This window comes from Spermophilus citellus (genome assembly GCF_964194105.1).
Source record: "Spermophilus citellus genome assembly, chromosome: 10".
Lineage (NCBI taxonomy): Eukaryota > Metazoa > Chordata > Mammalia > Rodentia > Sciuridae > Spermophilus > Spermophilus citellus.
Window position 1 is genome coordinate 123,363,449 of NC_138197.1, and position 1,153,433 is coordinate 124,516,881.

General features: G+C 46.1%; 6 protein-coding genes and 2 long non-coding RNA genes across 14 annotated transcripts; 5 read left to right on the plus strand and 3 right to left on the minus strand.

The window, feature by feature from the left end:
* Nucleotides 1-5,120: 5,120 nt before the first annotated feature.
* TIMP3 (TIMP metallopeptidase inhibitor 3) lies at nt 5,121-55,315 on the plus strand. Its single transcript, XM_081311821.1, has 5 exons — nt 5,121-5,532; nt 44,380-44,462; nt 50,518-50,629; nt 51,223-51,344; nt 51,564-55,315. Exons 1-5 carry the CDS (start codon nt 5,412-5,414, stop codon nt 51,759-51,761), a joined length of 636 nt encoding a protein of 211 aa, XP_081167947.1. The 5' UTR covers nt 5,121-5,411; the 3' UTR covers nt 51,762-55,315.
* SYN3 (synapsin III) lies at nt 52,210-223,252 on the minus strand (the record flags this gene model as incomplete). Its single annotated transcript, XM_081310861.1, has 8 exons — nt 223,144-223,252; nt 222,588-222,670; nt 180,496-180,954; nt 152,494-152,551; nt 116,452-116,543; nt 60,325-60,481; nt 56,903-57,043; nt 52,210-52,302 (listed from the first exon to the last, which is right to left on the minus strand). Exons 3-8 carry the CDS (start codon nt 180,804-180,806, stop codon nt 52,210-52,212), a joined length of 852 nt encoding a protein of 283 aa, XP_081166987.1. The 5' UTR covers nt 180,807-180,954; nt 222,588-222,670; nt 223,144-223,252.
* A 66,492-nt stretch (nt 223,253-289,744) lies between these two features.
* Nucleotides 289,745-294,591, minus strand: LOC308658560 (hibernation-associated plasma protein HP-25-like; the record flags this gene model as incomplete). The annotated part of the gene is made up of 3 exons (XM_081311321.1): nt 289,745-290,202; nt 293,059-293,205; nt 294,549-294,591. 3 exons carry the CDS (start codon nt 294,589-294,591, stop codon nt 289,745-289,747), a joined length of 648 nt encoding a protein of 215 aa, XP_081167447.1.
* A 3,644-nt stretch (nt 294,592-298,235) lies between these two features.
* Nucleotides 298,236-301,628, plus strand: LOC308658301 (hibernation-associated plasma protein HP-20-like; the record flags this gene model as incomplete). Its single annotated transcript, XM_081310862.1, has 3 exons — nt 298,236-298,242; nt 299,123-299,260; nt 301,183-301,628. 3 exons carry the CDS (start codon nt 298,236-298,238, stop codon nt 301,626-301,628), a joined length of 591 nt encoding a protein of 196 aa, XP_081166988.1.
* A 27,437-nt stretch (nt 301,629-329,065) lies between these two features.
* LOC308658302 (hibernation-associated plasma protein HP-27-like) lies at nt 329,066-339,945 on the plus strand (the record flags this gene model as incomplete). Its single annotated transcript, XM_081310863.1, has 3 exons — nt 329,066-329,195; nt 336,624-336,752; nt 339,470-339,945. 3 exons carry the CDS (start codon nt 329,066-329,068, stop codon nt 339,943-339,945), a joined length of 735 nt encoding a protein of 244 aa, XP_081166989.1.
* Nucleotides 339,946-413,564: 73,619 nt separating this feature from the next.
* Nucleotides 413,565-903,818, minus strand: LARGE1 (LARGE xylosyl- and glucuronyltransferase 1). Of its 6 annotated transcripts, none has more exons than XM_081309722.1 (18): nt 902,791-903,818; nt 882,781-882,910; nt 770,852-771,039; nt 697,834-697,905; nt 677,201-677,502; nt 662,249-662,331; nt 650,504-650,627; nt 618,363-618,534; nt 519,818-519,922; nt 484,934-485,046; nt 482,621-482,746; nt 461,070-461,225; nt 446,943-447,106; nt 438,575-438,853; nt 422,282-422,428; nt 416,962-417,157; nt 414,729-415,055; nt 413,565-414,682 (listed from the first exon to the last, which is right to left on the minus strand). In XM_081309722.1, the coding sequence occupies exons 3-17, from the start codon at nt 770,955-770,957 to the stop codon at nt 414,858-414,860; spliced, it is 2,343 nt and encodes a 780-aa protein (XP_081165848.1). In that variant the 5' UTR covers nt 770,958-771,039; nt 882,781-882,910; nt 902,791-903,818; the 3' UTR covers nt 413,565-414,682; nt 414,729-414,857. The 6 variants fall into 6 exon arrangements, with proteins under 6 accessions (XP_081165848.1, XP_081165846.1, XP_081165847.1 ...); XM_081309720.1 differs by lacking the exons at nt 882,781-882,910; nt 902,791-903,818 and adding exons at nt 862,685-862,919; nt 865,174-865,197; XM_081309721.1 differs by lacking the exon at nt 882,781-882,910.
* LOC308658779 lies at nt 867,624-871,859 on the plus strand. 2 transcript variants are annotated; one of them, XR_014024240.1, is made up of 3 exons: nt 867,644-867,896; nt 869,551-870,567; nt 871,427-871,859. It is a non-coding gene; the product is annotated as an uncharacterized lncRNA (long non-coding RNA). The 2 variants fall into 2 exon arrangements; XR_014024239.1 differs by lacking the exon at nt 871,427-871,859 and having other exon boundaries at nt 867,624-867,896; nt 869,551-869,820.
* LOC308658970 lies at nt 873,420-876,266 on the plus strand. The gene is made up of 3 exons (XR_014024262.1): nt 873,420-873,791; nt 874,217-874,339; nt 875,513-876,266. It is a non-coding gene; the product is annotated as an uncharacterized lncRNA (long non-coding RNA).
* Nucleotides 903,819-1,153,433: the final 249,615 nt, after the last annotated feature.

Consider the following 1,153,433-nt stretch of genomic DNA (forward strand, 5'->3'; position numbering starts at 1 on the left):
CAGAGGAGCTACTCATTTTTAAAGGAAAAACACATGCACTCCACAGGCATACGGAACGCATTAGAAAGGGGTTGGGCTGGAGAAGTTCTCGTCCTTCCACTTCGTATTTTTAAAAAAATATATTATTTTTTTCTTCCACTTCATATTATCCTTCACAGAAACTGTCCACTGCCTGAGCCCGTGGTCACTAAAAAGAAAAGAAAAACAACAAAAAAGGAAGAGCTGCAATATTTAACGCCGCTTCCCATCTCCCACCGTCCCAGACAACATGAGACACAGAATGTCTCTATTGCACACATGTGTTTTCTGGCTTAAAATTCCTGGGAGTAGCTCCCTGTGGAAAGAAACATGAAAACCCCAGATTCACGTGAAGGCAGCCAGAGACTCTTGCAGAGGGGTCTTTGCTTCCCCGGCAGAGCTGAGGGAGAGCTGGGGCGAGAGGCACCCTGCAATCGACTGCCACGAAATTGGCACCACATAGAAGCAAGGAAAGGTGTTTATCCGCTGCTGGTGCCCGACACAGAGGTACCTGCCATCCTAGGTTCATGATTGCCCAGAGCTGGGCAGCAGCCCTGCTGAGGGTCTGGCCAGGGCTCATGGGGATGGGTGGACCAGGCTGTCTGTTGCTTGGAAAAGGCTATTTTGAATATAATGATTTTCACATGGGCTGTGGGTTGGGGGAAGGCACTGCGGCTGGGGTCTGAGGGGGAGGGGGAGGGAGCCCAGGGTGCTTCCCTGGGAGGCACCAGAAATGGACCACGTCCTGTCAGCACCTTCCCTGGGTCGCATTTCCAGAACCCAGGTCTGTTCTGGAAGAGTGGGACCGTGGCATCCTCTGTGGTGTTCCCAGACCACCCCCACGGGGGCCCCAAACTAGTGATTCACAAGTGGGTCGCTTCCCGAGAAAGCTTCCAGCCCTTGGGTGGACATGTGGCCGGCACAGGGGTGGAGGAGCTCGGGCAGCTGCAGACCCTGACGGGATGTTGACTGAGCGCTCTGTGACCACTGCAGACGGGAGGGGTCAGTTTCGCCCACTCAGAGGCACCCGCACCCACACACCACGTGGAATGGTGCCTGTCTTCCTGGTGAGACTGCAGGCAGCCGTGGGGTGTTCTCTGGCTTACAGCGCCCCCTAGCACTGGCCAGAGGGATAAGGCTCAGGGAGCCTCCAAGGACTCCCACCTGCCTAGGGATGGGCCACAGTACTGGGTCTCTTCCACCCACACTTAATAAACTCTGTGTTACCAACACTGATCCCTCTCCCCAAGGGGCTTCCAGTCCAGGAAGGGAAACAGGTGAGCAAACCTATCAGAGGCAGCTAAATGCTGTAAAAGAAGGAAACAAAGGCTATGAAGGAGGTACAACAGTCCCATGAACTCTGGAGTCAGCAGGACCTGTTTCCTGACATTTTAATACTTAGAGTCCAAGAGGCAGAGAGATGGGCTTTTCTATCTAGGAGAGAGAGCGAGACGGGAACTCAACAGCGTCGACTGTGAGACAGATGGATGTCCTTCCGTCTCGGGTACATTGGCTTTGTGTCCAACTTGCTTCAATGCAAGATCTTTCCTTCAGAAACATTCACTGTGTCCCTGAGAATTCCCTATGGGTCTGTAGCCTTTCTGAGCCAAGGACCACCTTGGAGACCATTCACTTACATCTTTTGCCAGATAAACCTGGAAGTTGAAGACCGGACAGGTATGGTGCCTTATCCAAGGGGCAAGTGCCTGGTTGTTCCACGGCTGCGCTTACAACAGATTTCAGATCTGGATTTATTTTCTACCCTGGTCTCCTTTTATCCCCCAGAAAAGTGCTCATGCATCTCTTCTCAAAGGTATACTCCGAATGTTTTCATAAGGCATCTGATAGTAATTGAGAAAGGGAAAAGGCGAAGGCCCCAGAAATAAACCTCTTAATAATAATAATAATAATGAAGCACTATTCTTGTAATGATTGGCTCCGAGGGTTCTCACAAGGAGAGTCTATTATCATAACAGAGGGCTGTTTAGTAAGCGTGGGTAGAAGTTCTCCAGGAGCTGGGCACTCTTCTTTGAAGAGACTCTGAAACAGATTTGCCTACAGGTCAGAAACGCAAATCCAGGATCTGCGAATGGCTGGAGTTTTCCAGGTCAGAGTGCAAGCATTAGGTCACATGCTCTAGGTAGGAGGGCTGAGCCCATGAGTGTGATGGAGGGAGCCAGACAAGGAATTGGTGGTGGCTGCAATACACTCTTGGCTATGCTGATAGCTGACTGTGAGTCTCTGGGCAAGTCCCTTCACCTGTCGGAACCTTTCTTTTCTTACCTCTAAAGTGAGGATGGGCAGTCTCTGAGGTTCTTTTCATGACCTTTCCATGTCTAAGAAAACACTTCCTATAGATTCCAATATCCTGTAATTTGATACATCGGGGGTGTTCAGCCTCAGAAATTTGAGGACAGGCCAGGTGGATATTAAAACGTCTTCGTTTCATTCCAGATTTATAAATCTGTCATTGTTCTTCGCTGTCAAAAGAAAGCAGGAGACCTGGTGTCTCCATTTCTACCATTAGCTCTGGGTTCACTGTATCTAGGTTATGCAGTGAACTTGAAAAAGCAATTCTTACGTATTATTAGACCCAGGGACACCATGGCATCCTGCTTGATGGCTGTGACGCCTGCCCGATGGAGGGACCTACCAGGATCCATAGGGTTTGCTCTTTCTCAGGGTGAGGACCCAGCTGGCTTCCCAGGGGTGGGGAGAAAGGCACCACCTCGGCTTGGGTATATGGCAGAGTTTCCCACCTGAAAAGTCCTTACAGTCTCTGAACTCCAAAAAAAAAAAAAAAAAAAATGCCATTTGGACTAGATTAGGAAAGACAGTGACAGGTAAAAACCCCAAAGGCAATCTCATTACCTTTCAGCTACAGAAATAATCAGATCATGTTTGCACTTTCATGATTATGTAGCTGCTGGCATCCAACGTTTTGGATGGTTTCTGTGAGGAATCTATCTCATGGTGTTCAGCCGAAGTTATCTCCCTGATACTTGTGTTCCGGGCAAGGCATTCCCTTGGAGAAAATATTGGCACTTTGAACATAACTGAATGTGAGAAGAAAGAGAAGAGAGGGCCTCTATCACGTAAGATGCTTATCCAAAGTGGATTTGGTCCGGAAAGTCTTCTAAAACCTTCCACATGACTGGCACCATGAGAGTTTAAGTGAATCTCTTAAATCCCCCTAACTATGTCCTCATTCAGAGTGGCCCCAGGGTGCCCATTGCTCAGGACTCAGAGGGCTGCTGGTCACATACTCAAGTCTCCTGAGAACTTATTTTGTTCTCAGAGGGCTAAAAAGTAGTGTGGGGGAAATACCCCTGTCCTCCAAGTATTTCTAGGGTGGAGGGGGAAATAATTCAACAGTATCCCATGAGAAGGTCCTAAGAGCTGGGTGGGGAACAAGACAGAAAGATGTGGAAACTCTTTTCCCTGCCCTATGCCAAAATGTTTAAGGGTAGAAAAAAAAAAGAGTTTTAAAATGTTCTTGGAAATACCATCTCCCACAACACTTTCCTCTGCTGACATCCTATATCCCTTCTTTGAGGGGAAAACCAAGGCAGTCTCATAAAGAGTAACTTGCAATTCTCCCAATCCTTTAAACATTCAGCATTTCTGGGGCCCCAATGGACAAGTTTCATTCTAAACAAGAAGAAGAGGGAGAGTGACAAAAGTATAGGAGGATGGAAGGCCCTAGTTGTAAAAGGGCATTTGCACAGCTGGATCTAACTTCCGCCCAAGTGTAGGGCATAAACGTCTTAAACGTCAGCAAAAACGGGGGAGCTTAGCTCCTGGCTGGTTGCCAAGTCATCCCACCTTTCTGGGCTCCTATCTGCATCCACAAAGCAAAAATGATGCTTGTGCTTATTTTCCTGTGTGCCAGGATTATTGTGAGATATACCGGGGTGACTATGGAACCCCACTTTTAAAAAAACATAGCAGAGTCAAGAAGTTAGTTAATGGTAGGATGGTAATTATATTTGTTATTTCCAATTATCCAGTATAGTCAGTCATCTGAAATCCTGGGTAATTCTCCAGGATCTGGTTTTACTCCAGTTTTGGATCAGTTTCACTTCAAAATTCCTTGCTGAAAGATGGAGACCAGTCTGCCATGCATGGAGCTACTACTTCCTCAGGCCCTTTCTCCTTTCTGCTCTTGAAAGCAGCTCAGGGCTTTTGCACCTGCTCTCCCTGCCTGGCGCCCTCTCCTGCTGGCTGCCACAGGACTGATGCTTCTTGCTCACTTCTCAGAGTCCTTCTCTTCTTCCTCTCCTATGGAATGCAGCACCTTTCCGGTCATTCTAGCCCACGACACTGCTTTGGTTTCTATATAGCATTAGAGCCATAGAAAATGACCCTATGTGCACTCCTAGATTTCCACGGCTGCCGGGGCTTCTGCCTTTCTTACACCAGCATCCAGCACAGGGTTTGTTGAATGAATTCACTACTCCATTTGCTGGGAGGGAGCTCAGATAAGCAACCACCTTTCATAGCTAGCTTCTCAATGGCAGAGGACTTCCCCATATCCAGGAAAGTAAAAGAGGTGGGAAAAGGGTTTGGGAAAGGAACAGAGAGCGAAAGAGAAAGACAGATACACATAGAGAAAAGATGTCATCTGTCTGGGCCTGTCTCCTCTCTCCCTGCTCTTTCCAGAGAAAGTGGAGAGGTAGCATTTCTCCCTAGACTTTCCACCAGGTCCGGTCAAGGTCTCCAGGGCGGGGGCCACCTCTGCTCCTCGGATGGGGTTGTACTGGGGTGGGTGGGTGGTAGTTGGCTCTAGTTTGGGTGCGAGGCGCTCAGAGGGAGGAGTGGGCGTGGCAAGAGGGTGTAGGTTACTGGGGACACGGGGGCGCCGTTCGGGGGCCAGGCAGCCAGCGCGGGTCCCGGGCGCGCCCCAGCCCACCCACTCGCGTGCCCAAGGCCGCATTATTCCCTATAAGGATCTGAACAGTCCGGGGCGGCCCCGCCCCGCCGCCCCGCGCCCCCGGCCCCGCCCCCTTTTTAGGGCCGATGAGGTAATGCGGCGCTGCCATTGGTCGGAGGGGGCGGGCCCGAGCGCCCGCGGCGAGGGGGGGCGTCCCGGCGGCCGCGCTATATCCCTGGGCAGCCCCGGCCGCAGCGGCGCGAGCAGCGGGCCAACAGCGGGTGTGCAAGGTCCTCCTCCGGCTCCGGCTCCCGCTCCTTCGCCCCAGACCTCCCGCGGGCCAGCAGAGTCCAGCGCCTCGCCACACCCCAGCCTGTCCCGCTGGGCACTCCAAGGGCAGCGCAAAGTTGCCCCGCACGGCCGGTCGGGCGAGCTCGGGCCGCAGCAGCCCCGCCGGCGGCGCGCAAGGCAACTTTGGAGAGGCGCGCAGCAGTCCCCGCAGCGGACGGCAGCAGCGGCGATGACTCCCTGGCTTGGGCTCGTGGTGCTCCTGGGCAGCTGGAGCCTGGGGGAGTGGGGTGCCGAGGCGTGCACATGCTCGCCCAGCCACCCCCAGGACGCCTTCTGCAACTCCGACATCGGTAAGAGCTCGTGGGGTTCCACACGAGCCCCACGCTGCAGCCAGAGATCTGGTTTCTTCGGGCGGGGGGCTCGCTGGCACAGCAGAAGGGGGAGATGCCCAGCCGAGGAAGCTCCCCGCGGCCGAGCGTCCCCCTAGCAGCCTTTTGCTCGTTTAGGGCCAGAGATTCTCTGCTGACTCTTTTTGACATCTGGAAAATTTCCCCACTCACCCCTGGTGGAGGAAGAGCTGGGGGCGGAGGGTGGGAGAGGGTTCCCAAAACTTGGAATGCTGAGTGAAGTGCTGCGGTGTGATGTTGAGTACTTTTTAAAAGAAGTTGCTAGCCATGTGCATGGAGAGTTGCAGGAGAAACTTGGGAGTTTTCGGAGTTTGCATCATCTGCACCCTTGAAGTTCATTCTTTTCCCCGGGACCCAACCCAGACTAAGGCTTTCCAAGCAAGTGCTAAGGGAGCTTCTTGCACTGCCAAGTTTGGGTGGATTTAAGGAGAAAAATAAGGAGAAAACTGTGGGATTGACCCTCCCCCTGGACTGTATTTGTGGAGTACTGATAGCAAGCAGGAGATGGTGTGCAAGGGATCACTTATCACATAACTGTGAAAATTCACAGGAAGCTCCCCCCCCCCCTTGAATGCTGTGGGGAGGGCTATGAGGACCAGTGGAAAATAAATTTGTCACCCAAAGAAAATAATGCCAAAGGTCCCATTGTAGTTGTGACAGTTCTAAACTGGACTTTGTGTCTTGATGAGAGAGATAGAGACTGGGTCAGAAGCAGAACCAGTTTTTATGGAAGGCCTCCAGAGTCCTGGAAGAACTTGTTTGGGGCTGTTGGTCACACTGGTTTGGAGGGCCAGAGGTGGAGTGGCAGCTGGAAAACATCCCTTCCGTCCATCCTCCAGCTCATAAAGCATGCCGGCCAGCGTTCCGCGTGTGTGTGTGTGTGTGTGTGTGTGTGTGTACACGCTGGGATCGTGGGTGGGACATGGTCTAGCCGCTCTCTGCTTGTGTCGATTCAGAGGTGGAGAATGGAGTGTGTGTGTTTTAAGTACAGTCATAAAGGGGAAGGAAATTTTCCACTGGGTCTTGGGTGAGGGACTCCACAAGTGTGTCGCGGTGGGGCGGGGAGGAGGCAGGAGCCTGGCAGGAGAACCAGCTGAGGCTGGGAGGGGCGCTGCTTGGTGGGCCAGGCCAGGTCTAGGAGAAGGCAGGGGTGGCTATGGTGACCAGAAAGTTGGACCAGTTGGCAGCTGAGGGTGTTTGGGTAGAAGTTTCCCGGGACCCACAGGCAGGCAGGTCCTCTCCCTGGGGGACCTTGGCTGGCCCCTGGCTTTGCGAATTGCTTGGAAAGATTCTTTGGGCTGCCTAAGCCCTGGGAAGGATTTCTCCCTCCTCCCTGAGTGCCCCTATCCCAATCCTACTTGGCCTGGTGACATTCTGCCTGAGCTGCTCAGTAGGGAGCACACTGGGGCCGGAGTCCAGCAGGTGGGATGGGGTGTGCAGACATTGGGCGAAGTCCCTTTCTGCTTCAGGACCTGTGGGGTGTGCTCAGCGGGTTGTTTTGGTGTGTGTGGGGAGGCGGGGACTTTGTCTCTTCCACTTGCCCTTTGCTTTGAGGTTTCTACCCTGGAAGTTGACCAGGGAGAAGTGGGAACAGGAGCCAGCAGATCCTGCTTCCAGGGAGGGGGGAAGCCCCCTGGACCTCGTTGACGGCTTCATTTTCCACTTGGGGTTCCTGCTGGAGGTCTGGACCGAGGCTGACAGTGTTTCTTGTCATTTCTCTGGATTTACTCAAGAAATAGCTCCTTCCTCCTCCTTTATTAAACTTCCCAGAGAAAAACCAAGTTACCAAGAAGTGCCCTCGAACCAGAACATTGAAGTAGCAAAAATAAAAAAAGAAATGAAAAAATCTTCGATGCTCTGGCGCCGATCCAAACTCGCGCTGCCTGGGTTTGGCGCACTGCACTGGAGGAGCGATGAGATAATGCTTTTAAAAATGGGAGGTGTGGGTGTGGGCTGCTTGCTTGTTGACCTCCTGCCGCCTCCAGCACACCCTGCCCCTCCACTGTCCAGTAGGTGGCTCCCAACTGCCCTGATCAGTGCTGTTCTGGGTGGAAGTTCTGGGTTCTCTCCCTGAAGGGAAGCAGGAGGGATCTGGCCATTGCCTTGACCCCTGCAGCCCCACTAATGGATGCCCTAGCCCACCGAGGGCATCAGGTCAACCTTCCACCGCCCTCTTCCAGAACCTTCCCGGTTGTTTTCTGCTCCTGGCTGGATGCGGCGTTGCCAGGGAAGGGCACCGAGGCTTGGCCCTCTCTACTGCCCGCACCTTCATGGCCTTCCCTGTCTCTGCAACCACAGGTGTCTCTCTTTTTTCCTTTCTTCTGCCAAAGCCCAGGAGATGGCTGCAGCCTTCTGGGTGAGCAGGAGTTAAAAGGTGTTTCTATGGCAACTCCGGGCCCTGTACCCTATCGAAGTGTTTAGGAGAAGAATAAACTACATGCTGGCTTATAAAACACACTGCGGGGCGAAGAAAGGACTTGGCACCAGCCAGGATGTCTGCGGCCCCCTCCCCACCAGTCAGTGCCCCTGAAACTCTTGACAAAACCTTGACTCTCAAGGGGCCGGGAGGGGGCTGGGAATGGAGGCGGCAGCCTTGGCTGGGCAGATCCTGCTCTGGCAGCACCATCCAGCTCAGGAAGGGTGGGCAGTGCCAAGAGCTTTCTGAAAGTCGGACAGTGTGTGTGTGTGTGTGTGTTTTCTGCAGAGGTGGGGGGGCAGTAGAAAGAGAATTTTGCTTCAGAAGCACAAGCCCTGCTCTCCGCCCCCTTTGCAAGGAGCGGCCATGCTGTGAGGTGGACCATCAGGGGCCTGCTCTGAGCTCGTGGGAAATCGAGAGTGGGGCTCGGCTTGGGGTCGGCTACCAGCTCTGGAGGGTGGCCCTATGTATCTATGAACTATTTTGACAGGGGCGTTACCAGCGGATTCCTTCAGTATCAGATCTGAGGTGTGGTTTTAGCCAAGAAGCCATGTTAAAGGAACCAGGTCCCTTGCCTCTCCCTCTGATGCGCGATTCTGCCTCCGTGCTGGGCTTTGTGACTGAAGGATTGGACTTTGGAGAGGAGCCAGGCACTTGGTGGGAGTGGGGCAGCCCAGACTCTCAACATCTTGGGAATTGTGGGAACAGGGCTGCTATTGGTCTGGAGAAAGGAAGGGCCCCTGCAGATGCTCTCATCCATCCACCCAGCCATCTGAAGAATACAGAATGTGCCCATTTTTCAGATGGAAAATACTGAGGCTAAGAGGGGTTGTGCTTGTCCAGAGCCACCCAGCTATTCAATGGGAAGGCTGAGGTTCATTCTTAGTATGCCAATCTTCAAAAACTTCCACCTTCCTTGACCCTTGGTACTATAAGGCAGGTGATGCCCCCGAGGATGGAGATGTAATAGACAGAGGTGGCGGGGGGGCAGTAGAAAGAGAATTTTGCTTCAGAAGCACAAGTCCTGCTCTCCGCCCCCTTTGCAAGGATTCTGGATTTGGGGAGTTTTCCTAAAAAAGATTTGAAGGCAACCCCAAAGGGCATCGATTTTAATTAAACATCATCCTTAGGGAAGGAAAACTTAGAATTTTATAATAGAAAAACAACAGGGAAATGTGTAATGTTCTGTGGCTGTTGGAACTGGAAAAGACCTTTAAATCTCTCAAGCCAGAGTCAAAGAGACTTGCGTGGTCTCTGAGATCTGGGGGGGTAAGACTAGCAGAGACAGCACATCCAGGGCTTCAGAGACGCTTCCCCCGGCAGGTCTGGCCAGGGCTCCACTGCCCGGTCCATGGGATGGGGCAGCAAAGCCAGTGAGGGGTCAGGAGACCCGGCCCGGCTGGTGAAGGTGCCTCTCTGACCGTTCTGTGTCCCTTTCCCACTCCCTGGACAGATAAGGCTAGAGCGTGGCCACGGAAGTGGCTTGGGGGAAAGAGTTGTGTTTGATTTGCAGAACAGCAGGAACCATTCAGCCCCACTGCTGAATGGCACATTCCAACAGGTTCATTAATTAAAAACAAAAACAACAACACAATTCTCCATTGCGTTTGGCTTTTACCATTGCAGCCAGTGTGGACAAGGAGGCCCCTTCTTCTTTGTCATAGTCAACTCCTGGGTGGCCTTGGGAGGCGGTGTGGGGTGGTGCAAAGGCCACAGGGGAGGGCAGCGCTCGGCTCAGATCCTTCCCCTGGGCCCGTTGGCTATGTGTGCTCAGGCATGTTGGACACCTTTAAGCTCCTCATTGATAAAAGGCCACTCGTGCTTTGTACTGCCTCAGACAATTTTTTTTTAAAATCTATACTTTTAAAGTTTCAAATATTATCTGAATACGTCCAGGTGTGTATGTATCCATCCACCCCTCTGTATGCACCTGCCTGACTGCCTGCCTGCCTACAATCAGAGAAAGCTAAAGTCCTGTCAGATCCCTGCTTCTAATTCTAGTCTCTTTTCCAAATCTTTTCCTCCCTATGTCTGTCTGTGTCCATGTATTTCCATCAAAAAATCGATAGTTTATTTGCCTTAGAAACATAAATAGTTAGAACCCTATATATATGGAATGCCACGCATAGTATTCTGTTTATTTTCAAAATTCAACAATGTATATTCAATCTCTGCTCAATTAATATATGTGATTATATAATTATAATTAATATATATATAATTTTTTATGTGTAGTATGCTATAGGTTTATAATTAAAAGAAAAAAGCTCACGGGCATAAGAGCCAGGCACCATTCTAAGTAATTAATATGCATCAATTCATTGAATTCTCCCAACAGTCCTGTGAGGCAGGTGTGATGTTGTCATTTCCACTTTGTGGTTGAAGATACTGTGGCTTAGAAAAATGTGGTGACTTGTTCAAGGTCATACAGCTGTGCAGTAACAGAGCCAGCGTTTAAACCTGTGTAGCCTGGCTTGAGGATGTCTCTAACTGCTCTATTATGTTATGTTGCATTACACTGTATCGTGTATCACGTTGTATATGTGTGCTACTGTGTCATTAGAATAGGGCAACATCCCTTTAGGTATATCTTAATTTATTGGTGGATATCAAAGTTTCTAGTAAGTTTTCATCTTTATAAGGGTGCTGGACCCAGTGGTCGAGGTACAGCCCTCTCGTTCATGTGTACAAACATTCTCTATGGAAAATATGCAGTCAGAACTTTTGGACCCAAGACAGGTGCATCTTCCATGTTCGTAGTGCCTGCTGGTTTGCCCTCCAGAGTGACTTAGTTCTTTTCTGATGTCCGACATCAAGGGATGGAGGGACCATCACAGGCCTGTGCCTGAGAGACTTCCAGTGTCCTCTCAAATGGGAAAACAATTTAGAATTTGTATTGACTTTCTGAGGTTTTGTCTCTTTTTGCCTAACCCCTTTGTCTCTTTGAAAGGGATCAGAATTAGGGCCACTTAGATCAAGTTCATGGGACCGTTTTTATGGGGAGAGAAGAGCTTAAGTGCCAGGAAAGCCCTGCCCTTGACTGGTGGCTGTCTTGGAGCAGTTCCTCCGGAGATGGTTTTAGCTTTTGCTTACATAGTAAGCACTGGGCCTTTTATTTCATGAAGTCGCCTGACCTTGGGGTGCTTCAGGAGCATGTGGGGAAACACACAAGCACAGGGCTTTGCTTTCTGACTCCAAGATGCCCCTTGGATCAGGATGGTGGTGGCAGCAAGAGGACTCATCCCTCTGTCCCTCTGTCCCCCTGCCCCTCTTCCTGTGGTGCATGGACAGCTGGGATGGTGCTGAGACCAAGGCAGGATGGGCCCCAGTCAGGAAAGACTCTGGGAGCAGGAAGGGCTGGTCCGACAGAACACTCCACTGTCCTGATTAAGGCTCTTCCAGGGACTCTCGGGATGAGTGTCAGAAGGTGGCTTTGACGGGGCCAGTGTGGACCCCACCTCTATCTTCATTGCCTCATCGGGGACCCCTCCAGCTCCAGCGGTTCATGCTGCCCCTCTGGCTCTTGGTCCGTGCCGTGGCCTTGGCTTTGTCCACCCACATTCACTTCTCATCCTCAGGTCTCATTTGGTTCCACTTTCCTGCCCATTCCCTTTTTTTGGTGCACAACAGTCTAACCCTTGCTCCAATTTTAAATCTATCTCAAAGCACCGTCTCTAGTGGAAGCCCAGTTCTCGGAGGCAGGCGGCATTGGAAATTCCCAAGGACGTCATTCCCGGGTGAGGAGCATGGCTGGGCTGTGTACCCTGCAGAGGGACACATCTGACTCCCTTGAGAGGTGACACTGGATAAGTCCATTCCCACCCCATGCTGGACCAAACGATCCAGCACCCTCCCAGAGAAAAGAGAGAAGGTTTCTGAATGCCACCCCCGCAGACAACACCCACTGCGGTCATTGCTTTTCACTGAGGCTCGCCGAGTCCGCTGCAGGCGCTGCACTGATGAGCTCTGTACTTCCCTGTCCGCCATCCCATGGGGAGGGGCTTGCCCAGCCGCCTGAGGATCCGTCTGGAGCTAGAGAGGTGACACCGCTTGCCCAAGATCTCACCACTAAGAAATGGTCAAGCCAGAACCTACAGGTAGTCTCTATCCAGAGTTAGTCTATCTCCACAGCCTGGGTTTTAGTCACTCTTTCCTTGCTGTGACCAAAAGACCGGACATGAACAACTCAAAGGAGTCAAAGTTTATCTTGGATCATGCTTTCAGAGGTTAAGTCCACGGTGGGCCAACCACACAGCCCTGGGCCTGAGGTGAGGAAGAACATCTTGGTGGGAAGGTGAGGTGGAAGGAAGCAGCTCAGGACATGACATCCAGGGAGCAGAGAGAGCTCGTCTCACCCGGAACAAAACAGAGCCCCCAGAGGCATGTCCCCAGGGACCTGCTTCTTCCAGCCACACCCGACCTGCCTCCAGTTACCCCAGAGTTTATCCACATCAGTGAGTTAATCCACTGACTAGGTTAAAGCCTGCACTATCTGATTTCACTTCTGAACATCCTTGAGTGTCTGTGGGGGACACCGTCATGTCTAGACCCTAATGGCCACATTCTGATGCAGTCCTTCCTGTGGACCAAGGGCTAGACCCCCATAGACCTGGGAAGGTCCTGCTCTCTGGGCGACCTCCCCGCTTGGTCTCTGACTCCCCACTGCTTATCTGTGTGTCCCCTCGCCAGCTTCTTTAGTGTCCCCTCCCCTGCTGTCCCCACTTCTACCAACATATCGTCAGTTCTGGGATCTTTAGAAAACCAGGCCTCGCACCCTGTTTCTGATTTCTCACCCGGTGCCCTCTCCCCACATTGGTGGTTCCCAGTCTTCTCCACCCCAAAGAGCATTTTCTAAAATTAACTTTCCCTCCAGTGGATTCCATGTTTGGAAGAATTGTCCATCACAGCTTCGTGCGTGGAGCGTTGATTATTTATTTCCATTAAAAACCAAGTTAAGGTGGAAAACCGCTGATGCTGGACAAGCCATCTTTCAGGCATCACCTGTTAACAGTCATCAATTACAGCCCAGAGCAAAGCAGCCTGGTGTCCTCTGAAGCCCGGGAAGTTTTCTCATGGGTTGCCGGTGGCTGGATTATAATTTGGGTTGGATGACCACAATGCTGGACCCCTTAGTAAATCATTGTCCTTTGTCCCTCTCCAGGATGATTATTTACTTTCACGACAGTTTACTGTCGTCCTGTGGGTGGGTCCCATGCGTGTACCACCCTCGCTGCCTCTGCCTGTCACCCTGCTGCACTCCTGCCTGGCCGAGGAAGCAGGTGGCTGGTGTCCTGGGTGATGGGGAGGCCCTCCCAGAGGAAGTGTCTTGAGTTTAGGTGCATCTTTCCTGTGTTCATCTCTGTCAGAAAAAGTATTGACTCTAGCCAGAGGGACTCAGTAAACAGCACTTGACAGGAGGCCACAGGTGTCCCCCAGCTGCAGTGGCGACTAAGAGGTCTTTTTGCCCAATTGCTAAAGTAAAGATGTGTCGGAGATACCGAGGAGGCTGGGAGAACCTTTCCTGGTCCCTTTCGAAGCCATCTGTGGTCCAGAATGGCGACAGTCATGCTGCCCAGTGCTGTCCAGCCCCAAGTCTGATCCACCTTCAGGATGGCCTTATCTCTGGCAGTGCACTCACGGCTCAGAGACCAGAGACTCCCGTGCTCCCAGGCCTGTGCCACTTGGCTTTCTGTGGAGGTGGACAAGGGAAGGGAGACTATGCCACTTGGCTTCAGAGAGGCCAAGGTAAAGTTCAGCCAGCTGGAAAAACAGTCTCGGGAGTGGGTGCTGGGGTGAGGGGTGGAGAGAGCGAGCCATTGGAACCAGAGACTTAATACTGCAGGACAGTTGTCCACGGCTCCTACCCTGGCCCAGGACAGCCCAGCAGCCTACAAGGAAGGGTGGTTTCATTCTGCAGTCTCAGGGCCCCTGAGGCCCCCATTGGGGAGGGGAAGGCAGGCCTCTGAGCCAGCTGGGATCAGACTTCGTGAAGACGTAGCTGCAGGACTTGAGGTGTTTGGCTAAAGTGCTGTGTTTCATCTGTTAGGAAGGGTTCCCTTTTGACCCGGAATCTATCATCACGAGTAGACACACGGCCTTCTAGATTTGGGAACACACCAGCTCTTGTGACCTCAGCTCCAGCAAGATCTTTAGCCTCTGGTAGCTCATCTGTAAGAGGGAGCATTCATTGGCGGTATGTGCCACGTTGGGTTAGTGATTATGTGAAAAAATTCACAGTATTTAGTCCAGACCCTGCCCTGAGGTAAAGGCCCAGTGAGCATTAGATCCTAGTAGTGTTGTTTTGCTATTTGTGACAGCTGTATGTCTCATTTTTTCTCCGCACTGAGGAGAATGGGATTCTGAGGGCTGATAGATGTTTTCCAGGGTCACATTTAGAGAGCTGAGTTTCAAAACCATGGTTGTTTTATGCCCCCCCCCCAACCCCAATCCAATGCATTCTGCTTTATAACCTGCCCCCTACAGGACATAGAGACAATGAACTTCCTACCCGAGTTTCATAATTCTCCACATCGAGCCTCAAGTCCTCTGGATCTCATTCAATGGTCACAACATCCCAGTGAGCAAAGCAGTATGGTGGGTCCCATTTAAAGGTAGTCTGCTCTGAGAAGCGGTGAGGTACGGTAGCTTAGCCACAGAGCTGATGCATGGAATTGGGATTGGAACCCGTGTCTCATGAGGCCAAGTTCAACACTCTTCAAGGGCCTGTTGCTGCCCCTCTCTCTGTAGACTGCTGCCACATGTTTGCCTCTGATAGGCAGGTAGGAGATGCTGGGGGACCACAGGGAAGGCCCTGCGAATGGATCCGTGATACCAACCTTGGATGACAAGTCGGTACCCCCGTCCCTGCCCAATGCCGGGTGCAGCGTGGTGTGTGTGTGTGTGTGGGGGGGGGCTGTAGAGGAAATGGCCTCCAGTCTGGAGACCTGAGTCCCCTGCAAATTCATCCCCTGACTCTGGAATTAACTGGGTGGTGTCAGCCGCCCTGGTTTCACATGTATTTTGCTGAAGGCTCATTTTATATCAAGTGTCTCTGGCCCCAAGTTCCCTTGGAGAGGACTGGCTAGTCCAGCTGAGCACTTGAGGGCTGGAATCTGTCCGCGACGCCCTTAAAGAGGTAACTTCATTAGAAATGCGTTCCACAGACCAGAGCCAGGATCTCTGCAGTTGTAAAAGACGGATCTCTGACTGAACAAAACCTCTCACGAGCCGAGACCCGTCATCAGATGATATATGTGACCACCACACTTCCTGTTGGAGCAGAGATGATTTACCAGACGGAAAGCAAGCTCACAGGCTCAGCATCAAGGTCACTTCAGGGTCTGTCATTGGCTGCTGGAGGGCCTGGCAAAAATGGAAACCCATTAGCCCCATGACGAAGCCGATGGACAAGAGATAGGTGGAGACGCAACACTCACCCAAACAAGGCGGCTCTGACAGAGCAGTTCCTGGCTCCAGGGCATTTGGTTATTGGCTCTATTTAAACATCTGCTGTAACTGAGGAAACTGCTCTTAGGAAGCCCAGCTCAGATGCAGACCTTGGATGAGGATGTGCTTGGTCTTCCAGAACCCTCGCTCCCCGAAGGAGGAGGGGCGTGGAAGAGCTGGGTCAAACCCATGTCCACTGAACAATCACAGGGCACCTCCTGTCCAGTAGCAGAAAGGAACCCCAGCCCCAAGATTCTCATGACCAAGCCACCAGCAGGACTGATGTTTGTGAGAATCCCGGTGTTCCAGAAGGTTCTGTGGGACACAGTGCTGAGCAAACGGGTATGATGGAAAAGGCCTGAACCTGCAGTGGGCAGGCAGATGTGGGCTCCAGGTCCTTCTCCGATGGACTCTTTTGACCTGGGTTTTCTCACTGTCACCGAGGCCAGGTCAGAAACCCAGATGTCCGTGGGGGCTGGCCACAGAAGGTGAGTATTTGCATATTGAACATATTGGAATATCATTCACGTGTAGCAGATATATGTGTATATGTATATGGTTAAATAAATAGATATATTTATGCAAATGTCTATTTACATAGTTTCCCAATATCTTGTTTTCCCACTTTGGGGGGATAAATGGGTATGAAAATTATTTCTTTATTATAAGATTAATGGCAAAAACAGCGGGCATGTGTGATGGTGTGGAGCACCTCGCCTTTGGCTGTGGAGTTAGGGAGGCAACAGAGAGTGGTGGGGATTGTGGTGAGCTGGAGAATTCACCTTCCATGTGAAGGGGCAGCTGCTGACCAGCCCTAGTGTATTGGGATGTGGGTCCCCTATTGCTAGATTTCGTAGGATAAGCTAGAAATCTGAATATTTTAATGTGAAATCTTATAGTTTATGTGTGTGTGTGTGCATGCACACACACGCACATGCAGAACAGGTCCTTGGGCCAGATTCAGCTGTAGGGTCACTGGTTTTGTGACCTTGAGTCCAGATGATCTTGTGAACTTCCTTTGGCTCTTGGCTCTCTGAGTGAATATGAACAACAGCTTTTTTGAGCAAATTGATCATCCCAGAAATGTTGCTTAGGGGCCTGTTCTTGCACTTTCTGTGCTTTCTGAGATGGTTCTGGAGTTGGCCGCCCTGGAACAAACCTCAGCTCCCTTAGCTGCTAGCTGCGTGGTCCTTCTTGCTCTGTTTGTTCCTGTCTGTAACATGGAGTGTGCAGCCATTCTTTTAACCTCTTGGGGTTGTGGGAAAATTCATGGAGATGATGGAAAGAGAAGGCTTGGCCCGTTGCCTGGCTGCGGTGGGGCCGTGGTGTTATCACGGCTGGGTATCACTGATCCCCGAGCGGGGCCCAGGCTTGCTCTGTGACCGAGGTTACAGGCGTGTAATGAAAGTCCTGGGGATGAGTGAGGATGACTGAAGAAGGTGGCATGGCAGCCCGAGTCCTCAGCTGTGTGTGTGTCAGAGAAGAAAATCAGATTTTGACATCTTGGGCCCTGACCGGCTGGATAAGAAAACAGCTGCTTGGAAGGGCTAAACTAGCATATTAAACTGTGGAGATGACCTTGGGAAGATCCCCAAGAACCACGGCTCACCCTTTCCTAACTGAGAGGACAAGCCACGTCTCTGCAAACCAGAGCAAGATGGAGAGCCCCGGGTGCTGGCAAGTGCGCCGCGCCGGGGTGTTTTGGCAGCTTGATGGATCTTATTTATTCAGGTTCCTTATTGAGCCAGAGGAGATTCTTGGAGGCTCCTAAAACTTAATGCCCCACCTGGATCGTAAACATCTGGGTTTTATTTGGTTAAAAAAAGGTTAACCCCAAATAGCTCGAATTCCTTCTGGCCTCCCTTCGAGGGGCGTCTTAGCCACAGAGGGACAGAAAGGGAAAGAAAGCCCCACCAGCACCTTCCAGGAGAGCGCGCATAGTGCCACAAATACCGTTTTAAGTTTTCCCTTCATCGTATTATAAAAGAGAAAAAAAAAGTGAAATTGATTTAGATAAAATACTTTAACCTCATATATCCAAAACTTAATTTCACTATGTAATCAGAAGTAATCGGCAAGATTTTACATTTTTTAGATGAAGTTTTTGGCAGACCATATATCCACATATGTGACCCCGTAGAAGACACCTGGCCCAGTTCTCTCACTTGACAAAAGGCGAAACTGAGGTCCAGAGAGGTTCAGCCTAAGAGGTGCAGTAGAATTGGAATCCAACTAATCGTCATATTTGATGATATTTAATAGTTATTTGCAGGGTTTTTTTTAATATGTCAAGGCCTTTTTACCCTGAATCTCCTAAAATTCTCATTACTACCCAGTGAGGTGAACACCCTTTCTTCCCTTTCACAGAGGAAGAAGCTAAGGCCGAGGAATGGATATGAAAACATGTTCATTGCCGCTGTTGTAAGAACTGTGCATTCACGCAGGTGTACACAGATTCTGTTATGACTGTAAGCCTGCACAACCTGCACAGTGATCATTGTCATTATTCCGCCACCTCACAGAGGGGACCGCTGAGGCTGGAGAGGGTAGGGAACTTGTCCCATGTACAACTGGTACCCAGGGTGCCAGGCTTTGCACCTGGGCCTCCCGACTCTGCCCCCGAGATCTGTGCTGCGCACGGATGGAACTGGTATGGGAGCTGGGAGTCCGGCTCTGCTTGCTCTACTCCTCGGCCAAACTGTGCTTGGTGCCTAGCACCTTCTGCCTCACTCCAGGGAGGAAAAGAACAGGGAGACTCCAGGCTCCATGACCCATGGAAGGGTCCAGGCAAGGCAGACTTCCTCGCGGTTGGCTGATTCCCAGGCTGGCCTAGCCCAGGGAGGCCACAATCCTGGCCAAGTTAAGCAGGCTGGGAAGAACACTTGTCCATTCTGCCTTCCCAGTTGGGCGAGGTCAGCGCATGAGGTTGGAAAGTGGTATGTGTCTAATTGCAGGGGGGGGGGGAGGTGGAGAAGATTAACACTCTTTAAATAGACATCAGAAAACTAAGAATAGCCGCACTGCCTGGAAATTGATGGGTCTTCCTGACCACAGGCCATCACACTTAGTAGCTGCTCAATAAATGAGGGTGAGAGGAGGAATAAACAAATACTGGAGGTGGGCCCCCGGAGGCAGGGAATCTCGATGCTCTGTATGAAGAGCACTTTGGAGGCAGGTCATTTGAGTTTTCCTGCAGGTGGCCGAACTTTGCTACCTTTAGTTCATGACTTCGGTCGTCTTCACTTTTTTAATTTTCTGGGAGAACCGCGCATGGTTGGGATGCGAGGGAAAGACAAGTTCGGTTTGCTTCCCCCTGTCTCTGCTGGTGGCCTGCTGTCCTGCCAGGTTAGAAAGATGAGCACGGCCTCCTTTTGCCTCATCGTCAATTCTTGGTGCTCCCTAGAGCCTTTGCAGATTCCAATTCCTTGGAGCCCCCCAAGTTAGGACAGACCTGCATCGGCCTCTGATTCAAAGCTCCAGGACGCTTCCTGAAGTCTGCCTCACAGTCTCTCTCGGCACCTCTTGCAGGTCAGCAGGTGAGCGGTGAGCGCAGAAGCAGGCAAGATTTCCTGGTGCTGTGGGAGGGCCTGGATCAGAGTTTCCCAATATGAGTCTGAAGAACTGAACTTTAGGAAATCTGCTGATCGTATCCACCCTTTGGAGTGGCAAAGGACCATTAGCATATAAAGGCTCTGAGAAGTCCTGCTGCACAGTGACCTGTTCAGCTTTGTCTAGTCCACTGTTTCCTAAGCATATCTGGCCAAGGAACTGGTTTTTCCCAAGAAGCACCCATGAGCCCAACTGACGAGACGCTGCCCAGATGAGGATTCTGAAGGCCCTCTTTGCCCATTTGCCTACCACAAGGTTGCTGAGTACAAAAGGAAGAAGTATCTGCTTTACACAGGGAAGGTGCTCATTGGAGGTTGCCAAACAGAAATGGCTGCAAATGGGTACTTTGTTGGGGAAAGGGACAGGAGCTTTATGTGCTAGGTTTAAGAACTTGCTTTATAATATTACTTGATATTGATATTACTTTATGACATTATTTGACTCAATTTGGGGCACACATCACATTTTCAAATCCTACTCTGGGAGTCAGTTTTCTGCCACTGTGACAAAATGCTTGAAGTGATCAACTTGATAAAGGGAAAAGGTTTATTTGGTTCAGAGTTTCAGAGGTATCTGTCCATGGAGACTTGGCCCTGTTGCTTTGGGCCTGTGTTGGCACCATGCATTGTAGTGGGAATGTGTGAAGGGGCAGGCCTGTTCACCTGCTGGAAGAGAGAGGTGGGGGGAGGAGAGAGAGAAGGGGGCGGGGGCGGGGAGAAACAGATAGACCAGTGTCCCATAATCCCTTGAAGGGCACAATCACAGGGACCTAAGACCTCCCTCTAGACTCTGCTTCAAGCTTCCACCACCTTCCAATAGCGTTCATTTAAGGACCATACTTTTAACATATGGGGTGAGGAATATTCTAGATCCAAACTATGGTACCTGTCACCTTGCTTCTACCATTGTGGGCTCAACGGGAGGGGGAGGTACTCATGATTTGCAAGTCCAAAGCACAAGTGCAGTGGGGAGACGGTGCTGAACTGTCACAGACGTGTTGGTCCCTGGGTCACCGGGCTGCATCCTGCCCTCCCTGATCCCTTCCATCCGCGACTGGATCTTTCTTGTGGACAGGAGCACATTGGGGAATCAGATTAGAGCTCTTCCACCTACGAGGTTCAAGAGGCTCAGACATTCCCCCAGAGGCCACTTGTCATTGTCAGAGAATCACTGAGTCAACACTTGTGCCAAAACCAGCCCGTGACAAGCACAACAGGAAGAATCATCAGCACGTCATCTGAAATCGCCTGGAAGCCCACGCCCTCACATCTCAGCGGGTGCTGGGGGGTATTTTGGTGAAGCGATTATTCCATGGATGTTTACCTCCGTCCACCCAGGACTTGAGGTGGCCCATTGGGATTCCAGAGCCGTGGACATGGCCCAGGGCACAGCAGGGCTGCACACGCCACCCGGCCTCTGCAGTACAGGAGTGGGTGCTGGGGTCAGCATGGGGTAGACCAAGGGGCCAGCACCCGGGCAGGATAGGGTCCCGGGTCTGGCTGTGCTGTGCTGTTCTGGGTGGTCCCTTGGCCGGGTGGTGCCATTCCTGGGACGTCTCAGGTCTCTTGGAGGTGACCATGCAGGGTGTTTAGATAGGCAGGGGACGGGAGCAGCGGGCGGGGCTGGCCGAGGCGGAAGGCTGGGTGTCCCCCCCGCCCACACCCTCCGGGACAGTTTGTCCAACTCTTCTCAACAGGGCCGGGCCCCCTGCCTGCCCCCTGCCTGCCCCTGCCTGGTCCCCAGCTCTGCTCTATTAACTAGTCGGAAAAGCTGATGTCACTGCGGTCAGGCGAGGAAGCCGTCTTGGGATGGAACTGCTTCCACCTGGGCCTGGACTAGGGGACGCTGGCAGCAGGTTGGGCCCCGCAGCCAGGAGCGTCTGGGCTGGGTCAGCGCTCCCGGTCCAGGGCTGACGCCACGGGCCAGGCAGGCGGCGGGTGCCAAGCCTGCAGGGCCACTCAGCCCCTGCTCTCCTCCTGTCCCCTCCTTCATAATTTCCCATTTCCTGCCTCCTCCTCCTCTGACAGTTATAAATAACCTGCGAGGCCGCCCCTGGGCCAGGATAGGTGAGGGGGGGGGATGAAGGTGCAGCTGAAGCTGGCCGCTGGGCCAGGGGGTCACGGGTGTCCGGTTGCTCAGGGGAAGTTTGTTTTCTTATTTTTTCCACTAGGCAGAGAGGGAGCGAAAGAGGAAATAATCTGTGTTGGCACGAGGAGGCTTGGCCTCCCTCCGCCGGTGCTGGGTTACACCTGCCAGGAGCTGCCCCTCAGCTCTCTGCAGATCCCCAAGGCCAAAGGGCTGGAGGGAGGCTTAGAGAGAAGGCATCTCAGGACACACAGAGGACAGGGTGCCATGTTGGCAGGACCCGAGGTCTCCTTCCCAGACCCCAGCCTGGCCCCAGGAGGAGGCCAGCAGATGCAATGGGGCTGTGTGTCTGCCTTCCTCGGAGCCCCCAGCGTGCCCTTCCTGGAAACGAGGGCCTTGAGAGCCATCTCCCATCTTGCTGCCTCCCACCCAACTGGGTACTTGCATCCAGGTCCTCATTCATATGAGGGTCACGGACACATCTGTCCCTCCAATGTTTATTGAGCATCTACTGTGTTTCAGGCACAGGGCGAAGCCCTGGAGGCCACAACAATGACTTAGCTCCAACTCCTACCCTGGGGGCTCGGCCTGTGCTCCTCTTCCTGTGGATCTGCACTCTCTTCTCCACAGTTCCAGCTCTGACAGCTGAGCAGGCACCTCGGTGGCCCCCATTGGCCACCACATCTTTTGTTTTCAAAAGTTCAGAACAGAGCAGATGCACGTGGCCTTCCTTGTGGTCCTGTCATGCCTGACTTCCTGTGCTTCCCACGGGCCCAAGGAAAGTCCTTACAGCTAGGATGGTTTTCTGTGGGATCCATCTTACCACAGGATTTTCTAGGAAAGTAGGAAACCCATTGGCTTTTTTTTTTTTTTTTTTTCCTAGAGCCCAAGAGCGTCAGGGCCTGGAAGGTTCCTTTGGTGTGCTGCAGAATGCAGCTGCCGGCCCCCTCTGGGTGGCTTTTTCTGATTCATATAAAGGTGCAGGAGAGGCATCATTCCTGGTTCAGCAAATGCTGTGAGTCAGCCCTGTACCCTGCTCTGGCCATCTCTGGCTGGCTCCTGGGCCCCCGGCCCTCTTCACTGTCCCTGGGCCTGGTGACAGGCCAGCTCCCCAGCATTTCCTCCTGTCTCCTGTGCATGTGCCTTGTCTGGTCACCCACTTTTTCTATCACCTCCCTGGCACCACCTGGGGGCCTGGCACCTCTGAGTCTGCAGTGAAGGACAAGTGGGCATCAGCTCTTTGGCACTTTTTCCTTTTTAACCCCATTAACTTTTAGGGTGTGGACCGTCTTTGGGGTCAGCCTGAGAGTTTCCCCAGCCTGCACTGAGCTGGAACATCTTGCTCCTACAGTGTGCCTGGTTCGGGGTGGGCAGGAGTCCACCTAGGACATCCCCAGGGCCTGGTTACCTCCAGGAGCCAGGGAGCACTGGAGACCCAAGGGCCGTGCTGGGTTGGGATGAGTTCTGGGGCGGGGGTCACAGTAGCTCAGTGACACCGGCAAAAGCCAAGTCTGTGGGTGTTGCTTCTTGGAAGGAGGAAAGGAGACCACCGGCTCCCTTGTTAGGTTAGAAGTTCAGGAATAATGATGGAGAGGGAGGCTGATTTCGCCAGATATTGCTAAGTCATTCTCTCACTGCTTATTTTATAGACGGGAAATGTTGGGGAGAGGTGTGTTAATTGGCTTCAAGGTCCCTGAGCCAACTGTGACCAATTTGAGAGATCCAGGAGGCTCCATGCTCTTTCGGCCCTCACGTCTGCCTTAGAAAATTCCCTGCTTCTGAGACCAGGAGTCTTCCTGGTGCGGGCTCCCAGCTCGTCTGTAGGGCTGGATTGGAGCAACAGGGGAGGATGGAGAAAGGGAGGAGCTTTTTGCATCAAGCAGACCTGAGATCGAATCCCAGAGCGGGAGTTTGACTGACTGTAAATCCTGGCCTTAGTGTCCCCAGCTGCAGAGCTGGGAAGGATCCCAATTCCACCACGGGGCTGATGGGAAGGTGGGTGGGAGATGACCACCACAGGGTCCTCAGTGTGTGCTAGTATCAACAGTGGCCCTCGTGAGGGGTACGGGTCATAAAAATGGATTCATAATGAACAGATCAAGGACGGGGGAGTGACTGGGGACATGGAGGGCAGAGAGTGGGGCCTTGTCTGCTCTGAGCTCTTTAAGGCTGGTTCTAAGATCACAGAGGGAAGAAGGTCTCAGGGGAAGGACAGGACAGACAGACAGAAATCAGGCTGAGGGAGGTGAAGCCCTGCCCCAGGGCCACACATCTGGTTGGAGAGGGAAGGAAGGCAGCTTCCAGTGGTTGGGACAAGTATTTATCACAGCCCCAAATAGGCCCTGACGCTCCCTGCCCACGCTGCCTGCTTCTGAGCTTCATGGGGGGAGGAGCCGGACCCCCCCCCCCCCCCGTCTGTCAGTCCTCTCCCCCATGGGCTCTTCTCATGTGCCAAAGCCTTTGGGGATTTCCAGACGGTATTCTGGGCCTGGCAGGACCCTGGGGGAAATCCTGGTACTTGCATTTCCCATCTTGGCAACACTGGGTCTCACCTTCCAGGGCTGCCGAGAGGAAAAGCACGTGTTGTCTGTCACCCTTCAGGATAAGAGTCTAACCCTCAGCATCCAGAGCCCCCCAAATGTGCAATTAACTAGCAATCAGACTTTTAGAAATTTAGTGCCCCCCCTCCACAATTCATAGGCAATGCCAAAGTGTCTGTTGCAAATAGATTGCTTCAATGACAGTGCACTCATTCAGTGGACAGCCAGGGACCCATGAAATAAGCTTCATATATGTATATACACACACACACATATGTATACACACACACACACACACACACACATATATATATATACACACACACACACACACACACATACATATATATATTAGTGCATCATGTGGTAATAACCCAGGATGCACTTTTAAGCAACAGAAACTGGTTTATTAAAAAAAACAACAACAACAACAAGAAAACATATGTCCGTATAGATGCTTAGGTCTAAATGTCTATATACCAAAATATCCACCCTAGTTACCTCTGGAGTGTAGGAATCTGGATGGATTTTAATTTTGGCTGGCATTTTCTGGAAAATAAAGTTTCACAACAGTGACATGTTACTTTTGTCATCAGATAAAAGAACAATGGTGAGAAAACAAGGCTCAGCGGATCCCCTGCTTTAGGATCCAGAAGCTTCCGTGGTGGGAAGCCAACACGACCCATCCCTTCCTGGGGTGCTCCCCCTTGGCTGCTGGGGGCTCTGCATCCTGTGCTCTGTTCCCTGCAAGCCCTGGTTCCTCCTGTGGACTCTTCCTCTGGCTCTGAGGCACCCGTGGTGGGAGAGAGACCCGCTGGGACCTGCCACGGGTGAACGTAGCGGGTGTTCCTGGGCAGGGTTGTGGGTGGGGTGGGTTTCCTCTGCTCCTCTGCTAAATAGGGGAGCCAGATCTGTACCTGGGGGCTTGCCAAAGAGAGCCGTAGAAATCAGGATGCAGTCGGCCCTTCCTGTCCCTACAAGTAGCCAGGGTCCTGTGGGTTGGCCAGAGCTGGCCAGGCCTGGAAGGGGTGGACTGCCGTGGGTGAGCTCCCACCAGCAGGAAGAGCAACTGGGGGGGCAGCATTACAAAGGGAGACGTGGGGGCCGTGAGCGCTGGGCTCTGGGCCTGCAGCATGGTGACTGACGGGCAGGAAGAAACTTGGTGGCCGTGGCAGTGAGAAAGAGGCCACATGGGGGCTGGGAGGGAGGCGGTGTGAAGAGACCTGGGTTGCAGTCAGAGTGGAATCCCTGTTGGGAAGTGCTGAGGGCAAGTCACCCTGCCACAGACCCCCCACCACCTGTACAAGGGGTGCAGGGTGCGGCAGGTGAAGGTATTTTGACACCTACAGATGTCAAGGTCATGCAGTGACCTTGTATGCCTTCTCACGGAGGAAGGTGAGAGGTGGTGCTCAGGAGGGTCAGACACCTCTCAGGTGGCTTTTGAACACGGTGCCTCCTCCCTATCCCTCCATGGGGGCCACCTCTTGCTTCGGCTTTGAGTTGTTTTGCAGGGCGAGGGAAAGGGACAACATAAGACAGTCTCCTACTGTATCTTTAAACCCCATTACCATACAGGGACTGCTACCACCTGAAATGACAGCAGACCCCTGCCCCACAGCTCCCAGGAATCACTGGGGAAGAAGTGCTCTTTTAAAATTGAGTGTGTCTGCACACGTGTGTGTGCATATTTTGCACAGTTAAAAACCATATTTATATGTAAATGCATTTGCCCATGCCAAACAGAATTGCGGAATCCAGATTGACTGGAGGTGCGTGTGCACGGTGCAGACTCCTCATGCCCTGATCAAAGGCAGGTTACTTCTATTAGTTGAAGGGTCATTAGCAAGGCTGCCTTCAGAAGGCACATTGGGACCCATTTCCTCTGGACTGTCCTTTTGCTCCAGGACCAGTGCGGGAGGCAGATGCCTTTGGTGCCTGAGCAAAGAGAGGAGGCAGTTTTCATTCACTGTTTGAACAGGGGGATGCTCCCTACGCCTGTGGCATACTAAAGCCGCCAGCCAGGCTCGGGGCCTCAGCGCCAAGGAGCGTGTGGAAGGCTGTGAGGGACCTCGTTTGTGGTCTTGACCAGTGACTTTGGGCTTGTGATTGAGCTCCTATCCTAGGACCATCTGTCCTGGGATGTCATCTTAGACCTTGTAACTCTGAAGTAGCAGGCTGGGTCCATCGAGACTGGACAAGGAGTCAGACTTAGGCGGATAGGATTTGTTTCAGGCTTGGCCACCTGCTGGACTCTGTGGAGTAGGGACAGTGACCGTGGCTGGGAGGATGTGGGGAGGTATGGTTTCTCAGTTATGCTATCTGCAGAGGGGCTCGCTCATGGGGGCAGAGGGTCTGCTGATTGGAATTCAACGACTACTAAAATGACGGGTTTAAAAAGAGGAGAGGACTTCTAGACCCAGAGGAAATCTTCAGGATGTCAGGATGCCTCTGTGTATGCACATTGTGTATGTGCTTGTGTATATATACAGGCATGTAAATATTTATCTGTACGTATGTGTACGTATCAAATATAAACAGGCAAGGATGTTTATCAGAGTGGTTTAGGAAAATGTCCAACAAATGGTTCTGCATCTATGCAGTCGTACACAACACGGCAATTGCAAGGAAAGAGGCAGAGCTATATGAACTGACACATTTGCATGGAAAGAACCCAGTTTGCCCACGAGGATGTTCTCTGTGATTCTCTACAGGCTTATAGCAGCAGTGGGAAAAGTCCTGGATGTAAAATATAAATGCAAAGGGTACCTACCACTGCATGATGGGAGTTTCAGGTTATTTTTAAAAAATGATAATTTTCTTTCCACTTACTTTTTCCTGCCTGCCCCCCTCCAAGCAAGTGAAGTTACAAAACTTATATGTCAAAAGAAATAAGAAAATAAAAACCACAGAGAAGGCTCTGGAAACTACAGGGAACGTGAGGACCAGGAACTGCAGTAGGAAAGCACTTTGTCAAGTTTGGGGAAATTTCGGCATTTCTGTTGTACAGGTGGCAGGCAGTGGAACTCTTGAGAAGTTAACATGGAATTCTTTTTTTTTTTTTTAACTGGATACACTGTACATATCATCTTGTTAATTATTTTCTTCTCTGCACTTCCTGACATTTTAGATGGTATTACATTTAGCAGGTTCAGCCCCAGCCTCTCACTCCAAAGGTGCCCAGGAGCGAGCCATTCAGCTTTCCCTCTTGATCCACATGGCACCCTCCAATATGTTCTGGTCCCTGCCGTTCCACTGTAGGGAACCCAGAGGCAGACATTGGGATTGGTCTCCAGCCTCCGAGTTGGAGGCCCTGGGGAAGGAAGCGGGCTGCGGTCAGCATACTTTAAACCCCTGGGCCCTGGGATGCGCTCTGTTTGGGTGCCCAGTCATTATCCTCTCGGGAGCCACTCTCAAATGAAAGTTCCCTAAATTAGACAGCTCTCCAGCTCTCCTGGTCTTTCCTTCCCAGTCCTGAAAGGGAGGTCAGGAGAGAAGAGCGTGCACCAGTCCAGGAGCTGAGGAGTGGAGAGTCAGCCTCTCTGCATTGCTGGGTGTTAGTTTACCCCTGTCCGGCACCAGCGGCAAAAGCAGAGCCGGGCGTGGCCCAGAGCAATGCTCCCAGTTTAAATCTGTGGATTCATCTGGGCCTGGACAGCTGCAGAGCTGGGGCAGGGCAGAGTCTGCCACCCTGCCCTGGTTCCTTGAAATCTATACAGGAGCCTGGTTCCAAGTAGCCTGGTGCCAGGCCCTGCAAGCTCCTACTTGTGCAGGGGGATTTCAAAGCATGTGACAATGTGTACCTCCACCCGTGCCTCTGGGCTTTTCTGGGTGTCAGCATGAATCTCATGTGAGGTTTACAAGGCCCTGGGGAGGTGGACAGGGAAGGTAGCTAGGACTGAATTTATTAACTCCTGCATTTTCTCAGCAGGCCTCTTCGATCCTTTCTCCAAAAAAAGCAGCCAGAGTGCACTTTTTGAAATGTCACTCACATCTTAGCAATTCCCTGTTCAAAGCTCTCCCATGGCTTCTCCACTCCTTAACAAGTTCTAGAAGGTTCCGTGAGGTCTGGCCTCTGTGTCTCCTGGCTTTACTCTGACCATGCACTTCTAGCTGTTCTTCAAATGCTCCTGGCTCCAAGTTTGTTCCTGGCCTCGTGGCCTTAAAGGAACTTGTCCCCTCTGCCTGGATATCTCTGACTTCTTCTCATCATGGAGAGCTCAACTCAAGGTCACTTCCCAGAGAGACCTTCCTTTAAAAATCCCTCCCGCGCCTCCCAACGCTGTCTCTATCCCACTTTCACCTAGTACTTGATTTTGTGTTGGGGCTTTGTTTACTGCCTGGTCCGTCTCCTCTACCATCCTGTAGGCAAACCATCCCCTCCCCAGAGTAGAGGTCAAGTTCAACTTGCTCACTGCTTGGAAGTTACTTTGAAACTCTAATGTTTATTAAATGCATGAGGAAGTGCCTTTGAGGCATGGGGAAATGGGGGTTCAGACAGGTGACGTGTCCTGCCATACTTCCCCAGCTGGAGACTGGCAGAGCTCTGCTCCAGGCTTGGAGTGGGTGAAACTCACACAGAAGTGTTCTTAGAGCCACTTAGGGGCACACTGCCTCTCGGGGCCACATTCTTCCGTGTTGATGGGAAGCAGCAGATCATGCCGAGATACCGGCCCTGGGGCACTCTGCCATCTGTTGGTGGTTGCTGCCTGAGCGGGAGTCTCCGAAGGAGGTCAGGGATCCAGCCACCTGCTGCAGGCGGGCTCCCAGGCAGGAGGGGCCGGAATCTCAAGAAGTCTCTTCTGCTCCTCTAGGTGAGCTTTCTAGACACAGGCAGGGCCACCCGGACTCACAGACTTGAGGGTCCTTGTTCAGTCTCTCCACTCCCCAATGGGGGAAGCAGGCCCAGGGACAGGAGGAGACGTGCCCCAGGAGTTAGAGGTCCAGGCATTTAGAACTAAGGCTCCCTGCCCCTGCTCACGGGGCGGCTGACCTGGGGGACACAGCACCCCACCCTTGTAGCTTGCGTTCCTTCCACGTGCTGGGCTCCTCCTCGGCACCCCTGCACTGGGCCTTCCCAGACAGGCAGAGGGGAGTGGCTACAGAGACAGTCACATGGAGGAAACTCACGCACTTTCTCCCTCATCAGGGGTCTTCCTCTTGGGGGAGGGAAGACAGAAATGGGGCTCTCTGGGGGAAGATTGGTCCTTCCCTCCCCACGGCCCCAGGGTCAGCCTCGAGGCCTGGAGGGGGCCACCAGCTGCTCCCTGCAGTGGATGTGAATTTGGCACAAGCTCCCAGCTGACCCTGGCACCAATTCTACCCCTCTGAGTGTACTGTTGAAGAAGAGGGGACAGGGACAAAACATGACCTGTTCGATTCAGCTTGGGACTTCTCAGCGTCCGCCCTGTACCACGTCCGACTTCAGTCCCAGGCCAGAGGCATGAGCGGCGTGAACCCGAGGCCGATGCCTCTTTGATTGGAGCCTCCTTTCATGACCACGCCTGGTGGTTCCAAGAAGTGCTCCCCGGCTTCCTGTTCTTCTTGGTGCCGAAAGAAGCCTGCAATTGTTCCCAAACAGCGGGCCCAGCAAGGAACACGTCCCCTCTGCCCCGCTGGGCCCCCAATTGGCACCTCATTGCAGCAGAGACAGGGTGGGGGTGGGGGTGCCCCCCGGGCCCCGGGCCCTGGCGTCACATTAGCGCCCACATGTAGGCCTGCTTCTTGGCCTGGGAGCTGATGGGAGCCAGATGCTCCTGCCTACCCCGCGGCCCGGCCGCCTGCCTCCTGTTTCTGAACAGTGGTCCTGGTTTCCATCAGACCCTCATGGGACTGGGCCTGGCCTTCGTTCTGCTGCGGCCTCCCACAGAATGCTGGCCACTGGCTGTTCCCTTCTCCAGCAGAACAATGCCGGGCTCTGGCCGCTGACCCTGGCCCGGGCAGCCCTGCCAGCCCATGGCCCTCCGTCCTCACTTGGCTCCTCGGGGCTGGCTTCCCACACTCACGGCTCCTCCGGAAGGCAGGCTCGGGGGCTGGTGCACTCTGACATGCCTCCGGGGACCCGTCCAAACTCTCCCACTCGCGGGTACAGGGAGGCCAGGGCGCAGCTGGGCCGTCGTGAGAGGTCAGCGTTTCTCATGCTGCCTTTTCTGCCCGCCTCTCGCCGGCCTCTCCGCACTCCGGGGGTTCATTCCACTTGGACTGATACCATTCAGCGTTTCTTGCGCTACAACCTGACCTGAAACCCAAATGCCCTGAACAAGAGTAAGTGGGGCAGCCGGCGTTCCAGGCTGGGCAGGGTTGGCACGAGGCTGTGGGCCTGCAGGGCCCATGTGGGGCCTGCTGGTGCCGTGCGTGTTCTTTTGTCTCTTCTCGGAGGCCCTTGGTCCTCTCTCCTCCTGTCCGCTGGCCTCTTCTCTCCCTTGGGAAAGGGGACCACCCCCCATCATCACAGCTCACAGTTTCCTGAGTAGCTGCTGCGCCCCAAGCACCGGGCGGAGTCCTTTGCTCATATCTCCATCCTCATGACCTTGTGGGGCATGCACAGTGACCCTCCAAGTTCAAGGTGAAGAAAGTGAGGTGTTTGCTCAAGAGTAGTGGAGGTTGGACCTGGGAGTTGACTCCAGGTTCCTGGCTGTCCGAGTCCTTGTGCACTTGGCCAACTGCACTGTGCGCCCCTGTCACAGAGGTGGCACTTCTGCTAACGTCAGGGTCAAAAGACCTGTGGGAAGTCACCTCTCCCCTTCCTTCTAGAGTCTCCCTAGCACAGAACATGCATGGGCAGTGGGCAGTTGGGAAAAGATATGCAATTAAAGGAACCCCCGCTGGGAAACACCCGAGGATGGACAAGGCCCCACCCCCTCTGTGAGTCTGCCCTCTGGTCCCTGGAGTCCCAGCGCCGTTTCCTGTGCCTGGCCTCGGCAGCGTATCCGCTTCACACTCCTCTGGCTTCTCCCCGTGGGTTCTGCAAGGTGTTTCCTGCAGATCCTGCTGACGGTCACTGCTGGCACGTAGCAGAGTCCGCCCGGAACATGGTGAGCGGCTGGACAAGGTTTTGTTTTTGTTTGGCCTTAAAAAAAGAAATCCAACTGCCCCCCCCCACCGCCGCCCACCAGGGGCATGGGGGTGGGGAGGAGGAGGGAAATGAAGGTCAAAATACTGACAAAGCACAGAGTGAGGAATATTCCTTCAGTTTCAAAAATAGAAACTCCTACGGCTGGGATGCAGGTTGGCTGGGTTCGGGGTGACAGCGGTTGAAGTTGAAGTCAAGGTGGTTGCTTGGCCCCTGTGCCTCCCATATGGGCCCTTCCGGACGACACGGAGCCCCCGCTGGGGGGAAGAGAGCGCCCTCCTGTTTGGAGAGCAGCTTTTCCTGAGGAGCTTGGGGAGCATTTGAAATAAACCCTCCAGGGTGCTCTGCTTCTCTTAGGAGAGATGGTGGGGTGGGGAGTGTCCCCTGTCCATGCCACAGGGGAATTGGAAGGACCAGGGGAGAGCGGAGTCACTTCTCATTACTGGAGTGGGCTCGTGTCCTCTGAGGGGGCTCCCTTCTGTTCTCTCTGAGCCACTTGGAACCCAGCTGCTCTGGGCAGGAGCAGCCCGAGGTCATCTTCCTGGCGGTCCTCTGTACATGGCACTGTCACCTGCTCCGTGGTACTTGTTTTTGTCAGTTTGTTTTCCTGCTGTGACTGAAAGACGAGAACATTTAGAGGAGGAGGAGGAGTTCATTTGAGGGCTCGTGGTTTCAGAGGTGTCCGTCCATAGATGGCCAACTCCAGTCCTCAGGGCTGAGTGGGACATCATGGAGGAAGAGGGTGGGGAAGCAAGCAGCTCAGGACATGATCAAGGAAGCAGAGAAATAGGGTGCTCCTCACCAGGACAAAGACAAACCCCAAAGGCACGCCCGTGGCCCCACCTCCTGCAGCCACGCCCTACCAACCTAGGGTTACCGAGTTAATCCCCATCAGGGGACCGATGCGCTGGTGAGGCGAAGCCCCTCATAACCCAATCTGCTCATCTCTAAACCTTCCTGCGTTGCCTCACACGGGAGCCTTTGGGAAAACCTAATATCCAAACCATAACAGTACTGCACTTGATGGTCTTTGTACTTGGTCGGTAGGGACAACAGATGGCACCCCGGGAGATGCCATCCCGACAGCACTCTCAGTTCTTCGGGTGAACACAGGTTTGGGAGATGAGAGACAGAGCCTCTCACCTTCTCAGCCTTCTTTGGACTTCTGTAGGTGGGATGGGGACATGTGGATCGGCAGTCCTGTCCAGCGCCCCTGTAAGCACGCTGACAACAGAAACCACCCAGGTTTGTTTCCATTTTGACTGATCAGCTCTCTGTTGGACTGTTCGTTGGAAAACACAGTGTTACTGGCAAGAGGGAGAAGGAGGGGGAGGAGGAGATGATGCTGGTGGCTCATGAAGAAAACAGGTGATGTCACTAAAATTGAGGGAAGGAACCCAATGGAGAACCCTGACATTGCCACACTTGGTGGCAAGATCATGGGTCTGCAGAGCGCTCAAGGTAGCAAACGGGCCCCTGCCAGTTTGAATGGTGCGATTGACTGGCCAGGTGGGCTAATGAGAAGCCAGATCTCTGTACCTTCTTCTAACCTCGGTCTAAAACAGAAAACAGGCTGAGAAAGACCTTGAAGACAAGGTCAGAGGGGACATCAGAAGCATCCTCATTACTGACGTTGGATCACTCTTTCAGAAATGCAGTTCCAGGCAGCAGGTAGAACAGGGCGCCTTGGACTCTCACTGGTGAAAAGAGGCATGAATTGGAAATAGAAGGTGATAGTCCAATAGCCTTAAGCCTTCAGGTTGCCAGGTGCATTCAGACACACCAGGTCCGAGTTCTTCATTTCATAGAATAAACAGCTCTGAGAGGAACTGATTTGTCAGACTCACACAGCAAAGGAGTGGAAGGACCAGGAAGAGAGTCTGCCTCCCAGCTCCAGGTCAGGTGCTCCCTGCTCTCTGCTTTCCCCACCCTTTCTGTGTAATAAGACACCCCCCCCCCCCCCCCGCATCCTGTATTTCCACACTCAAATAAGCACAGTTAATGAGTAAAGTAGGCAGAGATATTTATTAAGTCACATCAAAAGTTGGGAAACAGCATCTGCTTTAAGTGTAAAATACTAGGGTTTTCTCAATTTTATTTGATTGTGATAACATTGAACATGAGATCCACCCTCTCAACCAATTGTTAACTAACACTCAGGGTTTTTAATGGTGATGGTGAAGCCTTACGTGGAATGACCCCCAGCGAGAGGATCTCGACTCTGTACACTGATCCCTGAACCCTGGGGATTGGTATTCATCACTCAGAAGCATGTCATAGGAGGGGAAGGACCATCAAGGTGGAGAGTGACTAGGGAACATGAGCACACTTTTCAAATATCTTGTTTTGTGTAACCACAGGGCGTTAAAGAGTTGGGAGAAGGCTACAGAGAGAGGCAGTATGAGGAGAATTTTCTTATAGTCCAAAAACAGTGCTAGCCACGGTGTTGCATGCATGCATATGATCCTAGTGACTCAGGAGGCTGAGGCAGGAGGATTGTGAGTTTGAGGCCAGCCTCAGCAACTTAAAAAGTTCCTAAGCAACTGGGTGAGACTGTGTCTCAAAAATAGAGAATAAAAAGGTCTGGGGAATGTAGCTCAATACTAACGCATCCCTATACCAAAATAAATAAATAAATAAATAAATAATAAATTAATAAGGCTGAACATGGGCACAGGCCGACCTAGGTTGGACACACCTGTATACTGGGCAGATTAACCCTGGGATGGGACCAATGAAGAAATTCAAAGGAGGTTACATTGACCTTGAAATTCCCACTCACCCTAGAGTCTGCCCATGGAATATGCCCACCCCATGGTACTATGGTCAAACATGTGCTTCTGGAAGGAAGGTGTGGTCCACTGATGGCAAACAGAGCTGCGGGGTCAGGCCACCTGAACCAGCATGGTGGGGCCCCTGTTTCCTTGCAAAAATAATCTTGAGAAAACCACTTTTTCTCTGTACACCTCAATTCTGCAAGTCGGGGCTGAGGACCACCTGAACCTCAAGGTTCAAATAGAACAATCCACATAAAACATTTATTGCTGGTCCTGCATAGTATGAATAACCGTAGTATAATCAGCAGCGTAAACCACGCCAGCAGGATTCCTATCACGAACTTGTGACCAATGATCATCCTCCTGCTTTCTCGGTCAGTATTTAACCAAATGAGTTCATCTCTGGTGCTGTCCTCTGATCATTCAGCCTTTCCCTTCAATCCAATGCATTGGGCTTGTTGACTGAGGGTTTCAGATTTGTTAAATATTGAGTAGCAAAAAGAGGGTGAGCTTGGTGCCTGGGTATGTTTGGATTTCATTCCTCGCCGGGTGGCCTCTGTCAGGTTTCTTAACTAGCCTGAGCCTCGTTTTCATTCTGTAGCTGATGGAGACGCTGCTGCCCGTCTCGCAGGTGTGTTTTAAGGATTGGCTCTACTCTCTGAGGTGTGCATGACTTGCTGGCGGTCATCTTCTGCCACCCGGTTCCGTGCCTGCCACGTAGAAGACAGTCGAGACGCATTTGCCGAATGGTCAGAGGTTCAGGGTCAGTGGGTTGCATATGTCAGGTGGTCACGGGGCCCGTGGTCTTTTTCTTGTGTGTCACTGATGCTGCTGCCTCTGTCTCACAGCCAGGCCAGGCGGCTTCTTCAGAAATCAAACCTTTGCCTTTATAGTCACGTCTTTACCCACATTAACCAGAGGGGCAGCCATCAGCATCTTTACCATTTATTTTATTTAAAACAGAGGTTGGCCCCCTCCAAAGGCACCTGGATCTCATTTCCAAACAATTCCTCCTCATCCTCCATGTGAGCTCTTTCTGAGAAACCGTGCTGGGGCTTGAAGACCTATCTTCTGGGCTCGTTTTTCTCGCCCCTCTTTACTGAGTGTCTCTCAGTGACACTTGTAAGTGGGAGGGAAGTTTCCCGGCTGGGAACCCCTGCTTGCAATGGGCCCCTTGTATCTATGGCCACTGGTGCCCCCAGTCTTCCTCCCTGAATCTTGTGGAGGTTAAAGGTGGGGGAGCCTAGTTTATTTTAAAAGCTACCCAAAGGGTATGTCAAAGACAGTGGTCCTTGGCATCTGTGCTGTATGGGCCCCAGAAAGAGCAGACGTGGCTGTTTGCTCAAATCACTGCAGCCGCCCTCCCCATCCCAGGGCATTCTGGGAATGGAGTCGCTGTCTGCAGATGTGTCTGCAGGTCTGGGTGCAGGGGAGGAAGGTTCCTTGGCTTCAAGGTGGTCCTGCTGCTAGGCCTGTCCTGGGGCCCCTGGGCTCTCCTAGCAAACAAAATCTCCAGTAAGAGGAAAATAAAGTGCTCTGGACAGCTCCTGAGATGTTGCCAGCTGTTCTGGTCTTACAAACGACCTGACCCCCCAGCTGGAAGTCCTGAGAGCCGTTGGAGGGCACGCTATTTTTCTGGGCACTGCTTCAAAGGGGCTGTGGTTGAAGACCGGGCTGCTATTCTGGTGGCCACTGTGAGGGATAAAGTTTCCCATGGGCCCCTGGGGAGGGGCTGGAGCACTCACAGGAGGTGCGGGGTGGTCTGAACCCCCTGGCCAAGTGGGCTCACATGGCCATGAGCAAGTGGGCACCTCTGACCCCTGAATGTCCTTGAGCTTCAGAGCTTCAGGAAGGTCACCATGCACTGGGACCCTGTGTGGCACCAATGGCTAGCCAGATGCCCTCCAAGAAGGTCAGGGGTCCTAGTGGAGGGAGGGGGCAGAGGGTCACAGAGATTCATTAGATCTTAATCGTGAAGATTAGAAATGGCGAGTGAACTGGGAGGGGACCCTCGTGGGTTGATGTTGAGGGCCGTGCAGAACCCGAGCTTGTTCCTAGGGGTCCTCTATGGCCCTCCAGCCTCCAGCCTGGGCCTCTGCTCCATACTGTAACTGCCTGCCTTCTTGCCTCACAAGATAGAAAGACAGTTCTTGAAGGTGGGGACCTTGTCTACCTGGATGCTGCTGGATCCCCAGGATGTGGCATGGGGTTGCAGACACATTATCCCTTAAATACTTGTGGATAAACATTGAACGAGTGAATAAGTTAATTCCAAGCACACTTGGCAGGAGAGGGGGGAGGACCGGGAGGGAGAGAGGACAGCATCAAAGTAAAATAAGCCAACAACCCCACACCATGACAGAGGGACATAGGACAGGAGGTGGGGCCAAGGGGCCACCTGGCCTGCTTTCCCCCCATCCTTGGCCATTGCAGGGGACCAGGGCAGGGGCAGGGCTAGAAGAGCCTTTGGTGGGGACTCCCAGCAGGCAGTCGTGATGGGGTTGTGGCCGTCAGGCTGGGAGCCTCAGGTCCCTCCTCTGTAGGTGGCTTGGGCGTTTCCTTTCACAGAGCCGTCAGTCAGCTCGCTGGGGACTCCTGTAGCAGTGTCCTGTGTGGCTCACCTCCGTCTTGGTGTGAATCTTTAGTATTTTGGGAAGGGTCCCTCTTTGGTCTCCCAGATCACACTGTTAGGCACCTTTTCCTTCAGGACTTCCGACCCCACAGGATCAACACAAAACCTTCCCATCTTCCCTTCCCCGTTCCTTTGGTTCCCCCCCCCCCCAGCCTGGTTCATTCATTCAGTCAACTTTTGGGAACCTCTGCCACATTCTAGACGCTATGCCAGGTGCAGGTGTCCCAGGTTGTCCTTAGGAATGCGAGTGACCCTCAAGGAACCGGTCACTAAAGATCACAGCTGGAAGAAGCCAAAGCAGGACCCCACTCCACCTGGGGTGGGCAGAAGCTTCCCGAGGTGGCGGCCTTTCAGCCTGTGGGCCTTGCAGGAAGACAGAGGTATGGTAGAAGCCCAGGGAGGGAGGCATTTTTGCTAAGACCGGGGACATCCCAGGACAGGCCAGCGTAGAGGGGGCATGCTGGGCGGGCCTGGAAGACTTGCAGTGGTACATCTTGAAGTGGAGCCAGCTCTGGAGAGTTGGTCAAGTGAATATTGTAGACGCTGTGAACCCCGGGGGAGGGGCTTGGGTGGGGATGTGGGTGGGGATGTGGGTCCCTCTGGCTCTAGGAGAACGAGAGGGGCTTTGTGGCCCAGGGCCCCTTTTCCCTCTTGCGTCCTTATGGCTTCCGCGGACCATTCCTGACCTCCCTTTGCAGAGTGAGTCTCAGTGATTCCCGTCAGGCATGGTGAACCCTTGGTGGCATTTCTGGCTCCTTGCAAACCCAGACCTCAGAAGTGCCGTGTCCCTTCCCAGGTGGGAAGTTCTCCCTCCCTGGGAAAGTCAGCCCTGCATCCAGAATCCAGTCAGCCCTTGGGCTTTTCCCCTGGTTTGGACCCAATGATCCGTATCTTTCTCCCAAATTGCCAGTGGCCCAGGAAGCAATTAAGGGGGACTGGCTTTAAAAGCAGTTAGATTAGAAATTAAGTGCATTAATCCCAAACTAAGCATGCGCCTGGGTGGTGATGCTTACATTTGGCCTCTTAATAGTTGACCATTGAGGTCGGCTCTTCATCCAGGAAAACAGGAGCGGGGCTCCGGGCTTGTTCTGTGTTCCTCTGGGTCATCTCCAAGTTCCAGGCAGCCTGACCTTCTGGGTCCGCATTTCCTTCCCTCAAACCCTCTCTGGCCCCTTTATTTCATACCCAACAGACACCAGCTGGGGCCTGGTGCTTCCCGGGCTGCCCAAGCAGAAATGCTCGGTGCTTAGAAGGTGAGGGGAGCCCCACGCTCCCCCTCCCTCCCGGGAGGCCCAGTTCAGGGCATCCCCGGGACAGCCTTGCCCGGAGGACCCCAGAGCACAAGGCGGGCACGGAGCCCCGGGAGGGAGCACTGGGCAGGGAGATTTTCATATCCTTTCGGCTTTAATAGCCTTCGCTGAGATGGAAACTTGGGCTGAAATGATTTGCATCTCTCCAGATTCCCTGAGTGTGTGTGTGTATTTGGGTTCATTTTTAGCCACAGGCGTTCATTTCTTGCCAAAAAAACCTGCTTAAATAAAACCAAGATTAATATTTTTACTCAACGGAAAGAGTTAGTCAGGGTGGGCTTTGAACTGGAGACGGTTATCTTGATGGGGAGGGCATCTGAACGTCTGGCCTTGGCTTGGACATCAACGAGCAGGGCCTTTGAAACTGACAAGAGAGAAGGGCCCTGGGGACCTGGGTAGGATGCAGGAGGAGCCTACTTGTGGGGGGCAAGGGGGGGCGTCTTCCTGGAAGGGCGGGAAGTGGGGCCTGGATTTGCCCTGGGCCCAGATGCTCTTCTGCCGGTCTCCTCACCCCTCCTCCCAGGGCTTCTCCAGACTTCTGCTGCTTCTAGGTTCACGTGCAACAAACCCAGTCTCTCCTGCAGGACGGGCCAGATCCCTATCCCCTGTCACCCCCAGGGAGCGCCCCACGCCCCTCCCCCAGCGGACTCCACCCCCTCTGTGACTGGGGGACTCCTGATAGCCCTGTGCCTGCCACACTTCTCTGGGATCGCCTGTCACCTGTACAGGGCCCCTGAGTTCCTAGGGCCCTCATTTCTCCTGGTGTCCCTGAGGCCGGCCAGTCCCTAAGGTTCGGTAACGTGGCCCCCGGCTCCTGTGACCCAGCAAGGCTCAGGACTTGGTTGTTTCCCACAGTGGACACCAGAGAGTTATTGAATCTATTTTTAAGTCGCCCTCCTCCACGTGGGGCGCTTTAGACACCAAATAATATTTAATTTCATGTATTCAGCAAAAACATACTAGATGCCTACTATGTGAGGCTTCTGCATTGTATCCGATGGTGCCAAGTGTCCGGTGGGGCTCGGTGAGGCTTGGGGGTGGTGTGGGGGCTGCTGGGGAGGGTTGTGCTGGCATCAGGGATCAGAGACGGTCCCCTGACCTGGTGACTTGAACAGGGGAGGGAGGGAGTCACCTGTGAGGGAGGGGGAGCCGCAGGGGCAGGGCCTGGGGTGTGTTTGGGGTGCTGGAATGGAACAAGTCACCATTTCCTGTGGTGGAGAGGGCCCTGGGAGACCCAGGTGTGGGTGAGGCTCCATGTTGGAGGGCTTGGACTTCAGAGGTCTTACTGGTCCTCAGGTGTAAAAGCAGACGAAAGGTGGGCCTTGGAGAGATGCGTGCAAAGGTCCTGGGGTCCTGGCTTGGAGGCCGCACAGAAGTGGGAGGAGTCATTGTGCGGGTTGCATTGAAAGCCACAGCGGAGTGTGAATATGAGGAAGACTCAGAGCCCACTGCTGAATGGATTGGAGCCTCATGAAGGTCATGGGTGACCTGTCATGGGCAGGTCGGGGTGGGGGGGGCTTAGGTCACTGAAAGAGCCCACCGAGTTTGGCCATTGTCACCCAGGATTTATATGCCAGGATGGGCAGTGACTGGCTCAAGGTCATCCAGAGCACCAAAGATGCTTCTCTAGGGTTCTCTCCATCTGCCCAGCCAGCTCTGGGTCTTTTAGAAGATTTTCAGGGGGGACGTGGGACTGCGGTGACCCACAGGCTGGACCAGCTGGCCCCAGTCAGGGCAGGGCCAGGCCCCTGCTGTCCGCCTTCCTCTCTGTGGCCCCCTCTCTACTCTACATCATCAAAGTCTCACCAAAGAGGTGGCAGAAATTTGCGGCGGACCTTGAAGCGGCCACTGGGGAGGATGCTGCAGTCCCTCGGGGGCTGGGGAGGTGCCAAGTCCCCGGCGCGTCCAGGCCCTCGTGCTGTTTTCCTGGGATGAGTGAATTAAAGGGGCCACCAGGGCTCACCAGCAGCCCTGTCCCCGGGTGTCACCTGTCTAGCTTCGAGGTGATGAAGTGCCTTTGAACAGGGATGTTGTCTCATTTAATCAATCAGCCTGGTTAATCGAAACTCCCGGGTGGCGGGAAACACCATCAGGGGTCCTGTGCTGGGGAGCAGGGAGCATGAGCCGCTGCATTGCTGATGGTGTTAGCGGTAGATTGCCTTCAGTACCGCGCGCGCACGTGTCTGGGAAGGGTGCAGTGGGGTGGCTAGGGGCTGTGGAGCTGTTGGGGACTTAGGAGGGGTCCTTCCTCCTTGCAGTCAGTCTCCTCTGATCTGCAGCAGAGTGGACACGGGGGTGGGTGAGAGTACAGTTATCAGCTATTCTGCGATCGGCACAGATCCTCTGTAAAGTCTTGAAGGTCGTCTCCTAACCCGGGAGACTCTCCGATTTCTTTCCCCCACTGGGATGCAAAACTGCTCCCAGGGTAGCGGATCCACCTTTCCATGATTGGGAAACTAGGACACCACAGGCACCCTAACTGCCACCTTCCGGGGTCCCTCTGAGGACACAGGTGACAGGCACACAGTGGTGGTGTTGGGTGAGCGGTGGTTGCTGTCATCCGGCTGCCATTCTTCTCTAGACTTGGGGATGCAAAGAAATGGCCGCCCTGGGTGGGAAGTGGCGTGGGCAGTGAGGAGCCTGGCTCTGCCCTCCCTGCGCGGCCTGGGATGCAGAGTCCTGGTCCCCCGGGGGCTGCTGCAGTTGGGCATGTGCTTGGACGGTGGAGCCAGGGTCCTGTAGGGTCCCTCCTTGTGATGGGGACAGGAGGGAAAGATGAGCTGAGCAGGGAGACTGGATTCAGTGGAGGGTCCTTGTTCCCCAACCTGCCAAGCCGCAGCCTGGTTGCAGCCCCCGCGCCGGCCGTGGAAAGCCCGGCCTTCAGTGGGGCAGAACGGTCTGGAGGTGGATGAGGATGCTGGGTGGGGAGTGGAGGGAGGAGGAGAGCTGGGGCCGGCTCCAGGGTGTCCTCAGGATAGCTGATGAGCAGCAGATGTGCCGTTCCCAGGGACCCCCAGTAAGCTGCCCTGGGAGCCGAATCCTGTTTGCTGCGGAAATTGTTTTTGTTTAAACCTTGTGCTGTGAGGACCACGTGGCCAAGGAATGGAGGCCCGGGATGGGCCGGGGAAGGGATGCTTCTGAAAGATGTGGGCTCTGTTCGCCTTGTTTTTGCAAATTCTCCTAGCCTTCCCGCCAAGAAAATTACTTCAAAGAAGAGAAGATGACTCAGTAGACTTTTGAGCCTGCGTTCCCGGGCCTTAAGAGGTGTCCAAACGTATCTGTAGGTCAGTGTGGCAACTTTGAACACACGTGCGTACGCGCGCTTGCACACACACACACACACACACACACGCACCCCAGTTTCTTTTTTCAGGACCACTCACATTCTGGGCCAGTGCTTGGCCACGGGTCAGTTTCTTAGAAACTTTTTAGTTCGAATATTACTTACTCCTTAATCTCTATAGCCCCAGCAGGCCAGATTCCCTTCCCAGGGGCAGACCCAAAGGGACAGGAGAGGCGAGAGGCTGAGATTCAGACTGAGCCGCATTCCTCCCTGGCCTGCCTGGCACTTCTGTCCCTTTGAGATTTGTCCCCTAACACCATCTGTTCACCCTGTATCCCTGCTACATGGCGTCTTCGGAAGCCAGAATCTGGGCTTCCATTTCTTGCTCTTGCCTCACGGCTCACCCAGTGTTCCAGATGCCAACCTGGTTCACACCGGGTTTGGCTTTGCTGTTAGAGGACAGTGTGGGGGCTGCTCCCCAACAGGAGCAGGAATCAGGAGAACCTGTGTCCAGCCTGTCCACACAGGAATCAGGAGAACCCCAGCCTGTCCACACAGCGGGCTTTAGCGGCCACTCCCAGGTGGAAGGAACAGCCGAAAGCAGCCAGCGGCCAGTTTGGGAGCTGTGTTGCCTTTGGGGGACCGTGATCCCCCCTTCTGTGACCCCTGGGGGAAGGCCCGGGGAGCCCTTGCTGCTGGACACAGAAGCCCAAAGTCGCAACAGCGCACATCTGAGTTGCAGAGGAGAAACCAAAGCAAATGAAGATGTTTTCATTCATAGGCCAAAGAGGCGGATCTGGAGTTGGCCACGATTTGATGGGAGGACTTTGTGACTCTGTCTGGAAGAGAACTGAATGTCACTTGACTCTTAGCTCAGTTTAGTGGAGTTTTATTTTGGTGAGGAACACACTGGCGTGGCCTCTGTCCTGGGCCCTCTCGCCTTCGTCTTTCTGGACCATAAACACATCTCGTCGTCCTGGGTCTGCTGGGCTGCTCGCGGGCTGTGTGTGGGTGCTGAGGAGGACAGGTATTTGGAACCCAGCAGGTGCCAGGCCTAAAACACCTTGCACACCTGTTCTGACTGCTGTGTTTAGGTCCCCACCCCTCCCTGCAGTCCCACCAGGAATGCCCGGACAGGTTCGCCTTTCCTCAGGTCCTCAGGAGAACTCCTGGCCTTAGCTGACAGTGCTCCAGGATGCTAGCAGAAGCTTGGGGCTTGGGATGCGCCACGCTCTGCTCTTAGTGCTCATACTCAACCCTCACAGCAACTTTAGGAGGTTTTGTTTTTATCACTCCCGTTTTATAGATTCGGATGCGAAGGCTCAGAGAGGTTTAGTAACTTCCTGAGGATCACATAGCACGGATGCTGAACCTGTCAGGTTCAGGAGAAGTGTGTCACTTCTAAGCTGCTTGAAAGGCACTGGGCCAATAAAGTCAGAGAGATTTTGGAGAGAAAAAGACCCTGGAAGGCCACCTAGTAATGGAGGAACTCTCTGTGGTAACTTTTTTCTTTTCTGTTTTAACTTTCTGACAACAAAATCCTATTCTCATTTTCACAAGGCCATCCCGAGATGCAAGAGTTGGCGGCTTAAATATGACTTGAGGTAGCAAGGAGTGACAGGGCCTTAGACTTCAATGGCTCAGGCCACTTTGGGGTAAGAGCAGCGTTGCGGAAGCCCCGGGCGGTACCCAGGTTTGCGGGGCAGGGCTGCTTAAGCATTTTATGTCTGAATCCTGTGGAGCCATTTCTGAGCCAGGAAAGGGTAGAGGTCGCTCCTCAGAGGCTCCCTGTTGCCCCCCCCCCCTTCCCTGTTGAAGCAGCAGATGAGGAAGGATCACGGAGGAAGGATCACTGGAAGGTCTGGCAGGCCCTGTTCTCTGCCTGGCGTTTAGCTGTTCCAACCTGCTCGTGGGCGACGGAGGGGAAACTGTCCCTGGGCCCCGGGAGGCTGGCTGGCTGCCCAGGCTCTGCTCACGGTGAGACCTGGAGGTAGGCGCAGTCTGGGAGGCTGGCCTGGGACCCCGCCAGCCTCTGGTTTTTAAACAGATGCGGGAAGACCCCGTGCCTCCTCCTGACTGGAGCTGCCCGGGCTAAGTCGCAGCCTCTGCCAGTGGACGCCGTGTTTAGCCATCCCTGGCGAGGCAGGGCTGGAGGGGCCCTGGAGGCCTCTGAATCCTGACTTCATGCCTGACCGGAAGGGGAGGGTCCAGCCTCATCCTGGGAGGAATCCAGAAGGGGTGGGGGTTGTGTAAAAAAATCTCTTTTAACAACCATTTTTAAAATATCTACTCAAAAAGTGGCTTGGAACCCAGGGTGTGCACCTATGTGTCTGAGTTCAGTGGAAGCTGGGATAGGCCGAGGTGACAGGGTCTCAGAGCAGAACCCCTTCTGTCCCCTGCAGGTCCTGGGGGGAGAGCACCAGCCCATCTGTGGAGGCCCCCGCAGCGGGCCCCTTGCCCTCCGTGGCTCCTTCCTGCCATTGGAGGATGTCTCTTTTGAGTGTCACTCTCTGCAATATCTGCTCCCCTTTCAAGACCTGTCCACTTGCTCCTTCCTGTCTGGTTTGCAGGAATACTTGAGGATGCTCTTGGTGGCCTAGCTTCTCATCATCTCAGAGTCAGCCCCTCTGTGTGGATCAGAAAGTCTCAGAAAGAGGACGCACCTTCTCTCCGCCCTCAGTGCCCTCATCCCCGTGGTGTGGACGCTTACACTGCTCTTGTCCAGGAGTGGAGGAGGGAACGGGTACACATAGTAGGTGCACAGTAAACAGGAGCCGATTCTCTTGTCACAGCCCTTGCATGGTCCGCCCATCCCATGAGGATAGTAATAACATCAAAGTCAACTGCATCAAAGACAAAGTCAGGTTCACCTGTACCGTCCTGCCTAACCCTTCCAGGCAGGAGTTTGGAAACACTGTGATTCCTGTTTATAGAAGAGGGAAGGCAGTCCAGAAACAGAGGGCACTCACCAAAAACGATGGCCATCGACGTCTGGGCTCGCATTGCAACCGCTCAGCCTGGCCCAGGAGCCCCGGTCCCAGCCCTTCCTGCATTCCCATAGAGCGGTTCTCCTGTCCCCCTTGGTATCGAGGCACTGGGTCCTGAGAGCCCGATCAGAGTGCGGCCCAGGGACACTGAGGGAGCTTGGGTGCATCGATCCTGTGGACATGTTGGACCTGGACCATTCACCTGTGCACCAGAAGCGCCCCAGTGAGGTGGTGGTCAGGCATGGGTGCTGGTGGACAGGGAACAGGCCTGGGGACCGTGGTGTTGTCAGTGGGCATTGGAGGGAGGACAGGAAGTGCTGACAGAAGTCGATTTGGGACTATGGTGTAGCCACAGGAAAGAACCCCCAGGCTGTGCTGGGGTGAGGGTGGCCTAGGGACTTGCAGGCAGACAGTGGGGAGCCCGGGGTCCTTAGCATGGATGATGGCTGTGTCTCCTTCCTCTACCCTCGCTCGCCCCGGGTCTCAGCCTCCTCCTGATACACACTAGCGTCTGTTCCTATTGGCTTGAGGGCAGAGAGCCATTCCCGGCCCCGCCCGGGCTCACTGGCCCACTGAGATGCCCCCCTGTGTGGTCAGCTGTGTAACCTCGGCCCTGTCTCTGTCCTGTCTCTGCAGTGATCCGGGCCAAGGTGGTGGGGAAGAAGCTGGTGAAGGAGGGGCCCTTCGGCACCCTGGTCTACACCATTAAGCAGATGAAGGTGAGTGGCTTTATCTCCCCGGCTCCAGGAGGGGTCCTGGGGGTGGCCCGTGGGGTCCTGGCCAAGGGAGGCTGAGTCGGGGGGATGTCTGAGCCCCAGGCCTTCTGCCTGCAGGAGAGGCCGCAGCTCAGGCAGCAGGAGGTGACAGGCAGGAGGAGGGGTGCAGGTGAAGCCACCCAGAGGTGCTCATTAGGAGGCCCAGCTCCGGAGCCAGAGGGTGGAGGGAGGACCTTGTTCCTGGGCAGCCGTGAGACCTTGGCCAAGCCATTGGTCCTCCCTGGGCCTCTGTCTTCCACTGAGGCCCACAGGTGGCCTGAGATCCTCACACTGACACCTCACCCATCATCCCCGGGGGGGCGCTGCCCCCTCCCAGCTCTGGCTGACTCCTTCATCCCAGTGAGTTGGCAGCGTCCACTAAACATGTCATGTCGTGAGATCTGTCGCTGAGCATGGGGACGTCTTGAAGCACTGGGGAAGAGACCTCGACGCGACATGCGGAGAGGCTGCCCCCTGGGCTCAGCCATTCTTCTGACTCGCTCACTGGCCTGGGCCTCTCCCTCTTTCCTGGGCCTCAGTCTTGCCATCTGTTCCCCTTCATGGCTTGGGCTTGACCCTCTAAGGGGCCTTCCGGCTCGGGCATTCTAATTCCAGGGGCTTGGCAGTGCCACTCCAGCAGGAGCTGGTGGTGCACGCGGGGAAGGTACCTCGTGTTTCCTGGGCACAGAGGCCTGGGGCTTCACCCTGAGCCGAGGCCACTCCTGCAGCCCCTGCCTCAGTGAGGGTCTCCCTGTGCGCAGAAGCTGGAACCAGGGCGCCCACGGGGGACGACTGTGGTCAGGTTGGGAGAAGGGAGTCCTGCCTGTGACCGAGCGGTAGTTCGAGATCTGATGTGCTCAGGTCCAAGGAAGCTGCTGGCCCTCTGACTCATGGCTCATATTATGTCCCCAGTCATTAGGGTAGGACCTGGCATGCAGTGGGGACTTGGTGGATGTATCTCCACCTGATCGTGGGATGAAGCTGGGACCGTAGAGATCTGAAAACTGCCAAGAGGAGATGAGCTTCAGCCCTCATGGGATCTCGAGCTGGGGGAGGGACAGCGTCCACAGTGGTAGCCGGCCACCCCAGAGGCCAGCCTCAAGGCCTCGTTATTCCTTTCCTGGGGCCTGAGGCTAGCTGCTCTGATTTTGCGGAACCTGTTGCTTTGGATTCAATTTTGGAAACATCTGCAGCCTTCTGGTTATGTAATTCCAGAGTCAGGCCTGGCCAGTTGCCCTCGCCTGCCTGAGCTCAGTCATGAGACCGCTTGTGTCTTCAGAGGGCCTGGGGAATGGAGCGTGGGCGGAGGTGGGGAACCGGCAAGGGCAAAGCCCACTTGTCAGCCCCTGGCGTCCGGCACAGGAACCCAGCGCATATTAGACCAAGTAGAGTTTGGCAGCACAGTGCCAGCCTGCCTGGCCCTGCCCTGCCGTGGTCCTCATCACTGGACCCTGAGGCTGGCAAGGAGCCAGGAGGGAGCTAGCTAGAGGCGGCAGTTCCTAGGCTGGCTGGCCTTCCCTCCACCCTCCAGGCCTGGAGGCCAGGGTGACCAGAGCCCTGTCTGTGTGCAGAATGTCCCATCCCCCGACTGGCGTCACATCAGCCAGTGGCACTTGTTAAGAGCCAGATGCCATGTGCTCACCCGCCAGCCTCTGAGCACAGCCTCCACTCCAGGCTGGGGGCTCAGGCTCCTGTTCATCCTCCTCCCCTAGTTCTGGGTACCCAGGGTGAGGAACGCCACTCGAAACTCTTTCCTTGACTTCCGACTGAGGCTCAAGGGGGAAATGAAGTTCCCAGAACCGTGCACTGAATTCAAGACAGATCTGGTTCCTGAGCTGAGGCATCGGGTCCCCTCCTGGTCCTGTGTGTCCTCATAGGAATTCCCAGATCTCCCTGCTCCCTAACTTCACTCACCAGTCACACTGACTCTCCTACTGGCCCAGCATTATGACCCTCAGCTCAGGTCAGTGCCTTTCAGGCCACCTGCCTGCAAGTCAGGGAGGACGCCGTCCACCCACCGTATCCTTCCTTCCATCTCCTCTGTGCTTAGCCCCGGGACGTGAGCTGGGGTCGCAGTGATAATACTTGTTACAATTCACACAGGACAGCATGCAGGCGACATGTAGTGGGCATTTGGACTGTACCAGCCATTCTGTTAACCTTTGCAGAGGTCAGTCCTCGTGTCTGGGTGCAAAACAGCCACACTTCACCCTCTATTTTACAGGTGAGGCCCCTGAGAGTTGGAAGGTTATGAGACAGTCAGGATCGTGCATCTAGAAAGTAGTAAAGCAGACCTAGGCCGCAGGGTCTTTGCCAGCAAGGAGGTAACAGAGCATCGGGGCTGCAGGCTGACTGGTTATTCCCACCCGCTTTGGGTCTCCCCCACACCCTCACCCCCCTTGTGCTAGGTCCCCCAGGGAACCAAAAGAGGTCGGCCTGGATTCCTCCGTGCATGATCCCGCCCGTAGCTCTTGACATGCAGCTGCAGAGGGTGGATCCGAAAAATCTGGGGAGGAGGGAGGCAGGAGAGCCAGGAGGCGGGTCCACATGGGTTTTGGCAGGGTTCCTTGGAGGCTTTGTTCTGGCAGATTAGAGAGTCAGATGGGGAGACGAGGGCTCCCCTCCAGCAGGACTGAAAGAGCTTAGAGAACATGAGACCCCAGCCCTGCCTGGCCTCTGATGCCAGGTGGGCAGACCCCCTGCCCCCAGCTGCTAACTCCACAGCCTCTGACCCTTCCCTTGGGCAAACCTCGAGTGTGCGGAGACCCATGGGTGTGTGGTGAGGGGTGCAGGTGCCAGAACATGGAGGCAGCTCATTGCAAACCCAGACTTGGGGGTTAGCTGGGGCTCAGGCATTGGGCCTAGTGCAAAGGTGGAAGTTTCCAGAACTGGCCGCTGTCATCGGTGGGGACCTTATCTCCCATCAGGACCATGAGAAAGCTGTCCAGTTTGCCAAGAGCTGTTGTTTGTGCAGGCTCTCGGGCAGGCTGCAGGGGACAACACGTGGGGGACATTATGTCCCAGCTGGTCCCAAGAGAATCCTGGAGGACACGTGCTGGTCATGAGCTTTGCACGTCCTGACTATGAGCAGGACAGATCTGCTGGGCGGTCGGAATGCTCGGCCCCTTCCCTCAGCGGTTTGTCTAATCAAATAAGCAAAAGCAGGGTCTGGCTTTTGAAGCTGCAGCTGGAAGGCTCTCTGGCCCCCAGCCCACAGGGAACCGCCCTCCCGCCCCCCACTCTCCTGGGCCGAGACTCTATGGGGTAGGCGGAGTCCAGCTGGATGAGAATGGCCTGCTTCTGAGCAGGGCTTTGGGCCAGCCTGAACCACCACCACTGCTCCTGAGAGACGACACTGGGCAGAGCAGGGACCAAACCCTCCACTCCTCTCCTCCCCGATTTTGGAATAACTGGTTTGAAGCTAACTTTTACTCAGTGCTGTCTGCCAAGTGCTATTCGAAGTCATCTAATTCTCAAAGCCACAGATGAACAAACTGAGGCCCAAGGAGAATAAGGAACTTTCCAAGTGGCTAGAATATGTCAGGGACAGGATTCAAACTGTCAGTCCACGGAACCTGTGTTCATCACTAATCCCCTGAGACACTGGTTGGATTAGGTGACCTTTGGTGTCCTCTCTTATCCTGATTTTCTATGGTTCTCTGGTTTCAGGATATTAGAAACCTAGTCTAAGCCTCTCAAATTTGCCAAACCAATTCTCAGTCTTCTGTGATTGCAGACACAATATGCCTATCCATAATCAGGCGATTACTATAAAGGGAAGACAAGTCAATGGGTAGAATCTACCTTTGCCATATTGTTGTTTTCAGAATTAACCCCCAGCACGCAGTCCCGTGTTTGTCAGGCCCGGTTTTCTGTTCTGCACCCACAGCTGTCCTGTGTGTGAGCTCGAGGAGCCATGTTAACATACGGGCTCCTTCAGACGGGAGTAGTGGGGAGGCCCAGCTGATTGCCATGAGCATTTCAGATCTCTGGACCCTCCACAGGGTCTTGACTCTGCCCATAAAGCAGAGAGAGAAAGGAGAGACAGACACAGAACGAGCCGAGGTTCTCATAGTCTGGGCCCCAAGGACCTAAGCAAGTGCTCAGCGGAAACCTTTACCCAAACCCCGAGGAACACTTGCACCAACGTGAGAACTTGCTGGGCACAGAAGTAAGGGTGGGGTGTTCTTTGTGGGCCACACTGGATGGCTGCAGCAGCAGGTCCTCTTTAAGCCAGCCAGGGGCCATCCTGACCTGATGCCCTGCTGACCCCCATGGCCTAATGAAACACCAAGTGTGGCCAGCACTTTGGCTGTGTTTCCTTGTGTACCTGTGAGGCCTTCAGGGAGAAGATGGGTTCAGAAAGGAGACATCTGAATCCATTATGGTTCTACTTAAAAATTTATTAAATGCTTAGTTAGAAATCTTTGCATTTTGTGTTTATGAGGCTCCTCTGGAGTAAAGATCCTAACGCCTTCTCCAGATGCTCAGAAGAATTAACAACATGGGGAACTCTAGGCCTGAGTTCAGCTCTCACCAGCCACACAGAATTTCTGTCTCCCAAACCCCTGAGGTCCAGTGGGAGACTTTAGGATGTAAAGGTCCTTGTGACCTTCTACCCTTGCCCGCCAGCCACTGGTTAAGAGAAGACAAGGCGGCAATCAGCCCATCAGACCGAGTGCAGGCATGAAGGAGGCACCAACGGGGGGGTGTCTGGCTGTGTATTAATTATCATAAGTAGATTAATAACGCATGCCAGGGACTAAAGTAGGGACATTGTCCTATTGTAAAGCCCTGGGACAGGCCCAGAGACCACAAGTGGCCCAGGGCCTGAGCACTCTGAGACCCAGCCTCCGCGGCTCACATGGAGGATACGGTTGCCTGGGCACATGGGGGCCTGCTGACTCTTGTGGACCAACCTGGAATCGCAGAGTGGATTAAGCCTCTGTGACAATCCCCGGGTCTCTGAGCGCACACTGACAAAGGAGCCTCGAGAGCCATAATAAATGGAAATGGCATTTTCTGTAGCAGAAGCCCCGGGTCCTGAGCTTCCCAGGCTGCGGAAAAGAGGCGCAGGATGAGGGTGAAGAGCGCGGACTCCCGCGGTCCACTGCGTAGACTCTGTGGCCTTGGAAAGGCTCCTGCTCCTCCTTGGTACCAGGGCAGGATGAGCCACCTCGCGGGGCCTTATGGGCATTAGATGAGTTGGGACCACAGCAGACTCTCCTAACCTCGGGGCTGTGGCCGGACGGCTCTCCTGTCTCTCCCTTCTCATGACAACCAAACGCATCTCCAGTCATTGCCAGGTTCCCTCCCGTTTCCAAGGAGGGAGCAGTGCCTCCATTCAAGAGCCACTGTATTAGATCATGTCATAGATGAAAATGGTGGGGTGTCAGCGCTCGCATGCGGTTCCGGTTAATAATCATTAAATGCTTAGATAGAAACCTTTGCATTCTGTATACATGTTTATGAGGCTCCTCTGGAGTCACCATCCTAACGCCTCCTCCAGACGCTCAGAAGAATACAAACATGGGCCCCCCAGGCCTGGGTTCAGGTCTCCCCAGCCACAGAGGATCTCTGAGTGTCGTCTGCAATGTGGGATTCATGTTCTCAGGATACCCTTGCACCTTGGTACCTGAAAAGTGTCAGGGATGTCATTCGAATTCTGGTTGGCTGCCTGTCCCCTCAGAGCTCAGGGCTGTGGCAGGAAAGGCAAGGGGACCCGTTTCAGAGCATTTTCTTTGGATTTATGAAAAGGTGTTGGGAATGGAGAAATATGTGGCTGGAGGGATGTTGTGGGGCAGCTGGAATGGGGAATGGGACTGTCAGGACCGGGTCCCCGGGGAAGGCACAAACTAACTCAGAAAAAAGGGCAGGTGGCCTCCTCTGGGTGAAGGGGGTCCTGGGTGGGTAGGTCTATGACTTAATGTCTGCAGAGGGGGACCCTGTCCTTTATCTCAGATGACAGCGTGCTGTCTGGGCCCTGGGTCTCTTCTCACGACGTCCTCTCTGCCCACAGATGTACCGAGGCTTCACCAAGATGCCCCATGTTCAGTACATCCACACGGAAGCCTCCGAGAGTCTCTGTGGCCTGAAGCTGGAGGTCAACAAGTACCAGTACCTGCTGACAGGTAATGGCCACAGGAGCACCGAGGCCAGGGGGTCTTGGAGCTGACGGGTCTGGGGAGCTGACTTGGGGTCCTGGGGATATTAGCCTGGGTCCTGTGATCCTGAGGAGTCCCACTGTTGAGTCCAGGACTGTTCCTCAGCTGGACAGGGCCTTTGGTGGCTCCTACACCGAGGCCGGGTTTCAGGTCATCCTGGGCCCTCTCGATCGATCTCTAGTTTCTCAGCTTTACCGTGAGTGCAGATTCTGTCCCACAGCACCTTGCAGACAGCCTGTCAGGCCTTTGTCTGAAGGTCGTGACCTTGGGGCAGTCGGTGCAGTAACAGGAAAAAAGCAAACCCACAGAAGGGGAGCGAGGAGTCGGGCTCTAGGCCTTGTTCCGAGGCCCAATGGTTCTGGTACCTTGGACCACGGGCTGATGCCTCTTGGGTCTCATCTCCTGTGGAACAGGGGGCCATGGCCGACTCTAAAGGGGTTGGGGGAGGTGAAATAGAATCGTGGGTCTGATGACTGCCCAGCACGGTGCCTGGCCATAGGGCCCTCCCTCTGGCGGGCTCTGGACCCAGCAGCTCTCCTCTGGCCCCGCCTCCTCCCCAGGCCGCGTCTACGACGGCAAGATGTACACCGGGCTGTGCAACTTCGTGGAGCGGTGGGACCAGCTCACCCTGTCCCAGCGCAAGGGGCTGAACTATCGCTACCACCTGGGGTGCAACTGCAAGGTAAGCCTGGGGCAACTGTACCAGGAATTAAGGGGATTAACATAGCAGCTCAATATCTGGTATACAGTAGGCATCAATAAACATGAGTTAGCGTTACTTATGTTACCACTAAAGGACTGGTGTGTTCGGCCATCCCCTGCAGTGGTCCTAGGGTCTAAATGTAGACTTGGAGTGGCACCAGGCCCGGATCCCCTCACTGTTGGTTGTTTCTTATTGCAGATCAAGTCCTGCTACTACCTGCCTTGCTTTGTGACCTCCAAGAACGAGTGTCTCTGGACCGACATGCTCTCCAATTTCGGCTACCCTGGCTACCAGTCCAAACACTATGCCTGCATCCGGCAGAAAGGTGGCTACTGCAGCTGGTACCGAGGGTGGGCCCCCCCGGACAAAAGCATCATCAATGCCACAGACCCCTGAGCCCAGACCCAACCCCGCCTCACCTCCCTCCCTTCCCGCTGAGCTTCCCTCGGACACTAACTCTTCCCAGATGATGACAATGAAATTAGTGCCTGTTTTCTCGCAAATTTAGCACTTCGAACACTTAAAGAAACGCCTGTGCTGTCTATGGAGTTGATTTGGACTATCCTCCCGGCCCCCTGCACCCTTCTCCTTGGTTTTGACATCACCCACTTCCACCTGAGAGTTTCTGGCCCATGCCTGTCTTCGTGATAGATAGATAACGTCTATTTTTTTAGGAAAACAGAAATCGAAAAACCTACCACATCCGGGCATTGTAATCCCTACTCCGCTCTCTTCTCTCCCACTTGACCATCTCCACACCCTCCTCCCCGTGTCCTCCTCCACCCACTACAGAAAGGACACAGACAAAAGAAGCTGCCGGAAGGCCAGCTCTTTCTAGATCAGTCTAGGGCAGCACCAGGCAGACTCGGGGTGGGTGGAAGATCTTACACCCAGAGGACATGCTACTGCAGGTCCCAGCCAGACTGCCAGTCTGAGTCTGTGAGCCAGATTGCGGAAGGGAGGAGCCGACTTCAGGGGAGGGTCTGAGACACGCGGCACACGCTGTTCTCCCATCCCGGTGATGCTTGGGTTGACCAGATGTTTCTGAGCCTGGAGCGAGCAGCCAGGCCAGAAGACAGAGCTTTCTCGGTTGGTGACGACTTAAACATCTGCCTGCAGTCAGGAGGCACCTCTCTTCCTTGTGCACGAGCTCAGGTGAAAGACTGAGATGAATGTCCTTCTTCTCCCCCACCTCCCTTAAGATGTCCCGGGAAACTCTTTGGGAGGTCTGGCCCGGAGCTTGCCTTGATGTAAATCAGAGAAAGACACACACTTTATACTATCCACAGATATAGCCATGTAGATTTGGGTAGAGATTACTGTTTCCAAAGTAGAGTTTAGCTCACCTGGGGGGGATGTGTTTGTATCCACATTTGCATATGCCCACATGGGGACATAAGCTAATTTTTTTACAGGACACAGAATTCTATTCAATGCTGTTAAATACGCCAATAGTTTAATCTCTATTTTGTTGTTGTTGCTTGTTTGAAGAAAATCATGACATTCCAAGTTGACTTTTTTTTTCATTTTAATTAAAATTTGAAATCCTGAACATCTTCAGCACCCTCTCTTCCCTATAACTGGGGTCCTCTGACTTCTGTCCTGCTCCTTTTCTTCTGCTCTGTGTTTGGGGACTGTCACATAAACTGCCTCGCTAGTTTGGCAGGTGGCAGTGGAGTTTCTGTGGGTCAGGGGCCATGGGACAGCTGCAGAGCGTCCAGCCTCCGCCAGGTGCCCACCTCTCTTGGGCTTCTTCCCGGCTCCCTGGTGGGTGGATGCCACCTGCTCAGGTCCTCACCTCATGGAGATAATGTGGGTGGTCCCCAGAGAAGCCCCACTCTGGAATCAGCTGTAGGGTTTTTGTTGTGTTTTTTTTTTTTTTTGAAATAAAACTATAATATAAATTCTCCTATTAAATAAAATTATTTTAAGTTTTGAGTGTCAAAGGCGAGATGCTGAGAGTAGGTGATGATGTATATTGTTCAGAGCTGGGTATGGTAGGATGGTGACCTTTAACATGATCGCTCTCTGTCCCTTTCTTCAGATTATGGGTATTTATCATCTATTAGTATTTGTATCTTCAGTTTATTCCACTCTAGGAAGCAGAGCTGCCCGTTGTAACAAGAGGAAAAACAAAGAACAGAAGTAGACAAGGAGCTGTAGTGTTTCTCCCACACACAAATACCCAGGCAGGATGGGAAAGGCGGAACTCGGGGTGGGTTTCCGTGAGATCATTTCCCCTTGTGGTCATGCCATTTGGCCAGGGGGATGCGGGAGGTTTGGCCTTCTCTGTGGGGCAGTGGGAGCAGGAGGAGCTGAGGCCAGCACATGAGTGAGTGGTCTCCAAGGGGTGAGCCACAGACTTGGTTTGGGATCATCTCTTTCAAGCTCAGAATCTCTCGAGGTGGAGCTCCTGACCCAGCACACACGAGTGTCCCCCCACAAGTGGACATCAGCCTCTCCTTCTGGGAGGTGTCTGGCCATTCCCAGTCCCTGTGGTGGTCACCCCTACTGACATAAGAAGGGACTTGGGGTGAGGCCTGATCATGAAGCACCTGAAGTGTCCCTGCAGAGTGAATCAGTTGGCCAAACTGTGGCCCCGTCTGCTGGGCCCTGGTGGGGAGGTCCTGGGCAAGGAAGGGTGTTTTGCAAAGTGATGTTGTCAGAGGGCGGTTTTTGAGCTTTCTATAAGCTATAGCTTTGTTTATTTCACCTGTTCACTCACTGTATAATTTAAAGTCATTTATGCAGCCGAGACACTTCTGTATTTCCATCATGTCGTGACTGTTTGATTTTGCTAAATCTTGTGTCATGTCTGTAATATGTGTACCTTGTGTCTAAGAGAAACAAAAATATGTAACCCACATGCCGCCATTTTCCTGAATCAAATTCTACAGTGGAATCGAGGATAAAATACTTCTACTTGGGCAGGCAGCGAGATTGGCAAATTCGGGAAACTAGAAGGAGCTAGGATTGGAGACACTCCTCCCGTCTCCTCCCCACCCGAGTCCCAGGGATTCCCTGAAGACGAAGGAGAAGGAAACAGACCAAGTGCATTTCCTGTCCTTGTTTTTTATCAGCTGGCCCTGGTCATCCCCTGCCAACTCCCATTCCTGTTCCCCTCAAGCCCTTTCTCCCACCCCGTTGGGAAGCCATGATTTCTCCTAAAATTCCAGAGCCACGGGGAACAGTGATTCCACCCTTCTGCCTCCTCATCCAGGAAGCCCAGGCTGTTGCTTCCAGGCCAGAGCTCGGCTATGACGGGGGTAGATAAGAGTAGACCTCACTTCTTTACCATCCCCCACCCCAACCTGCCTCAGGGCAGCTGAGCGACAGCCCTAGAGCTCTGTGACCTGGGAATGGCTCCATCCAGGAGAACTGTGGCCCCAGGAGTGTGTTTCCTTCCCTGCCTCAGCCCTTCCCCTTCATCTTTTGCATGATGTTGGACAATGTGGATGGCCCCAAGATGGCACCCAAGGATTTGGCTCTTACCCACCTGAAGTAAAATGATCTGAGTATTTCCATCAGAGAGAAACATGAAAAAAAAAAGATCTAATGTCACAAGCACAACAAAGTAGGTCAGGGAGGCGGATACCAACAACTTCCAAATCGGGCTCTTGGGGGGCAAGAAGTGAGGAGAACTGCGTCATGCTGCGGGGGCTTCTGAGAGTCTCCTGATCCTCCACCTTCCCCTTTAGCCGGTCTGCTGTGCTGAACCCCAGAAGTGATGGAGAGAAACCACCCAGAGGGAAAAAAAAAAAAGAGAGAAAACCCTGTCCGGAAGGAATGTATTTGTTGCTAAATTTTGTAGCATTGTTTACAGTTTTCCTCCATGTTATTTATGAATTTTATATTCCGTGAATGTATATTGTCTTGTAATGTTGCCTAGGGTTCACTTTTTACTGTGTGTCCTTTATTCTAAACAGTAAAGTGGTTTTATTTCTATCACACACCCCCAGTCTCTTGCCTTTTTGTTTACTGTCCGCCTTGGGGGCGGGGGTTGTACCGACATCGAGGGGCCCTGGAAATCTGTCCTGCCTGCCCCCGTCCAGGCCCACGCACCCTCCCACCCTCCACACCTGGGCACCCCTGCCCCAGGCCTTTCCCTTGGTGGGAGGAATCTCGGGGAGGCGTCCCAGGTTCCCTTGTGGTGGCTGACCCGGCTTGGTCTTTGTCCCTTCCTGCTATTGTAAGTTGTTCCTACTTCTGAAGTGTCTGGGTCTCATCTCATCACCTAGGAGTGCTGCAGGTAGCAAGCCCGGGCCTGGCTCAGCCTTCCGTGTTTTCTTCCTAAGCATTACCTCCCATGGAGAAACAGGAGCGGGGAGGCCCCATGATAAGTGGAGATCCCCTCCAGAGCTTATAGGGGGACAGTCACCCTCAGGAGCTCACTGGCCCAGCCGTCACCCCTCCCTTGACAGAGTTCCAGGTTATAGCTTCTTCTCCTAAATAAGAAGGTACTCGACCCACTCTGTACATGCCTGGCCCAGCATTTATACACACGATCATCTGGGATCTCAACAACCCATGAGATTTCCCCACTACCCAGGTTTCTTAGTGGAGGGAAACCAAGGCTCACAGAGATCCAAATGCAGTCCAAGGTCCAGCACAAAGACCAAGCTGGAATTCAAACTCAGGCTGGCTCGAGAAGAAGCCCTGAATTTTCTCCCTTGTGTTCACACTTTATTGGAACCCATGGGCTTCCATGTGTGTCTTTATGCACACGCCCGATTCTGGATCAGGCTCAGGGAAAGAAAATCACTGGGAAACTTCCACTTGGTGACCAGCTCCCACTGTCGGTGTCTCCAACAGGGATGCCCAACTTGGTCCTCTACAACCAGGCCACAGTCCCCAGGGTACAAGGTACACTGTTCATTATCTTGTTCTTCAGAACTCGTGATTCTCAAAAGGCCAAGTCCAGGGCTATGGCCTGCGTTCCCTTGACTAGTTTAAGAAGACCACCGACCGGGCAAGAGGTACATCTCGGGCTGCTTCCAGATGCCCAGAACTCTTCACCTACCTCCAAGCTACCCAGCTCAAAAAGACATTAACCTTCCCTGCCAGGTACCTTCCGCGTGGGAGGCAAGACAAGGCACTCTGACCTGAGTCCCCAACTGCTTCCCAGAGACAACCTCAGGCATATTCAAAAGTTGGAAAACACAGAACACACAAGAAATCACCTTTCAGTAATCAGTGCAGACGAAATATCACCGCTTTTATTAAAATAAGAGTTGACACCAGGTCCTGGCAAGTGCCCTAGTGTAAGCTGCAAGCTGCACAGACACACCTCTTCCCCTCTCCTCAGCCTCTGGCTCCAACATTCCAGCTCCCCGACTTGTTGACCATTTCCAAAGCCACAAGGACTGCTGTTCACCCGGCCACGTGCCCACAGCCTGCATTTCCCTGGGATAAGTGACTCTTTCGCGAGGAAAGCAGGACGTTCCCCCAGGACCCTGCAGTTCTTCCTCGGTCCAGGCAATCAGAGAGCCATCCCCAAGCCCAACTTCCCTGTCCAAAGAGACCGAGGACATAGACACCCGTATCTGCTCCATATCACCAAAAGAAACAGCGTAGAGACGGTGACTCACCATTGGCTTATGGTTGGGGAAGAACGTTTGCTCCACAAGAGGGAACTTCTCAGGGCCCAGGGAGTGGAAGATCTTAATGAGCTGCGAGAACTATGGATGGAAAGGGAGAGAACGTTAGTCGCTGTTTTCACCTGCTAAGGGAAACCACCCACTTGGTCCTGGGTAGCTTTCCCCACCCCTAGACAAAAGCCAGCTTCCTTGGCTGTCGTCCTCTCCAGCACCTGGCTGCATCCACCCCTCCATTCCTGCCCAAGGACCAGGAAGCAGGTGGATCTCTGGGTTCAGCACAACCACATTTAATGAGCACTTACGACATTCTCAGCATTCCACCCAGGGTCCTCGTCCACAGCACAACCTGCTGGCTGGCGTTCACGCCACCCCCGCTCGCAATGCCTTTCTTTCTAGAGAGGCAACACCCACCATGGGGTAGTTTTTGGTGTAGACACTGGGTTTAGCATTCCCGTGTGCAAAACCTTGGTCTGTCACTCACAAGCTGTGTGAGTTGGGAGGTCCCTGAAGGTTCCTGAGGTTTGATTTTCTCAGTGGTAAGGAGGGATCCTACCTCATTGCAGTGTTAAGGATTCATGTCAGAGCAGCACCTGGCCCCTGGGAGCCTGGAACGTTAGGCGCTATTATTGACACACATTTTTCTCTGCTTTTACAACCTACTTGTTTCCAACGGCTCAGGCCACGTCCCCTCCCACTGTGCTCCTCCTGCCTGTGCATTTCCCCACTGGAGGGAAGATTAGCACCTCTCAGGCTTCATGCCAGAACTGGGCCCCACTACGGGGACCACCAACTGCACCTGGGGGACAGACTGCAGGTGCACATTTGAGACGCTGATGTCTTGCTGGAGTAAAGCATGAGGGTTCTGAGATCTGGAAACCGGTTGGAGTGGGGAGGGAGGGTGCCTGGAGCAGATGACTCATGGCATCTAAGATTCAGGTGCCACTATTCGGCTACCAGTTACTACTAGGTACGCAGGCTTGGGTTTCCTCATCTGTAAATGGAGATATTAACAGCAGGGAGGGGAGTCAGAGTGGGGGCCGGGGAGGGCCCTGGAGCAGTAAGAGGGTTCAGGTTCTCTGGGTGTGCAGTGAGGGCAGTGTGTGCTAAGAACCTGGGAGGTTGCCAGGGCAGTGGCCTCAGGTGCAGGGGACAGCAATTGAAGAGTCTTGAGGGTGGCCACCATAAGCTACCAGGACCCCCAGGCCAGACCAAGGAGCTTAGAATCCACCCAAAAGGTGAAGAAGAGCTTCAGGGAAGAACAATTTAGACTCTCAAAAGAAAGCAAGCTGGGTGCAGTGGCGCACGCCTATAATCCCAGCGGCTCTGGAGGCTGAGGCAGGAGGATCGTGAGTTCAAAGCCAGCCTCAGCAAAAGCGAGGCACTCAGCAACTCAGTGAGACCCTGTCTCTAAATAAAATACAAAATAGGGCTGGGGGTGGGGCTCGAGTGCCCCTGAGTTCAATCCCTGGTATCCTCCCCCAAAGAAAAGGAGCTGTGATTTGCTGAGAGGCGCAGGTGCTCAGGGGCTGGGGGCAAGCCTTATGCAGACTGGCTGGGGGCACCCCAGTACCAAGCCTAGACAGAGAGAACAGGGCAGCACAGGAACTTCCTGCTTCAGCCCAGGATTGCCGTGCAGACTTTAGGTGGAGCCTGCAGGTGCAGTTCAAACTAGAGCCAACTGAGAGGGCTCCGGAGGCCTCAGCAATGATGTAGGGGGGATGATGTTGGGTAGGGGGTCCCTCGCTTCCCAGGTCAGGGAACTGGAGTCCAGGGAGGGAGAGAAATTCTATGCAGGTTTTGGAGAGGCTACCAGTTACTACTCGCTCCGCAGGCTTGGGTTTCCTCGTCTGTACAATGGAGATGTTAACAGCAGCTACTCGTCAAGGTAGCTCTGAAGATAAAACAGGATCTTCACGCCAGGGGCTCAGAACCGAGCACAGTGAGTGCCAGAGAATCCAAGTTGTGACCATCATGACCACTAGGTGCAAAAACAAAGCAGATGAGCTAGTATTGAGGAACCTTTCCTAATAGTGGCACTTGCATCTTAGATGCCAAGAGGCTCAGTTAGGGCAGAATGGGAAGGAGCCCAGGGATGGTTTTGGTGGTAAAGACTGTATACGATTAGTGCATGTCGTCCTTCCATAAATATTGAGTGACAGTCAGCATAGACTTGTCCCCGGTACAATAGACAATGATAACTGTCACCATTTACTGAGAGTGTGTTGCGTCAGCCACCATTGTAAGCACTTTACGCTCTACGTGTATGAACTCAAAACCAGACCAGAAAGCCTTTCATATTATCACCATTTTCCAAAGAAGGAAGAAGCTGAGTTCAGACAAGTAAAGCAGCCCTACTTGAGGGCCCGCAGCTCCAAAGTGGAGAGACCTGAGCTGGGCGGCCGGACTGCAGAGCTCACGCCTCGGCCGATGCCCACCCCACATGTGGCCACAGAGAGACAGGGAGACGGGGCCAACCCGACGGCCCCAAGCTGCACAGAGCACCTTCTGTATACACAGCCTCCGCTTCCCTGTCCTCTGTCCTCCTCTATGTCCCCCTTGGTATTTATCGCAGGGCATAGCGCCTAGTTGACATGTTTACGAAGGCACTTCAAGTGCTGGAGCCCTTTGGAATGTGAGATCCGCAGGGTGGGCAGGGGCTGGGGTCTGATTCCTTCCCCAATGTGTTTCTGGGACTTTGGACAGTCCCCGGAACACAGTACACACTCAAAAATCATTTGTCGCGCCTCTGAATTCTTTCTAGTAAGGGAGACAGATAGTTCTTGAATGAACAGATATGGTTCCAGGTGCAGATCAGAACTGGGGGGGGGGGGGACAAAAAGCAGAGTAAGGGAGGGGGGAGTGGGGGGCTGGCTGTTCTAGGAGAAGCCGTCTTGGTGGTATTTGGATGGAGGCTCAAACAAATCAAGTGAATGAATGAAACTAATGAGTCACGGGGAGAAATCAAGTCTCCAGGGCGGAAAGCAATGGCTTTAAGTCCTGTCTCCGCTACTCCTTGGCTGAGAAACCCTGGGTGGGTTCCTTACCAGGCAGCATGGTTTTCTGTTCTATAGCAAGTGCTCACTAAATGACGCCTGCTGTTAGCAATAGTGATCCCGCCATGATGGAATGCTGAGAACAGTAAATTGCCGCTCTGTGATTGATGCTAGGACCTCGCACTGTACCGTAATTTGCCATCCCATAATATTTGTTAGGCAGCAATCTCAAGAGGACTCTCCAGAATGCTTTAAAGGAGATACTTTTCCTGACGGAGGCCCCCATGGGGGTGAGTGGGCCCATTTCAAGACGGGGAGGCCACCCGCTGCCCCTCTGTTCCCTCTACGTGGGCCTGGCCCGTCACCTACCACCCAGGGCTTGCTGCAGAAGTTGTAGACGGAGTAGAGGGAGTTGACGGCTGGCAGCCCTCCGTACTGGAGGCCGATGACCAGGCTCCGGTAGTCCTCGCCCAGGGCCATACTGTAGGCGTGCTGGCGGACCAGGATGAAGTCGGGCTTGAAGGATCTGCAGAGAGAGAGTCACCAACAGCATCAGTACAAGATTCAGGGGAGACTCGCTGGGGCACCAGGGTATGGGCTGTGGCTTGCCAGGCATAGGGCTGACCTGGTGTGGTCACTGCCTTGGGAGCTCTTAGCTCAGAGGGTGTGCGGGGCTGGGAGGGTGAGGATGAAGGTCAGAAGCAGATGCAGCCACTCATCTTTCAAGTTCAACACTGAAAAAGCCATGTACTCTCTCTCCTGTGATTTTTTTACTGTGATTTTTGAAACCAGGAGAAAATGTATTAAATAATTCAGTAAATAGACCAGATTCTGCTGGCTGTGGGTGCTACACTGAATGTATCACTTGTGGGGAGACCAACTGCCCCCACAGTGGGTATTGTGGCCATCAGTTTTGCAGATGGGCACCCAAGGGTCAATGAGATTAAACTCCTCGCTCAAAAAGACAAGTTGAAGGTGAGCTGGGGCGCAGTGGAGCATGCTTATAATCCCAGCAGCTTGGGAGGCTGAAGCAGGAGGATTGTGAATTCAAAGCCAACTCAGCCACAGTGAGGCCCTAAGCAACTCAGTGAGACCCTGTCTCTAAATAAAATACAAAATAGGGCTGGAGTGTGGCTCAGTGGTTGTGTGCCCCTGAATTTAATCCCTGGTCCCCCCCCTGTAGGTGAGTGACAGGGGCTGGTCTGGCTCTCAATCATTTCAAATCAAAGGTGTAGCAGTAACAACCCCCAGAAGGTAGCAGGATTATTCACGTAATGGTCAGATGTGTGCCAGGCTCTCTGCCAGGCCCCTCTGAGATGTGATTCTGGCAAAGGCTCAGAGCTGGGGCAGGTCTGGACCATTTGTCCAATTTATAGTTGGGCGTGCTGCAGCTCGGAGAAGTTAGCTGACCTTGAACTTGGGTCATCTGGCTCCAAGTCCATACCCTTTTTACCTCATTGCAGGGCTCCTGGTGGATTTACACATTGTTTTATTCACACGGTCAAGGGCCAAACTATTTCTGGATTCCTCGCTTCTAAGTCACATGAAAAAAAACTCAGCCTCTTTGTAGATATGAGGCCTATGCTCCTCCTGGTGTGCATGATCAATCCACTTAGCTCTTCCGGAGCCAGGCCCTTAACTTCAAATAAATTGTGTCTCTTTAAAATAATTCAAATGTACGTTAAAAATAGCTCTCGAAGGGAAAGGACTGGTCCCCACTGAAGACAGAAGGAAAGAATGAGCAGGTGCAGATGATTCTCAAATCACAGTGAGCGTGGCCCCCGCCGTATGCCCAGGGCCTGACACGGTGGCAGCAGGTGCGTAATGAATATGTGTTGAAGGGCTGGACAGTGAGCAGGAGCTTCACGCACCTCAGTGCCAAGGGTGGGTGACACCAAGGTCCCCTGGGCCAACTGGTAACTCGGGTGAAGGCAGCCACTTGGACAGTGGCATCCTCTTCCTGCAGGGGATGCCTAATGTGTTCAAGGGATGGCAGTGGGAAGAAATGGAGTGTGTGTGTGTGTGTGTGTGTGTGTCTCCAACATGGATCTGATGACAAAAAGGAGCACTTGTTTGTAAATGTAACCATTTTCTGCCTTTATATCTGATTTTTTTTTGCGGGGGAGAGAACTAGGGATTGAACCCAGGGCTTTGCAAATATGAGGCAAACACTTTGCCACTGAGCTAAATCCCAGCTCCCTTTATCTGATTCTAAAAACAGTATCAAAAAAATCTATGGGAATGCTTTGACAACTAAGAGAAAATTTCTAATAATCCACTACACCATATTTAATAGGCATCCATACTCTTAAATGATTTTATACTTTCTGTTAATTATGATTTTTGAATTTTTTCACATAGTATTATTATATCAGCATTTCTCCTGCTAGCAAAATACCAGAAAATATATAGTTTCTGAGAGCTGCACAACAATCCACTGAATGACACGCCACAATGAAGTACCCAGTCACCTACACTGCCTAGAAGGGGGTTTTCAATATTTCACTAGTCCATAATTGCAGACAAATCAATGCCAACATTTTAAACTATGCTTGTAAGACAGATTCTAAGTGGGATTAATGGATTAAAGGATATGAGTTGTTTTCAAAAAAATGTTTCTTTTTTTATCTTTTAAGGTACTTTCCACCCATTTCCTATGAGAATGTCCGTCTCACAACAGTCTCATCAACACTGCGGTTTTGGAATACTGTGTTTTTTTTGATCACGGACTTCCCCCAAGCTCCTCTGCATCTCATTGTTGTTTCGGTTTGCATTGTTTGGACACTAGTTACAGTGAATTTTTTTTTCTTAACTATTTGCATTTTCTTTCCTGTTTCCATCTTTTCCTGTTTTAAAATAAAAGGGGGCCTTTTTTTGCTCATTGATGAGGGCTTTGTGTGTCCTTGATCCAGTACACACGCCAATGTCCTCAGTAGATGCCGGCTTATCCCTTCTTTCCAAAGGGCTGTCCATCTTTTTCCAAAGCACACAAACACATCTTCCCTTGCCCCCAGTCCAGTCTATTAGTGGTTCTTTTTGTTCAGAGAGTCCCCAGGGTTACGGTCTGACCTTGCCCCTCCCTGACGGTGTGGGTTCCAGAAGGGACCCCAGTGGCAGCAAACATGGCGTCTCCCCGGGGATAACACCCCCTTCATCTGTGGGGAAGAAGCTGGAGGGCTGATGTTGACGGGCCCCTAGGTTTTCCTTATTTGCAGAGGATTCATAATGGGGCGCAACCAAGATCAAACGAAAACAAAACCTGGCGGCCGAGAGAGAGGGCTACACTGAAGTCAGAATTATTCTGAGGCTTTTGACACAAAAGACAAAAGTCAGTTCCAATTTGTCTTTAGGATTTGGACATCTATCTCCAAATTCCACAAAATGCTCTATCAAAATGATCCCCCTTCCTAAAGCCCCCTAAAGTCTCCTCCTCATGAGGCCACAGGCCCCGGGGTGGGGCTGACCTCCCCCTGAGCCTCGCTGGCCACTCTCCTTCCTCCAGTTCCTCTCCCCGGATGGTCTTGTCCCACGGGGTCAAAGGTGCCTGGTCCTTTAAGACCCCTGTCCCACTGTTGTATCAAAACTCGGCCCAGCCCTCACAGTGCCTGCTTTCTCTTCTTCTTGGCTCTTGTGGAAATTTCAGTTGTCCTGTTCCGTTTAGTTGCTTTCTGTCCCTCTTTCTCCTGGAAAGATGTCAGCTCAGTGAGAAAAGGCACCTGCTTGTCTTGGGCAGGGGAACCCTGGCTATGTGTTCGGGTGAAGGATCGCATCAGTGGACGTGGGTACCCAGGGGTAGCTCGCGAGCCACCAGGCAGTGGAATGAGGGGCCTCTTCCCTCGTGGTCCTAGAGAGGAGACCAGGTCTGGTAGCCAAAGTATCCCATGGGTAACCTGCGTCCCCTAGTCTCTACAGGGCCACTCTACAGGGACACAATTCAGTATTTACAGAGAAAGGTTAGTGTTACCCAGAAGTTCTTAGCCCCTGGAAGTTCAAGTTGGTCCCCATGACCTCTGAGGATTCTCACATCCAGTGTGTAAAAGACATTTCCCGAGGGTGACATCTCAGGGTGGACCAGGCGTGGTAGAGTTTAAGTTCTGTCTTTCATCACTACGGAGAATGCTGAGTCCTTGCTGCATGTCCAGGTCGGAGGGATTGGCGAGGATGATGGGGAAATTAGTAGCTCAGGCCAGGTGCCCAGTCTCATCCCTTGAACCCAGCACCCCAGCTTCTCCATCCAGCCAGGGGACGGCTAAGTCCTGCATGTCACCCCCACCTCCGTAAATGTGTCCCCCAGCCGTTACCAAGCCCGGACAGTGGACCAAAGGTGCCTACAGAGGTCAGGGATCCCGAGGTGGCTGGGACATGATCCCTGCTCTCATGACTCTGGCGACCCAGGTGGCTTTGCTAAGTGAGGGAAGGAGCAGGAGCGCGGGGAGATATTAGGGCGCCAGGTGTGGGCTCAGCTTTTTCTGGGGGTAGGTATGGGTCAGTGTGTGGAGGAGGCTTGGGTCTTGAAAGAAAAGCAGCAACTTGAGAGTGGGCAGGGGTTTGAGGGTGCTTCAGGTAGTGGTGGCACCTGTGACCAAGGGATGGGCTCTGTCACAGGGCTTAGTGGCCTGCGCTGGCTTTTGCTGGGTCTGCTGGTCTCCTCTCTCTGCCAGCAGAGCTCCCAGCAGAGGACCTCATTTCCTTCCCTGGTCGGGAACTGATTGAGGATTGAACTGCGGAGGCCCAATGTGCCTTCTAGGGGGTGAGCTGAGGAGCCGGCTGAGGCCAAGCAGCAAGCTGGGCTCTCGGGGACCACTTTCCTGCTCCACGGAGGCGTCCCTTCAGTCAAAAGTGCTGGTTGGGAACAGAGACCAAGGCCCCGTCAACACCAGCAGAGCCTGAACCCTACTGAGCCGGAACCAGAGTTAGCTTTCTCTTCTGAGCTGGGTGAGCTATGAAGTGACCCCTGCACCCCGTTTCCTGTTCCTCAGTAGGTTAAACTGCGTCAGTTGCTTTCTACCAATATTGCTCTGATATTGAGAAGAAGGGGCCAGGTTTCCAGATAGTTCCATGGTTGGAGTATAGGTCGGATTTGGCAGCAAGAGATGAGGTGGGGTAAACAATTCCAGACACCCAGTTAGGCCCCTTGGTACTCCGCACTGTCTGCCATGCCACTGGCCCAACCCTGTGTCTTTCATGCCTGGGCAAAGGAGGTCCCCTTCAGTCCCACACAAGAGGGCACTTCCTGGTTGGAGACTTTCACTGTTTTTTTTTTTTTTTCTCTCTCTCTCTCTGTTGTTATTTTAGCTTTAGATTTAATAGGACTCTGTTAGTTGGGTTCTTGATCCCAGGTATTTCTCAGAAGTGGCTGCTGGCGCGGCAGAGGAAGCCAAGCAGGATGGGTAATTAAACGGCAAGGACGGGACAGGTGATTCATGGTAGGGATTATGGCAGGCTCCAGGCAGAGTCGAGAGGCAGGGGGCCAGAGGCTGAGTGACTTCTAGCCGTTGGAGAAGTGTCATAATTCCCTCAACTATGCAGAGGCCGCAGTAGCAAGAAGGGATCTTGGCGGGGCTTTGCCTGGGACCTGAGTTAATGAGCAGAAGCCTCATTATTCTCAGCCGCTTGACTGCTATTTTGTCACTGTCCCCTGTCCTTCACGATCCCAGTGGCCAAGAGGGATGATCACGCTGATTGGGGTCACCTGCTGGCTCCTCGTACCCAGATCAGACCCCAGCCAGGCCCTGGGGAGGTTCCAGACTCTGACCTTCCTGTGTTCCAGCAGAGAGACGTCACGCTTTCTTTAACGGTCTTCCTGCTTCCCTGAACTTCTGTCCTTTAATGCAACCTGTGGTACCACATCTAGTGGAAGTCACCCAGGAGGCCGAGCAAAACAGCAGCAGAAGGAGGGCAACCCATCTGCAGGGTCTCCAGGGTCCCCAAGGCTTCCCATCACACCACCCCGCTGCAAGAAGACACCAGAGGAAAACGGGCGCCGTGCAGATGGAGGGCTGGGCCTGACCATATGGAAGGACTTTGGGAATGAGCGATGCTTCCCCCCAGCCTGGGGGCTGTAAGAAATTAGTCCAGGCCGAAAAGAAATGAGGTGGCAGCCAACCAAGAATCTGAGGAAGAGCAGACGAGGGGAGGCCACCTCCAGGCTGTGCGGACGGGCGGCATGGCAGCTTCCAGCTGCAGGCTGGAGGGGAAGGGGCCCCATGGGGACGACAGGCAGCCGGGCTCTGTGATGAATCCCGGGGCCCTCTCTGCAGAGTACTGGGAGGTTAATAAAACCCAGATGCGAGTTGCTAGAGGAAGTGAATTCCTCATCTCCCGTCTCAGCCCCAGGATCTCGGTGTCTTTATCCTGATCAGCTCCTTCCCTTTCATGTCAGAGAAGGAGCCCCCCAGACTGCAGCCTCTTCCTCTTTCCCCCTGGAAAGATCCTGCCTGTTACGGTTTGAATTGTGTCCCACCCGAAAGACAGGTGGAAGTCCTGAGCCCTGTTGCCCACGAAGGTGACCTGATTTAGAAATAAGGCCTTTGCAGATGTGGTCAAGCTAAGATGGGGACACGCTGGAGTCGAGTGTGCCTAATTTAATGACCGTGCCTTTATAAGAGGGGAATTGGGACATGGATAATACCCAGAGAGGAAGAGGAGAATGTCATGAGATGAAGGAATGAGTCAGAGATCACAGTCATGTGTCTGGGATCCAGGGAACGCTTTGGCAACTCTCAGAAGCCAGCAAGAAGCAAGAAAGATTCTGCCCTAGAGCTTCCTGCTGACACCTCAATTTCCACCTTCTAGCTTCCAGGATTCTGGGAGAGTAAATTTCTGTTGTTAAAGCCACCCAGCCCTGGCACTGTGTTCTGGCAGTCTCTGGAACCAAATCTACTGTGCGACCCCAATATTCCCTCTGCTTAGCAGCTTCATGGCTTTCTGGCTTTCCCATCCACAGTCCTGTTCTCCAGTGGCCAAAATAGCAGTTGTCTTCGTCTGTTGAAGCTACTATAGCAAAATGCCCCAGGCTAGGTGGCTTATGAACAACAGAAGCTGATTTCTCATGGTTCCAGAGGCTGCAAAGTCCAAGGTCAAGGGGCAGATTTAGTGTCTGCTGAAGGTCTACTTCCTGGTTCATGGTTGATGTCTTCTAGCCATGTCCCCGCAAAGCAGAAGAGACAAGGGAGCTCTCCTAGACCTCTTGATAAAGCCACGAATCCCACTCATGAGGACTCCACCCTCAGGACCTTGTCACGTTCCACAGGTCTCACCCAATATCGTCACAATGCGCGTCCCTCAAGCATAGCAAGCCCCAACCTTGGCAATAAGAAAACCTTTATTTCCAGGTTAAAAATGAACTGAAAGTTTGGGGATGTTCATTTTTACATGAAACAATGAGCAAATTGGCAAACCCATAAGCTCACAGAGGTTGTTTTGTTTTGTTTTGTTTTTTGGAATAGAGAATCACTCAAAGGCCGACCTCATTATTTGAAGGGGAAGGTGGGAAATAGGAAAAAGCAGTGAGGTTGTCTTCACTGCGGAAACAATGAAAGATGTAGAGTGAGGTCATGTCGTGGAAAATGCCATGGCACAAGTTCACGTGACCTAGAACAATAGAAGAGAGAAACGTTTTGATGATTTCAGCAGTGAAACATGTTGGAAGGAGAGATGGAAAACGGCTTGTTAGGTAAGGTGGTGAGATGACTGTGTGACTTCTTTTGAAAATTTTGTTGTAACCTGGTTTGAGCACTAACTGAGATTTCAATTGGCACAAATTGGATAAATGGATGGACGGACGGATGTGTGGATGGATAGATAGATAGGGAAACAAGTCTCCTCCTAGACCTTACAGCCCCATGAGCTGTCTCCCTTCTTCCTTCTCTCTCTAGACCTGTTGGACAAGGCTGTCCGTGCCTGCCAGTCCTCGGCCATGCACCCATTTCTATGGTCCTCTCTGGTGGCCTCTTTTTCACTCCAGTGAAATTGCACTGAGGTCCCTTATAAATGCCAAAGCCTCAGATCAAATGGCTTCTGTGTCCTTGCTTTCTCTGATTTCTAATCATAGCTAACATACAGTGACACTCTCGTCCGAGCCCTCTTTGGAGCCTGAAGAGGAAAACTGATAAGGAAACTGAGGCCAGGAACTATTAAGGAACTTGCCAAAGTCACACAGCTATCCGGGGAAGAGACAGGCGTCAGCCCCGCAGCCTGCTGACTCTGGAGCAGGGTTTCTAACATCAGCACTCTGCGTATTTTGGAGCTGGATGATTCTTTGCTGTGGAGGTGTGTGTCCTGTGCATTCTAGAATGTTAGGCACATCCCTGGCCTCAAGCCATTAGACACGGTAGCAATTCCATGCCCGGCGGTGGCAACTAGAAATGTCTGCCGACATCGCCAAGTGCTCTGTGGAATCATCTCTCTTCAAGGGCTTTTCCCATCTTGTCCTCACAGGCAAATAATGAGAATGACTCAGATTTATAGATCACTGCGGCTGTGCCAGGAATCATTTCTAGGCCTTTAATTATGTTATCTTTAATTCTCACAATGACCTGACAAGATAACCTCATTTCTCAAGAAACTCAGCCACAGAGAGATTAAGCAAAGGGGGAGGGAGATCCACCTAAGATTCGGATGCGCGTCTTTAGGCTCCAAAACTCACTTGCACAACCCTCCTCTAGGGCAGAGTAGGTGTTAGGCACATAGCAGGTGCTCAGGAGGTCCACGGGGAAATGAATCCAGAATGGACATGGCTTCACTTCTCAGTGTCCTGGTGCATCTAACGTCAACAACATTTCACCAAATAACAAGAAAACAGTATCAGAACGTGCCAGAACGTTATGAAGGGTGGCAGGGAAATTAAGGCGTCATGTAGTCGCGGCTCTGCCCTGGCCTTGCAGAGTCTTGGCAGAATCTGGGCCTCAGTCCCCTTGCTGGTAGCAGGGGAGTTGGGCTCAGGGACCTCTGAGGGTGCTCTTGGGCTCTTCACTTCCGAACATGGCTTTCAACTCCTTCCCTCTCCTGTGCATTCCCTTGCTGTATTCTGTCACCTAGGAAAAGTTTCTAAGAATCAGTACTGACCGTCAGGTACTCGTTGAGTGCCAGGAACTTGTGGAGGGCCTTTTAAGCAATGTGTCCTAGAATCCTCACACAAAACCTCTGTGAAGTCGGTACGTAGCTTGACCTGGGTTCCCCGGAGGCAGAAACTGAAACAGAGATTCCTGGAGAGAGCGCTCTGCGCCGGGAAGTCTCTGGGTAAAAGCTGGGCTTGGCCAGATCCACGGGGATCCCTGGATCTTGAGAAAAGAGAGCTGGGCCGTGTCCTCAGTAGCAGTCACAGATTCCCCTGGCAGGTGGCGGTGGGGGGAGTTTGGCCTCTCTGCTAGCTCAGAGATGCAGTTGCCGTCAGCTGAAGGTGATGCAGAGGGCCATGGGCATAGCCACTGCTGGGTGCACCGGCTGTCACAGAGGGGCTGAGCAAAGAACAGGCTCAGTTATGCAGAACTAGTACTGGCCCCTGTGGCGGAGCAGGCGAACTGAGACCCTAGGGCTTAGACCCATTCCCAGGAATCATCAAGCCCACAGGTTGGAGTGTCAGATGGTTCAGGTCACACACTAACCGCATCGCCGATAAACAGGCCCCACCCCGAGGGGCAGGACGCAGGTCTGAAGGGCCTGTTTCCTGGGCACAGTGAAGACACCCGTGGGTGCTGAGATGTGCTTGGAAAGACTGTGTGGGAGCTGCCACACTCCAGGCTGGGGGCCTCTGGGTCAGGGCTCTGGAGGGTGCTGCCCTCGCCCAGGAGGGTCCTGGGGCAACTGCCCTCCAACAGCTGCCTGAACTCCGAGAGCTGTCAGAGGCCTGCTCCCTGCGCAGGGCCGGCCTCCTGCCAGCCGGCTGACAGGGGACGGGAACATTATTCACGGGGAGATAAGGCAGCTGGTGAGAGATGGGCCTCCAGCAGCTGTTGCTCAGCTGCGGCTGGAACGGATGCTGGAGCAGCAGAGGGAGCAGGGAGGGGGAGGCCCATTTAAGATAAAAAATGATGGCGTTGTTGAGGGCTGACGGGGGACGCATTTCAACCCAGGCCGGGAGCGAGGACGCACTTAGACCCGGGCCTTCCCCCACGGTGTCCGCCTGATGGGCTTCCCTCGGGCCAGCTGTGGGACCAGCCAGGGCTGCTCAGCTGTCCCCTGGGCAGGAGATTCCCACCTGGTGAGTGGCCCCTCTGTGCCAGCCAAGGACTGGGTCCAGGAAGAGCTCCACGCTCCTATCTGGGTCACAGCCTGAAGTCAGTAGGTGGTCCCCACAGTGACCTGATGGCACCCGTCTCAGGGGACCCGGCCCTTTCGGGCTGCTGCCCTAGACCTGCCCTCTTCCCTCGCAGCTAGCCCACGCAGATGGAAGTTTCCAGATCGGGGAGCTAGAGGGTATGGGGTCTTTTTCATCCTCTGTTTGTTTTAAGAAGGAGCCATTAAAAGGGATGTGACGTCTGTCTGTGGAGGGACCTGAGTTCCAGACATGAAGCTTCTGGTCGTCTTCCAGGGCAACATGTGCTGTCCCCACGGCCCCTGGGTCACCTCCCGGCCTGACCCCCATGGAGAGCTTCCTCAAAAGTCAGGGCCTGGGCCCCGGCCCCACCAACCCGCCTGTCCAACTCTTTGTTAGAGGCCATCGCAGGGGAGGGTGTGCCCAGGCTCCTTCAGGGTATCTGTGACGTTGGATCTCTCTCACTCGAAAGCCAGAACGTCGAGATCTGACAAGCTCAGTCATGAACATGGAGGACGGGTCATGTTTATGAAGTGTTAGGCACTTGTCTTTTTAAGAGCTTTAACTTAATCCTGACAGCTGCCCTTTGAGGTAAGTGTGTGTGTGTGTGTGTGTGTGTGTGTGTGTGTGTGTGTGAATCAGTCAGAGGCTCAGAGAGGTTAAGGAACCCTCCAACCTCCAAGGTGAAGAGCTCGGCTTCACAGTGGAATCTCTCAACTTCCTCAGTGTATTGGTATCTGACCTGCTATTCTCTGTACTTTTTCTCTGTTCTGAAATAGTTCAGAATTCTCTGAAAGGTTCGGAAAGAAATAAACCAAACGTTATTATTTCTCAAATCAGCATATTCCACCCTCTAGGCGTAGAATCGTTCCAAACTTTAAAGTACATGTGAATATTTTAAAAGAAAAAGAAAAACGCCGGTGTGGTCCCTGCTCCCCCGGGGCCTCTGAGGCTCCTGCCCTGGTGCTCACTCCTGTAAGCTCCGGCTCCTCCCCCCCAGTCTCTGCCAGCCCCACCACACCACAGCCCAGCTGTCCCTTGGGTCCTGTTTCCCTCCAGGGCTGTGAGCCCCAGCAGGGAGGGTGGACGCTGGGTGACATCTATACTTCCAGGACCTGGCCAGGTGCCAAGACTCAATGCTCAATAAAATGATTCAACTAAAGGGAGCCCCTCAGGGGGACCCCAGTGTGGGGACTGAGCAGCCCTGGAGAGAGAGGCCCTCCCTCCCTGCTGGAGACACAGGGCAGTGATTCTCAGGACCGTCACCAGGCGGGTTTCCAACTTAAACGCTTCCAGCGGCACCTCCGCGGTGGGCAGGAACCTTAGAAGACAGGAGCTTGGCTGCTCCTGCTCAGCCCAGGGCAGAGGACGGGAGCAGGTGTAGAGCGAGCTTCCTGTTCTGACCTGTCATGTCTGGGCTGGTTGGCACTTGCCAGCCCACCCTCTTCACTCCGGCTCAGGGATTCTCCATCTGGGCTGCATTCAGGAATCCCCAGGGGAGTCCTTAAAACTATTCACACCAAGTCCTTCCTCCTCTTCCTCAGTCCCCAGATATTCTGATATACAGCCAGGGGCCACATCAGGGTGCTTTGGTCAATGACCAACCATATTTACGAAGGGGGGTCCTGAGATGATAATGGGGCTGAAAAATTCCTACCACTCAGTGATATCATTAGCATCACGACACCATAGGACAACACAGTGTTAGTGGTGATGTGGGCAGACACACCTACCAAGCTGCCCACCCTGTAAAAATAGAGTACAGATGATAACGTGCAGCAGATAATACTTGATAAGTACAAATAACTATGTTGTGAATACAAATAACTATGTTGCTGGTTTTGTAAATACTATACCACACTTTAAAATCATTCTAGACTGTATTACTTCCATTTATTTAAAAAAAAAAATTAGGACCAGGCACGGTAGCATCCACCTGTAATCCTAGCGGCTCAGGAGGCTGAGGCAGGAGGATCACAAGTTCAAAGCCAGCCTCAGCAAAAGTGAGGCACTAAGCAACTCAGTGAGACCCTGTCTCTAAATTAAAAATAATAATAATACAAAATGGACTAGGGACGTGGCCCAGTGGTTAAGTGCCCCTGGGTTCAATTCCTGGTACCAAAAACCAAAACAAAACAAAAGTCAGTTTACTATAAAACTGTTGTGTTATTCCAGCAGCAGCCTCAGACACATCATGGTTGCCTACAAAGGTCATGTCCAGCGACTGACCCATGTCACCTAGGTGTGGGTGAGTACACTCCATCATGTTCGCTAGGGATGAAATCGGAGAACCTCCCCTTTGTCAAATTCAGCATGACTCTAACCAGCCTGATGTGGTCAATTGAGATGGGGGTAGTTTTAATGTGAAGTCAAGGTTGAGAACTCCTTAGGTGCTCCTTGCAAAAAAAAAAAAAAAAAGATAGCTGTCCCAAGGTGGGTGGTGACGACCTCTTCATTCCATGAATATTTATTGAGCATCAATTATTTAAAAGGCATTGAGGAAGGAACGAGTTTGAGATCCCCGGCCTCTGGAGTAGGTAAGTGGAGAAGTGGTGTCCCTTGGCTGGTTCTGGTGTTCCTGGGTCAAACAACAGCCTGGGAATGGGAGAGTCCTGGTACCACCGAAGTCCTCTTCAGATACCACTGATCTTCACTAAGCGACTGCTGGATAACAGAGCCAGGTGGTCATGACACACGAGTTACCTGGGGTGTTTCTCCAGGTTCAGCCGGGTGTGGATTTCTTCTTTCCCCTGCTAGGTGGGACTTCCCTCACTCCTGCCAGCCAAGGAGCACATTAGCATGATGACCACGTTACACCGGGTCTGGCTGAACTAAGGAAACATTTCTAGGTATTTAAATACGCTCCTCACTGATGCTGTTTGTTGATGGACTCCCTTCAAGGAGTGCTTCTAGTTAGGCCAGCACCAGATAAGCACACGTGGGCTCATTAATCCTTCCACCAACTCCAGGGCCAATTAACGAAGTATAAACGTTCGTGGAGTATAGACTTGGGGTTCAAACCCTGGCTCTACCACTGCACAGTGGTGTGATCTCAGGAATACTAGGTAATACTATGAATACTAGGAATACTATGTCTCAGTTTACCCATCTGTTTTGGTTTCGGTAAATGGTGTTCCCCAAAAGGCTCATGTGTGAGACAATGCAAGAATGTTCCGAGGTAAAGTGAACAGATTAGGAGAGTTGTAACTCAATCAGTGGATTAATCCACTGATGTGGATGAAGTGGGTTGCAACTGTAGGCAGGTAGGCTGTCACAGGAGAGTTAGGTCACAGGGGGCAAGGCATTGGGGTATATATTTTTTCTCTGGTGAACAGAGCGTTCTCTCTCTCTCTCTCTCTCTCTCTCTCTCTCTCTCTCTCTCTCTCTTCATTGCCATTTCCTGAGCTACTTTCCTCTGCAGGGGGTGGGGATCACATTGCTCTTTCTCCCCTCAGGCCCAGAGCTATGGAGCTGGCTGGCTGTAGACTGAGACCTCTGAAACTCTAAGTACAGAATAAACTTGTCCTTCTCTACATTATTCTTGTTGGGTCTTTTTGTCACAGTGATGGAAAGCCCAAAACATCATCTATAAAAAACAAAACAAAACAAAACAAAACAAAACAAAACAAAAAAACATAGGATGCATCAATCTTATGCACCCAGGCTGTTGTGATAAGGATGAAATCAGCCAATCCAGACAGAGTTAGGGAGCATCAGGCAGCCGGGAGTCCTTAATTAGCGATGAACCGTCAGTTAAATATTGATGCTCTCTCAAGGCAATATCACAACAGATGCTACAGAAATACAGAAGACAATTAGAAATTATTTTGAAAACCTATATTCCAATAAAATAGAAGATAGTGAAGACATTGATAAATTTCTTAAGTCATATGATTTGCCCAGATTGAGTCAGGAAGACACACACAATTTAAACAGACCAATAACAAAGGAAGAAATAGAAGAAGCCATCAAAAGACTACCAACCAAGAAAAGCCCTGGACCGGATAGGTATACAGCGGAGTTTTACAAAACCTTCAAAGAAGGATTAACACCAATACTTTTCAAGTTATTTCAGGAAATAGAAAAAGAGGGAGCTCTTCCAAATTCATTCTATGAGGCCAACATCACCCCGATTCCGAAACCAGACAAAGACACCTCAAAGAAAGAAAACTACAGACCAATATCTCTAATGAACCTAGATGCAAAAATCCTCAATAAAATTCTGGCGAATCAAATACAAAAACACATCAAAAAAATTGTGCACCATGATCAAGTAGGATTCATCCCTGGGATGCAAGAATGGTTCAATATACGGAAATCAATAAATGTTATTCACCACATCAATAGACTTAAAGATAAGAACCATATGATCATCTCGATAGACGCAGAGAAAGCATTCGACAAAGTACAGCATCCCTTTATTTTCAAAACATTAGAAAAACTAGGGATAATAGGAACTTACCTTGACATTGTAAAAGCTATCTATGCTAAGCCTCAGGCTAGCATCATTCTGAATGGACAAAAGTTAAAGGCATTCCCTCTAAAATCTGGAACAAGACAGGGATGCCCTCTCTCACCACTTCTATTCAATATAGTTCTTGAAACACTGGCCAGAGCAATTAGACAGACGAAAGAAATTAAAGGCATAAAAATAGGAAAAGAAGAACTTAAATTATCACTATTTGCAGATGACATGATTCTATACCTAGAAGACCCAAAAGGGTCTACAAAGAAACTACTAGAACTAATAAATGAATTCAGCAAAGTGGCAGGATATAAAATCAACACGCATAAATCAAAGGCATTTCTGTATATCAGCGACAAAACTTCTGAAACGGAAATGAGGAAAAACACTCCATTCACAATATCCTCAAAAAAAAAATAAAATACTTGGGAATCAACCTAACAAAAGAGGTGAAAGATTTATGCAATGAAAACTACAGAACCCTAAAGAGAGAAGTAGAAGAAGATCTTAGAAGATGGAAAAATGTACCCTGTTCATGGATAGGCAGAACTAACATCATCAAAATGGCGATATTACCAAAAGTTCTCTATAGGTTTAATGCAATGCCAATCAAAATCCCAACGGCATTTCTTGTAGAAATAGATAAAGCAATCATGAAATTCATATGGAAAAATAAAAGACCCAGAATAGCAAAAACAATGCTAAGCAGGAAGTGTGAATCAGGTGGTATAGCGATACCAGATTTCAAACTATATTACAGAGCAATAGTGACAAAAACAGCATGGTACTGGTACCAAAACAGGCAGGTGGACCAATGGTATAGAATAGAGGACACAGAGACTAATCCACAAAGTTACAACTATCTTATATTTGATAAAGGGGCTAAAAGCATGCAATGGAGGAAGGATAGCATCTTCAACAAATGGTGTTGGGAAAACTGGAAATCCATATGCAACAAAATGAAACTGAATCCCTTTCTCTCGCCATGCACAAAAGTTAACTCAAAATGGATCAAGGAGCTTGATATCAAATCAGAGACTCTGCGTCTGATAGAAGAAAAAGTTGGCTCCGATCTACATATTGTGGGGTCGGGCTCCAAATTCCTTAATAGGACACCCATAGCACAAGAGTTAATAACAAGAATCAACAAATGGGACTTACTCAAACTAAAAAGTTTTTTCTCAGCAAGAGAAACAATAAGAGAGGTAAATAGGGAGCCTACATCCTGGGAACAAATTTTTACTCCTCACACTTCAGATAGAGCCCTAATATCCAGAGTATACAAAGAACTCAAAAAATTAGACAATAAGATAACAAATAACCCAATCAACAAATGGGCCAAGGACCTGAACAGACACTTCTCAGAGGAGGATATACAATCAATCAACAAGTACATGAAAAAATGCTCACCATCTCTAGCAGTCAGAGAAATGCAAATCAAAACCACCCTAAGATACCATCTCACTCCAGTAAGATTGGCAGCCACTATGAAGTCAAACAACAACAAGTGCTGGCGAGGATGTGGAGAAAAGGGTACACTTGTACATTGCTGGTGGGACTGCAAATTGGTGCGGCCAATTTGGAAAGCAGTTTGGAGATTCCTGGGAAAGCTGGGAATGGAACCACCATTTGACCCTGCTATTTCCCTTCTCGGACTATTCCCTGAAGACCTTAAAAGAGCATGCTACAGGGATACTGCCACATCGATGTTCATAGCAGCACAATTCACAATAGCTAGACTGTGGAACCAACCCAGATGCCCTTCAATAGATGAATGGATAAAAAAAATGTGGCATCTATACACAATGGAGTACTATGCAGCAATAAAAAATGACAAAATCATAGAATTTGCAGGGAAATGGATGGCACTAGAGCAGATTATGCTTAGTGAAGCTAGCCAATCCCTAAAAAACAAATACCAAATGTCTTCTTTGTTATAATGAGAGCAACTATGAACAGAGCAGGGAGGAAGAGCAGGAAGAAAAGATTAACATTAAACAGAGACATGAGATGGGAGGGAAAGGGAGAGAAAAGGGAAATTGCATGGAAATGAAGGGAGACCCTCATTGCTATACAAAATTACATATAAGAGGTTGTGAGGGGAATGGGAAAATAAACAAGGAGAGAAATGAATTACAGTAGATGGGGTAGAGAGAGAAGATGGGAGGGGAGGGGAGGGGGGATAGTAGGGGATAGGAAAGGTAGCAGAATACAACAGTTACTAATAGGGCATTATGTAAAATTGTGGATGTGTAACCGACGTGATTCTGCAATCTGCATTTGGGGTAAAATTGGGAGTTCATAACCCACTTCAATCTAATGTATGAAATATGATATGTCAAGAGCTTTGTAATGTTGTGAACAACCAATAAAAAAAAATAAAAAAACAAAACAAAACAAAAATAAATAAATAAATAAATAAATATTGATGCTCTCAGCTGAGTGTCATTTATTTTTGACACATGCCAGAGTTTCCATGCATGTGAGTTTTTTAAAGACAGTTCTCTCACATCTTCAAAGTAGGTGGTCCGAGGTGGTGGGCTCACATACGGCGGCCCCGCTGCAGGGCACTGATCTCCGAGGCTCTTCCTTTAAGAAGCGGGTCTGGAGAGCCATTTCCGTGTCGTGGGCCCGTGGGCAGCCCTCCCAGCTTTCCTGCTACGGCAGATGGTATGGTTTGGGGATGTTTTCAGTATCCTCCTGAGGATCTATTGTTAAAGGCTGAGTCCCCTGTGTGCTGGTGTTGGGAGAGGGTGGAACCTCTAAGAGATGGGCCTAGAGGGAGTCATTTGGTCACTGAGGGCATGGCATGGGAGAGATGTAGGTAGTTCTTGTCCTCCCTTGGGTATTTCTCATAAGAAGCTTGTTACAACCTTCTGAGCCCAGCCCTTGGTGGACTCTGGCATCTTGGTTCCAGATGGGATGCTCCTCCTGCATGCACTCTGCCCTTTGCCATGGGTGCCTCACTAGAGCCTACACCATGGAGTTTGGACTTTAAGCCTCCAAAAGTGTGAGCTAACTAAACCTCTTCTCTTCATAAAGTGAGCCGCCTCGGGGATTTTGTTGTAGTAACGTAAAGCTGACTAATAGAGCTGGCAACACGACTTCCTAGAGTCCTGACACCACACAGTGTCCTTGGTAAGGCAATCCATGGTGAAAATTCTATCTAGGGTTTGGCATTCGCCTTCCACATTCCTTTTCTGTACCACAACAGTCTTGGTAATGAACTTCAGATGTTTTTCCAAGGCCATGGATTAAAAGTCTTCTGTGTAGCATATTCTGGAAATTGCTTCGTATCAGTACAAGAGAGATGCATCTTTATTTTCAATTTCATCTCAGCAGATGATTCTAGTTTATTTAATAAGTCCCCAGTGCATGGACAATTGGGTTGTTTCTGATCTCTGGCTATTAACAAACACTTCAGAGAATAAAATGAATCTTAGCATTTACGTGAGGTAGACCTTCAGTTGCTTGCCACCAATTTGGAATGCCATGCATATAAGTGATTATAAGAATATTGCATACCGTGGAGCTGGGTATAAAAATAAATAAATGAGGGATGTTTGTCCGCAGCTGCTCTATCATCTGCACGTAAGATGGCTTGGGCAGTGAGTGACGGTGACGAGTGAGTCAATAAAGGAAATGCGCTCGCTCATACCACTGAGATGGGGCAATCACAGGGCTGAGAAAGTCAGAGGCTCAGTGTGACACCCAGGGACCTAAGTGCTGTCTGTTATGATTTCTGTTCTCACTTTTGTCCTCACACTGTTCCTCTAGGTGTTCAGTGAGCCCCCTCGGCTCCCTGGGTCACACTCCTGTGAGGAAGAGCCCCTTTTCTTGGGTTACTATTAAGAAGCTGGTGAACTTTCCAGAATTCTCAAGCAGGCCCCTCTCCCAGGCCTTACTGGCTGGAACTGCATCACATTCCCCTCTCTACGCACCTCCCTCAGTGGGAACAGAATGACCACAACTGGCTGAAACTAAGAGGGACATTTGTTCCTTGAAGCATACGGCCCCAGATCTGCTGAATAAACTCGGGGTCTGGCAAGCCAGAAAGGAGGTGGGCAAACCGAAAACAGCGGATCTCCTGAAACCTTTCTTTTCGTGGAAAGCCCTGTGCTATTCTTTCAAAGAATCGGCTCTTGGAGTGTGTGTTGAAGGGATCTTCCATGACACACATCAATAGATTTAAAATGCCACCGTCACTCTTAAATCCTGCTAGATGGCTTTAGTGAGGGGAATCAGAAACTGCAAACCTGAGGCTCCCCGTCACTTCGGCAGGGCCTGGAGAACTTTCTTTGCTCTCTGGACCTCCTTTTGTCTCCCTTGTAGAAATGACATCATGGAGGCAGGTTTGATGTCAGAAAAGGAGGTGGGCTTTGCACTCGGACCTGGTTTAGGACCCCAGCTCCACCATTCCCGTAACCGTGGCGTGCTTTGGAACTGCCTCCTCATCAGTAAATGGGGGACAAAATCTGCAATTCTCAGGTCCATTGAAAATATATAAACTATAGAGGTATTGTCTGCATAAACTAAAATGTACCGTTTAAGTTGCACAGTCTGATGACCTTGACAAATGTATACACCCCCGGAACCATCATGCCAATCAAGAGACACACTTTCATCACCCCAATTTGCTTTATGCCCCTCTATGGTTAATCCTACACCTAATCTGCCCTTATTCCCTTGGCCCCGAGTGGCCTCTAGGGTTTCAGAGACGGTGGAATAGTTTTGCATATTCTAGAATCTCATATCAGTGCTTTCTGCATCTAGCTTGTTTTTCTTACCATAATATCATCATAATGTACCACAATGTGAGCGTGGGTGGGACCTGAGACTGGCTTTCATAATATGGCAGAGGTGATGGAATGTCACTCCTGCGATGGTACCTTCCTGAGTCTCCACCCTACTAGCAGACTGGTTCTCCCCTGTGTACTTTGAAGAAGCAGACCGCCATGTTGTGGGAAGACTCATGGGAAGGGCCAAATGAGGACCTCTAGGAGCTCAGGGTGACCTCTAGGAGCTGACAGAAACCTCCACTTACAACCAGCAGGGAGCAGGGGCCCTCAGTTTTGTAGCCACAAGGAACTAAATCCTGCCAACAGCTGAATGAGTTTGGAAGTAGTCCCACTGCCGATCTAGCCTCCATATAAGACCTGAGCCCCAGATGAGGGCTTTCTTTTTTCTTTTTTGCAGGACAGGGAAACGGAACCCAGGGATATTCTACCACTGAGCTACATCTCCAACCTTTTTTTTTTTTTTTTTTTAATTTTGAGACAGAGTTTGGCTAGGTCGCCCAGGCTGACCTCAGACTTGCAATCCTCCCGCCTCAGCCTCCGTCGTCGCTGGGTTTACAGGCATGGCCCAAGGTACCCAGCTTCAGGTGACCTCTCACCTTGGAGAAGATCCAGCTAAGTTATTCCCAGACAAACACCCACGCAAACTATGAGATGATATGTGAGGTTTTAAGGCAATAAGTGTAGAAAGACAATACACACCTCTTGGTGGTTTGCTCCTCTTGCCACTGAGAAGCCTTTCTCGTGTGGCTGTAGCACATTTTGTTTATCTATTTTGTTTATCTATTCACCAGGTGATGCACTCTGGATTGAGGGCTGTTATGAATAAAGTTGCTCCGAGGATTCTTTTAAAAGTCATTGAGTGGACATGTTTCATTTCCCTTGGGAAAAAGTCTAGTAAGAGAACGGTCGGACTCTGCGATGCATATATATTTAACTTAATGTCCACCATCTCACACGCCCACCAGCTATGGACAAGAGTCACAGCTACTCCATATCCCCCTGCCCCCTGACAGTCTGTCCTCTCGGTTCTTAAGATTCCATATCTCATTATAGTCTTTATTTTCATTTTCCTGATGGAGAATGGTGCTTGATTTTGAGGGCTTGTTGGTGATGTCTTCTGCCTCCTCCTTTGCCAGGTACCTGTCTAAATCTCAAGAGTCTGCCATCCACAGGGACGTCTTTGGACCGTATTATGAATGCAGTGAGATCGGTATTGAATAAGCATGAAGTCAAGGAAGACTGTAATGTTTTGGGTGTTATTATTTTTAAGGTCACTTAGAAAGAAATCTGTATGATTCTATAAAATACGCTTTTAAAAGATCTGTTCTAAATCATGGTCCTGTGGGAGAGGAGGGGAGAAAGAGAGAAAGAGATGGAGGTGAAGTAACAGGGAGGGGGCAGGGGGGCAAGGGGTCCCCAGGACTCAACCTGGAAAGCTTCACGGGAGGGAGGCTGTGCCTAGGCGAGGGGCCATGGGAGTTCTGCCTTGGAGACATCAAAGTGAAGCCTCTGTACGTGGCTCTGTCCCGGCCTCCAGCTCCGCCAGACCTGGCATCCAGAGGGTGGCAAGCCCCTCTGTTTACAGCAGCAGAGACTCGGGCTGGGCTTTGTGTGGCAACCTGCAGTGCATTAGCGCCTGGGCCTGCCTAGCGCTCAGCAGGGTGGGGGCTGGAGGACCAGGCCCAGCACATGGAGGGGCTGCTGCAAGCCGCTCTCCTCAGGGAGGCTAGAATTAGCAGGTCCTCCTCCTCGCGCTCCTCTCCCCAGCTCCTTGACCACTATCTTGCAGCTCACGGCTGGGTCTGAACAGCCCTGCTCCCAGGGGCTCCAGAGGCCTGGCTTCCAAAGGGGTCACGCGGGGACTGTGCCCAAAGCTTCCCATGACTCAAAATATCCTCAGGGGAAATAAAACATTTTACAGGGATTTTTTTATTTTTATTTTTTTTTTTTTTTGCTAATAAATGTGACATGTGCTTATTTAAAAGGTGGAGGGACCACAACAAGATATAAAGAAGAGGATAAGAAACAAACATTTCAAAATTCACAGATGATGATTCCATTTCAACGTATTTCCTCCCAGATTTCCAACATGTAAAGATATATGCAAACACATGCATTTCTAAATAACATCAGATTATACACACATGCCCTCCTGGGACTTATTAGTTTCAGGGATCTTTATGTTCCAAAATATGAACATCTGGACTTTTTTTTTTTAACAACCTAGTATTTCATAATTTTATAAATTACCACAAAGGCTTCTGGAGAGAATGTTATCTGTAAGCTCATCTTTTTTGTCTTTCCTAATTTTTTCTTGCCAAAAGTAGTAGAAAACTTACTGGATCAAAGGCCATGAGCATATACGTTTAGGCTGTCAGGTAGACAACTCATTAATTTCCACTTTTATCAATAGTTTATTAAAATATCAGTTTGGTTTACTATCGGCAACATTCAAATTCATTTTTTTAATCTTTTTGATTCAGGAAAAAAATGTTTTCTGGTGTTCTTCATCTATTCTTTGATAATTATTGAGATTGAGCATCTTTTTATGTATTTGTTCACAGATCATTCCTTCTTTTTGGTGGATTACTTATTTACAGCTACTGCTTATTTTTATGTTGGAATGTTAATCTTTATTGATTTCTAAGAACTATTTACATATTGAGGCAGTCATCTGTTGCCAAAGCTTGCAAATATGTTCTCTGAATCTATCATTTCTATGAGCCATGGCTCACAATGCAGCAGAAGGTGGTCTAAATGTTCTAGGTCCTTCCATCCCACTGCTGGGCAATACGTGAAAGCTCCTTTTTGTGCTCTCCTTCTGGAATGGTTACTCCCTAAGGAAATATCCCATCCTCCTATTTAATGTATCTTCTTGTACTGCAGAGTGTGGAGAAGCGCTGTGGCTGGGATTTTGAATACAAGCAGAATGAGCAATTAGAAGCACTTGGGGCACAGAACCCCGGTGGCAATCCTCTCCCCCTTTGGCTGTTTCCTGCTGGCAGAGAAGTTTCTGGAGAGGCGACTCGGTGTGTCTGTGGTTTCTCTAGGGCCCTGCTCCAATGTGCAGTGGAGTTGGCCATAGTTTCCGGGTTTTGCTCTGAGTCCTGGCTGTGGCAGAAGGCATTTGAACTGAAACGTGGGCCTCCGGGGGTGGGTCAGGTCTGCAGGGTTCACAAACTTCCTGGACGCCCAGCCTAGAGCTTGCCTTTCCAGTCCTTTCAACAGCATTCTAGATGGCTCAAGATGTCTCAGCCTCCTTTCTGCTAAAAATCCCTGCAATCCTTTCTGTGGCCTGCACCAAGTCTTGGTGAATTTTTCTAGTACTTTCTGTGGCTTCTAAGTCCTGCCACTCTTCCGGTCTCTCCAGGTCATCTTGCAATCCTTTCCAGTCATGGGGCAATTCACTCCTCTCTGCAGGGAATGCAGAGTGCTCGCTGCAGTATCTTCAGCATCCTCTAACGGTTTTTTTTTTTTTTTTTATTGGTTGTTCACAACATTGCAAAGCTCTTGACATATCATATTTCATACATTAGATTGAAGTGGGTTATGAACTCCCAATTTTACCCCAAATGCAGATTGCAGAATCACGTCGGTTACACATCCACAATTTTACATAATGCCCTATTAGTAATTGTTGTATTCTGCTACCTTTCCTATCCCCTACTATCCCCCTCCCCTCCCCTCCCATCTTCTCTCTCTACCCCATCTACTGTAATTCATTTCTCTAACGGTTTTTATAAATTCTTTGCATCTTTATTTCTTTGCAAATGATACAGCACAATGAAAGAGTGGGTTCTGCCTGGAGTTCATATCCTGATCAGTCAATCCTACTTGAGCCTCAGTTTGCTTGTCTGTAAAGATCATACCACAGGATGTTAGTGTCCACATAGGACTCTTCTCAGAGCCACACAGGACTATTCTCAGGCAGGCAGCAGGTGCTCGGTACCTACCACCATATAATCCATCCAGTCCCCTTTCCGTGTCTCAGTGTGGCTCTGGGAAAAGTACTAATCTAATCCTCTGTTCCTCAACTTCCTTCCTTGCAAATGAAGAAGCCTAGTATCTACCTTGCAGAATCTTGAAGTTCAGAGGAAATAATAAAACTGGAGGCATATTCTGGGTCTACATAGAAGGTGTTATTTGGGGTCCAGGTTTTGTGTCCAGCCCACATTTTAGTTATTAACAAAAGCCATACTACGCAGAGTCATTTCCTTTATTCGGAAGATGTTTATTGTGCACTTACTGTACGCCAGGCACTCTGCTGGAATGAGAGATGGAGGTGAATGGGGTAGATGTGATCTCTGGTCTTAGGGGCAGCCGTGGGGGGACAGACAAAACCCCAAACGCATTTAAACACGTGCGGACCTTTATGGTTTGTGATGAGCGTGGTCGAGGACACAGTTAGGGAACTGTACCAATCGAAGGCTGGACCCTGGTGCAGGGATGAGAGGCACCTGTGTTGAAGGGGAGGGAGGGGGGTGAAGAACTCTCTGCTCTTGGCTTATCTGGAAAGTTTCATGAATGAAAGAGATCAGGGGGAGAACGGCCCATTTCTAGGGTGGGGCAGGTAAAGGAGTGAAGAGCGAGGACTTGGGTGAGACTAAGGGGGAAAGAGAGCAGCCCAGAGAGTCTGAGAAGTGGGACCTCAAGAGACACGTGGGCGAGAGGCCAAGGGAGAGGGGCAGGGAATCTGATTATCTGGGATCTGTTCCTGGCCCCCGTAAGGTGACAATGATGAGCCCTGCTTCCCGCTGGAGGCAGAATAGATTAGAAAGGAATGGAACCCGGTCCGTTGACTTGGGTCCTAGTCCTGCTCTCTCACATACCCGCTGCGTGACCATGGACTTGACACCCCTAACGGCCTTCCCTGGAGTCTGTTCATGGACTCGTGCCCGCTGGGGGCTCATCCATGCCCACCATTCCTCAGCCACGTCTCGGGTCGTGACTGGGTACCAGGCACAGTGCCAGACGCCGGCTGGCCTCGCCCCCACTGAGCCCACAGAGAACTGAAGGGACTGTGTGCGCGCAGACGCGCCCAACTCAGTCGGGGACCTGATAGAGACATCCCAGGGGCACAGAGGAGGGAGTGGCTTCCGGGAGAAGCCGGCTCTTCAGGACAGTTTGAAGATAGGTAGCCTTGGGCAGGAGGCGGAGGGGGGCGTGAATCAGGAGACTGCCCTGACACGCAGGTGCGCGTGAGCTACACGACGGCTCGTGTGGACAAGGGGCGTCTGCGCTCCAGAGTCAGATGAGACCCCTGAGAAGCCACAGGTCTACACCCCTGCACGAGACCCAGGGGAACACCACTCATTCACACCCTCACATGAGCTCCAGGAGAGCCCCAGGGGTCCACACGCCCACATTTGCATCTCCTGGTCTGCAATCCCCTTTACGTCCAGTCTCCCTCCTCATCCCCCGTGTTTGTTCAAACATCTTCTGTGTAGAGGAAGTCTTCCCTGAGCATGGCAGGTGAGCTGGCTGCCCCTCTGCTGTCCCTCTCTCTGTCACACACACTTCTCCCTGTGGCCCTCTGCACCCAACCACACACATCTGCTTGACCATTAGGTTCCCCCAGGCTACGGGTCCACGTAGAGGGCAGACAGTGCCTTCTTTCTTCCACGCATCACAGCCTGTGACTGTAGCCTAGAGCCAGCAGGCGCTCAGTCACCACTGGATCAATAGCGTTGGGTCTTGGTCTACAGTGGACCAGATCCTGCCCGCCTGTAGCTGGCCTTTGGTTAGAGTTCACCCTCTGAACACTTCCGCCCTGTAATAAACGCTTCTGTCTTCTAGACACCAGGCTAAGAGCAAGGGGCGGGTGAAGCCCCGCTGAGAAATACCAAGGTGCCACTCTTTTACGTCGTGTAGGGAGAGGACAACCATCCAGGGCTCTGATTCTGCCTTTCCTGAGACCATGCACAGGTTGCTGTGATAAACACTCTTGGCGGCTACCTCAGTGACCCCACCTCCTTCTGTTTTGTCTCTTTCCACTGTGGAGGGTGGAAATCCAGATGTTTGATTTTCCCAACCTCCCTTGTAGCTAGTTCTGGCTAAGTGACCCAATTCTGGCCAATGACACAACATCACAAATCTGAAAGGGTCTCTTGGGAAAGTTTGGCTTCCCTCCAAAGGAAGAGGCAAGAGAGAAGAACTATCTGGAACCATTCTTGTTCCTTATGGGAACATTGGTGCAATGGCTTCAACGGAGGCCACCCTGTGGGGACAGTGTGATGGCTAATTTTCTGTATCAACTTGACTGGGTCATGGGGTGCCCAGATATCTGGTTAAACATCATTCTGGGTGTGTCTGTGAGGATGTTCCTGGATGAGATTATGAATCATCCCTAAAAAGGGGGAACAGTAAAACCCCATGTCCCTGAATGTCCCCTTTCTGTTCCCAAAAATCGAGCCAAGTTAAAAAGAAACGATGAGAACAAGCGAGCCTGAGCCAGAAAGTCACATACGTATTATCCTGAAGAACACTGCTTCCTCTATGCGTTCTGGAAATGAGGGCAGTGGGTGTCATCTGTAGAATACTTCCTTGCATGTGGCAGGACAGCTGCTCCTTGGGATGCTGGTCACACGAGCAGGCTGACGCTGAAGATGTCACAGCTTCTGCAGCCCGACATAGAAGACCCCTCTCTGAGTGGGGACTGGGGTGGGCCGGAGGGCGCTGTGGAAAGGATACATGCTTCTTGTCCAGCCGGCGGCCACTGGACAAAGCATGTGAGGGACGGAGGCCGTGCCTGGGAAGCACCTTGGGGACGGAGGTGCCCTCTGCTCAGCCTGTCACCACTGAATTCTTCTGGGAGCAGTCACTGATCCCTGGTGAGCTTTCCCCAGTAAGTCACGTCTGTCACGCTCCCTCCAGGCACATTCTTTGGCCTTTCCATCCCGTCCACTGGCTGGAACAACTGGGCTGTGTATGTGGGAGCTGAGCCTTTGAATCTGTAGACGGAGAGAAGCAGATTTCCCTTCCCAGGATGGGGGCCTCATCCAGTTAGTTGGAGGCCTGAATAGAATAAAAACAGAGTAAGGAAGCATTTAACTCTCTGCCTGACTCTCTCCAAGGTGCAGAGCCAGTGTCCTCCTCTGCCTCTGGATTTGGGCTCAGGCTGGACTTACCCCGTGGGCTGTTCTGACAGGCCGTTGGACTCAGATTACTATATCAGGATCTCCTGGGCCTCCAGCCTTCTTCTCAGCCACCATTATCCTGTGAGCCAATTCCTTATTCTTAATTTATATGGAGATTTACATATCTGTCTGTCTGTCTGTCTCTCTATCAGGTATCCCTATGGGTTTTTCTTCTCTGGAGAACCCAGGCGGACACAGACAGCACATGTCAATCAGTGATATGCTAAGGGTGGAAAGGAAGCCAGAAGCCCCCAGGATACCTGGCAGCAAATTCCCTCACGGCGCCCAACCTGGAAACACCAGACTCTTGTGACGTCACAAAAAGAAATGTCTTTATTCCCTGTCCCGTACCTGTCAGATTTTCTGTTTCTTGTGGTGGAAAGCGTTCCTGGCCCACGCACTCATCTTACATCTCTGTGACACAATGAGGGGACAATGAGGGCAAGAGAACAGCCTTCCTTGACACCAGCGAGCACTCGCAAGTGCCTCGTAGGCGCGGGGCCTGAGGGAGGGGCTCAGGGGGAGGCAGGGGAGTTGGGGCTGGAGGGCAGGGCCAGGTGCCTGGCTGGGGCCCAGGTCTCTGTGCACACAGTACATAACCTACCCAGGGACAGCAGGCCTCAGAACAGCACAGGACTCAGTGAGTCCTTCTTCATGAGGCCTTAGAATGGTACTTAGCTCTTCAAAAAATGCTCCATAAATGCTGATTGTAACTAAGAATTCGATGTGGATCAGGACCCCTGGGAGTACAGAGACTAGCTCAGAACACACACACACACACACACACACACACACACACACACCCCAAGATGACACTGAGACTTTAAAGATGCCCATTTATGATGAACAAAAAGAAGGATTCTTGTGTTTCTTTAATTCTAGGCGAAAGCAAAGGTAGAGATGAGCAGCTGTTGATTGGATCGCCTTCAGGGAAGGTTCAGCTCAACACACAGGTGACAAGACCACACTAGTACGATGGTCAAAGAAGCTAGGCATTTTAGGGATGACCTTGGAATTTTGAAAATCTTAATATAAAATAGCAGAAGATAATACTTTGTAGCATGTTGTTATGGTTTTTAAAGCATTTTTTAAAAAAATATGTTTCGGTAGCTGAAGATGGACAGCATGCCTTTATTTTGTTTGTTCATTTTTAGGCGGTGCTGAGGTTCAGACCCAGTGCCTCAGACGTGCAAGGCAAGCACTCTGCCACTGAGCTACAGCCCCAGCCCCTTCAAAAGCATTTTTGAGTTTGAACAACTTCTCCAGGACAGGGCCAGTTTGTGAGATCTCTCCAGGTCTGACCTCGAGCCTCACGACACTCGAGATGAGCACAGTTCTCACTCCCAGAGAGTCCTCGGGCCTGCTGGGCTGCTTCCCTGAGGAGGTGGTGAACAAGGAACTTTTCTACCGTGGTTTCCATGCACGACATCATCACCAAGCGGTGGCTCAGAAACCCCATCTCCCCGGGGGGCAGCCAGTGACCTGTGCCCTACTCCCGCCCAGTCTCCTAGTTTAGGTTGTTTTCAAAGAATTTCTCCCTCTGGGCCTTGGGCTGCAGGAATTGTCGGGCAGAGAACTCTTTCCGGCTCTCTGGCTCTCCAGGCTCTCTTGGGTCGGGTAGGTTGTGAAGGACCTGCTTCTGTCCTCTCTTGGCCCAGACCACCTGCCTCATTGCTGAGCCCTGAGAATGTGAGAGCCTGACCCTGGTGGCCACAAGGGTGAAAGAGGCATGCCAGACACCACGCAGCATTTTTTTGGAAGTATCGATTCCCAAAGCACAAACCCTCTTCTCCTGGGATTCGGGGGCGCATCCTCAGGAAGCCCCCCTTCTGCACACAGGAGCTGTAGGAGCCAGGATGCTCTCCAGATGCTGCTGGGGGGCCGTCGCTGCCTGGGGACCGGATCTGGCCTTCCTGATGCTGCACACGCTCAGTCAGGACGGTCACGCAATTCCGCACTGAGGAGACTCCCAGGATGCCCTGAGCGGCAGGGGTTAGAGACCTGCATCCTCCCCGGCCTCCCCACCTTCAGAATCCCCACCTACAGAAACAGCAGCAGCCCAGCGTCAGACCTGAGTTCAGAGAGCGAAGGACACACTGGAGCCGGGCTCCTAGGCGGAGGTCCTGACTCAGCCCTGCCAGCCGGGCTCCTATCTCAGGCAGGTCACATTCAGGTTCCGTGACTCAGGTTCCTTTTGGAAAATGAAGATAATGATAGCACTTATTTCACTGAGTGTTAAGAGGATTTTACTGAATTCAGGAAAAATGCCTGATATTCGCCTCGCATGCGAGGAATTTCAGCTATGCCTACGATCTGTCCTATGATTTCGAGCATGTCTATAACCTGCCTGCCCCTCAGTTTCCCCATCAATGTAATGAGGATAATTATACATGTCCAGAGGCCACTCCTTTTTCTTTGGAAACCCCATCACGCTGGTAATTACTCACATAATGTCTGTCCACATATTGATGCTGCATGTGCCTGCAGAGGAAGTCAAGTCCCTGTTTGCTGAAGTCTCCCGAGGCTTAGGAGAGTACCTGACATACAGTAGTTGCTCAATAAACATTCATTAAATGAAGGAAGATAGGCAGTCCACAATTTAATAAATTCTGTGTGTGTCTGTCTCTCCATCTCAGAGAGGGAGGAATTTAGGTTGTCATGAAAGTGGATTATTGTCCTGGTTTAGTCCTCACTTTCTCTGTGACCAAAGGCAAGCAGCTGACCTCTCTGAGTTTGTGTCTTCACCTGTTAAATGGCGAGAGTGGACTGACCTGCATTTCCTGGCAAGCTATGGACTGTGTTTAGTGCTGTGCCTGGCGCCTCCCAGAGCCAATGCACTATGAAACCAATAACTCTTAACATTTATTGAGCACTTACTGTGTGCCAGGCACTATGCTAAAAGCTTTACTCACTGTTATGGTTTAACTATCAGGTATCCCCCAAAAGCTCATGCACGAGACGATGCAAGAAGGTTTAGAGGTGAAATCACTGGGTTATGATCACCTTGACCCAATCACTGTGGTCTTCCCTGTGGTCGCTGGGTGGTGACCATAGGCAGGTAGGTAGGGTGTGGCTGGAGGAGGCGGGTCCTTGGGGGAATGTCTTTGTGGTTTCTATGCTGTGGGTTGAGCTCTCTGCTTCCTGGTGCCAAGACCCCAGTTGCTCTCCTCTGCCAAACACGTCTGCCATGATGCTCTGCCTTATCTCAGGCCCCAAGGAATGGCGTTGGCCACCTAGGGATGGAGACCCCTGAAACCGCAAGCCCCAAAGAAACCTCTCCTCCTCCCATGGTCTTGTTGGGCCTTTTGGTCACAGCAGAGAAAAAGCTGTGAGACGCTTCATCTGTAGCCGTGGTCTTGAAGTGGGGCTTAGGAGGAGTCTTGGCAAGCAGAGGCAGAATTGGAGAAGCGAGACCGTACTCACAGCACACTTCCATAAGACGGAGCAGACGTTACGCCTGTCGAGGAAGGAGTGTGTCCTGGGAGCTTGTCCTGATGGAGAATATGGGCCGCCTCTGGCCCTCCATATGCTTTACCCAGCATAGCTGAGTCTATCCAGTTTAAGTGGAAATAAGAGTCCTACAGCTTAATATAAAATCAGATAAATACGTTTCTAAACAAAAACTTGGAAAGCCCTAAAACAACAGAATAACACAGGCCTGGCATGAAAATCCGTTGCCTATCTTGGCCCGGACACTAAGTAGCCAGAGCCCTTAGACAAGTCAGTTTCCCCTCACTGCTAGAACAAGGAGGATGGACTGGACGACTCTTGAGGCCGTTCAGCTAAGCGATTCTGAGAGAGAGTGACCAACCAACCCCTGCTCCCATGGGACATTCCCTACAGGTGGATGTGAGGCAAGAGAGGGTTGGCACGGAGCAGGGCCTGAGTGGCCAATCACGATCAGTTCAGATCCTCGTTCTGAGCAGATGCTCCTCCGTTTGTCAGTCCTGGCGGGATCCCTGACATCCTGATCCCTGTCAAGTTCTAGACAAACTTACTGGAAAAACTTCTGTTCATGCTTCAAAACCCATTGCAAATTGTTCATTTGTTCATTCAGTAAAGATTGAGTATCTACAACAAGCTGGGATTCTTCTAAAGGATGTAGCAGTAAACAACCACCAAACAATTCAGGCCTTATGTATTGGGATGAGAACAGCTTTTTCTAACCAACCCATCCTTTGCACAGAAGTCTACGGTGGCCCTACTGTTTCAACTTACATTAGCGTCCCTACTGGACTATAAGCTCTACGGTGGCGAGAGCTGTTTGTACCCCCCACTTCCTCCCTAGGTCCCTGGCGTGACACCCGGTAGACAACCGGCACTCAATGCGTTTTTCTTTCCCTGAGAACACAAAGACCTGGGTGTGTATTGTTCCCCATCACAGACAGCTGACTGAAATTCACTCAGTCTTGTCTCTGGGCAGGACTCCGGCCAGCACTTTCCTCCTTAGATTCTGAGATGGCGCATTTGATTATTTGCTGACTATCTGCCCCTTGCGCGTTAGGCCAAGCTACAGGAGGGCAGCGAACCAGGCCTGTCTGGTTTCCTGAGTTAGCAACAGCCTGGGACACGTGTGTTGAGCACAGAGAGAGACCTCAGAAATGCCAGCTGAAAGAACAGCATCGGAGTCTGGAGGGCAAAGCAGGTCACACACAGAGACGTACACTGTGGTCCTTGGTGCCGAACCATCTGGTTGAGGACAGGAAGCCTGGTGGATGTCCATGCTTAGAAGGCACTTACGAATGTGAGGTTGGCCTTCAAATATGGCAACGAGTACTTGAACTTGGACTAACATTTTGCTGAGAGTGACCATGGGCTGCAGTCTTGGTTTCGATAAGGGTTGGAAAGCAGGCTGTGGAGCCAGTGAGATCGGGGTTAAAATCTCAGTTGTGCGACTTACTGGTGGAGTCTGTGGGGGATTTGCAACACACCTGAACATCACTTTCCTCACTGGGAACATAAGCATTGGCCAGTGCACGGCCAGGGCATAGAGCCTGGCTTTTAGCTCATGCTTCATCAATGTTAGCGCTTATTCTTTTCTGTCACTGAAGGAATTCGTTTCCATCCTCACAGGCTCAGGCAGCATTCCTTAGCCTTGGTGGGCACTTCCCTTCTCACAGAGCTCACACCCATTCCCTCTCCGAGGGCCTGTCTTAATGACCAGCCACACAGGCTGGCTTTAGCCATGAATCATTTTTGTCCAGTGCTTTTATTAGGCTTGATGCACACCACATCCTATGCAGAGTGCTTTGCAGATTTTAGTTCCTTGGTCTCCAGAACAACCCTCTGAAGTCAGCTATCATTGTACAGATGGGGAAACGGAGGCCATCGAGATTACAGGCTTAAGGGGCATAAAACTTGAAAGTAGTGCTGCCAGGATTCGGACCCAGTACAGTCTAGCTCCAGACACGGTATTTGGAGACCCAAGGGCCACGTTGCCTTCAAATGCTAATCGACCACGGGCTGAGCTAGAGCAAGCCCTGCATGCCAAGCTAATGCCCCCCCCCGCCCCCCCCCCCCCCCAGGCTCCTGCCTGCCAGCATTCCATGCTGTTCCCTGGTCTCCATTGCTCCCAGCATGCCACGGTTTTGTATGAGCTTAGGGCTTGGTTCTGGGGACAAACTCGAAGCAAGACACAGGCTGCCCTCAAGTCCAGTAGGCTGAGAGACTAGGAAGGACACGGGACAGAATCCAAGCAGCCACACATCCCAGGCTGGGCCTCCCCAAGGCGGGCACAGACACTGAGGTCTCCTGAGCACACGGGCCAGAGAAGGGGTGGGACTCACTGGGCTCGTTTCTGGAGCTGGAGTTGCAACGGGGGATTCCAAGTCTGACTGGACAACAGCTCCAAGGCCTGGAGACTAGTGCGAAATACCCTCTCCCCTTCAATCCCCACAACCTTGTGGGACATGGATTGTGTTTTTATTAGCTGATGTCTCAGGAGAGAAATCGAGGCTCGGGAAGTCCCTTGTTTAAGGTCACCTTACTAGTTAGGGATAGGCACTCTACCAGGTCTATTCCAGACTCTGGGAACAGAGGCTTTTGAAAACATGCAGTTAAAACAAGACTGGGGCCGTGGGTGGGCTTGTGGGCCCAGTTCTCACTGAAGATCCGGTACCCTCCCTGGCCATGGGAAAGCTACTGGAATCTTTTCCACCCCGGTTTCCCACCCCCGTTGGCCTCTCTGCAGGGCCATGATCACTTCTGTTGATAAAGAGAGCAGATTTGAAGATGCTCCAGATCAGAGATGGCAAAGTACAGCTGATGGTTTGAGATGTGCTTTGTGGAGGAGGAAGCTAAGGTTGAGATCAGTTAAGAACATTTCCCGTTTCCAAAGCTAAAACACAGCAGTACCAGGCTCTAAACGCCGGTGGTCTGGATTCAGTACCCACAGTCTTATGCAACACACCCTGTACTGCTTTTGCCCCTAGGTCTGGGAGACATTTGGGAGTGGTGGGGACTTTGGTGAATTGCAGAGTCCATGATAAAGGAACACACCTGTGACCCTGGGTAAGGCCAATGAATGTTTGATACCTCAATATTCTCCTCTCTAAAACTGGTATATTAACTATGTCTTCCTCACAGTGTTATCTTTTAGAATAAACTAGTTGATATGCTTGCACATGGTAAACACCATATAAATGTGAGCTGTTACTATTTGAGAGGTGACTTCTGCCTACATGGTCAAAGCACCCACTTATACCCAGGATGGGGTGCTGGACACACCACTGACCACCAAGTTCTGACAGCATCTCTGGGCCCTTTTCCTCCTCTCCCACTGGAGCTTGGGGTGGGTGTGGGTTAGACTGAAGGACTGGGGTCCCCAGGCCACAGGCCACGAACTTCACCCCCCCTCCATAGCTGGCCATCGCAGTCCCAGTAAGCACAGGTTACTGAAAAGAATGTGAGGTGCAGACAGCAGCCTTCCAAAGGCCCAAGAAGGAAGGCTTCGCCTCTCTGGATTCTCAGGCTTCAGATAAAACCTTTCCTGTATTCAGGGAAGGAGGCTGGTAGGGGCGATGGCCAGGGACTGACAGCCAGGGACTGATGGCAATGGGGATGTCCTGGGAAAGACAGACCAGCTCCCTGGGGAGCACACACTCAGGAGGCTGGGGGTGGGGCGGAAGTCCTGCAACTGCACCGTCCTTTGCTTTGCACCTACTATGTTCTTGGTCCCGGGCCAGACTGAGGCCGGGCGAGATTAATGACAGTGACTCTCGGCTTGGATGTCCTGCTGTGGCAGACATCATCTCTCTTGATCCTCCGCACAAGTCTCAGACACAAACAGGCCTCATTTCCTTCGTTCAAAGATGGGTCATGGAAGAGACTTGCTCCAAGTTACAAAGTGTGGCCGTGGTGACCAGGTACTCCTTGGCTTTCAGCCCGAGGGCCCAGCCGGACTACATTTCCCAGCGGTCCCTGCGGCTGGGTGTGGCCATGTACCTGACTCCTGGCCAATCGGATGAGTGGAATGTTAGGGGTAGAGGTGGAGGACTCTGCCTGGGCTGGCCTGTGTGCATCCTCCCAAGTGTCCTCTGCCTCTCTGCCTGTGCTGGCCGGCAGATACAGGCAGGCTGCTCTGAGGACTGAGGGGTGAGGGGGTGTGAGGTGGAAGGGGCCTGGCTGGACCCCAGAGCAACTAATTCCGCATTAAGCCAACTGCTGAAGGCCACGCTCAACTCTTAAGTGGTACATAGGTTTCTTTTAAGTCACCCTCACTCCCTCCTCCTCCTCCTCCTCCTCCTCCTCCTTCTTCTCTCTCTCTTTCTCCCCCTCTCCTTCCCTCTCCCTCTCTCTCTCTGCTCCCCTCTCTCTCTCTCTCTCTCTCTCTCTCTCCTCCCCTCCCTCCATCCCTTCCTTCCTTCTCACAACAGCCATCCTTTCCTGACATACAGAATAAAGGCAGGACCTGGGTTTTAGAGCCATTTTGCTTGCACCTGGGATATTGTTCTTTTTTCTTTTTGGTGGTGGGAGGACCTTCTTCCAAACAAGCAGAATAAGCCACTTATGCATGTAGGATCTTTGAATTTTGCAAAGCCCTTGGCTCAGGAATGAAACAATTTCTTCCTTCCATTCCACGAAACCCTGGGCTGTGTCTCTTGCCCGCTGTGAAATGTTTTCAGGGAGGGTAAGGTATCTGGGCTAGCCATGGTTCTGGTACCGTTAGTCCACCCTTCTCAACTAGTTCAGGGAGAACACAAAGTCCCAGTGTCCCAAGGTGTCCTGTGTATCTCTCCTGTCCATCTACAGTGGTCAAAATTTAAGGGTTGGCAAGTTATGTACCACTCCTGGGAGAAGCAGGAGTTTGTGTGTTCCGAGGTTCCATTGGGGGCCCCATTTGCAAGCCACTTTCCCTCCAGATCTTCTGGTTTGTCGTGTTAGATCACAGGGTGGAATTAGGTGAACTTGGAGTTTCTACTCTCACAAATGAAATCAGTGTTTTGAATGTTGGGGGCATTTCCACATTAATCCATTTAGTCAGGAAATGAAGGGGGATGCAGATGAGTTATTTTTTTTTCAAAAGTAGAAGAAAAATTGGAATTCCCCACCAGGTGGTTTTTCTATAGTTACTGTTCAATAGTACAGTGCTACGCTACTGCAACCTGAGCTGACAACCTAAGAACCACGTATACCCAACTAAGACAGATCCCAGAGTTGGGGGAGAACGTGGATGGTCAGGAAGAGGAAGGCTGAGCAGAGGGCGGGAGGGGAGCCTCATCTTCAGGCCCACCTCCAACCCCTGACTTTCCAGATCCCACCACCTCTGGACCCGTGCTGTACACAGACACCACTGTGGGCTTTGCCTCCGGCAGGCCACACTGCTCTCTCATGCTCTGCCAGGGGGCTGGAGTCTCCTGGTGAAAGAAGAGTCAAGAGGCCGCGGAGGCGAAGTCACCTCGTCAAGGCTCACACGGCTGCCAAGTTCCAGAGCCATGGGTGGAAGCAGGCCGTGTGGCTGGGGAGCCCCTGCCCCCCTGCTCTGCCTCTGCCCCCCTGTGTCCAGCTGCATGCACTTCCCAGGTCTTGCAGGAGACACTGTGGCTGGTCCTCTAGGGCTTCCTGCCCTTGGACAGTTGGAATCCCTGCCAGAGTTCGACACTCACTGAGGGTGCAAGGGGCTTGGTGCCCTGAGCAGAGCCCTGTGTTCTTCTCACAGGGAAGCCTGAGACGGGAGGACCAGAGGTTTGCACAGCTGCAGGCCCTGGGGAAAGGCCCTCAGCAGCCGGGACCAACAGACCCCCACCCGGAGGCAGAGCAGAGCCTCCTCCAAGGACACACATGGGAAGGAGCTGGTCTGGTTTTTCTCAGGACGCTCAGGCCTCGAGAACCAAGGACCAGGGACTTCTCAACGTATGTGCGCACCTGGGGGTTCTGCATCATGTGGACTTGGCATGTTGAAAAGGGGGATCCTCAGGCCGCTAGCAGAAGGACTCCAGATCCAGGGAGTGGGAACAGTCACCTGTATTTAAACAAGCTCTTCCGGTCTAAGAACTGGATCCCTCTTCTCAGGAACTGTTCTCAACAGTTCTTCCCCAGATGCCCTACTCATTTTTCACCATTTTGCCTATCAGTGACCCTTAACCCCCCGGGGGGATAATATAGGTGTTAATATTAATCATTATGTAGCCCAGATTCTTCCAAGCTCTTTAGATACATCAAGTCATTTAAAATCCTCACATCCCCTTATAAGGTGGATACTGCCATTAGCCTAGTATTACATATAAAGAAGTGAGGCACAGAGAAGCTAAGAAACTTTACAAAGTCACACAGTAAGTAATTGGGCCAGAATATAGAAGCAGCTGCCTTTGTGAAGGATGGTGGTGCCCCGAGAACCTATGACTCCTGAGCTTGGGCTCACAAACCCTGTAGGGGGCTCCATTCATTGAAGACCCACGTGTCAGCACAGGTGTGGCACTTCCATGCATCCAGCATCATTAATTGAATGTCTACTAGTTGCCAGGAATTGCTGTAAGTGTTGGCCAGACTGTGAGACGAATGAAGCTCTCACTTTGGGCACAACATTTAAGGGTTGGCAGTGTGTGCCAAAAAGTTTAGTCATCTACATAAATGATGTTTTACTGCAATATCTTCAAAAATCAGCAAGCTACACCTGTGGACTGGCACATATATAAAGTTTACCAGCGGGGGATGAAAAACAAAATCATCAAAAACCTACGCACGGCCTAATGGAGCTCACATGAGTGACCTCATCCTCTTCCCCAGGGCGACACTGATGTCGTCACGGTGTCAGGCTCACTTTTGCTCCAAATGTAACCAATGACGACAGAGGCTGGCCGTCGGGGGGCATCCCGCACTGTTTCTTTCGGGGCCTCTTAAGCCTAACTTCCCCCCTCTTGGCCTCCCTCTAAGGAAGCCTCACGAAAGGAGAGCACAGCTGTGCCCAGCGCCAGCAGCGCCGGAAGGGTAGAGCTGGAGCTGAACCGGCAGCCACTCCACCGGCCGCGCTGCAAATCAGGTTCCATGGGGACCAGCTGCGCTTCCTCACCGAGGGACTGAGCATCTGTTTCAAGGGCAGAGTTGGAGGTGATGGCAGCGACCACGAGGGCCCCAGGCTGCGATCCATGGCCCTTGGGACCTTTAGAGAAGGGCCTGCCCTTGGCCACTGCACGGGGCTCAGAGGGTGAGGCTGTGCCCACAGTGGAACCCGGCGCGTGGGAACCCAGGCGCCTCCCTTTGCACTTTGACAGCGGACTCTACTTGGCCCCGCCCTCTCCCCGCCCACCGGGACCACGCCCCGTGCCTCAGCGCCCTCGCTCCTCCCCTCGGGACCACGCCCCTCCTCTCAGGCCCCGCCCCGCCCCTCGGGGATCAGCCTCAGTTGAGGCCAGGAGAGGCGCTCCTCCCACCTGGGGCTCCCTGCGAAGTCCCATCCAACCCAGAGAGACAGTTAGAGCCCATGTGGGGAGGTCCCTCCTTACAAACCACACCTGCTTAATTTGCCACGGCCACCGCCCCAAAGGCCTAGATGACTTGGTATTTAGAGGTTTTTTAGGATGTCTTAATTATCTCCGTGTCTAGAATTCTGCCCACCCCAACCTCGGGTCCCTCACTGGTTTCCATCACAGTGTGACACTCAGCTTAAACTGCTTTGCTCTTGGCCCTGAAGGGCAGCACCCCAGTCTTGGGACCTAGTCTTAATCCCAAGAGTGAGGGTTGGGGTGTGGGAGAAGCCTGGTTGAACCCCCTCTCCTCCATCAGCTGTGTGACTTGGAGCAAGTGACTTCCCCACTCTGAACCCCGCTTCCTTATCTGTGCAGGGAGGGCCGGGGCAAGGGCTGCCTGGCAGGCTGTGAGTTCAGTGGTGGTTGTGGCTCCTTTATGATGACCATGGAGACCCTTTAAGAGAGCTGTCTGCTGCGAGACCCCCAATCCATTATGCATGTTTTATCTTCTCGCTCCCAGAGTCTTGGATAAACAACGTCTTCATCCAGTTTTAAAAGACGCTCTAATTCCGCCCCACAATCTGCTGGCTGCCCCCAGCTGAAATCTGGCCGGCCCTCGCCTGGCTGCTGGCCCCGGTTTCCAAACACTGTGGGTTCAGCATTTCTCAGCTGCATCCCATTAACACCCCCCCACCGACCTCGCAGCCTCCCCTCCTCCTGGGCTCAGGGCTGAGGCTCACAGGGAGAGATGGAGCTGCCTTGGTGAAGGACGGTGGTGCCCGGGCTGTCTGCGGGGCCGGGGGCACCTGTCAGCGTTGGCACGAGGGGGTGCCCCCAGGGCCCAGCAGACACTGGCCGTGTGCTCGGAGACTGGGAGAAGGCGCGTTGGAATGAGGGGCTCTGGGAAATGCGGGCAGGACGCATTCTCTGGGTTGCCACTGAGGGGAAAAAACAGGATCCCAGAGGAGACTCACAAAAACCACTGTCCTGGGAATCAGGAAGCAGCCCTGCGCTGGCTCAGTCCCCAGCCCAGGGGCTGTGTGTCTGTGACTGAGCTGCTGCCCTCTCTGTGGTGCATTTAACTTCACAGGTTAGGTGAGGCGCCCCCCCCCCCAAACTCTTGCTTGGCTGCAGACTCATTTTTAAGAAAGATTTCTTCTTGGGATTTGGAAGTATAAACAGATGAACATGAACAGTCTCTCTGAATGCAGTAGGTGAGGGCGACTGGGATCCTGCCCACTTGACAGTAAGTTGAAAGACACCAGGAGGAACCCCGGTGGAACAGGGCTCGAGAACCGTATCTGTGACACGATGGCTGCTCTGTGGAACTCCCTCCTGCCCGGGCAGACTCCAGCCCTCCGGCCTCTGCTGCTGACAGTCATGGCGAGGATTTATTGAGCACCTGGTTTTGTGCCAGGGCTGGACTTTACTCATATGTTCTGAACTTTAATAGACAGTCCCGGTTCAATGACCAGCGTCACCAATTTAGGAGCTCTGTGACCTTGCACAAGCCAGCTAACTAACCTCTCTGTGCTTCAGATTCTTTACCTGAAAAATAGATTGTTCAGAGGATTAAAGGAACGAATCCACACAAAAGCATTTAGAACAATGACAGGAATATAGGAAATAATTGATACAAGGCATTTTTAAAAATCATGACTGCCTGAATGCAGTCACGCATTCTGTTCTTATCATCCAGTCATACCATCCTGTCCTTAGATGAGAGAGCTGAGACTCAGAGAGGTGAAGTGAGGGCCCCTGGGTCACACAGCTAACAAGCCATGGATCTGAATCCAGGTCTGCTCAACTGTACAGACTGTGGTCTGAACACCAAGCCTCAACAACTTTGCTGTTGATCAGAGTCCTTGTCATAGTACTTTGCCTGAGGTGCTCCAAGTCTGGATACCAGGGTAATTAGTGCTGGTCTGGTCTGGACTCTGAGCATCTTAGGGAATGAAGATCCCCAACAGAGAGGAAGCATTTGGCTGTCAGAGACCACAGCTTCCAGGTATCTTTTCTCCAAGCCACATCCTTCCACCTTTCCTGCTGATCTGTAAGATGTCTTTGTGCAAATTAAAAAAAAGGGCAGAGGTGGCTCCAAGCTACTCCACAGGTGAGCAGAGACTAGCTGATTTCAGCTCCTATTTGGAGGGCACCATATGCCTTTGCACAGTGCCCAAACTGCACAACCTTCCATGACGACCCTGACTCCTCTACCTCAATACTTGGCGGGGAGAAATGCAGGAGGAGAATAATTTAGGCTTGATGGGAGACAGAATGGTCACAGCTTTGACCTCATGCATGCAGAGCTCTGAGTGAGGGGAAGGGGCAGCAGGCGGTGCAGTCAGGAAGCACATGGGAACCATGTAGTCACTTTATCTCTTTATGTTCCTTTTTCTCGGCGCAGAGGGTGGTAATAAAAGATGGCTGCATGGCTCTCCCCAGGGAGCTGAACAGGAGCCAAACCCTCATGTGGTGAACAAATGCCACAGTCGCTCAATTGCCGAGTCACGGCCGCGCCGCGTTAAAGTGGTGACAGTGTCTCCCTGAGTCCAGACCCCGAGGTGGACATTTGCCAGCCCACCCACCGGGAGAGCCCCAGTGTCTCGTCACCCACGGCTGAGGTGACCATGCACCTGTTCTGGCACCAAGAAAGGCAGAGGTGTGGGGTTGTGGGAAGACCGGCCTCCGACTCCAACAGGACTGGGCCCACAGACCAACCTCACTCCTCCTAGTCTGTGGGACGCTGGGCAGGAGGCTGAGCCTCTCGGAGCCTCAGCTCCAGGTCTAGGAGATGACCTCAGCACCCTGATCTCCCGGGGGGACGGTGAGCATTAGAGGTAGACACGCCCAGCGCCACCGCGGGAGACACAGGAGTGTGTGACTCAGGGCGGTGCCCATCTGGGTTGCTTGACTTGTCCCACAGAGATGGGTGCAGACCCCGAGCCCCCGGGACACTCAGGGCCCACAGGAGGGCAGAATGGCTTCTCCGACGGACACTGGAGCTGAGACCTGAAGGTGAGCGGGAGGGCTTTTTAGGTGACCAGAACTCTCCAGGCAAAGGGTGTGGGGTGGGAAGGAACAGGGAGTCGGGGCGGCTGAGAGAGAAGGGCCAGGGGGAGGGGGAGGGGCAGGTCCTGACCATGGGGCCCGTGTGGACTGGGGCCCGGGCCTGCAGGGAAGCGTTGGAGGCTTTAGCAGAAGGCATAACAGGACCAAGGCAGAGTTTTAGGAATCCCCATCAAGGCCGCACCTGGGGTGTGAGCCCCCCAGAGGCCATTGTGTAAGAGACAAGAGACAGGAAGAGGTCAGAGGTTGCCAGGCCTGGGGAGGAGGGGGCCTCCACCGAGCTGTCACGACTCACAGGAGACAGGACACGGAGAGTGACCCCTGGCATGAACTAGGGCGGTCACCATGGGCCAGCACAGGTGACAAGGGGGCACCCGTCCTCGGGTGAGAGGGTGGGGCAGGCCGGGCAGGGGTGGGGCCGGGGCTTTCTGGAAACTCCAAACTTCCTGCTTGACTTTGCCTTGAACCTAACAATGCTCCAGAATAGAAAGTCCATTCGTTAAAAAGAAATGAAACAAACAAACAAAAAAAACCAGAAAACTTCTCTCTGGCTGCGGGGGCAGAACCGCTGCAGGTGGCAGAGGAGTGGAGGACCCGCCAGCCTGGCCTGTCCTCTTGTGGGCTCCTCCGGCGGCAGCTCACAGCAGCCCCCAGAGCACTGGTCTCTTCAGCTGGGCCGCGGGGTCAGGGGGACAGAGCCGCAGCGTGTGAGCAGGGCCTGGCGGGGAGCCCGGCCCAGGGCGGACGTTCAGCCCACACGGGCTGATGGGAAAGAGCAGCCACAATGCAGCGGAGAAGGTGTCAGGGACACAGGGCTCTTTGTGAGGGATGTGAGCATCCCCCGGGGTGCACTGTCGCAGGCCTCCGTGTTTGGCCAGAGGCAGATAAAAATGCCAAACGTCTCACTGTTTCCTGGCAGGGGACAAGTGAGTGTCCCAGGTCCTCAGCTGCTGTTTCCTGCTTTGGAGACAATCAGCCAGGAGATTGACCGAGTGTGGAGACCCAGCCCTCAGCCTGAGTGCTCCCTGGGGATCAGGGCGTCTCAGGGGTGGGTCGCTGTTAGTGGTATTTCAGCTTTGCATCTGGGGAAACTGAGAGACTCATCGGCCTGCCGAGAGTAAGTGACAGAATAGACTTAAGACAGGACCAGGAGATGGAGACAGAGCTACCCGGGAGAGAGGAGGAGTGAGCACGGTCGGTCAGAAGGACGGAGCCCGCGGCAGGTGGGTCGTGGCGAGGGACAGGGTCAGCAGTGGAGAGCGGGGCCTGGGACGCGCCGGCCTGGGTGAAATCCTGCCTCCTCTGCTTTTTGGGTGACTTGGGCAAGTTATTTAGCTACTCTGTGACCCCGTTTCCTCATCTGTATCGCAGGGATTGTGACAGGCCCGGTGACATGGAGTTGTTTTGGGGACTGAGTGAGAAAATGCATGAACTCGCTGGCGTATCGCATAATGTGGTGATTTGTCTGGGCTCAGTATGTTTCCAGACAGGGAAGGTTGCGGCCCGGGAGTTTCTAAACGTGCACGGAGCCTCCAGCGAGGCGTGGGACTTACGTGCACCACTGACCGCCACTTACTGAGCACCATGCCGGGTGCTTAACTGGTGGCTGCAAAGACGAAAGGAACTGGACCTCTACCCTCAGGGCTCTCCCTGTCATGTGGGAAAGGTGGGCTCAAATGGAAAGGGTGGGAAGAGAAGGAAGGAGAGCGAGAAAGAAAGAAAGAAAGTCTATAGGAATCAGTTATTCATTTAGCCAAAATGGTACCAGCCACACTCCAGGCACTGGGGCAGGAAATAGCTATGGCAACACCAGCAGAATGGTCTCCCAGGTTAAAGGAAGAGCACATGCAAAGGCCCTGTGGGGGAAATATACTTGACTTTGTAAAGAATGGCAGAACCCAGCACCCAGGGGCCACGGGAGGAGGCGAGGAGGAAGCAGAAGCCTGTACCCGCAGGGCCCTGCAGAACACTGCGGCAAGGGGCACTCCACTCTGAGGGGGTGGCAGCCCCCAGAGGGCTTAAACATGCCCCTGGCATGTGAGTTAGTTCTAGAGCATTCTGTGGGCCCTGTAGGAAGGGCGGATTGAAGGGGTGGTGGATAAACATGTCTTTAAATTCTTTGCCACTCCTTCCATTAAGAGGTAGGGGTCTCCTTAAATTTGCCCTGTTCCCATCTTTGCCCACTAGACTGTGCCGGAAGTGACACTGTGTAACTTCTGATATTGGCCCTTAAGATACCTGCAGCCTCTGCCTCTCCTGTAACTCATCGTCTCAAAAACCAGCAGCCATCACAGAAGCCTGATGGCCTTGTGACCACATGGCTGTGAAGAAGCCCCACAGCAACACAGAGAAAAACAGGGCTATGGAGGAGCCCAGGGCACCAGACCGAGTGCTCGGACCTCCTGGCCCCGTCTCACCACAAGCCACTCATGAATCACTCTGGGCTAAAACTATGGAGACGGAAGAACGGCCTGCCAAGCCTCGCCCCAATTCCAGACCCACAGACTGAGAGCAAACAAACAAACAAAAAATGGTTGCAGGTTTAGACCACTGAGATGTGGGGTCGTTTGTTACACAGCAATTACTAACTGAGACAAAGGGCAAGGGCAGAGGCGAACCAGTGGGGTGGTGCTGCAGAAATCCAGGTGGGAGAGAGGTAGAGAACGCCTCCTTCAAGGAAGGGCAGATCATCCCAGGGCTGAGGGCACTGCAGATACGACAAGCCCTGCAGAAGGTAAGTGGCTACATTCCAAAGAGCCAAGAAAGGCCAAAGGCTACAGAAATACTACTTATTAGCAAAATAAAGACACGTCCCAGGAAAAATGTCCATCTTAATAGAACATCTCTTCTCTATCCGATTCTGTTCTGTTCTATAGAACACTTGTTATTTGTTATTTATCAAGCACATTCCAACATGTCACCTCGTGGCTCTGTCCACCGGTCTGTGGAGTGAACCCTGCCATCCCTACTTTACAAATGAGGAAACTGGCTCAGAAGGGACCCAGTGAGTGGTCTAAAGCCCCAGGGCACATGGTTGAGGTAGACTTTGAACCTTAACTCTTCTAGGTGAGTAGATTCCTTGTTGGGACACTTCCATTGCTAGATTGCCACATTTATTTTAATTTTTGATACCAGGGATGGAACCCAGGGGTGCTTTACCACTGAGCCACATCCTGGCTCTTTTTATTCTTCATTTTGAGACAGGGTCTCGTGAGGTCACTTAGTGCCTCTCTAGGTTGCCGAGCCTGGTTTTGAACTTGTGATCCTCCTGCCTCAGCCTCCCGAGCAGCTGTATTCAAGCGTGCACCACCATGCCTGGCTGCACATTTATTCTAAACTAATACAACAAAGAAAGCAGCATCTCATTCTGTCTTTCGTGGTCTGCCTGTTGTTCCTCTCCATGGGCTGGCGGGCCATGGCTTTTAAAGTGGGGGTCCTTGGATGCCCAGGATTGGAATCCCAGAGCCCGACAGCATGTGGACTTCTGGGTCTCACCCAGGAGCCGTGTCTTTCCGGGAATGAGGCCTAAGCATCTGCATTTTTAAAAAGTAGGACCAGGGCTTCCTGATTTAGTCGTGGTACAGATAGGTTTAAAAGTCACTGAAGTTGTGGCTCAGCAGGAGCCCGGGAAACAGTGGGTCATGATCAAATGAAGACAAAGGCGGCGGAACATTACTCAACATTAATAGAGAATAAAATCATGGCATTTGCAGGTAAATGGATGGAGTTGGAGAACATCATGCTAAGTGAAGTAAGCCAGTCCCCCAAAACCAAAGGCCGCACAGGGGAGGGAGGGTGCATGGGGGCAGGAAAGATGGTGGAATGAGGTGGACAGCATTACCCTAGGTATATGCGTGACTGCACCGAGGTGGGACACTACATCGTGTACAACCAGAGAAATGTAAAGTTGTGCTGCAGTTGTGTACGATGAATCAAGACACATCCTGCTGACATATACACCTAATCAGAATAAATAAATTAATCAGAAAATATTTAGAGAGAAGAATTTAAAAATATTTCAAAAATATTGAAAGATCAAAATTTCTGTTATCTTACGCAATAATACCTAAAATAAGGTGCATAATGGGTGATCTATTTTTTTCCTAATACATAGTGAAATAAATAAATTTAATAATAAAAAAAAAAAAACAATGAAGAAGGTCTCTGAGCAGCTCAGCCAAGGGCACGTGGGTCACCCAGCCCTGATCTGGGTTCCTCGGCTCCATCCCACCTGCCGAGGGACCCCAGGGGTCTTTCCCTCTGTCTCCCCTGCCCATGAGGGTTACCCCAGTTCCTGCAAGACAGAGGGGTGGGGACCCGTAGGAACGTCTGCTCAAAGAAACGCTGTTGTGTGTTGGAGGACCTGGGAGTCGGGAGGTGAGTTGTCACAAGGCCACACAGCCAGCCAGCCGGAGTCGGCAGTGGGACCCAGGGCCACCTGCCACCGAGGCTCCTGTGTAGTCCAGCGGGAGGCTGTGCCAACGGGGTCGGAGGTCAGTGTGCTGGAAGTCGTGGCCGGATCTGGGCCCCTCCTCCACTGCCTTATGACCTCAGGAGATGGTCCCTTCCTGCCGTCACGGGGCACAAAACCACCTGCTCTGGGAAGCGCCCGGTAGCCAGGAGCCTTTTAGTACAAAGTGGCCACTTCTGAGCGAGAAGAGGCCCAGAAGCCAAGGCCGGAAGGGTGACGGGACCTACTGTCAAGGCAGCAGCGGGTCCCAGGGCTGGGGACATTCTGGCTATGGCCACGGCATTGGGAGGGTCGGTAGTGTGGGCAGGGTCCGGGCTCACTCAGGTCTGTCCATCCCTGATTTCTGGGCATCAGGAGCCAGTTCCCCCCACCGACCCGCGGCTGCTCCCTCCCCAGGGCAGTTGGCAGACCAGCCGCTGACTGCTGGGCAGCGGAGCCTGGCACTTCTCTTGGGGCGTACACTGTCCCTCTCTTGTACTGCTCTCTTCCCGTTCCCACGCCCCACCTCGGCCAGTCCCCAGGGATCCTGCTGCGGGCAGGGCACAGAGTGGATCAGGACGTGTCCCTCCAAGAGTGCTGGGCCCTGCACTGCCCCGGCGTGCCTGGCCTGGGGACCCAGACCCTGCCCCCTCCTGGGGACGGAGGGCGGGGGCCGGCATGCTGTTGGGAAGTCTGTGCCCGGTTCAAGCCACGGCCTGAGGTCTCTCGGCTGTGAGTTCTCACTGTGCAGAGCGGGGGGGACTTTTATTCGTGGGGACAGTCGGCCAGCCGTGAATGCCTTCCGCGAGGATCCAGGCATCGTGCCAGGTGCTGGGGCTGCCATTCAGAAAAGCCGTCCTGAACTTGATCCTCAGGTGGGATCAACCCAGGGGAGACAGCGGAAGGGCTGGGGCATCCCTCCTTCACTGAAGGGCGAGGTATCCAGGCCTTGGTAGGGGACAGACACCAGAGAATACCATGGGGACGCAGCAGACTCCTGTCTACAGATGCTCATCCCAGAAAACAGCTCAGTGGACGAGATCACCCGGCGGCTCTGCGGACGAACATCTCCATCTCCGTTACATCTCCACCCTCCGGCATGGCCCAACCCTGTGGACCTAGCCACGTTCATTTCAGGCAGCAATAAAAGCTTGAGGGAGAAACATCCTTGCAGCGGGAGAGCGAGTGGCATGGTCTGGCAAGGTCCCTCTGAGGGGGGACATTTGAGAGGAGGCCAGAGGTGAGGTGTCCCACCTGCAGGAGCATTTCAGGGAGAACCAGAGGCAGGAGCAGAGACCCTGCGCCCGACACGGTTCCATGCACTTTAGACACGCCACGTCCGCAGGAGGACCAGGAGCCCCATCACAGACGGGAAGCCAAGAGCAGAAACAGGGAGGGAAGGATCTAAGGTGGCACAGCTTGGGCCCCACCCAGGGGGCTGCTCCACTTCTGCAGGTGGGCTCTTGGCCACGAAGCCGTGCCACCTACCTGGACAGGTCCTAGATGCTTTGTGAGCACGGAAGAGGGGCACTGGACTCCCCCTGAGGGCAGAGAGGCAGAGAAGGAGCGGTGGAAGGACAACCTCGAGGTACCCAAGGACTGTGGGAGGCCAGGGAGCTGGTCTTTCCTCTTTTCCCTCCTCCAGCCCCCAAGCTGCCCCTCACCTGAGTGCAGGGACGCTCACAGGCAAGAGGGATGCTGCTTCTGCTCTGCTCTCTCTGCCTCGGAAGCCTCCTCTTCCAGGAAGCCTTCCCTGCTTGTCCCACCTCAAATACCAGCCGCGCCCTATCTCCTCTCTGCCTCACCCATTTCTCACGACCTGCCAACCCGCCTTTGGAACCCATGTCTGTTTTCTGCCACTTCAGTGTCAGTTCCACAGGGCCCACGGTCTGTTTCCTTCTCAGCTGGGTCCTCTGGGCCTGGGGCATAGTTAAGGAATGAAGGGAAGGGAGAAGGAGAGGCTCGGTGGGCGTGGGCCCCTTCAGGAGGCAGGGGAGGAGCTGTGCTCTCGGGGACATTTGCCAGGCCCTGCCTGGCACCGGGAATGTGCTCAATAAGTACTTGTTGAATGAATGGCTATCTGGAATTCGAAATTCAAAGTTGAGGATGCCCAGGGCAATGATGTGTGCAATCGAGAGTGAGGAATGTTATCTATGAAAAGAATATTTTTTAATGGGGTGTTTGAGAGTTCCCAGGACAAAGGCTGGGGAAGGTCGAGGGCGGATCCTGGCTCAGGAGCTCAGAGTTGGGGATTTGGACAAGTCCCCCTCCCCCGGACCCTGGGCCACCATCTGTCCATCTGTTCAGTGGCAACTCCCAGGAAACGCTTCAGGGGCTTTTCCGACTCTGGGTCTCTAGGATTTGGTAGAACATGCCCTCCTCTGGGACAAGCCCACGCATCCACCTCTTGGCTGGAACATGGCCCCTGTAAACCCTTGGCCAGGGCGGTTGGCTCCTGGGGGCAGGAGGGGCAGACCTGGGAGTGTCCAATGCCGTCATTTCTGCGGTGTCCTCCAGCTCCGCCTCCCCCTCCTCCAGGCTCTCTGCTCTCTGGGGTCTGACCTTCTAATGAGCGGATTCCCATGATCAGTCTCGGTGGTTTGAACGGGTGCCTGCAATTTAGTGTTGCCCAATGCTGGAAACCGAGCGCCTGGCTTGTGTAATTAGATGGGGGCCTCATTAACGTCTGCCTCCTCGAGGGATTTCTTCCTGAGCTCCTCCTGTCCTGTGTTCTCAGCTCATCTGTGTGGACATGGCTCCCCCCACCACCTCCCCTGTTTTTTAAATCACTCTGTTTGGAGCCAGGCTTGAGCTTGGGCCCAGAAAGGCCGCAGCTGCCCACAGAGCACGGATTTCAACACCCCCTGGGATGGCCTCTGTTCTTTCCCAAGAACCTGGCTGTCTGGCTGGCCCTTGGGCACCTCGAGTTGGCTAGCTGTGGCTCACATGTTGCACAGAGAGTGGAGCCGGGAGGGCCGTCCATGCCATGGCTGCCAGTTCTGCTGATTTCGCCGACTTGTGTGTACCGCTTTGTCATTGCAAAGCCCTCCCAGAATCCTCCCTGGAGAGAGCGGCTTGCAGACCTGTTCACTGAGATCCCCTAAGTCATTCTCCTTTGGCGCCCCCCTGACCCCACTCCATTCTCTCCCTCTCTGCCCTGTTCTGGGTCCCAGGAGGCTGTCCCTGTGGGCGGCATAACCCAGCTCTCCTGCCCACCCGCTCGGCCTGGCTTTGGCCTCCACAGGAGACTGCAGGTCAGAGGGAGGGAAGAGTCACACGTTTCTTCATAGGTCCCACCTGCCTCGGTGCCCTGACCTTGGAGGTATCAGAGCTTCCCTAGCTCCAGCTCCCACAGAGCAGCTCTCCTGCTCAGGTCGAGGTCAAACCTTCCAGATCAGCCTGTTACACGTCGGGGAATCCCTTATCGCACGTGCCGGAAGCGTCTTGCCTTTTGCGTATTTTTGGATTTTGAAACATTTGCATAGACGTATTGAGAGATCTTGGGGACAGGACCCAAGTCTAAATACAAAAGTCATTGATGCTTCATAGACACATCAGACACACAGCCCGAAAGTCATTTCAAACACTAATTTTTTTTTTTTTTTTGTAATTTTGTGCAAGAAACAGTTTCATGCTGGGGGATTCTCCACTTGCAGGGTCACATGGGCGCTCTAGAAATTCTGAATTTGGAAGCGGTTGGTTCAGGTTTTTGGAGTCTGGATGCTAGACTGTGATTCTCTCTCCCTCTTGTGCCTTCAGCCCCAGGGGTGATAACGGTCTCCTGCTGTCGGCAGGTTCTGAGCGCCTCCTTTTCCCTTGGCCCCCCACATCCTTCAGTAAGTACCTCCTTAAAGTCTCCTTTCTTAAGCCATTTGGGGGTGACCTCTGCCTCCCACCTGGCTCCTGTCTGACACAATTCCTTGTTACTAGAAATGGTGTTAGGGACGTGGTCGGTCCTTAACTTGTGGACTGAACAGGCTTTTCACATTTAGCATCTCGCGCAGCCCTTGCAAAAATGGTGGACGATGAGATTTTTTTCTGGATAAACGAGTGAGAGTGATAGGTTTCTAAGTGAAGCACAACTCCCCTGCCGTGTCCTGGGTGACCTCCAGCCATGCTCCACCCTCTGCAGAGATGATGCCCAGGTTGGATCTGGAATGTTCCTCAAAGGCCCACGTGTCAAACACTTGGTCCCCAGTCCCTGGCACTGCCGGAGGTGGTGGGACCTTCCTGGATGGGGTCCAGTAGAAGGAAGTTAGGTCACTGGGGCGTGTCCCTGAAGGAGACATTGGGACCACCGTCCCTCTTTCTCCTTTTGCTTTCTTGCCACCATGAGATGAACGGGTCTCCTCCACCACACCCTCCTGCCACGCCACACTGTGCCCAGAGCAAAAGGGGCAAGAGATCCTGGACTCGGGAACCAAAACTAACCTTTCCTTCTTCTAAGGTGGTTGAGCCTGGGCATTGTGTCACAATGACGGAAAGCTGACTAACAGCGTCTCCCCCCCCCCCCCCAACTACATTTTGTACAGAGACGCAGGGTCCATCATGCCAGCCTGGTGTGGGAGCCACAGGACCAGATGACATGGGGCAGACAGAGGGAGAGGCAAGGAGTTAAAGACACCTGAAAATTCACTTGGGATACCATCAGGTTCAGACCTGATGCTGCCACTTTGTAAAAGTGTGCCTTGGCGCAAGCGATTTAATGACCCCCCAGTGTAACTCGGTAGTTGGGACTCAGTTTCTGCCTCTGCATAACGGGACTCTAGTAATAATTATTAGCCCTTAATTTAGTGATGACCCTGGTCCAGACGCTGCGACGAACCCCTCACGTACACCATCTCGTCTCACCCTCACTCCGGCCCTCCGAGGAGGAGTTATCAGCATTCACATTAGTAGCAAGTATCCCAGATGGGGCACCGTCACCGCTGCACGGCTGCTCTCTTAGTGGCGGATCTGGGAGGACCACCCAGACTCAGCTCTCACCACTGGGCCGTGCTGCTTACTCTGCTGTTAGACTATCTCGTGAGGATGCGATAAGATCATGATTCACATAAACACTGAGCTCAGACCTGGTGTACAGAGGCCAACAACGAGTGGCAATTAGCTCTTCCGTCTTCCCCGCTCAGAGTCAGAGATCTGGGTTCTCCCAGTGTTTTCCTCCCAATGGTTGCCGCATTGCACCCTGCCTTCGGCTCCTATGGGGAACTTATGCCCTTTACGGAGCCCTGGCTGTGACACTCTGCCCAGATACAGAGGCAGTGCTGCCCCAGGCTGCCACCCACAGGCTCTGGCCAGACTTGGACCCCGCTCTCCCACCGGCTGGACACCTGGGCTCCGTGACCCTGCCGCGGTGTGTGGATCTCCTTATCTCTAAACTGGGGGTGTTGAAAGGAGAAATGACTTAATATATGTTAAGTGCTTGGAATGGAGCCTAGCACGGAGGGAACGCTGTAACAATGTTTGCTAAATAAATAAAAGTCATGAATTTTGTGTGTTCTATCCAAGCTGGCTTCAACTAAAAGGGATTTTATTTTTTTGGCTCAAGTTTTGGGGATGAGTGAGATCCCAAGATCCAGAGTCTCGAGCAACCCCATCAGGTCCTAGGGTCTCTCTCACGGCTCTTCCCTTTGGCTTGGCTTTACCCTGGGCAGGTCATTCCCTCAAGGGGAGACAGAGCCACCAGCAGCTCCGGGGGCCACCTCCCCGGCTCAGCTGTCCCAGCGGAACTCACGGGCCCCTCATCCCACCGTTGCACCTGAAGTCTTCTGAGGGATCCTGTTGGCCTGGATTGAGTCCCAAGGTGAGAGTCTATCAGACTGAGGCTGTCACCCGTCACCAGCTGCACACACCACACAGACGATGGCAGGGAGAGGGTGGCCCCCAGGGGACATCTCAGAGCCGCTTCCCAAAGCAGAAGGGCTGGACCCTGAAGAGAACCAGGAGCGCTCTGCTCTACCCCCATCCTGGACTCCTGTATTAGGGTTCTCCAGAGAAACGGGGGTCCCCGGATATATGTGAGAGGAGATTTGTGGTGGAGCCTGGTGCCCGGGTGATGGAGATGGAGCAGTCCCACCACCTGCCGCCTGCAAGCTGGGGGCTCAGGGCAGCTGGAGACCGAGAACCAGGGGCCGACTGTGCAATTCCCAGCTGAGGCCAGCACTGAGGGGCCGTGGGTGTGAGTGCTGGGGTGTCAAGACCAAGCAGCGGGAGCTCTGTGGTCCAAGGGCAGGAGAAAAGGATGCCTCAGGCCGGGAAGAGAGACATTTCCCTGTTTGGCTGGTGCCTGCCCACGTGGGTGAGAACAGACCATCTTTAGGCAGCCTACTGATTCAAATGCGAACCGCTTCCAGAAACACCCTCCACGCCACGCTCCGAGACAGTGTTTTAGCAGCTCCCTGGGTCTTCCCCAGCTTAGTCAAGTCGATCGTGCTGTTTTCCTGGAAGGTTTTTCTCTTGAGCAAAACTGCAGAAGATCCAGGCCTGGCACATTTGGGAATGCTTTGGGGGCATTGTTGATAAAACACCAAAGTGTCTTAGGAAGAATATTGTGCAAGTGAAGACCAGGATCAATATTCCTACGTGGGAGACCACAGCGAAGGCTTGCTAGGGCCCTGTGGGGCCCAGGAAGAGTCTACTGATTCCTCACCTGCAGGACACAGTGTGATCAGACTGGGGGCCCCCTGGCGTGCATGCATGGTTTTAGAAGTCTGGTTTTCTGAACCTAGGGCTGCCAGCCTTCACAGCCCTAGCTACTCAAAGCGTGGCCTTCCACCCATTGCATCAGAGAGCTCGTCCATGTCCGCATTCCTTAACTGGAGTCTGCAGGACCAGAAGCCTTAACTTCCCTGGGGGGCTCATGGGAAGTTCAGATCTCAGGCTCTACCTGAAGATCTGATGGACAGGAACCTGTATCATCGTCATCATCATCATCATCACTGTTATTATTATTTGCCCTTTAATAAGATCTCTAGGAGATTTGTATGCACGTTAAAATTTGAGAAGCGCTGCCATATTTACAGTTCTCTAGGGCACTTTAACAAAATGCTACAAACTTGACCACTTAAAACAATTTATTCCCTCACAGGTCTGGGGGCCAGAAGTCCAGAATCAAAGCTTCCACAGATGTGGTTCCTTCCGAGGACTCTGAGGGAGAATGTGTTGCAGGACTGTCTCCTGCCCTCAGTGGCTGCAGGTGATCCTTGACACCCCTTGGCTTCTAGATGGATCACTCCAGTCTCTGTCCCCATCATGACTGGGCCCCAATTTTTCTCTCCTTGTAAGGACACCGTCATACTGAATCAAGGACCCACTGTGTTCCAGTATGACCTCATCCTAACTCATCACATCTGAAACTACCCTATTTCCAGATAAGGGTGCATTCTCAGGTACCAGGGGTTAGGACTTGAACCCATTATTTTGGGGGGACAGACACAATTCAGCATGAAACAAACTACCTTCAAAGTCTGCCATTCTTAAATACTGGGAGACTAGCTGATTAAGAAATATCTGGAATATCTCAGTAAATTCATTTCTGTAAACAATATGGAAGTTCAGAAAGGAGTCGGTAGGCCTGGAATAAGACTGTTTTTGTAAAGTGATTCTTGTGTCCAGACAGCATATCCCAGAAGCATCCTCACCTGGCCTCAGAGCAAGGTCACCACAGGAACAATCTGGGAATGTTTCCCATCTTGGCTGCCCAATTGGGGGAACTAATCTCACTCTCAGGGGTTCCACTGTGATTGGCCTGAAGTATTGCCTAGGCATCAAAATTCTGAACCAAGTCCCAGTGCTTCTAATCTGCAACCAAATCTGAAATCTAATGGGATAGATAGTCTCATTTCCTCTATATTCCAAAGAAGGAGACTCCCAAATATATATTAGACTCCCAATTATATTACTGGGACATAAGTACAAAATATCGAATATGAGCACATACAGATCACTAAATAGTTTTTTTTTTTACAGTTCTTGAGTGTGAGAAGAACAAGAATGTCTATATCTAGCATCATTCTCAAAAATATCCTGTGATGGTGGACTTTGCTTAATTCTCCTGAAGTCTCATCAATTTTTAAGTCCTATTTAGCATACTTTTTTATTTGGTGCTGATGAACTCAATTATTATTTCTTCTCAGTAAATAAACCCCTTATCATGACATATTACTTTCTTTCCCCTAGTAATTCATTTCACCTGGAAGTCTATTTCCCCCAATATTCATGTAGCTGCATTAGCTAGCTTTCTTTTTGCCTAGTAGTTATGTGATGTATTTTCTCTGTTCTTTAACTTTCAAATTTTCTGTAATCTTACATTTTAAATTAATCTCTTGTATAGATTGGAGTCATATTTTTAAAAATTTTCCATGGAAACCTTATTCTTTAATTTGATCATTTAGTTCATTTATATTTAACGTAATTATTAATGTACACTGTTGACCAAAATATTTTAAATACTCCTCTGCAGGGGTTGCAGTTCTCACAAGTGACCATGAGAGGGCGACTCCAGGAGATGCAGAGATACTCACAAGCCTAGAAGAAACTTGGGGAATCAGGTATTTGCTTTCTGGGGTTCTCTACTGCCTTTGAGGACACGGCTCCCCTACGAGTTCTGGACAAGAAAGGAGCAAGGGTATGGAATTTGGAAACAGGACTATGGTAGATTAGGGGACACAGCTGTTCCATGGCTATGCCTGTTGGTGGGGTGAGGGCAGTGGAAGATACCCAAAGGAGAGATCATTTACCAGCTTATATAAAAAACTGACATTTTAATAACTAGTCCTGCTGGATGAGAAGTTCAGAACATCATCCCTGCTGATAAGTTTGTGCTTAAGCCAACTCTCTTTTATTGCATTACATATTTGTAACATTTTTCTGTGTTGGTTTTGAAGCACTACATCCTATTTCTATTTCTAAATAATTACGCTAAAATGATCTCATGAGTCTTTAAATTTGCATCAAAGCCTATTATTAATCAACACACTGACGTTCTTCCCTAGAAGGGTCTCGGTAAACCTGAATTCCTTCCACCCTCCCGGTCTCCTTTAACTCAGTGTTGTGTATTTTAACCTTTCATGTTTCTCAGATTCATAAGATCTTCCTGTTATTGTCCTTTGGAAGCATGGTTTTTAAACATTTTCCACCTCTTCACATCCTCTTATAGTTCTATGCTACCCGAGGGTCATTTTCCTTTGGCCTGTAGGACATACTTTAGAGTGACCCTAGCGTGGGTCTCCTTTTGGTCTGTGAATGTTTGTATTTTGTCATTATTCATAAAAGATGTTTTCCTGAGGACAGAGTTAATTTCTTTAAACACACTGAAAGTAAGTTTACTGTGACCCTCAGAAGCTCTCTGTCACAATACAAGAAATATTTTTTCCTCTGACTACCATTAAGGTATTTTTCTCTATCTTTCCAAAGTTAGTTACATTGTTGTTCTAAAAGTACACACCATGAAATAGAATTCTTTTAAAAAATGTTAATGGTGCATTCTAATCATACGTAACCATGGGATTCATTTTGCCGATTTCATACGTGCACATAACAGAACCTGACCAATCTCATCTCCCACTGTCTGTGAGCTTCTGCTTGGGAAGTTTGGAATCTTTCTGAAAGAATCATTTCCTAGAAAGCTGCCTCTGTTCTATTCTTTTTCTGAGACTGTGATTAAACGGTGGTTCTATCTTCTCCTGGGATTTCGCCATCTCTTCTGCATTTCCAATCTTTTTCTCTTTGTGCCTGTTTCAGGATAATTTTTTTCAGCTGTGTTTAACACAACACACCAGTAATTTGGGTTATTATAGTTTTTTTTCATTTCTGGAAGTTCTGTTTGTTTCTTGTTAAACCGGTGGTCACTTTAATGCTCGCTCTTTCCAGCAGATATTTTCAAGCCTGATCAGATATTTTCTACCTATCATCTATTTTTTTTTCTTTTATTAATCTGTGTCTGACAATCCAGTATCTGGTGTCTCTGAGGTGGCGTTTCTATGGTCCCTTGTTTCATTTTTCCTAATTCGTGGCACCCGTGCCTAGTTATCTTTGACTGTGTGCTAACTATTGTATAAAGTCAAGGATAAAGGTGTCCTCCCCCCACCTAGGACTTGCTTTGACTTCTCGGTGTCTGTGATCACCATAAACCAACTTTAACTTCTGGAAGGTCCAGGCGATTCAAACTGCAGTTCAACTCACAATTACTTTGAGGGCTTATCTACTTATGATCCCTGCGCTCACCTTCGGGGTCTCAGCTTCTTGTGGGGAGGGTCTGTCATTACAGTCCATGCTACGGGTGGTCCTGGTGTTGGTTTCTGTCTCCCTTTTCCTCCCTAGGTTGTCACATCTTGCTGAAAAATTGACTGACTTAAAAACGACACTCAGAAGACAGCTGATTTTATAAACTCATTTATCTCCATGGGTTTCCATCGTTTTATCATTTCTTTTTGGTAATTCCTATTGTTGGGCCAGCCCCTTGAAGTGCTCTAAACTATAATTACTGAAAACTAGTTTTAAGTTGTTTTCAGTGGAAAAGTTGGTTCAAATAATCTAGCCCACCATTATTGGAAGTCTTTCTTGGCACCACAGTAGGTGCTCAATAAATGATGTAGAATTATCGTAATTTCCCAAGCAAGCACCACTCTTTGGGTTATTTGTAGAGGCTCTTTCCTACTCTTGGAACGCATTCCTCATTTCCCAATCCCCAGCCTGAGACACTCACGTCCTAACATTTGACGAGACTTGGAACAAATGCCACCTTTCCCCCAGAGTGTTTCCGGTCTCCCTGCTTCCCCAGATCTGAGGCTGTGTCTCACCAGAGAGCACCGTATTTGTACACGTACTCATCTCTCCGGTGGATTTCTACTTCCTTGTCATTTCTGGCTTCTGAAGAATTCCCTCATTTCCTCTCCGTCTTGGCATACAGAACAAATAGACTTCTGGAAACTATTATGGCCAGTCCTGTTCAGACCTGGAGGGGATCCTCTGAGCATTCAGCCTGTGGTACTGCTGGAAGCAGGATCAAATGCACCCTCACAACCCTTAAAGTGAAGGGTCGTCCTCCCACCCCCGAGACGGAGCACACTGCAGCGGCCTCTGACTCGAGTGTGGCTATCGCTGTGCTACAGATGGGACCTGAGATTCAGAGACACTAAAGATCGGACAGAACAGAGTCACAAAGCTGGAAACGGAACCCACGTCGTTCCACTCCCAGCCTGCGACTCGATCCTGGACCTCACAGGCGCTCCCCAGGTGCTCTGTGCCATTAGTCATATATATTTTTTTTTGTCCCAAAAGCACCTCTTTGGACACAGACCCTCTGCATGGAAGAGGACAGCTGGTGGGGAGTCAGGTGGTGGCAGGAGGTACAGCAGGCGATGGGAGGTGTCCCGTGTGTACCTGTCGGAAGGCTTTCCGTACCTCAGTCTTGCTTACCTCACGACTTTGGTCCCGTTTCTCATGACTTGCATGTCCACCATGCAGCCCCCGGTGACGTAGGCAGCCAGGTTCAACTCCGAGAACTCTGCCTGAGGGAGAGAGCAAACAGAAGAGAACCACTGAGTCCTGATGCTGCACAGCTGCTCACACGCGCCCGGGGGTCATTGGTGGGAAATGTGCATTAAGCTCCAGCTCAATCTTAGCAAAGCTGCCTCCAGCTTCATTTCTGAAAGATGAGGAAGCTGAGCTACACAGTGTCCTGGTTACACACTCACGATCACACAGTGAACCAAAGGCAGAATGGGACCCAAACCTGTGAACCTCTGATTCAAAGACCCATAATTTTAACCACTATTCATTTCTGCCTTCTCGAAGGGAGAAGAGGCCACTGTAGCTCTGGGACCAGGAAATGACCAAATGCTGTTAATGGGCCAGTTTTGGCTGGACTTCTTCTGGCTCATGCTGCACAGGGGTGCTGTGTCACAGATCCATGATAACTTATCTCTGGTCACAGAACCTTCCTCAAGTTATTTGCCTGCTGTCCCTTTCTTGGTAATGACCCTCTCACTTCCACCCACATGGCTCTGTGCCTGTGCATTGACATGCTGCCATTTTGGCCACAGTGGGTGGGTGGGCATCAGACCAGGGTGGAGGAATAAGATGGTCCTCCCGGAGAACTTGAAAGTGCTGAGTGCTCCACACAGGTTCTTTCTAGGTGGTTGTCTCTTTACTGTACAAACCTGGGTGCTATTTAAGACCATGTTTCCTGCTGGCTGCAAACAGAGAACAATAGGAAACCACAGTGGAGTGTGGAAGAGAGAGAGAAGAGAGAGAGAGAGAGAGAGAGAGAGAGAGAGAGAGAGAGAGAGAGAGATATCACTGTCACCAAGATAGGGAGAAAGACACAGGGGCAAGAGATGGGGAATCCTGTTGACATTCATGGACCAGCCATGGTCCTGCCTCTGGATTTGCAGTTCCATCCTTTTGCGTACTTATTGGTTTGAGCAAACATTACTGAGCATCTGTTGCTCTCAATCAGAATCCATGGAATTTATTCCTCTGACCACAACACATGCCCCTGAGATGGAGATTCATTGTGACAATCAGCTGTATGTTTTGTAAGGTTGCTGTAACAAAGTACCACCACTGGTTCGCTTAAACAGCAAAAATTTATTGTGTACAGGTCTGGAAGCTAGAAGTTCAAAGTCAAGGTGCTGGTAGGGTTGGTTTCTTCTGAGGGCTTGTGAAGGAAGGATCTATGCCAGACCTCTTTCCTTGGCTCTTTCCCCTTTGTCTCTTCATGTCATCTTCCTACGCATGTCCTTGTCTCCAAAGCCACCTTTAAGGATGTCAGTCACACAGGTACACACTCCCACCTTAATGATCTCACCTGGACTTGATTGCCTCTTTAAAAGGCCCATCTCCAAATAAGGTCACACTCAGAGGTACTGTACCTGAAGACTGCATGTGAGGTGACAAGTCAGCCAATAATGACGTCATCTAAAGGGCATCTCCCCAAACTTATGCACAGTGGTGCCAAAAGCAGGTTTTGGACTTAGTAACTACACAAAACCACTCCCATATATGAATCCTGTGCCGGCCTCAGCGTTCACATGCATGAATCCATTGAATCCTCAGTTTTCAAGATGAGAAAACCAAGGCAGAGAGACATCAGTAACTTCTACAATGTCACTAGGGAGCAGGAGCGGCTATTCAACCCCAGGCAGTCTGGCTTCAGAGCCTGTGAGCTTTTTTGGGGGGTGGGGTGGGTCGGGGGTACCAGGCACTGAACCCTGCAGCACTTAACCACGGAGCCACATCCCGAGCCCTTTTGTATTTTTTATTTTGATTCAGGGTCTCGCTACACTGCAGAGCCTGTTGATACTGTGCTTTACACTGCATACCCAAGCTGATCCGCTGAATGGGGCACTAGGTAGATCATAACTGGAAATTTTAGAGACCTAGAAATAATCCATTTAAAGAGGAAAGATAAGTTTGCATTGAAGGTAAATATGATTTTCATAGTGATTTAAATGGAATCATTTAACAGGAATTATGACCAAAGACCTAACCCTCTCCACCAGGGCACTGAAGGAAATTTGGAGCACTTATGTCCCTCGCTCTAATTAATGATCTCATTATGCTGTGGCAAGGTGAAAAGAAAAGAGTTCAGGGTGGTAACCAGTGACCTGGTTATTACGCCTGACGCTTTGCAAATTCAGCCCCATGTTGCTGGAGCGACTCCCCTGGCAAGATCACCAAGAAGGGTGAAGAAAAGTTGTTGCTTGTGGGTGGCAGAGAAGAGAAGTTAGAAGAAGCCTGCAAAACAGGGGAGCTGGTCACCATGAGGAAAGGGAATTCATCAGAATCGTGGGGAGTAGAATCTCCTGCCAATCACGGTGCAGACCCAGGGGCTGTCTTGCTGCCCGAATGCAGGGTCGTCTCTGGGTGGAATATGCAAAGCTGGAGGCCTGTCTTGTTCAGATCTAGTTGTGCGGGGTTCTTTTCCATCCGTGGTTTATGGATAATTAGAGTAGTAGATGCTGGGGGCACAGAGTAGCAGGCCTTGGCTGGATCAAGCATAGACAGTTGACGTGGTAAAGAAGTACGCCCTTCCTCTGAATTTAACTTCTAAAAACTTCAATAGCTATGGAAATGAAACAGAGGATCCAAGCCGCTTCTTCAAAATAACTTGGTTTTCCTGGTAGAATCTCAAAGAGCAGCCACTTTGGAAGGGTCTCAGAGCCCCCATAGAAACTGTAGCGGACCCAATTGTATTTCCTGGGAAGATGTGTTCAGGCCCTAACCGCTGATGCCTTGGGGTGGGAGGGCTTTTTGTTTTTTTTTGTTTTTTGTTTTTTTTTTGGAAATGGGGTTTTTGGAGAAGTAATTAAGATGTAATTAAATGGGGTTTTTGAAGTTGAATCACCCAAATTCAATGACAAGTCCTTATAAGACAGGAGGGAGGGTGACAGAGAGACATAGGGAGAAAGGCCATGTGAAAACTGGGAAGAAATTGGATCAATGCCAATGAAGGCCAGGACCCACTGAGGCTGGCCAGGGGGGGGGGGTCAAGGAAGGATTCTCTCTGAGAGCCTTCCGATGGGGTGCAGCCCCGCAGAAACCTTAATTTAGGGTGTGTAATCTCTAGAACCAGAGAGAATACCTGTCTATTGCTTAAGCCACCTGGTTTGTGCTAACGTGTCATGGCAGCCCTTGGAAACTAATTCAGTAACTTTGGAAAATGAATGTGACTTCGGTGTTATGTGCAAAGTCACCAGAACTCATGGAAGATCAATGCGACAGGGTGAGGCTCCCTCAGTCACTGCACCAAACACAGGCACTTAGGCACATCATTATGCACATGTATTCTTTCTCTGTCCACCTGTGTCTGTCTTTCTCTCTCTCACACACACCATAATAAATCAGCTGTTTACTTAAACCATAAAGCAGTATGGTCAGAATCACTTAAATTTCCTGCATGAGTTAACCTCTTGACCTCAATATTGTTTTAGCTCCAGCTGGGTTAGGTGTGGTGTATTTTTAGATACTACATTTTAGGGACTGTGGTATGAATAAATGCGTACTCAGGGAGAGCACATTAAGATGTAAGTTTAGGCAAGTTACTAACTTGCATAAGGACTTCTACTTATGAAAAAAATGAAATCCTACAGATTGAATCTTAGTTTGGACGTCTCTGGAATAGAGGCAATGGTATTAATAAATTCATCTTCAAAATTTTTGTGAAGATTTATGATTATGAGACAACCAGCCCAGGACTGAGACATAGGAAGGCCTCTGTAAATAGCTATTATAATTATTTTCAAATATTTCATTGTCTTTGTGAGAATAAACCAAAACCATCAAAAATTGTGTAAGCAGAAAAACAGCAACTACTTCAAGTATTTAAAACACATAAATTTAAAAAAATATATTAAGGCATAGAATATGCACAAGGACTTCTGTTTACAGATTGACTCTATTTGAACCCCCATATTAAGCAAGGAGGAAACCAGACAAAGTCCGTTAAGCATCGGTTTTCAGCCATTATACAACAGGCATTTCAGGACGTCAATTTCTACAAAAAGGAAGCAAATTAAACGATCCCCGTGATTCCCCTAGATGACTGCCTAGAGGCAGCTTCCAGGAAGAAGAGGGACTTGGGAGAATGCAAACAGAACTCTTCAGTCTCACTGAGTTGAGCATACAGAGACCGAAGTTCAGAGGAGCCATGACAGCTAGGATTTGCAGGAAAAAGTACAGGGAAAGATGGAACAGTACAGAAACTGAATTTTGCATGGAGAGAGGTGCAGGTCTTTGGCTGAGTACTGATTTGAGCATGCCTGAAAGGAAACTTTTGTTTCACATACTTAGGAAATTGTTGTTTCTGTGTATGGAGATGGAAGTAGTAACATTAGGAGGAGAGAAAAGAAAATTCATAAGATCAATGAGAAAACCATCATTAGCAGGCTCAACAATCTCTAGAATCTAGACAAGTCTAGAAGTAGTTCAAGTTCTCACTGGTTAGAGGATAGAGACCTTGTAATATGAGTAGGGTACTCAAAGTTTAGTACTAGGACTAAATTATTCCTGGATTAAAGCATGCTCTGGGTCTAGGAAGGCATATTTGTCCTGTTTTGCTTTGGGCCTTCCCAGCATTAGAATTACCAGTACTAATTCTCAGATGCCCATCAGTTCCAATTGTAAACTCTGGGTCTCATGTCTCGGGAACTTCCTTAGACCCAGGCAAAGTGGAAAGTTTGATCATTTTATCTATCTCTGTCCCAAAAGAAGTTTAAAAGTGAATCTTGAATGAATCAAGCTTATTTCAAAGAGCTTTACTGTGTATTGAAGTATACTTCTCTGCAGAATAAATTATACCACTATTTAAAGGAATATAACAAAATCCAGCATCCAACACTCATAATGAAAAAATTATGGCAATTAATCATAACTTACTAGGCGTGCAAAGAAGCAGAAAAACATTATCTTTAATAGAGGAACAGATCCAAAAATGGGAGAGCTAATGGGAAGAGCAGAAATGGAAGTTAAAGGAGGCTTAAAAATGAGGAATGAGACAAGGATGGCTACAATCTCTATTTTTGTTCAACATTATATTGAGAGTTCTAGGCTGGACAATCAGGCAGAAAAATATACTCAAAGGTATCCAGATCTGAAAAGAGTGGTAAGACTACTGTCAGATGACTGATCTCATACTCAAAAATTCTAATAATCCTCTAAAAAACTGTAAGAACTAACAAGTTCTGCAAGGTATAAGATACAAGATCAATAAGCAAAAATCAAATATTTTTGTATATTTGCAATGAACAAATATAAAAGACATTAACAATTTCATTTGTCATAGCATCAAAAATAATATAATTGATGAACAATTCAAACAAAATAAATACAAAACTCTAAAAACTATAAAAGTAAAAGAAGTGGAAGTTAAAACAACCATTGTTAATATGTTTTATATTCACAAGAATGTGGAGGGAAGCATAATATAATGAAGAGAGAAAGGAAAAACATAAAAGAAGAAAAATGAAATTTCCAGAGATAAAAACTATAACATCTGAAATAGAAAAAAAAAAAAAACAGCAGTAAGGGGATTAACAATCGTTTAGACACTACAGAAGAAAATGTTGTGAGCTTGGAGAGAAAGCAATAAAAATTATCCAAAATGAAGCACAGAAACAAAAAAAAAATTTAAAAAGTGAACGGAACCTCTGTTGAGGTATATAATATCAAACAGTCTAATGTATGAGTAATTCAAATTCCAATAGACGAGGGAGATAAAAAGTTTTTGAAATGGCCTACTTTTTCCAAATTTGATGAAAGCTGAAAGAATCCACACCCCCAAGATGTTCAATAAATCTTTCTTTTAATATTTTTATTTGTACTTATTAGTTATACATGATAGTAGAATGTATTTTGACATATCACACATATATGGAGTATAACTTCTCATTCTACTGTTTGCACATGATGTAGAATGACATTGGTCATGTGATCATATATGCGCATAGGATAGTGATGTCTGATTCATTCTCCTGTCTTTCCTATTCCCATTCCCCCATCCCTTCCCCTCATCCCTCTTTGTCCAATCCAAAGTACTTCTATTGTTCCCTACTCCCTCCTCCTCTTGTTGTGAGTTAGCATCAGAATATCAGAGAAAACATTTGGCCTTTATTTTTTTGAGGATTGGCTTATTTCACTTAGCACGAACATCAGTGAAATAAGCCAATCCTCAAAGAAAAAATCCTATCGATACACATAATGAACATACTAAAAAGCAGTGGTGAGAAGAAAAATCTTCAAAACAGTTCAGGGGCGAGGATACACTTTTTATAAAAAAAGAACAAAGATAAGAATGACAGCTAACATTTTTCCAGAAAATACCAGACTAGGAGAAAGTGAAATAACTTCTTTAAAATATAGAAAGAAAAAAAAAAACAGCTATCAACCTAAAAACTCTCTGTTGATAATGAAGTCACAATAAAAACATTTTAAGGCAAACAAAAGTTGAGAGAATTTATTGAAAGTCTCAGAAATGTTAAAGGAAGTTGGTTCTTCAGGCAGAATGATAATAATATATGGAGATCTGTACTGATGAACAAAAGAAGAGTTTGGGGTGTGATAAATATGTGGGTAAATAAATATCATTTTAGCTTTAAAATCTCTGTAAAAGATAATTAACTGTTTAAAGCAAAACATAGTACTGCATGTACTATGTAAATGGAAATTTACAACATATATAAAAGAAAATCACAGCGAGGACACTAAGGATGGCAATGGGAATGGAAATGTACTATGGAAGGTTCTTACACTGTGTGTGAAGTGGAGGTAGATGTGGATAAATTCCATATGTATACTGCAGATCCTAGAACAATGCCTTAAAAAGAGATAGAGTATAGATTTAAAAATATGATCAAGTGCACACATTACTATACATTACAGCCGTATGAATTTTATTTGCATTGCGTCATCAATACCCAGATCAAGGTATGGAATATTTACAGAAGCTGTGAAGGTTCCCTCATCCTTATCTTAGCTAATTTCAAGCCCCACACCATGATGCTGCCACATAATGTCTTCATCTCCATAGATCAGTGTTTTCTCATGTAAACTGCATCTCACAGTATGTATTATATGGTATTGGTTTTCTGTCACTCACATTATATCTGTGAGATTCATCCTTGCTGTTGCAGGGAGCAGGAGTCATTCATTGTTTTCGCCATGTACTGCATCACTGTCTGAATGTACAATAACACATTTATCCATTCTGCTGCCGATGGACACTTGGAAGATTTGTAGCCACTCGCTATTAGTAAAAAGCTGCAATGCACACTCATTACATATCTTTTGGTGGAAATATACACTTAATTTCCTTGGAGATATATATCTGTATATATTTCCTTGGAATATATATTTACATAGGAGTAGAATTTCTAGGTCTTAGGGTAGGCATATATTCAGCCTTAGAAAATACTTATGAATGAATTTCCAATGAGGCTTAGTAATTTTAGATACCCACCAGCAATATGAGAGTTAGAATTGTTCCATGTTCTTCTATTCAACACTTGGTGCCTGTTTTTAATCTTAACTATATTTGTCGATGTGTAGTGTAGTACATTGTGGTTTTAGTTTGCTTCCATTTTTCTAATTATCATTAACATTGAACACTTTTTCATGTGCTAATTAGAAATGCAGATAACCTCTTTGGAGAAGTACCTGTTCATGTTTGTGTTTTGGTTTGTGTTTATCTTATTACTTTGAAAGAAGTATGTTAAAACATATTCTAGACATATGTTTTTGTTGAATGTATTTACTTGCAAATATTTTCTTCTATGGATTATCTTTTTACTTTCTTAATTTTCTAATGTAGAATGTACGTATACACACACACACACAACAGAAATACTTCATATGAATGTACAAAGTAAGATTATTCAATATTATTTATAGTTAGCTTTTAGATTTCATTCATCCTAAATTTTTGCCTATTCCAAGACCATGTAGACACTTTTCACTGTTTCTTGCTAGATACTTTATTGTTTTATACTTTACATTTAAGCCTATTTAGAATTAAATTTTTATATATTATATGAGGTTGGACTCAAGGCTCAATTTGTCTTTATGGTTATTCAAATATTTTGGCACCATTTATTAAAATGACCATTCTTTCTCAATAGACTTGCATAAGTGACTTTGCCAAACACCAAGTCACTTCATTTTGTCAGTCTGTTTCTAAATTCTCTGTTGTGTTCTCCTGCTCCATCTCTATTCTTGATCCGTTTCACATTGACTTGATGCTGTAGCAGTCAGTGAGTCTTGATAGTATAATGTAGTATAATGTTCTAAAAGGAAAAGCAGCCCACACAGGCCCAGGGACAACAAGACCAAAGTCACAGTAGGACGATGTTCTTTGTCCCCTCAGCCTGTGGATTGGATTTTTGCAAGTCTTCCTGTCCACACCTCCAGAACACACACAGACCCTGGGCAACCAGAAGACCTGGAAGGCTTTGTCCTGAATGAACTGACCGATGTCCTCTTAGCGATGTGATTGATGGACAGATGTGCTCACTGTCCTCTGCTTTGCACCAAACCCACCACAGAAGACCAGGCCTCTCAAAGATCTCCCCAAGGAAATTTCCATCTCTCTTAAAAGTTGAAGAATATATATCAAGAGCTCATCCTCCTCAGCTCTGCCGGCAGTGGAGACCCTTCTCAGCAGGTGGCCCGTGTGACCTGCCCGTTGGGAGGTCATCACAGGGAGGAGCCAGCACCTCTATTGCTGTGGGTCTTCACCTGTACCCGTCAAGGTGCCAGTGGTGGCCCTCCATTGCTGTGCTCATGGGCCCTGAAAAGCTCCCTTTGCTTTATAAATGAACTTCCAAGTTTCTGGACAGTTCTAAACTTTATTATGTTACTTTATTTTCCACTTTGTGAACACTGAGCCCACTATCTAATTTGCATTATTTGGGGCCATTTGTTGCTATTGAGCAGATTTAGAAGAATTTGTTTTCTTTATTTTTAACAGAAAAAAAAACCACACCATAATATATGGCTTTGCAAAATAAAGATAATGGATGATTTTGATTGTCAAGATTCTGTTTTAGGAGGGAGAATTGCCATGCGATCCATCTGTGGGTACTACCTGAAAACACTATTGAAGACAGGGAGGTGTAAATTCTTGAGTCCATCTATGGGCTGCGTCTTGGCGTGTTTACTTATCTTGTTAAAACCAGCTGGGGAAGGATTTCAACACTGACCCCAAAAGTAACTGTCAGTACTGGACTACCTGAGTCTCCCTGTTTGTTTTGAACCATGATTAGACATGTGCATAAAGGAAGGAAGGAACAGTGGAAAGAGATTGGCCTTGAACTCTGGGCACCAGGGATCTAAATCTTGAATCTGACATTGACTTTAAGCAAACTTCTCACTCTGTCTTTCCACTTTAATATTTTTCACCTTTAAAATGAAGGAGCTAAAATCGCTGGAGTCAATGACCTCTCTGGTTCCTTTTGTTTTTACATAGTTTCTTTCTCAACCAGAGTCTTCCAGTTGTCACCAACGTACAAAATCATCACCGCCACCTCGTGGGAAAGGAATGCTACGCAAGAAGGTATATCTATATGGAAAGTGTTCACTGTTTGTACCCAGATCCTGGCATGAAGTGGGTGTTCAAAGAACACTTATTGAGTAGAATACCACTTTTATATTTTGAGTTGAATGGTGTTATGGTTTAGATAGGAAGTGTCCCCTGAAAGCTCGTGTGTGTGAGAGACCATGCAGGAATGATCAGAGGTGAAATGGCTGAATTGTGAGATCTGTGACCTCATCAGTGGATCGATCCATTAGAGGGGTAACTTGAAAGAATGACTGTACTTGGCAATAACTCCAGGCAGTTAGGTGTGGCTGGAGAAAGTAGGTCACTTGGAGTGTGCCATCGGGATTTATATTTTGTCCCTGGTGCCTAGATTTTTCTCTTGTCCTATAGCACATTAGTCTCCCGTGGCACTTGTAACAAACTACCACAAACTGAACAATTGCAAACAACACATATTCATTCTGCACTGCCCTGTATGTCAGAAGCCTAGGTTAGCGTGTCTGGTTTCCCTGGTCTGTTTCACAAGGTCAAAATCACAGTGTTGGCTACTGAGGCTCTTATTGGGAGCTCCAGAAAGAATCTGCTTCCAAGTTCATTCAGGCCCTTGGCAGAATTCAGTTCTTTGCAATCCTGGGACTGAGCTCCCTGCTCCCTCGGTCCATGTGCTGCTTGTGACCCTGTCACGTCACACTCTCCATCTTGTGCCACCCAGAAATGGCCCAGGGGGTCCTTCTCAAGTTTAGAATCTTCCTGACTTCCCATTCGGCCCCATCTCCATCTCCCGCTAGGGAAACTCCTCTGTTATAAGGGCTTGTGCCTGGACTGGGCCTAATTGGAGGCTCCAGGACACTTTCTTATTTCAAAATCCATAACTGTAATCACATCAGCAAAGTCCCTGTTGGGTAACATTTCCACAGGTTCCAGAGATTAGAGTAGATGTCTTTCAGGTGGAGAGGGAAACAGTAAAGGCTGCAGAGGGTGGTGATTTGGATTTTAAGAGTAAACATATATGCAGCTCTTTCTAAGTTCCAAGCTCTGTGGTAGGCAACAGATATGGGTAGAATCATATCCACTAAGAAAGCCTCTTCTATAGCCCCCTAGATCAGAAGGAAACAGAAGTTCTGGCCTATAACTGAGCACAGTTCCGATCCCAAGAACACACACGTGTGGCCCTGCGTGCACATGCACAGAGGGAATGCAGTCTATTTCCTGTAGAGTCTGGCTACGTTCCTGTGAGCACTGGCACCTGGCAAGTACGTAATGCCAAGCAGATACTATTACTGAAAGTATGGGGTATGCATGTCTCGTTACCGATGATTGCATCTGTGATGATAATAATGTTGACGACAGCCTGGAAATTGGTGACTGCAATCATCCTTATGATAACAACTTAAAGGATCCTATTAGGCCAGCGGATCAATGGGAAAGAATCTGAAATCGGGACTTGGAATGGGATGACTGGCTGGAATGTACACCAGAAACCAAGAGTGTGTGGGAACGTGAAGGTAACAACCATCAGCCTTGACCGCGAAGGCTGGCCGAGGGAGGATTTTGACACAAAGGGATGTTGTCCAGAGGTTCTGAGAAAGGCAAGATGCTGGCAGACAGATTGTTCTGCAATCCAAGGGTGACTGATAAGATCCTGGGAATTCCTGTCAGTCAGCAAAGACATATCTGGTGCAGACCGCGCCCTTAAACCCTCAGAATATGTCCTTGCACCTGGCCTTATGCATTCATAGATTTTGCAGGACAGACAGAAAAAAACAGAGACAGACAGACAGACAGGGAGAGGCAGATAATAAGTTTGTTGGAGAAAGTCCCAGCCTCTCTGGGGACCTCTCCTGAGGCCACAGTGTCTCCTGATCCCTTGTCCTCCTGGACAACCTTTCTTATGACCTCTTCTAAAGAGCAAGTGCGGGCTGGGGGTGTGGCTCAAGCGGTAGTGCGCTCGCCTGGCATGCGTGCGGCCCAGGTTCGGTCCTTGGCACCACATACAGACAGGGATGTTGTGTCCGCCGAAAACTAAAAAAAAATATTAAAATTCTCTCTCTCTCTCTTTAAAAAAAAAACTTTAAAAATAAATAAATAAATAAAGAGCAAGTGCTCATCTACTGTCCAGGGCACTGTGAGGCTACTCTTGCTAGTGGCTGGGGTCACTGCGGGTTCTACATCCTGCAGTCAAGTGTCTGGGGGTCCTTGGGCTAACGTTCCCTCTTCTGCTTTATAGCTCCTGAAAGATGCTAACCCCAGAACCCTTCCTTCTGCATCTCTCTCTTCTGATCTGTGAGTAGGCAGCAAACTCGGATTCCCATGAGTTTCTAATTCCTAGGAGGCCTGAATGTTGTACTTCTCCTCGCATCATATTGCTGACTGGGTCCTGGGATTATAACCTCGGCCTCCTGTCTAGTCAGTAACATCCCCAAGGAGATGTGCCTTCAGGGGGGCTCAGGGGCCCAACTGTTTAGCAGAAAGCCTAACCAGGGGAGTCAGCCAGCTGTACCGTACCCAGCACCTCACACTGGGGGTGGTGACCCCCCCCCCCAGCTGACACTGGCTCGGATTTGACTCTTATTTGCTGCTCCTCTGTTTCCAACGACCTTAACAACCTGGAGTGGTGGGGTAGTGGTGGTGATGTTAGAGGGGGATTCGGGCATTCCTGGATCCTCTAGGAAGTTATCATCAAGATTCCTCCCTAATCCCTAACAGATTGATGTATTTACTCTTGGGAATGAAACTGGGTAGGAAATTCCTTTTAAGAAAAGCAGCATTCTGCATGAACTCTGATCTTTCCTGCTGCCTAAGTTCTGTCATAGCCAAGGAGACTCATCAAAAAGATAAATAATAGCAGCAATAATATTTTTTAAAGTGCTAAATATAGAAAACCCCAAGCCCTATGTGGCTCAGGAGATCCCACATGATTTAGTTTCTGATGACATCGCCTGCCACCCTCCTGGTACTCCCCGTTCTGACGGCTGGCCCCCTTCCCACACACTGAGCAAGCTCCAGCCTCCTGTCTCTGGGAGCCACCAGCCCACTGGTTTCCTAGAGCCAATCACGCCCTGCTCAACAGCGCCCCCAGAGGTGCCTTCCCTGCAAAGCACCACAGAACTCCACACCCCATTATCTTGTTTGAGCATTCTCCAGCAACACAGATCTCCATCTGATGTAAACACTTTCATGGGTCTCAATCGAACCTTTAGCTGACCATCTCTCAGCAGGATGGAAGCTCTGCGGGGCAGAGATCTCAGCTGTTTGGTTCACTGCCCTTCCTTGCTCCTAACCCAGAGCCTCGTGTGCAGCAGACGCTGGGCAAATACCATCGAATGCACCAGTGACAGTTTTGCGGATGTCAGAGATGAGACTCAGAAAGGCACAGGACGGACCTCGCCCCAAGTTCCACCTGGGTAACCACGTCAACTGGGACCCAGACCCAGGTCAATGCCCTTCCCACTGTGCCCAGGGGCTGCCGTTTTTTTGTTTTTCTTTTTTTGGTGACATTCATTTTAATGCGTCAGCTAAAGGACTGCTTGATGGCCCGAGACTGTCCCTGTGGCCCGCGGTGGCTCCATTTTTTCACCTTCTCATGTCTTGTGCACAGGAGTTTGTGGCATCCATCAGCGAGGCCCAGGTCCTGCCCCTCCTTCCGCACTCTGCCTCTTCCGCCTGCCTGCATCATTGCTGGCAAACCCTTGGTAAGCGGCCTGAGGCCTGCAGTTGGCAAGTATCTTCTCCTGTCCCTCCCCTGGCATAGGCCATGTTTCCAGCTCCCAGAGCCTGGGGCACCAGACTGCCTTGGCTAACATCTTCAGGCAAAGCTCTTTTCCTTCCGTTCAGACTCACCTTGCAGACAAAAGAGGATTTGAACGTCTGCACACTCAAATCAGTGGCCCTTTTCAAGAGAGGAAAGCCACACCCAGCATCTCAGTGAGGGCCTGGGGTCACTGGCTCACAGTGTGCTGCCCAGCCTAATGCCTGCCCATCATGCCCAGCACGGAGCTGTTGAGAGCTGGTGCAAAGCTCCTCCTGCCCCCCACCCGGGAAAATCATGCTATTGCTGTGTTGTATGCACAAGTACTGAGGGAGGGACGGTGTGTGTGTGCACGTGCCTGTGTGCATGCATCTGAGTACTGCCAGGGGAGCAGGCAAGGTGGGGAGAGAGAAATACATAAAAACATGTCGAAATAAACATAAAAGCACAGGAAAAATAAAATGACAAAACCTACATTCCTAAATGTTCAAGTAATGGAATATTCAAAATCAGGTGGGGTTTATGCACACAGACGTGCACACACACACAATCAACCATTTACAAACCAAGTTTGTAAAAGTCGCAGTTGACAGGTTTGGGCGCAACATAATGGTGTTTAGAATCAGTCCATGTGAGTTTCAGTCTGAGCCGTGCTCCTTCTTTGCTGTATCGCTTTGGGCAAGTCTATTAGCCTTTCTGTGTCTTTCTCTCCCGTCTGTGACATGAGGTTGTGATGGTGCTGTCCTTGGGCATTTGTGGGCATTAAATGAATTTATCCATTCGAAGCCACTAGGGCGGTGCTGGGGTGAATGTAAGTGAGTCATGAATGTTGGTTATCCCGGTTTTGCTCTTTAATTTGATTGCCACATCATTTCTCCACAGGAGAGCAGGTCATAGACTCCTCATTAGCTGATAAGAGAGTACAAATGACTTGGCCAAGATCACAGAGCCTGGCAATAGCTAGAACTTGAATTTAGGACCATTCGACTCTGTGTTCCTTATCCAAATCGTTACTGAACAGCTCCTCTGTGAGGACAGGGACTGGGGACACAGCAGTGAGTAACAGATGGAGTCCCCGTCCTTGTATTCTAGACAGATCACTGACATCAGATATGTCCAGAGAGGAAAAGGAACCCCTGTCAGAAGACAGAAGACTGGGAAGTGTCAGTCATATCAAATGAGGACACAGCAGGGAGATGACATTTGATGAGCAAAGTGAGGGATTAAATCTTGTTGCGGGGGTGGGTTCCAGGCAGAAGGACCAGCAAATAAAAAGACCCTGAGGCTGGAGAACATGTGCAGTACTCAGGGAATTGCAAGGAAGCCAGCATGGCTTGATCGGGCTAGTGAGTGGATAAGTGGAGGGACTGGCTGGATGGTGCTAAGGATGAAGGAATTTATTCCACAGCGGATGGTGAAGTGTTAGGACCGCCCCTGTCCTTGTCACCAACATCATCATCTTTACCACTGTCTATGAAGTGATAATTCTCCACTCCTCTTCCTCTTTCTTCCTCTTCATCACCCCCCCCCCCCCACCATCATCCTTGGCAATGCACAAAGTCAGGAAGATGAGTGTGAAAACATTGCCAGTTGAGAGATATCATTTTGATTTTTAAGAAATTTCTCCAGGACAAAGTTTCGCTCTCAAAAGCCTAGATGGACATTTGTTAGAGGTAAAGGTGGGCCTCTGTGGCCGGCAGCAGAGGACACAGGTGTGCCCTGATTCTGCCTTCCTGCTCAGAGTTCTTGAGATGGCAAGGGACATCCACAAGACACAAGGGACCTGAGAATCAAAGAATCCCTTGTCCTTCCCTTCCCCAGGGGAATCTTCAAGAGGCGAGAGACTTTGATAAAGTTCTGAGGATGGGGAGGACGTCCATCAAAGGAGAGGGGAGGAGGCGGAGTCTTTGAGAGGAAATGGAATGAGGAGACCACCATGGCCTGATCTTTCTCCGCCTCCAGAGCTCTTATAAGGTTGTGAGATTTAGGGATAAATCTTGCCACTTGCAATGAATTTTTGCTGCCCGCAATCGATAGGGCAAATGCTCAGTGACTTTAAGACCACGGCTCAGCAACGGGGAGTGACAGTTCAGGTTCCCTTGACATCTGATCATGGCTGAGCTGGGTGCTATGAGTCTAAGCACCTGTCTGCTGAGTGTTTGGGAGAGTGTGTGGGAAGTCTCCTGCTCTCTCCTGATGGATGGGTTTGGATGCTTAGGGACTGGATGGAAAAGCAGAGTCCCGTGTTTGGCAGGAAGGCTCAGTAGCTTCGCAGGTGGGGCAGAGACTGCAAGAACCAAGTGTGGCTGGAGTCCGGGGAGGAGGGCCTGCTTGGGGCGGGATGTGGCTGGACACTCATCTGGTGCTGGGCCCTGTGGACTAGGCCCCGTGGACCAGTTGTGGGGGGGGGGTGATGGAAGGAGCTCCAGTGGGCTGAGGTGATGAGATTTCTGTAGACTTTTTTTCCAAATTGAGAATTGCAAATTATAATGTGATGACAGGAACATTTCATCCTTCAAAGCTCTGAGAAATCCAAAGGCTCTCTCCTTTGATTTTTAAATTTTTATTTATTTCTTTCATTTTAAAGACCTAAAACCATTTTCAGCATTGCAGGAAATAAAAAGGTATGCTCCTCCTTTTTCTCCAAAGGGTGGACCTCGTCTTCTGGTTCCAGATCGACTGTCACCTTATGTCCCATCTACCCTCCATTTGACCCAATCTTTATAATTAGGGGTCAGTTCTAGGAAAGGACCTGCCACTTCCTACCACCAGGGCCTCTGGAAATGTGACCAGGTTTGAACCCAGACCCGGAGACCCTCTTGCAGCTGTGGCCGGGCACTGGACACTTTTGAAAGGCCAGCAAGGTTAGCATTCAGGGTGCAAAGTGCTGTGAAGACAGCGAAACTGATTGGTGACCAGAAGTGACCGAGAAGTGTGTGGAAGAGGTGGCCACACATTTCTAAGGAGGTGACATTTAAGCAAAGAACCTGGAAACAGTGAAGGCGTGAGCTGTGTAACACTGGAGAAAGAAGCTTCCAGGCATAGGAGCAAGATCAAAGACTCTGAGGTGGGGTGTGTTTGCTTGAGTTTTCTTTCATTGTAGAACATAACATGAAATTTATGATCTTAAATGTAAAAAGGTAGTGACATTAAATACATTCATGTTGTTGTGCAACCATCACCATGATCCATTTCTAGAACTTTCTCTTCCCCAACACAAATTTTGTACCCCTTAAACAATAATTTGTACTCTTTCCTCCCTCCCTCCAGCCCTGTAACTTCTATTCTATTTTGTGTCCTGGTGGATTTGACTACTAAGGTACAACTAAGTACCTTGACTATTAAGGTAAAACTCAGTACCTTGACTTCTAAGGTACTAATAGGTACCTTGACTACTGGGTACTACTAAGTACCTTGTCCATCTTGAATCAAATAATATTTGTTCTTTCGTATCTGGCTTATTGGTAGAATATTTTCAAGGTTCATTTATATTGTGTCAGACTTTCCTTCTTTTTAAGAACTGAGTAATATTTCTTGGTGTAGACATCCCACACTTGGCTCATTTGTTCATCTGTTGATGGATATTTGGGTTGTTTCCAGCTTCAGGCTATTGTGAATCATGCTGTTATGAACATGGGTGTGCAAATATCTGTTTCAGTCCTAGTTTTCTGTACACACCCAGAAGTTAACATTGCTGGATCAGATGGTAATCCCACAGTTAGCTTTTTGAGGACCCGCCTTGCTATTTTCCACATGGATGCCCCATTTGCCATTCCCGCCAGCAATGCCCAAGTGCCCCAGTGGCTCTACATGATCACCAACATGTCTTTTTCTAAAGGTCGGAGTAGCTGGGTCAGAGTGAGCCAGGAAGGCAGGCCAGTAATGGTTCCGAGACGTCTCAGCACGCGTGCCTCTCCACCATGGAAAGGACGGTGGCTGTTACTCAGAAGGAGACTGGCAGCCTTTGAAGAAAACTGAGCCTTTCAGGGTCATTCTGCCTTACAGAAAGGAAGTTAAGAACTCAGTGTTTCCAGCTCCAGCAGCGTCAGGGCTCCAGATCCAGGCCCAGCCTCCTTCTCCCGAGCTGCCGAAGGGTCAAGTAAATGCAAACACCGGTAAATGCCGTGAAAGGAGATATTTCCTTCCCCTGGCGCCCACACCTGACACAGGAAGCAGACTCTGCTCTCTGGGAATGAGAGGCCTGGCTGCACTTGGACTTCGGCAAGCAACGAACATCGCCTGGACCCAGGGCGGCTTAGCACTTCCCCTGTTAGTTCTGAGAGCTACCGAAGGGCCTCAGGCCCCATCTGTTTTCAATCTTGTTAAAAGGGCCTCATGCGCTGGCGCCTATTTAAAATAATGCACACATGGAGTTTCTAAAATGAAGAAAAAGCCCCATGTTTTCCCTGCCAGCATAGCTTACATGTTTATTTTGGAGCAAGTACTGGGAGTTCTGAGACAAGACGCAGCTCGTTTCTCTTTTCCAGGTTGATTTGCAAGTCCCTGTAGGCTTTTGCTCAGAGCACTTAAGGCAGCTCAGTTGGAACCGGTCACCCCTCCCAAGTCCACTGTGACACAGCCCCAGATTAAGTGAGGCTCAGGAAAGGGGGAGCCCGGGGCCCAGCTTCCTCCGTGCGAATGGGTTATTTCCTCGAATCCTTTTCCCTCGGGAGGGAATCTGCTTCCAAAGGCTCAGTTTCTTTTTTTTCCAGATGCTCATTTGACCCCAAGAGGCCACAGTAGTTCCAGGAGAGTATGACCCAGATAAGGCCTAGGGCCACCCTGAACCTAATCCCCTAAAGGCGTGGTTCACAGTGGCACCCTCATGTCCAGGGACCACAAACGGCTGCCATGGAGCATTTCCCACCTAGCAGGCTCAGAGGAAGGACCTCGAAATGTGGAATCTCTCCCATGACCTTATCCACGGCAGTCCCCCACGTCTGAGAACTTCATAAATCACTTCCCCTAAACCCAGAGAAATGCAAACAGGACGTAAAGGCACAGGAAGAGTGTCACTGGCCCAACGGTGACTGTTCATGTCACTTTCTGTTTCACATTCACTTTGACTCCCCGTCCTCCCTTGGTGACAATGCCTGGTGATGGTGGTGACCATGGTTCTCCTGGTAGGAACAGCAGGAGGAGAATCGGCAACAATGGAAGTGGAAGTGGTTGTGTCTTTGGGGAACAGAAAGAGAAGCAGCGATACTATGGAGAGCACTGTTGACCGCAATGGCACCAGAAGTGGCCGCTGCCTGGCCACCATTAGCAGGCCTGGTGGTCATATCATCCTACCCCATTAATAATTTAGTATCGTACATTATATTTATATTAGGAATTAAAATATATATGTATTTTTTTTAGCATTTACTATGTGCCAGATGCTGTTGTGAGTCACTCAGTCCTGAAGCGATTCCATGAAGCAAGTCCTACTATCCCCGTTCTAGATGTGGGCACTAAGGCATGATGAGATTGAATCTATTTTGTAGGGCCCCGTAACTCAGAGAGGACAGGCCCAGCTGCTGGAGACTCAGCGGGTTCAGGGCCTTCAGCTAGGCCTCCAGCAGAGCAGTGGATTTGATGTTTTAACCTTCTTAAACATAGGGATTTACAGAAGATTTCATTGAAAGCTAAGAAGTTCTCTCTTGAGAGACTGCGAAGAAGCAGCGTGGTGGGGCCCTGGTGTTGGATGAGCATCTTAACCACACCTTCTATTTTCCGAGTTCAGATGCTTAGACACCTGGGGCCTTGCTGGTCCTGGAGGGATCCTTCCTAGAGGACAAAACCTGGACATACCAAGCAGCTGGCCTGGAGGGCGCCTTCCAAGTGCCCACCAGTCCATCCAGACACCACCTGCCTCCCCTGGCTCTCACACTCCAGGCCCCTAGCCACCTGCCCTGATCACCCAGGGACAGCTACCCAACAAGAGCTACTGGTGCTCACTCTCCTGCAAGGCTGAAACCAGTCAGCCACACTCATCAATCCTGAGCCTCTTCACTGGCCTCCTTGATCCTTCCACAACACCATGTTAAAGGCTCCTCCCCTCTGCCCCCCTCCTGCCCCCTGGCTCCCTCTGTTCCTGACAAGCCTTGCACAGTCCCCCGACTCCTTCCCTGGGTGGCACGTTTTACCTCTTGCTTCTAGGGGACCATGAATATAAGAGCGTCTCCTCCATGATGGTCGTTTATGTATCCGAGTGTTTTATGCACAAACCCTGGCACCTTTAAACAATAGGCTGTGGCCCACTCCCATGTCCCGCAGGATTTTGATGGGCCCTGGGTTTCTGCTGGGCTCCTGGCTGCACTCACAGGACGCACAGAGGTGTCCCAGAGTGCAGAGCATGTGGCTATAAACCCAGGATTCAACTCACCTCTGGGACTTCCTAGCCATGGCATCTTGAGAGAAATCCCAGAAACTTCTGTCTCAGTGCCTCTTGCTGTAAAGATGGGTAGCATTTCCCTTCCCTGTTCCGTCCTGAGGCTCCTGCAGAGTTTGCAAGAGGCAGTGAAGGTGGTATGTTTTGAGAATGGAGTCCGCACCACCATAAACTGGATTCCCATCTCTTGTCCTTAGGGTCCCACAGGAGTCCTTCACAGAAGGTGTGGCTTTGAGCAGTTCAGTGGGGGACAGGATTTCTCAGTCCCGGCACTACTGACATTTTGAGCTGGAGAATTCTGTCCTGGGGCTGTCCTGTGCATGGAAGGATGTTTAGCAGCTCCCCTAGCTCTACCTTCAGAGGCCAGGAACCTCCCAGGCTGTGACAACCAAAAATGTGTCCAGGCATTGCAGAATGTCCCCTGGGAGGCAAAAATCACCCCTGGTTAGAAACTATGGACACAGAAAGACATGAGTTAGGCCAAGTTTATCTTCCTCTTTCTTTCCAGTCTCTCTCTGTCCCTCTTCATCCTCCCAAAGACGTCCAACAGGCACCCAGGTCCCTCTGAACATCAGGGACATGAGGTGCACACCTAGAAGCCAGGTGTTTTGGCAGACAACCCAGGCTAGAAGAGAACTGGCATGTCGCTGGTGGGCTTGGTTCCATCCCCACCCCTCATCTGCCAACTAAGGATGCCACCACCTTGACCGTGACCTGCCACCCTCTTCCAGTAGATCTGGGTCAGGGCCAGAGCATGGAGGATCTGAACGCTCCCGTGGGGTCAGCCAGCGGGTTTCATCTTGCTGCCAGCTCTAGGGGAAGATATCGAGCTGCTCCTGCTCAGCTGGGAGCCGTGCCTTCCCTGTCTGGCCGAGACGTGGGGTGGCGCTGCCCCATGTATACACCGTGCCTCCTTTTACAGACCAGACCTGGATCTTGAGCCCCCTGGGATTTCCCTGGGATGGACTCAGCTCTGACCATGTACTGAACACGCTGCAATTACTGTCTCCATTTTGTGAATGAAGAAACTGACGCCAAGATCCTTCAGCCACTTGCTCTGAGCCCCAGGGGTAAGAAAGGAAGGAGAGGATCTTAGCGCTTGTCTGTCTCATCCAAGGGCCCCGCCCCGCCCAGCACACAAAACTGCCTTAACAGATGTCTTCTCTTTACTGGACAGAAAATGCTCCCTCCACACCAATAAAATGTTAAAATACTATAGAGTAGAAATAAGAACTAATGAGAGTGAGCTGCTCACTTTCAGAATCTCAATGTAATCTCCCATTCAATATATGGAGAGGGCAGATCAGGTAAGGATTCAAAGAGACCTTTTAATAGCCAATGAGTACCCCAGGGATGAGGGGTGAGTTAGGAAAATGGGATTGCCGAGAGGAGCAGACAGAAGTTCACATTCTGCCTCTGTCACTTATAGGTCACACTGGGGACCTCACCCCAGTGACAATAGTCAGCTCACAAGGCTACTGGGAGGGTAAAATTAGGTTATGTATATAGTAAAATCTTGGCAGAGTGTCTCATTCTTTTTTTTTTTTTTAAGAGAGAGTGAGAGAGGAGAGAGAGAGAGAGAGAGAATTTTTTAATATTTATTTTTTAGTTATTGGCGGACACAACATCTTTGTTTGTATGTGGTGCTGAGGATCGAACCGGGGCCCGCACGCATGCCAGGCGAGCGCACTACCGCTTGAGCCACATCCCCAGCCCAAGTGTCTCATTCTTTCTCTCTTCTTTGCTATATATGTGTGGGGGCTGTATATATAATATGTGTGTGTGTATATATATATATGATAAATATGTAGTGTACATATAAATATACTGCTTAATACACAGGAATTATTATTGTTATCTTGACTATGTGTATTGTGCAATACTAAATTTCATAAAGGCTTTTAGAGGGGAGCAAACCTAATTCTGAACTGATCAGAGACCACAAAACAGAGTGGGGTGGGGAGTTAAGCCTGGAGGACGGATAATGAGATAAATGCACGGTCGACTGGCCGGATAGGTGCATGAAGGGAGGGATGGTCAGACGTTCCGATACGCATTGCATACAAACAACATTTTTGGACACAGAGATGTAGAACTGGCAGGAAATCCATGTTAAATGTGGAACCTCGTAAATTAATTATTTGGCCCCTCCAAAGTCACCCATGGGGACCACGAAGCAGAAAGAGGAACAGAGAGAGTGGGAAAGCTCAGCTGTGCCAGGTTAGGAAGGGGCTTGGTGCTGCCTAAAGACTTTGGCCTTCAGCCCATAGACACCGAGGAGCCTGGACCATGGAGAGCGGAGGGAGCCAGAGAGAGACCAAAGCGATTGTAAAGGAAGAATAAGCAAATGAGGACAAGTAATCAAAATCTGCTTCTGTCCAATGAGGGCCGAGTTTGGGGTTCCTGGCACTTGGCTGGCCCAGCCGGGGGGAGGTTCAACCTCTCGGCTACCCCTTGCTTTTCCTGGCAGCCCCAGGGGGGCAAGACCGACTGTCTCCTCCCTGTCTGGACAGAAGGCGGACCCCGAGGTGCCGTGGGTGGGAGGTCACTGGTGCAGTTCCACTTTAAACAGGCCAACATCCCACCCGCAAGGGCAGGAAAGGAAACTCAGGTCGTTGCTCAGGGAGGAAAGGAAGGTTCCAGCAACCAGACCCAGGGAACTCGGAGAGGCTGACTTTTGTACCGGAGAAAATCGATCTGAAAAAGTGCTTTAGTTCAGAAGAAGCAAGTTCTGATTCTCAAGTTCAGCTGGGTACCAGGTGAACGGGTGGGAGTGGGGTTTCAGCTTTTGAACCAGGAGGATGTAGATTGTGGTCACAGTTCTGCCCCTAAGAAGTGACCCATTTCAACTCTCTGCATCTCGACTGCTTCCTGTGCCTATAGACTAAGGAGCCTTCCTCCCCAGGGGTGTCTGAAGGGACAGCACCCAGCCATACATGGGAGGCACGAAGTAGATCTCGGATCTGACCCACGAGAGTCCGTTTTCCTTCCCTCGAGGGGTTTTCAGGACTCTCGAGCCCAAACCCCGGTGCCCCACGACGGACGGACGGGCTTCATTTCTGGCTGGAGCTTGATCACTGCCAAGTTCTTCCCTTTAGAGTTCCCGAGGCCAGGCTTGGCAGGAGGGCAGGGCTGGCTCTGCCGTAACCACGGCCTTGGCAAGGAGCTGCACCCGGAGGAGACCCCGTGTGGGCAGGGGATGCGGGGTCAGTGGTGCCCACGTCTCACCTCTGCACCTACCAGCTGTGTGGCTTCCAGCAGGACTCTCTACCTCTCCAGTCTCGGTTGCATCAGTTTTCACTTTGTAGGACAGAAGTGGAGATTAAATGAAGGTATTCCAGATCAACAGCCCAGATCATGCACACCCTGCTGCACCTGCAGGGCGGCTCCTCTTGGACTAGGGCTTCACCTATCCTCTGTCACCACGCAACAGGGCATTTGGGCAGTCTCGGTTCTTATAGGACACCACATCTCTTCTCCGTGGCTTCTCTTTTTGCTACTTTGGATAAGTTTGAGAGATATCTATTGAGCACAGATTATGTTCTTGGAGCATGGATCATGTACCTGAATGAATGTCCCCCGCCAGCCTGCCCATCACATGCTAACATCACAGAGTGTGTGGTGTGGTGTGTGTGTGTGTGTAAGAGAGAGAATGGGATTGATACCTGTTGGCCCCGTTAGGCTTTAAGCTGCCTCAGGTAGAAATTACATTTGTCTTTAACTACCATCATAGCCCTATCACCTAGGACATAGTAGGTGCTCAATGCCATTTCTCTAGGATAAATAAAGACACACCTCTGTTCCCAGTGAGCTCAGCATCTACGGGGAGTGAAGGGCAGGCTAACTAGTGATTTCAAAGTGAGCAGATAAGCGTCACAGTGGCCCACGTGAGGTTCTGTGAGAGCAGGCAGGAGACACCTCTTCTTACCAGAAAAAGGAAGACAGCACAGAAACAGTGCCTGAGCTAAATGTTGACACATTTAGGGCAAAAGTGGGGGAAAGGATTTTCCAGGAAGAGAGACTTTCCTAAGCCAGGCAGGGGCTGCGACTCTAGGATGGCTTGGGGAGGGGGGGTGGGAGGACTAGAGTCTAAGGCAGACCCTGGGAGGAGAGGAAACAGGAAGGGGCTAGCCCACAGAGGGTCTTGCCTTTCCACTGGAGACCCACTGACCAAGTCCGCTGCACCAGCCAGCACTTTATGTGTGAATATGTGTCACCAGGTCTTCCAGGTGAGACAGCACCATTGGGAATGGCACACACAGACTCTGGAGTTGGGCTGACTGAGAATTCCAGCTCTGCCACTTATTCATGGTGTGAACTTGGACAAGCCTCAGTCTCCCCATCTGGAGAATGGGAGAACTTACAAATAAACGAGTCCATCTGAAGGGCTCAGCGCATGCCTGGCACTCAGTGAGCATGGATCAGATGCTGACTATTGTCATAAATCTCTCCGGGCCCCAGGCTGTGCCGCTGTCATCTGCACATCACCATCTGCGGACATTCTCTTATGCCACCTTCCAAGCTCCCTGAGAAAAGGGGTTTGTGTAACTCTATTCCAAAGAAAGAAGCTCCTCTGGGTTGCTAAGGGTAGACCTGGAGGACTTACAAAGTCATCCTGGGATAGCAGCCCCCTCTCTCCTTCTCAGGGCACTAGAATATGTGGCCAGACTGGGTCTGGGCCAAAGGAAGCCATCGCAGCGCCTAAGTCCTGATGTGTGCCAGCCCCACCCACTCCTCAGGAGACTGCCCAGGGTGGGCTGGGAGGCTCCTTCGACAACCTAATAGATTGGTTTTCAGTTTAGCATAGCAGCCAGACAGAGTTTTGCAGTGAAGTCATCCAAGTCAATTACAAGGCATTTCCCCTGCTGTGATTTGAGGAGTCTCTCGGTTCTTTCCAGTTTCTGGGGTGTTTCATAATAGGTTCCACCCGGGTTAATTAATAACCCTGGGTTCCTACTGCAAGGCAAAGCCCAAGCCCAGTGTGCAAGCACATCCGGGCTGGGGCTGCTGGCAGGGCTGGGGGAGCCCGGCAGGGGCTCCTCTCATCAGGGAGTGGGCCAGACCCAAGTGGTGGAGACAAGCGCAGGGCTGGGGGGAAATGCAGAATGGCCAGGCCAATGTCGAAGGGCAAAGTGACCATGACAGTGCAGGAGGGTAGGAGAGGGGTGGGGAGACAAGGAGGCGTCTCAAGGCCAGAGATGGCACAGATGGGGAGAAGCACGAGGTGGAGCGTGGAATGGGTCAGGGCAACTGGCAGTACCGAGTGGTGGATACGCGAGGCTGGCTGTGGCTTGCTTTACGGGATACCAGCTTGAGCAGGCCACGTGGGTCTGAGGTCCCAGGTCAGCTCTTCTCCTATATTCTCAAATGCCAAGTCGAGGTATGAGAAGGGAGCTGGGATGGCTGGAGGACACCAGGTCAAGGCCCTGCACCCACATGCATTCAGGGGACAGTTGTGGAGTCTTTTCCATGAACTTCCTTCCCAAGCACAATAATCAAGGATCAGGCATCTTCTCCTCCCACCCACACCAAATCCAGAGCTGAGTTTCTCTGCCTCGTCTCGGGCCACCATGCCTATGCGGTGCACTTACCAAGCCCCCCATTGGCACGTGCATTCTACAGTGAATACCCAGTTCCATTGCCCCAGACTTGAATGGTCCAGGGCACGCCCCCACCCCATTGCCTCTAGGACACAATTTCTAGTTGCACTCCTTGCACACAAAGCTCACCCTGGACAGACTGTTCTCTATCTTGTTTTCCTGCTTCTTCCCCCCACCCTCCCTTCTCCTGCACTGTATAGGCTGACCTTCTCCCCATCTGTGACAAACTGAGATTTAGACCATGCTGTTCAGCTGGAAGGCCTGATGTGCACATCTGCCCGTCCCTCGGTTCTCTTCCTCAAACCCCAGCTGGGCTTCTGCTGCTCTGTGAGGCCTTCCCTAAAACAGTCCAAGGCTGGACAGATCCCTGACATGCTCACCATGACATTTTACAGTCCCCAGCTGAAGGATTCTTCAAGGGTGAAGGGCTCTGTCAGAAAGACCAAGGACAGAGCAGGTGCTCAGTAAGTGTCTCTTGATCCAGGAGCAGGTTTAGATAAGACAGTTTCTGTTTATCTTTTCATGACTCATCCCTCGGGAGCTAATGGGCTTGCTGTGTTCTCCTCTAGAGTGTCTGTCGAATTTCCATTGGATTCTCATTTATCTATCGTCCAGCAGTTCAGGGCCAGGGCCGGGCAGGTGCTGACGAAGAGGGAGCCAGTAAGGAAAGGGGAACGGCCCATCGGTCTCCAGAGGCAGAACCATGGAGCTGGGCTTCCTGATGTGAGTGAATCCCATCCCTCCGCCTTGCTCAGAAAATAACGCCTGGGCTAGACCTCGTCCTCCTGGGACAGCCTTGCCCACATCCCCAGACGAAGTCTCTAAGATCCCGCTCAGGTGCTCACAGGTGGCACAGCTGGACCAGGACACCAGAGGCTCCCCTAGCAGAGAAGACAAAGGGGCTCGAAGGACCAGCCACCTGACAGAGTGGCCAAGGCCCAACCACATTTGGGATCACTGGGGCTTGGTCAGCCCGGGTCCCAGAGTTCCCCTGGCCCACCTGGCTGGATCTCTCCAAGATTCATTATGACTCCTGGTTTCAATCCAGGGTCAGTTGGCTCCATGGCTTTGGGCCTATATGGGGCAGACTGCTGTGATGGAGGGTGTGGCAGAGCATGTGAGCCAGGAGGGAGGGAGAGGGGACCAGAGAGAGAGACGAGGGCAAGGGAGGGGTGGGACAGGATCCCAGCGACCACTTCCTCCAGTTTCCACCACCTCCACATGTTGTCATCAGGTCATGAGTCTATTGATGGATTAACGCACTGGTGAGACCAGAGCCCTCCTGGTCTAATCACTCCTCACATGACCCACCGGGGGACATTGTGACACTGTGGACCAAGTCTTCAACTCATGAACCCTTGGGGGACATTCAAGACCAAACCATAACAGTAACTTAATCTCACAACTCTATAGTGATTTTTGTTTATTGTTATTGCTTAAATGTACAAAGAAACTGAGGCACAGAGAAGTTAAATTACTTCCCCAAGGTCACTCAGGAACTCAAACCCTGCCTATCTGGCTCAGAGTTTGATATAGTACTCATACAGGTTGGAGACATGTAGCTATGCTTAAAGACCACAGAACACAGCCTTGGGGAAAACAGAGAACACACAGCCCTGTGAACAGAGGAGCTGAGCACTAAGCCAGAAACATCAAGGGATGAATAAGAGCCATCAGACTCAGTCAGGGAAAGAGGAGTTCTTTCCTAGAACACCACATATGAATTTGTAATTTATCCAGTTGATCAAAACAGCAGGGTGAGATAGGAGGGGGTTGTGGCCCAGGAACCTGAGCCAAGAGGGGAAAAGCAAAAGAGCTTTCTAAAGACAAATTCAAGAACAACAGCTCTTCTCATAGATCTACTTTATTTAACCTCTACTTTGGTTAAGCCAGACCTGGGTTCAAATCCTAGCTTCGCTACATTCTTACCAGCTGTGTGGCCATGCCTGAGAAATTCATTTAAGCTCTCCAAGCCTCAGTCTCCTCAGCCACAGGTATGCCATGGAGATGAAATGAGTTATTGCTCAGGAAGAAATGAACAGGGCACAGAGCATGCAGTAAATGCTCAATAAAAGCTTGCGAACACCACCATTATTATCGCTTCTCTGTTCTCTATAGACTTCTCCCATTGGTGGACATAAGGTAGGCCCAGGCAGCTGATAAACCCACATTAATCAAGTCCATGGCTAAGGAGAGAAGTGCTTGCTCTTCTGATGAGTTATGGTTCAGCGAGTGTGTCCTAGGATCCCACCTGCCTTTTTTTTTTTTTTTTTTTAATTCTCCCAGCTGGTTCTTAGATTTGAAAAGAAAGAGGCCTCCATGGAGACCTGCACGCTTTTAAAAATAACACAAAACAGAACGTCTGAGGTCAGGGTAAGCCAAGCCAAACAAATAAATCTTGCAGGATTGTGTTAACAAAACAAGGCTTATTGGATCAGAGCAGCAGAATCCTGTCGGACTCGGCCCCGCACAGAAACGCCAAGCTCTGGTGAATTTCAAACACAAGGAGGTCAAACAGGAAGACCCAATTATGGAGCACTTCAGAGTTCAGCATCAATGTCTGGCCTGGAACCAAGAGAGCATTCTACCCAGGATGGACCCCAGAATCTGTGGGTCCTGCAGAGTCCTAGAAACCCAGATCTGAAGAGTGTTGCAGATCATCCACGCAATCCCCATGGAGGGTGTTTGGCCAGAAGTTATCAAAACTATCAGAATTATAAATGTGCTTTTGAAGGTCGTGTTCTCTGAGAGGCAGACTCTGGGGTGGATATTGGCTTGAGAAGTTCATTAGGAGGTCTCTGGGAATGGATGTCGCTGGTCGGTGGAGGAAAGGCAGGAGTGAGTACCGCAGGCGGAGAAGTCCAGCCACACCAGGGGCCCAGCAAGATCTCTGTCAACTCCACCGAGACCTCGCGAGATGCCACGGCCTTTCAGTTTGTCTCAAATTGGGGTGAAGTGTCCCGGGGCCTTTATATCATTGGAGAAAACTGTCCCCAAGAAAGAGACGTGGCCTTGGGCAAAGCAGTGCTCTTCACCCGAGGCACTTCCACGAGACAGCTGAGGTCTATCTTCTGGGAGCACTTCAGCAGCTGCAGAGGGGCGGGGAGTTCTTTATGCCTAGAGTACACTGTGGCATCTACTACGTGCACTGCTGGTGCAGTGAGTTGTTCTGCTTCAAGGAATGAATCCTACAGATATGCTAATAGATATGCTAACAACAGGTTTAGCATTTCCTGCAACAGTAAAATTATGGAAAACAAACTATGACGGGACAGAAACCTAGGCGATCCTTAACAAGAGTGAGATCTCTGCATGTGCCCCCCTTGGAATAAACTCCAGGATGCATTAAGTGAAAAGTCGGGGTTTCAATGAGTATGGAGAAGCAGAAGGGCACGTGTGGATGTTGAGAGGCCAAAGGGGTGGATGGTGCCGTCACCGTTGTCTTTAACAGGCCTATGTCCATCCCCCTTGGTTTTCTCCTACACAACAGAATTGACACCCCCAAATTTACACTCCCCAGATTCTTTTGCCACATGGCTCCTGTTCCTTCCTACCAAGGGGAGGTGTTCATACAGGAACTGAGTTAGGGAGGAGGCAGCCACAGAAAGTCCACCAACAGCAGCAGCAGATGGAGGAGTTGGTGGAGGCCTGTGGCATCATGGGAGGGCAGGCTCAGGTTTCTTTGGTGACCACAGTGGCAGTTTCAACAATAGCAGTGGTGGTGACGACAGTGGCCAGAGGACCTCTGTGGCTCTGGGTACTATGACTTCCCCTTTGGGTCCATTTGTAATCAATCCTTATTAAACCCTCCTCCAAAATACCTAGAATGGCTTATGTTTTTTTCTGACCAACTACCCTTTATGAAACGTACACATGTGGACTTGAACATGGCATTGGAAACCTCTTTAGGAAATTGCCTGAGAAACCAGCACCAGTGGTCAGCTGCACTAAAGAGAAGCGGATGGTGAGGGCAGGTTTGCGGGGAGACTTTTCTCCAGATACTACGTTGCACCTTTTTTTTTTATTTTTAACTCTTGGAATTTGTTACTTTTACTCCTCAAAATAAATAAAAGAAAAATGAATACAGTCTTTTTTTTTTTTTTAAGTCTTATTAGGTAATGAATTTCCTGGGAACTCCTCCCTGAATTAGCTGCCTGATATCTGCCAGAGCATTTCCAGCACAGGAGACTCCCTACCTACCAAGGTCACAGGAATGTCCCATTCAGCATTAGTTGGCTCTGCTCAGTAGCTTGTGTTTATACCAAGTTGAAATCCATCTTTGTATTGTCCCTAAAGAAAAGGGGGACGGCAAAACACTATGTCCCCAAATGCCCCTTTTTCTGTTTTCAAAGAAACCTAGCCGAGCTAAAGGAACAATAGGCGCTAACCCAGGCCAGGAAGTCCAGACACATATGATCCTGAAGGATGTGGCTTTCCCGGTGCACACAGGGAAGGAGGGCAAGAGAGCATTCCTGCATGTACACAGGACAGTTGCTCCTGGGGCTGCTGCTGACCAGGAAAACAAATTGAGACAGCTGATGCTGAAGATGTCACTGTTTCTGCAGCCTGACATCTAAGATCCTTCTCCGAGCGGGGACTGGGGTGGAACTGAGGGCTCAGCCTGTCACCACTGAACTCTTCTTGGAACAGTCGCTGATCTCTTGTAAACTTTCCCCAATAAATACTACGTCTCACACACTGTCTCGGGCACACTCTTTGGCCTTTCCAACCTACCCCCTGCTCTGGCACAACTGGGGGTGGACAGATCCTCTAGGATTGCACCCTTAGCCTGAACTAATATGGGAAACAAGTTAGGGTTCAAATTTCTGCTCTATCGCTCATTTCTTCTGATGGTTTAACCTTTTTGAGCCCCAATTTCTTCATCTGCCAAATGGATTTGGTTGGATCCATTTATCTTAATATGCCCTTGTGAGGCTGAAACAAGTTTATGTGTGGAAAGCGCTTTAACCAATACATACTGGTTATTGGTTATTGATCTTGATATCAGCAAAACTGGCAGAAAAATGCAGTGAAGTTCAGCTAACTGGGTTCAACCAGACCCCTGCCATTTATTAGTTGGGTAACTGTGGCAAGCCCTTCGCGCTCTGAGCTCAGTTTCTGTAAGATGAGGTGATAATAATGCCAACCTCAACAGTGAAAAGCACTTGGCTTTACCTTGTAAGGACTCGACATTCGGTAGCTATTACTTATCAACCACTGGTTCAAGTGGTGGGATTCGTAGAGTAGACTGGGGCCGGCCAGAAGCCTCTCTTCCTCTGTGCCAAACACCTCCAGTTCCTTGACGGGATCCTCTCGTCTCACAGGCCTTGGTTCCTATCATTCCCATTTCCTCAGGAGGCCTTCTGAGTTGTTATTTTCTCTTTACGGTCTCACACTACAACTGGATCTCTTGCTAGACTCTGGATAGAACATTGCATATATTTGGTGTCGGGGAGGGGAGCTTAGGGGCCATCACGTTTCTGCATTCTGATGCTGCATGTAGGTGACACAGCCTGAAATAGCATCATTTTGGGGGTAACAACCATAACTATAGTTTATTGGGCATCTACCATATGTGTCAGAAACTACACTAAGGGCTGGGGATGTGGCTCAAGCGGTAACGCGCTCGCCTGGCATGCGTGTGGCCCGGGCACCACATACAAACAAAGATGTTGTGTCCGCCAATAACTAAAAAATAAATATTAAAAAAATGTTCTCTCTCTCTCTCTCTCTCTCTCTCTCTCTCTCTCTCTCTCTCTCTCTTTAAGAAAAAAAAAAAAACTACACTAAGCATATTACATTAACTCATTTAATTCACCTAGTATCTCCAGGGGATAGAAATGGTTATTTCCATTTTTCCAACCAAGAAATTGATACTTGGAGATATTATAAGTAGATCAAAGACAATCAAAAGATACTGGAGCTGAGATTCCATCTGCAGTTTGTCTTACTCTGAAGTCACACTCTTAACCTTCATGCCATATCTCCTCCCACAAATATTAGGCTGTGTTCAACTTAAATCTTAGATCTTTTTTTTCTTCTTCTTCTCATGTGATTTTAATATGTTGAGTCTCTTCAAGACTGGTCTTTTGCAGCTGAGTTTTAGAATGGAACCTGGTATTGTATTCCTATGCAATTTGATCATACCAGATGTAATCTGGCACATTCTCTCTCCTATTCTGCTTCAACACATTCGCAAATGTAATTGGTAAATTATGATTAAGAAGGAGTGCAAACTGGGCATGGTGGTGCACGCCTATCATCCCAGCAGCTCAGGAGGCTGAGGCAGAGGGATCTTGAGTTCAAAGCCAGCCTCAGCAACAGTGAGGCACTAAGCAATTCAGTGAGACCCTGTCTCTAAATAAAATACAAAATAGGGCTGGGGTGTGGCTCAGTAGTGAGTGCCCTTGAGTTCAATCCCCAGTACTCCCTCCACCCCAAAAAAGAAGGAGTACAGAAAGAGAGCCATTAGATTATTCAAGGTGCTTTTGTATCAAGTAATCATTCCCCACTAAGGGGAATGTTCAACCTGTTACCAACTCATAAAATTGAATTGACAGCCAACCACCATTACTTCATCTTGCTGATAACCATTTCTTGAAATATCACATGGTCATCATAGTCAATGTCAACAGTTAAGATCTAGTCTAAGAAAGGTTGTCCCAGAAAGAATTATGCATTGAAGGCTGAAATTGAAGAAATAGGAAAATAGGTTGAGCACCCCCAATCTGAAAATCCAAAACCCAAAATGCTCTGGAATCGGACATTTTATGAGCATGAATGTGTTACCACCAGCGGAAAATTCCGCCTTTGACCTCATGTGATAGGATGCAGTCAAGACAGAATTGTGTCATTTCCTTCAGTCTATGTGCATGGGGGTGTACATGAAACAAATGAATTTCACGTTTCGATTTGGGTCCCATCTCAAGAAGTATTCTAAAATCTGAAAAAAAAAATCTGAAACACTTCTGGTCTCAAGTATTTTGGAGAAGAGATTCTCTATCTGTTCAGAGTCCAAAGTATTTACATTTTTTTAAGGGAAAAAAAATCTCATCTTTACTTTCAGAAGATATTTATGTTGAGGAAATATGGGGAGAGCAGAAGAAAGAGGTGTCCAACAGCTTTCGCTGGAATCAACACTGATCTATACCTATCTTCACCCCAACTCCAACACCACACAAGAACAAAGACTCCAAGGGAGACCCTGGTATTCCCATGTAACTCTGTGGCTGGCCAGCCGCCTCCTCTTGCCTTTCTTACCTGCTGGAGCAAGGTGTGACTGTTCCTTCTGCTTTGGTACCTCTGTGAACACTGAGGAAAGGCCGAACACGGGAATTTCAAATGCTTTTGTTTTATTGGAGACTCTGACCTCCCAGACTGCAAGTCTACTTAATGTTAATCCATTCATCAGTCTCATTTCCAAGTCCCACAGAGGGGTGACTTGCGCCTGTGGGAAGAAAAACCTCTGCTTCAAATATAAAAAGAGGAGAGCTTGACATGCCAACCACCCTGGCCTGATGTTCTCAGGTTCTCCTCGGATCCTGCTGTGAAGACCCCACAGAGCCAGCAGGGCATTCTGGGTGATGGAATGCAAATGGATGCACTGACCCCTGCGGCTTCCCCAGGGCATCTTGACTCCTGGCTCTGTGAGAGCCAGGCCCCACAATTTTTAAATTGAGGGAAAGAAGGTGGAGAGAAGGGTGGAGGCTTCCTTCTAGGCCAACCACAACTAACTCTTTCGTCCTGTCCAGCAAATCCCAGACAGTGCAATTATCTGGTTAATTTGGCCCTTGGTTGAGAGACAAGCTCCCCAAATTCAAGGCCAGCTTAGACTAAATAGTGGCTTCCGTCCTAAACCTTTCCCCAAATGCTAGAGGATGCCTGTGAGATTCCTGAGAGGTCACTTGTGTGACCCACCCATTGATCCAGATGGGCAAAGAGAAGAGACTCAGGCTCCAAGACGGGCTTGGGAAAATATATCTTCCAGAGGAAAAATGACCAAATGACCTGCTAATTGGTTTCCTGGCTAATTTACCTTCTGGCTTCCATGGAGAGGCATGGCCGGAAATGAGGATGACTCAATTAGCCAAGGTTTCCCAGCATGATTTTAGCCCTCATAGACCAGCTGTGCATCTGTCCCCAGGGTCCCTGGGTGAGCTATTCTCATGACAATCCCCTCTGATGCCCCTGCTTAAAGATTTTCTACCTACAAGTTGGGCCAAAGGCAGCGCTGAGACGAAAGGGAGATATTAAGACACCCACCTGGGGTGGCCACAAGGGGATGAGACAGGGCCAGCTCAGCTGGCGACTGAGCATGTACCAGATGGTTTACGGAAACCTCAGATTTTTGAGGGAAGATTAAGGCGCCATGATTTATCGCTTTTGGAAACCGACGAGCAGCCTGGAATCTGTGGAATCTATCAGTGATTCATTCTGCAAGTATTTCCCTTAGCTCTCATCTGTGCCAGGCCCTGTGCCACTCACAGAGTGGGATCCAGACAGCCAAGCTCCCTGGCCTCATGCAAACGATCCACCCTGGACACTTAGTACAAAACTCAGGTAAGAGCCAGGAAGGAAAAGCTGAGGTGTTTTGCAAAGGAGTCACCAGGCTACCTGACTTAGATAGGGATGGGAAAAGGAGTCTTTGGGCAAAGGACTTTAACACTTTTAGAGAACAATTTTTTTTTTTTTTTTTTTTTAGAAAGGTCACTCTAGCCTTTGTATGAAAAATAATTCAGAGATGGGTAGAAAGTGGATTAAGAAGCTCATATGAGGGTGTGGGGATGAAGCTCAGGGGCAGAGTGCTTGCCTAGCATGGGCAAGGCCCTGGGTGGAGGGGGGGAAGTGCAGAGTCAGCAGGCTCTGGCGAGTGAAAAGGTGTAGAGGTGGAGGAAGAGGGGGGCACCCAGGAGACTGTGCAGGTTTCTGGCTAAGGTGCACTCATTGAGGTCTACCCATTCTTCAGGGCATCTCCATAGCTCTCCCTGCTGGAGGCCCGGCTCCCTCCGTTGGTAGTGGCCTCTGCTGCCCAGGGCACCAAGTCTGGGCTCCCTGCCCTGACCTTCTGTGCTGAAGCTCTATGAAGACTCACCGCACCTCCCTTCCTAGACCACAAGCTTTTTTGGGACGGGGTCCCTGATTTGATCCTCATACCCTGCATGAGCAGCTAGCGCAGTAGACACTTGACAAATATTTGCAAAATGAACAAAAATAAACTGGTTTTCTTTTTTTGTGAAGGAAAACCAGTAGACATTGGATCCACTTGAAAGCCACAGGATCACATTGAAATTCAAACTGTAGGTGCTTTGCGACGAAGCCAATTCAATTTGATGCTCAGAGGGCCCTTTCTCTCTCTTTGCCATACAAGGCTCCAAAAGTGCAGGGAGAGAAAAAGCCATGACCCCCTGCCCCAGTTTTTAAAAACTGTGCTTCTCCCAAATAATTTTATACCAGGTCCTTATCTCTCTTACTTACCGTTTGCCTTTGATGATGATGAAGAGGGGGAGGAAGGAGAACTAGGAGGAGGGGGAGGGGGAAGAGGAGCTTTTATGAAGTGCCAGTGTATACCGGGCACTCTCCTAGGCTCTCTTTATGCACTAACTCACTCCCAGCACCCCATGAACATAGGTATATGCTGCTATCACCCCAAGAGTCCAGGTGAAGAGCTGGGGAGAGCTTTTTTGCTGCAGCATCAATGCCACCAGCTGGTTAAGGGTGGCATTGGGATTCAGAGCCAGAGGCTGCCTCCAGAGTCCGGGCTCCAATGTGCTCTCTAAAGCCTGCAGAGTGCTCGCAGCAAGGAGCTGCTCACTTGATGAGTGGGAGGAACCCCTCATCTGGACTAAAGGGACCAGAAACTTCTAGTCCTGATTCTGCCACTGATTTCCTATGCACCCTTGAGCACATCTGTGGTTTTTTCCACATAAAACAAGGGACCTGGTGGGGCACAGTGGCGCACACCTGTAATACTAGCCTCTGAGGCAGGAGGATCACGAGTTCAAAGCCAGCCTCAGCAAAAGTGAGGTGCTCAGCAACTCAATGAGACCCTGTTTCTAAATAAAATACAAAATAGGACTGGGGATGTGGCTCAGTGGTCGAGTGCCCCTGAGTTCAATCCCCAGTACCCATCCCCAGAAAAAAAGGGGGGTGGCTGGATATTGATAACTGGCCATAATAAGAGCTAGTATTCTTAATTCTGTTCTTTCTCAAGGTTTTAAGTAATTAAGTTCCAACAACAATTTAAAAAATTGAGGCACAGAGAGATGAAGTCATCGATTCAAACCTGGAAAGCCAGAGCACCAGGATTCCAACACGTCACCCTCCGAAACTATACTCCCTATCGACGTGGTTCTAAGGAGATGTCTCCAGGACCATAGGAAACAGGTTGGGGTAGAGATGAGATAGAAATACTTTGGGGGTCTCTCTGCCCATGAACATCAGAACAGCTCAACTTGCCTCTATTTGTAGAATGAGCTCCTACTTTGTATTTCCTGCGAAGAAAAGTTGTGCTGCTAAAACAAAAAAGGTGGAAGTTGCTGGACCAAATAATTCTGGGATTTAATGAGACTCCCAGGTATAAGCAGGATTTTTTCTGGCCATCATAGTTCATTTTGGCTGCAAAAGGTGGGATCAAGGTTCCTCCTGGGAAGGACCCCAGCTTAGAAAAGAGCAGGGTGGTAGAGCTCAGGACTCCACTCCCACCTACCTGTTCCACTCGGATCTCAATCTCTCCATTCACCCTCTTGCCATGGAAATACTTGGACCTGCAAGGAGAGGAAGAAATCGACTGAGTAAGGATGCAGACTGCTCTGCTGCTTCCTCCCAAAGGCCTTACCCAAGAAGTGCCTGCCGCCTTCCCTCTCACCGCCCCTCTTGACTGATGACTGCCCCATTATTTAGAGGCAACGTGTGGTGGATGGAAAGAGAACAGGCGGAAGATGGAAGACTCAGAATTTTGGTGCTGTCAAACCACTTGACCTCCCTATGTCTCAGTTTTATCCTTTGCAGAAGAAAGCTGTTAATTGATTGGGTTATTCATTTTTTTTTTAATAATAGCTACACTATGGAACCAATCTAGGTGCCCTTCAACGACGAATGGATGAAGACATTGTGGTATAAACACACAATGGAATATTACTCGGCCTTAAAGAAGAATAACTTTTGACTTTTGCTGGCAAATGGATGGATCTGGAAAACCAAAGGCTGAATGTTCTCTCTGACATGCAGATGCTAACACACAGTGAGGGGGTGGAGGGAAGAATAGAAGTTCACTGGATTAGACAAAGGGGAATGAAGGAAATGGGAGATGGGAGTAGGTACGACAGTAGAATGAATCAGACATAACTTTCCTATGTTAAATATGAATACACCACTGGTGAATGAAACATGTACAATCACAAGAATAGGATCCTGATTAGAATGAGTTATACTCCATGTTTAATATGTCAAAATACACTCTATTGCCAGTATATCTAAAAACAACATATAAAGACCTCCCCACAAAAAAAGATATTAATAGGCGTGCAACATATTTCTAAGGTTTATCTTAAAAATTAAATGAGATAATATTTACAGACACAGGGTTCAAGCTTGTAGATTAGAAGAAGGCTGCATTTCTAGCTGCTCCATGGCTCGGGATTGAAGTAGTGGAAGTTGTGCTTCTCAGTGAGGTAAGTGAAAGCGAGGATTCACTGAAATTGAACTCTGGGCAGTCAGAGTGTCTTAGAGACTCAGAAATTTGAGTGCTTTGAATAAAGAACAAGAAAGAGCACCTCGGAGCCCATCCAGCCGTGGCAGAGGTGGCAGCAGTGGGAGGGAACACACGAGGCAGGTGTCACACGGACAAACCCACAGACTAAAAAGGCCCACAGACTAGCAGCCTGCACTTAGCTGATCCAAGGGCTGGAGAGTGAACCTGTGTTTGGAAAGTACAGTGTGTTTCTCAACTGACAAGTGCAGAGCTGAGCTGGGGGCCAATCTGAGGAGGCCACGCTGCAGCTGCTGCAGGAGGTCGCAGCAAGCCCTGCCATACTGTCCCGGCTGGTGCCTACCCTGTGGCCCGGGGTGTGCGGAGCAGAAAGTGAGTGAATCAGGCACAGAAGAGATCACATCCAGGGGTCAATCAGAAAAACAAAAGGGAGCACAGCTTTGCCTTTGAGTCCGGTGGCTCATGGGACCAGATGAAGGGGCCAGGGAACGGATGAGGCAGGTGTGAACATACTCAGGGACTCATCCTGGGAAGGTTGTCTTCATGGGCAGCAGAATGTGGAGAATGGGCTCCCTTACCCTGGGAACAGAATTCTTAGGAGGCTCCTGAGATCCAGACTCCCAGCCGAGGCTGGCCCCACGGGTGTGTGGATCTAATCGCTCTGGAGCAGGTACCACCCAGTGAAGTTCTAAGTCCCACCCCTTGGAATTCCCCTCAGAGAACCGTGCCACAGCCCCACCCGGAGCGCATCCCTCCCGTCTGTGTGAACAGACTCCAATCCTTGGCTCTTCCCACTTCGTCCTACCTTACACTGATAAGAAGGAAAGATAAGAGCTATTTCAATGGGCCTCTTTTAGGCCACTTGAGCTGGCAGCTCAGTGAGCAACAACCACACAAAAGAAAAAAAATAAAGGAAGAGGTCGACAATCTCCAGTCCTCCCACCCCACCCCCTCAACAGTCCAAGGAGAAATGGAAAGGAGGACGGCTGGGCCTAGGAAGTGACCACTTATTCTTAGTGACTGTTTAGACCAGCTCAGTGAAGATGACTCTTCTATTTTTCATTAAGAATCTTTCCTTTCTTCTTATTTATTTTTTTGTTGGTGTTTTTGATGTGTGGATAACTTCATGGACATATGCATATGTATACTCTCATGCTTCTTTGTTTCCTCATTTTTTACCATATTTTATGATGCATTTCCTTGCAATGTCTTTTGAGAGTTAGGATTTGGGTTGTCTTATTTTTGTGTTGGTTTGTGTCTGAATGATCCTCTTCTCTCCTTTTTTCTCCGACCAACAGCCACATTCCTCTCATTCTCTCTTGCTTTACTTCGTTTTCTTATTTTTCTCCTCCATCATGTGCAGCAACTCCTCTGCATTCTCTCTGTTCACATTTTGAGCATCCTGAGCTTTCTTCTACCTCCTTAGCACATTATTGTCATTTTCTACTAATGACCTATATTTCTACCATCTTTTAGAACTATTTGGTTTCACTGTCTTTTAGAACAGTAGCTCCTGCCCCCACCATTAATGTTGTTGCGATTATCAGTGCTGTGAGTAACACAGCTGACACCTGCTGTTTAATGTCACATCCAGTTTATGGTTATTTATTGTTTTTGCTGTCAGCAATTGCTGACCCAGCCATTCCTGTTTTTGTGGTGATTCGGGTTATGCATGTCTTACTAGGCACCAGGTATTTATTTCAATGCTGTCTACTGTTGGCTTCGATTGTTGCTATTATTGGTTTTCTACTTTTCTGTGAGGTGCTAGGAATCTACAGGCACAATACAAGCTCACAGGGTAGACTCCTTGACTGAACTGATCCCAGCCAAAAGACAGCACACCTCCCTCCATACAAAAATTAACCACCTGAAACTTCAGCTATACTTTAATACAAAGAATAGAAGAGATAAAAATCCAAACTAATAACCTGGCCCCAAGTAGGAACAGTTAGAGATGGACCCTCTGGTGAATATGGACATTCACTCCTACAGCAAAAAGAGAGACAATGAAGACAAAGGCCGTGGATACCATACCTACAAGGGGTCTTACTCTAGATCATTCTAGGTTACTTTGGCAAATGAAGGTCGTGCCCTAGAAAGTCCTACATGTAAGAGTAGAAGAGAAATCTCTTCCAACAGACGCATGAAATCCAACATAGGAATCCAAGGAATACGAAAAAAACAAGGGAACACAATGCCTCCTGAAGTTCATGATTCACTAGCAACTAACTCCAAAGATACTGAAGTGGATGAAATATAAAAAATTCAAAAGAATGATTATAAAAATGATCAATGAAATTCAAGAGGAAACAGAAAAACAACTGAATGAAGGAAGGAAGTCAGTACTGGAAACAAATGAAAAATTCAATAAGGAGACAGATATATTGAAAAAGAAGCAAACTTCTTGGAAATGAAAGACCCAATAAAATGTTCAGTTAAAAGTCACTCTAACAGAGCAGACTCTGCTGAAGACAGTTTCTCAGAGATGGAAGACAAAGTGGCCAACATTGAATATTTGGACAGTATTAAGGAAAATAAGTAACCTTGAAGAGAACATATAAGAACTCTTGGACAACTTTAAGGGACCAAATTTAAGAATCATTGAAATTGAAGATGGTTGTGTGATACAGACTCATGGAATGGATAACCTCTTTAGGAAAATAATAATAGAATGATTTCAAAATCTTGAGAATGAGCTGAATATCCAGACGCAGAACACATTCAAAATCCCAAATAGACAAGATTGAACAAGAATCTCTTCATGACACATTATAATTAAAATGCCTAACATAGGGAACAAGGATAGAATTTTAAAAGACTTAAGAGAAAAATATCAGGCCACATTTAGTGGCAAGCCAATTAGAATTGCTTTTGATTTCTCAGCATAAACTGTAAAAGCCAGGAGAGCTTGAAATGATGTGTTCTAAGCTCTGAAAGAAAATAACTGTCAACTAAGATTGCTACATTCAGCAAATCTTTCCTTCAGAGTTAAAGAAGAAATAACCCCCCCCCCCAGATAAGTAAAAACTAAGAAAAAAAAATCATGACTACTAAGCTATAATAGTCACTATAGACAAGATTTAAAGAAATATTCCACCCAGAGGAAATTAAAAACAAATCCCAGAGCTCACAGATGAACAATCTCATTTGAAGAGTAGCTAAGCAAATGAGAAACAGGACCAAATCAAACATTAAAAATAAAGCAAAATGGTGGGAATGAATAAACCTCCCTATAAAATAACATTAAATGTAAGTGCTCTCAACTCTCCAATTAAAAGACATAGACTGGTAAAATGAAATGTAAAAAAGATGCAACTATATGTTGTTTGCAAGATACTCATCTTACCAGCCACAGGCTATAAGTGAAAGGATGGAAATTAATATACAAGATAAATGGAGACCCCATAGCTACTCATGCTTGTATCAGACAAAGCAGAGCTCAAAGCAAAATTAATCAGAAGAGACATAAAAGGGTATTTCATACTAGTAAAGGGAATAATCCAACAATAAAATATAATTACAGTAAATATTTATGCCCCAGATGTTAGTGTATCTAATTACATGAAACAGACACTACTTGAATTAAAAACTCAGACTGCAGTACAATAATACTGGCTGATTTCAACATACCTCTCTCACTAATATAGGTCTACAGACATAAACTCATTAAAAACTCTTTGAACCTGATAATATTGTAAATCCAATGTACTTAGCAGACATCTCTTAAATATTTTATCCAACAACAGCTTAAATATACATTACATTCTTCTTAAGCAGCTTATGGAAACTTCTCCAAAACAGACCACATTATAAGCCACAAAGCAATTCTTAGCAAATACAAAAAAAAGTTGATATAATTCCTTGAATTTTATCAGATCATAATGGAAAAAATATTAGAAATCAGAACAAAACCAAAAATAAAACACCAAATTCTACAGAAATTAGCACATTAAGATTGAACAATGTACTTTTGAATGATGAATGGGTATAGAAGAAACCAGGAGAGAAATTTTAAAATTATTAGAATCAAATGAAAATAGTGATACAAGGTACCAGAACTTCTGGAACACCATGAAGGTCACTCTAGGAGGAAAGTTTATAGCTATGAATGCCTACATGAAAAAATCAGAAAGACCCCAAATACACAAACTGATAATATATCTTAAGATCCTTAAAAAGAAGGAAAAAATACACTTCCCAAAACCAGTAGAAGCGATTAATTAAAATATTAATTGATATTAGTGCTGAAATCAATGAAATTGAGAAAAAAATACAAAGCATCAATGAAATGAAAGAGTCGGTTCTTTGAAAAGGTAAACAAGATTGATAAATTATTATCCAAACTAACCTAAAGAAAAAGAGAGAAGACTCAAGTTAGTAAAAATAGAGATGAAAAAGGAGAAATCACCATAGATATATCAGAAATCTGGAGGATAATTAGAGACTATTTTGAAAATGTATACTCAAAAAAATTGGAAAATCTAGAAGAAATGGATACATTTCTGGATACATATGGCCTTCCAAAAGTGAATCAAGAGGACATAGAAAACCTAAACAGACCAATAACAAGCAATGAAATAGAAAAAGTAATAAAAAGTATAAAAAGCCTTCCAACAAAGAAAAGCCAAGGATCAAATGAATTCTCAGCTGAATTACACCAGTCCTTTAAAGAAAAACTAATGCCAATGCTCCTCAAATTATTCCATAAAATAGAAAGGGACGGAACACTTCCAAATTTATTCTATGAAGCCAGTAACACCCTCATACCAAAACCAGATAAGGACACATCAAGGAAAGAAAACTACAGACCAATATCCCTGACAAACTTAGATGTTGAATTCTTAATAAAATATTAGCAAATCATATTAAAAACATATTAAGAAGATTGTCCATCATGACCAAGTTGTATTCATCCTAGGGATGTGAAGATGGCTTAACATATACAAGTCAATAAATTTAATTCATCATACAAACATAATTAAGAACAAAAATCACTTAGTCATTTCAACAGAATCACAGAAAGCCTTTGGCAAAATTCAGCACCCATGCATGATTTAAAAAAAAAAAATCACCGAAGAAACTAGGCTTAGAAGGAACCTACCTCAACATTATAAAGTTCATGTATGACAATCCAAAGTCAACATCATAGGGAATGTGGAAAAACTTAAAAGTCTGGAAAGAGACAAGGAGATCCACTCTTACCATTCCTATTCAATAAGTACTAGAAATTCTTACCAGAGCAATTAGGCAAGAAAAGGAAATAAAAGGGATAAAAATCAGAAAGGAAGAAGTCAAATTATCCCTGTTTTCAGATGATATGGTCCAGTACATAAAAGATACAAAAAACTCCACCAATAGATTGCTAGAGAGAATAAACAAATTCAGCAAAGTAGCAGATTGCAAAATCAACATACAAAAACCTGTAGCTTTCTTATATACCAATAAAAAAAGAAAGAAATTGGGAAAACAATCCCAATCAAAATGGCTCCTTTAAAAATTTCTAGGAATAAACCTAACCCAGGAGTTGAAAGACCTCTGCATGGAAGAAAGAAACATGGAAGAAAGAAATTGAAGAAGACCCAGAAGATGGAAAGATCTCCCATGTTCATGGATAGGCAGAATTCATATTGTTAAAGCAATATATGGATTCAAAGCAAGCCCTCTCAAAATATCAATGACATCCTTCACAGAAGTAGAAAAAAAACAGTCCTAAATTTCATTTGGAAGAATAAAAGGCCCAGAATAGCCAAAAAATTCTAAGCCAAAAGAGCAATTCTAAGCAAATTATACTACAGAGTTCAAATAATGCTATGGAGATACAGTAACAAAAACTGTATGGTATTGGTATAAAAACAAACACATAGATTAGTGGTACATGAAAGAATATGGAGAAAAACTCACCCGATATAGTCAACTGGACAAATGTGCCAAAAACACACATTGGAGAAAAGAAAAACAAAAGAGTGCTGGGGAAACCAGTTATCTACATGTCAAAGGAGAATAGACCCTTATCTCTCACCCTGCACAAAAATCAACTCAAAGTGAATCAGACCTAGGAACTAATTATACCAGAAACTATGTAACTCCTAGAAGAAACTGTAGGGTCAACACTCCAACATATAGACACAGGCAACCACTTTCTCAATGAGACCCTGAAGTTCAGGAAATTATGCCAAGAGTTAATAAATGGGATGGCAACAAATTAAAAAGCTTTTGCACAGTAAACAGTATAATTAAGAGCATGAAGAGAGAACCTCAAGCATGTGAAAAAAATCTTTGTCAGCTACTTTTCCACCATAAGATTAATATTTAGAATGTATAAAGCAGTCAAAAAACTTACCATCAAAAAACCCCCCAAATAACCCAATTAACAAATGGACAAATAAACTAGACAGAAGAAATACAAATGACCAACCCATGCATGAAAAAAATGTTCAACATCATTAATAATTGGGTAAATGCAAATCAAAACTACACTGAGATTTCATCTCACTCCAGTCAGAATGGCAGCCATCAAGAATACAAACAATAATAAATGCTAGAGAGGATGCAGGAAAAAAGAAACACTTTTACACCGTTGGTGGAATTGCAAATCAGCACAACCACTATGGAAATCAGTATGGAGGCTCTTCAAAAGACTAGGCATGGAACCACCATATGACCCTGCTGTACCACTTCTCAGTAGTTACCATGAAGAATGGAAGTCATTATATTATAGTGCCATGCATGCCCATTTTCATAGCAGTGTAATTCACAATAGCTAAACTATGGAATCAGGCTAGGTATTCATCAATGAATGAATGGAAAAAGAAAATGTGGTGTGTACACACACACACACACACACACACACACAAACATACAATGGAGTTTCGTTCAGTCATAATGAAGAATGAATAATGTCATTTGCAGGAAAATGAATAGGACTTAGACATTATGCAACAGAGGAATGTAGAAGAAAGTCAAAGAAAGTGATGCTTACTTTAACTTTCTTCTACATTCCTCTGTTGCCCCTATTATCTGTAAATGGCATTACTACCTACCCACTGCTCAAAGTAGAAACACAGAAATCATTCTTGTGACCTCTTTCTCCCTGCCTGTCCTCATTGATTTTATATTCTATTTATTTCTTAAATCTATCCACTTGCCCATTTATTCCCACAAGCACCCTGGCCCTGACCCATAATTTATATTTATTCTGATAAGAATTATTTTTCATACTCTATTTCTATTTCTCTTTCATATGGCTTATTATAACTATACCTAAAAAGAATTAATAACTGTGTTAAATGCCCACGTCCCATTACATGACGATATGGCTCCTCAAGGTCAGGAAATACCTGTCTGATTCATCATCCTATTTCCAGAACCCACCAGAGTGCTTAACACACAGTAGGAGTTCAATGAATATCTGTTGGATAAATAAATGAGTTCAAAGAGGTTTAACCTTTTCCACTGAAAGCTCACCACCACCTCCAAAAGTAGGCATTTTTATTTCTACTCTATAGATGAGAAAACTAAAACTCAGAGAGACTTAATACTTTATTGAAGGCACTGGAATCCAGGTCTTCTAATTCTGTATTTGTAATCTTGCTCAACCCTGAAAAACTAGCAGCTAAAGTTTGGATGTGTTATGGTTTGTATGTGAGGTGTCTCCCAAGCACTCCTGCTAATGCAGGAATCATTCAGGGGTACAGCAATGGGATTGTGAGAGCTGTGACCTACTCAGTCCATCCTAGTCTGAATGACCTGATGGTAACTATAGGTCATCCATCTCCACTGTAGCCAGGGGAGATGGATCACTGGGGGCATGCCCTGGAAGGGTGCATCTTTTCTGTGGCCCCTTCTCCCTTCACAGTCTCTGCTTCTTGATCCCACTGTGAGCTCAGCAGTTTTCCTTCTTGGAGCCAGAGCAATGGAGTCAGCCTTCTACACATTGAAACACCTGAGCCTGCGAGCCCTAAATAAACTTCACTTCCTGTAAGTTGTTCTTACTGGGTATTTTGGTCACAGTGATGAAAAAGCTCACAAAACGCTTTGGTACCAAGAAGTGGGGGTCACTGCTGTGGCCAGCTTGACCATGTGTTTCAGAAGCATGTGGGGCTGGCTTGGAGAAGAAAATTTAAGAAGTCTACAGATGCAGGCTGGAAAACCTTTAGTATGTTGTAAATGGAATTTAATGGAATTCTGGTGGGAGCTAGGAAGACCAGAAAAGGCATAGGAATGAAGACTGGGCCCATGAAAATTCAGAAAAATATGAAGACTCTGTGAATTGGTCTAGAGGCCGCTCACATTATATTCTGGCAAAGAACTTGTCCATATTTTGCCGGTGTCTTAAGACTTTATTGAGGCTGAATTTTAAAGTGATAAACCAATGAATCTGGCAGAGGAAATTCAAGGCAGCACAGTATTCAGTCAGTAACATGGATATTGCTGGCAGCTTTTAACTGGATTCACTGTGAGAATCAGGAGCAGAATGCAGAGTTAAAGAATTTTAACAACTTGCAGTTTGACTAGAAACTGCATGGAAGCTGTGATTTTTGAAGAGGTTACAGTCCCTAAAGAGATGCTAAGTGCTTTCCACAGTGATACTAGGACAGATGGCTTGAGGACGTCTCGGGAAATGGCAAGACCACACCAAATGTAGGATGAAGGATGTAGACTGGAAAATGTCTTTGAGAAGAGATCATGGGGCACCCTGCTAGCACAGGGCGGCTTGGGAAGTTGTTTCACCATGCCGGCACATGTTATTTCAGTCATGTACACACTCAGAGGCCACTACACCTATGATTCCAGGAGGCCGGGGTACTGCATGAGTGGACAGACCATGATGTCATCTACCTGGTGCTAATTCTGTATGAATGTAGGCTGTTCCAATTAATGGGTCATGGAGGACTCCACTAAGATTTCAAAGGAAGGCCTTGGAGGCCAGCCAAAGTATAGCAGGGTCTTGATCCCTGTGGGCTGCCCCTGAGAGGGCAATGCATGAAACTATGAAGGTAAAGCCAAAGCTGGAATGGAAAGTCCAGGAACTAAGACATACCTATATTATGGACCATCTGCCAAGAAAAGCTGCTGGCTGCAGAGAGCCAGGCTAAGAGAGAGGGCACATGGGCTGTAAGCCCCAAGGCCACGGGGCAGGGTTGCACAGCACTTTGGAGATCACATCTCACCGCCATGTGTTCTGGATGCTGAACGTGGAACTATAGAAACTCATGGTCACCCAATTGGTCTTTGGTCTTGCTTTGACCCCATCCCTTCTTCCTATGCCCATGCAGACATACAGAACAGAATGGGAATGTGTAACCCGTGCCACTGTATTTGATGTACGTAACTTGCTTTTTATTTTTACATGGGCTCCCGGCCAAAAGTGAGAGTCTCAGAGAAGACTGTGGACTTGAACTTTTGAATAATGCTGATGTTGTTAAGACTATGGGACTCTTGGAGATGGACAAAATACATTTTGCATTGTGAGGTGGACACGTGCTTTTGAAGCCAGAGTGGAATGTTATAGTTTGATAGGAGGTGTCCCCCCAAAGCTCCTGTTAATGCAGGAAGTAGTCAGAGGTACAGCGATTGGGTTGTGAGAGCCGTGCCCTTCTCAGTCCATCCTGGTTTGAATGACTGGTGGGCACTTGGAGGTAAGTGGGACATGGCAGAAGGAGAGTCACTGGGGTTTTGCCCTGGAAGGGTGCAGCTCCCCTGGGGCCCCTTCTCCCTACAATCACTGCTTCCTGACCTTCCCATAAGCTGAGAAGCTTCCTTCTTCCAGGCCCTTCCATTATATTGGGATACCTCACCTTGGACCCAGAGCAATGGAGTTGGCCATTTATGGGCTGAGACCTCTGAGACCATGAACCCCCAATAAACTTTCCCTTCTCTAAGTTGTTCTAGTTGGATATTTTGGTCACAGTGACACAAAAACTAACTAAAACAGAGGGCTTACAGGGTTAGCTATCCTGCCACATTACAAAGCAAAAGTAACAAAGCTTCCATTTGCTCTTTTTTGATTGTTGGTAGAATGAAACTCTCAGTTCTCAGTCACTCATGGGACACCGGGCATGGTGTTAGGCCCTTCCCTAGACCTCAGGCGGGGAGAGAGTCAACTCTCTCCTCTCCAATACACATTCTCCCCTTCTCCACAGCAACAGAGTTTACAGATTAGCACATAAAACTGTGTACCCCAACTTTCCCACCAGCTAGGTGTGACCACGTGACTGGGTTCTAATCAATAGTCTGTAAGCATCACATTCAAGAGGCTTCTCCTTGGTTTCGTCTTCTATTCTTTCCCCTGGAACATGGATGTTGCCAACTATCTTTTCAACCTTCCCTTTGTGAAAGAATCCTTTCTACAGATCCTCAGCCCCTCTTTCCACACTGTCAATGCCAGCACCGTCCATCTCTTCCCAGCTGCAGAACTCACTGATTGACAGCTCTGAGATTAGTGCCTCTTTTTCCTTACAATGCTGACGGGTTGAGATGTCACTGAGGCTGGGCCTTCCTGGGACAGGAACTATGAGTGTGACTTGAAAGCGAGATTTTGCTTTTTATCTCTCAGCGATGCTCTTCAATAAAACGTGTGTGCAGCCGGCCCCGGACAAAGGGGGACTTTTCATACGGTTTGTGAGTTTCATCACAAATCCTCTGTGGTGGTGTCGGCCCATTCCAGACGCCAAGACAGGCCCAGCTCCAGGATTTGTGGGACCTGAGGAACCAACAGCAAATGGGGATCTAGGTGTCATATGCCTGATATTTTAAATTGAAAAATAGAGCCAGCCAACATTGAAATAAAACATGTATGCCCTTCTTCCTTCACAGTACAACTTCACAATGACTTCAAAGACTCAGAGTTTAGACTCAGGATCCCTGGTGTTCCACCCACGATATGGCGGCCTGGGGATCCCCAACTCCAGTTCTCAGTCATTACCCATGATCCTCCATCATCTTTCTCCTCCCTGCTTTCCATCCTGTACCACTGAGGGTTCCCGTGCAGGTCTGTGAATGGCCCCGACCACAGAGCCAAGTTTCATCCCCCCACCCCCCACCAACAGTTGTCCCTTGACCACCTCTTAGGGGATGGGCCAAGGAATTGGCCATGTGCCTCAGCTTCTACATCTGAGAAATTGGGATAATTAGAGTAGCTACCTTCCAGGGTAACTGTGAGGATTTAATGGAATAAGACACTTATTAGAATAGTCCCTGGCACACGCGAGGCTCCGAAGTGTGTAACCCAGGCCCTGAAGCAGAATCCTCACCCATAAAGAACTACTGAAAGCTCAGTCAGTGCAGATGGGTCCAAGTCCATGCAGACAGGAGCCACAAATAAACAAAACACAATCTTTTTTTTTTTTTTTGGTACCAAGGATTAAATCCAGGTATGCTTTGCCACTAAGACATATCCCCAGCCTTCTTTGCCCTTTCTTAATTTTTTATTTTGAGACAGGGTCTCATTAAGTTGCTTAGGGCCTTGCTGAGTTTCTGAGGCTGGCTTTGAACTTGCAATCCTCCCGCCTCAGCCTCCTGAGCCACTGGGATTACAGGTATGCGCCCTCCATGCCAGGCTATAAAACACCATCTTTTTGTGGCTTGAGGTCAAACAGCCAGTCAATTGCACAGGCGGCAACCCCAGCCCCCATATGACCCCAGCTATCAGACAGATTTGTGATTCTTTTCACTTTGAAGTGACCCATAAGTGCAAAGAGTGATGGATGATGACACATGAATAGGTGGCATTGTATGTAAGGATTTAAGCCCCTTAAGATCCTCCTCCTATTTAAGCCTCATGTCTGCTCTGGGAGGAGATGGGCAGGGAATCACTCTCCAGGTTCCAGATGGAGAAGCCCCAGTTCAACGCCTCATAACCTCCGAGTGGTTTTGTACGTTGGGATTTTCAGGACTGGTCCAGGGTCCTTCCTGATCTGGATCCTACCTACGAGAGGGCCTACTCTCACCCATCAGCTCATCTGTGCCTACTTCATAGACATACCCAACTTCCCGGGATCCCCTAAATGCCTCTGCCACTCTTATGCCTCTGAGCCTTTGCATGAGCTTAGGATACTATGTCTTCTTTCTTGTAGCCTCTTTCTTCTGGCCCAAATCCCCCTGGGTGCCATGCACAGTGGTGTTTTCCTTGGAAGAATCCCTCTCCTGCTCCAGCTGGCTGGGCTGAGTGTCCTGCTCAGCTTCTCCAGCATGTTGCACCCACAGCCATTATAACCCTTATCATTCAGCCTTGTAATTATACATCCCTTGCCATCTCCTGTCTCCAAACACCTGTGAGCTTCTGGAAAACAGAAACTGATTCAGTGCTTACGGTGTGCCCAGTATCAGGCACAACATGCGGGGTACAGGCACATGCTCCAAATGTCTGTTGACTGGGTAAATGCATAATATAAACCTTCACGTCCACACAGCGTCCCTTCCTTGAGATACTCTACTGCCACCTACTGGTATATCATTGTAATATGTTTACAAATCAACACTGATTATGATGGGGGGGGGGTCATTGTACAGTGTCCAACCTGCCCAACCAGCAGCCCTGAACTTGATTCTCACCTGGAACTCAGAGCACTTCGCATTACACCAATACCACCCAGGAAGCTCTGGCCCTGATGAGCCTCAACTTCCTGGGAGAAATGCTTGTTTTGCGCATCCCTGGAATGTTTACTGCAGAGCCTGGCAGGCGGACTCAGGCTGAGGTGAGGGTCAGGCGGTCCATTGCCCTGCTTGGCTGGGAGTCAGAAGTCTGTCTCCTGATGGGCCACACAGACTGCTGCCTCCTTGCCGGAGGCTCATTCAGGCTTGAGCTGCCTCCGAACACTTCTGTCTGGCAGAGGGGAAGGCAGGGATGGTCTGGAATTCTAGATGCCTTTGGGGGCTGGGTAATTGACTGGCTGTTTGACCTCAGGCAAATAGATGGACCCGCTGTGCTCAAGGGCTTTGTCTCCTCCTAGCTGCCCCCTCCTCATGCCCTAAGAGGTTCATTCTCAAAACAAGCTCCCTGAACACCTCGGCCAATCAATCATGGCTGTGGCCTTGTGGAGGGGCTGGGGAGCTCTGAATTCCACAAGGCTTCCATCTCTGTGGGTGGTCTCATACTTTACTGCCACATCAGAAGCCCCAGGAAGGAGAATATTATAAAACCAGTGTTGCTCAGGGTGGGAAATCCCTCATTGGGGGCGGCGGACTGTGGTGTGTGGGAGAGATTTATGAGGAGCAGCAGAGGGGACAGAAGGAAGAGAATTAGCACAAACAGGATCCACCTGGGTCCAAGCAGGGGTCTCCCAGCCAATGTGTCCTGTGTGCGGAGACAATGGGGCTGGGCCCTGGCGATGCCCTTCGAAGGAAGGAGAGGTCAGCGATGTCCTGTCTCGGACTCAGCTGTCTTCCCATAGGTCATCCCCATTGGAAAAGGGTGGGGATACAGTGATCTCGCTCCACAAAGAGATTCTGCTCTTTCACATGCCATTTGTCAGTTGCTCACTGTGGCCTGGACAGAGGCAGGGGAGAAGATGGGCAGCAGACCATGCGGGACACTGCCGTGGCACACTCTCTCAGGACTTCCTGGGTTAGCAAGACAAGGAGGGTCATCTGGTAGACCAGATGTGTGGGGGTGTGGCCAACATGGGCCTCCCAGCACAGAGGGACCCCAGATCTGATCCTAGCTCCCTCTTTCCTCCTAAGAATGGCTCTTGTTCCTGGCTCCTTCCCACTGCCAGATGGAGAGAACCCTTCAAGGATGGGCAGCCCCTCCATTGTCCATGCAGTTAGGGGGTGCCCGTGAGCCAGGAAGGGAGAGCACCCCTGGGGGTGGTGAGGCTCCTGGGGCCAGCCCAGGGATCTGTGGGGGACCGGAAATTAGATTCACTAGGACACTAGGGCCCTGAGCCACAGGAAGTGACCCAGGAAGGCCCCACCCTCTTGTCCTTGGGCAGCAATAGGAAGGGAGATTTTTGTAGGTTGCATCTGGTCAAAATTCACATAACTTAATACCCATCATTTAATCCCATTATGGACCCGCATATGGACCCGGTTCACTGCCAGACACTGTGAGAGGGAAGGCAGACGTGGTCCCTGCCCTTGTGGAGTGTGCATATTTGTGGACTAAAAGTTAACAGGTAAAAGGAAACTAGTAATGAATAGGACGCACAAGCCAAGGGGACTGAGGCTAAGATGTGGGCAGCAGGGGAGTCAGGCTTCTGCTGGTCAGAGAAGCCTTCTTAGGATGGCTCATAACTCACATGAGGCTTCAGACTCTAAGAAACCAAGACTTCTGGGGCTTCCTCCCTCACGGGGGAGACACAAAAGGACCATCACCACACACTGCATTTATGCACAGATCCTGCTCATCGCACAGAAGGGGCACCCAGGCCAGCCTGAGGGTTGGAGACGGCTTTCCTGATGAGGTGGCCCAGCTTATCCATCAATCCCTCCACGATGTGGAATCTGTTCTTTGCCAGGAACAAAGTTGGGGACAGAGAGACTGGCTGTGTCTGTGCACGTGCATGATGGACTCAGGAGGAGGTAAGTGAGCAGGGCAGGTGCTGGGCCCTCAGGGGAGAGATGTGCTTCCTTCATAGTTTTGCATTTCCCCAAATGTGCAAGAAAAATGATCATCAGCACAGAGCATGGGCGCCCTCTGACTTTGGACTATCCTCTGCTTCCTCGTCTCTAGAATGGGAACAAAAAGATCTAAAGTTGTCAAGAGATTCAGTGAGGACATGCAGGTGGGGGAGCTGCCCAGAATATCCCAGCAAGTGAGCTGCCCACCAGAGGGTTGCTGGGGCGCAACTTTGCCCTCCCAGGTGAAGAAATGAGTGGGCACTGCTGGCCTTAGGGACAGCCAGCTCCTGTCCAGCTCTGCCATTTATTTCCTTGTGCTTCCTCAAGCACACTTCAACCTTCTGAGTCCCGGTTTCCTCATCTATTAAAATAAGGACATTAGCACATCTGCCACAAGGCTCCGTGAGTGATAACCCTGGCACACGGCAGGGGTTGGACTAACACTATCTTTCCTCCTGTCCTTCACCATGGTGGGAGGAGGACCAAGTTCAGTTGGATGTGTCCCCGGGGAAATAACAGGTCATTTTCTCTAAGAGGAGAGAAGTGGCAGGATCTATGTATGTCTAGCATGATGGCAGCCTGTCCAGCCCAGTGCAGACCTTTAGGGTAAACAAAGTCATAGCCACCCCCTCCTTGTGTCTTCAGCGGAAAGGCTACAATATTGTCTCCAGGCTCTACTCCCTCCCCTCTAAAGACACATTCTGCCAGGCCCTTCATTTCATTCACCAAATCACTCCTTCAGCAAACTTTTATTGAGCATCGACTAAGGGCCTCCCCACCTGAAAAAATATCCACAGACAGGGGACAGCACACTGGAAGGGAATTCAGACCAAGATGCAGGTCACTCTTATCTGATTATTTCGGTCAGTTTTTGCATCACGGGGACCCACATAACCGACAAGAAGGACTTAGAGGAGGAAAAGTTTATTTGGAGTGCACAGTTTCAGATGTCTTACTCCATAGCTCTGGGTCCAAGGTGAGACAGCCTGCCATGGGGGAAGGGCCCAGAGGAGGAAAACTGAGAGAGAGAGAGAGAGAGAGAGAGAGAGAGAGAGAGAGAGAGAGAGAGAGAACGCGCACTGAGGAAGGGGTGAAAGGGAAGACGCACCCTTCCAGGGCACGCCCCCAGTGACCCGTCTCCTCTAGCCACACCCCACCTGCCTGTAGTCACCACCCAGTCCATTCCAACTAGGGTGGACTGATTAGGTCACAGCTGTCACCATCCAGTTCACCTCTGAATATTCGTACATCAAGACAGGAGCTTTGATGGGACACATCACACCCAAACCATTTTTTGACCATTCAGAAAATAGGTATCAGTGACATAAGGAAGTTGAATAAAAGGACTATGGAAATGTTGGGTGTCTGATCTAGTTAAGGTGAAAAGAGCAGAAAAAGAAGGCCAAGAACATTTATTATCCATTCATTTATCTACCCACCCATTTATCTGTTCATCCTTCCGTGGTTCCATCCATCTAAACCTTCCTCCCTCCCTCCCTCCCCCCCTCCCTCCTTCCCTCCCCCTCTTCTATTACCTGCTTAGTACTGTGCTAGGCCCTTGGGATCTCACTGAACAAAACGGCTCCCCAAAACAGAAAGGTGTTTACATTCTCGCTGGGATACCGCCCCAGAAGAGGAAACGGCTAAATATTTACAATAACTCCTGCCTTCTTTATCACAGGTTGCCAACTGTTAGATCTTAGGGAGGCCACAGTCTTGTCTCGTTGGGCTGAAATTGTGTACCTTTACTTTGAAAACAGAAAATTTGTAGAAAAATTCTTGCTTTCCTTAAATATCAGCAACCCAGCCACACAGGGCCCTTATCCCCTCCAGGTAAAAGCCGGCCTGCAGCCGCTGCCTTCAAAAGAGTCGCTTCTCACACCCTGCATGGTCCCCGCCTCTCCTTGTTGTCTCTGCAGTGAAACCAAGTGGCAGATGCCATTTGTCACAGAGCCTATGTGGCTGTTTCCCCTCCAGCAGGGAAACATCTCTCGATGCCTGGGTTTTCCCTCCCTTATGCCCCTTCACCCACTGGCTGGTGGTCTCTTATAAGCAGCTGCTCTGGCCACCCCTTCTTTAGCCTGTAAAGATAGCAGATAGCTCACGCCTCTCCTCAGGAAACCTGCATCCCTGCCACTTCCACAAACCCAGGGTGGGGGGTCAGGAGAACGGACACCCAGCACCATCCCTAATCCTGCCATCAGAGGATCACTGCCAAGGCCGCTCATCAGAGGCAGGCTTCCACAGGCTTCCACAGGTCCCGGGAGGAGACATTCTGTAAGGACTGGCACCTGCCCAGAGCCCTGCCTCCCCAGGGCAAGGCTGAGACCCAGGCCGGGTGAACTCCAGCGCCCCAGACTCCAGCTCAGCAACAGCCACTGCTCCAGAGGACCCCTGCTGTGGGGGAACGCCTTCCAAAGAAAGCCACTCGGTGGGCCTGGGCCAGAGCGACAGGACACGCTGTGGGGGACGAGGCCAGACTCACAAGCAAGACAGCCGAACGTCTCAGAGCAGAGCAAAGCAGGGGCAGGAGAGGTGACGAAGCACAAGATCAAAGAGGAGAAAATGAACAGCTCCAGGTCCCAGCCTCCTCTAAGGGACTGCAGCCGGGCCTCTTCATGGCCGGAGCCCTTTCTGCGTTATTGCTTCCAAATGGGTAGCCCGGCTGTGCTTGCAATCTGCAAGTGACAGGGGGCTCACTCCCACGCCAGCACCCCCACTGGTCGCTGTCAGTTCCTTTTCCTTATTTTGAACAGTCTGTTGAGCTGAAATACGTCTCCCTCTTTCTTTCCCCCCGCTGGGTTTGTCCAGTTCCACCAGCTGGGGCCACGTGAAGAAAGTCTTGTACCTGGTGGGTTCTGAGCTTGGCTCTCCGTCATCTCAAAAGGCAGCTTCCTGAGCCCCACTCTGGGTCTTCTGAGCCCCTCATTTAGGGGGATGCCTCAGCTGGGCTTCTCCTGGACCCTCTCCTCCTGTGTCTGGTAGTAGAGCCTCCATTTGTCCTGATGGAACCAAGCTTCACTCTGTACACAGTCTTGGTGGGACTGCTCCCAAGTGTCCAAAGAACAGAGACTAGAACAAGCCAGGCTTGTTCGTCTCCAAACATTTGATTTTGAGCAAAGAGGAACACAAATGGGTGCAGACAGGCGCTGATTCTGCAGAGACTCTCCAGGACTTCCTGTCACCTAGATCGCCCCAGGGACCCAGGGGGAGCTTTACCTGAGACTCCTCCTATTTTCCCTTGCCTCTAAGAACTCCCTCCCCCCACTGCCATATTTCCCATAAATCCCTGTTGGCTTAAGTTGGCCAAAGTCTATTTCTTTTTCCTACAAAGAACTCTATCCAACACAGCAGGTGTTGGGGTGGCACCTGGGAAAATCATTCTGACGGAAACAGTTTGGGGGGGACCATGAGGAAACAGAGACCCAGAGAGAAAGCACCTCCCATCCCCAGGATCCCGTAGAATCGGCCCACTCGGGAAGGCATGAGGAGAGAGCATCCCCCACAGTCCCTCCCGTTCAAAGACTGTCCCCCTGGATTTTCTAGCCCCGATTTCTGAGGAGGAAGCTCTCCCCAGAGATACTAGAGCGAGGGTAACGCCCCTCACAGCCAGTCCCCCTCCCTCTCTCTCCCCACAGGAGCTGGGTAGGAAGCGGCAGGGGCGCCGGACCCTTGGATTGGATGGCACGAAGACCTCACGGAGAGAGGTCAGCACTTGCAAAATTCCTCAAGTCAGAGGGCTCAGGGCTCGGTGCTGCACAAGGCCCTCACTGTGCGCACATTGTCTCCCTGATAAAAGGGGCTGGGCCTGGGAAAGCGGAGCTGTCTCTAGGCGACTGGGCAGGCCGCTGGGGAATGCCCAGGGCCCCTCCCTCCCCCAGGCACCAGGGCCCGGGAAGGCCAGGGGAAAGCAGGGCCAGGGCCTGGAGCGAGAAGGATGAGTCCAGGAGGCTGGAGCCACTCCAGAGGGGGTCAGATGGCCTGTTGGGGGGGTGCGGTTGGGCCAATGGACAGAGCAAGAAACGATGCACACCTGTCATTGGGCCTACCCCCGTGGCTCCCAGAAACCCCTGCATTTGCCACTCAAGCAGGCAGGACCCATCCGTCGGCTCAAGGAGAGGCTTAGGGTAGGGGCAACGGTGGGGAGAGGCTGGGGATTTTGTTCTCCAGAGCCAAGCGTCTTCAACAGAGGGCTGTGTGTCTCTGTTTGCATCCTCTGACCAGCTCCAGGGGGAGGGACTGACTTGGAGCCCTTGTCGAATCTCTGAGCGAGGGACGGCCAGCCTGCCAGGATCTGGATGCCCTTCCTCCAGGGCTTCTGGAAGACGGCCCTCGAGCCCATCCAGCTGAACTCAGAAGCTGCCAAGTGGCTTCCTTCCCCTGGCTTCCAGGACTATTATGTTCACAAGCAATTAGTAACTGTAATTAATTGTTAATAACAGTTACCATTTCAGGGCCTACTCTGTCAGCTAAGCCTTGCACCCACCCCCACTCCTGCCGTCATCGTTCGTCCTCACCATTGCCCTTCGAGAAAGGAAAGCGAGTCCACCATCTTGCCCCGCGGCCGGGGAATGTGAGGTTCAGAGGCTGGACTTGCCCAAGGTCACATCTCCGAAAGGAAGAGCAGGGACCAGAGCCCACAGTACCCAGGCAGTCTGGCTTGAGACTGTCCACTCAGTGTTGCTCCCTCCCTGCTGGTGACGAATGGTCCTTGTCACCGGCAGGGAAAGCTGGTCTCTGAGAATGGGGTCAATCTGTGGACTTGGTTTGACTCCCCAACCAGAAAGCCAGGCAGCTCAGGGGCCAGACTCTTGCTGGTCTCATGTTTATAGGACCAGGCAGTGTCCCTTGTTACCTCTTTGCATAAGATGAAATACAGGACACTCAATTAAATTCAAATTGAACAATAAGTAATTACGTAGTGTAAGTCTATCCCCAACACTGCATGGGATAGACTTATGCTAATTCATTGCTTAAGCATTAACTCGGCATCCTGAATAATCGCTTGCTAAAACTGATAACCCTCCCCATAAGCCATGTCTGATGATGTCGGCTCTCACCTTATCTCCCTCACCAGGTGACAGATGAAATCAGTCACCATGGGGCCAATGAGGACCAGTGCATGTCCTTAGGGCCACATTCCAGATGTCCTGAAGGCCTCATCCCTTCAGCCAAAGCAGCCTCTCTGATGAGTTGGGCCTAAAGAGGTGGAGGCCAGATCCTTGAGGGAAGCATCAGGGATAACCTGGAAGTTATCTGGTACTCTTCCTGAATTCCAAGCCAGCCTAGTGTTTTCTGACAAAGATTCCTCCACAAGGCATCCTCCAGCCTGAACTTTCCCTTCAAAGTCATAACGACCTCTGGCAAGAACATCTATTTACTTACTAATAAAATATCCACCTACCCTGACTTCCCACGTGCCAGGCTCTGTGCTAGACTCTGCGTTTGAACAGGGAAGGTGTAAACCCTGGCCACATGGAGTTCATACTGGAGGCACAGGACTAAGTCCCAGGTGAACAAACCACACACTCCGAAAAGGGCCCATAAAAGAAGAGGACCAGGCGCTCTCCTGGAGCCGCATAACAGCCCTGGGGGCTGAGTGGGAGAGGGAAGGAGGTGACAATATGAACCGCTGTACAGATGAGGAGCCTGAGGCTCACATGGGAAAGGAACTTGGCCAGCGGCATGGAGACGGGGTGTGGCAGAGCTGGGACTTGAACTCCACAGCGCCACCTGGGAGCCCGGCATGTTCTGTAGCTTTTCTTCTTTCTGTTTTAATTCCCCAGGGAGCATGCCTGCCATGTGCTGGGAAATCACCTCTTTAATGTCAAAACGCTGGGAAGAGAACAGGAAAGACCTTGCCTGCCACCCCTTGGGGCTTTCAAGAGAGGAAACTGTTCTGTGGCCTCCAAAGACACTTTCTATAAAAGGTTCCATTTGCCAACCTGAGACCATGAATGGTGGATGGCTGCAAGAACCCCCCTTTCTCCTGGTACCCTCTACTGGGCTGCCAGAGGTCGCCTGCAGGGTGGGGCCGCCTGGCTCCCAGGGAGACACTTTCCTCCCAGGCTGAGGTCACCAGAATCCTGTGTTGGCCACCGTGGTGTGACAAGGATTCCTGCCACCAGTTTCCTCACTCTGCTCTCAAACACCGGGTGTGTGTGGGTGGGTGTGTGCCCACGTGGGAGGCACCAGAGCCTTGCTCACACGCAGCACAGGGGGCCTGGGCTTCAGGCGGGTAGGGAAGGTGGCAGGACAACTGTGATGTCCACACTCATCCCGATGGCCTCAGCCGATCCCAAGTGCCAGTGGCATCTGTTTTGATTTGGGGCCCAAAGCCTCCGTTTTTCTTATTTATAAAATGTGATGAGTACTAGTACGCATGCAGTCACCAGGGGGACTAAATGACAGAATTGATGAAAACCACTTAGCATGAAATATGCTCTTGCAAAGTGCACCAACATGTGCCATATGACAGTGACGAAGGGGCTGGGGGAGGGTCCTCAGAGGCCTCAGGCTGTTCCTCCCTTGCTCAGCCATCTGCCCACTGACACTTCACAGCATTTATCTCCCGCCACTCCCTGGAGCCCTGGGCAGCGTCCAGCAGGAAGGTGGCCCTGTTGGAAAGGCTTTTGCAAAAATGAGCCCAGTTCATGCCCCAACCCTGCCATGCCTCTCCTTGTGTCCTCAAGTGGACCAGGTTCATGGATCCTCTGCCTCCTCACCTGGCAATGGGGGCTCTGATTTAAGTCAGGAAGTGCCCATGAGCAGTTGTCACGTTGGCAACCGCTCACCGAGTTGGACAGGGTGACAGCATCCCTGATTGACAGTGCTGCCGATTGCTGTGGTGTAAAGCTCCCACCGGGTCCACTGTGACTTTCTGTTAGGTTGGATATGAGGCCGGAGCTAAAAGGAGGACCTAAGTATGCCAGCAAGGCCACTCCTTGGTCACTGTCACGCTTCCAACCATGTTATTATCAGAAACGTGCCACCAACCAAACCATTTGTTTGGTCAGCAGACACCTCCTGTGTACCTGTTACCTGCGCTGTCCCAGGCACAGGGACCCAAGGACACCGTTTAGCAGTGGGTGGGCGGCTGGCCATCATCACACAGAGTAACGGTGCTTGGACGATGTAGGAAGGCACGGGTGCTCACCCAGGGCCTCCCTGGCCACTGCTGCCCAGGAAGATGCAGTCTGGTATCCTCCAGACTGGAAGGGTGGTGGCTGGGGAGTGCTCCAAACCCAGGACACCCTTTCCATGTCACCTCTAACTAATTAAAGAAAAAGGAAACCCCAGGAAACTAAAAAGAAGGTAACAATAGCTCATTGTTGAGATGGAATAGCACGCATTCCTGGAACAGGGCTGAGGTCAAGGAGAGGAGAGGGGAGTCGGGGCTCGAGGCCCTGGGGAACGGTGGGGCAAAGCTCTGCGGCTTCCACCTGGCCCTGCCCCTCCTTCCCACCCTCTCAACTCCAGAGGCCCCGTAGGGGGACTGGAAGCAGCTAACACTATGTGGTCATGGCTTTTTTTTTGGGGGGGGGTAGGTTAAATGTTTTGATTCTGAAAATCAAAATATGAGATTCTGGTCATTCTGTAGATGATAACCCCCTCCCTCTTAAACAATCTCAAATATCAGCCTCATAGTGACTCTGGCATCCTGACAAATAAATAGCCAGGACTTTCTACACAGGCTCACGAAGACAGAAACTCCTCAACTCTGCGCTCTATGTTGCTGACCCCTAAAGTAAGGCACGTTCAGGCCTGTGTGTCTACTGAAGTTATCCTGATTGGGTGGGGGCAGGGACAGGGGCATGTGGCAATTGAACACTTGCAATGTGCTCAGTACTGGGTTATAGAGAAGAATATGAGCCAGGTGTGGTGGCACACTCCTGTAATCCAAGCATCTCGGAGAGAGGAGGCTGAGGCAGGAGGATAACAAGTTTGAAGCCAGCTTCTGCCATTCAGAGAGGCTGTAAGCAACTTAGCATGACCCTGTCTCTCAATAAAACATAAAAATGTCTGGGGATGTAGCTCAGTGGTTAAGCATCCCTGGTTTCAATCTCTGGTGCAAAAAAAAAAAAAAAAGAATAAGAGATGGGTCTCATTCTCATGGGAGGCAATTTTAATACAGTGTGGCATGTGCCAGTGTGGCACCGTGGAGTGTTTTAAGTTTATACAGGGGCAGTGGTTTTTAGCACTGTTAGCAGGGCATATTGGTGACAGCTGAGCAGTCCTCTAACTGGCCAGGTGAACGTGACAGAGAAGAGTGTTCCTGGAAGCAGGGAACAGAAAAGGCCAAGGAACAGAAAAGGCCAAGGTACAGAGGTGCTCCTGAGAACCAGAGCTGTTTTGTATTCCTGCAGAATAAACCCCAAAGCAGGAAGTGGAGCTGGAGACACAACCAGAGGCAGGCCAGACATGCTAATGACTTTGAACTTGCACATTTTAGGTCAAGGATGTAGCAGCAAAGGATTGTAAAAGGGGATACATGGGGGCAGGGTAGGGGGAGAAGCCAACTGCAGCTGATCTGTGCTTCGGGAGGAGAACACGGAGGTGGTGACGTGGAGGGTAGTTGGGAGGCAGGGTCCATCCTGGAGGCCTGTGGAGCTACTGGGGAATCCCAGGCAAGAGCACCAGTGCAGAGGCGGGGAAGAACACTGACCTTGAGATCCACTCATCTCATCCTCCTTCCCCCGGGGGTGGAGGGGGGTTCTCAAGACTGACCTGCCCCAGGCCTGGAAGACAGCATCCTTAGTTCAGACCTGCCATGGAGCTAATGCCTTCAGAGGGTGGCCCGGGCTCCTCCCACCCCCTTGCCTAGCCAGGGTCACCTCCTCAGGCAGCTCCAACAGGTGGCTGCATCTTTGAATGCTGGGTCAAGAGTTCTGCCAGCAAAGGTGACTTTGGGACCCTCTACTTCTCTTCAGAGAATGAAAGTCCCCCACTAAGGTCCCTGGCCAGGTGTCTGATGGTCCTGGGGAGGCCCCCAGCGGTTCTGAGAATCTGAAAGCTGGACGCCCCAGGAGAGGAAGGAGGCTTCCTACAATCCCCTCATCTCTGCAAGGAAACCTGGTGCTGTAGGAGGCCCTGGACCAGGGAGGAAGACAGAGCCCCAGCATCTGGGGCTGAGGCGGGTAGAAAAGGGGACCACATTTGCATTGTCCCCGGGCGAGGGGGGGCTCCTCAGTCCAGACAGTGGATGGGCTCCCCCCTCATTATCATCTCAAAGCGGGAAGAAAGGGGCTGTGTGAGCTGCCGTCTTCCCTTTAACAACTTCCTCCTCTCTGCAGACAGTTTGCACAATGAGGGAGCCGTGGGGAGGGGGCTGAACCCCGGCTGCCAGGCTCTGCCAGAGCTGCTGGGACCGCGGGGCCGGCTCGCCCCCTGCTGGCTGCTACTGGTAACCAGGGACAGGCGTGTGGGGAATTCTACAGGCAGGATTGAAACTTGAAGGCAGCCAGCATCAGTGTGGGTAAGCTGGGATGTACTGAGATTCAGAGAAGTCAGAAAGTTCATGGAGACTCTAGGACGGAGCTGCGTTTGAAAGGCTGATGGTCTGGGGCAGGAGGTCTCTGTCACAGACATCCAGTGGACAACAGAGCCAACTTCCGGGTGAGTTCGTGGATCTGTTTCTTCTCCTCTGTTTTAACCCACCAAGTGCCACAAAATATGCCATGAACCAAAGATAGTTGTTCTCAAGACCTAATTAAAGCACATGTGATATGTGATTAAAATATAATCAGGCCAGCAGTCCCCACCAGTGTGCAAGGCCCAAAATGTACACACTGGCCATTCCTGTGGAGATTGAGACCAGAGCCAAAATTTAAATGTCACGTGAATGAGGCTATTCATTGCATCCCAATATTATTCATTGTGCCCCAACACTGAGTCACATACCACACAGAGACAGAGATCGATAAGATCCAATTTTGTCAGCCAAGAGCCAGCAGGGAAGACCTAGGAAAAACCTAGTCCAATGAGACAAACCTTGTCCAGGTTGCCCAGAATTGGGCACAAAGAGATTAAACTAGCTTGCCCATGGGGCTGCTGTCAGGTTGGTTGATGGGACACAGAAAGGTCATAACAGTCCGCAAAAACACTAACATGCATTTAAACAGCACCTTCTCTTGGCCAGACACCTACTACACATGTTCATATTAACTTAGGTGTCAACCCTACTTACATATACTAACTCTATGGGGTAGGTTCTGCATTTAGGTGCAGTGACTTACAGAGGTCACATGGTCACTGTGTGATAAAGATGGGATTTGAACTCAGACAGCCTCGCTGTGATGTCTTATCCTGAACCATGACACCACACTGCTATGAATTCAATTCCACCTCCATTGAAGAAGCAACTTCTCAGACAAAGTTGAACACGAGATAACACAACCAGCAAAGAACATTCAAAATCAAGGTCAAATGTTGGGTTAAAGGTCAACAGAAGACTTTTATAGTCTCTTGATTACGGAGCAGACGTCAGCAGCCTTGCTTGGAAACAGCAACTCTGCACACATCCAGCCCTAAGCTCAGACCCGTGGGCCACGCTTTGTGGGAGGGAATGAGCAGAGAGGAGCCAAGCTTTGCGATGAGCGCCTCCCAGAAGCAGCGGCTTGGATAGCATTCAGACTGGATCAGATCACAGGTGGTTCACGGCCGCCCTGGCTCAGATGGGGCAATTACTTAGCAGAAATGCAAGGACTGATGTGTGAGTCTGCTGGACCTAATGAATACTGAGAATGCATTAAGAGCTCTAAACAGCTCCCACTCCAAAGAGTAGGTTCCATCAGCCCAACCTGAGTTGACTTCTCAAGAAGGGAATGTGAGTGTCCACACTCATGTTAGACTAATGGAACAGCGGGGTGCACCCGTGTATTCATGCAACACACATGTGCTGGGTGAGGACAACGAGACGGCCTTTGGAGACACACATGCAACCTTGTCCTCCCACCACAGGGGCTGCCTGAGGATTCATTTTCAGAATTTCTCTGCTTCACATCTGTTATGGTTTCCATCTGGAAATGTCTCCCCCAAAACTCATGTGTTAGGCAATGCAGCAATGATCAGAGGTGGAAAGATTGGATTATAAGAGCTGTAACCTTATTGGTGGATTAATCCATTTGAAGAATTAATAATTTGAATGGACTACTGGGTGGTAACTTTAAGCAGATGGGATGTGGCTGAAGGAAGTGTGATAAGGGGGTGAGCCTTAGGACTATATCTTGTCCCTGGCTCCTTTGGCTCCCTCTCTGCTTTCTGGATGTCACATGCTGAGCAGCTTCCCTCTGCCACCTGCCCCACCCCCCACAATGCTTCTGCTTGGTGCCAGCCAGCTGTGGACTACACCTCTGAAACCATGAGCCAAAAATCAATCTTTCCTTCTCTAAGTTGTTCTTCCCAGGCATTTTGGTCAAGACAAGGAAAAACTGACTAGTACACTATCCATGAATTCCTCTGCCCTGAATATGTTGCTTCCACGTCTCTCAATTTGGGCTGTCTTGAAGAAGGACACCAAAGAAGGGTTTTTCGTAACAGAATTTTTAGCAAATTCTGTCTCTGGCTAGATGAATAGTACTTATCACTCCTCAGTACTACAAAGGGGGTGGAGAGACCTATTCCCCAAGTGCAGCTCCGTGTGACCACCCTACCTGAGCACATCAGCTGTGCTCAGTAGCTCAGTCGCTGACCTGGTGGCCGCTGCAGTGAGCTTGGGGAGCGCTGTCTGAGAAGCAGCTCAAAAGCACATAATTTCTGGGCATTGGTGGTAGGAGGACAGGCTCTGGAGCCAGCCTGCCAGCAGCTGAAGTAACTGGGATACATACTGAGGCCTTCTGGTCCCCAGGGTTTGGGCTATGAGCCAAGGGCCTGTACTGATTTATGTCACCCTTACAACAACCTCATTTTAGGGCATGGAGAGTGACTGAGGCTGAAGAGGAATAATCTGGTAAATATCGCCAGCTGCATTTCAGCCTTCAGAAGTCTTCCAATTTTAGAAAGGTCATGTGATTTCCATCCATATAGTATATAACATTTCCTGTGGGTTCCGGGCAGCACCCCGCCTCAAACACATTACGATGTTTGCATTGTCATATGAACGAGCACACGGAGTGACATAATCCAGACTGCCACAGCCTCACTGTCCTTCAGATTGGGCTTTGCTGTCAAAAGGATGACAATACATCTTCTAGTGGCCAGAGCCACTGAGTTTTAAATCGGCAGGTGGGGACTGTGGGCCTGTAAATGTAAAGGTCTTAGAAGAAAACTGGGCACGATGCAGATGTTGTAGGGCCTGTGGATCAGTGTGAATTTCCTTCCTCTGGTCATTCTTTGAAACCACCTGAGCCCCTTAGGGCCCTCCTCTGTTCCCCCCAAGAGGCAAGACAGACCCCATGTCAGCTGTCACCCCAGCTGGGGTGGTACCTGAAGACCCCGGCTTACCAGTCTGTGTGGGCATCATCGATCACCAGCAGGATCCTGGGTCTCTGAACCACAGGCGTGGAGGGACCCGGAGGCTCCATGAGTCCTGGGGGAGCCTGCGGGGTCTGTTTCATGGCACTGGAGAAGGAGCTAAAAAGGCTGGATCCTGGAGAGGAGAAGGAGGCTGCCAGGGGCTGGGGGTGCCTTCTCTCCATGGCGGGGGACGCGGGGGAGCTGGTGGAGCTGTCTGGGCGCTGCAGGTCCGTCATGTAGCCGTTGGGCAGGTTGGCCACAAAGCTGCTGTCGGAGAGACGCCGCCGGAGGAAATTCATGGCTGTGGGTGGGGGCAGATGGCTCCCGTCTACTCCTAGGTGAGGCCCAGGACACGGGCTCCAGCCAGAGGCAGGGGCAGGACTCTGGGCCAGAAGAGCCAGGACAACTCGGCACAACCAGAAGTCGGCTTCAGAAGGATTCGCTTACCTGTTGGAAACAGCAATGAGCACATTAGTGTAAGTGACCTCCTTCTCTTTAAGAGCAAGCTGCTAAGCACTTTCCTGCTCCACTGTTGGTGGCAATGTAAATGGGACCGTCCTTTTGGAAGGGAATTTGGCTGTATGTATTAAGAGCGAACCCTTTTAACCTAAAAGCTCCATTTTCTGGAATTCTATCCAAGCAGAAAAAAATCTAAGTTATAGGAAAAAAAATCACATGCACAAATGTTTATCACAGCATTATCTACACTAGCAAAATACTGATGAGTAGCTCAACATTCCACCACAGGACATTGAATAAATAAATAGACATACAGCATAGTCACTCAATGAGCCTTTTGTGGCTGTCTTAAAAAGGACATCAAAGAAGGGTTTTTTTAGTAACAGAAAAAAAAAATTCATCTTGTAACATTAAATTAAAAACATCCTGATAGAAAATCCTAGATGTAGGATGCCTATAACCATGTAAAAGTTGAAATAACAAAATTTGGGAAACAAAATAAATCATGTGAGCAGTGGCTACATTTTTGTAAAAATTATATGACTTTTCTTCTTATTTCTATTTAGTTATACTTTCCAAATTTTCCAGAATGCATGTTGCTACCGACTGAAATATGGGCCCTCGAATTCATGTGCTGAAGACCTAATCCTTATGTGTTGGTATCTGGAGACAAGGCCTTCAGGAGGTGACTAGGGTTAGATCTGTCATAGGTGTGGGCCCTTGCTATGGGAGTAGAATTCTTGCAAAAAGTGACATTGGAGAGCACTCTCCACGGGCCTTTCACAGGGCCCATGTAAAGACACAGGTGACAGGCAGCCATCTGCAAACCAGGCAGACAGCCCTTACCAGAACCCCACCATGCCAGCACCCTGAGCTAGGACTTCCAGCCTCCAGAACTCTGAGAAAGTAAATTTCTGTTGTTTTGAAGCCACCCAGTTCAGGGTATTTTGTTATGGCAACTAGAGCAGACTAATACACACATTATTTCTTCTTTGAATAGAAAACAAAATTTAAAAGAAACAATTTGTTGACTTAAGATCAAAATATCCTATTGAGAACAATAACTTTTTAATGGAATTAAGTTATATTTTTTATTGTAATACAATTTACTTAGACTGCACAGTGTTAACTGTACAATTCTTTGAGTTTTGGTAAATGCAGATGCTGCTACAAGATTCTATCACTTGTGAAAGTTCTTTTGCGCCCCCTTCTGGTTTATCCACACCCAGCCCATAGGAAAACAGGATGTGTGACATCACTTATTAATTTCCCTGTTCTTGAACTTCATATAAATGCAATCATTTTATGTATCCTTGAAGGTCTCCTACCATTTCCATATGCTTTCCCTTCTCTCTCCGTTTCTCTCCCCCCATTCGTCTTTGTTATCTGTAGTCTTTTCCACATGCTCTTCCTTCCTGTTCTGTTCTTAGTTGTTCTCTTTATATCAAAGCAGACATTTGGCATTTGTTTTTTAGGGCTTGGCTAGCTTCACTTAGCATAATCTGCTCTAATGCCATCCATTTCCCTGCAAATTCTATGATTTTGTCATTTGAGGGGCAAGGGGGAGGGAAAAAAAAGGGAGAGAATTGAACAACAGCAGGGGAGATAGAGAGGGAAGATGGGAGGGGAGGGGAGGGGAGGGGTGATAGTAGGGGTTAGGAAAGGTAGCAGAATACAACAGACACGAATATGGCATTATGTAAAAATGTGAATATGTAACAGATGTGATTCTGCAATCTATATTTGGGGTGAAAATGGGAGTTCAAAACACAATTTGAGTCTAATGTATGAAAGATGATATATCATGAGCTATGTAATGCTTTAAATAATCAATAAAAAATTTAAAAAAAAAATAAAAATAAATGCAATCATATATATTACTCTTTGGTTAATGACTTCTTTCACACAGCATAATCATTCTGAGCTTCATCTACGCTGCATGATTCAACAGTCATTCTATTTTAATCCCCGAGTGGCTTTCCACTGGGTAAACAAACCTCAAGTTTTCATTCCATTCTCTTTTTGATGGCCATTTGAAATGCTTCCAGTTTGGGAGCATCATGACTTCTAATCTATGAAGGTTTATATTGACAATATATTAACATGCTAATTAAATTTAAGTATTGCTTCCTTAGTCCTTTACAGATTCCTTAGGGTTGTGTATTTAAACAACCACGTCATCTGTAAACAGCTCTTCCCTTCTCTCTTTCCAATCTTAATGCTTTCTCTACTTTCACTTCTCATTATTCTAGCTAGAATCTCCAGTACCGAATAGAAATGGCAGGGAAAGACATTTAACTTGTTCCCAGTCTTGGGGAAAAGCCATTTTACATCTCTACTAGTATGACCCTGACTATAGGTTTTTATAAATGCACTCTATCATATCAAGGCAGCTCCCTGGTACAGTCAGTTGCCTATGAGAATTTATCATGAATAGGTATTGAATTTTCCAAGATATTTACTAAATCTGTTGAGAGTATTATATGATTTCTGAAATCATTTATTTGCTTAATGTGGTGAATTACATTTGATTGATTTGTAATTGTTAAACCAAATTCCCCTTGGTCATAGTGAATGAATGTTTTATATACATATATTTTAGGTTCGATTTGACACTCTTTTGCTGAGGACTTTTGTGCCCATATTTATGACACAGGAGACTGGTCTGTAGTTTTTTCTTGGTCATATCTTTGGCACCAAGCACTGTTGGTTTCACCGAGTACTGTTAAGAGGTGTTCTTTCCTTTTCTATTTGTGTAGTATTGGTATTTTTTTCAAATTATTAGCAAAATTCAATAGTCAAGCCATATGGGCTTGGTTCTTCTTCATGGGACAGTTTTTAATAATGAATTCAATCTCTTTTATAAATTCATTCATATTTCCTATTTCATTTTATATCAGTTTTGGCAAATATGTGACTTCAAGAAACTTATTCATCTCATCTTAGTTGTGAAATTCATTGGCATAAAGTTGTTTGTAATATTTCTTTTATTGATGTAGGATCTTCATGATTCCTCTTAATTTTCCTGATGTTGGTATATTTCTCTTTTAGATGGATAAGTGTTGCTAAGAATTTACACATTTTATTGATCTCTTAGAGAACCAACTCACAGTCTCTTTAACTTTCTCATTTTTTTACATCACTTTTTCTTGCATTTATTACCTCCTTCCTTCTCCTTATTTTTAAGTTTAACTGCTCCTCTGTATTCTAGAATTTTAAGATGGAAGCACAGATCACCAATTCTAGACTTTTCTTGTTCACCAACATAAGCATTTAAAGCAATGCACCATCCTCTAAGTACTGATTTAGCCGCATCCCAAGTAATTTGCTATGTCATCTTTTTCTTATAATTTAATTTCAAATTATTGTCAATTTTCCCTATAACAACTTTGACCCATGTGCTGTTTAATCATGTGTTTATCTTCCGGGTTTCTGTGCTCTTTTATATATTTTTCTTGCTCTTGTTTTAATACTATTCATTTGTGATTCGTGAACATAGTCTATGAGGTTTGAATCCTTTGACATTCCTTGAGACTAATGCCCTGGTTCAATAGGGTCCATCCTTGATGACCGTTCCATATGGACTTGAAAAGACCAGGCATGTTGCAGTTGTTGGATGCAATGTCCTAAAGAGATCAATCCAATGGTTGTAAGTTAGGTTCCCCTGGGAGGTGGCACTCCTATAGTGACAAAAGCAAGACTTTTATTGAAGACATGATAACAACTCGAGGCTTGAATAAAAAGCAGAACAGGGCTGTGGCAGGGTTGGTCTGCAGAACACGGTCAACAGAGGCCTCCGTCCACCTTACTGAGAGCCTACAGCTGGGGTACCTCTTTAGATTTTCCTATTCTCCCCCTACTCTGTTAGTGTGTACCCTGCCCACTCACTTGAAAAACCCACACAATTGAGCTCTCTGACTTAGTTCTGGCTGTACCACGCAAGCAGCCCTCCTCCTCCTCCAGTCTAACTTAGTGTGTGTGACTCTCTTCTTTCAAGGGCCAAGTTCCCTCCACATTCTATCGACTCTTTGTTTCTCTCCAGCAACATCCAGTAGTTTCTTTAAAATATTTTGTGCCAAGCATATAATTATCATCTCTGAGAGGGCTAGATCCACACCAGCTACTGATCATGACTGGAACTAATCTCTTCCACTTAAAAAGTACTGGATGGAAAGTTGATAAAACATCAGAGGAGAAGGGATCTCAGAGTTTATCTATCAGCTTGATCTTTGGGAGCTCTGTCCACCTCACCCTGGTGGGCATTCCCCGCTCTCAGAAGATTCATCTCTTAGAATCTTTGACCCACTCCAGTGATGGTCAAGAGTCCTCCTGACAGTCTCCTCACTGTGTGGCCCAGGAAAAAGGAACAGCTATGGTTCAGGGCAAGCGTCAGTAAGGAATACGTGGGGTGCTGCCGTGGGGATCGACACGGGGCAGGGACTATTCAGATAGGAGGTCAGGGAAGGCCTCTCTGAAGAGACAAATTTTTCAAGAGAATTAATGGATAAATGATACTAACATATATTTATGGGGTACAATATGATATCGTGACATGTGTTTATATTGTGGAATAATTACATCAAGCAAATTTTTAAAATCAGCCACTTCACATACTTCCCTTTTGGTGACAAAATAACTTGGAATCTCTTCTTTAAGCAATATTGAAATATACAGTGCCTTGTGCATTTAATATCCACCATAGTCAACGCAATGGATAACTGAAGCTCACTCTTCCTGTCTAGTTAAACTTTGAACCTTTCATCAGAGGTCCCCTTTCCCCACCCACTCCCTCTCACTGTCTGGGTAAATGTCATTCTGCTTTTCCATGAGTTTGACTTTTTTGATTCCACACACAAGTATTTTTATTTCTGTGCCTGGCTCACTTCCCTTAACATGTTCAACTGTGTTGTTGCAAATGGCAAAATTTCCTTATTTTGATGGTTGACTAGTATTCTCTTGCACATTTATATCACATTTTCTTTATCCATTCATGCAATGATAGATGCTGATGTTGATTTTACATCTTGGCCACTGTGAATAATGCTGAAATAAGCAGGAGTGAAGATATCTTTTCAATTTCAATTCCTTTGGATGTATACCCAGAAGTGAGAATGCTGCATCATGTGATAATTCAATGTGCGTTAGTCAGCTTTCCATTGCTATGACAAAATACTTGAGAAGACTTATAGGAAAAAAGGTTTATTCTGGTTCACAGTTTCAGAGTTTTAGAGCATAGCTTCTTGGACGGGAAGCTTTTAGGCCTTGGTAAGGCCATACCTCATGTCACGTGTGACAGAGGGAAGCTGCTCACTTTATGGCAGCCAGGAAACAAGGAAAGCAAGAAGAGAGAGGGAGGCTATGGGGATAAGGTGTCCCCTTCAAGGGCACACCCCAGTGGCCTAATTCCTCCAACTAGGCCCCACATCCTAAATCTTCCTTCACCAATAATTTAAAAATCCATCAATGCTACGACTAGAGACTTGAAAAATTGTGCTCCATTTGAGTAATATGAATTGAATTGCATTCTGCTGTCATATATAACAAATTTGAATTAAAAAGGAATAAAAAGGTGCAGTGACCCACCCCTGTAAGCCCAGCAGCTCGGGAGGCTGAGGCAGGAGGATCATGAGTTCAAAGTCAGCTTCCGCAAAAGCGAGGCACTAAGCAACTCAGTGACATCCTGTCCCTAAATAAAATGCAAACTAGGGCTGGGGACCTGGCTCAGTGGTCAAGTGCCCCTGAGTTCAATCCCCAGTAATCCCCCCCCCCACACCAAAAAAATCCTTCAATGGATCAATGCCTACACGAGGACTGAGCCCTCATGATCCAATCACCTCCCCAAAGCCCCACCTTTAACCAAAGCTGCACCAGGGACCAAGCCTTCAACTCACGGGCCTGTGGAGAACACATATTATGCAAGCCAGAGTGCTATTTTTAGTTTTCTGCACCTCCACACTGTGGTCCACGATGGCTGTATTAATTTATATTCCCACCTACCCTCTCCCAAAGTTCCCCATTCTCCACACCCTTGCCAACACCTATCTTAAATTTTTAAAAATAATTAGACATCGTTAGCAGGTAGGATGTGATAGCTCACGTTTTCACTTATATTTCTCTGATGATGACTGATGATCATTTTTTTCCATGTACCTTTTGACCATTTATGTCTTCTTTGGAGAACTATCTGTTCAGGTGCTTTGCCTATATTTCGGTTGAGATTCTTGTTTTCTTGCTGTTGAATTGTTTGAACTCCTCATATATATATGGATATTAGCTTCTTACAAGATGTTTAATTTGCAAATATTTTCTCTCAATCCATAGATTGTCATTTCACCCTATTAATTCCTTCCTTAGATGTGCAGAAGATTTTTAGTCAGATGCAATCCCCTTTGTTTATTTTTTGCTTTTGTTGCCTGTGCTTAGGGGAACATATCCAAGAAGTCATTGCTTAAACCAAAGTCATGGTTTTCTTCTGGTAGTTTTACAGTTTCAGGTATTACACCTGCATTAGTTCATTTCCATTTGATTTTTATATATGGTATGATATTTGGATCCAATTTCATCCTTCTGTTTATGGATATCTGATTTCCCTAATATATTTTAATGAAAAGACTACTTGTTTTTCTCCATTGCATATGTTCTTGGCAAGTTTGTTTAAAAAAAAATAACCATAAGTGCATGCGTTTATTTCTGGGCTCTGAACTGAGCTCTGATCGTTGGTCAACATACCTTTTTTTCTGTCAGCAACATGCTATTTTGATTACTATTGTTTTGTAATCTATTTTGAATTCAGATAATATGATGCATTCAGGTTTTTGTTGTTGTTGTTCAAGATTTCGCTGCTTATTCACAGTCTCTTATGGTATGATACAAATTTTCGGGGTTTTTTTTCTATATTGATGAAAAATGACTTTGGAATGTATTGAATTTGTAGACCTCTTTGAGGGTTTGGACACTTCAACAAAGTTAATTCTTATAATCCATGAACATAGGATAGTTTTTCATTTACTTGAGTCATCTACAATTTTTTTCATTAATGTTTTATAGTCTTCAGTACGCAGATATTCTCACCTCACTGATTAAATTTATTTAAAAGTATTTTAGAGGGCAGGAGTCATGGCTCAGTGGTAGAGCGCTTGCCTGACATGTGTGAGGCCCTGGGTTCAATCCTCAGCACTGCATATAAATAAATAAAAGATCCATTAACAACTAAAGAATATTTTTTTTAAAAAGCATTTTATTTTTCTATGCTCTTCTGAAATGGAGTTAGTTTCTTACTTTCATTTTCAGATAATCCACTATTAGTGTGAAAAAATTCTGCAGATTTTTGCTTTTTTTTTTTTTTTTAGTGAATTACAACTTTACTAAATTTGATAATCAGTACTAACATTTTTAGGGAGTCTTTAGTGTTTTCACTATATAACATCATGTTAAAAGTAACAAGAAACAATTCATTTCTTCCAGGAAGTAAACTTTAAGCTGAGATATAAAGAATGGAAAAATTGAAGTCCATATGCAAAGATTCCAGGTAGGAAAGGGTTAGGCACATTTGAATAAGAGAAGGAAGATGAGCCTTACTGGGGAGTAAAAATAAGACTTCTTAGAAGAAAATGTTTACAGAAGTAGAGAGGGATCAGATCACAAAAGACCATAGTGGAAAGGGTTACAAATAAGAACAATCCATAATCTAGTCTACCTGGCCACAGTGTGGGAAAGAAACTGAGGGTAATATGTTCATCATGCCCCCACCATATGCAGGTTCATTTTTTTGTGGTTTCAATCAATCCCTTTCAGTTGCAGTCCAAAGTTATTACTAAATGAAACATTTCAGAAATAAACAATTCTTAAAATTCAGAAATAAACCCTCATGGGTTTCATCCACTGAGACACCAGGTCTCATGAATTCAATCTCCCCAAACATCTCTGCCACAGTCTGGGTTCACTGCATGCCATTCTGAGTAATGTGACGACGTCTTACATTTTGCTGCTCCATCCCATTCAGCGTATCCACATTGTATATGCTACCTTCCTGTTAGTCACTTAGTAGTCCTTTTGGTTATCAGATTGACTATCACAATATCTCAGTGCTTGTATTCAAGGGACTAGTATTTTACTTAACAGTAGCTGCAAAGGGGAAGAACAGTGAAGCTGGCAAATCAGATGTGCCCGTGACAAGCTGTAAAGTGCGTCCTTTAACTGAAAAGATGAAAATACATACAAATTTGGAGAGATCATATTAACATGACTTATTGTAGTATATTGTTATAATTGTCCTATTTTAACATTAGTTAACAGTTGTTAATCTCTTACTGTGCCTAATTTATAAATTAAAGTTCATCATAGGCTTGCATTGGGAAAACATAGTATAGGATTCAGTATTATCTGTGGTTTCAGGCATCCACGGGGGGTCTTGGGATGTATCCACAAAAGACAAGGAAAGACTGTAATTGGAGGAGGCCAGGCAAGTTATGGGGTTGCAGTAGTCATTTGGTTTTCAAGAGTAAGAGAAAGAAGCTGAATTACGTAATCTCCAAAGTCTTTTCCTCTTCTGTAAGTCACTCACTTCTTGTGAGTGACAATTAGGACACTAGTTATCTTTTTCGTACCAAGCGTAATCTGATTCTGGGACAAGGTGTGAATGAGAGGGATTCTGGTGAGGAAGACCATGGGAAAAGCAGGACAGAAACCTCGGGGATAGACCCAGGGAGGTCCGTGGATACCCAGCTCATGCTGTCCCTCCTTTGGCCACTAGAGGGCAGGAGTGGCCATATCAGATAAGAAAAATAAATCCCAACAATTTTATCAGACACGTTTGCAAACTAGCTTCTTGGAGGTGTGAAGAGAGACTACACAGGGTAGTGTATATACACAGGGTAAAAGAAGGTTGAAAGACACCTCAGACTTGGTGGTGAATCCAGGAGACAGAAATAAAACCACTGGGTTACAGGTTTGGGGTCAAGGTGACAAGGGCTCAGTAAGAAGACGAGTCATCCTGGGGTGCCTTAGCTACTTTGGTAAGAGATGAGCAACTGATCTCCCAGACAGGAAAGTGGACATCTCCACTCCTGGGTCTCACCGACCCCCCAGGTTCATTTGCTTGCTCACTCTCAGGTGCATTCATGTGCCTGGTCTTCCCATTTGCGGGAACAATAGCAGCACCCATCAACTCAGGCCAGAAACCCGAGTCTCCTATGTGGCTCCTCCTTAGCCCTCATGGGTTTCAGCCACTGAGACACCAGGTCCCATGAATTCAATCTCCCCAGACATCTCTGCCACTGGCCCCTCCTCTCCATCATTTCTGCCATAGTCTGGGTTCACGTGCTGCTAAAGACTCTCCCCCATGGCCTGTTGCCCCAGCCTCCCTCCCTCCTTCCAGCCTCCACCGTTCAATCCCCTTTCCACAGAAGAGCTGAAGAGAGCTCTCTAAACTGCAGCCCTGACATGGAAGCCCCGAACACAGAAGGACCTTCATGGTTTGGTTACTGCCATTTTCTTTAGTGCTTCCCTTTCATCTCCACATCGACCTCTTCCAATGAGTCCTGCCCTTCCCAAATCCGTATCTTTCATATATGGGGCTTTTCCCTCTGCCTCAGCCCTGATCCCACCAGATCCCCTCTTCCCTCACAGCCTGGCTAATGATGCCCGGGGAGGCCAGGAGAGAGTTAATGAGAGGGCAGGCTCCAGGGACGGGCAGGCCCGGGTTCCCGTCCTGGCTCTGCCGCTCTCTAATGCAAAGCTAGGAGACTTATTGACCTCGGTGCCTCAGTTTCCAATGGGTTAAAAAGAATGGTTTCTTTGCCAAGTAAGTGAACATGGAGTGAGGTGACAGACGTCACAGTGCAGAACCTGGAAAGATATGCACTCTGCCTACTAATTGCTCTTATTATCCATTACCAGGGTTTATTATTATTGAACTCTATGAGGCTGCTGGGAAGATCAAATGAAAGAAGCCCCCAAGTGCTTCTGAGCCATGAGCAGTTATGCAAATGCTGATGACACACTATCATCGTCCCTGGTGGCATTTTTCAGTCCGACCAGGGTACAGGCTTTCGCCCTGGCCTCTCTTGCTAGATCGTCGTTAATGCCCACATATTCTGTGAGCACAAAGAAGGCTTCTAGGCCCGGGTGCCCTCAACCCCAGTGGCTCAGGCGTTAGCTGCATCGCACACAGAACATGAGGATGCTTCCACTGAACAGCTCCCCTGGGATCCGTTCTCATAGACACGCTCCTTGGTTATTTGAGAATGTTGTGAGGTTTGTTTCTGAATCCTGTACGTCTTGCCAAATGTATCTTCCTCCCTCCTGGCCTCTCTCAGCACCTCACCCCCAAAGATCAGACCTCTGGGCAGGATCTCACCATTGGAAGTGCTAACTCAGAGGAGGCTTGGACACAGATGGGAACTCAGGGGCAAGAGAGGGCGAAGAGGAGTGAGGCCGGATGCTCTGCCCACCTCAGTGCCATCACACCAGTTAGCAGGACTCTTTCAAAGGTGTGAGTATGAGGCATAAGAATGTCAAGCAACCCTCCCACTTGGTCTTCGAGGCCCAGTGAACTGACTCCAGTGGTGGAATATTAGGCACCATGAAAAAAAGAAGGGAGGGTACTTATTGGTAAGACTTGGTCGTAAAAATCCCATTCTACACTTACCATAAACTGAAGTCCTACCTAAAAGGGAGCCTTCAAAGCTCTTGCCTGAGCCCTGGGTGAGGGCCACCACAGCCTCAGCGCTTGGCAACAGAAGCAGCACCCCTGGAGGCTGAGCTTATGGCCCTAGGAACAGCTCCTGTGGGTTTCAGATCTGCCACTGACTACACACAAGGCCTCAAAAAAGCTCCTCGGCCTCCCTGTGCCTCAGGGTCCTCATGTGTACATGGAGGTAACGGAACAGTCCGTGTCTCATAGGCTCTTGTGAGAATTAAGGGACTTGGTATTGGCAAGGTACCCAGAGCCTGGTGCATGGTGAGCAACTGGTGTCAGTGTGGTCATTATCCTGCTGGTTTTCAGACAGTGCCAGAGGCAGTGTGGTTACTTTAGTTTGGAAGGCTTTGTGGTAGGGACTCAGTATTGATACGAGAACAAGCTTATGGAATGGATCTGACTTTGAGACCTCGCTCTGCCACTAGCAGCTGAGCAACATCTCCACCACAGGCTCTTTATCTGAAAACCGTGAATATCAATACGTTGCCATGCCTATTTCACCACAGGTCTTTGAAAGAACCAAAGTAAAATGTACTAAAGTGCTTTTCAAAATACTTATGTTTTAAGCTAACATGGAATAAAATAGACTTCGGGGGTCCATGTAGCTTTATGAATTGTCATACATTCAGGTACCCACCACCAAGATAAGGACCGTCTCCCCACTCCCCATGAAATTGTTTTTTTTTTTTATTTTTAAAATGCTCTGCAAAGGTCAAAGTCCTAGTGTTCTGCAGGTAGACACCTGGAGGGCCTACCATGGTGCACTAGATAGGGAAGATTCAAAGCCTGGCACATTTCTCCCAAAACAAGCAGAGAAGGTGAATTCTAGCCATGGAGCTTCCTGTCATCGGCTGCCTGCACACTGGCTGTTCCTCAGCAGGAACTTGGCCCCTCCAGATACCTGCCTGCTCACGCTTCACCTCCTTCAGGTCTTTGCCTGAATGCTACCCTCTCCCGAGGCCTCCCCTCTGGGAGCCACCATCTGGTACTTTGGACCCCCACCCCTCTGCTCCACATGTTCATTTTTTTCCATAGCCTCCACCCTCATCAATAAACCATAGAAATTATTTATTCTGCTTATTGTTCATTTCCTGCTCCTTCTGATAGAGGGCTACCTCCCCAAGAGCCAGGGCCACAGTCCGATGTGTTCACTGATGTGTCCCAAGCACCAAGAACGGTGCCCAGGATATAGTTGGGCATCAATAACTATTCATTAAATGAGCATGCTTTAAAATAATAGGAACAAAATTCAACTATCCTCACCTGTATTTGCAAAAAGCAAAAGTGCAATTGTACTGAAGGAAGCACCTCTCAGTGCCTGACAGATAAACCTCAGGTGAACCAAAACTGATACAATGAAGGAGACTCTGGCTCCTTTTATTTTAGTGGGCCCTGCCTCCACTCAAACACCCTACAAACGCCTCACTCTACCGTCCACCCAATGTGTGCTACAGTAATTTTTTTTGTCTCCCCCGTCAGGAACCAGTGTTTGGGTAAAAAGCTGGAAAATTCATGGGGACCGCATGGCCTGAGTTTCCTGGGTATATTGATGAGCATGGGAAGTGAGGGAGTGTCAGGTGAGGCCGAGAACCTGTGAGCTGCCACTCAAAGTGCATGGCTGTCACGTTTAAGGAAAGGTCAACCACTCTGCTGCCAAGTGAGCTGCTCTGTTCACACCTACAGACCTGCTGGGCCTTCTCTGCGCAGAACTCTTGTCCAGCCGCATCGACAGGCAGGCATGGGCTCCTCAAATCCACCCACGCAGGCCTTGACCTCCTGTAAGTGGTATCTGCTCGTGGGATACCGCGGATGCCAGACAAGAAGGATTCAGACTTTGGAGCTAGAATTCATACGTGCAGGAGCTTTCTGCACCAGCGCTCTTGGGACATTTGTGGGAGGGTCTGCTTGTAGTCAGGAGAGGTGACATTCTTCCATATTCTTCCATTTATCTGCAGTCACCTCCCCCACCCAAAATATATTCAAATGGAGAAATGCCAAAACAGTTCAAAAAACAAAGTCATGAATGTAAGCATTGACATTTGACAAATTAAGTCTTTAAATCCTAAGTTTATAAGGCAATTATAACTGAATTATCCCCAAGATAATCCCAGGATTTATTTAGGCACAGGATGCACAAGGCTCACCAGGCAGCACCCACTAGGACTGGGGCCCGAGCTTGGGGTTGTCTTGTCACCATGCCACCTGCCTCCGACTTATCCAGACTTTGCATCATGGTCGTGTCCCAAATCTGACCCTCGACACTGAGGTCTGCAGCTCAGTCATTGTCCTAGGCCCCTCGGTGACCGCTGCTCATGACAGGCCCTTCAAAATTGATTATGGTGATCTCTAGCAAGGCCAGCTTACCCTAAGATAAGTTATGTTTGTTCTGGTGTATTTCCCCACCCTACTTCTGAATGTTATCATTCCAAACTGGGGCCAGAGAGGTGGGCACCTCTAGGATGGTCACCTAGGACACTGGCAAGGTCCTCTCCTGAGGGTGAACGCCCTCACATGCTCCCTGATGGCAGCTTCTGTCTGCAGAGCAGCCTTCACACCTGGAGCAAGCCCTGCCTGGTGCAGTCTTCTTCTCTGAGGCACGGTGAAGTCTTGTTGTTTTTCAGGACTCCATTGCTGCATTGTTCGTTCAGTGTGGCCTTAGGGCCACCCCTGCAACCTGCAGGTGGATACAGGGGAGCATTTTCCTGAGAGACAGCTCCTGGGTTTCCTTCCCTCCTAGACTTATTGCTTTGTCAATTTTCAAGTATCAAACCCTAACATGCACGCATTTCACCTGGGAACTTTCTAAGCAACGTGGATGGCCAGCCTTCATCTCAGGCTCTGATCCTGTAGCCTGGACTCCACATGTTCGCATGCTCTCCAAACGATCCCAGTGATTCACTGCCATTCCCTAAGCACCAGATTTGGTGAACCATTTCCCCAGACCAGATTCTCCAGTTCTCCAAAATGGGAAGCTCATCCCTTCAGGATTTTCAAAATGATACGCTAGGGTACAGGAAAAGATGGTTAGAACTTTTCCAATTTTTATCACACCCCAAATTTCTTCTGGGAATGTCCATTTTTACCAGCATTTAGTGATCTCTGCTATGGTTTTGATATTAGGTGTCCCCCCAAAACTCATGTGTGAGACAATCCAAGAAGGTGTGGGGATGAATGGTTGGGTTCCGACAGCCTTAACCTAATGGGTGCATTAATCCCCTGATAGAGATTAACTGGGTGGTGACTGAGGGCAGGTCGGCTGAGTCTGGAGGAGGTGGGTCATTGGGGGGATGCCTTTGGGGTGTACATTTTGTGGTGAGTGCAGTAGACACTCTCTGCTTACTGGTGCCATATTTCCCGTTGCTTTCCTCTGCCATGCCCTTCCTCCATGACGGTCTGCCTCCCCTCTGGCCCAGAGCAGTGGGTTGGCCATCTCTGGCCTGAGACCCCTGAAAGGATGAGCTCCCAGATAAACTTTTACTTCCCTAAAATTTTTTTGGTCAGGTCTTTTAGTCACAATAGCAAAAATGCTGACTAAAACAAGATCTCATCACACAAATATGCTTATATCGAGGTGGGTGATTTATGTTTGAATTATTAGCCACAGTTCTTCGCCCCTCTCAGCAGCTGCTGGGTTATCCAAGTGACTTCTCAGTTCCTCCCAGCAGAGATCTTTGCCCTCCGACTTCAGGCCCCGTCACATGACTGGTTTTGATGAATCAGGGAACACATGTGAGTTAACGTCTTGAACCATCAGCTAAAGAGACATCGTGTAATTCTTTCTCCTTGCCCTCCTGCACCTCTGCCATTGCCTTGAGAACACGTCTGGGCTGGCCCTCAGATCCAAGAAGGAAGAGAGACACGCAGAGGAGACCCAGACTCAGGCTGCACGGTGGATCCACCCAGATGAGCCCAGCCGAGATCAGCCAACTCCCAGGCAACCTTAAGTCACCTGAGCAGAACAGACACTTGTCGTTCATGCCATCATGAGCCTGTGCTGTTTGTCAGAGTACTGGCTCCTGACAGTGGTCACTGGCTTGAATATCATGCTCAGGGAGGGTGACATCAGTATTTCAACTTTGCATCCATAGAACACGGTGGGCTGTTGGAAAATAATAGAAGAAGTAAATAAAGGCAGGGTTTCCTCTCTTTTCTGAGAGCATTCTACTCCATATTCTCTGTGGCTCTGTCTGATATGGATAGAGGGTCAACTCATCACCCTTCCTGCTTGTCAGACTCAGAGTTTGGTGTCCAAGGGCGTCCCAGATTCTTGTGCTCTCCTTGTTACCCCCAGAATAAAAATTTGAGGGCTGACCTGGGCTCAGTTTCCTCTCTCTTCTTTAACCAGTTGGGCTCTCCATTTCAACGGCTCCCCGTAACCCAGCAAAGCCCTCATGTCCAGTCTCTGCCTTGAATCTTAGTCTTTGTCTGGGGTACTGTTGCCTCCGGGAAGATCAGCTGCCCAACTCCTGGGAGAGTGGTGAGAATCCAGAGCCATGGCTGCCCATCTACCTGGCTGGAGAGCCATTTGTACCCACTTCCAGAACCAGGGCTGAGAGCACCCTGCTCCCCAAATCCTCACTGGAGGAACCCCAGAGATCATGCGTCCTGATGTTGAATAAACCCGGCCAGGGCATGTCTTTGGGAAAACGGGCATCTGAGCAACATCTGAGTGTCTGGACACACAGAAGAGGTGATGTGGTGTGCCCCTGAAGCATGAGGGAGTGACGCACCCTGCAGCAGCGTCGGCCTCAGGGCTGCCGGTCCCACTCTTGAGCAACCGGCTGGGAAACAGGGCATCTGGACCCCTGAATGAAGAGGACGTCCTAGGTCTGGGTTTGCCTCCGGGTACAGAGTGTGGCGGGACAGGGGGCCACAGCAGGACTCTTTCTGGTGGGCAACAAGGGCCTGGGGAAGAGTTTCCGTTCCCTCTTCCTGTATGTGCTCAGCGAATCCAAGACGGGCAGCACCGACTCCATCTTTTTTTTTTTTTTTTTTTAATTATTATTCCCAACTGCAAAGGGACCTTCAAAGGAGGTTTTCTCTTGAGAAATGAATCCTCCCTTTGTTCCTTTCCTCCCTTCCTCTCTCCTTTCTTTCTTCCCTCTCTTCTTTCTTTCTTCTTTCTTGTTTCTGCATCTTTCATTTCCCCATCAAATCAGAGCTGCTTTCTCAGGAATTAATCTTAAAGCTGAAATGGACCTAGGAGTTGACTCTACTCCTTCTGCAGATAAGACTCCCTTTTATAGTCTAGTTTCAAATTAATTTATATCATTTATTGAGGACCAATGAAATGCTAAACATTCTGATTTTTATATATATTTGTGTGTATATATATCTTTTTATTCTAATTTGTTATATATGGCAGCAGAATGCATTTCTATTCTTAATACACATATAGAGCACAATTTTTCATGTCTCTGGTTGTAGAGTCACACCATTCATGTCTTCATACATGTACTTAGGGTAACGATGTCCATCTCGTTCAACCATCTTTCCTACCCCATGCCCCTTCCTGAGCCCTCCCTCCCCCTTGCTCTATCTAGAGTTCATCTAATCCTCCCATGCTGGCCAACCCCATTATGAATCAGCCTCCTTATATCAGAGAAAACATTTGGCATTTGGTTTTTTGGAGGACTGACTAACTTCACTTAGTATTATATTCTCCAGCTCCATTTATTTACCTGCAAATGTCATGACTTTATTCTCTTTCAGTGCTGAATAGTATTCCATTGAGTGTATATGCCACATTTTCTTTGTCCATTCTTCTACTGAAGGACAAACAAAAACTATACAACACTAAAGAAAGAAATTAAAGAAGACCTTAGAAGATGGAAAGATCTCCCTTGTTCTTGGATAGGCAGAATTAATGGCAAAATGACCATACTACCAAAAGCACTATATAGACTTAGTGTAATTTCAATCGAAATCCCAACAACATTCCTCATAGAAATAGAAAAAGAAGTCATGAAATTTATCAGGGAAAATAAGAAACCCAAAATAGCCAAAGCAATCCTTAGCAGGAAGAGTAAAGTAGGTTGCATCACTATACTATACTACAGAGCAATAACTATACTACAGAGCAATAGTAACAAACAGCATGGTATATCTATATCTATCTATCTATCTTGATAGATCTTTTTTAATTTAGATGTTAATTAGAATCCATCAAGTAGGCATTATCATTTCTTTTAAACAAACAAAATAAAAATCTCAGAGGGGTTAAGTCACTTATCTAAGATCACATAGCAGGTTGGTGGCAAAAGCAGAACTCCTATGCACACACCACAGTGCTTACAATTCTAAAGAAGCATCTTCAGGGGATCTAGTTAACCAACCTCATCCTGTGAACAAAAAGAGAAGAGCCCACCAAAGAGAAGTGAGTTTTACTCAACACTGGTTCACGGAATCCTTCTAGTAACCTCAGGAGATATAAACCATTGTCAATGCCATTTCTGGGGAGCCAATGTGGGAACAGAGGCGCAGGGAGACCAAGTGCTTTGCCCAGGGCAGTGCATCTGGTACGACTCCAACCCAGGAGGCCTGTACCCTCTGTGCAATGCTGCCTTCCCAGCTCAGATCAGACAAGGCCGCAGCACGAGGGAACCCAGCCCAGGATCCAGTCCTCTCCTGTCCAGGCTCCAGGGTGGTGGTCAGCAGGGCAGGCAGTGGACATTATCAGCTGGGGAAGCCGAGTGGGGGATGGCCTCACAGCTTCCTTGGCTTAGCACAGATCCTTCCTCTCAGTGCCAGCCAGAGGCTGTCTGTGGGGTGCTGCTATGTACCAGACTCAGAGGGGACTGCTGCTGGCCTTCCAAGTGACAGAGGGACAGGCCCAAGGGTGCAGCTGTGCATGGAGCCTGAAGAGCACCCGAGTCCCTGCTGCCCAGCAGAAGGCAGGCTGTCTTTAGGGCAACGGTGGCCCCAGGTTGTAGCACACGACTTCATCTCTCCAGGTTGCACCACCCATCGGACTGCTGAGCAGAGTGGGAGCAAAAAGCCGCTGGGGGCCAGACGCCCGCCTGGAGGTACTGGTGCTCCTGAGTCAGGATGGGGTGGGTCCCATCGAGAGCTGAAAACCCGCTCAACCCACTTGACCCCCGGAGCATCGCTGTGGACAGACGGTGCCTGGGACTACCAGTCACCTCCACTGCCCACATGGAGCGGAAGGACGGCACAGTACATCACTAGCCCCAGAAAAGACGGAAATTCGCAATGGGTAGCACAGTGTCTGCTGAATGGGTGTCACTTTGTGTCACTGTCAAGCCCAAAACCATGGAATCACAGCATCATGAGTGAGAGACCATCTGTGCCATAAGTTCCCTGGGGCCGTGGTGACATGCAGATGAAGGTGAGGGTGAGGAGGCTGTGGGGGTGGTGGGCCGGCTCCTGGCCACGGACCTTTGTCAAGAACGAGATAGCGCTTGGGCTGTCCACAGAGGATCCCGACTCTCCCAAGAGCCCAGGCCAAGAAACGCCGTCCCCCTACTCCACTGATGTGGAGGCCGAGGTCCAGTGATGGTAGGTGCCTGGCCTGTGGTCACTCAATGCACACACAGCACTCATGACTCCGCCAGGCTCTGCCGGGACACAGGAACTCATCCCTCCCCTTGTCCAGGTAGGGGTTCGATTATTACTCACAGGTGTAGACATCAAAACCCAAAGTCACACCACTAGTAAGTGACAGAGCTGCAATTTAAGCTCAGGTGACCCGGATCTGGTGGCCAGAACCCTGACAACTGAGTGGCCCTGCCCCCCACCCCTGGTGTTAGGGTTCGAGCCTGGGTCTGTCTGAGGCGGGGTCTGTGGGTTTTCTAGGCAATGTTTCTCCCTTGGGAGCCTCAGCTGAGCTTGTTCATTGCACAAAGATACCAACAGCCCTGTCCCCTAGGCCCTGGCCTCACGCAGAGGCTTCACCTCCCTGTCCCCTCCCCTGTCCTTCCCTCTGCTTCCCCGCTTTCTCCAGCTGGTTGTGTTGGACTCCTGGTTGATCCCTTGTCACCTCCTCTAGGAGCCTCCTGGGCCCATCGTCACTCATCTAGGACTAAGTGAGTGGCCTGGCGTTCCCCAAGTGCCCCGTGCACCCTCTCTCTGTGGTCCTGGGGTACAGGTAGCAGACCGATTTTGAGTACCAAGGGACCAGGTCCGTCTTGGAGTCTGACCTTGGAGTCACCTGCCTTGCCAGGACCTGGGAAGCAGACACCAGCTGCTCTTCTCTGCGGGGTCAGAAAACTTGTGGCCTCCATCCTAGAGACAAAGGGGGCTTCCGGAGGGCTTACCTGGGCCTGAGAATGCAAAGGAAGAACCTGAGATGGGGGCCCAGGGACAACAGTCACCTGGAACACATGGTCAGAGCTAATGACAGGAGGGGGAGAGAAGCAGGAAGAGCGAGAGAGAGAAAGAGAGAAAGAGAGAGAGAGAGAGAGAGAGAGAGAGAGAGAGAGAGAGAGAGAGAGAGGAGCAATATCTATGGAGCCGGAGATGGACAGATGCAGAGGACACGCTGCTGAGCCCTGGCTGTGCAGCTCAGCTCTCGCTCCTCTTCCTTCAGGGACTGGCGGCCCCCTGAGACAGGGCAGGTGGCCGCCTGGCAGTGCTTCTGGTGGCCAGGTGCTGCCCTAATGAGGAATTTAGCACATTCATTCTGGAAAGCAGAGAAGGCACAGCCAAAAGGTGTCAAGTTTATCACGTGCCAATCAGAACCCCGGAGTCCGGCCACGCCCACTGCAGGCCGCTCCTTTTCCGACCTCCCTCCCTGGTCATAACCCTGCTGCGTCACGTAGGCTGGACGCGTGGGAGTCCTCTATGGTTCCTCCCTCCCCTCTCTTCCCCATGCAGCCACCATCAACTCTGAGCTCTGGATGCATCTATTTCTCTCAACTCCGTGGTTGCCACCAGATTCCCGGCCACCATCTCTCACCTGGACAGATGCAGCTGTCCTCTGGCTCCTTGACCCTGCACCTGGCCCCTCTGTTAACTCTTCCCAGGGCAGCTGCCCTGCTCTGACACTTCAGTGGTCCCCAAGCTGCTTTGGGTCAAATTCAGCTTCCGTCATGGCCTTGGACCCAATATGACGTGGGCCTCCCCCGCCTCATCTTCCACACCCAGCCCTTTGTACTTGCTGTTCCAGGCCCACAATGTTCTTCCTTTCTGCCCCCTTATCCCTCAGGCCCCACCCCCAGTATCACCTCCTCAGTGTTCTTCCTTGACCACTCCATTTATTGTCCCCAATGTCCCCTACAACCATGCTCCCCTTCCACTGTCCTGCAACATTTCCCTGCAATGGTTTTGTTTCCCAGGAAACAGCCAGGACCTCTATTCCCAGTGCCTTTTTGGGGACACATAGGGTGTACACATGGTGATCATGAAGTAGAGTCTTTTGGAGCACTCTGGGTCTTCACTCTGGCTCTGTCCTGGCAGAAACAGCTTTCAGCAGGGAGGGACATGGGAGGGAGATGCCTATGCAATTCAGAAACCCTCCACTATGGTGCTTTAACTCCATGACTGTGTGTCTGCCGGGAGTGCTGTCCCCACCAACTCACACTGAGGATTAACTTCTCCATGCAGCAGTGTCGGGAGGCGGGGCCTATTGGGAGGTGTTTAGATCATGGGGGTGGAGCCTCGTGAATGGGTTAGTGCTGTCTCTCAGGAGCAAGTGAGTTCTAGCTCTCATGGGACTGGGTTAGTTCCTGCAAGAGCAATCACTATAAAGCAAGCTGCCCTTGTGCTTTGTCTCTTCTGCAGGAGCTTGCTTGCCACTCTTCCATGCACTCCTGCCGTGAGATGCCGGCCACCATGTTATGCCAACTGCATGAGGCCCTCACCAGATGCAGCTGCAGGATCTTGGCTTCCTCTGGCCCCAGAACCAAAAGCTAAATAAATCTCTTTTCTTTACAAATCACTCGGTCTAAGGCATTCTGTTGTAGCAAGAGAAAATGGACTAAAGTTAGAGACTGGGTGGGCACAGACAAGGGAATTGACCTGTCCATAGTCACCCAATCAATCAGAGGTAATGTCAGAACACAGGTCCTGAGGCCATAGCAGTGCTTCTTTTCTGTCTCCAAAATTATCATTATTAAAATATAACATTCTTAGGGTATCAGGGCCTACTTACTGGTCATTCACATCCCCCTCTTCCAACAGGAAGATTTTTCTTCCAAATAACTACAGAATAATACCCACCCTGTAGCTGACTGCACACTCAGGTACTGAACTGATGGCGAGCACCTCCCTTTAATCCTCACCCAGCCTGGGAAGCAAGTATTAACATTAACCCCATTTTAAAGGTAAAGAAACTGAGGCTCAGGGGACTTCAGCAGTTTGCAGAACGTTGTGTACCAGGTAAGCGGTAAAGCCAAGTTCAGCCTCTGGATCATTCTCATCTATCTCAGAATTCAGCCTTTCAACCACTGTGATATCCTGGGCTGCTGCCTCAGTCTCCCCTGGAGTCATGCATTGATGGAGTACCCCTGGGTATCGGGCACCTACAGTGCAGCACCATGGCAGCCTCTGCAGTGCCCTTCACCTTGGAGAGCCTGAGGCTGTGCACTGGCTCAGAAAATCCCAGGCCCAGCAGGCCCAGCTGCAATGATGGGGACACCTTCCCCCTTGCAGGCTGGGAAGCTGGCAGCCTTTCCACGGCTGCCAAGGAGCAGGGCAGGTGAGGCTTGTGTGTGTGTTCTCACGAAGGGAAGCTGGTAGCCACGGCCCCGGGCTCACCGTGTGACCCTCGCAATGACACCAGCTAATATTATACAGTGCTTCCGAGGGAGCAAGAAAGTGTTGTAAGCCTGGTTCAAATATTTAACCCAGGACTCCTAACAGTCAAAGTGACCAGAATATGCCACTTTGGCACAGGGACCATTTTGAACTGAAGGCCACTGAGAAGAAACAAAGAAACCCCTCCACCTCCCTCGATTTCCCTAAAAGGCAGGACATAAATTGAGGAGGTGTCCACCCTCTGCACCAGGACAGGCAGAAGTTAATCACTAGAGACGACCTGAAACCCTTTATCAGTCCCCAGAGGCACAGGGGGATGTCACTAACTTGGTCCACAAGTTCTTCCCATCTGCTTGTCTCTCCTTCCCACCCCAACCAGGCCCCTCTGCAGCCCAGGGAAGGTGTTGTCACCTGCACGTCCCACTCCAGCAGCGGCTGAGAAAACGCCCCGCAGATGAGGCTGAATTAAGACAGGAACAGGAGGAGGGAGGAGGGAGAGAAAGGAAGGGAAGGTCAGTGACGGGACAAAATAATAAAACCGAAAAAAGAAAAAAAAAGAACTCAGGGTAACTCTCTGCCCTGACGGCTCTGCCCTCTCCCCATCAGGGAAGGGCCCCCTCCAGGCTTCCCGCCCAAAGCCACGTCCTGTGCCAGGGGAGCAGCTGTGCTCCAGCCAGACAGCAGCAGTGGCCCTTAGCCCAGGCCCAGGATCCCTAAAGGGTGATGACGTGTGACAGACGGAGGGAGGCTGAGCTTCCAACCCGGCACCAGATCTCCTCAGAAGGTCCCCAGCCACTGTCCCTGGCAAGGCAGGGCTTTGTCACAACCGGTGGAGCTCCGCTGTGACAGCTCCCTCTGCAGCCCCTGCAGGACACAGCCCGGTGCAGCTCGCTGGCCACACGGCTGGAGGAGGCCCACTCAGCCTCTGCCCACGCGCTCCCTCTCACCTCCGCTCACTTTGTCTTCTTTACAAAAAGTCCTTCCCACGCCCATGTCCCCACCTGCTCAGGGACAGAATCCTTCTCAGGACAGGAGGAAACCAAGCAAGCCACCTTTGAGACTTTCCGGGGATGCAGAACATCATATCAATTCAGCCAGGCACCAGGCACCACACGGGCCCCAGGACATCCCCCGGCCCACGGCTCCAAGTGGAGGGAGGAGTCGAAGGGTCCTGTAGCACCTGTGGCCTGGCCCTCGCCCCAGGTGCTCGCTTGACAGAAAGGTCCACCTAGGAACCTGGACAGGAGTCAGCCTGGAACTCAGCAGCTGTCCCCTCCCTAAACTGAGCCACCCTTTGCTGAGGTTGTGTTCCAGGAGACCGTGGGCTGCAAATGGAACCCAGGCTGGTTTGGGGCTGGTTCTGACTCTCTGTCCCATGTCCCTGGGACACCGATTCTGCAGTCTGCTGTGGTGGAACAGGGAACAAGGGTCAGGAGAGCAGCTCCAGAGCCTCCAAGGTTCACCCCCCAGGCTCCTTCGCTGAAAGCCTGTGAGCCTCCACAGACCCACCCTCAAGAACATGGATGTGCAACCAGTTCTGCAAGAGGGACAGTGCCAGCTGCATTTTGTGGATGGAGACACTGGAACTCAAGGAGGTGATCATGTCTAGGCCTCCCAGGCAGAGTGGCAGGGGCCAGGATTCCCAATTAAGCCTGCCCAACCTATCAGACCCCCGTGCCAAGCCTGCCGAATCAATAGATGTTTTAGGTTCTAGGGGATCATCTCTCAATTTCCAAGGGGCACTTGGTCCAGGACTTCCCTAGAATAACAAAATCTGCAGATGCTCAAGTCCCTTATGTAAAATAGTGTAGTATTTGCATACAGCCTACACACACCAGCTTGCAAACTTCAAGTCACCTCCAGATTACATGCACACCTAAAATAATATAAATGCTATAAAAGAGTTGTGATACTCTACTCTTCAGGGAATAATGATGAGAAAAGGTTTGTAGGTGCTCAATGTAGATGCGATTTTTTCCCCAAATACTTTGGCTCTGTGCTTGGGTGGACCCATGGAACCCACAGAGAAGAAGGGCTGGCTGAATTGATATGTTTATGATAACATCTCCCCCAGGCAGAGTGGCAGGGGGCCAGGATTTCACAATTAGGTCTGCCCAACCCAAAAGCCCGTTCAAATCTATCAGACCTCCATGCCAAGTCTGCCGAATCAATAGATGTTTTAGGTTCTAGGGGATCATCTCTCAGTAGCCCTGCACTCACCATCCCTGATCTCCTTCCCTCCATTAACTTTCTCTGGAATATCCAGTATCACCTACCATACTGCAGACTTTACTTTTGTTGTGTGTTATTTCTACATCCCTGTTTTGGTTTGGGACTGGAATGTCCCCCTAAAGTTCCTGTGTCCCCAAACAGCAATGTCCAGGGGTTGGGCTTTGGGGGAGAGGTTGGATCCCAAGGGCTCTGACCTCATCGGTGGATTAATTCATTTATGGCTGAATGGAAGCTGGGAGTTAGGACCTAGACGGAGGAAGTAGATCTCTGAGGACATGCCCCAGAAGGGTTGATCTCCTCCCAGTTCCTCCTGTCCTCTTCCTCCTCCTCCTCCTCCTTCCCTTGGCTCTGTCCTCTTCTGCCTCCTGGCTGCCATGATTTGAGAATCTTTCCCCTGCTCTGTCCATCCGCCATGATTTTTCTGCCTTGGAACTGACCACCCATGAGGCGGATTCTCTGAAATGGTGATCCCAAACAAATATCTCCTCTTCTCAGTTGTTTTTGTCAGGTATTTTGGCCACAGCAATGTAGAGCTGTCTATCACAACCCCCTTCATTTGAATGGGACCCTTTGGGAAGACAAAGCTTTGTGTTTATTTTCTTGCTGTCACAACTCTGGGACTGACTCCAAAGGACTGGGACACAGTAGGTGTCCAAAAGATACTTGTGGATCCAAGAACTGAGTGAATCCACCTTTTGTGTTGTCGATGGGTCTTCAGATGTCCCTAGGCTACAATTTTTTTGAGAACAGGGATTATATCCAATTCATCTCCCTACAGTCCATAAGAGAGAAAAGGAATTTATTTGGGAGTGCGGATGAATGAAGGGATGCTTTGACCCGCCCTTAATGTCCCTCAACCCCTGGCTCAGACATGTGACATCTCTTCCATGGACTGAGACACCTCCTCACCAGTCTCCTTGCACCCAGATGGCTCTCTTTCAAATCACAGGCTCTTAGAGACGTTTTTAAGAAACACAAATCTGACTGTGTCGTTTTCCTGCTGAAACACCACTGTCACTTCTTAATGTAGGCCAAGTGGGTCCACAGAGCCCTGCAGACCCTTTCTGACCTGTGTCTGCTTCGTCTCTGGCTTCCTCTGGCACCACAGTGCCCTTGCCCGTTAGTTTGCCGACACTAATCCACTTACTGCCACACACGCCGTCCTTGGCACGTGCTGTTCCTGCCTCCTGGAAGGCCGTCCTTTTCCGTTGTCTTCTAAGTCCCATCCTAGGCCATGGCATTAGTAAACCCCACGCATCCTGCAGAACTCAGCTCAGGTATTAGCTCACTCAGGAAGGGCTGGGATTTAGAGCTGGAAGGCGCCGTCTTCCCCAGCTCCTGTGTGTTGAAGGCTTTGTTCTGAGCGCAGCGATGTTCAGAGGAGGGTGGGGATTTTAGGAAATGATGGGATCATGGTGGCCGTGGCCTCATCAGTGGACTAATCCACATGAGGGATCAATGACTTGAATGGACTATTGGGAGGTGGTAAAAACTGGAGGAAGTTTGGGCATGGTTGGAAGAAGTACGTCACTGGGGCGTGACCTCGGGGGCCAGATCTTGCACTGTCCCTGCCTCTCTCTGCTTTCTGGCGGCCATGAGCAGAGCAGCTTTCCTCCACCACATGGCCCCTCTCTCACGATGTTTCTGCCTTGGACCGAGACCTCGGAAATCATCAGCCAAAATGAATCTCTCCTCCTCCAAGTTGTTTTTCTCAGGTATTTGTCACAGTGACAAAAAGCTGATGAACACAGTAAAAGCCTCCTGAAAACCAGACCCTTCCCTCTGCCAAAGGAAAGTTCAAACTCCTCCCAGATCCCACTGCTCCCCTTCTGCAGCACTGGCAGCCCCTGTGCACAGCCGACCCAACTACCCAGGTTCTATGGTCTGTCTCCACAATCGCCTGAGTGGAGGCTCTAATCCCCAGTGCTGTGGTATTTAGAGATGGGGCTTTGCTGGGGGTGATCAGGTCATGAGGGCGGAGCCTTATGATGAGCGTAGTGGCCTTATAAGAAGAGACGCAACAGCTCGCGCTCTCTCCACCCCCCCCTCTACCATGCAAGGACACAGCAAAAAAGCAGCCATCTGCAAACCAGGAGGAGGATCCCCACCAAAACCCAAGCATGCTGGCACCCTGATATCACTCCTGCAAGCCTCCAGAACCATCAGAAATAAACATCTGTTCTTCAAGTCGTGCACTCAGTAGGAACTTGTGAGAGTAGCCTGAACTAAGATACCAACAGGCAGAAAAGGCTTTAGGTCCACACATCTACAGGGACTCTTTGTAAACCTACAAAAAGAAGCAAAGTCTTAGGTAGAGGGAAGTGATGGGAGGGGAGGGGTGGGGATGTGGGCATAGGAAAGACAGTAGCACGAAGCAGACATTGTTACTGTATGTATATGTGATGGCATGGCCAATGTGATTCTGCAACATGTATACTCAGAAAAATGAGAAATTATATCCCATCTATGCATGATATATCAAAGTGCAGAAATGCATTCTACTGGCATGTATAACTAATTAAAACAAATTTACTAAAATTTTTTTGAAAAGAAAGTCTTGAGTCAGTTAATTCTAAGGAGACAATGCACAGGTATTTGATTGTTTCTGGCTTTGGCCAAAAAGTTATGGTAAATCAGAAGGATTTTGCTGGAGGAAAGTACACTGTATACTGGCTTATAAAAGTGGGAACAGGTGGTGGTGGTGAAGGGAGACTACTTAGAAGAATTCTAAAAACAATAATCCAGGGCTATTGAAATAAGGGCAAAGAGGTGCACAGATAACAACCTTCAGGGGCATTATGACCACACCTGACGTTGTTCTTTTACATCTCACAGAAGAGACAATGCTATTATTAATCAGACAAGAAAGAATAAAAATAGAAACTTTCAACCTAAAGTCTAAAATCAAAAAAAGAAAAATCTTTATGACTTAAAACCTTATTGTGCCCACATGGAATTACCAAGAGTGACAATAGAATGAATTGGACATTACTTTCCTTTGTTCATATATAACACACGACCAGTATAACTCCACATCTGTACAACCACAAGAATGGGAAGTTATACTTCATGTATGTGTATGTCAAAACACACTCTACTGTCATGTATAACTCAAAAGAACAATTTTTTTAAAAAAAGTCTCAAAACAAAAAGATTCAAGTGGGAAACAAACAAACAAAAAAAGAATGATAAACTGGCGACGGGTTTGAAGAACTGTCCATGTATGCGGCTGCTCCTACCCCTGAAAGGACACTCTCAGGCCAGGACATCATTCAATTCAAAGCTGGGGCTCTGCACTCTTAGCTCCCTGGTTCACACCCACTGCCATTTCTTTGCTTGGTGACCTTGGGCCAGTGGTCCATCTTTCCACGCCTCAGTTTGCGCCCGTCATGACTGGGCACTAATCCTAGCTCATCCTCAGGCTTGTGGTGACGACCAAGCGAGTGCATCCCTGCTAACCCCCCTCAGCACACAGCGAATGGACAATAAACTAGAAGTCACGCCACACCAAGATGTGACTCTGGAACCCTCGGGTAACAGGCAGGGGCTGCAGAGTCTGTGACGTGATTCAAGGAAGGCCTGTAGGGGACCAGGCAGGTGCAGGGGATCCTTGGCACACACACCCCCTGGGCTGGCTCCATTGTAATGCATCTTGCCTTCCAAGGCCCTCACCATAGGAGGCTTGAGGTGGCCTGGACAGCCTGCATGTGCTGCTGGTGGACTGCTGGGACACTCCACCACACAGTGGGTCTATTGTCAGTAGCTAAAGGGCAGATGAACGTCTTCCATCATGGGAGACCCACTGATGGGAAGCCATGTGACTCCCCCAGGGTCCCTAAGTGACATGTGGTTTTGGTCAACAGTCAGCACCCCCAGCCAATGCTTCTTCTAGTTCTGCCATTTCCCTTTCTCCGGTCTTTGCCTGGGCATCTCCCTCTGCCTGGCTGCCCTTCCCCAACCCTCTCCACGGCAGCATTCCTGTTGGATCCCGTCTCAAACATCTCCTCTTCTGTGAAGTCCCCTCAGCTCCCCACCCATGGGGTGTTTCACCAGTCACCACCTAGAACGGGGTGCTCGTACCCACAGACCTTCTGCCTCTGGCATTTAACGAGCTTCCCAGATGATCCTTAGACACACTAAAGGTCGAGAGCAGCTGCCCAGAGAGCTGGCCTTGCAGACCCCATACTGGGGATCTCTCCCTTGCCCATGTGCCCCGTGCGCCCCACAGGACCTCTGAGAGCACAGCTTCTCATACTCCAGGTGAGAGCACACCTTCTCACACTCCAGGTGAGAGCACACCTTCTCATACTCCAGGTGAGAGCACACCTTCTCACACTCCAGGTGAGAACACCTCACACTCCAGGTGAGATCACACCTTCTCACACTCCAGGTGAGAGCACACCGTCTCTCACTCCAGGTGAGAGCACACCTCACACTCCAGGTGAGAGCACACATTCTCTCACTCCAGGTGAGAGCACACCTTCTCACACTCCAGGTGAGAGCACACCTTCTCACACTCCAGGTGAGAACACACCTCACACTCCAGGAGAGAGCACACCTTCTCATACTCCAGGTGAGAGCACACCTTCTCACACTCCAGGTGAGAACACCTCACACTCCAGGTGAGAGCACACCTTCTCACACTCCAGGTGAGAGCACACCGTCTCTCACTCCAGGTGAGAGCACACCTCACACTCCAGGTGAGAGCACACATTCTCTCACTCCAGGTGAGAGCACACCTTCTCACACTCCAGGTGAGAGCACACCTTCTCACACTCCAGGTGAGAGCACACCTTCTCACACTCCAGGTGAGAACACCTCACACTCCAGGTGAGAGCACACCTTCTCACACTCCAGGTGAGAGCACACCGTCTCTCACTCCAGGTGAGAGCACACCGTCTCTCACTCCAGGTGAGAGCACACCTCACACTCCAGGTGAGAGCACACCTTCTCACACTCCAGGAGAGAGCACACCTTCTCACACTCCAGGTGAGAGCACACCGTCTCTCACTCCAGGTGAGAGCACACCTCACACTCCAGGTGAGAGCACACATTCTCTCACTCCAGGTGAGAGCACACCTTCTCACACTCCAGGTGAGAGCACACCTTCTCACACTCCAGGTGAGAGCACACCTTCTCACACTCCAGGTGAGAGCACACCTTCTCACACTCCAGGAGAGAGCACACCTTCTCACACTCCAGGTGAGAGCACACCTTCTCACACTCCAGGTGAGAGCACACCTTCTCACACTCCAGGTGAAAGCACACCTTCTCACACTCCAGGAGAGAGCACACCTTCTCACACTCCAGGAGAGAGCACACCTTCTCACACTCCAGGTGAGAGCACACCTTCTCACACTCCAGGTGAGAGCACACCTTCTCACACTCCAGGTGAGAGCACACCTTCTCACACTCCAGGTGAGAGCACACCTTCTCACCCTCCAGGTGAGAGCACACCTTCTCACCCTCCAGGTGAGAGCACACCTTCTCACCCTCCAGGAGAGAGCACACCTTCTCACACTCCAGGAGAGAGCACACCTTCTCACACTCCAGGTGAGAGCACACCTTCTCACACTCCAGGTGAGAGCACACCTTCTCACACTCCAGGTGAGAGCACACCTTCTCACACTCCAGGAGAGAGCACACCTTCTCACACTCCAGGTGAGAGCACACCTCACACTCCAGGTGAGAGCACACCTTCTCACACTCCAGGTGAGAGCACACCTTCTCACACTCCAGGAGAGAGCACACCTTCTCACACTCCAGGAGAGAGCACACCTTCTCACACTCCAGGTGAGAGCACACCTTCTCACACTCCAGGTGAGAGCACACCTTCTCACACTCCAGGTGAGAGCACACCTCACACTCCAGGTGAGAGCACACCTTCTCACACTCCAGGTGAGAGCACACCTTCTCACCCTCCAGGTGAGAGCACACCTTCTCACCCTCCAGGTGAGAGCACACCTCACACTCCAGGAGAGAGCACACCTTCTCACACTCCAGGTGAGAGCACACCTTCTCACACTCCAGGTGAGAGCACACCTTCTCACACTCCAGGTGAGAGCACACCTTCTCACACTCCAGGTGAGAGCACACCTTCTCACACTCCAGGTGAGAGCACACCTCACACTCCAGGTGAGAGCACACCTCACACTCCAGGTGAGAGCACACCTTCTCACACTCCAGGTGAGAGCACACCTTCTCACACTCCAGGTGAGAGCACACCTCACACTCCAGGAGAGAGCACACCTCACACTCCAGGTGAGAGCACACCTCACACTCCAGGTGAGAGCACACCTTCTCACACTCCAGGTGAGAGCACACCTCACACTCCAGGAGAGAGCACACCTCACACTCCAGGTGAGAGCACACCTCACACTCCAGGAGAGAGCACACCTCACACTCCAGGTGAGAGCACACCTCACACTCCAGGTGAGAGCACACCTCACACTCCAGGTGAGAGCACACCTTCTCACACTCCAGGTGAGAGCACACCTTCTCACACTCCAGGTGAGAGCACACCTTCTCACACTCCAGGTGAGAGTACACCTTCTCACACTCCAGGTGAGAGCACACCTCACACTCCAGGAGAGAGCACACCTTCTCACACTCCAGGTGAGAGCACACCTCACACTCCAGGTGAGAGCACACCTTCTCACACTCCAGGAGAGAGCACACCTTCTCACACTCCAGGTGAGAGCACACCTCACACTCCAGGAGAGAGCACACCTTCTCACACTCCAGGTGAGAGCACACCTCACACTCCAGGTGAGAGCACACCTTCTCACACTCCAGGAGAGAGCACACCTCACACTCCAGGTGAGAGCACACCTTCTCACACTCCAGGTGAGAGCCCACCTCACACACCAGGTGAGCTGTTTATAGTAAACCTCCCCCGCCCCTTGCTGGATGTTAAACCCCTTAAGAGCATAACTCTGCCAGAATTATAAAGTCTCATTACCACTAGCCTTACTGCCTTTCTTGCTTCCTCTTTTCCATCACATTTCACATCTCATCCATCACAAGTTCAAGTGCCTCTATTTTCAAGTTTTTTTTGACCACTTCTCGCCTCTCTATGATCCTCATCCAAGTTACTGTCGTCTCTCCCCCATGAACTACTGCAATAGTCCACTCACTGATCCTTCCATGTCCACCCTTGCCCTGACAGTTTCCCTCCCACACTCGTTCAGAATGACCCTTTAAAAATATGGTAAACATTTGAAAATCCCCTATTCAAGAAAGTGTTTGTATTCAGAATCTCCTGGATAAAGAATATTAAAAACTTAACAATATCAAAAACTAAAGCATTGTGGGGGCCGGGGGAGTACAGATCTGGATAGACACTTTGCCAGAGAGGTTATAAGGATGGCAAGTATACACCTGAAAAGATAGTCAACATCGTTAGCAAATTAGGGAAATTGAAATTAAAACCCCAGTGACATTCCACTAAGGTCACAGGATGTTTAAATTAAAGTCATACTGACAATACCAAATGCTGACAAGGACACAGAGCCACTGGAACTTTCACACTTTGCTGATGGAAACATAAAATAGCACATCCAGTGTGGAAGATAATTTTGCAGTTTCTTATAAAGTTAAATGTCAACTTAATCTGTGACCCGTGGCGTATGTCCCAGGAAGCCAACTCCTTCCTGGTATTCACCCTAGAAAACTAAAAACTTATGTTCACACAAAAACCTGAACACAAACTTAAAGCACCTTTATTCCTAATCCCACAAAGCTGCAAGCAACCCCAATGTCCTTCAAGGAGTGGACAGATAGTCATGATTTATCTCCAGCGTGAAACACCAGCCGGCAATAAACAGGAACAACTCCTGAGTCACACAGCACGGACGGACCTCCAAAGACACTGTGCCAAGGGGAAGAAGCCAGCCTTGGAGGGTTACATACCAGGGGATTCCATGTATGTGACATCTTTAAAAGTGACATGTGTCGAGCGGGGTGGCACACGCTTGTAATCCCAGCGGCTCAAAAGGCTGAGGCAGGAGGATTGAGTTCAAAGCCAGCCTCAGCAAACGTGAAGCACTAAGCAAGTCAGTGAGACCCTGTCTCTAAATAAAATACAAAATAGAGCCGGGGATGTGGCTCAGTGGTCGAGTGCCCCTGAGTTCAATCCCTAGTACCAAAAAAAAAAAAAAATGACATTTGTGACATTCTTGGAAAGACACAACTATAAGGATGGAGAGCAGCTCCATGGTTACCAAATGCTAAAGGCGGGGCATTGGTAACCTTCGAAGGACGGCAGGAGGGACCTTGCTATGTGGAAGGGTGCATTGATGTGCGGGTTCCTCACCATGGTGCTGGTAGCTGCGTGAATCCGTACATGAGCTAAACGTCATTGAACAACACACCCAAACAAACACAATTTTACCATGTGATAATTTAAAAACAAAAATCAATTAAAATAGCAAGTGAATGCTGGTAACTACCTTGCTCAAAACCTCCAACTTAGGATAGACTCCAAAGTCTCCTGCATGGGCCATGTGTCTCCAGCAGACCTGGCTTTGGGTACCCCTCTGATCACATCTTCCCTAATTTTTGCTTCCCCCTCCTCTCCACCTGCCCCGGGACTTGCTTCCTGTTCCCTCCTCTTGAAACTCTTTTCCACAGATATTTCCAAAGCCTACTCCCAAACTTCCTGGCTCTGCAGAACATTTATCCCACTTTATTTTTCTTCATGGCACTAATTACTAAGTGACATCATACAGCGTATTTGTTTTATGGTTATTTTCTACCTTCTCCACCAGAATATGAGATCCAGGTGAGCTGGAACCTTGTCTGTACTGTCCCCAACAGATCCCCAGCCCTTAGAAGGCTTCCTCCCAAAGGGTAAGAACTCCATAAATATTTGTTGAGCTCCCCAGAAATGGGGCATTCAATAATGCAATTCCCAGGGATTTGAATTTGAAGCTATACATTGGCTCGAAAACTTCTTTGTCTCATCCCTCAAATCACCAGCTCACTTGGCCCCTGAATAAAGCAGCCCCAGCCCAGAATATTCACATCAGTCATTCCTGCTTCAAAACCGTATTCAATTCAACATCTCCCTTCCAGTGCAACCTTCTGGTGCTTACTTAGGTAACGGGCATGAGGATGAGCCAGGAGGGGCTCGGCTGTAAGCACATGCATTCCTAGAGAAACGCCACGTGAGGGATCCCAAGAGCTTGTAGAAAGCTTCCTCGAGATGCTGCTAATGTGAGCAAAGTAGTGTGAGATGAGATTGAAGAAAGAAAGGAAGAAAGAAAGAAAAGAAAGAAAGAAAGAAAGAAAGAAAGAAAGAAAGAAAGAAAGAAAGAAAGAAACCCAAACAACAACATCTCCCTGTAACACTTTCCAAGGAGAATGAATAAATTCACATTTATTGATCCTACTCTGTAGGTTCCAGGCTCTCTCTCCACATCCTCCATTATTCCTGCTGTGCACCCTCTAGGGTAGGTCCCAGGAGTCCCATTTTCACAAGTGAGACAAGTGAGAACACTGAACAGAGAAAGGTTAAGTGACAAACCAAATGTCACACGACGAAAGGTAACATCTGGCATTTGAACTCAGGTCTGTGCCCCCTCCGAGCCCATTCTTTTAGAAACTTTGGATTTTAGAAGCAAAAGTGAACAGGAACTGGAGAATCCAGAAAGGCCAACCCGGATGTGAGGAGCCACATTCTTCTTTAAAACTTTTCAAAGACTGGCCCAGACAAGTCTGGTAGGCCAGGATGCCGGCCACCCTCCACCCACCTATCTATTCTGCCACAGTTCCTGGGCTGGGTGTTTCCACATGAATCATTATATTTTCATTATCATTAAAAACACTGAGCATGTATGGAAGTATTAGAGCTGTTTATGCAAACAGAAGATGCAAACAGATTATGCAAACTGGCAAGCAAGCAAAGCACCTGAGAATCCTCTGTGTCACCTGTACCAGCTTATGGCTTGACAGTTACCTTAAAGACAGAACAGGAGGAAGACACAGACCGATTTTCTTTTTCTACCCTTTAGTCTAGGCCAGTGTTTTGCACACTGGTTACAGGAATTGCTGTTCAGGGTTGCATACACAAACACTATGTATAATGCATATTTTTGATGGTTAAAATGTTTTCAAGGGTATTTTTGGCTATGCATAATTTCCTGCCTGTAGTATGGCTTTGGAACCCAAAGAATGAGTAAGACACAGCCCTTATGTACTCTGACTTCCTCTCAGTTACTCTTGGCTTGAGAAATGATCAAGAAATCTTAGATTTATAAGGCTGTGAAGTCTGACTCCTTGCCAGGGCAGAAAGCTCTGGGGTTTTCTGCCTGCTTCCAATAAATAGGGTAAGTATGGTGGACTGTACCCCACGGACCAACTCCTGGTCAGCGTACTCTTCCTAACTCCCACCAGCTGCTGTAGCTTTTTCTTCCAGACCTGTACATAATGATAAGCCCTCCTCTTTCCTAGGATAATCGTTTGAATATTTGAAGCCTGGTGTTAGAATAATACTTTTTAAAAATGTGATAGTGATCATGAAGTGAATCAAGTACCCACCCAGCACTTTTTAATAATTACTGGATGGTTTTTGTTTCTGGGTGTATATCACAATTCATCTATGATATTAGCACCCCCCCACCCCGCCCCGACACACACACACAGAAGACAGATCCACTAATTAGTTAAGATTAACATTCTGGGAGCCACACCTTAGAAACATGCAGCAGAGTGGGAAAGACAAAGAACAGAAACCATGTGGCAAGAGCTCTTACAGGCCAGCCTCACATGAGGGACAGGGTCAGGGGCTCAGCCCCTCCACTGGGAAACATGACTGACTTGGGAGTGAGACCACTCATAAATGCTGCTCACATACTAAACCTGTTCCAGGAAAACGACCAGGTCTCACGCCAGCTTGCTTACTGCCCTTCATGTCCCAGACGCCCGCCACAATGCCAAGTGCCGGGCCTGTGTTCCATGGGTCTAGTCTGCTGGCCCTTCAAAGGGGCCTGGAGGTGAGAATAACTCAGTTCACCTCATCTCAAAGTTCCCAAATGAAAGCTTTAAAAACCTCACTAATGACAAATACAGCTTCAGACACCGAGGACAAGGGGGCTGGGTCTTCATCTCTTGCCATCACAGAGTGACATGGAACAGATCACCTAACTTTGCTGGACCTGCACTGTCTCAGCTATGAATTGACAGACCTGTTCCAAACAATGTGGTAAGGTTCCTTTGAGACATAGTTGCTCTGCTTTTCTGTAGTCAGACAGTAAATTGGACCATCCCCAATAATCTGGGCGAGCAAGTCTCTCTCAAAATCAGTGCACAATTGCTAGTGAAAAGAAGAGCATGCAAGGAAGCAGTGGTAAGTCAAGAATTCCAGATCCAGACCCACCCTCACCCTGCCATGTGCTGCCTCCTGGTGTATTCACCTGCCCAGGTTTAAATACCAGCCTTAACGTTGCCTCGGTGGATGATCTTGGGCAAGTCCTTCAACCTCCACACGCCTTGATTTTCACATCTGTAGGATGGAGTCAATTCCACCTACTCCCGGAGATGGTGAGAGAGGGCAATGACTAAAGTACACGTAAAGCACCTAGCACCCAGAGGACACAAGCTGCCTGGGTCCCTTTACTCCAACATTCTTTACCCATCAACCCCACTTAATCAACAGGCTCCGATTCCAAAGGCTTAGTGTAATCCAAAGCACAGATGACCAGGTGAAACCAGCTGGTCTGACTCCTTCCTACCTCTGTGGTTTACAAATGAGGGAGGTGAGGCTCAGAGGGGCTGGTGACATGCTCCACGACCCACGTGTTCTTCAGCAGCAAAGCCTCCACACTGAGTGGCAGGCGTCAAGGGTCACACAAGACACAAAGAAAACCCTCTGCAGCCTCCATTCTCCCTAAAGAAATTGGGAACTCCCACGTATAACCGAATTCTAAAAAAGAAAAAAATAGCAGAACTTTCTATTTCTGTATCTTTTTGGAAGGCTGCAAGAGACAGGTAGCATTGTAGTATGCCTAAGGAAGGCAAGGGTACCTTGAATCGCCTGTGACAGGAAGCCAGTTTCCTGCAGGCAGCCCTTCCCAGGTCCTCTGCTCCCCACTCCTATCCCCACTCTACTCTTTCTGATCTGCCCCTTGGGCAGGCATGCACACACTGGGATCCTTCCTGGACAAGGTGAGAAGTTGCAAGCTGGGGTAATAATCTATAGTCCATTAAACACAAATAAGAAAACCATCGTAACCATGCCATCTACGACACAAGCAGGATTCCCCTCCCCACCCTGAGACCCCAACCTGGAACACTTACGAAAGTGTCCCAATTCATTAAGGCACACTGATATCTCAAGGGTCAGGAACCCAAAGGTTTCCACACCCACCCACCCCCAGCCCCGCACCCTCAAACAATATGATCAAGCCTTCAGGAATGTCTGGAGAAATCCCAGCCCAGAGTCTGCCCGTTCCACTCGGCTGAGGTAGAGCACTAGAGAAGGAGCCCAGACAATGTAAGGAGGGGCCTGGTTTAGAGCTGGCTTTAGAGATAGAGGCTGAGCGGGTCCCTTCCAGCCTCTGTTCCCAAAGGAAAGCCTTTATCTTCGGGAGCATTTACAGAAAGCTGCACCCAGGACAGGTTCGTTTCTAGGTCCAAGAGAGCATATTTCCAGAGGTGCCTGTCAGTCTCTGAGGGTCCTAATCCAAGCCCCACAGCGTGCACTTTAGCAAACAGATCCAGAGAGGGAGACTGTCCTGCCCAAGCTCACACCGCAGGCCACCGGCAGCCTGTACCTGACCTTCAGCTTAGGGCTGCTTCCTCCCACTGCCCCAGGGCTTCTCCCCACCAGACCCACTCCCTCTTCCAAAACCTTGGGCTCACCTCCTGGTTCTGAGGATTCCACCAGGTTGAACAAACGCTCAGAAGCAGGTGGCAGTTTAGCAATTCAACAGGGGGACAGGGGGCTGTGCCCATCCCAGGTGGCTAGGAGAGACTGCAGCAGGGAACTTTGAAAGGGCTCCCTTTTCGCTCAAGCATCCTCCTCCGTCTCCTCCTCCTGCCCCTCCTCAGTCCTCCTCCCCTGTAGTACTACGGGGGACATGTGCTCTGCTTGGGAGGAGGTGAGGAGGAGAGGCTGGCTGTTATTGGAAAGAGAAGGGTAACAGTCTGCTGGGCCCTGCCACATACTCACACCTAGCAGAAGCAGGGGGGCGGTGGGGGGATGGATTCTGCTGCCACAAAATTATTAACCCTTGGGCTCCAGCTCTGCTCCTCACACAGCAAAGCAGGAGAAACAATACACTTAACCAATGGAGTGCCAGCCCAAGACATTACATCACCAGACAGCACAGTCATTGGCTAATAATTCCTAGAAGGCAAAATTCTGCTTCTAGGTGCTTAACCCTTTCACTGTCACCAGAGCAAAGAGTATTTGGTCTAAACCCATGGTTCCTAAACTTGCTTCTAGCAGAACCATCTGGGGTGCTTCCTAAATGTACAGATTGTTACAGTCCATCTCGGAACATCTAAATCAGAACCTTCCAAGGGAGCATGGATATATATTTATATTTTAAACAATGAACAGAACATGAGGGACTCTGGATCTTCAAATGAGATAACATTATTCTGAGCATTGACAATGTGTCCAACACCTTGCGACATCATCTCATTTATTTCCTACATGGAGCAGTGAACATTATTGGTTCTGTTTCACAAATACACAAAGGAAGGTCCAGAGGAGATAAGTCACTTGCTCAAGGGATAAAGTCAGCCTGTTTGATACCCCTTCGAAGCTCCCACCTAAAGTGAAGCCAAGACATCGGTTTGCATGCTGCCTCCAGGATCACAGGACACAGAGATGCTCTTGATGAGATGGAAAGTACCAGCGACCTGGGAATCCTGGGGAATGAAGGGAAGGGGAATTCTCAGAGCAGGTGTTCCGAGGTCACCGACCTCCAGGGAGTCTGCTCTTTCTCAAGTTCATTCCTTCTGCTCCTACTGCAAACGTAAGCCTCCTCCCACCTCCAAACCTGAGATAGGTGTCCCTGCTCTTGCTTGTAAGGTCCCCATATCTGTGGTCAGTTGCTTGTGTGATGGGTAATACCAGGCGATAAGAGCCATATCTACTTTCTCCACCCATGTGGGCCAGCATAGAACTGCTCTATGTGAATACCCAGTCATGGCTCTAGGAGAGAAGGGAGGAAGGGAGGGAGGTATTTGCTTAGTTTCTAAATGACATCATGCTAGTCTGGAAAGGCAAGGGACAAGCAGTCTGGAGAGCCACATGAATATATTATCTGACCCTGAGCAAGTTCATTTTGAGGGGAATCTTTAATTTTGACATATGAAAATGAGAATAATAGCACCTTCTTCTTAAAGTATTAATGAGAATCAGAGTAAAAAAATGATTGAGGACTTCAATTTTCTCCTCTATACTCTGTCCCTAGAACTCTTCTGTCTTATCGACTGGCAGATCTAAGTGCTACCAACGGCCATATTTATATCTGCAGTCCAGACTCACCTTCTAGACCCTACACTTATGTCCCATGCCTGTCTCCACACTGATAGTTTATGGGCATCTCCAAAAGGGTACTTGAATTTTGTCCCACAATACAACCTGCTCCTGACCCGTTTCTTCCATTATGTGAATAGTGTTTGCATCTACCCAATCTTTTTTTTTTAATTGAGGTGAAATTTACACAACACAAAATTAACCATTTTAAAGGCATTTAGTACCTTCACAATGTATGTAGATACCACCTCTAACTAGTTCCAAACCATTTTCATCATCCCAAAAGGAAACCATTCAACAATTACATAGCCATGTCCCAGACACCCTTCTTTCTCAGCCTCAATCTGAGACATCCATCTGCTGTCTCTATGAATTCACATATTCTGATTATTTCATAAAAAGCTATCCATGCAATCTATAAATTTTGTGCCTAGCTTCTTTGATGTATAGTTTTACATTTGCAAGCTCATTCATGTGGTAGCATGTAGCAGTACTTCATTTATTTTTATGGCTGAGTAATATTTTATTGCCTGTATAGACCACCTTTAGTTTACCCATTCACCCATTGATGGACATCTGGCATTTACACAGTCTTAAACCACATGCCTGGCAGTCATCCTTCATCCCCTTTTTTTTTTTTGTCTTTCCCCATTCTAACATATCAGCAAGTCCTATCCATTTTACATCCCAAATAGAGTTCAGCTCTTTCTGCCTTCCTGCAACACCCTGGCCATCCTCTGGGCCAGACACTCGGATCTCTCCCACTAGCTTCTGGTTGGTTACAAGGTCCCATTTTTCTTCTCTTTTCACTTTGTGGCTTTGGGGATCCTTTTAAAACATGATTAGGTCACCCATTCATTTAAGCAACATTTACTGAGCACCTTTTGTCATGGTCTGCCTCCTAGACACATGACAAAAGAAAAAAAAAAAAGAACAGGTATATGCTGCTAGATAAGGTCATTACTAGGCTTTACTTCTTTCAATGACTTCATTGTGCACTGAATAAAATCCAAGCTCCCCAGGATCTTCAAGGCCCGTCAACTTCACACTCCCCTCCAATGGCTCCATGAAACTTATCCATCATGCTCCAATCATAGTGGGCTCCGTTCATTCATCTTGTGGTCCCTGGACAAGCTGCTCTATCTGCCTCTTGATTTTGGCATTGCTGAGTCTTTCTTATCCCCCATACCTCGGTGTGAATATCCCTTCTCTGAGTGACCTTCCCTGACTGCCCTGTGAAGCAGATCCACCCTTCATTCATTTCATTCATTCAAGAAATATGTGCTAAGCACTGCTGGGCTCTTGGGATAAAGTGATATATGATCCCCTGGAACCTGCAGTCTAGTGGGGAGAACCAGCAGCCAGGAAGTGGATAGATAAACGAGTCCTCTGAAGGGGGATCTGCTTTACACCGGAGGGACCAAAGGCCTTTCCAGGAGGTTATGTTGAAATTGAATCATGAGTGTCCACTGGCAAGAGCCCATCATTCCCTGTCACATCCTGGCTTTGCAGTGTGATGCTCCATCCTTCAATGTTTGCCTTTCAAGAGTCAAAGTACTTAATGTCCTTCTCTGTCTCCTTTAGTAGACTAAACTGTATCCCCAGCACCTAGGACAGCTCCTACTGCTTGGGAGGTACTCCTTACCCATTGCTTGAATTAACATGTGGCTAAATGAATGAACAATGAATCAACCAATCCACCAACGAAAGCACTTTGTAGAATGTAACAAATCATATATTTGGGCCTGGTAATATAACTATTGTTTTGTGGCCAAAGGACATAGACCCTATTGGGTTTTGGATAAGGCTGAGTTGCCCGCAAGGTGAGAATAAAAGTCCCTAACTTTGAGTAATCCTGGGCAAGTATAAGAGAATCTGTAAACATAATGGGCACTCAATAATGGGATCCAGTGGCCACTGTGGCATCATTATTAGAGTCTCCTTATGAAAACTGATTTATTCAATTAAAACTCCAAAATTCATTTTCAGATACAGTCAAGAAACTTGAAGGAGAGAGAAATGAACACGCTCTAAGTGTCTGCCAAGTACCAGACACAGCACAAAGAACTATCTCATTTACTTCCCAAAGCCATCCTGGAGTGTTGTAGTCCGTGCTGTGGGACGGCTCTCCAGGCTCTCCACAACCGAGACACTCATTACCTCCCCGGGTCCAGCTGCCCCGAGGGAGTCCCTCTGCAGGAACTGTTCTGCTGAAGGGTCACCTAAAGTCATGCCCCCTTCCTGGGAGCAGCCTGCACCCACTGGCTGGTCAGTATGGGGCTTCAAAGGCCTGGTCCCTTGCCTTGTGGGTGGATCGAGGCCCCTCTCACACTGCATCACTGTCCAACTTCTCCCTCTGCCCTGTCCTGCTTCCCTCACTGTTTATCCTCTTGAGGTGTAAGGCCACTTTTCAAGAATCTGCTTGCCTACAAATCTCAGAATTTCTGAGTCTTTTTCCATGGAATGCAACCTATGAAAGGTGGTTATAGTGATTTCCCTTTATGAAAACAAACAAACAAACAAACAACCAGAAGTTTGGGAGATTGGAAATGTCTGCAAGGCACTTAGCTAAAGTGACTTTATGGTCTGATTTCCAAGTGAACCCATGTTCTTTCTTCCGTACCAATCTACACACAGCCCTGTCTCTGACAGTAGAGACTGGGCGGTACAAAACAGAAAGAGGAGCCTGACGAAAGGAAAAAGGCACCCAGGGTTCCAGAAGGTGAGAAAAGGAGAGCAAAACACCCTTCAAAATCCTCCAGAGGTCATCCTGGATGACAAGATCGAGGCACAGGCTCCAGAAACAACACAAGAATGATGTGCAGGTTGCAGAAGCAAGTGTCACGTGGGACACGGCTCCTACCTGAATCCATGCCCAGAAGCTGGGGAGCAGAGCTCCACGCCAGACAGCAGCCTTAAGGGGCCAGGGTTTTTGCAGCCAAGTCCCCCAAACACCAGCTGCTACTACTTACCAGCTTGCCGATGCCAGCCTCCGTGGATTGTCCACAGAGCTGCCAGAGTGACCTGAGCACTGGTTAGAATTCTTCCACAGCCCTTCTGCACCCAGGCCAAAGTTCTAAATATTCTTAAGGCTGCATTTTCAGGTCTGCACATGGATTAGCCCCCTGGCACATCGACATTTTCTATGTCTGATGTAGGATGATCTAATCAGGAGGCTTGACTTCTTAGTTCCTTTATCTCCGCAGGAGAAAAATCAACCTGGAATTCCTGCTATGCCAGCAGAGCCCACCCCATCCTTCACTCGCGTAGTTTTCAGTCTGGCAACCCCTCCCAGTCTTCCAAGTCCCCACTCATTGGCCACCTCCACTCTGATACCTCCCTTGCTGTCTACTGCACTGTAACCATTCTTGTGACTATCCCTCAGCCCCAGGAGCTCCCCCAAGGCATTTCTTCGTGCAGCTCGGGCTTAGCACGGTGTCTGGCGCTCAGCCTGCAGGAGCCAAACAAGTAGAGAATACATACAGCAGGCGATACACCGGGGCCGGTCTCTGCTCTTAACTTGGCCACGCAACCGCTCTGAGATTTCTTCCTGCGCCTCGGGGTAACTGGAAATAGGAAAAGGCAGGACAAATCGGACCCTAGCCCCAGGGCAACAGGTCTCGAGGACTCTAAAGACTTAGGGCAGCTGCTGGGTGCAGAGCCCTGATCCTGCTACTGCGGCTCCCGGCTCCCAGCAAGCTCTGCCCCGGGCCCCGCGCAGACTCTAGAAGTCACGATCTGGCGCCCCGGCTCTGTGCCCCGCAGGCAGTTCCCGCACGCAGACTAGTCGGTCCGAGGGTCCAGCGCCGGGCCGGTCAGCAGCAGCTGGGGAAGGAGCTCGGCTCGCGGCTCCTCGCGTCACTCCCAGGCCCTCGGCTCGCCCGCACCCGCGGGCACGGAGCCGGAGCTCCCGGGGAGCAGCCCGCCGCCAGGAGGCACCGGCATTTCGGGCTCCGGGCTCGGGGTCTGGTGCCAGAGATCCCACCGGATCGACTTTTCCGAGGTGCGCGGCTTACCGTGCGAGCCGCGGGGACAGGACCCGGGAGCCCTCGGCGGCCACACCAGGTGGGGGTCTGCGATCCGCTGCGGGTCCCAGGAACTCCGAGGCGGTCCCTGTTCGCGCTCGAGCGCCTCCGCCCGGCCGCCCGGCCTCCCCGCGCCGCGTCGCCCATTGGCTCCGACAGCGAGGCCCCGCCCCCGCCGCCCTCCGGCAACGAGAGCGGCTTCCAGACCCTGGACGCGCCGAGCGAGGCAGTATTTCTGCATCCCAGGAGCTGCCTGATGCCCCTCTGGGAGTGCGAAAAGTGCAGCGTGCTTGGAAGCCGGCTTGGAGACAGTCACCTGACCTCCCTGGGCCTCAGGAGGCACTCGAGAGAGACCCAGCAGCCACTTGTCAGCAAATGTCCCAGGCTGCATGCTAGGCACCTGCGCCAGGTGCAGCAGGGAACAAGACAGCCTGCCGCCCTCACGGAGTTAGCACGGGGTGTGGTGGGGTAGGTTACATGTAAGTAAACAAAATAATAATAATAATAATAATAATAATAATAATAATACATAATGTCAGCTGTTGTAAACACCGGAGCAGAGGAAGAGGTAGGTGACTACAAATACCAAAGGGCCATCACTGCTCTACACAGGATGGTCTACCAAGGCCATCAGGGATGTTTGAATTAAGACTAGAAAGGTAAAAGTGATTCCAGACCTTCATAAATAGCATTGCTGAGAGGCGGAGAGAGTACATCCGATTCTGAGACCAGGGTGGCTGGGGATGGTGAGCCAGCAGAAAGTGAGCCCGTCCAGAGAGCAGGACCAGAGAGAAATGACCCAGAACCTAGGACAGAAGGAGAGCTTCCATATAGGAATTTGGGAGGATCGAGACCCAGTACATAGCCAGAGGCTCGTGCAGAAGCCCAGACAAGAAATGGTTATTTAGACCATGGTGGTGACAGCAAGTCACAGAAAGAAGGACCAATCACAATACGCTTTGGGTTGGATTTGGAGGATGAGGAAAGAGATGGTCCTAGTTTTGAGCCGTACTTTGAATAATGCTCTAGCCAAGATGAAGAAGGTTCTGGCTCAGCATCCTCTCCCTACTGCGTGATCCTGAGTAAGTGACTCTGATCTCAGTAACTGAAAGGGCATACACTGGCTCAGGGGTCACAAACTCTAATACTGATAGGGTGGGTGGTAGTTATGTGAAGCTGGAAGGGTACAGGGGAATGGAAGGTGTGTGGGAAGGTGTGTGCTAACCTGCCTAAGGAGACAACATTACTCTGCTCCAGACGATTTTGCCATATGGGAACATAGACCCAGAGTCACCAGATGTTCTGATTTTAATTAAAGAGCCAGAAGTTCAGTTTATGTTAAATTTCTAAGTTTTTTTTAATTTTTTTTAATGCTGGCAATTGCTTTAAAAAAAAAAAAAAAGACTGGATGGTCCAAGGCTGTTGGACAAAATCAAACCCATGTATGGGCTGGATTTACTCCTTTGGCTATTTTCTGAGAAATTTTCTCCACAGTTTCTATCCAGATTGGATGAGGATGATAGTGGGAAATAAGAGGACCAAGGAAATCTCAGCTCAGAAATTCAAAGGCAGAGTCTTCGGTGGTATTTGGCCAGATCCTCTCTCCACCTTATCTGGCACAATCTTTCTAAGCCTCTATTTCCTTAAGAAATTCAGAGCAGAAATCCTCCAAACCTTCTCCAAACTCCAACATTTGGAGTTATAATGATAGCGTCTTTTTTAAACTAGTGGTTTTCAGATATTCTCAGGAAAGTTGTTTGGGAGATATGGAAAGGGCATTCTAACCTGGGTCTTAAATTTGAAAACCTCACAATTCTCAGTTTTAAGGAAAGAAGAGGAAACAGAGAGTGGGATAGAGGTTTAAATGAGAAACAAGTCAAATTATAGCATGGAAAATTATTTTTATTGCACTATAAATAAGAAAAAATGGCAATTAGATACAGGAGAGCTTAATGTCTTCTATTGAAAATTTGGTGTCTTGCAGGTATTAATATATATATAGCACCAAGGGATTTTCAGTAATGAAATTCTTCTGTCATGCATTGGAGATCAGCTGCATTCTAGCATTATTTATTTTTATGTACTGAGCTCGAGTAATGAAAAGGGCCTGAAACATAATCATGCTCAGTGGGGGGTCAGCCTCTCTTGCCCATACCTACCTCACCAGGGATACTGTTTAAATCTAGAGAAATAGCTTTTATAAATCACTGGGTTTTTTTCTAGGATGGTGAACACAGGATGGGGAGTCAGAAAACCTATTTAATGACCCTGCAACATTAGATCACATCTTTGAACCATCTCATTTTACTAAATGAGTTGGATAAAGGTGGCTTTCTAGAAAATATGTGTATTTCTTCTTCTACCACTATATTTCCTTGGGGAGATTTTTTTTTTCATTGTGTGGAGACCTGGCAATCCCTAGGTCAGATGCTCCCATCTTTTGCCACCCCACTCCACCTCCCAATTGCCCTCCAAATCCTTGAGGCAGGATGTCACCCACGTGGAGCCTATCAGACACTCATTCCTGGGACTTTGCCTCCCCAGAAGGTGACAAAATAAAGAACGAGATTGGACAGGAGACTGCTTACAATGAGAGTGGCAGAAGCAGCAGTGTCCTTTAGAGACTAGGCCACGTGGTCGTGAATCTTGTTGGCCAGACTTCAGAATTCCCTGTATTTCTGCCAGTTTGTCAAGTCTGATCTCTCCAGTCGTCCCTGCCTCCCCATCCTACTATTTTTGTGGTCATTTATTTTGTGACTTGCCTTTCTGCTTAACTCCCTTCTTGTGTTAGTCACACAGACTACTTCTCTTGCTTTTATCGAAAATCCTGATGGATTCAGGAAGGAAAGAAATAGATCATGTGACCTTTCCCCCAATTGAACACAGGGATTTGCACACAAATGTACACATTGTCTCACTACTCAGAAATCCAACCCCACAGGGTGGTGGTAGTAATATTTTTAAAGAATGTTTATTTTTGGGAAAAAAACACTCAGCTATTCTTAACAGATCTAAAAAAAAAGAGCAAGCTCTTATATTACCTTTACCAAAACCACCACCTTGGTATAAATAAGCCCTCTTGTATGTAAACTTGATAGTTTGCAAAGTACTTTCATATGAATTTTCTCATTTCATATGCACAGCTAGTGAGTGGCAGAGCTATAACTGGAGGCTTAGAGCCTAATTCAAGACAGTTTCTACTTCAGTCCCGCTATGGCTTCTCTACACTTACCAACAAGAGCAGAGTTTTTTGTTGTCTATTCATACCAAGGTTTTTAAGGTGATAGAAAAGGCTTTTAAATATTGTCCACTACCTACTTATCATGGTTCCTAAAAGCCATTTGATGAAAGATGAATTGCTAAGTTTAAAAATTGATGGGGGTTGCCAGCCGCAGTGGTGCACGCCTGCAATCCCAGCAGCTCAGGAGGCTGAGGCAGAAGGATTGCAAGTTCAAAGCCAGCATCAGCAAAAGCGAGGCACTAAGCAACTAAGTGAGACACTGCCTCTAAATAAAATACAAAATAGGGATGGGGATGTGGCTCAGTGTTGAGTGCCTCTGAGTTTAATCCCTGGTAACCACCCGCCCCCATTGATGGGGATGAAGTACAAATACGAACTTGCCTCTAGGGATAACATGCTAAATTTTATCAGATGAAAACAGATAAAAGTAGGAGAACTTTTCAATTAACTGCTTCCTATTTGGATTAAGAAATAAAAGCATCTTTGGGGAAGATATTGAAGATAGAATAAAAGCAACTTTGAAAATATTAATTTACTCTTCACCATGAGGCACTTCATTTTATCTCTAAGTCCCAGTATAATGAGGGGAGTGTCGAGAATTTCATATTACGATTCTTTCCTAGCTTTCCCAAGTAAAGGCTTAGGCATGATCTGGCTCAGCCTCGGGCTGAGGTGGATTCTGAGCTGAGGACTTTGGGAGCTTTTGTGCTTCCTTGTTTGTAGCAGAGTAATTTTTTTGCTGACAATGCAAAGGATTGTCATGGCAACCAGCAAAATAAGTTTCCAAGTCCTTTCAGCCCCCCCCCCCCCGCCCCTTAGAGGGAGGCAGATGTCAGTGGGTGTTCCTTTGTAATTCAGGGTCCCTGAAGGTTTCCACTGATCATGTCACTCTCAAGGAGTTTTAAAACATCTGCTTCCACGACTCTCTAGGACACAGCTGCAGGGAGGTAGAAAGAGGACCAAATCCCAGAATGGGCGATGAAAACACCTCAGCTACAGTTCTCAATGCTCGCTGCCCATTTGAACCATCTCTGAAGCTCAAATCGTGGATGCCCTGCCTCCTAATGTCCCAGCCAATCGGTGGACAGGGGACGGGGCAGGAGGCCTGGGCATGGCTTGTCTTTCCTTGTGTAGCGCCAAGGTTCAGGGTCCTAAGCTTTCTGTCTCACTGTGTGGTATTGAGCCATCCTCGTCCCTTCTCCAAGCTTTGAGGTTCTTCATCTGTGAAATAAATCAATATAATTAGCTTTTCAGAACTGCATGAAGTTCAAGCATGGAAGTGCCTGGCAATGACGATGTCCTCAACTGCATTTGAGTTAGAAGCAGCATGGAATTGGAAATCCGAGGAACTGTCCTTTGAATTAAAATATTTCTTGCTTCCACTTTTATTGTGAGCATCCCAGGTCTTTTTGCCTCACATATGTGACTCTGCATAGGTTGATCTCTGAATAGATCTCTGTCATTCCAACCAAGCTCGTGACCAGAGGCAGAGGGAAATGGGCGGGAGAAATGGACATTTTCCCCCTTATCTACACCAGCGGCAAAAGCTATCATGGTCAAGAGCATGAAATCTGGGGCCATGCTGTCTGTGCTTAATCCTTCCTCTGCTACTTGCCATCAGGTGACTTTGGGTAGGCTCTTCGCCTCAAGCTCCACGTCTGTAATATGGGGATGGTAATAATACCTACTTCTAGGCTTGCTACCAGATGAGATCTGTTAAACATAAGAAGTTGGTAAATTTGAGCCTTCCTCTTTAAGTGTTATCTATTTAACATGCATCTGAATGATCCACTCCTTGATTTACTGGAAAAACAACGCATATATCTCATCATTCAAAGCTCACACACTGGGGGGTCCTCTTCATCTGGATTTGGGATTTGGGTCCAATTTATAAGGCCCAGTGTGATGTTCGCATTTTTTCCTTATTTGTCCCACGCCACAACATTTACTAGAGTAGGGGGCATGGGTATTCAATAGCTCCCGAAGAGTGTGACATTTGCTGTCTCCACCCCTGCCTCCTGGGGCCAGCTAGGAGTGCAGCAGCTTATGCGCTCCTTCCTCCTTCCCCCTCACCTTCCTTCTCTTTCCTTGGGCCTATGGAGGTTGTGAACCAACTATGGCATTACACCCCAGCGGATATTTCCTGGCAGCTGCACATACTTCAGGAGAGTCCCTGGAGAATAAGAATGATAGTGACCATCACTGTCATCATGGTGGCAACTGCCACGAGGTGTTCCCATATGCCAGGCACCATGCTGCAGTCTATAGTCATTTACTCATTGAATTCATCCAGATACTTTATTCCCATTTCACGGATTGTGAAAATTGATGTCCAAAGAGAAATTGGCTTACTAAGATCACACAGCTGTTCACGTGACTTAGGACTTAAGCATGTGACTCCCATGCCTCTGAGCACCTTGCCCTCTGTCGGGTAAACTCCAGATCACTTCCCTGTGCTTGGAAACTCTTGTCTTCCTTCCTGGGCTTCAGCACCTCCTCTTTCATGGTACACCCGTTGTTTCCTTGATTCCTTCCTGTCTGGTTATGATTGGGGGGAAGGGCTTAGTCTCTCCATCTTTTCTGTCTTAATATCTCTGAAAATGACCTCTTGCTTTCTGTTTCACTCTTTTAAGATAGCATACCTATGTTTTCATAAGAGCCTTCTGGGGACAATGGTTTTCCCCAAGAAAGGACACTTGTGAAGAAATTCATAGCTACTGTTGCACATTGAAAGGGCTTGTGCTTTGGGATGGAACCTTAGGCATCTCTCAAATCCTTCCCTTTACACATAAGCGTATCCCTCTGTGCATGATCGATTTTCCAAATCCATCTGTTCCTGTGCCCGTGGCATTATTTAATCAAGAAAATATTTTATCTCATTCTCCCTTTGGTGTGGAAGAAATCCTTCCCTCAAGAGACCAGTGTGCATCAAAAGAAAGGATTTGGGTGCATATGAAAATTGAAAATGCTTCTGTGTCATGATCCATCCATCTTAACTCCAGGATCCCTTTCTAATGATAGGTTCACTCGTGTGCTGATGTAGGTGTACCCAGGATAAAGGTGTGCACTGTAGCCTTGATTGAAACCATCCCATCATTTGGGAATGGTTGAAGGTACTATGACATACCCATATATGTGGAATATTATAAAGCAATAAAAAGAATGTGGTAAATTCCTAGGTATTAATCATAGACTACACTGCTGAATGTACACTGCAAATCGAAAAATATATATAATTTGTGTATATATGCACACACACAGAAGCACTACAAAAACTCAAAAAGGGCTACCAATGATTAAGGACAGCAAATAGGAAACTTATTGCATGTATGTTTATGTGGGTGGGTTTAGTTTCATCCATCATATTTAAATCATTATGAGACTATGTTAACATTACCACTGAAACAGTTAAAATTTGATTAATGTAATTAAAATCCAAACTCTGACATTTTTTCTTATTTGAATAATACAGTGAGATATTTGAAAATAGAAACTTGAGAAAGGAACTATATTCAGTGCTAGGCAGAAGGAAGAACACTAGACTGGGAGTTAGGGTGTTTGTGTGACCTTGGGAAAGTCATTCCCCCTCTCTGGATCACTGTTGCTACTCTAGAGAAGGGGCTGGACTTGGTCAGTGATTTTCTAGCTGTACTTTCCAGTGCCCTGGGATTTCCCACAGATGTGTGTGTGTGTGTGTGTGTGTGTGTGTGTGTGTGAGAGAGAGAGAGAGAGAGAGAGAGAGAGAGAGATTTGCAGAGACAGAGAGAGATAGAGAAATAGAGATAGAGAAGGGATAAAGAGGGAGAAGGAGAAGTGGAGAAGTGGCAGTGCGGGGGACTTCTTTTTTTAAACCTCTTTATTGAAGTATGACTGACACACCAAAGAGAGTATTTCTGGGATCCCATTCAGCTCAGCTATTCTAAGAAGCTAAATGATTGGATAGAAATCATAGTGTGTGCTGGGGGGGAAGTGGTGGAGAGGCACCTGGCTGGGATAGCCCTAACTAGCCACCAGCAGGGACAGTCAGCCTGAGCTCCGTTCATAGGCCACACACCAGGACCTCCTTGCTGAACTCCAGACACAGGTGTTTCCTTATGTGGGGCAGACAGATGGGACTGGAGGGCCAGCTGATAAACTCTTCTTAAGACTCTGTGAGCCCCGAGGCTGAGTCGGAAGCTGCCCTGGTCACCTTTGCCTTGAGTTGGTTTCATTGCAAGGAGGGAGGGGCTCCTCTCCTGAGGTTCAGGCCCCTGGAGAAAAGCAGGCAATTGCTTCCCTTCAAACCATCTGCACCAGGCAGCAGAGGAGTGGACATGGTATCCAGCCAGAGGGTGCACGGTGAAGGGCAGCTTCGTCTATAAAATGCAATATAAATTTAGGTACAGCTTCCCCCATTCTTACTGCTTTTACTTTCAAAGGAGGGATGAATCAAGGGCAAAAGTCTGCCTGGGCATTACTAGAGATCGAAGTTCCTATCCTAATCACTGGGGTGCTATGTGTTACCCTAAGCAATAATCACAATAATCATAACAACAACAACAGCTTACATAGTAGCCTCTATGCAAAGTGTTTGGCTTTCGTTATCTTCATTTTCTCAGTGACACTTTGAGATGAGTGTTGATGTTCCCATTTTATAGATGGAGAAATCGAGGCTCAGAGAAGCTAAGAAACTTAGTGTCACTCTGTAAGTGGCAGAGCCAGGAACTGAATTTGATCTCCATGACTTCAAAAGCGCTGCTCTCGAAGATTCTAAAGTTTTCCTTCTCTGCTGAACTTCAGTTCTGCTTGCTTTGTGTGTGTGTGTGTGTGTGTGTGTGTGTGTGTGTGTGATCATGAGGCTCATTTGGGCCAAATTATATGACATGTATTATAATCTAGAACTGGAATATGTATTTAATGTCAGATGGAACAGAAGAAACAGCATTTTGTTTTGTTTTGTTAATGTGAAGGAGATCTTGTATCAGCAATACCAAAACACACCTGTGTTGTGATTTTTGTGACAGGATCACCTCATTATGGGCAGGTGAGATTGTTCGTAATTCTCCAACATGGTGCATAAGAATTTTTGCTGCTTTCAAAGTAGAAACATTTTTTTCCCTTTTCTTCAATTATCCCCTTAGGCTACTCTTTCAGCAGGATGGGAAAAACACATTCAGGGCAGGAGAAGTGAAGGTTTCTGCAGTGTGCCTCTCTGGCTGGGGTCCCTGCTCCCAGGGGAAATATCTACATTCATTTATGGCTCCTCTGGGAATCAGCAGTCTCCATCATCATGTTGCCAGGCAACCAAAGCAACACCTGCATCAGGAGGTTAATAAACCAATCAAGACACTCAGAGAAGAAGCTTTACCTGGTTGTCCTATGAGATACAAAGAAGGCACTCTGTGTTTATCCTATGGCCATACCACGCTTAGCGTACCTGATCTCTGATATTGAAAGAGGGCTCTGTGGGTCTAATCAGTATCAGAGATGGAGGGAACTCAAGAAACTAGGAACCTCTCATTTGGATGATTGAATGGAATCCTGGTTGGGTGGATGTGAAATATTCAGGAACCTTCTTTATTTGGCCATCTAAACACTATCTTTGAAGACACGCCATACAAGAACAAGAGTCCACAAATAAAAACAAGAAAAGTGTCAAGTGCCACCCTTTGCCTCATAGAGATTGGCAACATACATTGGTATGATAGAGTCTCGGACAAATTTTGCATTAAATAAACTTGATTTATTTCATGTAGTTTATCCTAGAGACTTCTAAAGTCATTTTACCATGAAAGGTTCTTTCCCAGACATCTGTCTATGTAGATCCTACCGACCCATCTTTGGAAAGAGGAGCTACAGGGTATGGAGGACTATTAATTGACTGTCTTTTAGAAGTAGAATGGTTAGATTGGTGTTTTGGGACAGTGGGTCTGCTTCTGGGTGGGGGAATTTGGTATGTAAAACGTGTTTGTAAATGTCAGAGCATTTGCTATGATGTTGTGGTTTGGGACATCTTGTCTGTCTACCTGCTAGACGCTGAACCCTGAATTGCAGGGAGCACATTTCTTAATCCTTGTCTTCAGAGTGTCCACCTCAAAGGTCAAGGCATAGATACTGTTTCTAGGTCTTATACTAGACACTGAGGCCATGCAAGGCAGATGCAGTCCCTGTTTTCATGCAGTTAATAAACCAGCAGGCATTTAGGGGGGCCTTTGTAACGTGTTTATGTACTGACTGATTGACCAGCATAAATAAGGCAGAAGATGGCAAGGACTGGAGAAGGGGCAGGGCCTGGGAATCTGTTCTTTGAGCTAGTTCCTTAGTTCCTTCTGATGTCCAGGGGCCTGCATTTAGGGTTCACTGAGCTGCTGATCAGAGATGACATCTCTTTGATTGGCCAATGAAGGTCAAAGCCCCAATCTTTCTATACTGGTTGTTCCTGGCTCTTATCACTCGGGGCTTTTAAATCACTGGACTCACTGTCTTTGAGTTATCACTCTGCCTTTTCTGGTCTTGCTTTGGTTTTCTAGATTGACCTTGAAGAATCTTTATAGCCCAAACTTGGAAGGGGACCATCTCTTTACGCTGATGGGGTTGCTTGCTTCTGGTTTCTGCCTCTCCCCATTACCCGTTCAACACCTGTCACCTGCTCAGGGCATGACACCATATTTCTGGGGCTACAAGAGTGCCTCTCAAGATCTGCTTGAAGACCCCTATGAGAGAAAACACATTGCTCTTTTAATGTAGGCTGTATATACAATAAAGCTCTTCTTTGTTTTTTATATGCAAATTAAAATAAAGAAGACCTCAGCACCACATAAAAATAAAATAAAGATGTTGAGTGCACCGAAAACTAAAATAAAGAAGACTGCAGAATATTTAAAAAGAGACCTGGAGATTTTTCTTCATTTTGTCCCAGACAGATTTTTCTGTGGAAACGAAAAAAAAAATTCCTTGATTGACTACTCTGTGGCAAGTGGAATCAATTTCTCAGTCAGCTGGCGATAGAGAGAATAGATAGTTGTGATGGACAGAACTGGTGGTTGTCAGTGATACTTGAGGTATCACTCTGAAGTTCGGCTAGTGGACAGAATGGTAATTATCAAGAATCCAAGCAACAATAAATGTTGGTGAAGATATGGGGGAAAAAGGTACACTCATACACTCATACTTCTCAGGAAAAGCTTATGAAAAAACGTCACATTCGGGTCACACTTGAGATCTTTTGAAATAAGGTCTTGGAAAGTGAAATGTAAGAATGTGTATTTTGAAAACATTCCCTGGAGATGCTGATATGAAGTTTGGCTCTATGGGGGCTGGGCTATTGTGGGTGAGTGGGTGGCTGGTAGATCACTTCTAAGCTTGACCTGATCTCCTGTCTCTACTCCAAATCCAAGCTCAGGCTGGGATTGTATGCCAGGCTGCCGTCTATATGTCAAGACACTCTCATCAATTCTTTGGTCTAGCAGGCAGCAGTGATGTGTGTTCACAGAGTGGCTGTCCAGTACTGGCCTCAGAAGCCCCGGGGCTGGCCTCCGTTGCATCTGCACCCCCGGAGAACGCTTGGCACGGATATTTCTGGGCAAAGGAGAAAACCAATTTTTTTTTCCTGCAGCTGTCTCAAGGGATATACATTTCCTATCATTACATTTTGTAATTTCCCTGATGATGGGAACATCGTGTCAACTCTCATCCAATTTAAACAGGTCATCTATTGACTGACCTGTCTCCCCACAGGGGACAAGGGGTGTGATTAAAGGACTCCTTTTTCTGTGCAGGAAGAGATTGAAGGTTTTGTTTTAATCTCTTGAAGCTTGGTACTCAAAATTTGAATAAGCTTCACTGACATTATCTCATTTGCTATCTGTAGCAACCTTTAAGTAGAGTCCAGGGGTTTACCTTTAATAGAGGAGCTTACAAGTCTCAATCCTGCATTGCATGGGGCTGGGGTTCTAATGGTCAATGTGCAAGTGCATGACCTGAGTGCTGGACTTGGGGCCAGTCTCTGTATATTTCATAGTCATATTTTTTAAAATCCCATCTAGCAATCAAAAAGAATTTTAAGGGAATTTCAAACAATGCCTGGCTTTCCTGAAGACCAACAACAGGGATTCACTTTATAACCTCCAAGAGCTTTCTAGAATTCCTGTTCAGCTTCCCCACCATTCTCTCACCTCATGAATGGTCTGTAGCCCACTCCTCATGAAATCCTCCACACCATTATTAACTTAAAACCCTTGAAAAAAATTGTTTTCAGGGTTGAGGACCAAACTCAGGGCCTTGCACTTGCTAGGCAAGTGCTCTGCTACTGAGCTAAATCCCCAACACCACGCTTGCAATTTTTAGATTAATTTCTTCTTGTCACATTCTTGGCAGTATTTTGGATTTGTATCCTAAAACCTGAAGAACTGAAAGAGACAAAGTTTCACTTATTACTGAAAAATGAAGAAAAAAAATCCTGGTATGGGGATGGGTAAAGGATATGGAAGCCAAGACCATAAACATGCTAGTAAATCCATTCTCCTTTATGAGAATTACCATTGGCACTACAGATCACAGTCCTGCAGGCAGAGATTTTAATAGTGTTCCTGTAACCCTCTCACGGTGGCACAAGCTGTCTAGAATGGCTGCCTCTCCTGATTAGAAGCTTCCTTCCTGGGTCTCTCTCCCCTTCCATTTTTAAGCTTTTCCAGACCCATTATCTCCTCATTCTGGTGACTCACATTGTGTTTCCAGGCCCTGGACTGATGTCAACTGGCAAGCGGGCAAGCCGTGTGACTCGCTGCATCAGGGGATGTCTGGCTTAGCTGTGTGAGTGGGGAGAACCCACCTGGGTCTCAGGGCTCCTCCTCCTTCACCTGGACTCCGCCCACATTTTTCTCCTCCATGAAATTCTACCTCCATACATTGGTGTAGCATAGAGCAAAATACTTTTGATGTGAATTCTCTCTCCTACAATTATGACCAAAGTATGAGTCATCACCCAAGCAAGAAATGGCTATGAGTTTTAAAAAAAGAGAGAAAGAGAGAAAGAGACCTGATTCCATGATAAACAGGCCCACAAAGGAGAAAGCATTCTCTCTGGGGCTTGTACCTGAGAATTAAGAAAAAGGTCCACTTGTCCCAAGAGCCTGGACTAATTTGTGTGTGGTTCAGCATGTGATTGATCTATCTGACATTTATTGAGCTCTCAGATACTGTTCACAGTGCTTTACTCCAATTAATACTTTTAATTATCATAATATACTCACAAAATAGTTATTTGTAGTCTTCTAGTTTCACTTAGTGGAATTTAAGGCTCAGAGCACTGAAGGGACTTGCCCGTCTCTCAGATGGTGAATGGTGGAACCAGGATTTAGACCAGGGCATCATTAGCCCCTGCAGTCGGAACCACCATGAAGCACCTGCTTCTCCATCTTCTAATCCAAGTAGCTAATTCGATTCCTCACCCAGACAGAGTGGTCACCATTGTCCATCTCACTGCAACCTAAAAATTTAAACCTTGAGAAGGGAGGGAGACATGGTAGGTCAGTCGTGACAGAGATGGGACTGAGATCAGACATTCTATTCCAAATACTATGGTCTTCTAACATTAGAATAGTTGAAGTATTTCTTTTTCAGAAACAAGGAAAGCCCTTCTGTCTATCTGTAGGGAGATTTCACTAATTCTCCCTTATAAAACATAAATCTCAGCTCCCGTAGGTGACTCAGCCCCCTTTGCCTCATTTCCTGCCTGCCTCTATTCCACACTGTGGGGAGACAAACTTCATTACCCTCCGCAATGTCTCAGTGAGCATCCTCATCATACAGATGAGGTGGCTGAGGCTCAGAAACTACCGATTTCCCATGATCACATAGCTAGTCAGTGGTAGAAACTGAGTAATTGTTGGAAGGATCTTAGAGGAGAGAGACTTATGATGAGCCTTATTGACATCGATAGAGACTTCCTTGAAAAACTTTGTATCATATAATAAATATGGACATTGGTGGTCAAGCCTGTAAGTCTGTAGCCCCTCACAATGTCACATTCTTTCACTTTCAAAGATACCCCTCCTAGCTGCTTCAGTTGGGGAGGACTTGAGGAGCCTGGCAAGTGGAAAGTTTTCCTTCCTCAAGCCCTGGGGACCCTCCACCTAGCAAACATCTCCCAGACAAGATGATATCATCCAGATTAGACATGTCCTTAGAGGATGATGACACATTACTGAGCATGAGTCACCTTCTTCTGGATATCAGAACGAGGCAGTATCAAATCTAATAAACACTGATAGGCCGGAAAGAATTCTAATGTATTCAATGAGGTCAAAGAAATTCAGTGTCTGAGGCAGAGAACTGGTGAGTTAGACCTGTGTCTCTCCTAACTAACCTTGGAGCTTATCTCTAACCTATAGAAGGCAGGCAGGGAGTGAGAAACAATAAATAAAAACACTAGGAAATATATCTCCCTGACTAGATGAGGGATTTCTCTGGAACTTAAATCAAACTACTTAAGATATTCCTTCCTTCCAATCTAAGGAATTGCCAGAATAGACTACATTTGTGTCCCTGAAGGTCCATGCAATGCAAGGTGACCACATACTTGAAATGGGATTCATTATAAATAGACCAAATTGTAGGAATTTAGTTGTTGACTTCATCTATGTGGCTTTGTGGATATTTTGGACTCGTATTTGGTAGTTTCTAGGTTTCTTCTTATGATTTTTTTTTTTTGCACACTGAGTTGGTGTGTGTATGTGTGTGTGTGTTCTGAAGCACCAGATCTTCATGAATTCTGAAAGGAAAACTTCAAATATGGTCTAGGGCCCTTGGAATTCGTCAGCTGTCCATGGTGCTGAATCATAGGGGTTAAATGTAGCTGCTTCCAGCTGGGGAAGAGGTAAAACAAAATATAGCAAAGATCCCGGGACCTAAAAAATATTGTTGAACTATGTGGATCAGAGTAAAATGAACATAGACATGCCTAGAAAATGGTTTTCCTATGGAAATCATAAACTTTATGAGAGAGAGACCCTGCTTTTCTTCTTTGTCATTGTGTCTCAAGAGCTGGAATGTGACTTGGCCCAGAGTATATTCTATTTTGAGTGGAGAGGAATTCAGACATCATTCTCAAAGAAGGCAACATAGGTTTAATACTCAAGAGGCAGTCTGTGGAGTCAGATCACCAGAGTTCCTAGTCTGGTTGTACCACTCACTACCTGTGTGACCCTGGAAGTCATTTCACTTCTACCCAGGAATCTCTCAGAGAATTGCTTCAAGGATCCAGGCAGGAGGTAATATAAAAAATTCTTAAAATCAAACCTGCAATGTTGAAAGTATTATGTGTTATTGTTATTAGTATTATTCCTCCCTTCCATCTGTTTTGTTAAGATTTTTGAAAAATACACACAAATTATATAATAATCATTAAAATTTGTTGCATACTTATTATGTACCAGATATATTAATTTACTAATTCCCTACAGAAGTAATGATCTACATACTATTATGTTCATTATAAAGTGATGAAATTCATAGACACAAGGCACAAAGGAACTCCCCAGGGTTACATAGTAATTTGAGAATTCAGATTTAAACCTACTTTGTCTAGACTTCTGGGCCTTCATTTTGATTTATTAAGGTCTAAAAAAGACTGATAAAAAAATTAGACAATACTTTGCTGCTCTTTGGTATTTTATATTCCCCAGTGTTGGTAACATAGGGAGCAGCCTGGATATGGAGGGACCCTTTTCAGTAGGTAATAAGGTGGTGGTTTAAAGAGAATTTACAAACCCAAAGAATAGTTATGTTAAAAATCTTTCTTCAATATTAAATCATAAAATCCTCACATAAAACAAGATGAATTTCCAACATTTTTATCTTTTTCTCTTGAGGGATAGAAAGATAAGAAATAAATATTCCTTTCCCCAGTTAGTACAGTTAGCATGCAGATCCTAAATGTACATTGTTTATATTTTACCTGTTTATCTTGACCCAGAGATTAAAGCATTTTGTGTTTTTTGATTTCCTGTCCTCACCCATAATCTGATTATTAAAATAATTTTGCTAATCCATTTGAGTTCATTGAGTCACTGAGTTTGAATATCAAACATTCTTCACTTGGTATTCCACTCATGCACTGAATATAATAATCCATAGTTCATGTCCCACGAAGATGAATAAATTTACTCACCATTGTTGGGTTTCCCTTTCCTTTCAAAACTAGATTTCTTTTCAAAGAAATCAGAATTGCATGTGCTATTTGCAATTTTCAGTAGAAGACTAGAATAAAGAAGAAACAATAAAGGCTATTATTATTGTCCCAGAAAATAGCCAATAATGGTGTTTTCTCAGGGTTATTTCTTTCCCCCTAGTTTTGATTGCTTTACCTCCATCCACTTGAATAGGAGAAATGTTAATCACATGCTGAGAGCTGTTGGGCATGGACTAAATTATCTGGATTATTGCAGCTATACAGACAAATTAGTCTACTCCTCTCTGTCTGCCAAGTTGTCATCATTTAGCCATATTCATATGAGGCTCTTTTCACATTATTCAGTGATATTATGTCAGTGGTAGGCATAGCTATAATACATTTTCTCTGAAAACATATGCCATGATACTCAGACAATAGGAGCTAATATTTATTGATGTGTCAAGACTCAGGCTAGGTTCTTTGTTACATTGTTTCATTTTATCACATTTCATTACATTGTTATATTGTTTAATGTGATGTCCCATTACATTGTATTCTATTGTCCCCATTTTTAGATGAATTAACTGAGGCATGAAAAAATGAATTCACATGACTATAGCCATAACTGTTAGTATGAAAATTACTGGGATTTGAAACAAGGAAATCGGACTCCAGAGCCAATGTTCTCTATCACTACATTTGTGTACTCACATCTCTTGAATCCTTACTAATCAATCTGCTAAAATAAACACTTAATCAATTTAATAACACCAGATACTTTCTAAACATGTTATTTTCATAAACCCATTGAATTCTCATGAGAGAATTCAACTCAGTGAATTAGTCAGGCTCAGCTAAGTTATGCTGTGATAACAATAACAACAACAACAACAACAACAACAAAAAACTACTAAATTTCGAAAAAAAAAAAGTGATCACATTAGATAAGATGATAGCACCTTCTGGTCACATGTAGTACCATAATCTAACTCTACTGCACTCTGGCTATGACACCTATCCAGGCTTGTTTCTCACTCATTTTCTATATTTTTTATTGGTCCATAGGAATTCTGATGCATGTTTTCTTTACCCCAGGATCCAGGGCAATAGAATGAACACCATTTGCAATATTTCAGATTGCATCTCAGGAAAGAGAAAAATATTGCACTTTGACTCTTAAAAGCTTCCACATGGAAATGACCCCACCACTTGAGCTCACATTTCATAGCCATACGTGACTTCAGGAGGGGCATGGAAGAAGAACCAGAATATTGATGAACAGCTCTAATGACTGTCAATTACATATCACATGTTACACTTATGATTAGCATTTCACAGATGAGGGAAAAAATGAAAAAGAGGCTAAGTAAGTTGACCAAAATTAATGGTTTTTAAATGGCAAAGCTGGAATTTGAACTTAGATGTTCAGCTCTGCAGATTGCTCCTAAACCTGTTCAGAAACATTTTTCAAGGCACTGAATTTTTCCAGGTTTCAGTTTCCCCAACTATAAACTGAGAAAATCACCCTTTCTTCTACAGCCCACAGAGATGCATTTATAAGTCATCCATCCATCCATCCATCCATCCATCCATCCACCCACCCACCTATCCATCCATCCATCATTGCAGTAATTGGTACACCTCCTATATACCAATTATTATTCTAATTGTGAATCAGTGGTGAATAAGACTAAAATTTCTACACTCATTGAGGGTGCAGTCTTCCATGGCCCATAAATAAGGGAATGAACCCAGGAAGACAATTAGCATAAATACTCTAAGTGCAATAAAACCGAGATTTTGCTACATACTGACTTTTGTTCACCATCCCTAGAATTCATACATTAAAGTCCTAACCCCCAAGATGTGGTATGAGGAGGTGGGGCTTTGGGGAGATAATTTGGGTTGGATCAGGCCATAAGGGTAGGGCACTTATGATGGGGTCAGTGACTTCACAAGAAAAGGAAGAGAGAGGTCAACCTGTATCTGGCATGTGAAGGCACAGTGAGAAGCGTCTGTCTCCAAGCCAGAGGAGAGCTTTGTGAAGATGGGGGGAGGGCAGAGGAGATTCTTGGCATGTTTGATGAGCAGAGAGGACTGAGGTGACTAGAATACAGTGAATGGGAGAAGAGGGTAGGCAATGGGGGTGCAGGGAAGGCTGGGACCAGATCATAAGAGAACAATACATCCCAGGGATTTTAAAGAGCCTTTTAAGAATCTGCTGGAAACCTTGCATGCGCTCACTAATAAAAGCCACGTCTGGCAATATTTTGCATGTCTGGCTACATGAGTAATATCAAAAGCTTTGTAGCTACCAACTCTCCAGACCCTGGCTCAGGAACTATAAAGACACTGAACACTACACAGAGAAAGGGAAGGAGAAAGAAACTGCCGTGGCTTGTAAGCTTTCTCTGTGCTGGAAACCCCCAGTGATTATTTATTTCATGTACTTAATAATCCTGTTTTACAAATGATGAAACCCAGATCCAGGGAGGCTGATCAACACACTTTAGGCTACATGGGTAAGAAGTAACAGAGAATTTGAATCTAGATGGGCTTCACTCCATGGATATCATTATTTTTAGGTAAGGAGCTAGTTTCACCCTGTGAGTGCCTTGTTATTATTACTGGAAGGGTCTGTGTTTTCAATCTGCCCAGGAAGCATCCATTTCCTTTTCACTAGTTCTAGTTGAACAGCAAACAGCTCAGACTCCAAGTTTCCCTTTCTCCACTGCCGCACTGATCCCAGCGTCAGGCTTCATTTCTCCCCGCAGAGTGGTGAAACGCAATCTGGATACCACTACCTATTAAGGCAGCATCAGTCCTGCCCACATGTGCTTCCTCTGTGTGGCTGCCAGTGGATCTGCTCCAAGGCTTGCACAGCGGTTTCCTATTCTGCTCAAAGGAGTCATTTGCTAATAATCATATTTCTTAATTAGGGATCTAATGTATTGCAGCTGATCCTCTGAATGAGCGGAAGATGGAGACCTGGAAAGAAGATGTGGTCATTCATTTCAAGGTAATCAGCTTTGAAGCTGCTTGACAACTGAGATTGATTTCCTTGTGCCTGGAAAACCTCTTGAGGGAGGCTTCTGATCTCCGCCGCCTGAGCAATCTATGCATTTACTTATTCGCTCAAAGCTCAAGGCCAGGAAATGGCCCATAATGCGATGAGCAAAGAACCACCTTCTCTAAAATCAGCATGCATGAGAATGACTCCAGGGATCTTCCTACACCAAAATGAAGGAGAAATAGATGGCAAAAATTAAAAAACCACTTGCTCTCCATTTCTCTGCCCTGATAGCCTTATGCAGAAGCTAATACTGATTACTTCCTTTTATGAATGAAGGAATTAAGCACAGCAAGTAAATATATGAGCTGAGAATTAAAACCCACGTTGACCTGGATCTAAAGTTTCTTATTCTTCTATTATACTAGGTTGACTCATATTTTTTTAGATATACATTTATCTATCTCCTTTGACTTTCTACTTGCTATAATTTTTAAGCCAGTTAAATCGGCATCATTCAGAGACAAAGATTGCATACAGGTGGAATTTGCTGTCCTCAGGTGTCATATCCAGGTAGTTACACAATGCAGCAGAGCCAGACTACAATACTATATGATGCCAGTAGGTGTCGCCATCTTATCTAGGGTGATTACTCCCCACCCCCAAAGTCTTAACTGAGCACCTGCTACATGAAAGATTCTATCATGGGTAGTAGGAATGCAGTTAGGAGAAAGACAAGAGTCTTTATTTCATGTAGCTTACATTTCACTGGGAAGGTCTGAACCCTTAATCACATAAATATATAACATGTATCAGATTGCGACTAGAGAAATAAGTTCTGAAATTGAAGACTGCAGACCCTGTGAAATTCATCTATAGTGTGAATTTCAAGCATTGTATATGAGGAAGGCCTGAATGCAGTTGTATGAAACCCACTGTCAAGGAATTTAAGAACTCATCTCTCAAAAAAGTCCCTACCACTGACTCTGTTCAACCAACCACTGAAAATGAGCAGGCCGCCCCTCCCCTAATGAATTAGACTGGGAAAGAGACACCTCGAAGCACCAGTGTCTGTGGGTCCCCTAGGTGTCCTTCTATACCACCACCAGAGAATAACAGCCAATCTCAACAGGATCTGGGTCCTTCCTGGTCCAACTAAGTTCCCAAACTTTATACCCTACCACACCAGAACTGATTTTTATTCCACATGGTACAGTATACTATTTCACCCGACAGACTCAGTAATAGTGACCACTCCATAAGAGAGTCATTTTTATTTATATTCTCATTTATTTAACCCCTGCTTCCCTTTTAAGGCCAAAACCAATCACCACCATCTCCAAGAACTGGTCCTTATTATCCCCAATCTGAGTCAGATGCTCTCTCTCTGACATTGCTTCCACATTTTTTGGAGTCTATCTCTTGACTCCCACATCATTTTACAACGTGCTGTTCCAGGGTTTAGTTTTCTGCTGGAGGGAATGATCGAGGTGTCATTCATCTTTATACCCTCGTTGCCTAACATGGTGCTGACTAATAAAGGCATGGTGTGAGCCACATGCAGAATTTTAAGTTTTCTAGTAGCCAAACTAAAAAGCAAAACGAAATAATTTTCATAATGTATTTTATGTAACCCAATATATCTAAATGTTAACATTTCAGCAGTAACTAATATAGATAATTATGAATGAGATCTTACTTGCTTTACTATACAAACTCCTCAAAATCTGGTGGATATTTTACACTTTTAGCACATTGTTAATTTGGAAGCTAAATTTTTATTGGAAATATTTCACCCATATTTACATTTCATAAAATGTGTTCTCAAGAAGAGTAGAATTACATGCCCAAACTCCTTCTAAAACTGAGTTAAACACTGACATCACTTTTATTTAATATTCAACTCCATATTGACAAAACTGGCTCATCAATTTTAGAGCAATTAATTTTATTTTAAAGCTAAAGCCTATGCATTTGGAAACTATATCTGTCCACAGAAAATTCACTGACTCTAGGGTCAACTCAGGAGTAACACTGGCTTCAAAATGGCGGTGCATCCATTGAAAAAGCTTTAATTTACCAATATCAATAAGATAATATTCAAATTCTTCTGTTTTTGTTGCTTTTTTGCTACTGCAACTGAAAGACCCAACCAAAACAACTGTAGAGGAGGAAAGGTTTATTTAGGGCTCATGGTTTCAGAGGTCTCAGTCCATAAGAGACTCCATTCTTTGGGGCTCCGTTCTTTGGGGCTTGAGATGAAGCAGGACATCATGGTGGAAGAGTGTGGCAGAGGGAATCAGCTCACATGTGGATCAGAAAGAGAGAGACTCCACTCTCCAGATACAAAATATAGACACCAAAAGCATGCCTTAATGACCCACTTCCTCCAGCCACACCCCACCTGCCTCCAGTTACCACTCAGTTAATCCCACCAGGGATTAATTCACTGATCAGATGAAGACTGTAACCCAATCATTTCTCCTCTAAAGCTTCTTGCATTTTCTCACATATGAGCTTTGGGAGGACACCACATCTAAACCGTAACATCTTCTCATGGTTTTTGTAGTCAAACATCCATAATGATTTCAATTACAATCTTCTGCATGTTGATTTACATTGAATGAATATGTAGCATCATTATTATTGATTTGTAAAATGGAATTTTTAATTTCAGAAAATTCTCATAGTGGTCTTGCTGGGTCATAAACTTTTCCTTTCCACAAAACTTCAAATTTAGCTTGTTTATATGTAGTGTGATATTGGCTAGGAAATATAAATCAACTAACTTTTTTTTTTGGCCTTCTTTAATTTAGTGAATTTTCTTTCAAGAATATCTTGAATTGGAGTTAACATTACAATAATTTTTTAATCAAACTGTCAACTGATGAAAACTGGGTAAAACCCATAAGATAATTCACTGAATTGTCTTTTACTATGTTCCATGGATCAATAAATAGGCAATAATTCATGGCATTTACACCTATGTACTAAAGAGTGTTGACAAATGTTCAAATGACACCTTTCATAAAATAAGAATAAGAAAACAAATAATGCCAATAGATATCACACAGTAATAATCATAGTATTGGTCTGTTGTTTAAAATTCCAACAAATCTGGATTTTTAAAACATCTAAACTTCTAGGGTAGTCAGAGATATACCCTAATAGAGACTTTTAAACTTAACATCTAAGTAAAACTCTTCTTTGATATATGTAGAATATGTTTATATTTTAGACCAGGAACTGACAACGTGCTTATAAATTTGTAAAGCATTTTGAAACAACATATATCCTTAAGTATTAACTGTGCAACATCTCTGTTATTTTTAAACCTATTTAAAATTGAAATAAAGTGCTTTCAATTTTTCATATTTCATGACAATAACAAAGGTTATTGTTAAAAAGGTCTCATATTATGTTGGCAGTTTTTTGGTGTCTTAATTTCTAGTTTTTTTAAATATTATTTTTAGTTTTCAATTCCTAATGAGATTTCCATAGTACAAACAATAATTAATTTTACTATCACTATATCAAAAAATATTCTCTGTCTCTCTGTGTGTATCTATGAGAATCTAATATCTTTAGTAGCTACCCCAAATTGCAAGCTCAGATTCTGTGAAGTTATTTAAAAGTTTTGGTTGATGTTCAATGCCAATGTCAGGTAGCTAATTTAGTCAATTATTTTTAACTGTTAATAAAGAACTTATCAAATTCACTAAATATTGGCTTTAAATATCTGTTATCATTTTTTTTACAATTTTCTTTTGTGGAAGAAAATTGCAATTGCTACTCGTTGTAAAGTTTACAATATGCTTCCCCCTCCCCAGTCTGTTCATCATTCTGATCATAATATTAGTTTCTGCATCTCCACTCAGTTATGCATGTGTAGACTGTCTTCATTTGAAGTGGAAAACAAAATTTGTCCATAAATATTTTTTACACTAAAAATAGTTTAATTGTATTGTAATCAAAAGAAGTCTACGAACTTCAATTTAATTACCAATTACAATTTACATGGTTATCACAGTAATTGGGATTGTCAGCATAAACTATTCAAAGATACACATTACAGTGTTATATTGTTATGTAGAAAAGAAATTCTTTAACTGAATCTATCCATGGACACTGACTAGATCAGTGATGTGTTAAGACGGGATGATGGAATCGTACGTGTACTGAGCAGTCACATTACTATACAACTGCATTATCTCACACAATTCAAAGGCCAAAGTGAAACTGAGTTCTACCAAAATAAAAATTAAATTCATTTAAATTTAAATTAATAAATTCACTGAAGAGTGACAATAGTCACGTGTCAGTTGCTCCAGTGCCACACGTGGCCAGTGGTTGCCATTCTGGACAGCACTGGCCTAACACGTTGTATACAGTCAACAAATGAAGCCTGATGTGTACTTTTTCCTAACTTTGCATCTGCACCCTGGAAGTGAAAACCTAGATAGAGTTTCGTGAGGCTCAACTCCTCTCTGATCTCATATCAGTGACCCAGAGACAATAGTCAATTTCTGATGGACAGGGGGCTACCAGAGGTTGGAATGCAGCAGACGCTCTTCAGTAGTCGAAGCGGCATGGTGTCCTGAGGAAAAGCCTTGGACCTTGGGCCAAGGGACTGGGTTTGGAGTCTCCAGTCAGAGCTCATTAGCTGTGTGTGCTAGAATTCCCTTGTTTAAAAGAGACTACTTATGAGACTTCACACATTTGCTATGAGGATCAAATAAAAATATTTCTATTTGTAAGTTTTAAAACACAGTCCAAATGCTCTTGTTTTTATCTAGTCTGTGCCAGTAGCAAAGTTGTCTCGGGCTGAATGCCACACTATTCAGAAAGTACCCATGTCACAGGAAGCAGATGCCTTTGTATGGAGTCAGGGTACACCACGTCACTGGAAGAACAGGTGTGGGCACAGTCATACCAGAAAGATGTCTGACTAGGGGTTGATCACAGTTACACATGCAATTCAGAGTCTAGCACTTAAATGTTTTTTGTTTGTTTGTTTGTTTTCAGGCAGCAGAATTTAATAGGTAAGACTTTGGACTTGAGATTCACATTACCTGCTTTGAACCCCCAGCTATTAGGAGCTCTATATTTTGGATTTAGCAGTCATATAAATGTGGACATCACTGAACTTGACACACCTTATTTTTTCTCGTCTGTAAAATGGGGCTAACCATGGGTCCTATCTCTTAGGGTTGATTAGACAGTGAGATATAATTCTGTTAAAGTTTTTAAAGAGTGCCTGGTGTCTGGTAAGTTCTCAATAGAAGGTTAGTGATTTTTATCATCCAGGCTTCCGGGAACTTCCTTCTTTTCATCATTCCTCTGTTTCTACCTCCTCACTAATCCCTCTGTCCTTTGTCACCTAGGAAATCACAGCTGCTGAGCTCCAGCTTGTCCCTGGAGGAGCCAATTCGTCTTCCAGCCTCCTCGGGTGGAAACCTTGGTTGGCTCTGGCCATCAGATTCCTCTCCCAGATGGCTTTGGATGTGCTATCCTGAGACCAGCTCCAGCCTGTTTACTTAGACTTACCAGAAAGGCTCCTCCCAGGGGGAGTGAGAATGAAAGGAAATCGCATTCCTTTACTCACAAATCTTTCTTGCATACTCATTTCATGACTGTCTATGTGCTCGGGAGTCGACTGGGACCAAAATGGCAAAAAAAAAAAAAAAAAAAAAAAATATTCCCCGTCCTTCCTCTTAGTGAAGGAAGGTAAACAGAAAATCTCAGCATAATCAACACATTTTTTTTAGTATGTTATGAAGTTACAAGCCCCAGGGTAAAAATTGAGCAGACTAAGGGGGATTGGAAGTGGGAGATGTAGGGGTGTCTAATAACTTTAAGAGAATTCTCAGGGTGTTCTCACTGGGATTAGGATGGAGGGCCCACGGCAAGAGCTCAGGGAGACAACTGGGGGGCTGTCTGGGTGAGAAGGCAGCCAGCAGAGGGAAAGCCACTGGGAAAGGCCTGAGGTAGGAAGGTGTCTGTCCCACTCAAATCACCGCAAGGAGACCAAGGTGCCTGGAGAGGCCAGAGAGAGACAGGGCCACAGCAGGTAGGGCTTCGTAGGGCATAGCAATGACTATGACTCTTGTTATGGTTTAGATATTAGGTGTCCCCCAAAGCCCTTGTGACACAATGCAAGAAGGTTTAAAGGAGAGATCATTGGGGTATGAGAGCCTTAACCCAATCAGTGAATTAATCCCCTGATGGGATTAACTGAGTGGTGACTGGAGGCAGGTGGGTGTGGCTGGAGGAGGGGGTCCTGGAGGCAGCCTTTGGTGTATATATTTTATATCTGATGTGCGGAGTCTCTTTCCACTTCCTGATCATCATGTGAGCCGTTTCCCCTGCCACATTCCACTGCACTCTTCTGCCATGATGTTCTGCCTCACCTTGGACCCCAAGGAACGGAGCCAGCTGCCAATGGACTGAGACCTCTGAAACCGTGAGCCCCCAAATAACCTTTTTGTTCTCTACAATTGTTCTGATCGGGTCTTTTAATCACAGCTGCACACGAGCTGACTAAAACAACTCTTCCAGTGAAACTACATGGAGACACAGATGTCACTGGCGGGGCGGGTAGAGGTCCTGATTGATCATTGTTTCAAGTCAGATTTGGGCATTAAGAATACAGGCAGACCACCAAGTTAGAGTTTCTGAGCTGTCAGGCTGTAAGGGAATTGAGTTGTCTTGCCATCCATCCTTGAGCTCCATTGGCAGCATTGCTACTCTACGGTCACTGCCATGTTCTCGGTCACCCTGGTGAGGATGAGGAACTCTCATCTTCCGGAAGAAGTCCCTCTCTATGGCTCTTCTTGGTACAAGAGGCTCCGTTTATTGAGCTGACGTCTGTCTGCTTGTCATTACCATCCGTCACCTTTACTTCTACCCTGGAGGCTTTCAGAAGCGTCATCTCTCTTCCTGATGACAACCTTTCAAATGTTTGAAGATAGCAGCCACATCCCTGGAGCTTCCTCTTACCCAGTGTATCAGTTCCGGTTCCTTCTATCATTTCTCCTATGGCAATTATACCCAGCCTCAGATCTCTCTCCTCTGTCTGTGCTCCAGGTCTGTTTATTTGGATACCAGAAGGGAGCCCAGATGAGCCTGGCTAGGAAAGACCAGGCCAGAGCCATCCCAGCCCTGCTCTGGGCCAGATTCCAGCAGGAGTGTGGTAGAGGAGAAAGGCTTTGGAATCAGATAGTCAAGGGCTCAGATTCCAGCTCTGCCCCTTTAACATTGTAGGAAGGATGATTTAGACTCTCTGAACTTTTCTTTCATTGTCTGAAATGACAATGATAATATCAGCCTTGGAGAGTTGAGTGGTCTGATGTGTTTGCCATTGCTTGGCACCCTATACAAGTTCAAAATCAATTTCTTTATTTCCCCATGATGTGCCTCTGCAGTCCTCAGCTCACCCTGAGTCCTGGGCTTTAAATAGAAAGTCCAGTGTATCTGATAAGAGTGCTCATGACTAATTCAAGACCTTCCTGGCAGAGAGTTTAGGACCATGGGGGTCCAGCTGGGACACCGTCCCCTATGGTAGCTGGGTCCTGCTACCACTCAACACTGTGAGGGTTTACTCTCGTATTTAGAGAGAATAAATCTATAGTTTCCTAATGGTTTAAAACTCATACTTTGGCTCACCGTCACAACAGTCCTGTGAGCCAGGTCCTAGATTCTATCCTCTCACTTATAAAGATAGGAGGCTGGAGAGGTAATATGACTTGATTAAGGTCACGTGGCTGGTGCAGCAACTGTCCCAACACTTGGTAGCTTAAAATAATGAACATTTATTAGTTCATGCTTCTGTGGATTGGCAATTTAACATGAGATCCTCGGGGCAGTTCTTAAAAGGGTCACAAGTGGCACCTCATACAGCTGCAATCAGCTGATGGATCGGGGAGGGCTGGTCATTCCAGGAGCCTCCCTCACCTGTCTGTTAGTGCTGGCTGTCAGCTGGGGGAACGGAGGTCTCTGGGCCCTATGTCTCCAGGAGATGAACCTGGGCTTATTCACACAGGCAAGGGTTGCAGAGTTTCCAAGAACCTCCAGAGTAAGAAATCATGTTCAAGGGTTACTCCATCTTGGATCCATTCAAAGCACTGGTCAAGGTTATAGTCAAAGAGCCAAGAAGTAACCTTCACCTCTGCAAGATCACTTTCCAAAGGAACAAGAATACAGTGTAACAAAATTTGTGTCTCATTTTACAATCGGGGACACTACTGAGTAGAACTATGGGAGAGGAGCTGGAGATTATTCAGTCTCCTGTTGTTTAGTGAGAGATCTAAGAATGATTCAAATAATGGTCAATGTCTTTTTAAAAATCACTCAATGTATTATAATCACAATTCTGCATTATGTGTGTGACACATTACATGTTTACAAACACGTTTGTGTCCTAATTTGCTGACAGAAATGTCAATAAGGGCTGATCAGGAATAGGGAACAGGAGAAATACAAGCTGAGAGGCGGCTTCAGGGGCTCATCTATCTCAATTTAAGCTAGTAAGCTTTTACTGAGCATCTCCTCAGTGCTAGGTTCAAGGTGTTCATAAAGCACATGAATACCAAGGTGACTAGGTCCTGGTCTAATTTCTCAAGGAGTCTCAGAAGTCTAGTGAAAGAGATAAACAGGCCACAAAACCTAATTATAATGCAGTGGGAAAAGTTCTAGAGAGGTTTCCTGTAAAGTGTTTTGGGAAGCACACAGAAATAATTAACTCTATCTTCTAAGGCACATTGAGAAAAGCTACAGAGAGAAGGTGCTGGTGACAGATGATATTTTACCTACACAAAGGTGTCAAGGCATCAATCTGCATGGGATATTCTGGGGACAACAGGATCATAGGAGAATGAAGGGTGGGGATGAGGACCAGTGTCAGAGATGGAGACTGTAAAGTTATAAGTGATTCTGAATATCATGATAAAGAATTTAAAATCCAACCTGAAATTTTTCATGCCCTTGGGATGTGTATTTTGTTCTTGGTGAGTGGAGTTATCTCTTTCTCTGATTCTTGGTTTTGTGTCCAAAGCTGCTTTCCTCTGTCACCCTTTTCTGCCTTACCTCCAGCCCCAAGGAAGGCAGTCCGTCATCCAAAGACTGAGACCTCTAAAACTGTAAGCTCCCCAAATAAACTTTTGCTCCTATAATTGTTCTTGTCACATCTTTTAGTAGCAGTGAAAAGGCTAGTTAAAACTGAAATTTTATGGGATGACATGGAAGATTTTAACGTGGCAGAGAGGGGGACAGAGAGATGGGATTTTGTATCTATAAAGCAGAAGTATTGCAGACCAGGATTAGAGAGGGAAAAACAGAGATGGGTGAAAAATTAGGTGGCTATTGCCAAGGAAGAGATGATGATTCAAGGAATTACAGTCAGGACTGGAAAAGAGGGGATAAATTCTAAAACCATTTTAAGGGATGTTTTAGTCAGCTTTTCCATCACCATGACCAAAATACCCAACAAGAACAGCTCAGAGGAGGGAAAGTTTATTTGTGGTTCACAGTTTCAGAGCTCTCAGTCGATAGACAGCCAACTCCATAGACAGCCAAGGGTGAGGCCACAGATCATGGGGGAAATTCACAGAGAAGGAGAGATGCTCAGCTCATGATGGGATCAGGACACAGAGAAAGGGGATGGGTAAAGGGTCAGTGAGCAGATGCATACTTCCAGGGAACACCCCCAGGGACCCATTTCCTCCAGCTATATCCCACCTGCCTGCAGTCATCACCCATCCAGGTCTTTCAGACAAGGATGGCCCAATTAAGTTATCGCTCTCATATTCTAATCATTTTCTTAGCATATTCTTGTATTAACACAGGAGCTTTGGGGAGATACCTCATATCCAAACCATAGCATCATACCCCTGTACCCTAAAATAGCATGTCCATCTCACAATGAAAAATACATTTAGTCCATCTCCAAGAGTCCTATTGTCTAATCAGTTTCAGCATTGCCCGAAAATATGAGTTCAAAGTCTCCTCTGAAACTCAAGGCAAGCTCTCAGTATGAGCCCCTATAAAAAGCCAAAAGCAATTTAATATATGTAATATACCATGTCACAGAGTAAACATTCCCTTTTCAAAAGAGAGGAATAGGGTCACAGAAAGAAGGGATGGCATCAAGTAAGACCAAAACACAAACAGAGTCCAGGAACCCTGCCTCTAACTCCTCAAACAACATCTAGGTGCATGAATTTGAGATGCTACTTCTGAAAGGAAAGTGACCACAACACTCGGAGCAGCCAAGAGAGCTTTATTGCGGCAGTGCAAAAGAGGAGAGAGAGAGAGAGGGGGAGAGAGAGAGAGAGAAGAAAGAGCAAGGGAGAGTGAAAGCAAGAGAGGGAGACAGAAAGAGCAAGAGAGACAGAGAGAGCAAAAAAGAGGGGCCCGGCAGGAGGGAGTTTTTATAGCCCAAATCTAATGGGGTCTCTGGATCTGCAAGCTGCCTTGTTGGAGTACAGCGATTGGATCATGCTGTAGTTGCTAAGGGTGTCTTCTTCTGCTTTCAAGCAGATGGGGCAGGGGCTAGATGTGGGTTTCTGTTGCACAAGACAGGTGGGAGTCGAGTGTTCAGCCTTGAGTGGGGTTGAATGTTCAGACTTGACACAAACAGGTGATAAAGGACCAAATAGAGGGTTTGAGTGGCCAAGTCACCCTGCAGCTAACTTTGTTTGGCATGCCCTGCAGAAAACTTAATTCAGCCTGTCCTGCACCTTTCAACTTCCAAAGGGTTTGGGTAGCCCTATCCCTTTGACCTTGTCTGTTGTGGCCACACATGGGCTCCCTTTTAGTTTGGCTATCTTCACAGCCAGCAGTTTTCCTGAAAAACTGCCCTGAATACTGGCATCTCTTAATTCCTGGGGTCCCCATTCCAACATCTGCATCACCTTCACAGTTTCATGAACCACCCTCTCAGGGGGAGCTTGCAGTGACTCCAACTCTGCTACATTTTGGCTGGCCTCCCAGGCCTCTGAAATCTTAATGGCAGTGTCTTTGTCCCCTTACCTCAAGCATCCTACATTTCTGCAGATCCATCACCACGTGGATAATGCCAGGTTCTGCTTCAGATCACACAATATCTCAACCCTTTAGAATCACAAATTTTGTGGCCTCTGAGTACCTTTATGGCTCATCCTAATGAAACAACTTCCTAGTCCCCCCTTTGGAAGCAGGGCACTCCCATACACTCTTTTCCAACTCCTAAGATGCCCTCAAGACAACATTCCTACTGTCTCCATGCAATATACTGAGCATCTCTTTAGGAGCTTTAATCTCTTCAACAAGGGCACCTTCCTTGGCCCCAGTTTTATGTGCACTTTTGGGGCCTAACTGCAAGTTTTAAAGTCTAATTCTCAGAGTAAACCTGGCTAAAAGATTCCAACTGGTTGAATGCTGAGCTGCCTTAAAATTTCCTCTGCCAGATTAATCTGTCCATCACTTTTAAATTCAGTCTAACACAGAGTCTCAGGTAATGGGCAAAATGTAGACAAGTTCTTTGCCAGGATATGGCATGTACAGCCTCTAGTCCAATTCCTATTAGAGTCCTGATTTCCCTCTAAAACCTCATGAACATGGTCTCATTCTGGTCTTCTGAGCTCCCTGAAGAAATGTAGGATGCTCTAGTTAATTTCCCATTAAGCTCTGCTTACAATATTCTAAAGCTTTTCTAAATTGCATCTCTAAACTTTTCAAGCTTCCTTCCACAAACCAACTCCAAAGGCTTCTGAACCCTGTGATCAGGTTAGTCACAACAATGACCCTACTTCTCAGTACCTATTTCTGTTTCAGTCAGACTTTTCCATCACTGTGAAAATATACAAGAACAACTTGGAGGAGGTGAAGTCTATTTGGGAATCACAGTGTTAGAGGGCTCAGTCCTTAGATAGTAGATCCATTGCTCGGGGACCAAGGTGAGGCAGCAGTTAGTTCAGGAAAGCTGCTGAGCTCGTGGCAGGATAAACAGAGAGAGAAAGAGATGGGGGTGGGGGAGACAATCCCACTGACCTTCCTCCTCCAGCCATGCTTTACCTGCCTACAGTTACCACCCAGTCCATTCAAACTAGGATGGAACAATTAAGTTACAGTTTATCATAATCTAATTATTTCATCTCTGAATATTCCTGCATTAACAGAAGTTTGGGGGGGGGGGACATTTCAAGTCCAAACCATAACACAAGAGGACTTAAGGAATGATTGGATATGGGGATGAGAAAGAACAAAGAGTCCATGTTTCCTAGTTTGGACAATCAATTCAGCTGGGACTGGACCAGTAAAGTCTGGAAAGAAGCAGGTCCTTGGAAGCAAGGGACAGAATAGGAGAAAGGGTTGGGAATAATGGAGGACAGTCTCAGATTGTGCCATGTTAAATTGAGGGGCCACTGAGGAACTCCAGAAAGGAATCATATTAGCTGGTGTTTGGATATCCACATCTGAAGGCCCAGAAAGAGATATGGATTACACACATCAAGCTGGAAGTAATCCATGCACAGGTGGAAAATTTGTAAGAATCTGATGGTAATTGATAGAAAGTCCAACTCAAGTTAGCTCAGAACAAAACGATAAAAAAGAAGGAGATTTGAATTACTTTTAACAATGTTGCTGGAAAGTCCTAGACTAGACTTGTCACAAGCACAGATGGATTTTTCAATCACTGAAGATATAATCAAGATTTTGTCTCCCTTTCCTACTCTTTGCTCTGACCCCTCCAGGCTGGTTTTATTCCTGGTCTGTTTTCCTTTCTCCTTCTGTCAGATGGTGGAAGCATGCCCTCACTTGTGTTATTTCGTCAGTCTGTCTAAACATAGACAGAGGACATAGCTACAGAACTTGAGCTGAGAAAGACCAAGGCCTCCCCAGGAACTCTCCTGAGGCTTCCAGACTCATTTGTCTTGGAGTCTTCTGGAAGATCTGGAGAGGTTTCAAAATACCTGGGCCCATTCAATGGATAACTGGCCATATTCTTTGGCCAATTGGCTGTTATTCCCGGCAAAGCTGGGGTGCCCCCAAAGAAGCTCCCAGAGATTTCTGGTGCTGGAATTCTAGGAATTTCCATGAAAGAGGAGGAAGAGGAGGAGAGGAGAATGAGGAGAAAAGAGAAGAGAAGGGAGGAGAGGAAAGGAAGGAGAGGAGAAGACAGAAGAGGAGAGGAAGGGAGTGGGGTGTGTTTAGAATCCACCCTTGAGCATCTTGGGTCTTTGTGTCCCTCAGCTGTGTCCTCTTACCTCCCTCCTGAGATACCAGAGGCTTGAGAGAGCCCATGGAGGTAAAATAGCCCCAGAGGCAGGAATGGCCAAGGATAAACCTTTAGAAGAGCTACCTTCAAGGGGTCAGCACAAAAAGCAATAGCACTAAAAGAAAACGAGAGCCCAAGAAGTTAGGAGGAGAACCAAGAGAAAACTACTCCATTTGTCCTTCCAGAAGAGCACCAGAATCATCGGGCATCCTGTGTTCATCTTGTCTCCAGTCCTCTGGAGTGCTCTTCACCAGACAGTTAATTTCTTTAGAAAGTTAAGTACTTCACCAAGTGCAGTCAACAGCCCCACGGCTCACATCCAACACCTATCATGCACATTCAACTATTAATATGGAAGAAGGAAGCACCAAAGAGACAATCAAGTTTAATTTGATTTTTTCCCCCAAGAAAAGCATAAGTCAGTGCAAAGTGCTGTATCTTAGCCTCTGAAGACACCTCTTTCCAAGAGCACTATCTCATTTTCTTCTGGATCTTAGCATTAGCAGTTCCTTTATTATCCCAATTATTTTTAATATGTTTATAGCTAAGAGTTACAAACAAGCAAGAATAAAGAGTTTTGGTCAAGAGGACATAAAGTGGATGTACATCACTGCCTTGGTATCTGTGGGTTCTGCATCCACCATCAATCATCCACAATTGAAAATATTTAAAAAAGAAAATGGCACCTGTACCTGACTATGCAAACTCTTTTCCCTAATAATAGAGTATAAAAATACAACAATTATATCTCACTCACATTACTAGGTACTGTAAGTAGTCTAGAGATGATTTAAAGCATACAGGGAGATTGTATAGGTGCTATACAAATATTATTCCTTTTTATATAAGGGACTTGGGCATCTGTGGATTTTGGTCCTGGAATAATATCCCATGTCTACTGAGGGACAGCTGTACTTTTGCTTATTTTTGGTCTTTTCAGCTAAAGTAATGAGTGCAATATCATGACTTTGTTGGGATTGTTGAGAAAATTAAAACTTAAACGACATGATGTTTGTCAAATGTTTGAATAGTCCTGGAATATATCAGTTATATGGCAGCTATTACTGTATAATTAAATATGTGAACCCCTTGGAGTGTATTTTTTGTTTTCCTATCTCAGGCGCTTAGTATTTGCCTTCCTAAAGCTTTTGCTGAGGTGAGAGCTTATACAAATAACGTAATGAGATATATGGCATGTGGCGGGGATCAAAATACACCACCCCCAAGTGTGGCCACTTTGGTACAAGGCCTATTTTGAGCTGAAGGCATTTGAGATTCAACAGATGCAGGAAGAAGCCTTCTGAGGACCTGCAAGCAGACTCTGAAATCTGCCTTCTCTAGGAACTGCAAGCAGACTTCTGGAAAATCAGGATTGCCATGAATCCCCTCTCCAGGCAAGTTTTAAGGCCTTGAAGAAGACAGAAAGTTGGCTCTAAGGTGGACTCGCACACACAAGCCTTCCTCCGTTAGTCTCTTCTCTACATTTACCTTCCTGTGGACACCACTTTTAGGAGCCTAAAGCTTTTCCCTTTGTCTTATCACTTCTCCACAAATGTATTGTTCTTTGTTAGGATGCTACTGAAGCCCAAGATCTAACCATGCCTTTGATTTACTCATCCCCAGGTGTCCCCCACACACTCAGAAACTATTTTTCTATTGTCACTCATCAATCTTCTGTCAGTCCAACTTGCAGGGCCCAAGTCATGGAGCATCAGAAGGTAGGGGAAGAAAGTTTATTTTCCTTCCCAACATGTGTCAAATGGGACACAAATGAGGCATGGAGGCTAGACGAGACATGCGGAGGAGGAGGATGCTGAGTTAAAATAGGAAGATTGGCCAGGTAATTTCTATTGAACACTTTTCCCATTACTTATAACTGAGAGCATCCAAAGGTCATATGGAACTTCCTAATACAGCTTTGTTGTGGTCTTGGAGAGTGTGCAGTTTTCGGTAATTTGATTGAGTCATCAGATGATGATACTCTGTGAGCCTGGGAAACCCTCAGACTTCTGTGTAAGCAAATGGGTGTATCAAGCGAGCAAAGAGATAGGCCAGATCAGGGGGTGCTGATTCCCTTCTCCCCAGGGCTCTGGTCCAAGTCAGGAGGAGACACACAGTCCTTCACTGTGTTCCCACAACACCAACGTTACAAAGGGGTTCTTGGGTCATAGGGAAATAAACACAAGGACCAATCAGTCTAGAGTCTGCTGGACAAAAGGCTAGCCACTAGCCCTCTGAGGAACTGAAATCGAACTTGATCAAAATAGCATCCAATGAAAAATTTACTTCCTCATTTATACTAACCACCTGTGCTTGATTACCACACCATGTGACTAAAATGCTTACAGGCCACCTGTGGCTACTGGTTACTGAATTGGGCAATGCAGATACAGAGCCTTTCCGTCACTGTGGAAAGTTGTATTGGCTGCACGGGGCTAAATGCTATGGCTTTCAGTGGTTCCGCTCAAGCTTTCATGTGCATATGAGTTACCTGGTGATTAAGCTATTAATCGATTTATTGGACTGGGGATGGTATCTGAGGTTCTACATTTCTAAGGAGCTCCTTGTTGATTGGATTCTGCCGCTTCCTCAGCCACCAGATAGAAGGGTTAGAGGTTGTGCCAAGTGTTTCAGTGGCTGTAAAAAAAATAGATGGTGTCTGGGGAGCTTCTACATTAATCCCTTCCACGCCTTTCCAGGGTCTTATTTCTCCTGTCACGGTGGAAGATCAACTCCACTGTCCCTTATTAGCAGTAGCTACGAACAAGAGCATGGACTAACGATCCAGGATGCTTGTATGAAATATTTGGCTTTCGAATTTTCTAGGTGACATTGAGCAGTCGCATATCCTCTCTGTGCCTTAGTTTCCATCATCAAAAAAGGAAAAATAACATTTTAAAATGTTTTCTAAATTTCCGTAAATGTTAGCTGTTATTTTTACTAATCAGTCCATTTCATTAAGAGCCTCATTTTCATTCATGTACGTGCTCTGCGCTGGGGACTAGGAAATATAGAGATCATCAAGACCCAGTTCCTGACCTTGAAGGGCTCCCAAGGAGAATTCCAGATTCCTGGCATTGGCACAGGTCTTTGGAATTGAGATGCAGTATTTTGCTTAATAACTAGGAAGGATGCCTCATGGTGTTAGATGGCACATGTCTGTGAAAATCTGTTTTTCTCTTTTAACTTGCTACTTGGTTTTTCTGTTGACGTTACAGAGCAATCCTGCTTGTAGTGTAAATTATAGTTAAGATTAGGTATCTACGTATGTACCTGGAAGATGTGTCACTTGTCCTGCCTTTGCCCAGTGTCACATTCAAGGAGAGAGAGTCCAGGAACTGACATTATTAAAAGCAAATCTGTCTCTACTGACTTCTTTCAAAAAGTATCCCAGAGGGTGCCATTTATAATTCAAAGCAGTACTTCTTAAACTCTTCCTCCTCCCATTCTCGATTATTTTTTGCCGTTCTTCTTTTTTCCTACCAAATATTTTCCAGAAATAAAGCCTGTGTTATTCTTTCCTTCTTCTTTCTCCAGTTTCACACACACACACACATGCAAGAGCCCCAAAGTTTGCCTCTCCCATCCCCCAGGGGCCAGTGGTTTCCTATTCCTTCCTCTTCTCCACTCCCTCCCAATGTTCCCAGACTCCCCTCTCTTTCCACAGCTTTCCATCTCCTAGGAGAAGCATGGCTCCCCAACTCATGGCTCCTAGGGAGAAATCTGCTCCTCTCCAAGATAACAAAGAAGACTCAGAAACTGACCCTGAAAGCAAAAATTCTTCCTCCATGAAAAGGAGCTTTTGGAGGATGAAGTAGGCAGAATTCTAAGCTGTTCCCTAGTATCCCTGTGGCTCAGGCGTGTAGCTTGCCTAATCCCCGGGACTGAATGGGATGGATGACTCCCGTGATTAGGTTATTTTCTATGACACATTCACTGGAAGAAAGGGGAGATCATCCAAGGTGAACTTGACCTAATCAGACAAGCTCTTTAAAAGCAGATTTTCTCCAGTTCACCAGAGACGTGCTGTTGCTGCCCTGGGGGAAGAAGGAACAGTCACATTGTGAACTGCCTATAGGTGCCATGTGGCAGAACATGGGAACCCTTTAGGAGGTAAGGGAAGCCCTACAAGCTCAAGGAGCTGATTTTGGCCAACAACTTCAATAGGTTAGAAGTGGATTATTTCCTAGAGCATCCGTAAAAGAACACAGTCTGACACTGTGATCTCAGCCTTGTGGGACCCTGAGAAGGGAGTTGAGCCACGTCGTGGCTAGACATCTGGCCTGAGAGCTGTGAGATAGCACCTGAGTGCTGTTTAAACCTCTTCAGTTTTGCATTTGTTACTCCAGCAGGAGAAAATGAACACAGGGAGAAGGCGAGAGCAGATGGACAGGGAAAACTCACACGTGAAGAGTTTCTGTTCTTGATAAAAATATGACTAGCCATACAGAGAGAGCAAAGCCTCAGGGCTGAAAAGGAGGCGCTGAAGGGAAGGACTGTCGGGGTCCTGGAGGCAACCCTGTGGCCGAGGGCAGAAGGAAAGGCTCATGGGAGAGATGCTCAGGTGCTGAGAACTGATGGTGGAACCCGAGGCTGGAGAGCCCGGGGACAGTCTTCAGGCAAAGGGAGCGATTTAAGCAAGAGTGTGAGCAGAACTTTGCCATGTGTGTTCCCGGAAGAGCGAGGAGGGGGCTGTGGACCCCGCATGTCTCCCTTCTCTGTGCTGCAGCCATTCCAGAAAGTTCCCTGAAGATGTCACACCTCTAGGAGTTTACATGCACTCTTTCTTTGCCCCTAACTCCCTGTTCTCCTTCCCCACTTGCCCCTCACGACCCAGCCCAAGGCCCACCCCTACAAGCCCTCCACTTCCCAGTCTCAGAAAGGCTGGTGAGTCCCAAAGCCAGGGTTTCCCAGCTGGGACTCCCATAGCTCTGCTCTTTCGACGCGTCCACATTCAGTACGGATAGGAAAGAAACTGCGCCACCTCGATTTAACTTTTTGCCCTAATCATCATTTCCACATGGGGCTTTCTTAGCCCACCATAATGGGGCCCAACAGGCAGCCCCAGTTCTGTAGGAGCCTTTGGCTCTGGATTTCTAAAGCCTCTGGGGCTGTGGGGAGCTTCCTGAGCGCCCCCCTCCCCAGAGAGCTGGAGGGTTCAGGCTCCTCCCACGGGATCCTTGCCGTGTTCTTGTTTCCTCCTTCAGAAATGTGGGCTAAAATAAGCCCAGAAGCTGGGGAAGGGGTGAGTCAGAGCCCTTGGGGTGGAACAATCGCTGCAGGGCTGCTCCTTGTAGAAGCTTCCCCAGGAGCCTGAGTTATTTATGCCAAGAGCTGAAAATGCAAAATGGGCTCTTCTAAGACTGGCTGGGCAGGATCCCCTTCCCGGATGCCGCTCAGTAGAAACTTTCTATGCCCGTAGGAAAGAAGTGACATGCATCCCTCTGAGCAGGAGAAGCCTGGTGACAAAGAAGGAGGAGCTGGCTGCAAGCAGCTTCCTTCAGCTCTGCTGCTGACCAGGCATGTCCAATGAGGTGGCCCCTCAAGCCCCCAAAGTCTCCCTTTCCTCAGTTGCAAAATGAAGATGGAATCCTAGATGGTTTCCTGGTTTCTCTCAGGAGCTGGCGTTCTTTTGATGTATCTGAGCAGCTCACAGAGCGCCCGGTCTCCAAACTCACTCCCAGGGCCCGGAGAAGGTGGGATGTGAAGTGGAGAAAGGAATTCCAGTGGAGTTTGTGGGGCCTTTGCTCTGTTGAGCCAGGTTCAGTCAGTGCCCACTGGTTGGGCACCTCCTGTGTGCCAGGCATCCAGAGGACAGAGAGCAGTGCAGAGAGGCTCTTCGGGGACTCACTGTCAAGCAGGTGAAGCTGTGGACAGCAGCAAGATGACCAATGACACAGCCTCCTTTGCTAAGCTCTAAATGAATGATCTGGGCCAGTAACTCAGAAGGAGGACAGTAGCCCAGTGGAGGTGACTTTAGCTGGGAATTCACTTCTTTTTCAAGACTTTCCCCTCCTTGGTCAGATGTTTTACTGAGAAAGAGGTTAGAACAAAATAGCCAGAGAGGTCACAACTTATTTTCTTTAGATGGACTAACATGTTAATATCCAGATAGCCTCCCAGACAACAAAAGTAGGTCAGGGTTGGTTATCACTCAGTCTCTCTGCAGTTCAGAGAAGAATCACTCGCACACAGCGATGGGGACCGCTCAGTTGAAGCCAATACCAAGAGCAGGAGAGAGAATAATTCCTAAAGCGTCCAGGTTGCACAATACGGGAGGGGGGGTAGGGAAGAACAGAAGTAGGAAAGGAGAATGAAGAGAAGGGAGAGGGAACGGGGATAGGAAAGACAGTAGAATGAATTGGACATTACTATCCTGTGCATATATGAATATACGACCAATGTAATTCCACATCATGTGCAACTGAAAGAGTGAGAAGTTATAGTGTGTCAAAATACATTCTACTATCATGTATACTACTTAGAGCTAATAAAAAAATTAAAGAAGGAAAAAGAGTCCATGTTGTATTCCAGTTATATTCTTCCACTCATAGGTTGATCCCAGCCAGTGCTTTCAAAATGTCTTTTGAATACTAAAAATTATTAGTTGATGACATTTGCATTTTAAGCTACATTTAAAACAAAAATTGAGATTTAAGTATATGTTTTAATTATTTCAAATAATTAAATATTTAAAAAGCTTCTTTTAATTTTAAAATTTCTCATTGAGAATTTTTTTTTTGCCTCTAATCTTTTTTTTTACACTTCAAAATCAAGTAAACATGCAAATTTGGGGATTCACAGAAGATGTATAAAAAATGTTTTACATATATATGTGTGTGTATACACACATACACACACACACACACACACACACACACACATACATCAAACGCTATATTAACTCCAACCATGTTGTATGGTCCTATAGACTCCCTCCTCTTTTATCTAAGCTCATCTGTCATTTGTAATCACAACTATAATACAGTCCATGGAACCCTAGAGTGGTACCTGTATACAGTTGGAGCTCAACCTGTACTCATTCTACTTATGCATCTCTGAGTCATTGAACCAATCTCCACTGAGTTCATACTATGTCCCAGCTCTGCATTACACACTGGAAAAAGGAAGATGGACCAGGTGTGTGGCCATCCCAGAGCCAGGAGAGAGATGGACACAGAAACACATTCGTCTGAAATTGGTTGTCATTCGTGTTAGTGGAGAGCTCAGGGAGTGGCTATGGAGCAGAAAGGAGGGACTGATGTGTCTTATGGAGTCTGCCAAGGAGCAGGATGGGAAGAGACCTGGTTGCACCCGTGCTGGGATGGGAACTGAGGCCAGGGGGCCTCAGGGGCCAGGTTTGTCCAAGTGCTCAGTGGGGAGGGCATCTGGGGGTCAGGAACCAGGACAGAGTTGGACGTTTTTCTGTGGGAACAGAGGAACCAGTTTGACATTCCCAGGCTTCTGTGTCCTTGTCTTTATAGTGGGGTCAAAAGTTCCATAATGATGAGGTTGTGGAGAGGATTGAGATCTTCCTGTGCAGTATTTAAAATAACATCTGCCCAAAACGTGGTTTTTAATGTTTAATGGTGTTTCCTCTTATTGACCCATTTCACTGAGGACTAGCCTGATGCTTGGGGACAGGAGGTCACATTTCCAAGGTCACACAGCAAATAAACTGAGACTCCTGGATTCAAACCCAGGAAATCTAACATACAGCTAGGCATCTTCACCATGAATGGAGTCAGGTTTGGCTACTTCAGCGTGGCTTTTTTTTTGGGGGGGGGGTGGTAAACTTTTGATGTGCTTAACTCTGTCTCAACAACTTTTTAAAATCATCTTCCCCCAAACGTCCAGCCAGAAGGGAATGCAGCCAGTCCACCCTGGTTACCTTCAGGATTCTGTTTAATTAATTAATGGATTCATCAAACATTAATTTATTTCTGAGCTCCCACTAAATGTCAAGCATGGTATTTTGTTGTTTCACATAAATTATTTCAGGTACGCTCCACCACAAAATGTGTGTAGCTATTCCCATTTTATATGTGGGGACACTTATGGTCAGAGGAATTGAATAACTGGCCCAAGACCACACAATTGCTGCTGACTTCCCAAATTGCACATGACCTTCAGAGACGGGGCCTGATTTTTCTGAACTAATCCCAGAATTCATAGCTCTCTTCCCATGGGAGGGCCCAAGCCTAAGCAAATTAACGCAGAGCATTAATTAGTCCTTCTGGCCACAGGGGTACATTCAGAAGGCATGCATTTCAATCAAAAAGGTCAAGTGAGAGTTTCCTCAGACTTCAGGAAATACTGTCCTTTCTCTTCAGAAAAAGCCCTAGCAGGAGGCAGTCTCATCCTTTGACATTGGTGCATGGAGTTGAGGATTGGGAATGCTACAGACCCTGGCCTGGGATGACACTGGTGCAGGGAGAATCACAGAGACCACCCGCCAGTGCTGAAGCTTCTAGTTACATGAGCCAACAGGTGTCCCGACTGCTCCAACCAGCCCGAGTAAGGATTTCTGCAAAACCAGAAATCTAAGGAACTCAGGTCCAAGCCCAAGTCCAAACTGGCACTACCCTCCTCCCTGACTTCCCACCACGCCCAGCTGCAGATGTGGGACCTCTGCTCAAGTAGTTTACCATCTGGCGGGAGGTTTTTGGCACGCTGCGCTGGTGGCAGATTTGGTCATCGCTCACAATGCCAACCTCACGGTGGTTTGAGTCATTGTTTTTCTGTTGGTCTAATTCTCCCATAATAAATATGTATTGCTTAGATAATAAAAGCAACAAAGGGAAAATTCCATGTGAGGCAGAAGTAAACAAAAAGGCACTGCTGAAAAGGAAGGATTATATAAAGATCAAACCGGATGGAGGGTGTTTAACACGCTTTCAAGGATGCAAAGCTGGGTTCAAAGACAGAGTAAGGCTCCGAGGCTTTAATCTCCTGCAAAAGTGCCGGTGGCTTTTGAGACCTAATAATTAATTAGGAAGAGCTGGTCGTGGTTGGTATCAAAGCTCCCTAGTTTCTGCAAGTGAGTGGGTGCAGGCCGGTTCAGGAAGAATGGGGAGAGGGAGGAGACGCTTCTGAATCCATTTCAGGCACACTGGATCTCCGTGGCCTTGGTGAGTTTCCTCCCTACGGTCCTGCAAGGGTCCCTTCTGAGTCTCTGACTCCCTAGAGCTGACCCCAGTGACCGCTCCAGTGCTAAGGAGAGATCATCTTGCAGGGCTTTGCCAGGGACATTAATAAAACAGTTCCTGCGATTATAGCCACACAAAGGTAGGCAAGGAGAAGAGCCACTCACCACACTCCAGCTGGTGCCCCATTCCTGTCCCTCCCACCCCCAGAGGCAAGGGCTGAGATTCCTTCCTCTCTCAAGCCCACCCCCACCCCAGATTAATTTCAGTCTCCTAGACAATGCCTCCCTCCAGTGCCTTCACCAGCTGTTGTTTTTAACCTGGCAAAACCATCATGGCCACGAAGCTCAGAGAAAGCTTAGCGCTTGGAGTCCGCAGGTGTCTGTCTGCACTTGCACCCCCTGCGTTGCGCTTCCTCCAGTTCTGGTTTCCAGCAGGTCACTTGAGGTCAGCTTCCTCATCCATCGTGGGCTGAGATGCACTAAAGGATGCAGAAACATTGCAAATGCATGAAATTACCTGGGATTCCTGTGCTTTTGGAGGAAGCACGAGGCAGAGAAGCAAGAGAGTGGCCTTTATTTGCTCTCCAGGGATGCCCCGAAGAGGGATCCAGCCAAGGAGGTAGAGTGCAAAGCCCAGCCACAGAGGACTGTCCAAGTGAGCTGGAACCTGGAACGTGGGAGGGGTCTGGGAGTCAGGATAATCCAGCGAGTTCAAAGCCACAGGACTCAGCGCATCATCCTACAGAGCCATGGAAGCAAGGGAATAACGGACTTATTCGTGTTTTTAAGACTTCACTTTGTCACATAGAGAACGTATTGCAGAGAGTTCAGGAGGGAGGCTGGGGATCTAGATCAGGTGATGGCGTGGCACCCTGGACCAGGGAGGTGGGAGTGGGCATACAGGAAAGTGGACTCCTGTGCCACCGGCCAGTCCCTTGGTTTCAGAGAAGTTACTGAACCTCAGTGAAGCCATGTACACTAACTGGGTTCAATCTCCTTTTTATGATTTAAGGAGGACCATATTAGTGGCTGCATCCTAAAGTGTTGGGGTTAAATGAGAAGATGAATGTGGGGTGCGTGGCACCTGTCACATACTATCCACTGGATGGAAGCATTGTTACAGTTTGCGGTGGAAGTTGGAGTCTTGGAAACATCACAGGGTTCATTCAGGGGATGCTGCAAATGAGCAGTGAGGGCAAGGAGCAGCCCCTGGTTTAAAGGGACCAATAAACCAGGGGAAGAAGAAAGAAAAGGCAGAGGGTGTGTCCTGGCAGCCCCACGTATCTCCTTGGTGCGCTGTCCTGAGAGTGAGGACATGGCAATGTGTCCAGAAGGTGGACAGGGGCAGCAGGCAGGTTGGAACCCTTTAGAGAGGGTTAGGAAACAAAAGCCCGCAAACTGCCCAGGTCTGTGAAAGGCTATTTTTAGTTTATTACAAGGAGTCTACAGAAGAAGCAGCACGCCCCCCACCCACCCGCATTCTTTGCTCTGTCTTCCCTGCCAGGAAAATTAATCATCATGTCAGGAGGACGGATGTTGAAATTGGTTGGAGGAAATAAGATTACAGGAGGGAAGGAGAGAAGGTGAGAGAAGGTCTTTCTCTGCTAAATGCACTTAAGACTCATTCCTCAGACAGGTGGTATCAAAGATTCCTCTCAAGATGGGAATGTTTTCATTGTTTTTTGCTGGTTTTAAAGGAATGCATTCTCATTATAAAATGCTCAAACTACCAACAGGGACAATTTTGAGCACCCCGTGGTAGGAGCTTGGCATAGTATTTATGTATCATCCAAGCTTTTTGCATAGGTGATATTATTAACCCATTCTATAGCTGGCAAAACTGAGGCCAAGGGAGAATAAGTGGCTCCCCCAGAGTTGTCTAGCTAGCTCTGTGACTTTCTAGTTTGGGCAAGTCCTTTAATCTCCCTAAGACTCGGTGGTTTTTTTTTTTTTTTCAGTTGTTTAAGGAGAACATTAGCCTGCTGTTCTGGTGCCCCTGGCTCTGAAGTCTCCTCACAAACTGAGGAGTATCAGACCCTGGAGCCACACTCTGCTTAGGAAGCTCATTCTTGAACTCACAAAGGTGTGTGCCTCAGTTTCTGTGGGGATCTGAGCAGTACCTATAGTTTCTGGGAGAATTAAATTATCTAATAGAGGCTCAGGGCTGACAACACTGCCGGCTGATATTGGGGTTGGCATTATTTGTAGCCTGTTTTGCTAGGACAGCACACTATCTTGACCAAGTTCATTAGAGTGGGGAAAACGGGTCTTCCAGGGCAAGCAGATCCATTCTGAGGATGAAAGGAGCTAAGGTTCACAAGAACACTCAGAACTGGACCTGGAGAATAGCCACTGGGTCCCCTGCCGCAGGGTGACTGTGATCTACTCCACAGCAAGAGCACTCCACTGCTTTGCTGCTTCTTCACACTATATTATTGTGCTTGAAATAAACCTCTTTGTCCAGAGGTAGCGCTTGTCGGTGGTTCTGTGCATATGCTTCTGTACTTTGGAAACAACGATACAAACTTGTTTCTATGCAATATTCACCTTTACCTGTGGGTTAAACACAGTGGGTGTGAATTCTGCCTTTGGGACCTCGGTTTCCTCATCTGCAGAATGGGGGTCATTGTATCCATCTCGTAGCACAATGATGAGGATTTTAAGGCACTTGTAACAGAACCTTGTCACATAGATTTAAAGTGGACCTGGTGGTTTAAAATAGATACTCCACACAACAGCAGTGACCCTCCTCAATCTGATTGCCCTGCTCCCTGAAACCCTCCCACAGCTTTTGGAATTAAATCAATGTGCCTTTCCTTGGTTTATGTGAAGGTTTTTGGTAACCTGAAAATTCTCATTTCCTTTCTCCACCTGAGGTCGGATCTGGAAGAGGTATAAACGTTTGATAAACGTTTATATCTGACATTTATATCTGCTTCCTGACCATCATGAGAGCTGCTTCTGTCCCCACACTCTTCCACCATGATGATCTGCCCCACCTTGAGCCCTGAGGAATGGAGCCAGCCTTCTGTGGACTAAGACCTCTGAAACTGAGCCTCCATATAAACTTTCCTTCCTGTACAATCGTGCTGGTCGGGTCCTTTAGTCACAGCAGGGAAAAAGCTGACTACAACAACCTACCTCTCTACTTTTGGTCTTCCAAACTTGTGTAAATTCATCACATTATCAGATTGTAACTGTCAGAGAGTCTAGAATATTTATTTAACTTCCACTCATAGGTTCTGGGCCCATGCTAAAGGGTAAAACATAGAAGAGAGGCGTGGCATTGAGTTGCAAACATAATCTGGTTCAGATCGTCAGGCAAGAGGTGTTGGAGAAACACACATACACTGCCTCTGGTTGTAGAGATTGTCAATACTTTTCTCAGATTATTACTATTTTTAAAATTTTTATTATTTTTTAGTTGTAGGTAGACACAATATCTTTATTTATTTTTATATGGTGCTGAGGATCGAACCCAGTGCCTCACACATGGAAGGCAAGCGCTCTACCACTGAGCTACAGCCCCAGATTATTACTATTTTTTAAAATGGGAGGGATTGAAGAAAGATTAATTTCTTCAGACAGTTTTAGGGGTCTTGGAGGCATGGAGGAGATGGGAGATGGTCAGGGTACATGACAACATTTCCATTTTCAAATAGAGGAGGAAAATGGAAGTTAAAAGGTTGTTGAAGTTGGTGAGCTTGATGGAAACTTGGCAGAGTTTCTAGAAGAATCAGGAAGATGGAACATAAGAACGTGGGAGAAAATAGGCAACAGAGACTTACTAAGAGCAAATCAAACCCAAATCACCTTATGTGTTTGTTTATAAATGAAGGAGGGGGTTGCTGGAGGCAAGGACATTGGATTATAATGTGGCATTTGCAAAAATCTTTATATGTCTTTGTGAACAAATGGAAAAATATTTATGTCATTGTTGCTAGGGACATCAGAGCAGAGTGACTGTGTCCTGAGAAAGCTGACTAATGGACCTGTATCAACTTGGAAGCACAGTCTCTGTAAAGGAGTTCTGGCTTTGTTCTTGTCTGGTTCAACATTTTTATCAATTTTTTACTTAAGAGCATCAGTAGCTCTCTAATCAAATCTGAGGATGCACCAAGGCTGAGAGGAAAAGAAATGGATTGTATAATTGAATCAGGATTTACCACACCACCAAGAGCTGGGCATAAAGGACAGAAAGGAACAAGTAGAACGGTACCAGACAGAAACCTAGGGTATCACCTCTAGACCTCCAAAGGGTAAAGTGAGGGGAATTGAGAGATGGCTTAGTAGCAGAGTCTCTGAGAAAAGGCTAAGGTCTTTTCTTTATTGCCAACAACCTTCGACTGTTGAATGACACTGAATTCTCAAAATAATCAAACAACACTTTGGGTTGCATACATAGAATTGTTTTGAATAGAACTGTGTCAGGCACATAGTATATGCTTAACAGGAAGTATTTAAAGTGGTGTATGAATTTGTGTTTTTCCTGGAATGCTGTGCTGAGTTGCTTGCTCATGCATTCATTCAACAAATATTTTTTTGAGAACTAGAGTCGGGCTTTGGTTAGGTGCACATAAACAAACAAAATAGACAAAATCTCTGCCACGGGGAACAGAAACATTTATGAAGCATTCAATATGTATCAGGTTGTGATGATGAATACAGCTCCTGCCTTCGAATTCTTGTTAAAGAAGAAGATATAAATACATCACCTCCATGCAGAAATGCTACATGCCATTAATGCTCCAGAAAGCACAATGATTCTGAGAGGAGTAAAATTAGCTCCAAATAGAGGAAATCGTTGCAAATCCAACCAAAATCACCTTGCTGGTTGGTTGATAAATGGAACAAAGTTAGGTGGTTTTCTGTTTTTTGTGCATGCAATGGTCAGATATTTGCTCTTCATTGTTCAGAGTAAGGCAACTAGAATTGTGAGCAAACTTAAAACCTGTATCATACAAGGTAATGTAAGGAATGTGGATTTTGCTTTTTAACCTGAAGACGAGAAATCCCCAAACTTACTGGGTACGCAATATGTGACAAGTTGTTATGAAGAATGAAGAATGGACAGGATGGTGTTAGGGAACAGCTGGAATTGTCAGGGCATCAACCAGGGTTTACACGGGAACATCTTCAAGCGTCCAAGTGGTCTATGAGATGCATTTGTGAAGCAGGAGACGCCCCTGCCATTGGGGGCATTCAAGCAGAAGCTAGAGGGGCACCTTTCAACTTGTGAGAAAGGGTCACCCAGACCTTTGTGTTTTGGACTGAATGCACTGAGGTCATAGCTAGTTCTGGATTTCTCCTATTTTATGAACTTTCAAATGTTGTGTTTTAAAACCGTCATTATGCATTGATATTTTGCATTATTTGCATCACTTACCGAATTCAGTGTGGACTGGTATGGTGTCACCCCAAAGCTCCTGCGTCAATGCAGGAATGTTCAGAGGTGAAATGACTGGATGGGGAGGACCATAACCTAATCAGCCCATCCTAGTTTAAGTGGACTGAGTGGTAACCGAAGGCAGGTGGGACCTGACTGGAGAAGGTGAGTCTCAGGGAAGTGCCCTGGAAGGGTTCACCTGCCTGGGGCCCCTTCCCCTTCCCTGTCTGATTCCAGGTCACCATGTCCTGAGCTGCTTCCCTCTGCCATGCCCTTCCCCCATGATGCTCCACCTCACCTGGGGTCCACAGTAATGGACTCATCCCACCGTTGATTGAGACCTCTAAACTGAGCCAAAATGACTCACAATAGATGGGGCAGTGGAGGTGGTGGAGGTTCACCGGTGGAGGTTCACAGGGGGGAAGGAAGTGGGGGATGGGAAAGGGAAAGACAGTAGAATGAATTGGACACAACTGTCCTATGTTCATGAATTCACAACCAGTGTCATTCCACATTATGTACAACCACAGGAAAGGGAAGTTATACTCCATGTACGTATCACATGTCAAAATAACTTCTACTGCCAGGTGCGGTGGCACGCACCTATAATCCCAGTGGCTCAGGAGGTTGAGGCAGGAGGATCGGGAGTTCAAAGACAGCCTCAGCAACTTAGTGAGTCCCTAAGCAGCTCAGTGAGACTCTGTCTCTAAATAAAATCTATTTTTTAAAAAAGGGCTGATGATGTAGCTCAGTGGTTAAGTGTCCCTCAGTTCGATCCCTACATACATTCTACTGTCATGCAAAACTAAAAAGAACAAATTTAAAAATTAAAAAAACCCTTTCTACCTTCTAAGTTGTTCTTGTTGGGCATTTTGGTCACAGTGATAAAACAAAAACAGCAACAACAAAAACCTGACACATTGGTTTTCTGAGAGCCCAAGGAAGGAGCTAGGTCACAGCCTGGAAAAATCATGATTTTGAAATTTGTTCTAAAACCAAAGAGCAGGGTTCCTTTGGGGACAGGCTACTCCCCTTCTCTGCAGCTGACTTTCCACATCTATAAAATGAAAGTAATAGAATTTAACTTATCCTGTTGCCTCACTGTGGGAATAGGATGTGATGTGTGGGATACATCATCTTGAACAGGATAACTCATAAAAAAATGAAAGTACATTTAAGACTAATTATTTGTTCTGTTCTTATATCCTGCCCCCCTTTGGCACCTGGCCTTGTGGAATGCACAGATCAGTTCTGTCCCCAGCATTTGGGTTAAGGCCAAACGCTGACTGCGAATACTGTGGCCCAACCAGAGACAGCATCAGAGTCAGCAGCTCCTTTGCCCGAGGGGAAAGGATTTTGCTCTGATTTCTGTCTCTTGCAGCTTGTTCTTTGCAGTATTCCTTCCCTAGCTTTTGGGTCCCAGTGCTGCTTGTCCTTGGATCTGTGGATTCTGAGCACCCTCTAGAGACAACACAGGGATGTGTCCCTCTTGAGAGGACAGACTTTTCATCAAACAGTTGCTGACACCAGTGAAGTGCCCCAGAAGCAAATGGGATGTGGAGGGAGGGGACTGGCAGCGGAGAGAAATCCAGCTCCCCTGAACTCGGCAGTCCTTACCTCTGCTCCTGCTGCCTTCTTGTAAATCTAGTCCCCAGACGCAGACAGTGAGTGGCCCAGGGTTCAGAGAAAGGACTCCCTTCTATGCCTGAGCACAGGTGGTCGGCTGAGAGCTGCAGTGAGGGATCGTAATTGCATCACTGCTGAATGGTGAACAGGCCAATGGCTCGGGTCCAGGGTTCGATTGAGTCCTCTGGCCATCCAGGGATGTGTCCCACTCGATTATCGGAAGCAGGGAAGAACTTACTCAAGCACAGTGAATCACAGAAAAAAATATCATTTTTCTTTAAACATTTCATCTCCAGTTCTTTCTCCTACCTGACTCTTTGAAAATTCTACATCCTTCCTGCCTCTAAACAAACCTAAGGAAAGATAGTTCTTCTGTTACCATTATAAAGGAGAAGACCGTGAAGGACAAGGACAGATCATCATGAGAACAGTGATAAAACCCACTTCCACAGGATTGTTATGCCTGGATAATTAGCAAAAGTTATTGACTAAGGAAGTCAGAATTCTCACCTTTCTCTGGAAGAAAAAGATGAAATAAATTTCCTAAAGAAACGAGATACTAGGAGGTAGAATTCATAGAGCATCTGAACTTAGGACCACCTCGTTTCTGTAGTCAGGACCATTAGCCTGAATTCAGGCAGCCCTATAATTTACTCTGACTTACTGAGCATTTAGAACTTCCTGGGGTCTATGATAAATGTGCCTTTCACAATTTTCATAAGAGTTGCCAAATAATTTTGAGATGTCTGTTTAATCATCTTCACCTTACAGAAGAGAAAACAGATGCCCCCAAGAGTCACAGTTGGGAAAGAGATGTGTCCAGGAGGTGAACTCAGATTTCTAATTCACAACACCTCACTTTAGTTACCCTCATGCACGGACCACGACGGGTATCAGGCACACCAGGCGGTAAGGAGAAGTGGAGGGTAATCTATGCTCTCAAGGGGCATGAGACCCACACAGATAAACCCATCATCTGGAGGGGAACTCGGTTTGAACAATCTGTGTAGACAGTTTCTGTAGATAAATAACTACTGGAAAGAGCAAGAGATGATACCAAAGAAAACATAACTGTGAGCATGGGAGGTGGGCTTGATATCTTCAAACTGGCCTTCTCAATGCAGCTAGAAAATCTGAAATTTTTCTATATATGTTTACATGTTTTATAAATATGATTTCCACCTCATCCCCTCTTCCCCGTCCCACCCCACAATTGGCTTCAAGACATCAGAGAGATTCCAAGGTAGTGAGACCTTAAAAAGTCAATATCGTAGGAACAATGGGCCCATTATTATATATAACTACAATGCACTAATAAAAAAAAAACATAAAAAAGAACGGCATTCCAGAGAGTTGAGATAAATATTGGGTAAAATTTTGTTTTCAGGCCCTTAAACATTTTCCTTGACACATAACAGTGCCACGTAGTTATGGGGTACAATGTGACTGATCCCAAAGTGAAATAAGCAAAACACGGAAAGGGAGATACTGCATGGTCTCACTCATGGGGGAATCTCTTAGGATCTGCAAGTACAATAGTACCTTCCAGAGTCTGGTGAGAACGGGGACAGGGCAGGCAGAGGACAGTCAGGGTATTCGTTGAGTGTGACTGGTGGAGGGTTGAGTAGCAGAGTGGATCTTTCCAGCATCTAGGAATAGAGGGACAAACATTGGAATTTGGTGCCCACAAAGGTGGATATTCCTGGTAAATTTGGCAGACTTTTAATTTAAACCTCTAAATGTTTATACTTCAGGGCTAAACCTCAACAAAAGAAGATACCAACTCTCTCACTTTGAAAACAATTGGTAAATTATTAAGATGATCTTCTTCAAATTAAATTCTTTGCCCAAGAAAAACCAAATCCATTCTGGAGGGAGAAAATATCATCTAGAGCAGGATTTCTAAGTCTTGGCACTAAAGGTGCTGATATTTTGGAATAGATGATTCTTTGTCACAGGGTCTGCCCTGGATCTGATAGGTTATTTGGTGCAATTGCTGGGCTCCATGCATAAGATGCCACTGGCCACTCTCAGATGTGACAACCTAACTGTCCTCAGACACCACCAAATGGGTAAGGGAGAAAGTCACCTGTGAGTGAGAACTATTGGCTTAGATCCTCCAACTGTTTATTATTTTAAGTTTTACAACATTTAACATTCAAGTAAAAATAGGTATACATAAAAAATGATAAGAATTAATTTAAAACTGTGAGAAAAACATGATAAATTCACCTATACAAGGAATTTAGTTATTGGAATTATTAGACATATATGTTAAATCACTCTTTTTTATTTTATTTGTGCTTTAGTTATACATGACAGTAGAATTCACTTTACATAATATACAAGCATGGAAAATCACTCAACAATGTCGTTAAGAAATTAAAAGACACAATGGAAAATGTCAGATGAGAATTAAAAACAAATAAACCAAGCTATGAAACCAACTTAGGTGTCCTTCAATGGATGAATGGATAAAGAAAATGTGGTATATATACACAATGGAATATTATTTGGCTACAAAGAAGAATGAAATTATGGCATTTGCTGGTAAGTGGATGGAACTGGAGAATATCATGCTAAGTGAAATAAGCCAGTACCCCAAAACCAAAGGCCAAATGTTCTGTCTGATATGTGGATGGTAACCCACAACAACAAGGAAGGGTGGGGAGGGGAAGAATAGAAGTCCATTGGATTAGACAAAGGGAAATGAAATGAAGGGAGGGGGTGGCGAATAGGAAGGACAGTAGAATTAATTGGGCGTAACTTTCCTTGCCTTGTATCTGAACACAGGACCATAGCAAGTCCACATCATGTACAACCACAAGAGTAGGATCCTAATTAGAATAAGTTATAAGGTATGTATAGCATGCTGAAATACATTCTACTGTCACGTCTAACTAAGAAGAACAAATTGAAAAAATAGAATGTAAACTTGAGATTTTGAGAGGCAATAAGTGAAATTAATACCTCAACAGAAGAGTATAATAGCAGTGAAAAAGAGATTGTTGAACCAAAGATATATCAGAGGAAAATATATACAGTGAAGCACAGAGAGATAGAAAGAGCGACACACAAAAAGGCCACAAGACATCTAGGATGTAAACCTTAACACATAAATGTTTGGTCATGAAACACGATATAGAAATGTGAAATAGATGCCATTCCATTGTTCGAGATATGCATAGTTTGGTGAGTCAGTTAGGAGTTTGTAATACTGTTGGAAGGTTGGGAACAAATAATAGGGAAGCTGTTACCAAATGTCAGTGAACACTTTATTGATGATCTGACTGTGAATGCAGAAGGTATGCCTGAACCCACACTCATATCCCCTCGGCAAAGAGCAGACCTATTGGCTCCAAATGTTAAAATGCAATCTGTGACCCACCATCCACTGACTGTGGATTAGTTTTGTAGAGTTGCCATAATAAAGTACCACGAAGTAAGTGGTTTAAAGCTGTGCTTCCTCCAAAGTCTCGGAGGGGGAGGAACTTTGCCTCTTACAGCTACTGGTACCTTCAGACATTCCTTGGCTTGTGGCCTCATAACTCCAATCTCTGCCTGTCTTCACATGCCATTTTCCTTCTATGTCTGTATTTGGATTCAAATTTCCCTTTTCTTGAAAGGATACCAGCCATATAAAATCTTCAAGGGCTCTATTTCCAAATAATATCACATTTTGAGGTACTAAGAGGCTAGGGCTCTAATATATACTTGAGGGTGACATAACTCAATCTATAATAGACTACTAAAATATGCAAAGCAAGAGACAATCTCTAGGAATCTGAGTTTAAAAATAAAACAAAAAATTTTAAAAAATTCTCAGAATTAGCTGGTGCATGGTTCTTGGAAGACAGACTCCATAGAATATGTCTAGAAAAGTCACTGAATGAATTAACAAGCAAATCAAAAACATATAATAATCCTGAGGGAGAATCAGAACCCAGAGTTGCTTCAATGAATTTCCAGAATGCCCACTTTTCAAAATAAAAATTGCAAAACTCAGAAAGGTATAGCTTGTTTACAGGGAACAAACAGTCAATAGATGCTATCTCTGGGGGCCTAGATGTTGGACTTCGTAGGCAGTGACTTGAAAGCATCTATTGTAAGTGTTTAAATCAGCTCTGTGTCACTGTGACCAAACTATCTGACCAGAACAACTTAGAAAAGGAAAAGTTTATCTGAGATGCACAGTTTCAGAGGTCCCAGTCCATAGATAGTGGAATCCACCGCTCTGGGCCCAAGGGCAGTGTTATGGTTTGGATATGCAGTGTCCCCCAAAAGTTCATGTGTGAGATGACACAAGAAGGTTCAGAGGTAAAATGATTTGATTATGAGAGCCATAACTTAGTGGATTAATCCATTTGAATAGATTAACTGAGCGGTAACTGTAGGCAGATAGGGTATGGCTAGAGGAAATAGATCTCTAGGGGTGTGACTTATATTTTGTCACTGATATTCTCTCTCTCTCTCTCTCTCTCTCTCTCTCTCTCTCTCTCTCTCTCTCTCTCTCTCTCTCCCCTCTCCCTCTCTCTCTCTCTCTAGTTCCTGGCTGTCATGAACTAAGCAGTTTTCCTCCACCAAGTCCTTCCACCATGATGTGCTACTTCTCCTTGTGTCCAGAGCTATGGGTTCAACCACCATGGACTGAACCTCTGGAACCAGGAGCCAAAAGTTGTTCTTGTCAGGTCTTTTGGTCATGGCAACAAAATCTCACTAAATCGGTGGGGCAGAGAGAGCATCAAGGCCAAAGGGCCTGAGAAGAAAGCTGCTCACCTCCTGGAAGCCAGGAAGCAGAAGAAAGGGAGAGGGCAGGGGTCACAGGAAAGATGAACCCTTCAGTGCCCTCAGGGACCCACCTCCAACATGCCCCACCTGCCTGCAGTTACCAGCCTGTGGATCCATTCCACCTAGGATGGAACACCTCACATCCAAAGGAAATACGTTCAAAGACCTAACGGAAGTCATGTTCAAATGATTCAAGGAAAGTATAAAAATGATTCACCAAATAGAAAAATATAAATTAAAAGCTACTAGTTATTTAAAATGAAACTCAATAAAGAAAAAAAACGAAAAGGAAATTAACAGAGCCTCAGAGATCTAGGAGACACTATCGAGCATATTATAGAACATGTGTGAAGGGGATCCTAGAAAGAGAGGAGAGAGAAAAACATACATTTGAGGAAATAATGGCCAAAATATTCCATATTTGCTGAAAAACACTAATTTACAAATCCAAAAATTCAATGAATTCCAAGTAGAATATGTTCAAAGAGATCCTTGTCCAGACCCATCAGAGTCAAAATGTTCAATACCAAAGACAGACAAAAATCTTGAAAGCAACAAAGGATTGACTACTCCTAATGTTTAAAGGAACCTTAGTAAGATTAAGGACTAGCCTCTCTTCAGAAACCACGAAGTCAGAGCTCCGGGCTTATGTATTCAAAATATTATAAGAATAAAAGCTGTAAACCAGGAATTTTATATTTAGCCAATAAAATTATCCTTCAAAAATTAAGTTGAAAATACATTCTCAAGTAAACAATATCTGATTAATTCACTGGTCATAAAAAGGACATAGGAAATACCAAAGAAAATTTTTACGCAAAAAGGAAATGACACTAGATGTTAACTCGATTTGCATGAAGAAATCAGGAGCACTGATACAGGTAATTACACTCGCAGTGGACATCCCTAGTGCCAGAGTGTGCTCTTGAAACATCGTTTTCCTAAAAGAAACCAAGCCTTGGTAAATAAGTGACTGATTCCAGTTTTTGAGCAGGAAATCCATAGATGTATGGAATATCTTGTCATATCTAATAGAGTCATGTCAAAAATTTTCAGAACATAAATGTAAGAAAATGACTTACAGTGGTAAAAGATGAGTTGAAGGGATGGGATTGAGGCTCAGTGGTAGAGTGCTTGCCTAGCGTGTGTGAGGCACTGGGTTCAATTCTCAGCACTGTATGTATATAAATAAAATAAAGGTACATTGACAACTAAAATATTAAAAAAAGATGAGTTGACAGGGATTTCAGCAAGATGACTACTTCAGTGAATTGGAAATCATCAGATGCATTTTTAAAAATATTTATTTTTAAGTTTTAGATGGACAGAATAATCTTTATTTTACATTTATATGGTGCTGAGGATTGAACCCAGTGCCTCCTGCGTGCTAGGTGGGCACTCTACCACTGAGCCACAACCCCAGCTCCCAGATGCATTTTTTAAAAGATTTCTTTTTAAAGATGGACACAACATCTTTCTTTCTTTCTTTCTTTCTTTCTTTCTTTCTTTCTTTCTTTCTTTCTTTCTTTATTTTATGTGGTGCTGAGGATTGAACCCAGTACTTCACAAGTGCAAGACAAGCACTCTACTGCTGAGCTATAACCCCAGCCCCTCATCAGATGCATTTAAACCCATAATTAATAATGATAACCAAACCAACATAATCAATCACATTCTGAGGATGATAGGAAATGAATTAACAACTTTGGAAATTGTTGAGTAAGGGAAAGTAATTAAGCATTTATTCTAATTTTTACATGAACTTTATCATGACTTATCCAAATAGGAGATGAGAAGAGGAATGTATTTATAGAACTATTCCCAATAATAAATAAATTAATTGATATAAAATTGAGCTATCATTTTATATTATACGGGGAGAAAATGATATATTACGTGCCCCTAGTGAATAAACCCCCCAGCACCTATAATCTTGACAAAGGGATTGAAATGCCATGGGATAGTTTGTGGATCTAGCTGTTGGTGTCTAGGAAATTCTTTACTCAACAAAAACCAGACTGTGGGAAACGCTACAGATCAAGTAGCCTGAGTTCTTCAGCTGAGTTGGTATAAGTGAAAGAAAGGATGGACCGAACACCTGCTGAGTACAGGAGATGCAAATGACTTAGCCAAACTAAATAGCAGCAAAATAAAACTACAGTATCCACGAATGCACACTCGGTTGATTAGACTACAAATAACATAAGACAGTGATTACTAAAAAGTCACCTTCCTGGAGGAGGTGATGGGTGGCACTGACAGGAACAAGGGGAGGGACTGTTGATGTAGCCAGAAATTTTCTAATTCTTGTCTTGGTGAGAATCCAAACAGTGACTGCCCTTTAATAATAATTTGAGGGTGCCTGTGTGTTTTTGTATCTGTGTTTTATTTCATGATAAGAAGATTTAAAAAGTAATGCCTTCTCCTAATAAATATCCCAGAAGTCCAATATATATATTTTTTTAGTGTGGTGAAAATAATTCCATTCTTTTTTTTAACTCTACAGTACACCTTTGTCTCTTTGAAGATGTTTCCAAAGTCCGCCCAGCACATCTACAGCACAGAATTTGATAGGAGTATTACTGCTCAAGTTTCATGTTCCAATGTCCAAACTTGTCTTCAAAGAAGGTACTTTGGTTGGATTGGTTTTTTTCTGGGTATAAAATAATTGTTGTGAGTCTATAACTATAATCTCTAAATGTAAATAATCATGATGTGAAATAAAGAATTTTCCTCAGGTCAAGAAAACAAAAGCATCCCTTTATATCTTAAACAAAACACACTACATTATTTTGGATTCTTGAGTAATTTATGTTCCTATTGGCTTCAGTCTAAAGATCTATTCTCAAACAACATATGGGAAAGCCTTTTTCCCGGCTTATATTTCTCCATTTAGCAGGCATTTATTTATAAACATTTAAAATAAATCCAGATTATAGTGGAAAATGCACGGGTTGAAGAGCTCTGCCTCCAAATAGCTGAATTATGCTTTTTAATTCACCCTTTGAGACTTATTTCCCATCTGAAAATAGTGACAGTAAAACTTTCTCATAGTATTTTTATGGGCCTTAAAAAAGAAGATGTATATTTAAAAAATTGCTAACCACAATGGGAAAATAATCTGTTCTAGTTACTTTTGAAAATTTCATTTGTAAGTATTAACACATTGAATAAAGAATACCGCATACAGATATTAAATTCATAGTAGCTTCCAAATGACAATGTGTCATCATAAGAAGAAGTCCCCAGTTCAAGACTATTTGATCTATGCTGAAATCACGGTCTGGAAAACATTTTGTATGATCTTGGGTTACATTTACAGAGCAGTGGAAGCTGCTTTTGGTTTTCTCTGTTGTATAAACTGCAGCCATAACAGATTTCCTGATGGCCAACCCTAGAGGGCTGCCATCTTCTTTCTCCTACAGTTAGAACCAGCCAGAGTGAATGAATTAACTTGAGCAGATATTGAATATTAATCTCTTTTATGTTTCCATTTGACATAAAAGTAAATATTTGATTTTGTGCTATTTGATTCTTTCTTGCCGAGATGAACCAGTAATAAGCTCCAGGACGGGCTCTTTCAGCGGACAAACAATTACCTCAATTGAAGCTCTGGTGCAGGCTAGGGAATCCAGCCTACCCTAGGGCTGGTTGTTGTCCAGGGGACGCTCAGCCATAGGTACATTATGGCAACAAAAGATGCTAATTAGAGTCAGGTGCAGAGTGTCACTCTCATGGATCTGATGTTAGTACTCATAACTTCCACTCAATTCCATGGGTTAGAACTCAGCTATATGCCATAATTCAGAGGAGGAAGAGGGGCCCTAGCCTTAACAGAACTTAGATCCTTGTGAGGAAAAACTACATTGGATTAAAAGTACTGAACCAAGATCATGTATCATGGGAAAGGTAGCTCTTGGTTAGCACCTGGGGTGCCCGCTAAGTCCCTCCCAAAGCATTCTGAGTCATTGCTAAAGGTGTGCCGCCTGTCTTTGCCAGGCAAGCGTAGAGATGCGGGAGCCTATTTGGGTAGGCTCCATGCCTCGCTGTTCACAGGTGTCTGACACCAGGCCAAGAGCAGCTTTGCAGAAGGGCTTCTCTGCAAAATGTCTCCTGAGGCCATAATCATGGCCCAAGAGCTATTTGGTCCCCTATCCTTAGATCAAGTGTCCCTGTGTTTAGTGATTTCAAAGCTCACTAGTCCACATGGTTAAAAAAATCACTTATTGACTTAATTATACTCATAGAAGTCCAGTCTTACTGCCTAAAGTTTAGGCCCACTCAAGTTGGGAGAAAATGAATATTGTTCAGCAAAATGGTAGCTTGAAGTTCTGTTGTAGTATTTTTGAAGAAATTCCCAGGGATCATAGTGGGTCTAGTCATGAACTCAGAGACCACGTGCCCATCATTCATCTAACATTTATGCATTGTTCACAATACATCAGGCCTGTGCTACGGGATCTCCCTTTATCTTCATGGAATCCTCCCCCCGCTCTTTTTTTCTTATTTTGCTGTAGCTTCTGCATATAGCCATGTTATGGGACTAATCCAAGTGTCCATGGATGGATGTATGGATAAAGAAATTATGGTACGGGTTGGGAATGTGGCTCAAGCAGTAGCGCGCTCGCCTGGCATGCGTGAGGCCCGGGTTCGAGCCTCAGCACCACATACAAACAAAGATGTTGAGTCCGCCGAAAAACTAAAAATTAATAAATAGTTTTTTTTTTTAAATAAATTATGGTACATATACAAAATGGAGTTTTGCTCAGCCATGAAGAAGATTGAAATTATGGCATTTGCTGGCAAATGGATGAAACCAGAGAACATCCTGCTAAGTGAAGTAATCCAGACTCATGAAAGATCAAATATCAACTGTTTTCTCTCATAATCTATTTCTCACAGTTCCTGACAGAAATCTTGTAACTCCAAGAGTGGTGCCGCAGAGTAAGTTTCCAGTTGATAGTCTTGCCTTGTTCCAGGCCATCTTGGGTTTTATTTTCCCTCCACATTCTGAGGACATCAAAGTTATATGATCCAAGGCTACTGGCATCACTAAAACCTGGCGCTGAAAAATGACCTTTGAATTCAAGAAATGGAGTTACTTAAAGACCCTTGTCTTGATGGCCTTGGAGGACACTAGTCTGGAGCTACATGTATCAGTGTGAAACATTCTCAATTTCCATGTCTCCACTGGTTCGATTTCTAACTCATTTCTCTTAATAGCATTGTGTTCCAGATAATTATCTTCTGTCTCTTGTACTTGAGATTTTATCAAGCTTGTCTGAGTAAAGCATGCCACCATGTCTCTATTTTAGTACTAGTAAGCTAGCTTATTTGAACCAACCATCCCTTAGGAACAACAAATAAAGTCAGAAAAACACACTGTTTACTGTATTTATATCCAATGAAATAGATAAACCCCCAAGTCTCAAGAGCTACATACAATACAATTTCTTAACCCATGTGAATTCCAAATGGATGTTCCTGATTGGAAGGTGACTCTCTTCTGAGGGATGACCCCCAGTTCCAGGCTCCTTAACCTTTTGACTCTGTTATCTTCAATATGTGGCTCCTAATATTCCCATATTTATGTTTTAATTTTTTAGTGTCTGATTAACATGTATTAATTGTACCAATTAATGGGGTTCAGTGTCAAACCAGAAGAGTATACAAGAGACCCGTACAAAATACAGGGAGATTTTTTCCAGGGCAAGTCCTGGAATTAGTACTCATAACTTCCACTCGAGTCCATGGGTTGAACTCAGCTATATGGCCATATTATATGGTAGGGGAAGATGAAAAAGATGCTTTACATATGTGATTAGAAAGAAGATAATGAGTTAATAGGGATAATAATCATTAATAAGGAGATCCCTTATGACAAGATAGTATATTATCACAGATTTGCCATAACAATGGGAAGAGATTAGATATTACAATGGGAAACTGAGGTCAAATTCTGTAGAAAATCTGCATAAAAATACCAAGCAAGAACTTGGAGTATAGAAACTGTACTTTCTGCTATCAAAAAAAAATTATTACCTCGCGGATCCACTTTATGATCTGGAACACAGTCGGACTTGGTGACTCCATGTGCACTAGGAGAGGACGGGCACGGGACTGCTGCTGGATGGAGTGTTCTGCTGACGTCACTTAGATCCTATGGACTGATGATGATACTCAATTCTTCCATCTTCTTGCTGTTTTATGTTTAGGAATTCTGTCGATAACCATAAGAGGGCTACTGAAGTCTTGATTATAATTATGATTTGGATTTTTAAAATTCATTTCTGTTACTTGTTGTTCATGTATTTTGAACCTTTGTCATATGGTGCACACACATTTATGGCTGCTGTGCCTTTTAGTGGAGTCCCTATTTTATCAGATCGTAGTGTCCCTGCCTGCCTCTGCAAAATCTTCTTTGCTCTGAATTTCATTTCTGATGTTAGTTCAGCTCTCTTTTGGTTAGTGTTTGCATGGTAAATCTTTTTCTGGTCACTTTTTTCTTTCTTTCTGTTTTTTTCTTTTCTTTTCTTTTCTTTTTTGCACCAGGGATTGAACCCAGAGGTACTTAACCACTGAGCCACATCCCAGCCCTTTTATATATTTTATTCAGAGGTAGGGTCTCGATAAGTTGCTTAGGGCCTTACTAAATTGCTGAAGCTGGCTTTGAACTCACGATCCTCCTACCTCAGCCTCCTGAGCTGCTGGGATTACAGGTGGGCACCACCGCACCCGCTTAGTCACTTATTTTTAACCTATCTCCAGTACTATGTTTAAATATAATGTTATTAATGCTTCTATTGCTTATAGACAGCAGGTAGCTAGGTTATTTTTAAATCGACTCTGCATTTTAGTTGTAGTATTTAGATTACTTGCATGTAATGTAATTATTGATTTGTTGGGATTTAATTACTCATTTTATTGTTTGTTCTCTGTTTCCATTTTATGCCTTCCTGTGAGTGACTCAAACATTTTCAATATTCCATCTAGCTTTATTTGTAGTATTTTTGATAAATTTTTTTTGGGATATTTTAATGGTTGCTCCAGCAATTACAGTATCATTTATCACAGTCTAATGGCACCAACATTTTGTAACTTCAAGTGAACTGAAGGAAAATTACCACCATTTGGGTTCCTTTATTATTCTCAATTTATAATTTGGTTGTCTGAAATATTTTCTTTTCATGCAATGAGAACTATGTATTATAGTATTATAATTTTGCTTTCAACTATGTAACATAATTTAAGGAAACTTAAGAGGAGGATAGTCTATTATATTAAATGTGTATCTATTCTGTTTTTCCTTCTTTTTAATGTTTCAAGCTTCCTTCTCAATCATTTTTATTATTTTTGAAGAACTTCCTCAATTTTTTAAATGTAACTCAGTTGGTGACAAATACACTTATATTTCTTTCATTTGAGAATATCTTGACATCACCTGCATTCCTGAACATTTTTGTTGAGTAAAGAATTCTGCGTTGAGAGTTCTTATTGTTCAACACTTGTACAAACCCTGTGCTGCTGGCCTAGACTTTGGCTTCTGAAGACCCGTCTTCCGTTGGTCAAGTTGACACTCCCTACAGCACTGTTCCATTCCAGCTGCTTTCATAATTCTCCTCTTGTTTCCAATTTTCATAAATTTGATTATGAGAGGTCCCGGTGTAGATTTTCTTATGCTTGTATTTATGTCTGGGATTTGCTAAGTTTCCTGAATCAGGAGGTTTACATCATCTGCCAAATTTGGGGAAATTTCAGGAATCATTTCTCTGAGTGTTTTCTCAGTTCCATGCCCTTTGACTTCACTGAAGGTGGGAACTGGACAAGAACCAGCTGGACTTGGGCTGAGTGAAGGGAGATGGGAGCACTCCTGGATGTGAAATGAGCTGGGAACCCAGCAACCGGCTGATTCAAGGAAGTCTTTCAATCAGGCTGTGTCTGTCCCTGTAACCCCAGGAACTATTGTATCAGATAAGTCATATGGCCCAAGTGACAGAGAAGCTTGCAGGGCACCCTGAACCTGTTGTAAAGCGGTTATGGTTTAGATGTGAGATGTCCCCCAAAAGCTCACAAGTGAGACAATGCAAGAAGGTTCAGAGGAGAAATTATTGGGTTGTGAGAGTCTTAACCCAATCAGTGAATTCATCCCCTGATAGGGATTAACTGAGTGGCACTGAAGTGGTAGGGTGAGGCTGGAGGAGGTGGGAATTGGGGCATGGCTTTGGGGTATATATTTTTATCTGGTGAGTGGAGCCTCTCTCTGCCTACTTCCTGATCAACATGTGAGCTGGTTCAACTCTTCCGCCATGATGTTCTGTCTCACCTTGAGCCCTGAGGAATAGAGCCAGCCTTCTATGGATGAGACCTCTGAAACCAGAGGCCCTCAATAAACTTTTTCTCCTCTGCAGTTGTGCTGGTCACATCATTTAGTCACAGCAGCATGAAGCTGAGTAAAATGGGAGCCTTCTCTTGTTGAGGGCTCAGCTCATAACCACTTATCCAGTCACACAATAAATGGTCCAAATAAGGAATGTGTTGCCTCCAAAACCTAGAGAGGCCTCCTAGATGTTGTACTTTCTTGTTGGTTATAGGAGGGACACATGTGTGAATATCTCATGAGGTCCCATACCAATGGACTCCTGGAAATCCCACTGAGGTAGAAGGCCCAGGATTTCTGTTGTATTTATTTCCCACCCTTTGGAACACAAATATCTTGTCAATAAATAGGGCTATTCCCACTTCTTGCTCACTAGACCCAATTGGCATAATGTTCTTGTTTGGAATGAAGGTTATGTTCCTCTCTCCTACCTATAATTCCTATGTTAAAGCCCTAAGTCCCAGTGTGACTTTATTTGGAGATAAGGATTTTATAGAAGTAATTCAGATTAAATGATGTCATATTATGGGGCTCTATCTCATAGAATTAATGTATTTATAAGAAAAAAAACAAGCTATTACTCCCTGTCTTTGTATGAACACACTGAAGAAAAGTCATGTGAGGACAGAGAAGGCAGCCATCTGGAAACAGGAAGAGAACCCTCATCAGAAACAAATTTACTTGCACCTTGATCATGGACTTTTAGCCTCCAGGACAGTGAGAAAACAAATTTCTGTGGCATTAACAAGTTAACAAGTCTGTGCTGTTTTGTTATGGCAGCCAAAGTGAATAAGTACAGCCATCAGTATAATGGGCCAGGGCCATAGCTTATGGGAAGAGATGATTAAAATATCTGTGAACTGAACTATGACATAGGGCCTGAGAGTTCACGTACCCCCAAGGTAGGAGAGGGAGTGAGCTGTCCTCTCCAGCTGAAGGCAAACTGCTTCTAGTAGGCCCCGCAGGGATGAAGAACAAGTCATCGTCCAGATCAATACCAGAAGATGGGTTCATGTGCCCAAGAATGAAGCCACATCTAATATAATAGCTGCGATGGGAGTCCCCACCTGGATAACTTACAATAACCCATTGTCACTCTCTAAGATCCATCTTTCTTCTGCACAGGTCAAATAGACATTTAAATGGGATGTGGTGGGAAGCAGCCCTTCTGCATCTTTCAAGTCCTTGAAGGCGGCACTATGCCCAGGAGTGTCGCATTGCCTTTGGTTTACTATTTTCCTAGGTACAAGCAGTTGTAATGGCTTCCTTTTGACCTTTCCTACAATAGAGGCCTGTGATTCATAGGTCAGGGAACCAATATAGGGATCCTACAATTTTCTCATATGTTTATTCCAATTGTGCTTTCCAGAACTGAGGAAATAATTGCATGATTGGATTGGGACTCCATTGGACCCAGTGTAAATAGGACCTGGGCTTAAACTTGATTATCTGGTCTCCATAAGTTCTGACTTTGACTGGGGGGACCACAGTGATATTTTGGGCATCCTGGAATTAGTGCCGGTTTAGAGAGAGTGTTAAGTAATCCACTAACAGTCTGATTACTTCCCTTTTGGAGAGCATAATCATATTGTTAAAAGGCCACAGGTTCCTTTGAAATGCTGGGAGAGATATTAACTGTATAAACTTTTGGCAGTGTTGCAAGTTATTTCTCAGGGAGACTGCTATAGTTTGGATTTTCAATGTCCCCCAAAAGTCCATGTGTGGGAGGCTTAGTCCCAATTCAAGGTGCTGAGGTAGGTGGTGAAACACTTAGGGGGTGTGCCCTAGTGGAATAGTTATGCAATTTCAAGTGTGCCCTTGAAGAAGGTATTGGGACCCTGGCTTCTCCTCTGTCTCCCTCCTTGCTTCTCAGCTGCCGTGAGGTAAGCAGCTCTGCTCCACCATGTACTCCTACCATGATGCACTGCCTCAACATAGTCCCAAAACAATAGGTCAACTAACTAACTATGGACTAAAGCCTCCCAAACTGTAAGCCCCCCAAAACTTTTCTCTTTTAAGTTGATTATCTCAGGTATTTTGTTACAGTAATGGAAAGCTGACTAACACAGAAAATTGGCACCAAGAATTGGGTTGTTGGTGTGATGATGCCTGAAGTATGTGGAGGAGCCTTTGGAACTAGTTATATGGGAGGAGTTTTGAAAAATCTGGAAGCGCAGACTAGAGAAAACCTAGAATGTTATAAATAGGACTTAATGGGAAATTCTGGTGAGAGATCAGAAGACCAGATCCTGATAGAAATGCAGACAGTAAAAATTCTGTTCATGAGGTTTCAGATGGTAATAAGGACGCCACTGGGAATCGGACACCATGCTGTCATTTTTATACTGTTTAAAATAATTTGGCTGCATTACACTCATGCCCTGTTACTATGTGGGAGGACTGTCTGTCTGGCAGAGGAAATTTCAAGGCAGCAGAGCATTTAGCAGCAGCATGGGTATGACTGGATGATTTCAGCCAAATTTATTATGAAAATCAGGAGCAAAAAGAAACAGAGTGAAAAAAATATGGAAAATCTGCAGTTGGCTGAAAAAGGAGCACAATTAAAGGTGCTGCCAAGGAGGGTGCAGTTGCTAAAGGGATTGGCACCATTAGAAGAAGCCAAGTACTTTACACCAGGACGGTAAGAAAGACGCCTCGAAGGCATCTCAGGAACCAGCAGGACCTCACCCATCCCAGCCTCATAGTAGAAAGGTGTCAACTTGTTTCACAGAGTTTCTTTGGGGAAGAGAGCCCCAAAGAACTGTGCTGCCCCAGGGCCACCTGGAGAGTTGTTTCCCTGAGATTCATGTCCCAGCTACAGGCAGAAAGGCACTCACAGCCTGCTATAGCCATGGTCTATGCAGGCTGTGGCTCAGCTCTCACGGGTGGGGCCTGGGGTCATACGTGTGGTGCTGGAGTTGCAGACATGCTGAACGTAAGAGTTGTGAGGTTGGGGCTGGGGCCATGGCTCAGTGGTAGAGCACTCATCTAGCACGTATGAGGCGAGGGGTTTGATCCTCAGCACTGCATAAAAACAATAAATAAGTAAAATATGGGAAGAGTTAAATCAAAACCATAGGGAGCTGTTCATTCCCTGGGCCCACATCCTGCCATCAGGTACCCACCCTCCACCCCATGCTGGATAGGGGACTACAGAATTTAATGTATGACCTGCTGGCTTTCAATCTTGCTTTGATCCAGTTCCTCGTTATTTTCCTATTATTCCCACTTGAAGTGGGAATGTACCATTGTATCTGGAAGTATATAACCTGCTGTTTGAATATTAGATAAACGTGATTTTCACAGAGGCTGACAGCTAAGAGTTTGCTTTGAGACTCAGAGAAGATTTTAGATATGGACCTGGGAGCATTGCTGGAATGGTTAAGGTTTGGGGGTCTCTTGGAGATGGATTAAATACATTTTTCATTATGAGATAGACATGAGCCTTGGAGAGCAGGGGAGAACAAGCCAATGTACTAAATGTTTGGTTGCCAGCCTGCAGTGCTATTGGGAGGTATGAAACCTTCAGAATATGGGGCCTAGTGGAAAGGGTGAGGCCATGGGGCTGTGCCTTAGAAGGGGATATGGAACTCTGGTCCCTCCCTGTCTCTTTGTTTCCTGGCCACCAAAAAGGAATCGGCTTTGGTCCACCTTGTGTTCCCCACCATTATGTTCTGCCTCAGGCCCAGAGCCACCCAACTGTGGACTGAACCTCTGAAACCATGAGCCAAAAAAAAAAAAAAAATCCTTTTGTTCCTTTTAAGGCAATTAGCTCCAGCATTTTTCCATAATAGTGGAAAACTAACCAAAATCATGTCTGAAGGTGGAAATCCGGGGCTGGAACAGCTGTTCAAAGAGGTCATTAAAAAGCCAGGTTGTCTCTATGTGCTCATGCCCAATCATCTTTCAGGTGGGGGACATAGATACTTTGGGTATATAATGAAATTTCAGCCAACTGATCTGAATGTTAGATAAACAGATGTTAATTTTATTCTTTATATTGTACTGATATTTATGTGCGGCTTTCATGACTCATGGTTTAAAAATAAAGCTCTTTAGCATTGGGCTTTAGTTCTCATAATCAAGACATGATTGGTGCCACTCCTGTTGTTATCATCTGCAGACCAGGGAAGGACAAAGGACGAAGCTGAGAGTCAAAGAATCAGCCCAACTGAGTCCCCCGTTGGATGAGACTTCCCCATAGCCTTTGTTGTCAGCAGGGTGCCACATGGCTGCCCCTGTCCCCAGGAGAGAATGGGGCTGAGGTGGGGGGCTGGGTATTTTAATTGGGTTCAATGCTACCCCAAACTAAGTTGAAGTGGTCTCAGTAAAAAAGCAAGGAATAGTGGTAAAATGGAAACCAGCTACGTCATTGGCAAGGTTTGAAGGCTGTCTTGGTTGGCTATGGCCATCACAAAATATCATATCAACTGGGTGGTTGACACAACAGAAATTTATTATAATTTTGGAGGCTGGGAAGCCCAAGATTCAGGTGCTGATCAATTTGGTTCTTGGGGAAGTCTTTCCTCCTGGCTTGATGATGGCTTCCTTCTTGTTGTGTCCGCCCAAGTCTTCTTTTTATAAGGCCACTTTGAATCTGGCCTGTCCCCATAAGCTCATGCATTGGAAGCCTGGCCTTGAACACAGCAAGGTCCAGAGCTGGGGCCTTTAGACAATGACAGGGTTGTGAGAACTGATGTCAGGGGCCAACACGGACAGCTGAATGGACTACGGGGAGGTGGGGTCTAGTTGAGGAAGCAGATCACTGGGGTGGTGGGGGTAGGGGTTTATCTTCTTCCCAGTCCCTTTCTTTGTCTCTCTGTTTCCCAGCTGCGGTGAGCTGACAGCTTTCTCTGCTCTATGTTCTTCCATGATGTGTCTGCCTCAGAGTCAGTAACCACCGACTAAATCCTCTGAAACCACGAGCCTAGATAAATCATCCCTCCTCTGAGTTGTTCTTGTTGGGTGTTTAGATCTCGATAATGAAAAGCTGACTAACACAGGGCTTCGTTCTTATGACCTCATTTAACCTTAATCTTCCCGAGACCTTACATCCAGATAGAGTTAGCCTTAGGGGCCGGGGCTTCTGCATAGGGATTTGGAGGGGGGTGCACAATCCAGTCCTTGATAGTAAGCAATGGTACACACCCTCCTCTAACCATACTCACAGTCCTCTTCCCATCCATCCATCAAAATATCCTCCCAGGGAAGGAACTGATGTTAAGCGTTCACATTTTCGTTAGAGTTCAAAGGACTTTCCCAGGTCTGCAGGGAAACTCATTTCACTGGCTAATCCTTAGTAAACCTGGGGCGAGCAAGGAGCTGGGACAGAGCAAGGCTCTTGCTTCTGGAAGATTCAGTGGGAACTTCTTCCCCATAATCACATTCACTGGGCTCCTACATCCTTTTCTCTGACTTCTTGAAAGACCCCCCCACCCCATCAGGGTCTGCTACAGTGGTGGGGATCATGCTATTTGCAAACTATATTTATCATTTCCATATTTCTTGGATGCGTGTTAAATTTAATTTTTTCAACTGAGAACTCTTCTGGGTTTTTATAGACTTTCCCTCATTCCATGATGAGCAACGTGTGAAATGGGACTGACAAGAGGGATGGAGGAGCTCAAGCCAACTTAATTTCCATAAAGCAAATACCCAAAGAACACCATCTGAGTGATTCCTTTTTCAGATTCTGTTCCACTCAGCTTGGATTCCAGCCAGACTTTGTCCCCCTTCTCCAGGGCCACAATGACAGTCCCCGTTGCATATCTGTAGCCGTCATTGGCTTGGGCTTGTTTCTCTCTGATCTGGATACCATTCCTCATGAGACTTATCTTCACAGAACTCTGAAACAGTCCGATGTCAAAGCCAAAATTGTACACACCAGGGTTGATGCAGCTGAACTGTCCTGTGGTCATGTTATAGTGGCCTTCCTGATTGTACAGAGACTCTTTGAATATAATGGGCTGGAAGGGCTCTGGGGGATGCTCACTCAGCTTCACAGCAAAGGCAGATTTTGGTGGCGATGGACACTTCTCAACGTCTCCAGGAAGACCTTGTAATCCATGCATTCCTGGTAAACCTGGAAGTCCTGTAGTCCAAGACGTGCAGATAGAGGGAAGAGGCAGTTTTGAACTTGTGCCCTTGATGATCAATATATTTCTCTGTCTCTCATCCACCAATTTTCGTTCCATCCTACTTATCCTTAAGATTGAACTTAAACCCTTAACTGGAAGTTTTCCTTCCTACCACAGATTTAGAAACATCCTGTCCTCCACGCTCTAGAGCAGTGACACCCTGTGTTTATGTTGATCATGGCTTTTAGCACACTGAATTGCAATCCCTCCTCAATGCCTGTGCCTGAACTAGGGCTATACCTTATTAAAGTATCCAGCTTGTAGGTAACACTCAAGATATGTTTTCTGAAGGAATAAATCTTTGAATTATATCTAACATATCTTTCAGGCAGAAACACATATTTTCTTTACTACAAACCTTATAACTAAAAATCACTTTCTTTGGGAATTGATGCAGAGAAGAAATTATATTGTGCCATGGTTAAAAGCCACAGGTCAATGGCACAGAAACTCAGGAATGCCATAGTCCTGGGTGACTCCCAAACCTCACTGATGTATATACAGTTTCTTGTACATCTCTATCTGTGGATACCTGCACGGTTAGTGATGTAAATGAGCCAGTCTGACACAAACTGCTGCCCCCAGGGTCAACTTGTCCCTCAAGTTGTTCAGTTTTCAGAGATAGTGCTCAGAGTCAAATGGAAATCTCCTGAATCCCAAACAATTGGTCTTTCCATGCCCCATCCTGCCTCTGATGTTTTAGGAATCATTATGACTCTAATGTAAAATATGTGCAGCTACAATGAGCATTACAATAACAATATTTGTAAGAGTTTGTCCATAAGAGTGTTATTCAAAGGGTTTTTTAAAGCTAATTTTTCCAAGTTATCTTGGTTTATCAAGTTAATTATGTGATTGCAATCAATTAGGCAATCAATAGTATTTTGTAAGAGTATATAGTTATGACTGGGTGCTGTGGCACATGCCTGCAATTCTAGTAACTCAGGAAGCTGAGGCAGGAGGATCACAAGTTCAAGGACATCCTTGGCAACTTAGCAAGACCCTCAGCAATTTAGTGAGACCTGTCTCAAAATAAAAAATAAAAAGGACTGGGGATGTAGCTCAGTGGTGAAGTGCCCCTTTCAGTCCCGGTATAAAAAAAGAACGTAAAGTTATTTCCCTCAATACATGATTGAACTTAAAATTGATAAACAAAGCAAGTATACATGCATGTTTTCTATGATACACTCTGTAAATTTATTGGGCCCAACCTGATACCATTCCTTCTAAGTTAGCAATGTAGATTTTGCCTTTAAACGCTTACAGTGAGTTATTTTTCATGTCATGATTGCATGTAGGTGATGTGGCTGCATGCACCTGTGTGTGTGTGTGTGTGTGTGTGTGTGTGTGTGCACATGTGTGCAATTGTAAGATTTTTTTTTCTACCATGGGAATCAATTTGATCTCAATTTGGAATTTATTTCATTTTGCCAATTCCAGTTTAAACATTAACTAGTGATACACACTGGTTCTCTAGCTCAGCGATACAATGTGGGTTTGTGAATTCTCACTAAGCTCCAGCTTCACCATCACAGTTCTCTAGCTGGCAAGCACCTCTTGTTACAGAGTTGACTGTGTAGCTGATTGAAATATTCACAATGTCTATATTTGCGTGATTTTTCCTTTACAAAGCAGAAATTTTAACCTACTATAAATGTCAATCTGCAAGTAGAGTCCCTATCTTGGACTTTTTAAAGTGCAAGCAACCTCTTCCTGCCCGACTTGCTTTTCAGCAGAATGGGGAGGTTTAGGGTGAATGCAGGCTCCTTGCACTTCTTCCAAGTTTTTATATACCGAGCGAACTTAATGCATTTTGGTGGGTTACCAGGAATGAACTCAGGGCATTTAAACACTGAGCAATACCCCCAGCCCTTTTTATATTTTATTTTGAGATAGGGTCTTGCTAAATTGCTGAGGCTGGCTTTGAACTTGTGATCCTCCTGCCTCATCCTCCCAGGCTGCTGGGATTACAGGTGTGCACCACTGCATCCAGCTAATGCATGCTTTTGTTCTTTCTCCTTTTTTATGCTTAAGATATGAGGTGGCCTCCCCAGAGCTCATGTGTGAGACAATGCAAGAAGTTTAGAGATTAAATGATTGGGTTATGAGAGGCTTAACCCAATCAGTGCATTAATCCAGTGACATGGATTACGGGGCTGTAACAGTAGGCAGGTAGGTGGCTGGAGGTGGTAGTCACACTGCGGGTGTGACTTTGGAATTTATATTTTGTCCCTGGAGAGCAGAGCTCGCTCTCTCTCTCTCTCTCTCTCTCTCTCTCTCTCTCTCTCTCTCTCCCCTTCCTGTTGCCATGTCCTATGCTGCTATCCTCTGCCGCATCCTTCATCATGATATTCTGCCTTCCTTCAGGTTCAGAGCTATGGAGTTGGACATCTATGGACTGAGACCTTTGAAACTATGAGCTGAAATAAAATTTTCTTCATATAAATTGTTCTTGTTGGGGTCTTTGGTCATGGCAAAGAAAAATCAAACCAAAATACCCTACCATGTCATGTGTGGAGACCAACCGGAGCTATAGTCGGGGTCTCTGACCCAGTGGTACATCAAATATCCTGGGAGGAACCTCTGAAGCTTTTAGACTATTTGCATCTATTCCCGAACTTCTGATTCCGTAGCTACAGGCTGAGGTTTTGACATTCTGATGGACAATCAAGAGTTGAGGAACAGCCCAGAGTCATTGAAAAGAAACAACCTGCTTCAACAATATTGATTGCCAGCCTCACTGGGAAACTCATATGGGTCAACAAACATTACAACCAAAGGGGAAGGGAGTCACAGGGAAATAAGCTCACCTCTTGGACCAGGTGGTCCTGGAGGGCCTGGAAAGCCTGGACTGCCTGGAGGGCCTGGGGGACCTTGAGGTTCACAGGGTTCAGAGTTTCCTTTATTGTTGAAATCAGCCAGGGCAGCTGTGAGGGCCATGACCAAAATCCAGAAGCCTAGAGCAGAGGATTACAGGAAAAAGTTCACACAGATTGGTGGAAAATGCCATTGTTCTTGAGAGACTGTGTTCCTGATACTGTCAAAGACACAAGCTCTCCCAATCCCATGTGCTCCTTCCTATGACATCAACGCTGGGCATCATCCTAGGCTGCCGCACCCGCTCCAGATGCCCTCTAGATGGCGCACAGACAAGCCTGATCTTTCCTATAGGAATCCAATGTTGATTGTTCCAATTCCTGCTTCTGTTAGTCAGGAAATCATTTCTGGCCGCCACGTTTTAATAATTGGTGTTGGCCATAATGATAAGATATATAGGGCTTTAGGGTTTCTGGAAACACTACAGAAGAGAATTATCTGTATACCTCCCCTACACCTTGACTTCACAGCTCCCTGATCCAAAAAAAAAAAAAAAAGTTTTTATTTTGTCGAATCCTGTTTCAATGTCACTCATTCTAAGAAAACTTCCCCGACATCTTTGAAAGAATATGCATTTATTTACTTCTGTATTGTTTCTACTGATTAATTAAACAGTAGAGGGCATTTTCATTTGGGTGCTGTCCTGCCAGAGCCTGCTAATTCTCTGTGGCAGAGGGAATTCTTGACTGCAGTTCTCCACCCTTCCTTCCATCCACACTCATTCCATAGCCTCATCTTGATAAGAGTCCTTCTCTGTCCCTCAACTTGGAGGTTACTTATGTGACTTGCTTTGGTCCGAATCATGGTGTGGAAGGGATCATTGTGACGGTAAATAAATGTAATGAATAATGAACTGTAATATCTTATCACAGTCAGTAAAATAATGAGGGTAGTAAAAGAGAGAACAGGTGCAAGGTGGTGATAAGATGTGTGTGAGGGAGACGTGGCAATTATTTAATGGAGAAATAAACGAACAGACCATCCCACGCAGGATGAGGCACAGGAACACTCAGCTGGACAGAGATGAAAAATCTGGACAGAATTGATGAACATAGAGAAGGTAAACAGTTTTCCAAGTGCTACCTGAGCATTATGCTCCTGGTTTTGAGTATGAGCATCAAGTATGAACGTTGAACATATATTCCAAAACCATGCATATAGGATGGTTTCATCATGGGCCTGACATAATTCCTCCATATTAATTTGAGAGTTAATTAAATAATGAGTTTCATTTTTACCCATTTTCACCAAGGCTAAGGCAGAAAGAAAACCTGCACCTTTGACAGAGTTATGGGCATCTGATCTCCCAGATTTAATTCAGTGAAAAAATATTTTTGCATGGAAAGCAAGAGATTGGGCAATGCAAAGCAGTAATGAATTGTAATATCTCATTATCATAATTAGGAGTGGTGAGCGCACTTACCGGCAGCTCTCCTGGAGAGAGCTCCTCCTCTTTGCTGAGGCATCCAGACAGCGTGGGAAGAAGCCTGCTGAAAGTGGGATGCTCACCTCTTTAGTCCCTTTCTCTCACTTGGTTTGATTTTGAAGCTTGATTTGCTGAAGGATGATTTGCTGAAATGAATTCTCTGAATACGTGGTCTTGGTCTTTCCTGAGGTGTCCTAGTTGAATTTTAACTAGAGGAAAGTTGCAGCAGTTGGCATTCACAAGCGACCACCCTTTATGTGAGTGGTCAAGGCTCTGCCTCCTAATACATGAACCGTGACCCTTTCGTGGTCACTGTTCCAGCTCATCCAGTGGACCTTGCTCCCAACGTTCTGGGTCAACAAAGCATCTGAGCAAAACCAGGAATAGTAGGGAGCTGATCCAATTTGATAATAAAAACTACGCAGGTAAAAGCTACAGCTAATATTTAGATTCACTGGTGAAAACCTGAGTATGCTCTTTTCCTTGGGTTGGCAATCAGGAAAGAAGGTTGCTTTTCACCAGTCCTATTCAACATTGTGCAGAAGGGCCTACCTGGTTCAATAAGAAAAGGAATAGAGATTGGGAAGGAAGAAAGAAAATTGCCTTTGTTCACAGACGCGCTGATAGTGATGTAGGAGTTTCCCCCCAAATAAATAAAAATACCCCCACAAAATTTCTGGAACCAGTGAGTACAAAAGGATTGCATGACACAGAGTAACATGCAAAGTCAATGGCTCTCCTTTGTACCAGCAAAGAACAATTGGAAGTGGATTTTTTTTTTTAATTTAACGATGGCACCAAAAATGAGATATTCAAGTACAAAGCTAACAAAATTTGTATGTGGTGTATACAAGGAAAACTATAAAATGAAATTCCAATAAAAGAATCTAAAAAGATATATTTTAAGCTTGTAGGTTGGTAGACTCAATGTGGTGAAGATAATTTTTTCTAACTGGATACATAAATTCAATGCAATACCAACTTAAAATATAACTAATGAATCAGCAACTATTTTATGGATATTAACAAATGGAACTAAAATGTACATGGGAACTTGAATGAGCTAGAGTGATCAACACAACACTAAGAAGAAGAGCAAAGTAGGAGGACACAGGTTCCCAGATTTTAGGACTTAATATAAAGCTACAGTAAAGAGCATAGAAAAGTACCTACAGAAGGAAACACATACCGCAAAACAGAATAGAGAGTGCAGAAATGGATACCGCAAAACAGAATAGAGAGTGCAGAAATGGATCCACATAAAACAGCCAACTTACCTTGACAAAGCTACGGCAATTCAACAAACTGCTAGAATAATTGGGTGTTTTATGTAGAACACAAACCTAACACGGACCCTACACTTTTCACAAAAAAAATTACTTCAATGCATTACAAGAAACACACAATTAGAAAATTCTAGAAGAAAATATAGGAGACAATCTAAGTGACTTTGGTTTGGTAGCAAAATTTAAAATATAATACCAAGGGGCTGGGGATGTGGCTCAAGCGGTAGCGTGCTCGCCTGGCATGCGTGCGGCCCGGGTTCGATCCTCAGCACCACATACCAACAAAGATGTTGTGTCCGCCGAGAACTAAAAAAATAAATATTAAAAATTCTTTCTCTCTCTCTCTCTCTCTCTCTCTCTCTCTCTCTCTCTCTCTCTCCTCTCTCACTCTCTCTTTAAAAAAATAAATAAATAAAATATAATACCAAAATCATAAATGATGCTTTTTAAAGAATCAAAAGTCCACTGAACCTTGACCCTTGAAAGATGGAAAGAAAATATTGCAAAACCACGTCTGACAAAATATACAAGGAAATAATAATGCCACAAGAAAATAAACAACCCCCTGAAAACATGAGCAACATACCTGAATACACATCCCACCAAAGAAGTTGTGGAGATGGTACCTAATCATATATTGAGATGTCCAACAGCATTGGCCAGAAGGGATTGTAAATTAAATTACCAGTGACTATATACTTATCAGAAGAGCTAAAATCAGGGCTGGAGTTGTAGCTCAGGGGTAGAGCACTTGCCTACCACATGTGAGGCACTGGGTTCAAACCTCAGCATCACATAATAATAAATAAAGATATATTTTTTTAAAAAAAGAATAGATAAAATAAAACAATAGTTCAATTTCTGCCAAGGATGCAGAGCAAAATAATTGTCATTCATTGCTGGTGAAATGCAATGACACCTAATTTGGGAGCAGCTTGGCATTTATAAAACAAAACATAATCTCAACTACGCAATCCAACAATTATGCTTCTAGGAATTTATTGAATTAATCTGAGCTTTGGAGGATGAAAGGAAATCAATGAAACTGGCAAATAAGAGAGGGAAAAAACAACCATTTGTTCTAAGTTTCTTGTATGAATTTTACCCCTGGGTAGAAATAATAGTAGATGAGACATAAAGTCTCTTTATCAAAATGTTACAACTAACTCATGGAAAAGAATTTATAGAATTAGAATATCACTATTTTAAAACAGTAATTTAATGATGGTAGGCATCTAGCATCAGCACCTGCTAATGTCACAGAGAGGGACATAATAATACCATGGGTCGTGTTGGCAACGAGGTTGAACCTGAGACTGATCTAAGCCTCTGGATTTGTCTGCTAATGAGTGGATGATGACCTTGAGAACAGGGTCATGTTTTGTACTGCACAATGGATTTGCAACCAAGGACAGCCAGCTTTAGGTCACCAAGTCATAGTAGTGTTTTTCTTATAATAATGTAATAAGGACTTAAAGAGATGACATATGAGGAATAATAACAGCTGAGAAGACATTCTTCTTGTGTGATGTTCTTATTTTAACAACACAATTTATATGTATCACACATTGGCCTTCAAATAATGGTGGTGGCTTGTCCAACAATGATTTACCAATGAGCCTAGAGAAGTTCTTCTGTCTATAAAGATTTCTTATCCAGGGAAATGGTTTCACAGCCCTGGGACTGAGCTTAGATGTAGTGAATAAGTACTCAAAAAATAGTAGGAAATCAAGGAAAGGCACATTCTATAATTTTAATTTTAAAAAATTTGACAGTCCACATTGTGTGTATTTATTGTGTATAATGTGTTTTGAAGTAAACATACACTGAGTGAGGGTTAAATATAACTAGTGAACAAATGCAATGAGGCTGAGAACATGGCTCAGTGGCAGAGGTAGCATTGTATGAGACTCTGGGTTCCATCTCGAGCACCAAAATAACATCAAATAAACAGAACAAAAAAAACTATGTCACCACTCGTGGTTATTTTTGTGGTGAGAACTATAAAGTCCACTCTCCACAGCTGTCAAGAATACCATATATTGTCAGTGGGTCTCTTGAACGGATTCTAACTGCTATCATCTATCCATGGAGGCTGGGTTTTACCTATCACAGCTATTTTTCATTACAGACATTCCAGATGGAAAGTCTGGGGTTGATCAAGATGTTACCTTCTGGAAAGGTCCTGCTTTGGGTTAATCATTAACCTTGCTGTGGACCCAGGTTGGACCTTCAAAATTATTTCAATATTGAAGAAATGATTGCAGAACATTTTAAGAGTCCTTGCTACAGGGAAGCCCTCACAGGGACCCAAGCCTCAGGCTCCTGAGCTAAGCAACACAGGAACCTTTTGTACTGGAAGAAGCCCACCAAGAGAACTCGGCCTTTCTACCTGAGAATGACCGGTAGGGACAGTAGGGTTGTGATGTAAGTGGTGGGAGGGTGTGATCCAATCTTCCAGTCCTTGGAAGGAGGTGGATTGGAAATGGCCAGTCTTAATAGGGACCGAAAACTCCAATGTGGATAATGTTGATAACCCTATTATTCTCTACACATTATTTTGGGGGCTGCTGATCTGGGGAACAGGAAAACATGGGAGTAAATAATAGTCCACTCTGCTTTATATTCCCTGTTTAAACACAAGGTTTGTTTGAAAAAAGTAAAGGACAAAATAAAGACAAGCAAATTTTAAAAACCTCTAACTCAGCATCTTGAGATGTCAAGAAGCAGGATCACGTATACACATTAATTCACTTAAAATTCACTGGAATAATGGCTGGACTGAGACTAGGATTCAAATCCTACCTCTTGTTCTTTCTGGTTTTCTTGTTTGGCATTGATAACTATAAACTTGGGGATCTCAGCTTCCTTATCTTTAACTATAGGTTAAGAGCTCATCTCTTACCAAACTTTAATAAAAATTCGATGAAATAATGTTTCTAGCATTGTATTCTGAGCATGATAAGCAATAACTAGTAACCTGTATTAATGATTATTCACTCGACAGTTCAACACTATTTCTTAAGTATTTATTATCTGACAAAGATATGCATAAGAACAGAGATTAACAATCTTGAATATAGTCATAACTGAATTCCAGGGTGGTGGTTCATGATAAAGAAGTTAACAAAAAGGGCCAGCTACAATGTAGGGTTTAACATAAACTGATAAGAGGTACAGCTGTCATTTGAACCCAAACATGTATGAAGTTATTTTGATTGACACAGCTCTAATTCTACCCACACAGATTGTTAGTAAATAATTCTTCTTTGCTTCTTGTTCTAGATGTGTGGAGATTGGCCATATCTGTTCTCCTGGTGAATGTCCTCAATGATCAGGTCGACTGCTATGGACCTCCAGGACCTCCGGGATATCCAGGGGTTCCTGGATTGATAGGGCCCCCTGGTTTCCGAGGTCCCCCAGGTAAGAAAGTCTTTTCTTCTGTTCCTTAATTTTCCTTCCCTCTCAACCTTTGGGTGAAATGTCATGGTTTTCATAGGATTATTAGTAGCAAGTAAAAAAATAGAAAGAATGGAGAGAAAGAACTTGAGGTCCAGCATTAGCTTCAGATAGGGCTTCTTTGGCACAATGCTCATTAGCTCAAATCACAGATGTTATGAAGACTAAGGAATCTGGCCCAGTTCCAGGCTCAGGTGGTGATTGAAGGCCATGCTGCTCCAGAAGGGTAAGTCAAGGTAGAGGAGCTACCAAGAAGATTCATATTTGCAGAGGTGGAAGCATGGATCAGGATAGCTTTTCTAGTTAAGGGGAGAGAAAGGGCTCCCAAGGGCTGAGTAGCACAGCATGCTTGTGAGAAGATGTGCATTTGATTACAGTAATGTCTGAGCCAAGTCCATGCATTATTGGGGGAGCTGGTGCCCAGTAAGCCCTGTATACCCTTGGGTTCTAGATGCACCCTAGATCCTACTCACGGGCTGCACCAGATTCCTAGTGTGCTTCTTGCCTTTGCCAGGTAGGGACACAGTTCTCCAAGGGTTGTCTTCAGACCAGCAGCAGCAGCACCTGAAATTCTCTTATAAAATCAAATTTTAGTCTCCACCCCAGGTCTCCTCTGAGAAAGTCCCTGGTGAGCAACCTGTGTTGGAGCAAGCCCCCACGTGATTCTGATGCACGCTGAGGCTCTAGAACTGTGTACAGCGAGGAGGCTTCGTGCATTGCTGCTGCCACCTAAATGAGATTGCCAAAAGGGTCCCTCGGAGACAATCCCATGCATTTTGAAAAGTTTCTTATACAGCTATCATCATCACTGAGCATCCATGGGTCCCTATTCTAGGATCAAAGGGACTCAGGTTTTGTGATCCCATGGTTCACTTGTCCTCAGAGAAAAAGATTCAACCTCTTAAATTCAAGGTTAGTGTCATCAAGTAAATGCAGACCCACAGGAGTAGAAATCATAGAAAAATGTCATCATTCTTTTATTATCACATCTTCCTAAGATTTTTTAGGGGACAAAGATCATAGTCCCAACTTAGAGACCAATAGTAGTAATAACAACAGCGAATATAACATGGAATGCTAACTAATTCAGGAACAATTAAAAGAGTACTATTAAGGGTTGCTGCATAGTTGAGGAAAGAGATCTTTAAAATTGTTAAGGAACTTGAGTAGAAAAATACTGTTAATAAGTGATAAAATATTACCTCTACATATATATATATATATATATATATATTTAACTTGTGGATGGACACAATGTCTTTGTTTTCTTTATTTATTTTTATGTGGTGCTGAGGATGGAATCCAGTGCCTCACGTGTGCAAGGCAAGCACTCTACCACTGAGCTACAATCCCAGCCCTCTCTACTTATTTCTTGTATAAGCCTGAAGTTCACTCTCTTAGCCAAGGCAGTAACTTGATCCCCATAGGAGGTTGGTGTAAACTAGTACAATAATTTTGACTGATGTATGACTTGCTCAGATGAAAGTCAAAGAAGATCTAATGGGTAGTAAACTGAGTTTCTGAGCTTTGGACAGGCCACGTTGTGCAAAGTCAAAATCGTGCTGGGGTGCTCAGTACCATCCAGTATGGCATAGCACCCTTGGAATGTCTGCTCCAGGGAGGGGAAAACATAGAGATCCAGGAATGTTAGGGAAAATGGAGCAAGTATTGCTTTCTCTATAACCTTGCCCTGAGAGCTCTGTTAGCATTGGTGGAAACTACAACAGGGGTTGCAACTCTGAAATATTGGGATATGTACAGAATCTGGAGAGAAGTGTCTCTCAAATTCAGCAAGTGAACTCCTGACACCCCGAGTGCATTCCTGGGAGGGTAAATGCTCCCACGAAGGCATCAGCTTCTCACAGATGGTTCTGTGTCCTTCCCAGGCATTGTGGGTATACCAGGACACCCAGGACCAAAAGGGTACAATGTAAAATGCCGCTGCAGAGAGAGGTCAGCCTTCACTGTGAAGCTCAGTGGAAGGCTCCCTCCACCTTCCAAACCTGTTGTCTTCACAGAGGTCCTGTACAATGCTCAAATGGACTTGAACAAGACGTCGGGAATCTTTAACTGCAGGAAGCCTGGAAATTATCATTTCAGCTTTGATGTTGAGCTTCACCACTGCAAGGTGAAGATTGGGTTGATGAAGAACCAAGCCCAAGTCATAGAAAAGCGTCAGCTCTCTAAAGAAGAATATGAAAATGTTTCTGGTGCCATGATTATGCCCCTGAGACAGGGGGACAAGGTGTGGCTAGAAGCAGATGTTGAAACAGAGGAACCAAATCAAGCAGAAATCATTATCTATTTCTCAGGTTTTCTGATTACCTCCTAAAACTGAGCCTTGTGTGATTCTTCCACCTGAAAAGAATAAACCTAGTTTCCAGATCTTGAAATTTTGTATTTATTTCTTCCAGCATCTGAGAAATATAATTGTATAAGATAAGGCATCTTTACCCTCATTAGAGCTGGGCCTTGTACCGTCAAAATCAGAAAATTATTCAAGAAACACCGTTTTCACAATCAAGGTCCTTCTTAGACTACCCAGACTAGGGCCCATGGACCCCAATACAAACGTCTTAGGAAATGTACTCAGTGCACACAACATATGCGATCTCGTTGCATTTCACCCTTTTAAAGAGTTTTTATGTGTCTGGAGACCTTACTTTTTACACCTTCCTCCTTTAAATTATTTATACATAGGCTCTGTTTAACCTGTTGGCCCTGCTGTAACTTTATCTTTCCAATGAGAGAGGGCTAATTTTGACCATTCCTTTTCTAGAAACATGGGGATAATCTGAAACACTGTATTAGAAAAGGGGACAGCAGCAAACACAAGGGATGCACCCAGATTTCAGTGGCTGAATGCCATGTGCACCTGAAACCTACAGGTGTTTCTCAACTAAGGGTGAAGCTCTTCCAAGAGGTGGCAGAACCAAGATGCCGACTTCGTGTGAAAGGGAGTCTTCTTCCACACATGCTTTGAAGGTCTCCAAGTTTAAAGGAGCAAAAGAGAAAAGAGCATAGATAGCAATACCCAGGAGAAATCTGTGAGCAAAGTTTTGGGAGTGGCTCACATTCTATGGCCTGTGTCATATGGGCCAGAAGTCAATTAGGGGCACGGTCCCTATTACTCCAAAGTGGAGTTTGCATATGGAACTAAGATAAAGAGGAAAGAGTTTTAGTCACCAGTCAGCGAGTCTCGGAGAGAGGGAGAGACAGAGGCAGAAGCAGAGGCAGAGGTACAGGTAGAAACAGAAACAGAGTGAGGGTTGCTCATTGTGGGTCTATATTGGAAAATGTCCTTGGGGAGAAACAGGCAGACTCTCTGGCTTAATTTCTTTCTTACTTCTCTGAATCAGGCTTTCCCTCTAAAAATGGCTGGCATTTTTCTTACTATAGTGTTAATGTCACACTGCTATTAAGGTGGAAGTATAGAAGGATACCTAATCTCAATCTATATCAAATAATCAGATGTTGATGGATTAGGCAGATGAATACAAATAGATATCTCCACCTTATTAGCAATTCAAAGCAAACTCTACGGCAATACATAGATAAATGCCCGGTTTATTTTTCATTTTCTGCATTTCTGGTTGAATTTTACTTATGCTCTTTACAAAGAGATTCCACTTATTCATTTTGGTGGGACTTATTCGGTTCATTAGACACATTCAACTGTATAGCAAATATAAAATAAAAACTACTTGTGTTTCGTTTTTATATTTTTCAGTTACGAAGGAAACGAATCACTGAGTTGAAACATTTCTAACATATGTAATGTTGGAGTCTTTTATTTCCTGACATATTGTCCCTGGGTTAAGTTCAAGAGGCTTTTGTTAAATGACAAATCCTAATTGCATGTATTTATGTGATACAATGTAACATTTCCATATATTTATACACTGTGGAATTACTAAACCGAGTAAATTAACCATCATCATCATCTCACATATTTTTTTTGTGATGAGAACATGTAAAAATCAACTCTTGAGCATTTTTGAAACATGTTATTATTAACAATAGTAACTATGCTAGTCAATTGTTATAGTTTGGTTCTTGAGTGAACCCAAGGCTCAATGTTGAAGGCTTGGTCCCAGCTGGTGGTGCTATTGGGAGGTGGTGGAAACTGGAGAGAGGTGGATCACAGGGGGTGCCTTTAAAGGATATATTTTTCCTCTTTCTCTCTCTGCTCCCTGGCTGCTTTAAGGTGAGTATATTTCCTCCACCACACCCTTTCGCCATGATATTCTGCCTCATCTCAGGTCCAAAGCAACAGAGACTAAGGACTGAAATCTCTGAAATTGTGAGTTAAAATACATTTTCCCTTCTACAAGTTGACTGTCTCAGGTAATGTCCCTACAGCAATGGCAGGTTGTCTAACATAACAACAGGCCCCTGAAACTTATTCCTGATGTCTGACTAAAGCTTTTATCCTTTGACCCACATCTTCTCTTTCCCCACCTCCAGCCTCCTGGAACCACCTTTCTGTTCTTTACTGCCATGAGTTGAACATTTTAGATTTCATTTACAAGTGAGATAGTGGAGTATTTGTCTTTCTGTGCCTGGCTGGTTTACTTAGCGTATGTCCTCCAACTTCATCTGCATTGACACAAATGACAGGTTTCCTTCTTTTTGAAGGCAGACTAGTGTTCCATTTTGTGTGTATCCACATTTTTTATACCCATTCACCCATCGTGGATACCTAGGTCGGCCGTTGTGGATCATGCTACAAGGAACAGGGAAGTATAGGTTATGTACTGATGCTTTCAAATACTTTGTATATATACTCAGAAGTGGAATTGCTAGATCAGATGGTAGTGCTATTCTTAATTTTTTAAAACAATGTTTTAAAAATATTTTTAAGTTGTATAATATCTTTATTTATTTATTTGTATGTGGTGCTGAGGATCAAACCCAGTGCCTCACATGTGCAAGGCAAGCCCTCTACTACTAAGCCACAACCCCAGCCCCTATTCTTAATTGAGGAACCGCCATCATGTTACCCACAGTGGCTGTACTAATTACCATCAACAGTCTACCAGTGTTCCCTTTCCTATATATCTTTGCCAACACTTATCTCTCATCTTTTTGACAACGGTCCTTCTAATAGGTCTGAGGGGATATCTCATTGTGCTTTTAATGTCCATTTCTTTGAGGATTAGTGATGTTGGACATTTTTTCATATACTTATTGGACATTTATGTCTTCTTTTATGAAATGTGTATCCAGGGACATTTTAAAAATTGGTTGTTTTTTCTTACTATTAAGTTGTTTGACTTCCTTAGATATTTTTGATATGAGCTTATTATCAGATGCATGATTTGCGAACATTTTCTCCCAATCTGTGGGGTTTTCACTCTGTCGATTGTTTCCTTTGCCATGCGGCTGCTTTTTAGTTCAATTTAACCCCTTTTGTGTATTTTTGCTTTTGTTGCTCATGCTTTTGGGGTTGTATCCAAGAGATGATTGCCCACACCAACGTAGTTCAACCTTCCCTCTAAGTTTCCCCCCACTAGGAGTTTTAAATATCCAGGATTTTTGTTTACGTCTTTAATATCAATTTGAGTTGATATTTGTTTGTGGTGTGAATGAAAACGTGATCTTAGAGAAGTAAAAAGGAAAGGAAAAAAACAAAACTACTCTAGAGGCTGCTTTTCTTCCAGGGGGACATTTCCAATATGTCTGCATATGAGCAACCACCGTTGGCTTCATAGGGCAGCAAGACAGTCAAGACCTAGAAACTACTCAAAATGTGAAGGAAACACCCACAACACTTTGAACAGCCAGGTGAGATAAGAAAGAAGCAGAATTAAGTTTTCTTCTGACTGCTTTAAACCCCAGCAAAGTGAGAAGAGGATATTACCTTGGTTTAAGTAAAAGCAAATGAAAATGGAGATGGGAGAGAACAGGATGGAGGAGGAAGACACCTGCACAGCTCCAGCCATGGATTGGCCTCACTTACACTGCTACCACAGACACCAAATTAAGAACTTGATCTTGAAGTCCTCCAGGCATTTGGCTGAAGGAAAATATGATCCTCTTTGGAGGAAGTCACCTGCCTCCTAGACCTTGAGGACATTGAACCAATGATTTGTCAGTAGAATTTCAAGGTTGCTGGACATAAAGAGCAAAGAAGAGCCGTGGAGTTGGAGGTGACTGAAGGAAAAAAAAAAGCAGGCATCAATCTGTGCATTTAAATAGATGTGGACATTTTCAGAAGAAAACTTTACATAATCAAAGCATCACATTGTACCTCATAAATATGTGCATATATTATGTGTCAGTCAAAAAATAAATAAACAAAATGAATATCAAAAGTCAGTACAGAATGAAAATTTATGAGATCAGTAACATAAAACTAAAAACTTGAAAGTGCTTCCAAAACAATATAATTTTATAAATACTATCTGCATGCTATAGAGCTTTTAAAGTAAAATGAAACATTGAAAGCCTAAGCTCAGTTTTTTTAAAAATCTACATTTTTATGGTTAAAGACAGGTTAATGAGTTGGAAAATAGTGTGGGAATGTGCAATTATAAAAGTTGAATAAAAAAATAATAAGCTATCCAAATAGAACTTTTAAAAATGAAAATAAATATAACAAACATCAATGAACTCAGAGAACTCATTTTACAGTAAATTGATTAGAGAAAAGAGTTAGTGAATTGGATATTAGATAAAAAAATAAATGAAAACTATCTCTCAAAGAAGCAAGGAAGCACATTCCTAAGCAAGCAAATGTACAGTCAACATAGCGTTTGTCACCCAGACAAACAAACTGCTGTCCTTCAAGCAGGAAGGAAGTAATCCAAGTTGAAGGATCTTCATGTGAGGATGAAACAAAGAACAAAACTCAACTGAAAATTTAAACAAGAGTTTATTATTTAAACTAGAAACAATGTTTACTGGAGTTAAACATATCAGTACAGAAAAAAGATAGTTTTTTAGGACTAAACCCCATAGGTTCATAGTTAGTGAAAGAAGAAATTGTAAAAGCCCCAAATTTGTCTTTTAGAGATGAAATTAAAAAAATAGGGGTTTAGCAGTAAATCAAATATTGCAGAAGAAAAGACTGCTGGATTTGGAACAAATAGGAAAATAAGAAATAAAACTACCAGTGGTCCATCAGTGGTCTGTGGTCATTGAAAGGCCTAATGTAGGTTCAGCTGGAGTCCCTAAAACATGGAATGTCCTTCTTTATCAGTTTAGTGCCTTTTGTCCGTCACCACAGCCTTATCAATGTTACACTTACATTTATATTGTATATAATTTCTATCCTTAAATATCAATAAATCTTCATCTTTTTATATAGAGACTGTGTCTTCTGATCATTAATGTTTCTTTCTATAGTAGCATTTTATTAAAATCAGAGTATTGCAGCACTAAAAAATGACAAAATCATGGAATTTGCAGGGAAATGGATGGCACTAGAGCAGATTATGCTTAGTGAAGCTAGCCAATCCCTAAAACACAAATACCAAATGTCTTCTTTGATATAATGAGAGCAACTATGAACAGAGTAGGGAGGAAGAGCAGGAAGAAAAGATTAACTTTAAACAGAGACATGAGATGGGAGGGAAAGGGAGAGAAAAGGGAAATTGCATGGAAATGAAGGGAGACCCTCATTGCTATACAAAATTACATATAAGAGGTTGTGAGGGGAATGGGAAAATAAACAAGGAGAAAAATGAATTACAGTAGATGGGGTAGAGAGAGAAGATGTGAGGGAAGGGGAGGGGGATAGTAGGGGATAGGAAAGGTAGCAGAATACAACAATTACTAATATGGCATTTTGTAAAATTGTGGATGTGTAACCGACGTGATTCTGCAATCTGCATTTGGGGTAATATTGGGAGTTCATAACCCACTTCAATCTAATGTATGAAATATGATATGTCAAGAGCTTTGTAATGTTGTGAACAACCAATAAAAATAAATAAATAAATAAATAAATAAATAAATAAATAAATAAATAAATAATAAATCAAATAATAGGTCTGTTAAATAAAGCATATGAAAATTTAAAAAAATCAGAGTATTGTGTCCATTTATATTCAACATACTCATAAAATTTTGTCTAAATCCATGGTATTATTTATATTTTGTATTATCCACATCAGTTTCTATGTATTTTACTTTTATATTCTTTTGTATTTTGTTTTCCTTTCTTTGAATCCATCACATATGCCTGATTATCTGTTTTCTCTTTGTTGACGTATATTCTGTTAGTATTTATGTAGTATATTCTTTGAGACTGCAAACATGCTTTATTTATTTACACTTTTGTTACAAAAAATATGGAAAATTATGGCAATGGAAAGAGATAAACAGGCCTGTGAGATGCAAAGAGCAAGGTTTATTCAGCACTGGTGTGGGCTCAGCCAAGTCTTCTACCACGCTTTATCCTCAGGATCTTTTTTATACAGTACAGAGTTACAGATTTCAAGACTTTCTTTAGAAAGTAGCCTTGATTTCTCCCCCTTTCTCCAGGTGGCTCTGGTTCCTGCCACAAGGACTGAGCAAACATGATTATAGAAGCAGAAACCAGCAGGTTGCAGCTATTAAAACAGAGATAAAAAGACACATCTCAGGAAGGAGTTGCCGCTTCAGTTTCATACAAGTTCCTATTACATGAGGGAAGAATATTAAAACACGCATTTTAATAAATGAATAAACATTAATTTGTGCAGTGTTTGTTGTATTCATGTACTGAGTTACCCCATCAGGCTGTTCACTATTACTTGCTTTATTTTCATGTTTCTGAAATAATTTTTCTTATTTTTCTTCCACCTTAAAGAAAGCATTTCCTTGAGTGCAATTGTAGAGGCAAGAAACATTCCCAGTGTTTCTGGTTGGGTTGGTCTGAAGGCGTCTGCTTCCTGTCCATTTCTGAAGGGCATGTACCTGGATATCAGCTGCCTTAGTCTGTTCAGGGTTCTCTAATAAAATACCTTGGGCTGGGTAGTTCATAAAAAGCAGAAATCTATTTCTCACAGTCCTGGAGGCCTGGAAATCCAAGGTCAAGGGCCTGGAATGTTTTGTCTGGTGACAAAACATTTACTGCATCCTCACTAGCAGAAGTGTGGCAGGGCAAGGGACGGGGAATGTGTGTCCTCACCTGTCGGAAGAAGGAACAGACCCTACCTCCAAGACCAGTAATGAGGCACTGGTCCCATCCATGAGGACAGCCCTCATGAAGAATCACCTCCTGAGGGAGGTGAATGCCATCACATTGGTGATTAAGTTTCAACATGAATATGGGGACACGTTTAGACCAGAATGATTCTTTTTACATTAGCATTCCCAAAACTGAAGTACTTATGTATGAATGTAACAAAATATGTATGAGATTTATATGATGAATCCCAAACTCTGAAAACAATAAAAATAATTGTTATGAGGCAACTGCTCAGAAAACACACTAAGTTTGATTTTGAAACAAATCAAAGAATTTTATTTTATTTATTTTTTTCCTGGCCAGCAATGCTTCTGACTGAGTCTGAGTGTCCCTCTGAAAGAAGCACCTCTAGCTGTTTGTGGTCCAAATATTTAAATATTAAAACCACATCCTATGGAATTCTGCAGATTGTAAGCAAGCAGAGTCCAGGGGCTGAGAATGCAGTGAGCAGAGCAAATACAGACCACCACATCCTGGGGACTTTACATTTGTGGGTGCACAAAGTGCAGAAAGACAATTTTTTATGATCTTAAAAATAGCTCATATAACAGTTTTACATAGGAATCATAAAGATAGAGTGGCTGTGACTATACTATTTTATTAATCTATATTTCTAATCTATAACCTACAACTTGTATTGATTAACTCAGATCATAGTATAATAAAATATAAATAAATAAATATCTCATTTTATTGTGTTTCACTTTATTGTACTTAGCAGGGTTTGTGGGGCTTTTAAAATTAAATTTAAGGTTTGTGCAACTTGCATCTAGCAGTTCTTTCAGAGCCATTGTTTCATCGTGTGCTTGCTTCACGTCTACCACATTTCAGTAACTCTCACAATATTTCAAACTTCTTCATTGTTATTGTAACTGTCGTAGGACATGTGCTCAGGATATCTTTGATTTTGATATTGTAATTGTTTGGGGAAAACACAAATTGTCACCCATGTAAAATGGAGAACTTAACTGATAAACATTGTGTGTGTGTGTGTGTGTGTGTGTGTGTGTGTGTGTTGATGTTACACTGATGAGCTGTTTCCCCACTTTCCTCCTCCTCCCCCAGCTCCTCTCATCCCTGAGATACAATAATATTGAAATTAGACCAAGTAAGAATCCTATAATGGTCTCTAAGGAAGAGTTGCACATTCTCATTTAAATCAAAAGCTTAGAAATGGTAGTTTTCCTTCAGAATTCTGCATGCCATTCTACCGTCTTCTGGTTTCCAAGATTCTTCTGACAAGACAGCTGTTCATATTATAGTGGTTTGCTTTTTCATGATGCTTTAATAATCTTTTCGTGTTTTCAAGAACTCTAAAAGTTTTTAACTTGCCACAGTTGGTTTTGTTGATGATTTATTTAGTTTTACCCTCATTGGAGCCCATGGACCTCCTTGGAGATGCAGATCAATGTTTTCCAGCAAATCTGGGTGCTTTCAGCCATTACTGCTTCAAATATCTTCCCCCCTTCCTACGTGTCCTTTCCTTCTGGGACTCCTGTCTCATGTATGTTGGCGTGCTTGGTAGTGTCTCTCTAGTTTCTGGGGCTCTTTGTTCTTTCCTTCTTTATTTTCCTTTACGTTTCTCAGATAAGATGAGGTCTCTCGGTTTGTATTCAAGCTGATGGATTTTTCTTACAATTCCAATTTGTTGGTAAACCCATCTGGTGAATATTTTATTTCAGTTGTGGTATCTTGCAGGTTCAGAATTTCCATTTGGTTATTTTTAAAAATAACTTCTCAACCAATCCACATAGTGTATTTGATGGGTCACTGTCATACCTTCCTGTAATTCTCAAAACTCAAGTTACTTTAATAATTTGAACATAATTACTTCTCTAACTTTTATCTTCTAGGTCTAAAATACCTGGGCTCCTGTTGAGACTGCTTCTATTGACTTCTTTTTTTCTTTTTCTTTCTTTCTTTTCCCTGTGTAAGGATCACACTTTCCTGTTTCTTTGTTCATTTTGGATTTTTTAGCATATGGATGTTATCACTAAGAGATTGCAATCATTCTGGATTCTGATCTCGCTCCCCTGGGGATTGATTGTCATTACAGTGTATCTCACTCTGTACTGCCACTGATATCTACTCAATTTTTCTCAACTCTTTTTATTTCCTAAGCCTGGGTTTCTAGGGGTTGTCCCTGGGTCAGAACTGGTGACTAGTCAGTCAATGATTCTTTAGAAGTTGTACTTAAATCAAGTTCAGACAAGTTTCAGGTCTGACCTTGATTTTACTTGCTCGTCCCTAAACTTTCATATTTAGCCAGGAACGATTGGCTTGGTGCTTCACTTTCAGGTCTTTCTGAGCTGGAAAGAAGCCTGTTTATGTCCACAGTTCTCTAGACTGCCTTCTAGATAGATGGGGTCTTCTCAAAGCCATTTTTGAGTATCCCCCCCTCTCCCAAATCTCCCTGCTAAATTTATGGCTGGTCTATTGCTTGACCTAGTTAGTATCAGGATCTCAGGATAACTAAAAGTTCAGCCTTCCCTGGTTGTTTGATACTTAAAAAACATTATTTTTGACAGTGCCCTTGGGATGAATTATTCATTCTACTTACTGGTCAAAGTTCCGCCTGTCCCTAACCTCTACTAGTTCTCCCACCCCATCACACCCTAGTAGGATATCTGCACTACAGAGCTTTGGGCTAGGCGAGTATAATTCCAGGTGAAGAAAGTACATATTTCCTCTGTTCTTACTGAGATTAAGTGGAATTTTTTGAGTAAATACTCATTTTTGTATACGATTGGCCATTTTCCAAAGTTTAAAAGGTTTGTTTTAACTATTTTTGTCCAGTTTTATTTTATTTTTAGAGAAAAGGATTATTAAACTCTTCACTCAGCCATTTTAATATCTCATCCTCAATTAATTGAATTTTAATTAACTTATTTCACCTCAGCAAGCACAGAGAGCCTGCCTGGCACATGCAAGGTTATCAGTGGAGGAATTGTTAAGGTATGAAAATATGGATAGCAAGAAAGAAAATCAGGAAAAGACATATGGAGTTCTAGGTTAGGAGGAAAATCTCTCCATTGTCCTGATTTGATTGATGCTGATTTCACTCATTTCACTCACTGAGTTTTCCCTTCTTCCTGCGTCTCATTTTCTAAGTCTATAAAATTACAGATTTAGATTAGGGGAAATCAGGGCTGTTCTATATCTCTACTTTGTGGGCTGAGGATCGAGCCCAGGGCCTCGTACATGCTAGGCGAGCGCTCTGCCACTGAGCCATAACCCCAGCCCCATTATATTTTATTTCCAACTCAATATTAATATTTAAAACCAGGATGCTCATAATCAAAGTGAACCGATAGAATATTACATATATTGAGCTCAGAGATGAACTCACAGGGTGATGTTGATTGAGTGACCAGTAGAGAGGGAACAATCAAGCAAAGTTCATCAGCTGTGAGGTCCAGGCTTGGCCACGATAATCAAAGGAGCTGCCAGAGAGTGGGTGTGTTTTAGTTGGACTGTCCACATGTTTATGTTCCTTTATGTATTTGAGTATTTCACTGCTTGGTTAGAAAATTTACCCTGACTTCAGGGTCCAGGAGAACAGAAAATCGAAAGTTGAGATAAGAAATCACCATCTCTGCAAAGTTTCAAAGGTTGAGCAGAGAAGTCAGGAATAAGACAGCCAGGAGGTGACCATTGAACGAGTGTCCACAGTGGAAGAGGAAGAGCTCTCTCCCTGGGAAGGGAATGTTTTTCTTATTAATGTCTGTCTTGAGGAAATTGACCCATGGTATCAACACAGAGCAGTTTCCCAAGTACTTTTTTCCTCTTGTGTGTAATTTCTATTTTTTAATTAGAACATCCTTAAAGGGTAATTATTCATCTCATAATGCTGGACTAAAAAGAGAGACCTGTTTAAATTTACCAATTTTATCTGTCCTGTAGAAAGGATTAGAAGAAGTAGAAGCCCAATTGGGAAGATCAAGACTCTTAGAATAAGGAATTAATGTCAAATCATTCTAATAAAATCAGTGTCTCTAAGATATAAATAAAAAGATGAATGATGTCCGTTATACTTTTTTAATTTAGCTTTTAGTTGGACACAATATCTTTATTTTACTTATTTTTATGTGGTGCTGAGGATCGAGCCCAGGGCCTCGTACATGCTAGGTGAGCGCTCTACCGCTGAGCCATAACCCCAGCCCCATTATATTTTATTTCCAACACAATATTAATATTTAAAACCAGGATGCTCATAATCAAAGTGAACCGATAGAATATTGCATTGCTCCAGGTTAAATTTTTCTTAGAATTTTTAAAAAATATTTTTTAGTGTTGACAGACCTTTATTTTATTCATTTATGTATATGCGGTGCTGAGAGTTGAACCCAGTGCCTCAAACATGTGAGGCAAGTGCTCTTCCACTGAGCCACAAAACAGCCCAAAATTTTTCTTAGAATCTTAATCCCTCTTGTGTGTCTGCCTCTGCCTTTTGTCTTGATTTCATCTCTACGTATGTCACACTGTGATTACCTCTCTGTTTATAGCTTATTGATTCTGTTTCCTCTCTTCTTTGCCTCTCCCTTATCCTTTGTCCTTCTATTTCTCCGTACACCATCTTCCAACTCACCTGACTTCCAGTGCTACTCAACCATATCAACTGATAGGAAGCCAAAGCCTATTAACAGTTGTATCTGTTATTGATGATTATTGTTTGACATTCCAAATTAATATTTTTAAAACAAAGCAGTTATTTACTTTTCCCTCAATCTACTATGTTCAATCTCTCTGATTCTAGGAGTATTTTAGAGAGTTACATGGATTCACATATTATCATTTGACGGTTTAAGCATGAACAGAGCACACATTCACACACACTCACACACACACACACACACACACACACACACACACACACCCATCCATTACAGAAAAGCCTAAAACATGTATGTTAAGTATAGTTGTAAAGATAGCTTTAGAAATTTACATGAAAATTTGGATCCAAGATTGGTAATGAAACAACGTGGAAAGAAATACGGTCATTAGAAGGCAATTTATATTTTCTATGAAGGTCATGTCTGCCTTTTCTCTGAAGATTTTGAACTTAAGTCAAAAGGAAAACCTTCTAAATTTTCATTTATGGACAATGAGTAAGGTAAACCTTGAAGTCCTAATCATCTTTCCTACAATAAAATCAATGAGGGACTTCATGTTATAGTCAGTGTACTGTCCTAACATCGTATGTTTTGAGACTAATGCTGTTATTAGTTCAGGAAAATAAATATTTCCTCTGCAACTGAGGGGTCTTTATGATTCAAGTTTGATTATGTATTTGTGTATGTGTGCGTGTGTGTGTGCATATATGTGTTGGGAACAGTTCAAATGGGATTAGAGTGTCAAACTGAGAACAAAATTCGTTGCCCATTTATATCCACCAAGTCATAGGCAACCCAACACCATATTGGTATGAAATTACAAACCAAATAAAAGCCTGGAGAAGTGCATTTTCAGCCCTGGTTCTACCCTTGAAAATTAAGTTTAGAGAAAGTATAGTCATCTCTCTTCTAGGCCTCTGCATCCCCTCCCCCCCCCCTGCTTTTTCCTGTTGTTTCATTAATGCCAAGTGCCTCACTATTTTCTGGAAGAGTTTGGAAAGTCTGACATCATGGAATATGTCTAAGCATTCATAATATTCTCAGAGTCATTTTAAAGTTATTTTGAGATGTGTCCTTGGTTTTTATGTGATAGGTTGTCAAAATTCTTGGAAATAATATCCTCCCCAGTTTTAAAATTAGAATAGCACTTTCCATAGATGGCAGCAAAGAATGAGAGTAATAAGAAATAACTTTTTGAGAAATTAAAATATATATCACTTATCTTTATTAAAAAGTTACAGATATCATCTTTCAACCTTAAAATTACTAAATAATTAACCCAAAACTCTTGTACATATGTGGTCAAGAGAGAAGTGAGGTGAACTGACAAGGTCTCTTAGTTTGGAGGTAGCAAAGCAGGGATTTGAATCCAACATCCTCTAATTTTAAAAACAGACTCATCAATCATTGTGATATTTCTCCGTTCATGACTTCCCTTCAGTTTTGTAAGATCACTTGAATCACAAATTAGGACCAGATTTTGTGACCCCAAAATTTGATCGATGGCTTGTTTGAATTTGAAGGTATATTCTAAAATTATGATTACTGACAAAAAGGTTAACATTTAGTAGCAAGAGTGTAATATATCATGCAAAATTTGATTATGTTTCCTCGGATAAATTCCAATAATTGTTACAAATTGTTACAAATTGTTACAAAATTTGTGATGTTTTAGGTAGATTATTGAGGACAGATAAGAGATTGAGAGTTGCCCTTAAGGGTCTGGTAGTCCCACAAAGGAGGCAATATAATAAATGTATTAAAGTGAGCAAGTGTAATTCTGGTATATTGGTCTTACTGACTTAATACTTCAGAGTGAAATGGACACTGCACTAAATAAAAATTTTTAGATCAGTGGCAAAGAATCATGGTTAATTCAATGTTTGGTAGTTTTGATTCATTTACCATCAAAGAACTATTCATCACCCATCTGCTCTGCTGCAAGCCCACTGAGATAGAGAGCCAGCATTAGCAATAAAACTTACATAAGAGTAACACTTGGGAAAAGGAGGTGCATAATTGTCGTAAGAATAAGATCACTCCAATTATTATTTAAATATGACTGCTAAGCAGATGACAACAGGCTCTGTGCCCATAAGAAACACACTAGAGTCGGCATGAGTTTGAGGAAGCAGCACTGTTTTCCAACAATATGTATTTGCTGGTTTGCTTGGATTTTGTTGTGTCCAATAGGAAAACAACTCAAAGTACCTCATGATCTTTTCTGGGTGAGCCCCAGCCTTGACTCATGTGGCATTTCATGGAACTAAACTCCAAAATAACTGGTTTTTGAGAATTTAGAAAACATACTGCTACTTGATAAAGTTGGTGATGCGGTTCCCACAAGAGTGGCCGATCATCTCCTAATCTTCTGCTCCATGTTTCCAGACTTGGTCATTACTTGTCCCTGTACTTGTGGCTGAGGTTGGATCTTTGGGACATCCTCAGCCATGTAAACCTCAAGGACTGCCAGAACTTTCAGGGCCCAGAGTCACACCTGGTCTAGCAGGCAAAAGTAAATGCCACTTTCTCAATCCACCAAAGGATGGAGTAGTTGGTGATAATGCAAAGCAAAGAGAAGAGAGGAGTGGAACTCCTGGAGTCATCAGTGAGAAGGGAGAATCAGCGAACTTCACTGAGTCTGAGAAGCAGCTCTAGGCCCTGCACCAGCTCTAGGAGCATCTACACATGGAAGGGCACCTGTGGCCACAGTGTTCAGGGAGAAAAGCTGTTGAGCTATAGGCATCTCTAGCCAGACCATGGCACCTCGGCCTGCAGGAAGCGCAACAAGCCAGACTAACATAGAATGACTCGGGCACCTCTGGACTGGGCCTTCCTGCACCCTCAGTGCCCACCAAGCTCCCTAGATCTTTTTTTTTATTGGTTGTTCAAAACATTACAAAGCTCATGACATATCATCTTTCATACATTTGATTCAAGTGGGTTATGAACTCCCATTTTTACCCCAAATACAAGTTGCAGAATCACATCAGTTACACATCCACATTTTTACATAATGCCATCTTAGTGACTGTTGTATTCTGCTACCTTTCCTATCCCCTACTATCCCCCCTCCCCTCCCCTCCCATCTTCCCTCTCTACCCCAACTGCTGTTTTTCAATTCTCTCCCTTGTTTTTTTCCCCTTTCCCCTCACAAACTCTTATATGTAATTTTGTGTAACAATGAGGGTCTCCTTCCATTTCCATACAATTTCCCTTCTCTCTCCCTTTCCCTCCCACCACTCGTCTCTGTTTAATGTTAATCTTTTCCTCATGCTCTTCCTCCCTGCTCTGTTCTTAGTTGCTCTCCTTATATCAAAGAAGACATTTGGCATTTGTTTTTTAAGGATTGGCTAGCTTCACTTAGCATAATCTGCTCTAATGCCATCCATTTCCCTGCAAATTCCATAATTTTGTCGTTTTTAGTGCTGCGTAATACTCCATTGTGTATAAATGCCACATTTTTTTATCCATTCATCTATTGAAGGGCATCTAGGTTGATTCCACAGTCTAGCTATTGTGAATGGTGCTGCTATGATCATTGATGTGGCAGTATCCCTATAGTATGCTCTTTTAAGGTCTTCAGGGAATAGTCCGAGAAGGGCGGTAGCTGGGTCAAATGGTGGTTCCATTCCCAGCTTTCCCAGGAATCTCCATACTGCTTTCCATATTGGCCACACCAATTTGCAGTCCCACCAGCAATGTACAAGTTACCCTTTTCCCCACATCCTCGCCAGCACTTATTATTGTTTGACTTCATAATAGCTGCCAATCTTACTGGAGTGAAATGGTATCTTAGGGTGGTTTTGAATTGCATTTCTCTGACTGCTAGAGATGGTGAGCATTTTTTCATGTACTTATTGATTGATTGTATGTCCTCCTCTGAGAAGTGTCTGTTCAGGTCCTTGGCCCATTTGTTGATTGGGTTATTTGTTATCTTATTGTTTAATTTTTTGAGTTCTTTGTATATTCTGGATATTAGGGCTCTATCTGAAGTGTGAGGAGTAAAAATTTGTTCCCAGGATGTAGGTTCCCTATTTACCTCTCTTATTGTTTCTCTTGCTGAGAAAAAACTTTTTAGTTTAAGTAAGTCCCATTTGTTGATTCTTGTATTTAACTCTTGGGCTATGGGCATCCTATTAAGGAATTTGGAGCCCGACCCCACAATATGTAGATCGGAGCCAACTTTTTCTTCTATCAGGCGCAGAGTCTCTGATTTGATATCAAGCTCTTTGATCCATTTTGAGTTAACTTTTGTGCATGGCGAGAGAAAGGGGTTCAGCTTCATTTTGTTGCATATGGATTTCCAGTTTTCCCAGCACCATTTGTTGAAGATGGTATCCTTCCTCCTTTGCATGCTTTTAGCCCCTTTATCAAATATAAGAAAGTTGTAATTTTGTGGATTGGTCTCTGTGTCCTCTATTCTGTACCATTGGTCCACCCGCCTGTTTTGGTATCAGTACCATGCTGTTTTTGTTACTATTTCTCTGTAGTACAGTTTGAAATCTGGTATCGCTATACCTCCAGATTCACACTTCCTGCTTAGAATTGCTTTTGCTATTCTGGGTCTTTTGTTTTTCCATATGAATTTCATGATAGCTTTATCTATTTCTACAAGAAATGCCATTGGGATTTTGATTGGCATTGCATTAAACCTATAGAGAACTTTTGGTAATATCGCCATTTTGATGATGTTGGTTCTGCCTATCCATGAACAGGGTACATTTTTCCATCTTTTAAGATCTTCTTCTATCTCTCTCTTTAGGGTTCTGTAGTTTTCATTGTATAAATCTTTCACCTCTTTTGTTAGGTTGATTCCCAAGTATTTTATTTTTTTTTTGAGGATATTGTGAATGGGGTAGTTTTCCTCATTTCCATTTCAGAGGGTTTGTCGCTGATATACAGGAATGCCTTTGATTTATACGTGTTGATTTTATATCCTGCCACTTTGCTGAATTCATTTATTAGTTCTAGTAGTTTCTTTGTAGACCCTTTTGGGTCTTCTAGATATAGAATCATGTCATCTGCAAATAGTGATATTTTAAGTTCTTCTTTTCCTATTTTTATGCCTTTAATTTCTTTTGTCTGTCTAATTGCTCTGGCTAGTATTTCAAGAACTAAATTGAATAGAAGTGGTGAGAGAGGGCATCCCTGTCTTGTTCCAGATTTTAGAGGGAATGCCTTCAGTTTTTCTCCATTTAGAATGATGCTAGCCTGAGGCTTAGCATATATAGCTTTTACAATGTTGAGGTAAGTTCCTGTTATCCCTAGTTTTTCTAGTGTTTTGAACATAAAGGGATGCTGTACTTTGTCAAATGCTTTTTCTGCATCTATTGAGACGATCATATGGTTCTTATCTTTAAGTCTATTGATGTGGTGAATAACATTTATTGATTTCCGTATATTGAACCAGCCTCGTATCCCAGGGATGAATCCTACTTGATCATGGTGCACAATTTTTTTGATATGCTTTTGTATTCGATTCACCAGGATTTTATTGAGAATTTTTGCATCTATGTTCATTAGAGATATTGGTCTGTAGTTTTCTTTCTTTGAAGTGTCTTTGTCTGGTTTCGGGATCAGGGTGATGTTGGCCTCATAGAATGAATTTGGAAGAGCTCCTTCTTTTTCTATTTCTTGAAATAGCTTGAAAAGTATTGGTATTAATCCTTCTTTGAAGGTTTTGTAAAACTCCGCTGTATACCTATCCGGTCCAGGGCTTTTCTTGGTTGGTAGTCTTTTGATGGCTTCTTCTATTTCTTCCTTTGTTATTGGTCTGTTTAAATTGTGTGTGTCTTCCTGACTCAATCTGGGCAAATCATATGACTTAAGAAATTTATCGATATCTTCACTATCTTCTATTTTATTAGAATATAGGGTTTCAAAATACTTTCTAATTATCTTCTGTATTTCTGTAGTGTCTGTTGTGATATTGCCTTTTTCATCCAGTATGTTAGTAATTTGAGTTTTCTCTCTTCTTCTCTTCGTTAGCATGGCTAAGGGTCTGTCGATCTTATTTATTTTTTCAAAGAACCAACTTTTAGTTTTATCAATTTTTTCAATGTTTTCTTTGTTTCAATTTTGTTGATTTCTGCTCTGATTTTAATTATTTCTTGTCTTCTGCTATATTTGCTGTTGTTTTGCTCTTATTTTCTAGGGTTTTGAGATGTACTGTGAGTTCATTTATTTGTTGTTTTTTTCTTTTTTTGAGAAATGAACTCCAGGAAATGAATTTCCCTCTTAAAACTGCTTTCATTGTGTCCCATAGATTCCGATACGTTGTGTCTGTATTGTCATTTATCTCTAAGAATTTTTTGATTTCCTCCTTTATGTCTTCTGTAACCCATTGATCATTCAGTACCATATTGTTTATTTTCCAGGTGATGCAGGATTTTTCCTTTCTTCTTTTATCATTGATTTCCAGTTTCATTCCATTATGATCAGATATGGTGCATGGTATTATCTCCACACCTTTATATTTACTAAGAGTTGCCCTATGGCATAATATATGATCTATCTTTGAGTAAGATCCATGTGCTGCTGAGAAGAACGTGTATCCACTTGATGATGGTTGATATATTCTATATATATATCGGTTAAGTCTAGGTTATTGATTGTGTTATTGAGTTCTATATTTTCTTTATTCAGCTTTTGTCTGGAGGATCTGTCTAATGGCAAGAGTGGTGTGTTGAAGTCACCCATAATTATTGTGTTGTGGTCTATTTGACTCTTGAACTTGAGGAGAGTTTGTTTTATGAACGTTGCCGCACCATTGTTTGGTGCATACAAATTGATAATTGTTATGTCTTGTTGGTGGATGGTTCCTTTTAACAGTATATAGTGTCCTTCTTTATCCCTTTTGATTAACTTAGGTTCGAAGTTGATTTTATTCGATATGAGTATGGCCACTCCTGCTTGCTTCCGAGGGCCATGTGAGTGGTATTATTTTTCCCAACCTTTCACCTTCAGCCTGTGTATGTCTTTTCCTATCATATGAGTCTCCTGAAGGCAGCATATTGATGGATTTGTTTTTTTAATCCAGGTTACTAGCCTATGTCTCTTGATTGGTGAATTTAAGCCATTAACATTTAAGGTTACAATTGAAATATGGTTTGTACTTCCAGTCATGTTTATTTATTTATTTATTTTAGTTTGGCTAGTTTTTCCTCTTTGGTTATTTTTCTTCCCCTTTACTGAGGTACCTCCCACTGTTAGTTTTGGGTGCTATTTTTCAATTCCTCTTCTTGTAGTGTTTTGCTCAAAATGCTTTGCAGTGCTGGTTTTCTGGCTGTGAATTCTTTTAGCTTTTGTTTATCGTGAAATATTTTAATTTCATTGTCAAATCTGAAGCTTAATTTTGCTGGATACAGTATTCTTGGTTGGAATCCATTATTTTTCAACATTTGAAATACGTTGTTTCAGGATCTTCTCGCTTTCAAAGTCTGTGATGAAAAATCAGCCATTAACCTAATTGGTTTACCCCTGAATGTAATCTGCCTCCTTTCTCTCGTAGCTTTTAATATTCTCTCCTTGTTCTGTATGTTGGATATCTTCATAATTATGTGTCTTGGAGTTGGTCTATTACGGTTTTGAATGTTTGGGGTCCTGTAAGCTTCCAGGATTTGGCAATCCATTCCATCTTTCATCTCTGGGAAGTTTTCTAGGATTATTTCATTTAATAGGTTGTCCATTCCTTTGGTTTGGACATCTATACCTTCTTCTATCCCAATGACTGTCAAGTTTGTTTTTTTATGACATCCCATATCTCTTGGATAGATTGCTCGTGAGTTTTAAGCATCCTTTCTGTGTTGACTATATTCTTTTCAAGTTGATAAACTTTGTCTTCATTATCTGATGTTCTGTCTTCTACTTGATCTGGTCTATTTGTGATATTCTCGTTTGAGTTTTTAATTTGGTTTATGGTTTCCTGCATTTCTAGGATTACTGTTTGATTTTTTTAAAAAATCTCTATCTCCTGGTAGAGCTCATTCTTTGCCATTTGGATTTGTTTATTTATTTCGTTTTCAAAATATACTTTCAATGCTTGGACTTGCTGTCTCATGTCTTCTCTAAAATTCCGTTCCATCTGAGTTAGGTATGCCTTGAGTTCTTTCTCTGTCCATTTTTCTGATGCCTCTAGGTCCTCCTGTAGATTTAAGTTGTCCTGCATTGTTTGTAATCCTTTTTTCCCTTGTTTTTTCATGTTGTTCACGTTACTTTCCAGCTCTGTTTGACTGCTGTGTTTTTGCTTTCTCCTATAAATTTGTTTTGGATTTGTATATCTCTGTTGTCTCTCCTTTGTGGTGGGAGATTATGCCTAGAGATGTTGGGCTTTATTGTACTTTAAAGCTGATTCATTCAATTTATAAAAGGCTTCCGGATTCTGTATGCATATAGTGATTTGTTGTTTATTCTTAGGACTTTATGTTTAGGTTAGGTGCTATGAAGGTATAAGGGTTAGTATGTCTTGGCTACTTTAGAAGGTTGCTCTACTGAAGGGGGATACTAACCGTCGATTGGATCAGGGTGTTGGTAGTAGCTAGGTATTTAGGAGCCCTATAGACAGTCTTGAAACATTCACCTATTTGCATTTAGACAATTACACGTAATGGAGGACGTAATGCTTGGGATGAACGTTGGGGGGTAGGGGAAGGAAGGTGCTCTTAAAAAGAAAGGAGAGGGAGATAGATAGAATAGAGGAGAATGGAAAGAACAATAAAACTTGAAAAGGGAAAGAAAGAAGGAAAAGGGGAGAGAAAAAATAAAATAAGAAATAAATTAGGTCTTAGAGATCCATTTTCTTCTCTTCCAGTAGGCAGAGCTGTACCCTCCGAGCTGAGCTTCTACCCTCTATGTGTCGACAGCAATCCCTGTAAGGTGACTCCTGGGAGTCTCTCAATCCTGTTAGTCCAGAGCTGTTTCAGTTCTCCTGCCCCTCTTCCCCTTCCTCCTGCCAGCCAGCCAGGTCCTGCTCACCAGAAGCGGTTCCACAAGGATCTGGTTACACTTTCAGCCCCACTGCGTGCCCTATTTCCTGAACGACTGAGCGCACTCTCTGTCATTCATCTAAGCCCCAGTGCTGTGGAGCTGTGGTCTGGGAGTCAATAGTTTAATTTTTCCGGACCCCTTTGGTGGGCACACCCTTGGAAGCTTCCGGCTAAGATCTTGGGTGTCACCACTGGTGGTAATGGGAGTTTGGGGTCGAGAATCCCCTCTGCTTCCCCCAGCCCCTACAATCACAACCACTCCGCTGGCGGTAGGAGGAGTTTGGGGTCAGGAGTGCCCTCTGTTTCCCTCCGCCCCTACCATCACGCCCACACCACTGGTGGTAGGGGGAGTTGGGGGTCAGGAGTCCCTTGGCCCTTACGGTCACGCCCACGGAGAGATTTTTGAAGTCTCCCTGTTGTTTGTATCTGGTGGGGGTGGAGTCACACACCTGCTAAAGTAGATTCTGCTGGGAAGGAATTTCGTTGGCCAAACTCTGGTGACTTCCCCTCTCTGCTATGGCGGGCCCCTGGCTCCTTGCCGGAGTGTCTCTGGTCTGACTCAATCTCTGGTTTTAGTTCCCGGTTCGCTATTTCATAAAGGCTTGGTTAGAGTCCCTTCACATCGCCTCCTGAGCCGGGCGGGCGGGGGCCGTTCACAGGGCCGGGCCGGTGGGGGCTGTTTGCAGAGCTGGGCGGGCGGGCCAGCAGGACTGGACCTCTGCGCCGCGTGGCCGAGATTCACTCGTCTGGGGCAAACTGTCACCTCCAATAAACTTACTAATTCCCGGCAGGTATCCTTTCAGTGGAATTTTGCTAGAAGTTTCTCAGCAGGTAGAATCTAGGCGTATTAATGCGTCTCTCTGATCCCGTTAATCGCTTCCCGGCCTTTTGGCTAAGATCAAGTGTAGTATCTGATCCCGTTAATGTGGAGGTACTGAAAGTGCCTCCTTGCCGGCCGCCATGTTGGGTCTCCCCTCCCTGGATCTAATGTGACTCCTGGAAGACACCTGCTTTCAGCAAGAGAAAACACATTAAGACCCAGCTAGACTAAAATATCTATGAGATGACTGAAAGGTGAATGATCAGCATGCCTAGTACCATGGCTCACTCCTGTACTTCTCATTTGCAAGTGTAAAGAAATGTGAATTCTGGGTGGCTTCACATGTTATAGAGGGTCACAGCAGGTGGGGTGCAGTGCTGATCCGCAGTGAAAAGAGGAAAGCCTTGTCAATCAAGACAGTCCCAGACTCCTAGTCCCACCAGCTCTTCTGGAAATGTACCCTTCAGTCAGTCTTAGCTTATTGCCATTCTGTCACTTTGATGTACACTCAAGTATCCATCACATGAAGATTTGGCTTCTTGTGAAGCTCTGCATACAGGGTAAAAAGGCCACTTTAAACATTCTAGCTACTGAATATTATTTTCATTGTATAAACTGGCTTTTTGCTGTCCTCCTAAGACTTTGTACATTGGGTGAGCTGACACTGGAGTCATTAGAATGGGATGCAATATCCTCCGCTGGGTATTAGAATATGAAGTAGAGTCTGGGACAGGAATAGATTGGAGTTAGATATTATATTTTCAATGTAATTGAGTTATGCAGGGTTATGGTTACTGAAGGGTCCATGGCCAGAGGTGGGTGGGGGGAAATGTTCCAGTGAGAACATCAATTGCACTACTTTCTTCATGGTTAAAAATTAGCCAACCTATTGATCTTAGGAGAGCTCGTGAATCCAACACTTGAAAAAATCAATAAGGTCTAAGAATTTTGACAGAGAAACTGGAGAAACAAGAACGACATCTCAAAATCTCAGTCTTCCTTTTGAACATTGGAATGGGCAAAGCAGGAAAAAGAGCTTCCTTCATGGGAGGTACAGGTAAGGATCTGAATTAAACTCAAGATTGCCGAACAATGCTTTCCATTAGTATACGGTGCTAACTTTTCTAGTGAGTTTTCACTGTTTCATTCAGTTTTGTCCTTAGAGCTTGTGACAGATTTTGTAACACTACAAAAAGGGACAGACATCATCTTAGTGTTTGTTAATTCAGAAAAGGAGGAATAAGAATAGAAACAAAGCAGAAAAAGACAATATCTGTGGGAGAGTGAATGGAGGACAGATAAATAATAGATTATAGATGGCAGGCAGATGGAATAGGCTATTGAATAACCTCAATTCATTAAGGTATAAAGATGAAACAATAATTTGACAAATAAGTATTACTGAACCATTTCCCTATGCTAGCTCACTCTTCTGAGACTTTACTATTTTTCTTTTTTTCTTTATTGGTGTTAGTGATATGACAGTAAAGTATATTTTGACATATTTATACAAACAACGAGAGTACCTTATTCTGGTTAGGATCCCAGGCTTGTGGTCGTACATGAAGTGGAGAGTCACCAAGGTGTATTCATATATATACATAGGAAAGTTATATCAGATTCATTCCACTGTCTTTCCTCTTCCTGTCCCCCCTCCCCACCCCTTTTTTTTTACTCTCCGTGTCTAGTCCTCATAACAGCCAGATTAAGTAGGTTACTGTTTTTGTGTTCCCTTTCCTTCTCAAGAAATATAGGAACAGTTACCTATTAAGCTTGAAAAGTGCCATTTGACGTCTGGAGTCTATGATGGTAAGTTTTCACTAGTCCATGCCCACCTCCAGCTGTGCTCTTTGGAACTCTTGTGCTTCGAGTGGGTAGCTATCAATAGTGTCCAACTTCATCATTTCCTAGTCACTTGGTCTCATGTATGATTCAAAGTGCCTCCCCGTCGCACATGTCAGGCTGGTCTGTGGATCTGGTGTCCAGTGGCGGGTATTCCTCTTCTTTTGCATCTGATTTCCTTTGTCCTGGACCTGCTCCTCTGGTGTATGTGTCATGAGGAAGGCAGAGAGAAAAAGGTGGGTCCCTAACATCAGGCAGCTGCCCTGGTTTGCTCTTAAGATGCAGTTTGCCTTTGTTAGACTCCATGTGGGTGGGTAGAGCCCAAGGTGATGCTTGGGCAGGGTTGTTGGTCTACTGTGAGATTTTACTTTGAGTTCTGGTTGATTGCAATGCTCAGGTCACCCACCACCTCTCAGATGAGTGCCCTGCTCTGCTCAATGCCATGTGGCCTCAGCCAGCCTACAGCACTGATCACTTATTCTCCTACACACTTGCAGCCTCCATGAGATTCCCATGTCATGTGCTATGGTTTGGATGTAAGATGTCCCACAAAGCTCATGTGTGAAACAGTGCAGGAAGGTTTAAAGGTAAAATGGTTGGGCTGTGGGAGTCTTGACCCTGTCAGTGCATGGATCTGCTGATGGGGATTAACTGGGTGAGTTAGCATCCACATAACAGAGAGAACTTTTGGCCTTTGTAAACCATACTCTCTTTATCCCTTTAAAAGATCATACTGTCTAATGATCCAGGGGGCAGCAGTCAGTTCTAGGTGGCCATTATGGCCATTATGAAAGGTCCTCTTTAATAGTTTACTTGCAACACTCTTTAAAGGTACACTACTTAATAGAGTGTCTACTGTGTCCATGATAATATTCTAACTCTTTTTATGCCTTTTACTCTAGTCTATTAATGAAGATATGATCTCCATTTTAAAGATTTTTTTAAATTGAGGTTAATGAAGCTTAGCTAATTAGTCTGAAGTCATCTGTTTGGAAGACTGTATTTGAATCCAGATATTCTGTGCATGGACATGATATTTGCCTATATTATTCTTGACTGTTTTGCAGTCAGTAATCATTTCCAGAAACTAACATGATTAAAGTATAAATAGAAAATTCAGTAAACTTGAAATATTTAATATTTTTGTATAGAACTTTTGTTATATATTGGAGTCCCACATTCTAAGAAATCAGCTGCAAAAATCAATTAGTACTCACATTATTTTGCTCTTACTCTTCCTTGTCTCTGTCTCTTTGCTTTCTACCTTTTATATTGATTGTGTGTGTGTGTGTGTGTGTGTGTGTGTGTGTTCCTATGTGTATGGGTCTTTAATCTTTCCCAGTTATCTGTTTGTGATTGATTTTCAACAAAGATGACAAGAAAACCAATACACAAAGAATATTCTCTTAAAAAAGAAAACAGGGCTGGGGTTGTGGCTCAGTGGTAGAGTGCTTGCCTAGCGTGCATAAGGCACTGGGTTCAATTCTCATCACCACATACAAATAAATGAAATAAAGGCGCATCAACAACTAAAAAATAAATTTAAAAAAAACCATGTCAGATGCCAAATGGCCAAAGCAATTTGAGAAAGAAGAACTGTGCTAGAGATATCATATTCCCTGATTTCAAACTCTATTAAAAAGCTATACTACATTATGAAGTTATAGAAATCAAAACAATATGATGTTTGCAAAATAACACCAATAAACTCCACATCACATACAGCCACAAGAATGGGGTCCAATTAAATTAAGTTATATTCCAGGTATGTATAATATGTCAAAATACCCTCTATAGTCATGTACGTCTAAAAAGAGTGAAAAAAAATAAAAATAAAAAAATGCAAACATTTGTTGATCAATGAAAAAAATAATATTGTATGGTCATAAAAATTAGAAAATCCTGCCATTTTTGACAGCTTTGATGAACCTGGAGCCTATAATGTTAAGTGAAATAAGCTAGCACAGAAAGACAAGCACTGTATAATCTCATTTATGCATGAAATCTAAAATTCAGACACTTAAAGGCAGAGAGAATAATGGTGGTTGATAGGAGGCTAAGGAGTGGAGGAATGAGGGATATTGGTCAAAGGATACAGACTTTCAGTTACAAAATTAAAAAGTTCTAGGGATCTCATATATAGCATGGCAACCACAGTTAGTCAGACCGTGTTGTTGCTTCAAATGTGATGAGAGAGCAGGTTGTCAGTGTCCTCACCACCCCCCACCCCCAACACACACAATGTTCACTATGGGTGGCAATGGATGGACTAGATTAACTGGGGTTATCAGTATACAATGTATATGTGTATCAAATATTCACACATATACATTGGATATATATATATATATAATTTTGGATATATATATAATTTTTAGTTGTCAATTAAATATTTTTAACAATTTAAAATGTTGTTGGGACTACTAGATAACCCACATACAAGAGAGTACCATCAGGTTCCTATCCTTGAACCATATACAAAAGTAACACAGTATGGGCCATTGACCTAAATTTAAAGGATAAAATTTTAAAACTCTTCAAATAAAACAGGAGAAAGTCTTCACAGCTTGGGTTAGGGTTAGGCAAAGATTCCTTAGATACAGCACCAAAAGCAAAAAGAACAAAAGAAAAATATGGATTCAATAGACTCATCAAAAATAACAGCTGTTGTTCTTTGAAGGTCATCACATGGGCTGGTGGTGAGTCTTAGTGGTGGAGCACTTGCAAGACCCTGGGCTCTACCCCAGCACTGAAAATAAGAGAGAGAAATCCCCATCATGGGAGTGCAAAGACACATGTACAACCGGACCAATGGGAGAAAATATTTGCAAATCATATATCTGAAGACTGGGAGACCTTCAGATCATTGGGATGTTCCCTTTGAGGGGACACTGGGACTGTCTGGACCTTGCTCTCACTCTCTTTTGCTCCCTCACTTGCCAAGAGGTGAGCAGTTTTCCTTTGCCACAAGTTTCTGCCATGATGTCCTGCGACAGTGCCAAGGCAATGAGGTCAACTAATTAGGGACTAAAACTGCAAAACTATGAACCAAGAAAAACCTTCCCTCATATTAAGTTGATTCTCTCAGGCATAGTTTTTTTTTTTTTACAGTAATTGGAAGGTGACTAACAGAGATACAAATTACCAACTGAAGTACAGAAATGTTGAGGGAATGTTAAGATTTTTGTTTAAATTCATTAGGTAAATTAATTGAGATGCACTTATTTTTTGGAGAACACAAATTACCAATATAAAATAAAAATTTTAAAAGCCTCATAACTGTATTATATGACATTGTAAACTCATAGAATTCTACAATTGGGTTGGTTATTTGTTCCAAGTATTTATAAAAATAATTGTAGCACTTCAAGTCCTTATAAATTTTTGGTGGAAATGTAAAATGGTTTGAACACTTTGAAAATATTTCTTTAATAGTGTAATATATACTAATGCCAAAATAAAAACATTTTAGTCTGAGGCATTTAAACCAAATAGGTGAAAACAAATGTTTGTGCCAAAAAAATTGTTATAAAAATATTGTTAAGATGGTGATTCTCTTCAAATTGTGATTATATCCAATTAGATTCCAATCATATTGGTAACTAGTTTTTAAAATTGACAGGCTTATTTGATTTGCCTGTAAAATTATTAGGAAATAAAAATGTCTCAGATTGCCAAAACGTTTCAAAAAGAAAGAAAGAAAGAAAAGAAAAAACACAAGAAATTTTACACCACTTAAATTCAAGTTATAGAAATAAAGAAGAATATAATTGACATAGACATACATAAGTAAATTAATAAATTAAAAATTGTGACCAGGAAGGAAAGATGGCAGATTAGAGCAAAGGTGTGTTTTCCAGTTGCTCTGTGACTCAGGGTCCAAGGAGCATGAGTATTGCTTCTCAGGAGGTGGATGACAGAGGGAATTTGCTAAAATTCAGTATCAGTCAGTAAGAGAATCAAAGACAAGGACATTTGGGAACTCTGAATACAAGACAAGACACACTGGAGCCTCAATAGCCATACAGGTGGTGCCAGCTCACTGTAGAAGGGAGGGGTGTCACAGGCAAAGCCAAGAACCCCTGCAAAAAATCATTTGGTAGGGGACAATGTGTGGGATGAAAGGCAATCTAATCGTACCTGAACCGGAGGCAGCACAGCAAGCTGGTGTTTGGAAAGTGCTGTGTTCCTTGGCTGATGAGGGACAGCTGAGATGGGAAGTCATGGTGGAGTGGCCCTCAGGAAGCTCTCTGCTGCCGGAGCCCAGTAGAGTATAAAAAGATTCCCAGCAAGTGCCTAGCATGCGATCTAGAGTGTGACCAGTGGGGCATGACTGAAACAGGCACAGAAAGGATTATTCCCAGGGTTATTCATACAGAGAGATATGGAGGGCTCACTTTTCCGTGGCGTCTGCAGATCACGGGACCAGCTGGGGAGAGTCCAGAAGCTGGACAGGCAGGTACATTTGCACTAGGAGTCTGATCCTGGGAAGACCACATTTGCAGGCAGTGGTGTGTGAGATCTGCAGAGAGTTACCCAACCATGTGAGTTCAGTTTGCAGGAGGCTCCTGAGATCCAGATGTCCAGCACAGGTCAGCACCTGCCCAGCAATAAGAGGTGTGGATCTAAACTTTCTGGGGCAGATACCACCCAACAAAGTTTTAAAGGATGATCAGAGCTAAATACCAGCCACCAGGACTTCCCAATTACCACTCTGCATTAACCATGCTCTTTGAGCGGATCTATTTAGTCTGTCCAGACAAAAATCCAATTGTGGAATCTTTTTTCCTTTTTTTCTTTTTCTTTTTTTTTTCCTTTTTTACTGTCTTAACTTATACTAGTGAGAATGGAACCGAGAGCTATTACAACTCGGTCACATCCACCAGCAACTTGGTGAGCAACACAAAGTGGATAGGCTTAACAACAACCAGCCCTTGCTCTCCTTAAGGGGAATTCAAAATTGGAAAGAGGGGCAGTACGGCAAGGCAGAGAACACCCATCTCCTCAATAGTCTTGATCATCTCAAGAGAGAAAATTCATTTATTTGTATTCTTTTCCCAGTGCATTTGGTTTCTTTCTGTACTGAGTGTTACATGGATATATTTTTTCTTTCATTTTTATCATTTCCCCACCCATTTGTTGCCTTGTTTTGACTTTGGAGGGTTAAGGGTTTTGTGTTTGTTCAGATTTGAGCTTTTGCTTGTTTTTATTTCTCTTATTACTCTTTCACCCCTTTTCCCCCCTTAGAGTAGACAAATTCTCTTGTTCTCTCTTCCTTTCTTTGTTTCAGTTTTTTTGACTCCTCCTTCTTTATTGCTGTCCCTTGTTATCTCTTCCCTACTCACCCTCTCTTCACGTTTTGGATATTTTAAACATTTATTTTTCCTTCCTGTTCCGCTTCCTCTTGATGAACTATAATTTTGCTATCTTTTAGAAGTATTTAGTTGATATAATTCCTATCCTCACCATTAATATTAAGAATATTCTTGCAGTTACTAGTACTGTGGGTGGTATAGTTGACACCTGCTGTTTACTTTGTCTAGTTTGTGCTGTTTATTGTTGTTGCTGTCTTTAATTGTTGACCATGCCATTCCTCTTCTTGTGGTAGTTAGTGTTATATAGATTTCATAGTAGGCATGGGACATTTATTGTAGTGCTGTATGTTGGTTGCTACTATTGTTGCTGTTGCTTGATTCCTCTTTTTCTGAGAGATGTTTGGAACTAATGGGACACTATGAATTCATACGACAGACACTTTGTTGCTGGGTCACACCCACAACCCTGCCAAGTGACAGCCCACCTTACTGCACACTCAACCTAACCCTACTCAAGTGTCAACAATACTTTAACACCTAGAATAAGGGAGAGAAGAACCAAAAACCAATGACCATGACACAAGGAGTGGCTAGCAGGGTCCTCAGTTTGCACTTGACATATACTCCTATGACAGAAATTGAGAGAGGTCCTGACACAATGACTCAAAGGAACCCACAGTGTTATAGCAGCTCTCCAAGACTGAAAGAAATCATCAGTTCTGCAGTGGCAAACTGAGAGTCATTGGCAATTGAAATTAATATTTGGATTATGCTGAGCCTGTGTGGTGAAGCAAAAAGATACTGACAACACAGGACTTACTATAAAAGAAATAACTACAATGATACAAATGTATGAATTGCCAAGATCACTGTAATGTCATGTGTAGCTAATAATAAAAAAAAAAAAAAAAAGATTTCCCTGGGCTGGGGTTGTAGCTCAGTGGTACAGCGCTCGCCTCACATAAGGAGGCCCTGTGTTCAATCCTCAGCACCACATAAAAATAAAATAAAGGTATTAAAAAAAATCACTACACACCAGATGAGGCTCTCATAAAAAAGGAAGAGGACTCCATTTCAACAGATACCAAGACCTTTGAAAACACAAGGAAATAGGCAAACAAATCTCCACCCCAAATCCACAATCCCCCAGCAGAGGAACACTCAGACATGGATGGGAGTGAAATTCCAGAGAAAGACTATAGAAAGTATTAAAATGTTTGCCAGGTGCAGTGGTGCATGCCTTTAATCCCAGCAGCTCAGGAGGCTGAGACAGGAGGAGCATGAGTTCAAAGCCAGCCTCAGCAACATGGAGGCACAAAGCAACTCAGTGAAACCCTGTCTGTAAATAAAATACAAAATAGGGCTGGAGATATGGCTCAGTGGTTGGGTGTGCCTGAGTTCAATCCCAGGTACACCCCCCAAATATATTACAATGTGTAATGAACGAAAAGAAGATCTAAGGAATGAATTAAGACAGCAAAAACAGGAGTTGAATGATCATATCAATAAAGAGGTAGAAATTCTGAAAAGAAACCAATCAAAACTCCTGATAATGAATACACAATGAATCAAATGAAAAGTTCACTTGAAAATATGACCCTACTTACCCTATGTTCATGTTTTGAATATTTTAAACATTTTTTGCCTTCCTGTTATGACCTGTTATGGCCAAAAGATTAGATTACATAGAAAACAGAACTTTCAACCTCGAAGAGGAGATATAATTAACTTGAATACTCAGTGTGCATTTTAGGAGATCATAATGAAATTAAATTAGAAATCAACAGCAAGAAAAATTATAGAAAATACATAAATACATGTAAATTGAACAATATTCTTTTAAACAAGGAGTGGATCACAGAAGAAATGAAAGGAGAAATTTTAAAATTTCTAGACTCAATTGAGAATAGTGATAAAACATACCAAAATCCCTGGGACAGTATAAAAGCAGTTTTAAGAGGAAAGATTATAGCTTTAGGTGCCTACATCAAAAAAGGAAGTATTCTAAATAAATAATCTAATGCTATAGCAGAATAAAGCTATTCTGAAACCAAATTAACACAGGAAATAATTAAACTCAGAGCCAAAATTAATAAAATGCAAAATCCTTATTAAATATTAGCAAATAATATTTAAAAACACATTAGGAACATTGTATACCAGAATCAACTTGGCTTCATTCCAGAGATGCAAGTTTGCTCCAATATACATAATTTAATAAATATAATTTACATAGGATCAAGGACAAAAATTACATGATCATCTCAATAGATGAAAAAGCCTTCTACAAAATCAAGCATCCATTCATATTAAAAACACTCAAGAAATTAGATATAGAAGCAAATTACCTCAAATCATAAAGGCTAAATATGACAAACCCAAAGCCAACATCATACTGAATGGAAAAAACTTAAATAATTTCTTCTAAAATCAGGAAAAAACAAGGATATTCAATCTCACCACTCCTATTTAATATTGTTCTTGAAACTCTAGCCAGAGCAATCAGGCAAGAAAAGAAAATTAAAAGATACAAATAGGAAAATAAGAATTCAAATTATTTGTTTGCTGATGACATGATCCTATATTTAGGATCCCTGTCCCTCTCCCTCCCCCTCTCTCTCCCCCTCTCCCTCTCCCTCCTCCTCCCCCTCCCCCTCTCCCTTTCCCTCTCCTCCTGACCCTACCATAAGCTGAGAAGCTTTTTTCCACTGGGCCCTCCCCGCTTGATGTGCTGTCTCAACTTGGACCCAGAGCAATGGAGTTACCATCTATGAACTCAGACTTATGAAACCATAGCCCCCAAATAAACTCTTTCTCCTTTAGGTTGTCCTTGCCAGGTATTTTGGTCACAGTGACAGAAAAGCTGTCTAAAACAGAAATAGATATAACTATGGAGATGAAAGACCTCTACTATGAAAAGAATAGAAGGCTGAAGAAAGAAATTTAAGAGGACTTCAAAAAGGAAAAAAAAAACTCCCATGTTCTTGCATATGTAGAATTAATATTGTTAAAATGGGCATATTTCCAAAAGCAACATATAGATTCAATGCTTTCCCCATCAGAGTATCATGGCATTCCAGGATGAGAAAAAAAATATTCCTAAACTTCAACTAGAAGAATAAGAGACCCAGAATAGCCAAAGCAGTTCTGAGCAAGAAGAGCAATGCTCATCACAATACCTGATCTCAAATTATTCTACAGAAGTATCCTAACAAAACCAGCCGGCACTGGCATCAAACCATACATAAAGATGAATAACCAATCAATAAGTGGGAAAAACATCTAAACAGGCACCTCTCAAGAGAAAATGAATGAAAGGAAAAAAAACCCACATTTTTTCATAGGTAGAATTAATATTGTTAAAATGGGCATATTACCAAAAGCAACAAATAGATTCCTCTCAAGAGAAATAATAATACAAATAGTCTATGAATATATGAAAAATGTTCAATATGCTCATCAATGAGGGAGATGTAAATCAAAACTACACTAAAATTTCATCTCATGCCAGTGGATGGCAATCATAAATAATACAACAATAATTACTGGTAAAGATATGGGGGAAAATGTGCACTTATACATTGTTGGTGGGATTATAAATTAGTATGACACTATGGAGGCAGTATGGAGATTTCTCAAATGATTAGGAAGGGAGCCACCATATAACCCAGCTATTGCACAGTTTGGTAATTGTACAAAAGATGTAAAATCAGTATGCTTGATTGATACATTCATACCAATATTTATAGCAGCACAATTCACAATAGCCAAGTTTGAAACCAGCCCAGATGCCATCAACAGATAAATGGATAAAGAAAATTTTTATAAACACAATGGAGTTTTACTCAGCCATAAAGAAGAATGGAATTGATTCATTTGTAGAAAAGTAAATAGGGCTTGAAAATATCAAGGTAAGTGAAATAAACCAGACATAGAAATTCAAGGGTCAAATATTTTCTTTCCTAAGTGGAAGCTGGAGAGAGAGAAGAAATTTTAAAAAATAATAATAAAAGTAAATAGAAGGGAGACAACAGAATAGAGAAAAGGAATCAAAACAGAGGAGGGGAGAGCAGGTGGAAGTATAGGGGAATGAAAACTATCTTATGTCTATATATGAATATATATGTAACATACTAATTAATTATTAGTAGTATTAATTCATTATTATAAATACTAATTAATTATACTATATAACATACTAATAAATTGCAACAGAAGGGAGATCAGTAGAGTAGTGTAAGCAGATCTGGAGGGAGGAGGGGAGGGAAAAGGAAGGTCTTGGGAATGAGATTGATCTAAGTATGTTATGTATACAAGTATGACATATGAATCCTGCTACTGTGTATAATTAGTGTTCCAATAAGAAAATGCACCCAGAAAGAGACTCACAATGAAATAATCAAATGACTTTTGAAAAGTCACCGATCATTCAAAGGGAAATAAAGCCTTCCTTAACAAATAGTACTGGGACAACTGATTTTTTCAAAGATAAAAATTAGCATTGACTATGCTTATATCTTATGCAAAAATTAATTTAAGACAGATCATAGACCTGATTTTTAGATTATAGCTCTATGAAAACTCTTACCACCCCCACAAAAAAAAAGAGAATATCTTTATGATGTGGGCATAAGCAAAGATATTTAGCACAAGGCATAGGAAGCAAAACTACAATGATAACTTAATTAAAATAAAAATTCCTTCTTGAGTAGTAAAACACACAAAACTTAATGGCTTCAGGCAACACTTTTATTGCTCCCCAGTGGCTTTAGTCAGGAATTTGGGCCTGGTGTATCTGAGTCCTTCTCTCCAGGACCTCTCACAAGCTGCAATCACAGAGAGGGCTAGGCTGTGGTCATCTACCACCTACCTGGGGAAACACTGATATCAAGCTCAGTGGTTACCAGAAAGACTGAGCTCTCTGAAGTTTGCGGGACTGAGGTCTGCAGTTCCTTCTTGGCCATTGGCTGGAGGTGACATTCAGTTCCTTGCTACACAGGTCTCTCCTACATGGCCAAGTGATTCACCAAGTGATTCAGGCCAAGAAGACAACGGTGATGGTGCAGGCCAGGTGGATGTCACCACCTTTTGGAAGCTAATTGTGAGAGTAACTTTTAGAAATATATTTATAAGTGTAACAAAGGAATCTGGAATTGGCTCATAATAGCCCCGAGAGGCAGGTGGAAGGGAGAGGCATAAAGGAGAAGTCTTGTTGTGAGTTGATATTTATCAAACTCGTTTTCTTGAATGAGTATGACCTCTTTTTCCTCAATTAAAACATGAAATATCAAAAATAAACGTGTTACCTCTTTTTGTGGCCAGCATTACAGAAGCATAATATAATTGCTGTCGCTCAAGAAATTCATCCTTTATTCATCAGGAGCCGCTCTCTTCCACCGGCAACCATCTGCCCACAATGTGTCTTCATCATTGAGAAACAGGAGAGTCTATTTAAGCAGACTTACTACAAGGCAATATGAGCCCCTGTTTAAGAACTCCTGAATTAGAATACTGGCTCTAGCTATTACTAGGGGTCTACTTCTGGACCAACTTATTATAGCTTTCTGTGTCTCAGTTTCCTGACCATTAAAATGGAGACAGTGGTACGGGATGGTTCCTGGAGTTGTTTGAGCATTAAATAGCAGGGTCACTAGTAAACTGCAATCATTATTTGACACACTCAGTATTTAAAACCACATTTTCTGCTGCCTTTCATAGAAATTCAGAGATTCAGAAAAAGTATATTAGGCCAAATGCAACATTTTTACCAACAGTCTCTGTACCAAAGCCCCCACCAAGCCCAAACATACCCTGTAATGTTTTCCTCTCAGTATTGAATGCTGATAATTGCCATATCTAAAATTTGGGGACAGCTCAAATGTTCTTCCAGAACAAAGCTACATTTTACAAGTGTGTGCTGAACCTCTTCCCAGAGATAAGAAGTGGTGGGTGCATTTAATGGGTAATTCATCAGCTTCAAATTGCACAGAAGGAGAGCTCTCCCCTCTGCTGGTATCTTCCTGCATGTAGCCCCATGGCCTTGAACAAAATAAAACAAAATCACACATGCTTCAGAGGATCCTATAAATCATTCTTATACTTAATTAAGAAATAGATTTCTCTAGAAGACTCATGTTTAGGGGAAAACTAAGGATGCTCTGAATAGCAATCACAAGAATTTCCCGACAAGAAATGCAATTGCGGGCTTTTAATGGGTTCTGATTGCTTGTCTATTTAATGTAGGGTTTTTTTTGGCAAATTTTCATATAATTAACATATTTGGAAGGGATATTGCCAAGTGAGAGTTCCTTATGAACCATTACAGTTTAATATAGAAGAGCAATTTTTACACGGACCCTATAACCTGAAAGTATTTCTGCCACTTCTGAAAATGCTGTTGCTTTAAGGCCAAGGCAGGCTGGGACCCAGTTTCATTTTTGGGGCTCTGTACCAGGTTTTGTGAGTCACTGGGCATCTTTGGGAGGTGCTGCCTCCACACAGAGGAGACAGGAACCATTAATGAAGGTAACACCTGGCCATGTTTCCACATCTCTTTTTTTTTTCTGATGCAGGCATCTGGATTTTGGCCCTGTCTGTACTAATGTCAGTGATGGGTTCTGAATATCCCCCAAATCCTGAATCTTGTAATGTTCAAGGACCTCCAGGCATCCCAGGTTTACCAGGATTAAGAGGCCTACAAGGTAAGAAACATCCTCCTTCTGCTTTGTACTAGCTTTTCTATCATTTGACAAAATGACTCTACATCATTAAAGGTCCAAGATTACCAAGATGGACTGTGATGCTCACAGCAAACCTCTTGGTTAGAAGGCTGTGGAGCTGGGGAGTTCTAGCTCCTTCTTCACCACTTCTTAACCATAGCTGCATATAAAAATGCTCAAAATATGTTTAAAAATTATTTTCTGAATACCAGCTACAGTCATGCAAATATTTCAACATAAACCAACCCAAACCAAGTGATCCAAAGAAAAATCCACACAACTTCATATTCCAACCAAGCATGCAGGTCACATGAAGAGGCTCAGCCTGGTCCCGAGGCCTAAGTGGAGGGACTCTCTCTGTTTCTTTGGGGTCCAGAGTAAAACAGTGATGGCCACCAGGACCATATGTTTCTTTGGGCAATCCTAGGAGCCTAAGAGGTTGATCACGTGAGGTCCCTTAACACTAAGGTGAGAACTTGCACACCATCACTCTATCCTATTTCCATGATCAAAACACTCACATGAACAAGCCAGACTCAATGGCCTTGAAGTAGACTCCACTCACCCTCGGGTACTTCAAGGTCACATGGCAGAGAGGGAATAAAAGGCTAAGAGCAAAATCCATGCTGCAGGTCTCATAAATCAGACTCTCGGAAAGTGCATTAGGGCATTTGTATTTCTTGGAAGACCCAGGATTATTCTGACATGCAGGTAGGGTGTCTTTAGAACTGGTGACTCTTGTGGCTTACAGAGTTAAGTAATTTCTCTGTTTGGAGAGCAAGTTAGTGTATTTTGTATCCAGGGTTTTTAAACAATTAAGATAATAACTTAAAAACTAATATTGCTGGGAACTTTGCCAAGCTGTTTATATAGATCATTTAACTGAATGTTACACATCAGTGTGATGTTATAGAAGAAAAATATGCAACATTGATTTTCACAGCATACAAGAATGTAAAAGAAATGACAGTGATTCTTCCTAGAAATTGTTGAATGAATTTTCCTACATTGGCACAGCTACATGGGCCTTTAGGACACACCCAGAAGTACAATCTTACCATTGGCATATTCCCTACAATGAGGTTTTGAAGAAAGGCCTGTGTGTGAGGGTAGCAAAAACACCAAACCTCCCTGTGCTTCAGTCTCATTTTCTTGAAGATAGGACACATTCCCCAACACAATACATTTCACATTTCAACCGATAAAGATTACATGACCTTGAATAGGCAAAATTAAAATGATTAATAAACAGCAAATCTAGGTTAGACATCAGCTCCTCCACTGGGTCTGGTATTGGTGATTAAGGAAGGATCAAAGTTGGGCTGCATATGAATATTTTATCCCATCAGATACCATATCTATGATACTTATATTAGGGTATATGGGCTACATCCAAATATTTATAATTCCTTTATCTATCAGTCTGAGTGATGTTGTGGAAAGTACAGTAAGCCAGAAATCCTGCCATAAACTAGCTGTGTGATTCCACAGAAGTCATTTCACCAGGTTATAAAAAGAAAAGAGAAATTTGGACTTAGGCCAAACAAATCAACTATGTTGCAAAAATGGGTACTTGAGCCTGTAACCCCAGTGACTCAGGAGGTTGAGGCAGGAGGACCTCAAGTTCAGAACCAACCTCAGCAACATAGTGAGGCCCTAAGCATCTTATCAAGACCCTATCTCAAAAAAATAGTAGCTCAGTGGTAAAATGCCCCTGGGTTAAATCCTCAGTACCAAAAAAAAAAAAAAAGTATTTGAATTTTTAAATCCAAAAACAATAATTTTATCAAATTGTAGAACAAGTTTATCTATCGATGAAATGCCCTCAAGCACTGCAGTTTACTCTTTTAGTTCACTGTCACCCCAAGAAACATGTTATGAATATAGAAAGCTGTGGAAATACACATTCAAGCAGTAATGTTAAATTTTTCAAGAAGGTCTGATATGGTTAATATTCTAAGGTTTCTTTCTTCTTATTCTGTGACAGATGTATTCATTATTCAAGTTTTATACTGCCTAATTTCAGACCTGTGGGTCAATAATAATTCCCATTATTTTAATATTCTATAATTTGATTTTCAATATTAAGCTGATTCTTACTGCATAAGATGCCATGACATAGACCAGTATTTCTAAGAGTTTTGCAACATTCACTATAGATTCTCCCTGCTCTGATATCTTGACTCTTGAGAATTCCTAGTTTAAATAGATATTTAACTGAATAGTTGTAAACTAGTTTGGGAAGAGCATCGGGGGATGCTTTTTTCTTATCCTCTCTATCTCCCTCCCTTCTACATTCCTCTCACCTTCTTTCATTTCTTCTTTGTGACCTTTATTCTTTCCTTAGTATATTTAATGAGCAAGGGACAAGAGACAATTCCATGTCAAAAATAATTTCCTAACAATTAGATGCAAATTTTGTATTACAGCCCTCAAGAGACCCACAAAGAGGGAATGTGAACACGTTAAGCAGGTTTGATATCGTAGAGTAATAAGTTCTGTACAACTGTCAGTACAAGTGTTGAAGAGAGAGAGAGATTCCCAGGAGGGTGTAGATGAGAAGGTAATGACTGAGCTGTCCCTAAGAGAATTGATGGAGATGACGTGGAAGGCAGCAGGTGGAGGTGGGGAAGGAGCACAAGGCAGAAAACCACTGCTCACAGCGCCTCACTCTGTCTTCTGTTTATCTTGATGTCTAGGACCTCCCGGTGTGCCAGGGATACCAGGGCTACCAGGGATACCAGGGCCACAAGGGCCACCAGGAATGTTGAGGGATTGCAACAGCAGACTTACATCGGCCTTTGCAGTGAAGGTAGATGAGCTGCTCCCAGCTCCCTCCCAGCCCGTGATCTTCAAGGAAGCCCTGCATGACTCTCAGGGACCCTTTGATCTGGCCACTGGCGTGTTCACCTGCACGGTCCCAGGACTCTACCATTTCGGATTTCACATGGAAGCCGTCCAGAGGGCTGTGAAGGTGAGCCTCATGAAAGATGGCACCCAAGTCATGGAGAGAGAAGCAGAGGCCCGGGATGGCTATGAGCACATTTCAGGAACGGCTGTCTTACAGCTGGGAAAGGGAGACAAGGTCTGGCTGGAGAACAAGCTGAACCAAACAGAACTTGAAAGGGGGACCATTCAAGCTGTGTTCTCTGGGTTTTTGATTCATGAAAATTAAGAGCCCTGGTTTATATCAGTACTACAACTCCTTCCCTAAGAGGGCCCAACTTCAGAGAGAGAATATTCCTCTTTCTTCTAAGGCCCTCATTTCCTTTCAAAATTACAATCCCAGCACACAAAAACCTGATACTATGTGATGAGATAAAGTGCTACCCCTGGTTTGATCAGTACACATTGTACACATTTATTGGATTATATTGGATTATAATACTGCATTTCATAAATAAGTACAAATATGATGTTAGTCAAAATACAAGTAAATAATTTAAAAACAATGTTCCTTTATGATCGTGTACTTTAAAATTATCATTTGGATGTGAATAAAATACATGGCTAATAAGGTAATTTTTAAAGCAGATCACTGAAACTAGGCAATGAACCTCCATTAGGTTGTCCACTAATTCATATTATTTTAAAGTATTTTGGATTTTTTTACCTACATGGGAAAAATTATGTAAATATGAAGCATGGAGATCTTTCAATTTATGGTGCATTAAAAGAAATCTTGCATCTTACTCAAATAGCAAAAAAAAAAAACTGGAAAGGAGACAACATGAATGATAATACAGTAATAAATCTTTTCATTAGGATTCCTAGGAGACCATGCTCACATCTTGGGTTAAGCAGAGAAATGATCAAAGCATTGCTCTCAAAGGAATAAAAGCATAACTGGGAAGTCCTTAGACTCTAACAGCAGCCTCTAGTTCATTCCCAGAAGTGTGCTAGCCTTTGTGTGAGTGTGCACATGCATGTGTGTGTGCGTGTGTACGTGTGTGCATATGCGCACAGTGAATGGAGAAGAATGAAGTCCTGGGGGGAGGCAGAGCCAGCCTCCTCCAGGCTACAGAGCTGCTGGGTGAGGAAGATCCTGGAGCATGCTGCTGCTCCCCCCTCCCCTCTGACCTCCAGCCCTGGCATCTTTCCTCCAGGGCCCTCACTTTCCCCTTCACAATCAAAGAGGAAGGTGGTGGTGTAACTATCTCTGTGATAAGTGAATATTGGCTTAAATTACAATAAAAATGCTGATGAATTTTCTCTACTTCTGAGGAGGGAATGAATGGGAAGGAGAGTAGGATTGAAGAAATGCGTCCTGAGTTTCTCCTATTTCACACTAAATTAGCCACAACCTGCTGTATGGGAAGCGACTAAGTAAAACATTCTTTCCAAGTTTGGAGGTGACAGGACCTCTCCAACTTTCCCATCAATATTTTTTTCCTCAGTGAATGTGAGCAATTTCCTCCTCAGAGCAAAGGACCTGACTTCTAGGACTTTCTCCTCCTTTCCTCTACTCTCTATCACACCCCATCAGTAGATTTCAATAATGATTACAACTTAGATTTAATGAGCTTCTAATGCAACAGTAAGTTCTCCTTACATATTACCAAGATCAATAAAGATATGTCAACCAGGAAATCAATCAATCACTGCTACTTTATTGGTAAGCCACCATGTGCCTAGAACTACACTGCACCCATTATCTATCCATTGCTACATAACAAAGCACCCAAAAACGGAGCAACTAAAAATAACACTAATTTTCCTTAATTTTGTATCTGCAATTCAGGCATGAAGTCTTACTTCTGTCCCACGTGGCTTCAGTTAGGTCTGTTAGCCTCATGGATTAAAAAGTCCACCTTGAAGACGGCTTCCTCACAGGCCTGTGAAGTAGTTCCTGACTTTCAGCCAAGAGCTCAGCTGCACTGTGGGCCAGGGGTTCCCATTCCATTCCTCTTCATGGGCTACCTGGGTTTCCTCATGTTATGGTGACTGCAATGGTTCCTTTGATCTGTCTGTCAGTTTGGAGGGTGTTTGGATGAGATCAAAATTTTAAACTGGTGAACTTTGAGCAGAGCAGATTGCAGTCCAAAATGTGGATTTTCCTCTTCCACCTGGATGACTTGACTAGAACAAAAATGGCAGCCTCCTTTGAATGTATTAGTCAACTTTTCATCACTGTGATAATCATCTAAGAAAATCAATCTAAGGGAGGAAAGATTTATTTTTGCTCAACTTTTGGAGGTTTCAGTCTGTGGTGCTTGGCTCCGTTACTTTGGGCCTTGGTGAAGAGAACATCATGGCGGAAGGGCATGGTGGAGGATATCTGTTTACCTCATGCTTGCTGGGAAGCAGAGAGAAAAGGGTGGGAAGGGTCCAGGGACAAGATATACCCATCCAGGGTTCAGCCTTACTAACCTGCTTTCTCCAGCTTGGTCCTACATCCTCCTACAGTTTCTACCTCCCAATAATGCCACCCAATTATGAATCCATTAACGAACTAAGCCACTGATGAGGTGAGGTTAGATTCCATGATCCATTCACCTCCCCAAAGGTCCCACCATTGAACAGTGTTGCACTGGGGACAAAGTCTTCAACCCATGAGCCTTTGGGGGACATTCCAGATCTAAACATCAGCACCGAGCAAGAGAGAATTCTCTAGCATGTGCAGCTCCTATTCAATCCACCCATCCACATGCAAAACACTCATCTCTTCCTAGAGACATCAAGTTTCATTATTATGTCATCAGCTCAAATTTCGTAGCTCACTTACATGAGGACCAAGTCCAAGTAAGGCAGCTCAAGGACACTTTCTTAGAGCTCCTTTTCTTTCCATCTGAAGACCTGTAAGACAGGGAGACAAGTTAACTGGTTCTTACACACCCAACATACAGTGATGGACTGGAATAGGATACATACAGTAAGGGAAAACTAGAGACACCCAGTCTTAGCATTCCACAGCCATTTTGATATCCAGACACATGTTGCCAGTTCCTTGATTTGGACTCAGTTCTACTGTCTCAGAATTGTTCCCTGTGGCTTTGTCCACGCCACCTCCCCCACATACACCACCACCACCATCACCATGGCCTCTGAACTCATGGCTCTGCTCTCTGAGTATTTTCCAAAGGAAAAACAACTTTGCAACCAAGTAACTTTCTCAGGATGCTTCCTGGACAAGATCTATATAGTCCAAAGGACACTTTTAATTTCTCCCCCTATAGTTCAAGCTAATAATATTCTTCAGAACTATTATCTTAAACTACTTGTAAGATTTTTGTGAATCCTATGGGGATGCATTCCCTTTAACAAATTACAACCACCACAAATATTTGGGAGAAAGCTTGAGTTCACTTCATGATTTTAATAAGACAATAACCTTTGGATTCTTACATCTTAAAAAGACTTATCTTTGAGGATGTGTAATTCACACATTTAAGATCTTTGGGTGATGCGTTCCCTTAAACAGATCTGTGATGTACTGAATTAACTCTCATTTAATGACCTATTTCAGTTCAGCTTTGCCAAATTTCTACTACTACAGAGTAAGCATCCTCCTTCTTCCAGTTTTATTTTCCTCCCATTCATTCCTCACCAACATCCCTCTTTAATTTTTTCTGAAACTCTCCCTGAGGACAACCAAGTTTCCACTACTCATTGTTAGACTCTTCTGGCTTCTACCTGTTGCTGGATCTCAAAGTCAGTGTCACATATCTGACATGTTGTTTATTTATGCCACTAAATTTTAGAACACACTTAACATGATTTTTGACACTTCAATATTCATTAAAATGTGCTTTGTAGCATGGCATATGAAATATTTTCGAAATTCTTCCATTCTGAAAAGAAGGTGCACTTTGAAGTTGTTGGCTAGAGGGCTCTACAAAAATCAATTAGGATGTATTGGCTAATTTTGCTTATCAGTACTTCTGTATTATTACTGGCTTTTTTCTGTTTCTTCTGTTACTGAGAGCAGAGTGTTTGAAACCCAGGTAATATTTATGAATTTGACCATGTCTTCTTGTTATTCTATTACTACTCTATTCCATTTCTAATAGATCTTTTCAGCTGCATACAAATACTGAATTGTTATATTTTCCCAGTGCATTGAGCCTTCAGAGTTGTCGGGAAAAGCTGTCACATACAGTCTGTTGAACCTTTGCTGGGTGGCATACAAATGCACCTTAGGTGTACACATTTCCTTACCAGGCGATCTGAGCCCATCTGTGCTGGGGTTCAGAATATCTTTCCCTGGTTAGGGTTGGATGTGCACTGCTTTGTTTTGCTTAAGCCACATGCGTTCATGGCCCTCAGGCAGACACCCAGATTTTTATACTTTAGGCCCCAAGGAGAAGATTCTTGGAAATGGAACTATTAGGAGTTAATGAGAGAAAGAGAGAGAGGTATTACTAAGAGTTGGCTCACATGACTATGAAGGCTGAGAAGCTTTAAGAGCTGCAATCTGTAAATTCGGGAGAGCTGACAGTGTAGTTCAAGCCCAAGTCTGAGGACCTGAGAACCTGAAGAGCCCAGGCTGTAAGCTCTGGCCATGTCTGAATCTGAAAGGGGGTGGGGGAGACCAAGGCTTCAACTCAAAGACTTTCAGACAGAGAATGAATGCTTTCTTGTCGAGTCTTTTGTTGTCTTCAGGCCTCCCACAGACTGGATAAATCCAGTACACACACATTGGAGAAGGTCATCTGTCCACTTAATCTATCAACCCAGATGTTAATCTCATACAGTCGCATCTCATAGAAAAAAAACAAAACAGAATAATATTTAACCAAATATCTGGCCACTCAGTGGCCAGGTCAAGGTGAAAAACATTAGGCATCATAATTAGTGATATTGTATTTCTTTTAAAATTTTCATCATCTATTATTTCTTTATTTTCTCTCCATAAATATATTTAGACTAATTATTTTTATTTTACTTTTTCCTTGTTTACATTTTGGCTATAATATCTTTCCTTTTCTTTTCATGGCTATACTGGACATTACAATTTTAAAAAGCCTTGACTGATTACAGGATCTCCCCCCCAAAAAAAACTTTTCCCACTTGCATACAAAGTGAAAATCATATTAGAAGTCATCCATTTACCACTCTCTTGACTTGTGACATACACCCATATCCTCTGTCTCACATATATATTAAGTTCTGTGGGGTATCATTATGTTGCTCTTTGAAATAATCAGTAGTCCTGTGTATCTGTCACTCATTTACCCTTTGCAAGGTTTTTTGTTCATTTTAGCAGTACTCTTTTGCAACATGGTCCATTTCCCTTCCCTCTGAAGAATGACGCCCATATTCTTTGTGTTGGGAGGCTGCTGTTGACCCATCATTTCAGCCCATGTTAGCCACGAGCACTTTCCTTCCGTTCATTCACAATCATATTCTTGCAGGCTATAAAATTCCAAGCCAACTTTTATTTATCTCATTCCACTGTTTTGCATCTTTCATTATTTTCCTTGAAATATCGATGGAGCTCTTATTGTTTGCCCTTAATAGACATCCGTCTTTACTTGACTCTTTTTAGGACTTTTTCCACTTTGGCTTTCCATAATTTAACCATGAACTACCCAGGCACCATTCCCTATGTATATAAACCTCCTCAGGTGTGTCAAATTGGAATCTGTCTTAGTCTGTATGGGCTGATATAACAAAATACTGTAAATTAAGAAAATTATAAACAAATGAAATTTATTTTTTACATTTCTGAAGGCTGTGAAGTACCAAGAGTTCCCACTTTAGGTTCACTATTCCTTTGCATTTGTGTGGAATGTGTCATTAAATCCATCTACTGATCTTAAGTTCACTCATTGTTATACTCCATTCAAGATGTGCCTCATGAGTATTTTTGCCATGGGTTCTAAAACCATGGCTGAAATCTTTAATCTATTCTTGCATTATTTTAGCAAAAATAAAAATAATATGGCTACTTTAAAACTCCTTTCTAATAATTAATAACTGAATTAATGGCAGGTACATTTATATTATATATAATTTCTCTTGGATTGGAGAGGCAATTTTTCTTCTGTTTTGCTTTTTTTTTTTTTTGAAGACACTATAATTTGGAATTGCATATAAGGCTTTGTAGTTAAAAAGTTTCTATCTCCAAACAGGCTTCAATTTTCCTTTTGCCAATGAAATATCATCTGACCATCAATGTCCCATTAAATTGTTTTCTGACATTTCTGAAATTAGTCTATTTGTGATTTTTAATCACTGCTTGGGTGAATTCTATACATAGTCATTTCAACAATGGCAGCCACAGAACACAAGAGGGAGAGGATCATCTCTTCAATAAATACTGTTGGGAAAATTGGATTTTCAGATGCAAAAGGATGAAACTGGACAGTTATCTTACACTATGTGCAAAAATCAAATGAAATGGTAACAGACAAAAACATAAGGCCTGAACATAAAACTCTTAAAAGAAAAGATAGGGGCAAAGTCCTTGATATTGGACTTGGTAGTGGACATTGGATATCAATAGCACAGATTACAAAAGCAAAAATAAATAAGTGGGACTACACTAAAGCAATAAAAAACAATAAACAATATGATAAAACAACCTACAGGCTGGGAAAAATATTAGCAAGCCATATATCTGATAAGGGGTTAATATCCAAAATTTATAAAGAACTCATACAACTTAATGACAGAAAAACAATCTGATTAAAAATTACACAAAGGAATGTAATACTTATTTCTCCAAAGACACAAAAATGGCAAATATATATATACACACACAAATACACACACACACACACACACACACACACACTCAGCATCACTAATTACCAAGGAAATGCAAATCAAAACCACTAGGAGATATTAACTCACCCCTATTTGTATGGCTATTATCTACAAGAGGAAAATAAATAAATGTTTCTGGAGAAAACAGGAAGCTTTTTATTAGTTCTTTTTAGTTATATATGACAGCAGAATCCATTCTTATGAATTATTCAAGCCTGGAATATATCTTACTCAGTTGGGATCTCACCCCTCTGGATGTACATGGTGGTGGGATTCGCTGTGCTGTTTTCCTATATGTTCATGGGAAAATTACGTCCAATTCATTCGACTGTCTTTCCTTTTCCTGTCCCTGCTCCCTTCCCTCCATTCCCCATTGTCTAATCTACTAAACTTCTATTCTTCTCCTCATCCTTCCCCATTGTGGGTTAGCTTCCACATCAGAGAAAACATTCAACCTTTGGCTTTTGGGGACTGGCTTATTTCACTCAGTATGACAGACTCCAGATCCATCCATTTGCTGGCAAATGTCATAAAGTCATTCTTCTTCGTGGCTGAGTAATACTCCATTCTGTATACACACCACATTTTCTTTATCCATTCATCTGTTGAAGGGTACCTGAATTGGCTCCATAGCTTAGCTGTTATGAATTGAGCTGTTATAAACATTGATGTGGCTGTGTCCTTTGTGGTATGCTGATTTCAAATTCTTTGGATGTATACTGAGGAGCAAAACTGTTTACACTGACAATGGGAAGGTAGACTGGTACAGCCATATGGAAGACCATATGGAGGTTCATAAAGAAATTTAAAATAGGACAAACTCCCCAGCCTCCAAAAGGCGAATATTTCTTTTCTTCATAAATTACCCAGGGTGTAGTACTCAGAGCAAAAGAAAATGGACTGAGATACTCATGTATCATTTTAACGTTTGTTCATTTTTAAAATAGGTAGCACATAAATAATTTGTCATGGAGTAACACTGTAAGCCAGGCTACGTAGGAAACACTACCTTATCACATTTGATCCCTAGTTGCCCATTGGTAAGGGAGCCTCTGGGGATGGAGGGATCGTGGCTGGAAGTCATTAAGCAGAGTGTGCCCACCAGAGTGACCGTCAATGAATGGCAGCAGGACAATACCCTATGCCTGTTCCACCTACTTTTAAAAAAATGCCTGAAATTTTTTAAAAGCATGTTATTTATGAAAACAGCAAATTATAGAATGGTTTGAAAAATGTACCTTTTCATTATTTTTAATCTCAAGAGTACAGGTGTTTAAATCTTAAGTCTTAGCTCTATGGAAGTGTGATTTAGAGCAAATTAACTCATCTCTCTTAATTAATTTAGTTCACCTCTCTGACCTTCATTCTCACTAATTAAACTGAGAGTCCCAGGTGCTAAGGAAAGCCAAATGCAATTGTGGTTATTATCACAGTTGACAAAAAAAATACCACTTAGCATCCAGGTATTTTTATTTACAGAAGTGAAGAAGGATGTGTTGGAGAAAAATCAAATTAAATGGCCCATTGTGCTCATATAAATATAAAACAATCTTTTTGTTTGTTTATTTTTTAAGGAAGGCAATGTGAGGACTTTGTGGGGGCAGGGATGGGGCACTTAGCTGGGCATTCTAACTACTGGGATGCAGTAGTCTGAATGTTGGCTTTCTCTGAAAATTCATCTTTTGAAATCCCAACCTCCAAGATGAGGTGGGGCTTTGGGCGTGATTATATCAGGAGGGTGGAGGGCTCGTGAGTTGATTAGGGCCCTTCTTCTACAGAAGAAGCCTGAACAACTCATTTGCCACCTATGGAGGACACAGGAAGAAGGTGTCATCTACAAAGTAGGAAAAAAGCCTTTGCCAGACCTTGAATCTCTGGATATTTTCATCTTGGACTTCCCAGCCCTAGAATTGTAAGCAATAAACATCTGTTGTTTATACGCTACTCGGTCTATGGTTATTTTAGTCAACTGCTTTTTGCTGATGTGACAAAAAGATCTGAACAGAAAAATTTTAGGGGAGGAAAAGTTTATTCAAGGGCTCATGGTTTCAGAGGTCTCGGTCCATAGAGAGCTGGCTCCATTCCTCAGGGTTTGAGGTGAGGCTGGACATCAAGGTGGAAGAGTGTGGCAGAGGGAAGCAGCTCACATGGTGATCAGGAAGTGGAGAGAGACTCCACATGTCAAATACAAAATATATACTCAAAGCTACATCCCCAGTGCCCATCTCCTCCAGCCACACCCTACCCACCTTCAGTTATCACTGGGTTAATCCCTATCAGGGGATTAATTAACTGATTGGGTAAAGACTCTCACAACCTAATCATTTCACCTCGAAACTTTCCTGGAGTGTCTCACACATGAGCTTTTGGGGGACACCTCACATCCACACCATAACAATGGCATTTGGTAACAGCAGCAGAAAGAGAGTTCTCCTATCTCACATCCCAGATTGGTTGAGAAAAACACCTGGACGGCTTTTGGGAAGAGTGGACCCCTCTACATAGAAAGAGTCTTCTTTAAGGAAAACACTCAGGATTGTAGCCTTTGCTGTGTGGGTTCTCCTGTTATCAGGATGGCTCTGGTAGATGGGAGAAGACCCGGTTTGACTGCTGTCGAGGCGGACAGCCCAGTGCGCCTGTCAGGGAACCTACTGTAGAAGCAGGAAGTGATGCTGCTACTGAAGCTTAACGCTGGCCTTGTGTTTGCTGCAGAGCTGGATCCAGGCACATCCCGAGGTCAACACCAATGTTCCTGGTAAACCAGGCACTCTGGATATAGACGCGTTTTATGTGTGGACGTGATTGTCTGTATGTGTAGGTGGCCTGAAAGAACAGGCTTAAGACCACCAACACAGGAGGCCACAGGCCTGGGTGAGAATCGCAGTCCCCACTTACCTACGCTTACCTGAGTCTGCTCTGTGAGACTTAGTTTGCCCCATAAGATTGCAGGGCAGAATGAGCATTGCTATGGTGAGACGGTAACAGAATGAGTGGATACGAAATGGCTTTTACTAATTTGCTTTGATCAATTTTTTATTGGGCTGGCTAGCCATCCCCTAACGCGTGGAGCCCATTTCCACACTGCCTCTCATGCTGGGCAGGGTCTGCACCAGGTTCAAGGAGCCTGGCATGGCCCCTTGACTCAGTGCTTCCAGGGTTGGACAGACCCCTCATCCTCATCCTCTCATACAAGGTCAGGTACCAAAACCACACACCAGCTCAGCCTTCCCGTTATGGGAAATGGACTTGAAGTCATTCAATTCACCTCCAGGAGAGACATTAGGTCGTGTTCCCCCCGCAGACCAATAAAGGAGAACATGCCCACCCCTGAGACTTATAACCCCTGCCTTTGGAAACTTCTCCAAGAATAAGTGGCCTGAAATACACGAACCAGATAGAGACTCAGAGAAGGGCCTATAAAGAGCAGGGCCCTTCTCCACCCCTTCCTCGCTTGTCTCATTTTCCTTTAGGGCTTCACCTTCACAGATGGGGACTGATGGCTGGAAGCTCAGAAGTTCCCCGGGGCTCACACTGTTTCTCAACGTGAGCTGCCCTAGACACGGAGAGCCAGGGCCCTGCTGCCCTCGCTGCCCTAAGGAAGGTCCCAGGGGTGTAATGGGAAGGACAGATGGCAACAGGAAGGGCAGAAGGGTGGAGGGTCCTGGAAAGCAAGGCGTTGGCAGGATCTGGCCAAGTCCTTGTCATCCCTCTGCTGGTGATGAGTCATTTGTCCATGATAGCAAGATAACGTGGCTTCAAAAAAAAGAGATCCTTGAAGAGTTTAGCAGACATGATAGAACCTAGTTCCTAAAACTCTGTGTGTGTGTGTGTGTGTGTGTGTGTGTGTGTGTGTGTGTGTGTAAGAGAGAGTTAGAGGGAGAAAGAGAGATGGGGAAGAGGTCCTGATTCAAGATCCTAATTCAGAAAGACGGACCTCTTTTTTCTTAATGCTATTTAAAAAAAATAATGTGTCCTAGTTCAAGATCCCCTGCTTGCCTATGGCTTCATTTAAAATTCTGAGCTAATGGCTTAACAGTCGGACATGTTCTTCAGGTGGGATAATTAAGCCTCTTACCTACCAGAACAATCCCTGAGAAGCCGACTTCAGAATCTCCTTGGTGGGTGGACAGTGCCACCCAGTGTTCGGATGAGGGGACTACAGAGCACGATCCTTGGCTTTAGTTCCTCCAGTCTCTTGTAGCTGGATGGATACCCAGGTGCTGTGAGGGTTTCTGCAGCTACCAGTGTTTTCAGCTGGAGGACAGAGAGGAGGGGGGATGTCCTAGAGCCAGACAGGCAGGCAGAGGTGGTGACCAGTGTGCTCAGGAAGCCACAGGAACGCCTCATGGTTTCCCCAGCACCTCAAGCATCTGGCTCTCTGTGACTGTCCAGCCTGCTTCCTCTTCCCAGTGTGCATTCCCCACATGGTTCTTAGTGCCTGCACCTCTTGGGAGACCTGACTGAAGCATCACCTTCTTGTGAAGCCCTGACTGGTAGCCACTCCCCAACCCCTGCCCTGGTAGAATCAAGCATCTCCTTCTGCTCCCATAGTACATAAGTATGTGTCTCGATGTTCACATATTTGTCTCCTATGTACTCTATGGGTCCTGGAGTGTGGCCAAACTTGCCTCAGTATTCTGTGTATCCCCCAAGGTTCAGCAAGAGGATCTTGCAATTAATATTGATAGGAGTGTGCAAGAATAAGTGAATGCAAAACCCAAGAACGGAAAAGTGTGCACAGTAACAAATGGGAGCAGAAGATTACAAAGATTTTAGAAAATCTAAAATTTTAGGAATCTAAAATGATAGAAGCCATGTCATTAGGAGAAAGGAAAGGGCAAGAGAGTGCCTTCATTTCATCATCAGAGAAAGAGCTATTTGTGTAATTCTAAAATTAATATAATAAGGATCATCATGCTCATGACTTTAGAAGCACAGGAGAGTCACAGAAAGGCTTAGGCTGGGATTAAAGCACTGCAATTCAGGTCACTAAAGCCATTAGAGAGGGTTCCAACTATGCATTTCTCTGAAATGTAAGATTTCTTGCCTGGAAACTTCTCATTTAATGAACTTCTGGCTTCCCAAACTACAAGTGTCCAAAATGTCTCCATTCTCCACTTCCCCTAATTTCAACATCCAATTAATCATCAAAGTGAGGTTCTGTAATACAAGAACCAGCTCTTAAATCTAGCGGCTCTGACCCATACACACTGTGGGGCATGGCCCGGACCCTCAGCCTGAGCTGCATTTCAAAGTTCCCTACTCAGCTTGACCTTTTTCCAATCAGCCGATATCTACACTTCTGTCAGAATGACCTTCCTAAAACACAAATGTCATTGCAAAACTCTCCAGGGGACTATTCTCCATCATGCACAAGATGAAGCCCAAATTCCATGGTGTGGCATGAAGGGCTTCCATGCTCTTAGCTTCATCCCCCTCCATGTCGCAAAGCTGGACACCACCAATGTCCCCAGAACAAATCATGCCCTTTCCCACTCCAAGCACTTTCACTTCTCCACACCTTTGAACCTGCTGTTTCCTCTGCTGGCGATACCCCTGCACCTGGACCCCTTTTCAAAGAAGGCCGGGATGCGGGGAGGGGGGCCTTCCATTGAGACCCAGCTTTGGGAAGAACAGAGGTGGCCGTTGCTCCCCACCCCCACCCCAAGCTCTCCCTGTACATGGCTGCACCCCCAGGGGTTTTTCAAGCCTCTGCTATAAAGGGGTTTTGCTGAGTGCCTTAGTCTGCCCCCACTGGCTGAAAGTGATCCAAGGGAGTGCCTAACTTTGGTATCGGGGGTCTTCATTTCTAGAGCGGAAAGGACTATAGCAAATGTTCAGAACAAATTTATGAAATGAACAAATAAATAATTAAAAGTGAATGGAGGGACACTCGTGAAGAAAACAGCTTTGTCAGACTGTAGCTCAGGTATCCATGGGCCACTTCCCCAACAGGACTCTTCACCTTTGCCCATTAGTTCCAACTAAGGTAATGCTCATTCTTCAAGATCTAGCTCAAATGTCACATATCACTCCCCTGCAAAGCGTCTGTCCATAATTAATTTACCTGCAGATTTTTGTTTGCCTTGTGACAATGTTCTGTGCCACCAGTTCCTCACTGCCTCTTATCAGAAGATAAGGAAAAAAAAAAAGAAATTTCAAGACTCCTGTGGGCCAGGCACTGTGCTAGACACTGGACACACAAAGTTGAGTAAAGTAGAAAAGGTCTCTGTTTCTTTGACCCTTATATTTCAGTGGATGGAGACAGATACTAAGGATACACACAAAAAGAGTTCACTGCTTAAAGGACAATAAAACTGGGCAAAGTGATCACATAACTTTCTGCATGTGGTTTGTAGTGAGCAGAATTCAGTTTCACAAAAGGAGGATTCACAATCAGCAAAATAGTAATGCAAACAAAAATTGACCAGAAAGGCTACAGAAATAGGCTCCAATCAAAGGTCCATGGGTATTTCCCAGAGCCACACAAAAGAATTGCCTGATAAGTGATCCACTGTTCTTCATTCCAGAATCACATTGTCAACATGGTCTCATCAAAGTTGATTTCCCTTCATCCAACCTCAGAACGAGGGCTCACTATCAAGAACACAGGAAGCTTCCCTCTAGCCTGAGATTCACACAGAGCGACCCGAAATACTCAAGTTACTGGCCCCAAGAAAGGAGAAGGCAGTCACTGAACTCTGATTAACTGTTAGGACTTTTAATTTCCGTTTTCTTATGCAAGTTTTCCTTTCCTACTGCCTTAAATAGCAAAAGATTCAGATTTGTTAAATGGAGTTTATGCTTTCAGTGACCTTACAGCGGGACTAAAGCTTTTGGTTCCAGTCCCTTAGGACAGGCCACTTACTAAAGGTCTAGAACTGTGACCAGGCCCAAGACATACATGTAGTTCACGTGCTTGGGGCCCCAAATAAACCCCACGGAAAGCGTGGGATAGTCAAAAGGGTCCGTTCTGCTCCATAATTCCCTTTCTGTAAAGTTGAATTTTTTTTGCCTGTGAAACTTGTAAGTAGCTTATTGAATGATCACATTCTTGGTTGATTATAAGACAGAGTGAGTTTATTCTCACCTGACAGTCTTCATACAAAGTGCTGTGGGCTACTCCTTTCCTGTCCCTTCCTTTCCTTCAGGAATAGGGGGGGCTAGAGGACAGTGGGAAAGCATCTTAGCACTTAGTCTAGGGGTCTTCCCTGGATATGGTGGACTTTCAAATCCAGAGCACATCTCAGTGCTTCCAGGAGCCCCCTGGGCCTCTGACACAGGAGAGCACTTTGGTTTGACCTCGGCCTGACCATCTCTCCTTCCTGCCCAGGAAATACTCTCCAGGGTACCCTGCTACTTATTACCACTCCTTACCCTCACCTGTTGGCCACTTTCTTGCTGGGGAGAGTGAGGAGCCCTGGAAAGATCAGCTTGACGCTGGGTAACTGGTGGTTTCCACAGGGACCTTGAAAACTCACCCAAGAGTGAGTGAGCAAGCTGCCCACCACCCACCTCTGTCCACGGCTTGGGGAAGCCGGTGGTGGCAGTTGGGCTCTGAGGGTTTTTTCCTGAGGAGCTGTTTTGTTTGGAGTTTGTAGTTCTAAAAATAAAGTTAGTTTCTTTTGACAAGTGGCTCCTGAATTGTGCCCAGCCAGACTGCGGCATTTGGTGGCTCGCACGGGGAGCGACTGAGGGTAAGTAAACTGCTTGCCCCTGAGGGCAGGGCGAGAGGATGGGTAGCTATTCTAAGTTTCCTCTTTTGTTTTGCTTCATTTTTGTTTTAACTTGCCTGTCCCTGGAGATGAGTGAGACGGAAGAAAAACCGCTCACATCTGAGGATAAACTATTTGCGTCTGAGGAACAGATAGGGAGAAAGGACGGATGCACATTTCAGGAGGATAGAAAGGCTGATATAATGAATTATTGTTCCATTTTTATTGCATTCTGTCTCGGTTTTGTTTGGCATCATCTTGTTGGGTTGTATTATAGTAGAAATACGGGATCAGAAATTAGTAAAAAACAAACCGAAAGACTGTTAAGTAAATTATTAGAGGAAGGAGGCTTCCCAGTAAAATCAAGAGCAGTCAGGGCATACGTTGATATAATACAAAAATGTAGCCCATGGCTTTTTAAGGAGGAGTTGTTAGATATATCACAATGGAACCATCATGGTGAAGATTTAAAAAGAATAGAAAAGAACAACCCAGGGACTCTGCCAGTTGGCACATTGCCATTGTGGACGTTCGTATCTGGTTTGCTTAGTCCAAAGCCTTCAGTTCAGACAAAGGTAGAGGAAGGAGAAGACATATTGATTCAAGTAAAAGAGAAGGTCTTTCGAGCTAGTGAGACAGAGGAAGGAAGTTTAGAGCAGAAAAAGCCATCAGGGGAAAAGTTACAACAGGAGACTGCTAATAACACCTTTCTATCAGAGAGCGTAAGTGTCCAACCAACAGCACCACCTCTACAGGAGACTGCTACTAACAGCATTCTATCACCAGAGGGCATAAGTGTCCAATCAACAGCACCACCTCCATATGCTAGGAGACTCCCAACCCCCGCAGTTGATAGTTGGGATCCTGAGACAGGATCTCAAGTATGCCCTGTATTTGAGGTAGGAGGGCAGCGAATTTACCAGGGTTTAAATTTCAAAACAGTGAAGGAGCTAAAAGAGGCTGTAACAACCTATGGTCCTCAAGCACCCTTCACTGTAAGCTTGGTCGAATCCATTACCAACTTAAACATGATGCCAGCAGATTGGGCTAATATTTGTAAAGCTGTGCTAAATGGAGGACAATACCTATTATGGAAGGTTGCCAATGAGGAATTTTGCAAGGAGACGGCTAGGCGAAATGCAGAAATCTAGATATGTTGTTAGGAAAGGGACCTTATGAGGATCGGCAGCAACAAATTGCATATGATCCTGGTGTATATTTACAAATTGCTGTAGATGCAGTTATGGCATGGAAGATTTACAAGGATATGGAGGTTTACAAGGTCAATTATCTAAGATAATACAAGGAGCTAATGAACCTTACGCTGAATTTGTAGATAGGCTTATTCAAACAGCTACCAGAATTTTTGGGAATACAGAACAAGCAATGCCATTAATAAAACAACTGGCTTATGACCAAGCGAATCGTTGGTGCAGAGATATCTTTAGACCATGGAAACAGGAAGATTTAAACACATATATTAAATTATGTAGAGACATTAATGAACAAGAGCAAGTCATGGCAGCTGCAGTAAAACAGGCTTTAGATGCCAGAGACAATAATGAACAAGGGCAAATTGTGGCAGCTGCACTAAAACAGGCTTTAGATGCCAGGCCAAGAACATGCTACAATTGTCAACAAACAGGACATTTTAAAAGGAATTGCCCCATAGGAGGAGGGTTTAACAAAACTAGGTATCAAAGGAGTAGAATACCGGGTATTTGCCCACGATGCCGTAGAGGGAGACATTGGGCTAATGAATGCCGTTCTCAAACCACCATAGAGGGTACTCCATTACATTGGGCTAATGAATTGCGTTCTCAAACCACCATAGAGGGTACTCCATTATCAAAAAATGAACAAGGACCAAGTGTTTATCCACAATATCGTGGAGAAAGGCATCAGGCTCCGTTGCCAAAAAATGGACAGGGGGCCCCAATGCTCCGGGGCCCCAAACCACAAATATACGGAGCACTGGAGGAACCCAGCAACCCCATCAGGGTAGTGACCAGGACACATTGTCCATCAGATCCCTCATCAGACAAACCAGAGGGAGCGCAGGGTTGGACATCTGCGCCTCCACCAGATCAGTACTAACTCCAGAGATGGGAGTTCAAATCATTCCCACAGGGGTAAAAGGACCTCTTCCCAAAGGAACAGTAGGCTTATTATTGGGACACAGCTCTTCTACTCTAAAAGGACTTTTGATAAGTCCTGGGGTAATTGATCCCGATTATGAAGGTGAAATAAAAATTATAGCCAGTTCTCCAAAGGGTATATCAGTAATTTCACCAGGAGATAGAATAGCACAGTTACTAATAATACCAAGCCTACATGATAAATTTTCCAGTCATGCTGTAGAAAGAGGTTCCAAGGGATTAGGCTCCACAGGTGTAGATTGGGCTATGCTTTCTTTAAATTTAGATTCTTGCCCCATGCTACAACTAAATATTCAAGGACATGAATTTAATGGGCTACTGGATACAGGTGCAGATCTTAGCATCATCTCTCGTCAAGAATGGCCAAAACATTGGCCATTACAACAAGCCACTCAAACGCTTCGAGGCCTAGGAGTGGCGACTAATCCCAATAGAAGCGCAATGGTATTAGTTTGGAAGGATCCTGAAGGATGTGAAGGAACTACACAACCATATGTATTGGATCATCTTCCCGTAAATTTATGGGGACAAGATGTCTTAGATCAATTAGGTTTGACATTAACAAATAACATCAATCAAAATGCATCCACTATTATGGCTAGACAAGGTTTTAGGAAAGGAAAAAGATTAGAAAAACAAGAACAAGGTATAGCAGCACCAATACAAATAGATCAAGGAACAGACAGACATGGGTTGGATTTTCACAAAGGGCCACTGAGACAATAAAAATTACATGGAAATCAGAAAGACCAGTATGGGTTCCTCAGTGGCCCTTGACTAAAGAAAAGATACAAGTAGCCCATGATCTGGTCAAACAACAATTAGCGGAAGGACATATACAACCTTCTGTATCTCCCCATAATACTCCCATTTTTGTCATCAAAAAGAAATCTGGTAAATGGAGATTATTGCAAGATTTAAGAGCCATTAATAATGAAATGGTCATTATGGGACCTGCTCAATCGGGGATTCCTCAATTGTCTGCTTTGCCAAAAACTTGGTATGTTTTAGTTATAGATATTAAAGATTGTTTTTTTTTTCCAATTCCAATTCATCCTGAGGATAGTCCACGTTTTGCATTTACTATCCCTGCACTAAATCATGAAGGTCCTGATCAGAGATATGAATGGAAAGTACTCCCTCAAGGGATGGCTAACAGCCCAACTATGTGTCAAATTTATGTTAACAAAGTAATCCAGCCACTTAGAAATCAAAATCCTGAACTACAAATATTTCACTATATGGATGATGTATTATTAGCACACAAAGCTAAAAACACATTGCTAGAATGTTATGCCACACTTACAAATTTATTAAAAAATTATAATCTAGAGATAGCAACAGATAAAGTACAATTAAATTTTCCAATTAATTATTTAGGAGTTCTATTATCCTCAACCATGGTCCGTCCACCAAAAATTCAAATACGAGTAGATCAACTCAAATCACTTAATGACTTTCAAAAGTTATTAGGAGACATAAATTGGATAAGGCCTTATCTAGGTATTCCAACAGGAGAATTGGGACCTTTATTTGATATCCTAAAAGGTCCATCAGACTCAAATTCACCCCGAATGTTAACGCCTGAAGCAAGAAAGGCATTAAAAATCATTGAAACATATATGGAAAATATGCATTTGGATAGAATTGATATAAGTTTGCCTTTATTATTTATTGTACTACCAACAAAAAATATTCCTACAGGAGTATTTTGGCAAGAAGGTCCATTATTATGGATACATTTATCTTATTCTCCTAACACTATTCTTACTAGGTATCCTGAGGCTGTAGGACAATTAATACTCAAAGGAATAAAAACAGCAAAGGGAGTATTTGGAATTTCTCCCAATAAAATTATTACTCCATATACTATGAATCAAATTGATGAATTAGCTAATGAGTTAAATACTTGGGCAATAATCATGTGCAAATCTAATGTTTCATTTGATAACCACTTACCATCTAATCCTTTATTGTCTTTTTGGTCATTGCATCCTGTAATTTTTCCAAAAATGACAAGAAAAACACATATCATGAATGCTCCAAATATATTCACTGATGGGTCAAATAATGGTACAGCAGCATTAGTTACACCTGATCAAACTTTTACATTTTTAGTACCCAAACAATCAGCTCAAAAGGTAGAGCTTAATGCAGTATTACAAGCTTTTGTGATGTTTAAAGATTCTGTATTTAATTTATTTTCTGATAGTCAGTATATAGTTAATGCTATAGTATCCCTTGAAGATGCTGGTAGGATTTCCCCTTCTTCTACTGTTTTCTCTTTGTTTTCCACTATACAAAGTTTAATCTGGGACAGAAAAGATCCATTCTTTATAGGACATATCAGGGCACATACAGGATTGCCTGGAGCCCTTAGTTTGGGCAATGATTTAGCAGATAAAACTACACATGACATACATATTTTCTCTACACTAGAAGAAGCTATAAATTTTCATAAAAGGTTCCATGTCAATGCTAATACTTTACAAAAGCGTTTTAAAATAACTAAGGAACAAGCTAGACAAATAATAAAACAATGTCAAAATTGTGTGACCTTTTTACCACAAGTTAATCTTGGAGTCAATCCTAGAGGATTGATACCTAACCATATTTGGCAGATGGACATCACACACTTGCCAGAATTTGGAAAATTAAAATATTTGCATGTTACAGTTGATACTTCTTCTGGATTTTTGATGGGCTCCCTTCATGCCGGAGAAAAAACTAAAGATGTTATAGCTCATTGCTTACAAAATTTTGCCACTGTGGGCATTCCAAAACAGTTAAAAACAGATAATGCCCCTGGTTATACTTCTACCTCTTTTAAACAATTTTGCTCATCATTTGGCATTACTCATATAACAGGAATCCCATACAATCCACAGGGACAAGGCATAGTTGAAAGAGCTCATCAAACTATTAAAATGTACTTATTAAAGCAAAAAGATGGAATTGGGAAGGGGTATATATTCCCCAAAGATAAACTTAAAATAACCCTTTTTACTCTAAACTTTTTAAATTTGGATTCATCAGGACTTAGTGCTGCAGAAAGGCATATGTGTCCAAAAAATGTACATAAGCCCAAGGTACTTTGGAAAGATATTCTAACAGGACAATGGAAAGGTCCTGACCCAGTAATTGTCTGGAGTCGGGGGTCTGTTTGTGTGTTTCCACAGGAAGAACAGCAGCCGATTTGGATTCCAGAGAGATTAACTAAAGTCCTGACCCAGTGATTATCTGGAGTCGGGGGCCTGTTTGTGTACTTCCACAGGGAGAACAGCAGGTGATTTGGATTCCAGAGAGATTAACTAAAGCGATTTCTATAGACCAAAAAGAAGATGATTTGGCTCAAATCCATAACAGCTGATATCCAAAACTGCAATTTGGCTATCCTTACATCTGCAACAGAACCAGGATGCTTTTTTCAATATCTATTTTATTATTGCCCTTTCCCATATCATGAAGTTCTATTTTGGTTTTTGAGCTCATACAGACCTAGGTTAATGTTTTGCTGATCAGTTCTATTTTTTTTTTTTTTTACTATAGAGTTTTTAAACATTGCAATGGAGATTTCACATGTAAAAAGTTACAAGGCCTTTACTATTATGTTATGTGTTGTATGTATTATATTATGTGTGCACACTTGTGTTTTGTGTTATATGTTTGAATGTACGTATGTCCATATATCATATATGATGAGTGCTCATGAAAAAATGGATCCAAATATTTTTTTTATTCATGTGATTTAAATGGTTTAATTTAAATTGGGTAAATAACTGTTAAGAATTGTTTTAATATGTAAACAAAAAAGAAGGTTAACAGATCTGTTTGTTTACTTTCACCTTTCCTTTTCATTATATTTAATAATTCTCTTCAAGATAATGTAAATTGTTAAGAAAATTGTTTTCTTTTCTCTTCAAGATAATGAAAATTGTTAAGAAAATTGTTTTCTTTTAGTGCCTTCTGGAATGTTACATAATTTTTTCTTTAGCCATTATTGCTAGAATTCCTATCTTCATCCCAGTGCCGGTGAAGACAAAGATAAAACTAATCTACAGTTTCTGCAATAGCCATCACTGAACTGCTTGCAGAACTTGCCTAAACTATGTGTCACTTGTATGCATTGTGAACTCACTTGTATGCATTGTGAACTATCTGTTGGTGCAGTGACTTGTGGTAGTGTTGGAGTATTTTTACTGATGATGTCATCGGTTGTACAATTTTTCCAACAAGAGCCGTCAATTGGCTTGGTGTATCTTCCTCCCTTCTGCTTGTCATGACAAAGACCTCTCCACAGGTGTGGCTGTATACTGGACCGGTAGTCAATGACAGGTAAGATCCAATTACAATGGTACCTACCTAAGACGGGAGGCTGATGCCCTGAGGTCAGCTCATCCGAAGACGGGTAAGGACCATATGTAGTATTGGACAACCTAAGGCAGGCACAGTCTCTAAGCCACATGCTTGTTGTTTAAACAGAGAGGGGGAGATGTTGAGAGCCACAGCCAAATGGGCCCCAGCAAACTTCCAGCTGCCAGCAAACTTCCAGCTGCCGGCTGATGATTGGCTCACAGCGGCCCCAGCAACATCTAGCTGATTGGCTCCTCTGCAGTGATGTTCATTGGGCTGTTTCCCTGCCCTTCAGACTGCCAGCTGCTGATTGGCTCACAGCGGCCCCAGCAACATCTAGCTGATTGGCTCCTCTGCGGTGATGTTCATTGGGCTGTTTCCCTGCCCTTCAGACTGCCAGCTGATGATTGGCTCACAGCGGCCCCAGCAACATCTAGCTGATTGGCTCCTCCACTGAGCTGCTCATTGGGGGACTTCTTTGGCTCCGCCCATGCAACCCAGCCAATCATCCTCAAGAGGAGGAGGATTGTGGGAGGTGGAGAGGCTTGTGTGGGTGAGAGGCTTGGGGAAGCCGGTGGTGGCAGTTGGGCTCTGAGGGGTTTTTCCTGAGGAGCTGTTTTGTTTGGCGTTTGTAGTTCTAAAAATAAAGTTAGTTTCTTTTGACAAGTGGCTCCTGAATTGTGCCCAGCCAGAATGCAGCAGTCCACCCCGCCAGCCCTCTGCTTCTTCCTCTTTCCAAACAGACACAGGGGACGATGGGCAGATGCACGACTCCAGCAGAGGTACACCAGGCAGGATGGCTGTCCCACGCCCTCCTGTAGGCACAGTCTCCACTAGAGGGTCTTTCAGAGCACCCCCCAGTTTGATTTGAGTAGTGGGTGGGCACCACTGAGAGAGGAAGGGAAAGGGGGAAATGCAGTTTTTCTCCCTGAAAGGCAATGACTTGTATCTTTTTCTCACATTTTTTATTGGCACATTATATTTGCATATACTGATGGGATTTGTTGTTACCTATTCGTACCTGGAACCAATATAACAATATAATTTGGCCAATATCCCCACCCCCTAGCATTTCCTCCCTCCTTCCCTCTCCATCTTCCACCCTTGGTCCCTCTCCTCTACTGATCTCCCTCTGATTTTTAGGAGACCCACCCCCACCTTGGTTTTCCTTTTTCCTCTCTAGCTTCCCCATACGACAGGAAACATACCACCCTTAACCTTCTGAGTCGCCTTATTTTGTTTAACATGATGATCTCTAGTTCCATCTACTTTCCCTGATGGCTGAATCAAACTCCACTGTGTATAGATACCAGGTTTCCTTTATCTATTCATCCCCTGATAGATACTTAGGATGGTTCCATAGTTTGGCTATTGTGAATTGTGCTGCTATAAACATGGGTGTGCACGTCTCCCTGCAGTGAGGTGTCTTTCATTCTTCAGAATAAATACCAAGAAGCCTGACAGCTGGGCCAGAGGGTGGTTCCAGCCTAGTCCTTTGGGGACCATCCCTATTGATTTCCTTGGTGGTTGTACTAATTTACCACCCAACCAACAGGGCAAAAGTGTTCCTTTTCCTTTGCCTGCTTTCCAGTATTTATTCTTATTTGTACTCTTGATGACTGCCATGGTGTGGGATGAAATCTCAGTGTAGGTCTGATTTGCACTTCCCTAATTGCTGACGATGTTGAACATTTTTTTCAAGTATTTGATGGCCACTTGTATTTCTTCTTTTGAGAAGTGTCTGTTTAATTCATTTGCCCTTCTTTAATTGGACCATTTGATTGTGTGTGTGTGTGTGTGTGTGTGTGTGTGTGTGTGTGTGAAGTTTTTTGAGCTCTTTACAGGTTCTAGATATTAATCCTCTGTCAGAAGAGCAGCTAGCCCAGATGTCTCTCCCATTCTGTGGGTTCTCTCTTCACATTCTTAGTTGTTCCCTTTCCTTGGCAGCTGTCTAATTGCATGGCACCCCACTTTAGACATTCTGTGTAGTTGACCCAATCGTTTCTGAATTTCCAGTCTCTTCTTTATAGAGAGGAGGCTGAAGGACACTGGTCATGGGACTGGACCGCCTCATAGTGATGAGCTGAGGCAAGCAGCACCTTTACAATGGCGGCTCCATGCTCCCAAGCTTAGCTTGAGGGCAGCAGCGTGTGGCCTCTGCTGAAGTTCACCCCCTGTCCTGTTGTGCTGTGTAGACACGGCTGCTCTAGCAAGGACAGTCATCAAGGTTGGAGATGTTAAAAATGGGGGACAAAAAAATGATCCATGAAAATCTTACAAACCAAGTAGAATAGGTTGAAAGATCTTCCTCTTTTCTCTCCCAGGAAAATAAAGGCATTTATTTCTGTCCCCTTGGCTTCACATGGCTCAGGATTCAGGTTTCAAGTCGCCCAAGCATTTGAAGCTACGTGGCTTCCTTAAGCACCAAGTCCTCATCCACAGGATGCTGGGTCACTATTACTCACTGTAGCCAGTGTCCCATTCTTCTCTGGTGCAATGGCTGTTGGAATCTGTGAATATCCTTCTCCCTGGAGTGAATATTCTTCTTGCTGGAGAAGTAACAGCAAGAGACTCAGTGGCCAAGGGGCTGGGGATGTGGCTCAAGCGGTAGCCTGCTCGCCTGGCAAGCGTGCGGCCCGGGTTCGATCCTCAGCACCACATACAAACAAAGATGTTGTGTCCGCCGAAAACTAAAAAAATAAATATTAAAATTCTCTCTCTCTCTTAAAAAAAGAGACTCGGTGGCCAAAAAAAAAAAAAATGGCCACCATATACCTGAATCACCTCTTTCCTTTACAGCTTAGATTTTTTTTTCCCTGTGGTTCTTTTCTGCCACTCTGACCCTCCAGACTGACACCTGCATAAGTATCTGATGGGATACAGAATAAGATGCCACCCACTGAGCTCTTTTGGGGGATAGGATGGGACTCCCAAGGGATGCTATATAAAATAGGCACTAATAGATGTCTTCCCAATGGGATTCAAATATAGGGCAACGTTAATATGGCAGGGTTAATTCTTCCTAAACTCTGCCAACTTTCCTTTATTCTGTTTGTCCCACAAAAGCAAACTTCCAGAGGACATTTCGACTCTATTGCAATGGGTTAAACATGCTCTTCTTGTGCGATATCTAGATCACAACCATAGCCTACAGCCGTGGAGCTCCAGCCCTGGCTCTACATTAAACTACCGGGGAGTTTTCCCAATTCCCGATGCCCGTACCACACACACAACCAACTCACACTGAAGTTCTCTAGAGTAAAATCCAGGCAGCAGCTAATTCAAGCTTTCCGGAAGTTGCTGGAAGGCAGCCAAAGCTGAGAAATGCCGTTGTAAATTAATCTGTAGTAGTATGATCCAGGAATAGTTCTTGTTCCTTTCCCACCCTTCTTCACCTTGGCCCATGGAGAGCTCCCACATGACAGTCCCTTCTTCTACCCTCCACTGGCCTTTGGGTGGTAGCAGGGCCCTGGCCCTCTTAGCCCTTTGCAGAACACAGCTCTGGTAAAGGAGGAAGTCAGGGTCACAAAAGGGTGACACCTAGTGGTACAGAAGTGAAAATGACAAAAGAAGTCAACAGGTAACCTGCAGTGTGTGCCTCCTAGGACTGTCCACTGAAGATGACAATACTCCAGGAAGATTGCAAGCTGACCTGAATTCCCACAGACTATGCTAACCTCACTCTTGGCTTTCACAGTGTTTACCCTGCTGTGCCAGCTGTTCCCAGTCCTTATGTCACTGACAGCTGTGGCCTGTCCACACCTGGCATTAAGTATGGTGGCCCACACCATGCATGCTCCACTCCCTGTTGCCACCGAGAAACACCAGTTGCTCACATACTCCTGGCCCAGCCCTGAGCTGAGCCACATGGGCCTGTTCTTGGATGTTCTTACCTGTTCGCAGGGTCCCTTGGGCTCTGTGTTTCACACCACAGATAACTGCTGCTGCGCCCCCCAAATGTGGGAGGGCTGGTGTCCAAGGGCATTGAGTTTGTTGCTTTAACTTCCATGACATTCCTCTCCCTTCCTCCTCGGGTTGAAGATTTGGATGTGGTCATCTTAGGCAGCCTCCGTGGGGATAACCTGATCATCTTCCACCAGCCCCACTGCTCACCGCGACCACTTCCGCAACACTGCTCCACTGCAGTCCAAGTGCCCAGAGCTGGACCCCTGGGGGACAAATTTCCCAAGTAATGCCTGGGGAAGATAGGGCTAAACCCCTGATGAGAGGGCAAGAGAGTCCCTGGAGGAGGCACAGGGCAAGCAAGGGCTGGGGACTTGATACAGCTCAAATTGCTAGAGGGAACTGCAGTCAGTTCTGTGGTGACAGTGATGAAGTCAAGTTCAAAGCAGGTGGGGGATAGGGAGAGGGTTGAGCTGAAAGCAGATAAACTACACTTTGAAGTTAGAACTGTCACCTCTCGAGTCCGACCCCAGACCCTCGGAATCAGAAACTCTGGCAACTGTGCAATCTGAGCACACACAGTCCTCTGGGTAACTTCAGTGCACAGGGACACTGGAGAACAGCTGGACTTGGGCTACAACAGTGCACATCAGTGTCCCCAAACTAACATGGGGCAAAAAGTCAGGTATGCAACAGCACACTCGTCTGATACATTACATATAGTGTTTGATACCATTACATATAGTGTTTAACTGTGCAGCATATATTATACTGCCCACAGACACTGGCACCTGAAGCAGAAAGATAAAGAGATCTATATAGGAGTTAAAATACCCAATTCAGAATAACTCCTTATGGAAGGGGAATGAGCAGGCCACATGCAACCTGCAGGGACAGACAGCAGACCAATGCATTGATGAGATGCTTCTCTTTGAGTACTTCATTGCATTATTCCTTAAAACTATGTATACATTTTTAAAATAGTGATTAAAATACATAGGACAAAAATTACAATGCTCTTGACATATCATATTTCATACATTAGATTCAAGTGGGTTATGAACTCCCATTTTTACCCCAAATACGGATTGCAGAATCACATCGGTTACACATCCACATTTTTACATAATGCCATATTAGTAACTGTTGTATTCTAATGTTTTGAACAACCAATAAAAAATAAATAAATAAATAAATTTAAAGCAAAAAAATACATAGGACAAAATTAAATATCTTTTGTCATTTTAGTTCTACAATTCAGTAGCATTAAGTATATTCACATTCTTGTGATACAGAGCTCCGGAACTTGTTCATTTTGAAAAATCAAAACTTTCTGTCCTTGAAACATCAAATTTTTATTCCCACCCCAGCAGCTCTTGATAACCGCCGATCTGACCTTCTGTTTCTGTGACTGACTACTCTCAACTGCTAACCAAAGTGGAATCACACAGCATTTCTCTCTTCATGCCTAATTGCACTTAGCATAATGTCCTCAAGTTTCCTCCAAGTTGCAGCCTGTGACAGGGCTTTCCTCCTTTTCAAGACTGATTAGTATTCCACTGTATGCATAGGCCACATTTACCTGTTCATGGCCATTCAAGTGACTTCAACCTTTTGGTTATTGCAGTGATGCCACCATAAACCTGGGAGAGCAAATCTTTTCAAGATGCTGTTTTCCATTCTTGTGTCTGTATAATCAGAAGTAGGATTGTTAAATCATATGGTAGTTCTATTTTTAATCTTTAAAGGAAGCTCCATACTGTTTTCCACAGTGGTTACATCGTTTTTAAACTTCCCCAACACCTGTTATTTCCTGGTTTTTTTTAATAATAACCATTATAACAGATATGAGTTTCTATCTCACTGTGGTTTGGATTTCCATTTTCCTCATGACTTGTGATGTTGAGCCTCTTTTCCTATGTTTTTGGCCATTTGTAAATCATCTTAGACAAATTTTATTCAAATCCTTATCCTGTTTTTAATCAGGTTATGGGGTTTTGCCATTGTTGCAGAATGCTTTTAAATTGCAGGAGTTCTTCATATATCTTAATATTATCCCCTTCTCAGATACATACTTTGAAAATATTTTCTCCTATTCTCCTCTCCTTTCTCCTCACTCCAGACTTTAAAAATGAAAGTCTTCAGTATTTGTGACCAAAAACATCTGCACTGTTTCAAATGTCTCCAGGAGAACCTGGTGTGTGGTGACTATTGGGAAGCTCTTCTCTAACAACACAGTCTCCTACCTTGTATGTATCACAGTGCTTACACGGTGTTGGAGATCCAAATGCGTTGTGTTAGTCGATGGACAAGAGTATATGCCAACGAGATCTTTATTTGGAAAGGTATCCTAAGCCTTCCTATCTTCTGGATTTAAGTCCAGGGCTGTTCCCTTGAGTCTCACTGGCAGCACTTTTTGAATTTTCTCTCGAGTAAGGAAGGCAGTGAGCCATTGTCAGGAATGACCCTCTGTTGTCCGTGGCTGGAGGCTGTCTTTCAAGCTGCCAGAACTCAGGTCCCCACCTGGTGCGTGTGTATTGTCCAGCCTGCAGCCTGCCAATGGAGCAGGTAATGAGTCTGAAGCTTCAAGCAGCAGTTGGGGTCAGACTGTCCTCTGTCATAAGGGACAGCTTGTTCCTAGCAATCTCTCTTATAAAAGACCTGGAATCCTACTCCGTATATAGCCTTAATCTCAAGAAGAGGAAAAATGTTAAGGTTACTTTCTGATAAAAGCCCACTGTATCTTTTATGGCAATATTCTACAAAGGCTGGTAACTGCTGGGATCATACAGCTGATGGTGAACGTGATTCAATCGGGGACCCGGCTGCAGTGGGCTCTGGAGAGAATGGCTGGTCTGTTATTTTAGTCCAGCTTTTCATTGCTGTGACCAAAAGATCCAACCAGAACAACTGTAGAGGAGGAAAAGTTTATTTGAAGGCTCACGGTTTCAGAGGTCTCAGTCTATAGACAGCAGGTTCCATTGCTCAGGGTTCAAGGTGAGGCAGAGCATCATGGTGGAAGAGTGTGGCAGAGGGAAGCGGCTCACATCATGATCAGGAAGCAGAGAGAGGGGTCTCTACTTGCCAAGTACAAAATATACAACAAAGCCACGCCCTCAATGCCCACCTCCTCCAGCCACACCCCACCCGGCTTCAGTTACTGCTCAATTAATCCCATCAGGGGATTATTGCAGATTGGGTTAAGACTCTCACAACCAATCATTTCTCCTCTGAACCTTCTTGCACGTCTCACATGTGAGCTTTTGGGGGACACCTCACATCCAAACCCTAATACCCTAATACCTGTCTTGATGGAAGAGGACAAAGGAAGGCTATCTTTGGAGGTGTGAGGCCATGCACAACTCAGGCAGCAAGAAATCCAGCGTGTGCGGCCAGCTCCAGCCATTTTCTCAAAATGACCATCTCCCTAGGGAGAGATAGTGTGCAAATATTGTGAGAAGCTCAGAGGTGAGCTAATAAAATTATACCCAATAGCTCTATTATCAACTCGGCTTTTTGTTTTAACAGTTCTTTTAAATGTGCAAAAAAAAAAAAATCAAGGAAGAAAAAATAACACCAAGTAAAAAGACTCAGAAAAGGGAGGGAAGTAGAGAGTCTGAATAAACAAAAAGCACACAGAAAATACAGAAATGGATAAAAGAATGGCAGAGAAGGGTGAGCAGGTAGGTCCTGATGCCTCCATTCCATTTTTATTTGACCATAAGCTTTTTACTTTCCTGACCCATAAAAATTATCTGCAATCTGTCTTCTTTTTTTCCAGGCCTAAAACAGGTATTGAGGGATAATCTAGAAGGTCTTAAATGGCCTGAGCACAGCCTGTGGCTGTCCTTAGACAACCTTGAGTTGGTGTGTTCAGGAGAGGATGCGGCCACAGGAGCAGAGCCCCGTCTCTGGATCTGGAGCCTTTTCTCGTCCCATGCTGGCTGCCGCCTCCCCTCCCACCACCTCCTGGAAGGCGTTCAGCTGAATCCCTAGATGTGCAGCTGCAGGCCACCCCTTGCTATTCGGGGGACAGATATTTAGCTATGCATAGTTGGAGCCAGGATGCCAGGCGCACATCATCCCTGTTCCCCTCACTCCCACAGGAAGAGCCCTGAGAAACTGGGAGGTCCTGGAGGACTCAAGGACCCCTGGGTTCCACTCCCACCCTCACCCAGGGTACACATCCGGAGCAGAAATCTAGGCATCCTCCGTCCAACCTTCAAAAAAAGTACTGACATTGTGTCATCAGCCTCCTGCTCTGTGTCACCCACCACCTTGCCGTGATTAAACAGGGAGAGTAAAGGGCACGAGGAATTAAACAAGAGGGTGTTCTCACAAGCAACTCGAGTTACGAATACTGTGCTGCCATCTGCGCCACTAGCGAAGGCAATTCTGAACATCCAAGGGAGGTGGCGACCATCTCTTCCCAGGTCCTCCCGTCCCCCCCCCCCACCCCCATCAGGGTCCACAACCTGCCACGCAAAGATCAGGACATAGTTTTGAAGTCGAAATCAAGCTTACTCTTTGTATTAAAAAGACAGAAATTATTTTTAAAAAGGATATAAATCTTCAATGTCGCTATTCTAGAATTAAAAAAAAAAAAAAATACTACCAAGCCGATGTTGATTTACCAAAGGAAGTCTGTGTTGCTTCCGTAATTGAGGGGAAAAAAGACTGGAAAAATGTCACCCAGACATTAGATGGGTGTCTCCTTACCTCTGAAAGATTGGGGCACAACCCGGTTAGGTCTCTCTCTACCTCGGGTCCTGTGGGAGCCTGAAACCCTTTTCCTGTTTTTCTGCCAACTCTTGGGATCTCCCTCTCCACACCCTCCTCTACTTCCGGGATCCTGACTCCTGTCAGGCTGCCCCTTCCGGGGCAAGGCGTTGACCCGGATATGAAAGGCAACACTTCCTGCGGTCCCGATCCTCCCCTTTCCCAGCTCAAACAGCCCCCTCAATCATTCATGAACATTAAGGCTTTACTAAAGATCTCAAAAGGAAGGAGGAAATCCACGTTGACACCAAGAACACCCCAGTCCTCGCCCTTCTTAAACACCTCTGGACTCCTGTCAACTAACAATGTTCATTGGTCGCTCAGCTTGTTTCACTCAATTCTGATGACTCTTTTTTTTGGGGGGGGGGGGGTCACGTTTTCTGCTCTCTCTTTTCCTTCCCACCCCTTTTGGGAGCATTAAAATATAACTTTCTCCATTTCCACAAAAAGCTTGGTTCCTGCCACACATGGGATGGGTGTCAGGGGAAGGACTCACCAAGGAATCATTTCAAACATGAGCCTAAAAATACATCCAAGAAAAAAGAAGAAGGACCAAGCAACTGGTGACCACACAGATGAAGCAGGCAAACTGCAGGGACCTCTCTGTGACCCTGGGCGCTTCACCTGCGAGCTGTCCACAGGCAACAGAGAGGCTTAACCGACATGAGCCTGGGGGGCTGCTGCTGAGAAAGAAGAACCGTGGGAGCCAGCTGCAGTGGCACAAGCCTGTAATCCCAGCGGCTCAGGAGGCTGAGGCAGGAGGATTGGGAGTTCAAAGCCAGCCTCAGCAACTTAGTGAGGCCCTAAGCAACTCAGTGAGACCCTGTCTCTAAATAAAATATAAAATAGGGCTGGGGATTGGCTCAGTGGTTAAGCAGCCGGGGAAGAACATTTATTCTCTACTTTTCATGTTTTCATGTGCAGTGTGTTGAATGGTGTTCCTCTAAACGATATGTCAGAGCCCCCAAATGTGCAGATGTAACCTTTGAGGACAACGGGTCTTTGTGATGTTCTTGAATCGATGCTCTCTCCATGACATCATCCCAGATTATCAAGGCACAGCTATAGTGATTGTTCCTGTAAGGAGACACAGAGAGAGGAGGAGATGGAGGCACAGACAGCAGTGGTGTCCCAGCCACCAGAAGCCAGGAGTAGAGCCTGCGAGGGGAGCATGATTCTGCCCGCACGTTGACTGGGACTTGCCTCCAGATGTGTGATGGAATAAATGGCTGATGTTTCCAGCCACCTGGTTTATGATTGTCTGTTACAGCAGCCCCAGGAACCTAGCTGGCAAGAAGAGGGACCTGCATTCCTGGCCATGTCCCCGAGGAGGTCGCGGACTCTCCCTGTCTCCTGCATTTGGGATCTGCCCACCTGTACCCCTTCCTCACCTGCTGTCTGCCAGTGTACAGGGTGTTGAGTGTGAACAAGGGGGAGAGGGGAGTGTGAAGGAGCCGTCCCGGTGGCTGGTTCCCGCTCCCCCAGTTTCACTGTGACCATGGTGATACCTGGACCTCCATGTGCCGGACTCTTTTGCCCGTCTCTCCGATAGAAAAAGAGATTTATTATTTTATTTTTTTTATTTTATTCCTAAAATCTTGAAATAAATGAAAGGAGCAAGGCAGAGCTGTGAGCAGAAAGTGAGCTAAGAATTTGATGGCAGGCAGAAATCCAGATAGGAGGGAACAGGAGGCCTAGGGTGGCTCTGCTGGCCCATTTCAGGGACTGAGCTGTGCCTTTTCAGAGATGTTCCCGCCCCAAAAATGCTTTACCTCCATCTCCTGGAAAATGGTCCTAATGTGTTGACTTGGGTAGAACCAGACAGTGGCCCGTCATCCGCCTGGAAATCCACAATTCTAGTGCAAACAGCCCCTCAGGTGCCCTCCAGGGAGTGAGGTCCTCTCTCTGTCCACAGGCAGTCAGCAATGCTGACTCCCACATTATAATAGGGAAAGGCCAGGGTTCTCTTCCTCCCCCCTCATTCATATGGAAGCTGCACTCACTTAATTCAATCCTTTAAAGACCACCAGCCGAGTTAGTCTTTCCCTGTCTGTGGTGCAGTTTGGAATCAAGGACCCACGCTTGTTACAAGTAGTTAAAAATGCCCACATTTCACACAGAACAGGCCCTGACATTGTCTCACTTTAGGCCTCTGGGAACAGACCCTTCTCAGAGCCACCAAGCACCTTGCTATTGCTGAATGAAAGCCTCAGGTCGCGATGCAGTTCACAGACACTGGCACAGCCCCGCACTCGGTGCTCACCTCCACCAGGAAGCCTGCATTTCTCAACAGTCTAGTATATGCCAGGGGAGGGAGAGGGGCATAATTCTGAAAGAGATTAATTACTATTAATCCCAAATTCCATAACCCTGAATGTTGAAATCCCTAGAGTCTAAACTTCCTAAAGTCTAAACTCTGTGAAGTTTAAATTCCTGAAAGACCAAAATCCCCAAAATATAATTCTGGAAGAAGTAATTTTAAAAGTCTTTAAAGGGGAATTTATTTGAGAGACATATAACACAGCAGAGTGCTTCACAGGTCATGTGACACAATAAAAATAACTGATTTTTGCACACAGATACTCAGGTATACTCATGACAGTCTCACAGATATAGTAGTTATGAGCAGATAAACTGTACTCATAAAGAAAAAATATCAAAATCAAAATGTTTATAGCAGCTCAATTCACAAAACTAGACTATGGAACCAACCGAGGTGTCCTTCAATAGATGAATGAATAAAGACAATGTGGTCTATATACTCAGAGGAATAGTACTCAGCTTTAAAGAATAGTGAAATTATGGCATTTGACCGTATGGTTGGAGTTGGAGAATATCATGCTAAGCAAAATAAGCCAATCCCAAAAAACCAAAGGCCAAATGTTTTCTCTTATATGTAGATGCTAATTCACAATAAGGCAGGGGGCACTAGGGAAGAATAGCATTACCTTAGATTAGGCAGAGGGAAGTGATGGGAGGGGAGGGGAGAGGATTTGGGATAGGAAAGACAGTAGAATGAAACAGACATTATTACTGTATATATGTGACTGCATGACCAGTATGATTCTGCAACATGTACACTCAGAAAAATGAGAAATTAGATCCCATCTATGTATGATCTATCAAAGTACATAAATGCATTCTACTATCAGGTATAACTAATTAAAACAAATTAAAAAATTCAAAATGTAAAAACTCATTTCACTATAGGTGATCATTGTGTGCACTTAGCTTTATAACGGAAACATTAATAATCCAAAACATTGCAATGGACAACCTAAGTGTTACGAAGCAATTGATCAAAACCCAGGGTGGGCCTCCATTCTGCACGTGCAGTGGCCTCAAAAGCTGAGACCTCAAAAAATTTTATCTTTCACAAAACCAGATGTACATAGAAGAGCATCTCTTCGTGCACTGAGGAAGTTTCAACATTCTTATGTATGGGCTTCCACGCAAAGTCAGCATCGTGATCGTGCCCTTTCTCAGAGCTCAATCTGCAGAAATTACAGAAAACAAGTCAAAACTCTCTAAAAATCTTTGTACCATGTATGCCTCCACTTTTAGAAGTGATGCACAGAGGGAACTCAAGGCAAAGGCTATTATCTGACAGTTTTAAACAGTGTGTGGGGGAGATTTAGAAAAAGGAAAAAAACTAACAAGAAAATTTGACATATGGAAAAATGGATTAAAGGGACAGGATCCGGGCGATGGCACAGAGGTAGTCCAGGAGGCCTGGCTGGCTTTTTCACTCATTAACTCTTTTGAAGTCTTTTGTTCTGATGAATAGCTTCTTCCTTTTAGGGCATGGCTCTCCTTGGAGAATATGATATGGTCCACATGGTCTACACTTTTGAAATTCTCCTATGATCCGAAACCCTCTAACATGAACGTTCCTTAGCCAAGCTTCCGTGTGGTTTGGGGTCTGGAGCGTGCTCCATGTCACTTGCAAACAGATCACAGTGATGGTACATCAAGGGCGCTGCATAGATGTCTTCTTATTCCACCGGGCACATGACTATTTTTTTAATATTATTTTTTAGTTGTACTTGGACACAATACCTTTATTTTTGTTTTTATTTATTTTTATGTGGTGTTCAGGATTGAACCCAGGGCCTCACATGTGCTAGGTGAACTCTCTACAGCTGAGCCACAACCCCAGCCTGAGGAACATGACTATTGTTAAACCAATCAGTAACTTCACCAGCTTCTTGGAGCAAATGCAGCTTTAATTCATTAATTATTAATTACTATTGATTATTAATTATTCATTAATTTCATCAGCTGGAAGGAAAGTCAGCGCAGACAAAACTTTTTAGCTAAGTTTTGGACATTGCCTAATCTTGTGGCCAATCTGCTCCTCAAATTTCCGCTTTCTGTCCCTCTTCTATAGCTTTTCCCCTCATGGGAATTACACTTTTCAGATTTCAGTTTTCGGGATTTCAACATTCAGGGCTGTGGTGTTTGTAACTGTGCTTTGCAGAGTCATAAGGACGGTAGGTGGTGGCTCAGGAAGTGGCTGAGTGACTGGAAGAGTGAACAAGTGTCCTGTGGGTACAACCAGGACAGCTTCCTCCCAGAGTCAAATGTGCCTAAGATGTATTTGCTCATAGGTCACTTCTGAGACCTTTCCCATAGCTGCGTTCTGCCTGTCCTATTATCGTCTGGGTATTCTTTAAGTCCACTCACTTTTTTCCCTTAAATGTTTCCAGTAGAAAAACTAGTTTAAAGGGAAATTTTACAGCCTAAATAAAAATCAGCATCTTCCTACGGCAGCAAAACATTCAGTCCACGTACCACTTGTTGTGGTTTAGCTCTGCTGTGTCCCCAAAAGCTCACGGGTGAGACAACAAGAGAGGATTTAGAGAGGAGCTGGTTGAGTTGAGAACAACAACAACCTGGCCCGTGCATTTGCCCCCTGATAGAGAAGAACCGGGTGGTGACTATAGGCAGGTAGGGTGGTGGCTGGAGTCACGGAGAGGAAACCCTTCTCTCTAAGCTTCCTGGTACCATGTCCTGAGCTGTTCTCCTCCACCACACTCTTCAGCCACGCTGTCCTGCCTCACCCTGGGCCCCAAGGAACGGACTCAGCCATCAATAGACTGAGGCCTCTCAAACTCTAAGTGCCAAATAAACCTTTCCTCTTCTAATTGTTCTTGTAAGTCCTTTGGTTACAGCAGCAAAAATTCTGAACCAAACACCCCTGAAGACCATGCTGTGAAGTATTATTGGGCATATCTGGAAGCATCCTTCTAGGTCTGGGCCATGACCCGAACCGCAAGATCCAACAATCTCCCCGCGGCAGGCAAATGATGCATGTGACGCTGACCTGAAGCTTTGCCAGAGGGTATCGGGAACCTGGCACCTGTCAGCAACAGGACAAGGGGAGCTAGTGTCCAGAAGAATCAGGAGACCTTGTCCACACTGTTGACCCCTGCCCAGAGAAGACACAGCCAGGACAACTGGCCAGAGGAAATGAATTGGGACAATTATTTAAAGCATTTGGTCTGGAGAAGAATGAAGAAGAGATTTTCTTCTTCTTCTTCTTTTATTTATTTATTTATTTTTAATCGACACATAACAACTGCACGTATTCATGGGTATGATGTGATGTTTCAGTGCACGTACACGTGGGGCGATGTTGCAAACAGGGTAAACTTATCTTTCTTCTCACCTGTTTATCATGTTTTGTGGAAACTATAGATAACAGTAATGTGTATTTTGGAAAAAGTCACAAGAAACATTCTTTATTGTAAGAAATGCGTAGGGAGCATGGATGTGCGGGTTGGATAGGCCCCTGCCAGGGCACCCGCGAGGACACCTAGAAGCCCATTCTGTACATGCAGCTCCCTCTGGCGGGGGCAGTGGACGGTCAAAGGGTCATTGAGAAGGCCTTGACTCAGCATCCTCAAAGAACACCTGCTGACCTGCAGGGAACAGGTGTCCCTGAGTGGCACAGTTCTGGGCCGGACAGACACCAGCCAGGGGAGGTACCTGAGCAGGGCCTGCTTAGCAGAGCCCTGGGGCTGCCTTGGGCTGGGGTGCAGTGCCGGAGGAAGCTACGTCCCCTTGGTCCCCTTGGTCCTAATTCTGGGATACCTTGAAAGTAACTTAATTGACCAAAGATAAAGAAAAAGGGCAGAAAATGATCCAGGATTAGCCTCTGAAGTGTGCCCACTACCTTATTAACAGACACTGTGTGTCCACCTCTTACGAAATTTCAGAGTATTTTAAAATAATCACAAACACTCATCCTGATACTGCTTTCTAGGCATCCCCAAGAATCCCAGGCTGCTCTAGGTTCCCCAAACCTATCTGCTGCTTGACAGATCTCCCTCTGGCTCTGCTCTGAGCCTCAAAGCCATGTCTCCACACTGCTGCCGGTCCCTTAAGGCCCCTTGCACTCTGCCACGTGGAGCCCTCTGCCACACAGGATTCCCCTCAAGGCCCAAGTGCACACAAGGACAAGATCTTTGTGCTGGATGTGTTTTTCCAAAGAGAGCGGGTACAGGGATCCAAGATGGCGGGCCAGAGGCTTAGGACCCAGGAAGTGAGAATACTGCTTCTCTGCGAGCGAGCGATATTCCTGCTTCCGCACAGGAATTACAGCCATCGTGCTGCGCAGGGCTCCAGGCCTCAGCCTCAAAGAAGGTCTCCCAACTACTCGCCCACGCAGGACTGACGGGTGACTCATGTCTTTTGCTCCTCCTGTATGCACCCCAAGCTGCTAACCTCAGGCCATGATGAGGGACTCATTCATTTACCAGACAAGAATAGAACCGTCTTTATAATGTCTTATCATTGCAATTCTAGCCCCCTTCTCATTCTCTGTGCCTCCCAAGAGGAAGCAAAAAAAGGTTTTTAAGGTAGTAACATTGGAGAGGCACCTATCCATAGCAAAGACAGACTCTACATTATTAAATAGGAGATTTGAACATTGGTCTTGAGGCAAACACCTTTGAAATGACATTATCTTTACCTCTGATGGCCACATTATTTATTTAACAAATCCTTGCATAACCCCTATTAAAATGCCAGCCAAAACACCATTCTTCTTTATGGCTGAGTAATATTCCATTGTGTATATCTACTACCGAATCTCAATATTGCATATATTTATAAGACTGGGATCCTAATTAGAATAAGATCAAAATAGTTCATACTGTCATGTATAACAAACAAGAACAAATAAAAAGATAAAATGCCAGCTGTCATACAAATATTAGCAAATTTAATCCTTGCAATGACCTTATGAGGTAATATTGACTTTTATCCCATTTGACATACAAGGACACTGACGCACAGAGAGCTGGTTGGTATAATTGGCTCAAAGTCACACAGCCTGCAGGTAGCAAAGTGAGATTTTAACCCAAGTCCTTTGACTCTGTAGTTGGTGCTCTTAACCACTAGACCATGCTGATTTGCACATGGTCCTTCTGCACAGAGAGCTGGTAAGTCCCAAGGTCAAGCCCAAGTTTATATGGGCTTAGAGATGAAACTTCCTCATTGAGGGCTTGGTAATGCTGTGGTCAGGCATGGGACTCCTTCCCCAACTACAGCATATAAATCAGTCTCCAAAAAACCCTGCTAGTTGTCCTCACCATTGATCTCTCTACAAATGGGGAAACTGAGGCACGGCAGGCAGTGACTCAGAACCCATACGATTTTAAAAAATATGCTCTTTCCACCATTCAGAACACTCCATCTATAGATGGATACTTTTAAGATACTTTTAAGCTTTACTTTAAATCCCTTCTCTGCAGTGCTAAGAATGGATGATTTTAGGATTAAAGCTGAATTTAAAGGAAAATCTTGCCACAATCCATGATCAGCTCTACGACGGGTGCGTTGGCGCCACGTCTGAAAGAACAGAACCCTTTGCCACAAACCTCTGGGCTGGCCACACTCCTCTGCAGCTTTCCAAACATGAGTCCTGCCTCCAGATTCTCCTGCCTGCCAGTCACCCATTTGCTCCGAGTCCATGAGGACCTCTTTCAGATGCATTCTCCTCCAAAGATGATGGTGGTCGAATAATAATTTTGACATTTTTCTATTCTTCAATTCAACAAGTATTTATCTGACTGCTCCCTTAAGCATGGGCTCCAACATCTGGGTGCCTGGATCTGAATCCTGGCCTCACCACCGGGTGTCCATCGGCAAGTTACATCAGGTCACGTGCCTCAGGTCTTCATGTCAGGGACAAGCTGGAATTATGTATGGGGACTATTCAGAGCAGTGCCTGACACACAGGCAAGAGCTCTGTACATATTAGTTATGGTGAATATTACCATTGGCCAATCCCAACCATGGGTCGCAGCTACAGAGATAAAAGATGTGGCGTGGCTGCAATTTAAATGAATTATTATAACTGAAACAGCGGAAATGCATCCTTCACCATGACCACTGTGTTGTTAGGCAACATCTTAGGGGAGTTAACCTTTACCTAGTATAATTAATCTATTTCTTGACAAGTGCATCAAGTCAGAGGGATACTCTGGAAGCTGCCCTGAAGTTAACCCAGAAAATCTCCTGTCGGCACTGGCTGTGTGGGAAGCTAAGCACCCGTGGGTGCTGGGTGAGGCACTTCTGACGACACAGCAGATGGAGGTCACTGGCAGGACTTCCTTAAGTAAATACTGGATAAAGTCAGAAAAAGTGCAATAGGAGCCATGTCATGATATGCTTTCCCTGAACTAAGCCCTATCCTAAGTCTTTAGGTTAATCTCAAGGGGAATCAAAATAAATACCCCAATGCTGGGAACACGTGGGAAACGAAGGCGAGGGCCCCAGGAGGGGATGTGGCCCATGTCCTCCGCATGCTGGTCTCAGGGGCAGGTCTCTGCACTACCCACTGGGAAGACTGCCATCGACGGAGACTTGGACTTGGGGAGAGAAGGAGGGGAAATGTATTTAACAGGGTCTCGTGCACAAGACTGGAAACCTTGGGGTGCTCCTCCAAATGTGAAAAGGAGAAAGAAAAATAAAATTAAAAAAAAAAAAACAGAAAAAACTTCATTCTCCAGCCCAGGGATGTTAGTGTCAAACTGTGAGTGAGAAAATAAAATCTGGATCCAGATCCTGCTTCCCTGAGTTCTGATTCTGATTCTACAATTATTCTCCAACCTTGGATAAGATGCTGAATTTCTTTGTGCCTCAATACCTAACTATAGGAATGAAATTAAAACATATCTTACAGGGTACTTGTAAGAATTTAAAGAAGCAAAATGTATAAAATTGAAATGTATTCGACATACAGAATATGCTCAGTGTGTTAGCACGGATTGCTATTTTTATTAGCATTTAAATGGCACAGAAAAAGGAAGAAACACTTGCTATTCAACTTCCTGGAGGAAAAGAGGGGCATCTACATGAGGATTTGAAGACCCCACTTCATTCTACACTGATCTGTACCAATTGAGGACCCTCGGTCTTTCATTCATCCCACCAATTCCTTCTCGCCTACCATCCAAGTCTCCTGGCTTCTCCTCTTACATTTTTTTTATCATTTTATATTTTATCTTACAGCAACTATTACTATTAATACTGAAATGACAACTCCTGCCATCATCAACGTGGCCACTGTGCCACCCTCACTACTAGAAGCAATTGAATAACGCGCCATCGTTGGGTCAGACTCAGAAGAAGTATAATGTCTAGTCATGACGGTCCCAGGAGAACTGTGCTGATGTCCCCATTTCACAGAGGAAGAAACTGGTCACTGACTTGCTCGCCAGCCACAGGCAGCAAGCAGAAGCGTGAGGATTCCATCCTGGATGCCCCTGGTCCCCATGACTGTGCCTTGCTTCACCAATCTGCCTCTCTACCTAAAACGGATCTGAACACAAAAGAAAAGATTCTTACAGGAGTCTTACAGCTGTTTCCCACACCCTGCCCAACAGATTGCTCCTGGGGGCAGAGGTGGGCACCGATTTGTCAAGACGCAATGGTGGTTTAATGATTTAGAAGAGCACAGGCCGATTGCTTTCGCTGCACCCAGCAGATGCCTCTGATCCAAGAACTGTAACAGCATCAAAGGGACGCGCAGCCCTGCCCACATATGCCAAGACCGTGGACATCACCTGGATACCAGGGGAAATGATGGGCTCCATCATGCTTATGCACTATAGGAATAAAATTAAAGGGAACGAAGAGATGACTGAGATGAACTCACCACAGGCTGGGAATCTGGCCGAGGACTCCTGGAAGATCAGTTCAAGGGACAAGTCCATTTGGAAAGCCTGGACCCTTCAACTCTCTCTCTTTGGGTCCTCTGTGCTGGCTTGTGGCCTTCCCTACATGATGGCTTCACTGTAGTCTCACTGACAGAATGAGAAGCCATAAAGGGGAGAAGAAAGGCTTGCAGGTGGGAGCCACAGATAAATAGGGCCTATTCGCCAGGCAGAGAGGAAAACTGAGGGAGAAAGGGCAGCCGTTTTGCGAGGTGCTTGACTTACGGACTGTAAGTCTTGCAGAACTTGGTGATCACGCTTCACAGTGATGGAGAAAAATGAGAAGGCAGCTGTGCACCCGGGGAAGCCACCTTGCCCGAAGCAGGAGCCCGTGCTCAGGCCCCTCACGTGGTGTTGCTGTGCACCATCAGCTGGGCCAGGTTCATGGGGCTCAGAAACCCCTGCAGAGCTTTGAAGGTAGCGTGGGCTGGAGTCCTGAGTGATCGCAGATCAGTGGAGGGCTGCTGAGCCTTACCAGGGGCTTGTCTCCCAAGGCAGGTCCGGCGTCTGAGCGTGTAAGGTGGTGGGAGAAATGTCCAGTGAACTCCAGGGAGAGAGACAGCAGTTTGAGGGTGCAGGCGGGCCACTTCCAGGTGTGGGCGTGTCTAGCAGGTAACCAGCAGCTTCCGTGCAGGTGATGATGATAAAACAGTATGAGCTACATTTGTGGAGCATTTGCTCTATGGCAAGCCTCTGTGGATGGCATCTATCGGGGACAGGTACTACATCTAGTGTCCTGTTCTGTCTGCCTCTTGCCCTCACTCTGGGCTCTCCCATTCCTCTTTACTCAACTCCCCCTCTCCCATGTTTTGGGAATTGAAAACTCTAGGCCAGAGGAGTCCTAGACCATAGACCTAGTCCGTGACCGCTTTCCCAAGGTAGAAGTGGGAAGGTGAGAGAGTTCCCAGCCTAGGGCCAGAGGAGAGGGGACACCAGGTGTGGGTGTTGGCGAGGGTCCCTAAGAAAAGGGCCCTATAGCTTGACACTTTGAGACATGATGCGTCAGTCAGGGCTGCCATAGCAAAGCACCACAAAGACACAACTCAGGCCCTAACATGGACCACGGTAAAACCACAGCAGAAGGGAAGGCACAGGAGTACTTGGGCACCGTGGTTCTTTGCCAAATAATACAGTGACGCAGCGAGACCTCGGAGAAGAATTGGCTGTGGGTTGTGACCATGCAGGTGAGGGTGAGCTCACCTCACAAGACTTTTCAAACCCACAGTGACCAAGCCCTTTGCACCCAAGGCAGGTGAGACAATGCAGACAGACAGGCTGAAATGCTTAAGGAGTGTGTCATTGGGAACAAGGAAAATGAAACAGGGACATGTTACCCAAGACCAGACATGAGCAAGGACATTGCAAGGAAAATCCTCGTGTATAGATGTATGCAGCCAGCATCACCAAACCTTGATGGAGCCCTCCTGCATGCCAGGTCTAGATATAAATGCTTCAGCTTGAATTAAACTATCTAATCATCTTATCAACCCTACAGAAGAGCTCTCACGGTCACCTTCTGCTATAGTCTGGATCTCACGTGTCTCCCCCAGATATTGGTGTGGTAGAGGCATGGTCCCCAGGGTTGCACTGTGCGAAGGAGGTAGAATCTTTAAGAGCTGGGCTAGTGGGAAGGCTTCAGCTAATCGGGGGCGTGCCCCTAAGGGCAAGTGTAGGAGCCTGGTCTCTTCCTTGCTCTCTCTTGCTCCCTGGCCAGGAGGGGAGCAGCTTTTCCCCACCATGCGCTCCAACAATGATCTGCTGACGAAACTGAGCTCATTCATGGTAAACCGAGAATCGAACCCCTGTCTCCTGGAGCCCCTTCTAAGTTTAAAACACAGGCTCTCATTTTTCATTCATTTAACATTAATCTTTTGAGAGTCGACCATGTGTCACTCTGAGGGAGATGGGACTAGGGCCGTGAACCTCAGGGGGAAGGGAAGACCCAGAATAAAAGCCAAGAAGACCCGTATGTAATAAGGAATGTCAGATATCAACAAGTATGAGGAAGAGAAAGTGAGGTTACAGTCTAGAAGGACCAAGTGGCTATTTGGAGGAGGCGACATTTGCAGTCAGATCTGTACCACAGGAAGGAGCTGTCCATGTGCGTGCTTGAGGAAGAAGTCGTTTGGAAACGGAAGAGTTGGTTCCAAGGCCTCAAGTTTGGGGCAAACTCTGTACTTAGGAAATAAAGGGGCTTCTCATGCTGTTTCAATCAGATGCTGAACTCCACTGGTGTGAATGTCCAGGAAGGTCACTCTCACGGCTGGTGGCCGATGCTGGCTGTTAGCTAGGAGCCTCACCGAGGCTCTCTGGGTGACATGGACTTCCCTGTGGCCTCTCTGGGTGACATGGACTTCTCAGGAGTGGTGACTGGGTTCCAAGAAAAGAAGTTTAAGAGGACACTTTCTAAAAAGCAGAAGACAGAATATGACATCAGCACGGACTCACTTCTTCAGTATCTACCAGTTGAAACCATCTCTTTTTTTTTTTATTGGTTGTTCACAACATTACAAAGCTCTTGACATATCATATTTCATACATTAGAATCAAGTGGGTTATGAACCCCCAATTTTACCCCAAATGCGGATTGCAGAATCACATCGGTTGCACATCACATTTTTACATACTGCCATATTAGTGACTGTTGTATTCTGCTACCTTTCCTATCCCCTACTATCCCCCTTCCCCTCCCCTCCCATCTTCTCTCTCTACCCCATCTACTGTAATTCATTTCTCTCCTTGTTTATTTTCCCATTCCCCTCACAACCTCTTATATGTAATTTTGTATAGCAATGAGGGTCTCCCTTCATTTCCATGCAATTTCCCTTTTCTCTCCCTTTCCCTCCCATCTCATGTCTCTGTTTCATGTTAATCTTTTCTTCTTGCTCTTCCTCCCTGCTCTGTTCATAGTTGCTCTCATTATATCAAAGAAGACATTTGGTATTTGTTTTTTAGGGATTGGCTAGCTTCACTAAGCATAATCTGCTCTAGTGCCATCCATTTCCCTGCAAATTCAGCAAGAGAAACAATAAGAGAGGTAAATAGGGAGCCTACATCCTGGGAACAAATTTTTACTCCTCACACTTCAGATAGAGCCCTAATATCCAGAGTATACAAAGAACTCAAAAAATTAGACAATAAGAAAACAAATAACCCAATCAACAAATGGGCCAAGGACATGAACAAACACTTCACAGAGGAGGACATACAATCAATCAACAAGTACATGAAAAAATGCTCACCATCTCTAGCAGTCAGAGAAATGCAAATCAAAACCACCCTAAGATACCACCTCACCCCAGTAAGATTGGCAGCCATGATGAAGTCAAACAACAATGAGTGCTGGCAAGGATGTGGGGAAAAGGGTACACTTGTACACTGCTGGTGGGACTGCAAACGGGTGCGGCCAATTTGGAAAGCAGTATGGAGATTCCTGGGAAAGCTGGGAATGGAACCACCATTTGACCCAGCTATTGCCCTTCTCGGACTATTTCCTGAAGACCTTAAAAGAGCACACTACAAGGATACTGCCACATCGATGTTCATAGCAGCACAATTCACAATTGCTAGACTGTGGAATCAACCCAGATGCCCTTCAATAGATGAATGGATAAAAAAAATGTGGCATTTATACACCATGGAGTATTACGCAGCACTAAAAAATGACAAAATCATGAAACCATCTCTTAAGGGCACAGGAGACTCCTCTCAGCCTCCCCTCCCCAGGCCTGGGACCAACGGGATCTGTCTCCTGCCCAGAGCCAAATGCATCGCACCAAGTTGAAGAGCATCCCACAAAATTCATGTCCCCCAACAATTTCAGGATAGGACCTTATTTTCTGGTGTCTTTGCTGGTGTGACTTGTGAAGATGAAGGTATACTGGATTGGGGTGGCATTCGGATAAAAGGAGACGCACAGACAGGGAAGAAAGCTATGGGAAGACAGAGGCATACATCAGGGAAGCAGCTGTCAGTCAAAGAAAGCCAAGGGCTGCCAGCAACCACAGGACCAGGAAGGAAGCCTGGGGCAGACCCTCCCTCGGGAATGAACCTTGTGGACAACTTGGATGTGTCTGGTCACCAGAATGGCGAAGGGTACACTTTTCTGTTGTCTTAAAGCCCATTTGTAGATTTGGTTATGACAACCCTAGAAAACAAGCCCAGAGGTGGGGAAATCGACACATTTCCTGCCGAGAGTGTTCAGGTCGCATACAGAAGAGCAGAGAGTGATGCGTTATATGGCTGTGGCCGTGTTTGGAGAAGGCCATGTGCTACAACTGTTCGTATCCCAAAGCTGTGACATCCTTAGTAGGTGGCAGCTTGCTTTCCTCTCTTTTTATCATTCGTACATGCTATTTCTATTTATGACCCAGCTTGTGTGTGTGTGTGTGTGTGTGTGTGTGTGTGTGTGTGTGTGTGATTCCTGCTGTGAGTCTCCCAGTACCTTCCCTGGATAGCGCTGGGGTGTGAACAAAGCAACAACATTTTCCCCGGGGTTAGTCCTACCGCTTGTGCCTCCACGTTTAGGTGTCACTGTTCTTTCTGCCAGACTGAATCTCAAACTTTCCCTGAGCAGGTTGCAAACACTGAGCTCAAGTCTTGACGGTTCCCGGGTTCCCACTGTGGCCGGGATCAAGGAACCATAACTAATCACCAGGGTGTGGGCGGGTGTTGCTGATGCTCCTCCTCACAGAGCCCCGGGTCTGGCCCAACCCAAAGACAGGACACCGCAGAACTGAGCAGAGGTGACAGCTACTCGAGAGCCTGAAAAGATGCCTTTGGTCCCAGGCATGGGGAGGGGAGGCTGAGAGGACTCTCCTGTGCCTCCTGAGATGTCCCAGGAAGCCATTCTCCAGCTGCTCACCAGGAACCTGAGATTTAACGCTTGAAGCTTCGAGACCATTGAATCACTGACATCTTCAGTGGGACAGTGGATGTGGACGAGCTTGGAAAAATGCAACAAGGGTCAGACAACAGAGGTCACTGTGGGCGGTTAGAGTTGAACAATAATAGTCTTCAAGCCCACGTTCAGCAGATCTTCCCAGCACATCCCTGTGGAGCCTTGCCTGACTTCTTCCTCATCAGGGAATCCACTAACATATGAACAGGTTTGGACTCGGCCATCAGCGGTTCAGGACTCCGCCATTGGTGAGTGGGGTCGGGGATGGGGGCTTCACTATGCATCCAGATAATTTAGTGTCAGGGAGAGGAAATGGGGAGAAAGTTGTCCATAGGATATTAAGGTTCCCTACCTTTGTCATATGAACATAAGAATTAAATATACTATCAGCCTGATGATGAGCCCAAGTTGAGAATCCAAAAATAAAATTATTCCAAGATGAGTGGATCCCCAGGATTGAAGAAATAAAAGCAAAACCACCTTGAAGAAGTGTTTCATGATAGAGAGGTCATGGGTCTCTCACCCCAAGATACACACAGGATGAAAGAAAGAAAGATAGACAAGAAAGAAAAAAAGGGAGGGAGGGAGAAAGTTGAATCCTGATAAATTTACTCAGAAAAAATTATAGAATACTCAAGGAAATGAATGAGACTGAGAATGTGTTATAACAGGAGAGTTACCCTTCCCCCAAAATTAGGGCTGATAAAATACACCTAAAAGATCTGTAAATATATTTAAAATGAATAAAATAATAGTAAATATAAGTGCTAATAAACAGGAAACAGCTGTTTGAGTTTTAAAACCCAGCAGCAAATAGAACTTCAAGAAATAAAAATTAGCCATGAAGATTAAAAAAGAAAACCTCAGCAGTTAGGTTAAAACCAAATTGGATACAATTAGAGAAGAAGTGAAATGAGGAAAGTCACCAAAAAGATAGTAAAGAGAAGGTGAAGTAGAAGTCAGACCGGAGGATAGAATCCGGTGATCCGGAAAATATGTCTTGATCCTGCCAGGACTTAGCCCAAGAACTCAAATCATGTGGAGAAAAAAAAAACAGACATAATTACAAAAATAAATTGACAGATCCCTAATTATAGGGAGAAATTTGAAGATATATCTCTTAGAAATGCATAGATCCAGCAGACCAAATATCAGTAGAATTTACAGCATTTAAACAGTCCAACAATTACACCTGTGCTAATGGACAGAGACATTCACAGATAACATGTTGTTTCTAATTCATATCAAGCCATTGCAAAAATTGACTACTGAACAGCCCTTAAATAAAATCTTAGCAGATACCAAAAATACACATTTTTCATACCATAAAATTGGGAAGAGATAACAAAAACACAATGTTCTAAAGCTACCCTCACTTGATAACTAAGAATCCACTCTATAATTCATGGTCTGAAGAAGAAAATACAAGGGGAAATCGCATTGTACCCCCTAAATATATACAACTATTACCTGTCAATAAAAAATAGAAATTATTTTAGGAAAAAAAAATAATTCCAAGTAGACTCCCAGTCTACCTAGGGTCTAATGGTGGAGAGCGGTCCTCTTGACTCACTAAAGGCTTCATGGTAGTTATGTGCCTGAGGCAGAAACAGATGACTCATTCGGCTCCCAGCACTTGTTAAAAATATCCCTTTTCCAAATTCAATTTATATGCACCTATCAATCTTCCAGTCTTAATGCCTTTCCCTGAGTAGATTTCCTAACCTGCAACAGAGCTGTGTTGGCTGGCTGAACACTCTTGGTCTCCAGGTAGATAAATTCCATGCTGTAAATGGGGATTCTGGCTCTCTCCTTTTCAGAACTATTTTCTATAATTTGGCTTGACATGGATACAATCTCAGAACTCCTGCTGGGAATGAAAGAACTTAGTTTTCTTTTTTTCCTCCTGTCCCTGTTCACATATATTTTCCCTCAGGAGGGTAATTCTTATTTCTGATGTTTTCCCCACAGGGCCTGGATAGAGTTCAATAAACCTGCATTGAATTCAACAATTAGCAAGGCTGGGAACTAGAGGGGTGTGTATTAGTGTGCGAGGGCTGCCATAACGAGCACCACAGCTGGGCAGTTTATCAATGGAAATGCATCGTCTCGCAGTTCCTGAGGCTGGAAGACTAGGTCCCAGCAGAGCTGGTTCTTCCTGGGCTCTGTGAGGAAGACCGTCCTGTGCCCTTGCCAGCTGCTGGTGCTCCCTGGCAATCTTTGGCATCTCCTGTCTCTGCTTTCGTCTTCGTGTGGCATTCTACAGGTGGGCATGCCTCCGTGCCCCTTTTTGTAAGGATACCAGTCAAATTGGATGAGGTGCTCCCCCTCTGTTATGGTTGGGACATGAGGTGTCCTGGAAGTCCAGAGAAGAGATGGTGAGGTTGTGAGATCTGTAACCTGACTGTTTGAATGGAATAACTGGGCGGTAACTATAGGCAGGCAGGGCCTGGCTGGGCCACTGGACATGCTCTGGAAGGGGACATCTGTCCTGAGGCCACTTAGCCCTTTTCCCTCTCTCTCTGCTTCCTGACCACCACGAGGTGAGTCTTGCTCATCCGCCACCCACTTCCTTCATGATGTTCTGTCTCACCTTCGGTCCAGAGCAATGGTCCTGGCCGACCACAGATTAAACCTCTGAAATCATGAAACTTTTTCTCCTCGAGGTTGTTCTTAACAGATATTTTGGTCACAGCGATGAAAAGCTGACTAACCCATCCTCCTCCAGGATGAACTCATCTGAACTTACCTGTTTACATCTGCATTGGTCGATTCCCAAGATTCCAGGGTGAGGACCTCAATATATGAATTTGGGGGGCAGCACAATTCAACTCAGAAAAGACAGAATTAACACGAACCATTAAAATGTCAAAAGAGGCTTTATCAAAATATGCCCTGTAAGTAAACTCTATTTAGGTATAATTCACATGAGAGTTCCGTGGATTTTGACAAATGTATATATCTATTTGACTTCCACCACTACCAAGATATAAAACATTTTAATCACCTCAGAAAATCCCCTTATTCCGCTTTTAATCAATATTCTGTCTCCAACCCCAGCTCTGGCAACCTGTTATTTGATTTCTGTCTCCAATGATTAGTTTTGCCAATTCTAGAACTTCATAAATTCACTGGAGACATGTACTATGTAGTTTTTGGTGTTGGGCTTTTTTTCTGAAGCATAACACCTGGGAGAATTATCCAGGTTGTTTATGTCAGTCTGTCTATTCCTTTTATTGCCATGTGGTATCTCACTTCAGGAATATGCCAAATTTCTTTTTAATGCCTTTATTAGTGCATTATTATCATACATAATAGTGGGGATCATTGTGACTTATTCATAAATGCATATAACATAATTTCCTCCATCTTGTTCCCCTGTACTTCCCCTTTCCCTCCCCGGACCTCCTTGCTCTATTCTACTGGTCTTTCTTCTATTTATTAAATTTTTTAATTGGTGAATTATAATTATACAAGTAGAATCAATTGTGATATATTTATATATGCATGTAGCATCATTCCATTCACAGTTCTTCTCCTTTATCTCCCTCTTCTCCTTCCCCTTCAATTCCATTCCTCTACTTTACTGTTCTTCCTTCTGTTTTCACGAGATTCCCTTCCCCAGTTTTTTTTTCCTATTTCTCTCTAGCTTCCATGGGAGGAAACAAAAAATGTTTTGACCCTTGATTTTCTGAGTCTGGCTTATTTCACTTAACATGATCTCTCCAGTTCCATCCATTGACCAGAAAATACCATAATTTCATTTTTTTTATGGCTGAGTAGATGGCATGGTGTATATAGACCCCACTTTCTTTATCCATTCATCTGTCAGTGGGCACCTGGGCTGCTTTCATAACTTGGCTATTGCTAGTTGTGCTTCTATAAATGTCATAGTGGCTACATCACTATAGTAGGCTGATACCTGGGTGCTATGGTGATTCTATTCCTAGTATTTTGAGGAATCTCCTTACTGCTCTCCAAGTGGTTGTACCACCACCAATGCGTAAGAGTTCTTTTCTCCCCACATCCTCACCAGCATTTGTTATTATTTATATTATTGGTGCTTGTCGTTCTAATGAGGCAGAGATGAAATCTCAGTGTGGTTTTGGTTTGCATTTCCATGGTTGCTAGGCATGTTGAACATTCTTTTATATATTTGTGGATCATTTGTATATCACCTTTTGAGAAATGTCTCCTTAGTTCATTTGCCCATATTGATTGGTGGGACTTGTAATTAAATCTTGGTCCCACACTCTGGGATTTGAGGGCCCAATCTTGACTTTTGGATTTGTTCTGCCCCTGATTACAAGTCCTGCTGAGAAGATGTGCTGGCCCACTCTGTCACCGCTCATCCCATTCCTTGTCCCAGCTTCCCTCTCCTCGTCTCCCACCCTTGCCTGTGCACCAAGAGTACACTTCCTAAACTAGTCAATGGCTAGCAGGCAGTTTGGCAGTGTCAGAAACAAAAGCAAAGAGACAATTTTGTTCCTATACTTGAAATTAATTGGTATTATTTACATTTTTTGTACGAATCTCATTTCTTAAAGCTCATACCTTCTTGAAAGTTTTACGCATACCACAAAGCTATCATATAGTATTTTATCATTTGCATAATTAGTGTGATCATTTTCACTTATTAAATTTTATTTTTTAATGTTACTATGTTATGTCTTATTATGATGCAAAATGTTCTTTTAAAAATGTACCACTGGCTCAAAGTCGTTTCTTTGCAATGCAAAAGTGATGAAAATGTTAATGGCATTATAAATATAAATTGTAGAAATGAAATAGAATGAAAAGCAAATCTTCAGTCAAAAAATGAGAAGTATAAATAAAAAAAGATAACTAGCATCTGAAAATGTATTTTATTAAACTTGCAATCCATTTGTTTCTGCTGCCCAGGGAACTGTCAATCTTGAAACTTTAACAACACTGGCAGAGTCCTAGAAATGTGCCTTTCAAATTAAATAGCAAACACCTCTTTGGAAATCCAGCCAAATCTCTCCCCCTACTCCTTACACCAAATAAAGCTTTCTAATGTAATATGTGAATTTTACACCCCAGTGTAGAAAAGAGTCCAAAACCATACAGGCATCATTCAAAACTTGTAAAAATCCCACTGTTACTGAGAGGGCATCAAAGAATTGATGAAAAGTTTGCAAAATTCTATAACCAAGTAACACATTGGGATATTATTTATTACCAATGATAAAATATGTGACAAGAAATTACTAAGCATACATGCCTAGCATATACTTTGCTTTACATTTGGATCAAACCACCAATATGAAGAGTGTGAGTCAACTCTTTTTCTATGTGTAGTATGTATATGACAGAGAAGGGTTCAACAAACTTGTTATCACTGAAAGGAAGCCTGCACCATAAGAAAAGTCTTTTTTAAAATTTAAATTATTATGATTTTGTGAGCCAAGAGGAGGACAAAACACAATGTACTGGGACCCAAACCAATGGTGCCCACAAATTTTTTTGTGTGTTCTATTCACAGAGAATAATCAGTAGCCAACAATATGCCTCAGAATCTTGATCCAAGTTTGAAAAGTACTGTGAAAAAATTTTGCTATGATTAAATTACAGGCAGTATAAGTACATCTTTTCAGTGATGTGCGTAAAAAACATGGTTTTTAAATACAAACTCTACTTATTTCATGCTAATACACCATGATTCCCACACCAAAATGTTCTCTCTCTTTGAAGTTAGGGATAAAAAACATTTCTTTGTGACTTGATTACTTCTGTTACTTAAAATGAATTGATACATTTTAAAATTATAGTCAGTATCTTGAATAAACTAAATCTTTCGTTTCATCCCAAAGGATTATCATATATAATGTTCAGGACAAAACATTTAGGTTTATTTAAAAGATCAAACTGTGAGTAAATTATTTGATTGTTATGGCTGATCATTTTCTTCCACTGTCAGAGAAAGAAATTGATGATATATTATTGATGAAGTTTGAAAAATTACATTCAATGGTTGCTACAAATCATGTACAAATATTTTGCAGAAGCACATTCAACCAAAGAATGGACTAATATTCACTTTTCAAGTTGAAGGATAAAACTGTGCTTATGATGAATTTATATCTAATGAAATATGGAAAGTAATCTTTGCATACAAATTGATTTCTTCTCAATTAATGTTATATTTAAATACCCAGAATTATCTAAATAACCTCACAATCATGAGCTGTAATTTTCCAATTTAGAAGGTGTTATGATTTGTATATGAATTTATCTCCTGAAAGCTCATGAGTGAGACAATGCAAGAACGTTCAGAGGTGAAAAGATGAGATTAGGAGAGCTGTAACTTCATCAGTGGATTAATCTACTTGAATGGATTCACTGGATGATAACATAGGAAGGTAGGGTGTGGCTGGAGGAAGTAGATCCTTTGGGGTTTATGTTTTGTTCCTGGCATTTCTCTCTCTCTCTCTCTCTCTCTCTCTCTCTCTCTCTCTCTCTCTCTCTCTCTCCCCACCCCCCTTCCCGGCTGTCAAGAACTGAGAGGCTTTCCTCTGTCATGTCATGCCTTTCCGCCATGATGTTGAGCAATGGAGTCAGTTGACCATAGACTGAAATCTCTGAACCCATGAGCCCAAATAAACTTTTCTTCCTCCTTTTGCTCACAGCGGACAAAAAGCTGACTAAAACATAAGGAATAAAGGATAAGGTAATGTACTGACTGCAGAAGCTGGCCACGTATCTTAAGCTGTCATCTAGCTGGGTAATAATAATGTCATTGGTGCTTCACATTCAACCAGTGCCCATGAAGGGGTCTGAAAATTCTGAGAAAAAGAAAACAAACAAACAGACGAACAAACATACAAAAAAACACTGTTGGAAATTCTGACTGCATTTTCCTATCTGGAGAAATTTCCCACCCTTGAACCAGGGAATTACCCTGAATCATAGACTATTGATGAAGTTAACAACAGTACTCAGTCTTGCCATTTCTTTGTTCCAAACTTGAAATTTCATCATCAATTTTTTACTCTTGATTTAATATTTTAATTTTTAGAGCAGTTTTCAATTGACGGCAAAATTGGGAGTACAAGGATTCCCATATACTGCCTGACCCTGACACACACACACACACACACACACACACACACACACACACACACGACCTCTTCATCGTCAACATCCCCTATCAAAGTGGTACCTTTGTTAATGAACAGCCATTAACATACACAATGAACTCCCCAGGATATAGTTCACATTAGGGTGCATTTTGGGTGCGTATTCTATGGTGTGGAACTAATGTTTAATATTACTTATTCATCATTCATCACTACAGTATCATATGGAGTATTTTTAATGCCATAAAATATTGAGTGTTTTACTACAGGGACACAACCACATCAATGTTTATAGCAGCACAATTCACAATAGCTAAACTGTGGAGCAAATCTAGATACCCTTCAATAGATGGATTAAAAAAATGTGGCATATATACACAATGGGATATTACTCAGCAATAAAAGAGAATAAAATCATGGCATTTGCAGGTAAATGGATGGAATTAGAGAAGATAATGCTAAGTGAAGTTAGCCAATCTCAAAAAACCAAATGCCAAATGTTTTCTCTGATATAAGGTGGCTGATTCATAGTGGGGTAGGGAGGGGGAGCATGGGAGGAATAGAGAACTCTAGATAGGGCAGAGGGGTGGGAGGGGAAGGGAGGGGGCAAGGGGTTAGCAATGATGGTGAAATGTAATGGACATTATTATCCAAAGTACAAGTATGAAGACACGAATTAGTGTGAGTATACTTTGTATACAACTAGAGATATGAAAATTTGTGCTCTTTATGTGTTGCAGAATACAACAGTTACTAATATGGCATTATGTAAAAATGTGAATGTGTAATCAAAGTGATTCTGCAATCTGTATTTGGGGTAAAAATGGGAGTTCATAACCCACTTGAATCGAATGTATGAAATATGATATGTCAAGAGTTTTGTAATGTTTTGAATAACCAATTTAAAAAAAGAATTGTAATCCATTCCACTATCATATATAAATTTTTAAAAAATTAAAAAAAATACAACTCTAGGTTCCAGAGAGCTGACTGCAAGCAGTAAAATTAAAATTGTGACAATGGGAATGAAGAACTACTTTCATTTTATATTTCATATTTTATATTTCTATAGAATTTAACTATTGAAACAATATATGTATGTATATTTGCATTATTTTTCAGTTAAAAATCATTTTGGTTACAAATAAAACCACAAAAAAATTTTTTCAAACAAATAAAAAAAAAAAGTTCAGTGCTCTACCTATTTAGCCCCAACTCAACCTCTAGCAACCACCCATCTTTTAGCTGTCTCCATAGTTACCAGAATGTCATACACTTGGAATCATAGATCAGCCCTTCAGATTGGTTTCTTTCACTTAGTAATATACATTCAAGGGTTATGGCTTGATAGTACCTTTGTTTTCAGTGGTAGGTAAATAACATTCCATGTTTTTATGTACCACAATTTATTTTTCATTTACCTATGAAGGACATCTTGGTTGCTTCTAAGTTTGGGCAATCATGAATAAAATCACTTTAGATATCTGGCAACAGATTTTGGTATGCATATAAGATTTCAACTCCTTTGCATAAGTACCAGAAGCACAATTGCTGGGTTATACTGTAAGAGTATGTTCAGTTTCTATGTTCACCAAAGTAGCTTCCAAAGTGGCTGCACCATTTTGCATCCCCACCAGCTAACAAAGGAGCATTCTTGTCACTCCACAGCCTCACCAGCATCTGGAATTGACAATGCTCCTGATTCCGGGACATTCTCATAGCTGTGGTATCTCATTATGGTTTGAAATGGCAACTCCTGGACAACTTTTGATATTGAACATCTTTTTCATTTATTTATTTGCCATCTAGATGTCTCCTTTGGCGAGGTGTCTGTTAAGGTCTTTGATAATCAGGTGGTGTGTTTTCTTGTTCCGTCTTAAGAGCCCTTGTGTACTTAGCCTAGCAGTCCTTTATTAGACGCTCTCTTGGCAAATATTTTCCCACAGCCGGTGCATCATCTGCTCATTTTCTTGACAATGTTTTTACAAAGCAAAAAGATTTAATTTTAATGAAGTCTAGCATATCAATTATTTCCCTGTGGATCATGTCTTTTGTGTTGTGTCTTAAAAGCCATCCCTACACTCACACACCTAGGTTTCTCTATTGTGAAGAAGTGGTATATCTTCTTCATTTAAGTATAGTCTATCTTTTACTTACTGCTTCCCAACACCTGAGCCCTCGCTGCCCAACCTCACCCATCGTAGTGGATACCTTAGAACTCAATGCTTCCAGCGTTAGTGGTAATATAAACCACTGTGTTCCTTTGAGCGTGTACACCCATGAGCTCTTTCTGTCGCACCTCGTTAAGAAAGACATGCTTCCTCCTAGTGAAATACACTAGCCTTAACTCTGCTCACAGATCTGATTTGTGATCTTCAAAGAAGAAATTGGACGTTCATAACCCAGTGCTTGTCTCCTGTTTCCTCTTGGGATTGTGCCCACATGGATCAGGGGTTGTTTTGCATGGGCAATCTGGGCCTGCTCCAGTGTTCCCTGTGACAGGTGGGCCAGTGGTTCTAATTTTGGGGATGCTCTAGCCAGCAGATGTGTGACGCTTACCCACATCAATTACTCTCGGTAATAAAGGTGGAGTTTTGGTTATCCCTCCACCAATTCTTCTCATATCTAGCGCTCTCTTGTAAGTCAAGTGGGAAAAGGTAGCTCCATCTTCTCCACAGGCCATGAGAGTCCACTTCAAAGGACTTTTGGAAATCTAAATTCATCCTTATGGTCTGCGTAACTGGCAAAATTAGTAGAAAATAAAGCAAAGCAAGTTCGCTCTGATTTTTTGTTTGTAAATGCTACTAGATTGATGGTACAGCTCAATCTTACTTATACTGTTTATAACCCCTGTGTCTGGCCTGCTCTGCATTCTCAATAAAGTGTTTTCATGCATGAATAAATTAATAAAATAAACTTTTGCTAACTAATAATCATGTTTTAAGTTATAAATATTTACAAACCATCTTTTAAATGATAATTCCTTTAATTTTTTTCTTGCTCTAATTTCAAGCTCATTAGTATATATTTCCAGAATCCCTCCTTTTTATCTTGTTGGTAAAACAGATCAACATTTACCTTCCCCCAGTATGCCATCATTCCTTAATGAGTCGTGGTGTTGACTCCATCAACATTTATGCATTTTATTAATACATCTGCGCCCTGAGAGGTAATTATTCTGGTCCTGGGAATATGGGTTCTTTTAAAGCAGATTAAATGATCTCATATTATTATCTTTCATCTTTGGAAAAGTGTCCTCTGAAAGGTAGCTTTTCCATCATTTACAGATAGAATTATTCCCCCTGGCAGTGGAGAAAAATAGAAATCAAGTCATTTACTTTCCTCTTCCGAGTGTTAACATTCTCATGTCTGCCCTAATAGGTACACTTCTCTCTGTTTGCTTTGTGGTATTATTTACAACTTGGACAGCATCTACTCTTCCTGGAAGGTTTCTTTGGGGTTCATATAATTCTTTATTTTGGTTTTATTATCATTGTCAGTGATGATTCCCATCTGGATTCTGCAAATATAATAACATTTAAAGAACGGAGCCTAAGCCCAGCACGGTGGTGCATGCCTATAATCCCAGCAGCTTGGGAGGTGGAGGCAGAGGGATCATGAGTTCAAAGTCAGCCTCAGCAGTTTAGTGAAGCAAGCACTTAGCAACTCAGTGAGACCCTGCCTCCAATTAAAAAAAATATATATATATACATATATATATGTGTGTGTGTGTGTGTGTGTGTCTATATATACGTATATGTATGTATATATATGTCTGGGAATGTTGCTCAGTGATTAAGCACCCCTGGGTTCAATCCTCAATACCAAAAAAAGAACAGAGCCTAGGAGACCTTTTGGAGACCACTCCAGTTCTTAGACACGTGGAAAATCAGACTCCCTCCTACTAGTTCGGAGCTGAGACTGAGTTGGTATTTCAGTATGGGTCAGCCATTTGAATGAACTCATTATGAGCTCAAAGCCTGTGATATGGGGCATAATAGGACTGTACACAATTAATTGGTGAGAGGAGAAAGGACACAGAAGTCCTTTGTGTCTACTGCAGGCAGCAAACCCAGGAGACAAGCTCCTGATGGCTTCCCAGGTCCTAGCAAGTCCTGCAGGATGGCCCTTAGAAATGGTCATTTGTGTTCTCTATTCCCCCTGCTCCCATTACGGGGAGAGAGCTAGGCCCTTGGTGTTTCGTTATCTTAAAGCATTATAGGGTATAAAGCAAAAGCTCTCTGAAGACAGCACAGAGAAGCAATATTGGGCCATGATTAAGAGCAAATATTCTTGAGCCAGGCCAGCTGTTTAGAAAAATCCTCAGGGTACTACTTCCTGGCTGGTGGGACCCTGGGCAAGTTACTTAACCATTCTGTCCACTCAACTATAACATAGGGATAAGCTGACTACTTTCTAGGGTTGTTGTGACAAATCAATTAAAAGTGTAAAGTTCTTAGAACAATTATCATCATATCATACAGGAACTAATACACACACAAGTTATTTTTGTTATCTCCTTCTTTTTCTCCCAAACCCCAATGAAATGAAGAGGAGTTCTATTTGTCCCAGAGGGTGAGACAAGAGGGAGGAGCCCCTCTGAGGACACACAGCATGTCAGGAGGAAGCCATCAGGTAAAGGACAGAGATCAGAAAGGCCGGGAAGAGCGCCAACTCCTTAAATACTGTGGAGTAACGCCTGAGGGTGCACTGGACATCCCCATGACTCTGAGAAAGTGTCACCAATCTTTGCCAGAGGACCCCAAGCCCAGAGGTGGCAGATATGAGGACACTGCTGGCTGCCTCGGCGTTTTCATTCTCTCGTTCTTGTTTGGTAGGAGAACGTCACATTTCCAGTGGCCCCCACGGAAAGACTGCATTCCCCAGCCTCCTTTTTGCAAGGTTTGGTCATTGACTGATCCCAGCCAAGGAGAGTGTATTCAAATAAATGGAGGCCACCCAAGGGGACTCACAGGGGCTACAGACTCAAAGCTTGCTAGAGGCCAGCCACCATTACTTGCATTTACAGGGACTTAAAGACAGGCAGAGGGGTGGGAGAGCTCGTGGTACTGACAGAAGTTTCGGGATGGTGTGTGCCTAGGTTGTTGGCCCCAGGATGCTGGAGTTAGGCCAAGTAGAAATGGGACATATCGTCATGAGTTTGGGTGGGGGAGCATGCTTGCTTCCTCTGGCTGAATCTGAATTGGATGTGGGGGACATAAAGTCATTGACCCCTGCCCAATGGCAATTCTAGGACTGTTGCTGAGGGGTTGTGGTTCAGCTGCCTGGCCTGATTGCTGCACAAGTTGTGGGTCTCAGTTTTAATATCAGATGAGGTCTGGCCATTGTCCATCCATCCGTTCCAGTTTCTCACAGGTAAGCAAATGTGCTATCCATCGCTTTAGAGATGTCTCCTTTAGAGAGAAGATAGTTATGACTATAAACTCCAGGGCCACAAGGACTCAGCTTAAATCCCAGCTCTTCCACCGACAAGCTGTGTGACCTTCAGCAGCCTTCCTAACCTCCCTGTGCTTCTGAAGTAGGACAGATGAAGCTGGACACCCGAGGAATTTCCAGGAAGCAGGTTTATTGGCTGCAGCCAGCCCGTCCAGAGTGTGGCTTGTGCCTGAGAGATTCTCTGGACCATGAGTCTAGAAATTCTTTGAATTTTATAACCATTGGGAGGGGAGGGGGGCTTGGTGTTTTACATTTTTGCTGAAGTCTACATACAAGTAATTTCTTTCCTGCAAACTTGGTGTTTACAAACACAGAGGAAGCTACAAACCACAGTGCCCTCTGCAGAATATTTTGCTGATAGCTGATATCCTGTGTAAAAAGCTTTTGGACAACAAGAGGGACTTACAGGTTACAAATATGGTGGGGGTTTCTGCTTAACTATGGTAAGGGTCTTCTGGGTAGAGAGGGATGTCTCTGGTCTGCTTCACTTCAGTTTCCAATTCAGAATGGGATGATATTGGGGAGGGGGACGGCAAAGGAGAGTCAGCACAGGTAATGCATGATTGGGTCAGGCAGGTGGGGCTGAACCCTTCCCCCTCCTCCACCTTGGTCAAGCTTACTGCCTCCAAGGCATTGTCCCTCCCAGCACAGAGGTAATGAATGAGGTCCCCTGGGCCTCTCCCTTCCTGCCTGTACTCCTGGGCAGCCCTTGGATCCCTCCGCTTTTTGTCCCACCTTTTGGTCACTAGTCACATAGGCAGGATGGGGGAGGACAGAACTTGAGGACGAGGGAAATCTAAAATGTGTACAAGGGCTGGACACCCCCACTTTTCTGGACACCCAGCTCTTGGGTCCCCTCTCTGTGAGAGAGATCTCTGTTCTACCCTTTAAATAAAACTTGCTTTCACCCTTGCCTGGGCATTCCTCAGATGTTCCATCTTCTCATCACCAGTGTCAACATCAGTGGCTGCCCTTCGGAGGCTGGTGAAATGAGACGTGTCCAGGACAGTATGTCCAAGTCCATAGTTCTTGTTAGGTCTGCTGCCCTCTCCTTTTCCCTCTATTTATGTCCACAGTTGAGAGCCTTGAACTATCTGGCACCTGGAGTTGGCCTTCTAGGACTGGGAGGGGCGGGGGAAGCATGGTCAGGGGGCAGTGACGTAGAAAGATCTGGTGTCTAATGTCACACAGCCATTGTCCCAGCCCTGGACCCTACCTCTAGATTTTTTTTTTTTTTCTGAGAGGCAAAGAGACTTCTCTTTCAAGCCATGGCTGGTCATCTTTGTATGCAAGCAAATTCCATCCTTCCTTATCCAGCAGGGCCGAGCAGAGCATCTAACTATGAAATGCAGAGAGGGATGGTGGGGAATGGAACCACAGCCGGTGGAAACTCTCTGGACGGCTGAGCAAGGTCTGAAGAGGCCTCCTCTGCTCTCCATGTCCCCCTTAGATGACGTGGGCGAGGATGTCCCCAAATAACCAAGATGTTATGTCCCCCCCCCCAGCCTGGCAAAATCCATGTGCACCCTGGATAGAAGGAGACAAAGCCATTTTACTATTTCTCCGTCTGTCTGAGATAAGGAACCACTCTGGAGGCTTAGCTCCCCTTGGGTTTTGTGGTTACCCGGGAATCCTTTCAATACATTCCTCTTCACTTGATTTGTTTGAGCTCATTCAAAGTGAATTTGGTATTTTTACCCCCAAAGAATCCTACTTCATGCACGGACACCACCTGTGCAGCCACATTACCTTATTGAGGCATCTCTTTCTTTGATCTCTGGCTGGGAATATTTTAAATTATATTGTCAGATTTAATTTTTAGGATCCTGATATTGCCCTTGAATTTGCTCTTTTGAAGAGCCAGTTAGTTCCCGGATCTCTTCCACGTTTTGCTTTACGTTTGACATCTGCATTATTGGAGCACAGAGCCTGGGGCTTCCTCCCTTCCCCCCTGCTGACTCCTGGCTGCGGTTTCTTTCATTTCCCTGTCATTTGCAGACAACCAGACAGTTGTTCTTTATGGATCTAAATCAAGTCGGGAATGGCAGTCCTCCTCGCTGAAGACAGTCTTAAGGCATCTCCTGAGCGCCACCTGTGGGGAGTCTTTGTCATTTCAGCCATTCACAGATCCAACCCTTTCACATGGGTGGACTGTTAAAACAAACAGAAGCCAAAGGCTGGAAAGAAGCCCCTGGAAAGAACACACAGAAAACAGGGGCACCAGGAGCGTGGAACTCAGAACCTGAGCGTGGCCAGTCGTCCACCCTGTGGACCTGGGCAAGCCACTCTAGCTTGCTGGACTCCACTCTTCCCTTCTGTGAAATGGAAATGATATAATTTCTTTCTAAAACTGTCTTGTAAAGGGCTTGCAAATATAATTTTATTTCTGTTCAAATGTTCAGTATTGTCATGACCTCGATGGGCCCCAAATCCCAGCCCCCGATTCTCGCATCAATGATTCTTTGAGCCGCATACAAGGCAGACACGGAGAGGAACAAGCTTACAAACCTGTATTCTGCACGCTGCACCGAGTACCTAAGGATGTTACCCCTGCCCTTCCTTCAATCCACATTTTAGCCATGTAAGGAACTCTCTTTGAAGATGAGGCTCCGGGTTTAGTGACCACCTGCCCAAAGCCTCACAGCTGGTAAGTTTTAGAGACGAAACCCACAGTTTACCCCCAAACTGGTGCATGTGTGCCCCTATGGAGGGGAGCTGGGGAGCTGGAGTCCACGTCAACCTTAGAGGCCATTTTCTGCTTGCCCCGAGGAACCAAAGAGCTCCTAGGAGATAGCTCCTCTCCCCACAGGACACAGGAGACCACTAACCAGGCTTCACCAGCCTAGAACCAGAAAAGGCTTTAGAAATCACCTAAACCAACACTCCCACCGTAAGGAGGGGAGAGGGGAGAGGGGAGGCTCAGAGAGGGCCACTAATCAGAAGAGGCAGCTACACAGAGATGGGCATGGGAAGAGGATCCCAGGGCGTTCACTTGGGTGTTCATTGACCAAGTATCCAATTAGCTCTCCCTGTACATTAGGGTCTCGTAAAACAAACAACAAAACCAGTTCCAGGTCTTACCCCGCTCTGGAGCACACAGCTTTAGTGGACAGGTCCTCACTGCACAAGTCCTTTTGGAAGCAGGAAAGGAATTCACCATGACTGGAACCAGGAAGCAGAAGGCCCTGGTGCCCTGAGGCTGTGCCACGCGCTCTCTTGAGAGAGAGAGATGCTAGAGGGCAGGGGTGGCTGGAGGTAGCTGGGTGGAGGGGCAGAGAGTATTTTAGGTGGTAGTGTGTGTGTGTGTGTGTGTGTGTGTGTGTGTGTGTGAGAGAGGGGGGGGGGGACCTTAGACTGGAGAGTCCAGAATCTGCAGCACACAGAGGCCTTGGTAAGAACTTCTATCTTTATCCTCCCCAAATGCAGACAGGTGGCTATGGTTTGAATATGGACGTCCTCTAAAGCTCCTATGTTAATGCAGAAATGTTCAGAAAAGAAATGCTGAGATTATGAGAGCTATACCCCGCCCAGGCCATCCCACTTTGGACGGACTCCCTGGGTGGTCACTGTGCCCCCCTGTGGGCAGGTGGGGCAGGGCTGGAGAAGGTGGGTTATTGGGGTTCATCCTTGGGAGGGTGCCCCTTCCCTGCTCTCTGCTTCCTGGCTGCCATGAGCTGAGCAACTTTCCATCACCACACCCTCTGCCAGGATCTTCTGCCTCACTTTGGGCCCCGAGCGATGGAACTGGGTGACCACAGACTGAACCTCTGAAACCTGGAGTGTAAAATGAGCTTTTCCTCCTCTGAGTTGTTCTCTTTGTGTATTGTGGTCATAGCCACAAAAAGCTGACTCACGGGTTTGTCTGATTCTTAGTCCACTTCCTTACTTTTAATTGCACCAGCAAATAACGTTTAGGACAAGGGACAGGGAGGAACGATTCAATTTCCATGTTTATCTATGAGACATCTAAAGGTAAAAACCAAACAAACAAACAAAAATCTTGGGGGGTAAAAAAAAACTTCAGTTCCTTGGCACATCACACTTTTCTGGAAAATTTGTCAATCAGGTGATTTGTGTATCTCCCTAGTAACCCTGAGGACTGAGGGTGGTTTGTGACATGCGGGACCCACATCCGCACCCTTCACATGCACTTCATCATCTTGGCAAATCATGTTTCACCATTCCTGATTCAGAAATAACAGAGCTTATTCTGATTAATCTCATCGAACTCCAATTAGTTATCCACTGGGGTCATTTGATCTGCAATTACTTGCTGTCAGGATGCTGAAAGTGAGACCCACCCTGACGTCTCCCAACGATGGCAATTTGAGAGGTCTCTCTGGTGCTAGGCAGTGACTTCGATTGAGAGCCACTCTCTGGCTTCAGAACATAGGGAAGACCCAGGAGCCTCATTATCAGTCACACTGGAAGACTCCAGAGGCAACCTGTTTGCCTCTTCCTACCAACCATGCTTCTGATGTTCTGACCTGGGGCCTTGCTGACCCTGGAGAGAGGCCCCCTCCCAGGGTGGCCATCCATATGCAAATCAATCAGTCCAAGGCTCCTCCTCCCCAGAGACCCCTTATCCACCCCCGACACTCTGGGCCTTATTCCCCATCTAATCATCCCAGGGCCAGGAATCAGACCACTGGAGATTGTCCATCCCAGGAGGCCGAAGCCCTGTAAGGAGTGCTCCCTTCTCCCAGGAGCTGTGAGTGACAAATTCTCTGCTGACCACAGCCATCTCCTGATCGACTGGCCTCCCCGTACCTGAACAATAAAACCTGTTTTCCAACACCTTTCTCAGACTCTCTTCTCCCAGTCTTTCCTGAGACACTCTCCAGTCTAACTGGCATGTGTCATGGAAAGACACGGAGCCTGGCTGGCCTGAGCCGCGAGCCCTGCTCTGCCTCCCAGAAGCTGTGAAAGTGCTGAGCTTCGAGCTGACCTTCTTGCCCTCCCTGCCCGTCTGCAGCTACAAGGATCACAGGGCTGGTTGAGGACTCCAGGTGATAACGCAGGTCACGCACCCAGCACAGGACCCAGGACCTGGGGCTGCCTGACGCCTCTTTTTCCTTCCTCCCTTTGGGATCCAGGAGCCCTTTACTGACTGTTGCTGCTGCCAGTAGCGTTGTTCAGTCATCCAGGAATCTCAGAGAAAATCTGTGGGTGCTTTGCTGAATCTTTCCACCTCTGCTTCCTGGGTGGTCCACCTCCAGCCAACCAGGGCCTTTGATTTGCCCTTCACAGCCTCTCGCAGCCTCTGCTCTGAGGGTGCAGTTCTGATGAGCCCTCTGGACCTGACGGTCTCTTGAGCTGCTCCCTCCCTCTTGCACCGGGCTCTTAAGTACTCCCAAGAGCGCCCACTTCAGCTGACCTGGAGCTCTGGGGCTTTAGGTCCCCAGCTGTAATATCAGCATAAAAATGCACAGAAGGCTTGATCTCTGGCACAGTGTTTCGGAACAGATGGGCAGAGACTCGTGGTAAGTGCAGCTTGAGTGTAAAGAGCTAGGACCTGGGAAGGAGCCTGGTTAGAAACTAGGGGCTGCTGGGATGGCCCTCTGTCCCCTCCGTCCCGCATGTCCCATACTCCCCTTCCCAGTTCCTGATTCCCTACATGCGACAGTCCCAGCTTCTCATTGCTTTGTGCTTCCTGTCTCGTTCTCCACCCCAACCCAAGGGGGTCCTTAGAGCCCAGCCGGAAAGACTCTCCACCCTCTCTTCTCTCAAGGAGACACGAAGGAACCGGCAAGAAAACTATGGGAAGGAAAGAATCGAGTGTGTGTGTGTGTGTGTGTGTGTGTGTGTCTCTACACTTACTGTTATGTTAGAGATGAGGTATTCCCCCAGAAGCTCATGTGTGAGGCAATGCAAGAACTTCAGAGTTGAAATAATTAGACTCCGGCTGGGGATGTGGCTCAAGCGGTGGCGCGCTCGCCTGGCATGCGTGCGGCCCGGGTTCGATCCTCAGCACCACATACCAACAAAGATGTTGTGCCTGCCGAAAACTAAAAAATAAATATTAAAAAATTCTCTCTCTCTCTCTCTCTCTCTTTAAAAAAAAAAGAAAAGAAATAATTAGACTCTGAGAGTTATAACCTAATAGTGTTTTAATGCACAGATGTGGATTAACTAGGTAGGATGAGGCTGGAGGAGGTGGGTCACTGGGGGCATGCCTTTGAGACTTATGTTGTGCCTGATAAGGGGAGTTCACTTTTATTGCCATGTCATCTGCCACGCCCTCTGCCATGATGCTTTGCCTCACTTTGGGTCCCAGCTATGGAGTCGACCATTTATGGACTGAACCTCTGAAACCATGAGCCCAAATCAGCTTTTCCTCCTCTAATTATTCTTGTCAGGACTTTTGGTCACGGGAACCAAGAACCATGTCACATAAACCTCTTAGCCCTGGGAGGCAGGGACTCTTAATGTCATTGCTCCACGGATGAGGATCAATATCCAGCTGCAAAGTGGCCCATCCCAGATTTAGAATGAGGACTTCTTTTGACCCTGAGCTTTTAACTGATAGGATATTTTGCTCTCCCCAGGAAATTAATACTTATTGAGAAGGTACACACGGGCTGGGGATGCCATTTCATTCTACAGTGTTTTCAGTGTCAGTGTCTACAAAATGAAATGTGGGTGCCCACTGAGTGCTGGTATTGCCAAAGGAGGAAGTAAGCCTGGCATTATCCAAGGGAAGAGCCGTCCAGTACGAGGACCATCTTGGAATTTCATCAGCTCTCATTGAGCATGTGTGGTCTGAGCATGCCTTTGTGCCAGGCATCGTGCCAGCAAGGGGGACACAACTGTGAACAAGATGTGGCCACTGCTCTAAGGAGTGCCCAGTCTATCCTGGAGAGAGGAGGGTGAGGGAGGCTGCTGGGTTGTGTGAACTTGAGGTTCATTCCCACCGTGTTGCCATCGATACTCTCACCATTTTCCATTGGTTTTAATTCTATCCTGATGGAAATTTTGCGATGATTAAACTTCCGGAGAATAATGAGTTGGGACTTTGAGGAGAGCTGGGGATTCTGTCCCAAATTCTCTCCTGCGTCTACACTTGTGCCCCTGAGGATCATCTGCTGCTCTGTGAAAGCTGTCAGAACAAAATGGAGTCACTGTGTCACCAACCCTAACGACATCATCAACAGAAAGCCAGGAGGTCATGAAGAAAGGGCTCTTACCCATGACTGCCTGATGGCCACTGTCACAATAGACTGCACGGAGGCCACCTCAACCTTACCCAAGAAGTACTTCCACCAGGACATCTGCCCAGCAGCTCTCTGTCCAGCCACCGAGTGATGACCCTCTTGCTATTAATCATTAGCAATAACCAAGGATTGTCATTCCCCATTATCTGATGTAATCATCCTCATTTTTGTCTTTAAAATCTTTCCCTCATTTCAACCTTCGTGAACGTGCCCTCGGTCTTCCCTGGCAGGTGTAGCCTGGCTCTGCTGCTCCCAAGTAGCTATTATTACTTCCCAAGGCACTCCCTCTCCGAGGTTGTTTTTAGATTGGCATACCTCTGACCAAAGGCATCGGGTCATTTTTCTGCACCCCAAATTCAAATTCTGATTCAAAGTAGTTCTCAAGAAGGAGGGTGTGTGGAAATCTTGTTTCTTTTATAAAAAGAACAACAACAAAAAAATGAATGCAAACCAAAAACAAATTCTTAAAAAAAAACCCAAACCCAACACCAAACGTGGCAGTTCACTCTAGAATTTCAGTGGGGTAAATCCTGTACCTGACTCCGGGTCGGGTGGCAGAGTGTGGAGGAAACGAGTCTTGGAATCAGAAGGCAACAATCGTCGGCTCTGCTCATGAGCTTGGGAGCTCACCCTCTCCGTAGCCTCCGTTTCCATCTCTGAGATGACGTAGCCCCTCACCATGGTAGACAGAAGCCAATCGCAGCCAGCAATGGCCGCCCCACTGTGAGGTTTGTCCCCAGCTCCTGGGCGGATGCCCCAGAGGCCTCTCTGCTTTAGGAATGCTCATTACTGAGCTGTTGGTTCTCTTTTCCCCCAGAGAAGCACAGGAGGGGAAACGGATGAGCAGACCTTCTGCAGCAGGCAGTAGCTGATGGGCTGCTTAAGGCTCATGAAGTCCCGTAAGCTCTTGTGAATGCCTCGAACCTCCACATGATCCCCAAGACACTGGCAGGATTTACTCCCTTTCTGCAGGTGAACAAGCCCAGGGCCCTGACACTACCTGGCTTGGCCCCTCTGTTGTAAAGTGGAGACAGGTGCTGGGTGCAACCGACTTCAATATGGCGCTGTCCTGACCAGGCTGCGCTGCCTCTGGCTCGGGACTTCCTAAAACTACTTCTGAGCATCTTTCAAGAGCACTTCTTCCTCTGATTTCTTTTAAACCCATCCTGGTGAGAAGCCAGGAGAGTCACATTCTTTTCTGGCAAACTCCCTATGGTCAGTCACTGCCCAGTCTGGAGATGCGGGTGGACAGGGCTCCAGAGGCCCATTAGAGGCCCCAGACCCTTGTTCTTCTGAGCATGCCCGGCTCCTGCCATCTGCCTCCCCATGGACTGTCCCCTGTGTGAGAGGGCTGTTAGCTCATCCCATTGATGGTAAACCCCCCGGGCGTCTCCTCAGGTGCTTAACTGACGCCCAGCCTGACTTCCATGCTCACCACACTCTGTGGTGCCCTGTGTCTGGGGGCAGCTGAACCCATCGTCCCATCCTCGGGGCAGTGGGCACACTCTGCAGAAACCACTTCTTTGATCTCAAAGTTCTCTCTGAAGTCTCCCCGCTGGCAGGCGGCATTCTAAGAGGACCTCCAAGAGTCCAGGCCCTGGTGACTCACCCTGTGTAATCCCCTCTCCTGGTGGGTGGGTGGGACCTGGGAATGTGATGTGATGTCACACGGGTGGTCACTAACACACTCCTCAAAGATATCGAGCACACAGCGAGGGGTGTTATAATTGCATGTCATGTTGAAGCCAGATTTAAAGTTAGGTAGTCAGTGTAGTTAGGTAAATCGGGTCTAATACCGAGTGAAATCTAAAATGGAGGCCATGCTGGGAATGACTCAGGGAAAACACAGGACAATTCATGGAATGATGACGAAGTCCCGAAAAGGCCCTAGGCCAAAGTCCACCTCAAAGAAGTGTTAATGAACAGCCCCCAGCAAACTTAAAGATAGCCCATCACAAAGAAGTGTCCCACCCCTCCGGCCTTTCAACCTACATTCCATCACCAAAACTATAAAAAGGGGAGACAACTGCACTTCCACGGATTCCACCTCTTGGGTCCCCTTCTTCCTCCGGGAGAAGTCTTTTCTGCTGTCCTTTAATAAACTTCTAATTTCTACTCTGACCTTGCCTCGGCGTGCTTCTTTGGTGTTATTCTTCAACATCGGGGAAGCAAGGACTCGTCACCGGTCAACAGCGGTATCAATGTCATCCCCAAGTAGAACACAACGATTAAGAACATGACCTCTGGGGCCAACTTGCCTGGGTTCAAATCCCAGCCCCACTACTTACTGTGTGACCTCTGGCGAACTACTTAGCCTCTCCGTGCCTCAATATCCTCTTTGTAGAATGGGTCTAGAGATCATGAACTGACCATAGATTACTACTCGAACTCACTCACTGTGGGACTTACTACATGTAAGCCACTTAGAACAACCACCAAGGCTCCACAGCACTCTCCAAGCATTTCCTAACGTTAATCATCAAATCAAACAAAAACTGACTCTGCTTACAAACGCAGAAGATGAGCAGTCTCACCCTGCAGACGTGGAAACTGGGCTTCAGAGGCACAGAGCTCTGTGCAAAGCCAGGAGGATGGTTCTAAATCCACAGGCCAAATTGAATTCTGAAGGGGACTCTTGGAGACAAACGGGGAGTAAAGTTGACCAAGTGACACTCTGTGTGTGTTTGTCTATCTCACGATCCGTTCCAACTCCATCTGTAACTAAAATGCCAGGATTTAAAACAAGGAAGAATAAATAAACAGAGGGAAGATCCATAGAGGAGGGGAAGGGGAGCAGGGGAGGGGAAGAGGAGGTCCTGAGCATTGAAATAGAGAAGACTGTGCTACCTGCACTTATGACTGCGTCAAAATGAGCCTCACTGTGATGAATGACTATGATGCACTCAAAAAATGTCCAGTTCTAAGCTACCCCCGGGAAAGTCAGCCCAGGTCAGGGTCCAGGAGAATGAGGCCTCATCACACGGAACAGGCCACTCAAATCCTCAATGTAAATAAATAAATAAATCTCTCCTCTTACACTAGTGTCCCCCAAAGCCTCGTGTGTTGAAGACTTGGTCCCCAGGGCAGTGATGTTCAGAGGCGGGGCTTGTGAGAACTAATGGCATCATGGTGGCTCTGACCTCATTAAGAGGTTAACCCCTCAATGGAGTCACAATTTGGCACTGTCAGTAGGTCATGGGGACCAGGAGATAAGGCCCAACTGGAGGAAGTAGATCACTAAGGCTTGCCCTTGGGGACTGTATCTTGTCCTGCCACCCTATCCCGGTTTCCTAGCACCATGAAGTAAGCAGCTTTGTTCCACCTCAGGCCTCACCTCAGGCCTAAAGCAATGGCGTTGGCTGATCATGGACAGAGGCCTCTGAAACCATGAACCAAAATAAAGGTTTCCTTTCCTCAGGTATTTTGTCATAGCAATGCAAAGCTGACTAATACATTTCCTCTTAATTATTTCCCATTTGCTGACGCCTTCACTGTGTTCATCAGCAGTAAATCCCCAACTATTGGCTTCAGTTCCGAGTTGAGTCCTCTCCTCTAGTGCCAGGGTCTTGAATAAAGTCTTCCTTATGATTTTACCAAGGGTCAGAACAGTGTTTTCCTCATTAAGGCCATTTGTATTGGATGCCTTCTCTGACCCCTAGCCAGAGGTGACCCTCCTTTCTTCAGCTCCCATCTTGTCCTAGGTTCGCTGTCCCTTTATCACCCGTGTGTTACTATTCACGCACCCGTCCATCCTCTCCCAGCACTGAGGGAGGGTCCGTGGTGGTAGAGACTATGTCTAATTCATTTACGAATTATTACCAGCTGGAACAGTCGCTGAATCCTGGTGACTATTAAAAAATAATAATCATCAATCACTTGCTTAAATAGGGGATTTCCTCGGTATCTAGTGGTGAATGCTAGCCGTGGTGTCAAGGTTCCATAGATATTTGGAAAAAGGCTGATTATTAAACACAGGGACCATACTTTGTGCTCCAAGGACCACAGCCTCTGCACCAGGGGGGGTTTGTCAGAAATGCAGAATCCTAGGCTGCACGGATTGAATGAGATCCTCACAACTGATTCTTATGCATATGCAATTTGAAAAGGACCAAAGAAACAACCAACTTCCCCATGAGTAGGCTTATTCTGACTAATAAGGTCCTTTCTAAAACAAAGATTCTATGAACTTGTGTTGAATCTGAATGCCTGGAAAACGGACCATTGGAACCACAAAGGACAAAGGTTAATTAATTTTCAGGCTTCTTACCTAAGCTCTCTGACCTTCTGTATCCTTATCTTTACAACGGAGACAATACCTGCCTCGTTCTTTCTATGGCAGAGCAGACAGACAACGCCTATTGTTCAGCTCATGTTTGTTCCTCTCCTAGGCCTGCACTGATCTCTGCCTGTGTTAGCCAGCAGAGCTCCTGTTGTCATGGAGCAGCGGTGTGGAAGGGCTGAGTCTCCAAGGGAGGGACCAGATGGTCTGGCTTAGTCTAGGATGGGTGAGGGAGGAGACCAGCAGACAGACTCCCGTCTGATTTTTCCTATGATCATTGTCTCCATTTTCCACACTCAGGTCACCCTTATCCACCAAAGCTGCACACGATGGCATTGGAGTAAGTAAAACAGCCTGATTCGTGGCTCCACGGATTACCCAGGTTCACTCAGTCTCTGTTTTCACATCTATTAAAATAATAATCCCTCCACTCTTGGGATTCCTGTGAGTGACAGAAGCCACAAATCAAGCACACCGGCCTGTAACAGGTGCTCTCCAGATGCAGGCAGCTCTGCGCGGTATCAGAGCGTCTGGAGCAGATCTGTGGTTGGAGAACAGGATTAAAGATGAGCCCTCCCTCAATTTCTTCCTGCTGGATTAGACATGGGTCAGGTTCAGATAACTCACAGCTGATGAAACACTCAGGCTCAGAATTGGCTTTTGCAGACTTCAAGATACACCAGGCAGGGGGACACATCCCTGATGTAGGCAGGCCCGCCCGGCATTGTGGAATTCCAGAGTGCTGGCTTAGCTTGGCATGGCCCTCGTGGACCACCACGAAAACAGAGACAGAGCTTTTTGTCTTGAGGCCAGATTGACAAGCCAGTGACGGCAAAGAGGTCTCTTTGGTCTCCAACTGCAGGGCTGTTGGAATGAGGGGAGGCAGGCAATTTTTCTCTCCTAGGTAAAGATATTTCTGATCTGCTAACGGCCTAAATATTAAATGTTGATCTCAATAGTCATGAGAAATAAGTCAAGTCATTCCCTTCTACCTACATATTAAATTGTCTCTGGGGAAAGATGGGAGATTCAAAGCCCTGATGTTCATACACCAGGCCCCGTGAGTGAAGTCGGAGAGGTCAGGAAATCTCCCAAAGCTGCTTTATCTTTTTTTCCTTGCAGATCTGAGAAATGGGCAAATAGACAAAGCTATGAAGGTCCACATCTATATCCACACAAAGTAATAAACCCCCATCCTTACACAAAGAGCATTTCAATTAATGAATAGAACTGAAAAACCACTATAAAATCTTTAAGTGGGTAGAAAAGGATCCCTTCCATTGTCTGCTGATAAGGTGAATTAGAGAGGTGCCTGGGCAGTGAGCTTTGCCTCAGGGCCCCAACGGCATATCAGGCTGTCTGGGCAATGCTCGCACATCCAGGTGAACCTTCCGAACTTCTTAACATCGTCCGCCATAGTACTCTGTCACATAACATAACTCAAGGAGTTTAGAGACACTGAAAATTTTATGCATTGCCCTGTGTACATAACATTATTTTTTTCATTCAAAACAATGAACTAATAAAACAACTGGACTTCCCCCTTCAAAAATACCTTTGCATGAAACATGACACAAGTAATTGTTCCTGATCAGAGACTAGAGACAACTAAAGGTGGTAGGTGATCTTGGATGGGATCCGGGCCCTGGAGTGTGTGGCTGGGTTGGGTGGAGGTTGCTGCCAGCAAGACACTCTCAGGACAGTTGGCAAAGTTGGTAGACTGAGCATGAGATGACAGTACTGTATCAATGTTAAAGTTCCTGAATTCAACGGTTCTGTTGTGGGTATATAAGAGAAAGCCGCGGCTTTAATAAATATGTGCCAAAGCCTGTAGACTTAAACGTGTCAAGCATCTATGATTCACTCTCAAGTGTTTCAGGGAAAATAATTTATACACAAAGAGCCATGAGACACATGTGGCAAAGTGTTAGCGATTGATCAGTCTAAATGGAAGACGTACAAATGCCATCTCTATTGTTCTTGCAATTCTTGTATAAGTTTGAAAATGCACAGAAGAGTTATAGAAATAGATAAATGAAAATAAAACTAAACTAACATTTATGTGGATGTAATAAAGTGAAAACTGCCTTAGTATTATGTTTGCTTTGCTACCATCTAGTCAGTTGTGCAACACGTGAAAAGTACACTCTACCTAGTTCATCCTTGTATTCTTAGTGTCACTGAGTAGATGCTCAATAAACAATTTGTAGAATTTAGTGAACAATGATAAAGAATGCAATGAAATTACTGATCTCCATGCAGCCCTTATTTTCTTTCTTTGTCATCACGATAGATGGAGTCTTATCCAGGAAACGGGTGAAGAGTTGGCTCTGAGTGAGCCCTGCCGATCATGTCATGACAATACCCCAGCCTTGCTGGTCAGATGGCTTGGTACTACACCTTGAGAGACACTGTCCCACAGCTGACAAATTCTTTCATCCCAGAAATCACTGTTTCTCAAGATTATTTGAATATGCGAGAAAAAAGCAATGACCAAATCCATTATCTGTTCAAAATCAGAAACCCAACCTTTTTTATGGGGTCCCCAATGCCTACTCTCAGATGTTACCAGCTGTTCCTTGAAATTTCGGGCCACTTTCTCAGAACAATGTTTTGTTAAATGAAAGAAAATGAAGACTGTAGTAGGCCCAACTTCTGATTCTTGGAGTTTGAAATGAGGGTTGGGGTAATTGGTAAATAAATGACATTTCACAAATTTTAATGGCATTAAGCTGAAAAATAACCTGTAGTTGTTTTCTAAAGAGGATAATGCGCATGCTCCATGAAGGTAGGACTGTCTAAGCCCAGTAGCTGAGCTCATTGCAGTATCATATGGGAAGGTAGGAGCATAAAGGAGTGGAGAGACATGAGATTTGAAACCATTCAGAATTGGGTTAGAATCCCAACACCGCCAAGAATAATCTGTGTGGCCTTGGGCAAGTCACATAATTTCTCTGATAGCCAGCTCTACTAGATAAATAAGAGGGAAAATCAAACCTTTCTTATAACATGGCCACGAGGATCCCACAGTGGTAGCCACCATACAAGTCTTGGCTGAATAAATGAGATCCTACTACCTGTACCAAGAGTGCACACAGGCTGTGTGTGTCTGAGACGGGATTTTAATCACGTTCCTTCCACTGACACAGAGCTCCCTAAGGGCCTGGTGACCACAAATGAGGCCTCAACTCAAAGGCAGTAGATCTTTGAAAGGAACAGTGTTAAGGTTGGGATTGTCCTTCCACGGTGCGGCACAAAGAAACTATTAGTCAACTGCACGGGATGAAGCCTAGAAACCCAGCCATCTGTCTCCTCGGGTTCAGATACTCTAGTCTGCCCATTTCCTATCTGCATCCTTCTCACTGGGGAGGGAGGAGCATTGCAGGTTACGTGGCTTTGGCTTTCGAACAAGTAGGGATGGGTTTCGATTCTCGTCATCTAGTGGCTATGTGAGTTTGGGGAGGTCAGTTTCACAGAGCACACTCAAGTTTCCTCCTCGATAAACAATCATATCCACTTTGCATCTGCTCCTGGGGCCTGATGAGCTAAGGATACAAGATCGTGCACGTAATGGTTGATTCTGGACAGTGACCATGATAAGGGTTAAAGAGAGAGCCCTGTTCTTCCTCTCAGCAGAAAGCCAAGACAGGATTGTGATCCTGTTTGTTTTTCCCCAGGGAACTGATACCAAGGAACAGCATCCTCTGCCCAAATGGTGGCTGTCCCCCACACATGAGCTGGAGCTGGCAAAGAGTGACTGCTCCCACTGCAAGTTCTGGGAATTCGTGTGGTTGGCTCCGCAGACCTCTGGAGGCCTTCCCGAGGCTGGTGGCCTCCACATGAACCTACACACCAGCAACGTCTGAACTCCAGTCACTGGGATTGGTTTATAGCATCAGGCACCTGTCTTTCTTTGTGGGAAATGAGATTTTCTCCAGTTGGCGGGGAGTGTCATTTTCTGTTTCTAGTACATTCCCTGTGAACGAGGCTTCCTCATCTCCCCATTTATACCCATCATCTCAAAGTAATTAGCACCTTCTTTCGTTCTTAGAAGTGACCCAGTTTGGAGGACAAATTTTATGGTCACTAGCTATGCCCATAAAAATGTAAGCGAAAGCAAGGTGGCCGAGCATGATTCAAGTGCCAGGACAAATTAAAAAAAAAAAAAAGCTTTAGGGAATTAAAAATTGATTTTTAACACTGAGGAACTGGCATGACCAGCTGATTTTCAACTTGGCTCAAGTAGCTGGTAATGATTAATTCAAAGTATATCTGCTCACTTGGGCCTCTCTAGGGAAGGAAGAGAAGTGTGTGTGTGTGTGTGTGTGTGTGTGTGTGTGTGTGTATACAGGAGAAGGCAAGAGGCAGTGGGTGCTGCTTATAAATATTTCTCCAGCAGCTCTTGGTGGGGGAGATCACCAAGAAGTGAAGTGGAGAGAGAAGCACAGTCATGCTCGTGCCTTCAGGGGCTGGCCCCAGCACATCACCAAAGAACTTGGACTTGCATGTGTTTTGAAGGCTTTTGGGTGCTGACTTTTCACAGTGTGCATGGATTACTTCTGTAATAGTGAATGCTGTTTCTCGCTCTATCTGTTTCTACACACAGATGTAGATTTATCCACAACTGTGTGAGAATTAGTCCTAGCTGCAGTTTCCCCATTTCTGCTTGAAGGCTCAGGTTCACCTCCACCTGAGCAGGTAACACAGGCCACTGCAAAATCAGGGATGTGTGACTGGCAGGACCAGGGGACCCATGATGTTTGTTTTTCTACTGATTCCCATGATTTGCACATGGGGTGCAATAAAACCCCAGACTTCAGTGGTGAGAACAGAAGCTAAATGGAGAGTTTGGAAATGGCTTGAGGGTTAGAGGGTAAAGTGAGACCTAACCTCAGGCAAGGAGAGAAAAGAAAGGCTGAGTTCAAGCTGCCTTTCGAGCTCACCCTGTGGGGGTGTCTCTGCAGCTTCCTACAGGAGCGAGGGGAGGGAGCGGGGAGAAACAGTCAGTACTTTCCTTTATTGAGTGCTGCTTTCCCTGGTCACATGGCAAGGCCATACCAACAGCCCAGCGCAGGGCAGGGCGTCCACTCGTGTGTTCTCGTCAGTGTAAACACAACATTAATACTGAAGAGTAAAGAAAACGGGTAAAAAGTCCAGTGTCTCCTCCATCTGTGGAACGGTGAAGGTGCCTGCCCCCCTGGACAGGTCCCCAGGGGAGACTCAGGTCGCCACCTCTTCCCCTCCACAGGGAAGTGGGCAAGAACCGAGGAACCCCAGCTCCATCCTTTTCCCGGGGGCCTCCCCCAGGGTCACACGAGTGTTCAGAATCGGGCACCTGGGAATGCCTCGAGTTCTTCTGAAGGCCTGAGAGGGTTGTCCCTTCTGTGTGCACGGAAACGGCTCCTTCAAAGCCCTTTCCTCGTGACCCAGCCGCTGCCCACAGGAAATGTGACGGCATGCCAGGAGCTGTGTCTCTCCAGTCCCCGTCGCAGCCCTGGGTCCTGGAGAGGGGGCCTTGGGTGAGGAGCGCCAGCTGCCCAGGTCTGAATAGTTGCTGGAGATTCCTGTCCTCCTCATCGGGCCACTGCTGACAGGGGACGTTGGTTGAGGCAGTTGACTTTCCTTTAGAGCCTGAGAGGACCAGATTTTCTAGTTTGGATTCCCGGACCAAAAATAAACTTAATCCCCCAAACTAAAGCAAATCAAGAGAAAACAAGAGTGACTTTGAGGATAAAGAATCGACCAGGCCCAACTCCAGGTCCCTCCATATCCGGTGTCCCCATGGGGTTCTTCCCAATGGCTAGTTCCAATCCTTGGTTAGCCCTCCCCTTGGGTGCTGAACTACGCTGCAGGGTAAGGAAGGTCTCCTCTGAAGGACGAGATGACGTGCTCTTATTTCCCGGGATGAGTAAACCCCAGCACTGTGACTCCCCACCTCCAGCTACCAGGGGACCCATGACTATTAAAAAGCCATAAGAATATCTGGAAGCCCTGTCTTGGTTTGTGGCTTTGTGGTAAGAAGATAACCCCTTCCTCGCTCTCCCCTCTAGGTCCCTTCTTGAGGAGACTTGTGTCGCCAGGCCTGGGAATTCTATGCCCTGGGAATGCCAAACTCTCTGCAGCTGGCTGCGTCCCTGTCAAGATCTCTGCAGCGAGAGCAGCCCGGCAGGGCCAAAGGGACAAAGAAAAACGAAACCCCAAATGCTCAATTTCAACTTTGAAGGCTGGGCCCCAAACAGCCAGTCGCTCATCCCCTGTGGCATGTCTCTCCCTAGCGGTGGCCTCTCGGTGCTAGCTGTTGTTCTCGGCCGTGAGATATTTCAGGGCGGCAAAGCCATAGCGGCGGGACATGTCCTGCTGAAATTCTTCCTTCAGGGTTTTGAGACAGATGCGGTATTGCTTGTTGGAACGGAACTTGGTGATGTCGAAGCTGGGGGCATGGGGCATGTGGATCATGTAGGCGTTGGGCAGCACGATGAACTCATATTCCTGGAGAGAAAGAGAAGGGCAGAGGGTGACGCCGAGTTCATCAACCACCTGGGGGACAGCAGGCGGCACAGGGACAGCCTGACCCCCGCAGGTACTTGACCGATCTGAGCCTTGGGCTGCTCAAAATCAAGGTGGAAGTAATAACATCTGCCTGGATGCACCACTGTAGGGACAGCGCTGAGCTGGCCCCCAGGCCCCTCAAAGGCCCTGACAGACGTGAGCACATACCCACGTGGTGGCTCTAGGATGAGGCAGCATGGGACGGTCTCTTGTCCCAACGACTGACATCCACAGATAAGTTCAAAACAGGGGACAAAAAAAAAAGAAGAAAATAAAAACAAACATTGCACAGGACTGAAGCTTTTCAAGGACAAAGCTGTCCCCGACTCCTCCTTCCTACGAGCCCTGTCGTTACAGAGTGTCCTCGACCTGGCAGAACCCAGATAAAAACTCAGTCCAAAAATAAAAGGCCTGCCTCCGAAGAGCCAAAATTGGTGACACAGATTTAGGACACGTAACTCCCAGGGAACGCAGCACGCCCTCCTTCCGCCTCTTACTCCTGATCCTGGTCATCTGTTTCCCCAGCTCAGAGCAGAGGAGGATAAACCCAGACAGGTCAACTGGGGACAGGGGACAGCGCCCGTCCCAGGTGGAACATGGAGGCAGCAACACTGACAGCCGAGCAAGGAAGGGGTGGGAGAAACCACGAAGAGAAAACGCGAGAACTCGCCCAGCCCGGCTGTGTCTGGGGCACAGGGACGGAGCGCCCTGAGAGGACCGATAGCCCCCTGGGCGCAGCCCTGTGACCTGTCAGGTGTGCCCCCATTAAGTCACGGAAAGGGTAAAATTGTGTCTGATGTGTTCCCGGCAAAGAAAGGAGAATGCTTAACACTGTTCTGCTAAGCTTCAGAAACAAAGTACTGCAAGATGAGCTTTCTTTGAACCGGTTCACCTCACGACCTGGCTGGACACTAGACCACCATTGTTTCTAGCAGCAGTGGAGGCTGATGCCACATTGCAGCCCGCGGGCAGCTCTGGGCTCCCACCAGGTGCTATGAAAACAGCTTTCTGTCGTGCAATATGGACGCTGTTCTAGTACCTTCTTCTGATATCAGCGGTTCTCAGGCCCAGTGGTTCTCGGTCACCTGGGACTGCTCTTAAACACAGTGGAACCATTGCGAAGTCCCCGTGGTGAAGCTCATGGAGGGCCAACACGGAGCATCCAATCTGTACTTTTTCCAAATCTGGGATGGTCTTGCTAAGGAATAGTTACCCTGTGCTTGAGCCGGAGGTGGCTGGGGAACTGCCCAGAGAGAAAAGACGGGGGCTGGGGCTTATTTTGCTTAGCATGATATTCTCCAGCTCCATCCATTTACCAGCGAATGCCATGATTTCATTCTCCTTTAAAACCGAGTAATATTCCATTGAATATATATATACCACATTTTCTTTATCCATTCATCTATCGAAGGACACCTAGGTTGGTTACATAGTTTAGCTACTGTCAATTGAGCTGCTATATACGCTGATGTGGCTGCCACTAAAAAAGTTTTTAAAAATATTTTTTAAAAGACTAAATGCTGCCTAAAAATCACCACTCTTTTAGTTAAAGGTGAGCCGTGCCTGTGGTGAGCTTAGTGCCAAGTACATGGAACCCTTAGGGTGCTCTGTGTCCCTTCTGCGACTCAGAGGCTGAGTGCTGAGCAGTATCAGGAACCTGACTCTCGTACAAGGGTGGAAGAAAGCAATGGTTTGAGAACCACAGCCTGAGGACCAGCACTGCCAGGTTCCCACTCTGGGTCCTGAACACATCTTGCTCCCTCTTCAGACCCTGTTTTCTGTCCCCAGGTCACCCTTCAGCTGTGAGATCCAAGCCTCTGTCCCCAGCCCCAGACGCTGTTCTCACCTGCGCATCCAGTTCCATGATGTGAGCCACCTTGTTCCAGCCGAAGCCCACAAACCTCCGGTCATACTCGGGGCAGTCCTGACGCACCACCACGTACGGCTCAAAGTCAGCCTCCCACTCAACCCGGTAAGGCGTGGTGGAGGTCCGCCACTTGGCGAAGTTTGTGGGTGCATGGCCTTTTGTCCAGACGTGGTACCTGGGCACACAGAGGAAAGCCCTGAGTGAAGGGAAGGAAGAGGCCTTTCCAGAGCTGGCTGATTTGAGGGAAGAAGAGATACTAATAGGTGGGCTGCTGCGTCCCTGCAGAACCATGCTCACATCCTGACCCAGGGCCTGGAAATGTGACCTACTTGGAAATAGGTTCTCTGCAGATATAGTCAAGTCAGGATGAGGTCAAGATTAGGGCCCACCCTAATCCAATGGCTGGTGTCCTTATAAGAAGAGGAAAATCTGGACTCAGACACACTCTGGAACACACTCTGGAACTCTACTATGGGAAGATGGAGGTAGAGATTAGACTGAGGGACCTGTCTGCAGATGAAGGGGTGTCAAGGACTGCCCACAACCACCGGAAGGAAGCAGAGAGAAGCAAGGAAGGGGTCTTCCCCAGAGCCTTTGGGTAAAGCATGAACCTGTAGATACTTTGACTTTGGTCTTTTGGCTTCCAGAATTGTGAGAAAACAAATTTCTGTTGTGAAGACCTAGTTTTAAGGATTTTGTCATAGCAGCCCCAGGAGACTGATACCATTGGTTGTCCACATCCTTCACTAATGAGATGTTTCCTGTGAAAAGGTTAGTGAGCTCCTGGGAGCTCTGTCATTTCTGTGGAACCAACTACAGGTTGATCTCGTTGACAACTGCAATTATTCCTACTGGTGACTCTCTGGGGCATAACCTTGGGGCATAACCTATGAGTAGGACACCACTCCTGTGATCATGTTATATTATACAGCAAAAGGGAGTTTTGTAGACAGAGTTAAGGTTATTAATTGAATGGCCCTGGATTAATTAAACAGGAGGTTGTGGAGGTGGTCTGTCTGGATCACATGAACCTTCAGGTCTTGATGTAGAAGGAGGAGCCCTGCTGAGAGCAGAGGGTTCTATGGGGCCACAGGACAGAGGACTAGATTCCAGGAGCTGAGAGGGGTGACGGGCCAGCAGCTAGCAGAAGCACAGGGACCTCAGCCTGCAATCACAAGAGAAGGAATTGCACCAGCAGCCCCGGAGCTGGGAAGGGAAGCTTGTGGGCTGGAGAACTGTGGCTTTGCCAACTCTCTGGGTCTGGACCAGACTCCATAGACAGTGAGGCCATAAATCTGTACTGTTTTAAGCTGCTATGTTTGTGGTGCTTTGTTCTACAGCATAGAAAATGAATATCACCATATAACAATGGCAAGAAGCTAGTATTTATTAACCTTATGTATTAGAACTTTTTTTAAAAACATGCACATAGCGTGTGTGTGTGTGTGTGTGTGTGTGTATTTTTGTTTTTATTTTTGTTTTGTACCAGGAATCGAACCCAGGGGTGCTTAACCACTGAGACACATCCCGAGTACCCCCCCCTTTTTTTCATTTTTAAAATTGAGACAGGTTCTTGATAAGTGCCTAAAGCCTCACTAAGTTGCTGAGGCTGGCCTTGAATTTGTGATCCTCCTCTACAGCTCTGAACCACTGGGATTACAGGCATGTATCGCTGTACCTGGCCCATACAGATTTTTAATTCTTACAACTTACCCAACGTCAGGTTATAAATCGTACAGTGGTGGAGCTGGGATTCAAGCTCAGGACTTGCACTCTGACCCACTTTTGGAAAACCATCCTTGTGTGTCACCATTCCCTACGCTCTCTGGACAATGGAAAAAGCACTCAATAGTTGCACTCAAATTGAATAATGGGGTGAACAAGCGAGGAACCTAAAACTTGTGGGGTACACAAGACGGGGTGTGGAGTGGGATAGGAACACTCCACACATAGCTCTGGCGCTTGCAGGGGAGACGGAATGGAGGGTGGGAACCCGACAGAGGAGCTGCAGGAGAAAGGGACAGGAAGTGCTGGCTCTCCTCTCCTTAGGGAAGGCTCTGTACAGGCTGAGGGTGGCAGGGTGTGCTCTGATGACAGAACGCGACTGCTCCCTTCATTTGCTCGTTCCTCACTGACACTGTACTGTCGTCCAACCCTCAGTGTGGCCGAATGAGCACTGACCAACAGGTGGGTTTTCATTACGATGTGCTGCTGGATGAGACAGGCAGGCGGGGGAAGGCAGGACCTTGACCCCCAGCCCGATCACTGTGGCAATGTCCACCAAAACCAGTCACTTAACTGGAAAAAGGCTGAGTAACGCTACTTTAGTGGAGTGTGAAAAAGAATATTGTGACAGCTGTCAATCACAAGCCTCAGCCAAAAACTAGGCCCCCAAATAGCTGATTTTCTATTTGTTATTTTGTTGAACAGGTACTCTTGACACTTAGTGCCTTGGACAGAATCTGTCCAGCATGGGTGATGACCAGGAGCCTGTATTAGGTTCCAAACACAGCTCAGTCGAGTCTTTGGGCCAAGGTTCAAATCCCACCTCTACCACTCAGGAGCTGAGGATCTTGCGTAACAAAATACTTTAACTAGGTTTCTTCTTGTATCAGCTGGGGTAAACAACACCTATCTTGCTGAATTGCCAAGAAGTTTAAATGAGATGATGGGAAGAACTTGGCAGAGAGCTGGCCAGAGACATTCAAAATATACTAGCTCCCTAAAGGCAGTTTAACAAAATGGTTTAGAATGCTGGTCGTGGGTGTGCATTCTGTCATTCAGCAGGTGTCCACAGGATAACTCCCCTGCACCTTTGTTGCCTCGTCTTGGTAAACAAGGAAATCATAATCCCTGGTGATTAAGTGAATTAATTCACATAAAGTACAAAGGGCAGTGTCTGATGTGTGGTGATTCCTTGAAAACTGAGAACATTCTCATTATTTTTCCTCGTTCGCCTCCTGAATAGGATGTCAGTCCACAGTGGTCTCGCTGTCTGTGTTACCAGTGTACTGATGAACGTTTTGTTTGTTCTCCATCTTTCGAATCTAAATTCTGGGCTTATTACAATACACAAAAGAGAGAGAAGGGAAGGGCAGGGATGGGTCAGTTCCCTTCGTCTGGCTGAGCAGAGAGAAGCTGCTCAGTCTGGAACGCTGACCGCGTGCTGAAAGGCTGGGCTGCACAGGATGCAGGGACGTTACAGTTAACCTGCCATTAAAGCAAACCACAGCTTGAAAACTGCCCCCAGGAACCTGCTGTCAGTCCAACAGACACTGGACTTCAGGGCATGGCTGAGACGGAGACCAGCCACATCAGGTAGCCTCAGGTAGGCTCAGATGGCTGTTTCCCGGCTGCACCTCACAGGACGCTGTTGAAAGCAATTTGGGAAGCTCAGGTACACGTCAGAGACACGGGGAAGGTCAGTTCCAGTTCCAGGGTTTCTGATTCTGGATTTCTGGCTGGAGCTCGAGACTGCATTTCTAACAAGGACCCAGGTGATGAGATGCTACTTTCCCAGGGTCCTTGCTCCGAGAGCCACACCCCAAGAGGACGTGGGGGGGGGGTGCCCAGGTGTGGTGGGGAGTTTCTTTCAGCTGCTCAGAGGCTTAAGTGTTCGTTACTTGGAGAGCAGGTGACAAAAGCAATCTCTCGGAGGGAAGGTCTGTAATTTAGCACTTGGCATGGTGGCTTGCAAGCTGTTAGCGGGAGCAGTAATCACGGACACAGCAGGCCGGACCCCAGCTCTCACGCCCACGGACATGGCTGTGAAATGATTTCTCAAATCACCTGGGGTTGGAGATGGAAGGAAGAACATCTTGGAAACTTGCCAGGTGTTCAGCCACCAGGTTATGGCAACTGCAGGGGACTCAGATGAAGGCTTGGTCTCGAATTTCCAGGAGTAGGTTTTTACTCTGCAGCTTCAAACGTGGCTTCGTGTGAGCAGTCAGGACTCAGCAGCCCGGTGCTGGGTCAGTGAAGAGCACAGGTTCAGTGGTCCCTCGGGCCGGGCTGAATCCTGGCTCTGACATTTCCTGGCTGCTTTTCAATGGGCAAATTATTTGACCTCTCAGAACCTCAGGGTCTATTTGTTTCTTTCCGGTATCCACCTCGGGTTTGTTCTGAGGATTAAATGGGCTGATCACAGAGCCCGGTTCATGCAAAGCACTCAACAAATGGCAGTTGGTATTATTTCTGGAAAGCAGTGGTTGGGGGGGAATTAGCTCTTCTGGGTTGTTTTCCAGAATTCTGGATGGAGGACAAAGGATGGGGTGCAGTCCTGGCACCTCCAGGGCCTCTCCATGCTCCATAAAACGTACAAAACTGGTAATTTCTAAACTGCTGAATGGACATCCTACTTGATGGAGTTATTTTCACAAAATAGTTGGAGGAAAGCTTTAGAAACTTCTAGAAGCTGTATGAGATGAAAACCTAAGTTGCTATGACTACAGTCTTTGCAGGACAATTCAGACTGCCTAGAGCTGTATGCTTTTGAACTCCAAGGAAGTGCTGACCATTCCTACATTGTTTCGAGGATTCACTTTAACAGAAAGCAGGCTGAAGCACAGCTCTCCTCTGACTGCTCAATCAAGAGACCCAGCAGGACTCCTACTCCCCTGTCCCCCACTGTCACACATCATGCTGCCCGGGCCTGTGCTCCAGAGCCAGAACCCATTTGCACCTGTGCAGTTGCCGAGTCTCCTGGGGCCTTCTGGATGTGAAGCAGGGTAGCTCCCTGCCAGGTCCCTGCAGGACGTAGGTCCTAGGAAATGAGGGTTTTGTTTGCAGCTGTCACTTGGGCAGCAGGAAAGTCAGCTCCTGAAGGGGGTCTGTGCAACTCTGGTGTCACCTCGGTGACTTTAAGTTGAAGTAATTACTGCTCATCGCAGTCCCAAAGGGCTTAGAAAACAGACCACTCACACCAAAAAGAAAAAGGGAACACCCAGGCTGCTCACAGAATGAAACTGTTTACCCAGGGAGGGAATGCCCCAAGGAGAATTCAGGTCAGGAGATGGAGAAGGGGTCTGAGATCAGTTTGGAAAAACATGAAAAGAAGCATGACCGGCCTTCTGACCTAAACATGCCCATCCACCTAGACACACACCTGTCGTCATGTACAATGCAAACTATGTGCATTGGCCAGGGTGGGGGGTTGCAAGGATACTGGCTTTATTTTTGCCTTCCAATGGACCAATGCATATGACCCCCACCAACTTCTGGGTCAACAGCTTTGGTGTCTGGGTTTCCCAGGAGAGAAGTCCGTTAGGCACCCCAGAGGACAGCAGTGAGGGCCACTTACCTGAATGTGAAGAGGGTCCCCATGTCCAGCATTGATAGCAACTCTGCTTTCGACTTGGGGAAAGACAGCCGGTAACGCAGTGTCTCAAATGCGGGGACAATCATTGCTTTCTTGGTATTGGCGAGGTCAAGCTGGATGACAGACTTCCTGGAAAGAGGGGGTGGGCAGAGAAAGAGCGGGTGTCTGTGATTCCAGGCCAAAGTCCTTCCCTTGTGAGGGTTGGTAGTGAGTGGCCCAGAGAGGCTGAGCAGCTTCCCAGATGCTGCACAAGAGGAAGGCCTGGGACAGCCTCCTGCACACTTGCGGGGTGCTCCTTCCAGAGTCAGGAGCAGCAGAAGGGCTCACAGGACTTTTTACCCCTCCTCCCACTGGCCACCCAAGAGCAGGTGGCCACAAAGGTGGGGAGAGATTCACCAGCCTGTGACTTCTCAACCCTTTGAACAGTCTGGACCCTGAGTCTTGAAAGGAGCCAGACTTGTGCCCCGGAGCCCGACTGTCCCTAAACAGCCAGCACCCAGCCAGGCATGTCAGAGCTCTGGTCCACCATGTGCCGGAGGAGAGTTCTGCAATCTCTCATTAGCTCCTGCCTCCACACCCTGCCTTCGGCTCTGCTCCCTGGAGACGCTCCTGACCTCTGGATTTGTCTGCTCTTCTCCAGCTCCTCGGCCATCCTTGGAAAGGGAACAGAAGCTCAGGGAGGGCCACCCGGCATGATGCTTTGAGTGAGCACAGACTGGATTTGAATCCTGGTAATGCCACTCAATGAGTCTTGCCATCCTGGCCAAGTCATTTAGCTTTTCCCTACCTTGGGTTCCTCCAGAATGGAGTGTCTGCCTCCTGGAGGTCCTGTGAGCCAGGTGATGACACTGCTTGGCACACCTGGTGCAGGGCAGGCATGGAGACTGTCATTACTCCCTACCTTGATCTTTAGGATCTCTGTTGGCTACGAATGTGGTATGTCATTCCACTTTCCTGCTCAGACCACTGACTTCTGAGTCTCAATGCCTCATCACTGAGTTACATCACCAGAAGAGAGCAAGCAGCCCCCTTGGGGAAGTAATAAGTACTCAAAGACATTTTGAAAAATACTGGAAGAAGCACCCTCCCTCCCCATAGCCTATAAGAGCTTATTGCTGTGTTACTAAGGTCACGTCACTGAACAAAATTTTGAGCCTATCAGAAATTACGCTGCCCCAGTTCAGTGTGGCACAGAACAGAAACACAGACCAAGAAGGACATTGGCCAGGCTTGGTGTCAAGGAGCCATGAGGGGGAATGTGGACCAGGTCAGAATGTCTTCTGAAGCCACTCTGGGTTAAGGTTCTTACCAGCTCCCTTTGGAGAAGAGGTAGCTGGAGAGATGAACTGGAGGCTCATTTGGAACCCTTGGAATGTCATTTCTAGTTCATTTTTTATTCTTATGCTGAAGTCAACTCTACACCAGGTGATGTAGAGTCCTCGTGTGACTATTTCAGAGGAGATCTGTAAGGATGGCAGTGAGAGAGGATGGGGGTGAGCTACACTTAGCCAGTGTGAGGGCCAGAGGTGTGAGTCAGCCTGTCCTGGCCTGCTTTGTCTATCTGAACAATGATGTCAGTTTTCAAACACTCACGATTCCCTCCTCCACCACGGGCATCTAGGGTCAAGGCAGCATCTCTTTTATATCCAACTTATACTACATATGGCAGAGCTGTGGCCCTTTACCTGTTCCCTAGGAAATGTGGTCCTTATCTACTGAGTCCAAGTGGTAAGGATGGGACATGAGTCAAAAAAATTACATTCTTGGGTCAAGATGGCAAAGTCCCTGGGACCTCAGGGCATGGAAGAAAGTGTCCCTATATTGGTGGATGGTTGCTACTCATTTAGTAAATACTGAGCACCTACTATGTGCTTGGTCCTTAGAGATACAGGGTAACAAACAGCTGTCCTCAGCTGGGGTGGTGTTTGCATCTTGTCTAAATGACTTAATATGTTAAAAGCCTGAGGATAAGTATCTCTAAATTGGGGCACAAGATTGCATCCGCAGCTGGTGATTTTAAGATATGATGCAACGGAAATTGAGTTGGAGACTGAGAGGGCTGAATTATAAAGGGGTTCATTAGGGAAAAATATATGCACACATGCACACCATAGGTACAGAGATCTCTAAATACCAGGTCTTCTACCCATGTAAGCCTCAAATAATTACTATTACAATCACAGTTATTCCAGCAGCCATTTTTGGGAGTGTCCTGATTAAAAAAAAATAATTGCCCCTTTTATTGTGGCCAGTACACTTAGGAACAACTCACAGAGCTCTGCCTGGATCCCTGCACCCCTGGCCAGGGCAGGCTGTTTAGGGGTAGACACATGACACAAGCTGAATGAGTCTAGTTCTCACCCTTGGAAATATACACAGAAATGGAAACTGGGAATCTTTACAGCTGACTTGCACTCTGTCAGACAGGGCACTGCGGGCTTTGGAACTTCTGCTGCAGAGGCCTAGAGCTGCCCTGGTTAATTTCATGCTTCTGTATTGTTTTTCCAAATCCTACTTTGATTCCATAAGATGTACCACCCAATTTTTTGTTTCTTTTCCTTTAACTTCTTTTTATTTTAATTAAACTACCTTGCATTGGTTTCTGTTCCTTGCAATGAAACAACCCTAATCGATACTCTGCAATATCCAGAGTAAATAGACCTGGAGAGCAGCAGGCCTTACAGATGGAGCCCTCGCCGGCCTTATTTCCCTCTGCATGGACAGCATTAGATTCTGGAGGACTTTCTGCAAATTCCCTTTAATCTCCCTGAAATGCAAACTGCCACAAAGATGGATTTGTCACTAGATAGGTCCATTTCAGGCTCCATTCAACGAGGTTTCGATATTGATGCCCTGAAAGTATCTCATTATGAGGCTGTCTCAGCAATAAAGTGGCTGCAGGGCCCGGACTCTGAGCACATCTGTTTATTGAGGAGGTAACGACAGCTGTGGTCCCTCTGCAGCATGCGCGGTTGGAACATCCTGCCTCGGCTGGGACCTGCTGGCCAGGGGTGAACAATCTGCTGCCAGCATTAGTCTGCAGGGACTGTGAATTTTCTGGAAGCCAGGGGGCGCTATGGTGTGCAAGAAGGCGGGCTTGGGAGCCAAGAGACCTGAGTTCCAGGTCCAGTCCTGATAAGCTGAGTGACACTTCTATCTTCTATTGCTGAATCTAAATTCTTCACACTGAAGCTTTTGGAAGGCAGTCTTGTGGAGTGGTAATCAGAAAATCCTGGAAGCCAGGTTTGACTCTATCAGAGATGGCCTCCTGGGCAAGTCACCGTAACCAATCTGAGTCCCAGAGTTTGTGCACATGTACAGCATGTTGATGAGAAATAGCAGAGTGTATGTGGCAGTGCCTGGGGCCAAGCCCAGCCCGAACAGAGCACAGAACTCACAACTGCTGCTTACGATGGTTCGTTTTATATGTCCACTGGACTAGGGTACTGTGTCTGGTGTTAGCCAAACATTAGCCTAGATGTCACAGGGAAGATACAAAGAACATCTATAACTACTTTAAGGAAAGATTACCCTTGATAAGGCCGTCAGTTAGCTAAAGGGATAAGACAAATACTGAGCTTTCATGGAAAAAAGTACAATGTTATATCATCTGCACACACATGTATGAAACAACAAAGCCCACCATTATTCATAATTATAATGCATTGATTAAAATATGGAAAAATATAAAATAAATACAGAATTAAAATGCAGAGAGACAGACAGAGAGAAGGAACTCAGCCTCAGGAGTTTAACACAGAAATTCTTCCTGCATTTCTTGCCTGCTGGTCTGCTCTATGGATTCCAGACCTGCCAACACTCACAAGTATGTGAGCCAATTCCTTAGACCCGCTGTGTCTTTTTCAATCCATCCATCCATCCATCCATATCTCTAGATCTCTCTGTGTCTCTATTCTATTTCTCTGGAGGACCCTGGCTGGTACACTGCCTTGCTTCTTGTTCAAGATCCTTGCCAAATGTGGAGAGAGAAGGGGCAGAGTAGTCAAGAGGAAAAGGGGCAGAGTAGTCAAGAGGAAAAGAATCTCTATGGATTAATAATTTTTAACTCTTGATAAATATATGCAAATTTCTTCATCCCAAAATATAAACCACTTTACACTAATAGTAGTAACATCAGAGTGTCTGCCTTAAGGAATTCTTGCTAATATTTAAAAAAAGTTCCCTGCAAAATTATTCATAAACCTATGGCCATGTTTTGGGCTGAGGAACTCAGGCTCATCTACCCGAGCACCAGGGGACCCTGCTGAGAAGATGGGGAACACCCACACATAAGTGTCTGGGAGCCCAACTGCCCCTCTTTCTTCTGACCTTGGGCACACTGAACAGCCTTCTAGTCACAGGTTCCTCACCCACAAGTGAAGATGGGGACGCTAGCTCTGGCCTGCAGGGTTCTAGAGCCTCATGCGGTGCCTGACTTAGATTAGCAATGTGTCCTTTTCCCCTTTTGTAGCTCAGTGGGCTGGTGGGCTCAGGGCCAGAGAGTGGGCTCAGGGCGAGAGAATGGGCGAGGGCAGGGGACAGTCAGAAAGGTAACATGCTCCTTGCAACAGGACCGTTTTTGGCTTGCTGGCTGCTCATCTATGAAAACAGAGGATCGGACCTTCATCTCCCGCCAGCCCTCTGAATCTTTCTTCATGTCCAAAACAGCCCAGGTTTTTCGACACAGTAAATTCACCTCTTCCAGTGCCGGGTGGCTGCCTGGCAGGAAAACCGTGTGCTGGGGAGAGCTCATCTGCCGAGCCCTGAAGCTCCTCCTGGGTGTCTCACATTCCCTCGGCCCCTTTCTCCCAACTCCCTTGAGTGTGCCAGGGGTTCCCGCCCCTCTCCCGCAGAGCTGATGGGCAGGGGGCACCACGAGTGGGTCCAGAGGCTTCCCAAGCCCAGTGAGTGAGTGGAGGCTGTGAGGTCGCAGCCTCCCGCGGGGCTCAGTATAAGCCCGGGAAACGGCAGGGAAGGGCAGACTGCCCGCTGGACGGGCCTCCTCAGCACTCAGGTACCAGACCCCAGACAGACCCTGGCAGTTGGCCTCACATGCTCCCCTCCCTCCGTCTGTCTTTTTAACTTCGTCCTTTCCTGCAGGCAGGTGTCTTTAACCAGGGGAACAACCCAGGTCCCTGGCATGAAGAGGCCACGGGAACGTCTCAGAGGAGACAGGGAACAGCCACAGTGCGCTTCCTAGGACCTCGCCTGTCAGGGTTTGGATGTGAGGTGTCCCCCAGGAGCTCACGTGCGAGACGGGTTCAGAGGAGAAGTGACTGGGTTGTGAGAGCCTTAACCCAATCAGTGATTATCCCCTGATGGGACTGGCTGAGTGCTAACTGGACGTCGGCAGGTGAGCTGGAGGAGGGGGAAGGGGGCGTGCCTGTGGGGTATACATTTGTATCTCTCTGCTTCCTGGTCACCCTGACGTGAGCTGCGTCCCTCCGCCACACTCTCCTGCCATGACGTCCTGCCTCACCTCGAGTCCCGAGGATGGGGCCTGCTGTCTAGGGACTGAGACCTCTGAAACCGCGAGCCCTCAAACACACCTTTCGTCCTCTACAGTTGTTCTGGCTGGGTCGTTTAGTCACAGCAGCAAAAACCCTGACTAAAACATTGCCTCTCTGGGTCACAGTGGGGAAGGAGAACGTGGGCCCTGGAGCGGGATGGGCACCCTGGCTACCAACGTGCCCTCTGGGTTCTGCGGTCTCTGGTTCTGGGAGACGGGGGTGGTGACCGCAGTGTTAGTCCTTGAGGGCGTCTGTGGGGAGATGGATTCTTAGTGGAAAGGGCCTTAACAGAGCCTGGCAGATGATAATACACAGCACACACCAGGCTTGGTTATGATTGTTTCCCCTCCTCTCACACCAGCGGCCCAGGGTTACAATGGTGACACCAATCCTGGCCTTGCCTGCTGCCTAAGGGGTCCCGCCAAGAGCTGATTCGGCCACTGTGTTCTTGTTCAGTTACTGCTCTTTCCACAATGCCCAGGGCTGTCTGTGTACCTGTTCCTGCCCTCAGGGAGCGTACCTCCTAGTGTGTGGGGGGAGACACACAGGGAGCCAGCACCGTGGGTGAGCTATGTAGTACTTGGAAAGTGACATTGTGTGTGTGTGTGTGGGGGAGAACGGAGCTGAGGAAGGGGCTTAGGAATGCCTGAGGTGGGGAGTGGGCACGAGCGGTCAGGGCTGGCCTCACGAAGGAGAGACGTGAGCTTCTCCGCGGAGCAGGTGGCGGGCAGGTCACGTGTTGTCTGGGGTCACAGTTTTCCAGGCGCAGCAGACCTCACTGTGAAGGCGGTGTGTGCTCCAGGGACAGCACGGAGGCTACAGTGACAAGCTCAGAACGAGGAGTAGGGAGGGTACTAGACATGGGGGCGGAGAGGAAGGAGGGAAGCACCGCAGGCATTTCCCCGAAGGTGGGCAGAACACCCCTTCCCCCAAAGATACCCAAGGTCTAACCCCAGAAATCTGCCTCCTCGCCCCCTGGAGACCACGCACACTCCATGGCTCATGGCCACTCACACATCAAGAGGGAAAAGAAAAGGTGTGTATCCATGAGGCATCAGCAGCAGTGAGGTGCTGCCGAGAGGCCAAGTACAACGAGAGGTGGTGACTGACGTTGACTTGGGCAGTGCGGAGTCCCCGGTGGCTTTGCCTTTGATTAGTGGCACCCGGAGGAGCACCAGGAGCACCCACCAAGACCTGGAAAGGGTGGGTGTGATGGCGATGCTGTCTCGACTGCATTCCTCTAGCTCTGCAGAAACGCAGCAAGTCACACAAGGGCAGGATTGGAGAGCTACTTAGGAACAGAACCCCGGACCCCACACTATCGCCTCATCCCCCATCCTGAATGCACACTGGTGGCGAGATGTAGGCCTGGCTACCGTAGCAGAAGCAGGACTTGGGGACTCATCTACGGCAAAATCATGCAGCTAAGTTGTAACAAGTATCCCTTTTGTTAAAAAAAAAAAAAAATTTAGTTTCATTTTAAGTGACCCAGGGTGGAGGAAATTAGCTTTTGTGGTTCCTAGGGGAGAAAACGGGTAACACCCCATGACCAGTGCTAGCCCTTTCATCAAGCTAGAAGGACGCATGCCTGCCGATTAGACCCCTCCAGGAGTCTCAAGAATGAGCACAACTTACCTGCAAATAGGATTTGAGTCACTCGTCAGTTCCTACCAAAGGACGAACAACCCCATTCCCACCTCTCTGCTCTCACACATTCTACTCTGCTCCCTGTTCCTGGAAACAGATTCTTCCTCTGGTGTGGGCTTAAGTGTCACAAACTCAACTGGATGCCATCTCCAGGAAAACAGCAGTTAGAAAAGGAGCCTGCTTCTCAGGTCCAGAGAAAGGAGAAAGCCCAGTCATGTTTCAACAGGAACAAAAGGGTTGGAAAGGCCCTCCTGCCGGCTCTGTCTATATCAGGGACCATCTCAAGCAGCTGGGGGTGGGGCCAGTACTGTGAGTGAGTGGGGGCGCTGGCGGGCAAGGAGCAGGCAGGATGGCCAGGGGCAGCAGCCACCAAGACCCTGCCCTGCACCAAGGCAGCTGCTCTTCAACTGCAGCTCCGGGGCTGCCACATGGAAGTGTGACCATATAGTCCGATGTTTCCCGAGAAGCCAACTGACATGATTTTCAACACACCAGGGCTGAATGTCTCCCCAGGGGAGGCCGGTTTGAAGGGGGGCTGAACCAGGAGACCAAGAGTGTGATCTTTTAAATCAGATGATGTAGATTCTATCTCGACTTCACCACTTGGGTAATTGCATAATCAGGGGCAATTTTCTTAACTCTCTGGGCTTTTGTTTCCTTATCTTGATAATAATACTTTATGGACTTGGCTATTAAGAGAACTAAGTAAGATAATATATTCCTTAACTAATGAATATTAATGAAGCCAGACACAGAGACATTAGGTACCGAGCCGAAAGAATAGATATAACCTCAGCATGGAGCTCTAAGTGTGGTGAGAGAGGGAGCCGGAGACCTAGGGCACCCAGAGCTGTGCTCTGACCAGAAGCAGGGCTTGGCCAGTCAGGACAAAGTGTTCCAGTACTTGCAGAACTCTGGCAATCAGGAAGCATATGACATTCAGCAGAACTGAATCTCCAAAAGCAGGCCTGATATAATGTAAGTGATTGATAAACAGTAATAACTGCTAAAGAATATTATAGCTGATCAGTAAATAAAAATAAGTGCTTCAGTGTATTTGGATGAAGCACTAAGCTCAGCACAGCATTTGTATCACTGATTAAACATCAGGGCAACCTATGACATTGGTACTAGTGTTGTCAGTGGACTGATGAAGATGCAAAGCTCAGAGGGCTGAGTACATTAGTAACCACTGAGCAGCGGGCAGGTACCACCATCACATGACAATAACAATGACAGTAATAAGGACAGCACCAGTTTAGAATGAACTGGGAAAGACTGGCAATCACACATCTACTCGGCCAAGGTTGTCAAATGTGGGGACTCCTGTCTGTTTTTCCAACCCTGCAACAGAAGCAATGAATGTCTTGAACTTCAAGGTCAAGGGAGCTGGTGGGAGAGTGGTTAGCAAAGAATGCAGGGAGCAGGCAATAGGCCACGGCCTGCTTGCTCAGGTAGGTTTCTTAAAGGACAATACTGCCCACATGGCAGATCCCGTCTCCTAGGACTGACTAGGGCTGAGGCCAGGAAACAAGCAGTGCTTTAACAGGGTGGGGTGGTGGGGCAGGACATATGGGCCCTGGCCCCTTGTTTCCTTTCTTCACCACCATGAGCTTCTCAAACCATTATCATCTGTCTTTGACTCCATGATCTGGCTAAGTCAGCAATGTCCTCTTCCCGTCAAATCTAACTTTGACTTTTCCTGATTCTGCCCTTGGCTCCAGAGACCACTGCCCTTGGTTGGGGAGAATTCTGCAGAGCATCTTGCTTTGACCAAGGTGACTGCTTGGAGCATCTGTCCTCTTGATACTGCAACCACTTGGGACCCTCCCGTTGCCCCCGCTCCATCTCTGCCCCCGTGAAGGTCCACTTCCACGGCAGGATGGGCTGTGTTGCTTCTCTGTGTAGCGGTAATGAATGACGGAGGCTGACACAAGTGACAAACTGTTGGGAACCACTGGGCTGGAGGCTGGGCTGCTTCAGAAGGCCAGGAGAGGACCCAGCTTGTCAGTGTTAGGAGCCACCTACTTCAACAGCCCAGTTCCATGCTGCGACATGCCCGAGAGCCCGCGAGAGCCCGCTGTGTGATCAAGCCTGAGTTGGAAGGGAGCCAAGTGGTTCTTGTACAAGTTCCCAGGGACTCCTACACGAGTGATATTAAAAGAGGACAGGAGGGAGGAGAAATTCAGGCAGGAGCGTGCTTCTGCTCTCCCCCACGACGGCCTCCCTCTGTCTCAAGTTTTGCAAAGCCAGTGGGACGAGCTGCTCCCCCTGCACATGCCCACTTACCTCTGCTGGCTTTGCTGACTCCCCACATGTCCCCCTTAATAACAAGTCTGCATATTCCCGGGACTCGCTCAGCTAGGACCATTGTGTCACTGATGATGGCCACCTGCTTATTATCTATCAGCCCTGCTGGGCTTGCAGCCGGGGACAGCCTCGGCCATGGTAATTTTTTAGCTCTTGCTCGGTGCCAGGCACACATGAGGGACTCAGTCAGAGTACAGGGATGAAGGCACTGAACACAACCCCACACACTGCGGGGGGTGGGGGTGGGGGGGCGGGGGGCGGCACTGTGGAGAGGGCTCTTTGGGAATGACAGAGACCTGGGTTGAGAGTGTATTCTGCCACTTGAATCCAAATGACCTTGGGGAAAGGATCTATGTTTTAATCTTCTCACTTGTATAACGAGAATAAAAGCATGTGTCTTCAACTAGGTTGTCACATAGAGGTAGCACTTGTCCAGAGCCTCACACAGAGGCTGCTCCACGGGGACACTTGGAAACATCTGCTTCTTCCTTCCTGGGTCCTCTCTAGATGGCTGTGGCCTCATGTCCTCCATGATTCTCATGGGGCATAGAGGGACAGGGTTGGATCATCCTTGTTTGAGGAGAAACCTGAGACCTGGGGCTGAGATGCAGCCACAGTATTTTGATTTTAGGTCTCTCTTGGCACAAGGCCTGGGTGTGGTGCAAACCGAGCCAGGGAGCAGGTGGCCCGTGAAGGGCGTCTGCCGCGTGTGTGTGTGTGTGTGTGTGTGTGTGTGTGTGTATGTGTGTGTGAAAGAGAGAGAGAGAGAGAGAGAGAGAGAGAAAGGGAGACGCTGGGAGGCCCCTTGTCTCTAGCTGTCCCCCACAGCTGGCGCTCTGCCCAGCTTCAGTGGTGCTTGATCTAAGCACGGCTCCCCGCAGTATGGTGGGAACCTTCTGCACCACACCTTTGAGGCCCCAGCAACCCACCTCAGGGCGGGAATCCAGAGGCAGAGGAAGGAAGGCGCAGAGCGGGGTTGTGCCTATTGTCTGTGCAGGGGACTGTGGAGGCAGGACTCGGCACAACCTCCTCATCCTCCTTCACCCCCTCAAACATGGAGGCCAGGTAAGAGTTTGCTCAGCTACTGGGAGAGTTGCCTAGGAGATGAGCTGGCAGCCAGGACTCGGGAGGTAGGTGGGGACAACAGATAAGACTCATAAGTGAGGGAGGCTTCCCACCGAGGGGTAACTGCAAAACAGGCATGCAGCAGATGAGGGCCGACAGGGGCACAGTCCCCTGTGAGCAGGAGGGGCTTCCTGGCCCCTGTAAGATCTGGGTGGTTTCTAAACAGATGGCATGAACTTAGCCCGAGGCAGAACCTGTGAGTCAGAGAGGGGAAGGCGAGAAGGAGGAACTAAGAATGAGCTTTTGGGGGCAAATTTCAGAAATAACAGTAAGAGTCGCAATCTGTTGAGCACTTGCCCGAGTCACGCAATGCTCAACACCCTACTAAATGCCCCCACTGTGTACACGAGGAACCAGTACACCCCAGAAGCACCCTAAGCACCAGCAATGTTCAATGCAGCCTGAGGTCACGGGAGGTGACAGGAGGGTAGCTCGGGGACAGATCGCCTAGATTCCTATCCCATCTGGACACCTACCAGCTTGAACCCTTGAGCAAGTTACAACTTTGAGCCACAGTTTTCTCCTCTGAGTCGGGGTAAGCACCAGTGTCTGTGTGCTGTGGATTTTCATGGAACCTCTCGTGTCAAGGTTAAGAGAGATCCCAGATGCCCAGGCTATCCCTGGTAAAGGCAAGCTGTGATGACGATGATGGCCACCAGGGTGAAGTGGGACATGGGCCCACCAGGAGGCTAGGCACAGACACCTCTGGATGAGCCCAGAGCAAGCCAGGTGCCTACTTAGTGGCGCTGCGCCCTTGAACGTGAGGCCTAGCATGAACATCCTCTTGTGTAAAATGAACCATGGTAATGTTAAATGATAAAATACACACAAAAGTGCTTATCACAGTGCTTGGCACATAGTAAGTGCTCAATAAACGTTAAATGTCACAGATATAGCAGAATTAAAATAACAAAGTAACCCAAGGAAAGGCCACCTGGTAACATCTCTTGGAAGGCAGCCAGTAAATCTCACTTGGCGCCACTTCTACCTGGCCTTGTTCACATTTTTGCACTCACTTAAGAATTTACGGAGCAGCCATCGTGTGCCTGGGAAAATGTGAATGGGAGTTGGCCAGATGCCCTCCTGCCTAGCACAGAATAAAACTGACTCCTTGTTCTTACAGAAACACTGTGCAACCCCATCCCTGCCAGTGTGGCACATGTGTCCCCTAAAAAACAGAATCAGCTCTTTAAGCTTTAAAGCACCAATCAGAGATGAGAATTCTGCAGGTGGAAGAGGCTAGAAATGTGCCCCAGTCCATGGTTGAGGTCACTCTTGGCTGAGATGTCACATTCCTGATATCCCTGTCATTCTGGAACTTCAACCACACCAGTGGCTTCAGTGACCCTCAAATGTGTCTCATGACATTTGAACCACTGATCTTCAAGCTCAATCTCAACTAGCAGCTCTTCCTGAGACCTGTCCCACCTGGCTGCATTGGGCCATCTGCTGTTAGACTGGGGTCCTGTATCTTTTATCTCTGCATCTCTAATGGTGATAAGAACAATAGCAATAACACATCCAGGTGGAGTGTAAAACTCCAGAGGACAGGGACCTTGCCCCTTCTGTCCACTGTTCCATGGCCCAGAACAGTGCGTGGCCATCGCAGAGAGGCAGTGGCTGCTCATGGAAAGAAGAATGTTCTGGGCACTGCTAGGTGCTTTCCAAGTCTCTATGAGGGAAGAAACAGTATTATCCCCATCTCACAGATACCATAAGGGAGGGATGTCAAGTACCATTCCCAAGGCCAAGTCAATGCTGAGTAAGGAGCATTTACGATGGCGTTACGACCTGACAGACCCCATTATGAGTTGAAATGTGGAAGTGGAAAATACATTCTCTACACCTAGCGTCCTGGATGTCATAGCGTAGCCACACAGCACACTGAGGAGACTGGTGGTTCCCCTTGTAACTGGGGGCTGCAGCTCGTGGTCCCCCCAGAATCAGGAGAGAGAAGCAGACTGTGCATCACTCCTCCTGGAAAAGACTGAAATTCAAAACGTGCAGCAAGGTTTCTACTGACTTCGTACTGTTTTCGCAACCTTGTAGAGTTAAAAAGAAATGCACACGGAGCTGTCATAGGTCAGGGGCCATTTGTATATAGTTCTCATTTCAGGGAGTGAAAATGTCAAACAGTTCCATGCAATTACATCGGCTGTTTGGAAGGTGGCGGGCAGTTTACAAGGGTAGGCACTGGGGCCTGGAAAAGGAGTCCAATATCGAGCCCTGTGAAGAGGCCGTGTGACAGAAAACTAGCTGTTGAGCACTGACCCTGCAAGAGGCTGTTACCAGCTCCTGGATTAATTGAGAAAGGGTGGGTCAGAAGTGCCCCACATCACATTCTTGGAAAGTATCAAGGATCTGGGTTCAAATGCAGGTCTGTGTGATTTGGCCACACCTGCTGAACTCCAGTGGACATTTCTATAAACAGAAGTGCGAGCCGCTCGTCTACAAGCTCATTCGTTAGCAGAAACGGGAGAAGGCGTGGAAGAGAGATTTTAGTGAAATTCTGCAGCTTTGTCCCTGAATAGAGCTGATTTCATTATTTTCCGATTGAACTGTTTGTTTTTGCTGAAATATTAGCTGGTTGCTAGGCAACTGCTCAGAGAGCTACGATGCTAAACTTTTTTTGGAAACCAGGGAGGACCTCAAGAAGGGTGACATGAGCAAGTGTCTGGGGGTGCAGCCAGAGGGCTGCTGGTTAGCCTGCTCTGTATTGTGGGGTTTGAGAGTGATCTGGCTCCTTCTGCGCAGGCTGTGTAGACAGAAGTCCACGGTTTCCTCTCACAATAAGACTAAGCTTTCTGGGGCCTTGGTTTGGTGACCACTGCATAGAGAAGTGTCAGAGTACAGGCGATGGAAACCAAGCTTCCGGCACTTGGTCAGGCTCAGTTCATTGTAACCGTCATTTTTATTAGTCATATCTTCACAGAATCTGGGTCTAGCATTTTGTCAGATATTGGTGCTGAAGAAGTCAGTCAATTAGGGGATCTGCTGGCCCCGCTGAGCTCCATAGCTAACAGCATCCCTAACCTCATCCCAAACCAGTGATACAATTCTGCTGTTGTCGGGATATATCTACAGATAATATATGGATCAGACATAAATCCTTCCCAAATACTAGAAAAAATTCTTACCAAGTCAATGACCAGTCAATATAGTGGCCTTCAAAGGAAATGGACAATAGATGCTTATTTAGGGCTTCTGATAGAATCATGTCCCTTACTGTTTTCTTAAATTCAGTGCCTAAGGAATAACCAAGTCAGAGGTCACAGACTGGGGGGGGGGGGCAGGTTCACTGCAGCCTGGGGACATGTATGGTCTAGCTTAGCAGCATTAAAAACTTATTTTTAGTAAGTTGCTGATATTAAAAGTCTTATGTAGAAATGCAGATTCCCAGGTCCTCTTCAGGACTGCCTAACTTCAGTCCTGGTCCCCTGGAGCAGGAATTACATATGGCAGTGGAGAGACTCTGGTCTCCCTATTAGGTTGTGCTCAGTATTCTTGGGCAAGGTCTGCTTACACAATAATTGAATCTAGGAGCAATTTGCAGTATTTCAAACCCCCTGAGGGGAACCACAGGCACCTGGGATAAGGTGGCCGAACTGCAACCTCCAGTGATTCTGCATTAAGCAAAAATGTTAATTAAAAGGCAATATTAATTACCTCAAATTGAATAAGATGTTGATCATCAGTTAGGGTCTCAGATCAGTAAAGCACAAGGGGCCAACATTCATGTCTGCTCTTGTATACTTGTTTTCAAACATGATGCCCATGAGGCAAAGTCATAAGATAGCTCTTGGAGAGTCAAGATCATAGTGTTGATGGAATGGGGCCTGTTCCCTTTCAACTCATCCAAGTGAAGGCTTCCAGGTGCTTCTTAAGAATAGAAAGTGGCGATGGGCAGGGTCCAGTCCTAAAAGCCTCTCTTTGATGGGTCCAGGTCGGGGGTGGGGAATGTTGGTGGTATTGGGCCACACTCTTCTCCCACCTATCTGTTCCTTCCATCTCTGAAATCTGGAGATTTCAGAAGCTGCAGGAACAGAGGTGACCACATGGGGGCACCCTCAACCCACACACTGGGATTCAGAGCCCCAGAAGGAGCCTGAGCTGGGGAAAAACTCCATTTCTTAAGAGCTTGATACAGTCAGGAGTCCTGGTTCACAGAGCTCTGTGCTCCAGCACCTGCCTGCCTGCAAGATGTCCGGGTGCTGCCCACTCTGCTATTATCAGAGAGCCCGAGAGGGGCTCCTCCCTGCTCACAAGAGGGGCTGATGCTATGAAACCCCAACATGACCCTGGAAATGAACCCAATCCAGTGGCTGGACACAGGATGTCTTCCTTGCTCTGGAGAGAGAAGGGCAGGGAGGCTTCTGATATGAAACCCGTGCTTTGGCTGAAGCACAAAAGGTTTAAAGAATGTTGGAGATCTTTTAAGAGAGAGGCACAGAGATAGGAAGGGGTTGGGAGGGACAGGGAAAGAGAGACAGAGATGGATGGAAGAGGGCAGGCCAGAGAAAAAAGAGAGAAAGAAATCACATCCTGCCAAATCACATTGTTTTGGACAGTCAGAAACCCCAGAGCAGCAACATGGCCTTCAAACCTGGAATCCGACAGACCCTGGTTCAAATCCTGACACAACCCTTGGACTTGAGCAGGGGATTTGGCCTCTCTGAGCCTCACTGCTACCCCTGGAAAATGGGGGAGGTATGCATGCTTTTGGATCCAACAGGATAAGAAATGCAAACCACCTCATGGTACCTGGGAGCCAGGCAAGCACTGCCCTGGTAGTGGAGGTAACGCATACTGAAGAATGACAGTAGGGAGAGGTGGATTCTTTAAAAGTGTGGTTGGTGCATCTGTACCTAGGGAACAGAACCTTGGGCTATATGAATTCTAGTGCCTTTCAGTTCATGCTGTTTGTTATTCTGTAATAAATGCCACTCCCCACACAGCCAAGCAGCTCTCCGTCACGGCTTTCTCCAGCGGCTAGACGTTTGTCCTTCTAGATGGGGACAGTTAGAAAAGGACATTGGAGATCCAGAAATGGCCTCGAGGTGATTAGGCACATGGGTCCAGAGTCAGGGGCTAGGTTCTGACCCCAGCTGCCCCTTCGCTCCTGTGTCACCTTGGGCCAGTGGCTTAGTCTTGTTCTACCTGAGGCAGGGTTTGCGGCAGGGTGGGGGGTGGGGGGGTGAGATCTGACTTGTCAGGCACTCAGAACAGCTTCTGGCACCCGGCAAGCACTTCAATAGATGTTAGGCATCATTATCACTTAGATTTGTTTTAAAGAATAGGCAGTGATCTTTTTAGAACGGTTACGTGAAGGCTGTCTGATCCAAAATTGGAAGAGGGACAGTGTGTTTTCATAGATGCTATAGAAAGAGCATTAGATGGGAGACAGGATGCTTCCTAGACCCAACTGACACTTCATTATGCAAACTCGGGCTCCAGGCTGTTCCCCGGGACAACCGCCTCCTGGATCTCCCACACCTGGCAGGCAGGCGTTCTACCTCTAGGTGACCAGGCAGGCCGTTCCCCATTCTTGACCTCAGCTGCCCCATCTATGAAAGCACATGACTAGAGCAGGATCCTAAGGGGCTTCTGTTCCGGCCCCGCACGACCCTACAAGCCTTCCAGCTCCAGGAGCAGCGTGGGCAGTGCCGGCCCAGCAGGTCCTTACCTGAGGTACTCATAGAGCCCGTACATGGGCAGGAAGTCGATGTCCGACAGGAACGTGTAGGGGGTGCTGATGTGCTTCATGGCCACGTTGCGCAGGAGGTTCACAGGGTAGAACTGGCCCTCCTTGTACACAATGTGGTAGCCCACGTTGTGGCGGCTCATGAGCACCTCGGAGCCCTGGGCATAGCGGAGGAACTGCTGGGCCTCAGCATCCGACAGGTAGAGGGCCAGACTGATGGGTCCCTCCCAGTGCTTGCAGATGGCCTCCAGCATCTGGAGCCTGGAAGAGAAAGGGAGGCGGGGTGTGAGGACCTGGCCTGTCCCTGAATCATCTGCCAGGTCTCCTGTGGGCCTCTACCTCCATCCACCCGCGGGCAGTCCATCAGCTGCAAATCTGAACTGGTCTCGGAATATTACCCACTCAGTTCTCTTACCCATAAATAGACATAAAAACATCTGCCATGCTGGTTCTCGTCTTCTGCTTCCCACTGAACACAGGATAGCAAAAGTCACCTTGCTCATAAGCCTCAGGCTCCTCTTTTCAATGGTGCGATGGTTTTGGATGCGCTTGCCCCCAAACCTTCAGTGTTTCCAGTGTGGTAGTGTTCAGGTGTGGAACCTCCCAGAGGCGGGGGCCTAGTGGGAGGTGGCTAGGTCACTGGGGGTGGGCCCTGGGAACGAATTAATGTACTTTTCATGGATCCTTGGCAAGTTCCCATGAAAGTGTTTTAGAAGAACAGTTATCCTGAGCCCTGGATCCTCTGTCTTTAGTCTCACCATGGGAGGGCTCACTCTTCTGCACAGAGCCATTTCCTTCCTGCTACTTGGCCATCTTGTGATATAGTCAAAGGAACCCTCACCAGAGGCTGACAAGATGAGGCCTCCCCATCTTGGATTTGATTTGTAGCCTCTAAAACTGTGAGTTAAGTAATCCTCTTCTTTATAACTACCCAGCCTCAGCTATTTTGTTATAGCAACAGAAAACAGACTAATGCAAAGGTGTGGGCTGTGACTATACTAAACTATCCAAAGATCCTCATCCAGCCCAAACTCTTATACCTCTCCTCTCTCAGTCCAGATGGAAAATGGCTCTACTGATCTAAAGCAGTGAACGGCCACAGAAGATTTAGACTAACGGAGGACACTGACTGACAAGGAGCACCAAAACCAACAAGGAGAACATGAGAAACGACTAGAGTTATGGATGCGTTCCTACACACCAGGCGCCTTCCAGAATTCTCCCAGCGTCGTAGAGCACAGCTATTCTCCCGGTTTCCTAATAATGGACCTGAGGCTCCAGCTCAGATTCTTGGGCCTATCAACCAGAGATGTGTAGACAGGGACCTTGATGGGGCTTGGAGTGACTGAGAAATAATAACCCTGGGTGTCTGGCAAAGGGAACAGAAGGACGTGTGAATGTTGGGGTCCCAAGGGCACCTGGGGTCATGTCTTCACGTTCAGGGCGCTTATTGCCTGGAGGCCAAGTTCACAAGGCTACCAGAAAGCACTGAGCCAAGGAAGTGGGGAGGACAGAGGCCAGAGGAAGAAACAAAAGGTGCTTCTCACAGGAGTGTTCTGGGGATGGGTTTGAAAAGAAATCTATGAGGATTTTTCTTCTGCTTTCTTTTTCTTTTTCTTTATCCCCTCAAAGGCATCAGAAATGCCTGGTACACAAAATCTATGGTTTAAAGAGACAGCAAAAGCCTATTTTAATTTCCCCCTCTTTCCAGAAAGAGGTTACATGACCAGAAGTCTTCTGGTCAGGATGCCTGTCCACTTTATTCAGATGATTACCAAGAAAGAGATTCTTTGCATTTCCACGCTTCCAAACCAAAGAAAACGGGCACACCTATCTCCTGTCAATGGCTTTCTCTCTGGACTTCCAGAGTTTTCTCTCAGTAACTCTGGTATTGCCTAGATTTGCCCCTTTTCCAATATGGAAGACTGAGACACTCACCAGACTAAAATGCCCTCCATTTGTCACCCTTGATCACATCCACTAACCAAACCACCTTGTAAAGGTAGCATTCTGCAGATGCCTCAGCTCGCTGACCCTGGCCTTGAGCCTCCACTGTCGGGCCCTGTTCTCGCCTGGGCTTGAGGGTCTGGGATTTTGAATGATCTCCCCGTGCCTCAGCTTCATCTGTGTACAATGGTGGACTCCATACTTCCAGGGAGATCTATTTGCACAAATCTTTTGTGAGCAGGAGAGTAAAAGGGCAAGAACCATTTCTCGCATGCAGACTGTTGGTGTGTGTCGGGGGAAGGAGGTCATTGGGCTGAGCAGGGGAGAGGGCGGCTTTGCTCTGGATTCTTCTACTCACTGGGGTTTTGACTCTGTTTTCTAAGCAGGCAGCAAGCCTACCTGGCACAGCCCGTCGGCCAAGCTCTGCTGAGAGCACAGGAGAATGCAGGAAGCTACTGAAGGTTCTCAGGAGAACGTGCTGTTCATGAAAGATTAAGTTGAGCTTTATGGGAAATGGTGTCAGGTGCGTCCCGTGGAACCTCAGCCAGGAGTGTATGTGCAGACGACACAACCCACATGTCTTCCAAGCCGCCAGCCCTCTCCAACATTTTCTCCCTAAGAATCAAACTTCTGCCAGGATGGGGACAACAGAGACAACCTCAGGTTCCCAACAAGGACAACATGGAAACTGTGACAACCACAGATCTATCCGTCCCCCTTACTTCCTACTTGCCAGGTGCCACCCACATTGTGGCTCTTATCATATCTGATGGCCGTAGGAACTCTACAGAATTGAGACTCTGATCCCTGTTTTGCAGGCGAGGAGGTAAAGCGATTCTTTCAAGTCATGCAGCTGTCAGGTGCAGGAGCTGGGTGGAGGTCTTCCTGACCTCCAAGCCCAGGTCATCAGCTGGTAAGAATGGGTGTTAGGGTGAGGACAATGCCCCCCAAATCTCTTCCCTTCACTGCCTGTTTTCCCCCAGAAGAGGGCCCTCCTCCCTTGATGTCAACTTCTATCTATTCCTTCCTCCTCCTCGGTCGGTCCCTCTTGGGGGCGGCCTCCAAGACCCACCACTGGCTGCTCCTTGAGGGCTGTTTCTCTCCACATCTGTCTGGGAGGGGCGCCCCTGCAGCTCTTGCGGTGTGGAGCTTGGTGCCCATCTTTCTCCGGTCCCCTCGACAGGAAGACAGAGTGCCCGGCACAGCGAGGGCTGAACCAGTGCAGATTTCAAGAGACAGAGATCAATTCTAAAACCACAGAACTGTCCATTTGGAAAGGAGCTTTGAGATTTTTTTTCTTTTTTTGCCCGGACCATTTTCATGATGAAAGAGGAAAGAGGTAAGTTTCACAGAGGGGGTGCGACTTGCTCAAGAGAATAGGAGGAGCTGATGAATCAGCCAACTCCAGAATCCAGAGGGGTGGACTCACCCAGCTCCTTTCCACTCCCCACAGAGCCCGCCGCTGCTTCCTGCTGGGGAGGGGGAGGCAAAGTCTCTGGTGTCTGGCGGGTCTACTCTGGGGAGCCCCACTAAGATGGAAAGCTGAACATACACAGTCTTTAGCTTACTAAGGAGCAGGCATGGAGAAACCCAATGGCCAGAGGTGGCTGGGACTCCAGAGCATCTGTGGGCCTCCCTGGCTTCTGTTGCAATGGGACACGCTCACCCTACCAGCTGGCCCACGCCCCTCAGGTACACTGCAGCAAGAGACGCTGCCTGGGACACGATCATAGCTTGCAACTGTGGGTTCTGGGGTCGGACAGTCCTGGATTTGACCCCTGTGCTGGGTCAGTACACATGGGCAAGAGCTCTGAGCTTGGAGCTTCAGTTCTATCAATGTTCATGGGACAGAATAGCTTACAAAATAGCTATAAATCATTCTTCTCTATTCACATCCTTTTGGAAGACTCTCCCACACTGACCCTGGCCTGGCCCCACCTCGCTTGCTTCAGTCTGTGGGACATTAGCAAACATTACATTAACAGAGGTTTTAAAATGTGCCGGTACAGCAGGGATTGGTCCTTTGGAAACCTTGTGACTACCACCATGCGAACAAGCCCCCACCACCTTGCTAGATGACATCCAGGTATCCCCACGGACCTGGCTAATAGCCAGACAATGGTGCAGAAGAGTTACCCAGGTTGACAGGAGATGCCTGAATGGGTCCAGCTAAGCACAGGCCAAGCCGCCCAGCCACGGAATCCTGAGTTGACTAGGGTGGTCATTTTAAGCTCCTAGGGCAGGATGGCTTGTTAAGCAGCAAAGGGTAACTGATGCCATATCTAAGTGGAGTTGACCCCTAAATGAGATGCAGCTAGACATATAGCAGGTGCTCAGCATAGGACAGCCATAATTTCCCTTGTGGTTCCATCTTTGCCTTTCAAACAGGCATTCACCCGACAAATATTTATCATCTCCAATGTGCCTAGATGCTAGACAGACAAGGTTCCTGGATGTCTGGGTCTTGTGTTCCAGGGAGGAGACAATAAGCAAACCAAACTCAGTTCAATCCAGATGGAACTAAGAGAGTAGAGAAACAACAGGACAGACAGTAGCTGTGTGGGCTGGCCTAGGAAGGCCCTCTCCAGGTGACATTTGAGATCTAGAGCCATGTGTGTCTATTGGTGTCTAACTCAAACTTCTATGTAGGAATCCTAACCCCACGGTGATGGCATTAGGAGGTCGGACCTTTGGGAAAGCTAGGTTCCTAATGCCCTTATACAGAGGCCCCACAGAGCACCCTTCTCCTCATACCACTTGAGAATAGAGTTGGAGGCTCAGCCATCCATCAGCCAGAACATGGGCCCTCCCCAGACTCCGAGTCTGCCAGCACCTTATCCTTGGACTTGCCAGCCTCCAGAGCTGTGAGAAATGTGCTTCTGGAATTTTTTTTATTTTAAATAGTAGGCAGGATGGCCCAAGACCCCTACATAAAGAGCAGGAGCAGCTTGTGAATATCTGGGGTGAGCTGCCCAGAACAACCTGCAGCAAAAGTGAGTCCAGCTCAGTCAAGAAAGAAGCAGGGCCAGTGTGGACGGAATGTGTGTGGGAGAGGAGCAGGCGTCTGGCTGGGCCTCGAAGGCCACGTGGGCAGTGGGCTTGCTGTTCTAAATACAGGGGGGATCACCGGGGACTTCAGGGCTGGGACCAGATTTAAATGCTTCAAAGAGCACGCTGACCATCACAGGGAGAAGTACTTTTCACTCTCAGAAAAGGGCTGGGGCTTCCCAACACTGGTCTGATTAGTGGTTCATTTAAAAAGGCTGAACCCAAGAACTTGTATTTCTGGTCTCTCTTATTTTTGCAAAAAGCAGAGAGGACATTCACCAGTCAGACGATGCCTTCAATGGTGGTTAGTTCTTCAACAACTGTGACAACGGGACACCAGAGAACGAGTGTCTCCCCCGGCCAGGTGTCAGAGGAGAGATGCCCTCCCCATGGAGTGACTGACAGAGATGCCAGCACCACGGCATGGTCAGCGACACTCATCCTCTCTGAGTGGAAATCTGCAGGGAGACGGCGTGGGGGCGGCCTGTCGACTCCCCTAATTTATTGTGGCATTCACGTAGGGCTACTTCTGACTCAAAGGTTTACAAACACACCCGAAGTGTTTCCCAAATTAAAAATCAATCCAACAGGCACCAGTCAGCGTGCTGTATCATAATTGGATGTGCAGCACAGAAGGCTGGGGAATTTCTCCCACTGCACTGCCGTGTGCTCTTAGAATTTCTGAGCATGTCCTGCTCAGTGTCTGTCAGGGGGACCTACAATTCCTTGGGTTCTCTGAGGTCCTGCCTGGATGGCAGTACTTGTCACTGTGCATTGGGGGTAGCAGGCATCTGCTATGCTTGGCATGTGTGTGCTTTGGGAAGGGAGGCCCCTGTGGCCAGCGCTTGCTGCAGACAGACAGGGGACCAGAGGTTTCTTTGAATGAATACAAGAAAGGTCCTGCCAGGATCACCGCTGGCCCAGGCTGGGGTGGGAGGTGCTTCCCTTTGCACTGGAAGGAGACGCTTGGTTTTCCTGATATTCGTCTACTGATAGTAAGTGTGTAAAAAGGATGAGTCTGGGTTGTTAACTGAACACATTTTCCTTCTACTGATGTGTGAATCCCAAACAGCAAAGTGTATAGCCAACAATGAGGTAAAGACACAGGATGAAATGTCAACTACTTACTGGACATTTTACATCCTCTTATTTTAGAGCATCCAGATAACAATCCCTGAGCTCGACAGTATCACCGTCACTTCGAAGATAAAGTGAGATTCAAAAAGGCAAGTACCTGGCGCAAGCACACACAGCTGGGAAGAGGCACAGCTGGACTCTGAGTCCAGGTCTTTCTTGTTTTCTTTCCCTCCCTCTCCTACCTGCCTCCACAGGAGGCTCATGTGCATGCCATCTCTACCTGATGCTAAATACGCACCAAGGGCTGTCAGACTCTCTCATTTAATCCCAACCAGGACCCCGGGAGGTGAGTATTTTCAACCCTGTCTTATAGGAGAAGACAGAGACCCAAAGACACTAAGTCAGGATTGTCAGCTGAGGACAGAAGGAGCAGGCGGAGTGTGAACCAGAGCTCCTCGTCCCAAGGTCTAGTGCCTTTCTACCCAGCACTGAGATTGGTCACAAGTTCTGTGGTCACTGTGGAATGTACGTTGGGGCTAAGTGCTGGGTTTGCATTCTCATTTGATCTTCACAAGGACCTTAGAGATGATGGTAATGAAGATATTATTACCATTCCCAGATTACCAAGGAGGAAACTGAGGTTTAGATGAAGTGACTTTGTCCAAAGGTCAAACTCAAAAGGTGGCAAAAGAACCCTCAGTGTCTGATGCTAAGGGATCACGTGATTGATTGCATGAATTTCTTCAATAACTTCTTACTGTACTTTGAATAAAAACCAAATATTTTACGAACATCCAGTGTTCCATGATCTTATCCCATGACACCTTCCTCCCAATCCCCTGAAACTTCCCTTGATCTTCTGCCAGGTTTTTGAATATGCAGAATCCCTTCCCTCCACGGGGGCTTTGCACTTGCTCAGTTGTCTGCCTGGAAGGCTCTTCTCTCAGCAATGCATGTGCTGAGTCTCTCCAGGTCTCTATAGCAATGTCCCCTCCTCAGAGAGATGCCCCCTAACCATATTGCCTAAAGAAGGTCCCCCAACATGCCATTGGTGTTATCTGTCCCTGTTCCTGCAAAGCACATATTACAATTATAATTTTATTTAATTGTTATTGCTACTTATGCCTCTTGCCTTGCTGTATACCACAAGCTTAAAGCAAACAACGCCAAGGACTCCACCTCCACAAAGATTCTTAAGTAATGGGTCTGCCATGGCCCCTGGATGTGAATTTGCTATAAAAGCTCCCACATGGTTCAGTTTGTCCAAGGCCAAGATTGAGAAATGTCGCATCAGACTGCACATTATATAAGGGCCAGGCTCAGTACTGTTGGCAATGCTGGACGAAGGTTTGTTGCATCCATTCACATACATAGAAAAGGAACAGCAAATACCTCCCTGGGGCTCCAGACTGCACATCCCCTCCCCCACTTTTTTCATTTTTTAAAATTTTAATTTGTTTTTTTATGACAGCACAATGCATTTCAATTCATAGTACACATACAGAGCACAATTTTCACGTCTCTGGTTGTACACAAAGTAGAGTCACACCATTCCTGTCTTCATGCACGTACTTAGGGTAATGATGTCCATCTCATTCCACCGTCTTTCCAACCCCCATGCCCCTCCCCTCCCCCTTCCCTTTTCCCTCTGCCCTATCTAGAGTTTATCTAACCCTCCCATGCCCACCCCTCCCCCCATTATGAATCAGCAGCCTTAAATCAGAGAAAACATTTGGCATTTGGTTTATTGGGATTGGAAAACTTCACTCAGCATTATCTTCTCCAATTCCATCCATTTACCTGCAAATGCCACGATTTTCTTCTCTTTTAATGCTGAATAATATTCCATTGTATATACACCACATTTTTTTTTATCCATTCATCTACTGAAGGGCATCTAGGTTGGTTCCACAGTTTAGCTATTGTGAATTGTGCTGCTATAAACAATGATGTGACTGTGTCCCTGAGGTATGCTGATTTTAAGTCCTTTGGGTATAGACCAAGGAGTGGGATAGCTGGGTCAAATGGTGGTTCCATTCTCAGCTTTCCAAGGGTTCTCCATACTGCTTCCCATATTGGCTACACCAATTTGCAGTCCCACCAGCAATGAATTTGAGTAGGGCTTCACCTCCAAAGAATCAGCCCTCCCCATGACCCACAGCCAACAGCAGCGGCAGGAAAAAGAAGGTCCTCATTTGCAACGTGGGGGAGGGGCTGAGACACCAGCCTGGCCCTATCTTATCCTAAGCTTGTGAGGCCATCTCCCGCTTGGCCATACCTGTCCATGGAGAGCTGGGCAACCAGGGTGACGTCGGTGCCATCTGCAGCTGGCTCGTACTCGTAGTGCAGGAAGTACAGGTGGGTGCGGTGCACGGTGAAGCGCTCTCGCCGGAACTCATAGCACAGGTCGTCCTCATCGAGCTCCGACAGCTGCTTCTGGAGCTGCAAGGCAGGAGGGCACAGGGCTTGGGGACGAGGATAAATGCTCCAAGGGGCGAGGGAGCTGCCCTCTCAGAGTTTATCACATATTGGGGCCTTGTTGGTGGTTTGGCAGATGCAGGAAGAATCTCCATCTTCATTTCCCCAGAGATTGAATCTAATTTCAAAAAGGTAATCACGAGGACAAAAGCCTCACCATCTGAGGGCTGAGCCCCACTTGGCTAGGAGCAATGGTCATGCTCACCGACTGCCACTCATTCCCTGTAAACTAGGTGACCCGGAAGAACAACCAAAAATGATAACAGGGAGAAAGTCCAAAGAGGAGAAAAACCCAGACAGGAGGACCTCCATGTGACCTGATGCTTTTCTTCCCCTAGGGCTACAGATTTCAATCTTTGGGCCAAATATTGTAAAACAAACCAAACAAATATATAAATAAAACTCTTATTTCCTTTAATTTTACCTATGTTTAAACAACCTCAAAACAACCACTTTTTTTTCTCTTCTCTCTTTTTTCCCTAACTCTAAGAAATTCTCACTTCAATAATCTGTTGCAGAAGTCTTCAGCTCTACTTCCTCCTACCTGGACTGGTGGAGACAGCAGGCTGGCCCGTTACCTGGATGCTCATGAGATATGCAAATACTGATATGCAGATACAGCTGTCCAGGCCACACCCTCTCACTACACCCCACAGCAACCAATAACCACAGGATGAGGGAACCTGGGTTACAGATGAACAACTGGAATTAAAAAAAAAAAAAAAACAAAAAAAACACCCCAAAACACAACAAAACTGGGTACAAAGCTCATCCTCAGTGATAGAAACGGGATCTGCAGATGTGGAGTGTGGACAGAGTGGCCTTGGAAGAGCAAGGGAGCTTTAAGGGTGATGGAAATGACCCACATCCCAACTGGCATGATGGTTACCAGGGTGCACACATTTGGGGATACTTGCCTAGAGGCAGACTAAGAACAGTGGGGCCTGTTGCATGCAGTTTGTATTTCAGTATAATTGACTTCTATAAAACAATAATTTGCCAACATTCACACAATTGGTTCCTATGTTTCTTCTGTTACATCCGCCTTCTCCATCACTTGATAACATTCAGTTGAATATAGACTGAAGTTTATGTGTCTAGAGTTACCAATCTGGCTGAAAGGAGTAGAAGGAATAATGTTTTTCCAAGGAGATGCTTTTATTTTTTTAAATTTCAAAACCACCATACATTAACTTGCTTCTGTATGGCTTTCTATCAGTTAAGACCACAGCCTTGTTAGATCACGCTATGATGTCATTTCTTAAGAGTCGTGCTGTGGTGGATGATTCTATTAATTGCTCTAATTCTTCATTCCTTTCCCCACGGTATCCTACCCTTTGCAGTGGGGCTTATGACAGAGGCTGGGTCTATCTCCCCAACCACTGAATGTGGACTGGACCTGTGATGGGCTTTTGCTAAAAGAATGCCAGGGATCAATGTCATTCCCATTCTGAGGTGAGCCTTCAAGAGAAAATGCATGTAATTCTTGCACTTCTATCACAGCCAAGAGAAAAGGTCTAGACTAGCCTGCCCCAACAGGACCGACAGCTGCCCCAGTCATGTGATGGGTCCTGTCAAGATCAACAATTCTGCTCCAACAAACATTTCTTGGGTCATTGATGTTTTATGGGGTTTGAAGAAGAGAAAACTAATAATGTAAATTAGCATTGTGGGGGGGGGCCCTTTTACATTGCAGGGTCTGCACCACCTATCTAAGGACAGTTGCTCTCCTGAGTCTTTCAAGGGTAAATGCTCATAGCCTCTACAGATGGCTCTGTACAACCTAAATGTAGTCCCATATTTCCAGATGCTCCTTGGGGAATCTGTTGAGATCTAGTGTCTATGGGATGTTATAGGCTACCTTTAAAATTTTTCCAATGAAAAAGACTGCAATCAGGGATATTATCCAACTTTTCAAGTCAACTTGATGGTCTTGCCCATTTGAAGATTCCCCTATGCCAACTTTTTTTTTTTTCTTTTTTGGTTCAAGGGATTGAACCCAGGGGCACTGAGCAACTGAGCCCTTTTTAAACTACTTTATTTAGAGACAGGGTCTCACTGAGTGGATGGGGACCTCACTAAGTTGCTAGCACTGGCTTTCCTAATCTTCCTGTCTCAGCCTCCTGAGCCACTGGGATTACAGGCGTGTGACCAGGAGCTGGAAGTCTCAGTGCAGCTAAGATCCTATGAGCCGGCTCACCCCTTATCAAAGTCCTACATATCAATGTAGGACTAAATCCCGATTTCCTGGGGGACACTCACACAAAGCTTTCTCTGCCTGTCACCCCCACATATTCAGTAGTCCCATCAAGGATCTTCCCTCTGATTCCAAACCTGCCTTTCCCTCCACATCTCTGACTTTCTTCCATGTCATGTTCTTCCCCCGCTGCTGGCCCTCCTTCACCCCACCCTACTCTTCTACACCTAGGGACCTTCTATTTACCTTTCAAAATTTAGCACAGACAATGTAATATACTGTCTCTCTGAGACCTTGGCTGGCTGTGCCCGGTTCCATGATCCTTCTTTTTTGTGCTCCAAGAACAACTGCCCCATGGCTCCATGAAAGCATTTGTCAACTGGAACTGCAATTATTTGAGGGCAACTACCTTGGTGACACGATGACACTTCACTCTTGGAAGTGCTCCATACCCATGTGTCGCATGCATGAAAAGTATCTGCAGACAAGAAGACTGGGATCATGGGGAAGACCCATCCCTCCAGTTTCCTCCCTTGTCCTCTAATTATGTGCACAGAAGGTGACCAATAAGTCCATTCCTAAATCCACTCTTTGCCTGCTATTTGCAGTTCAAGGGTCTGTGATGGCTGAAAAGATTTTGGAGAGCAGACCAACAGGCACCAAGCTCTGCTTGGGGAATCTGAGAGTGTGCCTACTCATTCCCTTTGGTGGCCACCAGTGGCACACCAAAGATGCCTTGATGGTGGGGAAGGCCGTTTCAGATTCCCAAGGTCACTCGGGGAGGTCAAAGCTGGTCTTCGCCCCTCCACCACCTGGCTCCTTTCCAGGAAAGATGCTCACCAGGCCTCGGACGGAGATGCCTCTCCTGCCTGGACCACTGCAGGAGGTGGGTGGGCTATTAACCTCACCCAGCTTTGATTTCCTTAACTGTAAAAGGGGGACGGCGATGGTACCAGGGGATGGTGAGAGATGCGGTGTACAAAAACCCCAGTGTTTGGGTAAAAGGAGTGACTCATCAGACATCACCTGCTATCACAGTTATTAGGACACTAGTAGGAGAGGAGAAACCTGGGCCTGAGGACACCTGAAGAAGACTGTATGTCAAGGGACTGGGGGATGCAGAGCTGGCTGAGTGGGGTGACACTCTGATTCATGAAGAGCAGGCAGTGTGGCCAAGCCCGTCTCCTTGAGGAACTCAACTGTGACTAGAAACCATTATGTCACCTCCCAGGAGGAAACTTAACCCACTGATGTCCTCTCCCTCACCCAAGCTGCAAAAGAGAAAAGACCACCATTCCCATTCAGAAACCAGACATCTGCGAAGCTCTTTTTGCAAGAGAGGGGCTCATTGTCTTCTTCCCTTGGTTTTGTTTTGTATTTTGAATGTGTTCACAAAGGTACACACACGGCTTCCAGACCCACGAGCAGAAGAGAGGGAGAGTGTGGGCCGTGTGCCTGGAAGGGCAGGCAGGCAGGTGTCTGTGGAGAGAGGGGCTCTCCCTGACCTGGGGATTATCCTCACTGTGGGAAAGAACACTAATGACCAGGGCATGAAAAATGCATGTGTGTACGGGGCTTTCTCCTTCCCTTTACACACACACACACACACACACACACACACGTGCATACACGTACACACACATTCCTTTCATCGGGGGGAAAGACACCCTAAGGTCAGTGGGTTGCAGAGCCATTTTCTAGAGAGCAGTTGTGCAGTGGTGGGCTCAGGTAAGGGCTGAACCTGACTCATCTCTGAATGCCCTGAGCCTGGAACCTCTGGAGCACCAGGTGAGGTCAGCAAGCCTCCATGGGATGCTCAGCCCCTCCCTGCATGGTAACATGGGGTAGTGGTCAAGGAAAGAGCTTCCAGATCTACCATGGCCAGCTTGCCATGGCAGGAAGTGTCACCAGTGTCCTGCGGGATAAGTGGCCTCTGTCTGTGAACTCTGCAGCACCACTAATGTGATTCACTGGAATCTACCTCCCAAGCTCACCTGGTGCTTAACAGGTGGGGTCTAGGAACCACACCAGGTACTGTGGGAAGCTGCCAGACACAGCTGTCTGCAAGACTGCAGGTCCAGCAGATGTCATCCTGGGCTTTGGTATAATATTTATCACTACTGTGACTGTCACCTATATTCAGCTGTTATAAACAGAACACCTACTATGTGCTAGGTACAGTGCCAAAATTCTCTGTTGCATTGCTTCATTAGTTTAACCCTTCAGCACACATTTCTTACACAAAAGAGAAAATGGAGACTCAGTCTTTGGATTTCAAACCATGGACATTTCACAGCACAATTACTTCTTCCCTGGACAGATGTGAAGGTCAGAGAGGCTGAAGGTACAGTGTTCTGTAAAGAAGGCAGGCCATAAAAATGTATATGCATTACGGTCCTCAAACAGACAAATGCAAACTAGCAGAAAACGCTAGAAAATAGATCAAAGGGAACATTATAAGATTAACAAAGATTTTTCTCTGAGTGATGGGTTCAAAGATAAATTTTATTGCTCCTTTATACTTTTCTGTAGTTAACTGATTCCCTGCAATTTGCTCAAACGAGTTAATGCATGTGAAAGTGCTTTGTAAACTGTAAAGTGCTATGCAAACCTGAGCAATGTGCTCTATGATTACATTATGTGCCTTTTCAGATTCTAATACAGGCTTTTTTATTGCTGATGTTATCTCAAGAGGAAGACTCTAGCAGCTTAAAATCAGCCTCTCTTTCACCCAGGGATGGGGTAGTGTCTCTGGAGAGACTGAGTGGCAGGGACTGCTTTCCTTCAGAGGGTCTGAATGCTACCCTACTCTGCTCTTCAGCCACAGGAGGAACACAGGGCTCCTGGCAAGCAAGTCACAGAAACTAAAGACAGATTTCTCCTGAGATCAAATGCATTTACTAAATTGCTTCTCTGGGCAGCCAGCTGAGGCACAGGGAGATTTAGACTCAAGGGAAATCGGCCCTTTAAGCGGTTTGCATTTATTTTCTTCCATCCCTAAGGACAGTGGCCTAGATTGACCTTTGAGCTGCTGGAAATGATGGGTAGACATGCCGGAGGGTGTAGAGGGGTGGAAGTCTGTCCCAGTTCCTGGCCTAACGAACTTCTGTTCACAGCTGGGCAAAGCAAAAGACTTAGATTATGGGCATAAAACTGGAAACTGAGCCCCGATCTCACTGACACTCATTTTCTCTGAGACCTTGAGAAAGTCCAAACAAAGAGTTTGGGATTCAAAAATACCTCTGAAAGACCAGGGAATGTGCACCCAGCCTGGCAGGGACTCTCATTTCATCCAACCAGCTCCCCAGGTTAGGAGAGTGATAGGAAGACACCCATCCTCTGAAAGGCTGGGCCACTTGTTCCAGGTTTCATGATGAGTGAGCAGAGCAGCTGAGATTCAGACCTGGTGAATCTGTTCAGAGCTCTTGCAGTCACCAAACCACTACGAGGACTCCTCAAGCAGGGCTGAAGAGGACTCAGTACCTGCATTCCTCAAGGTAGCAGAGGCACGGTGCTCACCAATATCCACCTTCTCTCTTCCTGGGCACCCAGCGAGGCTGCATTTCCAAGTTCCTTACAGTCTAGGGTAACCCTGTGGCTGATGTCCATGGAACTTGGGCTGGCCTGGGTTAGCACGGGCCCCACTTCTGAGCCTCACTGAGGTACAGTGCTCACTTTGTTTTCTGGGCTGACAGCCAGAGAAAGAGAATCCAGAAGAAGTATCTAGGACTTCATAGAGGGCAGAGCCACAAGGTGGAAGGAGTCTGGGTCTGAGCCTGGAGAAGAGTCCCCTGTTGATCAGGAGCACCCATTTGGACTTGCTGCGAGCTGACTTCTAGCAAGCGAAGTCCTCTGACAGCTGCTTGTGGACTTTGACAGGCACTGCACTCTCATCGGGAAGCAATGGCCTCAGACTACAAGGGTCCAAATGAAGTCTAGGAGGTCACTTGTTTGGTTTCTTCTTGAGACTTCTTTTCCCTCTGGGTCTTAGAGAAATCGAGAGAAACACTGGGGAATCAATTAACACTCGAGAGAGTTCCTCTACCTTCAATGTGACTTTCACCTTTTGGTGGCCTTCATCTCCACTGTTTGATTTGTCCCTCCCGATACCTGTTTGAGACAGGCAGGGCTGGCCTCACTCTCCATGGCAGAAAGACGAGGAAACAGGGCACAGGGATCCCCTCCTCGGTTCCTGACACCTGACTAGGCATTCCCTGTGGTCTCCACAAAGCAGTTCAGTTTTATTGAATCACACCGATGGGGAGGGAGGGAAGGACCATGGTCATTTGCTTTGTGTGTTAATCAACAAGTTCCAGGAACCCAAAGGATTTTTTTTTAATCAAGAAAACACCATGAGCCCCCTTCATTCTTTCATGGGACGGGGAGGCTGCACCCAGGGCTCTTCAGTGAAGGCTCAGACAGGGTCGGCCGAGGCACGGTGTCCTCTGTCCCAGGTATTCATACATCACACACGCTATGCCTCTGCTAGGAATGGGAAACGAGCCCGTATCTGTACCTCCATTGATCCTGTGGTTTAGAAGGAGAGGCAGAGGGGTCAGCAATGGTGACAGTGCCATCTAAAATGAACACAGCTTGGTTTGGGGAGGGGTTTGTGCCACGTTGACCTAAGCTCCTGTCTTTCCTGATTTAGTCCTCTTAAGTCAATCAGGCGGGAATCACTGCCACTTGCATTTGCAGATGAGCACAGGGAGTTTGAGTGGATGGCCTCCAGTCCCCCAGCTGGCACTCCTGAGATGTTGTGTGTGGCAACCTTATGCTGAACTGCCTCTGACCTAAGGCATAAATAAAAGGGGAAGGGGGTGTCACTCAGGGGAGGGGGAGTCTGACAAAAGGAAAAAGGGAGAGTGAGCAACTCTGCTGAGCACCTGGCCAGTGTACAGAGATGGCCACCAGGGATGGGCAAGAGGGCCAGGGGCAGGCTGGAGCTGGACAGGAGCCAGGCAGTGGGCCACTGGGGACAGCCTGTGGTTTCAGTTTCGGCCCAGGGAGGTTCTTGGCCCTGGGGCTCCTCTTCCCTTCCCTCCCTGGGCTCGGAGGCAACACTATCATTCTTTAGGCTCTGGAGCTTCTGAGGGTCACTGGCAAGCAGCCCTGGGCAGCCTGTCGCAGGGCTCTGGGCACTGTCCAGCCTGGGCCCTGCTGCCCACTGCTGATTGAAGAGCCAGTGACATACGGCTGCACGTGAGAGCAGGAATGCATTCCGGTTTTCCTCCAGGGCTCCTCGGGGACACAGCTGTTTCTACACAGCCATCTGTTCCTGGCGGTGCAGCGCTGGATGACGACATGGAGTGTTTATAGAATCTGTTCTTATGTGTCTTATTTTTAACTTCTAATTGAGCCTTGGTGATACTGTTGTCTTTCCCCTTAGTGGGCTCAGGATGGGGGACACGGTGCATAGGAGGCCAGCCCGCCACCTTCTCAGCAGGACCTCAGAGTGGTGGTCAGGGAGGTCCCCCAAACTTTCCTCCAACTCTCCTGACAATGACCACCTAGGTCTTGGAGCACACTGGCCACTCTAATCCCTTCAGCTCTCTTAAAACAGCCTGGGAAGGCTTACTTACCGGACATTTTACAGGTGAGAAAATTGAGACTTACAAAATGCTAGAATATGCCCCAAATTAGAGATCTCGCTCAGGGCTGGATTTCCTGATTCCAAACATGGGGGGATCATCCTGGCATACCACAAAGGCTTCAAGAAAATACCTTGTTACAGTTTATTCATTCAACAAAAAATTTTTTTTTTTTTGATCAGGAACCAGGTGCCAGGAGATCTTCAATAGGCACAAAGATAAACTGATGGATAATCAACAAAATTAATGTCATGAATATTTTGATTGGTGGTAAGGGCTATAAAGTAAACGAAAGGAAGGGGCCCTGAGGGATAGGACATGCTGTAGGGGTGGTTACTGCGATAATATGGACACCATAACCAATACCTGCAGGATTAATTAAAGAGGAAGAAAAACTAAGTAAAACCATTGGGCGAACCAGGAATCACCAGCCGTTATTATTATGCAACTTCCAAATATGTAGCTACCTGTACCTGTGAAGCACAGTCCTGGTCTTGTGCCTTTAGATTAGGCAGAACTGGTCTCCAATGCTGGCCCCATCCTTTAAGGGCTGTGTGACTTGAGCAAGTAACTCATCTCCTCCTGGGGCTCTGTGCAGTGGGACCCAGGAAGCCTCCCTCCCACTGTGATGAAGATGCTGATTGTATGTCCCTTCCTCTTCCTCTGCAGGAAATCTCCCATTCCCAAAGGCTAAAAGGCTAGAAGAAAGCAGGAAAAGGTCTGGGAACAGCCCAGAGCTGTCATAGCACCAGGGAGACTTGAGTGACTAATACCCAGCACGGGGATGCCCATGGGGCTTCTGAACTGAGCCAGGGCGAGGCGATGAGCACAGATGACCTGGAGTGTGGCTCTTGGGGGGCTCCAGCCTGGGCCAGGGCCACAGAGTGCAGTCCTCAACTAGTGATGTCTGCTGTGGTCGAGGAGTAGAATGCTGTTAGCCGACTTGACTACAATTCTATGCAAATTCCAAATTTTCCAAACTGGTACCCAGTCTTTTGGTTTCTGCACTTGTTGGATGTCAGATATGTTTCATAATTTAACTTTTAACATAAAACAGATCATTCCTTTACCATTAGTCTTTCTGAATTAAAACCCTCTGTGTGTCTGATCCTTTTTGTGGATGCCATGGGGAGGATGAAGAAGGAAGTGAGCCCGCAGAGGGCTGTTCCTGGAGACAATAAACTGAAAGTGACAGCTGTCAGAAAGGAATCTGCAGAACAAGCAGCAAGTGGTCCCTGGCCATTTCCTGCCAGCATAAATAGCATCCTCCCTCCTCTGGCCAACCGTTGGCTCCTCTGGCTTTACCCATTGTAACCCTGGTCATCAAAAATGACCACCTAAGCTTCATGTCATTACTCAGGGAAGGGCCCAGACTTGAACACGACTCCCACCCAGATGTGTTAAAACCTGTCCATCTTAATGGGTGTGACTCAGCAAGGTCAGCTTCCCTTATCTGGAAACTTCCTTGGGTGGTGCAAAGGCTCCTTGGTGACATAGCATCACCTTACAAATAGAGGCTTATGGGATCTGCGTGTTTCAGAATCACAAGCCTACAGAACTCTGTCCACCAGTGCCAGGATGGGCCATCAGGGACAAGAGTGGGTGTCCCCGTTTGTTACTGCTCCAGAAGACAGGCCTCAGGTTAACGAGTCTCTTAGACTCAGGGGACAAGTCAACACCAGGTAGGGTGGGGTTTAGTGTCCGGGTCTCATGAGCTGCAGCAGAGTTGGCTCGGGAGGAGGCGTGCTCCCTGTGCGCAGGAGGATTCCAGCAGAGCCCAGGTACGAGCTGGGTAGGATGCTATGGATGGAATATTGAATGGGGAAGGGATGCAGAAGATCCACGGCTACCCAGCTGTGTTCTGTGGAGTCCCAGGGTTTCTTGATTGCTTGAAGGATGGGACCGCTGAGGGTCAGGGAGAGAAATGCCAAGGCATGGAATCCAATCTCCCTCCCCTCTTCAGTCAACTCACCGTCACGGATGCACCCCGAGTGCCTACCGCCTTACATAAGCCAACTCACCGGTTCCAGGAAGAGACACCCAGACCAGTGGTGGACAGGAGTGGTTGGGTCCTACCAGCCACTCCTGGTCATTCTCCACCACTGGTGGAGGCAGTTTGCTTCTAAGCCGTACTGTCCTAGAAGACGCAGCAGCCCAATCAGAGGCTCTGCCATGGGCTCTGCTCCTCACATCTCAGCTTCTCATTGAGGAGGCAGTCCCTGGATTACGTCCTCCTTAGTGGATGATTTCACAGAGATAACCCATGAGACACCATGACAAAGACATCACTGTGCCCACTTATCAGGTGGTAAACCTGAGGCTCAGAGCATATGTTTGCGTTCTCTGAGGTCATCTGTCTATGGCACAGGGGAGCACGTCACCAGGACGCTCACGCCTGACTGTTGTCCCCATCACCTCCCCACCGAAGGAACAACAATGATCTTGTGACACCCTTCACGGTCCTCACATCGTCTTCACTGGGATCTGAGCCCCTTGAGCGTCCTTAAATGCGCCACGCTTACGTTCACCTCTGGTCTCCGCTGCACATACTGCCCCTCCTCCCACAGCCCACCCTCCAGAGGCCTCATGCCACACGCTCATCCTCCAAATCTGGCCTCCTCCAGGAAGAGGAGGTGCACCCTGGTGCACCTCTCTCTCCTGTCAGTGAAATGCCTTCTCACGCACTCTCAGAGCGCAGCCACCATGCTGGCCCTTGTCCCCTCGCATGGCCACCCCTTGCCTGTGTGCACTGCTCAGCTGGACTTCAGTCTGCAAGGCTTCCCACCCGAGGTTGGGGCCGGTTTGAATGAGCATCTGCGGAGCGGATGAATGAATCCAGAGACCTGGACACTCTGCCATGGGGTCTTGCTTCCATCTGGAACCCGAAGTCGGGTGAAGAGCTCTCTGCCTTTGTCTCTTCCAGCCTCACCACCATCTGCGCTCTAATGCCCTCTTCCCAGAGTCGGGCGCATCCGGCTTTGAGCCCCATCCAAGATCGTCCTCCTTCCCTGTGTTTGCAGACAGCGCTCAACATGCTGCGGAGCCCCGACCGGCCTGGGGCTCCGGGAGCGCAGTGTCTCCAGACCTCCCCTTGCCCAGAGTCGATTTAGCCAGTGGAGACATCTGCCTGGACCTGGGCGCAGGGGCCCACAGTCTTTGATTTATGAGCACCTGCTCCCTGGGCTTAGAACCCATCTGCTACCTCCTCTCGCCTCTGCCGCCCAAGGGCAGACCCCGCTGTCATCTCAGCCCCTGGGCTGGGGCGAGGCCTCGGTGTGGCGCGGTTTTCCTGCCTCAGTCTTGTTCCTTTCATTCTGTTCTCTGCACTGATGTTTCTCCAGTGTAAATCCACCCTGCCTAAAACCTGGTCACCGACCTCACTGCCCACAGGAGAGAGCCACACTGAGCCCCATGCTCCCCAACAGGCCTGGGCTCCTGGACACAGCTGACGTGTTCTTTCTCTGGTTCTTTACTCCTTTATCTGCTCTTTCCTTCACCCAGGACTTCTTTTTAAAATTTGCTCACTGTGTTCATTCAATAGATATTTCTTATACACTTAGTTCTACCCTAGGGGAGGGGACCTGAAAGGAGAACAGTACAGTTCCCCATGTAGGAGGCTGGTATATTGGTTTTATTTAGGGAAAAAAACCTAGGAAACAAATACATGAACCAGAACACTGCTGACAGAAGTGTGTGCTATGATGCAAAGAAAATAAGGTAGGTGACACCAAGTGACTGACAGGGTGACTTTAGGAGGGTCAGGAAGTTTCTGCTGATGCACACTGGGATACGTGAGCAACCAGGGGCAGTGGGACCGGCAGTACGTGGCCCGGCCTGAGCCTGGCTGCCGACAGCTGGCCGTCACTCATGTGTAGGAGTCAAGGGGGACATGCTAGGATGACATCCATGGTGAGCACTTAGGGAAGGCTGCACTGCAGTCCAAGGCCCTCCTCAGGCCTGGACAGACTCTCCTCTCAGCTTCTCTAAGGGGTGTGAAATGGCACCTTACACACAGGGGCAGGTCCGTTTCCAAGGTCAAGCCCAGTGCCCTGCATGGTGCCGGGAGGGTGACGGGCATCCACACAGGCTTAGGGGCAAATAAAGGCTGTCACAGATTCCAGGAAAGACCAGGTTCGCCTTCACCCTGGTGATCCACCCCGGGGAAGGAGATAGCAGGAAAAGCTGGGGCTTCTGCTTCCCAGGACGCAGCAGCATGCTCCAGGAAGCCACCGACGTGGGTGATGGGCGAGGGCTTCCTTCTGCCAGGCTTTTACCTCGGCCTCCACCACGGAGCGGGGAAACGGTAAGAGAAGTGTCTTCATTCAGCATTCAGAGAAGTGTCAAGAGGACACTCAAATATTGATGACGATGACCGAGACCAATGTGAGCAGAGAACTGGCAGAAAGCCCAAGGAACCCAGTGTGGGTCAAAGCTCCGAGTGCTTCTCTGAACCTCTCAGTGCTTAAGCACTTAATGGCTTTCCCTCCGCCATCAGGAGGCGGCTTCTAGGGTGAAGAAAAGAAGGGCCAGGGCTGGCTGTGACCTCACCATGACTTGGAGGCTAAGGGCAAGGGCAGCACGGTGACCAGTGCCGATAAAAAGCCAGGTGAGACAGGCCCCTGCACCTTCTAGTCACCCTCCCCAACCACTGGAAGCTGAAAGAACTCTCAGAGCATCCAAAACAACCATAGAAACGATGACAATCATGGTGAAAAATCAGAATTCTCCTTCTTTACTCTAGTTTACAAATCCTTCCAGCATGGCCCTGCCCGCCTGATCCTCTTCTTCCCTCCAAGTCCCTGGCACACTGGCCATCCTTCTGCTCCTCACGCCTGCCCTGCCTCAGGGCCTTTGCATCACTACTTCTTCCACCTGCAGAGCACTTCCTTGGCTCCGCCATGGCTAGCTCTTTCTTGTCATTCAGATTTCAGATGAAACACCACCTCCTCATAGAAACTTTCCCTGGACCCCCAACCAACACAGCTGCCCAGCTCCTCACTAGCCTATAGCTAGGTAGCACCCACCACTAGCCGTCAATTTTTCCTGATGGTTTGTTATTAATCTTCTCTTCCACTAGGATTTGAGTTACACGGGAGCAGGGACCACTGTCCCTCTCCACCTATGAACACTCAGTGCTTAGATCAATGATGACTGTGGACTGAGTGAACCAATCACTTCTGGGTCTGATGCTAAGGTCAAGAAGAGCCGGGAGCAGGTATTTACTGAGCATCTAACATGGCAGCCTGAGCTAGCTGTTCACGCGCAGTTTCTTGATGTTTTTTTGCACCGGAAATTGAACTCAGGGGCCCTCAACCATTGAGCTACATCCCCAGCCCTTTTTGTATTTTATTTAGTGACAGAGTCTCACTGAGTTGCTTAGCGCCTCACTAAGTTGCAGGATGACTTCGAAGTGCTGATCCTCCTGCCTAGGCCTCCCAAGCTGCTGGGATTTCCATCTGACAGTTGAAGAAACTGAGGCACAGAGAAGTCACACAGGTGTTTGAGGTCACACAGGTGCTAATTGGAAGGGGCCAGAAATAAATACAGGTCTGCTAGGTGCTGCTTCCCCATATCCTTAGATCTGAGGGTCAGCCTCAACTTTGCTCCTAGTTTGTTGTGTGCCTGTGGACAATCTGCTTAGCCTCTCTGCATCACTATCGCTTCAAATGTAAAGCAGGGTTTCTATGAGCACCAAATGAGATAGAGCATACGATAAAATTATAAACAGCAAAGAGACAGGAGAATGAGACAGATGTCAGTTGTGCCTCTGACTACTCACCTAACTCTGTCCTTACCTGATGAAGTCACACCTGTGGAAATCTCCTTCTGTGCCCACCCCCCACGCACTGCCCTGACCTGGATCCTGGATCTCCCAGGTAGATGCTACGTCCTCAAAGACAAAGGGGGCTTCCTGGCCATGAGACAATTCACCTGCCGTTTCACAGGTGGTCTTCTGGGATGACTGTTCCCTCTGGGACCCGAAATGAACAGCATGAAAGGGATCCACTGACGTGTCCTTGCACCCGAGAGTGGACTCCCATGGCAGGCAAGGCGTCAGGTCCAAGGCAGACCTGGAGCCTGGCACCTGTACCTGGAGGAGCAGGGCCGCCCCCGTCCCTGCGCAGGCACAGCCACTTACGTTCTTGCTGTTGACGTCGGCCTCGCTGGGGCAGCCGAACAGCTCCCGCCGCAGCAGGTTGCCGTCGTACTCCAGGAAAGTCAGGTAGAGGTTGCGGAAGAACTCCACATGCTTGTTCTTCACCCGAAGCTTCTTGGGGGAGTTCCAGTGGATGACCTGGCAGGCGACAAGGGGGCAGTCAGGAGGCGAGGGACCTTGCACCTGCAGGGGGCCCGGACCTGGCCCTCCCGGACCTGGCCCTCGAAGGACTCCCGGGACTGCCATTCATTCATTCATTCATTCATTCATTCATCCAGCATCAACAGATCAGTGGCTAAGGGCAGGGCACCTGGCTCAAATCCTGGCCAGTCCAGGTGGTCACTTAGTCTTGCACAGATGACTGAATCACCCTGTATCTCGGTTTCCTCATCTCTGAAACGGGAATCCTCATGGGTCCAGCCTGGACCAGTTATTACATTACCCTCTCTTGGCCCCACACCTGCTTTGTGCTGCAGAGGTCGGGGTTCTGCAAACCCTGAATCTGTGTGGCGCTGCCCACAGGGCCACAGAGGGAGACGGGGCTGGCTTCCTGTTCCCGGGTGCCTCCCCTGGTGCCCTGTCTTCTCCCTGGCAGCAACATGCCCTCCCTCAAACAGCAGGGAAATCCCCCTGGCAGCTTTGGTGACACTCAGGACATGCCTGGTCGCCTCCCTTCTCCGCCCAGAGCCTCCAGCCTGGCTGGGGACCCCACCCTGGAGGTGCAGGCATTAATAATCCCACCTGTTCCCTCCGCTCCTTCAGCTCTAGGGGTGGTAACTTCCCTGAAATGTTCTATTTTTGTTTTATTGAGGTCTCAAGTGAACACTTCACGTTTAGCTGCCATGTTAATGATGAAATCGGGTGGTCTCTGCCTTCAGTTCGGGCTCTGAGTGAGTTAATAGACATTAAGCCCAGGAAAGGGTAGGTGCTCAATGGACACTGGCTCTGACCATTTTTGAACCCACAGTGTGCTGGACTTGGAGGTGTCCAGAGGACCCTGGGGGCTGCCTATGGCATGCTCATGGTCTGCTGGGGAGAGGTGTGAGAAAAGCAAGAGGGAGGGAAAAGCAAGAATCTCTGGCAGCTCTGGAGTGGGCATGTGGTTTCTGGGGAGACAAGGCAGAAGAGAGGCTTGCGAGGAGGCCACATGTTGGGGGAGGCCACATGCTGAAGCTGGAGCACCCGGGAGGGGCAGGGGTGAGGGAGGTGGCCGAGCACTGGGCCAGGCTGATGCCCTGCACCCAGGAGTCCCACATTCTGATCCAGGCTGTAGCCAGTAGAGACTGTGAAGGGGAAACTGCTAACTTTAGGTTTTGGGAAGAGCCCTCAGATTGTAAGGGAGAAGACCAGTGTGGAGTGTGTGTGTGTGAGGGGGTGAATTCAGGCTGCTCATGAATCAGTTGTAATTTCCAGCTGAGAAACGAGGCCTTGGTGACACATTTTCTGATTTCATTGGAAAGACAAGATATGTACACACACAAAAAAAGTTGGGAAAAGGCAAGTGCAAATTTATAGAATATTTACTATGTATTAAAATTGCACTGAGCCCTTTAATTATTAATACATAGCAGAATTCATTATTAGGATTAATAATTATCATTACTTATAGGAACTATGAGCAATGGAGAATTGGTCTTAACTGTTTTGATATAAGCCCACAGGGGCAGCACAGTGGTCGGCGCCACCCTACAGATGGGGAAAGGGAGGCACAGGACAATTCTGCCCTTTGCCCATGGTCATGCAGAATTAGGCGCAGCACCCCAGCAGCCCAACTCCACCTGCTTCACCACTGCACTCTGCTGGCTCTGAGATGGACACGCAGGGCCCTGTGCAGGCAGGACATGTAGAAGGACTCTTGCAGCAGCCCTGAAGGATGGGGTGGGGTAGAGGGGTGCATGCCCAGGGAGGGTGGGTTCAGGTGAGGGAGGTCACACAGAGAAACAGAAGATCCAGGGAGGGACCTCAAGGGGTTACCCTGAGATGGTGGCCCTGGACACAAGTGGTTGTTCCCTCTTTCACTCTCTCCTTTTCCCTCTCACACTTACTTTCTTGCCCTTCTGCCTTCTGCCATGCGATGAGGCAGCACAAAGGCCTTTGCCAGAGGCAGGCCCCTTGACTGGTGGACTTCCCAGCCTCCAGAACCGTAAGAAATCAACTTCTGCGCTTTGTCCATTACCCAGCCTGACATGTATTGTTATAGCAACACAAAACATGCTGAGATAATTGGAGTCCTCCTCCTAATCATCCTAAGAAGGCAAGAAATTTTAAAGATGAGGAAATTGTCGCGGAGTTCTTGCCCCAAGGCATCTAGCTGGTAAATGTGGGAGCCAGGCTTCACACATGAGACTTTCTGACCCCCCAAACCCAGGACTTGCCTCTGCACTCTGGTGAGCACGAGAAGCCAGGCTTTGACCACTTCCGTTTTCATGCCATGACTGACTACACAGAAAGCAGAATAAGCTCTCGTTTCCCCCTACGTAGCCGTGGTCTCACTGCTTCACCTTGGGGGCTGGACTAGCATACCTAACGTAATGAACTGAATGTGTGTAAGCCCCCCACCCCTGAATTCAGTTCACACAATCTCCAAAGCAGTGGTATTAGGGGACAGGTCCCTGGGAGATGACTGAGTCTTGAGGGAAGAACCCTCATACAAGATTATATAGAAGGGGTTAGAGTCTGAAGCCATCCACTCTGCAGCCATGCAAGGACACACCCAAAGAGGCCATCTATGAACAGGGAAGTGGCCCTTGACAGATCCCAGATCCTCCACACCTTGACCTTGGACTTCCGAGCATCCAGAACTGTGAGAAACAAACATCTGCTGGTTCTAGGCCACCCAGTTATGCTGTTTTGTCACAGTGGCCCAAAGACGCTGAGGAAAGGAACTTGGCGTGTTCAGCTCAGTCACTTCCGGGTTCCCCCTCCAGCCACATCCTGTCTGCAAGAGTCTGCAGCAAGGACACCTCTCTCTGCCCTCTCTTTGGAGGAGGCATCCTGGCCATTCCCTTCTTGGAGCCTCAGTTTCCGCAAGGTGAGAATCAGTACGCCTGATAAAGTAGCGTCGAGGCTGAACAGATGCCTTCAACAGGGCCTGCGAGTTAGGGTGGCTCCAATTACCTGTGGGGCCACGTCTTCATTTCAAATGACTTTGGTGCTCTCCAGCTGCTGAGCCAGGAGGAGAGATGGTGGGTACCACCTGACTTGGGAAACCTGGGCTTCCTCAATGGGGAGACACCTGACCTAAGTGGGAACAGGGCCCTCAGACCCCCAGACATGCCTCAATGCATTGTGCACAAACCTATGGTGCTTTGGAGGCAATGCTCACTAAAGACTCCAAACAGGTCACCTGCCCTTACTGTTCGTGTCCCCGAGGTTGTGTGTGACCTGTCCACATCTCACAGCTGGTAAGGGGCAAGGCTGAGCCTGAAGCCCACTTGAAACCCTGAATCCAGGGTTCTTGACCACTGTCATGTCTAGTTCTCAGCACTTCACAGAAGGGGAGAGTGAGGTCAGAGAGGAGAGGTACCTCTTCAGGATCCTGTGATAGGTTTGTGCCAGGCCAGGGTTGGGACAAAGACCCAGGCTCCCCACCCACCTCAGCCCTCTCCTGCCCATCCTGCCAGCCTCTGTTTGTCTAGTGGTCAGGTTTGTCTAGTGGCCTGGCAGGTGAACGTGTGGCTGGATTAGGAGCAAGGGTAAAGGAAAAGTGGGCGGAGAGGACGGGGGGCTCAATGGCAAGGGAGAGGCTGCAGAAGACCTTTTGCAAGACAGCTGCCCTGGGTGGGTAAGCCCAAGAAGCCTGGGAAGGTGTGGGCTGATTTGCATTTGGCCTTCAGTTTTCCATCACCAGGACACAGAAAACTACCTTGAGCTGGGTTCCAGAGAAATAAATAATAGCTCTCATTTTTCTAATGCCCATTACATGCTGGACATTAGGTCTCAGGTTTTTAGATGTGTGGGCATAAATACATACATGTAGACACACATACATGTATGTACGTCACAAACACACACACCATCACATTTATTTCTCAAAACCACCTGGTGGGTGTTTTTTCTACAATGATTTCATTTTACAGATGATGAGTCTAAGGGTCAGAGAGCACAGTATCATGAAGCTAGTTTTGCAGGTCTAAAGCAAAACCAGGTCTGACTTGCTCTCAAGTCTTTTTTTCTTTCACTGCATTCCTTCATTCAATAAATATCCAAGTGAGCTCCGATGGTGAGTGAGGCATTGGCCAGGGGTGTGGATGCAGCAATGAACAAACGTGTTGTCTTTCTGGAACTCACAACGTAGAGCAGCAGGTAGACATTGAGTCACCAGCCGTTCTGACATGATATGTGCTTCCACAGAGATTTGACAGTGAATTTTTTTTTGGGGGGGATGGGGCACATTAAGTGCAAAGAAACTGAGGCCCAGAGTTGTGCCCAGAGTCACACGGCAGAGGTGCAGGCAGAGGCCACTTCTGTCTCTTCCCCTAAACCACACTTCCGATCTGATTGCTGACTCAGGACTCCTGCTGCCGCTGCTGGTTTAAATCAGGGCTGTCTGACTAGTGAGAAATGTCACTTCCCGATTCCTTAGGGGACCAATCACCCATCATGGCTGGCTTGGGGGCAGCAAGCTGGCAGTGTAGAAGGCAGACACTGACAAGCTGTCACACCTGAGATTGATGACACCAGAGAACGTGCCCAAAATAGACTGTGGAGCGAGGCTGGTGAGTGCAGCTGGGTCTGCAGGGCGGAAATGAGGGCCCATTACCACTCATTCTGCACATGAACACCACAAGAGTACAGCAGCTCACATACATTAGATACCTACTTTGCGCCAAACACCGCTCTGAGCTCGCAGCTCGTCCCAGTGAGGCAAGTGGATAAGCTCATGATGCCACTTTTCAGGGGAGGAAGGTTTAGCAAACTGCTCTAAGCCACACAGCCAGAAAGCAGACGGGCACCGTTTGAACCCAGTCAGAGAGGGACATTAGGGATCTCATTTTTCCTCTATCTGTAATCATGAAACAACTGTTTGCAGATGTGATACCATATTTATAGCAGAGGTCAGCATCAGAAATGAAACCTCTCTGTATCCCTGGGACAGTGGGGCTGGGAGGCAATTTGGGACTTCCCAGAAGTCTGAGCTGAGCCCGTGGCCCAGAAGGAAACAGGGAGGGACGGTGGGGGTGGGTGGCCAGGTGGGCTGCAGGAGCTGCCCACCAAGCCTCAGGGGCCCTGGGGGTGCCACCGGTTGGATGTGAAATGTCTGTGAGGGCTGAGTCTCTCTGCAGACTTGGAGTCGGCCTTTAGTGGGCTGGAGAAAACTGACAGAAATTGACTACTGTCCAGGAAACCCAGACGTCATCTGGGAAGACAGCAGAAGTCAACGTGATTAAAGCGGAGACCAGAAAGGCCATCATCCATCAAGGGCACAGAGGAAAGCGGTTCAAAGGTAGACACAAGACCTGGGCATGAGGACAAGGCCATGGAAGGAGTCTGGCCCAAACCCTGGCTTCTGAAATGCCCACACCCCAGAGGGGTCATAAACATAAAGCAAAAGCCGAGAAACCAGCGCCCACGGGCAAACACCAGGTGAATCAGAACAGGGGTCTCATCCCCTCCAGGTTAGGATAGGAGGACTGGATGACAGGACTCTCTAGGGTCCACAGAGCAACACCTTCTCCTCAGCCTGGCACGTCAGCCTGACCATCCCAGCATGATCTCTAGGTAGGAGGCATCCTGGTGTTTCCTGACCTGTCTTCTAGGACTCTGCCTTTGCAAACGTTTGTCCCTCCTGGCATATCCTCCCTTCTTCTCTACTTACGGTGACTCTTTGTGTGACCTTCAAGGATGCACTCAAATGCACCCTTTCTGGAAAGCCCTCCTTGAACACTGTGGCAGAAGGTCACCTCCTGGGTCACCTCTCTCTTCCCCACTCCATTCTTCATTCCTAACAAAACACCAGTTTCGTTGGTAGATGCAATGTCCCCAGCTCCTGCAAATGGGCCACGATCCATTCAAGGTTGACGTTAACCATGAAGATCCTAGGTTTTGATTTTCCAGCCTCCCTTGCAGCTAGGGTTCCCAAAAAGTTTCACAGAAAAGCATTTGATTCTTAATACAAAGATTCAGCTGTAGCCACTGACATCCTCCTCCCCTATCACCCACCTTTCTGTCATGAGGAGAGATGTAATGACTGGAACCATCACAACCATCCTGTGCCCATGAGGCAAAGGGCAACATGTTTCTGACTTATGAACCAATGTCTGTAACTGCTTATTCCAGAATTTTTAGGTGAGAAATTCTAAAAGTTGGGGTTTCTGATGCTTATTGTAAGCATTTCTAACATAATCTGAGGGAGATACTGGTTCCTTCTTCAGTACTCCTTAGACTCTTGCAGTTAACTCTTTGGGAGAACACACCACATGCCCTTATAATTATTTATTTACATGCCTGCACCTGGAAGTGTTGGAAAGAGAATTTCTAGGCTGGCAGAGAGCTTGACTTATTATTCTTTTTGAGTGCCATGGTGCCTGGCGGATAGTTAGTATTCAATAGCTGCCCTTTGGTTCAAGAATAGAAATCACGATGACGACATTCTCAATAATCCTCACATTCAGTCTGTTGACAGTAAATCAGTTATAAAAGCCCCATCAAAGTGCCTGCAGAATAGAGAAACAGAGCCACCTTTTCTTTGTTGAAGGGCCAACCAGCTTGTCACTTTTTTCTAGAAGGAGTTTCAACACCCTATTACATGTTTGGCCCTGGGAAAGAGAAGGACAGCGCTCTCACAAGTCCTCCCCCTCGCACTGTCGGGATTCAGATTCCAGGTGGGAAAGAACGAGCAGACAGACCTCCCAGCCGGACTCACCATGGCTCCTGTCGGCGCTGTGACCTGCGCCAGGTTGCCCAGGACCTTGGACCTCGCCTGGGGAGGGGGTGCGGCAGCAGCTGCCCTGCAGAATGTGGTCAAGACAGGACTGATGCAAGCATGGACACGGTGAGGCTGATTTTAGGTGTCAGCTTGATTGGATTAGGGCAGAGAGAGGGTCACGGAGGAGATGGGCATGTGGGGGTGGACAGAGTGGGGAAGGTGCACTCTGGATGTGGGCACCACTCTATCAGCTGGGCCCCGACAGAACACCAAGGCCATTTCCTCTCTCTCCAGAGCTAGGATTCCCTCCTCTCCTCCTGCTTTGGACACGAGAACTCCAGACCCCCAACCTTGGGACTCCAGGACTCACGCCAGTGGCCCCCAGTATTCTTAGACCCCACGGGGCAGGGGCTGAGAGTGACACCGCCCGCCCCCCTGGTTTGAGCCTTCTATGGTGCACTGAGCCCCGCCGGCGGCGCCCCCAGGGCTCCAGCTTGCAGACAGTGTGCTGTCGTGGGACTTCTCAGCCTGCATAATGGTGTGAGCCAACTCCCCTAATACATCCCTCTCATCTATCTATATATATCTGATTTGTTCTGTCTCTCCGGAGGACCCTGACAAATAGAGACATGAAGACATATCACATGTGTTCAATTACAAAAGAAATCTGGTTTAGACCTCATGAAACCATCGCCTTACCAACCAGGAAGACTGGATGAGAACCTAATCTCTACGGGGAGAAGGAAGAATAAGAGACAAGATTTTAAATAAGGGACTGCAGACAGTCCCAGAACCCGAGGAACCAGGCTGGGGAGCATACAGACAATAGCCCAGAGACACTCGCCAGGACCAGGGCTCCCCATGGCCAGATCTCAAGGAGACCTGCAGGGGGCTGTTCAGGAAGAAAACACTTCTGAGTGGGATTGACACTGGGCAGAGCCTGGAGAGTGCTACCAGGCAGGCAGCAAGGCCTTGGCCAGAAGCACGGGGTTCCAATTCTACCCCTGACTGTCCCCAACTCAGTCGTCCAAACAAATTAATGTATTGGAACCTCTGTTTCCCAATAATTCCCTCTAATTCCCTATGTTAAGAGGAAATAATACTCAGAGCTGAGGATCGATGGGACAAAGGAAGTGATGATGCTGACAGTGAATTTCATGTGTCCACTTAACTGGATCATGGAGCGTCCAGCTATCTGACTCTGGTGTTTCCAGATGAGACTGGCATCTGATTCAGTGGACTCTGGACAGCAGGTGGCCTTCACCTGAGGGTCCGGATAAAACAAAAGGCTGAGCAAGGAGAATTTGCTCCCCCACCTTTTTTTTTTTTGTGCACATTTGAGGTAGGACACAGTCTACCTGGGTCTCCAGCTGTGGGAGACCCACAAGTCTCCCAGGTGAGACTTCTCAGCTTCCCCAGTCACGAATTCAGATTTTTTTTTTAAATAATAAACCTCCTCAGATAGAGAAAGAATAATTGTATCTCTTATTGGTTCTTTTCTTCTGGAGAACCTAATACAGCAGTGCCGTCCTGTCTGTGGAGGAAAACATTTCAAGACCCCCAAGGGACGTCTAAAACTACAGATAGCACTGATTCCTATGTGCACTATGATTTTTCCTGTGCGCCCTGCAGCTTTGCCACATGGAACTAAAGTTAATCTGTCTTTCCCTGTTTTATCTCCTTCGTATCACTGCTGTGAACTGTGGGGCCATATTAAGTGAAACAACACCTGAACACAAGCACTGCAGTGCCGTGGATCTGATGACAGAGATGGCTAGTAAATAAGTAATGGGGAGGTAGTGTATAAGGTGTGGATACGCTGGACAAAGGAATGATTTACTTCCTGGGTGGGACCAAGTGGAATGGCATGAGATTTTGGTGTGCAATTTCAAACTGATGGATTATATACTTTTGGAATTTTCCACTTAGCATGTTTGGATCACAGGTAGTTGAAGCCATGGAAAGAGAAACAGTGGTGTGCCCACCATAGAGCCCCAAACAGATCTGTGCTCCATACGTGGAATCAACTGGAACACGTACTCCATGGGGAGTTTCTCCCTGAGGAAGGCTCTGCACAAGCTCAAAAGGTGCTGTCTGAAGGCCTGGACTCCTGGACCTTTGAGAATGTGAGGCCTGAGGATGTGGGGCCTGACTTGTATGTGAGGTGAGGCCTGGCCAAGGTGGGTCCGCTACCAGTGAATCTCCTCTAGCTTTTCTATTCTCCCCATTAACTTCTGCAGCTTCTCTTACAAACTTCTTTTTCTTTTCTCAATCCTGACAACTACCAGGTATTATATAAAAATGATGCTCTTGATACCAAGACTTTTATTAGAGGCTTTTTCTTCCAGCCCAAATGCTCTGCTGTGGTGCATTCGGGGTCCTGGCACTCACGATGCTTTGCCTCCTGTTACTCAGGTTTCTGTTTGTTGCCTCTTGGTTTTTACAAGTCTCAGTAAAAATGAAGAAAAGAAAATTCTTCCCAGACAAAAATGCATCATAACCCAGGAAAGGAGAAGAAAGCAGACCAAACTCAACTCGTTTTCCAGAGGAAGAAACTAAATGAGTGGTCCTCAGAGCAGCTTCTCTGCAGACGACCAATAGAGATCTGCAAATGACGACCAGCCTGTCCCCTCTCTGTAGAATTCACTACTAAAACTAAAATCATTTGCAGAATCCCCAGGGTGTCCTCTGGGGGGCGTTGCTGAGCTGGGGAGGATGTAGGGAGGTGGATCTCACCTTGGAGACAGGTTTGGAGTCTCAGGTGAGAATCTCAGCAGGGCTGCTGAGACCCCTTGGGTTCCTAGTGCACGGGCTGCAGCCAGCTGGCTGAGTGTCAGGGCTGCCACATGAGTCACTGCTTGGGCGCCCAGCGAGGGCACCTTCTGCAGGGGCACCTGAGGTGCTTTTTTCTGTCTTTGTCCCTTTCCCTGCAGAGCTGGGTGCTTCCTTCTCCCTGTGATCCAGCGGCCCTGCCCAACCTGCTGGAAGTACACGCCACTCAGGCTGACCAAGGAGTCACTCCTGACCATTCCTACAAACACAGGCACGGGTTCAGCATGGGCACGTGTCTCAAGAAGGTCAATGGGGTCCTTCTGTGGAGCCGTCAAGAGAGAGGGGTAAGAACTACATAAACTACAGAGTTCTAAAAGACAATACAGTTACGGTGCCCTAAGAAGAGAAAATGGGGTAGGAAGACGAAATAAGTACGAAATATTCAAAAAGTGAACAGAGGGAACTGGAGGATGTTATGCTAAGGAAAACAAGCCTGTCTCCAAAAGTCAAGGTTGAGTGCATCTCTCAGATGAGGAAGAGAGAGAGAGTTGGGGGAGAGATGGGGGGGGGAGAGAGAGAGAGAGAGAGAGAGAACTCTTCAACCTGGCATCATAGATGCCAACCATTCTCACCTTACCCTGTTTGGCTTTCTTCAAGGCTCATTTTACTTCCTGCAATGGCCAGTCAGAGCACTCATTTTCCTGTGTGACATCTGTATTCTGCAGTAGAACATAAACTCCTGGAAAGGTCTGCATTGCCTCATGCACTGCTAACAACCCATGCTCATAGCAAGTGTGCAGTAAAGACCTGTTGAACAGCTGAGCCCTGTACACTGGCCGGGTCCCCTAGAAGTCACTCTGGGCTCACAGGGCAAGCAAAGGCTCTCAGAGAGCCAGGAGATTGGCTGTGTCATTTGAGCACATGTTCCTAACTGTGTCAATGCAGAGGAGTATGACATGGTCCTCGTACATACTGGGGTGTACTGGACTCTAAATGCACCTGTCAAACTATTATTTGTTTGTAGAAGACTTAATGAAATTATTCAATAACAGCATTATAAATTGTAAAATAACCCTCATAAAATGAAACTGAATTACTTAGAGTCTTGCATTATAATCCAAAGTATAAAATAAATATACATGAGTCCATATGGATATAAATAAATGATTTAAAAATAATTATAAATGGAGGAAAAAAGAAAAATGCTCTTAATGGAGAAATTCTGGAAATCAGGTGGCTCCACAGGGGACATCCACTGAACCTCCATGATATTCTTTCCCCAAACTCATAGCCTCAACCTCCTCATGAGAAACAAGACAAGTCAAGTTTAAGAGATATTTTATAAGCTACCCACCAGTACTCCATAAAACTATCAAGGTCAGTGATGGAAAACCAGGGCCGACTGAAACATTATCACAGAACATAGGAGACTAAGGACATGTGACAGTAACAGAAAAACAGGTGAACTGCAACAGAAACCCAAGGTTAGTTAATGGTAATACACCACCACTGGTTTGCTGGTTTTCCCAAATGTGCCAGTACCAGATGAGACGTTCACACCAGGGGACACTGGAATTGGATGAGTGGTGCATAGGAATCCTCTCTAGTACTTCCGCAACTTCCCGTGAGTCTCAAATTCCTTCAAATAAAGATTTATATTTAAAAAGAAAAAATAGATTCCGCAGAAAAATGACAGACCAACAGTAAGGTGAGCTCTTGGGAATGGCCAAACAGCTGAGCTGACACCTCTGTTCCCTGCACAAGCTCATTCTTTGGTCCTTCACAAAGTGCAGAAATGAGCATCTAATGAGATGGGACAAGAAACTGGCAAAAACACAAAATTCTCAAGAGTGTTTGAAATATGGATTTACAACCACTGCGGTTAGTAAAGGGCTTCCCTCTGAGTGTGTTCTGGGACTTGGGATCTTTCTTCATGTTGGTTCAAAGCTGCATGACCAGCAAGACATTTCAAACCGAGCCTTCCAGAATGGCGAAGGCAAGTCTCCGTCATGTTATTTCGTTGTTGTGGTTATTTAAAGTCCTGTGACAGTCTAGAAACTTCATAATGTTTCACTTCACCAGATGAAAAGGGTTTAGAAGTCTCTTTGGAGATTTCTCTCGTAAAAATGAAAGCTAGTAAAGTCCAGTAGGAGAAACACTTGCTTTTCTTGTCGTGGCAAAAATGGATAGGAAAAAAAATGTGCAAAAGAGAACACAGCCATGAAATGAAGTAAATTCCTTTGTCAACAGATAGGGAACAACGCCAAAGGCTTGAAGAAACTCATTTTAGATCAAACTTCATAGGAGCTTTGCCATGGAGGTTAGCCGAAGAACAGAGGATTCTGAGGACTTTGCTAGCCTCTGAATGGGTTTGCTTTTGCTGGAGTAACAGGAATTGGGGGGTACCCGCAGAGAGCGGGTTCCCCAGGTCGCATCACTGATAGGCAAGTCTGCAACAAAGTACTGAAAGCCAGGTGTACAAATATTATTTGATGCCATTGATCTGGCTAATTTTATAAAATGCCAGTTGAAAAATCTCATAAAAGTTTTTACAACACTCTCCACCAACATGAGCAGCGTCAAAAAAAAAAAAAAAATTCTATATCACGCAAAGCTTCTCTGGATCACTCCTAAGGGGATGGTGTACACACAGGTGATTCACACAGCCCCATTTTTACGAAAAGATGATTATTAGTAGTTTGGCATCTCAAACTTTAAAAAAAATGCACATTTTTAGTCTGAGTCTTTGATATAGCTGTAATGAATGAAAAAATAAGTACTTTTAGAAAGAGATTTCTGATATAGATACAGCTGTTAGAAAAATCAATGTTTGAAACTGTTTCCGTGGTCATGGGATTATAATGCCAGAAATGATGTTATCTATCAAAACCCTCATTTCTACACAGTTCCAAAACTTCAAAACTAGTGTTTTTTAACCTTCAAGATTAATTTCCAAATAAATAATTACAACAGGTTTTTGAGCAGGTTTGTCAAAAACAAAGATATTAAAAATCAATAAATTAGCAAAACCAAATGATTGTCATCAAGAAAGACTTAAATTTGAATGCTACCAAAACATGCATGTGATTTTTTGGATTAAATTGGAAAAAAAATGACTATAAAATTTAAGCAGCTTAGTCAACAATGTACTTTCCCTCTGTTTTGATCTGCATATTACAGGGAGATATTTCTTTTGCAATAGTAATCATTAAAAAAAGTACTTTTATATAACAGGCCTTAAAAAATTCGACTATGAATTACTGTGGCACAAAGAACTATACTGACATTTTGAAAATAATGAAGGGCATTCAATAATGTCTTTCATAGCTTAAAATATGAATACTAAGAATGTTTTCCCTAAGAGTAAAAGGGCTTATTATTAATAAATTAACTTAAAATTATTCAAACATGCATTAAAGTAGATGTTCTATGGTCTATGCTATACTCAGGTACAGTGATAGAACAGATGTATATTGAAATAGGTCAGCTCAGCAGTATTTCAGTGCTATGACCCATAAGTCAAAACCAAGCTCTTTAACAGAGCCCGGGGCCTGGACCCTATGCTCCACATTTCACACCCACCCACTTGTCATTTCTGGGGACCCTGGGATCTTTTAGCCCTCTAGGTTCATTGATGTTCCCTTTCTCTAAAAGCACGCTCGTGTCTTACCAGGATACTGCATGCTACTGTCTGTAGTGTGTGGAAATCATCTGCTGAAAGTTCTGCCCCTTGGTTTGCTGTGGGCCTCTTTGAGGGCAGGGATCATGGTGGTGACCTTGCCTGTCTACCCTCAGCGGGACTCCACATCCTCAAATTCTTGCACTCACACGTGGACAGTCCTGGGTAGCCTGCCTGACAGAAACTTGCTCAGCAGGCCTTCCCTCCAGAGTGGTCCTGGTCTTCAGATGCTGGCCTGGCTGTCCACCTGCCTGCTCCTCTTCAGGATAACCAGAGAACTAGAGCAGGGACTCCTGCTGGCCTCAGGTACTCTCCTCTGCTCACTGCCTGGCTGTGGACCATGAGCCTCTAGACTGACGGTCTTCTCCAGAATCTGGGCCAGGCCCACTGGCTTTTGAGGCCCAGTGCTAATGCTATGGACCCATACCTTCCCCAGAGGAGACTCTTGGTCAGCGGTCCCCTGTCCACCGGCACCAAGCGTTGTGTTTCCCTCTCACGACCTTGTTCTTATTCAGAGACTCTGAATTGAGGTGGGGATGATTTCTTTCAGTGGGCTTCTGAGGACCCTGCCCCATAAGGTATTCTGCAATCACAAAGGGTCTGTTCTGTGTGCTGACAAAGTGTGCCTCTGAGAGGAGCTGAGGGATCAACAAGACCATGGCTCTCCTACTCGGGTCTTCAGAACACAGTACTTCCTACACAGAACTAGAACTCAGCTCCCCCCCCCCATCTGAAGAATTCCCATTAGCAACTCTTAGCAGTGTTTTGATATATTCTCTGGGAAATGCTGCAGTAGGGTAATTTTCCAGGGGCCTTTCTTCTAGGAATCCTGCTGATATTTCTAGGAATAGTGGCATCCGAGGCACATTGGCTACACGTAACAGCAGGGGATGGATAGCTTACAGCAGTGACACCCAAAGCCTGGGAGAGCAGGGCCCTGATTCCCAGTGCAGGTGCCCGTTCCGGCTGGACCACAGCCAGGGCTTACCTCAGGCAGGCCACTTCCTCCCCTTGGGTCCCTGTTTCCTCATCAGTGAAGTGGAGTGTTGGGACAGATGAATGAGAAGAGCCCGTGTTGGCTGGCGTGTTTCTGCCCACCAGCTGAAGGAAATTCCCAGAGCTCAGGAGCGACGCCGATTTCTTATTTTAATCATAGCAGACTTACTCAGGTCTCACGGGGCTGTCCTAGCTGCTTGGCACATCATCCCTTTGAAATTTCACATCTCTGTAAAGTCGTGGTCACTTTCCTACCTGGGACAGGCTGAAGAACTATGCAGCAGCCCTACAGGGGCCTAGGGCGAGTGCACTGCAGCTGTACAAGCAATTCCAAGGCACAGCCGCCATGTGCCAGTGCCCAAACAGGGGGACAGCGGCTCCTGTTTGGACTCCTTCAGGGTACTGGTAGCAAGAGTAAGCCCAGAGATAGTGAAACACCAGGGTCCCTGTGCTAAGGTCATGCCATGAAACCCAAAAGGCACTGGCCTCAAGTGAAGAGATCTGCCTGGAAGGTGGACCTTTTAGATTTTAGATCTTCTATCCCCAAACCACTGCTGCTTCTTCCTCCAACCGTCCTGACCGTCCCATTCCTCCTCCTTCTCACTCTCTCTCTGGTTTCTCCCTTCACGGTCCACTGCGGTCTGCTTTGCTGAGGGACCTCCAGTATGTTGATGCCCAGGGGTGCCTCATCTTCCTCAAAAGATGTGGAAACCCACACCTCTCTAGGAACTGTCGAATGTTTTAAAACTTGAGTTATGTGCTGTTCTTTATACAAATGCTACCAATGCCCTCTAGGAGAGTAGATCTTCCCCTCACCCCCGCCCGGCACAGATGGCCTGGTTCTCTTGGGTGTTCTTTGAGGTGTATTTGATTCCCAGTTTATGAATGGGTTGGGGTCTAAAGTTCAACCTCTGAATCTGTTGGTTAAAATCCAAACATTCTTTCAAGGAGACAACGTTGCATTCATGATTTTTGTTCTGGAGCGGGCTTGTGAAATCCACTAAATTCAAAAAGGGCTCACACAGAACAGCCCTGGGGACTCCGTACATCACGTATTGTGTTTCTTTGGAAAATACGCTCAGGTAGAAACTCAGCCCCTGCTCCACAGAAGGCTCTGCACCCAGAGTCAGAGGTGTGGGTTGGAGTCTCAGCTCTGCCATATTTAGCTGTATGACTCTGGGCAAGTCATCTGTACAGACTTAATCTGTAGGGTCCTTGGTCTCCTGACTTACAAAACAGACTGAGATTCACCTTGTTTAGGCTTCTGTGACAATTCGGTGGAGCCCTGTCTGGAACACTATTCCCACCCAATAGATCTGGAAAATGCCTTTGCATCTTTTGAGGGCGAGGATGAAACTCGTAGGGCTGACTTCCTCTGAAATGTGCTCCCTGTCGATCCCACACACATTCTTGCAGTGATGGCGCAGGTCCCATGGCTTGCCCACCCACATCTCAGTCACAGCTCCTAACTTGCTCTTGGTTCCCAGTCTTCTGCACATAGCCCTGGACTTGCTCCTAGCTCCAGGGCATAGCAGGGGAAGAGCGGTGGTTAGGCAGGACTGGGAGGGGGGCAGCACGGATGCTGTAGGCTGAGGAGAGGGCGGGGCCAGGAGATGAGGAAGGAGCAGCGTTCAGGCATCTGGGAGTTTGGATGTGAAGATTCAGCTCCGGTTTCTACAGAAAGCCTGGGGGATCCAGAGCCTGCATCACACCCCAGTGGGACAGGGCCCTCCTCTTGTTCCACAGCCACCTTCACTTCCTTATGTCACAGTGCTCAGCAGGCTGTTCTGGAATTTTCCACTTACCTGGTGATCCTCCTGAGGGCAGGAACCATGGCTTACTCGGCTCTAGTGTCCCAGTAACAGCTACAGACCCAGGATGGATGCTCTTCTTGCTGTTTCCTGGCCAGAACTTCATTCTCTAATGGCCCATGGAAGCCTGGAGGACTAGAGCAAAGTCTCCCAGACCCCATCCCTGTCTCCCTTCTCTAAACCAGCACAGGGACCCTCTGCTGGTCTCCAAGAGTTTGTATTCTTGGTTAAAGGGACACAAAGATACTCCTTGGGTCCCTCCCTATCTCTTTCAAGTTCAGACTCAGCCAGGGAAGGCTGAGTCATTAAGGCTTAGAACTGCAGAGATAAAATTGAAGGTCTTTGAAACACAAAAGACAGTGGTAAAGTCGAGTGCTCTTTCTAGGAGCCCTCAAGAGGCCTGGCTGAGATTGGGGCCAAGAATAATGGTCTCCATTACTGGAAGATCTTAAGTGATTTATTCAAGTCCCTCAGCTGGTACGAAGTAGAACTGTCATTAGAATTTACAGAATTGCTTGGCTCCAATAGACTATGCACTTCTTCCGCCTCTTCAACGAAAATGCATTTCCTTAACTGACCTCAGTACAAAGTTCTCGAATGGCACCCAGGTAGGCGAGATGCTCACGGCTAGGAAGCTTGTCCCTAGCAGGATCTGAAAGGATCTTGTCCCTAGCAGGATCTGAAAGGATCTGCTGCAGTATGCTGAACTCTATGCCTATTAGGAGTGAGGTGTGTTGGTTACTAAAGGTGTTTTTATTCCTGTGTTTCTCAGGTAATTGGAAATCCAATTAAACACTATTTGAATTAGTGAAATGTAAGTGCAAAAAGAGTTTGTGTTTTCATGAGAGGCAAGCTAAGTGCTTTACAATGGCTCAAGGAATATAAATCCCTAAAAACATTTCCCTTCCATTAGGTGTGGGTGATCCAAAAGAATGCGAGGGAAAAAAAATAACTCAAGGGTGCCCTCTAATTGCTTTGCAAGGTCTTATAGTTCTTGCTCCACTTTAAAGAAAAGGACTCCGATAACCCTACAAAATGCATAATGGAGGTGTTTAATGCCAGATAACGCACTCAATCAGCAGACCCAGAAATATGACTTATAGATGAAAGGAGAGTTAATAAAGATTAATTTGTTCTGATTTTTGTTTTAACTGACAATTAAAGCCCAGCACGGAGTGGTGGTGTCCTGGTGTCTTGTTAAATAACTTCTTTCCTATTCTGAGGTCTTAGGACTATCCTCCAGACCCCCTTTAAGATAACAGTTCAATTTGGTTTAAAGTCTATAATCCATGGATATTTTGTGCATGGTGTGAGACAGGGATCCATTTTAATTTTTTCTTCCATATGGAGAATCTGGTGTCTAAACATCATTTATGAAAAAATGTAATCCTTTCTCCAAGGATCAGCAATGCCATCTCTTCCCGTGTCAAGTTTCCGTAAGTGTGTGGGTGTTCCTGGACTCTCTTCTCTGTTCTATTAATCATCTGGCACACCCCAGAGAAAATGCTCAGCAGAAATTTGCCATAGATTTTTAGTGGTTACTATTTATGAGTTTTTAACATGAACGAGTGTTTAATTTCATCAAATAAATTTTCCACATCTATTTTGATGATTGTATGGAGTTTCTCTTTAATCTATTAACATGCTCAATGATATTTGTAAATTTTTTTAAATGTTAGATCACCCTTGTCTTTCCCGGAATAAACCCAAATTGGCCATGATATATTATCTATTTTCTACATGACTGCATGTGGTTGGCTAATATTTGGCCTAAGAACTTGTACATCTGTATTTATGAGCAAAACTAGACTATAGTTTTCCTTTTTTGTAACTCTCCTTGTGTAATTTCAGTATTGAGAACATTCTGGTTTCACTGAACAGGTTAAAATCTATCTCTCTATTCCTACTCTCTGGAAGAGTTTAAGATTGGAAATATCTTTTGATTTAAAAAAAAGATAGGAATTATTTCTTTGTAGACCTAAAGGGACTGTTTTCTTGGTGAGGTTTAGTGTGGTAATATAACATTATAACATATACACACGCATACACACACACACATATATATATATATATTTAAATCAGTTTTGGTAAATTCTACACTTCTAGGAATTTGTCTCTTTCATGTAAGTTTTCAAGTATATTGACATAATGTTGCTCACATTATTTGATAATCTCTGTCATTCTGCTTTATGTATTGAGTTGAAAGCTCCACAAACCGACAGAGCATTTAATCTTTGCTGTATTCCTAGAACTCAGAAGAATTGCTGGCTCAGGCACAGTTAGAGACAGCGTCAATGAATCTGGATTCATGCCACCCCATTCATTTCCTGGTAAGTTCTTTCTTTCTTGATAAGTCCTGCCATAGCTTTGTCTATATTATTGGTCCCTGTCAAAGAACCAACTTTTGACTTTATTGAATAATTGGTTAATCAATTTCTGCTCTTACCTTCTTTATGTCCTGCTTCTAGTTTCCTTCGAATATGCTTCAACATTCTTTGTATATCATCCTCCATGGCAAACCAGGCATATTACTTTTTCATTTTTTCTTCTCTTAATACAAACATTTAAGGTTTTCTATTTCCCTACATGTTTACTCATTCCACTAATTTTGACACATATTATTTCATCTTCATTTAGTCTCTAAGAAGTTTTCAGTTTCAATTATGATTTCCATTTAGAACCATGTGGAATTTAGAAATGGGTTCTCAATTTTAATCAAATACATATTTTTTTATCTTATTGTTATAGCCTTCTAATTTAACTATATTCTGTTCAGAGAACTACGATATAGTATAATTCTGTAAAATGTACTAGGATTTTGCTTTATAGTCCTATACATGGTAACATTTTTGCAAATGTTCTATGTGAGTTTGAGAAGGATGTACATTGTCTGACTTTTAAATACAAGGTTCTTCACTTGCCCAAGTGAAGTGGTTAACTGTATACTTCACATTTGCTATATTTTTATCAACTTTTTGATTGATCTTTCAGGACTTGGAAAGGACACATTAAAATATTTTACTACAATAGTAGACATGTCCACTTCTTTCTAGTGATCTGCGTGTATGTGGGTACAATTATGTTACAATATATGAAAATTCATAAGTATATATATTTACATGCCTCTACACACATATGTTTAAAGACACATGTGTTACAGCATGAAGTGCATCCAAATTTGAATTTTTGTCTCTTCATTCTTATAAACTTTTTATTTGTAAGTGTGACCACCTCTCTCCCTACTGATGGTTTCTCTGACACCAACACAACTAGCCTGTTTCCTTTTAGACACTTCCCCTGATAATATTGTCCCATAATTTTACTGTCAGCCTTTTTAGATTACAATGAGAAGGGTATGTGGCTGGTAAACAGTGTATCCCGGATAACATTTTCTCTTCAATCTGAAGATCGGTCTTCTCATTACCACAATTAGTTTACATTTATTTGGTTATTGATATATTTGGACTTACTTCTATCATCTCAATTTCTTGCCTTTTCTGTGCCCAATTTTTCCTATGCTTTTATTTTCACCTTCTTTTCTTGCATTCCTATTTGTGTCTGTTTTTATAAAATGACTGCTCCAGGAACCAGGGACAAAGGCCGACTTCAGGTTTATGCCACACTGCCTTTTATCCACATTCCCAGCCACCAGGGGGCAGCATATCACCCCACAGGCAAATGCCTTAGGCAGAGGCTCCTAGCTTAAATCTTACCCTTTTGAACTCGCAGTCTACCATGGTTTCTGGTCTCTTGTTTTCCTTACTTCATTGACAGATCTATGCTTTCAAAACAGTGTAAAAAAACAGTTTTAACCCAGAATTTTCAGGTGTCCTTTATAGGGTTAGTTTTATTTTCCTCCCCTCCAAACTTCTTAGTCCACAGTATTCATCAAATATTCCTATTTCATCTGTTTTCCGGATGTCTAACAAGAACACGGGGTATACAAGGAACTGCATACGTGTTGAAAGAATAAATAATGTGGATATTTCTGTTTTAAATACTTTCTAATCTTTTGCAATAAATGTGAAGTATAGTAAAAAACAAAAGTTCTTTCTTTTGGCTCCATGATTCTACTCATGGGAAGGAAGACACACAGAAGGAAAGAGAAGGAAGCTGTTCATAACAACACAATTCGTATCTGTGAACACGTGAGAACAAGTAAGGGTCAGGGGAAGGTGGCTGAGTCATGGATTATTATGGAAGTAGTGGGCATGTGTGTTAATACTGTGCAGCTGACTCAGAAAGTGCTTATGATATAAAACAAGCAATGGGCAGAAAAGAGAATTCAATGCACATTAAGACTACAGATACGGCATGACACGTACAAGACCAGGAGCCAACTGGAAACCCTCACTGTTAAGAAAGTGAGATCTGAGATCCTTTTTCTTTTTCAAAACTTAAACTATGGTTCTTACAGTGTGCACGGGCAATGAATATAAATTTTAAAGGAAGCAAACTCTTTAGGGATGTATGTATCTACTCCTTCTCTGGTACAACTAGAGAGGCAAATCGGAATTAGTTAGGACTGTGTTCGGTTCCTGGTTCTGGAACTGAAGTTGACCATGGATAGTTGGTTAAGCCAGGGAAGATCAGAACCATCCAAAGTGGAGACTCATCAACTAAATAAATGGTGGTCCATTTGAGCCACGATTAGAATGGCTTGTTATGCAGCGTTGTCTATAGCGCTAGACAACTGAGGCACCTTGTCTTTTTCTCTACAGACAGATCCTGCCACGGTGCTCGGTATCTAGAGAGCCATGATGAAAACTCTGTGTCACGGTCCCTTCTCTAGGAAGGGGAAAGAGATGTATGCTTCATCCCATGTCTGACCCTCCCACACCTACCACAAGGACCACAGCAGCTGTCATTTTTTTTTTTTAACGCCTATGTCCTTAACACATTTCTCACTCCCTCTATGCCATAAGGGACTTGGAAATGTGAAGTTATTCACATCAGCATCTACAGCGCCTGGCACAGAGTAGGACTTCGTCACTTACTTTTCACTTGACTTAAATGAATGGATTTCGGGGAGGTGACATGAACCAAAACAGCTGGCAGCAGATGGCAAGAAAAATAATCATACAAGCTGGTTCTTACTCCAGAGGTCTTTATGCTTTCCAGAAAGCCCCAACACACACATGCACACACACACACACACACACGTACGCACGCACGTGTGCACACACACGCACGCACGTGTGCACACACACAGAGCCAACGATTAAGACAAGCATGCCCCTTCTGGTCTTTGGAGCCTCCCTCTCTTTCACCAAGCTGCACACCAACCTCACAGCCATCTGTGCCCCCTCAAACCCCCACGCAGCTTCCCTCTGCTCCCCAGGGCTCCTCACCCTTCCCCTGGGGGTGGGGCCCATGCCCCGCCCCGCGAGGCCTGTCTTGACCCTACCTTTAGATCAGACACGTCTCTGTAGCACTGCTCGGAGCGGGTGTGGTCTGACAGCTGCACATTCCAGAAGCAGGGCAGCTGATACACCAGGAAGGGGTTCTGCTTGATGACAGCATTGAAAATATCCTGGGGGATAAGAGCCAAAGCAGGGTCAAGGCAGGCAGCGGGTTCGGCCTACGGTTCTGGCTCCCGAGGCAGCACATCCCCTGTGGGAGGGCGCCCTGGGCATCCTGCCCGGGCACAGGACAGTTTGCACCCAGGGCGTTTCTCTTGCCTGTTATCTCCAGAAACCAAGCGATGATGTTTGGATGGAGGTAGGGATGCCGCAGGGCGACTGGCCGCCTGTGGTCCTGCGGTCTCACAGAGCATCAGGCAGGGAGCTCATGTGGGGGCAGACAAGGGAGCATCTTTCCTATGCTCCCTGGCATATAATAAATGAAGTCTTTTCTCCTCCCCTCCTACCGTCCTATCCAGGAGCCCAGAGTTCTCCACCTGAGCCTCCCAGGGAGGAAACTATGTAGTGACAAGTGGCCCAACTCACCCAGGGGCTGAGACAAATTATAGATCCTCCCTTCCAGCAGCTTTTTCCTGGGCCATTGGGTGGGCTTGTGATGGATGCTGCTTAGACTCCTATAGGCCACAAGGCCAGAGTAGGCAGCCCCCCTTTCAAGGCCAAGTCTCCCTTGTCTCTGGACCAATCCCCTGTTTTGGGCTCCTCTCCAAGCTCTCTCAGGGGCCACACTTATTAACCAGCATGGATGGTGGCACCAGGAGGTGAGTTATGGGCCTTTGCTACAGAACTTGGCTGACCTGACTATCCTCACTGGACATGGTCACACAATTGCTAGCTCTGGGGGACACACTCAAGTCTTGGTGACCTGACTTATAACATGAGGATAATGGATGATGTCCCCTCAGGCTTAAGAGAGCACCCACCCAAGTATTTTTTTTTTCTTTAACTCATTCATTATACCGTATCTCATTGTTTAGAAAAGGAAATCAGTTTCTGGCTATCTGAGAAATCCCAAATAGCAATGCTTAAAAAACAGAAAAGTTACCCTGCACAGTATCTGGTTTCCTCTGTATTAGAAAACTGTGTAGGAACTTGAGGATTCAGGTAACTGAACTTTGAACAGAAGCACGGAGATGAGCGCCATGGATTTAGGGAGGTGACATGACAAAATGCAGAGGAATCATCTGTGCGTTCCCAAGACGGCCACCAACACCCCAGCAAGGTCAAAATCTATAGTGAGCTGGTGATCCCAGGTCAAAGACTGGAGGCTCCTGTCTTTCTTGGTCAAAATGAGAAATGGTTTTGTTATGAATATCTGTTGATATGGACAGAGTTCAAGGATCTTTTCAGGTTGCCTGGATAATAGGGAGGTTTCTAGAGCCAGAAGTTTGTTCTTCCCACTTAAATGTACTTCCCTCAAGTTCAGGGTCACCAGGACAGGATCTCAGCCTGACAGGTTAGACTTCTTTGCCATGGAGGCATGAAAAGTTGACTAGGAAACACGTGGTGGTGCACTGGGGCCAGGGGGAGTAGGGGCCTGTCATGACTCTGATGAAGACAGTGACCTCCTCTCGGCACAGTGGACTGACAGCAAGTTATGATCCTGCCTCAAAAAACCATGAGCTCCCTGAGACCAAGAGCTGCATCCTCATTCATCTGTCCTACCTCTCCTGAGCATGGCCCTGGTGTCCACTGTGCTCAGGGTAATATGCTAAATGAACAAACAAATGAACCAAAGGAAGAACTAGTGAGGGGAGCAGTGTTTCAGCCTGCCAGGGCCAAGGCAGCCCCTTCCCTCGGAGTCAATAACAGGTGGCAAAATAACCCAGAGCCAGCTGCTTTAAGATCTCCACGAGCAACAGCACGAGGGCTGCGGCAAGTTTGCATCTGGACTGTGTTAAAAGGCCTGGTTGAGCCCAGGTCCCCCCCCAGAACTCCGTTGGAGGTGGTGGAACTTTTGAGGGGTGGGGCCAAGGGGGGAGGTCTTTAGGCCCCTGAGGATGTGCCCTTGAAGGAAACTGTGGAACCTGGGTCTCTTCCTCTTCTCTTTTTTATCTTGGTCAGGAGGTGAGTGACTTTCTCTGCTCCTCCTCGTGCTCCTGCTGTGACATGCTGCCGTGCAACAGGCCCAAGGCAACGTGGCCAAGAGACCAGGGACTGACACCTCAGAAACTCTGAGCCAAGACAAACCTTTCCTGTTTATAAGCCCATCGTTGCAGGTATGTTATGGTGATAACACACTGTATGCTGACCTACCCAAAGGCACTCAGAATAACAGCCCTTCTAACTTGGCCACTCACCTGGTCAGCCAAGGATGTAGACAGCATGCCCATGAGCTCCCTCTCTGCCGTCAGTCTCCACATCTGCTCCCATTTCATCTTCCGCAGCTTGTCCAGAAGCAGCAGAATCACCCCTGGGCAATGGCATAGGATAGGAGAGTAAGGTAACAGTAAGACAGAGAGACAGGCATACCTGCTTGGCACAGCCACAGTCTCTCAGGGACAGTGTGTCTGAGGCATTCTCATTGCACAAGGAAGCACCAAGACCCCCAGGGCTGCAGCGAGAACCAGTGGGGTGGGTGACTGTGCCTAGCCCCTTCTAGGCTGTGGACTTCACGTCACTGAACTGTAACATAAATGTAGTTAAAATGGCAAACTTGTGCATGCTTTATCCCAACAGTGACAGTGAAGATCCCAGCTTGCTCTTGACAAGCAGTACCTTTCTTACAAGTGCTCGGTTCCCCCTGCCTTTTTCCCTGGAGGTAGGACACTCTTAGTCAGTATGGCTGATACCTGTGGCCTAGGTACGACTTATCTTTACAGAGAGAAACAGCTCCTCTGTGACTTTATTTGTCTTTGCAAATCTGCTTAACAATTATTGACAAGTGTGGGGCTGGCCTCAGTGTTCCCAATGGCCAGAGGGTCTTCTCTGGCTCATGCGGAGCCAGCATGTGTTTCAACTTCAGGTGAAGGCCATGCTGATGTTGGGTCTTTAAGATGAGCTCTCAAGTCTTTGGCCTCACAAGAAACTAGTAATAGGAGCTGGATTCTTCCTCCTTCCCATCTTCTTAGGGTTTTTGTGGGGAGGGATCTGGGTGAATTGGGAATGGTACAGGGAGGGAAATTTCCACTGTTTATCCTTTGGTATTTTTAAGAATGCTTGCACAACTAAATATACTGCTCGGGCCAATTAATTAATCCTACAATTAATTACAATCTAATTGGGAAGCACATCTTGGCTTAGGCGAGTGGCTTAGAAACAGCTGTCTACCAACAGGTTCAGTCCAAATGTGCAGAGAAAGCCCAGAGCTGAGAACACGAACAGCCAAGAGAATGTCCCTGCAGGCCACTGCAGTTGGTGTGGCGGATGGAATGGTTACACCCAGCCACACCCCCCCCCCCCCCCCCCCCCGCCAAATCAATCCTCTTCAGGATGCTTAGCTCAGCAGAACGGCCACTGGAGCAAACTCCAGGCGGTTGAAAAATGAACTCAGTTGATACCTGGTACATACATTTCTAAGGCTGTAGGAAGACTGATTTCCCCAAGTCAGACATAAATGGTGATTCTAAGACTTTTTACTTAATCAAATGGCACATATTTGGAGAAAAAGTATATTCACCATTGAGTGAAGGGTGTTTGGTTGACAGAGTTGTACTAAAACACATGCGTGGAGATGGGAAGAATTTGTAAGTCAGAAGGCCAATTTTATCTATCTCCTTTGGGCTTCATTAGGGCTTCTGCATATACTACTTCCTTAAAACCCCCAAGCTCTTTACAAGGTATTATTCATCATCCTTAGGTTATCAATGGGAAGGCTGAGGGGCTGACTCAGACACTTGTCCAACTCACAGTTTAAAAGTCACTAGATCAGACTCATTCAGATCTGCCTGACTTTAAGGCCAGCGCAGTGCCTACCAGTCTACACCCCGCAAGCCAAGGAAGGCTGATTCTCAGTTCCTACATGTGCCACATGAGGAGAGTGCTGCTTGCCCTACACTACTTAGAGATCTGGCATGCCCTTTGTGGTAGGCTGGTGGCCTTTACCCAACAATTCTACTGGAGAAAACCAAAACCACCTCATTAGAAGCGCATGCCAATTTCCATTGTGTAAACACCCCCAGTTAGGGTCATTTCAAGAGAGTTGTGTGATGTCATTGAACACGGAGCTGGGAAGGAATGCAAGACAACTGGCCCTCCTGAGCCATATGAGCAAGATCCAGCACACCACTGAAACTGCTCCCCAAATATGGACATATTTTTAGAAACAGTAAAATTTGCCACAGATGTATTATTTGATTGCTTCTTCGGTGAAAAAGGAAAGACATTCACAAGTTAAAGAGAACATTGTGATGTAAGTCACTGGTGATTGATGCAAAAAATAGACTCTAGTTAAATGTGTGAAAGAGAATTTCATTATGTCTTGTTGCAAAAATTAATTCTAATTAGGTTGGATCAAGGCTCCAACATATAGAAAAAATGGGGGAGGGGATTTAGAAGATCTAGATCAACATTTTAAAGCCTCCAGAGTGATCTACGGTAGATCTGCCTGTCTCTGGGGGCCGAGTTGAGAACTGATACTTTTAAATTGTGCTAAGACTTGTTGAGCCTAAGTGGCAGATGTGACCCAGCACTGTTTGCTAGACTACTGGAAAAGGGGTGGGGTCAAGAACAGAGGACATCTCAGGGCACAAAATTGGGCTGAAGCTGGAGCTGGGGGCTGTGGTTGCCTCTGATAAAGAATGTCCAGAGGACTAAATGGAGAAACACAAGTCTGTTATCCCAGTGACAGAGACTTTAATTATGTGGTTTTTAACTTACTTTTAAAATGATAAGTTATTTCAAACTAAGAGAAACTGATGTAAAAAACGCAAAGAAACTAATGTAAAAAATACCCACCACTCAGAGATCTTCCAACTTATCCTACCTTCTCTCCTCCACGGAGGCAACCAGATTCCCGTGGTGGTTGTGCTTCATGTCAATGCCTGATCTTATATTTTTATTCTCTATGTATATGACTACAACCAATATATGTTGGTTTTGGTGTTCTGCATCACCTATTTCCCATTTTGACTTGCCTTTCCACCCACTGTTATCTCTTTAAGATTTAATCATGTTGGGTTGTGTATCATTGTGTATATACATTTTTTTAAGATAGAAGACAGGGCAATATTTTTTTTTAAAGACAGAGAGAGAGAGAGAGAGAGAGAGAGAAAGAATTTCTAATATTTATATATTTATTTATTTTAGTTTTCGGTGGACACAACATTTTTATTTGTTTGTGGTGCTGAGGATTGAACCCAGGCTGCACGCATGCCAGGCGAGCGTGCTACCGCTTGAGCCACATCCCCAGCCCCAGTATCACTGTATATTTACCTGTGTTAACTATAGGGAAAAAAAATAAAGGAAAAACTTACTGGTATTAAAAAAAAAGATTTAACCATGTCAATATTTCAAATATGCAATTACTTCATTCATTTTATAAACATACCACAATTTTTTTGAGTATTCCCCTCCTGAACTATATTTGGTTATGGCCTATGTTTTTGCTGTTATAAACAATGCTACAGCGGGGCATGGTGGTACACGCCTGTAATCGCAGCAGCTTGGTAGGCTGAATCAGGAGGATCGCGAGTTCAAAGGCAGCCTCAGCAATGATGAGACACTAGGCAAGTCAATAAGACCCTGTCTCTAAATAAAATGCAAAATAAGGCTGGGGATGTGTCTCAGTGGTCGAGTGCCCCTGAGTTTAATCCTCAGTACTCCCCCCCAAAAATCCCAAACCACCCCCATCAAAAAATGCTGCTGCAATGAACATCCTGATCCCAATTCATGTCTCCTTGGGCAAAGGCATGAGGATTTAGCCAGGAAATGCCTCCAAAGTTGTACAAAAACTGTAGTGTTGATGGTGCGACTTGTTCTGAAACATCTCCAACTACTCCATCTTCCTTCTCTCTACTAGTCATGTCTTCACTGAGACTCACGGATTCCACACTTAAAATGAGTTTTACCTTTCTTCTTTCATTCATTCAAGTTATTTATTGAGTGTCTACTCTGTGCTAACCAATGGAGACTGACTTGCACTTGGTTTTCTTCCCGTTGTTTTCCAGTCTCATGGGATACATTTAAGATCTTAGCTCAACATACATTTACCGGAGGGGCAACATTTGCCAGGCCTTTCTGTGGGAATACAGATTCCATCTCTCTGACTCCCACTCCACTAGGATTCCATGTAATCACTGCAGTCACTGAGGATGCGTGCTGCTTATTAATGGGCTTGGGGTGGGGGCGCTCACTGGGCCTGGCTGGGATCTGGTCAGGCATCTGGGGAGGTGGGTGGGGAGTCTGGGGAAGCAACATGGACCAAGGAATGGAGGGAGGAGACAGGGTAGCAAGACTGGATTATGCATGACCCAGAGAGTGTGCTGGTTAATATGGGATGCTATGGGGCAACTGCTAGAAGGTGAGCAGGGAATGAGTTGAAAAGTCTTTCATTTATGCATAGGTGCTTTCCACCATTTCCATGCAATTTCCAAGATTAAAATGATGTTCTAATAACCCATGGACAGAAGGGCTGATCCAGGGGCTCCAGCTGCCCTGGCCCCAATCAAGTACCCCAAAGCTCAGGGAATGTCACCCGTGTACGGCACACTGATTGGGAAATTCTGCTGAGGATACCAGGGAGCTAGAGAAGGGTTTTGAGCAAGGAAATGGCTGAGACTAAATTTGTTTTAGAAAAGCCAACCTAAATGCTTTATCAAGTCATTCCATAAGATCAAAGCCTCTGGTATCTCAGGCTGGTTTAAAGAACAAGCCCTGACTCTTGGCTAGGGCAGCTCCATCTGAGTTTTGCCACGAGTTAATTCTTTTCCTTTCCATCAGATCACTCCTTCCAGCAGAACTGGCACAATGGCACATGGGAATCGCAGCTTCCAGGTCTGCTAGTGCACTGTCCTTGACCTTACAAGTCCACCACGGGGACCCTGTCTGGCCTTTAATATGGGCCTTGAATTCAGAACTTATTTTTTCTGTAGTTCGTTCAAGGAATTTTTTATCTGTTTTATTCACTGAGTTAACTGGGAACTGAGTGGAACACAATCCTTGTTTTTAGGGAGCAAAGCCTAACAGGGAAGAGGATGGTAACTAACAAGAGGCAAGATGCACCTTCCTGACCAACGGCAGGCGGTGGAACTGCTGTGGTTGTTGGGGGACAAGGAGCAAGGTTGCAGTCAAGGGGAAGCATCAAGGAAAAGCTTCCTGAATAAAGGATGCCTAAACCATCACCTTCAGGATGCAGAGGATTATCTTAGTGAGAGACAACAAGAGTGAAGGTCAAGCCAGACAGGCTTCTCCCTGCAGGGCAGGGGATTCACTGGGATGGGCTTCTGAATGATGATCAGATAGATAGCAGATTTCCCCACCACACTCGAGTAGCAGAACTAAAAAGGTAATGGTCCATTTCCACCTCTTCTCCCAAAAAAGATGATTAAAAAGAGGATACCTAAAGTTGTGTAGCACAGGGAAAAACATTTGTGTTTGCGCATGAATCTATAATTAGCTACAGGTTAGTCATAAAATAAATATCCTCATGTCCTCACGCTAATGCCACAGAAAGAATCTTGGGGACACGGGTGCTGTTGGAGCCACCCTGGAAAGGGAGGCTGAATGCAGAGAAATAACCACAGTATAGGAAAAATGAGTCCTGATGTTACTCACTGCAGTAGTGACTCCTGGAAAGGCCACTACGATTCTGAGCCTTGGTTCCTTATTTGTAATATGGGACAATCCCACATTTTTGGAGGATTAATTGTATCTTCAAAAGTTCAGGGGGATATAGCTCAGTTGGTATATAGTGCTTGCCTTGCATGCACAAGGCCCTGGGTTCAATCCCCAGCACCACAAAAAAGTATACAGTAGGAACAGGATCCATTAATGCTGAATTGAGAACTAGTAATTGATCATTAATATCCTGACCTAGTAATTCATGAAGGAGCCTGAATTTACAGATCATTCGAAAAATCTTCAATGTCCCGTTGTGTGTGCGCAACGTACTGGACACTTGATATACCAGCAACATTTTTACATATTTCCGGGCCCCTTAGTCTTCTGATTATAGTCTGTTTATGGTGTCACCACCAGTGTTATTAGGACATCCCCTGGGGTTCCTGCAAGTGGCAGCTAAGAGACACAACCACAGGGAAGGAAAAAAAAAAATAATAACAAAGGCAAGAAAATCCACCACATGGAAAATTATGTGCATAAATTATGTTCTTAAGCAGCTTAGGAGTTTGCTTAGAATGTGAAATCTAATCACACTGATAGAAGCTTAGGAGAGGATCTGCCCGTTTCTTCAAAGGTTAGGAGTATGCACATAGGTGGTAAAAAGGCCAGAAAAACAGTCCTTTCAAGAGAAAAAGAACTCTAAATAACCAAAAGAGCTGAAAAACAATATTTCTAAGATGAACACAACCCCAGCTATTTATTGACCTCACTCATAGGGTGCTGGGGAGATATTGTAACTAATGACTAGAAGGGGCTTTTGAAATATAAAGTGGTACATAAAAGCTTAATAAACAACAGTTACAGAAACTATGCATTTCCTCATTAAGGTGCCTAATTCCCACTCACCGGAACTTGCATAATTCCCACTTGAATTAATATAAATTATGTGCATGTAGGCAAAGCAGGGACAAGCTTTTTAAGTGCACACTGGTTAAAATAATGAAAATGGTTGCACCTTCAATTGCACCTTTTCAGGCTGAAACGACACAGATCTGGTTTTGAAATGCATGTCCCAAGTCGGATGTTGACACTGCTTTTCTGCTTTCAGGAATAATGTGGTGGCAAAATGCTTGATTTTGGCCTTTGTCTGGCATTTGCTGCTGTGTAGTCTGCCCATTTCCATGTTTGCCTTTGGATCCAGGAGTAGGGAGCCGGCCCTTTGCCCTGGAGTGCTCTGCATGGAGGCAGAGTGCCTTAGATTTGACAGGGCCTCTCAGAGGAGCAGATCAGGGGGTGCCAGGCCTCAGGGCTTCACCTACAACTGCTGTGCAGGAGCATAGACCCAACAGGAAATGAATGAATGAAAAAATAAATTCAAAATCAAAGACTTCTCCCTTGAACAGCTGGTACACTGTTTCATCTGGGCATTGGAGGGCAATTTTCCCCTCTAAACTGATAGCTCTATAGCAGACAACATAAGGAGGTATCTGCAGAGACAAGAGACAAGCGTGCTTTTAAAAATTTCTTTGTATGAGGCAGACATTGATTTTTACCAGTGCAATTGCAAAACGGAGGCGAAAACTGGTGACAATGATGATGATACCTATCATCTTTCAAGCAACTGCTGTCTACTGGAGCAAGTAGTTTGCTTACAAGACCTCTGATTCTTGCAACAAATTTGCAAGGGAGGCTGGGCGCACAGGTGCATGCCTATAATCCCAGTGGCTCTGGAGGCTGAAGCAGAAGGATTATAAGTTCAAAGCCAGTCTCAGCAATTTAGCGAAGCCCTAATTAACTTAAAGAGATCCTGTCTCAAAATTAAAAATAAAAAAGAAATAACTGGGGATGTGGCTCAGAGATTAAGTGCCCCTGGGTACCAAAAAAAAAAAAAAAAAAAAAAAAAAGAAAAGAAAGAAAAGAAAAATAAATGCAAGGGTGATGGAGTTATCCCCATTTCACAAATGAAGAAATTAAGAATGGGGTCCTAATTAGAATAACACATATCTATGCTTGTATACTTTTATAAAAATGGATACTTTTATAAAAAACTACCTTGTAAGTGCCAAAGTAAATCTCATTTTCTAACTGTGGTCTTTCAATGATGCTGTGTGTGTGTGTGTTTGTGTGTGTGTGCATGTAAGTGTGTCTGAGAATGTGCTCACACTAAGTGTGATCAGACCCTGTTAATCAAAGCAGCAGTTCCTAGAGGACCTGAAAGTCTATGTCAGAGATCACAGATCACAGCCAGCTTGCCCCTAGAAACCTGGGAGGAGGCCACACATTGCATCAAGAAGGTCAGGGCAGGAAGGACTTCCCTGAGGACAGTCCCCCAGCACAGGGCTGCATCTCCCCTAAGGGACTGGGTAACTAGTTGGAGCCCAGGACTGTTTCATCAGGACAGGTTTCAGAGCTGACTCAGGCCACCCTTCCCTCCTGCGTGTTGGGGGATTCTCTCTTTCTGTACCTGAGCCCACTTGGGCACTTCTCGGAATGTGCAGACTCCTCCTGCAGTCAAGGGGAAGACCCGGGTTAAGAGATCTGCGGCTACTTCCTCTTCATCCCTCCCTCCCTTTCTTTATTTGCAGCCCGCTTTCAGGCTTTAGCCAAGCTGAAGAGTAAGGCGAGGCCTGGCTAAGCCAATTCAGGCCACGTGCTTCCTTCAACCTGGTGGAGAAGCTGAGGTCCAAAGTGGCCACGTGACTCCTGCAGCCTGGTGCCCAGCAGGCTTCCCATTCCACCTTTTATTACTCAACTCAGCATTTCCCACAGTGACATTGCACAGGATGCTAGCGGATGTTGAGGAAGAATGGCTAAAGAAGGGGAATAAGTCTAGGACTCCCTACAGGAAGCAGAGTTAAAGAGGATTCCATAAAACATGGTGCAGAGTTAATTTCGAAGGTGGTTTTTCACCAGCTCTAGCCGCTGCAGGAATCTCATAGATGCTGGCCCCCTTCACTTTGGGTCCCCATGGCTTCTGTCTGCATTTTCTCAGCTTCACCTGTATTGCACGGGCTGCCAGCCAAACAGAAGATTTGTTCCTTGGTTCCCCAGCGGTTCCTGTGGCTTCACTCCCTGGTCTGGAGCAGAGAAACCTTAAGTGGGCACTGAGCAACGGCTCTGTAGGAAGCTCCTGGGAGCAGGAGGCTCTCATCCCAGAGATGTTTATGAAAACGACCCTGGAAATCACCACTTGCTTCCTCTGCTTTGAAGCCCCCGAGTTCTCTTTTCATGCATGACCCAATAAGAAGGCAAGTTTATTAAAAACGACTTAATTTAAAATCCCCTGCTGATTTTACCTGGGACTCACTTTTGATCAAATAAATTAAAAGGTTCTGTGGTCTACCATTGCTTTTTAACTTTTTCCTTCCTAAAAGCTCTTTTACCAGAGTAAGAGAGAGAGAAAATGGGACCTTCCACCTGAAACATTCTGCTGATATTGCTGGGTTTTATCAAGGTGTGGATGAGACACAGTAGAAAGGCCATAGAAGGCTAGTAGTCATTCACTTATTCACTCATTGGATAAATATTTACTGAGTAGTTTGTACATGCCAGGTACTTGGGATAGAGAGAAAATACAATGGCCCCCTGCTCCTGACAGCTTGAAAGTGCTATGGATGCTCAAATAGACAGAAGTATGTTTTAGGCAGAGGAAGTGGTTGGAACTCAAGTCACGGGCAAAGTCCTTTAAGAGAACAACACTTAACACTTCATCTCATTGACAATGCTTGGCCAAGACTGTAACAGGGCTAAGAACTTGGGGTTTGGTGGCTGGCTAATACCTTTTAACCAAGATTTGCAGAATATTTCTTCTTTTTCTTTTTTGCTTTTATCAGCAAACATTATAATGATGAACACAATACATTTAGAAAAGTACAGAAATCATAGTATACAGTGTGATGAATTGTCACTGAGTGAACTCACTACGTAACTAAAACGTAGACCAGAATCAAAATATTTCTGGCAGCACAGAATCTCCTTGCACTATCTTATCCCCACAGCGAAGACCGTAGTTCAGATCTATTCATTTCTGAACTTCCTATCAATCGAGTCATATAATACACACCCTTTTTGTGACTGGCATTTTGGTCCAATATGATGTGTGTGAAATCTGCCCGTAACACAGCCTGCAGTTACAGTTTGTTCATGTTAATGCTGCCTAATGATGTGTAATGTCATGATATCTTATTCCATTGATCCTGCTTGTGGGCATTTAGGTTCCTTGCAGTTTGGGAAGCTGTTATGAAACACTCTGAATGCATCTTTTATTGTCATAGTGATAGGTGGCAGGTAGACATGAGTGGTGGGGACACAGAAATTAAGAGGTTAATTCGCCAGATGGAGCCTACAAGCCAACTCTCAAAATGATTTTAAAGAAACAACTTACATAAATTTATCCTAGACCGATTCTGACTTAAGGTACTTATTCACAGGGCTGAGGAGTGTTTGCCCAAGACTGCTCCTTTGATAAAGAAAAAAAAAAAAAAAAAAAAAAAAAAGACTGCCCTGACAGAGGCTGGAGAGCTCAGTGGACTCAGGGTCCACAAAATCAAGTTCAGGTAAAATTGGCCAGCACGAGTCAGGATGACCAAAGTTCTCTTTAGGTCTTGACATGTTATTTAAACTTACTATAATTACGAATTTTGGCCTATGTGGGTTTCCCTTGGACACTCATGAGTTAGACTTACACAATAGGGATTTAGAAACCTGATACCATCCAATGGTCAATCAAGAGTTAGGAGGTGATGCTTAGGTGAGATCCTCTAAAAACTACCCCTTAAACCCAATAAAAACCCAGCTCACAAAGAAATGAGTTGTTGTGCTCCTCTCTGAGGATCCAATCTCTCCCTTGAGTGTGCCATTTCCCTACCTCCTTCTTTGTCTTCTAATAAATATTGCTGTACTTTCATTATGCCTCATGTCTTGCTTAAAATCATCTCTTGCAAAGATACAAGAGCTGAACACAAAGCAACCACTAGTAACCACAGGTATGCTGGATGTGCACCTAGGAGTGCACTTCCTGGGTCAGTGGGTTTGCACATGTTTAGCTTAAGTAGACATCACAAAGCAGTTCTTGCTATTTCTACTCCTATCAGTTGTGCATGCAAGGTAATATGGTTCTCTGTTCCCACTGATAACTGTCATTCTCTGGCTTTTTGCATTTTAGACCTTCTGGCAAAGGTTTAAACTTGGCACAGTGTTGTGGTATTGCATTATGGATTTTAGTTTGCATTTTTAATGACGAATAAAACTCAGCATCTTTTCACATGCAAATTGCCCATTTGGGTATCCTCTTTTGGGAAATGCCTGTTCAAGTCTTTTGCTCATTTTTCTATTGGGTTGTTTGCCTTTTTCTTAATGGTTTTGTAGGAGTTCTTCATTTGTTTCTCTCTTTATTTTTATTTTTTTTTTAATCTAGGTGGTTTCTAAAGCTGATTGGAGACAAGTGGTCTCTGGCTCTATATGTCTAATGATGCACCAGTAGAGACCCATTTCTCAAAGCTGGCTGGACTCCCCTACATAGGAGGTGATTGCTGCCCACCCTATCAGTCTTTTGGAAACCATGGAGTATTAAGCTAGACTGATCCTCAAAGAAGTTATCAACTCAATGACCCCATCCCATCCCCATTTCCCTGAGTAAAATGAAGCTCAGAAAGGTGATTGGCTCAAAGTAAAACAATTTAACACAAAATAAAGAAGGCCAAAGACTTATTTCCCAGAGGCCCTCTACCCTTCTTTCTGTGATCTCTCTCCTTCTTCTACGAGTCTCCATGTCCCTCTATCAACACATAACACGTGGCACCAGATTGGTCAACTCTTCAGACCTCAGAAGATTCTACCAAAAAAAAAAAAAAAATCCTCTTAACTAGAGAGTAGTTTTTAAAAAAAGTTACGAAAAAAGCACTTTCATGGGTTGAACTGTGGCCATCAAAACAATATGTTCCAGTCCTAACCCCAGCACCTGTAAAAGTGATCTTAAGTTGGAAATGGGGTCTTTGCAGATGTAATCGATGTAGGATGAGGTTGTACTGCGTTAAGCTGAACCCTAACCCAATGGTGATGTACTTATGAGAAGAGAGACTGACACAGAGGGAAGATGGCCACAGGAACCCAGAGGAGTACGTAGGAGTTATGATACTGCAAGTCAGGATCCAGCCTGGGTCCCAGAGCTGGAAGAAGAAAAGGGGCTGTGACCAGAGGCTTCAGAGAAAGCGTGGCCTGGCTAACACCTGACTTGCACTTTTAGCCTCTGTAATCAGAAAGATTAAGTTTCTATTTTTTTTTAAAGCTACCTAGTTTGTGGCACATGTCTACTATTCCTTCTGAAATGCTTGTGACCATAAATGTTTTAGGTTTTGGAATTTTTTTTTATCTTTTGGAATATTTGTACATAGATAATGAGATGATTCAGGGATAGGACCTCAGTCTAACATAGTCTTTCCCTGTATTTCTCACATGTCTTCTGTGCACAGCCCAAGGGTCATACAGAGCGTTTGAAGTGCACCTGTGTTTTTATTGCATTCTGTCTGCTGACGTTAGGTGTGGAATCTTCCACTGGGGCATCATGCTGATGCTCAAAAAGTTTCAGATTTTGAAGCATTTACAACTTCAGACCTTGGATGAGGGATGCCCAACCTGTACCTTGGTATGGCAGTTCCAGGGAATTAACTTAAGCATCAGCACCCAAAAACCTTTTGCCTTGCTCCAGAGAAACATACAAGAATAACTTAATTCTTAAGGACGCTAAGTTGTGGACTTTGGTCATCTTCTTACTGTCATCTTTCAGATTTGAACAGATTTTTGGGTGATCGTTAATTCTTAGAACCTGAGTGATTATGCCCATTTTAGATGACCAAAACCCAGGGCATAAATCACACTCATTACTCCATGGGTCTTGTTTTCCTCCACCCAGAAGATTCATCAGGAGATCAAGTTTCTTACAGGACCCAATCTGAGACAAAAGTAGGAGATACAGACATTGAAGAAAGACATCCTGAATATGCTCAGGCCACTACGGGCAAGGTAGTTATTAGGACTTGCTTGTCTGCCTCTTTCAGGAAGGTGTTTCTGGAGCTATAGGGAACCATATATAGAGTACCAAGATATTGATCTTATCATCTCTCTTGAATAAAATGGAGTACAAAACGATGCTCAAAAAAGCTGGAGGCAGATACAATAGCCCAGGATGGCACAGCAGAGCCTAGAGGCACGGCATAGTGAATGTCTGACGCTCCCCAAGCCTTACACCAGCTATTGAAAAATGACTACAACTCTCTGAATGGAAGTCAGATCTGCTGACCTGCTTGATGGCATGGAGATTTTAATTTTGTTTTTACACATAATGAGCCTGCCTCTCTCTACCAGTCTGGTAGATGCTTCACTGCACAAGATAATGTCTCATTTGCCTACCAACAGGGGTGAGGGAGCTTGGGTGGCTGAACAGTTCTGACCAGTTGAACATGTGCTGGTGTCTGATGCAGCGACGGATGAATGAATGGGCTGCCCAAAGGGCACAGAGCTCTCTGCTGTTCCGAACTCGAGCAAAGTGAGCAGGACTGGAAGGGCACCATTGTGCATGCTTTTATTATGCACTTGTTCCCAGGCTCAAAGAAAACCAGCTTGATGTTCTCGCTGTAAGAACATCAAGTGAGGTATGTGAAGCTCACAGCCCACTTCTTTACTTGGCATCGATGCTCATGAGGGAGAAGGAACGCACACTTCTTGCATGCCTCCTACGTGCCAGGGACTCCTAAGTATTATACTGCAGATTCTCCACGAATCCACTGGCGGGTCCGTCCTGCTGCTCCCTGTGCCCTGCAGACTCACCCCCATGCAGTGAATCACCTGGGATCCCCGCGGCTCCTGCTTGTTGGAAGCACTGAAAACAGACTTGGAGGTGGGAAGGAAAGAGAGGGCACTTCCCTTCACAGGACTGTTTCCAAGAGCGCCGTGTCTCCCCCGCTGCAGCCTCCGCAGGGTGGCCTTCCTCCAGGACCGGGTTCTGGCAGCATTGCCTCTTCCTCCTGCATCTTGGAGACTGGATAGTGTCCCCTCGAGGTCTTATGTTGAATTCCTTACCCCCCCACCCCCAGAACATGACTGTATGTGGAGACAGGATCTTTAAAGGGCGATTAAGTCAAAATGGGGTGTGATTTATTTCTTTTAGGGTAGGCTGTGATCCAATCCAACTGGCAAGAGGAGATCAGGACACAGAGACACGGAAGGAAACCACGGGAGGGCACATGGAGAGACGGCTGCCTACAGGCCAAGGAGGAATCCCCTGCCACTCCTCCTCTTGGGCTTCCAGGAGTATGAGAATGCACATTCTGTTGTACAAATCACCTACTCTGTGGTAGTTGGCTATGTCCTTCATAAGAAAGTAACCCAGATTTCTTAGCCAGACCTGGTTACAGTTCTCTGCGTCTTCCATCGAGACCTGTAGTCCTGGCCATCCACCCCTATAACAGTCCTTTCACTGAAATAGCTTGAGCCATCTGAGTAGATGTATTCTTCACAGGATCCTGTTGCCCGTATGTGACTTCTGCTAATCCTATGAGGTTTTTACATCACGAAATCGGGATGTTTTAGTTTATTTAATAAGGAAAATGAAGCTCCAAGATGGCATATAGCTGTGAGTGGCACAGTTGGGTCTTCCTGACTCCAGTGACACTCTGTGCTGACGTGGGTAGACCTGTAGCATGCTGAATGAAGAGCCACACCACAGAGCCAGAGGCCCACGGACTGGGGAGGACACTGGAATCACCAGGGCAAGTTCTGCATCTTCTAGAGGAGCAAAGGGAGACTCAGAGGTGTGCGGTCAGTGCCCAAGGTCAGGAATCCAACATGGTGGCAGAATTAGAATATGGATGCGAGGTCCCTCGGTCCCTTTTGTTGTGCCCCTGATGATTAGTCTCAATTTAACAGGGAGCTGTGGTTATTACCTGGGGTAGGTTTTTAAACCAAAACTAGGTTCTTTCTGTGGGCATGGAATTCACCACTCACCACCCACTCAGAAGCTGGATGATAACACTTACTGATGATACTGATAACTAACAACAAAGGCAGCAGCACACCAGGTCTCAGGCATGGCACCTGGCATGCCCATGAACTGCTCCCTACACAAAAGCCTGAATAAGTAACTAATGAGATAAAAAGTGAGGACTCAGATTCAAACCCAGTTTCCTCTGCCCCAAGGCCCATGCATTTCCCAACACTGGTGTCCATGAGAGGAAGCAGGACATAACTAGGACAGGACTGTGGCCGCAAACAAACCAATGTAACCCGGTCTGTCTTTTTCAGAGCTGTAGCTATTGTAGATGCCTTGTATCACCAAAGAATGAGCTCCAGTGTGTCTCATTGTACCCACAGCTTCCAACACAGCATATGGCACACAGTTGGTCTTCCTGATACCAGTGTTAATGTCCTGCATTGCTGCTGAATAGGAGTGAACCTCAAAAAAACTGAGACCAGCCTTTATTTTTTTTTCTGGATCTCCACAATCTCAGTCCTACAGCAGAGGAGGGGCTGGAAAACACGCCTTCATTAAGACAAATCCTGTCATCCTGTGTGCTAATAAGCGGACTTCGAGGGAACACTTGAATGGAAGCAGCAGGCAGTAGCATCTCCTTATGTCTTGATTCAACCATGGGTCTACAGAAGGATTTGTATTTGGTCCAGTGCTGGCACATGGTGTTGTAAAAACACCGAGGCCTGAGACCCAGATTAAGTCTAGATCCAGTATCTCTTTTCCATATTGGGACACATAAGCTAATTTCTGCAAACTTTTCTTTCCTAGGTTGCAAAATAGGTTTGAGGATATCATGTTTTATTGTTCTCATTCACTAGTGTCTTTCAAGAGTTTCCTGTGTACTGGAACCCACTAGAAAATAGAGATCCTCACCCTGGTGGGGCCTGTAAGCTACCAGAAGAGGAAAGTAAGCTAAACATATAGCATAAAGGATAATAAAAATACAGCAGGGCAGAGAGGAAAGGAGAGCCAGGGTGTGTTGAGAGCTAAGTGGGTGGTCAGCACAGGCTTCTCTGAAGTGGGGATATCTGAGCCAAGACCTGCAGGATGCGAGGTAGTGCGCCATGCTGATGCTCAGGGGCAAAGGCCCTGAGCCAGCTGATAACACTAGAGAAGGCAAGGAGCGTCTGCCCCCACGGCTGCTGTGAGGTTAATCATGATGATAATTCAGCTGAGAAACCACATTCCCAACAAGTGTTCAACAAATGCTAGAGCTGGGACTGTCAGTGCCGGCTCCTACCCACTGGGAGGGAACTCTGGTAGCCACAGGGCCTTGGCAGCACTTTGAGGTCTGACCCGTGCTAATGAATGGGTCTATCTGCTCTTCACCAGCCTGCCGAGGGAAAACCCACGGGCCTATGGAAGAGGATTTTCTAGAAATTAGATTAGTGGGACATGCATTTAGTGTTGGGCACAAAGAATCAGAACTAGCTTTGTTGTGTTGCCAATCCTTTAGAAAGAATGTGCAGAATTACCCTGGCTCCAGCTTTCAAAGTGGCAAATGCCCTTCCTCTGATGATAACTTTTCCAAAGTAAGGAAAGTGGTGGGGCCAAACTGCACTGTCCTCTTACGGACCTGTTTAACGCAGGGGAATCTTCTTTTCCAGAAAGGGATTTCTGCTTCTGTGACATGAGGGACTGAGAAGTGAGGGGAAGCCGTACTGGAGCAATGATCTGGGGACCGCTTAGTCTCTTTGGCCAGCACAGGGGCTCCCCCATGGATGGGCTCCTTGCTGGGCAGCAGGGTAAGAGAATGAAGGACTTCTCCTCTCTCATGCCAGCTGCCAAGGGCAGGTGGTCATTGTACGCAGTGCTTCCTTTACCTTCTTCTCTCTTGCCCCTGGACCCCTTCAGAACCCATTATGAATCTCTGTAAAGCCAGAGTTCTGAGTTCCAACGGGGCTCAGCGTAGTTGCACGCTCTTCCAGGACTTGTGGTGCTCTTTCTCCCCATCCTCCACTCAGTCTCCACTCGCTCTGCTCCTCGTTCCTCCCAGCCTTCTCTTCTGAAGCCCCCAGGACCACAGCCCACCACCCACCTGCCTCCTCTTCACTGAGATGCTGCTGCAACATTCATCTCACTGCGGGACGGTCTTCCGTCGTGTCCCCGTGAGATGTGGAGTTGCCCAGGGCACAGATGGTGTCATTGCTGCACACCAGTGTCCATCAGGGACACGGCAGGCCCAGCAGAGAATGTTTATGAATGAATGGACAAACGAAGGCGTGAGATCTGAAATGAGCCAGAGACCTGCCCAGCAGTATTTCAGAGCCCTCATGATCATCTGCAGAGTGACTAACTGTGGAAAGTGCTGGGATACACACAAATGAGACGGTCACAACCAAAGGTCCTCTCCCGTGCCAGCTGCCAAGGGCAGGTGGTCATCATAAGCAGTGCTTCCTCTGCTGGGAAAAGTCCTCTCAGGACTCTGGAGGAAGTAGGTAGCTGGTTCTGGATAAATGGGGGTGAGGTAGGGGTCTCTCTAGCCTTCTGCCAGGACAAACAAGGCCATGCAGTCAAAATCTGATCGTCTGTTAAATGAGGACCCATCTTCCACCCAGGGTGAAGGATGTCACAGATGCTGCCTAGTAGGAAGTTCTCTCTGGCTGACCTCCTCGGCCCATTATCTGCCTTTTGGTCCAAGTAGAAAGCACTAGAAAGAGCTTGGATTAGAGCCACACAGATCTGGATCTGAATCTCGTCTCTGACACCCCTTGGTTAAGAGACCCTGGGGAGTGTCTCGGCCTCCTTGGATCTCTGATCTCGAGAATCTGTGCATTGTGGGGGAATAACACAGTCTTTACCTCCAAAGGCAAGCTTCTTGTAGGGAATATTATACTCTGGGCAGAATATTAGTCCATTTTATTAAAAAAAAACCTTTCTCTAATCATACAAAGATTTTTGAGCACGTCTGTTGGCGAAAATCCCAAGAGGAGGAAATGGGAGGAGAGGGAGTGAGGAGAGGCCTCAGGTGGTGCTGGATGGCCCATTTTTCCCCAGGCTCCACACCCCAGAGTCATCTGCACCATCACCTAAGAGTCAGAAGAAGCTGCAAAGGGCCAGGAAGAAGCCACCATTTCTCTAAGAATACTCAACAGTTGAAACACAGAATTAGGAACATGTAGCTCAGAGTCTACAATCATATGAACACTTGGAGAGATGACCAGGGATGTTGGGGAGGGGCAAGGACTCTTAGTGTGCAAATCAATACCACCTTGTCGATATGCAAGGAAAGGCCTCATGAAGTCACTGCTGAATAAGGTCTCATAAATAAAATTTCACAGTATCTATTATTGCTAGTTGATCAAGTACGAAAGAGTGTTGATATCCCAGCCAGGTGCTACCCTTACCACTGTGTCACAGAACAAGATTCAGACTCTGTGTCATCCTATCATGGCCCAGAAAGCCCTTGGTCTTTTAATGATTTTTATGGTCTTTGATATAATAGGCGAACATAACCACAGATTCGTAAAAGCTCCTGGTCTCATCTGGATTGATTCCTTCCCCTGCCAATTCCAGAACAAGCTAGTGCCATGTCTGGCCTGCTGTGATCTTATCTTCTGAGTTTGTGCACAGCTGGCTTGAGGTCACTCTTCAGGTCTGGACCAAAATGTCACCTCCTCAGAGAGTTCTGTCCCTGTTACTGTCCATCATAGAATCCTGGTAGCAACAGCAAGCTAAAACCATTCCTTTCTCTTTGCTTCTGCCCTTGCTGCCTTCACAGGTAGGGAGTGAAGATATCAGCAGATCATATACATAAGGCAAAACAGGCTGGAGCGACAGAAAGATCAATGTTCCAGTCTTGGCTTTGCTACTAAGAGTGAGCTAATGAATCCAGTGTGCAGTCCTCCTGGCCAAGGACGTGGTGGGGATGACGCAAGGACAGCATGGAAAGCCCCAGCATTGGACTTGGTGCAGAGTGAACTAAAGCTCTGGAAGCTGCTGGTGCCATTACACAGGACTGTGCTCTTGATGTATGAGAATCTATCCCTCATCCCCTGCAAAGATCCAGGGTCCCTGCTTACTAATCTGTGGTTAAGTTCGCCTATTATATCAAAGACCATTAAAAATCAGTGTCAGCAATCAGTGTAAGGAATCATGTTGGCCCCCAACTTACAAAGATTAATCTTCACAACAGGGATGAACTGCCATTACACTTAGGCATTTCCTCTGCCTCATCAACCAATCACTATAAAATAAATCCAAAGAACTGTGAAACCAGAAACAAGCTTGGAAACCAGGCTGAAGAAGTATGTGCTCAAGAGAAAGAGATGTGGGGTGCATTAGGAAGGACCTGGTGATTCATTTGCAACAGGTCTCCAGGCCTAAAGCAAGTGACTGGTGGCTTCTCATTCACTGTCAAGCTCACCCAGGCTGGCTTCATGACCACAGCTCTTCCCCATCACACACTTGTCCAGCCGCTCCACATGGCTGGCTTATACTCTGTCCATCTCCCCCGCTTCTTTTGAACAGTTCACGTGTTCCCTTTCCTATGTGCCCATTCCATAAAGCTGCCCCTTAAATGCTGATGCTTGCTGCTAGACCAGATTTACATCTTGGAATTTTTCTCCTCTTTCTCTCCACCTCCAGACCATGCCAGGATCCCTGCTCTCAAATCGTCAAGACAGCTCCCAAAGAAGTCTGCATTCCAAAATATCAGTGTTCTGACTTGGATGTTCAAGCTGTCACTCAGTTTTTTATGCCTTTCCCCTCTTTGGGGTTGCAGATGTCTCTGGCACGCATTAAGTTTCATTCAGTCTTGACATCAATCCTAGGCAATATTTTTCTGAATACCTGAATCTGTAGGTGACATGGGGACAGAAATTGGTGAGCTTGAGGTGATGTGAAGAGGCACAGAGGAGCAGAACCTGGGGCCTCATTTTGATTGACTCTGCAGGCCAGGTATTAGAGAACCTTACCAATTATTAGAGAATGTGAGAACACATCTATAATTCAATGATATTAAATTTATTAAGTTTATTAAACCCCTTCCACATGCCAGGGCTGACCCCGACCTCCTGCGAAGTGTGGAGTAGGAGAGAGCGAACTCTAATCAGATAGACATAGTATCTCCCATTGCCTCTCTCCTCAGCTTTGGTGCCATCTCTGCAGCTGTGAGCATGACGAGGGCTCCTATAAGCCTGTCCTTCTTTCAGTGCCTGGACAGGAGACTGTGTGTGAATAATTAGGTGGGCGAAGGTAACTAAGGTTTGCTGAGTGTCAATCCCAGTTCTAGGCCATTGGGTTTTATGTTACATTTCCAACAGCTCCATTGTTCCTCAGAGCAGCCTATCAGCATCGGGTTCTTATTCCCATTCATCAGCTGTGGAAAGACGAGTGGTGCAGACAGGATTCTAACCCTAGTCTGCTGTAGCCTTCTCCAGACCCGCTGTCTCTGCTTGCTGTAAACCATGGTGGACAAGTTCTTTCTTAACGGGCCAGAAAGTATATATTTTTGACTTTGGAAACCCTCAGGTCTCTGTAGTAGCAACTTCTCAACTTCTGACATTGCAACCCTCAGGTAGCCACAGACAAATGAAAATAAATGGTGTGACAGTGAGCCCACAGGGCTTTATTAATGGACACTGAAATTTGAATTTCATGTAACTTTCATGTGCTACAAAATAGATTTGCTTTTAAATTTTTTTTTTCTTCTATCTAAAAGTGTTAAAACCATTCTTAGCTTCAGGACATAAAAAAAAGGCAACAGCCAGATTTGGCACATGTCAGATTCAGCTGTAAACAGTTAAATATTCATTAGGAAGATACTAAATAGACTTGGAAAAGATTAAGAAAACATAATAAATGTGTCTTCACTTTTATTGCCTGGCCACTCCCACTTTTTTGCTGGGTGTCTGGAAGATAAGGCCAGGTTCTCTGTCTTTTGCCTTTGTCACTGAGCCTGGCTACAGACGAACCTGCTTCCCTGGGCTGGCCGTGACGTCTGTGTTTAATGCATGCGGGCCTGGTAAGCAAAGCCTGCCTGGTGCAACAGCGATCAGGCTGAGAGATGGGCTATTTCTCTTGGATAATTACCTTAGCCGAGATTCCCCTTCACTGGGAGCAGTCCCACGGGGCTCTGCTAACCAATTCAGAAGCCTCGGCGCCATTCCGATTCAAATCCATTGGACCTGCTGTGGTGAAATGTCAAATATGTTCTAAAACGAGATGCAGCAATTGAGGGCTCAGGGGGACAAGGAGGGCTGTTTAAGCATAATGGTGGATGACAGGGAGCAGCTCACAACGAGACTCAAAGAGTAGGAGGCTGGTCTCCCCGTCTGTGATCCCTGGTGTTTTAAGCTGAGTTTTGTCAGCCATAAGGGAAAGTAAGAGATTATGGGCCGGGATCCAGGCAGCGGCAGGAATGGAAATAGGCCCCTGGTGCTGCCTCCTGCTGGCCCCCTCTTCTCTGGGCCCACAGGCTTTCTGCATCATGTGCACTATAATGGTTTGTAACTGTCAGTAGGTCTTTCCTGAGAGCAGTCTGTGTGGCTTCTTTTTGCCACCCAAGCATCCCCAGAACCTAGTGTGGGGTGTGAAACGATGCACAGCTGATACTCCACTCATCTTTGCTGAAGGAATGTAACCAAATGCAAGCAGCTAAGGAGCCCAAGAGTCCAGTGACAGTTAACAAAACAGGGTGCAGGTAAAGAGTGGTGAAGGGAGACCCAGGTGCAGTGGTGCATTCCTGTTATCCTAGCGGCTTGGGAGGCTGAGGCAGGAGGATCCAGACTTCAAAGCCAGTCACTGAGGTGCTAAGAAACTCAGTGAAACCCTGTCTCTAGATAAAATACAAAAATAGGGCTGAGAATGTGGCTCAGTGGTTGGGTTTCCCTGAGTTCAATCCCCGGTATTCACCCCCCCCCCCAAAAAAAAAGGAGTGAAGGTAGAAATAATACAATCTCAGAAATGACATGAGGGTTGATAGGAACCACCAGCTTGGCATTTGGGGGTCTCGGCCCAGAAATTCTGATTTGATTGGTGTGAGGTGAGTCTTGGATGCCAGGATTTTATAAAAATCTTTCCAGGTGATTCTAATATACAGCCATGAATTCCCAGTGCCATTTTGAGTGTCCTGGAAGTCATAATGTTAGTAGGAGGGTCCACAGCCATCTAACTTTGCTTACTGGGGAGGGGGCTGGACATATACCCAGAACTAAGAAACTTTCCCAAGCCCCATGGCCCAGGAGCCTAGAAGGCAGGCTTAAGCACTGGACTCTGCATTTCCTGGCTCTGCTAGCTTGGGAAATCCATTAACCTTACTGAGCCTCCATCAGCTACTCTGTAAAATGGGGATTATGTGCGCTAATGCACATGAAGGCACATGTCAAATCAAGGAGATCACTACCGTGAATTTGAGAAGCCCCAAAGAAATTAGATGTTTCTTCCCATCCTAAATATATCTTCAAGAAAATCATGCACAGAATGAAGGCTACCGGATGACCCTTGATGGAGAAGAGGTTCAGGATCATGAGCTTCCTTCCAGTCTTTCACTGCACACTGAGCCACACAGGGCTCTGGGTCATAGCTCCTGTAAGCTCTTGGGAGCTAAAGACCTGAGTGAGTGACAGAGAAACCCCAACCTTCCCAGGGCCAGCACAGCAAAGCAAAAGAATTTGCATGGGAGGCCACTCCTTGTGTTATGCTGGGTTAGGTCAACTCAGCCCAGTGAGTGCTCAAAAACAGAGCCAGGTAGAGCAATCCATGGTGAGGAAAAGGCTCTGCTCCACAAGGCTGCTGGTCCATGATTTATGGCTTCAAAGCCTGGGCCTTTTAGCCAGAGACCATCTGCTTCAACTAAAAAAGCTGAAGCTAGCTCTCTAGTAAGTAGATGCTCTGCAAAATACTAATTCTTTTGCAATACAGAGGCTACATGCCCAGCACAGAAACAAATAGGGGTGCACATGCACTTTAATTTTAAAATGGTTTACTTCAAAATATGACCTATTTTTGACTATATGATACTTTTGGCATTTTTGATCTATCAAAATTTAAAATCTCCATAACATTCGATATAGTGGATATAGTGGAGTCATTCCTTAGAATCTATTGTTTATTAATACTTGAGTAAGCAAACAAAAAGAAATAATAAGGATGTCTACATATGGGTATTGTTCATAATTGGGAGAAAACTTAGGAACAACTAAAATACCATGCAGTAGGAAATGAAAAGAATAAATTATGATGTACCCATGAAGTGGGAAAACTGTGCAGTTCTGAAAGAGAAAGAAAACATACCTTTATGTGCTAATTTAGAAAGACATGCAATATTTCATTTTTAAGTAAACAGGGCATATAACAATGCATAAGAAGATGCAGATTTAGAGGAGCAGAAGATAATTACACATGCAGAAAGCACAAAGAATAAACAGCAAACTGTTAATAGCACTTCCTGTCAGGGAATAAGGGGCACGTATCTTTATATATTGCTATATGTCAGTGCCATGGTGGCTGGTCAGTGAGTGCCCACTGTCTTTCCAGAAAGAAACACAGTCTTTGATTTGTAGTGTTTGCCTTTGAGAGGAGATTAGGTCATAGAGGCAAGACCCTCATGAGTAAGAACAGTGCTCCTGTGAGAGGGGCCCCAGAGAGCTGGCTCATCCCTTCCCACCACTCGAGGACATGGGTATAAGGGTATTGTCCATGAACCAGAAAGCGGGCCCTCACCAGAAAATGCATCTGCCTGGATCCTGGACTTCCCCGTCTCCAGAATTCTGGCTTCAAATAAATTTTTGCTGCTTATAAGCTACCCAGCTGAGGAATAGAGCTCAAATGGTCTGAGCCAGTATTATCAATCTCAATTCACAGGAGAGGACAAAGGGGCTTGAAGAAGTGGCCTGACTACCTTAAGGTCATGCTGCACAAGCAATAAGTGACAAGCCCAGCACCCTGCATTCGGGGCCTGCAGATGCAGCTGTTCCAGCTCACCTGAGGCAACTGCAGGTGGAGCCCGGCTCATCTGGGGAAGTTTTGCTTTTTTTTCCCCCTTCTTTCTATTCAGCACTCAGCAGCCTGTGATTTATTTAGCAAAAGAGAGGAAAAACAGGAGCCTGGGCCTGGAGCTGGGGCTCAGTGGTAGAGCGCTCACCCACTATGCATGAGGCAAGGGGTTCAGTCCTCAGCACCACATGAAAATAAAATAAAGATACAGTGTCCAACTAAAATATACATGTTAAAAAACAACAAACAAACAATCCATGAGCCTTTAGGGCCAGACCCACCAAGGAAACAGGATGATTGTATAAGGAAAATAGTTCAGGAGAGAGGGCCTCTCTGAGAGAGAGTGGGGAGCAGACCTCTTGCACTTAAGTGAGATTCTGGAAGCCTGGAATTAAACACATATCTCTGAGGCCCATGCCTCAGGAAGGGAGGAAGCAATGGTGAGTGATTCTTCTGGAACAGTGGCTTTGGCTCAGGGGGGAGGGCAAGGGGATCTCTTGCCATATTTTCAGGATGCAGCTGGGAAAACTCTTCAGTGCTCAGTTTAATTAGAGGCCCCTGTCAGGTCTGACGAGGGGGCTCTCGCTTGGCTGCCTTGCTGGGGTGCCTCAGAGAACCCGGCTGGGCTACAGGGACCGGGTGGGCTGGGTGCCCTGGGCTGCGGGTGGGTGCTTTTGAATCAATCTGCACATGCTACAGCCACAGCCTGGAGAGATGAAAACTTGGCTCAGGGACAAGACATAAATAGAGACAATAAAAAGAGAAGAGGATGTTGGGTGCAGGTGGCTTCTCTCTAGGGCCAGGCGGGAAACTATTGTTTCAAACCCCCAGCCTGCTGGATAAGGCGGTCCTGCCTCTTTAGCATTCAGCCTCCTGATCATCTCCAATGGCGCGTGAGCTTCTGACCCTGCACTCCACACAGCTGCGTCGGGAGTCTTGGCTGCCATTTATTGAGTGTTATTGCTTGCCAGGTGATATAGTTGGGATGTCAAATGTGCCCCAAGCTCAAGTGTTGAAGGCTTGGTCCCCAGCTAGTGATGCTGTGGGAGGTGGTGCAAACTTTGGGATATGGGGACTCTTTGAGAGAAGGAGGTCATTGGAGGTCTTTGAAGGGCTGATTTTGCCTCTGGCCCCCTCTCTCTAGCTCTCTCTCTGCTTCTGGCCATCAGGAGGTGAGCCACTTTGCTCCGCTGCCCCCTTCCGCCATGACATTCTGCCTCACCACAGGCCTGGAATCAATAAGTCTCTGAAACTGTGAGCCCAGAGAAATCTTTCACCTTAAAGACTATTTTCTAAGATACTTTGTCACCGTGATGAATGCACCAGGCATTTTCCATTCACATCATTCTTCCTGGAGTCCCACGAGTCTGTACTAATACTCCCTCCTTACAGGTGAGGAGTCAGCTCCCCTCCAAAAAAAAAAAAAAAAAAGTGAATTTCCTAAGATTTCCTGAGGCCTTCCAAAGAATCATAAGTGGCTGGGGTTCATGAGTGAACTCTTCCTTGCTCCCTTTGTGCCCGGCATATACTCTAGAACATGCATCTTTGGTTGTATTAAAATGGCAAACTGCGTGCTCTTCCCTCACCAAGTCAAGTATTTGCTCAGCTCCCCACCTGAGCGGGCGGGTCCGCCCTCTTCCCTACCTGTGGTCCTCCTGGCTCCACGGCCTTTCCCGCCCCACTCCCCAGCAGGTGCAGGCCATGATGCACTTAATTGTTCTTCACCTCGTACTCTTTAAAAAACCAGGTGAACCACCTGGATTTTTGAGGGGTGGGGATAATAGTGATTCAAATAAAGACTGCATCTTATTTTTTAAATTTGTGTTCCTAGCACAGAAGGTAATGCCAGGCACCCCATGCCTGCTGAGCACCTGCCTAAAGTGGGCATGCTGAGAATGTGGGATGACTCTCACCAGCTTCTCAAGCCCTCCCGTCTTCCTGACCATCAGCCTGATGGTCCCCTCTGGGGAGAAAGGCAGGGGGAGGGTGACTGGAACTCCTTTATTCATTCAACTGATGTTCATTGAGAGATTTCCATGTCCCAGACAGGGACACAGGAGTAGAACAAGATCCTTGTCCTCACAGGCTTTCACTCTTGTGGGGGAGAGATAGGATTCAGATTCCTATTGTTGTCACAACAAATTCCTTGAGCAGTTTAAAATGAATCCATCTATTATCTATCAGCTATATGGGTCTGGAATATTCGGGGCTTAGGTAGGTCATCTACTTGGAGCCCGTGAGGTCAGAATCACCGTGATGGCCATCTTGGGTGCTTCATTGGAGGCTCTAGGGGAGAATCGACCTGCAAGCTCCTTCATATTGATTGCAGAATTCAGAGCCACAGGTGCACATCTCCTGTCCAGCTCAGCTGGGAGCCTCTCAGAGGCCATCTAGATTCCTTGCCCGGTGCTCTCTCCATGTTCACGCCAGCAAGGGGAGGTGGAGCCTTCCTCCTCGTCTGGTTCCTGTGACTTGCCCTTCTCTCCTGGTCCAGGTGCAGAAGGGCCTCTGCTTTTATGGACTCTGGTGATTAGACGGGGCCCACTGGATCATCCAGCATAAGCTTTCTATTTTAAGGCCTATAATTACAGCTTCAAAGCCTCTTTGGCCATGTGACAACATCTTCACAGGTTCCAGGGCTTAGGACAGGGACTTTGTGTGTGGGTGGAGGGGGCATTCTGCCTACCATAACAGGCAGAGTCGGACCATCAAAAACTTGTTCTTCCTGACACTGGAGGAAAGTGAGCTGGAGGGTGCTGCTTTGGCTTGATGGTTAGGGACACCTGCTGTGAGATGAGCCCTAAGCAGAGACTGGGGAGTCCTGGGAGGAGCCCGAGGGCAGTTGCTGGAGGAGCAGTCCAGGTGGAGAGCTCAGGTTCTGGGGTGTGGAATGGGCCTGGGGAACGGTCAGTCAGCAGGCCAGAGCAGCTCAGTGGGAGAGCAAGCAGGGGAGAGAGCAGGCTGTGGACCTGGAGTTGGCCAGGCCAGCTCGGGTGGACTCCTTTCCTTGGAGGCTGCATTCTGCCACTGTCACCTTGGGGTGAAGTCAGGATGACAAGACCATGTGCCTGGTTCTAGATTGTGTCTGATGGGCCAAAGAACCCAAAGGGCACAAAGGCAAGAAAAAGATGGCACTCTGACCCTGAGTGTGTGGGAACTCAGACTCAAGAACTACTAGACATAGGTGCAGGGGCAGGGTTTGCAGGAGCAGGAATGGCCCACATATGGCAAGGACTGTCTGCAGTTTGGGGAGGCTTGCAGGACACCCCACCTGCGGCCTTTGTGCCTGCCGTTCTCTGCGTGGACTGCTCTCACTCCAGCTCTGAGCATGGCTGCCACCTTCCTGTTCTTCACATCTTTAGTTCAGTTGCCACGTTCTCAGAGACACTTCTCTTAATCTTCCCTTTCGAGAAGAATATTTTATGCCTGACTTTCTTGTCCAAGATACTACTGACATTTTAGGCAGGACAAATCTTTGTGGTTGGAAACTCTCTTATGCACTATAGGGTGTTTAGCGGTTTCCCTGGATCCCACCGTGAAATGCTGGGACAATCTACCTGGTTGTGACCAGCAAAAATGTCTCCAGAGATTAACAATGTTCCTGGAGTAGCATCGTTTCCCAACGATTCCCTTGAGCACTGCTATGGCACTGTATTTCCAAAATTATTTGTTTACCTCAACAATAAATACTTACTGCCTAATGTATGCCAGGCATGATTGTAGGTAAGGGAGACGGAGCAGTGAAATTAGTTGAAAAAATTACTACCCTTGAGGAGGTTACATCTGCATGGAAAGAGACAGAAGGAAAGAGTGAAAATGAGCAAAATCACAGTAGGTCAGATGGAGACAGTGCCGTGGAAAAGAACAAGACAGACAAAGGGGGAATGATAGGCAAGATGTGGAGGCGAAGAGGCTTGCAGATTTAAAAAGGTGTGTTCCAGAAACAGCAAGGAAGCGGGTAGCTGGAGCTGAGTGAGTTGGGGACACTAGGGGGGACAACACCAAAGGCGCATGAAGACTGTTTCTCCCCCATGGTAACTTGGAGGCTCTGCACACAGGGCTCCCATGTGTCTCATTCATGAGGCACCCCCGGGGCCCAGGGAGATGCCCGCACATTGCACACGTGAGATGCGTGACGAATACCTGAGCAACAAACCAGAGGACACAGGGAAGGGCAGCTCTGGGAGGAGCACTCAGTCCCAGATGGCTTCAGTGACAGAGGTGGCTACTAGGAAGAGATGCCAAGGAGCCGCGGGGACCTTGCCCCTCTTATGGGCCTCAAGCATAAAGGGAAAGGGTCGGTATTGATGTCTGACCTGGACTCTGTCCCAGGCATGCTAAGGAGGTGGTCTCCTGCTCTCAAGAAAGCAACCCTGGGGGGCGGGAGCTCTCGGGATCCTAACCTGACGCAGGAAGAACAGGTTGTTCACTGGCCAGGAACATGGCACTGAGAGCAGGTGGAGTCCAGACTTGGACCAACTCTGGAACACAAGCAATACTGTCTTTCAAAAGGAAAAAGAAGTGTGAACCCCAGGGGCCCAGGAGTAATGTCACCAATAATGCAAGAGGCCGGACCTCCTGTAGTCCCTGTGTCCACTTCATAGGAAACAGCGGGCAAGTGACTTACTCCTCCTAACGTATTTATTACCTCATGCGCTTCTCATGGCTGTCCTTGGGGAGGCAGGTCCTGTAGCCATCCCATCTCACACAGGAGCAAACGGGGCCTCAGAGACCAGGTGACATGCAGGAGTCACCGAGGAAACCAGGAGGTGGAAGGCCCCAGGGAGAGAGGTGGGTGCAGCACTGGCTTCTCTCACTTAGACACTAAAGCACTGCTAGGGAGAAGGAGGAATCAATTTGTTCTGTGTGAACCTGCACAAAAGGGTTCTGAGGCCAGAGGAGGTTTTGGTTCAGGACATGGAGAAGACAAGGCTTTGGGTCAGTCACAGACCTTGAAAAGGGTCAAGTAGAGAGAAGCAGCCAGTGGCCGTACTGCGAAGCACCTTCCGGCTGGCTAAACGCCTCCTGTAAGCAGGAGCCCTGGTGCTGACCCTGAGAAAGCCCTCGAACACATCTGCTTTGCATCAGAGTCAGCCCGGTGAACATTATAATTGTATATAATTGTTATAACTGAGCCTGAAACTGTTGTGACTTATGGAAAAAACTTTAAAAGTGTTATTATTATTATTTTGGCATGACTTTAACAGACATTAAACATGGGGAGATAAAACTTGGCACTCGCTGTTATCTCATAACTCACCAACAGTTGTTCACTACTTTGGCTTTTATTTATGTATATTTTTTGTACTTTTATTTATGTATATTTATTGAACCCAGGGCACTTAACTACTGAGCCACATTCAGAGTCCTTTTTATTTTTTATTTTGAGACAGGGTCTTTCTAAGTTTCCAAGGGCCCCTGTTATGGTTTGGGTGTGAGGTGGTCCCCCAAAAGCTCTCATGTGAGACAATGCAAGAAGGTTCAGAGGAGAAATGAAGGGGTTGTGAGAGTCTTAACCCAATCAGTGAGTTAATCCCCTGATAGGGATCAACTGAGTGGTAACTGGAGGGTGGTGGGTTGTGGCTGGAGACGGTGGGCACTGGGGCATGGCTATGGGGTATTTGTTTGTATCTGGTGAGTGGAGACCCCTTTCTCTGCTTCCTGATCATCACGTGAGCTGCTTCCCTCTGCCACACTCTTCTACCATGATGTCCCGTCTCACCTTGAGTCCCGAGGAATGGAGCCTGTTGTCTGTGGATGGAGACCTATGACACTGTGAGCCCTTAATTAAACCTTTCCTCCTCTATAGTTGTTCTGCGTGAGTTGTTTTAGTCATAGAGAAAAAGCTGACTAAAACAGCCCCCCAAGTTGCCTGTGCCACCGTGTCCAGCTTGTTCACAATGTTGGAAGAACTGCTCACAGATGGCAAAGCCACTCCTGGAATCTGATGGCCCGTACCACATCAGCGCCATTCTGCATTTGTCCCCGTTACAAGGAAGATGGTTCTATCCTGAACACAGGCACAGCAGCAGCTGACCATGCTTCGTGTCATCTGACTCAGGCAAGCCAGAGTTACCAAACTCATTCCCAGTTGAAGTAAATACTATTTTATAATAAATTAATTTCCCTTTATTTCTTCATTGTATTATAGCCAGGCCACTATATTGATTTTGTAAAAAAAAAATTATATTTGGAGGTCGTATAATACATTTGAATTTGATTTTAGGATGGTACAAGAGGCATTCAAAAGATGTTGTAAGATGGGGGCGAGGCTGAATGAACACAAGGCATTTTCACAAATTTGCAGATGAGAACAAAAATCAAATCTAATGAAATGATGTAAAGATTGACCCAAATCAGATAAAGCTCACCAGCGATAAATAGAACATCTGTACTTGAGGCTCAGTGAATTTACTACAGAAGCACAGAACAGAAAGCGTCTGCTGAGCAGTCGTTCATGCAGCTTTTTAGTTGAACTTGAGTTCAGCTGGAGCTTGAGGTGCTAAGCAGTAGTAAAGGGATTCAGAAAGAGACTGGACGAGGAAGCTCTGGAATCACAGGCCCAGCCCCATCCCGAGATTCAGATCCACCCTCCCTGGGTGAGGGCTGGACATCCCAGGTGCACAGGTGTTCTCAGTGACTCAGGACAGTGGGCTGAATTATCCAAGCCAAATGTGGCCCTCCAACAGTTGGATCATAGCTGGTGCACATCAATCAGGTCCAGTTGTCACTTTCAAAGAGCGAAATCATAGGTATCTACAGGGTCAAACACCCATTTAAAAAAAAAAAAAGGAAAGAAAGAATCTTTCTACCTCAACTTTGCCAGAATAATAGCTATTTAGTAGTAAGTACAGAATGAATGAATGAACTACATTTAAGTCTCGTTTGTCTGGGTGCAATTATTACAGAGATCATCCAAGTGCAATATTTTTCAATCATTAAGGGACTTGACCAAAGAGGCAATTAAAGCTCAAAGAAATGAAGGGGTGTGCTCAGGATCTCAGAGGCCAATGCCATAGGCCAAGAGGTGTCAGGTTACCTACCCCTGACTTTTGAGTACCCTACTCCAGCCATGTGGTTCTCAGTTCCAGTTCAAATTGTCAACTGCTTTCTTTTTTTGAATCCCTGTCACAGAATGCACCATAGTGTCTGACTTTATCACCGATCACGTTCCACTTCCTCACGGCCCAGTGTTTGCTTCAATCCCAGAGGTGAGTCAGTCCTTGAATGTCCCAATTTTGTTGCTGTACAGATAAGGATTTCTAGAGAAAATTTCCCTCCCTCTCTAGAGAGCCAGTTCTCCATCTCCCTGTCTCTGGCCTAATTTGGGGACAGAAAGGAATGTGATGTATTTTATTCTTAAGTTGTGTTTGAAAGTCTTCTGGCTAACATGATGCCCTTCATCTTGGGAGGACACATCTGCTCCTCCAGTTACCTCTGGGATCCTGTGCCAACCGGCTTAGCTGTGAACTTGCCACCTTGTTCCCCCACCTGCCTCCCTCACCTCACCCTGCCCTCCCTGCTCCCTTCAGCCCTCCTTCCTCTCCGCTCCTTGGCTGATGTTGGCTTTTTCAGATGTTCACCTGTCAGCTTATAAACTGAAATGAGTTGAATCTTAATAAGACTGTTAAAATCCTGTGGTTTTTTTTTTTTTTTTTTGAAGTCCTGCTGACAGCTGCATGCTCTGTGAATGACAGCTTCTTGCTCCTAGGAGGTGACTGACACATGGATACAGTGGGGACGGACCTTCTCTGTGCAAGCATGTGAGAGGTGCCCTTAAGTCCACCTGAACCATTATGGGCAAGAGCTGGTGCTGGGATCTGCCTGGTCATCCACAGCTGCTATGGCTTAGTAGCCTCCTTCATATAGAAATAAGTGACAAACATCTTCCTTAAGATGAAAGGGGAGAGGAAGAGTGCATCTCCCTAAACTTTTGGGGTCCTTTGAGAAAGGGAAAAAAAAACAGAGGAAGTGGGAACCACGCCGGATCATTTAAGGAGAAATGCTACTTTACCAGATAATTCTAGGGTTCAAGAAGGATCATGCATAGCGATGCCTGGGCTGAATCTGAATATTTGCAAATGGTTACTCAGGATAGGGTCAGGAAGAGAAATAAAAACTACAAGTTCCTGAAATGCTCTGGTTACTGGCACTTGCGGCTGCTCTGCCACCACAGAGCCACAGGGCCTGCTCCCAGGCAGGATTCTCAGCTGGGTAACAGATGAGGAGGTCCGAGCTTGCTGAGCTTGGGGAAGCTCTCCAAAAGGCAGAGAGTCTAAAAGTGACCAAGTCAGGTCTTGAAGGCAGATTATCCAACTGAAACGGCTCATGCATTTTCTGGAAATTTGCTACATAAAATGGTCAGGAAGCTGATCAATGAACTAAAATAGGCATTTTCTTCTTAAAATAATATGAAAAGCTAACCTTTTCCAGAGAGTGAAGAGATGAGAGAGAAATGTCAAAAGTGGCTGCTTTATTTTTGGGCAAAACAGAAAAACTTACTAGCTGCTTTTGACCTGAGGGCTTGGGAGACCTTAGCAAAGTGCACTTAGCTACGTAGCCATCCCATCGTTTTCAGAGAGGGTGGATCTCATGCCCTGACTGAATAAGTGGTAGAAAAATGCAACGGAACAAAGACTAATACTTACTACGTGCCAAACACAAGGCTAGGCTCCTTCGATGATTGACTTCCTAACTTGGCGATCTTCATACGCTCAGTGTTATCATCCTACTTTACAATGAAGGAAAGAGGTTCAAACAGATGGAGCAAGTGACCTTGCTCATGCAGGGACAAGTGGCCCTGACATGGTCCTAACCCAGGTTTTCTAACGCCCCCCAACATCATGCTGAAAGCACCACAGTGCCTTTGCTGGAGAGACCCTGTTTGCATGGCCGAGATGGCTGGGATTCAGGGTGGCAGGTTCCCTCTGGCAGAGTCCTCAATTTCCATGAGAACCTAAATGTCTGGATGACTCATCTGCTGATGTGTGCCACAATTCTTGGTCTTAAAATAACAAATCTCCAACAGGAGAGCCAGTGCATCTCAGTGTTGCATAAATCCTTTTACAAGGATCACTTGGTGTCACTGGCGTGATTTAAATGGACACATGGCTCCTAACAGGGCTTTCCTCCATATGCTTTTCCCTTTTAGTCCCAGCAAGGAGGGCAGCGACTCACCGCCTGGGCATGTCAAGTAAGAGCTGGGTTGGCTCAGGTGCCTCCCATCTCCACACTCTGCAGCAAATAAGGGACATGCCATGTTCCTCATAATAAATTCTCCAGGGCGCTACATTTTTCTTTTCCCTGAAAGCCCACATAGATGACCAGAGGCTTGTTGTTTTCAACAGACAACCAAGGCCCCATCCTGCCTCCCCCTGGGCCATTTCCTATTATTATGTGTTTGGAGGCCCAGAAGCTAAATGGACACACCAGGGTTTATCCGAGATGTCCCTTCTCCCACCCAAACAAGCTTGGGTGCCCATCTCCTTCCCAGTGGAGAGCACACGAAGCCCTCTCATTTTTTCTTGGTTGGCTTCTCCAGGCCGCCTGCAGGGCGGGATCCTGGGCTCCTCCAACAGACCCAACCAGGCTCTTAAAAGGCAGAGTCCGGGATTCTCCATTTTCAGAAAGTGTTTGATGCTGAAGCCCTTAGAGTTCAAGCTAGGAAGGTCAGTAGTGAACACCAGGCTCCTTAAACTCAAAGCTGCGGTTTCCTCTAGGATAAAACAGAGATAAGCAGAGAGCCTGCCTCATGGGTGAGAGTGAGGATCAAATGAGGTTATCGCCCATGCAGCACCTGGCAGAGAGCCTGGCTCTCACTCAGCTGGTAGAGGCCCTAGAGGCACAGCCTCCCCTGCTATTGAAAAGCTGAAGCACTTCCCTACCGCCGCTGATTCTTTTCAGTCCCTTTCCCCATCCAGGCCCCTCTTAGGGACCCCTCAGAGTTCCCAGCTATACAGCAACTAAAGGGTTAATGCCCAACACAGCAGGGGAGCCTCCTGACAAGGGTGGGTGGTTACAGTTCTTCCAAGGTGACCTCCATATGCCCCCAAAGTGACACTGAGGTGACCATGCCAGGAGGAACGCTGCCCAGCCTCCACACAGGGCTCCGTGGCTGCACATCTGACTTCTCAGGACATCCCCTGGCCTCTCCTTGTCCTCCTCCAGCTCTGACCCATTCTGACTATATTACTGGACTGTCAACTCGGTCTCTGTCTCGTGTCCTTTTCCCGCTGCGAGCCCAAGTTTTTATTCAACTTTTCTGGAGTTGCACATCAGGGTTCAGAGTTGACTTTTTGGCTTTTCTCACTACAGATTGGCTTTAGCTTCCAGAATAGGCTTTGCATAGCATCTTCAGGTGTCTGTGCCTGTCCCCAGACACCTGTCCCTAACCCGAATACTTGCTGGACTCAGATGTTGAGTCCCTCCTATCCTGGCTTGACTTACCCCATTGCTCCCTGAGCTCCAAGTTCTAATTATGAAAAAGATGGGCATGCTTGACGGACAGGGAGCCACAGCAGGCAAATGGGAGGGAGGGGCAGAGGACCCAGAGGCCTCCACAGCCAGACACTGGCAGGCACTGAGCCTGGTGGGGCAGGTTGCTGGAGTTCCATTCTCACTCACTCCATGAGGTCACAGAGTATGTCTAACGCCAGCTTGGGGCCTAGGACCCAGCAAGCAGTCAGATAAAGCACAGAGGAAAGAGCAAATGATATGGAAATAGAACAGTGGAATGAATGAACCAAAAGGGAAACGAAAGAAGCAAGTTTGGGGTGGTAGAAGGTGGAATAAAGGATCTGATTTTAGACAACACACTGTGTGCTCAGAAGTACTGATTTCCAAAGGTCTGCCTTTTCTCTGGCCAGGTGCATGGTAGGTGGTACCTGCCCTCCCCTTTACAGGATGGAATGGCCACATGACATGCTTTAGCCAATGCAATATTAAGAAAATTTAAGAGATAACATGACCTCTGCTACTTCCTCACCCCATAGGTGAACACAAGCAATGAGACAAATCCTGAATACCTACAGCACAGGTCCCTCTGGAACCCCTGCCCGCACCACCCTGGAGACTCACCTGTGTTGTAGCCCCTCCCAAGCACAGATCCTCATGGACCTTGAGTGCACATATAATGTGCTCAAGAAAAACAAATGTATTGCGTTAAGAAACTGAAACACTGCGGCCGCATGTTACTGCAGAATGGTCGCTAGTCTACATTAACAGCCAAGAAACCTACCATCAAACTGATACAGAATCCAGTAGGATCCAGGGCTGAGGGTCAGTGGAGGGGCTTTCTGGTAAGAGTGCCACACTGTCATGGCCCCTGTAGCTACAGCACTGAGAAAGATCTGGAAGGTCACCCACCTCAGTTCTGCCCACTGCTGATCTCAGGCAACCAGGTGGCCTCCTCCATGCTGCTGGCCATGTCCTCTCCCTGAGGGAGGAGCATGGGAACCTCGTGTCACCCTCTGGAACCCCTGCCCACACCACCCTGGAGACTCACCTGTGTTGTAGCCCCTCCCAAGTGCTGGCCACGGGCGGTGATTTTTCCACAGGTTTCCAAGGTACCAGTCACTCTGGTTCTCTACCAAGCCCAGGACCTGCTGACCTGTAAACAGAGAATACAAAGGCTTAGGAGGACCACAGCATCAGGACCAGTGAGGACTGGGATCAACGGTGGCAGGTCATCATTACGATAGCTTCCGTTCACGGGGCGGTCTCCTAAGTACCACATACCGACCTACCTGGTCAGTTAACGCATGTTATCCTCACCACCAGGCACCTGATTTATTATTCCCCATTTTATGGAGGAAAGACTGCAGCCCAGAGCAGTCAAAGACTCTGTGCAAGGTTACCCAGGTTATCTGTGACCTAGCCCGAATCCACGGCTATTCATTCACTCACATAAGGAAGCGTGTGCTCATTCCAGAAATCATGGGACACACTAGTCTTCAATCATTCCAAGTCCATTATTTCCCACTGTGTATTAATTGATCTGTTTTCTGAGCGTGGACCAAGATGGTTTTCTCCTATCAGAGAGGAGGGAATGATCCTTGGTTGGAGAGATGAGACCAAGGAAAAGAGCCACCTTGTGATCAGCTGCTTACGATGGTTTTGTACTCAAACTCATTGCTTCCTCCAAAATAGATTTATTGTGGCTGCCTAGAAGAGCTCCTGCTCAGCATGCACAGGCCCTGGAAGTGATCCCCAGCACCATCAATAAACAAACAAACAAACAAACAAAACACAAATAAATAAATCCATGTCTTCTGTCAACAAGCATCACATCCACATAGGAGTGTAGTCTAGAGGGATGATTGCACCTGGGTGCCCAGAGCTGGGCTGTGACATTGGTCTTGTCTCTGTGGCACCTCAGCTTCTCAGGTGGGTGGGGCTTGCAGTGCATCTCTTAGGATGCTGATGCCGGGGTGTGGGTGGGAGTCAGTCACTGGGCCCTCCACATAGGCCTCCTTTATTTGAGTCTGGCCTGCCACTTGCAGACAGCATTCTCTAAGAATTGTCATCAGCATCATTTGACCGACTGGGAGAGTGGGTTTCACAATTCCTGCAGGAGCTTGGGTATAATTACACATTACAGGACTGCAGGTCTTCTTGACTGAGTGCATTATTTCTTACCTCTGTGACAAAAGTTTGAGGTAGGCATCATGCATTGATGTTTTATAGAAAGGGAAACTGAAACAAAGAGTTTAAGGAACTTGCTAAAAGTTGCACGTTGAATCATCACTGTCTTCCACAACCGGCTGAAGTCTTCCAAAGGGCAATTTCTTAGGATGCTGGCCAATCCGAGAAATAACAAAGAACTCTCTGACCCAAGGAAAGCCTGCTGCATGTTCAGAAAACACAGGGGTCCTTGTGGAATACCATGCTGGGTGATATAGGGCCTCCTTGGTAGGATGACAGCTCCCTGAGATGACGGTGTGTGGGTTTGGTATAATTTATTTGATCAATTTATTGGGCTCCTATCTAAATCATCACCTTAGCACAAATACATAAACTAGAGGCATGGGGAAAATACTACCGCCCACTTTGTCATTGTGCTTGATCATATCCAAAACTTGTAGAATCCCTCAGAAAAATGCATCCCCAATTCAGGGAGGGCAAGCACCAATCAATTCCACATGAACTAACTAGGTTTGGGATGTGTGTGCAAAATGGTTAGATAGACCTAGAAGGAAAGCCTGGTGTCCTTAGCTCAGGGGCAGTGTCCGCGATGACCAGCTGCAGACTTCACTTAGTAACTGTGGGTCACAAAAGGGTGCTTGGGAGAGACGACTCTCGATGGCGAAGGAGCCCAGGTTGGTATCACAATGGTTTTAGGGGCCCCAGTTGGTATTACCTGTTCTTCTGGCATGATAAAATGTGTCATACATGAAGAACTGATGAAAGGGAATGAGCTTTCACTGAACTAAGGGTGGCCAACTGAATCCCAGCTAAGGACATCTTCAGATATCAGAATCCAAATTCCATATTATTGCACCCCCCCACATTGATGGGGTCTCAATCTTCTTCCTCAAATCCTCCATTAGCCACACTTCATTCCCGCCGAACAGAAATATGTTTTTCTAGCCTGTGTGGTCACCTCTCTCTTGCTTATTTAGCTGGCCCTGGGCAGGAACTGTCCTTGTCCCTGCCAAACCCTGCCCACAGTTCTTCTGTGGCTTGTCTCTAGCTTTGATGGTCCACGAATAACCAAGTTCCTTTATCTTTGTGACCACATGAGGTGACAGACATCTCTACTCAGTACTTCCTGCGGGTATTTTTATCTTCAGGTGACTCAGGCCCTTTAAAAGACCAAGTGGGCAGTACTGAGGCCCAGTGACACCCTATTTGTTAAATATCCATCTCCTGCACTGGTCCACAGGCAAGGACTGCAGAGTATCTGACACACAGTAGGTGTTTAGCCTCTGTCTGCTACTAAGACATTAGTAGTCTCACTAAGTAGTTACTCATTCGGGTGGGAAAATCCCTCTCAACCGGGATGAGGCTAATGTTGGGGTGTGTTGTCTTCAGCAGTTCAGCCTCCCAGTGCCCCCAACCTCAACACATTGTCCACTCTGTGAGCTCAAGCCTCTGCCTCCCCGTGTTGAAAATGCAAAGACAAGGCAGCAGTGTGATGCATGGCACTTCCATCGGCTGCTCGGCTGAGGCTTGAATTCCAGGTCTCACTCTCCAGAGAAGGAAGAATCTGCAGGGACACCCTGAAGTCCCGGCATCGCCAAGACGAAGATTCAGATCTCTCTTGATCTGTACCTGGGCTGCCTTGATGGCAGCCCATAATCTTTTCACATTAAAAAAAAATCCTTATTTAGTAATACAATGGTTATAATTTTAATATCCATCGGTTGAGGAAAAACAAAACAATCAACTGCCACTAAGATTTCGTTTTGCTCTTTTAAATGGGTTCACTTGCCGCTATATCAATTATTAAAACAGGAATGAGGAGAAGCAATTTTCCTTAGTCTCAACAGTGCGGAGTTCTGTGTGTGGGTTCATGGATTCCCTGAGTGATCTGCTCAGTGCCTCCCCCAGGCAGAGGTATCTGTGGACAGAGGACCCGAGGAGCAGCCCGGCTGGAGGCAAGGGGTGCAGAGTCCGGGGTCAGACTTTGTTTCCCATTCTCGCTCTGACATTTTGCTTGCTGTGCAGCCTCGAGGAAACCCCCTAACCTCTCTCTGCCCGCTGTATAACTCATGTCTGTTCCCATGTGTTGAGTGCTTATGGTACTGGGTGGAACACATTAAGCAGACATAACTGGTCGCTATTTATAAATATCATCGTCCAAGCTAACCGGCCAGCTTCTGAAAGCCAGCGAGCCCCTAGCCATGCAGCTTTCTTTGGCGGTCACCCAGCCCAATTAGGCCATGGCAAAGCTTTGTTTCTCCAAGCGTGGTTTGGAGGCCACGTGCTTCAGAAAGAATGGAGGCTCTGTTCAGAACCAGTCAGGGCCACAACCTAGAGGTTAGTAGTTATCAGGAGGTTGCTTCCTTGGATTCTCTAGTTTCTGGAGGGGGGATTTCCTGGCCTCTGCTGCTGAACCCTTCTCTCCCCATTGGTGTGGATGGGGCTGCCTGACTGGTGAACTTCAGAGAAGTTACACAGCTTCGCTTCCTCTTCCATCCCTTCTTCTGGGAGCTGGAGAGTTGCAGAGAGCTTGCCATCAATCTGCTCTTCCATCATGTGGGTTTACAGGGCAGGTTTCCTCCTGTGAGGACCTCAGCATGCTCGGCATGTCCCAGGAGGGGTTGGGGGAAGTGCAACTCTGGGCTCTGGGTTTAGGAGGATCCATTGTGGATGCATGGCCGAGTCCTCCAATTTCACCCGTGTCAATAAATATGGTGACATTTTGTTCTTGCTCCTCTAAGTTGGGCGGTATCTGTATATGTGAGCGTGGGTTTAGCGCCCTATATTAATTCCTATAGACCCCAATACTTCTGAACATGAATTCTGATCCTGAGACTAGTTAGTAATTGGCACTAAAAACCCAAACCCATGGGTAATTTAGATGAGTGTCAAAGTTTGGGAATAACTGATGGAGAGGTCTGGAAGCTCTGTCTGCCTTCCTCAAAGGTCAGGTTCACCTGTGCGTCACTGGCACAAGATAAACTCAAGTGGTGTCTAAATCCAGCCTATAAACCAGCAATATTCAGGAGGGGGTGGTCTCTAGTGCTATACTTCTTGAGCACAACAAAATAGTGAAGAAAATGAATGCCATGTTCAGACTACCAGGTTTGAATCCTGGCTCCTCCGCTTACTAGCTGCGTGTCTCTGGGTATGCTCCTTAACCTGTCTGTGCCTGTTTCTTCATTCGTTTGTAAAGTGGAGTTGATAAGGGTACATATGGCCAGAATTAGTTGCTGTTGTTTTTTCTCCAGGCACAAGTTAATTTGTGAAAATGAAGCTGTGTTCTTTGCTTTTTCAAACCACTACGAATGAGTGCCTGGAAGCTGGAGTCGTGTTCACTTGCAGTTACCATGACCCTCAGAATTCCTCAGTCCTCCGCTCTGTTCCATGTGTGACCCCTCACCCTCCCGTGCAGACCTCCAAGCTCTCATCTTCCCCACAGCTTTTCTGGTAAGGGTGCCATGCAGCAGACATCCAGCAACGAGGTCCCCTCTGCTCCCTTGTCACAGTACAGATGAGACAGCCATCCAAGCTCATGGGCCTGGTGGCATCCAAATCCTGATCTCCAGAGACCCGAGTCCAAAGGCTCAACCTTGATCTTGCGCACACATCCTCAGCCTGCCATCCCGTTAGGAAGGAAACCTCGGGGATTCCTGGGGAGATGCCCTGGGTGCCACCGTGCGAGGACCGGCTCAGCATTGTGCACCTCCCACCTCATCTCCTTAGGAGTCATTACAATAAAACACCGTGACTAACAGAAAAGGCTTTGTCATTGTTTCCTGCGCTGGCCCTCTGGTTATGATTGAGTGCGCTGCTCTCTGTCTCCCTGACTCTCGGCACAAGTTAACTTATGAAAATGAAGCCGTCTCCGCTGCTTATTCATACATCACCACTAACAGCCAGACAGGAGAACAAGCCCGGTATTCTGCGGGGCCCTGGTGTCGGTGTCACCAGCCGGCAGACGGATGGCTGCAGGCCGGGAACTCCCCTCTCTCCTTCCTTCTGCAGGTTTTGGCTCAAGGCAGGGCTCCTGCTGTTCAGGAGGCAGAGGATGCTGCTCCCACCTGGAGCAACTGGTGTGGGAAGGTCAGGCGGAGCTGGTTCACTGGGTGGGAGAAGGCAGGAACCGAAGGATGGGGTTTAAACTCAGGCAGGACAGGCTGTAGCCCCCGGTCTGTGACTAGGAGACAACCATTCTAACTCTGAGTTTCTTTACAAAAGGCTAAGAATCAAACCTCTCCTCACCTCCGAAATGAATATGCAGATCAAACAGGATAATACATGCAGAGCACCTGGCTCACGGTAGATGCTCAAGACCTTCTTTTCCTCTTTGGATTGTCACTGTGCACACTGTCTACGTTTTCCTATTCAGGAGCTAAGGTTAGCCATGTAAACTGGACTATGCAAACTTCAGCCTAACTGTCCCCTTCCCTGCCCTGCTGTCCCCTGTCCATACTCCACTCTGCCTTTCTGAGTCTTTAGCTTCTGTGATGCCAATGTCCCTGGGAACATTCCTGCCGGCCTCCTTCCTGGGGCTCCTCTCTCTACGTCCCCTTCCTCCCGGTGAACACGGACTCCAGAGCTTGGTTCCCTTCCTTCTTGCTCTACATTTCATCCATGGACGGCGGAATCTGCTCCAGTGGCTTCATTCAGAGAGCACCAACTGGAAGGTGATCGCCAATCTGCACCGGAAGCCCAGGCTTCGTTTCCTACCCTCTTGTTCTTAAAGGCTTCTGTGGGCTCACTGTTTCCTTTTGGCCATTTCACAGTGATTTTCAATTCGACCTAAACAGGACCAAATTCAGAATCATGTCCTCTTCAGCTCTCTGAGCCCTGCCTGGCCTGCTGAATGGCGCACCGAGGTCTGACTTGCCTGTGGAGCCCAAAGCCTTTGAATCCATCTTGACACCACTCTCTTCTCATTCTTCACACCCATCTACAACCAGATCCACGGATTTTACCTATGAGTATTTCTGGAATTCATCCCCTCCCCTGCTCAGCCATGTCCTTTTTCTCTCCCTTTCTGGGGTCCCTTAGCAGATGTCCCCAGTCACCTTCCCCTCTGGGTAGCTCTTCACCATTCCATTCAGCTTACTGAGCCACAGAAATATTTTGAAAGTATACACTGGATGGTTTCCCTTCTTGATTAAAATGCTTAAATGTGCTTGTAATCTCAGCAGCTCAGGAGGTTGAGGCAGGAAGTTCTAAGCAACTCAGTGAGACCCTGTCTCTAAATAAAATATAAAACAGGGTTGGGGATGTGGCTCAGTGGTAAAGTGCCCCCAAGTTCAATCCCCAGTACCCCCCCTCCCTGCCTGCACCAAAAAGTGCTTAAATGCTCCTGGAGTCCAGTATAGCGTGGATGAATGAATGAAGGAAAGGTGAATCTTTTGCCCAACCTACCGCCCAGCCCATCAGTAACTGGTGGGCTCTATCTCAATGGAAGGGAAGTGGTGGTGTGTCAGCTGCCCTCTCCAGTACTACGCCAGAGATAGGCAGCTCCTGCCTCATCTATAGGACGCCTAAAGAGCTGTCTCCTTTGTTCCACCCCCAGGAAAGTTCCTGGGTATAGAGAAAGGCTGCCTATCAAAACAACTGTGCTTATAAAACCAAGCGAATATTAAAATATTAAAACCACAAGCTGTCCTGAGTCTCACAGAGACCCACCAATGCCCTCCCAACCTCATATTTATTCTAATAAGCTATTTTCAACTAGAAAAGCCTTTAAACACACCATTCAGTGCGTGTCTGAGCGCGGGATGTCTATAATAAGAAAAACATAGATTATCATATCACCATTTACTAAACATCCTGAAAGAGCTGCTACACAGCCCCAGGTGCCCTGGCTAGTCAGTGCAGAATAATAAAACATCTCCTGAGAAGATGCACACAAAAGGGCATTTAAACAACCCTGAATAGATTGAAAGGGACCATTTCTGAACTTGCCTGTCTCACAGCTCCTACTTGGACAATTCAGCTGCAGCTCAATGCACTCTGGGGTAACAGACACCTAGAGGAGTTTCGAAGGTTTTAGTCATGACTCTGGAAACTTCTACTTCCACAGATGCAGCTGATGAGGGCAGGGAGGGGTTTAAGGACCCGGGGTCCATGGAACTATGAGGACTCTGACTCTGACTTTGAGCTCAGGCTTCCTTTCTTCTCTGCCTCTCAAATGTGGCGACTGCTTCTTTCTTTGAATATTAGTGCTAATTCTTGCCTGGTTCAAAGTCCAGCGGTCATGCACAGCACAGGAACTTCTGAGCCAGCTTGGAGTTCTCCACTTCCCTCATGTGTGAAAGGCTGATGGTTACTGTGTCACAGGCTGCAGTGGGACTCTCAACTAGGTTCATGTACCCTGGTTTATACAGCATGTCCCCGGGATGGAGCCTGGGTTTCCATTGGTAAGGAAGCAACCCCACCCCACCTTAGACCTCTGCCAGCCCTGATTTTCCATGGAGAAAAAGCATCCCCCCTTGCTGACGTCGGTGAATGAGACCTAATCCCTCTGAGAGGAATTAGATTCCGTGTCCCTCCGAGAGGCTGAGTGAGTGAAGATGAAAAGAAGATTACATTTTGCTTACTATGAGCAGGCCAGACGGAGCCCGGAGAGGTCACCAGAACACACAGGAGCTGCCTTTCTGAGGAGAAGCTTCCAAACACTGTATGATTCTAGAAGAGGCTGCAGGATTCTGCCCTCATCCAGCAGGACATGCTGAGTCCCTTCTCTGCACGAGGCTCTGTGCCAACCACCAGGGACACAGTAGTGATGAAGACAGACCCAGTCTCTGTCCTTCTGGACCGACTCTCCAGAGAGCTTCTCCCAGAGCCTGGATGCCATCTTCCAGGTCTCACCTCAAATCTCACTGAAGCAGAGACTATCTGAGTAGCCTGGCAGTTTCATTCTTAACAATAGCCCCATGGAGTCTGATGCATTCCGGCTTGGGGATCTTTCTGGGTAGGTATTACCTGCCAGGTACTGCAGATGGAGGCGGGGATTGTCCACAGAGCAGACAGGAACATGGTGACCTCAATGCTCCCTTCCAAACTCACTGTGAGTTTTCTTAATCCTATGCCCATGATGAGTTTCTCAGTGTCCCATCCTGCTGGACAATCTCACAGGTGTTCTTGTATGTGTGGATGGCTTCCCTGGAGGGGACCGTGCTTCCCAGGGCAGTTGGCTCTCTGTGAGTCCCTGGCCCAGGCCTTGGAATAGGCGCTGTACATGAACCATCCAGAAATGCCTCGAGGGCCCCCAGGAGGCAGGCACTGCACTGATTTCTAACCTCCAGAAAAGAAGCTGAGGTCTAGAGAAGTAAAATCTCTGGTCAAGGCCAAGGGGCTAGGAGGCCTGGAGCAGAGTCCTGTAGTCCCAGCACAGTGCTGTAGAAGTCTTCATACACTCAGGGTTAGAAATCATCTGAAATGGAAATGTTTCTCTCTCCTGGGAAAGGGCTATAGTGGTACTAATATGGGAAGGGGTCCAGAGACATAGGCACGATGAGGAGAAGGGTACATTTGACCACCCCACCTGCTCCGGCCTTTAATCCCACTTGGGGCTGCAGAAAAGACCCTTTGGAAAGTTCTCGTTACCCACTGGGGAGCAGAGAGTTTAATTTCCTGAAGCAGTAATCCCAGGGCACTGAGAGGAGAGCACATCCCGCCCCAGGGCACCTCAGGAGAACAGCAAAGGAAGCCCTGAGACTCAGAGACGAGTCTGCAATCCAACGGAGGTCCAGATAATGAGCATCTGCCAAGATCCAAGAACAAGGCTCCCACCCCACCCTCAAGACTTCCCTGGGTGGGCCTGAAACTTAATTTGTGGCTTAAAAACGCCTGCTCAATCTCAAATAATGATTTTTCTCTTCTTCCTCCTGTGATCGTTGGTCTTTGGAAATGGGAAAAACTAAAAAAGGAATGCCGAGCTGCTGGGCTTCCTTCCAAGGCTGCTTTTATCACACTGAGTCCCAGAGCGCGTGGCTGCCATCACCTCAGAGCGCGGCCTCCGTCAGGGAAGTGAAGCTGGACTCTGTCCAGTACACCTCTATCTGTGCTTTTTGGATCTGTCTCTCTTTTTAAAAACACAATGTGTTGGCATCTTCCAGAACTCTACTCGCAGACACTCCTCTGCCTTACCAGCAATGGTCAAGGAGAGCAAACTTCGCATTTTTCCTATTGGGGTTGCAGAGAAGGTCCTTATTTGCAGGATTATGAGGCCAGTATTTTAAATTCTGGCTTTTCCAATTACTAACTGCAACCTGCACCCAACTGCTTGATGTTTAAACTTAGTATTTATTTCTTTATAATGATTAATAATAAGATTCACCCCATGTCTAATATATTGAGAGCAAAATGAGATGTAAATTGTCAAATATTGTTGAATTCTGATGGAGTAATATTATTAGCCAGCATTTCTGGGTCTTTAAGTAGTAGATATTTAATTGCTTTTACTGCACATGTATTCATCCCATCAAGAGGTTAGCCAAGGTGTGGAGAAAAGCTGGGCCTCACTGTTCATGGAAAGCTCCAGTACTAGGCTCTAGGAGGACCCTGGGAGACATGACCACAGACAGGCTATCCTTCTCCCCAGGAACAGCTTCCCAAGGGCCACAGTGCACACCACCACACAGGTGGGTTGAATGGTGTGTTCTAACAGAGGTGTGCTAACAGGGCCGACTCAGGACACTATGTACAGAGGGTCTTTATATGGTTAAAATATCACACCTGGAAAAAGAATCAGTAATCTCTAGAAATGAAGAGCTAGAATGGGTGTGTATCTAGACCTGGCTTCCTTCAGGACCCAAAGGTCCACAGGCAAGCACTCCAATACACTAACCATGGGGTCCAGAGCTGGGTTCTGTAGCAAGGCCCGTCCAGAGGGAGCCCGCTGACTACACTCTCTACAAGCCTGCTCTCTGCTGTCCTCCTTGGAGAGAAAGCTCCCTTTGTAAACCAATGGCAACACACCTACTGCAGCAAAGAGTCCTCCCCTGGTGTGGCCTTAGGTCACCCACAGTCAAGTGGCATCCAACCAACAATAACAATGCCCGACACTTGGCCTTTTAATAGTTTGATGTCCTTTCTGATGGAGACTAAATGGGGAGTCCAAGTTTAGGGTAGAAAACAATTCTGTCTGGCAAAGTCGCAGAGATGGGGGTGGGCGGCAGTGAGGGGGAGCCAAAGCGGGAATACAATGGCCTGTGGGAACCACTAAGCAAAGATTGACCGCTCAGCTGCAGAAATATCCTTAACAAAGAGCCAGAGCCGGAGCTCCAACAGAAATCCATCCATTCATTTGTTCATCACTTGTTATCCACCCACCCATCTATCCTGGCCCCTTCATGCATGCGCCCGTCCATGCACGTGCCCATCCATCCACACACCTGTCCATCCAGCAGGTATTTGTGGAGTGTTAACTAGATGCCAAGCACTGTTCCGGGCTCTGAGTTGTAAAAAACGACAAAAAACACTCAAAAAACTAAGTGTGTGTCTCATGAGCACTTTCGTTCTAGTGGAGAGCGAGATCACAAACAGATACAGGACAAAACACAAGTGGCGACAGAAGATCCTGTGAAGAAAGCAGATGAAGGGGCAGAGAGCACGGGGTGCAGCGGCCAGTGGTCCCCACACAAGCAGGGCTTCGGGAAGCAAAACTGAGGTGGCACTTCAAGAGAAAGAGGAGGGCCAGCTGAGAAGAGAATGGCAGATGAACAGAGGGGCCCAGTGCTGAGGCCTCCAGGAAAGGACGAGGGCAGCCCTGGTGCACCTGTCCACGTGAGATGGCCACACACAAGCGCTGTGGCCACAGACCCCATCTGGAAATGGTCACCAGTCTAGCAGTGAGTGGCAGAGGACGTCCCCCTGGGATGACGGCTATTCCTGATTCAGGGCTCAAGGCCACTTGAGAGTGAAGAGGTAGCCAGTGGGGACACGAGGTGGAAAATGACAGAACAGCATTTCAGAGTCTTCAAAAGGAGGAGAGATGCCCATCTCCAGGACAGAAACAGAAACAAGCAATGAGAAACCTGTACTCTGGGCCAGGCCCAGTTGTTTGGAGTCCCGAATCTGCACTTTAGGGAAACAAGACATTCCTATGAAATGATACCAAAAGCACTTGTGAATTCTGACTCTAGGATCCCACAGTCAGTTATTTCATAGCTGCTTAAGACCTCAACATGATCACCAGTCCCCTGGGTACCCCAAGTTTCCCACAGACACAGGACTCTGTCCTACCTTATTTGCTGAATCAATACTGCCTATTTGGGGTGCACTGAATTTTTCGTAGAGACAGGCTGACTTTGGACATATCATCATCTTAATAGTTTTGAAACAAAGTTTTTGGTATGCCTGTGGCTTCCACATCCATGCCTCGTCAAAGTGTGGAACAATCCTAAGCATCTTATAAAGCCCTTTTCGCTTTTTGCCTTTGTGCTTGATCTTTTCCATTTCAATTAACTTTCTCTTGAAGTGTCACTGGATGAAAGACATCACAGAAATGGCAGAACCTGTTAGAAATGCAACCTTTTAGCTCCCAAGAGAGTCTAATTCCATTTCACTTATGCAAGTTTTGACTGATGATGACCCAGTATCTTAGGTGTAAGTCTCCTCATGATGAATCGTTTTAAAGAGCTTGATCGTGGAGGCAACCGCAGCTCTGAGCTAATAGAACTCAACATGCCACTCGGTCGGTCACCTTCTGCAGCTTTGGAAGAATGTTCCAGGTGTGAATGAAGACGTTCAGTAGGGGGCATAGACAAAGACCTGGACTGGGAACAGGAGATCTGTTCAAGGAGAATAAGATTCTGCAGCTCACAAAACCGGGCTGTGCAATAGCTCTCTGACCTGGACATTTGCAATTTGACAACTTCTGTAGCTATCACCAGAGCTAGGCACTAGGGCCAATGTGTGTCAACTTTTTTCCTCCACTAATGAAAGGCAGGCACTTGTCTGGCATTGCTAAAGATTTAAGAACAAACGTATTTAAAAATAAACTTAATAACAACCTTTCTGCATATAATTGTTATTAACTCAAAAAATACTGATTCGATATCTATTAAGCATAATGGATGATTCCTGCTAAATAAAAAGTAAGTAAGACATAATGACCTCGAATACACTGCAGAGAACCAAGCACAGGAGACACTTATGAATCATCTTGCAAAAGATAATTCTTGGCAACTGACGGGGCCAGAGGAAGACCTCAAAAGACAGGTGTGTTTGTCTTGGCTCTTCAAGGACAGGTAAGAATGTAGAGGCAAGGTAGGAGGTGGCAGGCCACTTAAGCTGAGGCAGCATCAGGCCAGGCTGAGAAGCGATTGTGGGAAAGAAGTGCATGGTTCAGAAAGGCGGCCACTTACCCGAACACATGATCCTGATTCAGTGTCTCATCTTGGCCACTGGCCACAGGTATAATCTTGTAGAATCCTTTGCCTTCTGAGTTTGGGCTGCTCTGTTTCAAATGGGGCTGATAAAACCGACTTGCAGTTTGTTATAAGGAGAACGGGTCACACTGGTAACGGGTCGGACTTGGTGCCTGACACTACAAGCTTGTCCAATAGGTGAGCTTCGAGTTATCACTATCGTTAAAAGAAACTGAATTCAAAAAGGAAGACGAGGCTCAACCTGTGGCTATAGAAGTCTAATCTTGACTTGTATGTAGAGATAAGGGGACCTCAAGTTTGCTAAAGGCAAAAAAACCAAACCAAACCAAACCAAACCAAAATATCACAATAATCCTGGCCCCATACCTATTCACTCCTTGGGGTTTTAAAGCACCATGTAGCAAAGATAATAAACAGAAGTGTCTACTAGACACCAGGTGTAGTGAACAGGGCATTTAAGACACATTGTTTCACTTTCATCTTCTAAATAAACCTGAGAAGATAGAAAATATAACCTTCCATTTAATAGAAAAGGAAAACATCTGCAGAGAACTTGAAGTCCCCTGCTTGTGGAGAAGCTGCTGAGATGTCCTAGAGCTGGGATCAAACCAGGTCCACATGACTCCAGATGTCACAGCTCATCTCCTTTCAATGAGGCTCATGGATGTCATCCTCAGTGAAAGTCCTTTATGAGCAAGTGAAGAGTGAAGTCAAGTAAAGTTCTTTTCACATCACAGGGTTGGATATAGTTCAGGGTCATGCAAGAATGGGATCTGACTTCTCACAGTTGTCTCTGTCATAGAACCTTCCTGGCTAGATTCCCCTCATACTTATGAGGCACGTGCCAACCACATACCCCACAATGGCACGAGAGAACAATGCAGGTGGGTTCTCACTCTTGAAGCTAGTCCGCGATGCATGTGAGCCCAAGTGATGGGCATCAGCAATGCTGGGAGCCCCATACTGCAAAGCAGGCCCAAGCTACACACACAGTGAAGAGATGGCCATTCTGGCCACTCCCAGGGGCCTTCAAACATGGGGTGTGATGCTGAAGTGGAGGTGCATACACAACATAAAGCTAACTATAGCAGCCAGAGGATGAGAGGGAATGTCTAAAAAGAGTAAAATGCAATTTCCTCCTCTATCCAGCCTTCCCCGCCTTCATAGGCTGAATTAAGCTCTCCTGCTGAGTTTCCACTGCTTCTGGACCATGTCTTCATTATAATAATTAGCTCTCAGCAGTAGCGGGCATTGGGATCCTTTAGGAGGCTTTAAAAAAAAATACATGTACCTGGCCCCCATCTCAGGAGATGCTAATGTGCAAATTTCCTAACACTGAGATGGACCAGGGAATTATTTTTAAAGAGTTTCCTAGGTACCTCTGTGTCTGGCAATATAGAAGACAATAAAACTTGAAAACCAGAACCTTGTCATGAAAAACAAAACAAAACAAAAATAAACAAACTTAAAACTGTGTATTTTTTTTTTTTTAAGTATGGTTGTATGCATGTTAAAGGAACAGGTGAGTGTATAGAACATGAGGTAAAGTCTCAGAATCAATGAAGAAATAGGAGACAGTACAAATTCTGAGAGGTAGGCAGATTGAAGGTAGTGCCTAGGCTGGGAGCCTTCCTATCTGTCTCAAGAAATAGCAAGCATTGGTTTTAACCAATGGGGAAAAGGAGACAAGACCAGGACTGTGCAACAACACCTTGGTGAACAAAGATAAAGTCGGAGTCCCCAAAGTCACGGCCTTGGTGGAGAAGAGGGAGTCCTGCAGAAGAGCACAGGAAGCTCTGTGCCTTGGCCTTGCATCTGCTGGAAGGCACAGGCAGGCACTGGAACTGCCTGGCTCAAGGCCCATCCTCCTGTAGTCTGGGGGCCAGAATTTATCGTGGATTGTCAATGTGAAAACCACCGTGAACCCTAGAACTTGACAGAAGCACGTATAAATCCATTCTGGAGCACTGTTTTTTAAAACCTGAATGTAAAGAATTCCTACAAATAAATTTCCAGGGAGGGTGAGTTCACAGCAGCAGCAGAAAACCGACTAGGAAACAGCACTGCAGAAATAGCATGAAGAATTAAGACTCCCAAAGAGGATTAATTGGAACATAAGGAAAATGTGTTCAATATGTTTAAAGAAATAAGAGGACACAGAATGTGGCCCTAAAATATGTCTCCAAATTCCTTTGCTCCTTCCACTTTAAAAGGTAGAGTCTCCTTCCCATTGATTGAATTGTTTCAGTCACTCATTTCTAATAAATTGAATGGGATAGGAATGATGCTAAGTGACTTTTGAATAAGGGTATGACCTCTGCCTAGTGCATTCTCTCTCTTTCTCCTGCCCTCCCTCCCCCTCCATTTGCTCACTTTGGGAGAAGCCAGTCCCCATCCTGTGAGGATACCTGGAGACACACTGTGCAGGGCAGACTGAAAGCCCTTCACCTACAGCGACCACCCAGTTGCAGTGGTGTGAGTGCACCCTCCATAAAACCAATCATGAAGTCCCAGCTGACATAGGACTACAGCTGCAGGACAGACCACAAATTAGAAATGCCTAGCAGAGTCCCTCCTGAATTTCTGTGGAACAGAAACCCTGAGACATAATAAATGACTTGTTTTAAGCCATTAAGTTTTATTGTAATTTATTATGCATGAATAGATAACTATAGAGAATATAAAAAAGTGCAACAAAAGAAAGAACACTGTAAAAAAATGACCAGGTATATTTGAAAAGGCATCAAGAAGAAAGTTGCAGAAATGAAAAATGACTGTCAGCTGATTTCTCCACAGAAACAATGTAAGCCTTAAGAGAGTGGAATTACACCCAGGAAGAGAGAAAATAACTGTCAATCTAGAATTACAGAGCCAAGGAAAGCATGCATCAGGATGGCAAAATAAAGACATTTTTCAGAGAATCAAAACCAGATCTTATTAGCGACAGACACTTACTAAGGGACATTTTAAAAGATATACTTCAGGAAGAGGAAAATTTCCCAGAAGTAATGTCCAAAAGGTGAGAAAGAACAGTGAGACTAGAAAACAGCAAATGCATAGGTAACAATTTTAAAAGGCACCGACTGAAAATCAACAATGCTACCTAATTAATAAAACCAGAAGAAAAACAAAATAGAAAAAACATCCATTGAATAATAAGTATATTATTTTGGTGGAGATACTTACTATAGTAAGAGAGTGAAGATACTAATTTCAGATTTTAAGTAAAAAGAGCATGTTAAGATTCCTATTACATAACTTTCAATCTAGTATAGGCTAAAATTAGAATAAGAAATACAAGCAGCAGAATAACAACAGACACTAGTATTGCTGTATGTATAAACGTGGCTGTATAACCAATGTGATCCTGCAATCTGTACACGTGAAAAAATGAGAGTTCATATCCCATTTGAATCAAATGTATGATATGTCAAGATTTTTGCATTGTCTTGAGCAACTAATAAAAAAAGAAATACAAATCTATATTCAATCCAAACATGGCAAGAAAGAAGAAATAAAGAGATCAAGGAAGGACACATAGAAAGCACAGTATCAATGGTAGAAATGACACCAACCCCATAATAACTGTCATTAGTAAACAGAAGCTGCTTCTAATTTTCATATGAAAAATTTAAAAAATTCATCTACATGTCTTTTAATAATTTTAAAATAAAAGATAGTAAAGACATAAAAGGCAAATATAAATCAAAGGAAATTTGGTGTGTCTGCATTAATAATAAGTAAAAGAAATTTCAAAGTAATACACGTCATAAGAGGTAGTCTTCTTTTGTTGGCACTGCAGATTGAACCAAGGGGTGCTCTAACACTGAGCTCCACCCCCCGCCCTTTTTATTTTTTAGTTTGAGACAGGGTCTCAATAAGTGCTGAGGATGGCCTCGAACTTGAGATCATCCTGCCTCAGCCCCTGAGTCTCTGGGATTATAATATGCATCAAGGTGCCCAGCTTATAAGAGGTAGTCTGCATGATAACACAGAGAAGCCTACTTAGACATTATTAGAATTATGTTGAGAGTTTAGATGGTTGCTGGAAACAACATCATTATACAAAAATGAATCTTCTGCATGTACCATCAATTGGTTAAAAAATACACAATAATACATTTTTAATGGCAAAAATATATTAGAGATCCAGGGATACATATAGAAGATATGCAATATTTTATGAAAATTATTGTAAGCTATTATTGGATGATATTAATAAAGAACAAATAAAACAATAACAAATCACGCTTATATATAAGAAGCTTCATTTTTATAAATATCAAAATTCTCATCAAATTGGTTTATAGATAGTCAAAGATAAAATAAAATCAAGATAGATAGATAAAATCAAGATTATAATATGTATGTGTATACGCACATTCATGGAACTTGACTGAAAAAAACTTATTTTAAATAGTTAATAAGTACCACAAATTCTTTTTTTGAGTTTTTATTATATTTCTTTTCTAGTTCAATTTTTAAGTGTAAAGAAGGGAGAGAACAAGTGATGGAAATAGCATTCCCAGCTACCAACACTTATTATAAAGTCAGCAATAATGTGGTATTGATACAGGAATATACAAACTGACCCATGGCATATATTCACACCATGGTAATTACTATACAAAAAATAAATACATGTTATCAAGACTTTATATATGAATCAATTTCCTATGAATGAAGGAGTTAAATATAAAAGGCAAAGTTTTCAAAAATGTAGGATAACATATGGAGAGCATTTTTATGACTCCAGGTTGTGGGTTATTTTCCTAAACACAACTGCTTGTAAACCATAAAGAAAATAAAGGATAAACTCAACTACATGACAAATTACAACTTCAGTGTACTAGAAAAACATGCAGTAAACTGAGAGATATATTTACAGCATATAAAATTAGCAAAGGCTTAGTGTCCAGAGTAATACAAAGTGTGGCTTCGAATCAACGCAAAGATGGGCAACTCAATAGAAAAATGAGAAAAAGTTATAAATGAGTGTTTCTTAGAACAGAAAATCCAACTAGGCAATAAACACATTAAAAGGTATAATCTCATTAGTAATGGAAAAATGCAAATTATTTTTCCAGTTAGGCATCAGTCATCACCCACTGTAAAGTGATGATTTTACAAAGTAAAAAAAAGAGGCTAAAGATGGGTGGCAATGAGAAATATTTATCATCAGGTGGGGTAAAAATTAGAACAACCATTTTGGAAAACTATTGGTAATCACCAATGAAGGGAAGGGGGGAGGGAGGGAGGGAGGGAGGGAGGGAGGGAGGGAGAGGGAGGGAGAGAGAGACAGACAGAGAGATGTATATACATTTATAATGTATATATACATATTTAATGTATATATATTATATATGTATGTATAGATGTATGTATATATATATATATGTATATATATACGTATGTATGCACATGTGTGTGTATTCTTGTCCTTTTGCCTCTCACACTTGAACATAAGCTCTTGGGGAAGCCTAGACTTGTTGACTATTTCTAGGACCCAGCAATATCTGGATGATAATAAGTGCTCAGCAAATATTTGAACTGATACCTATACACAAAAGGAAGGTTATTCTTTAAATGCACTGTATTTTACCTGTGATCTCAGATGTTTCTCTTTGTCCTTGTGATCTCCTTATGCAAATCAAATGCCCACCTTCCCATGCAATGAATACTTTCTTGCAGAAAGGGTAGCAGAATGGCCAGCCCTGGCTTTACTCTCCCCTGGTTTCTCTCTGTTCTCCTCATTCTGCATAACCATAGCTTAAGAGTTGGTTCTTTCATTTTGATGCTGTTTTTTCAACATTTCTACAGAAGTAACACTGTTGTTTCAATGGTCCATTATCTAAGGGGCAGGCATTAACTCCATGGAAAAAATTGGGGACTCCCTTTCTTCTCCAGGCCCCATTCTTTGGTCATGAACTCTGTGGCTGTCTCTGAATCTGCAAAAACTGTGACCTTCAGCTCAGTGAGCTTGGTGTTGAGGTATTCCTCAAAGGAAAAGGACCATCCAAAGGAAAGGCTGTTGCCAAGAGGGACCCAGTGATCATCAGCAAAAGTCCTCTAATCTCATGCACCATTTTCCCGTTAACTAGTTCCTTTTTCCTTAACCTGTTACATATTTCATTTTTTAAAAACGACAACTCATTCACAAAGAGCCAGAATTCAAAGAGAAGGCCTCTCAAATTTTGTTTAAGAGATTCAAGTTTAAAAGCAAACAGGTGAAGGATTAACAGAAGGTTCAAGTTTCATTAAGTAGATGTGTTGATGTTACCGGAAAGTAAAGTGCAGAGGGCCAAGGCTCTCCGTCCTTTGGAACACAGCTCTGCCCATAATGAATTCCATACGGCATCGCTTTCAACCCTGTGATATTTCATTCATTGATTTTATTGTCAAATGAAAAGGCGCTGGTTCCAAGTGGCATTTAGTGAGACAGATGGGGAGTGACCCAGACTTCATTATTAGGCGTTTTTTTTTTTTTTTTCCTGGATAATTTTAATGCTATCTGGGTGGGAAGCAACAGGGAGCTCTGGGTCTAACATCGGGAACTGCTTTGGTTAAGAATCAAGGAACAAAAAGCCTCAGTCTTCAATTCCACCTGCCTGCACATGTCAGCACAGCCCTGCCTACTCTAGATACCAGAGACCTGTCTGATCTCAGTTTCTCTCTTATGATCACGGGGCTTTGAGGGGTACCCTGCAGATGAGAAATTGGAGAGTTGCCCAGATCTTGAAGGAGCAACTAGAAATGTCCCACAGGATGGGATTAAACACACTGTTTGCTAAAATGTGGTGACCAATTAGTACGTTGAACACAGAGAACCCAGCCTCTGCTCCATCTTGTCACTTCCTGAGCAGAGTGTTCACTTCTTTGTTGGGGACTCTCTGAAGCCATGTTCCCTGTGCCGCTCACTCCCATCAAACCCTGCCTCAGTACCAGTCCGATATCCCTAACCCTGTACCAGACATTTCAAACAGGTTGTCACTCAGAGTTGATATGTTAAAAGCCCACACACCTGATTTCTTCTTAGATTCACCATTTTTAGGAAGCACATTCTACAGCCTTGAATTCCATCAATTACACATTGTGATTAAGAATTCTTTTGGGGGAGGGAATGAAGGACAAAAAGGTATTTTTGGAACATTTCCTGGGAACAGCTGCTCTGCATATATGATCTATGCAATTTTTGCCTCTAGATCTCTAAGGGCACAGAACTTAGTCCCCATTTGTACAGATGAGGAAACAAGTTGAGAAAGTTATTGCCCCGGGGCACACAGCTGCAAAGGGCTACAGCGGAAATTCAAACCCAGGCTCCTCTGACCACAAGTCGGAGTCCTTCCATCCCCAGCACCTCAGCATCGTCCCCTCCTCCTCTCTAGCTGGTGTGGTTCCAGTCTCCCCATCCTTGCCTCTGACACACATCTTTTTCTCCCTCTTGTACCAAGGCCAAGTCAATCTTCCTGTAAAGCCATGTCCCAGGAACTGCAAGTTTCATTAATTAGAAGTCACACTATTATTAATGAACTCAAAAAAGGATGTCAGACCCTCTCCTGGTGATGGCTTCCAGCCCGGACTCCTTGGCATGGCTTCAACAGGCCCTTAGGGCCTGTGAGAGGACGTTTATCAGAGTCCATTTTTCAGGCCTCTGTTCAAGTCTCTTCTCTGCCAAACACACACTGCAGAAAGTGCCTGGGTGCTGATGAGGCCGACTTAGTATTGAAGCCCCTGCAGCCCGTGTGGGGCCCATGCTCTGGATCACTTCTCAGGAAGGGCCCCGTAAGCCTCTCCTCTGTAAATCCTTCCCTATTTCTAGGGCTGGGGTGTGTCCTGCTTCTTCTATGGGCCTCTCCACAGTAAGCACTTGCTGTCGCTGCCCGAGGGCCATCCCCTATTCTGGTCCTGCCAACACAATCGAAGGCTGCACTCAGATTCAGTTCTGGAAACTCCCTCTGAGTAAAAGGCGATGGACATAATCACATTAGGAGTCCTTCTTCCAACAATACGAAATCGATTCTGAGGAAGTCCCCAATCAACTCAGCAAAGTATAAAAGCAGTAGTAATAACATTGCTTATGACTATTATGCATCTGATCAAGTTCTCACTGTGTTTTTAAAATTAATTTCTTACTGGTCTCTCTTCAGTCACTAGTTTCTGTCTTATTCGGCTCTTGTTTCCCATCACCGTGCCTCACCCAAACTCTTGCCGATGGGTATGACTGGGCAGAGGCAAATTCGAGGTGTCCCAGGAAACTCTTCCACTCGGGGAGGTGTGGGACTTACCTCTTTCCCCCTCTTCTGTTGCCAGAGCAGAGTACAAAGAAGAGTTTGGAAGCACTGGGCTGATGTTATGATCGATAGAAGAAGAAGAAACTCATTTAAGAGTCAGGGGAGGAACACCCAATCAATCCAGCCACATTTGGAGCTGAGCAGATAATCCTAATTTACTGCCATGGGTCATTTTTGAGCTGATCCTGTTGATTGGTTCTGTATTTTCTACCACTCTTTAAGCTCTCTGCAGATAAAGATGGCAGACTTTCCCAAGGGCTTTGCAGGATGTTGCACACGGAGAGGATTTCAACAATTTCTAATTGATCAAGGAGGGAAAGGAGGGAGAGGGCAAAAGAAAAAGGAAAATAGGGACAGAGGAAGAATGCAGCTGTCCTTCCTCTTCTTAAGCACTTACTGCTCAAATATTGAGTAAAGTGGTTTCCCATGAGGGCAGCACTGAATTCTAGGAGAGAGTTTGGAAATCTTTGCAGGTGTTTTTTTTGTCATGATTGGAGAACATCACTGGCTAAATTTGGAAGGTAAGGTCAAGGGATGGTCAATATTTTGTAGTGTACCGGGCAATTTCACCCCACAAAGAATTGTCCCTCGCTTCCCATGGCTTTCAAATGTCTCCCCAGATATTCATCGAAGTGGAAAGATGTTAATAAGCATCTGTGTATAAAATCTAAATCATATTTTATATTTAAACTTCAAGTGTTTCTGCACATTTTAATATATGCTGAGTTTTCTAGCAAAGCAAGTACCATATAAATCGAGGGAAGATTGTACTCTGTTTTGCTTGGAATTTTACCAAGAGTGGTTCATCATTTTGTAAAATAATGATGCCAATAGCTACTTGGAGGATGTGAGTCACCAATCCAACGTGCCCATGTCTTTCTGCATCGCTGGCTGTCACATGCACGGGAATTCTATCATGCAAGGACATCATTATTTCATCACATCTTCTAGAGCAGCCACTTCTGGGCATGGAGGTTGAGCAACTGTCTTGTATTCCCAGGAATGAGCAGGTTCCTGGACACGAGGTTTTAATGATAAAATCAGGAAATTTGCAGGCAAACTGAGATGAGTTAGTCTCCCTACTAAGCATTAGCACATTGAAATACATTCTACTTATAATATCATACCACCTATTTTTTTTTATATATGCACACATGTTGCCAGCTACATGGAAAGTGTTGAAAAAATATTTACCAAATGAATGGAAGAAGAGAGACAGCAAGAGCGAGAGCATGTGCACGAGAGAGAGAGAGAGAGAGAGAGAGAGAGAGAGAGAGAGAGAGAGAGAGAGAGAGAGGCCATTTTCTGAGAGTTACAAATGATTCCATATTCATGCTCCTTACTAGAAATGCATGGCTGGCTGATATCCCATCATCTCATGATTTGAAGAGATCTCCAATTATTGTTTTCTGCAATACTTCTCCAACACAACTTTTGAGTAGAGAGTAGGTTGGCCTAGCATCTGATAAGGAATCTTAATATCACAGATTTCAATGGAAGTGCAAGGCCACTGAATCTGAATAATCTTTACCTAAAGGGCCTCAGAATGCTCTGTTAGCTGTTGTATTTAGTCTGTCTTTTGAAAGGCAAGAGAGCTAGACAGGTGTCACATTTAGTGACAATGCAAGAGACATAGTACCTGCTACCCAATACCTAGGAAGCTTTGCATACTGATGTCACCTTCCCTCCATTGCATAAATATAATTCTGAAAGTCTTCTCCATCAGGACACGAATGCCTTCTGTATTTTGGAAAAGTGATCCTGAGCGTCACCTTGAACATCTGCTTTGAGATAATAAGGAATAACTGGAAAACAGTTCTCTTTCTGATTCGTTTATGGTCACAAGAGGAAACCAACCAAAGCTTACAGGAAAATAAGGAGCGCAGAAAACAGCAGGGTGCTTTGGGTTCGCTGATGTCCCCAGAGAAAACTCAGCTGTCAGCAAGATGGTAAAACTCCTGTACCCAAAACACAGCTGCTCATCTGCAATCTTGGAGCAATTTTGTTCAAGGGAGAACTGGTTGAAAAGGGAGATAGTGGAATGGAAGCGAGAAGCCAGGCGCATCTGCTTCTGAAAGTAACATCAGGACTTACTGAGGCCCCATGGTCTCTTGTCAAATAGCAGCTCTTTTTATCCCAACTCATTTTGGGGACACATAATGGAGCAGCCAGGTGGGTGGGGGAAAGAGATGAACTTGGGGACAGGGAATGGTACATTGCATTTACTGGAACAGAGTTTAGGGAGTTAGAATAGGGAGCTTAGAAGCTTTTGCAAGCCTCTTGCCAAATCCAACACTGAAGGTGGGTTTTGAGGTGTACTAACGGGCACAGGGCCAAGATGTGCATCTCTGATTCTGTCACCTCATTTGTTAGGGAAGGCTGATAATAATAGGATTTACATGGTAGAGACTGTTAGGAAGACAAATTGAGGGAGCTCCATGTAGAGCAAATGTGTCATCCAGATCCTGGTCCTCAGTATCAGTCGTCATTAATTTTTTCATAGCTTCACCGAGATATAATGAACACATTATACAGTTAGGCAATTATTTTTTAATCACACACACTTCTGTTGCTATAGACCATCCAGAGCCTAGAGTTTGAACAGGTGTGATTAGAATATGCTAAAGGAACATTTCATTTGCATTCTATTCCCTCCTGCCACCACAGGGAAAGACTGGGGCTTAATTAAGCAGAGCCCCATGGAGGTCTGCATTCTTGTAAGGTCATGAGTGAGGAGGGCAGAAATCAGAGAGGCCCATACTGCAGGCACCATGTCAGGGCAGATAACCGGCATCAGCAGAGGGCTCGTGCCGGGTTTTCTTCATCAATGTGACATCGAATTTTGGTGACAGGACTCACATGTATGGAGATGTGCTCTCCAGCTTAGACCCTGGAATTGAAGGCACTGGGGAGGTTCAGGGCTGCCCAGCGCACACAGAAATGATTTCTTATAGGGGTTGCTTTAGGAGACTTTTTAACTCGGGTCATGTTGAAATAACTTTCTTGGGAAAAGTTTTCAAAGAGATGGAAAAGAAGAGCCAAGAACTGCATGGCCACTTAACGGTTTTCAAAGCACCGCTGGTGACAAGTAGATTCTGTAAGGAAATGTTCTCAGAAAAGCCCCTCCTGGGGCTGGAGAGAGCCTGATGCTGGCATGAAAAGATTTTTCTTTCGGAGGTGAGTCAAGAGAACATCAACCAACTGCAATTATGACCCTTTAGCAAAAGTAAGTCGAGGCCAATAGGTCCCCTCCAGAGAGGCTTGCTTTCCATGGTAAGGAGAGGGGGATTTTGCAATCTCGAAAGGGCTCTTTGTTGAAAGTTTCTATTTGATAATTATGCCCTTGAAAGATTCTTTGTGAAAATTCCCTCTTTGTTTAGAATCATGCTTTCTGGTTCTTTTAGATTCAACAAAAGATCAGGGGGGAATCGTCTATCAGTGTCCCCACTGAGATAAACAAAAGATGTTTGTCCTCACAGGACCTTAATTTCATGTCCAAGAAAAATAGTAAGTGGGCTCAAAAGACCCCTCAGAAGCTTGCACACATGCCATCCCCAGAACTTTAGTGAGCTTCTCTAGTCCTAGGCTCAGCTGAATTCCACCTTCAAGGAATGGGCAAGAAGCAGTGTGGCTAAAACTTAGGAGCGGTGAGCAATGCAGATAATCGGTAATAAAAGGAGAATTAAGACCATTGAAACCCATGAGTCTTTTGATATCCTAAAAAGTCCATATCGTTGCTGTAAAAATAGTATGACTGCTTAAAAAAAAATCCACGTATTAGCCCATTTTTATTACCATAATGACATGCCTGAGGCTGGGTTACTTTATATAAAAAACAGGTGGATGTGACATCATCTCACTTACCCACTAGACCTACACTCTTTCAGAATGGGAATAGGGTATTGTCTATTAGTATCTTCCAGGGCATAGCACAGAGCCTCAGTAAGTTCACAGTTCTGGAAGCTCCAGCCACTATATCTGGGGATGGCCTTCTTGCTGTCACAGTCCCAAGGTGGTACAGGGTATCACATGGCAAGAGATAGGGAGTACATGAGTGTCTGTCTCCCCTTTCTTATAAAGCCACCAGGACTCAATCATGGGGGCTGCATTCAGATGACCTTATCTAATCCTAATCACTTCCCAAAGGCCTGACCTCTGGACACCATAGTTAGGTTCAGTTTCAGTTTCATCCTCTTAGTATCTGACAGTGATGGTTACATTTCAAAACATGAACACTTGGGGTACAAACTTGAACCCTACCCTGACCATCACAAATGTACAACCCTCACCCTCTGCCTCAACCAAACCTCTTCCTATGTTTTTCAAACATGCGGCGAGTCCACTCATACCTGAGCCACAGGTCCAACTCCTTTCTCCTGAATACCCTCCTCTAAATCTATGGCTCTGACCTTCCTCAGGGTCAAGGTTGGATTCCATTTCACTCACCCATAACACTGGTGGGTGCTCTATTAATGAGTTCGGTCGTCACTGTGGAGATGGAAAATAAAACACCATCTCTGCTCACTGTCCAGGGGTAGCAAGAATGTGAACCCCATGTGCCCTTCTCAGGGGAGCAGCAGGTTAAATAGCCATATGACCCCACCTGGGGTTCACGGGACACTAGTGACACGCAACACAAGACATTGTGTGCTTGTCTAGGCCTGCCGCAGTTTCCTCCTCCCACCTTACACCAGCTCGCTCCAGCAACTCCATGGTTCATTTTACCATGGAGGCTCCTTTGGCTAGAACAGGTACTAACATCCTGTATTCTGCACAATCAACAGGGAAATAGTGTTGCATTAGAGAGCGGGATGAAAGAATCCCCAGGGGAGAACTTCAAATGCAGTGCCAAAGGGTGAACCTCTTCCGTGCTGTTTTCCTAATTGCAGAAGGAAGGGGAGGTCAAAGAATTCTGTTTGGCAACTCCGTTTTGCAATTGGCTACCCGTGACCTTGGCCAAGTCAATTAACCTCTTGGAACCACAATTTCTTCATCTGTGAAAACATAATGAACTGTCAGAGGTTTTTCTGTGAAAATTAAATGAGATAGCACATGGAAGCATCTGGCACAAGGACTGGGAGAAACCTAACAGGTGCTCCATCAGTTTCTTTCTTGCCCTTCTTTTTTCATGGTGCTCCAGCAGCTACGACAGTCCATGTTTCTGGTTTTTGATTTGGCACCTTAAGAACAGTCTTCTCCTCAGAACATGGATGCAGGGTGACGTGGGACCTACATCTTCTGTTTAAGCCCCAGGATAAAGCAGGTGGTCATATATGTAGTTACATTAAGGTGTCCACCACACAGCAGCCATGTCACCAGTATGTTCCTGTAAGCAAGGTGGCTTAGTGCTTTGGACTTCTATATGCCTGAATTTGGAGACCAACTTTCCTCCCAGCAAGCAGGTAAGCTGCAGAAACAGGAGGTAGATAATTATGGGCTCTGCCCTCGTCAAGAAAGATATAATCTATAGCTGGGCTGAGTTCCAAGGCACCCTGTTAGTGCTGCCCTGGGAGTATGTCTGACATAACTAGACAGTAAATGTGACATCATCTCACCCACTAGACCCTACACTCTTTCAGAATGGGAACAGGGTCTTGTCTATTAGTATCTTCTAGTTCCTAGCACAGAGCCTGCTGCTTGGTGTAAATGCTCGATAAATGATAGGTAGATGGATGGATGGATGGATGGATGGGTGGGTGGATGGATGGAAGGATGGATAGATCAACAGAAGAAAGAAGAGAAAGAAAGAAGGAACTGATCCCAATTCCAGTGGCATATAAACTCCTTAGAAACAGTGCCTCTGTCCTTTTTCCATCGCTTTTATAGCCAACTGGACTAAAACAGTGTATAAACTGTAATAGAAACTAAAACTACATTTGTTGAATGAACAGACAGATGATGGAATCAATTAACTTGAAAATTGGCTGAAAATTATTCCTATTCACTGGCAAATCAAATGCTCTGAGATGACTTCCTGTTCCCAACAATGATTAGCATGTTTAAATAGTCATACAAATTAAAGTGAATTGTGAAGGATACAATTACAAATGGATGTCCCCTACCGGATAAGCAAAGGACAAAGTTTAACAGTGTCCCTGGCCTCCAGGAGCCAAAATAACCTGGAATGGCACCCACAGGAGGGTAACGAGGACAAGGTGGAGAAGGAGCTGGTACCCTCTGTGGGTTCATACAAGCCACGGAGCAGGGCCACGCCACCCTAGCCAGAGTGTGCCCTGCTGGAAGCACACAGTGACACTATCAATTAATCCCTTCATGATCCTAATGTCAGAAATGTAAGCCTTTTATGATGCAGTAAAACAATTTTTATGGGATTTTCCATCCGTCTCATGTCTTGATGTATTTTTTAATCAAAAAGGATAAGAACAAGAAGTCAAGCGGGTATAAATCTCCGGCTCATTTCTCTGGTTCTCTGCCCAGGGAGGAGAGGCAAGCAGGGAGGTGCTCCCCAGCCCAAGAGCTGCTGCTCCTTTCCTCCCAGGGAGCAGCCTGGGAGCGCAGCCTTTGCCTGTGATGGAGGCCAGGCTGTGAGCAGCACACCCCCTCCAGAGGCTGCGTGGCTACAGGTTCTGGAAGTCAAATCTCATGTTCTCAATAGCTTTGGATGTACTTTATCTTTATTTCTAATGACAAAACAAAAAAAAACATTCCTTTCATAAAACATGCAAACCATAAAAAAAAAAAAAACACAAAGAAGGTGGAGGTGATCGATTGTAAACTTAGACTCTTATTCCATGTTTTCGAGATATTCTGATATATGTTGACAACAACAGAGTAATGGTAAGGCATTGCAAACCCTTTGCTTACTTGTAGCCGATCTGTAAATGTATCACCAGCATTTTCTATGTCAACCTTCTACATTTTATGCATGCATTCCATATTATTCTGTTGTGCAGATATACCAAATTTAACAAGTCCCTGTTTTGGGAAGTTGGACCTGTCTTCAAAGTCTTCTCATGATACATAATAGTAAAGCTTCCTTGTTCTCATCTAATTTCCTACAAATGAAATTGCTGTCAAATATAAAAATTATTTTTCATGTTTAGATACATTTTCTCAAACGTTCTATAAAAATGCTCATGGGATTTACATTCCAGCAAGAAGTGTTGACATTTTTTTCTTACCTTTATTATCTCTGCCAGTGTTTAATTCCTGCTCCAGTTTTCACTTTTTTTGTGTGTGTGTGAAGTAAAAAATTCTTTTCATGTGAAAAATGACTTACCAGGGGTTTATGTCTTCAGGGAAGACTATCAAAGTCCTTTGCTCACTGCTTTCTTTACTTTTTTATTGATTTATAGGAACATTTTACATATTGAAATACTGATCCAGGATATATGTTATTCCTAGAGTAGTTCCTTGCTAAATAAATAAATAAATAAATAAATAGGGTGCTCTTTCCACTCCTCCTCTACCCTCCCAAGTTTTTATTGGCAGTTTCCTGTCTCCTTACATGTCAAGCAGTAACTGTCACAGCAAGAGATGAGAAAGGTCACTGTGTGAGAATTGCTCCTGAATGCTGCTCAACCTTGAACCCCCAGGAGCTGGCATGGGCACCACAGAACGATGCTCAATGAATATTTGAGAAACACAAGAAGAGGGGAAGAAGAAAGGGTGGGGAGAAAATCAAGAATAACAGCTTGGATTTGTCCCACACCATGGGTATCAGCCAACCCTTAACAGGAGGAGCGGCGGCTCTGAGGTTTCTCTAAGCTGTAACCCTGCCTGCTGCTCAGTGTAGGCCCAAGAAACAAGCACCCCCATTCGCTGTAGGGATGTCACCAGTTTGCCTGTTGGATGAGCAAAGGGGTTTTCTTCAAGGCACATATCCCCTGGTAAACCTTACCCCTAGAACAAGTGCCAGCCCAGGTTGAAGCTAGCAGTTAGTACAGAAATTGATTCTTAGCTACAGCCAGGCCACTCAGTTGGGACATAAAGTCTTCATTGACATGGGGGTCAGAGACAGGGTCAGGAACCTTCGGTTCTGCCAGGTCAACTTTAATTTCCGGTTTCTTACCATCTGCATGGGGGAGCTCCTATACCCAGCAGAAAGCACTTAAGTGTTCCCACAGCGACTGGGACATTTTATTGCTAATTTGGATTAGGAATAAGGTGGGATTATCTGGCCTGCAGTCTTGGAGGCTGAGCAGCAGGAAGGGTTATAACTTACAGAAACTTTTGAGAGACCACCCCCTCTGCAAACAGTAGGTATGCCCTGGTGGTGGGTGAACACACATTGTTGTAGCTTTTTTCTTCATTATTCTTGCTTCTTTCTCCATTCTTCCTCTTGCCCTCTTCTCTTATTGGTGCTCACACATTCACTGAGTGTCATTCTGTGGTGCTCTATGCTGAGCCCTGTGTCAGCTCCTGGGGTTTGAGGTTGGACAAAATTCAGTGATGGCCCTCAGTCTCTGGATCTGTAAGAGAACATCTCCTTCCTGTGGGAGGCAGGTCTTTCTGGGAGGATTCTGTAGATCGATTGGTCATATCCCCTAAAGAAATCTTCTTCCTTTAGAGGATAAACCAGGGTTAAGAGAAGGAATGGGGAAAGGAAATGAAACATTTGCTCCTGGCAATGCCTACGCCAAGGTCTGGGTGCTGCAGCTGCTCTGGGGTACTGGGAAATCAGGCCACCTGAGGGACAAGACCAATGCAGGAGGCCTTCAAGCAAACCAGGCAATGCAGCACCAGAAACTTCCACTGTGTAGCTCCTTTCAGCCAGCCTCAGGCCCTCTGTGTTCTATTTACCAACACGGTTTTCTCCATCCTCCTTTCTGATTGTAAACTTTCAATCTTTTTAGAAATCTTGGCTGGTCTGCTTTCTATGTGGTTCATCCCAAGGGTCACCCAGCAGGCTGCAGCAGAAGGGAAAGGCCCACAGGCAAAGGTCACATGCAGTGGGCCAGAGGTATGCTCTTTCATCTAGCTCTTTTTCTTAGAGAAGGCATTTTTATTTCCAGAGCCAACCTGGAGACCTAAGGTCTTATTACCATAATGGAAATGCTTTCGTCATAACCAACATCCAGCAAAGCGTGGGGATATGATGGATAGGAGTGGGGAGCTTTGAATGGCAAACCTGGCCACGGAGTTCCCAGGTCTATGAGCAGATGGGGACAGAAAAGAGGTAAACAAATGAGGGTAGAGAAGGGGCAGATTAGGAACTGTGTAGTCAGCAGCTCGAGACACTTAAAGAAAGATGGGGACAGGTGAGAGTGACCAGAAAAGTAGCCCAGGAGAACTGAAGAGGAGGGGCCGGGCAAGGATTATGGATGCTGATAATAATCACTGGCGCTCTTAATTATAACCGCAAGGCACTCAAGATCCTGCCTCGTTAAAGGACGATTAAATTATCCTCACTCTGTTAAACTGATGGGGGCAGGACAGTGGGCCACTGGCTTTTGGAATCTTTTATTTTTTGAGGAAGAGGGATGACACATGAAAGCTTTGCAGATCTGGAAGGGGTCAGAGGCGGCCACCGGTGCACCTCATTCCTCCACTGCTCAGCACAGTGGGGCGGGGGACATCACGGTGGGAGGCTCAGAGGTGAACCCCAGAGCCAATGGGGATGGAGGTTGATATTTTCTGGTAATCTCTGAGCACATGGGGTGCACGCTGCAGAAAGCGGTGACCTGGGCCCACGCCCTCTGCCCTGTTCCTGCACATACGTTCATCTACCCGAGTTGCTGCTGTGACATCTTTCAAAGGGGCTCCTTGCCACACCCACAAAGAAATAGCCAAAACCTTGGGGGCAACTTCTGATGTCTGTGTTTAAAAATATTAGTTATAGTTCTGATATTCTCCTCACTTTATCACATCATCTTTCCTAATAAAACAATAAATATTTATAGGGGCAGATACTATGGGCGATGCAAAGACAAATGAGCCCTGGTCCCTCACCTTGAGGAGTTTCAACTTAATGATTATATAAGAATCTTTCTTTTTACCAAAACCAATGTCATCATGATTTAAATGCAGGCCCAGGACTTGTTCCATAAATCTTACTGTGAATCATACTTGGGAAGAGGGTAATGTTTCTGGAAAACAAATGTTACAGGGTGATAAATTTCCTCTTTCCCATCTTCTCAGAGGTTCTGCGTCTTAAGGGGGCAGGCCAGGCTCAAGGGTCCAAGCACAGTGGGCACGGCCCACTCTCCTCGATTTAAATTAAGACTCAGCTAACTGTTGCTTTTACTCTCTCTCCTCCAAATTCCTTTAGTTCCATCTGTCAATAAATGTGGCATCAGGACCAAAGCATCACCATCTGCTTCTTGTGGTTTCATTTTGCTCCTGCCCCACACCCCCCTCGTCTCCTACTCAACCGCCGCGGCTTCCTGTCACTTCGCCACACTGAGCACCCCTCACCCTAAGTCATTGATGTGTCTTTGATTTTCACACAAAAATAATGTATATTCCTTGCAGGAAATTAAGGAAGTAAAAATCCACAAGCTAAAAGTAATTGTAAACCCATCAACTAGACATTGGCAGGGTTAAGATTTTAGTGGATATTTGATGACTTTCTGTGGTTGGATCGTTTAGTTTGTTTGTTTTTAAAATCTTATCCTGATTTCTACTCAATTTAGACTGTGGGTTTTAAGTCAGAACACCACCCAAATTTCGGCCATCAGGTCAAACACCACATTATCGGTGAGGCTTCTCTATTTCACCTTCCAATTTAGCACAGCACCTGCTATCCCCTGGGACCCACCCTTCTGTCCTCTGCCTTGCTTCCTGCCAAGGCCTGTGTGGCCATCTAGTGAACCCACACACTGTGTTTCCGCCCCATGAGCACGGGGCCTCTGCTGCTGTCCCCGAGTGTCCAAGGACCAAGGACTGCTGGAGAAGTGCTGATTATCCCAGGACGCACAAAACCTTCTCTTTTCTTGACGGTAGAAAACACCAGAGGTTAAGTATTTCTGATTTAAAAGTATGGACTTTGAGAAACTCCCAAATCTGAAACACTTCTGGTCCCCAACATTTCAGAAAAGGGAAGCTGACAGCTGAGGACAATGGCCTTGCTGATCTGCCACTTGGCCCTGCTGCCAGCAGGGGTGTGGGCAGGAAGGAGAACATGAGACCGGGCTGCTGGCACAGGCTCTGTCGTAAACTGTTGATCCTGGGCAAGAGGCTCATCCACTCTGACCCTCAGTTTCCTTCTTTATGGAAATGACAGGGCTGGGTGAAGGTAATGCCCAAGGGTGCTTCCATTTTCTTGTTCTATGACATCATTCAGACTATGGAGAAAATAACATGAAGTTTGGGGGGTTCTATAAAGCCAAAGACAGAGGATTTGATCACTTGTCCTCTATTCCCTTCCATAAGCAGGGCATTTGACAGTTTACAAAGTGCTTTCTCTTATATTATCTCATTAATTTTCTCTATTGACTAATCAGCCTGAGAATCAAAATGAAGCAGAGTGCACCTACAATCGAGGCCCCAGTAGAGCAAGCAGGGCTAACAGAGGGGACACCAGAGAGAGGCCGGGAATCCATCAGTGAGATTAAACACAGCTTCAGAGACAGGGAGTGCAAGAACACCAAGAGGCAGGAGTTTATTTCTCCATAATCCATCTAATCTTATTTAAATACTCCTCCAGCAACTGTCACAGTCCACCAACCCAAAGGGGCCTACACACACAGGTGTCAATCTAGCCGTCCTAATTTACTCCCGTGCTTCCTCCTCGGGGCTCTGATGCAAACAGAACCAAACCAAGATAGGTGTTTCCAGCTCTCACCCCCCCCCCCCCCAGACCTGGCTGGGGTTAGGGGGTAGGGTTGCAGAATTCTCAGAAAGCTGATCCTGAAACTTCTGTATTTAGGAGATGATATCAAGATTCCTCTCTTATCTGTTGGGTTATGTAACTGCTCTTATTGTAATTCTGTGACTTTTATCAAAAAGCTAGATCTGAATTGCAGAAAAAAATATTCCTTCCACTTTCTCTCCGGATGAGTGACCACAGCCTGAGTTTGTTCTCTAATTCTTCAAGCCTGCAGGAGAAAACCATCATTTATTTATTTATTTATTTATTTATTTATTTATTTATTTATTTATTTATTTATATTTTTTAGCAAGAGTGGTTCAGGGCAACAGTAAACTTAGGCTCATCAAATTATTCATTCATTCACCTGTTCAACCATCTGATGGATAATTACTGAGCATGCACCATCAACAAGACACTGACTGAGGTGATGGAAGGAAAGAATCTCATTCAAACTGGAGAGAAAGATGCGATTTCCTCACACCCTAAGTGAGAGAGCTGCCTCTCACCCATGTCGGGGGTCTGCTGGAGTCCCCAATCCCTACTGCACATTGGTGATGGAGACCACTAATTGCTCTCGCCAAGCTTTGCATCTGCCCAATAGGCTTCTGTACTGCAGCCTGGGGTCCTTCTCCCTATACACAGCCCTTGAGCTGCTGTGCTGCCTCATGAGTCACTCAGTTCAGGACCTTGGAGAGTGCTTTGGTTTTAAAGGGCTTTTCCTTCAGCTGCCAAGCTGGGTAATCAGAGAAAAGTGCCTATCCATCCCAAAGGGTCAGCGTGCTTCTGGAATATCGGCAGGTGGGAAAACAGGCCAAGGACATGGTATGGTGCTGCTGCTATCAAGAGATGACTTCATTTAAGGGTATAGAACTCACTGAAATCTAGAAAACAAGTGTGCTTCTTGGCCAGCTGTTCTGGGAAGCAGACACATCTGGGTAAGAATCTCTGTTTTGCTATGCCCGGGCTGCAGGACCATCGAGGACACTTGATTTAAAATACTGAGTGTCAGTTTCCCTATCTGCATAATGGAGATGTGGATATCTGCCCCTGGGCTTGCCATGAGGGTTAATCTAAATGTTTAGGGTCACGCTGTCTAATATGGTAGTTACTGGCCCCTGCTGCCATTTAAATGTATATAAATCAAAATTAGACAAAATTAAAATTTCATTTCCTTAGTCATAGCAGCCATCTCCCAAGCACTCAACGACCCCATGAGGCTAGTGGCTACCATATCAAACAATGCAGATACAAAATACTTCCATCTGTGCAGAGAGTCCTGTGGACAGAGCCTGGGAGCAGGAAATAGGACACAAGAAAAAAGTCAACGGAAAGGCATGAGGCTTTATCCCATGAACGATCATAAAATTTCAACACATTTTTCAGGGCTAATAGGTTCAGGCTGTTCTCACTTTGGGGCTGTGCTGATAAAGTACTTTCTAGGGTATATGGGTGGTTTTATAGAACAGCTTTAGTAGCTATGGTTACTAACAGCTCAATACCATTAAAGGGTATTAAATTTTCACATCTTTTACTAATTGGCAAAGATAAAGACATGAAAAAAATAGTCCTATAGAATCTACTCCTACAAGTCAAATAGTCCCCTACGTTTTGCCCTGACTAGGTTAATTCTGATAACCAGCACTAAAGGAATACTTTACCCCAAATAAACTGTGTTCTGGTTATCACGATCTGGGGAAACACTTTCTGATATTCTGGGATGCAAGCAGTCATTAGTCTAGGTCTCACCTGTCTCTCTCCAACTTGTTCCCAACTCCCCTTGGGCCATGCCATGAGATCCATTTGCAAATGCCATCACAACACTCAGCTTCCCACCTTCACAAGCACCCACTCGCTCTCAGCCCTTAGCTGGGGCAGGATCCCTTCATCACACTAACTGCCCTGACCACCCAGTCCCCATGCGTCAATTTCTCTCCTTCCTTCACTCAAAAAATCCTTCTGGACTACTGCTAGGAGTCCAGTGCCACAATAGGGGATGGGACACAGCAAGGAAGACAACAGAGAACAAGGTCCAATCTATCCCCTCCTGGAGCTTACACTGTATTGGCAGAAGACAGACAACAGATAAATCAATATTCAAGGCACATAGAATGTCAAATGATGATGAGCCACACAGACCAAAATTTGAGCAGAAATTAGGGTCTGGTAGGCTTTTCTTATTTCCAGACATTATATTAATTATCTTTGCAAATTCTTTGAACTTGCCCTTCAATTCGATACATTTTTATTGAACATTTACTAGATACAGTGTTCTGAGCACTGGGGCTAAAGCAAGAACACGACAAAATAGAAAGTCCCAGCATGAGACAGACAGCTTATATTCTAGTGGCAGAGAGAGACAATAAACCAGCCAGGCACTGTAGGAGCTCAGAGGGAGGAGAGGGCTGAAGCTGGCAATGGAGGGGGCGGGGCAGGAATACCTGGCTGGGCTGGCCTGTGGTTCCCACCCAGCTGCAGATAGTGGCTCACTGTTAGAAGTCATGATTCATACCTCCTACTCCTCCTTCCCCTCCTCCTCCAAGCTCTGACTAAATTGGTACCCTCTTATGGAGCACTTGCTGATCCTCCCAGGTGAAATTACTTGCTTCCATACCTGGGTCCTCTCGGTGCTTGGCAAATACCTAGTGGATCCAGTGCCCTGCAAGAGGGCACCATATTTATGCACATGGGTATGTGATTTACATTGGGTCCACACTGGATAAGGCTGCACCTTATCCACCTTCATGTATTCACTTGACGCTTCACAGATTACCACCACAAGCCCTGCCCAGCTTCCCTACCTGGAGAGTAAAAGAAATGTCCCTGCCATTTTGTCCTTATTCCAAAAAGATGTGCTTTTCTCTTTTCCATTTATTTATTTATTTAGGTGCTGGGAGTGGAACCCAAGATCTCCTGCATGGGAGGCAAGAGCATCTACCAGGTAGCTGCTCCCCCAGCCCGAAGATGTGTTTTTTTTCCTCCATCTTGTTCTTTTATCCCAAAGGACTGATGTGTCATTTAAATAAAAATGATACAAGGCAGGGTTTAGAATAGCACCAAAACCATAAAGGCTGCTCAGTCCGTGGTCACTGTGGCTATACCCACCTCTAATCTAAATCATTTTTTTTATCTTGAAATATCATACATTTGAATCAGATGGGATATAATTTCTCATTTTTCTGAGTGTACAGGTTGCAGAATCACATTGGTCATGCAGTCACGTATATACCCACAGCAGTAATAATGTCTGTTTTATTCTGTCCTTCCATTCCCCCCTTCCCCCTTCCCATCACTTCTCTCTACCCAATCTAATGTGACCCACTTCTTTTTTTTCCTCCCTCACATCGTCATACACGTATTTGTATAACGATGAGGGTCTCCTTCCATCTTCCATGCAAGTCCCCTTCTCCTTCCCTTTCCCCTCTTCCCTATCTAGAGGTAATCTTCTTCTCATGCTCTTCCTCCCTACCCCATTTTGAGTCACCCCCCTGATATCAGAGAAGACATTCGGCATTTATTTTTTTGGGATTGGCTAACTTCACTTAGCATAATCTGCTCTAATACCATCCATTTCCCTGCAAATGCCATGATCTTGTTACTAAATCAGTTTTTAATGTCTGCTTTCTAATGACATTGTCATCCAGTGCATTACTGAAATGCTTCTGATTTCAGCTGCTTGAGTGAAAAGAACCCCTACCCGACTTCCAATGGAGTCCAGGTGGGTCCTGAGCCTGAACCCTGGGCAGCCTCCCTGATACCGGAGGATGGCTGGCACTCAAAGGCACTACTTGGATTTAGATGAGGTCACCGGTCCTTTTCACTGTCTCAACACTTTCAAAATATCAAATATGGGGGACATACTCTTTTTTTTTTTTGGAGCCCACAGGACTGACATTTTGTTGGCTCTCTATTCCCAAAATGAGTCCCTGGCCCCTCGAAGGCCTCCCTGAGCTGCAGAGCCGCTCCACATCATGAGATTTCTCTGCCGGTCACGTCTGCGGCACAGGCTGCCTCCCTAGGCATGTTTCTGGCTCTGAGTCCCTCCCTTCCCTTTTGCACTCTTGTAAGTTGCCTGCATATTTTCTATAAAGGAACAGAACTCAGCGGCCCAGCCAGACAACCCTGAGCCAGCAACCCAAAGCCCCAGACCAGCGGCTGTGAGACCTCCTTGGGCAAAACATCTTTGAGACTCAGAATCTTGTCTTGTAGAACAGGGACGGCTTTGCCTGCTGTCAAGGCAGTGCAGGGGACTTGGTATACACAACTGCTATTCGTGCTGGGGTTCTCTGCCTGTGCGCATGTTCAGGGGCATTGTGGGAGGTGGAGCCCCTAGGACATGCTGCTTTCTGAGCACTTGGCCAGTTACTACAGACGGGTAGCTTCAGCTTAAGAACTCTTACTCAGGAACCAGCAGGATGCTGTATTTTACAGGATAAGAAGGGGTTGGGGTCATTATACCCACATCGGTGGAGGGCCAGACAGAATCTTTGATAAAGGCAGTTAAAAAGACAAATGCATATTCTCAACTGACTCTCCCTGCCAGCCAGGACTCAATAATTTAAAAGACAATGCTGGATGCTCCTTTCAAGGTGAGAGAATCTTCTAGAACTTTTCTTTTAATTAAAGTGTGAGCTGACTGCATTTCTCCTGAGGCTGAGCTCTTTGCCTTGAAGGGGGAATCACAGGGGCTCTGTGTATACAATAAGCCACTTAATTTGAAACTGAAACTCGATCATAAATTTTACAGTGCCACTTTCGTGCCCAGCACAGGGTAGGTGCTAAAATCACCAAGCTGCCACAGAAAAGACAGGGATTTGAGATGTGGCTAAATTACTCTGAAATGTAGTCAAGGTCTGGGGCAAAAGAAACCCATTCCAGAGCCTGCTGTAAGGCAAAATTTCTGCTGAGAGGGAGGCTGAACCAGGCACAGAGAGGAAAACCACGGAATACTTCAAACTCCGAGGTTGCAAAAGTGCTCGTGGCAGTGAGCTGCAAACAGGCCATGGCTGAGAAGGACTGATGACAGAGAAGAAGCAGGTGGGTACACAGGTGACAGCAAGACCGATGAGGCCCGGTCACCACTGGCAGATGACAGATGAGCCCATGCATCACTCAGGGGACGCCAGGGAAAGGCATCAGCAGGCTCCAGTTTCTGAGATAAAGTCCCTAGAGCACAGAGACACGGGGTCAGGGCTGGAGTTGTGAGGACCAAGGCCCAGGGGACAGAGCTGGCCCACCTTGACTAATGTCAAGCGATGCTAGAAGAGGGTGAGATATTATATCAGGCGCAAACACCTTCCCGGTGTACTCTTCTTCCTTTATACACGGCCTCATTTTTTATCATCCCCTAAACCCCTTTTAGTGGAAAAAGCTGTCTTGATTTTCAGCAGGAGGAATCCGACTGAACCTCTAAGTAACACTTTCCGGTTACACAGCAAATAGCTTCAAAGCAGAGGGGTGTTTGGAGCAATCTTTCTGAAGACCCAGCTTGTACACTCAAGAGAGCTCTGCAAATTCTTCCACCAACATAGCTATGCCTAGGAGTTTCGAGGAGAGAATACACAGACCACATCAGCCTGTCACTTAGGGACCGATTTCTTTGAAGTCTTAATTTTTATTTTAATCATTTGTGCACATTTTCAATTTTACTGTGCTATACAATTGTGTTTTAACTGAAAAAAAAATGTTTGTAGTTACCATATGGAAGGACATCCCATCCTGGGGGTTTAGAACAGTTCCTGATATGATAAGGAGAGGAGGGCAGGGCAGGGCCAGTGTGTACCCATTGTGAAGGGCAACACTTCCCACCATGCGGCCGCCTCTCTGACAATCCATTTTCAGGGCAAGATGGAAATTATCGGAGTATCCCATTAAAGCCGAAATTGTGCTTAATGGCTGGCTGAGTGTGGGGAGGATCAGCATCATGGTACATAACTTGAATGCACTCAAATAAAGAGCAAGCCTACCCATGTGACTTTCCTGCTAAAATCCTTCTCTGTCCAAATGGGTATCTCTTTGAGCAGGGGAGCAGGGTGTTTTTAATATGCTTATGTCTGCCATTTATGAAGGTGACAAGATAACTTAGCCCATGGTGATGAGAGCTAGGTTGCTTGCTGGGCCTGGTACTGGTTGGGGTACTTTATTCACAAGACTCTCCCCCATAACTCCTCTCCACAACCACACAGGTAGGTGGTATAGTGTACTTATTTTGCAGATGAAGAAATTGAAGACACAGAGCTGGGGGCATTTGTGCAAGGTGACGCAGCCGGGACTTCTTGGGCCTAACCTGAAGTTGGACTCAAGAGTCTTTATTTTAAATAATGATCCCAAGGAAGCCTGGCTCCCTGGTCCCCATGGCACAGTAGAAAGCTAATCAACACTGATGTGCCTACTCCCCTGAAATAATCAAGGCTCCTTCCCACCCACTTGCTGTCTGGGGCCTACTGTCTTCTGATGGGGGAGGGGTTGTGAGACATGATCATCTGCAAAGTGTAGGGCAGTTACTCGGTCCCTGATCAAGACTGTCACCTAGGACATGCTGCTCCTTTCCTGACACAGGTACAAGGATAAACATCCAAGTACAATTTGCTTTTTAAGCTTTTTTGGCCCAGAACCCAAGTTTGTAAATTAATTTATAGGTACCAGTGAAGCTTGCGAACAGCTGTGTCACACTTTGCTGAGAGAAGGCATTGCTGCATGTGGTCATGTGACAAGGTCCAACCCCAAAAGGCTTGGGTGTGACCTGGAATTTCCTCCACTTACAGGTTTCTGGTTCTGAGCACTGAATCCACCTGCCAGGCCTCAGTTTCCCACCTGTAAACTGTAGACGCAATATCTGCCTGTTGGAGTTCACGGCGAAGATTAAGTTTCCCCAGGCTTAATGCTACTTGATGGCTTGAGTCAATAAATAAAGTGACTGAACTGCTACTAAAATACGACACAGATTTAAGCATGTTAAGTGCCTGACGTGGTGTTCCAGAGATGATGGTGATAATTCCATTAAATTATTAGACATTGTGTTGCTGCATTTTAATTCATTAGATCAATAACATCTGGACCTTATAAATGTGTATCTTCTAATCAGTTTCAAACTGCTTTTCTACCAACTTTTCAATGAGTTTCCTGACTCTCCTGCCAGGGAAGCAACTCAACTTGTCATCCTCATTTTGCAGGTGAGAAAACAGAAGTTCAGCAAGGGGAAAGAACTCTTCAACCCCTAAGTCAGTTGGTATCTGTTGCACCCTGACTAGAAATCTGCTTCTCCTCCTCCCCTCTGCAGGGCTGCTCCCACAACACCTGCAGATTCTGCAAAATCACAGTGAAGAAAGATAACCCGCTTCTCCAGGATCACACAGAAAGTCCATGGGAGGGAGGGCTGGTGACTGTCCTTCCATCTCTAACCCCTCGCCTCGCTGACTCTGTGCAGACACATGCACCACGGGTTCAGAGGACAGCCACTTGCCCACCCTCAGAAATGCTACCCAAGCCTAGTCTAGAAAGGCTCTCACTTCCTCCCTTCTCCCTGTTCTCCATGTGTGGTGCATCAGCGAGGCCTGCCTGAGCCAGCCCTGACGGCGCCCAGCCTCACCCCCACCTCCTGCTCATCAGGGACACTGGCCTTCTCTCTTTTCCAACCTAGTGACCTCTCTCCTTAATCTTTGTGTTTTCTCCCCTTCCCTCTGCCTCTCCTCTGGGCCCACCCTCCTCGTCCTTGGTAACTCTCCAACGCAGCACCCCTCCCACCCCACTGGTCTTTATCAGGTTGGCCCTTCTCACATCCTTCATAGCACTGGATTCTTGGAGTTATTTTGCTTTTCTATGGTCTATCAAGCCCCTTGGTGGCCTTGGTCACCTTATGCAGTTCATGGTACAGATCCATACTGTAAAAATCTGAAATTCTAAAAAAAAAAAAAAAAAAAAAAATCTGAAATCCAAAATGCTCTAAAATCTGAGATGTTCTGAGTGCTGATCCAGGAGAGGAACACTTCACACCTGCTGATACTGGTCTTGAAAATCAGGATCAGGTCCCTGTCAATACTGCCCTGTCCATAATGCCAAGGCAAGAGCAGAAAGCAAATTTTATTTAAAGGATAGAACAGAAACAGCCTTCTCCGGTGGGGAAATGGGGACCTAGAGCTGGTATCTACGGGAGTGGGGGTATCTTGCCCCTTTATAGGTTTCCTTTCTTCTCATGCCTATGTGACCAAAAGGCAGGAAGAGAGTGGTCCAGGAGGTGACTGCTTGTGTTAACCCTGGAGGCTATGAGCAACAGGTTGATGGAGGAAGTGCCATCTGCCCATTTCCTTTCCTTTGATAATCAGCTCCCTGTCCTTTGCCCCAGTATCAGTGATGTCATGTGACTGGCTGCAGTCAAAACCCCGGCGTTCGAAAGATATGGTACAATAGCTTCGAGTTTGGTGCATGAGGTGTATGTGAAACAAATGAATTGTGTGTTTAGACTTCAGTCTTATCTGCAGGGTATCTATCTCATTATGCATATGCAAATATTCCAAAACCTGAAAAAAAAAAAACCAAACCCAAATCCAGGACGCTTCTGGTCCCCAGGATTTTGGAGAAGCAACCTGTGTAGAGTTTAAAAACCCAGCTTCCCACTCCCGGGAGCACTCACTGGAGAGGTCAAAACTGAAGGACTGATTTGGGCATAACCAGATTTCCACAGCCGAAGCCATTCAAGGGCCATGATCACCAGAGACTCTAACTTTGCCTGCGATGGTCTGAATGTTTGGGTCCCCAGAAGTCCTATGTTGAAACCTAATCCCTAGAGTGATGGCGTTAGGAGGCAGGGCCCTGGGCGGTGATTAGGCTGTGTAGTAGGACCCTCATGAGTGGGATCAAGAGTGTCCTTATGAAAGAAAACCCAGAGAGCTACCTGGATTCTTGCACTGCTTGAGGACTCAGCAAGAAGGCACCATCTGGGAACCTGAACATGGGCCCTCACCAGACAAAACTCTGCCAGTGTTTTGATTCTGCCTTCCCCAGACTCCAGACCTGAAAGAAATGCAGGTGGTTTGCAGACCACCCTTTACACGCTCAAAAGCCTGGACAGACTGAGTCAGGCCTGAAGAGCACTCTTTCTTGCCTCCTGGCCAATTTGCCAAGCTAGTCGTTTTCCTCAATTTTGTACAAACCTATGAAGTCCTTCTATCCTGCCCAGAAAATGGTCTTCGAACTCTGTCTCCCACTCCACCTCCCTGTTATGCACTTAAAATCTCCTTCCTTTCCTCTCTGGGTTGTATTCAGTAAATCCCTCCATTGGCATGTGCTGTCTCACTTGGTAAGGAAGAGATAATCAATTCAACTTTGTTTTTTTTTCTATTTTTTTTTTATCTGTCCTTGTCAATAAAACCAGGCTCTTTCTGAGTATTCTGCACTCCCCAGAACACAAGCAGGGACCCAAACCCAGACACAGGAGCAGGCTGACAAGTCCAGAAACAAGTCCCACTATGTTTTTGGACAAATGAAGGAACCACTCTGTTCAGTAAAACTAAGAACAAAAACAGTAGTGCCTGCCTCCCGGTGGCTGGGTCAGAGTCAGGCCAATGCAGTGGCGGCTCTCTTAACTACTCTGCCTACCGTCTAAAAGAGGCTGGTGCCATGGAGTGAATTCATATAAGATCCCTGCCAGGGCTTAGGGCTGTATTTTTGTCAGGTTTTCAATGTGACCAAATGTACAAGGTGTCCATGACATGTTCAATAAGTAAGAGCAGCTCTTCTATAGCAAGGCATGAATATCAATGAGACATGTTAATATCGACCTCCAACACCCTCCTAACGCTCTGTTAAATAACTGAAGTTAATATATACGCCATCATCTGCTATCTGCACCTTAGTGGTTTAGAAGAGCTTTTGTAGACTTGATCTCAGTTTGTCTATACTGCACAAAGAAGGATTTACAGTGCACACATTTTACAGATGGAAAAGCTGAGGGTCAGAAATGGGATTATGGCACTTTTCTGGCCTAACGGTGTAGGGATCTGAATTTAATCTTTTCACTAATTACATTTCCTTCACCCTTCAATAAGAGTAACAGTACTCTTAAAAGGTTGTTCTCTTAAAATAATCTCCTTAGAATGACTTGGTAGGAAAAAGCAAACTGTGATTGGGCCAGCTTCTTCAGAACAGTCAGAGGGAGGTGGATTTATATTATCGATTTCTATTAACAATGTAACTAACAGATTATATTAATGATGCTGCTGTTAGAGTTACTGCTGTGGTGGTCAGGTGTGTTGGAATGGCCCTCACCTCCCAAAACATGTTCATCCGAACACCTAAGGGCCATCAGATCTTTTTCTCTTTGAGAATTAATTTGATTTTGAGAAAAAGCCAAGAATCCTATGCACTTTTAAATCTTGTAAATAAAATGGTAGTAAAAGAAGGTAATAGGGTTCATTCTTATATATATATATATATATATAAAATAAAAAACCTGACTATAAAAACAGCAGCTTGTACTTCTTTTTCTTTTTGGTACTAGGGATTGAACTCAGGGGTGCTTGACCACTGAGCCACATCCCCAGCCCTATTTAGTATTTTATTTAGAGACAGGGTCTCACTGAGTTGCTTAGCGCCTCACTTTTGCTGAGGCTGGCTTTGAACTTGTGATCTTCGTGCTTCAGGAACCCATTGGGATTACGTGTGTGTACCACTGCGCCTGGCGACTTGGTTTTAAAGGCAATTCTGTAAATGACTTTTGGGATGAGAGGCATCCAGAGAAGCTGCTCAGATTTTGCCTGTTGTGTTCTACAGGATGATACCAGTGCTTTGTAGCAGGGTGGACTCTGGTGTCTAAGTGGACCCCAAGCCCAGGGCTTTCTACCTTGAATGTGATTAGGTACAGAAAGGAGGTGCTTGTAGCAGGCTAGTGCTTGTGGTTTCCTCATCTCTACTCCTCTGTACTATATGGTGTCAGTTTTAGGTGGGATAGACCTCACCGTGCTCGGAAGTGTAGACCCTGTCTGATGAAGACCATTGGCAGAGCCCCTTAGTTAGAAGTAACAACTGGACAAGCAGTGGGCAAATGAGCCCAAATGGCACAGCCGCCAGGTGGAACACAGTTCAGAAGTCTTTCTCCCCAAGAGCTGAATGAGGACCCACAATCGAAGAGGTGCATGGAAATCACCTGCTACCCAAGGGGAGCCACCCTGAGGACAAAGATGAGAGAATCCTGCAGGGTAGAGCCCCCTGATGCCCACTCTGCTTCTCCAGAAATCCATCCTTTTATTATTCACACAGTTGGGTAAGAATTTTCTTCACTTACACACAAGAGGAGTCCTAAACTCCTCTCTGTACCCCAACACCTGTGCGACACATGTTATAACAAGTTAGGTAAAGGCATGATCATAATTTAAACGCATATACACTGAAGTCCATATGTAATCACACAGTGATATAGGAGTCCACTCATGTGTTTCTGTCTCCTACACATAAGTTTCTCAAGGAGAGGTGGGTCTCATCACCCTGAGTCCCCAGGGGCTAAGTGCTGTGCTCCTTTCAAAAGACCATCACAATGAAGCTTTAGCACAGCTTTAGGCAGCAACAGAACTGGCAAAGCACCTACTTTATCTCATTCTTCCAAAATCTGCACTCTCATCTGTCAATCACAGACAGACACTTTTTGAGGATGATGTTGACAACTGAGGCAAGACAAGCCATGATCACATGCATGGTCTCTTGGGGGAGACTATTTAATATAAAAACTTCAGTGTGATAATGAAGGGCACCCTGCTCACTGCCTGGTTCTAAGTGCAGGCCCCTCCTCGCTGACCATGTGGCTTTGGGCAAGCTCCTCACCGCTCCGTGTCTTTATCACAGATGTGGGGGCAACGAAAGCACCTTTGCTTACCTGATGTTGGGAGATTCAGTGAGGCAATACACACAAAGCTACTGGTCTAATGAGTAGCACTGTCAACAAATGGGCTACATCGTCATCATTATTATTATTACTCTGCCGATGGCTAACACAGAAGTCAACCCAAGAGAGTGGCTTAAAGGAAATTCACAGCTAAACTACAAGAAGAACTGCCCTCCCCAGAAGGAATGGAGGGGGGTCCTCTGCTCCCTGCACAGGTATGAGTTCAGGGAAGAGAGACACATCATGATGGCTAGATCTGGGAGAAGACTTCTGGAAGCTTCAGGAAAGCTCGTGGATGACTTCCTGGCTTGGCACAGGACCCTCCAAGGATGGGCCTAGAATACAGAGATGAGACAAGAGCCAGGGGAGGGAGGGGGTGCAGCTGGTGACACTTCAAAGCAGCTTCAGGGCTGTATCTGAGAGGTGCAGGATTGAAAATGATACATTAAAGAGCAGGACTCAGAAGGCGAGTGGATTAGAGCCACTCTCTGAGTCAGGGACGAAGCTAATGAGCCTTTTCTTGTCACCATCTGTAAAAGTTTATTACTTATACTTCAAAGGCAGTGAGCAGCCGAGGGGCTGGGGAGAGGCACTGTGCCTCACCAAAGCAGAAGCAGGAACAGAAGATGCTGAGGGGGAGCAGCTGGGAGGTTGCCCCTGTCTGCTGCCAAAGGAGTCCCAGGGGGCCAGAGCTCTGGAGGCCACACCTGTGATGATCAGTAGCTGCCAGTGGTCACAGGGTGGATGAAGCTGAATGGGAGGACAGATTAATTAACTTTAAAACAGAGTAGAAGATGGGCTGCCTTCCCTGAAATCCCTGCGGGAAGCCCTCAGTTCGGATCTGATATGCTCTGGGTTTCTTTCCTGGAACTGGCAGGAGGGAGCCCAAATCTTCCTCCATGTCAACCTGCTTAACACCTGGTCATCCATCAGTATATATTAGCATCGATCACCAAGCTTGGGGGCCCAGACGGGGCAATCAGTGGCTTGTTCCGTGACTCTTCCTTCCCCAGCCATGATGGGGGTGATGCTCTTCCTCTAGCCCCTAGCAAGCATTCCAATGGCTAACAGCAGAGTGCGGGACATGGGCACTAATGACAGAATCATGCACATCAACTCAATAAAAAATGACAGCTGCAGGAAGTACTGTGAAGGGGAAACCCAGTCCTTGTGGGGGTTAGAAAACAGGAGGACTCTACCTGGACAGTGACTTTCCTGAGGCAGCCAGGACAGAGGTGAGGTTGAAAGAACATGCAGGAGTCAGCCAGGCAAAGGTTGGGCTGGCATGGCCTGTGGCACACAGGGAAGGAGGTTCCAGCTGGAGGCAAGAGCAGGAGTAAAGGCCCTGAGGGAGGGAGATGCCCAGAAGCACAGGATACCAGTGTTTCTCGAGAGAGGGAGCCAGGCAGGGGCTGTGAAGGTGGACAGTCAAGTACACCGAGCGCCATCTCTCTCCATCCTTGGTATGTAAGCTTTGTGTGTATCCCCTCCCTTCAGCTCCTACTATGTGCTTTTACAGTACACAGTAGGAAGTTCAAGTCTAAGTGCTCAGTAAATGCGAGAGAACCTACTGTGCTCTGGGCTTCGTGCCAGGCTTTAACACATAGCATTGCACTAAATCCTTGTAACAATTCTTTCTGCTGATAGAGAAAGAAGAGTTGATAAATCCAAGGTGGGTCACAGAGGTGCAAAGTCCCCAAGCTGAGATTCCAACCAGGCATGCTTTGGAAACTGTAAGACCCAGTTTCTTGGTGCAACTCTATCAAGTAAATTGCTCAATGAGAACAGTGTGGGGAGGAGGGCTCCCCCACAACACTCAAGAGAGGAGTCCTTGACTCCAAGCAATCAGTCAAGAACGGTTGGGTGAAATGATGCAGCTTCTTTTGAAAATTGGCAGTTCCTCAAAATGCTAAATACGGAGTTACCCCATCACCCAGCCATTCCACCCTCAGTGATATCCCAGGAGAAATGAAAACATGTATCCATGCAAAGAGTTGTGCATGAAAGTTCACACCAGCCAGGTTCACAATAGCTGAAAGTGGAACTTCAGTGCTCACTAAGCAATGAGCGAGTGAACAGAGGTGGGACAGCTACAAATCTGGATGCTCTTCTGCCAAGACAGCCATGTCACATCAGCACATGCAAGAACATGGGTGAAACTTGGAAGCATCAGGCCAAGTTGGAGAAGCCAGACAGAAGAAGCCATGTGTTGTATGATTCCACTTATGTGAAGGGTTGAGGCAACTTGACAGAGGCAGACTGTTAGGGCATTAGATCAGTGGTTGTCTGGGGCTGGGGTAATTGGAGGGCAGTGACAGCTCCCAGGTACAGGGTTCCTTTTGTGGGTACTGAAAATTCTAAACCTGGCCTGTGGTGAAGGTCCCATAATTCTGTGAATCTGCTCAAACCAATGAACATTGTAAGTGGGTGAATTATACACCATTAAATCATATACCAAGAGGAAAGTAATCTTCAAAAAAGAAAATAGCAACTAAAAATTCCAGTACAGACCAACAGTCTAGCCTCTGGACTCCAGCTCTACTGACTGCTAAGCCGCATGACCCAGCACACAGTGAAACACACACCTCGGGGCTGGTGCACAGCATGGGAGGCACAGCACCAACTCAGGGGGATGCTGCCACTACCCGTATTTCACCTGAAGTGTTGGCATTACCTTTGCAGAGATACTCACATCTAAAAAAAGAAATAGCAGTCAACACAGTGTCACTCCATAAGTAGCTGCAGTGATTTCTGAAGAGAAAACTGCATTCAAAAGCACAATGTGCTACATTTGCAAGTGAGGCTACATTCTTCATCTTTTCTACATGTCCCAGTTGGGAGGCAAAGACGGAGCAAAGGTGGTGGCCCTGAGGCAGAAGGAAACCCATGGCTGAAGCTGTTAGGTAGGAGGCAGCAACTCTACCTTTAATGCCTCCATATTGAAAGTAAAGAATGCTCAAGATGCCACGATTCCTATACAGCCCTGTTCACAGGACTGAGCAGGTATACAGATTCACAGTCTGTCCACTTCCTCTCCTGTTCTCTGCCTGAAGGGTACAGATGGATCCTAGCTCAGGACAGGGCCAAGATTAGTGGAATAAAATGGCCTACCCGCAGTTAGTAGCTGCTTCCTGTGGCCCATCTGGGTACTGGGCTGAGCAGAGGCCCTGGACTGGTAGGTTTGCAGAGGCATGCAGGCAGCTAACTGGAGAGTGGCTAATACCATTAGTGTGGCAGAGATGACAGGATCCAACAGGGCTCTACTAATCCCCTGTGTGGCTCAAGGGTCATCCCCACCTCTTGAGGGGCTGCAAGAACTGAGGCTGGTTTCCCAGGAAGAAGAAAAGGTTAGCCTCGCTCATTAGGGAGGCCACAGACATGACAGAGGGAACTCTGGGAAGAGGGACTTATTGTGCATGGTGAGGGGTCAAAGTCGGAACAAAAGAGAAAGATAGGGGGAGAGGTGGGTTAGATACAAAGAACTATTCAAAGGACAGAGCTCTCTGGAGGCACAGCCAGCTGTCATGATAGGTGGTGAGTTCCCTGTCGTGGTGTGTGTGTGTGGGGGGGTTCTGTGCACAGGCTGCCTGATGGCGTAGGTAAGGTAAGCGGCCATTCCTGGCTTTCAGGATTCTTTGTCATGGTATTCTTTTGTCCGTTCAGGAATCAGTTCTTGGTTCCTGTCATTTGGAATCAATTCCATTTCTTTTCATTCACCTACCAGTGCTTAGTTAGTGATGGATTTGACAGCAACCTGGCTCCCGGGTGCCTCCCCTCCTCTACAAAGCACTGGCTGGTCTGTACTGGGTGCGATTACACATGGAGCACCCCTAATCTGAAAATCCCAAATCCAGAACTTTTTGAATAGCATCGCCAGGTAGAAAATTTTACATAATGCATTTTTTGTTTCATGCACAAAATTATTAAAAATACAGTTTCAAATCACCTTCTGTGTGAATAAGATACATGAAATAGACATGAATTTTGTGTTTAGACCTAGGTCCCATTCTCAAAGTATTTCCCATTATGTATATGCAAATATTCCAAAATGCAAAATAAAAACAAATAAAATTCCAAACCCCAGTTCTGGATACAAGCATCAGTTTGGATAAGGAACCTTTACCCTATATCATGCCATCTTTCTTAACAGGAACCTATTCAGTCGTCCCAGACACCCCTGAAGCACAGAAGGTGTGAGATGTGCAAATCACAGGGCAGTGTCCCTTTTTTCCAATCACCACCTGACCATGGGACTCACTCATTGGCCCACACCTGGCTTCCCTTCAAGATGAGCTCTTCCCTGGAAGGAAGAATGGGGTCTCATTAAAATCTCTCCCTTAATGAAGGATGCTTCATATGTAGTACATGCTTTTTTTTTTTCTTATTTTTCTTTTTGCTGTTTTATTCTGATCTGAGGATGCAGCTGCTGCTTGTGGGACAATTTTCCATTTAGGCCCAGCAATAAAGGACAACCCTGCACAAGGCACAGAGACCAGGCATTTCCTGGTGCCAGAGATGGAGCAGCATCAGGTCTGTACACCTGCTCTGTTCTGGGGAAACTTCCTCTTTGCCTAGGCTGAACCTGACTTGCAACATTCCCCTTGGGGAGTAGCCGAGAAAGTGCAGGGGCTAGACGAAGAATTCGAGTGGTCACAAACATATTTCCTTCTTTAGTTAAGATTCCAGTAGAATTCTGGCTCATCTGGCCCGTTCAGCAAGCTCTGAAACCCCAGGAGACTTGCTAGGGCAGAGAAGACTGCACTGGTTCCTGAGGCCAGATGTTCAAAGGAGCAAGGTAGGGCTTTCTCTCAAGGTTCTCAAGCCTGAAGGCATTGAAATGGGGAGTCACAAATGGATGAAAATCAGGCGTCACTAGAGAATCGCATGATCTAGGCACACACACTCCCCTAGCCATGATGATGGTCAAGGGAATGAGCTGCAATCCAGCAGGCTGATAAGATGGCACCCGTTGCACACGTATCAGCTTTTGCAAAGGCAGAGACCTGAGGGCAGGCGGGTTGTTTGGCTTAGCAAGTTATAAATGAAGCAGAGATGCCTGTGTGGGTCTCTGGTGCTGAAAGTGAATCCTAGAGGAGAGTTTTGAGATTGTGGCGAAAGATGCTGACAGTCCTTATGGATATGCCCAGGGAAAGAGATTCTGATGGTTGCTATGGTACGGATCAAACGTGAAGACATTATGCTAAGTGAGATAAACCAGATGCAGAAGTGCACATATTGTAGGATTCCATTTCTAAGGGCTATGTAGAATAGCCAAATGTATAGAGGCTGAAGCAGAATGGAGGTTTCCAGGGACTGTGAGCATGGTGGGGCAGGCTGGGGGGATTATTAGCTAAGGGATGTGGTGTTTCAATTTGGGAAGATGAGAACATTCTGGAAATGGATGGTCGGGATGGTTGCATAACAGAGTTAATGTCATTAATGTCACTGAGCAATGCATTTAAAAATAGGCAAAGTGGTAAATTTTTTCATGTGTATTTTACCATGATATATATGTGAGGTGTGTGTGTGTGTTTTCCTTGAAGAAGGCAGAATCCACCAGGCAGTGTGTGCTCTGCTAGAGCCATGCTCAGGATCCAGGAGGGAGCTGAGAGGTGGTGCCATGGTCTGTACTGTGTGAACCTGAGTCCCCTGCCCATGGGGACAGCTGCCGATTCACTCTTCAGTTTAGCAGTTTTCACTAGCTGTCAACTCCTGAAAGAGGTGAACCTTTAAATCCCACAATGTCTACCTCTCCTTACCAAGTTTCTGACAAATGTCCCTAACTTTTTTGCCTCTGGGTTGAGGGAGGAGAGGAGACAGAAGTGAAGCAGCGGCGCTTCCCTTTGATACCTCCCTCCCTCTCCTAATTAACAAGACCCCACAAAACCAAACAGCTGCCAGCTTCAAACACTGCCACGGCGATGAGCTTTGATCACGGCAGAGCACAGTGTCTAGACAGAACGCGAGGATGCCATGCAGCCCTCACCAGGCGGGGTTCCACTCACCTTCACTCATCTCAGTCCAGCGCTCTGAAGACCAGGGGCAGGTGTCACCCTGGGCAAGGTACGGTGCCACCACAGGGAATTGGGAGGACTGAGATCCAATCCCTGCCAACCTGCAGGCACCTGTGGGTCCCAAAGTCACTTTTCCCTTCTTCCAACACACACCGTGTTCACAGGGGACCAGGGGGGAGAAGAGGGATGATTCCCTGTTCAGGAATTTACTGGAAGAGGTCTCTCTTTGGTAACTTGACACCAAAGTTTGCACATTTAATTTTCTCTCTCCCTCAAGTGTTTGGCTTCTCTTCTTTTTCTCTGGTTCCAGTCTCACTAAATGCAGGGAGAACTGTCACTGCTTGGTCTCATCCAGCCATCTCTGTCATGCCTACACATCACATCCAGGGAAAGGCACCCTGTAGGTCTTGACGTGCTATAGCAACTGTAAAGGTGCATCTAAGCGACAATCCACAACCTTCCCATAAGCTCCAACCGGAGCAGCTCATCCTGGCCAGTGCTGAAACACTACTGCATATTATTACTTCCTGCGGTTGCTGTCTCGGGAGAAGCATCCACCCAACTGTGATGGTGTTTTCATGTAAAAGAAAGATATGGCAGAAAAATGTCGAAAAAACCCAGAGTGAATTCAAATGGTGGGGATGTCTTTGAACCACAACTGCTTTCCGTCTCTAGAGTCATTAGTGCTAATTACTAACAACTACCCTGGTGACAAGCACTGGCAGTTACTTAGCTGCTAATTGGCTTCAATTTACCGCTCTGATTGTGTGGTCACAGGTATATATTTGCTTGGGGAGTGAGGAAAGGAACAGGTATACCAGGCTTTAGCCTATCCTTACAAAAGACAAACCCTGGCTGCAATGCTCAGCCTAATGAAGAGGTTCTCCAACTATCCCTCCAGGGGTTGGTAAAGAGCACAGAGCAGCAGCAACCCCGATCCCGTTATTGACTTAGTAGGTCCAGGTGGACCCAAGACTTGGACCAGCTCGCTAGCTAGTTCCCAAATGATGCTCATGCTGTTAGCCCCAGGGCCACCTCCTGGGAACCACTGTTCTCATTAATACTGTCCCTATAACTTTCAGTTGAGGCAGAATTCTTTGCCCTGTCTCAGCAGTCTCATCGGCAAAATGGAGACAGTGCAACATAAGTTCATCCTGGATCTCAAGTTCATCCCGAGTATCAAGTTCACCCTGAGTATCAAGTTCACCCTGGGTCTCATGCACACACCACTCAATGCAAGGGTGAAATGGTGCTATGTTTAACAGAGAGACATTACGCAAAGATGGGGACTTTAGAAATGAATGATTTGTTTGTGTTTTCCCCAAGACTAAGTGAGTGCTTTGGAATTGCTCTATTCTCCATTTCATTGGGGCAGCAATGAATCCTAGAAAGATTAAAAGAACAGCCACTGAGGTATATGTACCTGGGCTTCATCTGTCTATGAAAATTTGGCAGTCAGAACAAAGCCCTGTGCCCATCTCTTAACTTGCACTTCATCTCTATTTAAGACCCAAAGACTGAGAATGTGTGAATGTAGTAATAAACAGTTCTCTAAAAAGTTAGAGAATGTGTCAGTCAACTTTTCATAGTTGTACCCACCAAATCCAACAACAACTTAGAGGAGTTTATTTTGGTTCATGGTTTTAGTCCATGGTCAGCCAGCTCCACCCCTCTGGGTCTGAGGTAAGGCAGAGCATCATGGTGGAAGGGTGTGGCAGACGGAAGCAGCTCAGTTCAAGGCAGTGGGAAGCAGAGAGAGAGATTGAGGAACCAGGGGCAACATATATAATCCCCAAGGCATGCCCCCAGTGGCCCACTGCCTCCAGCCATGCTCCATCTGTCTGTAGTTACCACTTGGTAATCCATTCAAATTACTAATCCACCAAATGGATTAATCCACTGATTAGCTTACTGCTCTTAGGCATTTCACTGCCTGCATTAACACAGAAGCTTTTGGGGGACACCTCATAGCCAAAACAAAACAAGCACAAACATGAGGAATGACCTCATTCAGCAAAACACCATAACCAGGTAGTGAGTGGGGAGTCAAAGACATTAAACAATAACAGTCACGACCATTTATTGGGCTCAAATCACACACTAGAAAGTGTGCATCTGTTAGTCCCAGTCCCTGCTGCCATCTTGTAAGGTGAGAAACAAACAGGGAGACGAGACGGTGCTGAGTAGGTCCCAAGTCTCCTCTAAGCATTTTATATGTATTTACTTATTTAATCACCATGACAACGCCATCAGTTAGGAACTTTACAGATGTGGACACTGAGCCACAGCGAGGTTGAATAACTTGGCCGATGTCGTTCTGCTAGTGGAAGGTGTAGGTAAAATTTGCCTGCAGGCCACCCAGCTCTGGCAGATGTGCTGCTGCTGCTATAGCTGATACCTCCACTGGTAAGTGGCATCGCTCATGTTTTACAGAGAAAAAAACCAAAGCCCTCAGATGTTAGTAATCAACTCCGCTTTCGATTCTGAAGCCTATGCTACACACCCCAGGCTCCCAGTGATTGGCACATGATCCTTGACCATGGGATGGGGAAGATGCATGAACCACAAGCATAATTCAAGGTGATGAGTGTCCAATGCCATCCCGCCAGGCTATCCATCACACAGCGGCTTTCTTCCTGTTCTCCTGATGGGCTATTAAGTGATTAAGGAGACCAATCTGGGGCAGCCAGATTTTGCTCCCATTTGGACAGATGTTCCCACATGTGGCAGCTCTACTCAGGCACCTCCACACACAGCTTTTATTGCTGCTGCTTCTTTATGTTGCCGATTCCACCCCCATGAGCAGTGCCTGTGCCTGTGCTGCCTTATGCCTTGATGTGGAGTGATCTGGAAGCTGCTCAGCCCATGTGCTAATATTTATCGAACACCTTTTATACTGCTAAGCAGGCTAGAAGTCTTTGACACAGCAGCACGGGCAGGGTTTAAGAGGTTTTCTACATGTTATCCATGTTGCTACTGCAGAGAGCAAGGCAGGATTCAGCTTTGCATCCTAAACCCCAGAGCACTTCCAGCTCTGTTATCATAGTTCCCAATGTTCTAAGGATTTAGGTGACCTAAGTGGTTCCACTGCTGGGATTAATCCCATAAAGACAGGACGAATCTCCTCTAGAGAATGGAACCCCCGAAAAGCTATAGTAGGGAGGAAGTGCTCCACCCTGGGGAAGGACTCAGGAGAAGGAATGTACTTGGTGTGGGGAGGGCATGTCCCAGCTGGGCAAGGCCCCAGACCCTTCTTACCTCCGATGGCCCCAACAGCCCCCTGCATCTCTTGTGAGCAGTTTCGGCTCACTGCATCCTGGAAAGGCCAATCTGAGTGATGTCCACGTTTCCTGGTTTCCATGAAACAGAAGGTTGCTTTTCCACTTAGTGGCCAGCCCTTCCTCCTTCAGTCCCACAAGAAAAGAAGATGCTTGTCCACATGTCTGTCTGTAATAACCATCCCACAGATGCAGATGGAATGGGAGAAAATTATCCCAGCTGATCCTTTTCTTTTACAGAGAGGAAAACTGAGGCCTAGGACAGGAACTGTTTGCTTGTGAGTTGGCCATATAACTATTTCTTCAAAGGCACTTATTTATTTTTAAATCAAAAAAAGTACTGTAAAAAGTTAACATCATGGGCAGAACTTCATTATGAGCTACAACATTATATTTACCTCTGCCAGAGCTCTTTCTCACATCTTTGGTTGCACTAAAAATGTGGTACATCCCTCTTAGGGAGAAAACTGACAGTATAGATTAAGAACCCTCAGAAAATTCAAATCCTTTGACCCAGAAATCATACTATGCTAATTTATACAAAAAATGAATCTGAAATAGGGAAGAGTGTATGCCAAAGAAATTTAACAAGGCCTTAATTAAATCTTCAAAAAATTAGAAACATCTTCACTGGCCAAAAATAGGAGAATGTCTTCAAAAGATGATTTATCACTACATGAAAATTTACCCAGCCAGGAAAAATGATAGTTATGAAGATCAATATTACTTTTTACTTATGTTTTTTCATGGCGCTGAGGACTGAACCCATAGTCGCGTGCATGCTAGGCAGGTGTTCTACCTCGAGCTACATCCACTTCTCCAAAGATCAATCATCCTAAGTGTAAATAAAAGACCAGCCATCAGAACTGTGCAGAGACGGAAAACATTACTTGAAAAATGTACAGCAAAGTAGATTGGAAGTAACTAATCAAATGGTGGTGGTCTCTAGGGAACAGGAAATGTATGATTTCTGTCTTCTCTCCCCTAATTTTTTCTAGTCCCCAGCTTACCCCACGATGTACTTTATAGAGAGCAAATATATTCAATGTTGCGTTTTTATGTTATTTTTAAATGCCTGAGCCAATTGCTGTCATGTCACCCTGACCAAGGCTTCCGAAAAAGGAGGCACCGCCTCATGCCCCAGGATCGCAGAGGACGCAAACCTGGCGTCCAGATGGCTTTGCTGGTGAGACACAGGTGGAAGCTGGCTGCCAGCAGGGGCTCTGGTGTGACCATCCATTAAAGGCTCAAATAGAAGTAAGGAATGGAAAAGAAAAACCCTGACGGAGGAGCCTGTTGCCGGAAAGAAACCCAGTGCTGGCCGGGAAGGAAGATTTGTAACAAATGCAGCCAGTTAGTAAGATTAATGAAAGGGGAAACCACTTTGCATAGTGGTCAATCTTCAATAATTTAAGGGTAATCGAGACTAATTTCAAGGTAATAAGAAAACCTACCCATGTCTAAATTTTGGCTGAGACTCCTCTGTGTGCTAAATGGGATGAGCCTCGTGAAACCAGCGCTTTACTGAGCACAGAGCAACTCAAACCCTTTTGTTCTATGCCTGGCTTCTGAATCCCACAAATGGCATCCACAAGGATGGAGACTGAGCAAGAAAACTCTTCCATCCAAGAAAATCAGTGACAAAGAGGTGGGTAGGTGATCCAGGAGGGAGGCAGATACAATTCTCCTGAATAAATAGGAATAACACAAACACTTTCAAAGAAGGAAATTGAGTAAGATCTCCCTGGATTGCAACAGGACTGACATAAGTCTGGCATTGGAAGGGACATGAATTCATTTTTCTGAGCCTAGAACACGCCCACATATGTGAAAAAGCAGCACATCTCAGGGGCTGGAGTGCTGGCGGAGAGATTGCAATGACAGATGCAGAAAAGTTCTAGAGAACTAAGAGCTAATGTTCCTATTTCAAGTATGTGTGTGTGTATGTGTGTGTGTGTGTGTGTGTGTGTGTGTGTGAATGGTGTTGCATATGTATATATATGCATGCACCTATGTACATGTATAACACATGTATCATACACAACATACACACATGTAAATATGCGTTGCCTTATTTCACTTGGCCAGTGTACATGGGGGAGACAATCGGCTGCGCTCCAACACTACTTAAATTGAATTGGAACCACAGACCCATCTAGAGCTTGGAGAGGCATTTCATTTTATAGAAGGATAGCCAGGACCCCCAAAAAGTGGCTTGCCCAAGTTCACTGAGACCGTCCATAACGAGGACATGTACCCAGCACTGTGTGGGCAGTGTGAACCAGCACCATCCTAACAGCTTCCCGGGCAGTGTGTCCTCAGAGGCAGGTGGTGTTCCCATCCCTGTTCTACAGATGGAAACAAAACCAAAAACAGACTGATAATGGAGAAGTTATTCACTCAAGGTCTTAGCAAACAGCAGAGCCTGAGATGGGCCCCTGGGTGCTGTGGCTTCAGACCACAGGCTCTTGCCCCCACAGCCTCCTGTGTTGAGGCTGCAGCCTGTAAGGTAACCCAGGTCTCTAGGCCTAGGGTCCACGTGCTCCTTCTTTCGCATCATTTCAAGTGACTTTTCCCATGCCAACTGAAACAGAGACCTGGACAGATGGCCAAACCATCCACACAGGTTGTTCATCACGGACACTTATGAAAGGGCGAGATCTGGGAGCGAGGGCAGAGGGCTCCTATGCCCCCGGGGCCTAGAAGAGTACTCGTACATGAGGGGAACTTCATACATATTTGTTGAATAAATGAATGAATTCTGTCAGGGAGCAGAACAACAGAAAGCCAGGATTTCCTTTTCCTCGATGTTGGACAAGACAAGGGGTCAGGGCTCATCCAGGCCACATTCATTAGAAAACTACGAGAAAAGTTACCCAGGTGAGGAACATCCTCACTTTGTGGATGAAGAAGCTAGCAAGGGGTGGTGAAAATCCTCCAGGTGATCTGCCCAGAAGGGTGTGCTGAGACCAGGATGGGGTGTAGCCTCCCGGTAACAGGCTGCACGTTTGTCCCAATTCCATGGTGCCCCAGGGGTATTCCAACAGATGAATGGCGCCCCATGCAGCAGAGGTTCCTGTAGCCTTATGAGTTGGTGAAACTCTATGCAGATGTGCACAGAAAGGGCTCCGAAGAATCTTGAATTCGAGCAACCTGTTGACCTTTTTACAAAACCCAGCTCCCTCCAGCGCATTTGAGCTCAGGACCCTCCTACTCAACAGCTTTGAGCACACTCCTGAAGGAGTGCATCTGAGCATAATCTCCAAGGCCCTGCATGATTTCAGCCTCTTGCACCAAGGTCTCTTCTCAGTGTTTCTGTGGTCAGGCTCTGGGTCTTACACACGGATATAGAATGGCAAAAGGTGCCAGTAAGAAGTCACTCTGCCAGGAAGAGTCCTGAGCCCACTTCCCTGCTTTCCTTGGCCTCCCACCCTGTGCCTGGCCTTCTCAACAAAGGGCACTTCTGCCTGTGTCCCCACAAAGGCTGGCGTTGTGCAAGCCTGTGTCCAGGATGATGCCACTGAGTACATGCCATGGAGTCCCCTCCCTCCAAGAGCTTACACATCACTAGTGAGAATGACAGCAAGTGACAAATCAATGCATAGTGAAAGATATGAGAGAGAGAGAGAGAGAGAGAGAGAGAGAGAGAGAGAGAGAGGGAGGGAGGGAGGGGAAGGGAGGGAGGGAGAATCTTCGAAAGGACTTTGGGGGGAGGTCCTCTGCTAAGGTGACCGCTGAGCAGAATCCTGAAGGAAAGGCGGCAGTGGGTGGTAGGGTCACCTGGGGACACAGACTTCTAGGCAGTAGAACAGGAAGTCGTGCCGCAGACATGTGCTGGCATCACCGGGGTGCAGGGAGACCCGTGGGCTGAAGTCGTATGAGGATGGGGGAGGATCCCACCCCTGGCATCTCTGCCAGGTCTGCCTCAGGACCATGGGACCAACAGGGCCCCCACCCTGAGAAAGACTGCTGGTTTAATAATCTGCTCTTGACATTTTGAAATTTGTGACAATTCTTTAAAAAAGAACTGTGCACAGGGCCCCCCATCAGACAGCTAGTCCTTCTTTGAGCTTCAGAGCAAGGAGGAGGCCTCCCCCACTTCCTGTTTAAGTACCTCCGTCCCCTGTTTAACTAGAGAGCACTGAAAAGAATGTCACAGAGGTGTCTCTGGCCTCACCATCATTTTCTTTCTAAATGTTTGCTGGAATCTTGAAAAGAAAACAAACACTCTTATAATTTGGCCTGAGCCTCCAAAATGCCACCAACTCCTAATTATCAACATTAATAAAGGGAATGAGGAATGAGGAGTGTGAATAATTCAGAAGAGCTGCTGAGCATGCCCAGCTCTGGAAGGCAGCACATGGCTGCTTTTCTGCAGATTCTCCTTAATTGTGAATAAGTATTAACTGATAATCCTGAGGCCATAAATCCCGAGCCACTGGAAAGGTAACTCTAGGTTACTTAGGAAAGCTCGTGTAGGTGGAAACACAGGGAAATGGCTACAAGCTTATGTCCCCCACCCTGTCATCATCACCCATCAAGCACTGGACACATTTAGATCTCTAGCAGAGTTCCCTCCAGGGAAACACGAACTATGCTGAGAAGATCTGCAAAGAGAAAAAAAAAATCTGAAAAAAAATATATATACACACACACACACACAATGCACAAAAACTTTGTAAACAACTCCTGAGAGGAGCTGAGAACCCCTGAAATCAACCTATAGGCCCAGGTAAGAGCCCCTGACTTAGAAAGGAGGGTACATGGGAAGGAAGTGACTCAGACCCCAAAGTACACATTCAACAGATAGAGCACACCAGAAGGAACAAGGACTGGTCACAGCAGATTTGTCTGGACACACTTAGCCCTGTCCTCAACACACAGCATATGTTGATTCCTCTGAGTCACAGAAATGCCATCAGTCAGGCACCGTTACTTTATACATGAGAAACTGGGGCCCAAATACATTTCATCACCTGTTCAAGGTTAGCTGTCCAAGGGCACTTGCAAGTGGCAGACTTAGGACTGAGCACAGCGAGACCAGCTCTGGAGTCTTGGTCCTCTCCATTACTGATGACTGTTTCAGTGTTCAGTCTCCCCAGAGGGTCCCTCCTAGGCCACCAAGCCAAAAGGAATTCAAATGGATAGGCGGCAAAGCGGGAGAATTCTACACACATTGTATGGGCCATTTGCCAGAATTTGCAACATCTGGGAAAGCTGGGGGGCTGGGGGAGAGAGAGGGGTGCAGTAGTGATGTTGGGCAGTTTCTCTTCTAATCACATTCTGGTGTACCTGGGAAGAAACACATCCTAACCATAACTCCAGATTGAAAAGAAAGAGAATTTCATCATGTCAGCTAGTTTGATCTTGTTTTAGACAAAAGGAAATAAAAGTTTCACAGAGTCTTGATATCATGTCACAGAACACTGGCTGACTCCAGCTTTTAAAAAAAGAAAAAAAAATTATCTCAAGCATGTGCTTAAGGTGGGCATTAAGATTCAGTCAAGACCAAGGGATCCTAATTCAGTATGTGATGTCTCAACACCTCGGGCCCCTGGGCTGCCCGCATGTGTGCAGGTCACAATCACCCCAGAGAGGGCTCACTTCAAAAGAGACCTGGCTTCTGCTTCACAGAAAAAGGACAACTCCACTCTACGGGAGGTTTTGCAAGTTATGCTTCAAAATCCTCAAATCTTTATTCTCTTCAGCCAGAAGGGGGCACTGTCCCCTCTAAAACGCATCTCAGGACACAGTCAGGAATCAGATTACCTGAGCTGATAGAGTGCCAGACCCTTCCCTGGCTGCGCACAGACAGATGTCTGGGTTCCCCCCAGACCCCAAACTCCACCATCTCCCAGCCCTAAGGATTTCACTTCCCAATTCAAAAATACAACAACAAAACTTGATTCTCTCTTGGTTCTCACTACTTGTACATCCTCCCAGGCTCTACTCAATAACTGTTCTTTACCCAAAGGAAAACATTTCATATTTTAACAGTGAAGAACAAGGAAACAAAACCAAACCAAAAGCAATTCATTCTTTCAGGAGCCTGATCTGAATGGCTACATTGCCAGCCCGCACTGTTTACCATTCTGGCTAGAAAAGAGACCATTCCTAAGTCATGTTCTGAGGAAGGCAGGATTTCTAAATCCGACATTGGCTTCCTCCCTTAGAGGGGCTAAGAGACTGTTTGTCCATCTATTTCATGAACATGTTTGTAGTTCCTGGATGCCATAGTCCTGATGGGGTGGACCCTGAGCTTCTGTGCTCCTGACCAGCAGTGAGGATAATCACAACTTTAAGCTACAGCACAGCAATAATGGTTAACTCTCTCTGCAGAGATAATAGGTGCTCTCTGCAGAAACGGCAGCTAAGCAGGGCTACATCTAACTTACACCCCGCCCCCAGCCCCACATGCCCATGGACCCACCTGGATGTTCAGCTGGACAGAAGTTATCTCCCAGGCTGCTTATGCAATCCACACCTGAACTTGAACCCCAAGCTACTCAGGCTGATTTGTCTGATTCCCAAAGTTTCCTGTGTCTTTCTGACCTGGTTTCAGTCATGCTCTGTGGGATCTAGCTGACTGCAAAACACAGGTGTTGATTCTGTGGCCTGCTCCTAGCGGCCCTCCTTTCCCCATCAATCATAGGAAGGAGTTGTGTCGCTGATGTCCCATGGCCCACAAGCACACATTTAGCCAAGAAGAGCCTGGATGAGAGTTTGCTGGTCCTGCCTTCCTCATTGGCAAATGAGGCACTCTGCAGGTCTGAACTCTGCGTTGTCACAGAAGCCACCATGGGATGGTGAGAAGAGAAGATGCTGGTGGCATGTGGTTCTTAGAAACCCAGGCCCAGAAGAACCACACTGGTATCAGTCTGTGCCGCTGTGTGAGAAGCCACCCAAAATGCAGTGGCTGAAAGTGCAGGTGATAAGTTGGCCTGACTCAGCTGAGCTGTTCTGGGGTGGGCTGGTGTGGGTAGGACCTGCTCCTGCCTCTGAAGCCAGTGGTGGGTCAGCAGCGATGGCTAGTGTGGTCTGGTTTTGACGGGCATCAGAGGACAGGCCAGATGATGAGGCCTTTCTCCATGTGGCCTCCTATCCTCCACCAGGCTAGCCTGGGCTTGTTCCCATCCTGGCACAAGGATTCCCAGTGGAGCGGGAGAAGTACCAAGGCTCAAGCAATGCTAGGGTCTCTGCCTCCCTGGCATCTGAGGCCATCCCATTGACCAAAATAAAGGACAAGCCCACCCCAGACTCTTTCTCTTGATAGAGGGACTGCAGTGTCCCGGGCACCATCAGGGAAAGAACCTGTGGCCATTTTCACAAACACACACATGTGCACCTTTTTCCTATTCCCATTTCACTATGTGAGTATAGCCAGAGGGTCCCTAATGTGAAAATTCAACATGATGATGAAAAAGTTTTGGATTTGGGAGAAAATTTGATTTGGGGATGAAGAATGCTCCATAGGTCAACATTATGCTAATATTCCAAAATCTGAGTTCTTGTGAGGATGTGGAGAAAAGGGTACACTTGTACATTGCTGGTGGGACTGCAAATTGGTGCGGCCAATTTGGAAAGCAGTTTGGAGATTCCTGGGAAAGCTGGGAATGGAACCACCATTTGACCCTGCTATTGCCCTTCTCGGACTGTTCCCTGAAGACCTTAAAAGAGCATGCTACAGGGATACTGCCACATCGATGTTCATAGCAGCACAATTCACAATAGCTAGACTGTGGAACCAACCCAGATGCCCTTCAATAGATGAATGGATAAAAAAATGTGGCATCTATACACAATGGAGTACTATGCAGCAATAAAAAATGACAAAATCATAGAATTTGCAGGGAAATGGATGGCACTAGAGCAGATTATGCTTAGTGAAGCTAGCCAATCCCTAAAAAACAAATACCAAATGTCTTCTTTGATATAATGAGAGCAACTATGAACAGAGCAGGGAGGAAGAGCAGGAAGAAAAGATTAACATTAAACAGAGACATGAGATGGGAGGGAAAGGGAGAGAAAAGGGAAATTGCATGGAAATGAAGGGAGACCCTCATTGCTATACAAAATTACATATAAGAGGTTGTGAGGGGAATGGGAAAATAAACAAGGAGAGAAATGAATTACAGTAGATGGGGTAGAGAGAGAAGATGGGAGGGGAGGGGAGGGGGGATAGTAGGGGATAGGAAAGGTAGCAGAATACAACAATTACTAATAGGGCATTATGTAAAATTGTGGATGTGTAACCGACGTGATTCTGCAATCTGCATTTGGGGTAAAATTGGGGGTTCATAACCCACTTCAATCTAATGTATGAAATATGATATGTCAAGAGCTTTGTAATGTTGTGAACAACCAATAAAAAACAAACAAACAAACAAACAAAAAACAAAATCTGAGTTCTTTATATACCCTAGAGATTAGTGCTCTATCTGATGTGTGAGGGGTAAAAATTTGCTCCAAGGATGTAGGCTCTCTGTCCACCTCACCTTGTTTCTTTTGCCAAAGAGAAACTTTTTAGTTTGATTCCATCCCATTTATTGATTATTGGTTTTAATTCTTGCGCTACAGGAGTCTTATAAAGGGAGTTGGGGCCTAATCCCACATAATGAAGATTAGGGCCTACTTTTTCTTCTATTAGACACAGAGTCTCTGGTTTAATTCCTAGGTCCTTAATCCACTTTGAGTTGAGTTTTGTGCATGGTGAGAGATAGGGGTTTAATTTCATTTTGTTGCATATGGATTTCCAGTTTTCCCAGCACCATTTGTTGAAGAGGCTATCTTTTCTCCAATGCATGTTTTTGGCACCTTTGTCATTAATATAAGAAAATTGTAATTTTGTGGGCTAGTCTCTGTGTCCTCTATTCTGAACCATTGGTCTACCAGTCTGTTTTGGTGCCAACAGCATGCTGTTTTTGTTACTATTGCTCTGTAGTATAGTTTAAGGTCTGGTATAAGATGCCACCTGCTTCACTCTTCCTGCTAAGAATTGCTTTAGCTATTCTGGGTCTCTTATTTTTCCAGATGAATTTCATGATTGCTTTTTCTATTTCTATGAAAAATGCCATTGGGATTTTGATTGGAATTGCATTCAATCTGTATAGTGCTTTTGGTAGTATGGTCATTTTGATAATATTAATTCTGCCTAACCAAGAGCAAGGTAGATCTTTCCATCTTCTAAGGTCTTCTTTGATTTCTTTCTTTAGGGTTCTGTAGTTTTCATTGTATAGATCTTTCACCTCTTTCATTAAGTTGATTCCCAAGTATTTTATTTTTGGAACATTTTTGGTCTTATCCATTGTGGATAAGAGATCCTCCATCTACACTAGCAATAAATCTACAAGGAGAGCTCCCAGCTAACTCTGGCTCTGACTGGATTACTGTGGACATGGAAACAGATCACGGTGATCAGTTAGCCGTCTCTGTCACAGGCATTTTGTCAATATGCTGAGCTGCAGTCCACAGGGGTACACCTATCTGCGTTCCCAGCAGCCAAGAATGAAATAGCCTCTTTCCAAAGCATCCCCAATAGAACATGTTCCCCAATTTATCAGGTTTTTAATTAAATCCCAGAATTAAGAAGTGGTCTCCTAGCATTGATTTTCTTTGCAATCCCCTTTCTCTCTCTTTTTTGTTATCCTTTTTAATTTTTGCGAGGGAGCAGTTGGGTTCTTTCGTGTTCCTCCTCTGTCAACAATGTGTTGTTATTCTTTGCCTGTGATTACTGATCTTTTAAAGTATTTAATTCTTCAAATTCTTTGTGTAAAATCTTGAGCTCACTGAATGCGTGGCAAATATCTTCCTCTTAGGAAATCCTTTGAAGGCCAGGGCATTAGATACAATGGGAATGCCCCCCTGTTTTAAATGCCACCATTTGCAGAAGCCCAGTGGAGGACACACGTGTTTAGATTCCATGCCGTTCTTTATATTGGTCATCATATCATTTCTTTTTTCTATTTGTATTACTATTTCCTTCCCCTACCTTAGGCTTTTTTAAAAAATCATGTTGCTTTATAGATGCTCAGGAAGTCACAAAAACAGAGCAAAGAGGTTCCAGGTACCTTCAATCAGTTTTCCCAGTGTTGACAACTTAGATAATTATAGTACAATGTCCAAACCAGCAAACTGACATTGGGACAACATGTGTGTAGTTCTAAGCCATTTTCCTACATTCACAGAATCATGTGACTACTGAGGCGGTCAAGATACACAGCTGCTCCATCATGGCAAAGATCTCCCCGACTCCACCCACTAAAGTCACATGGACCCCAGCCACTCACCCTCCCTAACTTCTAGTCACCAATACTAACTCCCTTCTAATCTATATATTCCTTTCTTTACTCTCTTGTCATTCTTATGAAATCTTCTCTAATGTCCTAAGGGTAGAGTTGGATGCAACATTTGTTTACTTGAGCAGGAGAAACTTCAACCCAGCCACGGGACATCTTCCTCATCACACTTCCCATCTTCTGCTCCTCGCCAACAGTTCCACTTCCTGCCAATGGTGGTCTTCCATCCCACAGGGCTTGCAGGCACTCACTCTCCTTTCCCATCCTGATCTGGGTGTGAGGAAGTGCAGCAAACCTGCAAATCTCCCCAAGGGTCTGAGAAAGCTGCTTGCCTCGTTCTGATTGGCTGGAGACCCTGGCAACCAGGACTTGCTAGGCACAGCTCAAACAAGCAAACAAACAGACAAAAAACGTATGGCAAACAGAAGCCATAAACAAAGTCCAGCCCACAGGGAGGAGGCACACACAAAGGACTTGTTCTCTAACCTGATCATCTGCAGAATTTACCTCTGATGGGCAGAAAGTTTGTTGTAGAAAAGAAACCAGGCAAGAGGGACTCCAGGAAGTTCTTCATGAACAACTGCAGAGGTGTTTGCATTTCTTAATTCCGGGCCCAGATCTTCTGGTTTACAGAGGTTTCAGTGTGGATCTTTTGTTTAGAACCTTTCCATTAGGCAATGTGTTGACATCATGAAGATGGATTCCATCTCAGGTAAGATATTTGATGATTAGTTAGGGAAGGGAGGCGAGAGAAGCAAAGTTCAATCCCATCCACATCATGCAGTTCTGCCACCAAGAGCAGAGGAGTCAGGAACACAGTCGACACCATCTTTCCAGATGGAGATGTCCCCCAAATATACCTTCAACAAAATTGCTTCCTATGCTATTTCCACTGCCACCCCAGGGACGTGGCTTCAGCATGATTTGCAGCGTGGAAAGTGTGAGCTCCAATAAGAAGTTGTGGGTATCAGGAATCCTGTGGCCACTGGGCAAGGTAGGAAAAGAGATGGGAGCAAGATGAAAGTGGTATGAAGTAGCCTGTCAAATCCTGCTGCTGCATGCCACGGGAAAGTCAGAAGCAGATGCAAGTAACGTTTGATCTGTGATTGACACGAAGGCCCTGCACATGAAAATGAGTCTATTAAAGATCTTCCTGGCTGTGCGTCATGGCTAAACAACTTCATCTGTTCCTATGTGACCCTAAGCCTGGAATCCTCTGTGTTTTTCTCCAGCACACTGGATACATTATTTCTGAATTGGCACTGAGAGTGGTTACAGGGAGGGGAAGATTCTACAGTTCTTTGCTTCCCATTCCTCACCTGTGATTCACCTGTCCAGGTAGCTGGCATTAAATGAAGACACAAGGTATTGGTATTCTCAGCATGGGAAGCACAGAGTCTAAGATATAGGCTTGTCGTCGTTTGGAAAAGAGTCTGGAAATTCCTCAAAATATTAAAGATGGAGTCACCACAGGACCTGGTAGTTGTACTCCTAGAGATTTTATAATGTATGCCCACACGAAAACAATATCTGTAAATATTCATAGCAAAATTATTCGAAGCAGTCAAGAAGTGGAAACAACCCAAATGTCTGTTAGCTGGTAAAATCATTAAAATATGTACTGCATTCATAAAGTGGAATATCAGTTGTCCATAAAAAAAGTGAAGTACAGATACATGCTATAACATAAATGAACACTAAAAATAATATGCTAGGTGAAATAAGCAAGTCACAAAAGATTACATACTATATAATTCTATTTATATGAAATATCCAGGGCAGAAAAATCCTAGAGACAGAGCATAAACTAGTAAGTTGCCATCAGTTCAGGGTGGGAGCGGGGGTGGGAGTGAGACTGCTGAGGTGTAGGGGCATCTATCTTGGGGTGATTAAAACACTTTAAAATTTAATAGTGTTACTGGCTGCACAACCCTCTGAATATTTGAATATACTAAAACCCACTGAATTGCACACTTTAAAAGGGTGAATTTTATGGTATGTGCATTACATTTCAATAAAGTTGCTATAAAAATAAATAAAAAGAAAAAGATATGGCGTAAAATACTTGACAAAAGACTGAGTAAATGAGCGAATGCCTGCTGAAAAATTAGTTCTGGGGGCAGGGGTGGAAATCAAAGCAAAGTTAACTAATTAATACCTTTACCATTTTGGAGGATGAGCTAAAATAATTGTCCTCAGTGCCATTTATTAAAAGTGATAAAAGACCCTTTGCCCTACCTCTTAGCATCTTCTCTATTCACAGCACGATCAACTGTTTAATCACTGAATTTCTGACATCCAAGATTACATGCAGGGAGAATAAATCAGATAGTTCCTAGGAGGCAGAGCTGGCAACAGAATCTGGTTGCTCCATTAATAAATTCATTCCAGAAAGTTTTCTTACTGTGTCGACTATGTGCACAACACTTGGAATTCTTTTTCTTCGAGGATTTCTTGTGTAATGAGGGAGTTTTACATGTGAACAAGTAATTTGCAGTGCAGGCCCCATAAAGAGGAGTATTTTAGTAATGGATGACAATAGACGGAGGGAGAGATGGACCCTTCTTGGCTTCAGGGAGAAAGGAGAATGAAGTTCAGAGAGGAAGCCATGCTCATGGTAGACCTGGGGCCTGGGGAGGAGTGTATCTGATGGTACACCGAGGAAGGGCATCTGTTCCCATATCGCTTGGGTTTCCCACCTAGGGTTTGGCTGGAGGTTACAATCACACAGTGTACAGCAAAGAGCAGATGCTCTTGACTGACTTGGAGACCCTGGCCCTGGATGGGGCCCTAGAACACCCAGCAGAAGTCCTTAAATTGCAAAGGCCATTCTGATCTCTCAGGGCAACTTGTATTCTTTCTATTTTTCTTCACTCTAGGAAACTAGAACTTTCTATTTCCTAGACTTTCTTCTGTTCTCTTTGTACATGAATTAATCTTGTATTCAATTAATCCACATTTTGATTAAAAATAATATACTAGGGGAGGTGTTGATTATGCAAAAAGAAAGTTTCAGACACTCTCCTGGGGCAGCTCATAGTTGAAGGCCATGTTTCTAAAAGGTTGGCCCAAAGATGGCATCCCTGTCACCAAGGAAGTAGCTTAAAGATACAGATTTTAACGATAAAATGCTCATAGTTTTGCAGAGCAAGATAACTAAATTTGCTTTCCCATGGTGTTCCAGATGATTCTGAGGCAGGTGGTCCTCACAATCCACCTTGAGAAAGACAGGCTATACGTGGGAAATACCTACAAGAAGACAGTGGCAGCAGCTTACTCCCAGGCTCTGGAGGGTCCCTTATGCAATGCAGAGAAAGCACAGGGACATTCGGGCTTACTGCCACAGGAGAGGCAAATTCTGATATGATTCCTTCTCCAGTGGGTGGTACTAGGATGAGGACCAGTTCAGAAAACCCCTCAATGACGAGGGCCAGGTAGAACCCCTCTTGTCTTTCTGCATCCAGATGATGGACAGGCCCAGTATCAGGTGTGATACCGCTGCACCTAGAATCTGAGGCTCCCTGGCTCCTTTTGCCTTCCTTAAGGAAGGTCTCGTCTTCTTCTCAGATGCGGACCCATTAAAGGAAGGTGAGAACACAGAGAAAGTGCCAAACTGAAATAACAAATAGAAGGGGATTCTCAGCGGCTCAGGAGGCTGAGACCGGAGGATCACAAGTTCAAAGCCAGCCTCAGCAATGGCGAGGCGCTAAGCAATGTAGTGAGCCCCTGTCTCTAAATAAAATACAAAATAGGGCTGGGGATGTGGCTCAGTGGCTGAGTGTCCCTGAGTTCAATCCCTGGTACCCGCTCCCTCCCCCAAAAAAATAGGAGGGGATGAGGGACAGGGAAGGCCCTGGAGGTAGTGAAGAGTTGTTTTTCCATGGCCACCACCCAGTTCCCGGGGCAGGCCTCAGCCAGGCACAAGAGGAGGTGAGTCTCCTGTAGAGAACAGCAGGACAACCTCAGTGTCAATGTGTTTCTGGCCTTAAACAAATAGCTTAATCTTTCTGGATCCTCTGAATTCTCTACTCGGTAAAATTAGACTCTTCATATTGATCTCTCAGGCTGTTACCAAGATTCAAGGACAAATAACAATAAGAATAACACCTTCTAGCAACAGACCCTGCCACAAAGTGCACAACCCCGGCTTCCTTCTCCTTTAGAAACTATGAGTTCAGGAGGGTCAGGTCTCACAAAGACTCTACCATGTCTATGACAACAGTGGGTGGCAGTGACTGGTGTCTAGGACGTGCCAGGCACTGTTCTGAGTGTGTACGGGGTTCACTGAGCCTTCGGCGTGCTCCTGAGGCAGGTGCTGTCGTGCCCCCATCTTTCAGGGTGGAGAAACTCAACCTGCCACTTACCTGGGATGAAACTGTTCCACTTCCCTAACCCACTCCCTAAACAGGCCTCATCCCAAAGGAACTTTCTGAAAGAGTTGGGAGAGGTATTGCAGAGATGATCTTGCTTGTGTGGGAGAGAAAACGTGGCCCCTCTCCAGACTGTCGATCAATGCCATGGAGGACCCCGATGACCTCCCGGCTTGGCAGCTCAGCACCTCTGCCCTCCACCCTTCCCGCGGTCCTTGGGTTAGACCAGGGGTGTGGCCACAGCTCCAGTACTGAGGTGCATCAAAATGCAACAGCTAAAATCACCTTCTTAATTTACTGTGGGCACCCGATTACCTCCTGAGAATCCACGCAAGAAATACCAGTCGGGAAGCTGGTGCCAATAAAGATGGTGGACAATGAAACACAGAAGACAAAAGGCAGCCCCTATGATAGCAGCTGGCAGGGCAGAAGGCACTGAGTGCCAAGAAAGGTGACAGATTCACAGCTCGCAAGGCAGCAGAGAGAGCTTAGGTGGGCTGTCTTCAGGACACTGGCCATGGTTTTCCCATCTGTGAAAGGCGGGCTGTGGGTGGGATCTTCTCTAAGGTTTCCAGAGAAGAGTATCTCTGGTTGATTAGAAGGCGCTGTGTTCTCAGATGCAGGGTAGAAAAATAGGAGAAACACAGGCTTCAAAGGTAAACCTAAACTGGACACCTGGCTCCTGGCTGTGTGTCTCTGGAGAATCACTATCCTCTCTGAGCTTCAAGGGAGATACTGCCCACACCTGTACAAATGCCTTTCCCTGCTTAAGCAGGTGAGTCTCTCCCCATCCCCAAAGGATGTCTTGAAATCTAAGAATCATTCACAGTAATAGTACTGAAAGGGTCTAGGGTACGGGGCTCAGTTTTAAACTAATTTCTAAACCTTGACATATAAAGGAAAGTCTGCTCTGGAGTTTCCTATCCTGAGTAAGAATGCAGGACCATCTGAGAAGAAAGAATTCAGCTTTTCTTCTCCCTTCCTACTTGGAAAGGAAGTGAAAACATGATGTCTGGGGCTATGGCAATCATCTTGCAACCATGAGATGAGAAGCATGACTGAAGAATTCAATGGAGCAAGTCATGTGCATATAGGAATATGTGTAAAATTGTAATACAGCAATAGAAACATCAAAAACAAGACAAAAACAAACAAAAAAAGCCTATGGCGAGAATGGAGAAAAGGAGAAGAAGAACTTGGGACCTTGGAATCATTGTTGAGTTGCTGTTCAAACACTGGACTCCTTTACTCTTTATTGCTTAAAAAAATACTTTCAGCTAAAAGAGAACCAAAATGATATAAATAGCAGCATAGCAACTACCACAGAAATTAGAAAACTGAAGTTGTGTATTGAGCTGAGAACAGTGTCACATGCTTATAATGTAAGCTACTCAGGCGGCTGAGGCAGGAAGGCAAGCTTGAGAGGAGCCTCAGCAACTTAGCAAGACCCCGTCTCAAACAAAATAAAAAGAGCTAAGGATGTAGCTCAGTGGTAGAGCACTTGCCTAGCATGTGTGAGCCCCTGGGTTCCATCCCCACTACACACACACACACACACACACACACACACACACACACACCAACCCTAGGCCGACTGAATGGAAACACCACAGCCCATCGGGAAAGACATTTTTGCTAAGGTCTTTAAGCCACTACATGAGCATCCTAATGATAGTTTTTATATTTTCTTTGTTAACTTCAAATGAAAATAAGAGTCCAATCCCCACCCTAGAACCTGCAGAATCTGAATCCCTAAGGCTGAGGTAGAGGATCTAAAATGTTCCTGTGGGTTAGTTTTTGATGCACATTACAACTATGGGGATTTTTTTCAGGGCATAGTATTCTGATGCAATTACTTGCTTTTCTGGTCATTTTCTCTGCTATTGAAAGGACAGTACCTTAGAGACAGCCATTGATATTCTACAGTCACACAGCAGGGGCTCAGGCATTGCAGAGACTGACCTTCCATTCGGATGTTAGTGAGGACAGAGCCCTGTTCCTGATCTCAGCACCTCATCTTCTCACTAACAGAGGTGTCCCCGGGGAGACCACTTGCCTGACTGAACTTCACCTCCTAATCTATAGCCTGAGACCTGGCATGTCCCTGTAGACAACTGAGGTACCCACTCTGCATACAGCGCTCTTGAGTTAATCCTCAAGTTACCACTAGATGGGCATCATCTGAGGAGCCGAGTGAAGAGAAACTTCAAGGGCACACAGCTAGAAAATGGCACAGAGGAGGAGAAATCTGCTCTTCCTTTGCTGCTGTGACTGTGTGGCTCCCTCTAGGCAGGGATCCCCAGGAACACGGAATCCTTTACCTGGAGAAACGCAGATGGTCTGGAGGAGAGAAGCCTTCCTTGTGGCAGTGACAGTGGCCTCCAATGACCTGAAGGACTGTCACAGGAGAACCAATCAGCCAAGGCTGGAGTGTGTTAAGGACAAACTCAAACCAGGAAGAGGAAGTTAGAGAGAGACTGGTTTAGGCTTCACCGAGGTTTGCTCCAGCTGCCGGAGGCAGAGCACACTCATCCAGGGGAGCTCCCTTCCATGGGTGCAAGTTGCAAAAGTCACTTCCCACAAGGAGGGGGCTTTTGTGGAGGGGCTGGGAGTCGTTTTAGTGTAATTTTGCAAAGAATTTCAATGCAGCAATCATGATGAACTCTGATGTGTCTGGCAGGTAGGAGGCAACTAATTAATATTTGCTGAATTAATAGAGGAACATCAGAGGGAACAGGAGGACCAGACACATCCCCGATTTTACCCAACCACTTGCCAAGTGCGTCCATTTCTGTAAGACTTGTGTTCTGTATGTTGTTAATCTCCCGACATACCACCCGTTCCCCACCCACACCGCCTGCTCTACTCACCCTTGAGGAACTTCAGGAGGCCCTAAAGCACCAGACCCTAGGCTGCGAAGGGGAAACGATGCTGATCTATACTTGCTTCTCTCCCCACAGGCTCTTGGGTGGGTCTGTGCATATATCAGGATATTGTAGAGACATGCAAGTCCCGGAAAAGGGGAGCTAGGGACCAGCCATTCACAAAACCTCAACTCCATGTCAGGCGCCAATCTAACTATTTAATAAATATCTTGAATGACCCAGGCACCAACACTCTAAGGCACACACTTCCATCCCCACTTTGCTGATATAAAAACCAGGGCTAAGAAAGCTTGACTGCCATGGTGTGGGTGTTAGCCAGCTAGAGGCTGGCACTGGTTCCAATGAAAAATAGTCTCATCATCATTGCGGTGGTCTAAATGTCTCCACCCAAACTCATGCTGAAATCTGAGCAGCACTGTGAGTTCTTATTAAGAAGGTATGAACTGAACCCAACAATGGAATTTAGAGGCGGGACCTTTGCAAGGCATTTAAGGCCAGGGGAGGCCGTGAGGGTGGGATCTTAATCCAACAGGATCATGGCTGTATAAGGGGAGGAGATGCCCAAGCTGGGACACTGGCCTTGCCAAGTGGTGCTGCCTTGGGACTGTACCGAGTACCGAAGAAGGCTCTGACCAGATGTGACACCTTGAGCCTTAGACCATGAGCTAAACAAATCTCTTTTCTTTATAAACTCCCAGTTCAGGTATTTTGTTATAGCAAGAGAAAATGGACCAAGATAATCATCATCAGCAGTTACTTAAGTTCTAGGCTCCTCCATGCCTCCTAACATTTCTTCTTTTCATTTCTATTTTTTAATTACTTATTTATTTACGTATTTCTGTATGTGTGTATATATTATTTAGCAGCACTGGAGGGAATGCAGGGGCACACTACCACTGAGCTATAGCCCCAGTCCTTTTCTTATTTTTTATTTTGAGACAAGGTCTTGCTAAGTTGCTGAGGCTGACTTAACTTGAGATCCTCCTGCTTCAGCCTCCTATGTCACTGGGATACCAGGCATGTGCCACCATGCCTGCTCTACCTGACATTTCTCAGACATAAAATTTGGACTACCCTGATTTGACATCATGACAGAAAGAATTCAGACCTGAGATCCTTTAGTCTCAGACATGTGCCAAGGACGGGTTCACTGCCCTGTGAGTGCCAAGCATGGCGTCAGGCACAATGGGACTGGAAGCTGCTGCTATATAATGTCCAGTTCCAAATAGCCACTGAGAGCATGAAGCAGTGCCCCAAGTGGCCAACAGGAAGCAAGACATGCGATAGATGAGAATTCAAGAGCTGCTTGTTGTGCCAAACATTGATTTCAAGGCCTGTGAATGAGAGAGAAAGGGGAGAGCAACCCCACACATGTACATTTGCTGTTGGGACCACTTTAGAGGAGGGGGAAAAGCCCACCAGGCTTCCTCAGCATCTTCCCATGAGTGATGGAACAAGGGCCAGCCAGCCATTAACGACGGGTTCCCATCTTTCAGGAGCTAACAGATGTTCGTTTTATGAGCAAAGACAAGAGCTGTTCGGGCTTTTTAGGAACCTATAAAAATTTGGATAATTCTAAGTTATTCTAATAGCTGCCTGACAATTTTATTAATGCTGTCAGCTGCCGGGTGGCCCTGTCCATGCCTGAAAGAATGAGTCCCCTCCTGGGACTATTCATATCAGCCCTGCCTTACGTGGAACACCTTGCTTTTTTTAATTAGCTAGATGAGGAAGAGTCTGTCTCCCTGTACAGCCCCTCGGAAGCTTCTCGGGCGGCTGCCTCGGTTGGTGTCTGGTTCCCTTTCTCAGAGGCTGTGGGGCTGACGGGAGCTGGGAAATCAGGCAGTGTGCTCTGCGCCCCAGAGTCTCACCATGAGTATAAAATGCCCGGATTTCATGTCTGACTTCAGTTTATTCTCACGAGCCTCGAGCCACCTGCAGGATTCTAGATGGTGAACCACCCAATTTTGGCTTCTAACTTTTGAACATTAGGTGAAAAATGTCAAATCTCACATTTTTTTTTCATTTCCTAAGGCTCCACCTTATTTTTTGAAGATTCTTATTTTTTTTAACCTTATAATGTAAGCGCCTGCTTTTGTTTTAGGATCGTATTAGCTTTTTCATCTCTGTGAGCTCCTTAATTTTAGCTTTTTTGAAGTTTCTGGCTCTTCTCCGCCTTGTCTCTTTCTTAGTCACTCCATTTTTCAACCTGTCAAAACTGACCTCTGATTTTTACATTAGAGTTCTTCCTCCAGGGCCCACAGACTCCCCACGCTACTGTGAGAGTGAGATGCTAAAAGTGGGTAAGCGGCTTTGACGGGTCTACAGAACCGTCAAAAGCAACAGCTTTCACTGGAGGGTGATGGGGTAAGTCCTGGCCTCTCACTGGGTCCATCCATCAGGGCTCAGCCAAGGACCAGGAAGAGAGCTGCCCCCAGGCAGGGGGAGCTAAGGTCCTCCACACAAGCAGCTGCAAGTGCCAACTGCCATTTCAGGGCCAGGGTGACAAATGGGAGGAGTCCGGATGACAAGAACACAGAGGTTCAGACCTCCGAGGAAGGGCGCCCATGCCATTTTGGGCTTGAGCCAGAATGGGAAGGCAGAAGAACAGATTAATGGTAGAGAAGGGATGATATGAGGACAGTTCACAGGGGGCACTGCCACCAAAGCCACCAAAAAAGCCAACCAGACAACCAGGTGAGGAAGCTCTGCTGGATGATTCTGAGGAAAGCAGGAAGCAAGCAAGTGGGAGGGAGTCCCTTCGCCCACCCCTTCAGGTGCAGTGTCCCCCCAGAGCACCCTCCACAGAAACTCACAAGAGCTGCTGTGAATGCTGAAATGTTGAGAACCAGCCCCAGGAGAGACAGGCACAGCGGGTACCCTCAAACGTCAGCGCCAGAACCTCAGCATGGCTGTTTGCCTAGAGAGGAATCATAAGGTTTCTATTCTGGAAAATAGAGAACTAGCTGGGACCCTCTGGCCTCTGAGCAGAGGAAGACACTGTTTAGGGGTCTCCCTTCCCATTGGGGGGCGGACATTCTGTCATTCTTCCTATTTCCCTCCGGTGTCCTGCTGTGGCCCTATCTTAGTCTGTGTTCCAAGCCACCCCTATGCAGTGAGACCAAGAGAAGACCCCCAGTGGTGGGCTGGGCTGGGAGAGGAGCCTCTGCTTGGCTGCAGGGCTGGGGGTAGGTTAGGGATCCTGTCAGTTCTCAACAATCAACTGAGCTTCTCTGAGGGCTGTGCTTCTATCTCACATGGCATTTGGGGACACCTGGAGCCACCTGCTGCTGAGTCTGACAACATTCAGTAAAGCCAAGTGGCCCCCATCCTGCCTTGTTGACCAGTGGGGTCCCTGCTCTATGATGCCAGCCTCACCCCAACCCCTCTGATTTCTAGCACTCAAATCTGCTGCCACCCCTTGTCTGCTGTACTCACCCTTCTCCTGATCTCTGTCTTTGTGAACTTCTGTCTTGTTTTATTCCTTTTTGGCCACTTTATGTGTTCAAGCTGCTAGGTTTTATAATTCACTTTAGGCAAAAAAGGGTGCCGGGCTACTTAGAACTCACATGTAAGCCAAATATGTCCTGTGGGCCACCTGCCTGCAACATCTGCAAGGTAGCATGACATGGCCCTCCGAACAGGGGAAAGCCATAATAGTTTCGGTCTTTTTGCTCAGAAAGGGAAGACAGAAGAACAAGCTAATGGTAGAGAAGGATGATGTGAGGACAATTCACAGCTGTTCTCTTGCTCCAAGACCAGAAATGAAGGGTGTGAGCAGGAAAGGGCCACTTGAGGGGTTTTAACCAGAGAGGGAAAGTCATCTCTCCAGGAAGACTGCAGAGACAGGAGTCTCCCTACTGATCTCTCCCTCCTGCAAACAGCCCTCTGTGCTACTTAGGACTCAGACTCTCCACATGTACCAGAGCAAGCATTTATTGTTTATCAATTAATTCTAGAAGGCTTAACATGCTGGATAGTGTGCATGGACTGGGGAGAGAGAACCAGCCAGACAAGAACTGGTCTTAATAACACCTAAATCTAATCCACGACCACATCTCTGCTCTGCTTGATCTGCCTCCATAACTAATTTGGGCTTCTTAAACGAGCCAGGTGCCAGCAAGGCCCTCATTTTGAGGAACACATGGAATCCTTACTGGGTGGAAGTTTTCCTCTAAGGTTGCTTGCTGCTTCAGGCAAACTTATTCTCACCTACCCTCATTTTTTTTTGGGGTGGGGGCGGGGATGAATTAAACTGGGGATTAAACTCAGGGGCACTTGACCACTGAGCCACATCCTCAGTCCTATATATTTGTATTTTATTTAGAGACACAGTCTACACTGAGTTGTTAGTGCCTCACTTTTTGCTGAGGTTGGCTTTGAACTCGCAATCCTCCTGTCTCAGCCTCCCGAGCCACTGGGATTACAGGCATGTGCCACCATGACTGGCCCCTACCCTCAATTTTATCGGAGGAGATGGAAGCTTCAAGAGGTTAGGTAAATTCCCAAGGCCATTTAAAGGAGTGTGTTCATTTCTTGTGCTATTGTCACAAGTTACCACGAACCCGGAGGCTTGGAAACACACAAGGTTACTGCTTACAGTTCTGGAGGTCCAAAGGGTGACATCAGTCCCACAGGGATAAAGTCAGGGTGGCCGTGGGGCGGGTTCTTTCTGCAGCATCTGAGGGGAGAATCTGCTTCCTTGCCTCTTCCAGGTTCTGCGGGCCACCTGCATTCCCCCTGGACTCCAGGTCTTTAGCTCCATCTCCAAAGTGGCTCCAGCTGCTGCTTCTCACTACACCACTGCTTCTCTCTGCAGCAAATTTCCCTCCACCTCCCTCTTCTAAGGACATTTGTTATATTTAGGGCTTACCTATAGAGAACAGGGTCCCCTCTCCACCTCAGGATCCTCAACTTAATCACATGTGCAAGGTCCTCTTCCCATGCAGGGTAGCTTTTACAGATTCTGGGGACATGGATTAGAATGAGGGTATCTTTGGAGGCATGGCTCAGCCAAGCACAGGCAGAGAGCAGGATCAGGGATTCAGGTCTCTGTCCTATGCCTTTAAGGCTATTTTAACCCCACCCTCTGCACCTTTCTTCTGTGAACTCAGTTTAGCCACGCTCAGAGATCACTGTTCCTCAACTAGATCCTGCAGGATCATTCTCCCATGCTTTTCCAATGTGCTCCTTTTGCCTAGAATTCCCTGCTCCTTGGACCCTGATGAACTCCTACTTAGACTTTGAAGCCCTGCTCAAGTGCTTCCCCCCTGAACAGCCCTGGTTCTCCGTCTTCTACACCTCCATGCTGCAAATTCTCCAACAGGCAAAGATCTCATCACTCTTCATTAATTTCTGCTCTATCTCCCTCTTCTCCATTCATCTCTAGAAGCTGCAATCCCTTCCATTTCTTGTGCATTATTTAACGTCTCCCATGTCCAACATTGCTGGGATCACAGTAGATATTAAATTCATTTCCTGAATCGAATTGAAGCCAGTTTAAATAGCACCATAAAGGTAGATTGTGTAGCCTTCCCTGGAGGTGAATAGAACAAGAGATTTGAGCCACATTTTTTCCTGTTTCTCCCCCATCAATTTACTGAGCCCACATTAAGCACCATACTAGTTGCTAGGAGTATAGTGCTGAAGGGCACGTGGTCCCTGCCTGGGAAGTGAGAAAATGCAGCACATGGCACCCCTACTATGTGCCACACAATAGCTCATTCAAGTGAAGGCAACAGAGCAGAGAGAATCAGCTGAGATGAGACCCCAGGCCCCTGTCAGCCTGCAGATTCTGGTAAATCAGTTTATGACCTCCTCTTTGATTGTGAGCGGTCTTGCTGAAACTTTAGGAAGCTTACTGCAGAGTTTAAAAGCACCTTAAGAGACTTTCCTTGCAGTGTTTTAGACATGAGGGTTTGCAACACATTTGGATTGTGAAAATAATTTGGTGGGTCTCAGTGAGCATTTTAAAAATTAAAATACATCTGATAAAGTAGAAAAGAAATACGACATGGAACACAGTAAGGTTAACTATCGTTTTACAAAAATATTGTTTTAGTTGCCCATCTGCATACCTGTGTGTGTGTGTGTATGTGTGTGTGTGTGTGTGTGTGTATACATATGGAGAGAGGGAGGGAAAGAGAGGGAGAGAGATGCCTATATACTCATAGGTCTTAAGATTGTGATGCAAAATGTATTTCTTACTGTAGGATACTGTCTAAAAATCGCAAAAAGTGCAGAAAGCCCTACATCTATGCTTTGCAGATTGAAAACGGCGGCGCCTGGTGATGGAATCCTGCCAAGTCCTTTAACAAAAGGCCTGGTAGATAAACTCCCATGCTCATGAACCCTGCACATCTCACTTGTTCCAGGGCCCGTCATAAGGACTGGCATGTTTTTTTTTTTTTTTTTTTTTTTTTTTTAAATTAAAGGAGCCAATGGGTTCTGTGTGGTCTCTACGGGGGAAATGACCTGCATAACTATATCTTGCTCTATTACTTAGGCTGTCCTGACAAACCTATGTGGAAAGTTCCTTTAAATGGCTGATAGTGGGATTTCCTCTGGATTCTCACCATCAAGATCAGATTTTCCAGAAATGGTCTGATTAACTTCCCCGAATTCTTCAGATGTGTAATTCTGCTGACCTGGGATAGAATTCTTGGCCCTGCCACTTGTGGACCTTGTGCCCTCTGAAGCCTGGCAGGGCTCAGGCCTCATATCCACCATGGGCAGCAGGCCTGGTGCCAGCGGTTCCCACAAAATAGGAGCTCAGGAAACATGAACCTCCTGCCTTCTACTCCCCTTTTCTATGAATGTTTGCAGAGAAGTTAAGAAGTAACCACATGCCAACTACACTAATGAGTCAGAGAGGAGGGCAGCGGAGAACATGGCATTTCTCCTCCTTCGGCAAAAGCGGCAGAGCCATGAGAACCTGCGGTTCATGACTGGGGTGCCAAGCGCCCGGCCTTGCCAAGCCCCCCCCCCCCCCCCCGTGCTATTTGCCAGTTAAGAGTTTGGAGTTGACTAACTGCCAACCCTGGCCTGGCTCTGTGTGCTCGATCCCATGACCAGCCTAGGCCTGACCTTTTCTGGTATTTATGATGTCAGATTGGATTTTGATCACTGTTTGAGCTCTTGACACAAAATAAACAGGTTGGCACTTTTCCCCAGGAGGCATGATGCCAGGATTTCAATCCTGTCTCCAAACACCTCTCCCTAATCCCACCCTGCCCTGCCACCTCCATGGCAAAGCATCCAAGGAACAATGTCTCTTTTCTTAAAGTGACCAGCAGACCCCAGTCAATAAGCTTAAGAAAGTGAGTGTTAATACTGGTTGCACTTTAGCATTATGTTTACAGTGTTTAAAAATTTGCAGGGACACTGTCCATACCAGAGGCCAGGACCTGGTTAGTATGGTGTTGGCCTGGGAATCCTCACTCAGGAGCTTTCTAGATGATTCTAACTTGAAGCCAATATTAAGGACGACTGTGCACTTGGGAGAAAGGAAGGGGACACAGAGGTGGGTGATCTCCTTTAACCACACACTAGCCCCTGACCTTGTACAAAGAAAACATGGCAGGAGAGCTTTGGGTCACCAAAGACCACACAGCCAGGCTCGGCTGTGGATACAGGGCTGTGTGAAGTATGGTAGCCATGATATTATATTGCACTGTTGAGCTCACAGTACCCACAGATGCCTGTGAGACACAGCCTGATGGAGCTCCAAAGAAAGGGTATTCTTTAGAATACCCCAGACAGGTGGAAACAGCCCAAGAATTCAAAACATAAGGCCTGAACAGGCACATTGTAGCACATCAGTATCATGGACTCCAGGAGGCATAGACCATGACCTGGTGCATAACAAGGTCAATAGTAATGCACAGTTAGGAGGAAAAAACAGCCAAACAGCATTATAATACGATAATGATTAAAAAAATCATGAGGTCTCCTCTGTACAGAAAAATCTCTGAAATATTAGAACACCTAACTAGGTAGTTAAAATGTAAAAGAATTTCTTTCACAAAGCTGATATGAACACTCTTGATTTTATTCATGATGTACAGTGATCCATCTGGTGAACCTCAATGGTGAGAGCAGTCTATTCTTGAAAGCATCTGCTTTTGCCTCTGGACATGAAGTTCCTTCACTATTAGAGTAATGCCTTGTGGGAATCTCTATTTACTACTCCAATCCTGTCTGGAGATCTCCTCTTACTGTTCTACAAAGAAAACATATTTTCTTCCCAAAAATTAAAAAAAAAAGTTGACCTGATGTCATGGAATAACAGGTTTGTTTTTCCTATATTAAGGAAACAAACACTTTTGGTTGAGTACCTAATGTATGCTGCTCTGAAAAGCACCTTCTGCTGGCAGGACTTCAAGTCTGTCTCTGAAGATACAGGCACAGGCGAGGATCTGGAAAGCTTTGGAAGCCAAATGTTACTCTGAGATTCTCACTGGTCACTGTTATTCTTAGGAGATCTGAAGTCTTGTGAAACTCTGTTTTGGGGTTGATCTCATCTCTGTCCTTTACTCTGCTTCTCTGTTCTGCCTTGGATAACGTTTCATGCCTGGATTTGATACCAGTGATTCAAGTCTCCTTGGTGGTTCCAGGAAACCTATGATTTGCTATTTTATAAGAAAAGAATAGGAAAAAAAAATTGTTGTAGAATCAAAAATTCTTAGAGGTTGAAGGACTAATTGTATTTATTCATTAACTAATGTTTTAGCGTCTACCATGTTTGCATTGGGATAAACCTTGAAGATAGAGCTAGCAGGATGCACTTGAAGACAAATGCAGGTGGGAGGGCAAGACTAGTCTGTGTATGTGGCTTGGGCTTTGCCCCTGATGGCGCAAAGCTGCATAAGATCTGCACAACTGAAAGGGACCCCAAGGTCGCCTACAAATTTTACACATCATTCACTCCTTCAACAGCCATCCAGTAAATGCTTATTGAACAGATAGCCTGGGATCAACAAGAGAGATTTGCAGAAGGCTGTTAAAGATAAAGCACAGACCTGCACCCCAGTGAAGTTATTTTGTAATCACATCACACGAGTTGAAGACCTTCTGGACCTTGCTTCACTTTTACAACAAAAAGCACTGAACTAACTCATGAGCCCTAAGATGCCTCCCAGTTCTTATTTTCCACTTGTGTGCATGTCACTAAAGCCATTATAAAGTACCCTTTGTTCCCAACTAATTCCAGACAAGTCTGAAAGAAAATTTATCTTTTGGAGTGTCTCCTCCACTTTGACAGACATGGATTCATTTTTAATTGATCTCCCAATAAGGCATACACCTAATTTGCTTGAATGATTAATTAGGCCAACAAGGAAGAAAGCTCAGGACAGAGAGACAAACTAGAGGGCGTGCTCCCCAAGAGCAGGGTTCGAATTCTCTGAGGATGACTTGTAAAAGGGAGGATGCAGGACATAATCAACGGGGTCAACATTTTAATTTCATTAGCATTATTGGATAAAAAGGCTATAGACCATTTCCATCAAAACAGAACAATCCTCTAAAGTGATAAAGAAAACTTACTCAGGCATCAAAACGTTCTAAATGTCTAGGAGAGGGCAAGCACTGCCAATGAGTCCCGCCCTGTTTAGGAAGTGAAACAGGGATAGTGATGAGTGGAAATGACACCAAGAGAACATTCTGTCAGGGAGAATGGGTTCTCCTAGCCAGCAAGCTTCTTAAGGTCATGAGGACAGAAACTTGAACTGATTTAGGAAGTTAAGAAAAACAGGAAAATCTTGCTTCAGGCAGGCCTAGAACTGGTGACCACAACACAATAGAATCTGGAAGGTGTCTTTTCCAAGCTCTCACACCCACCTGAACTCTCAGACCAAGCGGCTGTGTAGGAAAGAGGGTACACAGCTGTCCTGAGACCACAATCCTAGAAAGGCCTGCTTGTGAGGTTGGTCTCGGCCCACATCGGGCACTTGGGTTTCTGAAGGAGAGTTGTCATTCCCTGATGATGGCTCACCATGTCTAATGAGGTTTTGCAAACCACGGTTTATGCTGGACACCTGCTTTCCTTCTGAGCATCTGGAGATTTGGTCTGTGCTAGGGAGAGGGCCTGTGTGACCAGTCGCCTATAAAAACCTTGGGTGCTGAGTCTCTGCTGAGCTCGCCTGGTGGACAGGGCCTCACATGTGATCACAGGACTCCTGGCTGGAGAATGCAGAGTGTGTGGGTGACTCTGCAGGGAGGGGCTCTGGAAGCTGGAGCTCAGTCTCCTCTGCCTTCCCACATGTGCCTTTGCCTTTTGTGGATTTTGTTTTATATCTGCTTCCTGTCATAAATCACATCCACGAGGGTGACAGAATGCTGAGCCCTACGGGTTCTCTAAGCAAACCATGGGGCCTAAGCTGGTCTTAGGGATCCTAAGTGTCCACATGATTGCAGGCAGTTCTAGCTCAGTGTCCTCAGAGTTCAGCGTCCTCAGTGGAAAGAATACTTTTGCTGGTAGTTCTTGAAAGTCCTTGACTTGATGCTCATTACTTCTGGTAGGCTCACCTTGGGCAACATTGCAACCTCAGCCCTATCTCCATGGCCAGGGAGATGTCTGAGGAGTTGTGGCTAGCCTGGATAAGCCATAGCCTTATTCCTGCAGCCAGAAAGCATCAGTGTCCCTCTACAGGGAAGAGTTTGCTATCTAGAAACACCAATGACCACAAACAAACAGGAGCCATAGAGACAGAAGAGACAAAGGTATTATCTCACCCTATACCTGGCTGTTCTTTTATATTCTCTACTTGATCACTAGTCTGGGAAATTATGGTCACCCATACCCCTTTTCCTTTTTGTACCCTCTCTTACCAGGATACTGATGTCTAATATTAAGAGTACTGGATTCTGTCGCTGTACCCAGCCTCCTGGACGGAGTCCAGGCAATGATCATTTCTTACTTGATTACTGCCAGTGGATTCTCACCATCTTCCAGGGAAACCCACACTCCATGACCTGGCTTCTCCTCAGTCTTTCATCACTGGCCCAACTACCCCCACCCCTCCCTGGTTCTGAGTACTAGATATTCTGCCCACAGAAAACCTCCTGAAGTCAGGCAAACCAGGCCATTTCGTGTTTTTGTGCTTTTGGTCCACTCTGTTGCTCTCAATGTTAATTCCTCTCTCCATAGTGGTCCTCTGAGCTTAGATTATGACCCCTTATCTCTTCATGGTCTTTCATTACCATTTGCTCTCCTGATTTCTCAGACACCCTGGTATCCCCATGACGGCAGGTGGACCATCTCCTCCATCTTCACAGACTGAGCACTCACTGAGAGACTGACCTGGAGGACTGTTCACACACCTGAGCAGAGACTTGATGAAGGAAACGGGGGACGGGCTTGACCTTGGCTCTGCCCCTTACTAGATGGGTGAATGCAGCCTGTCATTCAACCTCTTCATCCCATGGCTTCTCTCCTTCCTAAAGTGAGAACTAAACCATTCACGTGTCAGAATGTGTGTGAGAAGAAAGGAGCCTGATAGGGTTTGGCTCTGAGCATCCCCAATAGTCTCATGGGGATGAGAGCTTAGTCACTAGCCCATGGTGCTATTGGGAGGTGGTGGGATTTGGGGAGATGAGGCCTAGTGCAGGAACTCGGGTTACTGGGGATGTGCCTTTGGAGGGGATAGAGGGGCATAGGCCCATTCCTCTCTTTCTTTGCTTCTCAGCCACCCTGAGGTGAGCAGCCTTCTCTGCCATGCATTGTCACCCCTATGGTATGCAATGCCACCACAGGTACAAAGCAAAGGGATCATGTGGGCATGGACTGAAAACCCTGAAGCCATGAGCCAAAATAAATCCATTTTTCTTTAAAGCTGTTTTGTCTCAGGTATTCTGCTGCAGTGACCGCAAGCTGACCAAGACAGGAGCTAAGGAATAAGGGCCATCTAGACCACACCAGAAGCTTAGGAGGTGAGTTTCCTAAAAAAAAAAAAAATGCACCAGATTAATACAGGATATTAGTTAAAGAAAACTGAGTGCAGGGTATATTGGAACTCTCTATTCTATATTAATTTTTTAAGCCTAAGTCTTTTATTAATTTTTTAAAAAAATTTTATTATAGATGGACATAATATTTTTATTTTATTTATTTTTATGTGGTGCTGAGGATTGAATCCAGTGGCTCACACATGCTAGGCAAGTGCTGTACTACTGAGTTACAACTGCAGACACCATATTCATTTTTTTTTTTTTTGCTAAACTAAAACTGCTTCAAAATAAAGTTTATTAAAAAAATCATATTGGGGGCTGGGGTTGTGGCTCAGTGGCAGAGCCCTTGCTAGCACATGTGAGGTACTGAGTACCATCCTCAGCACCACATTAAAAATAAATAAATGAATAAATAAAGGTATTGTGTCCATCGACAACTAAAAATATTTTTTTAAATCAATTTGTATCACTTACTATCAATCTCTCCTCTCCTCCACCATATAAAGCATGTGCTTTGAGGGATACCTCCTTATTTAATACCCAAGAGAACCTCATCTCTAAAAATGAGGATTATTGGCTGGATCTGAGGAATTTTCTCTTTTATCTCATAAGAATTTTTGTCATCTTGGGAGATGACTCTGGTCTTTTTGTCAGCTAAGCATTAAAGAAGTGAAGCCTAAAATCTCTAAACCACCTTGGTCCCTAAGGCCCAACAAAAGGCAAATAAGAAAACAAAACCAAAACACCCCAGTGTTTTCTGTTCTGCTGGAGGTGGTTGTTAGAGGAGGGAAACAGATATGAAATGACGTCTAAAGCAGATTCAGTAGAAGCTTTAGCTTAAAGCTAATTCAGAGACTCCCATTCCAAGGGATGTGGACAGTCTAACATACATATATATGTGTAGGTGTATGTGTGGGTGTGCATATGCGTGTGTGTGTGCATTGCGTGTGTGTGCATGTGCGTATGTGTGTGTGTGCATACACACACACACATACACAATGAATCTGAAGCCTCCCCCATAGTCTGATATATCTCCACACCTCTATCTGGTCCAGGGAAGCACTGTGACCTACTTTGGGTGACTGAGCTCCCATGGAAGGCCCCTCCATCCATCTTAATAAGGGCTCTGCACACACCACCAGCTCAGCCTGCTGCTTTCTTCCAGGTGGACAACCCAGAGCACCACAAGGAAAAGACACCCAGCATTCATCTTCCTGACAGGCCATCTCCATCCTGTCAAATATGCGATGCTGCTAAAAACCTATCCCTATGCATTTAAGAGGGCAGAGTAAAGCTGTGTCCCTCTGACAGTCACAGAGCAGCAGGTACTGATGTTTTCTTTTCACAAATATGCAGATGAGGAGCAAACTGGTGGCTCTTGTAATTTTGAGGGGAGATCAGAAATTCTCGTGAGTCCTAATCAAATCTGTGGCCTTTCACGGGCACGGAGGCTTTGGGGTCTGGTTCATGCCATCATAACTTTCCTTGGTGGTGTGTACCTTCAGGGAGAGGACACTGGATGCGTTCATTTATCTTCTGAAAGAGGATATTTGCTACAGGTGGTTCATTTCTGTAGTTCTCCAAGAGAAAATTCACCATTCAAGCCTCTTTTGTGGCTGGTGTGGAGTATCAACAGGAAAGGAAAGAAAGTCTAAAGCAACAGGAGTTTTAGCATGGAACCCATTCAGAATGTCACTCAAAGGCATGTGGATAAGAGGCTCCCAGTGAGCAGCTGATAATCAAGCTGGAGGCAGGGAGGATGCTCTTGGCATCTGGCGGGTGGAAGATAGCGATGCCGCTCAACATCGTACAGCATGTGTGGCAGCACCCCTCCTTCCACAACAGGAGTCACGGAGCCCAAAATGTCAATAGCACCAAGGAGGGAAACCTGGAGCAGAGCACTGATTCTCCATCAGCGGTGGTGTGCGGCCACCACGGGGCATGAGAGGGGGTGCAGACCTGTGTAATTTGAAGACTCTGCAGCTTGCTGTAATACAGAAGTCCCCCTCCACCCTGCACCTCAGAACGTGTGCCCAAAGGACAAAGCTGTAAATGATCATCAGGCCCTGGGTGGCTTTCATGTGCCTACTAATCCAATTTGGTGAGTTGCTAACGTAGAGCAGGAGTAGATTATAAGTAAGGTCCCTTGAGTCAAGACCATTGTAGAGCAACAAGAAAAATAAATCGGCCTCTTTCCTTGGACACTTGATTGTAAAGTTAGACAGCTTGGTCTCTGTCACCCTAAATTCATTCAACAAGCATGCTTCTTGTCTCCCTGTATTCGTTTCTTTATTCTCTCTTGGTGCTTTTCTTGTGTCCCACCTGCTCCCTCACCACGCTTTTCCCCAGAATGACCTACGTAGCCTGATCCCCTCTAGCACCCACATGGCTACACTCAATGTCTCCCAAACCCCGGCAGCAGATATCAGCTAATGCTGGTCAAGTCTCTAGCCCAGTGTTTCACGTGATGGTACATAACCCTACAGTGTTCCTAGAACTATCAGATTTATTCAAAGGAGGAGTTACTGACATGAATTTCTAATGGACAGAGCATCATGGGTGTGTCTCATTCCAAGGAGATAGTCAAGAAATATTGTGTGAATATGCAAATGAGCAAGAAGAGACTTCCTAGCCGCACTGCTTCCTGATATTTACCAAAAAACACTGATGGCTTAGATGTTCCAGAATCCTGTCAAACAATACAAGGTAACCGAGGAGTGGCCTGCCTGTGGCCCTACCCCCTTCCTGGCTGCTCTCTTTCTTTCCAGTCCTGAGCTCTACCCTCCCTCTTTCTCTCTTCTACCTCTCAAAGATAAAAGCAAAAGCTAGGAAAATAACACTAATAAAAATAATAACACCATCTTTTTTTTTTCCTGGATTCTAAGAGGCCACTGATTGCAGGATCTATCGAAACATTTCCCAGGAGAAAAGACCATCTGTCAAGTTGCTTTTGCAAGTTACATCTCAATTTCAGAAATGGCAAAATGTGAAAAACCCTGCATTGTGTATCTGAGATAATAGAGAATACCTGCAAAGTACTAGGTGAATTCCATATTTTGCTCCTGAAATACTGTTCCCCTGGAGGAGGAGAAGCTGAGGCCTCTCACCGGCTTTCAGGCAGTCTCACTCCACGGCCTGCTTTCTCCCTGCTGAGATGCATGGCCACTTCTTTCCAATTAGAACAAGACCCCAATACCTCTGTCCCCACTTCCCCAGGCCTCCTTCACCCATCGTGATCCCGGCCACTTGGTACCCCTCTTCTTCATGGAGGACTAGTCCCGTCTCCTCTAGTATCAACCACCTCTGCCATCTTGAACCTTTTAGGTATGTAGAGGCTGCCCACTGTGATGACCACAAGGTGACTCCAGTACTAAGGACAGTAGCAGCCAACATGGAAGGGGGCCTAAACTGTGTCCCCTACTACGACCTTCATATGGCCACCTCATGTTACACCTCCTACATTCTGGAAGTGGTTTAAGTGTACACCAAGGGTCCACCATGATTCAAGCTTTGGTGTGCTGCAAGGTGCTACTGAGAGGTGACTGACACTTAAAGAGGTAGGTCTGGGAGGCAGGTATTCAGGTCCAGGGGACATGCTCTTCAGTGCTAGTTCTGATGTGATCCCTTGAATTACTCCAGGAGGATGGTTATAAAGGCCTGAGCCTGGCCCCCACCCCAGCACTCTCTGCTCCTGGTTTAAGATGATATAATCACTTGGTCCCCCACCTTCTCTTACCATTGCTATCTGTGCTATGATGAGCCAGGGAGTGATGCAGCCAAGGGGTGGCCTTTGCCATAGAACACTATGCCCTGTGAACTCTAAGTCTCCAAAACTGTGAGCTAAATAGACCTCTTTTCTTCATAAGTTGCTTGTCTCTGGTATTTCATTATAATGACAAAAAGCTCACTTTTCATACTAATACCCTATGAGTCTTGTGATCCCCATTTTGTCCATATGAAATAGAGGTTCAGAGATCTCAGTCATGCACCAAAATTATAAAGATGGCAAGAAGATGCTGAACAACCCAAAATAATGGCCTCAGCTTCTTTCCTACCATTCTGCAAGTAGATACAGAAGTAGAGATAGAAAGAAAGTGAGGAAAGAAAGATAAGCCCATATCCAGAAGCTAGTCTTTCCTCTCTTTTATGATAAGGCAAAAGCTGTCCTCCCTGATAGCCTGGCCCTTGTACATTTAAGAAAGTCAAGAAATTGTCAGAGGCCCATCAGGTCAGTGAATCCTAGTGATAGATCAATATGGCTCCATCCCCTGCTCCAGGTGCCCAGGGTATGCTGGTCTTATAATGCAGGGGCAGGAACCAGCATAACTTGATGGCCTGGCCTGCACCAGCAGCAGCACCAGACACAATTGGAATGTGCCCAGGGGTTCTTGCTGACTCTGCTAGGCATCCAACAGCTCCTCCTCTTCCACTCGAATCTCATTTCATCAATCCCACCTTGCCCAGCCTTTGTCCTTGTTGACTCCCTTCTGCCCCCGCCCCCCGCCCCTACTTAGCTCTCAGAGACAGCAAATCCAGCCTTGTTCCCTGCAGGACCTGGTGCCATCCCCAGGACTGGAACCCTGGAGGGGGCTCTACTACGGAGCACACTTGCAAGTCCATAAAAGTAAACTGGAATTATCAGTTTGATGGTAAGAGCATCAATTTCCATACCAACATTTAAGAGGAAATACCTGAAGATGCTCTCATTCCAGAGGTCTCTGAAGGTTCCAGATCTGCAAGTCCAAACAAGACTTGCCACTAGTGCCCTCTACTCTCCTCCTCATGGTCTTTGCTCTACCCCCTTCAGTCACTGCTGTACCTTGCTGAGACTGGAGCAGTAGTTCCCATGTGCTGCTAAATCTCTCTTTCACAGTCCAGCGTTCCCCCCTTACCTGTGGTTTCACTTTTGGTAGTTTAAGTTACCTGTGCTCAACCATAGTCTGAAAATATTAAATGGAGAGTCCCCAAAATAAACAAAAGTTAAAATTCCATGCCATCCTGAGTAGCATAAATCAAATGTTGCTCAATCTGGTTTAGGATGTACATCATTGTTGAGGTTCAGCACTTCCGTGATATATCCTACCCTCCCGTTAGTCACTTGGTAGCTACTGTAGTCATTGTATGTGTTACCTGTGGTTCAGTCAAGCAACCTTTATTTTTCTTCATAACAGTCCCAAATTATAAGAATGGTGATGATAGCCATTGGATTATCCCAAAGAGGAGATGTTAAGGGCATTCTTTAGGTTAAAGGTAAAAGCATAGTAAGATATTTGGAGAGAGAAAGAGACCTCATTCACATCACTTTTATTACAGTCTATTGTTAAAGTTGTTCTATTTTATTATTGTTAATCTCTTATTGCATCTAGTTTATAGATTAAATTTTGGCATAGGCATGTCTGTATTAAAAAAAAAAAAAGCACGTATAAGGTTCTGGATTACCAGTAGTTTCAGGCTCAACTGTAGGGCTTGGACAATCTCCCCACAGATAAGGAGAGGATTGCTGTACTGATTTCCTACCTCACCTTTCAGATGATACCCCACTTAACCAAAAGGAACTTCTGAAAATCTGAGCATATACATTTGCCTCTGAAGCTCTGAACCATGTACCAATGATCAGTGGATAAACCCAAGCCAAGACCTATAGGAGCTTTGGTACTTCTCTGGCCTCATTCTCCACCACTCACTCCACCCAGAATCACTGGATTTATCTGTTCATTATTCAACAAACACTTATTGAGCATCTACTGTATGCTCAGCACAATTCCAGGTGCTGAGACACCAGAAACATAATGACAATGGTTCCTGCCCTCCTGATACTTATCTACCAATAGGTAGGACAAAGAATGACCAGCACAGCAATCTGCACCCTGGGTGCCTGGGCCTGTTCTGTGCCACCTCCTGGGTGGGGCAGAGCCACCCACATGATAAGTAATGACTCAGTGGGTCAGACAGACAAGACTGTTACTGAAGAAAAAAAATTAAAGAGCAGGGTGACAGGGATGGGAGGCGTCCCAAGGTGCAGATGAAATGGGACCATCAGGGAAAGTCTCTCTGGAAGTTGCGATTGGAGCAGAGACTTGAAGGGATTCATGGCCGCGAGACTGGGGAGGTCTGGAGGACAAGCGTTCCAGGAAGGGAGGACATCAGAGCTGAGGAACAAAGGCAGCAGCGGCCCTCTGTCTGAGGAGCCCGTTTAATGTTTCCTCCAGTCCCGTCTGTACCTTCTCTGTATGGCTGTCTACCTGGGCCGCAGGCCTAGGCCTCTTCCATTCATTGCTAATGCGGAACAGAAGGCCGCCACCTCCCCATCTTTGCTTCAGAGGCCCTCCCAGCCACCCCCAATGTCGCCTTCCCCACGGTGTGGTCCTCCCTCACCTGCATCTTCTCTTTCTTTCTTTTTGTGGAGGGTTACGGGGGATTGAACCTGAGCACTTATCCACTAAGCCCCAGCCCCTGTCCTTTTTATTATTTTGAGGCAGGGTCTCAACTAAGTTGTTTAGTGCCTCATTAAGTGGCTGAGGCTGACCTTGTGATCTTCCTGCTTCTGTCCGCGGATACACTGGGATCACGGGTGAGCTGCCACCACAGTCGGCCGGTACCTTCCCTTTCAAAGCACGTCCCACACTTTGATGGGTTCACAGGGATCTGGAGTCTCGTGTTAGGAGTGTGGGTGCTGGAGGTCAGCCCGGCCTCGAGCCTAGTCCTGTCCCTACCTCCTTGTTATAGTGACTTCAGGTGAGCTACTCGGAGATGACCATGAGAGATGAAGGAGATGGTCCAGGACCTGACACCTACACAGAGCTGTCAGACTTGAGAAACAGGGGTCAGGGCAGGGGGCTTGTCTACTGTTTCATCTCCAGGATCAGAGCTGGCCCAGGGGCTGAGCAGGTCAGGAAGGAAAGAAAGAAGGAAGGACTGAGTGAATGTGGGAGGCGGGAATGGAGAGAGGGAAGAAAGGAGAGAAAAAGAAAAGGCAGCAGAGAAAGAGAAGGAAGGGGAAGAAGGGAGGGAAGGGAGGGAGGAGGAGGAGGGGGGAGAGGGAGGGAGGAGGAGGGGAGGGAGGGAAGGAGAGGAGCACGTTGCTGTTCTCTTAAATCTCAGGTATTTCAGATTTAAGAACAAGAAAAAATAGGTAGAAGAAAAGAAAGCCAACTGTCATTTATTATGTAACATGCAATACACAACCATTGTCTGATCTCACCACCAAGATAAAGCCTATGGGGCAGCTCTGAATGGGTTCTTCCCTCACTCTTACAGAAAACCACCACCACCAAAGAGGCCCGGAGAAATTAAATGGTCTTCTAATGTTATAAGGAAATGCAGATTCACATCCAAGCTGATGGGAAAATAATGAAAACCCTTTCATTCCTGTGTCCAGGAGTGCCAGCCTTGATGTCGCCCCAGTGATTCATGCCTCTGCTGAGCCCACAGAAGGACCAGGAGCATCTCACAAGAGACGTGCAGGTTTCTGATTCTGGACCGAAGGCAGCAGGGATAGATAAGAGATGAGAAGAGAGCAGGAAGGTAGGACTTACAGAGAGGAGAAGAGGTTTGCAAGAAGCCACTGAAATTCTCCAAGTGGAAAATCAGCTAGGAGTTTCAAGGCAAAAACTGAAGCCACACAGTGCAATTTAGTGACAGGGAGGGAGACCCATCAATACTAGAAGAGCAAGAGATAATTTTTAAAACATGGTACAGATTTTTTTTTAAAAATTATTTAATTATTCTAATTTGTTATACATGACAGCAGAATGCATTTCATTTCATAGTACACAAATAGAGCACAAATTTTCAGGTCTCTGGTTGTACACAAAGTAGAGACACATCATTCATGCCTTTATGTTGAGAGCCACAGCTGAAGGGGCCCCAGCAAACTTCCAGCTGCCAGCAAACTTCCAGCTGCCAGCTGATGATTGGCTCACAGTGGCCCCAGCAACTTCTAGCTGATTGGCTCCTCTGCGGTGATGCTCATTGGGCTGTTTCCCCGCCCTTTCAGACTACAGAGCTTCTCATTGGGGGACTTTTTTGGCTCCGCCCACACAACCCAGCCAATTGGCCTCAAGAGCAGAAGGAGTGGGGGAGGTTGAGAGGCTTGTGGGAAGCGGTGGTGGCAGTTGGGCTCTGAAGGTTTTTCCTGAGGAGCTGTTTTGTTTGGCGTGTGTGGTTCTAAAAATAAAGTTAGTTTCTTTTGAAGAAAAAAAAAAGTCCCCCAATGAGAAGCTCCATAGTCTGAAAGGGCGGGGAAACAGCCCAATGAGCATCACCGCAGAGGAGCCAATCAGCTAGAAGTTGCTGGGGCCACTGTGAGCCAATCATCAGCTGGCAGCTGGAAGTTTGCTGGCAGCTGGAAGTTTGCTGGGGCCCCTTCGGCTGTGGCTCTCAACACCTTTATACTTGTACTTGGGGTAATGATGTCCATCTCATCCTACCCTCTTCCCTACCCTCATGCCCCTCCCTTCCCTTTGCCCTATCTAGAGTTCCTCCATTCCTCTCATACTGCCCCCCACCCACCCCCATAATGGATCAGCATCCACATATCAGAGAGAATATTTGGCCTTTGTTTTTTTGGGATTGGCTTAGTTTACTTAGCATGATATTCTCCAACTCCATCTATTTCCCTGCAAATGCCATGATTTTATTCTCTCTCATTGCTGAGTAACATTCCATTGTTAAAAAAAAAAAAAAAAAAAAAAAAACACGTGCCCCAGCCTTTTAGCTAAATTGCGTGACTGATGACAAAAACGCAGGCCCAGGTTTGCTCTCGCCCCAAGGAGCTCCAAGCTGCTGTACTCACCGCACGTCACCCGAATGGTCGCCAGCTGTTGATGGCATTTTAAAGCACTTTATTTGAGAATTTTTATCTTTTAAAAATGTCTGTTTTTCTTCCCTGCAGCCAAACTCTCAAGTTAGGACCATCAGGAGAGAATTCGAGACAAGTACGTGAAAACTGGGAGAGACCTCGTCGCACCGGCAGAGAAGCTATGGCTTTAATCAGGGAAACCTGGCCCACACGAGGGGCTGGGGTTGTCCTGAAAGGTCCACTTTGATTCCTTTCACACTGGCTAAGGAGGGAACAGAGAGCCTGATATGGAGGTGGGTGGAGGAAGAGAGGAGGGGGGTTTAAAGTCAAAGGAAAAGGGACCAATAATAGTGACTTGGGATGTGGGGGAGAGGAGGAAGGAAAGAGAAAAGGTACCACGTGGTGTGAGAGTCTCCCGGGTACTAGCAGGGCCGAGTGCCCTCCCATACCACACCTGACCGCTGTGCAGAGACCTCAGTATTTTCATTTTGGAGGAGGCGGCGATAATGACCTCCCAACTCACCTGCTGATAAGTAGGCCAGCAGGGATTTGAACTCCTCTCTTTCTTTGCTAAGCTCGCGCCACTTCACCAATCCCATCGGGGGAGATGGGCAAGGCCAGAAAAAAGAGACCTGAAGAACTTGAAAGAGTTTTTAAAAACTTCTTCAAGGCAACTAAGTATAAGCATAAAAGTTCTACAGATGTCTTTGCAGAAATAACACCTCTGATGTTTTTCATGTTCCGTTTTCCTATGATATTTTACATTTATAGCCACCCTCAGCCCTGATGGACAGGTCTGCGAGGTAATGGGGCAGATACACAGAAACAATGTCCACTGTGACGCCACATGTGCTGGCAGGAGTCCCCAGAGAAAATGGAACACTGCAAGAAGAACGGACGTGATGTGTGGGTCTCACATTGACCCCATTAGCACCATTCTCAGTTCATCTGGGCCCTGAGAAGCCAGTAACCTGCTGTCTTAGTCTGACTGAGCGGCTCTAACAAAATACCTTAGAACTGGTGATGTATAAACAACAGAAATTTATTTCTCATAGTTCTGGTGGCTAGAAAGTCACAGGATCAAAGCAACAATAGATTTGGTGTCTGGTGAAGGCTCACGCTCTGCTGCATGGATGGTTCCTTCTAACTCTGTTCTCACACAGCAGAAGGGAAGAAAACCTCCCTGAGGCAATTTTTGTAAAGGCATTAACCCTATTAAGGGAGCCCTAATGACCTAATCACTTCTTAAAGGACTGGCCTCTTCATATTATGGCATTGGGGATTAGCTTTGGAGTAATGAATTTGGGGGACACAAACATGCAGAATATAGTGCCTATGCAAGAGTTACCAGTGAGCTCCAGTTGGCTTAATCTACCATCCATGTTGAGGCCCAGATAGAGCTCTTGGGGCCCACAGTGATTTCACACGCAGAATTCTGGGAAGTCACATGCAGGGCAGGATGCAGGCGCCTGTACATTTCTGTGCCTCTGATTCTGTCTCCGTCTTCTGAATGCCTGCATCACGTTGGGTCTGACCTCTACAAACTGGTTTACACAGTCACCCAGGGCTCCCCCTTTTGTCTCTCCAAAGACATTCTTGGCCACAGCCACATGATGCTTCTCCTTACTCTCTTCTCAGGAGTGTGGGGCGCTGGGTGAAGAGAACTGGATTTGGGTTATTTACTCCTTGAGACCTTTGAGGCTCTAGAGAAGCTGAAGCATCTGTTCCCAAACTTTTCAAGAGGGAACGTGAACAATGCCGGCTCCACGCTGGGCTGCGCGGGTTATTTGAGTTTACTCACAAGGCGCTTAACCAAGCGGCTGGTGTGGAGGAAGAGCTCAGCCCAGGAGCTGTGATTAGCCATGGTTCGCCTGGCAGGCCCTTGAAAGATGCCCAATGGCACTCCTGTGGCATACGAAGGTAAGCTGAGTAGTGACTCAACCTGCTTCAAGGCCAGAACTATACACCATGGCAAGATGCCCTCTTCAAGTCAGGCGTGTGCCCTTAGGGATGACAACACCATCTTTAATGCCCAGCAAGGCTCTCCTCCAACAGCTTCTCATCACAGTCTCCACAACTTCCTCCCTGGACTGCTACAATCACATACGGCTTCTGATTCTGTGTGCAGTTAACTAAGGCACTCCAGGGTCTTGGTGGCTCAGGATCACCAGTCACACCTGATCTATGTGCAGACCCTGCCTCCCAGGGTGGTGGGCATCCCCTTCTCCACCCCAGCAGGGATCCAGGAGAGGGGACACAAGGCAGTGGACACAGCATGGACTCTGGAGTCAAAGGGCTTGCGGTCAGCTTTGCTTTGATGTGTGAAAGCTCTTTGAGCAGGGACAGCAATTTAATCTCCCTCAGGCTCAGTTTATTTAACTTTCAAATGTACAAAGCTTCTAGTCAGTGCCCGAACAGAAGAAGTACTTGATAAAGAATAGTTACCTTCCCTTTGCTTTGCAAATATAACTTACCGGCCTGCCTCCCTACCTCTCTATGGAGATATCCAATGCAGGACCTCAAACTTAATAAGCCTCACAAGCTCCGGAGTTGCCATGACCTCCCCTTGAAGTCCTCTCTGGCTCACCAGTGCCACTGCACCCACCCAGCCACCCTAGGGGTCATCCTCCACCCTCCTCTCCCCTGGTGACTTGGCCTTCAACACCTACCCTAATGAGATGACTTCCACCTCGGCCTGAGCCCAGGGCATCTCCCACCTGGAGGACTGGAATTATATGGTGTCCTCATGTCCTTCTGTCCTAACAAGGGCGGCCAGAACCACCCATTATAAACACAGCAGGTTAAGTCTTGCCTCTGCTGGGCCCCCTAGGTGCCTAACAGGAGAGTCAGCATCCCCTCTGGATCCAGGTTCTTGTGATGTGACTTTGTCAACCCCAGCCATCTCCTGGGCTCCTTCTGCTATGTTTGGACATCTGTCCCATCCCTCTAACACACCAACTCACAGCAAAGTTGATGTTCCTGTCCTAAGGCCTCAGACACTCCTCCCCGTCCCCTGGCACAGCAGGGTTACTGCTTCTCTAAACTTCATTGCTTAAATGTCACCTTTCTTTTGAGATCTTGCATTAATACCTTATTTGAATATTTAAACAATATAAACCACACACACACACACACACACACAGAGGCATCCATTCATTTATTACCATCTAAGATTTATGCATATTATTTATTTTCTGTCTTCCTCCACCCAAATTTAAATTCTCAGCAGTAGGGCTTGGGTTTTTTTTTTTTTTTTCAACATTCCCAACTCAACTTTCAGAAAACTAACCAACCACTAGAGGAGCTCAGGAAATACAACTGAGTGGGTGACTCTGGATTCTAGCCACTAGTGATATTTCTGGTTCTGTTACTTTGGGTATGAAGAACCCCTAGTGGCTGCACAGGCTGGCGAGGGGTACAGACCACTGGTGTGGAAGGTAGGCATTTGCCACTGAGGTGAACTCAGGCCCATGGTGCACATGGATGCCTCCAAGAGCCACTGGGGGGCTCCCTGCAGCAGGTGGTGAGGATGAGTCTGTGTCCTTAACAACAGGCTTCTTAGTAGAAGCTGACGTGATGTAGCCAGGTTTTGGGGTTTCCACAGCACTAGGGAGGGACCAAGCCTGTGTATGACCTGTACACAAGTGCCACGGCAGCCCCAGACAATGTACCAGACACAAATGACCAATGGCAAATGGCACCACTGTCAATCAAAATGTTCACAACAAAAGATGTCAAGTAGTAGTGCCTTCATGAGAGCGGCGTTCTCTCTCTCGGGCCAGAACATTTATGCGTCTGTCCTAAAAGGCTTCTCCCTGTTCTATGACCTGGCTTCTAATAGATATCATTAAGGAAAAATAAGTCCACTAAAAAGAAAATACCGAAGTCCTGATACGTGGAGCAGGGGGAAGGGCTTTCCTATTTTCTCTTTACCTCTGCATTTTCTTACGCTCACTAGGATGGGCACGGGAGGACCACAGTAGACGTTCTCTACTCCTCGGCAGGTGTTTATGATGTAACACCATCTGCCCCATCTGGGAGCTCCCTGAAGGCTGGTGCCACATTTACACAGTTTGAGGGCCTGATAAATGTTAGAAATGGACAAATCAAAGAATGAACAGGTAGAAGACAGTCCAATAACTCAGCTCTGGTATTCAAAGTTCCCCTGGTCCTGTCCTGACCTTGGTCCACATACTCTGTTCAGCCCCAGGAACCGCCTGGAACCTCAGAGTCCTCCAAATCTGCAGCTCCAGGGGCAGAAAGAGTCCAAATGGTTTCCTTCCCTTCCGCAGGTGATGCCCAGTGATTAGAACCATGATTATTCATGCTGTTGCTGTTGCCCACACAATCCTGCTAGCACGACAGCCAGTTCTGGCTGCAACAGAATAAAAGAGATTTCCCGGCCAGAGCACTGCAACTTCTGACCACTTGTCCTACTGATTTTGCTGAGTTGCACTTATCCAAGGGATACTCGGTGCTGTAGATGTTGGTTATGGGCTGAGTTTCCAGGGAAGCAGATTGAGACAGAAATCAGCACATGAACATTTAATCAGGGAGAACTCTAGGGAACAGCAGGTCTGAATGAGCAGGACTGGACTGAGGAGACTTCAGACTGTGAGGCAGTCTCCAGGGATACAGCAACTGATCAGGTAGGATCTTATGGCTCTTGAGTCAATGCATGACATGGTGCATCCCGGCAGGGGGCATGGTTCCAGGCACAGTCACTCTCTTCATCAGAGCCCATCCCCAAAGAGGGCTGATGCCTGTAGCCCTTCCTCTATAGCCAGAGAGAAATCCCAGGTGCTGGAGAAGTGAGTCCTCTCTTCTCAAAGGGGAACTTGGGCATCTATTGCTCTTTCCCAATAAAACAGTGCACAATTACCGCACCCTGTGATGCGTCCCATCCGACTGCTCTGCCCCTCTCCAGGACAGGTGACAACTCTCACTGTCCCGTCATCACTCCTCATTTCATGATTTAGGTACACAGCCTGACACCCAGTAGGAATGCAATAAACATTGTAGAATATATGCATCACTGAACACTGAACATCAGCATAAAAACATGGATAAAATACAGTGCAATTAAAGAAAAACTGTCCCCAATGAGTTCTGTGTGATCAGAAAGAGAAACAGCAGAAGCAACAGAGAGAAGGCAAGGCACACGTATTTCTGATCTCAATTCTGGGCAAAACCCTGAGTCCCTCCAAACTTCAGGGGCTTGACTTAGGAAATAAAAGGGTAGGTCCCACCCAACATTTTATGCAGAAGAGATTAGACAGGGGAGACTCACTGGCTTCCCAGTTTTGTTAAAGGATGTCTCCCTAATGCCATTATTGACCCAGATAAGAAATATTAATTTTGATCCTGATAAGGGATAGAGTTGGGGGGAGGACATGTCAACCTTGTGATTTGCTGAACACTTTCCTCAATTAGCCCAGAGCCATGATCCTCCCATAAGGAAGGGGACAGTGACCACTAGGCAAGGAATTTACCCTGCCCATGAATGGAAACAGAAACCAACAGGGTTTATGGAAATGATTTGTTGAAAATCAGTAAGGAGGATTTCACCCTCTTAGAATAAAGAAGTAAGAGAAGACACAGAGAGATTTTAGGCAGAGGGTAGTGTGCAATTTGACAAAGAAAAAGATAAGAAATATATAATGATCTCACTAACAAACTGCTCTCTCATTGCATTTGCCCAATATAGAGAGGAACCTCAAAAATACAATACAGAGGAGAGGGGTATTAAAACAGCCCTAAACTCATGCTAACCTGTCACTTCTCTCATAGGCCCCACCAGAGTCAAATATAACTACTGAGTTTAAAATTGCCCATCAGAAGGGCTCCTGTACCTTGAGATACTGACAAAGGCAACAATAAGAGCTAAGAAGAAGATTACCAGATGAGAAGAGAGGACTTTGAAAACCAAACAAACATACCTCAAAATAATAAGCCATGATGCTAAGGAAAGCAAAAGCCAGAAGAACATTTCAAACACTCTCTAATCAATACCCGTTTCTACTACCTCAAAAGCTTTCTTGGCAATCAAAGAATTATTTGATAAAAAGAGAAAACTAATAAATGCATGTTTCTGCACAAGTATGTCAACACTCAATTACTGCATACAAAATATACACATTTGATATTTAATGGTTACAAAGTATCCCAAATTGGTTTCTTCCTATGAACACAGATCTTGTGGCTCAGTGGGTAGAGCACTTGCCTAACGTGTGAGGCACTGGGTTCAATTCTCTGCACCACAACTAAATAAATAAAATAAAGAAAGAAATGGAAATTCCAGTTTTACTCTAGCATATATCGAATCGAAGTAGAATTGTAACATAACTGTATTTGTAATTTCTTATTGACTTGAATAGCACAACCTATCAGAGTTAAACTCATCTCCTTAAAAAAATATAATCTCCATGGTTGACATGTCCACACCTACAAGGATACCAAAAAGAAATGAGCCACAAATACTAGAAAGAAATGAGCCACAATTACCTTTGAACTTGTGGAACACAGCCCAGAGCTCTGCGATGTCGGTTGCAAAGGTGATATCTGTGTCGAGGACAATGACTCTCTCCAGGTTGGCAGGAAGAGTTTTGGTCAGGACGAGCTTCATCAGGCCATAAATCCCAGAGTAATGTTTGTTGGGGATCCAAGAAACTTCAGACTGGACAGGATAAGGCACAGAGGGAGTTGGAGAAGGGGAAAAAAGTCACTATATTAATTCTTTGCTTAAAACATTACAAATGGTGCCTGAGACACATAAAGCACTGAGTTTAGCTCCCCTCTCCTAGAGGACCCGTGCTCCCTTGAGGGGGCTCTCCTGTTTTTCCTCTTCTAATCAACTTTGCTACCACTTTACTATGCTAAGAGCACAATGCAACCAGTGCTAACAAAATCTTTGATTATAAGAACATGATAAAAGAAAGGAACTTGACTTATTTTCCCCCCAGTACTGAGGATGGAACCCAGGGGTGCTCTACGATTGAGCCACATCCCCAGCCCTTTTTAATTTTTATTTTGAGACAGAATCTCTTTAAACTGCCTAGGCTGGTCTTAAACTTATCCTTCTGCCAGCCTCCAGAACAGCTGGGATTCGAGGTATGTGACACCAGGCCAGAAGTGGGGTTGGGGGGTATTCAATGCAAATTTGTTGAAAAAGTGAATGAATATTTTCTTAGAGTTCTGTTCATGTAATTTACATTTGGCACCAGTTTCAGGAAAGAAATCTGAATCTAGTGAGAGGAAAAGCAATAGTTATGAAATAATTATTACATAAAAATCCCATGTTGAAGTTTTTTAGAATATAATTTTGGCTATTAGAGAAATTATATAGGCTCATTGGAGAAAAGAAAGATAGGCAAAAAGAAAACAAAAAGGAACAAAAACCGAATCATACTTCTGCAACCAGTACCAAATTGTTCCAAGGCAGGTACGTGTGTGTGTGTTGTTTTTTATTTCTTTTTTTTTAAGTCATTTTTCAAACCTGCGTTATAAACATCACTACTTACTGGCATTTTAAAGCTATGCTTAGCTATATTTTTTAAGCTGTAATTGAATAGGTTAGTACTGGTGCCTTCTTGATGTTCTCAAATAAATGCCCACGGAGGGCTGGGGCATCATCTATGGACAGTCCTCACCTAACAGCAACAAAGCTTCCATATACAGGGACAGCAATGAACAACCCAGGGGGTGCTGATATTGCAGCCTTCATAGGACACGGGAACCATCCGTGCCCCACAGGTGAACAGAGTCATCAGCCAGGCACACACACCTCTTGGTGCCACTTTGTGATAACAGCTTTCCTATGTGCAGGTTCTGCTGTGAAGGTTATTATGCACAGGGGTGCCATCCCAGCTGTGAAGGGGAGTTTCCACTGGAGTTAGTTAGAGAGCACTCTCAAGAGGTAACTTGTGATAAAACCCCTTTATTGGGAAATGGGATCATCATTAGTATCCTACAAAATACTCTTTTGTCCTTTAACTCCATTTAGAAGACACCGTTCTTTAAGAAAAAAGAATAAAAAATCAAATTTTAAAATGAAAAACCAAAGTTCTATTCTCAAAGACGTTTGTTACCATGCTATAAAGTAAAGAAATAGCAACCATCCAAATGTCCCCAAATTGAGCAGTTAACTAAAACATGATACACTTTTGATTGATAGCATACTATCCAGCAGCTTGAAACAATGTAGATTAAGATGTAACGAAATGAAATTGGCTTTGATGGTTAAGAACAAACAAAAAAAGCAAGCTTTAAAACGACTTTTGCTTAAAACCCACTATGAGTTCTCAAATGGCACGGAAATACATCCTCTGAAATTTATGCAGAGAAAGAAGAAATGGAAACAGGACATGAACTTCTTCAGAGGGATCATTTGGGGGCATTTTTCTGTGTCTATATACCTACATGCCTACACTATATGCTTGATGAAAAACAAAAGGGGGTGAAGGGATTTAAGCTCCTGGCATGGGAAAGACTCTCAGCAATGCTGACTGGGCCCCTCATTCAAGTACAATGACATCTCTTGAATGGCTTCCTATTGAGGGTGGTGTCTGGTGTGAAGAACACTTGGGTTCTAGAGCTAGGTGCACCTGGACTTGGACTCCAGTACCAACAATCACCATGTGTGCTTGGACAAGTCTGCTTAGTCTCGGCTGCCATTGGTAAAAGGCAGATCCTGTAAGAGTGTACTTCTTCACATCTGTGAGGGTGTAAATAGATAGCCCACCCAAACTGGGAAGTCTAAGGACAATTTAATAATAGACGGAATCTGGGGCTGGGATTGTGGCTAAGTTGTAGAGTGCCCACCTACCATGTGTGAGGCACTGGGTTCGATCCTCAGCACCACAGAAAAATAAATACAATAAAAGTGTTGTGTCCATCTACAACTAAATAATAATAATAATAATAATAATAATAATAATAATAATAGACTCTATACTGCAGTGCATGCAGAATTAGAGACAGAACTGATACTTGGGAAGGGAGGTGCCACCCCAGCAGACAAGGCCAAGACAGCAGTTGGTGAAATCCAGAAAGGGCAGCCCCATGAGCAAGGCCACCTGCAGGAACAGCAGCCTTCACTGGAGGCCTCTCTGTGGCAGCCCACAGGACAAGAATTGGGACACCTGTCTCACCCTCACTCTCCCCAGGTCCCCTATCTCCTAGTAGGTGCCTCTCTGCCAATCCAGATGGGGACTAGAAGGGAAGTGGTGTTGCCCTTCTGTGTCAGTCTCAGGGGGCCCAAAGAGGGCAGCGGAGGCCTAGGGAGGACCTGGATGGACAAACCTGTCATAACCAACAGTCCTGCTGCTAATTCAGGTACAGAAACTAAACAGCAAGGTCAAGAACGAAGCACAGGGAGGGCCTTACATATTAACAGGCACAAAATCCACACCTGAAATCAATCAATGGCACAGGAGGCTGAGCCATGTGTCCACCTCCCACAGCAGGCGAGCCACAAGCTATAGTTAGTATCTGCCAGGAGGTGGTTGTGCTCTTTCCCCAAACCACATTACCCTTCTTTGGGAGATGGCTTCCTGACTAGCCATCACCTTAAGATCTGAGAACTTGGTGAGCAATTCCCTCCAGTGTGCTTTATAAAACTCTTCCTCATGAAAGCGCTGGCCTGTGGAACTCAGCTCGTTTCCTTCCCTCCTCTGGGAATCTGCCTGAACTGAAGCCTGGCAATCAGTGGTCTATGCTGCAGAGCCGTGCTATTTAATCAGACCTTTGATTAACTTATTCATCTATTTTGGTTGCCATCAAAGCAGGAGAGCTGGGTGCACACTGAACACCACCGTGCTGGGTTAAGCCATCTAATTAGATGGCCCTGACTCTCAGCTTTATTTTTAACACACATGTGAGACACTCGGATGCATCACCAAACAGTAAGACTACAGGAATAAATTAATCTCAACATGAGCCCAGGCCCAAATGTCCCCCCAAGTCCCCAACTTAATACATAATCAATTAAGTCCAAGTGTTCAATTAGAGATAAAGGAAGCATTAGAATGAGTTTGTGCTCACAAAGAAAGCCCCAGGAAAGGCAAGAAAAGTAAAGAATCTTTGGGGTGAGGGAAAACTTCTGATAGAAAGCAGCACATCAATAATAGATTACTCATCCTCTTAAGTAGCACGGCTGCTACCATGCTCCTCCCCCACCTCCTCCACATGCTGCTCTTCCTTCAAGTCTCAATGCGGCAGCCACCATCTTCCAGTCACCACGTCCCCGCTGTCTCAGTCTGCACTGACCTCTCCCTCCCCTGCACACAGCCTGCTCTCATGCTGGGTTTAATTTCCCATGTCTCTCTCTTGCATTTGACTGGAACTCCTTGAGAATTTCATTCATGACCCTGGCAAATATCCAACACAATAATTACCCAAGAACAGTTTGATGAATATGCATAATTACAGGGTCCACCAGGCCTAGGTTCAAATCCTACCTTTGGCACTATCCTCAACTAGGAGCGGAAGTGTCCATACATGCAGAAGTCCAGGTTCAGTACACACAGCGGAACAGCTTGTTTGTTGAGCCCCAAAGCCTGGCCTTTGGAAGTGGTTCCACTTCTAATAAGTTGTGTGACCTCAGGAAAGCCACATGACCTTTAAGAGCCTTACATTTTCTCATGGCAAAATGGGACTTTTGATATTGACTTTCCAACACAGCTGGGGGACTGCAAAGCATCCAGTTTATGTGGGCACTCAGCCTCCACAAAGCCACTTCTATTCCCCAGTGTGTGGCTGTCGGTGCAATCAGGGCTCAGTGATCCAGGTTATGAGCTTGATAAAAGCAAAAAACTACACTATGGAAGACAGGAAAGAGGAAACAGCACGGGAGTACCTGGCTCATCACCCTTTCCTTATGTTTCTATATAAAACGTTAACAAAGTTACAAACCAAAATCTGCTGGAAAATACAAAACCCCTCAAGTGGATCTTCAAGTCAGACAGCACATCCTTGGTTTCAGGAGGAAAGTGGGTAGGAATGGTCACCCAAGTGACCTTTCTGGGCAGTAGTACCTTGGTGCAATCACACTGTGTTCGATTTTCCTCCTACCTGGCAACAGTTCTAATCCAACCAGGGCCATTAAGGGGGTCGGTGGAAAGAAGAGCATCCTGATCAGAGGAAAGGTGGGGAAACCTGGCGGGTCCCATGCTAGTCCACCCAAGAGCATCCCTTGGGGATGGTGGAACAGCCTCCTGTCATGCTCTCCATCATTATAAATATGCCCAAGGGTTTGTGTAATTAAAAAGATAAAAAAATGAAAGTTAGGGTCATTTTAATGGATAGACTATTATCTTTGCAATGGCTCTTAATAATTCTAAGCAGCATGCTTGAAGCTTTAATTAGGAAAAATGCAATTGTGCTCAAGATCCCCGCCTACTCCACCTACGTGAAGGTACTCATCCGGAGTGTGAACGCCATGAGCAGCCCAGGTTGGTAGACTTTTGTGTAAAGTAGGGGTCAGGGGGCTCTCAATGGGAACTCCCCTTCCTGAATGAAGCTAACGGTCATTCCGAGTGCCTCAGGTAGAGTTCCTACGAAGCACTGCAAGTGATTTCAGGGTAGATATGAGGCTAGGTGATCCCCAGAAAAGTGACTTAGAAGACCTGACCAGAGAAGGGACATAGCATGGGGGCAAAGGGTTGGGCGGAAGATACATCTCCAAAGCTTCCTCACAAAGGAGGGGATAGCGCTGAGGTTGTGGTAGAGCACCTGCCTAGCATGTGTGAGGCCCTGGGTTCAATTTTCAGCAGGAAAAGGAAACAACGGTACAGTGTCTATCTATAACTAAGAAAATTAAACAAACAAACAAACATAGGGGATGAAGGACAGCAATGGCCCAAAGGTGATGCCAAGCTTTTGATATACAAGGGAAAGACAGGCAAAGGGGCTGGTGGGCTCAGGGAACGATGCCCGACTCTCCTTGAAGACTCAGGTTTTCAAGAGGCACTGGGCTGCCTTGGTAATATAATAGAAAATAAGACTCCCATTTTTTTGGGATTTTTTTGGTACCAGGGATTGAACTCAGGGGCATTCAATCACTGAGTCACATCCCCATCCGCGCCCCCGCCTTTTTGCATTTTATTTAGAAACAGGGTCTCGCTGAGTTGCTTAGGGCCCTGATAAGTTGCTGAGGCTGGCTTTGAACCTGCAATCCTCCTGCCTCAACCTCCCGAGCTGCTGGGATTACAGGCATGTGCCAATGTGCCCGGCAAAACTCCAGCATTGCAGTAAGAGCTTTATATATGATGTCTTGTGGAAAGCCTCAGAGCCCTACTGGTGCCCAGGTACCCAAAGTAGAGGGGATGTAGGCCGAGTCCCTTCCCATACTGTAATCTCAGTCCCCAGCCTCAGACATACTACTTTAAGTGAATGGTTTTCTCTTCCCCTTCTTTCAGGTGCCCTAACCGACTCAAGTGGGCTTTTCACTCCTCTGGATTCCTGCAAGGGCAGAAGTGAGTCTCTTAAAAAAAAAAAAAAAAAGTCCTGATTCACCAAGCAGCAGTTTTTTGAGGCAGTTAGGTACTAGCACCTTAGAGTTGGACATTCCTAGCTTTTAACCTCTCAGGGCCTGAATTTTCTCATCTGTAAAATGGGAATAATATCCTGTTTCTCTCTAGGGAGTTCCTGTGTTTGTCATGGAAGCGTTCTCCTATCTTACTAGAAAGATTTATGGCTCAAAATAGATTCCTTACCCATATCAACATTTTCTGTGAATTACAAATCACCTTGACACATTTTCAAAAATTTAAAAATGCAGTCACAGTGGCTGCAAAATGCTTGAGAAGTCATTTGCCTTTTGTGTTGTGGATGGTCATCTCGGCAACCAAGGAAGTTTAGAACAGCAATGAGGAGGACCTGAGGGCAGGGTGTCCTGTGGTGGGGCAGGGGCTTCAGGAGGATCATGACATAAAACCAGCCAGCTGGACTCCAAGGCTACCGCCACCACCACAGACAGACATTCAGGTTCGTCTGTCTCAGACTCAGTCTCCTCACTCTTAAAACAGCGAAAATAGAAACTATGCTGTGTGTGAGCTTCAGAGAAGCATGCAATGATGTAGGAGCACAGAGTCCCCGGGAAGCCATGTGACACGATGCAGGCTCAGCATTAGCTTTCAGGATGGTCACCCAACACACACTCTAGACTCTGCCTGGGCTTCAATCCTGGCTCCAACATTGGGAAGCTGGATACGTTGGGCAAGCAGCTAAAGCTCTATGCACCTCAGTCTTTTCATCTGTCAAATGAGACCAGCACACACCCTATAGGATTAGGAGCATGCCCGGGCTATGTGTGAGCACCGGCAACTGGTAATTAGGGACACTGCCACTAACAGAAGGTACAACAGCAGAAAAGACAAGATTCAAAACTACTAGGTAAAGCCACCACATTTGTGACCAGCAAAGAGAAACGTGTTCAGTCAATTGAGAGCATTTAGATAAGCGCTTATGGGAGATTTAATGTGGACCAGGAGGGTCAAGGGGCCAGGCCCCATGATGAAGAAGATATGCTCGGTGCTCTCAAGGGGTAGCGGCCCACTGCATGTTCACTTCTCATCACTGCATAAAGAGTCATCTCAAACCGCAGCCACTTCAAACAGCAACAGTACTTATTTTACAAAATTTCTGCATGTCAGAAATTTGGGGGCATGAGTTGGGTGGATTTCTCAAGAGCTGTAGGCATCTGAATTCGAACTCTGAGCTGCTGGATCTGCCCCCTCAACATGGCGGGCGGTTGCTGCTGCCTGTCAATAGGAAGCCTCAGGTCCTCACCACCTGGTCTACCCCAGAGGGCCATGGGAGTGTGCAGCCCGTGAACTGCCTTCCCTACAGTGAGCGGCCCAGGACAGAACCAGGTGGAAGCTGGCATGTCTAATATGCCCTGGCCTCAGAATGGACACGTGTCATTTCTGTACTCTTTTTTGGTCACATAGGTCAGACCATGGACTATGGGAAGGGACTCAACCAGGGTGCGAATATAAGGAAATGCAGATGGCTGGGAACCATCTCAGAAACCAGTCACCACACCTGTAATTACAAAACAGAATGAATGGGATTGTGACGAATTCCAAGTCCGTGTAGCCACAGTCTAGCAGGAGGATAATTAAAGAGGAGTGGCGGGAATGGAGAAAGGATGAAGCAGGTGGAGATTTCTGGGAGACAGGAACCTTAAATTTTGTCTTGAAGAATGAGATAAAAGTGCAATTTCTCAAATATTGGAAGGGAAGGATGACCAGTGAAGTACTAGCATTAAGAAAGGCACAGAGGGAAGTACAACCAACCAGGTGTGTGCCTGCACTCGTGAGCACAAACCAACTAACTATGCTCAGTTGCCCTTGATGGGATGTGGAGCTGGATGTGATGGAGAAATATACAGAAAGGCAGGGAAGAGCTGAATTTTGAAGAGTCCTGCACACCACGCTAAAGAGCACTGGACAATATCCTAGAAAAGTAGAAAAAAACAAAAAAAGGTTTTCACTAGTAGACATATGACCTCATCTTGTTGTTGGAATAGACTCCAGTGACTTTTGGAGAAAAACGTAACTGCTGAGAGCTTCAGGACCTTGAGGCAAAGGTAGATTTCTGGGGTTAGACTCACAGGAGATGATTCAGCAAGTCTGGGGTAGGGCCCAGATATCTGTATTTTTAAACAGCGCCCATTGACTAAATTAAAGTGATTCTAAAGTCCTAGATGATCCTCTATAAGATGTTAAGTGAGAAGACAGAGAACAGTTTTTCTCAAGGTCTTCTGGGCTGAACAGGTGACACTGGATTAACAATCAATGCACCATTCAGACCAAGTCATAAGACAGCCCCCAGTCCATGTGTCTCACCTGAAATTGCCACTTTCTTGGAAGAACAGGGAGAGAAGACCTTTCTCAAAGATTAAGGAAAGACAGTGTTGATATAAGATCAGGAATTCCTTAGGCATCTCTGTGCCTTGCAGAAAATTTATGACTATGGAGCCAAAAACGTTCCCTGGCTGTAATTCTTTTTAAATCTAGATATCCTGTTTCAATAGAAATAGCTCTCCATCAGCGGACAAGAACACTCCTAGCAACCCGAGGAGAGCTGAAGTACATAGTTCATATCTTCCTACATCAGCCATTGGAGGAAAACTGCCTGAGAGCCTCAAAGCTGGTCATTGAAGGTGACAGCAATCTCCTGCAGGCATCAGTGAACATGTGTTTATTCAACATGGCCTCGCCTGACATGATTTGCTGGCTTTCCCCTGACATGCCCATTGTTCAGAAATCCACCCAGAAACCATCTTCTACAGACAGAAGTAATCTTAGAGGGATGAAGACACAGTGAGTCACAGGGAAGGTGATCATATCTCCTCCCACTGGAGGTGTCAAACCCCTCCCTTTCTCATCACCTGGCAAGCAACACCCTCTGTTTAGCCTTGTGGAGCTGGAGGGGATTGGCCACTGGAGCGTTTACGGATTGCCTGAACATCCCTCAGTGCTCTATGTTATGAAATGGAGCATTTCAACGCACTGGGAGTTCTGATTTGTGAACTGGACTGTTACAGTGGTTTAATTTCCTGAAATATAGCTGCCTTCACAACTAATAGATTTTTCAATGCACTGAGGAGAAAATTGCATTAGCTCCTGCGTAGCCTGGACTTAATATTTTTAGAAGCTGCAATTCTTCTTATTATAGTGCACAGTGTGTATTTATGTATGTGTACTTAGCACAGTGTCAGACACACCAAAGGTACTCAGTGAGGAGCTTTGAAAAAGTAAAACAATACAGTTACACAAACAATGTTCACTGAAAACTTTTCCTCCTGATTGCTACACACTGGTGAACCCAACTGGTTCATTCATTTATTCATCATTCATCTATTCATTCAATAAACACCTAAGTGACTTCTAACTTTGAGGCTCTGAGCCTCTGACTGCTTTGAGAAAGTAATGACATGGTTTGGAGGGATATAATAATATAATATGATAATTATATATATTGAAGACATAGTTTTTCTTGATGGGGGTTTGGAAGAGGAGCTGGGGATAAGATGGTGATATTCAGGTGGCTTGGGTGACACTCGTCTATTTCCAAGTTAGAGGGAACCAGTTCTGATCAGCATATCTCCAATCTTCATGTGTGTGTGTGTACCTGTGGATTAAAGTATCAGCCATGATCTGGGGACACAAGTGTGGTCTAGAGGAGATAAACTATTCAAGTCAGGGATCCCCTAATTCTAAGTCAGTCTTGTGTGTGTGTGTGTGTGTGTGTGTGTCTGTATATGTGCATGTGCATATATATGCATACATATTTTTACAGTTACACTCACCTGCTGCTCAAAGTGCTGAGAATGGAGATAATAAACATCAGGAAAAAAAATAAGCCTTGTTTCCCCACTGTTGAGAATTTACTCTATTGCATGCACTCTTAACGGGGGCAAAATCTGGTTCTCATGAGAAAAAAAAATATCAGAGCTATTTTATTCCAGTGGTTTGGTTATTAAAATCTCAGGACAGGAGCAACTGGGGCTAAATTAGGGAGTCAAATCTCCAAAGGTTTTTTGGGGATAGGGATGATGTTTTTTAAGAAGAATCTGAGAAACAGCTATATAGGCTGATATAACACCAAAGTAGCCATAAAACAGAGAAGTGTGCAAACACACACACATACACACACATACACACACACATTGAAACCTGATTCCAGAGGGCAGCATTACCATCTGCTGAGTCTCCTAGTTCTTCCTCCCTTCCTGAATTTAATTAGAAGGCAGCTTAAGCAGAAAGCACATTTCTCTGTCCTCTGGCTCATCATCGGAGAGCAGGGGGCTCCATCTCTCACTCTCGCCCCCACCCCGTTCTTCTTCCTTCTTTTCCACTCTCACCACCTACTTCACAGGGATCCATCTAAAGGGCAGCCACATAGGCTGCAATTAGACAGGCATCTGGCCGCTGTGCATAATGAGGCGCTTGGCTTTTCATCTGCAGAGGGCTCTGGAGCATTTTGTAGGTGAAGCCCTTGCTTGTGACCACCTCTGTTCTCAGCTTCAGAAATCCACCTTGTAGGTGAATTTAACTTTAAACACATGGGAAGGGTGACTCCCAAGTGGGTAAGGAGGTTTAGGGAGGATGAATCAGAGGTGTCAATTAATTTCTGGTTGGTTAAAAAGATAAATAAATAAAACTGTGGAACTCTCTTTAGGATTAGTGAAAGGATTCAGGAGAAACCTTGTTCATAGCAGTCTGAATTTCTTCCAGCTAACAGCCAAAATGACCCTTTTCACTGTTCAACCCTGAAAAGATGATGCCTTCATTCAGCTCTTGTAAAACATCTAACAAACATTAACCAAAGGTCTGATTGTAATTTCAAATATTTTAACCTTGACCTTGAAGCCTTGTTTGAGGCTGCATAGACTGTGGTGAGGTTGACATTCTCCCTCCACAACAGACCCTTGCCATTTTTATGATGGTTGTCAAGGAAACCAGATTGAGGATAGCCGTCTAACCTGTCTAGATGCAGAATTTACCATACATGAAAATGCAGAAGGGAAAAGAATGTCACCTTTGGAAAGTACTATAAGACAATGGCACGTGGATCAGGATAATTCCATTACATCTTTGCTTCCACTTGAAGACCTGGCTGCCTATCAACTAATTCTAAAAGTCACTATTTATCTATTTATTGTGTATGCCAAATTCTGTACTAGATATAGAAAACTGGAAGATGTTTATTTCTTTGGAGATCATAGGTAAAGAGCACAGAATATTATTTTACTGATGGTAAATTTATACTTGTTCAATACTCACTATGTAACAGCGACTACCCTAGAGCAATGTACAAATATCATCTTTTAATCCACACAATAATGCTAACAAGTAGATGCCAAGAAAATCCCAGAAATAAAAAGAATTATAGGAGTTGGGATTGGAAATCAAGTTTCTCTCATTCCAAAAATCTCCATCCTCCCAGAAATTGATTCTTCAAGTAAGATATTCTGACAATGATTAAGTAGTAAAAATAATGCACAAAATTCTTACTAAAATTCTTAGGATGGAAACGGGAAGTAAAATCAAAAAAGACAACAATGACCACTTTATGGAGCCCACACTTTAGCATAAGTGGATCCTCCAACATAGTTATGTTCAATACAGATAATTCCTTCTCATTATAGATGTCTCCCCCAGTCTCCATAGGACCGCATCTGACCAGTAACGATGTATTAGGAAAACTCTTAAAATCAAAACAAAAAGCAGACAAGGAAGCTTGAAAAAACATGTTCAGATCCTAAAAGGTTGTTGCAGTGGATTCAAAAACTTCTGTTGTTTACCACCTAACCACCATGTGGGGGGAATTGTAGTCTCGGATTCTTTGCTTTATACAAACAATGGTTAGTGTCTGAACAATGCCACTGCTGGCCTGGAGCAGTCCACTGGAGGTCTGCATTCTCTTCTCCAGCACACTGAAGGAGACCTGCTGCAGCCCCAGCCCAGCACTGACCACACACTCATATGGGCCCACTACTGGGCCTGCCCCAGAAAAACCAACCATCTACAGGGGGGAGGGGAGGCTGGCATTGTGGCTTGTTTGCATATGAGAAAGACCACCAAATTCCACATTGATGCTAATGTGGAATTGAGGGTAGCCTCAGCATCTTTTGGGGGGTGTTACTATACTACTAACACCTACCAGGTGATTCTTCTCTGCAATCAAGCCTGAGGTCCATAACAGTTGGAGAAATAAAGATAAACTAGGGAGAAGTCAAGATCCAAATTGATGGCTTCGCTCTGTAACTTCAGTTCTTATTTTGTTGTCTGCACGAACATTGAAAAGATCCCACACAGCATATTTTTAAAAATCCCTGGAAAATATTCACGCTGCATGGATCTGGAATCAACATATAGTAATGAAACGAGCAATGTCCTGAGAATTTGAAAACACAAGTCAGGTGCGGTCAACTCCCTTCTCTGATTCTCAGCTTCAGCATCTGAAAAACAGAGACAAAGCCACCTGCTTGCTCTGCACGCCCGAAACTGGCATGCTGTGCAGGGAAGTACGCAGCACAGTGCCCACCTGAATCGGCCATCACATGTTCCTAGTTAATCCTGAGTCTAGAGGGAAGGAATATTTCATTATGTGGCAGTGATGGAGCTCAAATCGCTGGTCCCTGACCACGTCTGTCTGGTTCTTCACAATGGCTGGTTTTGGAGGGTAGGGCTCACACATTATGTATGTATAATGTAAAGGCAAGAAGCACACTGTGGGACACGGTGTATGTTAAGCAACAACACCCTATTAATAATAACAGGGGATGAGAAGCGGGAGTTGCAGCGGAGCGATTATGCCTGTGAATAAGATGTTGATCACCACTTGCTATTTTCTCTTCCAAAGTATTATTTAGGCAGTAGCAAGTGGATTTAAAACCCACTGGGGGTTCTTGAATTCAGCCAGGCTGAGTGGTTAAATCCAATGAAAATATCCTAGTTAGATGATTTTTTTAGCCAAGGGAGTTGGGTATATAAAAAGAAATTTAACAGGTCAGTTTATGAAGATGTCCATCTTTGACAATAGGGATGATGATGATCACATTAATAATAATAAAAGTACAGGATGGCCTCACTTGCAATGCAATTTCCTGTCTGGCATTTCATTGGATTCTTGACATAATTCTACAAATTGGACAAGTAACGGATTCATTTTTCCTTTTAACATGTAGGAAAGTAAGGCTTTAAAAAAGTTGTCTTTGTCCAAAATGGCACAACTAGTAACTGGCAGAGTTAAAACTCACCCCCCCCCCCACCGTCTGACCTTCAGGAAAGCCACGGTCACAAGTCTAAAGTCATGCTTCATCATGAGAAACAAGTAGAAACAACAGGCTTTGAGGGGGCCTTCCCCACATTTTGATACATAAACACATCTTTGTCCCAAACCAAGTTGATGACATGGCATAACCAGGGATGAAAGCCTGGAATGTTTCCAAGATTCTTATTCAAAGTCATCTTGGAAATTACTTTGGCCTGCTTTCCACATCGTTTTGATTAGAGAACCAAGAGAATTAGATCCTGCAGTGTCCCAAATGGGGTAAGAGAGTCACTAATGTATAGCAACAAAGGACAAACAGGGGCTGGCCAGGGGATGTATCCAGTGAAGGCAACACCATGTCTCACAAGGTTGGGACTAAAAAGGCACAAATCCATTCAACTGTTCTCTGACTTCAGCGGCTTGAGTTTTATATCTTATCACCTTCATCATTATATCACCATTAACCTGAACAGTGACATCACCCCCAGTTTTTTGAGATTCTAATACGAGGCTGATTTTGCCCCAAGAGACATTTATCAATTCTTGGAGACTATTATAGTTTAGATATGAGGTGTCCCCCCAAAATTAATTTGCAACAAAATGCCATAATGTTCAAAAGAGAAATGATTAGATTATTAAGAGGTATAACCTGATCAATGGATTAATCCACCAATATGGATTAACTGGGTGGTAACCGTAGGCAGTTAGAATATGACTGGAAGAAGTAGATCACTCTCCAGTGCCTTTGGGGTTTATGTTTTGTCCCTGGTGAAAAAAACTCCCTCTGCTTCCCAGTCCTGGGTCACCTTTCCCCCACCACGCCCTTCCACCATGAGGTCCTACCTCACCTTGGTCCCAGAGCTATGGAGTTGGACAACCAAGAACTGAACCTCTGAAACTGTAGGCCAAAAATAAAATTTTACTCCTTTAAGTTGTTTTTGTCATGTCTTTTAGTCACAGTGACAAAAAAGACAACTAAGAGACATTTTAAGTTGTTATAACTTGGGGTGGGGTGCTACTGAATTTCAGTGGGTAGTGGCAGGAATGCTGCTCAACACTCTTAGCTCTCAAGATCATTAGGCTCCAAAAATCAATGGTGCTAAGGTGAAGGCACCTTGCTCAAAAGTCCTATGAAAACTATAAAAGTGCAGGTGGATGAACAAGCACAGTCTTGTCGTTACCTAGTGCGACAGTAAAAGTCTGGCCTCTGTTTTGACCTGATGGAAAATATTGCTTTGGGTAAGAAAATACCTCAAAGGAGGAAGGAGGCAAGGATCTGAAGTCCTTAGCTTCCTTCCTTAAAGGAACAACAGTGACAACTTTTTAATTCTTACAAATAACAAGATGATTAAATGAAACTTGCCCATGAAGGAATACAAATTTTGGAAAAGCAAGATTGTCCAGTGAAGCATTCTGGGAGGTCTCTTTGCTTGAAGTCAGTGAGCTAGCCCTTGGCTGCCGCTCTCCGAGCAAGCAGAGTACACCTGTCCAGCAGACCTAGGCACCTTGTTCAACCAGAAGATAAGTCTCACCCTAAACAACTGCAACTAAACCAAGGTCTCCAACCTTCGGTCGCTGGACTGCTTTAACATTCCCCTATATACTTCAGCCTATGTTTAGACTCTCCAAGATCTGAACCCCACAAATTAAATCTCAAGGTCAAGAGCAGTCTCCTGTGTGCCCAACACAAAAAGAAGGGGACAGCGGATTCCTTCTGCTGGTGCACGGCTCCAGGATGTACCTGGCTGTGACCCTGCTTGGGCACGCCTATCCCCAGCTGCCTAGAGAGCGAGGCGTGGGCCCAGCCGATCCTGCATATGCACTTGGGGGAAAGGAAAGGAAAGCACAGCTCCCTTGGGGGCAGCTGCGGTCCTCACTCTCATCTTCAGGACAACACCAACACTTGCTCTTCCTGCTAAGCCTGCTCCTTCCTTTAATCTCCCCAATTGTTCACAACCACGTACCCACCGTCTGGTTCCAGAATTCTAGAAACCAGCCTTGATCCCTCTCTCCCACATCCAGGTCTACATCCCCACCACACCCAACATGCTCCACACCCTGTCACCTCAGCTTTCAAGCCATCTGCCCCCACGATGTGCTAGCTGCATGGATATCTGTGCAGGGAGCTCTTCTCCAAGATACTTCTAAACCTACTCTTTGGGAACTGTCTCTGGAAGATAAACTGATTTCATTCTATCTTGATTTTCTCTCTCTCCACCGAGACGTCTGCCCTTTGCAATCCATGCTGTCACTTGGTCACTAAGCCTGAGAACTTTACGATGGGGGTCTTAGAATTATGTGTATTCTTAACCACAAGCCACAGGGTACACAACTGGTATTCTGTTGCAAACTATCCAACAAAAGAGAAAATCAAAACTCAGGAAGCAACTGAACCATACGCCTGTCTCATCCAGTATCCCCCTCTTCTGCCCTCACATTCGCTGAACAGGTTGGGGTGTGGATTTCATAAAGAAATGAGGCCAGTTAGCACCACGCTTGTCAGCCACTAAGTGTGCTCCCCTCGCCTGATTCAATCCTTGGGTGGCTCCCGGGGTATGCATCTCTCTCCTCCTATGAGCATTGTTTGTGGGATATACCACTTTCAGTGGGGGGTGCCCTAGTGTGTTCTAAGATGCTCTGCACAGAGTACACCCTCTTCTTGTGACTTGTCTGTTTTTAACTAAAATGTGGACACACTAGCTGGGCGTGGTGGCACACACCTGTAAACCCAGCTAATTTGGAGGCTGAGGTAGGAGGATTCACAAGTCTGGCCAACTTAGCAATATTATTTCTTAAAAAAAAAGAAAGAAAAGAAGAGTTTAAAGGGGGATGGGATATAGGTGAGTGAGTGGTGAAGCACCCCTAGGTTCACCCCCAGTGCCACACCTATACACACACAGATGCAGACATGATGACTATGCACACATAAACATGGAAGATAAAAGTCAATCCTTGTTTCCTTGGACACCCTGAACAGTCTTTTGGTGATAGTTTTAGTGATCTCCTTTATTTGTTTTATCAACTATCAAAAAGGTGTACCCTTCATAAATCAAAAAAAAAAAAAGTGCCAAAGAGATAAAAAAAAATGGCATTTCATTTCTGATAGAAAAACTGCAGTCATAAGGATAGTAATTTGATAGCTCACCCTGGCAGATAATGAGCCCTGCTTGGGGAGCAGAAGCCTGCCATCAGTCCACAGAGCCAGCTAACTGCCTTATGCCTTCTCCCCACCTCCTGCTCAAATCTAGTGTGCCAGGCGAGGATGTGCTTCACTAACAAGGGGACTGCAAGTCACGCTAGGCCCCCAAACCCAGCTCCAGGCCCTGCTTCTTCTTGTAAGTAACCCCCCAACTACCAGCTGGTAACTGATTGGTATCACGCTGTTCCCTATTTCATTAGTTTCACTAATTCTTAGAGAAGGCATTAGCCTCCCTGCATCTGTATTCTCCAGGCAGAGCGTGCGCTCAGCAGAGTGCGCATTCCCTATCTACTCATCGATTTGCAGCACAGTACAGAACTGAGCTGCTTCCTCCCAATCAGCTGGGGACTCAGCTACCTATTAATTAGAGCAAGCATCAGGTTTCCCAAGCCAGCCTGTTTCCCTGCGCCGCTGAGAAAATGGAAACTGCAGGTAGTCTGCCCACCTTGATCATGGAGGGGCTGCCACCTTCCCCATGCACACACGGAGGGCCTCAGAGAATCCTGACAGAGCTACCCAACCCAGACTTCAACCTGAGTACTAAAAAGTAAGATTCCAAAGAAGCCAGAGGAGGGTGAAACTTGCATTTATTGATCTGTGCTTCCTAAGTAGGCATTCTGTTCTCACAACAAACCTACAAAGCAAATGTGAGACTCTTGGTTGCTTCCCCAGACCTACACTTCCAATTCTCTACTGAAATCACACACATACATACACACACACACACACACACACACAGTTACTTTCTGAGTCTTCACAGATAAGGCATGAGGGTAAGACCATTCCCACACACTTGAGGAGAAGTCACCTGAGAGGCAGAGGAGATAATTCCCTTAGAGAGAGAGGGGGGGGGATGGGGAAGGGGGAGAGAGAGAGAGAGAGAGAATATGAAATAAGTCTCTCTTCTTCCTTGCTGTGCTCTAAGTTGCTGAGCTGACTGCTGGATTTGCTGTGGCCAACTGTGTTCACGAGGAGACCAAAAGATTTCTCAGGACAGCACCCACCGTTCTTGGCACTGACAATCTCAGGGCTTCTGCTAAATGAGAAAATCAAGAAATTGCTCAAGCCATTTTTACTTTGGTTATGTATTTATTTTTTTCCAGAAAGGGGCCATGGTAACTGTTGAGAGGGCTGTGAAATGACTCCCCAGTGCCCTCTCCCGTGATGAGCCTTAATGTGTCCCATTAAGAAACCTCAAATATGATGTAACTAAAGAAGTGGCTCTCCAGTGCACAGAGTGAAGAGGTTCAAGGGCACAGTTCCAGCCAGATCTTTACTGGATGAGCCCCTCCTACAGAAATGGTGGCAGTCTTGACAGCTAAGGGGTGACCCCAGAGCCTCCTGAACACACGGGGCTGCCCCCATGAAGAGAGAACAGTGAGGCTTCTCCTCCAGTTACCTGTCTCTTCTTATTCCTTTCCTCCCTCTGTTTTTTTCAAAGTCTAAAGAAAAATACATTTTAAAAAATATACTACTGAAAAACAAACAAACAAACAAATCCCAAAACAACAACAATCTCATAAACTATAATCAAAGAAAAACAAAAACACTGAAATTCCTCTAGTTACGGGTACCTTATCAAATACTGCCAGACTCTTAAATGATTGGAAAACTATACAGACACCTTCAAATTTTGAAGATGGTTTTGTGATTTTTTTAAAAAAAACTTAATATTACGTTCCAGGTATTTTTATTTTCCCATTTATGCAAACAAAATTCTATTATTAAATCAATAAAAGTCTTATTAAAAATAATTCTGCAAAGCTTCTAATATCCTCTTGTGAGGATGCACCATACTCTATCCACCCTGCAATTAGGCTTAAGGTTCACTGCAAATGAACAACTTCTTGACTCCATCTTTAATCCCTTGGGGCCAAAATTTTCTACATCACACAAAGTGAATATTTTATAAGAATTTTGACAGATGTTGCTAGACAACTAAAAGAAAGGTTATTCTGATGTTCACTTACAACAAATACTTTCATGAATATTAATTAATCCTGGTGCCTACTTAGTTGCTAATAATAGATAATAAAAATTTTTAGTCTTTCCTATTTAGATACAAAAAATTTTACTTTTTATTTCTATGAATATTTATTACACTGTTATATTACTATACATGTTTTTACTAATTGCATTTACTTTGGGAATTGCTTTGTACTTTTCCTTTACCCATTTTTCCATTGGTCAATTTTTTCTCTTTATTTGTAATAGCTCTTTGTACATTATATGCTACATCTGTTTCAAACGTATTAGTTTTCCTTTAGAATTTTTTTCATTTATCTTGAGCATATACACAAAAATCCATTGCCCTTCAAGAAACCTTTTCATATTTTTTCCAGATTTTTTTAAAGATCATAATGTTAATAAGTCTTCAATTAATACAAATTGTATTTATTTTTCTTTTTGTAGTGCTATGGATTGAACCCAGGGCCTTGTACATGCTAGGCAAATGCTCTACCATTAAGCCACTTCCCTAGCCAAAAAAATATTTTTATGTTTGATAATATCTTATCCTATCTGTTCCCAAATGCTCCACCTTTACGAAACGCCTCTTCTGACTAATTCATTCATTATCTAAAGGTTGGGATTTTTTCCCTGAGCAAGGGATGATTGACAGCCAGAACATAATTTTTCCCTTTTTATATTCAGCACAGATAAAAGTAACAGGGACTCTCTCCTGCTGAGTCAGGGAAAAGTCTCTGAATCCCTCCCAAAGCTTCTTCCTTTGACTATTTCCTTCGAGTTCATTCTGAGCGATCACAGGCTAGGAACAGGATGCAGAGGTAAGAAGGGCAGCAGGGTCCCTCCAGTGGACTTCACCTTGTAGTAGGCAAGTCAGGCACATAAGAAATATTCACATACCAGAGGTCGTTCAAGTCAGTACCTGATGACAGCATCTACAGAGGAAAGCCCAGGGGGCACGATATCCCACAGCAGGGGGACCCACTGCTTATGAAATGGTGGGTCAAAACAGTCTCCTGGAGATTTAAACCAAGCTCTAAACAGGAGACCAGGTGGGAAGGAGGAAGGGAAGACCTCTATTTTAGGTGACTTAACTAACTAGATAAGCAGAAAAACCCTCTCAGTGAAAAGTTTTATGAAAGTTAAAAAAAAAAACATAAATGTATATGTGTGTATATGTGTATGTGTCGCACACTTTGCACTGTGTGTATGCATTTCCATGTGTATGACTTGATTTAGCCTGAAAGCAAAATTGCAAATTTAAAAGGAGGTCCAAGAAGGATAATTTGATTGTGTTTCCTGATACCAAGTACAGCCCTGAGGCAGGCCTCTCTTGAACTTCTGCTGTAGTGATACGAGGTTGCAGCCCAGAGCCAGGCTAAGTAATAAGGTGGCAGAGAGAGGACACTGAATAATATTGTGCCCCCAAATCCTGCACTCCAGGTAGAGAAGTGATCTAGAAGCAAAGCCCAATATACAGCAGGAAAGACCCCAGTCCTTCCCTTTAGGGCAATAAGGGTGGCAGCCAGGGGAGCCTCCCTAGGAACTCAGACTCTCATGTGTACCACAGCACAGTGTCACCAGCTGTCCCAAGTGGAGAATTTAATTCCAAGCAATTAGGACTGTTACTTCCTCAGGCAACTGGCAGCAATAAATGCAAATATTCTTCCAGGTAAACACAACATTACAACTCACAGCTTATGTATGTCAGCATGGAGCTTTACATAGCATTGCAGGAAGGGGTAAAGCCCCGGCTGAAGGGCTCCGGTGCAATTTCCTCCAATTCCTAGCTAAAAAAGAAGTCTTGGCCAAGCTGTCTTTATTCCCCAGTTCCTCATCTGCAAAACAGAATCCTAACAGCACCCTCTCAAAGACACTCCACATTAATTGTTTATATATAAGAGCAAAATAAGTGCTGATTATTATTGTTATTTTATTATAATTCTTCTATGCATATTCGTATGTGTCACCTGATTTACTGTTTTGCATATTAATATTCTTTATTACTATATTTATCAGATTTATCATTTTCTTATAAATGGAACTAGCCTTCAGAGTTAATATTTTTAGTTTCCTGGTTTTTATTTTCTTACTTCCTGGTCTCTGCTATTAACTGCATTTCCCTTCTGCGTTACTTAGGATCACGTGATTGTTCCTATTTCAATTACAGAATGAAATGTAGATTTTTTTTCATCATCTTTGTTTTTGAATAATAAAAGGATTGAAGGCTGTTAAAATATCTCCAGTGACAGCGTTGGGCACATTCCATAAACTTTAGTGTGAAATATTCCCCCCTTGCTGGTTGCAAAATAAGCTGCAATTTTAGTTTTAATTTCCTTTTGGATTAAATAAACATTTCAGAAAAATGCTTTGTCCTCCAAGTATTTTGAACCTACCATTTGAAAGCTTGCTTTCTGATAGGAAGATTCACTGTGCTGTGGTCAAGAGTGGGGCCTGTGACATGTCTCTGGTATAGAATTTAATGATGTTTTGTTGTGGCCTAGCATGCCATCAGTTTTGCAATTTTTTGAGAGCGTTTGGAAATCAATTTTTATTCCATTTGATGGATGTAAAGTTTGATACCTGTTGATACTAATTATATTATGACACTTGTTTTTGTTTGCACAGTACACTATATCCTTCTCAGGGACTGAGATTTTTCCTAACAAAGTCTGTATGTCTTTCACTTATGCTTTTGTATATTTGGAAGCTCTCCTCTTGATAGAAAGGTATGTGGAATAAATCAATGTTTATAGCTGCACAATTCACAATAGCTAAATTGTGGAGCCAACCTAGATGCCCTTTAGTAGATGAATGGATTTTTAAAATGTGGCATATATACACAATGGAATATTACTCAGCAATAAAAGAGAATAAAATCATAGCATTTGCAGGAAAATGGATGCAATTGGAGAAGATAATGGGATGGTGGAATGTGATGGACATCATTATCCAAAGTACATGTATGAAGACATGAATTGGTGTCAACATACTTTATATACAGAGATATGAAAAATTGTGCTGTATATGTGCAATAAGAATTGTGATGCACTCCGCTGTCATGTATTTAAAAAATAAAAGCAATTTTTTAAAATAAATAAAAAATAAAAGAGGAAATTAAAAAAGTGAGAGTCAAGGCTTATTTATTTCCTTCATATAAATACCTAATGTTCCAGAGTCACTGTTTCTTCCCTACTTTGTTTCCTACCTATTTTGCATAGACTTCATTTCATTTGCCACCATCTTTCAATAACTTGCTCTGGCTGTATTCATAATTACCTTAGTCGTCACATTTGAGCTTTGCAGAAACACACTTTTTTTATCCCTAGAATAATCAAGGCAAAGGGTTAAAGGATTCCCCTGAGTTACCCCACAAAATGTAATAAATGTAGATGTTTCTAAACCCGAGGTGCACTCCTCAGGGTGTTGTGAAATGATTGTGACCAGCTGGTTATGTGTATATGTTTTCAAAACAAATATGTGCCATTTGTGTTTGGCTTTGCACTTGACCTAGAACAATTATCTATAGATCATTCCATATGTAACTTCTCTGAGCATCCACTGCCTGCCCCTTGAGAACAAGGCCTTTTCATTCTTGAGTATTCATTCAATTACTTTCTCTGCAAATGATCTAGGATAGTTTCTTCAAACAGTATACGATGGCAATCTCAGTGACTCAGGAGGCCGAGGCAGGAGGATTGCAATTTTGAAGCCAGCCTGAGCAACCTAGGGAGACCCTGTCTAAAATTGAAAGATAAAAACAAAGGGCTGGGGAGGTAGCTCAGTGGCAGGGTGCTCCCTGGGTTTAAACCCAGGTACTGTAAAGCAAACAGACAAAACAAACAAACAAACAAACAAACAAACAAACAACAACAACAAAAAAACCACTGGTGTGTATTTTTGGAGCTCCTACATAGCATATTGGTTTCTACTGCCTTTATACACAAGAGCACCTGGTTAGTATTCTTGGATCTCTGCCTGTTTTGCACAAAACTCTGCAAACATTTTCTCTGGACACATTATCACCGTAGAAGAGCTGAAGCAGGGCCTTTACTCTTCCAAGCTAATGTTTCTCTTCCCCCTTTATGCTTGCATCACAGTGTGGTGTTAGAAGTCAAGTACTGTACTTTGTCCATAGCCATTGACCCTATGTGGCTTATAAGCACCAGGAATGTGGCATATCCAAAACAGTGCTAGAGCTGTGTGTGTGCTAGGCAAATGCTCTACTGAGCTATATTTCCCACCCTAGAACCATTACTTTTAAAGGAAGGGTTTTGTTTCAATACTTTCAATTCAAATTTTTTTTTCAGGGTGTAAATGATAAGGGCAGCTTGTCACTGATTTACCTGTACTGCAGAGGCCCCTCTTGACTGACATGCATACAAATCTTCTCAACTCTTGACAAGTTTTCTTGAATGCCATGATCCTAAGGGTAAACCATCCAGTACTCTGGCCCTGGCAGTAACAAGAGCCCCTGATTTTCACTGTTTTTACACCATACTGTCTTAGCTACTCCATCCCAGGCTAACATGCCCCAAACAAATACAAGGAGGAGCTCACATAAGATACTAAAGCTTTAACATTTCACTCCCCCAAATTAGACGTTTAACATTTCTATTATGTGGACCAAGACTGTTCCGATTGCAAAAAGTTCCTCCCGCCCTCCCTTGCTTCCCATTTTTGTTTGATCCAGCTTAATTCTAAATTCCATCGTAACAACCACACTCTTGAAGAAGTTGTTTTTAACCCAATTTCTGATTGGCAAGATTATGGTACAAGAGAACAGCAAGCAGAGGAGGTCAGAAGAATTAGACGCTACCATCAGTTCCACCTCTGGTCAGTAGCATTCTGATCATCCATTTGGCAAATTCCTTACTAATAAAATAAACATGTGCCCCATGTATCGCATGGAGTTCTTGATGGGACATGAAGACATCAGGTATGCAGAAGCACCATCTTCTTCAAGGTCAAGGAGCTATAGAAGGAAAACCACAGCAAATCAGCAAACCGAGAAAAAATTATGCACACAATAGGAACAGGGCTAGTCCAGAGCACTTAATTGTTTTCAGTAAGTTTGATAAGTCTTTGAGCTCAGACCAATTAGAGGTCCATCTGGGAAATATCATGTAAGTGAATCTTGAAAAAAAATGCAGTGATTTTAAAAGCTCAGAAAATGATAAAGATATGAGGTAGAGATAAAATGGAAGATGTCCATGCAAGACAGCCACCTGGAGACCATTTACCAACATGCAGGGCAGAAGACACCCAAGTGTCATCAAGGCTCTGAGCACTGTCACTTGAGACATGCCTGTAGAAATGAAGTGGCCATTAAGGAGGAGAGAGGACTCAGTGGATACTCCAGGTCTTTGAGCCACCAACTGACCCAACTCTGCCCAGCCCCAGTGCACAGAACCCACTCATTTGTTTGGGGGCCACCATTGGCCAGGTTTTGTACTAAGAGCTGGGCACAGAGATGAAAGTTATATCCCTTGCCCTCCAGGTTCTCACAGCCTAGTAGGGAAGGCAGACAGGCTACGCTGGCTGACGAAGGGCATACATGATTGCACTTGGTTTTTATTAATGCTCAGGACCAATGGGAAAGTTCAAAAAGATGAAGGTTTCAGTACAGCCCAAGGTGAATATTTCTACTAGAATTTCTAAATATGGAGCAAGGTACTGTGGGAGGTAATGACCACTTATCTATGGACCTGTTCAAAAACAGAAGACTGTTTGTATAGAAAGTTATTAAAAACAAGTAGAAGGTTATGCCAGATGACCACCAAATTCCTTCCTAATGAAGATTCTACTGTTCTCAAAAAGTGACAAGGACCAGTCAAGAGAACTCTCACTTATGTAAAGAAAAAAATTGCTGGCATCTCAAGTGAATTTAACAGACATAAAAAGGTTTTTCTTTAACGCAGATTAACATTTCAGATGGTTGCCTAAATTTTTTAATAAAAATTTTTAAAATATTTTTTAGTTGTAGATGGACATAAAACCTTTGTTTTTTATTTTTACATGGTTCCAGGGATCGAACCCAGTGCCTCACCCATGCTAGGCAAGTACCGTACCACTGAGCCACTACCCCGGCCAGTTGCCTACATTTTTAAGGTTCCTAATTTAATAGCCAAAGACCAGTCTTCTAAATATATAAAAGTGTGTATTCAAACAAGTTACACTTACCCATCCATGTCCTTTCTGTGACCTTGCCCTCACTATCTGAGAGATCAGCCTCTGCAAAGGGCCAGAGGTGCCCTGTGGGTTTCAGAGAACCAGCTCCATACTCGCAAACCACATGGATACCCCGGGAACCGAAAAGCAATAAAGAAAATGGGTGTGTGGAAATTTTTGCACACCTGCATATACTCATCCTCTGCCAGATCTTCTTTGTACCATGAGACCAAGAAGAACAGGAGGAACAACAGCATAAACCCATCCACTATTATAAAAGCAAAGCCACAATGTATGGCCTCGTGAGAGGCCAGTAGTTGCTGAGAGCCATTGCCAAGTAGGAATGACGCATCGAAATTTTCTTGTCAGCCTACCCCATGTTGCTTAGAGGAAGGACTCTCCATTGTGGAAATGGGCTTGTCTTAGATGCAGGTCATTTGCAGTGACATTGCATGTAAAGTGACCTTGCTCAAGGACCAGGGCAGATCCAGGTTTAGGGTGTATCCTGCTGGGATTAGGGAGTATCCAGCTCTTTAGGTTTAGGGCGGTTCCAGGTTTAAGGTGTACCTTGCTGCCTCAGGCGCCCCGCTCCTTGAGTTCCCCTTGAGTTGTTGAGTTCTCGTGGGATTCAGAGAGTATTTGGGATTCAGAGCCTGGTGGAGTACGAGGATTTGGCCCAGAACGTGGATTTCCTCAGAACATGATTGTAGAGGCCGGTGTGAGTTCGGGAATAAAGAATTGCTGTTTGAATCTACAAGGCTGTGAGTGGCTCGTGATTTTGTGCCCAGCCAGACTACGGCAAGCAGTCACTGTGGGAGAAGGGGAGGTGATGACATGTGGGATTGGACAAAAGAAGGTGTAAGACAATAATTACTCTATGGAGCCAGCCTAGGTGTCTGTCACCAGACAGATGGATTAAGAAAAAGTGGCACATATACACACAGGAGTCAGCCATAAAGAACAAAATTAAATCATCTGTAGGAAAATGGATGGATCTGGAGAACATCATGTTAAATGAAACCAGCCAGATTCAGAAAGACAAATGTCATATGGTTTCTCTCATATGTAGAAGTTGAAGGGAAAACAGGAAAAAAGAGACGTCATGAAAATAGAAGAGAGAGCACTGGGAGGCAGGGGAGAAGTGGAAGGGCAGAGGGGAGGCGAGGGAAAGTTCTGGGGAGGAAAACCGACCAAATTATGTGATATGCATGCAGGGAGATGCCACATGGTATCTACTGTTCTGTGATATGGTAATTATTATTTAAAAAATGAAAGAGGAACCAGGTATAGTGGTGCATGCCTGTAATCCCAGTGGCTTGGGAGGCTGATGCGCAGGAGGATCATGAGTTCAAAACCAGCCTCAGCAACTCATCAAGGCCCTAAGCAACTCAGTGAGACCCTGTCTTAAAATAAAAATAAATAAATTTTTTAAAAAATAAAGGGATGGGGATGTGGTTCAGGGGTTAAGCACCCCTGGGTTCAATCTCTGGTAAAAAAAAAAAACAAAACCCAAAAACAAAAACGTAAATTCCTGCTATCTTCAAATACAGGTACTTACAATGGGACTATATTCCAATAAACCTATTTTGAGTTGCAATCATTACAGTTCAAAAATGCACTTAATGCACCTAACCTCCCGAAAATCACAGCTGAGCACCACAGAACACTGTAGAGTACTGATATTTTACTCTTGATTGCAGGGCTGGCTGGGACTATAGCTCCTTGCTGCTGCTGCTGCTGCCCAGCATAACAAGAGTGGATGCACCTACCATTTACCTACAGCCAGGAAAGACTCAAATTCAAAATCCACAGAACAGGTTCCACTGAATGCATAGTACATTGTTACCACTGTAAAACTGAGAAATTGTGAAGTGGAACCACCATGAGTCGGGGACTGTCTATACAAAAGGCAAACAACTGAGGGAAGGGGAAGGAAACAGAATTCATTGAGTGCATGAAAAGGCTTTAATTGCTCTTAATCATCACCCATCAAAGGGGATCCGAGCTTCTGAGTCATTCTGGGTGTCCATCTGATCAGAAGGCCTCACACCCACTGCGCTCCCATTCCTGGGCAGGGCATCCTAGAGCAGCAGATCAGGACATCCCTGAGATGTGCCCAGGTCTCCCTGGAAATGCTCCAGCCCCATGGGGATATCTGGTCACAGCACTTGAAGCCCATCCATCACCGAATGTGGAACCTTTGAACTGTATTCCAAGGCCTGGTATCATCAAACACAGACCCGGCTCTGGGAAAAGGTCTATGCCAGGAAGAATCATTTAAGAGATCTCAGGCAGCTCATCTTCCCATCGAGGACCCATTTGTTCAAAAAAAGCTCTGGGTACTGGGCTCCTTTCCTACTCAGAGACACCGTGGTTGTGTTCTCTCCATGGCCTCCCAGCTGAAAATGCTCAACTTCAGGAAGTATGCCTTCCCAGGACCTAGACAGGTGAGGGGCAGTTGACCACCCCTCCAGGGAGAAGAACAATGGAAGCTGCCTCCCAGAAGACTGCAGGGGGCTGAGCAATCACAGCCACCTGAACAGCCTCCACACTCCACAAAGGCAATTAAGGAGGAGTAGGAAGCCAATTTTCAGAGTCAACCATCAATATTTTCTGTAACCACAGTCCTGAATCCCACTTCATGAGCTTTCTGATGTGGGTAACGAGCAGGCATCAGGTCTAAGAGAAAAGGAGATAAATTAGGGCTCCCCGCTGGACAGGCGGATCATGAAACAACCACTGGCCCAGCTGCTTCCCTTCAGGAGCTCAGGATCATCCGCCCCTCGGTGGGGGCAATAGGGTGACTTTCTGGGCCAAATGGGGCAAGATGAAAGGCTGGGAGACCTGCAGGGCCTTGTCTGAAAACTGGCAAGGGATGTTTTGCTGATTTAAAGCAAACCCTCTAGAATGATGGCCGCCTAGTTTAGAACCTGATCCCAGGATGGCAGAGACAGAGCCATCCCAAACCACCTTGGAATGGGTCCCTTTTATCCCCAGCAGGAAGCACCATTCTTAGCGGGCTTCTAAATCCAGGGTTCACGCTTTATTCATTTGTTCTTCAGCAACAGCCAGAAAAGGAGAGAGCTTAGAGGACCCTTGTCTAGCTAGAATTAAAGTTGGTATTTCAGCTTAGGCAAGCCACAGAGAGGGAGATGTAACACAGGAGAAAGACTGGCAGCTGTGGACTCAGTTCTGGATTTTAATCCCAGCTCTGGCACAGCAGCCACATGCTTGGGAGTTATTTAGCCTCCCTAAGCCTGGGTTGCCTTATCTGTAGAATGGGGACAATTGAACCTATTCCATAGAGTTGGGTGAAGAGTTCCAGGAGAGAAGCACGAAAAATACAGAAATGAAGTAAATGGTCCATCAGTACGAGAGGTTAGACACAGTCCGTGTGGCCATGGACACACGACAGAAGGAATCCTGAGCCCAAGTTCACGTAGCTCTATCCTTTCCTTCCTGTCCAGTGGATTACATAATCCTGTATATGATACCATTTCGTTTTCAAAGGGAAAACTCAAATATCAGCCTTGGCGTTTCTTAGCTGCCTGATTTTAGGCAACTATTTTTCAACTCTGTATTCCAGTTTACGAATTATCTGTGAATGGAGGTAAACAAACTTTTCTCTCCACTGCACAGGACTGCCCCGAGTGTCAGCATGCCACCATCTACAAAGCTCTACACCAAAGGAGTCCTCCTCTTCTTCCTCCTCTGCGGATGTTCAGAGCTGCATGCTTTGAGCAGAGATCAGAGAACAGAAATGTGGCCAGTCAGTCCTGGTAGTCTGTTGATATGGGGACTTGGAGGCTGAAAATAAATGGGCCATGTAAATATCAGGAAGACCAATGAGCATTCCACACACCACAGAAATGGGCAGGCTGAGCGATCGCTATTTGCAAATCCACACTAATTGGTCATTATGGAGACGCGTACTGGTCCATCGCGAATTTCCCACAGTTCATTTTTAATCATGCACCGATCCTTCATAAAGTTCCTATTCCCTATTACTCAATCTCCAGCACAAGCAGATATAATAAGGGGCCCATAGGAGCATTTCTTAGAAACGCCATTTCCAACAGCTACACGAAGTGATTTCTTGGAGCTGTATCAAGGGAGGCCATCCTCTGTGCCTGCAAGGTGCCATCTGACACGCTTATCTAACACAACTGCGGAACACAGCCTGAGCCTGCTTCTCTCCTGTTCCAACTGATTCTCTGATGTCATCTACAGGATGTTTCCCTTCCTTGTAACTGTCATGGAAAAGCACTCACTCAGCTGTCACAGGGCTGCTCTGGAGACTTGGGCTGGTACAAATGGAGCTGCCTGATTTATGCCACTGTGTGGTCACAGGTAGGAAAACACCTAGCTGCCCGCCTAAGCCCAAGGCACAAGAGGCCTCAAGAATGAAGACCTGTGGTGGGGACAAAGGAATCTGTGGCTTTGTCATTCTTAAGGACCCAGCTTTGAACTCATTGTGTGTCACTCACACAGTTATCACACCAGGCATGAGGCATATGAGGGTGGTAAAAACCAGACAGGACCTGGTCATTCTGCAGTCTGTGGTCTGGGGAAGACAGAGACATTTACCAGCTCATCACACAACAGCATGAAAAAATCCACTCTAATGAGTTTCCAGGAGAAATGTATGTGATCCTACAAGAACATATAACAAAAGAATCTCTATGAGAGGAGGAAGGCAGGGCAGGTTTTCCTCTGTGAACATTGCTTCAGCCAAAGAACCTGGATTAACTACCAGTGGGGTGGAGAAAGGAGGCTGGGGAACAGCTGAACTGCCAGTAGAAACAGTCTGCTCGAAAGTGGTTTCTGTCTTACGAGGACTGGGAAGCCATGGTGGTTTTACCAGAGGAAAGGGGTAGGTCAGGTGGCCTTGCTTTTTGGAAAGCTGACTCTTGCCCATGAATAGCAATTTGGGAGAGAAAAGGTGAGTGGAAGAGAAGGGTGGAGACAAGCCTGTATTAAAAAAAAAAAAGTTGCCATTGTGCTGGGGAAGATCACATGAGTTGGGAAGAGAAGGAGGAGGATTACAGGAATAGCAGGATCAAGCTAGCACATGTGATGGTTGGAGGCAGGGCAAGGGGAAGAGAGGAATTCCCAGGTCTGGATGAGCAGCTGTGTAAATGACGGTGTCATGGGATGAGGGGGCTGGGCAGGGGGAATGGGCAGATGATGGTTGTGGCTGTGTTGAGCTGGATTCTGTGTAAATTATTACTACCGTTGTCATTATTATGGTGGAAAAAGTAAGTTCTCTAAAAATCTTTCATTCTCAGTGTCCTACTGGGTTCTGACAAGTCTCATGGGGCTCAGGAAAGCAACAGGGGGTGACCAGTTGGTAGAGAACTATGCAGGTGTTAGGACTCTTCTTTTGGGTTGTCAGTGGTAGAGGATGGGGGGAGAACAAGACTCTGGAGACTGTCCTTCTGAACCCTTCATATTGTTGAGATTATTATTTTTTAAGCCAGGGGAGCTTCAATTCCCAATAGATAAGAATTATATATGTAAAACAGTGGACAACTGGTCTATCTGTATGGACATGGGCACAGGAGTTGGAGCATCTGAGACCTCTGAGAAGCCTTGGGCTCCCAGGAGAAGAGCTCAGCCCAGGCTGCCTCACACTTCTGCCTCCCAACTACCAAAGGACTTCATAAAAGGCCACATGAGCACAAGCAAGCACTTTAAGTAGCATATAGCCATGAAGCAGAGGATTTTTTTTTTTTTAAGCAAGCATCACCTTGCTAAGTGGCCCAGGCTTCCTCAAACTCCTGGGCTCAAGCGATCCTCCTGCCTCTGCTCCCAAGTAGCTAGGACTACTACAGGTGCACACTACCCTGACTGAGGAGTCAGCATTGAGAACTGCCTGGTTGTGGGCACTGGTGGCCCTTCACCTGGGCCATTGAGGCTGTCCCTACTCACTCAACAGCGAGAGAACCAACCATCAGAACCACTTAGATGGTTCTTCAGTGGGAAACTGGGATTTGAACTAGGGCTTTCTTTCAATCTGCTGTGTTTTCTTGATAAGCACAGAGTACAGGTTTGCAAGGGCCGCAGCACAGAGAAGGGTGAACAGGGAGCAGGAGGCAGAGGCCTCCACCCGCGACAGCTGCTGCTCCTCCTCTCCCGTTGCTTCTCCCCATGGTGTTGGCGCTAAGACCCTGGGAGACAGAGTGGCTTGCTTTCACCTTAATTAGTGCGGCAATTTGCTAAATTTTGTTTTTCCCCTTTTAAGAGTGTTAATCAATTTTAGCTCAGAATAGATTGGAATGGCCTACAAATTACCGCGACAATCCCCAAATGCTAAATTCTGAACATCTCGATCAACCTCAGAGCCTGAAACACGTGAAAAATCAGAAACTCTGGCTGGCATCTCTGTGATCTATTTAAAATGTTATGGCTCTGAAATGAAAAGATAATGGCTTTATAAGGTTTGAAACAAGCAATTTACCAGAATCAGCCTCTTGCCTAGGTGTTGAGTCCTTCCCAAGGTGACTGGAGACAAAGCATCAACGCGTTTCTGCAACGTTCCGTGTTCCTCTAATAATAACAATTTGCTAAATCCGCAAGCATTACAGGGCGCCTATTTTGCACCAGAAATACTGAAAAGAATAAGGTGTGCTTCTTTTCCCCATACCCCATTAAGAATGTTGCAGTAGATAAACGAGAATAGAAAATGCCTTCCTATTCCCTGGGGAGGTTGGGGACGGTGCCCAGAGGAGGTGGTAATGCAACTGGGTCCTAATAGTGGGTAGAAATTGTGACAAGGTAGGTGGGAAGGGCACATGGGACAGAAGGATCAGTATAAACAAAGGCTCAAACACAGAAAAGAAGGCAAAGAGAACTGGAGGACTTCTCTGTTAATCAGAGCTGGGAATGGGGGAAATTCTGCAAAAATTACAAGAGATGGTGCTGTTAGAAGAGGCAAGAGGCAGAAAGACAGGGCTTCTAATCAGAATGTGATCTCAGTCTCCATGTAAGCAAGGTGGCACTACAGAAGGACTTTAAGCGAGGATCTCATTTGGTTGAATCCCTCCGGTCTGACACATAATTATTCAGCATAGTGTTTTTAAAACATCTGCACATATATTCGCTCATTTGAGCCTCTTAGTTACCCCGTGAGTTGAAATTTTAACCACCTTCCTACCATTGAGAAAACAGGGCCAGAGGAAGGTGACTCACCTTGCATCTTAAGGCCAGTCAATGACAATACACAAATTCCAACCCAGGTCACTCAGACTGAGTTCAGGATTCACCTCCCTGGGGAACAAAATCCTCTCCAATCCTACCATGGAACACTTTCAGATACGGCCTCCCGCACAGAGTGACTGGCATGGATTCTGTGTTAATGGATCGGTTGCCTTAGTGCTCTCAGTAATAATGCCAACCTCCGTCATATCCTGGACATTATCCAGAGGAACCCTGATGTCTGACACTGTGAGTCAATTTAAAGGGGCAGAGAAAAGCTCCCCATGGGGACAGGCCAGGGAGGCCTCGGGATTCCTCCCTCCCGTACCTTGAGCTCATCTGCATTGTAGAAGTCCACGCGCACAGCGGGCACCATCCAGGTCTGGAAGAGCGTGGCCAGGATCTGCTCGGCGATGGAGTCAGCAATGAGGTGGAAGTGCAGAGGGTTCCGTCTGCAGGGGACAGGAGAAGGCCAGGGAGAGTTAGGCCCGGGAGTTCCAGCATCAGGCACATCCCTCCCGAGCTCCCACTTGCCAACAGCACTTGGGAAAGTAATTACGGCTGGTGACCCAAGGGCGCTTTGTAGTGAGGACACAGCAGTGAAAGGAAGGAGGTCGTTTCTCCGAACCTTGGTGTTTCAGAGAGGTGACTGGCACACACCACAGAAGGTATCAACGGGCCACCCAAGACAACCCTCTGTTACCAGAGGATGTGTGTTTGTAGAAGTCTCAGGGAGAGTGTAGGTAAGGATGTGGCCAAACATTGTGTCTACCAGGGGAACATACGGGCATTAGTGCGGACACACACTGACAGAGGGGCCACGTCATCAGTCAGTGGTGGACAGCTGGCCAGACACCTCTCCCTAGGCACAGGGTAAGTTGAGTTTCCTGCTTGCTCTTCTCCAAAAGAAAATAGGCTTTCATGATGGAGACATCTAGAGCCCTGTCCTCATGGAAGAGAGGTATTTGGGTCATGGGGTGCCCCCTCTCAAATAGATTAATACTGTTATTGTGGGAATGGTTTCCTTATTAAAGGCTGAATTAGACCCTTGCTCTTTCTTGCCCTTCTGCCTTTTCCCATGTGATGACACAGCAAGAAGAACTTTGCCAAATGCTGGCATCTTGATATGGGAACTCTCAGCCTCCAAATTCTTCACTCAATAAATTTTTGTTCTTTAAACATTATTCTCTGGCATTATGTTATAGTAGCACAAAATACAGACACAAAGTCTAAAGAAGAGCAACAGGAAGTTGAATCTAGAGGAATTTTAGGAGAAAAGATCTTACAAATGGGACAAAAATGGAACAGAAGAAGCCAAGGGCAAGAGAGCAGTTCCTGGGTTGGTGACTGAGCACAAGTTTAAGAAGGGGTTGGCAAGGCCAGTTGCCGCTCCTGTATAGATGAATCTATGCCTGAAAATGATTACTAACCAAGAACAAACTGCCACACCTGTATAAACTGCCTAAGAGTGACAAACTGAGTAGGTGAATTAAAGAGACAAGTGGCTCTGCAAACTGCCCCAAGGGAACCACTGCAGAATCCTGCAAATTCTCCCATTAAACCCTCTAAGGGAAGGGGAGCCCCATGAGAAGCTCCCCTTTCAGAAGCTGCCTTAGTGGTGATTGTGGCCCAAGAGAACATGAGTTTGCTCAGTGGCCAGTGAGCTACCCGAAGGCCAAGGCAAAGGCAGCCAGATAAAGCTACAGCCATGAGAGGTGGTCCATTTATCCCTCAGTGTTGGCACAACCACCTCCCAGTGTCGTACTAGCCACAGCAGTGCCTCACTCGCGGAGAGTGAATACGTGTAAGCCCACACGATTGTCCGCTAATTGAGCCATGAGGTGGCAATACTAAGTGGGCCAAGCTAGGTCTAGCTGCTCCACCGTCCATGCTCTCTGCTCATCTGCTGGTGTTCTTTCCTCTGCAGAGGAGACCCTCTCCCTACTGGAAGACCCTTGCCCATCCTTCAAAATTCTCCTTGTAAGAACTCTCCTCTGGGCCACCTTCTTGAAACCTTTCCTTACATCTTTCTCCTGCGAACTTGTCTGCATGGGGCCTTGGGATACACAATCTCCCAGTCTACCACAAGGCTCCTGAAGACAGGGCCATCTCTTCATCCCCATCCACAGTGACCAGGAAAGAGCCTGGCAAATTATTAGTCCACAATAAACATGTTCAACAGGAGGAAAAAACAGTGACCCTCCTGTGTCAGCGAAAACGCCATGCTAAAAGTTAAAACCAGTACACGATACCCTCCACACGACAGTTCAGAGTCTATGCCTGAAAATGATCACTAACCAAGAACAAACTGCAACCTGATCCAGAATTCCGGGGTTGGAACATTGGCTTCAGCACTGTCAAGTTACTTCACCTCTCTAGACCTCTCTATTTCCTCTTCAAAACAGAAATGATATTGGTGAGTAATATCACAGTGGGTAATTGGGAGGATAAAGTGAGATAATATGTATATAAAGTGCTCAGTAAAGTACCTGGTACATAATAAGATTCTAATAAATGCTATCACCAATATTACTTTACAAGATATTACTTTACAATATTACTTTACTACTCTTGAATCACCATTTCTAGTGCTGATTGGTGCATTTTTAATAAAATATTTTCAGTTGGTTCTCCTATACATAGACAAAAAAAAAAAAAAAACAAACCAATGGTGTGTGTGTATGTGGTGGGGTGTATAAATAAATGCTCAACAAATCACTATGAAGCCTTAACCACACACAAGATACGTTTGGGATACAGTTGGAACGAGCTAAGAGCGTGCGCTCTCTCTCTTCGGGAGCTAACAATCTGGTAGAGGGAACTACAAGATTTTTAGAACCTGTGCCATTCGGCTGGGCTGTCTCACAGAGCCACATAGCTTATGAACAGAATGCCTACATCCTCATAGGCCAACTTGTCAATAATGTGAAGGCACTCCTACAGTGGTGATCCACAACTTGAGCTGTACAGATCTCTGCAGGAAGCAGAGGACAAGAGACCACTTCTTTGTGGTGGAGAATGTCGAAAGCTTTCATGGACGATATGGCAATTAAACAGGAGCTCTGGGAGGGTGCAGAAGAAGGCTGGAGGAGGCATCCTGCAGTAGACAACAGAACAAGGGAAAGAGCAGGTGGGAAGGACAGAGCCTGCAGAGAAAAGGGGACAGTCCCGTCTGGCTGGATCAGACAGCGTACCCTGGACACCTCCTGTATGCCAGGAACAAGGAGGACAAAAAACGAAAGAGAGACAAAGACTTAAGGGTCGACAGGGCCTGAGGATGTGAATTCCCAAGAACTACAAACTTCAGACTATCCAACAGCAAAAGAACCAGACGAGGTCCAGAGGCTCAGCAGGCAGCTGATCAAAGCCATGGTCCTGGGAGGCGATGAGCTGGTTGCAGAGCCAAGGAGAAGGGAGCAGGCTCTCAAGGGGGACGCTGCCAACCATCCACGGGGCTTCCCGTCTGTGTTCCTCTGCACTGTGTAAAGTCTCTCTCAGGAGCAAGAGTAAATGGGAAAAGGAACGCTCCTCGCCTATAGGCCAGGCCTAGGTGTCTGTACCGTGAAAGGGGCTTGTGTTCTTGCCCAGTTTCCCTCAGTAGAAGGATAAGAAAGTGCTTATTTGGAGGACATATGGCCCCCACCCAGTGACACTGGCCCTGTCAGCTTCCTGGCATCAAAGGCTGGCCAGCCAGCAGCAGCTGTGTGTCACGCCCGTCAAGAGGAATACTCAGGGGGGTCTACTCATGTTCCACTTTGGGGGACATCAAGAGAACTGATAACCCATCTCCAAATGAGACTATGGTCCCTGTAAACAGCACTTCACGGTGGCCTTTCTAAGGTGCACCATGCCGCACGCAGTGAAAGTATCTGAAAACATTGTCTAGACTACATTTTGCAGAGCCCCTGGGTAAGCCAGAATGTCTCCCCTGAGCATGAACTTGCAAATCCTACTGCCAGCCAGCTGGCCCCACAGACCCATGGGATCCTTGGAATCAAGAAGGCCCCAATTACAATGCTGCAAACACACCAAGCTACTGATTATTTGTGGAGTGTTTGTGTATAACTTGCCTCTGCTCTAGAATTCAAACTCCAGGGGACAGAGACATGGTATGTCACTCATACTGTACCATAGCATTCCCCAGAACCAGCTGGCATATTGAGTGGGGACTCGAGTGTATTCTGAATGACTGCATCAATGAACAGCTCAGTTGATTCCCAAAACAGAAATCCCTTTGCCCTTCTTTGGTCCCTTACAAGTTCTTCCTCCAGCATTTCCTGCCAATCCAAAGTGCTTGATTCCCTCAGCCTCACCAGCTCAGTCAGATTAGTTGAATATCTGAGGCGCTTAGGACAGACACTGGCGGGTGGTAAGGACTTGTTTGGTAAACGTCATCATCATTCTCCCATCTCCCATCTGGCGCCACCTCATGAACACAGTCACTCTTATTCTCCCTCTCTTCTCCCTTCAACCCATCTTCCATCTCATAAGTACAGTCTCCAAAATGATCACAGAACCTTTGGCCATCGTTCAAGGCACAGGGTCTGGCCTCCTGCAAGGAGCTGACCTTCGAGGATCTCACCCTCTCTGCCTCTCAAAGTTCATGTCTTCCCTCTTCTTCCTCCAAGCCCACACTCCAGCCATGTGTGTATACAGTTCTGCATGTGACCAGCTCCTGCTCCTCCTGCAGAACAAATGCCAAGGGGACCTCCTCGGGGAGGCTTTCCAGAGCTACCCCACCCAAGGTACCCCATCCCTCACCACTATCCTTGCCAAGGCCCTGTTTGGTTTCTTCCTAGCACTTGTCAATGCTGTGGATCTCCAAACTCAGCTTAGGTCTACCTCCTCCACTCCTCTAGACTGTGATCTGCCAGCGTGGAGCGTCTCCAGTTTGATGCAGTATTTATTCTCTTGATCACTCTCTCTCCCCAGTGCTTACAAAGTGCCTGACCATGGTGCAGTTCCAGGCTGAGCCATGTTTTCCTGCAGTAAGTGAGGTGGCCAGGTGGGAGGCCCAGGAGGAGTCCAGGCTGGTCCCTTTGCTGGGAAGTATGGGAGGCTAAGTCCAATTCACGGGGACATGCGAGACAGACGATTCACATTTGAAAGGGCAGCTCATAACTTCTGACTAACAGCAGTCAAGAAGATTACTTCATTCTCCGTTTGTGTGATTTCTGAGTCTTATTTCATGTTCAGTTCATAATTCAGGAGGGTTGATTCCCCAGCCCTGTGATGGCAGAGGCCTGCACGTTCCAACATCAGCTACAGGCTGTGAACCTAGAGCCTATTCTCTCGTTCAAAGAATGATTAGCACCAGTTACACAAGTATTAAGGACATATTTACTCCAAAGTGAATTTTACCAACTGAAGTTAATAGAAGCTCCTTCCAAAGGAATGATTTTCTCAATAAATGATTCAGGGCTATGGAGCTTTATACCTGTGAAACACCTAAATAGTCTTTTACGCCAGTCACTAATCGTACATGCATTTGGGGGAGCACTGCTTTAGATCCATAACAAGAGGTGTCTGGGGACAGGTGGCCCCACCTCGCTGGCCTGGCTTACAGCATCCCAGAGGCAGCTACAGACATCAGCTGTTCTCCTCCAACAGTCCTCGAGGTGTAGAGGGAAGTAAGCACAGTGCCTTCAGTGGGGCCTGCAACTTCTCTCCTAATGAGCAGCGCTCCTGCTTCCTCTGTTTCCTAAGAGGCTCCCCTGTTCCAGGTCTGGATGCAACAGACACAAGGTGACAAAGGAGCCAAGGTGACGTTTTTCTCCTGCTTTCCCTTTCTTATGCTGTGGGGAATGAACTGCAGCCCCCGCCAGGCCATCTGGGGTCTGTTGATATTAACATACACAAGAAGGCCTTAGGAGGTGAGATCATCTCTAATTATTAAGTTACGATGCAATGGCAATTTTAGGAGAAGAAAGAGCCTGTGACAGCACTGCGAATGCTCAGTGAATCTGTGACACTTAGGAGATTTAATAGAACTCATTTCAGAAAATCACCGCAGCTGGGATGAGGGTTTTCAGCGTGAGTCCTTGGTCTGAGGGAGGTCAAGTGGCCGTGATGATAAGGGAAGATTCAAGGACAAGTCAGTAATGCTCTCCACGGGAGAAGAACAGAGGAGCTTTCTAGAAAAATCAAAAGGCCTAGTGATGCAGCAACAGCATGGAGGTGGGACTTAGCACAGCTACAGGGGGATCTTTGGATCAGCACCTGGGAGGGAACAAGCATCTTCACATCTCAGGCCCTTGGTTTCCCACCCATTTGCTGGACTAGCAGCATCCACTGAATCAGACTGAGAAGTTCAAATGCAATAGCCCACGTGGAGCTCGGCAGCTCACCTGTCAGGTGAGTTCTCTTTGGACTCACATTTGCAGCATGGCCAAAGAGCACAGAGCTCCTCTTTGGTCACAGATGCTCCTCACCCATGCTATCGTCTTCAGTCTGTCCAGATGCCAGAAGCCCAGCCTTTAAAAGCTCTATGCATCTACACTCAGCATCTCAAAAACACAAGTCTGAGAAGGAGAAAGATAATTATGAAGATCACAATAATGAGCAGGATGTCTGTACTACCACCCAAATTGATGACTAAAACTAGAAACAAAAATAAAGATACTAAAGATAGTATCTTTGCTCTGGTAAAGAGCTCAGACTCGGAAGCTATATTGAGGGGGCTCTAAGCTGGCCTGGACCACCTTCTTGGAGTCACCGTAGGTCATGACCTCACATTCTTGGTCCTGAGTTTCACTGTCTGGAAAATGACATAATGAAAGTGCCCCTGCAAGGAGGCATAGGGGATTCAGCACTTAGAACAGAACCTGATGCAGAGGGAGCTCTCTGGCAGGTGGGGAATGAGCCAAAGCGCAGTGACTTGCCTAGGTCACCAGCTCCTGCCAGGAGGAAACTAGCACCTCAGTGGGCTTCCTGTTCACAGTCAAGTCTCACGCCCTCCTTGACAACCTGAAAGATGCTTCTGCAGGAGTGTCCTGGAATCAACAATGAGACAATCACAGGCACACGCTGGCCACAGACACGCTTTTACCCTCCCCGCTCTCCAGGGGTATCAGGGAAGTTTTTAAAAATAGTAAGAAGAAAAACTGCTTGATATGCAAAGTAAGGGAAATCACTATTTTCTCCCTGCCAACAGGAATGCAGACTGAGAGAGCCAGTAGATCATCCTGGCAAAAAAACATTAAAATTTTACAAGCCATCCACCCTCTTGCCCAGGAGGTAAACGCTTAGTTACTAAATAAATATTTATTTTCTCTGCCTGCTAAGTGCTGGGTTTTCTTCAAGAGCAGCAATATTTCCCAGTTGATTTACCATTGGGATTGGTGTTCCTGGCATTCTCCAAACTTTTCACTGAATATTCTTCTGCGGAGGTGACATGGGTGTGTATTATGCTATTTTCTACTAATACTAAAACGTCATCACATACACCTTGTATCTTTTTTTCTCATCCACCTTTTTTTTTTTTAATCAAATAAAGGCTGCGTAATGACGGGACCCAAAAATATATGAAACGGAGAAAATATAAACAAAGTTCACCAAACACAATTTGCAAAAGTGACATTTTCATATATTTTCTGCTATTTTCTCATCCCTGTATTTTGACCCTGTACGTGTGTGCATGCCTGTCTGGACACTGGAGTTCAGGTGACACATTCTATTTTCAATTTTACTTTTGCTCATTTTAGATCATCTGCATTGCTCTGTGTGATGACATATTTTCTAAAGCTGAGTGCACGGTTTATTATAAGAAGATATTCAATTATTCTTATTGTTTTAAAATAGATTCAATATTTTTGAAAAGGTTTTTCTCTAGCTTGGGTCATCCTAAGAGGACAAGGCCAAGGCCTTTGGCATATATAATGAAATTTGTTTCCAAAACTTTACAGCAACAAATTTTCTCCACGAGTATTGGTGGACAAGAGTGCTCACGTAACTCTCTTACCACCTTTTAAAATATAGGATGCTCACTGTCACCACTGCAGAAGGAAAATTGACATAACAAAGCCACACTTAAGTGAAAATTTGCTGAAAATCCTGCACGGAAAATAAATATAATGACTGTAATTAACAGTGAAAGCCCAAAGAAGCACTGTGTGTCACTATTATTATATTATTAACATTAGGAAGGCTCTTCATTTGTCAATATATTTCATAATCATGTCTTAGTAAATCTCCAAACGTGTTTGGGAGGCAATGAAGCTATTTATAGCTGGACTTTCTGAGCTGAAAGTCTGTTCAATGTCCTTTTGTCTTGATATCCCCACTCATTATCACCAGCACTTCAGTTCACACAATCCTTCTTATTCCTAGGATTTCAGAGACTGGGGTGGGCTTCAGTGGTATTTGGTCCAGGAAGATCAAGCAGCCATTCACAGAGTGGCAGAATATTCATTACAAACATTAAACTGCCTGTATTCCCCAAACCCCGGGCCCACATGGAAGGGAGTCCTGCCGGCAGCTGCTGACAATAAAACTGCTATTTTTAATTTTAACCTCTTTGTGCTGCATGGTGACTGTAGGAGTGAAAGTTTATACTCAACAGGGTTTTCACAATTTCAACAACTACTAGATGATGTGATCTGTAGCAAAAGCAACAGGAATAAAATTTATACTCGACAATAACCTAGGAAGATCCTGTGACCTTAAAATTAGTCATAATTGAGAAATAGCATAATTGAATATCTATAATCATGCAAATACCTTTTTTCAGAACAGTGGGCTCTTTCTATCAGGGAGACAGGCAACAAACACCAGCAGAGACTCACTCATCTCATCTGACTTGGCTCAGCTAACACGGCCCCTGGTTTCAAGCAGCAGGCAAAGGCTGCAGAACCACAGGCGGCTCGGACATGGCACAGCAGCCTGGGCTGTGTGGGATGCACATCCTCCCTGGAACCAGAAGACCACTGGGTTGAGCCCATTGGCCATTCCTTCCCTGACAGTCCTCTTTCTTCCTCCAGTGGGCAACTGAAATCATAGTCCCAAGTAGACAGAGGAGGAAGAAGAGGTGGGAGACCCCTTCTCTAACTGACACTATTATGTAGGTTTCCTGCTCCCTTCTTCCACCGGGTCCCCACTGCAACAGGACAGCCAAGTTGATGTTTGGCTAACCTGCAGCTAAATACAGCCACCTGTGTGTGTGTGGGGGGAGGGGGCGGTTCAAAAGAAACACCAAGGTGAGTGTAGGAAGAGGTACATGATGTAAACCAAGAAAGCTGGAGTGAACGGCTTTGGAGCAAAAGCTAAGTGATATAGGAACTTAAGAGTTTAAGTGACCCGCTGAAAGTCACTCAGCTGTGTGGTGGCAATTCTGAATAAAGTCGGAAACTGAACTAAGTCTAGGCTGGGCCTGTCAGCTGGTTGATTGAATGAATGTATCTCCAGGTTCTTCACTACCCGAGGCCCCAGAGTCACTTGGTAAACAAGTGCACATTCATCAAGCATCAAGATATTTGCTAAGACATACATTTGCTAAGATAACAGAGGATACAGAAAAATAAGGTATAGTGAAGCCTACATTCTGCCACAGAAAACACACTTTGGATGGATACACAGAGAACAAGGTAGGAAATACGACAGAAAGATGCACAGGGTACTGCCATCTGGTGGAAGAGAGGCCAACGCCCCAGGTGAGGGGCACAGAAGGGCTCTCTGTTAAAGGGATACCTGTGAAGACTTCCATGGTAAGAGGTTATTATGATTTGTATCTGGAACGTCACCAAAGGCTCATGTGTTGGAGGCTTGGTCACCAATGCAGCCATGTGCAGAGGCGGGGCTGTGAGGAAGTGATTGGATCATAAGGCTCTCATCTCCTCTGTGGATTAATCCATTGATGCATTAGTAATTTGATGCCATCAATGGAAGGTGGAAGAAACTGTAGGAGGTGGGGTCCAGTTGGGGGAAGAAGACCCCTGGGGATGTCCCCTAAAGGGTACATCCTGGGGCTGGGGTTGTGGCTCAGCAGGAGAGCTCTTGCCTTGCAATTTGAGGTACTGGGTTCGACCATCAGCACCACATAAAAATAAATAAACAAAATAAAGGTGTCATGTCCACCTACAAGTAAAAAAATAAAAAATAAGAAGAAGAGAAGGTAGATCCTACCTCTTCCTCTCTCTCAGTCTGTCCCCTCTGCTTCTGTCACTTTCTTTCTTGGCCCCAGGTGCCGGTGAACAATGTCACTTCACTATGCCCTTCCACCATGATGCTCTGCCTCACCAAAAGCCCCCCCCCCCCAAATGAAGCCAGCCAACAATGGACTGAAACCTCTGAAACTGTGAGCCAAAATCAGTCTCTCTTTCTCTAAGGCGTTGATCTCAGGTATTTTGTCACAGCAACACAAAACGAGCAGTGGGGGGAGCTGCCACTGTGGGTGTGGCAGAAGAAGAAGAGGGACGAAGTGTTGAGATGGCCTGCCAGGAAGAGATCAGCCAGTGGAACCTCTGGAGAGGCCAGGGAGCTACAAGCAGCTCAGAGTTGCAGGGCATGAAGCCAAAGCAAGGAGAGGAGGGACAGGGATATGGAGAATGGCCTCAGAGCCCCCCCCCCCCACTGTCATAATGTCACGGCAAAAGAGGTTCAATTCTTTCCCCTTGATAAGGAAAAGCAATTGAAAGATTTTAAGAGATCACAGCCGCCTGTCTGAAACAGCATTCTGGTGTCAGAAGAGGTGGGTCTGAAGGGCAGGAAGACATCTGCGAGTCAGAGAACAGGTAGACCTAGGTTGTGACAGCCACAGTGGGATGCAGAGGAAGGGGTGGACCTGAGGGACATCTACGGAGAGCCGCAAGGCATGATGACAGACAGCCTGGTGGGGGGACTGAGGGAGAAGGTGGAACCCCAGGGTCTCACAGGGTTGGCATGTCTTGGTATCACCCATCCCTAGTTGGGCCACATGTTGGGCCACATGTTGTGATTCAGGCGTAAAGCTTTACCCTGAACTCTGAGAGCTTCTCAAGACTCTGCTTCTGACGAGAACCTTCTGGAGCCTGCCTTGGTCATCTGATATGCCCTGCACTATTTATTGTGGATAAGCTTCCTCTGAACTCTTGGTAAGAAGTCAGCACAGAGCCGAGGACACCAGCTGGAAATGCAGACATGATTCTGGATGTGAGTATGTCTAGATGTCAACCAAATGGTGAGAGGACAGAAGAAACGTCCCATGAGAAAGCAAGTAAATGGTGAAAGTTTAACTTAGGGAAGACTCTCTCGAGAGGCACCTCTGCTTTCAGGTGGATGAGAAACCAATTCTCAAACTGGTTCCATAACTGAGTCCACCAGGGCCAACGAATATCAGCTATGGGCACGTGTAGATTTCAGTTTAATATAAAGCAGGACTTCTCAACAGTCACAAAAACCCAGAGATGGGCCAGAGAAAGTAATGTGTATTAGTTTAGGAGGGCTGCCATAACAAAATGCCCCAAATAGCTGGCTGAAATGACAGACGGTCATTTTTCTGCAGTTTTGCAGGTTAGAAATCGGAGATCTCTTCAGGCCACCCCTCCTGGTGTGCAGAGGGCTGTCTTCTCACTGTGTGTTCACATGGTCTCCCTCTCTAAGGGTCTATGTCCTGATCTCCTTTTTCATAAAAGACCTGTCATATTATATTAGGGCCCACCCAAATAGATCTATTTAATTTATACACCTCTTTTAAGTTCTTATCAGCAAACAGTGGAATTTTGATGTATCAGGTTTAGGGCTTTGAGATATGAATTTTGGGGAGACACAAGACATAATCTTCCAAGGCAGGTATATAAAAAGAGAAATCTGGTGAATGGCAGCAGGGGAAGCTGCCTACAGCTTAGGTACAACTGAAGCACCTAATCTGGGGTGACTTGGAAGGTCCCTCGACATCTGAGAGCTACAACTCTCACCATGGCAAGGCAGCACCTAACTGCTGCCAGGAAACATTATGACCACAGTAACCTTCCCAGGACTGGGGAGGAAAATTGTGTTTTCATGGCAGCAAGAAAGATGGGTGTAATGTCACTCTTATTTAACCCTCCCCCAGGCAGCCAGGGAGATGCCCCAGCCCTTAGAATGTAAAGGATGCTCCTACCTGTGAAAGAGGACGGACTTGACCAAGGTGACGACGTCCCGGCTGGCATTGTATCCGGCACAGACGATGGCGACGTGGATCGTCTGGGAGGAGGAGAAGAACACAGGATGAACACTGAGACAGGCAGGAGATGGCCTTCCCAGAGTTGCGGCCCCGCAAGGAAGCAAAAGCCCTTCTTTAAAGTTGGGATCATTAGACAACAAAGGGCACCATCTGCCTCTGCGAGAGGATCGCAAGACAGTTTTATTAAAGCCTTTTTAATCGGTTTATCGAGCTATCATCATTTGGAAGCCATTAAGACTCTTTTCAATTACATTTTGGGGACGAGAGAAATGGTGATTGGTTCAAATAGGCAAACACTGTGTCCCCTGCCCCCAAGCACAAAGACAAAGATGACTGGTAAAACAGAGGAGGAAGAAATACACCCTGAAAGGATGAATCAACCATCTGGGTCCAGAGGAGAGGCCATGGCTCACACAGTTTGTGAGTCTCTGAATCTCTCTTAGGTTAGAGTTAACGAAACAGTGACATCAGAGACAAAGAGGCCAAAATCTCCAGGTCCCCACTGGATGATCATTCAAAGAAAATCAAGACTGGAGGAATTGAAGAGAAACCTACAGTTCAGCAACTCTAAAATGATAGGAGCACAGGCTTCGGATGTACCATCTGCCCTGTCCTTGGACCCAGGGAATCCACCAGTGTCAGCTGACTGACCGCACGTAAGGGGCATAACCCAGGTCTTACAGGCGACTGCTTGGAGTGAGGGAAGAACAGGTGTCTAGAGCAGAACACCTTGCTCAGCACACTGAGCTCCAATCATACCAAAAACGCCCTCTTGAGTGCCCAGGTGGGGCACCTGGGTGCCTGGAGTGCTGAGATTGGATTATTAAGGCAAAGACTCTTCAGACGCTCAAAGCTTCCTGGCTGGACTGGGGACTTCCAGCCAGCTAGCCCTGCTGCCAGCAGCATTCCTGTTCGCCTCCTGCTTCTGACAATCATCCTTTTTGATGTGTGGCTTGGCTTGACAAAGCCCTGCTCTAGGGCAAGCTGCACAGGATGTCATCTGGCCTCCTGAAGAACAGACAGTGCATGCCTAGATTCTGTCCTGCCTGGGAAGCAGTCTTCCCTGTGGAGACTGCCACCCCAGTCATGCCCCCTCCTGCAGGACTGCAGAAGGACATTCCTTGAGCTCTCAGGAAATAGGCTGAGAGAATTGGAACTTGAACTCTGGAATGGAATCCCTAACCCTGCTGATACATCAGAAATAATAAAAAAGATTTTTAAATATATTCTGTGTCTTTAGTGCTACTTAATCCAACACCTGAGAGTCTGGATGTTCACATGGTGGACAGGAAGGCAGTGCCTCTCGGCAGGAGGCTGTCTCCTCCCTGGTCCTAGGTCTTGACATTCCAGGATGCCTTGAGACCTTCTAGGGTGTCAACAAGTGCTGGGGAGGGGCGTGGTCTCAGCCTCCCAAGTTTCCAGCCTCAGATTACAGGCCTGCACCACCATGTACTACTAGAATTTATTGGGTAGAGACCTCAGATTCGACTAAACATTCTTCAGTGCACAAAAATGCCCCCCAATAAAGATTTTTCCTCCCCAAAACATCAAGTTACCCCTTTTTTAGGAAGAAAGGGGGAGGAAAACAAGGGGTGGGGAGGAGTTCAGATCCTTCTAGAGTCTACTGCTGCCTTTGCTCAGTCTCATCATGCACATCTGAATTTCCCCACCTGTACAATGAAGGCATCATTACTTATCTCAGGATAATATCTCCAATAGACTCAGGATGAAGGATTGTAATGCAGATGCAACTGCCCCCATTTAAATCATGAAGGAAATGAATAGGAAGAAGCCTGCACCCCAGAGGCAGACCCAGGGAGGGGTTGAGGATCAGGAAAACATGCAGAATCAGGCTCTTCTGAATCACAAATATTTAAACACATTGCCTCCCAGATATCAAACTTTGTCTTGGCTTCAGGGTTCAGGGACTATTTCAAATGGGCCCATTAAATGTAAGCGCTAGTGTGCACATTCTCAAACATTTTGCATAATTTTCCAATCTCTTTAGTTTCATCCAGTACACCTGCCACTATGAATAAATTCATCATCTGGAGCTCTAGCAGCAGGGCCCTGCTACCTAGGAAAGGAGAAAATTACAGCATCATCAAATATACTCTTGGAAGGGTTTGGGGTGGCCTAAAATGTTGCAGGTGCCAAAGTGAACAATGAGAGAGGGTCAGGGTAGGGGCTGGAATGGCCGGAACAGGGATGAAGCTTCCTGTAGGCAGAATCATCATCATGTTAACATCAGGTTTTGCAGCTGTGAAGTCTAGGTTGTAAGTTTCTTGGTACAGTGGATGACAGATGATCCTAAGGACTATGACCTTCCATTCTTCCTCTAGAAGGGTGGGGTCTGAATGTCGCATTCTGTGATGGGGGCCCCCTCTGGCTCAGCCTTCCTCTCGGGCCTTGTGATGGTAGGTCTCAGGCTCACCACACTCATCTTTACTTCCCACAAAGTGTGGATGGAGGATGGGATGATGTTCTCATTTCCTCTCCTTCCTCTACCTCCCAGCTTATCCTGAACCCTCGGAGCCCAGTCTTAACAGGCTAAACTAACCAGGCTCCTTTTTGCTCTGTTTCTGGTTGAGTTTGGTCAATGAGAGGCACCCAGGGAGCCTGAAAAGTCAGATCTTCCCCAGTTCCCCTCAGGGTCCTTGGGAATTCCCAGTGCCATTACCCCTCCCACTTCTCCTTCAGCCCCTGGGGGTGTAGCAACACCTCCAGAAAGCATAACCTCCCTGGCAGGTTGCCCTTACTCTACCCACAGTTTTATCTTGCCCCTGAACCCTTTCGCCCCTGAGTGTGCAATCTGTGTCCTGCCAGTCCTGACCAATAGCAGGACCTCCCCAGCACAGTATCTACCCTTGAGGCTGGAAGGAAAGCAGAGGACTTTAAGGTGTTCAGGGATATTTGCTGATCTCTAAAGGGCGGGGTACTAGCGTAAAGCCGAGACTTATAAATTTTGTTCATAACTTTAAGGAGTTTCACGAAGTTCTCAGACTAACACACACAAAGCCTCTTTCCAAGGAAACCCTGAAGGTTTCTGCTCACGTCCTTTAGTTCACCACATGCTGCTCAGCACACCTTGAACCTCTGCAAGCTGCACCTGAAGACACAGGTGAGGTGCAGTCAGAGCTGTGAACCAGGTTTCATTGCTGACACCTGGAGTCAAGTGAAGACCTTCATTTTAGAACCTGCAGGAGGAATTCAAGACATGGATGTTTTTGGGGTCTCTAATGTGCCAGCAGGGTGCTGGGCTCAGAGCATATAAAGGTAAACTCGGCCCCATCCTCCGGAAATTCAGACCAACGCCAGCATTAGCAGCACCCCCGGGCTCTGGCTCCCCTCCAGGCACTGGGCCTAGGGCACACTTCCCCTAAGCATCTCCAATCAGGGAGGCTGCAGCAAAGCCAGGGAAACCTTCTTGAATGTGGCATCAGAGGGGCTATGAAAGGAGACTATGCAGATCGTGAACCACAGCTGGCGACTCCTAGGGGATGATGAAGGAGGGAACCCACAGGGGCATTCAGCTCCCTAGGCTTGGGTAAGAGATAATGGCTAGGATCACGTTCTTTAGATTATTTGAGTAGACTAGTCTAGGCACTGGTCCCGTAAACCATGAGCGCTCACTCTGACATGACCCCCCACGTGCTCCCGTACTCATCTGCAAGATGGAGACAAAGAGCCGCCCCCAGCTATGGTGAGGACTAGGTGGGGGAGTGGAAGAAGGCTGCCCAGAGAAAGCAGGCTCTCTGCCCTTGACTGAAAGAATAAACCCAACAAGAAGCACACAGCATCCTCCTATTTAACTTCCTCATCTGAAAACCGGGGGGCATGATACTTGAGGTGGAGGGGTGAGGGGACCCAGGGACATGATTTGAATCTGGAATGTCCTGCAAAGGCTCATGTGTTGAAGGCTTGGTCTCCAATGCAGCAGTGTCCAGAGGTGGGGGCTTTGGAAGGTGACTGGATCCCGAGGGCTCCAACCTCACCTATGGATTCAAAACTTAAGGAGCAACAGGTGGTGGTGGAATCTCAGGAGGTGCGTTAGGACTGGAGGATGGAGGCACTAGGTCACTGGGGATGTGCCCTTGGAGGGTATATTTTATCCCTGGCCACTTCCCCTCTCTTTTATTTTTGCTTTCTAGCCTCCATGAGGTAAGCAGCTGTGCTCTGCCACACTCTCACCATGATGTTCTGCCTCAGCACAGGCCCAAAGCAGTGGGGCCAATGACCATGGACTGCAACTTCTACAACCATGAGCCAACATGAAACTTTGTTCCTTAGAAGTTGATTATTTCAGGCATTTTGTTACAATGACAGAAAGCTGACTAATTTACCCAGTAAATGGCTCTTACGTCCCCCATGCACAAGAGGGCTTGTCAAGAGAGCATCTGGCCCCTTTCCCACTTCTGATTCAGGAGGATTAGGTGGAGGCTGAGAACAATTCTGTATCCACAGGCCACTGCTGCTGCTGGCCCAGTGACCATACCTGGGAAGTCACTGCTCCATCTGAAGCCCTCTGAAGAGCATCTGCAGTGAAAACTCACCAGAGGCCACTGGGATTATTTTGACAGTGTGAGAAGTGGTCAAGGGATCCAAGAGATCGATTCCCAATTCCTTTCAACTAGGAAGAACCATTTCCCCCGACTCCTATCAGCCAAGTAAAGGCAGTTCATTCAGCTGCCACCTTATGCCCCTAGGCCTTTGGACACCAGGGAACAGTTTTCTGGACCTCCAAGATGCTCTGAATTCAAGATGCAGAAAGTGCAGGTAGCAGGTGAGTAATAAGACCGAGGTGACATGGCTCAGCTAGTCAGTGGCAGAGACAGGGGCCGAACTCACAAACCTGCAGTGAATCACAGCACCCTGCCGTAATGAAACACACACAGTGACTATCAAGACAGAAAACCCCTACTGCTAACGTGCCATCTAAAATCCCCCACAAGCCTCTTGGCCACCTCTACTCTCTGGGAAACCACTGATCTGTTTATTTTTCTAAATACTAAACCACAGATTCGAAAGACAAGGTCATTTCAAGCCTGAGAAAGCAGAAGTAGACGTATTCTGACTTTGGAAGCCAAGTTTTCAGGGGCTTGGCAAGAGGGACAAGTGGAGTCACTGGTTTATAGGGCACAGTGGACAACAGGAAGTCCCAAGGCCTGGTGAATGGGGGAGGGGAGGAAGAAGGAGGCATCCACCTTCCACATAGTCTGCTTTATTCCTGACCTCGCCACAGCCCTGGGCTGCCTTAGGACTGATGTTCCTGGTATAAGGAAAAGAGCAACCCCAGAAATCAGAAGCCCAGTGAGTGACAAGAGGTGGCTCAACAGGAGCCCGTGCAGGGCAGGCAGGTTGCCTGACACTGATCTATCCTGGTGAGTGTGGCTTCTAAATGACAGGACTGATCCCAAATGTCCACACACATTATCCAGACCCTCAACCACTCAACAAATGCTGAGTGCCTACTATGTGCCAGACTCAATTGTGGGGCTGAGGATACCGCCATGAGCACGGCCAATGCAAGCCCACAGTGGGTGCAGCTTAAATAATGAGACAAGCAAATGTGCAGGGAGGCTGCCACCTCCTGTGTCCTGCTACCGAAGATTCACCCCACAACCCGACACTGTGTCTGGACTGAACAGGGAGATGTTTTTTCCTTATCATTATTCCCTAAGCAAGACAATATAACCAGTGTGGTAAGCAGTGTATGTGACCTTGACATGGTCTAAAGTGTCAAGACGATGTGTGCAGGCCATGCACAAGAAGTGCACCTTCACACACAGGACTAGAGTGGCTGCAGATGTGGGCACCTGAGGAGGTCAGTTCCTGGTGGATGTGGAGGGAGGCCTCTATATGGTAAATATGAACCACTAGATACTGTCCAGGAAGACAATTAGGCAGGGAAACTGCTGTGAGGGGGTAGGTTAGTGTGTTAAAACCAGATAGTCTGGTAAACTGTCTCCTAAGAGGTGGCCCTGGAGCACACACCTAAAAGCCTCTTGGCCACACACCCACAAGCCTCTTGGCCACCTCTGAACCTCTGAAGTCCAGACAAGAGCATTCTAGAGAGAGGAGAGAAGCCTCGGGATGGGGGAGCTGGAGGAAGAGGGAAAACAGGCATCTAGCCAACAGCTGGGAGAGAGGCCAGCAGGGGACCCAGGGCAGGCCCTCTGGGGGTCCTGGGCATCTGTAAAGAAATGGCTTTTCCTGGGAGACATGGCCAGGTGATTACTGGTTCAAAGTCCTTAGTGAGCCATTCGCACAGTAAGCTCCTCCCAATGAGGAAGCAGAATGTGGCCTGTACCGCAGAGAGGACGCACTGCTGGTCCAGCTGCCACGGAAAGCCCAAAAGTGACTCCTTAAAAAATTAAAAACGGAACCACCACGTGAAGCAACAATTGCAAAATAGAGGAGCATGGACCGTCACAACAGGGGCACACCTGTGTTCACAGTCTCGTGATTCATTACGGCTAAGAGGTGGGAACAGGGCATGTGTCCACCCAGGGACGGATGGCTAAACAAAATGTGGCATATGCACACAATGGGATGTTACTCAGCCTCAAAAAGGAAGAAAATCCTAACAGTGCGACATGCAGATGAGCCGCAGATGAGCCTTGAGGACACCACAAAGTGTAATGAGCCACTCAGGGAAGACAAATGCTTCCATCAGCCATCAAAAGTAGTCAGATACATCAGGACAGAAAGCAGAATGCTGGTGGCTAGGGGCTGGGGGAGCGGAAAATGAGTGTCCCTGTCCCATCATTTGATGAGTACAGAATCACAATTTTGCAAGATATAAAAGTTCTGGAGATCCAGGACATTGCCACCTGAATACACTAAACACTACCAAATGTGTACTTAAAAATGGGTAAGATGGCAAATTTCATGCCATGTGCGTTTCTATAAACCACAACTGAACATTACCATAAACAGACTTAAAGCCTGTAGCTGTTTTATTTTTGTAGTACTGGGGGTTGAACCCAGGGCCGACCGTGGGCATGTTAGGCACATGTCGACTAGGGAGCCATGTCCCCAGCCCTAAGACTCAGCCTCGTTATCAGCACTCTCTAGCTACATGGCCTGGCTGAGCCTGAGCTTCCCTGTCTGTAAAAATAGGCTCATGTATGTCAGTGTAAAGCCCGATCTGGAACACCTGAGGCTTCCCCTCACTGACCCAACTCTGCCTCTGAAAGGGTAAAGTTTCTAAGCTGCAAAGCCTGAGTTAAAATGTAAAGGACTAGGTATTGTAAAGTTTCTGAACTGCACACAGAACCTGAAATTCCTGAGGCAGTTAAGACAATGCCCGGTACTGACCATTTAGTTGTTAAATAACCTGGACCCTGTGCAGTTTGGCACATAGGCATTCAGGGCCCAAACCAATCAGTTTGAATGTATCCTCTCCTTAGGATTGACCTATCACTCCCGCCCGACCTGTTCCTGCCAATGAATGTACTAATCATGTTTGGGAATTGTTGTTTGATTTTCCCGTGGTATATGATGATTTGCTCTGATGTATGTAAAGTCCCTGCCCTCCCTAAAAAAGTGTACTTAAGCACTGCTCAACCCCTGCTCGGGGCTCTTGGCCGCTCTCCTGTCTTGAGTGAGCCTGGAGCCCCAGTGCGCTAGAGTGGATCCTCAATAAACCCCCCTTTTGCTGTTGCATGAGTGGGTCTCTTGGTGGTCTCTTCCTCCGACGTTCGCCGGACCCTTACACCTCGTGTTTCAAGACATAACTCTACTCCTGGGCCTCAGTCTCCCCTTGTGTATTAAGCGGCTAGTGAAGGTGTCACTCATATTCAGATTGCCTAAAATGATTCAAAAGAGCTTAGAGCTTGGCATTTGCTAACTACTGTATACACATCAGCAATCACCATTATTAATAACCGTATTGATTGTCACCATGAAGAGAGCTGACCATACGCACCATGGTCTGGTCAAGGTTGGCCCTTCAATGTCCTCACTGGAAAGTATCACATTTAACTCCCCACTCCACCTCAGGGTCAGGCTAGGACAGTATTCCTCACATCCCGAAGGGAGAGTTTTCAGAGGGAGATTTCTCATTTCCTTTGCTTTGTAAACTGCTGATGTCCCAGTTCTTCTCTTCCCATATCAGAGGGAAAATGGACACAGGAATGAGGAGATGAGACACTACAATCCTCATTTGGGCTGAGGCAGCAACTTTGTAACCTGAGGCAGGACCCTTCACTTTTCTATGCTTCAGTTTCATCATCTTTAAAATGAGAGGGTTGCATCTTTATTTGTTGCTATTGTTCTGAATGACATATTAAAAAAAAAAAAACAATTAAAACAGAGCACAATAGGCAGATCAAGGCATGGATCCTGGGGATCAAGTCTAGATAGAAGGCTGCTAGAAATATGGCACTAAGACCATCCCTAAAGAGCCTCTCCACATGGTGTCCATGCCGCTCCTGCAGTGAGTGCCTCAGCATTAGGCTGCGTGACCAAGGAAGTTCAGCAGAGGAACGGTGGGGACCTCCAGGGCTGGGTTATAAAAGTCATCATGCTGTTTTGCACATCTGTTTACATCACTTACTCTGGGGCAAGTCAGCTTCTGGGTCAGGAGAACTCTCTAGCAGTCCTAGGAAGGGAGGCCGCTAGCAATGCCACTGAGCTAGCTCAGATCACAGCCCCTGGGGACATCTCATCTGCAATCTCATTAAGATGCAGAGTCTCAGTGGCTACCAAGCTGCTTTCAGAAAATGTAGGAGGTAACAGGTGCTCAATGTTTGAAGGTCTAAGGTTTCAGGTTTCTTGCTATGGTACAATAGGTCACTAATAAACACAGGGAGTGCCACAGGACACCACCATGGTTTCCAGACTCCCTGGAAATCACAGTCCCAGACAATCCACTAGTCTTATGGACACAACATCCCTTAATTCCAGGTCCTGGCATTTAGCGAGGATATTTCCACAGATTTATGTCCTTATAGAGGTCCCAAAGAAGACACGTGGAGCTAATAAAACGTGAGTCCAAACACCATAATGATAACTTCCAACAGCAACATGGGACGGGGAAGAGGGCTGGCAGGCCCCTCCATGGCGAGTTAGTGTGCTCTATATGTGTAATAAGAATTGTCTTGCATTCCACTCTGGTGTATTTAAAAAAAATAAAATCAATTAAAAAAAAGAAAAGAATCAGATAAGTGTTATCTCAGTAATTCCTACAATGAGTGTTCAAAGATAAGGATTTGTTAAATAAACATAAATGTATCAATGCACTGTAATAACTTGTGGTCATTAAAAAGAATATTGAAGATCTACAAAATGTTGTGCATAGTACAATCCAGTTTTGTAAATATGTGATGCTTGTTTATAGATAATTATGTGTAACATTTTATACAAAACTTCATTATATTTAAAGTCTGAAAGAATATATATGCCAAATGTTAACAGCAGCAATTTACAGTAGATGATTTAAGAATAAAATGTTTTTTTTTCTTTAAAATAAATCAATAAATAAAATCCTTAAAGATGACGTTAAAAAACAAAATAGATCAAAATACTGGGAGGCCAGAAGATGTGAGAGATGTCAGGTTTCATAAAAGCAATGACTCCAACAAAATGCCAACAAATACAGCTCAATCCGGAGGAAACTGAGAATAATCCAAGTCCTTTTAAAAGAACAGTCAGTCAGTCCTTGCTTAGGAACCCTGACCCACCTCCTGAGGCTGAAGAGACCCCAAAGTGGAAGGTGACTTCCAAATCATGACTGGTCACCCTGAAGCCTTCTGAGGCAGGCCCCTGTCAGTGCACCCTAAAGCCTGGGGCTCAGCAGCTTGAAGTGTGGGTTCCTAAAGCCCAAGGTCATAGAGGTTCTGCACAGTGGCCAGCAACACAGATTCTGGAAGCAAAGGCCAGGTTCAAAATCCAAGCTCCCTGGAAATCACCAGCCCAGACAACCCACCACCATCTTCCAGCCATTGCATCCCCTCATTCCAGGGCCCGGCACTTAGAGAGGTTCAAATCCAAGCTTCTCCTCTTCCTGGGATCTTGGACTAATTGTGTAATCTTTACTTACAGTAGTTAACTGATCTACAGATGAAGAAAGTATGTTGTGTGGGATAAAGGAGATATTTTGTATATGTTTTCAGCATAATGTCTTGTCCACTTCAAGGGAGAGGTCAAGGTCAGCTTTCATTACTATCATATTACTATGGAGGAATGAAGCTCAGTACAACAGGCAGAGGAGAGGACAGATAACTCCTCAGGGGGATGCCTGACACCACTGTGAGTACACAGAGTGTCCATAAAAACTGTACCCAGTTTCAAAGAGTTATTCATAAATTCTTCGACCTTCCTCCCACTGGGAGATGGGTTGAGTTCTACTCACCATTCAAAGCAAGTGGGCTTCTGTGATCATTTCAACGAACAGAAAGAGCCATTGGAAAAAGATACACAATGTGTTTTGCTCACTAGGACACTTGTATGTAAAACCTTCGGGTGTCAGTTAAGCACCTACCGCCTAGAGCCGCCATATTGTGAGGAAGCCCAAAGTGGCCTGGGCAGAAACACCACATGAAGAGGCCCCAAATCCACGAGATTCTGGGCCAGTGTCCACTGCTCCAGCCCTGCCTGGTTCTAGTTTCTAGCCATAGAATAATACCAATAATACAAGGAAAACCAAACCAGAACCACTCAGCCAGTCTCTCCTCAAATCCCTGACCCACAGAAACCCTGAGAGCAAATACAAGGAGTGGTGCCCTTTTATGCCATTAAGTGTTAGGTGACTTGTTGCACAGCATAAGGAAAAAATAATGTCCATAACGGGTGCAGATGTCCCTCAGAGTTAGGTTCCCACCAACTCCCTCATTTCATCCTAATAATTGCACTGGGAAGAAAATGCTATTATTCTCACTTGATAATGCTGCAGACCCCCAGGGGGTAAGTGGATTGCCAAAGGTCACATGACAAGTGAGTGAAATCCACAAGTCTCCTGTTTGGGAATTTTGACTCCAGTTACAGTGACTTTTTCTGTTGTACCACTGCCAACTCTCAGAGTAGAACAGACCACAAAGACAAAAAAAAAAAAAAAAAAAATACACACATGGAAACGCACATAGGCTGGAGTGAAGGTCAAGAGGGCAGCATTCTGCTCCAGGCTCCCAGGCAGAGAGACACCAGGCCTTCCCCACAGCAGCACTGGTGGGCAACGGAATATGCAAGAATAAAATGGGCAGTGTTTGAGGGCCACATAATTAGGAAATGACGAGAGGGCACAGGGTCTGGCGAGGCCCATGGTTTCCATCACCAGACATCTCAGCTGACAGCTTGGATGTCATTACAGTAGAGTTTTCAGAAATACTTGTCAGAGCCAGGAGAAGTTTCAGCTCAGTCACAGATGACTGTGACGTCCTCGGCTCGTGGCCCTGCACTCTGATGAGACGTCAAGAACAGCAGCAACACTCGTAGTGGGAAAGTGCCAGGAGGAAGAGAAGCTTCTGCTTCGAGCATAATGACTGACATTTCTCGTTTGCCTCTTTGGCTTTTTCACGAAAATGTTCTGTCGAGTGACAGGGACAGGAGTGCACTGGTAATGGGTATGAAGCCAGTGCCTCTGTGTAAATGCACATGGCTGAAAGCTGCTTTGCCTCTACAGAGTTTTCAAACGCATGCACTGAAGCTCTGAATAGGACCAGGCTCCATATACAAGAATTCTACCAGAGAAGGATGGTTTTAGTGTATAAGCAGAAACTTGATCAAGAAATACCGAGAAAGAAAAGAAAAATGAGCAAATACAAGCTAACCCTCAGGTGCAAAGCAAAAGTCCAAAAAATAAGTGAAGGTAAGAGCTAAGAATTTCAAAGTCTAAATTCCTACATTGCTACTCTATTTTCAAAGAGCACAGAAATAGAGAACTACATCTTTCATTTTTTTTGTTCCTTGAAGCAGTGGGTTCCAAATATTTTTCACTATCTCAGAATCACCTGGTTAGACTTTTTTTTTTTAATATTAATTTTGCTGGGCCCTACTCCCACAGCTTGTCAATCTGTAGGTATGCAGGTATCAGCATATCTGATCCGTAGCAATTTTAATGCACACCCAGTTTGGGAGTCACCCACATGAGTGACCGAGAATGTTCCTTGTGACCATAGTTGTAGAACTCTCAAATGGTAGTGAAAAGTATGGCTTCCCCAAATAAAATCTCTTTTCCAGCCTTGTATTTAGGTGGAAGTTAAGGGCAGCCTTCTGCTTTGCTCACAGGGTCTGAAAGGAACACAGGTGTGAAATCGGTAGGGTATATTCTTAAAGGAGGCACAAGTCCCACCTTAACACCTCTCTCCTGCCCTCTGGAATATGGACACCATACTGAAGCTCTGATACTCATTACTCACCATGAGATAAACCATGGCAATGCCCAGTCAGCAGTATGGGGTAAAATATCAAATAATTCAGAACATGGATATTTACATCCCCACATCACTCTCCTCCAGTCATCTTAACCACAAAGAGAAATAAGACGCAAATCTTACTTACGCTGTTGTTAGATGGAATTTTTTGGTTATTTGCAGGGAAATGTACTGCTAACACAACTAGCTATCTTAAAGTCCCTCTCCAATCCTAATATCCATAGTCACCACTAAAATAACGTGAGGCAGGAACTTGATATAAATCCACAATTTGCAAATGAGGAAAATGAGATGCAGGAAAGAGATATTCCATGCTCAAAGCAATAAAGCTAGTTAGCAAGGAAGGAGACCAGGATTTAGACTCATGACCCTACCTTCAAAGCCAGTGCTGTTTTGCCTACACTATTTTGCAGGGGACTCAGGACAGAGATCCACTTCCAAAATAGAATGAGTAGTTCTCACAAAGCTGAGCTGGGGAGGGCCACCCTGGCTAGGCAGACACAGCAGGAAGAGAATGCTCCCAGCAAGCTATACTCATGTGGCCTTCTGTTACACTGTTTCCCCTCCCATGCCCCAGACTTTTCCTTTTCTATTTTCTTATCTCCTTGATTCTTAGTTCTCTGGCAGGACTGAATCATAAAAACGTAAACTGTTCACATTCTAGGCCAAATCAACCTTGTCAGTAGGTTTCCATCTAAACTCATCCACTCAAAACTAACACCATGGCTGTGACTGATAGCAGAGAACCTGCGAAAAATCACTTGAGTCTTCACCCTTCCAAGGTTAGAGGTTCCCAAAGAAGTTAGGGTCCTGCCAAAGTTAAGAGCCCCCTAGGTCAAGGGGATGTGTTACCATTGTTCTGTCCCCCATTTGCAGAGGTGTAAAATGTAGACATTAAGCTACAGAAGAGATTAGCAATGCTTTTCCAGGATGGAAGGAGTGGGCCTGCAGGGTGGTTGGGGCTGAAAAAAGTGCCACATGCATCACTTGCTGACATTGATACTTCTTTATTTGTTTATCAACTGCTTCCTGCCGCCTCCCAGTGCAGAATATAAGAAGCAGAAGAAAGGGAGTTTCATCTTGTTTATTCACTGCTATTCGCAGCACAAGAGACGGTGTGAGATCCCCAAGCGGGTGTCCTAGAGGTGCTGAATGGAGGACTGAATGTTGACGGATCCCCTCTCAGGTCTCTGGGCTTGGCTGCGTGAGCAGCGCCAGGTCCTGAATTCCTCATCTTTCCTACTCCGTGACAGTCCTCCTCACACATCTTCTACCGCCTTTCTCCACCTCTCTGCCAATCCACAGTTAAACCAGGCTGCAACTATCCTCAGAGATTCTCGTGGTCTGCTTCAGTCGAGAGCTTCTTCCCTCACGGCTGAATTTCCTTAAAACTCACTCTTCATCACTGAAAAAAACTTGCATTCCCTACAACATACTGAACAGGACCACGGATATTGCTAATGACCCGTTCTGATGGTCAGAGGCTGTAGCTCACAAGGTGCTACCTCTTCAGGGAGGTCAGAGTCTAACATTCTTGAGTCCAGAAAACAGAATAAAGTAACAGCAGGTGATATCTGCATTTAACTGAAACTAACACAAATTACGCACATTTGAAAATGTACTACATAGCAGGCAGTGTTCGTGGCTTTTAAATGGCCATTCCATTTTATTCTCACACTGATGCCATGAAGCAAGATTTTTCTCTGAAGAGTACTGACAACATGTCTCAGGTTCAGAGAGGTTGGGTAACTTGCTCAAGGGCTCATAGCAAAAACCATCAAAGCTCTGCTCTGAACTCACTCTTGTCCATCTTGTCTGTGTCTCAAAAGGCCTTGAGATTGAGAGGCAAGAAGCAGTAGGAAGTGTGTGAATGACTGTGTGTGTGTGCGCGTTTGTGCACGCGCGCATATATTCATTGTAGAAATCAGCACAGATGCAGGAGTTCCAGGGTGGCAGGGGCAGTCTGCACTTATGGGAAAGTCTTCCAAGTTTCCAATGTGTTATTAGGAAAGAAGGTGTACTCTAAAAGGGAGGAAAAGATAGGAAACTAGAAAATCTCAAATGACCGCTGTAGCTGAGCAACAAGTCTGATTCTGAACAGCAGAGGCCTCATGCCCTCAATGGAGAATGAGGCTAAGAGAACTAAGAGGCTCCAAACTCCACCATTCACACTATAGTCTAAGTGACAGCGGACCCCCAAGATGATAACTAGGTATAGAATTCCTGAGCATGTGCAAAGGAACCAGGTGGCAGCTCCCATCAGACAGCTCCCCTTAAATCTCTGTAGACTAGGTCTTTGTATTCCCATTTTCCCAGCAGGAAACTGAGTCTCAGTGAGCTTCAATGACTTGCCAGACCTATCACCCAAGCCAGGGTTCAAGTCACTTCGCACATTCTCAGTCAAAAATGCCAACTCCTTCCAGGACCTGGATGTGCTTCCAGCTGGCATCTATAAGAAATGGGGCACCTGGGGCTGTATATGCCACCCCCATCCCGGGCCCTAGGTGCTCTTTACCTCACACTTCTCCACCACCGGCTGCTGCCCACATTCGGAGCTGTTGCCTGCCACGATGCCAGCCCGCAGGTTCTCGCTGTCCCCAGTGCCCTCCTCCATGGAGTAGGTCCTGGAGTGGTTGCCTCGACGGTGAGAGGGGCCGCGGCCCTGGGCCAGGCTGAGCTGCCTGCGCAGCGCGCGGTTCTCGGCCTCGACCTCGCGCATGCGCACCTCCAGGCTCTCGCGCTCACGCTGGCTGGAGGCTGCATAGCGGGGACTGTGAGCCTGGGACTCCAGCGGTGACAGGGACACGGGCTTCCCATCTGCAGAGACACCAGGGAAAGTTTGAATCAGAAGTAACCGCACCTCCCCTGACACCCACTGCTATCTAGATAGGCTCCTTCCCCACTGCATTTCTTTTTTTAATTTTTGGAGATATTTATTAAGATAAAGGAAAATTTAAAATAAACTTTTAAGTTTTTAATAGTGTTAGATTTACAAAATGCTGTGAAGAAGATAGAGTTCTTATATATTCTATGCCTGGATCCTACTGTTATATTATACATTACATGCATTATTGTTATCTAATATATAGCCATATATAATTTTACATATCTTACAGCACTACATTTCAGCCAATGAAGCAATATTGATACATTACTATTAACTAAGTCCATGCTTTATTCAGACTCATTAGTTTTTTTAAATTTTTAAAATTTGTTTTAATTAGTTATACATGATAGTAGAATACATTTATGCACTTTGATATATCGTGCATAGATGGGATATAATTTCTCAGTTTTGGGAAAAGCAAATGCAACAAAAATTATGTATAAATACATCCAGAGTAAAGTAAGAACAGAGTTGAAAGCAGAATGACTTATTATGGTAATAAAAACTTAACATGCTGTTTAAAGATCACAATCATAATGCAATCATTAGGACCTCCTCTATGTACATGTTTCCAGGTAGACAATCTTAACACCAAAGCATGGTGAATATGGAGCGAGGGAAGGAAGAGACTGGAAGGGAATAGTATGAGGAAGTGGAAAAGAGCAAAAGAGTAAAAGAAGGAAGAAAAAGAAAATAATAATAGGACTAAGTGTATTGAGCTATTCTTATGTGAACTCCTATTCATCCTTCAAAACCTGTTTTTTAAAACACCACCTCTCAGGGAAAACATTCCTTCAATGCAGGCAAAATGTCCTTCAGCATATTCCAGCAGCAATTTGTACACAGCGTAAGCAATTTGTACATAGCATTATGAAAACATGTATCTGTCATGCCGGAAGGGAAGATGTATGTATCAATGCCAAGAGCAAACTAATTAAGAGCAACAAAGAAGAAGAAAGTAGGAACATGACTGATCTCCTAGTTTTCTCAGAAAAAAAAAAAATTACCACCAGCACAGCAACACTGCATGTGACAATCATCCAACCCTCCAACAGAAACCTAGGACACACAGATAAGTAGGTCCCTCAGAGTCTCACAACCAGAGGGTGGTTTCAAAACTCAAACCCAGATCTCTCTTATGCCTGAGCCCATGCACTAACCATTTAAGTGAATTTTTGTCAAAGACCATTCAGATAGTCAAAGATTTTTTTTTTAATTTGAACAATATAAACCACCATTTCCCCGAGCTACTTAGCATATCACCTGGTATATACTAGATGCTTAAAGCATGCTGTTGAGGAGTCGCAATGTCTGAAGACACACCCAAGGCCATCACTTCTTTCTATTCCCACTCTTAAGCAATCCCAGTATCCAGCCACGCTGGTGGATGCCTCGGAGGCTGCCCAGCAAAAAAGTCATATCTCTACAAAATGACCCTCGTTCACTTGCCAGCTAAAAAGCACTCCTTATTTTCCATACTTTGTGATTTTTCCTTTTCCTGTCCAGAACCCACTGAGCTTCCAAACTGTCCCAGAGAGTCTCTTTGACTCACAAAACTTGAAGATCAAAGACTGTGATGAATGACACCCGGCATGTCTCACCTGCACAACCTGTGCTGTGCCTGCCTCTGCCCAGGACTGTTTGATGTTTCTTTGGGCCTTAACAAATAGGGCTCCTTTCCTCCCCGCTCCTAATCACCTCAGGGTTAAACACCTAAGCTCCTGATTCTCTCCTGTCAATGGAACGAATATGACTCACTGAATTCCACTGCCTGGAACCACAAATCAAAGGTGGGGGAAGAATCCATGGGGGCTGTGAAATCACAGGTTGATTAGGCTGCATTGTTAGAGAGCTGGCCGATTACAAGCTCCTACCCAAGCTTTTGAAACCTCTCTCCCTGTTGGGTTAAAACCAAATTAGTTCCATCAAGAGAATGAAAAAGAATAGGCTGCTAATAGCAGTTGCATTTTCCCAACTCACATGGACCTATCAGGTAGGGCGGGGAAAGAAGAGCATCTTTTTCCACGGGAAGGCAGACAGTGAGGCTCTGTGCAGTGCCTGCTAAGATCTGCAGGGGGCATTCATGTAGTCAGAAGTTGTCACAACACAGGTAGAAGTAGTCCCCATTACAGACGAGGAAACTGAGACTCTAAAAGTTTAAACTGTGTGCTGATCATGCTGCAGCGCCATGGGAAGCAAGCTCTCTATCACTTTGCAATTGGTCAGTCTTCTGCATTATTGTGCTTAATTAAAGGCACAGAGGCTCTGGGGCCTGAGAGGAGCTTCCTTCGCATGGGCATTGAGTCAGAAACCCAGGATGTTCTGCAAACTCAGTGTCCTGGAGACCCTAGAAAATTGCCAACAAAGGTAATCTAGATGGCTTGTTCTTTGAAAGGACAACCTCAATGCTCTGAGCTGCAGTTTTTCCCTTTTGTGATATCAGAACATAAACATGAGTCTCACAAGAGTTATAGGAGGCTTAAAAAGAGAGGCCAAAACACAAGAAGCCTGTCAAAAAGGACTCCTTCGATGAATGAGCACCTCCAAGCTCCTCCCAATGAGGGAGGGGGGCATGGAAGATATGGGTAAGATGAGTTGAGGTTGTAACTTAAGGTTGAAAGCTGCGTGTTCTCGGAACATAGGGCCATTGAAGAAGCCGTGTCTAGGAACAGGGGGCCCCGAGCCCTAGCTTCCTTGGATAGATCCTTGGATATGGGGCAGCCCTGTCTCCTGCTGTCAGCCTGTGCCACATCAGTGTCCACTCACAATCACCATGGAGGAGAAGCAGGCTCCACCAAGGGCCTGCTCGCACCCCAGGGCCCCTCCCACAAGGGCCACATTTTACACTTTTACATAAATGGCGATTCTTTGACTATGTGCTCCTGGGAATTGATTTTAACCTCCTGGGTCCACTGCCTTCCTATCCCTCGTTAGACCCCAAATGGCTTTAGCCAGACTCAGTGCCCAAAGACTGGCGGGTGTTTTCCACTTTTAGAACTCCATGCTTTGCCAGCCCTGAAGACACCCCAAGTAATAACTCACAGGACTCAACTCGAGGGACCAGTGTTGCCACAGGCAGCCCTTACTCTGTGCCCAGGAACCACCATGGAGGCAGTGCCCGGGAACAGCACAATCACAATTCTAGCTTGTTTCCTTTGCTTCCCTGCAGGATAGATCATCCTGCCCCAGCTCCTGCCTCTTGCTCAGCCCATGTCTCCTTCTGAGGGAAGCAGAGGTAGACCAGGGGCCCCTCTCAGCTCTAACTTTCTGTGGCCTCCTGGTCCAGGTGGACCTGCCTGTCTAACGCAGCTGTGGCATCCCAACATCATGAGCGGACCCTGCTGCCTGTCACATTCCTAGCTCGTTCTAGCTTTATTTATTCAGACTCTTGCTTTTACTCCTGGGTCACTCACTTCTAGCTTCCGAGTCCTTTTCTTGTGGCATCTCCTGGCTCTTGGGGTGTGGGAACAGGGAGAGTTAAGACAGTGAAAGGTGGGTCCCCTGAGATGTGGTCTCCACTTCTCTGTCAGGCTGGTGGGCTTGGGTCACTCCCAGGCACCTTCCTATGGTTTCTGTGTCAACCACATTTGAAAACTCATCACACTGGGCAGGACTGTGTCCACATCAATGTTTTTTCAGACTATTAGTGGTGTAAAATCCATTTCCTCTCCCAGTCTATCCTGGGCAAAGGTTGGCCTTAACGCACATGGTTAGTATAGAGCTTGTCCCACGTAGAAATCACCTCTTGAACTCAACAAACTGGCATATAGTTGTCCATCAGGAACAACCACTGATCACATCCTTGATAATACCAAAAAATCCAGTTGCTCTAGAAGTTTCTAAATCCTACTATCAAGCTCCATATGTATCTTGTTGCAAACCAGGAACAGTTTGGGGATGGTGATGGTTAATTTTATGTGCCAATTGACAGGGCTGTGGGGTGCCCAGATCTTTGGGTGCTTCAGTGAAGGCATTTTTGGATGAAATAAAAATTTATCTGAGTAGACTGAGAAACCCTTCTCCCATGTGGCTGGGCCTCACCCAATCAGCTGAAGGCCTCACTAGAACAAAAAGGCTGATCGTGCCCAAGGAGAACAGTCCTCCTGCCTGGCTGAAACAGTCCTTCTTCCTGGGTCTCCAGCTTCCCGGAATGTGGACTGGACTCACACCATTGCTCTTCTCCTTCTGAGGCCTTCAGGCTCAGAACACACTGGGGTCAGCCTCCATGACCATGGAAACTCATTGCTTTTAACAAGCATTTGTGTAAACATGCACACACACACACACACACACACACACACACACACACACCTATTGGTCCTGCTTCTTTGGAGAACCTGATTCAGAGACACAACTGTCTGTGGTGCACACCTTGCACTGTGGCAATGCCCGATACCCAGTCACTTTATCCCAGGTCCTGGTGCCATTCCTGTACTTAATGTCTGAAGAAGGGAATCATGGGAAGAACTGAAACCTAGACCTTAAAAATGGCTTGAAAAGTATGACACGTTTTTACCTCTCCGTTATTTAAAGGGACATCTTGGTGCAATATTAAGAGCCAGGGGAGAGGAAGAGACAATCAGGAAAGCAGGCAAGTCCCCGACAGCATTCAGAACAAGAAAGGCTAGTCTCAGTTGTGGTTCTTCCATCTACTCAGGAAGAACCTTGGCCTAAGCTTTCACTTTCCAGGGACTCGGTGTCTCCATAGGTAACATGAGGTACCTGGGGTGTGACTTTAGGTATGGTCACATTACCCAGCATCAGGCTCAAGTTTCTTTCTCTACCCTTTCTCCAGCCTCACCCACATAACCCTGGGAGCAGATGAGTGCAGGCAACAGTAGGACAGGTCCCTGGGCTTGGCTTCCCTGTCCCCTCTTCCCCAGGCTTCTATTTGGTAGATATACACACGCATACACGTGGCACATCTTGCGATCCAATAACATGTATCATGTGTTGTTCTGCAGTCCAGCCCACTTTGAGTTGAAAATGTCAAACAAGACATTATTCAAAACCTCAGTTGACAACATCTTTCTCCTCTTTCTAGAACTTCTTGACCAACACGAGTTTATGGCAGAATTTCAATCTCTGAAGCCACCTGAGATGAATGTTCTGAATTAAGAATCAAAACAGCTAAGATTCGGGGCAGAGAAGGTAAATTGAAAATCAACATCCATGCACTACCATGACAGAGATTAGGGAGTTGACATCCGAAATGTCCTAAGTAATTATTTCAATCAATTTGTGTGTGTTGACCCCCTCTGAATCTCTCTAGAGGGCTAGTTAGTGTTCAGCACTGTGTGGGATCCACCATTTGCAAGTGGATAGTATTATGGGGTTCATTCAAGGAGGCATCGGCTAGACTTGGATAGACTTAATACCCAGGGGGCTTGGGCCCTTTGTGCTGAGCCAACCAGACCTCTCTAGTGGAGGAAGCCAGAATCCCACACTCACGGGCAAACTCCAAGAGAGCTGTCCTCCTGCATCATTCTGTGGGTGATAAAGACACTACATCCCTAACCTTTATATGGCAAAATCTCCCTACGTACAATCTGTCAGTGAGTCCTGCCAATTCTCCCTTCCTGATGCTCAAAGCATTTGCTCTTCTCATTTTATTTCAAACATTTCATTCCCATGCCAAGCCTCACACAGGGGTTGTCAAACTTTTTCTGTAAATACCCAGTGAAAAAGTATGTTTTACTTCTTGTGCTGCAGGCTACATCATCCTTCTCACAAGAACTCCACCACGGTGGGCTGAAAGCAACCACAGAAATACCTAAAAAACAGGCTTGGCTGTTTTGCAATAAAACTTTACTTATAAAAACAAGTAGTGGGCCAGAGTGTGTGGTCCCAGTTGGTGGGACCTAAAGTTTCACATTTGTCTTAGAACATTTGTCTTAGAACATGACTCTGGTAACCTTGATTAGCCACCCCTGCTCCAATCTCCCCTGTCCCAATCAGCCTCACTCACAGGTGAGATAATGTTCTGCAATCCTGGTTTTACCACATTTGCAGCTTGAGAATACACAGAAGTGACCCCACTTACTTCAAGTCAACAGACACCTGGTCTGTTCCTATTGAGTACATGCCCAGTCCCCATTTTAATTCATGCAGCACTATAACAAGGTGGTTGTTTTAACTACTCCTATTGGTCTAATGAAAAACAGAGAGAGAGAGAAGGAGTGTGGGGGAGACAGAGACAGAGAAATGGAAACACAATTTAACTTGGTTATGTCATCCCAGCAGCAAACAGCAGCCAGAAAGTCTCGGACCCAGGCTCCTTGGCTCTACATCAATGGCTCTTTCAGTATCAAACTAGAAAATCTATTCATCACCCCTCTCCAAAAGAGACCAGTTGAATTTATGGTGGTGGTCCCTCATGACTTGTTTGCAAGGACTTGACTTAGCCCCAGTAGCCTGAAAGCAACTACAAAAATACCTAACAGATGGACATGGCTAATTCCTTCAGCCAGGGGTTCTCAATCCTGGCTACCATGCAATTGCTTGGGAAACTTAAAAAATACTGATGTGCACAGGTCTCACCCCAGATAAGTGATCCCCAACTCTCAGGAGGAGGGGGTCTAATTATCAGTATTTTTTAAAGCAGCTACTACCATAAGATTCTCCTGTGTGATCGAGCCTGAAACACACAAGTGTGGCAATTCTGCAGAGACATACCAAACTACTGTGCTGCACTCACCCTGGGTCTCAGTTCCTTTGCCACACGTTCTTAGAGCACTTACCTTCTGAGAGCAGCTACCAGCTAGCTGTGTGGCCCAGGACCTTCCGGATTTCCCAGTATCCTAGTTCCTCCAGGCTTAGGGACTTTTTGCTCCGACCCCAGCACCTCCCAATCTTCCTCTTTCCTGGATGAGCATCTCTTTCAAAAGAAAGGCCCTACTCCTCCAGGTGTCTGACCATCCAGTGGCCCCTGGTCCCAAGCTCCCTCCCTTGACCAGCCATTGGTCACTACATTCCACTGTATTTTCCAATTTTCAATTGCCCCTGAAGCTGTGTTTATGAACTATTTTGTATTTTCAGTGCAATACCCTCCTTTAATTAACATAAAAATTCGCACCCTTTGCCAATGCCATTAGACACTTCAAAATCAATTAAGTATCCCAGCCTAAGTCATTTTAAAGAAGTTCAGAAAACTCACTTTGATCTTAAAAAGTTTCACATTTAATGTCTTTCTTTTTTTTTTTTTTTTTTTAATGTGATCAATGGCTGTCCACAGGAATGTTCCGGCGTGTCACCAGCTATTACGTTCTCAACAGTTTATAAGTCAGAACAAGACACAGGTCTAGGCTGAGCCATTCTCTCAAGTTCCAGTCATGTGGCCTCAGATTTGCTGTGGGAGGGAAATGTCAAGGATGAAGACAGACATTGTTGTGGGGTGAACAGGGAATGTTTCACCCAAAGATTCCCTGAAGCCATTTTCTGGAAGCTATCTTTGGCAACCGAAGTGAACTTCAGTTCCAGCAAGGGCCTTGGAGACCTTTTGGCAAGGACAGAATGGCTCTAAAAAAAAAAAAAAAGAGTTCCTCTCAAGGTTCCAAAAAGAATTTGGAATCCAGACTGAAGCCTGGATTCATTTCACTGTGATCGCTGGGATTTTTTTTTCCTCTGTGAAATTATTTTCAAGAACCTTTTCTCTTATAAAGAGCTTCATTAAGTGGAGAAAATGAAGACATTTTTAGCACAAATTTGCTGTGTTCATAGCTGGATTTCAGTTACAAATGCTTAAAGTGTGTCCTAATGAGCAATGATGTCAGTTTTGCCCCTGAAACTTCTGGTTCAAAGATTCCAAAGTTTAAATATTTTTTATCCAATATGCTAAGTTCTGGAAGTCCGACACAGTTGTTCTTTGAACTTCTCACAGTGAGGCAAGCAGAAGTCTTTCAGTTTCTGAAGCTGTTTTTAAATCTAAATGATCTTTCTTATGGATGTCCAAGGAGTGTGAAGTAATGGACTTTCTGTTAGTTATGTTAGTACTCAGATCACTGCCAAACAAGGCCAAGATGGGGGAATGCAGCGCTCTGGTTCTCGTGGGATAGCTGTGTCAGGACTTCCTTAGGCAGCAGGTGGTTTGGGAAACAGTTATTGGGAGGTAGTGAGAAGAGGGCAGCCTGGAAGCAGGAAGCAGCTATTCATTTCCAATCCCAAAAACCGACCAGGGAGTAGATCATAAATTCAAATTCCCGTCATCTTTGGTTGCCCTTTGCCTCCAATGAGCCCATTTGTGTCCATCCCTTGTGACCCAGCCTCACAGAGTCCTCCAGCATGAGCAGTGGTCACCAAGGCTTGGGTGAGGAAACAGCTTTCTCCAACCACAGGGTTTTTGTTTTGTTTGTAGATGGACACTATACCTTTTCTTTCCTTTTGTTTTAAATATTTTTTTAGACATTGATGGGCCTTTATTTTATTCATTTATTTATATGCGGTGCTGAGGATTGAATGCAGTGCCTCACACATGCTAGGAGAGTGCTCTACCACTGAGCCACCACCCCAGCCTTGACACAATACCTTTTTGAGCGCTGTTTCATATATATGCAAAAATCGGACACAGTTCCTTTAGTGAACAGGTCATCAAAAAATAAATACTAAACAAGACCTTCGCAAAGTGTCCAAGTGTGATGTCAGGCATCCTCACCTGAGTGATCAGCATGGCTCAGGACTACAGAAATAGACACAGACATAGTTTAGACTTTCTGCTACATTTTCTTTGGAGCAGCATTGAATAGGAAAGATTTCATAAGCATTTTTCTACTAATTTTTAAGTCTCTGCAATAAATGTGTTATTTTTATGAAATATTCATTTTAAAATCACAATACTATGTCCCAAGAGAGGCAAATCAGATGTGCTGCAGAGAGTCATATTTTACAATAAAAAATGTATAATAAGGGTTTGGGAGTTTTTTGTTTCTTTTTTTTTTTTTTTTAGCTAAAATCTTGCACAAATTAAGATAGCCACATGGGTTGATGCTTGAGGCAGGTTTTACTTACTTACTTATTTGTTTATTTATTGTTGGAGTACTAGGGATTGGATCCAGGGATACTCTCCCACTGAGCTGTATGTATCCCCAGATCTTTTTATTTTTCTTCATTTTAATTTTGGGTAAGGTCTCCCTAAGTTGCTGAGGCTGGTCTTAAACTTCTGATCATCCTGTCTCAGCCTCCAGAGTTGCTGGGATGATAGGTGAGAACCACCACACCCAACCACGGTTTTCAATTTTATTTGCCATTAATCAAAGTGCCCCTGAAACAGTCTGTGGTCCTTCTAGGAGTTTAGGTTTTTGTGAGGGCTGACTTTATGTGTTCCATCTTCCTGGGGCCCTCTGCCACGTTGTATCTCCTCTACAGTCAAATGGCTTTTAGACAAGGTCACACAAACTCCCATTTCTTTCTTGGCCTTCTGTGGACGCCATGATTGCAGGAGGGTCCGACTGTGACCTGCAGTGTTCACTATGGGGTTAGCCCCTGAGATACTCAAAGAAAGGGGCTGGCCAGGAGACTGACAGAAAGAGCCAGTTATCAAAGACAACGAGGGCTCTTTATGGGCATTTCTTGCCATTAGCAATGGAGAGGCCTGTGTAGCTGCAACACATGTATTCATACCCATTTCAAAAAGAAATGAAAACAAGCATTTTGTTGAATGTGTCCCATTCCTTCCATAGCATCCTCCTGCTTCAGACTGCCCTGTCCCCTAAATCAATATCATCATGCCTAGCTCAATTGTGAATTAACAACAAGGGAAAACAAGCAAAAGCCTGCGGGGACATGTCCTTGCCTCTGTAAATGACTGTCCTCCTTTTTCAAGTCTTCGTTCCCTCCTCACAGTCCCCAGCCCTTTATCAGTCTGACTTACATTAAGCTCTTTTCCAATTCCCACAAGTATCTACATTGGAAATAAAAAGAGAAAGAAGGGGAATTAAAAAAAAAATCCTCCCCCACAAATCCAAACTACCCCTTAGGAGGAAATAAGAAATGAAGAATGTGGTTTTACTGGAATAGACTTCAGGGGAAAGAGGATAGAAGATTTTATCAGGAGTTCAGTTCCACAAAAATAATGCTTTATCAGGATGGGCACTTGGCAAAGATAACACATTACCCAGAGCAAGATAGATGTTTGGGTAAAATGCTGTGCTAATACCTATTAAGCTCAAAACTTGCCATCTCCACTTTCAACAGATTGTTATTTTCTTCCAAGTCCTACTTTGGGGATTTTTTTTTTTTTTTATGACTTTGCTTTCAAATGTCTTACAAAAGCAAGAATCAACTAAGGGGCCTTGACTCAGCTCAGCTGTGAAGTGAAGCTGGGTCTCCTCTGGAAGTGAGAGGAGCCCTGGGCTTAGGTGGGGAAGCTCTGCCAGACACAGGGCACCAGAGAGAAGCCTTTGATGGTGAAACCTCCGGTACAGGGTCTCAATTCTGGTCCCAAAGAGAAGAGGCCTTGCAGGGCAGAGACTCACCTGAGCACAGAGACAGGGTGGGGATGTGAATGAACGGGTAGATTTGCAAAAGGAGGTCCTGGCTCAAAACACCCTGGACTTCTTGGAATTGCTGGGGAAATCCCTGGCACTTCATGATTCTGTCTTCAGGCTCTGAAGAGACCTGGGGGAACCAAGGACCTTCACCATTAAGTACTTCTGGAGCCTATGCCCGTACAAGCCCCACACTAACTCCCTGCCAGCTGGAATGAGCATTGAGTATCTGAGCTATTTCCTTTGTAGTTTGGCCACTCGGTGAACTACCAGTGCCAATACCAGCTCAAGAATTGCTCCTAGGAATTCTTTCCCAACCTGCCCAGAGTGAGGGGGCTCCTGCACTCCTCTCACTGTCCCTGGATTTCCACAGTCCAGGTTAAGGTGGTGGCTCTTACTACATGTGCAATGGCTATTTCTGGAGCTTGCCACACATGGTGACTATCTCCTCAACACATATTAACTGGACATCTGTTGGGTGTTCACTGCACCAGTGAAGGCCACGACCATGTTCAGTAAATGGTATCACTGTATACAGGTCAAAGACACGGGCTCGCTTTTGAATTCCTTTCCTCATGTCTTACATGCAGTGCATTAGGAATTTATTGAATGGTGGCCCAACCTTCAAAGTATACCCCGAATACAAACACTTTCCACCACTACCATCCCACTTCTAGCTTGACCACTTCTTACCCAGAATCACCCAACAGGGACCTGATGTGTCACTGGGCTTCAGTTCTACTTGCCATGCACAGCCTGATAACATCTAACAGCAGTTATCACATCATATCACACCACTTTCCTGCCTAGGCCTCCCCTCCTAGGGCTGTCCATCAAACTGAAAGCAAAACCCAAATACCTCAGAGTAGCTTATGAGGTACCACCCTAGGCCTCTAAATAGCTCCTTCCAGGAAAAGAAAGTTGCAGCCCCATGTAACCAAGCGGGCACCACAAGACAGACAGGAAGCAGAAGAGCATCAAGCAGAATCAGGACAGCAAGGAGCTTCTTTTAAAATGATGAACACCAAAAGAACCTCCACAAAACATACCAATAGCCCACTGAACTCTACCCAGGCTCAGTCAGAAGCAGGGAGCTGACAACAAGACCTGGTACTCTATGAGATGTCCCACAGGGAAGCATAGAGGCAGAGGATGAAAAGGAGAAGACTTAAGGATACAAGTGCCTGACATCTTGATTGGGCTGTCCTAGGCACCCTGCCTGGGAGTCCCACTGTGTCCTTTTAAGAAGACTCCATCCTGGCCTTAGTGGTTTTGCAGAAGGAAGCTGAGTAAAAGAGACCATCATTTCTGGAGCTGTATGCAGTCTTGCTCCTGCAAAGAGACATGGATCACTTGTGCCTTCTGTGGTCTACAAAAGAAAAAGGAGTCTGGGGCAGGGGGGAGAGGCACAGGAGATAATCAGAGGGGTCAGGGAGACCCAGCTGCCAGATTCTGGCCAGACAGAAGAAGTACAGAATTGGGGGGGGGGGGGTGGAACCAGAAATCCTTATCTGCAATCACTGCGGTCTCCAGGGGGGCCTGCAAATGGTTAACTCAGTTTTTCTCCCCCTGAGTAGCTTCAGCTGCTCATCAATAGAATCTCCAGCTGATAATTATTAAGTGAAACTTGGGGCTTGTATTTGCATATGTAAAGCACACTTCCCTCCAAAGCCACAATGGGAGGGAGAATGCACTTCCTGATTGTACAGAACTGGGGAGGTTTGGGGGGGGTGGGGCTCCAGCCTGATTTGCATGTGCTTCTTCATGCTAATCAAGCCAGATATTCAGCTGAAATAAACCCCACATCCCAAAATATGCCATTTGTCAAAATCCAGAGCTCACATAAGAGACCTCTCTCCAGATCTGAGAAGGATGCGTTCTACCACAATAAATGTCCATAAGGGTTATGATTACCTAGCCTGGCGCCATGTTGGGCACAAACACACACACACACACCTGCCTACACACACACCTGGCGTGTTTCACTGCCTGATGGAATAGCTATGGGTTGCTCCAGAAAGATGCCTGCTAACCCCTCACATATTCCTCACCCTTTTTAATCTTTGCACCTGTCAATGAAGATGCTTCAGTCCCAAAGAACAAGTGAGAAAGACACACCAAGAGCATTCAGTTCCAAGTATCTGATGACCTGTCTCTGTTTTGACATTTATCTTGGCTAGTGAACAGCAAAGGCTCTGAATAGCCTGTCTCTCTTCCTTGCATGGGAAAGGATGCCATGGCAGAGAAAAACCTTCACTTCGGGAGGATCCGGAGGATACTGTCCTCAACATAGCTAGAAAAATCAGACTAGACCAACGTCAGAGGCAGGCCCTTCAGGCTAAGGGTGATAAGAAAGCCTCAAAGCGGTGTCTAAAATTAAGCCCGTCACATGCTGAAGACAGAAACAGACAATAAAATGAAATAATAATTTAAATTGTGAACGCTGGGTCTCTTTTCCTTGGTGGAGTATTTGATTCTCCCTGTGCCTCCTGGTGCTCACAGGTAAAAGGGGGCAAAAAAGAGCTCCCTTATACACTACATCAGGGTAGTGCAAGCTCTGCACACTTTATTCCAGTTGATAGCATCTGAACATGCATTCATTTGACAATCTTTTGATGTGGGCACAGGTCCCTTCTATAAGGATGTGCCAAAGGTCTAAAATTTGAAATCGCTTTCCTTGCATAAACCACAAAGAAATCGCCCAACATATTCAGCTTCAGTTTCTTTAAAGTGGAGAATAAATTCAAAAGACATTTTTGAACTAATCAGGGAACAGAATCCCTTCCGTATTTTTATCTCTTCCCCCATTTTTTTTTTTTCAGTTGTCTTGCTTACATTTTCATTTGACAGCTGTTTTTAAGGCAATTTGCCTTTTGGCTGTTGTTCCAAAATATACAACTTGGTTTTTTATAGAAATGTTTCTTCCTGTACTCATATTTCACTGCTCTAAGTAATAATGAAATTATATTACTTAATTACATGGTAAAGATATAGCACACCAGGCGTGAGAGTATACTAAAATGTCTTTTGCTGAGCACACAATTTCACTGTGGGATCGGCAATACCAACTGGCGCTAGAAAGCAGACTATGAGTTGGGATATCCCACCGACTGAACGGTACTTTGACAGAAGTAGGAAGTGTCCCTGCTTATTGCATGTGGTTGGTTGGTTGTTTGGGGTACCAGGGATTAAACCCAGAGCCACTTTAACACTGAGCTACATCCCTGGCCATTTTTATTTTTTGTTTTGAGACAGGGTCTCACTAAGTTGCAGAGGTTGGTTTTGAACTTGAAATCCCCCTGCCTCAGCCTCCTGAGTAGCTGGGATTATTGTGTTCTCAAGGGGAGGGGAATTAAGAATCTTCTACTGAGCACATTCCCCCTGGTATTATTGGCACAAATGAGATAATGCACGGGAGGCACTGAGCTTCCCAAACTAGGGATGAATTAAGGACTTGGCAAAAGTTGTTATGAGTGTCTGGATTGTTCAAGGCATTTTTTTGTGTAAACCCTGTGTCCTGGTTATGAAATATGTGCCCTTGTGCAAAAGTAATACCCTTTGCCTGGCAGAACACTACGAGATCATTCTGTAGCATGTGGGGCTAAGGAGTGATTGCACTGATCTCTCAGTCAGTTGGTGCAGAAAGAGAAGGGCCCGGGTTGTACCCACTTTATACAGGGTAAGTGAGGCCCAGAGACCCACAGGCACTTCCCTGAGGTCTTGGGAATATTGGGAGCAGAACCCCAAAGAATCAACCCCCATCCCCATACTACTGCCTGTTCCTGAAACTGCTCCTAGGATGTTCTGTTGCTGCTAATCATCTTTCAAACTGGAGTAGTATATGTGGTTAACAGAGTGAAGGGATCCACAGGAACAGATCTTCCCTTGTGAACGAGTAGTCAAGAGAGAACAGGTTTGAAGCACCTGCCAAGATCCTTCAGCAGACTTCTGTCCCTCCAAGTGAGACATTTCAGCCCACCTGCAGTCCTGGGGCCATAATCTGCCTTACTGACGGCTTCCAGGTGCATACAGGTACAACACAGGTGAACAGAGTCCCCTTGCAACACCTGAACTGTTGGGAGGCAGCTGCAAAAGGATCCTCAGCTGTGTGGACCTTGAGTAAGTAACTTCACACCTCTGGGCCTCAATGAACTGGGAACAAACTTTTCTGCCTGTTTTACAAAAGCTGTGGGAAAGGCCTAGGTGAAATAGGAAACCTTACAAGAATGGAACACGATGTTCTAAGTGAAGATTAGCAGGCCTTCATTGGGATTAAACTACTATTACTGTTACTATTAGCCAAAGTTCACACACCCGGTTATTTAATTCAGTAATAAAAACAGCCACCTGTGGTAGATTACGGCATTATCGTCTTCGTTATGAGGATAAAGCAAAACTGGAGCAAAGCAATCTCTACAGAGCTCAGAAAAGCCATGAGTTATTTTAGCCTGGTGGAGAACACGGTCACCCCTCTTCCTTGGCATCCATTATATCAGAAGGCTCCTGAGGTTACATTAGTCCCAGGAACAGACACCAGAAATACCCAGGACCACTCAGAGGACCTGAATGGCCACCATCCACTAGCTGAGACCTGGAGAGACCTTTCCCACTGACTGTGGTATAAAACCCAGGTTCTGTTCCCTCTGAGCAGAGCTGCGCCACAGTCCCCAAGCCTCTAACTCCTCTAGATTCAATTACTGCAACACAACTGTATATCCTCTCTCATGCTACAGTATGCTGGCAGTTTGAGCCATCAGGCAACTTAATATATTTTCCTCCAAAGGAAAGAACAAACACATCTGAAGGAAGTTATACCTGCAATTTCTGAACCAATGAGATATGCATATGGGTCAATGTCTCAGAACATGAATAAATGCAAAAGGATTGAATTGACCTCCAGGGTTATTTGTGTTACAATCCATGGGGCATGGGGCCTATAACCAGTGAGGGCTGCTACATGTAGCCAAGGGAAGATGAGGTCACAGGGCCCTAGATACATGTGTGTCTCTAGGGTCACACTTTTACAAAAGATATCCTCCTACAAATACAAGGAGCCCTGTGCTCACCAACTGACTGATACTGCTGTTCAGATTTTTAGCAGTTGAGAGGCTCATTCAACAAGGTCCAGTCATAGTCATTCATCCATCTATTTGTGAAACATTCACAATGTGACAGTCACTATACCCTACTTTTCCCTTAAAGAACCTAAGACCCAGTGGAGAACAAGATAGGTAAACTGCAGTGCAAAGAGATAAAAGAGTGGGGTCTAAGACGATATCTCAAAATAAAAAATGAAACAGGACTGGGGTGGTCAGTGGTAAAGCACCCCTGGGTTCAATCCCCAGTCTCCCCCCCCCAAAAAAAAGTGAAATAACAATAAATTTTTCTTTCAATATGTGTGAGTGTGAGTGTGTGTGTGTGTGTTTTCAAACAACTGAGGTCAGGGGACAAAAAAAAAAGTCAGTGTCAGTGATAAATAATCAGGTCCCATCAGAGAGATGAAGGCTGGTTCCAAAGGACATCCAATGCTGATACCTCCAGAGCCCCCCCCTCCATCCACCTGCTGCCAGGCTTACCTACCTACACGGAATTGTTTCCCCCAATAAGTTGTTAATGAAGTTCCTCTGGGCAGCCCCTTTCCTGCCAGTTTGGGCAAACACTGAGAGACACCCCTGAAAGGCTTCTTTCCCACCTTTTGGTCGGTCCCTGATAAGGGGAGAAAGAAGGCCTAAGAACATAGGAAATATAAAATGTGTAAAAGGGGCAAGACACCCCACTCTTTCAGACATGCAGTTCTGAGACCCCTTCTCTGTGGAGGAGTCTATCTCTGTTCTATCCTTCGAATTAAATTGTTTACTATACCTGCCTCGGCATTTCTCCGGAGTTCAATCTTCACATCTGGGGACATGAAACTCGGCCCTGATTGATTCTCATCACCGGCATCACAACCACTAAGGCGTCAGGACATAAAGATTTTATAAGTAGAAAGGTCAGGAATTCCATCTGGTCTCCAGGGTCCATAAAAATATTACTAAGATGTCAAGGGTACCAAGAAGTGAGAAAATGCAGGACCCTTGGCTGGAAACCAGAGGATGTAGTGTTTAGGGTGACACAAAACACGTTGATATGCGTGGACCGAGAGGCAGGGACCAGGGAAAGAAAATGCTGGAAAGAAGTGAATCAGATCAGAGAGAGCCAGAGCACAGTGAAGGATCTGGGCTTCACCCTGAGGCCAGCAGGAGCCATGGAGGGATTAAAGTCCCCTGCTGCAGGAAGAGCAGTGTCACCTGACTTCCACTGCACCTTCTGCCATCTCAGAGCCCCTGGGTCTCCCAACCCCCCATGGATACCACACCGAGGTAGACTCAGGCCTTGTAAGGTCTCTAGGGAATGGCCTGCGACTGCACCCAATCCTACAAACCCATGGAAAAGCACCGTAAAGTGTCAAATGCAAAATGCTCTACTTCATAAATTCCGGTCACCGTGATCCAGCATGGACATACGTGTCACGTTCCCAAACCAGTCATCCTACAGCCAGGATAGGCCCCGCCTTCACCATGGCCCGGCAGGCTGCTCGTGCCTCCTTTCCACATCATCGCAAAGCTCCTTCCAGGCAGCGCTTTCTGGGCAAGCTCAGTCTTAAATCCTCAGAACCACTTTTGGAAATGAAGAGAGAGTGGTATCTAGCGACATCTGAACTATGTTGCCTCCTGATATGGGGGATTCACTCAGCGTGCAGGAATGACTTAGCTAATCCTTTCAGGCATTAAGACTTCTGAGAATACTGACCGGTCTTTTCTGTGTATATGCAACAATGATAAAAATTAAAAAGAAACCTCAAAACATAGTTCTTCAAGTATTTTACATGAATGTGTTTTCCCTGTAAATACGCTATGTTGAAGAGGAATTTCTTACTCAGCACAGGAAAGCTTTTATCCATCTACCGTTGCACCGATTCCATCATTCGATGTGGTTTAGTGGGCGCAGAGAACCCAACGTAACAGTCTTGAGGACAGTGGAGCCTTACCAGGTAGAGCCCGATGGGAGGTGATGGGGCCGTTGGGGTCACCACCCCTGGAAAAAATCAATGCCCATCTTGCGGGTGTTGATTGGGTGTCTTACACTGGACTGGTTTCCATGAGAAAGGGTCACTATAAAGGGGGTTTGGTTATCTCAGCTGTCGTCTTGCTTCCTCTCTTACCCTGTGACTCTCTCTCATTCCATCTGTCTCTGTCTCTGTGTGTGTGTTCTCTCATCCATGTTCTTTGTCATGTGCCAGCCTTCACCCTGTTGGAGAACTGCTTTTCCACCTTCAGATGAACAGCCATGAGCCCTCACCACAAACTAAGCTGAGGCTGACACCATCCTCTTGAATTTCTCTGCCTCCAAGAAGTGAGCCAAAACAAAACTCTTCCCTTTATAAAGTAACCAGACTCAGGTATTTTGTTATAGCAACTGAAAGCAAACTAAGACATCACTTGATTTATCTGGTAGTTTCAAAAAAGTAAAAACAAAACAAAACAAAAACCAGCTGTGTATTAGATCACTGCAAATCATTACATCTCAGAAGAAGAGCTAAAAGGAGGAGAAATGTGCTCACTTGTATCTCAGGCAACTGTTCTCTTTTATTGGACAGAAAACAATCAGGGGATCAGTCCTAAGATCTCTCCCTAAAAATACCTACAGCTCCAAAAACTGCAGCAAGTAAAGTCAGGCCTCACATGAAGGGTTCACTCCATTCCTCACATGTCCCTGAGGAGTGGGTTCTCCTGGAGCAATACACAGGACAGCTTCTCTATGCCACTCTGTCTTCTCTAAGAAGAGGACTGGTACATCTGATTGGCAGGTCTGTGTCAAGGACCCAGGAAGGCTCAGCAGGCCCTGCTTTCCTATTCTTTCAGTTCTGTCTGCCTAGAGACAGCATGTCCCACATGCCCCAGGGAGAGGACATGGTCTCATTCAATATGCTGCTAAGTCTAATTTGGGTGAGGAAATACAGCTACTTGTTTGAGACACATTCTCCAAATGCTTTGAACATAAGTGTATTTTGATCTCTTTCTGCTCTGTCCCTGCATGTGTCTTTCAATCCGTTTCCCCTACAGCCATGGAAGAGAGGGATATTACATATTGATCCTAAAAATTTCAGTGCTACAAAGAAGCTTAAGCACCAAGTCACTTAGTGGAGAAGTAATTTCCACAAATCACAGACCATGGGCTTTCCATGAGTATCTCTGGGACAGGCATCATGTGCAAGGCACTATGAGAGGTGACACCTGGTGAAGACAACAGTCAGCCTCTGCTTACATGCCACTCAGTCCATCAGGAGGACCCTCAATTGTCAGGTCAAGGGTTTAGCTACAAGTGGGATGAGTATGGAGTCCCGGGAGAGATGTATTGAGATCTTCTGCCTTAGTAAATGGCCCTACCAGGTGGGTCAGCCCAAGACAGGGGGACCATCCCTTACTACACAGCCTCCCATGCTCCAAAACTGCACCCCAGCTAATTCATTGCCAAGTCCCAGATATTTCACTCCCCTCCTCACCTCCCAGAGCAGATGGATCCTCTCCACCCCCACCAGCATTCCCACACTCCCAGCTCCAACCTGGTTTCCCCTCTACTGATCCAACTCTCCTGCATCTGATTTTTAATTTTTTTCCTTAATTGTGACAAAATACACATGAACGGTAAGCGTTGGTTAAGTGCACTTGGTGACATTAAGCACCTTCATGCTATTGTACAGCCATCACTACCATCCACCTGCAGAAAACTAGGAACCCATTAAGCCACTCCCCAGCTCCTCTTGCCCAGCTCCTGGTCACCACTATTCCACATTCTGTCTCAACCTGCATCACCCTTGTCCCCAAGTCATTCTTGACGCAGTGGACCCTGTTCCAAATACCCAGCTCACCATGGTGCCCTCCATGGGAAACGCCTCGGTGGCTTGAATTTATCACAGAGACACGACCTAGAGCCCAGGGCTTCCATAATCTCTGCCTGATTCAGTCCTATTCAGACTTCAGATAAGCAGATAAGGGCCCCTGGCCCTCAAACTCAGGGAACTCTTCCCCAATGTCCCCAACACGCCCCCTTTGTTGGTTAAGGGCAAGCACAGAATGCCAAATCTCTTAGTGGAGGGTAAAAAGGGAGGGACACAATCTCCCTCAGACAGGAGGGCCAGCGCCTAAAATCCCTGAGGAAAGGAAGGCTCTGATGTGATTTTAAAAACTGGAAAACAAATGAACAATTACACAAAACCAAACAAAGGCATGGAGCAGAGCGAACAGGGAGGGGAACTGGACCTATTGGCCATGGCCAAGATGTCATCCACGCAAGTTCTATCTTAACTTGGAGGGACCTGTCAGAAGAATTGCCTCTACACAGCATTCTAAGACCACTTCCTCAGGCAAGGAGCAAATGACCCTTCCTTTATCTGCACCACCTCAATTTGCTCAGTCGCTCTCTGCAGTGGACATTCCTCCCAATGTCGTGAACATCATATTAAAGTTAAGTTAAATAACTGACCCACCACCATTCAGCAGATAAGTCAAAGGGTTTGGACAAAGACCTGTCCCCAAAATCTGTATTTTCACCAAACTGTGACTCTTGTTTAAGCTTGAAGATTTTTTAAAAATGTATATTTAGATTTTTGCTCCAAAAGACAGTTCTATGTTTTTATGCAGCACAGATACTAGCAGTACAAGTTGTAGGGTGATATTTTGGTAACAAAGGATATTTTTGCACAAAACATCACAAAGTGGCTGATGCAGATTCACAGCTCACCAAGGGGGCTGCTGCCAAGATGTGGGTCCCTGCTCCAGAGCTTCCCCTGAAGGGCAGGTTCTGGAGATGGACCTGGGAAAACAGGAGGCCACCAGTCAGTCACAGGTGGGAGAACCCTCTGAAGGACATCACCAGCCACCCAAATTCCTCTGCACATGAGGGGTGCATCCAGCAGGTTAAACTGATAATCCCTACATTGTTGATTCAATGTGAAGAAAAGAAATAGCAAGGTAAAAAGGTTTTATAACAGCCATGAAAGAGATTTAAGAATGGCTTACATCACAAGGTTATGTGGAAAGTCAAAATACGTTATCAAAGACCAAGTCAAAATGCGTTATCAAAGATCACAAAATTAGAAGATAAAGTCTGCAATACTATGAGACATGAATACTGGAAGGCCATTTTATTAATTACCATCAAGACTGTAATTCCCCTTGAACAGAGGATTATAAACTTTTCCAAAAGTGTCCAAACACTAAATATTTTAGACTTTGTGGGCCACATATTCTCTGTTGCAATGACTCCGTACCTTGACAGAAGCCTCAGATGATACATAAACAAGGGGGACAGCTCTGTGCTAATAAAACTTTACATGGAGAGCCAGATTGGACCCACAGGCCAACATTTGCCAGCCTGTCTTTAAAGGTCAAGAACAAGTCTTCTCATATCCTTCAAGCCTTAAACTAGAACTTGCAGAGCACACATTGAGGAAATTTTAAAACTGTTTTGTCCAGTCTTATTTAATTTTCACAAACCTGTACTCTATAAAACAAATCTCATTTATCCTACTTTTACAAAAGAAGAAACTGAGGCTCAGGATGTTTGAACATTTGCCAGGGCCCCAAAGCTTACAAGTGGCAAAGCCAGATTTCAAATCCTGGGCCACTAAGCATTTCATACCAAGTGCTCTCCCCATACCATGAGACTAGCTGCATAAGGGTAGAGAGAGAGCCCTCTGTGAGAAGATGGGGGAACATGATATGGTGACTCTCAAGATGTAAGAGGTCCAAATGCAGCTCAGGCTGTATCTTATGGAAGCAAAGAACAGAGGCTCAAACTGGTCCCCCCCCCCAAAAAAAAAGCACAGTTCACTGCAGATGCCAGAGACTATAGTAAAAGAGCACTTTGATTGGTGTAGGAAATGGAAATCCCAGAGAAGTCAAGGCAGGTATCTGTCCACCACTAGCCCCCTCCTTCCAGCTAGTCTGCAGAATCCTCCCCCCTTGTCTGCAGAATCCTCCCTTTCCTGTCATCTGCCATCCTCTCCAGCTCCAGGGACCTGCATTAGGTCTCTAGTTCACATGAGAACAAGGACACCTGCAGAGTTGTACCTCTACCCTGAGTCAGCCCCTCCTGCTCTGGACCCACAGCTTTGCTCTGTGTCTCTGTCTAAATTGCAGCAGTGAAGAATCTAGTTTGTCACAGGCCTGCACAGGGAACCTCTAAGCATGGGTCACAGGGGCAGTACCATACCACACAGCAATGACAAAAGAGGGAAGGGTCCTGTGGCACCAAGCACACTGAGATGCCACAAACAAAATAGTGTGTAGAGAGGCAGGCATGCATATCACCATGTCTAATATCAAAACAGGGAAATCAGTTTTAGCTTCTATCATCTGAGGGATACCATAGACAGATCAGAGGAGCACACAGCCAGCCAGAATCCAGAACGCACTGCAAAAATCCACTTAGAAGAAGTGAGATGTGTTTACACAATTCAGGGAGAATCTGGAGGACTGGGAGTGAGACCAAATCAGATGATAAAAATAACCATATGGATGAGGATCACAATGTGCAAAATTTTAAAAATACAATGGTGGGGGGGGTCTTCTTATTTTATTAAAAAAAAAAAGGATACTGCTTGAATGGTTGTCAAAAGCTACTTTTTGTTTCTCTTGGAGGCAAAGTGTGAGAAGCAGGGGCCTTCTGTGTGACTTAAAGTTGATCATAAGTTCCAATGGGAGCTGCTAGTGGGTACGATAAAATGCATGAATCAATATGGGTAATGCAATATAAGTCATCACCCCAACAAGTACATAAGACATCTGGAGATCGAGGGGTGACTGATATCACAAAGACGTCTTCACTTTAGATAAGATTTTCACTTTGGAGATGCAGGAGACTTCATCATTGTCTTGATTCCTTGGTCCCAAAGATCCGTAAGAGATGAGAAGATGAATCTGTGTTCAAGTTCTATTTTTAGCACCAGCACTAAAACCAGTTCATTCTCTTGGCTGCGTCTCCAAGTTGACCCAGATCTCTCTGCGTCTCCTAATGACATGCTGAGATCTGAGGAGAGGGTGGTTACTGTGATACATTCTCCACAAATCTGAGCCCTGGGCTCAGATAAAATAGAAAATAGACCCTCCCACGCTACTGTGAGAAAGAGGCACCTGTGTGATGGTTTTACCTCCCGGTGGTCAAGACATCCTTGAGGGAACAGAGGTGACATCCCCTCCCAAATGTTTTTCTCGATGTTCTTCCAACAAGAGTGTGTCACTACAAGAACAGCACGAATACTTCAGAGCAGCAATTCTGAACCCTGAATACACAGCAGAATTATCCTCAGCACTTGGAATAAAAAACAAACAAACAATAACAAAAAAGCTTTCCAGGTCCCTAATTTCAAAACCTCAACTCAGTGAACTCGGTGCATTTGGGTGGGGACCCCAGAATCAGCCATATACAGAACTATGCAGTTGGTTCTTTCATACAGCCCGTGTTAAGAACCACTGGTTTAGGGTGCAACCCCCAGCAAGGATAGACAGGCACCCTTGGCAAGGAGAAGAAGCAGAGGGGCAGGGATCTCCATGGGCCAATGATCTAAGTTTGGAACCCTATGCACTGCAAGAAGTAGACTACGTTACGTAGGAGCAGGTGACACATGATATTCCAAGATCAGGAGGAGGGGGCTGCATTCGGAGCCCCACTAGGAGGTTGGAAGTGGACCTTTGTTCTGGTATTAGGTGCAGGGAAAACTAAAAGGATTCCGAGTTTCTTTGAGTCCATAAAAAAAAATCTAAAATTGAAAAATAGAATTCCCTGAGGCTTTTAATGGTGAATCCCACCTAAACCCTCTTAGGGGGAAAAAAAATTCAGGACAATGTTCATAGGAAATGTGACACAAGATTCCGAGAGTTCTACTATGTGCTTTCCCTTATAGGTGGTAGCCTGATGTGCTTATCTCTTAGTTATCAGAATTCACAGGCCACATTGGGTACCTGTAGTACTGGCCCCTGGGAGGCTGAGGCAGGAGGATCAGCCCAGGAGTCTGAACCAGCCTCAAAATTAGAAATGAACAAACAAAAACAAATTACAAAGAAAAAAAGGAATTTGTTCTCTTTATTCTCCAAATACTTCTGGGATGTTTTAAAAATAAACTCCTTTGCTAACATAACTTTTCAAACAATCTGGAAGCATTTCCTTAGCATACAAGTGGGCATTCACCTCTGTCTAGAACACTTGTTTCTTAAGACCTCACATTGTTAAGTATCAATTCCACAAAGGTTTTTGCCCCAATATCACCTGCTCTGTCACACCGTCTCTTACCACGCAGCCTACCACACACCATGACCCATTTCTCTGTATTATATACTTTTTACTTCATATTGGTCTCCCTCTTTCAAATGAAGTCGGAGAACAAGGCAACTTTGCTCAATGCTGGCCGTATTTCTGGAATCTACAACAGTACCTGACAAAGCACTCAAATATACAGTCACGCTAAGACACAGGGTGCATGGGTCAAACTGTGTACCCCAAAACTTACATGATGAAGTCCCAACCCCCAGTACCTTGGAAGTGGTGGCCTGATTTGGAAACAGCATTGTGGTAGATGTAATTAAGAAACAGGAGCATGGTGGGCCCTACTCCAATGTAACTGAGGTTCTTACACAAAGAGGAAACTTGGATGGAGAGACAGACAGAGTCACAAAAGAAGACCATGTGCAGACGGCACTTGTGTGCTAAGGAATGGTCAGTCAAAAGTCAGGAGGGAAGCCTGGAAACAGGCCTTCTTGGAGGGAGCATGGCTTTGCCAATACCTAGATTTTGGACTTCCACCCTCCTGAAGACAATGAATTTTTATTGTTGAGAATAGTCTGTGGTACTCTGTTGTGAGAGTTGCAGAAAACCAATATACGGGGCTTCAAATTGAGGAAATTCGAAAGCTGTTCTTTATTCTGATTTGGGTCACCCAAAGCAATATACTTGCAGGCCCAACACCCAGCTTTAAAAGTTGAGTCCACATGGAGTCCCGGAAGATGGATAAAGTGCAGCAAATGCTGGTATTAAGTGGAGAGGTAAGTGAGATGGACACTCCAGAGGTCGTGCTCAGATGAATGCAGAGGTGCAGGTGTGTTTGCACCACAGCCCATCCGTGATGTCTGTCCTGGACCTTCCCGATTCCAGAACTGAGATGGGAGGGCATGGGAGACCTTCGATGCACACATCTGTAAGGCTCTACTTGCACAATGACTACTGGCAAAGAGCAGATCTCACTCCATCCACATCAAACTTTCGGAAAGGTCATCAAAACCACCCCAACAGTCCCACCATTCTCCTGGTCTCCCATGAACAGACAGACTGCTGGCTTTTGGAAAGGGTGAAGCCGCCCATGAGTGTGAAAGCTGCAGATTGTTCCTGTGTCTCGCAAAGAGAATCCTGACGTTCAGATGTCTCATTGAGACATTACCCAGAAGGCATATCATTATTTCAACTCAGATGTCTTCTCAGAATATACCCCCCTTGTCATCTGCTTTCTCAAAAAGAAAAGAAAAAAATAACTGTAAAGATGATGTTGTTGGAAATGTCATCTGTCTGTTAAACAGAAGTGAAATCAAAGTGCTCTTTGTGCTAAATGTGACTATCATGGCACTTGAAACCCAGAGTGTCAATGTTCCTAATACCCTTTGCAATCACCCATCCAGCTACCAGCTGGAGGAGGTGCAGAGACAGGTTCAGATTTCTTGATGTTGTCACCTATTTTTTTTCTTGTTAATTTAAAAATATCACAGTGTTTTAATTGCACTCAATTTAATGTACTATACCTGCCAGTTCCAACACACTTCATTATTTATATTGCTGGAAAAGCACTTAAAAATCAAATTGCATAATTTGTACTTGTACGTCTTTAAGGTAGATTTATATCTGAAACTGTCACGGAGCTGTGGCAGCGCTGCTCTGAATATTAAGTTTTAACAAGTTGTCATCCCCAAAACACGGGCGAGGACGAATGTGAATGGGTCACTCATTATTTGTGTAGGAAGTTATTAAAGCCCGAGTTGAAATGTAAATTCACACCCCCAGCACATGGAAGCAAGAGGCTCAGGGCCAGATTGCCAGAGTTCAGACCACAGGTCTTAGGCCCCTGACAAACATTTTGGGCCCCATGTTGCTTTTTTGTTAAATGGGAAGAATAACAATACCCACCACATAGGGGTGTCCTGAAGATTCAATCTGATAACATGTATAAAACTCTCAGAGCAGTGCCTAGCATACGGAGATGCAATTTGAGCAATTGATAGAATGAGCATTTCCTAGAACATTAACAATTACCATCCTTTGTACAATGCCAATAATCGTCAATACTTCACTCTCTGTTAGCACAATAGGGTTGACCAGATCGCCCCCTAAATTTTCCTTGATCATTGCTATTTCTCAAATGTAAATGCATGGGGCTTTGTTTTCTAAAACTGTTTGCTAATTTGAAATCGATAATGATTTTGATAATAATCTTCCGTCATAATCCTTGAAGACATTTGCAGAAGCACATTCAGGGTCAACTGGACCAAGATCTTTTGGTGGAGTCCAACGCCACTCTCACTGTTACACACCTCTGTTGATGGTCAGGTCCCTTAACCAACCTGAGATAAGCAAAAGACAAGAGAGCTAGACTGGATTCGTCAGTGATGCGGTCACACCCACCAAGGTCAAGGGCCTGGTGCAGAGCAGCCAGGTGCTCTTTGGTTGGGGTAGAGGAGAGCGTCCAAGAAGCCGAGTGTCTGCGTGGCAGATGGGCTTTCCAAGAACCATGTGGGAAGGCATGCTAGGGGCTTGACATTGCAGCCCCCCACACTGAAACGCTAATAATTCAAACTTTTGCTATTATGATAGAAACCTAATATATTCTCACAGTTCCTTCAAGCTATACCAAATTGCATATTTAAATAACATTATAATGAGAATAATTTGTGTCAACACAGGAGTAACGATTTTCCCATTATGTACATGGGAAAAGGGATGGCATAACACCAAAGTTGAAGACATATAGTCCAAATGACCATGGTCTGTTCCTGGGCCCCATCCAGATGGGGTGTGTGTGTGTGTTTTGCTATGCCTGGTATTGAACCCAGGGCCTTATGCATGCCAGGCAAGCACCCTACCACTGAACTCCATGCCCATCCCCTCCACTAGATCTTGAGCATAAGTCTTAGACTCCAAAAGCATAAGAGCCAATTCCTTATAAAATGTCCCTTTATATGTTATATATAATAGAATCAGGAGGATGGATGGATGGGTGGAAAGAATATAGATAGATAGATAGATAGATAGATAGATAGATAGAAGATAGATAGATGATAGACAGATGATAGATAGATAGATAGATAGATAGATAGATGATAGATAGATAAAATAAATATTTTTTTTCCGGAGAACCCTGACTAGTGCACCTTTATTCTAAGAGGTGAGGGAAATTGAGGAACAAAATGAGCCCAAAGTCATGGTTACTAAATGGGGGGACACAGTATCTGAACCCTGTCTTGTGGCCTTTCCTTTCTCGTCCCACAGGCTAACTATGTGTCATCCGGTGACAGGGGACCCTCTCTGGAGCCCCCTCGTGCGTTCAGAAATCCTAGAATGGCCCTGGGGGTTTAGCACCGGCAGAAGACCAACAGAGTCCAGTGGCGGTCACTCTCACCACAACTAGCAGGGCGGCATGGTAGGATGGCAGGAAGCTGCTCGGCCTGAAGTCCATCCTCAGACATGGAGCCCACAGGCAGAGGTGCTACAGGCAGTCCGTCCCAGGATGCTAGCCTGACAGCGCCTTAGGGAGCAGCTCTTACCAAGGTTAGCCAGCCGCAGGCCCCAGCGGGTTGTCCTCAGTCTGCGACATCTAATCATGGCGGGTTGTGCTCCAGAGGAAGTGGCTGTGTCTGGGGAGAGGAGCCATTGGAGACCGCCTCTCCCTGGACTTCCGCCTCTCTCTGGCATCGTCTCCCAGCCCTGCACAAGCTCCCCACCTCCAACACCTCGACTGACCAATTTATAGGGAACCTAAGAGAACCAGTATGCAGTCATCAAGGCCAGCGAGGGCACGGGGGCCTAGACCCGGGCTGCCACGTGTTCTATACCTCCACTCCCCTGGTACCCACCGTCTGCCCTCAGCTAACAAACCTGACAGAGGACAAAATCCCACAGTGGGCACCCTGAGAACCCTTCTGGTGTTTCCGGAGCAGTACTGCTGATGACCAAGGGGTGGCCCACTTAGGGACAGTGAAGGACTGTGGAATTTCAGGAACCAGCTCATTAAGGGCCACCAAGCACAACGTGACAGTTCCTCATTAGTACATCCAAAGAGCAAGGAAAGTGTTGCCAACCCAGCTTAGCTGCAGCTAAGTGGCCAAGAATCCCATCCGGCATGAATCTCAACCCGATCTACTCCAGGGACCCTTGGGTATGCAGATAGGCCCCACCCAACCCATATGCTTTCCAAAGTGATGTTCATCCCTCTCCCCCACTTTATCAGCCAAGAGTCTGACATTCTTGCTTTGTTTCTTTAAGGGGCTGGGCAATGCTGGCAGAACTCCTAGACCTTTCATTTTAAGGTGTCTGGGGTGGAATGCCAGACCCCTCCCACTGCTCAAAACTCCCAACGCCAGAGACTTCCCTTGGAGCAACAAGGGACTGAAACCTAGTCAATCAGAACCTGTCCTAAGATGTACACAGCATGAGAGGGTAAGACAGCTGGCACAGGTTCCAGGGATGGGAACCCCCCGGATACTTGGTGATATGCTGGGCAAATGTGAGGGGATATCAATATGCAGAAGAACTCCAAGGCAGTTCTGCCTGAAATGCTGGAAGTAACTCCTCCTGGAGACACCTATCAGAGCATCTAGAAATTCCTAAAAATACGAATGAGTAATACCTGCTGGCAAACAGCATTCGAACTTGCTTTCCTGATACCCAAATTACGAAATCCAGGCAGGGCCAGTGGGGGCATTCAAAGGATAGGGGTTTTCTATGTTTGGCATAATGAAGGCAAAGTCATGCAGCATTTCCAAAGAAGATACAGGAATGGTGGCATCTGAATCAATTGTGGTTTTGTGAAAATGAAGATTCTGGCTTTTCTTGGTCTATTGTGCATCGCTATAACAAAATATCAGAGGCTAGTTACTTTACATAGAAAAGAGGTTTATTTAGTTCACAGTTTTGGAGGTTAAAAACCCAAGGAAGTGGGCTGCAGATATAGCTGAGTTGGTAGAGTTGCTTGCCTTACATGCACAAGGCCCTGGGTTCAATCCCCAGCACCACACACACACACACACACACACACACACACACACACACACACACACAAGAAAAAAGCAAGAGCATTGTCCCCACTGTTTGACCTCTGTGTATCACAATGTGGCAAAGGTATCATGGCAAGAACCTATGCGAGAGAGCTCACAGAGATAGAGAGGAGGCGAGAGACCACAGAGAGCAGGTTTATGTGTTTAGACCTATTTGCTCTTTGGGGAACTAGCTCATTCAGGTGAAACCAGTATAAATCCCATCATGAGGGTGGGGCTGACCCAATCACTCCTCACTAGGCCCCACCCCTGAAAGGTCCCACAACCTTCCCACATCATTACATTAGTGCTAAGCTTCTAGCACTGACCTATGCCCTTGGTCTAGGTGAATCAGAGTCCCAGGCATGTGGCTCAGCACTGCATTTGTAACCAAGTCTCTCAGTGGCTCATTCCCACTACAGTCTAAAAACACTGCTGTGTAAAGTTCTGGAATCAGACAGGGCTGGGTTCTTATTTTGGCATCTAGGCTCAGGGCAATTTTATGAGAGATGGCCTTGCTGAGCTGTAATCCCAGTGACTCAGGAGGCTGAGGCAGGAGGATGGCAATTTCAAGACCAGCCTGGGCAAAATAAAAATAAAAAGGGCTGGGGGATATAGCTCAGTGGTTCTACCCCCAGTGCCACAAAACAAAACCAACAAACAAATCCCCTCATCTCAACAGTGCACCTGTTAAAGGCTGAATGTGGGTCTGCTAGACTCCTATGCCCAAAAATCTTCAAGGAGGAAAACGATACCATAAAGCAAAGAGTACTCTTGCTGAGTACACGTTTTTGCTAAGCCTCGATGTCCTCAGCTGTAAAATGTGACAGATCACAGCACAATGCCACCTGCTCAAGCAAGAGACAGACAGAGCTATTAGCAGAGGACCTGGCATAGGACAAGTGTTCAAAAGATGATAGATGCATCTAGAATGGTACTGATCATCTCTCTACCTAGGGTGCACACACATGCAGTGAGTGGAAAAATAAATACAGCAAAACCTGACAAATTAAGTCAGTAGCTCTCCTTCCTTGTGGGCACCTGAATCTCTAACCCACGAAGAGGTATATGGATTGGGCTCAGCTGGCAACTTGGTGAAGCCACCACAGGTCCTGAGACTCGAGTTCCCCCCAGTGCACTAAAGCCTTGGCTCAGCCCTGACTGCTGTCCTTCCCTGGCATGCCCAGTCCCTTACCATGTCCCAGCAACACTGCAGTATATCCAGGGCCAGAAACTTCTCCCCACCTCTGCTTGAACCCCCATGGGCTGGAGCAGCTCTGCCTCTGTCCTGGGGACCAGAGAGGCCTCCTTCCCCAGCCTGGAAGCACTCTGCACACCGGGTCCCTGATCTGACCCCAGCAATGCAAGTTGCCAGATTTAACAAATAAAACACAGGATGCCCCGTTCCATCCAAAATAACCCACAGTTTATTTGAAATTCAAATTTAACTGGCCATCCTTATTTTGCCTGTTGGCTAGGGCTCCCTATTGCCACATGGACCAAAACTCAGTCCCTTTACGAGAATCTGTGAAGCCTTATACCCGATCTCTTCCTCTTTGCTGCCCTTTGAGCATCCAATCTTGTCTGGCCTGGGGATCCAGGACCTGCTGTTCTGCCAACTGAAGATTCTTCCCTCAGGTGCTTGCTTGGCTCCTCCTGGGGCTTCATCGAGGTCTCTTCAAAGAAGTCCTCCCTGACCTGCTAACAGCCCCCCTCTCCTCTTAGCCCTAGTCTCCATCTCTTTAACTACAATTTTTAAAATATAACACTCATAACCAGCTGATAGAATGCAGTTTGTAACTATTTCCCTCACTGAAAATTAAAGTATAGAAAGGCAAAGAGTGTAGTGTATCCATCCCAGTCATTCATGTATACCCAGAGCTGGGAACAGCGGCTGGAACATAGTAGGGGCACCTAGCATCCCACCAAGACCAGGCTTTCAGAGCACAAGTCCCCTACTTTGTGTCATTTGAATACAGACTCAGACCCCCCAAGCCGTGACCTTTAACCTTCTTCCTGGAAATGTCACCCTCTCTGGATCTTGGTCTCCTTCTCTGCAAGAGCAGGGGGTAGACTTGCTGGTCATACAGACTCCCATCCTGGCCACCGGGGTCTTCCAGCACTTGTCCACTCGAGGCTTAGGGAACATGGATGGACCCACAGGCCTCCTTCCACTCCCTAATTGGTCAACCACGCCTGAACCCCCCTTGGTGATTCCCCCAATTTAGCACTGGTCCTAACTTCACAATTTTATGCCTTTCCTGAGCAGACATCCAAATGTAAAAACATAACATTAAGCACAGAGCCCTGGTTCAGAGCTTCCAGCCACTAAGTTGAAAATTATGGTTCCCACAGTAACCATCTCTCTTCCTCCTGAGCCCATGTTTGGAACTGTGTGTCACTGTGCGGGCTGACAGATTTACTGCCTTAATGTGCGTGCAAGTCTGTGTGTGTGCATGTGTGTGTCAGGCTGGCTAAGTTGCTCTGTTGAGGAGTACAGAAATTCTACCCTGGAACTTCCTTGACTTTGGGAGGTCAGGTTCCCAGCCGCAAGCCTGCATCAGTGGCACCCCCTGCAGGCCTGCTCCAGACCTCACCCCAGGGTGCAAGAGTTCTCCCTCCTCCAGGGAGGCCAGGCCAGCAAGGTCCCCTGTGCTCCTGCCATGCTGTGTCAGGGGACAACTTCCTCCCTGCAGGAGTTCTGGGACTGCATATTGAGAGAGAGAAAAATGGAGCGAGATGAGCGAAGGGAGGAAAAATAACAGGCATGGAACAGGGTGAGGGAGGAGAGGTCAGAAGGCATGAAGAGGAAATGGTTCAGAGAAGAGGGAACATATTGGGGGAACCAAAAAGCAGGAAAGACGAAAAGAAGAATTGGGTGAAATTCCCCCTTCCAAAAACAACGGCTTGAAGTGTGAAAGAAGGAAGAGAAAAAAGGGAGAGAAAAACAATATGGGTGATGGCCCCTGTTAGCACTTGCCACAAATGCATCTATCACAAAGCATATGCAAGAATTCTCACCCACAGAGTCCAATCAACTGTGGCTCCTCTTTCCCTTGTGCTGGGGGCACCCGGGGATAACCCTGGCAACAGCAGGGGTCTGGAGCCAGGCAGCCCCGGTTCCCACACAGCTCCTCCCTGAACAGCAGTGTGACCTCAGCAAGCAGCTGCCTCTGCAAGCCCTGGTCTCCTCACTCGCACACTGAGGACACTGGTCTGCACCTCTGGGCTGTCCTGAGGCCTCGCAGAGCATACAGGTGGACACTAATAAGTGCTATGGGAACTTGGGGGCTCTGGAATGAAGTGGCCCTGTGATTACTTAGACCTCCCACCAAGCCCAGAAGTAGGCATCTGCACTCCCAGGTAACCCCTGAAGAAGGTGCCCCAGGTTCACACAAGCCCTCAGGAGGCAGGAGGCAAAGAAGCTGCAGGATCCTTGCACCAAAGATCACAGGGAGGGAGGGAAGGAAGGAAGCATGGAAAAGTGGGAAGACAGGAAGGAGGATAGTCCCCATCCAGAGACAAGGGGAAAGCACAGAAACCAGAGAAGAGAGGAGACAGGAATAGGAGGGAAAGAGGACCCTCCAGCTTCCTTGACAAAGGCAGCCAAGGGAAAGGCAGTCCTTAGGGCCACCTCCACCTGGCATCATGGGCCAGCACTGGAAACCCCACAGGGTCCCCTCCAGTGTCTCCCAGCTCTTCCTCCCACCCAGTGCCCACCCATCTGCACCCACCCAACACTCTCTGGACTCCTCCAGGGCTGCAGAGCCACAGCCACTGCACAGAGCAAGCACTCAGGTGGACCCCATCTTGGAACCTCGACAAGCCGCCAACTCTCCTGCAGGTTGCAGAACCTGCAGGAGAACTGGGGAAACAGGCAGCGAGAGCCCTGGCCCCTGAGGGACAAGTGGCCCTGGCCGCTGCATCCGGTCATCCTGGAACTTCAAAGCAATGCAGAGCCACTATGGACAGCACTGAAAGAAAATACAGCACCCCAAACACGCGCCATGCAGCTGCCCAGCCATGCCCTGTGAGCAGACGCGGAGCAGCCACAACAGCTAAAGGTTAATCCACTTGACATTTGGAGGGAGGAGGAGGAGAGAGCTTTGCTGGTCAGGAAGAATGGTTTCGCCCTTTTCTAAAAAATGGGAGGGAGGAAGGAATTAAAAATAGATTTGTTGTCACCCTCACACTGCACTCCATGCCTAGGACATCGATCCCAGGGGAAACAAGCATGGCTGGGTATTGGGCACAGGGGCCCCCAGGGGCTCACTGATCACCAGCAACGTGGACTGTGTAATAGGAAACCCTGTGAACCCAAGACAGGCACTGGCTCATCCCAAGGCAGGAAGACCCAGGTCAGCAGCATGCAAGATGCACACCTATCTGCACAGGTCCCCCCATCTCCAATCAGATTCCCGCATACTACTACACGGAGCCCCAGACACCTCTCCTAGGTTCCCTGCATGACCAGCCCATCACTGCGGGTCTCTAATAAACATTTGCAAAGGCCATGAGGTCTCTTAACAATTGCCTCCTCCTCCTGTCTGAGGCAGGTCCTCTAAAGCTTCTGACATGAAGACAAAAATGATCCACAAGGAAAGAGGAAGAGTCATGGCTGAGAAGGGGAGCCCAGACCTTTCCCAGGGCAGCAGCCCCTCCCTCCCTCCCTCCCTCCCTCTGGGATCACCTTCCAGGTTAGGAGCTTTACCGCTTCTGTAACACTTCAGAAGATAAACACTGTCCTTCTTGTTGCAATCATTTGTTTCTGAAAAGAAAATGCACCAAGCAACAACACAGAACCAATCCCCTCCTATTTTAAGCAGTAAAAATCATAATTATGAATTATGACAAAACATTACAATGTATCATGTTAAGCCAACTCCTTCTTCCCTGGGAATTTCCAAAGATAAAAAGAGGACATCATAAAACTCCTGTATGTAAACCACAACTTCTCCTGTTAGTTGTGAGATGGTTAAGGCACTGCTTCCGGATCACAGAGCCCTTCACTTGGCTGCCAGCCCGCAGGCCGTGCGCGCAGGAAAGGAGTTTTTCTCAGCACCAATCACATTGTGGCCTGTCACTCTGCTCTCCTGGATGCTTGGAGTTTTTCAAAATGTCCATATGCGATTCTGCTGTTCTCCTAACTGCAACTGTATCGACTGCCTAGAACTTGGAACTCACTACAGTGTCATTTTATTGAAAGTACTATATTAATTTTTGCAAATGAAATGTAAAATTTCCCTATTAAAATCACCCCAAAAGTGTGGTATTGAGGTATGCACAATTTGAAAAGTTGAGTATTTAAAAAAAAGGCAGCAGCATCTTTACTAATCACGGCCAAACAGTGGAAAAACCCCAATATTCATTCACAGATGGATGGATTTAAAAAAAAAGGCTCCCTCCCTCTCTCTCTCTCTCTCTCTCTCTCTCTCTCTCTCTCACACACACACACACACACACACACCACTGGAATATTAGCCTTAAAAAAAGGAGATTCTGACACATACAACCTGGATAACCTGGAAGATACCACACTGAACACCACAGACCAGACACAAAAGGATAAGTTTGTGATTCCAGGTAGGTGAGGGATCCAGAGTAGTGAAGTTCATGACCACAGACAGTAGAACAAGGGTTCCAGGAGGGGAAGAGTGGAGGCAAGGGCAGTTACTGTTTGATTCACAGAGCTTAGGTCCCAGGTGGTGAACACCATTGGAGGTGCTCGGAGGTAGTAGTTGCAACGCTGTGAATGTCCCCATGGTGACCGCAGCACATGCTTAGAAATGGGTGGGACAGAGAAGTTTACATCATGTACACCTTAGGTAAACAAACAAACAAAGGAGCCACTCCACTAGGAAATCTCAACCCAGAGGTCCACGTCCAGGGCCTTGTGCTGTGGGCACACACTGCAGAACTGTGTGTCTTAACTGGCTCTAGGCCAAGGGTAGGCAGAGCCCACATCATTTATTTGTTTGTTTCTGCTGCTGGGGATGGAAACCAGGGCCTCACAGGTGCCAGGCAAAACCTCTACTCCTGAGCCAAGTCCCTTGCTCTAGTGACATTTTATTCAGGGGTCCACATGAGGGCAGGGCTGGCACCATTCAAAGCATTTCAGACAGTTTACACTCCCAAGGGGACTCCTTTGGTCACCATTGTCTTGATCTTGGGAACTGGGGAAGGTTTTTTTCTTGGTGACATCAGCATTGTTGGATGGCATGTTGGGTGTGAGAAACAGGAGTCCTCACCAGTGAGAGGGTGTTTGAAGAAGGTGGACAGGTGAAAAAGCTTTTCATAACACGGAACAGATACTGAGAGAGGCTGACACTGGTGTCCTTAGGGATGGTGTCTCAGGGGTGTTGCCAAAGCTGCCCTGTCCCCAGCCACTCCTGGGGAGGAATTCTGTTTGCCTGATGCTAAGTCCTGAGGTGACTGCAGTGGTCCTGGTGACAATGCTATGCCTGCCCCCGGTGACGCCTTCTGCAAGATGGTGTCAGGGCAACTGAGAGGGCAGTGGACAGAGACCCCACAGATGCTTTTAAAACAGCCTGAATCCTTTTGGCCCTACCAATGAAAGACTGTTCGATAAACACCTCTTCGTGGAGCAGAATCTAGTTGAAGAAATTTTATTTTCCACATATGTGGAAGGGCTCTTCTACCTCAAACTTTTTGGTTACAACTATTACAGACAAGTGGAGCTAAACATGATCCAAATTGATGGATGAACAGTAGTGTGTGTGTATGTGGGGGGGTGCTCCCAGCTCCCTTTCAGCTATAGAGGTTTACATCAAATTTTATCTAAGAAATGGCTCACAGTTACCTTTGTATGGTAGGTGCTGATTTCAAGGACGGGGAGATTAGAGAAATCAGAGTTTGGACCTATCTTTACAAAGTAAGAGAAACACATTAAGTGCTTGTGGGGCCTCTTCTGTGGAAGGGTCCTGTATCTAGACTATATCCCTTTTGAGATCCATGTTCTCTATCCAGCTGATTAAGAATCCCCTTGTTCTATAAGTGACTAGCAAAGAGCTAGGAAGACTTTTATTTATTCATTCATTCATTCATTCATTCATTCATTCATTCATTCTGGGTAAACAACCAATTGCCAGTTGATGCACAAGAGCAAGAGACCATATAGCCTATGATTCTTTGAGAACTATTTCCCTTAACATTTTATTATGAAAAATCTCAAGCAAGCAGTAAAGCTGGAGGAATTTTATAATGAACATAAATATACACATGCCTACACCAGAGCACGAACATCTTAACAGAGCTGATTTATCACAGCTGTCTCCCCTTCTTTCCTTCCACCAAACCATCTTTCTTTTTTTTTTCCTTCAATGCATTTCAAACAGTACGTTAGTGATCTGCACACCTCTTCCCAGGCATTTCAGTATGTACAGCATTAATTACGCCGTGACCTAAGGTTCTTCTGTAGCGTGTTTACAGGATATTTTCTTCTTTTCAGGTAAAAGGTAACAAACAGTGAGACGCAGAGGAGAGGGTGAGTTTGGACAGATGCACATACCTACACCACCAACACCCCTCTCGGGCCACATGTCACTTGGGGTGACTCTGAGTTTCCCTCAAGTCTCCTCCCAGTCATCCCTGCTCCCACCACTTTCCTGATGGAGCTTCATTCTAGACTGGTTCTCCTGTTCCCGGCTCCATCTATTAAGAATCCTGGAGGGTTTGCTCTGCAGAGCTGGCTGGCTTGCTTTCTTCAAATTATCCACGTTGGACCATTTTGTATTTATGGGTCAGTGAGCGGTACGCTGTGGTCCTAACACAAGTCACTGATCCATTTTCTCAGTATTGAACACCTGGGCTATTTCCGGTTTGGGGATAACTGCAAGTGAACCCAAAGGCTTGGAGAGTGGGTGCCGATCAGGTTCTGTAAGAGACCACCAGACGTCTCAGCAGAAGGGCTGGAGCACTTTGTACTCCCACCAAGATCACATCAGTTCCAGATGCACGGTTTCTTTGCCAACTGGTGACACTTTCCACTTTTGTTGTAGCTGCTGTCATTTTAAACTTTAGACCATATAGTGGGTTCATAGTGGGTCTCGCTTTGCTCTTTCCTGACTTCTCGTGGGGTACGGGGCACCCGAACATATGTTAGAATTCCATTTACCTCTGGTGCTTTTCCATGCATCTCCAAGGATACTTTTTTGAGCCTTGGCTCCCTGTGCTGCATTACCGATGCAGACTTGCTCATTCTCTGCCAGGGCCATCCATCACCCCACTTGTGTGAGGTGCACAGCACGTAGCTCCCATCACATCCTTCCCCCATTCCCTCTCACAGCAGGACTGCCTTGAATATCCCCTGCCTGTGCTGAGAGCTGCATTACACACTTGCCAAACTCCTTTACATCTTGGACTCTACTGTAAAACTTAATTGCCACCCAGCAGACACCAGCCTGAGATGAGAGAGGTGGAGACCACCCCTTGCTCCCCTCTGCTGTCCCCTGGCTAGCTGGAACAAGGGAGGGTTTTCCTTTTGGAGAAGATGCAGTTAGACCCCTCCCCACACACATCTACTCCCAAACTTCTATGGGACCAAAAAGAAAGGCACCCACCCTCTGACGCAGATCTTGGCGGAGGAGGCATGATCCTTAAATGAGGAGGGGCCCCATGGCTTCTGGCCCTTTTCTCGGGTTCTGTGTGGCTCACAGCGCTGTCCCTAGCAGCACAGCTCGGCCTCCGCGGCCCCTCACGGAATTCGGCAAGCCTCCTGCTAATGGTGATAAATTCTTTTCTGTGCAAACTCCTACATTCTGTCATCTGGACTGAATTCTCAGGGACACAGTCCTGCGGCTAATTACTAGCAGAGTGGGGACCAAAACCCAGATCTCGGTGCTTTCTTCTGCAGTGTGCTGCCAGAGTCCCTCTCTCAACGCTGTTCTTCAAAGAAGAAAGAGTTGAAAGCCCCACATTCTATTTTGAGAACACGCGCAGGGAATGAAATGTTTGTATTCCCCTGTTGCCTCCTCCTCACCCCACCTGTGCGGCTGCCTCTCCCAGGTCGGTTCAACTGCTGCTCAGGAATCAGACACTGCGGGTCCTTGTTCGACAGCACAATGCTGTCAGCGACGAGCATATTTTTCTGCTGAGGCTGGCGGCTGGAGCTGAATTACTCATGACACTTGTTTCTTAAAAGATTAAATTCACTCTAGTAAACAGAAGGACAGGATCTGCATTGGCATTTCAAAGACAAACCCTCAACTTAGAACTTAAAGATCTGGAAATTTCAGCTCAGCCGCATCCCAGCTAGGGCCACTCATCAAGCCCTTCTGGAATTTCCACTCATGCGGCCCAACTGGCTTTCCTTGCTTCTCTGCAAACAAGATGAGGTGCGTCCTGCAATGCCCCCTCGATTGGATCTGCATGCTTTTGATATTCTTCCTATATGCATCCTAATGCCACTCTTATATCTATCCCACACACCCTCACTTACTCTTTTCCCATGGCATTTGTGTGATTCAGTCTTTTATTCCTATTTGCTCACCGACCATCTCTCCTCAGTATTCCCAGTGCTAGAATAGTAGGCAATCCCTGAATATTTCAGAAGTGACCAATGGCCACCTGCAGACTCAGAGACCTCCTCTATTTAACCAGGCTCCCAATGCTGACCCTGGACAACTGTGGAAAACACCATCTGAGACCAGTTACATGCAACCGTGGCTGTGACAACATGTGCTTTTAATGCATGGTGGGTATTTTTAAAAGTTTACTCTAAGACAAAGAGTTTTTCACACTCTTCAATGTCTGAAGTCGAGAAGCGTCTTCCGAGAACTGCAGACGGCACAGCAGCCGCGATGCAGTTGGAGCTGGGGGGTGGGAGGGGCATGCATAGAACTCACAGAGTGGGCATCCACAGCCCTGAGAGGAGGGTCCATTTTTAACTGCTATGGCCCAGACAGATGTGGGAAAGGGCAGGGAGATGAGGAACCAGGTGATTAGCTACATTCCTGAAAGAGGAGCCAGGAGATAGCCAGCTCCGAGCGGCCCAGCAGCCTCCTTGTAAGTCGTGTGGCTCTCTTAAGGACACAGAGGTCAGCGCAAGGCAGAGATGTGTGGAGTGGCTGACCCTGGGTGGAAAAGAAGCCAAAGAGTGGAGAAGTCTGGGAACCCCTGAACCCACATCTCTGCCCTTGTTTCCAGTAAAACAGGATAAAAACTCATCTAATTAAGTCAAAAAGGTTCCTTCAATAAGTATAAAAGAAAGATTCAAAGAGCTGAGAAGGCATTGTGTTCTGCCTTAATTAAAAGTCTTTTTTAATTCCTTGTGTTTACATAAAATGACAGTGTGCTTTAGAATCAGCTGCATCGAAGATTAGTCAGAACTGGAAATTTGTTTCCAAAAAAAAAAAAATTATTAACAAGACTCCAACCACCCTTGACTACAAATATTTCTCTACTGCTTCATCCACCGACTTAATTCCTCTCTGTTTAATTTCCAGATCCATTTCCAAGCCTGACCTACACTGCAGAGTCCCCTGGGGGACAATAAAAATTCTGTACTTCTCAATCACAGGGTGTCACAAAGTGTTGGTCCCAGGACCACCAGCAGCACAGGAACCTGTTAGACAGTCACCTTCTCAAGCCCACCCAGGAGCCACAGAGCCAGAAGCTGCAAGCCCTCCAGGTGACTCAGATGACACTAAGAGCCACTGCTCTAGGAAAAACACCTGAGCCACACTCCATGGTGGCACTCAAGTGGCAACGTGCCCTGGGGCTTCACTGAGACTCCCTGGGAAGAGACCATGCACCAGGCTGTGCTGGGGCCAAATGCTTCCTCGCAGTCCAGAGCAGAGGTGCCCATGCAACTGCCTGATCAAATACAAAACAGAATGTCTGGGCGCTGACGCCAGTGCCCGTGCCATGCTCTGTTCAGGGGACGCAGGACTGATTCTGATTCACGAATCCCGGCGGACCAGTCTGAAGAAGTGGCAATGGAAGTGGGTGTTATAGAACAATGACAGGTTTTCTAAGACAAAGGAGGCAACACACACACACACACACACACACACACACACACACACACACGAGCAAAAGCAAAGGACACAAGCAGGTTCAGAGGCTCATGAGCACACAGGCCCTGAGTCTGCATCCTGTGAGAACCTGGTTAACCCTGCCCACCCATTCCCAGTGTAATGTCTCACTGCAGTTCCTCTGGCAGCAAGGGCCACCACGGTGCCACTCACTCTACATCCATCCTCCCTTTTCTGCTTAGGACAAGAAGGATGCTTACAATGAGGAGAGCAAAGCAACCAGGGAAAAAACTGTTTTTCCCAGCCTGCAGGGCACCTGGGCATGTCTGGGACCTCAAGGAAAACCACCGCAAGTCACTCTACCCGACAGGAGACGGTGGGGACCGCTTCTCCTCGGCTCCCGACAAGGGAGAAGGTATTGATGTTCTGATGCCATTCTGGACACTGAGGTACCTCAGCCTAGACAGGAGGTCCCCAAAGATACCATTAAACCACCACTCCACCTATGTGACCAATCTCCTGGCTTCTTGGTTGTGGTAGAGAAACAAATATTACTGTGGTTTAAGCCACCATTTGGGGGGACTTGTCATCAAGCTATTGGGCCTAACTGTAATGGATATGCCATTCTATCTCCATTCAATCCTAATCTACACAACTCCACTTCTTCCTCCACTTCTTCAAACGCTTTCCCCCACAAGTGTTGGGGACTGAATGTGGAGATTTGCACACGCTAGGCAAGCACCACTGAGCCACGCTTCCAGCCCTCCCTACACCCTGCTCATCCCAATTACCCATTCCCCTTGCCACGTACTACCATTCTTATGGAGAGCACGATCAGGAGCCCATTCAACTGTGGGGCCCACAGTAATGTAAAGGCACCCCCACCAAAGCACCCGTCCCTTCCTCTTGATGCCAAGTGTAAGCCAGGCACCAAGAGCATCAGCATCACCTGGGAGCCTGTCAGAACAGTGAATACCTCCAGGAATCAAAGCATGCGTTTTAGCAAGATCCCAGGGAGTGTGTGTGCCCTTCTGGTTTGAGAAACACAGCTCTGCCCTCCTCATCTTCATCCCTGGCTGCAGATATGGAAATCCATTCTCCAGCTACTCTTCTGTCCTCCCAGGCTCTTGATCTGGTTTCTTCAATAGGATTCTAGGTTCCTTGTTAACTTTTCCTACAACCTTAAAAGGAACCTACACCAGACCATATTACTACTCTACCTTCCCTGAACAAAACAGTGAGTTACCTTTACACCTTCCTGTTTTGGTTTTTACTATCCCTTCTGCCTGGAATGCCCCTCTAGACCTCTGACCACCTGTAGGTCTCCAACTCACCCTCCAGGCCATTTGTGCATTCTGTTCCATGAAGGAGAATGTGACGTTGAACTGTTATGTCACCTTCTCTCTGCCTCAATGTCTTCATCAGTAAAACTCAAAAGAATTCTGATGCCTACTCTTCACAGGGTTGTGCGAAGAAGTCAAAGAAGTAATAAAATTAAAGCCTTTGGAACAATGCTCTGTATAATGGCCCCTTAAGTGCTACACATTAATTCTGTACACCAAGACCCAGCACAGGAGAAGACACCGTGGGCTCTCAGTGTGTGCTGACTGAATCCGACTTGCAGTTTCAGGTCCAACCTCTGAGCCTTATTTTCCTGGGTTCATGAGTCGACCACACCCAGTCTTCTCCAGAGTCGGGCAAAAAGCCCAAACCCAGCCCCCAACAGGGACATGATATAAATAAAAGAACATTTTCCGAAGCCATCCCAGTCTGCAGAGCCTGGCCAAGAAATAGAAAAGCAAAGCAATATAAATGTTAATAGGGAATTGTCTATTCGCTTTCACTTAGGCTAATCTACTGCAGTCCAACAAAGAGGGAATTAGAGAGCCGAAGGAAGGAGAAAACAGGGGACCTTGACACACTGCAGTCCTCCCAGGAGGAAACGCAATCCCAGGCCAACAGACAATGTGGAAATCAGGACCAAGGGCTCTCCGTGGGATGGCCCCTGGCAAGAGGCAGGGCTCCTGCCTTGGTTCCTGTTTTCATTGGCATCCATCCAATGGTACTGCCCTGTGCAGCCATGGGTCTGAGTGGTAGGAGTAGAGGGTGGTTCGCATGAGGCCCCAGTCCAGACAGGCAGACAAATGAGCCTGCCATTGCAATACGGTGGGTGATAAATGTTACTAAGCTACAGGCTCCAGATGCTAAGTGAGCACAGAAGAGAGGCATGTTACCAAGTCTGTGGGCAGGAGAAGGAAAGTCCATCTTACAGAGCGGACCCTGAGGCCGGGTTCTGAAGATTGAACAGGAGTTAGCCTAGTGCAAAAAAGGTAGTGCAAAGTGTCCCAGCAAAGAGGACACCCAACACCAAGACAGGAGCTGGGTATAGTGTGGCAGGTTAAATCACATCCTCCCCCCCACAAGGATGTCCACGTGATAACTTCTAGAAGGGGTGGGCGCTGGATTACATGGTGAAAGGGACTCTGCGGGCCTGATGGAAGACCCTGAGATGGGGAGAATACCCTGAGTTATCTGGCAGAGCCTGATGGAATCACAAAGGACCATGTAGAGAGACGCGGGAAGAGTCAGAGTACACACTGTGGCCTTGTGACGGCAGGAGCAGGGACAGGAGGGATGCACTGTGAGGCTAGAGGAAGGGGCCACAAGCCAAGGGAAGCAGGCAGACAGAGAGGCTGCTACCCACCACGAGAAAACAGACTCTCCAATTCAGAGCTTCCAGAAAGAACCAGCCCAGCCGGCATGCTGCCTTTAGCCCCCTGATGGTGATTCTGGACTTCTGACCTCCAGGAACATCAAAGAGCAAATGCATTTCATTTTTTAAAATATGTATTTATTTTATTTATTTATTTTTATGTGGTGCTGAAGATCAAACCCAGGGCCTCGTACATGCTAGGCGAGTGCTCTACCACTGAGCCACAATCCCAGCCCCAAACGCGTATCAGTTTAAGCCACTAATTTTCTATAGCAACAACAGTAAACGAACACATAGACACAGCTTCAGGTGCCATAGGAATGTTAAAGGAAAATGTTAGAAAAATGAAATCAATCAAAGGGGCAGACACAGGCCAAATCACGGGAGCACAGGCACTCGGGGCTGGGCCCCGTTCACCCTCACTGAGGAGAGGAACTGCCGGGGGATGGCATTGGCAGCATGATCCTGTAATATGACTGCCCACACTAAAGCTCTGAAGGGTCACATTTTTACATCTTTAAATCTCAGGAATAACCGCATGTGTAATTCTCCATTTTACAGACTCATTTCTTTGATCACAGACTATCACGACTTCATGGAGAAAAAGAACAGCTGGTGGAATATGTGACTCTGCTTCGTCCCTCCAGATTCTAACCCTCGGGATGCACCTCTGCATCTGTGGAGCTGGGATCCTACGGTAGGAGCCCATGCGTGCAGCAGGAAACTGAGAATTTCCCCCCAAATGCTGACCAGATGGAAGGAGAAGGCAAAGCCAGGACTTATTGAATGTGCTCCAGGGGTCAGAGTTTTGTGGACACTTCCTCATGGAGACCCCCGGCCTTCCTTTGTCTCAGTACTCACAGCTGCTGGGAGTCCCAAGCCACCTGTGACGGACCCGGATTCTTCCCATGCTTCTGTGGGAAGGCCTGCAGGTGAAGCCTACGGAGACAGTTCACCCACCTGTGGACCCCCGGGCCTTTGCCTGCTGTCAGTCTACACAAAGCAAGGCCACTCAGGGAGAAATGGCAGCAGCCCCCTTTCTTTCCTTGTCCACCATCTGCATCACTTTCTGCCCAACAGGCACAACTCCAGGCCTCCATCAGCTCTGTTCTTGGTGAAACGTCGATTTATGCCAAAGGAATCGCTAAGGTGGCACCTAAGGAGCCCGGATCTGAGCAAGCTGGGTCTGCTTGGCACTGCCACTAGACCCCTGAGGTCACAGGTGAGAATAACAAATGTTCCAAGGAAGTGCCTTGGCTGTCACCAAAGCAGGGCACCCACAGAACAGAGAGCAGTGCCCACCGGAGGGGAAGGCTGAGCTGGGAGCCTCAGTCTGACACGTGATAGTGCAAAACCTCGATTCCATCAGAACAGGGGGATGGCACCTTCACAGATGCTCTACTCCACCCAGGTGGGACAAATGGAGCAAATGGAAGCCGTGGACGCTTTCCAGGGAACCGACCACCCCTGCAGGCTCCATGGTAAAACACCCAAGCCCTGACAGCATGGGCCCTGGGTGGAGCTCTGAGTCTGAGATAATTTTAAAACAGAGCTGTCAGGAACCACGCCTCCAGGGCTACTCCACCCCCTGCCACCTTTTCTTTTAGAATCTATATTTGGAAACATTACTTTCCTAAAGACAAGCCTCACTGAGTTAGTTGATGGGTGTATCCCAGAGTTAAAGGATGAGCACAGTTTAAAGTGCTCTTGATAAACTGGCAGGTGACTCCTCAGAAAGAACTGAGACAAAAAGACAGACCACCCATGGACAGCCAGGGAAAGAGCCTCAGAGAAGAAAAGGAGGAAGAGAGGACTGGGAAATCAAACTTCTGACCTCCACTATTCCTAGCCACAGGACAGTTCCTTACCAGCAACTAGAAGCAACCAACCCCAAAAAGATACTTCTTGCAACAACAGACCCTCATTCCCACTCCAGTGCTGATTAAGGCTTAGAAATCACTTTCCCCCAAATTTGCTGAAGAAGGCAAAAATAGAGTTGATTGGTCCTCTTTCTAAATCCCAAATCCCACCAATCACCTACAGGGACAGATGGAGCCCAGAAAAAAACCCTAGACAACAGACAGGCCGGCGTCCCTCTCTTGGGAGCCTGCCCTCTTTGGGAGCTCTGCTTTCTATTACTCTGATAAACCCTGTTACTTTGCTCTCACCCTTGTGATCATAATCTCATTCTTGGGATCTGTGAGACAAAGAACCCACCCATCCACCCCCTAAGTTGACCCATGTTGGTGCCACCAGCAAATCACACCCAGCAGCCTCTGACTGTGACTGATTGCATCCCAGCACTAAGGGCAGGGCCTTCTGGTGCCTTTCTTCAACTTCCTGCCATGCTCAGCGAGCCCCCTCAGACAGATGAGGAAAAGGAGGCCATGGAACGGAAAGTGGCTCACCGAGGTCATGCGGTCCCTGTGCTGGGAGCAGAATGGAAGTCCTGGACACGTCCAATTCTACCATATCCGCTCCGTCCTTCAGCTGTTTGAGTGATCCCTGCTCCTGCAGCAGCTCTCATTCATGACGGATGACTGCAGGCTGGGTTCTAGACCTGGCATTCATTACACGCACCGTGGCATCCACCCAGGCCCATGTGGCAGCCCCGTGCTATGAAGGGCACCTACCTGCTGCTGCACGTAATGAGCACGAGGTGCCCTGCAAAGCGCTTTACATCCATACACAATTTCAACACTAAAAATTCACGCGCCTGCATTATCCTGCCCCACTTATAGAAAGAACTGGAACTCAATCCACGGGGACTTCCCCAGGGGCCCCATGGATCATTAAAAAAAGAAGAAAAACATGCATCAATAAATACGTGTGAACCCTGGGCTGCCACTAACAGCACCATGTGGGTGGCAAGAAAGAAAGTTTCCAAAGTCGACAGCGAGAAAAAAATCAGCATTCAGTTTTGGTCTGTTTTCTTGGCAACGTGCTGGTGGGGTGGAGCTTGACAGGGTTGCGCTTATTTCAACCCCGTCAGGCTGGATACATGCAAATGCATTCCCTTCTCTTCTCAGGGCTGCTTCCCATTATAGCTAACATGGCTCTGCCCACATCACAGCACAGGCCTCCAGCATGCCACCGCCTCCAGTGGCTAGGAGGGGCCTTCTCACCAGCTTGAGCCTGGAGGGAAGGCTCCCTCCGAGGGCACCATCTGTGGTGCAAGGCAAGTGCTCCTAGAAAGCAGCAGAATAGCTGGTGGAAGGGGAAGAGCCTCAGGGTGGGAAAGGAAGAGCCCTCAGCACAGGCTCAGGTTCAAGTTCCACCTTGGCCCATAATGACCTGGGGCAAGTCAATCTCCCCCAGGAGAACTAGGAACTTTATTAAATGACTTGATGTCATGGCAGATTCCCTGCTGCAAAAAAACTGCATAGCTTTTAAGAAAGGAAATGATTCGGCAAATGAGGAGCAAAGATACCTGTACCTGGGGTCCTCTGCTTAAGGAGCCCACCCTCTTTGAAGTTCTCTTTCTCAAAATGCACAGACTTTAATTCCAGGACCAGCCCTTTTCTGCCCCAGGGAAGCTAGCAGTCCTGATGCTTCCTGGTCCTGCAGCAGGTCACAGGCTGGCACCGCTGCACAATGAAAGTCACCTGAAAATGATACCATTATCCCCACCATCAGGAATCCTGTCATCGCTGGTGGACACAAAAGTGGTACAGGAGAACGGTCCCAACTGAACAAAGCTATGACCAACTGGAATGGGAAGGAGAAAGGGGAAGCACCCTGGCACCCCCTCCCTCACTGCCTGGCACCAGCTGTGTCTACCAACTGCTCAAGGAACAACTCTGGGGACTACACCTGCCCTCTGGCACACACAGCTTCATGATCACCTTATTGTGCGCACAACAGGAAAATCCAGGGAATACCCAGGTGGGTAGCAAAAGCACTCAAGCCACATGTAAAAAAAAAAAAAAAAAAAAAAAAATCCAAAGAATCCACTTTGGCTTGCTAAGGGGCCTCTTTCACTGCAACTGAGAAGATCCCCAGGTATGAGCTGGGGGTGCGATGGGGTTCCTCTGGCTGGGGGCATGTCCAGGACTTCCCAGGCATGCTGGCCTCATGCCCTCTCCATCTCTACTTGCTCTGACTTCTTCTAGCTTGCTCCCGGCTCCTAGTTCTTTGGAATCAAAGGAACTTATAAAAAATACCAAGCTGCTATAGAAAAGAAAAGTGGCAATTTGTAAATTCCCTACTTGGCCCTGTCTACCTGCAAAAATACAGCTAAATCCCAGAGGAGTAAGAGGATTTTTGATTCCCTTTTTAGTTTCCAGATGGAGCCGCCTCCCACTGCCCACCCACACACTCAAGTGGCTGATGTCACTATTGTGATTTTAGTAGTACAGGGAGGGCCCTGGGGGCGAGCACCCCCATAAAAATCAGCAACAGTAAGCACTTCTGAGAAAGCTGGGGACGCAAGCTAGGAACCAAAGTGCACTTGGCTTGGGGCATGTCCACAGAGTCACCAGGGGAGACTCATCAGGTGGGCATTTGTGCTCACCAGCTGGCTGGAAGGAGCCAGGGTCTTAAAGAGGCAGTGATACTAACCAGGCTGATGAAGTCTGAGGCACAGAGAATGATGTGGCCCCAGAGAGCACCTAGGAGGACCCTTAGAAAAAATTCCCTTGGCCATCGTGTGGATGGCAGGCTCAGGAGCACACCAACACAAGTCCCGGAGAAAAGCAGGCTGTCAACCGAGCCTAGCTCAGCGGTGTGTCTGGCCTCTTCAGGCTGAAGAGGCGTTGCTGACAACCAGCAGAGATGCCACTTAAAAATATGGAAATTGTAGTGAACATGAGGGCCTACCAGGCAGCGAGACAGCAAGCAGCAAAGCGCACCACGGATGTTGATGGTGGATGAGTACAGACACCTGGATGAAGACTCACGTGGAGACCCCGAGGGAGACCCAGATGAAGACCCAAAGGGAGAGATGGGTGGAGACTCCTCCGGCTTGCACCTGCTCTGCATGGCCTCCCGAGGACCTCGCTACGTGCCACACCATGACAGACACTGCGGGCCTTCTTGTGCCAGTTCATCTCTCAGGTGACCCCAACTGCATTGGTCAGCTAGGGCCATCATGCACAATACCACAGGCTGGGGGCTTCGGCAACAGAAATCCAGCATCTCATAGTTCTGGAGGCTGGAGGTCTTAGGTCAAGGACGGGGCAGGGCTGCTTCTGCAGAGACCTCTGTCCTGGGGTTGGAGATGGCCACCTTCTCCTGGTGTTTGCAAATCATCCTCTGCTAGTGTCTGTCCATGCTGTAATCTCCTTTTCTCATGAAGATACAGTTCTATTGGGTCAGAGCCCATCTTAGTCACCTTGGTGTAACTGAGTTGCCTCTTTAACAGCCTTACCTCCAAATATGGTCACATTCTGAGCTGTTAGTCATTAGAGCTTCCACGCACGGACTTGGGTGAGACTGTTGGAGGGAGGACATGAGTAAGCCCCAAACAGTCAACGCACCTCTGTGCTACTGAGGAAGTGAGACACAGAGAAACTGAAAAAAATCCTCAAAAGCCACACACACCACAACTATGTGGCAGTAACAGGATTCAAATCCGAGACTCCAAGACCCTGAAACCACGGTCCTGCCGCTCCAGGAAGCTGCCGTAGACCCTGAGGGAGCTGATGTCTGGCTTGTTTTCCAGATGAGGGAGTCCAGGCTCAGGAAGGTTAAGTAACTTGCCAGAGGGTCACAGACCTAAGAAGAGTGATCCTGGGACTCACATCCAGGGTCTGCATAGCTTTGCCCCAACCAGTCATTTGTGTGGCATGTTCCAGGGCTGTCCTTGAGTGTAAACGGCTCCACTCCACATTCTCCTCTGTCCAGGGTGGTCTGGACACTACAGTTCTGCACAACTGTTATTCTTCATTTTGATTCTGAAATACATTTCTTAGTATTCACCAATTTTAAGAGAGGAATTTAAATTTTTTTTCATTTAAAAAGGCCATTCAACTGTGGGATCACAACATCCTTCAGCGAGTCCTGATTGACAGATGCCTGTTCTCCAGATTGTATTTTATGTTTGCTCAAGGCCTGTGGTAGTCCTTAGCATAAAAACTTGCACACAGCTGTTTCCTAATAAATGCTTGCCGAATGCAGACATGGATGGATGGATGGATGGGTGGATGGATGGATGGGTGGATGGATGAATAGAGGCATCATTGTAGACTTAAAATGCATTTCTCATCTTGAAGTTCCATGATTCTGCTCTTGGGGGTGACACAGTAAAACTTGTTTCATGGCCAAGGACTCATCAGACCTGAACCAGTACCTTTCTTCTCTCCAGTGGGTCTTCCAGGCTGCACACAAAGGCAGCTTCACCAACTGAACAATGCCATGATAAGGTCTGCCCATGAGAATAACGGGATTTTGCCCATTGAAGAAGGATGGAAAGTCCCTGAAACCAATTAACCTCTCCCCGAGTAACGCCGCCACCACTTCCTCAGTGCACTACGTGCTCTCACTAGCCCCTTGCTAGGAGGAAAAGAAGAAGGAAAACTTTTCCATCACTCTCGAACTCCACCATCCCCATTGTCTCTGTTTCTACTTGGGAAATGCCATTGTCATTCAACAAATGTCTGATTGAGTAGCTGCACAGGCAGAGAACTACTCTGGGCAGTTTCCAGAGAAGCAGAATACAATAGTTCCTGACAGCAAAGCATTTACAAGCAATTCAAGGAGATAAAAACTATTCAAGAATGCAGAATAATGTAGTACAAATTGTATTAATAAGTGTTAAGCCTTTGAAGAAGAGCCAGTAATCAGTCTAGGGAAAGGATTTTAAAGAATAAAGGCTTCTCAGAAGACACCATGAATTTGGGTGAATCAAGAAATCAAACGAAAAACTAAAACTGGTGTCCTAGGTCTGCCTCACAGATGACCTTGGATGTGAACTGGGCCCTGGTGCAGAGCAAGTTGGGAGTGGCAGTGACATAAATCAAAGACCCAGAATACATCTCATGTAAGGGGAGAAGGACACCAAGACACTGAGCTAGCTGGAGCAGGAAGAATGATGGGAGCTGACATCAAAGAGCAGGGCCCAGGGCGTTCCTGCAGGGCAGGACCAGGGCTCGTCCCCTTAAGCTGAAGCACTTAGATCCAGTGGGCACTAGAAACCCACTCTATTTCCTCACCTGGGAAAAAAATATGCACAAGTTTCTGAGGAGTGACTACTGTCCCCAGCATCACTGCTTTGACTGGAGGAGAAAGGCCTGAGGAAGGTTCGCACAGTGGCCAAGATGATAACCTGGGCATAGAGGGGGCTCCTATGTACTGAATAAGGATGCAAGAGTTCCTTAAAAGGGGCACATTTCAGCAGGAGATCACTGTCGGGACAAAGTGGAGTGAGAGTGCAAGGGGGCATGATGTTCTTCTTAAAAAAAAAAAATCGTCAGAAATTTCCAAAGCAACAGAGTTGGAGAAGACCTTTCATAGCAAATTTGCCCAAACCTTTATCTTTAGCACTGCAGTGGGTCATCACCGATCATGTGCCAGCTCTCTAGGATGCCCTGTGCTAGACGCCAAGCCCACATGGGCACACCAGCCCTTACGGGAGAAGACACATAGGGGCAGGAAACATCCAACTCGGCTTAATCCCATGGAGATGTGGCAGTTTCTGCAGGTGAGCAAGGGGTGTCCAAACGGCTCTCAGTTTACAAACTGCTGAAATCAAAGATTCATGTGGGGACACAGCAGAGAGGAGAAATGGCAGAACCAAGACCCCAAGACTAGACTCCATCTCTCCCACAGGTGCCAACCTCTGCATTCCCAAGCTCTATGCTCCTTCTCAACCTGAATTCTGCATGCTTTCATTTAAATATGTCCTAATATAATGAATAGAAAAAGGTCTGCAGGACCCTATGGAAACCAGGAAAGGGGCTAAGAGAAGAGAGGTGAGCTGCCCACAATGAATTTACCTATGATGGTGTTCAGGAAAACTGTGCTTCCCACAGTCAAGTGACAAGAGCAGAAACACCATGAGACCAGACAGAGAAGAGCACAGAGTAAGGGAAAGAAAGGAGAAATCTGGCTTTTAGGTAGAAGTTGCTTCTCCAGGTTCTGCTGCAGATCTCTGTGGGTCATTTTATAGATGAGGAAACTGAAGACAAGGAAGCAGAGGGACAAGTCCAGATCACCCACCCAGTGGAGGTCAATGCCAAGATCTGGCCCCAGGTTGTTGAGCTACCACCGTGCTATCCAGCACAACCTGCAGCGTGGAGAACTCAGTGGTGGCTGCTTCTTGATGGGGCAGCTGAAGTTGTGAATGTCCTTGAACCAGGGAGGGTGTCAGCCTCTGCTGGACAAATGGCCCCTCCCTGAGGATCCCGTCAGTGCGGGCAGTCAGGAACAGATGGGTCACAGGAGCCCCTTCAAGTGGAAAAAAATCAGTTGGGGAGCCTTCACTGAGGCCAGGAGGCCAGTGGTAATGAGGTTCAGCGCAGCAAGGATATGGGCAAGATTTTCCACTCCATCATCAATGAAGGGTCATCAGGAAGCCCTGCTGTGGCTCCAAATGGGTCAAAACCCAGGAAGGAACAGGTGGAGAGGTGGGAGAACCTGAAGGGGGTCTGAATCACAGCAATTCAAAGAGCAGGTCTTCACAGGGGTAGCATGCACCCTGCCGAGGCCAGGGAGAAGAGCTACTTACACACTGGCCTCCAGACCACTTGGGAAGTAGAGATAAGAGCAGGGGCAGAAGAGCCCGTCGCCTGCCCAGCACTCTGCAGTGGCCCTACTGTCTTTAGAAACGTGTCTTTCATCGCTGCTGTACTTGTAGGAGGGGGGTATCATAAATATTTGTTGATGGTGACAATGATAGCTACTCATTTAAAGGCACCTAAATTGCCTATCCCGGTGGCTAATCTGTTTTGTCTTTGTCCTCAAAACCAGCCTTTTATGGAACTCTCCATCTTGAGAGCGAAGGCACACCACTTGAGGGCTGAGATTTGCTAGGAAGCCCCAAGTTTCATTTCTTATCTGTTTTCTTATAATTAATCAGTTTTGTTTTAAAAGGAGGAAGGGGATAGATATATCTACAGACCAGCGGAAATGGTTACGGCTTAGGGAATGATGATACAAAAGAGCCCCAGAAGGTTTGGCTGTTCAGAAGCTCATTAAGGAAATGGATGGAACTGGTGCTCAAAAAACACCAGCTCCCCGATTCCTCCAAATTGGATAAAGAAAAACAAGGGGGCTATTTCCTGACCCTTCTGGAACCATGTTGAAATGTGCCCTGGACAGTCTTTGGCTAGAAGAGCCCCCTCCCCTGCTCGTCCTCTGGAGTACAGATGCAGGGCACCTGGGAAGTCTGGGAAGCACATGGGTTACAGTGGGCGTCGCTCGCCCCACGGCTGTCAGTGGTTTATGTGCAGCCATACAGGTCGGCACACAGCCGGACACGGCAAGCCAGGTTGAAGCCCTTAATTATCTATCCAGGGTTCTATTTAGCCTTTTGTTTTTTTCAGGTTAAAAGTTCTTAATCCATAAATGGACCATCCACATATTTGTTTACTCTTTGTCCTTGACATTCAGCATTTAAAAATCAGTCTCTTTACACTGTTGGGGGGGATGTAAATTAGTACAGTCATTACAGGAAACAGTACGGAGGCTCCTCAAAAAACTAGAAATAGATCTGCGGTATGATCCAGCAATCCTACTACCAGGTGCATATCGAAAGGAAATAAAATCAGTATTTCCAAGAGAGATCTGCACTCCTGTGCTCACCACAGCACCATCCACAAGACATGGACTCAACCTAGGTGTCCCCTGACAAACACATACATAAAAGCGTACATGTGTACATGTCTGTACACACACACACACACACACACACACACACACACACACAATGGAACATTATTCAGCCATAAAAAAGAATCTCAAACTTTCTCATAGGCATTAAGATGGATGAAACTGATGAACATTATGTTAAGTGGAAATAAGTCAAGCACCAAAAGATGAATGCCACATGTTTTCACCTTTATGGGGAAACTCAAAAGTTTATCTCATAGATGCAGAAACTGGAATAGTGGTTACCAGAGCCTGGGAAGAGGGTGGGCAATGGAGAGAGGATGGCTTATGAGCATAGGCTGCAGTTTGGTGGAAGACATGATTTCTTACATTCTGTAGCCCAGGTGTATAACTATGGTTGGCAAGAGTTAATCCAATATTTTAGAATAGAAGGGAGGATTTTGTATGTTCCCAGGACAATGTAATGATAAACATTAATCTGATCATTTATGTGGTATACATGTACGTCAAATGTCACACTCCACTTGATATTTACAATCACTGTGCATCAGTTATAATTTTGAAAAGGAGCCCCTATTAGCTGATATTGAAAACTGGCCCATGGGGACTTGCTTCACCCTCTACCAAGGTGCCTCCTACCTACCCTGGAAGTCCCCCCATCCTCCCACTGTAGTGACACGGAAGCGGTGCTCCTTCCATCCCACACAGGATCACACAACTCCAAAGAAATGCAACAGTCAGTCTGCCTGGAAACAGGAGCACCCCAGGATTCAGAGTGCACTTGCATGTGAAGCGGATAGGACCCCCACCCCGCTCCAGAGCCGGGCAGCACAGGCTCCAATCCTGGCTCCTGGGCTGTGAAGTACTACACGGCCCTGACTCCACTCAGCCTCCTGCCGCATCTGTAATTTGAGACCCGCCTCCTAGCACCAACCGAGCAAAGTCAGAATTGAGATAAAAGATACCCCCAATCCACTGGGGAAGACAAGAAGTAATAAATGACGAAATTATACAAATACTCAAGAAAATAAATTTACTTTAGGACCAAATCAATTAAAGAGAGGGAAAAATCTAGGAAATCTGTGGAGTAATGTGTCCTGTCCAGGAAAATGTGAGCAGGACAGTGTCCTCCATTGCTGTTCCGCTGGTTTCCACACAGGCCGCGGATGCCTAGGGAAGAACACCGACAGGCGGTCTCCGATGACTTCAGCCTCCCCTTAGCTCCACCACACCTGGATCCCCACCTGGGCCCCGGGGAGACGCAGGGTAATGCCTCACCCTCACGGGTACTGAACTCAGGCCTTAGGCCTCACCGCCTCCTGGTGTCCTCTGGGATTCGAAATCTGTCTTCTTCACACCCTTGGAGACTCACCACCTTGAGGACTTGTCAGCCAGCGATGAAGAGAGATGGGGAAGGGGAAGGAAGGGTGTGGCGGGGAAGCAGGAAGACCGGAACCCCACGCCCAACTCACAGGAACTGCCGCCATCTTCAGCCTTCCCAGGGGAAACGCGGACTAGAGAGAATCTGATGTTGGGCTGTTCCTTCCAGATCCTCAACTTACACCATCAGACATGGAAACCCAGAGCAGACCAGGCACGGCAGGAGGTCACCCAGCAAGCTACTGGGCAGTCTTGGATTGGAACCTGGGGTACCTACCCATCAGCCAGGACTCTGCCCAGTCTTAGAGTGGGTGCTCCTGAGTCCACGGAACCACCTGCAGGGTCTTCTGAACGACAGGGCCCTCCCAAGGCTCCTTGGAGGTAACTCAGACCCCACTTCTGAGGTACCATTCTTTGACACCTAAGGGAAGGTTTGTCACCGGACACTGGAAAAGCCTCCAGGGTGATTTCTCCAGGGGTCTCCCCACAGGTTGGGTTCTTGTTCCCATGCAAGGGATACAGGCACCCATCCACCTGCAAAACAAACATGCTTCCAGCTCCCCAGTCTACAACAGTGGCCCCCAGAACTTAGAGGGGATCAGAGCCTCCTGGAAGACTGGGTCCCCTGCCCAGAGCGTCTGCTCCTGTAGGTCCACAGGAGGACCCAAACAGTTACTGTATTTCAAACAAGTTTTCAGTACACAAATTCTCTCTCGCCATCTAACAACATGTGGCAAGGATCAGACCAGAGGGGCCCCTCTTTGCAATTCTGTGGCATCTGACGTGCTGGGGTAAAATTGAGACTCTCAGGGCAAGGCTCAGGTCTCTCGAGTGGTCACAGGAGCAGATGGCACTGAGCACTGGACCTGCACTGACACACTGTGGGTCCCTGCTGATGATGGGCTTCCCCTTCATTGTTCTGAAACTGGCACCAAGAAATCTCTAAGGAGTTACAAACCATCCACAGGTTCATCTAATTTTGAGTTAATTCTCCATTACTAACTACTAATTCCAGTTTCATGTTTCCCTCCAGATAAATTGTTCCAATGCTCTGCACAATCCACACTCATATTCCCACCTCACCACATACACTTACAGAGGATTAAAGTCAGTAGCCTTCACTTTATGGAATAGAGACAGATCTTCAAATACTTTGCTAAAGAGTGAGCCCCTACATCCAAGGGTTGCCAGATTTAGGAAATAAAAATACAGAAAGTCCAGTTAGATGTGGATTTCAGATGAAAACAAAACTAATATAATTCTAGTATAATCGTGTTCCATCACATTCTTCAGATTGACTTACATTTTTTTTAAAAAATGATCAGTTCTTTATCTGAAATTCAAATTTAACAAAGAGGCCTGTATTGTATCTGAAAACCTGTATTTTATCTTCTCTTGCTTCTTTATTTATGTATGGAGTCTCCACTGTGTGCTACTAGCTGGAAACAGAAGATATGGGCAGCAATGTGTTGGTCAATGTTTAACAATGGCTCTGGAAGAGGGGATGATTTTTACTATTATGGTTGGAGTACCTGCAGCTACCTTGCAAATGTGAGGAGAAGACAGAACACCCGCAGAAATGCCTGTGCAGAGCCACAATGGGAGTGCACCAGCAACTAGTACCAGCACCTTCCTACCTCCAAGCCGTCACTGAAATAGGACACACCAGCTCTTGCTCATTTAAGCCCTTAGGAGGGTCTCCTGTTACTAGTACTCAGATGATTCTCAAGTGATTCTCAAAGAAGACTCCTCCTAACCTTGTATGTTATATTCTGCCTCTCCAAACAACCAACAGTTATTTCTATCTGGGTGCCATGCTAGTGGGTCTCTTCTTTCTTCTCTTGCTTCTTTATTTATTTACTCATTCACTCACTCATCATCCATCCACCCATCCATCCACCACCCACCCATCCATCCACCCACCCATCCATCCACTCACCACCCACCCAACCACCCACCCAACCACCCATCCATCCACTCAACCACCCACTCGACCACTCATCCATCCACTCACCCATCCACCCATCCATACATCCCATCCTCTCTCTGTTGTAACAGCCAATGCCACAAAGTTCTAGAGACACCACAGTTAGTATCCCTGACTCAGCCCCTGGTCAGTCACCAGTGTTTTCCATCCAGGGCCTCTCCTGGAGGAATGTTTCCTAAAGCTGCCTCTCAGCTGTGACCACAGACTAAGAGCTGTTTTGTTTATACTATTGATAAGATTCAGACTCTCTCGTGACCCAGTTCTTCTCCTCAGCTACTCAGTACGTCCCTGGAGTTACACTACAACCCTGCAGAAATCCAAAAAAAACGACAGAGGATCCTCTTAGGATCTGTGAACCCACTCCAGGATATTCTACTCCCCACAAGGGGACCAGAGTGCTCTGAGCGGCAGGGCTGGGGAGGCTTCTGAACTAATAGATGCTTCTTTTGTGTGCAAAACCAAGCACTCATAACTGTCCAAATGAGTCCACTTGCACCTATTTTTCTGATGCAAAAAACAAACAAACAAAAACCAACTTAACGCCATCAAAGATGAAGATTCCTGAAAACATACACAGAGCTGCTTACCCAACCAGGTCCTGAAATTTCATTTCAAACACATCCAACATCAACCCTTTGTCAGGAGGCAGGTGCCCACCCCATTCTGCCCTCCTGTGACAGGCCTGTCCAGCCCTGCTGCCATGACTTTCCCCTTTCTGGCCATCACTCTATTTCTATTCCTTCCATCTCAGCAATAAAGGTTTCCCTTCCTAATCTTTTGGATCCTGCTAGACTTTTCCAGACAAGCCAATGGAACAGAGGCTCAATCATAATACTAGGGGGAAGACAATCTGTGCCATTTGATTGCAGAAAAATCTGGCCATTTTCTGTGCTTTCCCTTCACCCCACGCCAAACATGCTGTCATTTCTCCTCAGCTCAACGTCCCTTGTTAGCACATCGGCTAACTATGTCCAGACAGCAAATGCCTGAGCGTGTCCACCAACAAGCAGAGCAAAGCAGAGGCCCAGCCTCCTGCTCTGAGGACGCCTTGGTAAGTGTGGCCCAGCACGGCCACAGCTGGCCCAGCGCAGACCATGCTGCGCACAGTCCAGCCAGATGCTGGGGAGAATCTAAGACAGTGACCAATTTACAAGAGGAACGCCATTGGACAAATTGGAAGGCGCAGAATGAGGCTGAGAAAACAAACAGACAGGAGGCTGTTTAGAGGAAATCTGTTCACACTGAGGATAATTAATTAATGTGTTGAACGGACTCCCAGAGGTAGTCACAGAAGCTGAAGCCACAATTATTTTTAAATAGACTTAAGTTCTCATTGGGTAGAAAATAACAAGCGCTAACAAAGAGCTGGCTGGCCACATGGTCAGTGGGCTCAGCTGGGTCCGTCCTGACCCAGGATTATTATACTGAGCGTAAAGAGGCTCCCCCCGCCCCAGTCTTAACACCATCATGTTTAGCTTCAAATTTGCCCGGGAGGGCACCGCAGAAGGAATCATCTTTGGATTTCCAAGCAGCCCACCAACGCCTGCCTGTCCCGTCCTCACCACTGATCACAGCAACCCCGGCATTCCGATCCAGCATGGGGGCTGGGGGCTTCGACCAGCAGTGCTGAGCCAATGTCACTTCTCATGGAGATTTTAAGAGAGGTGCATGTAAAGCCAAGTTCTAGTGTGTGTTAGTGCCTAAGCTGGCAGGTCACAGAGTTGGGCTAGGAAGATCAAACGGAGTGGCGCAGGAGAAGGAAGGGCAGGGGACAGAATCAAGGAAAGAGTACACAGCTGGTAACCAAAGAGAGACAGGGTGGGAGAGTGGATAAGGCTGGGGAGCAAGAGAGGGGCAGACAGGCAGAGGAACCCCCGAGAAAGAGAAGGGAGAGACACAGGGAGAAAGAGGCACATCCAGGCCGACACTCATCCCGGAGGACACGGCTTCAGGCTGCTTTTCCTGTTTCTGCATTTTCAGGCAGCACCTACGTCTCATAAGTAGCACTACACCCCGCTTTTCACACTTGACCCGACTCCCATGCTTTGTGACTCTTTGAACTAGCCTGGTTACCCCTCTTTCTCAGCTAAGTACAAAGGTCACTGTCTTTTTCAACTAATGAAAAAAAAAAGCCTTTGCTGACCACACGTTTGCATGCCCCCATCTCGGACTGAGCAGTGTGAATGAGAGAAATAAAACATGCTCTGGCACAGCCACAGGGCACAGAAGGCAGAAGGGAGATGTCCAAGCACACACACCGCCCTAACAGGGTCCAGTTAGTGCTACTTAGGACCCACGTTAGCCAGGAAGGCATGGGGCAGCACACAGCTTCCGCCATCTGGGAAGGGCACTGGGCAATAAATCATCCTGGAAGAAGCAACACCTGACCCACACCCCAACAACCGAGTACCAACTCAGCGATGGGAGAAGATGGGGGTCCCAGCAGCCCGGGGCCTGGGCTGTGGTGGCACTGCCTCGTATGGGCCGGGGAACCTGTGGCCACAGAAACAGGCAACACTACAGAAGTACAGTACATTCTCTCTTAGGTTTTTTGTTTGTTTGTTTTGTTGTGATTTTGTCTTTTGTGTGAATCATGATACTAATCTCATACATACCTGCCCAAGACCCAGAGCTAGAGAACATGATTTGTGCTAAAAAAATGGCAGGGAGGGAACAGGCTGAAAGGTGGACGGGGCCACCCTGTACACATCCTTGTAGGTCTCTAGAAGTTCAGACCGTCCTAAGCCACCGGAGGTATCGAATGAGAGGAAAGATGGACGGTCTGCATGGCACAGCAGAGGGGGGCTGCTCAGAAGAGTGGAGGCCCCTGGACAGCAGTCCATTCCCAGAACACTATCTCAGGCAGGGTCAGAGGGCCAGGGGGGAGGACATTCAGGGTCCTTAGTCCCTGCAGATTTCCTTAGTACCTATGGGAGGGAAAGGAAACCAGAAACTCAGAGCATTACACTAAACCAAAGCTTCTTCATGGAAAACATATATGGGGCAAAAGAAAGTGGAACTCAGCAATCTGGTGTCAGCCAGACGAGGGAGCAGGTTTCATGAATTATTACCACAGTATGATGGGGGAGGGTTCTCCAGGAAAACACGACCTGGAGTTGCTGGGTCTGCAGGGATATCTTGGCCATCCAGCTGTGTGACCTCAGACATATCACTTATCCACAGCAAAACATGCATTTCTTCTTAATTGCAATTGACTCTCCTGTGGAATGTCAGCAAAATTCCTATTTCCACAGGTTTATTATGAGGATTGAGGGAGAACATGAATCTGCAAGTCCTTTTTCTTTTTCCTTTATTTTCTTGGTGGCTTGGGGAACTGAACCCAGGCTGCTCAAGTGCTAGGCAAGCACCCTACCCCTGAGTCACCTGCCCAGCCCTGTGTGCAAGTTGCTTATAGGCATAAATGCTTGATAGCAACAGGGGATAGATAGAGATGCATGCATCTCAGAAATTCACCCTCCTATCTTAAAGGTCATGAGAAGGATAAAGAATAAAGAAGTACACACATCTGTAAGCACAAAGAGGAAGCACATTTGGGAACATTTCAGAAAGTGTCTCTGAAGATCATCAGGCACGTCAAATCCGTGGTCCCAACTGAAGGGCAGAAACATGTTTGTCAGATAAAGAAGTAGAGGAGCCACACAAGAAATGTGTGTGATGCTTTTAAGCTAATTGGTCAGTGTGTGTCCAGGAGTAACAGAAAGACTATAAGTGACTTATGCAGGCAGATTTCTCTTCTCCCACAAGCTCTGGACTTCCTGTCTCCTGTGCAGAGAAGGCAACTGGCCCTTTGTTCTGAGCACTATCTTTTCCTCGGTTCCTAATCAGGATCCAGGAAGACTTATGTGCAATCCCCAGAGTTTTGGACCCTTTACCTCTGTGTTTGCACACACTGTGTTCTGAAGGGTGGTCAGCACTATCCAGGAAGATCCCAGAGAAGACATTACTTGGTTAATTCTAAGTCACGATGATGCTCTTAAAGCCACGAGTGACAATAAAGTGACAAGAATATGGACAGCTCTTCTGAATAAAAATGTCCTGAGCACTCCCAACACACATGGTATCAAGGTGGACACTGCGGGGTGACACCATTCCTGCCCCCAAAACTGCACGGACACAGTTAATGTATAGCCATTGCAGAAGGCAGGCCTTGGTAAGCCACCACGCAGGGGTCCGTGGTGGTCAAACCAGAGAGAACAGAACAGAACAGAGCAAACCATCAAGATGGACACTACAGAAAAGATGAGTGGGCCTAGGAGGACGGAGCTGGCCCTGCATAGGTGTCGATGCCAAGGGACTGGAAAAGCTATGAGCACCCGGGAACCAACTCTCCTCACAGCTCGGGTGTGGAAGTTAAAGGTCAGGCTTCCGAGTGAGAACTGAGGCAGAAGGAAAAGTCCAGGGGATTAGATAAGAGCTATCAAGACAGCCATTAGGAGCAGGAGTGAAAATGCTCAAATTCCAAAGCACTTTATGAAGTTCTTTCAAGGGGGAGGTGCGCTGACCAGTTTCCAGCTGGGCTGCAAAGCAAGGCAAGGGCTAGGTCCATGGTGAAAGCACACCCTCTGAGGCCCAGGTAGAGAGGGGGGCATGCGCCCTCCAGATGTCCCAAGAAGTCACTTGAGGACATGGGTGAGCTGCAAAGAGGCTCCACAGCCAGGTCAGGCCGACAGCTGCTTTTGGAAATCTCACGGCACCCCGTGGGGCCCCGTGAAGAGCTGAGGTGGAAACAAGGACGAAGGGGCTCGGAGGTCCCAAGTCCTTCCACAGAAATAGCTCAGGGCCTGGTGGATCTGGGAAGGGGCACAGGAGGGCTAGTCAAGGAGTCACGGGAAGGAGGAAGGGATGTGGTCAGAGAATGACCAAGACAGTGTTGGGACACAGGTTTGTGCTGGCCTGCATCTAGGTGGACACTGTGAGCCACTTATCTGCAGGTCTCCCTGGGGGACCACAGTCACGAGCACAGCTCCGAACCCCACGTTTGGGGGAAGCAAGGCAGGCTACCAGTCCAACTGGGAATGGCCATGGAGCCCAGCCTTTGGTCACAGCCCAAACTGGGGAGAGAATGAGGGAGTTTGAATACCATAAGGACCAGCCTGGATCTACAGCAGACCAGAGCAGCTCCCAGCCTCAAATCCAAAAAGAAGCCGAAAGACCAGCTAAGGAAGGTCTGCATGGCATGGAAGAGGAGGAGGCGTGGGAAGCCCTGGAGCTGAGGAAGGACAGGAAGAGCCATTAGGGATGAACAGCGGGTGGCAGGACAGCTGGGATGACAAAGGACAGTGTCAGAACAGCAGAGCATGTTGTGTGTCAGGGTGGGAAACGAGGAGCCACGTGGGCACTGGAGCATGCCAGAGTGACAGGTGGACCGGGCATGTGAGGCTGGGCGGAAGACAACCCGTCAGAGGTCTGCCAACGGTGAACCTTTTTCCCTCTGTTCCCAACGTTTCAACATCTCCCCGGGGAAGAGTGAGGAGAGAGATCATGGGAAGAATCGCAGAGCAGAGGCAGCGAGAAGAATCTCAGCACCAAAGACGATGACCGTCTTTCCTGACGGGCTGCATGCTATGGGGTCTGAGGCACTTGTGTGAACTGATGGCTCTCAGCTAGAGTTCCACATGGGTGGCCCTTCATGTCCTCATCCACATGCCAAGGTGGGCTCAGAGGCCAAGACAGAACTACCTCAAGAAAGGCAGAGAAGGGTTGATATCACACAGGTATCGCCTCAACTGATCATGCACCTGGGTCAGGCCCTGGAGGACCATCCCTCCCGGGAAATGGGGCAGAGCTTCTGTACACACCGGCAGCTGCATAGTGACAGAGCCCCAAAACTCCTCTTCCTCGATTCGTTCATTGATTCACCCTTTCATTCATGTGCCGATTACTGGCAGGTCAGGCTCTCCTCCGGTCCTCCTCAGACCAGCAACTCACCTGCTCTCAGGTTCTAGGGGACAACACAACATGGTCTACCAACACCCGGAGAAACAGAACACATGCTGGGCGGTGACCAGAGCTGGGAAATAAAGTGAGGGGTGGTGGGTGGGGGAAGGGGCTCTACTTCCCACAGGTACTGAGGTGGCTTCTCTAGCAGGATGAAGTGTGAACAAAGACCCACAGCAAGTGAAGGTGTAAGTCACGGGGGGGCCGTGGGGACAGTGTCCCCAGAAGGGGCGAAGCAGTGGGCGCAGCACAAACAGCTGCAGCAGGAGAACAGTGAGCAGAGGGGCGGGGCGGAGGAGCGGTGGGTCCCGGAGCTCTGGGAGGCCAACAAGGTCAGGCCTGATGGAGGACATGTGATGGAAGAAGTTGGCAGAGGTACTCTGTGACTGCACCAATTGTTGTGAGTATCCTTCTGCCATCGTGTGGGAGAAGCAGGGACACAGTTCTAAAGGCAGCAGCGGGGGGCGAGGGGGTGGTGACCTGCCACTGGACTCTGATAGTACCGCATCACAGGGCAACAGCACCAAGGGTCCACAGGGGCCTGCCGCTTCACTCAGACACATGCTCTGACTCAGGGACAGTGTCTCCCAGGCAGTGTTTATGGAACCAGAGGACCCAGAGGACCAGCCCAGCGCATAAAGCCATTATGTCTGCATACTGCTGCGTTCACTGGTACCCAGGGAGGGGGTGTCAACCCAGGGAGCAGGCCTGAGCATGGATATGGATCCTCCCCAGTTGGCCGAGCCATTGCCCTTGTGCTATACTTAGGTCACAACATAACATTCAAAGCCACCCTGGACGCCCAGGCACAGGTGTGTGATTGTCAAACCTCATCACAATCTCTAGGAAGGCAAGAACTGTAGGACCAGGTGACAGTTTTCCCTCAAGGCTCAGTGTCATGCCACGGACACAGGAAGCCCTTTAAAAAAATACTTGTTGGGTAAACAAACACTAAACAATAATTGCAGTAAGAGTGTTTTTCACAATACTTAGTGACTGCCCACCCGACGCCAGGAGTTCTCAGCCAGCGGCAATCTGCCAGTGTCTGGAGACATTTCTGGTGTCACCACGTGGGGTAGAGGTGCGGCTGGTTGGCAGGAGAGCAGGAAAGCTTTGGGCAAGGCACAAGACAGCTGCCCACAGCAAGGAATGTTCCAGCCTAAAGTGTCCAGTGCCAGGGTTGAGACACCCTGATCGTTGCATCCTCACTATTTGCTATTTTTACCACGTGAGGAGACTGGGACCTGTGATATTAACTTGCCCAAGAGAACACAGCGAGGGTCTTCTGAGCTGCAAGACGACAGCGAGGCAGGATGGCAATCGGCAAATAGACATAGACAGGCTGAGGCGACATGGGGAAAACTGAGGAGGGCAGAAGGGGACAGGACCGATGAGAGCAGCTCTAATGAGCTCTGCAGATCCGACAGGTGGCCCTGCCCATCCCCACTCTAAGTCACCAAGCTCCAGATTAAAACCACAGGCAGGGTAGATGGGCGATGTCCAGCTTTAACACATTTAGGGCCACTTTTCTCCTGCACCTAAAACATTAGCTTTGCATAAATACCTGGAGATGCACAGTTATATTTACCATCCTATTTCCTGTCCCTTTTCCTCAGAGAAGGTGGGAAGAACCCAGGGCCTGACCATAAACTTCTCCCTAATTTCCAAAAATGACCACAGACATTTTCCCCGTGCCCAGCCATGCATCAGGAATGTAGATATTCTAACACAAGAGGTAAAGGTCCCTCTTCACCTGGAGCCTATGTAAAGGACTCCTTGCTTATCCAGGACCGGGGAGGGGGAGAGTCCCCTCCCATGCTGATTGGGGTACCATGCAGGGTCTCTGCCTGACTCATTCTCTGAGCAGCAGCAGATGGGGGCAGGAGGTGGGAAGAATTCTCTTCTCACTTGGGTCATGCCTCCCAGCCTCTGTCAATATTTACCTCTCTGGTCAATAAATCCTGATGTCATTTTAATAGAAATCAATACCTACTTAATGGCAAAGGAACGGAAAATTAAGGCAATATGGGCAAAGGGAAGAGAGGTTTTGAGAGGAGATGTGAGTAGATTCAGAAAAGTAATGTGGAGAGAATCAGTTTGCCAGCGCCCGCATTGACAGGAAATGCTGGCAGGGGAAAGAAGCCACCCAAAGGTCAAGATGACAAGGAGAGGCCATGGGGTATCAGCAGATGGTTATGGGGTGTCCTGAATTGGTCCTCAAAAAGAATGGGGCTTTCTACTTCTTACGGCAATATTGTGACACTGCTGTTGATAAAAATCAAAAACTGTCAATCTGACATTTAGGGGATTATATCAAATAATGGAACTTGGCCTGGTTTGATTAGGTTGTTCAATTTGCACCCCACTCTGTGCTATGCCTTGAACTTGGGGTGACCCATTCACCATGTGACTCAATCTTCCATTAAATGAAGCAGTAGATATCACCAGCACACACATACTGCAGGTGGGTCCCAAGGCAATAAAGGGGCCAACTCTGTTGCTAAACCAAGTAAAGCAAGAGAAAGAACAGGCACTCACATCCGACTGTGCCTTAGGCTCTGTGCACCCCACTACCCTGTAGGAACGTGTATGGAGCTGGGCAACAGAAGACGAAGAGAAAACCCTGTGCCTTCAAAGTACATGATGGGTGACATTTAATGGGGACAAAATTAAGCCTATTTTCCCTTGTGTTTGAGGAAGTATGCAAACATATGGTGCTTACCTTCTTTGGGAAATGTTACTATCAGGTGTGTTGCACAGATGAAGAAAGGAAGGCACAGAAGATTCCCAAGAGTATCCAGGATCACCCAAAACCCTAAGGCAGCTGGTACCAGGTCCACTCCCTAAAGTACTAGCTTGAGAAATGAAGGTCAAGGTCAGTGACGAGGGAAAGGAGAATGCCTGAGGCTGGGCAAGGTCAGGGTAAGCTTTCTAGAGGAGGGGAGGGGAGATCTGAGCCAGAGCAGAGCCTTCAAAGCAGCAGCTGGGGCTGAGGGACAGGAGCAAAGGCCCAGGGACTGTAAGGGCCTTCGAGAGCCAGGCAATGGGCGTGGCTGACATCACTGGCAACACACGCCCAGGGTCCACGGAAACTGCGTTCACACCCAAGTCTGAGCCAGAAGGGACCAGCACAAAGTCCTTCGAAGGGTTCCCCATCATCTCAACACCCACTTCTGTGCTCAGGGCCCTGCCTACCTGAGCAGCCCCAACTCCCCTCGCCATCTCCCAGCTCACTGCTGACACTCCTGTAGGCACACAGGTTGCTCCTCCAGCCTGGATACTCTCTATCCTGCAACACAACACATTTCTCTGGGACATATTCCAGGTAGAGCATCTGTGAGAAGTTGTCCTTGGAGCTCCAGGATGGATCCACTCCCAAGTGGCCACGCTCCACCCAGCAGATAGGATGCCAGCTTGGACTGGCCTGCCCTGCCTGGCTTCGTGACCAGGAAAAACCCATGGGTCTACATGGGCAAATCCTGGCATGAGACAGACACTCAATAAATATCCTACTAGCCAGGCACAGTGGTGCATACCTGTAATCCCAGTGGCTTGGGAGGCTGAGGCAGGAGGATTATAAGTTCAGAGCCAGCCTCAGCAATAGCGAGGCACTAAGCAACTCAGTGAGACCCTGTCTCTAAATAAAATACAAACTAGGGCCGAGGATGTGGCTTAGTGGTTGAGAGCCCCTGAGTTCAATCCCTGGTACCCCAAAATAAATAGATAGATAGACAGACAGACAGACGGACAATATCCTACTAATAGAAGATTAAGGACGAAGGAAGGACACAATACAGAGTTAAATGAGTTATTCTTGGTCGATAGCTGGCCTCAGTTTTCAATGTTGCAAAGGAATATTAACCATATTTCTTTGTCTGGTAATACCTGTTTTAAAAAAATACAGGAGTTCAAGGTTATTAACTGTCATAGAGACAAGTAATTTTTGGAATAAACCTATATTTCAGAATAGAAACCAATTTATTTAGTGTCACCATAAAATGATGCATACTGAAGATAAACTAATCCAAATATACTGATAAGAATTCTCACTTCATTTATAATATAAACCTTAATTTCTGCCCTCCCCCAAATGAACTGACTTGCAATTAAAATTATATGTATATGAAACACCAAAGTGTGGTTAAGGAAGAGGAGACTCATAATGAGGTAAGAAGTGAGGAAGAAAATAATTAGATAACGTCATAGCAAATGATACTGATTGCAGCCACAGCAGGCCTGGCACAGAAGGGCCACTGAACACCAACATGAAAAACAGGTCAGGTACCAGCTCTTCAGGGGACATAAACCATCACCAATGCATTCCCGTAGACGATGGATCAAATACGCTTTCTATGCCCAACATCGTGGGGGAAAAATGTGCTGATAATATGATAGATTACATTGTGGCCCTTCAGGTTCTCTACATCTGTCTGCTTCACAGTAGTCAAGTTAGGAAGCTTTCCATTTACTACCGCTAAAAAGGCCAATACCCCGAGTGCCGTTTAGATTGGCCTTCCAAGTCCAGCCCCAGCTGCAAAGGAAGTTGAGGACAGCCGTGAAGATCCACAGGGAAAGCAGGATGGACGTGGCCGGCCACTCCCTGGACTGATTCCCACAGTTTCAAGATCATTCTCTCTGCTTTCGTGGGAGCTGTTAACCAGGAGCTGGTGTGCAGGAGGCCAACATGGCTGCAGAGACCCCACTGCCTGTCCTCTCAGTGCTCCAGCAAGTATTCACGGAGGACCCAGTCAATGCCAGGCACAGCTCTCATAGATGCATTTAATAACGAGCAGCCTGACAAATCCCTATCCTCATGAAGTATGTTTGTGTGCAAGCAGGTGTGCATGTGTGTATGAGAAAGGGTGCTTGTGTTGACAGAGATGTGTTCATCAAAAAACTTGGAATGGAACCACCATTTGACCTAGTTACCCACTCCTTGGTTTATACCCAGAGGACTTAAAATCAGCATACTAGAGTGACATCAACGTTCATGGAAACTCAACTCACAATAGCTAAACTTTGGAACCAACCTAGGTCCCCTTCAACAGATGAATGGATAAAGAAAATGTGGTCTATATACACAATGGAGTATTACTCAGCCTTAAAGAAGAATGAAATTATGGCATTTGCTGGTAAATGGATGGAGCTGGAGAATACCATGCTAAAGGAAAATAAGCTAATCTCAAAAAACCAAAGGTTAAATGTTTTCTCTGATAAGCAGGTGCTAATTCACAATAAGCGGGGGTGGGGGGGTGGGGGTGGAATAGAGGTGCTTTGGACTAGACAGAGGGGAGTGAAGGAAGGGGAGAGGATGTGGGGGAGGAAGAAGAAGAGAGTGAATCAGACATTATTACCCTATACAAATATATGATTACATATAATATTACATTATTATCCTATATACATATATGATGACATGACCAGTGAGATTCTACATCATGTGTAACCAGAAGAATGAGAAATCATATTCCACTAGAATAAATTCTAAAAAGTAGCAGGTAGTAAGGGGAAAAATAAAGTGGGCATGCATGATGAGCCACGCAGGAGGTTTGTGTGTTTAGATGGAGTGATCAGAGGGGACTTGCTCAGACGACAGAATTTGAGCAAAATTTGGATATCTAAGAAAAAAACTTCAGGAATGGAAATAGCCAGGTGCATTCGTCAGAATTCTGGCAGCAAAGAGATGGTACAATGAGGAATTTGAGGGCAATATCACAAAAGAGTAGAATGGTAGCTGCCAGGGATAGGGGAGAAGAACAGGGAGGGATTCATTTAAGGTACAGAGTTGCAAGCTATGCAACACAGTGAGTCCTCAAGATTACCGCACGGCACACCAACTAGAGCTAAGCATACAGCAGGGTAGATTTTGTGTTAAGTCTTCTTATCACAAAATCATCATCATCATCATCATCATCATCAACAAAGAAGCACAAGGAAACTTGGAAGGCGATGGATGAGACTGTGGCTCCATGGAGGTTCGCTCATGTCTGAACTCATCAACTCACATCATTACATATGACATTTTTTTGCATGTCAATCACATTTCCATAAAGTAGTTTGAAAAAGAAACCAACAAGGCAGCTTTAGATGTCATCATTGGAGCAATAAGTGATCTACTTAAGCATCCTTGCCACAGCCGACCTTTGACTACAGGAGAATAATGCTTATGCATGTCAACTGCTTTGCTTCTGTCCAGCTATACGGTGTACTCTGAAATTACCTTATATACAGATCACTGAATTCATTGGAGAGGAAAGAAAAGAAGCAATAAGAAAAGAGGCAGGATTGGGGGAAATCATAAATTTCCATAGTCCAAAGTTAGTAATGGCAGGAACCATGCCACATGCCTGAAATAGCCCCAGAAGGAGGCTAGGAATGTGCGAGAAGTGGTGCACACAGAGGGACCGCTGCAGCAGCTGAGAGGCCCCTGGAGAGACCCTCAGCCTCCCTCTTTTCCCTTCTGCTCATCTCCTGTCTGAATCTTCCCAACAGTGGGCCAGAAAGGCTGCGGATGCCCACCAAACCTGTCAGGCTGAGACCACAGAACAGGGCAGAGAAGGGGAAAAGATCTGGAAGGAACAGGACACTTCCAGCATGCAGGGAAAATCCCCGAGGATCAAGGACAAATTGACCAATGTCCAGGAGTAAAGAGAAGGGGCCTGGAGCATCAGCACAGAACACAAGGCAGCCTCCCCAGGAGCTCCTGGAGGCTTGTTGGTCATTGACAGGTGTCCATAATGCATGGCATAGGCACATGTCCCAGGGGGTCAGGAGTCAGGGAGCAAAGGAAGACGGAGGGTACAGATCTTTTGCAAAGCTCAACAAAATAGTGGGTGTGGCTGCATTAGTAAGATGTGCTTTACAGTCTTTCTAGTCAAAGGCTGTGGCCACCCTCGAGTTCTCATCAGAGGCCACTGAGTGCCCCTCCTTGGATGCCACAGCTGCCATTCACTGCAGCCTCTTTCCCAGGGATCTGCCCGTCAAGCCCTGCATGGGCCTAAGGGCCTTTGCACATGCTTTTCTCTATGTCTAGAACACCATCCGCCATCCAGACAAATCATGGCCTGTGTGGATGACACCTCCTGTACCCAGCCTTTCCTCATGACCAGCTCTGGAGCATGGGGGTCCTGTTCTAAGGCCCAGAGCACCCTGTGCTAACTCCCGTCATATCATTTATGGTTCTACATTTAAATTTGATTCACTCATCCCTCATATCACCTCCCAAACTATGGACACTTGCCAGGGCAGGAGCTGACTGCTTTGACCTGTGTACCCCTCACACGCAACAGAGGTCAGGGCACGAAGCTGGCACTCAGATGTTAATTGAATGCCTAAAGTGATAAATCTATAAAAGTCACACAGCAGTGAGTGGCAGACTCTGGAAATTTCGTTCCTGGTCCCGGGCTCTTTGATATACAGGAACTATTCTATTTTTGATCCTTACCCCATTCCTGAAGATGACACGACTCCAGAATCACAGGAATGTGATGAATAGCTTACAACCAGCGACACACTCTGCCGCTCAGAATGACAACATTAACTTAATGAACTTAAACACTGGTGAACTTTTTAACACATTCTACGTTATTTACACTGGGAAATGCACGCCTGAGATTGCTTGCCAAAGAGGGACTCAAACAGAGAGGACACATATATCTTTCAAATGTTAATTTGCTTTTTAAACCTTGAGCTTTGATGCAAGTTGGCTTTTCTCTTTTGAAACAAGGAAATCAAGAGGGATTGGCTGATTTTTTTTTTTTACCCATCTACCCATCCAACCATCTGTTTATCCATCCATCTACCATCTATACATGGATCTGTTCGTCCATCCATCCATCCACCCACCCATCCACCCCTTCACCCTTTCTAAATGATGGTTACCTCACTAGGTCTAAGGAATGCACAGGGATAAGCCTTACCCACCACGGTCTATTTAGAGACAAACAGAATTGGATCCAACATGATCATCAGATGACAAGGGTCCAGGAGACACCGCAGAAGTGAATGATTTGATGCGGCGAGGTTGAAAAGCCACCGTATTCTTGGAGAGGGTGTATATTAGTTCCCTAGGACTGCCATAGCCAAGTACCACAAACTGGGTGGCTTTGAAGTCAGAAATGTGTCCTCCCACAGTTTGGGGGGCTGGAAGTCCCAGATCACACAGCGGCAAGGTGGGTTCCTTGGAAGGCTGGGAGGGAGACTTGGTCTCTTAGCTTCCTGTGACCTCTGGTGTTCCTTGCTGGGAATGGCCTTGCCCCCGTGGGCCTTGTTCCCATCATACTGCATCTGTACTGTCAGCCCCCGTGTTCATGTGGCCCTCTTCATAACCACACGGGGAAGCTGGATTTAGGGCCACCCTGATGACCTCACCTTAAGACCATCATCTGCAAAGACTCAATTTCCAAGTAAGGGCACGTTCCTGGGCACCGGGGATGAGGACTTGCTACCCTACATCCTGAACATGGCAAAAGCCAGATCTGAGAGGCAAATATGAATGTGTCAGCAGGTGACAGCAAAAGGCAATGATGTCATCAAAGGAGTGGAGAACGGAGTTCTTGGGGCTAGGGGGCCAGCGGGTGCAGCTGACAGGGGCCACAGCGCTCGAGTTTAGCCTGTTCGTGACAAGAAGCCACAGAAGGAATCGGATTCCGGGAATCATGCAAGAGCACTGTGCTTTGAAGGACTCTTGACATCTGCAAGATATCTTCTTTATTTTGTTCTTTTATTTGTTTCCTTTTGTCCCTAGAGAGAGTGTGGGTGTCACATTCGACCTTCATACTCCCATGAGGGAGGAGAGTGTGTGGTTTGTGTTTCTCTTTCCTAATAACCTAGGCCTGGGTTGGCCCGAAAAATAAATGACAAGTCATCACAGTGTCCTTCTCACACTCCTGTTCAGTCTGAGAGATGGGGCGGCCATGCGCATCAGCCATCTGGGACAGGAGGACACGTAACCAGGGGACACCATCCACGCCCTCATGCTGCCAGTGAAGCCTCACTTCCTGTCCCTAGAATGGAGTGGGTCAACTGGGGATATCCAAGCCGACCCACACAGGTCCTCTTAGCAGTGTCCACAGGACATATGACACCCCAAATTATGGTATTTGGGCATAAAGAGTACTTTGAGCTGAAGGCATTTGGAAAGCAATTCATAAAAGAAAATCTCTTTGCCTATGTTACGAAATAAATTCACAAAGGTACAGGTGTTCCCCCTCCTCTCTCCACTAGGAAGAACAAAGGTCCGTCACCAAAGACACTTGAGACCTTCCTTGGCTTGGAGAAGGCACCAGAGGAAGCTCCACAGCACACACCTGGTGTCTGCCTGCCCACAGGTGGGTGTCCCTGGGGACGCGGTCTTTTCCCTTGGTCCCGTTAAGTCTGTAAACATTTACTGCTCTTGGTTAAAGATGTTGTATAGTAATCCCCTTTATCATGGAAGATGTGCTGCAAGACGCCCCGTGGATTCCTGAAACCCTGGAGACCACTGAACCCTGTATGTACTGAGCCCTTTTCCTCCTACACGTACACACCTGGGATAGGCTCCCACCCTTTCACTAACAGGGTGTGCTTACAGCATCTCTTTGACACACCCAGACCGAAGGCATCACTACTTGTGATGGTTTGGATGTGAGTGTCCCCTGAGAGATCCCGTGTTGAGGCAGGGGTGCTCAGAGCTGAAATGACCAGACCATGAGAGCTGGAGCCTAAGCAGTCCACCTCTGTGAGTGGAGGGACTGGGTGGTCACCAGGCAGGTGGGTTGTGGCTGGAAGAAGTAGGTCAGTGGTGGGGGGTGCCTCTGGGGTCTCTGTTTTGTCCTGGCTCCTTGATCTCTCCTGCCAGCTGTCAGGAGTTGGGCGGTTTCCTCCTCCACACCCCTGCTCCATGTTTTGCCTCCCCTGGGGTCCAAGGCAATGGAGTGGGTCAACAGGAGCCAAAATTAGGTTTCTCTCCCCTACACTGTTCCTGTGGGTCACGGCAAAGCAAAACTGACTGACACACCCCGCTTGAGCTTTGGGGTCGTTATTAAGTAGAAGGAGGCTTTCCTGAACACCAGCTCCGCAGCACAGCCACACCTGGTCTCCTGCCCAGGATGGCTGAGGGCTCCCAGGAAGCAGGGTCAGAGGGTGGAAAGGATGGACAAGGGGACCAATCACACCCTGGGCTGGACAGGGTGGGGCAGTGTGAGACTTCAGAATGCTACTCAGAACAGCAGAGACTTAAAATGCATGAACAGTTCATTTCCAGAACTTTCCATAAATATTTTCAGACTGAGGTTGACCTCAGGGGACTGAAACCCTAGAGAGAGAAACTATGAGTGGGAGTGGGGACAACCCCATAAGCCAAGTTCTTAGCCCCCTCGTGGAGAATTACTCATCCCTTGGGTTTCTCCTATGAATATACGAAGAACACGTCACGGGACTTCTGTGTTTGTCTCTTCCTACTCTGTCTTTTGCTCCAGGGATCTGTCCCCGCTCAGAACTATGGGTAGAGGGGAAATTGCTTTCTTCTCCTCTACAAAGGTATCTCAAGGAACACCATGGGGTGGGGAGCTGCCAACAGAAAGGACAGGTGAGCAACCCAACTCCCCTGGTCCTGTTTGAACGTGAGGGTCTCTATTTTTTGTCTTTTTTGAGAAATGCCTTTACTGAAGCACAATCAATAAAGCCATGCCCCACCCGCCTACGGCCACCGCCAACGTGGTCTGTTCAAATTAGGGTGGACAGATGAGGCGCCAGCTCCCGTATCCCAATCATTGCACCTCAGAACACTCCTTTCTGGGGAAGCCACGCATCCAAACCAGAACAAGTAGTAATGACGTCAGTCCAGATGTATCAAAACAGAAACTGTCCGCACACCCTGTAAGTGAAAGGGCGCGAACCGTCACAGGCATGTGACAAAATGGACTGTTGTAATGTGTCATTTTAGTAGTGATTAGAGCAGTCACAGACCTGTACAGCCCTCATTGCCATCTGGTCCCAGAGCACTTTCATCACCCAAATAAGAAACCTTGTACTCATTTGCAGTCTGTCTCCATGATCCTCTCCCCCAACCCCTGGACCCCACTGATGGCTCTCTGGATTGGACAATTCTGATATTTCATATGAACCAGAATCACACATCACAAGGGCTTGTATGTCTGGCCTCAGTCATGTCATAGCATGTGTCAGGACTACACATATCTTAATAACTGAATAATACGCCATTGCAGGCTGTGTTTGTCCACTGATCACCCGACGAATGGACATTTGTGCGGTATCCTCTTTTTGGTTATTACAAATGGTGCCACAGTGAAATTGTTGCTCAAGTTTTATTTGAGTGCCTGTTTTCAAGTTCTTCTGGGCACACACCTAGGAGTAGAATTGCTGGGTCCTATGCTAATGCTCCATTCAATTTTTTTTTTGAGGCACTGCCTAAATATTTTCCATTTTATCATCCTACTGCAATTCAGAAGGGTTCCAATTGCTCCACATCTTCCGTGAGACTTGTTTGTTTCCAGTCTTGATAACAGCCACCTCAGTCAGTGTGAATTGGTATCGCATTGCGGTTTTGATTGCATTTCCTCCGTGACTAATGATATTGAGCATCTTTTCATGTGTCTTTGGCCATTTTTATCTCTTCTCTGCAGATATGTTCATTCCAATCCTTTGCTCATTTTTAAATTAGGTTATTTGTCTCTTCACCATCAAGTTTTGAGAGTTCTTCAGCTCTTCTAGATACAAGCCCCTAACTGGATACACATAACGGCAAACATTTTCTCCGTTTTGTGTTTTTTCACTTTCTCGGTGGTACCCTTTGAGACACGAAAGATCTCTGTTCTGAAGTCCGATGTACATACTTCCCTCTCTCTTGCTTGTGCTTTTGGCGTCCATTGCCCAGTACAAAGTCATAGGGATCTACTCCTCTTAAGATCGTAGCGTTTTAGCTTGGACATTTAGATCTATAATCTACTTTGACTTGATTTTCATTTTGATCCTTGACCGAGGGAAGAAATCCATATGAGTTGTTGAGCATGCCCAGTCCACCTTATTTTACAGACTGTAGTGAGGAGGAACAAATTTCCCATGGCACCCATGAGTCTGAGACATGGCTGGCCTCAGATGCGGGCTTTTTGCCTCCTGTCGGCAGAAGCTTGGCCAGAGCACCCCACATGCACTCAGTCCAGATACCGTGCAGATGAGAAGGGGTGCTCCCCTCTCCCATGGGCAGCTGTGGTACCCCCATGTAAACACTGGGTTCAGAGGGGCAGCGGCTCAGAACAACCCTGCCTCATCTGCTATTTGGTCCCAGACTGTTTTTCTAATTCTTCTCAGGTCTTAAACCTTGCCCCTCAGCCTACCCAGATGTCTGGGGGAATTGAGTGTCTTCCTTAACTCCCCCTTCCCTATTTGGGGTTTTACTTCATCTAGTTCACTCAAGTGAATTCATTGAGAACTTACTACATGCCCTGTGGTTGGTCCTAGAGACACAAAATTGGCTAAAATGGCACATCACTGCCCTGGAGATGTCATTGGAGAAGAGGCGACACACACTCCATATAGCATTTCACCACCTGCTCTATATGTGTAACTGTTGATATTAATCCCCACATGCCTGGCTCTGCTTTGGGATTAAGTGTCTGACTTAACCCTGTTTAAGCTTTGCAGGTAGCAGCAGCCCTGTCCCACCATTTAAGGACTGCAGACACACTGCAGGGCAAAGCCCTCTCCACCCTGCAGAGGCCAAGCAGGGAGGACAGCAGGAGCCAAAGCCACGGGAGTGGAGAGACGTCAAGAACCAGGGAAATGTGGTGGAGCTTTCATGGTGGAATTTCTTCCCCTGGGAAAAGCAGAGGCAGGCAAAGATCAGAGCATAACGGCAGCGGCCAAGTGAGGGGATAAGTGAGCAGGAGGCGTCTGGTTCCGAGGAGACAGGGATAGGGCACAGGCCAATGTCAGATTCACACCCACAGGCAGAAGAGCCAGCCAGGACCTGGGAGAACCACCCAGACACCTGCCTTTGAAGAGCAATACATCCTCTGTGCCTGTGAGACCATCTGCAAAAAAAAAGAAATTAAAAAATGCCACCAACTCAAAGGCAAGTGGCATGAAAGTATTCAGTGGGAGGGTCTGGTCTGAGGGCAGGAGGTGGAGAGGAGGCTGCTTCATGCCTCATCATCATACTTGTATTTCAGGTAATCGAATTTGGTTCTTAGTGCTAATGTCATTTTCTGCTAATTTGATGTCCCAAGAATCCCTCCGAGTAAGAAGATTGCTGGTGGAATGTAAATGGAGCACATTCTGAGCTCAAGAAGCAAACCAGGTGTGCCAAGAGGGTGAGCAAAGGCCAGCCCTGCAGAGCCTTGGGAGTTAAACCTGCCCTGGGTGGGGTGGGGGTGAGGGCTGCTTGCTAAGCGGAGGGGCGCTGTTCCTTGACACTTTACCTGGTGAACACAAGCTAATCAGATGCTCCAGCACCAGGGAGCTGAAGAGCCATCAGGGCAGGGCAGGCCTCGGACCACTCAGGTGGGAGGAGAGGTGGGTAGGGCACTGAGGAGCAGGGAACCAAGCTCTGCTGCAAAGGAGCATGAAGCATCCTTCTGTCCCCAGTTGTGGCAGGAGTAAGGGACCACACTTGCCTGTCATGCTGGACCTCTCCCTGTTCACACCTGCTGCACAGTGTACTTATTTAGGACATCTTGCATTCTTAAAAGAATTCCAGTTCTGACAACGAATGGTACCATCATCCTAGCTGCAAGGGCAGAGTGTGAGAGAGTCAAAGAATACAGGAAATAACGGGGTCCCTGCTGCAAGCCACGCAGTAGACACACTTCACCTCCAGATCTCAGTTTCCACATCTGAAAAATGGGACAACAGTATGTATCTGGTAAGGCGATGTGTGAGGACTGAACAGGATCCGGTGTAGAATCTACTCCACTGCACAACGCCGGGCACAGGTAGAAACTTGAGGGAGGTTATTATTGGCAGTTGGTTTAAACATTAGGAGCCCGGGATGCCAGGCTTCCAGAATATCTCCTTTCTGCCCCGATCCTGACTACTGTGGGCCTCCCTGCCTCTTGCCTCTACCATTGCATCCAACATTCTCAGTTCCCAACTCCTCATAGATCAGAAAGGCCTGCGGGTCCTGGAGTCTTCTCCCAAGGCTGAGTAGAAACCCAAAGCCCACAGCTCCAAGCTGTGGCATTGCCCACATCTAAGAGGCAACAGAAGACAAGGAGGCCCTGAGTTCCTGTTTGAGGGACGAGTCCCTCTCCCGCTCCCCCCCTTCCTGCTCCTGGCTGTGGTGTTCATGACAACAGCAGCAGCTCAGCTCTGGGTGCAGGGAGGCTAGGGAGGGTGCTAGAGAAGCAAACTGCATCTGCGGAAGCAGGTGACCCAGCGTGCTCCAGACAGGGGTTCACTGTACCGTCCCTGAGCTGGATGGGGGCTGAGAGGGAGGGGAGAAGGACAGAAAAAAATGGAGCTCCTCGCTGGCCTGATGAAGATTAATGTCTCCTCCCCAATGTGATGAGGTGACTTAATCGCTGCTATTAATACAGAATCAGTGAGAGTCAAAGATGGGGCCTGCCGGGAATGGAAGGTGGTGAGGGGTCTCCAGGGTGTGGGTGCAGAAGTTGAAAGGGAGACCCCGAACGTTTGAAGACGCAGTGGATTTCTGGAAGGCTCCAAAGTGACTGCAGAGACTGCTGGCGGAGACACGGCAGGGTACCACACGGTGCTCTGGGCTTGCTTTGTTGCTTGTCCTTCTAAAATCATGTGACTGCGGAGCAAGGGGCACATGCCTGTAACTCCAGCCACTGGGGAGGCAGCCTCAGCAACATAGGGAGGCCCAAAGAAACCAAGTGAGGCCCTGTCTCAAAACAAAAAATAAGAAAGAAAGAAAGAAAAAAAAAAGCAGGCATAGGATGTAGCTCAGTGGTAAAGCGCCCCTGTACAACAAACAAACAAACAAATAAATGAAGTCACATGACTGGCTTGGTTAAACATGCTGGTCTCAAAGGCCACACTAGCTATTGGGCCACGATTTCAGCAGACATGGATCTCGACTGTCACCATCCAGTGCCATCCTCAGCAGCCCATCCAATGACAAAGCTCAGCTATGGCCTTAGACTCCTCACTCCCTGGCCCATTTCTCATCCCACCTTGTCATGTTTCCCAAGAGACACTGTCCTCCTTTCTTTGAAGTCCCCAGCCAATTAAGTGTCCCTCCTGGTTTTCAAACACCAGCGCATGTACATTTATCTTTTATGACAGCAAGTATCTTGGACTGTGATTGTGAGCGCTCCCTGCAAAGGAGTCGGCTGCTCTCAGCCTCAACTGTGGTCTCCCATCATCCCGGGACCCCCCGCCCTTACCCATGAACCAGTGTCCCATCCCCTCATCTCCAGGTTTCCTACAAAGACCCATCACCCTCAGGGAATGGCCCTGTGAAGAAAGGTCATTACCACCTAGACCAGCAAAAGACCAATTCTCTTGAGAGCGAGGACCATGTTTTAATCAGATCTGTCTTCCTCTGGCTCTGGGTCAGGATCAAACAGGTCCCCAGTGCTTTATTAATATGTGCTCAATGGCCTAAGAGGGGAAAAGGGGGTAGAAAGGAAGGGAGGCACAAAAAATTAGCTGTCTGCCCAGGGAAAACCTCAGCACCCAGGAAGAAAGTGCCAAGACGTGGGCGATCATGAGACCCTGCAGCCCCTCCTCACCTGAGGTCCATTCTGGATCTCCCAAAGGCACAACATAAAAAAGAGCAGAAGGGGTGCTGGGCCTGCTTTTAACTGGAGGACAGTCGCCCAGGTTGTGAATAACGTGCCCCCGCAGGTCGGAGGAAGGCAAATCAAAAGTGTCCGAAATGGAACCACTATTCCACGCCTGAGTTCATCCCCACCACGGCCCGCACAGAGGGGTCTTGGAGGACCAAGAGCCAGTTTGAATGTCAAGGCACTTTCAGGAACACCCACAACAGAAAAATCAATTGTTAGTCACTGGGATTGGCTGTCAACGACCCAGTGGAACAGAGACTCTTGTCAACACCCAAGGGTGCTTCAGGCACACACAGGACGCCACGCCAGCAACGGCACCCAACCCTGCTGGGCTGGAGTCTGAGAGCCGCAGGTTTCTGCTGAGGCACCAGGGTGCCCTGCACACACCCTTGATTAGTTTTTCCTTAAACCACAGACAGGATGCAAAGATCCCCTGAGAGGGCCGCAGAGGAGCCGAGGCACCCAGGAGCGCAACAGAGCACCTGGAACTACAGGTGACCCGGAGCTGGAGTAGCCTGGCCTGCCACAGCCCCACCTGAACCCCACCTTTCCAAACCATGGCCAGGAGGGGCACGCAAGAGAAGAAAGGGAATCCAGGCCAGGGGCCTGCCCTCCCTCCCAATGAAACCCTGTTGGGGACAAAGAACTCCTCCTTAGCTGAGAGTCCAGCAGAATCTGCTTCAGCTCTTCAGAGACCACACTTCCAACCACTCACAAATGAGAAACGTGTTTTCCACTGGCTGCCATGGGTTTCTAGGGCATTTTACCTCTTGGTGCCTCAGTTCCCCAATCTGTAAGATGGGGCCGGCAATGCCTTTTATCTCTATGTGCTGAGATAACAGCCCGTGAGCACGGGCATGGCCCTGCAGGCACCCGGGTACCACCACCTCTGGTGCCTAGCTGGTTGACCTCGGGTGGGTATTCAAGCTCTCTGAGCCTCAGCTTTCTCACCTGTAAGCAGGTGAGTGGAACAACAGGACCAACTCCACAGGTGGCTGAGAGGACTGAGTAAGCCAATCTGTGTAAATCACAGAGAACAGCACTGGCCTACAGCATGTTCCTTCTTTTCTTCTTAATACATGACAGTAGAACGTATTTTGACACCTATACCCACCTATATGGAGTAAACTTCTCATTCTTCTGGTTGTACATGATGGGCATGGGTCATGTATTCATTTATGAACATAGGAAAGTCATGTCCAATTCATTCTACCAGCCTTCCTACTCCCAATGCCCCTCCCTTACTTTCATTCCCCTTTAACTAACCCAAAGTACTTTTATTTTTCCCTACCCCCTCCCTTATTGTGATTTAGCATCTACACATAAGTGAGAGCCTTCATCCTTTGGTTTTTGGGGACCAGCTTATTTCACTTAGCATGATAGTCTACAATTCCATCCATTTACCAGCACATGCCATAATTTCATTTCTCTTTATGGATGAGTAATATTCCATTGTGTATAGGTACCACAATTTCTTTATCCATTCATTTGTTGAAGGGCACCAAGTCTGGTTCCATAATCTAACTCTTATGAAGGGAGTGGCTATAAACATTGATATGGCATCTTTACTATATTTATTGAGCAACAACTATGTGCCAGAAACAGATTTCTAACACTGTATTTTATTTGCAATTACAGACTGAAGTTTATTGCTAAGTGACCTCATCAGAAGTGAAAGTCATAAAACAAGTAGCAGCAATTTACTGAAAGCCAAGCATGTGCCAGTCGTCTCCCTCGCCACGCTCCGGAATGCTCCATCTGCACAGAGGGCGTCGCTGCTTCCGCTCACCCATGAGAAAGCTGAGAGCAGGGACGAGATGAGCCGTGGTCACACAGCGGGCAAGAGCCCCCTGACTGTGTCCCTTCCACTCCTGCTGACCTCTCTCCCATGAGGAAGACGCTCCTCAGTGATGGCACTGGGAAGGGGATGCTCGGTGCACACAGGACCCCTACCAATCTCCCTCCTGTCTTCCCAAGTGGCATATGCTCTGCGGGACCTCAGCATGCTCTTAGTGGCTCTATGACCACCTTCACCACGATGCCCTCTTCTGCCCTCTGCCATTTAGGCCCCCACGGTACCTGGTGCACTGTGTTCTCTTGACATACTTCTGGAGAGCTATGCCATCTGCAGCCCCAGGACAAGAGCTTAGTCATCTCTATTCACTGCTGATGGGACCAGGGCTCAGCATAGGCAGAGACTTGTATTGGCTCTTGATTGTGAAGGAAGGGACAGAGGAGTGGGAGGGAGGGGAGGTAAGAGGCCGAGCACACGGTGGGTAAGAACGGGCTCCCCGAGGAGCAAGCTCCCCGACACCCTGCACTTTATCTATAAAAGGGGTTAATGTTGGCACCTCCCCCAGAGATGTGTTATAGAAACTAGGCGAGTGCTTACAACAGCCCTCGTGGTGAAGGCTGGTGAGGGTGAGCTCGTATTACCCTGTGCCAAGGACAGAGGGAAGGAATTGCCTCAAAGCCCGAAGGAGTCTAACATGCTCACCTGGGACGGAACAGGAGAAAAAACGAAGAAGCTGCAAAATTCAAGGGTCTCTTTCTGATTACTACCTGCCGTTGAAGTACCTGGAGAGCAATGCGGAGACTGGGGCAGAGGGGTGGACCACAGGGAAAACAGTCTGCTCTCTGTTCATCAGAGCCCTCTGAATAGAGAGAGATGTAAAAATTCTAAAAATACTCTCTCCCTGAGATCCTAATCTGCCCCTCCATGCCACTCACCTCTGAGTGTTTACCCTAAACATGAAATTAAGCCACGGGTGAGATGCTGTCTCTTCCCAAACCAGTCTCCATGGCCATGAAACAAGCTCCTGTGTGCACTCTGACAAAACCCAGATGTGCCCATGTTTGTTTCTGGACTGGGGATTTGAAGAGTCCAGTAGCACAAACTGCCTCAGATCCCTCTTCAGTCAGTCAGCACAGCTTAGCACAACGCAGAAGCAGAATGAACAGTAGGCACTCAATTAGTGCTTTTTGTTTTTTGTTCCAGGGATTGAACTCAAGGGCACTTGACCACCAGGCCACATCCCCAGCCCTATTTTGTATTTGATTTAGAGACAGGGTCTTACTGAATTGCTTAGCACCTTGCTTTTGCTGAGGCTGGCTTTGAACTTGCAATCCTCCTGCCTCAGCCTCCCTAGCCTCTGGGATTACAGGCATGAGCCACCACGCCCAGCACATTAGTGCAATTATTTCTATGCAGAAAGGTCCAGAAGCCCCAGAGAGTAGCTGAAATCAGCTACCTAGAGGCTTCATGCCTTCTTGGTCAAACATTCTAATTTAGCAAGAAAATAAACATCACCTTGAGACACTCATTTGAAACCCAGGTCCCCAAGCCCCTCCTAGTGGCAATGCACCCCATTTAGCAGATCTGAGCAGGACACTGCTTCTCCATTCGTCAAAGGTGCCCCAGGTGGGGACTCTACATTTTAAACAATGCCACAGGTGACTCTCAGCATCTGGCGAATGTGGGAACTGGAGCTCTAGGAGACTCCTTGTAGGCCAGGGGGAGGGTCTCTCTCAAGTTCCTCTTTACTTTAAACAGCAGATGAAGCAAGAGCAGATCGGAAGGAATAAGCTTCCCAGGAGGGGTGCAGACAAGGAGGGAGACCCCAGAGCCCAGGGCTCCCATCCTACTCCCAGGGCCTGTGCAGGCTCTGCCACCCTTCTGGAGCCACGCCCCTTTACCCACCACACTCCTCCTTTTCTCTCCAGCCACCAGCAGGCCAGGAAAGGCACCAGGCACCCTAGGCCTCCTGCCATTCCCTCTGCCTGAAGTGCTTTCCCTCCCACCCATCAGAGAGGCCTGGCCAGTCCACCCCAGGGAAAGAGTGCTTCCCCTGCTCACGCGCCCCAAGCCCATCACCCGGCCACTTGTGTTGCCATGTCACCCTGGTTCATTTCTCTTGGCAGCCCTCACCCCAGTCAGCAGAGCGTGCATTTGTTACTCATCTCCCTGTACCCATTGATAGTAGGGTCCATTCATGTGGTCAGTGCTTCACCCCCGGGGCCCATGACAGTGCCTGGCTGTCTGTTAAAGGCTCACGTTCCAGGGCGCCCCACTGTAAATGCTGTGGGTGCAGGGAGGAGGCTTCCTGGCTGGGGCTTCCTCCCAAGCTTCAATCCCCACCTTGGCTGGGCTCCCTCCAGGGAATCCAGCCTCCGGGGAAATGGGACATAGAGTGCCCTCTGCTGGAGCAAAAAGCCAAATAGCCATTATCTAAAGGTCCCACCACTGGCCAGGGCTCCTCCTCCCAGGGCTAATCTACACCCCCACTCCTTTGGCTGCTTGAGCAGGCTTTTGCTTCTGAGAGTACAGTCAGCAGATCCAAAGCACAAGACCACCCTGCTCCTCCACTCGGCAAGGCACAAGGGGCTCCTTTTTGTCTTCATAAAAACCTGCCACAAAGGTAGCAGCATCCTTAATTTTGGAGGATGCAGTTTGGGATGAGAGAGGAAAAGTGACTCTGCTGCAGACACAGAGCATGTAAAGGAATGTCTGGGCGCTGGAACCAGATGTGCGGATCCAGTGAAGACCCCCACTGGCAAATCTGTCAGGGAAGTGATTAAACTTTACAACAGGGGATGGCCCTTTCTACACTGTCACTCTTCAAAGTGCTCACAACTGGTTATTTACCTGTCTCCAAACCTGGCCATGCATTCACCGTTCTCTGGGGGAGCATTTCTGTGTCCCAGCATCTCCTCTGTCCCTTTCTAAGGCCAAGGGAGGGCTACAAACGCCTGCAAATACACATGGATTCCAACAAACGAGTGTGGTCTGTCCCTGTCTTTCAGCTCTGGTTCTTACTCAGTGACAAAGGAGAAGGGAACTGAGTGCCAACACACCCCATGGGCAGTGGGCCCAATTCTGCCACCCGGACTGCTAAGGCTGCATGAAGAGTGACCTTGCCGTCTCCGGGTCTCAGTCTCCTCAGCTGCAAAGGGCTTTTGGACCAGGTGAGCGACCTTTTGCACCCTTCCAGGAGATGTCCCTGGATTCTGGGAAAATTCAAGAAGGAAGGAAAATGCAGAGTTACTGGACCACCACCCGATACAGCAGCTGGTTTAGTTGGCTGGATGGGCCACACGCGACGCGCCCTTCTAATGGAGAAAAAATGGACCCGCAGGGATGAGTAACTTGTCTATTGTCACCCTGTGATTTAAATGGTGTGGCTAAAATTTAAACTCGGGCCTGCTTGTCCTTAGGGGACATGGTCACCTCACCATCACCCTGCCCTATATAAAGTCCTTGTGTGGTGCTCAAGGTTTTATCTGCTCAGGTTCTGAGCCTGCTGGCTGATTCTCACTGTCCGTCCCTGCTCTTAATTGTATGAGTCTACGGCAGAAACAAAATGCAAATTGCATTAAAGGACTAATCAAATTTTCTGTTCCGATTGGCTCAGAATAATCCGGCTAGCCACAGAACACGGTCAGCCTTTCCATCCAAGACAGCAGCCCCCTGTCACTCATCTCAGGGTTTGCCTCGTCCTTGTCTGAAACTGGAGCGACTTGACTTTCAAGTGACATCCCCCAGCTGTTTCTACATCTGCAAGTTCCTGGGAGTCTGCAGTGCACCTTTTCAGACAAGGCCCGCTCCCTACTGACCAGACCGGGGGGGGGGGGGGGGGGGGGTTTAGTCAAACTGCTTAACATCCTGGAGACTCAGTGTGCCCGTCGATGAAACGAGACAAGTGTGAAGTTGTCTGGCAGAATAAATAAGTGACTATGAGCAAATCGCTAACCCAGCAGCAGGCAGGGAAAGCCAAAAGGAGTCAACTCAAAGTCGAGCCAGGCAAGGTCAACAAGCAACACAATTATACGCCAGAAGGCCCGTCTTCTCCATTCTTGATGCACAACCTCAATGTGGGGGTGACCCAGGAACGGGCAAGGAAGGATGGAGCAACTGGAACCTTCAAACACTGGGCAAAGTTATGGCTGTCACCCAGTTCCAGCTGATGGCTGTTGCAATGAAACAAAAGTCTGTTTTTTCTAGACCTTTCCCTTTTTTTTTAAGGAAAGGAAAAATCCTCGTTTTTATTGGCAATCTCCCAATATTTAACTGTTAGCAAGGAATTAATAAATGGTAAAAACCATGGGCAGGCCATGTTCAACACAACTGCTGGCGAGATGCAGCCAAATCTGTTTCACAGGCCATCAGTGGAAACAGCTATTAACTTTTCCAGTCTGGTTGTAGCTTCACAGTGCATTTTCTTTGCAGTTCCCATATCTTCCACAATAGAGTTCTCTATCTTTTTTCCAAGCACAAGGATCTTATGCAGATATATGTTTATTGACTAATGCAGCTAGAAACAGCCGTATCTACTGTGGCTCAGTGTGCATGTTAAGCAATAATAACAGCATCTTGATATTAACTGGAGCTATGATATTGCCACCATTCTGGTAGGAATGCTGCTGTGGATGAAAACACTCATTCAGAAGAAGGATTTGATGAACAAATTTCAGATCCTGAGGTCAATGTTCTGATCAAACTCTCCTACAGTGAATATCTGTCCAAACAGTGAAGTATATCAGGAAGGAAAAGAGGGCGTGCAGTTATGCCAAAGCATTGAACATCAATCCCCAAAGAAAAGTTTCATGCTTAAGAAACATTTGAATTTCAAAGTTAAACAGCAACATCAATTCATAAATCCCAAAAGTGAGTAAAATTCCTCTCATCTAGAAAGACTGCAAAACCTACCAAATCACTTCAGATTTAGCTACTTACTTAACTACCTAGATTTGCATAGGCTTAAAAAACAGAATCACATATCCTGAAAAGTCAGCCCATCATAAGTGAACTACCTGGTGAGTTACCAGAAAGTGACACACCTGTATAGTCATCTCACAGGTTAAAAAGGAAGTTATTAACGGCAGCCTGAAGTCTTCCTGCTGCCCCAGGGCGGTCCACCATGTGGACTGGTAGGGGCCTCCAGCAAGCTTGCCTGGTTTTGAACTTTATGGAGTTGGAATCACTCGATCTTTATTAGCTTGTGTCTTCTTCGTCGCTCAACACTGTATCTTCATTTTCCTGCTTCACAGCACTGCACTACATAAATACGAAACTATTTACGTATCTAACTACTCATGGACATTCTCTGGTTTCCAGTTTGTGCGCTACCATAAGTAATGCCAACGTGAACCTCAGGACGAGTCCTTTGTGCACAAGTATGCTCACTCCTGTGTGCTGCACTGCTGGGGAGAGAACGGATGTGTCAAGGGGCACGCTTGGCTTTACTTGATCAAGCCACAGAGCTTCCCAAGGCAGCTATACCAATGGCCATGTTTTAGTTAACATTAACCCACCTACTCAATCATCAAAAGGTCTCCCTGAATCAAGCATCCTTCTTTTGTCAAATTAATCCCCAAAACCAAAATAAATGAAATCACCACCAGGACTTCCAGACCTTCCTTTTTAGAAAACCTTAACCCACCATTGGTTACTGATTAAATGCCTGTGAGACACATATTATTATGACGCCAAATTCTATAGTCAATTCACAATGATACCTCTGAACACGATGCTTTTTTCAGGGGATGGGAACTTTGTTGGATATTTAAATATCAAATTAAGATCAAAGCTCTGTAAACTCCAGGCAGAATAAGATATTCACATAAGACGTGGTTGGTACAACATCCTTCACTTTGTCCCTAAAGGACAAAAGGATGGAAAGGATGCAGGAGAAGGTGCCCTGATCACTACAACCTGTGAATGTCACCTCACATGGCAAAGGGACTCTGCAGGTGCACTTCAACCCAGGATTTCACGACAACATGATTATCCTGGATAATCTGGGTAGGCCCCACGTAACCACAGGGTCCTTTCAAGAAGAAGGCTGAGCAGCCAGGCACGGAGGTGCACACCTGTAATCCCGGCAGCTTGGGAGGCTGAGGCAGGAGGATCACGAGTTGAAAGCCAGCCTCAGCAATGGTGAGGCGCTAAGCAACTCAGTGAGACCCTGTCTCTAAATAAAATACAAAATAGGGCTGGGGATGTGGCTCAGTGGTCGAGTGCTCCTGAATTCAATCCCTGGTACCAAAAAAGAAGGAAAAAAAAAAGGAGAAGAAGCAGAAAGGTGAGTCACAATCAAAAAGGGGGAAGTGTGGACAGAAGCAGAGACCCAAGTGAGGGCAAGATGCTACTCTGGGCCCTGGAGATAAGGAAGGAGCCCTGGGCAAGGGCTGTGGGCAACCTGAGAAGCTAATACAGGTCAGGAGCTGGAGTCTTCCCTGAGACTCCAGAAGAAACCAGCCCCAGGAAACCCTGACTTCAGCCCAGGAAGAACAGTTTTGGACTTCTTACCTCTGAAAGGAATGTGGGTATTTTTTAAGATACTAAGCCTATGGTGATTTCTTATAATAACCATAGGAAACAAAAAGAGAATTTCTCCTTATCTGAGGGGGACATGTTCCCAGACCCCCAGGTGATGCCCAGAACTGCAGGGAGTACAGAGCCCTAGGGATACTATGATTTTCCTGCACACACAGACACCAATTTAATGCCTTTTCTATTTGAATGAAGCACATATCAGGCCCTGTGGTCATAACTTTTGCAGTTTGAGGTGTGACAGCAAAACGAGCCCACATTTCTTCTTATCTCGGTACAATTTTACAGAGAGAAGATTCATTCTTACTGCAGATATTAGCAATGTCAGCATTCAATTTTTTTTTCTTTTCCTTAGTGGAGACTTTTCACCCTTTCACTTAAAGTACTTCACAGATTTTTTTGGCCTGTACAAACTGAAATCATCACTAATTTTGTACTTTGGGGCTGTTATTAAATAAAATAAAAGTTAAATGCAAGTAATATGACACTGAAACAGTCAACCTGATAATTGAGACAGTGACAAAGTGGCTATTGAGTGGGTAGCATATACAAGGTGGATCCACTGGACAAAAGAATAATTTGTGTCCTGGGCAAAACAGCAGACAGAGTGAGATTTCACCATACTACTCAGAAGGGTGTGCAACTTATAAATTGTTAGCTGGGGTACTGCTGCACAGCTGTAATGTCAACAGCTTGGGAGGCTAAGGCAAGAGGATAGATCACAAATTCAACGCCAGTCTAAGCAACTTAGCAAGATCCTAAGCAAATTAGTGAGGGTGTATCTCAAAAACAAACAAACAAACAATAAAAAGGATGATGGTGTAGGGTTCAGTGGTAAATCTCCTTGGGGTTAAATTCCTAGCACCAAAACAACAACAACAGCAAAAATTTGTAAACTCTTTATTTCTACAATTTTCCATTTAATATTGCCAGGCTTCAGTTGTCTATGAGTAACTGAACTGGGTAAAAGGGGGCATTACTATTCAAGCTAGGTACTGGAATTTGTTAAAAACAACAACAACAACAATAACAAAACAGGTTCCCTGATTCCTGGTCCAAGATCTTGTTATAAGCTCTTCCAGAAGATTCAGCCAAGTGATCCACTGGTCATTTTCTCCACTCTGCAGGAGGGCCAATATTACCTTAAGATTGAAGGTTGGGTACAAGAAAAACAGAGGTCATTGCAGCAACCCCCTCACAACCAACAAAACCAAGGCGCTCCACTGCCCTTTTGGATGCCAAGACTTCTAAGAGACTCTTTCTTGGTTCTTTCAGGAACACTACAGGCACTCGCTGCCCCACTGTGTGCTGTGGCCCTGGAGCCATGATGCCACTGACTCTCAGTTTCACATTTGCATTCTCTGTAAGATTTGCTCAAGTTCAGCACTAACAGCTATTAAGCACTAGCTAGAAGAGCTCTTCATTTTTGATCCATTAAAAAAAAATCAATACAAGTTTTATATTACACTTTGCATTTCATTTTGCATTTAGCATCTTGGGTTCTTATACCCCATAATATCCTTATTAAGTGATACATCCAGACCATCAGCAGGAAGGCAGAAATGGGCTCTGCTGCCATCACAGCTGCCACGTGGCCTAGCCTCTGGGGATACTGAAGCTCCAGAAAATTATTCACTCTTGCCTGTGTAGTCTGAGTTCACAAAGCTTCCAGCACATTCTCTGGGCTGAGGAATGGAGGCAGTGCACACAAACCTGGGACAAGCCCACCTTGGATGAAATACATTCCTTCTTCCCTACTCTGCACCTGTACCCTGAGACCCTCAGAATAATAATGCAAATAAAAAGCTTTAGCTTAGAACTGGGCAGTCCTCAACCCAACTCTGCAACATGGTCAGACGACAGGACCCCCTTCCTTTCTTTTGAAATTGTATTATGATGACTCTCAAACACGTTCATTCCAAGAGCAGTTTGAGTTGACAGAACAGAGTGACCCACGGTTTTAGGAAAGACACGGTGTTCAAAATGAATATTCTACATTTGCTCCTGAAGCTGGCTTTAAATGTTCAGCACTGCAGGCTCTGAAGACATCCGCTTTCAAATAATGCACACACCCTCCCTGACCTGCTACCCCTACCATGGGAGGCTTCTCACCAGCTGTTTGAGTTATCGGGGGGCAGCAGGTGTGAATAATGTTACCAGTGGTTTTGCAGGCCCCACATGCTACCTCAGTGATAGCTGAACTCCTGCCTTGAAAGGACCTTACCCCACCAATAAAACCTACCATCCTACGAGAAAAGGTGATTCTGGTGGAAAGGAGCAGGTAGATCTGAATCCAAGTGGAGTTGAGCATGAGTGGAATTACTCAAGTCCAAGAATTCACATCACAGCCCAAAGGAAGGAGAGATTCTGGGGACCAGCTCCCCAGGTCTCATGGCACTGGGAGCCCAGCGGTGCTTGCTCCCCTTAAGCAAGGGACGTGTCCCTCCAGGTGGTGTTTGGAGGGAAGAATCCTTTCCAGCCAGCGTTTAGCAAGGACCCACTCGGGGTGAATGGTGAAGGCGGGGGGCGCTGGAGATGGAATGGGCGAAACTGACACTTATCGAAAGAAAGTCCCCGGCGAGTGGACATCACACCCCATCAATGATGAGTGCTGGCTTCCACATGGGGCTGACATTAGGGAGAAATGACACGGACTGTGGGCACTGAAGGAGTCAGTGTGGCAGGGCAGACAATGGAGGGACATCAAGAGAGCACAGGAACACTAGGAGCCACCAGTCAACAGCGGCTACCAGAGACCAGGACCGGAGGCGCAGGAAGGGGCATCCCAGGGATGGCGGGAGGAGGGAGAAGCAGGAGGAAGACACTTCAAAGTGCAGAGTGGAGGTCTCTGTGGCTGGGCGGTCACTGAGATGGAGGAGGGGGACGGCGGGTAGGGGGAGAAGTGGAGAAGGTGGGTCTAGGAACTTGGGGTTAAGGTCCAGCAAAAACACCACCAGAAGGGGAAGGGGGAATAGAAGGACAACAGAATAAAATAGACATTATTACTGCTGTGGGTACATACGTGACTGCATGACCAATGTGATTCTGGAACCTGTACACGCAGAAAAATGAGAAATTATACCCCATCTGATTCAAATGTATGATATGTCAAGGTCATTGTACTGGCATGTGTACCCAATTAAAACAAAAAAAAATGGAAAAAAAATCACCTGAATAGTATCCTTCACCTGCAGTCATGTTGTAGGCACAGACGAGGCAAGGCACCCAAGACAGCAGGAAACAGTTTTATTTGGCTCAGAGGGCACAGCTTTTGCTGAATCAATTAATCCCCTGAACCCCGAGTTCAGGGAGTTTCAGAGTTTTGTACCCAGCATGTAAGGGAAGGGGCTCAGAAGCTCAGAGTCTGCAGAAGTTCACATAAAAGCAGCTTTTTCTTTCACTGTTCTGGGCAAGTTAACCCTTCAAGGACAACACCTGAGAAGGGGAGAGCTTCTTCTCCCCTTTCTTTCCTCCCCTGGCCGCTGTTACCATGGAGCCCAGTTGTAACTTCTCTTAAAAATGTAGACATCTCTGTGAAGCCCAGCTCAAGGACAGAGGCCTTGTTTGCACAGTTCTTCAAAGTACTATAATGGATATACTGGATACTTTTGTGAAAACTAGTAAGGGGGTGTCCAGCACCTGGAGGGCTGGTATCTTTCCGGCCAGTGGCCAAGTAAACAGGGCGACATGAAAATAGGAAGTTTATCTACTTTGGACTCTTTAGAGACTCTTTTGCTGACAGCCCTAAAATCAGCCATGGTAAAGATTTCTGGAGAAGTCCAGTGAAGACTTTTCTGTGGAGAAAGGGAGTGCCACTTCGGTCACTTGGCCATTGACAAATGGCCCCAGGAGCCAGGATCTCACCTCCTCCCCACTTGCCGGAGATCTATTAGGAAGGGCCTTCTCACCTCAGGGCCATGTCTGCTTCCCCATCAGTCTTGACCCTGGTCCCATGCTCAGGACAAATCTCCGCCCATTCCCTCTCCTGTCATCCCCCCACCCCCCGAAAGTGGAGAAAGTGTCTAGGTACTCCAATTACATCAGCCGCTCAGAATCCCAGCCCTGTCTGCAGAGGTTGGCAGCCCCACACACGGGCTTCATGTGGACAACTTCATTCCACACTGAAGGAGACAAGTGGCACCACTGTGCCCGAGTCACTCAGCTAACCTGGCTGACCTGTCCCCCAGCCTGCCTGGCCTAACCCCATCAGCTCCCTCCCCTCCTACAGTGCTGCTCCAGGTAATCCAACGCTTAACCTCAGAGCTGGCAGCAGCTGCATCCCAGAGGGAATGCCTGGCTCTGCTCTCAGGAGACCTTGAAATTAAACAGGCTTAAAAAAAAAAAAAGTGAACCCCACACCGCGAGAGTCATGTGGTTATGAATCTAGGCAGCAGCTCGGCCCTTATTTATGGCTTCACCTGCCACGAAGCCAAAACTCCAGGGTGTCAATAAAGAGACTGCAAGGCCAGGACATGCTCAGCTACAGAGAGGAGCCTCTCTGCAGGCCCAGGTATCCTGGCCACCGGCAGGCACTCTGTGGGGAACGGCTTTGTCTCTGGGTAACTCCTCAGCCTCTTCTGGGGTCCCCAGTCAGGTCACAAGGGCCAATCTGTGCAATTGCCCCCTTGCTGGACTCCCTCCCTGGGCACAGGACACCTGTTAGTGCATTTCTCACAGCGAGCATTTCTCTCCCTCCTGGGCAGCTTGTTCCAATTTTGGACAGATGGTCTTCATTATGAGGACCTTGACATCGGGCTCCCTGCCACGTCCCTCCACAGACTCAGGGGCCACCAGAACAACTGTCACCTCTTTCGGGTGACAGCCTCTGACTGTTGGCTGAGGCTGACCAGGTACACCCTGAGCCTCGGAGGCTCCCGTGTCAGCAGCTCGGGTTCTTTCTGTTGTTTCGTGTGTGACCAGGTTTGGAGGGCACTGCCATGCACCTGAGTGGGCCGACTTGTCTAGATTGTTCTAATAGCATGGAGCCCAGAAAGAAATGCAGCGGCCCAGCTGTGGACTAACTGCCGGGTACAGAGGCCTGTAGCTGGACACTTCTGTTAAGGTGCCCACACGCCCAACCCCTGCATCATGCAGTCTGTGACGCCCCAGCGAGGGTTTAGTCCTCAGGGTCCTGTGGACAGTATAACCCAGTCTGTGTGTGTCACCTGCAGTATTTCCTCAGTGCTCCCAATTCCCCATAATTATCTGCCAATCTGGTGAATCACACTAAGCCAGTGACCACCATCACTCCAGCACCCAGGGCTGGGCCTGGAGCATGACACCCCCAGGTCTTTAATGTCAAACCATGAGCACAAACCATGAGTTCCGGGCTCCACCTCCCGTCTCTGCTCTCTGGGAACCCACACCATCGGCCACGGGTGGCCACCCTCCCTCAGCCTCACTTCATGTTTCAGGCAACCCCTCCCTCACCCTGTAACCAGGAAAAGTTGTGACAGGGCTCAGGGTTCCCTCATCAGTCTCCACCAGCCACAGGGGCTGGTTTCAGTACTATAACTCAGGCCATCCAATGAGAAGCAATATTGGGCAAGGAGGAAGAAGGTGTCCTTTTGTCCTGGGGTTGGTGAAGATGATATGCAAACCACAAACTAGCTCTATGTACGAAAATTCACCCTGACAGATACCAATGGAGAGAAGAAGAAGAACGGTCCAACAGAGGGATACAGAAAGACCTGGCTACCAAAACATCTTTTGAGCCTCTGGATCCAACCCTACCTGATACTTGAACTATCATTGAACTCACTAATTAGATTAACCACCAGAACTCTTTCTGCCCAAACCAGGTTAAGCTGGGTTTCTGCCATTCAGCACAAATCAAAATTCAACAACTTTCCTACAGAAAGACCATGTGACACTCTTGTCACATCCCTGCTCTCTGGGAACCCACACCATCGGCCACGGGTGGCCACCCTCCCTCAGCCTCACTTCATATGTTCAAATTGAACACCTCGTGAAGCCCCATCTATAGCATGGTATCTTAGAAAATCTTAGACTCTTGAGTCTAACTGGGAGTTCCTTTGTGACTGGCTTGGAGGCCTTGGGCAGATCACCAAAACTTAGGTGCCATCTGTAAAACAGGGATATTAATAGGATCTGTGTAGGGTCATTGTGAAGAAAGACTGGGGTATTCAGTCCTCACAAGGCCTGGCCCTAAGAAGAGCTCACAATACTCGCTGTTCACACTGTGGCATCGGCACCGCCACCATTATTGTTTGGCAATTATAGTGAAAACCAGTTTGGTTACCCTGCAGAGCGGCGGTTATCCTCTTATTATACTGACATGGGCCTAGTGGCCTCAGTGCTCTGTTGAAAGGCCTCCCCCTCGCCCTCCTGGGGAGAATGCTTTCTCCTGTCTCTTCTAAGTAGATCAACAGCCAGGTGCCCTTCCTCTGATCCCTTTGCAGAGGTTCACCATCCAATGCCCGGGCATACCCTACTCCATCTGACAGCTCAGATGACCAGTCCAGGTATGTAGCTAAGGGATTGGAGCCATAACAGGGGTGTGGCACTGGGCCCCAGCACTGGGCTGGGAATCCTGACCCTCCCTGCTGTGCTAGCACACAGCTAGCTCCCTCCACCTTGCTCCCATTCACTCTGGAGAACTCAAGGCCCATCTCAGGAAGGGAAGAGGAGCTCCTAATTAAAAGGTAGCCTTGAGCTGTCAATAAAATTATGCATAAAAGAAATGTTTTAAAACATGGAAATGACTTCCTTGAGACATATTTTCCTTTGAATGTTTTTTTTTCCCTTATAATTCAAGTATGGGGGAGAGAAATATGAAGAAAATCTGCACCTCAACATTGCCACTCCTTCTCCCCCAATGTTGGGGCGCCATCTTGGAAACCCAAAACACTGCCCTGCATTTGAAATTGCTATCTGGAAAAGTGGCACGTCCTGTCTTTCCTATGGACCTCTGGAGAGTGCCGGGGATGGTCATTTGTGTTTATCTCTTTGGGGAGGGCCACACTTTCTCGCATCCCTGTGCTGGGCTTCTCAGGATGATGGATCATCTTTCCTCCCCAGTCCGGGCCTGACACTCCAACAGACCTCTCCCACAGCAGCCCCGCTTCCTCTAGCAGAACACGCACCGCTGTGTGCGGCGACCATTTGTTAAGCTCCCATCTCCTCCAGCAGCCCTGGAGTGTCCAGCACTGTTATCTCCCCATCCATCTCAGCACGGGGTTGAATGCGGACATCAGACAACATCAAAATGCTGAATGTGTGAAGAAATGAATGAGCAGGTGGACGGGAGAGTGGGACACTGTCTCCTCGAAGAGCTGAGTTATTCTCCACGGTTCAACCGTCCCCCACCATCAACACAGGGAGCCATCTGACCCAAGGGTGCTGGACTCTGTATGCCCACCATCTGACCTCACGTTGGTGACTGTCTCCCAGCCACCTGTGCAGCCCCAGCCAGGTCCTTTCCTGGGACCAGACATCCATTCTGGCCTTCTACCAAATGCAACCTTGCCATCAGATGGCCCTGAGGCCCTTTCTAGGAGCCTCTGACAGCTAGTCTTCCCTTCCTTCCCTCCTTCCCTCTCTCTTTGTCTTCCCTTCTTACCTTCGAAGCTCCCAGCAAACAAGTAAATCCAGGTGACGGCCGGGATACAGAGCAGAGTCAAAGAGGCAGCCAGGAATTTCCGTCTCCCTCTGCAGATCCCCAGCATCCTCTCAGAAGTGGCAATCCCTAATCCCAGCGCCGTGTCTCTGTCCGGAGCATGAGGTCCTCGGCCTCCCTCATAATACTTTCTGAAAGGAAGAGCAGAGAGGGAGGGCTGAGTCCTTGGCATGGTACCTGGATGCAATCAGCAGAGGAGAACCGTCCCACAGATCCTGGATTAAAGAGTTCTCTGGTGGGTGACTTCCTGCTCATCTCTGTCACAAGAGATGACAGAGGTGGCTGCAGTCTATCCAAATGGAGGCAGTTAAATACATTAATAACGGACTCTGTGAGGGCCCTCCAGAGCACGCATATGCACAGGTGCTTCTAACACAGGTTAAAGGAGCATTTAGTTGGCACCTATTACCAACCAAATACCAGCCAGGTGCTGTGCTTTCACGGACTAGAACACAGGTGAACGTCAAAGAGCGTAGCCTAAGGAGACAGGCCAACATAAGACATGGGAGCCCCGAGAATGTGACAATTAAGAATTTCATGGACCACTATGAAGAGCAGGTGCAGGTGCTGATGGATTCCTGTATGGTCAAGATGGCAGATGGTCCCTGTCACCAGGCAGAGGGACTGTCAAAGGCCCCTGAAGCAGCACAGGAGCACATACAAAAGAAGGGAGATCAGGTGGGCCACAGCATCCACCTGCATGCACCTGGGCCCCGATCAGCGCTGAAAGTATAAATGCCAGTCAGGGGGGACGGCCTTCATAGCTTCTACCTTTGATAAGGAAAGAAGAGCTATGTCCAGAGAAGTATGGCAATGACTAGAAGGTGCAGAGCATAGACAGGAACAAACGGATAATCTCTACCCAGCCTGTCCTTAGACCAGGGCAGAAATCTGGCCATGATGTTTTAAAACAAGAGAGGTGGTCAAGTCACATGGAGCAGAGAGCCGTGATCTTCCACCTGAATATCTGATCATAAAACCATGTGTATTACATGCAAATGGAACCCACAGGCCACAGGGTCTCATCTCCACCCACCCCTAACAGAGGTGTCACATGGCTACGGCTGGCGCATACACCCACTTGGACTCCCTGACAGAGGAGAACCACCCACTGAGGACAGCTACAGAATACTTCCAACTCCCAAAGAACTGCTGTTTGTGAAATCGCCGCTTTGGGTATCTGCTCCTCTATTCCTATGGGTACCTTCCTCTCTGCCACCACCTCTGGGCTCCCCTACAGTGGTCTAAAGGCACTGCCTCCTTTCCCCACCAGCCTTGGAAATTCCAAAAGATAGGCTCTGGATATTCCCCACCCCATCCGATCCTCCTTGCCCCTTAAGACTCAAGCAGACAGCCTGTCACCTGCAGACGACAGATACTCGTCTGTTAAAGGAAAAAACAGAATCAGACTCTAACCAGGGGTGACGCTCTCAAGCTTCAGGAGCTTGTGTCCAGCATGTTGCCAGCGATAAACACCTAATGGGGCCCATCTCTCCCGTCCACGCCGGGCTTTCTTCTGCAGTCAATGGGACAGAATTTTCTAAACGTCCTTCTTTTCAAACAGATGAAAGACCCCAGGGCTGGAGGGGGTGAACTAAAAAGGGAAACTAAAAAAGCAAAATCTTCTTGAACCAAGAATGTTGACTGGAGAGAAGTCCCCCCAGGGGACTGGAGCTGGGGACAATAGACCTTGCCCATACACTCCACAAGTCACAGAGAATAAGGGCCACCAAGCTCCAAGACTGTGGGCAGAAGGAAGGGAGAGGGGCAGCGGGAGAGGGCAGTGCCCTCAGACAGAGAGGCTCAAGTCCAGCTGCTGGCTCCACTGGCTGGCTCCAGTAGCCTTCATTTCATTCCTCTATTAACTGAAGCAGAGCTATAGATGAATTCAGGCTTTGGGGGAATGCAGCATGGGAACCGAACTCCACAGAGTTCATAACATGGAATGTTATTAATATTTAAATAACATTTTAAAAAAATAACCCTCTAAGATACTTGTTTCCCCGCTTTCTCCATCTGCTGAAGTTAATTTCAAATTGCACGATTTGTACAGACTTTTGAAACAGAGTCTTCGGAGGTTGGCCTTTTGCGATAACACTGGGATCTCCAATTAAACCCAGCAGGCGAAAAATCTTCCTTCGTGGATTTGACTTTCCAGTGACACCTCTGTGCACTAAAAATAGGTTTTAAGGAAAATCTCAACTGATATCAGACGCTACTCCAGGAAGTCAACACGGGAATCCACTCAAGAAGAAGGAAGGACCAGGAGGTCAGCTGAATTCCATCCCCAAAAGTGCAAATGTGGATAGGAGGAAGGCCAGCCTCCAACCAGCTGCCTCCATTGCTTCCAGGTAGACAGGAGATCCCCCACCTGCTATCCCAGGTGACCCAGAGGCCTCGCGAAGCATTCCTGCCTCAACTCCAACATCCAACTCCCTGCCCAGCATGTTCAGTTAGAAAAATCTACCCCATCTGTCTCCTCCCCTCTGCCTTCACCAATGGAAAGCACGTGTATGAAGAACAGTGGAGGAACCACGGATCTCTTAAGCCACAAGAGCAGGATTTGAAGCTCAGTGACTGACAATCACAGGTACCCCTCAGTCTAAAGTAATATTATACAGATGGGCTAATAGCTATATATTTATACATACCAAAAAAAGGATTTACATATTGAAAGTTATCACTGGTTATAGATTTTGAATAATTTCATAGTATATGAATATACATTTCCCAAATTTTATACAAGAAGCATGTGTTGCTTTTATAATTTAGAACTAAATAAAAACTTAAGTCACCATGTCTTTTATACTGCCTGCAACTCAAAATACCTCGGTGCAGACCCTGAGGTCTATCTGGATGAGCCTTAGTTTCCACCTAGGTGCAGGGAGTCAACATCTGTAGTATCCTAATTGGGAACACACCCTCGGGGTGCAGTTTACCATTTGAAAGACTCCAGACAGAAACCCACATTCCAAGTGTCTGCTCCAGCTACTTCCCATCAACACCAGAGGCTGTCTTTTAATTAGCATCATGGATGTTAGAAGTGACTTTTTCACGGGTGTGTTGTCTAGACATGCTGCACCTGAAGAGGTTGCAAATGTCGGTGGAAAAAAAATAAATCTAAGAAATGAAATGGCCCAAACACTTCAGAATCACTTAGGATCCCAAACCCATCCTAGCTGCATACAGTAATTGAAGGATGAGGGCCACTTATTTCTACTGAAGATCTGATGAATACTGTCACTCACACCATGTCACCCATTCCTTCTAGAAGGTACGGTAACATTGCCTAAAACCAGCTGGACCTCACTGAAGTTATAAGGAAATGGGTCCTACAGCAGCAAACCCCCCAGCTACTAGTTTCTTAATTATCGTTGTTTGCATTGTAACTATCATGACATCACCACTGAGTGCCTTTCCCCTGGCTGTCCCCTCAACCCTGGCCCTATCTTGAATAGCTTCCTTTCTCGCCTGGGGCTGGGGACAACTTTCAAGTCCTTGCTCCTCCTCTCTGAGGAGGCCAGTCCTGGAGGCTCTGCTTCCCTGGGAGTCTAGACTCTACCTGGAGTCAGTAGCACATCCCAGATCATTTTATTGTCATCCATCCCTTTCCTGTGCAGTAGCTAAACTCTCTTCCTTAGACTACAATCCCTTAAATGCAAAGGAGGCAGGTCTTCAGTGTTGGTGTTGAGGCCCTTCCCTAAGCCCAGCCTCTAACACCAAGGAAGGGTCACACTTGCCCACCTGTTGAGCCAACTGCACCAGCATGGCTGGGATCTAGCAGGAAACGCAGAACCTCAGGCCGCACTCTGGCCCTGCTGAATCAGAATCTGCACTGTTAAGAGGCCCAGGTGCTTCCTGTACACACGGATGTGGGAGAACCCTGTGCTAAAGCCCTTAGCAGCTAACTGGTTACCTCCAGGGCTCCTGAGTGCCCCCTCCTCCCAGTGCAGGGACTGCAGCTGAGCTAGAGCCCTCTCATCCTAGACTGTGTTCACTGCATTTATCACAATGGCTTTCCGGCAAGTGGAAGCAGAGTTCCTAAAAGAAAAAGTACCATTTTCTTAACGAACAAAAGCGTTCCTTGGACTAGCAATGACTCTAAGGACTCACACGGCAGCTTCCCATCAAAATCTCCTCTGATGTTTGAACCATGAGAGAAGAGCACCAAGACCCCCCGCAGAGGCTTCCAAGCACAGGGCACTGAGCCAGATACCTGGAATGCCGGGACTCAGATTCTAGTACTGTTTTCTGTACAAACCGAAAACGGCTTCTTTGGCACAGGATACCTGTTGTACCACCCCATCTCTCCAGTCGGACCTGAACACCACCGGGCAGGGCCCTTCCGTTTCACACATCGCTGTTTTGGGTGTTACTGGCACAGAGTCTGGCTTGCAGGAGCTCATCAGTGAACAGTTATTGGCCAGATGGACTTCAAAGTCCCCACTCCTTAGTGATTCAGGGCCCTTCCCTGTCCTTGTCATGGTCATTTGGTGACTCCTGGCCACTCTCTCCTTCGTGAAGACTTTAGTTTCCACCTCACATTCTCAGAGCTTTCTTCCCTCCATCCCAATTCCACCGTAAAACTGCCCTATTCAAAAGATTCAGCACTTCCCAGGAACAAACCCACATTTGAGAACGTGTGATCAACAAACACAGCAGAACATCAAAATTTTCAAATGCCATGCCCCCAGCCCCCTCTCACCCCAAGGCTGCCATCGCACACACGTTTCATGGCCATTGGGAGCCCCAATCCACTGGCTTTCTTCAGCACTCTCCAGCCAGGTCTAGATTTTCTTTACTCTCTCTCCTTCAGCTTAGAAGCCACAGCTCATTATGAGTGAGCCACAGCCTCCCTCTGCAGGCTCTCAGGCCTCTCTCATCCCTCCCCCTTTCCTGGAAAAATCCAAAGCTCCAGAAGAATGCAACCAAGCTTGTTCCCCATGGCTTTACCTTGGAAGCCAAATCAGGTGGGCCATCTCACTACAGGGCAGGAAGATCTGTCCCTTTGAGCCACTTCTGATTTCAAAGGAACAGTCAACTGCTCAGACATGCACTATCTTTCTCTGGTATCTGAGTTTCTGACCTCTGAGATGTTTATTTCATACATCTTGTAAATTCCAAGAATGTTCCAGGATCAGGTAGGAGGGCCACGCCTTCCTTGTCCCTAGGGAAGATTCCCCATGCCAAAGTCTTGCAAATCACCCTTCCTGCTGAGGACTCCCATATTTATTTTTCTAGCCTGGCTGCTCTAATAGACTTCCAGATACATATACACAGAGGTCTCCTTCCTATGCCCACTGGATAGATCCTCAGGCACCTCAGACCTAAACTTCTCATTTCCCCTTCCAAACATGCTCCTGCCTAATATTTCCACCCCATAGAGGGCAACACCACTTACTCTGCCGCTCAGGCGAGACACTTGGGAGTCAGTCTCAACTGCTTGCTCACCCTTTCCACCTTTTCCAATCTGCACACCCTCAAACCCAAACATTTTTACCTCTGAAATATGCCTCTGATGTATCTACTTCTCTCCATTTCTGTGGCTACCGCAGGGACTGAAGTCACCATCATCTCATGTGTATGCCTACTGCATCAGTCACCTCATTCAAGTCCCAATTAAAAGTATTCAGTATTTCTCATCAGCTCTTAAAACAAATCCCAAACCCTGCCTCATCTCCAAGGGCCTGCCTGGCTTGACTTTGGAGATCTCTCCAACATCACCTCTGGCCACTGTCCCTTTCAATCTGCCTTACTCCATTCACACTGGCCCGTTAGCTTCTGGAACAGGCCTCGCTCGGAGTCTTCACAAATGTTTTTCTGGATTCTGAAATGCTTCTTCCCCTGATCTCTGCTTGATGGGGTGCTTCTCATCCTTGAAGCCTGGATCTCGAATGCTAACTGCTCAAAGAACTCTTCTCAGGCAACTGTGTGCCTGAGGAGCCCCCTCCCTTGGTGCCTGTCGCTAAGCTATGAACGTTTCCCTCAAATTCCAAAATTATACAATTATTTGATTGATTACGCGCTTGATGGCTGCCGCGCCCGCTAATCTCCACTTGGGCACAGACCATGACAGTTTTACTCATCGCATACCCAGGCACACAGAAAGCAGTCACTGCATATCTGTTGAATAAACAGACAAATGAATGTGCCTTCGGGTCCCCTGCAGTCACTCTGGTATTGTTTCAATAAACCGTTTTTAAAGGAAAGTGTGCCAACTAGCTGCCTGACTGTCTACCATGTGGAACAGGAGAGAGGAAATCTGTTCAGTGCATCAAGAGGCCCCTGAGGCATAGTGTTCCCTTCAGACACCCTCGGGTGCATTCAAGGTCACCCCTAAGGTTCACTTTTGGTAACTTTCCCTCCTTGCCCTGCTCTATCAGGGAGAACATGCTGGAAGCATTTGATGCCTGCCACTGCGTCTTAGCACGTTAGGCCACATGCATCTCCCTCCTCTGACAGTCCTTGGCCTGTCAACCTGGCACACCCGATTGCTTTTTTCATTTGGAGAATGGCACTTGGCCTTGGAGGCACTGTTTAAAAATTGATCATGTGGGCCCAAAGAGTAAAAGCCACATTCAATATGCCCGGGACGGACACTGAAAACTTGGGAGTTCATTGTGTTGTAACAGCCATCGGGTCCGTGGCTGCCAACTCGGTGTGTCTTTATCCTGCTGTGAAGTCCAATTCTCTAGCTTCAGAAAAACGTGCCCTTTTGGTCTCAAAGTCACTGTGATGTCATAGATCAAGGGCAGTGGGCTCACCGGGGCCCCCAACACGGATCTTCCTCCACCCATTTTCACTCAACTCCGTGGTTGACCCAGGTTGCTTATCACCAGAATTCTGCCTGTCTCCTCTCATGAAAAGCAACTCCAAGGCCTGCTCTGCATTTCACATGGGCCTCACAGCATTTCCAAAGCACAGGGAGTCAGGAGGCCTGGTTCCAGTTGTCACTTCTCCACATCATGGCTGCAGGAGCCCGGTAAGTGGTTCAGTATCCAGGAGCCCCTTATCAGCTTGGTGTGACAGCCCATTGCTGTCGCAAGGATCAAAGGAGATCAAATAAAATGCAAAATGTGATTAAATAAGAACCATGTGAGAGGCTGTAGGATTAAAAATGAAAACGAAGGGATTGAATTTTAGCTGCTCCTCCAATCAAACTCTACGGATAGGACCGACATGATTGGCTCCTTGCTTTGACATCCACAAATCAGGAAGAAGAAGCAAGGGAACTAACAAATAGGGGTGTGCCCTGGTCCTGCTTCAAGGCCATATATCTTGATAAAGGGAGAACTACTAAAAAGGAAAGAGCTTTGGTCTTACATCTGGGAAGCATGAGTGGAACCTCTTCTGATCACATCATTCAGTATGGTACTGCTCTTTATGAATGGACCATTTCCATCCTTTAAAAAAAAAAAAGATATTCTATGAAAAAATACTTACACACAGTTATGTTCCCTTACCCGCACTTTTGCTTTCCAGAGGTAACTAAAACCATGGTATAAAGTATGAAGAGGAAAACTTCACAAATAAAAAATTCCTAAATTTAAATTGTACACCATTCTGAGTGGGGTGATGAAATCTCATGCTTTCTCATTCTACCATGTCCAAGATACGTGTGAATCACCCATTTTCCCAGAGTATCCATGTAGTATATGCTACCCATCTATTGGTCACTTAATAGCCATCTCAGTTACCAAATGGACTGTCAGAATATTACAGTACTTAAGTTCAAGAAACCCTTAAGTAGTAGCCAAATCACAATGCCTAAGTCATTCACCTCACTTCATCTCTCACATCATCACAGTAAGGGTGATTCCAGCACCACAAGATATTTTGAGACCCAGAGAGTCCCCATTCACTTCACTTTTGTTATAGTATATTGCTATAATGTTTCTGTTATTATTTGTTATTATTATTAATCTATTACTATGCCTTATTTATAAATTAAATGTCATCATCATTACATGTACGTAGGAAAAAATAATATTATGTAAGGTTTGGTATTACCCATGGTTTCAGGCATCCACTGAAGGTCTCCACGTGTACTCCATGCAGACTAGATGGAACAACGAATACCAGGAAATGATTCTCTCACGAAAAACCAATATTCTTTAGACAAGACAATACCTAATTTGATAAAACCCATTTGGTTCCCCATAGTCATCTTTAAAAACGGTGAAAATAAAGAGAAATTAATTTCAATTATATATTTCACTACACCTAGTATGTCCAAAATATTAGCATTTTTAACATACAATTAATACAACTTTTTCCCACACCTAGACATTGATATACAAGTGTCCCTTAACTGACAGCACATCTTGTAACTAGCCCTGTTTCAAGTGTCCAACTGCTATGTCTGGTGGCCTCACTGTCGGACAGTGCAGGTTTAAATATTTCAAGATTCCACATTGTACTGTTCAGGGATGGAGATTCAACTCTAGGGTTGACAAATTGGTTGAGGCAGAGGACCCAGGAGGCTCTGCAGTAATGCAGGGTGGATAAACAGCAAGGGCAGAACTAGACAGCACTGGATTTAACTGGATGAGAGAGTGCTCAGAAAAGAGGAAAACACTGGGCAGTCAGGATACCCCGTGCCTCCTGACACTTTCCCATGGCTTGATTCACTCAGTTTGTACAACCCATCCCTGAGACTCCACTGGACACCAAAGGGCACAGAGGCTCAAAGAGGTTAAGTGACATGTCACACGGCTCAAAAGGATGGAACTGGGAAAAACCCCAAGACTTCTGACTTTAATCCATGTGCTTTCTTCCATATGGTAACAAAGGCCTCTAAGGCCTGACCCCCGCTGACCTCTTCTTTCCAGCCTCACATCCCAGCGTGGCCTAGATCACACCTCTCAACCTAGGAGCACCACATGGATGAAGGATGCCACGTGACTCCACGTGTCCCCACCTTTCCACCTGCTGGCTCTTCTAATTGCTAGGCTTCCTCCACACCAACGCCACTCTGCAACAACGGCTGGTACTGCAGAAGGCACTTCAGCACTGGGGACAGTCGAAGGGTCTCCAGGCGTCTGACCTGCCAAGTCTATTGCTCCACCTGGTGGTTCTCAACCCGGGAGATTTCCATCCCTCCCCCAGGAGGACAAGGAAACATCTTACAAGGCACAGGACAGCCCTGCAGGAAAGAATGATCCAGACTGAAATTTGAAAAGGACTGAGGTTGAGAATTCATGGTCCAAGGCACCATTTCCACCCCTCCCTCACTGCAGGGCTCAAAGGATATGTCAACAGAGCACATGCTCAGGAGACCTGCAAATTAATGACAGTCACTTTTTCCTCCTCTCTGACCTGGGGAAGTGAAGGACACTGATCTGCATGCACCCCAGCCAGTTTCCTTAATTTCTGCCCTTCACACTTCCCCACATAACCTGGATTCTGTTTCCCAGGGGCAGGAATGCCCACTTGATATGCTGTGGGGAGACAGGTGGTGTAAATGTTCCTCCCAACCAGAGCTCCCCCTGGATGGCCCAGGTAGAGGTGCACAGGTGGAGGAGCATGGGGAGGGGGAAGAATGGAGAGGAAATCCAACACCTCCCCTTCTGATATTCACCTCCTTTAACAGTGCATTGGCAAACTGACCTCTAAGCCTAAGCGATCTTTCCTAAGGACATACACTTCCTGGGGTCAGACTATGGCTCCAGGAGAGCTTATTTTTATCTTTTTTTTCCCCCCGAATGTTAAGTCAGTCCTCAGTCATATCTGCAAAGCTCCCCATGGAGCCACCTGTGGGGTGTTTTAGTCTCCAGCCTCTGACTCTGATTCCAGGAGGGGATACTGAAACATATGCGCTCAGTTCTCATCTGCCTCTGTAACCACTCAACCTTCACAACGGCCAGGGCTGAGAAGGCACTTCAGCACCGGGGACTGTCAAAGGGTCTCCAGGTGTCTGACTTGCAGGGCCCTTTGCTCCTCCGGGTTCCAAGGCCTATGGAGATTTGACGTAAATATCTCGGGTGTAAAAGGGTGCAGAGAAGGCAGCAGCTTCTGCCCAGTAACTCTACCCCCTGCCACTCAGTCCACTGGACATCCTCCACTCCTGGGGATCGAGAGACAGATTGGCAGGGCCTCTGACCTTCAGGAACCACAACAGAATGTAAGGGACAGACAGACAGACACATACACAAGTCAGGGTCAGGGGAGACATGGCTCTCTGAAGAAAACATCTGAGTTTTCTGAGCCAAAGTGTGTGACACAACTTAAAAGGCTGAGCGAGAAGTGGTCACTGGAAGAGGAAAGTGCAGGGAAAGCCCAAGGATGAGCCCACACAGGGGGGGCAGCAGCTGACCACTCCTGCCCAGAGAGAGGGTGCAGAGAACCTTCATTCAGATGGCAAGGATGACAGGTGCAAGAAAACCAGATGGGCCTTAAACGCTAAGCCAAGAACTTGAACTTGGTTCAGGGTCCCTGAGCAGCTCTGGAATATTCTGGATCAGGAATGAAAGTGTCTGTGTTTAAGAAAACTGACAGTGATGTGAGCACTGAATCAGGCAGAAGAGAAAACACAGGCCCAGAGGCCGCTCTGAGGCTTCTGGTGGGGCCCTCCCGAGAGCCGTGCCCTAGTTTTGGGACAGTCCCTGTCAAAGAGGATCCGGTCCCTCTATGGGCAGCACTGTGCTGAGGGACTGGACCTCTACCTGCAGGAATCTAGGTGTGTTAAAGGAATACTGTCTGCTTTTGCTGGGCATTGGCTTGGGGTTGACCTGAGACCCAGTTCTGGTCACAAACTGTGAAAGGAAAAGTCATCAGTTTCTAAACCCTCAGGAAAGAGAGTCAGGAAAGCAGCTTCCTGTTCCAATAGAGCTCTTCTTTGTTTTAGGCCACAGAAAAAGCCTAAGGGCAATGCACACATCACGGCCAAGGGCGCCCTGCTTCGAGGATCTTCAGTTAATTCTGGTGTGGCCTCCAACAGACACACCCTTTAACCATGTCAGTCTTCCCCTGATTTGGGCCACTTACACATCCTTGTGATTGAGAGTGGCTCTCTTCTTATCATAGAAGTTGGTCTCACGGTTCTGGTGAAATTCATATAACATACAATCAATCATTTCAACGTACAATTCACCAGCATGCAGTCTACACACGATGTTATGCAACCAACATCTTTAGTTCCAGAAAAACTTTATCGCACCAAGAAAAACCCCTTAGCCACTCCCTGCTTCCCTAGCTCTCCTCCCTGGAAACCTCCAGTTTGCCTGGTCTCTCTCTGGATTTACTAACTCTGGGTATTTCGTGAGTGCAAGGATACAATATGTGGTTTCTTGTGCCCGGCTTCTTTCACACAGCTGATGTTTGGGGGGCGCCATGTTCTAGCATGGAGAAGCATAACTTTCCTTTTGTCTGATCATCCATTAGGTGAGGCTACACCTGGCATGTTGCCACCTTTTGGTTGAGGTCTTCAGTGCCACCAGGAACACTGCACAAGTACCTGATTGAGAAGAAGTTTTCTCCAGGTTCTCTAAATCTCTTTGGTCTACACACACAGACTTTATTTTTGCCACTATGGATGATGACTCTAAACTTGTAGAATCTGTTATATAAAGAGCTCAAGGAACCTTGGCTATTTAGAACCTATTATAGGTCTGACTCTAGGAACTTGACAACACTTATATCTCCTTTAATCTTCCCAGGACTTGAGTGTTTGTGTGTCATTATTCCACAGGAGAGATCAGAAAACCATGGATCATAGGGGGTAAATAACAGCACTCCACATGTAACACACATAATAGGGGATGGAACCAGGATTTTTTTAAACAAGGTAGAAATTGCTTAGCATGTTATCTGGAATGCAGTATTAATTAGTTAGTCAAGTACTTAGTGGTAGTTTACTCTTCACTTCTTCCCTCTCTCACAACTAATAATCCCCTGATAGTATTAAATGCTCGTTGGGCGACTGTATTAGTTTGCTACCACTGCTACAACAAAAAAACCACAAACTGGGAGGCTTAAATAGCAGAAGTTGGTCTCATGGTTCTGGATGCTAGAAGCTCAAGATCATGGCATGTGACTAAGGTGTGCTTTCTCTGCAGGTATGAGGGGCAGGCCTCTTTCCTAGCTTCTGGCAGTTTCTGGGCTTCTGCCAGCACAAATCTATCTTCATATGACATTCTCTCTGTATGCATCTATGTCCCAGTGTAAAGATACCAGGTCAGATTAGACGAAGGGCCTGACCAGATCCATAATGACCTCATGTTAACTATTAACATCTGCAAAAAAAAACATTTCAGTATAAAGTCACACTCTGAGTGCTGAGGGTTAGGACTTCAAGTAGGACTTCAACAGATAAATGTGGGGGCCTTGCAGGGTGCAGTGGGAAGAGGGTGGGACACAATCCAATCTGTAACAGTTACCTGCACCATCATGCAAAATGCAACAAAGAAAACTAGAGTCAGGAAGAGGCATTTTAGTTCCATGGGTCAGAGAGAGGCAGTCCCTACAGATCACCTGAAAAAGACAGGCAGGACTGACTCTAGGCAGCTGCAGGTTGGACAGGATGGCCTGGAAATTTCTCTAGATCTCCTTTAACTTTCTAAAGGATGTGAAAGAACATGAAGCTGGGCTTCAGGAACTCTACACCAGAAACACATTCTCTACCCTGGCTGGACACTCCCCTTCTCCGGGGCTCAGCATCCTAAGTGAACAAACTCATCTGCAGCACCTGAATCACAGGATCTGCTCATGCATTCCAGGGTCTGTCAGAGATACCCATCCCTCATGTGCAGCAGTGCAGAACCTTTCCTGGCTCTGAACAATCTCTCGTTTTCCTCGCTCTGGGACAGAACTTTGAACTGCCACATCCTGGTCACCTTCAAAGTCAGAGATTAAGTCCCGGCACCCAGGCTTCCATAAAAATCAAATTGTTCAGATTTATCTCACATCACACATCAAACAGACGCGGCACATAAAGTAAACAGTGGAGTTAATAAGTGCCAGTTCATTAGTCGTGGGAGTCTCAGCAGAACCCAATAGCTGTGATCACACACAAGCTGCCCCCGTCTTGGAAGTCAAGCTAAATGCTTTCCATTTTTATCACCCGATTCATAACCTGGCTTTAAGAATCAATAGCCTGGTGATTTGGGTATCCAATAAATTTGTCTTCATTTGGACATTTTTTTTCATTTCCCGGGCCACTTGAAGAGGACAGGATAAGGTCAATTGTTGCTCACGCAGCATTTGTTTTCTAAATCTATCCTTTCACACTGATGAGATTCCAGAAACCAAGAAGCGAAATAGACATCAGAGGCCCCATCTAAAGACCCAGGGAACAGCCAACTGGGAGCATTTGGGACAACTCATTGAGCAGATCACACAGGAGCAACATCGGCTGATCTACCCAGAGCCAGCCGTCATCCACCCAGCAGAGAGTATTTATCTAGCACTTTCCATGTGCCAGACCCTGTGCTCCATGACTCACAAGAACTGCTCATCAGTCTTTCTGGGATAGCTGCTTGGAAATGTGTCTCTGTATCCCACGAGCACACACACACACATAAATACACACAACATATCCACTGCTATGCGCATACTGAGTACTGAAACCCAAGCTTTGTAGACAGGAGAAAGCAGCAAGGGGCTTAAAGAACCTGCACGTGCTGGATGTAGATGATGTACACGCACAGACTCAAGGTCCCTGTGTTTACGCCTGGAGAGAACATGGGCAGGAGGCCCTGCTCCAAGACAAAGCCTGGAGGGGGAACAGGCTCCAACACAGCCATGGCCTGTCCACAGTCACCTAGGGAGCAAAGGACCAGAAGGCAGTCCACGATCTCAGCTCTTGACTTCTTTGTTTGCTACTTCAGTTTTTATCTTCGTTATCACCATCAAATCAACTCATTTAGAAACAAAAGTGTTCAAGGCCAAAATATGAGAAGATTCACAGTCTAAAAGCATTCAAGATGTGAAGGGAGAAACCCGCCAAGCATCTCCAGGCCAAATTCATGGACACACAATGCAGTTACCGGAACCTAGGGGTAGAGGAGGAAGGGGGCCACTGCTACTGAGCTCGGGGTTCCTTTTGGGGGTGAGGAAAATGCCCTGGAATTAGGGGTAACAATCATAATACAACCCTGGGAATGGATTAACCACACTGAATTGCAGACTTTTAAAGGGGTGAAATGTTCCTCAGTTATAAAAAAATCGAGGACGATGGAACAATAAAGCATCTATGCTCCATAACATGGATTAGGTGTCACCAAAATATTCAGGTTTTTTTTTTATTAATTTGTTCATGGACCAAGGCCTGCCATGTCACCCTGCAGGGGAGCCGAGGCCCAGGCCCCTGCCCCGTTGACTAGCAGACCCACCCTGGAGCCCAGGCCCAGGCCTAGGACCTCCTCTATCTTCATGTGGCAATCTCCCTGTATGCCTCTGTGTCAAGTCTAGGACCTCCCTGCCTATCCACGCGGGAGTCAAGGCAAGATTCAGGACCACCCAGCTGACCAGCAGACCCATGCTGGAACCCAAGCCCTGGCCTAGGACCGCCTCCACCGACTGGCAGACCTACACTGGAACCCAGGCCTACCCCATCTCCATCTTAGAACACTGCAGCCATCACCACAGCCCTCCCCACACAGGAGCAAGTCAAGTTAAATACCACTTGGGACAACAGATAGGGTCTGGAAACAGCTGCATCTCCGAATAGGCAGCCTACCCTTTGACCCCCACCTCTGAAAGGGACACCCCCACTGCTATCCTGAGTTATCTCCACTACTGCCACCACCTCCTTTAATTTCAGTAGCATTTATCGTGGGACACCAGTTGGGATCCAGAAGCCCAACACCAAGGTGAGGTACAGGTAATCTGCAGGGACACTATAAGATTATAAGGTAGAAACTGTAATACCTCAGATCTGCACTGCAAGAAAGGAAGACACATAGACAACATGAAAAAAACAAGGGAGGAAAGTGCCAAACAAACCAAGATACTATAATAATAGAATCCATGGACAGTGCAGTTGATGAAATCTAAGAGAAGGATTTCAGAATGTACATAATTAAATGATCTGCAAATTAAAGAATGACCTAAGTGAGCAAATACAGTCAAATACTGACCACTCCAACAAAGAGATAAGAGCAAATAAAGGCAACCACTGATCACTCCAACAAAGAGATAAGGGAACAAATACAGGTATCAAAAGACTACTTCAAGAAAGCATCACCAAGTGACTAGGTCAATTGGAAGACAGAACGTCAGATAACGAAAACAAAAATATACAATCTGGAAAATAAAGTTAACCACATAGTGAAGAGGGTAGGAAACCATGAACAAAATATCCAAGAATTAAGGGATAACATCAAAAGACCAAATTTAAGATTTATTGGAATAAAGGAAGGCACAGAGATTCACACCAAAGGAATGCACAATCTTTTCAATGAAATAATATAAAAAAATTACCTGCAAAAAGAGTAAGATCAAATACAAGTGGCTTACAGGATGCCAAATGTACAAAGTTACAACAGATCTACACCAAGACACATTATAATGAAAATGCATGACATACAGAATAAGGATAGAATATTAAAAGCCACAAGAGAAAGGAATCAGATTGCACATAGGGAGAAACCAATTAGGACCTCTGCACATTTTTCAACCCAGACCCTGAAAGCTAGAAGATCCTGGAACAACATATACCAAGCTCTGAAAGAAAATGAAGGACAACCAAGAATATCCAGCAAAATTAAGTTTTAGATTTGATGAGGAAATTAAAAAAAAAACTTCCATGATAAACAAGAATTAAAAGAATTTACAACTAGAAAGCCTACAGATGATCCTTTGCAAAATATTCCATGAGAAGGAAATGAAAATCAGCAAAGGGAGGTATTACACTAAAGGAAAACCCAATCAAAGAGAAACCAAGTCAAGTTAAATACCAAAAATAAACAAAAATTACCAGGAATACAAATCATGTCTCAATAATAACCTGAATGTTAATGGCCTAAACTCACCAATCAAAAGACGTAGACAGGCAGATTAGATTGAATAAAAGAGAGAGAGAGAGAGACCCAACAATATGCTGCCTTCAAGAGATTCATCTCATAGGAAAAGACATCCAAAGACTGAAGGTGAAATAAAGTAGACTTCAAGCCAAAGTTTATCAAAAGGGATAAAGAAGGGCATTTAATACTGCTTAAGGGAACCAAACATCAACAAGACTTAACAATTATAAATATATGTGCCCCCAAACAATGGAACATCTACATTCATCAGCAAACTCTTCTCAACTTCAAGAGTCAAATAAGACCACAACATAATAATTCTCAGTGACTTTAACACAACTCTTTCACCACAGGATAGAACTTCGAAACAAAAGCTAAACAAAGAAACTATAGAACTCAATAATACAATCAATAACTTAGACTTAACGAACAGATATAGAATATTTCATCCGTCAACGAGTGAATACAGTTTCTTCTCAGCAACACATGGATCCTTCTCTAAAATAGACCATCTATTATGCCTCAAAGCAACTCTTACCAAACACAGAAAAGTAGAGATACTACCCTGCATTCTATTGATCATCATGGAATAAAATTAGAAATCAATGATAAAATAAAAAATAGAAGCTACTCCAATACCTGGAGACTAAATAATATGCTATTGAATGAATAATGGATTACAAAAGACATTAAAAAGAAGATTAAAAAATTCTTAGAGGTAAATGAGAATGCTGATACAACATATCAAACTCTCCGGGACACTCTGAAGGCAGTACTAAGAGGAAAGTTCATTGCATGGAGTTCATTCCTTAAAAGAAGAAAAAGTCAACAAATAAATGACATAAGATCACATCTCAAAGTCCTAGAAAAAAAGGAACAAATCTACACCAAAAGCAGTAGAAGACAGGAAATAAATTAAAATCAAAGCTGAAATCAATGAAATTCACATACACACAAAAAAAAATTAAAAAAGCAATTGAAAAACTGACGAAACAAAAAGTTGGTTCTTTGAAAAAAAATAGATCAATTGATAAACCCTTAACCATGCTAATGAAGAGAAGGAGAGAGAAAACTCAAATTACTAACATCTAAGATGAAAAAGGAAATATCACAATGGACACTACAAAAATACAGAAGATAATTAGAAATTATTTTGAAAATTTGTACTTCAATTAAATAGAAAATATCGAAGGCATCAACAAATCCCTAGAGTCGTAAAATTTGTCCATACTAAATCAGGATGATATACACAAGTTAAACAGATCATTTTCAAGCAATGAAATAGAAGATGCCATCAGAAGAATACCAACCAAGAAAAGTCCAGGACCAGATGGATACACAGCTGAGTTCTACAAGACCTTCCAAGAAGAACTAATACCAACAACACTCCTTTAATTATGCCATGAAAAAGAAAAGGAGGGAAGACTTCCAAACTCATTCTATGAGGCCAATATCACCCAGATTCCAAAACCAGACAAAGACAAAAATCAAAGAAAGAAAACATCAGACTAATATCTCAAACACAGATGCAAAAATTCTCAATAAAATTCTGGCAAATAGAATACAAAAACATCAAAAAGATAGTGCCACAATCAAGTCGGGTTCATCCCAGGGAAGAAGATGGATTCAACCTATGGAAATCAATAAATGCAATTCATCATATGAATGAATATGACATTAATAGACTTAAACATAAGAGTCATATGGTCATCTCAATAGATGCAGAGAAAGCAATCGACAAAATACAGTACCCCTTCATGTTCAAAACACCAGAAAAACTAGGGATAATAGGAACATATCTCAACATTGTAAAAGCTATTTATGCTAAGTCCTAGGCCAGCATCATTCTAAATAGAGAAAAATTGAAAGGATTCCCTCTAAAAACTAGAACAAGACAGGGATGCGCTCTTTCACCACTTCCATTTAACATAGTTCTTGAAACTCTCACCAGAGCAAGTAGACAAAAGAAATTAAAGGGACACAGATAGGACAAGAATAACTCAAACTACCGCTATTTGCCAATGACATGATTCTATACCTAAAAGATCCAAAAAATTCCACCAGACAACTTCTAGAACTAGTAAATGAATTCAGCAAAGTAGCAGGATCGAAAATCAACACTCATAAGTCAAAGGCATTTCTGTACATTAGTGACAAATCCTCTGAAAGAGAAACTAGGAAAACCAACCCATTAACAATAGTCCCATAAAAAAATAAAATACTTGGTAATCAACTTAATGAAAGAAGTAAAAGACCTCTACAATGAAAACTACAAAACGCCAAAGAAAGAAATTAAAGAAGATCTTAGGAGATGGAAAGATCTCCCTTGTTCTTGGATAGGCAGAATTAATATTGTCAAAATGACCACACTATCAAAAGCACTATACAGATTTAATGCTATCCCAATCAAAGCCCCAATGACATTTCTCATAGAAATAGAAAAAGGAATCATGAAATTCATCTGGAAAACTAAGACCCAGAATAGCCAAAGCAATAATCCTCCTCATCAAGAAAAGTGAAGCAGGTGGCATCACAATACCAGACCTTAAACTATACTACAGAGTAATAGTAATAAAAACAGCATGGTATTGGCACCAAAATAGACTTCTAGACCAATGGTGCAGAACAGAGAACAAAGAGACAAACCCACATGAATACAGTTATCTCATACTAGTCAAAGGCATCAAAAACATATATTGAGGAAAAGATAGCCTCTTCAATAAATGGTGCTGGGAAATCCATATGCAGCATATCTCTCCCCATGCATGAAACTGAACTCAAAGGAGATCAAGGACCTAGGAATTAGACAAGAAGCCCTGCATCTAATAGAAGAAAAAGTAGGCTCAAATCTTCATCATGTCAGATTAGGCCCCGATTTCCTTAATAAGACTCCTATAGCATAAGAAATAAAATAAGAATCAATAAATGGGATGGAAGTGAACTGAAAAGCTTCTTTTCAGCAAAAGAAATAATCAGTGAGGTGAATAGAGAGCCTACAGAATGGGAGCAAACTTTAACCACATGCACTGATCTCTAGGATATAGAAAGAACTCAAGAAACTTAACAGCAAAAAAATCAAATAACCCAATCAGTAAATGGGCCAAGGAACTGAACAGACCCTTCTCAGAAGAGGATATACAATCAATCAACAAACATATGAAAAATGTTCAACATCTCTAGCAATTAGAGAAATGCAAGTCAAAACTACTCTAAGATTTCATCTCACTCCAGTCAGAATGGAAGCTACTAAGAATACAAACAACAATAAGTGTTGGCGAAGATGTGGCAAAAAAGCCACACTCAATACAAACAACAATAAGTGTTGGTGAAGATGTGGGGAAAAAGCCACACTCATACCTTGCTGGTGGGACTGCAAATTGGGGCAGCCATATGGAAAATTTGTAAGGGAAATTTGGAAAACTTGGAAGGGAACCACCATTTGACCCAGCTATCCCACTCCTCAGTTTACACCCAAAGGACTTAAAAACAGCATACTACAGGGACACAGCCACATCCATGTTTATAGCAGCACAATTCACAATAGCTAAACTGTGGAACCAATGTAGATGCCCTTCAGTAAATGAATGGACAAAGAAACTGGTATATATACACAATGAAATATTACTCAGCATTAAAAGAGAATAAAATCATGCATTTGCAGGTAAATGGATAGAGTTAGTAGAATATCATGCTAAGTGAAGTAAGCCAATCCCCCCCCAAAAACAAAGGCCAAATGTTTTCTCTGATGTGTGGATGCTGATCCATAATGGGAATAGTGGGGGGAAGAAGGGGCATGGGGGCAGGAAAGATGGTGGAATGAGATGGATAGCATTACCCTAAGTACATGTATGAAGACACAAATGGTGTGACTCTACTTTATGAACCAGAGACATGAAAAATTGTGCTCTATATGTGTATTACGAATGGAAATGCATTCTGCTTTCATATATAACAAATTAGAATGAATGAAGGAATAGTTTTCAAGGAGTCTACTAGTCACCCTCATATCCTCTGAAGCTGTTTCTAAGGTGCAGCAGCCTGGTGTAAAGTTCACAATAATCAGGTGACATAAATGCTATGGTCCCCAGTTTGTAGGTGAAAATGCCAATTCTCCAAGAAGCCAGGAGATTCCCTCAAGGGATTGTGTAAGGGGTGGAGGCCTGTCCTCTAGGTCTATCACAGCACTGCACAAAGTGCATTTTCGTTCACTAAATCCAGATCTTCCAGCAGAGAGCAAGTCCTTTAAGTGGAGACTGTTTCCTCAGGAAAACAATGTTGGAGGTGCAGATGTACCAGAAGCTTCTTGGAGCAGCTCAGGGGAAAGGGAAAGAAGGCTGAGATATGGGAAAACTGAGAGTATCCACGAAAGGAAAAAGGTGTGTGCTAGGCTGACTCCAGGAAGGAGGGGTTTTGTCCCAGTCCAGGAGAAATCCTGCTTGCTGCCTGGCTGGGGTCAGAGGACCTGGTGGAGGGCTCCTGCCACTGCCTGATCCTGCCTGAGAAGTGGCTTCTGCTCCGCTAGAGGAGACTGGTCACCAGGCTCTGCTGGAAGGAGTGCAGGAACAGAGTGGTGGAAGGGATTAGAGTCTGTCGTTATGAATCAAAAAGAGGGCCATGTCGTCCAAAGGAAATTTGAAGTTGGTCAAACCAATGGATACGGAATCACTGAGACAATCTTTCACTTTCCTCCTCTTTTATGCCCCTTCCATGCATGAGGGAGTCAATTGGGGTCAAATGACCTCCAGCCCAGCCTCAGGGACCACCTTTTTGGTGAATGCCCCACCCCACAGACTCTGGAGGGAGACAGCTTCCAACTAGTTTTGCTTAACAATTGCAACAACTGCTTCATTGCTGATGAGTAAAACAAGGGCATTATTAGCAGTCATATCTTGGATCTTTGCTGGGCAGTACTTTTGGGCCAAGCCTGCATTTTAAGTGCTTTATGTACATTATCTCACTGAAGCCCAAACCTGCAGATTAGGTGGTGCTGTGCCCACTGTATAGACAAATGGAGCAATTTGCCAACTCACACAGCCAGTAAGAGATAGAAGAAGAATTCAAACCCAGCAGTCTGACTACAGAATGTCTACTTCATCATGTGGTCTGCTGAAAGGGAGAGGACCTCTGGCCTTTAACTGAAGAATTGCTAAATTCTTGCTAAATTCTTTAAAGTCCTAAGTTATTTCTTTTATATCGCTTCAGAATTTAGGTATTCCAGTGCAACATTAAATAATATATTGAAAGGTTCAAAGGAATGTGCCATTCTGTCCTCCAAGAAGTCCAGCTGCTTTCAAGTACTAACAAAACAAAATGAATCTTTATGGTAAAAACATACACATTGCTCATATTACACATGAACCATATACTATTGTGTTCATACAATACATATAAATGAAGTATCTATACTATACATGAGTATATACACATTATGTGTATGTATGAATATAAGTAATGTGTGTGCATATATATATATATATATATATATATATATATATATATACACACACACACACACACTTGTGTGTGTATGTGTATATGTGTGTAAAACCACACATCATTTCATATGTTAGCCACCCATTTCATGAATTAGGAAGAGGAGAGTCACAGATGATAAACAACTTATAAAGACACTAGATGAGCACAGAATGAGCATCCATATCCCAAATGCTCCAAAGTCTGACTTTTTAAGTGCCAACATGATGCCACAGTGGACAATCCATGCCATTAAAATTCCCATCCCAAGTATCTCAGATAAGAGACACTCAACCTGTACCAGGTCACACTGTACCTGAACCCCAGGCTAGCCCGCCGCATAGCCATCGATTCAACTCATACTGTGGAAGTAACCAGGACACCCAGTGCCGTAAACCTCTGGCAAACACTGGGCAGCGGGGAAGGAAAAAAAATTCTAAAGCCCTGTGTACTGACTACAGGGCCAATTGGGTAAAAGAAAAAAAGAACAAAAACAATGTGTTCTTGTTTACAAATACTTTTGGATCCTTTGTCAAACGAAATGAGTTTGTCTGCCAGATGAGATCTCAATTTTCCAAGTTCATTAGCAGCTGATGAACAGAGAGAGTCACCTGGTGATTTAATAATTTGGCCCTGACTCTTGTCAAAGCCACTTAAAAAGATAAAAAATCCAAGCTGTCATGAGAGAAAGGAAATGCTATTTGATCCAATTTGTGCACTGTTTCCCTGAAAACAAGGAGTGGATGTTTACAGACACGCTGTATTAAGTCGCCAGGACCAGGGCAGGGTGGTGAAAGAAACTGAAAACATGGAGAAGTGGCAGGGCTGTTTAAAAACGGACCCAGCTGGAAGCCATCAGCAGCAATAAATCGCCTGGAGGCCAACTCTGACAGATTCTTTTTAATTTTTATTTTTTAATCATGTAGGTAGAAAAAAAAAACATGCTTTTAAATTATAAAGCTCAGGATCATTAGGAAAGGAGGAATTCTTCAAGAAGCCCCAGTCTCCCACCCAGGAACAACAAGCCACCAGTTAGGGAAGGTGACTTCCAAGCCCTAGCCAGGCCCTTGCTGGAAGAGAGACACTCTAATTTTTCACTATTACATTGAGTTCGTAATGCAAAGGAATACTGAGGTTCAAGTGTAGTCATTGGAATAATAAAGCAGCCCCCGATATATTTCCATCCAAATGGCCCCCAAGGCCCCTATCAAGGTGAGATTCAGTATTGCTGATATATTGCCAAAGGGCACCTCTTTCTTGAGAAATTAGTTACATCTGGTCATAGTCACACCCTTGGAACTCTATGGGGGACTCTCCAGAGCTGGCAGAGGTTCTCTGGAGAGGTTCCCTGGAGAGGATGGATGCTTCTTGGGGAGGGAGGAAATTGGAATGCAATATTCTGACCTCACAAAGAGGCACCCTTGGGGGAGGCTGAGGGTTCTAGTGCTCCCTATTCCTTCCAGATCCTTCCGTCCTGTGTCACCTTAGCATGGCCTTTCAGGTCTCACTCAGTTCAACTCAGGGGGGCTGTGTCACCCAGGTCTTCTCCTTCCTATCCCACCCATGGCTTAGACTTCCCCTGCCTGGCTCCTCACCATGGCCTTCCCTCCTGCCACAGGGTGAGCGCCAGGGGTCAGGGCCTCGCTTCTGTCTAAGCGAAAAAGTGAAGGGCCCTTTCCTTCTTGCACTTGCTGATGTCTTCGTCCCAATTTTAAACAGCAACGAGAAAGAACGCCGACCGCTCTGCTTTGCAGGTTAACCCCACTCTTGAGAGAAGCCCTGCAGAGGCGGGTCTCAGGGAACAAGGGGTACCGGCTAGACAGGCGACCTTGACCCCAGAGGTAATGGTTTCTTCCAGGGCACTGACCGGTGCTGTCCTCATGCATTTCCTAAAGACCCATCCTCATGGGGACATCTCACCTTTTACAGAAATAGCTTTTAATTTCTAGAATTTCCGATTTCCACTTTTGACACCAGATATAAAATAATGTGCATTTCAAAGCTAAGTAAGAGCAAATTTTCAAAAGCCTCTCCTCCGAATTATCTTCCAGCTCAACTCCTAATTGTTCTTCCAGATGCCACTCAACGAAGGCTTGCTCCACAAGGCCTTCCCCATGATCCCCAGCTCAGCTCCATCAGAATGAGAAAATCAAGCACTTGATTCAGTTTTTAAAAAAAACTGCATATCTCATTTAATTCAGTTTTTAAAAACCTTCATATCTCAGTTCAAAGGACATAATGGGAAAGTTCCTTCCTCCCTTTTCAGCCCTCCACATGGTTTTCAGGAGAGCCTCCATGTGGGGCTAGTGGGTCCCCGCAGCCCTCCACCCTGCGGAGGAAACCAGACAGAGCGCCCCAGGAGGGCTCTCCGCTAGCAGCAGCCTCTAGCTGGACATCATTAGGGTTTTAGCCCCTTTGGTAACCTGCCGTTTGTGGAGAGGAGGGTAGAATTCTTATTACAGGAAATATATTTAAGCAAATAATAAGGTCTTAACAGATGAGGCCAACGCTGAAAGGGAAAATGGAGGCGACAGAGATGACGAAGCTCTGCTGAGCTGTGCGGTCCAGGAGGCCGGGTTCTATGTGTCCAGCTGGTCCTTGGCCCTGTGCATTGCACCTGCCAGAGCACCTGGCACCCAGCAGCCACTGGGCACCTGTTCCTGAAGGGAAACCGACTGCCACGGGCTCCTTCGAGGCCACCACAGGAATTTAAACCACATCTTTCCACTCCACCTCCAAGGCAGTCCCAGCTCTGGGCCCTGCACTGAACGGCTTCAAAAGAAAATAGATATCTGTTAAGTGAATAAAAAAGAGAACCAAGTTCTTTTCCTTCAGGAATTTGTAACTCAACTGAAATACTTAGAATTCATACCACCTAGAGATTTCCACCTGTCTTTTTGCCTTCAAAAATATGATGAAAGACCAGGGTATGGTGCTGTGGAAGTGGACCAAAGGGTGAGCTTATCCTGCCTGCCTCCAAGTCGGAAACCCCACCTGCAGAGCACCTGCTGATGTGACAGGCCACCTTCCCAAGTTGAGCCAGGGGTAACAGAGAACTGACAGCTCTTTCCAAAAGCTGTTTTGAATTTTGTTTTCATAGCAACACATACCCGGAATACTTATTTAAATAACTTCAGAACTTGCAACACTATATTTCATTTGTGTGCTTATTTATTTATTTATTTAGCTTTAAAATGCTCACAGGCACATGTCCCTTCAAGGTGAAAAAATATGTTTCTAAATCTTCCATAAAAATGATTACACATCTTTGGTTTTATTTTGTCTTCAGTTGCTTCTTCAGGGGAAAAGTGTCTTTTGATCTGAAAATTTAGATCCGTAAGGAACATTTTACTACTAACAATGCCTTATCAGGTCAGAGGGCATTGTGGATAAGTGTCTATAGGAACAATTATGTATCAATCTCACCTTAGAAAGGCTAAGTGCAGCGTCCCAGGTCCCCTGCTAGTCCCTGTAAGGCTGCAATGCAGACTCAGAGGCATCTCCTGCTAAGCCAGGGTTCTTGTCACTCTGTAGGACAAGACACTGTGGCTGCAGACAGCCCAGGATTAGCCATGTGAGAGGCCAAGAGGCATGACAGGAAGATCTGGCATTAAGGAGCCCACGGAGAGGGCAGGACTAGAGACACCTGCTAGGTTCTGAATGTCCCCTCCAAAACGCTTGCTGACATATAATTGCCATTGTCATAACACTAAACGGTGGGACCTGGGGGTTAGGACTTGGGGGCCCTGCCCTCTTGAAGGGACTCTTGCCATAATCGCAGGAGTGGGAGCCTGATGGAAAGGAGGGGCGGGGTCTGCCCTTCCCCCCTCCCCAAACCTAGAAGCCTGCCTTTCCACTGTGCTGTGGTACAGCAGAAGGTCCCCCCAGACAGAGCCCCTCCACCTCGGCCTCCTCCACCTCCAGAACCCTGAGCCAAACAAAATACTATTATTTCTAATTTACCTAATCTGTGGCCCTCGGTGACAGCAGCAGAGAATGGGCTAAGACAGCATCTTCCATTCCCTAAAGGCAACATGACAAACCAGGGAAAAAAACAAAAACCGCTGGCCAAGGCCTACGTTCCAAGCCTCTTGCTTCATGTGACACAGAAGCATTGCCACACCCTGTGCCACCACCACCCACCACCCTCTCTTTCCCTCCCCAAGCCAGCATTTTCCAGGAGAATACACACTTCCTTTACCTTCTGGTTTCAGCAACTTCCCCAAAATCCCACCCAGAAAAAGGAGAGAGGAAGTGGTGGGACCAGGGAAGGGATAGGAGAAGACAGGGACACCGAGCGCCTGGCCTGGGTCAAATGCAACCTTCTTGATATCCACCGACCGCTCTGCACCTGAAGACCCACGGCGCTGTGTGCCCAGAGGAGGAGACTGAGGCAGGGGGGTCAAGACCCTGGTTGTGCTATCGCCAGTGGAGCTGCAAAGACTTATGAGATGTTTACCAAGGCAGCTCGGAGAGAAGGCTCAGGGCGGCATTATCATTCACGCTAGCAATCGGGGCCGAGGTGGAAAACAGGCGCTGAAACTTTAAAACGTCAGTCTGCCTGCTCGCTCTCATCACACAAGAGCACTGCAGGGCTGTCAAGTGTGAAAACATCGGGGCTGGAGGAGGAGAGGAAACAGACAAATGTCCTGCGTCTGATCAAGGAAACCAGACTCTCCCAGGCTTCCATGAGGAAGGACGTGGGCAGCGGAGCCTACGCCGGGCATACAGGATGCCCACCAGGACGGAAGGGGAGAAAGCCTCCAACAGGGAGCAGACTCCCACCGGCTCCCCCCTTTATCCCATTGCATCTTGAATTTCATTTTCTTTATTACAATAACACTGTAGGGTATAAAAAGGCTCAACTGCCTGATTCCCATGCAATCCTGAATCACGCAGGGTGGGGTGGGGGTTACTACTTATTTCCAGGGAGCAACTCTAACCCCAGGTTATGGATGGCCACTGTCACTCTCAGTGTCTCCCCTGCCTCCCCCAAGCACAGAGGAAAGTCCTGCTCCCTAAATAGAAGCCTTCCCAGCACTTCTCCTAATCTAGAGGCGCATTTGTATTCGTTCCCCATCAGTGCAGGGCTCTGCTTCCCTAAACCAGATGAGATCCCCCCTGTGTCCTCTTACATCCACTCTGTCAGGATCAAAAGGGGAGCAAAGTTGTGAGAATCACTGGCTTTCATGCAAATGGATCTAAAAATTAAAAAATTTTAAAAAAAACTAATAGGGGATGGAGAGAGGTGGCTTTTCCCTTTTCCTTTTGCAAAGGAAGATATTTCAGTTTCCACGTTTTCCATAGGGTCTCTCCTACCAAGCCAGCGAAAAAAATCAAGTTGATTAATGCTGAGGAAAAACAGGCTTGAATATTGTAAGTCTGCGAGTTTGAAAAAAATAAGTATATGGGTGGTGGGAGGCACCCTACACCTGCGGATCCAGAAGCTCCCTGGGACTCACACTCAGGTCCCAAAGCATGTGGCAGGGGTCCACGTGGCTGTGCACATCATCTGCGAGCAATATGAAAATGCTGACGGAGGCTGGAATCGAGACTACCGCATGGCTGGGCCCCTGGTCTAAGGATGGGCCCTGGAGCACTCTGACCGCTGATCTTTGTCCATCCAGAGCTGCTCTTAGGAGAAACAAGGAGCAGCAAAGCCCGGAGAAGCCCGGGGCCTGCAACAGTTGACAGCCGGGCCTCTCCTGGGGAATGGCTCAGAGCTGAAAGCCCAGTCCACCCTCTTACTGCAGCAGGGCCCAGCATGACCTGAAGTTCTCTAACCTCAGTCGCTCATCTATGCAGCAACCACAGACTCAAGTGCCCAACAGGGGACAGCCCAGAGCAGAAGGAGTGCTGCTCATATAAAATGAGGTTGGGCTGGCTCAGGGGATGGCTGAAGGGAAGCAGGGTTTTCCTCAGGCTTTAGCATGTCAGGACCCAGTGAACAGCAAGAGTTGTTGCCGATCCTATTTAAAGAAGATTGGTCTTTCAAGAGATTTGAGTTCAGGCTCCATCTTTGCAAACCATGTAATCTGGTAGAAATGATTAAATCTTAAACCTTAAAGTTTTCGCGTAAAAGGTGGGTGTGACGAGTTATACGGAGTCGTGGGGCTGTTGGAAGCTCCGCATGGGCTCATTGAAGTACGGAGCACAAAGACTGCTGCACAGTAAGTACTGCATTAAGCATCAGCCACAGCAATTATCACTCTACTTACTGACGCTTGTGTTTATATAGATGTGACCAATTTGCTCCTTGCAGAACCATGACAATATGCACACTAATGAATATATATCTTAGGAGAGAGAGGGAACATGGCAGACATGAGGTTTCCTACTACAGAGTCCAGAGCCAGAGACGGCCTAGGTTTAAATCCCGCCTCTGCCCTTTCTAGGCTGTGTGAACATACAATCAATTGACATCTCTGGGTCTCAGTTTTTTACTCTGTAAAATGTGATGATAATTATACATGCTGCTTAGGGGTCCTATGATGTTTAACTAACTTAGTCTGTGTATAACAATTAAAACATACTGTGTCCAAATATTAGTCACTGCACATTCATACACACCTCCACTCAAATTAGGTAATTTAACTTAACGTTTTCTTTTTTTAAATATTTTTTTTAGTTGATGGACCATTGTTTTTATTTATTTATTTATTTATATGTGGTGCTGAGAATCGAACCCAGTGCCTCACACATGCAAGGCAAGTGCTCTACCACTGACCCCCAGCCCCAGCCCTGGGGGCTTAACATTTTCTAAGAGTTGGTTTCAAAGAGGACTGGAACATGGAGAGCTAGGGATCCTGAATACCAAAAAAATAAGACAGAACTGAGAGTAAGGCAGGACCTCCCACTAACCGCAGACCTTCTGACTGGGAAGACACCAGACAGACAGACTAAAGAAACTGACAGATTTGGAGCCATTTCTTAAAGTCTCGGTGGGGTGGGGAACAAAATAAACCTGTAAAATAGTAAATCAAAGCAAGAACAAAGACTGGGAGAATGGAACAGTATTTTTCAAGTAAAATTATCATGCCAAAAGACACAATAAAGGAAACTGGAGGAAGAACATAGCAAAATCCCTCTTGTGGAAGACTCTGGAAAATGCAGAAACAGAGGTGGAAGAGGAGGGGACACTCCCACTGTATGGTGATATGGAAAGACTTGGGCTCCTCTAAAAGGTGATGATGAATAACAGCGGGTATCTCCAGAGAACACCAGAACATCAGGTGGGGTGGATGGTCCAGTCGTGGCCGGGTCGAATGCCAACCCAGAAGAAGCAGGCAGAGGAAAAGATGAGCAAATGGGTACCCTCCAGCCAGGCCATCTCCATTGTCCTCAGCCTGTACCTCCATCATTCTGGGGCCCCCTTGACCTTCTGACCAAGCCCCGACAGCTTCACCTATCCCTGCTGCAGTGGCATTCGGTGAAGGGACATTGCATCTGTTCTTATCTATGGAAACATTCTCCTCTTCCAAGAGGACCCCAGTTACCCAGCAGTCTGGGTTTCAGGAGTTCTACCACCCCAAATTCTACGGATGGTTCCAGTTTACCTACACCACCGCGTAATCAAAGCCCAGTATCTGAGGGGTTCCAATTATAGGGTTATGTCCTCCAGCTGATGGTGGCTGGAGGACAGGAAGCACAGGGAAGAGGGTAAGTCTAGGAAGCCCAGCAGACAAGGGAGCACAGGGCCAACCTCACCTGGTGCCAGCTCTGCCTCTGCAATAGTCAATGACAGCAAACGCTCAGCATGTTCCCAAGTGCTGAAGCCAGTTTGTGGATCCCACGCCTCACAACCAAAGCTATTGTAATTAATACCAGGACTCTTGAATTCTGGGATCCCCCTCCCTTTATTTGTAAAATGGCTCCAAAGCTAAACTGATTTGAATCTTATTCTCGTTTTGCCATTTACAACGGTGACCCTAGGAAAGTGACGTACCCACCCCTCCCCACCCTGTTCCATTTGATTCCGTCAACCTATAAAAGAGGGATCAAAAGCCTAATGCCTAGGAGTGTTGCACGAATTATATAATAAATGTTAAAAGGACTTTGCAATGTCTGAAATGTGAGGATAATGTTACAATATACACACGTACACACACACTGCAGTTATGTCTAAAAATGAACATGCATATGCCATAATAAAAAAGTATATTTGAAAAGGAATTCAGTGAAATCCTGCAGCCATCCCCACAGTTGGAAAGGAGAACTGATGGAAGGAACAAGCCCTAAAAATGCTCAGTCCACGACAATCTTCCTCCTCTTCTCTATTCCCAAGGAGCACACACAGGTTTGTTGCATCAGGAATGGTCCACGCTGGCACTGCTGCTCAACACACCGGACACGAGACCTTGACACATCTCTCCACGGTCCGACCTGGAGGGGATGACGTCACAGACTCCTACCACCCCAAGCTGCTTGTGCACTGCAGGAAGACGTACCAAGAAAAGCTGGCAGCTGGCCCCTCTTCACTGGGTCCAACCAAGATGCAGCCACAAATGCAAACGCCACAACACCCATCCTCAGACTTTGCCACGTGGGTTCACCACACTGCTCCAAAGTGGGACACATGCTCGTAAACACTCTGCTTAAGGAAGGAACCTTGAGGTTGGGCATCTCGACTTCCAACCCAACACTACTGCATTCAATGAAAAACAGCAACACTGGCCCACAGCCGTCCACAGCAGGGAATCACGGCTTCTGGTCTGCACGGGTGGTTGGGGCACCTTCATCCGGTATTATTCCTCCAAGTTCCTGGAATTTTCTTATTCTCCAGGGAAACCACAGAGAGCAGCTTGATGCACACCAGAATGAGGAGCCAGAGACACTCCTGGTTCCTTGCAGAACGTCCTTGGTGGTAGAAGACACACCAGACAGGAAGCTGCAGTCCCACGGGTGGAATGGAAGCCCACCAACAGGAAGTCCGGCTGCACCCAGGAGGAGAGCAGCCCACTGCTCAGGAACATTTCTGCAGCACCACAGTGGTCAGGTGCTGCCGCCTCACACCACAGAGACAGATGACTGGGCAAGTGACCACCAAAAAAGCAGATGCTGGTTTCATTAGGACACAGACAAGGGACGATTAGTGGTTAGCAACACAGAAGGCAGTCAGTGAAAGTGGAGCCTGGAGACACAGAGCCTGGGACCTGTGTGCTGGGACAGGGAAATGCTCAGTTCAGGGAAAAGGAAAAGAGAGAGCTTTCCGGGTCACCCAGGAGCTGGGATGTGAAGCAGGGACGAGAGTTCGCTGAGCATTTGTGCTCCCAGGTGTGTGTGGCCCGACACTCAGCCAGGAGTAAGGAGGGAAAATCACCCAGCTTCCCCAGCTGCTTTCTGCTGGATCTCATTCCTAAGACACCTAGAGCCGGGGCTGACACACACGCTCTTTTCAGGTGAGGACGCCACACCCATCAGTCCAATCAGAAGCCTTTTGCAGGCAAGGATTATATCAAATGCTCCAGCTGCTAGGTATCTCCGTGTGTGAGTGTGTGTGAGTGTGTGAGTGTGTGTGTGTGTGTGTGTGTGTGTGTTGAACCTCATATTTATTTTTATCTTGGAATAATTACAGATTCATAAGAAGTTGAAAAAATAATACAGAGAGGCCCTGTGTACCTTCACCGGATTTTCCCCACTAGTGACATCTTACGAGTGACGGTCATTCTCAGAACCCAAAATTAACATCAGCATATGACCAAGAATCAGACCACAGACTTTACTCATGTTTTACTAGTTTTTGCATGAACTTGAGGTTTTTTTCCCCTCTGCTTTGCAGAATGCTATGAAATTTTATCACATTTATAGAACTGTGTAAACACCATCACCCAAAGAAAAATACTGCTATGTAGGAGCTGGAGATGAAGCTCGATGGTAGAAAAAGAAATACTTCCATGGTACTCCATTCCACGCACCCCTAGCCCGAGCCCCTGACATTTGCTGATCTATATATATTGATAATCTACTTATCTACTTCAATGACACCTACTCATCTATCTCTATTGGCTCCTAATGATCTACTTCTATTGACATCTACTCATCTGTCTCTGTTGTCTCTCACTGATCTGTTGACACCTACTGATTTATCTCTAATGACACCTACTAATCTACTTCTATTGACACCTATAGATCTACTTCTATTGACATCTACTGATCTATTTCTATTAACATCTACTGATATATTTCTACTAACATCTACTGATCTATTTCTATTGACATGTACAGATCTGTTTCTATGCTCCATGATTTTGTCATTATATAACTGAAATCATACATTATGAAACCTTGGGATTGGTTTCTGCCATTCAAAACCCATCTCCACACCTGCACACATCCTGACAGTTGAATACTACTTGGTGAGGAAAAGCAATGAACTTGACGTGATTTTGTTTCATCATTCACCCACTGAAGGACGTCTGGGTTGCTTCCAGTTTTGAGCTATTATGGATAATGCTCCTAAAGACTTTTTTTTTTTTTTTTTTTTTGTCAACACAGGTTTTATTTTTCCAGGACAAGTGCCGAGCAGTGTGACCACTGGATCATATAGTAAATATATATTTAGCTTCTCAAGAAATTATCATGAGATTTCCAGAATGGCCTCACCCTTTCACCTTCCCACAAGAGATGAGCTTTCTCTGGGTCCTCACCAGCATTCGGTATTTCCTGCCAGTGCCTTTTACTTCAGTGGTTCTGCAAGGGTGCAATCACAGCTCTTCACAGGTTGACGCTGTACTTCCCTGGTGGGGCTGAGAGCTTTCCACTTGCTGCTGTGCCATTGGCACGTTGGCTTTGGTGACGTGTCATTTGCCTGTTTTTTAGTTGCATTGTCTGGTTTCCTCCTGTTGAGTTTGGAGAGATTTTTACACACCCAGATACAAGTCTTCCATCCATTTTGTGATTTACATAATTCTCTCCAGCCACTGGCTTCTCTTTTCATCCTTTTAGCAGAATCAAAGCCACATAATGACTTTGATTGAGTCCAATTTATCCATTTTGTTTTGTTTATGAATTGTGCTTCTGGTGTCCCAGTCTTTAGAAAAAGCACCAAGATTAGTAGAGGTACTTGGGCAAATTATGAAATGCCCTTGTCTCAGTGTCAGATATAAAATGGGAAAATAATTACAGCACCTGTTGTTATAAGAATTAAGAGAGTCACACCAGGTAGAGCACTTAAACAGTGCCTAATACAGAGTGTCTGGTGCTGTTATTATTTTATCTTATTTTGCTCAGACTACCTTATGAAAGTCCTAAGAGGAAAGTGCCTGGCATTCAATTAACCTTGGAAATGCTGAGGGCTTGGGAGCATAATGTGGGAAGGAATGATTTGGTTGGGGGTGGGGAGGTGACTGAGGAATCCTCGGCTCACAGGAGTCATGCCCAATTTATGGAAAAAAAAAAGGTAAATCAGAAACCATAAAAATCATGGCCCCAAGTAAAATCAAAACTAAGAGTGATGACCTGACTCTGTCAACTGGCAACTCCACAGCCACCGGCCCTGCTGCGAGGGCTTGGGAGGGAGGGAGACCCGAGGGGCTTCAGTGCCGTCACATCCAGGGAGCAGTCCTGAGGCCTGGTGGAAGGTCCGGGAGCTCTCAGGGTGGCTGTCTTCCTTTGATTACCACAGGCAGGTGAGTGAGGGTAATTGTCACTTGCCTTTGGGAGTGGTTATGTCCCCAACTGTCCACTAAAGGTAGCTCTGGGTCATCACAAAGCTAAATGAGAAGAATATTTTAAGCTAACCTTTGGGAAACTCCCACAGGAGGAGGCTTTCTTCCCTCTCCTCTACTTAAGTGGAAATTAAGACAGGCTGCGAGGACATCCCCTGCCCTGGTCCCTGTATGTGGGTAATTTTCCTTGGACATATGGTAATGAGTTGAGCTCGCACACCTGCTTGACCCAGAGGGCATGCATATCGTTTTCCACCTGCAACTAAATATCTTTGCTTCTCTGTAGGCCATAATCCCAGAAGGGAAGGGATCCCCCTCAATTAATCCCAGTACTCCAGAGCCTGGAACATCTCCTAGCACACAATCAAAGCTTATTAATGTAACAAGCTTCCTGGCAATGCCGAGGGGGGTTAGGCAGGCCTGGGTAGACACATGGATGACGGGGTAAATGGGAAGATGGGTAGATGGATGCACAGATGGATAAAATCTAAAGAAAAGCAAAAATGCCAGGGAAGAGCAGGGCCTACTGATGCCTCAAAGTCACTCTCAACTTCTGACACAGATGTCTAACCCTCCCCTTCCATACAGCTACTGTTATATCATGGACGCCGTGAGGTGCTCCATTTCACCCAAAGTTCTAGGGATTTTGTTTCCTTACAATTCACATTTTCTCTCTAGAACCAGGACTATACTGGTCTGGGTCTTGGTCATCTCTGTAGCTTCCAGAGTGCCCGATTTTGAGAATGTCATCCCTGGGAGCAGTTGGTAGTGTCACTCAGCTCCTAAGGCAAACTCTCTCGGTGCTCTGGTCATTTTACAGGTGTGCTGTGTATACTCATGATCCCGTAAATGTTAATGGGATTCACAGGTCTACAGGGGACCTGACTGATTGTTTAACAAAGCACACAGCCAAAAAAGGAAGGGGGTGTCAGAAGTCCCCGTGCTCAGCTCCAGGTTTGATGATTCACTAGGGACTCAGACTTCGCCTATAGACGTGCTGATGGCTATGACTTACCCCAGTGACAGGACAGGAAGCAAAATCAGCAAAGGGAACAGGTGCATGGGGTGAAGTCGACGGGAAACCAGCTCAGCTTCAGGAGGCTTCTCCCCATGAGTCACACACACAGGCTTACTTCCTCTAGCAATGAAATGTGACAAATGTCACATGAGCAGTTCAGTGCCCAGGTTTTGAGGGGGACCGGTCAGTAGGCATTCCTAACCCAACTAGACCAAAGCTACAGACTTCCATAAGGAAAGCAGGTGTTCGGCATTAACCCTACAATTTGCCTAAACAGTTTAGACACAGTGAGCCAGTCTCATGAGCTCTGGAAATGGTGGGAGCCCTCCTAAATTCCAGGCTCCCAGACGACAGCCAGCTGACCTTGCACATGGGCCTTCCTCTGCTAACTCTCCTGCACAGGGGAGACGCCGAAAGGGAATCAGTCCAGAGCAGCCTAGTAGGACGTCACTGTCAAATTCCAATAAAGCTGCCCTGGTTCTAGATTTCTCTTTAGGAGCTGACTTGGGAACCCTCCATCCATACAAATGTGGTAAATCTCCAAGCCCTGGGAGTGGACTATATATGAACTAACAGGGTCTAGACATTAGCCTCTTGAATTCAAACTACGAATCAATAGCAAAGTAATACGACTGCCTCTTCCTACCTTGGTCTTCAGGCCCACAGGGTGCTTCTATTCATCCATTCATTCCATAAAAATGAATTTGGCACTTTATGAATATCAGATAATTTGTAGTCCCTTGCTTGTGTGTTAGTCAGCTTTCTGTTCCTATAACAAAATACCTGATATAATCAACCTAAATGGGGGAAAGGGTCATGTTGGCTCACAGTTTTGGAGATTTTAGTCAATGCCTGATTAACCCTACTGCTGTGGGGCTTGTGGCAAGGTACCACATAGTGGGAACTTCATTGTAGAGCATGCACCTCATTTCACGATGGCAGGAAGTGGAAAGAGGAAGATAAAAAGAACCTCACAGTCCCTTTCAAGGACCATGACCCTTAATGACCTAACTTCCTCCCACAAGGCCTCACCTGTCAAAGACTCTACCACCTTCCAGCCTGGACACAGGCTGGGGAACAAGTCCTTCACACACAGACCTTTGGGTAACACTTATCTAAGCCCTGGAAGAGAGGGCTGCAGGAACCCACAGCCTAGCTCACCACTGCTCAAACACCACACACACCCCTGGCACCCCTCCCCACGAAGCACAGTCCCTACCTATGCTTTTGAGTAACCTATTTTTATTTTCTCCTGGGAATAAAACTGCAACTCTGTGCTGAAGTTTTTTAAAATCTGGTTTTCAAAGTGAATAAACCAGACCCCACTTTTCCCAGTGAAGCCCGGGACCCCCGTCTCCGGAGTCCAGAGTGCAGTCGAGGTCCGTCTCCCCACCTGCACAAAATGCTGAGCTGATCTCATCCAGGCTCATGGTCTTAAATGCCATTTAAATGCTGGCAACCCTCAATCTATATCTTCCACCCGAGTCTTGCTCCAGAACTCTTGGCTCACCTCCAACCTCCCAACCCAATATGTTCCCTTGGATATGTCCAAAGAGCACCACTAATTCAATAAGACTGAAACCAAACCCCTGATGTCCTGTCTCAAGTGGGTTCCTCTCTCAGTCCTCCCCTTTAGAGCAAATGGAACACCCACGCAGACACACACGCGTCTAGTGGCTCCGACGAGAAACCAGACCCCCTCCAACCCCTCTCCTCCAGTCAATTTCCACATCCAACGTGTCAGCAAATCCTCCTGGATTTACCTCAAAAACACACTGGGATTCTGTGACTCTCACCACTTCTGCCACTGCAATCAATGGGTCCAAAGCCACCAGCATCTCCCAGCTGAGCTGTTGACCTTGTTTCCTAATGGGTGTCCCTGCTTCTGCCCTTGTCCCTAATTCCTTCTCAAATTGGTAGCCAAAGGGATCTTTCTGAAAAGCAAGCCAAAGTGTCTCCCTCTTCTGTTGGGTCCCCCGTCCAGGATGTCCCTCCCCTCTGCTCTTGGCAGCGTCACCAGACGGGTGGGCACTGTGTCCTGCACAAGGGGACTGAACACTTAATAAGTGTATTAGGGTGAGATTCACAAGGAATAAACTCTTCTGAACAATGTGGCACCCTGCAGAGCATTCCCGTGGGACATCACGGCAGTTCTGCCCATACCCCCTCCTCCCAGCCCCTGGGATTCACCAACCTGTGCTTCACTCCATAGATTTACCCACCCTGGATATCTTATAAATTGGATCAAATAGTATCTGGCCTTCTGAGTCTAACCACTTTTACTGCCCCTTGCTAGAATCTAAGCTGATGAAAAAATATTTGTTTTGTTCACCATCAAAATTCTAGTGCCTAGAAATAGCTCCTGAAAAAAAAAAGTAAATAAAAATAAACATGTATTGGATGGATGGATGACTAGGTAGGTGGGTTGGGGGGTGAATGGATGGATGGATAGATGGGTGAAAGATAGATGAATAGATGGATGGATGGATAGATGGATGACTGAACAGATGGGTGGGTGTGTGATGGTGGATAGTTGGATGGATGCATGCATGGATACATGGATAATTATATGGATGGATGGATGACTGGGTGGGTGGGTGGGTGGGTGCATGGATAGACGAATGAGTAAAAGGGCAATACATTTTACAGAGGAAGGAAAGAGAAGAGAAACAAAAGGCGACTTATGCAAGTTTCACGGGGGAGGAGGCAGGATCAGACACAGAAAACATCAGCAGAGTGTCTGCAGCTCGGTGAGGGGGTGGAGACAGGCAAAGGCATGTTCAATCTGAGAGCTGACGTCCAGGTCAGCCTGAGCCCTCCAAGCGAACCTGGCACATTTTCTAGATGCAGTGCTTATAGGACCTTCGGCAGAAACACTTCTTCACATAATCACCTACGGGAAGAGGACAAATAGCTCCTTGAACACTTTCCAGGAACATGACTGTATCATTATATCAAAATTACCTGTAATGTAACATCTCCCCTGCCATAAGCCCTTCAGAAACGAGATGAGGGCTTATTTATCTTTAAAGCCCAGCACCCAGAGCCAGGTCCATGCCTTAGAAGGTTCTTAATGATGTGGGCTACGCTGCTCACAGGGCACAATGAGACTCAGAGCTGACTTCAACTCCTTCACCTTGATAAGCAGGTGCTGTAGGAGGTAAAACTGCAGCCAGTCATTAATAGCCCTGGAGACAGAATGCCGAGTCCAAATCCCAGCTCTGCACCTTTCAAGCTGTGTGACTCTGAGTACGTTTCTTAACTTGTCTGGGCTCAACTTTCATTAAGTATTCAACAAGCATTTGCTTTTGTAATCATGTCTTTCTTCCTTAGTGAACTTTACTTTGTACCAATTTTAGCTTCACAGTAATGTTGGGAAGGTGCATAAATTTTCCAAATACTCCTTGTCCCCACACATGCATAGTCTCACCCGTTAGCAACGTGCCCCACCAGAGTAGTACATTTATTATAACTGGGGAACCTATATTAACACATAATTGTCACACAAAATCCACTATGTCAGGGTACATTTTTGATGTACATTCTATTGATTGTGACAATTGTACAGTGACATGTGTCCATCACTGTAGCATCAGAGAGAGTAGTTTCACTGACCTAAGAACCCTCTATATTCTGCTTAATCCTTCCCTCCCCTGATTCTGGCAACCACTGTGTCCAAAGTGTTGCCTTTCCCAGAATACCATAGTTAGAATATTATAAGTACCATCTTCCGACTGATTGGCTCTGTCACTTGCTAATGTGCATTTAAGTTCCTTCTGTGCCATTTCATGGCCTGATTACTCATTTCTCTTTAGCACAGAATAACAGTCCATTTTTTCCAGGTACCATCTGCATGCACTCACCTACTGACGGGCATCTTCATTACTTCCAAATCTGGGCCACTACAGGAAAAAGCTGCTACAAACATCCATGTGCACCTTTTAGTGTGGACGTAGATTTTCAGCTCCTCTGGGTCAACACATAACTGCATGATTCTGGATCATCTGATAAGAATATGTCTGGCTTTGTAAGAAACTGAGCGACTGCCTTCAGAGTGGCCGTGTGGTTCTGCTGTCCCACAGGACGCAGAAGCCAGTGTTTGGCATTATGGCTCCAGGTCTCGGCCTTACCCTCAGGTGTACAGCGGTATCTGGATGTTTTAATTTGCATTTTCCTGATGATACATACACAATGCAGAGAATCTTGACAAATGCACTTGTTTGTCACCTGTATGTCTTCTTTAAGGCGGTGCCAGTTAGTGTCTCTGGTTGTTTTCTCCTTGAGTTCAGGCCTTACGAAGTTCCTCCACCTCCTTATCTGGAAAAAGAGGGATGAATCTTTGCCAAGGTGCTGGGAGGTGTGGGCACCCCCACTGAGAGGAGCCTGGCACAGTGACTGGGAGCATCCAGGTGACGAGTCTTCTCCAGGCCCATCCAGTCACCCCGGCATTTACACTTTACAAACCCTGAGGCACTTGGCACACCTCACTTTGCACACCCCGAGCATGAGGAAGTTGATGGTGGTCCGTGGGGGACAGAAGTGCGCCCTGCGGTTCCATTTCTTAGAAGAAAGATCTGGTGTTTTTCCAGAGACCATCTTCCATGGTCTGGTGAAAACAAACTGTGACTTTTGAAAGGACTAGATGGAGAGGTTCCTCAGTGGTTTCCCCAAAGCTTCAGAAACTCCACAGGCTCTTCCTTCTGCCCACACGAGTCCTCTCTGAATCCCAGACAGCGTCCCCCGTCCACTCCTCCTCGTCATTCCGGATCTCAGTGCATCCTTCCCCAGCCCTGCCCACCCACCCCGGGTATTAAAAAGATCAGGTCCCTCTGCAAGTGGCCCACAGCGGAAGCAGCAGACACATGTGATGGCACGGTCAACCTGCACACCCCACCGAGCAGCGAGCTCAGAGACCATGGTCAGCACTGGTCCCCAGGAGCTTCGCACAGCCCCAACCCACACTCCATAAAAATACATTGACTAGAAGTATGGACAGAGGACAGCTGGACCCCTGGCAGCCAGGCTGAGACCCCAGGGAAGCACGAGCCTGCTCTATTTCTAAACCCTCACTGCCCCAGAGAAACACAGTGCTACCCAGATGTGATTTTACATTTTCTTGTACCCACATTTAAAAAAAGTACAATTGCCTTATAGTGCCCAATATATCAAATTATTATCATTTCATCATGACATTAGTATAAAAATAACTAATGGGATATTTTACATTCTGTTTTTCATTCTAAATACACAAGATCAGACATATTTTATATTCACAGTACATCTCCATTTATATGCTAAATTTTCAAAGATTAAAGTAAAATTTAGATCATTCAAAGCCATAAACTTGTTTTTAAAGAAAAAATATTTTACACTGTTCCAGTCTTAAATATTAAATAATAATAATGATGATAATAATAATAATAATAATAATAATAAATAATCCTACTACTGGATATGCATCCAAAGGAAATGAAATCAGTATGTTGAAAAGACATCTGCATTCACATAGTTACTGTAGCACTATGCACAACAGCCAAGATACAGAATCAACCTAAGGGCCCACCAGCAGATGAATGAATTAAGAAAATGTAGTATATAAATACAATGGAATACTGCTCAGCCATAAAAAAATGAAATCCTGCCATTTGTGACATCATGGAAGAACCCAGAAGGCATAGTAAGTGAATCAGCCTGGCCCAGAAAGCAGATATTATGTGATCTCACTCATAATGGGGAATCTAAAAAGTTGGTATCACGAAGACAGAGTAGAACAGTAGAGGCTCCGTGACTAGGTGGGGCAGAGCGTGGGGAGCAAGTCAAAGGCTTACACAATACAGTTAAACAGGACGAATAAACTTCAAACGATCTGTGGTGCAGCAAGGTGACAACAGTTAATGATACGTTACATTCTTGAAAAGTGTCAAGAAAGTGAAGGTGATACCCTCTCACCAGGAAAACAAGTATGAGAAGCACCGTGTTTGCTAATTAGCTAGATGTAAGCGTTCCATGTTTAATAGATACCTCAAAACATCCTGCTGTACGTGACAAAAACTCACAACGTCATCTGCCAATTAAAAAGTAACAGGAAATAAAAATGTTGAGGACTAAGTGAAGTCTGGTGGTCGCCCATCAATAGCCCCCCTGGCCACATTTCACGCACTGGGCAGGTGTGTGGGCGTGGCTACGCCACAGGGCACAGGTACCCAGGAGACAGGCTGCACACAGCACACAGGACACGGCTCGCTCTAAACGAGGCCCGGCACAGTGGGAGGAGGGAAGCAGAGCAACAGCCGCTGTGACAAATTACAACCCTTTCCAACCCACGGTCTCATGGAATGCTCCACAGTCCTGGGGACGGGTACTGCTGTCTCCATGGAGCAGATGAAGAGCCTGGAGTTGACCAGAGAACAACGTCAGGGTTGAACTGGGGGCTGGGGGACTCCCAGGGCCTCGCCATAGCACATCCTGAGCCTCCAATGGAGGCAACAGCATCTCCCTATTAACTTCCTAGAACCAAATGATTCAGGGCCACCCACGTCCAGCTGCTCATGCACATCTATTCTCCAGCTCTGAGCATCACATAGGACTCCTCTGCCCAGTGGTGGCCACGTGACCTATTCTGACCAATGAAATAAGAGCCTGAGCAGCTGCAGGGGAGCTTGGAGAACCCATGTGTGTCCCTTTCTCTCTGTCAGAGTGACCAGCGATGGCCCTGGAGAGAGGCTGCCTCACAATCCCAGGTCCCTGAGTGAAGCCCAGGTGGAGAAGGGTCACGGGTGACCTGTGATGGGGGAAAGAACGTTTATGACTGTCCCTGCGACTTGTTACTGCAGCAGCCCTAGCCCCAGCGGTGATCTCCGCGTGCCGATCGTGCAAGCTGGGATGGGTAGACCTGGCCTTGACGGGAAGTGGGCGACTGTGAGCTCTGCCTTCTGTTAACTGCAGGCATCCTGCAGGCTGCTCCCTCGGAAATCAGTGAAAGGGCTATTAGACCACCAGCTGCGCCGGGGTCTGGTTGCATTCTAACTGGTATTACTGTATTTCTTACAAATAGCTCATTAAGGCAATTATCAGTCATTAGCACAGTAGCCTGAGCATCAGGACAATCACACACATTAATAAAACACAATTTAGCAAAGCGAGAAAAGGCAGGAACCCACAAGGCTCCCTTGTGGGGTTCTCATGGCTCCAGCTAAGAGAATCTCCACCACCCTATAGCCTCGCGCTCCCGAGAAGGCTGCCCGGGCTCCACACCTCTTCTTCATATTTCCACGGGAGTCAGTTCCACCCACAAGACCATTCATGAGGAAAAAGGTAACGGGCTTCCCAGGGAACAAAGGAACCCTTGCACCTTGGCAACATGGAGGAACATGTTGGATGGACTTGGGGGATGGTGGAAAAATTGTGTTTGGGAATATAGAGGTGGGGCCGGAGGCTGGGAAGGAAGGCCGGAGCTCAGCCAGGACCAGCTCTATTAGGTCACGTGGGTGGTTCGGGTTTTTTTTCCAGACGCAATGAGAAGTGATCCAGAAGGCTTACACAGGAAAGCCATGTGCAGATTCGAGCTTGAGAAAAACCATTCTGGCAGCATGAAAGATGGATGAGGAGGCACCAAGGAGGAGACCAGGACAACAGTCAGTGCCATCCTCCAGGCCAGGGGTGATGGGAACCCAGCCCAGAACTGTGACAGATGGAGAAGGGAAACCCAGCAGGAGACATCGGGAGGAAAATGGACTAACTGGGACTCGGGGCTCTGCCGGATGACTTCAGGAAGAGAGGGGCGAGGAGAAGGGAGACCCCGCCGCCCATTTCTAAAGACGACTGTAAAATTTTGACCTTGAGGACGTAAGAACGTCATTAAAAGAGACTTTTGGAAACTAATTTCATAGGTTGAACTGGAAGAGCCAACATAGAGAACCATTAACAGCATGTGCTCCTAGACACTGAAAAATAATGCTAGACACTAATGCTCCAGGAGCAAAAGCCTCGGGAGGCTGGGTCTCGAGGTTAAGGCTGGGCCAAGTTCCACCCAAGTCCTGGAACACACTGAGAATGGGCCCTGTCTCCTCTGCCTACTTGCGGTTCTGACGCACCATCTCCCCTGCATACGCTGTGTGACAGTCACTTGGTCTTATTTTAGTGGAGGTGCTCTCTGGCCCGCAGTGTCTTCTGTGCACAAGCCCTGGCTGCTGCCTATCTCCACATCATGGTTTTGCTTCTCCCTGTTTAAGCCTCCAGGGAAAGCAGATTCAAACCAGAGCCTCCAGATGCGCCCTGCAGCCAGGGCACGTAATCACTGGTGAGACCTCCCTCCATCACACGTTCATCTCTGATCCACTAGGTTGGAGGCACAGATGGTGTGGGGCTCTCCGGGCCAGCTTGTCCATCTATCAGACCTCCTGAGGTGATCCACAGAGGTGCTGGCCCATGCCCGAGTCTCCCTTGTGTGGAGTATTTCATTCCGTAAGCACAGCCAGGCCTCACCAGCTGCCCAGGCCAGAGCTCGACATGGATCAAGACATTCCTTCACAGTTTCTTCATTCATCCAACAGACATGTACCACAGCCTGACAGCGTGCCAGGCCCTGTGCTAGGCAGTGAGGCACAGCGATGAGAAGAAAGCTATCTGTGCTTCAAGGAGCTCACAGCCTCCTCAAGGAGATGATGGACGAAAAAGACAAATAATCCCTGTTGAATGCAACGGGCTGTGCTGGCTTTCTGGGTTTCCCCCATTAGGTGGTACCAAGTGAGCACACAGGCGGACTCTTCTCTAGCGCCGGCTTAGAGGTGTCATTACCCACAGCTACTGCATGAGGAAGGGCCATTCCAAGAAGCAACGAGTTTCTCCAGGTAAGGCTGACAAGCCCAGGCCAAAGAGGTTTCCGGGAATCTGCCAGAATCAGAGGCTTCTTCTGCTCATCTCTACTGGGAAGCATCCCAGGACCAGAAACAGAACAGGGGTGCCAGACACTTCTCATGCAAACATCCTGGGGGAAGACACATGTCCCTGGCATTTGGAACCCCTTCCCCTATCCAACAGACAATGGGACACATCAAATGAGATAGATCCTACGGACCACTGGTCTTAAGGAAAGGAGGAACCCTGACATTCTCAGGCAAAACACTGGGAAATGACACACTGCTCTGTCCCACAGCAGCACTCAGGGTGACAGCAAAGCACCACTTCAGATACTCCATCTTTCCTACTCATTGAGATCTCAGGGTGAAATGCATGCTCACAGTGAACTCAGAAATCCCAGGTGCCCTTGAACTCCATCCTCTTCCCTGTCCCAACACAGAACTTTCATGCAATCTGCAAGACTCTGAGCCTCCACTTCAAACCCCTTATGGGAGAGTCCCTAGATCAGAACCAACATCACATTACAATGACTCACTTGTAATACAGAGGGAGGGAAATAATGACTGCAGGTTTCAATCGGCCCATTCTTCCACAAGCCTAAAAGATAAGTATTTGTCTTCTGGATGTAAAGGAAAATGTGAAGAAAGAGCATCACTGAGGTTAAGGGGGGTAAGAGGAGCCAGACGAGCTGAGCCAAGATCCTAAGTCAAGTCGGTCTGACCGCCACAATTAATATCCCTTGCACACCTCAATCCATCTTTTCACTTGCCAGAATGTTCTCTGAGAAAGGCAGGTCTGATGGTCTGTCAACCTGCTCTAAAAGACTCTATCACTCAAGACACTGCTGTCACCCTGGACTCCCTAAAAACCATCTGTTCCTAGAGCTAAGACACTGGGTGTATGTCAGGCCGGCAAAGGACGTGCTCCCAGCAGTGCCCAACAGGACCAAATACATTATGTGGTCCCTGACACAGCAACAGCAACGGTGATGACTGTAGTGGCTGGTTTAACCTGCCAACCTGAGTCATTAGAGACCCTGGTTAGGAAATGAGACACTAGTGCAGGTGTTGCTGCGAAATCATTTTGTAGATTTTCACATCTATAATAAGTGACTTTAAGTGGAGGAGATTAACCTAAATCTAGTAGGCCTCATACAATCAGTTGAAAGGCTTAAGAGCAAAGATAGACGTTTTCTGAAGAGGAAATTCTGCCTTCACTCATACCTGAGTTTACAGCCTGCCAAATGTCCTACAGTTCACAGACCTGCCAGACCCTGCAATCATGAGCCAATTCCTTAAAGCTTGCACGTGTGTGTGTGTGTGTGTGTGAGAGAGAGAGAGAGAGAGAGAGAGACAGACAGACAGAGAGAGGGAGATCGTATTGTCTCTGTTTTCTGGAGACCCATAAAGATACATCCAACAAATGCATGATGTAATTCCATGTAACTGCTCCACTGGATCCTCAACAGTTTGCTGATAGAAACTGTAGACCCCACAGGTGAATAACATATCTAAGGAGCACACAGGTACAAAATGACAGGGCCATAATTTACACACAGACCTTTCAAAATGATAGGCTGCTTTCTCCAAAACACGCTACCCATCCCCACCCAAGTCACTATGTCCCTAATGAGACTATCCAAAGAAGAGATGTAATGATTGACCACTGGGTACATTATGAGACATAGTCCAAGGAAGACACAAGCCCCTGTCTTAGTCAAACTGGCTCCTCTTGCTCTCTGTGGGGGAAGTCAGTCTCGGAGTCAAGCACATTCAACTTTTCCAGGACAGCAGGGAGACCAGGGGGACAGGAAGAAGGGGTCAGCAGGGGCTAGATTTTCTATGGGACCTCCTCACCTTGTCTAAGCCAAGGGCTCTAGCAGGCTGCTCCCTTATCACGCCATCCAGCTGTTCCACATGGCCGCCAAAATCATTGTTTTTGTTAATTCACTGGAAGCCTCCACGTAAAACCTCATTAACAGGCTCAGTAATTGCTCGGTGGATATTGCCCATTTTCCAATTATGTTCCTTTCCTCATGCCGGGAGAATCTGCCATAGGAGAAAATGCCCGGTGACGCCTTCGCCTGCTCTACCACAAGTGGGCGAGGGACTGGCCTTGACAGTGGCTTCCACCCTGGAAGTCAGGGGTTTATCCAAGACCTGTCCTCGGGAACCTCAGCGCGCACAGTGTAGGCGATTTTGTCACCGGCCCAGGGATTCACACCCAGGCCTACAGACGGAAAGGACTGGAGGATCATGAGAAAGGAAAAGTTCAAAACAGAGCTGGGGAAAGAGACCGACTCTCAGTCTCCCTGGGAGACGGGGCACCAGGCAGCACAGGAGGGTGCATGTTCACACCCAGGCGGATGCCCACGCCGGGCCTTGCTCTTCTGCAGAGCACCGGGGAGGTCAATGGTGGAGGAATGCCGAGGGAGGGTGCTCTGCAAGTCAGGGACTCGGTGGAGAGGCCATTCATTCGCAGATCCTCATAAGCACTTCTTATGAAATTACCGACTGCTCATCACCTGCCCAAACCAGGCAACCCTCTGGAGCCCAATTATCTCCAAACTTTCCTCTTTTACAATCAATTTTCTCATTAAATGAGCACATAAACGCTGGCCTGGTGTTTGGATGCCTGCACTGTTCCTACAAGCAGGATGGGTCTAAGTAATGGGAGTTCAAGGCCTGGCTCAGCGAGCGCCCCTGTGGTCTGTTGGGGAAGAAATGAGGAGCGAAAGGACCTTCTGGGCGTCGGAGTGTCCAGGTCTGGTTCAAGCCCAGGAGCTGCCGCAGCCTCGTAACAGACACCTCTATACTATCTCAGTCCATCTGAGATGCTGTAACAAAATACCATCAACGGAGGGAATTATAAACCACAGAAATTCCTTGCTCACAGTCCTGAAGGCTGGGAGGAGCAAGAACAGATTCGATGTCTGATGAAGGCCTGTTTCCTGGTTCACAGATGGCCACTGTCTTCATGTAATGGCAGGGGGTGAGAGCTCCCTGGGGTCTGTTTTATAAGGGTACTACTAATCCCATTCCTGATGGCTCTGCCCTCATGACCTGAGCATCTCCCAAAGACCCTTCCCCAATACCACCATGTGGGGGTTAGGATTTTAACATATGAATTTGGGGGGACACAAACATTTGCAGCAGGCAGATAGACCAATGTCAGGGCCAAGAGTCTAAGCCAGGCCTCCAAAATTAGTATCATTTCCAAGACACAGCACTGTCTCATACTCGATCCTCTCTTGCTCCAGAATGCTCTCCAGGAAAGGCTAGAGTGATGGACAGCCGACCTCCTCCAAGGCCCTCTATCACTCAAGTTCCTCACTTCAACATGACCTCACCCAACACACTCTGTCCCAAGAGCCCCCACACTGTGTGAGTGATGTGCACACATGTGTGATGGTATGTGTGCACACATATGTAAATATGTGCTTATGTATTGCATGCATGCATGTGTGTGTGTCTAGTCAAATAAATACACTGCAGGCTCAGGGGCTCCCTGGAGTTTCTATTCTGCCGGGCACCCCAGTTTCTTCACAGCCAGACACTTGGCTGCAGCCTCTTATCCCACCTGGGCCCCATGGAAAGTGCACTTCCTCTAAAGGCCGATGTGGGTACTGATGCCTCCACTTAGAGATCAGATACTGTTCCAAGCCCTTGGCAAATACAAATTCATTTTATGTTCTGAACAGTCCAAACTGGTAGACAGTGTTTCCACCCCAATTTATAACCACAGATAGGTAAGAATTACCCTGTCCAAGGTCTAAGAGGCGGAAAGAGCAGCTGGGCTTCAGAGTTCAAACCCTTGAACCTGGCATTGGACATCTCTGGGAGAGGGCCTGGTGTCACTGGGTATGGACCCTCCCAGAGCACCCCCCTCCTCCTTCCACTGGAGCTAAGGAGCTGCTTATGCTGGGGTGTCGGTCTCAGGTGATTCTGCTGCTGGCCGCACCTGTCACTCACCGTCTCTCTCCTCTCTCTGGACCAGAAGGACTTTAGTGCACACCCCACCAATCCTCTGACTGCCAACCCCAATTCAAAAGGCAAAAGGGCTTTTGGATTGTCACGGGGTCACCAAATCCACATAAGCAGAGACCACAGAAAGGGAATAGAGCGGAAGTCCAGAGGACAGACCTGCTGGAACTGGGCCCGGCCGCCCTGTCAAGCTGGGGGCAGAAGAATCATGCTGGCTAAACAGCTGCCTAATCAATCTGCCCTAGCATCCCAGATGGGCTCCCCGGGTATTAGCATGCACTAGCACACCTTCCCTTGGCAAATGCCTCACTGTCATTTTTATTAGTTATGCCTTACAACTTCCTCGCTAGGTCAATATTATCGAGGGGGTCAGCAGTAAGGTAGGACAAAATCATTATCCACTTACGACAGATGGAGAAGCTGAAGGAGGGAGAGAGCGAGGGAGGCGGGGAGCAAGAGCAGGGCAGCGTGGCGCTGAAGGCCGCTCCGCTCAGTGGAAGACGGGTCTTTGCAGAAAAGCACCCCAGCAGAGACCCCAGCTCCAAAATCAAGTGCTCTGGACACAAGTTCTGTGCCTGAGCTTCTCAGCTAATGGAAAAGGAGAGGGCTCTCATCTCCGCCTTGTATTACCAGGTGCTGGTCCCCAGGCACTTGGTGGCTCCTGTACCCTCCACAGGACTCCGACCTTGCCAGGCAGCTGGTCTCCCAGGAGTTCTCCACCACCGGAATCATCGTATTCGCTTACATTTTATACTCTGTCGCTCCAAGGAGAAGCACAGTCCCCGGGGACAGGGATCCTGCCAACTCACTGTTGCCTCCCCAGAGCCTGATGAATGGGGCTGCAATAAACACCTTCTGAGTTGATAAAGGAGAGGAGAGGCCAGGGTCCGCTCGGGCAGGTGCCCCGGATGGGACCTGACGTGCGGGCAGGCGGGCTGCACACCAGCACACCCCTGGCACACCGGAGGTGCGGCAGCATGGGAAGCCTGCCTCTCCCCCTTCCGCCCCCTTCCTCAGGGCAGTGGCTCTGTGTCCTGCCCTTCGTGCCCCATGGACCCCAACAGATGGGACACAGCAAATACACACTAAATAATGAGAACAAAGCACCCTCGCCTGTGCCTTGTGTTGAGTTTTGAACAGATGAGACACCCAAGGATCAGGGGCTCCAGGACCAGCCCAAGGACCACAGGTCTCAGCAGGATGAGAGTCCAGGTCTCCCTCCCTGTGGGAACTCAGTGCACTGTGTCCCCACCCCACCCCACCCCACCCCACCCCCGAGTGGCACAGGCCCCATGAGTGCCTCCACATCTAGGCTGTGGCTCAGGCTGCAGGTCACACCTCACTCCTGTTGCACGCCACCATCTCAGGACCAGGGCTCTAATTACTCGGGCACATGGTATGTGCTCAATAAATACTCACTGGGAGCCTGATTCTGGCTCATTCCTATGCTCAAAAACAACTGGAAAGCCCACCCAACTGCAGAGAACGGGCCAGAAGATCTCCCCCGCGGCATGACCCCCCACTGTCAAGCACCTCCAAGTTCACCAGGGCTCCTGCGCTCTCTGTAATCTGAGAGCACTGACCACAGCTAAATTCTGCCCATGCCTTGGTCACCCGTCACTTCACCTCCTCCCAGGGCCAGGTGAGGGTGAAGCTGTCCATCAGTGTGATATTCCACAATGAAGGCAGGGCTCGAAGATGGGGCTTTCCAAGTCCATGAACGAACGCCCTGAGTGACTGTGAACTGCACACTCTGCCACAAACGGCACCCTCGCCATCCCCCAGCAGATCTCAGGCGCCCCCCCCACTTCCACCTGACCTCCGTCCAGCACTACTCACCCACACCTCCGGCTTGCCAAGTCCCTGGTCTTCCCGATGCCAGGGCCCTGCCACCAAGCCTTCCAGCACCAACCCTGACCCTAACCCTAACCCTTCCCATCACCTAAGAGTCCACGTCAGTTATCTTGCACTCAAACACCCCTTTTAACTACTTAATTACCTGAAGTAATTACCTAATTGTATTAAATCCACTTCCTTCAGTCCACACCTCCCCACCCACACCAGCACAGGACCCATAGGGGAAAGAACGGCCTGAATGTGGATCTTGTCTACCCCACGTGTAATCCCCGTGGCCTTAAGGAAGTGTATTCGTTGCTGGGAAACTCACTTTCTTCCCCTGGACACCAAGTTGTTTATAGAGGGCAAGCTGGTCCCTACCCCTGGGTGCTGGGCAAGATGACACCCAGCCTCCATGCAGTGAGGACAGCCCTGTGACTGTTGTAGCCAGCGGGAGGCAGCAGCCATGATGTGGGTCATCCCCTGCTGCCCACTCTTGCCCATGGCTAGCTAGACGTCAGTGTATACAGGTGCTAAATCACAGGTGTCACAGGTGGAGGACACCACGCATGAATTTCTAAACTGTAAAGATCAACAACTAGCGCATTTGAAAGGGGGCTGCGGAAGGTGGCCAGAAAGGCAGATGAAGATGACAGTCTGACCAGTGGGGGACTTACAAGAAAGCTGTCAGAGCTCAGACCATCTCAGACTAGAGCCTCTGCAAAGGCCAGTGGCCCAGACACCTCTGCAGCTCCCAAGGGCACACGCACCACGGTTGCAGCCTCGGAAAAGGTGGAGCCACACTGTGTGTGTGGCAGACACCACACCAGCATCGGGGCTGCAGAATTCACCAGGATCACTAGGAAAAATGTGGGCTCTGTTTATTACATGAATCATGAAATCAGGGGAGTGGCTTCACACTGAGTTAAAACTCAGCGTTTTAGTAAAAGGAACAGGAGGGCTTTGGTTCCCTAAAAAAGAAGTCACTCACAGGGAACTCACCACTGCTGTCTGTCACTTCCCTTCTCTCTCACATACCCTTTTAAAGTGCCGGATCATTCGGGCCGACTTCAGTCCAATGCCTCTCCTCTTATTTATTTATTTTCCTTGTCCATCACGCTCATGAGTGTTGAAAATTTCCAGAGATGTATTGAAAAGTGAGCTCTGACATGCACATTTATCAACACCCGCTCCTCCCTGCCAGGAGGAATACAGGCTTCACCAACTATGGGACACTGGAGGACCGGGAGGCCACGTGGCACCCTCCGAGGCAGTCCTGCCTGTTTCCCCTGCTCCCTGCCCCTTCTGCACATGCCCCGGGACTGTCCTCATGCAGACGTTTGGAAAGAAAGCTTCTTAAATGCCTTTGGTCCACTTTCCCGCAGGCCTTCACTTCCTAATGGAACATTCATCAGATATGGCTTTTGTCCCAAGGCACAGTAGGAAAAGGAAGAGACATGTAGGGCATGGCCTCTGGACCCCCAGAGCTCAATTTAGGACGGAGAAGGAGTATAGTTGTCCCTTAGTGTCTTTGAGGACTTGGTCCTGGACCCCCATGGATATGACAATCACTGATACTTGAGTCACAGAATGGTCTAGAATTTCACACCTGCACCATCCTCTCTAAGCTGCCTATCCTACCAACGCGCTGTGTAGACTGTCACTATGCTGCGGTGTTTAGAGATAATGACAAGGCTGTACATACTTAGTACCGATGACGCCATTTTTTTTGTTATAGAATAGCTTTCATCCCCTGTTGGTTGAACCTGCGGCTTGTGGCTGCTGAAGCCACAAATAGGAAGCCATCACAACTGTCAACCTAGTGCCAGGCACTGATCTGGGCTTTATCCGTCAGCTCACCCAGGCCTACAGTAGCCCTCCCTGCCAGGATGCATGCACGTATTTATTTATTTATTTCTGATAAAGTCATTGAGACTAGAAGATAGCAAACAATAATATGCTTACTCAGTGAATAAGGGCATTTGTGTACAAACCAGGGTTCTCTGAACTCTGGTCTCAGCTGTGCCCACAGTACCTGTGAGGCAACCCACATCAGTAAGAGATTCCTAACAGAGCAGGATCCCAGGAAGACAGATATTTCTTGTCTTTTTTTACAACTGAATTCCTGGTGACGATAAAAACCTGGTGTGGGTACAGTGATGATGAGGACAGGCTCCTGCCCTCAGGGAATGTACAGTCTAGGGCTGTGAAACAGACCAGTAAACCGGCCCTGTCAATGCAGGGGGCCAGAAGCCCTGAGCCGAGGGCCCCAGTGGGGTGCAGAGGAGCCTCAGAAGACTGCTGGACAGCGTGAATCTCAAGCAGCAGCGTGGAGAAGGACCTGAGGGCCAGTATGCGGGGAGCAGGCTGGATCCCATACTGGACGTGGGATGGGGTCCAAGTGCTTGGTGTCTGGGTGCAGGACAGACAGTGAAGGAGAGGGAAGAGCCTGGGAGGATCCACACGTCCCCGGCTTGGGCAACAAGGTGTGTGACGATGACAAGGAGAAGGACCAGGTCCTGGAGAAAAGCCGGTCCTGGTTGGAACAGCGTGAGTATCCACCCTGGATCAAGCCCTGTTGACATTTACTGGTGTCTTGACCTTGGCTAGAACACCTAACCCCCTGAGCCTTAGATATTCTCATAACATGGGAACACTGACGGTACCTACCTCATAGGGTTACTGTAAAGATGACAGAAAACCCTGCCAGAAAGAGTTCTACGTTTGACATATGAATGCTGCTCACTGACAACTGCTAATAACAACTAAGGATGAATGAGGATAAAGCATAGTTAAATATGTAGGGAAGCTGATCCCTGATACATTATCATTTTAAATAGGTGGGCAAAATGCTACAGGAGAAAATAAAGGGAGAAAAAATTAAATGCCTATGATGCTGCAGGCCCTCTGCCAGGTCCTAGAATGGGTATTTTGCAAATTTTCATTATTTACTCATCACAGCCATCATTAGACAGGAAGCAAGGCGCATTAGTTAGAGCGGGCTGAACAGACCCCAGAGTGCGCGATTTCTCAGGACGCTTATCCTGCACTCCACAGAATGCCCAGGCTGCGAAGAATGAGGCCGGTGGTATATGGCCCAGGCAGAGCTTGTCAGAATGACCTGGAAGTCATTAAAGCTGTCAAGAACTCTCTGATCCAGATCTTCCGGTCACAGGTCAGAGTGATCTTCCTACACTACAGGATATAAACAGTGGCCCTTGTCACCTGCTTTGGCCAATGGAGTGAGCAAAAAGTTTAAAGGACCTGGAATGAGATTCCCATGGCATTCCAGAGTGGGAGCCCCCTGGGTCCCAGAACCTGAGTGACATGGAACAGAATACCTCCCACCACACACATGCCTACCATCCATCTTCAGATGAGCAATACTGGGGTTGATCATATAGACAGCATGACCTAATCCATCCTGACAAACAGAGGTGGTATACGGACAGAGAACAAGTTCTCGACTCAGGAGTCAAGAAGTCAAGAAAAATTCACAAGCTTATCTTGAGAGCACAACACACACCTCGACGGTCTAAAGGCTACACATGCACACGCATGTGCATAACACCCTCACAGCACCCAGGGACACCTGTCATTGGGTTTCCTTGCCCATGTCTATCAGGAGTTGTAAACTGCCCAAGGACAGAGACCACGTGTTTTCCTAAAGTCTCCCTAGAACCTAACACTGAGCCTGGTACAGGGTACAGATCAATAAATATTCGTCCAGTTAACCATTTGCTGTAGATACTAAGGAAAAAAATAATTACAACAGTTGGCCACGTTCTCATGGAACCTACAACTAGGAAGGGAAAGGAGGCCCAACCACCCTCCCAGAGGGAGGCTCAGCCACCCCGTCAGAGGCCCACTGCCAGGATGTGTTCTCTGGCCTTGACCTGCACACCCGAGGACAGCACTGACTCATCCCCATACGCGGCTGAGTGTGGACAGGGGCCATACACTTCTGCCCATTGTGCTTTCGCCTTAGCAAGGAATTTTCCAGCCTGACTTGTTTGTGGGCAGAGCTTTCTGCTGCCCTCTGGGGGCAAGATATTCTTGTTCAAATTGAGTCATCTGTACTTCATGCCTCTGTGCTGTCCTGTTTAAAGGACAGATCTTCAGAGTTACCCGTGAGCACCCGCTCACCTGGTGACAGTCCAGTCCTCCTGTGCCCTGTTAAATAAATACCAGCTAAGAAATCATTGCTGGCACATAGTGAATGTTCCCTAACCTACAGGCATCATTTGGAGCACTGGGTCAGGTACTTATATTAGTCTGCGTTTACCATAATGAAATACCTGAGGCAGATTAACTGTATAAAGAAAACAGGTTCATTTAGTTCACTGTCCAAGAAATTGAACGGCAAGGTGCCAACATCCACTTGACTCTGGCAGGGACCTCAGGGCAGATGGCAGGAGGATGTACAAGGAAATATCACACTGCTGAATGAGAAGCCAAAGAGCTCAGGGGTCCCACAAGAACTGCCTTAACAGCCCCCAAGGGCATGCATTCAGTGACCCAAACTCCGCCCTCTAAACTCCACCTCTTAAAGGCCTCTTACCTCTCTGCATCACACCACTAGAGACCAAGCTCCCCAGACGTGGTGCTTTATGGACACACTCAAAATACACCCAAACCTCAGCAGCACTTTCTATTATCCCACCTGACCCCGAGAGCAACCCTTTAAGGTAGACAGTTCCATCCTCGATTTGCAGATGAGAAAATGATAGAACTAAAAGTTTGGTGTGACATGCCCAAGTTAACCACAAGTTAGGCCCTCGGGTTCAGCGATCATTTTACTGACCAACATTTCTTAATTACATCTATTTCCCTGAATCCCTGACTTATCCATTCACTTATTTATTCCTCTCACCTATAAACATCCACCGAGGGCATCTGTGAGGCCACATTATCCCCATTTCACACATTAGGTTTAAATTTAACTAGCTAATGATGGCTACGGAATTTAAAGGTCTGTCCAATTATAAAGTCTAAACACTTCTAATAGCAGCCTCTGCTTCATCGTGTTGTAATGAGAATTAAATGACTCAATATAGGAAAAGTGCTATTAGCAGTATCTGGCACATAGTATGGCCTCAATAAATGTTAGTCGTTTATAAAATTGGATATACTGACAGCTATTGTTCACCGACACATTTTAGCAGAGTTTTGTAATGAGAAAGGAGAGAGGTGGGTGGGTACCAAGGACCAAGTCTAATGTCACATGCTTCTGTAGCACGTCCCAGAGACAAGGGGTGTCAGACGAGGAAAATGGCCTGAGTCATCTCCAGGAACCACCCTTCAAAAGCCATCTGTGGTTTTAGCCGTTGATCAGTAAATGAGCAACACAGAGACGAAGACCCCCAACATCCCCCAAGTCCCAACATCCCCCAAGAGAGTAGCGTCACTATGGAGGGACCTCAAATGACTGCCACTGTGAAGGAAGTGGCATGCCACTTTGAAACGTGCCAGTTTGTCCATTTCAGGACACGTGTGGCTATCAAACCCCCAAGTATGGACCAGTCACAGAGAGAGGGAGACAGAGCTCAGGGTGGTTTCCCCACCACCCATCAATCCCGACTCAACCGACACTGAAGCTGCTGACCTCCCCAGCCGCCAGGACAGAGAGCCCAGCGGCAGGTGTGGCTGTGGGCCAGCAGCATGACGGGAGGAGCTGGAACTCGAGACAGAGGCTGCGGCCCTGGTGGAGGAAAGCAGAGGCTGAGGTGGAGGGAGCCGTCCCAGCAGGGCTGGGGAGGGACGGTCCCACATGCACCTTGGTGCCCAGGCAGAGCGCCGGCCACCCAGGACACATGTCAACCGCAGCGTCCCCTCCTCTCTCTCTTCTGCTTCTTTGAACAGTGTTTTCTGGTTATGATAAAATCCCCTGTATCTTCCGTATCACAGACTCAGTGGCTGAAAACACGTTCTCTCATGGCTCTGGTGGCCCAAAGCCCCAAACTGCAGGGCTGCGCTCCTTCCCAGAGACGTGGGGAGACAGAACCCACCCCTGGCCTCTTCCAACTTCAGGTGTAATCTCTGCCTCAGAGTCACACGTCCCTTTCACCTTCTCTGTGTCCCTGTTCCCTTGACATCCCTATTACAAGGATGTATGGGGGAGGAGCCTCTAGGGTCCACGCAGATCACAACCCAAGGTTCTCTCCTGATCTAAAGACCACTGACTAAGTCACATCAAAAAGGATGTGTCCCTATTTCCAAATAAGGTAACATGTACAGGTGATGGCACTAGGACCTGATCTGTTTGGCCTACTACAGTTGTTGTCTTACCTTGTTTTAAGAAAAAAAAAAAAATATATATATATATATATATATATATATCATGTATGTATATATTACATGCATATGTAATATTATATATATGATACACAATCACACACGCCTGCATGCACACAATTTAATCTTTCAAAACAGATGAATGAGAGACATGAACCTAGAATGCCCACGCTGGAAGTAGCCTTAGAAATCAGCTAATCCCAGCTGCCTCCAACTAAAAAATAAGCCTAGAAAGAAAGTGATTTGCCCAGGATTACCCAGAAGACCCAGCTTAGCAAAGAAAAGCGACTGTAATCCACGGCTCCTCTCAGGACATTGAAAAGAGTTTATTGAAAAGAATATTGTTATCCACATCTTCCCCTGTCCCCAAGGTACCCACCATGTCTAAATTTTTGGCACAATGACTACATAAATGAGCCACATCTCTACAAAGGGATGTAGTTTACAGGGGGTGGGGGAGAAACTTCTGAGTAGATGGAAATAAGAGGTTCAAGGGTTCTGGCCTGGTTCTCTCCTGAACAATGTGAGTTCACACGTGTCTCACTGGGGCCTGGGAGGGCATCCCCAAGGGGATGGAATGAGGGTGAGAGTGTGCACAGGGCTGTTCTTTAGACAGAGGAGGAGGACCTCACAGTGTGCGGCGGATTGGAGCGGAGAGCACGAGGACAGAGACAGGGAAGAAAGGGGGTCCGCAGCCAGCTCAGTGGTTCTTGCCTTATTAGGTGCATCACAACCCGGTGGACGGCTCACTAAACTCAGACCGCCAGCCTGCCCTAGCGGCACCTTCTGTAGGTCTGGATGGGGGTCAGGGATGGCAATCACTCACGTGGTCCCAGGTCATGGTAAGGCTGCTGGTGTGAGGACATACTTGAAAAGCCACTCTCCTAAGGAGGACTGTGTTATTCAGCTTTGGATCAATGTGACCAAAATACCTGACAAAAATAACTGAGAAGGGGAGAGGCTTATTTTGGTTCACAGTTTCAGAGAGTTCAGTTCATGGTCAACTGGCTCCGAGCAAGAAGCACCACAGCAGAGGGCTGTGGGGGAAGTTGCTCAGCCCTCGGCAGCAAGGGAGGAGAAAGAAAAGGGCTGGGGAGAAGACGAACATGTCTTGGACACAGCCCCAGGGACCTTCTTTCTCCAATAGATCCCACCTCCCAGCAGTGCCTTCAGCTACCAAATGCATCAAGTTAATTAATTCACTGATCAAATGGATTAACCCACTAATGAAGTCAGAGCCCTAATGCACAGATCTTTTCACCTCTGAACACTGCTGTATGCCTAACACATGACCTTGTGGGGGTCATCCCGGATTCAAACCTAACATATCACCCATGGCCCTTAAAAGCTCTTGCCCATATCACAGTGCAAAACACATTCAGTCTATCTCCAAATGTCCCCATAGTCTTAACAATTCCAGCATTGATCAAAAAACCAAGTTCAAAGTCTCCCCTGAGACTCAGGCAAACTCTAAGTTCTGAGCCCTAGGGGGGGAAATAGAAGCAACTTACATACATGCCACAACCAATGGCCGAGTGAACATTCCCATTCCAAAAGGGAGAAAAAGGGGCATAAACTGAGTGGTATAAAAGCAAGACTGAAACCCAGTTGGGCAGATACTAAGTCCTATAGCTTCATGTCCAGTATCTAAGGCACATGGTGGTGAAATATGAGCCCCAAAGGGGATGGCAACTCCATACAATACAAGCTCTCTTTTAAAGCAAAGTCTTTCAAACAAGTTTTCATTTTTATACCCTGGAGCCTGCAATGGCTGTGGTCCTGTTGGTTCCTGAGATGCCCTCGAAGCATATTTTGTATCGTTACTGTGCAAAGTACTTGGCCTCTCTTTAGTGGCAGTGATCTCTTGGCCCCAATTTTAAACAAGTTTCTGTGGACAAACTACAGATTTTTCAAATGTTTCCAGTTTTCCTCTTGCCCCCAATTCTCTAAAAGCAGCCAACAATTATCTATGCCATCTATGCCATTGCATGAATGTTGTGCTTCACCTGAAATTTCCTCTGCCAGATTAACTTATCACTCACCTTTAAATTCAGCCTCCTCACACAAGTTTCAGGACATGGGCAAACTGTAGATAAAATTTTTGCCGGAGTTTAACAAGTGTGACCTCTAGACCAATTCCCCAAAAAGTCCTCATTCCTATCTGAAACTTCCTGAGCACAGTCTTTACTGTCTGCATTCCTATCAGTATTGGGGTCTTTGGAGAGCACCCACCAGAACTGTCCATTAAGCTCAGCTTACAACATTCTGAGGCTTCTTTAGCCTGTATCCTAAGACACTTCCAAACTCATCCCACAAGTCAGTCCCAAAGGCTTTTAAACACATTATTGGATATAGGCACAGCAATAACCCCACAGTTAGTGTCAATTTTTGTGCTAACTTTGCATCACTATGATCAAATATCTAACAAGCACAACTTAGAGAAGAAAACATCTCTTTTTGTCCACAATTTTGTAGAGGCCATCCTGTGGCTGGCTGACTCCAAAGCAGAAAAGACATGGTAGGAGGGCATAGTGAATGAAAGGTGCTTGGTTCATGGCAAATGCGAAAGAGAGAAAGAGAGAGAAAGAGAGAGAGAGAGAGAGAGAGAGAGAGAGAGAGAGAGAGAGAGAGAGAGAGAGAGAGAGAAAGAGAGAAAGAGAGAAAGAGAAAAAGAAAGACCAGGGACAAGATAAACCCTTCCAAGGCATCACCCTGCAGATCTGCTTCTTCTGAAAGGTCCCATCTCCCAGGAGTACTGTTAGCTATCGCTGGACTAATCCACTGATGAATTCAGAGCCTTCAAGAGCCGAGCATTCCACCTCTGAACACTGCTGCACTGCCTCACACATGAGCTTTGGGGACATTCCAAAGACAAAGCACAGTGAGGACCTGGTGGTGGAAGGGTGCAGAAAGGAGACAAAGAGGATGGGTGCTAGAGACAGTCCTGGAGAATCCTGGAGTTGGCAGAAGAAGACATGAGGTGGGCGGTTAAGGCAGGTCATTACGAGGAGGAAGAGGACCAGTTCTGCATGTGAGACAGTAAGTCTCAAGGTGACGGCTGGCAGGTGGGCAAGCGTATCCACAACCAAGGGATGAGTTTAGACACAGGAAGAAGCCACAGAGCCTGGAGGTGACCTGCCACTGGAGGGAAGGAGGGTGGTGACGTGGGTGATTGGGGATAAGTGCTCACAGAGCAGGCAGGTCCCCAGGAGTCCTCTCACAGGAAGTGCAGAGGGAGGCTCTGAGGAAAGAGATGGTCAAGAACAGGAGAGTCGACCACAGAGTTCAGAAAGGAGCATGGAGGGAAAGGGCTCAGCTCCCACAGTGAGGTCACCAACAGTACAAACAGCAGCCGGAGGGACAGAAGCCAGGCTCTGATGGCCAAGCTAAGAAGGTGGAAACTTAGGCTGTGGGCTCTTCTTTGAAGCTTGGCAACGAGGAGAAAGGAAAACAAAGTGATGTCAAGAAAGACAGCTCTGGAGGTACCATCAGGGACAGCACCTGGTGTCCCAGGGGCTTCCCTAAGAACACACTTTTGTCTGGGCTTCCACTCCCTGAGAGGTAGTGCCTGCTATGAAGGCAGCCTCAGTAAGGACTACTGAATGGATGAGAAAATGTAATCACACTACAAAGAGAGAGAGGGAAATCATTCTGTGCCTGTAGAATGTCTGTGTGACCCTTCCCACCCTTAGGTTCCTTGTTAATCAAGCTTATCACTCAATGCCCTTGTAAGCCTGGCCCCTCTCTCTAGAAGGCTCTTCCCCACTTATCTGAGTGGTTGCTCCCTCACTGCATTCACAGGGAGATCAAGAACTATCTTCTCAGAAAGACCTTAAATAATCTTTTCCTAGAACAACAACATCCAACCTGTCACAGGGGCCAGCCAGTCTCTGGTGCCTTGGAACATTAACCTGCTTTAGTTTTCCTCCTCAGCACTCGGGACACCTGACACACTCCATACCTACTTGTCTGCTAGAAAATAAGGTCCCAGGGACTTTGCTCATTCATGTACCCCAGTGCCTAATATTGTTCTTGGTACGTAGTAGGTGCTCAATAAGTATTAAGTGGATGAATCCACTACCTTACCTCTCTGGAATTCTCCCAGCCTTAACGGTCCTGTTAAATGTTCCTGGAGGAATATGCTTGAACAGTGGAAGGTTCAAGGAATAGGAAAGAACTCCTCCCCCTTGCACCTGTGCCACAATCAGATGGAAACTGATGAGTGGCAGAAAAAATCCAGCCACCATCTGGCTGTTCAAGGACCCCTCCTGGGTGCTGACAGCATTGTCATTCAAGATAATGAAGATAAAAGTCAACAGTGATCCAGGGGGACAAGTTCTCAGCAGGCAGCCTGGATGGACTTAACCCATTCCCAGCCAAGGAGCCCCCAGATGTCTTGAGGAGAACCCACCCTCCCCTGCAAGGGGAAGGCCTGAGGCGGGCCAGGTCCCTGCTTGAGATCATAGACACCTTGTCCAAGGAGACGAGATGGAGAATCTCCTTGCAAAAGTGCTTTGGCAAAATAAGGGCCGTGAGGAGATGAGGAATTCTGTGGCCATGACAGGTGGAACATACCATTTGTCCAGCTTTTGCAAGGTCCTTCGGGCCAGGAGCCAACCTGGCTTTCATTTCAGTTATTAAAGAGACACCACGGGCCCCCACCCTGACACTCAAGCCCTGGATCCACGGCCGGCTCGTCTTCAAGGGACACTCCACTTTGGACATTTACAGAAAGAGTCTGTCCAGTGCCATCCATCTCCCCGAGCAAGTGCTGACCACGTCTGATTACAACATGAAGCCCGGGGCAGTCCGGGGAGAAGAGAGCACTGCACAGCTGCCAAGACACGGGAGCGGCTCTGTCAACGCTTCCCTCCTTCCAGCTCCCAGGTGTGGAAATTGTCAGGGACACGTTTCTGCTGTGAGAAGCAGGAAATGGTTCAAAGCAGACAGCAGGCCCAGATGGCCCAGCGTTGAATCCGGCTCTGCCACTCCTCAGCTGTGTGACCTTGGATAACTTATCCAGCCTCTCCATACCTCAGTTTACCCAAAGGTAGAATGAGGACTGCAATAAAAAAAAAATCAACTCCCACAGTTACTGTGACAATTATGCATAAGGAACAAGTGCCAGTCCTCAAAAGCATTACAGAAGCAGGAGATAACGATGACCATGGGGCCGATTGATGGTTCTCTGTCCATTTAGGCTGCTTTCACAGAACACCACTCACTGGGTGGCTTATCTGCAACAGAAACTTGCTCCTTGTGGTTCTGGGGGTCAGGAAGTGCAAGGTCACAGTCCAGCAGATTTAGTGTCTGGTCTGCAGAGGGTACTTTGTAGCATCGTCCTCACATAACAGAAGAGCAAGGCAGCTCTCTGGGGTTCTTTATAAGAAAGGCACTAATTCCATTTACGACAACATCACCCTGATAAACCAATCAAACCCCAAAGGCCTCACCTCCTAATACCATCACACTGGGGACTAGTTTTCAACAGATGAATTTTTTAGGGGGGTTGTAAACATTCAGTACTGCTGATAACGATGAGGTTGGTGGTAGCAATGATATTGCTCATGTGATGGCCAGGACTCTGAGCAAAGGGTCACAAGATTCACAGAGAGTTTCTCACAGATGCTGTGTTATATAATGTTGGGGTCATATGAGCACCCTTCCTCTGCCTCTGATTTCCTATTTGTTCTGGTTTAGGTGTGATGTGTCCCCCAGAAGCTCCTGTGTTCATGCAGGAATGGTCGAAGGCGAAATGACTGGGTCGTCAGAGCTGTAACCTAGTCAAGCTCTACCTTGAATGGACTGGCTTGGTGGTAACTGTGGCAGGTGGCATGGCTGGAGGAGGGAGTCCCCGGGGGCATGCCTTGGAAGGGAGCATCTTCCCTGTGGTCCTTGCCCCCCTGTGTCTGCTCCCCAGCAGCATGAGAAGGGCAAGTCTCCTCCACCACCACACCCTTCCACCATGAGGTTCTGCTGCACCTTGGGCCCAGAGCAACAGACTCGTCTGAACAAGGGCTAAACCTCTCAAACCATGAGCCAAAATAAACTTTTCTTCCTCTATGTGCTTGGATATTTGGGTCACGGTGGGGAAAAGCTGAGTAACACGCTATTCCTCCACACAACTGGAAACAGCGAGTCCAGGCTTGGAGAGCTGGAAGATGAACCCCATATACAGGTACATGCACCAAGCAAGCAAACACACCCACACACACATGCATGTGCACAGAGACTGGATCTCAATGAGGGTGACATTCAAGCTGTCTGGATTTGCACATGAAGCTTCTCCTAACCTGGCCAGGTGTAATCTTCAGACAGCCCCTTCACCTTTGCAAACCTCAGGCTTCGGGGCAGTGGAGAACCAGGTCACCCCGCAGCGCCTATGGTTCACCAGGCTCTCCCTCTTTTCTTTCAACTGACTCCAACTCAGCCCTCCGCATTGTGGAATCAAACTCCTCTAAAGCAACTATGAGGTGGCCCCACTTCTGGGCTCCCATAACACTGTGTGCTCCCTGCTGAGGTGCTTCCTACACCCAATAGGACCCTGAGTCCCAGCACCTACCATCATGGCCAGGCTCCAGGCAGCCCGGGCACCCCTCCTGCTTCTACTCTTACACATGGAGGCAGAGGACAGACAGCAAAGTCCAAGCCTGATGCACCCCAAGTGAGCCCTCCTAAGGGACAGGAAGAACCAGGAACATAACCCAGGGGCTGGTGTCCAGAGGTTAGAAACTCAAATGGAAGAATGGGTCTTAGCCACATGGGGTCAGTAGCCATGGAAGCCAGGACCCAGTCTCCTGGCCTCAGGGCTGTGGCCCAGCTCCTCCGTTGTAGAACTCAGCAGGATGGAAGTCAGCCAGGGCCCGTCAAGATGGCGCAACCCAAGAGGACTGGGAATAGGCCAGGTAAGCTGCAGCCCTAGACCTGCTACTGGCAGAGGCTTCTGGTGGCTACCAGGATGACACTTTCCCTGGGCCCCAGCAGAGGTCCCTGAAGCAGACCCCTGGACTGAATCCCTGTGTGACCCTGGGGGAGTGACTGAAAGTCCTGAAGGAGGCATGCTATGCTCTGGGCAAACAGTAATGGCTCCACAGGTGCCAAGTGTTATCAGATCACTGCTGGTGAATTGAGCCAGCCGGGAAGCAGACCTCCCAGCAGGAGGCCTCACCACATGTCTGAGGGAGGATACCTGCCCTCAGGTGGTAAGTAGAGGCCATAGGGATTTCATAAGTCCCCAGAGTGTCCATCACCTTCAACAGGAAAACATGTTCTGGACAATACCACCACACTCCACTGTTGGGTTAGGATGAGGTCAACTCCACACCCCAAAAGCACCAGGCTCATCAAGGAAATTGTGATCAGCCTGGAGAGGCAGCTGACTCTTCTGTTAAGCTTTAATTATATTATCTCCTCAATTAGATTTTAAAGCCCTCAGTACCACCTAAATGTCTGAATCACACTATCAATTACAAGGTGTGTCATATCAGTGACTGTGAATTGCAGGCTGAGAAGTGTCTCCCTAAAATTCAGACTTTGAAGTCCTAATTTTTGGTAAGTAAGAATACGATTGCATTTAGGGAGAGGGCCGTTAAAGAGGTAAAGGGAAAAGGAGGGAATTTCGGTGGCCTAACCCCACCTGATGGGGTCCTCAGAAGAGATCAAGGAGAAGGCATCTGCAAGCCCAGGAGAGGGACTATGGAGGAAACCAACCCTGCTTGCTGACACCTCATTCTCACTCTTCTAGCCTCTGGGATCACGAGAAAATAAATTTGTTTAAGCCCCTGGTCTGTGACACTTTTTTATGGAAGGTCTAGAAAACTAATAAGCCAGGCAAGCTCAGTCTCGGTACATGATTATTATCATTTCACCATGAGAACATCAGGATTCTAAGGTGAGTGACCTGTGGAAGCCTCTTGGCCACTAAGTAGTAAAGCTGGATCCCAGGGGGTGGCCTGGTTCCATCCACCACTTCCTAAAAACCCCACCATGAGTGCAAGTACTTATTTAGCATCTACTATGTGCTAAGCTCTTTTTAAGGTGCTAAGGTTACAACCATGACCAAAAGAGACAAAGTCCCCTCCCTAATGGAGCTTTCAGATAAATGGGGAAGAAAAAAGAACCATCTCATCCCATAAATATATTTGCCTTCAGAAAGAACTGGAAAGTGGTGGGAATATGAGCGATTCCTCTTTTTTCACTCCATCCTATAGTTTTTACTATAAATATTTAAGCCGAACAAAGCTTTCTTTCAAGAATGAGTCAAACCATAAAAGTGGCTATTTGGGGGAAAAGTACTGGGGAATCACTCGCTCATTTCACTCTCTGTTAAGTGTGCGAAAATATCAGGCAGGGACAAGTCAGAAGCCCCGAGGAAGTTTCCATCACGTTAATTTGCCACTGCAACAAAGAAATGATAGAAATCTCTCCCTCTCAAGTTGGAGGCCAAAGCTATTTCAAAGAATCACCAGGCTCAGGGAAATGGATTTCGTTTGTCTTCACCAAGATGAGAATTCACACAATGGCGAGCGCTCTCCACCAGGGAGAATTCCCACAAAACTGAATGAGGCTGAGTCACTTTAGAGCTGCTGCCCTGCGTTACTATCAGATATTTACCAGGGCTTGGCGTTAGTATAATATCTTAGTGCACAGAAGCATCTGTGAGACCCGAGGCATCTTTTCCTTTACAATGCTGCACCCTGGGGTTGCAATGGCAAGCAAGTCCCTGCAAACCTCCTATGACTTCCCACCCCCTGGACAGCCGGCGCGGTGCTGTCTCAACAGGGATGGTTGCACTGTTGCAGGCATGAGAAGCTGCCAGAACTTCAGTTCTGGAACCTCCCGGAGTGCCAGGTGCTGTCACAGTCACAGTTACTAATGCACCAGGGGGCTTTCAGGAGAAAACCAGACATGCACAGGCACTCCCCAGGCCAGGAGAGCAGGCCTGCCCAACCAAGGGGGTGGGAAATGACAGTCGAGGCCGAGCAATATCTGCAAGCCTTCAGGTACTCATACTGCAAACATGCTGCTACTGGGCAGCCCGACTACTTTGAGAGTCACTGTGGTTAACTTAGATATGAGCAAGATGCCACGTCCTGCAGCTCACTGGCTCACGCATCCCTCCAACCCTAAGCTTTGTTCTGCCATCTTTAAGTGGGGAAAATTCTAGTACCCACAGCAGGGGGTTCTAGGGACATGGAAAGGAAATCAAGAACATGAGCTCTGGGCCCAGACCTGACGCACATCAGGCACGCCAGGTAGGCTGCTGGTTTCTGGATGAATCACCTCTGCTTACTGGGGAGAAAGATCTCAGATGAGGCCAGTGGTCAGCAATCACTCAGTTCCTTCTCCTCCCAACTGGGTCAGTTCCAGGCCCAGCCAGAGCCTGCAAGGTCAAAAACAAGACTCTGGACTCTTAGAGGGGATTCAGTGAAGCCCTTGACTTTGCACATAAAACTCTATTCTGTGTTTGTGCTTGTGTACAAATGAGTGCTTTGGGGGGAGTGGCCACATTCCAACAGCCTCCTGATGGGATCCATGAGCAGGAAAGGTTCAGAGTGACCCTTGTGGAGTCCAGCTCAGCCTGCTTCCTGCAGAAGTGGTGCAGAACCCGAGAGGCAGAGGGTTCAAATGGGGATAAGCATCATCACCCTCCTCATCAGCAAAAACTCAGTGAATCCATAAAACAGTGTGAAGACAAGGCCTGGGACATTGCAGGTACTGGCTATGGTGGCCTGATCACCGGAAACAGACTCCAGGGAGCCAGCTCACTGGAACGCACGGAGGACAGTGAGAAAGGAAGGGGCACTCCCTCCTACAAATCCCAGAAGGGCAAGTGTGATGAATCGGAGCAACAGAGACCCTGACACTAACCCCAGGCAGCACAAGGAACCTCGATGGGGACTGTGAGCTCTGCACTCACTGACCGAGCAGCTCCATGTCTCTACGGTGCCTGGCTTTGCTTCAGTCTCATATCCCACCTCAATATCCAGCCACAATGCTGTCTTCCCTGTCCTCTGAACATGCCAAGTCTACTTGCACCTCAGGACCTTTATACTTGCTGTGCTCCGTGCCTGTAATGTACAATCTGTAATGTATAATCCTTGCACAGCTTGAGGTATCCCCCTGCCCTGGAAGGCCTTTCCTAACTACCCAGACTTTACCTCCTACCATCTACTCTCTGTCCCATTAATCGGGATTATTTGTTTCGTAGCACTTATATCTATTTTATAACAACCATTTTCTAGTGCTGGCAATGAAGTTCAGGGGTAGAGTGTGCTTAATATGCAGAAGAGCCTGGACTTAATCCCTAGCACCCCCCACCCCCGCAAAAAAATAAAAAATAAAAAAAAATAAAACACAAAACTTTCTATATTCTTTTATTATGGAATAGAATATCCAAGAAGCCAACTCCATTACTCTAGAAGAACTCCATTTCCCTAAATGAGCGCCTCATGCACAGAAGGCTCACCAGAGCTATTTGCTAAATGAACGCATTCCTTTATCTGCTTCTTTTCCAGCTACTAAGTAGCTGTTTCTGTTTCTTGTCAACATTCTCAAAGATACAAGCAAGGGATCTCTGCTGTCACACTGACTCAGTCCGGTTTAGAGGTCCCCCAATACAAAGGAGGCCGTCCTGAGTCCTTCAATGGCCACAGTGTGTCAGCCTCCCACCCTGGAGCCCAGGAGCAGGGATTCCCAGGAAGGCCATTTCTATCAGCAGGTGTTGGAGATGTGGCCAATGCCATGACTGTCACTTCAAAGGCAGAGCCACTTTGTAACACTTTCTATTCCACATGTAAGTGTATTTAATTTTTAACAGCCCCCATCTTCATACCTGCCTATTTACTTTCAAGAAAGGCTAACTCAGATGGAGAGACCAGGACCAAATGAACTGTGAAAGATAAAAACAGAGACTAAGAACGAAGAGAAAAAGAGCAGCTTAGCAAGTGGGATTTGTAAACTGTTAAAACCACCTGAGTCCTTGAGGTATCTTCAAGGAGCCCCCAGAGAAGAGTGAACCCAGGTGAGAGTGTCCAACGCACCCAGGTGGGATGGGAGGGAACTCACAGAGGCTGGGGCACAGCGAGTTCCAGAGTGCTGGGCCCGGCCGGCAGGCTCTTCCATTGATCCCAGTGGGCTGAACAAATGTTGCCATTTCCCACGAAGCTTCAGGGTGGGAAGGTTGAGGGAACTCTATGTTGGAACAGGAGTCTGCAAACTTTCTATGTAAAAGGTCAGAGAGAGAATCTTTTAAGCTCTGCCTGTCATCTGCATGCCAAAGTCTCGGTTGCAGCTACTCCCACGAGCCTTGGGAGTGGGACACCGCCACAGAGGATAGGATCCTGCAGACCAAAGCTCATTGACGGGCAGTGAAGCTTAAATTTCATGTAACTGCCACATGCCATAAAATAGTATTCTTCTTTTAATTTTTTTTTGGAAGATTTAAAAATGTAAAAGGCATTCTTAGCTCATGGGCTGTGTGAAGACACACTGATACAAACTTGCAGACCCCTGCTCTCTCTCTCCTCCATTACCCACTGCTCCCTCCGACCACCTGGTCCGAATGCCCAAGCTCACCTGACATTCTATTCTGGGACGCCGGATGCTGGAATCTCTTCTCCTGTATCTTCAAAGTCACAGAACACTAGGGTCTCAAAAAATGCTTTTTTGAAAAATGGTCCTGGGGCCTCCTGTGAAACACCTCTGTCGGCAGAACCCAGCTGCCCTCTGAACAGCCTGTCCAGCTGCTCCAAGCTCTTCTGAGGTGCCCCCATCCCTTCCGCAAAGGCTCCTGGGTCTCCCCATGGGAAGTGCAGAAATCAATCCCTTCTATCCTCCCTGGGTTTTTTTTTTTTTTTTTACTTGCGTCAAAAGCAAAAAAGAATGAAAGGAATGGCCTACACCCATGTTGGAAAAACCCACACAAGGGAGGCAGTCACAGAAACCTCAGGTGGAAAACACCCCGAAGACAAGAAAGAACTTCAGAAGGGAAAAATGATAACTCCTGACCAGGCACAGTGGTGCACACCTGCCATCCCAGACACTCTGGAGGCTGAGGCAGGATGATCCCAAGTTCAAGACCAACCTAGGCAACGTAGCAAGCCCCTATCTCCGATAAAACAATTAAAGAGCTGGAGATATGGTTCAGTGGTAGAATACCTTGGTTCCAATGCTGTTACTGGGGGGGGGGGCACTCCTCCATGCCTTTCAGAAAGGGTTCTCATATTATTACGTATGTTGAACAAATAAATAAATGAATGAATAAATGACCATACTTTAGCATATCAACAGAATGTTCTTAATCTGCCAGAACTTGCAGAGATCACAAAAACAGAGCATCCAGTAAGAATAAGATTTAGTAGCCTCAAGAATTAAAGTCTGAATGCTATGGGGGCCGACAGAGTCTTCAATAAAATTCTTAATTTCCCTAGAGCCAGACTGACTGCCTTAAAATAACACATTTACATGAATGAAAAAAAAATAAGAAGAAAAGTGCTTACTGATGCCTCGCAGGTAGAAGGTACCTACACACACATCGCCTCATTTAACCCACTGCAGTGCACCAAGACCCTCACTGATCCAGGTCCTCATGTGAGTCATCAGACCCAGGGGCAGTGGGGGGCTCAAGCTTTCAAACCCAGCCCATTCAAACTTGGAGTTCAGGTCCTTTCTGTTGCATAAGACATAACACTGGCCGGGCACAGAGGTGCACACAGCTTAGGAAGTTTCAGCAGCTTAGGAAGCTGAGGCAGAAGGAAGTTCAAAGCCAGCCTCTGCAGCTTAGCAAGGCCCTAAGCAACTCAAAAAAAGGACTGAGGATGTGGCTCATTGGTTAAACACCCCTGGGTTCAGTCCCCAGTACCAAAACAAAATAAAACAAACAACCAACAACAACAAAAAGACATAACACTGCTCATTCTGTAAAATCACATAAGGATTATAAAATAACTATGGAATGGTCTATGGACCAGATCATTAGAGAAACTCTAAAAAGTCTCTGAACTGAAGACAGAAATGATGCCAACCAAACCCAAAAAATGAGTATGTGGGACACACATCCACATTGGCTAGAGTGACAGAAATGGGTACCTGAACCCACCATGTGGATACCCCACCCTGCAAAATCTAGGAACATTAATATAAACCACACAAAAGAAGCTTCTAGTTCCAGAAACAAAATGCAACAACAACAACAAAAGAAAGGTCCTAAAAATGAAGAATCCTGTTGCACTTTTATGTCCAGTCTTTAAGAACTTGACACATATGTTCATTTAAAATTATTTTTGGAAATCAGCTTATTTGGCAAAAAACTGAATGATGTAATATAGTTTAATCTTCCCCATTAGCTTCGATCCAGGAAACCAAATTGTTGGGCCCTTTCTTCGAAGAAGAGTCCAAATGTGGTCTAAATTAAGATTCTAGCATTTCTGCCCTTGCTAATATTTAATATTTTACTACTTTTAGTATGCTTTTGGATATTTACCTTCCTTTATCCTTACAACAGCCCAGGTAATAGACAAGCATTATTATTTTATACCACACCCCACTTTTTTTTTTCATCTTATGAATCTTCAAAGGTTTCATGGAATTTCTAAAGGGGATTTCCAACTGAAGGGACAGAAAAAAAATTCTAATTAAACTAAGAAAAATAAGGATGTAATGATTTAAAATCTGTAAAGTCCCTTCAGACAAGACTTGATCTGGGTCGAGCACTTCCTGGCCACTCCCCGGCCCCCTCTCCAGCTCTGCTCTTGTTCATTTCACTCTCAGATGCCCAGGTGGCAAGGTGGACGCTGGAAAGGATCTAGACAGGAGGTGAACAGCTGTATTCTCTGAGGTTCAAGGCCAGTGGAAAAGGACAGAGGTGCCTCTCAATAGTTCCTACAAAGACTCACCACATCTTAATGATCAGGGATAATCTGAGTCATAAGTCTCAACTGGAAATCCTGCAAAATATCATCTTTACCAAAATGCATAGGTTAAAGAGTGGGTATAGAGGAAAATGAGAAGAATGACGAAATGCTAAGTTAGAAAACCACGAGATACCCAGGACAGTCTATCTATGTCACTTGCCCAAAATCACACAAATACTAAGAGACAAAATCAGGACTGAAGCACAACCCTTCTGAGACCAAGTACCAAGAGTGGCACATTATTTTAAAAATATATAGAGAAATCACAAAAAGTCTTCCCAACGGACTCTCTTGGTCGCAAAGTCTAAAATATTTAACAACTGCCTACAGGGCTTCAAAGAAAACCCACGTTCCTTTTACAAAATAGAAAATTTGTAAAATTAAACAAGGTTAACATTATCTAAATCAAAAACCCCTTTATAGTTCTAAATGGTTCCTCACCATCTGGAAAGTCAGAACATTGTACTCAAAAGGAAAAAGGAAAAGCTTTTGACCTATTTTTGTCCCCACAATAATGTAAAGCATCGAATCCTATTTATTAAGCACCTTCACTGCGTACCACGGTGCAGGCTATTTGCAACTCGAAAATGACACCTATTATTCAGTTAGAGATTAGAATCTCAAGCAGTAAGGCATTTTTTAATAAAAAATAAAATTAAAAATAGATTTGCCATTGCCTTTTTAATGAAACCAGTATCTCTGCTGGCTTAGAGGGAAAATGACATATTTCTTGAGATTTTTATATATTGACCTGAGCAGAGTTGAAAAAAGAAAAGTCTCTAGCACTCATCTCTCCAACAATTGTGCACAACTCTCCCCACACACCAGCAGGCCGAGCCTTCTACTGTGGGCCTAGGCAGCCAGCACATGAGCCTCCTCCAAAACAAAACCAACCGTGACACATGACACCCTCCAAAGGCAGGATGCACACAGGTGGAGCTGGCAGACCTGTGCCAGATCAGGAAACGCTTCTGCCAGCACTGACCCACAGAACCTTCTGGATGCTGTGTGGTCCACACCTGTGCCCTCCAATATGGTGACTAATCGCTGCGGGTAACTACTGGGCCTGAGGAATGGAAATTTTTATTTAATTTCAACTCATTTGAAATAACCACATATGTCTGGTGGCTACTGAATTGGAGAAGAGCTCTGAATGACCACTGAGTCTCTCCAGCATGTCTGGACTCTTAATTGCTCTCATTTCCTGTCCCAGCATGAACATATCATCTGCAGTTCTCCAAAGAGGCATGAGGTTGGGCCCCTGGGCTCCTGCACAAGCTGCCCCTTTGGTCCCTGGCACCCATGCTCCTGGTCTACATGGTAGATGCTTCACCAACTCCGTGGCACCTCACCTGATTTTCCTCTCGACCTCTCCAGGTCCAGGTGGCTCAACTACCCATCTCCACGGCGCAGTGTGTGCATTTCTATGGCTGTGTTCACTGCCGCAGTGGCCCATGAACGTATCCCTTCCACAGTGGAAGGCGGGAGAGAGCTGTGGTAAGAAGGAGCTTTCTGGAGACAGCTGCCAGGCCTTAAATCCTGTCTCTAAGCATTTAGTGCTATGTCTAACATCCCATGCAAGTTACATGGTCTCTCCAAGCCTCAGCACCAGCTATGGTTTGGATCTGAAATGTACCCCAAAATCTCATGTGTTGCAATCTTGGTTCCCAATGCAATTAGGTCCAGAGGTGGGGCTTTGGGGAAGTCACTGGCTCCGAGAGGTCTTCCCTCATGGATGGATTAACCTGTTGGTAGCTGAATGGGCTCTTGGGAGGGCATGGTTGGAGGAATCAGATGCTGGGAGCATGCCTGGAAGGGACTGCTTGGCCTCAGGCCCTTCCACTCTCTTTACTTCCCAGCTGCCGTGAGCTGAGCAGATTTCCTCCACCACACCCTTCCTCCATGATGTTCTGCCTCACCTCAGGCTTAAAGCATGAAGCCACCAAGCACGGAGCGAACCTCAACCATGATCCAAAGAAAGCTTCCCTCCTCTTAGTTGTTTTGCTCAGGTATCTGTCACAAGGACGAAAAGCTAACATGATGCCTCATCTGTACAATGGGGCTATTAGTTGCCACTCCCCTTTCTAGTTGTTGCAAGGTCTTAACAAATGACCAAGCACAGGCAAAGCATTAGCCAGAGGCCTGGCAAGGGGCAAAGACTCAATAAAATTGATCTCTTCTGTGATGTTTTTCATTACGTTATTAGACGGTGTACCTCTGAGTATGGACTAGATCTCAGCCATCCCTATAAACCAGAGTATGGTACTCATTAAAGATTAAAATGATTAATGATGCCTTCGCTGGATGGAGGCCAGGCCCGAGCTCAGATCTGAATATTCTCCATAATGCTGAATGGTCTAAAGGTCAAGCTACGAAATGAAACAGGGATCTCAACCTAGGTGAGCAGGGGAAGGGCATTGAGGTCACAGGCTTCCACGGGGCTTATTCCCACTGTACCCAAACTCACTACTACCATCACCCTCACCGTTTGTCCCACTGCAGCCCCAGATCTTCCCAAAACCTACCTTAACTTCTACCAAAACGTGACTGATAGAAAACAGCCTTATCATGCAGGGTTTGGTGCAATAAAATAAGTTTAAGGGCCACGGGTCTAACATTAGCGTAGGAGGAAGCCTGAGCACTCAGACTCAGCCATCTGTTCCTGCCCCTTCCCCCTCCTCTGCTGGGTGGAGAACCTTCCAGTCCTGCGACCTGGGATGATGGCCCTGCTCTACAGATGTCCCCTGTGCTGAAGGACAGGATATCTCTTGAGGCCCTCCGAGGCTCCTTGGTTTTATTGAAGGTAAAAACATTAAAAAGATAAGCAACAGGTGAAACTAGCATTAAAATGATGAAGTGTTCAATGTACAGCCTCTCTAGCCATGCAGGGTCCCACTGAGGTTGTTGGTTTCCAAATTCAGTGTCTTCCTCCTGCTGCAGAGCTCTCTGGCACAGGCACTCGGCTAGGGCTTGAGTGAAAGAGCAAGCCAGAAGCTTGCAACACAGGCAAAGGCAAACTATCTCAGGCAGGCCCTGCCCTTGGCACTCTGCACACACAGAAGGACTTCGCCTCAGCTTCCACTAGGGGGATAAGGCAGCACTGGAGACCAGAAAGCAGGGGCCCTGTGCAAGAGGTTTAAAAAGGAACAGTTCAGCCAACAGCAACACTGGGAAGTGTATAGGACAGTGACCTCCACGGGCCTGGGGATGGGCCTTTTGCCTGCCACGTGACCTGGGTATGTCACCGTCCCTCTCTGGGCTTCAATTTTCTTGTTCTTAAAGTTAGAGGATGGTCTAATTTTTTTTTTTTTTTTAAACAGCAAACCCTCTTTTTGTTCCAAACAAAATCTGATGGGGAAATATAAAGTACAAAGCATACAGGTAAAGAGCTGTGATTGGACTGCATCTGTGCACTTGGAAGTCTGATGACCTACACTGTCACATCCCCCAGCCATAGGAAGCCCAGGAGCCTAGAAGCTCAAGGAACAATTTAGGAAATTAGGTCATCCTTTACCATCACACCAGGTGGAACAGTTCAAGATGCTACTCATGGGTAACTCAGACAGAAATAGGCTAGATTATTATTCATTTGGAACACTTATTATAAAAAAAGTCAAATAGTTTTAAAAAAGGAGGGAGAGTCGTTACGTATACACTATGACCCAGCATCCACAATTACCAAGTAATGGCCAATTTTCCTTCTTCTCTGTTCTACCCATTCCCTCACTCTCTCCTCCCCCTGGAGTTTATTTTGGAGCAGATCTCTAATACACTATCACCACAGTCAAAAGCTTTACCTTTCAGGCAAAAATGAAATTTCAATTCCACCACCCCAGTAAGAAATAAAAATACCATTGATTTCTCATCACCTGACACCCACAGGCCACCAGCCCCCTCACTTCCCCCTCTTCCAATTTACTTGATGAAGAGCTGGTGCATTTTCAGAGTCTTCCACTGCCTGAATTTTCGTTGACCGGTTCTCTGATATTGCCTATCACTTCAGAGCTAGACCAAGAATCCTGATCCACCAAGAGACAGGGTAACATCTGGCTGTTTCTCTTTGTGAAGCCGGCAGCCATCAACTTCCATTTTCTTTATTACACTGATTACTGCTCAGCTTGCTCCTGCCCATCTTCCAAAATGTTTTGTGCATATACACAGGGATAGCTTCCTAGTTCTACTCAAATTGCATCAAATTCTAATATTGTTCTGAAACTTCTTAACAACCTGGGACTAATAATTTTTTAAAAATCAGAATTCTATAAAACACGTTCCGAGTGTTGACAATACTGAATACAATTTAAATTATATAATGACAGAAGACATTTGTCCAAAGCAGGACTTCATGCAGATGAGGTAAACGATTAATAATTGCTGAAGGAAGAGCCCATGCTGTTCAACTGGGAAGTAAGCTACACCATGAACAGACGTGTTCGAGGATTCCGCCGATGGACATAGCATGTGGTAGAATCTTCTGGAAACCACCAACCATCCTTCTCGGATTATAAAACAGGAAAACTCAATTCCTGTTTTGCACCATTCCACATTTTTTTTTTTTATAAAACACTAGCCTAAAAACACACCCAGTGTGACTCCATCTTTTCGTACCTTATTCATCTGTTTTCTTTCCTCCCTCCAAATAGCTTAAGTATAAGCCCCAGCCCCGATCAATAATCAAAGTGATCATTCCTGCCTCCCACACTAATGCTAACTAGTGGTTTCAAAACTGACAACCTGTTTCAGTGCAGCCAGATGATTAAAGACCCCAAAGTAATCAATGTCACGGTCTCAGCTTCATGTGGAGGAACCGATTGTAAGAAAAGCAGTCACCCCTCATAGCCCATTAATGGTTCCATGAAAAACAAATCAGGGACATGAGCAATCAGAGGTAAATCAGATAAGAGTCTTCAGGTTTTTTGGGTTTTTTTGTAAGTCCTCTATCAGTGTTTTTTTTAATTACAACAATGAGGTCTTCTATTCTAAAAGCTCAGAATATAATCAAATAGGTATGATATCAGGAAAAACTAATAGAAAATATCTTACCCTGTCTTTCTCAGCCTCCCCAATATTTTTCATCACCAACATATTTACATCTGAGGTGCCCCTGATACAAGCACGGTGGCCAGGTGGTTTTGAAATCAGGCTCACAGGCCCAGGGAGGCAGCAGGACACAAGAGGGGGCACCTGCCTTCCCCACCCAGGCTCACTGAATCACTCAAACCCATTCCCCCGCATCAATGAAGAGCAGGAGGAGGCCCAGGAGAACCTAACCAGGAAGGAGGGGGCTGGTCCTGAAGCCAAATTAGACAAAGATGCCCCAGGCTCTATGTACAATTCCAGGTATGGAGAACCTAAGAAATCTCAGCGGTTTCACCCAAAGCATGCCTACCCCCAATTAAAAACCCTGCATTCTGAATAAACTGGGATTCAGTTACTTCTTCAAGTCACAGCCCTTTGATCTATCTCAGAAGAATGCAGTGGCCCAGGGGTCTGGGTCCAGGTCCTTGATCCACCCTCAGTTAGGCAGATAACTTTTCTCAGGCACCTCTTCTGGTCTGAAAACCGGAGGAGCACAGCCTCAGGCTTCCGAAAGGATGAAAGAGCCCAACTCCCCAGCGAATGTGAATTCTGTTCTCCTCATTCACTTTCACCCCCTCTGGTTCCAGCTCTTACCCACCTACTTCCCCTCAACAGGTCACGGAGGACAGGCGCAGGCCCATCCACTCAGCAGGCTGCTGCCCCTGGGACAGCACACAGACAGGCAGAGGATGCCATTATGTCCTTGTGCCATTTCTGAACTAGAGGCAATGGAGTCTCACTGCTAGGTGATGTCACTTCCTTCCTGAGTCACCCTAGGATTGGATGCTACTTTCAGGTAAATCTGTCCCTGCAACTCCAAGCCTAGCAGACATGCACAGGTCCCCTTCACAGACACCCAAGCCACCTGGCTGGACTGACTTCTTACATGGTAAGTAAGCACCATTTTCTCTTAAGTCAGTGCCAACTTCCCACACCCCATCCGCTGTATCTTCAATGACATCCAGGAATCCTGGAGGAGATGGGTCGCGGGGGCGAGGACTAGAACTGACTCAGTCTGAAACTACACCCTTCAGACAGGAGATGGATCACCTAGTTTATGGACAGCTCTTACTGATGACTTTCTATCGACGAGGCACCAGCATAAGAGTTTTAAATACATTCACTTCTTTAGCTCTTATTGAGCCCTATGGTGAAGAGATGATTGTTATCCCAATTTTACACACGAGGAAACATAAAGCCACAAAGAGATGAAATACTAAGTCCAGAGTCACGTGACTAGTAGCGGGTGGAGGCTGGATGAAAGCCCAGGCTGTCTGGCTCTGGAGCCTGAAGTCCTTCCCAGCTGATGGTAAAAAGGGAACAGAGAAACCCATACTAGCCACACATACTTGAACCCCCCAAAAGAATCTCCATGGTGGCTCTCTGGACTCCATATAAGGAGACCCAGGCCCAGGCCCCTGGCAGCATGGTCCTCTAGTGGGAGCTTCACCTGTTCTAACAGATGGCTGCCACGTGTAATAGCTCTCATATCCTCAGATTATCTGCATAGAAACTTGGAAAAAGGTCTCAAGACTTTGGCATTTCAAGGTAGAAGGACTTAGTGCAAATCCAGGATGTGAGACCTGCTGGCAGTGACTGTGGGTGGGTTATGTAGCCTCTCTGGGCCTGGGTTTTCTCATTTGCAAAGTGATAATGATGAACTTATTGCAAGTACCACACACAAATGCTGAACGAAGTGTTTGGCACACGCCAGATCCCCAACAGATGACAGATGGTCGTGGTATTATTATTCTTATCACTATTATTATCATCATCACCATGTGAAATGTCCATAGAAGGAAATCTTCCCCCATAAGTGCAGGTATAAATTACATAGCCTTATTTGGGAGGATAATCTGACTAGTACATTTTCCCATTTAAATCCTGGAATAACTAAGAATGACTCTGTGAAGGAGATCCGAGGAGGTGGTGTCAGGGAGCAACTGGAGCCTGGGTCCCCCACCTTTTGAGAGCTGTCTTGCCGGCTCCCGTCCTTAGCATAATTCCACCCCAGCCTCCAGGATGCCCTCTCACCATGTCCCGGAGACTTCTGTCCCTGAGACTCTATAGATAACCTAAAGAGTCTTTAAAAATACTCCACCTGAGCAAGACCACAACTGCTGAATGACAACGACGAGGTTCCCATGGCAACCCTGGGTCCTGAAGTTTGGGTAGAAGGAAACAGACAGGAACCACTGAGCACCTGCCTTATAGTTCAATGCCTTGAAACTGCAGGGTTTTTTTCCCTCTAATTACAGTAAGGCCTTATGCTTCTGTACACATGACCAGTTCTGAGCTTCCTCACAGACTAACTACCACCCGAGGTAAGGAGGGAGGTGACTGAGCTCAGTTTTTACAAACCAAAAACCCAACAACAGGAGTTAAGATTCACAGGTAAAATATCCGGAGAGGATGCTGGTCTCTTGACTGCAGAGCAACGCTGTTCACAAGACCACACTGCCTCTTGGAGCCCTGCCTTCTCTCCGTCACCCCGACCCACCAGGCTTCCTCCTTCTCTCAACCTCCACGCCTGCAGGCACGTGCACCCCAACCCCACTGCCTTCCTGTCCTCTTCACACCCGGGTCTGTCTCAACCTCCACAGAGTGAGCGCTCATCTTAGCTCTACAACTGAGTTCTTTGAAGCGTCTCCTAAATGGCAAGCATTTTTATTCACTCAAGTGCTAGGATTAAGAGTTAGAGCTGGGAGGTTGCAAAGGCCTACCTTAAATCCTAGTGCTACCACCCTTCAGATTTGTGACCTTTAGAAAGTCACTTACCCTGTCTGTGTCTTCATTTACCCATGTTTAATGAAGGAGCCTCACTTACTTCATAGGGGTTACTGTGGGAATTTGTGAGAGTGTGATTTATATAACACATAGTAAGCACCTCAAAGTTTTATGCTATTATTATCAATAATATTATTTGGCGAGTCATCATCGCTACTGCCATCTAGGTTCACTAAAGCACTGAGATTAAGACTTAAATAAAACTGAAGACCAAGGCTGTGTCTTCCCCAGAGTCAAACTGCAAGTAAGTGCTGCAGCCTAAGAGGGGATTCCCTCGTCACCACTTGCCTCTTCTGTTCAGTGCCCACTGTGTATAACACACAGTAAGTGCTTAGGAACATTCAGGAACTACGGAATGTGAAAACTGAAGGAAACCTAGTGTATCATCTGGTCAGCCCCCTCATTTTACACATCAGAAATTCAGACCCAGAGGATAACTCACCTGTGCAGGATTTCGCAGTGTGCACTAATGGCATACACATTTCTCTAGCACTGCCTGTTACAAAGCTTCATCACCATGAGATAGCACTCCAGGATCCAAATGCCACCAGGAGTACACCTACATCCAAATAAAACCAGGCTTATTGGCCCACTGCAACAGGAAGACGCGGAGCCATGGAGAAATATGAGTGTCTCAGTAGAAGCATCTGCAATTTGAACTGTGCTCCATGATGTAGGAAGGAGTTTGAAGAAGCACACGTTTGCTCTGGATTAGGCACTGTCATAAAACAAGAATCCAAGAACAGGGATCTCAATAATTTTTTTTTGGGGGGGGCAAGGGGATGACAAGGATTGTACTTAGGGGCACTCAACCACTAAGCCTTATCCCTAGTCCTATTTTGGATTTTTTTTCTTTAAAGACAGGGTCTCACTGAGTTACTTAGCACCTCACTTTTGCTGATTGAAAATTGCTGGATTGAAACTCACAATCCTCCTGCCTCAGCCTCCAGAGGCACCGGAATTATAGGTATACCACTGCACCTGGCTCAATAATTTTTTAATAAGAGGCAAGAGGGGCAGAGTAGAGTTAAGGCTATCATTGGGAAAGAGGCCGCAGTGATTTGAGGGAGCTGAGGGGAATGTTTGGTCGTTTTGGGGGGCTGCAACACTCATGCTTGTTGTCTGAGCTCGGTGTTGATTATGGAGTGGTCTTGCTGTTGTCTTGTTCTATCACAGACACTGCTGACCCTGTCACCTGTCAGTGTTCTGTGAAACTATCCGCACTCAATAGGAGACCACCAGTGTCAAGAGCCACAGCCCAGGCGGCCCCAGCAAACTTCCAGCTGATTGGCTCACAGCAGGCCCCAGCAAACTTCCAGCTGATTGGCTCACCGTGGCCCCAGCAAACTTCCAGATGCCAGCTGATTGGCTCCTCTGCTGTGATGCTCATTGGGCTGTTCCCCGCCCTTTGAGACCAGGGAGCTACTTATTGCGGGACTCTTTGGGCTGTGGCTCTCAACACACCAGGGGCCAGGTACTGGCGCCAGGCCACATGCTGACGGCAGGCAGTCCAAGGAGGCTGGGCTCTTCTTTTTCTCAATAACCTGTCCAAACATTCACAATAATTGCTTGTGTCAGGCAGTTTCAAGAGGGTCTAGGTGCAGGATAAACAGAAAGGCCACCATATGAGGCTACACTCCAGTGAAGGTCACCTTCGTTTTTATGTTTCTAAAAAGTAAACAAATAAACAGCAAAGCACAGGGAGTGTGAGAAGGTGATAAGTGCTACCTGGAGACAGGGGAAAAGCAGAGCAGGCTAGAGGGAAGGAGGGTCCCAGGGGAGGATGGCAGTGCCACATAAGGCAGCCCCAGGAGGCCTCCGTCATGGGAAATCTTTACAGTCCTGGAGGAAGAGAAGCCAAAAGAAAGCCACCCAGAGAAAACTGCCACCGCTGTCTCAGTTCAGAAGTGAGAAAACTAAGAGCAGGAGAGGTCAAGGAACTCGTCTATGACCACCCAACGCCAAGGTAGAACCAGGAGGAAGCACTCTGGGTCTCTACATTCCCTAGCACGAGCGGCCTCTCCAAGAATGGACAGCACTCAAGGTGGTTCCTGTGCAGGGAGACTGCAGAGCCACTCCACAGGGACACAGGAGTGGGAACTGTACCAGGAAGAGCCTCTGCCTCCTGCCCCCCAGGCAGGTCTGCAAAGACATTTGTGAATCCAACCAACCTAATGAGTGTGACCTACTCGGTGACCCCAGGAGGTCCAACCTATAGCCTGACTGGACCAAGTGGACAGGAGCATGAGGCTATGGACCTGTAAGTCCTTTGCCCCACATCACAGTAAGAGGCAGAATTAATTCTCAAAGCCAGGCTGCGAAATTTCACAGCCCTGTTATGCAAAACACCGCACACCAGTATGATGTTCATAGAAATGGGGGTGTGTACTGAGACCCCGATAATACCTATCTCACAGATGGTTAGAAGGCTTAAATAAGTATGCCTACTTAAGTCCCAGATCGCAAGGACATGAAAAACTACCGGTTCCATTCCCACACATGCTGAGTCGGAAAGAGCAAGGTGTCAGGAGCGAGTCTACCTGGACACTGACTTGGTCTGTATCCTCCGAATCTGCCCCGAGACAGGATACCCACTGGCTGGCGGCTGGCTGGGCAAATGCAAGCTCTTCCTTTTGCACTTGGCCCTCAACACTCTAGGGAGCCCCAGGAACATCTCTCAGGTCAGTGGTGGACAAGAGGAAGCAAGTGTGAAACTGAAACTACTCCCGGTGGTCCCCGCTAAGTCCCTCCCTGTGGGCAGGCAGCCAGCCAGATGCCCAGAGCAGCCTCCTGGGACCCTTTGTTCACATGCTCAGCAAGAAGACTAAACTGCCTCTTTGGGGTTAAGAAGTCTACCAGGCCACTCTAGAAATCACCCCCAAATCCATCTAGATAGCAAAATACAATAAACCGTGGGTCACATTCAAATAACTTACATGCCACCAAGTCAGAGCTAATGAATGCAATTATTAATATCAAAGCTGTTTTAAAGCTTCTTTTAAAAAAAAGACCCTGGGCACAGAAGGCAAGTCACCAGGGATTGGCCAGGAAGCTTTGTTCAATATAAAATGAATTCTACAGTAAAAGTGACTATTAATTACTTAAGCAGCTGAGTACAAAAAAAAAGAAAAAGAAAAATCTTGTCCTTGGAGCATAGGTTTATAGGTCTCAGCATCTGGGTGCAGAGCCACGTTATGGCTCCAGGGCTGACCTTTCCCCGTCAGCTCACATCAGCCCGCTCCATCATGAGTCTTACTGTTTAAAAAATACAAAGTAAATTCCCCAGTGCTCTAATCAAGCTCCCTTGCTTACTTGAAGGGTAACCTTCACAGAAAAGAGGCCACTTGATATGTTCCAGGGAAGTAAAAATAAAACATAATGGAAAAGACTGTCTAATCATCAAGGCTAATTACAAAGGAAAAATGAATTGCTTTTTTCCCCCTCAAGTATCTCTGGTTGAGAGAGAGAGAGAGAGAGAGAGAGAGAGAGAGAGAGAGAGAGAGAGAGAGAAAGAGATAAATTTAATAAGAACACCCTGTGTTACTGACCTAAACAGGAACAGAAGGAACCTTGGGGGACACAGTGTTATATACATATATGTATACATACATATAAAATATGTATATGTATATGTATACATACATATAAAAGCAAAGAACTTAGCTTTCAAAGTCATTCATAAATTGAGTGGTGACATACTGAAATAAGCTTATGGCTGACCCTGGTATACAGAAGCTGAGAAGCAGGACCATGGGGCATTATACAGAGAGGGAGTGCTTCCAGGCAAGGAAGCTCAGGAGTCTTTCTGGAGAAGGTGCTACTGAAGTTGACCTTGAAGAATACAACATTCAGAGGAACCTAATGATTTCCTGGCTACCCCAAGTGCCCTAACACAAAATCAGGCAAATATAATTCGGAGGCCAGAGAGCCCATTATCCATCAGGGCTGCGTATCAGTGATCGGCTGAGACCCTGTTTTCCCAATGCATGCACCAAGCTCCTTCCAAGAAATAATGAATCGGAATCACAGGAGGAGGGTTTGGTTGTGAGCTATTGGGAAAGGCCCTATGATGGTTAATTTGGGGTATCAACTTGACCACATTGAGAGAGATCTAGATAACTGGTACTTACTTCTGGACATCTAAGATCAGTGAAATGAGGGGGGAAGACTCACCCTCAGTGTGGGTTGCACCAGCCAATCAGCAGAGAGCCAGGATGGACCAGGAAATTAGGAAAAAGGGGAAAATTCTCAGGCTCTTCCTGTAGAGCAGGTGTGTTTTTTGCTACCCTGAGTATCAGACTCTAGGTTCCTTGCCTGGGGACTCTGGGACTTGCCCTGTTTGTCCTCTGTGGCCCTTGGTTCTGAGGGTTGGAGCTGAAGCTTTTGGCTTCCTGAACTGAGCCAGCTATAGGCTCTCCAGCTTGCAGACAGCCATCCCGGAACCTTCTTCTGTAACCTCCTTCTGTGTTGAACAGGTTAGGGGCAGCTGGGGTAGGCAGGAAATCATGGTCTCTATGGCTGTGCAAGCCAATCCCCTGATAAATCCTCCCTTACAGACGCACACTCTATTGCTTCCATTTCTCTGGAGGACCCCGACTACTTCAGCCCCCAAGACATCTCCAGCACGCAGTGCCCCCTAAGAACCACAGGGTCACACCATGATCTCATATTTCAAAGTGGAGTAGAAGAGAGGACTCCCTATCTCTTCAGTCATTCAATGAGTATTTACCGAGCGCCGACCTCAGGATACAATAATGAATAAAACAAAGTCCACACCATCATTGCACGGTCTGCTCACTGAGTCCTCGTAATTACTGAACATCACTTCCCTGCACCCCGCCCCTGCCTTTTTTAGATGAGGACGCTGAAGTATAAAAGGTTAAGAGGATACAAATAACCCAGGATGGTGGCGAGACGGAGCCTTGGCATTCTAAGAGGCACCTTCGCATCAGCAGGACTTACTGAGGCCTCCTGGGCACCCAGCCCTGCGCTGGCAGCTGGGTGAAGAGTGCATAAGGAATGCCCTCCTCCCTTAGAAAGGAGTGACTGGCAGAGGAAGAGCATGCCATGCCAGATTTCCACAGAGAAGATTCCAGAATGCCCCTAGTGCAGAATCCAGCCCAGTGTAGGCCTGGCTATACCTGGAAAATAGACAAGACTCCTTTAAAACTAGTGTCAGAGGAATCTGTCTTGTCATCTTTTTCCCTCCACCGCCACAATTTTTTGTTTTGCCAAGAGTGAGCAGAAAAAGCAAAGGAATATCTCAACGTTAGGTTCACGGGGCAGACAGACTCAGAGGCCCCTCGGAGCTCACCCGCTGCTCACACGCCGCCTTTATTCAAAGCTGACAGTCCAAAGTTGCGGCTGCACCTCAAGGGCAGGAGAAAATCCATTATGAGCTTTTGATACCCCAAACTGGCAAGGGAACCCCAAAAGGCTGGAATAATAGATGTGAGCAATAACTATCCCCCCATGGATGCGCACCCTACAAGGTGATGAGGCCAGAAAAAGACAGAACTAAAATAAACGTCGCCTGCAGTGAGTTTCCCTGGGAGAGTGCTAAGGAAACTCTTGCAAATAGCTCTGGTGGTTTGTTAGGGGTGATGTGACCAACTAGGAATTAATGCTCTACCAGATCAACAAAATCCTTGTTTTAAATAGAAAATGATGATCGACTGGGTCAGACAGAAACTCTGGCATGTCACACGAGAAATGTCCCCTTTGACACATAAACCACTTCACTGTGGGCCCTGGGCCTGAGGAGAACCAGGGCCTCCAGGGAGCTCCCAGTGTAAACCCACGCAGAGCCAGGACAGGACTGCCGGGCTCCTGGGCTGGCTAACTCCAGCATAGCCCCTCAAGATGGCCATCTTTAAAATGCGTAAACAAAGACAAGAGCTTACAGAAACCAACAAACTGGCAGTAGATTCAGCAGAAAGAAAAAAACACTTTAGAGAAATACTGGGCAGGAAGAAAATATAAACCAAAGGCCATCAGCTCACACTTCACAGCCTCTGGTGGTACAGACTAGGTCCGCACCAGACCTCGGGGAAAAGTGCTATCCAAGCAGGGATTTGGAAGAAGTGGGCCCGACCCCAGCACAGGCTTACAGAGAGACACCTGCTATGGCTGGAATCTTAAGTGTCCCCCTGAGGCCCAACATGGCATCAGCTTGGTCTTCAGCCTGCGATGCTATTGGGAACCTTTTAAGAGGTGAGACCTAGTGAGAGGAAGTCAGGTCACCAGAATGTGCCCCTGAAGTGGGTTTTGGGATTCTGGCCTCTTCCTGTCTCTGGCTGCCATGGAGTGAACAGCTCTGCTCTACCCCATGGCTCACACCTCATGATGTGCTGCCTTACTTCAGGCCCAGAGCAACAGGCTGGTCATACATGGACTGGAAACTCTGAAATTGTGAACCCAAATAAACCTTTCTTCCCTCTAAGTTGATTAGCTCAGCTATTGTGTCACAGGGATGGAAAGCTAACTAACACACATATGTGTCAAAGGGGACACTTTTCGTGTGGCATGCCTTCTCTGCTCATTCTGTTCTAAGTCTCTTCCAGTACACTTAGACCTCCCAGGTCCAGCTCAAAACCAGCTGTGAAACCACTGAAGAAACTCAGAACCCAGCACCCTGGCTGCCATGTGTCAGGAAGAACCTTGAAGATCCTCAGCCAACAGTTCTAGAACTTCTTCCATGGGACCCTTTACAAAAGCTTTGTATCTCAAAATTCTTTTCAACTCCTACAGTTAGATGAAAACAAAAAGGGAGTCAGAGTTCAGTGTCAAATCAAATAGAAGCTGGGGTCCAAATCCAGCCATGTGGCCTTGGTCTCCACTGATTAAAACAATCAACCAGATGCAGCTAAAAGGCAGAAGCAATCCATCACGGATGAACCGTCCAGGAAGGGCCAGCAACAGATGAAAGATAAACAAACAGTATGGGCTTGTATACACTGGAACTGCCCAAGGAAGGAAATCCTGATGCTTGCTACAACACAGATGAACCTGAGGACATTATGCTAATGGGATATAAGCCAATCAGAGAAGGACAAATGCCACATGATGTCACTCATATGAGATACCTGGAACAGTCAAATCTAGGTGATGGTAGTTGCAAGGTCTGGGGAGAAGAGACAATGTTTAATGGGGACAGAGTTTCAATCATGCAAGATCAAAAGTACAACATGAATGTACTTCACGCTTTTAAACTGTACATTAAATTTATAAAATGGTACATTTTATGTGACATGTAAACTTTTAACAATTTTTTTTTTTTTTTTTTACAATTTAAGAACATGTCTTAAAACAACAAAATGATGCCTAATACCAGGGTTTGAAAAAAAGATTTAGGTAATATAATGAAGGTGATCTAAACAAAGCACCCACACAGAATTGGGGTTCAGATAAATGTGTGTTTCTCTTACCATCTTTATCTTCAAAATAAGAAACTTTGGCCCAGAGAAGTGAAGTGTTTAGAGGAGTGGTCCTGACAGTCAGGAACTCTGGAATCACATCCTGATCCAGCACGGGTCTCTCTACTTGACAGCAAGGGCAGGCTAAGGAAAGTCACCAGGCCTCTCTGAGACTCGGCATCCTGCAATGCAGGCAGCAGAATCCTCCAGGACTCAGAGGGGACCGTTCTCAGAATGAAAGTGTGTCAAGGGCACAGGAGAACGCCTGGCACATGCTTGCCTGAACTCAATGGCATTACCAGGGCAAAGCGGAGACAAAACCAGGACATCCAGATCACCAGGCCACTGCCCTGACCCTCCTAGGCCAGCCCACCACCCCAGCTGCTCCTACCAACTGGTGCATCCACCTGCGAGGACTGGAGAGCCCTGCCAGCCCGAGGCCTCTCTGCAGGCCAGCTGCCCACGCCTGCATACCCTCATGCCCTCAGCAAGGACCCTGGGGCATGAGACCCACACTTCTGGATGCTCCCTCTGAGCCTTCATCCCAGAAGCTCAGGGTGAAGCTCCGGAGGCTCCAAATCTGTGAGCCTGTAAGGAAACAGCAGGGGCCAGGCAGCTGCCATCTGGGATGCCTTCCTCTCTCCCCTTTTCTTCTACATGCCTATTCCCATATGCACAGAGCACAAAAGGTCAGTAAGCACAGCCCCATCTTGGCAATCTCAGCCAAGCTGCACATTAAAGGGAATCTGACATCTGCAGAGAGGTGACTGCCAACTCATTTCTCCCTCCGTTAACCTGGTAGCCCAGTGCAGCCACCCGCGGGGCTCAGGATGCCAACCTTTTCCATCACTCACTCTGCAAAGGAAACCAAGCCCCGCCCCTCTGCCGGCTGCTCCCCCATGCCCACTCCACACCCACCTACACACCCTTAGTGGACATTTAACCGCAACGATACAAGAAATCAAGATGGGCAAACGGCAGCAAGTTGTCATAGAACAAGTGAGACCTGGACTTGGATCCCAGATATGGAACCTCAGACGAGCAACTAACCTCACCACCCCTCAGGAGCTTCACCTGAAGAACGGGTCACTGACACCCCAGCCTCCCAGTGCTGCTGTGAGCATCAGGGACCATAAGGTCCTGCCACTCCCGAGTGCTGTCCCCTCCCCCGGCTCTGGCACCAGCAAATAAATGCTGCAGCTGGAGTTGGGCCCCACCTGCCCACCACCCTTCAGCCAGAATGAGACACCTGGTCCTGGGAAGAGGGGGGAAGGGCAACCTCCTGTGTGGCTGGAAGGAGAGATGTGGGGGAGGGGGGGTGTTTCTCACACAGGCACAGCCTCTGTCCCCAGCAGGGAGCAGAAGAGAGAAGCCATAGAAGGATGCAGGAGGGGCTGGACAACAGGCCATGGGGCAAAGGAAGACGCCTCTCACCCTACCTGGAGCCTGGGCTGCAGGGGGCCGGTCATCAGGGAAGGTCACCCTGGGGAGATGGCCTCTAAACTTCCTGGGAGCAACAGGGAGCACCTTGCCAGGGGAGGGCATTTACAACAGCTGCCCAAGGTGCCCCGCCTCCTGCGACATGGCAACCCCATGCCGTCGTCGTCTCCCCTTTCCAGGGCTGAGGCCTGGGCTCCCCCCCAACTAGATCATGGTTCTTCCGGATGCAGTGGCTGCCACAGCAGGGCCATCAGGGCCACGTGACACAAGGCTGAGTGCCAGCTGGACACCCGGACCCCAGGCGAGGCAGTGTGGGCACAGAGGCCAGACAGGCCTGGGTTTAGACCCCAGCTATGTCGTGTGTCTTCAGGGGCCACCATGACATTGCCCCTGGGCTCAATGTTACAAAATATAAGCTGTTTTTGAGACAGTTGTGTTTCTATTAAAATAGCAACTCTATTGACAAAGAGGGGGCAGTCTGTGGCCAGTATTACCAAAAATAAAAAGATAATCAAAACAAGGTTGAGGATTAAAGTTCCTCTTATAGCAAATACCTATTCCACATCACATGCACCGAGTGCTTCCCACATACAGGCTTTTCCAGAATAACCTCCTTTAACCCTCATTACTCCTACTTATTATTGTCCTATTTTACAGATATGAAAACTAAGGCATAAATCTATTAAGTTGCCCAAGATTACAGGACTGTGTTCCAGAAGGTAGATTCCCTCCACGTTCAGGAGGGCAGGAAACTCACTGTGCCCAGTTCACCTGTGGCTCTGTGGCCAAAGGGAACCCAGGATCCAACAAATTAGGATCCAAGTCCCAGCTCTGCCATCCCATGGCTGCCTGACCATGGGCAAATCATTCCATCAGTCTCACTTCCTCATTTATGAATTTAGCCTCACTGGATCACAGAGACCATTAAAATAAGATGGGGAAGCACCTGTCACAGAGAAGGCTCTCAGTCATGCTGGTGTCTTTCTTTCCTGCCCTCTCCAGCCTGCCCACCTGCGCCCCACGGAGGCTGGAGGGGAGCATCCCTGGTCACGCCCAGACAGTGCATCCCCTTTTCAGAAGGGCTTCTGAGCCCTGGTGAACTTCACTAGGAATAAAAGGGTGATAGGAACACTTTTATTTTTGAAACACTGTAAGTCAGAGTTCCTGAGCTTAATACACCAAAAGCAACCTGGGGAGATGAGGCAGTCAAATGCATTGTCTAGCAGGCTCGAATTAGACCACAGGTTTGCTTGAAGACAAAGTAAATATGTGACATCTCACATCTGTCAATCCAGCAAGATGAAAGCCTCCCATATTTCCAGGCAAACGGGAACCCCGCCTTCCGGGAGGATACCACTCCCCTTTTTTCTCCCACTGCCTGGCGATGGCCTGTGATGGAATCCGCTCTGAGGGTTGTTGCTGAGAAAGAGGCAGAGGAGGGAGATGGGAGGTAGAGAACGTCAAGGAGACCCTTCAGATCACCACTATCTGTTCAGGCCCTTGCAGGTGGCAGCAGCTCCTATTTACCTCGATAATGCTGGAGTCCCCACCAGTGCCCACAATTAGCCCAGGAGGATATGGGGCCCCTGTTCTTAGGAGGGTTACAATAAAGAACTGCTCAATACAATCAAGTACTCCAAGCACAGTGCAGATTAAAAGTCCCCGTGTGATAAAAACAAGAGGGGAAGTAGGGAAAACAGCTTTGCTGGGGGAAGCTACATGGGTGAGGGGTAGTCGGGCTTGTATTGAGCCTCCAAGTCTTCCCTTGCCTATCCTATTCACCACGCTACCCCCAGGACCAGACAGAGATACTCAAACCCGGATGATGGATGGATGGATGGGTGGGTGAATGGATGGACGGATGGGTAGATGGATGGATGAATGGAAGAATGGATAAATGGATGGGTGAATGGATGGATGGATAGATGGATGGATAGATGGATGGGTGGATTGATAAATGAATGGGTGGGTGGATAGATGGATGGATGAATGGATGGATGGATGGACAGACAGATAGATGGACCCATGGGTGAATGGATGGATGGGTAAATGGGTAGGATAGATGGGTAGGTGGATGAATGGATGAATGGATGGATGGGTAGATGGATGGGTGGATGGATGGATGGATGGACAGATAGATGGATCCATGGGTGAATGAATGGATGAGTAGATGGATGGATGGATGGATAGATGGATGGATGGGTGGATGGATAAAGTCTGAATGGATGGATGGAAAACTGGATGGAAGAACAGACCAAGGGCTCGCTTTGGAAGCTGCATGATTGCCTTGAGTCAGCAGTGGGAGGAATGTGGACTTAACCAGTCGACCGAAGACCTCGGAACAGGCTTTCCCCAGCAGTCCATGTCTCCCTGTTCCTTTCCCCAGAACACAAAGCAGTCCTCGTCCACAGGCCCTGAGCGGCACAGTCGCTGCCTCAATTTGTACAGTGCTCCCAATGAGGCCTCATCCTTTGGGACCATCTCTCTAGCTGTCTCACCACATATCTCTCCTGGACACCGCTAGCCCAGGCCTGCTCCTAGCCCAGGTTCCCGGCCCCACTGCTGGGTTGGTTCACAGTTCTGAATGCACCATGGCACGGATGTCAGTTCCACTCAGCACGCAGAGCACATTAGGATGACCACCACAGCCTCCACGGCGGACCTCCATGTGACCTCCGTTCCACACCCATGCTGCACAAACCTCCATCAGCTGTCCCTTCCCATCACCCCAAGAGTTAAAAGAGACCCTCTCATGAGCCAGCCTCAGGAAGGAAGGCACGGCTGGGAACAGGGAAACGTCACCAGACCCACGACCTTGTAACCGTTGGTGCCAGCCAGCAAGACTGCGGATCATTTCAGTTTGGCCTTCTCTCCTTCCCACCCTGACCTTGAAATATTTTCACCGTTATACAAAGTGGGTTTTGTTTCATTTGTTGTGTGGCATGACATCCTGGTAAGGAATATTGGCATTTTTTTTTCAAAGTGACACTAACATGGCTTCATCTCATGCAAATAAAAGCTTTCCATCTACCTGAGCCATTTGACAGGAACAGTGAAGGCACAAGCTGCACATGGGCTGATCCCGTCCTCAGGACGTGTAGTGGGCAGCACCATCTCTGGGGACAAGTAGGTAGAACATTGGGCTCTTATTTTTCATGGCCATGCCCACTGCTGTATACATGGAAAACAGAGAGAAATATGTAGTTTCAAACTCTGGGGTCAAGCAGCTTTCTCTCTGGGGGAGATTCTAGCTACACCAGTTTCTTGCTGTAAAATCTTTAAAGTAGAGAAGCTGCCCTGACCCCTGTATGTCCACCTGGGGTTGAGAGGATGGACTGAACTCATTCACTCTGGAAGGCATCTGGAAACTGCTCAGCGTGTAGTAAGCACTCAATTAAGGTGAGCTGTCATTATTATTCAGACGTGGCACAGTAGAGAGCTGTGGCATCCAGTGTGGGAGGACTAGCCACATGCGGTTGTTTAAGTTAATTAAAATAACTGAAATGAAAAAAAATACAGTTACTCAGGGGCACTAGCTGCACTGTAAGTCTTCTTTAACTGTCTATGGCTAGTGGCTCCTATTCCGGTCAGTAGAAACAGGGAGCATTTCCATCACACAGAATGATCTACTGATAACACTGGTATGGAGGTAAACCAAGGGCTTGAATTGGATACATCTGTGTGACCTTGGGAACGTTTCTTACCCTCTCTGTTATAATTCAATCATGATGAGAATCATCTGTATGCAAGCGCTTATGATGGTGCTTTCCATACAGCGACAGCCAACACACTAAATGTTGTCACTCTACTAGGGAGTAGGAAGGGTCATGGGAAAATTAAAGACTTAAGAAAAAGCGAAGTCCAACACATAGCAGACAGTCTTATCACCAAACATTCACAAAGTACCTACAGTGTGCTAGGGACTCTTTCAGGCACCAGAGATTCATAAATGAAGAACGAAAGCTTTGCCTTCCTGGGGCTCACAGTCTCAAATGAGGTGCTATTACTGTTGGTGCCAACAGGAATGCCAACGTGCCCGTCTTCACCACCATTAAACAGTCCCAGCAATTAAAAAAGCATCCAAACCAAAGCTGCCCACAGGGAGGTGCCAGGGAAGGGCTCTGGTGCATGGAGCAGGGAAGGAAAGGGAGGCGGATGAGCAGGGTGCTGGAGGGGGCCTGATAAGGCCCCGCAGTGAACGGGGCTCTGGGTGGATCCAGCGTTAAGCACCCTCGGATGAATGCATGTGGCTAATCTGGGGAGTCGTTGCCAGGCGACACTAATAAATGATCATAAAGCAGTCTGCAAACAGTGTTATGTAGAAAAGCTTAATCATCTGAACAGGCATCCTAAAGCCCAGAGGATGGGATGGAGATGGCCTTTGCACACATGCCCTGTGCCTTCTATTCTGGGCTCTGCTCTGACTCACCCCATCAGCTGGGGCTGCTCCCTCAGCTCAAGGACCGAACTGCCTTTCACCAGCTCTGGACAAACTGAGCCACCCAAGACCGAGGCGTCCCACTGCCCAGAAAGCTCCCGCCCAGCCCTTGGGCTTGCCTGTGGCCTGAGCAGCTGCGTGCTGATGCTGGTGCTAATATGCACCAGGAGGAGCTTTGCCAGGGGCAGACAAGGGGCACCACACCCCTGCATGCGCTTCTATTTCCAAAATCTAAACTCTCTGGTCAGTGGGTCTTAGCTCCCTAAATCAGAATGCAGCCACAGTGGACCACGGCACCTACTTCTTACCAGAGGGGTGGGCCTCCACAGGTCACTTCCAGCCCCCCAGCCTCAATTTCCCCTTTTGTTTATGAAGGAAAACTTAATTTTGCTCGACCACATTAGTAGTTGGATTAAACAAGATAAAGTGTTTCTGTTAGTCTCGATTGCGTCACTATACCAAAACACGGGAGGCTGAGCACTTTATAAAGAAGTTTATTCAGCTTAGTTCTAGAGGTCCCAGAGCATGGCATCCACATCTGCTGTCTCTGTGAGGGACTTCTGGTTACATCACACATGGCAGACAGCACCAGGGCAGAGTCACCCATGAGATGGAGAGATCACACAGCAAGGCAGAAAGCCAGAGAGATTCAAGGGCCAGTCTTGCCTTTATATAACAAACTACTCTTAAGAGGCTAGCTTACTGCCCAAGACCATCCTTTCACAGGATAATGTCCCCAGGGACATAGTCACCTTCCACTTAGGACCCACTCACATCACCACCTGAGGACCAAGCTTCTAACATGAACACTTGGGGACAGGCTCACGCCATATCCAAGCCGTAGTAGTGCCCAAGAATTTGGAGCTTGCACGCACGCTATGCATGCCGAGCAGGGAGACAGGAGGAGGGGACCCAGGTCAAATCCTGAGTGTGGTGGCATCTACCAGGGCATCTAACCTACCTGTGCCCTGCCCAGCTCCCAAGGTTATCTGGATCAGTCCCACTCTGTGCTGCTCTCCTGTCCGTCATCTCCCCAATTTTACCATAACCACGTTGCTCTTCGTCTGCTGAATGGAATATGAAGCATGTGGAAATTCTCTGCAATAATTCACACCAGTGGCCCCTCCCCTGGGCACAAGCCTTGGTTCCAACCACGACTGAGCAGGAGCACCTGGGACATGATGGGTTATGCAGGATTCAGAAATGCACACCAAAACAGATGACCAAGCATTGATGCAGGAACACCAGTCCTGAATATCTGACTTCAAAACACACAAGACCCCATCTAAGGTCCTCCAGTGCCTAATACTCTGCAAGGATTCCAGCTGGGAGGTGGGAGGACGATGCCCCGCACGCCCTAGAATGATCTCCATCCATCTCCTCCCCACCGCCCCCAGCACCCACCCCACCAGCCCCCTCTCGCCTGTGGCCCTCCCTCAGCATGTCCTGAATACAACTGCGGGCCGCTGCCTTCCCCCCAAGTGAACGCTGCCCACTGAAAAGTGTTTCTGCAGACTTTATTTTAGACTCTCTTATTTCCCGTCCCTTTCTCGTGGCTGCCCAGCCCCTGGTTTAATCAACCAGAAATCACCAGTCATGTCAAATTCCACTCACTGTGTGGGTCCTGCGCGTCCCCTGCACAGCAGGCTCAGCATATAGATATGACAGTGACCCTGGCTGACTTTGAGAGGCTCAAAAATAAATGGCAGGACTTCAAGGCAGAGGAGTTAAGCACAGAGCTAAATAGGCTACCGCAGGACTTCAACAGGAACATGAGAGACGCCAGGAATTCAGGGCAGCAGTGAGGACTCCAGAGAGGAGGACACGGAAAGAAGGGTCGTGAGCCGGGCTGGAGAAAAATGAGCAGAGTTTAGCCAGGGAGAGTGAAGGGGAGGGGGGACTCCCTTCATTCAGACACAGCCCTGACTGAGGCTCCACTCCAGCCCCTCTCTTAGGAGCCACCTAAGATTTCTGCTGCACCCGCCCTATTTCCCCAGTCACTGGCTACTCGGGGCTTGACATGACCCTTGGGCCTGTTCACCTTCCCTGCTCCCTGAGCCCTGACCCAACACAGCACTATCGGAGTTGGCATTAGTGTGGCAAGACTAAAATTAGTACTGTTTCCATAGATATCTAGACTTCTCTGTAGCAAATCTGTTTGGCTCCAACTAGAAACAACACACACACACACACACACACACACACACACACACACACGTTTCCATTCTTGCTGCAAAGTAACCCAAGGGTCTGCAAAGCCAAGGCTGCTCCTGTTTGCAGGCGCCTCCTGGCCCCTGGGGAAGGGAAAGAGGAGCCTCCTCCCATCTATGTAGGCAGTGGCCATCTGCCCTCCTGAACCACAAAGCACCAGGGAGGATGGGAAAGGAGGGGCGGCAGCCTTGGAGGGCACTGTGTGTCCAGGCTGTGGCCCTTGCTTTGCTCTGGGAAGGTGTCCCTTAGGGAGGCGTCGTCCTTCCTCCCCACTTCAGAAGAGGCCACACAAATAAGGACGACCCAGCAATTCACTGGCCCAGCAAGCCAGGCCACGTCAGGTGAACAGGTGGGAGGCTGAGCTTTGGGGAGGTTCAGAGGGCCACCCACGGACCCCAGCAAAAGGGCAGGCAGGTGAGGGTGGGCTACCACAGCAACAGGCACTGCTCCTGCCAAAGGGCACCGCTCTGTCCTAGGTCCTGCGCTCAGTGCTGGGGGTCCACTCACTCCATCCCAGTTATGGGCTGAAAGGTGGAGGTCCTAACCCCCACCCTCCACCGCCCCGTAGATGAGGGTGTGACCCTATCTGGAACAGCATCACTGCAGATGTGACTGAGATGAGGTCGTCCTGGAATCGGGTGGCCCTCAGCCTAGCATGACAAGAGTCCCTATCAGAAGACTGCCATGGGAGAGAGACCCACAGGGAGGCCACACACAAAGCCAAAGGGTGACACTCCCACAGGCCAAGGAGCCCAGTGGCAAGGGCAAACACCAGACCCCAGGAAGAGGCAAGGGAGGGTCCCCCACAGGCGCAGAGGGAGCAGGCCCTGCCAACACGCCGGATCTCAGACTTCTGGCCTCCAGGACCACGAGAGTAGATGCCTGCCCGTTTGTGGCCCTCTCACAGCTGCCCTGGGAAAACAATTCAGTCCTCATCACAGCTGTGTGACATAGACTTGGGCACCGGTAGGAGCTCACAGGATGACCCTGAAGCCTCATCAGCAATTAACGGTCAGAACTCCACTGTCCCCCACAGCCACTGCCTGAGGCTGGCCCATTTTAAAGGAGAGGAAGCTTAGGCACAGGGAAGTTAAGAAAATGACCCAAACTCATACAGCTTGTATGTGGTGGAATTTGAATTCAAATCCAAACCCAGAGTCTGTGTTCTTGCCTACTATAATACCAAGTCATTTGCATAAACATTTAATGAGCACCTATTGTATGCCAGTGCTGTCAAGAAAGGGGGTGCAAGCAAGTTTCTCCTTCTAAGGCTGAACACCACCACCCTCCCACCTGTCTCTTCCTTTCTCCATCTCTCCTGCTTTTCCTTCTCTCTGCAACTTTTTCCTGAAATACTGAGTTTTTTTTCTCTCTGCATGAACCCAACCATCAACAACACCAAATCTTCATGACTACTCATTGCTAATGAAGGAAATGTGGTTGGTTGATGGCCTTTAGAAAACAAAAATTCAGGTTAGAGACTGAAAGAACTAAAGTTAACAACAGTTACCAGTGGTAATGTGCTAATTTAGCTCAACTATCCCAACTCCAGGAAATTGGGTCTGTTTCTAAATCAACAAATGCAAACTGCACAGGGGAAAGTTCTGGGGTCAGAGGTGGGCATGGGGGTGGGGGATGTTCCAGAGGGCTGACAGAGAGGGATCTAGAGTGGAAGGCATCCTGTCCTCCACAGCCAGCCACTCGCCCACCCACAGGGGAGGCCACTCCACACCCAGCAACTGGCCTGACCCTTATGGGACCCGGTGGCTTTGCAGAATGCAGGCTTTACTGGACCCTGCCTCTGTCTCCATCAAGTACCACGTCAGGTGGGCACAGGAGTGTGGGTGCCTTAGCATCACCAGATCAAGTGAACAGAGCACCCAGAACCTTACCTGGCACAGGGCAGACACACAATAAATGCTGCTCACAGCGACTATTAACCTAGTCCTCTCCATCAAAGAATGTAGTGCCCTACCTGGGAACAAACGCGGCAGCTCCTCCTCCCCCACCCCCACCACCCTCACCACCATGGTCAATGGCAGCCACCAGCTGGGCAACAGTCACTGGCAAGTCCTCATGTCCTTGAACCCGAGTTTCCACATCTATGTCGCAAGTTCCCGTGGAATTTAAGGACCCAACGGGAGGCCCGACCCAGCTGTGCCAGTAGCTGGTCCTATTAGGGGCAGGGCACAGAGTCTGGAACTGACCTCGCTGGGAAAACAAACTGGAAAGCCTTTGACATTAAAATTGAACCCTTTTAACAGACAATGTGCCACTCACCTCTGCCCGGCAGCCCCCAGCAAAAGGAGGGTCCTTGAGGAAGGCAGGGACTTGGCTGCCTGTCCCAGCTTCGAAGAGATGATTTTGAGTGGGGAGACTCTGTCCCCATGAGAGCGCACAACCTCCCTCCTGACGGTCTGACTTTTGAGTTTGGCTTGATTATTTCGGCCCTACCCACAAAAGCCTTTGGATTGGGCGTGCCTCGTTCTTTTTTTAACCCCCCTGGCATGAGCAGCGCTGGAGGCAGGCACGCCTCTGGCTCGAGCTGTTCCCGGACTAAAGAGACGCACCGTGGAGGCTATTTGTGTAGCCTGTTTTGAACAGTGTCCAGGCTGGGCATGGAAGGCCGGAATCTCTCATGGGGACCCTGCTGGGAGGCTGGGGGACAACAAAAGTTGGGCATGGGCTGGGGTTCTGACCTTCAGACCCCCACGGAATCCCTGCGCAGATGGCGCTCAGCATGCCCAATGAAGAGCCTCTACCCTGCACCCGCCTGGGAGCCCCGGACCAGGACGGGGAAGCTGCTGCAGAGCCACTGTCAGCCAACAGGGGGCCTCAGCGTGCCCACCAGCAGGGCTCCATGGGTAGCCTACACTCAGCTCAGGCACCAAAGGATGCCTCAGCTGTTCTAGTTCACACAGTCACGTGCCCTTCTTCACCGTCCCCAGCCTGCCTGCCTGCCTGCCTGCGACTCCCCTCTCCTCCTGGTCCTCCTCTCTGCATCAGACCTAGGATCTGCCTCCCACCTCTGGTCCTGCCCCACCCTCTGAAAGCAGGAAGAGCCAAGTTCAAGTCACCCATTTCACCTCCCTCCTCCAGCTGCTGCTCCTCCTCACCTCCCAGCCCTGACAGCTCCCTCCTCTGCCCTCCCTGACAGTTCTCTCTCCCTCCTCCTCCATTCCTGTCCTCTGATCCAGGAAATGGTACAGTATTTAAACAGGCTGTGCTTTGTCTTCTTAGCTTTGTCAAACTTAAGGGTTTGGGGGAACAGGCATCTGGCCCCCGCCATAGGTGCAAAGATCAAAGCCTGGGTGTCGGCCTCTGGAAGGCGCCACTGTGACTGTCCTCCCATGTCGGGGGCACCCGTCTTCAGCCACACAGAGGAGATGGGATGCGAGGGTGACCTGTTCTCAAAACTTTTCCCACCAAGGCCTCAGGGCCTGACCCATACAATTAAACCATGTCAATGCCACAGCAGAAATGGAACAGTTTGCTCAATAAGCACCAGCTATGCTTATTATTTTAAATGGATCATGAAATAAGAGTATTTGCCCTGTTTTCCTGAAAGTATTTTGGGGACAGAGGTATCTTTTTGAAATAAATCCTCAGGTGGAAACTCAACCAAGCCTCTGATGGCTCTGCCCATCGTTCCCTGGGGAGCCAGGGGGTCCGGCATCTCTGGTTTGAATTCCAGCTCAGCTGCTCAGCTGCTGTGAAATGCTGGGCCAGGAACTTAGCCTGTCTGTGCCTCAGTCTCCATGTCTGGAAACAGGGACTGACACACTACCCACTACACCTAAATGCTCAGAAGACTGTAACCATCCATCCCAGTCTATGAATGATCATGGGGCCATCAAGCTGCTGGGCAGTACTCTAAGTGCTTCACATGGACTAATTATTTTTTTTATAACTTCAGGAGGTAGGGACTATCATAATCCCCATTTTATAGAGGGTCAGAGAAGACAAGGAACTCATCTAAGGCCACACAGCTAAGCAAAGGATGTGGACTTCTCCCCAGGCCTCCCAGCTCCAGAATGACACCACATAATCTGTGATGTTATGTTGGCCCAGCGGCCAGCAGAGGGTAAGCGTGGACTCTTGGCTCACTCAGGAGGATTCCCACTGCCTATAGAAGGGTGATTTTATTGTCTTTTTGAATTAAGTTTCAGTCCCCAGGACATGGAACCTAGCACAGTGGCGTACATTTCCGCCCGCTCCCCACCCCCAGGACCGCGGGATGAGGCAGGCTGGGGGAACTGGCTGCCCATGGCTATTCGGGTCAAGCTGCAGTCTCCAGGCCAAAGGAGCTGGGGGGAGGAGGGGCAGGAGGGAGCTCCATTCCAGAGCATCGGCCAAGTTCTCTTAGGCCAAGGCCAACTGCAGAATGTCAGCCACCACCTGTCCCTCCTGATCAGGGAACCGTGGGGGCAGAGGGCCACGCCAGAGAGAGAGCAAAGCTCCTCTGCCTAAAACACATATGCCATCCTGGAGCATTCCAGGGGACTCCAGGCCGGGCAGGGCTGCCCTCCTCAGCCGGTCACGCCTGCGGCATCCCCTGAGCACTGACTCATGCTGAACCCCAGGCAGCAGACCCCGCCATGCCCTGCAGCGGAGGGTGAGTTTACTGGCACTCAGCCACGGAGCACTTTAGCGGGAATGAGCTGTTTGACTTGTTTAATTGGGAGCTGCCCTGGCCAGTGCCGGAGAGCCCCTGTCCCCAGCAAGTGGGGGTCAGAAGTAGGGGACAGTGAAGAACCCACATGCTCCCTGGTCTGAGACCTCCTGCAGCCCCATCCAGGATGGACCCTGCCAGCCATGTCACTCTGGCAGGTGAGAAGTGGGCTTCAGTCCCCCTGGGCCTGGGCATGCGCCTGCACCTGGGCTGGTTCCTCCACAGCCCCAAGCCAGGTACTCCCAGCTCAACCTGAATGTCCCAATCTTGGGATTTTAGATAAAAGGTCATAGAAAACAATATACGGGATGGTCAAGAACACAGCTGTTGGAGCACACAGCTCTCATCTCCGGCCTTGAGTCCTGGGTAAGTCACAGAATCTCTGGGAGCCTGAGTTTCTCATGTATGCCACGCCCCAGGAACCAGGTCAGAAGCCCCTGGAGACCATCAGGAGCATAGGAGTGAACACCTGGACCCCACCCAGTCCCGATGGCAGTCCCAGCCATAGACACTGTGGGCCCATGAAGCCATCTGTGGGGTCAGAATTGAGGACAGTGGATAACCCCAGGGAGGGACAAGGGGTGGGGGCAGGGCCCTGGGGATGCCCCACCCCTGACCTGGGTGCTGGCTGTAAAGGCAGGGTGCCTTGTGAAGCTGCTTCAAGCTGCACCCTGTTCTTCCTGCACTCTACAAGGTACCATGCTGCTTTTTAATTTAAAAAATCGACAGGCAAAAGCCTTTGCCAGGGGACACATCTGCTGGCCTTTATGACTGTCCTCAGCTCAGCAGGAACTCTGCATCTGAACAGGCAGGCCATGTCTCCTCCTGAGCCCCTTCCCCTGGGCCACATCTATAAAGCCACCCCCAAAGTCACGATGGCCTCTGGGGGCTCCTGGCAGACTCAGCTCCTCACCTCCATGGCCTCCAGAGCTGCTCACGGACTTCCATCGACCCCTCTGAGCCTCTCCTGTGTGCCAGCCACTGATCTAGACGTGAACAAGGCTAACTTCTTTTAAAAAGATCATTTTGTGGGCCTAAAGGGAAGGGACTGAGTACCCAGGTGGTACAACTGCCATAAAATTTACTCTCAACAACACTGCAAGGTTCAGCTGAGGGCAGAGGTTCCTTTGGACCTTCAAGCTCCAGCCTCTCTGGAGTAAGCTACCAAGTCCCGGCGAAACGGAAGCCCAAAGCCTCCTCCATGTTTTTTCCCTGAGGATTTCTTGAGGTAATGGCACAACAGAACTCTCAATGTGAGTTCCAACCTTACTGTGTGACTCTGAGAAAGTATCTTAACCTCTCTTGCCTCGGTGATCCCATTTTCAAAATGGGAGAGATGATTACTTCCTAGGGTTCTGGAAGGATTAAATAAAATGGTCCAGTATGATGTTGAGAACATTGCCTGACATAAAATAAATGCTTAATATTCTTGAGCTGCTACTACTATTCTCAAGACTTCTATGACTTCCCAGGGATTCGCCTCCCCCTCTGTGCCTTTCCATGAAACTCATCCCAGCCTCCTTTTCCTGTAAAAATCCAGATACACAAAGCATTCACTGTGGTCTCCACTGGCCAGTTATCTCTCTGTTCCTCACAGGAAGAGCTGCAGAAGAGCGACGGATGGAGAAAGGGATTGGAAAGGATAGGGGAGAACGGAGGAAAGAAATCACCTGCCCTGCAGAGTCACCTTATTTGTGTCACTGGCTCCCACCAGGAGCCACCCTGTCCAACATGGCGGCCAGAAGTCCTTGCAGCTACTGGATGACTGAAATGCAGCTTGTCTGAATGGAGCTTTGCTGCAAATTAAAATGTACACCAGATTTCAAACTGTTATTAAATAAAGAATGCAAAGTCTTGATTTTGGAGATATTGTGGTTATGCGGCATTACATCCAACATATTATTAAAATTAATTTCATCTTTTTTTCTTCTTTTAAATTTTGCTAATGTTAAATTTCACATCACACGTGTGGCTACAGTCCCTTCCCTTTCTATTCAAGGCAGTTTCTTCCCTCAAAGAACTTTCCTTGTAGCTCACAAGAGAAAATGTCATGTCTCAGTAGGTAAATACATAAATTTCAATTTGTGGAGGTCAAAACTCGTCCTGGGAGGGGCAGTGGGGCTTGCCTGAGGTCACACCTGGATGTAACCAGATGCAGGACCTAACTTCTTTCCCCGACACTAATTCACCTAATGTTTTGCATCTGCTTGTTGAACCAACACCTCTGCAGGTCACGGCCCCAGGAAAAGACAAAGAGCCAGTATGTCATCACTTGCCACCAGGCTCACTGATGGTGGCTGTGTCTTACAAGGCAAGACTCTGACACCTCACTTCGAGAGACTAGGCTGCAATGGGGGTAAATGTCTGCAAGATAACGTTGGCACGCACGCTATGCAGACGCCTTTCCTACCTGGTGGCATAGCGATCCCACCTTTGCTCCTGTTTACACACAGCGCAGCAAGGGACCCGGGCACCACAAGGCCCCTGCTCAGGAGCGTCTCCAGGAGCCCCGCCCCAGGAGCCTTCTGCAAACTGACAAGGAATCCTCCCGAGAGCCCATGAGATATGGACCTTCACCCCACTTTGCAGATGAGGAAAGCAACTCACAGAGAAGGTCAGTGGCCTGCTACTGTCACCCACCCAGTCAGCAGCAGAGACAGAGTTAAAGTTGGTGTGTCCCACTTGGCAACTGCAAACCCACCTTCTTTGTGTCCCCACAGGTGGCCCCCAGCTCCAGGTCCTGGAATGCCTTTTCCAACCAACCGCCCTGCAATGTGGGGCTCAAGCTGCCTTCTCCATAAACTCCGTGTCGCTCTCTCCCTTCTCATGAAACCAGCTGTCCCTTCCTTCAGTCACCCACGAATTAAGATACCATCCACCCTGCACTGACCATGATGCACTAGAGTCCCTTGCTTCCCTATCCATAGCCCTCAACACTGTGCACCTCTTCACGGGAGGCTAAGCCTGACTCCCCAGGCCTCCTGGACCCCTGGCACAGTGTCACACTGTGTTGGGAATCACCCAGAGCAATCTGTGGATTAGATGAATGAGACGGTCAGCCGGCCCACCCCTCTGGATACCCTGCTCCTCGCCGAGTCCCTTTCCCAACCAGCTTCCCTCCTCCAAATTCCGATGTTCCTCCCCATAGGTGGCATTTCCACCCTTCTGTTTGCCTGGAGGGAGGCCAAGTGCATTGCTTTTGATGGTAGCCTGGTAACACCAATTGTCACTTCTTCATTTTTATTAATTGCTGTGTTAATCAAGCACTTCAAATTGTGTCCACCCATGATAACATGCTCTTATTTCTGCGGTGGCCAAGAAAACAGGTTTAAGCTGAAGCAAAAAAAAAAAAAAAAAGTCCTGCAGCCTTTAGGGCCCAGCACAACTGTCATATTTTCTAGAATATTTGAGCCCAGGAAAGGCCAGGTAGAAGGTCTCAGTCAAAATCTAATCTCTCTACATGTTCCATGCAGTCAAGAGCAGAGGGGATATAACCTAGGGCGTGACGTCTCCTCAGCCCCTGACGTCCCGTGAGCTGCTGTCCTCAGGCCCGCATTCAGACAAGGAAACCGAGGCTGGATTGAGAAATGTACTACATATTTCCACAGACCCCAAAGCTGGAAGAGACGGAAGATCAGGGCTGTTCCTTATCAGTGCACAAGTCACAGCCCGTCCCCACGATGAAGGACCAGAAGTGCCACCATCAGCTGATACAGATCTTGTCTTAAATCCTAGAAAAATTGTCCATGTGGACATGGTCACTCTGCTTCTCTTGCTTGTGACACAGACGCTCTTGGTATGACTGCCCTGCTCCACCTCCCACCTGCCCCACTGGGTGTCATGCTATCACTGGGAGCGCAGCAGCAGAGGAACAGAAGAAAAGGAAGGATGCATTCCGTGTGTCACGGTACTTTTTATCTGAAGGCCTGCTGCATGCTTAATGCACTTTTGTATTTCTCTCTAAGGTGATGTGCACGGGTCATCTACTGCAAAGAATCAATGTCATCCTTCCAAACGGTCCCCTTCCACTTTCCAAGTAGCTTTTCTTTTTTTCCCCCCAAGTTTCAATAAAGATGCCACGGAGGCTGCCAGGCCAAAGCACGATGACATTCCCTGACAGCCTCCCATATGGAAGCTCGAATGTTCCAGATGCCTTCCTGTGTACCAGGTTTCCAGAAGCACAGTTATGAGCCCCCTGGGGCCGGAAAAGGAGCGTCACACACAGACACGCGGCCCGGCTTACAGTCTGGCTTAATGAGCAAACTGCTCAGGGCCCGCAGCAGGCCCGGGCCAGGGAGGTCCCTGCATGGGGTCACCAGGTGAAGTCACTTCCAGCTCTCCAAAGGAGCAGATGGAAAATTCAAAAGAAATTGGAGCATCTATCTGGAGGGAGGGCGGGTCTACACCTCCGCACCAAGAGGACTCTGAGAAGCCGGAGGTAAAAAAGCACCAGCACTACAATGGAGTTTCTCAAACGCAGGGAATAAACGGATCCTTTTAAAGATGGAGGGGAGCCTGGCTGAAAAGCACAAGTCTTATTTTATGAAAATATGTTTTCAATGGCAAATTAATCAGGGCAATTTTTTTAATGTCATCAAAACATAAATGCCCAATTTAATTAGTTCTGTTGAATTAGGCGCTCTCTCCTAGGACACGCAGCATCGAGATCCAGGGATCGCACTCAGGGAGAGACCCCATACAGACAGTGTTCCGCCCTTTTAATCCTGGGGTGTTCAGGAAACGGGCTTCACGGTATCACAACAAGGGTTCAAGAGGCTGCTAAAGGAACAGGCGCCCCAGAGTGGGGTGACCACCTTCCTGGGAGAAACGGACACACAGTGGTACAGAGGACTTGTATCCCTGGTAGCAGGTGGACACTACACATGTCCTCAGGTGACCCTGCGCCCAGCACAGACAAACGCCGTGGACTAAAAGCCTCCGACAGAACCTCGGTAGAGTGGGTAGCGATCCATGCCCCTTCCTCACCAGCGAAAGGGCCCCCTTCCATTCTCTCTGTCCTTCTACTCAAGGAAAAAGGCCAGTGACCTTGGACCCAGGAGAGGCCTCTGTTGAAGGTCAGTCTGGCTGTATCCAAGTCATGCCCCACAGCTCCCACCTCTGCCCTCCAGGGGGCGCGGGGGAGGAAGCCCAGGGCAGCTGGCAGACTCTGGGCGGCAGGGGTCCTCGAAGCTCAGGAAAAACACAGATAAAATTCAGCCCGGGCAGCAATGGCTCTGTCTCTCATGAAGCCTGACGGGCAATCCTGATCTTGTCATATAAAGGGGGACTGGGGCTGGAATCAAGGTACTTTGCAAGTGAAAGTTTCATGCCTTCCACAGAGTAGCAAAACGCACCTGATAACCCCACGTGAACCCCCCTAGGAGCCCGTGAGATGGGCTCCCGGGGGGGGGCAGGTGGGGCCCTGCTCACACAGGGACCAGGACCCCCATGACTCCTGCTGCGCCTCCCCCTTCTGTTCTAATCACCCTGAACCCCACCGAGGGGCCTAGACTACGGGGGTTCGCAGACAGGCGGAGCACTCCTCATATATCAGTCTGGAACCCGATTTTCCTCACACTGGATCCCAAATCCCTCCTGCCCCTCCTCAAATCCACAGGGTGAATTACGCTGGAAATGGGAAAACTCCTCCCGCTGGGCCCGGATTCCAAATCAGAAGCATGGGCAGGCTGGACCAGAACTTCAAACTCCTGGCCTCCAACTCTGGAGGCGCCTGTCCAGCAGGCAGCGGCTGGGATCTGCTTCAGCCTCAGCAGCGATGCACCTTTCAGCAGGACACGATGGCAGGAACAGCAGCGTGACAACCTCCAGCACCAGGAGGTAAGTAAGGGAGGTGCCCCTCCGCTCCTGGGCGACAGTGCACCTGTGCTGGGACATTCCAGCAGCAGCATCTCCGTTGTGGAGCTGAGAAAATCAAAGTCAATGAGCTGAAGCAACTCACCCCAGGATTAGAGAGAAGGTAAACAACAGAGACTCGGGCTCGACTCTTTGTCGATGCCTTAATAACCTGGCCCGAAACACCCTCATCTTCTGTCTCAATGACAGCAAGCCCCTCCTCTGTAGTCTCTTTGCTTATATTTTGCTGTCTACAGACAATCAGCAACCCAGGAGTAGCCAAGCAATCCTGATAAATATGAGCCGGCTCCTGCCTCTCTTCCAATGCCCATGAGACCCTGCACAAATGGGCCTCGCTTCCTCTCTAACATCATCTACCACTACTTTTCTGGGGATTCTCTCTCTTCCAGGCATATGACCCCCTTGTGGTCTCTGACTGAGCAATTGAGAAGTGACCTCAGGGCCTTTGCGCTTACCTCAGCCTCAGCTCTTTCCCCAGATAGCTCCATGACTCATTCCTTCTTATTCTTCAGGTATGTGTTCAAACCACATGCACAAATCCCTGTTGACCAACCTACTAAAAACAGCAAGCCTACCCCACACCCCTCCCCCCAGCCATGGTACTTGTCATCAGAGGAGGACAAATGTTCTCTTTGTGCAGCTTGTTCATCTGTCCACTTCACGTAGCTGAAAAGCTACCAGAGGGAGGGACCCCTATCACTGCATTTACCAACAGCCTCTCAATCTGCTCACCGAGCAAATGAAGGTGTAGAGGCCAGTCCACCAGAGTTGGTCCCCGCTGGCCACTCTGCCTCAAGGAGGAGGCTGCTGGCTCAGGGAGGGAGCCGGGTTCAGCCCCAGCCAACGCCGGCTCCCCAGTCACCCCTGAGCTCCCCTCCAGGCTGCTGGGAACACAAGACTTCAAAGTCATTCTACATTTGCAAAGGTCACCTGGGTGGCCCTATGTCACACCCCTTTCCTCTGAGTGTGCCCTTCACATGGCTCTCGAGGGGACAGGCAGCTGGAGGAGCTGCCCACGTGTCAAGCCCCACATCCCCTCTACAGCCTCACATGGTGTCTGCCAAGCAAGGGCCTGCCGTGGGGAGCCAAGTGCCACCGCCAGGCACCCTGAGTTTGGATGGAATGTCACAACTATGCTGGGGACAGTGGGAGCCCAAGCAAGGCCAGACTGGGGAGGCCCGGAGAGGCCAGATGCCATGATCTGTAGAGCTGCCAGATGCTCCAGGTCACTGTTTAGTGCTGAGGGCGGCATCCTACCCAAATCTGCCCAGGGAGGGGAGGGCAGGGCGGGGCAGGGCCTCCCACCTCCTGTGTGACCTGGGCCTGCGCTACCTGTGCACATGCTCCCAAAGACAACCTCCTCTCCAAGGGGCAATGGCAAGCCCAACCCTGAGTTTCCTGACTGCTCAAATCCTCCTCCCCCTGCCCTGAAGCTGGGATCACTGCAGCTTCTGAGATGCGGCCAAGCACAGGGGCAGTGTCACCCAGGCCTGGGATGGCACTGACAACACAGAGGCTTTCCACAGGGAAAAAAAAAAAAAGGTGTGTGGGGGGCTTCAACAGAAAGGCAGGGAAGACCTTTGGAGGCCCAGGCGCTAACCGGGACCTGTGTGAAGGCTGAGCTGGGCGGGTTTCGAATGATATTCATCATCTGATAAAACTGATTGATTCCCCATTTCACCCAGGCAGAGACCCAGGCTCAGGTGAGAAGTCATCCCCTCGGATCAGAAAGTGAAAGCAGCCCCTGCCCGCGACCCCGGTGTGCATGGCGTGAGGACCGCCTTCCACACAGACGCTGCGCTCCTCGGGACCAACAGAACAGCTGGAATCCCGACTGACCCTGTGGCAGGGACCCTGCAAACGCAGGCTGACTTGAGCCCAGGAGCACGGCATGGCAGACACCTGACCTTGGGGTGGCCGAGGGCCTGGTGAATTCCCAAGTCCTAAGTTCACATGCACTCTTCAGGCTGTTTATCTTGCAAACCAGGAATGGCTACGGCACAGCAACACCGCAAGGTGCCCACTGAAGGGCCCTGTGATACGGAGACGGCAACACAGGGCTGATGTGCCCTGCAACCTGCAAAGGCCATGCAACCAAAGGTGCGACTATGACGAAACAGATGGCTGAGTCCACCCAGAGGCTCCCTCCAGGTCAATGCCTAAGCACGACCTCCTAGCCACCTCCCCCTGGAGCCTGAGTCTCTTGATACCATAAAAAGACATGAAATCCAGAAGGTTAGCCCTGAAGTGCAGGGTCCCTCCAGCTGAACATCTCAGGTGAGTGGCCAGGTGCAGGTGCAGGCTGTCACTTTTCCTGCATCCCACGGAAGCTGGCCCAGGATGGACCTGCGCCCTGGTGTTCAGCAAAGAGCCAAACAGATCCACTTCCTGCTTTCCCTCTCTTGGCCCTCAGGACTCAGTCCCTGCCCCAAGGGCAGCCCATCCCTCCTACCTAAAGTTCCTCCACCTTGAGTGACAAGGGGTCACTTTTAGAGAAAAGGAACTGGCAGGGAACCCTAGTTTTGACTTGTTTTTATTTCAAGGTTATTTCAACAGTAATATGGAAAAATATCAAAATTAAAAAAAAAAAAAAACTTAAATTCCAAATAGGTATTGGACACTAAGTCAGGCACTGTGCTGGGTGCTTCAGAATAGAACAGGTGCAGACACCCCCTGCCCACAGGAAGCTTCAAGTGCAGCAGGGCAGGAAGAAGTTCACCAAACCATTTCCCAAAAGCCTTAAAAATCCACTGAGAACACCTCCTGCAGGTCTGTACACACAGCCCAGAGAGGGCAAGTGCTGATCTGGGCAAGGTGGTGGGGAAGGCTGATTCGGAACCTGGGTGACAGACAGCAGGGTGGATTCTCCAGGCTTGGGGGAGGCAGAAGTCCACAGGAAGGGAATGGACCGTCTGCAAATATCAAACGAGGTCTGCTGTGGCCTGAATATCTGAGTCCCCCCAGAGTAAAATGAAATACATCCCCAATGTGGTGTGGCGTCAGAGGATTCTGGCCGGCCAGGTCATAAGGGTGGAGCCCAGTCCTGTAGCCTGAGCTTCCTCCAGGACCCTCCTCACTTTCCCAAAAGAAAACCATACGCGTCCAACCCTGATCAACCACAGGTGCCACCTGCCCCTCCAATGCTTCCAGAGCTCCTTTCAGAATGTCTCAGCTCTCCTTTGAACTCCGGGACCTTCCCCCAAGCCCCGCCTCCCGCCATTCAATATGAAGGAGGCAGCTGGGCACTCCCTGCTCGTCCCCTGGTAGAGCTGTCAGGTTGGCAAGCACAGCCGTCCTGACGATTTCCGTGGCAAAGGTCCAGGAACGAGCTCCCTCCTGGGCTCCACGGGCTTTTGTGCTCTGACAGCTCTCCTCGGCTCCACTGTGACATCTTTTTCATGGGGAGAAAAGAAAGCATATCCCTTGAAGTCCACCCATCGGTAAGTCTGAGATTTTGGAGCTGGAATAATTCGTATTGGGAAACTCTGAGAAATGGTTTCTTTCAATAAACCTCTCTTTCTGGATCCCCGTGAGGTTCCAGCAGAGGTGTTGAGTCACACTTTTCAGAGAGGGCCTCCGTGGGGTCCACTCATGTCAAGGCCATTTGCTGAGGGGACACGACACCGGGAGGCCGGCCCTGGGCTTGGTGTCCCACAGGGCTCATGGGCAGGGAGGAAAGAAAGAAGACTGCACAGCACTCACAAGGGGCCTCCATTCCCTGCCTCCACGTCCCAGCCTCCACGTCCACTCTATACACTTTACAGTAAGACAGACCCAAGCTGGGGCTTTTGCTACATGGAGATGGGACCATGTGAACTGGGGCTGGAATGAAGAGTGGTCTGGAAGGACCAGCACAGAGGGGCAGGAGAGGCGTGTGCAAGAGTCTTCATTCATCTGCTGTTTCCTGAGTGCTCGGAAAGCAGTTGGGAGTCGGGGCTGTACCATGGTCCAGGATAGCGGACACCGTCCCCGCCCTGTGCACTGTGTGATCTCGCGGTGGGCAGATGAGACACACGTTGGCAAATGAATTACCAGCATGTCAGTGCTGCAGGCAGGACCCTGGTCTCTGCCCCCTACGCTGGGAACCAGCTATCCAACCCTCCCCGCCCAGCTGACCAGCAGTTTCTCAGGACTGGGAGAGAAGAGCAGAGGCCAGCTCTAAAAAGAAATGGATGGGGAACTGGCAATCCACGTGCACCTGCCCATTTCCAGGCCCAGAGTTAGCAAGGCTGAGGGCCGAGCGCATCATTCTGCAGTTCAGGTCCCAGGGTCTCCCCCACAGCTGGCCCAGTAGCCATGGGAAGCTACCAAACTCCGCAGTGCCAAAGTGGAGGTCACCACCATGTTTATTCCATCTTAGAGTGTGATGTGAGGATTAAAAGTGTCAAGTGAATTGATTCACACAGAAGCAAAAAAGAAAGTGGGTAGCACACAGTTACACAGTTGGTCCTAAAAAAACAAACAAACAAAAAAATATTAGCTTTTTAAAAAACTAACCTGCACAACCCTGTGATACAGATTTTATGCCTATTTCATGTTTTCTTTTTCGTATTTCTTTGAAGAAACCGAGGCTCAGAGAATATAAAAGAATGTCACCAGCATCTCACAGGGGCATGTTGGAGCTGAAATGCAGATCCAGGCCTGGGTCGAGTTGAGAATCATCAGTAAATCACTGCAAAAACCGAGAGCCACAGGGAATCACTCTATGATGTTTGGACTGTCATGGGCTATTTCATATTTATTTTATATCTGCAGCATTCCCAGGTCCGTTCAAGGCAACTTTTTATTGGTGATAAGCCCATCTTCTCAGGCAATGGTTCTCGGGGTTGTTCAGGACAAAATGGGCCGCAATTCCTTTTGGGGTGCTGCCTCAGTTTCCCTAATGCTGGAAAAAGAGGGTTTGAGATTGCAGAGGGAAATTTATTATCACAGCTGCTCTGAAGACTCACTGCCCCCACCTCCTTCAAGCAACAGCTCGGAGCATATGCCCTGACCCAGAAGATACCTGGGGCGCCAGGGAAGCACACAGCAAGCCCCTTCCTCCTCCCGCATCCAATTCAGACTCCTTGTTCAGACTCCCCCGCAGCTGGCCCCTCCCAGGGACGTTATCTTTCCAGAACTATATGAAGGGTCCCTCCTCTAGGTCTCCCTAACACCCAAAGTGCTTTCAATATCTGTGCCAGTGGATTTGCTTCAGGAATTCACCTCCTTTCTAGGTTATGACGGCCACACAGACATGGGTGAAAGGCACTTTTCCCTCTTGTTAGATCTATTCCATTCTGCAAAGCAGCCATCTTTTGAGCACCTGCTGTGTGCAAGACACTGTGCTATGTGATTCAAAAATGAATTGTGAGGATGTCAATTGTGACAGGGACAGGGGCAGGGAGTGGAATGAGACTCTGATGTCCCTGCATAATTTCAGCAAGTAACCTTCCCCCTCAGGCTTAGCTAATTTACCTGGAAAATGGAAATAACATTATTAGCATTTACGACCGTCAACACAATGATGATGATTTCATAAGATCACAAATATAAAATGCTTAGCAACCATCCCTGGCACACAGTAGGTTCATCAGATCTATGTTGGGTGACCCTTTGTGATAAGCAGTGCAAATGCTGGCTATTCCCAAAGGGGGATGTGGCTCCCAGACACCAACTTAGCTTTAATTTTTAAGTCTTTTTTCTTTTTTTGGTTTAATGAAAACAAAGTCATTCAATATTTAATGGGAAATAGGTACCAATGCATTGGCTTCAATGGGGAATCAACTTTGAAATACCACATATTAATCCAGAATCCTGGTCAACATTCCCCTATTCTGGACTTCAATAACACCGTCTCAAAGGCCCATGAGGTCTCGGATCAATCTTCCTGCAGACTCTCTTGACTGGGTCCTCTCACAGGCCACTTGGAACTGTATCTTGTTTGGCACTTCATGATCTCGTCCTGACCCTCCAACCAACATCACCCAACTCTAAGACTTCTCTCCAAGGGGACCCATGATGGAATCCTATCAATATCCATTGGGTCCGTCATCAGTTGCATAACAATGCTGCTGAGGAACCAGGGTCTTAAGGCAACAATCGTTTCTTTCTGCTCAGCATCTTCAAGTTGGCTGGGACTCGGGGGATCTCCAGGGGGCTTGGTTTCTCACTGAAGCCTCTCAGATTGGCTGGAGGCTGTTTTCAAAGTGTCCAGGGCACACTTTGGTTTTGTGGCAAATGCAAAGACACATCAAAAAAAAAAAAAATGCTTCAGATCTTGTCTGGTACAGGCTCCAAACTCCCACCCCATCACCTCCACTTCATCCTACAGGTCAAAGCAAGTCACGTGGTCGAGTCCAAAGCCGAGTCAAGGAGATCGGGCAGGAATTCAGAAAACTGTGAAGAATGGAAGCCATTAATGCAAATAGCCTATCACATCCACCACCCGGGTGCCTCATACATATAAAATGATCATTAGGCACTGAATAAGTGAACAAGTGAATGAAGGGAATGAAGACGGAGCCCACTTCAGAGCCCTGTCAGGACACATGCCAATTTCACCGGCAGCCACCGCGAATTCGAAATGCGGCACAACAGTAGCACTCTCGTTAAATATTAGTTTGCTACAGGTCCCTAGACTCCACTGTACTTCAGCTGGAGAGGCAGCGGTTCAAAAACTTGTACGTTCACACTGTTATTTTTTTCATGGATCTCAGATGATGAAATAAATCGATATTCCCACTCACCCAGGGGAGCGTCCTGCACACGCCACACCAAGGAGAGAAAAAGGGACACTGTTTTGCACACTCGGGGCAGCGGAGAGGGGAGGGGATCCAAAAGGAGAAGGCGAAGAGGTGACTTTGAGCCCAACCTACAGTGGTTAATTTTCATTTAACTACCTAGCCGAGACTGGAGGGTGAGCAGAGGCACATTAAATTCCATGAACTTATGAAATGATGCATTATTGAAGCCACAGCAGGGGAAAGGGCTCGGTTTAGAACACATAAAAGACTAAAGTCTGCAGAAGTGTCATCTCCCATGACAAGGTAGGGCAAAAAATAAAAAGAGAAAAAGAAAAGCATTCTAATTGTGAAAGAAGACACCTGCTCCCATGGGGGAGGAAAACCCAACACAAGCCGGAGCCCTCTGCATTCCCCCACCCCAGTAACGCCGGTAGTTCCTCCCAGGACCCATCACAGAATAAATCTTAAATGATTCTCTTTCCCCTGCGGCCCCCACAACCCATGGCTACACACCACTGTTTACTCATCCCCCCCAACAAATACACACTGAAGACAAACCCCTCCATCAACAGCTCACGTTCAAATGGACTGCACAGCACATTATAAAACGTCTTCCTCTCTTACGGGAAGAAAAGCAAGCAGGCTAAAGAAGGGAAGGAGAGGGGGACTTACCAGAAAATAATAAAATAGGGTGAAAAATTGCCCAACCCTTTACTTATGTCAGCTGCCTTAGGTTCCCTGTGCCCGTCCACTAAACTAAGTTGCACAGGACACCCACAGCAGGTCCATCAGCTCATCATTCATCCCAGCAGACACAATCACGGGCTCCCTCCCTACTCCCTGCAATCTAATCCTCCTCATCAAGAGGTACCGGGGGAGCCTGGGAAAATCCAATACCCAGAGAACCGCTAACCCTAGGCAAGGCCAAAGGTAATCCACGCAGCACAGATAGATACCTGCCTCACTAAGGCCTGTTGGGTGTATATGCCCAGTCCCCGGGGACCCCCTGCACCCTGTACTGTGTGCAGAGTAGGGAGGGAGCTGAAGACACTGATATGCTGGGACCTGTCAGTTCCAAAGCAAAAGCATGAGCTCCCGGAAGCCCATCCTACAGCACCCTCTGCAAGTGCCAGTCTCTAAGCTCACAGGGTCTGCTGCCCAGTAGGGAGAGGAGCTGGGTTGGTGGTGGGACCATGCCCCGACTCTGATGCTCCACCTTCTCTGTTCAAGGTCCGCCATACAGAGACCCTGTGCCCCAGTGTTCTGAATCTGGCCACGAACCCTCATCACCTGGAGTTTTTGATCCTTGTGCACAAGATGCACACAAACCAACATTTGTGGTGTAGAGTGCAGGCACTGGTTGGTATACATCAAAGCTTCCCCAAGGATTCCAAAATTCAGCCAAGGTGAGACCACTGTGGCCCCTCACTCTCCCCACCAGGGCAGCCCGCTCCAGTAAGAAACCCCATTCTTTTTGGTTTATTTTTTAAGATGTTGATGGACCTTTATTTTATTCATTTATTTATATGCAGTGCTGAGAATCCAACCCAGGGCCTCACACATGCTAGGCAAGCCCTCTACCACTAAGCCACAACCCCAGCCCTGGAAACCCCATTCTTACCACCTCTTCTCCCCTTCTTATTTCAGTGGGTCCCCCCACTCCACCCCACCCCACATGGCTCACAGGAGTGAATGTTCAGAAACCCTGGTGGCCTCTGTTGCAGCCATACTATCTTCCAGGCAAAACTAGAAGGTAGGACCTGTAGAAATCTCTCCATGATCTTCCAAGGCATTGAGCTCAGGCACGCAGGAGCACAGCATGGTGTTCTAAGCCTGCTTTGGCCAGATATGAACTCTGGGTCACAAGAAAAGACACCTCACTGTGTCTTATGTAGATGGAGCCCCACGGCACCCACCTCCTCAGGACTGTTGAACAAACACAATGAGAATCATTAATCAAGTGGATGACATATGGCAGTGCTCAAAAAGTGGCAGCAGATCTTTTTAATTTATTATGTGGGAGTCGGTCTAAGGAGAGCTTACATACCACAACGGAATTTCTAGGGCAGTTTAACAGTTTATGGGGGCAACAAATGGGACAGAATATTTGAAATCAAGTCCACCCCCCAAATCTGCTCACTCAACCCTCTGTGTTAACGCACAGGCAAGACATAGGGTCACAGCACTGGAGCAGGAGAGATGCAGACAGGGGTGGGGAGAAAGCTCACCTGCACAGGTAGGTGGGGGGGAACTGGTATCCCGAGCCTCCGGGTGGGACAGGCGAACCTGAGGCCAGAAGAGCACGGGAAGGAACCAAGAAGGTCAATGGGATCTCACCATGAATGTATTCGAGTGTAACTAGAAGACAGAAAAAAGAGGCCATTCATTCTTTTGCTCCCTTCCAGAAGACAAGAAAAGACGACACAGGCCTCCGGTGATCAGGGTAGAGAACCAGGATGGAATCCATTCCAGCGAGTCTCCTGGGAGGCCATGTATCTGTCATCTATTGCCGTGTAACAAATTACCCTTGAGTTGGCAGCCTGCAACAGCAGACATCTGTGCTCTCCGTTTCTGTAGCTCTGGCGTAAGTCTGGGCACAGCTAAGTGGGTCAGAGTCTCATAAGGCTACAAAGTGTCACCAGGTGGAAGCTCGAGGGAGAGTCCACCTACAAGCTCACGGTGCCGTGAGAATCCCATTCCCTGTGCCTGAATGCATTGCCTTCTTGCTAGCTGATGGCTGGATTGCTGAAGCCACCCCCAGTTCTTTGCTGAGTGGGCTCCCGCCACATGATAACCTCATCAAGGCAGCAACAAGAGCCCTCAGGGACCCTGCCCGCAAGACGCGGGTCTTACAAACACAACAGGATGTGATCCCAGAAGTGGCACCCACCACCTCTGCCGCCGTCTGGTGGTTACAAAAGGTCACAAGTCCCTGGCACATACAGTGGGATGACACAAGGATGTGAACACTAGGAGGTGGGGATCCCAGGCACCCTTAGAGTCTGCTTGCCAAGTCTTTTTTTTTTCATGGTGTCAAAATACACACAACATAAAAGTGACCACTTTAACCACTGGAGGGTTCAGTAGAAGTCAGTTCACGTCCTTTGCAACCATCCCTACCACCCTCTGCCAGGACACTTTCATCTTCCCAACCTGAAACTCTGTTGTCCACAGGACACTGCCAGCTCCTGACCCAGGCCCTAGCCACCACAGTTCTGCTTTGTCTCTCTATAAATTTACCTACTCTTGAAACCTCCTTTAAGTGGAATCATGACTATGTATCCTTCAGTGACTGGCTTACTTCACCCTGTGTAATGTCCCCAAATTTGGCATGTGACAGGGTTTCCTTCCTGCTTAGGGCTGAATAATATTCCATTGTGTGTATTTATCTCCTCCTGTTCATCCATCTGACCTCTGATAGACACTTAGGTCAGTCCCACTTTGGGGCTTTTGTGAATGATGCTGTTACGAACGCATGTGTACAAATAAATTACACTCGAGTCCCTGATTTTAGTTCTTTGGGGTATATAACCAAAACTGGTCACTGGACCAGAGTGCCAGGGACTCAGCTGAGGCCAGAATGTGTCTGGACCAGAGCAGAGTGGCCTGGGAGCATATTAGAAACTTTTGATGAGGCACAAGGAGGGTAAAGGGTGCCGGAGTGGCTGAGAGCAGCATCACCTGAGCGCAGCTCTCTCCCAGTGGGGCCGCCACCCTGCTACAGCCTAGGACACCGATCCTCTCAACTGCAACACCCACCTGGGCTCACTCCTGACTTTTTTTGCTGGTTCTGCCCTTTAAAGGAGCCCTTCTCTGCTACGTGGTCGGCAGAATGAAGCCAACACTCTCCCTGGCCATGCCATGGAGGTCAAGTGGGAGACTCAACGGAGCACAGCACCTTCCCTACTGACTGGACTGACCCGAGGGTGGAAAAGGCACTTCAAGGCACTTCCCAGCTGCCCCCTGGAGTTCTCTGCCCTAAACCTCAGCAGGTTACAGACAGTGCTGCACAAAGGAGGTCAGTGCTTTGAGGAGTCTCGGGAGAATTTCCGCTTCCCTTTCCCAAAAGCCCAGGAAAAAGCTGAAATGGAAACTTCAGGTTGACTCACAACTGTGGATGAGACACACCCGTCTTTGCAAACCAGCTGCTGCTGCTGCCACCATCAGAGCGCAAGACAGTGTTTAAATCAAGCCCATTCTTTTGGGAAACCTTACATAGCCACTCCTCCGCTGCTATTTTTACTTACCCCCAAAGCTGTAAGCAGTAAACTCACACTGGTGATGCATGAAGACGAAGTCCCAGGCATTTATTACGATTGGCAGGATGGGGGGGGGGGGTTCCTCCCTCCACCGTTTTGAGGGGTGCAGTTGGGTGGAACTGAGTACATTTGCATCATCGTGCAACCCGCACCAACATCCATCTGGGCACTTCCTGACCTCCCAGGGCTGCAATGCTGCACCTGGCTGTCCCTGTCCCGAGGGCTGCGCAAACCAGAGGGGCAGGTGGGGCCTGGGCGGGCACACGGACGCCAGGATGGGTAGCCTGGTGGGGAAGCTCAGGGAGGGGAGAAGTCCCCATCTCCCCCATCCCATGTCAGGCGATGAAGGGAGTTGGGAGGGGAATGCCAATGAGCCCTACAGACAGCCCAAGTGTGGCGCTTTATTACAGAGCCTAAGTGACTGCAAACAGGCCATTATCAAATCTCTTCAGTGACAAAGCTCCGCGTTGAAGGGCACAAATAAAAATAAGTACATTAAGCACAATAAATCACAGGGGCTGGTCGTGGAGACCCATTATCCCTGGGGGATTACGGGGTTGTTCTCCTGCCTGCGCTCAGCTATTGGATCCCGGTTTCCCCCTCATTGTTTTAATATTGCAACCATTACTCTCTACGCCGCCAAGAGCCTGCTGTTTCTCTGTAGTTCTGGGTGGCAAGGGCGTAATTTGTTTTATGATTTGCTTGGGAGGGTAGCTGTTTTATATTCATCTTTAAAAGATACATTCAATAATCGCGGCAATGAGACCCTGCTTAAAAGACAAGACTGGGTCCTGCCATTCCTCCTGCATCAACGTGAGCAGAGCGGCGGCCACCCAACCATCACCAGGAGGGCCATAGAGTCTCTTTGGAGGGTGACGTGCCCAAGGACAGCTTTAGTCTTGCTTCAAAGAGCCACTGATTCATGTGGGAGGCAGCGCAGGCTGGAGGGAGGTGGCAAGGGGCTGGGAGTCAGGAGGTCTGGGTTTTGCCATGATGCTGGGGTGGTGACCTTGGACAAGTCCCCTGATTTTCATCCACAAAATATGCCAATCAGGCCTCACGCCTTTTAAGAGCCCTAAGGATCCTACCTTTAGACAAGATGCAGAGGAGTGTGAAGCACTTTAATAATAATACTTGTATTCCTCCTCTCCCAAATGGATCCCTGCTACATTCATTTTAAGATAGAATTATGCAACCGTCCGAGACACATCCCATCAGTTCCTTCTTGGATCCATGTAGAAACCTTCCCTTCCGCCCCTCAGCCCCTGACATGTTGTCTTCCAAGACAGCTCCTCGTTGTAAATTCTGTCAAGTCCTCCTCCAGTGTTATCCATCAGGAAGAGAATGGGGGACAGGTCCTGAAGGACAGACTGTGGGGGGCCACTGGCAGGACTGTCCGTTAGGCTCCTCCCCCTCAGAAGTGAACAAAGCTCTTCTGCAAGTCGGCAGTGCAGGCGTGGGGACATCAACAGCCCTTTCAGGCATCCCCATTTCAATTACCACATCTGAATCTCGCCACGAAAAGAGCACTTCTCGCGGCAGAGCGCAGGGCGGCTGTGCAGCGAAATTGATCCCGGAACTTCATCGCCCGTGTGAGAGGCAATGACATAAAACCCGCCCGACAGCGCCCCACTCTCAAAATCCTCTATAAAGGCCTCAAATTCAGAAAAGGCAAAAAAAAGTTACAAGCTCTCCCGTGCTAGAAGTGGAGCTGGGTTTTACGGATCATCAAAGCCCGTTGCGCAGCCTCTTGGGGGTGGAATAAAGAAGATTCCTTCCAAACAAGCGGTGCCTCTGGCTTTGCAAAATTTGGTGTAACAACCCAATAAATACCAAGTGGAGTTAGATATATGGTCGCTTTTAGCTCAGAACTGCAGGTGGCAAGTGGCAAAAGTGTCTGGAAACATGAGGGCTAGGAGACAACCCAGCCCGGTCACGGGGAACCAAGCCTCCCAGAAGAACACGGCTTGCAAGCAGGGACGTGGTCTCATTCTTCTCCTCACCCCAGTGCCCAGCACAGCGTCTGGCACATCACCGATGGCCAGACGCTGTGCGTTCACTGAATGAGTGAAGGAAGGAAAGAATCTGAGCAAACTGAGCCTGGCCCCCTGCAACCCTCAGAAATCCTGATCCAGTGACGAGAATATGCTAACAATCCACGCTGCATGTAAAAAGGAAGGCAGAGAACCAGGTCCTTTCAATGTCACTGGAGGGTCTGGAGGGTTGTTGTGTTTGTTTTGTTCCTTTTTTCCCCTTACAATTGCAAGTGATTAGGAAGAAGCAAAAGAGAAACACCGTCAGAAAACATTCTTAGCCTCTGCCCCTGAGTGAACCTCTTTTGAATATCAAAACACAGCTCATGAAAACAAACCAATAAAACCAAAATACATTCCCACGCTCTCCATGAAAGATTCAAGAGTTGGGACAGACTTCTCAGGATTTATGCCCAAATGACACCACAGGGCAGGAGTGAGTGGCCATCCAGCCTGGATGAGGCAGGTGACTCAGCAGTCCCAGACTCTCAGGGGCAGAGCTCCACCTCTGGATGGGCTCCCCTTCCTTTCTGGTACCAATGGGCTCCTAGTTGCCCCAGATCAGGCAGCTCAAGTCAGACATTCAGACATCCCAGAGGACTTTTAATTAAAAAAACTCACAGAACTTATCATGTGTCAAACCCAAATGCTTATTTGATATCACATATCTGGAATGAAGAGCATCTAACATCTCATGGGGTCTCCAGCCTTCATGAGGATATAGACAGGTGACCTTCAACCTATGACAGGGTTATCTTCGTGATAAACCCAGTGTGGGTGAAAACATCATATGTCAAAAATGCATGGACAATAATACTCCTAACCAATCAACCACCGCAGCTCAGCAACACAACTGTACAGTACAGCTGTTGACCCCTCTGAGGGAGCCGATGATTGGAAGCCACAGCTCTATGCTGCTGTCCAGCATCTCAAGAGAAGGGCGACCCCACAACAACTGGGCAAAGATCCAAATGCAACATTCAAAGTGTGATTTCTAATGCATGCATACAACTTTCACAGCATCCTCAAATCAAAAACTCCTATTAAACCATCATAAGTCAGAGACCTTGCGAGTCAGAGACCAGGTATGTTCCAGGACACTTTCTAGATTGTGTCTGATGTTTACACTTAAGGTGGGAACGGCTGACAAACTGTGCTTCACAGAGGAAAACCAGCTCTGAGACAATGGCCAGTTGAATTGTGCCCCCCACTCCCAGCACCTCTGTAGAATGTGACATTTTCTGGAAATAGGGTCTTTACCGATGTAAGCAAGTCAAAATGAGGTCATTAGGGTGGGCCCTGATTCAATGTTACTGGTCTTTGTATAAAAAGGAGAAATTTAAACACAGACATGTACAGATAGATGGCCAGGGGACAGGAGGGAGGTGTCCACAAGCAAAGGCAGGACCAGAACTGCTGGCCAACACCAGAAGCTAGAAGAAGCAAGGAAGGATTCTCACCTGAAGGCACTGACAACCCTGAGACACCTTGATTTTAAATTTCTGGCCTCCAGATCTGTGAGACAATAATTTCCTATTGATTTAAACCATCCAGAGGGTGGTACTTTGTAATGGCAGTCACGGGAAACTAACTCAAAGAAGTTGAATCCTTTATCCAAGATGAGTTAGCAAACTTCAACACAGAAATAATAATAAAAAAACAGTTTCTGTCAAAACCTCTGGACCCTGGATCCTATTCTCTCAGGGACTCAACAGCTTTCCAAGAAGACAATCCCCAATCGACCAACCCAATCTGCACTGGCACAGGAGGGGATGGTGACACACATATGGATCTCTTGGGCCTTCATCCTCATCCCATATTAACACATGTACACTTTAATCACATCTTGTAGCGATTAGCTTTTCCAAAGCCTTACGGTTGGAAATTTTTGGATTGCAGGTAAGCAAAAGTTAAATGGGTGATTTTGGGTTTTTGACATGAAAAGACTACAATTTGACAAGCAGCAACCTACTCCACACATCTTTTCAGCTGTGATGTTCCATTACAAACACAGACCAGACAATGAGCACACAAGGCATGTTAAAACAATAATTAATGCAGAAGCGAGAACGATGACAACTTCTTGACAAGGTAGAATAATGGACAGGTTTGTCATCGGCACAGCCTGGAAGGGAGTGTGCTCAGGGTGAGAAGGGAAGTCATTCTGACACAACAGTGGCCTTTCGTGACCGGGTCCACGCACTCACGAAACCCTGCCCTTGCAAAATCTGTTCCCTGAGACATATAAACAGGAAGACAGGGGTGTCTCACACTCAGCAATCTGGCACCACGAAAGCCCTAGAGAACCATTGGCCACCTAACCCTCTCTCCATGCTCCATGGAAAGAGTAAAGAGGGCCAGCTTAACACGTGCTGTTCAAATCAATGTCAAAGTCCCATCATGGGGCAGCCTTTCACCGCACTCCCCCCAAAAGTCATGGAACCCATTCTGCAACCAAAGTCCACTCTCCCAGTTTATCTAGGAGGCTGTGACCTGCAGTGGCCACGTCACAATTCCAACGTGGTAGCACAGAGCCTAAAGAAGAAGGTTCAGATTCTCACTATCTGATCCCAAGCATTTTTGGCAAAACCTACAACCAGTTCCTGTCACCGTACCTTGACTTCTCGCCACTCCTACTAAAGGGAAAGGCGTTCCCACACAATAAGCTTTGCTTCAAACTGAACAACAGCAGTCGGCACACGGGCTGGTATGGTGGTGGTGGGTGAGCCAGGAGAACACAGGGCTAGAGAAGAGAGCCTGGGTCTGATTGACAGGACTTCAACATCTTAATCTTCATGTTGAACATGTTGGAACTCTGTGCCTAAACACCCTGTCCCACTCTACCCATAATGCACGGAGGACTCACCCCCTCACCCAACCCACTCCAGGGATGTGACATAGGATTCTGAACCTAACACAGAAGGCAGAGCCAAGGGAGGGAGCAGTCCTGGGAACCTGGATTCAACCCTGCCTGATGCTTCCCTCCACTTTCAGTTACTTGAGCAGATAAAGTTGACTTGTTATTGATGTTACTCAACATGAGTATGAATTAAGTTCCTATCATTTATGCCTCAGACAGTTCTTAATGAGTTTGTAAGATACTCTGGTATACAAAATCACACGTCTAAATATATGTGTAAGGTTTCACCAAAATTTAAAGTGTGTTCTCATTTTCCTGAATCTACCCCATATAATTTGAAGGATCCTTAATCATGAGTGCAATCTATGAGCTGTAGGAGAGACTGATGTCTCTGAAATTCTATGGAAACAAATCTTTAGGCAAATAAAGGTCTAGGACAAAAACAACTTAAAACTACTCGGTAATTTTACTTCAGTATGTTGGGGAAAGTATATAGGACATTGATCTTCAAGCTTTTTTTATTCTGAAATTTGAAAAACTTGTACCACCTTGCCTGTTCTTAGGCTGACATCTAGAGTTTTCATCAAACACTAAATAATTTCTAAGGATATAATTTCAGCACATGGTAAACATTAACATTTTAAAATAAAACTCCCACATCATATTTTTAAATGGAATCTAGCAATCTGATATCCATCATTCACTTTAAAAATTCAAGCGCAAGTTATTTTTTAAGTATTCAAAAATTTATAGTACTTCTTAGCGTAAGAAAGGGACCCAAATTCCCTGTTTGTAGCACCTAGTTCAGCAGGTAAAAGAAACAGGGGAAGGGGCAGCCCTGTGGAAGAGAAGGTTCTCATATTGCAATTTCAAACAGTCCCTTTCTTTGGCACCCTTGATAATTTTTATACCCAGAACAACACACCAATGTAAGATTAGTCTGAGGCAAGTGATGTACCTTTATCAAAGGTACCAATGATCTTCAAGTCCCCCTCCCCCTCACGTCAGCACATTGCCTTTATGAATTAGGAAAGGAAACGAGGAAAGGGAAAGTAGGAGAAGAACCACAGAGTAGGTAAGGGGTGGTCTCAGGATGCTCCATGTCAGGATGGGCATGTATGTGAGGCTGAAGATCTAGAAGTCGATTTCCTTAAAACTCTTCATACCTGTGGATCCCCTGGTCCAACGTCAAGAATCACCATATTTCAAAATCAAGATACCTGGGTTAGAAAATAACAGGACAAAGATGAAACGCCAATAACCTGGAGACAGAACTGGGCTAGGGTCTCCAGCTTTATCATTTCAGCAAATAACAAATCTCTCCAAACCCCAGTTTCCTTCGTTACCTCTAAAATCAAAGTGCTCAGTTCAGAGGGCTGTAATGGGGACCAAAAGACATCATGCATGTAAAAGACGTCCCACAAGCACATAAGTAGCATTCAACAAATGGTAGCTGTAATTATACCCACGATCACTCGGTATTCCTAGCACCTTGCTAAGGCAGAGCCATTTCCTATGCCTTTCATAGTTTCTCATCTCTTTACCTGTCAGAGCCTAAACTTTCTAAGAGAGGAAAAAATCAGGGTGGACATAAGACTCCTGGAAAATGGTCTCAGGTGACTAGTGGGCAAAGCATGCCATTTGCCTCCTTATTTTGCCAAGCACACCCACGATAAGGGGTCAGATATGGTGACAAAGCTCTAAATAACAGCAACTACAACAGCGAACACTATTGAATGCGTCCTCAACAGTACACACACATTAACAGATTTAATGAGATCAAAAAGGCTGTTTCCACAGGATTCATGGACAAACTCAAGAAGAAGAGAAAACAAAATGGCAAAAACTATCACCAGAGAAAGCATCTCCTGCTTCTCCTGGACCACCTCTGGAGAAGCAGCGGGGTGTCATGACCCACACAACCAAAGCCTCGTGCCACCGCAAGCTGATAAAGTTCTGGGTCACACAAACCCTCCAACAGGCACAGGACTCCTCTGCCACAGCCCTGTGATTTGCTGAGCGAACTTATTCATGCAGCACCCAAGCTTGGCTTACAAGGGCAGTGCATAAAAACCCAAATGGACCTCAGAAATATCAGAGGCAGTACTAAATATTCTGACATAAGTATGTGTGTGTGTGTGTGTGTGTGTGTGTGTGTGTGCGCGCGCGCGCGCGTGTGCGCGTGCATGGAGTCTTTGGACGCTGCTGCTAAGCTTCTACACAAATTCACCCAGTCCTTCAGAGCCACTCCCCAGAACCGGCTGATATTTCTCAATCAATTATAACTGGCATTCTGTATCTGGTTCTTTAAGAAATGTCAAATGGTATTAAACCTACTAAACAGAAGCCCTGGTCAAAGCATCCATCAGCACCCAAGGATCAAGCCAGAGTCAAAGGCTTGAGGGAGGGAAGAGGAAGGAAGGGTACCAATGATCTCCAAGTCACCCTCCCCCTCAGGTCCGCACACAGCCCTCAAGGGTTTGTGTGAAGACACACCCAGATATGGCAAGGACCATGTCCCCACCTCACCTCCATCACCACCACCAGATTTCTGGAGAGCATCAATGCGGGCCAGGAGAAGCAATTGTCACTCCAGTTCTTGGTGGCGGGGCGAGGGAGGAATTCATTCTTTAGATTCAGGAATACCTTGAGAAGCAAATTCCCGCCACCTCACCTACAGCACAGTAGCATCCCCAACACTAAGCCAGAAAAGGTTACAATACACCTGGCCCATAACGACTACGAAATCCAAAGCAACCACCGTCGCTGCTCTTAAAAGAAAGACAGCACATCCCCGGTACAGGGTGCACCTGAAGATCCTGAGTTCTGACATCTTTCCTGAAAGGCAAGATGTAGCCAAGTCCAAGATGTCGGCAGACAGCACAGCCAGGGCAGCAGCAGGAGTCAGGGTAAGGGACCCAGCCACCCAGTACCCAGTAGCAGGACTGTCTACGGCCTGAGCTGGTTCTGAAGGGAAAACAGGAATGTCCCAGCCAGAAAAACAAGGAAACGGTGAGCGAGCAGGATGAGAGGTATGTGCATAGCTCGAAGGGTTCAAGGGCAAGAAATCCAGTCAGGGAGAAAACTAAGGATTTATGGATTGGTGGTGCCTGAGACAGGGGTGGTGGAGGGGTGACAAGGAGGCTAAGGCAGGGGCGGATTGAGAACAAGCTTTGCGCATCCTGATGAGAAAGGTGGATGTGTTCCCGTGGCTGATTGTGAGGGAGTAAGGGTAAGTACACAGAACTGTCTTCAAAAACACTCTTTCCTTAAAGATGAGAAATGATGACTCTCTATCTCTAAGTGATTGGACCATCCTGTTTGAAAGCTCTTGTTATCCAAAATTGACTGACTACCATTTCCAAAGCCTGCACTATCATCTGGCAGCAAGCGGCAGAGAAGCACGGGCAGTCTCAGGGCCAAGGCACACACCCCATTTCTAAGGTGAGCCCAGATGTGAGAGCTCTGAGCATTTTGCTCAAAGCTCTCCACAGTTGTGTTGGGAGCCACTCACAAGGAAAAGGCGAATTTTCTCTCTTACATCCCATATTGGGTATCATCCAAGATTGGGGAAATGGTTGTTCTACAAAACTCTGGGCACATTTCAACAACCCCCGCCTCCCCAGGAAGAGAGTGTACTTCACCAAAGCCCCATCCCCATCCCAGCCAGAGGAGAAAGTGCTACTTTAAGAACTCCTGGTTAGGTCACAAGTGGACTTTATTCCAATGAGGTCACTTTTCAGTGCACAGCACAATGAAAATCATCTCAGACTTCAGAGGCTCATAAGCCTATGATTTATGTGGAGGAAAAAATTCAGGGGATTCTGTCCACTGTGTCCTATGCAACAGTTATAGCCCAGAGCCCTTAGAATGTCATATATTGCTATGGTCTGAGTAGGGCCCCTCCAAAAGCTCATGCATTGGAACCTTAATTCTTCAGTGTACCAGTGTCAGGAGGCAGGCGGCATCTGGATCATGGTGGGTGCACTCCTGAGTGGATTAATACTTTTCTCATGCAAGTGAGTTCAGACTTTGGTCTAGTACCTCAGGGCTGACCACGCCCTCTTCTCTTTCTACAAACTCCTGCTAAACCTCTGCCTTCCACCATCCACTGAAGCAGCACAAGGCCCTCACCAGAAGCCAAGCAGATGATGGCGCCATGCTTTTGAATTTCCCAACCTCCAGAACTCTGAGTCAAAATCAACCTCTTCTTAAAAGTTACCCAATCTTGGGTATTTCCTTATAGCAGCAGAACACAAACTAAGACTTCAATGAACTGGTGCAAAGTCCCATCCAGTGGCCTCTCAGCCTCCATCTCTCCCTACTCTAATCTGTCCCCAGCACTGTACTTCATCTTCCTATAAGACAGATTTCAATATACCCTCACCCTGATCAAAAGTTACCCTGCCTTTCCAATTCCCACAGCCCTAACCTAGACTCCCAAGTTCATCTGCTAACAGAAACCCAGGCTACTGGATGAATGAGGGAGCTCCACAGCTCTATTCCTGCTGTCCAGCAGGAACCTGCATATTGCAAGGGCTTGGTAAACGCGGGCTTGGCCAGTGAGGGAACACCATAAAGATACAGTGTCACAGAGACCAGACAGGGATGAGAGAGAGGATGGTGGGCTTGCTCCAGCGAAGGCAACAGCATCAAGGTAACTCAAGCTGGAAGGCAAGGGGCTTTGCTAGGCAACAGCCAATAAGCCTGGGGCGGGGTCATCCCTGAGATCCTAGACCACAGCCAATAGGCTAGAGGTGTAGAAATCAAGGGCGTGGTCAGCCCTGAGGTACTAGACCACAGCCAATAGGCTAGGAGTGGAGAAGTCAGGGGTGGGGTCAGCACTGAGACCTGCAGAACAGCTAGAGTAGGAGTCCTTATCCTTGCTTCATACTCCCAGGTGCGAGCCCGGGGCAAGCCTCAGCTTCCACACCTGGGAAGTAGGAAAGTAAGATCCTCAGCTCACAGGGATTCTGTAAGGATGAGATGACTTTAAGTGATCAAATGGAGGCACTGCCCAACACAAAGCAAGCACCCAAGAAGGCGCTTTTAGCTGTGGAACAGATGAATGTGTGGAAGAGGAGGGGAGGGGCTGAGGACCCGCCTGGAAGGTAAGTGTGCAGTGTGGAAGGCAGGGCCGCTGGCCTCCGTGGGGAGCCTGGGCCACTGGCCCCGGGATAATTCTCTTTACGGCCCTGGCCTTAGTGTCCACCGCTGTAAAATGCAGGGGTTGGTCTGAACGGCTCAGAGTTCTCCTGGGGCTTGGTGGTATCTCAGCACAGCACCTCTACTTAATCAGCAAAGCCATCCGCCAGAGCTGGCGACACCTGAAACCCAGGTGGGGGACCTGAAACCCAGGTGGGGGCATAACAGAGAAGGGGGTGAAAAAAACAACGTGGCAGAGAAGGGCTCTGCCCTCGCTCCATTCCCAGGCCCACCCCACCCTCCTCACACAGAGACCAGCAGGAAGGGACCACTGCACTGCCACGTCCATCATCACCAGCACTGAAAAGACCACCTTCTGCAGTCACCTGAGGCCTGTGGCTCTGCAAATGCTTCCCAAGGCCTTTCCAAGACATCGTGGCATGTACAGGCTCCAGAGCATGCCCACTCTTCTCATTCCGGACAAGCCAGGATCCCTCCCAACCCGGAGGAGAGAAAACTCGGGATTGTTTTGCTATTGTACTTTGCTTGCTTTCTCCCACAAAGCCGTCCATGTTAGAACAGCAACAATGGTCCCTCACAGAATTCGGCTTGTGGATATGAAATGTCCTTCCTATTTTTAAAATGCAAGCTTCCTGGAGTGGCCTCAAGGAGTCCAAGTCTATACTGATGTCACCACTTAAATCTACTGTCATTCTGTAAGGCGCCCACCTCTCCCTCACCCTACTGTCTTTGTGAAAAAGCCACTATTCACTCCTTCAACATACCATTCAGAGCAGACACAATTACCTATTTAATGCAGACCTACTAAGCACCAGGCAGCACCCCACCTGTCACTCTGCCTGCTCCTCCTGTGGTTCCTGAAGCAACCACTAAATGCCATTTTCAGATGACAGCTGATGTCTGTCAACCAGGCTGGGATGCAAATAGTGCTGGTTTATTACAACCTGCACAATTTTCTGGAAACTAAAGGGAGTAATGGATGGTTCCAGTTAGCTACAATAATGTTAACCTTACTCAATAATAACAAATATGTGTCTCGTGTATCCAAGGCAGCTGAAGCAATTCCTAACCACAGAATGAACACTCAGGAGTCCAGGATTCCCTGTTAAATATAAATTTCAAAAAAAGAAGAAAGAAATCTCCACATATCCATATTCTGCTATAAATCCTCCTAAATTCTAATGCTATGGTGGAAAGCTGGGAAGATCAGCCAGGCCCCTTCTTCCCAATTGGCCTTCATAATTCAGAAAAGGACTGTGTTAAGAGCAAAGCTCTCCTAGTAGTGAGGGCTCCATTTCCATCTGTGTCTACTGCCTGTCCTAAGCACAGTCCATAATGCAACAAGAGAGGCTCAAATTATAGGTGAGACTGCACTTTCAATTCCAGCACCAGCCTGTGATTACCTACAACTCCAGATTGCCCAAAATTACTTCTGGAACCTTAAACGCCTCCATCTTATTCCATTTCTAGACCAAATTCTTTTTTTTTTTTTTTTTTTGGAAATTTCCATAAGAGATAAGGAACCAAAATAATAATAATAATAATAATAATAATAATAATAATAATAAAGTTTTATAAGCCCTAGACAATTCTATTAAGTGAAAGAAGAACCAGTGGACACTCATGAATGCTATTTTATTTTTACGTGTCTCATCCACGCCCCCACTACTTTAGCTGCAACAAAATGATTTGTTATGAAGACTCTGAATCCTGGAAATTCTTACCTAATTTACTTTTAAACTGTTTCTATTTTTGAAATATTCTTAGAAGTATAATGTGAGAGTGGGTGAGGGACTCCTGTACATAGGGAGTTATGATTTTTCCCTCCAGGAAGAATACAGTTAAATAATCAATCCACCAAGAATAAGTGACTCCATGTGACAGTTTAGCAGTTGTGACTGTTTATATTTCCTGTACTTCTTCCTATAAAAATATTCATCAGTAGATGAATGTATTGGGTTATATCTTAAAAAAAAAGATTTCAGTTTATGTATAAAAAGTCCTTGGTTGTAACAAACAGGTGCGGCTCCCCAAAGTGTCCATCATGATTATGTTAATCAAATAATTTCAAATACAATAAAGGAACTAGCTATTAAAAGGAGGCTTGCAATAAATCCCTTTTGTAAAACAAAAATCCTTTTGTCCTCAAATAATTACTTCTCTTAAATTACTTGGTTTTAAAATCAGATTTCATATGACAATTCTCTTGAAATAGAGAGCTCGCTCACTTAGCTTCAATATTGAAATAATAATGCAACACACCTAACATTTACATTGCACTTAGTCCAGATCTCCTCCTCCTAATGGACAATGCCCTCCACCCCCAGGAGGCCAGTGGTGGTGAAGAGCCTCTTAGAAGCAACTCACAAATTTGGAAGCTCAGAAACAAGTCATTTGCATTTTTCCTGACCGTCCTTGGTCACAATTGTTCTTCTGCTCTGTTTTTCTTCATAAGATCTTTGCCTTCATATTTACCCAACAGCTCCCCTACAAGGTCAAAAGGAAGGGATTCCCTTTCCAAGTTGCAGTCCAGGCTTCAGCAAAATCTTGAAGGATCAACTCAGTTTGTATCCACTAAATTTTGAAACAATTGAAACAGGTCAACTTTTTTTTTTTTTTTTTTTTTTAATCGCAAAGCACTTGGTTCTCAAGTGGCAACTTAGGAACAGTGCAACATTCCAGGATCAACAGGTTTCCACAGTATGAGGTAAGCAGGCAGGGCTAGCAGTGTAGGTGGAAATGCCTCCTGTATGGGAGGGGTTGCACTATGCAGAGTCTAAGGCCAACACAGCAAAGACTGCACTTCTGTTCATTGGTGGTGCCTTCTGGCCATGTTTTATATTTCAAGATAAAGTACACCTTTGACCTGGCCAGGCCTCTTCCCATTTCACAGCCAGTAAGCTAAAACCCTTAAGGAGTAGTTTGAGCTTTGTCGCTAACTGGCTCAGGTGAGCCCTTTCCCTCACTTGGCGTCTAAATTCCTAGTTAGTAGATAAATAATGCTTTACTTATTGAGACAGTGCCTGGAAAATCCAGAGATGTCAAGAAGCATTCTAAGGCCACAGAGCAAGTTAGCATAGGATGAAGCAAGACCAGTCCCCAGATCTCCTGATTTTACTTAAACCACCCTGTCTTCTACTCTACAAAGGGGCAAAGGCAAGCATGAGAGCAAGAGCACTTTCAACTTTTACCACCTCTGTCCTCTGGCTCCTGTTTCTGAAAATATACTTGATCCTGGAAACCACCACTGTAACTACGATTTTCCATTACCTCTAATATACTCCAGGAAATTACAGCATTGCCTATATTCCTCACCATATATGGTCAGCCCTCTAGATCACTGGGTTCTGGGGTTCTGCATCTCAGGATCCAACCTGAGATGGAAATCATTCAGGAAAAGAACTTTATCTATACAGAACATGTTGACTTTTTTTTTCTTGTCATTGTTGCCTAAACAACAATTTACACAGCATTTACATTGTATTAGGTATTTTAAGAAATCTAGAGATGATTTAAAGTATATGGGAGAACTGCAAAGATTAGATGCGAATACTATGACATTAAAATAAGCAACCTGGTCATATGTGGATCTTAGCATCTGCAGGGACATCCTAGAAGCAAACCCTACAGATGCTAAGGCTAAGGGATGGATGATTATAGTTCCCCAACCCACAAAACATGCACACATACACACTTCTACTCTCAATATTATAAATCTCTTCCTTTCCAACAGCAAAGAAAGTTTAGGCCAGAATTGAAATAATTATAACACAAGAACCTTGTTCAAGTGTTAAATGCAACCACAACTCCATCCAGAAACAAATTTGACAAAATGGAATTTGTTCTTATAGAAAAGAGGTTTTTTTTTTCATACTATATCATTTGTCAAGTTACATTGTCATTTTTCCCACTGCTGCATAATCACATAATGAAAACCCCACATGTAATTCATGTACACAAGAGGGCAGACTTAGGGTTGATGGACACCCCTTGTCTGCATTGCTAATAGTTTTTGAAAGAACAGGCAAATGCTATATGTAGAAGGACAATGGACCCCCCAAAAGGAAAGAAATAGAAAAATCTTTTTCTGTATTTAATAACAATGTGGATTAATCAACTAGTATTCTGGGATCTTATCCAGCAACCATTTTTGCCACCATTTGAATCCATAGAGCATGAAGCTGTAACACAGTCCTCAGCAGAGAATTCTATCAAAGTATTGCCCTTCTAGCACCAAGCTTGCCTTTTCTGGAACATTTCACCTTTTAGTCACACTAACTACTGAGTACTCTCCGTATACACTAGACACATTGAAGTTCTCATGCTGTCTGTCTACCTGGGACTCACTTCCTTCCTACTATCCCTGCAAGCTCAAAGTCATCCTTTGAACAAACCTGCATGCTAGTCCTTAGCTTACAGCAATAGCTAACTGTCTGCCTCCCCTAAAAGACTAGAAGCTAAATGCAGAACCTCTGTGACCACAGTATAGCACATGGCACCTGCCACAGTGTAAATGTTCACTTAATGTTAAATTAAAAGGAGAAATGTCTTCTAAAATATATGTAACAAACTGCCTTCTGCCTATCACTCACTCATCAAATATCAATGTCACAAAGAGATGGTGAGTACCTCTCAATGTCAAATACTCCAGAGTGGAGCAGGGAGACCTCATCAACACTAGCAGATTCTGTGAGGTAGCTGTATCCCCAAGGTGCATCAATGGCAGGTGCCTTGAGCTTTCAGTCCCTTGGGTCACATGCCCCAAAGCCTGTATTGCTCCCTCTTCTCAGAGAATCTCTGTCCACAAAGATACCTTCACCTTGATCATGGACCCCAAGAAAAGCCAGCATGTTGTCTCACTATTTCTGTATCTCTGCAGCCTTTCCTGTCTCAATTCACAAGACTTCAGTCATGCCTTAGACCACAGCAAATATGCCTCCAGGATCAGTTTTCATTAGTCAGGGCTCAATGGCAAATGCATTGGTATTTTCCCATTCCAATCTCTTACCCCGTGGCTATACTGCACCTACGAGAATCAACCTACAAAGCCTAATAGTAGAAATAAAGCTTTATGCTGACCATTTTTCCTACACCACAATAACAGCTCCCCTTAAACTACCTATGTGCTATACAGATGAGCAAAGGGTCACAAACACAGTCTAACAGATTCAGGAGTTCAAGGAAATGAAATAACTCAGGCAGGTTTGCAGGCCCCACACAGTCTCCTTATACATGTTGAGTTGGACCTTTTAGAATGCTGTAAGACCTAAGTCTTGGTGGCATTCGCCTTTTTTATGTCAGTATTCTGAAATGAGCAGTTATTTCTAGATTCTACCTCTTACCTTTCATGTCTTCCCACCTCTGGGGTCAGCTTTGATAAAACGCAGTTATTGTGGGTAGGCGGGGACAAGAGGGCTTTGTTCTTCAGGGAACCAATTATCTTCTAATTCTGCTGTAAGAATCAGACACTAATGATTTAATACTGTTAAAAGTACAGAACATATCTCAGAGAAAAGTGCAACCGCACCATCAAATGTTAACACCTGCATAAGATGCGTACTTATTAAAAACATGACAGCAAGAAAGTTTTAAGTGTGATGGAGTTAATTTTAGCGATGTTTTGAAATATTGTGATTTTATGAAGACTGTGTGGGGTATGCAGTCAAAAACCTGTAAGGGGAACTTCTGATTACAAATAGGAAATTTAAAATTGGCATGGTTAAATGTCCAAAGGGTAGAATTTGCAGGAGCATCCATCTTCCCAAAACGCGTAGCCCTTATATACTTAGAAGCAATAAATGAGTCTTTCAGAATTTCACAAAACACTTTGCAGTTAACTAGTTCTAAGTTGTCCAAATGACACTTTAGATGTGAGAGGCCTATTGTTGAAGCATTCAGAATCCATTCATTAGTGCAACCGCCTGTTGGGTACCGAAAAGTCAGGTTCATGAGCTCTAAAAGATAAGCTACAGTGCTTTGTAACATCAGGCCCTGTGCTTTCTTCATTGGCCATGGAATAGAAAACTAGTCCCCTCTAGTGTCCTGTAGGTGGCTGAAGGATGGAGACACTACAGGACCCGCCCTCCTGCCTTCCAGATCAACTTCAGGAATCGAAAACCAAGGGAACCCTTGACAACCTTCCCAAGAGACAGAAACACTTCCAAAACCGAAGACGAGATAAACAAAACAAAACAAAAACCTTCATTTCATTTCTAAGACCCTTCCAGTTGTAGTTGACAGTGAAAGGAATCTGCATTCGCTTGCTTCAAAACCTCATCCAAGACGGAAAAGCAAAGAGGATCTACACTCACTGGCAGCTACTGCTCACCCCAGACCCGTAGGATCCTTAGAAACCTCTCTATTCTACTAGGCGGATTTGTTGCCACAAAGATCTAAATCGTTTGCTTCCTTCCTGGAATGGAATTAACAGGGCCAGGCTTGATAAATGCGTGTTCTCCTCAAGCAATTTTCACTAAAGTAGAGCACTCTTGAAAACTAGAGGTACTTAAGAGATGTGTGAAAACCTAAAGCAGGTTTCTTTAGCTCCCCCCCCACACCCAGCGAGGCCCAAGCATGCCAGAGAGTAATTCATTCATGTCACCCATTTGTGAGAGATGAAAAAGAAACCACCACTGTTCTTTTCCTAATTTAGAACCTGCCCTTATCTTCAGTCTATCAAAGCTGATCCTGAGGTGGGAAGACAGGAGAGGTGAGGAGGAAAATTAGCCTGAGGTGCCTGCCTCCCTGAGTGAATAAGCACTTGGGGTCTCCACCTGTGTCAGAGAGAGGGGGATCTGCATTTAGGTGATGCAGAAGGACGCCCCCACCTGCCCCCACCATGAAGCCCCTTGAAGGAAGCAGAAGCCCGGGTTCTCTCTCTTGGGGCACTTATGTAAGACCCTGTAAAACTTCCTGTGACATTCACAGAAAATGTAAGCCACTATTTTGCTCCCTCAGGAGATGATTTTAATGGACTGAGTGACAAAATTCATGGATTCAGAATTCAGCAGAAACCTGCCCAACCGAAGTACATCAGCACAGGGACAGGAGAAAATCTATCCCCATTAAACCGGGTCACCCGGGGGATGGACTGAGTGTGTGAGAGACAATCTGTTCCTTCCGAAGTGACCCATTTAAAATCTGATGGTTCCTTGGGAAGTGCATAGGTTTAATAAATTGAAACAGGCAAGGACAGGCTTGTAAAACCAGGTCCTTTAAAAGGAGCATTTAAAAGAAGGTAATAATTCGATGAACAAAATAACTGAAGGATGCACAAACTTTGGAATCCTCACTCCAACCTTCAAGCAGTGACATTTCCAAGAATGCCTGGGCCAGTATACATTGATCACTCCTTACAAGAAGCTTTGTCTAGCACAACTGACAAAGCTCCTGGAGTTTTCGCCTACAGATGCTGTTGCCAACCACACACTCTATCCTAAAAAGGGACTTGCAAGCTGTGACTGCTCACCACCAAATTGTCCTCTCTGCAACAAGAAGCAAACAAAAGTTTATAGCATCACTTCAGGAAAGAGGTGAGAGTAGCACAAAGAGGGACCTGTCCAAACACAACAGGCTCCCCAAAGCACAGGTGCTCAACCAACAAGCCCAGGCAGGTGGCCACAGGGCCGAGCACATCACCTCACGCTGTTAAAGGGAAACTTCCTGGCTTGCTCCCCATCAGCAGTTTGTTTGCCTGGAGCCTGGCAGGCCCTGAGGGAGTCCAGGACATCAGAGACTAGGGTCTTCCACCTCCAGCCCCTCCATTGCTCCCAGCCCAAGCAACAGAGGGTTTGACCGCCTGCCTTCCTCTCCGCTGGCATCCCAAGCACAGTGGGTACCAGCCACAGGTTCAGAGAACTTGTCCAGCGTTGCTCACCAGAGCGCCCCCGCGGCGGCTCACTAGCCTCCCAGAGCTCTTACCTTGGCCGTGACTGCCCCCAAGCAGAGGGAGACCGCGGAAGAGCTAGGTGGCGTGGAGATGCTGCCGCCTACGAGGAGCAGGGAGTCCAAGTCCGGGTCCAGGCAGGTGCTGCCCTAGTCCCAGCAGCGGCGCCAAGAGCTGACTTCGGGACAGCCCGGGGCTGCAAACGCGACAGGAAAGGTCCGGATTGCCCAGGCTGAGCACTGTCCTTTCCTCTTCCTCCCGGGCCGCCGCCTGGAGCTGCTTTCTGCCCGGAGGACTCTTCCAAGCCAGGGGCGCCCCGCATGAGCTGGGGCCTGGGTCCGCTGCCGGGGCGGGCTCCACCTCTCGCTCGCCCCGCTTCGCTCCTTCAGGGCAGGGCCTGCCCGCAGCCGACCGGGTGAGGCGAGCGCAGCCGCGCCCCCAGCTTCGGCCGCCCCGGCTCCAGCGCAGCGGCGGGGCAGAGGCAGCCGGGCCGGGCCGGGCCGGGCGCCGAGCGCGGCGGCGGGGGTTGGGGGGGGCTGCAGCCGACCGCGGCGCCTCCTCCCCCCGGGCCTGCGCCGCCCGCCCGCGGCTTCACGAGAAGGCGCTGGAGAGGGCCTCGCCCCGGCCTGGGGCGCGGGGCCGGGGGCGCGGGGCCGGGGGTGGCGCTCCGGGAAGGTCACAGGAGCGGAGGCGCGGCGAGCGGAGCGCGGCACGGTGGGTGCGGGGAGCCGGGGAGGGCGGCCCCGCCGCCAGGAGCGCTCGCCGGCCTCGGCCGCGGTGCCTCCGAGGAACGCCGGCTTCCTGGAGCGCCCGGCACTCGGAGCTGAGCGGCCGCTGCAGCCGCCGGCGGCAGCCGGGCGCCGCTGGCCGGAGCCGGCGCGCGATCCGCGATCCCCGCCTCCCTCCCGCGCCCGGCAGGCTGGGGCCACCGCGCGGGGGCCGGCGGGGGGGCGCGCTGGCGGGCTCTGGGGTCCGGGCTCCGGGCTGGCCCCGCCGCCGCCGCGTGCCCTGAGCGCCGGGCTCGCTCAGCAGCTGCAGTGACTGTGTGTCTGTGTCATGTCTGTGAAGCTGGGGGGGACCGCGAGCCCGGCCGGGTTCCGAGTGGGGGCGGGGCCGGAGCCCGCCTCGGTGCCCGCCCCCAACCCCGTGACCTCGCGGCCGACCAATGGACAGCGCCGCTGCCTAGGGACCCAGAGCCCGCCCTCACCTAGGCTCCGCCCCCCGATAAGGCTCCTCCCTCCTACTTCTTCTGCTAGCTGGCCAGCAGGTGGAGGCAACACCCGGAGCTGGGATCCCGGGCCGGATCGCGATGAAAGGGTGCTGGCTGGGAGCTCCCCGCCCTTCTCCCCCCACCCGGGCCGCTCCCGGCCGCCTCGGGCTTGGCGTGCCTCATGGAAAGAGGGGGAAGGGAAGCGCAGCGGGTCCGCAGCTGCCGCTGTAGAGACGCTCACAGGCTGGCCGGGCCGTGCAGCCTGCCCACCCCGGTTTACGAAACAGCCGTCGTGGAAAGTAGGAAGTTTCCCCCCTCCACCTTCTGCTGGGGCCGCGTTCTCTCGGAGGTGGGCAGGGTATGGGGCAGCCTGAGGGACGCTGCGAAGAACCCTGGTGAAGGGTTGTGACAGCATCCTTTTGGGCTCCCTACCCAAGAATCCTGCCCGAGGCTCCCTATTCTTTAGGGAAAACTGCACATCGGTGCTCCCCCCGAGACACACTCACACTCACTCACTGCCCTCCCCGTTCTGATTTTATTTTTTATCTTTCCCTCCCGATACAAGAACGCAACATCCCACTGAATGGACTTCTAGCCTCCCGGTCCTAAGGACGAGGATGGGGTGCCGAGTCTCACCGAGCCACGCAAGGGGTGGGTGGAATTGGTTGGGGTGAAGGGGGAGAGGGTGTGAGAGTGGGTGGAAGGAGGGGGACTCCCTCTACAGAAATCTGAAGGAGTCGAAAGCCGAGGCCGGGAGAGAAAGAGAACGCCACCGGGGTGGACAACTCCGACTCAGAGACGGAGCTCCTGCGGGCGCGCGATCCAGCTCCCGGTTTTTCCTCAGCTCGGTCCCAGAGCTTCTGGGGTCCCCTTCCCCCCGGTTCCCCACCTTTCCGGAACCCCGCGGGCCGCGGGTCTCTGCCTCCGATCTGGACGCTCGTCTCTTCGCTCCACACCTCGATCTAGGCAGCGGGAAGCCCACCCGAGTTCTTGGAAGGAGCAGGAGAAGAACGGGGCGGAGAGGGGCGCGCGAGAAAAGGCCGCCGAGCCCGCGCTGCCGCGCTGACCACTCTCCCTGAGGTCGGGCTGGGGGCCGAGGTCCTCCGAGGTCCGGCCACCGCTCGGCTCAGACCCGGCTCCCCCGGGGTAAACACACGAGCCCTTTGCTCGACCCAGCTGGGACCCTTCCCCCTCCCCGCCTCTCCCCAGCCTCCTTAAACCACGACCCCCACCACCGCCGGCGCTTCCCTGGCTCGCGAGCGCTGTTTACCTAGTCTCAGCGGCAGACCGGGCCAGACCTAGCCGAGGAGAAGGCGAAAAGAAGGTAGCGGTTTCCCCAGCAGCGTCCCTGGCGAAGAAGTAAAAAGCCTTGGCTTTGGAGCTTCGAGATAAGTTAACTGCGAAGCTGGGGTCCTGCTGTCTTATCTCTGCGGGGATGAAGCTCACCGAGCACGTTGCAGGCATCAGAGATCCTATGTTTTTGATGCCATTACCGTGTCGGAGAAGAACGTTATATGATAAAATATCATCTAATATCCTAGAGACCATTAAAGTGTCAAAGTTTAATACCAAGCCTTTTAGCTCGAAGGCAGCTCGGTTCTTCCTTTGACGTGCAGCTCTGTTCTAGAACGCGCAGAAAACAAGGGGATCATTTTTATTTTTTGCGAGCTGAATGTCCTTCCTCCCCCTTTCCTCCTCCCCCACTCCAACCCCCGCCCCGGAACCCGGTAAAGTTAAAGCAAGAATTTGTGCTTTCTTTTTATTTATTGTCTTGCTTCACTTCATTAATGGCATAAAATGCATTATTACAATACATTACCATATTAATAAGGGGAAGAAGAGAGAGACTTGAAATTTACAAGAAAAAAAAGAAATAATTGAATTGCATCAGAAACTAAAAGATAAACATGTGGGGGGAAAAAATCTCCATTATAGTTACCCAAGTGTAGTGCATAATCTAGATCTTGGAAAGAAAAAAATATGACCATCGTGGGGGAGGGAGCCATATGCAGTGAAGTACATTAGGAACATAATTCATTACCAGGGGATTTCACAAAACTTATTTTCATTGATCAATAAACACCTTGAATGTGGAAATGCTTTTCTCTATCAATTCAAGGTTGCAATGTTGAAGTCAGTGGCATAACTAATGCTCTAAATCGTAAGAATTCTGTTGGAGTGAAATATTCCACAATCAGAATCTTTTGGTAAGTTCATATCTGTCAAGCCCCACCCAAACCCTATTAAAAATTCTTTTGGAAAATTGTGAAGCTTCTAAACTCCCCAGTCCAAGCAACTAAGATTGGATGTGATTGCCTAGAAATTACTGCCCTTTCACACAAACCAAGATATAAATGTCTTAAAAGAATTTTGGCTATGGCATAATATAGTATGAGGAATGCAGAATAAAGGATGTAAGGTGATGTCTCTGTTGTTTCTAAAGGTTTTGCTAAGAATTGAGAAATTTAAAAAAAATATATTGCATCCTTTAAATCAATCATTATTTATTTCTGTCTATACAGTTATCCTACCAGTCCCAGAAGAGATTCTGAAAGGTCTCTTTTTCTTAGGGTCAAGGAGACCTAATCCTAAGAAACCCGAGGTCTTAAAAAACAGCCACTAGGGGGCCCTAAAGTCATCTCTAAGAGGAAGCAAGAGGAATATGTTCTCTCTCTCTCTCTCTCTCTCTCTCTCTCTCTCTCTCTCTCTCTCTCTCTCTCTCCCCCCCCCCATCATTTCATTTTCTGTGTACCTAATGGAACTGGGATCTTAAAACAAGTTAGAAACATGGTATGGAGACAAATCAGGTTCTATGTATTAAAAGACATTAAAAGTCAAGCGTAACTTATGAGTGAAAAATTGCATTTCCTAATTTTTTTCACCTCCAAAAAAAAGCAAGAAGATGAAAAAGTAAAACAAAACACATAACAACAAAACAAAAGAGGATTGCCTCCATTGAAAGGACAAGAAAATGATCTAATTCTCTTGCCATCTTAAAGCCCACCCAAATTATAGGACCTACTTTTCTAAGAGTTGGGTGTATTTTATAAATGTCTTGCACATTCTTCAAGAGCAAGATGATTAGATGATTGAATCCTCACGGGGGATGTTTAACAACCAGTATAGGTGGACATCCATCTTCCAACTTCAGTGAAGTCAAGTCAGCACAAGCATTAAAACGGAGTCCACTGGGACCCTGCTAGACCAGGCGTCCATTCCTTGATGGTCAGTTCTGGTGAGATGGTGGTGGTATTGGGAGGAAGAGCAGAGACAGCTAGTGATATAGGATATAGTGAGAAGAGCTGAGTGGGGAGCTATTCAGGGGCCACTCACCAGCAAGTGTGGAAGGATCACAGTTACTTTACAGCAATCTTGTGTTTGTCAGAACAACTAAATCACACATGGGACCCCTCAGAAACCTGCTCAAAATGATTTTGTAGGCTTCAATATCTAGCAATCAATTTTTCAGGGCTTCGCAATCCTTAGAAGTCACATAATACCTTTTCCATGTCTTACCAGTAAGTAAGGTCAAGATGTCCTTTATAAGGGTCAAGAATCAAATAGCACTCGGGTAACACAGGCAGAAGCCTAATTTTCCTTCTACTGATCATGGAGAAGTATCTGCAAAGGATATTCTCTCTCGAATATCAAGGGGAAATTTAAGCACCGGGCATGAAATAGTCCTCTGTCATTCAAGCCAATAATCAAAAGACATTCCTGAGCTAAACAAAATGCCTCCATCAGTGCTAAGCAGGGAAGAAGCCACTTGCTAGCTGAGGAATTAAAGAACATTGCAAAAGCCACCAAATTAACACTGATGGAAGTGTGATTTGAACATAATTTAACTGAAAACAAAGCAAAGCCAGGACTGAGACATGAAACGGGATGAGAATAAAGACTTTCTTTGTGGAATGAAAAATATTTTATGTTCACATCGTCATGTCCATTAAGCAGGCTAGAGACAGGTATTCTCAAAGTACCGTTATTAACTTCCGGAAGACTTTCCCACTGCAAACCTGAGAGCCAGCTAATTAGAACAGATTTGGCTCTAGATGGAGGATCCCATTGTCTTTAGGAGGGAGGTTTGTCCACTCACTGCTGTGAAAGGACAAGGACAGCCTTGTCAGGTATATAGCTCCCAAATCTCCTTATGATAAAATGCTGAGCAGGGGAGGCAAAAAGGAGCTGCTTTTCTCCTCAGGTCCTGGTCCTCATGGAGGATAGGCACCTCCAACTGCTAGGAAAGATCCATATTTTTCAAAAATGAAAAACAAAACTAATTTAAACATGAAAACCCCTTAAATATAAGATGACAGCATTTTGGAAGAAATAACAATGATAGCGTATTCCTTTTAGAACTTTTAAGCCTTCTCTTTAAGAGAACTAGAGCGTCGGACATGTGGAAACTTCTGTGCCCACAGATCAGCTGGGGACCTTGTTGAAATGCAGACCTACTGAAATCTGAGGTGGGACCTGAGTTTCTGCTTTTCTAACAAGCTCCTGCCCGTGGGCCACACCTTGAGTAGGGTGTGGAAGCCATTTGTTGGTATTGGCTTTCTTTCCCCGACTTTCCTATGCCTGGGAGACAAGGTTGTGGGAACAGGAAGTTTATTTGGGAGGTGATTGCAGAAAGTAGAGTGTAATGATTTGAATGTCCCCCCAACCTTCACACGTTCACACTAAATCCCCAATGCGACAGAGTTCAGAAGTGGAACCTTTGAGCGGTGACCAAGTCATGAGAAAGGAGCCACGCGGATGGGATGCATGTCCTTACAAATGGTTCATGGGCAGGCCTCACTTTCTTCTGCTCTTCTGCTATGTGAGGACGCAGCGTATGCCCCCTTTCTGGCCTTCTGCAGTGTGAGGAAGCAGTGTTCACCCTTCTGCCCGGCAAAGAACATCAAGAAGGCCCTCACCAGACACCGAATCGGCCAGCACCTGGATCTTGGACTTCCCAGCCTCCAGAAATGTAAAACATAAATTTCTGAGTTAATAAATGACCTCTCCTAAGATATTTTGTTAAATTGTCATAAATGAACTGAGACACAGGGAGAGAAAGTGAGGAAATGAAGTAGAGAAGGGAGGCAGGCTAAAGGGCTAAGGGGCCAGTGAGTCAGCGGTCAATACCAGTCAGTTCTGAGAGATGCAGAATAGCACTCTCCAAAAGAACTTTCCATGCAGTAGACATGTTCTGTACTTGTGCTGTCCAATATGGTAGCCACTCACCCACATGGGACTGTCCTGTATTTGAAATTAAGCTATTTGTAGCTGAATGTATTCAATTGTATCTTTGTAAAATTGATTTAAATCGAAATAGCCACATACAGCTAGTGGCTACTGTGTTGGGCACTGAAGACATAGAAGATGAGTCAGAACTATCCCTACTGTGTCAGGAAATCTAGAGGAGTGTTTATCCACCAATTTCTTTCATTTGTTGACAGTTGCTCCTGAGAACTGGCTGACACCTTGTAACTCTGTGCTTCTGTAGCCAGAGAATAGTTTTAGCAGAGAGCTGCAGGTTCTTAAGGCAGGAAGACTTCTCCACGATTAGAACCTGTCCACAAAGGTGGAGATCATCACCATGGGGAATCCTAGAAGAGTGGATGAGGTACTGAGTTCATTTGCTAAAAGAATCCTGGTCTCATTTGAACCTGACCTATCTTCAGTTACCGGAAGCGATCCTGAACAGCATAATACTGGTCAATGCATTCCGTGTCTCCCACCGCTAGCATTGGTTTAAGGCTCAGGACACAACTGAGACTGGTTCAATCAAGGTAGATCTCAGAAATGCTACTCAAAGTGCCCCTTCACCTTCAGGACCATGTGGAATACAGATACAAAGCCTAGTACTGCTGCAGCCATTTTGCGATGAAAACAGATAAAGCTGGCACTGAGGATAACAGGGCACAGAAAGACAGAAAGCACAATCTGTATCACTCAGGAATCCTTGGAGCTGAGTTGCAAAGAGCAGAACTCCTGGCTAACCTTAGGTAATAATTATCTCACAGGATGAGAAATCTCAAGGGAGGAAGTCCAGGTTCAATACAGCAGCTGAACAGCTGAATTTTCATCAAGGACTCAAAACCTTGTGTTCCCCTCAGCCTATTGCATTTCATGTTTTCTCATGGCCACAAGATGGCTGCTGTGGCTCCAAACATCATGTTCTCAAACCGGCATCAAAGCAGATAGTATGCACTGGGAAAACTGGAAATCCATAAGTAAAAGAATGAAGCTGGACCCCTATCTCTCACTCTGCACAAAAGTCAATTCAAAGTAAATTAAAAGACCTAGGAATTAGACCAGAAACTCTGCAACTGTTAGAAGAATATGTAGTCCCAACACTCCAACATATTAGCACAGGAAACAACTTCCTTAACAAGACCTGAAAGTGCAAGAAATAAAAGCAGCAGTCAGGACACCATCAAAGTAAAAAGCTTCTACATAGCAAAGGAGACCACAAAGAGCATGAAGAGAGAGCCTACAGAATGGGAGAAGATGTGTGCCACCTGCTCCTCAGGTAAGTAGTTAATATCCAGAATACACAGAGAACTCAAAAAACTTAACACCAGAAAAGTAAATGACCCAATTAATAATTGGGCCAAAGAATGAAACAGAAACTTCTCCAAAGGAGAAATACAAATGTTCAACAAATATATGGAAAAAAATTGTTCAACATCTCTAGCAATCAGGGAAATGCAAATCAAAAGCATATTGGTATTTTATCTCACTTTAGTCAGAACAGCAATTATCAAGAATACAAATAATAAGTGTTGGTGAGGATGTGAGGGGAAAGGTACACTCATACATTGTTAGTGGGACTGAAAATTAGTGCAACCCCTCTGGAAGGCAGCATAGCAATTCCTCAAAAGAACTGGGACCACTGTGTGATCCACCATATCCCATTTCTTGGTATATTTCCTAAAGATCTAAAATCAGTATACTATACAGACATAGCCACCGAAATATTTATAGCAGCACAATTCACAATAGCCAGACTATGGAGCAAACCTAGCTGCCCTTCAAAAGATGAATGGATACATAAAATGTGGTATATATATACAACGGAGTATTACTCAGCCATGAGAAAGAACAAAATTATGTCATTTGCTGGCAAATAGATGGAACTGGAAACTATAAGATTAAGTAAAATCACTCAGACCCAGAAAGTCAAAGGTTGAATGTTTTCTTTGATGTGAGGAAACTAGCCTAATATAAGGGGGGAAAGAGAGAAATAGAGAGAAAAAAGAGGAAGGGAGAAAGGGACAGGAAGAAGAGACAGAAGAAACAGGGAGGGAATATTCAGTCGAAATAAGAGAAAGCTATTAGGGGAGTAGAAGGAGAGGCTTGAGGGGGAGGGAAGCAGCACCGGATCTGACCTAACGTTTCAAGGTACACATATGAACACTACAGCGAATCTCACCACTGTGTATAGCCACAGGACACTAACTTTTAAAAAAGAAAATGTAAATAAATAGATGAGTAGAGGAGAGAAAAGAGAAGCGGGGGAGGCAGGAAGGGGGGCAAGGGTGAGTCCTGGGGACTGAATTGAAGCGCATTTTATTCCATGCATTTAAATAATTGTGTCCAAATGAATCCTAATGTTTCATATAACTATTATGAAATGACTTTTTAAAAATACCAAGCAGACAGGATAAAAAAAAAAAAAAGAAAAACAGGGAGAAAGAGGCTTCTGTTTTATGAACGTACTGTCCTTATGATTGAGGAGCTAGTCACGGGTCGTCTTCTAGAGGTGGAGCATCTGGGGGTTTTGCTAGCAGAGGAGAAGTGGCTCTTGGGTACTAACAGTTCCTGCTCTAGACCCCTTGATGACATCATGGAGTCACTGAATACAGCCAAACCCGGAAACTTGCCCTGACCATGAACTCCTCATTGATAGAAAAGCCTACCTGTCAGTGCACGCATCCTCGTATCCATCTGGGCTGGGTTTCCTCTTGTTTGCCTTCAGAAACACCCTGACCAATAGAAACAAAAGCCTGCTGCCCCAAAACTTCAGACTCAGCGGTGGGTGTTCTCCACATTCCTGGATGAAACGAAGGCCAGTCCTTAAAGGGCACCGGGGCTCCCTGTCCTTCGGAGAGTGGCTACCCTTTGCCTGGCATGACCACCTGGGGTCTTTGGTGACCCCTCCCCTCCTGCAGCACTCCTCCAGGCTGTTCTGCCCGGCTGCCCCTTTCCTCGGCCCAGGGGCCTGTTTACTCAGCTCCCTGCTGAATCTGAGTCCCCGCTCCTTTGGCTGGTTCTTCAGTCACCCTGGCCACTACCCCGTGGAGGAGCTGGACCCTGCTTCTAGAACCCTGGCTTCAGCCTTGGTAGATCTACTTTCTGACAAGAACCTAACCTGGAAACTGCGGAAGGCTCAGAGTTCCCGAAACCGTTCCCTTCTCCACCACGGCACGTGCACCTTGACTTTGATTCCTGTATGTCTGGACCTGAGTACCCTGTGCTCACAGAACTGGGATCTGGACAGATGATGTCTATGTGGAGGAGATGGATCACTGGGTCCAAGTTAAAATCTGAAACCCAGGGTCTTGAATTGGTCTCCTCTCTCCTGGGAGACAAGAGCAGGCCTAGAAACCAGGGAGGGGCTGTTCCTACAGTGTTTTCCCCTGCCCGGCCAGAAAATCAGAGAAGTCTCATCTTAAACAACATACATTTTTTGATTAGCCCAGTTGAGAAGATTAAAAAACGTAACCTCAGCTTTTAGAATCACGTGGCCCATGGTTTCTTGAGTAGCTACGATTCCCACGTTAAAATGCTATGCATTGCGTGGGGTGGGCATAGCAGAGAGGGTGGACAGAGATTCAAAGGGGGTTCCAACACTGGAGGGGCTGCAGATCCAATTCTAGAAACAAAGCGTTGACTTTGATGAGTTGAACGGCTTTGCAGAATTAGGTAACTAACTAACAAGAACCGTTAGTCAATGAGGATTCTTGAACAATGCAGCTATGGAACTGGAAGAAAGAGATTACCACTGCCCATCCTGTTCCCGGAAGCCTTTAAAAGGGAGGGGGCTTGTGTTTCAAATATTTATCAAGATTTGGCCATAGGTGAAGGGGAGGAGTTCCAGGCTCCGGAAGATATGAAGCAGGAGATGCTGCTGGCTAAGGTGAAGTACTTAAGAGATCTGAGACTAGAAAGCTAAGTGAACAAACAGTGTCTAGATTCCTACTGTGTGTCAGTTACTATGCTAGTCATTGAGGAGTTTAATAAAAATACAGTCCTTATTCTTTAATGGCTCACAGTCAAATAGACTAGAAAAATCTTCATGATTGATGGGCTTTAGTCACTGTTATTTCTCAATTATCAACCCCTGTCCATCCCACCCTCAAAATATCTTTTAAACCCACTGCTTCTGCTCTGTCCAGATTGTTACTGCTTTAGCTTAGCTCAGACCCTTATCTCTCACCCGTGATGTTTTCAACCAGCCTGCCCATCTGCAGCCTCCTGACACTCACCTTTTCTCATTTTTAAGTGCTAACCAAATTGCTTCCACAAAGCAAATGTGAGCATTTTTCTTATTAACTTCTGCTTATTTCTTTCTTATTTATTCTACTTCTTTTCATATATACATACATACATACATATATGATTCCAGTTTGGCTGTCCTATGTGGGGATCTGGGACATTGGCCCCAGACTAGCGTTTGCAGAGTGTCTAGAAGATGACACATGACAAAGCATCCAGGATAGGATTTCTCCATAGAATCCAGAAAGCAAATGAGTTTTCAATCCCGAAGGGTTAGGGATGGGGTAGAGAGGAAGAGAGCGGGGACGACACAGCATGCCTGAGTGGTGACCTACTGTGGGCTCACCACCTGCCAGGCATGTCACAGTAGCTCACTTAATCATTCTGTAGTTACTGTTGGTTTCATCATCGTGGGCACTTTCTGGGACAACCAGGATAGCTAGGACAGAAAGCAGTCAGAGAACTTACAGAAGGTTACGCAGTTGGGAACGGTGGGACTGGAGTCCAAACGTGAGGCTCTGAAGTCTGGAATCTGTGCTTAGTCGCCATGCCATGTTGCCCCTATAAAGGGTGATCCCAGAACAAAGGAAGGAGAGGTGTAGGAGGTAACTTCAGAGATGCATCCATGAGCCACCAGAGCAAAGCCGCGGGGACTTTGTAAAGGTGGTTTACAACCTTGATTGGGCTGGTGGTTGGAGAGGGAGTGGATGAAGATGTGGGCTGATTGATATTACTGTCCCTATGCATCTGATGTATATATCGGTCACCATCTCATTATTTTTACCCTAGTCATTGATGAATGTCTCGTAGGAGGGTTGCCCGTTCCTTTCTGTATCACGGATCCAACTTTCCTTGTGTTCAATTCTGCTGCTGACCGCTTCATTATAGGCTTTAATTTTTCTGTTTCTATTTAATTTTTCATTCTCTTCCTTCCAATCCTCATTTATATCATTCATTTCCCTTTTAATTTCATTTTCTTTTGTCTTGAAACCTTGGCCTTTCTGCTCCGGTTTTATCTGTATCCAGAAGATTTTAAAATATTACTTTTTTTCCCTCTAGGAAATCATTTTCAGGGTGTTCTTCTTGCTTGGGGTCTTGAGGCTATTCTTCCTTTTCCCTTATTCTTCTGTATTTCTTATTCACTGGGTTGTTTCCTCTGGTTTATCCTCAAATAAGATCAAATCCAAATTCATGAGGCTGATGAACTTCCCTTAGCCCGGTTCTTAGAGTGGTGTTTTTGGACTGTTTGTCTACAGCTAGACAGAAGGGTGATCTGCACAAATAGCTCCTGGCCCAAAGCACCCCATGACTGGCCCCTTGTCTGCCTTTGCGAACTTTCCCGTCCCCTGGCTCTCTGACGCTCTGAACAATGAGGTGTGCAGAACCAGTACCCCCTGTCTTCCTCTCCCTGAGCTTCCCCCCTGTGGGAACTATACCTTCCCACCTCTGCGGGGCCAGGACCTAGAGTTTCTGCCACAAAAGGCAGGAGTCCAAGAGTTTACCCTTGAATTTTACATTCTTGAGCTTCTCGTGACCCAATAAAGGTACCCGTGACCGTGAGCTTCTCCAGCCCCACTAGCCACTGTGCAGATGGTGGAAATCATAACTCAGGTGACAGCCCCACTCTGCATGTTACTGTGATGTGCAGCTTCTCTTCATGTGTTCACGTGCACATTGTAGCAGGAAGCCGTGAAAGGCAGCATGCGGTTGGCCAAAGGTTTCAGCTTATTGTTCTCTTATGCCATGGTTCTAGGGCCATCACCAATGGGCAATGGATTCTGAAGAGTGTGCTTGATCGTCTCATTGTAGTGAAAAGTCCTACTCCTACTTCTGCACAGAAGCAGGCTGGGGCTGGACGGGGTATGGGAACTCAGCTGCTGCAGGGACAGTTGTCCACTTTAACAGAGCACAGGAAGGCTGACTTCCGTAGGGGACCACCAAAGCCAGCAGATTAGCCTGGCAGAATCATTGCCCCCAGAGCGAGGAATGGGGAGATGAGTTAACTCTGTTCTGCCCAACACGAGTCCACACTGAAAGCTAGTGCAAAGGGCCTCCAGTGAAGACACTAGCATTTAGTCTAACACGAATTCATTCAACTAGGATTCACCGAGGGCCTGCCCTTCCAGACTGGTGTCAATATGAACAGAAAGACAAGTGCTTTCTCTCCTGGGGTGGGAAGTGTCAACCAGTTGGGAGAGAGAAACACTGAGCAAACAAACCCCAAATACGTGCTTGACTGTTAATGGGGGGAAATCCTACAGTAGAAATGGAGCCCCGTGGAAGAGAACCCAGGCGGGAGCGCAGGTCACACTGTGAAGGAGAGCCACGGGGACCGAGGTATAAAGCCGGAGCTGTTCAGGCAACTCAGGAGGACAGGGGCTACTGCAGCCGGAAGGTGCAGCCTGTGCAAAGCTGCGAGGCAGGAGGAGTCGGCATGACCAAGCATCTAAACGAAGGCCAGCATGGCTGGAGATTACCGAGCAGGACAGAGAGTCTTGAAGAGAAGAATAGGACATGAACAGCTGTTTGGGGTATTTAGGGGAATCAACAAGAGATGAATAAATGGATTGCCAACTAGCAGCGTGGTCCCATTGAACTTAGCATGAATTAATGCTGATCCGAGTCAGCACAGTTCTGGGACTTTCTCCAACAATATTCTATCACTCTGTTTGTCTTTCATTTGTGCCTCTGTTAAGGAGGTGCGGGAAACCCAGCTTAACCTTTTGAAATGGTCCATCTGGTCCCCCAACTCTGCATTTCTCTAATCCTTTCTGAGAGACCTACTTAACCTCGTCAGGTATCTTAAACCACAGTCCCAGGCTGCCCTGTCCTGCACAGGGCGGGTGATGTGAACACTGCCCATACATTTTTACTCTCAACGGAGTTGGTCTGGGATATTCTCTCAGGCCTTGGTCCTCCTCCATCTCCCTCTCTGTGGGGATGAGATAGCTTTTCCATAATTGTGGACTTTCTGGAACCACCTCCAATCTGCTGAGCCTCAGTTTGGAGAAACCCACAGCTCATCCCAGCTCACCTTTAGAATAAAAGCCCTGGTCTTAGTTGATAAACCATTTGCCCTTTTTGTGTCCAAAGCATCCACCCGGATTTCTTGTTCTGGAAGGCCTTCACCGCGAAGCTGACAGCATCTGCATATGACATCTTCAATCCTCCCAAAGAACATCTGGAGGTGTTTCTTAGAGCCACCTAATCTCTTATAGTTGCACTTGAAACTAATTTCCTATTGTTTAGACCTCGGTAGAAAACAGATGATTTGGCCACAACCCTCCCTGTGGAGGCAATATTCAAGTTACAGAAAATAATTAAATCACCCTGTTCGGCCTCTTTTTGCCAGACTAATTTAAATCCCTGAAACCTTTTCTTCTTTAGGTTGCATATTTAAACCCCACATACTTAAAGGGCTCACAGGGGTGAGTCTTATTATTAACCAGGGTAAAATGTTTCCAAAAACAATAACTGCCTCAAGGACAACAATACCTTGTCACTTTGTGGCACTGAACTTTTTTTTTTTTCCCAGTGCCTTCTTTGTACATATATTATCTTATTTTGTCTACTTAATGACTCTGTGAATTCAGGAGGATGGATGCTATTTTCTCTCTGGGGAAAAAAAAAATAAAATGAAACTCAGCCTTGATTTCCTCTGGGATCCAGCTGGACCAGCAGGAGGCTTCACCCACCTTACTAAGTCTCCCCCGAGCACCCGGCTGGCTCACTTCTCCAGGAAGTCTTAGCCTTTACCAAAGGTCATCCAAGGATAAGAATAGCCGACCTTTCATAGACATTTAACATCTTTCAGACATTGTGTGCCCTAAGTGCTTTTATATGCATTTCATCTTTCAACCCTCGTGACAAAAGATGGTTCTATTATTCTCGCTGCTGTTCGGATGAGTAAAGCTGAGAGGTAAAGGGATTTGCTGCAGATGCCAGGGTTCCAGGACCAAGGCTGTGCTCTTCTCCAGTCCTCTGTGCTGCCCAAGAACCGTGTGGATAGCTCTCACCTGTGTTCCTCCTGTGTTCTGGTCATGAGGACATTTCCTGTCATACTGTGGAATGTTCCCAAACGACGGCCTTTTTAGAAAAGTTTCGAAATCTGTTATTGACAATGTTATGATTTACATTTGACGTGTCCCCCAAAAGCTCAGTGTGTAAAACCATGCAAGAAAGTTTAGAGGTGAAATGATTGGGTTTTGAGAGTTATAACCTCATCAGTGCATTATCCACCACGTGGATTAACTGGGTGGTAACTGTAGGCAGGTAGGGTGCTGCTGGAGGAGGTGGTCACTTAGGGCTTATGTCTTGTCCCTGGGGAGCCAGGCTGAGTCTCTCTCTGCTTCCCGATTGGGATGTCCTGAGCTGCTCTCCTCCTCCGTGCTCTCCCACCATGATGTTCTGCCTCACCCCAGGCCCACAGCAGTGAAGTTGGCCATCTAGGGACTGAGACCTCTGAAACAAGAGCACCAAATAAATTTCCCCTTCTTTCAAATTTGTTTTTGTCAGATCTTTTGATTTTGATGATGAAAAAGCTGATTGACAAAGACAATAACATGTTTTCTTGGAGGAAGGTTTGGTCATTGTTAATACTGGGTTTTTGTTTTGTTTTGTTCTGTGCTGTATCTTTACATTCAGTTAATGAAAATACGTGCCATAGAGAAAATCAGGAAGACTTGGGAAGTAGACTTGGCTAGGAGTGCTGGCTGGGTGTCAGGACTTGGTGGGTTTTACACCAGCTCTGTTGAGTGTTTGCTTACGTGACTTCAAGCTTGTGGCTTTAACTCTTTCTGCCTTGATTGGTGTAATTGTTAAAATGTAGAGAACAGGAAATTTAGGGAGTGTCGTGAGTATTGCAGATAACATAAGGAAGTATCGTTGTAGTGTTAGTCTCTCCCACTCTCTCTCTCCCTCACCCCCCCCCAATTCAAGGTCTGAATATCCTATCTGTTGGGGAGATCCCCCATTATTTTGCTCTTTATGGGAGGTAGGGTCCCAGCTTCTGATGTGGGAAGCGTAGCAGGATATATATTCAGCAAAGGCTCTTGATTATGACCAAGCTCCTCTTCATGGGGGGTCAGCCAAACCATTAAATCAAAGAGGCTGCTGGAGGGACCACAGGCAACTGCTTTTCTTGTCTAAATGACACCCCCCAGCCACCAGGACTGGAAACACCAGACTTTAAGAGTTGGCATCTGAGTTCTCAGAAGTCTCTGAATCTTCCAGGAAAAGGCTTGGGTATTCTTCCCCATTGTTAGCTTATTCCCTCCCTCGTTTGTTACTCTTGGTATCTAAGACCTCAACCCTGAGCTGAGAAGTTGGTCTGTGAGCTGAGCTCCTGCTTTTCCATGCTTAGGCCACAGAATAAAGCTTATGTCCTTGATACTCAGAGTTAGTTTCATTATTGGTTCTGAGAATGCAAACAAAAGAGGAATCCTTTAAGGTCTCTCTTCTTCGAAGGGACCAAGAAATCTGTTGGTCACAAGGACATGCCATATTTTGTATCTACAAGAGCACGAGGAATTCTCAGACTGTGGATGATGATGCAAAGACACACAATGAATGACATCTTTAAATCTCTAACAGCTGGGCTCAAAACTCAAAAATCACGGCCCTTGAATGACTGCAGTTAGATGATCTGTCGTTATCTATCGCACCTGAGAACCAAAGGCAACGTTTGATCCTGTGGATTGCCAAAGCAATGTCTGTTAAGTTCAGAGCATCACCAAGTGTCCTTTGTATAAACAGGGTTATTGTTAAAATATGGAGCCTCCAAAGCTTTGAATGAGGATATGTGAGACTTGGAGGCCTGGGAACTCCCAGCTCTCAGCAGTTCTTCCATAAGGAATTAAGTCTAGCAGGCTTCATCCTCCTGTTTGATGAGGCCTTTTTTGTTTTCTGGTTTGAAGGCAGCTCCTTATAAAGAGATGTCTATGCTCGCATGCTCTGAGCTAGAGTCCGGTTAAGAACTCTACCTTTAGTGGAAAGGGTTGGTTAAAAGATAATTTTGATACAGGTACAAATACTGGAGTCTGAATAAGCATCTAGCTCAAAAACTGTGAGTATTTCTAACTGATGGCCTGATTGGCTCACCAAAATATACACACACATACACAGACACACAAGGGCTATTCCCAAGTGGTCTTGAAGGCACAAGTAAATTGTATCACTACTTCACTCAAACTCGGAGACTCAGTTCTACTTTGCTGCCCTCTTCTCATTCCACTCCCATGACTTCATGGAAATTTCCAGTGACACAGGAGGAAACATCTTGGGTTTGGTGTAAGTGAGTTACACGGTGTGCATAAGCCAAGACTCTCCTGCGTGGTGGCAGTCATGGGCCATCTCGTAGGACATTGTAGGAGGACAACTGCACAGGGAAAGTGTTTTGAGAACATTTTGTAGCCCATTTTCCATGGTAAAAGAAATAATTCAATGGATATTCTATTAGTGGGGAGCAGTCTTTTATTTTTTTCAAATGAAGGAAGAAGGGTTATAAGATGACTGAATGTCTAAAGAGGTAGACTTCCAGGACCATTTACTTAGTTAGACTATCCAGCATCTGCTTCCTATTATGATGGAACTCCCTGCTCTAAGGACCTTGGCAGGGGGTAGGTCCACCTCCACTCAGGAACTGACAGGGGCAGATGGCATCTCAGACGTGGCCACTTGGTGGAGGTTGACCGATTGGAAGGTGCACAATCCATGGCAGACAGGCAGAGTTGCTCAGATGTGGGGGTCTCCCGATCACACTGACTCTATGGAAGTTCTGGCCCGTGGTCTCACCTCTCTAAGTCCCCGATGGTCCCCCCGTTTTTAGCTTGGTGTTCACCAGCATTTCCCTCCCCAAAGGTCCTTTCCTTCTGAGCTTCCACCAGATGGTGGCTGTTGCTTGTGATCTTCAACCTTGTCCGGTGGACCATAGAAGTACTCACTGGACCTTGTCACACAAAAGACAACCAACAAACACTAGTGGCTGTTGTTTTTCTTATTACATTTATGATTCTATTAACTGTTAGAAAAAGTCTCTTTCTCCGAGCATGATTATTTTTAATTCAATCTGGAATGATCGCTTCCATCTACTTAGTCATTCTGGTTGACTCTCCGTAGAAGTGTACACGTTTTTCTCTGTCAATTTGTGATACTAACAAAATTGGAGGTTTCCAAACTATCCAGAAATAGAAATGGATAGCTTTGATATTTTGGGCTACAGATTTTGGCTGGGTGGTATAATCTGATCAACCTTTAGCTCTAACATCCAGAAATTCTACTTATAAATTTTAAAAGTCATTTTGATTAAGACTTTGAAAGGAAATCATATATTTTTAGTTCCACATTATGCTTTATTTTCTCTGTTAAGACTATCTACTTAGTTACTTAGTTAATTTATGATAACTGAAGAGTCGTGATGGGTCTAAAAGTTCAAAGTATCATTGGTGTGATGGTTGGATCTGGAATGCCTCTCCTAAAATCTTATGGGTCACTGGGGTGTCCCCAGCTCCTTCCCAACCATCCCCTCCCCTCTCTCCTTATCTCTTTTCTCTCCCCTTCTCTGGTTCCCTTCCACCAGAATGATCTGCCTCACCTCAGGCAATGGAGCCAGTCAACCATGGACAGAAACTTCTGAAATGATGAGCCAAAATAAACCTCTTCTCTTCTTAATTTGTTTTTGTCCGGTGTTTGTCACAGTGACACAAAGCTGACTTAGTCAATTTGCAAAGGAAATGACATAATGGAATCATGAGATACCTGTACTTTCATGTCTACTGCATCCCTATGCAAAATAGCCAAGATATGGATTCAACCTAGGTGTCTATCCACAGATGAACGGATCAATAAAATGTGGTGCATAGAAACAACAGGGTATTATTCAGCCATAAAACATAATGCAATCCCATTATTTATAGCAACATGCGTGGAACTGGAGGACATTATGTTAAACCAAGCACAAGAAAACAAATACTGCATGTTCTTACTCATTTGTGAGATCCCATAGAAAGAGTGAGAGGAATAGTGATTACTAGGAGCCAAGAAGGGCATGGGGGGAGGAGTAGGGGAAGGTTGGATGATGGGTACCAAAGTACAGTCAGATAGAAGAAATAAGTTCCAGTATTCTATAACACAGCAGGGTGACTACAGATTATAACCATTTATTATATATTTTTAAAAAGAACTCGAAGTGAAGAATCAAAGATTTCCAACACAAGGAAACGATAAATGTTTAAGGAGACGGAAATGCTAATTACCTTGATTTGATTATTACACGTTATATAGAGGTATTGGATCATCCCACTGTACCCCATAAATATATACAATTATCATGTGTCAATTAATAGGGACAAAAAGAGAAAAAAATTCATTAGTAAAAGTAAAAGATAAAAGATAAATTATTTTATCTTTTATTTAGCCAAGTGCCTAATACAATGATAAACCCCCCGTAAAAAACTAAAGTCTAATTGCTGAAGACATACTGTTATTGCGTATTACAGAGGGTTTCCAGCTAGGGAAGGCCTTCTCTCTTGGAGTTTTAAAGGGAAAGATGCAGATTTTCTGCCGTGAGTGTGCATCTATGAAATTCTCTTTGCTAGCCCTTCCTGCACCTCAGGAAGGTCTTAACTATTTATCCGGCCTCCTTTTCCACTTAACCCCTTCCTATAGCACTTTCCAGGGAATTAGAGGAGAAAAGTGTGGCTTTTTTGTTGGGGTTGCTTTATTTGTTTGAGGTTCATATTCTGAAGGACTTAAATGTTTACAGTCTAGCCTCATTAAATTTGTAATGAACTACACGGCCTTTTGTTTTGTTTTGTTTTCACTTTTAATATTTTATTGGGCTTTTAAAGTTATACATAACAATAGGATTCATTTTTTATAATGTATTCATTTATTCTAATTTGTTCTACCTGACAGCAGAATGCATTTCAATTCACAGTACACATATAGAGCACGATTTTTTATGTCTCTAGTTGTACACAAAGTAGAATCACACCATTTATGTCTTCATACATGGACTCAGGGTAGTGATGACTATCTCATCCCACCATATTTCCTACCACCCTGCCCCCTCCCTTCCCCTCCCTCCCCTTTGCCCTCTCTAAAGTTTCTCCATTCCTCCCATGCTCCCCCTCCCCCACCTCCATTATGGATCAGCATCCACATGTCAGAGAAAATATCCGGCCTTTGGTTTTTTGGGATTGGCTTACTTCACTTTGCATAATATTCTCCAACTCCATCCATTTACCTGCAAAATTCATGATTTTATTCTCCTTAAATGCTGAGTAGTATTCTATCGTGTATCTATACCACAGCTTCTTTATTCATTCATCTACTGAAGGGCATCTGGGTTAGTTCCACAGTTTAGCTATTGTGAATTGTGCTGCTATAAACATTGATGTGGCTGTGTCCCTGTAGTATGCTGTTTTTAAGTCCTTTGGGTATAAACTGAGGAGTGGGATAGCTGAGTCAAATGGTGGTTCCATTCCAAGTTTTCCAAGAAATCTCCATACTGTTTTCCATATTGGTTGCACCAATTTGCAGTCCCACCAGCAATGTATGAGTGTGCCTTTTTTCTCACATCCTCACCAACACTTATTGTTGTTTGTATTCTTAGTAGCTGCCATTCTGACTGGAGTGAGATGGAATCTTAGAGTAGTTTTGACTTGCATTTCTCTAATTCTCTAATTGCTAGAGATGTTGAACATTTTTTCATATATTTGTTGATTGATTGTATATCCTCTTCTGAGAAGGGTCTGTTCAGTTCCTTGGCCCATTTACTGATTGGACTATTTGTTTTGGGGGTGTTAAGTTTTTTGAGTTCTTTCTATATCCTAGAGATTCGTGCTCTATCTGATGTGTGTGTGGTAAAAATTTGCTCCCATTCTCTGGGCTTTCTAGTCACCTCAGTGACTGTTTCTTTTGCTGAGAAGAAGCTTTTCATTTCAAATCCATCCCATTTATTAATTCTTGAATTTATTTATTGTGCTACCAGAGTCTTATTAAGAAAGCCAGGGCCTAATCTGACAACATGAAGATTTGGGCCCATATTTTCTTCTATTAGGCCCAGGGTCTCTGGTGTAATTCCTAGATCCTTGAACCACTTTGAGTTGAGTTTTGTGCATCATGAAAGACAGGGGCTTAATTTCATTTTGCTGCCATTGGATTTCCAGTTTTCCCAGCACAATTTGTTGAAGAGGCTATCTTTTCTCTAATGTATGTTTTTGGTGCCTTTGTATAGTATGAAATAACTGTATTTATGTATTTTTGTCTCTGGTCCTCTATTCTGTACCATTTGTCTACAAGTCTGTTTTGGTGCCGATACCATGTCATTTTTGTTACTATTGCTCTGTAGTATAGTTTAAAGTCTGGTATTGTGATACCACCTGCTTCACTCTTTCTTCTTGCTAAGGATTGCTTTGGCTATTCTGTGTCTCTTATTTTTCCAGATGAATTTCATGACTGCTTTTTCTATTCCTATGAGGAATGCCATTGGGATTTTGATTGGAATTGCATTAAATCTGTGTAATGCTTCTGGTAGTGTGGTCATTTTGACAATATTAATTCTGCCTATCCCAGAACAAGGGCAATATTTCCATCTTCTAAGGTTTTCTTTAATTTCTTTCTTTAGGGTTCTGTAGTTTTCATTGTAGAGGTCTTTCACCTCTTTTGTTGGATTGATTCCCAAGTATTTTTTTTTTTTGAGGCTATTGTGAATGGGTTGGTTTTTCTAGTTTCTCTTTCAGAGGATTTGTCACTAATGTAAAGAAATGCCTTTGCTATATGGGTGTTGATTTTAAATCCTTCTACTTTGCTGAATTCATTTATTAGTTCTAGAAGTTGTCTGGTGGAATTTTTTGGATTCTCTAGGTATAGTATCTTGTCATTGGCAAATAGTGATAGTTTGAGTTCTTCTTTTCTTTTCCTATCTATATCCCTTTAATTTCTTTCGTCTGTCTAATTGCACTGGCAAGAGTTTCAAGAACTATGTTAAATAGGGAATTCCTTTTTCCTGATTCAGTTAGGGCAAAGCATATGACTCCATTTGCAGATGCCTTTGATATTTTCTATTTTATTAGAATACAAATTTTCAAAATAATTTCTAATTATCTTCTATATTTTTGTAGTGTCCATTGTGTTATTTCCATTTTTATCACGGATGTTAGTAATTTGAGTTTTCTCTCTCCTTCTCTTAATTAGCATAGTTAAAAGTTTATTAATTTTATTTATTATTCAAAGAAACAACTTTTTGTTTTATCAATTTTTTCAATATTTGTGTTTAAATTTCATTGATTTCAGCTCTGATTTTAATTATTTCCTGTCTTCTACTGATTTTGTGTTAATTTGTTCTTCTTTTTCTAGGGCCTAGGAAATTTATTTGTTGACTTTTTCTTCTTTTAAAGAATGAACTCCGTGCAATGAACTTCCCTCTTAGTACTGCCTTCATAGTGTCCCAGAGATTTTGATATGTTGTATCAGTGTTCTCATTTACCTTTCAGAATTTTTAATCTCCTTTTTAATGTCTTCTGTAATCCATTGTTCATTCAATAGTATATTATTTAGTCTCTAGGTGTTGGAGTAGTTTTTATCTTTTATTTTATCATTTATTTATAATTTCATTCCATTATGATCTGATAGAATGCAGGGTAATATCTCTGTTTTTTTTTTTTTGTATTTGCTAAGAGTTGCTTTGTGGCAAATAGATGGTCTGTTTTAGAGAAGGACCCATGTGCTGCTGAGAAGAAAGTGTGTTCACTTGTTGATGGATGAAATATTCTATATATGTCAGTTAAGTCTGTGTTATTGATTGTATTATTGAGTTCTATAATTTCTTTGTTAAGCTTTTGTCTTGAAGATATATCCAGTGGTGAAAGAGGGGTGTTAGAGTGACCCAGAATTATTGTGTTTTGGTCTATTTGATTCTTGAACTTGAGAAGAGTTTGTTTGATGAATGTAGATGCTACATTATTTGGGGCATATGTATTTATAATTGTTATGTCTTGTTGATGTATGATTCCCTTAGGCAGTATGAAATGCCCTTCTTTATCCCTTTTAATAAACTTTGGCTTGAAGTCTACTTTATTTGATATGAAGATTAAAACCCCTGCTTGTTTCTGCATTCTATGTGAGTGGTATATTTTTCCCAATCTTTCACCTTCAGTCTTTGGATGTCTTTTCCTATGATATGGGTCTCTTGAAGGCAGCATATTGTTGGGTCTTTTTTTAAAAAATCCAATCTGCCAGTATATGTCTTTTGATTGGCAAGTTCAAGCCATTAACATTCAGGGTTATTAATGAGACATGCTTTGTATTCCTGGTCATTTTTGTTTATTTTTGGTATTTAACTTGACTTGGTTTCTTCTTTGATTAGTTTTTCCTTTAGTTTAATACCTCCCTTTGTTGATTTTCATTGTTGTTTTCATTTTCTCCTCATGGAATATTTTGCTGAGAATGTTCTGTAGTTCAGGCTTTCTAGTTGTAAATTCTTTTAACTTTTATTTATCATGAAAGGTTTTTATTTCATCATCAAATCTAAAGCTTAATTTTGCTGGATATACGATTCTTGGTTGGCATCCATTTTCTTTCAGAGTTTGGTATATGTTGTTCCAGAATCTTCTAGCTTTCAGGGTCTGAGTTGAAAAATCTGCAGAGATCCTTACAGGTCTCCCACTATATGTGATCTGATTTCTTTCTCTTGTGGCTTTTAAAATTCTCTCCTTGTTCTGTTTGGTAGGCATTTTTATTATAATGTGCCTTGGTATAAATCTGTTGTGATTTTTGTATATTTGGTGTCCTGTTTCTTGTATTTGATTTTTCCAATTCATCCCCCATGTTTAGAAAATTTTATGATATTATTTCATTAAATAGATTGTGCTTTCTTTTGGCTTGTAATTCTATTCCTTCCTCTATCCCAATAATTCTTAAATTTGGTCTTTTAATGTTATCCCATAATTCTTGAATGTTCTGCTCATGGTTTCTTACCATCTTCACTGTGTGGTCAACTTTATTTTCAAGATTATATATGTTGTCCTCATTGTCAGAGATTCTGTCTTTCAAGTGATCTAATCTATTGGTGATGCTTTCTATTGAATTTTTAATTTGGTTTATTGTTTCCTTCGTTTCAAGGAGTTCTGTTTTTTTTTCACAATCTCTATTTCTTTATTAATCTTTTGCTTCATGTATTTGCTTATGTAGCTCTTTATTGAAATGATATTTGGCTGTCTGTATTTGCTTTCTTATATCATCCTTTAATTCACAGAACATTATAATTATGTACATCCCGAACTCCTTCTCTGTCATTTCTTTTGCTGTGCTGGTCATGGCTTCTAATAATTTAGTTCTTGGCTTGTTTGGGACACCTTCTTATCTTGTTTTTCATGTTGTTCATGTGTCTTCCCTTCTAGCACTGTGGATCTGAGGTGTTACAGTTTTTACCCTATATGCTTATAGTGTCCCTGACGGGATCCAAATATACAATATTTAAAAATTTTTAATATACAAAAATGGTGAGTTTAATTATTATCTACAATAAAAATAGTAGGTTTGCAAAGTTTCTGAAGGTAGACAGAGAACCAGGGGTGGGCTGTAGGATGAGATGTTAAGGAGGTAGGAGGTGAGGATATAGAGTTATTACATCTTAGGAGGCATGTAAGAGGAATCAAAAGAAGTTGGGTTAGTAGGAGAAAAGAGAGAAAGTGATTTTGGGGAGACAAGTAAATGGGAAGACAATAGAAAGAGTACAACAAACAAATATAAAAATTAAGAAAAATAAAAATTGTAGAAATAGGAGATAATATACAACTGTGATATACTATTCAGACATCCAATCCTCAGTAGCCTTATTCATTAAAAGTAGTTGGTTTCACTAATGTTGGAGATGTGAGGGTGGTAGAAAAGAGAGAGAGAAAAGAAGGAAAAAAATAGAAAGAAAAGAAAAAATATTGAAGGAAAATACAAGGATTGATTCTGTTGGAGTTCAGTATCTTTCCTGCTTCTCCAATAGGTGGAGTCTTCTGTTGTTTGCTGGTATCTCCACCCTTGGATGGTGAAGGTTATTAGGGTGGGAAGATTGATCTTGGGGGTGAAGCTCCTGGAAGTGGGGTATAGCACTCCCCAGTCCCAATGGGAGACTGCACCCCAAGGATCTCCTTTGGGGCCGGCTCATGTGATGTGGGCACCTGGTCTTATCTCCTTCTATCGCCTGTGGACCTCACAATCCCTGTTCTCTAATTTAGTCTCTCAACTGCATCCACTCTCCCCCTCCCTTTCTACTTCCCAGTCAGGAACCTCTCTGGAGGTCTTGTGGGCTGTGCTCTGGGGGCTGTGCACCTGCCTCAGAGAGCTGTTTTGTATTGGGCAGTTCAGGGCCAGGCTTTGTGAGCTATGGACCAGCCACGAAGCTGCAAGCTCTGTGATGGGTTAGTGGCTATGGGGAAGAGGGGGGATTTGGGGGACTAAAGGTATGTTGATATTGCTTCTAGGCCCCAGCTGGTGTCTCAAGCTGGGCATTGCCCCAACCTAAATGGCGACAAAGGTGTCCCAAGGTAGAGGCAGCTGCTTTCAGAGATGGGGAGTCAGGTTGGGTTGGGCCGGATGGTGGCGCTGGGCAGCGTGTTCCGAGATGCAATTCCGTGGTGTGCAGTGTTGTGGCTGGTGGATGTCTCCAGACCCTCTCCTTTGTCCCCAAGTGCAGGCTACTGGGTGAGGGGACTATAGCAGTCATTGCAGTATTCCAGGGTAGGGTCGACCAGGGGAGCCCCACATTGATGGATGGGGGTCCACACAGGAATGGCAGTTGGAGGTTCTGTGTGTGGGTGGTGGCCAGGGGTGCTAAGCAGGTACTGATGCCAGTGGTCCTGCATGGGCGAGTGGCCGAGATTCCTGTGCAGGAGCGGCTGTTGGGGGTCCTTTAATAACTCACAGAGACACAGAATTTCCACTACTAGAATCCCAGGTCACAGAGCGACACAGAATGCCCAGCGAGAGGGTTTTAAGGGGAGTTTGACATGTCCACTGTCCATGGAAAGTTTCTGGCCAATTACCATAAGTGTAAAGAGCCAGCCAGAAATAGCCGCAGGCAGTGTTCCCAAAACTTCTTCCTGATCACCCCCCAGCCCAAGACACCAAGTCTTCCTGATTTTCTTTTCTTTTCTTTTTTTTTTTAATTAAACACTCCTAGCCTACTTCTGGGAGGCCTGATTATTCTCTACTCTCTAAAACAAGCATTGTGTCTGCAAGCTGCTCACAGGCTGGCCAGGTGGTAATTGCACCGCATACCTGGGGCCCACTGCCCACTGCCAAGACCATTCACCCTTCATCCTTGCCAGCAAAGTCTCCAACTGCAGAGGACAGTCTCATCACTCTAAATCTACCTTTGAGGCACAAGCCTCATGTTAGAAATTGTTTTAGAAATAGGACAATACAGTTCTGGCCAGTGAGATGGGAGAAATATGCCGAAGCTTTGTGGCAGCAGCCATTCTGTGATCATAGTTTCACCGAGGACAAAGTCTATAAAGCCAACACCATGGAGCAGTTGTAAATTTGGAGAAATGATGATGTTGGTGAATCCTGAATTCATCAACTCTGAAGTCACCTTATTTCAAGATGTTTGCAATTTGTGATATCAAATCTCCTTAACGGCTAAATTGGGTGAGTCAATGCTTTCTGTTACTTGCAACTGAATTCATCCCAATCTTAAATGCCATTTACCCAGAGCCCTCAGTTGTGGAGCTATAATGATTAAATTCATGGTTTTCCAAAACCTTCTCTATATAAAAGTGTTCATCTCTCTTGCACGCAACGATTACCAGTGATATGTAGAATACCCATGACCAAAGTCCTAATTGGAGATATGGGGGGATTTCGTCATAGAAAATGACAAATAGATACAAATGTTCCAGGAACTATTCCAAGTTCTTTGGGTCATGTGTTTTGAGAAGGTTTGCTGCTTCAGAGAGAAGGAGAGCAATGGTTTGAGGGTCAGAGAAGGGTTTCTTCAATAGTACCCATTAGATGTCCCCAAACCAGCACCACACCCACAAAACTTAAGGATATATTAGTCCTCAGCCCTTGAATCATCTACTCCAAGGAAGATTGTGTTCTTTAAAAAAAAGCTCAGTCCTTAGGCTGTATTCATGTTAATGTTGCAAAACCATAACAAAGAATCAGTGGTATCTGAGGGCAAAATTGGCCAGAAACTTTCCATGGACAGTGGACATGTCAAACTCCCCTTAAAATCTTTATTCAGACATGCCAAGATGCTAATCATTCTGTATCAGCAGAATAGAATCCAAATGGTTCTCAAATTCAATTCCATTGGAAGAAATCTCCCATCGAGTGGTCACTTTGGGCACTATCCGTGGACTGTACCTGGGGAGGAGGACTTGACCTACGCACCCCATCAACACGGAGACAGCAAATCTCACGTCTTCTCTAAGGGTGAGCAATTCGGGTATGCTTCCCTACTTGAGACATTCAGAAACACTTGTTGGCCCTTGTTATCTCTAATTCTTCTTCTGCCAGTCACTCTTCTACCTACTTCAGTAAATCTGATGCTACTACTTCCTGGAAAGTAGCTCTTGCCAAGGTCAACAGCAACCCCCATCCTGCTGGATCCAAATCTCCTTTTACACCATCTCTTAACAGCAGAGATGTCGTCTACTCTACTTACTTAAGGAATCTTGGTGTCCAGCCTAGTTTCTGGCACATTATAGATACTAAACAAATTTTTGCAAATGAACAAATGAATGGACATATGTTCTAGGTCATGTGATGTGTTGGAGGCAGAATCAGAGGCCAGAATTCTTTCTACTACAATTTAGTTTGATTGAGAAAGAGACTAAGGTGTATAATTTTTTTTTTTGCATTTTCTAAAGAACAGAACAACAACAACAAAATTCTTTTGCTTCATGCCTTTTAAAAATAACTAAATCCAGGAGAACATTGAGTCTCAGAGTCACTTCTCCTTTCGACATTCTTCTAAACAAATTTCATTGCCCATCAAGCAGGTGCATGATGGAACATTTTCAGAAAATCTCTCACAGGCTTCAGTTTTGTTTTGGTTTCCACATTTTTCCAACTCTCCCCATAATACTCTGAAAGAATAATTAAGCCCTGAAATTTTGACAAGGGGGCTGGAAAAAATTCTGTTTTAAAAAGCTCTGTTATCTATCACATAAGCTGCCAACTAATTATTGCAATGTATCAAATAGCCAAAAGTGATGAGGATCCTTTGTAGAAACGGTTTCAATAGTCAAGAGCTGGGCCAAGAAGAGCCAGCTGGGAGGTCCTGCTGCTCAAACCAAAGGCAACCCACCAAGTCCACAGAACTTCCAAATTCACCACTTAGGCAGCAAATCAGGATTATTTTTTTTGCACTAAACCTCATAAAATCCCAAATAGAAACAAAGGCAATAGATTTCACAGCTTCTTTTGAAGGGAATGAGCTCATGTCATTGCCAATCTTTGTGGAAAAGACCAACGTTAGCTTGTTCTGGAGTATAACTATGCTTTGCTATTAATCCTCTTTATTTTTAGTTTTTATTTGATGAAGGCACCATGCTAGTATTTAGTGGTCATATGAAACTGGGAAAGCTATTTACTAAGAGCATCCAGAGGCAGAGTCTCGGTAGAGAGTTTCTGAACATCAGTCAAGGTCATAGCTTAATAAGGGGAACTGAACATTAGGCCTTCAAGGTGGATCCCGATTATTAACTGGAAAAGGGGTGATGGGGCTGAAAGCCTTGGAATCAGGACCAGGCTCCAATACAAAATGGTGAGTGAGCCTGGGAAAGAGGTTCAGGCCATGTGACAATGGGTGTTTCAGTTTCAGGTGGATACATCAGAGAGACAGACTCTTGCAGGGCTTGGTGTCAATGGCCTTTTGTAGCTAGAAGTGTTTGTTCTTCACATCGTGAGACATCGACAAGAGGATTTCATGCAGCCAACTCAACCTTTCCCACTTGTCTTTGCAGGTTTCACGTCAATACGAAACCAGCAGAGGAAGACAATATGGTGCCCACTCAATTGTTACTGGTCAGAGTCCTGGTTGCCTTGAGAATAAAGCAGAAATTTGTCTGATACCAACAGGTGACATTTTGCCTTTTGGAGGTCATTTTCTTCCTCAAGGACAAATAAACCCACAAAAATATTTCCATTAATCCTTGCAATCCTCTGTATCCTCTAACCACTCTGATAGCATATGGGAGCCACAATTGGACATTGTAGTGGCTGGAATTTAGATTAACAAAACAGGATATCTCCAAATTAGGCATCTTTTCAACTGATAAACTATTCTTGGTGATGAGATTATTTGTAGGATCTTTCTAAGCTTGCATCATACTTTAAAAGTAGAGGATTTAGGGAAGCTGGACACTCACATTTAGCATAGACCAATACATCCCTTGGCTTTGAAGTTCCCACGGAACAGGGAACATACAGGAAGTCCCATGATGAAGATGGAACAGGTATTTAGGAGGAACTTGAGTTGTGCTGTGTGAGGACATGACCATATGAGCTGGATACTTAGTAAGACCAAGAAGGCAGGAGAGGGGTATGAGGGCTAAAATAATCCCACCTGGGGGGAATAAAGCATCTCTCAGTATTGAAAAGGATACTGAGTTCTAACACCCAAATGTTCCAGCTTCCTATGAACATCTCAGTACTAGGGTTTCCCAACAAATGGGTGTAATACAGCTTCAGTAGTGTCCAAGTTGGTGATACCCATATATCTAAGTGGACTGTTGCTCTCAAAAAGGTCCATAAGCAGATGGTCAGTCCCAAGTACAAGGTGGGACTCAAGAATAGGATTTGTGGTTCCTCAAGGTTAGAGATTGTGTTTTAGGAATCTTAGAATCTCCACAGGGTGTTTATGAGTTGACCCATGGGTGACTGGGGGGAAATGAAACAGAGTTAAGTCAGACCCAGCCACAGGATGAGAATGAGATACTAGGCAGATTATTGGAACAAAAGCCAGTTACAGGGGACAAAGGATGGCCTCAGTGTCTGTATCAGCTTACTCAGTATAGACAAAAGCTCAAAAATAAGGCTGAAGCCCAGCTACCCAGCTAGAGAAACCCATCAGATCCCATGTGCTGCAGAGGGACTGGAGGCCAAGTCCTAGACTAGAGCTCCAGAATGTTCCAGAAAACTGGGCTGTGTGGCCATCAAGATGTTGCAGCTATGGGTCCCAAAGACTGAAGGAAACCCTCATCTGGGATGAAGAAAAAGACTCTGGTTTGTGCTGGAATTTATCTGTCCTCCTCTGTCGTCCTCCTCCTCCTCCTCCCCCTCCTCCTCCTCCTCCTCCTCCTCCTCCTTCTCTTCCTCTTTCTCTTCCACCTCCTTCTCCTCCTTTGCCACCTTCTCCTCCACCTCCTCCTTTTCTTCTTTTCTCTTCTCCTTCTCCTCATTCTTATTTTTGAATCTCCTGTTTCTTTCTCTTCCATCAAAAAACTTCCAATAACTAAGGTTGCTCTTAAACAGAATTTTATTTGTCTAAGAAACTCAGAGATTAACAGGCTTAAATCTTCCAGGGGCTACCTGCTGGGCTGTTATTCAGAAACACACCACTATAGCTATTCTGATGGTTTAAAAACTGAAATCTTCTGTACTCGTTGGTAAACAGCTATTATGTTGAGCACCTTGAGTGCTTCTGCCAATATCCTGGCCACTCCAACTTCTCCCCTAGAGCCTTTGGACTTTCCATGATCTAGCAATTAAAGGTAGTTTCTGGTATCTCATCTGCAAAGGCTTGACCTATTCTGTGCAGAGCAGGTGGATGTATTTCATTCACCTGTGGATGCATTTCATTCTCCCTGGGGTAAAACCAACCACAGGATCACCAAGAGAGAGTATGTGAGAGAGATTTTGAAGTAAGAGACATATGAGAGGATTTGGTAAACAAAGGCCAGATATAGAGAGTTTGCTTTTCTTATTCTGAGTGCAGACCAGCACAGCAAGCAGCAGATCTGTGGATTCAGTAATGTCTGAACCACCTCTCCTGGGGCTACGGGCTCGCTTTCCCAGTATCCTGATCCCTCACCCTGTAGTTGGACATAAGACTCTTATCGAACTCAATCAGATTTTCTCTCAAAGGAGTAGATGATGCTTAGATTTGTCTGATTGAATCCCCTATGAGAGTGGTGCGTGGAGTTAACATACGTGGAGTTACTCAGTCCTGCCTGATTGTTCTGCTCCATCTTGGACTGACTGAGTGACCACATCATCCTTCTAATAAAGTCCTTTCCTCATTTCTGTTGCTCACATCCCAAGAATTCTGACCAATATGCCCAGATGGGAAGAAAAACAAATCTGCAGGGGAAATGCCCAAGTGTGCTATCATTAAAAAACGCACACATACCTGCTTTCCTACTTGTGAGACCCAGAGACATGGAACCAGTCAATAGTTGGGTTTGTTGGACTTGAACTTCACAGACTATGGAAATAAGTATTCCTGCATCCAATACACTGTTGGTGAAACACTTCTTAAGCATAGTTACACTTAAAATTAGCTTGATTTCTATGCTATGTTGCCATTTCTCTTTGTCAGTTGGCAGAACCTTAGGAAAAGAACAAAAAGGGGTTATTACTGAAAGGCTGAGCGTTGATCGACTGAGCCACAATGAGCCAGCCCATGTCTGACATCCCTTCAGGGAACTCTAGTTATTTAGTAATTCATTTCCTGCAGGAACAATTTGCTTCCAGCTTTTCTCTCATCCTCTGAAGAATTTGGAGGTGACAAGCACCTTCTGAGCTAACTCTAGGAGCTCAGATGGGGTGCGGGGGGGATCTTGGGAACAGCAGTGGGAGAGATTAGCAAGGGTGAATAACTCGAGTTTACAAAACAGTAAATGGAGAAACCAGCGATTTAGGATGCTGATCATTTATTTTGACAGGTGTAGTTTATCTCTGCTCATTTATAATAATTATACATTGTGGAGACTCATTATCCTGCCCCCCTCCTGTCTCAGTGCTGAGAGCGGTTGAAAGTAAATTTGGCAAGTCTCTAGGGGGAGTGAGATAATGGGTGTTAATGACCAAATGGGAAATCTATACTCCAACCACTGACGGTGAGGGTGGTGTGACAGATCACCGACAGGGCGTGTTCAGACTCTGAAATGACATTTCTAAACTCTTGGATTTTTTTTTCCCCTCTAATCCGTGCTTCATAGGGCTTGAACACATTCGTAGACTCACTTTTCCATTTCTTCTTATTCTCCTGTCTCCTAGGAACACAGTCTTTGGGGTTCAGAGTTTAGAAAAATATTGTTCTTTGGACAACCTGAAAGGACTGTAAGGAGGATTAACTTGGTTAACGTGAGTAGGACTTACAACAGTGACTGGCACTATGTGTTGTCACCATTATTTGTGAAAGGGAGGTAATGACCGTATATACATTAGGAACTGTGCTGTGAGGATTAAATAATACACTTTTATACAGAATTTTCAATAAAAAATCAGTTATGCTCAGGATCTATTCTGATTTTGCAGTATTAAAATTTGGAGCTCAGAGCATCTTAAAGCTGAAACTTGGGCTGGGGATGTGGCTCAAGTGGTAGTGCGCTCGCCTGGCATGCGTGCGGCCCGGGTTCGATCCTCAGCACCACATACCAACAAAGATGTTGTGTCCGCCGAGAACTAAAAAATAAATATTAAAAATTCTCTCTCTCTCTCTCTCTCTCTCTCTCTCTCTCCCCCCTCTCTCACTCTCTCTTAAAAAAAAAAGCTGAAACTTCACATCATTACATACAGCATTTCGTAGTTTACTTCAACAAACATATTCTGAGTGTCTGCTCTTGGCCAAGTCCTGGGAGTGCAAAGATGAATCTAGGATTCTGACCCTCAGAATAGGAAGGGAGAAGCCAAAGCAAATACATTATTAGGGCTAGAAAAGACCTCAAGAGACCCTCTATTCCAGACAGGACTGAAGATGAAATATCATAAACTGCTTTTGAAAGACAGACTAAAAAGGCTGTTCTCTAAGACCCCTGAGAACCATTCAAATAACTGATCTGTTTCTTTGCTTTTAACTTGTACCTCTCTTCCCGTAAATGAGATCCACATGCTACCAGTTTATGTGGACGAAGGGCACCCTCTCGCCTCTTCCACATTTTCTCTGATTTTGCTTTCAAGTGTTTTGACTCGAAGCTGCCATTGGCCCATACGGCATCTTTGATCAAATCTGTGAAGGGTGATCCTCGGTCTGGTTGCCCGTGTGCAGAATCACCAGTACCGCTGTACGGGAAAGCCTGGTGTCTTTTCACTCTCTAACCTACCTTGACATCTCTTCTCTAGGCAGCTCTGAAAATGAGGGTATCCTCTCACATCTCAATGCTTAAGAACCCCTCCACTCTAGGGAAGCAGGAAATGATTTACAGGAGAGAGATTTTGCAAAGAGACTAGATATTGCATCATCCAGTGCAATCAGAAGCTCTCCACCCCTTATCTCTATACTCACTCCATGATGTAACCTACCGCACTATTTAAAGAGGCCCCCAGAAATCCCCGAGCTCCTGGTAGGACCATCACCAACTCCTTCCCTGCCACTGACTGTCCATGGGTCAACCCCTAAAGGGAGTCATGGTGAAGTCACATCTCACCTGTTCCTTACAAGGCCCCAGCACTGATGCCATCTATTGTACCTTCCACCTCTGGCTGCCTCAGTCACCTCACTCCCAAGCCTCCTGGCCATCCCTGGTCCCCTAGACACATCCCAGAACTGTCACATGTACTCACCCACTTGGCCCCATTTTATCTCCCTTCACCAATCCCTTCTCTTCTGTCCCCTGTCTGCCACATGTATACACAAATTTCACTGCTGCCACCCCTTCCCTTTACTGGTGGACTCCCCTGGGATCACCTTCTCTATGGCAGGTCTCCCAAGAGCAGGTTGATACTCTCTACCCCACAAGGATCACCAGGCTAGATGGCCAGATGCGCACTCTCAGAACCATCATTCTGAAGCTACCGCTGTAAGAAGCAGGCAGTCTTTGCCTTCAATTATTGTGAAGAGAGCAAAGCCACCTCCCCTTGCCTCTTGCCCACCTACCCACCAGCCTTCATATCTTCCCATCCTCTGCCTCTCCTGCTGAGACAGGGTCAGCTGGCCCAGCTCCTGCCCAGGCCAGGTGTGGCTGGGCACTGACCCTCACCCTGCTCCACCTGCTGCCAATGTGGTCGTTCCCTTTATCCCCTCTCTCTCTTCCATCATGTGTTTCTGTGAACTCACCTGGATGTATGGGATTGAATTTGTGACTCCCAATTTTTCCCCCTATTCTCAGCTCTCCCCTGAGCCCCAGAATTACATACCAGCCATCGATTTTAGATTACCTTTCTATTTTAGGTTCACCTAAAGGGGTTCATCTAAACTTCAAAAGCAGATCTTTTGTTTATCTCTTTCAATCCTCTTTCCCTTCATCTGCAATGGCACCCTCAGGCACACTGTTGCTCAGGCTCCGGATTCTAGAAATTTCTCCCTGCATCTTCCCTTTCCTTAACCCCCAGGTTCAATCCACAGAAAGCCCTACTGACTTACATTTAAAATTGGCACCACATGACATGGGTCATTCTTTTTTTTAATCATACCCATTGCCTTTCTAACCCAGCATGCAACTGCAATGTGTGGCATAACAAAATAGTCCCCAGGTTTATGTCCCCCCTGCCACTCTTGCCACCTGCATTCAATTCTCAACACGACAGCTTGGATAAATTTTTAAAACCATAAATCAGCTCATGGTGCTCTTTGGCTTTAAACTTTCCAATGAATTCCCATAGCACTCAGAATAAAATACCAAATTCCTTACCATGGCCCCAGAGGCTTACGTGATCAGCTCCTGGGTATCTCTTGGGACCCATCTCCTCCCATTTGGTGTTTCCAGTGACATTTCTTTTATGGTTTTGCATAGCCTGCTCCTGCACTTCATTTAGGTCTCTGCTCAAATGTCATCTCTTCAGAAAGACCTTTCTTGCCCACTGTGTTTGAAACAGCACATCTCATTATTCTTATTTCTTTTAATCTGTTTTTTTCTTATAGCATTATGCTATGCCATTTTTATATGCCTATGATTTAAAATCCAGTATAATTCATATTACAGACTGAATAAGAAAAGTTCTATGTGATGATGTGGATGATGGCGTCCCTCCCAAAATTTATGTTGAGACTTAATTCCCAAAGCAACAGCATTAGGAGGTGTGGCCTTGGAGATGTGATTAATCATTGAGGGCTTTGCCCTTATGAATGGAATTGGCACTTTTGTAAGAGGGCTCAATGTTGAGGGGAGTGCTGTTGACTTTCAATCTCTTCTTTCATGTGAGATATAGTGTCTTCCGCTTCTGAGGATGCAGCAGCCAGGAATCAACTGAAAAGCAGATGGTAGCCCTCACCAGACCACAATCCTATCCACATTTCAACCTCCACAACCATGAACAATGGATTTCTATTGCTTATATATTATCCAGTCTGTAATTTTTTTTGTTATAGCAGCACATACAGACTAAGACACTATATGATTATTTCAAAAGGTGCTAAAATACATTTGGCAAAAAATCAATGATCAACATTGTAAACTAGCAATACAAGGGAACTTCCTCAATCTGTTAAAAGGCATCTATCTATAAAGAACTTACACTGAACATCCTAGTTCACAGTGAAATATCGGATGCTTTTTTTCCTTAAGATCAGGACTTCACAGTCACCACTCTATTTAATATTCTACTGTATGTCAGCCTTTGCAATAAGGCAAGCTAAAGAAATAAAGGGCATAAAGATCAGAAAGAAAAAAGTTTTTTTTTTGCCCTTGAGAATGCCATGATTATTAACATAACAAAGCCAAAGGAATCCCCCCAAACAGCTCCTAGAACTAATAAGTGAATTTAACAAGGTTGCATGCTATACAGTTAATATAGAAAATTCAACTGCTTCTATATATTAGCAGCAACCCAAGAATATTTTAAATTAAAACAAATTAAATTCTTTAAAATAGCTTTAAAAACATATAATACTTAAAAATAGAGTTAACAAAAATCAAAATGTATATACCGGATATTGTAAAATATTGCTAAGGGATAAAAATAACCAAATACAAGGAAGCAAACATATCAAATGCAAGAACTGGAACCTTCAAACTTACATATTTTTATTTGTATGTTTATTATCTGCATATCTCCATAGAATGTAAATTCTTTGGGGGTGGAATTTTTTTTCCTGTTTAATTTTCTGATATATCTTCAGTGTCTTCTATTAAAAGTGGCACACAGGCATTGCCCATTAAATATTTGTTAAAAGAATGATGATATGAAGCCCCAAAGCAATTTTGGTTTTGTTCCATCTCATAAAGCTTCCATGAGAGAAAAACAAATGGTGTTTTTCCTATAGTCCTCTAGCCATGGGACCACAACCAACTCCCTTAGCAGCCAGATGGAAAACGCTTGCTTCATAGTCATTAATTCCTCTCTTGTCCCCAACCCCAGCAAGACCTCTCATCTCCACCACTGATCTCTAAAAGAAGCTCCAAAGTAGATGAAAGCAGTTTCTTTACCAGACAAAATACCCTGTTAGATCAGGGAGTATCTGCTGCGGTGGAGAGGAACATGGCCCACAGGATGAGGAAGGAACAAAGAATCCTGCCACAAAGAGAAAAGTAAATGCAATGATTCCTGAGGGAAGGGTGCAGGTTAGAGCTGGGAGACCAGACCAAGGGACAGGTCAGCAGCTGCAGGCTCTGGAACGGCGTAGGAAGGCAGAAGGAGAAAAGTGCTAGGGTGGGCACTGCACCTCCTCTGGGGAGCAGGGGATGGCTTACACAGGAAGGGTTGGAAACCCCAAAGGCTTGGAGTCAGACATGGACTTTAGACCAGTTGTAGGCATGGGGCAAGCCCTTGCTCTCCCTGAAGCTCAATGCACTTCTCCATAAAATATAAATTCTAACATCTGCCCCACACATACCTATAGAATTATTGTGAGGGTCAAATGACATGAGGTAGGTGCCATGGAGAGGTTGCTGTTATCCATTAACCAGCCTTTTCTTTTCCAAGGTTCTGAAGAGAACCCAAGTTTAAGTCTCCCTGCTCATTATCTAATTTGAAGCCAATTCCTCTCATATGAGATCCTTCTGTATTCAAATATAAATATAAAAATGCACTTGTGCTGCCAGATGTATGTATGAGGGAAGAGAATTCCTGCCTTTGGTTGCCTGTAATAGTGTGCACAGCGGTTGATAACTACACCACCTTCTTGCGTAGTTGAAAAATCATCTTTTCCAACTCCTTGTCTTTAATTTCACACTCGGGCTTGTTTTCCAGCTACATAATCCCTTTCAGGGGCTCTTTTGTGAATCATCTACATTTTTAACAAGATGGAGTACAAAATAAATACAAGATTTCAACAAAGAAGCAATCCAGTGCCTGGAATAAAGATAGAATTAACTCAAAATAATTACATTCATAAATCTCCTATTTAAAAATCTCAGCATTGTTTTACCTCTGGCAACAACATTGAAAAGTAGGCTCATGTTTGGCTTGAATTTGCAATAAAATCTCCCTGGTAAACCCAATTCTTAAACAACAAAGAAAAGACGTCCTCCTGGTTCACGTGATAATAACCACGAAATAACTAGAAAGAATCATTTAAATTAGCTATAGATTGTGCCAAAACAGAGTATTGAACAATCCGGAGTGCTCCTCCACTTATTATACAGAAGAAATGCCCGATCGCTCCCAGGCGTCACAGACACACGTGTGAATCTCCATTGTTCACTTTCCATTTTTTTTTTCTTAGCAGTTTTGTTGACTTTAGATGCCCTCATCTACTCTGTAAAATGGCAATTAATATGATACAAGTTTTCAGGAACTGGCAAACTCCAAACCCATAGTACCTGGGGAGCTGTAAGTACGAAAGTGAGATTTAGACACGCGCAAAGGGAAGACGGTATTTCTGACTTGTCGAGATTCCAAACGATCCTGAAACACGAGCCATATGGCTGAGACCTCAAAGCTAGGAGGTGGCCGGGCTGGGATTTTAACTCAAGTTTGACTCTAAACATTGTTCTTTTCTGCAGCAGCGGCAGCATTGTCCCTTGTGGGAAGAATGACATGATGCTTAAAAGGATTTGGATGGAAACTAGTGACAACCAGAAATGTCACAAAAAGCCATTTCCCACAATAGTTTGAAATAGTCTGTCGCCATTTGATATGGGGATTAGCGCTGGTCTTCATGACCCTTCACATCAGCCACACACAAAAAAAACGATCTGCCCAATTGCATAGAGCTGGAAATAAATCAGAGAATTGCAATCAACCAGTCAAATACTTTTTTTGAGTGCCTTCTGTTTGCTCAATACCATCCTGCACTCTGTGGGAAATGGCAGCTCACACATCAAAGTTCTTTGGAGAGCAGAAAGGGAATGTGAAATCATATTAGTAGGAAAAAAAACTACACGAGGTGGTCCAGCTTTGAAAAACATAAACTCTTTTTTTTTTCTTTTTTATAATTTGTTCTTTTTAGTTATACGTGATGGCAGAATGTATTTTGACATATCATACATACATGGAACTTCCCTCTATTACATAACTTCCCATTCTTGTGTTGGTACATGATGTGGAGTTACTCTGGTCATGGATTTATATGTGAACACAGCAAAGTTACATCCGTTTCATTCTATTCCCCCTCCCTTGCCCCCATCCCTGGGTCCAATCTGGTGAACCTCCACTCCTCCCTGCCTCCTCACCCCCTAACTATTGTGAGTCAGCATCCACATATCAGAGAGAACATTCAGTCTTTGTTTTTTTGTGTATTGGCTTATTTTACTTACCATGATAGTCTCTAGTTCTACTCATTTACCAGCAAATGTCATAATTTCATTCTTCTTTATGGCTGAATAGTATTCCATTATGTATATGTACCACATTTTCTTTATCTATTCATCTATTGAAGGACACCTAGGCTGGTTTCAGAGCTTAGCTATTGTGATTTATGTGACTGCATCACTGTAGTATGCTGATTTTAAGTCCTTTGGGTATATGCTGAGGAGTAGGGTAACTGGGTCAAGTGGTGTTTCCATTCCAAGTTTTCTGAGGAATCTCCATACTACTCTCTAGTGTGGTTGCACCAATTTGCACTCCCACCAGCAATATATAAGTGTATATTTCCCCCTACATCTTTGCCAATATTTATTGTCACTTGTATTCTTGATAATGGCCATTCTGACTGGAATGAGATGGAATCTCAATGTAGTTTTAATCTGCATTTCTCTTAATTGCTAGTGATTGAACATTTTTTTCATACATTTGTTGACCATTCATATGTCTTCTTGTGTGAAGAGTCTGTTCACTTCCTTTACCCATTTATTGATTGGGTTATTTGGTTTTGAGGGAGGTTAAGTTTTTTGAGTTCTTTATATATCCTGGAGATTAATGCTCTCTCTGAGGTGCAGGTGGCAAAGATTTTCTCCCATTCTGTAGGCTCTTTCTCTTCATGTAAAGAACCTGAGCTCTTAATGTTGGGAAGGAGATTTGCAATGATAATAGGTTTCTATTATCATAAGCAGCACAAAACACAGTTAATTGGTGTTTAGACCCAGGCCAACAAACTTTTTCTGCAAAGGAGTCATGTTGCAGAATTTTTTAGACTCAAGACAAGTTGGAAACATGTTCTTCCCTTTGTCATGAGTCTAAGTCTCACTTTTCCACCTACAGCTCCACAGGAAAAAAAAAGTCAGACTGGTTTTTTTTTTTCTGCTAAAACTAAAAGACCTGAGCAGAACAATTTTAGGGAAGAAAAGCTTATTTGGGAGCTCACAGTTTCAGAGGTCTCAGTCCATAGACAGCAGGCTTCATTCCTCGGGGTGCAAGGTGAGGCAGAACATCATGGTGAAAAAGTGTGACGGGGGAAGCAGCTCACATGATGAGCAGGAAGGAGAGAGAGAGAGAGAGAGAGAGAGAGAGAGAGAGAGAGAGAGAGAGAGAGACCATTTACCAGATACAAATAAATACCCCAAAGCTATGCCCTCAGTGCCCCACCCCCTCCAGCCACACCCCACCAGTCTTCAGGTACCACTCAGTTGATGCCCTCTGGTGATTAATTCACTGATTGGGTTAAGGCTTTATCCACACTTTTTGCATTGTCTCACGTGTGAGATTTTGGAGGACACAACACTGGGAAGCCATATTCTGTGAATTGTAGTTTGTGGTTGTCGATGAGGGCACAGACCCATCTGAATATTTAAAGTTTCACATGCCTTATCATATCTGTGGTAGACCCTCAGTGCGGATGCTGTAGAATGCCCACAGTCATAGGGCTCATGGATAACACAAGCAGGGCCATGTTCCAATAAAGCTTTATTTATAAAAGCAGGTGACCAGCTGGCTTTGATCCACAGGCTGAACTTGGCCATGCCCTGCTTTAGACTCCATGTGAGAGAAGGTAATGAGTGATTATTCTCAGTCAGGGTAGATTCATATGCAACCACCCTTTCCTTTCAGGGCTGACTCCTAGCAGGTGCTCACCGAATTTTGAAACCCTCAATGTAAGTTCCCAAGGTTCCGTGATTTAGTAATAGACTTGCACCAACTTCCAGCCAGGTCTGCCTAAGCTCAGCTCTCCACACTCACCACAACAAACCTCCCCCTTTGGCAAGCACACCCATGTCTCCCATTCTCTGTCTATTTTAGGGGACATGGACTTGAAATGTGGACCACTCTGTTCCACAATCCAAGGCTTAAAACCCACCCAGAATATAATGGTCCCATGAAGAATTGGTTCTCAAACTGCTATATGAGGTGACCACCTAGGAGCTTAGAAAATGTGATGCCCAGGCCACATCTCTGGGTGGGGGAAATCTCTAGGGGTGAGCCGCAGGCATCCAGGAGTTCTTGAATGGTTTTCAGGTGATTCTAAAGTCCAACTGTGTTCGAGAACGCCCGCCCTGAGCCCAGTGTTGCCATCAGTGTGTGTCATATATCAGTGATAGAAATACAAAATTCCATATATACATATCCACCACTGTTATACGGTGATGGTCCTGGGATACCCTCACTGGCTGGTTAAATGAGTACTATTAATTACATCTTACCTTCCTGGTGCAGGTCACTTTTGTAGGTCCTGAAGAAATAATGAAATGGAACAGGCTAGTCATAAAAATTCAGAAATGGCCCCCAATCATGTCAAAATATTGTCACTCTTGTGTGTCTTTCTTTGCAGCTGAAAACCATGTTTATTAGCTCCTACTACTTCTGAGGTTCAGACACCTGGACGTGGCTTATCTAGATGATTTAGGTGATTCTGCTCAGAAGTCCCCCCTCCTTTTTTAAATTTTTATTTTGGTACTGTGGATTGAACCCAAGGGCACTTAACACTGAGCTACACCCCCATCCCTTTTTGTATTTTTTAAAATTTTTGAGACAGGGTCTTACTAAGTTGCTTAGTAAGTTGCTTACTAGGTTGGCTTTGAACTTAGGCTCCTCCTTCCTCAACCACCTGGGTCACTGGAATTATAGGTGAATGCTATCATGACCAGCTCTTTCTTTCTTTCTTTCTTTCTTTCTTTCTTTCTTTCTTTCTTTCTTTCTTTCTTTCTTTCTTTCTTTCTTTCTTTCTCTCTCTCTCTCTCTCTCTCTCTCTCTCTCTCTCTCTCTCTCCTTCCTTCCTTCCTTCCTTCCTTCCTTCCTTCTTTCCTTCCTTTCTTTCTCCTTCCTTCCTTCCTTTCTTCCTTCCTTCCTTCCTTCCTCTCCTCCTCCTTCTAAATTGGTCCATCTCAATTATACAGAATGGTGGGTTTCATTGTGACATATATAAAAACACAACTTGAAATTTCTTTACTTCCTTTCTGTCTTTTCTCATACTTCACAAAAGTTTTCAGAAACGGCAGCCCATCTTCTCCTTGCTGATGGAGGGCACTTTCTCCCACCTGGCACTTAGGGAGCTACACAGTGAACACTTGCTGGGCAGCCGTAGCCCTGCATAGGCACACACATACGCCATCACAGCGACTCTGCATCGTGCTTGTTACGTTCAGCCCTGGTCTTCAGAGGGCCAAGCAGTGTCCACGAGAGGCCTAAGGTTACCTGGAGAGTCAGAGCAAAGGAAAGGTCTGGATTCCTTCTGCTGGATTCTGGTGAGTACCCCCTGAGGAGTAGCACTGCCTGAGTCACCTCTTCCATAGACGTTGGCCATCTATTGAAATAACACCTGGGAAAAGGAGAGAACAATGTGTCCTTTGAGCGCCAACATTAATTACTGAGAAAGAGTGTCCCCTTGGGTGTGGGGTAGGGATGACAATAGAAAATAATGAAGAAATAATGGGCTTCAGAATCCCTTTCAGGGGCAACCTCTGGTCCATCCAAAGCGTTCTGTTTGTAATTTTTTCTCTCCAAATCTGGCATCTGCATTTCAGATGAAGAAGCAAAGCGGATTCTTAAATCCAGCACCTGGGAAATGTGCAGAGTCAGGTCAGTGGAGAGGAGTATGTTTTCCAGGAATAAGTGCCACCATTTCAGTGAGGAATTCCTTCTTCCTGCTTCCCCCAGCCGTCCAAGACAGAACGGACAGCTCCCTCCCATCTCAGTCAGAGCACTTTACTTTGATCCAGAGCAAGGTCCTTATTACCACTCTTTCAAATTATTATAATCACTCTTCACTTCTCTGCCTTCCCCCTTACGCTGTAATCTCACTATGAACAGATGTAATGCCGTATTAACCTATGTAATCATTAGTGTATCCTCAGCCTCACCTGGGGCCAGGCACAGAATAGGTGGTCAGTTAAAATTTGTTCTGTTGCAGGGACAGTGCTTTGAACAAGAAATGCTAACAGCTTGTAGTCTCTGAGGACCAGCTAATAGGTGGGACCTTGTGATACACAGTTTGAAGATCTTAGTTTCTCCCTTCTCAAAACAAACTTGGTAAATGTTGCATCCTTATTTCTACCAGAGTGGGTGTTGTCTGTTGGGGACCCAACCACCCTTTTCTAGAAGAGCTGAGTATTCATGATTGTGACAAAAGCAGTGTCCACCTCCAATGATGGAGGCCAAAGAGACCTCTTTTATCCTGGCAGACCCAGAGGTAGTAAAAATTGTGGACTTTGAATCTTGCACCAGTGACCAAGTGACATAAGATTGTGGGATTTTGAGGTGACCAGTTAGATGTCACATCTATGCCAGCAGCATTGATGGCCTCTAACCAGAGCTTTGCCACTGCGCCATATTTTTGAGGTTCCCTTCACCTAGACTTTTGGAATCTTCCCAAACCTCTGCTAGTTTTCCAAACTGGTCTTCCAGTTTTTTTTTGTTGACTGTTAAGTGTCCCAAGTGCTTCTAATGAATTGCTATTTTGACTGAGTTTGCTGATTCCATTTATGTTGATTGCAATCATGAGCCTTGAGGGACTTCCCCATTTGGAAGAGGAGAGGGTGGGCTTCTTGTTCAAGGGCACACGGCTCCCACAGAGAAACCGGGCTTTATTGTAGTCTGTCTTATTGTAAAGCCCGTGCTCTCTCCACCCACCCCTCTCTCTCTTGAACATAGAGACTGCTCAGTAAGTTTGCTGAGGCTGATATTTAATGCTCTGGCTGATATTTCAGAGTTAATGGTTTTCTTTCTTTTAATTCCGGAGCCACTGAACTCCTTATTGCCTCAGTAATTTTTAAAATAAGTATAAATACCTTGGTCTGGTGAAGTTCAGTAAGTACCTCATGAAGCCAAGTCCTTGTCCCAGAGTGGCACAGAAGCAGCCCCAGCAGCTGGAACAAGGCTGAGGCCCCACAAGCTAAAGCAGAGGCAAGTCAGGGACCTGTCACACCACAGCAGCCTGCCAGGGTTGGGTGTGGAGATCTGCTCCACACAATGTCCAACGCCCAGGATCAGATGACCTCCACCTCCTACTTCCCAAGGATCATGAGAAAATGGAAGTGGAGCAGACCCAAATGGAGATTGTAGGGCTAAAGGATATTGTTGGTGCATTTCCAAACTCTGATTAGCATAGATTTGGACCGACAGCCTTGACTCAAGTGGTATATAAACTCCCACACAAGCACACTGGAGTGGCAATCTGCTATATGGTCTCCCCTTCCTTTCACTCTTGCCTTTGAACCTGGAAGGAGGTTGGAGATGAGGGCACAGCCCACCATTTAGAGCTACAACCTGAGACTGCAACATGCCACTCAAAGGTAGTGGAGAAAACTTTAGCTTGGCCGGCTGTGACCTTGGAGCTGACCCTGGTAGGCATCCCCTGCAGTGATTAGCTGCTCACACTAAAATGAGCTTTTGGCTTTCAGGACTTTAGAGGCCTGCAGCTTACACAGACTCAACCACCCATAGAAGCTGAGAATTTAGTTTAGCCTCAAACTCTGGTTTCACTTACATATGAGAAAGTGATTATTCTTTTGTTCATTTATTTCTAAACTTTATGACATGTTTACTATGTGATAAGCCCATGAGATATAACTAATTGTTATTATCATTTGATAGATGAATAAATGGGGACTCAGAAAGCATATTTATACTTTCCAAAGGTCATGCAGTGGGTATGTGTTGGGCCCAGGATTTACTGAGGACTGACTCTTCAATAGAGGCCTGAACTTTTAGACTTCCATGAATTACTCAATTTGATCCCAAATTTTGTGCATTCCAAGAAGAACCACATTTATGATATTTTCAGGTTAAAAGGAAATTCGAAGGACATCACTGTGTAAATAGTTAGCTCCTGCCGGTTTGTAGCTCACTCATTCAACAAGAGCTGGCTCAGTGACTCTAACTTCATGTGAAAGACTGGAAGAAATTTCTTTTAGGTCAAGTCAAGCCTTGAGTAAATGGTTCTTTTCCCTCCAGAATTAATCAATGAAGGTAGGAAAGCACTATGCAATCATATTTTACATATGGTTTGATCTATGGATTTGTTTCTTGATGATGTTTTTAATTATTTAAACATACTGGGTAAGAAGTACAAAACGACAGGTTTTTCCTTTCTCTTGCTGGTTTCTGTCTGTTGTGAACTGCCCGTGAAAGTCACCTGGGGTTGGTTACCTAGGAAATGGCTGGCAGATGGGGGCTTTTAGATTGATCGCCAGATTTAAGTCAGGAAGGTAAGTGTGATGTGAATTTAGTTGCTTCTAAGTGGGAGAGTAGAAATTGCTGAGCATTATAAAAAGAGCCACCGCTACTTCCCCTCCATTCCTTAATTTTAAAGATTAAACAAATGAGTTAAAGGGAGTCAAATGATTTCCTGAGTATCTCAGAATTCATGGTTATGAGACACCACATTGAAAGGGTGTGCATATGGGAATGTGTGTGTACATATGTGTGATCAAACCAAACTCAGCCCAGCTACTTCTTAAGTTAATGAAAAATAATGGGCATCCAACTTTAGGCACAGGGGTAATTTCTGTGCAGCTTGATGGTTCTTCTGCAAGAAGCACCATTGTGCATCCATAGAACATGATATTGTCAGAAAACCTAAGGCAGAGGGAGAATGTTTACTAAAACCAGCTCAGGAGCTAAAGCGCTGTCATCCACATGATAACAAGAAGGATTAAAATTTATCAGAATGAAAAGAAACTGATCAAATTTGGAATTTCTTAATAGAAAAAAAAATACCAGGCATTTTAGAAAGTTCTCAGATAAAGAAAACTAACATTTGCCAACTAGCAACTGTGAGCTAGGCACTTTCCCTTTATATCTCATTTAATCCCCCAAAGAAAAGTGTAAATATTAGTATAAGAGTTTTGAGAATTTTATTCCACAAGTATTTATTGAACACTTAGTGTATCTGCACTAAGTTTCAAAGAAGATAAGTAATTTATCCAGGATTAGAATCCATTTTTATTCCGCTACTTTTCCTGATCAGTGTATTACTTTTCTCTAGGGTATTTTTATATCAGAAGAGAAAAGTGGAAAGTTAAACAACTAATCTGGAAACATTATTGTAAGAAGGGATCTCATTTGCAAAGCTCAGATGCTCATGCACGTACATACACAGCTGCCTTTCCCCTAAGACTCCTGCTTGTAGGTTAAAATCACCTTGAAGATTGTCTTTTGTCTTGAATTTGCCTGAAAATGACATAGGAATGGATTATTAATAAAAGCAGCAAACTTTTATTAACTATTTTGTGTGTGTTAGGCACAGCACTGAATGTATAATCTCCTTCAATCCTAACACAACCCTGTGAGGAGAAACCCTAATTACCCACAGAGGACAGGATGAAGTCCTAGAAGAGTCAGGTGACTTGCCCATGGTCCCACAGCAGGAACCGACAGATTCACTTTTTGAACCTAGGCCTCATTCTCATTATTGCTGCAATGTCTGCCTCTCCTCTGAGTTAGAACCGATTCTCTTAGCCATCAGGTGGTAATGAACATCAACAGTTTTGCACAAAAATTATGGGAGGAAAATTGCAAATCCTCTGCAATACCAGATTTCTCCTGAAAATTAGAAATTAACATTATTCAACTTTGTTAGGAGATACCTCCATTCAGAGTATAAAATTCGTTTCACTGCACCGAGGCCCCCCAATCAGCATACAGTGTAGAGTTCTCAGGTATATTCTCATCCCCATGAGACAGTCTTCTTTATGTTCCCTAGCATGGAGTTGGGGTGTGGCAATTTTTGCTGTGAGGATTAATAGGATAATGTGTTACAGTGCCCAGAAGAATGCTTAGCTCAAAGTGAGCATCAACATATAATGATAATTATGGGGCATAATAGAATTCATTTATATGATAATATTATTACTATGAATTTCAAGACCCAAGGTAACCACTTCTCTCCCATCCCTGGTAAGACATAACCCAGTGGCTCTGAAATTCCCCCAATCAAAGCTTTATTCCTTTTCCTTTAGGCTTGGATGCTGTCCAAAGTGCAACCAGTCCTGGGAAGTCCTCAGTGATGTATATCTCAGAGAAAACGAGAGGTTTCAGACCAGACTCTAACTGGAGGGAATGGAGGAAAGATCTCAGAGGCAGAATGTTAGATGTGGAAGGGTCGTTGGGAGCGGCTGCTCACCTCCTACTCCCTGATAGAGGGGGAAACTGGGGTGTAGAGTCAGTGAGTTGATCTTTCTTGTTTAAAATTTGTCCCCTTTCCCATCATGGGTGAGGATGTGCGTGTGTGCGTGTGTGCGTGTGTGTGTGTGTGTGTGTGTGAGCTCGAATGCTGCTTACTTGTTATGTGTGTTGGGGAGTGTCACTGTCACTAATGCTGCAAACAAACCACCCCATGCTGAGTGGGATAAAACAAGGATCATTTTGTTAAATCATGGATCACAGAAGGTGGGTCAGAAATTTAGGTGGGATACAAAGTGGATGGCTTGACTCTGCTCCGCATTATCTGGAGGGACCTCGAATGATCAGTGATGACTCAGACACCTGGAAGCTGGAATCCCTTGGAGACTTCTTTATCCACCTGGTCCCAGGGTTGGGATGACTCGAAAGCTGTGTGCAGCTGGGCCTGTCCACACAGCCCCTATCTGTGGCCTCTCCTAAGGCAGGGACTTCTCACAGCATGGTGGCTCATTTATGAGAGGAATTGTCCCTGGGCTAAACATTCCATAGAAGCAGGTGGGAGCGAGCTTCCTGGCCTTTTCTGAACCAGACTTGGAAGTCAGAGTTACTCCTGATGCATCTCATCAGGAGGAGGATAATTAGGCCCATCCCTAGATGGAGGAGAATCAGTGTCACCCTGGAGAGGAGCATGTCAGATGGAAGTTGTTGGTGCCGCCATCTTTGGAAAATACTGACTGGCATGGGGAGGAAAGCAGCAATCTATAGCTTTTCCTTCAACCCTTTAAAGTCTCTCTTTCAATTCCCTCACTCCCTCACTTCCTCTCAAGGTATCTTCAGAGGGGTGAAGCGAGCTCATGAACTCTCACGGCCTCCCATCAAAGCCTGACCTCAGGAAGAGCAGGTCCATCAGACACATTCTTCCCGGCATCAGGTTCCCAAAGGGACCTGGAGAGCCCACTGGATCCTTGGGGGACCTTAATCCAGCATGGCTAACATGGGAGAATTAATGGAACTCACAGAAAGCCTGAACAGGGAGGCTGAGATACTTCATCATTGTTGGCAAATGGAAGAAATTAAAATTGTGTGTGTGTGCATAAGCATGTGTGTGTGCTTGTGCTTGTGCAAGTTGCAGAATCAGAGAGTGGGCAAAGACAAACCCCAAGGAGATGAAAAGGCATCGGCTTCCGGCTAGTAGTGCTAGAGAATCCTAGTGTGCTGTGCCTGGAATAAATTCTCCTAGATTAGCACCCTTTCAAAAAAAGAAAGGACCTACTATGTGCTGGGCACTCCGTTACTTTTAGAGATTTTTTCTTATTTAATTCTCTCAAAAAAATGACAAAGTGACAAAGCCTAGGTCCTGTGATCTTGCCACTAAGCCAACTTTAAAAAAAAGCATTATAGTTCCTTCTTTACAAAAAAAAAATATTACATGATAAAATATACTAGAAAGGAATTGTTGTGGTCAAAGCAGGGGGCTGGTCTTCCTTTGGACACCAAGTGGCAACCCTTAAAGAGTCTGGGGAATCCTGGGGTTGGGTCACGGATGGACAATCCAGTTAACTAACATCTTCACTAGCTCCAAAAAAGAAATAATATTTTCCCTGAATTTTTGCTCATGTGCTGAGCTTCCCTGAGGGCATTCCTTTCTTTTGGTCCCACTAAATCTTATTGATTCTTTCATTCCATCTCTCTAGGAGGATTTCCCCTGGGTTAGTGTCTTTTCTGTCTCTATGCTCTTGGGAAATGGTAATTCCCTGGGTCTACTTGTCCTGGCGTAATTGTGATTCTCTAACTTAGAACATTGGTTCATCCTTTCAGATATCTCCTTTGAGTCTTTCTTGCATGTCAACAATTTTACTATCCGGGCGTGGTGGTGCACACTGGTAACCCCAGCAGCTCGAGAGGCTGAGACAAATCAAAGCCAGTTCAAAGCCAGCCTCAGCAATGGCGATGCGCTGAGCAACCCAGTGAGATCCTGTGTCTAAATAAAATACAAAATAGGGATGGGGATGTAGCTCAGTGGTTGAATGCCCCTGAGTTCAATTCCTGGTGCCAAAAAAAAAAAAAATCGACTAGACATTATCAAGTGGATGCTAGAGATGTAAAGTTTAATGTGTCCAAAACAGAAGCCTTGATTCTCCTTCATCCTACCATTTCCAACAGTAAACAAAGCAGTACTGACCACTTTCCGTTCTTCAAGAAGGTTGGACTCCTAGGAGGAAAAGGAGACTTCACAAGTCACAATATTCTCTGATATATTTCAGCAGCAGTTAAAAACTAGAGAGAATTCCTGAGAGCCTGGCAGTCTGGGCTCCCCGACACTAGGAGACATCACTATCATCGTCATGTATCTGCTTGTTCCTGAATGAGCAGAGACTTCCCACCTAGATTTAATTTCCTTGAGGTTGGTGGTCATGATACGGTCTTCTTATCATCCACTCTCATGCTTGGTGTATAATTGCTTGTCGGCAATTAAGAATATGAGATTGATCTGATCACATAGATGCCATGCACAATTGATGGAGGAAGCTGGTACATTAATATGATTTCCCATATAAGGGTGTAACTTTACCTTCTTTGAGGAAATTACATCTAAAATGACGGGCTCTGTGCACAAGTGCATCTTAAATTTCTCTACCTTGGTGCAATGTTTGTGCATTGTCCACAGGTCATGGGGGAAGGGAGAGGGAAGAGGAAAGGAATGGTTAGTCATGCCCTTGGTGCTGGGACATTTCTATAAATTATTTCATTCCACTCTTACAACAGATCGTTGGGGGAAGCAAAGTAACCTATTTTAAATGAACTTAGCTAGTAAGTAGAGGGGCAAGGATTCGAATTTAGACATAGCTAATTCCAACTTATAGGCAAAGAAGCTAAGATTCAGAGATAGTTAGCAAGGTCTGCAAGTTCAGGGCCAAAATGTATACCCAGATCTGTCTGATTCCTAAGTTGATGCTGTTTCTATTATATTATACCTTTGTATACCTCCCACCCATGCTGACATCATCTCAAATAATGTCAGATCTGGTTGGATGTCAAGCATGAGAATCACCGGAGCCAGTTCCGCTCATCCAATGCAGAATTTTGGGAATAAATCTCCTGTGAGGAAGTTGCTAACCAAGACTAACATCTCTTAGGGATATTGAAAATGGAGTAGAGTTGAAAGAATTGGAAAGCGCTACTATAATTTATCTAACATTTGAACCTCCTCTTAGTTACTTTCTTGCTAGAAATAAACAGTGTTGTTCTGAGTTACTGAAAGAAATGTTTTTTACAGTGGAAATATCAATTTATTTCCATAATAGAAAATTGACTATGTTATTGATCTCTACGTCCCATCTGCCAAGTCCTCCTAATTTTATAAAATTGAAAGGTGCATTCAGTAGCATAGTAACTATCAGACGATTATTGATGGAAAGCTGTTGTTATAAGTCTGGATATGAGTTCCTTTAATGGCAATCCAACATGGAATGAGACACCAAATTAAATATGTTTCATTTACTAAGTGAAACGTTTTTGTTCAAATCCTTCTGCTAAGAGTTGGTGAACTAAATCATCCTACAAGCCACTCCTTCCTCAAGAGACACTGGACTCCACAAAACATCAGCTCAGATATTTCTCATTGCAGATTAATGTTGATTTAATTTTTTAAAAAAATTGACTGGTTTCTGTGGCTCTTTATTTTTGCTCTCTGTTCAGAGATTCTTACAATCCATATCCCGCTTCATTTTCTGAACAGTAATATTCTGCTTAAATGTCAACATCTCCATAATATTTATACAAACAGATTGCTACATGAGAATTTTTTAGTATTGTGTGTGTTTTTATGTGCAATAATCAAAAAACCTCGAGATGGTGCCTTATCTGATTTTCCCTCTCACTTGGCAGGGATTAAAGCTTTAGCCTGACATACTCCAAAACTGTGTCAAACTGTTGAACTGCTGAGGAACACACACTACGGAGACTAATAAACTCTAATTCGACCATAGGCCTCCTCTGAAAAGGGCACTTTCAATTCCATACACCACAAATATTGGCTCAGAATCAGAGATAAATTCTGAAAGGATGCTTTGGTTGCATATCAGAAAAAAAAAATAGAAGTATCAATGAAGATGAGAGGGGGAGGTCGACCCCTGAGAGGGAGGTGCCTAGCAGTAGATGTTAAAGGAATGGTGGTGCCTCTGAGGACCTTGTGTATGAGGCCCCCAAATTCATAAAGACTCATTCAGACTGCTCTGCATTCTTGTGTCTTTGAATCTTCCCTAAGCTGCCGTAAATGTGTTCTAATTCACTTTACTATCATTTCTCCTATGTTTTCTCCACCCTTTCCTCTAGAGTTCCCACTTGGAGAGGTTTGGGCTCTGTAGTTATTTCTGCATCTTGATCCTTTTCTTACTTTCTCCCTTTTTGCAGCTTCCTGGGAGGGTTCCTGGGGTCCTTCTGTCAGTTCACCACATCATCCCCCTCCTCAGGTGTAAACTCTCAGTTGCGTTGTGATCCAGGATCACATCTCCACCAGGGCTAATTGCCCTGATTCCTTAAGCACCTGTTTTTATTTTGTGGCTATTTTCCTTCATCCCTGTGAAATATTTATTTTTCTTTCTTTCAAAGACTTTGTACTTTTGTTATTGTCGTCCCCTGGCATTGGTCCTTCATGGGTTTGAGGTGGAGTTTCTTTCTATATTCACTTCCTGGGATGGTTTGTAACAAATGACCACAAACTGGGATGCTTAAAACCACAGAAATTTATTATTTTGCAGTTCTGGAGCCTAAGTATCTGCAATGAAGGTGTCGACAAGGCCAAGTGCCCCCACTTAAGGCTCTAGGAAAAAATCCTTTCCTTTTTTTTAAAAAAAAAAATTTAATATAGTAGGGAAAAAAAATCCTGCCAAACAAGAAATCTACCAAATTTAAAGTGCATACTGCCAGAGTTGTTGTACATCAGATCTCAACTGAAACGGGCACCTGTGGAACAACCCCTCATTCCCCGCCTCTCTGTCCCTAGTGACCACCATTCTCCTTTTTGCTTTTATGAGTTTGATACTTTAGCTCCCTCACGTTTGTGGCATCATACATCACTTGCCCTTCTCTGACTGGCTTCTGTCACTAGCATAAGGTTTTGAGTCTCACGCACGTTGCAGGATATGACAGGATTTCCTTCTTAGCACTGAACAGGGCTCCATGGCATGTAGGTACCACGCTCTCTCCATCCATTCCCTGTCAATAGACATTTGGTTTTGTTCTCTCTCTCTTACTGAATATTGCTGAAATGGACTTGGGACAGCCAATGTCTCTTTGAGATCCTGATTTCAATTTTTCTGGATAAAAACCAAGCAGATAGATCATAGTGTACTTCTATTCTTAATTTTCAGAGAAAACTTCATGCTTCTTTCCACAGTGGTTATGCCGTTTGTATCTCTACCAACACTGCATGAGGGTTCAGTCACTTCTTTGTTTTATAGAAGGTGACATCTCATTGTGTTTTTGATTTGCATTTCCTTGATGATTGATGATGTTGGGCATCCTTGTATATGCCTGTTGGCTATCTGCATGTCTTCTTTGGAGAAAGGTGTTATGGTTTGGATGTGAGGTGTCCCCCAAAAGCTCACTCATGAGACAATACAAGAAGGTTCAGAGAAAAAATGATGGGGTTAGGAGACCCTTAGCCCAATCAGTGAATTAATCCCTGACGGGATTGACTGAGTGGTAACTGGAGGCAGGTGGGGTGTGGCTGGAGGAGGCGGGTCATTGGGGCGTGGCTTTGGGGTATATAGCCTTTCTGGCCAGTGGAGTCTCTCTCTCTGCTTTTGATCATTATGTGAGCTGCTTCTCTCTGCCGCACTCTCCCACCATGAAGTTTTGCCCCACATTGAGCCCCGAGGAATGGAACTGACTTTCTATGGACTGAGACCCCTAAAACCATAAGTCTTGGAACTTTTCCTCCTCTGCAGTTGTTCTGGTTGGGTCTTTTAGTAACAGAAGCAAAAAAAAAAAAAAAAAAAAAAAAAAAGGTCTATGTAAGTCCTTTGCCTTTTTTTGTAATCATTTATTTACTCTTTATTTTGATACTAAAGGAGTTCTTCATGTATTTCAGATATTAACCCCCTATAGGATGGATGGATGGCAAATATTTTCCCCATTTTGTAGGCTGCCTATATCATCTCAATGTGTCTTGAGGACAGGAAGTGTGAGACTTCCAGCTTTGTTCTTAAGGTTGTTTAGGATATTCAAACTCATTTGTAGCTTTGTGTGAATTTTAGAATTGTCTGTCTATTTTGTGTGAATTTTAGAATTGTTTTTCTATTTTGAAAAAAAAAAGTCCCTAGTATTTTCATAGGGATAGCATTTGGTCTGTATCACTGTGTAGGATGGATGTTTTAACATTATTCATGTATCCCAATACATGAGTACGACCTGTCTTAACACTTTAATTTCTTTCCACAGTGCTTTGTAGTTTTCAGGGACGATCTTTAGCCTCTTAGCTTAGTTTGTTCCTAAGCATTTTGCCACTGTGCAATTGTAGGAAGAGTCCTTTCTCGCCTCTTTCCAGCTTCTGGTGGTTGCTGGATCACCTTGATGTTCTTTGGCTTCTGGTCACGTCTCTCCAATCATGCTTTAATCTTCCAATGGTATTTGTCCTCCTCATTTTCTACTTTGTGTCTCTGGATCCAAATTCCCTCTTTGGTAAGGACTCTAGTCATTGGATTAGGGTCTTCCTTTATCCCACATGACTTAATCCTATCTTGACTTTAGCTGACTAAGACTCTATTTCCTTTAAGCTCACATTCACAGAGGCCAGGGATGAGGACTTCTCTGAAGGTGTTGCTTTTCTCTGTTGTTCAGTGACTTTAGGCAAGATGCCCACTTTTGTATTCAAAATTCCCTACCTACCTCCTCTTTTTACCACCTGTCTCTAATGGCTGTAGAGAAGAAGGGGATGTGATTCAGAGAAGGACTTTAAACACTTCTTTAACATGTGGTGTTACCTAGGTTATTGGTTCCTCAGGTAAAACAGTGACATTAATTCTAACTCAGGTGGTGTCGGGGGAGGAAACACCACTGCCCCTGCTTGGAATAAAAAGATAAGAAAGGAGAGATGTTTGGATGCTGAAAATATGGGTTCCCCAGTCAATCACCTTCGTATTTGCTCTGGGGCTGTTTCCTGCGTCTTCTGTGTGTCACCTCAAACCCTGGACCCTCCCCAGAACCTGGAGTCCTGTAGGTGTGTTAGGCTAGGTTTTCCTCCATCTGTCCAATCCTATTTGCTCCTTTCAGCTCTTCCTCTGTTTCGCTTGTCCTTTGTTGGTTTTTAATCCCTGCTAAAGATACAGACTTTTTCGAATCTATCAGGTATAGGGGTTTGTGTTGAGAGCAGCATATAGGGCTGTATCCTTGATTCCTGTTCCAATTTTCTAAAAAAAAAAAAAAAAAATGACCTCAACAGAAAACACCTCGTGCAGGTGTGGGATCCTTGCACAAGTTATCACATTTAACATTTGCAACACTTCACAAGGCAAGTGTTGGGAGGAAGAATAAAGGGGGATAATTTGGGGCTGGTTCTTCCCTGGCATCTCCTCTCCATAGCGCATGTGGGGTCCCTTCATCTGGGAAATTGAAGATGGTGGTGGTGGAGGGCAAGAACGTGCCATTAGACACACATGAGTTCAGAACGAGTCCCACCTGTTAATGACTGTGGAATTTTGAGCAGATGAATGAACTTCTTTGGCCTTGAATTTCTTCGACTGCAAAACACAGAGGATGATAGTATTTGCCTTGTGGAGTGTTGCAAATGTTAAATGCGATAACCCGTGCAAGGATCCCACACCTGTGCTAGGTGTTTGATAGAAGGAATCGGCAGCTCCTCATCTCTAACTCGGCCACCAGCTGTGCCTTCAACCGCAGGGCCTGGCTTTGCCCTGACTTTGAGCTTATCTTTCTACCAAGGTGGACCCTTCACCGACTCCTATGCATAGGCCCAACATCTGACCTCACTTTTACCTTAATTACTTTTTGAAGTGCCCTCTGGCCACTCTAGTCACATTCTAAGATTCTGGGGGTCAGAACTTGAGAACAGAAAGAGAGGTGGGGACACAATTCAGCTCCCAACCACCTCTGACAGTTAGTACCTAAGTGCTGGTAGCAGGCCTTCCCTGGCCCTCGGGGCCCAGCCCCCACTTCCTTGTTCTGCATGTCAAAGTGGCCAGCTCACAGGGTCGTGACACAGGCTTGCGGTTTCATATTTATCTGCCTCAGACATATGTGCCTTTTTGGGAACATCTTGGCCTTCTCGGAGCTTCCTGATAAGGGACGGTCTCGGTAACCCAAGAGTAGCAGGTGTTATTCCTCCCCTGTTTTGGCTAACTTTCCACTGCAGTTACAGAAAGTATATAAGGGAACAAACTTTGATAATAAAGCGCACACACGCCTCCTCCTGGATGAAGAACCTTGGTGTCCTGTGTTTTTTTTTTAAATTTTTTTAACCTCGACGTCCCTCGCTGGACTCGGTTCCTGAGGCCAGACGCGGCACCTAAGTGCTGCCTCCTCTTTTCCTTCTAGTATGTTCTTTCCTTCCTCTCCATCCCTCCCCTCCCCCAGGAATAATCAGCACTGTGATCAGATTGTCATGGATGCGAAGTGATCCTCATAAACGAAATCAAGCAGAAGTATGAAATGCCTTCACAAAAGAAAAAAAAAAGCTAGTCTTGCACAAAGCGCAGGAAAAACAACTTATTTAAATATCAAACTATCTTTATCATGTAAGTTTTTCCAACCTTCCTTTGAGAATCAAATAAATTAAAATTCACCAAGAAGCCCCTAACTGCTGGGCACGTGCTTATTGCACTTGATGACCTCAACCTGGCTGGGTGGACATTACTATTCCATTTTGAGAAAAGTGGACCTCGGATGGGGTGACAGAAGTAACTTGCTCAAAATGACATGCCTATCCAAGGCTCTGTGTTTGAGCACTGTGTGAGGCCAGTTTTGGGGTCACCAATGTGAGACTCAGACCCTGGACACAAAGCATTCACAATGTCTGGGGAGGGACCACATTTTTCAACAGACTCCAAAGCCAGTTAGCAGGTGACCAGTGCTAGAACTGATTTCAGTTTTTTTGGTTTTTTTTTTATGGTGGGGGAGGGGGTACGAAGGAGGTAACATTCTTTTAATGTATTCTTATTTTTTAAAATAGAATTTTACTCTGGCCCAAAGGAGAGTCCAAGCATCATTTTCCCCAATCCCTCCTGCTTTACAGAATCTTCTGTGGCCTTCTGGAGGGGTTCCATCTGAGCTGACCAAAGCTCTGGCAGATGAATAGAGGGAGGGTGAGTGGAGTGGAAATGGGGCTCAAGGTCGGGGACAAGGAACTTTTGCTTACCATTTAAGGCATGAATGCATTTAAAATGTAGATACTATTAGCCATCTGCAACTTGGTATTTACCCAAAAGGGAATAACATGAAAGTCAAGTGAGGAGCTCAGACTGCAAAATGCTTTGCAGATTGGTGAAGAATTTAAATTCTTTATATATCAGTGAGTCATCCCATGTTTAATGTCTGACAGACGAGGAGGGCTGAGGACAGTGAGTCGCTCCCAGCTCAGGATGAGAGGCAGTTGTAGGGTTCCTGGACCCCAGAAAGGCCAAACAGATGTTCTGTCTGCTTCGGTGCATCAGATACTTGTTGTGATCTTGATCAGACTATGCACCTGTCTGGGACTCGGCGTCCTCATGAAGGACAAGGATGCTCACACCAAACTTGAAGGGTAAAGGGGGTTAAATGAGGGGTTAAATGAGATGAGCAATGGAGTTTCGTTGGAAGCTGGGGAGTGAACACACCTCAGTGTCTCACCCCCATGTCTCACTGCTCCTCAGCCCCCTCATACCTAATCCTCAGTTCTCACGACCTGTGACCGCAGCTCATCATCTTTTTCCTGGATGGATGGAGTCACCTTCTAAGTAAATGTTCTCCTGTCTCCGATATGTGAATTTACTGATACCCTTGTCTATATCCATTCTTTCTGGCTCCCAGATGTCTGCACAGTGAAATTCACATGTCTCTGTAACATCGGGACCTTCCCAACTTGACTTGCTTCTCCTTTCTCCTCTTTCCCTGGATCTCACCTGTCCATCTGCTTCTGTTGCTGGAGACTGGGCTGCTTTGGGGAAGCTGGTGCTTTCTGTGTCCCTCATCTCACTGTGTCTCCCCCCCCCCCACTCTGAATCTACCACAGCCTCCTGCATTTGCCTAGCGTTCAGTCTTAACCTGGGCTATATGGAATAAGATAAAAACTTTACTTAATAAGATGATCATGAAACTCAAATAATCTACATAAGCCTGGTGTCAGATATGTTGTAAGTTCTCAGCAGCTGTTCATACTGTTATTACTTTAAAACTATCATGGTTTTGTTCAGATTAATAAAATACGTTTTAAATATATATATTAGTTTTAACATTTTTCTACTTAATGTTTACAAACTTGCAAATCCAAAGTCATTGCTCACCTATTTATTTCAAAGATTAGCATGGTGTTTTCAAAGCATGGGTTACCTTTCCTACACCCCCCCATCCCTCTTTTTTTTTAGTCTGAGTTCTATGGCTGAGATAGAGGGTCCGGGAAGTTTTCCTGGAGAAGTGCTTGCACTGAGTCTCAAAGTCTCATGGTCTTACTCTAAGCCAAGAAAGAGGAGCTAGAAATGAGGAAGATAATCCTGGTTACGGGAGAGGCATCAGCAGTCTCAAAGAGGGAATGTAGATTGTGGGGAGCTGCCCTGGGTGCAGACGCCTTTCAGTCCTGATGCACTGGGTTCTGAACAATTACTGCCTTCTGTCTGGCATGGTAGTGCCACGTCGAAGTAACTTGGGCATTACCCCAGCTCCCATAACAAGGTGTGGCTCAGGAGCAGGCGTCAACCACTGGGGTTGAGCTACCCTCACCTGTTCCTTTGTAATCCTACCCCTTTGCCCTTTTTGGGATAGAATGTTCCATGGAAACTCCTTTATGTGTCCCGTAATAAGAATAAAGAATTCCAGCAGCTCGCTCTCTTTCCACAGACTCTTAAGGTCAGACGGCCATCATGGATTTTGAAAAGTTACTTCTGTGTGTTTGCGTGCTTTGTCATTTTCTTAAGCTATTAGCACAGTCAGATTTTGTGAACCTAGCATTAGGTCGCCAGCTAGGATAGTTGGCAATAGTAGGGGGTACATTTGGGAGATGGAGAGATGAGTTTGGCTGGATCAGGGTGCAATGGGAAGAAGTGGTTTTGGGCCTGGTGGGACCTTCCTCTTCACCCCTGTCCCAACATCTTTACTGTCTCCTCCCTCAGCCTGGGCTGCCCTCCATTCCCACTCACCCAGCACTGCCCATCAAAGCCCATCCAACAAGTCCCAGCATCATTGTTTACAAAAAGACTTAAAATTTCACCGGGGGTGGGGGTGGGGTGAGGGGGTGGCTGGGGATGTGGCTCAAGCGGTATGGCGCTCGCCTGGCATGCGTGGGGCTCTGGGTTCGATCCTCAGCACCACATAAAAATAAAGATGTGAAAAAAAAAAAAAAGATGTGTCCACCGAAAACTGAAAAATAAATACTAAAAAATTCTCTCTCTCTTTCTTTGAAAAAAAAAAATTCACTGGGGTGGGGACCCAGTCTGTTTGTTCACTGTTACATTCCAAGTGTCTGGCCTAGTGCATGTCATTTTTATTCTTTTGTTCATTTTACTCTATATTCTTCAATAAATGAATTATACTAAAACGGTTTTGTTCCTATCTAATACCTGCTCCCCTTTCTTCTTGCGAAAGGAATGGCCCTATAGTTTAAGGTAGTAATGTATCAGTTCCAGGCAACAGATCACGATGCTGCCCAACAGAAATATAACAAGAGCCACAGATGTGAGACATGGTTGTCAATGAAAACTTTCTAGTTGCTACATTTAAAAAGTAGAAACGGGGGCTGGGATTATGGCTCAGTGGTAGAGCGCTCACCTCACTGGTGCAAGGCCCTGGGATCGACCCTCAGCACCACATAAAAATAATAAATGAGTAAATAATAGTTAAAAAGGTAGAAAGGAACAGTTGAAACTGATTGTGATATTATATTTATTTGATAGTATATCTTATTTAACTTGATGCATCTAAAATGTTAGTATTATATATGGATAGTATATTTTATTTAATAAATCAAAAATACTGGATAATATAGTATACTTAACTCAGTATATCCAAAACATGTGATATTTTATGTTCTTTTTTGTATTAAGTCTTTGAAATCTGTATATCTTATACTTTGCATCTCTCTCTGGACTAACTACGCTTCAAGATGTTAGTAGCCAACCATGGCTAGTGGCTCCCTTTTGGGTGCAATGATCCATTTCCTACTTTCCCAGACTCCCTTTCATCAAGGGCCTGGCCACGGGGACCCAGTTCTGACCAACAAGGTAAAAAGGGAATTTGGCTGGGGCTTTCTGTAGGAGCTTTCACTTTCCTGATTAAAGGGACTTAATGCCACCCTTTGTGCCACCCCTTTCATCTTGTCTTAAAAGCACATGTGCCATTAGGCCATTAGGCAATGTTCAAGGGCAGGGGATGAAAAAACTTTTTCTATAAAGGGCAAATAGTAGATATTTTTAGGCTTTGCAGGTCACATGGCCTCATTTGCAAGTACTTGACTTTGCTATCATAGTGTTAAAAACAGCCCAAGACAATAAGAAAACAAGTGTGCTTGGCTGTGTTCTGATAAACAATTATTTGCAAAAACAGTGGGAGAGTCAGATTTGCTCTGTGGGCCATTGTATTAGTCCATTCTTCGTTACTATCAGAAAAGACCTGGGGCAGCCCAATTTTAAGGAAAAAGAGGTTCACTGAGTTCACAGTTCCAGAGAGTCAAGGGCAAGGTATCACCATTGGCTTGACTCCAGTGAGGACCTCATAGCAGATAGGCAGTGGCATCACAATAGCTGAAGAAAGTCCTGGAAGAAAAGCTCATACCTCAAAACAGGAAGCCAGGGAGACTGGGGTCCTAGAGTCTCTTCTTAGGGCCTGCCCCCAGGGGACTTAGGGACTTCCCACCAGGCTCCACCTCTTTAAGTTCACCAGCGCCCATCACCACACTGAGGACAAAGCCTTCAACAGATGAACCTTTAGAGGACACAGGAAACCACGTGCAAACCGCAGCCGCCATAGATTGCTATCCTCTAATCCACAGAACTGCAGAGGTGCCAGCTCAGACTCTGGTGGCCACTTCCCGACTTCTACTTACATAGGGAAAAACAGATCTCAATTCATCTCGGCCACTTAGAATTGGTTTTGTGTGACTTGTGGCTGAAAGCAACCTCATGGATACTAGAAAGAAAGAATCTAGAATCGGCGTGCCAGTTATAGTTACTAGCCTTTTTCTCTCAAGATACTGTTCCTTTCTAAATAATATTAATGCAAAGATAATAAGCTGATCACAATAAGATGAATACCATCTGTCGAAAACCATTTGTTTTATAAACTTTATTTCTTATAACAACTATCATTATTCTGGATTCATTGAGGAGGAAATTGAAGCTCAAAACACAGTCATCTTAAGTCTCATAGTTAATAAGCAGCAGAAAGAGGGCTGGAATTCAGATCCCAGGCAAATCCAAAATCATTCAGAAATGAATCGCCTACTATGTGCTGAGAACGTCTTTAGTTACTTGGGAAGAACCATGAGCAGAAACAAAGGTCCTTACCCTGGGGAACTTGACCATCTGTGCAGTGGATTGGAAGATGCTTTGGAAAAAAAACAATATAAAGGAGAAAGTCCAAAGGGGACCTTCCCAGGGTGCAGGCTGCTGCTGTACACCTCTGTGTGCTGCCTTATGTCAAGAAGGTGAGAACTGTGTGCACTTCCCCTGGGTGGCAGGCTTGGTGAGGAGGGCCTCTGTTTCACTGATCTTGACTACAGCAGGCATTGAATGCTTGCTGAAGGAAAAGTCAATTGAATCCATATCAACGTCAGCTATGGGGCTAGAAGTTGCCCAAGAAACACGGATATCAGGGTTATTTCAGTCCGAAGACTCAACAAGTATTTGTGTGGGTGCCCAGGTGCCCAGGCTTCAGGAGACTTGGTCAGTCTGGGGAAGTGTCCAACTTACTGTCAGTGGTAGAAACAAGCCAGGGCTCAGAAGCTCAAGCAAAGGCTGTAGAGACCTGGCCAGTGACTTCCAGGTAGTAACGGCTGGGGCCACCCTCCTAATGCTGTCACCCACTGAGGTGGCATGTTTATTCTCTTTCAGTGACCCTGCTTCCAGACCCAGGAGCGTGTGCATTTTGTGGTTTTTATTAAGCTGTCACCAGTTTGCACAGTCTGTTTGCAAACCTGCTACAGAGAGTGGGCGAGTGCAAAATGCAGGAATCTTCTGTTTGTTGCAGGTGAGTGGAGGTCACCTGACCATTCAGGGTTTGGAAGACTCAAGTCAGACACAGGAACGCCACACAGTGGGACACTGAGAGATGGGAGCTGAGACTCGATTTCAGCACCCACTCTGCCCTGTATCCAAAGATCAGTGCAGAAACACAATGGGGTCCACAGGACACCCCCCTCCTTTCCTGTTCAAGATGGAAATCACTTTATTGAGTGCCACGGGTGTGAAGGATGCCTATTCTTTGACTTAGATTACTTGCCTTATGGGATAGAAGAATCTAAATGGCTCTACTTTCTAGCCATTAAAAAAAAAAGTTAATATTCAAGTGAATTTCAGTGGTGCAAATTCGATCCTGAAATTTGATTTGGAACTGTAATTCAACGTTAAATGGACCACAATGAACTCCTTCTGGGTCTGGGAACTTGGACAGGTCACATCTGCTCTCTGAGACTCGGCTTCTCTGTGGAATGAGGGGTTAGACTAAATTATCCCTAAGCCCCTGCCCGCATGGCCACTTTAGAATTTAAATAGATTCATAATGACACGGAATCCAGGGTTCCTTAGACTGACCAGATATCAGAAGCAGTGTCCCCCCAAAAAAGCTTCAGGTCTAGCCCTCAAGATGCTGATTCAGAAGGTCAAGCTTAGGACCTAGAAATCTGTGTATTTTTACTAGGCTTTGGCGATTCCTGCTCACCCTGGCTGGCATTGGAGAACCTCTAGAGGAACTGAAAGCCTTTTGCAGCCAGCCCAGATCTGAGTCATTTTTGTTATTTCAAAAGGTCTCCATGGGTAAAAGCAGTGACCTCTCTCCAGTGCTCCTGCTCCATCTGGGCCTTGAAACAGCCCTGATTTGCAGATGGCCTCCCCAACTACATTATTCAGATCATTCGGGGGGCTGGGGAGAAGCCTTTGTGTTTTGCATCTTTTGATTCCCTTTTGTCCCAAAGAGGCAGAGGGATTGAGGGCGGGAACAATGCAGTCTCACTCGAACTCTGCCGGGTCCTATGATGCCAGATCAGGAACTTGGCCGACTGTCCCATTTTCCCGGTTTGGAAAACGAGGAGCACGAGCCTCGGCTGGTCTCACGTGTCACACGTCCGGCGCTCACAATTTTTTTTTTTTTTTTTTAAAGCTCACAGATGCTTTGAGGATTAATAAGGTGCTTGGGAAAAGGGCAGTTTCTAAAAACGTGGTGTTTGGATTGAACGTTGATCAGGAGCCAGTCAGTGGTGCCGTGCGTGCAGGAAAGAGCACGAAATTAGAGAGGCTCTGGTGTGGTGCCAGGGGACAGAAATATCCCAATATGAAATCCGGGCAAGAGGAGCCCTGGCGAAAAAACAGCATCTTCTCAAAAAATCGAAGCATGGAACAAAGGTGTCAAGCTGAGGGTGGGGAGGCGGAGGAGGGGACTCGGCGGAGGAGGGGACTCGCCGGAGGAGGTGTCTGGCCCAGTGGGAGTGGAGTGGGGGGGCCGAGGCAGGAGGGTCCCCGAGGCTCACGCCCGTGATTATAGGAAGACGGCTTCAGCTGGGTGGGTTTCCCAGCCCCATCCAGGCACCCGGCAGCCCCAGGAGGTGGAGGAGAAAAGGCTGGGTCACCAATTCCCCAAGTGTGGACATCCCCCCTCCCCACCCAGGGAGGACCCAGGTTGGAACTGCAGCTCAGAACTGCAGGAGTGGCCGGGGGACGTTCTCTTCCCAAACAACAGAGCTGGAAGCCAGTGTGCAGAGCACTGTAGGCCAGAAAGGGGCAGGGTCACCAGAGGACTGGGACTCTGAGACCCCTCCTCATTCAGAATGATGTTCACCTGTGAACTGCAGAGATGTGCGTGTCCTCAGTACAACTTCAGCTATATCCACGGTAAATAAAACGTAGCAAATGCCAGACATTTGGAAGGGGGATTTAAAATAAACATAAATGGAAGTTCTGATATTTTGTTCCCGTGTCCACTGTTTGCATTCCCTGTGTGACATCCCTCCATTACCAGCCAGGTTCTATAGCCCGTGCTCCCATGGGTGTCACCTGAAGGTAGAGTACAGTCAGGAGAAGGGTGGGGGGCAGGGGGTAGAGGAGCAGGGGGCATTCGGACTGCAATCCCCTGCATGGATGACTTCTGTCAAAATGAACCCAACTAATATATGTGATTATAATGCTCTCATAAAAAAAATTAAATCACCTGTGGGTCTCACATATTCAGTAGGTCTTGGATGGGGGCTCAGAATTCCAGGTTTTAACAGTGCCCCGTGGATGTTGATACTATTGGTCCAGGACTCCACTTGGAGTGATTGATTTTATTGTCTCTTATTAATTTTATTACCACTTCTATCACAAAAGCTATATGGAGTGCAAATACCAAGTTGCAGTGATCCTCGAATGGAGCAGGCTCTCTGCGGGGGTGGGGGGGAGTAGAAGAGAAACCTCCTCTATATGCTCCTCTGTAAATTTGGGATGGGGGGAGCCGGGACCTGAATTTCAAATAAGCTCCCCGGGTGGCTATGTGGCCAGTAGTAGCCTGGGGACCAGAGGTAGAGAAAACCTGGCTGTCCAAGTCTCCAGATTTCCATCTAAAGGCCTTTCCGTGGTTTTGGCCTTCTCCCTACAAGCCGGCACAGCTGATAAGAAGTCTGGGAGCCAGTGTTTAAATATCACATTATCATTGTTTTGCTATTTATCTGAGGCAGGTGTTTGGAATTCACCTGGCCCCGTTCTCTCATTTGAGAGCTGTCAAGCTGTGGCTCCGCTGGGCTTGGCTCCCAGCTTCTCCTCTTCCTTGACCAACCTTGGCTGAGCATCGTGGGGCCTGCCCCAGCCCCTTCTGATTAACTCACCCCATGGGCCAGTGAAGGACTCCAGTGTCCTGGTTTGGCCTGCTCACTGTGGGATCCAGCATCTCCTACAAGACCCAGAACACAGTAGAGATTCAATAAAATTCAATAAAAACTTGCTGAACAAACGAATAGAATTGCATTAAATAACTTTGACACACCAACCTTTCTTTTGCAAACAACTAATGCATTGTTAATATTAACCTACTGCCTATACTTTGTGTCAGAACATGGTCTGAAGCCAGGGCTGTTATCTATCTACTCTTCAACTTCAGAGGGAGGAATAATTAGCAAAGAAAATACCAGGGATCTGCAATCATGTGCTGGACAGCGGGGGGCTCAAGGAAATGTTGGTTTCTGCCTCCTCCTTCTTCCCTTCCAAACATCCAGTAAATTAGGGTTCCTAATGATGAGCGCTCCTGAGACTAAGGTTTGCTTCCAGATAAGGAAACTAAGACCAGAGAGGTGGAGTCACATGGCCAAAGTCACAGCAAGGAAAGGACCCAGTGGGGATTTGAAACAGAACCAGCTGCTGCTGCCTGACTTGGGTCCTTTCTTTTTTCATTTCATCAGTTTCCCGAAGTGGACTCCCTGGCCATTTGCATCCAGATCACACCTAGGGCTTGTTAAATGCAGAGTCAGGGGTCCCTTGATAGAATCTGACTTTCATGGTTGGGAGCAAAGAACCTACATTTTTAATAAAAAGAGCAAGCAGGTCAGCTGGGAGGTACACAAAAATTTGAAAGCCATTTCACGCCAGCCTCCTCTCTAACTATGGAGATCCTTAAATTCATCTTAGAGATTAGCAAATTCTGAACTCGGTGCAATAATTATTAAAAATTTTTGCTGTAATAAGCTGCAGCAGCAAACACCTCACTGAAGCCCACCATCAGCTGAGCACTGAGCACTGAGCCCACAGTGGGGTCCCTGTCACCCTCCCAGGGTCCGACCACCCTAATGGTGGTTCTCTCCCTCTCCCGGAAGAGCAAGGTGGTGACTTTGAAAAGTCAGCCAGAAACCCCAGGGAGAGTCCTGCCTGATTTCTTGGGTTCAGACCCCTGTTAGGACAGATTCTGCAGGGAGCCTGGGGCAGGGATTAAAACAGGCATTTTAAAGAATGTGAACTGGAAGCCACAGTCCCTGGGGAGGGAACCCTGGGAAAGAAGAGCATCCAGAGCTACCCTGACAAGAGTGTGCTCAGGATGACAAAGCCGGGGACAAGGACACAGGGCTCCCTGGCTCCTCTGCACTATGCCTTCGCCTGCAGTTTAGCTAACAGTGTGTCTCTGGGGCTTCTGTTGCTGTCAAATCTATGCCTTATGAAATGTCAAAAGGGAGGCGCTGCTTCTCCAAGACAGCAAGAATTTTCTTTTTTTTCATGTAATGCCCTCCTGGAGGAATTTTTGGAACCCTGGATAAATATTTCTCTGTCAATTCAAAGAGCTTATAACTTTTCCAGAAAACCACCGTTGCCTCTTTATGAAGCAGTTCTGCCGAGCAGAGGAGACAAGGTACCCCAGGGTGTGCCAGGCACTGTGCATTGGTACCCACAGCTGAAGCCACACGTTTGTTTCTTTTTGCCTGGAGTAGCCTGGGGAAGGAGGAGGAGGAGGCACTGCCTCCTGCCGTATTCAAGCAGGCAGAGGTTCTCACTTCTGCATGATGCCCAGCTCGCGGATTCAGAGTGAGGCTGGAGGCAGACCAGAAGGCTTTAAACTCAAAGTGGCCTGAGTCTGCTCCAACGGTTCCTGGCCACACCTCTGACAGGAAGCCTGCCGAGATTGCTGCAGCCCAATGATGGCTTCCATAGAGAGATGGATCTATCCTGAGCCTTATTCCTGACCAGACACATTATAGACATTATCACTTTTATTATTCCATGAAACCCTGGGGAAGCGTGCTTATTAACCTAATTTTGTAATTTTGAAATTTAATCTCAGTGTTTAGTTTAAGGAGTTAAACAGGCCTGGAGTGAAATCTCAGCTCCCCCTTATTCAGCTGGGTGATATTGGGCAAGTTGCTTACCTCTTCTGAGCTCCAGGTCCTCAGCGATATAATACAAATCTTACTGTACCTTTCAGGCTTGTGAGAATTGGTGATTGCAATTGTTATATGTGGGGCTGAACATTGTGCCTGGCACATAGTAGGCACTCAATAAAACCCTAGCTATTGCTACCATTAGTGTTACTCTGGAAATCTGCTGAAGTAGAGAGGGGCAGAGCAAGACATGGAGGCCAGGTTTGTGCTCAGCAACAGGACAAGGGGGAGAAGCGGTTTTCATACTGGTGGTCAGGTGGCTGCTAGGAGCCCTTCAAAGATGATTATAGCATCTATCACGAGCAGGGGAAAGGTCAACATTCAAAATTAGGAGCACAGCTCCGGCTGAATGTGTATGGCTTTCGAAAACCGCATAAGCCTGCAAGATCAGAAGCCAGAGCGTCCTCATTCTGGGACTGTCTATAGTTGGATGCAGAGACTTGGCTCAGGTGGGTCTTTGTCAGCAACAGAGAGTGTGAACACAAGATGCAGAGAGGCCCACGGGCTATCTGGAGGGACCTGTCACTGCTTAAAAATGTCATCCAAATCGGATGCTGAACCGCGAACTTAAAATAAATCATGCAAACTCAGCATTAAACTCCAAAATACATGTTTTTTTTAGGGATAATATTTTTCCTCTTTTGGAAAAATCTTCCAATAAAATGGATACTCCAATACTCGAAGCAGAAACCAAATTGATTCTATTGCTTCTAAAATCCCCCAAAATATCAATTTTTTTTGGTGTGTGTGTGTGTGTGTGTGTGTGTGTGTGTGTGTGTGTCTTTTCCTTGATTTGGTACTGGAGATTGAACCCAGGGGTTCTTAATCACGGAGCCTCACTAAGTTGCTGAGGCTGGCTTTGAACCCTCGATCCTCCTGCCTCAGCCTTCTGAGCCGCTGGGATTACAGGCCTGCAACCTCTCCCCAGGGGAAAAGTGCAGACTTAGGGCAGAGGTGGCCTGACTCGTTAATCTCCTTAATCATGAGCCACGATTGGGAACAATTTTTTTGAGCATATTCTTTAATATATGTGTAAATATCGACACATGACATGCATGAATTGTAAGATTATATATTTCATATGAGGAGGCATGTCAAAAATGGAAATTTTACCCGGGATGAGGTGGAAAATCAATGTGAATAGAAGTCTTAGGTGTTTCTCCCTGCTCCTCCACGGTTCATTTAGTAAAACCTCTTGTACAGACACTGCTTTGAAGACTGCAAACCTGAAGGATACTAGAGATTCTTCTGGCCATCACCTACCTTCCTGCTCTGTCCCACATCCTCAGAGGGCCATCTTGGCATGTGGCAAAGGCATAAAAGGTTACAGAGCAGCTTGTCTCTTTCCTTCTTTCTAAGCACAAGAAGCAAAATACTTGGGGAGAAGGAGGAAGGGACGCCAACTCTGTTCTCTCATTCTCTTGGTTATTTTTATTGTTATTTTTTGCTTTGGAAAGCACAATGGGTCCAGAGTGGAGACCAGAAGAAGAATTTAGCATTTACTGAGCATATACTATGTATCAAATTCAGTGCTAAGTAGCTATTAGAGTTCCTGTTTGCTACATGGTAGATGGGGAGGACCATAGAAGTAATAAAAGAGCCCAGCTTTGTGCAGTGGAGCTAGGATTTTAACCTCCATTTTATTCTAGTGTCTGAGTTTTACCACTTTGCTCTTTGAGATTTCATTAGAAGTTTGATTTCTGTTAATATGGGGTGTGTGTATGTGGGGGGAAGGTTTGGATTAAGCGGTCTACATTATATGGACCTGTTAAGAACAGATGCAAGCTATTACTAAGGAGGATACTCCAACTTCCCCTCTTCAGTTTGTAGGAAGAGGTGGAACCAAAGATCCCCTTACTGAATGGCTCTTCAGAACTCACCTGGAGTTTGACAAGCTCTGATTTCTGGGCCAACTCCATCTTGCTGTTTTACCAATACAATTTTACTGGAAGATGGCTGTTTTCATGCTACAAAAGCCAAGTTGAGTAGTTTTAACAGAGATGATCGTAGGACCACAAACCCTAAAATCTTTACTCTGTGGCTCTTTACAGGAAAGGTCTGCTTGCCTCTGTCCTAGTCTGGAGATCTTCATGTCATTATGATATGCACCCTTTTTAGGAACCAAAAAGTATATTTGTTCTATTTATGAAACATTTATATATGACACTGTTCTATTTTCTTATCTTAAAGCATCTACCCGAAGGAGAAATTGAAAAATGAGTTGAAAATGAATATGAGGTTAGGTATCTATTTCTAGCACCCCTAAGGGCTATTTGCCCCTTCTCTGGTCTGGAGACATGGAGACTAATCTAGGTTATGATTTTTAAACTTGACGTCTATGGGGGAATCATAAAGTTGCCACAAACAGTGAAAGAAACCAGATCTGGTGGCTCATGTCTGTAAATCCAGGAACTAGGAGGCAGTGACAGGAGGATTACAAGTTCAAGGCCAGTCTCAGCAACTTAGTGAGACCCTGTCTCAAAATTTAAAAAAAAAATAGGGGCTGAGGTTGTGGCTCAGCAGTAGAGCATTCGTCTCTCACATGTGAGACCCTGGGTTTGATCCTCAGCACCACATAAAAATAAATAAGCAAAGATTATGCCTATGTATAACTAAAAAAAAAAACCCAAAAAACAATCAATTAAAAAAATTTAAAAAGTAAATTAAAAAAATTAAAAGAACGGGCTCAGTGGTAAAGCACCCCAGGTCAATCTCTAATGTTGAAAAAAGAAAAAAAAAACAGTGAAAGAATCATTTCCAACAATATGGATTTAGATTCAGTCTCATATTTGTGCCTCTGCTATATTGTATTTATTGGACTGGTTTCATTCAAAAAGAGAATTTTTGTTCCTCAAAATAGTTTCAAAATGCACCAGAATCCCATTTCTGATGAAGATGGAACACTCTGGTCTGGACTTACCTTCTCACTATAAAATACTAGGAAATGGGACAAAAATTCCTGAGCTGTTCTCAGACACTGGCTAGCAGACAGCTTAGGACTGTGACCCCAAGAGGAATAAAACAAAGGCGTGAGCCCCACCATGCGCCTCGCTGTCTGCTTGGAGGTGCTGACCTGGGGGTGTGGCATGGCGGCCTTGCAGAGATGGAGAAGGACTGTAGTTCTGGGAGGCCCTGCAGGTGGCAGTGTGGTAGGCAGAGCCTGGGAGGAGGAGGGAATGTGGAGCACTCCAGGCATCTACCTAGGGATCCTGTAAGTTGGTGGCTAACCGCTAAGCTGCGTGCATAGCATGGAATTCCATGCAGCTGGGCAAAGAATGAAAGACGAGCTCCAAATTGGATTCTCAAAATTTACACAAGCTAGAGATGTTTGGATTGGAACCAGACAGAGAGGAAGAGCTCAGTGACACCCAGGATGTTCTGCTGAGATCTAGAGGTGACATGGCTTACTAGTGAGGCTCAAGTCGCCCTGGGGACATGGCTACTCCCTATCTGTGCTGAACAGTTTAGAATAGAGCCTCAAAAGCAGGAGCCTGAGCTAGAAGTCAGGTATCTACCTGCAGAAAAGATACGACAGTCTTTGAGGGCAGAAAACAAAATATGATTCAATTAGAAAAATTACAAAGAAACAGATACGATGTGACCAGGAGAAAAGTCAGGCAACAGGAACAGAATTACAAATGACTGAGATGAAGGAATTATCAGACAAGGACACGGAAAGAGCTGTTCTCAATATGCTCATGGATTTAAAAGCAACTATGGAGATAGGAAGAAGAGTAAGATATTAAAATGAACCAAATGAAACTTATGGGAATGAAAAATGCAATATCTGGAGTGAAAAATGGGCTGGGCGGGATTAACGGCAGATTGGGTTCTGGAAAACACCAGCTGCACCTAAAGACACGGCAATGGAAACGAGTTAACCTGAATCAAAAGAAAGAAAAAAACAGACTGAAAAAATAATGCAGAGTCTCAGGCTGGGGCTGGGGCTCAGTGGTAGAGCACTTGCCTGGTGTGCATGAGGCACTGGATTCAATCCTCAGCACCACATAAAACAATCTACAGCTAAAAAAATATTTAAAAAATAATGTAGATTCTCTAACAATAGCTCTTGATGTTGTGAAGCAATATGAAGTGGAAGAGACTGGGTTCAGCAAAGGGCTAGTGGACAGAAACAGGGAAAGAAAAAAACTTGAAGAAATAATGATTGAAACTTTTTCAGATTTCTTAAAAATGACAAACCCATAGGTCCAAGAGGCTCAGCCAACCCCTAGCAGTAAAAAAAACACAGAGAAAACCACACAAGGTATACCCTAATCAAATTGCAGAAAAACCAGTGACGAGAGAAAGTCTGGAGACCAGGCACAAGAAAGGACAGGTGATGAGCAGAGATTAAGGATAAGAAAGAATTGGCTGCAGGATCCAGACCAAAGCAAGGCCCAGAAGACAATGGAAATGCATCTTTAATGTATGGAAAAAAATAAATCCTGTTGTTATGGATGGACTGTGTCCTTCCACCTTCTACCTCAAATTCATATGCTGAAGTTCTAAACCCCTTGGCTACATTGGGAGGAAGAAAGTAATTAGTGCTCTGTGAGGTCACAGAGTAGGGCTCTGAATTGATAGAATTAGTGGCCTCATAGGAAGAGAAATCACTTTCTCTCTCTCACCCACTGGGGGACTCACCAAGATGAATATTTATAAGCCCGAAGGGAAACTTCTCCAGAAACTGATGATAGTCCACCTTGATCTTGGACTTGTAGCTTCCAGAACTTGGAGAAAATAAATCTCTGTTGGTAAGCTGTGCAGTCTGTTTTCTTGCAGCAGCCCAAGAAGACTTGTGTGCCCATCAAAACTCAGACTTTGTCAACAAATTCCAAACCCAGTGAAAATGTTATTCAAATAGGAAAGCAAAGATATTTTCAGATGAACAAGAGAACCGAGAGAATTTATCATCGGTAAACGTGCACTATGTGGTTTACTCCAAGTCACTCAGGCTGAGGGGGAATAATGACAGATGAACCTACAGAAAGTGATAACTAACTCCAGAAATGCAAAGTACGACAGAGAATAGAAATGACTTTCTCCCTCCTCTGACGAATTATCTTCAGAACTGGCCTGGTGGTACATGTCTGAAATTCCAGCTCTCTAGGAGGCTGACCCTGGAGGATGGCAAGTTCAAAACCAGCCTGGTCAACCAAGTGAAGCTCCGTCTCAAAATAAAAAGTGAGCTGGGGATAACTTGTCTCACGGCCAAGGCTATAGGTTTGGTCCCCAACTTAAAAAAGATAATAATAATAATTTCAAGCAAAATTAATCAAAATATGTTCTGGGGATTAGGGCCTACTTTTTCTTCTATTAGACACAGGGTCTCTGATTTTATTCCTAGATCCTTGATCCACTTTGAGTTGAGTTTTGTGCATGGTGAGAGATAGGCCCCAACTTCCTTAGTAAGACTCCTTTGGCGCAAGAATTAAAATCAAGAATCAATATATGGGATGGACTCAAACTAAAAATTTTCTTCTCTGCAAAAGAAACAATCTGTGAGGTGAATAGAGAGCCTACATCTTGGGAGCAAATCTTTACCCCTCACACATCAGATAGAGCACTAATCTCTAGGGTACATAAAGAACTCAAAAAATTAAGCACCCAAAAAACAAATAACCCAATTAATAAATGGGGCCAAGGACATGCACAGACACATCTCAGAAGAGGATATACAATCAATCAACAAATATATGAAAAAATGTTCACCATTGTTAGCAATTAGAGAAATGCAAATCAAAACTACTCTAAGATTTCATCTCACTCCAGTCAGAATGTCAGCTATTATGAAGATAAACAACAATTGAGTGCTGGCGAGGATGTGGGGGAAAAGATACTCTCATACACGGCTGGTGGGACTGTAAATTGGTACAGCCAATATGGAAAGCAGTATGGAGATTCCTTGGAAAACTGAGAATAGAACCACCATTTGACCCAGCTATTCCTCTCCTCGCAGTCTACCCAAAGGACTAAAAAACAGCATACTACAGGGACACAGCCACATCAATGTTTAGAGCAGCACAAATCACAATTGCTAAACTGTGGAACCAACCTAGATAAATAGAAAAAAAATTGTGGCATATATACACAATGGAATATTACTCGACTATAAAAGAGAATAAAACATGGCATTTGCAGATAAATGTATGGAATTGGAGAAGATAATGCTAAGTGAAGTTAGCCAATCCTAAAAAAGCAAATTCCAAATATTTTCTCAGATATAAGGAGGCTGATTCATAGTGGGGTAGGGAGGGGGAGTATGGGAGGAATAGACGAACTCTAGATAGGGCAGAGGGGTGGGAGGGGAAGGGAGGGGGCAGGGGGTTAGAAATGATGGTGGAATGTGATGGACGTTATCATCCAAAGTATATGAATTGCTGTGAAAATACTTTGCAACCAGAGAGATGAAAACTTGTGCTCTATATGTGTAATAAGAATTGTAATGCATTCTGCTGTCATATATAAATTTAAAAAATTAAAGTCATTATGAAGTCATGAAAAAAAAGAAATATGTTCTGGGACTTATATATATAGAAATAAAATAAAATGTTTGATAATTAACACAAAATGGGAGGAATAAATGGAAGTATACTATTTTAAGTTTTGTGTTACATCTGAAGCAGTGTAATATTATTTGAAGGTTCATTAGAATACTTTGACAATTCATGTTGTAAAACCCGAGAAAGAATTAGAAATAGAATTGAGAAATTATATATAATAATCAACAGTGAATATAAAACAGAATACTACAAAATACCCAATCCAAAAGAAGACAGAAAAAGAGAAAAAAAAATAAGAACAAAATGCAGAGGAGAAAAACACAAAACAAATAGTAAGGTGATAGATGAAACACCAACTGTTTTGATGATTATATTAAATATAAATGATCTAGATGTGCCAATCAAAATGCAGAGTTTTCAGAATGAATGAAAAGAGTAAGATCCAAATCTATGCTATCTAGAAGAAATTCACTTTAAATATAAATTCAGAGATGGGTTAAAAGTGAAAGAGGATATTATAAAGAACATAGAGGCATATGGCACAATGGCAAAAGAATAAATCCATCAAGAAGACATTAAGATTCTTATTCCAGCTTAAAATACATGTAGCAAAGCATAATGAAACCAAAAAAGAGAAATATGCACAAATCCATGATTTTAATCAGAGACTTCAGCATTCCTCTATCAGTAACTGAGAGAATACAAAAGTTCAGTAAGGATATAGTAGACCTGAACAATGCTCTCGGTCAACTTGGCTTTATTGCATTTGTAAAATAGTTTCTCCATCAATAACAAAAAAATGCATTTTTTCAAGTGCACATGGAACATTAAACAAAATCGGCAGGAATTAAGTTCAGTATGCTCTCTGATGACAAAGAATTAAGTGAGAAATCAATAACACAAAAACATCTGACCCAAATGCTTGGAAAAGTACTCAATTCACTTCCAAATAATGAATGGGCCAAAAAGAAATCATGAAAAAAATTAGAGAATGTTTTGAATTAAATGAAAAAAAAAAAACCCAGCATCTCTAAATTTGTGAGATGTCACTAAAACAATACTGAGAGGAAAAAGCTTGTGGCTTTAAACATTTTATAAAACTGACTAGTTCCTATGCCCTCATTTTACAAGAAAACGGGGGACATAGACATGCTGAGTGATTTCGATAAGGCTACCCTTCGGTTACGGTGGAAATTAGGATTAGACTCTTCTGGATTGATGTCTTTAGCTTTACTCTGTCTTTTAACCCTCTTCCTTAGAGCTTGCATGGTGTCACGGAGTCACCTGTCTAGTGACTGTTTCGTCACCTCATTCCCTGCGGCATCCTCACCCTGAGTGGTTACTCTTGAGAGTGGTTCAGCAGCATGATGGAGGATGCAGAACAGGTGTGGTGTAAGCAGCTGCTGATAAGCCTCAGGTCAGGAGGAGCAGGACACAGTGTGGACAAGGTGACCGCTATGCCCCAGAGGACACTGATGGCAAGAGGAAAGGGGAAGCCCATCAGGAAGCTCCTGGTCCCTGCAGTGCTGGGGAAATCCATTTCACCGCAGCTGTGGTGTAGTTAAGTACCCTGCCCAACATCAGGCAGCTCCTGGATTTGCATTTTGCTCTGTATGGATCTCAAAAGCCATGCATACTGCAGGGTAGATCGTTGCTCCTTGACTCTAATCCACTGCTCTAAGGTAGGGAACGAACATAATTATGCTTTTCCTTTCTATATAATTCACCGGGCTCTCCTGGTTTCTATCCCCTGCAGTTCTGGGTCTCGCCTATGGGAATCTACCTTCCTTGCATTGCCCACCCTGCTCTTGGTGCAAGTCCAAGGGTCTACTCTCCATTTCAGCAAGAACTTTTCTCAAGTTATAATCCGTTTCCCTTTGGGAGCTGCCAAAAAGGCCATAATCTCAATTGGGAAAAACATTTTGTGTTGGAAGCCAAAGCCAGCTGGTATGATCCTTGGGGATTAGCTGGCAGGGGACATCACAAGGTCAGGGTCCAGCCTGCTGGGCTGCCTGAAGTCCACCAATGGGAGCTAGAGTGCACAGCCGGGCCACATATCCTCAGGTGAGAGGCTGTTTCCTTTCGGGGGTTCTCCTCCTGTGCACCTCCTCATGTCTCCAAATGTCTCACAGGACATGGAAAAAGACAACTCTAATTGGCTTTTCTAGTAATTACTCTGATTCCCACACAAGGACTTAAACTTGCTGAACACAGTAAAGCCTCGCGTAGCCTTTGGAGCCAGGCCTGTTGGTGTTTGGACCCTGATTCTTCTGTGTGGTTCAGGCAGGTCATGAACCAGGTGGTCCTTCATGAAAAGGGCATAAATAATAGTCCTTACCTATAAAACTGTTGTGAGAATTAAATGAGTTAATACACAGTCACCCCCGGTGTTAGAGACAGACTGGTTCCCGGACCATTGAGCATATCAAAGTCTGTGGCTGCTCAAGTTCCTCATATAAAATGATGTAGTATTTGAGTATACGACCTTCCTAAATCAGAGGGCAGAGGTGTCTCCCACATGAAATCATCTCTAGATTTCTTATAATGTAATGCAAATGCTATGTAAATCGCTGTTATACTGTATTATCTAGGAAATGATGACAAGAAAATATGTCTTTACAAATTGGTATGGATGCAAGATTTTTTTTTTTTAGTGTTTTCAATCTGCTTTTGGTTGAATCCACAAATGCAGAGCATGTGGGCACGGAGGGTAGCTATATGCAAAGCACATGGAGAGCTTTGCTGGCTCTCAGCAATGCAGTGTGGACATTGTTTATATTATTTTGTTGCCAGGAGTCTTTGTTGAACAGGGTCAGTGCCCACCCCCTATTGTGTGGCTTAGCAATCTCAGTTGCAAGGGGCAGAAATTGAACTCAGGTTGGCTTAGGCCAAGTGAGAAATTTAAGGGTAAGTCTAGCTTTGGGTATGCTTTGTCTAGAATGGCCCCTAACCTTAGCAAATGTGAAATGACGATACTGGGAAAAACAGTGAGCAGCTTCATTCAGAAAGTTTGTAAGGACTACAATATGAGAGGACTCTGTATTTGGAGCATATATATTTTTTTTTGGGGGGGGACTTCCAAATGTTCAGGTGCATTTGAAACTTCAAAAATATTTTCTTCTTGTATTCATTCATTCATTCATTCATTTATTCAATTGTTTGACAAATTTTTACTGAGCAACAGCTATGTGCCACTCTGCTGGGAACATGGGAGATACAGCGCTGATATATGAAGCAGGCAGTCCTGGCCTCGTGCGCTCAGGTTTCAGTGGTGGGAGGGGAAGAGAGACCCTGGATGCAGGAGTGGGTAATCAACAGGACATGATGGAAGGAGAGGGAAGGGAAGAAGTTGGGTGGCGGTCGACAGTGCAGAGGTATATTCCACATGAAGCATGTGTTATAAAAATCACTCGTGGCATGGGGTGGGTTGGGGGTATTTTATGGACTGGGAACAAGTTTAATGTTCAGAATTGATGACAGTCCCTCATTTGCTAGAGGGAGACACTCGATGTGCAGGGTTTTCACAGGACCTTGAACTCTTGAGTACTTCCCCTGTTGCTCTTCGCAGTTGCACTCCCAGGGATGCAAAGGGCCAAGCTCTTCTAGTTAGTGATGTGGCGAGGTGAAGGAGTACCTGCAGGGACGTTACAGGGTCCTAGGGAGAGGCCTAAGTGTGGTGCTCATGTCATTGTGCCCAGGGTGATGGAACACACCAGGAAGGAGCCAGCCACCCAGACATGGGGGAGGAAAGGATTCTTCACTTGCATTTGTGACCCAGAAGCTGGAACCTAAATTCCCTGGGAATAGCTGCATGAGCTTGGTGTGGGGCTGATGGAGGCCAGTGTATGCTGCAGCCAGTGAGGCTGTGTTGGGAGGGACAGAAAGCACCATTTGGCTCTTGCATAAGAACCCTGTCTTCTCCAGCAGCACATTTCAGAAACTGCATAGTCACAAGGATAGAAAAATGACATGGAGTTACTTGTCCAATTGGTTGAGTTCCGGAGCATTCACCAGGCTATGCTTTTCTATGAAGCAAGTTTACTTGAGGACGAGGGCATGAGTCCCAGCATCTACCCTGCCTTAATTTGTTTTCTGTTACTATAACAAAATACCCAAAGCTAGATATTTCACAGAGCAAAAGGTTTTGTTTAGTGGATAGTTGTGGAGGCTAAAAATCCAAAATGGGGCAGGCAGCCTCATTGGTTTGGCCTCTAGTGAGGTACCCTTTGGCTGCATCATAATTAGTGTATGGCATGAGAGGAGGTGGGAAGAGTGAGTGCATATGGCAAAATAGGAAGCCAGAGAGAGTCGGGCACCAGGCTTGCTTTTTCTGACAACTCCATCTTGTGGGAACTAGCTCACTCCTTGGGACCAGCAGCTATCCCTTCCCAGGTTGCTGCTCCCAAAGTCTTGCCACCTTGCATTGTGCCCTGCCCTGGCTCTTAAGAGTTCCACCACCCCTCAGCATTGCCACCCTGAGGACCATGCTTCTTAACCACATCTAAAACATAGGACCAGGTGGCTGTATGGTCAGGCTTCTTGAGGGGGTGATTGTATTTCTGTCTGTCTGTCTGTCTGTCTTGCTGCATGCCTGCCCTTGAATAGTCATCACAAGAGTTAGAAGTAGGATACTTAGGTCTCCCTCCTGAGCCCCATGTCCTGCCTGTCCCCTGAGCTCTGCAATGATGCAGTCACTCACAGGAAGACCTGGATGAAATGCAACCTTGACAGCCATTCATAATTGTTCCATGTAAGTGGGAGGGGGCAACTGCCCACTGAGGGTCTGAGCAATCTGTCCTGCTCACCCCTGGCTGTTAGCAAACATGATTAAAGGACTGCAGGTGGGGACCTACCTCCTAAGGAGGTAGACAGTAGATTCAGAATCACAAAGTCTGAATTAAAGTGCCACCTCTACCACAGATTAACTCTGTAACCCTGGGCAAACACACTGTGTCTTAAGTTTTTTTGATGGTATAAATTCGCCCATGAAAATAAATATTTAGAACATAGTTGTCATATTAAAACAGTAAGCTGGGCGTGAACCCCAGCCATCGCTGCCTGCACCTCTGAAGACCTCTGTGTGCCTCTGCCTTATGTCCTTGCATTCCAGTCCCTCCACCATCCTCCTCTTCTTGCCTTGAATTTTAGATCTATCCTTTCTGCAAGCGAGCGTCTCCTTTTCTCAGACACTTGTTGGGAAGCGTGAAGGAGCCTTGCGCTGGTCAGCGCAGTGCACTTGACCACTGGTGCAATGACCTTGTGTTGAAAGCCGCAGTGGGCGCCCACTCACTGTTTTTCTTGCAGCAAGACGCCCCAGTTTTAACATTCGAGTGCATTTTATTTGCCTGTTCTGTTAGGAAGCAACCCCTTGAAATTTCACCTCGTTTGTTTTAGATTGAGAAAGCAGGTGAGTCAAATGCCTTGAGATTATGTCTGAGGTTCCTTAACTCTCCTTTGGCCATGTCGTCCTTGGGGTGCAGGGTCTGGGCTCCACTGCCCGCGCTCAGAGGCATTTGCTGCCATGGGTCAGAGGCTGGGGGTCGCGGGTTCCCATATCGGATCTTTCTTATATTGTTACTCTTTCTGCTCACGTGACAAATCTTTCCTGTGACTATGTTTTAAAAGTGAAAAGCTTTGATGTTCAGTGCCAGGGGCTCCTGATTCTGTGGGACAAAGCAGCACGTGGGTATTTATGCCACAGAGCACTCTGTGGTGTGAAGAGGGACACTCAGGTGCTTGGGGACAAGAGGAGAAGGGGACAACACAGAGTTCAGGGAATACTCTCCAGAAGAAGTGACGGCTGAGCTGGATTCTGGAGGTAGAGCAGGAGTTGGCTGAGCCAAGATGGCTGGAGAGGATGGGGGGCTGGGGGCAGAGCAGTACAGAGGTGGTCTCCTGGAAGGGGGCAGCTGCACCTCCCCAGTGCACCTCGCCATGGCAGATGGGCTTTTATCCAGGATGCTGGATGCCTGGGGGTCCTTGGCATCACTCGACCTTCATGATCCTCTTCAGCCCATTGAATATCCAGCTTTCCTCTCTCCCGAGGACTTGCCCTCCTTCCCATGTCTATGGCTGGATTCTTGCCTGGTGCCTCTCCAGCATGGGCTTCTGGAATTGTCTCCTAACTGTTCTGCTCAGCTCTGGGCTGCCTCCTCCTGTCTGAGCTCTGTCATCCAGAGTGAACTTTCCCACTCTGCATGGTGGGAACTCTACTTCCCAGACCATAATGGGTCCCCGCAGTCCTCAGTGTGCACTCCTGCCACTGTACCATGGCCTCCGGGACCCTGCTGGGACAACCTTCTCCTGCCATCCACGTGCATCTCCTGCTCTCTCCCCACGTTCACTCATGGAAATGGTGCTGCCCGTCTTCTCTGGCCTCTTGCTAGATCTTTTCCTTGACTTTGGTTTTCCATTATACTATATACCAGCTCCTACTAGGGAGCTTCTGGTCAGGGCTTCTTAGGAGTTTAGTCTCAGAGTGTCCACTCTGTTCCCCTTGGCTGTCTGGCCAGTTCATGCTTATTTCAAGTCTTAGCTTAATTCTGATTTCCTCCTCCAGGTCTTCCCTGATCCTTCTGTATTGAAAAATGTCTTCTCCTCTTACATCTTATTTTCCCCTTTACAGAACTTACCATTGTTTACAAATTAAGCATCTATATTATATATATATATTTTTAAATTTCCCACACTCTAAGCTTCAAGATGACAGGGACTGTATTCTGTTCCCTGCCCTAAACTCGGTGTCTCTCCTAGTGGAAGGAATGTGTGGGACATTTTCTTCACTCTTGACAAATTTCCACATGAATTCTCCTTCTGAGGGATGGACACATAATTGTGAAGTGCAGTGTGATGTGTCAATTCATGGATACATTTGGTAATGAGCCAATCGGGATAATTAGCATATCTAACACTTTAAAAATGTATCACACTTTTGTGGTGAGAAAATTCTAAATCTCTTCTAGCTATTTTGAAATGCATTAGGGTTAATGGCAGGTCACCTGCTACTGTGAATAGACACTGGAACTTATTCTCCTGGTGTAACCATTACATGGTAAGCCTTGGCCAAGCCCTACCACGTCCACCTCATGCATATCTCCTGGGCCTCTGGTACCCACTCTTCCACTCTTAACTTCTATGGGTTCACATATGAGCGAGATTGGGTGGTGTTTGTCTTTCTGTGCCTGGTTTATTTCACTTAACACTCCCAGGCTCCTCCGTGGTTCTCACAAATGACAGGATTTCCTCCATTTAAGGATGAGCAACAACTTATTGTCAAAGCCATAGTGAGATGTCACTTGACTCCAGTTAAAATGATTATCATCAAAAGAACAAAAAAACAACAAATGCTGGTGAGCATGCGGTGAAAGGGCAACTCGTACATGTGGGTGGGAATGTGATTTAGTACAGCCCTTCTGGAAAGCCGTGAGGAGCTTTCTTAAAAAGCTGAACATGGATCTAGCAATCTTACTAAGGATATATACCCAAAGGGAATGAAACCAGGGCGTTGAAGACTTCTGCCTCCCGTGTGCATTGTGGCACTGTTCATAATAGTCAAGAGATGGCAGCAACCTAAGCGTCCATCAGTGGAGGAATGGGCGAAATAGGTCCTACTCTGTGTAGGTTGGATGAATGGATAGGTGACAGTCCCATGGGAAATACATGCATCTGGGTTAGAACAGTCAGGAAGGTTTGTGTGCCCGTTTTCTATTCCAGCATAACTGATCACCAAAACCAGAGCAGCTTGAAGCAGTGTACATTGGTCTCAGTTGTTGTGGGTTAAGAATGGCTACCATGAAGGCATTGGCCATACTGGCTCTCTCCTAGAGCTTGGAGTCTAGAGCTTAGAGTCCTCCTTCAAGCTCATGTTGGTTTTTGGTAGAATTCAGAGGCTTGTGGTGGTAGGTCAGGGGCTCTGAGCACCCAGACAAAGCCCATCTCCATAATCATCTCAATGCAGAGGTGTGTGTGTGTGTGTGTGTGTGTGTGTGTGTGTGTGTGTGTGTGTGTTTTCCCCTAAAATCCTTTCCTGTCCCACGTTCCCATCCAGGACACCACATTGCTTTCATAGTTTGCAATCTACCCTTAGAATGACCAAATTCCACTTTCACGTAGCACCAGGCCATTGCACAGATGGTGCATGTACCTCACAACCAAGCGTCCCCAAGCTTGCCCTCCCTCCAGCTCACATTGCATGGGATGTCATCACCCGGCACGTCCTGACTACTATTTCTCTATTCTTTATTTTCCTTTCCTTTATGTGCATCCAGCAGTTTGCTCCACCTAATTTTTCATCTGCCTAAAAATATCCTTTAAATTTTATTGTAGGAAAGGTCTCTTGGTAATGCTCTCTCTCCAATTATTATTATTATTATTATTATTTTTATTATTATTTTCTGGTCTGAGAAAGCCTTTGTTTATACTCCAATTTTAAAAGACTCATTTTCTGGACATAAATTTCTTCAATGGTACAGAGTGTTTTTTTTTTTCTTTTTTACCTTTTCAATGTTTCACTCCACTCTCTTCTTGCATGTGTGATTTCTGGTGCAAAGTTCTCTATAATCCCCATGACTATTCTTCCACAGGTGAAGTGCAGTTTTCCTCTGATGTCTACCAATGTGTTTGTCTTTGGTCTCCTCCAATCTGAATGTGTGATATGTAGATATTTTTATCTTCCATGTGTTTAGCCTTATTTTTATTCTCTGGATATGTGGTTTGGTGGGGTTATTAATTTTGGAAAGACCTCAGTCATGATTACTTCAAACATTTCTTCTGCTCTTTCTCCTCCTTCCTATGGTGTTCCAGTTATGCATATATTTCCCCTGTGGATGTCGTCCCACAGTTCTGGGACGCTCTGTCTTGGATTTTATTAATTTTTTCTCTTTCCATTTGGGGAAGTCTCTATTGCTGATCTCCAAGCTCACTGATTCTGGGGCTGTGTGTCTGCTAATGGGCCCTTGAAGGCACTCTTCATTCTGGTTACTGTCTTGCTTCTTTTGCATTCATTTGGTTGTTTCTTAGAGTCTCTGATTACATCACTCAACTGTCCTGGAATATTTTGTCCTTTTTCCAGTTAGATATCCCTTATATCAAACATAGCTCCTTTAATTCTCCAGCAGATAATTCTGACACTTGAGTTGGATCTGAGTCTGTCCCTGAGGATTGCTATCTTCTCCAGACCTTTCTTCTCCCTGCCTGTGGGTCTGCCCTGTCATTTTCTTCCTGGGGGCCAGACGTGTTGAACGGAGTGATTAGAACCTGGGGTAAATTCACCTTCAGTCTAAGGTCTGCACAATCTGGATGGCATTTGGGCTGTGTTTAGTGTTTGCCGCTCCTACAGGTATGAGGGCTTCAAATACCTCCAGTGTCTCTAGGGACTTTGCTTGTCTCCCTCTTTGACTTTTGATTGAGTATTTCTCCTCAGAGACTCCTCCTCTGGTAGCTCTCACAGCTGTGAGCTGCTACTTTACTGAGCTGGGTAGGTGTGGTGGTAAGGTATGAGGAAGATGGAATATTCCACAACCTTCCAATGAAGTTTCCATCTGTTACTGGTCTTGTGTCCTGGGGCTGTAACTTTCACAAACCTTCAACATCTGCAAGTGCCACATCTGTGGGTTCAACCAATATCACATCAAAAAAAAATTGAAAAAAAAAACTGCATTTATACTGAACACGTGGACAATATTGTCAATATTCCCCAAATAATACAATTATTTACTTGGAACTTACATTGCATTAGGTCTCATAAATAATCTGGACATGATGACGTGCATTGGCAATATGCAAATACTTGCTTTTATGTATGAGGGACTAGAGCATCTGTGGATCCTAGCATCTCTGGGGCCCTAGAACCTATCTCCTGCAGGTACCAAAAGACTGCATTTTTGCAGTGATTTGACCCTTTTTTCCCCCTCCTGTCTTCAGGGTTCCTGTTCCCTTGGAGACCTGACTCATGTGGAATGTTCTTCTTCCCCTTAGGTGAAATAGGTATGTTACAGAGGCCTGGAGTGGGAAGAATTTTTTTCCCCCCATCTGGAAAGTTCTGGAAGGTTCTGAAGTGTGGGTGTCTGTTATGGAACAGACTCTGGGTATATTTCCAAAAGATTACTCTTCCCTCCTTGCTACTAGAATTATGAGGGATCTTTCTTGGAATGTCGACAGGCAAATCTGGTAGAGATCCTGAAGTTCAAGACCACAGAATGTTGGAGGTCCCCTTAAGACTGGCTCCCAGGAGTTCCTTACTTTGATGGCGGTCCACACTTAGTCTCCCACCATATGTCAAAATTACCACCTGAGTCTTCCAGAGGCTTCTGCTCCAGGTAAGCAGCAGAGCTCAGCTGTGTTTCTTTGGATAAGATTGTCTAGCCAGATTTCAGAGGAATAGTTTTTCTTACCTCTTTACCTCTGTCATGGTCCAATAAATTGATGAATATTTAGATTTTTTTTAGTTTTTTTTTTCTTAATATAATAACAGGAGTGATAGTTTCTAAGTTCTTAATGTGTCTAAGCTGAAACTGGTAGCCCCAGTTTTAACTTCTTTTACAAGCTTATGTGGGGCTGGGGATGTAGTTCAGAACCTCCATGAATGAGGCTCTGGTTCATTCCCTAGCACAAGAAATAAAATAAAAAAAGAGCTCATCTGATGAGGTTCGGACCACTCAGAAGAAATTCCATTAGGATAAATGTACCCCCAGAAGAGGTGTTGTGTTGTATTCATAGGTACCACCCCTGCTGGAGAGGAGAGATCATGCAAGGTGGATCCACCTCAGAATTCCATAGCTGCTGAAGGAGGTGATAGTTGAACTTCACTGTAAATGACCAGTGACAGGAGCTGCCCCAGGAGGTGGGAAGAGCATGCCAGGCAGAAGGAACAGCATAGGAGGAGAAGTGAGAGAGAATGTGGTATAGATGCTGTCCAGATCCAGATTCAAGAATTCAAAGTTAGCCAGCCACGGTGGTGCACACCTGTTGTCCCAGCGGCTTGGGAGGCTGAGGCAGAAGGATCTCTAGTTCAAAGCCAGCCTCAGCAACTTATTGAGGTGCTAAGCAACTCAGTGAGACCCTGTCTCTAAATAAAATACAAAATAGGGCTGGGGATGTGGCTCAGTGGATGAGTACCCCCAAGTTCAATCACTGGTGTGCCTCAAAAAAAAAAAGTGCTCAAAGTAAAGCCCTCTCTCCATCGGCCAGGAGAATCTTGGATTATTAGTTTTGAATGTCAGGATGGTTGAGTACCTTGAGGAGATGTTCCAGGTGAGCACTTGCCTTGTAACTATGGTGGTTGGGTGGATAAAAATAGTTGCTTCCTTCCAGAAAAGTGGCCACCTTGCCGCTAATGAACCACATCCTTAATGATCAAGGTATCCTCGCAGAAACATTGTGTCTCTTCAATTACATCTTGTTCAGCAAACCATTTCCCTTAGTTTCTTTCCTCCAAATCCAAAAAGGTAAAACACTAAAAACAAAAAACAATGAAAAAAAAGCCAAACCTCCCCAAACCCTCCACCTTCCTTTTTTATTCTTGGGAAAGGAGGAGTTGGAGTCATGATAGATTGTTTCCCTCTGGTAATTATATAAATGTCATCCTTTGCTGGGACTGTCATTTTACTGGACATTTTTATCGAAGATGTTTACGTCTCTGCGACGCACTGGGAACAAACGCAGCAGCCCGTCTGCAGGGAAGTGGCATTGACGGTTGCCATGGGAACCACGTGAAGTCACAGAAAGTAGATTATCTCATAATGCATTGCCCAGTGTCAGGAACAGGCAGCCGGACCCGAGAACAAACTACCAATTAACGAGCGACAATTCAAGGCCAGAGAATGGGAACAGAAGAGAAGGGCTGCCTCTGAAAGGTCATGTTCAAGCTAATTTATCGGTTACTTTGCTCTACCCAAACCAATTACTTGGATTGCATTCCAACCACATAAATCTGTCCTAACCAGTCCAGACTTCTATATGAGGAAAACCCAGAAAAGTAGATTTTTTGACATTTTAGAGAAATGCTCTGAATTAGTTTGAAAAAAAAAAAAAGTATCTTTGGCTCAGTGTGATATTTAAATTAAATTATTATCTTCTGATCTCTGAAAATCTTGGGGAAAGCAATGAGCTTAATGATGGAAGTGTGAGTTTTCGTATCAAAAATGCTCGGGTATGAATTTTGGCTTTAAATCACCCTAGCTTTTAGGCTTTGCACAGATGACTTGACTTCTCTGAGCTTCAGCTTCCTCATTTGTACATTGGGAGGGATCGCCACGCACCCACCACTGAGAGCTTCTGCTCTGGGGCTTATTTTGTGGGTTAAATGAAATAATCCAAGCAAAGGGCTCAGCGTAATGCCTGCTCATATTAAGCGTTCAAAGTGTGTCTAGCGGTATTGATCCGAGGAAAATAAGCAGATTTTCGACTACAGGCGAGGCCTGTCATTGCAAAGAAGTCAGGAATGTCAAAAGAACTTATCTTGGGGATGCCAGGGGTCATGGGGGACATATGGGTGGAGCACGATGTTTACCTTGGACTACCATCAAGATCTCCTCAAATGCTCTACTAAACCATAGAGTTCAAGGTTCCATCCTGGACCTCTGCCCAAAACCTCTTGCTAGGGTACCCAGCCGGGTGCTTTGTGGGAGAGTTCCTCAGAGTCGGCGGGTTTCTTTTAGTCAGTCCAGGACTCACTGCGCTCCTGAGAGCCACTCTGTTCTGCTCATTGAAATGCATTTTTCTAAGTCCTGTTTTCTGAGTTTATCAGCACAGGTTGGTTGGTGCGCCAGGAAAATGAAATTTTTAAGACTTCAGCTGGGGGAATTCTGCTGCAGAAAGTATCAAAAGAACGTCTCTCCAGGCCAGTCCCCACCATCTCCACGTCGCTTGCAAATAAAGACTCCTGATGCTCACAGCTGCTAAGCACACTGAAGTTTTCCTGGCAGGAACCAAGAGGCTAAAACCCTGTCCTTGCACGTGACAAACGTCTCTGTTCTGCACCCTGCACTGCTTCTTACTTAGGAGTCTCTTCTTTATCCTTCCAAGGCCAAATGGGATGGGGAAAAGTCTCCTGGGCCTATTTTGTTTCTGGCGAGGAAAGAAACATTCCCCTTGGGCATGTTTTTCCATATTTCTTCTAGTTACTGGAATTTAGAGGCTCAAGGACATGATATGCTGGTTGAATAACCAGCTCTTGGGGTGGGGCGGGCGCTGACTTCTTGCCAATTCCCATGGTGTAAACACTCCCACCCTGACGGCTTCCAAGCTACCCACATGGAGGTGCTGAATGCAGACTTGGGGAGAGAGACACGCAATCTGCTGTCAATCAAACCAGTGCTTGTGCATCTCAGCAAGTGAGAGGATCCATCTGTGATCCCAGTGGGAACAAGAGGTAAAGGAACAGGCCACTGGGCTGAGGTCTAGTCTTGGCCTTGAGCCAGAGGGGCAAAGGAAGGTCCTCCTTCCTGACGTGCAGCCCAGCCCTGTTCATCAGGACAGAAGGCGCATCAGCCACAGCAAGACAAATGAGTTCCTGTAAGTGCCAGCAGTTGCTGCAGGGGCTTCTGTGTGCAGAGGATTCCGAGCCTCCATCTGGGCTGAGCAGGAGGTCACTGTGGTCAGTCAGGGAGGCTGGAAATGGACGTGGAAGGGAGGAGTGGAGGCACCTGGTTTGCCATTCATTGATTCAATCAGAAAACACTGAGTTTCCGTTATGTTTCAGGGACTGCTTTAGGGACTGAAGCTAGAACAGTAAGACAAATAAAGAGCTCATATCCCAGGGGGGAAGAGAGACAATAAACACATCCATCTATAATGCCAGGTATTGAGGCCATAAGGAAAACCAGTAAGCTAAGAGCCTAGAGAAGCCAAGGTGAGAAGACTGTGGGCTCAGGAACTACATCTTGATAAGGCGACATTTAAACTGTAACTTGAAGGATATAAGGGAGTGAGAAATGTAGTTTATACAGGAATAGAGGTCCAGGCAGCTGTAACAGCAAATGCAAAGGCCCTGTGGGAGGAGCACTATGAGTTTGTCTATGCACCAGCCCTGGTGACTGGAGCCCACTGACTAAGGAAGACAGGTGGGGAATTGGGGTTGGGTGATGCCTCAAGACAAGATCACATTGAAGTTTGTAGGTTGGGCCCAAAGCTCTAAAGCAATAAAATAAGAATTTTCCATCTCAAAATTTTGAAATTCTCAAAACTAATTAGGTACTTTGCAAGAATTTTTTTTTTCCAGTAGAGACCTGAATGAATCTATTGGCCAATGCTCTGATTCAGAACTCCTCTCTGAAAGTAGAAAAAGAAAAATGAGGATACATGTGTACGAGACGAGTAAAAAAATACCTGTACTGCCAAAGAATGCACATCCCAACAATATTTTATTTTCAGGAAGGAGACTGTGAACAGACAATATGTGTTGAGTTTTATGCATTTCCTAAGGGTAAAAATTCTGTGTGTGTGTGTGTGTGTGTGTGTGTGTGTGTGTCTGTGTGCATGTATGTGCGCACACATATGCAGAATTTGATTCTGTAGAAAGATGCACAGATTTTGGAGACTGACAAGAAAGGGTGTCAATTCTCCTTCTGCACTTTCTTAATTTGCCTTCAGTATATGTCCTAACTTCCTGTCTTCTGCCAGGTCCTACACGAGGTACAAAGGTGACTGCGTTACTGCCTTCTCCTCAGGGAGCTCACTTTGGCTCAGTGAGCCATCCAGAATGAGACAGCCGACCTCTGACTTCCAAAGCAAACTGCAGATAACTGCATTTCTATATTCTGCTCTCACACCCTTAAAGGAGATGGGTGGTAAATGAGATAATGCTGAGAAGCGAAGCTCAACCAGTGTCCAGAGCCGCTGAGGACACATTAGTTTCCTTGTCCATCTTCCATATGCTGTTTCTTCTAAAGCTGTTGGAGCTGCGGACACTCACATGAGGTAGTATCCTGCCAGCTCCTCCAGTCTGGTTAAAATGAAAATCGAGTTGGCCTCCAGAGGAAACAAAAATATACCACAAGGTGAGGGAGACAGGCCTGGAAATTGGAGGCTCTTCCTCTCTGATCATAAACCCACGTTACCTTGACCACTATATGTTTTACCCTAGAAATGCAGTCATATATCAGTTGTTTAGTTCTTAAAGAAAAAATTTTATTTTGGGGCGGTGGTGGGGACTTATCTGTATGCTAATAAGTGTCCCCAGCTGTTTTTATCTCATTTTGAGGCACAGTATCACTAAGTTGTCCAGGTAGGCGTCAGACTTGTGGTCCTCTTGCTTCTGTCCAGGTAGGCGTCAGACTTGTGGTCCTCTTGCTTCTGTCGCCAGGTCCCTGGGAGAAAGGATATTTTAATGTTCTTTGACAACCCCAAAAGACACATTAAATCAACATGACATTTCAGCCAAATTATGAGTTTTGGAGGTTTCCTGAATCCCAGGCTTCCACGAATGCTGAATTCTTAGGGGATACTTCTCTGAGGATTCAGATGTGAAGACTCTGTAGCGAGGGTGGAGGCTCTATCAGCAGGACCCAGAGATGATGATCCTGATCAGCCAGTTTCCAACCTAAAAATGGGGTAAGAAATTAGAACCTCGCTTCATGGAAGCTTCAGATTTCTTGCTATCTTGCTCACCCTCTTTAACAACGGAACCTTGTCTCCTGTTCTCACTGCTCTGTCACCAGAGAGGTGTACCCTAGAGAAGTAGAGTAGCTTAGGGGGAGATGGTGGGAACAGGAAGGGAAGGGATTGGAAAGGCCAGGAAAGGGGTGAGTGTGCCCGGGGCAGGGCAGGCTTGGATTATGAAACAGTAAGGAAGGTGTTTGTAAAACATCTCATCTCCATAGGGAGAGAGCAAACGCGGTGGCCGATGGAATTTTGCCTTTCCTTTCTTTCTTCTAATACCACATGTGAAAATGTGAATCCTAAGGTCGCTTGGTGCCGGTCTGGTGGGATCAGTAGATTTTCAGCTGGCTGTGTGCATGCATGCATTTAGACACTCTGAGCATCTGATGTCTCTATACTCCAAAGCCTTTCTTTATTTATTTGCACGTGACGTGTCTAATTCCAAGATGCTTAAGGCATTTTTGCAAACATTAAATTAACTGTTAATCCTCCCCATGTCTCTCTAAAGCAGGGAAAGAAGACTTTTATTATAAAACACTGTGGACTAAATCTGAAAAACAGACTTCACAGGAAGAGGGATAATCAAGAGGGATGAAAAGAGAAAGAAGATGCATTGGGGAAAAAAAATAAAAGATGAGGTTTTCCTTCAGCCAAGTAGAGGAACCTCTTGCAAATTTTCTCTGCAGATGGAGCCCAAGCCAGCTGTCCAGCGTTCCAAGTGGTGACTGTGAATGTGTGTTTTTAGTTATGTGGCTTTTTTTTACCTTAGGAGCTGGATAACCTTGAATAAGGCACATCTCCACTTGAAGATTAAATTTCTGTGGCTGTACAAAGGGGATTACAGCATTAACTACATTAGATTCATTGTGGAGAATACACCAGTTGGCTTGCAATCATTGTTTCTATAATATTGTCATATTCTGTAGTTGTCAATCAATTCTCTCTTGGTCCCTGCTAGTAAGGACCCAAGCCAAATTGGTGTCCAAAATTTCCCCATGATTGAGTAGAGAAGTGACCCCGATTCTCCACACCTCCCTATTTCTGGACCCTTAACAGTGTTACTTTACTATCACTCCCATTAAGTGGGTTCTGTTTACCTATCTCTTGAACATGGACTGGCTTCGTGACTTTCTGTGGCTAGTAGAAGACAGAAGTGAACCTCGTTCCCGTTCTGAGTTGAGACCTCAAGTAGCTTGTGTGCTTCTGTTGGCTTCTTGGCAACTTATCTGGCCACACAAGAACAAGTCCTGCTCGCCCTGCTGGATGATGAGAGATGTGGGTCAGGGGTCCTCCTTACCCTTGTTGGTGAGTCATCAGCTACAGTGGGCTGAGCAGGAGGTCACTGTGGTCAGATGAGGACTGATGCATGAAGTAAGCCAGCTGATCCTGACAGTACCTGGCCCAGGTCAGCAGAACCACTCCTCTTACCTGTGCCTTTTTAAGCAATAAGAAATAGTTGCCGTTTTAAGTCACAAAGTTTTGAGAGTAGTTTGTTACGCAGCAATAGCTAATTGCTACATCCCTCTTTTCAGGTTTTATGTTTCATTACATTCACCTCTTTCTTAGCTCAACTCTGCCTATTAATTTACTTATTTATGTCTAATTCCGAGTTGGGTCAGTGACAGGGGGGGAAGGGAGATTCAATGTCCCAGTCAGTGAGAAGCAGCATCTGGTTGGGAAGGGAAAACATGGAAGACAGATAGCTAACAAATGGGGACAATGATAAAGTTCACAGTAAGGGATGAAAGAAAATGACATTCTTAGTAGATTGTTTCTAGCCTGGAGTTGGGATGGGATGGGTGGGTAGTTGGATCACGAAAATAACTTCCTCCAGTGTCTCTAAAATTGATACTGCTGTGTCCTGAATGTGTTTTCCCAAACTGATATGTTGGAAGGAGATCCCCAATGTGGTAGTATTAAGGGGGTCTGCTCTCTTGACCTGACACTTCCCCAAATCCTATCACACTGAGGGATAGATTTTTGCATGAATTTGGGGTTGAGCACTTTCCATTTCTCTCTCTCTCTCTCTCTCTCTCTCTCTCTCACACACACACACACACACACACACACACACACACACACACACACAAACACACTTCCTCTACCTGACTTCTAGACAGGCCACAATAGCCTATTCTAGCTCATCTGCCTTTCCTAGTCCTCATCCCATCTTGCCTGCACTCCAACCCATTCTTCTGTCAGAACCACTTTTTCTGAGATGTGAACCTGGCTGAGTTTCTCCCCTACTCTAAGTCCTCCGGTGGCTTTCCGCTGCTCCAGAAGAAAGCCAGAACTCCATGGCAGGAAACATAGCACTTCCATCCCAGTTTTATATCTGCCTGTGCCTCCCACTTGTTACCTAAGATCTGCTGCGGTTTTTCAGAGTCTCTGAGGAGCCCAAACAGTATTATCTTTCCTCTTCTGGGTTTTGAATAAATTGAGGAAGTCAACCCAAAGGAGTCAGAAAACTGAAATGCCACCTCTCAGGCTGATAAGAGCTCAGTTAGATGACAGCTTGTAGGAGTGTCATGGGCCTAGTACCTAGAATCCCTTGAACTGGGCCAGCTGCCCATGCAGGTCCAGGTGCTGCAGGCCCAGGGGTCTTAAATCAGCAGGCATGGAATGCACAACAGGAACACTTACAGAACCCTTGCTTCTTGCATGTAATTGGCTCCCGAGAAAATGAGGGGAAGTCTATTTTATTCTTTCCAAGATTTCCAGATAAATCACTCCATCTCCCCTGGGATGCAGTAGATAAAGGAGTGAGTAAAGGCCATTAGAAAGATGTCAGGAGAAGGGAAGACGTGCTGCTGTAACAACATTGACCATCTCATGCCCTCTGAGCAGGTTCTGCTGCTGCCCTCATCCCTCTGCCTCTGCACACCCTGCTCCTTCTTCCTGGGACATGCTTGTCTGTCCCTCCTTGTTATCCCCCGTTGTTTGACTCCCTCCTAGCTGATCTACAGACACACTCATGGAAGTTACATGAGATATATTATGTGAACTTTTTCTAGAGTGTCTGAAAATGAGGAGTCCTTCCATAACTGCTTATTGAACAAATGGAAGTGGTATTTGATCTTGACCTTGTTGGGAAAGTGGGATCTGTGCAGGTGAGCCTGGGAGCTAGAGGGTATGGATGAGATGGAGAAGTATTGGGAAGTCTTGTTAGAAGAACTGGTTGAGGCTACGTAGTGAAGGCTACATGTTTTGCTAGGCAGTCAAGAGCCATGACAGAATTTGAGCAGGTTAGTACAATCAATACTACACTTATGACATTTGGGTAGACAGAACCCAGTTTTTCGATTGAACTGTAAGTCCATTGAGATTAGGTTAAGGTACTTCCTTACATAAGTTCTATCAGCACAGTACCTTGGCTTGCTAATAATTTCTTTCAAATCATTTTCACTTAGAAAGAGGTAGGAAGAAGTAGTAGAGAAACAGATGCATAAGAAATTCTTATAATTCAAAACAAAGGTTATTTTTGGCTTCTCTGTGGGTTGCTTGTGGAAGAGAGTACAATGTCCATCTTCTATTTTGTGCTGAATAGTCTCCAGTCTTGGTGTGGAGAAAAATAAACAGAAGTTGGTTTGAACTCTCCATGTTGATACTGCAAACTACCAAATGGGAAGTCTAGATGGGAAAGTTTCTTCAATTGACCACTGGGGTGGTTGGCAGCAGCTCAGAGGGCTTGGGAATGGATATCCTCAACCTTGTTCAACTCAGCCCCTCTGCAGACGGTTGCAAAAAGACCTCAAGAAGGGATTGAGAGGGGGTGAGCTCTGAAGACCACACAAGGTCTTTGATGTTATTAAATAAGTGTTATGGTTTGGATGTGAGGTGTTCCCCAAAAGCTCACGTGTGAGACAATGCAAGAAGCTTCAGAGGAGAAATGAGTGGATTGTGAGAGTCTTAACCCAATCAGTGAATTAATCCCCAATGGGATTAACTGAGTGGTGACTAGAGGCAGGTGGGTGTGGCTGGAGGAAGTGGTTAATTGGGGGCGTGGCTATGGGGTATATATTTTGTATCTGGAGCTGGAGTCTCTTTCTCTGCTTTGTGTTCACTGTGATGTGAACTGTTTCCCTCGGCCACACACTCCACCATGATGTTCAGCTTCACCTCGAACCCTAAGAAATGGAGTTGGCCTTCTGTGGACTAAGACCTCTGAAACCTTAAGCCCTCAAATGAACTTTTCCTTCTTATAGTTGTTCTGGTCAGATTCTTTAAGTCACAGCAGTGAAAAAGCTAACTAAAACAGTAATTGATGGGGTGGCTCTGTGGAAGCCCAGAGGGAGAATTTAAAGAAGCAAAACATATGAGAAGACCTTGTGCGGTAGATGATTGCATCAGTGGTCCCAATTCTCTGCAACTCCCTGTATCCACGTGGTACCCGTGTCACTTTGTAGTATCTCTCACATCTCCAACTCTGATGCTGGAGTTAACTGTGGGGCTTTTTCTGGCCAATGAGATGTTAATTAACATAACTCAGGATGAAATTTTAAAAAATGTTATTGTGATTGAATTGCTTTTGCACCTCCTTGGCTTTCACTCTGAGAAACTTCTTGGGTTAGCCTATGGGAGAATGAGAGAAATAGGTTGCTCATGCATTCCAGCCAGGACCATCTAAGATGAGTGACAAGTATGCAGACCTCACAGGCATGGGTAAGTCCAGCTGAGGCCAGAAGAGCCACACAGCTGAGCCCAGCCAGAATTAGAAGAGCTACCTAGTTGAACACTCTAGATGTATGAATAGTAAGTGCCATTTTGGTGTGCTGCTGAAAGTTTGCGGTTGTGTGTAATATGTCATTGTGGCTATAAATAATTGGTATACCCAATAACTGTGTTCAGTATAGGAAAAGGATAGTTGTGGAGTCTGGAAAACAGAGTTTTCATGCCCCTTTGCTGTGGCATTTCTCCTTAATGGGTCTCCCTGTTTCCCTTCTTGCCTTATTATATTGTAACATTTGCCTTCTTATCTTAAGTATTATTTTTTTTGTTTCCCCTAGAGTTTAAATTTTTTAAATTAAGGTTATATCTTCACTGAAGTTGAGAGGTAGTAGTACAGCTGAATGTATACTATTGGTTCATGTATGGAATTTACAGGATCCACAAATTAGGAGAAGAAAGTACTACACATTTCTTTTCATGAATTTCTTCCCCAAATTTACCTTTTCACTCAGGAACATGGGCAGCAAACTATGGTTGTGTTATCAGTACCCGAAAGACACTGCCAACAATAGGAATTGACATTTTTATGTTCCATTAGTGTTATCGGTTGCTTCAGAATCATGGTAGACATTAGGCCCATGGTGGGATTTTGCTAAGTAATGCAATAACAAAGAAGCGCATATGTTGTTATATCACATTTTAAAATATTTTGATAACTGTTTAGATGTGATTGTTTTTCAACTTCCATGCTTCTTATGTTAAGCCTTTTGAAAGCTGGGGCTCCTATGCTCTACTAGAATGCCAAAGGGGTAAATGGCTTAGAAAAGCTTAAGGAACCTTGTGTAACAAGGTTACAATACTGTAAATATTGAGAAATGGCCACTCTAGAGCCACTTTGCAGGATTGCATTCCAGTCTGATGCTTACATGTCCTGTAATCACACAGTAACTATATAACCTCTCTGAGCCTCACTTGACTCACTTGCAAAATGAAAACAATAATAGGGCAAAACTTTTAGAGTTGCTATGAAAATTTAATGAGTATAATGCACGAAGACTGCTTAGAACAGTGACTGCCTCAACACAGGTGCATTACATTTATTATTATTATTTATGCACATCATTGTGTTACATAAAACACAAGTTTTCTGTTCCTCTTATCCAGATTTCCTTTCCCAAAAGTAATGATTTTAATTTTTAATTGGTAATTTTGATATTTATTTGTCTATATCTATGTAACCAGCTATATTGCTACCTGTTTTGATTTTTCAGTTTTACACATTATCTAAGAATTGGCTCCCATGCATATTCCTGTCATTCTCTCAACCTTTGAAGTTTCTTAACTATCTCAATTCTGGTTAGATCAATTTACATTATCACTATTTACTTCTTCTTTTATGTACTAATTACATCTACTTTTATGTACAACTTTGTTTTCCCTAGAACTATTACTGAGTTTTCATTCTGCTCATATTTCTATGTTCTTATGAGTAATTCAACACAGAGTCTTTTTCATTTGTCTAAATTGTCTTTTTACCCCCCTCAAATATGCAGGTTTTAGATATTTTATATCTGTCTAATATTTGTGAATCATATTCTGATCTGAAGGTTGGATTCATCTTGTATTCCAAAACTTTTAATTCCTGGAGCACGGATCTCATTCTGGGTATTCTTTTTACCACTCTTCTGGGAATCATTTCTGATTTCTAATGTCCTATGTTTTCTTTTTTGATTACTCTTTCTTTCTTGTGGTTCATCTTCTCTAGTAGTTTTCTGGGAAAGGAGTCATAGGATTTTTTGAAAAGAGATTTTGCATATTTGAAAAATGATTAACTACATTGATTTTTGATTGATAGTTTAGCTAGGTATGGAATTCTAGCTTGGAAATTAATACCCTTTTGATTTTAAAGGTGTTCTCAGCCTCACTGCCTGCTAGTATCTGACATGCCTGGTATTGCTATTAAGAAAAGTCTTTTTAATTGTTTATCTTTTGCCCGTGTTCATTTTTTCTTTGCTCCTTTTTTGAGAGTTTAAAGAATCTCTTTATGTTCTAAAATCACATGATTATTTCACTTAATTTGGACTTGTTTTCATCCAGTGTCCTGGGAGTTTGGTAAACTTCCAAATCTGGAAAAATGTTGTTACTTTTCTTGAGTTATTTTTGATGCCTCCCTTTAACTGTTTTTTTTCTGTTTTTTTTTCCCCCAGAATTTATAACAAATAAATGGCATCACCATGCACTATGTACAGATTGTGATATAATCATGACTTTGATAACATTCATGATTTAAAAAATCTTTATTTTCTATTGTATAAATTTAAAGAGTAAAACATAGTATTTTGACATACATATACATAGTAAAATGACTTCTATAGACACATAATTTAACATATCTCTAGATTTATTCATCCTCCATATGTGCAAATTTTTACCCTTTGACTTATATCTGTCCATTCCATACCTCCATCCCCTACCTCTAATAATCACCACTCTACTCTCTAGTTGGATGTATTTAAGGGTTTTTTTTTTCCAATGAAGTGTTTGTCTTTCTGTTTGACTCACTTCATTTACCATAATTTTCCCTAAGTTCATCCATATAGTCTGAAATGGCAAGACTCCTTTAAAAAATGAATAACAAATTATTTTTCATTATACATAAAATACTTCCCTCTTATCATTAAAGGGTAATTCCTACTTCAATATTTATTAGTTATGGGTCTACTTAGGCTATCTATTTCTTCCTGAGTTGAACTGGATAAGTTGTATATTTTAGGAAGTTATTTATTTCCTCAAGATTATTTGGTATATTAGCATATGGTTATTCATGATAGTCGCTTATGACCTTTTTTAATTTCTGATACCTCTGTTGTAATGTTTCCATTTTTATTTTTATTTCATAAATCTTCTCTTTTTTGTTAGTCTAGTTGAAGTTTTCTGTTTAATTTTTCAAAAGCCAACTCTTAATTTTGTTGATTTTTTAAAAATCATTTTTGTATTCTGTAGTTGATTTATTTCAGCTTTAATCTTTCTTATTTTTCCTTTCCACGACCTTTGGATTTATTTTGTTCTGCTTTTTCTAGTTCTTTGAGGTGTAATAGCAAGTGGCTGACTTGAGATCTTTTTTCTTTGTTAATGTGGGTGTATATTGCTATAAACTTCCCTCTTAGAGCTGCTTTTCACCTTAAAGGTTGTGGTATGTTGTATTTCCATTTTAGTTTACATCAAAATACTTCCACATTTCCTTTTTGATTTCTTGTTAGACCCGTTGATTGTTCAGGACCATGTTGTTGAATCAGGAATTACTATTATGTGGATGTGGGAACTTCAGGGCTGGTACTTCAATATTTTACAGATTTTCATACCTTACTCCTACTTTCCTCTGAAAAGCTCCTTCCAGAGGATGTGAACGCTAACATTCTAGAATTTAAGTGGAGGCAGAGGCCTGTGCTGCTCAGCATCTAACCATATGTGTTCACGTAATCTTCAGATGCTAGTTTAGTAACCCTACCCTTGAGTGGACCTGATGTCTCTCTAAGATCAGAATCCCTTTATTTTTTTGCAAAGAAACAAAATTCTTGTCTTTTTTAAAAGTGGAGAGTTTTGTGGTGTGAGGAAGGTACATCTGTACGTCGGAAAACTTAACCAGATTTTCCAGTCTTTGTTACTTTGATTTTTTCATTTGTAATGAAAAGACCTCCAATTTCTGAGTCTTTGGGGGATCCTATTATCTAGGTCAAATCATTTTCAGGTATTTCCCATCTCCAGCAGAAGAATTTGCTAGGTCCTTTATCACCTGTTCCATATGACTTCCAACTTTCTCAATTTTTGTTATTCTCTTGCTTTTTGTGTTGTTTTGGGTGTGTGTCTTTAAACAAATAATCTTAACTATAATTTTAGTGGCGCTCCAAAAGGCAGAGAAAACAGCTGTGTGTACGTGTGTGTGTGTGTGTGTGTGTGTGTGTGTGTGTGTAGGTGCATGTAACCCATGGCTTAACTCAGGGTCCTTACAACATAATCTTCACATAGGGAGAGGAATAATCTTTTAAAAACATGAAGACTGAACCCCCGATAAACACCTCAAATGGCGCTCTCTCTCGTACTGGGGTTTGAACTCAGGAGCACTCAACCACAGAGCCCCATCCCCAGCCCTATTTTGTACTTAATTTAGAAACAGGGTCTCCTGAGTTGCTTAGCACCTCACCATTGCTGAGGCTGGTTTTGAACTCATGCTGGGATTACAGGAGCATGCCATCATGCCCGGCCTCTCTTAATACTTAGAATGAACGCACATTCCCTGCCATGAGGATGCAGGACCTGGTGCCTGCCTACATTCCTAGCCGATTTTCGGGCCTCTTTCCATTCATTCACTTTGGGCACGCTGCTCCTCTCTCTCCTCTCCAAGTGGTTAAAGCTAACTTCAGCTCTATTTCCTTTGCTCTTTCTGTCCACACTGTCTAGAATGCCCTGTTCTGGGTGGTCCCATCACTAGTTCCTTGGAGTCGTTTAGTCTCAGCTCATCTCCCTGACTTAGGACATGCCTGGAATAGAGATTGTTGATGAGGGTATTTGAATTAGTGATCGAGTGACTGAGTCTCTTGGAACCACTGCCTCCTTTAGTTTCCTGCCTCACAGGACAGCATCCATTGGAGGCTGGAAGAGAAGAATGAGTCAGAGGGAGGAAGTGAAGTCTGTGGTTTCAAGTGGAAGAAGGTCCACGGGACACCATCCCGCCTGTGCCCCTGCCCTTCTTGGTGGACTTGTGAAGCGCGTCCTCCACCTCTGCTGCTTTCCTGGGTGATCCCCAGGCTAGGAACAAGTCTTCCATCACAGTGAGCACGAAATAAGTGCTCACAACCAAGGCAGACTTCAAAAGTTTCACACCTGTGTCATATCTTTTCCTCTATCGTCTCTCTTCTCTGGTTTAATGATAGACTCTGCAAATTTTTACTCATTGCATCCGAGGATAGTTTTAAAAAAATAACATGCCCCCCTTGACAGCATTTGAGTTGACATCTAAAATTATCATCTTATGTTTAAATAATTGCCAAGGATGTAATGTGCAGTGAATTATAAATATTGACCCTTTAAAATAAACCTGTCACATCATGATTAAATGTATCCATTAAAATCTGATAATTAGAAACTCACCATCATATATTAAAAATGTATAAGAATAATTTATTTTTCAATAACTAGATATATTATATTTTACATAAATATTGTTAGGTTTGGGTCAAAATATCGCACTTCTAATGCTAAGCTTTGCCCTAATTAGGGATGTTTAGAGGACAGGCAAAACCAGGCAGGCCTCAGGAACCCTGTGGTTTAATGTGGCTTGCTGGACTCCTGCATTGCATCTACACCCTTTGATGCCTGGAAGTTTTTCTATTCCTGAGCAAGGCAGCATGGGTAGGGTTCAAGGTGAGTGAGGAGCATGTCTTCCTTTTAAAGTGAAAGAAGGCATTATTGAAAGAGAAGGTAGAAAAAGAAAATCCCTTTCCTTGTCTGTTCCTCCTCTTCTTCCACTGGGGATTGAACACAGGACCTTGTTCATTCAAACCACACACTCTACCACTGAGATATACCCCAAGCTCCTCTGCAGGGAGCTTCTGACACACATCAGTTTGAAGAAAGAACACATTTAGAAGTTGAGTATCAGGACATGGATTCCTTGAAAACTATGCATGTCCAAATAGTCCTTGCAAAGACCTCATCATCAGAGCCACATGCACCGACTTTGAAGACCACATCTCTCTGAAAATGTGCAGGGCTATGTTTGTTCTGGCCTCCTCACCTGGCATCTTATCCTTAAATGCTGGCATGACCCAGGACTCCATCCATGGTAGGCAACTCTTCATGGTACAGAATTTCCTTTGATAAATTCATGCATTTTCTGTATTTGCTGATAATTCTCAAACCGATGTCTTCAGACCAGATCTCTGGATCCATGTAGTCAAATTGTTTAAGATTCCACTCAGATGCTCCACGGGTCACTGCCATTCTGTCTGATATCCTCCTCTACTCTTCCCCTCGTATATAAACCTCCACCAGAATCCCACCACTCACAGTTGTCTCAGGAGAGAGAACCATGCTTTCCTACATCACTACCTCTCCTGAGCATGCTTCTCTGAAGATCTGCCATTATTAGTGGACCTGCCCAACTCATCAATCACCTATCAGCCTAACCACTACCTGATCAGTGACCTACTGTCCCAAGCAGGTTCTTCCTTTATCTTTATCTTGTATGTCCAATTAAATCATTTTTCCATTGTCTTATAATTACTTATTTTACTGACCTTGTTCTCATTTTTTTTTTATTGGCAAATAATGTGTTCATTTTCTAATGTGTGCTGAGTAATCAATTAGGTCTTGGGAGAAGAAAGACAGAACAGTCATGTCAAAAGGCTTATGAAATGGTATATGGAGGACCTCTGCTCACACGTGAATGGACCTCACCTGTATGCTTCAGACCTTTCAGGGCTGCTTTGAGACTTCAGCTATTGGAATGGGGAAGGAATACGACAATACTAGTTAACTCCAAAGGATTCATGGCCTCACTCAGTGCAGTGAGAAGGGTGCTGTTGTTGTTGTTGTTGTTGTGTGTGTGTGTGAGAGAGAGATATATTACAAATCATATTCCCTAAATTATCCCCCGACATCTGTCAATGGAGAGTATTTCTTAGAAATGAAGTTACTTTAAAATGTTGTCAGTGTTTTTTCCCCTGACAACTTTACTCTTCAATGGCTGTGGCCTGCTTCTTTCCTCCTGCCTAGCAGCTTCTGTCTCTGTCTCTCTGCCTCTTTATAGTTCTGTCTCTGCCTCCCTGAGATATTGTTCCTTCACTTGGTTTTGCATTCCTCACCTTGGCTGGACAGGCGTCACTGGAACTAAAGAAAGGGAGGAGGATGCACCACAATAAATTTTCAGAACCAGGGACAGAGCCCCCAACCCAACCTCTGCATGTGCAAGTGTTACAGTCCTGGTTTTCTTATATGCTGGATTTCAGCCCAATCTGGGACTGGCAGGAAGAAGGGGATAAAAGTGAGCTGGAGTCACTTGTGGGTGACTGGCCATGTGTGACTGAGCTGGAACCCTCACATGGCACCAGGCAAGGTCATGTGACGGCTAACAGGTGTGACCACGCTCCTGGCTTTGTGTTGAGGCCAGGCCTTCAGAAGTGGACTTTGTCAGAGCAGAGCAAAGAATGGCACATCAGCTTCCTAATTAAGACTTCCTAGGGCTCTGATTTAAATTGGCTTTTGTTTCCTCAGCAAACTAAAGAACAGAGAGGCAAGAGTGTGGCCAGTGGCACCCTGATTGAAAAACAAGGGGCATTTGAGGGTGGATTAGCAAAGGAGAAGAGGTACCCTGATAATTCAGAGTAGGGAATACCAGAGCTTAAGTGCAAAGGAGTTTTAAATCTGGTGTAAGCTGGCTTTGCAGGGTTGCTAATGGAATTTGTGCAGTGCCTGAGATGGAGAGGACAGAGAAGAAATAGTGACCCGTTGAGATCATCTTCTTAATGTTTTTTTTTTCTTCTCTATCCTCTGCACACTAACCTGATTTTTCAACTAGCATTATTTGGGTAACATTATAATAGGCACTTTCAATAGAAGCTGTTTAGGGATTCAAAGCACATATTTATTTTGGTGACAGGTATACCCGGATTTAAGCAATTGTTTTACTTTTTACTTCCCATATAACCATGGGCGCGTTATTTAATTTTCATAAAGCCTCTTGCAAATGGCAACCGCAGGGCTGGACAATGCATGGGCCTCCTGGGTAACTGGAGTCTCATCGTCTTGGCTGAATATGGGGACAGTATCTTCCTCATGGCCATGTTAAGGTGGTCAGTGCACATAAATTGCTTAGCTGGGTAGCTGAGGCAGAGTGGATATGCAACAACTAGAGTAATTAATATAGTTCATGCCGGGGTGTTATAGGATTATTAAACTTAATCCCTACAACCATCCTAGGAGGCAGAACTTGCCCAAGGTCCCATAGCCAGTAATGGAGCAGCTTGGATTTCATTTAATCCGTCTAACTCCAGAATCTGGGCTCTTAACCAGCACACCTTGAACCACAAGTGCACTTTTCTTCCTCTCCTCCCCCTCGTCCTCCTTGCCTGCATTTCTCCCTGTCTCCTTCTTTACTCCTAGCTTTTAAAATCTTTGTATCCATCATCATCATCATCCCTATTATTCATCTGTCTGTCTGCCGATCTTTCTCTATCCATCATCTGTCTCACTATTGCCCATTCACACACACACTGTTAGACATAGCTAGCCCAATCATACAGAGAAAAACCCCCTGAGGTTCAGAGAACTCAATGAAACCCAAATAATAAAACTGATTTTCCAGTCTAGAACCATCTGACTCCAAAATATGAACTGAATTTTTTTTTTACTACATCAAGATTATAATCAAATATAGTCCTAATTCTTTTTCGGTACAGTCATTTAAAATTTCACTGTTTTAAGAAAGAAAAATATAAAAGTGTTGACTCTCTCCCTAACCTGTTTGTGCTCCTGCAAAATAAGAAAGCAAGTTTTAATAAGAGGTGTCAGAGTGGATGTTTTGGGGTGGGAGAGCAGACACTTTTAGGATTCAGGATGGCACAATTTGTCACTCATGTACTGTCACAGGCTCTGGTGAGCTTCGTGTCTGACAGAGCTGTCCTCCTGCCAGGCACCATCTCAAGTATGATGACTGTTTTAAAAGCAAAGAGCTGGCCTAGAGACAAGTGGCACTCTGGATAAGCGTGACACGCCCTGCACATTTATATATAGAGACACTCTGTGGAGCCGACACAGTCATCTGCAGTAATAAGAGGAAGGTTGGCAGCACCGAGATCCGACACAGTAGGCAATCCTCAGATCACGACTGCCGAGCTTGAGAACGCTTGGAATTCATCGGGATAATTTTGCATCTGATTAACTTTCCTAATTAGGCTTCCCCATAAACCAGCATGACCTCGTCAGGCATCTCTCCCACAATACATAAATCCCTTTGCAGTCGCTTTGAATAATGGGGGGACCGACCCCTGGCCGGTGCCCTTTCCCGTGTTCACGTCAATTGTTCAAACTCATTGCCTCTTTCCATGAGGCCTTGCGCTTCACCCTGTGCTAATTAGTCCCAGCAGATAACCTTTCTCCAGTTCTACCAGAAAAATGGAGACCCACAGGCATGATTTCATACAATTTCTTCCAAATCTATCTCCAAAAATATGTGAAGCAAGCACATGTCATAGCTTTTCTGGAAATTTCCAGTCTTAATTATTCTGTTTCCCCAGTAGAAATTCCTGGAATTCCCCTTCTATGTCCCTGGGAATGTGTGTATATATATAAATCTCTCTAGGTTGCCTCTCTTGGACCCCAAGTTGAACAAACCGCTATGTGTTCAGATATTTGGTTTTAAAATATGGGCATTTGCCCAGGTTTACGGTTTTCTCTCCTGCCTCGGAGGAAGAACCGGTCCCCACTCCTTCCCAAATTAAACCAGCCTCATGTTCTGAATTCCCTTTCCCTCAGGAGACAATATTATTCTTTGCTTTCCTCTATTTTCAAGCTTTTTTTTTTTGTCTGCTGGCTTCTTCCATTAACCTCCAAACATACTTTGGTGATCTCCATACCAAGAAAAAAAAAAAAAAGAAAAGAAAAAGAAAACAGAAACCAAAAGAAATCAAACCTTTTCTGGAGTGTGACCTTTCCTCAAGCTGCTTCCTGATTTTTTTTTTCCCCTCAACAACTGTCTATCGGTCGTCTTTATCTCTCGCCCAGCACCCGTTCGGCAGCAGTCTTGCCTTTGCCTTCTTGCCCCTGAAAGCCTAGGACGTGAGGAGAACAATAGCTTCCAGCAAAATATTTTTTTACATTTTATTTTTTAAGAAAGAAAAATATAAGAGTGTTGGCTCTCTCCCTAACCTGCGGTTATTTTTTGATATCTGCTCTCTCCCACTAGAAGACTTGCTCTTTGAGGTCGGGGAGCTTTATTCTTTGTTCCAGAAACCAACAGAGGGTCTCACATGTTGTGACTTCTCCACTAACGTTCGTAGAATGAATGAGCTCTGCCAAATCCAGTGGATCCTTCCATTGGTACTTGAACCGTCTCTTCTCAGAGGCACTAGCTCTGGGAAAATTACCTATGCTTCTTGAAATTCTCTCATATTCTAAATTTTACGAGTAGCTTTCTTTGCCTATTCTCATCTCAACCTGGACCTAGATGGATCAATTAGGTCTTACTCCTCCTTGTATCCCCCAGGTCTTACTCAGGGCTACAATAAGTTGAATGGGTAGATCACACAGGCTCTGTAAGAATTTTCTGTGCTCTGCTTTTATTGCAAGGTGGGTATTACCAAAATAGGTTTTTAATTCTCAGAAATTTCTGACCTCTTCAGTATGTGGTAGTTTAAACTCCATCTTATTTATATCCATGGATCATAAAATGCTTGCTGCTAATAAATATGGAATACTCTTTTTGTATTTAACCTCAAATTATTATTTTTTTTTTGAAATAAGTAGCCTAAAGAAGATTTCAATCTAATTTCAACTGAGAAATCTGATTGAAGGTCAAGTGTGCCTTGTCTCTTCTGCAAGAAGAAGCAATAAATGTGCCCAAAGCTACCTACAAGATGACGAATATGAAATTAAAAGCTAGACGTATTGCCCCAAAGACTAGTGATGGGTTGGTTATAAAAATTGCTTCAATTCTTTATGCCTTCCTATAGCCTTGCCCTTTGCCATGTAATCTCTCAGCAATCTCCCATCCTGTAACCTTGAATCTTGGCTGGCCTTTAGGACCTGCTTTGGCCTGGTGGAAGTGACTGTGGACTGATTTCCTATTTTAGCCTAGGGCTCAGCCGTCTGGCAGGCTTCCACTGGTTCCCTGAGAACCCTGCTGTCTCCATGTGAACAAAACCAGACTAGCCCTTTTGAAAGAAAGATCATGCATGGCAGAAAAGAATCACCCTAGCTGAGACCATCCTGGAATAGTGGATGCCCAGCAGACTAGCCAGCTGACCATAGACATATGAGGATGCCTAGCCAATATCCAACAACCTCAGCACAACCCAGCCCAGACACACCAGCTTGTGGACTCAGATTCATGAGCTCAACAAACACTTGACATTGTGAAATGTTGAGTTTTAGATCATATTTAGATAATGGAAAAGACTGGTCCAATGAACTTCTAATCTCCCCCTCGCTTGTTAGAAGCCCACTGGATTAGACAAAGGGGAATGAAGGGAAGGGCGGGGGAGAGGGGAGTAGGAAAGACAGTAGAATGGATCAGACACATCTTTCCTCTCCTTATATATGAATACATGACCATGATAATGTGATCCTAATTGGGACAAGTTATGCTATGCAGGTATAATATGTCAAAAAACACTCTACTGTCATGTATATCTAGAAAGAACAAATTTTAAAAAGACAAAAAGCAGTTGTGAAAACTTAAAATCTTAAACTATAGACCTGATATAAGTTTATAGTTATAATAATCAAAACAGTAAAATTTTGAATAAGAAAAAAAGAATTTCTGGAAAATTAAAAAAAAAATGTGAAAAGGCTGGTTGGCTGGATTGAAATTGACTGATTGGAGTGTCTGACCATCTTCATAATGGAACCAGGAAAGCTTCTGAGCCAAGCCAATGGTCTTGACTAATTTAAAAAATACAGTTTTATTGAAATATATCTCATGTACCTTACAAGTTATCTGGTTTTTAACATAGTCAGGGTTTTCAGCCATCACCACAATCAAGTTTAGAACATTTTATAGCTCCCCAAAGAAACCTCATGCCCTGAAGTCACCACTTCCTGTGTCCTGCACCTCCCTACAGCTCTGAGAAGCCACTCATCTCTGTTCTCTCTATGTCTGCCCATTCTGAAACAGCCTTTGAAGGGAATCATTCAATACATGGTCTTTTGAAACTGGCTTCTTTCACCTCAAACACTTTTTAAGATTGATCCATGTTGTAGCCTATATGAGTACTTTATTGTTTTATTTACCCATTCATGGGTTGGTGGATGTTTAGGTTTTTGGCTATTCTGAGTAATGCTGCTATGATCATTTCTGTGCAAGTTTTTGAGTTTCCCATGTTTTCATTTCTTTTGTATATATACCTAGGAATTGAATTATTCAGTCATATAATAACTCTGTTTAACCTTTTGAAGAACTGTCAGGCCATTTTCCATGATGGCTGTACCATATTTTTCATGCCTACATCAATTTATTCTACTTTCTCCACATCCTCATCAACACCTGTTATCATCTGTAGGCCCTGGTTAGAGCCATCCAAATGGGTATGAAGTGGTATCTCATTGTGGTTTAATTTGTAATTCCTTAATTGTTAAGGATGTTGAGACATTTTCACGTTTATTGTCTCTTTTTTTGAGATATGTCTGTTTAGATTCTTTGCTCATTTCAAATTGAATTATTTGTCTTTATTTATTGAGCTATGGCTTGATTTATATTTATGGTGTAAAAAGCTTACATTTCAATTGATGCAAATGTGCCCAATGTCTTTGACTCTTTCTTGCCATAGGTCAGTGACTCCCGACATGACTGGCTATCAGCTATAAGGGAAGATTTTCAACATATGAGAATGCTTAGGGAAGATTTTCAAACATTTTGGGCCCTCCCCTTGGAATGGAGAAAGTTTAGGAATTTGTGTTTAAATCAGAGTATCCAGGGGTGCTACCAATCAGCTCAACTGGGAATCACTGCCTTGGCCCATGTATTCCTTGGTGAAGTAATGTGGAGAATAGACTTATTTGGATATTATGGCTACAACTTAGGGCCCTGGTCTGTTCTTCTCACCATGCAGTTAGGCTTAATTAATTAATGTAATGTTTGGACAGTATCAATGGGCAGAAGCTGCACAAGGTTCAGCTGAAGCACTTTATGAACTGCTCTTGAAAAACAGACTCTGTTCTCTGTAGATTGTAGCTCACAGGCCCCAGAGGGAGAAACTAACAAGGACTCTTAGGAAGAAGCAAATACTTTTTCCTGTGATGCTCAGTGGAAGTGGTCCAAATGGACCCCTGCCTGGGCAATGGGAAGGGAGATGAGGAAGAAGGACTGAGTGGGTTGTGGATGGCTCAGTGGTGCAGAGACTGGAGATGCTGGAACATTCCACACCTATGAAATCCAGGTGTGGGTACAAGTAAACATGTTGGCCACCACATTCCAGATTCAAACCCTAGAAGAAAATCTGCAGGTCTCTATGACCAAAGGGCCAAAAAGGACTCCTGCTTTTGGGCTGGACACCTTGACCAGCAAGTAATATAGGTAGTTTTTATCTTCATTTTGTGAAAATTCTTTACAAAATGACTTACAGATAAGTTCATTAATGTCACCAGTTCCTTTAAAAGCAGGACATAGATTTGTTTGGAAGCTATCTTTATTTACCTAAATAAAGATAGAAAAATAGCTGGGCACCCAGTGTGGTAAGCCCAGAAACTTGCGAGGCTGAGGCACGAGGATCACAAGTTTTAGTCTAGATTGAGTGATTTAGCAAGAGTCTTAGCACTTTAGTGGGACCCTGTCTCAAAAATAAAATAAAATAAAAAGGACTATAAAGTGCTCCTGGGTTCAATCTCCAGTACCAAAAAAGAAAAATCCTAGAAGGACGTAACCCCAAAGTTGAACATTCTGGACCTTATAACATTTTCCCCAAAAGCACAAATTATTTTTATTATTTATTTACTGATATATTTTTGTAGCATTGGGGTTAGAGCCCAAGACCTCATATGCTCTACCACTAAGCTACACCCTCAGCCCATGTGTTACTTTAAAAAAGTTAGCAAATTTCTGTTTTTAAAGTAGGTGATACATTTAGATTTACATCCCAGCTTGCTATTTGCTATCTGTGTGACCTTGGGAAGATTAATATCCACCTCTGTGTCTCAGTTTCATCTTCTCTAAGATAAGCATAATCACAGGACATTCCTCATAGAGCTCATGGGAGGATTAAATGAATTAATCTATTTAAAGTGCTTGCTGCTGGATGTGCTGGCATTTTGTGTACACATGTTCATTGCCATGGTTTTAACTTCACTGATTTTTGGTGGTTTCCTTTATTCACTTGACTGTGAATTTTCCACTGAGTATTTTCCATGTGCCATGCTAGACTACAAGTAGAAACCCACTCTCACTCTCTCCCCTTCACATTGGGTAGGTGTCCACAGTCCAGAGGACCCACAGGGCTGGTACTACTTTCTTCTATTTCTGTTCCTCACCATTCACTTGGAATAGTACTATCCTATTGTGGTTCACCTAGAACATTCCAGGCACCTGTAAACGTGGTTCCATGGGAAATCTCAACAGAGTTTTGATTTGCATCAGGGTGAGCAAACTCTGACTTCACGAGGAAAACAAGTCTCTGAAATGTCGAATAATTTGGTCAACTGGATAGAATTCCTAACCATGAACCCAGAGCAAAACGGTCAAGGCCAACATGATCTTCCCTCTGAAGTCCCAGTTTCTGCCTTTTGGAATAAGTTTTTCCAGAAACTTCAGCAGTACATTCTGCTGTTGGATTTCCCATGGAACCAGGTTTGGGAGGACAGTGTGAAAGAGAGCTCTGAGGCAGAGCAGAGACCCACCAGATGATTCACAGGGTACAGTCATAGAAATGGAGTCAAAATTCTTCACTGACAGAATCCAATCCCAATCCATCAGAATCCTGCATCTTTCAAACTCTCTGCATCCTCCCAAATCCATGTAATGAACCATTCAGATGAATCTTGGTGTTCTTCAACCTATGAGGCAGAACATTCCTTATGGTAGGAAGTATGTATGTGTTCTGGAGCCTTCCAAAGCTGTCTTGAATTTAATTTGCCACACACTGGAGAAAAATGGAATTTCCTATGTGAGGATTGCTCCTAGTCAAGTTAGTGCTTCTAGCCAACGCACCCTACCTGTGTGTTTCTGGAGCTTCGAGAACACAGAGGGTGAATGCCACAGCCTAGGTGGGTTTTTTTTTTTAAACTCATGTTTCTTTTGTGGTCTGTTGAATCAAAGCTTGTAGAAAGTGATCAGGAAGAGCTTCTATTTGCTACTCTATGTCAGTGCATTTGGTGAGATGCTTAACATATTGTTGATGTCATATTTTGGCTACTGTATTTCCTTGGAAATTGGAAAACATAAGAAAACAAACAAAAAATGAGCTCAATTTGCAGTCAGTTCCACATTCTTATTCTTTAGGCCTTTTTATACTTTAATTGTTGTGTTCATTTGATGTTATATTTCTGCAGTCATGTAAGTTCTGAAGAGTAGAACTCTTAGAAGTTCACGTCCATGTACACAATTCTCTGCACTTCTCAACCTGGTCTGAACTCCTGGGAAGACTGTGCCATAGTAGGAATTATCTTTTATTGGTTATCTCCTGTGCTTGACCCATTTGTTATAAGGTTCATCCTTGTGTCTGTCTGTCATTCTCGTGGATTCAGAAAATGATAAGGTATTAGCTGTTAAAAATTTTAGGGTTAGATTTATAGGAAATCTTTTTTAAAATGATGTTTATAACATGTCAGGAAGAAGGTATTATAGTCACTTCATTTGTTTAAAAAAAGGTTGACAGACACTTCTCAAAAGAAGAAAAACAAATGGCCAAGAAATAGATAAAAAAATATTCAATATCTCTAGCAATATGGGAAATGCAAATCAAAACTACATTGAGATTTCATCTCGTTCCAATCAGAATGGCAATGATCAAGAATACAAATAATAAATTCCAGTGAGGATGTGGGAGAGAGGTACACTCATACTTTGGTAGGACTGCAAATTAGTACAACCACTGTGAAAGGCAGTATGGAGATTCCTCAAAAAACTAGAAATGGAACCACCCATATGATTCAACTATCCCACTCCTTGGTATATATCCAAAAGATCTAAACTCAGCATATGTCAGTGCAGCCTCATCAATATTTATAGCAGCATAATTCACAATAAACATTATGGAACCAGCCCAGGTGCCCATCGACAGATGAATGGATAAATAAAATGGGGCATGTGTGTGTGTGTGTGTGTGTGTGTGTGTGTGTGTCTATATACACACACATAAATATATACACACATACAATGGAGTTTTTCTCAGCCATAAAAAGAATAAAACTATGGCATTGGTAAATGGATAGAACTAGAGAATATCATGCTAAGTGAAAAAAGCCAGACCTAGAAAATCAAGGGTCAAATGTTTTCCTCTCATATACAGAAGCTAGGCCAAAATAAGGAGGAAAAAAGGGGGATCCCATGAAAATAGAAGAGAGATCTGTGAAACAGAAAGGGGACTGAGGGAGAGGGAAGGGGGAAAGGAAAAGGGAGAAACGGTGAAATGAAATAGACAAACTCTCCTATGTACATATATGCATAGACCACAGTAAATTTCACCTCTATCTGTATTTTTATTATTTTTGAGAGAGAGAGAGAGAGAGAGAGAGAGAGAGAGAGAGAGAGAGAATGAATGAATCTTTTTTGCAGATGGACACAACACAATGCCTTTATTTTTATGTGGTGATGAGAATTGAACCTGGGTCCCGCCCGTGCTAGACAAGTGCTCTACTGCTGAGCCACAATCCCAGCCCAATATCTATGTTTAAAATGTACTAATTTTTTTTAAAGAGAGAGTGAGAGAGGAGAGAGAGAGAGAGAGAGAGAGAGAGAGAGAGAGAGAGAGAATTTTTAATATTTATTTTTTAGTTCTCGGCGGACACAACATCTTTGTTGGTATGTGGTGCTGAGGATCGAACCCGGGCCAGGCGAGCGTGCTACCGCCTGAGCCACATTCCCAGCCCAAAATGTACTAATTTTGTAATGATGTAAATAAAAAATGGGGAAAAGAAAAATAAAGATTGGGCTCTGCCATCTATGGTGATTGAAAATTGTTCTACTAGATCAACTTTGTGCTGTAATGGCTATGTTGGTAAAATAAGTGATGACAATTGGTTTAGGTTGGGTAGGTAACAGTTCCAAGGGTACTGAAGTGTGATGTGTGTGTGGGGTGAGACGGACATGACTAGGGCCTGCTGGCTCTCCATTATCTCCCAAACCCTGGCTTCCCAATGGGAAGTTAGTGTTAGGAACATCAAGACATTCTTTTTATCTGGTTTCAGTAATGTAACTAAGGCCAAATCTTCTAGGCTCTAGGAGCAGGAGAGCAGGCTGTAGAAAGAATTGGAAGGAACCAGAGCCCAATCTAGTAACTTTCCCATTTGATCATCTTTCATAGAGGTCTATTTGTTCACCTTCTCAAATATCTTCTGAAAAGTGATAGAATCAGAGTAAGGCTATGCTACAGGTCCAAGCTTCCACAGCTGGTAGTTGGCAGGGCTGGGTTCAAGTCCAGGGACTCTAGCACTCAGGTATTATCCTAATTAGATAAATTATAAAAAGTTTAATACAACATGCTTTCTAGTGTTCCAGGTAATAACATAGAGACTAATTCTCCATAAGAAGTGTCAAAGCTGGCTAAAAACCCAGAGAGCACCTGATTTAATTACCTCATTTCATGTATTAAAAAAAGAACTGGGAGACAGAAAAGAGAAGTGATCCACCTGAGTCCCCCGATCCCCAATCCAGTTAATAAGAGGCAGAAGTGGAGGCCACCTGTCTCCCAGGGCAGGGGACCCTCTTTGACTCACAGTGCAACCCACAGAGTTTCCAGGGATTGACACACAAAAAAACGTAAGCATAATTATAAAGCTCAACATATTTTAGGATATGCATAGACAAACATTATTGGCTATAAAACTGGGGTCACTTACCTGGGGGAGTATTGAGCAGTTGACATATGCCTCTTCGTAGGGTCTAAGGAAAAAGCATGAGTTATAACTGTCTAAAGTAGCTGAGCTCCTTTATATCTAAACCTATCATCCGTCCATCCATCCATCCATCCATCCATCCATCCATCTATCCATCTCCTTCCTTTCCCTCCCCTTTCCACATCCAACCAATTACCAGGTTCCAATTGCAATTGTCACTTCTTTGGTATCTTTTTAAATTATTTTACTCTGTCACCACTGCCTGCCCCGCAGTCTCCAACCCCGCCCTATGTCGGGGCAGCCTCCCCTTTCCTCTGACCATCTACCACATCCTAACGCACCTCCAAGCCTCCAGTCTGGCTGTCCTCCAAGGTGACCGTGGCATTACCTTGCTGAGAATCCTTCTGGACTTCACTGCATTTCCAAGATGAGGCTCATTCCTCTTTTTAGCCCAGCAGGCTCTCACAGTCTCCCCACCTGACTCGTTCATTGCCTTGCACTCACCCCATTCCTACCTCTTCCAATCAATTTAGCACCTGTCCTGATCCATCTGTGCTATCATAAGTGTTTGCTGAAGGCACAGCCACCGCAACCCACTTTGCCCTTCTCTGAACATATCATTTGCTCGAGGGAATGATAATAACAGAATTTCTAATTATTAATTTTAATTATCAATAATAATATTATTAATAATAATAGAGGTTCTAATAAAAGAACCTCGCTAATGTTGGGTGCTATGTGAGGCCAAGAACCAGGTGGATCATCTCATTTAATCTTCTCAATAATCATAAAGTATGTTCTATGCTTTCCCCCTTCCTACAAATGAAGGAATGCAGAGAACAGATAACTAAGTAACTATCCAGCTGGGTTTGCAGCTCAGCCTTTCTGACTTCTCAGCCACCAGTGCTCTTTGTCATTATGCTGGCTAGCTTTGCCCTTTGAATATGATTTTCCTTGTACCTGAAATCCCCAGTCTCCCCACGACTCTTGTTCCTCGGGTTCAACAAACTCCTACCTATTTTCCAAATCCCAAGTCAAATGTCCCCTCCTGTGACCCTCTATGTCTGTCTTCCATTTCTATCTGTACTGGTTATAGTTTTCTAAACACCAACTATCTAGTAAACCTCCACAGAATTGGGCAAATATGCTTCAAATTTATCATTTACAGATGAGGAAACTGAGGCTCTGAGCAGGAGACAGTTTAGCTTATGAGCCCACATCAAATGATTAGCAGATTCAGGACTAAATCCTAGTCCATTTCACCTGTTCATAGCACTCTATATTCTGACCAACTCTCATGAAGTTGTTAAGATTCTTCTCTGAGGTAGTAGCTGTGGGACTTTGAGTAATATACTAAATCTCGCTGAGCCTCGCTTACTTCATTGGAAATTGCACATGATAAATACTGTTCATACAAAGGTTTGTTGTGAGAATTCATTGAGAGAATGCTTGTAAGTCACTTTGTACCGTTGCTGGCACATGTAGGTCTGCCATATTGTATAACTCCAGGAGACCTTTCCCATTGTATATACATAATTGCCTTATTCAACAAATAGTGCTCTTTATCATTCTTCCTACTTTCTAAGCAATATTTCCTACTTCTGTTTACATCATTGCCTAGGGTTCCCACCCACCATGGTTTCTTGTTCCCCACTTGGTAGAGCTATTTGACTCTACTCTTCTGTGTCCTGACCAGTAGCCTAGTGAAAGCACCAATCATAACACAATCTCCACCCTTGGGTTACTCAGAAAAAACTAATCTGGACTTTGTAACCTGTGAGTATTCCCCGTACATCTCCCAGCTGAAAAAGTAAGTGGAAATTCAGCAGCCCTGAACTAATGGAGCAAATAGAGTGTCAGATGACTTTCAATTTTAAAGGGCAAATGCTATTTCGAATAAAGGTCTCTTTATGAGGTTATTCTTTCATTCAGAACAGCATGCTTCTCCAATCATCTGGAAAGTCAGTAGGGAAGTCTTGGGTATGAGGATGACAGTTCTTAGATTTGGGCAAGTATTAAGCCTTTGTGCTTCAGGATTAGGGAATGTTAGGAGCCTGTATCCAAAATGAGTTTTGGAATTGGAAGGTAGGGCAGGGATGATTGGCCATTCTAACTAGAAAGCACGGGGTCCCAGACCAGGTGTGGGCTCAATCTAGATCCTTCTGCTTGTGTCCTGTTGCACAAATTCCTTGGTTCCTTTATGGCTCAGGATCCTCATCTATAAAATAGAGATGTTAGCGATAGCTGTAGAGGATTTTTCATTCCTTAATAAGTGAAGTGGGTTGAGTACCTGCAAGTGTGCCTGTCTGAAGCATTCGGGTGACATCATTGAGTCAGACAAGAGTCAAATGTGGTGCTTTAAGGCAGAACTTCACTGTGGGCCTGCCATGATGCAGAATGTGCAGTAAGTGGCAGCTATTTGAATTACATTTTATTATTCACTAAGCAGAACCATGACATGCACTCTGTTTTGCAAGCTGTCCTTTTCCCTTGGGTAATAGGTAGAATCTCTAATTCCAATATTTCCCTGACCCAATGAACTAGAATGTGGGGCAAAGGGAGAAATCCAAACTCCAAAATGCTGATCTGTGAGGGTCATGGAAATCAAAAGCTTTTAAGGAGATGACAGAAGATGTCTCCTGAGATGCACTTACCTGAATTAGGGATAGAGGTTCCAGTGGCAGGCTGATATCTCTCTCTCTCTCTCTCTCTCTCTCTCTCTCTCTCTCTCTCTCTCTCAATACTGTGTTTTCCTTATCCTTTTTATAGGCTGCATTGAAGAATGGCTAAAATGATCCCAGAATCAGACCATGTATAGGAAGAGTTTCTTTGTTTTCTAAAATTAAACGTTCAAAATATTTATATTGTAAAAATTAGGCTGGAAATGTCAGTTGTGCAATTTATTTCCATGGCTGAAGACCAGTTTCCCTCGGTCCCTAAGGGCTGGCTTCCTGTGAAGGCAATCCTGGTGTTGGAGATGGAAAACATCCAAGATACCAGACTCTTGGAATTGCCTGACTGTGAGATGGGGAAGAGAGAGGAGACCCGCTGGGTGTCTTCCACATACCAGACAGTGTGCTCGGGGATGGAGATGAGGGGCCATGAGACCGACAGGCAGGCTCCATTCTTGTGGAGGCCACCATCAGGTGCAGGACACAGAAATGGGGTGACCGAATGAAGCAGTTACATCTGCAGGGATGCGGGGAAGACACTTTCAGCAGGAGGGTCCATTTTTTTAAATCGAGACCCAAGGAGCAAAGAGAAGCAACAAGAAAAGTCGATGAAGAAGTTACCAAGAAGAAAAGACAACGTGAAAAGATTCCAAGATGGGAAAGGGTTTTAAAGCTTGGCATCTCTTGGGAATGGAGAGGAAGCCACTGGATGGAGTTCAGAGGGCATAATGGATACACAAGAGGTGGGCAGGCGGGGCTGGGGATGTGGCTCAAGTGGTAGCATGCTCGCCTGGCATGCGTGTGGCCCGGGTTCAATCCTCAGCACCACATACCAACAAAGATGTTGTGTCCACCGAAAACTGCAAAATAAATACTAAAAAAAATTCTCTCTCTTAAAAAAAAAAAAAAAAAAAAGGTGGGCAGGCTGTGGGAAGGGGCTGGAATCTCAGTCCAAGTCATAGAGAATTCTTTGGTGGTTTAAAAACAATTTTTAACAATTTTGAAATAATTTTAGACTTACAGAAGAGTTGTAGAAACAGTGCACAGAATTTCCCTTATACCATTTGCCCAGCTCCTCAGGTTTTAACATCTTACTGCACCATGGTGTACTTCTCAGCTCCTACACATTAGCATGAGAACAAAGCTGTGAGCTCATCTTCAGGTCATCCGAGGGTCCTCAACAGGGGATGACTTGCTTTATTTTGTGCATTAAGAAGATATCCTGGGCTACAGTGTAGAATGCAAAAGAGCGAGGTAAGAGTGGAAATGGGGACCAGTTAGAAATACGGGAATTAAGTGAGGGGTAGAGAGGCGTGCTGGCAATGAGAGTGGAGAAAATGAATGTTCTAGGGACCCAAGGTTGGGTAGGAAACAGGGGAGGGATGAAAACGGGAAACCCAGCTCCTAAACACCTGGCCTGAGCCATAGGATGGATGCCAGGGTCTGCACTTGATGAGGGGGACCCAAGGGTGGGGAAGTGCTCAGAGGGAGATCAAAACTTCAGCTTTGAACATGCAATTCATCATGCAGTACCTCGAATTTTATGCGTGATCATGTTCTATGTGACATAATATGTTATTACCACCAGCGGAAGAAAGGGCCTCAATGAGGGGCATATTCGGATGGTGCACTCCTTTCCAATTCTTACTTTTACATTTTACCTAGAGGAAGCACGAGTATTAAACATTATGGAAAAGTCAGATCCCAGATTGGATTCCTGTTAATTGGCTTCTATGAATTGGATTCAAATAATAGGATGGCTTTGGGCCATGGAAAAGGAGCTTGAGTGTGGCAAATATTTGAAGAGATGAACGCCCTGGATTTTACCCTGAAAGGGAAAGTCGAGCAGTGGCACCCGATTCACAGGCCCAGAGGCAAGCTTGTTCTGGGGCTCTGCTTCTTATTGGCTGAAGACCTCTGGGCTCAGTTTCCTTGTTCATAAGGTGAAGGCCAGACGTCTGTAAGGGCGGTTGTGCGGACTGCATGATGTGATGTTTGTAAAGTGCCTGGTGCTTGGTTTATGAGTGCTGATTCTTTTCTCCTCTTCTAGATTTCCTTAGTGAACAACAGCAAATCTCTTGCATTTTAAAAACACTTTGTAATTTTCAAAGTGCTTACACAAACAGTCTAATTTTCTCAGAAATCAGAATGAAATGGAAGGGTTCTTTTTTTTTTCTCGCTCTCTTCAAAAGTGAGAAAAACCTCAGAACATAGTTAATGATCTGAATTGACTTAATTTGGTACAAAATTAAGGGCATTCAGCATGGGCTGATACCCTTGACCCTCACATTAACCTGCCTCTGAATCTAATGATCCCAACCCTTCCCTACCCAGGCACCTTAATGTCCTCCCCGGCCGGGAACTCTCCCTGTTTATGTCATCATCAATTAGTGGCTTTCCACCACTTGGGCAGAACTCAGTGCAGAGAGTGGCACCTGCTCTCCACGCAGCCTTCTTTCCACGGCTGCTGAATGGAGCTGCCATTACTGCCCAGGGCTCAGGTGCCCCTTCCACCTTCTGCTGGGTCTTCTCTGCCCTCCCACCTTTTCCCACTCTTCTTTCTGCACCTGTGCGGGTCTCGCCACCCATGCACACCTGTCTTACTGGTTCCCTTAGTCGGTGCCCATGAGTTCTTCTTGTTGCTCAAGTGTACCTTCCCGATCGTTCTTCCCAATCACCAGCAGAGACCTTTCCTCTTAATTTGAGGAATTGAAAGCCATTTTATGAATTCCTCAGCCATCTGTTTTCCTGGTATCCATTCATTGCTTTCTCTAACCTTTCAATGATGCCTTGGAGTGTTCACTATGCACTTCCCCTCCCCCTCCCTCCATCCTCTCCCTCCCTCCCTCCTCCCCCTCCCTCCCTCCTCCCCCTCCCTCCATCCTCTCCCTCCCTCCCTCCTCCCCCTCCCTCCATCCTCTCCCTCCCTCCATCCTCTCCCTCCCTCCCTCCTCCCCCTCCCTCCATCCTCCCCCTCCCTCCCTCCTCCCCCTCCCTCCATCCTCTCCCTCCCTCCATCCTCTCCCTCCCTCCCTCCTCCCCCTCCCTCCATCCTCTCCCTCCCTCCCTCCTCCCCCTCCCTCCATCCTCTCTCTTCTCTTCATCCTTTTGCTCCAGCAAGAGAGAAAGTCTTTAGACCTACAGTTACCCAAGATTACAGCAGGTGGCAAAGAACTGATGTTTCCTGGTACATAGACACCAGTCTTGAAAAACTGAGGTTCATTTCTCCAGTGACCACCCCACCCCCAACACGTAGTCTGTAGAGTAGAGTTGATTTGGCCCCAACAACAAGGCCTCAGAAATCATGTTGTGCCCTCTCTCCCATCTCAGAAAGGAGGAAAATAGAGGCCTGGAAGTGTGCGCTGGTTCTCTGATGGAGCAGTATGTTGAAAGTTACCTGGTGATAGAGTCTGACAGACAGCTGCTACACCCCACTCTGCCAGCTCCTGGCTCTGTGTCCTGGGGCGATGGCTACCATCCAAACCTCTCTCATTAACCAATGAGATCACAAAACCTATCCTGTGGTGACGATTGTGACGATTCTAAAGAGCGTGTGAAGAGCCTCGCTCCTTCCCTTAAAGACAGGGGTGCTCAATGAACGGTGGGTGTGATCAACTGAGACCTGAACCCAGAAAGCCCAGCTCTGACCGCGGCTCCTTTCCATCATCCTGAGTTGATGAGCAGTCGCTCTAGCAGGTTTGCTTCCCACAGTCCTCCCTCCGAGCGAATCCCCCCTTTCTTCTTGGCTCATAGAGTTTTCCTTTTGCTATGTTTTCCCAATTATTTTTTCTGCCCTGTATTATAGGCACCTACGAATGAATGCCTCCGACTCCTTTACTGGCTGGCAGAGCTTGTAGGCACAACAGCGTCTACAGATTTTTGTGTCTCTCTCGTTCAGGAATCCTAAAACTCCAGAAAGGTGTGTTAAGAATGTGCATTACTCATTCCTGCCTCCATAGTTCTGATTGAGTAGGACGATCCATGAATAGGGATTTTTAATAAAAAACCTGGGTGATTCTAATGTAGATGGATCCCAGGACTCTGGGAATCGCAGTTCATCTACTTATTTTCATTGCCTGCACATGAGAGACCCCCCAGAAACCTTCTTTAAGTGAATAATCATAAGGAGTACTGTACCATTTATCCATTGCCAGATAACAAACCACCCCTAAGACTCAGTTGGATGGTTTTAGATCATGCTTAGAAATGGCATGATCTAATTGAAAGATCAGTCTGGATTCTATATAAAGAGTATGTATTGGGAATGAGAGGAGGATAAGAATTGATTAGTTGACTATTAAGGCAAGCCAGGTAACAGGTGACAGAGTCTCAATTTTTTTTAATTGTTCCATGAGTTGGCAGTCTGGGTGGTTTAGCTGGGCTCATTAGCACCCCTCGTGTGGCTGTAGTCAGCTGGAGGGTCAGCTGGGCCCATGATACTCTCTCTTCATAGTGTCCTTTATCCTCAGAAGCTAAGCCAAGCATCCTCCACGGTGACAGCAGCATTCCAAGGGGGTTGGCCTCTGTCTCTCTGCACATGCTTTTATCAAGTTCCTGCCCGTGTTACATTTACTGATATCTCATTGCCAAAGCAAGTCACAGGTCAGAGGCAATATGGGGGGGGGCATGAAAAAGTGTGGCTACTGGGAGACGTCACTCACTAATAGGGCTGCCTGGTAAGGTGCAGGACAACCAATTAAATTTGAATTTCAGATAAATTAAGAACATGTATTTGTAGTATAAATATATCCCTTGGAATATTTGGGACACACTTATACTAAAAATTGTTTTTGTCAATTTTGTAATATAAGCCTATTCCACGCAATACTTGGGGCATTCTTATTCTAAACGCTATTCTTGTTTATCTGAACATCAAATAACTAGTCATTCTATGTATTTATTTGCTAAATCATCCATCCCTGTTGGAGATCATTAATAATTTCTCACTTCCAGGATCATCTTTTCTAGTCTTTACTGTGAAATCAGTGCTTGGGGCTTTTCTGCTTCTGTCTATTCCCAAAGCAAAGTGGGTACTTGTTTCTGGCTGCCCTGTGGGTACCGAGAGCTGTACTGTGTAGAGTTCTCCTGCTTGAGATTGTCTTGACTTAGTGAGGTAGTTTCTCCCTAGCTGTTCTCCTCATTTAAGCCATCTTTCTTCTTGAGCCCCTCTCTGGACCAGGCTGGATTCTCATGTCACCCTCTCCTCTGTCCTTTTCTTTTTTTTATATATATATATATATATATATATATATATATATATATATATATATATATATAGTTGTAGATAGACACAATATCTTTATTTATTTATTTTTATGGAGTGCTGAGGATGGAACCCAATGCCTCCCACATACTAGGCAACGCTCTGCCCCTGAGCCCCAGCCCTACTCTCCTCTGTTCCTTCTGAAGCATTTCTCTTCAGCTGAGGCCACATGTCTCTCTAGACCCCTGTCTCTTTGTGTTTTTGTGTCATGGATTCCTTTGTAAGTCTGGTGAAGTCTCTGAACTGCTTTTCAGAATAAGCCTCTTACATGCACAAAATAAAACCCTAAAGGGTATCAAAGAATCAATTTGAAATTTAGTTATCAAAAATGCTTATAAAACAAACCAACTAAGAGTGATACAGTAATGTATGTGCTTTCATCAATACATGAAATAGTAAGATCTCAAGGCAGCTCTACTTTCAAGTAGATGTCTGTAAACAGTATTTCCAGAGACCTGTAACAACTCTACTATGACATAAAAATTCTTGTGATTTCTCTTGATGGTAGAGTCAAAAGAACTGAAAGAAATGCCAAATATCAGAGGTTAGTGAAAATATATATATATTTTGCCATCCAAATTCATACACCCCACACCCCTGAATTCAACCAGGAGTCCCCAAAAGTCCAGGTGCAGAAGCCCTGCTTCTAGAACGTTCAGATCAATCATCTCCCTCTCTGCTGCTCTTCTGCCTTCTGCAGCAGAAGTGTCTCATTTCACTTTGAATTTCCCATGATGAGCTACAGTCAAAAACATTGCAAAGCAATTATTAGTTACTCATTAAGACTTTTTTTCTTTAAATGAGTGGGTGCTTTGAGGACATTATCCAAAGGGGGAAGTTGAGTCCCCCCAGGATAAGACAGAAGTCCAGCTGGTCTCTATGTATTTCTGTCCGTGAAGATTTCCAGATGAAACTCTCAAAATTAATTCCGTCATCATCTGCGGGTTTAGCTTGTGATTACTGTTGGAACCAACATTTCCTTCTGCCTGATACGGTTATTGATCACCACATCATTCTTTGCCCAACACCATTTCCTCTGTGAGTACTTCCCCTTCTCTGCAGTGATGATGTCACTGATCAAACGTCCTCCAGGGGTGATTGATTGATCAGGGTCCTCCTTGCTTCATCCACTCAGGTCCTGCAGGATCCAGACTCTCCTGATTTCACTTCTACCTTCCTAGCTTTCTCATCGTCCTTTGCTGAGTTCTTATCTTCTGCTGGGCTTCCAAATAATGGCATGCCCCTGGGCTCAATCCAAGTTTCTGTTCTTATTTGTACTTTTTTCTTGAGTGATCTCACCCGGTCCTGGCCTTTGTAAACCATGTGTTTGGTGATAATGTCAGAATTATGGTCTCCAACCCTGACCTTCATCTGCTCTGGGTTCCCATACCAACCTGTCCATTTCACATGTCCAAATCAGCAATCTTAGGGACATGCCAGGTGTAAGTGGGCCATTATCACATTTATGATTATCCAGGTCTGTCATGCCCCTAGACATCCCAGTCTCAACAAATGCCAGCACAAACCACTCAGTAGCTCAGGCAGAAACAACTAGAAGTCATTCCCGGTTTCTTTATTCTCAGGTTAAGGGAATTTAACCCCTGCAATGGGGTCCTGTTAGATAACCTCCCTTCCTTCTGACCACTGCCCACCATCTCCAGTGCCACTTCCTCTGCTGAGACTCTGTCACCTCCCCATCACTGCTACCTGACTTGCTGCAATAGACCCCAACTGACTCCTCTTTTCCTCCTATTGCCCCCATTACTTACTGTTTACATAGCAGCCAGAGTGATCTTTCACTTAAATTATGCCATTACCCTGCACAAACCCTTATCTTCACCTTTCATTGCTCTTAGAATAAAATTCCCACCTGGATCGCCTGTAAAATTCCATATCCACCATTCCTCTCTGACTTAAGTACTCCCCCCCCCCAGCTTTCACTCACCAAATTCCGGCTACACGGGTCGCCTACCCGTCCTTAATTCCCTGCATATGTCATTCTCAGGGCCTTTGCACCTGCTGTCCTGTCTTCTTAGACCCAGAGGTGCTCATAATTTTGCCTTTCCAGTGCTCCTCAGCATCCAGGATTCTTCTCAGATGGCACTTCCTTCATGACATCTTGACCTTGGAGTCACCTTCTCAGTCACTCCACACACCATGGTCAGGTTGAGTTTCGTCACAGTGCTTAACACTGGCTCCGGATCCCTTATTTGTTGACATGCTCATTTGCTACTGATTGCCTCCTGTCTAGAATGCAAACCCGGCAAAGCAGACCTCTTGCGGAACATATTCACCCTCGAATCTCTACCACCTAGAGTGATGCTCGATGCCAGGATGCTTTTTTTTTTTTAATTGACCCATTTGGAGAAATGATTGGGCTGCTCTGTTTGCACTCTCGTCTCTGGGTACCCCTGGTGACTGAACACCAAGTTAGGTTCGGGACCTCATCCCTGGCCAGGACACACAGCAATGTGATTGGGAGCATCCGTGGATTGAATCCAAAGCCTTGTCTTATAATCTTGTACTCATTTGTGCCATAGTCAACCCACTGAGGTACTCAGTAAAAGATTTCATACATTCAAAAATCGTTTATTCTCAAACTCCCTGTTTTGTTACATTTTTTCCTTTTAAATATAACCCTTTCTTTTAAAAACTTGAACCTTGACTCAGTATCTCTTTGGGGCCAGATATTGCCAACTAAGGAGGGCAGTATCCAGGATTTTGAGCTTCCACTCCAGGAAGAGGACAGGGAAAGCCTGGTTGTCACCTGGGAACCCGCTCTAGAGAGGGCTTTGGGGAAACAGTGGGGGAAGTTGGATGAAGTTCCAAGGCAGCAGCTGCAGAAAGCCGGACAGAGGTGGGCGGAGGGTGTTCCAGGTCCAGGGAGCGGCACGTGCAGAGGAACAGGAGACAGCAGGGTGTGGCCTTTCCAGGAAACCTCAAGGTGTCCAGCAGGCCTGGGGTGGCCTCAAGAAAGGAGCCAGAATGCAATCAAGAACGTGAAGAGGGAGCCCACGGAATGGGAGAAAATCTTTGCCACCTGCACCACAGATAGAGCATTAATCTCCAGGATATATAAAGAACTCAAAAACTTAACACCAAAAGAACAAATAACCCAATCGATAAATGGGCAAAGGAACTGGATAGATACTTCACAGAAGAAGAAATTTGAATGGTCAACAAACATATTTAAAAAAAATGCTCAACATCTCCAGCAATTATAGAAATGCAAGTTAAAACTACACCAAGATTCCATCTTGCTCCAGTCAGAATGGCAATTTTCAAGTAACAATAAATGTTGTTTATTTGTAGAAATAAAGGAAAAAGTACACTCATACATTGCTGGTGAGACTGCTGATTGGTATAACCACCCTGGAAAGCAGTATGGAGATTCCGCAGAAAACTTGGAATGGGACCACCATTTGACCCAGCTATTCCATTCCTCGGCATATACCCAAAGGACTTAAAATCAGCATACAACAGTGATACAGTCACATCAATGTTTAGAGCAGCACAATTCACAAGAGTTAAACTTTGGCACCAACCTAGGTGCTCTTGAGCAGATGAATGGATAAAGAAATGTGGTATATATACACGATGGCCTTAAAGAAGAATGAAATTATGACACTTTCAGGTAAATGGATGGAAGTAAAGAATATTATGCTAAGTAAAATAAGCCAGTCTCCAGAAATCTAAAGGCTGAATGTTCTCTCTGATACATGGATGTTAACCCACAACAAGGGAAGGCAGGGAGAAGAACAGAAGTTCATTGGATTAGACAAAGAGAATGAAGGGAAGGGCTCGGGGATGGGAATAGGAAAGACAGAAGAATGAATGGGTCGTCACGTTCCCATGTTCATGTATGAACACACGACCAGTGTAGCTCCACCTCCTGTACCACCACAAGAATGGGAAGTTATACTCCATGTATGACATGTCAAAACACATGCTACTGTCACGAATATCTAAAAAGAATAAAGAATAAAGCTAAGAATCATGAAGAAATTAAACACACACACACACACACTCAACAACAACAACAACAACAAAATAAAGGGGCCAGAGCAGGAGACCAGGCTGGAGGGGCAGCAGAGGTCAGAGCCCAAAGAGCTTCATGGTCGAGGCAGAGGAGGACACAGATGTGTCGTGCTGACATTTCAGAACAACCTCCCGTGGCTGTGGGTCGGGGTCCTGCGGGGATGGTGAGGGGGCAGGACATGAGATAATCAGCACTGAGATCGGGAGCATGAGGAGGAAATGGGGAAGCCTTGTGTCGGTTGGTTTCTGGAGTAAGAAGCAATCCGGGGCCTGGGGCAGGTCCCTGACCCCTGGATGGCAGCCCTGCTGCTGGGTCTGAGCAGGTAGCGGTGCTGATCTTGCTTCCATCCGGGCACGGCCTGACTGAAGTCTCATCTTCGTGGTCAGAGGGGTGAGACTTCTAACTGCTAGATGTTTCTTTTCCACCTTTATTTCCTGCTCTCGGGGACCCTACAGTTCCACTGGATAAACTCACAGGACAAAGTTCTGTGGTCCCCAGACATTGTTACCAACCATCCCGCTGGTCTGGAGCGTCCACGAGTCTCTCTAATGGGTGGGCTTGTTGGTTCACTGAGATCTCAGCCATCAAACGGCCTTGCTATGACAGTCAGGTCCAGACCAGGGCTGGAAGGGGCAGGTATGTGAGAGTGGGGTGTGGGCAAGAGGAGGAGGGTCCCCTGGATGGACACAGCAGCTTCTCAGCAGCAGTGAGGAACAGGACACCTGTCGGGCAGCTGGGGCAGCTCCCTGGCTGGAAGTGCAGGTGTCCAGCGAATAAACCCCTCCATCTGCTGAGAACTGTGTGTACAACAGAGATTCCAGAGGCGGGTGAGTGGTATCCATGCAAGGGACACAGGAACATTTGTAGGTTCTATGGCTCAAAGGGGCTGTGACAATCCTACTCACCATATTGCACTGGGGGAAAAACAAGACCATGGGGAGAGGAGGAGGGTGGGACTCCCAGAGTCATGAGTTTAAGCTCTGGTGTGATCTCTACAGAAGCAAGCAGCACGGGGCAGTGAGGGTGGGGGAGGACGCTGGCCACATTACAGAGCCGTGGGGCTGTCTGGCCCTGGTGTGAGTGCCAACATGAACTCATGACTTCTCAGATCATGGCCCAGACCTCAGACCCTCCCCGAGTTAGTCACGGCTTCTGTACCATTTCTCCCCGGAGCGACGAGTCATGGTCCATCTTCAGCTTCCACTCCAAACTCCCTCTGCAGTACCTCCTCATGTGCCCGACTCCCTTGCAGCTGAAACTGCAACGAAATCAGGGTCCCCCCCAATTTTATGCACCTGCATGTGGCAGCTGAAGGCCTGGTCCTTCCTCACTTCTGTAGCTGAGAGGGTGGAATTTCCTTCTGCGGGGCTTCAGGCTCCAGTGGCAGGGCAGGGGCTGCCCGGCCACAGCAGAGCGGCCTCTTCGTCCTGGGAGCACAATGATGATGCTGTATCACGGGGCGAGTAGTGCTGGTTGTGGTCCAAGTTGGCCCGTTTCCTGATGGTGATGGAGGTGGAAGTCCCCTGGGTGGGCCGGCTCCAGACTCAGTCCTAGAGGCTGAGCAGGTCCTAGGTCCTCAGGTCCTTGAATGCTTTTGTAAGTGCCGGGCTAGATTGTTTCCCGAAATGGCGACCATCCCCCAGTCATCCCTACATCCACATTTCTTGGCAAAGAGACTGCAGCTCCTCATCAAGAAGTGGAATCTATTTTTCCACTAACTTGGACTGGATTTGAGACTTGTTCTAACAACAGGATGGGGAAAGGGAGCATCATGCTCACTCAGAGTATAAGCCCTCAGAGGCCTTAGATGAATTTTCTCTTTTTTACCCTCCCAACAGCCATGCAATAGCCCAAGCCAGCCTGCTAAATATTGGAAAATATGGAGCCCAGGGCCTCCAACATCCTGAACCAACAGCCAGAAGCAGAGCTGCTTGGCCAATGCACAAGTGACCGCAGACAAGGGCGGACCCAGCCGAGACCAGAAGTGCCCAGCTAAGCCCAGCCCAGGTCACCAGCCCATACAACTCTGTGCGAAGTACAGAGCTCTCTTCAGAAGCCACGGAGCTTTGCAGGGGTTTGGTATGCACTGAGAGATAACCGAGAGAACATTTAATTCTAGAAATTAAATCCATCACTGCTTAAAACAGGTAGAGCAGTTTCTATCGCTTGCAATTAAACCTTGCCTGAGAGGATGTGGGATTAAAGTCCACGTTTTCAAAACCAGGCTGGCCGTAGCCCCTCACAGAAGTTAGCTGGTGCCCTGCTGGTGTTTCCAACTTACTTATTACGATTCTGTGTTTCCCCCTTCACTGTTGTATCTGATCCTTCACCAAGATCTGTCATTCTTTTTTTAAAGGTTTTTATTTGTTTTAATTGGTTACACCTGGCAGTACTATGACCTTGACATATCATACATTTGAATGAGATGGGATATAATTTCTCATTTTTCTGAGTGTACAGGTTGCAGAATCACATTGGTCATGCAGTCACGTATATACCCACAGCAGTAATAATGTCTGTTTTATTCTGTCCTTCCATTCCCCACTTCCTCTCCCCTCCCCTCCCATCACTTCTCTCTACCCAATCTAATGTGACCCACTTCTTTTTTTTTTCCTCACGTCGTCATACCTGTATTTTGTATAATGATGAGAGTCTCCTTCCATCTTTCATGCAATTCCCCTTCTTCCTCCCTTTCCCTCCCACCCCCTTTCCCTATCTAGAGGTAATCTTCTTCCCAGGCTCTTCCTCCCTACCCCATTTTGAGTCACCTCCCTTATATCAGAGAAGACATTCGGCATTTGTTTTTTAGGGATCGGCTAACTTCACTTAGCATAATCTGCTCTAATGCCATCCATTTCCCTGCAAATGCCATGATCTTGTTATTTTTTAGTGCTGAGTAATATTCCATTGTGTATAAATGCCACATTTTTTAAAATCCATTCATCCATTGAAGGGCATCTATGTTGGCTCCACAGTTTAGCTATTGTGAACTATGCTGCTATAAACATTGATGTGGCTGTGTCCCTGTAGTATGCTGTTTTTAAGTCCTTTGGGTATAGACTGAGAAGAGGGATAGCTAGGTCAAATGGGGGTTCCATTCCCAGCTTTCCAAGGAATCTCCATACTGCTTTCCAAATTGGCCGCACCAATTTGCAGTAACACCAGCAATGTATGAGTGTGCCTTTTTCCCCACATCCTCCCCAGCACTTGTTGTTTGACTTCATCATGGCTGCCAATCTTACTGGAGTGAGATGGTATCTTAGGGTGGTTTTGATTTGCATTTCTCTGACTGCTAGCGATGTTGAGCATTTTTTCATGTACTTGTTGATTGATTGTATGTCCTCCTCTGAGAAGTGTCTGTTCAGGTCCTTGGCCCATTTGTTGATTGGGTTATTTGTTTTTTGGTGTTTAGCTTTTTGAGTTCTTTGTATACCCTAGAGATTAGAGCTCTATCTGATATGGGAGGGGTAAAAATTTGTTCCCAGGATGTGGGCTCCCTATTCACCTCACATATTATTTCTCTTGCTGAAAAAAAACTTTTTAGTTTGAATTTGTCCCATTTGTTGATTCTTGGTTTTAATTCTTGTGCTATAGGTGTCCTATTAAGGAAATTGGGGCCTAACCCCACATGATGGAAATTAGGGCCAACTTTTCCTTCTATTAGATGCAGAGTCTCTGGTTTGATTCCTAGATCCTTGATTCATTTTGAGTTAACTTTTGTGCATGGTGAGAGAAAGGGATTCAATTTCATTGTGTTGCATATGGATTTCCAGTTCTCCCAGCACCATTTGTTGAAGATGGAATCCTGTTTCCGTTGCATGCTTTTAACACCTTTGTCTGATATAAGGTAATTGTAATTTTGTGGGTTAGTCTCTGTGTCCTCTATTCTGTACCATTGGTTTACCTGCCTGTTTTGGTGCCAGTACCATGCTGTTTTTATTGCTATTGCTCTGTAGTATAGTTTAAGGTCTGGTATCGCTATACCACCTGTTTCACTCATTCTTATTCCTCCAGCATGTATTGCTTCTGTCCATCATCCACAGTGACATCACCTTCATTTCAGGCTTGGATAACAACAGCCTCCCCACTGGTTTTCCTCCCTTCTCTCTTGTCCTGTGTCTTCTCTACGAAGCATCCAGGCAGATAATTTTTAAAGTGCAGATCTGATCAAGGTGCACAAACCTGTCCATGATTTGCTACCTGGGCGTGGTAATGCCACAGTGTTACCCTCTCTTTCCATGCAATAGACCTCTCTTTCCTTCAGTCTCTAGGACCCTTTATACCTTTCCATCTCAGGGCCTTTTGCACATGCTGTTTCTTATGCTTTCAACATTCCTACCCAACCTTCCGAGGCGAACATGAGTGTCACTTGTTCCCCAAGGCCTACAATGACCCCTCCCTCACAACACACACACACACACACACACACACACACACACACACACACTGAAGACAAGGTTAAACCCTCCCATTATATGTTCCAACAAAACCTGGCACAACTGTAGGTAATGGATAGTTTTTGTCATTACTTCTATATTCTCTCTTTGCTCTGTCTCCTGACTTTAAGTTTTGTGTATTTATGGTACTGCTCTTACTATTGCTATTCTCAGTAGTTAGTAGGACACAATTTGTCCAGGAGACACTTGGGCAACTTGTTAAAGGGAGCTGAAGTGTAGCCTTGTCCCTCTGGGTGCCTGCTATCTTGCGGGGTAGACACTTTGATGCTCATCAGCTGTCACCTGTGTGCTTGGTAACAAGTAGATTCTGATGCTTCATCTCCATATGTTCTGACTCAGTGGACCTGGGCTTATTTCTGGTATCTGCATTTTATCAGGATTCCCAGGGAAATCTCCACGGGCTGCACGTGGGGTCAAGGTCTGGAAAGAGGCTTCCATTGTATGGAAATAGCCCACATGTCCTTATTTCTTCAGTCACGCACCTGCAGCGTTGGGGTTGGCAGGACGCATTCGTCAGGGACCCAAGCCTAGAAGACTCTTATTTTAACTGGGAAAGTCAAGTTTTTCCTACATAAAGTATTTAGGTGGATGGCATTTGACAGAATTTCCTAAGAAGAGTTTTCTTTATGGATCAGGGAGACGGGAGGGTGAGAGAAAGCAAAGCTCGCAAGATGTTGATCTCCCAGTTGGGACTTGGGGGGGAGTTTCACCTACCCGAAAGAACACTTTGGAGTCTCTGTGGTTTTGTGTTCCATCGCTTCTTGACCTAACTGTACGACCCTGGGCAAGTCAACATTTTTCAGCTTTAGTATTTTCATTCATAAAATAGAGTCGATGATAAGAAAATAATCTCCATCTTGCAGTTTTGTGAGTATTAGAAATCTTGCAGGCAATGTTCGCAGCCCAGGGCTTGGGTGTAAGTGAGGCTGAACATTCAAGCTGTAGTGACTGTTGCTGTCCTGAGTGTAACTCCAGCCTCCACAGGAGAGGAACCCATCTGACCAGGCGAGAGGAGCTGCGTCTCGATGCTCACGCTGCTGTCTATTCCCTGTATGGGCTTCAGTGCTTACCCCTGGCATCTCAGTTTGTTGGTCTTTAAATCAGGGGCGAGACTGTCCACGATGTATTCTTACAATTCAAGTTAATTGAAGCAAACATTCTGGGTAGAGAACCAGGCATGGTGCCTTGAACACAACCTTGGCAGATATGTCCTCATCAGCTCCCTGCTGATGATGGGGTGAAGAGGGAGCCCCCTGGGGGAAAATTGCCCACCACTGTCTACAGGAAGAGAGCTTCGGAGACTCAGGGAGGGAAGGAAGCACATGTCCACCAAAGACTGTCTCTCTGAGAATCTGACTCTGGGCACCTTCTCCGTTAAGATATGAACATTTTTTTTGTTGTTGTTGTTGCAAGAGATACAAAACCCAACTCTAACGTGCTTGAGAAAAAAAAGTAAGATCCTTTAATATGTATTTAAGGCACGTGTAACGGACCTGTCTGGAAGGAGGCGTGGCTCCAGGCACAGCGCTGAGGCTGCAGTGGTCACCATGCTGCAGTGACACAGTCCTGCTGTTCCCCGTGGGATCTGCGGTCAGGGGCTGCAGTGACCCCATGCCATCCCGTTCTCTCCTCAGTCGAGCTGGAGGAGCGCCCCTCTTTCCTAAGTGCTTCGGCAAATGTCTTCAAATGAATGATGATGGAGATGAGCAGGGCCATTCGCCCCTCTGTGACCCTGTTGCCATGAACCGGAGGGAACAGGGTGACTGGAGCAGGCCTGGGCCAGGTATCTACCCTGGGCAGGGCAGGGCCGAGCCACCATGGCCCAGATCTCCAGGACTGAGGGTTACGGGCGGTGGATCTCCCCAAGCTGTGAGCCGTGGGACCAGAAGGGCCGATGGATGCTGAGGACGGAAACCAGCAGTTCTCGGGCAGGCACCCCCCTTCCTGTGCCGTCTTCATCCACCATCAACCTCCGGGCCGCAGACCTGAGGGATGAAAACTGTGCTCTCGGCAGTGGGAATCGCGAGCCAGGTCTCGGCCCAACTACGACCAGTCTTTGGTGGGAGGCAAGAGCTGCGCTGAGGAGCAGGAGGCAGAATTGGTCTCTAGAGGCTGCAGAGAGGATGAGGCCGCAGGGGGCACGGGCCTGGCTCCTGGCCACCGACTGTCCCCTCCGTCCTCCCATCCTCCCGTCCTCAGGCAGCGCCATGCGCGGGTCAGGGCAGCCTGTCCTGACCTGAGTGCCTCCTCCTGGGTCATCTGCCGCAGGACAACCATCCTTCTCCGAGACGTGCTGCTTCTGTTGGGTGGCACATTAAGCGATGCCCGGGGGGCCAGAGCTATGAAAATAGAATCCCTCCCAGGAACAGAGCAGAGTCCACTGCCAGCCCTTCCTCAGCCACAGGGGCAAGAGCCGGGCTGCAGCCACGCAGGCTCCCAGCGCTCAGCACTTTCCTCCTAGGAAACAGGATCACTAAGTGACTTCCACATCCTGCCCTCATCTGGCCCCCAGATGTCACCGGCAGCCCTTGCCAGTCTGTGCATCGGCTCCACCTCTCTTGCTGTTAATTCTTCTTGTCATGGAAAAAGACTTAACAAAACACTCACATCCTATCCCTGTTAATGGCCCAGGCCCCCCCAGAGACCCCCTTGGCCCTCTGTCCACATGCCCTCCCCCACCCGCAGCGAGGCACAGCATCAACACTGGAGGTCAAGGTCAGTTCCCAGGGCAGCAATAACTGGGAGTTCTCTGCATTTGCCATCCCCCCCCCCCGCCCCGCCCCGTGATGAATCACTCCCCAGTGAAGAGGCTAAAGTGGTTTCTAACTTGGGACTTGTGTTTCTAAGACACTGAGGATGCTTCCTTCAAGGAGCAATTTCATCAACTTATCAGGGACTGAACCTAAGACAGAGGTCGCCTGCAGATACAATTACAATTAATTTGAAATCCGGAATGATTGTGGCCTGGGTAAAAGCTTGCTATTATGTCTCAAGGTCCAAAGGTGATCTTCAACCACAGAGCCCAGTGTTTCTCCACTGAGGCCCATGGCCTCCTGATCCCACTCTTCTCTCACTTTGTAACATTTGGAGACAGTGTTGGTTGTTACAGTTCAATGTGCGTTTGCAGGGCTGCTATTAGCATCTAGCAGGTGGGGCTGGGGATGCTACCCAATGTTCTATAACACACAGAGGAGCCCCAGGTGACAGAATGTCCCAGCCTCAAATATCCACAGTGCCAAGGTTGGGAACCCTGATGTACATTAGGGTTAGTTATGATTCATTCATTAATTATTTGATGTGCTCATTCATTTAGCATTCGGCTAGGGGGGTTCAGTATATATCAAGCGCTATTGCACATGTTAGGAGTTCAGCTGTGGCTAAGACAGTGGGGGCATCTGTTTCAAGGAGATGGTATTCTACTGGCATACTCTGACCATAAGTACCTATGTAAATAAGATAATTACGATAAGGTGATCTATGCCACCAAAACTAAAACAAAAATGTGAAAGAGCAAATTTGAGAGAGGACTCAGGCCCCATTAGCCAGGGAGGTCATGGAAAACCTTCCAGAAAGTCAGTATTTGCTCTGTGACCTGAAATGTGGAAACCAGCAAGCAAAAATTACAAAGAAAAGTGTTTCGGACAGGAAATGGCAAGTGCAAAGGTCCTGAGGCAGGAAATGCTTGTCGTGTTTGGGGAAAAGAAGGAAGACCTATAAAAGAGTGAGTAGCGGGGAGAGGAAGCAGAAGAGAGAAAGGCAAGGTGGGCTGGGTCTCATCATGGAATAGGTGGTATGCAAATAAGTGGGTGTGGCTGTGAGAAGGGGTTTGCATTTTAAATACCAATGGACAGTTTCAAGCAGGGGAATTAATGATCCTGTTCACAAAGATAAGCCAAACGCTGGGCTCTGTGGCCTTAGGCATATCATTTCATCTCTGAGCCGGAACAGCCTCATGTTTAAAATAAAACTGGCCCATCCCCCTCCTGGATGGATGCTAGGCTGCGGTGCCCCAGATGGAGTGCAGTTTGCAAATGGGAGTTATCGACTGCTAAACGTGCTCCATCTGTGGAGGCCCCAAAGCCTCCTGTGCGTCTCCGCAGCCTTCTAGTATGAGGATGGCTCCGTTTCAGAGCTGGAGGAACTTCCTGAGACTCCAGGAGGCCAAAGCACTCACTTGTGATCCCATAAGGCAGAAGCAGTTGTGTTTGGGCTCCCGCCCACCCGGCTGCATCGTTTTTGCAGCTCAAATTTAGACTTCGTGCTCCCCCCTCCTGGGTGCTGCTGCTGCTCCCCTCGTAAGCCCCGGAGCTTCATGTTCTTAGCAGAGAAGTCCCCTCTCTCCCTGAAGAAAGCCACCTCCTTCGCCTCGCTTGTCCTTGACCTTGCACCCTGCAGTCTGGCCCAGGAAGCGCCCATGGGCAGCTCAGAGTGAGTTCACAGGGCCACAGACAGACAGGTGCTGCTGGGTGCTGGGAGGAAGGAGCAGGCTTTTGAGAAGTGCTGGGAGGTTGAACAGAGCCCGGCTTCCTATTTCCCGTGGCCTTCTCTGATCTGGCTCCTTCTATCTCTCAGCCTTTCCTCAGCACTGCCAACCATAAAGCTCTCCAAAAATGCTAACCACCTGTTCCCTTCTGGGCCTTTGCACTGCTGCTTCCTGCATCCTACCTTTCCTTACTTTTTTATTTTATTTTTGCTTATCCAGTGGCTTCCCATATGGCTCTGCATCCATGTCACCCCCTCCAAGTGGCCTGCCTGGACCACCTCTTTAGGATGGAAGCACATGCCTCCCATCACTTTCTATCCATGGATTCTGCTGGGTTTTCTCTTTCTGGTGTATCACATATTCCTACCTGGTATGAAGCTCTGTGTCCCCATTAGAATATACGCTACGTGAAGCAGGGATCCACCGTGTGCATGGCTATACCCTCATCTCCCACCCACTGCATTACCCACAGCAGGTATTAATACATTTGTGTTGAAGGAATGAGAAATTTCATTCAGGATGGGATTCGCCTGGTGCTCCCAGGCAGCTGCTCATTAGTTAATCGGATACGAGTTGAGCTGTCTGGCAGGTGGCAGGAAACCAGCAGTTTGAGATCCAGGAACATACATGATGCAGACTGTATTAGAGTAGCACTAGTTGCTAAAACAAATAAACCCCCATATTTCGATGACTAAGACCATCTTTACTTCTGACTCACAACAGCTCACTGCAGATTGTCCTATTAATGGGAGGTTTTCCTCCAAGTGGTGATTCAGGAACTCGGGCTCCTTCAGTTTTGTGGCATTGCCATCCCTAAGGACTGTGACTCCTGCTGCTGCCAGTTGGTAGATGGGGAGAAAAAGGGTGGAACCGGCATGCCCACTTCTCCTCCACCTTGGCTCAGAGAAGAACATCATCAGTTCTTGCACTCCATCCCATTAGTGAGAATGGATCGCTGTCCTCACACAGCGGCAGAGGCTGGGAAATGCTGTTCTCACTGGTTAACTGCTCCCCACAGGAGCCCTGTGCTAAGAAATACTCTGCTCTCTACGCTCCAGATGTTGATGGATGTCGGACTATGTTGGATTGTCCAGCTCTCCTTTTCTCTCCTTATTTCTATGTTAGCAACTTAGCCCAGTACCAGTGCCTACAAGTGGCCCATAGGGACCCTCTTGCTTTCCCTCCTAGACCCTTTCCTCTTCCCTAAGCCTTTGCAATACATGGATGCGACCCCACTCTTCTCTCCCCATTGCAAAACTTCTCCAAAGAATTCTCTACCAATTTCACTTTTCTCACAGAGTATTTATTTCTTAGCTTACTGAAACTGCCCCCCTTCAAGGTCATCAATCACCTTCTAACTAAGTCTGATATTAATACATTCTCTCCTTGGCTCTAATGCTAACGTCTTTTCAGCAAAAATTTGACACTGAGAAGTGGCTCCTCCCGCGTGCAGCTCCGGTCTTCCCGAGGGCTGCTTTTCCAGGTCTCATCTCACCTTTCTCTGTCTCCGTTCTATTTTCTACAATGTTGACATCAACTGGCTTCTGTCCTTGGATCTGCCTCTTCCCTCCTCTGTCATACTCTGAGGTGGAGAATGCCTTCAAGGACTGAAGCCTTCTTAGTTTCCCAGGGCTACCTTATCCAGTGCCACAGACCCGAGGGCTTAAAATAACTACAACTAATTCTTTCATCATTCTAGAGGTTGGAGGTCCCAAATCCAGATGTAAGTCGGGTTGGATCCTCGGAGGACGTGAGGGAGCATCTGTTCCATGTCTCTCTCCTGGGTTGGCTCTGGTGGCTCCAGGGATCCTTGGCGTTCCTTGACTTGGAGATCATTACACTCTCTGCCTGTCTTCATATGCTTTTCCCTCTGCCTCTGTGTCTCAAGTCTCTCTCTCTCTCTCTCTCTCTCTCTCTCTCTCTCTCTCTCTCTCTGTGACAGCAGAATGCATTACAATTCTTCTTACACATATAGAACACAATTTTTCATATCTCTGGTTGTATACAAAGTTATTCACACCAATTCTTGTCTTCATACATGTACTTTGGATAATAATGTCCCTCCCATTCCACCATCATTTCTAACCCCATGCCCCCTCCCTTCCCCTTCCACCCCTCTGCCCTATCTAGAGTTCGTCTATTCCTCCCATGCTCCCCCTCCCTGTCCCACTATGAATCAGCCTCCTTATATCACAGAAAACATTTGGCATTTGGTTTTTTGGGGGATTGGCTAACTTCACTTAGTATTATCTTCTCTAATTCCATCCATTTACCTGCAAATGCCATGATTTTATTCTCTTTTATTGCTGAGTAATATTCCATTGTGTATATATGCCACATTTTTTAAATCCATTCATGTATTGAAGGCCATCTAACTTATACTTAACTGACGTATATAGAATATTTCATCCTTCAACGAAAAAATACACTTTCTTCTCAGTAGCACATGGATCCTTCTCTAAAATAGACCATATACTATGCCATATACAAAGCAACTCTTAGCAAATATAAAAAAGGTAGAGATACTACCCTGCATTCTCTCAGATCATAATGGAGTGAAATTAGAAATCAATGATAAAATAAGAAATAAAAGCCACTCCAACACCTGGAGACTAAATAATATGATACTGAATGAACAATGGGTTGCAGAAGACATCAAGGAGGAGATTAAAATTTTTAGAGATGAATGAGAACACAGATACAACATATTGAAATCTCTGGGTCATTATGAAAGTAGTTCTAAGAGGAAAGTTCATTGCATGGAATTCAAATCTCTCTTCCTCCTCTTATTAAAACAACAATCATTGGATTTATGACCTACCCGAAGTCCAGGACTATCTCATTTCAAGACCTTTGAAATTATTATCTGCAAAGACCTTACATCTAAATGAGGTCACATTTTCAGACACAGAGGGTTAGGACTTGAGAGTATCTTCCAGGAGATGCTACGCAACCCACTCTACCTCCCAAATCTGTACCTATGTCGCCAGCTTCTGTCCTGGGATCTAGACCCATATGTTCAACTTGCTACCACATGTCTCCAGCCACAGGACATGGAAGAACCTCACATGCACGTGGCCGAACTGGCATTTAGAATGTATCTTCTTAATCATAATCATCCTTGATTTCCTGTCATGGGGGATGGCTCACCATCTGTCCACTCTTCCCAGCATGAGACTCAATCTGGATTACTTCCTCTCTTGCCTCCCACCTTCAATCAGGCACCAAGTCATGTTGATCTGTCCGGGAAACGTCTCCCAGAATCCTCCTCTCCAGCATCTCCATCTCAGCACTGCTCTGAGCATTCCCCAGTGCTTCTCTACCTTCTTCTCTACCTTCCTTTTCTCCTTCCTGCAGTTTATCATTAATGTTGCTGACAGAATGTTCCCCCTTAAAGCTTTTGAATCCTATCATGGTGGAGGTTCCTATTCCTTTATCTAAAACTTTGGAGTCTTTTAAAAATTCAGCATCTTTTGGGTTTTAGAAAAGGCAGACACGGCATATTACATAGGTCTAGCAGCAAGCTCTGGAGCGGCACCCCGTTCTCAAACACAGAAAAGCGAAATGGATGAATATTCACACGAGGAGGGATGAATCAAGACCGTGAATAGCCTCCTAGCAGCTCAGTCAGTGTTGACTGCCAAATGACTTTGTGCCAAACTCATGAAAAAACCTCCCGTTGTCAGTTTTTAGAATTCCAAGAGTGTGGATAATGGATTGTGGGCTTGTACTTTCTTTCTTGAAACTTCCTTTGGCTTCTGATGGTTTCTTTCAGCAGAGTTTGGGAAAGGGTGCCTTGCCCCTGTTCCCTGGTCCACACACACGTCATGGTCATGTGGGGCTGTTACAATGTTCATAAACATCCAAGATGGAAAGCCCTCAGAGCAGACGTCCAGGTCCTCATCAAGTTGCACAAGTGTCCACCAGTTCATATCTTAGTGACCCATCACTTCACCACCTACCTTTCCGCCTCCTCCCTTGAAGCATTTGTCTTTGAGTAGTGTGCTCTCCAAGTCAATGGCTGCACACAGGTCCTGCAAAATAGAGTCCCAGGCTACTTCTGCAGGATCACCCACCCCTTCCCTTTGTTACCCTCCCCCCCTCAGCATTCGTACCCCAGGAACACATTACCCAGGTAGGTGGAAATCCTTAGACTGTCAGTTCAAACTCTGCCTGGCATATGCTCTTGCCTCTGCCTAAAATACCCTTTACACCATATTTCTGAAAACCACGATTTGTTTATTCTACAAGTTTCTCTAGGACATCTGTTCACCAGTCCCTAGTGAAGTTCTAGGGACACACAGAGAACAAGACAGACAAATCCCCGCCTTCCCAGAGCCTACATGTTCTACCAAACTCAGCCCAGATATCCTGAGCTACCTGTGGTTTAACTGTTAGGTCAGCGTGACATAGTTTAGATTTTTGCAATGACAGCCCTCAATTTTCAAGTGTGAATTTCTGTATTAGTCAGGATGGCAGAGGTTTCGCTGCAATCATAACCACAAAGTCGTAATATCTGAACACATGATTCCTTCTGGTGATATTGTAGGTCTGAAGGGGCTAGAAGGAGGCTCCTTTTGACAAATGGTGGCACAGGGAAATATGTGACGATTTGTATTGTTTCCTCAGAAACTTCTTTCTGGGAGTGACACATGGCATATCTGTTTAGAGGTCTTTAGCTGAAGCAAGTGATAGATTGCGTGTTGGTACAGGGTTGGGAGGCCCTGAGAAACGGAGGCCGTGTGAAGGCTGCCCTTCAAACCCTGATTAACTGGGAAAGATTTCAGATGTCACTCAGAGTAACAGACATGAGTTTATTAGAAAGGACAGGAAAGGGGAAAGGGGGACACTCTCAATGGAGAGAAGGGGTGCTCTCGGAGAGGAGAAGGCCAATGTGTTCTCTTGCACTCTATTTTTATTGGGGATCCCAGAGAAGTTTCCAGAGAGTCCCAACTATGTCTACTTCTTGACTTTAGACCGACAGCAGATGACATAAGACTTTCGAGTCCCCGCTGCCATGACAACTCTAGGTCACTTTGACCCATGCTGACTGGTTCTAATTGGATTTTCACCATAAATTTTTATAGATTTTATGGTTAGGAGGAGTTCTTTTTTTTTTTCCCTTGGGTTTCAGGATCTCAAGGGTCACAGGATAACTTGGGTTCCTCTTATCAACATTATTTGGGGCCCGCTTTCTCCTGCAGATATTAGAAAGTTTGCTAAGGAGCGTGACATAACTTGTCCGCTGAAGCCAGGCAGGGCTGCAGGTAAGTGGCTTCTTGGAAATGAAAGCATATAGGGGTCAGCACAGTGGGCCATTATACAGAATCATTCCCTTAATTTCATGCTACCACCATTCAGATTAGTCTGTCTCCTCTCCATAGATCCATCAGGGAGTAAGAAGGTGTCTGGGAGGAAGAAAAGCAGATTATCTGTGAATACATCAATAACTACCATAATGAGCACCACCTGTCCAAAATTTTTGCATGGCATGGGTCAGTCTTCTAGGGGTTCCGAGGCAGGAAGGCCTTAGCTCTAAGTCAAGGGGGATCTGGTTTTGGTCCTAGCTAGCTGACATCTCACACATGAGCTTCTTGGGGACACCTCATATCTTAAACCATAACATTTCACCCGGCCCCCAAAAGCTCATGCCCACTTCACAATGCAAAAATAAATAGTCCATTTTCAAGAGTTCCCATAGTCCTAACAGGTTTAGCATTGCATGAAAGTCCAAGTCCAATGTCTCCTGGGAGACTCTAGGCAAACTCTCAACACGAGCCCTTGTAAATATCAAAAGCAAGTTACATATATCCAATATATAACATTTCCATTCCAAAAGGAAGAAATAGAGGCATAGAAATAATGGATGGGACCAAAGCAAGACCAAGATCCATCTGGGCCAACAAGTCCTATAGCTCCAGGTTCTCAGCATCTGAAGCTCAGGGCACCATGATGTTCTCTTCCAAGGGCTTGTGTGTCTCCAGCCCTATGGCTTTGCTGGTTGCAGTCTGTGTCTTTGAACTTGATGTGGGGCCTTCAGGGTATTCCCTGTGTTAAACATGCCCAGCCTCCTCCGTCTCAGGCAAGTGTGGCATGAAGGACGATGGTGAAGAGGAGCTTTCTCTTTGAGTAAGTGGAGGGGGCCGTGGGAGAGGAAAAGAGGGCTCTTTGAGGAAGAATCTCTTTGTGCTCTTGGTGGCACCTGCCCACCATCCACTCTGAGAAATCCCAAGAGGAAACAAGTCCCTGGCACACACCTGGTTCTCTTCTAATTTGCTCAGCTCTCTGAGTCTGCTGAGCAAACTCCCGTCTCTCCCAGAACAGGCAGAAAGAGCATGGCGGGAGAGATTAGAGGGAGGAAACATGGCTAGAGATGAGGGAACAGCATCCTGCTCATCTCCGTAAGGCGGAGTGATGTGCAGCCAGCATCTTCCTCCAGATGCCCCAGTCTCACTGAATTCTCTCCCTGGACATCCACTCTGCTTATCTACATATGCTCAGGCTGGGGGAGGGTCTGTCTGAGAAGAGAGAGCCATCAATTGTGCTGTCAAATTGGATGGTACAAGGAAGTGGTGAGATGAGCGCCAGGCCCTCCAGAGAGCAGCCAGATGAAAACAGGTTCTAAATAAGGCCTGGGGGCTACCCTGGGGACACTCCGTCCTTGACATCTGTGCATCAGCTCTGGGTTCTCGGCCACCAGCCAGAGGTCTGTCTACAGATCTATTTCTTTACCCTGCCTGGCATGAGATGGTCATTGGGGCTGTGCCTGAAAGCAGCCTATTCACAACACCTGGTCCTTTAAGCCAGTTCTCTTTTCCCTCTTGGTCTAAGAAGGACTGTGTTACAGGTTGAAGGGCTGCGCTCTTCCCCCCACCATCCTACCCAATTCATGAGTGGAAGCCAGAGAGGTGGCATTGGAGGCGGGACTTAGGGAAGTAATTGGGACTAGATGAGGTCATGAGGTTAGAGCACCCCCAGGAGGGGACCATTGTCCTTATAAGAAGAGGAAGAGACCAGGGCTTACTCTCTTCCAGCCACATGAGGGTGCAGGAAGAAGAAAGCCAGGTGCAGGCCAGGAAGAGGACCCGTGCCAGACACGGAAATGGCTGCTACGTTGGTCCTGGACTTCCCAGTTTCAGAACCATGAGGAACAAACCCCCATGGGTTAGGTCACCCAGTCTGCGGTGTTTTGCTCTATCCGCCTGTGTAGACTAAGACAAGCTGCCCGTGCCCACTGGATCTTGAGCTCCATGGGCTGAGGCCAGTTCACCCTTGGACAACCTTCTTTGCCTAGTCCATGTGTGGCACAGTGTGATTACATAATTAATATTTGTAAAATGAATGGTGAGCAAATAAAAAAAATTGAGGCAATTGCCTGTAGATGGTTCTCTCCAGGTTGTTCCTAATTTTTTGCTTCATGTAAGCATACAGTCCTAGGCATGCATACGGCTGCAAGTAAAAGGAAGCCGGCGGACAGGGCTCATGCTTGTGGATGTATATAATTTATTTGAGTTTATGGGGCACTTCCTGAATGTTAGGCACCGTTCTGTGGGGTCTACATGCGTTATTTCATTCAGTTCTTCAACAAAGTAGGCATTATCATCCTTTACAAATGACAAAGTTTAGCGATAAAGACATTTGACCCACTTCCTAAGGATGCATAACTAATATATGTTAGGGTCTTGGTATTAAGTTTAAGCAGCCTGGCTTTAGTGTGCACCTTTGAGGATGATGCCTTGCTAGTATCTGCATAGATGCATATTCTATATAGTTTTCTGGAGAATGCATCAACCACTGTGTCATGGGAATCCCCTGGTTAAGTGTTCAAAGAAGACATTAAATGAGCCACAAAGAACACGCAGTGGGGTAGCTCCTCTCAGACTATGTCAACTACTGTTCCCTCTTGGCTTTCTCCTGGGCAGCCAGACTTCACATTTGATTGTCTCAGGGGGTCAAGGCACTGCAAGCCAATGTGGGTGTTTCCTATGAGAACATGTAATGATTTTTTTTTTTAATGAACACAGTGGATTGTGGGAAATAGATGAAGGAAAAATCCTTTTATTTTCGAAGCTCTATGCATCTGGTGCTTCACATCCATTATGATGAAATGTTCTGTGCAGATGGACATCATTTATTTTCAGGTGAGAAAAGAAAGATAAAATTACATATTCAAGGGCACAAAATTAGAAGTGGCCAATTGGAATTTGAACCCGTGTGGGCCTAACTTAAAAGTTCTTTTTTCCCCCCTTTCCACTGTGCTACATTGGATAATGTCACTAATTATAACAGAGAGGATAGCCATCGTGTAGTATTGTCAAAAGGAATATGAACTATCTCATGAGAAATCTCTGGGCCTTTTCTTATGGGTACCAGTATGAGATATATGTCATCATTCATACTGATGGATGGATGGATACCCTCACTTGACATCACTGAGAGAGTCTTTAAAAAGCTGGTGTAAGTTAGTTTGGAAAACAGAATATCTTTAGGTAAATTTTCTGGGGAATCCATGTAAAGGCAGGACCCTAATGTATTCAGTCAATATAAAGGAGGAAACTTATTGTATTCCCTTGTAACACATGTAATATGGCTGCTCCGTCAACTTTCTCTTTAAGGAAAAACAATCTGGCTTTCTTAAAGGGAAACTCCCCTGCTGTGGTGATGTATGGCCATCTGCAGTACAGACAGAACCATCTTTGATTTAAAAGCAAATCCTTCCTCAGTCTGTAACAGCATCACCATAGCACCATCCGTGGGTCATTGTCTATTATGTGATGCCAAGTTTTGAGGCATTTAAGACACTAAATAAATGAATTAATTTAAGAGCAAATACTGAGACAGGACTGAGTTGGATGTGAGATGACTCTGAGATGAATAAGATCAAGTTCTTGGGTTTAAGGGTTTCAAGGTCTGCAGTGGAATTGAAGACACTGAGACAAATCCACATAGATACAGTCAGCGGATCCTTGACAAAAGTGCCAGAGACAGACAGTGCAGAAAGAGAGCCTCTTTAACTAATGGTGCTGGGAAAACTGGATACCCACACATAGAAGAAAGAAACTAGGTCCCTCTCACCCTGTACAAAAATCATCTGTAAGTGGATCAAAGACCCAGGAATTAGATCAGAAATGCTAAAACTGCCTGAAGAAAATATAGAGGCAACGTTTCAGCATATGGGAGAAGGTACCATCTTTTTCAACAAGACTCCAAAAGCTTAAGAAGTAAAACCAAGAATCAATAAAGTGGGATGGCATCAAATTAAAAAGCTTCTGCCCAATAAAGAAAGCAATTAAGAAGGGTTGTGGCTCAGTGATAGAATGCTCGCCTAGCATGCATGAAGCACTGGGTTTAATCCTCAGCAACACGTAAAAATAAAATAAGATACTGTACCCACCTAAAGCTAAAAAATAAATATTAAAAAAAGAGTATGAAGAGAGGGCTTTCAGAATGGGAAAAAAATCTTTACCAGCTACTCTTCTGACAAGGGATTAATATCCAGGATACATAAAGAACTCAAAAAAGTTAACATCCCAAATACTAATAGCCCCATCAATAAGTGGGCAAAAAATCTAAACAGATATTTCCCCAAAGAAATACAAATGGTCAATAAATATGTGACAAAATGTTCAACGTCATTAGCAATCAGGGAGAGGCCCATCAAAACCATAGTGAGATTTCATCTCACTCCAGTTAGAATGGCAATCATCAATAATACCAATAACAGTGATCGCTGGCGAGGATGCAGGGGAAAAGGTACACTTAGGTTTTTGATGGGACTTAAAAATAGAGCAATGACTTTGGAAAGCAGTGTGGAAATCCCTCCAAAGACTGAGAATGTATCTTGTTTATGTGACCCAGCTATTCCACTCCTTGATATTTATCCAGAAGAACTGAAATCAGCATACGGCAGCGATATACTTACAGCAGCACAATTCACAATAGACAGGTTGTGGAACCAGCTTAGGGCATCTGTCAACAGATGAATGGATCAAGAAAATGTGGTATACATACCCAATGGGAGTTTTGCTTGGCCATAAAGAATGAAGTTATGTCATTTGCAGGTAAATGGATGGAACTGGAGGACACCATTCTAAGATAAGTCAGACTCAGAAAGTCAAGAGTTGAATGTTTCCTCTCATATGAAAGAGTAAGGGGGAGGGGGGCGTCAGGGGGAGAGGGAAAGGAATGGGGAAATCGCACAAAAATACAAGAGAGAACAATAAAGGAAGGAGATTGAGAGGAAGGGGGAGGGGAGAACATGGGGAAGCACTGGGGAGTGAAATTTACCAAATTTTGCTATATCCATCTATGCATATCCCACAATAAATCAGACATAGGATTATAACACACCAGTTAAAATAGCAATAATAGATGGGAGATCCATGGACTAGAGTAAGCAGATCAAGTGAGGGAGGAGGGAAGGGAAAGGGAAGGTACTGGGGAACAAGACTGATCAAATTATGTCTGTCCATGTGCAAATATGCCATGATGAAGCCCACTATTGTGAATCATTATAATGCACCCACCAATAAAAAAGTCTCATAGTCTGAAGGCAAGACAGATATGTAAACAGTTATATATGATAGTTTGATCCATGTGACCAGAGAAATGTTCTTTTGCTATCTGTCATCCATTTATTCGAAATTGTTTTATATTTAGTGCTTATTATTCACCATGCTGAAAGGCGAGGGCTGGTACAGTGGAGGAGAGAGCTGAGCTGGGAGCCGAGTTCCCTTAATCTTATGGTTTTCTCTCACTCTTGCATACCAGGCAGCATGTCATAGCATCTAAGTGCAGGGGTTCAAATCCTCTCACTGCTAGTTACTTAGCTAGCAGCTCAATAATTTGTGCAGGTGACTTAATATTTCTCTGCCTTATTTCTCTGTCCTATGGGCCTAAAAGTGGTATAGCACCTACCTACCTGACAGAGTCATTATGAGGATCAGGTGAATTAATATTTGAAGCTATGTAGATGTGAGACCCAGAACACAGTAGAATGGTAGGTAATAAACCTGAGTCATTCTAAGTGTTTGCCAAGTCCACAGTCCACCCTTACTACCTATTATCTTTAAATTGACACATTTTTTAAAAAATGTAAATGTTTATCCATGGACTATCAAATATTGCAAATAAACCCACTACTGGTGGGTTACATTGCCATAGATCTAAAGACTGCTCAGGGTACTTCCTTTGTGAAGCCATTTGTCCCCAGGCAGGACCAGCAACTCTATCCTGTTTTGCACAGAACTTTATTCCAAACTCTTATTACTGCTCGTCAGCAGGTCTAGAGATCCAGCCTTACTCTTGACCAGTTGCCCAATGTGAGGCTGCTCCCTTGGTTTGCCCTGTCCCTGGAGACCCAGGAATATAAAGATTGAGAGCCAGAAAAGTCCACTGGTTAAGACACCAGACGCACTTAGGCTCTTTGCACAAAGCGCTTGGAAGCTATCAGGTGTCATTGGGCTTTGCTGAACCTATGTGTCCATCAGGAGGCCATGCCCAGGATCAAGGTTTCCCACATAGGGAATCTACCTGCTGAGTCTGAGCACAGGGCAGCCAGGGAAGGTGGGTGTCTGGGTGGGAGGGGAACAAAAGGTCATGTTCTGAGGTTGTTTCTCACTCTCTTTGTAAGACGGGGAGAAAAGGGGTGGAAGCTCAATCATTCTTTCCAAATGGCCGAGGGTGGGGCCGAACCCAAGGTGCTGTGGCTGAAGGCAGGGATGAAAGCCCCTTGGAGTGGGTGGTGCCTGGAGGAACTCTGTTTATTCCAGGGGTGCAGAACACATGGCGAGCAGTAGTGAAAACCCACCAAGTCCCAGGTTTGTCCAGACTGAAGAGTCTTTATTTAGCTGCCAGCTGGGACTGCCCCCTGTAGGACCCATAACTGTCTGCAAGGAACAGCCCTCACCCTGAGCATTTTAGGATATTTAAAGGCAAAAACCACATCCAGGTGGACCTAGCTGCAAGCAAGCAGGGACAGGAGCTGGACTGGGCAGTTAGCAAGACAGCGCAATGGGCACATTGGTATTTCCCATGGGACTTTCCAGGTTGGCACAGCAGCAAGCAAGCAGAAGGGAAGTGGTCAAAGTGACCCTAGTTCAGTACAAGTCAGGGAATGGTCACTGACGTCTAGACAATCTCTGACAAGGTGCATTGCCCAAGGGAGCAATCAGGACCAGAGAACCGCGGGGAATCCAGCACCTGCGCGTGCAGCCAGGAGGAACTGAGGATCCCAAGTAGCCCTACTCCGGAGAACCAGGAAATGGATCACTAGGCAATGCTGAGCTGACGTGGATCTGGGGCAAACAGTCTGGGCCTCTCAGAACACACACTGAGCCCGGATGGGCTGAATTCAAGCTCCCGTTCGCCTGCTTCCCGCAGACAAACAGCTGTGACTCAGCACTAATCCATCCGGCTGAAACAACTGGTCAGCCCTTCTCATCCTACGGAGGTAAATGCCTACCGAGCCTTCATAAGTAGTGGCCACAGGTTTGAAACGGGGCTTGGGAGAGACAGTAAGGACCCACCCGTTGCATTGGTCACCTGGCAAAGGGAAACGAACTGTCGCCATTTGCAAGAGACACCACCATGGCAGAGAACTGACGTCATCAGACTGCGGTGGAGGAGATAACTTCATTGAAACCTGTGGCTACAGGTGTGTAATCCCCTAGCCTTCCCTCTCCACACATTGGGGAAACCTTAAGGGCCCCTCCCAGCTCTCCTGTGAGCACGATAGCCAGCCCGAGGGAATCAGAGGTGGCGCGGACCCGTGGCGTGGAACTACCGCTCCCACCAGGGCTGACTGCTGAGGTCTCTTGCACCAGCTACCGGGGGAGTGGCTACCGGAGGGCAAGTAAAATTGGCTGAGGATTCTCAGCCCCAAGCTCTACAAACTTAGGGTCTGAGGGAATGGCAAACTGGAAGAGTGTGCCCAGTCATTCATGAAAACAGGGCTCCCGGGAGCAGCAGACCTGGAGGAAATCAAAAAATTCTTAGAGATAATGAAAATACAGACACAACATATTGGAATCTATGGGACACAATGAAAGCAGTTTTAAGAGGGAAATTCATCGCCTGGTGGTCATTCCTCAAAAAAAGAAAAAAACAACAACTAAATGAGCTCACACTTCATCTCAAAGCCCTAGAAAAGGAAGAGCAAAACAACAGCAAATGTAGCAGAAGGCAAGAAATAATTAAAATCAGAGCGGAAATCAATGAAATTGAAACAAAAGAAACTATTGAAAAAATTAACAAAACTAAAAGTTGGTTCTTCGAAAAAATAAATAAGATCGACAGACCTTTAGCCATGCTAGCGAAGAGAAGAAGAGAGAGAACTCAAATTACTAACATACGCGATGAGAAAGGCAATATCACAACAGATGCTACAGAAATACAGAAGACAATGAGAAATTATTTTGAAAACCTATATTCCAATAAAATAGAAGATAGTGAAGACATTGATAAATTTCTTAAGTCATATGATTTGCCCAGACTGAGTCAGGAGGATACACACAGTTTGAACAGACCAATATCAATGGATGAAATTGAAGAAGCCATCAAAAGACTACCAACCAAGAAAAGCCCAGGACCGGATGGGTATACAGCAGAGTTTTACAAAACCTTTAAAGAAGAATTAATACCAATACTTTTCAAGTTATTTCAGGAAATAGAAAAAGAGGGAGCTCTTCCAAATTCATTCTATGAGGCCAACATCACCCTGATTCCGAAACCAGACAAAGACACCTCAAAGAAAGAAAACTACAGACCAATATCTCTAATGAACCTAGATGCAAAAATCCTCAATAAAATTCTGGCGAATCGAATACAAAAACACATCAAAAAAATTGTGCACCATGATCAAGTAGGATTCATCCCTGGGATGCAAGGATGGTTCAACATACGGAAATCAATAAATGTTATTCACCACATCAATAGACTTAAAGATAAGAACCATATGATCATCTCGATAGATGCAGAGAAAGCATTCGACAAAGTACAGCATCCCTTTATGTTCAAAACATTAGAAAAACTAGGGATAACAGGAACTTACCTTGACATTGTAAAAGCTATCTATGCTAAGCCTCAGGCTAGCATCATTCTGAATGGACAAAAGTTGAAGGCGTTCCCTCTAAAATCCGGAACAAGACAGGGATGCTCTCTATCACCACTTCTGTTCAACATAGTTCTCGAAACACTGGCCAGAGCAATTAGACAGACGAAAGAAATTAAAGGCATAAAAATTGGAAAAGAAGAACTTAAATTATCACTATTTGCAGATGACATGATTCTATACCTAGAAGACCCAAAAGGGTCTACAAAGAAACTACTAGAACTAATAAATGAATTCAGCAAAGTGGCAGGATATAAAATCAACACACATAAATCAAAGGCATTTCTGTATATCAGCGACAAAACTTCTGAAACAGAAATGAGGAAAAACACTCCATTCACAATATCCTCAAAAAAAATAAAATACTTGGGAATCAACCTAACAAAAGAGGTGAAAGATTTATACAATGAAAACTACAGAACCCTAAAGAGAGAAATAGAAGAAGATCTTAGAAGATGGGAAAATATACCCTGTTCATGGATAGGCAGAACTAACATCATCAAAATGGCGATATTACCAAAAGTTCTCTATAGGTTTAATGCAATGCCAATCAAAATCCCAATGGCATTTCTTGTAGAAATAGATAAAGCAATCATGAAATTCATATGGAAAAATAAAAGACCCAGAATAGCAAAAGCAATTCTAAGCAGGAAGTGTGAATCAGGCAGTATAGCGATACCAGATTTCAAACTATATTACAGAGCAATAGTGACAAAAACAGCATGGTACTGGTACCAAAACAGGCGGGTGGACCAATGGTATAGAATAGAGGACACAGAGACTAATCCACAAAGTTACAACTATCTTATATTTGATAAAGGAGCTAAAAGCATGCAATGGAGGAAGGATAGCATCTTCAACAAATGGTGTTGGGAAAACTGGAAATCCATATGCAACAAAATGAAACTGAATCCCTTTCTCTCGCCATGCACAAAAGTTAACTCAAAATGGATCAAGGAGCTTGATATCAAATCAGAGACTCTGCGTCTGATAGAAGAAAAAGTTGGCTCCGATCTACATATTGTGGGGTCGGGCTCCAAATTCCTTAATAGGACACCCATAGCACAAGAGTTAATAACAAGAATCAACAAATGGGACTTAATTAAACTTAAAAGTTTTTTCTCAGCAAGAGAAACAATAAGAGAGGTAAATAGGGAGCCTACATCCTGGGAACAAATTTTTTACTCCTCACACTTCAGATAGAGCCCTAATATCCAGAGTATACAAAGAACTCAAAAAATTAGACAATAAGATAACAAATAACCCAATCAACAAATGGGCTAAGGACCTAAACAGACACTTCTCAGAGGAGGACATACAATCAATCAACAAGTACATGAAAAAATGCTCACCATCTCTAGCAGTCAGAGAAATGCAAATCAAAACCACCCTAAGATACCATCTCACTCCAGTAAGATTGGCAGCCACTATGAAGTCAAATAACAACAAGTGCTGGCGAGGATGTGGAGAAAAGGGTACACTTGTACATTGCTGGTGGGACTGCAAATTGGTGCGGCCAATTTGGAAAGCAGTTTGGAGATTCCTGGGAAAGCTGGGAATGGAACCACCATTTGACCCTGCTATTGCCCTTCTCGGACTGTTCCCTGAAGACCTTAAAAGAGCATGCTACAGGGATACTGCCACATCGATGTTCATAGCAGCACAATTCACAATAGCTAGACTGTGGAACCAACCCAGATGCCCTTCAATAGATGAATGGATAAAAAAATGTGGCATCTATACACAATGGAGTACTATGCAGCAATAAAAAATGACAAAATCATAGAATTTGCAGGGAAATGGATGGCACTAGAGCAGATTATGCTTAGTGAAGCTAGCCAATCCCTAAAAAACAAATACCAAATGTCTTCTTTGATATAATGAGAGCAACTATGAACAGAGCAGGGAGGAAGAGCAGGAAGAAAAGATTAACATTAAACAGAGACATGAGATAGGAGGGAAAGGGAGAGAAAAGGGAAATTGCATGGAAATGAAGGGAGACCCTCATTGCTATACAAAATTACATATAAGAGGTTGTGAGGGGAATGGGAAAATAAACAAGGAGAGAAATGAATTACAGTAGATGGGGTAGAGAGAGAAGATGGGAGGGGAGGGGAGGGGGGATAGTAGGGGATAGGAAAGGTAGCAGAATACAACAATTACTAATAGGGCATTATGTAAAATTGTGGATGTGTAACCGACGTGATTCTGCAATCTGCATTTGGGGTAAAATTGGGGGTTCATAACCCACTTCAATCTAATAATGTATGAAATATGATATGTCAAGAGCTTTGTAATGTTGTGAACAACCAATAAAAAAAATACAATCAAAAAAAATTAAAGAGGACATTTAAAAAAAAAAAAAAGGTGCATTGCCCAAGAAAAATGGAAACCAAAGAGAACAGTTTTACATGGTATAACAATTGCTGTTTTGAGTTGCCCAGAGTGTTATGCTAGGTAACTATTAATGGGTACAGAGGTGGGGCTTTCCCACGGGGGGAGCATTTCTTACATGATATGGAGTCTCGGGGTGAAATGGAGTCTGTTTGGTCATTGCCCACATAGCCTGGCCCATAACACCAGCACTGCAGAAAGGGGTCTAGATGTAATTCATTTTTTCCAAGTAGAATGTCTCTTTGAATACCTCTGCAGTAAGCAGGCTAGAGAATCTGGTGCTAAAAGATATAAATGTGTCTAAAATACCCCACCACAGCAAAGTATCTGAAAATTTTTGTTAATTGTTAGAAAAGACTATTTCTGTAGATGCTTAGAACAGTTTTTTAAACTCCACCCTTTGAAAAGACCATTTCTCTGAACCAGAGTAGCCGGGAAGCTGGGATTCCAAGTCATTTAATGGAGGGGCCGTTGTTTCCCCACACCTTGTCTGTTCACATCGGGGCATGGTTTTTCTCTGATGTTGGGTGAGTGCCTAAAAGTCAGTATAGACGTACAGCCCTGTACAGCCCGGCACACATCACTTCATGGGTTAAGTCACCTCTGTCTACCCCGCCTGGAAAAGGCTTTGGAAAGTCCTCTTGCCAGAACGGACTTTGACCCATCCTATTTGAATGAGCTCTGTGCACATTTACCATGCCAGGACCTCACCAAGACACCTCAAGCCAATGCCTGTCCCTAAACAGCTTCCTGGGAAGTACACTTTGCAGAGGCGATGAGATGAGAGGAGAGCAGCAGGCCACGCTCAATTTACAATGGAAGGCACAGGGGGAATGGACTGGATTCTGTCCTGGGTCTTGGGCCAGGGGCCCCCTCTGCTGCCACACCTCCTTGGAGGAAACCCCCTGTCCCCTGCCCTTGTCCTGGGTGTTCACTGAACCTGCCCTTCCTTGAATGTAGAGCTTAAATAATTTAGCTGGTGCATAATTTAGCTCATGAATATTTGTTGTCTGTAAGTTCTCATTCTCACGGTCATTGTCACCTCCCTTGTAGGACCTTTGATAAGGGAACCCTGTTATTCAGACTGGCCGCAGTGCTCACAAGCCCCAGAACAGGGTGCCCTTCTCATCTCTCAGGGCTCTGCTGCTGTGCCTGCTGCCTGAATGCTCCTTCATCAGCTCTTCTGCTTCTGCTGCAGAGAATTCCTCTCCCTCCCTTGGTTATTAGACTATTCTGCTCTGAGATTGGCATTATTTCTCATCGTTCTGGAGACTGGCCTCTCTTTCTCCTTTATGCAAAACTACTAACCTGCATGGCAAGGGCCTCACTCTTATGCTGCTTCTAACTCTAATTACCTCCCAAGGCCCCATCTCTGATTGCCATCACTTTGGGAGTTAGAGACTCTACCTGTGAATTTGGGGAGCACACAATTTGCTCCACTGCATTACCTTTCCCAATTCCCTGAACATGGGGTGAGCCTCTCTCTGCAAATCCCTCCTGTTGCAGCCCAGGTCAACGGTGCCACTGCGGGTGATTTATTTGTCTGTCTTATTTGATTGTGAGCCACTTGAGGGTGGAGCTTGTCCTTTGTCTCTAACTCCAGTATATAGAGTCTATAGTAAACGTTCAGCAAATGACTTAACAGAAGAAAGTGACAAGCAATTATTTTTAGAAGAAGTGCATAATAGATGAAGGTGATTATCTACTCCTTACATGATTGTTACCAGAACAGATCATGAGTGTCACTTTATACTCCAGATCCCATGAAAGTTGTTTTTTTAAATTTTTGAATTATTTTTAAAAACTATTTTAGGGCCTGCCAGCTCACTGACCTCCTAGGAAGGACAGGAGCAGGAAAATAGTTTTACATCTGTTAGTGATACCCTGACATTTTAAACAACGTGTTGGATCCTTTCTTTCTTTCTTTCTTTCTTTCTTTAATTCAGGAAGGTTGCTGAACCCTATGTCTTCAGCCTGGAAATTGTGGATGGCCTTCAGTAAGTGTGGTTAGTATGTGAACCTAAACCCCCAGTGAACGTCCACCTCCTTTCTTGGGGCTAACTACTTGCTCCCCCAATTCTACATTGGAGCCCATGGTCCTACCTTTTCTTCTGGATTCTTCCAGGTGTGCTCTCTGCACCTTCACTGCACCACAGGGTTCAAAGGGGCCATGTAAGGGCTGAACTTCTGGAACCCCCCAATGTCAGGCACAGCCCCATCACCACCCCGCAACTCCCAAGGGCCTTGTCAACTCCTGGTCTCCTGCGGAACTAGGCATGGTGGCACTCAGCTTCTCCTTGGATGATTTCTCACTCTTGTTTGGTCAGCCTCCTTCAGAGCCCTGGACCTTCTGCTTTTCATCTCTATGTGTATATTTAACTGTGTGCCCACCAAGTTCTTCATGACCACAGCAGTGAATTTCAACCCTATGATTCTTATATTTTAGGGTCACCTGGGATCTCCTACAGAGAACCATTATACCTGAACCCCAACTCGGACCAGGGGAAATAATCTCTTGGGAAGGAGAATACAGAATGGCAGTTACTTTTTTTTTCTAATCTAGTGCTCAAAAACTATGGTCCACAGCCCAGCACTGAGCATCACTTAGAAATTTGTTAGATATACAGATTCACGGATCCTGCCCCAGATCTGGTGATTCAGAGTCAGGGGCTGTGTGGTGGAGAAGGATGGACTTTGAGCTCTGGGTGGATTTGTGAGACGCTCCTGCTCCACTTTCCCTCTGCACTTGGAACTGAAGGCAGAGTGTTGTCAGACTTCACAAGCAGTGGAGTGGCTTTCCTGCCTCTGTCTGTATTTTGTTACCCAGCATTCCCTGGCAATCCCTAGCCCCCTTCTTGCTGGCCCGGCTGCCATGGTCTGTATTATACGCTTGCTTCTTCAAGCATCAATTATTGCCATGCAGCACTGGTTAGTTGATCTGGGAGATCTTTTTTTCTAAAATTAGCTACAGGTTAAGTAATGTGCTCCAAGCCTGCAGCACCTCCTTAACCCCCACCCCCTGTCTTTTTCCAAGAAGAGAACAATGTGCGGTCTAGTTTTCACCTGAACACAGAAAAATAAAGAGAAAAAGCAGTGACTTCCACGTGCTGAAGCGCAGTCTGCCTCAGGCATGTATGACCATCCACCTGAGGACCAGAGTGACTTTGAGCAGGGAGACAACCATGCATGGCAGGGGACTCCACCCAATAAGGACTTTCCTCCCAGGTCCCTCTATTCCTTCTGTGGACTCCCTTGCATGAGGCTTCTGCATGTCACTTGTGTCCTGGCATTGTGACAGCACCCTGGGGATGATGTGACTTTCTTACAGGTTTCAGAGTTGTACCTGGCCTGTGGGGGCAGGGGCACACTGCACACAGATTCTTAAGCATTCTGGACACAATGGCCCCATGGACAAAGGGCCTGCACATGCAGTCACACTACACTGTGTTGGGCACCACAAATGACACTTCTTTCTTTCTCCAATACTGTTGCAATTTTCCATTGGTGGACCCAATCCAGTGTTCCCTTCCAGGGCTTTCAGTTTGTCCTTTAGCTTTTACAACTCATTAATTAATTTGCAGAGAGTGGCTCTTCTCCTGTTTCCCTACAAGTTAGAATCTAAGTGAAAGGGAGAGGGTGTCTTATGTGAGCTAAGGAGGTGGTGGGGAAGAGGGAGACAGGGTCTTTGAATTCATCTCAAATCCTTGGGCTCCTGTCAGCTGATGCAGAGTGACTGGTCAAAGGATCTCCATAAATGTGCAGACCCCGAAACAGACTTCATCAGATGCCATCTGCTTTGTGTTTATAATGAATGTTCCATTTTCCATTTTAGAACAGTTTTGTTCTGCAGAATTATTGCAAAGATAATACACAAAGTTCCCATACAGAGAACACTCAAGTTTCCTGCATTATTGATATCTTACGTTAGTATGGTATATTTGTCACAATTAATGAACCAATATTGATAACATTATTACCAACAAAAGCCCATGCTTTGTTTAGATTTCTTATGTTTTCTTCTAAATTTCCTGTTCCTGTTTCAGGATCCCACCCAGCATGCCCTACTACATTTATTCATCGGGTGTCCATAGATACCTCTAGGTTATGACATTTTCCCCAAATTCTTCTGTTTGTGTTGAACTTAGAAGTTTGGAGTGCTGGGCAGTTGTTTTTGAGAAAGTCCCTATTATGGTTTAGCTATGAGGTACCCCACCAAAGCTTGTGTGTGTGAGAAAGTACAAAATGTTCAGAGGTGAAAGGATTAGATTATGAGAGTTATTACCTAATCCGTGGGTTAATCCACTGATATGGATTAACTGGGTGGTAACCAGGTAAGTAGGGTATGGCTGGAAGAGGTGGATCACTGGAGGCATGACACCAAGGTCTATATTTTTGTCCCTAAAGAGCAGAGCTCTCTCTGTTTCCTGGCTGTCCTAGCCTGAGCTGCTTCCTCCACCACGCCCATCTGCCATCTTGGGCTCAGAGTTATGGAATTGGCTGACCATAGACTGAACCTCTGAAATTGTGAGCCAGAGTAAATTTTTTCCTCCTCTAAGTTGTTCTTGTAAGTCTTATGTGAGCTTAAGGAGGTCACTTTTGGTCACAGTGACATAGAAGTTGACTAAAACAGTTCTTCTGGGGTTTGAGTCTTGGTGGGTCTCGGTGACCTGGCTTGAGGTGGTGTTTGTCAGATTTCTCCACTGAAGAGTTACTTCCCCTTTCCACATTGGTCTCTTTGGAAGGCAGCACTCTGTACAACTCACACTCACAGTGGGGAGTGATCCTTCACCTTGAGGGTAGAATATCTATGCATGAGGATTTATCCCTCCCCCATTCATTCATTCATTCATTCATTCATTCATTATAACAGTATGGACTCAGGATATTTATTTTCTACATTGGCCTACAATCTGACATTACTTCATGGATATTGCTCATATTTCCCCAGCCTTGGCATCAGGAGCTCTTTCAGTTGACTGCTGTATCCTTTTGGATATATGTGCCCGTCGATGTGGACTGGGCTTCTGCTCTAGTTGTGGGGTCCTCTGTTCCTTATGGGTTATCATTGGCTGTTGGTTTCCGTGGTTGCTCTGCTCTGTGCTCTGCGGGTTCCCTTGGCACCTTGGTGTCCCCTCACTGGAGCATGTGGGTATTTCTGGTCCCTTGGCCACAGGTGCAGTCCTTGGGGGCCCAGCACATTCCCTCCCTCTCCTCCATCCATCCGCTCCCATAGCCACATGAACAGGACACTGAGCCGGAGGCTGGCATGTGTGGCAGCTGAAGCATCTCCTGCCACATTTCTCTTTCAGTCTTCGCCAAACTTCTCAAAGGAGATACGTGCATTTGATTTCTTGCCTCCCACATAGCCCTGATCTGACTCTTAACCGTCTTCACCCCTCTACTGAAATATCTCAAGAAGGTCTCCAAAGATCCGCACGTCGCTGCCTCCTACAATCCCTTTCAACATTCCTGTTGCTTTATCTCACGGTAGTTTTCAGCACTGATGGCTTTTGGGCACGCTCTCCTCCGCTGTCTCCCACCTCCCTGGAGGCTCTGCCTGGGTCTTCTTTCCCGCCTTGTCTTTCTCCGCCTGGAGATGTTAGAGCTCTGTGCAATTCTAGGTTTTCTGTGAATTCACTACCTTCTCCCCGGGCTATCATCTCATGTCTGCCTCACACCTCACTAAATCCTCAGTGCAAATTCTAGTTGTGAGTGGATTTCTTTGGCAAACAGAGGAAGGTGGGCTGTTTACCAAGGAGATTTGGGTTTAAAATAGTGATACCGTGAGAGAATGCAGGAATCCAAACCACAAGGAATTAGCAGAAATTTCATGGTATTTGGGGACTTCTCTAGGCCATGACAGGTGGAATTTCAGGGAATCATATCTACACATCAAGAACTAGGGATTCAACAGCTTTGCTATTTTAACCATATAGGATTGGGGTGAGATGTGATGAGACCAAAAACAGATTGGGAGAGAAAACTGAAAAATGTTTTATGGTTTTGTTAGTCACAGTTCCCTGGGTCCCTGGGAGAAGCAGCAGGGTGGTCATAGGCAGAGAGAGAAAGGTCAATGGAGCAGGAGCCTCCGTTGTGTTTTTCTGGGAGGAACAGGCAAGACAGGGCCAGTGGGCTAGAGTCGGCTAGTTTAGATAATTTAATGGGTTCTGGGGCCTGTTATAGAGGCTGTCCTTGATTGTCTGGTGCCCGACAATAGATTTACAGATAGACTGTGGCTCAGAGTGTGAGCCTGGTGAAGGAGCTGGTTGGAGTGTAGACTATATCAGGTGCTCCAAACCTAGCCAGGGCCTTGAAAGTGGGTCAAGGCAGCATTTAAGAAAGAAATATCTAATATGTAGCCCCAATCCAGGGAAAAACAGATTCTGGGAGGGGTGTGATAGCATCTCTTCTGTTAATTGGGGTAGTGTCATGATCTAGAATGGTATTTTGCTCACTGTTGTTTAATGAGTAGATCCTCAGTTGATAGTGGTTGAAAGAAAGTGTTATAAATTCTTTTTAAAAATTGAAGAAAGGGTTGAGAGTGTAACTTGGTTGTGGAGGACTTGCCTAGCATGTTTTCAGTTCTACAATAGGAAAAAAAAATTGAAGGAAAACAATGAAAAAGATATATATGATATATATATGAAATATAAATATATAAAACCCATTGGAAGATCACTATTGAGCTCAGGATTTTTAAAGGTCACATTCAAAAGTACAGTCTCAGTGTGTAAGAAAATTCAAATAATGAGCAGAAGCACCTCATATGTTCAGAACAACAATATGTTTCAGAACAAAAGAAGGAAAAGAAAAGTCCACTGTGTAAATATTAGAATATTAGAAAATATTCAAATATTCGAAATGAACTGCAAAACCGTCGAACCATTCCATTTCAAATTGGCTCCACCAGGACCAGCAGGGGAAATAAGATTTATATGGAAGTCTAATTTTTACCCCTCGAATTTGGCATCTGTTCCTCCTCCCGTTGGCAACAGCACCTTGATTTTTCCTTCGGGGAACCACTCATCCCCCTCCTCTCCAGCCATGAGGCTCTGTAGGTGACATCAGCCCAGGCTCACATCGGATCCATCAGAATCAAGCGAATAGTTTCAGATCAGATTAATGGTCCAGTTTAGGCCGATGGGAATCAGTTGCTGAAACTCTGGGGGAAAGAGGACCTCTTTCTCCTGGAGTGGCAGGTCACAGGATGAAGACTGGGCTTGCCGGGACCACCTTGCCACCACCACAGGCGAGCTCAGGTGAGACTGAAGCTAGGAGGGTAGAAATCAGATCTAAAGGTGCAGACGTCTGAATCTTTTCCTGGAATACCTGGGAGTATTTACATTAGTCAGCAAATTCCTTGTTTTGGTAGTTTGGGTTTCAAGTTGGGTTCCCTTAGCTTTTAAATGAAAGAAGTTCTGCCTAGTTTGGGATATGAACTGGTAAAGACTGAACGAGGTGCAGGAAGGTAGAATACCAGCCTCGTAGGGTTGAGATCACAGGTGGGATTGAGGAGGAGAGGGCCGCAAAGTTGCTCTGAATGCATTGACCACCTGCTTCCTGACAGATCACATCCCAGGGTGCCAGAGAGAATGTCAGATGGCCTCAGGGTCAAAGTCAACCATCCTCGAAAAAAGAGCGAGAGAGGCAGAGGCACAGAAGAAGAGGCGCAGGCTTGCACTGTTTCAGTTTCTAACAAAGTGGACCCTCGACGAGATAAAGCAATAAACTTTGCTTGAATTCCACCAAGTCTCAGTACAGAGAGCAAACAGATGGCCTACGGACATTTACAAAAACAAATCACTTGCTGCTCACGTGGATTCACATTTGTGAACCCATAGCATTGTTTTTGAAAGTAAGATCCGTGATTGGCAGATAATAAAATGCGTAAGATGTAACAACAACTATAATCATGAAAAATTCGTAAGGACTGGCCCCTTAACCATCCTATTTATAGCCATCTCCCTGTACCTAGAACAGTGGCTAACACCCAACATAGGATCAATACATATTTCTTGAATAAATTAATAACTCATATTTATCGAATACTATATGCCAGACAGAGATGTGAAGGTAAAATTTATTATAATTACAGATAATGATTATGAGAACACATACAGATCAGGCTGTGTCCCAGGAACCACTCAAAAGTGGTTAACATGTATGACATCCATTAACTCACTAAACACTATGGGTTGACTTGTGTCCCAACCTCAAAATTCATGGGTTGAAGTCTGAACCCCCCAGTATCTTAGAATGTGACTCTATTTGGAGATAAAGGGCCTTTAAAGAAATAATTAAGATAAATGAGGTCATCAGGGTGGGTCCTAATCCAGGATGACTGGTGTCCTTATAGAAGAGCAGATGAAGACCCAGGGAGACTGAGAGGACATTGGGAGGAATTGGCCACACACAGGCCAAGGGGAGAGGCCTCAGGAGAAATGCATTTTGTTGAAATCTTGATCTCAGATGTCAAGCTTCCAGAATTGTAGGAAAATAAATTTGTGTGGTTTAAGTCACACAGTCTGTGGTCCCATGGCAGCCCCTAAAGATTAGCACAGTCGCCTTGTGTTACCATCCCGTCTCCTCCAGGGCTCCAACCCCGGAACCTACACCCTGTCGCATGCAGTGACAGCTGACATCTATTGAGGACTCACCCCGTAGCGGATGGGCAGCTAGATGGCTGCCTACAATGCTAACCCTCCTGCAGCGCCTCACATCTTTTAAAATTCCTTCAGCGGATCACACCCACCTTGACGACTCCTGTGGGTCATGCTGTCTATTTATGGCCTTTCCTGCTCTCCGTGGTGCTGCAGGGCGCTGCCCTTGGTCTGCAGTACCTGATACCCTGGGAGAGACCACAGGTTGGTGATGGAGATCTCCTGGAATCCAGCATCACCTTTCACTCCATGTCATCATTTGGCCAACTACACACCAGGGAGGTCGAAGGCTAAAGTCATTTATTTATTCAGCAAACCAACTGGCTGTGCTCTTCCTGCGTGCGTACCAGACCCGCACAGGCTGCAGCCATAAAAACAAATCAGCTGGTACGCCCTATGGGTGAAGGTGTGCAGTGCCGCTCAGCCACCTCTGTGCCCTGAAACGAAGGTGGCCTTAACGTCTTCCTCAGGGGGCTCAGGTGGGGATCAGTCAATAAGACGTTCATACAAAGTGCTTGGCACGATGCTGTGACCCAGATGGCTCGAGCTCCCCCCAAAGCTGGACGGAAGTCTCCACAGGCTTCTTCTTGACCTTGGGTTGCCCTTCCCTCTTAAAACCATTTACTTTAGAAAATTTGGAATATTGAATTCTTTCCCTGCCCCTTTGAGATGTAAATCCTTTAAAAAGCCTCCTGCCAGTTTATAACCCAAGAATGTCTTTCCAAAGGACCTGGGAGCTGGCCCTTGGAAGTGTAGCTGTCATGGGAGAGGTCTCCCTGTTGTCTCTCCGTCTCTGAGGGAGGGTGGGAGCCCGAGTTCCGGGGGGGTTGGGGGGTGGGTCTTGCTCTGCGGTGGGAAGTTGCCCGGGAGAAGATGCAGTTAGCCTTGTGTTCCCTTTGGAGAAGGCCAATGAGCAGCACAGGTGGCCTAAAACACTCTTCCCAGGCTTTACAAGCTTTCCTGTGTTTCGTCTTATGCATCTATTTTATTTTTTCAAATTTTTTAGATATACATTTTTATATATCTCTTTTTATTGATTTATTTTTATGTGGTGCTGAGAATGGCACCCAGTGCCTCACGTATGCTAGGCAAGCACTTTACCACTGAGCCACCACCCCATCCCCTTGTCTTATTTATTTTTTAAAAATGTTTTTATTAGGCTGGGTGCAGTGGAGCAGGCCTGTATTCCCAGGAGCTTGGGAGGCTGAGGCAGGAGGATTGCACGTTCAAAGGCAGACTCGGCAACAGCAAGGTGCTAAGCAACCCAGTGAGACCTTGTCTCTAAATAAATTAGGGCTGGGGATGTGGCTTAGTGGCCTATGACCCATTAGTTCCATCCCCAGTACCCCCCAAATGTTTTTATTGGTGTGCTATAGTTAACGTAACAGCAGTGTTCGTTGTGACATAATCATACGTGCATGGAGCATAATTTGCTGTGTCAGTCCCCAGTGCTCCCTCACCCTTCGTTTCAGGGCAGTTGAGTTCCGGCTGGGTTCTAGCCTCTCTCTCCTATTGTTATGAAGGCTTCCCGGCTGCTTCATGTGACTCAGTGCAAGTTTTTACTTTGACATCAGTCACATAGTAAGTGCTCAATAAGTGCTATGCATTAAGCTTGTTATTTTGCTTCACTTTCTGACCTCAAGAGTCTCTCATGGTTGTCAGGGGAACAGTATATGAAGTCACCCAGGTGGTACCAGACACATTGGCGAGCTCACTGATGGTTAATCACCCCTGATTGCCTCTTGATGGTGTGCAGGATGCATGTAGGTCATGCACCCACAGAGGTGAGAAGTGATCACTGCCCTCCCTGAGCGGACAGACACAAGACACAGAGTGACCTAGGGCCACACTACAAGGTTTTAGCAACAGTTCACACTGAGCTATGGAAACACACGGACTGAACATGTGACTGGGGAGGTTTTATTTCACCCAAGAAGGACCAGAAAGAAGAGGAAGGACGTGGAGTTTGTAAAGCAAGTGAATGTTGGGAGATGAGTTGTTTGCTAAAACTGGGGGTCAGAGTGTGGAATTTGGGTTGGGGGAAGGGGAAAATCTGAAGAGGGAGACGTGTGTGGAAGCGGGATCGTGAGGGTAAGATGCAGATGTTACAAAAGGTGAATTTCAGCCATCACACCAAAGAACCTTCTTAAAAATAGAGGCTTGAACAGTGAGTCACCAGCTTACTGTCCCCTGGCGGGATCAGGATTGAGGGTGGGTGGCCCACCTTCAGGTGTGTCCCTAGGAAAGATTTCCTGTTGACTGAGGGCTTGGGGTCAGCCTTCTGAGACCTCTTCTGCCCTGAGCTGAGAAATAGCTTGCAGATTAATGGAGGACACTGTATATTGGAATTAAGTCCACTGACATTTAAATACCGGATTGGTGACTTCCTAGCCATAATCCTGGACATATTACCCACTCTCCCTGAGGTTCAGATTCTTTATTAATATTGTGGGCTTATAATGCCTATTATAAAGGTAAGGATTAGGTTTTGCTATTATTACAGAAAAGTTCAGATACCACTGACTTGAATGAAGTGGAGACTTTTTAAAGTTTTCTTCTATAAATGTAGCAAGGCGATAGAGGCAAGGTCACTGTGAAGTTCCCTCCCCTTACGCTAGCTTTAGGGAGCCCCCAACATCATTTCAACATTCAAGGCTACAGGAACTGTGTGTGTATGTGTGGGTGCAGGGAAGGTGGGTAAATATAGGTCTGTGTCCCTGATGAATTTCTGTTTTTAACTGATTGGTCACAGCTTAGTCTCATGACCAGAACTCACTGCCCATTGCTCCCTTTCCCTTAATAATCAGAGTTCCATCACTAAAAAAAGAAGGTAGAATGGATATTGCTACAAAATCATTTATGTCCCCACCTTTGCACCCATAAGGATGAAAGAGATAATTTATGTCAAATGCCTGAGCATAGTAGATGCTCATTAAATACCCATTCTGTTCTTTCTTTACAGCAATTTGTCAGGAGATTGGACTTCAAGGTGGATCACACTAGCCCAGGGTCTTCCCAACTTTCTGTACGGAAGATAGGAAAAGAATCATAAATTCCACTAATTGGCAGTAATAGGAAGAGTATTACGGAATAGGAGAAAATAAAAAAGATAATTATAATTTCTATTTGCTGAGGTTAGGTGCCAGATGTTGTACTCAGGGCTTGGCCTATGTAATCCCATTGACTTCTCACAATCGTCTTACAATGTAAGACAAATGCTGTATTTTACCTTCTTCTGCAAAAGAAGAAAAGGAGACTGGGACTGTTAATCACCAACCTGCTGGTGGCCTGGTAACTACGGAATGTTCAATCCAGGTCCATATTCAAGGATGATGTCCACCTTCAAAGCCGGTGGTTTTAACCTTTAGACTGAATTTCCAAACCATCCATTCCTGCCAGTCTTCATCACGCCGTGCTAAGGTCCTTACCAAACTTCCACTCTCTGCCAGGCCTTGTTTTGAAGCCCAGCAATACAGACAGGGTGAGGAGTTCAAATTTATATGCTGGTGGAGGAAATTAAGCAAGTGGTAACGTGAGTGAAATAAGGAGTGCAGGCAGAGGGGAGGCCAGGGAGCAATAGAACAAGTAGAAGATTACGGACAGGTGGTCCAGGAGGGCCACCGTCAGTGGGAACTGCATGGAAAGAACCAGCAAGCAATGATTTGGGGCCAGGAGGCCCAGGGAGCAGCAGCAAGAGTCCAGCGGGAATGTCTTGGCTTGTCTGAGGAGGAAGCAGAGGAGGGCTGTGGCCAGAACAGAGGAAGAGTTGGCACAGGTGGAGGAAGGTGGCCTCAGGGTGATATTCCTCCAGGGACACAACTGTGGCCACGAGGCTTGACATTGCAGGAAAGAAAGCTCATTCTTGACTTATTTTTCAATGTTGGGTCAAGGTCAGGCCATGGGTCTTTGTCTATTTTTTGTTGCTATAAAAGAATGATCCAGACTGGGTAATTTATAAAAAGTAGTCGTTTGTTTGGTTCATGGTTTGGGACTGGGAATCTAAGATCCAGGGGCCATGTCTGGTGAGGACCCTCTTGCTACATCATTGTAACATAGTGGAAAGCATCACCTAGTGAGAGAGAGAGAGAGAGAGAGAGAGAGAGAGAGAGAGAGAGAGAGAATTCCTTTCATCGGGAGCCCACTCCCACGAGAGCTAACACACTCCCAGGATAAAAGCATAACCCATTCCTGGGGGCAGAGCCTTCATGACCCAGTGAAGGTCCCAGCTCTTAATGCCATCCCCACAGCCGTGAAATTTCAACATGCGTTTTGGAGGTGACATTCAAACCACAATGTCATATGACCAGGAAAGTCACACTTCATTCCATGATTGCCTGTGGTCCTACAGGGATACCTCATTAGAGAGAGGCAAGGACATTCTGGGGTGACCTTTTCCTTACTCCAGGTTGGGCAAGTGTCCGTGTTGCTGTGGAGCATGAGAGAGTGAAGGGCAGAGGCGAGCTGCCACTGCTGACCGTGGAGAGTCCCTTGTGGGCAGGCCCGGTGCAGGACGCAGGTGTGGTTGCTCAGGTGGGTGCAGAACCTGGGCTCCTGCAGGATCCATCAGTGCATGCTAGAACCCACCCGGTGATGCTGTCCAGGTCACTCCATCAACATGTGGCTGCTCCAGCATCGAAACCTGGGGTGAGAGGTGGCCCAGCAGTTTGGGAAGCAGGCGGTCCAGGTCTGGCCTTAGTAGAAAGACTTAGACAGCTGGATGCCCCCAGGGTCCCGAGGTGAGGACCGGGTATGTAGTGGGAGGCCCAGGGAAGGAGCCCAGAACTGTCCCTCAGAGCACCGCCTCTGGACCAACCCTGCTGCATTGGGTCTTGAAGATTGAAAATTGCAAGAAACAATGGAGGGAAAAATAAAAACCAAGTGGACAAGATTGGGGATGTGACAGGTGTCCATCTTGGCTCCAGAAGGTGATGGGACAGAGGTGATCTAGCCAGGAAGAGGAGTGACTGCAGATGTGTTGAGCCGGGGCTCCCGTGGGGCACCAGGATGACGACGGGCTTCGATACTGAAGCAGGGGTTATAAATGCAGCTCTGGCCTTTGAGGATGGGAAGTTCAGTAGGGAGCCCCAGGGGACAATGCCATCAGGTCTCCGAGGTGATGGTCACATCGCCAGCCAGCCTTGAAGTCTGCACAGGGCTAGGCTGGGGGTCTGGGAAGGCAGGGACTCTGGGGGACTTAGCTTTCTGCAGTGAGGGGGGAAAGCCACGTGTCCCTCTTTGTACATTCTCCTCTGCTTCTGACCCTTGACCCTCACACAACCCAATTTTTCTTGAGTGCTAAATGATGGGGACAGAAAATTAAGCTGGAGCCCAAGCACTTCATCTGCTGTTCGTTTCCTTAATTGTATTTCCTACACATTCTTTATAAATAGATTTAAGCAAGACACTATGTTCTTTAAATTGTGCATTTCTGTTGTTATGGAAACAGATGCTTTTATTTCTGCCCCACCCCCACCCCCACCCCCAGCCATGAAGTAGAAGTTAGTACCTGTTTTTTTTTTTTTTCCAGGCAGGTGAATTATCTACTGACCCTTGTCTCTAAGAAGGTCTCTAGGGAAGGGTCAGAATGCCCTGCCTTGGCCTCTCTGCAGGGAGAAGATCTGGTGAGCTCCTGTGAGTCTCAGAAGACACGGTCCGTCCTAACCCTTCAGATGAGTGCCTCACTCCCAGATTCATAGACTGTTGGAACTAAAGAGGAATCTCTAAAGAGATAATCCTCATAATAATCATTTCAAATCGCCTTACGGTGCACATGCAACGTGTTAATTAGTCTCTGAAGGAACCTTGGAATTAAATCATTTGTTCGAAAACATTTACCAAACACTAATACGGCGCTGGGGCAGACACAGGTAATCAACCCAGAACATTGCACGGTGACTGTCACACAGAAGGGACTCAGCAGATATTTCTCTGTGAGTGAGTAAAGCTGTCCCCTCCTCCGGGATGCTGGGGGATATAAACATTTAATGGTTACAATGTTCTGTGCCACATGCTTGGATATGGATTGGTACGCAGCGTGGTGGGAACAGACACTGGATCATAATTTTCCTTCTCTATTTTTTTGCAAGAAGTGAGAAAATTAAAAGCAGAAGATTAGAAGGGAAAATATCTGGCAATCTAGCCTAGCTATTTATTTAGTGGCCGAATTATATAAAGCATCCAGGTTTCCTGAATCCTATTCTGATAAGGGTTTTTCCTAGATCATGTCAATGTCAGAACAGCTCTTCTGAAGCCTTAGTAAGCACACCATCACCAGGTGTAATGGACTGAATATTTGCCCTGGCTCCCTACATTGCATTCCTACCTCTTTATGAGATGGAATTAGGAGGTGGGTCCTTCAGGAGGTGGTGTAGGTGACATACAACCCACATGAATGGGATTAGTGCCCTCCTAAAAGACGCTCTGAAAAGCCTGCTTGTTCCTACCACTGTGTGAGGACATGGTCATGAATAGGGAAACAAGCCCTTGACAGACACCAAATCTGATGGCACTTGGTCTTAGATTCTCCAGCATCTAGAACTGAGAAATAAATGTTATTTAGGCCCCAGATCTAAGGCATTTTTGTTATTGCAGCCTGAATGCACAGACACCCCTGGAGATCTTATAAATGCTGGCTCTGCTTCTGTTGGTCTGGGGTAGAGTTTGAGATTCTGCACCTGTGAAGGCACATAAGGTCTATGGTAAATACAAGGAGCCTATAATGTCTCGATAAACACAAGGGCAGAACATAGTTTCTGTTCAACTCACAAAGTATTCATTGAGCATTTACAATATACCAGTCAACCTACTGGGAGCTAGGGTTATGGCAGCTAAGGATAAGAGCATGTTTTCATGGAATTTCTATTCAGGAGGAGCTGAGAAGCTGGGCAGGCAGTACAATAAAACTGATTCTGCTGGCTGTAGTCTTCATGATAAGGCAACAAGGATACAGAGAAAAGTAAAGTTAGGGAAAGAAAATAGGCAGCATTTGAAGATGGGGAGTTTGTGGTTATAAAAGGAATTACAGGGAAGACTTCCCCACTGATATGAAGAGTTTAAGGAAATGAGGGAGGATGTAAAGATATCTGGGAAAGAGTATCTCAGGAGGAGGAATAGCAAATTCAAAGGCCCTGAGGCAGCAGGCTGGCAAGACATGGATAGGAAGTAGCGGTGGAATTTGGTGGAAATTGTTCCAACCAAAAAAATGCATGATCTCTTGGGCCTTTGTAAGAACTTTAGCTTTAACTTGGAGAAAGAATTGTTTGGAATTCCATGTGCAGAGGAGTGATATGATCCCACTTGTGTTTCAAAAGGATCATACTGACTCCTAGAGAGAATAAAGTGTACAGAGAATGACATTAGTCATCACCCTCTCTAGCCCTGGTGGGTCTCCCCTGCAGTCTGGGATGGAGTTGGCCCTGGAGACGGTCACATGCCCTCTAGTGTGCCCTGAACTTCGCAGCCAGAGGACACTCCATGTGTGCTTACTCCTTGCAGGTGGATTCCCCGCAGAGAGCGTGCTCACGGGGAAGATGCAGATCCATCCTTCTCAGGTGTGCAGCTGATTGGGGGGGGGTGTTTAAATTAGGAAATATCTCACAATTTCCACAAGTGGACGTTAGTTTGATTTAGCCAATTGCTGACTGGTTTCATGCTAAGGGACTTGTGTGGTCTGAGACACAGTCAATTAATTCCCAGTTTAGGAATGAGCCGGTTAGGGATGGGTTTGCTGTTCTATTATTAAAAGAAATGGATCTGTCAGAGAGCAGCATATATAGCCCTAACAGCCCACTTGGTGGATGAATGCATTTAAAGAAAAAAAAAAATAGCTCAGACCTGGACTGAATTCTGGAGAAAATCAGAGACCTGCAGAATTTTAAATGACAAGTCGTCTTAGATATTGCACCATCACCTTATTTTACTAACTCAAAACCTGATGCTCACGGAGGGCCAGTGAATTGCCCATGGCCGGCTCATTAGTAATTGGGGACACCCGTCCCCTAATTCCAGAGGCTTTTCTCTCATGTCACAGACAAGAGTAGGTAGCTGTGGCTCTGTTCCACAGGGTCCTTCAGGAACCCAGGTGCTTTCCTTTTTTTTTTTTTTTTTGGTGCCTCCATCCCACAGGTCCTCGGAGACGGCTGCTTTAAAGACTCTGAGGACGGTGCCGAGGAGGTTTTGACAAGGTGGACCTAGAGGTGGTGCGTATCGTTTCTCACATTCCCCCTTGTCAGCACTCAGTGTCATGGTCACAACTAGACAACGCTGTCTAGCTGTGTGCCCTGGAAGAAAAGAACGTGGACATTGATGGACATCAGTCATGCAGATGTGGGGTCGGGCAGCAGCACCCAGCAAGGGCAATACCACAGGCCTCTGTGCATGTGCTGCCATGCTGACCGGGCTCTCCCCCTCACCTCTCTTTCTATCCACCCCTCTCTCCTTTCCCTGATGTGTGGTGACCATCTACTGAAGACAGGGTTGTGGGGAGACTCAAGTTGAAGGAAACATGGACCCCGAGGGCCCATTGGTACAGTTTAAAGGTGAAACAGGCAGAAGAGACAGTGTGGCCAGAGTGCTCCCTGGACAGCAGCAGGAAGCCAGCAGCTGGAGAGAATGGTTGGATTCCAGCCGTGTCCTGCACCAGCCATGTGACCGGGGCCTGATGGGCCTCTCTGAGCTCATTCCCACCTTAATGTGGGTCAGTGAGATCCTCCAGGGATGGCGCGGGAGGGTGTAGTATTCCTGAAAGGCTGCTATGGCATGTGATGGTACCCCACGCACGTTGGTCCTCTTTGGTCAAGAAATGCCAAGAGGAGAGGAAGAGGACTTCCTGCCAGAGAGGCGGAGAAGGCTGCTGGTGAGGGGGCTCTTCACTGTAGTGGAAGATGTAAGGGTCAGGACGGGCCAATTGAACATTCTGTGACTACAGGGTAGTGGCCTGGTTGTGGCTCCCGTCACAGTTGTAGCAAACAGTGGCTTAAACAACAATCTCTCTCTCTCTCAATTCCTGAGATCAGAAGTCTGAACTGGGTTTCGCTGGCTGGCATTCAGCGTCAGCAGGCCGTCTTCCTTGGTGCTCTAGTGGGGAATCCTGTCCTTTGCCCTGTCCCGCTGCTGGGAACCACCTGGATCCCTTGGTTCATGATCTAGCTTCAGAGCCAGCAGCATGGAAGTGCAGTGCTTTGACCTTGACCCTCCTACCTTCCTCCCACGTTGGGCCCACCTGCATCATCCAGGGCAATCTCACCTCTGCAAAGTCCCTTTCGCCATGTAGGGTAATGTTCACAGACCTGGGGACTAGGGTGCATCCTCCTTGGGGGCCTTTATTCTTTCTATTACACATGGTGAATCTGTTGATCAGGAAGTTCTGACTCTGTTAAACACCCTGCAGTGAGTTGGGTAGGGGGAAGAACATCTTGTGCCTTGTTTGGTATCTGCAGAACCTCTACTGGGTATCAGTTCAGCTCCATGAGAGACAACTTGGTTCCTCTAGCTTCCTAGGGCAGGAAGGGAGAGAGAGGTACACAGATGATGTCTGGTTACCTGCCAATCATCCCTGTACTAATTAGCTAATCCTGGAAATTCTATATGACAAGATCTTTATTTCCTTTAAGTCTTTTTTAAAAGAATGTGGGAAAGAAATGGGGAGCTGGGGAAGAAGTTGCATTATTAGTTACTAATATTCATTTGGACTTTGGTATAAATAAGTTTTTTATTTTTATTTATTTTTTTGTTATCAGGAAGAAATTTAATGAAGATAAGAAAATAGGAAATGAAGATGTTTGGTGCTTGAATGTGCAGGAAGGAGTAGAATCCATCAGTGTGGGGGTGGGTTTGGTTGGGGTCAGTAGCTAAAAGAGGGAGCTTTTCAGAATGTAGTTCTGGGACCTATGGATGATTATCTCCTTCAAATATGGTCTCTACCTGCCCGGTGTCAATCCTGGATTTTCTGGGCTGTCTCCACCAGCATTTCTCCCTGTGCTTGCATAGAATTAATATACACTGATCCAGATCCTAGCATCTGAATGCATACAGTGTCTCTTCTCCACTGCTAAGCCTGTCTCCATTGGAAGCCCTCTAGTGGAGAGGGTCTAGCAATTCCAAACATACACGGGTGTCTCTGGAACCATCTCCAGATTGGAAAGGATGGGCAGAAGACTCTTAAGGGTGCTCCCCTCTCCATATGATTACACGATTAGCCAACAAAGAGACCCAAACAATGTCTTATGACTCATCAGGATCTTGTGTCTGCCACCATTTGGGGCACAACCTCAGGGCTGCATCAATGGAAATGGCACAGACATTTGAGCTGGTTTTGCAAGGCTAGAGTTATGGAGAGCTGCAGGCTGGAAATTAAATTGGATTAAGGACAGGTATTCTTTCATCAGCACAAAAAAAAAGAAGTTATAAGTGAGTATGGTCTGCTTCTGTTGAGTTAGACATGAGTTCTCAATGTGGGAGAGCCGGGGAAACCTTTGGGCATCCAACAGAAAGAGGCCTAATGGAGAGCAGTCCTGCTTCAGCTCCAGCCACAGCAGGTAGTATGGGGCGTGGTATTGTATTAGTTTGTTTAGGCTGCTGTAACAAAATGGCAGACAGGTTGGCTTAAGCAACTGCTGTTTATTTTTTCAATTTTCTAGAGGTTAGAAGTCCAAGATTAAGGTGTTGGCAGGGTTCTGTACTCCTAAGGCCTCCTTTACATTCTCAATGACTCCACATGTAGCCTTTCTGTGTGACCAGGCCCTCCTGGTGTCTTTCTTCATAAAGCACCAGCCATATTGGATCCCAGTTCCATCCCCAGCACCTCATTTAAGCTTAATTATCTACAAAGTCTTCATTTCCAAATGTAGTTACATTATAGGTTAAAACCTTCAATTTTGATTTTTGGGGAGACCCAATTTGGCCCACTACAGCACATGGAACTTATAGGAAGAATCCTTGGGAAAATGGCTACTGGAAACCAATTTCATTCTAGAAAATATCCCATAGAAACATATTTAGCAAAAATTTACTGGGAAAAATACACATCAGGAAGAATTATCACTACAAATCCTCCCTAGGAAAAATATCCTCTGGAAAAAAAATATCCATTATAAAAATGCTCACCATGAAAATATGTAGCAGCAATTTCCATTGGGGGGAAATAATTACAAAAAGAAAGGGGTAGAGGAGTGTGATCCTTTGAAGAACTTTTCAAAGAAAAATGTCTTCCAGGAAAATTTTCACTAAGAGATTAAACTACCACTCACGACATATGCCCAGGAAAGTGTAGCAATGAATCCCACTGTCCTGTATAATTATGATGTACCAATAAATATGGGAAATACATGCACAGGGAAAATTACCTACTGGGAAAAAAAATCGCACCTAGTATGAAAACTTCTGCAGAAAAATATCCCAAGTGGGATAAATACCCACTTGGAAAATATGCACAGGAAAATCATATTTATTGGGAAAATGGCCTTTGACTGTATTCCTACTGTGAAAACCAGGGAACCAGGTTTATTTTGTGTGTGCTGTGTCGTGTGAAGAGTGTCACACACATTAGCTCACTCCTCATAAGAGCTCTATGAGGTGGACGCTATTGTATGCTCCATTTCACACAAGAGGAGACTGAGGCACAGTTAGGCTACTTGAAGTTCCTACGAGTGCTTATAAAAGGAGATTCTGTCCCAGGGCCTAGAGTACAACACAATTCCTCCAGGAGCCACTGGGACACTTGAACACCCAGGAGAACATTCTTTGGTGCTTTGGGAAAACACAGTCCCAGGGGAAATATTCACCAAGACTTTTGCCTACCTAAGTCTTCAGTTTTGGTTGCATAAACCCAATGAGATGGCCAAGTCATGCGATGTTCTGAACTTTGGGCTGCAGGAGCCTTATTGCAAGGGGGAATTGGGGAATGTGCTGGGAGTTCTGAGCTCTCTTGATCGGTGGAAACCCCTACCTGCCTATGACTGACCCCATTTGGATGTCAGCCTCGTGAGATCAGGTCCCTGCTCCTGTGGTTCACCTCTGCATTTACCGTAATTAGAAAAGTTGGTGCTTGATAAATATGTCTAAAAGAAGGAATGTCGCCCATGGTGAGGGCAGAGTTGTTAATAATTGGTGTTGAGAGCCACAGCCAAAGGGGCCCCAGCAAACTTCCAGCTGCCAGCAACTAGCTGCCAGCTGATGATTGGCTCACAGCGGCCCCAGCAACATCTAGCTGATTGGCTCCTCTGCGGTGATGTTCATTGGGCTGTTTCCCTGCCCTTCAGACTGCCAGCTGATGATTGGCTCACAGCGGCCCCAGCAACATCTAGCTGATTGGCTCCTCTGCGGTGATGTTCATTGGGCTGTTTCCCTGCCCTTCAGACTGCCAGCTGATGATTGGCTCACAGCGGCCCCAGCAACATCTAGCTGATTGGCTCCTCCACGGAGCTGCTCATTGGGGGACTTCTTTGGCTCCGCCCACGCAACCCAGCCAATCGGCCTCAAGAACAGGAGGATTGTGGGAGGTGGTGAGGGTTGTGTGGGAGTGAGAGGCTTGTGGAAGCCAGTGGTGGCAGTTGGGCTCTGAGGGTTTTTCCTGAGGAGCTGTTTTGTTTGGCAGTGTGTGGTTCTAAAAATAAAGTTAGTTTCTTTTGACAAGTGGCTCCTGAATTGTGCCCAGCCAGACTGCGGCAAATTGGGGTGCTAGAGATAGATGTCCCTCCAACTTGAGTCCCAGAGCCACCATTTCCTGGCCTTGGCTACCAGACTCCTTAACTCTGAGTCCATTTCTTCGTCTGTGCTATGGGGACAGCGAACCCTTCTCCTGTGGTTCTTGGGGGAATTCAGTTAGGCCATGCCTGTGGATGAACCCCGGGCCCAATACGTGGTAGACCATCAAGAAATAATCAGAACTGCTCCTTCCCCTCATGAAGTTTAGAGTTAGGTAGCTTGTCCCCAAGTCCACCAGCACCCCCTTTAAGAATCTAGATGGGAGGCAGGAGACCAGACAAGCTGATTATTCAAGTCCAGAATCTGCAACTCACTGCCAGCTCTGGAGATCAGAGACTCTGCTGGGTTCCATCTGCTTCTGTAATAAAATATAAATTATTAAACCCATAAAATATTGATGAACTGTTTTATAAAACAGAGGGATTTTAATGTATCGATTATGATTGAGAAAGTCTTCATGAATTTCAGGAGGAAAAATGACTGGGCAATGATAAGCGGGTTGGTTCGCTCTGTACCCCTGAAGGTTGCAGCAAGAGAAGGTGCCCCCCGAGTCCCATTATACTCGCATCTCTGTCGTCTGGCATCTGTGCCATGGTTAACCTAACACCTACGTTTCCACACACACTAGAATCCAACCAAAGAGAGATGATGGGGTAGGGACAAGTTCCTTGTTAAGAAGAAATAATAATAATTTTGGTTGGAGATGTTTTTGCTTTTGGTTAGCGTCCTGGGTGACTCCCACAGACTCTAGAAAACTGGTGGGTTGGCATTATAGTTCTCTTCATTCTTGGGTGATCTATTCAAAAACTTTCTCTCACTGACATTCAGGACAACTGACTTCATCCTTTGATTTTAGGATGAAAACCTCAGGAGACTGAAGCGAACTTGCCATGAGCCAATGCTCTCCTTTGACACCTGGGAAAATGGAGGCCCACAGGGAGGGAGCATCTCGCTCAGGATCTCACAGTGGATGAGTATGGAGAGCTGACTTGGCCCCCGGGTCCCCGGACTCTGGGGCTGACCCTTCTTCTGCTTGCTCAGAATGAATGGGGACATTGTGATGGTGGGAGGTGCTCCAGTGTGGGGTGGGGGTGGGGTTTTAGACTTGGTGAAAGGTGTGGAGGCAGAGGCTGGATGGCCTCTGGGTTGCTGGGAAGACATTTTAAAGAGGTTTTTGGAATTCTGTGGAATAAAACAATCACCCCATTGGTCACCCATAGCTGGCCTGCCATGGTACCCTTGAAAGAAAGGAGGAGAGTGCGCCACCATGTCCCTGAAACACCCATTTCCCTTCCCAAGAACGAATCAAGTCAAGAGCACAGTGAGAGTGAGCCAGACCAGAATGTCCAGATGAATATGATCTTAATGGACACTGATTCTCCCCGTCTCATGTACTGAGACCTGGGGCAAGGGTGTCATCTGTGGAAACGGCTTCTTGCTCATAGACCAAGACAACTGTTCCTTGGATCACTGGGCATGCAAAGGTACAAAGGAAGCTCGTGATGACACTGCTTCCGTAGCTTAACCCCTAAAGCCCCTCTCCCTGAGCACGGTGGGGTGGACAGGTGTTCATCCATCCGGACATGGCACCCTGGGCATGGAGGTGCTACTGTCCAGCCTGTTGCTACTGGGTCTTCTCCAGAAGCAATTTTCAATAAAGCTCTGTCTCACAGGCCATCTCCCTGTCTTCTTTGGTCTCCCAGCAACCCGTCCCTCTGCCCTCTCACAACTGGGTGGGGACGGTACACCTGCTGATTTCCAGAAACTCCCAGGTAGGACTCCACCTGACGACTTTCGACAGAGCCACATCATTGCGATTCTTGGAATGTCCCGTGAAGGGAAGAGCCTGCCACCCTCCTTGAGGAAGCCGTCACAGCTACTCTATGAGATGACAAGATGAGGAGCCTGGGTTCACATAGCTCATTGGTGGCAGAATCAAGGGCTAGAAGCATCCTCTTTGGAAGGCTCTATTACCATTTCTAGACTAACACCATGCTGCTGTTAAATTGAATTTGGAAGACTTCATTGTGAGGGCAAGAATCATGTGTTAGCAATGAGATGAGCTGAGGTCAGGGGACGTCGCTGACTTCTTCTCTTTGCTTCTTCATATCTGAGGTCTGATTCCAGCCAGGGAAGTTGGCAGAAAGGGCACTGTAATGTTTGCAGCTAATATTTATGGAAAACTTTCTGTGTGCCAGGTCACTGTGCCAAGTACTTTCCTTCCATTAGCTCATTTCTCTTTCAGAGTAGCCACTGGAGTAGGGAACGTCATCAGCCCCAGAGGCGGAAACAGAGGCAGAAGGAGGTGAACTGAGATAGTGAAGCCAGCCCTTGTGCCTGCTGAGATGGACTTAGTTGACACTCAGAGAGGATCAATGATTTTGGGCACCTTTCTTCGTGTCTAGATAGGAATCACACGTAACACAAGTGACATCTTATTTCTTCTTGAAGCTACCGATGCTTTGGGTGTCAACTCTGACCACTTCTTAATCCCTTTCAAGGGTCCCCTTCTTGCTGCCAGCCCCCAGTGGCTTCCAAGTCACTGTGATTTAATTATGTCCCCCAAAATTCATGCATTGAAACGTCCCCCCCAAGTCAACAGTGCTGGGAGAGGAGGCTTAATGGGAAACGTCTAGGACTCTGCCCCCAAGGATGGATTAAAGCTGCCGTCGCAGGAATGGATTGGCTCTAAAAGTGAGTTGAGCCCCTCTTGCCTTCTCTGGGATGCTCTCTTGACTTGTGGTACATGCTGCCACGTTGGGGCACAGCAAGAAGGTCTTGCCAGATGCAACCCCTTGATCTTAGACTTCCCTGCCTCAGAATCATAAACCAGATTAAATTTCCATTCATTGTAAATTACTTCATTTGCGGTTTTTTTTTTTGTTGTTGTTGTTATGGGCACAAATAAGCCAAGACACCAGAATTCTCTGACAGGCCCACAGTCCTTTTTATTAGGCATGCTCTCCTTGGACAATCTTAGCTAATTGCATGCATTTCACATGCATTACTGTTAATGCACGACTAACTCCCAATCCTTGCTGCCTGCCCGAATGCTCCTACAAATCGGGGTAATGCTGGCCTCACAGGGCAAATTGGTAACGAGTCCACCTGCCTGTTTTCTGTAAGAGATTTTGTTGAATTGACAGTATTTATTCCTTCAGTGCCTGGGAGAATTTGAGAGTACAACCATGTGGGTGTGAAGATTCCTTTTTTATGGAAGACTTAAACTCTGAATTCAATATCTTTCATAGTTTTGGGGCTGTTTTGTTTATCTATTTCTTTTTGAGTGAATTTTGCAAGGAATTGATCCATTTCTTGAAATTAGTAATTCGAGTAGAGTGGTTCATAATATTCCTATTTTATCCTTTTATCTATAGAGTACACAATGACATTCTCTTTTATTTATAATATTGGCAATTTGTGTCTAGATCTTATTTTTACTTTTTAATAAAATACTTTTTGGTTTCATTGATTTTGTCTTTTGAATCTTATCAATTTCTTCTCTTAACTTCGTTTCTTCTGTCTGCTTTGGGTTTATTTTGCCTAAAAAATATTTTTTTTTCTAGTTTCTTAAAGGGGAAATGTAGATTATTGATTTGAGACTTTTAAATTTTTTCAGTACAAACATTCGGCACTATAATTTTTCCTCTAAGTGCTGTTTTAGGTGCAGCTCATCAATTTGGTGCTGTGATTTTGATATTATATGTCTCCCCAAAACTCATGTGTGAGACAATACTAGAAGATTCTGGGGTGGGATGATTGGGTTAGAAGAGCATTAACCTAATCAGTGCATCAATCCCCTGAGAGGGATTAACTGGGTGTGGCTGGAGGAGGTTGGTCACTGGGGGCGTGGCTTTGGGGTATATATCTTGTTCCTGGGGCGGGGCCAGGCTGAGTCTCTCTCTACTTCCTGGTGCCACCTCCTAAACTGCCTTCCTCTGCCACACCCTCCACCTTGAGTAATCTGCCCCACCTTCAGCCCAGAGCAAAGGAGCCAGCTGCCAATGGACTGAGACCTCTGAAACCACAAGCATCAAACAAACTTTTCCTGCTCTACCATTGTTCTTGTCGGAGGTCTTTGGTCATAGCAATGAGAAAGCTGACCAAAACATTCAGTATGTTTTTATTCAGTTCAATGCATCTTAGAATTTCCCTTGAGACTTTCTGTTTGTTCCATTGGTTACTTGGAAATGCTAATCATATGAAAGAGAATTGGGATTTCCAAGACTTTTCATCATCGATGAACTTCATGGTGGTCAAGAAATAACCTATGTATAATTTTAATTTATTTCTTTTAGCTTGTGAAAAGTTTGTCTTAGGTTAGAACATGCTCTAACTTGGTGAGTATTTCATTTGCACTTGAAAGCACGTGCATTCTAGTGTTTTCAGGTGAAATATTCTATAAATATCTATCAGACCCCGTCGTGATGTTGTTGTTCTGTCTTTATTGATTTTTTTTTTGCCTATCATATCTATTTATTATGGAAAGGAGTTTAAAAGCTCAAACGTCATTTGTAGATTTGTCTATTTCTCTTTTCAGTTCTTTGAGTTTTACTTCATGTATTTGGAAAACGGTTAGTTTGTGTGGACTGTTACTTTTTGTTAAATTGATCCTTTTTTTCATGGATTGTCCCCTTTTACTCCTGAAAACTGTCTTTGCTCTGAAGTCCACTTAGTAGAGCACTCCAGGATTCCCTTTATTAAGGTTTGCATAATATATCAATTTTCTATTTTTTAAAAAACTTATAACCATTATATTTAAAATGAGTTTCTTATATGTAGCATATAGTGGGGTCAGGTATTCTTATTTATTAATTCTGAAAATCTCTGTCTTTTATTTAGTGTATTTAGATCATTTACATTGAACATAATCATTCGTATGTTTTAATTTAGAAGTATCTTTTTATTTTTAGTTTTTTGTTTCTTTAGATTTTTTTCCTCTATTTCATCTTTTCTGCCTTCTTTTGTATTATGTGAATGTTTTTAGTATTCTATTTTACTTTTTCTCTTTAGATTTTGACTACACCTCTATGTATAGTAATTTTAGTATCCAAAGAGGGGATTATATTATATGCATTTAACCTATTTACAATCAATTCTTCATCCTCTTGAGTGGATTGCAGGACTATTACTGCCATACAGCCCCCTTTACCCTTCCACTTTTATTTTGTCTGCGATATTACATCAAATTCATTAAAAATCTCACTAGAAAAAGTTATATTTTTTTTATTTTCAACTATGAAATTTTGTCTTAAAAACTCAGGAGGAAAGAATCATCATTTATATTATCCTAATATTTTCTATTTATTTTATGTTCTTTTATTTGTTTTTTAATTGAGAAAGAAAAATTATATATTTTTATGAGGTACAGTGGGATTTTGATTTATGTAAATAGCATAGAAAGAGTAAATCAATCTAAAATATCTATCATCTCAACAAGTTGTCACCTTTATTCTTAATATTCTAAGATTAAAAACTTCTTTGGAAATTCCTTTACATAGTTTGTTTTCATGATGTACTATAAAGAATTTTCTTTGTCTTCATCCTAGAATGCTTTTATTTTAAGTACGTTTCTGATACAGATCACAAAATATAAAATTATAAAATTTTTTTTCATTTAAAAACATTATAGTAATATAATAATAATGTTGATGTTTTTGTTTATTACTAAAATTACAGGGCTTAATATCATAGCACTAACACTGTGGCATTATACTTCTAGACTTTGTGATTTCTGAAGAGCAACTCGGGTATTTGAATTCTCATCCATTCCTCTTTTGGTAATAGTTTTCTCTGTCTACTTTCAAGACTTCTTTTCCCCTTGTCTTGAGTTTCACAGTTTGAGCGTGATCTGTCTTTGCATATGGACTTCTTTAAGTGCGTCCTGTTGGGGTCTACTGAGCATCTTTAATTTTTAGAATTATAGCTTTTGTTAAACTTTGGAAGTTTATTTCTTCACATATTTTTTTCAGCATCGTGCTCTTTCTCCTCTGCCTTTTGGACTCTGATGACATGAATATGAGATGTTTTGTTATAGTTCTTCAGGTCTCTGAGGGTCTGTTTATTTTGTTTATTTATTAGATTTTTTTCCCTCTCTGTTCTTTAGATTGGTCAATACAGCATAATTCCACTGAATATTTCCTCTGTCATCTTCAATATGTAATTAAGCCCATGCAAGGAGATTTTTTAAAAATATTTCAGTTATTGCAATTTTTAATTTCTATTTGATTCTTTTATATATCTTCTCGTTCTTTAATGAGACTTCTGTTTTTCCATTTGTTACAAGGTTGTTTATGGTTGCTAGTTGGAACATTTCTATAATGACTGCTTTGAAGTCTTCGTCAGATAATGACAAGATCTGTGTCACCTGTACTTTGACATCTGCTGATTGTGTTTCCCCATGGGAATTAAGCGTTTACTGGTTGTTGGTAGGCTGGGTAATTTTGAATTCAATTCTGCACCTTTTAAATAGTATGCTCTGTGACTCTGGGCCTCATTTAACTTCTGTGAGAAATGTTAGTATTTTTGTTAGCAAGCAATCAATCTCATTAGGTTCAGGTGGCAAGTTCCAGACCTCCTCCTGAGGACTCTAGTTCCAATGGTCAGTTCTAAATAGCTTCACAGTGCTATTTAGATAGATCAGATGTTTGCTCCACCCAGTGGTCAGTGTAAGGACACAGGCTGTGGGCTGTTAGTTCAGTGCTGAGTATATTAGTTATGCCGATTAGTCAGTTCCATGCAAGACCAGGGTGGGTGTGAGCACAGCAGTTTTGGACTGTCCCCCTCCCTGGCCTGCAGTCACTTTCCAGAACTTGTCTCCCTTACACCCCTGGCACTGTATATGTGCAAGGGGTTCCCCATTTTCCTCCTTTGGCTGGAAAGCTGGGGCTTACGTGACCTTGCCGTGCCTATATCCTGGGCCCTACTACAAGGGCGGGAGGCAGAGAAAGGGATGAAGAATACCAGGTGGTGGCTATATGGGAACTCTACACTATCTTCATAATTTTTCTGTAAGTGTAAAACTGTTCTAAAACACACACACATACACACACACACACACACACACACACACACACTGTTGCCTCTCCTTGGGATCACAGGTTCATGGATCCAAAAGCCAGGTGTTCTCTCTCTCAGAAGCTTGGCTCTGGTGGCCTCCTAAAGGGACCTCTGCCAACACCATGGTGGGACTGCTTGGGGACTGGGTGTGAGAAAGAAGGGGAAAAAATGGGGGTGAGCAGTTTCCTCTCCTTGCCTGGAACAGGACCAGCAGACGGGTTCTGGAACTCTCTGTTCTTTTCAATGCTCACTTCTCGATTTCAACCACATGGCTTTCAGCCTGGGGATGCTGGGAGAAGGCAATGCTCCGACCAGCTGGTTTGGTGGTTGGGATCCCACTCTTCTCCAATCCACTCGCCACGATTTAACTTTTAAAAATGATTAACTAGCTGCACCGACAGACATTCTGCATTAGGTCTGTATTAGGTGGGGGAGGGAGGGGGTGTGTGTTATCTTCATTTTTTTTTGTCTAACTTTTTTTAAACTTTTATTATGAAGTATACATAAGAAAAGTGCATAAGGTGTAAATCTGTAGTAGAAGCGTATGAATGGACACCTGGGAAACAACCTCTCGGGCTTAGAAGGGCCACCTGATGGCTTCCACACAGCCTCGGTGACAACTCCCTTCCTCCCTGTTGGAAGTGACCAGTCTCCTGACTTATCTTTTTCTTTCCACCCACACCACTGTGCGATGTGGTTGAGCTATACCTTTTGCTCTTCATATAAATCGAATTGCACTTGATGTATTCACTTAGGCCTGGCCTGTCGATTCAAGCTGAGATTTATCAACCTTGGGTGCAGATGCCACGCATCGGTTTTCATTTCTCCTTCATGGTGGAAACCGAGCAGTGTGTTCATTCATTCAAATGTTGATGGGCTTTGGGGTGGGTTCTAGCTGGGGGCTGTCAGGAGCAATGCTTGGGTAACATTTCTATGCATTTCCGTGGGGGCACATGAGCCCCACTTTCTCCAGGAAATGAGTGGCGTGGCTGGGGCCTGGGTGTACCTTCAGCTTGAATGGTGACGGCGGGCTGTTTTCTCAAGTGTTGTTTCAATTTACACTCTCCGGCAGCGTGTGAGGATCCCTGTGGCTCTGCGGGGCCGTGTCTTAGTCATGTTTGTTCCTATCATACATGACACAAATGATGTCCAATCTACATCTGTTAAGCCATTGAACTGACAGCTGGCGAGAGCTCTGTTATGTGTGACTGAGAACGAAATCCTTTTGTTCGAATTCTGAAAAGCCTTGGGTTACAACGCTCCACTTTCCATAGAAAGAAATGAGGACATGTCACAACAATTATCTCCAGTGGAAAATGTGCTAAAGAAAGCTAATGATGATTGGTGGAGGGGAGCAGAGAGACATGGTCCTTTGAAGACCAAAATGGCACATCGAAGGCCATCATCTCTTTATCTTAGAGTATAGGGTTGGTGGGGAAGGGTGGAGGGCCTTGGGGATGGAAATAATATAAAAGAGAGATTTTTTTATGAGAATCACAGGGCAGGAAAGAAATGAATAACTGAGTCAATTCCATGGTCGAAGACAGCCCATGAGGTATTCGTTGTGATGTGTCAAGAATTACAGTTCATTCCTTCAAGAAGAGATGGGGGGAGTTCAGGCCGTGCAGCGTTAGGACAGACAGCACCACTTCATTTCTAGGCTCTGATTCGGGGTTCTGACATCATCCCATAAATTCCTTTAAATTCTCAGATCTAAAAAATATCTTTAAAATGTGAGACATAGCTCAACATGCACATGTGATTTCATGGTCATACAAGGGCGATTTACAAAATTCCTGACGTCCTTTTCAATCCAATACAGATGAAAAAGGAACTATGAGAAATAGGCTATTCTAAATTAATTGAAAATGGCCACGTGGCCCTTCTCAAGGGACCCTCAGGGTTTTTTGAGGGAGGAGTTTTTTGCTAATGACAAAACCTAAGGCCTCGCCCATGCTTGGCAAGCACTCTCCTACAGAGTTCCATTCCCAGTAAGAGATGAGTTTTTAAATAACAAAATTTGACAACTGGACTAAATAATGAGGATAAACATTTGTTATTATTATTATTACATTTATTTTGCATATCAAGCCCCATCTCGGTGTTTTACTGGATATTCTCAATGAATCCTTACAAAAGTCTACAAGGTAGGAAGCCTTCCTATTTTATAAATTGGGAAACTAAGGCAAGGAAATGTCTAAGTGACATCCTTAATTCACACAGCCAGTTAAGAGTTTCAGCTGGGAACCAAATACAGGCAAGGTCCAGAGTCTACATTCTACTTTTCTTCCCCTTTCCTCTCTCTTCCTCTTCCTCTTCCTCCTTCTCCTTCTTTTCAATTTACACAGGGTAAAAATGTTTTGGTGTCCAGATCCATGGGTTTCAACACACACACAGATCTGTGTGAATCTTTTCACAATGATAATACAGAGGCCCCCTGTCTCTCATGCTCTCCTTTGTAACCGCTGCTCTCTGATTCCCCGCTCTTGGCCCTCACTATCAGTTGGTCTTTTCCAGAATGCCTGGTGAATGGGATCAGTGACACTGTCTGTGATCTTTCCCAGATTGGCCTCCCAGGTTCATTCAGTGGTTGGCTCCTTTTCCCTGCCGACTGGTATTCTATCTTGGGATGGAACCATAGTCTATGTTCACTCACCTGCTGAAGGAGAACATTTTTGTTGTTGTCTCCAATTTGGGGGAATTTTTAGTAAAATTCTATAAGTACCTGTTATAGTTTAGATGTGGTGTCCCCCTAAATCTCACATGTGAGACAATGCGAGAGGATCTGGAGGAGAAGTGATTGGGTTACAGCCTTAACCTAATCCGTGAATTAGTCCCTGATGGGGTTAACTGGGTGGTGACTGGAGGTGGGTGGGGTGTGGCTGGAGGAGGTGGGTCAGTGGATGTGTGGCTATGGAGTATATATTTGTATCTGGCAAGTGGACACCTCTTTCTCTGCTTTCTGATCACCACATGAGCTGCATCCCTCTGCCACACTCTCCTGCCATGATGTTCAGCCTCACCTCGAGCCCGAGGAATGGAGCTGGCCCTCTATAGACTAAGACCTCTGAAACCGTGAGCCCCTAAATAACCTTTTCCTTCTCTACAGTTGTTCTGAGTGGGTCCTTTAGTCACAGCAGTGGAAACGCTGACCAAATAATACCCACGTTCAGAATTTTGGGCAAACATGTTTTTATTCCTCCATTTAAATATAAGGAGTTTTATTTATTATTTTACTTTTGTTGTGTAACTTACAATGTCATAAGAAGCTCCTAGCTGTTTCCAGAGTGGCAGTCTCATTTTACATCCCCACCAGAAATGACCCAGATGCTGTGCGTCCTCGTCAACACTTACTGCTGTCAGATTCAAAAGAATATCCACTTAGACATTCTGACAGGGGTTCATGGACACCTTGGGGTTTTAATTTGCATTTTCTTGATGATTAACAATGGCGCACATCTTTTCCTGGGCTTATTTGCCATCCATCTCTTTCCTTTCGTGAAGTAGCTATTTCGAATCTTTGGTCCACTTTTAAAACAATGGGTTGTTTTCTTACGATGAGTTTTTAAGTGTTTGTAATGTATTTTAAATACACGTTCTGTTAGATGAATGGTTTTTAAATGTTTTCTACTGGTTTCCAGCTAATCTGTCCATTCTCTTCACATTGCTTTTTTACAGAGCGAATTTTTTTTTTAAATTTTAATGAAAATTTTCAGTTTATTATTTTGTGGACTCTGCATTTGCTGTCAAATACAAGACCTTTTTACCTAACCAAAGAACACAAACATGGATTTCTCTCATGTTTTCTTTCAAGTTTTTTTTTTTTTTTTTTTTTGGTGATGCTGGGGATTGATCCCAGGGCCTTGTGCATGCAAGGCAAGCACTCTACCAACTGAGCTATATCCCCAGCCCTTCTTCCAAGTTTTATATAATTATTTTTTTCCATTTATGTGTATCTTCTATTTTGAATTAATTTTTGCCAAGGTGCAAGATATGGGTCCATGTTTACTCTTACAGGTGGCTGTCTATTCTAACACCATGTGCTGAAAATGTTATCATTTTGAATTGTTTTTGCAACTTTGTCAAAAATAATTAGCCATGTATTTGTGGGTCAATTTCTGGATTATTACAGGGGTTGGCCAAGTTTTTCTTGAAGTGCTGTGTAGTAATATTTTAGGTTTGTGGGCTGTGGGGGTCTCTGTTATGTGACAGTTACCGTAGACAGAAGAATAGGAATGGAGAGGCTGCATTGGCTTTGGGACTTAAAGAAAAGGGGAGAATTGAGGGTGACTCTCAGATTTCTATCTTAGGCTCTGAAGCTCTCTGAATTTTCTGTTATTTGAATTGTGGATAAAGAGGAGTTAAGTGTTTTAGACTCTGCCTTTGTCCCATCCTAAAGCTCTTTAGGACAGGGCTCTCATATTTGAGTCTGGGTCAGAATCACCGAGAGGACTCATGGAAGCAGTTCGCGGAGCCCACCTCCGGGATGTCTGGGCCAGTGGTCTGGGGTGAATAATGGGAAGTTGTGTTTCTAGCAAGTTCTCTGGTGATACTGGTCCTGCTGGTCCTCATTAGTGCAGCATTGCCTGCCCGGGAAAGTGGGCTGAGCCATGTTTTTTTTGTTGTTGTTGTTGTCCTGGGGCATCTCTGGATTTGCAGTTTAGGATTCTTGTAGGGAACCCGCTTAGCGCTCAAAGATGTGCTACCTGGGAGTGGACATACCCCAGGCATGACAACTAGAATCACAAGGGATGTGAGCCGGTGATCAAATGTTGGTGTACAATTCTAAGATGCATCCTGAAGGTCTCTGAAGGTCCAGGGGAATTGTGCCCAGCTGTCCACTGTGGCTGCCAGCTCGATATCCTGCCTCAAGCCCTTGTTCCATGAGTCCCTATCCATACCCTCCCCTCCTGTTCCTGGGTTCACTTTGCAAAACAAACTACCGGCACAGAAGCCTCTGACTCAGGTTTTGCTTTCCTGGGGGAGCTCAGTCCAAGATATTTACTGTGGGTCTCTTTTCCTCTATCTAAATCAATTAAGTGGCTTAGTGACATTCACCTGGCAAGAGAAACAGAGTTCCCCAGACTCCGTGAGCAGAGGAGATGTGACACTCATTTTGGTAGCCACAGCACACAAGCTAGTGATTGGCATAGATGGTGGGTGTTCAGAAAATTATGAATAAGTGAAGCAGAGGAGTATTTTTAGACTTAGGAAGTGAGGGTGAGTGAAGGGGATTGGGCAGCCAGAGGTGGGTGCTCTGATTGAAAGGAGAAGCTAGCTCACAGGAGCAGGTACCGTGCTGGTTAAGACCTCAGCCTGAGTGTGCACTCCAACATTGCCTGGCTTTGTGGCCTGAGGCAAGTTGCTTTTTATATTTTACTTCCCTCATCTGAAAAGCAGGGGTATAATAACATGCACCTCACTGAATTTTATTGAGACAAAAGTCTGGGGATGTGTACTAAGCACCTAGCACTTGCCTTGGCACCTATTAGGTGTTTGAGAAACGTCAGTTCCCTTTGTGGCCGGCTACTTGCCTATTAGGGGTACAGAGGCAGGAAGCTGGAATGCAGGACACCTAAGATTTGTTCTACTTCTAAGATTGTAGGAGACTATGCAGGAGCCAGGTACGAATTATTAATGTTAAAATGAAAACAATAATGCTTATTAGTAGTAGCTAATTATAAGACAGTGTCTGCTGTATGCCAGGTGCTATTCAAAAAGCTTTATTTTTTGACCCTTTTGATTCTCAAACCACTTTCTGGAGGTAGATTCCATTATGCTTCCAATTTTACAAATGATAAAACTATAGCACAGAGAGGGTAAGAAACTCGATCAAAATCACACAGATATTAATAGGCAGAACTGGGATTTGAAGTGAGGCGGTGTTTCTCTTACTCACTGTGCCACCTTGGTAGATTTGAACTAATCTATACTAGTCTGGTCATGGAGACCCCAAGTCTTGACTGCCACATCCCCTTGGTACTTAGACTAGTTGGGTGCAGGCATTACAATTTGTAGAGTCATTTCACATGTGTCATTTATTTGAGCTTAAAAAGTGGGGAAAGGAAGAGGAATACAAGGATCTCCATAGCTCTGGCCACAGCTGATACGTTCACTCCATGCTATTTGATCTCAGGTTTAATGAACCTTCAGAGGTGAGAGCATGAGGCATTGTCTCAAAGGATAGTGGAGGAGTGAATATTTGCACACAAACAAATGCCATTCGTGAGTTGCAGAGCCCATGGTTTTGGGGAATGCACAAAGGGGAGGTGGTCACCATGCAGGGGAGGTGGTCACTGTGCTGGGGAGGGCTGGGCGGGCTCCAGAAGAGGCTACCACCAGGCCAGCATCTTTGGGCTACCCTCCTTCCTCTGTCCTTGAAATTGCTTTGTGAGCCTCATCATCTTCTCCCAAAGGGGAACGGATTAAAATAAAAAAAAGATGACAGCCAGCACATGTCAATATGTAAGCGATGGAAGGAGAATTATTGGTGTTTGCACAGAGCATTTGCCTCCTGTCCATTCCTGGCTGTTTATTTGAAAAGTTACCCTGAAGAATGTCAGGTTCTGTTAGGATCTGCAAGGAGTGAGATTGAGACGCCCAGGCTCGGCTTGGCTCCTCTCGTATTATTTGTGTACATGGCAAAGGCAGAAATCCGATGAGAAGTCTTTTGTTTTAAATTGGTCTCTTTGATGCGCCTGAAAGTGATGGATCAGGCTGCTGGCTTAATACAGGCAAAGACCTCTGTCTGTTCTCGCCACTCCACTTGCTCGGCCCTTCCACGGAAGACAGGGGACAGGCAGCCAGGAAGAAGAGGTGACTGAGTCCTGTTGACGGTGACTCTCAAGGGCCCTTTCCCACCTCCCGCCTTCCGCTTTCAGTGTGGTGGGGCGAGTCATCCAGCCCACCTTGCTCTCTGGGCAGTTCACTCTTTGTTGCAAAGGGGACTGGTGGGGTCTGTCCTCCTCCTCCCACTCTTTCCCGGGAGGCACGGTGGGTGAGCATTTCCTGATCCCTCCTAACCCCAGAGACGCCAACGTGAACTTGGTGCCTGATGCCGTCCAGTGGCCATTCCGGCTCCTCTTTCTACACATCTCTGTCCTCAGCTGCATGCCAAAGGGCATGACCAGGCCATCCAACTCCTCTGGTTTCAGACTAGGGTGGTCTAGAAGGAGGTGGAAGGCAGGATAAGAGTAACGTGAGGTACCTTTCCCTCAGTGCTCTCCAGCTGGGGCCACTGGTCGGCCGCCTCCCTTCACGGAGTCTGTGGCTCTTACAGGATGGCACTCCCTCCCCTCACCTGAGGATGGTAACAGCTTCCACTGGACCAGGCCTGCTTGCTTTTCCTAAATTCTCCCACCCCCCTTCAAGGGTCACTGTCCAGTCCTCTGTAACCTGGCCTGATGGTCAACCTCACTCCATGGGGAGATTATCTTTTCCAAAGTTGCCTGCACCAACATGCCTCTGATTCCACAGGCTCCCTTCCTGATGTGATGTGGACACTTCTGGGTCAGGAGATGGCGGGTCTATGTTCCTCCTCATTAAATTTGGGCAGGACAACGAGAAAAGCAGAAATGGGACCATGTGACTCCCAAGGCTTGGTCCTAAAGGGCAACGTGGCTTCTGCTACTCTAGGGAAGGACCTCCCGGCAATCTGCAATCGTAGGCAGAAGGTATCATTGTCCACATTTGTCAGGTGAAGAGGCTGCAGAGGTGGGAGAGAGACGAAGAAAATAACTCCAGACCACTCAGGCCAAGGGAACCTCAGGTGGTGAACATCTGAAGTGTCCCCAGGAAGGCGGCAGGCTGCTCCGTCTCACTGCTAATGAGCACCCCCCACCTGAAAATCCAAAATGCTCCAAAATTCAAACTCAAAGTTTTTGAGTAGTGATACAGTGCCACAAATGGAAAGTTCCACACCACCGAACTCTGTTTTAGGTACAAAATTATTAAAAATATTGAATAAAATTAGCTTCTGGCTATATGAATAAAAGGTCTATGCAACATGAATCAAATTTTTGGTCAAACTTGGGTCGCATCCCCAAGCTATCTCATTATGTATATGCAAATATTCCAGAATCTGGAAAATGTCTGAAATCTGAAACATTTCTGGTCCCAAGCTTTTTGGATAAAGGAGTCTGTCTAACGTTGAATACAAAATGCTAGTCTCCATTGTCACTCAGAGCACCCGGCTTTGTTCTGTGGAATCTGCATCCTTTTTTATTTTGAAAAGAAAATGAATACTTTGCAAGGCCCTGACTGTCCATCACGAAATCCCATTTCCCAGAGTCACTGGGAATGCGTTGCCTCCCTGGGTGATGACCCTTTGGCCACGCTGCTTATCACCCGAGTTGTTCTGTAGGGAGGTGGAGAGATTCCCAGGCATGTTTTTCAAAGTTCTCCCGTTTGACCCTGGAAACCTCTTTCACTCATTGAATTTCATATGCATAGGCCATGTGCTCCTTGAGGTCAGGAGCTATGGCGATCTGTCCATCTTTGTACCCCTCAGTGCCTGCAGTATAATAAATGGTTAGTAAAAATCGGTTGAGTGTCTGAATGTGTGTGTGTTTCTCTCAGGCAAGAGGTTTCATCCGGGCTTTCTCTCCTCCTTCATTTCTCATTTGAAAGGGACCTGCATCGTTGACTCTGACCTCCGAGTGGACATAATTCCCTGTGTTTGGGACAGACATGTTATGCTCAGGACAGAGAGCTCATCCCGCCTGGTTTGCAAGCTGCGGTTTGCTGACCCCATCGCCCCAAGTTGTCAGCTGCTTACCAGCTCTTCTCCGATCTTCAAAGTCCTTTCCACCTTTTCAAGGACTGCCTCCAACCCACCAAACTGCAGCCAGAGGAGCTTTCCTAAAAGACAGAGTTTTGATAAGTTTCTCGCCCTGTTTAAACTTCCATTAACCCCTGGGTTTCTGCAGGATAAACCTCATCCGAGCCGTGCATAAGACCTGGCGTGATCTGGCCCCGTGAGCCCTTCCATGGAGAATTCTCACGGTTCTCCCCACTCCAGCTCTGGGCCTCCAAGGCCCCTGGCTTTTCATCAAGCCTGGACAAAGCAGGCCTTTTATGCTTTGTCACTTTGTACCTGCCGTCCCAGAGCTTATTCTGCCGCAGCCTACCTGAGCCTTTCAATGCCGCCTGCTCTTCTCCCCAATCCTTTCCTAACTCCCCAGGCGGGAACATCTGCTCCTCTGTATGTCCCGGGCATTTTGTCTGTGACTGTATCTCGGTACTTGGCTCACTGTTTGGTCACTTACATGTGTACATGTCTGACTCCTCCATGAGTCTGCAGGCTGTTTGGGGTCCAGAACCGTGGCTCAGTCCTGGATGAATCCAGGGACTCTGCTTCTGCTGCTGATTACCATACCAGAAGCTTTAAGAATCAAATGACTTGAGATTAAAGCCTGGTTCTAGGCGAAAAGTACTGGCTCTGAGACCAAGGAGACTTATTTAACTTCTTCCAAGTCATTTTTTTTCCTTTAACATAACAACAATAGTACCTATGGATAAACCTGTATTAAATAAGATAACCCATATAAAGTACTTGGCATATAGTATAGCTTAATAAATATGACCTGTAATTATCATTCATAAAGAACAATTACCATGTGCTAAACATTAGCTCATTAAATCTCACAGCAATTCTATTAAACAAGCATTATTATTTCTCATTCTACAGAGCCGCAGGGAGCATAAGGCGCTTCCCGGGTTTCTGTGATTGGGATGTGCTGGAGTGATCAGCATGGGTTGCTTACTAAGGGGCCTCTGTACAAACTTGTTGAACCTATTTAAGCAGTACAGTCAGCCTCTGTCCTCCCTGGAGACCAACATGGAGTGCCCTTGTGAATGCCCCAGGGGGTCTGTCCAGCCTCCTGGCCTGAAGCACCTTCCAGGTTGCTCTTCTAAGCCAAGCTGCCTGTGGCCTGGTTTGTTTGTTTTTGACTCCATTGAAAAGTGTCTTCAGGCCGTTCCCAGGTCAGTGAGCAAACTCTTCCCATCTGCCTGACAATTAAGATACAAAAGCGGACAGCAGGCAAATCCCTTCCGGTGCACTGATTCCAATCAGCGATTCAGCTCCTAATGACCGGCTAGTAAAGAATTCACAAATGCAGACCACACTCTGGAATATAGAGTGATATTGACGCCAACCTGTTGGGAGAACTTTCTGTCCCTTTGCCAGAATAATGTCTGGGAACAAGAATAAAATCCTCCTTCCCTGTATATTTTTTTGTCCTTTTAAGGAAGAGAGAACTCAAAACAAAGGTGTGTAAAGTGGTAGCTATTCCCCCAAAGCCATTATAAGTCTGCAGGAACATGTCAGATGGGCCACCCTCTGCTGTCATCAGCCACATGATCTCATGGGGCCTGAGAAGAGTCCTGAGAGGGAGCCGTTGTTACTCCCATTGGACAGATGAGCAGAGTTCAGAGGACTGACCTCACCAAGGTCACCTGATGATGACCGAAGGATGTGCTTCAGGGTGCATCTGACTTATAACCCTTGACTCTTGGCTAAGACCTCACAAGAATCCCAAGTCCCCAGGTTGTGGCAATGGGGATGCTATGCCCATGTGTTAACTGGATGCGTACCAGGTGTGAAATTTGGGGCTTTCTCAAACATTGGAATCATTTAGCTGGACATTCGCCTTGCTGGACAGCTACTGACATTTCTCTGGTATTGGCGAGTCTGCTCGTAAGTGTAATAGCCCAGGCCTGTCCCTCTAAACTGCCTCTCTAAGGAGGCCACTGAGGTCAGTAGTGGGACTGACAGGATAGAGCTCCTGTTCCTTCAGGGGGTGAGCCAGTGGGTAGTGCCTTGCCTCTGTGAAGCTGGATTCTGCACTTGGAGAAGGTCAGCTGAGACTAGAAACACTCTCCACTCCTTCTTCCTGGACTCAGCGGCCTGGGGCTTACCTGCAGAGCAAGGGCATTAGTTTTCCAGACTCCCATAACTAAGTCCCACAGACTAGAAGGCTCAGACAACAGAAATTAAGTTTCTCACAGTTCTGGAAACTAGGTGACTAAGACCAAGGTGTCTGCAGGGTGGTTTCCTCTGAGGCCTCTCTGCTTGGTTTGCAGAAGGCTGCCTTCTTCCTGTGTCTCCAATAATCCTCACGTCTTCATGACTGCGTCTAAATTGCATCTTCTTATAAAGACACAGTGTTAGCTTTGCATCACTGTGATCAATACACCTGACAAAAACAACTGAGAGGAGGAAAGGATTCAGTTTTAGAGGTTTAGTCCATGGTTGGCCGACTCCAGTGCTCTGGGCCCGAGGTGAAGAAAAACATCATGGCGGACGGGAATGGAGGTCAGTTCATGACAACCAGGAAGCACAGAGAGCTTGAATGCTAGGAGCCAGGGCTAAAACAGTCCCCAAGGTCACCCTCCCAGTGACCTACTTCCTCTAGCCACACCCTACCTGCCTAAAGTTACCACCCACTAATCCATTTAAATTATTAATGAAATGGTTAATATGGATAATCAACAAGATAGATTAATCCACTGATTAGGATTCAGCTTTCATAATCATTTCACCTCTGAAGTTCCTGCAGTGCCTCTGACAGGAGCTTTCAGGTGACACCTCATATCCAACCACAACAGACACAAGTCATGATGGATTGGGCCCCAACCTAACACCTTCATTTTATTGTAATGACTTCTTTAAAAATCCTGTCTTCAAATACAGTCAAGCTGAGATGTTGTGGGTTAGAACTTTAAAATATAAATTATGGAGTTGGGGAGAAATACAATTTAGCCCATGACAGAGAGCTAGTAGATTTTCAGTTTCTTTTTTAAGCATAACTTGAACATCCTTAATTAATTTTGAGTAGGTTCATAAGGGGAAGACCCCAGCCCTCTCTATCCTTGGGTTACCCATCTCTAGAACTGGCAGGCGGGTGTAAGAGTACTATGGCACAACACATTTAAAAGGATAAAGCAATTCAGGTGCTCAAGAGTTACTTTCTACCACCACGACACAAAGTTCTCCCACAGCACCCCAGTTGTGGCTAAGTCCTGACTCTATTCCCAAAATGTTTCTGGCTGCTCCGTGGGTAGGTAAACGCTAGGGTGTAAGGCAGTTCATGTTGGGAATAATTCTGCTTGAATTTGTGGGGTTGGACCTTTGTACCAATAGGGGTAATACCAAGTGTCACCAGATCTTGCTTTCTGTTCTTCTTCCCGTGTGTGCAGGTGGGTTAAAGCATCCACTCTAACTATAGGTAGATCCAGGACACATGTCTGAGTTCCAGCCAATGGTACGCAGTGATGTCATCTACTCCCAGGCCTGGCCAATATTTTGGAATGATTTTTCACTTACAGAAAAGCTACAAAGATCACCTAGACAGTTCCCACACACCTTTCACCCGGCTACCCGATGTCAGCAGTTTGCACAGTGATGGGCGTGGTAAAAACTACGACATGAACCTCCACACATTTAATACCATAGGCACAGACTTCACTGAGCCCCGGGCCTGGTTTCCACTGATGTCATTTCATATGTGCCAGAATCCAAGCCAGGATTGCCACGTGGCATGTTGTCCCCACGTCTCCTCAGTGTCCTGAATCTGGGATAACTTGCTCATTCTTTCCTTGTTTTTCATGAGTTTGACACTTTTGAAGAGAACCGGTCAGAGAGTTTATAGGATGTCCCTCAATTTTAGTTTTTTCTGGTGCTTTTCTCATTATTAAACTGGGATTATGGGATTTGGGGGAGAAAACTACGGAGCCCAAGTGTCTTTCCTATTGCTCTGGATCAGGGCAGATGACATCTGCGTGACTCAGCTGATGCTAACCTTCACCTCCTGGAGAAGGCGGAACCCGCCAGTGTTCTCCACCAGAGGGGCGGCAATTCCCCCTTTCCATAATTTATTCGTTGGAAATAAGTCGGGAAGTCCGGGCCCTGCTCAAGGGCTTAGTCTAGTTTTCCCTCTGCTTATTTTTAACTTCCTTCCCTGACAGTAAGAAATCTCATTCCCATTATCTACGATTTATTTACTTACTTGTTTAACCTTGGTATACAATCAAAATGGCATTTTTGCAAAGCTAATTAGGCCAATTCTTTTTTTCCCTACTCCCAGCAGGGAGGCTGTGTGATATATTTGTAATACAGCTAGATTTATTTTTCACGCTCTGTATTCCATTCTGGGATCTCTGGACATCCTAGCTCCTTTTTAAGCAGGGTTTAGTTTTTTTTTTTTTTTTTTTTTTTTTGACAGTAAAGTTTACGCTGTAAGAATTTTGAAAAAACGCCTGGAGTTATGCATCCACCACCTCAGAGCCCAAAGAATAGTCCACCACCCTAAAACTATCCCCATGTGGCCTCTGCCATCAGCTCCCTTCCTGCCAGCCCCTGGCAACTATTGATCTGTTTCCTGTTCCTGTCGCTTTGTCTTCATTATGTCACATAAATGGAATCATATACTATGACCGTGTTAGGGGTGGACTTCTTGCACTTAGCAAAATACATTTAAGACACATCAGTATTGCTGTTGAATCCACAGTTTGTTATTTTTTATTACCCGTAGCATTCTAGTGTGCGGACTGCTGTGGTTTATCTATCTACTTAGAACTTTGGATTTTTTTCCTACCCAATAAAAATGTTGCTGCTATGATGGTGAAGACCTCGCCAGTATCCTTATTTTTGTCTTGCCCAAACCTTGAAGCAGCACTCAGTAGCTCTTTGTCAAGTCCCTGCAAAACACACACACACACACACACACACACACACACACACTGCTCTTCTCAAACCACTAGTGAGCAATGTCTATTTTGTTAAGGATGTTGTAGAGAGAATTCCAAAGAGATTTACATGGTACATCAAACACTGATTTGTTGGGTATTTTCAGATACTCCACCAACTCGTGTGTGTGTGTGTGTGTGTGTGTGTGTGTGTGTGTGAGAGAGGGAGAGAAAGAGAATAAGAGAGAAAGAGAGAGTGTGTGTATGTGTTTAAGAGAGAGAGAGAGAGAGAGAGAGAGAGAGAGAGAGAGAGAGAGAGAGAGAGAGAATATGTGTGTGTACATGTCTGAGTCTCCTCTCTCCCTTTCTCCACTCAGGACTGGCTCTGACTTCTGGGTCTCACTTTCTAGTTCCATAATCATCTTCCTCCCACTCTCCCTCATTCCCTCTGGACTGATGTTGCAGAATAATTTTAATTCTGATTTCTCCGACCTTACATCCCTTCAAACATCACCCTGCTCATCAGATGGAAAACCGCGTAGCCACCAGAATCTGTCTTTCTCAGGAATACGTGTATATTCTATGATATTCTTTTTTTAAATATAACTTTAAACCATTGATGTGAGAGCTTTATGAATGAACGAGGCAACGTATGTGGAACACTCTGCATAATATCTGGCACATGTGTAGGGACTTTTATTCTTGTCCTTTTATTATTTCTACCAGCAGTAAACGATGACGACCATAGGACGCTCCCAAGCAAATTAGCATTCCTTAGATCTTCATGGCGTGTTTTGCTTTTGACAAGAGAGAGACTTTTGGCCTGTTCAAGGTTGATGCTCAGAAAGACTCCAGAAATCCAGGAGTGCCTACCTCCAAAGTCAATTCTCGAAAGCCTTGCTAAGAGTGATTATTGATTAACGCTCTGCCCACCCCAGGGGCTAATGCTGCCTGCTTACTAAGGGGGAAAACCTGCTGACTACTGGCTTGGTAGACATTGCTAGGTGCCTGGAGAGGTTTCCTGGCAAAGGTTGAGAAGCCGGAATGTACCCATCTGTCAGGGATTTTGCAGGCCCAGCCCAGTTGGGAGGCCAGGGCTAGATACATGGGATGGATCTTTGCTCACATCTCCACTCTTCTGATACCCACAGTCCGTAAAGAGATTCTGGTTTGCTTACTGTGCATCTGGAAGGTGCGTACAAAGTGCATTTCCAGTCCCACTTGCTCTAACCCATCAGCTTCCCCTTCCATAGCAGCCTTGGACTCCATTTCTCAGGATTTCCATTTCTCAGTCTAGCAGCTCTGATCACATAACCATCCCTTGGAGACTCCTTGAATCTTTTTCTCCCTGATCCCACACTCTCTTCTAGTTTGGAGGATTTTGCCTCCACAACATCTCTGAGCTCCATCACCCTCCACTGCCTCTGGCTTCTTTCCTATTCTCATCAGATCTTGAGGTTGCTGCAAGACTGGCCTTTCCTCGTCTCACTCCTGATAAAATAAAGCAAAGCGAACCCCAAGCAGCTCCCTCCATTGGTTGAGTTTTGCTGTATCACATGACATTTATTTCTCAAATGGACCACATGTACACTGCTGGTCAGCCGTTTCTCAGGTTATTCTAGACCTGTGCACTGCAATGGAGACAGCTCTTTTGGGAAGAGGATAGTCCTTCTGTCCAAGACAAAGAGAGGGAATGTGGTGAACTTTTTTTAGAAAAGATTTTCCTGGAAGAACATAAACGACTTTTCATCATACTTTATCAACGGAAGCAAGTCTTTTGCCAAACCCAATGTCAGTGAGATTCAGAATCAAGATCGTGCATGAAGGTGGGAAGCCAGATGTCCGTCAGCAGTTGGATGGTGATGTTCTTTTATTCTCCTATTATCTACAGGCCACAGGGCTTTTGCCTCAGATCTGAGATAAAAAATCACCAGTTTGTGTTCTTTTCCATTTATTTATGCTGCACTTTCCGTAGCTGTACTTCACAGCTCCACTTTCCATAGTTTATCCAACCAACATGTTTTCATCCAATGTCTGTGCAAATAACTGGGACATATAAGATGCAAATCCTATCCTTGAAAAGTTAATAAAAAGAGAGAAGTAAAAAAAAAGGCTTTAAAAGCTATATTATAGGAAAATTCGAACACATACTATACATAATAGAATACAACAAACTCCCTCGAACCATCCACTGGCTTCAACCATTATTGATTCATTTCCAAAGCACCAACCTTTGTCTACACCTCCTCAAGTATCTTCTGCGTTGTTGGCCTTTAAATGGAATTTTTATTGATATGATTGTAGATTTACATGACGTTGTACGGTATGATACAGAGATTTTTGTATCCTTCACTTAGTTTCTCCCAATGCTAGTTTCTTGAAAAGCCATATTCACATCACAACTAGAATATTAATGTTAATTCAGTTCACCAGTCTTGTTCCAATTTATTCTATTTTAACTGTATTCTTATACTAACTTGTGAATGTGTATGTATGTGTGTATTTATTGTATCTATTTTACTTTGAAGCAAATATGAAAAATAATATAATCTCCTTCAAATTATTACAGTATATAATATATATATATATATATATATATATATATATATATATATATATGTATACACACACTTATTATGTATGTATAGATATATTTACAAAACAAGGAATCTAAAAAATAGTGCTATGACTGCCATACCTTAAAAATTTCACAATTCTTCAAGACTGTCAAATGCTAAGGTCATTCTTGAATTTGCATTTTCCATAAATGTCACTTTTTAAAATCATTTGTTTGAATAAGATCCACACCTTGTGATTGGTCGGCGTGTATATGAAGGTTCTAAATTAATGTATATTTTCCTCCTTTGTCTTGCTCTCTTTTTTACCCCCTGCAACTGTATCTTTTGTATTTTAAAGCTTCCTATAGTTTGGATTTGAGTGATTGTGTCCATGTGTTACACTTTAAAATATTTCTCTCTATATATGTATTTTCTATATATGGTAGTTGGGCTCAAGGTGTGGTCAAATTCAGGTTCAATTTTTCTTTTTTTTTTTTTTTTTTGCATGACCCTTTCAAAGGAGGAATGCAAAAACTGGCTGTCATTTTTAGGCCGTTGGTCACCATGGTCAATTTCTAAATTTGTTCATTAATTGGGGCTTACGAAATGGCAACCCTGTAATTCTGTTGTTACTTGATTTATTGTGTAATTGATTCAATACAAAATTATGGATTCTAGAAAAATCAACTTCTCACTTTTGTCCAGCTAGAGCAAGGGAAATCAGGTATTTAAAAAACAGTAAATTGAGTTCCCTAATAGCTTCCAGTAGTGACCAGTTACTTTAAAAACTTCAGGCATCGTTATGCCCTGGTGGGTGTGAATGAATGGACGTATTTCAATCCAATGGAGTTATTTTCCACTGATGTTCTATTTTTGGCAAATGGGAGTCTCTGGTGCTGAATTTCTTTGACATGGCTCCGGTCGTCTCCTAGTGTTCTGGGAATCTGGTAGAACAGTGTTAGGTTCACACTGTCCCAGGCCTGGAATTGGTCATTCTTCTCAGGAGCCCTGATTTCTTTTCCTGGGAAATGGTATTTCAAGACTACAGTCTGTGCTCTAGGAAGGCTCGATGCTGTCCGAGTGTTCATTATCCTAGGCCGTGCTTCAGTCAATGGGGATAAGACATTTTTTTTTTTAAGAGATAAAATAACACCATGACTTTATACGGATATCTCCAATCCAGTGTCAGTCTTGCAGGGGTTTGTCCTTAATCTTTTCTATATTACATCTGATTTCCTTTCTTCTACCCAGAGATGCTTGGTCTCATGAAAACAGAGAAAAATAGAGTACTGCAGAGGTTTGCTTTATCATTCCACACACCACAGAATAACAATATTGCTGCTGCTGCCAAATTTGTGATTACTGAAAATAATTACATTTTATTTTGTATTTTGGGAACCCTTGCAGTTGATACTCTTGTATTTTAAAATTGTTTAAAATAATTCCTCTCTGGGATGAGTCCACTACCATTTCAATTCATTCTTAGTGCTTTTTTTTTTTGTTATGGTTTAATTGATTGTTGAGATGTATTTTCAATTTTTAGTCATTTGTTTTATTTTATTTTATAATTATATAAAGTAGTTCACATTTATAAGTAAAATCTATAAAACTAGATACATTCACATAACTCCAGCTTCTGTCTCTGCACCTGTCATCCCATCCCTTCCCTCCCTTGTAGAGTTTTATAAAATGTATGGTTTATCTTTAAGTTTTAAAAATTGAAGAAAATATGTGTTTATACTCAACTCCTTTTTTAAAAAAATAAACAGGAACATATTATAGACTGATTGTAGTTGTACACGCTTGTAATCCCAGTAGCTCAGGAGGCTGAGGCAGGAGGATCACAAGTTGGAGGCCAGCCTCAGCAATTTCGCAAGGCCCTAAGCAACTTAGTGAGGACCTATCCCAAAATAATAAAAGGGCTGTGGCTCAGTGGTTAAGTGCCCAGTATCAAAAAAGAAAGGAACATATGATATATAGTTTTCTAAACTTTCTTATTTCCCTTTAAACATATATCTTAGGGTTCTCTCCATAATAGTATAGAGATATTCCTCATTTATCCTTTTTAGTTATGTATAATAGCCTTATTGAATACCCCCAGGCCCCTCAGTTTTACATATTATCTGTTGGCTATTGGTTCTTTGCTCTGAGTATTATTGATATTAGTAAATAATCTCTTTTTCCTCCTCTCTACCTCTCCCAGTAAATATACTTTTACTCTCACTTAATAATTACAATCACTAGCTTAATTTAATTTTCATTTGATTTCTCCTTTTCCTACCTGCTCTTGATAGCTAAGCTGTATCAATGTCAGAGCATGTAGTAGTCCGTACTGTGCACACTCCCTTATCAGTCAAGCACACATGTGTGTGTGTGTGTGTGTGTGTGTGTGTGTGTGTGTGTGGTGTTCTCCTCTGGTCTTCCTGTTGCTCTCTTTACAGTGATTTTGGCCAGCCAGGGCCTGCACACAAGTGAGCCCACTCAGGAGAGAATAGTCCCCTAGTGTTTTACTGATGGGAATGGTAGGTGCCCTTTCACACCCAGAAGCCCACAGGGCAAGGTACAAAAATCCTGTGCTCACATTTTCTTCCTCTGATTATTTTAAAGATGTTAGCTGTAGTCTTTTGTCCTAACGTAGGATCAGAAAGTTGGATGACCGTTTGCTATTCTTTCCCTTATAAGTGATTGGTCTTTGTATTTGGACATCCCAAGACATTTTCTTTTTCTTTTAAGTCAAGAAACTCTATGAGAGTCTTTATGCTTTACTCCCACCTTTTTAGATACGGCTTCAAATTTTAAAAGCATATTTTTAGGATAGATTGCCTGAATTGTTTGTTCTTTTTCTCTGTCTTCTTCTACCATTCTAATTATATTGGATTCTCTTTTACCATCTTCTCCATTTCTCACTTTCTTAAACTATTTCTTTTAAGTTTTCTCCCATTTTGTCTTCTCTTTCTTTTATGCTATCACCTGTTTTTTATTTACTCTCTTCTGTAGCTTCTAGTTCAGTCTTTAATTCTGAAAAGCACTTATTCTTTCATTTCTTATTATTGTGGAGTTTTATCCCACTTTTGAGGATGTTGTATTCTGATCGATGTGATTCTCTCATACTTCCTATTATTCCTTTGAATTTCTTTTCATTCATTTTGGAATATTGTTATAAAGTTTCTTTCACCTATTTCTATAAAAAGCTTTTTGTGGTGCTTTATATGTTAGGAAATTATTCTGCTCTGAATTCACTGATCTTGTATTGATTATGACACAGTTAAGCATAATCTCTCTCTGATGATATTAATTTTCCTCCACTGTTTGGATGGAAGGTAGGTAAGGATAGATTTTCCTGCCTTAAAGTTCTGGGGTTCTCTTTTCTGTTGTTTTTGAAAAGCATCAAGATGTCAGTGACTTAGAGCCCCCCCCTCCACCCCCCACCCCCCCACCCCCTTCCACCCCACCCCGGCTTCTCCTTCCTTCATTCCTATCTGGACTTGGGTGTTCTTTACCCCAGTTGCCCCTGCCCTGCTCTTGATTTTGGCCATTCCCAGGAGACCTCCGCAGTGTGAGACTTGGCTTGAAAGGGTACGTGGCTGGTGAGCTTTGGATGTTCCTGGGGCACAGACTCCTCAGGCCTCTGGGGCTCCTGTGAGCTCCCTCCTGTTCCCTTGCAAATGATGGCGGTAAACCCCTCCAGAATCCATTGCTGCTGCTGAGCTGATTTCTTGCACTTCTTAATGAATCTGTGATGCTATTTGGGGGTTCTTAGAATCACAGTCTGCCAGGAACCCCACTGATCCCTCCTGCCTTGCACACAGCTCCTGCCACACAGGGAGAGTGGCCATGGATGGTCTCCCCTGGGTCTGTTTTGGTTTTGCATGGTGTCTCGTCACCGGCTTTTGTCCTGTGTTTTCTTGGTGGAACTTGGGTCTGCCAGCTTAACTGCTCTGCATGTTTTTTTCTGGAAGGGGATTAATTAATTGCCTCTCAGGAGCATCTTTCTGGGGCTACCAAATGTGGTCTTAAAAGGACTACCATGGCTTTGTAGGCCTAGGCCACCCCCTGAGTTCAGAAGAAGCAGAGATAGTGGGTGATTTGAGGGTAACAGAAGGTTGCCTAGAGGGAGTCGTTGGTTAACTAAAGGACAGCGAGATGTTCAGGCAAGGGGACCAGCAGGTGAGTGGTTGGTGGGTGGGGATGTGTGGGGCATGGCCTCTGGTACCTGTCCCGGGCCAGCTGAGGTCTGGCTGAGATGGTGTCCCACCTCTTCCTTCTGTACAGGACACCTGCTTCTGTTTCCCTGAGCCGCAGCCTGGTTTTCCAAGATGGATTGGTTTTTATATATTGCTAGTTCTCACCTTTCTGGTCTCTGTGTAATTCTCATTATTCATTGCTATTTACAGTCCTCTCAATTTAGAGCCATCTGTGAAGTTAATTTCTGTGCTGTTTACTTTTTTTCCCCCAAATCATTAATGAAGATAAAACGTTCAATGGAGCCGAGCTTTGCAGACATATCTGGGAAATTCCACCCAGGCTCCTCTGATTCCTAGTCGTCAATCTTTAAATCTAACATGTTCTCACTCCTTTGGTCAGTTGTTCCTGAGGATATGGGGTTTAAGTTTGTGTTCGTTTAAATTCAATTTTTTTCACAAAGACTCCATTAGGAAACTCAGCTCTAGTCTTTGACAGAACAATAAAAAAGGTTTGATCTCACTAGTCAATCAAAGATATGCAAATGAAGGCATTATGGAGGAGTTTGTGTTTTTCACTGATAGAATTTGTAAACATTTTAAAAGTTAGCACCCACTGCTGGTGAAGTGTGCTAAAATTAATATTTCTCAATGAATTTAGCAATCAATAGTGCAATTAAGCCTCAAGACCCATTAAAGGGTTTATCTTCTCTTACCACAATTGAGAATTTATCCTGAGAAAATAATTCTAGAGGAAAAACAATTTGCATGAAAATAGTGGTTGAGTATTAATTGCTAGTTTACAAAATGAGAATTATGAATATTCACCAGCAATGAGAGAATTTTTAAATAAATTAAGGAGCACCCACTGAGTGATGGTGAGCAATCCCACAGAGGGGGCTCTCAACCCCTGGTGGCTCTTGTCCCTGTTGACTGGTGTCTGGGTTGCTGCTGTCCTCCTCTGACACCGCAGGGTGCTTTTCCTCCATGACGCCGTGACCACAATTCTACTCTGCTGGTGAGAACCCCAGTGGACGAATGACTAGCCAAATAATTATCAGGGAATGGAAGAAGGCCCATAGTCGTAACTTAGAGAATGCCAGAAGCTAGTTTACAATGAGTGAGAGCTTGGTGAGAGCCTGGACTCGACTAAGATGGAACTCAGACAGGAATGTTCACGGCAAAACTGTCCACCACATTCCCAAACCGGAATCTACCCAAATGTTCATCAATCGATGACTGGATCAATAGGCAAAGGAATATTATTGGTCAATAAAAAAGAAGAACTAAAATCAGCTACAACGTGGATGAACCTCTGAATCATGAAGTGAAAGAAGTCAATGTTCACATTGGAAGGCTCCATTATGTTAGATGTCCAGAGTACACAGACCCATAGCCACAGAAAGCAGGTCAGTGATGGTTTAGAGATGAGGGGTGCTGGGGGGTGAGGAGAGAGTGCTAGAGGGCATGGGGTGTTTTGGAGAGGATAAATATTTTATGAATTTAGTTGTGGTGGTGGTTGCTGTAAATGGTCCTGAAAACCATTGACTTACACACTTCAAATGGGTGAATCGAATGGTATGTGACTTATATCTCAATAAAATTTTTAGCAAAAAAAGAGATAAAATATCATGACGACTCAAAGCCCAATTAGGTAACCATTCTCTATGGTACGTAATAATTGAGCTTATAGCAAAGCCCAAAGGAAAGAAAACGCCTCAGTATCAATGCAACTAATGCTTTCATAAGAAAATCCCAACTTCATAACCATGTCGTAGCTTAATACAACTCTGATTATTTTTAAGTTCCCTCATTTTACAGTTTTTGGACAGGCAAAGCATTTTGTGTTGATTCATAAGACTCTGGTAAACCACCTGTAACTTTTAAACTAAAGAATTCAAACCATTTGGTCTTTTGTTAAGTTTAGAAACTATATTCATTGAAATTAGGATTGGTCAAAAATAACAGAAACCTTGAGAGATAAAAATCATTCAAACAAAATGGATAGAAGCTCCTTTTCCCTCGTGTAAATATTGATGAGCCAAGGTAGGCTCTACAGTTCCGTGATCAGTGGGGACCCAGTTCCTCCCAGTGAGTTAATCCATCACTTCAACCCTGCATCTACTGAATGATCCCTAATGGCTGCTCAGGCCTTGCCAACACATCAGCATTCCAGCCAGGACAAGGACAGAGAGGAGGATGCACAGTTCTTTAAGAAATGGATTTATTCTAGAAATAGGACACAACTTTCTGCTTAGCTCTCCTTGCTGGAACTTAGTCCTGTGCTATATTTAGCACCTAAGGGAGGTAGGAATATTTTTTTTTCTTGAGTGACCAGGATCCTAGCTAAAGTTTGAAAGTCTTGGTGCTATAGAAGATGGGGAGAATGAATATTTTGGACTAGCATTTCCTAATGTGAAGCGTCTCTGCCTCTTATTTTTTCATATGCCTCTTTCAAATATGGAAGATGCATTCAGAATTCGTGGGTTTGAATTCCAAACTGTCTTGTAAGATCTCTTACGGTCCACAAAAAACTGTTCCCTCTTCTACAAGATGAGAAAATAGAATACTCCCACCCTGTGAGATGGGGCGGGGGACAATGTTAAACTGTTCATCAATGTGGAATGCATTTTATCACCTGGAAGGGGGTACACAAACGATAGATTCAGCTTGGAAAAGAGACACATGGGAAGATGTAATAGCTATTAAATGTCTAGCCTCCCTAGGGGAAGTCAGAGTGGACTTTTACAAAGCCCTGGCCTCTCCAGGGAACAGTCCTGGGCTCCACCGTGAAGGTCAGGGGAGGCAGATCTCTCTGAGGCCTGGGGCTGAGTTTTGAAGGAATGGTCTCCCACCAGACGCCCCTGGCTGGTTGTTGGGAATGGAATGTGCTGGCATCTCTCATCCAGGGTGGACAGTAAGCCACTGTCCCCATTTCCCGGAGAAGGAAGTTGGGTCCCTGGGGGTGTGATTCTGAAGGGGAAATTGTGACCCTGGTCCTCTCTCTTCTCTGTTTCCCGGCTGTCTGAAGCAGAAGATTTACCTCTCCAGGTAGCCTCCATGGTGCACTGCCTCCCCCGGCCCCAAAGCCACAGGACCAAATGACCGTGGACAGAAACCTCTGGAACTGTGAGCTAAAATAAGTCTCCCTTCCTTATAAGTTGATTATCTCAGGCATTTGGTCCCAGGGATGAAAAGCTGACGAACACCCTCATCTGGAGTTTTCCTTCTAGAAATCTGTAGAAAAGCAATGTACATCCCTGTAGAGGCCTGAACAATTCATGGACTCTCTCATTCTCCAAACAATCAAGAGCCTTCTTGGTACCAGCTCTTAGCTAAGCCCCGTGAGATTCAAAAGAGGCCCAAACAGAGTATCTACCTTCAAGCAGCTCGTAGCAGCAAAAGGGATTTGAAATACATAAAAATCATGCTGGCTCACAGAACAGAGGTACATATAGGCAGAGAGGGCGTCAGACCTGTGTGCAACAAAACGAGAAGAATGCGTGAGCGCTGGAAATAGAGGCTCCTTAAACTTGGACCTTCTTCATGCACCAAGCAGTTTTAGAAATATTCACTGAAGGGCACAAGCCCTCAGACAGGGAGGGTGCGTTCTTGAGAGTGCAGTTTTCTCAGAATGTTCTGAGCAAGAGTGAGAGATTGTGCCAGACGCTGTGGTGCACGCCTGTCATCCCAGCAGCTCTGGAGGCTGAAGCAGGAGGATTGAGAGTTCGAAGCCAGACTCAGTAATGGCGAGGAACTGAGCAACTCAGTGAGACCCTGTCTCTAAATAACACAAAAAAGGGCTGGGGATGTGGCTCAGTGGTTGAGTGCTACTGAGTTTAATCCCCAGTACCCCCACCCCTAGCAAAAAAAAAAAAGAGATTTTAAGAGGGAGGCTAATGTTGAAATATGGTTGGGGGCTGGGGAAGGGGGCGGGCGTACAAAGACATCAGTTTTATTATTAATAAGATTGATCCAACCTAGGCTAGTGGGAAAAAAAACAAGAAGGACTTACATCAATAAGACAAATGGTACCTCCGGTTACCTTGAACTTGGTATTGACAGAGGGTGAATAGAGAGATTTTAAGAATCAATGAAACTATTTCTAAAATCTCAAGGCAATTGATTGAAAGACAGCAAAAGGAAACAGGAAAAAAAAATTAAAAAATAAAAACCCAGCCTGTCATTGCAAGCGAGGCCACACTGCTCTGATATCAGACTCTTAACACAGCCTTCAGGAGGCAGAGAAGGCAAAGGTGTCACGTGATCTGAAAGTAGACTCGGCCGATGTCTGTATTGAACTAACAAGTTCAACCTTTGTGTATGAAGTCAAATCAGCCCCGCTGGTGATGGTAGATTCTCTACCGTCTAAACCACCCTACAGTAATTCCTCTTATGTAAAAAAAGGGGAAAAAAAAAAGAAAAGAATCAAAGTGTTCTGTTGCTAAAGTGAAGCACATCTAGCAGAGCATGCTCCAGTTTTGCTTATGGAAGCTCCTGTTTTCTCCTCTGCAAACTCCTAGTTCACTTCCAAATTTCTTAGCCAGGATTCGAGGGTCCTGGGCCTTAGCCTCAATCAGCCTGAACCATGGTTCTTGAACTTGGGTTATTGAATGGGCCTCGTATTTTTGAGTGAGCTAGGAATCAGCTGGACTCTTGTGGGTTACTGTGTATGGTACCTCTTAGTTCCTGGGAATTCTCAGAAAGTAGGCTGACCTGATTATCAGATTGTGGCCGGCCCCTTATCTAGTAAAGTCATATCGGTCTAGCTCTCACTTCATTCTTGCCTTTAACAAAAGGCTTCACAGATCCTTTGCCATGGACTTGGTACAGTTATAGGAGATCCTGTGGTAAGCCAGACAGAGAGGATTCCTGGAGAAGACAGGGGACAAATAGTTTCATAATTTGTGGAAGAGATCAAAGTTAACCAGAAAATTAAGATAGTAAAGTATAGACTTTGGGGCAGGTGGGAGAAGAGGAGAATGAGTTGAGGAGTTTTCATTGAAGAAGTTCAATGATACAGAGACTAAACATAGTGGAGAAGCAAGCCACTCAGTAGTTGAGGAATGGATGTTTTAGGTAGAGGGAAAAGCAAGGGCAAAGGCCCTGTGGTGGCCACTGGCTTGGCATTTTTAAGAATTAGCAGGATTATCTGTGTTCCTGAAGGAGAGTGTGCAAGGGTGGGTGGGATGAGACAAAGAGAGGTGATGGCAGGAGTGGAACCATACAGATTCTGTCCCAAGCGATCTGGTGGACAGTGGTCCCATCCAATGAAATGGGAAGAAAGAGCGAGATTGGGGTAGAAAATCAACAATTCTCTTCCAGTCTTTAAATTTGAGATGAATAATAGACAGGTGAGCATAAACGTGTGAAGGAGGCTGTTGGGGCCATGAGGCGAGTTCAGGAGAGATCAGAGCTACAGGTGTGTGTTTGCAGTCACGTGCCCACGGAGGACGTGTGAAGATATGGGACAGATGAAATCATCGAGGGAGGAAATATAGATGGAGAATTGGGGGCTGAAGACAGGCCTGGAGACGCTGGGTGGAGTACAAGACGAGCCGGGTACACCTCCGGCTGCCGCTGGTCACATAGCATGAGCCTCCGCCAGAGGTAACCTCACAACTTCCCGGGTTGCTGGGAGTACGATGTTCTCTTGTTGGCCGGGCCCTGGGGTTCCTGGGGGTCCACCCATTGAACAGAATCCTTCTGAGAATACAGTCACCACAGAGGAAAGCAGAGTTGGAAGATGAAGAAATACTTCTGATGACATCCCACAAGGACCTGTGTCCAGCCACACCAACTGACCTGTTTCCTCTGGCAGGTGGGCCAGGAGGACTCTCTTTTTATTGACACCAGTTTGATTGGACTTTATGTCCCCTGCAGCTGTCCCCCATCACCCTCCTCTGTATCCTGTGCAGGCTTATCAATGTGTCTAAGTCCCCAAAGGTATTAAAGTCACAGCTGGGCACAACCCCAGCCTTCTGGTCAGCAGCCCAGGGCTCCTGTTCACTCCATCTTCTTATGGGTGCCACTGGGGTCATGTATGTCTACAGTTGCTAGATGGCCTTTGGATGTCTACAGAGTTCTGTGTGTGTGTGTGTGTGTGTGTGTGTGTGTGTGTGTGTGTAGAGGTGCGCGCGCGCACATAGGTGCACATGGTGCAGCTGGGTACCTGCCCCCCGGGTTCCTGTAAGCTGAGTGCCACCAACGTACCTATTTTGTTATGGGCTGGCTTGTGTCCGCCTCAACTTTATTAGTTGGTACCCTAACTCTCGGTCACTTCACCACCGCAACTCTACTTGAAGAAAAGGTCTTTAAAGAGGTCATTAAGTTAAAGTGAAGTCTTTAAGGTGAGCTCTACTGCATTTGACTAGTGTCCCTGTGAGGAGAGGAAGTCTGGGCACAGACATCCACATGCAGAAGGGGGAGCCGGGAAAGACAGCACTACTTGGGAGCTCAGGAGAGGCCAGAAGAATCCCACCGTGATGATGCCCGGGTCTTGGACTTACAGCTCCCAGAACTGTAAGAGAATTAATTTCTGTTGTTTTTGCCACCAGTCTGGGTGTGTTTTTGCAGCCTACAAACTAATGCACGCTCTGAGAGAGGAAGCTAAGGACAGCAAGTTCCCAGATGGCCTCACACCTCGCGCTTTGGCACAGAGGTCTGTAAGACCCCAGACTCATCCGCTGACCAAACCTTCACTGAGTCCCTTCCCTGTTCCAGATTAGGCTGAGTCCTCGGGAAGTGGCTGGGCTCAAGGGAAGCTTCCCTGCAGGAGCTCATGTCTACTGGGGAAGGAACCTCGACGTGCCAGGGATTCCCACAGGGGAGCATGTGGTCCTGGACTGGGCGTCAGGGCACCTGAGAAGGTCAGGCAGACTGCCCCAGGCCACAGGCAACATCAATACTTAAAGCAATCTTACAGGACAGCAGGAGAAAAGCCCCACGCTACTGAAGAACACCTGCCCTCTCCAAAGGCATTGGGAAGTGACCTTTCCCAGGACACTGTGCCGGCTAAAGCAACTCATGGCGGGATGCTGTGGGTTGTTAGTTCCCACCCCTGCCTTGAGAGCCCCAGGGATGCTGCAGGCAGAGAGGGAATGCCTAAGAACCTGAAGACTGGGGCTGGCTCCGCAGGGTGTGCCAAGATCCCTGCAGCGACCTCAGGCCGACACAGTGAGCAGGTTCCCCGGGCGGTTTGTCTCCTAGCTGAACTCCTGTGACTCAGGCCGGCTTCCTCATCCTGAACCATCTGCCTGCCTTGACCTTACATTGTCATTTCATCAACTCTCCAACATCCTTGCTGAAGTTTTGGATTCCCGCCAAAGCTGCAGCTGGATTCTCACTCTTTGTAGGTCCTCTGACCTCAGCTGTCTCCCTCTTCTGAATTTTGAATTCAGTGGAATGCATCAGTCATATGTCCTACTATTTCGCTGGCACCCTGGGCCAGAGAAGGGATTTGACTTTGGAAGTCCCAACACACCAGGTTTGGACCCTCTCCCCAAACGTCAAATGAAAAAAGTAAGGGTGGAGTAGGAAAGGAATTTTAGCGTTCACTCTGGCTGTCCCGGGAAGACAAGGGGCCTGCTGTCCTCAACCCTGTCCTCAGCAGGTCTGACCTGAGCTTCAAGTGTCAGCCAGGGGAGAGCTGGGCGGGGGTGAGAGGTGTGCATAATTAGCTTTTTACCACTGTGGCCAAGACATCTGATAAGAACAACCGAGAAAAGGAAAAGCTGAGTTTGGGCTCATGGTTTCAAAGGTTCAGTCTGTGCTCAGCTGACGAAAGAGTATCAGAGGAACACATCTCAGCCCAAGGTGGCAGGGAAGCCGGGGGCAGGGGGCACAGAGAAGATGCACCCTCCCAGGTCACACCCCCAGTGACCTACCTCCTCCAGCCACAGGCCACCTGCCTGCAGTCACCACCCAGTTGGTCCATTCAAACTAGCACGGACTGCTGAGGTCACAGCTCCCATAATGTGATCATTTCACCTCGGAATATTCCTGCATTCACACAGGAGCTTCTGGGGACAACTCGCATCCAAACCACAGCAGAAGTACTCTAGTTGGAACTGCGGTCTGGTTGGTCATCATTTCAGGACTGGCTCTGCAAGGAGTCAGCTCCAGAGAAGTCATTATCGCTTGAGGTTGTAACCTGGTTCCCTGGTGAAATGATTGCTTCTGCTTCAGGGGGCAGCCTCATTGAGGAGGGCGGTCTCATCATGGGGTAATCTGCCTGCAGGGCGCCTTGTTCCTGGCAGGTTTAGGGCAATGACTGGAGACTTCTAGGTGCCACTCTGGGGGTCTGTAGAAGCTGACAGTTGGTAATCTGTTGATTGTAATACCCATGCAAATCTTTTTTTTTTTTTTTAAAGGGGCACTGGGGATTGAACTCAGGGGCACTCAACCACTGAGCCACATCCCCAGTCCTATTTTGTACTTTACTTAGAGACAGGGTCTCACTGAGTTGCTCAGTGCCTCACTTCTGCTGAGGCTGGCTTTGAACTCGCGATCCTCCTGCCTCAGCCTCCTGAGCTGCTGGGATGACAGGCGTGCGTCACTGCGTCCAGCCCCATGCAAATCTTGAAAAGAACTTAGTGACTCTTATCTCAGTGCCTTTAGCCCTGAAGGGGGACAAGACAGGCTAGGTAAATTCAGGGTTAACTAAACTTACCAGGTTCTAGAAGATAGACCTTGAGTGATCAACATGACTCTCTGCAGACCTGAGCTGGAATCTGATCCGAAGTTGAAGGTAACAAAGGCAGAGATGCCCAGCCTCATCCTGCTTTCAGTTACCCGTCAGGGATCTGCGGGTCCAGGTGAAGAGGCCGTGCTTTCAGCAAAGGCAGCCTCTTAACACCTGTTAGAACTTCACAGAGCTGGTGAGCACGGGTCTCGGATGGGACACGCAGGTTGAGATCCTTGCTCCTGGCCTACTAGCTGCTCACCTTTGGGGCAGTTCCTGGACTCTCACCTTGTGCTGTCTCTGACCCTCCCTTTCTCAGCCTTCCTACGACGTGGGTACCATGAGCCACCCTTCACTGTGTCGCAGTCAAGCACGTGGTTTCCTTCCTAGGGCCTGAAAGCCCTCGCTCAGAGGAGGTGGCCGACACTGAAACACAATCTGCCTTCCCACTCGAGATTTAGTGCTGGATTCCTGACTGGCCTCCGCCCACCAGATTCTGGACACGCTCTGGATCGGCCTGTTTCTCTGCTGCTTCCTGCTGCCCTGTGAATCCTGTGTTCCGGGTCTCCCGGGTCTGGCATCCCGCCTTGCTCCAGGCTGCCAGGGGCCGGCACAGGTAGAGCGTGTGCAGCTGCCATGAGAGCCGTCCTCAGCACCGGGACTGTTCAGCGTGCGCTGGGCACTAGATGGAAGGGTTCTGGATCTTTCTGATCAAACCAGAGAAAAAAGAAATCCAACCTTTCCCTCCCATGACCCTCTTGCTCTTGCCGGCACAGCTCTCCCTTATTGTCGTTGACAGATATTGCTCCCAGCGGCAACGCTTCGTCCTGGGCTCCCCTGAACTTCTGGAGGCGCTCAGCTGCAGCCTTCTGCTTTACAGCACCCCTATGGTGCTCCATAATTGCCCGGAAACACATGGCGTCTCCCATCATGTTGCTTAATTAAAATTCAGTTCTCTTGAAAAGAGTCACAATTAAGAGGTGGTTTCATCTTCCTTTCTCCTGCTGTCCATTTAGGGCCCCTTGGTGGTGACGCTTCCTTGCTTAATTCTGGACATTGACTGACATATTCTAGGAGTAGTGTATGAAGGTCTGGCAGTGGTCCCCATAGCCATGCCCACAAAAAAAAGAAAAAAAAAGGCACTGTGTTCTATTAGGACCAAACCAAGTGACACTTTTCATGAGTTACCTCATTGGCTGTCCCTTTGCCAGGTTTCATGATCCTCGTTCATTCTGAGATGGAACAGAGGCTCAGAGAGGTTAGGTAGTTTGCCTCAGGTCACCCAGCTTGTCAGAGTAGATAGAAATAATTAAAATACAGCATCAGCTGTCTTCATCATGTCATCAGAGGAAACACTAAAGGAATGAAGGGTAGCTGGATGAAAACACACTCATGAAGGATGCACATTCAAATATCGGAAGGCTTTTGAGAGAAATTAACCAGTGATTAATGATGGGGGGGTCCTCAGCCTGTGACCCTCAACTTCCAAAGTTTTTGAGAACTTATCAAAGAATTAGCATGTTTTATAGTTTCTCTATTTTCAACACCCAGAGCAGGGCAAAACCGTGGTTAAACACTCTGTGCCCCAAGAGTTATAAAGGCACCTAAATAACACTAGTTTAATTAAAAAGTAATTTGCATAAATAGTGACTTAAAAACCAGCATCTCTGACTGCTCTTGAGAAACATGGTCATCTTGGAGATGTTGCAGGTCTCTGAGGACTCCGAGGAGCTGGATTTTGACCCCGCGGATGGACTTCAGTTAGTGTTCAGGAGTGCTGAAGATTATTTCCTTCAGCAAGAGTCTCTTCTCTTTGCAATTCCAAGGCTAAGTGTGGGTTGACCCTGGCTCCCCGTCCCCACTCCTCCCAGAGTAATTATCTCTCCAATTAAAGAACTACCAGAGACAACTGAACCGAGGTTCTGCAGAATCACAGCTGGCCGGCTGCGAGCCTCCTCCTTGGCTTTGATCCCTTATCGCCCTAAGCACACGCAGCCTTCTCGGTAAGGCTGGCTGCTCTCAGCATCGCGGTGTCTAATCAAACGTGTTGCACCTCCACGGAGGTAAATTGAGTTTATTGGAGAAGGGAAATTAAATTAAGTCTGTTTAGGAATTAATTGTGACTGTCTAAGCTTAATTTATCATATTATCCCATTGTGGTGTATTGGGATCAAAATTCACTGACCTGGTTTAAAAAAAAAAAAATACGACCTTCCCAGCTAGAAAATAGGCATTTTATTTTGGCAGTATAAACAGCAAAAGGAGGATGAAAATTTAAGAATGAAAAGGCATAGGATCCCCAGGTACCAGCTGATGCACTTTTGAAGAGAATGTACATATTTTACATAAATGTGAAAGAAAGTTACAGACACCAAGATGCCCCTTAGTTTGATACATCTGGGTGGGTTATGATAGGCGTTTGGTAAAAGCTTATTTAAACTACTGGAAAATTGAGTGAATGGATGAATGAGTGAATTTTTATCTTTTTTTTTTCCTTTGGTACCAGGGCTTAAACCTAGGGGCAATCCTTAATGTAAGTAGCATTTTACCACTGAGCCACATCCCTTGCCCTTTCTTTATTTTTTATTTAGAGACAGGGTCTTGCTAAGTTGCTGAGGCTGGCTTTGAACTTGCGGTCCTCCTGCCTCAGCCTCCTGAGCTACTGGTACAGGTGTGCTCCACCACGCCCAGCGTAAATTTCCATCATCTTTATCACCATGACCCAAAGGTCTTTACTAGGTCACTGCTGAGCTGTATTACTTGGTAGGTTCTCTCCATTCAAGTGCAAGCACAGCATCGATTAGTTACCGACTGTATACTGAGACCTGTGCTAAGTGCTAGGGACATAAGACCCAGTTCCCCACCATCTAAGCACACAGTCTTGGGGGGACATGAAGACAGATATAATCATGATAAAATAAACCTCTGGGATCAGGGGATTTGAAGTACAGTGGAAGCCAATACAGGCTGAACATCTCCAATCTGAAAATCTAAAATCTGAAATGTTCCGAAATCTAAAACGCTTTCAGTGCCAACATGACCCGACCAGCGGAAAATCTCCACATCAGGAAACTTTGTTTCCTGTACAAAGTTATATATGTATAAGATGTATATGAAACAAATGAATTTCATGTTTAGACTTTGGTCCCATCCCCAAGATATATATCTATACACACAAATATTCCAAAATATGGGGGGGGGGAACCCAAATCTGAAACTCCTGGGCTCCCAAACACTTCAGATAAGGGATACTTGAGCTGTTGTGAGCCACAGTGAAAACCAGGTCTCGGAGATTAATCACAAAGTCTACTGACTGGGACTTGAGCATCTTTGGTGGGGGTTAAGAGAAGGAATATAAATATGAGTAAGTTGGTTATTGTTAGGGCTATTGATCAAGATGGCTCTACTTTAGGGTCATTTTCCCAGTGTAATCATAATTCCAAAAGCATCCTCTTTGGGGTGATACCCTGCACTCTCTCTAGTTATTGAAAATGCCCATAAGCTGCTGATGTGTTCAAGAGAGTGGCAGTTGGTGGCTACCAGCTGGAAGTTTCAGAAGGTAGAGGATAAAAGGCGGCTGGCAGGCCAGGATGATTTGGTTGAGAGCTCTCGTGCTAAATAACCCTAGGCTTTGACAAAAGTCAATCCAAAAGTGAATCTCAACATCTTCAGTTCCAGTATGCGGCTCCCCTAAGAAACCGACGCTTGGTGATATTAGTTGCATGGTGTGGCGCAGGTCTTTGTTCTTTTTTCCTAATAGTGCAAGGGAGAGAGCCAGCAGATGGGAGGTGCTAGGTCAGTGGCCAGTCTGGCTTGGGTAAGCATTTATTGGCCACCTACAGGTAAGGATGCCTGGGAAGGAAAGGTAATTAGAAAACCCTTTGCAAGGCATCACCCAGTTGGAAACTAATGAGCGATGAAGATCTAGGAAAGAAGAGAGAGCCTAATTAGACTAAGTGGGAATTCCTTCTGGAACAGAGACGTGTCAAGAATCAGGGGAAAAAAAATTTCCAGAAGCCTTTGAAACCAGATAAATCCATTTATCAGCTTAATACAAGCATATGATTTCTTTTACATAGTGAAATATTAATATTTTCTTTGCCAAAAGGGAAACAAGAGGATTTCAGTCTCATCTCTAACCTATATATACACAGAGAAGCTAAATGATATTCAAGGAATAAAAAGAATGAAGAAATCTGGATAAGAATAGAAATTTTCAGATAGGACACAGGGACTAAGGGACTATCACTTTTTGGTGACTTAGTTCATGTTTCTCCTGCTATGCTTTTCCCCTCCCTCCCACCAAAATCATCAATGAGAGCTCGAGTTATTAGCCGTCCAATAATTCAGAATAAGAAGGTAAGCTAGGCAAGGAGCCGGTAGGCTATCGGAGTGGTGCATTCCAACTTTCTAGTTGACTTTGATTTAAGATACTCTGCTACTTCCTCTGGGTAAATTTGTTGACCAATAAGAACCTTGCAGAAGGCAGGCACTTATTCACGCATCCCTTCACTCATTTCTCTCAACAAAGATTTTTAGGGTACGTGTGCAGATGACAGAGATTGGAGATGAGGACAATGAGAATGAGGTGTGAAGCCTTGGGTAGGGGTCAGATATCTGGGAAAGTTTTAAGGACTTTGGATTTATCTAAAGGTGAAACAAAGTCCTTGAGTAGTTTAAATTAGGAATAAACCAGAGAGACATCTTGAACAGATCCGTCTAGCGGCAGTGTTGCAGGTAGACCAGATGGTCGGATAAGAGGTAAGGTGAGACCAGGCCTGAGTACAAGTCTAGCCTGGAAGTTCTCTTACAGCAATGAGAGAGGCAGAAAGAAACAGATTTCATAACTGTCCAGCCTGCAGCACCTCACAATAGAGTTGCTTCTGCTGTCTGGCCATACAAGGGCTGAGTCCAAGGGCTTCTACCCAACCCCAGGCTAGAGAATTCTGTTGCCAAAGTTTACCTTCCTCTGAACACCCCAGTCGCACTCCTTGCCAACTCTCCCTAAGCCCTCCTAGCTTTCAGTTCCTGGAAGACAGATTGCTTGTACTGTAGAACACAAATCACTAAACTCCAGCTTTGAGATGCTTCTGAGCCCATCCTGCGGCGATTCCAATCTCACAGGCTAAGCTTCCATATTTCTTATTGAGCGAGGAGGGTGCATGCAGTGGAAAATCTCAGCGCCCGTGTTCTTTTGTAAAGTACAAGTAAAGCAAAGGGTCCTAAATAATTTACAACTGTCCTAAATTTTTCCAGTTGTCTCCCTCTTTCCATCTCTCCAAGGGATGCAAATAGCAGCTTCTAGCTCTCTAAAATGTTCATATGTCTAGAAGCTTTGGGAGAATGGAAGAAAAACTACAAGTGTTCCCTCTTTAAATATTCCTCCTATCATATTTTTCCCCCTCATATCCAATGATGGCAGGTAATAACCACAATTTTGGAGACAAATGTGATCTAGTGAAAAGATCTTGCATTTTTTTTTGTCATGGTTGCATGGAATTATAGAGTGTTGGAGCTGAGATTTGAATTTAGAGGCAATCTACTTTAGAGATGGAGAACATCTGACTATAATTCTCCTCGCCCACATCCACAGTAGACGTTGCCAATCTGTCACTGTAGTCTTTTTCTATGAGCCCAGGTGTAGCCTCAAATCTTTGTCAATACAGTACCTAAGTGACTACTGACTGATTGGAGTTGGCACCCAAAATGAAACTCATTTGTCATGTCTGATCTAGACCCTGCCATTGTGCCGGGGGAAACAGAGGCGGAAATGACCCCATCAGTGGGTTTTGATGCCCACACCTACCTCCAGGTTCTTTACTCTGACATCAACACAAGGAAGTTCTTTTTCAACCCATGTTCTTAATCTTTTTATGCTGTGCCTCTCTGTCTCTGTGCCCTGCCCCCACCCCCGAATCTCCATGTCTCATCTTTCTTTGGATCTTGGAGCAGCTCTATGTTTTCTAATCGTCTCTGAGTTACTGTCTGTCTCTCTGCCCACAGCTGTGTCTCAAGGTGTCTCAGCTCATCCCCTGAGCAGCGTTGGGGGCCCTAGGGGTACTTCTCGACAGCTCCATATGCACATCAGGAGGCATAGCTCCCCTTCTGCATCAGAGCTGTTTTAGGGGTGTTGCTCAGCATCATGGGAAAGATGGTAGGAAAGCCTGGCTTTAGAGAAAGAGCTTATTGGAAGATAAAATAGTTGTTTGATTTGTGGTCATGGGGGAGAAAGATTTTTCTTCAATAACAGAAATGGTCAATTTATTTGTGTATAACAGCCTCCATTTAAGTAGCAGCAGGGGAAGGGTCACTGTGGGGGACAATAGGAACCACACGGGAGGGATGGCCGAGTCGAGAGGAGGATGCAGTTAATTCAGTTCTCTGCACTTTTCTCTGTGGCTTGTTGGCTGGGGAAGAGCGAGTGGTCTCTCGTGGGTTTTCTCAGCCTCTGGTGCCTCAGAAGGACGTGGCCAGACTGCATTTTGAAACATGCCCGTGGTACCCTCATGCTCTGAGGAGAAGGTCCTGGGACACGCTCACGTTCACGCTTCTATCTGACTCATGGTCCAAGAAAGATTGCCAACAACACGTGTACGTCATCTCCCAACTACTATGCAGTTCCTAACCCAAGGACCCTCCTCAATATTTGGCCCATGCCTTTTTGGAGATAATGAGCTGATTTTCTGGTGCATATGATTGCTCAAAGGCCATCTACCACCCAAACAATAGGGGAAGTCTAATTTAAAAAAATGCTTATGTCTTTATTTTTGTTTTTATTTTTCCCGGTTGTATCGAGGCATAATTGACCAAAATCACACATATTTAGCATCTAGAAGAGGATGTGTGCATATGCCTATATACATATGTATATATGTAAATATATGTAAATATATATGAATATATATAAATATGTAATTAAATAAATTTATATATATATCTCCATGTTGTGAAATGGTTACCACAATCCAGTTAGTTAACATGCCCATCACCTCAGTTGCCTGTGTGTGTGTGTGTGTGTGTGTGCATCTGTTTTGAGAACACTTGAAATTTACTCTCTTAGCAAATTTCAAGTATATAATACATGCAGTTCTCTGGAAGTTATGCCTCTCAGCTGAAGGTTTGTGCCCTCTGATCAATATCTCACCTTTCTGCTCCCTACCACTCAGGTAACCACCATTCCATGCTTCCACAAATTCAGCAACTCCATTTCTCCGCCCCCCACCCTTCTTATATTCCACATATAAGTGAGATCATGCAGTCTTTGTCTTTCTGGGCCTGGCTTATTTCACTTAATAGCCTTCAGATTCAATCATGTTGTTACAGATAGCAAGATTTCCTTTTTTTTTAAAGGTGGAATAATATTTCACTGTGTGTGTGTGTGTGTGTGTGTGTGTGTGTGTGTGTACACACGCACGATCCTTTTGTCTGTGGCTGGACATTCCGGTTGCTTCTGTACCTTGGTTACTGTGAATACTGCTGCAGTGACTGCGAGCGCACAGGCACCTCTTCTATGGAAAGCATCCTCCGGTGGAGGTGGGTGGTGGAGGTACAGTCCTGGCGTAGCCTCGCTGGTCTTGCCAGCTCACCAGCCTTCCCAGCCCTTCTTGTTTTCTCTTTCTCCTGGGGAGTTCCTGAGTCTCAGGGCACAGGGTTTCCTTTTCAAGGGAAGAAACTGGCAGTGGGAGTCTACAGCACTAGAACTCATACTTGGTTGCACATGGGATTGCCTAGAGAGTTTAAAACCATGCTAATGCCCAATGCCACCCTCAGAGATCCTGGTTCAGCTGGTTTTGGGGATGGGCTGAGGATGGGGTTTTGAAAATTGCATGGGGGTGGTTCTTCCGTGAAGCTCCCAAACCACTGTTCTGTAGTTAGCAGCACTGATGAACGCCTCAACTTTCCTCCTTTGGATTACTTTCAGAATTTCTAGAAAATGAGAGTTCAGAGTGTCCTGTTACTGCTTCTGTCAGTGATTAATCCCAACTTTGGATGTAATTAACCCTGTGATTACTAATGAGCAAGAAGCAGGTGGTGCAGGTATTGGCCTGTTTTCCTCCGTAGGTACATCTGGATTTACTGTTGCAGTTGCCATATGGGGTGGGAGTCTCTCTTGGTGGGAATGGAGCACTGTCTCAGGGAGCTGACACTGTAAAACATACATCTCATCTTTTTCTTTTTTTTTTTTTTGAGAGAGAATTTTTAATATTTATTTTTTAGTTCTCGGCGGACACAACATCTTTGTTGGTATGTGGTGCTGAGGATCGAACCCGGGCCGCACGCATGCCAGGCGAGCGCGCTACCTCTTGAGCCACAACCCCAGCCCCATCTCATCTTTTTCTAAACTGAAGTAGCAATATCTCTTTTGCATGAAGATGATTCCCCAGATATAAAGGTTGACCTGCAGGAAAAACGAGCACAGCCCAGGTGACATTTGGGCCACTCAATGGAAAGGCCAAACTACTGTTTGTGTGGGCACCTGTATGTGGACTCAGACACCTTGGTGACTACTACAGAGTTACCTAGCCTCCGAGCCTTCACCCTCTTGTAAGATGGGTTTAACGAAACCTGCCTAAAAAAATGGAGGACTAAATAAATTATGAACTTATGGTTTATTGTACCAATTAGGCAAGAATGAATCCTAGAGTCTTCAAATCTGCAGGGAAATATAAAAGCTTCAATTAAAAAATTAGTAAGAACATGAGTAATTTGTTCAAGAAAAATATATGTGACTAGTAAATGAAGGGAACATAATAATAGCGTCACTGGTAATCAAAGCATTTCAGCGAGGACAGGAATACCATTCTTTGTAGTAAATTGCCTATGATTTACACTGTGGCGAGATGCGTTCTCTCATACCACACTATTGGGAATATAAATTGATTTACTCCTTCTAGAAAGCAATTTAGCAACATCAAGAGCCTCCAAAAAGTTTTTTTTTTTAAGCCAACATCTTTTTCTGAAGGAACTAAGTAGAATTGTTTATAGATGTTGCCCTCAGTGTTATTTATAATAGCGAAGAATGGAAATAATCTAATTACCAAAAATATGTAAGCAGATAAGTAAATTAGGATGCATTTTCAAAATATGGTAATGTACATACAAAATTAAATTCATAAAGATTATCTAGCGACATGAAAAGTCGTCAGTGAAAAAGCAAAATAACGAACTTTATGTTTCGATGTTATCAATATTGTTTTAAAACTGTGATATTTTACTAGAATGCTTTTGTTTTGCTAGGAACAGATGCTTCTCAAACTGGATCAGATAATAAAGAAAATTTATAGGCTCCTATAGGATAAAATATCTAAAAACAAGTCAGACTTCAAAATTATTTGATTAAGCAGGCCAACATTTTTTTTTAATCAAGGATACAGTTTCCTTCTAAATTCTTCTTCTGCCCTCAGAGCTGCCCTCATCCTTAGGTGATGAGTATCCTGTGTAGACCACTGTGGCCCAGAGAGACCCCCACTTTGGCCTCCCCCCTAAATTTCCCCCCCTCCCATCTCTCTTATTCCCTCCCTCTGTCTCTTCTCCTAGCCAACTGAGTGAGGAGATTTTTCTGACTGCCCCACCTGCAGAATTCCCTTCGTATTGCATAGACATGATTGAGAAGGGCCCATTCCTGAATCGATGCCTGACCAAGGAAGTGGAACTGTACCCAGACCTGTTAGATCCATTTCTGATCTCAAGAGGCTGGGTTTCCTGAGATGCATGAGAGCTTGGAGAGGTGGGCTGAGCCCCTAACACAATTCCTGCTCAGTGAGGGAGGAACCCAGAAGAGTGGACACTGGGCAGACCACCAACGGTGTTCACCTGGGTCTTCATCAGCCCTCGAAGACACACAGCTTCCAGTTGATATGACCACCAGGAGTTTGATGGAGTTTGATGAAGTTTGAAGGAGAAATGACCTTAGACGTGAAGGAGGTCAGTAGGCCAAATGCCGGGTGCTAAGATTAACAGGAGCTGGATTCCACATGGAACTCTCTCAGGGCTCATGGCAACAAGTGCAGGCAGTAAACCAGCTGGGCTGTGACCTAGTGGGTCAGAGGCCTCACTGCCTGGCTGGCTCTTCCCTTCTCTCCATAGGACATGCTGGTTGCCTATCGTGGGATGAGGCTGTCGAGGTGGGGGAGTGGGTGGGTGGGGGGAACTGCAGGAGGCTATACAACGGGAACTTACCTTTATGACTTACACAAGCTTCAGTTAAATTCCACCTGGTGAACCAGGCTGGGGATGTCCAGAGCCTTGTTTTGATGACACCATGGGAAGAAGGGGTTAAATAAAATCTAAGATTCTGAAAACCAGTTGGCTTTCTGGGAATTCCTTGTATTCCAAGGATCCCAGAAACCTAAAGAAGCTGTGTATTGGCCAGGGTTCTCTAGAGAAACAGAATCAACAGGAAGTATCATTATAAAAAGGGGATTTATCAGGTTGGCTTACGTGACCAGAAGCTGGACAGTCCACAGTGGCCGTCTGCAGGCTGGAGAGCTGGAAGAACCAGTAGCTGCACAGTCCAAGAGGCTAAAACCCCAGAACAAGAGGGATCAAGAGTGCTACCCTAGTCTGAAACCAAAGGCTCTGGAGAATCCACTTTGGAAGACTGAAGAATTGAGAATCTGACACCCTCACATGATCCCAGCAGCAATCAAGAACCTGTTCAGGAAGAATGGAGTTTGCATCTGCTGCTGTTTCCTTGTTCTTCCAACTTTTATTTCACCCAAGCCATCATCCTATTGGTTGGTGCTGCCTACACTTAGGGAGGGTCCCCATTTCAGTTGGCTATCCCACATGCCAATCACTCCTAGACACCCTCACTGACACACCCATAATCCTCTGAATCCTTGGCATCTCTTCATCCAATCAAGCTGACAATTCAAATTAACCATTACCATGATGCCCCATAAGAAGCCTGTGAATGCATTCTTGTATTCAATTAGCATTTTAACTGAAAAGTAATAATGACAACCAATTGTCTTAGTTTTCTAAGTACTACAAACTGGGAGGCTTAAAACATCAGAAATCTATTATCTTCCAGTTCAGGGGACTAAACTTCCAAATCAAGGTGTTGGCTGGGCCAGGCTCTGTATGGAGGCTAGAAAGAAAAGCCCATCCTTGCCCTTCCTAGCTCCTGGCATCTCACGGCACTCGTTGACGCTGGGGCCCATCCTAGAGGAGTCTCCAGGCTCTGACCTCTGTGGGCATTATGTCCAGGCTTCCTGTTACAGTTTAGATATGAGGTGTCCCCCCAAAGTGCACGTGTGTCAACGCTTCCTGGTATGAGGTCCCCAGCCACTCTCCTCTACCACACTCTTCTGCCATGGTGTTCTGCCTCATCTTGGGCCTGAGGAATGGAGTCTGACATCTATGGACAGAGAGTCTGAAACCATGAACCCCCAAATAATCTTTTTTGCATCTAATTGTTCTTGTCAGGTCTTTTTAGTAACAACAGCCAAAAGAACCAACCAACAAAACAAAACCCTGACTAAAACGCTTCCTCTTATGATGAGGACATCAGGAATATTAGATTAGGTTTCATGCTAATTATTTCTCAACTTGACTGCATCTGCAGAGACCCCGGTTCCAAATCAAATTGCCTTCGCAGATGCCAGGGGTGAGTGAGGTTCACAGATCTTTTGGGGGAACTAATAATGCTGTATGCCTCTACTGTTCTGGGGGCTTATCTATACTTTTACTGATAGAATTCTCACAGAAACTCTATGAAGTAGTTATAATTATTCTTGCTTTTTATGTGAAGAGACTGAAATTTCTAAGGTGTTAATTAACCAGCCCAAGGTCACAGTTAATAAGTGGCAGTCCTGGAATCCAAACCCAGGGAGTGCTTGTTCAGAGCCTGTGATCAGAACAACTACTTGGAATATCTGACATACAGTCTTGATTTGGCTAAGTACCAGCAGCGTGACTTGGAGCACATTGCTGCTCTTCCGTGAACCTATTTCTTTTTGTTATTTGAGAATAACAATGCTTTTCTTATTAATAGTAAAAGGCAAAAGACTTATACAATCTGAAGAGAAAACAAAGTATTTCCTTATTATCAGAAGTTTTCAATGATGCTTCTGTTATAAACCCATGTAAATACGGGGTATTATTTGGGACACATACATGTCCATCTCTGACTAGGAGGTAAAACTCCTGAAAGGTGGCATGTCACTGTATCAACGTATCATCATGGGATGGCCCACAAGTTCTAGCACAGAAAAAATAGCCAATGTGTCAAATAATTAAAACAAAAATAGATGGATGGCTATTGAGTTGGGGAGACAGAGAAGAGGTCCCAAACCTGGGGACACCAGCTCTAATCTGTCTTAATATGCACCAGAAGCCACATGAAGAGAGAGATTTCTGTTCTGAAACACATTTAAATTTATTTTATTTACAGGATCTTCTGGTAGAGAATTTTTCAAACTTACTTTTGACTCCTGTGTCTGGTTGCTATCCAGCAAATATGTTCTGGATGAAAAATTGAGAAAATCAAGAAGAGAGAAGGCATCTCTTTCTTTTCTCCCTTCTTCTCTCCTCAATAAAAAGCCTCTCCGAGGATTTCTGTTGGCTGATGTGCAAGAGCAGAGCACTTGGAAGACAGGCCATTAGCAAGGGCATTGCGACAGAGGAGCAAGAGGAAGGCCTGGGTGCTGGGCACGATCGGGACAGCACGTCTGTCTGCTGGTGGCCACCTGATGGAATGGCCTGGAGATCCAAGACCACGAAAGGTAGATGCCATCCTGTTTAGAAGGGGGGTGAGAGCACAGGGCGAATGACCGACAATTAGGACTCACATTGTCCCCAGCACTGTGATGATGGCATCACCTCTGGGATCTCGGTGTCATCACAGTGACAGAAGCCCAGTTTTATTCATCTCTGTCTTATGGAAGGGGACACTGAGGCCAAGAAAGGCTAGTGTTGCCCAAGGCTGCAGAGCTGACAAGAGGAAGAGCTGCCACAAACCAACCTCAGCCACCAGATCCTCCCCACACTGTCCACGGGGATGCATCGATGCCAGAAGAGCCCTCGTTCCTGTCCCACCTCCATAAACTCACGAATGAAGATCATCTTAAGAGTCAATTTACCTGAAAATGCTTAAAGTCACCAGCGAAATAATGTTGTTGAAAGTGGTTATAATTTTGGACCTTACATCCTGGAGACCTGGGTGAGGCCAAATCTTGTCCAACACAATTAGGTAATCTTATAAGGGGTGTGATATAACCAAATAAATTTAAGAAGTGACCATTATTTGAAGGGGCTTTAGTACTAAACCTCGAAGTTGAAGTCTACTAAGGTAGGCTGGGTCTTATAGGTCAGGGTTCAGCAAACGTTTTCAGTAAGGCAAGAGACTTTACTGAAAATACTTGATGCTTTGCAGCCCATGTGATCTCTCTTGCCAAGACTCAACTCTGCAGCTGGAAGACAAAAGCAGGCATGGAAGGTATGGAGATGAGTGGGTGTGGCAGTGTTCCAATAAAACTTTATTTACAAAATCATGTGTTGGACTTGAATTGGCTCAGACGCCGGCCCTTGAATCAGAAACTTCTGTTTCTTTCCTGTGCTGACAGCTTAGCACCCAACTGGAGCAGCACCACGCTGTTGCCTCTTAGGTTCAGACCAGAGCTTCAGAAGAGGCTACTGCAATGCGATGAGACTCCCCGCCAGCCCCAGAGGTATGCCATTAGGGAGCCAGAGAAATGAGACTGCTGGCTCCAAAGCCTGGGGCTACCTGCTCTAAGCTTTCTTAATATGGACCAATCCCCACAACAGGGAGAGAACTGCGGGTGGTGTGGGAGAATGGAGGGGAGAGAGAAGCAACTGGGCCTTTTCAAATTCAGAGGCAGACCTAGCTCTCACTGAAGAGGAAGAGGAAGAGGAGCGGGGACCTGGTGCCTCTGAACCTTAGACTGTCTAGTCTAATTCATGTCTTGGAATCCAATTCACCCAACTTGGCACTTCTCCTTTTGGGGAGGGTGGAGATATTTGTCCTAGATCATAACTAACACTCAAAGGAAAGAAATGTGGGCAAAGTGGGACCAGAGACCAAGTCAAGTGGAGCGCCCCCTAGAGACCAACACATACATTATATATGCTCTCAAAATGCTATACTCAAGTTCCGTGCATTTTCCTGTACCTGACATGATTCTACTCTTCTTTACTCTAAGTAATAGTCCGCTGAGTACATATACCACATTCCTTTATCTTTCCATCTGCTGATGGGCACCTAGGCTGGTTCCGTGACGTGGCTATTGTGGTTTGATACACCTGAGTGTGCAGCTATCTCTGTCCTCTGCTGGCTTTAACCCTCTCAGCCATGTGGCAGGGAGTGCCGTAGCTGGATCATATGGTAGTTCCATTTTTAGTTTTTTGAAGCACCTCTTGGCCAGATTAGAATATCCCAAGTTTTCTCTCATATGTAGAATCTAGAAAAAAAGAAAGAAAACAGCTGACATAGAGGCAGAAGGAGGGCTATTAGTAAAGAAGAAGGGGACAGGGGCAGGGGAAGGGAAGGGTGGGTAAGGAGGGTGTGGAAATAATCAAACTATGTTTTACACATCTACAACTATCACACAGCGAAACTCACTATTCTGTATAATTAATATGAACTTAAAAAAATATATAAATAAAGAATTCTACAAAAAATGGTGGAGGGGGGTCAGAAATGCTCCACTCGGTAGGAGAGAATGACTCACAGAGTTCAAAGCCCTGCTGGCTCCTCACAAATCCAAAACCCTGCTGTTTTCTCTTTAGAGGATCCCAGCTGCTCAGGGAGGAGGCCAGTGACCCAGGGGGGCTCTGAGGTGCTGAAGAAGAGAAGCAGGTCACCCTCTCATTCGAGAGTCTCCAGACGTGCTTCAAAGCTAACTGTGCCTGGGTGGCTGCATTTCTGTGTTGGGTGCAGGTAGCTGTACTCGGCGGCTGCAGCTCAGATGTGGGGCTGAAATCCCTGAGGAGTCTACGGAGGAGTTAAGAATATTCAGGTCCAATGGAGGAGGTGGGTGGAATGGAGAGAGCTGGAGGGAAGAGAAGCAAAAGCGAAAGTGCCCTCTGGGGTCTTCACCTAATGGAGCAGAGTGGACAGGAGGGCCCTGCTGCTGGTCATCTTTGCCTGTTCCCGTCTCCACCTTCTCCTGGTGTCAGCAGCCCTTCCCACATCCCACTGATGTGACCTAAGTGGGAATGACTCCCTGCTACCTAGAGCCAGCAATGAGCACGTGAGTCAGGCCTGGCCACCATTCAAGCACTCCTGGCCAAAGCGATGGGTTCAGGCTTGAACCAGGACTCTGATTGACCTGGGGGGCCTGGATTCCAGAATGTTTGCAGGACTAATTGGGAAACCGCAGCTCCTCTTCTATAGGATGGTTACCTGTAAAGGTAATTTAAGCTTGGAGGTGCAAGTCTCGGGGTGGGGAAGGTTTATTTAATGGTGATGTCAATTCAGTGAGAAGCAAGACCAAGAAATAAGATCGGGGTGGGAAAGGAAGAAGAGAGAGAGGCCATTATTTAAGCAGCTGGCCCCAACGGGCAGAAGCCAGGAGGTATCCTTTTCAGTTACCTGAGTCAATAAGCTCTCATGAGATTGGGATTTCCTATCAATTGCTACTGAAAATGGCCTGTCAGATGGGACATGCACGGTGTTCAGGCTGCTTAAACAAAGTGCCATAGACTGGGGTTAATAAGCAGCAGAACTGTATTCCTCACATTCCAGAGACGGCAGAGCCAAGAGAGCAGTGGTCACAATCGGTGTCTGGCGAGGGTCCACTCCCTGGTCCTTACCCAGCTGACCTTCTCCCTGTCCTCACACAATGGCGGAGGTAAGGGAGCTCCCGAGGTCTCTTTATGAGGACACTAACTTCACTCATGGAGGCTCCATCCTTGTGACCTAAACATCTCCTAATTATGATCACCCTGTGGATTAGGTTTCAACATATGAATTGGGGAGTGGGGAGGATGCAAACCTGGCCTATAGCACATGGTTTTTGGAACAGGGTGTCTTTGGTCCCTTTCAAGATTCATGACCTTGGACGGGTCTCTTTATCTCTGTATCTTATTTCCTCCTTGCTAAAATAAGTACTAATCGAAATTCAGGATCACTTCCTTTATGAATACTCATAATGATTTCTCATAGTGAACAATTGTCGTATAAGCCCAGTACAAAGCTAAGACACTTATAACATTTGTTCCTCATACCAATCTTATGGGATACATACTATTATTACCCCCATTTTACAGATTTACAAACTCAAGTGTGGATAGGCCAATTCTCCCAGGGTCAGAGAGTCAGTCAGTGGTTGAGCTTAGATATGAGCTCATGGTCTGTTCCATAAACAAGGTTCTCAGACCCCTAAACTGTTTGCTATGTTTATTTGAGAACAAAAGGTTCTGGTGGATGGACGACAGGTGTGGGGGGGGGGAGAAGCCCTGGGAACTGGGAGGCCCACGTCCCACTCTCAGTTCTGCTACTCCGTTGTCCAACCCTGAACAAGTCACCTCTGCTCCTAGGAAATGGTTTATTTTCACGTGTTCAAGCTTTCTCATGGTCTTTTCTTGAACTCAGGCCAATAAAGCTTCCTGTTCTATAACCATGGTAACTATTTATTTGGGGAAAAAATTGAATCCATCAAGATTGTGAGTTGTAAATAACAGAAACCCACACTGGACTGCTGAAGTGCAGAGGTGTTTATGGAAGGCGGTGGGAACTCACAGATCTAAGGCAGGCTGGAGGACTGCGCAAGGAAATTGGAGCAGCTAGAGAGACTCAGGGGCGCTCCTGGCTGGACCCCTGGAGGAGGTCTGGAACGCACACCCTCCCTGGGATGACTGACCACACTGTCTCTTTCCAGTACTCACCTGAGTCCTGCAGAGAGCAGCCAGTTGGTCATTTGGTGGGTCACAAGGCCACTCACTCACTGGCTGTCCCATGACAGGATGAGGGAGATCCTATAGCAGAAAGGATTCTCCAGTGGGACAGTCCAGCCAGGGCGTGGGTGTCCCCAAGATGCATGGGTAGAGGTACTCCCCAATAGGTACTCAGGTGCTTTTATGAAAGGAATGACTTGTAGGAAGCCAAATGATAAATAGCCCTTCAAAAATGACAGTTATTTGAAAACACAGCAGAAAATTTAGAAATATTTTAAACATTTCAAGAAAAATCAAATAGCTCTTCTTTATTTCTTATCTTCTTCTCTCCCTTTCTTTCACTTTCCCATATTTAAATATCTTCTTGAATATCTATTATGGTGACTGACCTACTACATTAACCCTCCAGGACCCAGGCTGCATGGATTTGTATCCCATCTCCCCCTCTACACTGGTATGTATGGTTACGTAACTTATGACACCTTACTGGGCCTTGGCTTTATCACGGGGTATGTAGTAAGCATCCTTTGATGCTGTTGTTATTGTTGACAGCAAGCTTATAAAGAATAAGACAGAAAGTTTGCCTTCTAGGTGTGCACGCTCTAATAGAGGAGATGGAATTGCATCGATGGGTGCTTTAATCACTTGATACTATATAAAAATACTAGCAAAATCACAGTGGTCTGCACAATGTGCCTGTACTTTTTGCTCATGCATATGTCGAATTGGCTGAACCTTGGCTGATGTAGGTTTGGCTGGGCTTGGTTTCAAGATGCAGTTTGGGCACAAATCTTCTCCATGTGTTTCTCATCCTCCTTGGACCAATATTTACCCTTAGAACATTCTTCTTGAAAAAGGCAGAAATGCAAAAGGCCCAACTTGGCACACTTCCAGCCTTTCCTTATATCCCAGTCTCTGAAAATCCTATTGGCCAAAGCAAGCCATATGTCTGAAACCAAAGCCAAGCACTCATGGCGATGCCAAGAGTGTGGATATACAACATCTCTGTGGTGGAGTAAGTATGCATGGCAGGTACCTCAACCTGTGCCATGTTTACTTAATGCTGAGTAGCAAGCCAAGGGATATAGATAAAAGTGTCCAAATCATTAAAAAAAAAAACTCACTTGTAGCTGGTTGAGAGTTTATGGGCATATTGTGGAAAAAAGAAGTGATTGGGATGAATCTTGAAAGATGGATTAGGAATTGTGTGCCCAAACATTGGGAAAGAGAAGGAAAATGCAGGATGAGAGAATATTAAAACCAAAGGCATAAAGTAGGGGTATGTCCCGGAATAATGAGAAGTTTCACTTGAGCAGATTTCATGGAAGAAAGTTATGATTATCAGGAAGGGCTGGGACCAGAGAAGGCCCCAGTCAATATTTGCTGACTGAATAAGGCCTGTGACTTGGAGAGACCAGAGGGTAGACATCCAGGAGCATAACCATCCATAACTTTTACCAGTGAGGGAAAACTTGGCTGATGATTCATATGGGAAAAATACAATATAGCAGCTAATAAGATGGCAGCCCCCGAAGATCAGGGAAATGTTCTGTGCAGGCCTCAGCCAGGCTGGCAGCATCATTAACCATCTGGACACGCAGCAGAGAGGGGGTCAGGATAAACTGGCCTCCGAGAGCGAATAATGAAGAACCTATTTATATTATTTGCCCTGGAGAGACTGGTGCCCTTCTCAGTTCCGAAGGAGACAGAGTCCAAGAAGGTCATCAATTTTGCAGGCAGAAGAAAGACAATGGTACTTAGAGCCGCATCATGAGGCTGAGTCTCAATTCTATCGAGTATTGACTCGTTGACCTTGAACACATTATTTCACCTTTTTGGACCTCAGAGTCCTTGTCAACAAAATGGGGGTTAATAATCCCTGTGGCTGACTTAACAGATCAATTTGAAAATGTGATCTAGAGTAACAAAGGTCTTTGTGGGAGAGAACTATGGGTGAAGGAAAGGGATTGAGGGAACCCGCGTCCTTAGCAGCTAAAGGATCCTTGAAGTGGGTTCGGCAGGGAGGGAAGAAAGCTGGTGAGCACTGGCTGGTTCTGCTCACCCTCTGCTCTGGTTTTCTTGGAGGCCTTTCTGTACTTCACGGCTTAGGAATCTAACAACTGCTTTCTCAGTTGAAGCGCAGTTTCTGACATAAGATTCTCACAACTTGACACGTGTAAGACTTGAATTCAGAACCCAGGTGAGTGGGAGGAGCAGCACACACCAAGCCTGTCTGTCTGTCTGTCTTCCTTTCTTTGGTCTGGACTGACTCTGGACCTAGGGGTCAACATTCTCATGGAGGTATGCTGACCCTCAAAGGGCCCTTGGGGTGAATCGTTCCTGAATCCAACAGTTGGAACTTTGGGCTCCCGACCTCTGGATGGCTCATGTGATATGACCCTGGAAGCAGTAGTTGTGTCAGGGACTAGAAGGAAATTCTCCTTCAAAGAATAGCCTGACAGCCCCCTGGGAGGCATCCTGCAGCTACCTATCTCCCTGGAACATCCTGGGGTTATCAGGATCATCAGACGTCTTGCAGCTGGCAGTTTTACCACCCACCTCCAGCAATTGCTGATCAGAGAGCTTCCCCCATCCCCAGCATATAAATACCCCTGTGTGAACAATAAAAGTTTGCAGCTTGATCAGACTCCTGTCTTGCTGTCACCTTTCGTGTCTCTTGTCCCTTCATTCCTCCCCATCTAGGTTCGCTGCCCACGTTGATGTGTCCTGCCGGTCAGGACAAGTTGGAGCTCTGGCTTCCTGATTCCTTAACAGTTCTGTGGCTGTATAGCTTCCTTGGAGAGAAAGGGGTGCTTGTCCATAGTTATTACTAGGCCCTCCCTACCTAGAACTGACTTCTCTAGTTCTTCTACTGACTTGGTAAGCTCCTGTCTCCTTGCCTCACTCACCCTTTTACAAAAGCAAAAGAGTTAAGGCAGGCTTTCCTATTCGTGGAGCCCTGAAGAGCACCTGAGGGGCCGTTGTTCATAGGGATACTGCAAATCCCACCTGCTTAGGGTCGTATCACATGAGCCATAATCCAGAGGTCGGGAGCCCAAAGTTCCAACTGTTGGATTCAGGAACGATTCACCTTAAGGTGAACCTCTTTAGGCTCTAACTTCCAACAGCTTTCTAGATGCTTTGCCCCTTCAGGCATTAATTACCAAACAGTTTGCCTGTGTGATGGTTCATTTTCGTTCTCAACTTGACTGGGCCAAGGAATGTCTAGGTAACTGGTAAACATTACTTCTCGGGGTGTGGGTGGGGCTGTTTATAGAGGAGACTAGCATTTGACTTGGTGGACTGGGCAAAGGAGGTCACCCTCCTCTACGTGGCTGGGCATGGTCCAATCCACGGGGGGCCTGAGTAGATCAGAGTGGTGGAGTGAGGTGGCTTCACCTCACTGAGCCGGGCCATCATCTGTCTTCTCAAGCTCTTCAGACGACTGGTTCTCAGGCCTTCACACCTAGACAGAAATGTAGACCACAGGCCCCAGACCTCTGAACCACACCACAGGCCGTCCTGGATCTCTTGCTTTCCCATGGCAGATTATGGGATTTAACCTCTGAATCACATGAGCTAATGCCTTAAATCCCCTTCTCTCTCTCTCTCTCTCCTCTTTCTCTCTCTCCAGATGGTTCCTAACTTATGATTTTTTTGACTTTCTGCTACTGCAAAAGTGATATGCATGCAGGAGAAGCTCCCAGCCAGCCCCACGCTCTCGAGGTAAACAGCTGATACTATATCATATACTGTGTTGCCAGCAATACTTAATAAATAAATTGTATGATTGTGCTCAACTGTAGTTGAATGCTCACTCAAGGTGTGCTAGGAGAAGCTATGATGTTCAGTAGGTTAGATGTATTAAGTGCCTTTTTTGATTTATGATGTTTCCCATTAATGATGGTTTATCAGGACATCTCCCCATGGTAAGCCTGGGGAGGGGGCGGATCTGAGAACATCCATACATTCAATTAATTATGTTTTTCTGGAGAAGCCAAGTACACTCCGCCTCTTGCTCCATACTGTAGTCAGAATTATCTTGTTAAAAGTAAGTTACAAATATATTTCTCGTGAATTCCAGTTTTAAAATGGCAGAGAGATAGTATTTCTTCTTTCTTGTCTTGGAGATCTCTCTCAAGGCAACAAAAGTTATGTGGAAAGAAATAAAAGCTCCATCTGCAATGAAACCAGGAGACATCTGTAATCTAAACTGCTGTGTATGAGGGGAGCTGCCAAGTGCAGTGAAGACCAAACAGGAAAAGAAAAGATGTGGGCACAGGATGCTCACAGCCGCGGAACTTGGAATGACGTGGCCGAGCACGTTTCTCCAAGGTAGACGGCTCGTCTGGAGGGAAACCCCACAAGCCCTCATTTGGTGCAATGGGAATTAACATGGGGCTGATGTCAGGAGCTTCTCTGGGCCCAGGTTGGCCTGGAGGAGAGGTGGGAAAAAGCAGGACTGGATGAAAAATTCACCAGAATAAATCATAAATGCAGAAAACAGGCTTCAGGGGAGGTAGCTTATTAGCACATAGCCCAGGGATTTTGCCTGTGCCTGCTGAAGGGTGGAATGACACTTACTAGAAGATGCAAAACTGGTGGGCATGAAAACCAGTGGTATGAGGCCAAGACAGGATGGGTGGTGAGGGGGTGCTCCATGGTTTTGCTGTAAAGGGGTGGTGACTACGGGACAGTGTGATTGGGGGTGTGTGAGTGTCAGAATGCTCATAGTAATTACCTACAGGGTAGGTGCTATGATGGAGATAGTGCCAATTGGTAGATGCTAATCAGAAAAGGAAGAGACAGATGTGAGGGCACATAGGATCATGGGAGAAGGATTTGAGTTTTGATGGAAGCATGTAGAGTTCCTATTGGCAGCAGCAGGAAAGACTTAGAGTACCTGGGATAGGTGCATACGTGGTGGATGGGGCATACTGAAATTCTCTTCTTATTCCTTCTAGTTTTTCAAAGAAACAAGCAATATTATCAGCTGAGAATGAAATAGGAAGGTGTTATGGAAGAATGGAGAAGGGAGCAAATGCAAAGTCCCTGTCTGGGGTGCAGGGTGAGGGAATAGAAGTGCTAGGGATAGTGAAGTGTTCCTGAAAGGCTGATGGGAATCAGTGATCATGGGTGTAAGGCGAGCCCAGGCAGCTTGGGCTGTCGTGTGTGTGGGCTGTTGTGTGTCTGTATGCACATGGTATTTTCTCAACACATCTGCTTGTCCAGGTAAGAAGAAAGTTGTATTTCGCCAAGTTTAAATAAAGAGACAAAAGAGAAAGGAATTCAGAAATGCATGCATGAATGACGCTTGGAATCTGAGCTGGGTAAGAAGGGAGGCAGGTACATGCGGTGCAGACAGGAAAATAGCCATTTCCTGTGTGCACCCAAAGCCCTTTTTGGAATAAATAATTTATTGGTATTGGAATTACAGAAAGAATGAGCTGGAAAGTTCAAGGGAGGCAGAACGGAAGATGCCTGATACTGGATCGGGGGTGCATGGAATTAGTAGTAATGATAAGCTCCACATGGGACTATTAAAAATGAGGGGCTAGGTTAGGGAAGAATGGGATTTTTGACATAGTGGACACAGGGTGTTTAGAAACCATGGTATGGACATGTGGATACGGATACCTTTCCTAATAATGCTGGAAGGAGTTACAAGGACCCAGATGCTAAGATCTTTGAGGGAGGGAAGGGTGTTGGCCCAGATTTATGTAGATGGCTACAACAAGGAGAGGTAGTGAGTGATATAAACTGATGGTAGGAGCTTCAAAGCCAAAGTTTTATGGGAAGAAAAGAATAAAAATAGTTTGAAGAAAGCAGTGATGAATAAGGAGAGATACCCCATCTCCAGGTCCTATGATACAGGAGAATGCAGAAAAGATTGGCCTCCTTTGAAAGGCTCTGTAGAAGATGAATTGTCCTGAGGTAGGGCCAAATTTAACTTAGAGGAGGGGGATAAAGGGGAAATTTAGAGAAGAGGTTGAGAATATAAGGGATTTTGCTGATAATGGACTATTGAGTTCCAGAGGACAGAGAAGAGAGCTTTCCATAAAGGAAGAAAGAGGTGGTGGTGAGATTAATGACTATCCTTTGCCACGTGGAAACGAGAATCCAGATGATGGGTGATGATATGCAGAGTCTAAACTTCTGTCTGACATAAATAGAAATATGAGATGGTGTGGATTTCTGAGGTCGTTTGTGGCGGTGAACTTGGGGGCATTTCCTGTGAGTCTGCGAGGGAGTTTGTGAATGCGTGTGTGTAGAGGGATTTGCTGGTTGTCAGGTTGATCTTTTCAAGATTAAGCAAGGCTCCAGGCTCTGTCATTCTGTCACCAAGTGTTACCATGAAACATATAATTGAAAGCCATCTTTTATCAGTACTTATTTTAAAAAAAACCTTAATGAAATAATCACCTTCGTAAATTGAGAGCTTAAAGTCGACACATAACAGATCCTAGGCAATATGGGAAAATAACAAAAGGAGTTTAAATGTCAGAACGCAGGGGGGGGGGAGTGAAAATAAAACTGTCAGAGGAATGAAGGTTTCCTATTGGAAGAGACACACCAGTGAAGAAGGCATGGGGCTGGGGTGCAGCTCAGTGGTAGGGCGTTGTCTAGCCTGCACCAGGCCCTGGGTTCCTTCCCCAGAACCGCAGACAGACAGGCATGGCTGAGAGAGAATCAGTGGAATGGAGGAGAAGACCAGGAAGAATCACTTAAACAAAATGGCCAAGGATGGAGGATTGAAATGGATTAAAAATAAAGTGGCAGCCATTGAAGGAGGACCAAGGAGAAAACTTTATAGATTCTTCTACTTTTTTCAAACATAGGGATGCAATATGTTTTTAAAAAATAGAACAGAAAAATAACCAATATGTAATTCAGTAAAAGTTTCCAGAAATTAAATATCCATCTATCTATCGATCTATCTATCTATCATCTATCTATCCATCTACCCATCCATGTTTTAAAAGGAGTCACCCAGGAAACTGGCCTTGAGTGATTGACCCTGAGATATGTATTGGTTAGGTTTACTGAACTTCAACGGTAAGAAAAAATTCTTTAAGCCACCAGGAAGAGTAAAAAATCCTTTGAAAGGTTTTAATTTTCTCCATTGCTTGTAAAATCTCTAAGAAGAAAAATGTGACAAAAGAATACTTTCGCGTGGTTGAAGGGCAGAGTTGTGTGTGAAGGCCAAGGACTGCTGTTCTTGACTTGCGGAAACTCAGGATGTTTTTCCCAAGAGCCCTGCAGAAGCCGCTGGGCGATGAACTTGAGGATGGAGGAGGAAGCATGGAGAAGAGTGAGTTTAAAATCCATCTAACTGTGAGACTAAGATGAAAATAAACCTGGGGATTATGATTACAGAACAAAACCCCATAAACTGTCACAGTGCAGAAGTGACACGGTCAAGAAGAGCCGGGAGGAGCCCAAGGTGGGAAACCCCATGGAATGGGCTGCTCTCCTTGTCTCTCTGGTCAGGCTCAGTCAGTCACAGACCTCAGGCAGGGCTGATACTCATGGAACAGATATATTAAAAATATATAATAACCAACTGATGTTGGGTAGTAATGGAAGGAAGAGGAAGTGGAAGGAAGGGCGACCACAGTTCTTGGTAGGGAGTCGACACTGGCTGGAGAACAGAAGAGTAGGTATGAAAGGGAGGGTTGGCTACAAAGACCATCCCCAGGACAGCGACAAACCAGCCCTTCTGAAACAGCAGGAAAATGGACCCACACAATTAAAAAGAGAATAAAAGAAAATCAGACTTCTAAATGAAAGATTAAAAAAATCAAGTGATTAGAAATAGAGTGCAGCTCAGTGCTAAGGCACTGAATTAAGAGAATAATATTAAATTTGATTAGGGATGGGTATTGCTTTTCCCAGTCTTAATAAGTCCTCCCATGTGGAAGCAGCTCTTACTGTACCACTTCTGGTTTCGCTGCCTCTTTGGGCACTTGCCCTTGGGAAGGGGAAGTGATCTGTCTCCAAGAGAAGTAAAGGGATCAGACTCACCTTAGCTCTTCCTGTCTCTCCTCAAGAGTTAGCTGCCCTTGGGGTGAATGTACTATAAGCATCCTGGGGACAGTGATAGTAGACATAGGCTGGCAGGGTTGCTTGTGTCTGAGAAGGTACGTCTCTAAAATTCTGGGTTCTGCATTACAGGACTGACTTGTCCACACCTAGAATTCATTCCTTCCATCCTATTCTTTTTTTTTTTTATTAACAAAAGTGATATTTGGGGCTGACGCTCTCGTCTTTCAAATTATTTAGTATTCAGCTGTGGGAAAGGTACCTCATTTGTTGGACCTCACCATGAGACCCTCATAATGATGAGTGGGATCTTTTGAGGGGCCCCATTCAGGGAGTGAATATTTGGGTAGCCTTAGAACAGGATCTGGCATATAGTAGGCAATTCGTAAGTGCAGTTAAATGAATATGTGTGACATTTTAGAATGTCAGAGAAAAATGACATCTCTTCAATGGTGGTGTGGCTTAAAGCGAGGGAATGGAAATGTAGGGACTCTGTAGCTATCTTCTATCTCGTGCAAAGAGTAGGAACCGCTGTCCAACAGGAAGAAAAGAATGACCTAGATAAATGGGAGCTTGGCAGAGATAAGGGGACTCGGGGACCCAGAAGAGGCTGAGTTGTGACCATCTCATTTTCTGGTTGGCTTCCCAGTTTCTAGCTCCAGACCTGGGTGTGGCTCTGTGGTGCTCCACTCCCTTGGGTTCTGTGTGATCCTCAGATAACCTCCCAATAAATTTTTCTTTTCAAATTTTGCAGCTTGTGCTCATTTAAAGTGGGTCATCTTTACCTGCCTTCAATAGATTCTCGACTAAGCTTTGAGATGCTGAGGTCCACAGCAGCTGGAGAACGCTTTCTAAGTTTACAAATTTCTGAGAATTTAGAGTCTGGGCAAACAGCCAGAAGGCTCTGTGGGTTGAGAGCAGGGAGACTTTCATGACCAGGAAACAACCACTGGGCTGACTGTAGTGGGCAAGTCTGAAGCCAAACTATCACAGGGACCATCCGACTTGGAGAGAAGCCACAAACAGCTAGGAATATTTTTTCAAAAATGCAAAGTTGAAATCTCAAACTTCCCACCTCATGAATCATCAGCAAAGTGTAGTGCTCCTTAATACTAACCAGTCGGGTACTACGTTAATTCATTCTACTCTGTAGTTCTCTGGATTCTACCAGTTTCACAGATGGGGTTCGAAATAAAATAACAACCTGCCCTGTTCTAATTCGAATCCTCGTTTGCCTGTGCCCTGCTTTCCCAAGAGCCCCGGGTGACTGATTGCAGACTCCAGATTTCCAAAGGATTTCTAATAGGTATTGCAAGTGTATATTTTGGGGCTGGAGGTAACCAGTATGCCAGCACTGGATGGGAGGAGCATGCATTGTACAAGCTGAGACCGAGATGAGCTTCTGCATCCATGGGTGAAATAATTCCAATTAACCAGCAGATTCAAACTTGGGATTAATACAGTGAGGATGTTGCCCCCCCCCCCCCCCGCCGTATCCACACCAGTGTCTGGCTTGCATTGGTGAGCAATAAATACTTGGTTGAATTTTGAATGTGGTCTGTTGAACCTCTCTTATTTCTTCCCATAATACACATTTCTCTCTTTGGTGGCACTTAATGCAATAATGATTTTATTTGCTTAAGTATTTACTTGATCAATGCCTGTCTTTCCAACTAGAGAAGCTGCAAAGGTAAAGGGGCAATATCTCAGTCCATTGCCATTGCTATAACAAAATGCCTGAGACTGGGTCACTTGTAAATGTAAAAAGAAATGAGAATTCCAAGAAGACTGCTCTGGCAAGTTGGTGTTTGGTGAGGACCCAGTCTCTACTGGTGCCTTATGCTCTGTCCTCTGGAGGGGATGAATGGTGTCCTCAATGATGGAAGAAATAGAAGGGTAAAAAGGCCTACTCTTCTTTCCAGTCCTTTTGTATGATCCCTAATCCCATTCATGAGGGTGGAACTCTCATGGCCTAATCACCTCCTATGGGGCCTACCTCCTAATATGGATGTGTTGGTATTACGGTTTGGTTCTGGAATGATCCCTAATGGCTCGTGTGTTGAAGACTTGGTCCCAAATTCAGCAATGTTCAGAGGTGGGGCTTTGGGGAAGTGAGGTGATCATTGATGTATTAAAGCCATTGATGGATTCATAGTTGAATGGACCATTGGGAGGTGACAGAAACTATAGGTTAGACATAGTCAAAGGGAGTAGGTCCTTGGAGGTGTGTTCTTGGGGATAGTATCTTCTCACCAGCCCTTTCCTTTCTATTTCCTGGCTGCCAGGAGGTGAATTCTTTTGCTCTGCCAAGACCTTCTGCCATGATGTTCTTCCTGACCTCAGGCCCAAAGCTGAGGAGTCAACCAACCAAGGACTGAAACCTCTGAAACAATGAGCCCAAATAAATCTTTCCTCTTTGAAGTTGATTTTCTCAGGTATGTTGCCATAGCAATGAAAAGCAGACTAACAGAACTGGGGATTAAGTTTCAACATACATTTTGGAGGGGACAGAAACATTCAAACATAGCAGATCATGTTTATATTTGCTTACAATTTTTTTTCCCAAGTGCCTAGCCCAGAGTTTGAATATTGTCCAATCTTAATAAATATTTGCTGTATGAATAAATGCTGTCTTAACTTCTGCAGTGTGTGCTTGGCAAACACTGGGCTCAGAAGGATGAGTATTTAATCCGGATGAGGTCAGTGTCCCTACCATTTGAATGATCTTTTGGCAAATGATCTTCTCTCCTGCCCAGATGCTAAGGGATGAGCACCTTAGTATTTGGCCTATTTTTTTTCTCATCTGCCTAGAATGAAAGGGTTGATCTTTATCAAATCAGGACCTGTCCAAACTAAAAGTAGCAACCTCAGCCTTTGCTTCAACAAGGGGAGATGTATTATGCAGGATCAAAAGGTGCACTTAGCAGCAGGGACACTGCACCAGTCACCTGCAGCTGATGCCATCTAGGGTGCTCTCTGTTCTCTGTGTAACTTCTCTCTTACTGTCACTTCTTGTGGTTAACTGCATCTGCCTGGAAGCCACTGCAGTGGGACTGAAGAAGGAAGAGAAAAAGAAAGGCCTGCTGCTATACCCAGACCTAGCCATGGGGCCCAATAGGTGAAGCTCTGCTCTGGTGCTATGGTGGAATGGGATTCCACACCTTCTTCTTCTTATTTTTCTTCACCTGTTTATTATCATCATCATCATCATCATCATCATCATCATTCACCCTTGATTGAGAAAGGACTGCTTAGCATGCTACAGGCCTGAGATCATGCTCTGGAAGGTCAGCATCAGCAGGACAGGGCCTCTGCACCTTGTTGGTATGTGTGCTACATTTGATTGGATGTGGGATGATGGTGCAGATTAGAGGGTGGTAGTTGGGACTGATCTTTATGGCCTGAACACATATCAGGATGAAATGGGGACCCCTGGGGCGAATGGTAGAAAAACCAGGCAGGCGGGAGGAAGAGATTGTGGGGTTTCAAGTGATCCTGAAAACAAGAATCAGCCCTGAGAGGAAGGTGGCTTGCATTCACAGTAATTCACCATTACTTCAATTGCAATTGGCAAAAATTTAATTTCCAAAGTTGGGAGAGGGAGGAATTTATTGACCCAAATTACTGGATAGTCCCCATAATAAAGGGAACATTGAGGCAAGGGTGGATCCAGAGACTTGGGAAATAACCCCAGGAAATCAGTCTTTGTCTTTTGACTTGATTTTCTGTACAAACACTTCATTCTTAGGAAGGGTTTCTCCATGACGACAAGACTGCTGACAGTTGGAGACTGACACCCCAGAGTTGTCAGATTTAGCACATAAAAATAAAGGAGGCCAAGTCTGATTGAATTCCAGATAAATAACTAATACCTTCTTTTAGTGTATGTCCCAAATGAGACGTGTAGCATGTCCCAAACACCATATAGGATTTACTTATAAAAATGGTGTCGGGCATTCTGTGTTGTCTCTGGCAACTCTGTGATATCAGCCTCCGTCTCTCATAGAGTCTGTCCTTCAAATTGTTCTGAGAGGTCAGCGTGGGTTGTGGTAGCCATCAGCTTTCTATCGCTGTGACAGAATGCCTGAGATAAACCCCTTAAAGGAGAAAGGCTCATTTTGTCTCTCGGTGTCAGAGGTTTTAGTCCAGGGAGAGTTGTCTCTGTTGCTTTTGGGCCTGTGGTGTGGCAAAAAGTCATGGTGGGATGCTTGTGGAAGCAAAGCTGTTCAGCTCAAGAGAAAGAAAAAGGGGCTGGGAGGGGCTGGGGTCCCAAATGTCCCCTTCAAGGGCACATATCCAATGACTTAAGTTCCTTCCAATGTACCCCACCTTGGAAATATTCTACCACTTCCTTATAGCACCACAGCAACCTTTAACAGCTTGGGGGACGCTCCAGTTCTAAGCCACAGTGTTCAGGCCTTCATCCTTGTGGTCAAGGACTTAGGCTCATGTAATTAAAGACCAGAGAGGCAACTGGTTATTCAGTAAGTCTGTGCCAAACACTGGCTTGTGCACTGTTTATGTCGGCTTTTTCCCTACTGAGACTAAAGCACCCAACCACCACAACTGTAGAAGAGAAGTTTATTTTGAAGCTCACGGTTTCAGAGGTCTCAATCCCTAGACAGCAGGCTCCATTCCCCAGGGCTCAAGGTGAGGCAGGACATCATGGTAGAAGAGTGTGGCAGAGGGAAGCAGCTCACGTGAAGATCAGGAAGCAGAGAGGAAGACTCCACTGGCCGGATGTAAAATATATTCCTCAAAGCCACACCCCCAATGACCATGCCTTCCAGCCACACCCCACCTGCCTTCAGCCACCACTCAATTAATCCCATCAAGAGGTTAATTCATGGACTGGGTTAAGGGTCTCACAACCCAATCCTTTCTTCTCGGAACCTTCTGGCACTGTCTCCCATGGTAAGCTTTTAGAGGATACCTCACTTCCAAACCATAACATGCACCCGCTTCAGATGCTGGAGATCCAGTTGTCGACAAGCAGAGCGACAGATAAGGGTCAGGAGCAAATCATCTAGTTGAGGATGGAGTTGGGCAGGGGATGGGCATGTAGGTTTGTAAATAAGTAGGATGACCTTGAATACTGACAAGTGCTCTAAAGAAGATTAAGTAGGGTACTGCAGTAGGAAGTGCACGGTGGTGTTGTGTGAGGGTTGAATTGTTCCCCCTCCCCCCAAAAGATCTGTCTAAGCCCTAATCCTTGGTACCTAGGAATGTGACTTTATTTGGAAAGAAGTTCTTGGCAGATGCATCATGTTACGATGAGGTCATCTTCTATCTAGGTGCATCCTATCCAACCAGTGGTGCCCTTATGAGGTGAATTTGGACAAGGACACAGAGGGGACAGTACTATGTGAAGGCACATACAGAGGAGCCCATAGTGATGGAGGCAGAGATTGGAGCCATGTGTCTACAAGCCAAGGAACACCAAGAATTGCAGCCATCACCCAACATCAGCAAGAGAAGCATGGATCACCGGTACCTTCAGAGGGACTTGCCCCCATAGACACCTTGGTTCTGATCTCAGGTTGGTGAGAGAACAGATTTCTGTGGTTTTGAGCCATCAGTTTGTGATCATTTGTTTTCTCAGCCCTGGGAAGTAAATGCAGGGCATAGGGGTAGGCGGGGTGGTCAGGAGGAAGCAGCATTTCAGTTGAGACCTCAAGGATGAGGAAGAGACAGGTGTGAGAACACATGGAGGAAGAATACTGAAAGAAAAAAAAATTGCAAATGCTGAGCCCTGGGTCCCTTGGGGCCTGCGTGGTGGGAGCATGAAGAGCAACGGCAGCGTGAGAGGAGGGCCCTGAGAAGGCAGGCAGTTCCTTGAGGGCAGGAGGCCCTTCAGAAGAGGCTCAGGCACAGCAAAAACTGGATTTGCATTCCTGCTCTCCTGCCTCCTCATTGTGTGATCTTTTTTCTCCACTTCTTGAAATACCCACTTGAATTTCTTCAAATATAAAGTGTCTATGGAAATGTTTGGGGATCCATTAAGAGCTGGCCCCTGGGACTTCTTGGTTTGCTATTTCTGTGACTTTGGATTTCCTATGAAATTTTGATTCCCAGCCTAAATCCCCTCGGATTTCCACTGCTTTTTGTAATCATTTGCAATCTGCCGTGCTTAGCTCTCCTCGAATGTTTTTGCCTTACAGACTGGTTTTCTGCCCATGTTCCCTGAGCCTCTAACAGTCTCCTTGTCCATTCCTGGCTTTGCTGCTCCATTCAGGGTACTGGATAGCTTGTGGCTCTGAGTCTGACTCCATGAATGAGCACCAACCAGCACAGCAGTCATTTAGGGCTGTGAATGAGCCTTGAGCAGGGAACAGATTTACATGGAACATCCATAATTCTCTTAGAACTAAACAGTCTGCAACTACAGAAAAGATGGATTTCAGGAATCCAGTATATGGGGTGCAATATCAGTGACTCAAATACATGAAATTGATCCCATGACCTTGACCTTAAGATGTTGCAGAGCCAACTGACCCCAATTCAAGTGAAAAGCCCCTCTTTAGTAGTGAATAAGAATGACTTTCCCTTAACTTAGTGTTTCTCAAACCTGAGCAAGCATCAGAATGACCCAGAGAGCTTGTTATGCCTCAAACTGCTATTGTTCACCCTCAGAATTCCTGAGTCAGTAGGTCTGGGGTGGAGCCTGATGGTTTGCATCTCTAACAAGTTCCCAGGTTACCTTCAGCCTCCTGGGTGGTGCTGAAGTTGTTGTTCTTGAGACCACACTACCCCAAAGTAACAAAGAAGGAAGCTGCATACAAAAGCCCATCGAACCAATGGGGAATGAACATAGGTCAGAGTCAGAGTCTCCTGGGAGCTTGGTAAGGAGCAAAGCCCTCTTGGGAAATGCATGCACTCAAGACCTCAAAAAGCATATGAGTTAGAAAGCAGAGCCAAGAGAATTAACAAAGGCTTGGTGGGTGAAGGTTTGGACTGAGGAGGCCAAGCTGTGTTTACAGATGTGTTTAAGATCTAAGGTCAAAGTAGATATGTGGAGGACAAGCAACATGAGAGGCCATGGGTAGGACCTTTGTTTTCGCCTAAACAGTCAGTTTATCACATTTTGATCACAAACCACGGTGAGCTAGAGCATTTTACCCTGGGGACTCCCTGTCAGACACATTTTCTATACTCATGTGCACATACATTTGTATTCATTGGCCACAGAGCTTCATGAAACAATTCCTAGGCATGCTGTGCACCACAGGTTTCCCTCTCTATTCCACATGGTTCTATACTACAGGGAGGCAGTGTGCAGAGTGGTCAAGAGCGTGACCTCTGACATCAGGATACCTGGGCTTTCACCACCAGCAGCAGCTTAACCTCACTGGGTCCCAGTGTCCTCACCTGTCAAACAGGGTTGATGGAAATCCTGGAGAAGAGCGGGAAGCCTGTGAAGATGGCTACAACATGGTGGTGTGTTTGGATGTGTCAGCTCTTTTGCTATGAATTTCATTTAAAGTGCTGGTCTTCGGGTGCTCAGTTGATTTCAGTACCTCCTGATGAGCTGTTGCTGCAGCTTCTAGATCTTGAACAGAGCTATGTAAGTGGGAAAGGGGCATGGGGGAGGAATATGGGGGTTTCTAGCCATGGTAGAGAGGCTCTTGAATGTCCCAGGAAGGACTCTGGGGGTCATTTACTGGGCAGTCAGGTGCCACTAAAGGTTTTCTTTGAACACAGTGGTGGGGTCAAAGCTGCCTTAACCTGTCTGCAGGGCAAAAGCTGTATAGGAGTGAAGACCCTCTACAGGACAGACAGGTGGGGACAGACGGTGAGCCATGCACGAGGTACAGGCAGTGGGACTTGGAGTGAGGAGGAGCACAAGACCAGAGGCCACACGAGGGCTGCACTGACAAGGGAACCAAAGCTCAGCTGTCCCTCTCTCCTGACTTGAAGCTAATATTTGAAAATCCGTAACTCCCCTGTCATCTCAACTGCAAGAAACTCAAGAGGGGGATGTTAACATCCTCTGAAAATGTAAAGAGAACGGGAAGAAGCCTAACACTAAAGAGGACTTCTTTTTAGTCCTTTCAGAGGACTAATCTTGGGTCCACTCCTCAGCAGTCCCTTGGAACTGGCAGCAGTTATTCAAATGAGATAAAATTCCTCAAAGGCCCAGGAAAGTAACTGAAGTCTCTCTGGATGCTAGAGAATAATCCTCGGAGATTAAAGCAGCATCTGTGACCAAACCTTCACAAAAGATCTTTAGCATGAATCCAAGTTGCTAATTAGATCCTTGTTTATGATGCTAGATTCTTTCAGAGGCTTCGTGGGGGGTAGGGAACATGAATGAGTGGGGAGGGGGCCTGGCATAGAAGAGTCGGTAATTAATCTTCTCTGAGGCTTAATCACATCCTGAAATTTCAATGTTGTTAGGAGTTTTGAGTTGGTCTTTTCGGGAGCCTGTGATGTGGCAGAATGGAGCCAACCCTGAATTTAGGCAGAACAACACTGTGCTTTTGCCTAATCAGCTGCACTCTGGGTGTTCTATCGACTGTGGTCTCCATCCCAAGCCTCTGGTTCCAACTGAAGATGGCTCCAACATGGTCCAGCAGGTGTGGTGCTGGCCTTGAAGTGCATCCTGCCCCTGCAGCACTCTGTCCACTGAAGACAATACCAATGTCTTCTTGAGGTCTTATTACTTGGTCTCTTGTTAGCACCTGCTCATTCTTTTACTCAGTAGCCATAAAATGAGCAAGGATCGAAAGTTTGCTACAGACCTGGTTCTTTTCTAACTTCCTCCCTGTTCCTTGCTCATGGCTCACAGCAACCCTGTGAACTATATTCTATCTTCCTAGTCCATTTGGAAGAAGAGGACACTGAGACACACATAACCTGGGAACCTTCCCCACGGTCACAGAGCATTCACCTGGTAAATCTAGGGTCCCAAACTCAGGTGCTCTAACTCCAGAGTGCACAATTTTTCCTTCTGAACCTGTCTCAGTCAGGACACAGAGACATGTCCTACTTAACTCTTGTCCAGGTGGGCTTTGGCACACACTGTTCCTGCCTAGGTCTTCTTTAGTACCTTGGTCTCCCACTGCCTGCTGTGTAGCCTGGACATGGAAGGCTGATGGCCTTGCCTCTGGAGAGCCAGCACCACTGCAGGACATACCCAGGTCCAATCAGTGAAGCCTCATCTTCCTCTTTTGAGAATCAGGACACCGGGAATGTCTTCCAAGTTGGCTACATCCAAGAGGTGGAGGAGATTCTTCCCAGGATGAGTCTCAGTGAACTGAGGTTGGGCAAGATTGGAAAGTCTCCATGGATAATTTTTTGGGTTAAACAGACAAGTGAAATTTATATGGGTGCAAACCAAACAAAAGATGAAGAATATTCCAAGGAACCTCTGAGAAACTCATCTGGATCCATAAACTCCTGTTCCTTCCAACCATCCATTCATTCATTCATTCAACACACACTAAGTTCCATTTGCCATGGCTGCAGACACTGTTCTAGCCAGTATGGAAAGGAGAAAGATACAATTCCTGCATGCTCTCAGCTTATTGTCTAGAGGGGGAACAATGTTTTCCCCATCAGAAGGTTTGGGATTTAGTGATGTGAATGAATTTCTCAAAGTTGACCAGCTGGCAAATTATAAAACCAAGTTTTAAAAACCTAGATCTTTCTGATGGGAAAGTTTAATGCTTATAATATGGGTTTCTTTCTTTAGCTGAGAAGAAAATATGGAAGAAGAGCATGAATTTTGTGTATGGAGAGTACTGTCCAGGTGCAAGCTTCCCCTCCCCCCCAACATGGATATTAGATGCTGTCAACTACATTTTGTTTCCTGCTCCACAGTGCCTCTCTCTTTATGTAATTCTGTCACAGCATGTGGCACCATGTTGTAAATTGTATCACGTTGCATGGCAGCTCGCCCAGTCCTTCACCTGTACACTACCTCTCTCCATCCACCCCATCCCAACCATCCCACCCTACCTCATCCTCCTGCCCTTCCATCACCTCCCACCCCATCCAAACCCATTCCACTCTTCTCCATGGCTCTACATTCCCTCCCATCTTATCCGAGCCTGGGCTTTTCCATTCCTTCCCACTCCATTCCTTCCCCTCCCATCCTGTTCCTCTTTTATCATTTTCTATTCTGTTTATTCAATCCCATCCATTCCACTCCCAACAATATGACTGAACAGAAATCAGCATGAGGTTCTAGGACAGACAGTCAGAATGGGACGATGGGGGCTGTGGTGCCATTTAATTATGTAAAAGCCCTGAGTAATTCATGTCCCTTTTTCATGTTCCTCGGTTCCATATCTGAAAGAGGCTCTGATTCGATCTGTGTTTTCACCCCGAGCTACATTTTAGAATACCTTGGAGAACTTCAAGAAATACAGAGCCTTCCCTGCCCAGCAGGGTCTTTAGATTGAGTCAGTCTAAGGCAGATTCTGGGTGCTGAAGTTTTTAAAAAGACCTCCCAAGATGAATCTAATTTAGAGCCAAGATTGAGAAGCACTGGGCTCAGGGATCACCGTTCTATTGCCTGTCCATCCGATGAACTCATCCAAACAAAATGAACTCCATTGCTGCGTGCTGGGGCTTGGGGAGTGGGATTTAAAACCGAATCTACAAAGATCTTGTTCATAAAATGTTTTTGTCTAGTAGACTCAGACATGAGAGGAGGAAATATAATGTGGAAAGTCACAAGCTCTAAAGTGACTCAGGTCAATTTGTGTAAGTAGAAGGATACAAAATGTGCTCATTTCCTGGTCTATGTTCCTGTCCTGCTTGTCTGCTGTCAAGTTATTTAACATCTCTGTACCCTTCATCCTCGAGGTGGCAATGTTGCCTATTATTCCAAATACACCTTGGATTGGCTAGAATAATAAGCAGCAGGCCCCACCGTGAGTTGGGGATAGGCAACTCCATCCAGGGCCAGGTGGTATGGACCACCACTGAGAAGCTGAACAAGTTGCACTAGTTATTCAAGAAACCTTCCTGTCAATCTTCTCAGATGCTGTCCTACACTGATGCACCATGCTGTCATCTTTGCAGGAGGCAAGGTGTCTGTGGTCTGTCCGTTTTGTCTGAGCTGAAGACATCAAGCATCATGTTAGCTCTCTTGGGCCATCTTGCTGCAGCTGAAGTATTAAACATGGTGGCTGGATCCTGGTCAAGATACATTGTTTCAATTCTAACAACAGCTTATTACAATCCATGACAACCCACCCACATGCACGAGTTGAAATGAGAATTTTTAACACTCACATTCTTAATACTAAGGTCTACTTGTTAGAGAATCATCAGTAAATGATTCTCACTGCAGTTCTGGTGCATGATATTCTCATGGGTTAGTGTCTCCCTAGAGAGAGATGGGAGGGTCCTGTGACTACAGTGATTGAGACAGTGGTTTGTGGAGGGAAATGAAGAGAGTCAAATCAGGCCCCACTCATTTTGAAAATAAGCAAAATATACACCTCATCAGACTCACCTGTGACCATAATCAAACACTCTTCTTCTTGCGTTGTCTATCAGAACCAGATGAGAACTTGCTTTCACTTCTCTTCTTTCTCAAATTTGCCCTATAAGAAATGAGGGTTTATTTATTTTTCCCTCTTTTTAATTCTGAAGTAGTTTAAAGCTTACATAAAATGGCAGGAAGAGCAGAGAGAAGTGTTTGACTACTGTATGCACATGGTTTCCAATTGTCATTAGGCTCCATCATGCCATAGGGTACTTTCTCCTCCAGCTCTGCTTACCTGAGGAGAAGATGGTAAGACTTTTTCCAGGTCTGAAATTCCATCTAGAATCATGTGATGCTTTAAGCTGTGCCTATCTTTTCAGTGTCTTTGAATCTGGATTAGTTACCCTTTCTGTGTTGTTCATAGAGATGTTATCATTGAAGAATACAGGCCAGTCATGTGCAGAATAGGCTCAAGTTGAGTTAGTCAGATACTTCCTCATAGACTCAGCTGTGATTTGGAGGCAGGAGCACCCTAGAAGGGAGGTTCTACCTCAGAATGCCACATTGGGAGGCATGTGAGTTTGGCGTGTCCCAGTAGTAGTGGGGGACCTTCCTGAATGGCTCAAGTTCACCATTTTTCTTATAACAACACACAGCGATAGCAGAATTGCACACAGTTTAGCAACTAGCTAATAATCCCAAGGTCATTTTGGCTTTCTTAAAATGCTACTTCTAGTCCATAACTTGAATACAAACATAGCTTGAAGCTTGCTATTCTCTTTTTTTTTTCTGATGTCAGATAATCCTGACAAAATTTCATGGTGTTTTCTCTTCTAGCTCTGCTTACCCAAAGAGGAGACGGGGGTGAGACTCCAATGAGATGGCTAATGAGAAAGTGTCTGCAGACCGGTGAGGGATAGAGTTGACGAGCTCGGAGTATGACATGAGTCATTTTCTTGAATTTCACCAGATGAAGAAAGGGATTTCAGGTGGTATGATGGTTTATGTGTCAACAAGACTTCTGAGGGACAATCAGTAGCTCACTGGACATGATTTCTGACAATGTCCATAAGGATGTTTTTGGAAGAGATTAGAATTTAAGTTGATAGGTGGAGTAAAAGGGATTGTTTCTCTCTCTCTCTCTCTCTCTCTCTCTCTGACTGCTTGAGTTGGGACATTGATCTTCCATCAGCACTCCTGGTTCTCAGGACTACAGACTTGCTCAGCAATCTTCACCATTGGCAATCTCTGTGAGAGAGAGGGAGAGAGAAAGAGAGAAAGAGAATCCTCCCTTTTCTATCTTTTTGGGGTGTGTGTGTGTGTGTGTGTGTGTGTGTGTGTGTGTATCTTGGAGGACCCTAACACAGGTGAGGACTAGGGAACTAGGAGAGAGCCCTTACCTACCAAGAGCTGCCCAGGGCTCTCTCCTAGGGAAGAATCTATTTCATTTTCTTTCCCTAATTCCTTGGTTACCTTTCCTGCTGCCCAGGGTCATGGAACTTCCTGATCTTTCGAAGAAGAGTTCTCGGAGTTCATGCTGTTTATCTCCACCAGTCCGGGGAGTGTGACGGACTCAGCAAATTTCCAACCTTGGTATTCAGACCCGTATCCAGGTTGTTAATATATATATATATATATATATATATATATATATATATATATATATATATATATATATACATGTGCTGTGTGCTGCTGGCCTCTCGGTGCCAGAGGGCACGGAAATATTAACTTCTGTTCATGCAGAGAATTTGCTATTGACGCCAATGCTTTATTTAAAAAAAAAAAATTCACAGAAACCTGACAAGATTTTTAGTCTTTTCCACCTTTTCAAGCTGACTCAATATCTCACAGGTTATTTTTACCTTTTCTCACCCTATACTTCCAGGATTCTTTTACATAGATTTTTCCCCCTGATTAAAAATAAATCATTCTCATGGCAGAATATTTGGAAAAATCAGAAAAGTATAAAGAAGAAAACAATTCCTTAAATCTTAACTCCCTGGACCATTTTAGATATGATTCTAGTCTCTTTTTTCTCCTTTGTTACAATTTTTGACAGATTGAGAAAATTAACGACTTACAATTTTGTCTTTAGTGATCCCTTGATTACCGCTGCCCCCACTTCAAACTCTGATTAAATTCTTTGCTTAGCTTTGAAATCACCTGCTGGCCCCATCCAAGCACACAGAAGATGAGTACTGTTTGCTTCCACCACGGACCAAGAAGGAATTTGCTTGCTACACTAGTAGGTTTATGAGAAGAACAATAGGGAGCACACACTTTGGGATAGGACATATGTGTGTTAGAGTTCCCAGAATTCTACTTACTGGTTTTGTGATGTGGGCTAAGTTCCTAATGCTCCAGGTCTGTTTCTTCTATCTTAAAATAGGCAGAATGCTGTCCACCTTTGTGAGTGATGTAGATTAACAGACAATGCACATAGATTCCTTGACCTCATAGCACATGCTTAGTTGATGGTAGCTCCTTACCTGCAGAAGACACCTGCTTTGTTTCCTGCCATGGATCTGTCTGTCTGGCCGTCTCTCGGGAGACTCCCAGCCCATCAGTCAATGTGGCTCAGGCAGAGCTGACTTCTCCCTGGGGGGAAGAGTGCACAGCCCAAGCGTGGTCGTACATAATGGGAACTTCCTTTCTCCATAGTGACTGGCTCAGAAAGGGCATGGAATCCACTCGGAGACTCAGCTAGATGCAGTGATAGCACTATTGCTGACTTCTAGAAATGAGAAGCCCTGTTCTACTTGCCTTGAAGCTAGGACCATGTGAGCCTGGCACTTGTGGGAGCTGCTGTCTCCACCCCTGCTGTGTCCAATAGTGTGACACAGACCTGGACAAAGACAGAGACAGAGACAATTACAGTGGGAAGCAGAATTGAGGGACAGAGGAAGACTGCTATGTACCAGCATCATCCAATCAACTGGACTGACCCTTGCTTAAGTCTCAATGCACAACTGTCCCTGCAAATGAGCCACAGCACCTCCTCCAATCTCTCTTTTTTTAAATATATTTATTGTTTAGTTTTGGGTGGACACAGCATCTTTATTTTATTTTTATATGGTGCTGAGGATAGAACCCAGTACCTCATGCATGCTAGGCGAGCGCTCTACCGCTGAGCCATACCCCAGGCCAATCTGGCTTCAGTTGGATGCTGTCACTTGCAATCAAAAGTGCTTTGACCATGACAAGTCTGGTCTCTGTTTTTCAAAAATCCAATGTCCCACTTACCCCTTCCATGGAGCAAATTTACCTGCATCAAATGCCTCATTGGGGAGCCCACGTGGCCAAGTGGTTATATGGACAGGAGCACCCCCCAGCCTGGGGCTGGATGCTCAAATGCAGAGACATACGGACAGCCTGAGAAATCCTACTGCACATTCCCACCAGCTCACTCTACAACCTGGTCTGAAGGCCTGAGGTCACAAAAGTTAATGGAGATCAATTCTCAGTTTGACTTCTCATCGTACTATTTATTCCTAGTTAGGATTGAAGGAATCTAATTACTTACCATGTATTCCTCCAATTTTCAATCACTCTTTCTCCCTCTCTTGTTTTAAGGGAACCCAAGTACTGATACACACCTCTTCTGTTTCATTTTCTTTGCTGTAGTGACAATTAATAAGAATTTACTCTTTTAACAAATTTTAAGTGTATAATATAATTCTATTAACTACGGACAAGATTACATAGCGGATCTCTAGGACTTACTCATCTTATGTAACTGGAACCTTATGTCTGTTGATAGCAACTCTTTATTTCCTTCTGTTCTCAGACCCTGCTTTCCACCATTCTTCTTTCTGCTTCTATGAGTTTAGCTATTTTGGGGATCTCATATAAATGGAATCATACAACACTTGTCCTTCCACACTGGTTTATTTCCTTTTGCATAATGTCTTCAAGATTTAGCCATGTTATTGCATATTGCAAGATTTGGCTGAACAATTTCCATTTGATGTATAAGCCACATCTTTTTCATCCATTCATCCATCAGTGGGTATTTAGGTTGTTACCGCACCTTGACTATGGGGAATAAGGCTGCAATGAATGTGGCAGTGCGAATATCTCTTTGAGTACTTCATGTCCTCAAAATCTAGCATTTTGAGTTTATCAATACATCCAGCATTTACCAGTCCTTCTGAATAAATACTCAGAAGTGGGATTGCTGGATCATATGATGGTTCTATTTTTAAGTTTTTGAGAAAACATCATGTTGTTTTTCATAGCAGCTGTAATGTTCTCCTGACACTAGAGGAGGGTTCTAATTTCTCCATATCTTTCTCAATGCTTGTTACATTGTTTCTGTTCTTTCTTTCAAGCCCCCACCACCACCCCTTTTTGGATAATGGCCATCCTAAGAGTTGTGAGGTGATATCAAATGTGTTTTTTTAATCAATTTTTAAAATTTGTTTTAATTAGTTATACATGACAATAGAATACATTTACACTATTTGATATAGCATACATCGACGGGCTATAATTTCTTATTTTTATGAGTGTACATGTTGTAGAATCATATTGGTCACGTAGTCACACATGTACATAAAGTAATAATGTCTGTTTCATTCTACTATCTTTCCTATCCCCACATCCCCTCCCCTCCCCTCCCATCACTTCCTTTTGATCTGCATTTCCCTGGTGATCAATGATGTTGGGCATCTTTTCATATACCATTTGACCATTTATTTGTCTTTGGAGAACTGTCTATTCAAATACTATTTTTAATTGGGCTATTTGTTTTGCTATTGAGTCATAAACATTACTTACATATTTTAGAAATTTTCCCATGTTGGATATATAATTTTCAAATATACCCCCCGCCCCCACACACACAGAGTTTGCCTTTCTCTCTGTTCACTGTTCTGTTCTCTTCTGTGCAGAAGCACAGAAGATGTGGAGCCACTTGATTCTTGCTGCCAAGACCAATGTCTTAAAATCTCTTCCCCAGGTTTTCTTCTAGGGGTGTCGAAGTTGCAGTTCTATAATCAGGTCTTTATCTGCTTCAAGTTGATTTATGCATCTGGAATAAGAAAAGGGTCCCATTTAATTCTTCTGTATGTGGATATCCTGTTTTCCCAAGAGCATTTGTTGAAGAGATAAATTTTCCTCGCACTTGTGTCAAAGATCAGGTGATTGTCTAGATATGGTTTTATCTCTGGGCTTTCTATTCTGTTTCAAAGGTCATGTGTCTGTATTTAGGATCATACACCATGACCAAGTGGGATCCATCCCTGAGGTGTAGGAGGGTCAACATGTGGAGATCAGTTAAGTGACACACTACATTAACCCAACAAGAGATAAATAACTCAATAGATGAAAAATAAAACAAACCATTCGACTACATTCAGCACCATTTCATGATAAAAGCTCTCAACAAACTAATTATAGAAGGAAATCATCTCATCATGATAAAAGCCATAGGTTGAAAAGCCCACAGTTAACATCACACTCAACAATGAACAATGGAATCTTTTCTACCAAGAAAGGGATCAAGGCAAGAATACCCAATGAGGCATTTCTATACAACACAGCTCTGAAAGTTCTAGACAGCATTCAGTCAAGAAAGAGAAATAAAAGACATCTAACTTAGAAATGAAGAAGTATAATTATCTCTAAATGTGCATATGCATGCGCTCACACACACATCTCAACCTTTAGAACCAACACGCAGATGCATTAAAGTTGTAGAATACAAACCCCACAAACATCAGTGAACTTACAATGAATGAACCACAAAGGAAATTCAGAAAACAATCCCATTTACAATAGCATCAAAAAGAATAAAATACTGGGGATAAACTTAGCTAAGAAGATGCAATCCTTGTATATTAAAACTATAAAATATTGATGATAGAGCTCACCGTAGACATGAATAAGTGGAAGGATATCTCATACCTGTGGATCAGAAGACTTAGTATTGTTAAAATGTCCATATGACCCAAAGCAATCTACAGATTCAATGCCATACTTATCAAAATTCCAATGGCATGTTTTAACAGAATTAGAAAAAAAAAACAATTCTAAAACTCAGATGGAGCCACAGGGACCCCCACATGACCAAGACAATCTTGAGAAAGAAAAGCAAAGCTGAAGAAATTGTACCCCCTGATTTTGGAATGGGTTCCAGAGCCATAGTAATTAGAACTATTTCACTTTCAATCTTGTCCTTTTAGAGTTAAAACAGTCACACTCCTTGTGGCCATGTCCTGAGCTGCTTTTCTCTGCCACACTCTTGTGCCATGACGTTCTGTTTCACCTCGACCCCAGATATGGAGTTGGCCAACAATATACTGAACCTCTGAAACCGTGAGCCAAAATAAACTTTTATTTCTATAAGTTGTTCTTGTCTTCCGTTTTGGTGACAGTAATGAAAAGCTAACTAAAAACATATCTGGATATATCGTCGTTTAGGTATGAGTCTATTGGGATGAATGTTATTAATGATATATGTTTTCACTTGTGAATAACATATAATCCAGGAGAGACAACCCTCACCTTCCCCTCCCAAAAGAGTTTGCACTTGCTGCAATGCTGTCCAAGACTGTGAATATTTTTTTTATCTTTCTGCTTTACCACTTTTGCAGGTTAGCTTTAAAATCATTTTTATTATAAAGAAATGCAAAATGGTTTCTGCATCATCCAGATCCAGGGAGAGAGAAGGGGGAAGGAATAGCTCCAGCAATCTGTCCCTTGACTCAATAAAGCAGTGAGAAACAGGGTCGTGTGGCAAGGAGAAGAAGCCAAGAATGCTCATGATTCATCACTTGGGAATGGACCTGTTGCTGCCCAGAATAACACTGGATTCAGCTGGAAAGGAAAACTTAGTAGGGGTGGCTGCTGAGTAACCAACTAGCAGTGTGTGCCTTCGGGACCGATTTCTGAATAATTAAGTTCTGTTTGATGGGCTAAAAGTCATACATATGTCTGTGAGTGCTCTGTTATGTTCTTACATACAAGTGTGGGTCCTTGGAAATGAATCAATACGGAATAGTGCCTATTACCTCATAGGTATGATGCCAACATTTATGCGTTAGCTTTTCATCATGTGACCAAAATACCCGACAAGAACAACTTAGAGGAGTAAAAGTTTACTTTGGTTCATGTTTTCAGAGGATTCAGTCCATGGTCAGATGGCTCTATTCCTTCGGGCCTGCAGTGAGGCAGGTGGTGGAAGGGCGTAGCAGAGGGAAACTTCTCAGCTCATGGCAGCCAGAAGCAGGGGAAGGAGGATCAGGGAGAAGACTGGCCCCTCCAGGGCACAGCCCCAGTGACCTGCTTCCTCCAACTAAGTCCCAGCCCCCAGTGGTCCAGCCACCAAATGGATTCATCCACCAGGGTCAGAGAGCCCTTATGATCCAATCACTGCCTAAAATCTCCAGCTCTGAGCCTCTCTGTATTAGGGACCATGCTTTCAACACAGGAGCTTTTGGGAGGGACATTCCAGATCCAAACTACAATAATTTTCTGTCATTATTTATTTTATTTTCAGGGGACAATATACTGGTACTATATGTAGACAGTTTCTAAAAGTCCTTCCTTTCCTCTCCACAATGATTGCCACTCCTAGGACACAGGTGGGCAGGAGGGAGAAAAGAATCCTGCTGCTGGCCACCTGCACCCCTCACTGATTCCTAGAGAGGACCTTGGTGTGGGGGACACTTCTGTGCTGTCTCTCTTTCTGCAGGGGCACATGTATGGGTCTGTAAGGGGTGGGGGCCTCCTATGGACGGGGCTGTGATGTGGCCCCTGCCCTCAGCTCAGGGCCTGCATTTCAGCCTGAGACGTTAGCTAAGGGTGTCCCTTCATAAGTGACCAGCTCTGTGGTCCCGGCTCACGCTGCATCCTGCACAATGCTCTCCACGCTCGCCGCACTCTGGAGGTGCAGCCTTTTCTGCTGCTTCCCTCCCTTGGCCCTGGCATTTCTCCCAATTCTCTCTTCCTCTGCACCGGTCGAGGGCAGGTCAGTGTGATGTGCACCCGGATCCCACCAGGAATGCAGCACAGAGTCACGCTCACCCAGACCCCCAGTCTCTAGCTGTGACGCCATCCTAGTTCTGTTCCCGTCCTGGAGTGAGGAGGGACCCCTGCCCTTCCCCTGTGGAAGGGCATACCCTTCCCCATGAGGATCTCCTGCTGAAATCCTGAGCTCTTTTCTTATCCATCGCTTATATAGAAGGGGAGACTCAGCCCACCCCTTGACACTCCAGAGGGGGGCGCTGGCCTCCTGGGATTCCAAGTTCCCTTTGGAATGTGGGCTCCTAGTGGCCCCTTTGCTTTGAGTCTTAGTAGCTAATTCTGGGTTAGTTGTAGGAGTGCCATTGGATGTTTGCTACTCTGTTACTTTAACCTAATTAGATATTATATAAGTTAATAAAATGTGCACCTAAGAGGAAATGGAGCACTGTTGCCTTCAAAACTAAATGAGTTGGAAAAACTTGAAAAGACGAATTATTTAAAATGGGAGAGAGAGAGAGAGCAGGAAATACTGGGGAATGATATTGAACAAAGTATATTATTATCTCATGTACCTGGACACATATGTCACAACGAATCCCACCATTATGTATAATTCTAATGTAGCCTGAAGCCCGGTGGTAGAACATTTTCCTAACATGTGTGAGGTCCTGGGTTTCATCCCCATCACTGCACTGAATAAATGAATGAATGAATGAATAAATAAATAAATAAATAAAGCCGTTTAGTGGAATATTTGTGAGTTACCACAAAGTGATTGGGAGACAACTGATATTAATAGATATTAAACAAAAATTAAGAATGATTCTTCCCACAGATTGTTGTACGTGTGTCTACAGCTCTTGGTCATCTTTTCCTCACTGTGACCAAAATACCTGATGAGAACAACTTGGAGGAAGAAAAGTTCATTCTGGCTCAGGTTTCTGAGGTTCCTTCCAGAACGG

Coding starts and splice junctions, on each gene's coding strand:
- TIMP3 (XM_081311821.1), top strand. CDS start 5,412: ATGACTCCCTGGCTTGGGCTCGTGGTGCTCCTGGGCAGCTGGAGCCTG. Junction 5,533..44,379: donor CTTCTGCAACTCCGACATCG/GTAAGAGCTCGT, acceptor CTGTCTCTGCAG/TGATCCGGGCCAAGGTGGTG. Junction 44,463..50,517: donor ACACCATTAAGCAGATGAAG/GTGAGTGGCTTT, acceptor CTCTGCCCACAG/ATGTACCGAGGCTTCACCAA.
- LARGE1 (XM_081309720.1), bottom strand. CDS start 862,725: ATGCTGAGCCTGCTGTGCAGGGGACGCGCAGGACCCACACA. Junction 697,906..770,851: donor GTTTGCTGGGAGCTTCGAAG/GTAAGAAGGGAA, acceptor CTGTTTTCCCAG/GTCCATCTCCAGAACCTGCC. Junction 422,429..438,574: donor GGGCTCTATGAGTACCTCAG/GTAAGGACCTGC, acceptor CCCTCTTTCCAG/GAAGTCTGTCATCCAGCTTG.